Genomic DNA, 1,153,433 nt, shown 5'->3' on the forward strand with positions numbered 1-1,153,433 from the left:
ATTGCTACATCCACAATATTCCTGTAGTGACACCATATTTAGGAGATGCAAGGAAAAAATTGTGTTACATTACAGTGTTTGGATAAATATCCTTCCTTCCAGTACGAAACCAACATAGAATATTTTCTGAAGATATAGCTACACTAAAAAAAAGACCTATTGAAAGAATTGGTCTTCTTAAATCTTCCTGACATTATGAAAGTTATTTCTCCCAACATCTTAGAGGGATTTCTTCAAGGAAAGTTTGGTTTTGGAGTCTGTAATCCCCTGACACCACCATCATCCTCATGCTTCATACCCAGTTACCACAGTCCTGTGCCAGCACCTGTAGGGAGAACAGTTCAGAGCACGAAAGATGTAAAATAACGTAAAAATATGCATTAATGTGTTCATATATTTGTGTCAACTATTAAATTACACCAGTGTTGAATTAACCCAACAACTCCGCCCTTTAGTTTAAGATCTTTCTGTTTTGATTTAGAAAGTTCCTTCAAAAAAACATGTTTATTGTCCAAATCGGGCTATAGCCATAATCCTTTCTCTGATACCAGCTACCAGTGCTATTCTGAACTTCTCATTTTTAGAATATCTTCTCCTTGTATCAATTTTCTGATGCCATGAGAAATCCTATGTACTCACAATATAACCCATTAGCCATTAATAATAGGAGTACAGTTATCATAAGCATCCAAGATGGGTGATAAATCTCTAAGTCTGCATTTCTATCATGCATATAAATAAAAGAGGTGACTTCACAGTATTGTTTCTCAGTGTCAAGATACCACTCTGCATTTGATTTACTTTGCCAATTGTAGTCTTCGTTCACTAACTGTATCAGAAGACTGGTTAAAACCAGTTTTGTATAATAAAAAAGGTGACTTATGAAGCATAACCAATTATTTTACTGCCCATTGCAGATGGTGGGGTGCTTGGCAGAAACAGGAACTGCTGAGCGATGGCATTGCAGGTCACTTAGACAGCCCAGTATACGTCTTAGAAGGACTTTCTTTTTAGAGTTTAATCCTCAAAAGATGTTTGGGAAGAGCTAATCCACAAGATATATTGGGGATGTGACTTTTCTTAAGGCCACAGTCCCAGCTCTCGGGCCTCAGGTACAGGCCCGCTCTCCTTCAGCCCCAACAACAGCAATCCTGCTCCACTGACCTACATTCACATCGCTGATATAAAGAGCATTTTACTAACCCAACATGCTGGCTACACTGCTCCTTTTTCCTTATGCATCCCTCCCTAAAAGCATCAAACAAGTCATTTATCTATTTTCACAGCCCTTAGCAAGATAACATCTGCTCTAACATCCCTCCTCCATATCAACTCAACCTTTCCCCATTCACTCCACAACATTGGTTTCCATCACTTGGGTTTTCCAAACAAGCTCCTTCATACTGTCTCTTACTCTTGGGACAAACACTTTTAGAAATACCCGTGATGGTACTTCATTATTTCCCTTCAAAACTCTTCATAATTCGTCTGCTATGAAGCACTTTGGAACAATAACTAGATTTTGCAGAGGGCTTTGCCATATGTTTGCACAATACTCGCTATAAGATCATAGAAGCTATAGACAAGTTGATAATAATGATACTATTTGGTAGGTTCACATAAATGCTGAACCACCTCCAATTTTATCATAGCTACCTGGGAGGAAACTCACAGCAGTAAACGTGCTAAATCCATATTTATAGACATATATTTAAATTACTGGGATAAACTCATCAGAAGCACAGCAGGTTAACTGGTATACCAAGTGAAAAAAATCTGATGGTGTCCTAAAAACAGCAATACGAGTGTGGCCTTTAAGTTGTTAAAATTTGAACAGGGAAAATTATGTACATAAAGATAAGCATAGGATGCATACTGAATAATTTATTTCAGTTCAAGTTTTTGTTTCCTAAGAAGTCAAAGCTTGTGGGTTGCTTTGAATTTACTAGTCATAATGGGCTGACCCAATTTAAATGAGCATATTGCAAATCTTCAGAACCATTTTTCACATCATTCATTTAACATCGTTTTCTTTTTGATGGCTGTATTATTCAACTGGTCAGATGTCAAAAGGTACCATATGCTGTCAGGATATTTTCTTCAAACTACGCCAAGGAAAAGAAAGATGAAAAAAGTTTAAGATGGGCTCATGAAAGCTTTCAGTCATATACTCTTCCACAATACATAAATCATACAGTTGTTCAGATACCAGCACTCAGTGCATTATTATGTACATCTGTTAGGCAAGTAACTATCAAAGCTATTTCATATTCCTTTGGTTCTGCTACATTTGCCTGCTTGGTACCCTGTCCAGTGTGTTTTCTCTCTTCTCTTGCATGAAATGCAATATATGAAATACAGAGATATGGTTCACTGGTACATTAACTCAATTTTGTGAATGCTAAACAACAAGCGTCTGAAAAATAGTAATTATTAATTGCTCTTAGGCACAAAACCAGTGGTTATAAAGTAAATTCCAGACTGGATACAGAAAGAGTGATGTGCTTACTCTAGCAAGTTGTAATCATATAGTGAAAGCTGACATTATAACGTTTGCCTGGGAATAAATTTTTTTTAAAAAAAGCCTGAGTTTCCTGTGCTTCTTTCTTACAATCCCCCAACACATTTTACTACAGAACAAACAATTTTTCCCTCCAAAGCATCCTCTGGCATACCCTGCTCCTACTGCTCTCCAAGATGCTGAATATCAATACAACACCAGCCCACACTCGTTGTATTTTACAGTAATTAAATACATTGATAGGCTCCAGCATAAACCTCTCTTGAGGAGGTCAGCAGGTGACTCCAGCCTTACAGAGTTGCACCTTGACTGTGTTACCCGAGCTGAAACAGACAAATCATTTAATCTAAAAATTCTGTGGCAAGCAGAACTGTCTGCAGCAACTGAGAATGCATTATAGTTGAAAACAATGCTCTACAAGTCAACCCTGACAAATTCCATAATAAAATGCTTTTTCTAAGTAGATTATGTAAATTATTTATGGCTCTAGAAGAGTAACTGTGTAGCATGTTTGTCAGCAATTAGCTTAGGAATTGAAGAGGGTTTTCTGAAGCCCTTTGGGAAGCTCAGAGCTCCAGCATTTTCCCCCTACTGTCCTGGTGCTGTTGAGTGTAAATATCTGTACACCGATAATTGGCAACCACTTCTTCCACTCCCACATTTGTGCTTCCAGCTCCTGAAGCATCCTCACACTGAGCAGCAGCTCTTACAAGCCCCAGAGCTACACACTTGCCTCAGGTATTTTGATCCTTAATATCAAAATACTTGAACACTCCAAAATGTATTTGTTTCTACCTGAACAAGGGAGACACCCTTTTTACAATGTCCAAACAAAAACAAAGGCTTTGAAGGATGCAGATGGGGAATACGGCAAAGCTCATTTAATACACTTACCCAAAGGTTAAACGTGAAAGACCTTTTCTGTTCTGAATCTAACAGCCAAGATTTAGATTCCTACTTAATCTAAGCAGGCAGAAATCTAGTTTTATCCACATCCCCAGGATTATTTTCACAGGCATAAGTTTTTTTGTTGAGGGGTATAACCCTCAGCCAGATCTGCTGTCCATTTGTGGATTCACTCACACCATCTGTTCTACGCTTGACTTGTTCAGACAGATATTTTTCCTTCAAAACTTCACCTATTTGGAAACATGAATTTGACTTTGGCAGGCCATTATTTTTTAGGTTTAAATGGCTGGAAAACTGAAAACCCATTGAGCCATAAGAGTCTCTTTCTCATCTGTTAACACCATATGCAAACTTAAGTGCCGAATGTTTCCAGACAGCCAGGGACATAATATATATTTATGTGCAAAAAGACTTTAGTATTTACTTATTATAGTTTAGAAACAGATAAACATTAATCCTTTTTATATAATACATAATTATTGATCACTTTGGGGAAAAAGGCTGATGTCTAACCCTTATCTTTGGATGTTACCAAACCAAGTAATTTAATTGTAAGAAAGTTAGAATGTGTAAAAAAGTTCATGGCAGTAAGATATTGAGAATTTTGACAGAATGGGAGTGTTTTCTCATTTACATGCCATGAGCCACACTAGTGGGCTCTGGGGATCTTTTTATGCTAATAGCAATTGGGGCCGTCCACAGTGGTATTCCAGATAAAAATACATATACAGGTCATAATCTAGTAACTGTCTGTAGTAAACATGACAAGAATAAAACTACAGAGGTAAAGAGTAACACAAAATCCCTAAGCAAACTCTGGAGCATTACTACGGTATTTTATACAAAGCAAAAAACCCTGACTTCATGAATTTGTGTATTCATATCATAGATCCTTCAAGCATGTGTACAAGCTATTCCTTCTTGATACAGAATGGATTTCAGTAGGAAATTGAGCTCATTTCTGAAGACTCATGTTATCAAAAACAAAGAAATTGATGGCTTAGATTTTAAGCAAGTCATTTCACCATGTAAGTCTAACATGAAATATATGTTTTGTTAAGCTTAGGAAAGTCTGCACATTTTCATTGGCTAATAGCTAGTTACAGATCTACTCTGCTTTCCTAGGCATATTAGTTTCTACTGGAAGAGTTAGTTTATCAGCTGGCTGGTTGAGTTAATTTGCTCTTTCTGCTCAGGTACAGTAGCTGTCACAGCTCAGTAATTAGGCATATGCAAACAGGCGTGTTCTAAGTCAGCATTTTCTGAATCACAAGGAGTTGGTTCGACTATCAAAACTTTCTCAAAATGAACACTTAACACTTCTATCCAAGTTACTGGTCAAATATCCAGCCTTGTTTCACTGGGCATACTAGCAACTTGCAATTGTAGCCTTGTGGGGGCATTTCAAGCTTATCTTGACATAATCAATAAACCATTCTCCACAAAGAGCAAGTAGAGTATTGGAAATAAGCAGTTGTGTCACCAAGTCAGGTCCATACCTTCTTTTCCATTTGCTGTGCTGCATACATTTCTACAAGGACTTACTGTCCCTGAAGTTATGCTAACAAGAGGCAAATAAACCCTTACTCTCCTGTCACCAACATGCTCAGAAAGAACTTTGTTATTCTGAAAAGGTGATATTTTATTAGTCAGAGACTGATGAAAAAGAGTCAAGGAATGTTTTACTCTGTGCATTTTCCCAGGTACCCACTCAGGTTGTCCTTGTACCTCTTCTTCAGATTCCCCCTCACTGGATTTTCTCAGGATCAAACTAATAAATAGTTTATTTAATAAAAATCAAAATAGATAATACCGCTCCTGACAAACTGTTTGACCCTTCAGAGTTAACATCCATCTTCTTGTGGTCTTCTCTAGGAAACTGTCCTGGGTTTGGTTGGGGTAGACTCAATTTTCTTTCTAGCAGCTGTTACAGGGCTGCATTTTGGATTTAATATGAGAACAATATTGATAACACACTGATGTTTTAGTTGTTGCTGAACAATCAAGGACTTTTCAGCTTCTCACACTGGCCCAGCAACAAGAAGTCAGGGAGTGCACAAAATGTTAGGGGGCACAGGCAGGACAGCTGACCCCACCTGAAGGGACATTCCACACCATATAACATCGTGCTCAGTGTATAAAGCTGTGGGAAGAAGGAGGAAAAGGAGGAGACATCCCAAGTGATGGCATTTGTCTCCCCAAGTAACCGTTGATGAAGCCCTGTTTTCCTGGAGATGGCTGAACACCTGCCCACCCACGGGAAGTGGCAGATGAATTCCTTCTTTTACTTTGTGTGCACAACTTCTGCTTTACCTATTAAACTGTCTTTATCTCAACCCAGGAGGTTTCTCACTTTCACTCCTCTGATTCTCTGCCCCATCCCACTGCAGGGGGAGTGAGTGAGTGGCTGCGTGGGGTTTAGTTGCCAGCTAGGGTTAAACCACAGCAGAAACTAAACTTTTGGGTAGTTTCAATGATGAGTACAAACTCTTACCTGTTTTGCCTCCTTCCTCCCTCTATGGTTTTATCTGCATTTACACACTGGTAAGGGAACGTGCAATACTTCAATAGGTATTGCATAGTTTCTGGTTGAAAGAAATACCTTAAATTTAAAAACCTACAGAGAAAAGAAACTGAGAGGTAACATTAAGGGCTCTGCACTAAGCTCTCCACACACAATTACTGTGAAGTGTTGTGGGAAAAAAAAAGAGCATCTCTGCTTTCAAACTGTCTCACCATATTATTTTACTATATTGCAGCTTTTAAAATATAAGGAGTAACCCTTAACCCCATATATTTTTGCCTTTCTCTTACACTTTTGCAAGTGACAGCTGCAATCAACTGTCTTTTCTGATGACATCAGGAGTCGTCCATATAAAATGCTGCCAAGGAAGACCCATATACTTTATGGATTTTTTTTTTTTTTTGAAGAAAGAGGTCCTTACTTAAGTTGAAAAAATGAAGAAATAGGAGAAGTACTCCAAATGCACTAATAAAAGAAACAACAGATCAAGGAGTTAAATTCTATCGGAGAGGGGAATCTGTTTTCAACAGGAGTAGTTTATGAATCTGTCAAGTTCACACCAATGTGTATGGTTAGAGTAATTAAATCTACAAAAAAAAAAAAAAAGAGAGAACAGACACAGGGAAAGGAAGAATGCATTTCCAACCATGCCATTTCACGCCTGTGCCTGGCAATCCACCTCTTCTCAGCAGATATATTCAGCACTTCTCTTATTCTGCATTGCTACATAGCAAGACTGACAACAAATAGTCAAAAAACTAGTCCCTACCCCCAAAGAAAAAATAAGTGTTATTTCTTTGTATCAGTGACCTAAGCTAGTCTAGAACAGACACAAGAGGAGGAAATGGAAAATGGTGGGGAGGAGTGCAGCAAATTCTTGGCCCTTGTGGTGGATGCACCAGCTGAGGTTGACCCCAGCTCCGCGAGAAACCACATTCTGGTAAAAAAACAGGTACAGCCGCTCCGCAAAGTGGACATGAATAGACAGGCATTTTTTTATTGTCAGGCAGTTGAAAACCAAGACAGGAAGGATCACCTCTTGCAACCTGAAAGTTCACATGATGATATTTTGAAGCCAACACTGAATAATACATTTTTGGACACATGGCAAAATGTACCTTACATTAGCAATCATTCCCATCATTATGTTTGCAGGAATCTCACTCATTAAAACATTATCCCTTTTCGGCACTACTGAAGAATGGATTAACATATTGGTGAATTATTCTTGCATTTCTCCTATTTAAAAAAGCAGCTGCAAAGCCTTTTAAAACACAGATTAAAAATAAACCTAAAAAACCAGAGAGTAGTTCACAAAACACACCAGGCTTGTGATTGTCATGAGAGGAGACCTTGGATGCTCTGTTTAAGCACAGTGTTGATTATATCTCACAAAAAAAAGTTGTTCACACTGGGGAAAAGTACTTTGGTTTAATATCAAGTTGCTATTGGTCATCTCTATAACACCATGCTGCTTCTACAGTGCCTCCAATAAACATAATAAAAAGTAGTGATGCACTGCCATGCTGCACCTTGACCTCAGAAATGTAGCAAGTAGGTGCAAAAGCACCAAAATCCTAGAAATTGGGAAAGCAATGCAAGAAGAGAGGGGGAAAAAATAAAGGAACTCTACTTTAAGCATGTCAAGGCAATGAAAGGAAATTATGGAGAGGAAAGAAAAAAAAAATCGATGTAGATTTAAAAAATACAAGAAGTTACTATTAGGGACACCTAGGCTGGGTGAAGAAAGGCAGAATTTAGGTGGCTGTTTTGAGCCCCCCTAAGGTGCTCTATATCTGGAAGGATATTGAAGAGCCAGAGCAGTTGAAATTAATCAATTGACTTTCAGTCACAAGCAGCCAGTGCAATGATGCTACAAGAGTGACATACAACCCGACTCTCTTAATCAAAGCTGGACAAGTGACTCCTCATGCTGGGCAAGATTACAAGTTCTCCTCCCAAGTCTACCCAGTCAGTTTTCCCACTTATTTGGTTTATGATGTATTCATGTGTGTATTAGCAGAGTGAGATTTTCATGACACTAAGCTACAAATATTGGGGGAAAGAGTTTCTGCCTGTTCATAAACAACATGCCATACCTAAATAGGTATCAAGGTTGCAATTTGAGTGTCAATAGCTGACACTGAATTGTGATAATAGAGGCAGAATTGCACAAGGGAAGCTCTCCTCACTCTTAAATTAGATTATTTCACCTTTGTCTTATCCAAGGTTTTCTTCTTTATGAAAAGGGAAAGAAAACCTCAGAGTTCTGACTCGTCTGACAAGTGATGAGGAAAACATTAACATGTTGGACTGAGGAAAAGGCAGCTTGTAACTCTGGCTCTGTCCCACAAATCTGTATGATCTGGAGTAGCCTCTGTTTCCCCTTGTGATTTTAGGGAGCTCACACGTGTCTCAGACCAAGCAGCCATAAAAAACGTCTAGAAAAAAACTTCAAACTCCTAATCTGTAAATGTAGTATTTGGCAACACAAGTTATCACACATCACTATATGTTAAAAACAAACCAATACCAAACAAACAAAACCCATCAACAAACATCACCAACAACCAAGAATAAATTCCAGGGAGAGTATGAAAAATAGTGGCACTTATCTTCAAAAGGCACCAAGCCTCTCAGAATAGAAACATCATTGGTATTTTTAAGTTCACAGCATAAGATTTCTCTGATAAGCTGGTCTCCTCAGTCTCAGGGTTTAACTATTACTGCATTTAAAAAGAAACTAATGCAAATACAAATAACACATGCAGTCACAAGCTACTAACACCTGCAGAAGACCCAGTACTGTGACCAGGGACATCCTGGAGACTCTTCATGAAGAGAGACTCTCCATTTCTCCTTCAGCCCTGCCCCAAGTGGAATGTCACAGCTTACAAGAACCAGGCAGTAAACTCAGAAGTAAACCTGTGCCAAATGCTCTAAAGTGCCTCAGATCTTCTTAAGTGAGGGACCTGTAACTAAATGGATCTGAAAAAAGAAATAGAAATATTCATGTTTCAGTTGGCAAGTTCATACCCATACACTAAGAAATAAATTTGGAACTCTTTAAAGGATTAATTGGGAATTCCAAAGGGCTCTTAAAGGGTTTAAGCATTCTTCCAGAACCACAGGGAAACCAATAATCAGCTTTTCTCAGCCAACCTGTACTTTTGAACACTGGAAAATGATGCAGTATGTTCCATACACTTAACTCCACAGAGGAGGCAAAGTTTGTCCTTATCACTGTGAGCCAAGTCCAAGTTCAGCTGGCCAGGCTGCAAGTGGCTGGAGACTTCTGCTAATGTTAAGAAAGGAAGAGGAATTCATTAGAGGAGAATTGACTGAGAGCCACACAGACCAACTAATTCTTAAACTTGGATACTTTGCAGAACAATTTATTCATTCAAACTGACCTTATTATGTTGATCTAGATAAACCAAGTTTTATAACAAGCAACCAGCTTCTCCACTAAATAAAAACAATACATAATTTACATTTTGAAAGCTTTTTTTTTTTTAAAATAAAAATCTTTGAAAGTAATGACAGGTTCAGTGGGAGGCAACACAAGGCACAAGCAAAGCAGTATCTGCAGAGGTTTGCTTGGGTGGACTCATCATCACTTGGCAAATTAAGCATTTTCCTCAGGAAAATTTTTGTCCTTTGGAGTTTTTGATTTAAACATACTTAGTTGATGCAGCTTCATCATAAGACTCTCTTTCTTAAAAGCACCTCTGGCAAAAAGTAGAGGATAAAGGCACAGCAGAGCCAAGTAACCAAGGATCTACATGCAGCTGATGTCTGTTTGCAACAGCCCAGTGAGTCCCAGTTGCACCCAGGAGCCAAGGACAGGATGAAGACAAACACAACCTTGACTGTAATGCCTTTGAGCAGCCACCATTTGGAGAAGGGCTGGCCTTGCAGCAAAGGCAAAAACAATGAAGGTCCTGTATTGCCAGTTTTCCTGAGTTAAAACAAAGTCTGTCCAGTTTTTCCAGGGGAGTCCCACTATTCCCAACCCTGTGCATGGACCTACCTGCTGGCCCCAGGTTTGCTCTGGTCTCTCCTCCCAGTAGTCTCCTCCATGTGTGCTCCCTTGCTCATTTATGCTTTTCCTTGCAATTAGATATGTAATTTCTCCCACCTGTGCTACAAGGCAGCCTGGCCCACCCTCAGCCTCCATTATATCCTATGTTGCAAAAAGGTGACACCTGTCTCAGGCTGCCACTATTCACACACTGAGTACAGGCTCTATAGATGAGACAGACCAGATGAAAGCCATAAATATTTTCTATTATGAGTATCAAGTAATGAGTAGAGTCTTGGGTCTTTTCTAAGAATATAGCTCACGGGGTAAGGAACCAAATACTAGAAATTTCTTAACTGTGTTACATAAATTGTGTAAATCCATCTTAGATGAAGAAGATGAGCTTTCTAACTTAGATATTTATGGAGCCAGGGTAGGCATGTAGGTGCCAGCACCTTATTAGTAGAGGAGACCTGGGTACTGGAGAGGAATAACTAGATTTATCCCAGCTGGCACATCGTGGGGTCCAACCAATGCACCAAGAAATTACCCAAATCATGGAGTTCCTGGCTGTTTGCCATGCAACATCTGAGTCTGTGTACGTTTGCAAACAGCATCCACATAGTAGGGGAAACCCCAGTACTCCAAGTGGCGCACTCAAGGAACTTGGGCTCCTAATGGTGAAGGTCCTCAGGGCCATCCTTGCTGCCATCTGTCCCTGCAGCATCTCATGGGGATCTGGAGGAGCAGCATGTCACCTTCCTCCTTATCAGGAGCAATTTTGAAGTCCAATGCAAGTCGTGAATGGTATTTACATTGCCAAATCCTGGCAAGATACTCTGGAACATCCAATGTGCTCTTGGAGATGAAACAGGAGTTTTGTGCCAACTGTTGACTGCAAGAGCATCTTGCAGGTCATAGTCATGGGAAGTCCCTGTTCCTGGCCACTGCTTCAAGGGGCAGAGAGCCTGAACCTCTGCAGAGGGACTGGGTACCCCATCGACTGAGAAAAGCATGTTTGGTCCATCTGGACACCTGGCGCTGCAGCACAGAACTGCATAGATCAGGTTGGGCAAAGAGCAGAGGCAAGAACAGAAATGAAAAGAGTTTATGTGGCTTAGCTTAGTGTGAATACCAGAGAGGTTGAACCTAAATATCAATATAAGCTATTTCCTTCCAAGAACGTATTTCTTGGCTACTGTCTGATCAGTTAATCCTTTTTTTTATTCTCCTCTCTTCAGTGAAACACCCATGCTATTACAGGTGGTGTCCAGGGACACAATATTCACAGTTCCACTGTAGTATGTTTTACTGCTCCCAATAAAATTTGTGCAAACTTTACAGACTGAACTCAAATTCTGCCCTTACTGAAGCAGTTTGAACCCCTTGGTTCTGCATTTTCGTCCCACAGGATGAAGATCATGCCCAGAACTATATGAATGATAAATGAACCCCTTCCATCACTTCTCTTCCTTCTCCTTTTCATAATTTCTCTCTTATTTTTCTTCCTCTATGTCCTGAGCCTTGCTTTTTATCTATCTTTCAAAGTTCCTCACATATAAATATATATATATATATACACCTCATTATGGACCCATCTTGAATTGCTGATATCATATGGTAAACGTGCTTCCCATCCTGCTGGAGTGAATGCGGTAAGAGAACAGAATGCGTTTTTCTGAGATGTCATGTAACATAAGCTATGCAAATTGTCTCTGATTGGGAAGAAGAGATTATTTTTCCTGTCAAATACATATGCTTTATGTACACTGCTTGTTAGAACAACGTTCAACAAACATTTGATTTTTAAAAGCTAGAATGTTCCGAAAATGAGGTTTGCATGTGAAACCTTCATCTCTAAGAAGAAAAATGAAAGCACTACACAGCGTCTTCTGTTATCAGGACTAAACATGGGTAACAAAAAGGGTCTGAGGGAAAGTGAGCAATGGAGACTGCCAAGTTTGTCTACACAATGTTCATTTTGTCCTTTTTTAAATTTCCTTGACCTGTGTGATGGGGTAAGGCAGGGGAGGGAAAATGTACGGCCTCGGTGCCAGCACTAAGAGGAGGGAGGAACTGTTGTTGGGACGCGATGGCTCTGTGCAAGCTCTGTGATATCCATAGGATTTAGCCAATCTGTTCCTGCAGATGTCAGTTTTATGCATGATTTACCTGGCTTGATGTGGCTCCCGCGCCCGCGCCGGCGCTGCCAACTCGCGGGTTGCGAATGCCGCCGTCCTCACAGCCATCATCATCTCAGCCCCCTGCTGCCCCGCCAAAGGGAGGATCTGTGGTTTTGATCTGCTTTGGTTTAGGGTTTTTCCTGAGCTTGTCTATATAGCTCTAAATATTTACAGCAGAATTTTTGTCTTTTTTTTTTTTCCCCAGCTGGGATTCTACTAAAGATTACAAGTAAACAAAGGAAAACAGACACACACACACACAAAATGCTTTTTGAGCCAGACACTGAGACAGCACATACACTTGTCATCCCTCCATAAAGTATTGGCTATTAAAGATGTAATATTTCCACTATACCTCTATTGCATTATAACAAGACTGACTCTGAGCAAGTGCGTGCAGCTGACCTTCTGCGAGCGTTTTCAATACACTTCAAAATACCATTATTTACCAGTTGTGGGGAAGTGTTCTTTAGTAAGTATTACAAAGCAATCACAGTGGCTTTGGAGATTTAAAGATTTCCTAAGGAGCCACTAGTGTCAGTAAGATGCCCTTGGGGCGTCTGTTTTGCACTGTGATTGTGCAGTGGTTTATTTCTGTCATAAAATGCATACAACGGGAAAAGGGAAAGAAGTAATCTTCTACAGCTGGAAACCAAATTACAGGACTCTCTTATAATAAGGAGAGATTTTCCCCAAAGTGACACAGTGGGACATTAAAGCTTTGAATTTGATCCTACCTAAATGAACAGGAAAAAATTCCATTGACTTTAGCGGTAGAGAATCAAACTCCAAAGGAGTTGTTTAAAATGCTATGTAGATGATTTACGCATGTGGTTCATTAAGGGTCTTTTTATCTCTACCCACCCCGGAAATACAGTAGAAATATTATCAAATTCTGTGATTAAAGCTGTGTGGTGATGTGTCAATGGTATCTCTATGAACACAGATTCACAAATAAAGGTTTGTTATCTCTGCTGTTGGCAATTGTCAACACACACTAAAGCATTTATAACATTCATGCAATCAGCAAATAAAATACTACACCTCAGTGCTGACAGTGTGTTGGTACATTCAGGATCCAAGCATTACGGGGAATTTGAGTTCCAGTTTCCTATCCAATCTACCTTTTAGCAGCACTAGCAGGAAAGAAAGAACAAAAACAGTGAGAATGCAGAATTTTTGAAAAGGATTCTCTGGTATCATAAATCCTTTAATTCTCTTTGGAGAAAAAAAAACAAACAACATATGCATCAGTAAATTTAATGTTACATGCACAGTACTATACTGGTGTGAGTCACTTTTGGAAACACAGTTTCTGTGGCCAATTTTACAGAAGTCGGTTTTTCCTGTTTTGCTACCCCACAGATACTGTGCGGAACACCTAGAACTGGGCTCAAATGGAGAGGAAATAGGAATTTTACAATAATCATTTTAAGTATGAAAATCAGTATATATAATATAATATAATGCTATGAGAAAGTAGTTGTAATCCACCTAACTTAAGCTTTTTTGCCTGTGCTAAGCTGTGAAGCTGCTTGCAAGCCAGCTGCTCCTGCATTATTCTTAGAAGTATATTGGAGGGAAGGAATTACAGTTTATGAGGTCCAGTATTTCAATCTCGTTCCCATCAACCTCATGTGCTGAAAGGACTTGGATTTGGTTTTATATTTATTTAGTAATAGGATAGTTAATAAATTGCTGAGTTCAGCTCCTTGGATTATTTTGGAAAGTCTCAACTGTTTCACTGATCTAGCAACCACTCATATCCATCTTCCCATTCACCACAACAGACTTTAGGACAAGTTTAATAGAGTCATAAAGTGATATGAGAGCAATCATACATTTGGTTGCTAACTGCTGAAGAAGAAATAAGCTACAGCTGAGCTAGTGGTTTGCCTTGAGAGATTCTTACAGAATCAGATCATACTTAAATAAAAACTGTCAAAAATAGATCTTCTAATTTTGTGGTAGTCACTCAAGTCAGCACAGTAGCTTCGCTTTTCCCATAGAAAGTACTTTTACTTTTCAAACGTACGGTATAAAATTGTAACATGGGATAAACCAGGCAGCTTCAGGACAACAACAACTGATGAAGCTAACTAACCTTTGAAAGAAATTTTTAAAAACCTCTGCTTTTAAAAGCAGTGTATTGGACATCCAAAGAGGATAATGATTTTGCAATTCATTTTCTTAACAAAATCCCTGCTAACACATTCCTGTAAGCTCAGAAGTGCAGCTTTCATAGAGGTAAGCAAGTCCAGAGTGCCCGAACTTGAGCTGAGCCCTCCCAAACCCAAAGCATTTCAGTAAAACCCATTAGGATCTTTAACAAAAGCATCTGCAGTTATTGTTTGTTTGACTCCTGGCAATTGCTTTATCACTCGCCTTCACTTTCTGTTGCTGCCTTTACACTGCTGTGTGCACATCACTGCTGGGCTGTGCTGGGCTCTCGGGTTTTTCCTCTCTCCTACTTACCAATATTTTAGCTCTGTGCTTGGAATCACTGTTTATGAGTTCCTGTGTTATTTTTAAAAGAAACTAAGGGCTGTGGCTGCAGACAAACCATATGCGCTGTGATGTTTTGCTGCTGCCAGGTGGGAGATCATGTCTCCTCAGCCTTTCCTTCCCCAGTGGTCCCTCATCTCTTGCCAGCTCTGCCCTCCCTGGGCTTCTCTGTGAGCCCGGTCATCTGTATCACCTAGCAGGAATATATCTTTTTGCTGGGTGCATTTTCCACCAGCTTATGTAGTTAAATTAACTCACAAAGGGGTCTGATGGGCAGCAAAGCTGGTGCAAAATACACAGTTGAAAAGCACGTAACAGGGATTATGGGGATGAGGAGAGTGGGGTCTCTCCCTTCCAGTGGCAATAAGCTCTTATGTCAGCTCACCGCCTCGTAGAAATGCACCCGCAGGTATCTAATTGGTGCTGTAATAACTTTCAGGCTGCTCCTCTTTAAAGCAGTGTTTTGTTAGGGTTGAAAACTGCCAGCACAATAGAGCAGGCTAAAATTGATACCCTCAGACTAGAGCTGCCAAGAGGGAGAAGCGGCACATCCTGAGGGCTGGCACTCAGGGCTACGTTCAGCAAGAGCCCCCTGTTTGGTATCATTAATGTCACACACTCTTTTGCAGATGCCTCAGCTGGATTCCTTCAGGAACACAGCAAAAAGCTCACATTATAATTTCCGTTAAAACCGCAGACTGAGGCTAGAATGACACGTCGTCCTGAAGAAACCTGTGGCTACGGCACTTCCCCAAAATGTGGAAGACACATCCCGGTCCTGATGCCATTCAATCATTTTAATCACCTGCACGGCAGCATATTGCCAGGCCTCCACTTGGCTGTTACAACTCTGTGTCCTAGTTTAGTCCTGAATGTGAATCTCTGCTTCAGGGGAACGATTATACAGTTTACATGCAACTCCACTGCACAAATAGCTGGTCTTCAAGGCAAGGACTACACTCCAAGGCCCGTTGCTCCTTAGCATCCAAACCACAAGCCTACAAAAGCCTGTTTGTGTGTTTTTTCTATCCTTCTCCCAGCATACTTTGAAGTACTTCATGCAGAGTGAGGCATCTTGAGAAAGGGAGAAGAAGTCCGTAGGCTGGTGGATGGTACGTGCTGCATAAAGAGGCAGGTTCAGGTCTTGCCAGGCAAAGCTGGGAATTCAACAAGTTGCTTTCACCTCAGGCAAGCGCTCTCCGTGATATGCAATGAGCAAGAAAGGACATATCAACACCTACTCTAAAAGAAAACAGAGAATGTAGTCATATTTTTTAGGAAGTTCAGTTTTCCGCAGAGCATTGCTGGTGATATTAAGGCACGATGGGCATGAGTGAAATCATAGCTCAGCTGAGATTAAAGAACTTTCTGCAGCCACTCCTGGTGTAAAAGGGGAAAGGGAAAAGGCTGTATAGGTTGTACATTGCCATATGGTATTCTGGGGCAAATATCTTGCTGAAATAGCTACAGCAATTTCTGGAAAGCTACTGCATTCAGGTGCTTTATTAACAACTCCAGCTTTGATTGCCTGACATGTTTTCCGTTCAGTAATTTGAGGCTGCAAATCACTGTTTAAGCCCCTAAAATTGAAGTGATCATTAAGTAATTAAGAGTATAGTACTCTGATCCTCTGAAACATTTGAAGAATAACTTTCAAACACCACATAACATCTCTTTAACTGTCTCTTTGGAGATCATAGGGAAGGAATTGACTGGTTTTAAGCAGACGTTAGATTCAGAATTCCAGCAGTGCAAACTGGGAATACTAGGTTCACAAGAAGCATGCTGGTTTGCAATCCAAATAGCTTTTACCTAGAATTCCTCCTCCTTTTTTTTTTTTTTAATTTTTTATGAACACAAGCAATATCAGTGGAAGTTTGCTGAATTGGACCACTGATTTTATCCAGGAATGTTCAAAAAATAGTCTTTTGAATACAAACAGCCTAGAAGTAGGAAGAGCAATCAATTGGTCAATAAGATTGGCCTGGACTAAGCAGTAAGTTAACCTTTCTGAAAAAGCATTACTTCAGTTTGAAAGCTGACTTCTCATCAAAGCAGACCAAGGTCCGTTTGCAAACAAGCTTTCTGATCTAAGTCAGATATCATAAGATGTAAGTTAAAAAAAAAAAAAAAAAGAAATAAATTAGCCTAAGAACACACTTTAAAACTAAAAAGGAGAATCACAACGTAAGAGTTTAGATATCTAAAGCCCCTAAGAGTAATGCAATAAACTTTTGTATTGTGTGGGGCATTACTGGGAGCTAGCTATTAGGAAATGCTAAACACATAACTGTATTGGAAGTCTCAGTCCTCTCTGGAGATTAAATGCCAGACTGAATCAGGTTGGAAAAAAGGAACTCCCGTTCCCTCCAGGCTCCACAGCCTGCAGTGCATTCCCAAGGGTTTAAATCAAAAGTTTCAGAAGTTTAACTTCGCAAAAGTCTCCACTTGAGTGCAAAAGCCTAGTGTAAGTACCATGACTCAATTCCCTGCTCTGGGTAAGCAGATAAAACACGCATTTTTCACCTCAGAGAACATTACAGGTAGGCAGTGTTTGCACAGCTGTGGGGTCACTGCACAGCTAAGGATGCAGGAGTTCAGGAGTCAGAAAGAATTAGCAAGATGGGATGTAAAACTCAATCTGTAGTGGATAGTCTGCCCGTCAAGAAGCAGGAAAACTGGGTTCAAGTCCATGCTTAGACAGTATTTTGTGCATTGCTCTTCATTATGATAACTGGATGCAGAAAGAAAATAATGCTGAGGGTTGGAGCATAGGATTGTCTCTGCTGAGCCTTTCTGCCTCTCTTCAGGTCATGCATCATCTTACTGGCTACAGAAACCAGGATTCAGAGTTAGAGGGTGGTTTGACGCAGATCAGCCCATAGTTTCATTTCTAGGTTGGGGTTTCAGACATAAGGCATGTCTGAGAAATAAACTTAGTTTTCTGGAATGTCTTCTACAGCAAGGGATGTGGTCATCTCCATCTACCAGTCACACTGGGGCCAGAAGACAAATGGTGCTCAACAGACCACAGCAGGCCCAGCTCAAAGGGGTCTCACTCAGGGTCATAGGGTGGTGCGACAGCCCCTTTCCTGATAACCCACATTTATTCCCTGGAACATGCAAATCTTCCATATAGCATTTCGGTAAACAAGGAAGAAAAAAAGAGGGGTGAGTGATTTTGATCTGGAAATGACATAAAAGCATAGTGGGATATTGTGTTTTGTTTTGTTTTTTACTTTAGGATGCCTTGTTTAAATATATGGTCCTTGCTATCTTTTTTGAAAGGGATGAGTTTCAGAACTCAGCTGTGCAGCTTTGAAGATTTGTCAGAAAACGGAAGACTTAGCTGGAAGCTTTTTTCAGCTGTCCTTCGAAATTTTTAGAGAGGTTCGATTTCATGTATTCATAACAATTTTATTTGTTTCCTATTGAGTGACAGACTAGAGGTAAAAACATCTTTGAAGAACTGAGGTTTTTATTGGATATGAATGTAGGTCATTTTTTTATTTGCGTTTCTTAGGTAGAGCCTAAAATTCAGACCATTCTAAGGTAAATTTCTAATGGTAGCATGATGAGATTGTGAGAGAACACCTATTCTTGAGGTAATTTCTGTTATGAATGAGACAGATTTTTCCACCAGAAAATGTAACTCTACTGTGTGTTGCAATTCTCGTGACAAATCTTGGATTTGCACAAGTCAAAGGCACTATATTCAAGACATTGAACATGGATGGTAAAGTACTAAACCCTCATTAAGAAAGAACATTTTAAAAATAATTATCCAATGCTTCAAAAAGTAAAAAATCATGGAAATGTAGCTGTGTTTTTCCATCTGTCCTATTGAATCAATCTCTGGTCTTATTAGGCAAGGAAAAAAAAAAGGCACCTGTCTTTGATAAGGTGAAATGCTTCATCAGGAACAATTATCTTGGCTTTTTGGAATTGGCCTGGAAGTTTTTTAAGCAATGTGTTGCTTGATTTAATTTCTGGCACAATAATCTCTCTCCCTTGGTGGATTTTCAGCTGCTTGAGAAGAAAGATGATGGATTTGATCTATGTGAGAAAAGCTTCTCAACAAAGCAAAATGGCAATTTCATCTGATTCCAGCTAGAAGGAATGAACACCAGAGAGGTGATAAGTAAAAGCAAAACAAAACAATATTTCAATGGCATTTAAGTCTTACATTAATTTTCCTTGGCTAATAAAATACTTCACTGAAAAAGTATTAGGATCAGCAGACAGATTCATGTGCAGACTAGAGAGGAAATGCTTAGAAAACTTTCAGTTAGACTGAACCTTTAAGCTTATCTCCGCATATAGCTGGAGCCTGGACATACAGATGTTTAAGTCCTCCTCATTTATGGCTGAAACAACAAAATATTTTTTCTTAGAGCACAGCTCCACTAATAGCATAGAGGAACTTCAAAATCTATCTGTGAGCCTGTTTTATATTCATTTTAGTTTCTCCTTCAACGTTCTGCTCCTTCACCTCTCTGCTACAGACTTGATCCATGGTTTTCTCTGCAACTCAAGTCCACAGGTCTGGGGTAGAAATTTGTATTTCTCTCAAACCTTAGTGGATCTGCAGCCATTAATATGTGTATAAAACTTTCGTAACTTAAGACATACCCTGCTCTTCATCTTTGTCATTTGCACACAAGCTCTTTGGATAAACGGACAAGCCCCAAAACTACCCAGTTATCTGACTAAATATTAAATCAAGCTTTGGACAAGCTGCAGCTGAAGCGGTTTAACTGGCTGAAATGTCTGCCTCTTATCCATATGGACATTGAAAATTCTGTACAAAAATTACAAATACATAAAACAGGGAGGCAGTGTAGATGGTGGGTTTGTCCATTAGGATGTACAACATGGAATAGCAAGTTTTTCTTTTTATACCCTTTCGTTTAGCAGCAAGATTGCTGCAGCTTATTATGCCTCAATATGTGTTTAGCAAAATCAGCAAACAAGTTCAGCAACTGAATAACTAAAGAGGAACACACACGTGTGAAACCATTCAGGAGGAGTCAGAAGTACAGAATTACAAGCTAAAAATTTTTGTAGTAAAAAGCAGCTCTCAGTAAAGTTCTTCTGTGATCCTTAATCACACAGACACAGCGACCATCTGAATGAAGGAACTGCTATTCAGTAGGGTAATTGAGTAATTATGGGAACAGTTGCCTCAGTCTTCTGCATGTTCTGCTGAATAAATTGGTGTCTCGACAGCTGAGCCTCTTGTAAAGCTGAGAGGGCTGTGTCATCACAGGACTGGGGGAGTGGCACCTCGGTGGCCTCAGCGGTTCCCTTCTGCTTCAATAAACCTCTTGAAGATGCTAAAAAGTCTACTGAAAACAACAAATGAGAGGATAAAAGGAGGATGTCTAAGAGCAGCCTCCTCCCCTCACATTGGAAGCAATCCAAGATTTCCGTTCTGTCTTTCAGCTGTGATGCAAGCGCTGCCTGTCCACCCAAACTCATCTCCTGTGAGTGCTTTTATGGGTTTCTTGTTTTCATTCAAGCCACCCCATATACGAAGAACAATTTCTCTCTTTTTATATTTTCAGCTGTTTCGCAGATAATTTTAAACATCAGTGTTTCATGCTTTCAAAGACGATATTTAGATATACTGTCTGTGGAAAATACCTTCCAGACAAATATCAATAAGGACAGGCAAGAAATAACAAAGATCACTAAGTTGAATTTTGCTCTAAACTTTTCTTTGTTCTATGTTGAACTTTAGCCAAAATCAAATGCCAAGTTCATTTCTTCCTTCCTCAGCTCCATTATCTGTACAGCTGGAATATCAGTCTGCAACTGATGGTTACAGTCTCTTTTCTAGACTGTTACAAAATCCTCCAATGCAAATATTAAAAACCTTTGATTACCAATCTATAGAAGTTGATGGAAAGTCTTACTGGCTAAGTTGACTCTGCTGTTTAATGGCAGACCCAAGTGCTGCCCGTCATTTGGCAGGATAGGTTGTGATACCAAACATCCCCACGTGTCAAAGGTCGAGGTCACTCCTGGGGTGTCCTGTCTCTCTCTTCACTGCACTGAGACAGCACGTGATGCTTCAGGTATCATGCAACATTTTGGTACATGCTCCTTTAGATCCTTCTAGCCACTCTGCTGCAGGAGACCTTTCTGAACCATGAAAAGTATGTGACCTACAACACCCCCTTTCCTCAAGAGACATGACATTAATGCTCTCCTTATTATAAGCCTCAGCATTAAATGAAGTCTCAGTGCCCAGATGCAATGTATCTCTACATATTTGGAGGAGGAGACGAGGTAAGGTCAATGTGGCTTTTCCACGAGGTAAGTAAATGCACTTGAAACTGCAAATTGGGGCACTACTATGGCAGCCACACTGCCACAGACACCGAGCAGGATTGTCCCTTGCCTACTGCACCTTGATTTGTCTGCTTTGTCAGGTATTTTTCATTCACATGTACAACATGATTGTTGAGGGGTCTTGCAAGTCAGTGCATACCACATCCTTCTGCCTGGCATTCCCATCACCAGTGGGAGCACAGACCACATGCAGAGCAATTCCCACTTGAGGAGCCCACACTGCACCAGCTCAGCTGATGCTAATGCACACACTCAGTGTGGTGGCCAGCATCTTCTCTGCTAGGGGAAGCCACACTAGATCACATCTGCACCAGGCTTGGGTACAGGAGACACCCCAACCAGCAATGTGCTCCAGTGACTGGTCTTCAGGTGGGCTCTCATAGAATCATAGAATCATTTTGGTTGGAAAAGACCCTCAGGATCATTGAGTCCAACAATGAACCCAACCCTGGCACTAAACCATGTCCCTGAGAGACCTCATCTGCACACCTTTTAAACACCTCCAGGGATGGTGACACTACCACTGCCCTTTCTCATACTTTACACCCCCAACCTGGTGCCAAGTGGTGAGCAAGGAAGAGCCAACATTGATTACACTGACATGATGCTGTGCAAAATATTCACAACTTGAAAGTATGTTTTCTCTCACATATTATGAGTGTGTACAGGTTATTTGTCATGAAAAAGCCAGTATCAGCTTTATGGCTGGACTTCATGAAGCATCTGGCATGGAAACACTCACCCAACCCATCCCTTGCCCTGGCAGCTGCAGAGGTCACAGTCCTTCCTGAACCCCAGTGCGCTCTGGCCTGCTGGAGAACCCAAGGCTGATTTGTCTGGAGTGGCATGAGCAGGCCATGAGCCATGTTACCCAGGCAGTAACACAAAAATAGGAGCAGGCTGTCAGCATTCAACAGCTGGATCTGGCAGCGATGTTCGGGCACTTACTGGGGCTTTTTCAGAAAATTTATTGCAAGCCTGTGCGGTTGGCAAAGATGGGTTTGGTAAGCCTTAGATCTCCCATGGTAGTTCCTGGCAGGCTTGAGGCACATCATATTTTAGGAGAACTCAATGTGTACATCTACTGGCACACCCTTTTGTTGGGTCCAGAGTTGCTCCTCTCAGCTGAAGGATGTGAATAATCTTTACCAACACCATGGATGCCCTCACAAGCCAGGACAGGCACTTCATCTTAATGGTGTTAAAAATCTGTGATCGTGTAGGAACTGCAGAGGATACTTATTTACCTTAGGAACACCGGGTTATTAATGCACTTTTAGCATGTAAAGCACAGTTTCTACTAAGAAACCACAATTAATCTATAGAGACTCTGATAAAATTGATTATTGCATTAATGTTGGATTATCACATTGAAAATGTGCAGCTGTTCCCTCCAATTTCTATGTGTTAAAAGCTCCCTAAGTTTTCAGAAAACAGGCAGAAATTTCCCTTTCTGTATGTTAGTTTTCAATGTATCATGATCCTACAATGTTATGTTGAGTGTAAGGTGGACGATGCTTTTTCTTTTATCTGTAATACTTTCTAAATTCTTTAGGACTGCTGTGTCTCGTCTTGCATAACGCAGCAGATGGGAGCGAGAACAGAGTGGGGCAGAATCCAGTAACATCCTTTGGATGGTTGGACTGGCAGATTGCAGGAAACTGTGTTGATGGTACCTGCCAAGTCACCAATCAGTCTGAATCAATTAATTGTCAAACTGGCACAAAACTCCTAGCAGGAAGCTCCGTGTCTCATTCCGGTTGGTCTTCTTTGTTTTTCTATTTTTATCAATCCAATGTCACATTTATTAAAAAAAAAAAGGAGCTTTTTTCTTCTGCTTGGAGGTTCATCTTTTTGTTTACTGACATCTTGAGTACCCATACTTTTTGTAAGTTTGCAGATAATGCATCAAAGTCAGTACAGGCTGATTTTGCAAGTGTTTAATGTTTTCTGGATAACAAATTGTTTTCAGAAAGTGAAAATATTATTCAAGGGAAGATATGTTTAAGATATCAGAAGTTAAAGCATTGGTGACAATACTGGAAAAGAAAATATGTTTTATTTCTTCATTAGCAACATCCTCTAGCCACTACACTTAAAGCTTTATTTTCCATTTTTGCATATGTCTTTCTGCAGCACTAATATTGCTGTTGGTTTCATATAAATGACCTTGTTTATATCTTCATATTTATTCATAGCACCAAGATATGATATAGTGTACAAATGTATACTATACACATGAATAACTGCATTTAAAATAGATATGGTCTGTAGCAAAGGCAGCTCTTTATGTGGGGATAGTGAGATCCACCCCCACCAAACTTATTCCTGTTGGTGAAGTCTCTCTGACTCTCGTTTCTCCCAGGGCAGAGGACACATCAGCCCCACACTGGCACTGGGTATTAGGAACGCATGGGGCAGGAGATGCCCCGTGCACCCCTCCTGGGCATCCCCCCCAACTAGGAAGCATTATAGCTGCTGTTTATCTACATATTATTTTTTTCTGGTTTATTTTGACACCAGATCTAGCTCTGTCTCATCTTCCTGCCTGCCCAAATGCCTGTAAAGATACAACGCTCCAGCCCCAAAAACGCAGTGCTTTTTGTAAGTGGGTTGGGAGCTGCAATGTGATCTCTGTGCAAAGAACTGCTCCTCAGTGGACTCACTTGGTACAAAAAGTTTATTTTTCGCAAGTGTAACTTTCTTTAAGATGTTTTTTTGTCAGTGTGTGGAAGCGGGAGCCTGGTCTGTAGGAAGCAGGTGTTCCCTTCCAGTCCTGCGTTGCCATCAACAGTCTCAAGACATATGTCATTGTGCAGGGAAAGGTAGTCTGAGCTGAAGCAAAAATGCATATGTAACTAGATAAGTTTGTGTGGAATGAAAAAGAGTTGCAAATATTTCAGAAGAGAAATGAATGTGAAATATTGCAGGCTGAGCAGCATCTAGGGGAACCTCATAACCTAAGATGGTCTCACAGGTTTGTCTCTGGGTGGCAAGATAGATCCCTCAAGTGATGAAGGACTCTGGGTCCTGCCAAGCATAGACCTTCACTATTAATACCAGATCTTTACACCAAATTTGACCTGGTGTCTCCATTTCTCTCAAAGTAACCAATGCACACAATGAGGATTTTATGTCATTGTCATTTATGACATTGAATCACAGAATCACAGAATGTCAGGGACTGGAAGGAACCTTGAAATCTCATCCAGTGCAATCCCCCTGCCGTAGCAGGAACACCCAGCTGAGGTTCCACAGGAAGGTGTCCAGGCGGGTTTGAATGTCTGCAGAGAAGGAGACTCCACAACGCCCTGGGCAGCCTGGGCCAGGCTCTGTCACCCTCACTGAGAAGATGATTCTTCTCAAATTTAAGTGGAACCTCTTGTATTTCAGTTTGATCCCATTGCCCCTTGTCTTATCATTGGTTGTCAAGAAAGACAAATATTGGATGTCTCAACATCAATTGATAACGATGAGCACGATGTCTCTTCAGACAAAATTAACTCATAAAAAAATTTCTGAACGCATTTGAATCAGTCGAGTGGGTTCAGACCAGGATCATGCTTTATTATCAGGTGGCGACAGTGGCTCTAGCCTGGTAGCAAAAGCCCTTCCAGATGATGACTGAGCCAGTGGTTTGTCATATCCATGGTCTCAGCCTTCTCCTAGACTGCAAGCATTACTCCCATTCATGTCAGAATGGAACTGCGATGGGGCGATACCCACCCTGGATCTAGCAAGCCCCAGCACTAGGGAGATCGAATGACCAAAAAGCAAGAATAATAGCTGACATGATTTTCAGAAATGCAGGTCCTCTGAAAAGGATCAATGCAGAAATGTACATCTGTCCTGGAGGTGAAATCACTGTCTGCACACACAACCAGAGAACTGAGTGCACAACTTTTCCCAGAGCCAAACACTCACGTGCCCGAATATAGAACTGAATATGAAATCTTAGTAATTTTTAATGGGTTTTAATCCAGCCCTTAGGGTTTATTTGGATACTTGCCACTCTCTTCCCACATCAATGCATAATTCAATAATAAGTTAAACCTATTAAAAAGTCTCTTTGTATTGGCTGAAGGATGGAGTTTGAATTGCTGTACAAAGGATTTTTCCACTGATGAACCCAGCGTATGGTGACTGACTCTCTCTCTCTCGACTTGTCCAATTAATTTTGTTTCTAAACTTGAAAAAAAAACAACAAACCAACATGTATCAGGATAGTTCCTGTTATACTTCAATGTGATTTTGATTACATTGCACTACAGAAGTAGCACTGGCCTTCCTTCAAGTCTAGGTGAGAAGCTAATTGGATTCAAACTGCTTTAAATATGCTGAAGTTCTAGTTGTCAATTATTTTTCTGGAAAAATAGTAATTTCTCAGATTGAACTCTGCTTTGTTAAAGAGCTTTAAAAGCTAAAATAATTACATAACTGACATTATTTTCCTTGTTTCCCTCTGGTTTCGCATTTAGAATCCTTTGGTTTCTGACCTCCAGGCCCTGTTAATTTTGATCAGCTTTCATTCTGAATTTGAAGTGTGTGCTGTGTTCTCTTCTTTTAAATTCGTATTGTGTTAATATATTCTACATTGCTTAAAGTTTTTTCAGCAACTGGTGCCAAAGGAGATGTGGCAATATAATTTAATAAGCTTGATATTCATGCTTACTTTTAATGTCTTTTTACTGATCTAATCAATAATTTTAAAGCAGCACTGCACCATTTTTGTAGCCATCTCTCATCTAACCAGTTACAAATTCTTTTTAATAGACATTCAAGGCTAATGTGTTGTTCTAAAATTAAACTGTAGAGATGCAATAGTGCTGAACGCACACAGAACTGACTTCAAAATTTCAGTTGAGAGTTAAACAAAATGATTATCTGGTCTCCAAAAAGAGAAATGCTTTTACAAATATTGCATTAGATGTGTGTTTGTCGCAATACTGCATAAAGCACGTCTGGTTACTCACAGATACAGCAGCCTTTTAGTATTCTCTGGTAGTGTATTGTTGTCACAGAACATTTATCACTTTTGATACATAATTATTTGTAAAACAGGGATTAGGATTTTGTTGGGTAAGGCCCAGTCGTATGTGAAATCAGAACAAGGGTCATTACCTTTAATGTCTTTTTATCTCTTTGGATGCTGGAACAATTACTGTTTGGAAAGAGGGAGGAGCAGGAATGAGAGTGGGCATAGTCCAAGGTGTTCAAGGCATCTGTTTGCCTGGATCAGTGTGCAAGAGAAAAGAGAAAATCAAGAGATTAGACCCAAAAATACCAGCTAATCCTCCTCCAAGGCACATAGCAAACCCCATTGCAGGGAGTGGAGCATGTGCTGGAGACAGACGCGATGATGATGGAGCAGAGCGTCTGAGTTTCCTGATGGAAGAAGGAGGATTTCCTTGGTTGTGCATGGCCAGAGACATTTTCCCAGTTTTAGCATTCTATTTTCAAACATGATTTAGGGTTTAACAAATGGAAATGAATAGATTTCATATTGAAGCCTGAGGGAGTTCGCTTTAGTTTTGGGGTGTTTTTACATTAAAAGCCAATATTTCTTTTATGAGTATTAGGAATATAGGATTAGTAATATAGGATTCACCTTCCCAGATCACGTTAATCTAGCACAAGATCTCTCTGTTAACAGCGGTCGATATTGACATCTGATGCCATTCAAACTGTTCCTGGATATGTCTATAGGACCTGTTCACCCTGATGCTGAGCAACCAGACAACCAGACAACTTCACTTTCACCTGTGTGGGGATTTATGATCCTCATATATTTCTATTTTCTCAGTGTAACTGCAGATATTTTATTGGGGTATTTTTGTTTTATTTCAAATATTTTTTCTGATCGTCTTTGAATCTTACTAAGTTTCCCTATTAGCAGCTGTAAGGCTGCGCTGGTGTCACTGCAGCTCAGTATGTTTACCTAAAAGGATACATTAAAAAAGATGCTTATAAAGCACCTCCGAAAACTCCTCTGAAAACCTGGAGCACAGACATCTGATCCTGCTCCCGTTGACATCAGGGGAACTGCTGCCGGTGACATATGTGGGAAGAAGAGGAGATCCTGCAGGTGTGGATTTTTACAGCTTTATACTAAGTGCCGTGAAGTCGTGATCAAAGCCGCGTACTCTGAGGTGTGCGCAGCAAGAGCGAGCGAGATCTGAGCGTTTGCTGGAGCCTCTCCGAGACAGCGGGCTGGAAACGGTGGGAACAGATGAGGAGAAGGTTTGCAGTAGCTCCAAATACCCTTTAAAGAACTGCTTGCTTCTCCTACCAGCTCCTGTTCGGTATGGCATGCTAGTCTTCCCACTTACCTGACAGTTAAAGTGAAATAAAGCAGCAAGGAGACCCCCTGCTCTGCTCATGGGAGAATGCTTTCTGGGGCATGTGAAGAGAAAAGAGAATTCCATTTCCTTGTCCCCTGGTGACTTTATCCATGTAGAGAGACTCCTGTACAGTGTCATGGAGCCAGGATAAATGTTATGAAAATGGACTAGATGGTCACTGTAGGTCCCTTTCAACTGAAAATCTATTCTACACCTCTCTTCTCTTCTCTTCTCTTCTCTTCTCTTCTCTTCTCTTCTCTTCTCTTCTCTTCTCTTCTCTTCTCTTCTCTTCTCTTCTCTTCTCTTCTCTTCTCTCTCTTCTCTTCTCTTCTCTTCTCTTCTCTTCTCTTCTCTTCTCTTCTCTTCTCTTCTCTTCTCTTCTCTTCTCTTCTCTTCTCTTCTCTTCCCTTCCCTTCCCTTCCCTTCCCTTCCCTTCCCTTCCCTTCCCTTCCCTTCCCTTCCCTTCCCTTCCCTTCCCTTCCCTTCCCTTCCCTTCCCTTCCCTTCCCTTCCCTTCCCTTCCCTTCCCTTCCCTTCCCTTCCCTTCCCTTCCCTTCCCTTCCCTTCTTTCTACCCTCCCCTCCCTTCCCCTCCTCTCCTCTCCTCTCCTCCCCTCTCCTCCCCTCTCCTCCCCTCTCCTCCCCTCTCCTCTCCTCTCCTCTCCTCTCCTCTCCTCTCCTCTCCTCTCCTCTCCTCTCCTCTCCTCTCCTCTCCTCTCCTCTCCTCTCCTCTCCTCTCCTCTCCTCTCCTCTCCTCTCCTCTCCTCTCCTCTCCTCTCCTCTCGCTATTCTATCTCATCCTGTCCGATTCTATTCTGGTCTAGTCTAGTCTGGTCTGGTCTAATTACCAAACACCCACAAAAGAATGATCTGACAGAAGGTACCCGCTAACATAAGGTGTGCTGAACTTGGGGGCTGGGGGAAAGGCTGGTTTGGAACAGCTTCTTTTCTGTTCAGTGGAAAATGAACTCAGTGACTTCAGAGATCAGGCTGCAAGACCCAGAAAACAATCCTTTCTCCAGATCGAAAGCATGAGCTGCAGCAGCAGGCTCTGCTTGTTCATTCTGCCAACGTACCCCGTCTTGATGAGGAGAGGCCACATATTGAGAAGTGCAAGTAATTCGCTTTCCACACCAATTCATTTTTTGGCTCCTTCACTAAGATTAATTCTGCTCCTTTGTATTTAATAGCACCTTTAACTAGCACAATAAAAACAGCTTTATGAATATCAGCAAACAAATCTCCAGTCAGTTTGCCAGTTACTGCAGTGGGTTTGCAGGACATCTGTCCAATGGCAATGTGACCAAGGCCACCGGCAGAGCAGCAATCATGGTCCCATGTGCCGACTTCAAGCTGGTAACCTCCAAGGACTAAATGAAAAGTTGAGATTTCCTCAGTTCTGTTACCAGTGCTCTGAAACTTCCCGTCTGTTTCTAAAAAATGTTCTTTATTTTGTGCTTGGCATAGGAAATGCCCCAGAATGCAGCACAAAGCTTTAAAAGCAAAATAGCTTGCTCTGCTTTCCATGGAGTCTATGCACAGGCTTTTCTCCAAGGCCTCGTTTTCATTATGCAAAAGGTACTCGGACAAATTTCAGCCCCCATCATAGCCACAGACTGAATAAAATTTAAATTTAAATTTGTCTAAATAAAATAAAAACCCAGCTAAGTATATCCTAAAACTAGAACCTAGACCTGGGGTGTAAATCCCTTGGATCAGAACACAAACACACTTCTAAGTCTAAAACCATGATGGACCTATTTCTCAGTTAAGGCATGGTTGTATTCACATGAGAAAAGCTATTTTTGTAAAACTTTGGCTTTCGATGGCAGGCACATTAGATCCAATTTCTACAATTGGAGGCTGAGCAGCTATGAAACATATGTTGTGAAATGCAGAACGGAGTGTCTGACCCTCCACTCCAGCACTTCTCAGCCTCCTGCTCCTTAGCAGGCTTTTCGAAGCCCCCGGGTCCCGGTTTGTGCACAAAGTGCCAGATTTTCCCTCCTTTCTGTGCCAACCCCAATCTCATGTCTGTTCTAAATCCATTTTTGGCAACGGTTTAAGCATTTGGTTGAAGCGTGTGTGTGTTTTAACCAGTACATTTTTTCCGCACAATTCCTTTACGGGAACACACCAGGCTGATTGGAAAGTGCCTGATAAATGGGTGGATTATTTATCTTTCCACCAGGGAGCTGGGATGCTCTTAAAAAGCACAGTTGCACTGGAATAACCAGACCTACACCAATATAGGTGAAGTGGTGCAACCTTTGGGCAATCCCAATGTTATTTTCCAGTTTGCAGCATCGCTCCTTGCCATGACAACTCAATCTCTGCTTTGACCACATTTAGCATCTCTAAGTCCCCATGTCACACTGGACAGAGAACACTAATCCTCTGTTATAGTTTTCAGGGTTTTTTAAAAAGAAAACGTCATCACTAGTCCAACTTTGAACTTCCAGCATGCCCTGAAGCTGGCTGAGCATATTCTTCCATCTTCAGTTTCTAATATGCTTGTGTTTGTCCTTGTTGTACAAGTAGTTCTTGGCTAGACATAGCTGTCAACTTTACTGGAGACACAGTGTAAATATTTTGTGTTTGTACAGCAGTGCACTCACTGAAGGGATTGGTGCTGCATACCGGTCTGTGCTGGGTTAACAGAAAAAGCAAGTTTTCTCATCTCTTTGGAGCGGCTCAATCTGTAGTGTGGTGCATGATTTAGCAGCATTTGTGATGTTTCCTTGATTAATTCTTAAACAAGTCTCCTAGCAACAGATGAAGGGAGACCGCAATACTTTGCCATAGGAGAAACATCTCTGTGTTTTTGCGTGGTGTCAAGTATTAGGATTCTTACTTTCCCATTTATGAATGTGCACTGAGGTCTCTAGCATACAGTCACTTCACATATATATTCCTGAGATAAGGTACCAGGTTACCAAGCTTCTGTAGTCATGATAGAAATAAGAAAAGTAAGTAATTTCTTGGAATTCTAGCAGCTGGATTTGAAAGTCACAGTAATTACTTGGTTAAAATATTTCTTAAAGGATGCCAGATTCAATTTTGGAGATTTTCAGGATATATTCTGTACCTTTCTAGGCAATTCACCAATGAAAACAGTGAGAAAAATAAGGTGAGACTTGTTTTTTAATGTATATTTCTACACAGAGAACAGCTGTATATGCAATAATTTCCACTGTTAGAGAAAACTATGTGTAAATATATGTTTGAGCTCCCTTCTGATACGATTAGAAATTTGAATATTAAAATGTCACCCTTATACTTTTTTTTTTTAATTTGTGAAACTGAAATAAGACCACAATGGAATAAATGCAACTTTTCATTGTACCTTCCAGCATATAAAAAACTATTTCTTTAAAAATAAGGCACAGTGCTTAACAAAGAAAGTATTGTTAGCAAAAAAGCAGCATATTTCCACTGAAACACAAGGTATGAGTAGAACTCATCTCTGATTTAAATTACAATCATACCAAAAGACTGCAGCACTTGTGCATCCTTCTGGAAAAATAAAGGTGGAGCCCGAATGGCAGGTTTGTCTTTGCACCCAAGGAAACGTCCCATTGGGTGTGCTAGGAGGAAAAAAATGGGTATTTTCCTATGGGAACCGAGACAACTAGTTAACCCACGGAAAAGACAGTTGGATAATTGTAGGCTGTTGAATCCTTAATTAAAGGACAATAAAAGGAATCTCAGCAGCCACACATGCAAGGTATTTGTCTTCTCCCCATCATTGTTTCAATGGATATATTAATTGACTTCAGGATCAAATGCTTTCCTTAGATGTGTCTTCACAATCTGGAAGTAAAATTAACATAACACCAGAATGCAGAAAAGGGAAAGGAGTTAAAGTGCTAAACAGTTGAGAAATAAGGATAAGAATTTAGTTGAGGGGTTAGACCTCTTTAGGAAGTGAAATCTAACAAAACCGGCTTGTTTTCCTTCATGTGACATTGATCTCAATTTTAGAGTGAACATTCCACGTGGAAGGATTATTGCTTGTGTAAAGATTTGCGTGATCGAGCTCTCAGCATACATTCCTGGGTCACTACCTTTAAATCAAGTCTTGAGAGATAAATATTGAGTTGCTATCATTTCTGAAGACTGCACAGTGATTATTTGCACCAGTAGGAAGGTGGGATGGGCAGCTGGACCAAGAGGTGGGTTTGGGTTCCCCTGTGCCAGGGAGGGATGGCGAGATCTGCAGTCCCCAGATACTTTCAAAATCCCGCAGATACTTTCAAAAGCATGAAACATCAGCTCCCCTATTTTCACTTCTCAGCTCTCCACACTGCAAGCAAACAGTTCTCTACATCGAGAAACAGCTTGACAATTTAAAGAAGCGGGTAAGACTATCCATCATTAACATGAAGCCTTAGAAGTATGTTTAATTTTGTTGTCTTTGGGGAAACGGCAGACTAAAATTCCAGCTGCTCAAAATATGTCAGCGTTAACTTGCAACTGTAGGGCTCTGAGAGTAAATCATAGAACCATGTTGATTTATACGTCTGCCTGCTTCCGTGGCGCAAAGCTCGGTCTTTTTTATCATTGGTTCATTACTGGTGCATCCCACCGTACTTGTTTGACTTTTATTCTCAAATTTTGCCTAGTTCAAAATTCATGGCAAGTTCCTGAAGAAGCTGCCGTCTTCAGAGAGGTTGAACTACATCGGCACAACCCAGTTATGATTTTCTTTCTTGTGCTGGTAGGATACCCCCCACCAGAAACACTGGGTAAAGCTTTTGCAGCCAAACCCATCTTGCAGCATTAGCACCTCACTTCTCTCACAAAAAGATATTTCAGAAGATAAGGAGTAGCATAGTTTCCATATCCTTTCAGTAGATGGCATCAATTAATCCACCTTGTAACTCAAAATGTAAATATTTTATAAGAAAGAGAGAACATTCATGTATTTTATTCCCCTTGCCACAGGCACACACTTTAAAAAAATGATTCCTAACTTATCTTAATTCATATCTCCTATTTTGTAATTACCATTTTACTATGCTTCCTGCCCCTGCCAAGGCGTAGTTGTGTTTTTTGAAATTTAATCAAATAATAATTAAATTCTGAGGGTAACACCTCTGGTTATCTCTCCATAATTAAACTTTACTTTTTTCTTCAGGAATATTTGAAAGGAAAAGGCAATTGCTTGTAAGAATGCATTCATATCGTTTGTGTGCGAGTTTGATGGCTGAAGTGATTTTGGCAGAGAATTTGGAGGAGATGTACTTACTGCATTCAGATACTTGGCTTTTTGGAATTTTTGTTTTCTTCATTTGGGATGGGTTCACTAGTTTCAAGAAGACCCAAAGCCATGCCTAACACAAAACCCAAGAGGTCTGTAAGTCTGTGATCTCAAACCCTGCTTTTGCTGAGCAAGGTAGGCAACACAAATTGTTCTCTTCTTTACCTTCCCTCACAGGCAGACTAAATTATTCTAGTGCTTAATGTAACTTGAAATGATTTTCTAGATGTGTTTGAGAAGGATCTGTCAGTATTTGCATAACAGGGCATTGGATTTTCCCTGAAAACCTAGGGCAAAACCTAAATCTCACTTTGCTAAAGAGGAGTGAGACATAGTTAGGGCGTTATTAACACACCAAGAGCCGTGTCTGGGCTACCATTCTGCTCTTTCTTCACTTCAGGTAAGGGTTACTCGGCATTTGAGATTCACCATGGAAAAAAATATACCACACCATAACCCACTCAATATTTCACAGTTTACACTGACAAAATAGTTCTTAATATTTTATTGGACTATCTCCTCACTAGATGGCTTGAGGCTATTTTCCTCAAAACAAATAATGGTCAAGAAGATCTAAAATAATAGGTTTTTATTCTCCGGTTATTTACAGTCCCATGATTAAGTCATGAAACTGCAGAATATGCAAAGAGGTGATTATAACACTGTCAGGGTCGAGCAAGGTGTCTGACAAGAGTTAGCTGGGTAAGTACATCCCCAGCTGTGACAGATGTGGCAGCCAGTGAGTAGAACATGGCTTCACTCTATCAGCAACAGAAAAGGGGATTTGAAAAGCGCTGTCAGAGATTATGATGATAGAGAAAGGGAGGCAAGCTTCTCCAAAGCTGAACTTACAGCACGGCAAAGAGGGGGAACAGTAAATAATAGCCAGGACATGTGCTGTGGGCAGAATGATGTTTGTTCTTGATTAAGTGGAATAATTCTGCAGGTAAAATGGGCTGCTAAGTATTACACATCAGTGTTTCTTACCTTATTAGATTACAAGGTTTTACCTCACTCCCTCAGAACCTGATAGCAGTTCCGAGTCCCTCTCCTTACACAAACCTTGACAACTACACAACATTTTAAATGTAATTACTTTAGCTGAAGCTGTTCCTTGTACAAAGGTTGTTTTCAAATTAATTAATCTGCTTCCTCCATATGTCGCAATTCTCTTTTGTATCCTTCATGATCTTTCAGACATGAACAAAACTCATCCGAGATCCATATGTCTATATATTTGCTGTTGTTCTGCATTTGTACCTCATTTTTTTTTTATTTAAACTTTCCTTGAAAAGCTACTTTTAAAAATAATTAAAAAAAACTTTTCAGAATGTCATCTAATCATAGTATGGCTTTATTTTTTTTTTTATTGTGTGAGGACTATTATCCCTCATACAAACACTAATCTCATTTATATAACAACTACCTAAGGAAGCTACTGGGCATTTGGCCTTTTAATGCATTCCAAGAGCTGGAATAATTTAAGCCCATAGATAACCAGCAGGAATTCTGCAGATCACTGTCTAGTTATCCACAGACCATACAGCTAACCGCTAATATTCTAGAGCACTTAGCACCTAATCTAATTAATTTCCTTGGGGAAAAAAAAATAGAGAGCACTATCTCCCTGGGTTTATAATGTCTAGTTTTTAATCCTATAATTAGCATCGCAGTGGCTTATCCTGGTAGCATGAGATATTCAAAGTTATCAGCTTTGCTATCCAAATTAGAACTCTTAGCCTCTCCCAGTTCAAACTATTTCAAAATAATTATTATAATATTTTCTTTTAAAGGAAAGGAATCTCATTGCTGTCTCATCTCCTCAAACGGTGCATTTGCTGACAAAAACGAGCACCTCATTATTTTCCAGTGGTTCTCTGAGGCTGGGCTGGCTGAGGACAATCCTCTGGTATCCTCACATTACTTTTTGTACAAAATCACACTAAAAATGCTCCGGGTTTTGGAAACCTCTGGGTCTTTTGATTGAGGAAGAGCTGCTGTGACCCCAGGAATGGGGATTATTTGAAGCACTGCAGCTCCCAGCTGCAATAGTCCCAGCCATTCCCATTCTGGGAAGGTTTGGAGGTCACTGGACCAGCAAAATCTTCACTACTAACAGTCACAAGCATTAGGAAACTATGAGTAGGTTCTCCCCAGTTCTTCCCAATAGTGAGTTTTGTTTTCAGAAAGCTGAAAGAAAATGGATTATTTTCCTTCTTCTTAATTGTGTTACTCCTTAGGATTAAAAAAAAAAACAACCAAAACCATTGCCTAATTATTGACCTCTCATCTAGAGCCTTATGGAAATATTTTAATTTAATTTTTTTTAAAAAAAAGCCTGGTAACATCAGCAGTTAAGTGTGATGATTGTCATCATTGGTCCACCACAGGAAAGCCAAGAGATCTTAAACATTTTGCTGATCTTGTGGCTTCTGTGCCATCAATTCCCTTTATTTTTAGTGCAAAGCTGCATTTTGCTTCAGCTACATTTGTTAATATAACGGTGAAAGCCTGGGAGTCAGCTGAAGTTTGAAAGCCTGTAGTCTTTAGAAGCTGCTGAGGAATATAGAAGGGAGCTCTTGTTATGACAATTTTGGTGGGGTCAATACATGAAGTGTGGATTTTTCTGGATCCTGCTTAATCTTTTTCAGGGTTTGCCAAAACAGTGAAGCTCCATCTTCAGTGGATGCACTAGAGTATGGAAGAAGCAGAGTAGATATTAACAGTAAGAGAAGATCTTGAGTTCAGTTAGATTGTTAAGAATCCACTGACAAAAAATACTAATTGTGTAGATTACAACAACATAGTAAACGCTATATAAAAGAAAGAAAAAACAGCAAATTTCTATGCCAACTTTTTCACTTTTCATCTTTCTTTCACCCTTTTTTCTTTCACCATATTAAAGACAGATAGAGAAAAGCACATGGTTTTCACTTCTGATTTTACAGTGTAATTCTGAGAACACCTTAAACCATGAAGGATGAGGCGTGGAATACCAAGAATTATCCATGCTACAGAAAATAAAAAAGGCAAAGTTACTAGCACAGTTTTGTCCACAGCTCTTTACAATCGCCAGCAAACAGGGAGGAGGATGGCAAAATGAGGAGACGATGGTTTATTACTGGCTCCAAATCTGGGGAGCCTGACACAAGACTGAAAATGTGACAATTTAAATAGACGAAATTTCAGAGGATTAGGAGCACTACTCCAAATGTCTTATTGAAACACACTTCACAATCACCTGCCACTGAAGTGGAGCCATTTAATTTGAAGGCAATGTTAAAATCAGAGTGAACACATCTCTCACTCAAAGTGAGTGAGACTTGGCAGGTCCTTTACAGATGAGAAGAGCTAAGCCCTGGTGCAGGCTGTAAAGTTCTGGTTCATAGATGCAGAAACTACAGAAGGGAAGAAAAATCCTTAGCAACATCTATGATTGAGGGGAGAAGTGTGGTCCTGAAAATCAGGAGGGAAATCAGAAGAGTCATTGTTGTGGGAATTTTTATCTCCAGATCAAAGGATTCGGAGCAATACAGGATGTTTATATAAGAAAAACATCTTTAGAGCAGGGAGAAGAAAAAAAAGATAACAAGCACATGGGAGTATTTGCTCTAAGAAGTCAATGAAAAATAAGTATTCATTACTAGAGAAGAAACATTTGCACAGTTCAGCAAACAGTCGACGAGCAACAGAGGAAAAAGCAGAAAGCACAACAAATTTTGAGTGTGATCCCAAGAAATGAGTTTATTAATCTTAAACACACATATGATTGAATGAGTTTGTAACTCGGTCTGGACCATCAATGTGAATGAGACAAATGATTTGATACACACACACAAAAAAAAAGCAGGCTAAACTCTGCAGAAGTGCCTAGAAATCAAACCTGTTAAGTTATTCAACTGAGTAAACACATACAGAAGAATCAAAGTGGATTTTTCCACAGACTCTTGGCCCCAACTGAAGTTTTTGAAATGACCTAGGGTCAGCTTTGTGGAGTTATTCAACAGCCTAAAAGATATACATAAGTACTAATGGGACCCACGTAATTGCTTAATGAATTCAATTTCTTGACTTCTGTTAAAAGTTTCAATTAATAATTCCACTGGGCTTTGAAAAGAAATGATAAATGCTGAGAATTTATTCATTAAGTGTTCATCTTCATAATCTGATGTGTAAAAATAACAATGTGAAATGCTCTTTGCTGGCATCAGTTCTATCATTTGACGACCAAAATCCAAGCAGTGTGAAGTTATTTTCTGTACTCCAGACTGTTCACTGTGACTTTATCAAACATGGCAAGGCAATTTCACTATTATTTCTCCTAGTATAGAAAGTCAAGCTTTATCTTCAGATGAATCAATGTGATTTTGGTTCCATCTGCACTTGCTAAGTAAAATTAATTGTAACCACACTTACCATGATCAAACTAAATTTAAGTAAGATATTAAACCGGAGGTTTTTCTTTTCCTTGTTTTAGGTAGAGTTAAACAGAGACTTCCCTCGTTCTGTGCAATTTTTTCTGTTCACTCTTAAACCCAAAGAAACAGAAGAGAATTCAGCATACTATTCTGCTTTTTCTTTCCTCTGTTACCATCTAGAAAACACTATCCATGCAGTCCTTTTCATTTTAAAACCCCAACAGGAGAATTATCGACTCTTCTATTTCTGAAAAAGGGTGCAATTTTGAAAATATACAGGGAAAATGATTAATAAAAACTGGAACACCAGCACTGATTGAACATTAGTGTATATGCTCAACCGCTAAGCCCGTCTCTGTAAGATGTGCTTTATAATCAGAGCATTGTGTGCATTCAGAATGAGAAAATCAGTTTAAAACTATCTGAGAACTTCTGAACTGCAGATTAAGTTCCGTCATCCTCTACAGAAAGGGCGAGAAATTATCATCCACTTGCTGCAAATGTAACCCAGCAAAGAAATGCTTTGCCCTCTCTTCTTTATGTACATAGAAATGGCATGCAATTTTAATTTGTTTCTTGGTGAAGACCTGGAGGCTGTTTTCCCACATTACCTCTAACTGTTTATTTTGTGTCCACCAACAAGACAGGGAGAAGAATAAAAATTGAGTAAGAAAACCTAAAAAATATGTCAACATTTAATCTGCAGATCATCTCTGCCCAGAGTGCCATTACCTAGCCCTTGATGTCCTACTTCGAATTACACTTCTCATGGTTTTCTCTAACCTTGAGTTAAAGGTCCATCTCCACCCCTCCTCCTTTTAAGCAAATTTCTCAGGCTGAACTCTCAAGACAGAACAAACAAATATTATTCTCCATTTAGGTTTTCAGAAGGCAATCATTTTCTGAAATACTTACAATTAGTAGAACATGGCAAAGGGTGTCTAAGGCATATTTCATTTCTGAAAAGAACACAAGCTTTCATCACTAACTTGTCAGTGCAATAAGTCATATTCTTGATCTGATGCTTTTCTCCAAAGCACTACCCTTCTGTTTATTGTCAAGGACCACGTATCTATGACAAACCTTTCAAAATGAGTGAAAAGGTTAAAAACATCTCTGAGTTTGTGTTCAAATGTTCTGCACATTCCCAAACATCCCCCTCCCCAGCTGATTTTCTGAGGTCACGTTTTTCATTCTTACTCTGGTGCTGTGATTGTTATGCCTTCAGACATTGTGACACAGGATGAGAAAACCCTAAATAACAGTGTATTGTGAGTGCTGACTTAGTAACTAACAAAACGAGCACTTTACTGAACCACACAAAAGACCCATGTTTCCTTACATTTAACAAACTGTAGAAAGACCTGTAATTTAGATAGCAGGCACTAAGAAGTTCTGTGCTCTAAGTAGGGAAGAGATAAAGGGCTATAAGGCAGAGGAAGGGAAAATATAAAGAGCACCATTGCAAGATCTATTTTTGATACTATCAATCCCTTTAAGCCATCCCTTTTAGCTAAAAGGTTTGTTTACGCCACCCTGGGTTTTTATTCCAAATGTCAAAGTGTCAGGAATGATATGAAAAACATAGATTAGAAAGCAATTGTCCAAGCGCAATGTCCTCTGAGGCAGAGAGTTGCTTTGTGAAGCCTTGGACAGAGAGAACATGATGGTTCTTTCATACTCTAGATTGCAAGCCAGCTGACTACAACAATAACGCTAAAACCCAGGATCTCCCTAAATCTCTATTTGCGTTAATCTGCAATTGCTGCCTATAATACACCAACCGTGATAATTCCTGGAGTTCCCTTCAGTGAAGGAAAGGGAAAATTACTTCTACCTGTCTTGGTAAGCGATGTCAAGGACAGAGTCTTGACCTTCAGGCCAAAGCAGGTGGGTAACCTCACTCTCACAGTGTGCAGAGATATTGCTCCTTGGAGCAGACTGGCCAGATCTAAACTGTAGAGCACTTGGTTTGCATTCCCATGGGTTGTGTAAGTCTCCTATAGCTAGGGAGGGATCATGGGAAGAAACAAGGATGCTCATAATATGGACTGTGCAGAGAGGAGGGCTTTGGAGTGAATCGGGAAACAAGCCAACAAGTCAGTGTATGCTTGGATTTTTTGTAGGAGGGCAAATAAATATTTGCACATGTCGTCCACATTGCCCAAAGCACCTGTACACACCGGACCACTGTAAAACTGGGTCTGGTATATGGAATCACAGAATCATTCCCGTTGCAAGAGACCTTCAGAATCATCAAGTCCAACCATAACTTAACCTAACTCTAGCACTAAACCATGTCCACAAGAACCTTTTAAATGCCTTTTAAACACCTCCAGGGATGGTGACTCCACCACTGCCCTGGGCAGCCTGTTCCAATGCCTGACAACCCGTTCCATGAATAATTTTTTCCTAATATCCATTCTAAGCCTCCCCTGGTGTAACTTGAGGTCATTTCCTCTTGTCCTATCACTTGCTACTTGGGAGAATAAACCAACACCCTCCATGCTCCAACCTCCTTTCAGGTAGTTGTAGACAGCAAGAAGTTCTCCCCTAACCATCATTTATGCAAGGAAATGGGAATTTGTTTCTTGATATGGAAATCCAATATTTTATGTTACTTCAAAATGAAAAAAAAAAGCTTCTAAAATTGGTAGGGCATTTTGGAGAAAGCATTAAAAATGGTACTTTGCATAGCTATATAACGTATCTAAAATACACATAAAAACACCGACAAATTATTTTTCATTGTTTCAGTACTAGACTTTGCAGCAACCCTACCCACAAAATCCTGCTCACTTGGGAACACTAAACGATACTGATTGCATCTCTTTCAGAGGTGATGCTTGGCAACATATTGTTACAAATGGCTTTGACTGAGCCCCAGAAGAATTCATACCTTATAGGAGGACTTAAGCATCTATGAACCTTGGCTGCTTCAGGGGAGTGATTAAAGTAACCAAAGAGGTTGCATTCATAAGGCAAATTTGGCCGTGGCATGTCCACACAAGCACAGCAACCAGGTTTTATTGTGTCCAAGTCAGTACTTGAGCTCACTGTGTGCATGTCTGCACAGTTCAAGAAATAACCTGAGCTGCAGAAGAGATGATAGGAGCAAAGCAGAGTGCTTGCAAGGTGGGTTATCAAGAGCCCAGGGCTTTGTGGTGAAATAGGAAGCCAGCAACTTCTAAGCTGTGTCTTGTATGAAAAAGCAAACATTGGACTGGATTATGAGGAGGTGGATAATTAAGCTGGTCTCTGTGTTGTTGCATAGAGGGACTAATGGCAGCGTTGAGACATGTCCCAGTTTGGGCCATGCCCTGAGCTCCCAAGGTTTCCAGCAGCAATGCCATGATTGACTGTGTAAGTGACACTCAGTGCAAAGGTGAGCAGAGCAGTTTAAACCATTCTTCAGCTGTCATTTAAACTAAACTGGATTGAATTAGGAAGAGTCCTTTACAGTCTTGCCACCTACAGCTGAGGAGAGCTTTAAAAGGCTGTCCTTGACACCTCTTAGCTTTTAGGTATTCTTATCTCCTTGTTTCTTTATGACTCTGTCATTCAATCCACTGTCCAAACTGCATCTTGCTCAGCAACAGCTCAGGCCAATTCCCTGTTTTTTAAGAAAATAAAAGTGCAATAGCTAAAGAAGAGAGAGTGTCTGAGAGCAGGACCAAGGGGGAGCAACGGGGAGCAGGACCTCAAGAGTGGGAGTACAGCTGGGTGAACTGCAGCTGCTCTTCTTCCTCCTGTCCCTCTGTACGCACAGGTGAGGCCTGAGCCTGATTCAGCATTGGAAAATGCCATCTCTTTGGTCCAAGACAGACAGACTAGCGCCTGGAGAGGGATAGCAGCTGTGAAGAGTCTGATGTTACTAGTGAAAATTATTAACAGCTCCCTTGGTAACAATTATAAAGATTAGATTGACACTTTTCCTTCTAACTTTCAGCTCTTCACTCATTTTTGTACGAATTGAGCATCACACAACCATCTTTTCTTTAGGAAACATCTACAACATTGTGGGTCTGTCTGAAATAGACTTTATAATATTTTGCATGTATCCTGCCCCAAATTTAGATTTGGAGTTCTGTTTTAAATGTCTACAATCCCTTATACCCTTAATCAGGTTTTCACCAAGCATAAATTCTTTCAAAATATTTCCCTGCAAATCACACACACAATCCCTTGTTATCACTGCGGTGGATTACAGAAGGGTTTGGTCTGCTGGTCCCTGTTTTCTAGTGTCTCAGAAATGGCCCTTGGGTGCCATGCTGCTGTCTGTGGGTTGTGTTGGGTGTTCTGTGTCTTCTGGTTGCACCCCAAGGTGGCTTCACCACCTCGATGACCTGCTCAGATTTACTCTGCAGTAATAAAATACAATTTTAAACAATTAAAATTTTGTCCTCACATATCGTGAAGAATTAGATCCATTCTTGTCTCGTCTTGGGCAGGTTTGGGTGGAAGAGTGCTGTGTTTGGGACTGGTATAACTGTGTGGTGCCCATGTTCATGCTCTTCTTGCTCAAGCAACGGCAAAGCACAATTGCACAAGATCAGAGCAAGACTTGATGCTCCCAATGCACCCTCACACTGAAACATTCAAGAAACTGGAGTGGGATCAGTGAAAACAATACTCAAATACCCACTTTAATCAGCTGTTCCTCTCCAGCTTTCAAAACCTGAATGGGGGAATACACAGCAGCACAAGGGATGCAGCCCAATGTGTGCATATAATTAAAAAACAGTAGTAGCATAATTAAAATGATAACAGAGGCAGAAAGGTAACCAATCTTCAGAGGTGATTTGAGAAAGCACCAAGATGAAATGGGATTTTTGCCATTAACTTAACTAGGGCTGGGCTTTCCTTACAAATTTAATACCTTCCCAGGTGTCTGTCCTAATTTTTGTTATGATCATAGAATCATGGAATTAGGAGCTACACAACTAAAAATCAAGTAGATCATCTGCATTGCATCATACTTTCAAAAAATTGTAATAGAAAGTTGTCCCCTAGAAAAATGATGGTTTAATGTTAGAGCATAATATTTACTTGATAGCTCAGTGCACTATTTCAGCATTTCCTTTTACATGAATTAATATGTATGCAACACAGTGATACAGAATGGTATTCTAAAAAACATCTCATAAAGTTCAATTGCACATAATGGTTTATATTGCCTATGCATATGTGCATACACAGTTTAAGTTTTATTTCAGGAAAAAAGAAAAAAAGAAGTGGAAATATGCAGTATTTGTTGCACTTATCAGACTAGAACACCTTTAAAACGTTTCTTTTGAAAGACGTTTCTTTGTGACAAAAAGCAGTTAATAGTAGTTTCTTGGTGGGGACCTCAAGCTATCTTTCTATGAAAGATTGATACTGTAAAGTCCTGGGTATTTCTTTGTGCTACAGTCTATGAAAATCCAGTTGCACCACTGCAAAAGCAGGAGCTGTATTTGTGCAGTTGGTTTTGTTCAGAAAGCCTATGCTATGCATCTTATCTGTGTTTTCACAACAATTCACTATTGCTTAACAACAATCCATAATGTTCTAAAAATAATAAACCTAGGCGGTCTGGAAAAACAGAAAATGGAAATCCTGTCACGTTTTACCCAGGGGGAATGGATACGTTTTGTTTTGCTCTATTCCCCAAGGGGTACAGCAGATGTACAGGTGCCAGGCTAGAAATTGTTATAATTACAAAACCTGTATTCAGGTCCTCAGAGAGCTTTGAAATTTTCAACATACAGTAGAAACTCAAGCTTTGAAGAGAAAAAAATAAAATCCATATGCCTAAAAAACAATAGAGTACAGGATGATTTCCTGAATTATTTACTGCAGCAAGTCGATCATTGAGAAATATAGCACAACAAACGAAACTCAGAAGCACCACTGTAAATCTAAACAATATCAAAACCAAAATTGCTGGCCCACAAAGGGTATATGTGTGTGTATATATATATCCACAACTTTTGGTTTACACTTTCTGCACCTACGGAGTGGTTATACAAGAATCTATAGAGACTGACATCACTCTTCTCACCTCGTCTCTGCCACCTATGTGCTTGAATTGCAGCTATTTGTTTTCTGTGAGGGGAAAAGTCCTTATTACTAAGAAGCCAAGAAAATGAGTTGAATCCTGTACGTTCCTATACAACTGCAAAGAAAATGATGCTTCTTCTTTATTTGCAAAAGGTATATCATTGATGATGGCAATAAAGGTTTTCAGGTCCTTGCTTATAGTTGTGTTGTGCTGTCGGGTACCACATTTTTCTCAAGTCCAAGCAGCCATGGGTGAATTTTCTGGTTTCTCGGGCAGGTCCAAAACTTACTGACATCAATATGAGGCTCAGAGCCTTTCACCAGCATTGCTGGGACACTCACATGTTCCTTCTAAATCAAGATATATAATTTATGGATAACTTCTGGAGACTAGAACATTTTATGTAGATCTGGCCCAATTATTTGACAATCTGCATTGTTCAAATTTCATCCCCTTCACTCATATCATTTGAAATTCATATGGAAATTGAAATGCACTGTAAGATGGTTTCAAATTTCTCCTGGGAGTTCGGCAAAAGTGGATTTTCCCAGCGTTTAGCATTTTAACCCGCTGTTATATTTACCTCCATTCAGTTTGCTGCAGGGGAATGCAGCAGTGATCTTGGGGATGAATGGGAGAAGCTTCGTGTATTTGGCTCCTGGAGTATTGGTGACTGGCACAGCACCAAATTATTAATACTGTGAGAACAGCTTTAAATCAGGTCCTGTGATGAACATCCTTTTCCTTTTAATCACTGAGTGGTTTTCTGCTAGTCACTGTCACAGCTCTTATTTAACCTCTTATGTATAGGTTGTGCTTAGGTAGTAAGAGCGAGGTTATCATCACTAAAATTATTTATAAGTAATCTGTTATACTAGGAGATCTCCAGTCTCATTGGAAACCTGAAAGCTATTATACAATAGATTTTTGACAGTCTCACCAGAGCTCACTGATAAAATCTACAGGCAAATCTCTCCCTGCATTGCTCTTCTCATTACACTGCTTTTTAAACAAGTTCACTGTTGCTAAATAGAAAAGCTTTCCTGCTTTTCCTCCACACAAGAGCGTGCTTTTTCTTTGCTGTTAAACACATAAAACAAAACCAAACACCAACAAATAAAGAAATTATCATTTAGCTATTGCTGTCACTTCTGAAGGACCTTACAGAGCAGGAACTTTCCATTCAGTCTCTGTAACCGAGAAGGAAAAATTCTTTGTTCTTCTGCTCACCCTAAAGATGCATCACGTTGAGACGGACTTCACAAGCTCAGCTCCATCAGCAGACACTGAAGGAATGCAATGTCGCAGTTATTTTTGTGTCTGCTTGTGTATAGCTGTTATGGAAATACGCCTTTCAAGTCTTCAAGATTTGTATTCTCCAATATAGAATAGCATGAATTTAATAGCACTGACTGTTTCCTGAGATGCCCCAACTCGAGAAACAAAGCAGTAACCTGCCTTTTAGACTTTTACACACAAAATGTAGGAAATGGGAAACTGAAAAACTCCCCAAGTAGCATCATTCTGTGAGCTTCATAGGTTTCTTAAGTATGTAGTAAATTGTGTTAGCATGGCTGATAAAAACATTTAAAAGAAGAGTATTTCATTTTTTTCAAACAAAAAAAAAATTAAAACCAAACAACTGAAAAATAACCCTCAGAGAATATGGTGGCACTTACATTTCTCAAAATTGAGCTCCAAGCAAAGGATTTTTCTCTACTTTGAAGGAAACTTCTATAGTAATCTTTCCAAATTTTGGAAAAAAAAAAATTCAAGTGCTAGAATTGTATCGCATTTTGTTTTATCTGGCACAGCTCTTCAATCTCTTCAATAATTTCTGGTGCCACAAAATGTCCTCATGTAACATAGCAACAGTTCCAGCAACTGTGTGGATTTAGAATCATCTAAAACATCATAGTTTTGTTTAAATCACATTGATCCCTTCCCTATTCTATACATTGCCTAATGTGTAGGTATAATATTTACAAATAGCTGTCTCCCCTCCCAGAGCAAAAGAGAATAATGTGTGAATGGATACTGAGTCTGATGCTTGAAATCCCTACAAGGCACCTGAGGCATCTTGGAAAGGAAAAAACTCCTGAGATAAGGGAAAGATGCCTTGTTTCTTACTGAATACTTAACAGCAACACACTGAAGACCACAATAACGGAATAGCAATTAATAAAATGCTAACACAAAGGAAGATCTATTGCTTGTGGAATGTGCTTTCTCATGCAATGCACTGAGCTTCAAAAGAGCTTTTAAATAAGATATTCAGTGTACAACGTTATGTTAACAACAGGGTATGGACAGACTGATTGAATTCAGAGAATGTTGTGAAAAGTGCCAGAGCCTGGGACGCCACGATTCATGGGCAATAGCTTACGTATCAAGTGTAGTTTAATCAGATTAAATAACCACTATAATAAGGCTTTAGGTATCATTGTAACATTACATAATTAAATAAGGAAATGTGTAGAATTAACTTGCTAAGCGTTTTCTGTTTGGGGTTTTGTTTTGTTTGTTGTTTTTTTTGTTTATGTTGCTTTGTTTTGTTTTTCCTAAAGTCATAATACAGTGTAGTATATTTTCCAGAAAGGAACACTGAAAATTAATATAAGATTTTTTTAAAAACTAGATTGAATAAAATCCTAGGAACTCACGAGTTCCCCAGTAAACCTAGAAAATACAGTTCTTCCACCAGTCAAGATGAAATGGCCTCCAATGATCTGGTAGATCTCTGACAGTATATATGTTTATTCTTATTATACTGTGATTTATTAAGCACAGTATCATGACCTATATTTGCCTTGTGAAGCAGTGACAACTGATGGTCAGTGAGGGATGTTAAGTGCTGTAGTTACACATATGTATATAAACACCTGAAGGGGGGGGCGTATGAAGTATATGTGCGTGAATATAATTTAATCACGGAAACTCTAATCCGAGGAGACTTCTTTCTCACCATCTTTCTCATCAGCTTTCTGTTAATGTGCACGTAGGCTCCAAAATTATGACCGCAGGGAGTTTTTCTTCGTAGCAGATACTCCACAATCAGAGCCAGGGAAAGGAGCAGCTACATAGTGGGACGATGTGTTAAATGTCTTTTGATCACATCAAGATTTCTAGAACATGAAATTAAGACCATGTTGGTCTGAAAACACTGAAGAACATTATTAAAACACAAAAATCCCTCTTGCAATTGAGTTTACTGGCCTGAAATTTAGAATGAGCATCCTTACATTCAATATATGAATAGCCACACATGCCTAGGTGGGACAGAGATGCCATCAGGCTCTGCTCTCACCCCAGAGACAACACAACGCCTGGCCAACGGGAAGGAAAAGCAGAGGGAACTGGTGCACTGCAAAAAACAACCTTCAATAATAACTGTGGAGCACTACGCTGATGTTTTCACATAGCATCTCTGTCTGGAGCTGAGCTGCAGCTGAGATGGAAGGTTTCACTCTTCAGTAGCCACTGGGATGTTCAGGACATGAACTGCTGGTTACCAGGTGAGCCCTGAGCTCAATTCTTAATATGCAGTTTCTGGAAATATCTCCATTTCCCTCTGGACAGTACATCCTAGCAAATAATGGTGAGCACGAAGATGGATATGAACATTACAAGAGTTAAACACTCAACATTCACTGGTGGTGCTTGACTTCATCTTTAGCCAATAGCACACTTAAGAATAGGAGAAAGTGTAATCTAAATAATCTCATTTAAAAACAAATATATAATATTAGGAGAAATCTTGTCTGTGAGGTCTTGCAATTAATCTCATTATGACCAGGATTTCATGCAAGCAGTTGCTAGCGCTATTAACACTGATAGTAACACTTGCCACAGCTGGAGGTCATGAGAACTTAAGGGCATTTTCCAGCCCTCTTCCCTGAGCACCACTTTCCCAAGGAATAATTACGCAGAGTGAAAGCTGATGGATTGTTCTGATATCAGTGAAGCCTTCATGTCTTTTCACCAGATGTAAAGTGTAATCAGATTTTTACAGAAGTGCTTCTGAATGTCATTTTTACAGTTTTCTTGGCAGCTTTTTAGAATCCATTTCCTGTCATAGACGGAGGTACAAAGAGGCAGAATTGTAAAAAAGCTGCATTTCTTTTCCTCCTTCTTCTTAAGCAGGGGAAAACTAATGACAAGAAATAAAGGACTGAATCGATATCAGATGTGTAACACTGTGGGTACTTGAACAGTCCTGTAAGCAGACTGTCATTTTTTCCATAGTCTGATAGTGCCAGGTTGCCTGTTATCTCAACTTTTGTTTTGTAATTAAAACCTCTTTAGTCAGAAGTATCGCAGTATTGCTTCGCTTACTGCCTGAAAATTTCAGATCATCAGCATCCCCTGCCAAACGCTTCGTGCACGCTGCGCCGTGCACCTGGAACGTGGGGTTTACAGCAGATTCCGATACTGCAGAGAGGAAATATTTGGATTGTGATTTGGGACTCGGGATGGCAAAGCAGAGCCGATACCGGAGCGTGGTGCTGTGCCAATGGCAACAGCAGATCAGAGCAGGGGAAGAGCTTAACAGAAGATTGCACAATTATTTTTATAGACAATCTACCTTCCCAGCCAAACGGTGGAGAAACCTGTGGCCAGTCACCAACTTGATATCATTACTGGACCTTTAACTAAAGTCTGTCACTTTTGATTGCTAATATTGCACAGTTAATTTAGTGTTGGTAGATCAACTGTATGGACTGTTGTCATGGGCACTTGGGAGTCCACAGTGCCAGGTCATAAAAAGACTGGCAGTGTGCAGCAATCCTGAGAATCTTACATCTGTAAAGCTGTCAAACTGTAGATGATGTACATATTGTCTCACAAAACAAAGAGAAAAGGTTATCAACAGAAAAGCGCTGTGCGTGCCTGACTGCTCTGTATTGGAAGGAAAGATCCATATTGGGAAGATCCTTAGCAATTCAAGGCTGTTTTCTGGAATCAGCAAGGATAATTTTGCTTCTCAGTCTTCCTTCTGATTGCTGTTCTGGGAGATTCAACTTAGTCTTTGCTTCTCTTCTCTATTTTGCTTCTTGGTGAGAATTTGTACATTGTGAAATAGGCTCTTTCCCTTTAAACTGCACACATGTGACAACTGGGGGCTGTTTCAGGAGACCTGAATGCATAGTGAGGGAACAAAACTTGAAAGCTCTCATCATTCTTAGTGTTGTACAATAAGGTATATTGTAGCCCACATTTCTGAAAGATCAAGGGAGAAAATGTTGCCCAGAGAATAAAAAGTCCAGGCAGCTGTTGTGAGACATCATGACTGGGTAGAGAAGTGGGAAACTGGAAAACATTTTGGTTAAATGAGGCCAGGAAAGTTGTATTTATGTTTCACTTGTATGGTATGACTTCAGTAGCAAGGATGTATTTGAAACTATGTTCGGTTTCAATCTTGTTAGGGGTTAAATCAAAGGGATGTTGATCAACTTGCAGGAGCTGTTCTACTATGACATCTTTTACACAAGAACAAAAAAACCTGTTGTATTATGTATCGCTTGAGTAAACCCAGGAACAATGCAACTCAAAAACTGAACTACTGCACAGTATCTCGACATATTATACTTGTTGGGTAGGAAAAGTTGGGCTTTGGTGGGGTCAATTAGCCCATTAAGGGCTTGCAAAGTTAGAGACTAAATGATGCTCTGCAGTTTTTGCTCCATCATCTGCACGATGTGGTTGGGCTGGGAAATTATGCTTGAACTTGGAAACTAATGCAGTCTGAAACAGCTGTCTGCCAGTGTATCCCATACATAATGCAAGCTCCATGGGCTCTTTTCCATCACTACTCACTTCTCTCTGAGTCTGCTGAATTGCCCTTCCTGTTCCTTCTCTCACTGCCCTGTTTTAAAACGGATTTGCCATTCCCTGAACCTTCTTATTTACCTTGTTCGGCTTTTCTCTCAGAGGCTTGGCAGCTTCCCACATATAAGGTTGGTACTGAAGATGCAGTATTTCAATGCCAATGTAGTCAGAAAGGAATTTAACTAATTACTATCCAAATATTAGTATCCATGCCAACAGCGATAACGTTGCTTTTATGACAAATTAGAATGTGTTTTCTAAATCTGCTTTCAGATTTTCTTCAGAGAGGTGAGGTATCTTCCAATACACTGTGCCTTTGTACCAGACTGCTGCACTGGTGGCATGTGGCTGATGGGTAAACAGAGAATGTGTGAACAAGAAAGGTTGATAATTGAGCATAAATTACCGCAAGTTATATTTAACCTGTGAGATGTTGTAATCCCTGAGGCAAAGGACATAAGACATAAGGGTCTTGTACCAGCTGACAATCGAGACATGAAATGCTGTTACCAGCATATAAGGAGGTTTATTTCTATTCCTGTAATTTCAAGTAGGTCTTAAGTAGAATGGAAGTATCTCTTATGTTTGTTATCTGCACAGCTGTGAATTTCATCGAGCTCTGATGTAGTTCTTATGCATTTAAAAAAGAGCTTCTAAAACAACGAAGACCTGAGTTCTATTCAGAAATACGGCAAAAAACAGCTTCTCTAGGAATCACGTGTCTGCTTCTGACAGCTTTGTGTGACACAGAGCATCATAACCTTCTCCCACACACCCAAAAGGAAGGATGGTTTGGTTTAAAGGAACCTTTTAACTTTTCTTTGCCATCCCCACGCTGCCTAAATATCACATTCAAGTCATCTGACCTTGAAGCCTTGTTCAGCCTTGATTCTTCCAGACCCACACACCGATACGAAAATAAATACTGTCTCAAATTAAATAAGTTTATATATGAATTCCTTAAGATTTAAGTCTGTGTCAAACACAAGTACTTGCTTTCAGGTTTACCTGAGTTCACTCAAAACTCCTGTCAGATATGTCTTTAATTATTTTATTTCTCTCCACGCTATTTCTACAGTAACATTTGTATACCCTGTGAGAACTGGTAATATCATTTTCCTTGCGGCATATTTACAATCCAACAAGCTTCTGTATCCGCAAATGCACCCAGAGACAGAGTGCATCAGTTGCCACCATTCCACTGCCAAGAGCCAAAACAGAAAAGAAAGGGCAAAGCTGTTAGTACGTTTTTTTTCCAGCAAGCTGAAGAAAAAGAGTCAGTCATGAGAGCAAAATGATTACCGCTCTATGAGAGCTAAGGACATTGCAGCTGCAGAATGCAAAAGAATTTCATTGACCGCTTCTTGGGTTGAAAAGATAAAAAGCTTTCTCTAGAAGTGCTTTAAAAATATATACACACACACACACACACAAGGGTAATAGAAAGCTAAAATATTTCAGCTGCAAAAAGTTATACCAGTGGGGCTATTATCTCTTCACGTGACCACAGATGCACTGTAGCTGTCTCATCGCTTGTCGAGGAGTTTCTGAATGTCTGGAAAAAGAAGAGAAATCCCTGTTAATTAAAGCTGAGAATGGGAGAAATGAATCAGTAAGAAACAAAGGGATGGAGGTAATCAATGAGGAAGGAGGGTCCTGCTGGTAGGATGCAATTAGACTTCAAGGAAAAGGACCCGGTGCAATTGATCATACAACGGCTCCATGGTTATTGGGAAATATTTTGCTCCACTCACTGTGAGGACACAAAAGTGGTAATTGTGTCAATCTTGCAGCCAAAGTTTTAAAACAAGCGAAAGTTGACACAGATAATCATATTGAATGAAAAACAAAAGCAAAATCAGAATGCTGACAAGTATTGAGAATCACAGCCTCTTTCCATCAGATATTGAGAAAGAGAGAAAAATGGAGTAACAAACCTATCGCACTGATGACAATTTGGAATCAATAATTTACCCTGATATGCAGAAATAAAAGCTGAATTTCTAGGATGACCTCACAAAAAGCCCAGCAGCAGTGTGGACAAAAGCTTCTCCTTAGCAAGCTTGGTAGCAGCAGGAAGTGTTTTTGAATAAAAGAATGACTAAATATGTAAAATAAAGAAAATCTGATAAGGAGCGGAAAAGCAGGTGAGATTTCCTTTTCTGTAGGAACCAGAAGGCTGTAGGTGGGGTGGACGTCCCCCTTTGTGGCTGCGATCCTTTGAAACGGGTGTACCACGGAATGAGGGGTGGACCACTGAAACTCTGGGTGAAATATTTTTGACCCAAATCTCATCCTATTGTTCAAGTTCACGTTTTAATATTGAATTCTGTTTGGCTCTGGCAGGGGTCAGGACGCCACTGTGGTAATGCATGTCAAATTCCTATTATATGGGGTGGTCTTAGGATCTCGTAACTACTTGTCAGCTTAGTTGTTTATTAACAACTAAGCCAAGTGTATATTTTAATAGCAAATTGGATTAATCTTGTTTTCACCTTCCAACAGCCCAGTATGCTTTGTGGATTATTCTTTAGATAGGCTCTGAATTTTTAAATCATTATTATTATTATTATTATTATTATTATTATTATTTTATGATGATGATTTTTTCAAATCCCTCAACACCATGTGACAAATGACCCCAAAAGACAAACCATCAGGGGCACAGACTGGACTGGGGCAGGATATTAGAGAACATAAATAGAAAGAAGAAGCCATAAATTCCTAATATGCTGACTGCCTTCCTTACCTTCACCACTGGTGCTCTCAGGATATATTGCTGCCATTGAGGAAGTCACTTCTGAAACAGAACCGGAGAAATGGCAAGTGCTGTGTTCTTCCTGCAAGATGTTTTCTCACAGGTGTTTGTTTTCCTTTCTAGCCGGGAAGTCATAGCAGTTCATCCTACTTTTCTTCTTCTTGAAATGAATGTTGTGAGCAAATGAAAACAGTCACACCTAAAATAATTTCCCATCTGTAAAACTGGGATTTATAACAGCTTCTTCACAGGGGTGTTGTGCATCCCAGGTAAGGTTTGGCACTTTCTGAGCCATCTCCACTCTGCATGGCTTGCTCAGCCCTTGGCTCCCTTCCCAAGCATCTGCCCACGAGCTGAACCTCAGCAACATCTTACATGCCTTGAATTTTCTTTAAAATTAGTGACCTGAAGCTCGTAGCTTACCCTCAAAACCTCTAGCCTAACCCATAGAACTTGAGCTTTCTTCTGATGCAGACTGCAGAAGAACGCAATAAAACAAAATATAGGTTGGATGACCACTGAAGAGACTTTTTCTAATAATATGCTCTAAGCAATGTACAGCCTTCGGGTGCTGCTTGATATAATATCCCAGGACCAGCCAAGCGGGAGGAGATGTGACTCGAACTGCTGGAGCTGAAGGACCACATGCAGGAGATGCCCTGCAACCTGTGCCGGCTGCAGGACTGCACTCGGAGCAACTTTATGGAAATTATTTGAAACCATATTTTTTTTTCCCTTTCACTTCCTCTAAGATTCAAGCTGATGTGAATTTGGATACAAGTTTTTTTTCAAATTGGGCTCTTCCTTTCCTGCATGTAATGCGACATCTGTTGACAGCTGTGTGACAACGCTTTGACAGGAAGGGATTTTTTGGGGGGAGCTGGTGGGAATCAAATTTGGCAACCGTGAAACATTTAACAAATTTGCTTTGGTCTCTCTGAGGAGCTTGTGCTGAACAAATTTTATAAAGAAGCAGTTAGATTTGTGTTGTACTTTGCAATGTAGAAACAATATCATAACATCTTAGTGAGCACTACTGTTGTGCAATGGAAGTGCACATGGCCAACAGATATTTAATGAAATGAGGTTTTAAGGTTTAAAAACCTTTCTTCAAGCACTCACCTGCATTCCTAACAGAATTTTAATGTTAAAATATTCTCTGCTATCAAGGGTTAGAGTGAGCTGCAGTTCAGGCTGAAGACAATTGTTTTCCTTTAAAAATTAGAGGGGATTATTTCTCCCAAGTTCACAAGCACATTGCAGCCGTCCCAGGGCCCCTACAGTGCAGGACAGGAGCGCTGCCTTCCCTGTCTGCCCTTCTGTCCATGCAAGAAGGTAGAGACATGGGTTTCTTATTTTATAAACATCTTTCACTGGTGTGAATCGCAACTCAATATACGGAGATGCTTTGGTGTAAACCCAGTCTAAGAAAGAGAAGAATTAGACCCCTTTCTCTGAGGAGTTCCTGGTAACATGGTTGTGCCCACAGCACAGCTTTCTTTTGAGGTCACCTTTCTACAAAATATTCTTTCAACAACTTTATGCTGTTTTCCAAGTATTTGGAATATATTTACAGCAGCTCAGGGGAGTCAGGAGTTTGAAACAGCAAGATTCGCATACCATCTTCAAACCTCACAGTTTAAATACTCTTTTTTGTACCCAGCTGCAAGGGTACGTGCACTTTAAACACGATATAGTTATCACTAAACTTATGCAATTTTCAAAATTAAACATTAGACCCAGTTTCAGAATATACAGTCTAAAAGTGAGCAATAAGGATACTTCACATCAGCCCGCCATCCCCTTCCAGAGGGTCCCAGCTGCTGCCCCCCACAGCACTTCCTAATTGCTGCTACCGGCATCTCTTTGCTGCGGATTCCTCCTCCTAACGAATGCGAGAGCCTCAGTGAACGTCAGACCAACCCTGTCGGGATGATAATCCTGAGCAAAAACATGATGATTACAGACTCATTAGGCAAACCTATAGCAAAAGTGCTGTGACCAAATGTTCAGTACTTACAGTGTCATAAATTTTCCGAAATGGTAAAGCAGTGTTTTAAGCAGGCTCACGCTTATTCTGGGTCAGGGGCACTATAGGAGAATTCTCTCCTGCTTTAACTCATGTGGCAGAAACTGAGGTTGTATATTTTGGGATTGCTTTATTTTTACTTCTAAGAGATGGTCTCAAGCCAAAAACCTGGATCTGAACTCAAGCTCTGAATCCAGGTTGGCGCTATAAAAGCATCCCTGTAACAGGTAAGGGCAGTGGAACACGGAAAACGTTTCTTTTGGATTTGCTTTTCAAACTTCCGTCTGAAAGATCTGGATCCTTGATTTTTGGACCACTAAACATGAAAGTATCAGTATGCAAAGCAACAATTTTGGTGGTCACCTTTTATGTTTGGGGAGCACAGATTGTTTTATGAAGAAAAAGAAGGCCGGTATATTCACAGCAGCAATTAATATTAAACATGCTGTGTATATAATTGATAGTGATGACGAATGAGTAAATTTGGGTTCTATTTTTCTTGGAGGGCTTTGTGTGTTTCATCCAAAATGGATTAGTTGCCTTGCCGTATTGCACCGTATTGAACTCACTGGCACTGAACCTGCTGCACCTGTGTCTTCGTGGGAATGAGTAATGCAACCTCCCCAAAGTGTCATATGAAGGAAATTGCAATCCGGACAGAGAAACAGAGAGATATTGATGTCTGTCTTGTAGTAAGCTAAAATGATACTCACTGCACCTTCCACTGGGTCCTCCAGTACTGGAGTGTGTTGGACATCACTCAGATATTTTATTGAAGGAACATGCAAATGGAAATTTTGGCTACCTACAAGAAATAAAAAATGATAATTAGTGTTTGGGTACAAGTCTACTTTGATTAATAGTAGAAATAGCGCAAGTATTTTTCCTAACAGTGTAACAATGTTACATTTGGCCCTATTTTTTCCTGTGTACTGCAGGTTTTTTCTGAGTTGTCTCAGGAGGTTACTATGTGGTCACTAGAGAGACAGGCAAAACAACCGAGCAATAGTAGAGAAATTTGTGCAATTTCAACCACCCTTGCGTTTGCTTTTTTGAGTGACAAGTGGCAGGAAGCCAACTTTTAAGCTACTTGTTGGAAAGAAGGGACGAGGTCATTGTACTCCTGCGCAAAGCATGGCCACGAGTAACCGAATGGAACAATTTATCACTGTTGAAAGGTTGAGAGGGGACATGATCTCCTTTCTGAATACGGCATGGAGCTCAGCACTGGGAAAGAAGAAGAGTTACTTAATTTAAAGACAATATTGGCACAGGAGTGAAACAAAAAAGGATAAAATGTTCATAAAGAAATGGAACTGGAAATTGGAAGGTTATTAACCATTACAGGAGCAAAGTTCCAAGAGCATCTTGAGATTTAGGTCCACGTATCAGTAGAATCTCATCCCTAGAGATGACCCCACAGTATTTATCTGAATTCTTTCATTCCTCTCTTGAAACAGAAAATTAAAATGACTCAAAGAAATGCTCTGTTGACATGGTGTCATTCCCATGAGCCTGACGCATTCTGCAGAGAACCAGCTATAGCTCTACACTGATCCATCTGGATTTTACTCTTAGATCTGCACATCTGCTCTCTTTTTTTTTCTCCTTACTATATTCCTGTATGCAACATCTTTCAGAGATTACATAAATTACTACTCAAAATGCAACATTACAATTCTATTTATACTCCCAGGCTCTTTGCTGAAAGTCAGTACTACAATGTAGTTTCTAAAATGAAAGAGTTTGCTTTTTTGTAAAATATGTTAATACAGAAAGGCTTTTGAAGGAGAAGGAACTTGAAAGACTCTGTAATGCTCTGTTATTATCTAGTCCATAAAAAGGACACTACCATAGCTTACCTTGCTGACAGAGTGTACAGCTACCTATATATTTTTTCCTTTTTTAACTTTAGGACATTTAGGGGGGAAAGAATTAAACTATCAGTCGTTACACAAAATGGTTCTAGGGAAAGATGAAGCTTCACCTGAAAAGTTCCTTGAAGTACAGTGATTTGTGTACATGTGTGAAGCAAAATGCACTTCTATGATATCATCATACAGAACTGCTTTCCCTTAAATAAATACTCAGCAAATGGGCATTTTTGTACCTTTGCTGCGTGGTTCGTGGGGTTTTTATACTGAAGGATCATCTTTGTCACTCTTCTTCATATCCTGTGAATTATTACTTGACTGAAGGACCTGGGAGGTTGCGTAGGCATTTCAGCTGGGGACGTTAAAAAGGAGTTCAGTGTCTTGCTACCGCGTTGCTGTCACTACAGAGCTTTCTGGGTCTGCTTCAGTGAGCACAAAAGCCTAGAGCAGGATTTGGCCTCCCCAGTGGGTGCTGCTGGATTTATTAGACTCATACCCCTCCAGCTTCTGGGCATCTCTGGGGGTTGGAGAAATAGGAGGGAGAGGAACCACAGAAAGGGGAGTAGTCTCAGACCTCCCGTATTTTGCCACTATATTCCCCTCAAAAAACATAATATCTCTTACATGCTTCAGTCACTGGGGATTTCTTCTTTAATGAACAATCTTAAAAAACAAAAAAAGATACTCATACACAAATATATATATACTGATACCAATCAGGCAAAATATTGCCTGTGCTCCAAGCCATGGAAACTTAGTCTCCAAAGACGGTTACAGAAGCTATAATAATTACTAAAGAAAAAATAAAGAAAACAACAAGAATCTCCAACTGTCAAAACTTCAGAAGGAAGTTTATGAAGATTTCTGGAGGTCTCTGAAAGGCAATGAGGAGCATTGACTGAGAAAACCCAGAGCTCACAATGCTCCAATGGGGAGGTTACTCTGCACCACGCTCATCGCAGCGAATGGCACCCAAAACCTTTTTCCACTGAATTTCAACTACTCCCTTGTTGTGAAATAAAGATATATGTTTAGAAAACTTTAGGGCTGCCTTTTCTTAGAAGGATATGGCACAATGCAGCCCTGGACGGATGTTCTCTGGTCTGTATTTAGTCTACAAGGCTGAAAGGAGTCAGTGCTTTGCATTGCAGGCAGTACCCAAAATTCTTCATCTTGGGGCTCAGTCCTGGGCAGGAGAAGCATAAAACAAACTGAGGGGGGAAAAAGAATAAAAACAAAATCACCCCTTTTCAATCCTCTCACCATGCCTTTATTTTAAGAAAACTGCACACTGTCAGAAATCAAAGCGTGAGAAACATCTGTTTCCTCATTTTTTTGTAACAGTTGTTCTCCGATGCACATCCCACACTTATTTTTTCATATTTTGCACATTTTTAATTAAAATATTTCTTCTATCATCTTTTAGGGTGTTAGTTTTTTTTTTTTGCCGTTGTAACATTATTGAAATTTAGAGAAGGAAAAGTAGTTAGCATGAGATCTTGAGGCAACTGGGGGAACTGAACCATAGAAAGAGCCTGTAACATGGTATTACAACAGGAGTAAGCATCAGACAGGTGTATTATCCCTGAGAAGTCAGGGAAAGCAGAGAAATGACAGGACAAATTAGGTTCTATAAATTAAAATGTAAAGAAACTCTGACTAAGCATCTTGGATGTCTCACGAAATGAGAGGTCACTAAGAGATTGCTCTTGCTTGTGTCAACAGAATCCCTTCAAAACCAAGCGCCCGTCTCGTGCCACTGTGATGATAGATCTATTCCTCCATTACCGACTTCCACATTTTGCATCACATCTCTGTCAAACATTGAACACAGCATCTTTACTCATTACCTTATAAATCCACTGTAGCAACCTAGAAGTCATAAAATTGCCAATGTGTATTTATGGAGGGGGTGTATTTTATCGGGGCTTTTTCTTCCATGTCTTTTAGTGGTAGTAGACTGATACCTCTTGAAATTCAGAAACATTTAGTATAAATAGATGTTTATTTTGTTGTTATTTAAATATATGAGGCTGTGCTATATATGTGTGGCTCCTGATACTCACATGCAAATTTCTTTTAAAAAGATGACTAAGCCAATTTAAACTGCATGTAAAGAAAACATTTCTTTACCGAGACTTGCATGTCAAATTTCAGCCAGAGAGAATTTTAATACAGAACCTTAGACTTACAAAGCCCTCAGAAACAATATTTATAATGGAAATTTTGACAGCACCTCCAGTACAGCGGTGAAAATAACACCACCATAATGAAAAAGAAATGATGATAAACAGAATATATTATAAAGTAGGGTCTAACAAATTCGTAGCCTTTACTTTTGTCAGCAAGCTGGCGACAGGCAGTGAAAAACAAAACAAGCCTTAGCTTTTAAATAAGAACAGCCTGAACAACAAAAGGGCTCCTCTAAAAAAGATTAAAAATATATAATACCATCCTTACTGCATGGAGTACTATTTTCATTAGGAACCATAATTCACAAATTAACACTAAGAGCACTTAGAACTGACGAGGTGAAAAATATGACTATCTGTCATTTTGGTAGCATATTTTCTTCAAAAAGACATTCTTATTACATTTCCCAGGCAGGTTTGTTAATGCCTTTTGTTTAAATATTCATACGTGGGCTTTTGAGTCTGATTCCTGTGAGGAGAGACAGTGCCTGGGAGCTCCTGCTGAAGCTGCCCAGAGACGGGATCCACGGCACCATGGGGTGACAGGGTGACAGCCATGGGGGGACATTCTGCCCCACCTCAGAGCATCCGTACATACCTACATACAAACACGTTACTCAGGAGGTTGGCCCATAATAGAATTTGCAAAACGAGCCCTGGGAACCTGTATTTTCCAACCACGTTTCTGCATTGCATCTTCCAAAGGCGGCAGCAGAGGGTCGGTTCCAGCACTGGTGTAACATCCTGGGGCTGGGGAAGATCTTCCCTTGCCTAATGTGACACCAAAGTGACATCTCCATATGGCTGCAAGATGGAAACACTCCCATGGAAACAAACACGACTTCTCATCCATTCTTTTTTTTGGCATGAAGACAACTATTAGCCTACACAATGAGCCTGCCTGTGCAATAATACGTTAAACATGCTATCAGCCATCCTTCTAGCGGTGGAAAAAAAATATTTAGTAAAAATGTACGTCTGCAAAAAAAGCTAGATTTTGTTAGAATGTTCAAAAGATACATCCAGACACTACTTCAATTTCCATATTTTATCTAATGTAATGCAGTATTTAAGAAATAAAATGTTAGAGAAGTATCTCAGAACAATGATGCCCTACCTCTCTACTTGGCATGTTCTACGTACATCAGATACTCCTGAGTTTGCAGCATATTTCACTTTCCATTCAAGACAATTATCAAGATTAAACCACTAGAAATATATATTGTTCCAACTCTATCACATCAATTCACTGCAAAGCATTAATATTTGTTGGCTAACGTGAGCTGAGTTCTTTAAAGCAAAGAAATCAGTAACAGCCTACACAATTTTCTTTGCAAGAAATGTGGTTCCTTACACGGGCACGCTTAGATACACAAGGATGTCTATTCATGCATATCTACTACTGCCCTCGATTCAATACACCATTCGAGAGGCCAAGGTATCATTTATTCGCTCTGCACAGGAGATGTCCTGTTTTTCGGAGGTTACCATGAACCGCCCCTACCTCCTCGCCAGTTTAGCTTTCTGTCTGTGCATCACTCCTTCCAGAATCCGACCCAATAGATTCTCTTCCCGCACCCAGCACAGCCACATAGGGGAGCTACTTATCATGTTGCCTCACCTCCTAACAGGCACACGAGGATGACAATTACATGATAAAAACTATGATAATGAAATTACATTATCTTGTGCATTACATGATTTCTCACAGTGAAAAGATTAAACTAGGTGGCAGGTTGTTTTCTCCTGTATCTGTCAAAGCTGGGCCTTAAGTCTTGGCTGAGGTCTTGGAACACTTTACATCCATAAAAAGAGTGATAAATACTAATGGTTAATTAAATCCTGGTTTCTGCTGAGGAAGGATCGTATTTTGTGTTCTGTACTTGGAAAATCCTTTGCACAGCTATCCTGTGCAAGCCAGTTTATTAGAAAATGGGATGCATAAGGTAAACTGAGAAATTTTATCACCCATGATTTTTACTTTGAAGAATAAAAAATGACATTCACTTACCACTTGAAGTCAGACTATCTTGTATCTCAATTTCTATAGTGTCTCTCACAAGCATGTTGGAAATATATATGGTAACCAGATAAGCCATCTTTACATCCCTCTGTTGATATGCTTCTGAGAAACATCACTCACAACTCTGTCCTTTGGATTATCTGCATTTCATGCATGCTCCACACTATGTGGAATATCTGTGATCTATGGACTTGACCCCCAGTCTATAAGTCACTGCAACCTTGGTGAGGCACTTCGAGCTCTTCAAAGTGCTGCATCATCTGTCCTATCCATGGATTTAAATATAATCACCTGCATTGCTATTTTTGGCCAAGACATGACAGCACAGAAGATGAGGCAACAGGGCAGTGATGCTGGGCCAATGTCACCTCCTGACTCTAGCCCCTCGACTGCTCGCACAGGGCGCGTAACCTCAACACCCAACAGAACAGGTGATAAGCAGCAAAAACTGGGCCTATAAATTTCACTTTACACGCTCACCCTGTCAGCAGCTGCCAAATGCATCATCCATTCGTTAGGGTGGACCTGGAAAAAATACCACACTCTTCGTATTTTGGTTGCCGACAATTTCTTTTGGCATTAACCACATTAGCCACACATTATGTCCTGTCACTAATTTTCTATTAACACGTAACACTTCCTGGCCTCGTATGACCTACCCTGGACACACACTTTGTTTTAATAAAAAGCTTTCTTCTCCGTGAGCACTGTGCATGACACCACCATGCTGTCATTTCATCGGTTTCTAGCCCTTCCTCAGATAATATCATGCAGGTACTTTCTGCTCAGCACATTTGGAATGCATAATTATAAATATCAAAACAATCAGAAATTAACCCAGACTTTCTTCACCATGAATTTCAGCTTCTGCAGTTCTCTCCTCTTTAAGATTATCAATACACATCTGCCTCAAGCAGAACAGCGTTCTTAATACTCTTGTCTTGCTCATATTACTCTTCCTGCTCCCTCTGTCATGTCAAACACAAACTTCTTGTTTCCTCCTCCAAAGTCATGTTGTATCCCCACCTCCGACCAGATCATACTGCTAAACTCCATTTTTAAAACGTTCATTTTTCAAGTTGGCACTTTCATGCCTTCTCCCATATTATCACTCCCTCTTTGCAGGAGCTTCCCATAAACATAAGAAAAAATAACTACTCCTCCTCCAGCACACCCCTCAAATCCCTCTTTTCTTGAAATGACTTTGGTTTTCATCCACTATGGGTACACTGAGATGTACTACATACCATGTTAATCAATATTACCTCATTGCTTTCTCATGTTCACCCATTCTTTTTTATTTATTTCTATATTCTTGCCTGTCTTACTTTGAGATTAGAAAATCATCTTTCAGTCCTGCATGCTCACCTTATTTAGACAACTGCCCACCCCTATGATGAGGTTTCATAGGCAATATAGTGACAGTAAAAATAAAGAGTTACAGGCGTTTAAATATGTCTGTGAATCGGAAGCATTCTCCTAAAGGGAGCACAGTGGAAATCTACTGGTGAACATTAAATCTCAACCGTTCTTTGATTTGAAAAAGATGATGCACCCAGACTTGGATGGAGACATACTGGTGAGCAGCATGTGGTTCCTCATTAAGTACAGAGATATACTTTGAGTTATAGCCATGCCTTGGCTCATTTTTTACAGGAGGAAAGTATAGATCCTTGATAAGATTTACCTCTAGGTAAATATACCTGCCAGTCTCCATGACATCAGCATTTCACAGTCTGCCCCCAACAAGGGGTTGTGCTTCAATGCTTATTTCTGGGAGTAGACAAGGAAACAAATTCTGACAATGATTTTTCTCCCTCTTTCACATGTATCCTGGTTCACTACTACATAAGGTGTAGCATATGTACTTGAATATGCAGGAACAAGTGATACAAGACTCCCCCCCTTTTACCAGTCACCGTCTGCAAACTTTATGATGAAAAATTGTAGTTGTTTTCCCATCTCACACCGTTCTTCATAATAAGTAGCATTGGAGAAGTATGACAGGAGACACACAATGCATCACTGCAATACTTTTTAGAGACAAAACTTTACAATATATTATTGACTAAAATACTCTTGCTGAAATGGTGATGGTATCACCTCTTCTTTTAAGGACAAAAAAGCGGTAAGCTCCAGTATTTTTGAATACTTCTTTACATGTAGAGATGATGAAATGCCAAAGAAAATCGTGCAAACAAAGCCTTCATCAGCCTGTCCTGGAGGCCAGCCAGAGACTAGATAATTTGGACAAGATCATGATGGGGCAGATGAATGAGTGGGAACGAGGTGCCGCTTCCAGGCTTTGTAAAACTGCTGTAGACAGTCTGTCCCTTTTTAAAATGTGCTTCATTTTTTTTTCGTCAGAGTTAAAACAAAGCTCAATACTTTTGCCTTGTTCATTTGAAAATAAAAGTCCTGAGAAGAACAGGGAGAGAAACCACATTTTGCTGTAACCATGTTATTCGATTCAGTCATAATCGTACGGCACAAAACGTACAACACTTAAGAATCTACTTTTTAAGAGCTGCCAGGGTTTTTAACCTCTTCTCAAAATACATGAAAGACCTCTTAAATGTATTGCCTTAGCACATTGCAAATCTATTCATTTAGCTGTTGTATCAGATATATTTCTTTGTCAGCTACCCATTTAAGAAGGGATCATCTTAAAAGGCACTGACATAAATTGTTGTGCGGAAGATCGATTAGTTTAAAAGGTTTTTCCTTTTAACAGATCAGATAGCTATTATATCTCACCATTTGCTATATGGAATTTTCATTGAACAATTTCAGTATTTAATCACTTCTTTAAACACATATTCATTTTAAATGATTTCACCCAAATTCCATAATCATGAGTTACTTAAATGAGATTTCCACTTGTGTGTTGCATTGAATGGATGTGACCAAACGGCCAGGAATTCTTCTGAAGAAACCAGTTTAATTAGCAAGGAGAGATTTTTGGTGCGTTATTCAGCTGAGGCAAGTAAAACCAGCTTTTACGAGGTAGGTTATAAATTATCAACATTTTGCTAAGTATTAGGTGAGCATTACACATCTCTAGCAGTCACAGCAGGGGCGGGTTGTTGTATCCCACCCTCCTCAGTGTAAATTGCTGAATTAATTCCTACAGGTGTGTAAAGGAGTGCACACGAACTGTTGCTATTTGCTGTTCTGGGGAAAAAAAAAATCACGCTTTTTGACAGATATGTAATTGCTATTGTTTCTTGAAATTAGTTCATAAGCAAGATGCTGAAAACAGCAATCTGGTAAATAACTTTAATTGAATTCTAAGGGCAAAATTCTGCCAATCATTATTCCCATTGGGTAACACTTTTCTTTGCAATTAGTCTATCGATTTTGTTGAGATTACTGTTGAAGTTCACATTAGGTACCACACAAGTAAATGACGGAGCAGAACTTCACCTTAGCACTGAAACAGTGCAAGGTGTTTATTTTCTCAGGGTCATTATTTTGCTCAGGTTGATGGACTCCACCCCCTCTCCTGGGCCATCATTCTGTAGCCAAAATTAGGTCGGATGCAGTAGTGTTGAGCATCTGTGCCAGTCGTTTTGTGTCCTTCCTATCTGGAGAGAGCCCAGCAGATAGAAGAAGAGTCCTTACATCCAGTGGCCAGGGTCCATTTACTCTATGGAAGATGAGCCTATAGTGTCCGTACAGCATATAACAGAAACACGAAGTTTCAGTGAGAGACTCCATTTATGTGGTTTCTTCTGTATGAATCCCAACAATTTCTTTTTATCCTTGACCTGATAAAAAAATGAATTGACAGCTCCACAAACTTCAGGCTCACTGAGAATTAAACAAACTGTGGTAGAACTATGATCTCATCAGCCTCCCACACATTTACTTTTGTGTTGTACTCATTTATATTGCATGCCTAATTAATCAGGGGACTTGACAATTACAAAACTAAACTACCAATAGATTTTCTTATGTTCTTAAAGCTTTGGAAAAAGGAACTGAATCAAAAAGAAAGGATTATGAATCAGAAACTTGCTTGAAGTGCTGTAACCACAATCCTTCATATTTAGAAACTGTTCAGCTATCTTTTCAAGCCCACCAATGACTCTTCAGGCGAAGTCTCACAGAAAGCCCAGATTTATACCACTGCTGAGGGATTTTTTATTATTTATAGTTTGTTTTCCTGTGAAAGACATATAGAGGGAAAAAAAAGGCATTCTCATCTTTATTCCTTTTTTTAGCATACTTCCATAATCTCAACACGAACGAGAAGATGTCACATTTCGGATGAGTTTATACAGATTCATAGGGGTTTGGAGGCAAGAATATCTCCATATGAATGACATTTCAAAACAAATTCAAACATTATGCTGTAATTCCCTCTGAAGATTCTCTTTCACATACTACACATTGAATAATAACCTGCAAAGACTCCATGTTCCTAAAACTAAACTGTTTTTTTTTTATTGTGATCACTATTTACAGAGAAGCTGTGCACTCCACGTACAATAGAGTTTCCAGTTTCCCCTAAACCTCTTTTCTCTGCTAACCGATGCTTTTGCTAAAGCTCCCTGTTGGTTGATACGAATTTCTTGTTAATGTTTGCTGTTTGCATTTCACACAAATGTTTGCTGGGGACAGAAGTTGTATAACTCAACAAAGATTCATTTTCTAAAGCCACTGACCTCCCAGGTCACAGAAGGGACACTTGTGCCCAAGATTATTTGTTTCTTCACTCTGGAAAATTCATTTTTGTATCTTTAACATATTTCAGGTTGCATTATTATGTGCGTACAATTGTGTCTGTACCAAATCCATCTGGATATCAGGAAGGAACCAGACTCCTTTCATGCTTTGGTCTATTTTCTAGATTCTCAGCACAGCCCTTTAGAAGTCAGTACATGTCCTGCATAGGAGACCTCTCCAAGAATTAAAGGAATTTGTTATTATATTTCTATGCTGTATTCTGTTCTCCTCACAGGTAGAATGACACTAATTCTTAGCCTACAAGGGAAGTAGAAGTCCTTCAAGCGCAGAACTTCTGCAAGAGCTCCTGGACCCCACAGGCACACATGCCGTAAGAGGCCTCTTCAAAGGCACTGTCAAGTGGCTCCACGATTCCAGAAGATCAATATGTCAGAAGTCACAAAGAGCAAATACGTTTGTTCTGCGTAGGTCAGACAGTCTGCCCACCAAAACTGATAATGAATAGCCATTTCTCTTTGCTCTTTGTTGAGCGATAGTCGATGAATTCAAAACAAACCTACCCAAAAAAACTATTAGGTTTGCAAGACCTTCAATAGACATTTTACCTTGTCCTGAGGGTTTCCAGCTTCCCTCCTGCTGAATTTTACTAGAATTGGTAAAAGTCTATACTTCAGTTGCGATTCAAGTTGCTCTTGGGATGCAAGTGAGGATGGAAGCTTGTTGGTTTGAAGTCTTGCTTGGTCTCCAGGAGTCCCTGCAATAGGTGTGTGCTTTCGGTAGGCTCAGCAAAGGGTGATGGCTCTCTCACATTGAGAGCTGTATGGTGTACATATGGTATATTCAATAAACCCCACACTTACTGCCACACCGGTGAGCACAACAGCCACACGTTCAGATAAGCAATATATATTCCACTTGTTGGATTTTTCTGAGTAGCCTCAGTTTTCTCACCCATCTCAGAATATTTTTACTATACATCAGTACTACTCGGCTGTATTCACATTGCTTCTGGGTTTATATTGTTTCTTGCTCTCCAGTACAGCTGGAATTAAATTATTTGAGAATAAATAATTGCAGATAGTGCCTCCAAATGTCTAGCGACCTTTTTTCCTACATTGTACTTTTTACCTATGTCACTTATTACATTGTTTTTGTCAGTCATTGAATATGTTTTTGGCTTTCATGTTGCTTTATGAAATGCATATACTTGACATGAGTATTTGTCAGTGTGTCTAGCTCTTCACTGAATATTCTAGCCATGAGCACAGAAACCAACTTGCTGAAATATTTTCCAAACATTCCCCTTCTGGTTTTCTCTTGAAGCACCACTTAGAAAAAATTAGAAAGAAATGAAAGCAATCTGTCAGGAAAATGGACCAAATGTACTTGGACAAAAAAGCCTCACGATTGGAGACATTTGTATCAGACTGTTGGGGCTTTAGTTATGTGCCCAGGCAGAGTACATGCCCTAATAAAGCAGACAAAGCAGCGAGAGCTTGAATTAGTTCATTCAGGTAACGATTCTTTATTGCCATGTGCAATGGGTTATGTGGCATTTCTTACGTACTAATGATGAACAGCACTTTTCATGGACGTAAACAAGGTGCTTTTGCAAAAGACTCATGACACACATTGGGATTTGAGAATACAGTGTTAGAGTTTCATCTCTGACCACACTAAATCTACATTTTAGGACACTTTTCCAAAATACGCATTAGTAGTGTGTCCTATATCCTCCCTGTGTACAAGCCGAAAGTAGGAAATAGTTCCCAACCACATAGAAGGGAGAATCTCTTGAATAATCAAAGGATACATGTGACTACTTAGTAATTCAGAGTTGTCTCTAACCCAGGGAGAGCACTAAGAGCCTCCCAGGAAAAGATAACAGATACACTGTAACACACAGGCAAGGTAAAGATCCACACCTGTTTTTAAGTATATATAAAAACAACTGCAGATAAAAAAATAATTCAAACATTCCATGTATTATGCCGGAGGGCATTCAAGCTCCCAGCCGATAGGTATAACAAGAAACTTCCCATTTAGCCATTGTATTGTTGTGCCGTATAGGTTTTTTCCACCTTTCTCCGAAGCATCAGCTATGGGTTGTCAAAACCCTACTTTAAGCATTGCTTTGGCTTAACATAATAATTTCTATGCTCCTGAAACTGGGACATTCTAATTATCTTTCAACATTACAGCACTGTGCTACTAAAACCACTTTATAATAATAACAGAAGAGAATTAGAAGCCAAAAGACTGTTTACAAGTTGACACAAATGACCTAATCTTTGCAAAAAGCCATAGTGGAAAAAGTGTGAAAAATGTACTTCACAGAAGCATCCTTGGCAGAGAAAGCGAATTCAGTGAAAAGGTTTAATACATTTCAACGAAAGCCTGAATTGGATGACAGAGCTATAAGTGTATCTTGTACCAAAAGAGTGGCCAGGATAGATCTTGGAAAATATAGTACATATCTGCTATGTTATTGAACTCAGTTTAAAATAGCAAATATAATAAACAGACAAATGGCACAAAAACGCCTAAACACAACAAACTAGCCTCTGCAAGATTCTTCACATCTTTATCCCCTTGTATAAGACCTGTGATTCGAATGTATATCAATATTCTTCTAGCAGTTGTATAGATCCATTAGCCAAATGCTATTCTTCATAACAAAAGCATTATAAATATATGGCCACAAAGTGCTTTTGGCCTGATTCCAGCTGTTCCCATATTTCAGCGAGTCACTTCGACAGAAGGAAAAGAGGAAGAAAAAGGGAAATCTTTTTTTGAACATCTCATATCTCCAAATCTAATAATGTGTAGTGGGACAGATTGGGCAGATTTCTGCATTGTCCAAAAGTTATGAGAGAGACTGTTTAATGAAGCATGAGAGCTACCTGGCCTCAGCACAAAATGTTAACCTCAATACTGCTGTCTCAACGGCATTTAGTTTTCTCTATGGGAAGAGATTTGAAATTCCATACTCGAAGAAATGCTCAGTAATATTGCAAACTAGAAGAAGACAAAGAGCAATCATTATTTTATGAACTCTTATTGAGAATATTATTTTATTTTTATTTTATTTAAGTAAGGGAAGTGAGAAAAATTACTGTCATGTCACCCTGATGTAAACTGTGCTTACAACAGTGCTTAAAGCAAGCCCAACACAGTTCACCAGCGCTTTATCTCTTGAGAATTGATCTTTCCTAGTAAAATAAAGGGGGGGGTTGTCTCAGGCAGCAGCTCTTATGGCACAAGCATAACTTAAGTGCTGGAAGGAGAAAAGTTAATGCGGGTAAAGCAAAAGGCCAAGGCCACATTTTCTCGACTACTATTTCCCAGATTTATTGTTGAGCCCTGGTGCAGATTCCTTAATTTTTACTTTGTCTCAACTTCCACATGTATAAACTGGGCATAATTTGCTTTAGCTGCCTTGTGTATCTATTCAGTCTAATTCACTTTCATCGAGTACCCAGGGTACAGAGACACAAGTACTATCAGCAGAAGCCTCCTCTGCCTAGCTGACATTGGTTTGTCACCCACTGTTGATTATTTTTCCTCATTTCCATGGGAATTATATGCAGTTGAGCTGTTGAGCGAGTCTTCTCAGGAGCTGATCTGCAAGACAGCGTCAGCTTCTGCACGCAGCGAGCAGGAGCCGACCACTTCTGGGGGCCCAATGGGTGTGAAAACCCTCTGCTACTTTGAAAGAAATCTGACAATCAGATCTGAGCAAGGGAAAACATTTACTTTCACGTGTTAGCTAACATATGTTAACATTCTATCACAAGCAGAATGCAATTCTAATTGCAGACTTGTTGAAGTAGAACATATTTATATGGGGTTTGTTTGTTTGCTTGTTTTTTTTTTTTCTTAGAGCACAAGGTGCAATGTGAAATGAAGTAATTCCAGTAATGTTATTAAGATCATGAACAATTAGCTGATCAATATGATTTTCCCCACCCTGAGGGTGTCAGATGTACTATGGATTAAGGCAGAAAAGCGCTAGCAAGATGCAAGGTATAGACAAGATGCATGTAGACACCATGTAATATAACAATGAAGAGATGTAAACAAACAATTCAAGATATGAGAAGATTAAAAACCAGGCATCCCTACAGTTAGTGCATCAAAAAGAAGACTTCTAAAACCGGAGTACTTCTTGGAAACGTTGTGCCTTTCAAATTGGTTGAAAACTCCCTAATTCCTTGTCTCTTTCCTGAGCCCCTATGTTTGTTGTCCCACCTCCCAAGAAAGCTGAAAAAAGACCAATACAATTATTTAAAAAAAAAATAAAAATCAAATAGCACATACAACAAAAATAACTCAAGGGATTGAAATTTATCTTACATAGCTGGAGCAAAGCACAAATTCCATTATTAAGTACAGCAACAACAGACAGGTATCAGCAGGGGCTTAGCTGCTCCATCCTAGACAAAGACACTTTAGCCAGAGGTCTCAGAATAATGAGAGATTCCACAAAAGCAATCACTGGGAGTAAACAGATATTTGAGCCGGTAGTAAAAGGGACTTCGCATACACACGTGACAAGAAATCCAATGAATAAACAAATTACATATAAACACTGCAAAAGCCCTCGGGTCTGCGGGAGAAGTTCTGAAGCAATTTGCTGTTGCGAAACCCTTTGGAGAGCAGAAGAAATTCAGGGCCAAGCCACCTTTGCCAGTCCCAGTTTGAAAGGTGGTTTGGTACTGGGAAATAAGGCTCATGGGGGTTAATCACCCCCAGAGGCCACAGATCACTTTTCAGCTTGGTCACCTGCCAATTTAAGTTAACACCATGGAAAAACTAAACCACATAAGCCATGAGTGTCAACACAGCAAGAAATTCCCTGGCACAGGCATGATGCTACTGGGCTTCATGCAATGGAGACCTGTCCCTTTCAAACCAAATATCGCAGCAAAAATAAAAATCAGGCATGCTGTCATAATTTTTCCAAACCACCCAGCACCAAAACCCCACCAAGCCTGAGAGGAAGCATCAGGGTTTCTGGTAAAAGCCTATTTTTGAATAATATACTTATTCCAAGTAAATCAAATAAAAATACTCTGTCTCAAGTAAACCAAATACACAAACAAACCCCAAGCAAGCTGAACGCCTTCTTAACTGTTCTGAGAATCACCTATTTTAAAGAAAAGGGTACAATCTTAAGAAAAATATCAGTCGTATTGAAAAAAAAACACAGGGCTTTGGGACCCAAGTCCGATGCTCTGTTAGGGCATTAGGTACATTGGGAAATTGTATTAATGAATGTAAGTTCAGGAAAGAGATTGAAGTGCTGGAGCGGGTCCGGAGAAGAGCAACAAGACTGGGGAAGGGACTTGAACACAAGACCTATGGGGAGAGGCTGAGGGAGCTGGGCTTGTTCAGTCTGGAGAAGAGGAGGCTTAGAGGTGAGCTCAGCACTCTCTAGAACGACCTGAAGGGCAGTTCTAGCCAGGGGGGGATTGGTCTCTTCTCCCAGGCAGTCAGCAATAGGACAAGGGGGCATGGGCTTCAACTCTGCCAGGGGAAATTTAGGCTGGAGATTAGAAAGCAATTCTGTGCAGAGAGAGTGGTCAGGCACTGGAATGGCTGCCCAGGGAGGTGCTGGACTCACCAACCCTGGAGGTTTTTAAACTGAGATTGGCCATGGCACTTAGTGCCATGATCTGGTCAATGGACTGGAGTTGGACCAAGGGTTGAACTGGATGATCTCTGAGGTCTTTTCCAACCCAGTCAATTCTGTGATTCTGTGATTTATAGTGACTCAGCTGTGTTGCACCGAATGAGTGGACCTTTCCGCCAGCCGAAGATAGGGCTCAGTTCAAAAGACGTTTATTTTTTCCTTTAGAAACTCGTGAAAACATGACACTTGATTGAGACACTCATCTTGAGAGATAGCTCCTTCTTTTCAAATCTCCAAAAGTTGTTTGGGCAGTGTGTACTTTCTGGTCCTTCATATTTAATGGCCACAATACTTCCATTGTACGGTTGTCATGAAACATAACACAGCCCTACGACCTTTGAATCACCACTAGAAGCTACCATGAACAACTTATTTGCTAATCTTCATTCCCAGCAGAGGCTCAGGCACAATTTTTTTGTAGCCTCTCCTTTTAAAATGCCCAGACACGCTTTGTATCAAAATAGAAAGTAATATACTTGCAAAGTACTTACAATCGATTACAAATATCTGTTGCAAAATTAAGTTGGTAGAAGGTTCTTATATGCTCAGAAACTTTAAAGAATTGCCAAAAGCTGAAAGCTGTCAGATATTTTAAGTAGGTTTATAACAGAATACTGTATCTTTGACTTTGGCGCATAATGAGTATAAAGCTAAACTGATGGAATTAAAGCTATTCATACTGGAAAAACCCACAGCGCAGTTATCAGACTCCAGGAGTAAAATGCATAATGAAAAAAGTCTTAATGATCATAAGGGAATTAAAGAAAAAAGTTTGAGGAAAAACTCATTAAAGGACTGATCCTCAATGTTGATATGTTATTAGCACATGTGGGTGTTATGCACCTTCCCAGACCAAAGCCTAAAAGCATTAAATGCTTCAAATGTCTTTTGTAATCAGATAAGGGTATTCTGCATTTCACTATTGTGTATGAACCATTTGCTTTATGCAGGATTTTGATAGTGGCAATTGCTATGAATTATTTTAAATAATTAACCTTATTTTTTAAGCCTTTAAAATTGCTTTTGTACCACTTGCAAAGGGTTTTGTCTTTTTTATTTTTTTTTTTAATATTTCTCCTCCCATCCACCTGCCAAACCATTTTAAATCCATTTATTCTAAAGAACAATGTAGTAATATATCCTGTTTATATGGGCAAGTGTGGATCTCCTGAGCATCCCGAGCTCCTGTACAGACTCCACATTTACTCACTGGGTACCAGAGAAGTAAGATGGGCATTGATGCGTATACATTAGGAATTATGCGCTGCTTGCAGGATCCCTTTCAAATTAGGGGACCAGGAGATGGTCCCCATGGGCCTGTGCTTTGAGATAGCACTGCATATGAGCACGAGAATAAAGTAGTTAGAAGAGCCAAAATGCCACTGTGCTCTGCATATTTTATGTGGTTTAATTGTATTATATTGATTTGAGTCCATTATAGCCTGGTTTGTTACTCTAATAAATTACATTGTTCTTTGAAACAATGATGACTGAAGATTGAAATATTATATTCAATCTTAAACGTGATTGGCATCCTTCAAATTTGATATTTACCACAAGTAATCCTTGAAAGGTTCTCACTCGTTGAATAAAACCTCTAAATAAGAAATTTAAAAATGGTCCCCAAGCATTGGTTAGAGTGGGAGGGGCACAGCGGAGGGAACAGCCATTTTGCAGGCTGAGATTTACAAACAGGATATGTAAGCAAAAGGAAAAGAATAATTTCTCATTTAGACCTAAGGAACAGAAAAGTTTTAGCTTTTAAACCCCAAATAAAGCTTTATTATAATTATGGTTCCCCAGTGCTAATGCCTTTTGGTATGTATCTTAAGCTGGAGGTTTGGAACAGGTAATTAGTGAAAGAAAAACAACTTTCTAAAAACTTCTTTGAATTAAATATATAATTTATGATTGATTATATGCTTTACGTGGCAGTTCATACGAAATCTGAAGCTAGAAGAATTTGTATAAGACAGCATAGAAAGATGAATGACTTTCATGACTGCAACTGTTTTTTAGTGAAACAGAACCAAAAGTGAATATTTTCAAAGTAAATACCAAGACAAGACTGGGCATTTTTTTTTCTTTTTTCCCTTTTCCTTTTCCTTTCAAAAACCTGCTAGGTACCATACATTCTACACATTCTATATGTTTTGCTGGAAGTACAGACTTATTCTAGGTGAAGTAAAAGGGAAATGGGGTATTGCTGGAGTGGAAAACAGTGTACACAAGATTTTTAGAATAGACTGAAAAAAAAACCCCACATTTAGTGACATCATAGCTATTGTTACTGTGTGTTAAACAATGAAGGTGCGTCATCAACACGAGTACCTCATCTTTCAAACCCTGTGGGACTCCTCTTTGATGAGCAGCAGGTAGGTGCACGTTGAGAGGCAAAGTGCTGCACTGCGTTAATTTGCTTTGTCAGAAACTCCCACCGCAGCACCAAGATGATTTTCTCACGGATTTAGCTGCCGGAATGCAGCCAAGTCTGGTGACGGGATGTCCCGGAGGCACCCCGAGCTTAGTTTAAGGGACAACAGGATCCAAAACAACTTGTATTAAACCAGTGAGAAACAGGGTTTTAGCACTCCAAAAGTACTTAAATACAGATTCGGATATCAGTTGAGGAAAATTATTAAGGGGCAGCAACTGATACAACAGGCGGTCCACAGAGTGCATGCACACGGCTTCACCAAAACAATGCCGGAGCCGCCCCTGACTCCGGGAAGAGTCCTCTCTTGACGGAACACGGGGTGGGATTATTTTAAAGCGATACACGTACCCGTAGTGAGTACAGGAAGTGTACACTCGCGATTCTGTGAGGGTAAATTCATAATACACTTGCAATCCTGCGAAGAGAAATACACGTGCAAATGTGCACGGAAAGTTACACGTGCTTATGTGGAAGCACGGGGGGAAAATACACTCGCGATTATGTGAGGATTGATTTTGTATTAAGCACGGAAAGTTACACGTGCAAATGTGCACGGAAAGTAAATACACTCGCAATCCTGCGAGGGTTAATTTTCCTCACACCCGTGGCGGCGAGGCGAGCGGAGCCTCCATCCCGGGGCGGGGCGGGGAGGGCTCTCGGCAGCACCATCTCACTCCTATTCCGCGAGACGAGATGCGCGACAATGGGCGGAGTCTTGACAAGAGTCCCATTTTGATTGGCTGATCAGATCTGACTGGCATTCCAGAAGCTTCTCTGCACCCCCACCCCGGCTGTGGGTGCCCCTGAAGCCTCCAAACTTCCCCACACGGGCCGCGGGCGCCAAGCGGCTCCTGGCGCCTCGGCACCGCCTTCTCCTAACGGCCCTGCCAGGGGGCTCTGGGGCCAAACAAAAGAAGCTGTCAGCCTCAAACAGCAGAGAGAGAGGGAGATGTGCCTACTCCTTCCATATCGAAGGAAGGGAGGGGAAGAGAGGGGGATTTGCATCCTGCCACACGGGACCTTGCAGAAGCTGGTGTTCAGTGTCAGAAGTGGAAGCTCTTACTGAACAAGGAAAGCACTTTCTACAACCCAAAAGAATTACTGAATATGACCCTCAAACATACAGAATTTTGAACTTCATGTAAACTTATTCACAAAAATCAGCTTCAGGCTGCCCAGGGCAGTGGTGGAGTCACCATCCCTGGGGGTGTTTAAAGGGCTTTTAGACAGGTTCTTAAGGACATGTTTTAGTGCTAGAGTTAGGTTATAGTTGGACTTCATGATAATGATTTAAAATACTCATACATTCTCTTAAAAATACCATGAAACTGTGCAACTAAGAGAAATAGAATTTTTGTAACTGTGTTCAAATGTTTTCACATTTTGGTGCTTAGTTTGAAAACCCATATATTAATATAATCTACTTCTATGATGACTTATCTTGCCATCTGATGAGTCTGACAACTACCAGTATCACCTGACGGCAGGTGATAAAAGCAGCTCAATGTGATGTATGAGCTGGACAAAGAGGGACTGGATTCTTGCTCTTTGAACAGAAGCAGGACCGAAGCTGAGGAGTTCCAAGGAATTCCAATGTCCACACTCCCTCCTGTCCCTCTCCCCAGCAGGTTCTGCAGACAACCCAGGATTTGGGGGTTGTGCCATTGCTGGAATTACCACTGGGACTGACATTACAGAATTGGTCATTCATCATGTTTGACACCGGGGCTATTTCGGAAAGTACTGCCTTGGCACATTCAGGAGTAATTATATCAAAGTTGGTGCTCTGCGTTGCTTCAGAGGGAGGTCATGCAGACGATAATAATGCATCACATTTTTTTTTCTCTATTGTAATGCTACCTATGTCTTATGCATGTCTCTTGCTATTCGTCTGTAGCCTTCCAGTGCTGTGTGCCAGAGCTATTTGCCTTCATAGAGAGCCTGCATGCAGATATCAGTCAAACAGCAAAGCGGAGAGCAATACAGATGAAAACAAGAAGAAACGAACGAAAAAAATAGCATTTGGAAGAAAAGGATTCTTATACAAAAAAAAAAATATGTTAAATATATTCAAAAGAATCCATAAGAATAGTCAAAGTGACTTACATAAATCTAAAACCTACAGAACAGTATGCAAACTACCATTATGCGTTCAAAACAACATATTATGTTTCATTTATAAAGGCATATTTCACAGTCACAGGAATAGACACGACAAAATGATCTGATTTACACAAAGTAGAATACACACAAACCAAATTATAAATATAAACTAGAATATTTTAAATGTAATCAAAATGTCTATCTGTATAACTTTCGTACTAATAGCAAAATTGTGTTTCCAGTAGGCATAAGATTGCTTCATAATGGCCTAATCCCACCAATGTTACTTACCTTGGCATAGTCTGACGTCAGTCTCATGAATAATTCTACGGATGTCAGGAAAGATGCAGCTGCTAAAATGGTAAACCAGGCATGATCATTAGATTAGCCTGAAAACAGCGACTTAAAAAATATCGGAGTTCTCACAATTGACTTCTGTTGTCAAATCTTTAGGATCACAGAGATATCTTTGTCAAGTTTTTCTCCACCACAAGGTAAAATTAGGATTTCTACCTTTTTCTTTCTTCTTTTCCTTTTGAAGGGTTTCATCACTAGCCATAGCTCATAAGGGAGATTTAAGGGGAATATCAACCGAGACAAGATTAACAATAAACAGGCAAGAATCAGCAACGTGAAGTTTGCAAGAGTCCTTTTCATTTACCCAGTACTGTCGTAAGGAGACACAAACTATTTGATAACACAAAAATAAGAATATTACACCTTTTCATATTAGTACAAAGTGACCTCTAGTTATATTATGTCCTGTTCACCAAGATTATTTACTTCACAACCCAAGCAGCAGAATCGAGACGGTTCCAGTCCCTTCATGTACTCAGCACCTCGGTTTTAACAGTCAGTGTGAATCAGAACACCGTAAAACACAGTTAATTCTATCTACTGCTGCATACTTCAGGTGACATCAAAATATAAATCTATTTATTAGGAAAGGCATTGGCACCTTGACCTACTGGCAGTTTACACTGAAAATAAAGGATCAAACAGCTCTCTAAACATTTAAAGACCAGTTTTTTCTCATGTCAGGTAAGAGCAACATCATAAGTGCTGGTTAATATTTATATTTTTTACCTTCTTTATAATAATGATGAAAGCAGAATATGAAAATAGTTCCAGAAGAAAACTTTAAGAAATATCCTTCTGCATTCTGTTTTTACAGCTATAGATCACATATTGAACATTTCAGCATTACTGGCCTGGATTTCTTATAAGCAAAGCACTCCGAGGAGTCGAACTGCACACAAAAACCTAATGACTGTACTTGCTTTCACTGCACTGGCAGGAATGCTTTAAGATTTTATTAAGGTTCTTTTTTTACCTTACAGAGTTACAGCTGAACATATCCCACTGCAGCGTAAAGTTATGTTTTAACATTTTAACTGCGACCTGAATATTTCATTTCCGACAGAGGAGCCACACAAAACTTCCCCCAAAAAACACAGAGTAGCAGCAGATACTGAGGATAATTCTTTGTTTTAGGCACTAGTGGATCCAAAAGAGGAGTCACAAAGGAGCTGGGTTTGGGAGGAAGGGTGCTGTGTGAGGATGAGGAGGGAGGAGGTGATGCAGGATGCCGGACAAGAACCAATCTCCAATAGACACACTCCTCTAGGACCCTATGGGCAAAAGGATAACAGTTTGGTTTTAATAGAATAGAATTGCCCAAAAAATCCAACATAGATAAAACATGACAATCTGTTTGAGACCCTGGCGAAGCTGAGAATGATTTAGTTTCCCAACTAGAAAACGCAGGAAGTCAGAAGTATGACTGTACCTGGAGAAAACCATGAAGTTTGAAACTACGCATTTAAGACCAACAAAACAACCTCTGTTCTACTTCTCAATTACTAACTGAAAAGCAACCTCTGTCTTAAAAAGGCTCTTCTTCCCTGTTTCTGTTTCTGGTTTTGTTTGTTTCTTTTCCCTACCATCTCAATGCAAAATTTGAGGATAATTATCCTAGGATAAAGGAGATGTTAAATTCAAATTTGTTCTCCTGTTTTAAAACTTGACATATACTCTTAGGTATCAGCTGTGGGATCATCGCTACTGGGTGGCCACTCTAAAGTATATTATGTAATAAATGTTTGGCATAAGAGTGATGATACTTGACAAGGATCGGATTTGCAGCAGAAGTTACACATCCCAGAGCTTCTTAGAACCATATAAAACTAAATCAAACAAAAGTCATTCAAGTGTTATGTAAAAACCCACCTAAATACTAAAACCCCTCCTGAACTGTTAAAAAATATACTTTGCAAGATTTTCCTCTAAAATAGTGATAATATTTTTTGTCTCTTTGTACCCAGAAGGATAATCCAAAGTAGGCCCCAGATTTTCACTTTTGAAAATAAACGCATATCTTGAAGGGCAACTCTGAGGAAAATGTTAATTAATATATAGCAAGACAGAGAGTCCCTTTTAGATAAATTCTTTCTTCCCAATTGCTATTAAGAAAGGCAAAAGAAAGTTTTTGCAATATAAAGGCTACAAAACCCCATCACTTACATTACAAGTTTCCCTGGAACAGAAAATAATCTTTATGTTTGAAAAGCACAAGAAGCTTCAATTTCTATATGGCATAATTATTTTCAACTCTTACATCAAACAAACAAAAAAGAGGAATTCTGGCATAATATCCTCCAATAATTTAGTGTAACACTTTACACTTACTCAAGAGGTACCAGGTGGAGAACCAATGACTTTGTTGAAACTGGAATAAATTAGTACATATATTGAGTAGTAATGCTAGAACTTCATTTGGACAAAATGCTGAAACTTTGATTAAGCACTGCCATATACAGGAAGGAATTTTTACTGATAGATTTGCTGACTTACACATTTGCCCAGAGTTACCATAAAGCACCCACAAAATTGCATCTGTAGCCTGGAATTACCCTGTTTTACCCATGATATTACACTTACAAAATTAGAATATAATTTAAGATTTCTTGCCCTTACACTAATTGAACTGACACAGCTCTATTAAAATGCATCCAATCTAATAACAGCATTTCAATGGACAGGAAATACATTTGCTTGTTTTTCTTAAAAGACAAGAATGGAGAAAAAGATATTTTTGGGTTGGCTAAGCATCTATTCCCAACCCATAATAAGGTTGTTATCAACCAGAAAAGCCTATTAAGCTGGAAAATGAATACTGAAAGCTTTCTAATTAAACACTTTCCACTTACATGATACTGAAAGAATAGAGTGGGAGATGGTGGTACTGATACGGTATTAGTCATTGTATCACTCATATCATGATGTTGTAATCAGCTCTCGGGATAATGTACATGCACAACCCAGGTGTTCAAGCTGTGCTGCAAGTTGTAATTGGAAATATCTTTGGATAATAGGTGTCTCGTGAGTTGTTTTCTCTTCCTGTCATATTTTTTAATGTGACGTGACTTATAATTGAGTTTTTTATTACCTGTCATGGAATTGTTTTGGTTTTTTATTTAATGCTTTGAGTCTGATCCTGCCAAGCTGCTCTGTGCAGATTTGTCCTGGACTGGAGTATCTCCATGGAAATGGAACAGTATGGGTCCTGGTCCTCTGAAACAGCTGCAGGATTATGGCTTGAAGCTTCTTTTTCATTATTTTCATGTCTCTCCATAAAGATCCCTAAAGTGGGATGTATACTTACTGTTGGTATTAAATTATTCTAATAGTAACAGAGTAAACAGCAGCATTCCGCTTCTTCAGATGGACATCTCATACTTCCCTACCAAAATTTCATGTAACAGCTGATGCAATGAGTTACAAAGATTTCATTACATTGGAAGAGTAATGCAATATTCCAAAATGTTACTAACAAGAAGTATAACTTTCACCACAGCTGCCAATAAGTTAACGAGTCTATATATCTGGTTTGTCTAAAATGTACTAATGGCTTTTGTTGTTACAAAACTTCCAAGAAAGGGGGAAGATTTGGTGGTCAGCCTGATTAAAGGAGTTTGAGAAATCCAGAAATTAAATTTGGTCTGAATGGAAGGTTTAAAATCATATCATCTCCGCTACATGAAAACTGCTGGCACATTGCAGAGTCACCGTGAAACCCATAATATTTCAATCTACATAATGTGTTTCCGTCATATTTTTAATTAGGTATTTCCACAGATCTGCCACATACTGTTAATGGACTTTACCAAGACACAGCACAATGATCTTGATCAAGACACAAAAATAATTTTTAGCTTTAAAGTTCTCAAGTGTATACTGTTTCTAATAAAACAACTACTGTGCAGTCTAGTTTAAAGTTTTTGAATTATGCAATAACAATGGTACTACAGGTACCATGATAACAGCATGGATGTGAGAGCCCTCGTTGCAGTACTCTCACAGAGGTGAAACATTAAAAAGTTGGATATAAATACATAGTCCATCTATTAAATACATTAAACACAGTCCATTTTAAAGGGCTTAAATGCTTTGTAAGGAGAACAGCACTCTTGCAGCACTATAAAGAGAGGATGATGTAGAGAAGTTCCCATTTGTTGAGGTTCTTCCAAATCCCTTTCTGGGGATGATTGTTCTCCAGTTTTAGGAACATGACTGTACTCGGTGGCTGTTTATTCTCTTGGCATTTCCCCATGGCCAGCAGTAATTCTCCAACTACACATAGCAAGGACGAACAGTAGTAGGGGCTCCTTTTTGGACACAGAAGTGGACTTGGCTGTGGTAATATTGGATTATGGTGACTGTTGAAATCTTTTTGAAATTTAAGACTGCAGTTTGTTTCTGACCCAGGAGGAGAAGGCTGTTTGTGTTTCCAGCCTCCCTTGGCTGATTCACTACAGGGTGATATGTGAAAATTCAGTCCAGGTTTTAATTGCAATCTCCTTTGGAGGAGATGACTGTGGACAGTTGAATACAAGCCTCATGGCTTCCTCACCCATTTTGCTGGCCTGGCTCATTTGCTTCACTCCCCTCTACATCTGGTTACACACAGAGACACATCGAATATTGCCTTATGCTGTAGAGTGGCAGAGGCTGCCCAAAAAATTATCCTCACTAGCCAAACAATTTTTGCAAGGCAGTGTAACTAATTGTTCTTCTAAATCCTGTCATCATGACACCCAAGGTCACTTTCTCCATCCCTGTGTATCAATCTACAAGACAGGAACCGAAATATGTTGTGGTAGCCAAAAAGTTAAATTTAAATTGTAAATGTGCAAGGAAAGCTTCAGCTCAGTTCTTTAATTGTTGGTAAAATATAGAAACCTAAATTGTTTCCCTTACATGCAAATTCTGCAGTGTTTGACAGTGTAGTTCCCTGGGAGTTTGGGAACTTAGTTAACCATGCAACCATGTGGTCATTTATTCTAATTAATGGGAATATATTTGCGTTTGCAGATCTATCAGCTCTTGCAAGCCCAGAAACAGCTCACAGTGGTTTTACACGGTGCACACAGATGTGCCAGTGGAGCACTAGACACACTGGTCAATGCAGAGTGGCTGTAGGTACCTGGTGCTGGAGGCCCCAGATCTCCTCGCAGTGATTGTGGATCAGCTCCGATTCTTGGGTACTGCAAAACAAGTGGTGTTTAGATGCATTTCAGTTGCGTCATCTGGAGAATATATAGGTCTTACACATGTGCAGTGCTCATCTGTTTGGCATACTGAAGAGCCTGGCAACACTATAGCTCTCTGCTCATGCCAGTAGAGCGCTGGGCTGGGCATCTCACTGAAAATCACTAATCGCAGCAGCAGAACTTGCAGCTTTAGTGGTAATGAAACTGATGTGGCTTTTTACTAGTTCATTAATAGCTATATATATTTTATTTCTGATCTGTTCATGGTGGAAAATAAACAGATTTGAAGATGAGCTGAAAGAACAAATGATGGATTAAAAGGGTGGTGGAAGGACAAACGGTGGTGGATTTGAAGAGTGGCCATTGACTTGAAAGAAGCATTAGTGGGCAGAAGTAGTCTCAGAAGTTGAAGAGGAAGGTTTTGTGCAATGTAGGGGGTTGATATACCCTGTGTATAGACAGCAGACAAAAGCAACCATATGAACAGTTATCCTTAAAAATCACGAATGAGGACAAGCTGGTAGAGGTAGTATGAATTTTGTAAAAAAATCAAATGTACTGTTATAATACAGTGAGGCTTCCTATGCGCTTCTTATGTGCTCTATTCTCAGGTTTTTTCCATCATCTTTGTCCCATGAGAGCCTGAAGTAATTGTGGTAGTGGAAATATTCTACTCTGACAGAGACAGATATCAGAAACTTGAACTTAATTTTTTGCGTTAAAAAAAAAATAGAGCACGTAGATGAGCCTCCTTAAATCTGCATAAATTAAATCTGACCAATTCCTTTGTGCTTTGTTCACAATTGCTGTTACTTTCTTCTCCAGACAAGATTTTATTTTGGAAGTCACAAGTTCTTAGTTAAAACAGGTTTAACTATTTAGCATCAAATTCACCCACCTACATAAAACTCCCCAACTGTTGAAGTTGTTAAAGGGACACTGTCAATTTTAAAACTGCACGTCTGTTTAAAAATCTTTTACCTTCTGTTGTTAGGAGTGAGCCCTAAGGTTGCATATTTGAAAGGCATTAGAGAGAAAATGTGTCCTTTGACAGTATTTTGGGTATCATCCATTTCACTGGTTTTCTTCCTAACTCACCCAGGCCAGATCCCGCGATGACATGCACTGATGTCTCCACATGGGACTCAGGCTGCAGTGGAATCCTTTTAGCTTTAAACAGACTTTTTTTTCCCTAAGTGATTGCCTGTCAATGTTCTACTCTTCTGCAAGTTCGAATACAGGATAAACTATAGCACAGACTTTCAATAGTGCCAGTTGAAAAGATCTAATTCAAGAGGCAAAGAGTTAACTTCAACATTGCACCCCTTGCTTGACTTCGCATCCTCTCTGAGTCCCCATGGTTTGAACCCTGCCCTTGATAACAACTCCACACCTGCTGATACTTACCAGGAATTAATTCTTCCACTAATACTGGGGGAGTTACATTAGATATTAGAAAGGCAGACATCTAATGAGTGTTTGAGAAGGTTATATGGCAGTATGAGAGGTCAACAAACGTCCATGAGTTATTGGAGGTGGCTGTCGGATGGCAAGGTGGATGGAATGGAGATGGATGGGAGTGTGGGAGAGGAGATTTTGGTGGTTTCAGGGATGTGGAAGAAATAAGGAGAGGAAAGTAGAGGTAAATGAAGAGGAAAGAAGATTTAAGGGCAGGTGAGATAAGTCAAAGGGAGACATACTGTGAAGGAGCGAGGGAGAGGTTTTGTGGAAAAAGGTATAAAAAGCTGTTATTAAAGACATGATTATTTTTCATATGCAGACGGAGGCTTAGTCTGAAGAGGCATGAGGTAGCGATGTTTTTCTATGGCATTTCCAAGCTTCTAAGTGTTTGATTTTGCTAACTTAACATTCTTTTAATGTATTTTTTATATGTAACATAGAGATTTGGGATGTTTTATTTTTTTGTGAATGTAATGTATAATTCTGACTGACTCAGCTCTTAATTCCATTTCCTCTTGATACATCAGATTAGAGGACTGCAGGGCTGCACAACATGGGCAAACTTCCTATACCTGAACTGCAAAGGCATGGGAGATTTTGTTAAGTAGATCTTTTATACAGCTTTTATACAGCTTTACATACAGCAAAATAACTGAAAGAAGTAGTGAGAAACATTGAGGAGATGCTGGCAGGTGGTCAGGGAGGCCCCACACTCCCAATGCTGCAGCCTGTCTGGCCAGCATAGCAAGAACCAGCCACTGGAGAAGCTGGAAAAGCCAAAGAAACTCCCAGGATAAACTCACTCAATGGCTCATCCCCATATTTTTGGATACTCATGCAAGCTACGGGCCAGAGAAAGTTTTGTTGCTGCCTTGAGAAGTAGAACTGGCTCCAAACGCATTTTACATGTTGTGTAAACTACCTACATCAACCCATGTTCTCGTGTGATCCTTGTCGAACTGCTAATGAACCAAATCAATGTGTCTCAGCAGTTGCGTTTTTGGAGTTAAGTCTAAGTGGGCGCACATCATTGTGCTCCTAATCTGTAAGGGAAGGCGGGATATGTATTCAAAAGAAGAGGCAAAAGGAGAGTTTTGTTACTTTCTTATCTTTCTACGTGTTGTGTTTTTCTACAATTTGATATTTTTAAGCATCATAAACTGTAATAATGAAGACTAATGTTCTCTTCCGCTTCCTAATTTTAAGTAAAGCATATATGAATAATATTGACATTGACAGATGGAGATAATGGTTATTTAGTGGGACAAGAGAAAGAAATAGACAAAAATACATATTCACAATCGCAGTTCACTATTTGTCAGTAAACAGCCTGAATAAATGCAAATATTGAATGGGACTCTTCTTCGGAATAGAATTATTTTCTCTGTAGAAATACCTGCAGAACAGGGATATCAGTTACCTGATACTTCTCTTTGGGACCATAGCAAGGGATACTCATTCTGATTTCACTGTCCCACTCTACAAGATAGTTGAATTTTTATCAATATCATGATGATTTTCTAAAAGATTTTATTTTAAAGATGAACTATGCATACTAGAAATACAAGGAAAAGGAAGGTCTTATGTTTATGTGAAGAACTTTTGCTCAATTTCTGGCGTAAGCAAGAACATTACCAAATATTTTGAATAAAGGAAAGAGGTTCCGTATTAGATGATATTCCTTTTTTCCAAAAGATATAACTTAATGCCTGATCTAAAGCCCTTAGAAATTTTACTCACTTCATTGTACTCCCATCTTCTCTGTGGAAGACATATATGGTCAAACAGTTACCAATTAATTAAGTAAATTAAGTACTTTGGCCCCAACTTCTTTCCAGTAAGACCTGACTAATAATAATGATATCAGTGCGTGACATATATACAATGGAGTCAGCATTTGACATAATGCTTTTAAAGAAAAGTTCAGTGAAGTATGTACCATTAATGATGATAAAGCTCACAATAGGCTTAAAAACCACATCCTCTTACTTAGCAAATACGATCCCGATGATCACCAGGAGTCTGTCAGATATATGCTTGACTCCAAAACATATGTGCCTCAGAGCTGCTGAAAAGCAATAAAGAAAAATGCTTAATGCAATTTTTCATAGTATATTTTCGTAGAGACTTCAATGAGAATGAGGCAAGTTTATGGGAATGGGGAAGTAAAGGAGTTATTATCACTTAAATATGCTACAGTTTTAGTGCAAAGGGAAAACAGAATCAAACAGAAAAAAATCCACAGAAGTCTCCAGGCATAACTGGAGTGACAGACATTTCAGATGAAAGAGGGAAAGAGATGGAGAAAAGTATCTTCCGAGCTGTAATATCAATGAGAAATATTCTAAATCATCCAGAGATATTTGGAAAGAATTGTGTTGCTTTTGTCGTCGCTATTTTCACTCAAAGTAAGATTTGTGTTTTTGTAAATTGAAATAGATTAAGTTAATTTGAACATTTTTTTCCTGTTGTGGCTTTATGCTGTTAGCTGCTTTATTGGTGAAAAAACGGAACCTCCTCTGGAGGTTTGCTTAAGAGCCATTAGTGTATACAGTAATTTACAGCTACTCACAGCTATACATTACGTTACTAATTGATTGCTAATGCTGATGCACTTGATTCGATGTCAAGTTATGCGTAAAATTTATTTAAAATAATTTTGTTTCTTTCCTTTCTCTCCAACTATAGTCATTAAATTGAGACAGATATGCAGGGTAGTTACATCTGTCCTCTCTGGCCTGACCTCTTATAGAACCTCCAGCTACGGCCTTTCCAGACTATACAATCAGACTATCCTAAAACATGTTACTAAAAATAAGCAAAATATAATATTCTCATGACCTCTTTCCCCCCCGCTGTTTCTCACAAAGAGATGAGAAATGTTGATAGCACCCAGTGCCAGAGAAACTATTCAAACATTTCAAATTATATTCCATTTAATAAAAGCATCATAATGAAAAGTCAACAGAATTATGAATTGTAGCATGACGATTTCATATTCATTTTTCTTTTGTTTTTTGGCTTTTTTTTTTCTTTTTCTTCTTGGATTTTAAGTGAAAATAGAGCAAATGTGCAGAGCATTTAATTCAAAGACCCGATGTGCCAGCAGGGATTAATGAAAGGTGTCTAAGGTCTCTGTGATAGGAGTTTCCACAGTGAAAAACCCAGCAAACAGTACAGCTTTTGATTTTCTAAACTTCCATTGACCTGTCTTCAAGCTGCTTCATTACCCATACAAGCAGGTTTAACCTCCTGTGCTATGAAATCAGTTGGAACATTAACTGTGATACTTCTCCTTCCTCTGCGAGCTGCTCCAAGTCCCCACGGTCTTTTAAACTGGGAGTTCCAGGTGCTGAATTACCTGTTGGAGATGGAAGAGTGACAGGTCTGAACTCTGTCACCCGCTCAGGAGGCAGAGAGGATGACACCCCGGGGAAAAAGCAAACCCAAGAAACGTCGGCACTGGAGACATCACCATGTGCTACTGCCAGCGTCCTTCGCAATAGGATGTTGCACGATTTATTTTCTTTTTCTTTTTTCTTCTGGGTTTGTATGTGCTTCAGGACATGCTCAAAATGATCAACTGAGCAAAAGATTTTTTTAATCCCCAAAGAAATCGTAGCTGTTAGTGCATATATATTGACTCAGCAGTTGGAAAGCTAGCTCAGGATCAAAGCATCTGAAAGCTTCCTTTCTCTCTAGCTGGAAGAGGGGAAGAAAAGATCTTTTCAGACATTTTAGAATAGTATTTGTTTCAGTTACTAAGCACTGAAATAGCAGTAGTACCAGTCAAATAAAAGGAGTATTTCAAAAAAGGCTGGAATTCGTGCTCCCTGCCATGCTGAAAGGCAGGGAGGGTTGGAAGGGAGATAGGAAGGACCCAGTATGTGTGACAAAGTTGATGCATCAATAGCATCATTTGCGTTCAAGATCTTAGAAATGCTTCCATGTCTGGATGCTCGTGGAACAGAGGAAGCGAAAGTAGAAGGAAAAATTGACAGTGTTTATAATACCTTTCTTTTTTTCCTCACCAAGGATGGACTAAACAGAAGAGAATGACTCGTAAGAAAGACAAGTTAGGAGGGGGAAGAACAGATTTGATCCAAGTGCCATAAAAAGTGCCCTATCTTGGAGGAGATGTGGGAAGATCTAATCAATACCTCTCTTTTAAAGATTAACTAAAAAATTGTCTTTTCAAAAGCATTAATATTACTAAGCAAAAAATCAAGCATTTCTTAAAGTCTATGATGTGAAGATATTAATATTTCTATCAGGGACTTATTTCATGTCTCTCTTGAGACAGCCTTGGGATTGAAGCACATAGTCCCTGTTTTCAGAGTAATGTTACACTTTTCCCTGCTGAAGGTCGTGCTGGATGTGCTGTGCAGGTCTCTCCACAGCAGTGCAATGAGACAACAGCTCCACGGGGTAAATGGTGAAGAGGTCTTGAAACACCAACCTGCTTCCCAGGAGACCTCCCAAAGGAAAAGCCAACCTAACCTGTGGAGCTCAATTCAAGACTTTCCATGAGTTTAAAACGTGTTTTGTTTAAGGGATAAAAAATACATAATTCCATCGTAAAAGAGAGAAACTTTACAGAAGTAGGAGCCATGTCTGTAATTTATTCTTTTAAAACAAATTGCAATATTTCAGGTGGCTATTTTGAATGAAACGTTTTACAGGTTATTGTTGCTGTGCTTTGCTGTCTAAACATCCTATTCTGTACTGTCATCCTATTCATTTTTCAGATTTTAATGGCAAACACATTCAAATAGCAAAATAGCAGCACGTCCAAATTGGCTAATATAATCATGAGTAGAGCAGACTAAATAATTTAATAGGAACTATGTATTTGGAAAACCTAACTTTATTTTCTTCTGTTAGGAGTACATTTGAAAGAAGTTCAGAATTTACATCAATTAATTCACATTCTGGTTTTGCATGGAGAATTTTCAGCTTGCAGTCTCATTTTGAATATCTTTTCATTAGGTTTTAATAACCCATGTCTGAAAAGTCTGTCCCAGCACCCAGTGCTGCTCATGGGAACCAGGAGAAGAGCATCACGTCTTGGAGGGATTTCACTTTAATTTCTCTGTACATCTAATATCCACCTGAAAGATGATGACGATTTCACAGTCTTTTCCAGAAGCACAAAGGAAACTTCTTCCCTTGCAAAACAAGGGAAATCCTGTGAAAGTGACTGTCTATGCTTCATATTCTTGGGTACCACCTAGTGGCACCAATATGGTTAACAATGGATGTAACTGATTTACAGAGTTCTGGTTGCCATGATTCTGAGATGAAGTTCATATCCTTAAGAACGGGTCTTTTTGATGTATATAGAAAGCGACCAAAAATAACTTCAGTGACCTACTGAAAATAAACAGGGTAGATATTCGCGGACATTACACAGCAATGTTTATTCCAACCTAATCACAATGATCCATATCCATCACTTCATCATAGTGGTCACTGTATTAATCTAAGTCTTTTTCCTTAAATTGCAACTGTTTTACTAGCAGCCGAATAACTTTAAGATAGTTTGTATTAGTTTGCCAGTGCAGACATACTATTATTCCCATGGAGAACAGCAGAAGCAGCTCACCAGACTCTTTTTGTGGGTTTGATGGTACATCCACCAGCAGTGTAAACTATTTGCAGACAATGCAAAACACCTTCATTTTATAGATTCACTCCCCAGCGTCCTGAATAAAATGCATATTGCTAACCTATTAAGTACAAATCACTTAAAGATGTAGATTTTTTATTACTTGCTAAATGTTAATGTATGACTTGTAAAATGTTAAAGTAGTAAATAGCTTCTTTGAGCTCATACACACTAAACGCCATTTTGTAGCCCTAAGCATTTAAGGTAAGAGACACTGGGTATTAGTCAGAGGGATTTCAAAATCCTCATTGACATTAATTTATTATTGTGGAAAAAGAAGTAAAAAAATATATGATAAAGAGTTAATGTCAGTAGAATAGAAAAATAGACCATTGTCAAAGGATAATGGTCTTCTACTAATATGAGACTGTTGAGACATTCACTGTGAATAAATGTTATGAAATATGAAACACACGATACAATACCACAGTGTGGAATTATAGCCATTTTATGTCAGCTGTTCTGAATGACTCTAGAAGACGTTATCAAAATCTGATTAATGTACCCGCATTTGATACTTCTTGATTTATTGATGTAATAACCAGCTGAGAAGGACTCCTCGCAAACCTGATTTATTTAAAGTTTGCCATAGAAGCTCATATACACCCTGCTTTCTACCTGTAAGAATATCTCCTATATTTAGTATAATATATGTATATAAATGAAAACCACCAAGAAGAATTTGTTTTGGCTGAAAATATCAGAGGCTGATGTGGATATTTGTTGAGAAGGGACCAAGCCAGTTTCCAGAGAATATTGATGAATGGTCTCCAGATACACAGCAAAGAGCTAAATTCAGAGGTGTGAAATTAATGTGACTGCACCTGTGAGAAGTAGCCATGAATTTGATCTAAAATGATGTATTATGAATATGTGGAGATAGCAAAGAAATCCAGGGCCTCAGAAAAAATGCTGTAGCAAATCATTAAGATCCTAGCACTAAAGTTATCTAGATACTTAGTACCGAAGTTTGATTCTGTCATTCATGGAATGTTTTCATTTCCAGGGAATGTTTAGGAATTGATTCTTCCTATCAGTACAGGTTTTTCCTTCAGGTCCCAAACGAGTAGCAGTGTTAAATACTTTCATTTTCCAGAATAAAGATCATTCTGTTTCAATTTTTAATAACATTTTTGAGATCTAATCCAAATGTGATTCATTTAAATAAAAATCAATAGGTTTAACCGCTTCTTTTGAATCATTTAGGGCAACACTGTTTCCTTGGCTCTGCATCAGGGGCCAAATTCTGGCCTGATTTAGGCTCTGATTTACACTGCAACCCATTGACTTTAGAGGATTTGCGCATTGCACAAATTAGCACAAATTTGACTCCAGGGATCCTTGGTAAGTGGCATAAATTAAGAACAGGGAAATTCTGCTCTCTTTTAAAACCCCATAAAGGTCAATACGAAATTGAGAACAAGATACAGCCCCAAGTCTCCAAGTTAAAACGTATTAAAAGGTTTCACGGAGCCCTTTTATTCTCCCTGCCGCAATCTACCCTCATCCTCCTGTCCCACGATGTCTCATTTCGCACCCACCGCGCGGGTACACCAAGAATAATATAAGCCAGATTTTGCCCCCCAGAGAGGCATATTTCACAGGCTGTGTTGACTTCTAAATTGGATGACAGCACCTGGCATTAGTATAAGTAAAGGTAACGGTGGTTGGAACAATCTTTTTAGTCGGCTGCGATCCTACCGGCCGAAACTTCCATCTGTGGAAAGGATTTATGCAATTGCTAATCTGAGCATTTCATTACAAATATTAATATTTGAGGACATCTGAGACTTTTTCTGCAAGACAACTGAATAAAAAATTTATCAGTACCAAGGAATCATATTTTTATTATTTTGTAGCTAGACTCCCCTCTGGCAAGAGCACCTTCTCCCTCCTCTTCCCTATAGGGAAACAGATATTTGTGGCCGGTGCCTAATGTTGTGCTCTCTCTGGGTGATCAATCACGTCCCGTTGGTCACCAGGATGGTCAGGGCAGTTTGCCCGCTGCCGTTTGCACTGACAGGGGCATTTTGGCAGAAGTCAGAAAGCTGCTAAAGTAGGTGAAATGTGGTCCTTCCAAACCACGCAGCACAGAAGTGGAACGAAATAATTATTTAGGTTTTTCTTCACAAGCCTCTGTGCTGTTTCCTTGTAAGACAATGGGTCTCTTTTACAAAGATCACCAGTGGCCAAAGCGATGCTCAGCTGTAGACTATCCGCTATTTTTATGACAAAGACTGGCTAAAAGGATCATTCTGCAGTTGTAAATACACTGTAATCTCAGACGGCCGGACTTGCAACTGTGTCCCAAGTTTATGTGCCATTTGAAAATATGTCCTACTAGAAAATCTAACACAAAGCTGTAGGTTGTGAATTACCTTCTTGTAAGATAAGCAATATCTTTCACCTTTTCTTTCTGAGTGTCAAAGCAGTGACTGCAGTGTATTTAATGAAATCCTGTCAATGGAATTAATGGGATGCAGAAAATATTTTGGCCAGTGTAATCTACGACTCATATAAAACAAGAAGTAGGGGACCAGACATCAAATCTGAAATTAAAATCCAATTCACTCTCAAGGCTGCAGGAACTAGACTTGCTGGTGTGTGAACAAGCACAGCAAATAGTCCTGCTGGACCGGTCTGTTTAATGGGTGTGGGCAGAGTTAATCAAAGTGAGGGGAGGATTTTTGTGCATTTGAGGAATTCACAGAGCAATGAATTATTTGAAGTTTGCTAAGAGAACCCCAATGTTGAGAGAAGTGCAGGTCTTATTATTCACATGATAAGTGATGCAAATTAATGCAAATATTTTGCGTGGGCCTTTAATAGAGAAGATTTTACCTTTACAGAATAAGATAAATTCCAGTTTAGTTCAAGATATACAGCTACGTTTAAGTATCCAAAGCACTCAGTATATTGACAAGTTCACAAATGCGAGTCCACAGCAGTCAATGTAGTTCTCAAAAGCTATCTCCAAGCCTCCAAGGAAGGAAATTCTGTTTTCAAATGGAACTGAGAATGTTGGCCCACCCTGAGTCATGCTTAACACTTCACACTGTCTGGCTTTGCAGGAATTAGCCTTCAAAAATTATTGCCATGGGTGAAGAGACCCACTGTAGCTGGAGTTTCTAGCATTTGATACTCTGAGTACCTGGTTCTTCTGCAAAAAGTAGTTAACAGCAAGAACTGCAAACATTTTGCTGTAATACCTGAGTAATGGATTTATGAAAACTGCGTATTACATCTACATGTATAGCAAATGCATTTATAATGAGTGTTGTCATTGCAGTGGATAGTAAAACAATGAACTGTGATTAACCTCTTCTTGTGAAGTGTTGCCATTAATTTTGGCATTTACTATGGAAATACTTTTGAAATTTTACAGGAGATTTGAATAATTCGATTGATATTTTCATGGGCTTTTTTGATTACTGAGAAATTAATTATCTGAACATTTTAAAGTCATTAATATACAAGAGATGGGAAAATATGACAATATATATCAAAATGTTCTATCTTCTTCATTAAAATCAACTTTAAGGCACAGGACATAGAGAATTAAAAAGCTGGTCTATCTAAACTATTTGTGACTATCTGATACTCCTTCTATCACTTCAGTTAACATTAGGCTGTTTTAACAAAGACATAAAATAAATCCTCATCACACTTAAATTCACTGACTTCAAAAGCATTAAGATTTCAACTATATTCTGATATAGTTAAGGAATAAAAATTGAGTGGAGGATAAATTAATTCATTCAAGTTCAGCTATTCAATTATAAAAAGACTTGTCTAGTTTCAGAAAGTTTCCCAAGCTTTCCATCTGGGTTCATTTTCTGAGGTGAAACTGGGCTCAATCAGAGTGGATTTTAGAAATCCCTCACTTGGGTGAATTAGACATGCATAAAAATTGGCCAGTGGATGAACAGGAAAAGGCTTGGGGCTCACATGTTTACAAAAGTCTGACAGCATTTCTTATCTGCACTTACAGATAGAATTAGGGGAAGAATTAATTGCTTGCTTCTAATTTGGATCAGCACGAATTTCTAGAAAATTATTCCTTCTGTATTTCAGAAAACAAAGAAGCAGTAAAAATAATTTTATCTGGTATATAATTCAACCAAGACAGGAGATTCCAGTGTCAAAGAAGAATTTATGATAACACACAGCATTTTATTCAACTAGGGAAAATACTGATTTGTTACTAGTACTTATAATTTATTCATAAAAAGTAAAGGTCCTTTTGGCTTTATGAGTTCAAACATATGTCAGATGCTTCAAATGGAGGGATGAGCCTTCTATGCTTCCGAGATAAAACACACAAAAAAAGACACTAAATAAATCAACTGGGAAGTAAAGAATCAAAAGCCACGAGCACATCTCCACAACACAAACAAAAATCAGGACAAAGCCATGCAGGAAGATTTCTGAACTGATTGCCAACACGTTTTACAGTCAACTCGTGCTCTTCAGAGACCCAGTGACCCCTGTAGTTGAACTGGAGGTGTGGAGGGGACAAAGAGGTGACGGTTCCAATGATGGGCCACCAGCCACAGTGCTACAGAGCAGGGAAAGGAGAGAGACCATCTCCACCAGGTTCTCAGACACTCCAGTTTTTGGAGCGGTTCTGCCTCCAGTTTGACAACCCAGAGTAGATCACCAGGGGGGTGGGAACAGCAGAGTGGGAGAATTCAGTTGATTCTCATAGATTAATCTCAGATTAAATTTCTATATAGATCAAATGATAATTTTATAGATTCGCTAGATAGGGAGAAGCAACTATTGATTTTGCCACTGAGTAATAGAAAGTCTAGTTGTACTGATGTACTAGCAACTTTTTTTTAATACATCATCCTAAATTTTATACAGTAGTTTTCAAATTAATATATGATATATAGAAAGTTGAGGAAAACTTTTCTTGAAGTTGCTAAATGGGGAATCAAAGTAACAAAATATTTGCAGTAGACTGAGAGCATTAAAAAAAAAAACAACTAAAGAAACAAAACCCCACCTTTTTGACTTAAAGCAAGTCCTCAGCAAAAAACCTCTCTAGAAAGGTCAAGAAAAAATAGTAATCATACAGCTTAGTTAAAGAACACTGCACAGGAGTTAATTAGAAAGAATAAGAGATCCTTAACAAATAAAGGAAATAGAAAACAGTATGAGCTGTCACTTTAAATGTGAAAGCACAGTTGGGCAAACCTGAGCAATCTGAATGTTTTCTGCAAGGAAGGATTTCACAGTGCTGAGTAACAGAGCAATAAAATAGCTAAAGAAATCATAGGTGTATCACAGAATCACAGAGTGGTTGGGGTTGAAGGGACCTCTGGAGATCATCCAGTCCAACCCACCTGCTCAAGCAGGTTCACCAGAGCAGATCACACAGGAAGGTGTCCAGGCGGGTTTGAATGTCTCCAGAGAAGGAGACTCCACAGCCTCTCCGGGCAACCTGGTCCAGGCTCTGGCACCTCACAGGAAAGAAGTTTCTCCTCATATTCAGATGGAACCTCCTGTGCTTCAGTCTGTGCCCGTTGCCCCTCATCCTGTCATTGGGCACCACTGAAAGGAGTCTGGTCCATCCTCTTGACACCCACCCTGGAGATATTTATAAACATCGATGAGATCCCCTCTCAGCTTCTCCAGGCTGAACAGACCCAGCGCTCTCAGACTTATGGAAAGTCAGGATTCACTCAGAGCCAGAAAAGCAAACAAAACACCAGGACGAGTCAGGGAAGGTGCAGAAAGTGAAACAGCAAAATCATGCAGCCTTGTGCAATGGCACAAATCTACAGTGTGCGCACATCCTGAGCAAAGACTGTAGCAGAATGGAAGAGTTCAAGGAAAATGACTAGAGACTTAAAAAAAACCAGGATGGTTCCTGTGGTCTTGCCAAAATTACTTTTTTCCTCTTCTTCTACTCATGACAAAGGATGACAGCATGAGTCCAAAGTCATTTAGAGTGTTCGCATTGTTAGTTAATATACTTATTATTGTGTGTGTGACGCAAAACAATTTATAACATATAAAGCAGATGTGGTATGTGTGAATTTTCAGAAATCTATACCGTATCTTGAACAGAATTTAAATAGTCAATTGGTCCGATTAATTATTTAAGGAGTGGCCTCTGTGGCCTTTCCCACTTTCATCTCACTAGTAAACAGGAAGATGTGGGTTTCCAACCTATCTGCCTTGGTCACTTTGAGATTAGGTTCCCCTAAAGCAGGGCTGTCAAACTCATTTTTACAGGGGCCACATCAGCCTCACGGTTGCCTTCAAAGGGCCGAATGTAATTTTAGGACTGCGTAAATGTACCTATTCCTACATGAGTTTGACACCCCTGCCCTAAAGTGCTCCCCATGCAAATGCACCTTCAGTCTACTTGATAATGGAGTTGTAGAAGGCACATGAGTTCCCAAATGATAGTAGTGTTGTACAAGATTTTCTAAGGGCTTCTGGCTTGGATCTGGGGTGGAATTTTGTCAGCGATGAATTCCTGAACGCCGCATGATCTGCCTCTAAAGGCTGCATCTCCTCCCAAGGAGCATTTCCTTGAGGGTAGAACCCCCTTCAAAAGTCACTTTAAGTGCTTACATCCAAATTAGAACATTCTAATAATTTCCATGTTTATTAACATTTAATGTACCTAGATATTGCTCTTCGCAGGAAATAGCATGGCCTAACACTGATCCTCTTGATCGGTTTGTATTTGTCAAAGTAAGTAATGTCGATACCAGAAAGGTATTTTAGGGATGTTTAATTCTCACCTTAATTTGCAAAGGAGGATAGTCATGACTAATGTAGATTAAATTGCAGGTTACTCTGAAAAGAAGATGAATGTCTAATAGACCAAATATTTTATTTAACACCATCTATTCACTGAAAGAATAAACTCTATAAAGCTAACCTCGAACCTGCCCTTTGATTACACATCCCCAGGTCCCCGTCAGGCATTAATGAGAGTTACACCTGGACCATATGTGACCCTTATATACAATATCGATCCACTGTCATTTCTTGCCATTTCAAAGACAGAAGAGAAAAAAGCTGAATTTTAGCCTACCAGATAGTTATTTTGAACTAGTAAAAAATTAGTAAACCCATCACTTTCTGAATAACATAAGGTAATCAAATGAGAAACAAAAATCATATAGTTTAGTCAGAGGGGGCAACACTTTGCAAGCAACAGGTTGTTTCATTTAATAGCTTTTAGAAGGCTTCGCTTTAATTTTGTTTCCAAAAAGCAATAAAGCAGAAGTTGTTTTCACAAAGCAGACAGAAAATTGATTCACTAAATGTTGATTATTTTCCAGGGTTACTTCAGAATTTCTAAAATCTTGCATATTTAATAGTAGTGTTGTTTTTATTTTAAATAAAAATCTCAGTAAATAGATTACCAGTTAACTTGCTTACAATTTACATATTGATATGTGTTATTGTTTCTGATGCAATTATCCATTATGTTCTTCTGTTTGCTCATATTTAAACACCAGACTTGGAATGTTTTTTGTCCTTTCTTACATTGACTGCTCTTTTTGCTCACCTCAAGTAAACTACTGTATAGCTGAAAATAAGAATCTGAATATAAAAGCAAATTACAAGCAATTTACTGCTTGTACTGCTCATTTCAACTTTTTGTTCAGTTTTTTGACGGGGATGCAATTTGCATTTTCTTATTAATACTGATAAAAAAGCCGGACATTACAGTTATTGGAAACACAAGTCAATTTGGTTTGCCCTTCAAACAAAATACTCCTTTGTTACGAGATTTGGCAGCTCTGTGTTAAAAGATTGATAGGTCTGAATGCTGAAATCTTTGTAACTGAAAGGTTACCAGCAAAGACTATTTATACTAAAGCTGAGATAGAACTTGCTGCTCCCTGAAAGAAAAGCTATATTTTACAAAACTATGAATATGACTGCGTATTTTAATTCTAAGTATTTCTGAAACAAATGTGAATTTTAACCAGTGCACCCACTGTACAAGAGTCTCATCTCAAAGGACTTATTAGAGAGATGCTGAAACAGAAAGTACAAATGAATGAGCTACACATAAAACCTGTTTAAGGGGATTTTTTTAATGCAGTTCAGATTATAGGTTTTTTATAGCCAAGGTCACATAACTTTATAGATAATGAAACTAGTGCCAAGCAGATAATAGGCTGCTGTGCACAGAATGTTTGTTTTTCAGGAAAATTTAAAGAATAGTGGTTCTACTTCTCTTGCCAGGATACTGGATATTGTATTTGATGGATTTTGACAGAAAAGACACTTTTTTTTCCCCTTCTTAGCCCATATCTAAGGACATAACTTGATTCAGAAATAATAATTACTTAGGCTTCTTCATGTTGTTCTTTGGGTTGTTTGGTTTTGTGTGTGTGTCTGTGGGTTTTTTGTTTGTTTTCTTTTAAATTGAAACTTTAAAGAAAAATGTTTTCATGTCTGAAAAAAGGCTGAAAGGGAAAAAGGAACAACGAAAGTGATCACGAGAGAGAACAAGAGAAGAATGGAACTGACCACAGAAACTGTTTTTCTTTGTCCTCTCTTTTTATTTCCATTATTATTACTTCTTCCACCTCAAATTTAGATTCCTGAAATATTCACCTCAGAATAGAAGTCTCTTTGCCTTTTCAAAACAAGCCTCTGCTGCCCCATTCTCACTGCATGCTTTCCCTCCAGATAAAACATGCGCCCATTCTACACTGTTTGTTCATTGGGCTTTTTTCTGTGCACAAAGCAGGAGTGATAGAAACAGTGGTCTAAGCCCATTTCCACTAATAACACTGGGAGTTTTGCTGCTGAGTTTTCAGGATTCGTACTTTGCAAGACCATATGCACGAGTTGTTTTTCTCTCCATTGGAAGTGTCACTCAGTGCAAGAGTCGGGTGTGACAACTGAATCACTTGGGCTTTGCGCTTTCGTACAACTTATGAGCAGGTCATTTGTTTGAGTTTAGCCTGGGCTGTACATCACCATATGGAGAATGCCTTTATTGATAAAGATATTCTTTTTATTTATTTGCATACCCCTGGTGAATGACAAAACAGAGACAGTACATAGTCCTTTGGTACTAAAATAGAGTTTGCTTCTAACTTTATAGAAACACATCAGGGCTTGGGGATCATATGACACCAATTTGATTTATATAAACTAGCTCCACTGTTCGCCTTTGTAGGTTGTACTAGACTTCAAGGACAGTTTTCATGTTGGAATGACAGAATAGCAGGATTCAAGTAAACAGAACAGTCAGGTTTTTTATTTTTCGTCTCCTATTTAATATAATTGCTAGGTTGGTTTTTTTTTTCTTCCCTCATAGTGACCCTGAAAGTCACCCCAGTGGTAATGAAATGGAGCTGCATAAACAAAGCTGCCTGATTTGGAAAAAAAATAAGGTCCTGGTTTTTCACAGCTAAGGAGCCCTTCACAGACTGGCAATTTGTTTTTAAATTGACCGTCTCCAACTGAATATATGCCTTTCCAACAAAAAGCACTTCTGTTTCCTTGAGGAGTGGTTATAGAGGAGAGAAATATGTCTTGATCTACCATGTTAACTTAATATATGCTCTCTAACTCCACCACTCCCCCTCATCCTCCAAGCCAGGCAAATGTGCAGCTACTCCCTTTCACAAAGTGGAGACTCTCAAGGGTACCAGGTCAGTGAGGTGTCTCAGTCCCTGAGGAACATCACTGAGATGGCCAGTCTGAGGAGGACAATCTTCAACTGCAGACCCGCTGCTCCGAGGACACCAAAAGGAGTTTCCAGCAGTTCCATTTATATGCTGGTTGAATCCGAGATGTGGTCATCTATGGTGGTGGTCCAGAAACTTCTCTCAACCAAGCCATTTCATTGGCCAAGGGCCCTCTCTGTTGACCAAGGGGTGTGTACATGACCAGAGTGATGAATCAACCCAGAAGTATCTGTTGCTTTCAGGGTGGGGGGCAGGAGGGAGCTTGTCTGCCACGAATATAAATGGTATAAGCTACTCATTACACCCCATTTTTCTAATTTTGGAAAGAAGGACTATGTCTTCCGCCCACCATGTCACTGTTGTCTCTTTACAACACCTCTGAACTATTCCTTATCTATTCTGACATTCTCATATTTGAAATATAAGCAAAGAGAAAGTTTGATGCTGTTGATACTGAAGCCAAGGGATGCTTCGCTGAGACCATAAAAATCAGCAGTAGGTGAATTCGGCCAATTATTTGTAGATTTTTTTGCCTTGACTCCCTTCTAGCATTAAGTTTTCATTAAGTTTTCTTAATGAAAGGCAGTCAAATTTAAGTAACAGCCAGTTTGCTTTTGGGCGACTTTTGCAAAATTCTGACAGTAGGTGCTACACATGCTGTCTCTTCAACACAACACTATATCCACCAGTTACTTCTGCATTAAGTTTCATCTAGTAATGATTTTTTTCCAATATCAATCAGAACCATAAAGCAGAATGGATAGCTAGGAGTCAAGATTTTGACTGACAGTGAATAGCAAACAATATTTCCAGCTCAATAAATGTCAGGGAGCTTTTGATAAGCAAGATGAACTACAATAATCTCCAGAGTAGAGCACGGTACAAGAATAGTAAAAATAAATAAAAAAAAAAAAAAACAAAGAATCTAAAAAATTTAGTTTAGGTGAAAGAAGCAAACCCAGCTATTTGAAATGTTGTGATCATTTCTTCAAAACGTGGTTCACAATTCCATATGCACAGATGTATTTGGAAAAAGGAAAAGTAAAGAGCTTGTTTTCATCAGTTCTGTAGATATAATGAAATGACCTAAGAGAAAGGCAAGACTATAAAGAAAAAAAAAAAGTTAGTTTTGTATTCCTGGAATTAATGGTCACAGAGAAAGTGGTCAGGCGTTGGAATGGCTGCCCAGGGAGTTGCTGGACTCACCGTCCCTGGAGGTTTTTAAACTGAGATTGGACATGGCACTTAATGCCATGATCTGGTCAATGGACTGGAGTTGGACCAAGGGTTGGACTGGATGATCTCTGAGGTCTTTTCCAACCCAGTCGATTCTGTGATTCTGTGATTCTTATATCCAAACTATTGAAAGAGTATATTTAACCACTACATATAATACATCTAATATTATATCATACATCTAATAATATATCTAATACTATTTCTGATCTAAATATAAGTGTAATAGAGTATGTAATAGGAATCTTTAAGGATCATTCTCAAAAGCAATGCAAAAACAAAATAAAAGAAAAAACAGAAAACATTTCCAAACTCTGACTGAAAACCTTCTTTGTTTTGTGCAGTTCACTAAGTTTATGGTTAAATATATCTGGGATCTCTGGCCATTTATTTCCATTGTGCATATATTATATGTCTCCAAAACTTGTTAGAGTTGAGTATTGTCATATACATAATTTTCTTTCCTTTTGGGGCAGGAGAGCGGGGAAACAGAGAACATTGATTTCTTGTGCTTAGAAGTCATCATGACATCTTCTCATTAATCAGGGATATGCCCAATACCAGATGATTACAAATTTTGTAGTCCATCCTTATATTTTCAATCTCTAGAGATCTTTTTCAGGGAGCATGGCAAACCAGCAGTCAATACCTGGACTTAGGTAGACCTAGATTAATAAACAGCATATCTCCTTGCTTTGAAAACCCTGTCATTCTGCGCCATAACTTGCATCAATAATCCATCACAAAAAAATAGAACCACTTCAAAATTTTAAAGCAATTCTAAATCTTGAACTTCTACATGATTTCCCAAATTTAGTTAGCAAACCCTTGATTTAACTAGTGGATTCACACCTTATTCTCAGCTGAACAACTGTTTATATTTTTCCCCAACATGCCATTACAGATTGCAGACAGAAAGTTTTGGAGAATATTCTGTTCCTATGGGGAGGTAAGAGGTAAGGTGTGTTTGACTGAGAACTAGTTTTTGATGTAGAATAACATGTATAGATGCTTTGGGAGTAAGAATACATTATTTATTTCCTGATAGAATATTTTTTGCACAGTGCAAATTCTACTATGATTTATCTGTCTGGTCAAAGTCTAGTGGACATAAAAATCTATAATGAAACAATGTTGTTCAGGTTTCTAATGACATATTATTTTGGTAAATGCAGGATTGTGATGGATCTGGATCAAAGCTTAAGAAGGTGTTTTGGGTTTTTGTGTGTGTGCCAAACGTTTCATGTTCTGTAACAAAATGTCAGTAGTTAGGAAGGAAATTTTTTCTGGGAGACACAGATTACAGCTATTTAGGAAGCTGAAGACATTCTGAGTCATGAATATCCTCCTAAAATCTCAGTACCTGTACATAATATTGACCCACATTAGTTGATAATGTGCCCTGGAGTCATATCAGAGACTTCTTTGCAGCCTCATTTGATGCGTTGCTTTGGTCTGGTCCTTGTTTGTATTTAATCCTGTCAGCATCTCTGTGAAACAATAGCACATTAAAGCTTTTGTCAAAAAACAGACTACAAAAGAGAAGATATGCAACATTGCGAAGTGTTCACTGATTTGTAGTGCCACCATTTTCTGGAGGGGGAGGGATAGGCACTCATCAGAGACATCTAAAACTTGTTCAGAGATATAAAAATTACTATAATCAGCCTCTACTCATAATCAGTTGCAGTGGGTAAGTATTCAGCTAATCTGAAAACTGATCTCAAGAGTGTCTCTGGCTGCATGTTGCAATGGGACCCAGGAGGGGTGAGCACCCTGGGGACTCAGGGCTGGCCATGGGGGCTTTGGTAGCGCTGGGATCAATCTGATCTAGTCCAACCGCCTTCTGCACCAAACCCTCCACCTCAGTTTAGGTGGATTTACAGCTCCACTATGGAGACCTGCTCCTGGTCATCGCTGCAGGTTAGCGTGGGTACGACCACTCATAGCATGCATAAATCTGGGAGGGGTGCATTTAGAATTGGGGTTCTGTGCCCAGCACCAGGTGTGTATCCTGTTCCTTTTTGTTTAGAGAGAGTAGCATGAGCTAGAAGGTCTTTTCCTCAAATCAGCTCATAAGAGATCTGACAGTCTGACAAATGCCTGATATTTTTTTTCCCCACTTGTGGAAATGTTACAGTCTTAACATACATTTTTTACTAACCCAATTACCATATTTGGTCTCTTATCTATTCACTGTCACTAACTTACCTCAAAAGAAAATACAGAAATCTGACAATTAGGATTCAGTGTCTGGGAACAATGTTGCCTTGACTGAGAGCCCTGGAAATGGCATTGTCACTTTACCACAAAGAATAGCAACAATTTGTTCAGTGACACTGAAAGGCCACCCAAACTTTTTTACCTCTCACAACATTGATTTTATGGGATCCGTCTCAAAGAGAGAGAAAGTAATTTCAGCTATGAAATTCTTGCTTTTTCCCTTTCTGCAAGGCTGGACACCAGTGATTATTTGGTGTAAACACCTCTTCATCATAACACAGCCTGTGAACATCAGCAGTGAGCGTGGCGGATCAACTGGGATGGGGTAACGAAAGCTTCCTCTCAGCAACAGAAGTGACCAGATTTAAACAAGACCTAAAGTGAATTGTACCTATATAGGATTGGACATGGGTATCCATTTTGGGCTGCTATTAATTTTAAAAAGATAAGCGTTGGAGTGACCAGAGTTTTGCCTTTCTTCTTGTAAGTCAATCAAGTTGAGATTACCTAAAACCCTTCTCATAGCTGTCAATTTGGCAGATCTCTTCAATTTTAGGATATAGTCCATTGTAAATAAAAAGATGGGGACATCTGTTACAAGATTAAATACTTCTTATCCTGTTTGTTACCTATCCCCTCAGCAACTAACTGCCTGCCCAGTTCCCTCACAAGTGTCTCATACTTGTGCTTTTCCCCCTTACATACTGAATGACAGCCCTGTATTGATCTGGCAGAAAACCTCTCCTCATTTAAATCCCCTTCAAGCCTTTCCTCTGTTGAGACAACTTTGGGAAATCATCCAAAAAATAGAAAAGTATTTGGATGAGGAGAGGCATGAAAAAGTGTACCTTTAAAGATAAGAAGTGCATGTAAGCCCCGTGTTCCTCCTCTTTCCCAACCTCATGCTGCAGCCAGCGGAACTGCCCTGTTTTCAGAAGCCCATTAGCCAAACAGGAGGGGAGGAGCTCTCTGGCCCCATCCACTGGGAAAAAAGAAGAAATAGGGCTGTGAACAGAATATAATTTTCATAGACTTTCTGCCCAGAGCCAGCAGTTCCTGTGCTGCAGTGCTGTGGCTGCTCCCTGGCCAGATGTTGCAACATCTGCAGCTCAGCGCTGAGCCACAAGCCGCGGAGGGCATGGGGAGCAGAGTTCAGCTCATCAGCCGTCTTCCTCTTCCCAGTAGCTGTTCCCTGACTCCTGTCAGTCAAAAAGGGCAAGGTAAGAGGGATGTCCAGCCTGAGGACCCCGAGCGAGGCCAGCGCTGGTATCCACAGCACTAAATCTCTGAGCTGAATGCAATACAGTGCATCGATTGGACTGAATTAATCATTTCACAGGTGCCTTCAGTGTCATCATTCAATCAGTTTGGAGTTTGTTTACATTTTTAATGACTCCTAAGTAATTGCTCAAGTTATCTTGGGGACTAAGGTTCAGGTAAATAGGTTGGTGTGCATAGCTTCTGGTGAGGGTAGAACGCTTCTCCTTTCCTGGAGCCTCTCACCATCTGGAGCTCTGAGAAGAGAAAGATTCTTTGTTGTGGTGTAAAAGATATTTGTGTTCCACTGAAAAACACAGGCAAAAAAAAGGTGGGTTTTTTTCTTCTTTCTTCTCCTTCATTCTCTATCCCTGAAGATGCTGGAGGCATAGTCTTCTTAATGGAAATGTTTTGGTTCCCTTGATCATAACACACTTCTCTTGCTTTGCATGATGTTGTTCTTAACTAGACCATTAAGTGCTAATTCATTTTTCTTCTTTTCTTTTTTATTGCTACCACAGTGACTCAAGCAAGAGTCAGATTCTAGAGGAATTATTTTAAATCTGACTTTAGAAGACCTTGGAAATGATCCTGAATTTGAAGCACATCATTCTGCCATCTTAGAAGCACATTTTGGCACTCCCTGTGTGAAGATATCATAAACGGGATATATGATCTTTTATTCATAATCTACTGTTGCAGCTGATAGAGTTAGATCTAACTATGTTTTTTCTTCATGGATAAATGCATACTTTAAATCACTTTGAACCTTTTTAAAGTATTAATGTTCTATACAATACATTGTGACAACTGACTTCTCTTTTTTTGTTGTTATTTTGGAAATTTTCCTTTCATGTGCACATTAACCTGTGAATGATGTTTACTTTCCAGCACCAGCGATACCAAAAACTCAAAAGTTATTCACAAAATCAGCTACCAAAAATCGTTGGTGATTTTTTTAATTGGTTCTTTTGGGATTTTTGTGGTATTTTGGTTGGGGGTGGTGGTGTGTTGATTGGTTGGTTGGTTGGTTGGTTGGTTGGTTGGTTGGTTGGGGAGGGGTGGTGTTTTGGTTTGGTTTGGTTTTTGAATTGGCTTGGCTACTGTTTCTGATACATTAAAGAGAGAAATTTGTAACCACACATAGCGAAGACATTCAACAAAACAGCTCGACTTGTGCTATCACATGTATTTGATCTTCCACGTGTATTTGATCTTCCACCTTTATTTGATCTTTGCATTATGCAGCAAATCAGATCTCCCAGACAGAGGAAGTTGCCATCAACACGACCCAGAGCTGAGCTGCTCAGCTCGGAGCCCGGTGGTGGACGGCAACAGCAGCCTGGGATGAGTGTTTGTTGTTCCCTGCCTTCGCTGGTTTTCATGCTCTTTTCCATCCCCATCCGTACGTTCCTGCCTTCTCAGACAATTTCTGGTGCTCACTGGAAACTACGATAAGGTCTGAGACGAGTTGCTGACTCTAAGTACAGCCGCAATAATGCAGGCTAAGTTATTATGATAACTGTTATCCTTAAAATCTACGAGTTTGTGGGGAAAATTATGAGTTGTGAAAGGAGATACATGAATTAGACAATTCATTTGATCAATCCCAATTTTAGTGCTATTGACTGTGTATTCCTTTGGAACAAGAAAATCCATATATCGACAGTGGTAATCTCCAAAACCCACCAAATTGAATTAGTGTTAATTCACATTTCATTATAATACTGTTTTTATCTATCATCTAGAGCTTGTTATGTAACAAAGCCCACAGCGCACAAAAGAGTGCCAGGAAATTAAATCAGAAAAACTTACAAAATACATTATCTATATTAAAATTATGATTCTGCAGATATTTAAATTCAGCATAAAATCGTTCCACAATATTCCAGAAGGAAGAAGATTGCATCTTGGTCATAAAAGCACCCAGACTGGTCTCTTCTGTGTTATCATGCCAGCTCTTATCTTCCTCTCCTTGCAGGTGGGAGGCAGGAGAGATGACAGTAGGTGTATATATACTTTCCATATCTTCCTGAATACCTTTCAAAAGCAGAAGTGTGTAACTCAAAATAATCAGGAATTTCATATATTCTCAGTACTTGTGTATTTTGAATAATAATTCTATATCATTAAATCCTGAAGATCTTTGAGGTTTTTCTCAGTGTGTAGTCAAACTCTCACTCACTCAGCTCTCCACCAAGCCTAGGAACTAGTAGTTGCAATTTCTTGCCTTTGACATATGGACTCTGGAAAGGTCAATTGTAATCTGAATTTTTTAAGAAAGTTTCTGTCTTCTTTTATGTATAGTGATTGCTATAGGTCAAAGTTACCACTTACACCTAAGATTAGCTCTCAAACGTTTCTGAAATGTTGAAAAATATGACCTTATGCACCTCGATTTTCTGAGAGTGTATCAGCTATGAGTCATTTCACCCCTGGTAAACTTGAGGAGGACATGAGCAGTCCCCCGTCTCCTCCTGTCTTCCTTGCTTCAGGAAAAATACATATCTTGATGGGATTTCTAAGAACATGAGTTAGAGAGGTGGGTGTTGAACTCAGGCACCTCTAAATCCTGCTTTTATTTGAGTGGTCAGCTGTACAAATTAATTGTGCTCTCGAACTCTCCTTTCTAGGATGAAGTTTTGTGTTGGAAAACAAGCTCAGTGAATGCATTGGTGGATTCTGATGCCTTCATGCACTGAGCACCAGCCCTCAGGGGCGATTTCATGTGCAGCCTCAATCTTGCAGGGATGCACATGTGGCAGCTTCATCTACCCACAAAAAGAGCTGCAGAGAAGGAGGTTGCAAGGACATTTATTAATACTAAAAAAAATAGTCTTCTTCTCCTTCTTCTATTTCCCCAAATATAATGCAATATTATTGTCTTGCTCAAATTATATTAAAAATCAAGCAGTTACAATGGGGTTTTTTCCTACAATGCTGTTCTCTCAGCTCCCCACTGCATGCACACACATGCACACACACACATGTCCACTGCAAGGGGTTTTTTTTTGCTGAGAACCCCACCAGTTGAAAAGCATTAGAGCCACCACTGCTGTGCACACAATTGCACACGGCTGAGTTATAGCAGTTGAACAGATTACACTTATTAGCTGAGTGACTGCGGCTGACTTTGTGCATAGTTTGGGCTTTTTTTTTACAATGACAAGCATAACACTTTAGCTTAAATCTCTGTGGAGGTGATTTAAGTAAAGTCTGCTGCTTTATGATTTCAGCTTTGAAAGTGCCTTTCTGTGGTCTTGGTCAAATAATTTAATTTTACCCCATGATGTCTCAACCACTTTCCTCTAAAACATGGTGAACACTTGCTTGACATAAAGGACCATAAAATTATTAAAGCTGTTTTGTTAACTGTTTGTTTAAAATGCTAAAGGGAGATCAATACAATGATTTGTGTGAACAGATATTGATTTGCATGGGTAGATTTTTGAGAATGTGAGTAAAGTGTTAATGCTCTTTCCTAATTGATTAATACCTGCAGAATGCTGAAAAAAAATAGGGCCTACAATTCACTGAATATAGGAATATTCAAGGCCTGAATTTCCCTGCAGTTTATTCAGGCACTTACTGCCAAAAAGTTTTTTTTAAAAGGTATAAAAGCTTCATCACGATGGAGTCAATGCAGTTATCAGCCAGGACAACCTAAAAACTATTCAATAATGGTTCTCTGGATCCAATTTGAAAAGTAGCCCAAGACAGGAAGCAATTTCCTCATCCCATAAAACATTTTCAGATTACAAAAGTCCCATTCTGAGGTGAGGTATAACCAAGAGGTTTCAGAAGTTCTCACCATAAAGCAGAATTATAAAACCTCGTTATTGGAGGCATTCACTGAAGGTTTGTCCTAGCCAAGTTGAGCTGTCCCACCGTCTGGTTTGGGGACAGCAGTCTGGGGTTCCTCCTGGAGTTGGTGTCTGCCAGCCCATTACATACCCTGTGCTGTCCTTCTCCTGGCTGAGCCTTGTTTTCATGGATAAATAAATAGTTTTTAAACAAGTAGATGTATAAGGGTGAGGAAAGGAGACTAACTAACTACTTCACTTGAAACAACGACATGATCCTTTTCCCAGGTGGGAACAATAACAAGTTGTTCAGAATGTCTTCATCATAGTGGTTCCTCTTTGTATAAATGCTATTTTGGAATGGGAAAAAAACCAGAACAAAACAGAGAATATACCCCAAGGGTATCATATGATATTTGGGAGGTTCAAGTCTCTAGTTTACATCAGACAAAAAGAGACACTTAATTACTAGAGATACATTTCTTTCTATATTATCAGAATTTTCACCCTCATTCTCTAAAACATTTGAGGCAAAAGTTTTCTCAAAACTGGTACTTTCCCATGAAACACTTTCCTGGAGTGAGTCAGAATTTCCTGATTAAAACATTGTGTTAAAAAAAAGATCCTGTCTGAGCATACTGTAAATTTTTCCTTCCATCAGTAATGCTGTTATTGGAATTTGGCACATGCTGAAATCAGGGTTAGAAGACTGTTGCCCATATGTAAAATAAGGCATTTAAGCATAAATTCTGCTATACACTGAGGTCATGGTGGACTGACTTGACTTATTTTCACTGCAGAGAAGCAACAAACTATTGTTTTCCCCACCTTCTGCTCAGTCAGCCATCTCAGCCCCTATTGATTTCAACAGAGATTCACTTCCTCTAAGTTTTGGTTTGTTAGTTATACATTTTGCATTTGACCTACTACCAAGATACTTTTATACCCATTTTCTCCATTTCTATCCATGCATTTTAATCCAAACAAAATTTTACAAGGGAATCGAGACTCTCATTATTAAAAACAAAAATTCTTCTCTTTGAAAGCCAAATTAGAAAACACACGACTTTAAAAATGTTCATAAAGACGTCTCATTTTATTTGTCGTATTCATCTTTTCTGTATCGCAGTCAGAAATAGAATGAAAATTATTATCCTTCCCTTCGTAATTGAGGAGCATCTTTACAGAATGGTGTAGGCTTCTAATTTTCTTCTTTTGCTTATGGCCTGATTTGGGAAATTATTCAGTGTGATTGTAGACAAGATGTAAAAACAATGCAAGTTCCTGAGGTGTGACTTAGATGAAACCGGAGCATCTCTGTGAAAGGTTTCACTTAAAATGTCTTCCTGGCTCCAGGTACATTCTTGGGCATGTAGGGTTTGGCCTCCTCTGCTGCTCAAAGCTTCTCCCCTCTCGGCCGGGTGGTACCAACTTCAGGCTGATCCGGACTCTGAAATCAGCCTTTTTTTTCCCCCTAAATCTCTTGAGGAACTTGATCTAATAGCTGTTCACAGATCACAGCCAACAAACATGTGAAGAATACAGATGAAGTCACTTTATTTTTAAAACTTGGCCCTCAAGAGCATGATTGGTAGTAGTGCTTATGTGTTATATATGCTGGCTGTTTCTTACAGCGTTCGCCCGAGAAATGGAGGATATATATTTAATTTCACCTTCTGCCAGGGGAAGTTCAAGCCCACATTTCCAGCCCCACAGTATAGTCCCTTAACCATTTCACTACAAACTACTCATGGATTTCTGATCTCAGGACCAAAGATATTTTCCAAAGACAGTTTAATCTAGCAGCAGAGGAGTTTAATTGCTTCTGATGGGGATGGGAGCTGCTCTCCAGGCTTCTGTGTCTGCACAAATGATCAATCCAGTTGGTTGTTTAGTTTGCTATCACCGGTCACCTCGTTGCCCTCACCAGCCTCCATTCCTGAGCAGCCTCTTGAAGACTTTCCACATGGTGTGTTCACCATCCCAAAGATCTTTCATGCAAAACAAGTAGCCCTCAATACACTGCATTTGTGGAAGCACTTCTCTCTTAGTTTTTTTCTTAGTTATTTAAATAGTCCATTACTATAGCAACTAGTGCCTCACTATGTGTAATGTATTAAACTTCATTACACCCAATGAGGCAAAGGAATATTATTATTTTACTTCTCAAAGGTGGGAGCAAGATATAGATACTAAATGGGTGTTTACGTAGGAACGCTAAGTTAGGATTTCAGCAAAGAAGGTGTACTCAGGTTAACTCTATTTTAGCAGTCACTGGTGACAGGAACAAAGACAAACAATCCAGTGTGGACGAGCAACTGGGAGCCTGAACCTTCCAGTTCACACTGAAACCCACTTCACCATCTGCCCCTGCTCCCCAGCTGTGGGTCCACGTGTTAGACAGATGAAAAGCCAGAGGAAACCCACAGTCATGCGGATTTTGCACCGACAGATTATTTTACCTGAGCAATCAGGAGGGTGAGCATGATGGGCATGAGTTTTCCTTTCATGAGTCATTAATATGACATTTTGATCCATACATCTCTGCATATAAGAACTCAGTTCTGGACAAAGCTGGAGCATCACTCAGCAAAGAGCCGCAGCCCCCATGCCATGCCTGGGTCAATACTGTATTGAGTAGGCAAGCACTATATCACACAGGGTTTTGTGTACATCGTGTATCATACAGCACTACACAATTTAAGACATGTCACGTCTTGAAGTCAACAGTATTTAACCGAGAAAGCTCATGAATTGATAGCACTTTATTAGCATTGCTGGCACATAGTCCTGTAAAGCTGAGTGGCAAACGAGGTCGCTCCCTCATGTGAAGAAATGTGTTGTATTATTCCAATACTCATTTTGATCTTTAATTTATTTGCTTCATTTAAAAAATACCACTGACAGATATGTTGATTCAGAATGTCTGCTAACACTAGTGCTCTGAGGCTTATCAAGGAAAGACATGGTGAAAAGTAAGCTAAGAAAAGGAAAAAGCAGAAATCAGATATAACGCCAGCATATTTTTTTTCTTGAAACTGTCTGAAAATTAGCCTCAAAGTTTTAACAGCAACTGTTGCTTCAAAGAGACTTTTTTTTACTTTTTTGATGAAGGTATTAGATGAAATAAGTTTAGACTTAGGTTTAACTTAACCAATGAGTCAATAATTATCAAATACTGTACATGATCAGGGGATCTAGGACTAACATGAGTAGGAGCTGGCCACTCAGACATGTAGCTAATATATACATAACTTGAGACACAGTCTGCAGAAGTCACCTGGAGTCTCCTTACTGACTTGAACATGCTGCAAACAAAAATATTGAGTGGAATACTGCAAAGCCTGACTGCACCCTGCACCAGAATTTGCATGGAAAACTGTTCTTTACTATGAAATAATTTTCTGGAGTCTCACGCTATGGTTTTGAAATGCTCCACTGCTAATCGTGATGGTTACAAAGGAGAGTTTGAAAAAGCCAGCCGAAGGTAAGATGCTACAGGAACATATCCCTGAGTTTTCAAAGTCTGAAATAGTGTTTGTGAAAAGCAGGAATGCAGCGTTCATCTGAAAGGCTTGTTAAATCCCAGACCCTGGGGTAACAACAGGCAGAGAATTGAATGTGTGGGGACCTAAAGAAACAGTGAATTTCAAATCAATATAAAAATATATAACACAATTGTTACTGTAACTGAACGTTGTTCTTTTTTTCCCATTCAAACTCCACTTCCCCTTTGGCCATATTCTGGTTATTATTAGACTAAACAGCAGTGATTTCATTAATTTCACTACACCAGTAACTAATCTATAACCTGCACTGCTGTCACATACAAGATCAAAACTTGTATTTAAAGATAAGTGTATATTACTGGGTTTACAAAAAAAAAAAAATCAAATTATTATAATTTGCTCGAGCTTTTCTTTCAGCATTGCAAAGGAAAAAAAGAAAAACATAAGTAAGAAGGGAGAGTCAATGCTGAATATGAGGAAAAGCCGACAGATGTGCCTTGCATTGCAGCATGCCCTAACACTGCCAGGGATTATTTGTCTTTCTAAGGATGCCTGTGTGTGCTTCCCCGAGAGACAAAATCTCCTTCCACAGGCACCAACTCCTCTGCTGACAGCAAGGATGGAGGATGGAGGGGATTGCTGTGAGGTGGAGAAATGCAGAGGGGTGTTCCCACCACCCAGCGGGGAGCTGGAAGAGATAAACCCTTGTACTGCTTCTCTTAAGGGAAAAACTCAACACTAGTGAGTCATTATGTGAAAATACCTTCATTCTCTTCCAAAACCTGGGAATCATCTTGTGAGATGTCTGAGCGCAGCAGAAAAGAACCCTGCTTGGAACAAGCTCCTCAGGTTGCAAAAGTTGTTGCAGCTTTCTTCTTGTCATCTTAAAAGGTATAAGCTGAGGGTGTCTTATTGGTATGTTTGGGTTTTGGTTTTTGTTGTTTTTTTTCTTTTTGAGTTCTTAACATGATTATTTTTGAGTTTTTAACACATCCAGAAGATGTCTTGAAAATATAAATGGAATACAAAAACTCAGAACATCTGATTGCCAGGCTTGAAGGGGAATTGCTGTTGGTAGCATGGTACAGCACAAGCAGAACCTGAGGAGCCGTGGTCCTCCTCTCTCCTTTATTCACGTTATGACATGACCCAGCAGAGGCTGAGTGCTCGACCTTCCTCTCGCACTCCTCTTCCTCTTCTTTCACCCTGCTCTGGCCCTTTGAAATAGTCCATTTACCTCTGTGCACTGCCTGGGTAATCCTTGTCCGCTATATCCATCTTTGGTGCTTGATATGAAGTGATATGAACTCTCATAGTTGCTGGTTTAAAACCCTCATTTTTGGGAAACATGTGGAAAGCATTTCTTCTAAAATGAAAAAAAGTGAACAAAACAGGTTTGGTTCATCTGTTTGGTTTTTTTTAAGCATCGAGGCTATAGATAAGAGCATGGAAATATGGGAAAGTAACAGCTTATTGGTGCTGCAGGTGTCTACTTTGGATGGATTATAAAATCCAACTTCAAATATTTCAAGGTACATTTTATAACTGACATTTGAGGACGGAAATAATGGTAGTAGCAAAAATAATGGAATAACTTTTTTAAAAAAATCAAGTTCTCTCTTCAATCTGTAACAATATTCCAGTTAATGACTTGACCTATTATATAGTTCTGTTACATGCTAATAAATTTAATATAGTCCCATTTCAAAAGTGCTTTCCAAGATTATTGCATCAATTATTCTTATTAAAGTCTTCTGATGGTCCTGTTGGGTGGATTGTGCAAATTCAAGTGATGTTGTTATTATGCCTCCCTAACCCTTTGAAACACGGCTAGCGTAGATACTACGTTTTGAGCGTTATTACATCGACGTGTTGCTTTTGTGTATTAGCAAACCCTTTTGCAATAACACTGTCAAAGGAAAGTAATGCCCTGGTTAGCTGTACATTGAGCAAACTAATGGATCTGAAAGAAATCGCAATGTGGTAAATAATCTTCTGCCTACTATAATTAAGGATGCCGTTGAGGAGAGGAAGATTACTTATCTCCTAGCATGAAACGAAAAGGCTGTGAATGAAAATAAATTGTGTGCAGCCCTCTCCAGCAAAGAGGACTGTCCCTTGGGGTGCACTCCGGGAGATTTACACATTTCTGTGACGTCCCTGCGTCTGTCCCCTCTCCGGCCCAATCCCACAGGGTTGGCAGGAGGATGGAAGGGAAACCTGCAACCCCATGGGTGCCACTTCTCCTTGTTCCCCCATGGTAGGAAAAGGTAACACCAACATCATCGCAGCACCAGCTTCTTCACACTGCATGGGTGACCTAACACCTCATTACTCAACATCAGCAAATTATTCTCCATTCAGATGTTGCAAGTACTGACATGACATTTCTTTGGCAGATGTGACCTGGGGTATGCCGATGTATCGTGTCATATTGAACCACGGTAACTATGAGCTCCTGAAAACTAGGAAATCTTTAAATGATCCAATAGCAAGTGCCGTTTAACTACAACATGAAGTATCCTCCTCCTCCCCATCTTGCATTTTAGGAGTGTTTATAGGATTTTCATTACCCAGACCTCTGCCCTCAGGACACATAAGGTTTGATAGCAAAACCAGCAACTGGTGGAAAACAATTTCACCTGGGGATTATTTGCAGGGAATGTAGCATGATGTGTTGTGGAGAGCAGAACTTCTACCCATGTGCAAGCCAAAGAGACTGTGTCGATACAGCACCAAGACCAAACTCAAACAAACATCACATCTCATCTCCCCTTGATTTGTGGTTTTCCTCCCATCTGCAAAGAGAAGGTACTGGCTACCTCCAGTGAGAGGTGAAACAGAAGACCTGAATTCCATTAAATATGAAATTATTAATATTCATAGGGGTTCAGGGACACTGTGCAATTATGCTAATTACTTTAGATATAGAAAAAAATCAAAATCACTTTTATTGTGCTTCAGGAGATGTTCCAATCTCACTGTGGACCTTGGTATGATCAAAAAACCAGGAACTTTCTTCTTTCTAGCACTTGCAAGAAAGACTCAAGGACACCTCAGAAGGGACAACAAGGCTGCCCAGAGAGGTTTTTTTTCTAACTCCAATATGTGGTTGGCTGATTCCATGAAGTGGAATGAGTTGTCACTACACATTTGATGGTGGATGCTCTTGCTGTCTATACAAACCCTTATGACTAATATCGAGTTCCAGAGGTTAATAGTGTGAGAAGAAGGTGGCAGAGATGATGTATAATTTTATGTTTTCTTACTTGCTTTCAGTTTTATTGAATGTTTTATCCCTCTCACATTAGGAAAGTTTATATGATCTCAGAGTTTATTTACTGGTAAGTAATATACAGCACTTAGTATTTTACTTACTGCTTCCTTTTTTATAATTTCTGCACAAGTTAAATATTCCTATTATTTTCCACCTATCCACACATAAAATCAAAATTATCTGAAGTTTCTCTTTTTTACAGTTTGCATCTTAGCTCAGTGTATCCTTTTATTAGTGTTACACATTGCATGAAATAATCAAAATTGAAGACATAATTACAGGTGAGGCCACACCATTGAGATGCTTTGTTGATACTGTGACCTCTCCAGTAGTAAAAAATCCAGCAGGAAGATATCCTAACATTTTGTTTGCCTTTCATTCTGCCATTATGGCTAGATAGAGTATTAGATATTCCACTACACTACTCAAAAAATCCGAGAGAATGAATTAAAATAGATACGTTTGCTTTCACCAGCAAATGTAATGCTTTTAAGAGGTACTTTCTGGTTAAAAGGTGCAGACTTAGTGGTTCTTTTTGTTCTTTTGCAATCACAGAATCACCTGAGCTGATAAACATCCTGACTCTCACAGGCCTCAGGAGCAGAAATAATGGCTCATAATCATTGTGAAAGCTCCTGGAGCAATCCAGAGGCCACACTATATTACCCTGCATTGGTACAATATTGCTTCACAGGAGAATCTGGAGAAACGTAGTAATTTGAATGGATAGGAGTTCAAACGGAAGCTTTCATTGAACATATTTTATCCAGAAAATCCAAGTCTGTAAACTGTAAGTTTACTCCGTGAGTCTGTCTGGCGAACAAACGTTCTCTTTAATTGCAAAAGATAACTTCCAGCTTGGTTGTCTCAATATTGCCTCTTCCTCTTCTCCTTACAGGTTTCCACATGTCATACAGAGTGTTCACTCATCGCAACATTAAGAAAAATGAGGTACAAATTATTTTTCTGCCTCCAACTTCCCACATTAGTTTGGCCAAATTGGTCAAAACTTGGATTTTGTTTCTTATTTAAGACAGCACTGATTAGTTTTTTCCACAAAGCCCTGGCTGCACGAGGACCAATAAGCTATACATATATATATATATATATATGTAGTGTCAGGTCCTCTGGTCATGCAAAAGCTACACAAACAGCCCAGAAAGTTTCCCAGGAAGGTGAGCTCTTATTTTATTGGAAGTACTAAACTTGAGTTTTCTGCCATTGTTTTTCTTCTCAGTCTAATTTCTAATTTTGTTTCCTTTCTTGATATGACCACTGCCATCTGAGCAGAAGAGATTGCTGACTGCAAACACACCTCTCTTTGGCAGAGTCATCCCAGTAACTTGTGCTGAGCGTATGAATATCTGGGTAGTTCATACAGCAAGGGAAGGTTTCGAAGTGGGGGAAAAGGTATCTCTACAGATTCACAGAATCACTGAATGTTAGAGATTGGAAGGGACCTCAAAAGCTCATCCAGTCCAATCCCCCGCCGGAGCAGGAACACCCAGCTGAGGTTCCACAGGAAGGTGTCCAGGTGGGTTTGAATGTCTGCAGAGAAAGAGATTCCACAACCTCCCTGGGCAGCCTGAGCCAGGCCCTGGTACCCTCACTGAGAAGAAGTTTCTTCTCAAACTTACGTGGAACCTTTTGTGTTCCAGTTTGTACCCATTGCCCCTTGTCCTGTCACTGGTTGTCACCGAGAAGAGCCTGGCTCCATCCTCCTGACACTCACCCTTTGTATATCTGTAAACATTAATGAGGTCACCCCTCAGTCTCCTCCAAGCTAAAGAGTCCCAGGTCCCTCAGCCTTTCCTCACACGGCAGATGCTCCACTCCCTTCAGCATCTTTGTTGCCCTGCGCTGGACTCTCTCCAGCAGTTCCCTGTCCTTCTGGAACTGAGGGACCACAACTGGACACAATATTCCAGGTATGGTCTCCCCAGGGCAGAGTAGAGGGGCAGGAGAAACTCTCTGACCTACTGACCACCCCCCTTCTAACCCACCCCAGGTACCATTGGCCTTCCTGGCCACAAGGGCCCAGTGCTGGCTCATGGTCACCCTGCTGTCCACCAGGACCCCCAGGTCCCTTTCCCCTATGCTGCTCTCTAATAGGTCATTCACCAACTTATACTGGAACCTGGAGTTGTTCCTGCCCAGATGCAAAACTCTACGGTTTCCCGTGTTAGATTTCATTAAATTTTTCCCTGCCTCGGTGAAAATCTGGGATCTCCTCAAACAATTCAGCTAGGAAGTTCAAGTGAAAGATACTTATTTTCAGTTACTCTAGTGTAGATTTGAAATTACTTTATGAAAGTGAATTTATTTTTGCGATACCTTGAGCTAAATGCTCTGAATTTAGCCACACTGCACCGGTATGCTTTTTTCCCCACTAAAAAGGCAGAATATCATAACTCACTTTGTAATGGTGAAGAAGGAGGCATTAGCGGTGTATTTGAAGGGGAAGTTTTTGCTCCTGGGTCACCCGATTGCCAGGGAAATGTCACATATGAGCACAGGACTGCAGGCTGCCTACCTTGGGCAGTAATTACTTTCCTTACTTGCAGTAGTTTGCCTGTGGTGTATTTCATTTAAAATAAAGTATTTTCCATATAAATTTGGGAATATATATGTATTACCCACACATATACATACATAAATGCATGTGTATATATTCTGGCAAAGAGAAAGAGCAGTGTAGGAGATATGCAGCATAAGTCATATCCCTCTAGTAAGGTCAAGAATGAGACAGAAGTACATTGAAATAAACAAAAGCCCCCAAACAAACAAACAAAAAACACCCCCAAAATCATTAGACTTTCAGTGTGTGAATTAATTAGCCTAAAGTCAGCGTAATTACTGCCTCTCCAGTGTTTATTCTAATTCCTTCTGGATATTTTTATTCATTTCCTTGAGCTTCCCTCAGGCTGATTTCTGAGGTTTTAAGCTAACTTTTAGATTTGGGGTTGTTTGTTTTGGAAACTTCAGAATATCTGTAGTTTTCATGTAGCAGATATCATGGCTTAATGGACTAGGTCCAGAGCTCTCTATTTCACATGAAATGAAGGGAAAATAAAAGTCTATTAACCACTTATTTTATGATAACTCCTAAATTGTGTGAATTATATTTTGAAGTAAAAGTAGAAAGGCTTTAAAAATCAAAACTAAGGAAGCAATCTCTGTGTGTTGATAGTGGCTCTTAAATTATTGTTTTAGGTTTGCATTTTTATTACTATTGTTAAGATTTTCAAATAAAATGCGTGTAAAATAATCCAGTATTTCATTTCAAATTTGTTGAGTTTTATAGGAGGTAGCTTGTTACTGGAAATAAATTTGCTGCAATTCTGAATGTCCCCTGCAGTGTGAACATAAAGTTATTAGCCTAGCTAGTATGATTATTTTGATTTGGAGTTTCTTCTAAACTCGCTACAAACAGAAGGGAGTGGTAAAAGAAAATGTCTTGAAATCTCTGCTTAATAGACAGGAAAAACAAGAGAGGAAGGGGAAAGAAGAAGGATGAAGCTGATGGTAGATTAAAAACCCTATTGTCCTAACAGTCAACTTTTAAAAAGTTCAAAGAAACATAAAGCCTTTATAGAGAGAACTTTTAAGAGAAAGAGAACAAAAATGATCATTCTAAAATTGCTGATATATTCACTTGTGGCTCTATTACTCCAGTAAGACACTCACAGCTTCCCTTCATGCCAAATGGAATAGCGTACATGCATCAGCAGGTTGACAAGACAAACAACATTTTATGTAGGGAGCTATATTTGACATCGCTCAGTACCGTCTTATAATTCTATAAAACTACAGTCATAGTTTTTCAAAATCACCGTTATTGTACCTATTTTTCCATTTGCACATATTCAACCTGTCCAGGGAAGTACTAAAAATGCGTGTTACAATTGTGGGTCTTTTTTCCCTACCTCTAAATTTAACATTTTTCTACCAATATAATCCCATAGTTTTGATCTTGTCCTGAAACTCAGACTCATATGAATTTAATGTTACTATTAAGGGATGATATCTATAAGGTCCATAGTAGCAAGACCTTGCATAAATTTAAAATATGTCAATAAAATTGAATCTATGCTAATGAAGTAATAATTTGCTAACCATTTTCAGGTTTTCTTAATGAGCAGAAGACAAAGGTGTAACTTGAATCATGACTGCATATCGCTTTTGCGATATTATTTCATCTTATTCCTTTCAAAAAATTCGAGCTACATGAGTCAAAATGAGATTGTATCAGAAATGGGACGGAAGGAGCAGCAGCAGCTATTTTTCTGCAGTATAATCTCTTGCAATATATTCTTGCTGATAACTTTGGGGTGGGTTCTTTTTGTGCCGATGCACACAGTTAAAGCTCTCACCTTGAAGTTAATTTTATACCGCAGTAGGCAGAGCAGCCATTATGTAGGAGCAGAATTAAATTCAGAGAAACTGGTTTCACATGCAAACACACAGGAGCTGTGAGTGCTCTTGAGCACTGCCACAATGCAGAGGCCTGTTCTTCTGGGATGGAGATGGGGGATGGCCACCCCTCTATCACCTGTGGAAATGCAATTACATCTTGCTAAACATCCACAAGGCACTTAGGTCTAGAATTAAAATTGGTGAGAAACAGCAGAACCCAAGGTTCCTGCCCATTGCTGCCCTTCCAGGTAGGGCCTTCTCCTTTTATAATCCAATAGTGGTGAGGTACTACTGACCCATGCACATCATCAGAGCTTCTGACCAAAAGACCCATTTCTAGATCAAAACTAAGGAGATGTGAACTCCTCTCCCCTTGTGTCAGAGGGTGCCTGGCTGAGGGGACACCCTCTAGGTCTCCTATTTCAATTTGCCAGAAGAGGAGAAGTGGGGTGGAACATGATTTTCTGAATTTAACATTTAGGACTCCTGGGTTAGACATTTTGGCATCTAGGGTTCCATGTCTTGCTCCATACGTCTTATTCTTCATACTATAAATAGCTATTGGATATACATAGAAATAACTCTGATTAACAGAGCGTTATCAGAAATAACAGGGAAGAACATAACCATGAGTGAAAAAAATACAAAAGATGACAGTTTGAGATGTCTAGCAGACTTGTTTTCTTCACTAATACTTGGGTGCTTACAAGGAAAGTTTATTAATTCTGCATGAATGGGCTAACTGATACCCGAGCACATTCTGCAGCACAGAACATACTGGATAAAATTGTGAGGAATTCAGATCTGAACTCGCAGTATTGTTTTTTTCTCTCCTCTCAATATTGGTATTTGTGAGGACAGGGAGGTTTTTAGGGGAGGGGAAAGACAGGGCTGTGGTGACTCTAGTTTTTCACCTGGTGTTTCTCAGTTGAGAGGCAGATGCTGGGAATAAATCAGAATTCCTATGCCAGGGTTGCCATTCTTCTTCAAATAAAGCCGCTTTTGCCAATATCCTCCTAACTCATGATGTTTACCTTGACCACAACCCATCTTCAGATCTAGTAATTCCTGGCTCATCAGGTCTAAAGAAACCTACCAAGCTGATTTTGACATATGCAAAGATGAACCCCAGTACTGGGGTGTTGATTAAAGCCTTATCTGCAGGATCAAAGCTTTGACTGTAGAACCCGTGATTGGGATGTTCTTGATACTTCTGGTAGGCAAAGCAGAAACAAGTATTTATGTATAGGTGCTTCCTGACTGTGTTCCCCCACCCACAGCCTTTTACATAGTTTATTGCTTTTACTGGTATGGGAGTGGAGCAATACTATGCTGGGTTGCTGCCAAGCTGAGGATGCTATTAAAACTGCATTTTAAGGTTTATATTTTGAGTGCTCTTTTATGCAACTTTAGATTCTGGCTGAAATGTTGTAATGCTGGAGAAATGTCTAAAAATAATACTTTATAATTGCAATGTATAAATCTTATATAATGCTGCTTTTCAGTTGAGACAGGTACATTTGGGAAACTGAAGCCCTTGGTGCTTCTGGCTACAGTAGACATTCAAATGGCAAAGTAAAAAAGAAAAGGTCTTGTTTTTTTGTTTTGTTTTGTTTTTCTGTAGGTTGTTGTTCATTATTACTGTCAGTATTTATGTCTACTACTAGTGGCATCTGAAGACCTAAACAAGATGCTAACCGTGGCACAAATACAGAGTACATGAATTTACAGGAGGACATGGCAGACAGGACTGAGTAAGACGTCAACAAATCTCTTAGGCTGCGATCTTTTTTCTCTAGGTTTGAGTAAGGGTTGATCTACGTGAATAATGGGGACAGGCTGGGGCAGCCATAGAAAAGTAGGAAAGGAGGTGTCAAGGTGAAGAGGCTGAAGGAAGCTGGCAGGATCCTTCGGTAATAGGATGGGGTTAACAGGAAATTTGCACATCTGAGCAATACGCAATCAGTGCAAAGCATTTGGCAAGTGGCAAGTCCAAGTTTGGGACTCAGGATTTCTTTTTTCTCATATTTCTGTTCATACCTTCTATTCATTTATTTGAATTGTAAAATATGTTTGAACAGAACTTAACTAATAATCATCAGACCCAAACTAAATAAATTTTGCATGTAGGAAGCACAAAAATAAGCCAAGTATATCTCTGAATAGAAGAGAAATCTCAAAACACAGCTATTATTTAAGCATCTTTAGATTTTTTAGCAGAAACAACACTTGCCCTGTTTAATTTGGGTGAGGTGTGAGATCAAATTTTACTCTCCTGGATCCATTTTTCAGGATATTTGATTTTGTGGGTTGGTAAAGAAAAAGCATGTAATTGGATCAGAACATGTAAATTCTATCTTGACATTATTGCACATTTTAATCTTCTCATCTAAGGCCTTCAGTATACGATTGTAGAGGTGTGTATTGAGTTCTTAGCAAGGTCCAAAATGCAAATCCCTCTCAGTAAGCTATTTTTTATTCAGCAAAGAAGTAAAACACATAATTAAACCATTTTTTCTCTCACCATCAGTAGGTGGGAGAGAAGAGAACACTGGGCAAGAATAAGACACCTGCTTATTGCATTGTAAGATATTTTCATATTGCCCTGTTGAGTACATTATGAATAATGGCTTTTGATAAATTTCTCCAGCGTTATTCAAGGAAAAATTGTTGTCTTCATCAGTAAAGGCAAAAGAAATATTTTTCTCTTTTTCCTTTAGCCCACATCTCATATTTCTGTGGTTGCTATAGAAAGCTATTACTGGAACTCATAACTAATAAGTTTTCTTCTCCATCACCAAATAACTCTCTAATACCCAGTATTCCTAGGTGTTTGGTTTAGATATTGCTCTCCATGATCTCTTTTCTTCCTTTTTTTCAACTTGTAAAAGGGCCACGGTTTTCATTTCTCTCCAGATACCTCCTACCTACAAAATTTCTAAATTTAATGTAATCCCTTCATTGTCAAGCAACAGTCACCAATATATACAGCAAATCACTTCTGCTTGTTGTGCTTTTGTTTTCTTACACGGCAGTGTTTCCGATGAGCACTGAGTGTTCATGGTTCCTACTGTAGGGGACAAGGACCAGCTTTGGTTGCCTGACGTGTTCAGGTGGATTGAGTTATGCAGGTGGGAAATCTTTGCATTCATCTTCCACAGCAGCAGGGATGCTGTTTGACTTTGCTGGGCCAGCGGGAGCCAGGATGGGAATGGGAAGTGGGGTGGGCAGGAAGAGCTAAAAAAACCCAACCAACCAACCTACCAGCCAAACAAAAAAACCAAACAAAATAACTGGCAAAGCATAGAATTAGTGTTTTTTTCCATTTTCAGACAAAATAGCCGTGGCAGCAGCCTTGCTTCTGAAAAGCAGATGTAACGTGGGTGACGGGGAAAGGGTGAACTTAAAAGTCTGGAGAGCAGCTCTTGCGAAACACACAGTGCCCGTTTGCACGGGTGACTGGGAAAGCTGGAGTTTTGCCTGGGGCAGCAGAGCCCCTCCAGTCTGACCGTGTGGAGGGATGATTCAGGAAAGCTGCTTTGCCGTCAGTGTCAGGTACGTGCAGCAGATGATGCGTAATCTGACGATGCATCATTTATGCTATTGTCCTATGAGGGTTATGAATTCCATAATGTAAAAAGCACTGTATGACACACATCTACTTTTTTTTCCACATGCTTTAGTGGAATACAGGAATAAAGACGTACTAAAAGCAGAAATGTTAGCTCAGTTATAGCCCGTCACAAGACTTTTATATATCAAACAAAAAAGATTCATACTTTTAATTACACAGAGTGAAACACAGTAGTAAGCTCAAAGACTTCTTTTTTATCTTAATGCTTAAATGTTAAGCTAGATAAAAAAAAAAAAAAAGGATGCATGAATAAATGATAAATTGTTGATTACTTTGAAAGCTTATTTGAAATTTGTGTACTGCATTACCGACAGTGAGTGTCCTGAACTGGCCTAATGGATATAACTTACTGTAGAAAATACCACCACAACATGTATATTTACCTGAGAGTGAAAAGGGAGGAGGGGTTGAGGTTCAAAGTACTGAAGTAATTCTGTCCACATGAAAAGAAAACCATTACATAATCTGTTACAAGAAGTGTATGAGATTTTTCAAGGAGGAACAGTGAGGGGAACAAATAAGTCTGAATTCAGCCATTAAATCTACCCTGGACTTAAAGAATGCATACAAAAAATAAGACCTTGCTTTCCCTTTGTTAGGAATTTCAGTGTAGCATAAATCTATGTTTAGTTAGTTCCCCCACTCCTTGCTTTCATTTCTACCGAACATTTCATTTGTACAGATGCATGCTCGCACGCCACCATATGTACACTTATTCCGCACCATGCCTGAAATTGGTGTAACAAATGGCAGAGCATGGGTTTAATGGTTTGACTTCAAAATTGTACCTATTCTTCATGCATTGTGCATTCACTCACTTCAAAAACGGAGCTGCTACCCTTGATCAGTCCTTTTTCTTCAAGTTGTCATCATGTCTTCTTCAATCTGTCCTAGTGTTCTTGCTCAGGTGTTGGCATTTATAGGCTCCTGGCAAGCTCACAAATCCGCTCTCTACCACCCAGCGGGATGAGCATTGTCTTCAGCAGCGGAGGGCAATGCAGGCAGGCAACAGCACGGTCCTTCTTTCTGCCACCCGTGGACGGGTCAGGTGTTTCTGAGAGTTAACACACCGAGGAGTGGGATGTGAAGCTGGCATCTGAATTTCTGTTTGCTTTTCTAACTCTCTCTGCTGTTTGATTAGAAAATCAGGGTTAGTCACTTCCCTTGGGAAACGTCGCTCTTCTCCAAGGAAATTGCTGTGCTCTGGAAGTTGACATGAATATTGGCTTGTGATGCCCTGCTGGGGATGTAGATATTGGGTAAAGTGGAAAAGGCTTTTGTGCATTGCACGGAAAAGCCAGAGGAACATACCACTGCAGCCCTTGCCCTCCACAGCTAATTTACAGAGCCATGCAAGCACCAAAATCAGCTGATCTTCAAGAAAGCTTGGACAAATGGAGAATATTTGATCCACTGATGCCTATTTTTCACTAGACTGATTTCATGCTAGACCTCTCCTGGAGAAACTGGGAAATGAGGGGGGCAACCGAAGGCAATGTCTGGAAATTTTAGCACGAAACCAACATCCAGTGGAAGAGCAGGACCATGACCCATAGTTATTGCCCCATCCGCATCCCCCTTGAGTGACCTTGCCACTGTCAGTCCGGATACATCCGTGCTACCGCCTTAGCGGGTTGTGTGCTTCCTATCAAGGCTCTGCAAAATTAGGAAGGCAGTTTTGCTTCTGTCTTGAACAGATGTAATTAAGATGCTTTTTGCATCTGATGCCTCTCTGCGTGACGAACACAAACCTCATTTCCTGGATTGTCCCCTCGCTTCTTCCCGTGCCATCCACCTCTGCTTGTGCTGGCTGCAGTCCGCACTGCACAGGGAAGCACAACATATGCTCTGTCATCAGAAGCACCTCCCCTCCAAAATTTGGGATGGATGGGTGGCCACCCACAGTATGACAAATGACAGAACGCAGTGGGGAGAACAACACATGCCAAAATCTCCCGAGGTCTGGGTGTGCTCCTGGTGGATTTTGCTGCTGGGCCAGACCTGGTTCCTCCATGTGGTCACTCCCCCAGGGAAAAATGCAGTGGGGCTTTGTCTTCACAAAACTCAGATGAACCTCAAAGCTGAGGGTTTCACCTTGCGCCTCACCACCTCCTTGGACAGGAACACACGCTTCTTCCTGAGGTGGTAACGAGGAACGTGGATCCCAGGAAAATGGGATCATGGTGCTGAATGCCAGGGCTGATGTCCTGCAGCCCTTGGAAGGAGGCCAGTGCGTCTCTTGAATCTGAATTTAAGGCTCTAGGCTGCCAGGATTTTGTTTAATAGATCTGATTCTCTATGCACTGGACCAGATCTTACACTTTGAGCGTAACACTCAAGCTGCTGACAACAGGGTTCAGTGAGCTGAACCTGCATGATCAGACTGCCCGGTATGTACAGCCTGAGCTCAGGCAGCAGGCTGGGCTTTAAAGGAAGGAAATCTCATATTTATTCATGACTTAATTATAAGAGATCATGCTTTTGAGCCTGTTTGGAATATACATGAAAACAAATATATAGATAAAGCTGTCATTCCTCACATCAGCTCTATGCTTCTAAACAAAACGTAGCAGTTGCAAGTGTTCTTGATAGAGTGATTTAATCCATCGCTGGGGTCAGACCCTTCTTTGCCTCTACAGGAATCTGGAGTGTGGTGCTACAGGTTTGAATCCTGAACACCAAACAAGAGACCACGTGAAAAGCAAAAATCCCTCACTGAATTTTGTTCAAGCCTTGTTTGAACACAAACCTCCCTGTGCTCTGGGTTTTATTCATTAAAATAAAGCACACAAACTAACTCTCACCTGCTATTATTAATCATAAGCATTTGCTCTGGAAAACAAATATACTTGGGCTTTCAGAACAAATCAATTCAGAGAAAGGGAATATTTTGGCTGTCATGGCAGCCCAGAAGAGGGTAAAAACAAACATCTTTGCTGCTGCTAGTTCGCAGCTGACTCTGAGATGGACTGTCGGTGATGTGTGATGCTATTTTTAAACAGCAATTGTTTAATCACTTCTGTTCCCCTGGGCTGAGACTAAAAATGATGCCTCCAGAGCACTTTGTCTACAAGCAGGTAGAAATAATTCGATCACATCCTTTATGGCTGCAGAGGAGATGGAGCTGTATCAAGTATCGGCAACACGTTTCAGGAAGAATCTAAATATTGAGCAGAAGTGAGAGTGTGTTGATCATGACATCTAAGTGGCATAATGTCACCAAGTGATCTGCTATGAAACATACCATAATCTCCAACAGAAAAGGGAATAGCTCTCTTTAAACTCTGTATTCTTTCCTGCTGCAGAGTTAACTCTTGCAGCTCATGTACCCACTTTACATGACAGGCATAGATTATTCTGAAGGACTTATGTAATTTTACACAAGCATTTCAAGTGTGGCTATTTCTGAATTTGTTTATTGGACTCGCTGTTGTTTTGTAATAGTTGACAGCTCTATTGTGAACTTCTACGAGGGAAAGCACAATTAAATACAGATGGACTTGCCAGGAAGACAACGTGACAGTGTCTCACCAACAAGATCTGAACCGCAGCCTCCTCACAATTCATTAAAAAAAAACAAAGGGTTTTTGTATCTGGACTTTTACAGCGTACCTGGATCTTACTTGTAATACAGAAACAATTCCTATTATTACCGTTAGAAGCCGTGACTCCTGCAGAAAAACATTCCTGTCAGCAAACTGGAGATATTTCCTCGGTCAAACTGTGATGTAACTCTGTAAATCAGCAGCATTATGCAAGCGAGAAACTTGACCTAATAGGTAGAGCAAACACTTAAACCTCCAGCACAGAGTAATAACCCGGCCTCAGAGATGTCAATGGGAATTTTAGTATTGACTTCCATAGGGCCGGGATCTCACCCACATCTGCATAGATGATTAATGGCTTCCCTGCCTTTCAATATCCTCTCTGGCTAACAATAAATTATCTTTGCCAGTGATTACTTTTAAGATGTAGCTCATAAAAATGCTTGTGAAAAGCAAATAGTTTTGCCTTTGGGACAGACTATATTAAAGTAAGTGTTGGATATTTCTGAAATCTTCCCCAGATGGATTGCCATAGGGTACTGTAACATCTTCCTGCCTTCATTTCAAATAATCCCAGCCGCTCATCCTACTATAGCATTGTCTTTGTAGATTTTTTCAGGAAGAAGGAATTAAGCTTTTTATCAAAGTGCATTTAATATGAGTGTTTTGCCTCTTGCCCTGTTTATGGTTTTGAAGAGATACTCATGTTTACTTCGAGAAAAGATACAAATATGGTCCCTGGCATCAGGTTTGTTGTTGTTGGGTTTTTTCAATTGTTGGTTTGGTTTGGGTTGGGTTTTTTTTTGTGGTTTCATGTGTGTGTGTGTTTGCTTTTTGTTTGTGTTTTCACGCACATATACCCCTAAGAAATACTGTTCAGTACAAGTTGATGGGGGAAATCTGTTATTGTAATTTTATTTTCATTGTCTTAAAGTATTGGCCAAGTGCCAGCCTCGGCATGTACAGTGCTACAAAGAAAAAGACTTACTGATAAAGAAGTAAGTTAGTTCTGATTTTGAAAGCTACAGGATCCCTTCATTAAATATCTTCCTGCGGGTCACTGGCTGTTTAACACTTCTTTCTGTCAGCTAAGTCATTCCCATTCCTGCCTCTCCTTCCCTTTTTTCTTAATTTCAATGAGCTTTTAAGATCAGCTGGAGAAGGCGTCTAGCAGGCCCGCTACTCCCAACTGGTCCAGCTGCCAGCAAGTTTCTCTTTACTGTTCATTCTCTGGGTTACCCTTTCTGTCTTTTCTTGCTCCCTGTATCATTTACTCACTCTCCTTCAGTATCTCCCGCATTCTTATTCAGAGAAGGGCACCGGGTCAGTGCTGTACACAAGGCTTCTGCATGTATTAAGATAGATGGAGTGTAAACCGCAATGTAAGTGATGTCTTCTCGGCTTGTACGTTTCGATATCACCTGCCCTCTTCTGCTGCTGTTCCAGTGTTGAACGAAAGTTTTGAAGCCCTTGAAGTTATTTTGCACACATAACTGGCATTGGATATTACCTAATATTGAGTGCCCTTTTATTTCTGTGTGAGCACACAGCCTGCTGCTGCTTTCTCTTTAGACAGGCATGTAGCACACGGCCATGAAAGGGCTTCTCTGGTTATTGAAGTGATATGAACCGATATGAACCAGGATCACTGGAACAAGGGATCAGTTTGTCATACCGGTCTTTCAGCTCTCTACTCATCTCCTTTTCCTCCATTACCACTGCCTGTATCCTCAGGCCAGGTAAAGAACACGGCAGAATTTGTACTGTCCGGAGGAGCAAGATACCCACCCTTTAGGGAGTAAGGAAGAGGGGAAGAGGAGCAAATCACCATTTTGAATTATGATCACATTTTTCAAGAGGAATTTATCTAAAGCCCTAAGCAGTGATTGGGAAACTCATACCCATGAAGACCTACCTAGCAATTCACTTAAGGAACCTTCTTCCAGAACTCCTCAGGGTTTGCTCCAGAGAAGGGAAATAAGCCATGTCCAAGTGAACACAAGTCCTTCCTTGCCAGGGGAGGCTACCAGCAAATGAGTTGGGCTTCAAACCCAGCAGAGTCAAAGCCATTCTATGCAAAGAGTCACTTCTCAGTTTTAGGACAGGGATTAAACGTAACAACCAGGACCATGTTATTCTCCATTGTGCGCTCGCACAGATAGCAGATCTACCTGCTTCTGCTATAAGGAAGAAGAGTTACATAGAGATGAATGCAATCTTTGTTTAGAAGTTGAATTTGAATTTTCAATACCTTGTTGTTTCACTCAGCGCCGTTCATTGTATTTTCTCATTTCGAACTCTCCTTCTTCTCCATGTAGCAATTTCTGAGTTTCATTGTTATTCTGTCTATTGACATGAAAGAGTAAATGCTGTGATTCCCTAACAGCAGTAACCGAATAAGCCTGGGGGAGTTAACCCCTCGGAGGGTTTCAGTTCCATTGTGCAACATGTTTCACACCCACTGCACCTCCTGAACTTCTTTGGTTTTATATCACAGTTCATTTCCCCCCTCTCCCCTGGGGACTTTTCTTTGTCCCTTCTGCCACCTTCCCTCTTCGTGCTCTGTAAGTGCATTTATGCAGATGCAAGATGTTTCAAAGTTAGGCAGGTATTTGACAAGGAGTTATATGACACCCCCAAGGTCACATCCGTGAAGTTTCATTAGCTATGAAGCGCAATTTTTAATATAATGTCAATCAGCACATAAAAGGACAATATGCAGGACGTTTCAAAAAGATGGACCCAATTTCAAAGAGAGATTACTTTAAAATTGGGTCCGTCTTTTTGAAACACCCTGTATTTTAATGTCCAGCCAAAGATAAGTGGAAGGCAGTTATAAAAAAGAGAATATTAACATAACTTTAAAATTCCTACTTTTAAAGTACACGTCATAATTAACTCATTTTTTTCTTGTCAAATAGGAAATATGAGTTTATGTCAATTCTCTTATTTTGAGAACTTTATCATTGGAAGTTACAGTATCTTTCTGCACTTCCTATTCCTATAAACCTTTAATTCTTTGTTAATGCTGTTGTAAAAGTGACTATTCTGCTTTTTTAAATACATCATAACTCTGAAGGAAGACAATTTGTCAATTTAAATAGCCACACTTCAATATGTTGTATTTAGAATTAACTGAAGTCTTAACTCCCCTCTACACTATAAAATATAGTGTAAAGAGTGATTTGCATTAGACCTACATCAGCCACTGTAGTTTTCCTTTGTGAGCTGTATCTCGACTGGGAGGAAGCTGTTTGCTTTTAAGATTTTAGGCTTCTTTTTCCCCAAGATTGAAAGATTTTCCGTTTTATGCGTAGTTTAAAAGAACTATTTGAGCAGTAGCCTATGGGGGGCACTCAAGGACCGCAAACAGCTCCTGCTCCTCCCAACCCAAACCGTGTGCTGCTTCGGAATGGGGCAGACCCGGGGGCTCATTTTCCCATTACCTTTCTATATAGAGAACAAAAAGGAGTAAAATCAACTAAAACTTTTCTTTTTTTTTTTTTTTTTTTTTTTGTCGCAGTCTTCCTATTCCCTGATGAAAGACAAAGTGATATTAAAAGATGCATTTAAATGACATTCAGAGCCTGATTGTGCTAAAAGCGTAAAAGCACGGTGAGCTTGTCTGCATTTTTAAAATTCTAAACAAGGTACCTTGTACATTATGTTTCAATGGTAGATACTATTATTATTCGCCTACTGAGTTTGTGGGATTGCTTTAAACTTTAATGACAGTCGCACACTCTGGTCTTGATTTTATGGAGCGGAGCAATTATTTATTCAAATTACTTTTGAAAATATTAATTCTTTTTGCCGTGAAGGAAAATTTTGCCTACTGTTGTAGTTGTGGATGTTTGCCACAGCAGTCATTTGGACTGCTACCGGAACGCCTTTATCTGATGGCAAAAACCTTGTACCAGATGTTCCTTTATTTGATCTGTTTTATGATTAATCAGATTTAGCCCAAAACCAGAAGGAAACCCCCGCTATGGCACAATTTGCTTTGAAGCAGGGGAGGGGAGGCTCATTTAGTCTTTAAAATGCTGCAGTGCAGACCCCTAAGTTTTTGTTCCAATGGATTCTGGAGGAAGATATGGTAAAAGTGAATATAATAGCTGTCGGCAGGGTAATTTTCCAAATATCTTGAACCAGTAAATACAAGTAATTTCTCCTAAAGGAGACGTTAAAGGAAGTTTGGGTAGTAAACAGTTCTGCACACAAGCTCTCGCGCCCGGCCAGGCGGCACTGACGCCGCTGCAAAGCAAGAGGTTGATACGATGCACCAGTAGCCATAGGGCAAAACCCCGGCTAAGTGGGAAAAATGCAGCTTTTCTGTAGAATAAAAAGTTGTACCGGAAGGAAAGTGTTTGCACAGGCTTCTTCAGTCGTGCACATGCCCAACGTTTGTTAAGAAGGAGAAATTTTATGAGTATATAAAACTGATGAATCTGGCAATGTGGAGGTGCGTTTGGGATGGAAGGGGAGCGCTTCCCCTGAGGAAAGCACCTGCTATACAAAATCAGGAAATAATGCAAAGTGATATCATTGCTTTGCTCCAAACTGAGATATTTTTTGCATGTGGAGCTGATATAGAACAGATGGCAGTAATGTTATTTTTTAAATAATAAATGCATTTATTATAATTGATCTTATTGTCATAAGGAGAAGTGATTTATGTATTTCCACGGCATGTAAGATAACCATGAGCTTCCCAGGTTTCTCAGCAGAGACACCTCTACTTGTGTGCTATATCAGCTTTTTCTTCCTGATATGCTGCATGATAGTGAACACACAATTGATATATGTCATACTGGAATCAATTTACAATAATTATTAAGTGGCACAAATTCTCTTTCACTTCAGTACCATCAGATGTAAGTCCTAAAAAAACACTTGTTTTTTTGTAAATATTACTTCTAGTCTCTGTGCTTCTGGCAAATGGCAAATATATGCTCCTGGAGAGCAGTAAAATATGGAAACCTAATAGAAGATTGTGGAAATGGATAATGACTTCTGTGGAATGACATTATGCATTATGTATTATTATTATTTTAATCATTCACTATCACTAAGAAAAGTCCGACTAGGCTATTCCTGATGCTGTCTTTAGGAAATAAAGGAGGTAGATAAAGCTCTACACTTTACTTCACAACATTTACGGGATGAAATTGAAAATTTCATAAATTAGTTGCATTGATATCTAATAAAAAAAAGATGAGTTCTCCCCTTGGGCAATTTTCCTGTAGATTCCTGAACAGGTCCTGTGTGAATGTTACAAACCATGAAATTAATCCAAAGTTACTATTGGTAGGATCGGTTACCTCTGGCACCCCTTGTAGTACTGTAGAGGTACTTCAGTGTCCAAATCTCAACCATTTCAGTAACTGGACCTTCAGGACTAATGATGTAGAATGTATACATTTGTGCTTAACTTCGAGCATGTGCTCAAGGGTATTTGTGAGATGACCTCATGATGCCCATGGTCTGCAAAATCACATTTTATTAAACAAAGGTAACTTTGTTACGGCCCTTAGAGCTACAGAGTAATTTGAGCTGGTTAATAAGCTCTGTGGTCTTGACGCAAATTTCACCATGGCAGTTTGAGACAGATTTAACCAGGTAATTTTCTCTCTTTTTTCTGTGATTAATATTTTTTTTCTCAGCATTGGCCATAAACATTTTTTTTTTGACAAGTAGTTTCTGCTACAATTAATGGAAATAAATTTGACCTCTCCTTACACGTTGGTGCAGCACCTCTGACTGCAGCAAGGTATCAGATGAGAAAGCTGGCCTGTTTTATAGAAGCAACTTAATATATTGGTTAATAAAATAATTTGAAAGTTACTTTTGAAAGATTTTTTTTTTTCTCAGAATAGTCCTTTAAACAGGCTTCAAAACGTGATGAGTCCTTTTCTGTTCTAATGACTTTTATGACCCTATTTTTATGAGAAGCAAACATTGCAATCAGAATTAAGATCTCCCATTTATGTCTTTGCTAAAGCATATTGAGTTAACTGCAAAATGTCACTTGTCCCAAGCAGATGTCTGGGTACCAGAAGCTGACATTCAGCTGCCGTGTCTGTAACAGACTTGTGTCAGTTCATTGCATTTCCCCTGAACTGGCGTATGGTCCAGCACCACCTCTCAAGTATTTACAAGCAAAATGATACAGCTGAATTTCTTTACCATAGTCAGAAGGCGGAGATTAGGAATAGCTCAACATCTTGGTTTCCAGGTTTAGGACTTTGGGTTTTGTTTGCCCCATTTATTGTTGCAGTTGTGAGACAGATCTTCGCACTGATCCATTTTCATGTGTTTTTCAAATACCTCGCAGTCTATGTATTAAAGCCATGCCAAAGCATCTCGAATGCCAGGCAGCAGTTTCCACCCGTGGCACTTGGTATGCAAATATACACATTACAGCTCACACATGAAGAACTTTTCCAGCAGCTGTCGAAGATGCACATTCAGAAAGTCTTTAATAATGAAACCACTGTTGCACTGCAGTAATGAAAAATTCCTTTAGGGATGTTTCCTCCAGGAGGGACAGCTTGTAATGCAAACCCCTGAATTCACATTACGGTGGGGTTTTTTTGTTCTTTTTTTTTTTTTAATCTTTGGTCTTTCTTCCCTTCTTGGTCCTCTCAAATATTTCCTTCCTTCTTTCTGCTCCTGTGTCAGCTGCTGCCTGGCAACTTTTCTCTATCTGGTGGGACAGGGCAGGGCACCCAACTGCCTTCAGACCGGCTGCCAGCACCATCCCCTAGCAACCCGGCCGGGCGCCCGCCATGCTCTCCAAAGGGCTGCACACATCGACAGAACCTTGGGACCTCCCGCCCCGCATCCAGAATGTCCCTTAACTCACCCCCTGTCACATTGGGCAGTGGGGGGAACCATCGATGTGACTGTCCCTCCCCCCCTATGTGCCTACTCGAAGGCCATGGCTGATATATAACAAATAAGTAATGGCACAACCCAACTTTCAGCAATGCAATCAAGGTAGTTTCACAGTCACTAATGTCAGAATTACCTTTGGCTGATAATTAATATTCCTGTGTTGTGTTATACCAGCGAGTACAAATGATTGGTTCTACTTTGTTTAATTTATCTCAATAAGAGATTTCATAATATTCTATAGCTTGATGAATTAATTTATTTAACCTGTCAGTGTTAATAACTCTGATTAGGAGGAAGAAGTTATAAAGCAACATAGGAGCAAAGCACAGCATTTTTAACTTTGAATTTTCTATCCAGCAGTACTTACCTTAGTCTCCTACTTAATTACCTTTTTTTGATTGCAGTGAGGAAAAGATACTTCTACATGCTCAATTCCTTTTTGTCTCTCTCCTCTGTATCCCCTCTCAGTTCAACACCCTGATGCTTCTGGCTCAGTTGTTTCCAATGGGAGTAGCTGGAGACTTCAGTAAATATTTGACAGACCGATCTGGTTCCTGATCTGTTTATCTGCCACCAGTTCTGCAGCTCTCGACGTTCACCCACCACGCAGAAATGTGAGTGAAGTTGTGTGCACACAAACAACAGCAGGGAGGCTGGAAGTGCATTTTATATGACAGGAGATTGCTTAAAGAGTTTGAATTATAATATACATATGGACGTCAGGTTGGTTTCCATCTCTGATCACTCCAGCAAACATTTTTAGGTTTATTCATAGCATATGTACATTAAAACGTCCATACAGGTCTTGCCGCTGCCCTTCTTTGAGGTGGAAAGGAGATATGAGAATGCTGGTGACTCCTACATGTTTTTACTGTACTGTTGAAGTCGTCCCATCCCATCATATAGAGACGTCCCATCATCCCATTACTTCATAGCGAGTGATGTTTAATGGAAATGAAGCTGAGGTGAATGTTTTATCAAAGGTCAACTTGTATTTGTTCAACAGCCTGTACTTTAAAACCAGGCTTCTGTGGTAATTATCGCCTCATAGCGCTATCTTAAAGCCAGCTACATTTTTAGGCAGCAATTTGAGAAACGATTACTTACTGGTAATTGAATTTTTAGTCATAATTGTGACTGTGTACTTCATATTGACACTTTATTTCCTGTAAACAGGGAGGTCATTGACTTTTATTATAAATATTATTTAAGTATTTTAATAAGTTTAGGCACACATGTGATCTGCAGTATTGAAAGCAAGATCAATTAATTCTTCAAAGACTCTTATAAATGCTAATGCTTAAAATGGGCAGCAAATTGCACCTTGTCATTAAAGGGAATTATTCAAGAGGAGCGGTGAGGACTGTTGTTAAATAAGTATGGAATAAGACTGAAAAGGAGCAAATCAGAAATAGAGCATCGGATGGTTGAAAACAGGTGTTTTAGTCAAGGTGTTTTTGTGAGAAGGCATGAAAGGGCAGCACGCCAATTAACAGACTGGGGGAAAAGCATGACCACGTGTCACCTTGCAGACCTTGAGACTTTTGCAGAAGATGCAAGAAGTTGAAAGAAAACTATTCTGTAAAGATAGTTCCATGTCCCAGGAATACAAGGACTGCATGGCCACTTGCAGATGTGTGTTTCTTTATACCATGTGACAGTCCTGGCATGTGGGAAATGTCACTGATTTAAGCAGGAGTTCCTCGCAACTCAGAATTCCCTGGTTTTCCTTCACACATTTTCTCATTTGGCTTCGGCATCTACATATTTTCATACTGGAAATGTAAAAGGTTGCTCAAATAAAATGATAATTGATGTGTAAGAGGCATATAGTTGGCTCTGGTGGCTTGAGGAAAGACCCAAAGCGATCTCACCTGTACACGCGGTGGAATAATGTTTCAGTGTGACTTTCAGCATGACTTCATCTTGGTTATAAAAGCAACCGATTTCCAAGACAGTGGCCGCGGCCAAATTATTTCACCTTAATTCAGCTCTGCCCAGTTCTGTTTTCTACACCGGGATTTATAATTCTGCTCAGTTATGGCCGCATAAATAGGAATTGACTGCGGGAGAATTACATAGGTTTTATAGTCAGTAGGTGAATGCAAAATTTGATCCAACTGGATTTTTCCCCTCAGCTGTAAATTATTTGCAATAACAAAGCCACCAGCAACCTCCTGGCAGTCCTGCCAGCCCCTGACCCCAGAGGAATCCTTGGGACCTTGACTGGGCTTTTCAGTTCATGGGCAAACCTTATCCCAGGATCTTTCTCCCACTTCAACAGAAATAATTAAATATTTCAGATTTCTCCTAGGTTGTGAATTATTCTGTCCTTCAGCATCACCTGGTCTTTCTGGCCCTGGAAGTCTCTTGGCTGTAGCGCTTCAAATAAAAGGTATTGAGGTTCTGTGCTGGGGCATATAACCACGAACTTAAACAGGACTGAGGCTTTGCCCTTGAAATATAAAGGTCTCGACAGTGAATTTTAGCACCGTACTATCTCTGGAGAAAACCAATATCTGAGGGTGATGTAAAAGTGTTATTACCTTTTGTCTGTTAAAGGGCCTGGTTTTGAAAAACAACATGTGAACATGTGGCAAACACAAGCCATGTTTGTGTTATGTGTCGATTTCAAGTTAATGTTTATGTAAAAAAGTTACAATTTGTCTATGTAAAGTAAAAGTGACAATATGTTTATGTAAAGTAAAAGTAACAACTCAGCCACACAAGGCAGGAAAGAAACACGAAACATGAGCCCCTTGCCTGCTTAGATGTACTTGAAGAAGCACCATTAACCCAAGCCAGGTTTGGCAGGGCTGTTTGGGCGCCAACGTTGTGTTTGCAGACACCAGCGCTGTGTTGGTGTCTCACGGCACCTCCATCCCTGCACACTCATAATGCATGAGGCTTTGGTTTGGTTTTTTTTCAATCTTTAATGTTTATAAATATGCAAAGGGCGAGTGTCAGGAGGATGGAGCCAGGCTCTTCTTGGTGACAACCAGTGGTAGGACAAGGGGCAATGCGTACAAAATGGAACACAGGAGGTTCCACTTAAATTTGAGAAGAAACTTCTTCTCAGTGAGGGTGTCAGAGCCTGGCCCAGGCTGCCCAGGGAGGCTGTGGAGTCTCCTTCTCTGCAGACATTCAAACCCGCCTGGGCACGTTCCTGCGTGATCTCATCTGGGTGTTCCTGCTCCGGCGAGGGGTTTGGACTGGATGAGCTTTCGAGGTCCCTTCCAACCCCTGACATTCTGCGAATCTGGGATTTTGCTGACTCACCCACCGCACCACCCAAGCCTGCATGAGGTTTGCCTTACATTAAAATAAGAATACCTCAAATTTAAAAAAACAGAAAACAAAACAAGACCCAAAAAACAAACAAGGCGGGAGAGGCGCGGAGGACGCGGCCTCGCGCCTGTGGCGGGCCGGGGGCGGGGCGGGGCGGGGCGGGGCGGGCGGGGGGCGGAGCGCCGCTGTGCCGGCCGCCGGCGCCCCGCGCTGCCCGCTCGCTGCGTGAGCCGAGCGCAGCCGCGCTCCTCGTTGAAAAGTGAACGGCGCGGCGGCGGCTCCCGCAGAGGCTCCGCGCACACGGCGGCGCTGCCGGTCCGCGCCCGCGGCCGGACCCACGAACGAACGAACAGACGGCAGACAGACAAGCAGGCTCCTTCCGCGGCGCGTTCGCCGCGATGTCCGCGCTCCTCCTGGCCCTGGCGACGCTCTGGGGATTACCGCCCGTCGCGGAGGCGCTGGCAGCGGGAGCCCGCGGAGGTAAGACGCCGCCGCGGAGCGCGGGGTGTCGGCGCTCGTCCATGCGCGCCGCCCGCTGAACTTTCCACCGGTACCGGCTTCTCCCCGGGAAGTTTTGCGGTGCCTTACGCACCTCCCTGCTCCTCCGCGCTGCGCGGCCGCGGAGCGCTCCCTGCGAACTTGGCTGCCGGCTGCGTCGCGCTGGGCTGCGGCGCTCGGCGGAACCAGAACGGGGCGAGCCCCGGAGCGGCGACAAGTCAGTTGGGGTGAGGGATGTGCCCCCCAAGTCAATGGGGATGTGGAGGGGGATGTGCCCCCGCCTGGGTGATTCGCCCTGAGCGACCTGGCTCTGAATTACCGCTGCGCCCAGGGAATTAACGCGGGCGGTAATTGTGGGGTCCGGTGCCTCGGGTGCGTCCGGCGGAGCCGGGCGGGAGGGTCTCCGAGCCAGCCCCAGCGATGCGCTGCAGGAACGGCGACCGCCCTCCGCTTTCCCGAGGATTGCAAAAGTTCCTTGGTTTAATTTTGCTTGAGTTGGCACCCGCTTAATAGCTGAACTTTGCGTTTCGGCGGCGGGGTGGGTGCTGAGCTGGTGCAGCCGGGGAGGCAGCGGGAGCTCAGGACCCCTCAGCCGGGCTGTGGGAAACCTCACAATTTGCAACTCTTTTCTGCTTAAAAAGTCTCTTACCAAAGAGAGCAGAGGTTTTTCTGCCGGAGTTAGTCTCGGCGGTTTTTTGTCGTGTTTTTTTGTACGGTTGCCAGACCTCTTTAATTTTCTTGGGGAAATCTTTAAATTGAGTATTTCCTAAAGTACGGACCAAGCTCCCCTTGTGTTGTGCTCAGGTGCAGGGATGTCAGGGTGCTGCTCTGACTCAGGTTTTTACCGCTATAGAAAACGCTGCTAGTCAGAAAATCGCCTGTCGGCTCGTCTGTAGCCCTTCAGTTTCAAAACTGCGTGGTCTCATGGATGAGACTGCACTGAATGTTGTTGTATCCAGTCTGCCAGGATTTTGCTAGATTTCAGTCAAAATGTAACTTTGTAAAGCATCGGATTCTCCTGTCTCCTCTTCATCACGTACCTGCTGCCTACTAAATTGTTTACTAACGGCTTACAACTCATTTGGGTGAAGGCAGATGCCTCTAGAATTGTCTGGGATACAGATTTCTGCTTCAGTCGAACTACCAAACCCCTCTGGTCCCTTTCCCACGTAGCTGTCAAAATTAGAGGTGATTCATGCTGCAAAAATGAGAAATAACTACCTATCAGAGAGAAAAGTATTGCTGCAGCATCACAAACTTGCGTGTTTAAAACACTGCATCATAAGGTACAAGGATATTGCAAAGAAATGAGGGTAGTATTCAATGTAATGGCACCTGAACAGCCAGATGGGAAAGGTTCTTAGAAAAATTTTGCAGTTTTATGAAGGGTACATATGCTTTTACTTTGATACATGAACATTTGTGGTCGTGGTAGTGCTTGTTTGATGGAAAATATTTCAAGAACTTTCCATGGTATTCACAAAATGGTCAGATTACATTTCAGCAGCTGTGGCGTGCATCTGATCTTAGGAATAAAAATCAAACTTTCAAACATCTTGTGGAATTGTCTGGAAACTGATTTGTCACTCTGTCTCCCTTGATGGAGATAAGCAGATGCCAGTTATTAATGAATATTAATTTCTGGTGTTTAAATTTTGCTTCATTTTCTCTCTGTTTTGTTTTCATAGTTACCTTGCTCGGATGTAATGTTTCACACACACAAAAATGTGCTGTCAGCTTACATTAAAATCAATCCCATCTTAAAAGGCAACATTCTTGTAAGTCATACCAGCCCAAAAAGTGAGATAAATCAAATTTACTTAGAATCAACTAACTCATCATATCATAATGTCATGTCTTATCAAAACCAAGCCGAGTACAAATTAGGACTTAAAAAGCATTTTGTTTAAAAAATGTCAAGTGGTCTGAAACTGAAAGGGATTCAGGATGAGGGATCTAGGAGAATTACATTTGCACATCAGATAAACTTTATGATACACTGCAGAAATTATTGACCATACCAAGCTGATTTGCCTTTACAGGAGGAAATTCTGAGTCATTGGAGCATGCTAAGCTTAATGTATGTGAAAAGGCACTGAAATTTGGAATGCACTGAGGCTCACCATTGGTAATAAGAGAATTGGGAAAATGTCATGGGTTGTGTTAATAGCAGTGTTGTGGTAGCCATGGTAATATACAATATTAGTAAGGTGCTGGAGGGAGAGTAACACCCTCTGTTAGACCAGTGGATAACATCGGGGGGAAAAAAAAAAAAACAGGAGGGCTGGGGGGGAACCCCCCTGAAGTTTGAGTTCTCTCAACCTTTTCACTGGGTTTGAAATTCAGGGAAATTCTTCCAGTCTATCAGGTCTGCTCTCAGCGAGGTTACAACTCTTCTAATTCTATGTGTATATATTAAAAATGGGGAGGATAAAATTGTATGGAGATGGTGAGGTGGAGAAGGGAAGTGAGGAGAAGGGGATCCAGGCAAGAGGGTGGTGGATAAGGGAGGAGTCCTGCAGTTGAGGCTGTGCCATCAAACCCATGAAGAGGTACGATTGCCTTTTCATAGGCATCAGTCTTCTTGTTCTGAGGATGCTCACAGACCCAGATTCCCCTGCAGTTATCCTGTTGCAGTAAATGAATTTGGGAAACCTGAGGAAAACCTTGCTAACAGCTGGGAAGACCACATTTGTTACCTGCTCTCCTTGAAGACGTGCAGGGGAACATCACAGGTCCCATTGTCACCTCTTGAGCGCTTGAGCTGAAGGTGCTCTGCAGCCTCAAAACTCCACCTTGGCTTCATGCCTAAGCTCCTACACCCTTTTTTTTGTGATACCTGTTTGTTTATTGTGCCTCTGCTGCTGTGTACGTGAATCCACTGTATTAATTGGCATGGTTATCTAGAGGTTATCCAAATTACGTGGATGCCACAGATAACAGGAGCTGGATTTGGATAATCTTCACGGATGTGCGATGTTGTCAGTGAAATGTCTATTAGTGAGCTCACGGCTCGTTATTAATTGACTTGCTGTCTGCGGTGGGGCTGGCGGTGGGTTGTGTTTGGCTTTGGCGGATCCCTCCTGTCGACAGTGCTGATGTGCCGTCTCACTGTGGACTTTCATGTGTGGTTTTAGTGCTTTCGGGTTTGTTGTTCAAGCCCTGGTGTGATGAAACAGCTTGTCAGCAAAGTCTTGGAAGAGGTCCTCCTGTGAAGGTAGATTTTATACCTAGTGGGAAGATGCTGTCAGGGAACTTAAAACATGAGCTCCCTGAGTGATGGCATCTCACGTGTTCAATCTTTTTTTCTTTTTCCTGTAATTCTTAAGCTGTTGTAAAGAAAGACAAATTTTCATGAACATTACTCTTCTCTGGAGTCACAAACACTTCAAAACTTCTGTCATTATTCCACTTAGCAGATAATGTATTGTTTTCAGGGTCCTTTGACCATATTCAAGTGAAGGCTGGAAACAAATGACTTTGAAATAGAATTCTCAGATTTAAGGTTCAGCTGATGAGAGTTTGGATTACTCACCCTGGTAACAGAAACACAAACCAGGTGAAATAAATCGGTCTCGTTGTGATGACTCCTGGTGGCCTTCATTTCCTGGTAAGGCAGCCCAGCAGGTGACAGTCAGGAGGCTTTGCAGCTACCTCGTTATTAGCAGCTTAATGATTTGAAACCAGGTGTACTTGACCAGACTGAGCTCCAACTTGGCCATTGTTGGAAAGTATTCTCAGAACAAAAGGCAAAGTATTTCTATGATGTGCTACAGAGGTGTCTGTTCTTGTCCTTTAGTCTGTTATGTCTCAGATAACAAATATTAGTGACTTATATACAAAATAAACGCTTCTAAGGTCACAGTGGCATTGGCATTTATTTGTTTATTCCAAAGAACAATATTACTTTAGAACTTAACTATCAATGGAGTGGAAAAAATTACAGAGGAGGGTGGAATTTCGGGCGGTAGTTAGAAGGATCCATGGTAAGAGGTAAAGACATATTGTGGGAGATGTGCCATTTTGGTGGCTGGTTTTATAGGCAGTCGATGTATGTGTGTCCTCAGTTCAGTGTGTGATCTCATGCACAAACCCCTGACACTTCTGGGGACGGAGCAAACTGTGTGTGTTTTGTGATGTGAAAAGACTGTATGTAAACTTATTTTGTAGCAAACCTTTGGCTAATTTACCATAAAGTTTCTGCTGATACTCCTGCAGATTGAGATAGTTTTCCCCCAAGGACGTGGAGAAAAGCCCTTACTTCTGACAGTGACTCTTTAAAGTGTTGACTGCCAGTATGTAAATCTGAGCATATGTCATACTGTTAAGGTTCATATGGTCCCCAGTTTTTTTCCATTTGAAGGAAGTTGCAAAACTCACATTGATTTCTGTGAAACAAGTCTGGAGCTTAGTGCTTGTTCCTCTAGTGCCTTTTTACTGCTCCTTTTATCTGTTGTTTGGAGTTGAAGAAAATAGGTTTCTCTTTATCGTATTGACTGTAAAGGATGTATGCAGTTTGAATTTGTGAATTTAGAATTATGGCTATCTGTAGAAATGCTACTAATTCAGATAGTAGAATGTTGTTTTTGTTGCAGTGGCAGACTTTGAATCCCAGCTTGTTGTTGCTTTTTTCCTAGTTTTTGTATATTAATCTGTTCTTTAATAGTCTCGATCCTTCAAATGCAATTAAATTTTTGCTTAGAGAACTCATTTTAATTGCACTTTCCCAAAACATTCTTAATGATGAACAGTGAAGATGAAAATATCACAGCTTGGCTATTTTTATGCAAGTCATGCAGACTGTCGAGTCTGTATTTAGTGTTAGTTTGGGTGAAGTGTAGACACTGCAGAACTAGATCCTAAATTTGTAAGTGCAATTAGGAACTAATTGGATTTTTAAAATATAATTACTCAAATAATGACTCTGCACCTTCTGTCCAACCTACTAGTTTGTTTTCTAATTAAAGTTGGGTGGGGGTTTTTTGCCCTTAAATTCTATCGAAAAGATCAAAATATTTGTAAATGTAGTTTTATTCCAGCTAACTAGTCAGTTGTTGACCATACTGTGAAGAATTCCTAAGATGTATCAAAGCTTCCTAATGCTGGAAAGCGGAATGTTCCTATTTAGATAGTTGGTCAAGTGAAATAGTTGTAAAATCAGCTGTCGAACCAGTGTGTGATCCAAGGGCCCGGGATCCTTCTCTTTGTGCATCTGAGGATGCTCCGGGAAGGGCCGTTTCCCGTGGGTACCGGGTGTGTGAGAGCGGGACTGGACATTGGTAATGGAATTCCAATAAAACTCAGTCAATACCATTTAATTAGATTTAATGGGAACTGGGAAGAATCGTTAGAGAGACAAACACATAGTGTAACTAGTAATATGTATGCTATATTATTAATGATTGAATTTGTAAGATCCTTGTAGCAAGAATAAGATCTCTCTGTGTACATGGAAGGTGTTATGTGGGTCTATTATATTTTGTTATCTACGTCGTTGCTTCCCAAGCAGTATGTAAATATAGATTTGGAATTGGGCTCTAGGGTGTTTAGAAACCCTACCCATCTGAAGATAGAATCACATGCTAGAAATAAGGTTCGTATGTTTCTTTAGCCATCATGTTTTTATTGACCATTTTGTTGTAAATTTCAATTGTGTACTAATAACAAAACACTGCAATATATAGAGTGTACCACTGAGTAATTGGGCTTTTTAAAGATGCTGTAATGCCAGGCTGGAAGTGAGGTACACTTTGAGATTTTTATTCCCGTTCAGTTAAAATTCAGTGCAATTCTCTGAGGTGGAAAAATAGGGATTACAGTATTAAGAGTTCTAGATACAGTGCACTGAATCCTGAAATGCGCTTTCAACAGTCGACGGGTGTTCCTAAACATCTGTGTACTGCTTGGAGCGGAATGATGTGGCATTCTGGAGGAGCCACGCTGTTGAAACTCTGCTTTCCTTCCGAAATACAATGTATCTATTTCATTTTCTTCATAATGTCAATGTATTTTGGACTATCTATTGCCTGGTTGTCAGTAGGACATCCCTTGGTAGTTTTTGCTCATGACACTATTAAGCAACTTGTGCTTCAAGTGTAATAGGACAAGTGCTGTAAGACAAAAGTTAAGCTTTGAGAATAAGAAGAATATGTGTAATTCCTCAAGGCTTTCACCACAATGGAGCGCTTTTTTTTTCTTAATAGCAGTTCATAAGCTACAAAACTGTTTTTCCTTGAACGAACAAAGGAAACTTGGAGAATGAGAAGGTGCAGTTTTGGTGTTTTTAGTGATAAATGTGCAGACAAATGCTGACGCAATGCTTGGCAAGTGCCCTTTTCTTTCATGCAAAGTGTTCTGTCAAGGAGGAGTTCTGTTTTGTTAACACACACACTCCCATAGGAAAAAGATACCCATCTATCTTTTGTATAATGTTTTACAATTTTTATTTACACACCCGCAAACTGGCAAAATACTTTTGTCACTGATTTCTGACATACAATTCTGATATTGTCAAATAGTTGGTGCTGCTACTTAAAGTATTCTCAGAGGTGTGGTGGAGAGGATGGGTTTCCACCTCTAGGTCACTTGACATGCAGGTTAGTGTTTTTTCCTCAATCATGGATATTCTAATGAATTTCAAGGCACTGGAAGTATGACTATGTTAGCATTTCTATTACATCCTTGTATAATGTGCCTTTTTAGAGAAATGCTGTAGTGTTGTGCAGTCATAAAAATAAAAGCTTAAAGAAGTTGCACTAGTGCAAGAAGATGGTGAAAAATCAGTCGTTTTCTAGGTGATAAACAAGTTTCTCCCAAACACCTGCCTCTTTTTATTGCATATACTGAGAAGAGAGCAATGTGAGATCATAAATACCTGGATGCTCTTTTTCTTACGCAAACACACTGATTTACCCAAAGTATATTGGTATTTCTGTCAAACCTTGTGTGCTTATGAAATGAAAGTATGTCATTTACCAATGAGACACTTCCTTCTCTGGAGAAGAATGGTTTTTGTTTGTTTTACTGTGTCGACAGAATAGATCAGACCTCAGTCTACACCGCTGAAGTCAATGAATTCTTCATTTTGTCCTTGGTGTTTATAGGATCAGTCTGTATATAAGTGTAAGGGACCTTTGGACCATTTTATTCAAATTTCACTGAAAAGTATTAGAGGACCTTTTATTAAATTATATTATCTGTATTGTCCAGTGGCTTTTATGCAAGATGTAGATCTTTCTTGCAGTACTTTGGAATAAAAGTTTGATTCAATTTTGCCTGACTTGTTTATATTGACTCCACTTAGATATTTCCAACATCTAATTTTAATATATATGGATCAAAGTCTTAATTGCTTTTCATTTCTCAGTTTGTAATAATTCTCTAGAGGCTGAGCTGTTAGATAAATTGTTTATTTTTAACAGATGATCAATTGATAATTTCTCATTTTCAAAAATCAATTTGCTAAGATGTGTAGGGTCTACTACTTGCAAGTCCCTAGGTTAGTTAAACCTTGTTCTTTGTAATGCAGATGAAGCTGCCAGTCTGTTTTCTAGGTGAAGCATTGTATTTTTCATTGTGGAAAATTTGGCTTTCTTTTGGTGGCTTTTGGTGATCTGGAAGGAAAGTAAAGGTGATACCTTCTCATGCAGCACATTGGATCCCTGTGCATCTCTGCATTCCTATCCAGGGATGAGCTCACTTGACTTTCTTTTGAGATGGATCTTAAAAGAAGTGTTTTCCCCAGCTGTATTTGGTAAAGAATAACTAGGGCTGGGTCCAGCCTGTGTGTTTTACAGTACTGATGATACTCATTTACCACCTGGAGGGAAACTGGCTTCACTTCCAAGTTCATCAGAAACACTTGGTTTACAATATGCTTATTTCGTGTAACTCTATTGAAGTTGTTTTTTGCGGGGTGTTTGCAGGTAGCAGGAGTTAAGGACTGGAAGCAAGGGAAGAAGGCTGCAAAACTAAATTAATTCTTCTTGGGTCCCACGTTCTAAGCCAAGTGGTTTATTCTTCTATTCAGATTACAGAAGGAACAGGGAACAGTTTCTTCATAGTGTCTTGTTATCGTAGTTTTAGGCAAGACACTCGAGGCTGCAATATTAAATCATATACAAGGGAGATGAAGCAAGTCGAGACTACGAAAGTGTGAAAACTAAAGCACTGTCCTGTGCATACAGCTTGTCAGGTTAAATTGCTTTTTATGCCTTGGATGGAAACAGAGCAAGGGTACGTTGGAGCAAGAAGATATTTTGCAGGTGGTGTCTTGAAGGCTAAACCTGAGCTGCAGCAGCTGATGGTCTAGGGCTGCTATAGGCCACTTCCATGAGAATGTATTACACATACAGAGGTATATAAAACCCTGGATATGTAAGGAGAGCCATGAAAAGTACTGTTGCTAAGTACAGCAAAGCCAGGAGTACCAGGGATTTTTTTAAGCAGACAAAATCTTACGCCCTGACCCAAGCAGCCCATTATCACAGTTCTTCAAATTGGAGCGAGCTATTCAGGTCAGCGTGTGTCTGCAGACCCATCTGAATGAATTCCCGGGCTCGCACTCACTATGTTACATTTCTTTCTGCGGGTTTCGAACGGCTGTGACTTGAACAGAGTTGACAGTACACAATATTACCCATTTACTCTGTAGATTATACTCCTCTGGAGAATTGGTGTCAACTAATCTGCCACTTCTGTGTTTTCACAGAGACCTGCTAACTGCATCTCCGGTAATATCGCAGGAGAGTGTCAGATCTGGGCTTCTGTAGTTTTCTTATTTATTTCCCTCAGATTTCCACGCATGTACATCCAGGTCTCCAGCCTCGGTCGCTTACTTTGTCCTGTGAATACTTTCCTTTCTGTGTAGAAATTCCGTCTGTCAATACCCAATTTTGGCCAGTCTTAGGGCGGTAAGAAGTTTGAAGCAGGTGGTTGTCAACGGATGATGACAGAAATTGTGAAATTGTGCTCAAATGCAAACTGTGAAGTTCAGTATTTAAAGCACATTTGAGCATATAAAACCTGCTTATATTTCTACCTTGGCTGTGGAATATTCTAGCTATAATTCATATGTTTCTGTGATAACAAATTGTTTCTTTTACTGAAAACAGCAGAACTCACCTAACCAATTAGCGGTATTCAGTAATGAGTAAAACACTATCAACGATGTTATGATTTTTGTGTCAGTTAGAATTGTTAAATGCTCCTCGATGAAACTGTGCTGATTTACATTAATTGATGGCTTGTCTTCCACAGCAGCAAAAGTGCCTTGCAAATAGTTGCAATACACCTAAGCTGGCAGTGATTGCCTGTGATTGCCAATCTGTTGTTCGCTGGTGCTCCAAAGACCACCAGTGAAAGGCTTCAAAATTCAGGAGGACTTAATACATGGCTGTGAATTTTAGGAGTGTAACTAAAAGCATTCACATAAAATAAGCGCTAAAGAGCTGGTAGGTATGGCCCAGCTTGGGTTCTGCTAATGTATGATGTTTGACAATCCAGCAACTCAAGGTAATTTAAATGCGTTATAAAAGGCTGTTTATGTGTCCATGAAAAGCATGATGCAAATATGCAAATTTAAGAGAGTGTCTTCTACAAGTTTATATATCTTAATGAAAAATGTCAAAGCGTAATAGATCAACAGTCTGTTTAGCCCCACAGTAACCAGTTTTTTTCCTCCTTTTTTTTTTTTTTTTCTAAAGATAGCACAGCATGTCTTTGGTGATCCTAGGAGTAAACTAACACTGCAGAGTGGTTGCTACTGAAGCCAGATAATGACTCTTTCTGATTTTTTGGGGAGGAAATACCTGTCTGTTGGGGTTGGTTGTATTGAAGTGGTCACCACTGCCTGATTGTGCATGTGTACAAGTAATTTCACTATGCTGGTATTAAAAATTCCTTTTACATTTCATTCCATTTGCTATCCTATGTTGTATGGAAAGGTTACCTGAGCCAAGTGTTGAGCTAACTTTGAAGTTGTATTTCATGAGACACCTGAGAAGCATGTACTGACCATGGGCTTTGTGTTCGTACTGCGGGCAAGCAGAGCAGTAATTCTGCTTGTTTGCTTCTGATTTCACATTGGCACCTCAAGTAGGATATCTTGGGCTTTTTTCTATCAAATTTTAAAAATGTCATGCCTGGAAAATCTCTTAGAACTTCAGGTGATGTGGAGCTTATCAGGGAGTAGCAGCTTTTGATGCTATAGGTGCCTGTTCAATGCTGTTTTAGTTTGGGGTTGCAGCCTCCGGGAGTCAGACTGGAAGTGGATAATGGAAACAAAGAGAGATGGGGATGGTTACTGCTTAAATTTTATTTGGTAGGGAGCAAGAAAGGCCATGTCCAGTACAAAAAAAAAAAAAAAAAAAAAAAGAAAAAATCCCAACAGTTTCCATGGTTCTTCTGAACCAACTTGTATTTCTTAATAGGTAAAGAGATAAGCAACAACATTTGGCATGTGCAAGTATTGTCTTTCGTAAGCCATGGGGAAATCAACCTCCCTTTCTTTCCTAGAAATACAGGAGCCTCCTTGAAGCACTTGCTTTTGGGAATGAATGTATTACTGAAGAATTCATGGATGATCCCTATCTAATTTTTATAGAAATGAATGGTAGCATGCTGTGGGACTTCAGGTCTGTGGGTGTATTTTACATTCACCTGCCTTATTCTAGACTTTAAGAACTATATTTTTTTTGCAACTGATAAATAACTGGAGGTTTAAAGCAGCTCATCCCAATAGCAATTGCTGCCACTGTAAGGAAAGAGAAACTCAGCATAAGGGAGTGGTAATAATACAAAATAATCTCCCTATACATCAGTAATAAAGTTGCATGGGCTACAGTTTTCTTGTCAGCATCTTTCTGTTGACACCGTTCTGTCAAGGATGGAGGGAAGAGCAAAACCTAAGTCTGTTTTCTCTTATGTTAAATGTATTCTGCAGAGCTTTTGTAAAATACAAAGCATACGGACTTTGCAGTTAGTGTTTGCATTTGGGACTTGGGGGGAAATTTATGTGAACTTTGTGCTTTGGAGATCATTGCCCTTTAAAATAACTGATCATATTAAATGTTAGTGCATCTCTCAAAACCATGTTTTGTAGAGTAGTCTCATCTTTAGAGCTCTCTTGTGTGTGGGGTTTTTTAGGAGGAAGAGTGTATAATTATTGGTAAAAACTGAGTTTTCAAAATTGCCCATTTTGAATGCATATGACAGCCTACCCTTTTATTTTTGTCTGAGAAACCTGTTAGTGTTTAAAACCAACAGACAAAACCCAAACCCTGGCAAACTAAGCCAGAATACTTTGCAGTTGTGGGTTGAAACTGTCTAATAACATAGTCCAAAAGCTCATTAATATTGATCTTCTTAATTCTCTCAATAACCTGAACATTAGTTCTAATTACAAGAGGAATAAAAAGCAGACTAATACGGTCTTAGCTGTCAAAGTCTGATGGACCACAAAACATCCAAAAGGATATCCTTCAAAAGCGGTTTGTAGGAGGTATGCACATGAATATCATTAGCCGGTAACAATATGCGTACCCATACTTGGGGGTAAAAATAGCACTTAAAATATGTACTTTCTGCTAGATCAGTGGGACTCATACTTGCCAAGGTTAGACCTTCTGCCTCCCCTTTCTGTTCTGCACATGTGGCTGAGGCAAGCTTTTGCAAAATGGGCAAATTACATAGAACTTTTTAAAGGAAAGAACCTGAACATTTGGGTAGATGAGGTTCTAGGGAACATGGTTTAGAGGTGAACTTGACAGTGCTGGGTGAATGGTTGGACTCAATGTTAAAGGTCTTTCCCAACCAAAATGATTCTATGATCTATGATCAGGTAAAGCACCACAAGAAAGATTGGAGTTGGGCTTCTGCTGTGCTGGTGGTGGAGCCTGGTTGCTCATGAGCATGTTCCTCAAGCTTATTGTGTTGAGGCAGGCATCAGGAATGGCTTAGTTCTGTGCTCATCATCTGCATTTAAATGCGTGCTCCTCAAGGAAGCATTTGCATTTTTCATGGCAGAGATAAGTGTTATAGAGTGGGGAAGAAAGTCCTTTTTCTTTCCCTTTTTGCTCTTAACAACATTTTGATTGCCATATAATCTGCTGCAGAAATGCCATCTGTGCTGGTGATGCTGCACCTGGATTGTGGGGTCCGGGATGCACCTCTGTCATGTCCCCACCTGGGCCATGTCCTGGCTCTTGCCCAGCAGAAGGTGCCCAGCCTCAGACTTCTTGATCTGTCGTGCCCAGGTGACCATCTTTGATTTACATTTGCTTTGAACCAAACAATGAGTAATCCAGGAGAAACCTGAGCAGACCTTGGGGGTGGCGATATAGCACTTGGGGCTGAGGATGCTCTTCTTTCCATGGTGGAGGTGGGTGGGCGATCGCAAAGCTTGAGATAGCTCTCAAATTTCAGTGGCAGAGATCTGAAGAGGGCTGGCTAGGAATAGCCTGGGGAGGAGAAACTATGTCCCAAAAAAAGGCAAGTTATCGCTGAAGAAGGAAAGAAAGCCCAAGGGATTTCCTTCCCTGGGTGCTCACAGATGTGCTCTGCCCCATATGGAGGAACAAAAGGAAAGGTTCCATCAATGTCCCCCTCATTAAATTGGCATGACTAATATATTCTGCTAAGGTGTGCTCATCATGCTGTTTAAAACAACCGGGTTAGAAATCTACTGACAATAAATTAAGATTTACTGCTTTTGCTGTCACTGGGGCACCTAATGCAGGTTTGGAATACTAACTGGAATTTGTGTAAGGTGAAAAAAAAATGTCCCAGTGCCATTTAATTAACTATCTGGCCAATATTTCTCTCTTTTTATTGAAAAATCTGTAAGTTGCAACTGGCTTCGAGCGCTCTCCTATACAACTCTGCCAACAGTTAGCAAATAAACACTTCAAAATACAGAAAGCCTTGTACAGCTCCATGTGCTTCAGATAAAATCATACCTTAAACCACAGAGATTGTTTGTTGTAACAATCCAGAATATAATAGTGTGTTGTAATTAAAAGGAAGTGATTAGAAGAATATTAGTATTTATTTTCTAAGTATACAGCAGGGTTTGTCTGTGTAGGATAACTAGGACATCAGTGCAAATATAAGCAGTGTTTTCTTTTTAAGACATACTAGTAACCTGATGTAAATAACCTATTTTATGCAAGTAACACTGCACAGGGATTCTTATTACTTATTCTTTGGATTATCTTGTTATTCTAAGTGACTCTGCAAGCTGTGATCAAAATACAGAAGCTGCAAGTCTTAGAATTTCTATGCGAGTTTGGATCAAGTTTGTGGATTTAATGCCTTAGAATATTAATTAAAAAATATACAGAGTGTACTGTCTTTTTGGAGAGCTAATTTAAATAAACTTTTATATAAGTTGTTTAAGCGGTCCTGAATTGAGTCCTCACTCCCTCTCTGGGATGCCCTAGGAGTTTAAACTGGAAGTTTCTGGTCTTTGCTGGTCATGGTCCCTCTCCTGGCCTCTCTTGAGTTCTGCCCCTTTTATAGATCCCACCCACTGTTTGGAGAGCTGGTAGCATTAAAAAATGAAATTCTGGATTTGTCACTCAAGGTCAAAGCATTGGCATCAAGTGAACAGTTTGGTTTTTAGCTTAAAATGCTGCAGACAGCATTTTGTGGGCACGAAATATGTCAAGCTCAGCTTTTCTGTAACATCTACCAAGCTGGAGGGGGGGAAAATCTCGACCTGTCTGGTGACATATTAATGCCATGTCAAGTGATGTGTTTTGGAGAGATGGAGAATGAGTTTGGAAGAGCTTAAAGGAAATTACTGAGTTAACTTTGAGATGTTATATCTTGCTGGAGCTCTTGCAGCCCCTCTGGTCAGACTTCCAGCAGTAGCTCTTGGGTTGAAAGGTTAAGGACTCATTTACTAAGCGGTGCAGTTTTCTTTCATTTCTCATTTACAGTTGTCTCTACTCCTTTAAAAACTGAAGGACCCTTCCAAAACATATTGTACTTATGCGCTATTGCTGTCAATTAAAGTTATTAAATCACAGATCCTTAAAAGTGAAATCCAGATATACATTAATATATTGTCTCTGTGTAGCTGCTGTGTTACAGAAGTGATGAGTATAGTGTCAAGGCAGCTCTGGACATCAGCAGATGTTTCTAAGGGCTGAAATGTGCATTTGAATACCCATTTTGTGAGGGTTCTAGGAGAAGGATGGACACCAAAGAACCAATCTTGTGGATGGTGGAGTAGGGAGAGGAGCAGATCCAGCCCCACGGGCTGTGGGTTGGGAATTGCTGGGGCAGCACATTGATGCGAGAGCTGGAAAATATTGGGGTGAACAGATCAGATGCTGTTGCCTTGTATGTAGGGGTGATAGAAGAACTGCATCTGTAACCCTGGTTAGAGGGATGATGAGGAGAAAAGAGTAATTGCCAGGAACTTGCAAATCATGGGCCTGAAAGACTAAAATACTGGTGGTGCTTTCAGGGAATGGAAGATGACGAGGGCAAAAGCCACATTTTTCACAGCCGTTTGATATGGTATTCATGTTCATGCTCCTTTGTGAATTCCTTAAATTAGCAATTTCACTTTTCTGTGAGTCTACTGTACTTTGACTCTTAAGTGAATTAAGTCCCATTATAAATGACATCTTTCCAACAGTTGGAATACAGGTTAGCGCTCCCGAGAGGGGAGCTTTAATGAGGTTGTTGCTATGACAGCTCAGCTTCAGGTGGCACATGTGCCATGTTGAAATACCCTCTCTCCCCTCAACTATTGCAGTAACTTCTGTGAGCGGATTTTAAAACTTCCCTTTTAGTGGCATTTATGACCAGCACTTTGTATTTTTATTCTCCCAGTAGTGCAACTGAGGTTTTAAGAGTCTATGCTGTTTATTTTTACTTCTATTTCTGAAATGTTAATAGCAGTGCATGGTTTGACAAGTTAAAGCAACAAGGAGTTAACTCTGTGACAATTTCAAAGGATGCTCTAAGGACTGAATCAAAAGATTTACAGATTGAACAAACACATACACTGTTGTGTTTACTGTGGAAATGTACAAGGCCCGTGTTTCTTAAGTTGACATCGGAGAACTTCTCAATGGGTGGACATAGTTTATACTGTGGGAACTGGTAGGAATATGAGTGTTCCCATTAAGATGCAGCTGAATAAGTGGGTGCGATGATTTGCCTCTTTGGAGGAGCTGACTGCGGTCTATGTGCCATGTATAACATCTCTCGGTATCTCAGAGATGTTAAATCACGCAGTTATATTTTTCAGAAAGACTTCCAGTGTGAGCCTGAGAGGTTAATACAGAAGCACATCTGCTCCCTGGGCAGGAGAAATAGCAGCTTGTTCTCTCAGAAACCATCCACCCCATCCCTGCCTTTCCTCACTGGCTTTTTCTTGTCTAATACCAACTTTTGTGTGGTTTAATGTGGGTAAGGTTCTGAACCTCAGTATGGTCCAGAATAAAGCTGATGCTGGCATCTGTAGGAAGGATGGTGGCAGAGTAAGCAGTCAGGATTGTGAATATTTTTTTTCTGTTATTGCTCACCTATGAAATAGCAAAGTGTCATGTTTAGACTCAAATGAGCAGCTCTGAAATGTATTTCTGCTGCCTCGGTGTTTTCCAGTTGCTTTGTGGACATGGGTAATGTCGTTGTTCAATCCCCCCTTCCTGCCAATCTTTGAAAGCGAGTTTCTAAATGTATGGCTTTGACGTACAGAAAGGAGTCGTACTCATATCTGGCATGACCTATATAAATGTTGCCTTAAACACTGGCCCGGATGAAAAGCCTTATTCCTTTCCCATAGGTGTTCAGTTTTCTTGTTTGCTTGGCTGTGAATTGTTGCAGTCACTCGGCCACCTCACTACCTGATGGAGACAAATTCCTTTATCACCACTCATCTCAGTGAAATTAAACCCAGGGAAATGCCCAGGAACTATCTATTCAACCCCAGAAAGCTTTGCCTTTTTAAAGTTAATTGGTTTAAAAGACGTTTTTGTTTGTTTGCTGCTACTTTAGAAACGGTGTGCTGTAAAGATCTGGATTTTTTTTTGAGTGTTTTATTGTAAGCTAGAAAACCTTGGTACTAAAGAGTAAAAAGGCTGGCTATATAAATCAATGCTCCATTGTATTTATTGTGCTACTTACTAGGCCTCCAAGTATACTAAATTTTCATAAATGCAAAATCATTCAGCTGTATCCATATTGGTTCAAAAGATGCTGATGAGAACATTTAAGGTTTTTACAGTTTCTGATAATACTGTTTGCTGTAAGTGTGCCTGTCCCGGTTTCTTTCTCTGACTGAACTAAAAGTGCAATTTCTCTATAATTTTCATGACCAGTAAATAGGTTCACATATTCCACACACTTTAATATTTTTGTTTGGCTTGCTTGACCATTAGTGATGCTTGTTCCCTGATACTGTGTTCAGTTCTGGGCCCCTCAGTTCAGGAAAGAGATTGAAGTGCTGGAGCGGATCCAGAGAAGAGCAACCAAGACTGGTGAAGGGACTTGAACACAAGACCTATGGGGAGAGGCTGAGGGAGCTGGGCTTGTTCAGTCTGGAGAAGAGGAGGCTTAGAGGTGAGCTCAGCACTCTCTAGAACGACCTGAAGGGCAGTTCTAGCCAGGGGGGATTGGGCTCTTCTCCCAGGCAGTCAGCAATAGGACAAGGGGGCATGGGCTTCAACTCTGCCAGGGGAAATTGAGGCTGGAGGTTAGAAAGCAATTCTGTGCAGAGAGAGTGGTCAGCATTGGAATGGCTGCCCAGGGAGGTGCTGGACTCACCGGCCCTGGAGGTTTTTAAACTGAGATTGAACGTGGCACTTAGTGCCGTGATCTGGTCAATGGACTGGAGTCGGACCAAGGGTTGGACTTGATGATCTCTGAGGTCTTTTCCAACCCAGTCGATTCTGTGATTCTGTGATCATTTTGTCCCCTTTGGAAAGAAGGTGAAACCAAAACTAAAAAGCCTCCCAAAAACTCCCCAAAACAAATCAAAATAAACAAAAAAAAAAAAAAAAAACCCAAAGAAAACATAAACCCCAAACCAACCAACCAGAAAAAAAAAGAAAACAAACAAGAAAAACCCAACCAAACACAAAACAAAGAAAAACCCCAACTTGTCAGGAAAAGCAAACCCAGCACCCAGGATGCATAGATAAAAGGAGACCAGATGCAGAGTGAAAGGCACATGGTGCAGATTCTGGTTTCTTGCTACAAAGATTGCTACAAGAACAGAAAACACGCTGTGATTTATTCTCGTAGCAAAAAAAACTCTGCAAATGGAACAAGTAGTACAGAAATCTCAATATGTTGTTGCTAATACAATTTACATTTAGAACAGTGTGTCCTCCTTCGCCATTCTGCTCTGTTTAAACATGGCTAAATTAAACTAGTCTATAGGCAGAGCTTCTTGAACTGCACTCAGAACTTGCACTAAATGAACTTCTAACACTTAATTTAATGGTAATTATACAGCTTCTCAAAAAATTCTTTTCCCATGTATTATATTTGTTCAGTAGTTATCTCCATGTATAATAATATCAAATTATTATGCTGTCTCTCAAAATTGTAAATCATATCATTTTTACACAGACCAGAAAATTACTTGCACTTAAAGATATGTTTATCTGTATATATATGGTGGATTTTAAATGGAACAGTTCCAGGCATAATTTTCCTAATATTGGTTAATCCATCTTTAATTAAAATGTTAATTGCTAATCCAGATATTACACATAGAAAATTCAGCCTACAGTAAACTGTGCCTTATTTGCACAAGGATGAAAAACGTGCAATTACATGGCAATCTGCTCATCTGAATTGCAATGTAGTTGTCTTGCATCTGTGATAACCACCTAGAAACATATTATTGAGTTCTTGTACCATGTACCCCCCCAAAAAAAGGGGAGGTGGGAAAAAAAGTTAATTTAGTGCTAGATAAAAGTTCCAACTTGTGTCAAAGTAGGGCCTGGAATGTTCTTTTAGGGGAATTGTTGCACGTAATGGGTTTTGCCAGCGCTGCTGTGGCCAAAGTTGCCTCTGACGGTTCCTCGGCTGAAATTGTGTCTCCTACATCGTCCAGAACAAAACTCCCTCTGTGTCTGAGCAAAGCATTTCAGAAGTCAGACCCGGTCAGTCTTGTTTTCCAGCCAGGGGTTACAGAAGGTAAAGTCAGCCGGAGGAAGGAAGTTTTGTGCTTGTCGTGTAAAAAGTGCATTAAGGCTGCAAACTTGCTGCAGAGAGGAAGACTTGCTTTTGCTTTTCATCATTGACATACGATTATGTGTAGCTGAGTTTACAGATAATTTTTTTTATATAATACTCTGTATCAAGCAAGTTAAGTTCCAGCCTTTGACACTTTGCACAAGGAATCACAGGTTTATTATTTGCAAAGTCGCACGTCTAATTGTGGCTGATGCGTCTTTGTGGATGGGGCTTGAATTAAATCATCTTGTTAACACAAGATAATTACAGTCCTAGTGGTTGAAAATTTGTTAATCATGTAGAATATTAGGAAATACTTAATTGCTGAATGGAACGGCATATAGAGCTTTGTACCTCTGAAATCAGTTCATTCAGATCTCTTGGCTCGTATGTATTTTTTTCATCTGTCGTTAATGGCATTGTTAGGGACAACAATTTAATAATGTTTCAGAGTAGTTGTGTTCAAAGCACAGAAGATTTTTTTTCAGTCAAAGCTGTGTATTAAATGTGGAAAACAGACTCATCTATAGAGTGCCATCTGTTGATTTTTATTTAATTAGAAAATAATTTTCATAAATCTGTCTCACTTATACAAAGTGTATACTAATAGCTAGGCTTTTAGAAACAGCCTCTTTTTTTCCCTAAAACCTGAAAGGAAAAACAAAATACATGCAAAATATTAATTATCACTAAATAGTAATTAACAGAAAGCATGTCTCTTAATTCTAGAAGTCTTAATGATCTGTTCTTATTTGAGGTTCATCTGAAAACCATTGGAAAGGCTTGAGCTTTTGGGCTTTGGATGTTCTTTCTTCATGATGTGGTTTTTTTAACCTGTTCATTTTTTCATCAAAGGAGGTCACCTCTTCACCTTTCTTTTAATCTTTCCTCCCTTTCATTCGCCTCATTCCAGTGTTCTTTCCAACTTGTGAAAGTCACTTAATCTCTGTTTGAAACTCTACCTGATTTGCTCCAGCAGCACGGTTTCTCTTAGTGAGTTTAGCCACGTGGATAAAGAGGACGATGCCTTTGACATTTGTGCTGCACCAGGAGGATGCAGCCGCTCCTTGGCTAAGAGCTACTAAAGAGACGTTATTTTAGGAATGATATGGATTTCTATCTTTTTTTGGCTTGGTTTACAGTCGCTCCGTCTTTGAGACGTGTTTGAATATCTGCTATTGATGCATGAATAATACTGCTATTTATAACCTGGTTTTGGGCAAGAAAACTGGCCAGTGCCACCAGGAGAGACAATCTGCCTGCTTGCATGGAAATTGCATTTATTTTGGTTCCTTACAAGACCAGAATAAATCTAAAAAAAGTCCAAGCTCCACCATTTTTCAAGGTGAGGGGATGTTCTTGATGTGTTACTGGGCCAAACAGAGCCCTCTCAGAAGAGCTTAGGCAAGCCCAAAGCCAGGCTCCTGGGGGAGCTCTTGCCTTTCCCTTTGAGTCCTTAAGCCATCTCTAGTAATAAATATGAACTTGTGCTTTCTGGTGAAAATGTGCCATCCTACCACCTTGTATTGTTATTTCTGCAGCCTGCTTGAAAGCTGCTCTTCTTGCTCATGATCTGCTAATGTTTGGTCTACTCAACACAGGTGGGGAACTGGAGCTCTGGAGCAAGTTCACTTGTGCTTTAAATGTATTATTTCCTGTTCTTCTTAGCTAGACAGAGCAGTTATTTTCTTTTCCTCTTGTATTTTAGGCTAGGACTAATAAAATCTAAAGACAAATCTGCTGTTTCAACAGTTCTCTATGAGAGAACAGGGTGAGTTGATAAGGTTTGGGATTGACAAGGGTGTATGGACTAATAGACACATAAAACTGGTCCTCACAAGATATTCCCGAAGTCGTTATTCAGCGAATAATCTTACGAGGGGTTATGTAATAATTGCTTTCTCAAGAATAGCAACATTTTTCACTTAATTTGGCTTTGCAAGCTGGTTCTTCTTGAACCTGCGAAGTTGAGTTCTTTCTAAAGTGGAGGGTAAGTTACAAAAATTTTATGAAATTAATGTTGGATATGTGTTGAGTCAAGGGTTATCTTGGATGGGTTTAGGAAGAAAGCATGCAGATAAATCAAAGTTTCTCTGCAAAATTGATCAGGGCATCCACTCCATGAGCCTGAGGAGCTGCCAGGCTTCAAATGCCACCTATTAGCTGGTGATGAAGTGGGAAGGGGGATAAAGGTGAACAGACTGGAAAACAGTTTGAGTAGGTGTTTTAAAAAAAAAGCTTCCATTAGCATGATAAAAGGGAAGGATGGGAGATCTGATTCTGGTGCTTTTACTGGGGAAAGTGGTCAGAAGAATTCTTAAGATTTGAAGTAAAATAAAATTAGGGTGAGGTAGGTAGTTCAGTGAAAGAAAAGGACAAATGAAAGTAGGAGGTGTCCTTAATTTCTGAAGAGTTTTCTTTTTCCTCCTTTGTTCTACATAAGCAGATTCACTCTGGGTCTGTAACGCTCTCTCATTTATCTTGCAATAACCGTCCCCAGAGCTTCAACCTTTTCACTAAACTACCTTTAAAAAAAACTCTAAGTGAAAGTTTAACAACCCCTCTCCTCCAATAAAGATTGTTCAATAAAATCATAACTGTGTATTTCTTGGCCCAAATCCACGTATCTGATTGTGCAGAGATGCAGGGCGCAGCCTGTTGCAAGGCTGGGAAAACATCCATCAGATTTAGTCTATTTGTTTTTTATTGGCTTATTTTATCTCTGCTTACCCCCTACTGCCCCCCACTTTTCCTTTGTATGCTTTTGGTGCAGAAGTTTGAGACAGTAGAGGTGTCTCAGGTATGAGCCCTATTTTCATGTCATCTTGCCATAGATATTTTAAAGTAGCTTTAAAAAGGATCCACTTCTAATTTAACATACATCGTTTTACTGTTGGAAATCTCTGTGTGAACAAATCCCATTTCTTACTGTTGTGCAGCAGGTTCTGGACCATGGGGCTGTGTTGATGCATCTCTTTTGTCCCATGTGGTTCTCTTTGTGCTTAGCCATTTATTTCCCATTATAAACCCTTATAATAATTTTGAATTGCCTTGCACAACCCTTGTTTTGCTCAGGCAACACCTTAAGACCTAAAACTGAGTACAGTTGTAGGAAATCATCTAGGAAAAAGGTCTCCCTTTAAAAATACATCTAATAACTGTGTTCCTGTTTCTTCAGTGGTATAGCAATAACTTCTAAGTGCCTTCCCGCTGTGGTGATTTCTAGTTCACTTTCAGAAATCCAGTGTATTGAAAATGTCACTATTAATAGCCTTCTGCTGGTACAATAAAAGATAATTCAATAGGATATCCCAGTTAAGCAGGGTACCTTGTTTATGTTGGGTTTCTGCCCAGCAGCTGCTTACGCTAAAGTTCTCCAAATAATACAGGAATTAATCAAGGTGTAACCATGGGGACAACTCTGTGTTAATATTCACCCCATGCAAGTGTAGTCACTGTAATGTGACCTGTGAAGACAAATTACATAATTCATCTGCAATTTGGTATGATCATAGGTAATAAGGTACCGATTTCTTGACTGCCTTTGGGATATGGTAATGCTCTTGTTGCTGATGCTTCCCAAAAGAGGAGAAGAAAATGTGAAAACAGTGTTGAATTAGGACTCTGTTTTCTTAAAGATGTGTCTATAAGATGTGAATTTAGGTTCTAAATACACAGCAGATATACAGCAGCAAATTACATGGTAACTTGCATGTTTTCTCTGAGTAAAATGTGCAGGGAGAAATAACTGGTCAGTATTAGTGAGAATAAAGTAATTTAATTGGATTTTTTTCATATTTATTTTTAGCTTGGAAGATAATTGACTCATTATGGGTGGTAGATTCTGATTTTATTATATCAGTGTTTATCAGAACTCCATGCGGTTCCCGGAAAGCTGTAACCAGTCACCAAAGCCCTTTGGATGCTCAGAAATGGCTATTAAGAAAGGAAGAGTTCAAATATATAAAGATGGGATATCTAGTGAAACAGCCATTTCTGGGGGGAGGTGGCAAGTATCATGATGTTGTTATGTTAAATTAGCGATACTATTTCAGTTGACTTGGTCCTACAATTAGAACTCGTGAAGACACCCATGGGAGTATAGAAAGTAGTTTTTTAACTGCATTATTTAATTTAATTGTTTAAATTGCTTTTCTATTTTTATATACAATTGTTTTTTAGCTGAAAACATTTTCTGCTTTGGCTTTGCGTGTGTGCTTGTTGTGTATGCTCACTACTTTGGTTCTCTTCCAGAGATCTTTTTCCCCTCAGAAAAATAGTGAGAATTAATGTGTTGGCAAAATCCAGCCATGACTTCAGAGAGTTGTGAATAATGAATGCAGGATCTTTCTCTTTCACTGCAATGGCAGTAAAACATTAGCCAGCTTTTTATTAAAAACGCTGCATTTGTTAATTATGGCCCAGAAGAGAACAATTCAAGTGCAGAAAGCTCTTAGGCCCTGATCTGCCAATATATCCTCTGTGAGTGGATAAATGGAGCCTGGTCTGGTGTAAACAGAGTTTTGTGCTGGTTTAAACAGTATGTGCTGCTGGAGCTGGCTTTAAATTTGGCCAAGGAAGAGGCAAAGTTGGGCTTTAACCAGCAAAATGTGGGGGGATGACCTGGGGAAACCTTTCTGGCTGCGTTTCCTTAGGCTTACAGTGCAATTGCGCAATTTTTGATGCTGTTCTGTGTCAGTCTAAACCCCCAAATTTATCAGATGTAGCTGTTTAAATGTGATTCTGGCAAAACCAGGTAAGAGTTTGGTTTGTGCAGCCCAAGGGAATTCCCCCTAAACCATCTTCTTGACAGCTTTGTCATTGACTTAAAGATTAAAGGGTTCGGTAAGGTGAATTGACTTAAATCAAAGTGATTTAGCTCTGATTTAAACCAACAAGCAGAAAACTTTGATTTAAATAATTGATTTTAATCTTATTGTGAATTTATAGTGTTAGCTGTTTTCTTAGAGACAAATCAGTTTAAATGTACTGATTTGTGACCAAAGTGAAATTTAGCCGATATATTTTTGGCCAAACAGTGGAACGTGCCTCTCTTCCCATTTACATGGGTCTTTTCCTGACCAGGTCTGTATTCAACCTTAACTCTTCATAAATCTTTAGCTTCTGTTTGAAATGTGAATGGGTGAGATTTTATTCAAGCCGTGTATTAACTTTAACATGCTTTTATTTTAAAATTGGATATGACTTAGTATTGACTGTATCCGCTTGAAGTGGATTTTTTTTGTGGACACTAGAGGGAGTACAGATTGTTTTAGGAACTTGGAAACTTTAGTTCTGTCAAACCAGGATGATCTAATCAGGCAACAATATTTAGCTATATATATGTATAAAAATATTATTAGTGTGTATATATGTATGACATAATTAGTGAAGTTTGCGTATCTCAGGTCACTTTTCAAGGGGAAACAGAAGAAAAGATGAAGGCCATTTCTTTAAAAAACCCCTTCTCTAATAAAAAGAGTGTTTATCACATTTTCTAGGATGCAAGAGTGGTACCTTGTCTTCTCCAGTGTAGTTTAAAATACAAATTGGGCACAGAGTGGTAAGGCAATATAAGCAGATTTGAGGTATATACTGTTTTTCAATCAGTACAGCTGTATGGTTGGATGTGGGAGGGAAGTACCAGCAACATCTGCCTGTTCTTCTGCTGAGCTGACGTTTCCTCCAGGGCTCAGTGTTTTCTTTGCCCCATCACAGAGAACCTCACAAACCCCACAGCATCCAGGCACTGCACATAGGATCTGGAAGATTATTTCATGGAATTGCTAAAATACATAGATAAATTCAGAAAATACTATTTTTTTCCCTTTATGTTCTCTATCCTTCTTTCTGTATTATTAAGGAAATCTGTTGCTTGACTAAAATGAGATTGCTAAAATATCTTTTGGGCAGGGACATGGAGTTGTTGATGCTGCATTAAGTTGTATAAGATGAATGAGGTTAGAGTGGTGATGAAGAAATAGACATATTTTGTGTTTTCTGATACATAGCAAGGGTTGGAGCACTGGTACTACATTTTTTTCCCTCCTTAGCCTTTTAACCAGTTTTATCTTAAAATTTCTCGATGTTGGTTTCAGGAATGTTACATACATTGCAGGGGAAATGGTTACAATAAGAATATTTCATCTTAGATGTAATTTTATTGGCTTGTGGTAAAATGTATTGATGTTTTTGGCTGAAGTATTTGGACTTTGGGGTGGATGCATTTGTTCTGGTTAGGAGTGCGTTGGATTCAGCAGAGCTCTTGTTTCAGCAAATATATTTCTATTGAAAGGCAAATGTAACATTTGAAAAGATGAAATGGACATCAATGTGTCAGGCATCATACTTTCAAACGTGCCTTTCTTTCTAATGTGTAAAACATTGTGATGCTTGAAGGAATGGTTTCTAATATTACTCTATTAATCGTATTTTTAGTGTATGTAGTTGTATATCTCTAGTGAAATGTGGTGTTGGCCTTAGTTGTGTTAGGTGATTTCTGTCTTAACTCAGAGATATTAAGGTTGGCTGCCTAATGCCTATTTGATTTCTTATCCCTGTGATGTGATTGAACTGAGATGCGAACGTGGTGTCTTTAACCTATCATCAAACAAGAGCCTGTGAGTTCCTGGTCTGAAGCTGTGCTATCAGCATCATCCCTGATAGCAGGTAATCACTTGCACCTATTGATTTGACACGGATTTCCATCACTTCTACCGAGTCATCTCTAACCCCTCCAAAGCATCTGCTAGTCTGAAGTTATTGTTTTCTCTTCCGTGCCTCCTTTTCTGCATTTTAAAATGGGGATTCTTTCCTGTCTTGCATGCTGAAGAATAAATAGTAATGTTTTAAAAGCATTGCCAAGTTCTAGAGCCTTCTGGTGCTGTCGGAGTCTGAAACTTTGTCAACCAGTACACAGAACGAAGTTCACTGGTACCAGTATTGGAAACCAATACCCCTTGCATGAGAAACTACCACATTTGAACTGGAATTGAGACCCTGTATAGAAGCTCACACCAATGACTGTGGTGCTTTCCCGCCAAATTAATCTTCTTTGTGTATGGTTATTAGGTAAAATGTTTACTGTATTCCTTAGGAAATATATCTTTTTTGTATATCTGTATATATATTAAACACATGCATAAACCCATATTTTTCCCTTCCCATGTTGAAATCCACAGAAAAGGCTTTGTTTTGGGGGAGTCTTTCTCCACCTCTTTTTTCTTCCCCCCCACCCCTTGTATTTCTCCACTGGTCATCTGCCATCAGGCAAAGTTGCTCTTGGTCCCTTCTCCATGACTAGTCACTAGCTCAGATTTTGACAGGTCCCTGCCAGAGATGAGAGATCCGTGGCAATTATGGATGCGATAATTCCAGAGGAGCTTTGGCCGAGTTTGTTTGTCCGTGTCAGCAGATGGAGCTCCGATGGACCTCGGCTCCGTTGCCAACACAGAAATTGCATCTCTGGCTGGGCAGCATGGTTGTTGCTCAATGCCTGGCAGTCTGGTCCTGGGTTCATAAAGAAAATGCATAATTTATGGGTGTTTTTTTGTGTTGTCCTTTTCCACAATGGGTGTGACCAGCTATAACACAGATGGAGCAAGCAGGATATGGTGGAAATGGCTTATAAAGCCATTACTTCTGGAGGAGAAATCCACCTTTGTGGCTGTGGACTGTGCTGTCTGGCCAGGTTGGGGAGGGTCCTCCTGCCAAGTGCCCTTCCCCTGATAAATCTGTGCCCAGAGCATGAGGAGAATGATGTGACACTCAAAGGTTGCTTAAAATGCACATCATTAAGCCAACCACAACGTTTTTTATGAGAGTGTCTAATATTAAGATGGGATACCTGTGAATAGCATGTGCAACGCATACCTGTTATGGAACTGTTGTTTTATATGTGTTTGTTTTGTGAACTTAACTGTTTTTCTCTCATCTGGCTGCTCAGCGATCCCTAAATCCTGTGCAAGTTAGATTTATATTCAGATTCTCTTAAGGCTGCCTTTAATTCATATAAGGATATTTTTAAGTACTGAAAGAATCTTGCTACATAAGTCCTATCAACTCTAATAGTTGCTATTCCACATTAAAGAGTCAAACAGACTTTTCTGTGTTTAAATCCAACTAGTATGGCTATCGACAAATTAATGACTTACAAAACCAAAAGCAATTCCACTGCGTTTAATATTCTGCAACTGCAACCCAGCATATTATATACATTAATCAATTTGTCATAAATGAACCCCTGTTTTGTATACAAGCAAATAAAATAGACATGCCACAATATATTTTATTCATAAACCAATATATAACAAACAAATGGACCTAGATTTAATCTATCACTTTTAAAATAAAATATGCATACATCAGTCTGCTTGTTATACAAATTTATGTAGCCTGTATGAATCAATAGGTGATATATATAACGTACTTTCAACTCTGACGTGCTTGGTCCTCCATAATTACATCAATTTAATGAAAAGTTCCTGGTTTTAAGACAGTCACAGAAGCAACTCAGATTTTAATTAAAAGTTTTACCTTGGTTTTAAAAAGGTCATTTTAGCCAAGGGGAGATAATGTCCTTTTATAGCAGCACATCATGCTTCTGTTCCTAACTGATGTTATTTGCTGTCTGCTGAAGAATAATTCATGCTGCTGTTAAGGAGAGGGAAAAGAAAAAAAGCATAGAATTTCAATTTCTTTAGAATGTTTTTCAGTATCAGAATATCTGTGCTTTTTCTTTGTCCTCGTAGATAAATAGGGTTTAAAAAAGAAATGCATAACAAGGTTTTTAATTGTTGGAGAAACGTGGTATTTTACTAACGAAGTAGAAGTGACTGCCAAGATGTGTTTACTGATGAGACAGCCGTGTGTGCTGTGGCTGCTGGAAAATTGTATGTTGAAGCATGTACCTGTCCTTTAGCTTCCAGCCCAGTCCTGGCGTTTCTTATCTCATTTATTTTCATTTTGGTTGGGAAAGTCTGTGGTGTTCACTGCAGAGCATTTGCTCCAACTCTGTGGATGTCTGATTACAGAAAAAGGCTGCTAAGTACCTTTGGAGAAGTTATCAATTATGAAACTAAAAAAAAAAATCAAACACAACATAACACTTCAAAGAGAATATGTAAAGCAAGAACTGAGAATCATTCGAAAATAAAACTAGCCAGTCTTTAAATCCAGTGATGCAAAATAGTTTATTTAGAAGACTAAAAACTAAAGGGGTATGTGATGGGAGGTCAGTCAAACCAAGAAGATGACAAATGATAGATGGATATAAGCAATCAAGGGAATGATAAGCAAAATGAGAAGAATAAGGGGAGTATTTTGACATCTTAATTGTGAAGAAGTCTTTCTAGTAATCCCAGTGTTTGTAAGAGTGGTCAGTTCTATGGTCATGGTGCCCGTTCAACTCAAGGGACACCCAGGGCTGGAATGACCAAACTTGAAGGTGGAAGCTGATGCTGCTGATGCTCGACTCCACCAGCCAGACCACAGCTGGCAAGGACAAAAATAACTTCTCTATGTTGTTCGTCCTTTGCCATGTGCATGGTGATGTGATGCACAGCCCAAAGATGTGAGAAGTATCTCAGTGTGACTCAAGGAGCTCATGCATATGGCTGAATTTATTTAATTTCTTAACTCATTGCTTCATTTACATAACCCTTGTGTTTAAGCCACTTCTTGGTCCTAAAATGATAAAAAAAAAAATTCTTTTCATATTTATTGAAGAAATTCGGTGACTACCCAGCTATTTTCATGAGACTGCAATCAGAAGGATTGAGCACTACAGTGACAGATGTATGTGTAACTTTCTTGTATTTTGAAAACATAAGGGCTCAGACACCTTTTGTTAAGGCACTTACAGTTTAAGAGACAGATTTACAAATACTCGCTGACTGCTTGCTTGGAGAATCAAGGATCCTGCTGAGCACTAAGAGTTATTGAAAATCAATGAATTCTTAGTATGCAGAAGGTCAGATGTGTTTCTAAAATACAGAGATGTACAATTAAAGTATTACAGCGTATGTGTGCCTTGTTTAAAAGATTTCTGTACGACTGATTGCTTCTCCCCTCAATCCATCAAGTAGTTAATTTTATATCCTAAGGAAACACGTATCCTTATATAAGTGTGGAAAGCTATGATGCTTTGAGCATAATAATGCATATTTTTAATGTTGTTTGTGTTTCTGTTTTCATTTCAAATGGCTTTCAGAGCCATTGTTATCTCTTATGCTAATTGTAAAGTTATCATCTTTGCTGTTCTATAATACATCTCATGGAGTTTTAAATTTCAATTTTTTGTTTTCCAACCCTGGACAGGATAATGTTCTGTGTTTACACCCCAAGCCAGCCTGACTATTCCTGTGTTAACCTAGATTACTTGATTTACTACCTGATTCACTAGTCCAGAGGCTGACCTGGAGCCTGGATTTTCAGAAAACTATTCTAAAGCTTAGCATACAAATTCATGCTTGGGTACCAGAATAAGCAATTTGATCATCAGAGTTGCAAAGTTCTCTGGACGAAGTCAGAGGAGAACTGATTATTATTTAGGGAGAGTGAATTTAGCAGCCTAGGGGTGGTTCTGATTTTAAAACCTTGGTCCAGATTCTCACTTAAGCCAGGCCAATAGAGTTAAGCAAGTCTGTCTGTCTGGGAAGGTACCTGCAGTATCAGATGATTCTGTGGTGTTTGGTCATTAATTTTCTATGTATCATGGACCCAACTGTTGGTACTCAGTACTAGAAATCCTGCAGAGTCTGTTCTTATTTTATGTTGGCAGTGTGAACAGTCGTTCTAGCACTGTATGTCGACACTCAAATTATCTTCAGAAGTTCTGAATAATCGGTGTAATAATCAGTAAAAAGCTAATTTTCTTTTTTTTTTAAGGTATTAATTGAGGTAAGGGCTTTCCCAGTCTCCCTTAAAGAGGGCAGCAGGGGGGAGATGGTTCATACTGAACCTGGTATAGCCAGCAATGGAGTTGTTAACATGTGCATGGTCTTATTTAGAAACAAACAAACCCCAGCCAACCAAACACAAACCCCCAAAATAACAAACGAACAAAAAACATTCAGCAAAAAGTAATGAGCATGTGTTAATCCTGCTCTATGGAATGCGTGTGTTTATCTGGAAAATGAAGTTCAATGGTTTGGGTGCTGCCCCTGAGCAGTTAGGGGCTGGGGAGTGAGGATTAGTGTTTCTATGAAGTGGGTAGGGGAGGACTTTTTTCTGGTGGTGCACAGCAAAATGGTGTTAGGAAATGGTTATGAATTGCAGCAAGGGAAACTCCAACTAGACAGAACAAAATTCCACTGCTGAATGTCCTCTTCTGGTGATAGCGGTGCCCAAAGGTGCTGCGAGATCCTTAGAAATATTCAGTGGTATACTTAACTGGACAAGTTCCAGTATGAGCTGATCTAACTCTGAATTTAATTCCACTTTGAGCAAGGGAGTTGGACAGGAACCTTGTGAGATCTGTTCCAGCTCACGGTGGCGTACGATTTCCAAATTAGGAAGGTCCAAATAGTATTTAGTCTTCAAAGATTTTGAGCCACCTTCCCTGTTAAGTACTTAAAAAATAAAAGGTACCTCTATCAGCCACTGGGAATTGCAGGGGCTGTGGAAAACACCTTTAAAACTTCCCTGAAAACTTCACCAAAATAGTAGGCTCCTTGAGGAGGCAGTCCCATAGGTGAAGCTGTATATCCATGTATTTCCAATTAGCTTAAGTAATGGTTTATTTCAAAGATTTGTGAAAGCTATGGTATTTGAGCAAGCCATTGTTGTTAGCACAACATATCAAAAGTTCAAGATGGAGCTACTATGTAAATTTGCAAAGGAAATCTTCAGAATATAAAAGGCTTTTCTTTAGAAAAGATGTTTTGTCTGTGCAAGTGTTTCCAACCAATGCAGTAACTGCTAAGGGATATGTAAGGTACCCGATAATACAGTGATGGCGTTGTAGGTCATGTCAACCTCAGAGGTGAGTTTTCAAGGAAAACCAACATTTGTGTTGCAAAACTGGTTAAGATGGATATGATGAACAAGCTTGGTAAAGCACAGAAAGACAGGTTTTGCTTTGCACAGTGACATTGATCATACCTGGAAATCTCAGAAAGAACTCTGAGCCTTGCTGACATAAAACAGCTGGAAACAAGACTGACAGGGAAGGTTCAGCTTCAGAAAGTTGGCTTCAGCCTGGCCGTGTCAAAAGTGGTGTTGATCCTCAGGTAAAGGCAGCCTTGACTTGGACTTGTCAAGACTGAACGTGAGGCGGAGGAGATGATGTGCTGGCTGTGTATTAAAGGCTTTGTAGCAGTCTTGTTGCACCTGGACAACTGCTGAATAGTTGAACCAATGCAATATAAGTCTTGTTGGAGGCAATTGGAACTTTTCATACGTAAGGGACCTTCGGAGTGTATGATGGAGGTCTTCTGACTAATGCTAACTTGTATGGGAAAGCCATCCTTCAGCATTAAGTGCAAGCAGCCACTCAACTTATTCAGCAGCTCTGCAATGATTTGGAAGTCAGTGTTGGATTTGGTGGAGCAGAACCAGTCCCAGAGGGCGCTCCCACACCTGCAGTCATTCCTCTGGATGTTGGTCTTGCTCTGTGGGGTGCAGACGTTTTGGGGAGAAGCCTTTTGAAGTAGTGGCATGTGTCTGTGGAGCTCACTGGGATAAGGAACAACCTCACTGGTTAGGCTGCAGGACCGTATGTGCTGTCAGATTGGTAAAGTATCACCTCTAGAAGTTAGCCATGAGAAGAGCCGAGAGGTGTCGTGACTCTAGATGGGATTTGAGGACTGAAATCCTCACAAAATGTTGTGGTGAGAAGTAGAAATCCTTGTGTAGATGCACCAAAGAGACCATGTTAAGTCAAGTTACTCACAGGTTCCTTCCTACTTTAACTATCAAAGACACAGGCGTGGTGGGACAGAGGCTTTGAGGAGATAAAACCAGAATTAAAGTCTCACAGGCGCTGAACTTTTGCAGTGGCTGTGAATGATGAAGATTAAAAGAGGTATGAATTATAGTGGTTTAACACAGCAATGAGACCAACAACCATGGGGGATCTAATAGGTTCTGTATCTGGATCCAAATAGTGTGTTTTAAAGGTTACAAATCCTGCCTGTTCTGGGGAAATCTGACTTATGGGTGTAGGACAAGGCTGTTTTGGTTATTATAGCAGTAATCAGAAATGGGTTAAAAAATGTGTGTTGGAGCTGTACAAGTACACCCGGTTTACATTGCTGATGGAATAAATTATCAGAGTAACATGGAAAAATACAGGAAAAAGTAAACTGTGTATTGAGAAGGCAGGAGTAGAAGGGAAAACTGAAAGGTCTCTCCGACTTTCTAGTTGGACCAGTGGTATTAGTTGATTTGAGGTTTAATGGAGGGAAAATAAAAAGAGCAATTTGAGAGTAAAACCAAACTATTCTGAAATAGTGCTTGGGAGGCTCAATAAATCTTTGCAAGATAGTGAAAAGCTGACAGGTGACAATTCTGCTTACTTGCAGGGGCTGCTTTAGGAACCACAGGGTTTTGGAGGAGGAAATGCTTGTCTAGGAATGGAGAGTAATGTGGAAAAATGTCTGTAAATTACAGCACTTTTCCCAGGGCAAGACAGCTGGTGAGAGGGGCAATTTTTAATAAATGTTTCTTTCAAAGTCTGTAGAGGTTAAAAAATATCAGCTTCATGTTCTTCCCAAATAGCCTGGCTTTAGCAGCAACCTTGTTTTGACTTCTTTTCTTCTTTATGTTAAAAAGCAGTTGGGAATTCATGTACCTCCCAGTTAATATTTTCAATCACAGAGTTCATCTGTTTGAAAGTGTTTGTTTTCATGCTTAGACATCCCTATCATAGTTTGTTATTCTAATAGCCATGGAAAAATACTTAAATATAACCAATAAATAGGTATATCTCGGTAACATCTCTGGTAATATAAAATAATTGTATTAAATTGTGCTGTTTAGTGAGTGATGGCCATATCCTGCCCATGGTTGCTCTGGTTTCCTCACTTTGGACCTGTGGTCTCCTATGAACAGGTTTTATTTTCTTTTTCTCTGTAAATGCAATACAGAAACTCAGAAGAATGCCGCTTATCATTAAACTGGTATGTTCATCTAAAAGATCAAAGAAATTCAGGTTAAGTTTTTGACAGTATTTTGAGTCAATTCCTGTTTTTAGCTAAATTGGTTCAGTCTTCCCAAGCTACACTAATATGAATTCGTTGACATAGAAAAAAGCTTTGTGAAGCATAACATGTCTATGGACTCTTTTATAAATGTAGTAAGGAAAGTCAGACAAGATGGGTACAACAAGGGGAAAAATACTGGCTAAACAGTCAAGTTGCAATAAAAATAAGAAAAGTGAAGACTCTGTAAATTAATTGCTGAAGTAGCACAGTATCCTTTTTGAAGGTGTAGAGGGAGAAGTGTGAAGGACAAGAGTGACTCAGCTGAGATTTTATGAATTGCCAACTTTGGGCATTCAGTTTCTTTTCGGATTCCGACATGTGCAGTAATCCCAACCAAACCCCTGTTCGTTCAGTAGTCATGAACGGGAAGCCGTTTCGTTCTTAAGTCTGCTTCAAAGAAAGTGTTTCCAGAACTGAGATCAGCCTTTGGAAGCTGAAAATTTTGGATGAAGTTTTGAAAGATGGTAAAATAATAGAAAAAATGAATAAATGTCAATGCCAAACATGACTGAAGCAGTTTCCATAGGAACACAGATGTGTGGCTCCTGTGCATGACATTATTGAGCAATTTGATTACATGTTTATTTTGACCTTACAATTGAAAAAGGCCATTCAAGAATTCTAGCGTTTGAAGATCCTAACAAGAGCTTGTTACGCTAATGGCTCCTGAAATATCCCTAAACTCCTGTGTTAGTTTGTAGCTGTAAATGGCTCACCAAGAATCTGAAGCATAAATCATTAAATGACTGAGTTCTGCTTTACCATTGGCAAAGTACTGACTGTTAGAAGGAAGAAAATGTGCACGGAAATGCTCTTTAATGCTTGAAAGGGTTATCTTGAAAGCTTGAAGTAGAAGTAATGTTGAGCAGTAGCCTTTATCCAGTAAGTACCATGTTTTCCTAGGTTGCAATTAGGGTGATTTTACCTTAATGCTAGTTTTTTTGGTAGCCCACCAGCAGTTGCTCAAAGTCCATCTGGAGATCTGGAGCCTCTCCTGCCTCTGATACGCCTGTCCATACTGCACTGTACATTAAAATGAATCTCCCAAGGCAAAAGCTACATTTGCAGAGATGTGTAACTCTGCATAGTCCTTTAGAAATATAATTGATTACAGATAACTTACTGATTAGTGTGAAACATTTATAAGCGTCCAATAACTTGGCCATTCAGGCTGAGCTTTGTAGAGCTTGCAAAATGAGTTGAGTCTACATTAAACTTCCTGCATAAATTTTAGCCTCTGCTGGTTTGAATGCACAGAAATGTGAAAAGCTTTCAGTGTGAAAGGCTTTAGCTTTTTTTTTTGATGTGCGGATTTGAAGTCCCAACCTGAGCGGTGGCCCCTCTGTTGTGGTGCTGGGCCCCAGCAGGTGCTGGGGACACTAAATGGCCTTGGAGGCACCGTGCCACAAATTCCATGCTGGGAAACTCTCTGATTCCTGCTGTAGTTATAAGGGCTATCTAAATTGGAACATAAATTGTCTCTAGTTAATTATTCTATTAAATGAGCAATGTGGACTGCTAAGCATTATTATTCCCATTTTACAATTGTAAAAACGAAGTTAGCGATGTCTCAGTGATACGGATGTGAGTATTTAGTTGCATATCTGAACCCTCATGAGTATCATAAATAAGATGAAAATCTGTCGTGTTTCAACTGTTCTGGTCATTGAAAGCAGACTGATAATGAAGACAAATTTGTGCATATGCTGTACTTGTTCTGAATGTACAATTGCTACTCATCTCTGCAAGAATCAAAGGCGAGGTCTGAACTCTGGCTACCGAGCGCTCCAGGATAATTAGCAAGCCCAAAAAATGAATCCCAGAATGAGATATAACATTACTGCTGATTTCTTTGTTGTGGTAAACTCAGGTGTTTTAACAGCTCTAACTCTACAGTTAGATCCTCTCTTTCATCTGGCACCTGATTTTTCTGGAGATAAATATACACGTTACAATCTGGTGGTATTTTTCACAGATTTTTCTGATTTTTTTTTTTTTTAACAACTGAAAAAAATGGTTTATTTTGTTGCAGATCACTTTTTTTTTAGCAAGATGCAACCTTTCAAAACAGTGAGAGTATGTGACCTGACTGGGTGCTTGTAAATATTTCCCAACATTCCCAGACATTTTCTTATGAAGTTTTGACGATATATGGGTTTCAGCACTTAGTTAATCGGAGATGTCTGAATGGAGCATCAAGGTCACTTCCCTCTCAGGTGGGTCTGTGACTGCTCTTGGAGTACTTGAGTTTTTGAAGAAAGAAAATGATTTCTCTGGCTTTAGCTTTCATGAGAAGACTTATTAAAATGCTTTATTTTGGCTCATCAAATCACCTTGCTGTGCAAAAATAGAATGTAAATTACTAGTGGAAAATGAGACAGGTGTCAGCATTTTTTTCTCCCTGGTATGCTGTAGTTTTCCAGCTCTGAATATTTTTTTAGGCACACAAGGATGGAGTGGAGTGGCATTGCCAAAATGCCTGCATGGGTTGTGCTTCACGGTATCACAGTGTATTTGGGATTGGAAGGGACCTCAGGAGATCATCCAGTCCAATCCCCCTGCCAGAGCAGGAACGCCTAGAAGAGGTCGCACAGGAACATGTCCAGGTGGGTTTGAATGTCTCCAGGTAAGGGGACTTCACAACCCCCCTGGGCAGCCTGGTCCAGTGCTCCATCACCCTCACTGAGAAGTTCCTTCTCAAATTTAAGTGGAACCTCTTGTGTTCCAGCTTGATCCCATTACCCCTTGTCTTATTGTTTGCCACCGAGAAGAGCCTGGCTCCATCCTCATGGCACTCACCTTTTATATACTTATAGACATTAATAAGGTCCCCCCTTAGTCTCCTCTTCTCCAAGGTAAAGAGCCCCAGCTCCCTCAGCCTTTCCTCACACGGGAGATGCTCCACTCCCTTCAGCATCTTTGTTGCCCTGCGCTGGACTCTCTCCAGCAGTTCCCTGTCCTTCTGGAACTGAGGGGCCACAACTGGACACAATATTCCAGGTGTGGTCTCCCCAGGGCAGAGTAGAGGGGCAGGAGAACCTCTCTGACCTACTGACCACCCCCCTTCTAATCCACCCCAGGATACCATTGACCTTCCTAGCCACAAGGACCGAGTGCTGGCTCATGGTCATACTGCTGTCCCCAGGACCCCCAGGTCCCTTTCCGCTACGCTGCTTTCTTATAGTTTCCTTCTCTAGTACGGATGCAGTGAGAACAGGGTGTCACATAGATTCAAATGACCATTTTCTCTCAAGGATCATTGTCCACATAGCATATTATTATTCATTGCACCTGATGATTATGTTATTACGATACTCAAGGAGTAGAGTATTCGCTTAGGACTTTTAGGCATGTGTAGGCCTCAGTGTTGTAATGGTATAGCTGAGTGTTTCTTCTTTATGTGACCACCAGCAATTGGAGGACCTCGTAGACAAATGTAAATGTGGTCAATTTGTGCAGAGCTGAGTTCCTCAGCAAGATGTATATTTGTGGGATCCTGCGGGGAGCCGAGGAGATCTCTATTTCAAATACACCGTGCCCTGAAGAGAGAGCTTCCACATAGGCACTCGCTGCACATCTCGGAGAAAACGCTGAACTTTTAAGTGCTCGCCAGTGTGTGTCTCATCCAACCCAAGGGAAATAATTGGAAAGTGTTTATAAAATACAGCCTTGCCATCAGCATTCAGGAGGGGATGGGAGAAAATGGGATCCCATGTCGTGGCAGCCGTACTCAGTGTTATAATAAAACAACTAAAAGGATTTGTTGTAACTACAGAGGTCAGGAGCTACCACGTCTGCAGGATTGTAGTGGAATGGATGAGGGATATTATTTCTTATTTTATTATCATTATGTTAGTCCTTTGTAAACATTCCTGAAGAAGAGCAGCTCACTCTCAGGAAGACTTACAACTTTTCTTTAGTCAGTGTAGTATGAACGTAGGATGTTTATTTCACATTATTGAAATGTATGTTTGTTTTACCTTCAAATCGGCCACACCATGTATACGTCTGCCTGTTAACATATGACTTACAAAATGGCACATAAAACTGTGATGATTGGTTTTCATAGTGAGGGTCACATTTGGTTACAGAAATCTGTTAGCACTTTGTGACCAGCATGAGATTTTTTTGCTTTAAGGCAGTTGTGTTGTGTGGGGCAGATATAAATGAAAGCTCTCATTTAACTATCATTTGCAGGCACTGAAAAAAGCTGCAAGCTCTGACTTTCAGCCTGGAAAGGAGGAGCGGGAGGCTAGAGGGGGTTGATCTGTGCCATTTTGGGGGGTGTTAGTGCCAGAAGTAGCGTTAATCTTAATGTTCTTACACCTCTGATGTGAGAGCCAAGACAATTTCTACAGAGTGAATCCTGCTTCTTCCCGCAGTTCCCCAAGTGTAAATTAGGGGCAGCTCAAGGAAGCTGCAGGGTTTTACTGATGCAGAACGGGTGCTGCTTTCCCTGAAATCTTCAGACTTCGCAGCTTCAGTAAAATTTTTCATGTAGCAATATTAACTCATCTTCACGCTTCTGATATAGAAACAGAGTCTGGTGCCCTTGGACCAGCTCTGCTGACCGTACTCAGTTATGTTAATCACGGCGGGAAGGATGCTTTTCATGAGAGAACAGAAAACATTTTTTTCTTAACATTTTAAGAACGCCTTTCAAGAAATACTTCTTCCTTTCAAGTGCCTTTGCTGTGTAATCTTGGGTATTGTTCAGTATCAGATGGATCCAAGAAGGGGTGCTGGGAGATGCCAAGTGTAGCTGCACCCTCTGAACGTCTCAGAGGCTTCTGTATCTGAGATGTGCAGATCCCCACCCTGCCAGCCAAAGCCTGTGCTCTAGAAGCACCATTTCTAATGCAAAGTAAAGCAAACTCAGAAAAACAGCTTTCTGCTCTTGGCCTTGAACCATGTTTCTAGCCCAAATAAGACACCTATGGTTAAGTGTATGCAGGTGAATGGTGGGATTTTTTTTTGGTATATGTTTCATCTGCAGCATCTATGGCCCACACAAAAATGCCTGACAATAAAAACATCCAAATGTACTATTGAGTTTAGAGGTCAGTTTGGTTAAACTCTGTTACGAAAACAGCAGTGGCTTAATGCAACTCAAATTAGATGGGGAAAGGGCAATTTTTAAATAACTGACTTTAATGTGCTAACACGTTAACAGTTTGATATACTGACCAAAATGGTCTTTCCAAGGCAGCTGAACCTCCTCTTGCTCATGGGACGTGAGGCAGAGGAAGGGGTCATGGCTGGTTTGGATGACATGAAGCATCTTTGGATATGTCAGGGTCAGAGCAACTCTCTTGCTTCTTCCCCAGATCTGTTTGTCTGCTTCAATGTCAAACTTTGTATGAATAATATTTGGAAGTATTGACATCTAAAGAGAAAGGGTTGTGATGTGTAAAAGGCAGCAGTTTACAAACTCAAGAAGATACATCTTAATCATAGCCTCAAAATCACTGAGAGAGATGTGTTTGTATTTTTTCTTCTCTGCATACAGTTATGATAAAACAGAATTTCTTTGCAAGGTATTGGTATGAAATTCTGGAAGAGGAGGCAAAGGGGATTGTTCTGTGGCTCCATCAAAGTGTTTAAAGAACAGAAATTTGGCTTTCAGGATGTTATCAATCCAGTGCTTATTTTGGAGTTGTTGCTGTTATCCAAGTCTAGGTTTGAAGATTAAATCAGAAGGTCAAGATTTCACATCTGTTTCTCTTCAGGGACCTCTTCTGTGCATATGGGTTTTTTTGATTCAAAGATAGATGGCTGGATTTTGAAAACTGTTTAGTACATAGCAACTGTGCATGATCTCCAAGGGAAGATTTTTAAAGCCCCAAACGGGCACAGAGCAGCTATACCCTTTACTATACCCTTTAGCAGCTTTAAGTAAGTTAATTAAGCGAATGGAAATGGCTGGCTGGTCGGGTAACCTGCTACCCTGGGTAGGTGCCTGGCTGTAAGCTAATGTGGTTTTTTTAATGTCATGGCCAGAATAATGCTTTTGAAGTTAGTGGAACTCTCATTTGAGCATATTTTAAATTATAAGCATGTGATAATTGTAAACATTTACCTGTGTCATAGAAAGAAAAATCCACCTTTTTCAGAGAGCAGGGCACAGATTTAAAAACAACCCAAAAACCAAAACCAAACTTAACTTTTCTCTGATGTCTTTTAGAGGTGCATTGTCATGGTGCTTTTCTTCATCCAATTCCACATTCAGTTAAAAGGAATCTAGTCTGTTTCATTATATTTTATTCTTTTTTTTTGTTTAAATGGCTTTTAGATCATTTACACTTTCGTCAACTCTTCAGTCTCTTAGTGAAAGCAGTAGCAATATTTTTTTAAATTACTAGCATGGCGTTAAATTGGCCTAGCATGAACCAATGCCAAATTATTTACTGTTGTATTATGCAAAGTACTGCATGTTCCCAAAGCCACAGTTTGTACATGTCTAAAAAAAAGTGGATGTTATGCTACAATATCAACTGATATTTGACTGAAAGTGCATTTGTTTTGTCTCAAATGAAATACGTTTCCTTCTGCAGCACAAAAGGATGATGATCATCTCTTGCAGTCCCTTCTCATAACACTGGAATGTAAAACTCGCTCCCAGCTAATGCACAAAGCAGCTGGTACTGAACAGAAAAGACACAAAAGATTGACCAGAATTCAAACTATCACAAAATGAAATGGAAATAATCTCCTATCAGAAGTATCTCAGAGGTATAGTTTCCTTTGAACAATGAAAACTAGCGTTTAAATTACGTAACGGACCTGAACAGAACCACAGAGTATGAAAGGGAAATGTATAACACTTGGGTCAGCTGAGCTCCTCTGAGCTTTTCTTGTCTGAAAGGAAGGCAATGAATGCACTCAAATTCTGTAAGAAATAATAATGCTTTCTGGTATTTAATGCCTTTCACCGCAAGATCTCAAGGTATTTTTCCTTAAATAATTATTACAGGTTGCAACTAATTATAATATTAAAGGAGGCTTGATTATGTCCATTTGAGTGTTAGAAACAGGGTTCTGTCCTCATTTATCCCAGGTTAGAAACATGAAGAATGGTTACATCTCGGAATAAAATTGAGGTGGTGTAAGCAGAGCAACTGAGTGTTTTCACTCTGGTGTGTGAAAATGTCAGAAATTAATTTTCTTTCCCTTCAAGTCTAAACACTACAAATATCACAGACTGTCCAATATTAGATTTAGCTTGTCATTTCCCAAAGGGGCTGTTGCCCTTCCCAGCAGGTTGGTGCCTGGGGGGCTGATCTTCATTTTGCAGAAGCCCAAACCTCCCAAAGAGAAGTTGTACTTAAATTTGCCTGAATATACAAATCAATGAGTTTGAAAAATGGCCGTAATCTGGGTAACTGGTACCTTTTAAAGTCATTAAACCACACAATAGGCAAAAGGAAATAAGAGCAAAATGAATTAGAAGTGAGGAAACTGGGTATTTTTTCACCTCTGATTTTTTAACAGGTGAATTTAATGCAAGATCAATAGTGCTGGCTGGGGTCAGCTTTACTTGAGGAAGGTAATATATGCAGTTCTCAACACGGTCTTCTACAGCATCTCAACCATGACCATCAATACCCTTTGCTTCCAGTAGTGCATCAGTTTGAAGCAAAAAAAATGCCAATCATGCTGTCTTGTGCGCTGATGTATGAGGAAATCGATAATAATGGAATTTAGTCATCAAAGCATGTTACAAGGTAGTATACAAACATTAATTAACCTTTAAAAATAAACATGAAAAAAGTAATGCTGTTACCATTCCAGAACTTGGGCTAATTGGGATATAGGAAGATAAGCATGGTTGGGTTTTTCAAAAAATGTGAGGGTCTTGTTGAGAATGGAGGGAGGACAAGTCCTCAGATCCTGGGGTGCAGTTTTTCCCTATAGGATGCCACTAGGAAATAGCAAATTATCCCTAAAGGCATCTTGTTTTCCCACCCTTGCCTAACATGGCACAAGTGGATGCAGAACCGGAGCTTTGGCTTCCCCGTGTTTGATGTCGGAGCAGATCTCAGCCAGCGGGCTGTACGTGAGGTGACGCATTTTGATGGTAACGAGAAGGGGTTTTAGGTCATTTTGTATACATGTTGACAGTGTGGATTTATACTGGTGTCCAGTGAAAAAGCACAGTGATATAAATCCTGAAATAGAGCTTTTGCATGCCCTATTAAAAAGTGTTTTAAAAAATTATGGGTGCGGATGCAACTCGGTTTGTCTGTCGCAGCGTCTCCTCTGGAACTGTGTGAACTCTTCCCTTTTTTCCCAGTTCATAAAATGATATGTCCTTGTGACGTATTATAGGCTCTTTCATTAGATTTAATTTCTCCTCTTGTTTATTTTATTGCACTGACTTGAGAAAAATACGATATCACGCTTGTCATTACCTTAGGGTTTTTCTCTGTATAAATATTATCTTTTTGATGATTCCGAGAATTCTGAGGAAAAAAAATATTGATTTCTCTATGTCAAAAGGCTCTTCTGTATGTCATAAATATTATTTTTGTCAAGATTTAATAATTCGTTGTCCAAGCCAGTGCTTAAGTGGAATAGATTTATGTTAATACAAACTTTCTTTGGTATTAAGGTGATCAATTTTTCAAGTGAGGAAAAAAGGGAAAGTGTCAGGAGCAACAAATGATCGTGTGTGCTATGGTTTACTTGTAACCTCAGGTTCAGACCAGATCATTTTGAGGAAGAGTTCATTGGGCAGATATTAAAATATATGTGGGGGAAGAAGTCGTTTTTGCAGAGCTGCCTGTAGGGGAAACCACTAATGCTCATCCAAGTCAACAGGTGTTGAATCAATACATTTGCAAGATGGTTTTCCACACTTACCTTGGGAACATGAAAATTGGAGTTGATATTCAGATTGTGATTAAGCCTGAAAAACCCAATGCAGTGAGTTTAAGAAGCAGAGGGACAGTTTTCGTGTTGTTCGCTGGGCTCTTGGCCAGGCAGAGCAGGAGAATTCCCATGGTCTTCTCATTGCTACAGGTAAGAGTAATCAGATTTTAAAGTATTTCATGTATTAGTGAAACCACAGTGATTCCAGTTAGAGAAGATGAAAATGAGACAAGATACTCAATTTTACTAAGTGTGATAAAAGCCAGTTTGGGACTGAGGAAGTAAAGGTGACTGGTAGAGTATTAATCTTTTTGGACTATTTGTGCCTATTGAAGAAGAGCACTTGGTAAGTGATGACTATGTGTGCAGTATGGCTGAAATGAACCCTACAACTTGTATAGGATCATCTCTGATTGAAAATGTTAAAAACCAACCAAACCAAGAAACCCCAAACAAACCAACAGAAACAAAACTGAAACAAGAAAACCCAAACAAACCAACAGAAACAAAACTGAAACAAGAAAACCCAAACAAACCAACAGAAACAAAATTGAACAACCACCAATCAACCAAACCCACCAAAAACCCCCTCAGAACTGAGTCTATTGCCTACATTGACAGACCTGCTTTATTAATGTGCTTGTACTTATGGTTATTCCCTCTAAACATAGGCTGAGTTTTGTTGCTTTTAGTCATGAGGAATACAATTTGGAAAGAAATGCGTTCTTAACTTAATTACCTGGGCTTTTTTAATTACATGCTTCTACTGATTGAATAGCAAATTATGGAAAATTGGGAATGGAAAAATAAATTTGCAGGATATTTTTCTTTGCAGGTCTGGTGAGTTATGAAATCATAACTTATCCACGAACTGAGTTGGGAAGGTAAACTAGAATGTAGATATTTTGTTACCTGGGTATTGATGTTTCATATTTTAATACAACTCAAAGTTTGACTTGCTGCCTGATAAAAATAAGAGGGTTATATTTCTTTCTGCTGCAGAGTTTCAGACCATTGAGTTTTCTGGCAGAGTGATCAAAGTTGAGTTTCAGCAATGGCTGCACAGATTGCCAGATTATATTGTATATAATTAGCATATGTTGTTCAGAATTCTTCTTGGTTATACCAGGGAGAAGCCAAAAGTGCTCTCCTGAGATCAATGCATTTTCTCTGCTATTTACGCTGCTGAAATCACAGTTTAGCTCATTGTGTGTTTTTATAATATGTTGTACACAACTGTGAATACATATTTGATGATAATAGAAATGTGATTAAATTTCAGCTTTGTTCGCTTCACCTGCTTTTGCTCGCTATCTCTCCACTGACATTTATTCCATTGTTCAAAACTCTTGAACTGCTTCAGGTAGCTGCCAGAAAAATGAAAACAGCAAACAACAAACAAAATCCCTTCTGCCAAGACCTCCGTGCCTTTTCCTCCTACAAACAAGGGTTTCATCTCTGCCACTGTGGCAAATTTATACATTGGATATTTTCATTCTCTGTAACAAGAGAAACAAAGGCTTGCCCCCAAACTATATAAAAACAGGTCTTTGAATACTAACTTTAGCGTTCTTTTTATGTAACAGATAAGTATTTCATGTGCAGTGGCTTGTTTTCCAAGAAGAAAATTTAGAATTATACTGATAATTTCCCCAATGTTGCAATCTCTCTGAAGAGGCTGGTACTGGAGTGTCTTCTCGACACATACACGGGATGCTCGGCCCGCATCTCAGCTTTCTCATTTATGAGACTTCTGCAATCCCAGCCACCAGGTAGCTCTGAGATGATAAATACAGCTTTACTGGCATTATTGTCCTGTCTTTATACGTGAGAGGGAAGCTCTTGGGCTAAATCAGTGCTGCTGCTTTAATGCCTGTTGTCATAACCCAAAGTTGTCTTGCTTTTTCCTTTAGTACAGCATCCAGTTCTATGAAGTAAGCTTGTGTTTATTATTGTCCTCTCTCCCTGCTTGAAGCAGAAAAATACAAGATATCTTTTCTGCAAAAGAAGGGCAGATGCGGTCATGGAACTTGCTTCTCTATAGTGCCCTGAATTTGCATGACATGGTTTTCCTTTTTTTTGTTGGAAACAACGTGCCAGTCACTGACTGGATCAATGAAAATTGATTTTCGAATAGTGAGTAGAAGCAAACAATTGCATAAAAGGGATAATGATCTTGCACTGAAAGCAACTGGATAATACGCATTTTACCAGTAACTGATGGGTACATAGAGATAAAAAATAAAGCAGAGCATTTATGACCTGGGCAAGGGGGGAAGTTAAATGAGGTTTTGATTCTGATTTATAATATTTTTATGACTGATATACAACACAGTATCTAATTTGATTCTAAACAGGGTGGTTTGAGTTTTCTTTATTTCGTCTTTGCTGGCTTATTTCTGTTTAGTTGTGAGAGACGTGTGCTTAAGTAGTCCCAGAAGGGCTTTCAAAGGATAGATTGCTATTGCTTTCCATTGTACAAAAAGGTTAATTACGGAGGCTGGGAAAATGTTGCCTCTTTAATGATAAGAAACCTCTATACAGAAATGACTAAGTGAGCTAGTTTTCATGGTCATCTTAATTTTAAAATAAATGACAAAACATCAGGGTCCTTGATCATTTTGAGTGTTAAAAAGGAAAGGTCTGACACACAAGAGAAATACCTAATAACCAGAAAATCTAGGATAGGTAACAGAGGAGATCAACCAAAAAATAATTCATTAGAATTTCTATGTAAAACTAATGAAAAAAATGTGCGAAAGCAAAGCTGTAGAATTTTTACCGGAGTTTATAGGCTGTTATATAAAACAGACTTTCTAATAAATTAAACTGTAATTTACACCCCTATTTTTTTATGCTTCTCTTCATGGATCTTATTCTGCCATTCAGGTCACTTAGGTACTGCACGATTTCAGAGGAGAACAGAATTTGAATTCTATTGTTGACATGCTGAAGTTGACAATTATCACTATTTTTGCTTTAGTGCCGGTCCTCTAATGGGAATTTTCAAATAGAAAATGTGTATTTCCCCTGTTTTTGCACTAAGTGACCAAAGAAGGAAAAGGTCTATTTAAGGTTTGTGCAATACTTCTTTACCAGGAATATGAAGACCTGTGAGTTACAGCGTTTACTAGAAAATACAAGACAGACTGTACCTGTTAAATTAATGATTGCTTAAGAGCATCATCATTGAGAAGTGTTGAGACCAATGGTGGGTGAACCCTCCATAGGTACCAGAAGTTTCCATTCTGCTTAAACAAGTGTTCTTGTATGAATTCATTGAGTCTAAAAATCACTCTGGGCTGGGGAACCTCTATGAAATCTCTCACTAACTGGTCACCTTCTGAAGTTGTCCCAGCCTGGTGCCATTGAGTGTCACCTCCACCAAGCACCTGTTCCTTCAGTATTCCCAAGATACTTCTTTAGGTTTCAATTCTTTGAAATCCAGTACCCCAGTATTTAAAAAAATTATAAACTTAACCTGTTGGTGTTGCAGTCAATGAAAAAATATAATCAAGTTAATGCAGAAATGCTAATACAGTAGAAATTAGGAAAGGTAGATGTTTGGAAATCATTGCATTAATTTGTAATTCATAAAATTAATGAGTTTTGTGTAAAAGTTAATATCTAGAGATACTTAAAATGAAAACGGTTATTAGAAACATTATTAACGCTGAAATGAAGAAACATTTTGCTTTTCATATTCATATTTTGTGCCTGTCTTTTGCAGTTCCAAAACACGTTTGTCTTCTAAATTGTGACAATGCGGGAAACGTAGTTGTGCAGTTTTAGTAATACTGGGGCAGTGGTGATCTCAGCTTTATGAATTATTAATATTTGCATATTTTACTGCTGTTTGTTCCCTTATACACCGTAATCCTATGAAGAAAGAGCAAAACTGTTGCTTGTTCCAGAGAGTTGTTACTGAGATCTTGGCAGAGATGTAATGTTGGGATGATGTGGAGTTAAAGAAAATAACTGCTGGTGAAATAACGGAGTAAAGTTGGTCAGAGAAGCTGATCCTCACTATGAGGAGAGCAGGAGCTGGAGCTGTGTGAAGGAGTTGGGGTTGATAAAAAGGATAGAAGGGGCCATTGCAAACAAAAATAGATGGCATGGTAGTGGTTTTAGTATCCTTTGAGTTTGTAGTTTATCCAAATCAATCTTGGATGCTAAGAGCAATAAAAATTGCAAAGCATAGAAAATTAGAATTGTGGATATTGAGAGGCTAGAAAATGATGGGGATGAAAAGACTGAAAGGAGAGATTGGGAGGAAAAGCAGTTTGGTGTGAGCATGTTTGCTGTGAATAGATCGAGCCATTGATGGAGACTCCCCAGGTTTGGTTGGGGCAGTAAATACAGAATAGCTCCAGGCTCTGGAGATCTCTTGGGCATTGGAGACCCCTGGCTTAAACTGGCACGGAGCTCCTTTCTCCTTGTCTACATTTGGCTTAATTTGTAAGTTTTTACATATGTAAAAACGGAGTTTATACATGGGAAGTATATAAAACCAGCGTGTCTTTTACTGAGACACCTCCCCCAGTAAATCTATGAGCAGTTGGCTCTGTTTATTCTGAAACGTGTAGTTTTGTTATGACAAATAGCTCCATTTGCTTTTGTTTCACATAAATACAGGAAATAAATATTTTTACTTACGGTAGCTATTCATGACTAGCGTATGTTAGCTAGCAGCATAAGCAACATATATAGATTTGAGAGTTAATCAGGACTTAAGTGTAATTCCTTTTGAGCATTTAGCTATTAACTTCATGCAAGTAAAACCACCGAGTTGCTTTTTAGTGGCTTATTTGTTTATATGGAAAATCAATTAGCACGGCCCCTGTGGTTTCCTTACCTTTTCTCTTCAAGGGTTCTCACCAGGAGAGGGACGGACACAGCGTGATTTTGGCAGAGGCTCCCGTGGCACTGGGATGTGCCAAGTCAGCCCAGCAGAGCAGGGTAGGAGCTCGGGGAGTGAGACTTCAGGGCCTTTAAACCTCCTCATGAGGCTGGAATTAATAAATACCAGCCTCAGGTGTCAATGGGGAAGATGATGATAATGCAAAGGGAAACACCGTTGTTTTGTTTGAATAACTGGTGGCTCAAAACCGCTCGGTTCCAGCTTGTGCTGTGTGAGCAATTGCAGCTGGTTTTATGCATGTATTTTCTTTTTCTTTCCCCTCCTTTTGTTAAGAGCTGTATGTCCTTTAGGCCATGAAATTGTGTATGTACTGGGGAGGAACATGCTGGAATAGCACTATATGCATGTAGAAACAGAGATGCGATACGCTCGGCACATCTCTTTCATTTTCTGCCAATTCAGCTGGTTCTGGGCTGTGGTGGTTCCAGGTCTCGGTCTCCTTGGAGCAAGAGCCGCCAAGAGCCAGAGCTGCCAAGCTGTTTGCTGGGCCTTTCTATCATTGCTGTGAAGCATCTCTCCCCTTAGGAGTCTCTCTGGAAGCCTTCAGCGTTTTTTACGGTGGTGACTATACCCTAAATTGGCCCAGATTTATGAAGAGGTCCATATAGGCTTACTATGCTGAGATAAATTGGTCTTTTTTCTTTTCATGGAAAGTTGATTGTATTCCCATTTATCTGCCTGCATGTGGTTATTTGATAGGAACCCTTGCACTCTAGGAGAACAAAAAGCAGGTGATGGGCAGTGAACCCCACAGTTTTCCTCTGGCATTGAGATACTGAACGGGCACCAGCATGGACCAGAATAGCATTGGAGAATGGGGCTGTTGACAGCAACACATGCTTGCAATTATTAAATCCCAAATTAAAACAAAGTGTAAGTGACAACATGAGTGAGACGTGCAATTAATAACATTATTTTGTTTGATCATGTGAAGGAATGGTAGTGGGGCTGGGTGAATAAAACACATCCAAAGCACCTCCAAGGGCAGCGTTTTTCTGGTGCAACGAACCCTCTTGGCCACGTCACCCTGTTTTCAGTAGATGTTCAAGAATGCTTGATTTTAATTGCAGGTTCCCCTAAGTAATTACTGCAATTAATAAAGGAAACTCTGGAAATAAAACAGCAATACCTGATCCTCTAAACTTTTCTTTGTTTTAACCACTGGTATCACAGAGCTCCTTACCGACCAGGAGATATTTTAATGGTTCTATTTAGCTTATTTGGAGTCTATATCTGTATTTTTTTTACTGTACAAATGGAGAGAGGACACTATGTTTTCAGAAGTCAGGCGTTGAAATAGTCTGCTTTAGATAATTTCTAAGAAGTTTGGTGACTTGGAAGGAAAGTGAAAACTAAGGACTATTTTAACCCTGTTGGAAATACTACACCTCCAAGTGAATATTGATTTATTTAAATAATTGTGCTCAATCTCAAAACTAAGAATTTTAAAAGGCAGAGAGATTATTATTCATCTAAAGGATGTAATGAGTCATTTCACAGTTTATTAACCCATGCTGCTCAGCAGAGGGAAGGCGGAGGAAATATCGGGTCCCTGCTGAGTGGAGTTTGATGGTTGTGTTGGGTGTTGATGAACTGAAACAGCGACATTCAGCAAACAAGTTTTAAGGCTTTTGTGGCAGATATGAAACGGAGAGTAAATATTCCTAGTGGAGTGTATAAGCTTCTGCCATCAGCATCTCTGATTGCCTCAGTCAATCATAACCCCCCTGAGATAGCGCTGGAATGGGCCTTGTGGTACGCAGGCTCATTGGCTTTTATTGTGTAACGTATTTCATCCTCTGCAGGAAGAAGAGAGAGGGGCAGACATGGTCTTTGCGTTCAACTTGTTCTTAATTGCAAGTTTGTTGGGAAGGATATGAGGACAGACACTTCCTCTTGGTAGAGGAGGAGATGCTCAGACATTTAGGAGATACCAGCCTGAAATCCAGTTAATTAATCATATTTTTACAACACTTCACACATACTTTCAGGTGTTATATCTGTGCCCGGGGTGTCAACAATGTCGTTTTTTTCTGACTTCTCTCAATTTTCACCTCTGCAGCTCCATGAGAGCCTGACACATGCAAAAGGCAGCCAGAGACTTTATTCTGCTGTCTGCCCCGATGGGAATATGAGCACAATGCCCATTAAAGTGAAGGGATTTCAGCATGGGAACGGTGGTTTGTGTGGACACGGCTGGAAAAACTGGAGATTACAAATACTATTTCAGAGCAGCAACTGTGAAGCTGGTGACTCACCGCAAAAAGTGTTGACGGTATCTTACTATGTGTGTATATTTAACATGCACAGTAATACATGCATGAAATACAGTTAAAAATACAGAGCGTTTAGCATGAAAAGAAAGTGCTGTAATTATGGAGCACAGAATTTCTCTAGGAAAGTTTCAGGCTCTCAGAAGTCCCAGCAGACACATTAAATAGGTTCCATCACTTATTTAAGCTGTGGAGATCTTGGGGTTTGAGATGGCTGCAAAAAGGTGAAAAAATAGAAATTTTGAATGTACTTGAAAGGGGGAGGTGAGAATAAGTGCTCGGATTCAGCACAGAATGGTCATTTTGAGTGCAAGATGAAATTCAACAAGGGAAAGTGTAGAGTCCTGCATCTGGGCAGGAACAACCCCAGGTTCCAGTATAGGTTGGGAAATTACATATTAGAGAGCAGTGTAGAGGAAAGGGACCTGGGGGTCCTGGTGGACAGCAGGGTGACCATGAGCCAGCACTGGGCCCTTGTGGCCAGGAAGGCCAATGGCATCCTTGGGTGTATTACAAGGGGGGTGGTCAGTAAATCGAGAGAGGTCCTCCTTCCCCTCTACCCCACCCTGGTGAGACCCCACCTGGAATATTGTGTCCAGTTCTGGGCCCCTCAGTTCCAGAAGGACAGGGAACTGCTGGAGAGGGTCCAGCATAGGGCAACAAAGATGCTGAAGGGAGTGGAGCACCTCCCTTATGAAGAAAGGCTGAGGGAGCTGGGGCTCTTTAGTTTGGAGAAGAGGAGACTGAGGGGTGACCTTATTAATGTTTATAAATATACAAAGGGTGAGAGCCATGAGGATGGAGCCAGGCTCTTCTCCGTGGCAAACAATGATAGGACAAGGGGTAATGGGATCAAGCTGGAACACAAGAGGTTCCATTTACATTTGAGAAAAAACTTCATCTCAGTGTGGGTGATGGAGCACTGACCCAGGTTGCCCAGGGGGGTTGTGGAGTCTCCTTCTCTGCAGACATTCAAACCCACCTGGACATGTTGCTGTGCGACCTCACCTAGGTGTTCCTGCTCCAGTAGGGGGATTGGACTGGATGATCTTTTGAGGTCCCTTCCAATCCCAAACATACTGTGATATTGTGAAGACCAAGGGAAGCTGATTGGCTGGGGCAGAAGAAATTAATTTGGGGGGAAGCCCTTTAAGTGCTCTGTGAGAAGATTCTTTCTTTGTGGTGTTTGTTACAGAAAAGCAAGGTTATACTTATGAGTGTGTTTCACAGTGAAAATACCCAGTTCTGTGTTATCACCTCCTATGCCAAACAGGAGCTAGACCTGCGAGGTCTGCTGGCTAAAGGATAACACATTTCCATTTAATGGAAATTAAATAATGCCGCATTTAAGAAGTTGGGTACAGTTCGCCAAGAAGAGCAGAAGAAGTAAAAGATTATTTAGCGTTAAAGGCCATAAATCACCATGGTCAGATCTTGCCTCAGCTGGTTGGATGTCATCCCTGGTAAGTAATAACCAAATAATGGCAGCTGTGGTAGGACGGATTGAACCCAAGGAGAATTTTGAAAGTGTTCCCACTTAATTAAGATATTATCAGTTCAGCAAAAATAATAAAAACTTTAAAAATTGGAATGAGTGTAGATGCAATTAGAATGTTATAATGGATTCATTCTGTGATCGTTTGTCTCCTGGTCAGTGTTACTTTCAAATACAATAAAAATGGAAGAGATGTGGAGCGTCAGTGGAAGAAGCGTGGTTGTGAACTTCTCTAGGAAAAGCTATAATGCTCTTGATTGCTACTCACACCTACACACTGACACCTAAACTGAAAACACTTGCAATTAACAAAAATGAACCCAGGTGCCTGTTGGTGTCAAGGAAAAGAGAGAGAGATGTTATATTTTCAAAATACCTGTAAACTTTAATATGACACATCTAGCAGCACATGGAAACACTTGCTACTGGAGTTGTAGGAAGAAAATCTGATTTATATTAACTCTCTTACCTTTCAGGTGGTTTTAAAAAGGCTGACATGTATAGCTCAAAGGAAAGGTTTTCTGCCTGAAGCTAGAAGAAGAAAACAGGCCTGTTCCTCTGATCTTGCTACAATTAGAATAAACTGTAAACCATGTATTTCAAAAATTGTTTGATTTCATAGGTCTGAACCAAATAACCATCTGTAAAATTTTAAAAATTAAAATCCCTTTAGGAGTTAGTGACCTTACAGAGCTTAAATTGCATATAAAATTCCAAAGGCTGAATTAGGATGGCGATGAACTAGATAAAAACTAGTAAAAAAAAATATATATTTATAAAAAATTAAGCTGGTCCTCCCCATCAGTCCAAAGGGCTTGAAGAAAAACCTGATTTCTTGCTGAACTACCAGTCTGTTGTTTCTCCTGGTTTGCTTCTTATGGTATTTATGATCAGACCCCAGCAGCTTTAGTGAACGACTCATGCGGTTGATGCTGCCGGTGGGATGGGGAAGGACAAATGTAAAATGGTGTTTAAACAATAAAAGAGTTTCTTGCAAACCAAAGGTTGAAGGTGGGTGACAGAAGTTGATCCATCCTGGTGAGCACTGGAGAGGTGCTGGGGCTCTTTGATGTGTAGTTGTTTTCTGTGTAGAATTCAAGTCTAGATAAAAAGGAGGATGCTGAATGCTGAGTCTCACAAACTCAGCTCCCTCAGAAGAGTTAAGGTGATGTTAAACTGACTCGTCTGCATGTTGCAGACCCTACACTGTTAGTAGTTACAGGGTGGTTGTCTTACCTTGGGTGGTGTTTATTTGCTGCAGCAACCAAGGTCTCGCTCTGCTCTTTCTTCTCTATCTTTGTGTCAAAGCTGATGATCCCAAGGAAATTTGTGGTGGCAGTAGAAAAGTTCCCAGAAGCCTCTGGCTGTCAAACATTATTGATGTTTTATTACATGGTAAATAAGAAATCCTATCGAAGGAAAGCCATGAAGAGAGGCCAAAACACCATGCTGCAAAACGGTCTATAAATTAACATGCTAGTTAAACACCAGCAGAAGCAAAGAAGCTTATACTGGCCATTATGGGGCACTTAGGGTTTTTTACAGCAGGCTGAACTTTCTGCCAGTTAATTTTTATGTTGTTTTTAAACTTGATCATCTTCAGTACTGTTGTCCAAATGCCATTAATTTAAAGAACTGTCAATCAAAGCTGATGATTAGTATGCAAGGGTTGAGGTTTGCTGCCTGTATAGCAGAATTCATTGAAGGCTGAAATGCTTTGGTCCATTTTGCTTGTGTGCAGGATGGAGATCAAATATGACAGTGGCTGTTAACAAAATGATGGAGAATCTCAAAAAGCACACAGTGTCTTTAAAAATAGTACTTTGAAGTTGGGTTTTTAAAATTCTGTTATTTAATGTTTAACCATTAAAAAAGTACTTTCTAAATACGAGGTAGCAATGACATGTAGTCAGCTTTTAAGAGGTTTTCTTTTAGATACAAACCAGAAGTTGCCGAATTAAGAGTTTAAATCTGAAATGGACAGATTGTTGTTGTAGTAATGTAAAAGGGAATAAGATGCTCTGTAGAAAACTGCAAATATAACATTGATAAAGTTTTCAACAAGTAGAATAGAGATCTGATAAATGACTGAATTGTGTTGGTTACAAGTTAGGCCTGTTGACTTTCTGCTCTTCATTATAGGAAGTGTTGGATTTGTACCTAAAACATGGCAAGAAACAGTAATAAAACTCGGATATAACCAGCACAAAATCCCAATAGTGTACAAAATGTCACTTAGGAAACTCTTTGATGTTTGTGGAAACAGGGTATTAGCTTTATTTGTCAGTTCTTTCCATTTGCATTTCTGTGCTCTTTGCTTCCTGAGGAAATCTTTTTCCGTTTAATTAGGAAGAAGAGCTAAGATACATACTTGTTAACAGGCTTAATTTGCAGTGCTATGCCAAAGGTTCTTTGCAAGTCTTTGTAGGGAGTATAGGAAGAGAAGAGACTTTCATATTTTCCTACTAAGCCTGAACAATAATGGTTATTGCTGCTTTTGTTCCATTGTCTCCACTGCATTTGCTGTTGAGTTCCACACTTATTTTTTTAATCAGATTTTTAAAAGATTGTGTCTCACCTGCCTCACCACCTCATGCACTCGCAGCTGTGTGTGTAACAACACTAATTCTGGGTACTGTTAAACCTGTGACTTTCAGGATCTTATAACTTTAGTCAGGTACGCCTATCATCAACATTTGAGCCATTATCTCATGAAAATGAAGTTTTAAAAAATATTCTGAAATTATGGTCATCTCTTGCCTTTATTGGCTTTTACAACAACATAAGAAGAGTAAAATATTATAATATTAATTTCTCTGGTATGCAAAAATGTACAATACGTATGTCCTAATTTGCAGCTTTACGCACTTTACTTGGTCTGTGGACTTTCTATACCAAATCATACAATGTTTGCAGGGTGGTTTTTCATGCAAAGTAACTTCTTTTGACAGTTCACGTCTACTGTTTAAAAGGTGCCTTTTGCTGGTTTTTGTATAGATAGGTCACTTACCAGTGTTTTGTAAATAAAGGTAAAAACATCCTTCTATCTATCAAGAAGGATTAGGGAAGATAGAGATTAACAATGACAAAGACAGAAGTGCATTCTCCTTTTTAAAAAACAAACAAAAAACCCAAACCATATCCAAACAAAACAAATCCAAACCACCCCCCAAAGAGACAAACACAAAAAACCAAACCCAACCAAAACTAAACAAAAACCCCACAAACAAGCAAATTGAGTCCTGGACTTAATCAACTTATTGATTAATATTCTAAAAAATAGCAAATCATTGAGTGATGTAGAATGTTAATATCCATGGAGAAGTTGCCATATTGCTTTATATGTGCAGAATGTGTCAGCCTGAGGAAGCTGCCCCATGTAATTCACAATATTCTACCTAACGAAGGACTAACTCTCAAAAACCCCACAAATCTCTGCTATCACAGGCCTGATTGCCAGCAATGGTTATTAATAATGCCAAATACCGGTTGCCAAGCACATTTATGAGTTTAAATTAATTACTATACTAAAACAACAGTAGTGTAATCCCAAAGGTAACTTCCACATCATATAGATTTCGAAGCGCTGGCAAAAATGCAGCTGGGAATTTATTCGCTTTGGGTGTTTCGTAATAGCAGTAGATGACTTAATTGTCAGAATGGAAACATGTAGCAGGAATAATTTGATTTCAACAAAACGGAGATGGAATTGAGACAGAATTGCTTGTTTTCTGCTGGCTTGCTCACAGATTTCCTTGCAGATCAACAGAAGAGCCCGGGCAGGTCCCCAGCATCACCCTTGATTTCTCTGGCTGCTGCCTCTGGAGGTGCTTAGGAGAGGGAATAATTGGTCAGATTTAGACAACAAGGTGATTAAATACCATAGTTTGTCTTCCAGCAAAAATTAATGGTTTGACAACCTGTCTCTGAGTTTTCCTGAAACTTGTTTGTCATTGCCACGCTAAAGGTTTGCAAAACAGCCCCTTCCAAGTGTGGGGACCGAGCCCCATGGCTGTGGCAGCATCCAGCCCTGCACTTCTAGGTAGAATTAGCGTGCAGGTGTAAATTACAAGGAACACATTTCTATTTTGTGTAATCCCTGGCATTTTCAACACAATGGATATGTGGGCTGGTTAGACTATATGTATAAGCTTGGAAGTGATTTAACTCTCTTTAATTGCAAAATTTATGGAATAGTGACTAAAGTATACATAAGTGATTTACACATTGAGCATTATATTGCCCTCATCCACTCTTCTTTATAATTCTGTTCTTAAAACTGACACCTGCAAGTAACTTCTTTGTAGCTGAAATCCTCATGTTTTCTAGGATTTCTTGCAAAACAATATTTGATGGTTTTATTTTGTCTCTTCAAGGGCTTTCATTCTCTTAAAGCAGTGATGTACGCTGTAATGCTTGAGACTAATTTCCCAATGGTCCACTGTACCCATGTTCCTACTGAAACTCCTTGCATTTCGTGCATTTTTGCCCCTGGAAACAGCTGCAAAATGGGGGGGCTTGGATCTTCAGATCTTTAACTTGTAGAATCATTTTGGCTGGAAAAACACTTTAAAGTTCATATAGGGCAACTATCAGCCCAAGTTCACCTCTAACCCATGTCCCTGAGAACCTGACCTGCATGTCTGTTCAACCCCTCCAGAGGTGACGACTCCAGCACTGCCCTGGGCAGCCTGTTCCAATGCCTGACAACCCTTTCCAGGAATAAACCATTTCTAATGTCCAATCTAAACCTCCCCCGGCACAACTTGAGGCCATTTCCTTTTGTCCTATCACTTGCTACTTGGGAGAAGAGACCAACACCCTCCATGCTCCAACCTCCTTTCAGGTAGTTGTAGACGGTGATAAGGTCTCCCCTCAGCCTCCTGTTCTCTAGGATGAACCCCTCAGTTCCCTCAGCTGCTCTTCATCACACTTATGCTCCAGGCTCCTCACCAGATGATAGTTTGTATATTAAAGCACAGTGTATGTACATTTATAGTACTGTTTACATGGTACAGAACTTAGAATCTGTATTGAATGTCGTGGAATATGCTAAATGAGAAAAACTACCAAGCGTTAAGAGCTGTAAAAAAAATTAAACTCATATCCCAAATAATTAGTATAATTAATTCTACTTAATTTCGCTCTACTGCTAAAAGCTACTCTGAAAGCAGGTTTTCTAGATACTAGGAGTGGAATAGTTGCATTTATTTATATAGCGACCCTTGCACTGTGCTCTGTTCTCTTGGGCAGCCTCAGCAAGACTTTAGGAAAGGTGCTCACACATGATTAACGTGCTGGTAGCTACAGTGAAGTTTAGGAGGCTGTTTCACAACCAGGAGTTGTCATGTGTTCCATACGAAAAGCTAATGTAGCCTTCTTTTAGAAAAGGATTCTGGATTTTAATTTGAAATTGTTCTTGTTAAGTGCTTTATTTTGCTTTTACAAGATGAAATAACACAACAAGGACAGGCCTGATCTAAAATAAATTATTTGGACTCAATTTTTTTTTTTTAGAATGTTCATTTATGGACACTTTGAAAATTGATGGCTTATCTAGAATTGGAACAAATGTAAGACTTCAAGTATCTAGGTTATTTAGGGTACCAGTTGAATGCTTTGTATCTGATTTGACTAAAATTAAACTATGGTGAATCCAAATGATACCATGCCCTGCCTGAACCAAGGAAATCAATAAAACACTTTAATTATTATATATTTGTAACGTTGTTCTGAATGTGCTATGTAAATTGAGTGTTTTTGATCAAGAAGAAGAAAAATCATTGCTCATGTGTGATGTTGACAGTCATTCTGTCATTTAGAGCTAGGATTGAATTACTACTTAATTGACAAACTGAAATGAAAAGCGATTGTACATCTAGCAACGTTTCTGAACCTTTCTGTATTTGAAGTAGGAATCAATTGTCTGCTTTATCAGGAAATACAGGGTTTTAATTCCTACTGTCCTTTCAACCTATACTGTCACAAATTGGCCGTGATTTATGTGTGAAGCCACACATGATGAGTCATTGACAGTGGCAATAAATCCTATTATGGACAATATGTATACACTGCACATCTAAAATACAAAAAAATGCACATGTATACAAATGCGCAGTTATAATAGTGTATGCACAAGGACTCCAGCTGGAAAAGAATGACCTTCTGCAGTACCAAATGAGCTACTACAAGAGTATAGATCATATTCTTTGAACACCCATAAAAGTCATAGTTACTGTCAATTTGAGAAATTTTAGCTCCATGCTCCTGTTTCTCTTTTGCTGTCACAGGAGAAGAGAAGTCCTTCTTATTGGAAGGACGGGATGTATGATGGGATCGTATCTTGACAAATGACCTTTTCCTGGCTTTAATAGCCCTAGGAAGGGTTTCCTTGAAAAGAAATGGGTGTTTGCCATTGGAGTGGAGGATCATTGCATTGTTTGCTTGACCTCTTGGGTAACATGGGTGAAAACTGGCTTTTGATGTATTTATCCTATACATTTCTCCTGTGTTAAGGTGCAGTCTGAAATTTCTTGTGCTGCTTTTGTTTAACTGAAGTCTTCAATTTCATAACAATAAGTACTAAATATCTTGAGGATACGTATTCATGCGGTAATGCTTGTTGTAATATTACGTCGCTGCATTAAGTGGAAAAAGGGCGTTATTGCAGCTTTTCACTAAGGAAGGACAAAATCCATCCTTCCTCATTCATTAGCCTCCTTCAGGCTGTGACCGTCCTGTCACCGCTGAGATGACAGGAGGCCCATCCATCACGGAGATGAGCATGTCAGCCCGTCCTCTTCTCGGCTGTCACCGTGCCATTATGTGTATGGCAGAGAAAACAATAAAAAAACGGTGCAATTTGATGGATTTGGAAGGATCGTGGCTCAACAGATGTGATCCTTACGTTTGAAATAGGAATGGAAATATGAATCAGCCCTTATTAAAGTTTGCACAGCTGCCTCTTATTACCACCGTGTTGGGTGAGAGGGGTTCTGTTTCTTCAGCTTTCCTGCATGAAACACTTGCTTTCTGCTGCTATTTGGTCACCCATAAAACAAGCTCCTCTGTTTTTGATAAGACTGCAGCTCTGTCTTACAGTGTTTGTAATGATAGATACAGCTCCTAGTCCTAACCTGCACAGATTATAGTAGGAATACTTAGTAAAGACTTTACTGAGTAGGTTGTTACCTGTCTGAATCTTTAGGAAGCGAAGCCTGAAGTGGGAGATGGTTGGAGGAATTGTGGTCTGAAAGGGGAATGCTGCTATATGCTGCTGTGCTGAGCCCAATGTATAGCTTGCAGCGGGACCTTCAAGGCTGAATCTTTTAATAAGCACAGCCCAGATAAAGCAAATTCTATTTCTTTTAATGTAAATAACACAGAGCAGCTATACAAATACCTTACATTACAATCACTATTGCAGCTAGAAATCTGTATTATTCTTACAATGCTCTACATAGTGTGTTGACCCAGACTGTTTATGTAGCTTCACAACTCTATAGCTGTCTAGAGAGAATAAAAAAGTCTTGTGTAGATTTCACAACTGCCTGGTGTCTGAAGAAGTGATGTTGAAAGCCATTATTTTTGAAGTCTGTTTCAGGGAGGGGTTTTTGATGCAGCAAAATCATGCATTGAATATGCTGTCATTAAGTTATTTGAAAACATGATGATAATGTGACAGAAGTGGTAAATGTAAAAACATTGACTTGCGTAGAAAATAAACTGTTGAAGGGAAGTAAATCAGATGTAATGCCTGTGATGACTACATCAAACTATGTGACAATGTGATATATGAAGAGGCAACAACATGTAGATGAAGGGCAGAAGAAAGGAAGAACTGGAAGTAGTTTAGAAAATACTTACTATTCTGGCTTTATGCTTTTAGATTAGAATAGTTAAGGAAAAACCCAAATCTATACTCATGACTCCTGAAATGCTCATAATGAGTTTAGTCTGGTGTAAGATTCACTAGTGATTAAAAAAAAGCTTGCTATAGGATTCAAGGGCTGCCTGAGAAGAAGAAAAACAATATGATTCAGTGTCCTGGCCTAAACTTGATCTCATTTACTCTAGTTATTGCAAATTAGCAGAAACTAATTTAAGCCTTACTTACTGCAGAGGTGCTACTCTGACCTAGAGAGTCAGGAGGGAGAAGCGAACTCTGGTATCAGACATCTGTACAGTGCCTTTTGTTGAGACCCTGGAAAAAACCCCATACTCAGTACTTTTTAAACTTACATAATGTGTTCCAGTCCCAATTGCTCTATCTATTAACCTATATACGTCTATACTGGGAAAAAAAGATAGCAAATCTAAGATGCCATTTGCTATTTTGGTCTGTCCTTGAAACTTCAAATAAATTGGACAGAATAAGACCACTCTGATTTCCACCAGCACCACACATAGGAGGGTTTCACAGGGAATAAGTAGCAGAGCTCTCACTGCAGTAACTCAATGTATTTACAGGCTTTTAGAAAATTATTATCAGATTAAAATGTAGCATTGGTGATAATACACTTCCTTGTACCCGCAGTCTGGGCAATAACACATCTTTTGAAGTGTGATCAGTGCTGTATGCAAAGCTCCCTTTTTTTCAAGAAATGCTGAATATCTTCAACTATGACATACTTTTAAAATACTACCTTCCACTGTCACTAGACTTTAATAAGGGCAAACATAACACAACAAAATAAAAGGTCATTTATGACAAGAATGTAAATATATGGTAAATCCTTAGCAAAGATATACCTTGAAGTTTGTTGGGTGAGTTTGTTCCAGTCTAGCTTTAGTAAGGGTAGAATATCTTAAGCTGTTTGTTTATCAACAAACATTTTTCTTCATAAATTTCATGCTATGTCTAAGCCTTTCGTCCCTGTTTGCTTTGTCTGCAAAACCACACACAATCTGTGGCTTCTTTAAGCTGATCCTATGCAATCCCTAGCACAAGGGCAGAGGCTCTAGCTATGGGTTGTTTTTTGAGGTGGGAGGGTGGGGCTTTATTATTATTTTTTTATAGGAATGCTTATTTTGCTCAGTGAGCCACTATGAGCTATATTTGGGGAGAGAAAAAAAAATATATATATATAAAAACTAGGATAACTTAAACTGCTGTGTAGAGGCTTTGCTATAATTGCTGCTGACAAGACTGGGCAGCAGGAGCTGGTCCAGCACAGGAGCTGCAGAGCCCTGAAAAGTTCCCTGTAGAAAACTTCCCTATAGCTCCTTCCTGCTGCTGGGCTTGGATACTTAGTGCTACCCCAGGGATTTATTACATAGATTGATAATTGACAGCACAAAACCAGATTGCAGATGTATTATTCCAGATTTAACAATTCCCGCCGTTACCTTAAGGGTCCATATTTCCTTTAAGGCTTGGAAATTCATCTGAATCTGAGCTAAAGAAGAGATGAGACTTAGAAAACATGTCAAAAGTGAGAAAATCCTTGGCCTGAATCTGACCATTTGAAGATTTACTTTGTGTTTGATTTCTTACAGTTCCTATGTGCCCTGATTGAGGGCCATTGTTTTCTCTGTGCATGCTAATAACGTCATGCAGGGAGATTAATAAGATGCACTGAATTTTGGGGGGAAGCAGGTAGTGTTACTCTTTTAATACATTTCTGCAGCAATTATTGTTTTCCTGCTTTTTTGGTTCTATTCTAAGACCCTTTTTATAGAAGCACTTACATCTAGGTTTCATTTTTCACTTTTCTGCCATTCTTGTGAAATGATAGAGGTGTTTATTTAAGGGCAAGTAAGAGGTGCTGGGAGGGGCTGTCATGATTGAACTGTAGGCTCTAAATTGAGAAGACTTTTAAAGTTGGGTGTTATTAAGGGCGCATTTAATCAGGGAAAGTGACAAACAATTTGTTGTAAGACACATAAATACTAGTGGGAAACTAATCTCAGTGGCATAAAACCCAATCAACTCTTGCATATAAAGTAAATAAGAAAAAGGGTACCCCTGCTCGTTGTTGCTCCTGCTGTGTACCACATTCATTTACAACAATTACTTTCTTCTCGTGACCAAAACAGCCCTTTTTCTAATCCACAGACTAATGTCAAGGCAGAAGAATATTCAGAAAACCCAGTTATATGCAAAACCATCCGCAGGATTTTCCTTTTTTCCTTCTTAGTTGGTCATATTTAATAATCATAAACTGCCTTGTTGCTTAAGAGCCTGACCTTCTCTGTTAGCAAAGCTCGCACCTAAAAATCCTGCAAAGTTTCAATTTCTAAATGTCACAAAATATCAAATGGGTGCAGAAGACAAGAAGCAAGTCAATAAATGTTTGTGTGCTTCTCTTGATGCTCTTTTGTATTTCATTTTATACGGAAAAAATTAACCCAAAGTTTAATCTCTCCTCCAAATAAAAGAAAGGAAGAGAGTGGAGCCTGCGGTAACAGTCAGTTAAAATATTGATTACAGTGCATAGCAATTTACTGAAAAATAAAAAAATAAACCCCAAATGCCTTCAAACTATTTAGGAGAAAGCGCACTGTTTCCTATGGTGGGAAGAAGTATAATTAAAAAGCTATCAACAGTTTGGGATTGTCAAAAGTACTTTGTCACCTGAAGCACATTCCTTGTAATTATCTTTTGGGCTTTAAGCTAGATCACCATTAACCTCCAAAGAAGAAGGGTTACTATGCTTTCTGGTGTGAGAAATTGTATCATCATGTAAATTAAACCCTGTTAGGTAGTTAAATTGGATTTGGGAAACGATTGAGTATTAAACCTAGTCATGTATATTATCAAATGGCACAAAGCATGAAATGCTAAGAGGGAAAGAAACAGACAATTATTTTTTTTCCTTCCTTAAAAATGTGAACATTGTGCTACAAAGGATATTTTTCATGAAGGTAAAATGAAAGCAGTATGTACACGTAAATACATTTTGATTACAGAATAATTGTTTTTAAATTCCCAAAGAATAGCAAAGGAGACAAGCCAGTGTGAGCTGATAATAATATAGCAGTACTTGAAATCACACTTATCTGTTACTCAGGATCTCATACCCTGACACAATAATCATACCAGGGTTGATCAGCAACGTCTCCTTCTACCCATATGAATCCAGTTTCCCAAACTCCCTGCTGATGCATCTATAGCAGTAGTGGCTAAATGGAAGGCAACTTTCTTCACGGCAACTCTGTCTGACTGGTATTATGGAACACGTGAAAAAACTGTAACCACTGAAAAATTCATCATATTCTTTAGACAATAGAAAGTATATTTAGTAAAAAGTATAGCCAGTATATGCCTGAAGAGTTCATGGTTTGAATACAAGGAGCATAATAAATGCCTTTTAAGTATAGATTTTTTTTTTCCTTGTTAGGTTTTCTAGCTTTGTTTATGAATCTGCAGTATTTCAGGTTAAAGGTTGTTTTCACCCTGCCTGATAACGAGTTCGTACTTGGCATGCTAGAAGTGAACCTGCAAAGGTGCCAAGTCTGCAAAAAGATTTAATGATTGCAGGTATTTTAGATGGGACAAGTTTAGGTAAATTATCAAAATTTCAGGACTTAAGAATTGCTTGTGCTGGCGAACTTCTTTATTGTCCTGTGTCATGCCATATCTTGTGTTTGCTGCCTGCTTGTTGAAATCATCGGCTCATAGAACAGTTTGGGTTGAAGGGAATTTCAAGGCCCATCCAGTGCCACCCCTGCCATGAACAGGGACATCTTCACCAGCTCAGGTTGCTCAGAGCCCTGTCCAGCCTGGCCTGGGATGTCTCCAGGGATGGTTCATCCACCATCTCTCTGGCCAACCGGGGCCAGGCTCTCACCACTTTCAGTGCAAAGAAATTCTTCCTCATGTCCAACCTGAATCTCCCCCACTTCAGTTTAAAACCATCACCCCTTGTCCTATCACAACAAACCCTGCTCAAAAGTCTGTCCCCATCTTTCTCATGGTCCCCTTTGAAGTACTAAAAGGCACTGTGAGCTCTTCCAGGAATCTCAGGCTCCTCACAAACGTCTCCAAATGTCAATCCCCATGTGTCCATCACATCTCCCAGCTCCGGTGGCCAACACTGTGTGTTCAACAAGTGCTGTTGAGCTGGGCTTGACGAGGCTCTGGCTTGATGTTGGCTTTTTAATGTGTGAAAGAAAATCTTTTCCCTTTTGCAAAAACCAGCATGCAGAAAGGAGAACGCTGAACTTCAGGTACCAGCAAGGGGAGAGTGGATAATGTATTTTTTGCAGAAACAGGAGTGAAACCGGGAGCTTTGCAAATTGCAAACACGCAGTTCCATCATCAAGGAGCACATGCTTCTTTGTAGTTGCTAAATATAAAAATAATTTGCCAACAATCCCCAAAGCTTTTCAATTTTTTTAATGTGTTTTTTAAAATTTTATTTTGAAGAGAACTTTAAAAAAAAAAAATTCTGCCAAATTACCGCATGTTGACAATGGGCTGTACCCAGCTTTTATGGTCTCTCTGCTTTCAACGAGTGGAAAGTGGGTAATTGAAGTGGTGTGCACAATAAATGAGAACATCCATTGGTTCCGTATAACCCTTTTAAAAGCCTCGGAATGGAAAGTAAGGCAGGCTAATATGAATTGCAAAAGGACACAATTAATTTGTACATGAAAGAAGATTTTTAGTATGCCATTAGCCTCTGTAACAGCCAAAAATAAAAGGGCAATCATGTATAACCTTGCCAAGAGTATGACAAACTGCTTGTCATGAAAAAGTTTTGTATTTTAAGCGAATGCATGATGTTTTTATCAGAATTACTCTGTTAACTCTTACTTGTTGCCAACGAAATTAGACCTAAAAAATGATATTAAAAGGCACAATCATTTTAGAATAGTGAAAAGAAAAAAATAAGAGCACCTGCTAAAGCGAATGGAAGTGCTGTTGCTGTTTGGAAGACACTTGAATTTTCAGCAAACTGATTCTGTCTTTTTTCCTCTGAATTCTTCCTCCTTTTTGTCAACCTTACTAACAGAGGCATTGGTTAAAACAAAGTTATAAGGAAATTATGAATCTCTATGTAACGTCCCATATCTTTAAGAAGCCAATCTTTTCCGCCTTTTTTTTTTAAATCCTAGTCTCTCCTCTTTGATTCCACTTTCTTCTCCATAAGTTATTTAATCTTTTTCAGCATATATTATCTGCGTGTTATGTAGCATATATTCTATTTTTAGAAAAAGCATGTAAATTCTAACAAATTTTTAAGCAGTTTTATTCCTAGCTATAGCTAGCCAAGGTCATAAACTGCTCTTGAAGATTCCTGTGGACAATGAAAGTTAAATTATGCTACAGATATTAAAAAGATGAGATTGTGTGACTGATAAATTTTCTACATACTGTGAAAAAAATGAATATTGGGATTTCAGTTGCCTGATTTAATCAGTAACTCTGTAATTCCTAGTCAATCATAGCTTACTTTTATCTGTCATTATAGGGATACAATAATTGTTAGTCCTCCATGAAAGTATATGACAGCATTAAAAAATATAAGTAGGATAGGATCACTCTTAGGAAATGACAGGGAGTGGCTGTCTTCACAGTGATTGTGAGCAACAATAATTTATGTTAGTATTTAAAATACCGTAGTAGCCAGAAGAGAGAACCCTGAATCTTATAGCAAAAATAGGCATTACAAATTGTATCTACTGGAAACAAGGTGGGGATTATTTGTTGGAAAAATGTATTTCTTAAATATTGCACAGTTTGCAATGCTTAGTATGTATTTATTTGAAAAAAATCATTATGTTAATCCATGATACAATAAACTGTGGTACAAGTGAATTTCATAAGCCTTTTTCCTGTGCCCACTAAGGAAGAGTCTTATTGATTATCAGTCTGGCTTTTTCATCAGCAGAGCTCATTTGTAACTTGGTTCGGAAGGGTTTGGTGGAAGGAGAAGGGACAGAGGACAGTTCTTCAATGCCCATGGCAATTGAGACCATTTATCTCCAGACAGATGTCGGTGCCACACACGTCGCAGGGCTCTGGTGGCAGCTCAGGAGCTCCTGTGCAAAATCCTGGGCAACTGGATTCCCTTTCCCTACCTCTTATTTACTCACCTTCATATTTTTCCTATGCAAAATTTTTTTATATTTCTTCTGGTATCTGTTTGGTTGTACACGTCTGCACAAATGGCTTCTTAAAAAGATCCAATTTGTGTTGTGTAGATTTATGATTGCCTGGGATAGTGCTTTAGTCTGGCATTTTTTGCCATATAAATATATATGTTTATATCAATCATATTACTCATGTCCTGGCTTTCCCTTTTTGTCTTTTCTACTTTGATGTTGCAAATCTGTGCAAAACATAACTGATGAGAAACTTGGAGTTGGGGTGTGTTGTGTAGCAGAGAATCTGTTTCTCGCCATCACACCCATGCTTTTCCTCTTCCTCTGTGATCCTTCTTTGCCATTTCTGACAAATTTCTCTGCTCCGGCATGCTTTATTTCTCTCATTTTTCCTTCCTCTGGATAAATGCTGCCTTCTTCAGCCTCTCATATTTTCTCCGGTTCTGTACCACTCAAGGCTGTGCTTGGCCCCGGGCCGTATTTCTTCTGTCCCACTCTCCACTATGATCCGCTCTCATCGCACCCGTGGCACAGATTTTGCATTTTTACCTTTACAATAACTCACATTTTCTGCTGCTTTTCCAGCTGTGGAAAATTCTCCTCTTGATGAGCCAGCTATTGCTATAAAGCAAGTAATGACAATTATAACCCCCATTAAGGATTCCTGCTATACATTGGCTCTGTATAGTGCTAACCCCAGGATGGGATCAAATGGCAAGGACAAAGATCTCCCAGCTGATCTGGTGTTGAAGTCAGCCCTTGTCCAAGCAGGAGGTTGGACTTCCTGAGCTCCTGACAACCTAAATTATTGTATGGTTCCAAATATATTCTTTTCTTTTTCCCTAAAGAATTCATTAAAGAGGCGTGTAAGACTCCCTAAGGATGTGTGAAGCATCTCCTTTTCTTCCCCATCTGGATTTCTGTGCTTCATTTTGTCTCCCAAAGAATCCGCACTTGAAAGCACAGCTGGGGTATTAGGCTTCATTCCAAAAGAGTTAATGAAATATCAAGTTTCAGTTAGTCTTAAACTTCTTGGCTTTTTTTTCTGCTTTATGTTCTGAGATAAGGAAAATTAATAATGACTGCTCCCATATAGAAAACTGGGAATTCCATACACAAGGGTGATGAAGATGATGACAATAATAATAGTAATAATAATAGTATTAATACTGGATTTTATTTTACTGAATTTAGAACAAGAAGGTGATGGATCTCACCATTTCCACGGTAACTTTTGTGAAGAAATGTGGCATGGCAAAGAGTCAGACTCACCCTGACATAATGGGATCAGTTTTGGTGAAGTTACACCAGGGACTAATTTGGCCCGAGAAGTTGGTAATCATGTACCACAGATGTTAGAGTATTTGAAGGCAATGGTCCATAATAGCAGAAGGAACAATATTATGCCCCAAAGGACCTATCAAGTGAATGAGATGCTAGAGAGGTTTTTTACACAAACACTGAATCAATGCTGGTTGCACGATCCAAGTGTGCCTAAGGAAATGAAACTTTACTTGATTTTAACATTTTAGATTAAACCTGCTAATGTCTGTTTTAGAGCAATAAGAGTGCATTTTAATATCATCTCCTAACTGCCTCTATAGAAATGGACAGTTCAATATGCAAATGGCATTTCTGTTTCTTTACAATAGTCTTAAAAATTTTGAAGTAATGCCTTCATGTATTGCTCAAAATCTTGCAAACACTTTCATCATAATACAAATGTTTAATGCAAGTTCTTACAGTATTTTCAAATATTTATTCTGAGTAAATGTATATGAAAATCTATGGATAGTTATGTATTTTGAAAGCCAGTTGCATAGTTTATCATCTGGAGGGCCGAGGTCAGAGACATATTCAAAGTAGAACAATTACGGTTTGTGCTCTGTGATTAAACATCAGAAGCATTAACTAGCCACAGTACTACAGTCATAATATTTGAATAAAAATGACAGTTACTCTTGTAAAAGGCTAATGAGGTTGCATGCGTGTATAGCTCTTCTGTAATTTAAAATCTGATACAGACCTGCAGATACCGCTTCATTCCTCCCGCTCAAAATAAAAGAGGAGACTTCCCAAATCTTTTGTATGCCCCAAGGTAAACATTGAGTCCTTTGTTATAGTCTAGCCAAGCTCTGTATCACTGATGGCTCATTCTCAGCAAACCAGGTATTTAGAACAGGCAGCCCAAGAGCTCTGTCTTTTTGGGTTTCCTTCACTGGCCAAGTCAGAAGGGCCAGGGATGATGAACCTCAAAAGAAACTTGGGGTTTCCTTACTGCTGCTTTACCTGGCAGTGGAGAAAACTTCTCAGGTAGCTCCAAGTATCCCGTAGAGTCCATTTACTTCTCCTAGTGACTGAATAACAAGGTGCTCTAGTCTGAGAAAAAGTCTTATGCCCTTTCCAGTTTCTTAGGGTTTTATTTGCTGGTTTGTATGTTTTTTCAGAGTTGTTCCTGAAAGGTCACGTGAATCTCAAATTCTGCTCATCTTAGCATCAGCTGTGGGCTTCTCCATTGTTGCTGTTTTGCTGAGCATGTGTTTTATTTAGATTAAAAGGCAAAGTACTTTCATTCAAGGCTTAGGCAGTTTAGCATAATTAATTGTACAGTACAAATAATTGAATTAAGTTTAGACATCGGTAAATTAAAGTCCTCATAAACCACATTTACTGGTTTTGTACTGCCAGACATACGCTCTCCATCTTCACTGGAGATTGTTTTTCAGTGTACTCAGTACAAGGAAGTGCCAGGGAGGAACAGCCCCTAAAAAACCCCAAACCTCAGTGAGGGCCCCTTGTACTTATAAGAAGAGGTTGAGTGTTTTTACTGTAAGACAAGTGATTCCTCTTGGCGGTTGGATGACCATCACGTTGAAAAGGCTGAAATGATTTATGTCTCTCTCTACCTCTTCAGTCCCTCTCCTGGAAAGGGTGCCCTTGCCCTGTATAACAATGTGTATTGTGATATTGCGCTTTGCACGTGTGTCCTACAAAAATAGGCTGAACATGTCTGTCAGCCCCGTGAGGTCTCCACACAGCTCTGATTTCTTCATTACTCTTCCCATGACTGCATGTCAATTAGAGACTTAAAGTCTTCATCAAGGTCGCAATCCCTTGGGCTCTTGAGTCTCCCAACACCTCAGCTATTTTATCTAATTTATTATATGGCTGGAAATGAAGTGCTGCTCTCAGGTTGCACTGGGGAAAAGGAGCAATTGAGCTCCTGTGTCCTGGAGGTCTTGGAGACCCTACCTCTGTCTGGAGGGACCGTGGTACATCCTCTGAGACTCGTCCTTAAACCACCTCACTCCTTTCTGCTCGGTGACTGTTTTCACCAGCGTAATATTAATATGAACCCTTCCAGATATGCCTAGCACTGCATATTTCTGCCTTTTTGCTACTCAAGAAAAAGGTTAAGAATGAAAATATCTGCCAACTAAGGTCTTTTCAGCTGATTTTTCAAGGTAGAGTCCAGCCGAAAGATTTCATATTGACAGCTGGTGAAATGTTCATAGAAGTGACATCTGCCCATTAAAAATATCCCTCTTAGTTTTCCTTGTCCTCAGGGATCTCAAGACTGCAAATCATTGTCAGGAGAGATGTAACCTTAGATAAGTTATGTAAAAATATATCACTTCCATCAAGTGAAATAATCACGATACGATACAGGAATACTAAACAACTGCCTTCCCGCATGGCGTTCTCAGAGATTTCCTCTAAGTGTCTTCGATTGTTATTTCGTATTGTGACACCTGTAATTGTATATAGCAATCTAGATTTTAAAAACCTGACAAGGCTTCTGTGAGTTCCACAGCATACATAAATCCATCACAGCGTGCCGGATAGATTTTAAATTGATGGTACCACACCAAGCACTGAAATAAAAGCACTGGCAGCACTTATCCTTGTAGACTAATAGCTGCAAATGATTTTATGAATCATTAGTTCAGATCCCATAGTCCTACCCATTTTAAACCATTTCTGGATTAATGCCTTTTTTGTCTGTGATATGATATTAATAGTCTGATGAAAAGCCTGTGGTTTCTAGCAGTGTGTCTCAGCAACATTTTAGTGATGGGAGTTTGTAGTATTGCAGTGACTGATGAATTGCTCTGATTTGGGTGGCCGCTGCTTTTTCCAAAGTCTGTCTCCTACTACTATCCTGTGAACAGATCCAACTTCTGAGCACGGATTACCTGCTACTGAGTAGTTATGCTTGGATGATAATGTGGGACAAAACTTCAGATTTTATACCCCCAAAGTTCTTCCTTAAATAGCAGCCGGCACGTGGTGTTTCAGTGTTCCTCTCATTTTTGGGTTATGTTGGCAGAAGAGCAAGCAATTTGAGCATCAAGTATTGCGTGGGTTGTCACTGCTTCTCATCCTCACGAAGTTCAAGGACATGGGGACAGCTTACGGCAAACGCGGCACCCCCAGAGCTGGGGTTTACCTGTGCCTGAGGGATGGGAGCTGGGAGGAGGGACAGGACGTGGATGGGTCTCACTGCAGCAGTCCCCGAGTTTTGCTCCTGTGCCCCCTCCAAAATGGGGTCATTCCCTTCTGACCACGTTCAGAACTTTCTGTAGGTGCCACGACAGAGAAGTGCTGAGAGACGTTTTCTTCTTCAGTGAGTAAATATGACCTTGAATTCTCAGTTCTATGGAGGAAGCATCATCTCAGACCTCTGCTCTTAAGTCTGTGAGCAAGATTCCGTTATACAAAGGTGGATGTATTTTCCTGTATGGTAACTATGCATTTAACCAGTCATTTTCTTGTTCAGTTTAATTAGTTTTTTCCCAGTATTTCTCTAAACATCGTGTGGTAAATGTCATCAGCGGTTTGCAGCAGTTAGCTGTGTAGCTCTCGCTAACGTGAGCCGTATCATATTGATAAATCCTGATCTTGCTTTAAGTATTGAGCTGCTCTTTTCTCTCTTTTTCTCTCTCAAAGTGCAGTGAAATGTGCTTGCTCCGAGCAGTTTTTCTCATGACTGGTGTTTACTACTGAGGACACAGACAAGATGTGTAGGGTTGTGCTGTAAGGATAAAATGAATGCAGGGAGGGCGTTGCACTCAGATGTCAGAGGTTCATTGCCTGGCTTTGGAAACCCTGGGTACATTTCCTTCCAGAGTGTTAGTTGTAAAATAACGGGTTAGACTTGAAAATTTAGAAAACCAGTGTTTACCACAGTTACACTTCAATTTTTTCTGCTGATGAAGAGGATAACTGGATGTCTTCCACCCTCCTTATGGGTGTCCTTTCCTTGGCTAAAGCCATGTGGGTTTATTTGCTTCCCATTATCAGGGATGGTTTCAGCCCTTTAAGGCAATGTATGGAGTACGGAAAGGCTCCTTGTAAGCTTGATGATCACTGCAGTTTCAAATACAGCTCTGTAAGAGTAATCAATAATTACACAGAATGAGCAAAACTTTTTAAGTGGTTGTTCTAAATGAAATGAGTCTCAGCTCCTACCGTTTGGTTTAATAGGTATTTAATATTAATGATGCTAAAAAGGTGAAATGGAATTGGGTAGAAAAAAGAAAATCCGGTCAGGTAGGTAGAACAACACTTGGATTTTCCACCTCTTTGTGATCCTCCCTGGAGGATTCGGTGTCACTGGCCTTTGGGGAAACTCTCTGCTCTCCAGTAAGTGTACAGGGCCAAGGAGATCAGGCCCTCAATCTCACATATTTAGATAATGATGGTGTGATGTCACGTCTGTAACGCGATGGCAGGGAAAAATATAAAAATCTATAGATTTGTTGTTACTTAATTGGGTTGTTTTATTGTGCCGTTGAATCCTGGAGGATGAGAGGTTGGTAATAACAGGGTGATATAAGGACCTGGAGTGCTGGAGGGCTGACACTTGAAAGGAATGCACTTTCTGTAATGATAAGTTCTTGGAAACTGTTGCAGTTTTAATGTGGTTACTGCTGCATTTGATTTGCTTCTCCTCCTACAGTGGGTAGTAAATGATGTTGAATGTATTTTCTTCTGTACCCCAGATGAGAGACTGACATCCATCTGTAGCTCATTTAAAGCAAAAGTTAGAACTGTAACTTTTTTTTTCCTTCTACTCTGTTCTAAATTCATAGGCTATAGTATCTGGTTTACAGTACTAAAAATAATTGTAAAAGTCTGTGCGTTTTCCAGACGTCTGTAAATAAAACATGCAGGCATTGCCTGCATTTTTAAGTCACGGCATATAATGTTATCATTATGATAATAGGCGCAAAAGTCAGGTTCTGCTATCAACATGTTAACACTTATCTTTTTACCTAGATAGATAATTTTGTATTTAGATCATGTTAGCAGCCACATTATTCAATCACTGCGCCGCAGACCTGGAACACACGCAGGCTGACATTGATAGCTACCGAACGTGCTGCGGAGGTTGCAGGAGAGTTATCTCTATCATTATGTGCCTCCGCGTTTTTTAAATAAGCTGAAGGAATAAAAGAGGGAAGAAATTCAAGAGCAAGATTGCTAGAGGACGACTGTGTAAACCTGGGAAGATGGAGGAGTGTTAGATCCAACACACACTCTCGTGTAGGAGGCTCCTACCCATGCGACCCATGTTCTTGCTGGAGGAGAGGAGAACGGCCCAAAATCAATGTCGCTCCTACTCTTCCAAAGGTTTTTTTGTGTTTGCCCATTCAGGGTTAATCACAGAGGGGTCTCACGTCATGTAAATTAGAATAACCCATCATCTTCATTAGCACTGTCAGGATTTCTACCGGCTGAGGATCGGTCCTCCAGCCCTTCCAGAGGTTAACAGGGGGTGTCTTGTACCTGCGGCCACCTTACTCAGTTCCTGATCGCTCTGCTCAAAAAATATCATGATATTAATCAAATCCCCTCTCCAAATAAGTGAGAAAAATTCCAGGGAGGTTTTTCTGTCATTACTGATGTTCATAATGTAGTGAGATTGATGGATTGCACTAAAATCCTCGCTGTGGCAATGGCTCATTTTGAAATGCGTTGAAAAAGAAAGCGGCTTTAGTGCAAAGTTATGCGAGAATATTTAAAGGTGTTTTGGTGAAATGTGCTGGATTTAGAACAGATATGGGAATATTAGGAAGAAGCATAAGTTTAAACAAATGTGTAGGTCATGGGATCAAAACTTGTTAGCTTAAAAAAATGCATTTTTGCAAAGGAATCGCTTTTACAGTTAATTTTTGTAATTTTTAATAAATGTGTTGTGGACAGTCTTTTGGAAAAAACCTTAGTGGTTCTCTAACAAAAAAAAGCCTTTACAGGAGGTAGTTAAAGGGCTTGCAAGTGAATTTTAAAAAATAAGTTGCTTAGAAGTACATATAGTGAACATCATATATGTAGATGTTTTTGTAGGAAGGTAAATCAGTTTTCATGTACAATTTGTATCTAGAAATGAGAAAGGAACGAAGCACAGGATCAAAGTAAATGAGCTTTAGGTCATGTAGTATGTTGGCGGCAAATGTAACATTTGCCAATGTTATTCAGCTCCATCTATTAAGTAACATGTTTGTGGAAGATGTGCATGTAAACATATAAAAAAAGAATCTCAGCATTTGATCCAGAAATGTCCACTACGCAACTGTCTGGTTTGCCTTTATTTATCATTAAAAGCGAGAGTTTGTTCTACAGTAGATAAAATCCTGTCTTTATGAAGATAGGAGGCATAGATACTAAATCCCAGCAAACATCACTCCCTAAAGTGATCTGCCACCTTCATCCGAGAAGCAGCATTTCACCTTGAAAACTGTTTCTTGATCTTGAGCCTGTGGCACTAATTCCAGCTGGCTTGTGTGGTCGACAAAACCAAACTATCAGGGACTTTCATAGAAAAGGTCACACAAGGCTGTCGAGTCTGCTTTAGCCAAATCTGAACGATTACAGCAAATCAAACTCCTGAATCTTGTATCAAAAAACTTTAATTTCTGCCTCCAAGATCATATCTGCTCTATCTGATTTTTTTGTCAAGAATGTATCAAGCTTCCTTTCAAATCAATTTGCCTTTACTGGCTTCTTTGGGAGGTCTGCAAATTGTCAGAAATCTCCTAAATTCCAGTCTAAATTTATTCATGAACAATTTATAGCCCCTCGGTCTTGTAGGAGTATCAGCCTTTAAAGTTAAATAATTCTTCTCTCTCCCTGCTGTTTACTTCGAAATGTACCTATAAAGAATAAATGTATCCCCTCTCAGACTTCATTTTGCTAGGCTAAACAAACCAAGGTCTTTTTAATTTCCTCCTCCTTAATCATCCTACCAAGACTTAGCTGTACTTCTTCAAACCAAGGTATATAGAATCGTTCGCAATATTCTGCATTGCTTCCTGCTAATGCTTGGCGTGGTGGTCCTGTCTCTGCTTAGAACTTAGCTTAATGAGTTATTTCTTCTAATTCTGCAAATAAGCGAATGTACCCACAGTTAATTTCTTCCTGGAGTCAGGAATTATCTGTTTGATGGCCATGGCTGTTACTGCCTAATTGCTTGGGTTGGGCTCAAGCCTTTGCATTCAGACATGCAAAAGCTTCTCTAACTGGTTTTATTGTTATGTTTTCCATGACGAGGCATCTTCACTGTAGAGATGCAATTTTTAGGTTGAACCGTAACTGCTCTCAAGCCATCCTAAGCAGGCTTCCACTAGCTATAAACAGAATAATAGCTCGTGTTGTGTCCTCCCTAATTTCATCAGCGGTGGCACAGGACAAGTTTTTCAGCGTGTGCTTCCAGTTTCACCTGGGTGTTGCTCATTTTGCAGTTTTGGCTCCTTTTGACACCTCCCCTGGTGCATCAAAGTAATTTAAATGCAATTTTTTGCTAATTGGGTGATTAGCCAACATGCACTGTAGTCCTGTCCTCTGAGGTTTTCGCCCAGTGCGAGGAAGCTCATCCTTTATGTTGCTCCAGATTGTATAAATATTTGTGAATGTGCATTACAAATCTTGGATGTCAAGTACAGTGCATAATATCAGAAATGTGAATGACTGGACTCGTAAATCTCCCTCCGTGGTCTCATTTTCTGGTCATTGGGTGACCTGCCAGACGGCCATTCCGTGAGCTGATAATTTTCTGTCTGCTCCGGAAAGACCAAGCAGATAAGAGTGGACTCCGTTCCCAGGTTTGCCTGCCATGACCTGCCCAACCTCTCCATCACCATGGCCATAGATTTGGTAAATTACAGTGACTTGTCCCCTGGCAGGGACTGAGGACCTTGGTTATTAAGAACTCTAAAGAGCAGAGAAATCTTGCAGGCAGTCAGTAGGAAAGCTGAGATGATAACTCAAGGTCTCTTCACTTGGACCTTGATGCCCTTTGTGATGAAGTCGAGGGTATTGTGAGTGGCTTTTGGAGTGAACGTGTGGCATTTTATCAGTTTCTGCAGAAGAACGTTGCAGGGCTATAAAATTCATGTCACTCGCCCAGGACATGTGGCAGGTCTATAAATGTCTTCAGACTTCCAACACTGGTTGTGCATCTTCTCAGGGCTCCATTCTGGCTAAGGTGAGGGTTTAAATGAGTGACCTCTGGGAGAAAAAGAGCAAGTTGGTACTTGCAAGTTGGTACCTCTGCACACAGCATCATCCTGCCAAATGAATGGGGTGATTGTCTTTGTTAGAGATGGACAGAGATTTCTGTAAGGGTAGCACCCTTCTGTATTCACCCTATTACAGATTAAAAAGACCTCTTGAAGTTGTTTGTATCTTCTCAAAGGCTAAATGCTGCTTTGTCAGAAATAAAATCTAAGCCCGTTGCATTTCATATTGGACCAATACTTGTCAGTTTATGTCAGTACAGCGAGTGGCCACAGAGGATTTTGCCCTTGGTCTGTCCACTGTTGGGAACAGAGACATTCTCAACATCAGATCTGTGTTCCCCTTCTGCCTGGCTTGGACACCAGTGGCCACTTCTGTGTCTTCTCCCATTCTCTCCGCTGTGCCCAGCATTGGTTGAAGGATGCTCACTAATCTCAGGAGGCTTCAGCTCTTGTCTTAAATGATCAGAAAGCAGCCACTTGACTGTAATTCTTTTGTTGTAGGTGTTACGAAGAAATTTAATGTGCTCTAGATTATGAATTTCCTCCCTGATTTAACACAATTCACTAGCTGAACAGAAAATGTGAGGGTGCTTCTCTAAAACAGTGGATTTCTTTTTTGATCGAGTTAATCGTGCAGTATATGCCTTAAAAATCCCCAAAACAGACATTCAGAAGTCTGAATTTTGTAATGAATAATAAAACTAGTTTGGGGAACGCACACCTTGGTGGGTTTCTAAGATTGGAATTAGTATTTCCTCTGCCATGGCCCAGCGACTGACAGAGCAGTTCTACTCTGGGGATGTTCTTTGTGCCCTTCATGGTGTGCTGCTGGGAGACTGTGATGTCCATGGATGCTGAGATGGTTTTCCCAGCTCTCATCCCACTGCACATTGGGCTTCTTCCCCAGGATTTGTAAGAAGTTATCTGTGCAGGGATACTTGCTTTTCCATGTGCAGAAAACTTGACATTTGAAGACATTAAATGTCACCCCGTTTGCTATAAATGCTGGTTAGAATGGTGTTAGAGAAACATGCAGGGAATCAGGTGTTGATTGAGCAAAGGCAGTTGGAAAGCTCCCTGTAAGAACACATACATGAAGGTGAGATACATAAGAGATGGATATCACCTTCTTCCGAAGTTGCCCCAGAGATTGACAACTTGAGCCACTTGATGGGTCATTCTGTTTTCTGCAGTATATGTGACATTTTTATGTATGCAGGATAAGAGAATAGCTATTGTAGGTAAACATGTGTCATTGTATTGTGGGTAAAGATTGTAATTTATTTAAAAACAGGAAAATGTAGATTTCTACCCCCCCAAAATCATAATTGCTGTCTCTTGCAAAAGGCAAGAGCTGGAATCAACTCCCCTCAGATGCGTGTAGATTATCGCGTGATTTCTACGTGTGAAGGCTGCATTGTGGAACTACGATTGGAAAAAAATCTCCAGAAAAACATATATGTGTTAAATGCCACAGCCTGCAGTCTAAAAGCAGCCTTTGGAAGTGCTTTTTTGAAAGCCCATATTGACAGGCTGAGTTCTAAGCACAGTTACACTGATTATATGGAATTATAGCCTCCTTTGGACTAAAAGGCGTCGCTATTAGATGGATTTTTAGTCAGGTGTTACGCGGGCCTCAAAGAATGGCAACCAATATACTAGAGCACTTAGGTTTTCTATTATTAGTGGCAACTTGCTTTTGAATATTGAAAGAAGTGTGTGTTTTCCACTGAAAACCTCACAGATAAATGACATCAGAAAGCAGGGGCTGGTGTGTCTGGAAGATGACAGCCTGACAGCAGAGGAAAGTGAGAGTCGCCAGATACCATCTATTCATCTTTAAGGGGTTCTCTTACTGCCCATGTGCTGTTATTTGCTCTTTTTTGCCACCACCTATGTCTTTAGTTATAGTTCATTGCCTAGAAGGCTTACTCAGTTTTTCTTAAAGGAATTTTCCACTTATTTTGTGGGCTGCTCTGTAGAGCTTCTGCCTTCACACTCGGGTCCTTTCCTCACACTTGCTTCTGGTGCGGTGTTTCCAGCATCCCCGATAACAGCCGTGGTTTGCCCGCTGTAGGTGCTGACCGTGGCACCCGTCACCATCATTTCGCTGGCCTGGCGAGCGGCTTTGAGTTCTTGTCGTGCCCATCTGTTGTCTCTGCCTCACCTTATGCTTTGGTTGTGAAATGGGTGTTGTGGGGATTGTCTGTCTGGGATCACTGTTTGTACAGCACTGCAGTCCTAATCCCAAACCAGAGCTTTTAATTGTTGCTGCAATACAAATATATCGACAATGTCAGGCTAGCTCTTATAACAATTAAAGCTCCCTTTTGACTTCCTCTATGCCTTTCACTTATAGAGAGAAACACTATTTCTGTGCCCTCAGTTGCCCTCCATGTATCTCCAGTGCTTCAGCTCTGTGGGCTTTTAATCACTTCTCTCTCACATTTAGGTTATTCCTGTAGGTTATTACTGGTCCCATATGTTGTGCAATGACGTTTCAAAGCTGTGGAACACGGCTGAGATGCGGAGTGGTTCCCACACAGCTCAGGAGACTCTCTGGGTACCACTTTGGGGTTCTCATCCTAACCCTTCCACAGCTTTGGGAAGCCCCATGGAGATGTCTTGGGCAGGTACAGCTGTGATGATGGATAGTCCTTGAGCCAGTGATCATTTCTGTTCCTTTTGTGCATCTGTGAGTACCTAGTGACTATTTTCCCCCGGGTTTTGAAGCATACTTTGCAGGTTACTGTAATTTAAAAAGTTAGTGAAATGGCTGGTGAATTTAAAACAGATAGCATTGTCTCATGTAATTTCTTTATGCTTGTTAATGAGCCTTCATCTCCTTCTGTTCATATTAGGGGGGTAAAACAGTAGTGGAAGTTGAGATACATAGAAAGGCTTTGACAAAAGCCAGTCTTCCATGAAATAGAATCTCAACTTTAAGGAAAAAATGACCCGCTAATAAATTGTATTCCAAAATGTGTCTTCAAATAATGCATGCAGTCTGATTTACATAAAAAACATGTCTGGAAGCCCTTAAGCTCTTGTTGTTCTGCAGCGAGCCAGGATCTTTTTCAGAAAGACAAACGAGAAGTGTCCCCACTTGCCATCTTAGCGTAGAAAACGGATCATTTTCCTATGTTCCCCATTCCGATGAAATTGTTTTTCTAAGCTTAGTCTGTTGACAGACCAATGCAGAGATTGCTTGGGAATGCTGGAGTCCAGATATACTGTATTCGGCCCCCCAGTACGGTAAAAAATCCTGCACACCTCTTGATATATGTGGTCACTGATGGGGACCACACAGGCAGGTTTGAGCCCTTTGAGAAAAGAACGGGAGATTTTCCCCAGAGGAATCTCATAGACAGCAGAAGTAATGATGCTGACTAATGCCAATGTGATTAGGGTTTGTAGGAGAGCACCTGTTATGGGATTAATCTCACCTCTCATCGGTGCTCTGAAGGACCCAGCCTGCCTTAAACCCCATGTGTTTTCACCCAACGTGTGCCTTGGTTTGGGCACGCAGGTGGACTCTGGGCGAGCTCATCAAGCCACCAATGGGCAGAACAGTAGTTTTTTGGAAAAACAATGGTTTTGAGGATCTACAGGCAGTTCTGCTGAAGAGCAGCCTGGTACACAGCATTACGGATGCAATGAGAGGTCGTGTCGCACTTTCAGAGGGGTTCTTGTTGGGCTCTGCCTTGAGCAGGGTTTCTCCCTGTGGGCTCCATAATGTGTAAGTGGCACCGATTCCCTCAAATCTCTGCTTTTGGCCAGGTTTCCATCAAGTCTGTATTTGCTGGTTAGGGTCTATCTCCAGGAAAGAGTAGTTATAGCAATACTGCAAAGCCATAACGTATGATACTTAAGGAATAATTAAATCGACAAAAATAAATTATTTCCTTTATTTTTCTTCCTGATAGTACTTTTCGGGGGAAAGATGCTTTAAGTGAGAGGAAGGACAGCAGCTTAAGCTGAGCAATTCAGATGAAACCTCAAACGAATTAGTATTCAGTCTTGGTATCAAGGATTTTTAAATCCTTTCTTAGCCCAACATCTCCCCAAAACAGCCTTATGAGAAAAGCAGACCAGGAAAAAAGGAGCTTTTAAAAGCCAGTTACAGGTTTTCTTGAAGGTTAATTAATTGCAGTTAATTGTGAAGTACTGTGGCAATGAACAGTGGCTTTGAATTTGATAATGAAAACCAAAAAGTGAAAAAAAAAAAAGGAAAGAAACAAGGAAAAACTCATATGGAACAATCCTGAGCTTGCAGATGTGTTTTTTTCCTCCACTCTTAGTAGGTTCAGTTTGCAAACTTACCTCAGAAAATTTACAGATATAATTGCAGCAGAGAATTAATTTAGGAGCTGTGTGGTGGAACGTTGAGACCAGCAATTCTGCAAAGGACATGGTGAACAAGACCGTGCCCATGCGCTTCACAAAAAAAAAGGTTGACTTTAAAATGAGTTTTTATCCTGATTTTGAAAAATTTCTGTTTAGATTAAAATAGGTATTGAATCAGTGATAAAAATAACGGAATACTCTTTTTTTAGCCTTCAGTTGCTCTGGAAGAACAACAACTATCTTGGAAAATGAGCTGGCTGGTTTAGGTGGTTCCTCAGAAGGGCCTGTGGTGTGGAGTACAGACACAGGACTGGGATAGTCACTGGGAGGCACTGGGATCACTTTTTTTGTCTTCTCTTCATCTTTCCAATTCAGTCCTCTGAAGAGACTGTTGCTTATTAGCATTCAGCTAGCTCCAAGAAGCTCCAGCCACAGCTGTTGTGGGCAAATGTTGAGATGGTTTCTGAGCTGCTCACCAGCATAAGAAGTGGGGGATGGAGATGGTAGGAGATGAGGAAACACTGAGAGAGCTGGGTCTGTTCAGCTGGAGAAGAGAAGCTGAGAGGGGATCTCATCAATGTTTATAAATATCTCAAGGGTGAGTGTCAAGAGGATGGATCAGACTCCTGTCAGTGGTGCCCAATGACAGGATGAGAGGCAACAGGCACAGAGTGAAGCACAGGAGGTTCTGTCTGAATATAAGGAGAAACTTCTTTACTGTGAGGTGCCAGAGCCCTGAACAGGCTGCCCAGAGAGGTTGTGGAGTCTCCTTCTCTGGAGACATTCAAACCTGCCTGGACACCTTCCTGTGTGATCTGCTCTGGTGAACCTGCTGTAGCAGGTGGGTTTGGACTGGATGATCTCCAGAGGTCCCTTCAACCCCAACCAGTCTGTGATTCTGTGGTTTGTTCAAGGGTAAAGTCAGTGGCAGGACTAAAAACAAACCCAAAAGCCACTGCCTTCATATGGGTGTGCTGCTCCCTCCCTCATCTCTCTCTCCACCTCTTGTCTGGCATGATCAAAATGTTTGAGATGGTGGTTCATCTCAAAGTCCTGACCTGGTTGCTTCAAAGCGGGTGGCCAGAAGCACCACGTCACTGTCACAGTCCCGGCGATGCTGCGGAGCCCATGGTGAGCAGCTCTGGTGCTGATGAATTGGAGGAATTCATGGCACAGCCTCCCCGCTTACCTTGTCCCAAAACAAGAGTCTTGCCGTGCACAGGAATTAATTTTACTTGCTCTCTCATCTGCTGAACTAATAGGGTCAGATCAGTGCGGAAAGCAGCAATGACTTCCAAGTTTCCCAGCTCCTGAAGAAGGCTGCGCTCTGTATATGATGTAGTTACAGGTCCCAGACTGATAAAATTTACTTTACAGCTGTAGCTCTGAGTGTGCAGAGCAGGGTTACAACAAAAAAAAAAAATTACAGAAATAGATACTAACCTAGAAAACCTCAAGCTAAAATAACAGCATGCAGGTACACCTGGAGATACGTGAGATATAGCTGGTAGTGTTTGTTCCTAACAGACTCATCCTGTCATAATAAAGGATCCCTTGAGCCATCTCAAAGTCTTATTTCAAAATTTATTACGCTGTTTAGCATATACAAGGTTAAGAAAATCAGCGCCAGAGCCAGATGGCTGGGCAATTGTATCATCCCGTTGCTCTCTTCCCTGTGGCAAATAAATCTGGTGGCCAAGGCAAGGCTCCAGATGTGAGATGCTGCCGGCAGGGCCAGCTGTGGGATTGAGGTCCTGGAGCTTCTCTGTTCTGCTTCTGGGCCCTGGGGACCATTGCTGTGGTTTGGCTGGATAATTCCAATTGCGTACGAGGTTATTGCTGTGCAACACGGGGTAGACCAGAGGAATCGCTGCTTTTTCCACCCATTAAGGAGAAGAAGTATTACCAGTGCCATGGGGTTGTTATGAAATGAATTAGATAAAGAAGAAAAGTCATATTCAATTAAATCATGCCCTTTATCCTCTTCTAGACAATGTGACACTGAGGCTATGCTTCACAGTTTATAGATTTGTATAGAAATTGGTGCTAATAGTTCAATTTTGTGTAATTATCGTGCTAGTAACATTGAAAATGAAGAATCTGAGTAGAGAGAGGAGGAGACAATACTTCTATAAATAGTTAACATCCAGTGGAGGTAGATGGGGTAAAATTACATTTAGAGATTAAACTGTCAGCAAAGAACCTTCACGATCTAATTCCAGCTCTGACCCAGAGTTTCTGTCCATCACGAGATGTCACTAAAGCTCTCTGGGTGTGGGTTTTTCAGTTTTGTTTTTTTTTTTTTTTAATCTTTTACACGAAGATAATACCTCGCTGTCTCACTGGGGCTCTGCGACAATTCATGTCTGTGTAACGCTTTGAAGCAGAGCTTGTAAAGTGCCAAGTATTATTAAGATGAGATGAGGAGCATCTCTTATCTCAAACATCAAGTTTTTCAGGGATGGGGAAGGAGGCACTGATCTATTATCCCTAATACTTCTCTTCAGACTAAGTTTGATCAGCCTTAGTGAGATTCAACAAAACCCTGTTCAACTGTGGACAAATGGACATCTCTATTATAAGGGATGAAACAGAAAGGTGTATAAAGGTAGAAATCGCCTGACACCCTCTTTGATCATAATCTATCTGTACCTCAAAGGAGAGCATAATAATACAAACATATTTGCAGGAGAAAGCCAAAAATAACTCCTACTGTTGTTCTGCCTACATAAAGCCATCAGGAACGTGTACAGACAGTTGTTGTTGTTGTTGTCATCCTTGCGCGGTGTCGCTGTGCCAGTTACAAACCCGCCAAGTCGCTCACTGTTGGGACTGTGTGGTTGTTGATGTGATCCCTCTTTGCGAAATTTGTGAAGCGCTTACGCATCTTTCAGAAAGGAAATGAAGAATTATGATAAACCGTCACTTGGTAACGATGAACACCCACTAGACCACCTCTGGGTTAATTTAGCAAAATAAATGAAGTCATGTTTTCAGGCAAAAGCTTATTGAAGAGAAAAAGAGGGGGCAGACGTGGCTATAGGGGCAGATGGTAACAGGATGGATGTAAATAAGTTTTGAGCAGTAACACAGATTCTCATCAGGTCTTTGAGGAAGAACAGGAGGGACTAAATTTGCATGTAAAAATGCTCTTCTCTGTCAATAACAGCAGCCCAGCGACACGCTCTAACATTCAGAGGTTATGCTTTGCTCTTTCAGCTGTTTGAGCTTTCTGGACTTTATTTCAAGGTCACACATCATTGTCATCGCTGTCGTCAATCACATAAGGAGCATCTGGCTCGCTCTTCCTCACTCTCTCTGCCTGATACTCCGTTCTGCATCCCCCTGCACAGGCTCAGCCTTTGCAGCCTTAGTGCCTGTTACTTGAAGGATGTGGTGGTTCAAAATTAAATAAGACTTTGAATTCTGCTGATTTGCAACTCTTTGAGTGTTATGCTTCCCTTTTTAGAAAGAGTTTCCTTCAAGTAAAAGACATGGCAATAAATGCACATTCCTGAAGTAGCTGTTCTTCATTTGTTTTCCTTGTAGATCTGCAACACCTTCCTGTGAGACATCACGCTTGATAAATATTGACATGGAAATAATGACTGCCCATTGCTACAGTGCCACTTGTGTTATCTGTTGGCGCTAAAGCCTTCACTTCTTAATAAAAATAAACTAATAAAATCTATTGTATCCATTTTCACGGTGACCTATGAATGTACCATGAATTCTTATCTTAAATAATCATGTATTTCAAAGAATGGATGTGCTGATGGGAATGGAGTTTTTAGAGTACTTGTACTCCCTGAATGTCATATTTCAACCAATTTGCATTAGTAGTTAATCATGACATACTGGTTCTGGAAGGTTAACAAGAGCATAACAAGTATAATACTCCTAGAATTGCAAGCTTTGGTTGAACATGGCATGGTATCTTGGCATCCTTTTGCTGCTGTGACCACTGCTTGGGATGGGGATGAATAATGGACAAGTGTTTATTCTCTCCCCTTTCCTGCTGTGTGTCTCTTTCTTCCCCAAGACATTTTTCCATGTCACTAATGATGGACTCATGTACGTGTTCACTTGTGAATCTCTACTTTATAGATTGGTATATAGATATATACGGGAAATACTAGTAGGAGCATCTTTATTCGACGTTTTACCTTTAAAGTTTAATCTACTCTCTTCAGAACCATCCATCTCTGCGAGAGATGGCATTTTCGTGTTTCCTACCAGCAAGTATTTATTCCAGGACTGTCCTAATTGCATGTGCCAGGTTTTGCAGTGCAGCCTGTGCGCCCCGCCATGCTCACTGAGTCATCCTTTCAGGATAGCGAGGATGCTCCTTGTTATTGATGTATTGTTTTTTCAATATGCACTTCGGACATTTCATCATCCCAGAAGGTAAAATTGTGTACCGTAGAAGCTCTTAAAAGTCAGATTTTGCCAACCATAGACTTGTCAAGCACAAGTATATAAGGCTAATGAAGGAAGAATAATGATACCTCGAATCTTAGTGCTTTATATTAATTGCTCACAAATGCTGACTACTGGCAACTCTTCCACGCTCAAAGCATAATGGACTTGAGAGGCCAAACTTGCATTCCTGCAATGGAGCAAGTTTTTATAATGCAGTCAAAATAATTGCAGGGGACATGGTTTGTGAGGTCTGCATGGAGGGCAGCCTTCCTCCTAGGGCTGGAGGAGGAGGAGCAGGGGACATTTAGCAGTTGTTCTGTGGGTGTCCTGCTGTGGTCTTGAAGACCAGCAATGGGCTGCTCGCAACTGGAGAAGTGGTTGGTTCTGCATGAGGTCCAAGGCTTTTTCTCCTGGTCCTCCCCTTGCCGTGGGTGTTTTTCAGACACAACCGCACCAGCTCTCTCTCTCCTTCGGTGCCTGGCAGCCACCGACTCCTACGTGTGCAGGTTTGGAGAGTGTGAATCCCGTGTCGGCACGTGGTAGAGTCAAAAAGAGTTACATTCTTGGGAAGGTTTTAGTAGTTGAAATTCCCAGCTGCCAGAGTTTAGGTGAAGGAGAACCAGATAGGCTGATGCTTTGTGCCAGATGGACAGACTAAGCAAAACCAGGTCCAGCTGCTGCCCTATTGGCTTGCTATTCAAGAATTTAAACAGTGTTCATGCTTATTTTCAAACAACAACTTAAAATAGTTCTGATGGGTGAAACAAATATTTCCCATGTTTTATATTCTTAGAAGAAGAGGAGGATTCATATGAAGAACATTTCTATTGCGTTAAAATTAAAGCCTGTGTTACGTTTATACAAACACAAGATCATACAAATGGTACATTATAAAATCTAAAAAAAACCCCATTAAACAACAAATGCTTTTGATTTAATAATAATACTAACATACTTGTATAAAATGTAAATGCAACTTGCCTTGCATGTTATGTACACTTAAATTACCTCTTGCCACAATTTCAGATGCACTCTGCAGAGACGCAGGATGTTGAAAAAGAAGGTCCAATATCCCAGCCCTTCTGTTGCCTGTTAAAGTAATTTGTCTCAATTTACCAGCATAGTCATAGATAATGCTCACACAAAATGTATTAGTTCAAAAAACAGAGCAGACGAATGGAGTTAAAATTCTAGACTTTACCTACTCAAAATGTATCGTCTGTCTTTTTCAGAAGAAAAAAAAAAGATATATTAAAGACAGGGCAATATTGGTTATCTAGTCTGATAGATTAAAAACTGTTTGGAGATGTGGGAGGGAAAGGCATGGCTGGCACACGGAGTCTGTGAGAATAATAATTTAGCTTCATTTGCCTCCTTTTTTCTAAGATAGTTTCCTGATTTTCAACAGTCTTCATTAAACTGAGTTGTTTTATCTCGCTTTGCACATCCCATCCTACTTTAACTCTTTGTTACTCTTTTGTTTTGGCTTGCAAAATATGTTTTCTTGCCTGTATAAACAAAGTGAATATGCAGAAATGGAGAGGATGGCAAAGTGTAATGTGTCTCTTTTGCCCTCTTGACTTCTTCCCAGCTCAAAATGTTTTAATGTTTTGTCTTTAGGGGCATGTTTGCAGGTTTTTTTGCATATGAAGCCTTAGGAGTTTTTAAGAGCTGCTAATGGACAAGTTAAAAATAAAACAGCAAGCATTAAGACTTTAGGGAATATTCCATTTATGAAACATGCTTCCAGTGTGTCCCTGTATTCACTGGGAAGCATTAGGACGTTGCTTATGTTTGTGTTCCGAAAAGCTGGTATTTACTTGTAGCCCTGCATTGTGGAAATGATAATTACTGAACAATCGTGGCTTCTAATTAAAAGACATGGGGAAAAATATCAGGAGCCATGAGATTTTAAGCAACAAAACTCCACTTTCTTGCATGTGTCGTTAGCAGCGGAAAATAGAGAAGACGTTCATAATTACGACACGTTATGTTAAGACCTTGCGTCTCCCTTAGGTGTCATCTCCCCATAATGGGGTGGGTTACTGAGATGACTCGCTGTGTTTTTGGGGTGCCAGCAGCAGGCTGTTGGGGGATCCACTGCAGTGTCCCCAGCACAGGTCAACACAAGTTTTCCAGTTTGACCGGTGACTCGTTTGGCTGAAGCCGATCGCCCTTTGACAGATGTTTTCTCCTGCAAATTGCGCTTGTGCGATGCGAGTGTTTGATAACTCTGCACCCAGACTTGGGGAAGATGTACGGGCTTGGAGGCTGTTTGTGCTGCATTGCTCGTGGCAGGTTTTCACCCATAAAAATCACTCTGTTGTCATCAGAAGAGGTGTCTGTGTTAATCAGCTCATGCTCATCTCTACAGACGAGCTTGACAGAGCTGCGGGCTCAAGGTTCAAGGCATGGTTTCAATCAAAATAAGAGACCACAGTCATTTTTGTGGGCAGATCTGTACCCTGTGCTGTGACAGAGGAGTTGTCTCTACCTGTGGCATGGAGCATCCATAAAAGACCTTGAAAGCATCCTGCAGACCAGGGCATAATGAATTGTGGCTCCTGCAGAACCAGCCAAAAAGATGGATTGAGACAGTCTTGTGCTGTTCACTTTGCCCTGTGTACCCAGACCATGGCGCTTAAATAACCTGGATGGGCCCCAGGTCTACCTGAAATGTAAATCTCCCCACAAATAACATAAGCCTGTTACAATAATAATTTTTTTTTTAAACACTGGAGATGTTACTTTCCAAAAATACTTAAAGGTTTTCTTAAAATTGGTCGAAAATGTATGTAAAGTTTTTTACTTATTTTAACAGTAAATCTGCTTATGCTCAAATTAACTTGGAAAAGACTTGAGCGTTCCTAGAAATTTTCATGTTATTTTACCTTCCTTTTGTATTAGGATAGAAACCAGGTAGGTTTCCACATTAGGCAGCAAAAAGTATAACTCTAACAGAGTGATGGAGATAAGCTCATTCAACCCAACTAAAATGTCGTCATTTTCAATAACTTTTCTTATTCCGCATGAAGAAAATTATGTTGAAGTCTCAAAAAATTAAGCAAAATTACAGTTGCATAATGGAGCTAAGCTCTTTATAGCTAGTAATAGAGGAGCAAGAATTTAGAGTTTAGTAAATTCATAGTGGCTCAGAAATGTTATGACAGAAAGAGGGCAATGCAGATACAATAACAGAAGAACTTTCCATCCGATGACTTCATGCTTCCTATGAGCAGATTGCGAGTCCTGGCACAATCTGTAGCAGAAAACATATCTATCTTTCATTTTGCAGTTATCAGATCAGCGGTTCCTATCTTTGTATGTTTTGCTGGGGGAATTTGGCCAAGTTGTTCAGAAGTGTTTTTATAAATCATGTGCACATACGTGCACCTTGTCCTGGTAGCTCTTCGCTAATGCAGCCGCAGACTGAAATGTGCTGTGGTGGCACTCATGCGGTCATTTCCTCCCCTTTTCATTCCAAATCAGGCTGGAAGGCATAAATAAAGAGAATAACGTTAATAGGGATATATGTATGTTTGATTCTGGCAAAGAGTAATGGGCTGTGAGGTACAATTTGCCATGTTTATGTATTTGTTTCAATTTACTTCTGCATAGTCTTATCAGACTGATATTTTCCCCTCTGTAAGGCTGTTATACGAACGGGAGCTTCAACGTCAACAGTACAGAAAGTCAAACATGACTTGGTGTGTGCCAAGTCATTTATAAGCAGTAGCTCTTTCACGCACAGAGGAGAGAACGAAAACAAATGAAAACATCCTTCAAAGACGGTGTTTCTTCTGCATCAAGATCACTGGCTGTGTGATGCAAAGGATGATTTCTGAGAGAAGTTCACAGAGAACAGCGAGAGCTTTGATACTGAACGTACACGAGCTACAGTGCTTTTAACACTGCGAGTGCGAAGGAAGCCATGTACTTGGATTGTTCTGTGTTATTTTAAATTAAGGATTCATTATACTAATAAGCAAAACAGAGGCATGGGAAAAGGTGCCTGTAATGCTTTGTTATATGTAACACAGCAGATCATTAGAAATGCTGTTTGGCTTTCCCTTTGCAGATGCACAGCAACTTAGTGTTGGGCATTTTTATACTCACAAACCAGAGCGAGTTCTTCTGTGGTTCCTGTGGCATTTAAAAGACTTGATGGAAGGTTTTACACTTATTACTTTTGTCTTAGCCCATTTCTAGATGAACTAAGATTATCACAACTTGGGGACTGCTCTGATTTGCATCGAGTGTCATCAGTCCCTGCTGAGAGGGCACCAGCCACTCCATCCATCTCCAACCTTTGTTGCACAAGCTCCACGGAGATCAGACAGCAGCTCCCGTATCCTCCCTCCGAGCAGAGGGAACAGTGGGTTGTCATAAGCATAAAGAGCACAGATCATTTAGTTTTTAACATCTCAAGAACTTTTATTTTTAATTTCATTCGGGCTTTTGGCAGAAAAGACAATCGACCATTAGAAGAGTTTCCCTAAAAAGCTACACTACAGTTATAGTTCAGGACATGTAGGGAGAGGAAATTGCTTCACCTCTGTCAGGCCAAAAAGCATGTGTATTTGTGCTGAATGCAATGCAGTATTTTTTCACGTGCCCAGGCCTCTAGGTGGTTAAACTGTGAGAAAGATGTGGGGATTTTATTATTGCAAGGCACAGACCATTTGCATGCAGATACCATCTCCAGTTACCTATCACCCATCCCTGGACCAAAATACTGAAGTGCAGTGTTGCTGATAGTCATTTCTCTTTTACTTTTTTCCTCGTGCAGGTTCAAACAGCATTTGCTGGTTCTCTAAAACAAGGTGCTTGTAGGAAATCTAAACCTCTGCTATGTTTTCTGCAGAGCATCAAACAATATCTGCAACAAACTTCAACGCTACCTGCCTGAAAGCTTGGAAACAAGTGGGCCTGGGGGCTGACAATACAATCACTGCTCCTGCCATCTGAAAATTTCTCTGTACCTGTTCTTCTGACTGGTCTGTGGTGGAGCTGCTCTCCAAGATTGCTTTTTTGGGTTAATTTTCAGCTCATGTCAGCTGGCGGATTCATAAGAAACAGCACAAGCAGTTAGGGAGTGAAGCCTTAACTCCACACAGGCAGGTAACCAGACAGAGGAAAACAGGAGAAGGTGGCATGACATGATATTTCTCACCCAAAGCATTCAATCACGCTGCGTCCGACAGTCCCTTTCCTAATTCCCCCATCCCAAAGCCAGAACCATCATAGCCCTATGCTCCCACCCATTTTGTAGTACCAACCTCTCTACCAACCTCACATTGCTGCCTATCGCAGCTCAGTGATGTTGAAGCACACCGAAGAGAAAGATGCTGCTATAAATATGAATGCCAAATATGACAAGGTATTTAAGAAACACATTACTTACGAATAGAAGGTGTTGCAGCCCTGCATGATGCAGATAAAAACTGGTACTAGCGCCAAGCCCAGCTTGGAGCTTGTGAGTTGTGAAAAAGTTTTGTCTAATGGGGAAAAAAGCTGAAGCAATCAGTGCTGCAAAGTGCTGACTGGAAGAATAAACATTAAAGAGATAGAGCAGACCAGAAGGCAAAAGCAATCAGATTTGTAGAAGAGAGCAGATTCTGATTTTATCTTATGGAAATAAATGCAATAAAAGCTTTCTAACTGGAGTTGTATAGAGTTGCAATTTTTTTTTATGCAATAGGAGAAAAATTTATGCGGGTGGTTGTTTTAATATTTTATGGAAATGCTTCAGCAAATAAATTGAAGTGTTTTTTATTTGCAAACAGAAGGTAAATTGTGGAACTGAAGCTTTTTGCTAAATATATTTTTTCTATTTGACAATTTCACCCTATGGTTGGGTAGCTTTTGGAGATGGTTTTTAGATACCATTTAAACCTCACAAACCAAACCATCTCTGAACGTCCAGGGCTGAAAGCATTAGGAGGTAGAAATACCTCTGTTTTACCACAACGCTGGACTTTTAGCCACAAAAGCCCATCCGGGCAGTTCACAAGGAGAGAAGTGCTGGGAAAATCAGGTGTTTTGCATGTTGGGTGCTGCACTCACGCTGGCACCCCGATAATTTCAGAGCCGCTCTGAGCACATGGAGCACAGCCCATCAATCTGAGCTAATGGCCGGTGTTCAGCTCCTGTTGTGATGTTGCTGATGTAAAGCCTGTAGTATCATAAACCTGATAGCGAAACTGCAGCACATACAGACATATATGGCTTTTCCTTTGAAAAGTAAGGGAGCCAGCACAATGCATTAAAGCAGTCATTTCCTTTTATCTGATAGGAAGAAAAAAAGAATTAGCCCGACTAAAAATAGTCAGGGTATTTTGCCCTATGATCTCTCTTCATCCTATGGATCAATATGTCCTGAGCTTGCATCCCATACATAAATAGTTTTCATGGGTGAGATGACCTTGGTATGAAATGGATGGATCTTTAATCAACAGAGCCGTGGTACAGTAGTGTGAGTAGGTGGAGGCTAACGGAGTTTATAAATAACTGAATTCAGTTAAATTCAAACCAAGATAAATCAGAAAATATTCCCTTAAAACTTCAGGATTTAATGGTCATGGAGATGTCTTAGTGCCATGGGAAACCTTGTTGATGGTAGCAGCACGTTACCAAAACCTGGCAGTTCTGTTCAGTGACTGGGGGGGTTTTTGGAGTTGGGGATGACATAAAAACACACCCTCCTTTCCTAATTTACCTGTAATGGGGGGGACAGGAGGGGCAGGAGGAGTGCACGGCACACAGGGGTGCTGGTGGAATAGGGATCCCAGGGCTGGCTGTGAAACGATCATCACACTAAATCCCTTTGTAATTTTAATGTGCAAGGAAGGTTTGGTTTGCACGGTTTCCGTCACTAAAATTAGTAATACTTGATGACATCTCTTTCTTTTTGGAAAATTATGGTTCTTTTATCAGTAGAGCGCTGGGCACAGTGTCCCTGGTGAGCCACCAGAAGCATATTGAGGCTTACCTGTGTGATTTTCTACTTTGGTCATTTGGTCGCATGCTAGGAGAGTTGTATTTATTTTTAACGTTAAATAATTATTTATTTTGAGTGAGAATTATATTTATTTTTAAAGTTGAATAATTATTTGAGTGTTTGCTACTAAAATGCAGGCTAGGCCCTAAATTAACAGAAAGAATAATGTTTTAATATTGTTTCTGTGTCATTTTTCTTTCTTTGTAACTCAGAAATGATTTTCTTCAGTGACATAATTCAAGAAATTCATAGGAACTATGAAGTTCTCTGTCTAAGAAGCATAAAGGGCAGACAGGATTGAAATGCTTGTGTGCGTGTGCAGCGTGTGAGGGTACAGACCGGGGACCTGCAGGAAAATAACCCTTCATGCATTTATTCTTCCTCCCTGCAAGACTGCACCAAGTTAATGCGGCCGGCAGCGAGGCGAGTGAAGAAGCGTTTCAAGTGGGGAAAACCTGAATGTAATAAATACAAAAACTCTGCAGCAAGTAATGTCAGACATGTTCAGTTCTAAATTACATCTGGAGTATGGCAGGGCTGCTCTGCGAGAAAATACAGTTGGTTTAAAGAGCATGATGTACTTCACACGTTCAGGCTGCAGCGAAGTGCGCTACAGAAATGGTCCAGGAGTCCGCAATTACGTTGGTGCTCTGGCATTCAGCACTGCCTTGAATTTTTATGATTTCCGTGTGGTTTTTGAGTGTCAGATTTTTTGTTTCTGAGCGCAGGAGCTGCCAGGGGAGAGGGGAACCTGTCACTAACCCGAGATAAGGGACCCTTAACTACCCCAGGCCATGGGCACAGCCAAGTTCAGTCCCTCTTGACAGCTGTTCTGTCACACCTGATTTATTTAATTTCTTCCTTGATTAATACGGACTTCTATTAAACCTTCAATTTACAATTTTCCTATCAGTTTTATAAGCAAAGTTCAAGTAAAAGATGTAAAGAATTGGAACCAGGTGAAATCCTTCACGTCCTGATGTGATTTCTGCCAACAGGAGAGTTGCAGAGGAGAAGGAACATCCGTGGAAATACAGAATGCAAATTGCTCGGCACGCAGCGAGTCCTGACACAAGCTGGGTGTTAATTTATTTAAATCTCATGATATTGTAAGGAATTCAGAGTTTGGTTGGCTTTGAGGGAGAAATCGTGCATATATCAGGTAGCAGTAGCATGTAATGCTCAACCGGTTAATCTGGCCTGTGCTGATGGGAATGAAGCCTGAGCTGCCTCCTCCTTCACCCTTTGAGAGCAGCAGAACAGCTCCTCAGGAGTAGGATCAAATCCTTATAAACCATGTCCTAGGAGAAAGGGAAAGAAGGAAAAAAAGCCCATTATGCAGGTGGAACAACATCCTTTCAATGTCGGGCGTACCATGTTTTTTCGTTCAGGTGAATCACAAACTCGGAGGAGGAAGGGCTAAGCCATTTAAATTTTATAGCTATATAAATTATAGATAGAAATCACTTCTGGAATAGGGTGAATTACAATTGCCATGTTCAAACCGACCATTCAGATAGCAGCTGATGGTTAACTTTTGCGAGATGGTGATCATCGGTAATAGTCGCTAGTAATAATTTTATTTAAATCTCAGCAATGTCCAGAGACTTCAATTGAGCTTGGAGCCACTGTGGAAGTCTTTGCACAAACACCTGACAAGAGACCTTCACAGCGTTTCAGAGTAGGAGATAAGAATTGTTATTATTCTCATTTTAGAGATTTAGAGAGATCGAGCAATTTGGGGAATGGCTCCCGGGCAGTCGGAGGCAGAGCTGTTAGCAAGCAAGGGAGAAATCCAGTCGATATTTTGTTGGCTGCAATTTAACTATTGTGCTTTTTTTAAGCTGTGCCTTTTCTGCCTTTGCTTTTTGGAAATATTTGGTGTTAGCGTTCAACTAATGAAATCTTTAAGTCCTTTGACATTTTTTTTCTCGTTCCTTATATATTAGCCCACAACCACTGTTGGAAGACAACTTTCTCTTAGTGAATATGCCTGTATTATGGCTTTTATCCTAGTGTTATCTTTGAGTTCAGTACATCAATTTAGAAGTTTTCCACCCCAAGTCCATATAAGCAGAACGGGAGAATAATAAATGTAATGTTAAATTATGCATGGCGCAATAGCGTGTTAACCACTTTCATGTTCACCAAGTAAAATGGAGAAAAGCAATTTGCGTCTAAACAAGGGCAGCATTTTTGCGTTGTGGGGGTCACTGGAACACGTTGTACTCATTAGATACACAGCAACCTCAGTAAGAAGTGGAATCCTAGATAAGCACAAGCAAACCTCTAATGGATAGTGTGCGAATATATCAGCTGATTTGTAAAATGTAAATGTTTTATGAGTAATAGGGTTTTAAAGCTGATTTTGATTAATGAAATGCAATCTACTTATTCCTTCAGCAGTCAGCCTGCAAGCATCTAACCAACTAATTAGTCTGTTTAAGTAAAGTATTAAATCTGCCTTTTGTTTAAAAATAGGAGAAAGAAAAACAAGTCAGACCTGCTTTGGAAGGTAGGTGCAGCAATGCAAAAACTTCGCTGCTGTGAAGAATCTAGTTTAAAAAGTACAATAATTAAACAAAACTTGACAAGGCTTTGTAGTTCTAAACATAATACCTATTTCAATCTCATAAGTGAAATTTTTAAGTGGAAAAATGGGGGAAACAGAAATTACATCTTAATTCTTGCAGACTTTTGCAGACTAAGGCAAAGATGAGTTTGTGAAATCAGAGGTGAGGTCACGAATCTTCAGGTCATTAAGAAGGACAAGTTCTGAAAGCCTAAGGAGCTTTTTCTCATGTATGATTTTAATTTCCCTCCATGCTGCAGATGCCTGTAGTGCGATCAGTTACGAGTATTGAACACTACAGCTTTTGTGAGTTGGATTCTGTATGTGATGCACTGGAGAAGACGCTTCCAACGAGAACCTTGCTGAAAGCCATTGACACAGGTGTTATCCATGTGGTCCCCCTGGTTTTGGTGTTCATGATACTCCCAATGGGATGTATTAAAATGGATTTGGTGGGTGTTTATTTGTCCTAATAGAAAAAGCAGTCCGAGGAAGAAAGGTAACACCAAACCTTCATCCTATAGCAATGTCCAGCATATATGGCAACTGGAGAGCAAAGACACTTCAAAAGGCATCGAGATGATACTTTGGCAGGGTAAAAGAAGAGAGAGTGGCAGAGACAGTCTGGAGAAGACAAATAGAGACTCATTTCCAAGAACTCTCTAGTTTTCTGACACAATGTGCAAGGTGGGCTCATTTATTGCAATTCATGATGATGTCCTTTCAACCAGAACTTCTTCTAATGAAGGCAGAGATGTGAGGCCAAATACCTGCGTATTGCTGTTAATGTGATCATTCCCTAACACTCAAACAGCGTCAGAGCTGTTAAAACACTTCAGAAAGATTGCATTTTACTTTATACATGTTCGGCCACTAATGATAAGTAATCGCTCTCTTACTCCACTATCAGTCTTTGCATGATTATTCTTCTACATTTATGTTTATTTGCTACACCCACTACTGCTGGGGAGAGATGGTAATTTTCAAGAGGCAATTGGAGTCATAGCAATATTAAACATCAATGAAATTGTGCTTTCTCAGCTAACTAAAGTCTTGTTTGGGTGCAGCTTGAACAAATGTAAAAGCTCCGGTTTGTCTTTAGTCCGGTAAGTTTGTCTGTCTGAGTGACGGCTCCACTGCTGCAGAAGGAAGGTTCCGTCCTTTATCAGTTCTTCATTTATTTCTGTTGCGAAATTCCTCTGATTCCATTTCACATCGTCTCAAAAATAATCAGATTTTCTTTTGTAACAGAATATCTATTTTCTCTGTTAATATTTCTTTCAGATATATTTCAGCTACATCTCTTTTCCTCTGCCCTCCCGTTTCCCATTAGTTTTCACAATAACATGCATTGATTCTTCTTTCCTTGTAGTACCAAGATCACCCTGGCAGCACATCAGCTATTTCCCTTAGGAAATTCATTACTTCTTCCTGGAAGAGAGCAAAGTAGGAAAAAATTATATTTCCATTGTATTTCTAAATCAATCTAAATTATCTGCTTCAGTACGTGTGTAGACAGTACAGCAGGACAGTCAGTCAAACCTGTTTTCTCTTGTTGCAGAAATTTTCCATTGTTGCGTATCTTGATAATTTATTTAAGTGAAGGAACTTCTGCAAGAAACGTCACACGAAATCCCTCTATTTCTTCATTTTGTGCGATTGGAAAGATTTGATGCATAAACACCATTTCATCCTGAAACTGTACTAATCCACATATTATTAATTTCAGTGTTTCCTCAATCCTACTTAGGATGACTTTGGTAAAGATCCTCTGGCTGTTATTCAACACGCTGATCCTACTAATATTTTCATGATTATCCCATTCTCTCTCTTTTGGATGAGAATTAGGATTTATTCTTGCACTACTCTGGAACCTTCTCACCCTTTCAGATCTCCCAGGGGGATCTTTCATAATACAGTTACTGTTACTCTGCAGCTCTAGCTGTGAAATCTCAGGCAAAGCTGCTTAGCAAATAAGTGAGCTCACTTTAGAAGAAAAATGGCTGGATTCACCAGGCTTTAATGTTTGACACACCGGTAACGCATGTCGTTTTACTGGCGTCTCCAGTTCCTTCGCTTCTTTATAGCGTCTGCGTCAGCAAAAATGTGTCGTCAACCAAAAAGGGACGTCAGCTGCGTATCTTTGCTTTGTGTTGATATATTTGTTAAAGTCTTTTAGTGCTCTTGTGTTGCATTTCCTGCAAGATGCTTTTAGCACTTACCCTATTTGGTATCCTCCGAGCATTCAGAACGCAACAACTTCACATCAGAAAAAGTTTAAGCCTGAGAAGTGAAATGTTGTCATCTTTCCACAGCGGAGCGTCAAATCCTCAGACCAGGACAGTGTCTTGAAGTCGTTAGTGAGGATGGAAGTGGGAAAAGTGCTGTTTTTATTCTGAACTTTCTGTAACAATGATGTTTTAGCCTTCTGACCGTTGCCCCAACAACCTACAGCATTTTGGTGATCTTCTAGTGTTTAAACAAGGCAACTGATGCTGCCTGTAGAATCAGTATCCTCCTCTGCACATGCAGAAGCAAAGGAATCCCAAGAATATCCGTAGAAACGCAGAACAATTAAACTCCATATGAAAACTGAATCCCGGCCAGCGCGCCTCAGTTGGTGGAGAACCCGTCTGAAACGTGGGGATGAAAAAGCACTAAAAGGCCATAGTTAGTTCACGTCGCTGGTTCATCACTAAAATTACTGAACCCATTCGTCACCGGCATACATTTGTTTTAAAAAAAGGGACAAATGCTTTTTGCCACGACGCCGATAGACCATTTACAAAAGTCAGGATGGTTGTACATTCTGTTAATGCGTTACTGGAATAAAATCATGCTGCACATTTAGCACTGGATTACGTGGAGAGCAGCCAACACTTGCGGCATTGATTGCGAGGTCTATGCCTAAGTAGTTCTATTCCTGATTTATGAGCAATGCATTATCATTCATTGAGTGACAGAGTGAGCTACTAGATTGGTTAATTGGACAGTAAACCACACTTTCATTCTCATGTTCCAGCGTTTTTCATTAAAAAAGCGACATATCTAACATTTAATGAAATGCTTAAATATATAAATGGATACCGAAGTGTTGAATACAGACCCTGTGCTTGTTTCAGCAGAAGGGAGTAGTGTACAGTGTATTTATTAATTAGTCTGGCAAAACGTAATTAAAGGGCTGTAAACTCTACAAGGAAGTTAACCAGCCTTGTAATAAACACCAATTTATAGGTACAGTAGGTCAGCTAGCAGTAAGTAAAGAGGTAACCCGCATAGAAACTCATTTTTAGCATGGAGACAGTATAAATAAGTTATCATCATGAGAAATACAGCTGACCTTGCAGATTCGAAGGCAGCAGATTGCGGTGTTTTCACAAGTTCATGTAGTTTTTTATCTCCTAGCAACTGTATGTCATTTACATATTTTACCACATCGAACATCCTAAAAGAGATTTTCTGATGACTGTTGTCGGAAAAAAGTCATTGTAGTGTAGTTCCTGGAAGACTGTTGTTTTTTATAACTGTGCCTAATGTCTTTATGGGAAGCTCTGAAGGTACATAAAAGATTTTGATGTATGAATTTGATATTACAAGCACTTTCAGTTATTTTGTGGTGTTTACAAAAACACCGGGGTCTGAGTTCAAGAACTGGCACGGCTCCTGCCGACATCAGTCTGAGATGCACCAGTATAAAGTATACATATATAGATATAAAGTATATATTTATGTAGCTGTCTTTACAGTTTATACACATATAAGAATTTTGTTCATTAATTTTTTTCTTCATTAGTTTATCAGCAGAGTTCTGCTCATTAATTACCTTGCAGCTTTTGCAATAGCAGGGCTTTAATTCACACCGAGGGCTCCCAGCAATGGCAAGGGAAGGAGGCGAGGGCCATGGTCTGACACACAGAGTCGTGTTTCTGTCTGAAAGGTTAGACAGGAATTAGACTGTACATTTTTATTTGTGTAGGAAATCTTTCGTTCTCGATCCTCTGTTGGTAATAGATGGTGAAATTTCAGAAGACCATGTAGAAATCTTGCTCTTTTCCATGCCGATGCTAGGAAAATACTGGATCTAGATGCAGACTTCATCCAAAAACACGAGGAGAGCTGAAAGTTTGTTGCTGTATTGTCTATCCAGTCTTCTCATTCCTCTGAGAAGCAGAAAGACTCTTTGCAGTATCTGAGCTGCTGTGGGGAGATAATAAGGGCAGGATAGACCCTCTCTCAGTGTAGCATATGGAAAATCATTTGAGCTCATTTGAGCCTCATCACCTGAGCCCATGAAATCACAAGCACTCCGCTCAGTCTGAGACAAATCTGACAAGAGTGGAACTCGATGGCTGAAAATCTCATGTACCCACAGGGAGCAATATTTGGGAATTTAAAAGCCAATCTCGCGTTTGCAGAAGTTTGTCAGATGATGGAGGGATGTTCCTCCCAAATGAAGTGACACGGGGAGTAAAGAAGCTGGTATCAGGCTGGCATTGCTTGCAGAGAGCCAGGGAAGCATCTCGGATGCAACTTCATGGCATGAAGTGCAGGAATTTCAACATCAAGCTCTAGCTTTTCCCAGGGATACGCACTGGGAAGCTGTGCCTTCCCACTGGAAATCACCCCGGGCCGATCTGCTGGCACAGTGTATCCAGAATCAGTTCTGACGTGATCTGTAACTTAACAGGGAGCCCAGGACGTGAGTATTGTAGCTGCCCCTGCCATTAGGAGTTTAGTTCTGGCTGCTGTAAATCGCTCTTTGGTCCCACCAATTTTCTATCAATGTAATTGATAGTGTGCTCGTTTCTCTATCCCAGCAATTTTGTGTAATCAATTATAGCACCCCAGTCAGAGCAGTTGCTTTGTGAGATTTGTGAGATGACACAGACCTCATGCAAGCTGTACAAAATTACCAATTATGGAACTATACAATCTTTTCTAGGATGCCATAAAGTGTCATTATTTACCCTAGAAAGAGAATGTCTAAACAGATCGGTTTCTCATCAGATGCCATTGCTCAGGGATCTGAAAAATATGGAAATGCCTGAGTTTAAATCATCTGTATGCCTGAAACAGCATAAGAAATTAGTTTCTTGAGCTATTTTTATGTTTTTCTAGCTTACAGCTAAAACATGTATTATGGTGAATCATTAACTACTGAATTTTATAGCTAATCCTTATATAGCACATTTTTAGCTTCGATGATATTTTTGAAATACAAGTTTTTATAGACCACAAATATGCATCAGACAATGCAATTATCTGTTTTCAGCGTGTCTCCAAGTTTAGTGTTTCTCTGGAGAAGATATAGAGGGAGGCTGACCTTTATTTATAGTGTGCTTTGTACTGTACTTTGATTCCTTCTACAGCCTCACCTTCATGGGGAGTGATTTTCCCATCATTTGGGAGAGATGCACAATTCAATTCCTGCAACACATAAAATCCCCGCCGATTTGCTGCGCAGACCGAAATAGCCGACATCTGCAATACCAAGTGCTCTGCATTCATTCCCTGTCACCAGGGAGGGGACAAATCAGTTCAAGCTGATTCCTGTCAGGATAAGATTGGAGGGACGTATCTGTTTGCCTGCTACATTTCAATTCAGAACGAGTCGGGCCTTTAAACTCGAATGCAAGTTCTCCCGTAATTTCTTTGTACGGAAATGCGGGTAATCAAATCTTTTTCTTGCCAGAGACAATGTAATTTTATGCTTTGATTTATTCTGAAGCATTTGATTTGTAGTTCTCCCCAGTCCCGGAGAGTCCTGTTGGAATTGAATAAAGCAGTGGGTAACATCCCAACGAGAGTTTTCTGCAGGGAAATAAATAAGGGAAGAGATCCTTGATGAAACCTGAGGCTCATAGGTGTCTTAGCACATGTAACTCTTGGTGACAGTGACAAAATACAGATAAAACTGGGGATGTAAATAGACTAAGTATGTGGGTTTAACTCCATATGTGGAGAGATGCAGGAGCCTCGGTCAGGTCCACATGAGGTCCATAGGGTGTGAGATCTGCTGCCAACAGAAAACACTCGGCGTGGCCAAAGGTTGAAGACCAGGTCTCCTGCTGAGAACTGTTCTTTTACAAGGGTTAGTAAAACAAAATAGGAAAGGAGTGTGGGAGAACAGGAGTGAGACTGATGGTGTAGGTGGCATCTTCATCCCTGGGCATGGGGAGCAAGGACAGCTGGGGCACAACCTGGTCTGGTGCTCCCAGAGCTCAAGGGACACTGAGACCTGTCAGAGCTGCAGGGGACACTTCATATCATATGAAAAATAATGGTAAGGTCCTTTGGGGAAAGAGGTTCACGCTAAAAATGGACAACGCAGCAATAGGGCAGGGAGCAAAAGCTGGCGGGGCCATTGGTACTTTGCGAGATACAGACATCAGAGAGTCCAAGGGGATTTTAAACAATTAATATTGGTCTGGCACGTCACACAGATATCCAAATCCTGCTGAAATTTCTCTTTTGAACTTATCTTCCAGATAAAAGAGTAAATGGACCTCTAGAAATACGCTGAAAAATGTAGCCGTGTTTTTAATTGCTCCCTTCTCAAGAACTTCTCAGCATTACTCACACCTCAGTTCATTCTCTTCATCACATTTAGAAACGCTTCACAATATTTTATTTTTTAATGAAAGTGGAAAGACCCCTTGGCGATTCAGGCAGGTGTACATTAATATTGAATGATTTGATTTAGATTGACAAATTGAGATGCTTTTGCTAAACTTGAGGCATCTGAAATGAAATGATTTGTTTCCATTTTTCAAGGAAACGGTGGCAAAAAAATCGAACTCTACGTAAACTTCATTTACCTGGAAACTTCACAAGTAGCTCTGATTTGAGCTTAGTTTCTGGGGTTTGTCTCTAGGGTTTGTTTAGGATTAATCTAAGTCTGTACATAGGTGACATCTTTGTATCTCTTTCTCTGTGCCAGCACCACTATGGGCCCCTGAGGGGTAGTCAGGGAACTAAGGAAGCAACCTGTTTGAATCAATCCAAAAAATATAATAAATACAAAAGAAGGGATCTACAGGGATCCAGGCTGGTGTGTGATGAAGGTTAAACTGTGTCCTCAGCCTGAGAATGGGACGGAGGGCACAGGAGATGGGTGAGAGGTGCTGGATTCACACCACTCATTGAATGTGATGGTAGAGATATGTCAGCTCACCTGTGTGTTGGTGCCACAAAAATGTAATAAATGGGCCCAGAAAAGAGAAAAAGATAAAGTGACTCATGCCGAAGCTGTGGTTTTAATCTTTTTTTGAGGTGGTGGATGTAAAAGTAATAAAAAAGGAGAGTTTAGAGCTTAATTTAAAGATAAGCCTCATCATAAGCACTTCTCTTGCCTCGTAAAGGTAAGGCAGGCGAATCGTTCTCATATGCAGATGCACCAGCAATGCTGCGAGTATTATGCGGTAGATGGTGGGTAATGATGCTTTAAGGGAGAGAATATAACATTTTTGAATTTTTCACAGCTCTTTTATTTGTTCTCTGTGAATAGCAAAACAATTAGACATATAAAACGCTCTGATTAGAAGACGGTGGTTAATGGGTCGAGAGAGGTTCTCCTTGCCCTCTGCTCTGCCCTGGTGAGACCCCATCTGGAATATTGTGTCCAGTTGTGGCCCCTCAGTTCCAGAAGGACAGGGAACTGCTGGAGAGAGTCCAGCGCAGGGCAACAAAGATGCTGAAGGGAGTGGAGCATCTCCCGTGTGAGGAAAGGCTGAGGGAGCTGGGGCTCTTTCGCTTGGAGGAGACTGAGGGGTGACCTCATTCATGGTGATCAATATGGAAAGGGGGAGTGTCAGGAGGACGGAGGCAGGCTCTTCTTGGTGACAGCTAATGGTAGGACAAGGGGTAATGGGTTCAAACTGCAACACAGGAGATTCCACTTAAATCTGAGAAGAAACTTCTTCTCAGTAAGGGTGACAGACACTGGCCCAGGCTGCCCAGGGAGGTTGTGGAGTCTCCTTCTCTGCAGACATTCAAACCCGCCTGGACCCCTTCCTGTGGAACCTCAGCTGGGTGTTCCTGCTCCGGCAGGGGGATTGCACTGCATGAGCTTTTGAGGTCCCTTCCAACCCCTGACATTATGTGATTAGCACTAGGATGGGCAGCGACATATCGAATGCCTTTTCTCACGGGGAGGTTAAAGCATTGTGGGTAAACTTTTAAATAAACAGAAGATTTATTCACGGTAGTTGAGTGCCTTTCTGCCAAACTGAAGGCATCCTTGTAATAAAAAATATCCAGCTCCCTCTTCCCCCGTGGCCTCGGAGGGTGTCGCGGGCGCGGGGAGCGCGTCCCCGCTGCCTTTGGATGCCTCACAAGTCTTTCTGTGTGCGCCTTAATAGCCTTCCGAGGGAACTGAAGTCTCATTCTGTGAGACTGCGAATTTAAATCCAGGTCACAGAGATATTAAATAGCAAATGACACATTTGCTGTGCCACCCAGCTGCCTTTTGTAATGCAGCTTTCTGAGCGGGGACAGTGTGCCAATATTAACTTGCATACAGGTTGTTTTGTTGTGGATGTGAATGTTAAAAAATAAGGGAAAAAAAAAAAGAAAGAGATGCTGCTCACATTTAAATAGCTACTTATTCCCTTTGCACCTTCCCTCCTGAAGTGCTAATGCTCTTTCGTGACCGAAGAATTCCTAATGCATTACTTCTTTTCAGTTCAGACCTTTACATTTATGTTTATTACACTAAAAAAATGATTCTGGTTTCCAGGTCACCAGAAATCAAGATGATACTGTCAATATGCTATTCTAACTCCTGTGCTTAGTTAAAAACCCGAATTACCTCTTCGGTTTATGATACTGTCCGTAATATTCTCCCTTTGTAAAGGCACACACTTTATTTCTCAGGAAGGAAAGCGGTTTGTCAGAGGCTGCTGCATTATTGCAGCCTTACGAGCAAATAATGAAGTTGGACACCTGCATTCTGTACAAAAAGGCTTTTATCAGGCAGATGGAGAATGTGCTCCAGGACATCAAAAAAGCTCATCACAAGATAAAAAAGATGGGGATATTGGGGTATTCGCTACACAGATGTCCTTTCTGCAGTAGTTCTGCAAAGTACATACCCAAACAGCAGCTACATTGACTTTGGACCAAAATAGGTGGAGACAAAAAGTGGTTTTCTTCATTAACCTCTCCGGTTCATTCCTATTGAGCAGGTCAATTTACCTGCAGTTACCTCTCTGTTAGTGATTGTGTTCAAAGCAGGTGAGTTTATAGACATATATGTATGTATATATATTTATATATATATGTGTGTTTTTTATTTCCCCCCTCCTCACAATAAATATGATGAGATGAGAGATTTAGCTCTGCTTCCTCAAGCACCACTGTTCGTGATGCTGTTCTGCTGCCGTGCAACAGCTTTTCACGTTCAGGATTTCATGTTTGCTCCAATTCTTTTAACCTCATCCAGACACCTACTGAAGTTCAAGTGTGGTAGTTTCTATCTTTGCTAACATTAGGAAATGTTCTTTTTGAACTCCAGGTCCCTGAGAGAGGGGGGGAGCCCTTTAGCCTCTGGGACCTGCATGTGGCCTCCACAAATGTCACCCACCCTGGTGACATTTCCAAATCTCTGAGCTTTGGGCTCACGAGATGCATAGAAAACCATTTGATATGACTTTCAAGGGTATTCATTCCTAAATATGAAGCAACTCAGCTGCTGATTCCGAGAACGTGCTTCTCGTTGTGGCTTCCAGTGACTGCAGTAGTGCAGCTCGGGTGGGCAGCTGGAAGCACAGATGTATAGATGTATATGGTATGATGTCTTTGTGTATTTATTTGTGAGGTTTTAGCTGTTTCGTGTGACAGGGTTGAAAGTAGAAGATCTACTAGGTGCCAGTCCAGCAGTATTGCCTGAGAAATGTGGCTTCACGATGGGACTGTGGAGAAGTACCGGCTGCAGCCTCAGCGGAGAGAGTTTTCTTCCAAAGATCTTTTCATTGTACACTTCTGCTACATTTCCCTGAGTGAGGGAAGTGTGAAAAAGAATCAGGCCTTGCTTCAGGTTTTTTTGCTGTTCATTTGCCAGTGTTTTTAATTTGAAAGTCAATCTCATATTGTGACGTACCCTCTTCTGAACCTCCCGCCTGGGACTGAGTTACCCCCATATCTGATAAGTTTCTTCTTCCAGTCACCATGTCCATGGGTTAACCTCTTTCTTCTTTCTTTTGTGCTCTGATTGACACATTTTTAAACGACACACATATTCATGAATCCTTATTAAGCTCTGACACTGTTGTCTTATAAATCTAATGTAGATAAATGCTAAGAAAAAAACAACACAACCTCCTCCCAAACCCCAGTAGTGTTCTACCATCTGTTGATTATGTTTTGATACACTATAGTGAATCCATACATATTTCTGATCCACGAATCTATACATAATTTCAGTTTAGCTCTGATTTTCTTAAACTACAAACTACTGTGTTTAATTTATAAATTGCTTCTTATATATTCTGCTCATGGCTGGTGAATATAATTAACATTTTCTTGCGAAAAACCTGTACCTATAAATATCAAGGCTGTGACACACATTATTAATTAAAAAAAATGATAGGGGTTGTTGGTTTTGCAAATATATAAATAGCTTTCCGAAAATGTGTAATAAATGTTCACATCCCCTTACTAATAAGTATAAATATATTTATTTTATGCTTATTAGGAAGGGGAGGTGAGAATACTGTAGTAGCATTTAAGTATTGCAACAGAATCAAATTAATGAGACTTGGAATCACTGTTCAGTATTGAACACCCTTTCCAATGCATGTAGCTGACTTCAGTCTTGAAGCAGGTGTGTAAAAAATTTGCATTAAAATATGATTTATAGCCTAGGATCAAGGCAATCTGACATCCACATCCTTTTGCCATTATTTATTCTCCTTTGCTCTGTTGCCCTTCGTATAATGTTTGTGTTTGGTGGCATTAGAAAGATTCTTTAAACAAAGTTGGTTAGTTAAAAATTTGTTGAGAGTTTTGAATCTTTTGAATGACAGTAAAGTGTAAATCTTTTGGCCTCGGTCTATCTCAAATAAACCATCACAAGATGGACTTTGATTAGAACTAGACAAGCCAGAGTTTGAATCTTGGTGAAATCTTCTGGCTTTACACAGGTTGGAATATAGACCAAGTCACTTCGGTAAATTTGAGAAAGCCAGAAGTAACCTGTGCAAAGTGCATTGTAACCTGGACCATTTGAGTGAATTTGTGAAAAACTCCGTGCTGTCAGCGCTGCTCTTCTCTTCCAGCTGCTCCTGGTTTCTTTGGGGTTTTTTTAGCATTATCTTCTTGCCCCTTTTTCAAAGACTTTGATCCCACCATCTGTAGGAATTCCCGTGGCAGCTGATAGGGGAAGTTAAGCTCTTACTTCTCGTCTGTTTTTAATTCAACAAACACATATGATTTAAGCGCAGAGACCCAATTTTGAAAACTTATGTACAAACAAGTGACAAAAGTCCCTTAAACACAACTGTGTTTTTAATTGCCCACTTACTACTGATCTTCTCAGGCTTTGGTGGTGGTGCAGCAGCATCATTGCTCTGCTACCAGCTAAGGATGTAGGTTTGGGAGGATGAAACAGGACCGAGCGTTGTTCAGACTCTTGCTCCTGGGGCTGCATTTTCTCCTTTCCTCCCTGGCGCCGAGTCCTGAGAGATTTTCTTCTTTTCTTGGCTGGATGGCAGATCCTTGCGACCTTTATTTCCTGGCAGGCACAAATAAAGGTTTTCTTCTAGATGAAATATTCATGGAATAAAAGACCTAAGAAGATATTAAAGGACAAACAGCATCTAGTCCTGGTCCCAACCTTTCCACCTATTAATTTAACCCCATAAAGGTGAAATTCTGCTGGGACTTAACATAGAGCTGTGACTCAGAAATCTGGTGATGCGCTTCAAAACGGGTTGGAGCAACCATGCTGAGTACAAAGTTGCTTGTAATGTAGCACTGAGTATTTAAGGGGCTTATTTAAAACCACATTTTGCTGCAGGTAATGTGCTAAAGCAATGCAAAGTTTTAGCTCGTTTTCTAATGTACCCTGCACCCAATTTTCTGCATGTTATTGTGCCAAACTATTTGGCCATGAACAAGCCCAGGTCAACTGGGGATTTGATTAGGACAACAAAATTAATTTTTACTGGGATTTAGGGTTTATTTGAACCCACTAAAGAGAGGGTAGCCCTATATTTCACCTTGATTAAAGAAAAAAAAAGTCTGGTATTATACAATTACAGCAGAAGTGACATTATGATTTATAGTGTCAAACCTTTCCTTCTTCTTACAGCACCACAAAGGTCAGTGACAGAACAAGGCTGCTGCAGAAGATTGAGAAAGAAACTGGTAGTGTGAATAAAAGCCAGGGATGTCATTTTTAATTTTCAATGTCCCTGCTTTTGTGGCAGGGAGCCAGACCATAAAATTTCACTTACTTTTAAAAAAATTACACGCAATGCTTTTTTCAAAGGAGTTCAGTTGAGCTCCCTGGACAATTGGGGTCAATGTTGGAAGTGTAGTTAAGGGGATGTTGGAAAAAATATTCGCAAATTTTTTTTATGACATAACCTGCTGTGATAGTATTCCTAGTGATTAATTTTTTATGTAGTTTTAGGGCAAGGGGGGAAAAGAGGTGGCTTAGAAAAACTTGCAGTGGAATATGTTGGCATTGCCCTGTTATGTTATGCCAATTGTTTGTAGTTTTTCAGATTCCTGCAATTAAAAAGCAGAAAGAACAGCAGGTACCTGAGCTGACAGATTTTGTAAATCAGTATTATTTATAAATTAAGAATATAAACAGCAGAGGAAATAAATGACAATCATCCAGCAGTCCAAGATATTTGTGCATGCTGTATAGGCTGTTGAGTTTCTTCTGAAGTGAATTGCTCAGTCGTTCTGAAGACTATCAGTAGTATGACTTTAATACAATCTTAGTGACACTTCACAAAGAATTACAGAAGACTTCTGATCATTAAATAAGTAACTCACTTTGATTGCTTTTTGTCCACCTCTAGCAGTAGATATGATTATCTTCAATGCAAAGACCCTGTCTTTGGGCTGGAGAGCAGCTCAGTTCTCATACCTCTTTTTTTCTAATCTTCCAAAGTGTTTTATAAAGTGGCATCTTTACATGTCGGAAATTGGAAGGCAGAGAGCACACATGCAAAAGATCACTGAGGTTAATAGTGATTTTTCAACTGGCTACAATGGACTTTGATGTGGCTGGCAATATTTAACGAAGTTTTCAAATGCTGTTGTTCCTGCAGGTTGGGTTCAGAAGCCGCAGTGCAGAAAGACTGAAACCAGTCAAATAAGCTGTTTGTTCTATAAAAATAAGCAATCAGCAAAGTGCTAGAAAATCCCATTTTGACAGCAGAACACTCCAGCTTTGTTCATCCGGTGTTATGATGTTATGAAAAGCCCTCAACAGAGCTATAAATTCGTAGTACAGTAATGTTTATTTCATGACCTCTATGCATATAGTGTATAATTTGCAACACTATCATGCTCTTTTCTTACTTATTTGTTCCTTTGCCTCTCCTGGTCTCTTTTTACAGAGATCTCAATTGCATTCAGGCTTAGGTGATTCAGATAAATTAAAACAAGCGTCTCTACAGACAGTGTTATTTCAGTTTATATGACATATTCTACTTTACCGCAGATTGCCTGTGGTGCAGAAATGTGTTACTCATGGTAACGAGTTCCTATGTCCAAGACTTTAATCTTTTTTTAAAAAATTGATTTAAACCACGGTAAAAATGGTTTAAAAGGTTTACAAAGTCTTTTCACTAGTTTAGCTAGATTAATTTAAAATCGTGCTAAGTCAAATAACAACTTGGGGTAGATAAGCCTTCATTCTTTTCCTATCTTCCTCTTTCACATGTCCCTTGTTCTTATAATCTCTTATGACTATGTATATTATGGTACACGTTTTGGTATAATTTAACAAGAACTTTTGAGCTCTTTCCTGGGCACCTGCGGGAGATGGCCAGGTTTTTGAAAGAAGATATATGCAGTTTGCTGTAATAAAAATAGTTCTTATTCTAATACCTAAAGATCATGGAAACTAACCACATCCCGTCAGCTAAAAGCCTAGGAAATATCTCAGTCTTTGAAATCCAAACTGTGGTGCTCTGAATTTTGTTCTTGTTTTGCTAACCGGCTGTAACTCGATTGGCTTCAGTAGTAAAACATTTGGGAATGAAAATAGATTGGCTCCATAATAACATTGCTGCACAGCTCCCATGGTCTGTGGATGGAAACTTGATATACAAAGTTCACATTTCTGGGGATGTTTGCGCATATATTTTATCAAGTCAGTGCACGTGTGCTGGTAAAGAACATGACTTTGGTACAGATAATTATTGAATTGCTCATATAGTGAAAATAAATGGAGGGCCGCACCTCGTATTCTGTGTTCAGTTTTGCGCTGAATAGTTAAGATTGGTGAACCTGCATTATGTTAATTGTGTGTTAGAGGGAAGAGGGATGGATTAGTATAGCTGGCTTCTAAAACCAAACTGTGATGCTCCTAGCAAAAATGAATACAGTGGTATTACTCAAACACTCCTGCTGGATCGAAACACTATTCAAGTTAATATCAGGAAAAAGAAGTTCAGAAGGATTCGGTGAAAAGAGTAGACTCTTTTCCAGAAGAAAAAGAAACAACAAAAACTTTTCAAAACTTCTTAAGGAGTGACTCAACTCTGGGCTCTTATGGTGGGATTCAATACGAGACTAACTTAAATGTCAGTATCTAAATGCAGCCAACGTGCCTCATCTGCCGTGCCAGTGGAGACCTGATCGATAAAGCCAATGAACCCTGGGGAGCAGCTCGGCTCTGGCTCCCATCGCCTGGCTCTGCAAATTCCTCTGCCTGCGTGAGCTGAGTCTCCAGTGGCGATGGGGTTTGAGGCATCTGCCTCGTACACAGGCGTACGCGTGCTGATATGGAAATGTAATCTTCTCATACTGTGGCTTTCTTAGCGTGACCTCAGACAACCATGCTATTTTTGAGCTTATAAACTTTTAACTTGTCTTAATGAAGTTGAGCTAGTAGAAGGTCCCGTATAAATAATTTAATAATATGTCTGAATGAAATGACTGCTATCTAACTAGTAGAAATAACAGAACTGATTAAATTAAATTCAATATACACATTAGCCACTGAACTACACGGCCATAAAAGAAAGAAGAGTGTGGTCTAAAGAGTTGTCTCTTTTCCTCCCACAGCTTTATAATTATATCTTCAGGGAAATGCCACAGCTCAGCATTTAACGATCTGCCATCAGGAGACATTTATGAGGAGATTTTCAGGGAAGGAGGGAGTTGACGTATCTTTTTCACAAAAAAAGCAGTCGTTGAATAGTCTGGCAATCATCTGCTGAGAGGAGCAGTGATCTATGTATTTACATATCATGTGAAGTTAAGAATTCTAAGTTTTTCCCCCAAGAAAATCCACAACAAGGTCATGATCTCCCAGGAATTATTTGGAAAATAGAGCATAAATCTTGGACAATGTCGATCTGTCACTCCCCTACAGCAGCAGATTTGTGTGGTTTGAGAAAGCACAGCTGGTCAGTTCTGTGATTGAATGTTCTCCATAAGGGATGGCTCTGGCCAAACCAGCCCCTCTGCAACGCCAAACCACGGGGCATCCTGGAAAAGAGGGAGATACTTGCAATGTAGGAGACAGTGAAACAAAGAATTCGCACAGAAGTAACAGACGGCACAGAGTAATTAAATGGAAAAATTAGTAAAGAACTTTTCCTATTGCCAGGCTGTAAATCAATGTGAAATACCCTTTGTAGCTGCAGCTGGTATGTATATGCGGATATTACTGTTACTTTTGAGGTGAAAACTAAAAGTCTGGTTGAAGACTGATCTATTAAGCGCTCAGCATGAGTAACTTCCAACTTAAATACATATGCAATTTCCCAAATAGGCAAGAAAAAGTACAGGTTGTGGCTGTCAAGTGTTTCTTGGACATTCAAAAATATGTCTTGTGTAACTGCTTATCTTGCTGAGCAGATTAGGTTGTCCAAAAAGATTCTGAGGTGCAGGAAAAGATCAACTACCCTTAAGAAGCTAAACAGATCTGTGAGTGCATTTATTTGACTGACTGAAACACTCAATAAGAGTTGAAGAAGGCTCTTTAATTAAGTTACATGCGCTCCTAATCTAGTGAGACAGGGATTTCCGAGACGAAATTGTCAGATTCCAAGTGAGGTGGTAACAACATGTACTGCTTTGTCATTTATAGTGGCCCTTTATCACTTGCATTTGCCCCAGCATAGGCAGTCAAGGAGATAAATCACAAACATTTCTACTTAGAGCAGAAATCAAAATACTGTATACTATTAAGTTCTATCCATTTTTTAAGTGGTAGCTCCTACTGATCTCATTCATGGAGAGCCCATCATCAGTGCTGGGAATTTTCAAAGCAGCAAGTAACCAAAAAAGCCAGTTTAATTTCAGGCTTCATTAGACACAATGTTTGCCAAATGGAAGAAGACCAAATTAGTTGGAAATCTTGTCCTGAGACCTCTCTGTTGATATTAAAAATCAGAAAGAGTGGGTAGTAACAAACAGAAATCACATGATATATCATATGAATCATTTTCTTTGAAATCACTTCCCTCCCCTCACCCCCATAGAAGTGTAAAATAATTACTCTGGGAATATTGATTGCAGAGATGTAGAATCAACCTGGGTTTCCCACTACCAGGTTGTTGAGATCAGTATTTGAATGACTTAAAGATAACTAGACCATGTATATATATTTACATACATATACAAACAACACCCTATACATACATACTTAAACTTTATCCTTCTTTTAAAATGTTGCAAATGCGTGTGTAGCACTATATGATTTTAACACTGTAATTAGAGGAAGAAAACAGTGTAAGTAATAAAGAGTAAAGCTGATTTGAATCCAATCTATTATTTTTTCCATGAAGTTTAGTTTGAGTGGCGATATTTATTCCTTGTTCTGTATACTGAAGCGGTTGCTTTCATGCAGAACTTTTCCCCCAGGAAGCTATATGTTCAAATCTCATCAGATGTGATGTTGGGTTGTTGTTCTTCCACAAATGTTGTGTTATCTCATAGATACCAGAGCTGGTGGGTTCCTGCCCTTGAACTGAGATCCAGGTCTTGTTGAGGAGGGTGAATGCTAGCTTTTACAATTTCACATTTATGTTTAAAGGATGAAGTCACACTCAAGTTTTTAAGGTCAAAGAAGCCACCAGAGTCCCCTAAAACAACATCTAGGAAAATACGAGCCACCGAAAGTCATCTGCACGTTTCGAGTCCAGCTCAAGTATTTGTAGGGGAAGTTCAGTAATGGAAGAAATATCTCACTGACTTCTTGTTAAAGAAATGGGTTGTGCCTCTGCTCTGATGTATCGATTCAATTGATTTAGCAGCCAGAATGATTGATATGGAGGTATTCGAACCCAGTCCTGCAGTTTAGGCTGACAGTCATTAGCCGGTGCCCGCGCCCTGGCGGGTCGTTTGTAGGCCTGCCAAGCCCAGGAGTAGCTGTCGGGCATCTGAACTGTACGGCTCTATTCTCCATTTTTAAAATTTTTCCCTTGAGAGCTATTTCCAGAGTTGCCAGCAGCAGGTGGTGTGAAATATTAAAGCTCTCCTTAGTTTGGAAAACAGGGACCCTCGAAAGGCTGTAGCGATGCAGAATCTCAAGCCATGTCTCCATGAGGGGGCTCAGGCTGGAGGTGCTGCCACAGGTTAAGGCAGATGAGCCGAGAAGGAGAATTAAACTAATTTGATGGAACTGATTGAAGTCAAATCAGATTTAAAATGGGTATATATTTGTGTGCTTGTTTGTTAGGAAGGATGGAATTGGTTCTCAAAGCCACCCTCAGGGTCTGTGTAGGGTGGTTCTGCTGGAGAGTCAATGTCAGCTCATTTTGTCTTTGTCAGCCTGTGCCTCCCTCGCTTCGTCCTCTGAAAAGAAAGTTTAAAAGGATGCATTTACAGAAGCATTTTCAAGATTCGCTGGAGGAAGTGTGCTTCTTGGTGTCTTCCTGGTTTAGTTTAACCTGTGACTCTCCAGACAAGTGGTTTTAGAGTCGCCTCCAGTGCCAGAGCTGGAGTATTTAGTTCTTATTGAAGCTCATAACACAGTGATTGCTCTGTAACTGTGGAGGGAAATAGCCGTGTGTGTGCTGAGCACCGTTTATAAAGTCAGTGTTTGCCAGGAGGTAGAAAATCCTAGGGCTTGCTGTAATTGGAGCTGGACCCATCCTTGTCTCTCACTCAAATATTGTGTGTATAAATATGTGTGCATGTGTGTATATATCCAGGGTGTTTCAAAAAGATGGACCCAGTTTCAAAGCAGTATATTTTACGATGGCAACATGTTACAATTACACAGAAATTTACAAATGGTGTGGTGGTTTATCAAGCTTTAGTAACCTTTTTCTACATGCTCTATGTTCCCTCCACCTGCTGTGTGGACAACATGGAGACAATGGTTGAATTCGTCCCAAACACCTCTCGAAGTTTCTTCCTCTACTGAGATCACCGCTGCTGTGGTTTTGTTTTTGAGGTCATCCAGATTAGTCACTAATGGTGGCACAAAAACACAGTCTTTGACATATTTCCACACGAAAAATTCACGGGGTCTAATGTCTAGGGATATTGGAGGCCAAGAGTGTAGCACCAAGTCTTGGGGTCCTGTGCGACCTGTCCAACATTGAGGCAACATGTCCATCTTTTTGAAACACCCATTATTTCTATCTATCTATCTGTCTGTCTGTCTATCTGTACATATATATCAAGGTTGGTAAGGAAAGAAATCAATACTGTCTTATATAAAGAACTATTTTAAATAAATCTTTTCACATCCAAGTTTCCCTTGAAGGAAGCGATTCTCTGCACTTTCAGACTTAAAGTTTTTTAAGATCTTGCTGGCCATTTTGAGAATGTGTTGAATACATTGGCACGTTCGCTTTCATCGAATCCTTCGGATGCTCCTTGTCGCTGAGGGAGGACAGGAGACTTTTACAGCCGGGAAAGAGCAGCTCGTATAGTCTTTCCTACAGAAACCTCCTCTCCCATACCACAGATTTCAGCTTCCCAGGGAGCGGAAGACGACACACACTGCTTGGCTTTATTGTGAGGCACCGCACCAGCTGAAGAAATGGATCTACTCATTCAGGACAAGTAAGCAAATTCAGCTGGCTGATGAAAGGAAGCCCAGACAACGGTGTTCAAACACTGGCTCCCATTGCCTCCCAACCCCCCCACCTCCCCCAGATGTCTGGTTTCAGTTTTAAAACATAATAACATTTCATTAAGGAGCCATAGCAACCCTTCACTAATTTGTGAAGAGTACATTGTGAGCTACATTCTGTACTTATCAACATTTGAGCACTTTAGATCTTGTTTCATCTCATTAGTGGATGTTTATGGGACCTGAGGGTTTCAGCACTCCCCGACTCATTAGTCAGCCTGTGGTGGTGCAGGTTATATACCAGAGAAAATGATTTCACCAGCCTTTAAATGCTCACACAACCTTCAACAGAAGTTCACTTGGAAGCATTTTCTCACATTATACAGTCAGTCAGAAAGGAATGTGCAAAGGTGTGTTGCTTTATTTTTTTTTAATATATATATATAGAAACACCACTTAGTATAACACCGTGTATATCAAAGTCATATTGTTCTTGGACACAGACAGCTGCATCCCAAAGAGATGTAATTTCAAAGGGCTGGATAGTTAAATTGCCGCTCTGGAAAATTTAGCCACGGGATGGCATTTACAGGAAAGAGCAAATCAGAAGAATGTGTTGCATTGGAAGATTCTTGGTGTTAAGATCAGAAAGAGCAGAAATCCTGTTTCCCCACTGGAATGGAGCTTATTTTTTTCCCCAGAAGGCTGCAATTAATGCAGTTTCATGCATGATCTATGAGAATAAATGGTTTTTTTCCCCTACTAAATTTTTTAAGCAGTGCACCATTTAGTAAACTGTCAGTAGCATCTGTTGGAGAAAGACAAATAAAATAGTGATGCAGGAGGAGGTAGTTTGTCCAGATTACAGGCAAGTAGTTCTGCATACTGTGAAAAATTCCCTGGGTGCATAATTTAATAGGAAATAATTCTCCAATCTGCTTTTTATAGTTTTGTTTCGAATATTGCTTTTCTTCCCCATCACGATGTACAGTGTTCTCCGAAATGCACTAACAAATAGGAAAAACAAATACAAGTGTGAATTAACAGTGTGATGTAAATGATGGAGCAGGAAATGGCATCTTAAATTTGTTTACAATATGCTGCAAGTCAAAGCATAGGAAACTGCTTTATTAATAAAGAGCTGATAGTCATGTTAATTAGGAAATCACAGAAAAAATGTGCTGCTTGCGTGATAATTGCCTTATTAACAGTGCATAGACTATCCATTTTTTCAAGAATTAATGTGGAAGTCAGAATCACATGTTGTGCTTTTGCAAGGATAGTAGGGATTTGCTTTGTTATAGGTGATGCTTTCGTACTGTAATTGGGCGAAGATAAACTGGTGAGGTCCTTAAAAGTATCTGCTATAATGGAAGTGTGGTGAGGATCAGTATCAGATCTTATCCGAATAAATATTTCTGAATTTTACAGTTGCTGCATGGCAAAATGTGCTTGTGGAATAATAACTTTACAAATTGGAAATCTCTAGCCTCACTCATCAAGTATACCTACACAAGCATTGCATGAGTTTACTACCCATCTTTTATGCATGAGTCACTGTGCACATTGTGGTTTCGATGGGAAATGAAGAACTGAGGGCTCATTGAGGGGACTTGGATTGAAAAGCAAAGAGGCGATATTTTATTTCAAAAGGCTGAAGTACAGATAGAAGCAACACTATAGAATCACAGAATCACAGAATTATAGGATGTCAGGGATTGGAAGGGACCTCGAAAGCTCATCCAGTCCAATCCCCGCTGGAGCAGGAACACCCAGCTGAGGTTCCACAGGAAGGTGTCCAGGCGGGTTTGAATGTCTGCAGAGAAGGAGACTCCACAACCCCCCTGGGCAGCCTGGGCCAGGCTCTGCCACCCTCACTGAGAAGTTGTTTCTTCTCAAATTTAAGTGGAACCCCCTGTGTTCCACTTTGAACCCATTGCCACTTCATGGGCTGACGTGAATCTTGTTTAGGTGATTGGCCTTGACGAGGCAAGGGAAGGTGCTCTTCTCTGAAGTGTTTAGGGGCAAGAGCATTTGCTGCAAGAACATGATTAAGCTGGAGGACTTAAATGGACTCAACATTGAATGCTGTCTTGAGCTAGCTCTTCTTCTCTTGTTAAGCTTCTTTCTCCAGGTCCTGGTGACATAATCCTGACTGCTTGTCAAGTATTTCCAGTAGTCCAGGATGAATTACTTCAGTTTACTACTAATTTGCTATATGCCTTTGGTTCCAGAACACTGAGGCCCTGGAATTGCTGCTTTTAAAAACTGTTTTGAGGCGTTTTCTTAGGGCAGTACCCTGTGTGAGTGGAGTCTTTAGTCCTGGGTAGCTACCACTCATTTTCACTCTTCATGTTGATAAGTTGAGTCACCTGAAGGCTCAACAGGCATCTTCTCTCTTCATCTCTGCTGGCTTCCTCATCTCCCCAAAACATACCTGTCTCCCTCACCCTCCTCTCCTGTGTTGCTCTTCTTGCTCTATTGCTGGGCCTGCAGGGCTCTCCAGGGGCCAAGGAGATGTTACCATCACATCCCTGGAGAATCACACCAGGAATGTGTGGGATGTTCTCCAGATCTGTCATCCTGGTGACTGTTGGAAGGACAGGGGCTATCCTGTTACCTTGAGGTGTTCAGGCAGGAGAAGCCTCGGGCCATACTTGGCCATGCCGAACTGTACTGGACCATCCTGGTGGTCAGCACCATCTTCATAGAGAATGCCACTGCTGGGCTTCTGCTAGGAAAGATGCATAACTCCTTCAAAAATATTATTAAGAAATTATCTCCGTAGGTAAATTTACAACAGATTTCCACAATAAAAGCATTACTTCTAATCTGAAATCAAATTTACATGTGCTTTTGCGAACTCTACCTTCTTATGGTGCACTTGTCCTTGGCCATGGTCCATTCAGATTTGATTAAGTAGATTATTTACATCTTCTTTACAATATAGTGATGCATCTGGACCAGAGCTCAGCAGACAAGGAAAAATTTTATTAAAGCCAGAGACATGTAAAAATGTGTCCCTGATCTGCCCCAGATAAGGTTCTTTGTTGAGCTGGAAGATGAAGAAGAAGGGTTTGCCGCAGGGGTCTGATTCACTGCTCTGCTATGACTCAATGAAATTCCTGGAGTCACAGGGATGTCAGACCCGGTGTCACCAGATGTCGCGGTGCTGAGACTGGTCCCGTGCTTTGCACTTAGAAACACGGGCTCTGCATTTTCCAGTTGCTTTATGATTTTACCACATCAATGCTGAGCCAGGGGAACGGGCACAGATCTCATTTCCTGTTGTTATCAATAATGATGACAGTTCATAACTCCCCAGCGAGTTAGATAATATTTTTACTCATTTTTAAGTTTTATATAAATGAAGAAAAAGGACTAGCAATAAGCACACGGTAATCAAGAGCATCCTGATGCTCGCCACATGCAAAATCTAGACAGCGATCGCAGTGATAAAAACAAGTGAATATTCCAGTTGAAATCCACTCTTTACTTTGGTCTGGTTCACCTACATGGCAAAAAATGCTTCTAGCTATGAGATAGATGGCACTTTTTATAAAGACACGAGGAAAACCAGCAATTGTTCCAGTCAACGGTGACATTTGTCATATCCAGTTTAGTGAACTCAATCTCTTTATGGTTCAAAATGTTGTTTTGTGAAGCCCTGGATGTCTGACACATTGATTTGTTTGTGTAAAAACCAGAAATACTTCACATTTACCAAAGAACAAAGTTTTCCAGCAGGTGTCCAAGCTGGAGGTCGTTATGGGCCTCACGGTGAGAGTTTCTTTAACTGCAGCCCGGAGGATGCGTGGAGGGGGAGAGGGAGGCTGCATTTTGGCTTAATCCTGCCACATCCATCCCAGAAACTGGGAACTGCTACCAGGCTCCTGCATCGAAGCAAAACCTTGGAGATCACATCTGCTGCTTTCAGCATCAGCTCCCATGGTCCCTTACTTACACAGATCATTGTTTATATAAGGCGCTGTCTCTCAGGTTAAACAAACAAACAAAAAGGCTAATATATAAATGTTGTTATTTTGATTTAATAACATAACTGACACATTTGCTGTTTAATATCCTATTCCACACTGAACAAAGACCCCCAGACTCATCGTGCACTGTTTATCTAAAGTAAAACAGATAGGTCTATAAAGCAGATATTAACGGGTTTTAAATACATGTACTTCATGCTGTTGTATAAAGAAATCATAGTCTTCCCAGTTCTGTTCAATTGCAGTTCTACAGAACAATGTTTCTTTTGCTCAGATAATTTTTTTTCCTGTGAATGTTTAATCTAGGGATGTGATTTGACTTCCTTCGCTGTTGAGGGCACTAGTACAAGTCATGCTGTGCGATGTGCATTTCACATGCTATTCTGCTTTCACAAAAAGCTAATGAACATGAGCATTTGGGATTTGTTGGAAATGGTCTGCTTAATGTGATGCTTCTGCAGCAGATACAGTACTTTCCAAAAGTTACTGCTTCTCCAGTCCTTGCAGCTATTCCTATCACATACACGGGGGACCACTGGCAAGGACATGGAGTACGCTAGCTTTTTTAGTGCCAAAATGACTCTAATCGATCTTAATTCTTATTTATTATTTGCACTACCATTCAACAGAAAGACAAGCTCCAAATTCTGACTGATGGCAGCGTCTTCATTGAGAGATATGAGCAATTCAGGGAACTTCAGTGTTTGGGACACTTCTTAATAGACATTTCTGAGTATTTCCATGTCAACAGGAATCTAACCCTCATCTTATTCTTTCTGAAGCCACACAATGATTTTCTTATTAAATGCACTGGCTGAGCATTGGCTGGTAATAAAGGAAGAGGGTGATTGTCCTTAATACTAAACCCTTCATCCCAAATGATTGTAAAAGCAGTGTTAGTGTGATTAAGGACCAGGCCAAGACTATTTAACTGCTTAATCTTCCAAATGCGATACCACAGATTGCAGTGCAAACACCTGGGCTGCAAGATCAGCACAAGATGTGCTTTTTAAAAATATATATATGTGAAGTTGTCTTTCCGATCCATGAAAACACTGGATGGAGGTATTTGTCCCACCTCTGCTGCAAAGGCAGCAAGAACAATGGGAGCCCTATGCAGAGAGACCCAACCGTCTGCTGGGAAGTTTTCTGGGTTCCTCTCAGAGGGGATTTGGGGAACAGGGGTATAGCTCAGCAATTCTGTAGCTGCTGTGCCATAGGAAGGGAGCCGACCACAACCATTCCTCTGCCCTGTCATTTGTGGAACCGGTTCAGTTTTAAGTTGGAGGCTTTGCTCACCCAGTCCCGATTTCCATCCACTTTAAATACCAAAGCTGTGTGCTGCCAGCTCCCTAGTGAGTCTCTTGTTCTTTAATGTATCAATCTGGATAATTCCTCCGTGAAGTGAGGAAAAGCACAGAAATTTTAATTGTGGCGTTAAAAGCCACCTAGATCCTTGTACTGAAATCCAAAGGTACCTGTGAGATTTCTAAAAAATCCCATTTTGGGAGATCTGACAGAGAACTGAATCTGCATCCTTTTCATTACAGACTGTTGCTGCAGTGATTCAAGCATCTTTTCCTCATCAGGGACAGCATATTTACTGTGCTATCCATTAGGGAGACAATCGCTCCTGGAAGATAAGCCAAAATACCGCTCTTTTTTTGGATGTGCGAATGTTCACAGTCACCTGTATAAATAGCAGTGGGCTGCTGGAGAATACTGTATTGATGCTTTTGCCTTTACTTCTGGGATTTAGTTTATTTGCCTTTCATGATCAGTGAGAAATCTGTAGAATTGCTTCCCCAGAATAAGCCCTGTGTGGAACGGGGGGACAATGGGGCCTGGGGGGCTGAACTGTCAATCAGAGCTGATATTTGTATGAAACTGGGAGCTTAATTTAAAAAATATTTGGCATCTGCAACAGGTTTTATTTCTAGACCTGTACTTTGAGACAGAAGAGGGGCAAGGATCCGGGATCTGATAGGATTTATCTGTTATTGTTGCCCTGTATGCTGCTGCACCAAAGCAGCAATAGATGCCAATAGATTTCTGGTAGATAATTCAAAGGTAACTTTCTTCTGAGTGCTGCAGTGTGGGAGCCTTTGAAAGAAAGAGGTTGAGACAAGTAAGTGGGACTGGAGTGCTATTATTACAGCTATTTTTTTTTTTCACTTCTATTACATGTCGTCCTCTTTTATTAGGAACCAGGAAAACGGATGCCATGTTATAAAATGACACATAAGCAAGGAAGTATCATTGAGAAGTGATCTGAATGGTACTGACCTTTCAGAAAATTGAATAAAAATGTACCTGCCTTGAGACTTTCAGAAGTGAAGGATCATCTGCATCTTCTCATTGTGAACAGCGCGCACGAGTACTCTTGTACATTGTACGCAGAGAGCAGGGACAAGGAAGGCAAAGCCACCACTGTCCCCACCGTCACCTCCCAGCTGCAGGAACCGGTACCTCAGGCACTGTGTATCACTCAAATCACAGCACTCATCGCACCAGAGAGCTGAAAAGAGAACTGAGAATACCAAAGATGTCAAATTTGAGTGAACGTGCCCTCAGTCCCACTTGTACAACTGTTACGCTCTCAGAATGCTATTCAAATATCAATTAATTAATGTTTGCTATTGTCTGTGATTTAACCATATATTCAAGGCTTCTTTGTTCACTTGGCAGCAATAAGATGTCACTGCAAGATCTACTGAGAGATGGGGGGGAAAGTCAATTTTTAAGTGCAGCCTTGTGAGCTTGCAGTGATTTCCTATAAATTTGTACTGGCGCTCTCCCAAATTCACACTCCCATCTTTCCTGGTTCTCTGTACCCACAGAAACACACCCTTCCCGTTTCACACGAGATCACAGTGTTTGTCTTAAACGTTAATTTTTCATAGGCTAGGTTTTGTAAATACCTTGCTTTATCTGCAAGCCTGCTTATACGCATTTGATGTGAAACCCGCCTACTTTGTTTTTCATCTCCATAAAGGAAGTTTGTGCATCCTGCCCTGCAGAGTCTGTTGCTGTCAGCCTTGCAGGACTCTGAACAAGGGCTTTTTGCCTGAGATGTCTTTTTGTGAGCTTCTGTTTGGCTGTAGCAAAAAAGTCTGGGGAAAACGCAGCTAATAGCAACTCAGTTTTCTGGTACCTTATGGAAAAAATTCTCTTTAGACAAGAACTTACAGCATCCTAGACCTGCTGAAAACAGCTTGGGCAGAGGAGGGTTTAGTCATATGCATCCTATTCTCTAATGTACCTTAAACATGTATATACAGAAAGAAAATGTAGGCGGTGAGGCTGGGGATCAGCACAACAAAGCTTCTTCAACTTCTTTGTGTGGACATTATGTAAGTAGAGTATGCACTCACACATATATGGATCCATATAGACTGAGGTGAGCTTTATGTTAAGTAATATAGCTGGGGAAATTGGTCAAATATGGCCCATTGAACCCTCTCTCTTTCAAGGTGACCAGTTACTTTCTGCCCATGTGTCGGCACAGGGACACCTGCACCTCTGCTTGCACGGTGGAGACAAATAATTTACATGGGAAATGGCATTCCTCAAGAAATAACAAAGTAATAATTAAAGAGCTCTGAATCATCCAAATGTGGGTTTTCTTCTTCTAGTGCTTGCTTAAGAACTTAAGAAGAGCTGATTTCCAGAGAGTGTGCAATGTAGCGTCCTGCCAGCTAACTTGGAGGTGCCTAATTGTTCTTAATTTCTTTTTTACACAAGTTACCCAAACAAATATTGAGAAACGGGGAAAGAGGAGAGGAAAAAATAGCCCCAATGTCACTTGTGAATTTGGCAATGCTATGGGCTTTGTGTTACGCTGATAAAAAAATCAACCAACTGAAACGTTAAAAGATGGATTTTCTTTTAAATGAATTAGCTCGGATTTAGCTTGATGTTCCACATCACAGAACTATCAATCTTTCTTCTGTGAACCTGGAAGCTGTTGGTCATGTGGAAGTGAAGGCCATGTGTGTGTAAAGGTGGTGGAAGTTTTTCCTTTGGACGTTCAGTTGTCATCTGGATAACACAGAGGAGCTCTGAGAGCAGCCAGGCAGGTGCCTTATCCAGGTGTTCCAACAGCATGCTAAGAAATAGAGAGAAATGGCAAAAACCAGTTGTGTTTCTGGACAGAGATGGTGTTATTTGGAATACGAAAGTTAGGAACAATATATGGTTTTTGGTGGTATAGAGGAGACTATATGGCAGTTGGGACTGTTGCTCCAGTGCAGTTCAGGATCTCACCATCTTGGTTCTCACCTCTCCTGAGTCAGCCACGCAAAAATGGGATTTATTAATTTACTGTAGAGATTGTAACGTAAAACGGAGAAATCCAAGCCTTTAGGCCAAGTTTTTAAATATTCAGGTCCAACTGAAATTGTTGCTTAAAGTATGCAATGAAATAGTGTTACGTGAGTAATTAGCAAATTAATAGCTCACTATGTTGTGCGGAAATGTCAGCCCCTAGAAGTGTCATTGCTAGTTTTTTACTAGCTTAACTTTTCCTTTTTAGACCAATAATTTTGTCACCAGTGAGAATGTGCAGTCTTGCTGCTGAATAACGGAACAATATTTATAAGAAGGCTATAATTTCAGCTTTTTAAAGCCAGCTTAATTGTGACGTTCTGTGCTCTGCAATGAAAAAGCTGCCGTTTGCTGTGGGAAACCAGTTGCAGGGCTGGAGCAAACTGGTGAGGGATGAGACCATGGATCGTATCTTCTGTTTCTGTAGAAATCTGCTTTAACTCTATTGCAAAACTCGCATTGGAATCTGGTAACTCAGCAAGGAATTCCAGTCTGGTGCAAAAAAGCACAAGTGGGCAATGAAAATATCGTATTGTGTTATATTATACCTACCAGATAAAAATGCAACATGAGGCATGATTTTCCATTTTGGTACCTGCCGTTTAAAGTCTGTTACCCCCGGTTAGCGTACATTTTTGTTTGGCTGGATAATTAGATGGCTATTTTGTCTTGTTAGAGCAAGTGCAACAAATTGATCACATTATTTTCAAAATGCTTTGCTTTCTGAAAAGTAATTCAAAAGCTAGGACCAGAAAACCACCATCAATACCCGTATTTATCTAATTTAAAGTTTTACAGAAACTTTTCAGGAGGGGGAATATATATTAAGAAGACTTTTTGATGCTGATGGAAGTAAAACTAGAGTCTTGTGTGGTTTTTTTAAGCTGAACTTCCTTTTTATATGCTCTGCTGTAAGAAGTATTTGAAGGTTACTATGAGATAAACACGAATGGTTGATAACTTCTTTTTCAGTTGTTTTATCCTAATTAAAATCCAGAATGTTGTTTACTGCATAATATTTATTTAATTGAGGTTTGCAAACCCCAAGTAACAATTTACTTTTATTGTTTCAGCAGTTCAGCTTAGTTTCATTGTGATCACAGAAGAGCTACCAAATAAACACTTCATCTGCATACCATAGATTATTTTCTTGTTTCTGGTGGGAATTTTTCCTAGTGGATTAACTCTTTCCACCGTGACTTTGACATTATTGTAATTACACCTCGTATATAACCTATCACATTAGTAGGAGGAAAAAATTAAGAGAAACAGCCATTAATTTTGTTCATTCAAATTGTGTTTGCTCGCAATAGGACAGGCTATTATTTCTCCTTACAAAAGCCATAATGAGAAATTTTCTGAGCTGATTGTTCAGATCAAGCAAAGGGCAATGTGCGTTTGATTAAAGTCTACCTGAACTCTCAAGCTCAGGCATATCAAATGGGAAAGCAGACTCAGTTTCTAAATCCTAGAATAGGTAGGTAGACCCCAGACCATTGTCAGTTTTATCAGAAAAAAAACAACTTATGGGGCTAGATTGGCTGGAAAGGTAAAAGCTAATTGAGAAAAATAAACCCAAACCCAAGATCTATTGTGAGAACTTGATACCTTGAAAAGCGCTGTTGATAAGACCCAGATAAAATCTTTTCTTGCTTGGGGTAAATGCCATTTAGTTTTCCTAAGTTCATTTTATATTCACTTTTTAGAGATTATTTCCCTCCTGCTTTGTTAGTACCTCTGTTTCTCCACACGCAGCGCCAGGAAAATAACAAGCAATATGAAATGTGTAAAAATATCAGTCAGTCTGCTGCCCCGTACTTGGTTCTATCCATAATCTCCCCGGGCAGACATGCCGTTTCACACGATCCAATCAATAAGGCGGCAGCAGCCGCCTGCGAGCTCCAGCCGTGTGTTAATAAATCCCACTTTTCCGGTGAGCTGTAGATGAACTCGTGTTGGAGTCACTTGGAGTTTGGTGAGCTGATCAATGGCAGGATTGGGACTCAAAAGCCTAATGAAGAGGGAGAATAAAAGAAACTGTTCTGCCGCTCCGAGTGTCGTTGCCACAAGGAAAATGAGAGACTTTATACTTGTGCCGTATGACTTGCTGTACGAAGCAAAGTATTTAAGTACCAACAGCAGAGTTTTGCTGATGCTGGGGACTATACGGAAGTTACAGAGAGTAAGTTAAGGTGACATCAATCCCAAATGTTTGCTTTCAGTTACATTTGCAAAGAAAGAAGCAAAATTTCACGTCCCAGAGCGCTCAGAGGAACTGCTTACCCCCAGTGGGTTACTGCCATGGGTCCATCAAAGATGCTCTCACGTGGATTTTTTCCCCAGGAAGGAGCTTTGCACAAAAGTTGAGGGAAAGGGGGAATAAGAACAAGACGTCTTTTCCATTGCACTCATGTGGTCTCACAGTCTGCAGTTGTGTTATTAGTAAAACACCCTCCCTGCTCATCAAACTGGGCTGTCGGACAAGACTTGGGACAAAATCTCAAGAGGTAGATTGGTACAACTCTGATAGTGGGATCGCGGGCACCGTTAGCTGGCTTGGTACCCTTCTGTTCATTTGCTTTGCCTTCTCTGTCTTACCTGCCCCAATTAAGTTTATAATTATTAACCAATGTCATGATAAAAAAAAGCAGTGTTGGAAGTCATAGTAAGTGTACTGGATGTGTTTCCTAAAGAAAAAAGAAAATCTTTTCAAGCCAGCTGAAATATCAGATGGAGAACTGATAGGATTGCTCTCTCAAGTTAGAAACTTCCCTGTCTATGAAAAAGCTCAGAGGACGGTGCAAAATTTAGCTTTTCTGGTTTAAAAGGACATTAGCATTCAGTGCGAGAAGAGCATCTATTGTAGCATCTGCTTCACCATTGAGTCCTTTATTTTTTGCTCCGGTTCCAGTAGGCTGATCCGTGTTGTGGCTCGGATAGTGGGACGGGGTTTTGCGAGGATGCACTCAGGCCTGTGAGAGGTAAATCAGAAATCTCACCATGTTTTCCCTGCTCCTGAGCAGCATCTCGGATAGTTCACAATTGCTCCGAGTCTCTGTATGAAAGCTGACAGCTGTTATTAGATCGTGCAGTGCTGTAAAGGCTCAGGATCGAGCTACTGGGTTTGAAAAGGAGTGATGGAAGTGCCTCCTCTAAGGGACTCCTGTTGCAAAAAGAGGTGGGAGCGCTGAAGAGCTCAGCTCAGAGAACTGGCTAGGTGGTTGTAGTTACACAATGTGATGAATCTTGTTTTCTGGCTGGTCTGTATCCTGGTGGAAAAGTACATTCTTTTCAACTTGACCTGCCCGCAACTTTGATATTTTGCTTGTGGTTAAATTAAAGATGTTTTTTTAGCTGGGATTCTGTTTGGTGAAGACCAGAGTTTCATATTTCTGAAGCCAGCTGGATTCTTCTGGTACTTCCAGCTACTTCAGCACAAGCAATTTTGTGTGCATGAAAGAAAGTTTTAGAAATATTAATTAAAAAAGTGAAAATGTCAGGTTTCTTGACAGTGTCTCTGGCCTGATCACCGGAGAAGAGGAAGGACACAAAGTGTTATGTCTGGCTGTGATTTCAACACAGGGTTTTGCCTTCCAGCATTTGTTACCAACTTGGATATTTCCTTGTACACCACCAGAAAAGGTGAGAATGTGACTGCCTTGTCTTTAATTTCTACCGTATGAGTTTAGTCATTAGTGTTCATTCCTGTATAGTCTTTTCCCAGGGATTTTTTGCAGAGGACAAGTAGTGTGTGAGAAATGTTGAGTGGTCTTGTAGCTTAATATTTGAAATGCAAGCAGCGTTACTTGGATCATGGAGTATGTTTTATTCTCTGGTTACGTGTCTACTGCCATGCCCACTGAAGTCAACGAAAAGAACATCTATTGAACTGACAGACTTTACTATTAGGTTGAGATTATTATCAGGAGGTAGATGAGTGGAAAAAAAAATAACAATTATTTTTGCATAAACAAGATTATTAATTTAAAATTCGTGTCCTAATGATATTCCGTTCATGTTCTGGGATATCAATTTTAAATTCACTGCTTCAATGATTAATCTTGCCTTAGACAAACGTGCTAGAATATTGAAAGCCAGGGAACACAAAAGGGCAAAAATGGAGTCAAAAGGAATTCTTTTAGCAACCTGACTGTTTATAAAATGGTTACTGTTCTGGTACTTAGCACTATGTTTTTTTCTTTGTAAGGTTTTGTTTTGCCTTGTCTTTATACTTGCTGGTTGATTCATAAGTGAAGGCAATGGGAGTTTTTCCATTAGCTGTTTGAATTATGAAACGGGCACCGCATGTCATTGCGCACATCAACCCATCGGTTTAGTCTTAGTGTCGTATTGTTTTTGAATGAAACAAAATAATAACTCTGCAGGGCAGCTGATCACCTTATTATTTTCCATAAATCTACATTACTGTCACACACAAGAAGTGCCTCTCTGCCAGGGAAGAGATTCAATTAAAAGGCTGCCAGAACTAATGTACCTGCCCTGCATCCCAAACTCAGACATATTTGGTTCCAGTGAAATGTCAGAACAGTGTTCTCGGATGAAGTCCCTCTGCTTGAAATGTACTACCTATCTTTTTACAGGGTTTACTTGAGGAATCAACAGCTGAATTGTCTTTTTACTGCCCTGGTGGATCCTAGTTCGCTTTTTCCCTATCTAGACGGAGATCATATCATCATAAGATAGAGCTTTTTACTACAGGTGTTAATGGAGCTTTTGCTTTACCAAATCTGTTACCTCTTGTTGAATGTAGAAGCTTTCTAGTCCCTCATTGCAACTTATGTCAGTGCTAGACAGGATCATGGTAGAAGAATGCAATAATCCTCCCAAAATATAAAAAGTAACTTAATTTTCAGGAGCCACCTTTAAATAGGGAGGACTTGTTCAAATGCCCTATGTCTTCAACAAGGGTCCATTTTCCATAAGTTTCTGTGCTTTTACTTGGAAATAAGACATCTAAATCAGAAATTCTCCATAAGTGTTCCCTCTATTAGTGATGGGGGGATTTAGAGAGTCCCTCATTTAGAGAGTCTTGTACATTGTAATTAGGTACTGGCAGTATAATAAAACCCTATTGAAAGCACATCTTTAAAAGCTTGTATTTAAAAAGAATTTCAGCTTTCTATTTAATTATGTATATGAGTGTTAAATTTTTGCACTTCAAGTCAAAACTTAGAAGACTGACATTAGATCTGATTTTTTAAGTATTCTAGTTGTTAATAATTTGGCTTTTCCAGGGTTACAGACACCGGTCACTTCTTTCAGCAGCCTTTTGTTTCTGATGTGCAGTATCTCACATTTCCTTTATCTCTTTGCTGTTTTAGTAGGCTTTTCAATACCTAACTCTGTTTTGCTGTCTTACAGCAACAAAGTCATCATCTGTCACCTACTTTTTCCACACTAAGAGCTCTCATAGTTTTAGATTCTGCAGCTCCTTGGTGATACGGATATGCATACGCATTTTCTGCTAGCATTTCTGCGATGCTATTAGCGACCCGCTTCACTCAGGGGTAGCATTATTACTTTCTTACTATTTCTTCTGGTGTTAGTTTATTATTGATTCAAATTTGCTCAGTTCTGAAGTTGTTGGTGACGTTGTCCAAGTAGTTTAGTTTCCTTTTGATACAATTACTTGTACTTCTCATACTTTCCTGATTTAGTGAATGTTCTGGGAGCAGAGCCGTCACTTTATTCCTGTTTGCTAGACGGTGTGGTTGGTAGGGAAATTAGTTGCATGCTGCCGTACCCTCCAGGTCATCAAATAAAGTTGCTGTTGAATAAGAAAATCTGCTTTTGCAGATTCATAGCAGATTTGTATCACTACAGAGCTCATTCTGCACCTGTTATTGGTGCAAGTGTCTGAGTACAAAAAATGACAGGGGCTGGGAGTGGTTGTGTAACTGAAATATAAAGAAAAACTGCAAGTAGATATTTAAAAAAAATATATTTGCATCGGATGCATCTAGAATTAGTACATTTAAAGGGAAAGTGTTCTGTAATGCCCTACTTTAAGGAAGAATTAAGCGAATCCTTCTGCAGCGATGCGCATCAGCATACAACAGAGCTTAGCGTCGAGATGCCAGTAATTGTAACATCACCTGTGCAGCGTGACAGGCAATTTAAGAATAAGCCTACATATTGATGCGCTTTGCATGTGATATTCCCTTCCCTGGGTACCTTGGGGAGTGATGAAGATGTGAGAAATATCCCAGTGAGCTGCTTCCCTGAAAGACTCTGCCTCTTGGCAACAGTTGAGTTTTGGGGGTGTAGGGAGGGGCAGGGACATTTCAGTCCCCTTGTCCACCCTCACGCACCCCATGCACCCGCGATTTCCTATTTGGAGCCTGTATGCGCAGTGGAAGAATGATTTTGCACTAATCAAAACAGGGAACCTGAGGAAACCTGTGAGAGGTGGTGTTTCTAGCAGTGAAGTTGGCTTCAAGCCTTCCAGAAAGCCTGTGGACACAGCGGGTATTTTCTCATGTTTGCCAGTATCTCATTTCCAAAGCTACAGCGGGATTGGAGACACGGTTTGCGGGAAATCAGTTTGGTCCCAACAAGCCAATTTAAAATAATTTTAAGGATAAAAAGCAGTGAAGAGCCTGTATTGATCCTGTTGTAAAAAGGTGTATATGTCATACCTGCCATGAGCTCCACTAAGTTTTCATTTCTCTGAACTTTTGGAAGTAATTGTTATTACAGGTACAGTAAAAGAACAGAAAAGCTCCCCTCAAGCAATATGTGCGTATATTTTGTCACAGCAAATGACTAATGATATGAGGGTTTCTTTGATGACATGAAAGATTTGTTTAAAACTGCTTTGTCCTTTGGTACCCCATCCAAAGAAAAGATACTGGTAGAGATGTACTTCATTTGAAGTGGGTTTTTTTGTATCTTAAATTGCCATTGCTGGGTGCATGCATGGAGCTGTAGTGCTGCAACATGATGTATGTGCTGGACCTCAGCTACACGTAAAGCAGAGGAGATGGGAGCAACCAGGGTGTAGTCCAGGAGTAAGTACTCCAAGTTCTCAGCTGTTTTTTACATTTTCCTATGATAATACAGGAAACAGGACGCTGTTATTTTAGAGAACAGCACAGAGTACACTAGGGTCTCTTTGGAGGATGATCCTCTTTATCGCTCTCTCTACAAGACTGTGGAAAATAAGAATTCTGTGTGAGCTTTGCCTCTACCCAAACTTCATCTCCTGCTCCGGGGTTTCTCAGCCAGCGAGCTGCAGCTCTGCCAACTGTGACAGAAACAAAAGCTCTTACCAGTTTCACCCAGAAATAACCCTCTGTCTAAATCCTTCCCTAGCCCAGCTCTCTATTTTAACATCCCCCCATAATTCTGTGGAGAGGCTCCTAAACCTTCAAGGTATTTTTTTCCTGCAGGTCTGGCCTCGGACACCCCATGGGTTGGGCTGCAGGATGCTGTGGTTGGACTTGATGATCTAAAGGGTCTCTTCCAACCAAAATGATTCTGTGATGCTGTGCCACAGCCGCCTTTCAAGGCACAGGGCACAGAGGATGCTGCAGAGCGAGGTCAGAGCCCTTCATGGCAAAAGATCCAAGGGAAATGCAGCTTCACACACTCTCAAAGACAAAATCTTGCAAAAGGCTATCAAGGAAACGGATATGTGATATCTCCATTCTGCTTTTAAAATAACACCGAATCCCTGGCCTGATAATCGCATTCCAACTAGAAGGAGACTGAGGAAAAATGCTTTTATTTCTGAAGGAAAAAGTCTGATTATGCTGGTTGTACGCCGACATCCAGAAATCCTCAAAGAGCAGCCGATAGACACTAGAGGGCAAAATGTTAGATCGCCCATTTAGTTTAGAAATAGCTGGATTTAGATCAAGTAGTCATATGAAATTTCACATGCTGGTGTGCACACAGAGCAGTGCACTGACAGGCTTAACAAAGTGTATTTTGCAGCAAATAACTGGTGTGTGTTATCTTTGTGTTGTAGGCAGAACAGGGATCTTGCTCCGTGAAATAGATGCAAGAGTTTACTTTGTTCAGGCCCAAATTACTGGTGTAATCACTATTATCTGCTTAAATTAGAGTTTGCAGAGCAGCTAATGGATTATTGATTGATAGGAAAGAACAGATGAATTGCTGAAAGTTACTTGAAAGTTTGAAACATTAATTTATTTCAACCTCTCCGATCAGAAACAGCTTTGAGGGCTTTTAATGCTTTTTCAAAGATACCTTTAAATCTTCTGCGTTTAGCTTTAGCAACTAAACACATAGTGCCACCAGCACAGAATATAGGTAGCAGATACACTGAACCTGAGCTCCCCTCCCTTGTACATTGCTGGGAAACTTCGTGTTGGAAACTTGGAGATCACGTATGATGCTCTACCAGACACCTACATCAAAATTTCTTGATTGCTTTGCAGACTTGGCTTGCTTTGCAAATCCTGCAAGCACATTTCAATCAAGCCTGAATTTGACTTAAAAATAAAAATATTTCATCCAAGAAATTGGATTTTTCAATTTATTATGACTTTAAAAAAGATTCAGGCTGGTGTGGATGACCCAATATAGTACAACTAGGATGTTTTAAAAATCGTCAAGGCAATTCTTTCTTATCTTGTGAATTTGCTTGCAAGTTTGACCTTACTTGCTGCATTTTCCACATGTACTGCAGTGCTTTAACCACATGATTTCCAGTAATCTTTCATGGCTACAGCTCTGCTTAGAAAGTCAGATGGCTAATAGCATTTTAGTGATGTCACTTTTCTTTATATCAACTTAATCTGAAAATAAAATACATTGAAATTACAGGGGAATTGAGAGCGAAGCAGAAGCTCATTTTTTCTTGTGGATGTGATGTAAGATTTTTATGTAGTGCTCACAAGCCTCTTAAAAGCTGCAGTAGGCAGAATGGCTTTCCTCTCTTCATCTGTGAAATGCAGGGAGGTAGAAATGATAGTTCTTGTGTGACCTTAGCGTCATTGTAAGGCAACAATTATTGTATGTGCTGTACATGTTACCATTCTGCATTTTCCAGGCTGGTAAATCAAAATTAGGCTTTTCCCCACATTCAAGTGAGACTTGAAAGAACAGGTGACTGAACTTATAAAGATTCTGAATCGATTTAGAAAGGGCTGTGATTCCACTGGCGTACAGAGGAGTGGTTTCTGAGGTTTCTAGGAAATCTTGCTGCTTGTTGATCAAAGCCCCAAAAGCAAAGTAGAAAAGAAAAATAAAAATCTAATCTCCTATTTTTTGTTGCAAGTGTTTGAGCTCCTTGTCTTAAAGTTATTCTTACGCTCCAGTCATTGTGTAGGACCCCAACACTGGTGGGGAGAATCCTCCACTGATCAAGGATCTTGCTTTTCAAAGCCAAAATAAAGAATAGTAAGGAGCGGGGCATCAGAAATTCAGTTTAACAAAGCCGTGATCACCTCCTCAGATACGCTTCTCTCTTTTTCCTTTTACTGGCACCAAGATACGAAAAATTTATGAATTGGGAAGCTTAAAACCATGAGCTTTAGCAACCAATCTCCTCTCCCTGCAGTATTTTATACTTGCCATTTTTCTTAATGCACGGTTTTGATCTTCTGATTAGTTTTAAGTGTTATAATTACGACTCTGCCGAGTGCATTGTGTTTAAGGCCACGGCCCTGGAGTCGTGGTACTTGTGAACCTGGTGTTTGCAGAGAGTTCGACCCCATGAGCTGGGCAAACCTGAGTGCATTTGAGTCTCAGTTGTGCTTTGGGGAAATCTTTGTCTTATTCCAATATAATTAAGGAAATCCAGGCCATGGTGGTTCAATGTGGAGTGTTTTAGGCTCACTCAAGTGGCATAACAGGGGACTAGTGAAGAGGTGTATGAAAATCTGCAGGATTCTGATCTGTGACTTCGATTGCCAAGCGAGACACTGAGAGTTATTTGTGAATGTCACGTTTTTGCCGCTTGTAAAGACTATATTGTCAAACGAGGTAATTTAGGCTTCTGCAAAAGCAAGTTCTGTATATGCAGTTTGTTTATAATATCTATTTAATGTATCAAATCTTCCTATACTGCATTTTCTTGGCAGTATAGCTGGTGCTGCGTGTGATGTGAACGGGCATCCTGGTCGGGAGAACACACTGGTCCCAGTCCGCATCACGAGCTGGAGTTTTTACTCTTTGGGTCTTTGTGCAGCAAGAAAAGAGTGAAATTTTGCATCGTTTGCATGTCTCAAAGGGCAGAATTGAGATTCCCACTGGAACAAGGTCAGAATGATAAAAGCGACATGAAAGGGGGTCGTTTTAGAAGGATGCCATTGAAAAACTTGGGCTTTAGAAGGAAAAAATGTCTCAGGGAGTTGGTAATGGGGTGCAGATTGTATTTCCTATAGGCCACTGTCTCTGTTCCTATATAGTTCAGTAGCAGTGGCGGAACATCATAACCAGCTAATAGCTGGGTTAGGCAGGCGATGTGAATGTACCGACTGTTTCGGGCTGTTTTCTTGTGTGATTATTCACATCTCAAAAATGCCATCTTGACTCGGAGTGACTGCTCTCCCCATTAGCACTGTAAACAGAGAGGTCAAGGACTGAACTGCAACAAAGGCTGAGCTATTGCCTCTTTTCAGGCTGGATTCAGCCTGGGAGCTCACAGGGAGGACACAGTCACTCTGTAGTGAGATTTCCATCTGCAAGAGGCTCTTAAAGTGCTAAAATATCCAGCTGTATTTTTGCCCTGACATAAGGACTGGTTAGAAATGAAAATAATGTGATGAATAGTTTAAAATAGTTCAAGACAGAAAAATTTCGGCATTATTTTGAGGATGGTTTTCTGCCTCAGTCTTGTGAGTAACCTTTAAAAATTATAATCGTATTTACATTTCTAATTTTATACATCTCTAATCCCATGCGTTTCAATGGACGTTATGCACTGAAATATGTTTAATCCCATTCTCTACTCCCCAAACAGAATCTCTGCTTCAGGGCTGAATGTTTCCCTGATGGAGAATTGAGCGACACTTTGAGTGAGAACAAAAAAGAACCACCATGAATCTTCCAGTCTCTAAAGCTGTATTTTATTAGAACACAAACCTAATAATCTAGAGAAAGGTAAACTCTGGTTTGCTGGATGACACAAATTGCATGTTAAAATTTGGAAAAACAAGAAAAAAGTAGAGGGAATACCATCCCTTTTATTTCTAGCTCAGGGACATTCGTAGCCCTCCAGCCCATAGTGAGTAAACGGAATGAGTGAGCAATAAGGGGCACCTCTTTTCTGCCCCCCAGTTTCACCCTATTACTGGAACACAGAACAAATGCTGCTTATCCCTCAGCTCCGAGCAAGCGAATTAAATCTTTCTACTGTCCATCTTCGACGTTAATATTATTTATCTCACGGGGATGCCAGTGAAGACATTGAACACCACGAAGGACAAACTGTTAAGGGCTTTGGAAAGGGCCTGAGAGCTGCAGAGCTCAGCACGGCACTAGCAGAGCACCCCACCATCCTTCAGTATCCACAGTCCCCGGGAAAATGTTTAATGTCCTTATCGATTGCCCGAGGAGAGTTAAGTGCTGGAATGGAGCCGGCGACGCTCCCGCCTGCAGCTACTGGGGAATAAATTGGTGCGTGAAGGCGAAGGGGGCAGCAGGACCCTGCCATTTGCAGGTGTTTTACAGTAAAACAGGGCTGAGGGCTGAGCATGGGGATGCCCCCACCTCACTCAGTAATGAATTCCACAGTGGCAATTAGCGTTTTCTCTTCTTTACAGCAGATATCGCTTCTGTTCTCTGCTCTCATCTCTGTGGGTTCCAGGCGTGCTCTGAAAAGGCACGTCAGGTCTACCTCTGGAGACAAGAATTCAGTTTTTTTAAATGTGTGTAGCTATTTCTGATCATTTCTGTGCCTGCGCAGCTGCAGATATTTTGGGCAGTTTCATAGGAGAAATAAAAGGTTGTTCAGGCTCGTTTGTGGTGTGGTGATGGACAAAACCGAGAGGGATGTGGGACAGGGGAGATCTACCTGGATCACGGCATGAGCACATAATCTCTTTTATTAATTAATCAAACTCCTTTTTAAGCTGATTGGGTTTATGGTGTCATTTTGTCTCTGCTCTCCTTCCTGGGAGGCTGTCCAAGATAACGGTGTCTTACAAGGACCTGTCAACTTCTTAACCTTTGCTACTGCTACACAAAATATATAGTAACTTACTCCTTGGCAATGCCATCCTTAAACTTGAATACTTTTTTCCTCCTGGTGTCTACTCCTTTTTCTTCCTATCCCACCCAGCCTTACTTTGGTGTTTTGAGATAAACCTGTTTTGTTTTGTTTTTTCCAGGGTAATTAGTAATATATTTGACCTATATTTTTTAAAAGGAAACTTAGGTAAGGAGCGTAATATCAACATAAAGCCCAATTTTTATGTCACTGTTATTTTGGAGTGATCCAATGTATGTGTCTGCAATGTGACTAGAAGGTTGATAAAGTAATTACCGTTTTTATGAATCTTGAAGTTATTATTCCCCTAGTACAAGCCCTTGTAACTTGTCAGCTTCAGGGGGAACATTCATCACAATTTTTTTATGGTGACATGATATGAAAATGGCTTATGCAAGAAAATTCAGCTTACATGTTCTAATAACTGCTTTCAATTTGCTCTTCCCATCAGCACCATTAATATGGAAATATGATACAAAATTATGATGTCACATTATAACTTATTCACTATGTTGTATATACCCTACTTGCTATATGATGTTTGCTATTCTTCTGGGAAATACAAAGTATATGGAAAAAAATAACAATGACCCTAATCATTATTTACTGTAACCATGGCAAAAGAAAGGTAGAGAAGGAAAAATGAATATTGGAAAAAGGAATTAGACGTCTGGGTCAGCCACTGCAGGCCTCCTTTTTGGACAACTGAAATGTATCAGTAATGTCCCTGGAAAGCATTTGTTTATTGTATACTGGTTTTCTATTATATATTGCTTTTCTATCACGAGTGAGATCACGTTGACACTCAGATGTGTGAGCTTGTCTGATTTCCTCTGTTTTACTACTTTGCAATATATTTACATAAAATTGTTTTTAAGAATAATATTCCTGTTTGCCTGCAGCAGTAGTACATAAATAGGCTGTTACGATATTTGTATTTATTTGTCAACTTTAACTTCTCAGTAAGTATGAAACTTTGAAGGTATTTAGATAGGTGCTAATTTCGAATCCATCTTTAATTAGTTAAAAGAAATTTCAAGACAACTCTACAGGATATGCACAGAATGAGTGTAGCTGGCACACAATTAGCATGTGGAAGAGAACAATATTTCCAACTCATAATTTGAGATGTGCGTCCCTGGTCTCTATGAATCCACAGGCCATAGTGTAAAAATGATTTGTTGGAAATACCAGTAGGCGGTAAGTGATGTCAAAAATAGTACTGGAAAACCAGTCTTTAACCAGGGGTTCTAGCAACCTGCTGCTCTTTAAATTTTCAGAACCACGATATCCCATCCTGATGATGTGTAACTTTGACGTGTTACTTACAAACATTTTTCTTGGGGTAAGAAAAGCAGCACAGGAAAGGCAGTGCATTAGGCAATACTACACAAAAGTTGCATGGACTTAGAATCAGTTTTATTTTAAAACCGCACATTTATATAATTTCCAGTTCTGTTTGTTTTGTTCTTTAATAGCCCCACTGGCAGGTGAGCCTGAACACATCTATCATTTTCTTCTAAGCTTCATCTGATGGCAGCGATTATAACTTTATAAACTCCATCACTGGATCCTCCCTGCAAGACCTAGACACTAATGGGAGATTTATGAAGCATTTAAGTTCTCGGTCTAGAACCGAGATCCAACAACCGCCCTTCATCTGCTGATTTTTTGGCTGAAGCTTCCCCAGACATCTGAAGATCTACAGAAGCCTCTTGCTATTCTTGAAAGATGTACCTGGCTCAAAGTGGAGATAAAACTCCCCCAGCATTATGAAACACATAGAAATGGGCTCACACCATTATAAAACACACAGGTACTGGGATCTTGCCAGTAACTGTTTCATTTGCCCCTTCTCCTGCAAAAAGCAGTGATTTCCTCCAACAGTCCTGTAATCTAGAAACAGGTATATTTGAATTTGTGGTTCAAGTTTTATTTATTCCATGTGTATTTATGTTATTTTATAGAGGTTCTAGGAGAACATAGATAAAGCTGTATAGTCTTCTGCAGGATTTCAACATTTTTTTTAAGCTGGTAAAAATTCAGGTCAGGTGTGATTAAAGAGGAGCAGAGTTCAGGTCAGCTGTGATTAATCAGGTGCCTCCTTGTTGGACTTAATGGAAAACACCTGAGCCCTGTAAGGATTCAGGAGGCAAAGATTGAAAAAGCAAAGCAGCAGCTTTTGTGGTGTTATAAGAAGCAGCACATTCTGGGATCCTATGTGGGAAGAATGGATTATCAGAAATATGGAGCTGTGCAGAGTGATCAGGGTGAGTAATAGAAGCTTAATGATATTAGGTGAGAAGCGTAAATGAGGTTCTTAAGGTTTAGTGACTGTGTTGGGTTAGTGGTTGGACTTGATGTCCTTAAAGGTCTTTTCCAGATAAAATGTTTTTGTGATTTAGATAAATATGTACAGTTTGGGGGATGAAAGGAGCTGGCTGTCTTAACTAAGGGTAGCTTAGGTTCTGGAAAAAGAGTGTTGTTTTTTATGCTTAGTGAGGATGAGGCTGGTAAGTAAAAATGCGAAAGGGTACTTCTCTACAGAAGGCTCGAGGCAGTGATTACACTGAAAGGACAGCACATTTTTTGAAAATATGGAAGGTAAGAAAGGGGATGTTGCCTCTGGGGCAGGTCTCCAGCATTCCTGCCCTAAAGCCAAGGGGGCTCCGGTGATCTCAGGTGTGGAGGCTGTTCTGCAGAGAATTTAGTGTGCTGATACTGCTTATGTGATGAATTATTCTTGAAAATAGCTCCTGTGGAAGAACAAAGATTATTTTCAGTAACTTGTTGTTCAGATCTGTGGGTAGGAGAAATTTGCTATTTGCTGACTCAGGGTCCAGAGGAGAGAAAATGCATGGAGGGGGTGGGATGGAGTAGAGGCACAAGGGGGTGGTGTATTTTTATGGGAGATTTGTGCAAACAAGTTTAGATACAAACCAGCAAAACAGTCACATTGTGTATTATTAGCCATAGTTGATCTGTGACTTCTGAGTGCTGCACAGAATCACAACAGCACAGTAACAACTGGAGGCACCTAAATATGCAAAAGGCAAAAGAAAAAGCCTGCCCAGATGTCACTGGGGAAACTTGGACTAGAGCTGGTGTTGATCCTGGCTTATGTAAGTGGCTTACAAAGCCTTACAGAGCTGATTAGTTTTGCAGCCTCAGAAATGCTTCATGATGGTTGCTTTGAAGTCGGCTGTTAAAGCACGGTGGATTTTGTATGACATGGAACTGGCTCTGAAGTTTGCTTGTGTATTGATAAGGCTGCTTATGGAAAAAAAATAGTCTGTCACTTGGAACAAAGTGTATAAACATGATTTTTAGAGTGACTTATATTGAAAAATACCTGTGCGTGTTGTTCTGCTGTGTCAGAGCATTTTTTCCAAGCCAGCCTATATCCCTGGTCAAAGCAGAGGAGAATCATTTATGTTCGTGGATGTAAATGGATAGAGAAATGTGACCGACTGTCTACTTGGGAGTGATTTGTGTGTCTGGTTTGTATCAATTCTCTGTTTCCTGAGGCTTCATGCAGCCACTTTGAAAAGCAAAGATAGATTATTTCTTCAGGCACAGTACGCTGTATCTGCACACCTAGATAATAACTACATAGATTTCCAGCAAATGTCTAGCTCATATTTCCTTTTATTTTGGAGTAAAGGGAAAGTGGAAGGCAAAGAAGATGCTGAAGTAGCATCATTTAGTCAATCTGGAACACACATTGGGCCTGATCCTGAATTTAGGAGTAAATCATGTTGACTCCCATGGCTGAATATTTTGGTTGACAGCTGAACTGCCTGTATTTCCCTGCACTTTTGTATATATCCCTGCATACTGAGTCTATTTGTTGCATAATTTCTTTTTCCAAGATCAAGCTTAAATCTACTCAGTTACTTACTCTGTTATATTAAAATAAACATCTTGGCAATGTCAACAAAACCAATCAGCCTAATCAGTGTCACAGGGTGGATCCCTTCTTAATATGAACAGAGAAGCACTGTCTGGTGTTTGGGGCTGACTGACAGCCGCGGTGATAATGTACAATTTAAAATCCTTGGGTTAATGTCTGGGGATGTTGTCATGTTCCCTGGAGTCCCAGAACTGTCTAAATTGTTCTTCTTTATTCTACCTCTGCTATTCAGCACTGAGCCTTGTAGGTTGGGGCTAATCAGAAATACCTTTGCCCAAGGGGGAAGGTGAGTTTCATATTGAGCATTTCCTTTCTTTTAAGGAAGTTCAACTGTTTAAATACTGATACATATATATATATAAAAAACACAAGTAATTGATAATTCCTTCACCAAAATATCTGAAAACTTGTATTTTGTGCGCTATTGACAAAGAAATATCCTTCAAATATAGTTGTATCTTCCTTTCAAAAACAGAGTTTATTACACTTTCAAACCCCAGTTTTCAGTAGATGGAAGCATAAATGTTTAAATTTTAGGCAACCCCCCAACATTTTCCGTGTACTTTAATTTGAAGTAGCTTGATTTCTTAGGCCACTTCTGACTTGACTGATCTGATGTGATTGGTATAAGTGATGTGCCCAAGAAAACCAAGGTGGAACACTAAAAGTGAAAAAGGATCGCTCCAATCTGTGCAAAAACAGTTGTTGTAGAGGATGTGATAACCACCTTAGAGATATCTAGAGATTATTGGGAGTCTCCCAGAGAAGGCCCATGTCTCTAATTAGCTGTTAATTAAAATCCTGATTATCTGGTCTGTATCCAGTGGCATTTACAGCCAGGATAATAACATGATGCACGTGTAATTCTGTTATGTTAGAAAACTTTAACTAGATTTCCTACCAGCTAAACTGCTAAAATAAGTTTATAAAGTTTGTTTTGTAAAAGCCAGTTATGAAAAGGCCAGGTGAGATATGGTTTAAAATAAACACAAATGGAATGTGCAAAATGGTCCCAAGATCGTTGTACCAATGCAATAGTTTTGCCTTTGCTTCTCTTGGAGTTGTTTCTTCCTTGCATGTGTGCTAAGCCTATTAGCAAGTGAAAAATATTAAGGTTTTGTATTCAGAATCCTGAGGCTTCAGCTGCAGAGCTCATGTAACAAGAGGCTGGTGGTGGGGATTAATCCGGACCTCCCTATGCTTTGGACTTTATGGTCTCGCTGTGGTTTAAGATTCTGTTTCCCTCCTCAAAACCTCTGTCCCTGAGTTGTGGAGCTGTTGTGGAAGCTGCTTTAATTTTTTAATGTGTGTACTGTATTTGTTGAGTTTTATTCTGTTATCGTTTGCTATTGCTAGTGTTTAACTCCTTTTAATGCCTGAAAGGACTAATCAAGTATCTCTTTTTGCAAAAAGTCCATAAATGTCATGCGTAAGTGATTTGTTCCCTTCCATCTTTAACAGAAGATTATTTTTTGTGGCAATTAATTCTTGGTGATTTCTCCAGATAGGTTTCACAGGTTTATTAAACTTTTCTCAGGGAGGTGTGAGCATCCTCCTGGCAAGATGATAAAGAGGTGTAACTGGAAAGCATGTGAGACTTTTCGATGTAGTTGTAGGGTCATTTTTATTGATATTCAGTAATTTTTCAAGACAAAATTGTCTGAGCACCCCTAAGCAGAGGCCAGAGCCTGGTCCTGGTAGTTGGTTTGGGGTCTGACGGGCTCCTTGGTGTGAATGTTCCCTTTCATACGGGGAGGCTGGTGTCACCAGTGATGTGGTTTCACAGGAGGGTTGAAGAGTCACTAGCCGAGAGTTCTAGTTTGGGTGCTGTCCTGGGAGATGGAAGTTTTGAGTTAAGCATCCTCTTTAGGTGAAGAGTGTGAGATATATGTCAGCGACTTTGATGTATGTACTCTAAGGCAGGGGTGTCAAACTCATTTTCACCAGGGGAAACATCGGCCTCATGGTTGCCTTCAAAGGGCCTCATGTAATTTTAGGACTGTATCTACTCCTACATTTGTAGAGTAATTTTAGTCCTAAAATTACAGGTGGCAACCATGAGGCTGATGTTTCCCCTGGTGAAAATGAGTTTGACATCCTTGCTCTAGGTGTTTGACTTTATAGATATGTCCCTCCTGTGTGGTTTGAAAGAACAGCAGTAGAGCTTTTTTGTTACTTGTCTAATGGATATTGATATGTTGATGATGATCCTTGAGCAGAGGGCTCCAGTCTGTGGCTCTTGTGCAGATGGAGGCCCATACCAATGTGTTCAAGCAGAAGGATTGAGACTTCAAGCCCGTATGGGCAGTATTTTTCATGTACTGTCCTAGGCTGGTCTTTCTACCATGTGCAGACCTTTGAGCACCAGTGCTGCAACTATTCTGGTGTCTCTGTATCTTCACACTCTACACCCTTTTTGCAGTGCCCCTGGTATCACTGGCAGAGACTGAGATGACAAAATGTTATCTTGAGCAAAGCTCTTTGCTTATTTTATGCTAATCTTATGCAAGTTTTGTAAAAGTAATAACTCTGTGGTTCTTTTGTGTGTGATTTTTGCCAAGGGGAAGATCCCAACCCTTTTGAAGTTGGTGGCAAAATGCCAGTGACTTGTTCAGCCTTTAAATCTTCGTGTATGAACAAGACCGTAGAAGTAAATAACCTTTTTCTGTGACTTTGACTAAACCTCACTACACACACAAGTTTTGGGCAAAATGTAGCACATGTACTACTTATACACTGAAGAATTCCAATTTTCTTCAGAGCCAGATCTTGTGCAGTATCATACAATTACTTTCACCTGCTTATACACTTTTACTTCCAGGACTTGCCTTAAATGTGTTTAAAAGATAGGAAGGAATTTCTACCAGGAGATAGCATGAAAGATCAAATGTTTTCCCTGTCTTCATTTTCTTTATCTCTTTAGAAGGCTTAGAGACAGCAGCAGGTAATTTGGGGTCTACGTTTTTGAAGAACTTCAGCCCCTAGCTATTCCCATTACCAAACCAAGCCTTCAGAAAAACGTGGTCACTTCATAAGGATGTCTAACAAGAGCTGGCTTTTTTTGAAATAATAATAATAAAAAACCTTAGCCTCTATTTGAATCAAAACTGAAATAACCTAAGAAGAGGAAAAGCAAAAAGGGAATAATATTCAGCAAACATGGAATACATATGAGAAGGGAAGTAGCCCCTCTGGTAGGATTATATTAATAAAAGAGAGAGGAAAACATGTTTTTGCATGACTTTGTCCTTGTGCACTTGAGTAATTAAAAGCGGGGGCAGGCTTGGGTTTGGCAAATGGGAGGAATGTGTGTTAGCAGCACTGTGGGGGTTTAATCCTTTTTTTATAGTTCATGAAAGTCCTTTCCTGAGTCTGCTCTGAGAAAACATTACGCGATCCCTTTGGTGGCTCATGACAAATGGCTGCAATCGCAGGCAGGTCATCAGTTGTTTAAAAACAAGACATGAAGTTTGCGTGGGGCAAAAATAGCGAGTGTCTGCTGGATTGTGAAAATTGAGTTTGGAGGGAAGTGAGGTTTTTCACTCGAAATGTGTTCTCACGCTGAATTTATCACATACCACGTTCCTCCTCTTCATCCTCCCCTTCGTCTTTTCTCTCAATGATGCTAAACAAAATGCCATCAACATTTCTTAGAACTAAAATTGTTTGCCACCACTGTAGCATTTTACTTAAACAAGAAAAGCGTTTTAATTTCTTTAGATGGAGGACTTGTTTCCTTGCATATAGCTCTTAAATTTTCTGGATTTTTTTTTTTTAAAGCCTATTAAAAATTAAGTTGGCTTTTTAAAAAGACAATCTATCGTTTCATAGCTGTGTTCCTTAAATCCATCCTCTTTGCTCAGCAGCTCCAGCCTTGCCTTGGTGGCCTCTAGTCCTGGGCTGTATGATGCTGTGTCCATTTGGAAAAGCAGAATAATAAATAGATTTAATTCCAATTCTCTCTCTTTGAGCTTATTTGTGTCTTTGTTATTTTTCCCACATGGCTTTGCATAGTATCTGCCCCATGAAGTGTTGTCTAATAAAGCCATTACATTCATTTATATTCACTGAGGATATTAAATGTGTAAGTTTGAAGCTGGTGAGAGGAAGAGTGAGTGAGGTTGAACTTTTCTCCTCTTCTTTCTGAAGTGGCACTGCTCACAATTTCCAGAAGGCTTAGGGAGGAAGTTAATGTTTTAATTGCCTTGTCTTTCTCCAGCTGAGATTAATAGCGCTGTCAGTGCATGAGATGATGCGAAGCTGAAATATATGCAGTAAAATGCATGGCAAGAAATACAAAGCCTCACTGATTCACTCGAAAGGGCCAAATCCTGCTCCTTTGAGGACGACACTGGCTGTGCATCGCAGAGATTTAAGGCCAGCTGGTCGTGGTCTTGTCATGCTGCAGCTGGATGAGAGGATGGTTGTAGGTCCCTTCCAAATGAACTATGTCACCTCCCCTCAGCTCTAATATAAATGTGTGTATATATGTAAATACAAGAACTTGCTCAGTAATTCCTAGTGGACAATCCATAACTCCCGTGGAAGCAAAACAGATTTATAAGTGGGTCTGTGTGGCTGAGTTTTCTGCCAGGGCATTGAGGAGATGGGGAGCTGCTGGCTGAGGAGCTTCCGCTGGGGGTTTCATGTGGATTTAGGGTGTCTGCTGGTTTTTACTTGTAATCCTACAGCTGGTTTTAAAATCTGGTGCCTCCATTTCTTGTAATTAATGGTTTCCCTGCCTCTGGTTGCTGGTCTGCACAGTTATACATCATTACTTATGTTGTAAACCTGAAGGACATCACAGCTAAATGGGAAGGTATGCCTAGGTATGCTTGCTTTTTTTTTTTTTCTCCCCTCTAATATGAGCACAAGTTGACTCTTCAGCCTACACTGGGAATAAAAAAGAACCCACAAACCTATTGTGAGGGAAGAAATATTAATAAGAGGGAAAGAAAGCATCAAAATTTGCTGTTTGCACCTCTGAGCATTTCTAAGGTTTGTCAGCTGGCAGAGGGTGTTCAGCCCAAACAGATGTCCCTTTGCTCAACTGGAGACCAAAAGCAGAGGGACAAAATGAATTTTTTCATTGCTCATATTTCTCACGAGAGAAAGTGATGTGAAACTTGGTTTCTACATTACCGGGGAGAAAACAGCTGTTTCTGTGAGCTTCGAATGCGGATTTCCAGCCTTTATGCTTAGCGCTGGATCCGAGCCGTGCTGGTGGATTGTACAGCACAGGGTACGTGCAGAAGGACATGGCAGAAAAATGAGAACTGGCATTTGTGGGTCTTATACCCTCAACACAGGATATTAGATTTATTTGTGTAAATAAGGGGTCTTGTAAATTGAACATACACAGATTTGCTAGAGACTTGGAGATGAGCCCTACCTCCAGTGTAAGAGTTGGAGGTTTTAATGATATATGCAATTAATTTGCATATCTTATTCAAAGGATTAGGCAGGCATAAGATATGGTACAAACATTTCCTATACTTGCTCTTGGAAATGGAATTTGTCAAAGGTCTATTAGAAAGAAAAGGAGGAAAACACAGGCTACTTAGAAATAATGAAATATAGCTATGTTTGTATTTTATTTGTCACTTTAAGAGATGAAAGGATGAATCTGCAAAATCATATACATTATTATGAAGAAGTTCCAGTTATGATCTCCTGTTTTCTGCAGTGGGAGAGATGGATGTGAGCTCAGTCTCCTGGTTTTATTTACCCTGTTCAATTCCAGTTGTGATTCATTCTCACTGATGAGATCAGAGCATGAGAGTTGCTATTGCACTAACATGCTACCTCAAAGACGTTAATATTTATCTGTTGGCAAACCCACAGAATTTCATTTTCTTTTTGCAGGTCCTTAACCAACCTTTGAGCTTGAAAAAAGTATTATTTATTTTATTGCACTTCATGCCAAATGAATGGATGAGAGATTACTCTCTGGCAATTATGCTGGAGCAAACCCTGGCAGGAGGTGGCTCTGCATGAGGGTAGCCAAAAATCAGTCCCAGGCTGGGCATGTGAGCTGATATAGGAAATGCTGATAGAGATAAGGGTGAACTCTTATTTTCTAGCTTGAGAAATTGATAGGGCAGTAGAGATGATGTTCTACAGGGGCTTAAATAGGATTGGCACTGAAAAAGTGTTGGCAACTTATGGTGAATTCACATCTACCTTTGTGAGATGCCTTCCAGTTCATTTAAGTTGGTTCTTGCTGTTATGTATATTGGAAAGGTTGACCTACAGGGCAATTATTTTCTTGAACTTAAGCAATCTGGATTGTGGATGATGTTGTACTCAAAATACAGAGGGGGGAAAAAAAAAAGGCAGGCTGGTCTAGTTCATAATGCAAGTTAAATTCCAGCAGGTGTGTATTGCAGGTGTAGATGATCAGTGCTTTATGACAACCCTGTTTCTAATTTTCCTCTAATTTCCTTGATTACTCATGAGTTAATTGTGTGTGTGTAGTGACAGAAAGCCTTCAGAATGCTGTTTCATCAGTTAAGAACAAATAAACACATTTTAACTCTAAAACTATTTTACCACCTTTTATGTTTTGTTGGGTGGTAACTGCTTTTTAGAATTTCTTCTGAACTCGGTGCTCTACTAACCTGATGTGTAATTGGCAATTGGCTACTGCATTGGAAGTTAGCATGCTAACAGTTGTTGAATCAGTTAAATAAGAGGTACTTTAATATTTTAAAATTTCTCAAACACCTTTGCACTACTTGTGTAAAGAATGCTGGGACTGAGTGATGCTCTGGTTTTAGTTCACTAAGGAATTTACATGAGTGTAAACATAATTGCACCTCTTTTTGCCAATTGCTTTTATTACAGTGCTTAATGGTTTGTTGAATAGTTTATAGGATAATGAATGTCATTTTCTTGTATTATACTATAAATAACTTGGCAAATTTTTAATTAGTATAATCATGGTAGCTTTCTCTATTGCTGTAATCAGGCTTTGCTTTTTGCATCCAAGAACTAATGTACATCTATATCAAGTTAGACCAATTATGTTTTTCTAGAGAGTACAAGATTTTGTTGACTGTATGTTTGGATTTTTTAATAGCACTTCCCTTCTTCAATCTTGGCTCTGCTTCTGTTGAGATGATAATTAGCTCAATTGGATGAGTTTTAATTACTTTAATATTCTGATCAGAAGGATGCAGAGGACAGAAATTTTGTCCCATGGAAGACTTCTGAAGTTTGACTTTCTGTAGTACTTGAATAAAATCAGGTGTTTCCTAGTTTAATGTATAAAGAAATATTTAAAAGCTCTGGTAAAGGTAAGTGCTTAGTTTGATTTCAGTTGTAGTCTTAAAGCCTATTAACAGTGCTAAAAAAACCCCAAAAAATACAGAAAAAGAGACGCAATTCAAGTGAAAGTTAGCAAGTTCTTCAAGTGCCGCATGGAGCCATCTGCTCCGTGAGGGAACCTGATGACCAAGCCCATATCTCTGATACAGCTCTGGGGTCCCTGAGGATCCAAACCTCCAAAGGGTTGGCTGAACAGCATTCCAGGCCTACATACCCCGTGCTGTTGTTATCCCAACTTAGGGAAGCATTTCCATAGCTGCAACACTATATGTTATGAGCGAATAGTTTTGTATGACTGGCCTTTATGCAAAGGGTTTAGTACCAAGGTAGTTCTGAGAATCTTGATCTCAGGTTGAACCAGAGGAGGTTCAGATTGGATGTTAGGAAACCTTTCTTGATGGAAAGGATTGTGAAGCACTGAAACAGGCTGCCCAGGGAAGTGGTGGAGTCACCATCGCTGGGGAAGTTTAAAAGATGTACAGATGAGGTTCTTAGGGACATGGCTTAGTGCTAGAGTTAGGTTATGGTTGGACTTGGTGATCTTGAGGGTATCTTCCAACCGAAATGATTCCATGACCTTACACTGACAAAGGAGTCACCCAGATGGGAGTTGTGCCCAAGTAAATTTTACTAATGTATACAGGCACTTCATTTTCATGACTTCGTTTTTGTGTGGTGTTGTGCACTGTTGGGTTCAGTGGGATCCCTCTTCGGTCAGGTCAGGATTTCAGCAGCGTGGCGCTGGCGGATCTGAACCGAGCTGCTACATGGGGAGTGGATGGAGCTTTGAAGTCAGCGGGAGATAATGTGTGACTGCAGGAGAGGGTTTCACTTAGTGCCTCTGGTTTAGTTACTTTCTTCTGCTTTCATAATTTGGAGATAAACCTGAAGAGGGAAAATGCTCAGGGTTTCTTCAGTGCCCTGAAAATACTACATTTGCATCCTCAGCTGAGATTGTCAAGAGCAGAAGTCTTTAGGAGACTGTGTTGTGATTCAAGAGTGAAATATTGCCCTGCATCTGATGACTTGTTATCTTCTGGAGCTCTTCTGAAGGGAGGATTTAATGAGTTGCACATGAGACAGCAGGACAGATGCAGTTATTATTAAATACCCCCTGCCCTGTGTCCATCTTATGCTGCTGCTCCTTGAGCATGTTATCTTTTGAGTATTTCAGAAGTTGCTGCTAGGAAATCTTTTCAATTAAGTAGGCTTAATCAGAAAAAAGCCCTGTTGGTCAAAAAGTGAAAAATCTTGTATGTGTACAGAAAGCCTACCACTTGTGGTGAAACTTTTAATGAAGAAGAGGGTCCTTGGGTTCATGGAGCAACTCTTGATGAGAAAAAAAAGATTCTAACTCTGATTTCGCTCTTTTGAGCAAGAAGTGGTTTTCTACCACCTACAACTTCATAAAACATTCATGAAGTTTCTGTCTTATCATATTGCTGTATTGTAGACGAAGATAGATCTACAGAAAGGCCAATTCCTCCTCTTTTCAGAAACCAGAATCTTGGGTTCAAATTTACCATTTTCTCTATTACTTTTGTATAAGTAATGGAGGGGGAGCTTATATGAGGGGATGCCAGGTCTTAGGCTTCTACTGTAGCTGACAGTATAAATACCCATTTTATTGCAAAGGTTTGGAAGTTGTTACTGTGGCTTTTACTGCATTGCAGAGGGTTTCTTCACCTCTGCGGCCACAACACAGCGAACATGCAGAGCTCGAGCTGCTTGTTCGCTGCCGTTTTGCAATTATGTCATCAAATACAAATCTAAACATATGGTCATTTCTATAAAATACGGAGCCTGAGAAAACTGGAGAGAGCAATGATGAGTTGGAAAAAAGATCCAGTGGAAATACAGAGTTAAATGTCAATGTCTGCATTGTGCCTAGTTAATATTTCACAGGAATGCCATCAACTTGTTATAGAGCCCAAAGGATTTCCACATTTTTACTGACAGATGATCATGATTCCCATCAGCACACTTAATGCCAACATCTGTAGGGCTCCACCTAATTTGTGAAACAAATATATTCTGCCCTCGTCAGAAAAGAATACTTTGTGTGATCCAGGAAATGCTTATTACTTTAGGGTCACTGCACTTAAGTGTAGGACAGAGATTTTTTTAAAGGGTTACGGCATGGTAACATTACACTTTCTTTTTGGCTGCTGTTTTTACGTGCTGGTTTATGGATGTCAGCTTCTGGTGTTTGTAATACACTGAAAATAAGCTATTGATAAAAGCTGTGAATAAGCAAAATACAAATTTGCTCACTAGTATGGACTATGGTAAGTATTGGTCATATCGTCTGCTTTATGAATTATTAATGTTGGGGACGTATCTTATATAACAACTTTATATCCCATTCAGAACCTTCTTTAAGCTCTACTTTATTTTTTTTAATTAGTATTTTTCACTTTTTACCCTTATTGGTCCCTAAGGAAGGTCTCTCAAAATCTAGCTTTTCTAACCCTCTTTACATTAAATCATGTCCAGTCTCGATTCTAATGCAGAAGGACACCTGCATAAACATTCCTTTTTCCAGTGGTTCTTCTAACATCTTCATAGATGGTGAAGATATTCCCTCCAGCGTTTGCTTTTGTTCTGCTGAATAAATACATTTCACTTGATCTCTTCTCTTGGTGATCTTTATTCCCCAGATTGTATTTCAGCAGGCTGGAATTCTTAATTATTTATGTGGGTGTATTAATACTCAAGGAGAAGGTTACACTTCATGTTATGCATGGATTAGTTTTGTATATACTAATATATTTGTATGATACCAAAGCAATATTACTGCACAGAGAAACAGAGCTTAGTCTTCTCGTGTCCTTCCATGGAAAGCACACTAGAAAACTCAGGGAACACGTCTGTCTGGGTTAATGATATAATTGCATGTCTAGAAGAGGAAAAACCTGACCAACGATTATACCCGAAGTTCTCATGAACTATTGAAAAATAATAGAAAATGCAGAAAGTGGGAGATGTCTGCTTGTATTCAGTAATACAAAAAAGAAACGCAACTTTATAGCAACAGGTTGTTACTCTTGGAACATTCATAAATGACTTTTCCTATAATCTGTGTAGTTCTGCAGATATATTTTATTTAGCACCTCTAAGTTATGTAAAGTAACTATCTAGGTTAAGTTCAGTGTTGTGTAATTTTAATTTATGCAGTGCTTAAAGCAGTTACCTTCAGGGATGGGGGAAAATAGGAATTTTTCATGAAGTGGTCTCTTTTATGTTGGCGATGTTTGACCAAAACATGACTAGAAAAACTTAAAAGGAGTTTTACCTGCCACAGCATGCTAGTTGGGATTTTTTTTTTAAATAAAATGTTTGCTTTTGAGTGATAAATGTACTATTCTGTACTAAAATGTCAGCCTTGAGATTGTCTTTGTCCTGTGTTCTTTCAACAAGAGGGGGAAGCACAACGGTGTCTATCAGTGAATCTGATCGGAATAAAAATGAGCTTGTAACCCAATAAAGTGAGTCTAAACCGCTTTATTAGAAGCAGCATTGAGTTAAACAGCAGTGATACTGCGTTTGGTTTTGAATGATGAACAGGACTTGAGCTTCAAAGGTTATTTTTTTCTGCCTACTTGATGCAAACTTAGTGTAGCACTGATGAAAAGTTCCGTCTGACTCACCCAATTCCTTTGTGGATTTTGGATGTGCAGAGGTCCAGTTTCTAAGCATATGGAAGATGTTTCACACAAGTGAGTAACTCCTTGGGCTACCCTTTGTTTTGCCTTCATCCTGATGATTTTTAATGTGTGGGTTTTTTTGTGTTGGTGTGTGTTGGTTTTTTTTTTCAGTTGTTTCTATTTTCATCTCTTTCTTGTCTTTGTCTCCAACATAATTTTATCTTGGTTTTACTTCCTTAACAGCAGTCCCATGATACTGCTGGCCTTTTCTGTCTTCAAGTGAGACTCTTTTCCTCCTGGTGCCCTTTCTGGGGCATCATTAAGTCCCATCACTTGTTAGAAATGACAGGGGAGATGGTGTCCAGTGACATGTTTGGGTCAATACAGAAAACCATGAGGACCAAAAGGCATCTTTGTTGTCCTTGCTGGGCTCAGGCATTGTAGAGGACTGAAAGCTTGCGAAGTGGTTCTCATCCAAGTGTCTAGTTAAAGCCTTAAAGACCTGATTTTTCTGGGATAGAATTAGTGGAGTTTGGAAGAGTTCTGTGGAAACATGGACTTGTAACTTGTTCAGCTTTGTAATAAGTGAGAGATTTAACTTTTCTTCCCTAGTTCTCATGAACACAGAAGTATTTCTGCTGCAGGCAGTGAAATACATTTGGAATGGCAAGTAAATCTCCATGGGAGGTTAAACCAGTCACATGTCTGCTGAAAGAGGGAAACCGTGGACCTGTCTCTACCTCCTTGTTCCTCAGACTTCATTGTGTCGTGCCCCTTCTAGCTCAAATGGATTCTCAGTGTGATATTTCTGGTTGAAGGAAGGCGAGGACAAGTGCTGCCCAAGCTCTGGGCTGAGGTAAACACACCAGGAGATGGAAAGAGGAGTGATCTGACTGGAAAATGTAGGCCCATGGCCAAGACGGTTTAAAGAATTATTTATTTTGTGAAGTTTAACATGGATAGTTGGCGTGATTATGCGTCAGTCCGTGAGGATTATGGGAATGGTGTACAGAGATCTGAACAGAACCTTGAATCTTCAGGGACTTGGCCATGAGATGGAGATGACCTGGCACATCCTTGCTCTGTTCCCTCCAACCACAGCTGGGAACACGGATGTGTTTTGAGCAGAAGATTTTTGGCAAAGTCATGACCAACAATATTTGACTTACCATCTTCTCTGTTATATTCTAATAATAATGATTTGAAAAATCTTCATTCCATTTAGCAAAGCATTGTACAACTAGGGCATTTTTTCTTAATTTTAATCTGATTTTTATCCTGGGCTTCAAAATTACGGAAGTTTTGATCAACTGTTTGCAGTGTTATGGTGTCATCTTCTTTCTGTATACTCCAATGGCACATTTCCAAAATACTTCAAGTACCCAGTCATTTTAATGCATGTCTCAAGGGATCATAAAAATAACTTTATACAGGTGGTGTGAGTTTTAAAAAAAAATAGACTTCCCTTGTATATTCAGCTGCATTCATCGTCTTAGGTCTTCAATATTTGTGTCTCCTACCTGAAATACTATTTTTATCCTTGGTGATAACATGTGATTTTCTTCAAAATGAAACATGTGGTTTATTTCTCTTGTCAAATTGCCCTTAAAATTTTTTTTTGGTGTTTGTACCTTCCAGGATTTCAACACTTGGTTTGGTTTCCTTATATTTATGATAGTGATCATTACTAGGTAGCAAAAACCAGATTTTCTTTGTGCACTTGCATAAAACAGCTTTCAAAGCATCCTGTGTACGTTATTGGATCTTACCTAATGTTTCCTGCTAGTCTGTCATTTATTACTTCAGTCTAATAATGTGGTCTTCAGAAATATATTCAAAACCATTGCTTATTTTTTTTTAATACTGTTTTAAAATGTGAAATTAAAAAATTGCTTAAAAATGTGTGCTTGAAACAGAGTGGGATTGGATGGAGGAAAAGAAAAAGTCCTGTATTATTACTCAAGTGGAAGGGAAAATATTAAAAAATATTAATTGATGTCTAAGCCTCAGTTTAATTGGACTTGATTCAATCAATATCAGTCCTCTGATATCTGAACTTGTTCGCATATAGTTTAAAGAAACTAGTGCAAGGTAATAATTGTTCTTTACATTAATCAGCCAACAGTGACTTAATGAGAAATATATTTCAATAACTTAAAATCATCATTGCTTGTTCCAATGTGAGGGGAAGTATGGACTTCTGGTGAGAGGATTTAATTTCTCTGCTCATCTCATGGTGGAGATGGATGAAAATTTGGGCTGAGATGGGAAGGGAGGTGTTTGTTGCAGCCGTGATGGTCTGTAGGTGCCACCATTCTGTTACAGGTGTGTTTGCTGTGAAATGACACTTTAAATATACTTGAGCATCGTTATTGAGGAGACTCAAACAGTTTAGATCTTAATTGATATTAATAGGAATAACCCTGAACGATGTGAACTTGGCAAGCCAGGAATTGCAGCTGTTCTCAGCAGTAGTGGCAGTAACAAAGATAATTAATTGTTTTTCCCTGGGAGATATATTTAGATTGTACAATCTAAATATTCCATTCCATGAGCCCAAATTCAGGCTGGTATTTGTTCTGCAAATACAGTAAGTGAAACTAAAACCAATATTTTTTTGACTGCCGTACCATAATACGAGCTAGTACAATTATTTTTAAGAAATAAATTGTTTTAAATATTTGTTGCACAAGCCTTCAAATGATGGCTTAGAGCGTTAATACTGTACTTGATTTTATTAGCATAAAATAAATACTGTTTGAAAAGAATAAGTTTGTAACAGCTGGTTTATAAGAGCCAGTACTTGAACTGTCCCCAGTAGTAACGTACAAAGGGTGTCATACTGAATATAGCAGAGCATGTGTACCTGAGTGGAGTTCTAGGCAAAAAATATTAAGTGAGCACATCTTAATTTGCTGAGAACTCTCAGTCAGCCTTATAATCCCTCTTGATTATTGAAGAACACGTCAAGGTTCAGTCTTGCAGCATCAAATGGTAAAAGGATGCATTAATGGCCCTGTCAAATGGTGAGAACCATCGTGCAAGAGAGCTCTGCTTGGGGTGTTGATTTCCAGGCTTCAAATTCTTTGTCTTGCCTAGAATGTTGTTCCGAGTGGTAAGGAATCTTCACGGGTGCTTCCCCTGAACTCCAAGACACTGAAGCTCCAGCAAACACCTCCTATGTCCCTTTCATCATGGGTCTTCTCCTGGAATTGGTTGTGTGCTTGGGGGTGTTTACCTCTGGTCTTGGTTCTCAAAGCCATAACAGATACACCCGCAGGAATGTATATTCATGTGCTTTAAGTGTGTGGGTTTTATTAACGCTTATTTTAATAGGGGTTGTAAAACTCGTGCATTTAGATGCTGCTCTGGATAGCGATGTTTTTCTCAGCGAGGGTTTCTTTCACCAGTTATATATTTCTACAATACAAAGTCTCTAGTCTAGGTTTAATTTTGTCTACACCAACGACATCCAGCCTGAAAATGCAACATGCACAGGATGCTCTATTGCTTGCTACAACAGTAATTTCCTACTACAGATTTAAAATCTTTATATCTGAAAAACTAGAGAGCAGCCCCTGGGTGGGAGCTGCTGTTGTCTTTGCTGGGCTGGTGATGTGGTGGGTTCTTACTGAGGCAAAGCCAAGCAGCTCCATAAACTCCTCCCTTCATAGTCAACATATGAGGCTTTATTTGCCCCTAAACTAATACAGCACTAAACCACCAAACCAAACATTTACCTTTGTGATGGAAATATTTCCAAAGCTGAGCTTCTATCAGTTCCTGCATTTATTTCTGCTGCTCAATGAAAGATACAGACTTTGCAGCAGGAAACTGTCATTTGTGAATAAGATGAAGCTCTTTATTCACTTGCATTTAAATGAAATCTAAATTATACGTCATGCCTTACATACAGCAAAAGTGATAGGTATAATGAAAAAATGATTGCCTGTGATCAATAGTAGTAGTGGTTTGAATGTTTTGTCCTGTATCTTTCCTTCAGCCCCATGCCCAGAGAAACTGCTTTGTTAGTGTATTGAATGAAGTTCTTTGAGTTCATCAGCCAAGATATTCCACATCCCCATTCATCTGGATCTCCCTGTGTTATTTTGACCATTATATGGCTGGAATATCAGTTGCTTAGGATGCATATTAAAAATATTGCACAATCTAGGTTGGCATTTAGTTCTGCATCTTTTCAACAGCAGTGGATTCAAGAGGTAAAACTGCTTTTGCTGGTGTCCTGAAGTACCACAAGCTGCTCTTCATAAATCTCCAGCTGGCAGAAACGTAGAAATATGTTGCACTGTTATTACTGCGATCATAGATTAGGCCAAACCGGCTCTTTGTGCAATATGTGTAGATATACGTATGTTTCTGAGGAATCATAAAGATTGCATCTGCTTTGGTGACTTAGCCCAGTCGCTGAGGTTCTATAGAGCATCTGCAAAGAGTAACTAGTGCAGCATCAGAAAAACAACCTTCTCAGTAATTCCCTGACTTGAAATCACTCACAAGTGAAATTGTTCTGCTGCGAAGCTCCAAAGCTGCATCTGTCTTCTGGGGAGAGTTGCCTGGTCATACAGTTCTGCATCTCTTTCTTTCCTGCTGCTGGAATATAATTAAAGTTGCTAAAAATACGTGCTTCCTAATATTGTTTTTTTTTTCTGTGTAGGCATCTGCCATTATTCTATCATCAAGGGAGGAGATGGTCTAAAGATGAATGCTGCTTAGCTCTGTTAAGTGGTCCATGCTACAGAACATAGGAGAGCTCCTGTTCAGGACCTGATTCAAAGTCTCATGAAGTCTTTAAATAAATATATTCAGAGGAACCTGCTGGCTTTCTTAGTTTTATGGAGGTATTTGTACCCATCAGAACAGAGGCAACTTCTGAACTGTGAACGACCAGTTTCATGCTGGCCGGTGAGAGTTTACGTTTTTAGTGCTAAGGAAATTAGGAGAACAAATGGGGGCGTAATTACCGTGCTTTTACAATCCTGACATCATACCTAATTATGGTTTAATCTACAGAACATACTGTTTGTTTAATAAGTCCCAGCAGAGAGAGTTCAAGCATATGTTTGCACATCACCTGGAGGTAGCTGGGAACAACTGTGGCAACACTGTCAAGAAAGTGGCAGGTTACAAGGTTTTACGTATTTTACAGTATACGGCACAGCTCCCCTTTGATATGCATGAAATCACTTAAAGAAGTAATAAGGATCTAGAGCCAAAGCAGCTCGATGCAAAGAGAGTCTTTGTTCCCCTTTCTGTGCAGTAAAACCAAGGCGTAATTTCCTTAGCACAATCTCAGCAGCCAGCAAAGCTGGGAATAAAATCCTTGGCACCCTTCCTGCTGAAGTGAGATCTGGTTGTTGCTAACAAAGGTTAAGCATCGATTGACCTGCTGAAATGATGATATCCGCAGGTTTCATCCTGTGCTTACTAACTGATGATGTATTTTTGTTTTTATTTGAAGCTGCCTGTTTTTGCCTGAATTTGAAACTCTTGATTACTGCCTCCTCAGTCATCATTTGTATTTTAATTATTGTTCCCCATGTTTGGGAAGTCTCAAAAGTGACTTAAAGATTATTTTTTGGACAGAAGAGATTGGGGACAGAGAGGAGCCTGCATTTATAATTGTGGTGGTTTCCTTGAGCCTGTTTTGTTGTGAGACCTTCTCTGCAAAAGCTGTGGAATGTTGTATTTATTCAGGTGTCCGCTAACTCCTTATTCAGCACATCAGGTTTATGAGCCTGATTTCTGTGACCATAGTGGAACTTCTTAAAGTTAGGATTGCCTTGACCACCCTTCAGTCCTTAGATATCGGGACAGTTTGAATAAAGCAGTCATGTTAAAAATGAAATTATTTCATCCTTGGTTTTTGAACAGCTAAAACTTTTTGCATGTGTGTGGGATTCTGCATTCCATTGTTACATTGATTTTTTTCTTGATGCTGTCTTTAGTTTTGTAGTTGACTGTTTCCATCCTCTTGACCATCCTGTGTGACACAAATAGCCCCAAAGATGGCAGGGATCTAAAAAAGCTATAGCTAATGTGAGCCTTCACACAGGAACACTGCCTTTGAGTTGAATGTTTTCTCCATAAGGATGGGGGACTCATTTGCTCCTTTTGTTTGTTGAGTGTCCATATATGGTAGCAACAAACTTTTTAAAAATATCTCCAATGTCGTTTGATAACACTGTATAAAAAAATTGTCTTTATATCCCCTTATATCTCTTTTGATATGTCTTTCTACATTTTTTTTAATACAAACACTTAGGCAGGACAATAGAATTTGACCTTAATAAGCTAAAGAAATAAATATCTAAACTGATAATTCTTTGGTTTTAGTTTGCCCTTAAATAATTCAATACTAAATTTATATAATTGATTGATGTAAAAAAAGTTAATATTCCAAAACATTCAATAAATAGCTTCTTATGAGGTTTTTTTTTTTTGGTATAACATAAATAATTCAAAGTGGCAGCACTTGGTTTTCCTTGCATGATGAACTGATGGTGATCCTAGAATGCAACCCAATACATGACCCTTTGTCAGAGATGGGTGATTCTTCGCTTCCCTTTTATCCTGCTTAGAAATTCACATTCAAGGCATACTGACAGCAGCAGCCAAAGTCACAATATGTTGTTCTCTAGTGGTGTGAAAATTATTATTCAAAGAATACATTTCAAAATTATACCTTAAATTATCAGTCTTGGATCGCGCTATCAAAAAAGTCAGACCTGAACTGCAGAAGATCACAATTTGAACTACTTTCCAGACTGTTAAATTGCAATTAAGCCTATATAAGGAGACCCTTTGGTGCGCTATTGACTTAATTCTTACAGTTTAGCTTAGAACTGTTGATTGGAGTTTATTTTAAGTAAAGGCTGTGAGTTCAGTGGGGTTTAGCATAAATATTGAGCCACTTGTAGGACTGGAGTCAATTTTGTAATGATGTGTGTGTTGGATTTTTTTAATTGTAAGTTTCTAGTGTTACAACCACATTTTTAACATTCGTTCTGGGTTTTTTTTTTAATTGAAGTTATGCAGTATCCAATTTGAATTCAATACTTAACTCTGGTAATAAGACACTCTCCCTTTAGCTGTTTATGTTGACTGTATTTAGAAAGGAGTTTTAGCTTGGTTTTCTCCTAGTTCTTTCATCCTTCTGTTCATTGAATTTAGTACGAGGATTTCTTAGTCTTTAACCCTGTTTCCTTGTAGATTAATTATTCCAATATAAAATGAACACGTATTAAACATATGTAGTTCCTTACAATAGCAGATTTAGCTGTTTCATTTCATATAAATCTCTCGTTGCGCAAAACAAAACCTTCATATTTTTTTTAAGGCTTCTGTGGTCATTAAAGTTGAATTATGTAATAGACTTCCATCTGCTATGGAAACCTGTTCATCATCATTTCATGTCATTTTAAGTGGGATCATTCCGAGATGTGCTCAGTGACAGCATGCTTGCTGCTCCTGATGATGGGAGCATGGCAGGACAAGGCTTCCTGCAAAAATATCTTAATGCTTGTTGTCTTCTGCTTAGATTTTCTTCAAGAGTTGGGTTCTCTCTCCTGCCTTGCCTTCTTCTGTGTCATCAGGTACTTCATTCGTGAACTTAAATCGCGTGCAAGTCGTGGGTTCTCCCATAAGTCTCGCCCAGCCCGTCACGTTAATCACCATGTGATAGAAACCGGCTTTGTTATCCATCAGGCTCGGCCCCATCTCCGTGACACCGATCGCGGTTTGCAGGGCAGTTAGTGCTAAATGATTGGCAATGTAACGACGGACAAGATGCATAGCCCCGTGTTCCTGCGCTCAAATGTGAGCTGTTCGGAGCTGGGTAAACATTATCTGGTTGCTGTAACGACAGCCGCGCTGCCCGTTACGAGAAATATAAGAGGTGCTGAGGACTGGGATGGATGAGCTAAGGAGGACAGAAGTTTCGCTGCAGGATTTAAGAACTGTGTTGAGAACTCTGTTGGATGGGCATTAGGAAACAAGGCTGTGGATTGCTGGGAAGGGGCTGGGCGGGTGATCTGGCGTGTTTGGAAGTTCTCCAAAGTCACTGGTGACTCCCCATTGCTCCTCAGGCTCACGGGTGGGAGGGGAGAAATGCCAACTGAATCCAGAAGATACAGAGTATGTGAGTTTGTGGCATTTCTCTTGAACAAACGGTTTATTTGCTTGAAGACTGTACAGTTTCAGGATTAAACTTTTTGGTACAATATTGAAAACGTAGTTATTGGCAAAAGGAACACAATTTATCGTTGGTGGCTGATTTGTTTGGTTTACAACTCAGTGATAACGTAGCCTCAACATCCTCCTCCAGTGAAATAAAAAGGGAGTAGTCCAGTCCAGCTACTTTATAGTTCCTTCCATACTGCTTTAGGTTTTTTCATCGTTTAAGATAACTTATTGTTCTTTAAAGTATAACTTTATACAGTCATCTGAATTAACTACATCTTACCTGGCCATATCTTTCCTTCATGAAGGCACCTACATTTTAAACCTAAACTTAACTTTTATTCAAAGTGATGATAAACAGAGCAGGGTTCTTTTGTTCCCACCATGTTCCCAATATCATAAAATATTGCAACAGCTTAGTACGTGCTTTTCGTTCCTTGCTTGGGCAGATGTCATTCTATTAGAGTTTTAAAAATTGGAAGGAAATGGGTTTGTTATGGTAATAAATGGTAATAAAACTACTGAATTAAAACAATTACATCATTGATTACCCTTTGATACTTTAAATTTATCTAAATTAATCATCTTTGAGTATTTGCTGAAAATGTTAGCGTGTGAAAATTCAGAATCATAGAACAACTGCGCAACAGGGGACTTATCAGAGGGATTGTAATAAGCTAGGTAATGGATGTTTTCAGCTTTCAAAAGAGAAAATATTGTCCACGGCATTTATGTAAATAATTTGTCTCAAGTCAGGATCTCCATCCTACTTTAAGAAAAAGAAGCAGTTTTGCCCTGAAAACATTACAATTTAATTTGGAAGCTTTACAGCTGGTGAAATTAGGAGTGTAACTTGGACATGTCTTAGTTGAAACAGCTAACGCAGATAGTAGATGAAAAAGACTCGTTTGAAGTCCTGCTTGGAGGCTCAGTAAGTGGCACATGGTGTCAAACTGGGTTTGAAGTGGGCTCGGGGTGACTTATTCTCAGTCCCAATCCTTCTGCTCCTTCCTTCTGCTTTTCAGGAGTTTGTCTTTCAGACCTGTTTGAGATTTGATCCTGGGAGTAGCTGAAAGCCTTTGTCTTTGCCCCATTGATCTTCCTGAAGAAGCAGAAAGCATGAATGTGTACAGCAAATGTATTCTGCAAGTTATGTCTCCTTGAATTTTTTTATGTGTGAAAGTTTATGTTGCTTATCAAGGCATATATTTGGACTAGGAAGGATATAGTGTATAGGGTGTCCTCTGAAGGTTCCTGCCAAGATCTTCACCATTCCTTGTAAAGACTAATTTTTTATTTATGTACATTTTGTTTAAGTCTTCTCTTGCAACCATTTCCTCTTGATAAGATTTACACCAGAGCAATTTAAATGATAATATTATAAATACATTACAATAAACAGAACAAGGTGAAGAGCCTCAGAGGTCTTCACATTCCCTAGAAATGGTTTCTTCAAAGATATTTCTTTCTGTAACGTGGGAAAGAGAGATGATGTGTTTCAATGGAAACCTCTGAGGGTTTTCCACAAATGAGACTGGTTTTGCTCATGTTCACCCTGGCACTGACTCGCTGTCAGCAGCTGGAAGAACACATTGTTGACTCTGTCATGGGGCTTGTCATTCTTCATCCACAGGGGAACAAGTGGTGGTCGCTTTGACCCTGTATCCTGACATTATCATTCAGTCAAAGACTGGATGTTGGGACAGAAGGACAGCTTCACCCTGCAGAACTTGGTTGCATGTTCCCTCCAGTTTTCAAGGAGGTAAAAACATAATGGTGAAGAACTGTTTTGTAGCGAGCTTGTTGGGACTTCAGCTTCTTTTCTGTATAGGGCTACCAGGAGCAGGGCTTGGCAAATAACAAGATTACAGGTAATGTTTTTCTATTAGGGTATCTCTCTATTGTATTAGAGACAGCACCTGGCTATTCTGTAATACTTTTTGTGTTATTAGAGAACATGGCCATCATGTTATTTTATAGTTTGAGATATGTATTATTGTATGACCCTCTGCTGATTAGGTAAAAATTCTCAGGAATATTTGGGTCTTTCTCATTATCTGAATATTTTTTAGATTTCTCTGTCCATAAAGTGTGGCAAATTAAGGCTCAATAACAACCTTCTCCGGTTCAAATCTACAGGAGAGGACTCAGGGTCAGCCCCCTTAATGGAAATACTTTTTTGATGGAGAAAGAGTAAAAATGAGAACAGGGTTGCCCCTGGACTTACCCCCTACCCACCTCCAAAAATACTTCTTAATTTGTACAAAGCAATGCATGTTTCTAGTCTTCTTGTTAATATTCATCTCTAACAGCATTTACTCAGCCTGATCCATAAGTTATATTAGCGCTGAGGAAGTCTGAAAGATATGAAGAATTATTGTAGCTGTGTGATGTAAATAAGGAATTTGGCTGTGAATATTTATGGAGTGGGTGATGGGCTGAGAAGTAGGATGTCTGATGTCAATCAAGAGACTGACCGCACTATAAGCAAGTTGTCTGTGACCTTGTTGGGGAAAAGATGTGCAGACAGAGTGAAGATTTGCATGTGGTATTTAAGGATATGTAGCATAAACTGGACATATGGTGCTTTTAGTGACTGGTGCCTGTTCATGTGCTTTGCCTATGGGTGAAGTAATTAGTTGATCAGTAACTGTGGAGTCAGCAATAATTAATATCCCAGGAACTGAATAAATGCACATAAACCATATATATACCTGTTTAGAAATTCTATATACATTTGAATGTATACACAACTGGTTAAGCCTCTTTGAACCGCAGAGGTGCAAATCAGGGTCTGGTAGATCTTGAGAGAGATTCTTGGATCCTGTGCATAGAACTCTTCTCCCTGACTTAGAACACAGTGTTGTGTTGTACTAGTTAGGACAGAAATAAAAGTTAACATTTTTTTTTTTAATACTCCGAATGTAAAACTCTTGTTTTCTCTTTTCCAAGATGCATTTCAAGGATTTTTGTCTGTAGTTTAGTGTGGCCAAAATGTCAATTTTATACTATATACTGGGCACTAAAAATGTAGATTTAACTCTAAAGCTGTAAAAGATTGGAGAAGGATTATATCAAAGTCTGAAAAGTCACAAGTATGAAGAGCTGTGCATGTTCTTTCTTCTCCATCTTCCTTTCAGTTACAGTAATTTAAGTTTTAGCATATGATGAATTCTATCATAAATTACTACTGGAATATACTTCTCAACTTTTGAGCGAATTTTGCAGACACTAATCTGCAAACCCTTCCATGTTTCAGTGAAAGATCAAAGAAAATCCCAAATGGAAAACATGCTTTTGAGAGGAGGGGGGAAAAAAAAATCTCAGTTTTTAAGCTCTTGTAATGAAGATAACTTAATTAAAATCAAAGCAAATCTAATTAACATCTTTAAAGTACAAGTTTTTAGTTGCATAATGTCCCTGAAACATGGCAGAACGGGTTTATTATCACTGCTAGAAGTTCCTGGTTGTGTGGACAGGTGGTGCCATCATCAGTGGATCCAGGTGGAAATGTTCAGCTCAGTCACAGTTTTCTGACTGCCCGTATTGGCCTTGCTGCTCTTTCTTGGTCTTCCTGCTATTTTGCTTTTGAGAAAATTGCAGTTTTAGCACGCAATTCCCCTCTTTCCTGGGAGTTTTGTCTGGATGTGCAGTTGGGGACAAACCAGTTGAGCATTTGTGTGTGTTTATATTTTCAAGGTTCTTTCCTTGGTCCTGCCGTTCCCAAATTGAAAAGGAGAGCATATTTACACACACCCCACACTATTTTATGTATGCCTTTTCTTGCCCTTTTCCTTTCTCGGAAAGGAGAAGAAATTGAAAATTTTCAAGTTTTTGTTTCACTAGAACCATGGTAGTAATATCTTATTTTTTGAGTGCAAAATTTAGTGAAATTGTATAATGAAACATTATTTCTTAAAGTTAATCTTAACCTATTCATAAGAGCTTTTAAAAATTAGTTGCAATGATGTTTTACCACTAAACATTAATTCATATAGTGCTATATGATATTCAAAAGCCTCTGTTTGAATGCGGTTTTTCGCTTAGTTTGCACATGTGGTTTCTATGAATTTTTAGCAAAAGCCTAATGAGCACACTCCCTGCTACAACAGATCAAGACTTTATTAGACTGAGTTTTGTTCACTTTGAAGAGCATTGCCATATGGGAGGTTCATGTTTTGGGGCTCTCAGGTGCTCTCAGCAGATGGAGATGGAAGCTCTCTGAAGGCGGCACATGGAGCAACTGCTGAGTGGGCCACTGGGTCACCTGGCAGATCCATCGAGAGCCCAAGCGATGGTCTCCTCAAAGTGAGGACAGTGCCGATGTCTGCAGGTGAAAAACAAATCTAGAAATACAACCGCTTCTCTGGGCGCCTGGTTCCTTGATGAAGGCAGATATTAATTAGATTCACAGTGAATGATTTGCATTCTCATGATAGAACTGAAGAAGCACTCAGCTATATAAATGGTATCTCCTGTATAGTTCTTTTCAAGAGCCCTGTTGACCTGCTTTTCATAATTGCCTTCGCTAAAACAAAGAGAGGGCTGAGAGGGGATCTCATCGATGTTTATAAATATCTCAAGGGTGGGTGTCAAGAGGATGGACCAGACTCCTTTCAGTGGTGCCCAATGACAGGATGAGGGGCAATGGGAACAGACTGAAGCACAGGAGGTTCCATCTCAATATAACGAGAAACTTCTTTCCTGTGAAGTGTCAGAGCCTGGACCAGGCTGCCCAGAGAGGCTGTGGAGTCTCCTTCTCTGGAGACATTCAAACCTACCTGGACACCTTCCTGTGTGATCTGCTCTGGTGAACCTGCTTTAGCAGGTGGGTTGGACTGGATGATCTCCAGAGGTCTCTTCAACCCCAACCAGTCTGTGATTCTGTAAAAACAAGAAAGTTCCAGATACCTTTAGCCTCTACCCATCAATGTGGTGACGGACGGTCGCCTTTATCCCTCATCATTCAGGAGCTCAATGTGTGTTTGCAAACTCACCTGCCTGATTAAACCAGGAGTATTCCTGTTGTAGGTGGACACTGGCCACTGCCTTGTATGCCCCTTTCTTTTTTCTCTTGTTAGTAGTTTGCCTTTTATTTCCCCCTTGTCCTTTAACAGCAAAATGGAATTTTGTTTTTCCAAGTTTAGCATGGTTGCAGAAATTATAATTGCATTTAGTTTTTTTAATGGAGATTTTGAGCTTTCTCCTCTTAAATATGCATGGTTTTTGGAAAAAAAATTAAGAAAGAAAACTTGGCTCTGGAAGTGTTGCCTTTAAAACAAAGGCACCAGCCATTTTCTGAAACTTTCCTTCTAAGAGGCATTGCCAGGTGCTTGCAACACAGGGTAGGTTTGCTATCCTTAGGGAGGCAAAGCTTTCATTTGCCCATAGAGAGATGATTTCTAACCATCTGCTCCGTATCTCAAAGAATTGGTATGTTAAAAATGTGAATTTTCTCATCCGCTGGGAGCCTGTGCAGCGCACATAATACAGAAGGAGGCAGCGTGCGGAGAGGTGTCACTGGAATTAAAAAAGCACACTAATTAGTGTATGTTTATGATTAACTGGTCCAGTTCATTTTGTGGAGATAACAGCTGAAAATGAGAGAATTCTATAGATACACGAAAGAAAAGTGTTTGAAAAAGCAGTGTGAGGCAATAAAACCTTGAGCTAATATTAAGCTGCTTTATTCTGAACAAGATCTTTTTTCAAAGTGTTTTATAAGTAAGTGTTTTCTTCACTCTCTTAGGTTTTTCTTGAGAGTACAAAAAGCTTAGAGCTCCATAATTTCTGTACTGTTGCATAAAATAACAAACAAGCTTTTAATTGCATGGGAGTAGGTAAATTATTTCATTTTTTTTAAAAAAAAAGGAGAAAACAAACCTGATATAGTGTGCTTGATGCAGTATGTAATTAGACTTGAAGCACTACATTTTAGCATAAATGGCAACATTGATTTCTCCTTTTATCCAATTATTGACGAGACTTAGGAAAGAAACAAGATTTCCTTTTCTGTGGGTATTTTGCATGCAGGTAATTGAGTAGGTTCATGTAGAACCAGTCACTTGTGTAAACTTGCCTGTGTGTTTACACGACTTTACATCTTTATATTCAATTTTTATTTGGTTGTCAGTTCAGAAATCTGTAAAAATGACATGTAGAAAAATCTAATTTGATACAGTTTAATCTTATGCACCTTAATTCAGGACATTAGCCATTTCAACTGTTTTAATAATTCTTCAGTGCAATAAGTGGATGTGGTAGAGTTTGTGCTTGTTTTAATATTCTCAAGTCTGTTACAAACATACATGTCATACACAGAAAATCACAGTTCACACTGGTGTACAAGTTTTCCATAAACAGCAATTTTTTGGGGATTTCAAGAATGTTATAAAAACAAAGATTAAACAGTTCTTGATGCAGCCTTTGCTCATCCCACTATATATACTTGAGATGCTGAAACTTGCCAAACTCCTTCCCTCTTTCCGACTTAAAGATGTTTTTTCAAGGAGCACTATCAATGCAGGACCTTTAATCATCTCCGTGAAAGATTTAAGAAAACCACTTGCGTGTGTGTGTCAACTTACACTTTTAGTCATGCAGTCACTCGTTTTTAACAAACAGCTGAAATGACTGAGCGCTGTTGGCTGTTGTGGTAAATGGAAGGAATTGGAATATAACCAAAAGCGCTTTGATTCCTGCAGTTATAGAAGCTGTGTTGTAGCTGCATTAAGCAATATGAAACGTATCTACATAATAGTTGTAACTTTGATTCATTTTTTACTTTAGTCATCAATAGTTTTAGCAGCTGAACCTGGGAATGAGGTGTACACATACAAAATGGCAGGTTAATTTTAACAATGAGTTCCCATTGTTGTATCCTAGAGTAGTAAATGTCACAAAAACTGTGCTGTAAGAGATTTGCTTTGATGCTCAAGTCAGCCTTACAAGCATGTCCAGAAACACATCTTAAAGTCATTAAGCAATGCAATTTCTCTATAGTGTCTGTAAAACAGTTATTTTGTTCAGAAGGGCAGTTGAGTTATTTTGAGGATCAGTGTGTTTTTCGTTATTGTGCTAATTGCTTAAGGCTTATTTTTGACATACGTGTTGCTCTGTTTCTCTGGTTCCAAGTATTCCATTTTTAGATGTTTGTGCATTTGAATAATGAGTGACATTTTTGGACCAAAGTCATCCAATAAAAAGCAGATCTTTCTTAATTGTCTGAAATTGAAGCTGTTACCTCTGATGAGATTCTTAGGGATGTGGGCTAATGCCGGGGTTATGGTTGGACTCGATGATCTTGAGGGTCTCTTCCAACCAAAGTGATTCTGTGATTCCTATGATCCTATGACATATCAGGCCAAGAAATTAATATTGTGCTTCTTGAAAAGCTAGTGGTGATAAGAAAAAAAAAATACAGTATCTGTTGGCTTTTGGTATGAACTAAACTGATGTGCAGGTCTACAGGTGCAACTGGGCTTAATTCTCTCCTTATTTATACCTGGTTTAATATCTTTGTGACAGCATTGGAACCACTTATTACTCACAGTGTAAAAATATTCAAGAAACTCAGCGATCTGCAGTGCAGCTTTATGGAAGGCACTAGTGTAATTTATATATTGATAAAATGAATCTAATATATTGCACAGAGGCTTTGTGAGCTTTAATTAATGCTAGAATAGTTTTACATTAATTAATGATGGAATAGTCTTGAGTTAATTAAGTCTGGATCTCAAGGACGTCAGACTTCGGTAGTTGAATCCAGCAGATCGTTGGGTGTGCCAGGCTTCAAAAATTGCCATAGTTTTTTAAGGCTGTTGTTTTCAAGGCACCTCACATAACAAAATAGTTTGTTTGGAACTTTGTCTCATGAAATATAAAAATTTTTGTATAAATATGAGATGAGATTTGGTTATTAAAAATATGTGCCTAGAGAAAAGTATATATGTTCATAACCTCACCTAGGTGTTCCTGCTCCGGCAGGGGGATTGGACTGGATGATCTTTTGAGGTCCCTTCCAATCCCTAACATTCTGTGATTTAAAAAGACTTTTGGCTGTTTATAAAAACACATTATTAGAAAATCTAGTTACCTGAAACAACAATTTGAAAATATTTGCTGGGGCAGAAGAGGAGAATGGGGTATCTCCCTGCTGATAGTAGGAAATCAAAGCTTGTTCATTTCTATCTGGTAGATAAATTGACTTCATGGTAAAATAGTTGGACAAAACCAGAATTTCTTAAAATTGTATTTCATAGAAGTAATTAATGCTGACGCTGTTAGCGTCTGGTTGGAACTGTTATGGGATGCTCCTGCTGAAACACGGCAGCTGTTGGGGCTCTACAGCCTAAGAAAGAGCTTTAGGTATCATTAACTTATCACTTCATATTGTTTGCTTTGATTTCTGATTTCAAAATCACTTTATTTCCCCGTTTCATTTTCATTGTGCTGCTTCATTTTCCCTCATTTTTTTTAATCACTTCATTCTAACCCATTCTCATTTTCAGAAGAACATCAGTTGTGTGATGTAGGAGAGTTTCTGTGCCGCGATGGCGTGAGTTGTGTCTCCCAGCGCTGGCTGTGCGATGGAGAGCCGGATTGTCCTGACGATTCAGATGAGTCCTTAGACACGTGTAAGTAAAGAAGGACACGATCTTATTTTATCTTCCTTTGAACTGTAACGTTTCTACTTGTACTAACTATACAATTGAAAGGATGGAGTCTTGTCTTTTTTTTATATATATAAATCCTGAGTGAAACTTCATATCAAGAGAGACAGGTTATATTCCCTGTGTAGGTGAGAGACAAAAGAAATGGAAGAGATGGAAGGTGTTTTGTTCGTGTGCCACTTTGTAATGAACGCTGTCGCCAAAGCATCTGTTCCCTCTGCTCTGGCGGAGCTGTCGATGAGCTGTGGAGGGCAGAGGCAAAGTCAGGCGCAGGAGAAATTGTATTCCACTGGAACAGGGGGAGGTGGGGTGGAAATGAATAGTGCTAAATGTGTTCAATGAAAGTATGAAAAGCACACAAACATCAAAGGGAGCGAAGAAAGAAGATTTAAAAACTATGAGAGGGGAAGAAGCAAAGAAAGGAAAATGAGGGAAACCTTTAAAACATGTTCAAATATAATAAAAGACCTTGTTGGTGTGTTTTTTCTTTGATGTGGCAAAGAGCTTCTGACGACCAGACTAGGAACCTTACAGACTTTTTTCGTATCAGCCTTGCAGACTACTGATGAGGTGATATTAAATCTTAATGTTCCCTTGTTTCCTGCGTTCTGAGAAAAACGAGGGAATTTCCTGGTTTTTATCCCTGGGATAATCAATGTAAAAGAGGCACCATGTGTTTTATATCAAAGCAATTCTGTCAATCAGAAGGCTAGAAATGTGGTTTACTGCTAATAGGAAATAAAATACCGAACGTCAGACAGTATTTAGGAGTCTGATCTTTAAAATGAGGGACTGAAAGTTGAGATGTCTGGAAAGCATTTCTGCCTGGGCAAACATTGCACCGATGATTTCAGCCTTCCTGTTCCACCGTTTGTTCTCAGGAACAGACAAGGAAAGTTGCCTCCGGGGCTGTGGTGAGGGTGCTCTGATTAACCACCTTTGAAACACTTCAGGATTCTCAGAAACAAAATACCATACTTGGGAGGCATCAAATACAGTAAAGACTTTATTATGGCACTGATGATTGATCACCGTGTTCTCTAATATAATATTTTCAAGTGTAATGTTAGTATCTGCAGTTGAAAGTTTTTCGATTAACTAATGAATGTTGTGATAAGAGCACAAAAAATGGTGACACGCAGAGGTTTTAATTTGCCTCCTGATATTTAGCACAGCGGCTTGCTGGATGCCTAGATATTTTCCTCCTAAGATCTCTGCGTGTTTATTGGTCTGCACCAGACAATCTGTGTTCAGTAATGTCACTCAAAGTCACGGCGTATTAAAAACATAACCTTTGAAATTTATTGATGGAGAAAGGGGAACGGGGTGGGGAAGGAAGCCCGCGCTTTCCTTGACATCAGCCAGCCTGGTTCTCTTGGAAACACCTTGCTCTATGCAAACGCTAATGGTTTCTGCAGGGTGCATTACGTAGGCTTGTCCTAAGTCAAAGGTAGGGATTAGCATTGTTTTGTTGGGACTGATGTTGGATCTGGTGCCTCATCTCATCCTTTCAGGTCAACATGAAAACCAAGTGACAGCGCTGGGATGCTGGGTGTAACTTTCTTACATATTTGCTCACGATTATGTTTTGGTCTCGATGGTTCTGTGTCTGTGTAGTCAACATAATGTGATGTCAAATATAATACCTCTTGAAATATGTGTAGGAACTCCAACTTCATCAGGTTAAGTTGTTTCTTATTAGAGATTAATACAATGTTCCTGAATTTTCTTGCTGATGCTTTGCATCACAGTATCTGTAAGGAATTGTAATTGCCTTAAAAATATTCTTATGAAATATTTGAGGAGTCTGTGGTTTTAATGCTGGGGATGCAGCACCTTCCAATTTTAGTGCACCGAATTGAGTCTGTTTGTAGATGAATGCAGCCTCTACTTGTGAGCTCTTTGCTGACTTATGTAGGATGAATTATTTGGTGTAGCCTGACAGATATTGCCAGTTGTTCCTATAGCCATAAACAAATGAAGTTTGATTGATTTTTGTGTGGGTTTGTGCCTAGTAATAGGGTTTTCTGGACTCTAATAACATGCAAACATTGATCAAAACTTTTCCTGCAAGTAGAAGTTCTCTTCTGTGGGGATTTCAAGGTGTGTAAAAGGAGAGAAACCCCCATGCTGTGGCTTTTCCCATGGTGAGAATATGGAAAGTGTTATTAGTCTCATCACTCAACCATCTGTTTGTGGAAAACTTCTAGGAACTAAATATCTTTGTGGCTTCTCTCCTGGTGTCATTTTAACCAGGTTTTACGATAGAATTTGAAAGTTATTGACCTGTACAAACATGTATAATGCGGCTGTTATCAGCTAATTTCCTCAGGAATCCCCCTGAAACTGTACAATCTAGTCCCTTTATTATGGAAGTGCCCTGTCACTGCGTGTTTTCTTCTGAGTCGACCGACAGCTTCCAGCACCAGCCTGTTCTCTTTTTACTTCCCATCTTCCACTAAATGGTCTCAGGAATCGCTTTGTCAAACCAGAAGTGAATTCCTGTGGCGCCCATACCTGTGTTCTCTTGTTTCTTAGCAGCTCTAATTCTTTGTGCTCTCAGTGGAGCTGCTGCTTTTTATAGCACCGGAGAACCTGGCTGGGTAATTTGTGATGAATAATTTAGTGAAAAAATTTTGTTGCTTTTTTGTTAGTGAGTTGTTTGTGAGAAAATTGATTTTAAAAAAATAATAAAATAATAAAACCCTTGACCAAGTAATTTCTGCCCTTTCTTGGATTGTAAGTCTCTAGGTTGTTCATAAGGATTTGCAAATAGTCAGGATTCAAAAAATCAATTTACTTAACCTAATCGGATGATGGTTGGTTCTTCAGCAGGCTAAATCAGCAGGCTCACTTGGAATCAATAGAACTCTATCGGACGCCCCAGAATCTGGCCAGACGTGTGTGACTTCTACAGATAGCTGCTGTCTGGAGGTTGATGCAAATATTTAGAGGACTTTCTTATGTAAAAAGAAACAAAACCAACCAAACACAACTGTAAGCTCATCTGCCAAACTATTTTGATGGGATAATTACAAAAGTTTAGACATACTGCTGAAAAGCATAGAGTTTAAAATACGAAAATAGTGGTAACCTTGTCTAACAACTAGTGTCTGTTCGCTATTGCATGATTTAGGGACTCAGTATTTGGAAGCATCTGATTAATACAGTTGTGTGTGTGGTGGATTTTTTTGTGTGTGTTTTGTGTGGGGTTTTTTGCTGGTTTTGCCACTAGTGCTGTTCTTAGGCTGTAAGCATTTACCTATCTCAGCAACTGTTATCGGGGTTTAAGTAGGGAATGTCACTAATTGTATCTCAAAGATCCAATTTAAAACGCTGTCATTTTGACATACCAGTGTGTGTTGTGTGCCGCAGTTCTACTTCTGAATAACATTCATCTAAATAAACCATGCGTTTGCCTAAGGAATATCGATGGCTTCTGAAACGTAGACGTTTGATTTGATGTACTATTGTCCGGCTTCCTCCTCAACCTCCTCCTAACAGGGCTGAGATCTAAAAGGTATATTGGCAAATGACTGCATCCATTTTACTACTTAAAGATTATTTTTTTCCATGTTTGCAGCCTCGGGATTTGTCTGGCTTGCGTGTTGTTTTCTAATCTCAGTTCACAAACTCCTCTCTGTCAGAAAGGGTTGTGCTAAGGCCAGGTGAAACGGAAGGAGCAGGACAAGAAATGGCTTATTTTCTGTAGCTTCTTTCTGGACCTGTACACACTGATTCTGTTTGGTTTTTTGCAGTGCTTGGCGCAGCAGCAATTCCAGCAAGGGCTGATTTATTGTCTCTTTGCCATGAAGTAAAGATGTGGTAACACTCCCTGATATTTGCCCTATGAAGAGAGACTTGAGGTCTGGCACGAATAGACCCCGAGGTTTTTTTTGTACCATTCTGTGGGACGTTGCAGGTAGCACAGCTTTGTCACAGCACACAGAACCATCTGTGACCTTGAGTATTACTTGAATATCACAAATATCTTATGAGGGCAAAAAAACCCCACAGTACAATTTAAGATCTGCTACCGAGATGTAAAAGCACTTGACATTTGGTTGTTTTAGCGGCATAAAGTTCTGAAAAGAAGTTACTTCACATTGCCAGGCTGCAACTCTGTCTCATTGTTCACAACTGCACTTTGTGTTATCTTGGCACCATTCTTCTTGTATTTGAACTTTCTTAAATGGTATCCAAATGACTGCTTACATGCCACACCACCATGTATTTGTAGCTGACTGGTCCTGAATTGAAAGAACTTCAGTTTCCTTTAGCAAATCATCAAATTTGCATGATCCTTGTCTCTGTAAGTTTTAGTAGGTGTCAGCTTATCATAACATGCTGAAATGATCTCTGATAATAATATTTCTCTGGGATTTTGAGAGAATATAATCTTCTAGAATCGTGATTAAACTCAAGTTGGAGGAGCAAAAGAAAGGCAGCAACCAGAAATAACTTGTTTAAAAGCTTGAGTCTCACTTTGTTTGCTAAAATAGCTTGTTTCATTCTCTGTGTGCTAATTATGTAAGATGAATTTCACAAGCTTAAAAATTGTTAATTGAGTACCACAATTGTAGTTCTTTTACCAGCAAAGGATAAGAGAATTGGATGCTATCTCGCTCCTGTGTTATGAAACAATAAAGATAAAATTTTCTAAAGCTTCTAATTCTTTTAGGCGTAGATCCATTGAAATTCAGTAGAAACGGGTTTCCAAACCCCTCTTAAGTAGATTTGGAAAATCCCAGATCAATAAATAACTTAGATACATTGAAGATGAGCTGCCATGAGGCTATTGAAGGTAAATAATGAAAACTCTGGACATGAGGGAAAAGTGTGGTCTTGTGTTTTCACTTGTTTATAATTTTGCTGTATGTGGTTACTAATGAACAAGGAATCTGCTAAAACAAAATAGCTGCTCACACCTATTATTCAGCAAAACCTTGTTGGTGGTCATATTAATTTAAACCGATTTGAGGTGACAAATGTGTGCTCACTTTTTCTCTCTGAATCGGGATCTTTCATACCAGTGATGTAAAACTTAACTTCCAAAGCTCTCGTAGGAAATGAACCACAACGAAATGATGAATGTCAAGAAATTCTATGAAACTGCTGCTGGTTTACATAATATTAAGTTAAATGCTTAATGCAGCAAAACAATATTGCCATGCTTTTATGTTAGCTGGTGAAAAGAAGTGCCTTTGACAGAGCAAGATGTATATTTTGAAGCAGGGTTAATTTGCATGATAATGTTTTTTGCAGACATGAAAGAAAACATGCTTCCCATTGAAGGATCTACTTGTGGTTTACCCTGGCTAAGATACTGTGGTGGGTAACCACTGGTAAAGATGTATAAAGATGTGTTTATTGTAGCTGGTGTTTTTGTTTTCTGGCTTATAGCCAGTCAGGTCTGCTGTGCTTGATCCCGTTTTCTATTCTCTGCCCTCTTTCCCTGTGGAACATCTGCATGACTTCTACCTGAGCTTCAGCTTCTCACCTCTGCTTTCTCCTTATTATGTTGTTTGGGAAAACTACCATGGAAAGGTTGTTTTGCTCGGGTGATGGGCCTGCAGGTGTTCTGGTAGTTAGCGGAATATTAGAGCAAACAGTCTGGGAAGGATGAATGTTGATGGTGCTCATACCCTCCAAGCTGTTTGGAAAGGTTAGGGAGTAGCACCCCATGGAGACCAACCCTGCCTTGCGGTTCATCTGGAGGAGTTCAGGTTGTTCCACTGTGGTGTTTGGAATGGGTATTGATGGGGCCCAGTTGTCTTCCTGAGCAGGTTTGTACTTTGGGGATGTCCCTGCGTTTCTCTCCATTAATTCTGCTCTTTTCCCTCTGGGCTGCCCCATTCTTGGATGCAGAGGAGCATTTGTCTTGGAGCAGGGAATAACCTTTGTTTTTGCACAGCCAGTGAATAAGCAATACTATTGAGGCTCTAGAGAACATTTAGAGGCAATTCATTTTTATAATTTCCCAACGGACAGTAATACTACTTCTGAGACATAAACACATTGTCACATTACTGGAATACGTGCCTTATCCTTCTTTGAGTAAAACTTGTTGGTTCATTTTGTGTGAGTGTGACTTTGAATACGTGGTGTGATTAAACATCTGGCTGTGGCCCCTGCCATAGAATTTCTTCCTGATGTTATTTGGACTTGTATGGGCTGTTGGTGATGCTGGTGGCACCTCTGGGAAAAGCATATTTAAGAAAGGGTAAAACACTGCTGGGCGCTGAGGAGTGAGGGAAGAAACAGCTCTGTGAACACCCAGGATGGAGGATGAGGAGAACATGGGGGAGCAGGTGGACATTTCCTGAGAGAACTGTGACCCAAGCTGGAGCAGATTGTTCTTACAGGTCCTGCAGTCTGGCTCTGAATTAGTCTTCCCAAATTTGAGTGTGTTTTGCCTGTAACTGGTGAGTCATCTGCTTGTCTTTATCTTGAGCAATGGGCAACTGGAGTAGGACAGGAAGATCAGATCAACAAGAAGGAATGTTTGAAAGGATAGATAACTAAGCGCTTGAGCAATGCCATGGTACACAGAACACTTATTGTATGTATTTTATACCCTGTCAGCTGGGTAACACTGCAGGAATTTAAAATCTACACCGTACTGAACACAAGGATCTTGCAAGAGCAAGGTGCGAGTCTGTCCAGCTGTATCAGCGTTATAGTGAGTCTCATTCCTGGTGGCTTTATTGATGGTGCTGCTGGTCTGTAAGGGGTTGGCAACGGGGGCTTGGCTTCCAGCACTGTTTGTTTTGTAGGGGGCTGCAATTTCAGTTTTGTGAATAAAAAAAAATGTTTTGTAAGTGATAAGTTTTGCTACATGACATGCTACAGTCAAGTGAACATCAGAATTTGCCAGGGAATAGAATTAGGAATAGAATTACTTGTGCTATTTTTTAAACTTTATTTAAATCATTTTAAATACTTAAAAACATTCAATAACTTGTGTTTGTTTCTAACAGTTTATTTTCTGTTCTGTGTATTCATTTCTCCTCTGGTTTCCTGTCTGAGTATTCTTTAATATTGTCCTTTACATAGTTCATACACCCAATCCTGTTTCAGCCCAACGTAATTGCCTTAAAAAGAAGTTGAAGACTTTGTGATAAATTTTGATTATTACAATGAAGTTAGTGTAAGTATTACATATGCAGATATTCAAACAAGTATTTAGAAGTTACCAATATAAATAATTACATTAACTTTTATTATAGATCAATAGGTTTTTGTAAGGCTCGCTCATTTCTGGTTTACTAGTAAAGATTCATTCCTTGTGCACAGAAAGCTTAAGAAAGAAGAATTATTTTGTTTTTTTAAACTCTTAGAGCTCCTAATATGAAAAGATGTTTAGATAAGATTTTTCCCTTTGCTCAGGAAAATGCTGCAGTGCATGTGACCATCTGAGTACGTAAAAGGCAGCATTAGATTTCTTTTTGCCTTTCCACATGGGGTGAAGTTTTCAAAATGTTTATTTGTGAATTTGGGGTTGGGGAGTTTGGTGTCAAAATCAGAGTCTCGGGTCTGTGTTGTTATTGGACAAACTCAGCATCCCTGGCAAGAGATCCAGGTTCAAATAGGTAAAATATCTGTAGCTCTCTGGCTGCGTATTTTCTTTTGGAATAAAATATGCAACAAGACATTCAGTATCAAAGGACTTAAAGGTCACTGTGTCTCTCAGTGACATGGTCATTAGAAATACTACCTCTTTTTTTTGTCTATGACTGATTATCTCGTGCAGGATTTTCCAAAAGTGGTTCATGGGGAATTCAATTAAATGATTGGTGACAAAATGAGGCTCTTTTAAGGTCTGTGGAAACATGTAGGTATAATACAGGACCAGGACAGAGCTTTTGAAGGATGATGCCCAATACCTAAACCTCTGAAACAGCTCATTTATGGATTAATTGCTTGCTAAAATTGCATTTCCTGCGCAGAAGCAGATCTAATGGGATATATACTCATAAGACAAGAAAATGAAAAGATCAATCTTTTGAAAAACCTATAAAAGTAATTCATACTTTGACCAAGACTTTGTTTTCCAGTTTTTAACCCAAAGCAATTTTATTTTCATAGCTAAGCTATAAATTACTCTCCAAAAAAAAAAAGTGCACACGTGGCAAGAAGAGATAGAAAGACTTGGCACATTTTCTCTTTCATGAGGTTTTGCTGCCTATTAAGCTTAACCTAATGGCTTTTTTTTTTCCAGCATTGACTTTCTTGACAGTATTTGACCACAAATAAGACACAGATTTTTGTTTTGTTTTAGAAGCTCTTTATTTGGCTTGATATGTACTTTATTTAGTTCGATGTATACTGATTTGAACTTTTTCCCGTGATGTTTTTGTCCTTATTTCCATGTGCATTTATTTGTAATCCATTTAATTTGCATTCTCTTTTACAACTTAACAATTTTATTACTTATTTTATTTTCTTCTGAAGTCCTTGCAACTCTTTCAGAGCCTTCTGTACTTCAATTGTCCCTTTCACTCCAGCTCTGCACTGTCACACAGTGTTTTTTGTTTAGCCCTAATCCTCACTGTTGTGTTATTCATTGTTTTCTCACTTTTTTCTTGCCTTTTTCTTCTGCTGACAAAACTACTAAAACTACTATGAGAAGTATTTTTCATCCCCTGTGTTTATTTACTTTTCCTTTGTCGTCATCCTAAACAGATTCCCTTTCCCTTCTCATAGGTTTCATCCTTATCACTGATATCCTGATTCTTATTCCTTCGTTTTCTTTCTTGATATTAATAGTCCTTTGTCTCTTGTTATCTTGTCATGCTACTGCTTTTCCATGGTCAACATCTGGGAAAGAGAGTATTTTGGGAAATGGGGAATGCACCATAAGCAGGGTGATTCAGCTGAATATTAAGATGATTGTGAGAACGACTGTTAGGCTGTTGTTGCACTTTCTACCAGGAATAGCTTTGCTAAAAGTGAGGAAGAGAAATCACTGTATCTCAGCATTGTGTATTGATTAGGCATTGATAAGAACATAATCAGAAAAAAGATGTGAGTACATAGAAGCATCAAAAGCCTCTTTGACTTTGCTGGTATAAAAAGGTAAAGTTTAATAATGCAGGGTTTTATAAATTACAGAATTCTTATGTATGAAATTTCTTGTTAAAATATTTTTATCTGAGGTGATGCTACTTCACTGTTGGCCCAGTTTCGCTGAGACTCATTATGAATGTTTATAATTAGAATGTTACATCTGGCCTGTGGATCCTGTATGGTGAGAAATGTAGAGTCTTTCAATAGTGTGCTGGATGGTATTCTTTATTTGTCACTTAAAAAGTGCTAAAGTGTAATAACCATTTTTCTTCTCAAAATTACTGATGAAAACAACTCCCATTAGCAAGCAGATGGCTTTCTGGAGGAAAAGTAGAATTGCTCTTTTTGAAAATAGGGCTGTGATTTAAAATTAAGAATTTAGATGTGTTATTAGCGATAAAATGCACGGTAGTTTTAGTCAGCAGAGAAGCTGCTTTGCTATGGACGAAGAAATAACGCAAGCCAAAACCCACTGCTCACAAAGAATAATGCGTAACTATGACAGAGGAGCTTAACTTGCCAGCGCCAGCAGTCTGGGTTCAGCTCTGCTACATTTGAGCCTTTTAATAAAACAGAAAAGGAAATGATGGGAAAGATTTCATTTCCAAAAGTATCCTTCAGGATTTAGTTAAACTTACAGCTGTACAGATCTAATCTAGAAAGTCCATGTTTTGGCAACTTTAACTCATGCCCGGTACTTCTGGGTGAACCTTCACTGTGCCCAATGAGACATTTTAAAGTCCGCGTTGCTCAACGCCTTCATCTCGCATTACTCAAAGATGCATCAGCATCTGTGTGAGCTTTGTCCTCAAGAAGCAGGTCTTAAATTGTATGTAAAGCTTGGATGTGCCCAGGATGAAATAATTCTGAGTGAGTTCTACTCAGGAGAACAGGCGTTTATAGGTTAGGACCCAAGTTTGCGTACATATTTCCTCATGGAGAATGCTAAATGAATTTTTGCCATCTGACATTTATAACCTCATTAAAGGCACAGCGTCTTGGAAGGTATAGCTGTGAATGGTGTATTTGCAATAATATGAGTTACTTCAAAGTAAAGATGTGGTGAGCTTGTTTTTCATTATGTAAGTGTTGAAACAAGATCTAGGTGGATTTTTTTTTTTGTCATAATAAAATTACGCCTTCATGTTTCTTCTTTAGCATTTGTAAGTATGTCAAGGCTAGAAAAAATATCTCTTGCTGCCTTTACATTCGGGTTATAGAAAATATTGAGATGGCATTTTCTAACTCATTCTGACTTTTTCTGATATTTTAGGTAATTTTTTAAACTTGCATATAAAGTTGTCTAAGGTAGATCTCTGATGTGCTGCCGTCTTTGGTTTTCTAGCTTTTTGTTGTAAGAGGTAATTTACTTTACAGTTGTGCTTCATAACCTAAAGCCAACGGTAGATTCAAGTACAAAAACCAGGTACAAATAATGGATAGTATAAATAGATATGTGCTCGACTATTAAGAGAGAAGTATATGGTATAATACCTGTTCAGTACAATAACAAAGATACATTATTCTTACTGAACTCTATCTTCTCGGACTATATTTTCAGTAAAATAAATAGCACCTGTCTTGCCTTTGGTTGAAGTTGTCTCCACGTTCCAGCAGGACACACGGTGAGCTGGGACCGCAGGGACAGCGTAGAAAATTAATAAAGGAACCTCCTCAGCCCTTGCTTTTTCCATAATAACAAATACTTTGTTTCATTGCTTTGCAATTCCCTGTTCAAAATGAGACAGTTCTGTTTAATAACAGACTTACTTTTGCAGTTGAGTTTTTCTTCAGTAACACAGTACTAAAATTCTCTATATGAGATCGTGAACTGTCTTCTCTTTTCACCTGACCTAAAGCTGGGTTTTTAGTTTATTTATGTGACCCGCATGCAGATGTAAGTGTACTGAAGGCTGACAGTTTTACTCATTAGACTCCTATAACGCCAAGTCTCATTTCACTTTGGCCGCACTGGAGATGTCTCTGAGGTCAGCCAGGTCAAAGCCACAGTTGCTGCGAGAAGCGATATAATTTCTTCCCTGCTAACAATCCTGGGGGTTTGAGTGCATCTGAATAAGGTCAGTTGAACTGCACTGGTTTTGTATTTATGAAATTATTTAATTTGCCTTGTTCTTAGCTTCCTTTGCAATGACTTTGGCCTGGCCTTCCACCCCAGTCACTTCTTGGTGTGTAGTGGATTCCATGCGTATCCTGACTATGGGACTTCATAGTAGAAGGAGGAAGTTACAAGATCATCAGTACAGTGTGAAATTAAATTATTAAAGATGAAACAACTAAAATAGCTAAAACATTACCCACAAAACAAACAGTGCAATTGATCCTCCTTAATTACATGCCTAATAATTTTATACCAATGTAAAGCACATTGGCGATGTACTAATCCATTTCATATTCACTATCACCACAGATTTCCTCCTTCTTATTTGCTTTGGCTCTCATCATTATCATGCACATAAAACTAGTATTCTTAGAATTTTTATAGTATTATTTCCATATAAAATGAGGAAAAGTCTAATATGTGAATACTAAACAGCTCATTAACATGGTTTGTAATATAGCTACTCATTACAAAAGCAGCTGAGAAATGCTGATATAAAACAGTACTTCAGTCCCTTAGTATATCTAAGATTAGAAGAATCATGCCTTGGATAATAAATACTTTGGGGAAAACAGGAGATCTTAAATACAAATAACATCAAAAAAAGAACTTTGCATCTGTTAATGTGTTTAATTAAGCATACATTTATTTCATTTAAATAATTAATATATTACTAGCACTGTCAGCAAGGAATTTTGTGTGATTTTAAAAAAATAACCTGAAAAGGTTTTAATTTTGAGGGGAAAAAATGCTGCCTTTAAAAGACATTAAGGACATTTTATCTGGGGCTGCATTAAGGTTTGGTCCTTGAAGTTTTTGTCTGTGGCACTTGAGCTGTGTCGGGGCCACGGGAACAGGCTGTTGTGAATTACCCGTCCAAAACTGCCCCAAGGTTGCGTGACACAGAAAAATTCTTCATTCATGGTGAGCGTTTGGTAGAGGTTGGAGCTGAAATTTTGGAGTATGTATTGCAGGATTAAATTATGTGTCTGGGGTTTAAGTTACCATTAATTTATATTTTGATATAGATTCAGCTATGTGCGTTGTACCTTTCTGCAGGCTTTTTGTACTGACAGAAACCAGAGTTTTTTGCTACTGTTCTGTTGCACTTGTGCTGTAACAATTCAGCTTTAGTTTCATATTCAACCCCAGGATTCTGAACTATGAAGAAACACTGCTGACAGCTTAAAAATGGGCCAGGCATGGCCTTTAACCTTTGCTCACATATCAAATCATACAAAATATAACTAAGATCAAGTAATAGCAATGTTTGGTCATCTGAATTGTCAATAAATAGATGTCCTACAAATTGTTTCTATTAGAAATGCTTCTACTATTGTTGGCAGAAAATATTATGCAGTGCATTTTCTACACTTTGAAATATTGACCCCCAAATTCTAAAAGCCCCACTGACTTTTTTTTTTTTTTTAAGATGAGAATTTCTCTTGCAGTTTGCAGCTTGGTTTATCAGGGACAGGTTAGCAAAGCAGGAAAAACGGGAGATTGCTGAGATGGAGAATGAATTCATATATAAGCAAGGTAGAATTCATACTAGTGCAGAAGATGAGTACAAAGACCATTCATAATGACTTTTTTGCTTGCGAAGGAACGAGCACAGTCCTGGTGCTGGGTTTGGGCACAGGGCTGCCTTCCAAGCATCACTTTCATTGTTCATGACCATTGTTCACAATAATCATACAGATAAGCAAGAATATTAGAAGAAGCTGTTTCATAGCACTATTCTTTTACCTGTCAGAGAAAAGGAGCTGAAGAGCGCTTAACAATACTCAGTGACCAAGCGTCTGGAAGAAGTGACTTGGCTAATTGACTGTTTCTAAAAAGTATGGTGGTATTTGGTTCGAGTATGTATATGGATTTAAACATTTTATTGAACATTTCCCTGGAAAAATGTGAAAGAGATAGATGTTTCTCAATAAGCTAGAACAAGGTTAACTTCAACTAAGCTAAGCTTAAAGAAAAAAGGGTTTGGTGGTTGGCTTTTTTTTTTGAGCTGGTGATAGGTTGAAATGATTCACATAATATTCCTTGACCTTTAAGACCCAGTCTCTTTGTTTTTTGGCTTGTTGCTTGTCTTGGTTCCCAGAAAGATGAGATCACACAGTAGCTGCACAGGCAGCATCTGTAACACTCGGTACTGTCGGCAGCACTGCTGATGCTGGAGTGAGGATCTGTTGAGACTGCGGGCGTGAAAAATGGGACAAATGGCTGAGGAAAGCCCTTGGCCTCGTGCTGGGAAGCTGTAGCTGGAGGAGCAACAGGATCTAATCAGTTCCTGAGCCTTCCAGCAGCCTCCCCAGGTCAGGGCGAAGCACCCGACTTTGACAGCTCAGCCCGGGTTTCCAAACAGTGACACACACACTTGTGATTCACCTGCCCTTAACTGATCTGCCAGACGCTTAGTCACTGAGTATTAAGCGCTTTTCAGCTCCTTTTCTTACAAACAGCTTTATCTTGTGGTCTTGTTTGCATTGTGCGTTTTTGTTTTTTTTTTTTTAAGATTACTTTGTTTTTAAAGAAATTGCAATACTTTGCTCTAATTGGGAGTGATCCAAGCCTCAGAAAGAAGATAAAATTGCAGTGATCCAGGCAGCTCAGTTGCTTTTCTGTGGCAAATCATAAAACCATAAATCACGGTATGTTTATTCTGCTTTTCCATGACTCAGCTGTATTTGTGGCCGCATTTCAGTTGCCAACAGGCTTAAAATTTTGAATGCATAAAAAGTACTCTGAGATTCTCTAAGAGAATTTGACTTTTTTTTTTTTAATCTGATTTTTGTATGACAACAAATAGCTGAAGAACTTCATGCACCGTCAAGGGTAATGTTCCTTTTCCATTGTGCAGCAGAATGCTGAGAGATGTATAAAACTGCAGCTGAGGAGTCAACTGTGTAGAAAAAGCAGTGAGGCAGCTCCCATAATTACCTCAAACTTATTTTTTTAATCGAAATTTGGACTTTTTGTGTGTATGTCCCTCACTGGAAGGGCTTGGTGACTTACTAAAAAACTCCTAGTGATTGAAAAAATCCATATATAAGGTATTCAAAGCGGAAGGAGGTGTTGGATGTAAGGTGCCTCTCAATGACTGTCTCTGCTGGGGACTGTTTTGTGATTGAACTCTTGTGTATTTCTGACTATGTGGGGGAGCACTACATCAGACATACTTTTATTTATGTTTGAATTTGAAGTTTGCTTTCTGTTGGCAGAGCAGCGCAAAACAACTTTCTCATAAATGTGTGTGTGTGTGGGTTGCGTGTTTATATAACATTCCTACTTTGTATATAGCACATAAGCAGCTCTTTACTTGAAAATGCACAATAAGTGTCTGGGTTCAGTCTAAGCCTGAAGAGCTGGACTGAGACTGAATCCCATCTCTCGGGGAGCACGTCTTGGTTAAAACTATATGTGTACATGGACCATGTATAGCATGACTCTGATGTGGTGCTGTACGTACTTTTAAAGGCTGAGATCAGAGGGTTTGCTCAGGTAATGCTGTTTCAGTGCACAAGGGTGGGCAGGAATCCTTCTCAGGCACAGGCTTTTTATTGGTACGATTTAATGACAGCGAGATGTTGAATGGATTTTGTCTTATACCAAATATATGCATCAAGTTGACAGTAAGATCTTTTTTCAGCAACTGGAATTGCCAGAATGAAAAGTATATGCAAAACCCCCAGCCATTATCACCATCAAAACAAGCCAAGCACCAAAGCTAATTCCCACCACCCTGTGATGGCCTTGGTAAACATATTACACCATGTGCCCACTTTACTGTCACTTATGTATAATGAGAGATTAGTTTTAGCAAGATGTTTATAGCTTGTTAAAACTGCATTAGTTAGTCTGCAGCTAGCAGTAATATTGGGACAATGATCCATGCCCACCCCAATGAAGTGCTCAGAAGGCAACAATCTTTGATGTGGGCCCCTGTGTACGGCTATGCTGACCCCATTAAGATGTCTTAGCCTTGTAGAAGGCATCATCTGTATTAAGTACGGGGTTCTGGCAATAAAACCAAATGCAGCATGGCAAGGAAATACATTAACATCCCCTGGTTCACTGTAGCGTCGTGTTTTCAGGGAAACAAACAAAAGCGATGTAATAACCTGTGCTGGCATCAGCCCCAGTTACTCTCGGTGAGCTGTAATGGCTTTCACAGAGTTCAGGGTTGGGTCTTCTGCATCATTAATATTCCTCTAAAAGTGTGCGGGATCTTTGGTGTTGAAATAAGGGGTGAATAAAATAAAAATTAGAAATCCTTGAGGGCTGTCCAGGACCTTATACTGGTGTATTTACTGAGAGATGTTTAAAGAAATAAAAGGCTCGGGAGCACCCGCAGCACAGGCTGTCACTGATGCCACTTCAGGGCTTACTGTGCTGCCGCTACTTGTTATTAATAACTATTCAGACATGAGGTAAACCCAGTCATTTTTGCATGTCTACTTTGCTCAGTGCCCAAGCTCGGAGTGCTCCCTGTGCCTCACTAATAAACTCTGGGACGGCAGTTGTACGTGGCCAAAACATCCCAAGTTAATAGTTCTTGGTCTTATATTTTGCTACGCAATTGCAGTGGTTTACGGGGCAAATGAGGAGCAGCGTGGCTTGTGCAAACTAATGATTTCTCATTAATCTACACAGCACCCTCCAGTGCCACCTGGGTGGTGGATCCATCCTCTGCAGCAGCTCCGGCTGTCACTGCCTGCTCTTTAGCTGGTGTTGGAAAAGGTTTTGCATGGATGTGGACTCCATGAATCCTTTGTCCGCAGAACTCAAGTGCTCAGTTCGGTGTTTTTGAAGTTTGGTTCCTAAATCTGCTGGGTTTTTTTGTTATTTTCCTTCCTCTCTCCTCCTCCAGAGGGGCTTTTGCAAGGCTGTTCTAGCGAGGATGGTATGAGGCTGATTGTGAAGTGCAGCTAATCCTGGCATCTCGTAAATATCAAAACAACACATTTTGGTTTTTACACTAATGTGCTGAAGTCAAAATTTCCTTTCTATTTGAAGAGATAAGCACTTCATCTTTGTTAATATCTGCGACTTAAAAGCTGCAGGAAGAAAACAGGAGTTTCTAATACTGATATGTTGATGTTTCAGCTGACGACAAAATTATAAAATGAAGATAGAGCGTTCTGGCGTATGCAAGCTCAGCTCAGCTGCTGTATATGGGGGAGTATATACTGCTTTCTGCCTATGGTGCTGTATTAGGACGAGTCATTGCTTTTTCTGGAGGTGTTCTCAGCTCTGTGCTTACTCTTGTTTCAGGATTACTTCCTCTTTTAATTAAATCCCTTCAGTTGGCAAACTGTCTTTTGAGATTGGAGTCTGTTTGGACGTTTCTGAACAGCAGCTTTTTCACATTGCTGACTCAGTCGGCATTATTCCCCCAGCATCATTGTATCTTATTTACTATATGTGCATCTATTTAGATCTCCTGCTCCCTCAGGGCACACAAGACCACTAATCTAAGTCCTCCGTTGCAGCTCACTGTTCCTTATTCTTCCTGTTTGATGTGCAGTATAAATATCATTGTAGCTTGAGCACTAATGTACAATTTAAAAACAATAAATACCCCATTTGCTGAAGGCTAATAGTCTATTCATTTTGTGCTGTAATATCGCCTGTTACTTCTGTGAAGAATTTGTCTTCTGAGGAGGTGAGGCTGTGATCTTTACCGTGCCCTGCAAACTCCTGCAAAGCCATGCAATTTCAGTTATTTTCTTTTTTTAAACTGTTTTTTGGAAAAGGCTGGGGGCACACAGGCTTTGCCTTGGACTCAGCGTAGCTTGATTTACTGTTATATCACTTCCAGCATGTTAATCAGTGCTGTTTTAAATCATAAATAAATACAAAGAACTGTGAACTGTAGTCCCTAAGTTTGGCATAGTTTTATTTATATTTATTTGTTTATTTATGATTTAAGGGCTAATAAACTCATGAGGAGTGTGGTTTCTCATTTCAGTCGTGCATTACTTGGAGTCTGTTCTATTCTAATACTTTTTTTTTGTATTCTGCAAAGCAGGAGAAATATAGCTCACTATTTGTTCATATTTAAGTAGAATACGGTGGTCCTTGAGTTCCATGGTTTGTTTTTCTAATGTGAGTCACCTGGAAACGTTTTGCTGTTTTAACAGAGTTTTCACCCTGTATTTGGAGACAGTAACAGGCTCTCTTTCAGCTGTGTCATTAAAAATAAGCAATACAGTGACAAATGTTCTTCTTTAATCACCCAAATGTTATGGTTCTGAAGAAAGGTTGGTCAGGTGTTGCCATAAAAATGGAACCAGTATATTGTAATATTAGCTTTGGCAAAACATAACAACCACTTTCATGCTCTTTCCAGAGACTTTCAAATACAGAGATTCTCACATGCTAAGGCCACTCTGAGAAGTTCCAGGAATTATGAGAGAATAAAAAATGTTTTAGCCATGTCTTTCAGTATTTTAAGCTTCAGTCTAGGGCACATGTTGTAACGTAGGTAGGAAACAAAAAATGTAAAAAGATGCAATAAAATAAACTTTGCTTGATTTTTAAAATGCAAAGTGCCCATCAAGAATACAGGTCTATCTAGAAGGGAAGTTTTTAAGAGAATGATAGTTTATTATTTCCAGGATTGTCTTCATTCAATAGTGAGGAAGAATTTTGTTGTTTTCCTTTGGTTTAAAGAGTAAGGTGAAATAAAGAGTGACATCAGCTTTTGTGGTGAATAGTGATATGATCAGTTTATCAGCATATCAACACTTGATAAATATCTATTGGAGAAGATATACATATATGAAAAGATTCTCATATTAAATAAAAATTATAGTTATAATAACCTCTGCGGAGTTCTGTCTGTCACAGATATCACATGGTAGATGTAGCTAAAAGGTAAAGAATTTTAACTGATTTTAAAGGTGATAATGCAGATGAAGATCAACATATATATGCACATATACACAGTGCTACACATATATAAAAATAAATAACTTTTGTAGTGGAAGGGTGATTCTGCAGAAGGTTTATAATGGTACCACAAGTGAAGTACAGAGTGAATGTTGTGGGTAGGGAAATAAAAGGTGCTTTGAGTGGTGTGTGAGCACAGTTATGGTGGAACACCAAGAAGAAAGCGTGGAGTGAAACCCATGCTGAGCTACCACTGAGGTTAAAGCAGCTTCTGAGCTTGAATCTGCAGACTAACAGCTTGGAGAACTCTGTATCTCTTGGTGAACAGTTATTTTGCAAGCAGGTCACAATCACTGAATTGTTTGAACAAATTAGATATTTGAGGATTTTAAAAGAGATGAAATTATTTGCCCATCCCCATAGCCTGGGTGAGCAGCACAGCTTTGGAGGGGGCTCTGCGGTCTGGGAACACAGGCAGGGAAATCAGCAGTGAAAATGTGCCCTTCTCTCAACAAACAGGCATGATTTCCATTCCTTGCACAGGGTTCTTGTACAATGGTACCTTGCTCCTATACTACTGTTGCTGTAAGCAGTGCTACTTTTAATGCTTTTTCCCTGAAAATTTAATAAATAGTCAATAAAACAGTTAGCTAGTGTTTTTCCGGTAAGTATTTTTATTTCACGCCTTAAATTAAAAGGTTACAGTCATACCTTATAAAGTGCCCTATAAATCAGTATTCAAAATATTCCAAGCACGTGTAGGACAAGAACAAAGTATACTGAGTGTCGGAAATAGCGAGCAGAAGTAGCGCCTGTGGTGACTTCATATTTGTCAGGTGTCTATCTCATCTATATTTGTTTATAGGTTTACGTAAACACGTTAGGTTTCTTTTTCTGGATATCAAATCTGTGTTGATTCTGGAACAGCAATTAGTTAGATGATGGCTTTGTGACTGCCAGGCTTCTGTCATGTCCACGACAGAATGATATGATAATTACACTTTTGATCATCTTAGGAATTCAGTCACAATTTAGTAGACTTTATTCACTAATATTCCAGTCAACATATTTCTTTCTCTCTTGTAATCGTTATGTACTTCAAGATTCACATGACAGTTCTTGGGATATGGGGTTGTTAAAACTGTCGACTAAGAATTGGTACTTTAATTAGATTGTTGGAAAACAGTCTGTAAAAAGTAAGAAATTAGTTTCCCTACTAACCTGGCCAACTCCTTCCTCCCTGTAAGAGAGCATGAGTGACCTACGTGATATATTGTACAGACTCTATAGGGAGAGTTGACAAAACTTCTTTGTCGTGATGCAGGGTTGGTTAACATGGTATAGAGTATGAGGACCATTAATGATAATGATTTAATCGTAATGGTTATTACTGGTGCGCATAAATTGCTAATGAACCAGAGGGCGCACACTTAAGCTTTCAGAGGCTCTTTAGAAAGTATTTTATTTACAAGGTAGCAAATATAGATGAATGCATTTCTTTCACTGATCACAGCAGCATAAAATTATTAAAAGAAGCTGTTGCAATGTTTCTGGTGGCCTGCAGGCAAACTGATGCAAAAAGGTGCAAGACTCGTGCCATAGTTACTGGCCAAAAGAGAAAGATGTGAAGGTGGGTTCTCATTTTGAAACCTGCACAAGAAATGTGATGGATTTAAGTTTAGGGAAGGGAAGAGCAGATCAAAGCTTTGATGGTGTACCTTGAATCTGACCGTGGGACTCCTTGTGTTTGGGTATTTGGAGTGCTGGAGCAGTGTTGTGCAGAGCACATTGAATTGGCTTTTTGGTACAGTTGTATATTTCCCCTTGCATATGACAGCAAAGGACTTGTATCCTCAGTAGCGTCCTTACTCGTGTGTTTCTCAGGTAGACAGTCTATAAAAACATCTTCCAGAAAGGAAGCAAGAAAACTTTAGGTAGTTATGGCGTTACTCAGTGATGGTAACAAGGCTGAGCTATCTTTTAAAGGCTTTTCTAACACCTTAGATATTTTCCATGTAAACTATAGTTTTGCTGTTTGTTTACCTTTTTAATTGTGTTTTTCACACTAAACCTCTTAAGTGCCATTTTCAGCTTCTGTAAAATATAATGAATGAAGTTGGAGACTTAATCTACAAATCCCTTTATCATGTCTTGTGATAAAAAAGATGAGCAGAAGGTAGTTAAAGCTATTAATCACAGCATACTTGGCAAGTCTGGGATTTGTTAAGTTAGATAAATTGGCAACTACTTTTTCTCCATTCTTTATCTTATAAGACAGAACAAAAGCCAACTGAAGCACAGAGCTTTCTTGCTTTAGGAAGATGCTGTTAGTACTGTAATAGGTTACTACTGTAACTACTGTATTTTATTATTATTATTTATTAAACTCAGGAACTATTAGAGAGAACATGGGAGACTATGGCTTTGCTTCTATCAAAAGTTATCTTCTGTATAGTACCATTATTTAACAAATATAATTTACCTTTCAAAGGGATTTTTTTGTTTTGTTTTTAACTATGTCTGTCAGGAAATTAGTACTTATACCTGGTCATTTCAACCACTTACAGTGCTTGCTAAATACACTCAATAAGCATTTCATTTAACATTAATGGAATAATTATTGTATATGAAATACTGATTTATGATAAAAGACACATTTACCAGAATCTGACATTTGTTCAATTCATTACTCCTGGTAGATAGCAATTAAACTTTACAAGGTTATTTTAAATTGATCGGTACAGAATTTTTGTAACAATAGTTACTATAATCCATGTGCAGTGATACATCATCTACAGCTATAGTGCCGTGTTAACTAAACATTAATTTTGACTCATATCTAGACATTCATCTGCTAATTATAGCTTCCCATTGTTTACAATATGTTGTAGCATAGAAGGTGGAGTATTGTTATCAAGTATAATAGATACTTTGTCCAAGAATGGTTTTGAACTAAGTTCTATTGAAACCAGTGACATGGTGTGTTTGGATCTCTTAACTATGTGGCAAATTGCACACAAAAGCTATGTAGCAGAATGGAAAATACACGAGAAATTTCGATTCTGTGAATAACTGTGCAGATAGACACAAAGCCTGCTGGTTTTCCTGAAAGGCACTTTTAATACCTCCAGCTTTAGTCTGTTTCCTCAATCTTCTCTACTTTTTGGAGGAGCCTTGGGGAGTTACCATTTAATTCTAAAATTCCTGTTAAATAATATGTCCCATGAAAAGTCAGAGGAAGTGAACACTAAGTTTCATTTTAAGAATAAGGACAGCAAGCTGACCTTGGTGTCCCATCACAGGGAGTGTTCTCAGCATTCCCATAGAAAGGAGTAATATTGCATGGAGTGAGGGATATTGAGTTTGGACAAGGGAGGCAAATGCACAATTGTGTAGCTGGTATGGGGCTCCCCAGCTGCCTCTGTAGCTCCTGCCAAGATTTCATGTCTGTGAGCGCCCTGTGGCTTGGAACATCTCAAGGGAACGTGCAGCTTCGGGTTCCCCATCGCCACCAGCTGCCCCGGCAAATTCTTGCTTTTCAAACCAATGGCAACAACAGTTGGTCCCGAGGAGCTGGGGAGCCAAATACTAAAACTCTTTCAGCTTGTTGTTTGCTTTTTATTTCATGTGCTTAGTAACTGTTGAAGTTCCACTGCTGCATTGCTTAATTTTTTTATTTTTCCTCCAAAAAATAGAGGTATTAAAAGAACAGGATGCTGAAATGGGAGGATATTCCAAAGCCTAGAAGAGAGAAAAAAGGAACCCAGCTTTGGGAGGGAGTTGAAAGAAAAAAGTCTTCAGTGCAGCGTGAAGTTAAGGCTGTGAATTCAGAAAACTGGTATTTCCAAGGCTTTGAGGTCTGTTTCTTACCAAGGATGACTTCCTTGTGCCAAGAAAATTGCTCTTTATTAGAGATAAAAAGCAGGAGGATTTACAGTATTTGGTTGAGGAGCCAAAAATGTATATTTGTGTGAAATGGTGTGGATAACCTTTAGTTAGTTGGCAACTCTGGTATCTAAAGGAAATCACTCTTATATATGCTGGTATTATGACTGATTAATAGCAATGGTATGAGCCTACAAATTGTTGCAGACTTGTGGAAAACAGGAAAATAACAACAGGTACTTAACCATAATTAGCAGGTGATTTTTGGGTTTTTTTTTGGGGGGTGACAGTAAACTGGAGGAATAAACCACACATCAGCCCTGAGTATATAGAGTACAGCTAAGTGCAGCATGTTTGTAAGAATTGGGTCTGGTAGAGCATCTTTATGTAAAGCACCCAGGTTAATTCTGCATGTGAAAAGGGAAGACTGGGAAGGAGAGCGGTTGTCATCGGAAAACTTGGATTTTGAGGTTAATTCCTTCGATCACATTGCGTTTTCAGATGTCCTGTTAGAATAATTCAACAAAATACTTGGGACTAGATTCTCACATATGGTACAAATTCTTTACCATTACTATGGCTGACCCTTCATGTTGCTGTGGGTCTTTAGTAACATTTGCCATCATACTTGGTGGCAGTTTTTTTTCAGTCATGATGATATCTAATAGATTAGGATGATTAAAAAAAACCGAACCAATCAAACAAAAAACCAAACCAAAACAACAAACAAACAAACCGATCAAAACAAACCCAAAAACATGAAGGTGCATTTAACTCTGCACAATACATTCAAGGATAGTGTGAATATTTACAAATTCTAAGCATTAGAAGGATTTTTTTCTTAAGTGATAATTTACTGGATCCTATGAAAGACTGTATGCCCATGGTTTAGTGTCTTATGGTATGCTAACTTTCTTATAATATTATAAGTTATTTGTCTTCTAAAATCTCCCAGGATTAAAAAAAGTATTTAGTTGAAGTCAGGTGATTTCTCACAACTTTTATGTATTAGAAAACTCCATCTTTTCAAGCACTTGGCAATTGGGAATAAGTCTTGTAGAGAAGAACTCATCTCTTGCTCTGATTTATGTAACATATAAAATATATCTATTCTTTTGAAACTTCCAATTAAATAGGTTCTCACTCATTGTTACACTGTTCCAAAAAGGAAGAAATTGAAATCATATGGAAAAAGAGGAAACTTTTTTCAAAGAGAGACTTCTTACTGCTCTTAGAATTGGCAAGTTGGATTTCATGTAACAGCCAGTGACTGAAACATCAATTCGGAACTAAAACTCTTCTGTGTTTTTGAAATGTGTCATCAACTTGCCCATCATTTCTGGTTCAATGTTCTTGTGATTCCAGAAAGGAATGAAAATAAGTTTATCACAAGAAGACCACTGTAAATAATTATATTTCTGTTTTTCCCTCTGATACAAGCAGACAACCCAGATTACCTGTGTTGATTAAAAAAAAAAAAATGAAACAAAACATTGTCAGCTTTTTATCTTTGGTCCTTTTTTTAATGTTTAGTGTAGAAAAATGCTTAATGATACTTGAAAGTGAAAACATGGAACACTTTGGATACAGCAAAATGAAACATCCTGGGTTTTTGGAGCACCTGAAACCCTTGAACTTGTGCATTGGATTCTACCTGGTGTTAACTCCAGATTGTGATTTTTTTTCTTTTTTTCCTTTTTTTCCAAATATTGTTTTTGTCTGAAATTCCTTTCAGTTAGCGAAGTAGAACTTGTTCTCATCATTATTTCTATCCCAGCAATATATTCTTCAGAAGAACAAGTATTTGCAGGGTTTGTGCTGCTTAAGATTGGAAAGAGGTGCCTGCCCTATACCACAAAACCTAAAAATGCGCTCACATGGTATTATAAGAGTAGATGTTCTTAATATAAAGCCACAACGAATTATGAGCAGGTTTGATGAACTAAAATGAAAAAAAACAAAGCTGAGAAATCAGAGTAAAAAAGGGCAGATATCTACTTTTATATTTTTTTTCAGATTTTCAGTACCTTGAGTAACTCTATGTAGACCACATGTTTCAGCGGAATTAAACGCAGCATTTCCTCCCTTATTTACGTATTTTTAGCTTTGAAATCTTATCTTGTATATCTGCAGAACTTTCTAACATAATATACTTGGATGAATTTTTGTACCTATAGCGTATTTGATTGCACAGGTACTTTTGGAATGATTAGACTCTAAGCAATTTCTAAAAAAATGAAGCATTAGTTAAATTGGGGAAAAAAAGGGCGTAATTCTGACTTTCTATTAGCCAATCCATTTGTTTAACTAAGTGGAGAGAAATTAAATGCCCCAAAGTATGTCTTTTACAGAGGATTACTCCCACAGCATTATTTAATTTTGTGTGTTTGTATGTATCCTACTGAAATTGCCCTTTTTCTTTCTTTCTCTATTCGTGTTCATACATAAAGAATCGTATTAGCACATCAGTAATCTGCAATCCAAATTCCCTTGAGGGACTGTATTTTTCTTGCACTTTTTATGCAGATCTCCCAGGTGTTGGTGTTCAAAGTACAATGAAGAAACCTCAGGCTCACAAAATAAATTGGCCTGCATCATCAAGACACTCACTCTTCTTATACTGAAGAAAAACAAAGGCTAATGTAATTGAAAAGAAAGTTATTGCAGAAGTTGCCTTTCATTATGAGCTGTGTCCTGGCTCTAGAATAGCAGATTGAAATGGGAAAAGCAAAGTTTTGCCTGTAGCACGAGACCATAATGGGCTGTAGGATCTAAGTGTCCTGGCATATTTGCATTCTGTACATTTAGCTTCAGGTTTTTAGCACATTTCTCTTTCTTATGCTGTGTTAATACATTCCTTATCTCCCCAGCTATAAAAGGGGAGCAGTAGGGAGATCATCATGTCCGGAGAAGAGCTGTTTGGTTTGTTTGCATACCAGAATTGCAATTTGAGCTGTTCCTCTGCCTCTAGTAGAGACCATCCCGCCTCCTGAGGGCACTGACAGGAGTTGCTTTTTACGTTGTATACAGCTTAACAATTCAAGCTGGCACTGAAATTCTGTTTTCATGCTCGGCACACTGTGCTTCGCAATGTCATCCCTACCATCGACTCCTCGTGTACAGCTTGGCGTTCGGTGGCGACGTGCTGTGGTTGAGCAGGACGTTTACATGGCCGTTTTCGTGTCCGCTTGGGCTGCCAGCAAGCGGAGCAATTAAAAGACTGCATCCGCGGAGTTAAAACAGATGCCTGTCACTTAAGGAGCGCAAGTCCAGGCTTTAGATGTTCAACAAGCAGCTCGGCTGCCACTCAATCTGGCAGCTTCCACCAGCCGCTCACACGTTCCAAGGAATCGTGCTTTGCCGTGCAGGGTGTGCGTGACGGATCGGGTTAGGTGGGCAATCCTGGTGGCAGCTGTAGATTAAGTAGTTGGTGTTCACTGGGGCAGGACTGCAAGGGAAGCAGTTGCTGTTGGCTCCATGTCCTGACCGGCTGGTTCTTGAATACCATTTTCGACTCAAAATATTCTTCTGACTCTGACCCGATGGATATTATATGTATAAAATGGAGCAGTGCCAGCCAGCAGAATGAGCTTGCCTGCTGCACCTGGCTCAAAGATGCTGTGTAAGGCAGTAGCGTGGAGTGGGAGAAATGAGAGATGCTTGTTTAGATCCTTCTGAGATGGTCTGGGACCGTTTTTGAAAGAGAAGTCACTGCGGAGGTGTGGTTAGGGCACTGAATTGTGAATGAAAGCAGTAACATGATTTCATCTTAATCCCACAAAGTAAAGGACTGTATTTCATATCTGCTTTTTTCTGTTTTAATTAACGACATAGAAAGATGAAAAATACAAGATCTTATTAATCATAAATGGCCTTTCACCCGCTCCAGCACCTCGGTTCATTTTCTGCTATTTTTCTTTCAGGCTATGACAGACTTAGCATCTTTTAACTTTAAATGAAGGTATTTTTTGATTCAGCCTTCCCCCTTCATCCTGCCAGGGTGAGGGGTTGGGAATGGACCAAAGGAAGATGTGAACTTCAGCCGCTCGTAAATAGTTTGGGCAGCACAACTGCTGCTTGGGGAGCCCCGTGGAGGCTGCAGTGTGGCTGTGGACCCCAACAGTATCTCTGCTGGGGACAGTTGCTGGTGGGCAACAGGTCCCAGCAGCCTCTGAGCCTGAAAACCCAAGTCCTGCTTTCCTAATGACTGTGGGTCATATGGTTTGATTGTTGGATGTGGGAGGAAAAAAGAGGGAGAATAAAGTATAGCAGGTTCCACTCTCTGTTCTTTCTTAGCTGCTGTCCACAGAGGCCTGGGAAAGCTTTAATGTTGCTTGAAAATACTGGCTGCTGAAAGGCAAAGTAAAGCAGGGAAAGCTGTGGCATAGCAGTAGGAAGGCTGATGCTGCTTTCAAACATAGAGATTTGATACACTGCACATTATGTTACAACACAAGGGTGGCTGTTCCTAATCAGAATTTGTGATTCACTGAGGAGGAACACTGCAGAGACGGTGGAAATAAGAAGAATGGAGTGAAATCTGAACTGATTTTGTTTCCAGAAAGATCTTAGATTTGCCCCTTTGCCCTGGGGGTGAGACCAGCACCATGCTGGTTTGCTTGAGCTTTCCCAACCTGCTGCCAGTTGGCAACTGGTCTTGTTTGTTGTTCAAGAGATGGTAGAATGGAATTGTTTTGCAAACAGTGCCTTTGCATGTGGCGTTAATGATAAGTCTGCAACATCTGGCTGTGGTTTTGGAATCAGAGTTCATATATTTGCGTGCCTTGGTCCTTCCAGAAATTATTATGCTCTTGGAGGGTGAACAGTGGGCTTTGTATAAACACGACATCCATGGTTCATATTATCGCCTCTTTTGATTGTTTCGTAGCACCCCATACAGATATTTTGGAATTGCTTAGGAACACGTTAATTTTAAAATAGTTTGCTGGAAATTTCTTTACTGAATTGTGCATGAGGTTGGTGATTTTGCTGTTATTTTGCACCTGCTTCATCAGCTTCTTGTTGTTGTTTCAACCAGTTCTGTTCCACCAGCCCATGGGGTACTGCAGCCTTTTCCGTGCAAACCTGGGATGCCAAGGGATGTGCTGAACAGAGCTGAAACATGGACGCACACACACATCCCTTCCAACCCAAGCTATTCTATGATTGCACTTTTGGGAAGAGGCTGGAGACTGTATGGGTGGGAATGGTTCAGCTTGGGGTGGCTGTTCTGCAGTGCTGGGGTTTTATTGTTCAGTTGTTTTCTTCTTTTGAAATTGCGCTTTTCCCTGTTCTGAGTGTGGCTCTGGAATAGCCTTTATTGCAGCTTCTTTTTGCAGTGAGAGAAAATCAGAAACTGATAAAATACGATGATACAGTAAATATAATCTACATTGGCAGATGGAGCACTGATAGGTGTAGAACACTCCTGTAATGACCAAGGGCTTCCAGTGTCCTTCTGAGCAATGTGAAATACAGTTCTTGTCCAGTGCAGTGTTAACTTTATTGTCAGTGGACAGTTCCTAAGAGTCTGTGCCCAGTTTCCCTTTGGAGTTTGAAATCTGGAGATCTTCTTTAGAAGTGCAAGGGCTACCAGTCCTGTGGTGATGGTTCAAAACAGCTCCAGCTGCACCACAAATTGTCTGCAGGAATCAAGTAAGAGAATAAAGTGGATTCACTGAGAGAGGCAACAAAAGCAACAAGCTCATCCATATGGTTCGTTTCAGTGGCAGCCATGTGTTCAGAAAATAACTGAGTCACAGTCAAACCAACACTTGTAAAAGGAAGAGCAAGAGATGGATTGTACAATCATTATACTGGGGAAAAAAGTGTAACAGTTCTGGTAGTAGTGCTAGAAGGGACCAGTGGTTTCTTTATGAGCAATACTAAACTAAGTCTTTCAAGAACATGCCAATGTATGGGAGATCCAGAATAAAAGTAAATCCTCTGAAAGACACTTCTCATAATTGCCCATCTTACATCAAAGATAACTTCTGAATTTTTGTGACTGATCATCAGATTGATGTCATTGATCACCAGATCAATGAATTGTTCCTTATTTATTGAATCACCTCATTTTCTTTATTTATGCTAGTACGTGTAGTTTGTTTTTTTTTTTTTTTTTAATATTCTGTAGCTTCTTCATTTAAAACTCCAACACGAATGCCATATCCTAGATTTGACAGGACTTTTGCAGCTCACAACTCTGTGATTTTTACCGAGTGAAACTACCAAGCATAAAGAACCACATGGTGTGATACACGAGGAGCGTGTCATTTATGGTTGGCTTTCCACCCCTGTCATCGCTTCAGCCCTAAGAACCCCCCATTGCAGGCCTGGGAGCTTTGGTGTCTGACCAGCAGCTCCAACAGATAGATTTTGCCATTTGCTGTCACTGTGATCCACGGTAAAGGGTTCATTGATTCCAGTGGACCAGCATCAATTAGTCTTCAATTAGAACATGACCTTCGTACTCCTCCTTTAATCAGCATTTCCCTGTTATGCGGGTGCTGTTTGGCACGGTCCTCGCTCCAGCCTGAGTCATTTTTGTTTCAATGAATCCACGTTGCTGCTTTTAGATTGAACTCAAGTAAATTGAAGTACATTTCTTCATTTGCTTTATGACTGTACAAGTGCAAGTCTTTTACATAAAGCAACCTTTTAGTTGCCTTTCTCATCTATTATCCATGTTTTTTTTCTTTAATATAGAAGCTATAGATGTGTTTCATTAGTCTTTCAGTTTTGGTATAGATCTGATAGTAATTCTTTAAAATAAAAAAAAAAGTAAAAAAAGAAAGATAATATAAAATGTACACAGGCAAATACACCAGTTGTTAATCCCATGAAATTTATTTATTGCCCTTTAAGAAGCAGAACTACACATTTCCATAAACTCTTTAAATATTCTAGCTAATTGGTATGTGATCTTTCCTAAATGTGCCAGATCACTTAAGCCTGAGTGCCATTCACTGTTGTAAATTTTGTTTTCTGACTTCTAATCGTTAGCGGTTATTCCCCTGATGATCTTATTAGCTTTGAGTACAAATACTTCATATATCCCACTGAATAACTAAAAGTCTGTGGAACTCCTTAAATATGCATGTTTATCCAGAGATACTTTTAGTCTTCTTTTTTCTTCACAAGAAGGAAAATGAAGCGACGCCATCACTATATATTGCATATCTATTGTTTGTTACACTTTATAGATATTTTTATATACACGTGTAAACTATATATAAATATATAGTTTATTGCAATTTTTTTCTCCCAAAATTATATTGACTCGTCCAGTAAAAGATGCGTCATTTCCATACATGTTTTGTCTCTCAAGTCTTTAGAATGTACCACATACCATTCCTTGTCAGTGCTGTTCTAGCATGGGCTGAGCATGGTCCAGGGACACTTTATTGATCTGTTATGACAGATAACGATACATAATAACGTATTATATAGAAGTGATAAATTAGAATGTACAAGTGTTATGTGGATGATGTTACTTCTATATAGAGACTTCTCATTTGAAAAGCGAGGTGGCGAGCTGCAGTTTTGGTAGAACTTTTCTGTATTTCTTGTGTCTGCTCTCAGATGTTCGTCATTTCTGTCTCTCTCTGTGTATGTGAAAATGGTTTCGTCCTCTAGTGATCTTCTTTTGTAGGTTTTTAATCCTAGTGTTCTAGATTCTGCCATTTACAGTGACTGTGAACTGATAGTAACTTGATGGTCATGACAAATGTTAACTGACCTTAGAGTATGAGAGGAAATGTGAAATTTCTTTGACATATCTACAAAAATATATATTTTTTTAATTTTGTGACGCTAGCTGATAAAGATTAAAGTATTTTCTGGCTTTAGATTTGTATTTTTTGTCTTTTACTGTTGTTTTGGTTTTTATTATTGCTCTACAACAGAGCAGAAAAATCACTAAATCTATGACCAATTTGAACCCATCTGCTTCTAATGGGACACGGGACAGAACAGAGGAGCTGGGACCTGAGACGAGAAAACAGCAGTAGGGATTTTATTAAAAGATTTAAGTGTAAGGTCACATCAGGGAAGGTGCCGTTTCCTGAGCTGTTTGTTTTAACTGCCAGCTGCTTTTTCTCTCGCTTTCTGAGGATTTCGAGGCACTGAAGTCTCCCAGTATACTTCAAAGTTTTATAAACACTTATTATCCTTGTTTTTTTTTTTTTTTTTCACATGATATGCTGAGGCACAACGGGGTTATGTGGTTTCTCCAGTGAAAATGAGAATAATGGAACGTTTGAGTCCTGTTTTTTAGCACTAAATAGATGTATAGTATGTATGTGTGTCACTCTATATAGTGCTTATATATATGTAGTGGTAAAAATATATATTTTATACATATTATTTTTTTTCCCAATTGTCTTGTTTTCTTGATGATAGGTTTGATTTTTTTGTTTTAACCTACTTTAAACTCAGCCTTTACTCAAATATTGCCAAATACTATAAAACATTTGTAGCTGTCCTAATTCTGGCTCATAAGTCTTGCTAAAAATTCCTCCTTCAATGTACAGCTTTCTTTGCCAGATTACAATATTCCCAGCTGATTAGTTATCTGAACCGCAGGGCTTTTTCTGAAAAGTACAATTAGCAGAATTTGTTTAAAGCTACTCCGAGCAGTTTGCTGTAGAGTGTAATTTCTTTAATGTTTTCCGAGCAATGAATGTTATTTGTGTATTTTTTTTTTTTTTTAAATCTCTTGCTAAGAATGTATTTTCATCCCTTTCATTTCTTTCCTCCTCCCCCAGTGCCAGGAAATAAAAATTAAAGTCGTGGTTAAATCCGGAATGAAGACCAACCCTGATATTTAACCGTGTGGGGTTCTGGATGCACAGCAGCGCTTATTGTTAAAATACAACTATTTGCAGAAATAACACCATGTGGAGAGGTAGCTGGGAGGAGAGGGGGTGAACAGGAGGAATAGGGGCTTTCAGGAGCATGGAGTTGGGGATTTCTGTACCCCGAGCAGGTACTCACTGCTGGGATGGTTTAGAAGAGGTTTACACCTTGTAGTTGAGACAAGGGAGGTGAGAAATGCAGGTTGTGCCCTTCGCCAACATGGCCATTTCATTTTCATTCGTTAGGAGATTCAGAGGCTGCGAGCAGTTGTTTTATACCTCTTTATTTATCAGCACTGATTGAAAAGGCAGACGGCAATCTGGGATGTAGCTTTTATAGAACTTTATGAAGATAAAAACCCTATAATATATCCTTCAGTTCTCATACGGCAGCTGACATTTGCTGAATGTCTGCTGAAGTGTGATTAAATTCTTGAAGAAAAAAAAGTTACTGCAAAGAGCTGTTAAAAAAGCATAAAAAGAAATAAATGCTGAAGACTGGACATGTCTGGTTGGCAGATCGAAGCAGAAAGAGGAGGATGCAAGATCAGAATAGAACTTGTCCCAAATTTCACACTGTTGTGGTCTGGCTCTTTTCCAAAGGTTTTTTTGGAAGTTGAACAAAAATTTGAAGAAGTGATATAAAGAACGAACCAACCAACCAAGCAAAACCCCACAAGTGTCTCAAAGTGCATTATGCATCCCACGTGTTTTTAAATTGGAGTCATGGACTGTTGTGGTGAGAAAGATATGGACAGGCTTTCTGTTGCTCAGAATTGGGAAAAACTGTCTACTTCTGTTTATATATAATTCTTCTCACTTCTGTTTCATTCAAGCAGTGTGAAGGCTGGAATGATACATGGGTACTTTGGAAAATGCTATAGGTTACTCTTTTAGCTGCATAGAAAATCTATTTTTTTTAAATGTTGTTACATTATTAAGTTATGTTATTAAGTTAAAGGATCTGAGTCTACTATTATTGTAAACTTTCCATCTTATAAATCTCTTCCACAAGTTCATTCAATTTAAAGATATTGCAACAGACATTAAATGAGAAGCTGGATTGAGTATTTACAAGACATAAATAGAATTTGCATAGAATAGGGAAATGTCAGTTGTGCACATAAGACCATTAATGATAATTTTGACCATTTTCACATTTACCAATGAGGGGAAGGCAATATAGCTATTTGAGCTCAGGATACTATTTATTTTCAGTTGAATGGTGATTTTCAAACTGAAGTCATAGGAGATTGCAGCCTGCTTCTCTCTTTGTTTCTTTTGTTTCTTCCTTTTTGTTTGCTTTTAAAAAGAGATTTACATTGACCAGAGTTTAATTTGTATTGACATTTGTATCTTACCTCTGAGGTTTAGGAAAAAATGGAATCAAATTAGGTCAGACACAAACAAATGAGAAGATATTACTTAGACCTGTGAGAGCACTGAAACACCTAAATCCAACTTAAAAGTGAGCTGGAAACTCAGCCCAATGTGTCAGACGTGGTGTGGGCAGCTGCAGAAATCTTTGTTTTACGGAGTTTTTACTGAAGGCATGAAACTCTGGGTTGGATGGAAAGAATTCAGAATAGCAAATGTCTTTTAATAATAATGTCATCAACGATATTTGTATAGGAAAAGAGTTTATCTGCCATCCTGAAGATAAGGGACATGCAAACCGAACTGGTTTGCCATAGCAATTCTGCCATTCTTGGTCATCCCACACAATTTAGTGCAGCATGTGATCACAGGGATTTTTTTTATTACACAATAAACTTGGCTTTAGGATTATAACTTGTATATAGGACAAACCTAGCATATAAGGGAGTTGTAAGACCATACACTGAGTTCTTTTCCTGTTCTAAATCATGATTGATTTTTCTTCTCTAAGAAGTTATTTGCATTTTATGAATAATTAATCATACTGATTGGTTATTATTGCAGTACATTTTGTAATGCTGCCTTACCTGATGTTTTGAACAGACCTTCATGAAACAAATGTGAAGGTAAAAGCAAAATTAATTTATTTATTTATTTATTTTGTAAAGTAGATACATGAACATCCCAAGATTTCCTTTACTTTCACCCTGCTATCTGCCGATTTATGGTATATGTTGAGTTTTCTCAAATGCTTTTTTATACGTGCTTTGTGATTGTGTATTGGGTACAGAAACACTTATTTGTGGCGTATGCTTAAAGTGGACCAAAGGGAATATCAATTGGATTTTCAGTTATAGGGAGAAGTTTCAGAACTTGGCTTTCTCTTAACTATAAATTTCCACATGGAGTCATTTATTCCCAAGAACTTTGTGTTCATATCAACGGGGATAAGTGCTTTCCTGCTTACATATTAGTACTTCACTGCTGCTTGGTATTGTTTAACAAAAGCTGCGTTTTAGATATTCTGTGGCAAGGATGTTGTTGATCATCGGGCAGCTGTTGTGATGGAACATGGAACAGGGGAGTCCCCTCCATCCAAAGCAGCATAAGACGTTGGTCAAAGGAGATATTGTTGAAATAGCCCTGATGGCTGATGGTGTTTTAAAATCACTATTGAAAATCTGGTTGTGATCATAGGAGTTCTTGGCCAGTGGACCCTGACCCTTCTGACCCAGGCTGTGCTACCTCCAGGTGTTGGTTTTCTGTACAATGTACTTCTGGCAAAAGTTGAATTTAGGTACAGTGTCATGGAGATTTTCGGGACATGAAAGGGGTGCTTAGAGATCTATTTAAATAACTTGGGGTTCTTTAATAGGATGTAGCTTGAATCAAATTCCTTACATTTCAGTATTAATGACTCTAAAAGTAAAATTACATTTTTTTATGAGCATTTATATCAATATAATTGAGAGCTCATCCAAAACTGCACAGCTGTGCAGTTTCCTGCACATCCAGGGAAACAACGTTGATGTAAAGCATCATAATGTGTGAGCATTCATCCTCTGCCTCCTTCCAGTGATGTCTGAACAGAATAAAATGTGACAGTATGACAGATACCTTTTGGGAGCACTTAGCGCTTAAAATGGACTCTCTGCATTGCAATGCTGAATTGTAGAGTTACTAGCATAAAACACCCCAAATAGATTTGCACTTAAATTGTAATGGAACAAGGGAGATAATGTCACAATGAGGCAACAAAACGGGAAAGCAAGTCCCAATGTATATCAGCTCCTTCAGTCTCTGGTTAGTTGGGAAGTTAGGAGCTTGGTTTTGAGTCGCACCTTGCCAAGAAATGAATAAATACATTAAACTGTTCCTCTGAAGCTCTTCAGCCTCACGGATCAACCATCTCCAATGGCAGCGTTGGCGCAGGGTGGGGGTTTGGGACAGACTTTGGTGGCTCAGTCCGGTCTCTCAAAGCTCTGCCTCCTCTGTTTCCACTTCATTTAGACTCTACTTTTTATAGTTTTCTATTATTCGTGATTTCTTCAGGTAGCAGGAGGAATGCAAGTGCAGCCTGTCTCCCTTGGTACTATGGATATATTAGTGTAAAAGTGGGGTGTGAAGAACTGGTTCTTGAGAATACGGGGTAGAATATGTCTAATTTTTCCTCTAGTCCATAGTACCACAGTGGATTAAGGCAACTCCTAATAGCAAATGGAGCGACAGTGATTTTTTCGGCAGCTCGTCATTGCGATGTGGCGTAAATATTCAAAGATATCAGTGGAATATTTTTTTGAGTTAACTCGATGAGTGAAGTGGGGGGTTCATCTCAGAAATGTGTTTTGTGGGCATGGATCTTGTCTCGATTCTTAAACAACTTGTGTGTTAATCAAACTTGTGCAGATAAATTCCGCTGTAGCAAAAAATCATGGCTTTCCTGCACTTAAAAAAAACCCCACATTTTCATTGCCTGAATCTGTGGGTTTTCCTGAAGTCTAGTTGATTCCTTACAAAACTTCTTAGGTAGTTTGCGATTTGTGAATGTACCAAATTTTGATTTTAATATAAGGGCTTTTATTCATACTAAGAAAATAAGACACGTTTAAAAAGGAGCTAGCCTGTAACAGTATTTTCTGTGACTTACATAAAAAGTATTAGTCTTAATAAAAACATTGATTTTTATAGCTCTTATAACTACAAAAATAATTAAGAGCATGTCACTGAAGTAAAGATGGATGTTTCCTATTCACTTGAGAGTCAATTTAAATTACAAATGAAATAAGGAAAAAGTGCCCTAAAAACTGTCATGTATGTATTTGTAGCACAGTGAACAGATAGCAATTAGTGATAAGTGGTTTGCCTCAAAGTTGCTTTGAATAACAGATGATGCAAAGCTCAATACATAGCAAATAAGCTTAGTGTTGCTGGAGAGAAGACAGAGAAGTTAATCTTTCCCCCAGGGCAATAACGTTCCAGGTGATATATTTACAATGGATTTTGTCACATTGTGTTTTAACGCTCCCAAACAATAGGTTGCCACTTCTTTTATTCCTTACGAGATTCTTGCACAGATGATACATTTAGCAAGGCTGAGACTTCCCTTGGAACCGTGTGTGTTTTCTTTCCAAATGAGTCGATAGCATCAATTAGGATTGATTAGTAAAGTCAAACTTGGTGTTGCACCAGAGAGAAATGTCACCAGAGAAGGTGGTGGCACCAGAGCCTGGTATTGACCCATTGAACTGTCTTAGTGGGCATTAAAAACAAATACTGCATCTGGAGACAACCGAAATACACATTGCAGAGAAAAAATGTGTGGAAAAGCCAGAATTCAGCCCATCTGAATTGGAGACTCCTAAGAAAGAGTTCTCTTCACAGCTGATTGTTGATGAAATAAATAATTTCCTAATCGATAGCTGAAGGGCATTGCGGTGTCTGTAATGAAATCTTATTTAATTTGCTTCTACTAGTATGTACAAATAACTAAATTTGTTTACTGACTATATACATTTTTTATATTGTTCTGTCAGATTAACCACCCTTAGTGGTGATAACTCTTTTAGGGATTAATATAGATATCTAAACTTATACTACATTTTACTGAGTAACCTGTCTCAATTATATTTCATGGCAGAGAATTATTTCATGTATGTGTGTTTTTTCAATTTGTCGTTTTTTATATCCTTTTCAGCGATTTCTTATTCTTGTTTTTGGTTTTCATTATTTGGTTTGCTTCCTGAAAATTACATAGTACCATTTGACATTACCCAGCAGAAATCTGTTTGAAGGCAGATTTTTTTCCCCTTTGCATTCTGGTTTGGCAGAAGTTGGAACACTGTATGTCTGAATTTCCCTGAATATGTTTATTTTCCTGATGAATATCTTTTCTGGCTGAGCTGGAAGACTTTAGACCAGACATCCTGTAGTGTTGTCAGAGCCAGTGCTTTGATTAGACTGGAAAAACCCAGGTCTGCTCTTGAACGACTGTGGGTCAACAGATCAGCTCTTGTGCTCCATGGTAAGCCCAGACAAATAAAATACACTCAATATGACATATGCAGGTGTGTATGTATTTGTATTGAGGTAATCCAAGACAGAAATATGTGAGTCTTAATGACATGGTAAAAATAAAAATAGCCGGAGGCCTTAAAGCATTTATTTTCCACCAAGTCTCTCCTCAGGAGCAATTTTTATTCGCCCCATTATTTATATGATTGAGGAAGACGGGGTGGTGAAGACTCTTGGCAGGTGAATTTAAACATTATGGGTAATATCAGTGACTCTGTTGTGTGCCCTTAAATTGCTGGTTGCCTCTCAGAGGCTTCCATGTCCTCTCCAGCGTGGTGGTGGCTTGGCGTTTTCAATCGATCCACCTGAAATCAATGGGGAAGTGCTGTGCAAAAAATCAGTGGCAAGGTCAGGTCTTCACACTGAATGGCAAATGTGAAAGAAACTTTAAAAAAAGGCAGAAAACCAGAGTATGGCTTTATTCCAGTCTATATCTTGGTATGGAAGGTCCTACAGGATGCTGAAGTAGTCACTTAGGCAGCTGGTGCCAGCTTGTTTGTAAATCAGCACGGCAAATTTGGGCAACTTATAAATCCCCCACCCCTTCAGGGTCTACCAAGGGTATTTGCTGGATGCCAGATACGTACAGCCTCATTAAACCAGAAATTACTTGCGCTGATTGTTTATGATGTTGGGCTTCATTTCAAAAACTTGAGATGTTCCTCTGGTTTGGAAGTTGAATAAAAGGACTTCAAAATTATGAAGTAAAAACCCTGTAAAACTCCTGGAGAGCGCTGGCAATCAGAAAATACTGGCAACTTTCCAGGATCTGTACTTGTATTGGAATAAATGCAAATTGTCTTTGGGCTGAAATTTGCACATGTGAAAACTTTTAATTTTGTTAAAATGAATTACCTATAATTATCTTGTTGTTAATACATAGAAGTAGACTGCTAAAATACATTGAATATTCACAGTAATTTGCCATTAATCAAGGAGAAAAAAAATCACCTCAAAAGACAGGTTAAAATCACATTACTGCAAAAACAGCTTACATCTTACATTAGTAATTTGCTGTGTAAAATTCAAAACAGAAATAACAGCAGTGTGTGAGACTTGTTTGTTGACAGGGTTTGTATGCAGGTGTTTCTTACAGCAATACAAGGTTAAGAGAGGTATTTTGCAAGCAAGCATAAGTCAAAAGAAATAATTGTCCCAAAATGTCTATAATCCAACTGGTATATATGAAAAATGGTTGTGCTAAGAGTTGTGCCCCCTCTCGGGGCTGCTCGTTGTTCCCAAGGGGTTTGCAGGCTGTTTTTCCAGGAGGTTGATATCAGTTACCTAGAGGTGCTGTGGCCAATAGAGGGGCCCTGCATCCCTCTTCCCTCTTTTTGTTGCCTTTCTTCCAAAAACAGGAGAGCAAACGCGAATCATGACTGCATTACGGTATCATGGCCAACTGATCTTTCACTATAGGTTTAGTTTACATATCTTTTTTTATTTACATTTCCCCCTTCCTTTACTAGTGGATAGTCTGGACTTGGTCTGTACTCTGCCTGGAGCTGCCTACTGGGAGCAATGTGGTGCTGATCGTTGGTGTTGTTTGCTGTGTGTAATCAGGTCAACCTTGTTTTTTGAGCTATAATTATTACATAGAACAGTGAAATTTTGCCAGGAAGGGTGACTTTATTCTAATGAGAACACTTCTGTAAATATTCTCATTCTGTTTATATTCATTCTTGTGATTTATTAGCAAACAACACAAAGAACAACCGTAGTAACCCATATAGCTGTAATTACAGCAAACATATATCAACTTTCCATAAGAAGCCAAAACTTCAAATTTGCTTTATTTTCAAACTGAGGCAACCTTTCCACTGGATATCTTGAAGGTAACTCTGTCTTTACCTGCCTCTTTACATCTGTTACTGCAAATGATGGTTGATACTGGTATTAACAGTAATCCCTTGGGAGTTACTTAGTGAACCCAGATGTGCTTAAAGTTTTTCATGTGCTGAAATAGGTGTTTATTTGGGTTTTTTTTGTTTTGTTTGTGTTGTGTGGTGTTTTTTTTTGTTTTTGTTTGGTTTTTTTAATCAGGTTGACAGTGAAAAAGATGCAAATTCTTTAAAGTCTGGTAAGCAAATTAAAACAACACGATGATTAGAGCACTGCTGCAAGAATGCAGGTGCATACCATCATGGGTAGATGTTCAATAAGCACATTAACACTGAAGATTTACCTGCTTGCATCACTAAAAAGTGAAGGCGTAGGCTCCTAAATCATTCTGGGGCTCCTATAGGGATTGTTATATAAGCTGCTGTGACTTTTGATACCCCCCTATCATTTTCCTCAACTTCATGTGTTGCCGTGAAGCTTTGATGTTTGTACGAAGCTGACAAGTGATGAGAAGGTTTCTGGAGTCGTGGTCTATTACTGTGTGGTTTATCCTGTCAAGTTAGCAGCAAACCAACAAATACTCTGCTCAGTCAGATGTATTTCGCAGATAGGACTTGGTTATTCTAGTAAATGCTGTTCTGTGATTTCTCCTTAGTTTCTCAAGTCCTTCAGTGTTTCTCATTGTGATTTTTTTTTTTTTTTTTTTTTTTTTTTAAAGAACAAAAGCAGAAACACAGTTTTTAATCTGATAACGTGCAGGAATGTTTCATAGATTATATATGAATGTCACTATATGAATGTGCAGACTAAACTGATGGAATATCTTGAAATATTCCACATGTTAGCATATAACATTAATTTCTCATTTTTAGAGTTTCGGATTAGATCATTATTTAAAATCAAAACTGATTTAAAAATATTGTCATTAAGATAACTTATGTTTTTATTCACTATGAGTATATGGGAGCTGCCACTTACTATACCCTAATATGTATATATGGGATTTCAGGCGCTGGCCTACTAGATTTTCATCTGAATTCATTAATACATTTTCTTGTTGAACTCAGGTCAATGCTGAGAGTTTATAAAAAATCCTTGCATTTTACTGTGTATCTAAAGGTAGACCATTGAAAAATTCACTCATGGCAACTTTTTGGAAAGTATTTTATCACTGTTACGTGCCACTGGATTAGGGAGGGGCAATATCTACTAATTCACATACACGTGCTCAAATTCCTTTGCTCACACAGCTTGGTTTCTTATCTTTTCTGTCCATCAAAATGAAATATTTTGAGGCTTGATTAATCAAGTAAACTCATCCAAATGAGTTTGATTTACACGAAAAGCTCTGTCAAGACACATGTATCCATGTGATCTCGCTGCTTTTTTACCAGGAAGGGAAAATCTAGATGAAAATCGAAACTGCTAATTCTTCTCTTAAAGATCAGAACAGGAACCTAAATGTTTCTCTCGGTGGTCCCTGAAAGATGTGAAGCCAAATGGGTAACAGGCTTCACAGTCAAAGGAGCAGAAGCTTTTTGGTTATTTATGCTCATTTTCCTTTTGCTTTCACTCTTCCAGATGTAATTTTTTCCCTCCAGGTTAGCATATTTCTCCTTATAAAAATACACTTTATTAGCACATATGGGTTACGTGTACCACAACATGGCCTAGGAAAATTCAAACAGACATAATTAATCAGAATACTTGGAAACAGCATGTTCCCCAACCGCAGTAAAATTTGATATAATCATTTTATTCTAATTTGTTTCAACGGTTTTGAAAGATAAAGTTGATTGTGAGAGCAGCTGGACCTTGAACTTTTATCCTTAAGACATTTTTGTGGATTTATTGTGGAAAATGAAAGAAGGAAAATATAAATCAGTTTTGTAGTTTAGGCTGTAGGAAATACATGCATCAAGGCTGAAAGCATTCACAGGTATTGCACTTTATATTCTGACTGCTTTATTGGCAAGCGTTGAGTTTTGTTGCTTATACAGCTGACCATTCTGAGCACACACATGAATCAAATTTACTTCAAAGAACTTTATAATTATTTTATTATTTATTGTGCCATGTGGATATTTCATTTAAAATTTGCATTTCAATTAACTTTAGATAGAGGAGAGGCCACACTCGCATGGTGAAATTTGGTTGTAGGTTTTAAAACAGATCAGTGTGATGGTGTCTGTTTTATACTAGCAGTGAATGTTTAGGATTATCAGCGTTGTGTATCAATTTGGCTGGTTCTGAAGAATTTTCATTTTCTGTTCACAAATGTAATTAATGTTGAAGTACTTAATACCTTCTGTTGGGCTCTGAGAAAGAGGTTTGTGCGGATTAGTGAATCGGTTCTGCTATTTTGCATGGTGTTGCTAACCAGTAAAAAACAAACAGACAACAACAAAATTGTTCCATGTTTTTAAGAACAGTCTTCCAGGAAAGTTCGATCAAACTCCTCATTTTCAGAAATAAGTCCTCTAATTCCTCACATCAGTCCAAATGAGATATGCAATGGTAGGGTAGATCTCCCTTCCATCAAATGCTGTTTCTTCTCTCTTTTACTGTCTCATCTTTAGTGCCAGAATTATCTGTTTCAAGGTATGGCCATATAGAGCATTTTTCTTTATTTTCGCCATTCTTGGTTTTGTTCTTTATCGTTGATGCCGATAAAATTGTATCATTTTGTCCAAGTTGGAATAGTTACTCCCTTCAAAGCACTGCACCTGCAGGTTCACTATTGAAAGGCATTTTTATATCTAGACTATAAAACTTAACAATTATTCTGTTAGATTTTTATATGGAATACCATTAAAAAGAAAAGAAAAACAACAACTGAGAGTAAGACCAGGGGCACAGGAAGAGTTTTTCTTCATAGGCTCTATCCTGCTCTAAAAGACTGACCTGTACTAAAAGTAGAAAAAGATTATATTTTGGATCTTGTAGTCTGCTTAGCACAACTGTTTTGTTCACAGCATTTGATAACTTGCAGCAAATAGAAAGGAAAACTTTTGAAATGCATAAAAGGGAGAGTATTTTGAGTATCAGGAGTGCATTCCCTGAATGTCTTCGGTATCGGAATGTTTTTGAGTGGTATAAATCCAGTTCCTACACCCTTCTTACCAAACCTAATGGGAGTAGAGTTGAGTTTCATGAGGGATTACAATGATTTACCCACGTTCTTTTCTATGAGTCTTCAGCCTTCAGTAACATCTATATTGACTAAATAAAGGGCTACAGGAAAGCTTCTACCACTCCTTTTTGGTCTGTTTTAATTATCTTTTTTCTTTCAGTTGTAAGCAATGTCAAAAATTTTACGTGATATAATGTCCATGAGCCAGGAACTGTTCCTACCATGCTGATGGTGACTCAGTTAGTTCTTAAAGTTGAGCTCTTAAAACTGACCTTTAAATCGGGAACCAGCTGGTATGAGAAAACGTGGCCCTAGGGTGACCTGCTTGCAAGACTGTGGAACTTTGGCTGTCATAACTATATTTATAGTTATTGGTAACTTAATACGGGAAATGATTCACCTATTATATCTATTAAGTAATTTCTTTGTGAGCTACTGGGTAGCGAGCTTGTTGGCATTAAAAAGCATCTGTTCCCATTCCTCAGTATTGTAAGTAAAAATGAATTTGCCAAAACCCAATTTATTTCTCTGTACTTTGTCATCATCTTTCTCAGGAGCCTTTTTGCCTTCTCAAGTAGAACTTTGAGAACCCTGAGCCCTTAGAGGGGTAAATGTTGCCCCCTTCTCTGATCTTTGGAGGCTTAGGCAGTTTAGGACTTACATGTGGTAAAGCAAAATGCACCAGAGAATCATCTGGATTTTTGAAGTTTTGTAGACCTTTTTTCATATGAACAGTTTCTTGACTTTGACCATGACTCTGCCAAATGGCTTCAGAAATGGTGTTTATTGTGTCAGCAAGTTTCCTATCTCAGTTCTCCGCAAATGCTGCTTTTATTGCCTGGGAGAGCACCATGCTGTTCGTGAGCGCCCACGTGCCTGCATTTCAGAGCCCAACAGGACACGTCCTCCATGAACCTCCCATGGAAATCTACCAGACAGCAGCTTTTATCCAGAACTGGACCCCACTCAGATTCCTTGGGACCAAAAGCCCCTTCTCCAAGCAAAGGTTGACCTACTCAGGACCATTTCCATTTTGTCCCTTGTTCCCAATGCTTTTTAGTAGAGATCCGGGACATAACTACTCAAAGTAGCTGCAGAGGAGGTGGGCTGGGTCCTTTCGTGGAAAAACAACTCTCTTCTCAGTGAAGAAAACAGTTTGCTGAAAAGAGGGATTATAAAATAAGATTACTGGTTTCCTTACTCTCTCCTGATTAAAATCTAATTAAAGGACTGAGGAGACATTGTCCCTTCATAACCTGGTCTGTGACATGTTTAGGATGGCTTTGTGTTATGCCATTAGATAAAACTACTGCCATAGTACTTGGGTAACGTTTCTTAAAGCAGCACAATTATGAGTAGACAACAAGGCTTTCTATCTAGAAAGTATATTTTTGGTAAGCTATGTATTATGAGCTGTTAAGTAAGAACAATAGCTGGTGGCTGAGAATTTTAGTTTTTGACATGGCTATTGGCTAAAGCACAGTAAAGAGCTCTGGCAGAAATGAGTGAACCCCCCACTTGAATTTCATTATACCCAATTGAAATTAGAGACATTACAATTACCAACATTGAATCAAGGGTTAGGAAAATGTCTACCTTTCTGGTCATGCTTGTGAGGCAGGTTTTTGTAAACGTGAACTCTAGGTAGTAATGATGATTAATGAAGTCTTAGTTGGGGTAAAAGCAAGTACAAGGTGTCTTTCTGACCGCGGCTGACAAGCAGCCGAGGGCTGTGGGGTGATGAGGGATCTGTACGTTTAACTTCGTGCCAGGATGCTTAATCATGGGGTTAAGGGCTAACAGGGCAGGCCAGGCCCTTTGCAAGTGACTGATCTCACTTGGCAGCGGCTTTTCCTGCAGTTTTCTCCCTTCTCCAGAGCACAGGGTGTGCAGAAGGTCCTTTGATTTGCGGCTTTATCCATGGAGAGCTGCTGGTGAAGGGGGTCATGGGGGCTCGGAGATGTCAGAGCAGCTGCTGCTCACTTGCTACTCCTCTCTGCATTTTACTCTTGATGAGTGGGTGTATCAGGCTCTATAAAATAGCAGCATATGCAAATGAACAAACAAGTCAATTATCAAGAACTATCAGTTGGGAACGGAAAAAAAAGTCAAGTGTCTTATCTTTCCTGGAGACATATGCTACGGCCAGATAAGCAGTTCATCTTCCCAGGTATGTTCCATAAAGTATATTATCCAATCAACTAGAATGTATAAGACATATTGCAACTCTAATCTCCTCAGGCAAGTGGTATTCAATTATACTTACCATTTTAAAAAGAGAAATATCCTGAGCGTTTAGAGTGCTTGCATTTTTGGCACTTGGTCTTGTTATGTGAAGGCTAATAAAGGACATTCCAACTAAGAAGGCATAGGACAGGCAGATGAAATATTGAAGTAAGTAATATTATATAAGTCCTGAAGTGGAAACATTCACTGTCCCTCAAAGTGGTTTTCTGACATCTTATCTAATGTTTTGAAATTAGGTCAAGGATGGAGAATGAGAGAGAATTGCCGTCCATTTATATGGCTACGGTGTATGTTTTGTGTATATAGTTATAATTAAAATAGACATGCTGCTGAATACTTTGTTTGCAAATGCCCTTTCTGTTTCGAAAGTACATTCAATGATGTACTTTGTTTTGTTATGTAAATTGCTTTTTGGATGGAGTAATCTTCAGACAGACCAATTTTCCTGTTACTCTTCTAAGCAAAAATTAGAGATGTCAGAAGTCTCTGTGTCACAGCTCCTGCTCTGCTCTACCACATAAGATGCAGCAAGTCAGCAGATAAGTTCAGGCACAAACAGGTTCACAGTTTGCTAGGAGGCTACTACTTGTACTGGTTTGGCTTTAAACTAATCTACCATAGAATATTTGGAGGCTTATGGGGAAAACTCTGTTACTGGAAGAATTTGCAGTAGGGGTTACAGTTGAGGTTGTTACTGCCTCCCCTTAGCAAAGCCTATTTTCAGTTGTTTATCTTCTGCTAAACTTTAAATATATTGGCAGAAATTTCAATGTCAGTTACATGAGCTAAGCTAAATAATAGGCTATTTCAGTCTACGAAGTATGTCCAGTATTTAAGAGAAAGAGACATTAAGGGAAAATACATGGTTTGGCTGGGGATTACATATAAATGGTACAGCCTTTCACTGAGATGCTCTAAAGACTTGATCAAGCAAAGACACATTTCCCAGATTCCTTTACCCTTCCATGTTTTTCTGAAGTGATCCATGACCTTCTTCATTCAAGCTGCAATTAAGAAATATTGTTGAGATTATACATATTCTTTTCTTGCTTCTGCCTGTGAAATACACCAGTATAATTGTTCTTCATATCCGTATTTGGCGCAACAGAAAAGGTGAGGCTGCTTGTGGCCAAACAGCTTCTCCCCAATGTCCCCTCCTCTAAATACTTCATTTTGCTCCTTTCTGGGGATCTGAGCCAAGGAAATTAGTTCATTTCTGGTCCAGCAGCAGAGATCTGAGATCCAATGTATTCAAGAGTATGGTGAGAAATCCAAGCAGAGTCTTCTTAGGGAAGGTCACCTGGTAAATCGGTGTTCTTAATCAAAATTGATATACATTAATCTGCTTATTAGATAGGCAGATTCTGCCTGTAGATATTTAGTCTTCACGTATGCCTTTCAGTGTAACTAGTCAGAGCTGAAACCTTGCAAAAGTAAAAAATCTTTAGTTAGTCCTGCGTGATAAGGAAATGAGCAATGCACAATATATAGAAAAAGGTAATTGCACAAGAATTTCAGTGTTTGCAAGCACCGAGGGAAACCGAGATCTGTGGATATGCTCCAGAGGATGCGTTTGGCTGAGTTTAGTTTTATAGACTCTTGAAATACCTGGTATAACATCCATTTACAGAAGAACTAAATTTGTTAAGATAAGTAGACAAGTTATTAAAGATACGTACTTATTAATGGGAAGAAATATATGTACTTGAGCTGAAATTGGAAGTTCACATCAGAGGAGTGATTCTTCTCCTCCCTGCACCTCTCCATACCTTACACTTATTTTCTACTCCATTTATATTGTTTTCAGAGCGGTTCTAACCTAATCAAATAGAATCCTGCCTGCCCCCCCTGACTAGAGCAGAAGGCTATTTGTAAATTAAGGTTTTTGAACACTGACTTTTCCCCCTTGCTTAGTTTTTCAGCACAAACCCAGAACGAAAGAAAAACCCTAATGTGGTAAATAGGGCTTATTACTTAGCAATGGTGTCTCCTGTTTCCAACCACAGGTTCCCACTGGGTCCTTACACTTACCTCTCACGCTAACCTTGCAATGAACTGTTCATCTCTTTCAAAGAGAAACAGCTTTTCAGAAGATAAGCAGTTAAGACAGCATTAATAAAAACCTCGGTTGCAATACTTACCTTCCGGTGGCCGCTTGGGAAATGCTGCCTTCTTTTACATTACTTCTTTCCTGTATTATGCAGCCAAGTAAAGTGTTTGTCAGGTTGTCTCCATAGCTCTTGCAGTATAAATCAGACCAGTCACAGATACTTAGGTGATGCTACATGTTTCCTCCTGAATTCTGATTTTTAGAAAAGCTTAAAACTTCCAGTGGATCAAATTAATTGTGGAGTGAACTCTGAATCAGTTTCTTGACCTTCCTTCTCCCTTAGTCTTTGTTTCTTTTGTCCATATTGAAGGAATAGTTTGCAGCAATCCAAACGTTAGGAATTTCAAATTGCCAATTTATAAGTAAGCACCATACACTACCAGAAAATGCTATGCAAGGATTATTCCACTTTTTGTAATAGTTAAGAAATAGTTAAGAAAAGTTAAAACCTCTAATGTGTCTGAATGGGTTTTGTGGAAGAGTCTGTTAGGTTGCTTACAATGTGGCTGGTGTTACTCAAACAAGAGAACTACTGAAGGAGCAGTGAGATTATTTGAAGTGAACAGATATATCTGGTTCTGTCATAATACCAAAAACTTTACCTAAATATTCACAACTAGATTTTGTTCTTTGTTTGCAGAATAGTGTCTATAATGATGAATTTCTAAGGTGGAATCATTACTGAAAAATTCCCTTTTTTTTTTTCCTCCCTACATTTCTGTTGTAGCTTCATCATAAATATAGTAGAAAAAATACTGTATTGTATTGTTTGCCTTAGGGCTTTATTGACCAGAAAACATTTTCACATGACCTATATATTTATGTCTGCTGCCTAAGCAGCAATTCCTACATTTGGTAAATGATTGCTGGTACTGAACTAAAAGTCCAGCTATTAATACGATATTTTGAATTTGACAGAGTTCACACTTTGTACTAAGATCTGTGTGTTCAACAGATCCATACATTGTATAGTGTGTAAGGAATACTGCTGTCAGGAAGAATAAACAGGCAATAGCTAATAACTGGAGTCCAGCACAAGCTTGAAGCTGAAGGAAACCGTACCCTCTGCTGTGAGACTTGGTTACTTTATCAAGGGTATGTACCTGTCACTATCTCGGCTAATTACCGTGGCTGGAACTGAAGAAATGGCTGTTTTGCAGATAATAATGCCCCTTGATCACCTGCAGTACAGGTCTGGGGTTATCGTTGCCTGCCTGTGTAAAACCTCAGTATAATTGATTGTGACTAAATCTCCCATGACAAAATTTTTGGAATGATTTTTCATCTTGGCATTTCAGATGCATACTGTGCCTGCCAAATTTTCAAGCATTAGTTCAAAAATTGTCTAAGGATAGCTCATAGGGTCACTAATGCACCTGAATGACATTATTAGACATTTCATGAAAGATAAAAAATATCTGGGCCTAATGAATATTTAACCAGAAGTACATGAAAGCTTTTTATTGTTTGTCAAAGTTTATCATCAAAGTAGTTTGTAAGATTAAATTGTACATAGACTGCAGTAAGCTATGCTGTAGAGGCTTGCTTTTTGGTCAGTCACAGAATTTAGGAAATATTCACAGGTACCTCTGCAGATTTGCTGAGATTTGTTATTATTAACTGTCACTTTCAACTTGAATCTCTGGTCTTTGAGTTTAAGGAAAAGGGGCACGATCTCACACACCACTTTTCTTCGTTTCCGTAGTACCTTAGCTAAATATTACTGATGTATGCCCTCAGCCTACCACTCGGTATTTTAAGGTCATGTAGGAAAATAAAGCATGGGATGGTTTTGCTTTCACCAGAAGCTGCTTCCTGCAGAAGGAAGGTGCTGCTGTTGGTGGGTGATACCACATTCCTGTGCCAGCAAACCAGCCTGTAGCACCTTCTTAGGTGTGATCAGTTCAAAGTTGCAGTTCCCTCCAAGTTTCTACCACTATTCAGAATGCAAATATTTGCCTAATTAAAGGTAGTGATAATGAGGATGTATTACCGCTGCGTATTTAAAAAACAAAGTGGTAGCAGTGATAGTTTCAGGATGGTCACTGCTCCCAGCATTTCCATCATCTTAATGAAATCACCTTCTCAAAGACTGTCGCTCATTTTTGTATTCATATCTTACAGACCCTCGAGGTGAAGGGAACAATATTGTAGTTTCTTGCTATATGTAACTTCATACCAACAGCTTTCTCTTTCAGTTTTTATTGCATAAAAATCAGGTGAATCTAATCCAGAATAAATACATTTCATAGCAAAGGAAAAAAAATAGAAAGGTGTCAAAACTGTAACTTATATGAAGGCATTTACTGTGTGGATTTTGCGTAAATGCTCAGCAAGTGGAAGGTCCTAAACTTTCTGCCTATGTTTCTCAGGTTCATGAAATAGATGTGGTTTGAAAAAGTAATGAAGAGCACTGAGGAACGAAATTTGGTGTTTTCTTTCTCCTTCACTCTTTCAACAGCAGTTTTAATGAAACCAGCAAACCTTTAGAAAATCTCTTTTTCTTTTTAGAGCAACAGAAAATCTTAACCTAAAGAATTCTGTGGAAATATTGCCTGGGGATATCAAATTTATTCTGCATTTTAATGAAGTCACAAATGAGTCAATTTAAAACTAGTATACCATAAACTATGCTTCCTTCCTACATCTGTTCATAAACATAGAAGGATGTCTACCTAGGGGAAACTTGGTTGCTCTTACATGCAAGGAGGAAAAACTCTAACTAGGAATACATCTCTTTCTTCATTCCCTGTGGGCAGACAACACAGAAGAAAACCTTGCTAAGTTTCATTTCTAAGACACAGAGCTTCTTGTCAATCATGGTTGTTAATAAGGTTTGGTGGAGACAGAAACGTGTTGCCATGTACATCCGTGTAGTGTTGCAATTTGTATTGGGTCAGTGGAGCGTTACTCTTGCCTAACAAACCATACAAACCATGATATCGAAATATAAGACTAAGAAAAGTCTTATTTACTAACATCTTGTTTCAAAGAAAGTTTCCTGGGTTCTGTAGCGAACAGCAACTCTGTCTTTAGAGAAAACTTAAAAACACCTGAACAAACTTTGAAGATGTTAAGTAATTACGTGTAACTGAAATTTCTGGGTCTTCTAAATGGACATTTTTAGAAGTTAGAAGTGACACGTCCAGAGAGATTTTAAATGAACTCTTGTGTAATTGTCTGCTATTGGCAAAGCTGGATCCCCAAACTCTGCTGAATTGCATTGTGTATATAAGTATTTCTAAAAGAGTATGTGCGCTAATTGACATAATCAGATAGCAGTGGTTCCAGCTGACATCTTGGCTGTCATCATTAGGTCACACACTGACACGCTGCTCAGCTTGACTCATCTTGTTGAAAATTAGTGGGACATGAACAGGTGAATCCTTGTTTGCAAAAACTCGGATCCTAAATCCGTGTCTCTTTTGATAGCAATGACTGGACATAGTCAGATTTGGTGAATAGAAAGTATGTTTTGACCTCTGACTTTTTTTGGTGACCCTTTGAGTACTATTATTCTTACATTTCTCCTAAACCAACCATCTGTGTGACTTCAGAGAAGTGGAATATAGGGCAAGAACTTCAAGGTTTTCATTCAGGTTAAGCAGTTGCACAGTTAACTCTGTCAATTTAAATGGAACTGTAGGTGCATGTAATAGACATGGATGATATAACATGTGCTCTAAATAGTAGTTGAAAAATGTTGTATTTATTCTCATTGATTCCAAACGGTTGCTTCATTGTATTATTAAGGGATTTCCTGGCTTTTTTTTCCTGGCAGAGCAGGTAGTGTGTGGACTTCACATGCTCAAATTACATAAAGATGGTGCTTTATGAACCCGGCTACAAATAAAATACACATTGGGGTTTACATTGCAGCAGCAATCTTGAATAATTCTTCATTTAGGTAATCAATCTTGAACACTCTTGAGTGATTCTTGAGTTCATTGTTGTTCCTGAATTGCTCAAAGGAGTGTAATTGTCTGAAGCGTAGAAGGAATATTTGGAGTATAAAGGTGGACTTTAGTGCTTACTGTATTGTTGAAGTTTTTTGTCCCGTGGACTTAATTGGCCCATGAAGATACTGCTGCATTTCTCGTTGCCATAAGTAGCGGCAGAGCAATTAAGAGATCTGCCATCTGAAGTGCTGATTCCACCACCATCACAATATGATCTCCAGAAGGTGTTTTACAAACATTACCATGTAGTGGGAATGCTACAGTGATACATACTCTCCTTAATTCCTCTAAATTAATATTTTCTGAGCATCTCTTAATTTGTATACTGAATCAGTTAGAAATGGTCACAATATTTGAACAGCTTTTCTTCTAATATGGCGCTTCTGTTTGGAGGTGAAAGTTGTGCTCTCCTCCATCTCTAATTAATAGTGCCAGCAGCCATAACATTTTATTATGTGACTCATACAGCTTTTATTTGGCATGAAATAGAAGTAAGCTAGCTTTGGGGTATGAACTGTTTCAAGAACAGAGCCTTTTATTTAATTCTCTTTAACATCACCTCAGAAGATATTTAAAGATTCCTTTTAGTCTTGTTCAGGTATTTTTAGGGTTGTTGTTCTCTTCAGAAGTTGTTGGCTGGCAGTTCAAAGATCGGCGATCCTGGCCGCATCCCTTTTCTTCTGCATTCACTGTGCAGCTCCAGCCTTGCTGCATGGTTTTGCCAGTTGGTATCTGATCTCGGCTCACCGTGGCATGATGCCTGCCAAAAGAGTTATAATAAAAGTAAGTTTAAACCGTAAACCAGCCAGTTCTCATTCACCATTTCTCTTCTCTCAGCTCTAGGTGTATTCACGTGTTGCAGACATTGGTTGTGGTCAAAACACCTTATCAAGGCAAATAAACAGTAGAACAGGAATAGCAGAGCATAGTGGGTGTACCTCTGCCAGGCATCACAGGAAAGAATATGTGCCAGTTATAGATAAATAAAGAACTTAAGGTTACACTCTGCTTTCTCCCTAGTGGTAGGAGAGTCATCATTAGTCAAACATAATTGCACAACACCTTAAATATTTGGTTTAATTTAGTTTAGTATTTTCCATGGTAGCAGCCTTTATCTGATCAGGACAGTTATATTAGATAAACAGGGTGAAGCGTTTTGATTCTAGTGGTTGATAAGCAAAAGCTGGATCCATTTGGTTTGTACATTACATAAAGCAAGACAAAGGGGAGGAAAAAACTGTTTATGATGGAATCATTTGATGCAGCTTCCTTATGTGTCTCTGCCTTCTACCTAATGTCATGTCAGTCCAATATTAAAAAAATGAAAAGTTGACTGTAGTTGCTGAAACAAATGGACAAAAGTGGAATAGCAATGCAGCATTTTAGCATCCAGTGAAGCTGAGATCTTATTTCTGGTTCATGGCAGGACGATACAAACAATCAGGCAAAACCTGGGCATCTGAGCTGGCAGTTTCAAGAACTCATCCGTCCTGTCCGTGCACTTCTGTAGTAACCAAAGGGAAAGATTAATCTTTGGCTTCTGTGACATTTACACCTATATTCAAAAAAATAATTTCATTGGAGAATAGTTACTATTCACCCCTGTGGCCATTACATGACTATTTAGCATAAGATCAAAACGCTATAGCCATGTTCTTGCGTCTGATTCAAAACACACTATCAGGAGTGATTTGCTGTTAATATTAGAGAGCCTCTAGGTGCCGACTGCCTCTCAGAAACCAGCCTTCATAAAATGGCATTCAAATGATTTGCAAATGCGTAATTCTCCAGGGTATTCTATAGAATAACCTCAGATGTTAAGTACAGTTTTGTCTTCCCAGAAGTGGCTTTGGAAGATTCTGTGCTTGAAGTTGGTTTTACTTGTGTTTTGTGACTTACTGATGTAATTCTTCAAAGCAAGTTCCTTAGACTTTTTTATTTTTAAGATCTATTGATTTACCAAGAAGGAACTTCAGAGGAAAAAAAAAAAAAAAACAAACAACATCCAAAGTATTAAAACATGGGTGGGAGATGGAAGAACAAGTCTGGTAAACATACTTTGGATCACAGTAACACTTGCAAACTTATGAGCGTTGAACCAAGCATAATCCAATTTATGTGTATACAATCAGTTTCTGATTTTTGTCTTTCTAGAAAGTTAAGTAAAAAACCCCAAACCAAAATACAGACTTTACAGAAATCTTCGTCCTTCAGCAAATTCCAAAAGGTCAAAACTGTTGTTCTGATATTTGCAGGCTCCATTCAAAACCGTTAGCCAGACCTTGTGTCTGTTTTCCACTCTTTGTATTTTGTCTTAAAAGCTGGTGCTTATTGGGAGAATTAGGACTGACAGGACAACATGACTTCAATGTCAGTGTGTTTGGTGGGGGCCAGTAACTTTTTTCTGTTTTGTTTTTTCTAATCTAAACTTATTATCTCTTTAACATGCACACAAACATGTGAAGCAGAGTGTATCTTACAAGTTGCCTATTTTACTTCAGGTGTTTCAGAGCCAAGAGAGTGAGTAGTGAATGCATTTAACCATTTAACTGTTAGATGTTGAACCATATTCTAGGGAAGTTTGTGTTCTGGGATGGACTGCAGAAATGAGAGCAAAATTCTAACACTCCTTGTCAATCCAGAATATCTCATACTTTACGTTCTTCTATGCACTTTCCTATCTGTATAGTTTATTTTCAAAGGTGCATGTGCTTTCACGCTGATGCAGAAATGCGTAAGTGCTTTGTTGAATGGGGGTCAGTGGCCTGTGCTGAGTAGAGAAGGACTTGGGCACATCCTTAAATATAATCATGCAGTTATTTGCTTTGCTCATTTGCTCTAAATACACTACATGGCTAAATATTACTTATCGCCAAGGAAAGATTGCTAGGATAATGAACCATAAATGGTGCCTTTCCCAAGGGTATAATGCGCTTTATAAGGTCTTTTAATGCATCTGTGTAAAGATACATAGCTTTTTGCTTATTACAGTACACTCACCTTTGCCTCTGACTTGAATGGAACGTGTGCTAGAGATGCAGTGTATTTACACAGGGGTTAAAATAAGGGAGAAAATCTTGTCAGCAAACACTGTAGATTGTTAAATGAACAATGAATGACTGCTGAAGTTTGTGGTCTATATAGAGTAATGTGTAAACTCAAAAAAACCCAAGTTATTCCACAGAACAAAGTATGATTTCTTATTCCAAATGAAATATTAATTTGTAGAAAAATCTCACACTAATCATGAGTCTACAAAAATTAACAAGAAAAGTAATCATTTATTTGCTATATCCCCAAAAGCAGAAATTTTGTATGGCTGGGTATGTCTGTTAGAAGGAGGGTTATCTTTCTTCGTAAGCGTCAGTGACATATTTGCTGAGGGTTTTCCCCTCTCCTGTTGCTGTTTAAGGGGTGTTCAGACTATGGCCTTACTAACACGCTTTAACTTTTGGTCATCCCTGAAGTGGTCGGGCAGTTGGACTTGAGTGATCATTGTAGACCCCTTCCAACTGAACTATGTGCCTCTATTCTGTTCTTCCCATTTTGACGTTTGAAAATTGCCCAGGAAAGAAACAAGAGTATCAAAGACATGTGATATACTTATAATGAAATGTTGGGGGATATTTGCAAAACTGTCACTTTGGATTGGGAATTGGATTGGGTCAAAAGCTCACACTGAATTCTCTTTTCATACTATGCTTATTTCCAACAAGAAAGTTTCTAAGCACCCAAGGAGTTGGGTAAAGGAACCCAAATTTCTGTCCTATTCATTGTACTGAATTTGCTGTTTTGGTTTGGAATAGAACCATGAATGAGAATCATAGAATCATTTTTGTTGGAAAAGACCTTTGAGATCATGGAGTCCAACCATTAATCTAACACTGCCAAGTCCACCAGAAAGAGCTGAGATAGGTTCTTACCAGTATTTGTTTGCTTAATTTGTTTAGCAGCATTTTTGTTTACTGGTACTTGCACATGTTTAAGGTCAGCCTGTTCTTGTCAAAACTAAAATTCTTAAATGTTTTTATTATAAGACAGATAACAAGAGTTGGGCCTCCATTTTTGTTCCTTTTTTTTCCCTCAGTATGAAATATCTGTGTTTGCTTTGTATCAAAGTCTTTTGTGGTTCTGTACCTGGGCAGGTGACCTGCAGTCTGTCGTTATAAAGTAACATAACTTACTGGTTTATTGAGAGGACTTTTTAAATCGAAGTTATAATTAAATTACATGTAATTGATGTTTCAGTAAGAACACATTATGTTTCTTAGTGAAAACTGAAAATACTATTATTTTCTAATTATACCTATTAGAATAATTTTAATATTATATCATTTAGTTTTCAAAATAGACCTCGATTCCTTCCTCTGGACAAAATAACGAGAGGAAGAAGCATAATGGTTCCTGATCCACTTTGATTTAAAAGCCTCACTCATTTTCATTGGCAAACATGTATGTCTAGATCCACCTTAAGCAAAGTAGCTTAAAATAATCCTCCATATGTTTTAGAGTGTTTGTCAATACTATATTGATACTATAATTTTTCAAATGTGCTTCAAATCTACTCTGTGGTGTGTTGGACTTATGTACATTAAAATCTCAAAGAAGGACATTATAAAAGCAATTTGTGAAGGATGACTACAGGATTGTTATGGTCATGCAAAGCTCTAGTAATATTCTCTGCAGTATTTGGATTGCCAGCATCATGCTAGCGAGATGTCGTGGGACACTTGAGTTGAAATATTATACAACTACAATTTCAATGAAATATGAACTTAAACAGAGACACATAATAAATACACATGTCAATATAGAGAAGCTTTATTTATATATTTGGTCTGTAAGTGCTTTCTAACAGATAATTAACCTTATTTCCAGCTAGATTGGCAAGGATAGATGTGAGCCTGCTGGCTCGCCATGGAGCCCGTTCAGAGGTTGGCCCCTTGTCACCTCTGTGTTATCCCTACGGCTGCACTTAGCTATTGCAGCTTCTTTTATTTTCCAGCAATCCCTGACTAAACAGCAATTACCTTCAGTGCAGGACAGCAAGGGGTGTGCAGCGAAAGAAAGAGCATTTTATACTCCTTGTATATTCTGTAGATTTGCGCTTTTATTTCACTTGACAGGGAGAAGCACAGAAGATCAAACAGGCAGCATTAGGTTTCGATTTCGGGTTTTTCTTCTTTTTTTAATGTCCTGAGACACTAACACGTTTCAGGCTGTGAGATTCAGATTTCAAACACTTTTATTTCAGGTGTCATTGCTTATCATTATGACAAAAAGACATTGCAACTGAGAGAAAGAAGATAGTCATCTGTGTATATTTTCAGACCCACTTTCCAGTGGATATTTTCAAACACAAGGTCCTGTTGAAATGGAAGTGCATGGAGGTTGATTGATGCTGTAATTGATTTAAAGCTGATTTCTCTCAGAACTGTTGTAGGAAGACCAGAGGTGATAACACAGCTTTCATGATGAGCATGGCATATGGTATACTGATAAGGAGGTTGGAGGGGAAATACTATATTTAAAAACCTTCAGGATGGAAGGAAGAGAGAAGAAAAGGAATTATCTCTGACCATGTTAACATTTCTTCTGGATCTAAACCAGCACCGACTCCTGTATCAGGGCCAAAAGGATACATACAAATCAAAGAACTGGAATCCAGTTCAAAGCAAAGCAGAAGACGTTTTCAGCAGCACTTATTTAAGAAAAAATATGTATTAAAAAAAAACCAACATAGTGATAATTTTTATGACTTGTATATACCTCAAAATACTCTGACAAATTCCTGTAATATTACTCTCTATTTTACCTTCTGCAGTCACTTAAGCCCAGCTGACTTGAAACTCTGATGTACAGAGTTGTATGTGATTTTGCATTTTAAAAGGCTCATTATTTTAGACTTTGCTTTCTAGTTTTGATAGCTCTTCAGGTGCCTGAAAATGGCACTGTTCCCTAATTTTTTAATTCTTGTGGTTTGGAAGTTGCTCAAGTTCATTCACGCCTTGAGAACAGCTTGAAAAATTCTTGCCAGTCTGTTCCGGAAATGTTTTTGATACGCAAGATGGGAAAAATGCAGTAAAACTGGCAGGTACTTTCAGAAATCTTAAGCTCATACATCATACCATGATTAAGTGCAAAGAAACTTAATAGTAAACAATTATGCGATTTGTTAATTTACTTTTATGATCTTTTTATGTGGAAGATGAATAACTGTTACAAGATTTGTGGCTTGATTCACAAATCTGTGTTTAAAACTGGGATTTTAGATGTGGCGTCTCTCTGAAGTGCATTTGGACATAAGTAATAACAGCAGGGGCTATTTGGCCTCCAAGGGTTTGGTTCTTTGTAGGTCTGCCAACCCTTTGGAATCCATATATAGAAATACATGTGGTAAGCAAACGTTATTTATAGTATTTAATATATGTGAGCGTTTTTTGTTACATTTTTTTAGTGCTGATATTTCTTGAATCTTCTTTGGCTATAAAATGAAAGAACAGTGAAGATTAAGTCTGTTTCATGCAAATGCAGGTGATGGTCCATTAATCCATGGTATCGAAGCTATTTTCACATTCATCATCCAGTGACCTTCTAATATGTGGAAAATAAATACAATTCCGGCCTGTTCTGTTGAACTAATTCATTTTCTAACAGTATAATAAGCTTGTAGTAAAATAACTTTGAATTACAGATGAGGAATGAGGAACTTAGTGTTGGACACAGAACCTTCCCAAACCCAATGAAAAAACCCCACAGCAACCAACAAAAAATAAATTAACAAGGACCAACCAACAAAAAACAAACAAACAAACCCACAAACAAACAAAAATACCCAACAGCAACACTTTAGAAGTGAAATGTTTTACTTTTTGTTTTGGCACTTGGATGTCAGAGTGTAAAGAGCAGCAGTGAATAACAATTAACTGTAACAGTGATAAGAGAAAAGCTGTTGCAAGCGTAGTACATAGTATTAACAGACAATTAAATCAGCTGTTTTGTTTTGGTTTTTAACATTTTCCTACCCGTATGTGTATCTTCAGAATACTTGTGACTGGAAAAGGTACCTGCATCTTCTGTTGTATCCATATGGTCCCATAGTAACAGATGCCTGAAATGGCTTAGGAAAGGTGTGACTCATACTATCTGCTGGATTTTTCCTGGCATTTTTTCCCTTGATTTGTCAAAATATTGCACAAAAGAATGTTCATTTATAGGATTACAGACTAAAACCTACATTTCGAAATGCTGTCATAAATGCCTGCATGCAGTCTGGCTGTCTTTCTTGCCAAGGACTGTTAATGCTTAAATTAGCCACCTGATGGTCTGGTGCCTTGTTGTTCACAAATGTCAACTGCTCATGAAAGAAATAACAGGGTTTTTTCCATCAATTCACAGAATAACATTCAGAGCGAGCTCATAAACCCCACTAATTGGTGGCTGAAAGCTGTGTATACGTTATTTTGCATGGTTTAGTGCTCCATTATAGGGTAAAAGGCAGCACGTGGAGCTGCCACCAAGACTGCAAGTAGGTCTCTTCGAACTTTGTCTCTTTGAAAGAAAAAGTGGCTGAAGCAAGAGAACAGAAAATTTCATCTCAGCCTTGTTTCTCGTTTCTGGTTATAATTGTGTATAATTATTAAGTAAAGAATTCAAATTACAGGCTTTTCCACTACGCAGGGCATAGTCAGATAAAAGGCATATTAATTTTCTGTGGTTTTCTTCTATTGAAGTGTACTTAGTCTTTAATAGGATTCATTTATGTCTTGTTTTCTCCATCTTGTCTTTGCTCTCTCCCCTCCAGCTCTGAATTCCCCAAAATACAGAACCTGTATCAGAGTCCAGATTAATAAAAAATACCCCAACGAAACCCACCCTTTTCTAATTTGGAAAGCAGTATTTAAGAAATTTCATTGTCTTAAAACTTTCTTCTTGAGTTGTCAAAAAACCCTGGAATCAAACTGTGACGTGTTTCCTATAGTGCTATTTAATTACTAAAATCATGTTACCAAGTAGCTGTTTAATTTGTACTTTTTGTTAATTTTAAACTAGTCCTCTACTGTAGTCTTTAGCGACTGTTCCGTATAACACATTTCACTCCAGACATATAACTACCCTTTGAAACTCAGACGTCCTCAGTCTGATTGAAGATTTCTAAGAACCAATTAATCATTTTGGGTAGCTACAAATGTCTGGAATTCCCAGAGCTTGCTATTTGGCAGTAAGTGAATAGAGATATTTTCAAATAAATAGGGGCTTTAGTGGACAAACTGAGCAAACAGGGTGCCCAGATGGAACATTGTCACCATCAATGTTTGTATCAAGGTTGGCCTTTGCAGGTTTCTGGCAAAGCCTCCAGAGATGGTCTTAAGAAAATAATCTTCTTAGTTTAAGAATTTTATATATCCAAACTTTCAAATAACCATAATGTGGTGAGAATATGGGCCTAAGAAAGAGGCAACTGATGGGATGGATGTGCTGAGGGGTCATGGTCACCTCAGGGCTGGGATGTGACCAACCTTGTCTTGGTTTCTGCAACACCTTCTCCCAACGGAGGTGGGGTAAGAGGGAAACTTTTCTTAAATCTCCGCTCTGTTGAACATCTTACATTTCCAAAATTCGAGGCAAGTAAGATAAATAGTCTTCCTGATTCTTCCTTTCAGAGCACCATCCCTAGGTTTGGTTTTGTCCTGTTCTGTTTACAGGTCACCAAAAAAAGAGAAAGAACAGAGTGTGGCTGCTCCCAAGGTTTGTAGGGCAGGTGGCAGTACAGTAAATTACTTGAGAAATATATAGATATTTTTTTTCCTGTCAGTGATGGAGCATTGAAGAAGTTATTTTGGTTACCCAACCTGAATTTGACCGCAACAAGCCATGCTTTTTAAAAAAGGGTAGGAGATCAATTAACAAAAGACAGCAGTTAACTATTTTCTCTTATTTTATCTGCCTGGCGGATGGTGAAGTATCTCGCTTTCAGGATGTGAGTGTGTGTGAGCCAGCATTTGGAAATGAAGATCAGGGCACAAAATGATCTGGTATTCACAGCAGGAACTTCAACCCTCACATCTGGCACGCGCTACTTACTTTTAATAGCTTGTGCTCCGAAAATCTGTTACAAACCCGTTACGCTAGTTAAAACCAGGCAATAATGAGTCCACAAGTCACTGTTTGCTTTGGACCATAATGGAATATGGCCCTTTCCTGACTAGACTCGATGAAAATGTTCAAATATAGACGTTGTGAACGCAGTGGGGTAGGAGCTGCAGGTTGGCAATGCGAGCGGTTCATCCATAGGAACCGGCAACAAAATGGCTGTAAAAAAATGTGACCGATCGGAGGGGTTTGGAGCATCTTTAATGGGTGTTTGAGCTTTTTTTTCTTAAGCCATATCAGTTCCCAGAGCCTGTTAAAGTTATAACTGATCATAATTAGCAGTAAGCTTCTAGGCTACTGTTGTAATAAGAGAGTACTTTCTTTTTAAAAAGCTACAGGATTTCATATATAAATTATGTATAGGATTCGGGCAAGTAGGCTTGGTTAATTTAACCCACACCAATGTTTCTAAGGAATGTCTTATAGCTTTTTAAGCTTTATATGCATTCTATAAGAGGTTTTTGGAATAAGTAATTTTCTTCTCTTTTCTCTTCCTTTTCTTTCCTGTATTTCTTTGTGGCTAAAAATCAATTGACTAGATGACTTCTTCTATTTCCTGCCCCCCCCCCCTTATTTTTTAACCCCCAGCTCTACTTTCTAATCCTCTTAAACCATGTAATTGATTTTTTTTTTTTTAAAAAGGTATTATTATTTCTATGAGAGCAGTGTGATCTAGACCTGGCTTCAGCTGGTCTTGGTTTGGAGGAAAGGTTGAGTGTTTTAGAAGATTTAGAAAGTATTTGTCTGTGGTTTGATATCACACAGAAAATAACTCATCCCCTTCACGTTGGCTTGTGAAAATTGTCCTGTTTCTGGTACAGGGCCTGACTTTCCCTTTTATTTAGATCAGCTGCTGTGCTCCAGCAAATCACTCAGTGAGAAACCAGCCATTTTGTTGTGCATTAAGAATTAATAGAAAAAAATAGTTAACGTGGGGTTTCTGTGGAGAATCTGAATATTGTGATCCTTTGTTATGTATTATGTATGTGTGTGTGTTGTAGCGGTGAGTGAAATGGACGAGCATTTGCCATTTTAACACCGCGTGAAGCTCACTAATGTAGAATTCATATATTGTGCCACATATTCACTTATATGCAAACATCTAATTGTCATTGCTAAATGGGGTGAATAAAAGGGTTGGAGACTACAGAGCATTTCTTAGAAAACAGAGTTCCATTACTTCGATGTTTCTTTGAGATTTTTCTGAGGCAGTGTTGAAAAAAGTACACGTTTCGAAGGTGCCATTTTTCTTGTGCCAGTGCAGAGCATTATTTCATGTCATTTAGAGTTATTATACTATTTTGCTACTGTTTTCAGTGAACTGTCAATAAAAGAAATAATTAAAAAATTAGACACAGATTAGCAGTAACTAAGAACATGGTTAAATCTAGTGGCGAAGTTAGAAAGGCAGTGAACAGAAACTGCTCCTGTGGGTATTGTGTACTCTGGTCTACTGGTGTTGCAAAAGGTTTGTAAAGAGGAGAAGGAAATCTGTTGGGCGCTATGTAACTGAATGTCATAAGCAAGGGATATTGCATATTTTGAACAACTTGCTGATGAAAGAACGATTGTAATTATGTCACTGATATTAACATTTTAGGGAAAAACAGTTTGGTAATTTGCACTGATTTGAAATACTGTATTGTTTGTGGAAGGCGGTTTACCTCTCAAATAAGTATTTTTTGGAAAAAAGAAGTATTACAAGAGATATGAATAGTGAAGCAGTTACACCAATTTTCTTTGCAATGTTTTTGGCCTGAGTGTGAACTTTTTTCAAGGTCTAAAACTAAATTAGTAGCTCGCATCTGTATCACTAATGCCTTCAGTTACAGTAGCTTTATATATGTTCCTCGTTTTGATTTGATAGTGTCAAAACTTTTCATCTTGACATCTGCAGCGTTTCATTTCTTCTTCATAATTTTGATTCATTTATCCAGATGTATAAACTAAGCTAAATATATATTGTAACAACATCTGTTTTTTTTTAAATAAGATACATAGGTGCTTATTCTGTGTAACACAGTGCAGTATAATATCCAGAAGTAGAAGGAAAATAAAATGACGTTTCATTTATTTTAGAATTTCCCGTGCAATTCATGTTCTGTAGGAATGTCAGTTTTTATTTCACTACAGTCTTTATTTAAATATATAAATATATATGTGGGTTTGTGTATGAATATATGAATACATGAATATAGATATGAATGTAGGTATGCAAAAATAGCTTAAGAAATTCTAGGAACTTTTTCGTTCTGGATGTTTTTAATCAATAGCTTTCTGTTACTGTGTGGTCTTCAGTATTTTTTGGCAATATCTGATGCTGTGTTCCTCCATCAGTGCATGCCACCGAAACAGGGAATGGTGGGAGAAGGAGATGCAGCCCTGCCCTCCACCCATGCTGCGGAACCGGGTTTATTTTCCCCTCTTTTTGGCTCGGTGGCTACAAACATAATCCTTGCAAAATTTGAGAGCAGAAACAGATGGAGTTCCGTAATTCCCAACAGCGTAACAGTTGGGAACCCTCCAAGGAGGTGTGAAATGGGGATTAAAGTCTCCTCCGCTGGAGGAGGATACGGACCGGGATCTCCCTGGGGAATGTTTTCTCAGCAGGGGGGGCAGTGGTAGGCAAGGGGGCACCTTTTTTTTGTTTTGTTTTGTTTTATTTCCTAAAATAATCAGGATTTACCTACACGATGAGCCCACAAAGTGAAAGAGCTGAATGTAGTCTTGCCCTGACGGGTCTTGACCATAAAATTGAACATTTTCAGACCTCATTTTTGTGCCTGCTCTGTAAGAGGAGCTCTGGGTACCCATAAGTTCAAGAAAGTTTGATGTAAGCTCTGAATGTTTATGTGTTTAAATGCCTAAGGCATCTTGAAAATGTATTCTAGAGTTTCATACCAAAAATGTCAAATTAAGTTACTTTGGCAATGGCATTTTTGTTGCTTTTATAGAACTGTTCCTTGCAATAACTAAAATAACTCATCTGGGGAAGATACAGATGCCAGACAGAAGGATAATGTTGTGCCAGTATTTAAAAAGACTAAATTCAGCAGTCCTGGTGATTGCTGGTGTGTTATCCTGATATTGATCTGGAGTAAAAGAATGTAGTAGTTAATACAAGATAGTGTAATAAAAATTTAAGGAAGGTAATGTAATTAATGACTAACATCACTGGCTGATGGAAAATAGATCCTACCAAGCTACCTTGGTATTGGTTTTTACAAAATTAAAAGCTTGATGGATAAAACAAAGATGTTGAAATTAGTCCCGTGCCTTGGCAAAAATATCCGTAGCAGATGATACCTTAAGAACAGCAAAACATGGTGCAATAAATTAAAAAAAAACAACTGGTGTATTTTAAAACAAAGTTGTTTGAAACAATTTTGGTGTCACTGTTCAGATATGATTTGAGGTTCTTTTTCTGTACTATTTAACATTTTTTATCACATGTAATACATATAAAAGGAGTAGTCATAAAATTTTCAGTTACGCAGGGTTTGGGGATGCAGTAAATGATAATAGTGACTGATCAGATTCAGAGTGCAAAAAAGGCCATGCCTTTATTAAAGTCACACTTTCAGAAAGAAACATCCTACCTAGGAAATCATTACTCTTCCAGGCTGTTATTTTGATGGAAATGAATTAAATATGAGTTCGTACAATCTCCTCATATGTGTACAAAAGATGTATCAGGTAGGAATGGAGAAGGGTAACTCTGAATTTTGTTCATTTATAAACACTGTCAGAAAGTCATGTAGCTCTGTCCGCAGTTCAAGGCATGTGTTGACAACTTAAACAATACTCGTAAAAAGCTTATTTCCAGGAAAGATGACAAGTCTGTGTGCTTTCCCTGTAATGGAAAACCGGAAGACACTAAAAGATCTTAATCTGTCCAAATTTTAGACGTGAAAGTTAGAGCCTGTGTTTTTGCATGGATAGGAAATTAGAGGGGAAGGGGTAGTTTTCGTTCAAACAAATAACAATAGCTAAAGGCTGAAACCATAGGGGTATGGTTTTGGCTGATTTTTTAAGTTGTGGACAATTCAAACCTTCTTTTAGTCTTAGTTACAGAACTATCTCACTGCAGCAATCCTTTCCATTTTACGCTGAAGGATTGTCATCCTCATCCTCATCCTGTTGGTGTATTTGTGGGGCCAGCTGAGCTGTTGTCCAACAAAACAGTCAAAAATGACAGAGCTGGGAGTTTTGCTCGGTGAGGACATCGGAACTTGTTCCACCAAAAATTTCCAAACACTGCAGTATGGGTAAATATGCAAGTCTCTTTTATAAAATTTCTGTCATAATTGTAATGACGTGGAATTTTCTGATAGCCAGAGACATATTACAAAATTCCATGTTCAAATTTTGGCTGTGCTAGTGCCGCCTGTAAGATCGGAGAAAATCCTTATCAAGCTAAGGAAGCAGCAAGCATCAAGGAAGACCAGTATATACCTTACCAGTGTATATATTTTGGGAAGCTTCAAGACAGAAATGACAGTAAGTGGATTTTTGAAAGGCGAGGAAGAGTAAAAGAAAGACAGAACAAGCCCTATACCAGAGTTATGCAACACAAATTCCCAATTTTATTTTTAGCAACGTAGAACAGTTGTAGAGAAAAGAGCAGCATTCTATAAATGAAGAGTGCTGACAAAGCATATGTTGCTAAAAACTGAAGAAAGGGATAATGAAATAGGACAGAGAAGACTGAAATTTTGTCAGCATTCCATAATGCAAATGAAAAGAAGCCATTACAGTTGATCTTCCTTGAGGAAGTGGTCCATACATGTTCATTTCTTAAATCAAAAAGAGATTAAATGCTTCAATAAAAATTTCTCAGCTTTTTACTTCAGTTTATTGTAAATATCCTGACAGAACTAGATTTAGAGTTCTACGGCTAGAAGAAATGAAATAGAAAATGATTCTCAAGGATTTTGGTTTTTTTGTGGTTATTATTATCTTTTGTTATTTTTTGGTGTAGAATTAAAAGAGGTCCTTTTCAGTAAAGGGATGAATTAGCAGTTGATCATGTAGAGAGAAGATAAGAAACTGGCATTAGGAAAGGAAGTGCTAATTTTGAATATAGAATTGACTTAGAAATTCTATACCAAATTCAGCTTTGTTTTAAGGGCTTATGTTATTAAAATGTATCTCTGAAAGGATCCTATACAATGTTCTAAGTCTGGTTTCTCAGCACATTTTAAATGTTATTTCTTCTCTGCTGCTACCTTTGTGAGCACATAAAAATGAACAGAGTTCGCTCACTGTTCATATGCTTAAATAATAAGTGTTATAAGTCTGATTTCAGATATGTGATCTTATGTCTCGTGCTCATCCTCAAGATGGTCGTGCTTTTGTTACATATGTTTTTTATTATCTTATTGTATAGTGTGCATTACTCTATCAAACTAGATAAATTCTGATTGTCTGGAGAGTAGACAGGGTAATAAAACAAGAGCATTAGTAAACCCCAGACTACAGTTTCAGGTAAGCCGGAAGCAAATATGGTTAAATGTTCCCAAATACCCATATGCCTAACATAGCGATAGTATATTTTGTTTTTACAGGCCTGTGTACTTTTGGTGCGTGACCTGATTTTAGGGTGAGGGGGAAATTACTGAAAATACCGTAAGGAAAGCTTTTCCTTGTGCTGTGCTTGGGAGTCTGAGGAATGCTATAAATCTTTAATTTGAGGCAGTCTTCTGAGTTTCAAATCTCCTGCCTTAATAGAAGGTTCTGTCGAACATCTGAAACACTAAGGACCTCCTTATAACTGAGCCTCGGGCTCAGTTAGCTTCATTTCTTAGTGCTATTGAACAAACATTCTTTTGAAAGCAAAAGTATTTTTCAATTTTTAACCATTCTTACTTAAAGAGATTTTAAAAAGTATGGAAAGTGCCTGGTGATATCATACACTCCCTATATTAAACAGTTTTTTTTCCCTATCCCTGTGATGTAATTCATCATCAGTATGGCTTACACATGAACACAGATTCATCCTGCCTGGGCCTGGGATCCCTGTAATCCTCTGACCGAGGCTGGCTAGCTGAACAAAGGGAAGCCTTAATTAAATTATTACATAAATTCCCTTTGGAGAAGTTAAATAAAATTCACTAGATGTAGGATATGAGCAGATGCAAAAGGAAATCTGGAAGCCTAGTGAACTGGCAAAGTAATCCCAAACCTCAGCTATTGAAATGTGATGCTTTGAGAGATGATTATTTTTTTTAAAGAATTGCATCCCTTTCTGAAGCGTTCTTTGATTAAATATATTGTATTTATGACTGACAGTCTGGTTGATGCGAGAGAAGGGAGCATCTCAGATTGCTGCCCCATTGCTGTGCAGTGTACAGAAACAGGTCTGCTGCTCTGCTACGGCAGACCACAGCAAAGATTATACGGAGAGTTTGGTGGCTTCGTGAATCCAAAATATTTTTCAGGGATCTCTAGTTTGATATGTTGGGTGAAGAGGGGAGTGGAAGGAGGGCTTTCCAAAATACCGTGTTAGGAAGAACTGTGCTGACGACACTTAACTGTGTTTGAGTGTCCTGGATGAGCTGCTGGGAGAGGTGGGGAGCGGAACTCTGAACATGGGCTGTCATGGGTGTTTACTCCTCCCAAAGACCGTCTTAGACACACAGACACTTCCTGAAAACAAGGAGTGCAAGTATAAGTTCGAAACAAGTCATTTCAGCCTTGCAGTACTGGGTAACCATTCAGGACGCTTTTTACTTTACTCAATTTAGAACAACTGCAGGTTTTGAAATAGCAAAATTGCTGTGATAGGGTATTGCCACAGCCTTGCAAGGGTTTAATTGCCTGCCTGTGTTTGCGGCTTTCTGTAATTATTAAGTGAAGGGATTTACGATGTTACTCTTCACTGTGGTATCCCATGGCTCGTCATGAATTTCAGTGAAGGGTCATCTCTTCCATTTCAGGATGGAGCTCTATAGCTCAATCTCAAATTGCTCGGTTTGAATCCCATCGCACCAAAACTTACCACGGATGAAATGCATGAGGAGCAACCGCGTTACATCATATTTAACTGTTGCATTGTACTTAGCTACCTGACAGCTGGGATGTTCCTTAATAGTCTGGTAATAATACTAACACTACAAAACCTGACATGACACCTTCACAACAACATGTTCTTGCGATTCTCCTGTGCCCTCTTAATGCCACTGCACAAGTAGCAAAGACAGTTGCTCGTTGACCAATTCAGTCATTTTTATGTAGTTGAACATGTTGCTAATGCTGATCAGTTATGATCTCCCTGTACTACTGGAAGGTATTTTTCTACGGGACTGAAAGAATTTTAAATCTCTTCAGAAAAATATCGCTCTAGAGAGAAGCGAACAATCATCTGAAAAGATGAGGGAAACTCCCACTTTTTCCTCTTTAGGAAGGACTTTTTTCATGGAAATGAGATGTTATGGAAGTACAGGCTCTTGTTTTCCACTGAACAATAATAATAATGATGATAAGAAACAGAGTGAATCAGACTATTTGCATATGGTTCCTCTAGCAGCCGTGTTTCTGTTGTTTCCTTCTTTGCTGTTCATCTGCACAGTGAGCTGTGTTGGGAGCTGATCTGGCTGCAGAATATTCATTTTTTTGATCAACAGGGTGAGTTTTTGCACGTTGCAGCTTTCTAAGCAGGCTTGGACTGTGCAAGCACTGGTGTTGGTGCACAAGAGGGCACAGCTGAGCCCAGGTCAGGGCGGGAGATCAGGAACAGGTATTTTAAACCACCACGGGACTGCAACCCTGATGTATTGTCTGACTGGTTCATGTCTCAAATGGGAGGAATTTAGCAATTTGTTGTTGTTTTAGAGAAAAATACTGGATAATACTCTCCAGTGGCTCAGGCAGAATCTCTTTCTGTGGATTTCAGTGCTTGACCTTTGCCATTAAGTTGTCTTCCACTTTTTGCAGCACAGCAAATGTTGAGCAGATTTTCAGCTCTTGGCTAGCTAATAGTTGTGCACCAGTCGGATCACACTGAGTTAAATGTTGTTTTGCTCCTGACATTGCACAGGGTGCTCTCAGCGCTCCCCCTTTGCACAGATACCAAGAGTCCAACCAATTCCATAATGTCTTTTGGAAAGTGGCCACTAGGGAAACATAAAAGATAGAGGAGAAATGGGGAGGTACCCAACCTTGGGATACCTCACAGGTTTTAGCTGCTGACTTCAGGAGGAAAGAAAGGAACTTGAATTTGAAGTTAGAATTTGAATTGAATTTTAATTGCAGTTGGAATTTGTATCTGTGCCATCATAACTGATGATGGACTCTGCCCCTGACCTGGGTCTGAACTCATTGACTTCCATCAAATCCCACAATAGTGTGCTACAAAACTGTGGTTTGAAATGGTGGCTTTACAACATTTTTTTCTTTATAAATTTATCCTGCTTGTTTTGTGTGACACATGTGAAATAATATTGGTTTGGGGTTTTTTCAGCTTTACAATATGATACATTATTTTGTCAAATGTGGTCTTGTTTCTCTTCCTTTATGAGACTGAAAAATTTTACTCTGTGTTCTTTTTAATTTATTTCTATTTAGAAACTTCTGTACAGTGTTTTGTGGGTTTGCTTTTTTTGTACGTTTTCCGTAGTTCTCGTCTAAGTCCTTCTTGAAGTAGCAAGTCTAAGATTGTGTGGAAAATTCCAGACATGGTATATATCATTAATTTATACAATGGCATAACAGTGCTTTTGAGATATTCTTAGTACTTTTTTATTTGCCTTTTTGAGTACTACTGAGCATTCAGCTGACACTCTTAGAGAACTGTCTGACATGACACCCGATGTCTTGTACACATGACAATGTGTTTTCTGGGGCCTATTGTTGTGCTAGGCAGGGTTATTTTTACTGGTGTGCAGCTCATTGCCATTGGTCTTTATCTGCCGTTTCATCACCAGACATTCTGTATTGGCTGTGCCTTTTCAATCAAACTTATGTACAAACATTCAAACTTCCTGCGTGATTTACTTAAATGTTGAATATCACAGATCTGAGCATTGATCCTTGAAATAACCTACATCTCCTCTTTTCTATAAATGTATGTAAAGTAGTTCTACCATAACCTTTTTATCTTTTAGGGAATCTTTAATTCACAAGATGGCCCTCTCATCTTATCATGATATAGCGATTTTAAGATATTTAGGTAAGGGACACTAGCAGAAAACGTTATCATATAGACAGATTTTGTATTAATTATTGTGTTCCAGAAGCTTCTTGCTTTTACAGTGAGCTTGTATAGACTTGAGGGGTACTTAAACACTATTTTAACTATTTCTGTATGTATCCTATTAATTCTCTTATGTTACTAATTCTCTTATCTTATTCTCTTATCTTTTAGGGTTTTTTTTTTTTGATACAATTTCCACCTGTTTTCTAAGATTAGAAGTCTCATTTTGAATCTGTACCAATCTATGTCTGGTTTATGTAGATACTAATAACATATTAATTGTTGTAATACTCCACGTACTAGTAATACTTCAAGGCATGTGAGCATGATCTGTCACATATAGGTTGTTCATCAGTCCGAAGAAGCAAAAGAAATGGAGTGACATACTATATTTTCTTATGGTGCGTTGATTTTGCTCCGAGGATTGTAATTTCTTAAGAGGGATGGAGGAGTTTGTGTTTGCAGTACAGGCACAGAGAGGTGCCATTAAAGGACAATGGCACAGAGAGGTGCCATTAAAGGACAATGGCATCCTGAGGTGTATTAGAAGGGGGGTAGTTAGTAGGTAGAGAGAGGTTCTCCTGCCCCTCTACTCTGTCCTGGTGAGACCACACCTGGAATATTGTGTCCAGTTGTGGCCTCTGAGTTCCAGAAGGACACGGAACTGCTGGAGAGAGTCCAGCACAGGGCAACAAAGATGCTGAAGGGAGTGGAGCATCTCCCGTGTGAGGAAAGGCTGAGGGAGCTGGGGCTCTGGAGCTTGGAGAAGAGGAGACTGGGGGGTGACCTCATTAATGTTTACAGATAGATAAAGGGTGAGTGTCAGGAGGATGGAGCCAGGCTCTTCTCGGTGACAGCCAATGATAGGACAAAGGGTAATGGGTTCAAACTGGAAGACAGGAGGTTCTACTTAAATTTGAGAAGAAACTTCCTGGTGAGGGTGGCAGAGCCTGGCCCAGGCTGCCCAGGGGGTTGTGGAGTCTCCTTCTCTGCAGACATTCAAACCCGCCCGGACACCTTCCTGTGGACCCTCAGCTGGGTGTTCCTGCTCCATGGGGGGATTGCACTGGATGAGCTTTTGTGGTCCCTTCCAACCCCTGACATTTTGTGATTCTGTGACAGCTAAGAACAGATAAATGGTAGTATAGAACATGAAAATCTGAAGAGTTTTATCTACTCTTTTTATATGTTTTCCTTTTTTTTTTTTTTTTCTTAAGCAATAGTGACCAAGGTGATGATTCCTTTTAAGCACAAAACTAAGACAGTTGTCTATGCCCAAGCTGATGCTGTAAGAGTCTATGTCCAAACCTGGACTTTCTGATTATTTTCATTATTCATTTACATGAAAGGGAAAAAAATAAAATCATTCCCGTAGCAATTCTTTTTAATCTGGATTTTTCCTAAGCTCACATTATGAAATGACTTTCCTCTGAAGAATTGTTCTATATAAATTTAGCCTTCATGATTAAATTTGGCAATGTAGTCAAACAGAATTGTAACTAATTTAGAAAATCTCAATCCATCTCTTAATGAATTTTCCATAATCAACTTATGTGGGGGGAAAGATGAAGAAAATTCAGTCTTTAATAGTTAAATATGACACTGTGCAGACCCCAAGAAAATGGTAAGAAGAAAGTCCTGCTGGGCTTTCCTTTAAAGAACTTTTTCCGTTGGTGTCTAGGAGCTAATTTTCAAGTTTGTTTTTACCAGTGGAATAGTACTGTGTTTTGAATAGCAAAATTGGATGTTTTCTTTTATTACTGCTAGGAAACTTACTTAGCTTAAGCTAAAAAAGATGTTTTGATACATTGTCTTTCTCAAATAAGTTCCCAGCAGTGTGCAAATACAGATTAGTGTCAAATGGTGATTTTTCTGTCACTGAAACACGTTCTAAAGCAGCAGCTCTGGTGACACAAACTGTCTGGAGTGGCACCGTCTGGTGTCTCAAAAACACAGTTGTATGTTCTTGAGTTGGTCATGGTGGGGGAATTAAAAACCTACACTGCTCTTGAAAAGGTGTATTTTTTCTCTTTTTTTTTTACCCTCTTATTTTTGGCCATGTAAGTTCTGTAACAAAGAAAAAAATGGTATTAATAACGTTTCTAACTTTCTGAATGATTAATATGTAGATGATGACTTAGTACGAATGAGATTTTTCAGTTGTTCTAATTATAAGACTTAATAGTGATAATGAACTCGAGGTTAAATAATGCTTATATAGCACTTTCCAGTGAGGGGAGTTCAAATGTTATATACACATAATTAATTATGCTTTCAAAGATTACTATTATGAGCTTATAAGTAATTTTAAGGAAAAGCAGAACTTGGGAAAATCAGCATTTTATCCCAAGTTCATGTTAGGAGAGATGGGAGCAGACCCAGGCGATCCTGAGTTTCAGGCCCTCACTTAATCACTGGGCATATATACCTTATTAAAACCAAAGAAAATGATGTTAAAAACATGGAAATAGCTAACTCCACACTCAAATTACTATTCTGTTAACTTCAGTTAGGTGAATGTTGGGGAGCAATGAGTAAATGTGAGTAAAACTTTGGGGATGCAGATTGGTGGCCCTGTACTGGGGTACATGCAATGGATGCAGAGTCTAAGCAGCATAGCACATGCAAGTGCCAACAAAAGGTGAGACTGGCACTCAAATAGGACAAAGGGGCTGTTGAGGAGATCAAAAACAAGCTGCAACTTGGTGTTTCAGCATGCAAACAGGTCTCTTTGTTGGGCTTGGGTTCCCCTGCTGCCTTTGCAGTCAGCCAACCTTTAAATGTGAACCAAGAGGTAAGGTTTGGGGGTTATTTTATGTTTATTTATTTTATTTTCCTCTTTAGAGCTTTACTAGCAAACAGGATTTTCATTAGTCAAAACAGAAAAAATATAGGCATAGAGTTTACAGTTTTCCAAAAAGCGACAATAAATCTGAATTATAAACTATTTTGAATTCTTTTACTACATGTTGACCTTTTGATTTGAATTTACACCTTTTATTGTTATGAGAAGTGGAACGGGGAAGGGGCAGGCATGGAAGACATTTGTCACCACACCTTCCTGTGTGATCTGCTCTGGTGAACCTGCTTTAGCAGATGGGCTGGACTGGATGAGCTCCAGAGGTCCCTTCTAACCCCAACCATTCTGTAATTCTTGGACAATACCCAAAATAACAGAGAGTCCAGTCCCACTGCAGGTGTGTTTATGAAGCCAGTGCCACAAAATGTCACTTTTTACCATATTCCCCCAGAAGGAGCTGTGAGGTGAGAAGTCATCCCCTGCCCTGGGAGGGGATCTGGGAGTCCATCAGGTTTTCCACCCTGGAGCTGTGGGAGCTCCTGTCCATCTTCATGAATAGGTGACCTCACGTGTGTCACATTCAGGGGAGGATGGGGGATGTAGGAGGTCACGGTCATGGTCACAGCAGCCCGGGAGGTCACCTGCTCTGACCCTCACCTCCCTGGGGGCTCCATGGGGTGGGCAGGTTTTCTGCACTCCTGACAGCTGAGAAGCAGAATGCGTTCTGCTCTGGCAATTCAAAATGAGCACAAATTAAGGTAAATTAGAAAATCATGAACTATTTAATATTCCTATTTCCACATTATTTATTCACAAGGAATTTCTATTAAAAGTGCATTGGCCTCACAAAGCAATTAACTCTCCATCCCTGTCACAGATCCCTCTACAGATACATTGACATGCTCTGCAAAACAAAGGATTTGCTCGTTGAGGACTAAGGTGCTTTTATTTTTATTCATTTGCTTATCACTGTGTTTAACATGTGGGGGAAGATGACTGGTTATGCTTCTGCATTCTGCGAAGACATAGAAGATCAGGAAGATGTATCTAGATCTACATCCACTTCACAAATACTTTCGATTGCTAACACTCAGAGCATCTCAAATGATTGTTGCTTCTTCCTTCACCTCTTCTTTGTCCTTGTCTCTGTGAGAAATAACATCTGAGTACACAGGTTTTGATTTCTACATTTAGTCTGGTGCCTGACGGAGATACAAACCACAGATAATGGTTCCTCTCAAAGAGGACAAGTGTTGTTAGATTAACTATCGAGTACTCATTAGCAGGAATGTACATTCTTTCTCAGTTCCACGGGGTTCAGGAGTCAGTTCTGGGATTGTGGATGCCTTTGGGCAAGATGGTTTATTTTCTACGTAGCTCTAATAAATACTGTAACACCGAAGTAAATGCACACTTTAATTATTGTAAAACATAATTTATACATTAGTTTCCATAGTAACTTTTCATTGCTGTGGCATGGTTGGAGCTAGTGGCATGTGTGAGTGTAGGAAGTCAATTTATGCAATGATTTACAATGTAGCATTTGATTTCTCTAGTAAATATTGTTTTTGTTGGTTATGGCCAGCTGCATTTATATTGAAATTGTTGTATATTCTATAGGTATAAACTAGGTGAGAAAATGAGTCAATGAGGTCACTATTTTAAGCATTGAGAACTGTAATTGAAATCTGGTTCTGCAGAAGGCTGTATTTTCAAAAATATACCACTTCGACACATGGGAATGTTGTTCCTTCGGGGCTTGCTCCACTGTTAAATAAAGATTTAAGTGTTTAGCTCTGAAGGAATCATCACTTTCAACCAGGGACAATTTCACTGTGCCAATAAAAAGGTTGTGTACAATTTAGAAAGAGCAAGAAAACAATGTGCTTGACTCTAATTAGTTTTCTTGATATATAAGGTAATATATTTCTCAGAAGGATACAAATGATACTAACGCTTTTATTTTGACATAATAAGCCTTCTGAAGAATTACGAAGTTCAAATGAAAAATACATACAGTACTTGCAACCCTGTTTTCCACTGTTACGCTTGCAACTATTGTTGCATGTATCTGTACATGGAGGAAATCTGAACATGGATTAAACCATGAGCTATTGCTTCTGCAAACTTATTCTTTTTAATAGGCATCTTTAATAGATTATGGAAATCTGCAGCAGTAGAACATCTTGGAGAAGAGCTAGCTCATCACAGATGTTTGCTAGTGTGGAAGAGAAGTGACACGCAAATCTTGTATATATTACGTGTCTGATATCTGCAAAATCACAATTTACCCAAGAATGGTTTGACAGAGGCCTTGCAGTTGATGCAGATAAGGTTAGAATGCCAGATACCCATGATTTGATGCAGATTCGACATTATTGTGAATATAACTTGACCTTCTGTATACTGATCTCAATGTCAAGGTACCATATGGTAATGAGTTTCATTCTTCAAAGTTTTAAAGGTTTCTTTTGCTAATAGGTTCACTAGATTATCTGCTAGTATCACAGTATCATAGTATGTTTGGGATTGGAAGGGACCTCAAAAGATCATTTAGTCCAATCCCCCTGCTGGAGCAGGAATGCCTAGGTGAGGTCGCACAGGAATGTGTCCAGGCGGGCTTTGAATGTCTCCAGGGAAGAAGACTCCACAACCTCCCTGGGCAGCCTGTTCCAGTGCTCTGTTACCCTCACTGAGAAGAAGTTCTTTCTCAAATTTAAGTGGAACCTCTTGTGTTCCAGCTTGATCCCATTGCCCCTTGTCCTATCATTGTTTGCCACTGAGAAGAGCCTGGCTCCATCCTCGTGGCACTCACCCTTTATATATTTATAAACATTAATAAGGTCACCCCTCAGTCTCCTCTTCTCCAAACTAAAGAGCCCCAGCTCCCTCAGCCTTTCTTCATAAGGGAGATGCTCCACTCCCTTAATCATCTTTGTTGCCCTACGCTGGACCCTCTCCAGCAGTTCCCTGTCCTTCTTGAACTGAGGGGCCCAGAACTGGACACAATATTCCAGATGGGGTCTCACCAGGGCAGAGTAGAGGGGAAGGAGGACCTCTCTCGATCTACTGACCACCCCCCTTGTAATACACCCAAGGATGCCATTGGCCTTCCTGGCCACAAGGGCACAGTGCTGGCTCATGGTCATCCTGTTGTCCACCAGGACCCCCAGGTCCCTTTCCCCTAGACTGCTCTCTAATAGGTCATTCCCCAGCCTATACTGGAACTTGGGATTGTTCCTGCCCAGATGCAGGACTCTACACTTTCCCTTGTTAAATTCCATCAGGTTATCCCCCGCCCAACTCTCCAGCCTGTCCAGGTCCCGCTGGATGGCGGCACAGCCTTCTGGCGTGTCAGCCACTCCTCCCAGCTTAGTGTCATCAGCAAACTTGCTGATGGTACACTCAATTCCCTCGTCTAAATCCTTAATGAATATATTGAATAATATTGGCCCCAGTACTGACCCCTGAGGCACTCCACTAGGTACTGGCCTCCAACTGGACTCTGCACCATTGACCACCACTCTCTGGCTTCTCTCTTTAAGCCAGTTTGCAACCCACCTCACTACTCTATTGTCTAGACCACACCTCCTCAATTTAGCTGTGAGGATGCTGTGAGGGACTGTGTCAAAGGCTTTACTGAAGTCAAGGTAGACCACATCCACTGCTCTGCCATCATCCATCCACCTTGTTACATTCTCATAAAAGGTTATGAGGTTGGTCAAGCATGACTTACCCTTGGTAAAACCATGCTGACTGCCCCTAATGACCCTCTTATCCCTGATGTGCCTTGAGATGACACTAAGGATAAGCTGTTCCATTACTTTTCCAGGGACAGAGGTGAGGCTGACCAGTCTATAATTACCCGGGTCCTCCTTCTTGCCCTAAAAAAGTATGGAACGCTTCACGAATTTGCGTGTCATGGAATAAAAACTGGGTATATTGGAATAGTATCTTCATACATGGTTTTTTTATTATAACGTTAGTTTTAGAATGTAGATGACTAGTTATTCAGTTTGAGGCGTAAGTACCAGATGAAGAATAAAGGCAAATGTGCCTTAAGAGCATTCAAGATAGATTAATATAAACTAAGGAGGGGATGAGTATTTCTCCTGTGCAGGCACCCTGCTGAAAAGGCCTCTGTGGAGTTACCAGTAATAGAGACAACACCACCGACACGTTAAAAGGTTTTGTGTGGTCCCAGAGGTGCCTTCACTCTTGTGTAGCTCCAGGCCTTGCATTTGCAATTCTCCTGCCTGCATTTTGCTTTCAGCTGTACCGTCGTGTGCAGCTGTTTCCTACCTCTTACTTTGTGCTTTCTGTTTTTCATTAGCAGAAATAAAACTTTGCACGTAATGAAGCAGATAGCAGCCATTTAAATATCTGATAAGTAATACCTGTGCACAGAGGTGCAGTTCCTAATCACAAACTCAGGGTTGTGCCTGTCCAAGCACTCTCCAGCGGGCAGCAACATCATCAGAAGCGGCAACGACTGTCGGGATGTTTGAGCCAGGTCTGGTGAGAAGTGCATCAAACTGGGGGGAGAGCATAGCAAAAAGTCATTGCTACAATACAGTCAGTACAATTAAATTGAACAGTATTCCCTGAAAATAAAACAGTTTTGGAGCATATATGAGGCCTTGATGCTTATTTTAAAAATGTTCTTTAAGCTTCAATGCTTGCTTGCTGCTGCCCTTACCTACAGTCATATCTTACCTGCTGCATTGCAGAAGCCCATCTCAGCATCCTCTCTGCAACAGCTTAATGCTTAAACCAGCTCATCAGTAAGTTACTACCTGAATTCCAGAGTGTAAGTATTGCAGTTGTGATTGTGCCTGGGTCACAAACAGGTGCTGCATTTTACAGGCAGGTGGGAAGTGGGGATAGAGCAGAGCAGATCACCAGAAAACATCCCTTTGCTCTTCAGCCTGCCTGAGAAATGCTCAGTGTCCGTTAGGTCTGTTGTTCTTCTCCTTTTCCTTTGGAGGAGTAAGAAATAGATTTGTGCCTCTGAGGTCACTTGGAACACTGATGGAGAAATAGATTTGGGTTGTGTTTCAGAGGAAATTTTCCACAGCATTTGAATGTGGCTTTTCCTCCTTCATCCTTCCCTTCCCAAAAAAATAATTTGAAAAAGGCCAAGTATGGAAGACTATTGAAGACTGACTATGTCTTGAAGTCTGTGGAAATAGAAAGGGCATATTAGAAATGAAGGATCAGAACTTTTTGTCTATCATAATTTTGCTATTTTACTATAAAGTCTGTTATTTTATCTGTAGAATGAGTATAATAGGAAGTGTGTTGGGTGGAGTGGTCTGAATAGTGACACATAGAAAAATGGCAGCAGTTCAGGAAGTTATTGCTTGTCAAATGAGCAGCAAAATATGTATGAGTATTCCATCTTGTTTCAAAATAAAACGTGATAGCTTAACCCATGTGCATTATAGTTGGGAAATGGAGTGTATTTTACGTAGACGCATACATTCACACACAGAGGTAATGACTGTGACTTGATAGATAAACTATAATTTAACTGTCATCACGTGAACGTGACCAATGATTCGTATGCAGAGCTGTAATACTCCTCACCGGGTTTGTAATTCATGTTTTCTAAATATACAGACATACACCATATGCGGGTGTCCTCATGCCAGAGGAGAGCATATAGACCACAGTACACAGATGCCGTTGCTACTTAGTGGGTTTTATGCACATGCTTTTTTGCAATGGCAGTAATGCTGTTGGAATTGCAGCCATTTGTCTAAGTGACTAAAATGTTTTCACTTGTGGCTGTTTGCTTGGGATATTTTACTCCTTCGCTTTGCTTTTGTTAACAGTGAACCTAAAGGAATCCAAATATTTTGCTAGTGTTCTGTCAATACTGCAAAAATACTTAGGTAAACTGTTGCAATGTGCTTTTCCATACAGAAAGTTGCTATCGGCGGCATGTATTTGAAGCAATAGGAGAAAAATTGCCTTTTTCTGAACTAAAGCGAAGTTGATGGTGCCATCATTAGCTGGTCCCTGCGTGATCCCTTGCCCAGTGCCCCACTGAAGATGGAGGCTCTTGATGTTTTCGGGATTCTTCTCTTAAGAGGAAAGCGTACCAGGTTTTGCTTTTCTGCGCATCCGAAACGCACCTTAGCTAGAGGAATTAGGGGCAAATTCTCATCTAAGCTTAGCAGAGCTAGTCCACAAGTAAGACATAGTGTGTTAATTAAAACTTCAGGGACACTTTTAGTAACTTAGTGCTTGACGTACAAGAACTCGTGGTGTTCCTGCCATCCCACTCAGCTGTATGGCCTAGAGGTCAGGGCACTTCTGTACCCTTTTCTTTCTGAAGGATTCATACCCACCCCACAGGCTATGGATGAGGAGATTCAGTTTTGTTTCAGTCTTAGTTTCCAATTAAAAGATGTCTAATAAGTAGCCAGTGTTGCTCCCTGTGCATGTGTTCAGAAAATCCTTTGTGAGCGTCACATTTTGCATGATAGAGAGACTTCAGTGCTTAATTCTTGGTTGTGGATTCTACTTTGCTGTTAGATTCAAGATTTGTTAGAAGGAAATTAAACTAAGGGAGATTGAACTAGGCATGGCTGTAATGAGAGAGAACCAACCAGCACAGCTGATACTGTCTCCTCTTCATCTCACCATCGGTGGGGAGAAGGACAATGAGAATTTCCTCTTTAGTTTCTCATCATTTCATATCCACGGTTGCAATATTCTTCCTCAGTTCTGGGTTGAACTCTGAATTATTTGGGTTTGGACTTTTAAAACTCTGGATTAGATTTCCATTTCAGTGAACTGCATTGGCATCAGTTTCCTTTACTGTTCAGTTCTGCTATATATACTTTGTCCCCATTTCTGTATAGGCAATGTGTTCTTCAAACACATTATTATCTTTATCAAAAGCATCCTTTTGACGACTGAAAGACTTCTATATTTTAGACATATTTCTAGAAGTTAATGAAATAAATTATGTGAAATGCTGCACTATATGATATTCAGGGATCACTGGATACCATACAGAAGTTTTTAAAATATCTGTATTTCAGTTAATTATAGCGTTGTGAGTCTACATAGTTATCTGAAAAAAAGATGTAAAACAATGAATGGATTGTAGTTCAGCAAAGTATTTATTACACTGTGATCAATAAGATGAAAATAATTTTAATGCACGTTTAGATTTCCATTGGAAAATTGGTGCAGCTTTGAACTTTGAAATGTATGCACAACAGAAATGAGTAGGTCTTCATTCTTTTACATGATCTGTATGTGCATTAAAAACATATGTAGTCATGAAAATCTATCAATTTTCACCACATATGTCTTTATACTGCCGTGCTTTGGTGGTTACTGCATCATTTTTTTTTTGCTATGAAAAGTGTCATATGTAATTACAGGGGGAGGCACAATTACAAATTGCGTGCAATTACAGCCATACAAGTAAACAAAATAAAACTACATTCAGCAAGCTAAGAAATAGCTGAAAGCCTTTTAATGGAGATGCCAAAGATGAGCTTTTGCAGCTCTACAATTTACCAGTCAAATTGTTGTCATTTGGGAGAACTTCCCCACGGAAGCTCAGAGTAGAGCAAATGATTGGCAAATTGTCTTTCTAAATTATTATATACTGTTCTGATTGGTTTTCCCCTACTATTCTTTGACAAGATCTTAATATTTTAAAAGTTGAAAACTTGCGTGTTTTTCTTTAAAACTGAGCTTTATAATTCTGCATGTCTTGTGAAGTGAGACACATTCACCATGAGGGACACATCTCAGGAAATCACTAGTATTTCTAAGGTGTGATTGTATTAAAAAAAAGCTTTATGAGTTTGTGAAAAGATCGCACAAAAGAGGATAAAAACCGCATCTGTATTTTTCAGAAGTTCATCACTAAAATAAGTTCTATCTTCTGGATCAAAATCAATGGGAAAAGTAAAGAAAGCTGCAGAGATAAGGTCATGTTCTTGGGTGTAGATAGACCCTACTCTAAAGAAACTAAAGTTTGGTTGTAACCGACTGCTGAGAGTTTCTTTTTTGTCTTGTACACGGGAACTAGAGCTGGGGTGTAATTAATGCTGGTTTGCACTGCAGGACACACCAATCAAATGAGTATTTTTCTCTCAGCTTTTGCATCGGGATATGCAACCGCTGTTCATATAGAGCTACAGCTGCCCCAATGGAATTTGTGGTTCTTTGTTGTGAGAAGGGACAGATTCCCACATAGGGCACTTTTTCCTTCGTCATTTTTTGAAAGATTACAAGTTATCTAGGAGGTTGGATGAAAGGGGGAGCTGGCACGGTGATTCTTCCATATCCCTTTAATAAGAAAAGAATACTGTTTTTAAAAAAGTGTTCCTCAGCCTATGCAGACACAGATTGTTTTATGGTTTCATGGAATGTTTTCTGCAGCTGCATCCTCTTGACAAATACCACCCCTCTCTCCACCCCCAGCGTAGTTCAAAATAATTTGCTGGAATTTTCTTAGCAAATAATTATTTGACCAATTAAAGGTCTTAGTCTGCAACGTAATTAACTGTGAATGGATTGTTAAATCCTGGGAAATCCTGCATTTTTATAAGTGGAGGGAAGATAAAGAATATCTTAAAGTTGTTGAACAAATAATTTTTTTGAGAACACTGAAAAGATGCAAAAGTTTTTCTTTCTGCAAACACTTATGGAAAACAAACACTATTTAGGTTAAGGGGAAAAAGTAGTAAAATGAGACATGAGTACTGACATATCAAATTTATAGAGTTTCTTTTAAATCCCTTTTTAGTTTATTGATCCAGAATCATAGAATAAAGGTTTGTGTGCAGAAGTAAAGACATACGTGCAAGGGCCTGCCCTGTACTGTGAAGAATTTTCCATTCAAATCTTACTTACAAGCTACTTTAAAATATTATTCAATTAATGGATACATTAAATGGGAACTACATATGGCATATTTCTCCTGCACCCGTGTAACAAATAATAATGGAATTTATCTCAATATTAGATTAACAACCTGTGTTCAAGCTGTGGAGCATGTCCCCAAGTAGCTGCTTTGTCAGCTGAGAAGAAACCAGCAATGGAGGTTCTTTGAGATGAAGAATCTTTAAAAGGACCTTGTAATGGGACAGGGATAGTCTGATACCGGAAGTATTTTCCTTTATGACATTTAAGCTGAGTGTGCAAGCTATTGTGATTACTTGGGTTAAAAATCATACTGGAAGCTAAGAAAATAAAGTAAGAAGCAACCAGGAACTACAGGGAGAAACCCTGCTTGCTTATATATTAAAGAAAGCAGATAATTAATAAATGTAGGTGAAGAAAACCCATGAAATCTCAGAGTAGGTGACCAAACCAGGAAAATCTGAAAGATAAATAAGATAGCGGGCAAAAGAATATTAGCAAAAGCATCAGAAGCTAAAGGCTAAGGCCAAGGTATTTTAAGTGCAAGAGTGGAAAAAGTAGCTGAAAGCTGAGACGGGTCCATTTGCACCATCATGTTCTGAAGTAATTTGCCTGTAGGACAGAAAAATATCTAGTTTTGAAATCTGATGGAAATTAAAATGCAGAACTGTCTCCCAGGTTGTTGTTTTAGTTAAGCTTTTTGACAGCTACCGGTGTCGGAAAGAGCTTCCTGTCTTAGTGTCTGTAATTTGGTTCCAGAAAAATAAGTGAGGCTTTGATGAATCTCATGTCAGTGTGTACATCTTTACCAATTTTGTTTTCCCTGTGTTAGTTTTCTGCTCACTTTGCTCAGTGGAGCCAGCAATGATTCTGCCAGGCTCTGTCTGCGTTCATGTTTTAGTTCAGCCTTCAGTGAATAAAAGAGATCAAACGTCATTGATTAAATATTAGCAGTGTTCCAAAACTAGTTCTTTCTGTTCTGGGAAATTTGTATCCTTCTCTTGTGTGTTTGTTTAAATAGAGACAGACCATTTTGGAATGGTGTGAATTTTCTTATTTCCTCAGTGATGTTTTGTGATCATCATATGCAACATATTTTACGAAATTTAGGAAGAAGGGAAGGCAGTAGGGATGCAAGGAGGCTACATTTTTTTTCTTCTTTCATCTCTTCTTGTTAATCTGAAGAGTAGTATATAGAATCTTTCTTCAGTCTCAAATTCAAGGTTAATGTTGGACTGGTTACCCCTGTTGTGGAAGTACGGAGATAAAAACAAACAGCACAGAGAAGTTTGAAAGCCAATTCATCCAGCAGTACAGGTTGTGTTTCACCTAGTTGGTATTCAGAGGCTACAGCTTTAATTAGAACTGCATGTAACCTTGATTTGATCTTTAGTTTAAGTAAAAATGTTGTGATATATCAGCAGTTAGACATAAGCAAATATTACAAATGGCCAGTCCAAGTTGCAAGAAAATATTTTTATATATATATATATATAATTTAATCCTGAGACCTTTTATTTTCTCTTTGCAATGTTAATAAAAACATACTTTTATTCACAAAATTGTGCAAAGGAAGTGATACATCTGTGATACATCTGTGGAATAACTTTCGTAGCTGGCTTGGTTGAAGAGAAACCAAGCAGGGAAGGAATGTCCCTGGAATTCAGAAACCAAATGAGTAGCATAACAAGATACATAAATAGTCAAATGGTTAGTAAGAAACTTATGCTGGCAAGTGTGTTGCATAAATGATTCATCTGATCTTGAATGGTGACTAAAGGTGACCGTTCCTATCAGGTAAAGGGTTCTGTATTTCTTTGGCATGGGAAATATTTCCCCCCATCGTCAATCAATTCTTCCTGCTTGAAAGGCAGCCATAATGACCATTTATTCTAATGGGGCAGGTCATCTTTACAGGCATCCCCTTTATAGTCCTGTAATATCCTTGATTTCTGTGAACTTATTCTTGATTTATGTTGCTATAAACAAATAATGTAAAAATATAAACTAATATAGCCACGCAATCTGCTTGTAATTATATATAGATGTTAGCTGTGTTAGCCACTTAGAGTCACACTTGAAAGTCTGAAATAAAGAACATCAGCTGCCTCATTGAAAAGTTAGAGAGTATTATTATCTCCAAATAGAAGAAAAAATTCAATTATGGGTCTAATAAACAAATTACTCAAAAATGTATTGTGCTTACACTTAGCATGTAGTCAATTATGTGTGATCTTGCATGCATTTTTTGCATTTTGTGTATATTTGATTACTTGAATTTGATAATTTCCATACTGTCTCTCCATCAACATACCCTCGAGACCCTGATATGATGTTTTTCAAATTAAAGCCTCATTAGTTATTTTAAATGGAGCTAAATATGTCTTTCAGAAAAATGAGCAGGATGTATCAATATTGACAAATCTTCCTGAAATTCAGGGACTGGAATGAAAATGATCTTGAAATCCTGATCTGAACCTTCTTTGAAGATTTTATTTAAATCAATCTTTCACATTTTTACTTTAATATTTCTTGATGATTTATATAAATGTGTTTCTAGGGAATCACAGGGTCCCATAGTACAGTAAACCTTTTTTATTTGAAGCAAGTGGTGACTGTGAAGATCGTAATTGTATTAGATTGCATTAATAGTTCTTATTTTTTGTGTGAGGTTAGTATAGAGGGGTTATGTTATGTGAAGACTACTACAGGCTACCTGTTAGTTACAAATACATACTATGTAATTAGTAGCAATATTTAATGTGAAGCTGTGTTTCTGTTAGTCTTCAGTACTTGTCTGTGTGTTCAACATGTGTACATGAATGATTTGTCAAGTCATTAGGTATGTTTCTTCAAACTGGAGATTTTCAGATGTTTTTAAGTAGTTCTACTTGCAGCAGACCTGCGTCAGATTCTTCTGTAAGTTTTGTTTGTTTTTTTTTTTTTTTTCCTATAATTTGTTGTTGTGTCTTCTCTTTGCTACCACTATGGCTTTTTTGGATATTTCATCTGATTCTTCTTTCCCTTTCCCTTTCGCAGCTAGTGCCTCTTGTCATTTGATTACATTATCTACTTGCTCAGATTAAAGATTTTGTTTACTACCGAATACCCAGATCAAGATATAAATATCTAACAAATATGTGAGGAGTGGCTTCTGCTGAGTGACTTAGTTTTCAGAAAGATTTCCTGACTAAAAGTTGGTAGCACTTCATTAAAGGGTCAGCAATGTAAAAGCATCTGTTGCTCTTGAAGGCGTATCCACTAAAAGAGTTATCAAACCCAGAGCTCGCAAAGCTTTTTTCTGTGGTAAATGTAGTTACTGTTCTTCATCCTTCCTGCTTTTGCTGTTTGTCATCCTCTTAAAATGCTTTCACATATATCATTTTATATATTTTTACTGATATTTGCCTTTTTCTTTTTGAAGGCTCTCTCTGTCACTGTAAAATGGTGTTTTCACATGCTTTCAGTTTGCCTCATCTAATGCAGGAAGAGAAAAATCAATGATGGGTACACTTCTCTATTCACTCTGTGCTCTCTCTTCCTTTCATAATGTCGGTTCTTCTGACATAAAATCAGATAATGTAACAAATAAGCAAAATCTCATATCTGTCTACCTACCTGCCTACCAATCTGCCCACCTATTTACCTGCTGACATACCGGAATGGACGAGATTTAGTCCATGTCCTGTAGGCCAGTGCGACATCGTGGCCTTCACTTACACCCTGTAGTTTGGAAGGATTAACATTTGGTTTACTAATTTCGTAGGAGGTGGAGAGAGATTTTGATGAAATTAGGATAATGAACTCAATCAGAATCAAATATTATAGTTCTGGAGAGGATTACGACTTACTAAGAAGTTGGATAGAATGGGAGAATTGTGCCTTACTAAGAAGTCGGATAGAATTTAGTTTATCTATAGAGCTAATTTGTAGGTTTTTAGTTTATTTTTATTTATCTTTGTTGTTTGTTTGGTGGTTGATGAGAGTGTAGGTTTTAGATTGGAGAGGGGCAAGTGCTTTTTTCCCCTTTGCCTTTTCTTTTACGTTTGTTTTTGTTTTAAGCACCAAAACAGGGTCAAACCCTGATTGCTGTGCTGGCCTAAAGAATAAATGTCAGTCAGCTCAAGCGCACCGAGGCACTTGTCCTCCTGAGATGATATCTCTGTTCAGCAGCTCACTGAAGCTCTACAAAAGGCCGATTACAGTCAGATCTGACAATCATTTGAATCTCTGTGCATCTCAACAACTGTCCTCAGATCAAGGGTGACAGAGAGATCCCTAGCTCTATGGAAACAGATGTCAAGTCACTCAAGCAGTCTTCCCAGTTGTTGAATGTAGATAAGTTGAAAATCACTTCAGGTCAAGGGGAAAAAAAACCCAACACTTGCGAGAAAGCACAGGGAGAGCGAGGTGAAAAAGTGAGATAACAGCTGGAAAAGCATCTTGTAAAATCTTCAGTTCCTTCAAAGCATGAATGACTATAAAAGCATTTGAATTGTCGTCTTTAATTAATGCAGCTGCTTGTGACAACGCAGCCTTCAAACAAGCAGTCTGGCTTTAGAAATTTTCATCCGAGGGATTAAGCTACTGGTTACGACATTGCAACCAGAAAAAAGGTACAGGTAGGAAGGATGGCGTGCTTGGCTGAGTAGGAGACACTTACAAGAATCAGAAGTGATAATCCATTTCTTCAACATGCAGTGCACTGTTGCGTTCAGGATGAACATGATCAAACTTTGCCATGCTCAAGGGATGAATGAGGTTGCACTGACATCCCAGTAACACTACGTCACTGGATTTTGGTCCTATAGAGCTTCTGGAAAATAAAACAGAAGAGTAGTCATAGTGCTTTCAAAATTTCTTACAGGAGGGAGAAGGAGGTTAATTACCTACGGCTTTCTACTGGGAAACTCTTAGAAGACATAAGGAGAAATAAGGTATTTGATTGCCAGCTCAGGGAGTGCCTACATGTGACTGTGCCTCCAACTTTCAAACAGTCTTTGATAGGAAGAACGATCCTTCCATAAAACCTGGAGGGACATGGCAGAAGAAAAAATAAGTGTTTTAAGTCATTTTCAAAACTTAAAAAAAAAAAAATCTACTCCTTTCTTTATGAGGCGGTTTTGCCAAGTTCAATACAGGCACAAAATCAATTTTTCCCCACTGAAAACTGCTTTTCATTTCACTAAAGGTAACGTGTGCATGACGGGCTGGGGAGTGGAGTCATCTGTCAAGGCTGAAGTAGCTCTTGCTGCATCACTTGTGCTTGGTCTCAGAGTTGCCCACCTGGTGACACCACCCGCAGTCCGGATGAGAAGCGGTGGGAGGTAGCAGAAGGTTCTAAGCCCTTATGAAGACTGATGATTTGTTTTCTTCAGTTTGTATTTAAAATAAGTTGTAAAGTAGCCTGTTAAAAGAGGATGATTTCCTGCAAATGAAGGAAAATATGGTTATGAACCAGGAAAGACTTGCACTGTAAAAAAACCAGAGGCAAGTGATGAATGCGGCAATAACAGCCGAGTCTCTTTCTTTAAGTGTTTGTCTGTCGATGGCATGTGTCCAGCACAAACCAGATGGTATCTGAAATGCCAAACAATTTAAGCTAAAGGCTGAAGAAGTCTCAGCTTTCCTATTAAAAACAAACCTAGAGTAATCTCAATAATAAAGACAGATAAAGAAAAGCATGAACCTCTGTAAGTGATGAAAGGGGTCATTCAGAAGTCTGCCCACATTTTTCAGAAATCTTTTTGGCTTTTATTGAGATCTGTTGAGAAATCTACTTCTCTAGAAGATGAGAGAAAGTTGGTAAAATATAGAGTCTCTGTGGAGTTGCTATGGCACAGGGACTAACTGAAACTAATGAAAACAAAAAAGATGCAAAAGTGTTCAGAAAATCAAATCTTGGTAAATACAGTTTTGGAAGTGAGATGAAATGGAAAGTCTGAAGGAAAAGAAAAAACCCTATTAGTAGTGTAAGGCTGGTGGACTAAGATGATTGAGGTAGTATTGTGAAGGCACATCAAGAGGAAAAAAAGCATTTAGTTAACATTTGGATTTGTTTCTTCAGATATAAAAGGACACTAATTGTATGATTTGTAGTTCATGTTCAGGAAGGGAAGGGGTTTCCTGTGAACTAAGTCACTCTATGAACCGGCCATACGGGAGCAGAATTGGCCCAATAGGCCGAGTGTGAATTCTGTTCCCCCAATGGTTCTGACAGCAAAACTTGCTGTACGCTGCCCAAAAACTGCAGGTTAAACTGCGCAACAGGAAAGAGGATGTTTGGTACAGCAATTAGTCATCAAATAATGGAACACCTTTGAAAAAGAAGCTGAATGATGAACGAAATGCTGCGTCTGGCTCAAAATCTGCTTGTTGAACCAGTTAAAATCCTGGCAGTGCATGGACAGGATTTCAATACTCTGATATCTTGTGGATGTAAAATTTAAACTTTGAATAATTAGTTGAGAACAAAGGATTTTTGGAAACCCAAAATGTCTCAGACTTTAGGTATTAAAAAAATAAAAAGGTTCTGGAGTTTAGGCACCAGGGTCTATGGACTTTGTTCAGAAACTGTGGCAATTTCTCTGTGAGCTTTCCTGGGAACTAAGCAGCTTCACTTAGAGCTCCGAGTGATAATCTTTCCGGTAATAGTTGCTTGTGTCTGCACACCAGTAAATATTCCAGGGAAACAATGCAAGCAGTGATGAGGTTTTGGAAATCCTATGGAGCTCCACAAGTGTTCCTCCTGTTTATCTTTCTACACATAAAGGTTCCTCAATGACAGTTAATAAAGTGAATATCTGTCTATTTGTAGACACGGAAATACATTTATTGAATCTATAGAGATACACGTAAGACCTTATTTTTTCAACTCATTTAAATTAAGAAAAAACTATTTTCTTACTCATCAATTAAAGCCTTTCAGCAAACATTGTAGGTCTTTAAGAAGTGCACAAAAATGTTATAACAAATATAGTTCTTGCTTTTTTGTAGTATTATTTTTCTTTCTCCATTTACTGCCTATTTCTGTTACCTAACTGATGGTCTCTGATCCTGGGTTATACTTCCAATGTTACTTTGACTATGCAGATAGGTTTACACTAATACCATTTCTGTTTGTTTGTCTTTCCTATCTATTTTTACTGCTGATTCTATATCTACTTCGTAGGCAGTGAGAGGGGAGAAACTTTTAAAACTAATATTGATGTTCCAAGGCACACGTGAGTCACTGCTGGGAGCAAGGAGCCCCACAACTCTTTTTTGAGAATAAATGGGAAAAGCACTTCCATTTAGCTGTTAAATAAAGTCCTTTAAATTTATTTGGATCCTGGTGCACAGGCCAGGAGGCTTGCTTGGTATTTTTCTTCTGATAAAGGAGAATTACCTTCAAGCAAACCTGATACAAATGAAGTTGAGGACTAAGATTCCAATGAACAGATCTGAAAATTAGGCAGTATGTTTGCAAGGAAAAATGGGCCAAATATTTTTACATTGTGATCTCAGCTTCAATACCTTTCTTTTTATGTGTAAAAAGGGTAAAACCAGAGAAAGGAAATCGGAGAAAGTAATGTGAATGGCAGGAAATGAGAAAAAGCACTTGAAAGTGGTATTTTTTTAAAAATAAAAACTCAAAAAACAAAGACCACCAGGAGGCAGAGATAACAAAAGATGGGAGAAAGGTCCGGCAACAGCATATTGATTTTTTTTTTTTTTTTTTTTTTTGCTTAAAAGCATCCACAGGACAATAGCAGAGAGAAAAGGAAACATCGCTTTTCAAGTATTTGTTGTACGTAGTTAATAGATCCAGAGGCTGAGAGTGTTCTTCGTGGTGTGGGCGTCCCTTTTTTAATCAACTCTAGCATGAGAAAAAGCAAAAAGCTTCTGTGAGAAAGCAAGAATAGAAGTTACATTTAAAATACTTCCCTTCACCTCCATTGTTTACTTATACTCTCTATAATTGAGATGTAAAGGTCAAAGAACAGGAAAAAAGAATTTTCTTACATTCTTTTAAAATTGAACCAAATTTTAATAGTGCAAGAATGAAACAACATTTTTTAAATAGCAGAATGGAAAGCAGGGATAAAAAGTCATTCTAGCTCCTGATCTTAGCTGATCTTCTTGGATTTAGACAGACATCAACAAACTCTTGTGTAGAATGGGCAAGTCAACTACCACAAATTGACAGTGAAACAAACACTGTTGGTTTTAATCTCTGGTTTTAGTCAGAGAACAAATGCAGGTTTCACCAGGAAGAGGTTCTGATGATTTTTTTTTTCTTTTTTAAGCAAAACTAACAAAGCAAAGTGGGTAGTTTGGCACAACGTTGGATCCCTACAGGCTTTGTACTAAAATACTATGCGTGTTCAGGCTGTGTACCCCTGCGGAACATTTGTGCAGCAAATGGACAGCCCTCAAAAAGGCATCTAATGTATCTAATTCCATTTTTCTCCAGTAAAACACAAAAAGACAATACAAATTCTTCTGTCTACTGTAGCAACTCTAGTCCGTAACTTGCAATTCGGGTCTTTGGCGTGGAAAATAGAAAAACTATTCAGTTTGCCTTAGGGCTATAAACACCAGCATTTGTTTAGTTGCAGCACTGAAAGCCCAGGTTGATCCCAGCTGCAGTTAATCATCAAGGTAAATTAATTTAAATTGTTTTAAAGTTTGTTTTTCACAGCTGAGCTTGCAACTCTATTGTCATGCTTCAGTGTGCTGTGCGAACACCCATGCTTTGGGCTATCCCAGGTATTTCTACGTAGGGCTGCCTGGAAATTAAAATGGATTTCAATGGATGGCGCTCGCTGAAGTGACTTTTCCACTTAGTGGACTTTCCCCGTTCTGAAGATTGAATTTCGTTGTCTAAATTTTACCTAATTTCACTCCACATGCTTTCCATACTCTAGATCTAGACTCAACACTTGTGGAGTCATGGTAGGTAGTGGACAGACAAAAAATTAAATGTTTGCAAAATGCTTTTGAAGCAAAATATCTGTGGACACCATTGATTGCTTTGCTTTGGAAGGAAATAAAGAGACACTGAGGTATAAGAAACTGAAGATTAAAAATATGATAACTAAAATCCCATCCTGCTCTTGTGGAAGTTGATAAAGGTTAATAGGAGTTGCACAAGGATGAAAGCCAAGCAATGCTAAGAGAAGGAACACAATTATGGTACTTTTTAGGTCCTAACCCAGAAATACACAGCACAAAGGGAAACTGTTGAGATTAATAGGATAACATTGTCAGTGTAGCAGTCTGTAAATTAAATTTTTAAGTATATATGTCCTAAATGTTCTTAGGAATGTATTCAGATAAAATATGAATATTACCATCTTTTCTTTCTGAGCTGCTTTCGTCAGAAGAAAGTGACTTTTGTGCTTCAGCGAATGCCAGAGGAAAGCAGACAGGCTCAGGAACCACAAAAGGAATTGCTTGAAATTGTGTTCATGTAAATGAACTACTTCTCCAGTAATCTGACTGAAAAGAGTGTAAATAATTCTGACAGCACTCAAAATCACCCATGGATCTTCTGTAGTTACCAGATACATACCTTCTGTCATTATTGTAGACTTAAACAAACAAACAAAACCCAACCATCCAAACAAGAACACTGGTACCCTAACAGTATCTGTTATGTGACGTCACTTTCCTGGAAAATTTCCACTTTTTCTTTAAATTGAACAATGAATGTCCCCACTCAAAAGACACTTAAATTGCAACTCTTATTCAGAGCTACAAGTCAGCCTATTCATTTGATAGATACTGCTCATTCTCAGCCCAAATTACTGAACACTGATTCATTAGTAGTGTTTAGGAACCACATGTTAAAATGTTTTGGTTTTAATATAATAGAAGAATAATTAATTTGATGTCATTAAATATCACCATTGTTCTTGAAGGGTAGGATTCTGTGCCTATACATTTAAAACTCAGTATAGACTTGAAAATACCAAGTTTATACCAGAAAATGCATGCATACCAGCATAACGTTCATCATTACTACTAATTAAATGTTTCCTCTAAGTAATACAGGACTTTTTACCAGCTGTTCTAATTTTTGTCATATTTCTCTATTTTTTGTCATATTTTCTATATTTCTTTCTAAGAAAGTAAGGCCACGGATTTATTGTCAGAGTTGGAAACTTTGATATCCACTAAAGACATACGTTACTTTTTGTTTGGAATTGATGGCATTCCAAGTCAGTTTATAGTTACAGGCTAATATGAAATGAAACAGGACCATCAGTGTCTATATAATACGAAACCTTGTGCTTTTTACGTTTTGGAAATAGTATGTACTCCAACAAACCTGATTAAATCTTTTATAGTGTTATATTTTGTACTTAGAACAATTAAAATTGGTTTTCAATCATTTCAGTGCGTGACTGCATAAGAAGAAATGTGTCACAGTTTATTTTAATTAGGTGCAGTTTACATTAATGTGTCTGTGTACAAAATAAAAATGAATAACTTTATGATTGCAAAGTACCTAGCTCAGTTTAAAAATGCATGAGATGCGTTTCTAAGTTACTGCAGTAAAGTTGAATTAGACATATAAGTTAATCTTTAAAATGAATAGGTAATGCAGATATAATAACATTTTCTTTTTTAAAAAAGCTCAAATACTTATAAAGTGTTGGCCCTCTAAGCTAAGTTTTCATGGGGTTATAGAACATAGTTATGCATTTTAATGGTGATTTTCTATCCCAAAATCATAAATAACACGTTATTTCCAATACTAATGTCATCTACAAAAAAGCTTAATATATTGCAAACAAGCTGAAAACTTCATGTTTTTGCTATTTAAGAAGTCAAGATATCAGTGTATGTTGTAGTCCTTTTTTGTTTTTAAAACACCTGTGTCTCACGTTCTGAATCTCATCAAACCCTGTGAACTTTCATGTTATTTGGGACTTTAGAACTATTTCTGGGTTTGAATTCCAGTTCTCCTGATGCAAATATGAACTGAGTAAATTCTGTCTCAGCCCACAGTCATTTCTGAGGGTCTCTGTAGGTGCTACAGAAGGATTCCTATCAAAATGTCTAGTGCTTGCTTCCAGATATGATCCAGTAAATAACTCCTTTATTCCCTTATTTTAATAGAATTTCTGCAGTGTAAGGAAGAGCCAAGCTGGAAAATAATAGAATGGAATATACATAGATGGATGATGTGTGCAAATACAGTCAGAGATTCAGATCTCATTTTCTGTGTTCTATCCAGCCCCTTCTATTACACCACTTTCTTTTTCTATAAAGAACTTCTACATGCATTTTTCCACTGACATTTATACGCTTTGGATATGTAAGTACCTATAACATAAGTGTTGATGTGTTACGATATTGCTGGTATTAGATACTTTAATTGTGGAAGTAATTAACACTTCTTTTGTTCACCTAATTTATCATTTTTCTCAAACTGAGAGTCTATTAGCAGCCCATTTTGTATTGCGTGTAGACATCGAGTCATTACAACAGTTGACACAAGACAGCCTTGAGATGTGTGACACTAATTAAGTAAAAATCTCCAAATTAAAAATAGGCTCCTTATAACTAATGAGGAATGGCCATCTACATGAGACAATATTCATGTTTTACTTCACTGATCGTGAAGTATTGCTATACTGTATTATAGTAAATCACCAAAAAAAACCATTAGCAAAGCTTTTCTCTCTCTGCAAGTACAAAGAATATTAATTATTTTTGCTCCCTGAAAACCAAGAGCTTTTTTTCCCCCCCACTTCCTGCAGTATTCACTGACAAATGTTTGCAAATCCGTTCTCCAAAAATAACCAGGGAATGTATATTTGCAAGCGTTTTGCTTGTGTATAAGTACATATAAGGATCTTCCTTTTTATTTTGATTTTGATACATCCTACAATGAAGAGATTAATAAAACTGTGTTTCAGCTTTTTAATTTTTTGGAACTGTAGCAAAGAACATAAATTCTCTCTCTCTTGTTGTCTATATGGTAAGTTTTGCTGCACAAGTTGAAGCTGCGGTCATCGAGCACATATATAAAAATACTATGAGTCATTGATGCGTAACTGTATTGTTCCGGGCAGTTGTGATGGAAGATTATAATGGTGAGAATTGTTTTATTGTTGTTTTTAATCAAACACCATTGGCACATTGATTTTCTTTTTTCAAGATAAGAGAGAGACTTGATTTTTTGAGAAAAGTTCGTGATACGTGTGTCCTCTTGTGGGATCTTCATTCTTCTTGCTTCCAAACACAAATCTGTTTTCTCTACAGCTACATATTTTAGTAGTATTTTCTGACTGCAAAGTGGGGGATTTTGGTAGTTCATGTGAGATAATGCATTTTCTTCTATACTATGTAATTTTGCAAGGTTACGTTTCTCCATTTATGACAAATTCAAACCAAAACTCTAAGGGTGAAATTTAAGAATACTTAAGAAAAATCGGAGGTTTGAAAATGTGTGACCCATTTCCAGTAATTATATTCGCAACTCCAGGGTATTATAGAATGGGGAATGGGAAGTGTAATTTACCATATTAACACACTAGTAGCTTATATATGTGCTTTTTAAGACACTATATATATGTATGTATGCATGTATTATAGAGTCCATAAGAAAAGGAGAGTTATTAAATCTGAGACAGTGAAAGTCAGATTATTTGTACAGAAAAGATGAGATGGTAGCATCTAATGAAGCAGTGAGAGAATAGCAGATTTTAATTTAAGCAACAGGCAAAAATTAAGATATTTACCTTAACTTTAGTAAGGATCACAATTTTTTAATGTGATCTATAGGGATGGAAATGTCATAGAAATGTGTCATATGCAGAGTACACTCTGTTGCCTGTTGCATAAAGATGCAGCCTTGCTGATGATATCAGTAAAGACATTTTCACTGACATCTGAAAAAATGCAAATGCAAATAAATAAATCACATTAAAACACATGTCTTTCGGACTTTAGGTCCCTGTCAGTTCCTCTATAAAGCACAGTTACGTATCTGCATTAATCCTCTGCCCTAATCTAATTTTACTTTTGATACAGTGTGGCGGTCTTTAAGCACTATATATTTATTAATTGATTTATTACGTCAACCTTCTGACACAGTGCATGAATTATTTGAAAAGAATATTGGAACACCCCAGGAAACTCTACTCTTGTTTCTTCCCCCCTTTTCTTTGTGTCTACCGTAATTGGTACTTTGCTCTTTTTCTGTAACTAACGAGGCTGCAGAAGAGTTGTGGGCATGTAAAATGTGGGGTTTCCTTAGTGTCCATTGATTTCTTAGACCACCCTTGTTTAACAACAATGAAAACATATATACATATATATGTGTGTATATATACACAAAATCACATTGTCATGCTGTTCAATCCAGAAATGGTTAAATTTAGATCCATGCAGTGAAAAATTACTCCAGTCTTGTAGAACTTTGACGGGGTGAATTAGAGAATTTGAGGAAATCTTTGGATGCAAAATGTCCAACTGCATTTAGGCATCTAGGTGGATTTTGCTGTTATGAGCTGATCTTACTGTCATTAGCCTGATTACCTAAAGCTTTTACAACTTTAGTAAGTAGATTAATGTTGAATAAACCCCACTTTTAGTCCAGGTCCCCATCCTGGTGGCTGCTCTTGGGCTGATCACCCCAGGATCTGTGTCCTCACCCCAGCCTGTCTGTTCCCAGGGGCTTTTATTTTTGGATAATGATCCAAAACTGAGCTGGTTTAGAAAGATTTCCTCTACCTCTTTTTCCCCCTCATTGTCAGCCTTTGTGCAACCATCAGCATAGTTTTTGTGCTTCTCTCCAGTGGCACCAGCTACGTTACAGTAGAAGAGCTGAGTCCTGCGGCTCCGTTAATTATTTACATCTGTGTTGCGAAGATGAGCAAGTGTCTGACACACAGAAAGCAGCGATCGGGGAAAAAAATCGCCAAAGGGAGAGTGTTTGCTCAACCAGAGTCATTACAATGGCAGTATGCAAACAACTTTCATGCATTTAAACAAAAAGTAGTATCTAAACAAAGTTATTGTATTATATTAGATTTGGGCTGTCTGCTGTTTGCTTTTCTCTAGTACTTATAAAAAACGTGCAAAGAGGAACAGGCAGGCACCTGTGGAACATCAGACACCAGTTTCCATATGCTCTGGTTTGCACCTGTGAGTTAATTTGGATATAGTGCTAGTGCCAATGCTAAAAACCTGTCACAGCAGCATAGAAATTGGAGTTTGTGTGACACTGTGAGGCCCATTAAGCTGTACAGAGAGGTAACCTTGTGAACCATTTTGTCTGCGGTAATTATTTAAGTTTTATTATGAGTTTTTGAGTGACTAAATTTGCATATTGGCACTCTAAGGACTGACTTAGATCAATGCAAATCCTTGGTTGGATTTGGGAAACTTTGGCTTGGAAAGCTGTGTTTCTTCTCCCTGTGCAGAGCCCAATGAGCCAAAGGCTGTTCTAGGAAATGCAGGTAGATACCCCAGGGCTGATATTGCCCACACTCCTCTGTTTATGAAAAGAGAGGAGAGATGAGACACCAGACTCATCAGTGCTGTGAATCAGCACAGGTGACTGATTTTCAAACTGGTGACACAAAGCTATCTTTTGATTTCTAAAGTTCTTCATTTTCTCTTTTGTTTCTGTTTGTTTCAGTATTGTTTTCTTTAGCTCATATCTTACATTTGCTCCTAAGTCACGACGCCATACTGGAAATATATTCCTTCATTCGTATGCTCACAGACCTACTGGCTGCCATTAGTTTTATTCTTTCTAATGAAATAATATTTTGGAGACAATAAACTGTGTCTGCATGGTCAGAGATTAAAGCTTTTATTGTGCTGGCAACAGCACAATATCTCACCTGCTTTCTTCTTTTTTTTTCAAATTGTCCACATCCTACCATGTTTATTATTCCCCTTCTTTCATGGGCAGATGAATCCCTAGTTTAATTGAAGGTGACTTCAAACTTACGTTCATTATCATTCCGCGTGGTGAAATAAAGCGTATGACTATAAGTAGCAATGAATAAGGGGTTACTTAAGACACATAAATCCTCATTAAATATGAAATCCTTTCTTTGCATATATATAAGATACCAAAGAGTAAAGATTTTAGGCAATTTCCATAAATCTACCCAGTGATTAAAAGTCCTACTATTAAAAGTGTACATCTAGTCTGTGTGAAAAAATAATTTTAAAGCAATTATGATACCATGAGATACCACGTGTGTTTAGTTTGCACTTTACATCAACCTGTAACTACGGAAATGAATATGTGGTATCCAACCTCATGGAAGTTTTCAAAGATTTAAAATAAAAATTATTAATCACAGAAGTATAATCTCTTTTTTTCCCGTTAATCTCTTGTTTTCCCACATAAACAATCTCTTCTATGACCATAATTTAGCCCTAAAACTTAAATATCTTTATAGTACAGTATTTTTCTTCTTGGAAGGGTCAGAAACATTGAGATGTTGTGATTTCAAGTTTTATAAAAGGTGAGCACTTTTAAAACCCCTGGTTGTTGTCGATGAAATGGACAAAAAGTAAATTTCAAAAAACATTTGTGAGTATGACTTCTCACTCTTTAAAAACGGTATCAGCTATTTTATGTTGCTTTAACTGCATGTGGCGGGTTGTTTCTTGTTGCCAGGAGCTCTGTTAAGGAATAAATTTTAAGTTTTTTTAATCAGTTCTGTAATCTCAAATATCCTATGCTGTGCTCTGAGTCCACAGTGATGCTACGGGGGGGGGTTAATGGGGAGAAACAGGTCTCACAATCTTGTGTGATTTTGACAAGGCAGATACTGTATTGTACTGCAGTGGAATATTTTCATTGAAGCACATATTTATCCAGAGATATCCTAAAAGTTATGTGGATTATTCTTTTTTAAACTATGGGGTATTTTGTCTTAGTTACAGTCATTAATGAAATTTATTGATAATACGACAGAGAAGACCTGGGTAGTTTCTATACCAAATCTTCTCTAGAGGAATGTGTGCTGCAGTCAGAATAGTAATACTTGTTTTTTGACAACACAGATACTTGCATCAATATTACTGATTTTGGGTTAGATTCCATCCTCTGCACTGTTGGTGCTTTTGTACCTGAAAAGGTACAAAATAACTTTTGCAGGTTTCTTACCTACATTGAATTCAAAGTCCATTGAACCAGTGGAATGAGTTTTGTTCAGGAAAACCACTCTCTGTGGACAAGGTTGGACACTTGGGAGGACAGACTTGTTCTCTGAATCACTGATGTACAACACAAATGGGAATTCTGAAGGCATTTCAGAGTTTGGTATAGTTGTTTCATGTGGCTGGGGACAGCCCAGAATTAGAGCTGCTAGAAAATCACTAGTCTTTGAGTAAATGGGATGCAGTGATGTAAAAGGAATGGTCCACGTTTTGCTGCCAAGACTCTTATTTAAAAGTGCAAGCTACTGCCTAACTACTTACCTGAGATGTTGAAAGAAAAACGCTTAGCAAAAACATAGCTGAGAAAGATAGAGGTGAAAAATCAACTCAGAAGTAGCAGCTTTGGAGCTTTTTTTGTAACAGTCATCAAATATGAGCATCTCTAAATGAATTTGCAAGAAGTAGGGGGGTGTGTATTGCTGTACTCGAATAACTTTTTGTGTACCTTGGATTTATAGCCTGTTTCGTTTTTTTTCTGGCTGTCTCCACAATCTTTGCAAATACTTTTATTTGTACTTTGTAACTCCTTAGTAAACTTAGCACACAAAGTTGTACCTTAATTTACATTAAATTAAGAGGAGTGTTTCTAGAAGAAGAAAACATACATAATGAAATAGCACTGATTCATAATTTTTGCTAATAAAGACTTCTATATTGCTTATGATAACAAAAACTAATGGAAACAATCAGCTTGTAGAGTCTCAGTTGCATTCTCTAGTTAGAAATTTAGTATGGTATGAACCTGAAGTGAGACAGATATGGTTCTGATTAAGTACAAATTTAAGACAGATAACATATCAAAAGTGCATGGTAAAATGTCTCTGCTAGTTCTGAAAGCGGCCTTTAGTACTTTCTTGTGACGTCCCTTCAGTGGGAAACCAGAGGTTGTGTTTGATGGATCCCATTGTCTCTTGCTGGAGGATATCATGAGGAATCTCTTTCCTCTTCTCAACCTCCACTCAAGTAAGTGCACTTTGGTTGAAGGGAGTTGAGGTGGACTCACTGCAAACTGCACGGGTATTGCTAAAACACGGTGCAGTTTTCTTCCATGCTTTCTCACATGCTGGGAAAGTCCAGTGAGTCTTGGCAGACACAGTGTGACCAAATCAGAAATGGCTGTCCCGGTCAATTCAACAGCCAAAGATATCTTCTGTCCTCCTGGTTTCAGGCTGTCTGCTCCTGGGCACAGCCTGCCTTCTGGAGGATTTGGGGAGAAAGTCATGGAACCATGTTGGTTGGAAGAGACCCTTAAGGTCATACAGTCCAACCATAACCCGAGTCTAGCACTCAACCATGTCCCTAAGAGCCTAAGGAGCAGTGACCCATCCCTGTGGCCCTGCTTGGCCATCCCAGGGCTGCCTCTGACCTTGGTACCCTCACCTGATCCTGACCCTCACCCATGGGTGGACATCAAGGCTCATCCCCATGGAGATGCCTGATGTCCCAAGCTGGGCCACCCATGTGGAGTGCCATCCCCAGGGGTTTCCCCCATGGCCCTTGCTTAGCTTTTTATTCTTTTTCTTTTTTCATTTCTCATTTATCCATCTGTTAAGAGGCGCTTATCCCCAGGAAACGCATAGAGACTCAGTTTCCTGAGCCAGTGTCTCTCGAGCTGCACAGCGCTATATGAGCGATGCTGTTCCCATCCTCTTCACCCACCGAGCAGTGTCCCGATGTGAGTGTCTGAAACATCGAGATGGTGTATTACCATAATTGCAAACAGCAGTTTTAACTATTTTTCCACCAACTGGCAAGGCTAGGAATTTTTGTGTCTTTCGAAGGGAAGAAAAGACACCATCCGTCTTCTATATTCTTAGCATTCTTACACTAAAGTAAAATAAAGTGAGATTATTTTGAAGAGGAGCACTCTTAGAGTCCTTTTCCCAAAGTTCGCTTGGTAGTGCTGCCAAGAAGTGTCTCTCTGTTAAAGGGAGAAGGAAGAGGAATAAACAAGATAAAAAGCTCTTCATCTTTATTTGCATTAGACATTTCAGAAAGTGCAGCAGCTGGGTAGGATTCAGTGGGAAAAGCGTGTTCTGCTTCAAAGGCGTCATGACATGCACCTTCGTTTAACTTAATTTTTTTATTTGATGAAGGAGGTAGGAACTGTGAGCTGGGAGTCTGTCTCAGACGTGCTGTCTTGTTCCGCTGACGTTGGATGATTGAGACCTGTTACCTTTTAGAATCATTTTGCAGACAAAATAGGTCACAAGTCTTCTATAAAATAGGGCTTTTTTGGTCTGAAGTTCTCTTCAATTTCAAGTCAAGTTGACTTCCAAAGCATCATGCTAGTAAGGAAACAGAAAATACACATGAGTTTGTCTTAACCATGTGAATAAGATAATTGCTTCTAATCATAACCTTTTTGTTTTCACAAGTGGTGCACAAAATTTCTCTTGAAAACAAGACAGTCATTAATATTTCTTGGAGAGTATTTCAGTTTTCCCTCATACACGGTTCCCAATCAAAGGAATCTAATTTATGAAGCTCCCTTACTAGTATTTTAAGTTAGATAACAAATTTAAAATTGAAGTATGTTTGTGTCCTGAAGCAGCCTTGCAATTTAAAAGCAAGAAGCATCAAATCAAAATTAAATCCTCAAATATTTAGACAGGATTATGTCAGGCTGGTGCTATTGAGGTTGTAGATGTTAATCAAGAGATTCAATCTTTTTTGCTCATTGAATTTAGAGGGTATATATACATGCTTATATATTTTTGGTCACAGAGCTCCATTTTCTGCTTGGCAAGGTATGAGTGCTGAAAACTTTCTAACAATCCTGAATTTATATGTAAGTAATGCAAGCACCATCATTTATATGCTTCACAGATGTAAGGGGTTTTTTTAATGTATGTCCTCTGATTTAGAAGAAAAGATGTTTTTAGTCTTCACACTCTATTCAGAGTTGCTCTAATGCAATGAATAAGCAAGCTATAAATGGCAAATCAGAAAATTAGCTTGGTTTTGTTAAATGTTAGGTGCCTTCAAGTTCTGATGCAACTGAAGTTGGAATCAAATGAATTGTTTTGGTTTTATATGCCCTACCTGACCTTGAGTGCTTGGCTATCCTAAGCTGCTTTATTTACATTCCTCTTTGGAAGCTCTTCAGAGTTAAACTGGTCCTGGAGGAACACTTGGCACTGCCAGAGCTTTTAAGTACTGTTGTGAGCTTTGTGTGCATAGGGTTGCTTCATGGGATGAAGTGTCTTACACCGCCCCCCCAAAAAAAAAAGAGTAAAATGTCAGAATCCCAAGCAAGAAACAAAACAAAACACCCCCCCAGCCAGTGGTCATGCTGTGTGGGAAGGGCATTGAGCCCCATTGGCCCCACCTCTGGTTTTCTTACATGGTGCAGTAGCCTCTACAGGATGTTACACTTCTCTGATTCCTATTAGAATCATATAGTTGTTTTAGTTAGAAAAGACCTTTAGGACCATTGACTCCAACTGTTAAGCTGACATTGTCAAGTCAGCCTCCAAACCATGTCCCTAAGAACCATTGTATTCAATTCCTAATATCTAGGATAAGTTTTAACTATCTCTCAACTTCCTGTTGTTAATTTCCTTCTATATTTTGCTGGAAAATACAGGAAAAATGTATTCTTTGTGAAGTGTTTGAGTACCTTTACATTTGCTAAGCACTTATTTAACCTAAAGTATAGTGAGAAGAGTTGTTTCTTTTCTTTGAGTTCAAAGGGTGTTTAGATCCCATATCCTTAGCTGAGGAATAAAGTTTTCTTGAAACACTGTATGTACCATATCATCCTAAAAAAAAATGTGTTGTTTTTTTTCTTATCCTGGAAGCACGTAAATTATTTGGGACAGAATACATTTATCGCCATATCCATTGCCGTTTTATCCCCATAGCACCAGTGTGCTATGTTTCTGTTGTTCGGTGATACATCACGAATATAATTGGTGTCGCTCCATCGGTGCCAGGTGAGAAGCTGGAAGGGTCAGAGGTGGGACAAATACCTTCTACAGGCAGATGCATTGTGAACTGCTGAGAATTAGTAATTGTTATGCCCATTCTGAGAGGTGGACAGTTCCCTGACATGTATAATAACAAGGCAGTGGAAATTTGTAATTGAAGTTTTTATGGTCAGGACAAGTTTTCGAAGTTAGTATTTTTACTTAGTGAGCTGTGCTAATGACTCTGTGTATTTGTTTAAAAGAGCCTTCCCATGCTCTGTCCTGCTGACTTCAAGAGACAAGATCTTCCAAAGGGGAGATTTCTCATTTATAAGGGAACTTCTGGCTACTGGTTGTGATTTCTGTCTTTTGGCTTGGATTAGTGCCTTGAAGAAGGTGAAAGCAAATCTCACGTGAGCACAGTGCATCCTGGGGTGCGTTTCCCTTAAGGACTGTTACAAGCTGGCGGAGTTTAGCACAGACTCAGGCTCCAGTACGTGCAAACAAAGAGTTTTAAGTTGTTTCCTGAAGAATTTCCACACCTTCAGTCTCTGGGTAACTGATCATGTACTGTGTATAAATTATCATTCATCCTCTAAATGAGCTCAACTGTTTAGACCTCTAAATGTTCTTTGCAGTGCATTAAAAATCTCAAAATCTTTATCATGTGTAATATTTTTTTTTTTTAATCTTTTATCAGTCAGAACTCTAAGAGATAAACAAAAGAGATGCTCAAAAATCCCTGAACTTCCTCTAAAGTCCCTGTACATGACACTTCAGAGATAAAGGGTCACAGAGCAATTCCAGCTGGGCTGGTACCCTAAAGGGAGCAATCCCAACATCTTTGACCTCTCCCTCCCACCCTGTACTGCACAGTTTCAGAGGCAGATTCCTGGGCTGGAGGAACAGTTTATCTGATCTAATGCAGCCATACATACGTAATATTTATATGTAATCTCATAAATATCTAGAATTATCTACATAGCACAACACTAAATGTAATACTGGTACTTGTTACTCTCGATATAGTATTCACAAGACAATTGAAAATGTTATGATAGTTTTTAATGTTTGCAAAGCTTAATTTTAACATCTGTAAAACAGCTGTATTTTTGGGAAATAAACCTCTCTGCCCCGTTGGTTTCCTTTTTATTGCACTAATAATTTCTTGATGACTTTAATTCTTCTAAATGCAGTGACAATGCACTAAAAATCTGCAAAATGGACCAATACATGGAGTGTTGCCCTAAGCTTTGAAATGGAAATGCAATGTAGAACATCCTTTGCCTTGTGATAGATAGAAAAATACCTATAAGAAATTTTCTGTGTGTTTTTTAGGTCCTGAGGAAATAGATGTCAAGTGCGCCCCGAATTACGTTAACTGCATCGGTACAAACAAGTGCATTCACTTGTCCCAGCTCTGCAATGGTGTTTATGACTGTTCTGATGGGTACGACGAAGGAGTTCATTGCCGGGGTAAGTCAATTTGCTGAGGAAAAAACGCTTTAACCTGAAGTCTTTGGAGATATATATATCTACATGTATATTTAGTTCAAAGAAAACCGGGACTTTCTTATTCTTGGGAATACATATAAAACAAAAGTGGATTGATAGAGGCATAGTTTTATGTGTGTTTCAAGTTCATTTTAAAAATATTTTGTGTGAAGTGAATGGAAGTAAAAAGCCCATACAGGTCTTTGGACTTTAACAATTTCTAACCTTGTATGATGGAAATGGTCGTACCAAAACATGAGGAAGCCCGTTCTTAGGGAACAAAGTTTGGGAAGCACAATGTTTAACAGAATGTTTTTATTCATTATGACTCCTGTTTAAACAAAAAAGCCAAAGAATACCACTGAAAAATACTTCAGATTTGCTATGAACATTATTTTGCATTCGAGATTTGCATTTGTGGGGATTTTGTTCTAATAATATACTCTTTAAGAGTGTAGTTACCAGATTTTGGCACTGGGAAATCTTAGGCAGGAATTGGTGGTGATGAAGGTTTTTAATATCTCGCTGTACTACTCAGAAGATTTATCACCCTCTGCCTTGAGGATAGTTACAAGGCTCCCATAATAAGCCCAAGTCTTGGATGCAATGAGTCATTAACATGTCAGTTAGTCTCAATCAGCAGGCTATACTGGTAGGCAAATGATTGTTGATGATCCTCAACAGATCTCATGTTCAAAAGCAGAAACCCAGGAATAGCTCCTGGGTCTTCTGCTACAATCCGATGTGACAATATACAGTAAAAGATACAATTAATGGTAAGGTTCAGAAAGTAAAATTAGAATTTAAAAGTTCATGTGGACAGATTTGCAGACCTGTCATAGTCAAGTCTAAGCCCATACCAAAAATAAGCCAAATGGGAAAAAATAAAATAAGAAAAAAATGCCAGCTGAAATTAATCAATGTCAATACTGCTGACTTCACAAAACTACAAATAGTTATTTTTATGTAAGCAGGTGAGGATACAAGCTGTCAGAAAATCTATGACAATTGTTATTCACAGTGATAGGAATAATTTCTTTTCTCAAAGGCTGTATGTTTGTATAGCCCTTGTTCAATGAGCATTACACAAAATCAAAAATTGTGTCAGCATATTGATTTTGGTCCCAGCATCCAAAAAACCCCTAAAGTTCAACTGGCCACAGCAGTTATTTGTCCCATACTGAAACTTCCTAAAATTGCAGAGGAGTGTTTTTCAAAGAACGGTATGGATCCATTACGCACTGTTTAAATGTATATTCTTCAATAATTCATAAATTTGGATAAATTACTCTGGATTAAATGGCAGAGGATCAAAATTTTCTGTGCTGAATAATTATTGTATTATAACTCTCTTGTATTTTTATTTATTGTCATTTTAACTCTTTAAATTAGGAGATAAATGGAATCAGAAAAAAATAAATAGACTAAAAGTAAAATCCTATGTTAGTGTAAATTAAATATGTTTGGTTTTCATCTGTAGCATTTTCTATGTGTTGCCTGTACTTTGCAATGTGATAACACATGAAATAGATAATCTTTAATCATGCTTGTTTAATTTATGCTCATATACACCTTGTAAGGTTCATGTTGATTCCAACTCCTTTATTATCATATATTAATATGAATATTCCCCTATGGTAAAATTAGTATCTAATCTAATTCCCATAGAATTTAGTAAAATATACTATAGTGAACATTTGGTCTAAACCACACAGGAAAAATTGATAATGAAGTTCTTTTATATTATAATAATAATTTATAGTTGTCTCCAAGTACCTAATCAAGTAAATGGTTAACAACTCATTAATATTGATTTTTGTGGCAATTGCACGTTTTGACTTGCTTATTAGAGGCAGTTCTTGTAATTATTGGGCACATTTCTATTAAGAAAGGAAAGAATACAGAAAACAGTAACTTTGCAGCACAATCATGTAGCTTCATACTAACGACTGCTACTAAGGTGTCATTACGATAAACTCATATGTATTGGATATTTGGTGTGAATGCAGTATAATTGTGATTATTCTCTCTATACATCTATATATCAGAGCAATGGATGGGTGACTGCGAAGTCGTTCTGTTGTTGTCTTTTCTAAGTCCTGAATATACAGGTCCTATATTTCCATCATCTGCGTGGCCAAAAGCTGCAAAGCTGCTTCAGAAATCTATCCAAATAGCTACCTTTTTCTGGATATTAGTAATAAAAATGGCATTCTAAGTGTGTTCCTCTTTATACAACATTGTTCGGATGAAATTTTTGATGGATCAAAGACATAATATTGGTTTTCAATATTTAATTGCAAACAACTCAATTGGTCACAGAGTTGACTGTGCTAAAATACCCCACTGGGTATTGAAAGAACCACTGGCAGTGCTGTGTAAATAATTCATGGTCTGTGCAACAGGAAAATAATTTGATATGGATTTTGGGGTGTGTGACCACATCAAAGAGCATTTCAGTGTGTGGGTCACAACCTCATAGCGGTGAGAGCTTCTAATAATGCTTAAGAACTAATGGAGTATAAGCATTCAGTAACTGGAATTATTCTAATTTTAATTCTAAACCTCTGAATTTAATATTCTTACGTTAATTAATTATATTATGATCTTTGAGAGATATATTCAGACCTCCGCCTTTCCCTGGCAAGCAAAAATACGAGCACATCTGCAGTGTGAAATGGTACTATATGTGAAATTTCAAGGAAATAATAGTAAATACAATGACATTCCTGTATCATCCTCTTTTATTTCAGGCACATATGCATTTTTGCTGGTGGATATAATGCATAAATTCAGGAGGGCTGTGAGAATATGAAATAAAAAATTGTTTTATTATGTATGGTTGTTTCACATTATGTGTTTCAATGTCCTTCAGAGGAAAGGGGTGCATAGTTCACTGAATTGGAAACTTGCAGTGTGTAACAGTGATAAGACATCTGTATTGGGTCATTTTGGATTCTTTGCTATTTTTTTACTAAATAATGCCTTAGAGAGGCTGAATAAGCAAGGGGTCATAGTATATACTAACCTTTCCTGTAAAGCATAGGCTGGGGCTGCTCAGCTTTCGGAGATTCATCAGATAATTTTGCTGTGATCCAGTCTTGCAGAATGGGGCAGTTGGTGCCATCAACTATTTGAAGGCTTGATAAGGCTCAGATAAGATTTACCAATGCCAAAACTAGACCCAGCTTTGAGTAGTTCTGGTAGAAGACCAACGCGGAGCTGCTCTGGACAGTTAAACTGCTTTCTTTAACACAGTTCTTCAGGTTTGAGAGCCATGTCTTCCTTTCAGTTGCATTTTTATAGCTCAGCCATGCAATAAGAAGTCTTCTACCACAAGGCAGTTGCTGAATTATTGCAAGTTAAACTCTTCAGCTTTAAGTCTTTCCTTCCTGTAGTCCATCTCAGACCCATATTGATGAGCGGGACTGGGATGAGCTGTGGTCAGTTAAAGCAGGTGCTATGTGGCTACAGCCTGCTTCAGCTTCTGATCTTGTGGTCTTTTCAAGGTTAAAATACCTCTTTCATTTCTTTTTATTTTTTTCTGGAGGGTTTAGGGACAGCTTACACAAATATCCATCAAGGATTAGGTGGAGTAACCTGGCCTTGAGTAGGTAAAGGATTAGATATATCCTTAAGATAATTCCTGGAGAATTACAATCACATTCCCATGAATCTTAGAAAAGGGTTTTTTATAGGGCTGCAGAGGTGATCTGCACAGTTTCGTAAATCAGAACCGTGTATATATATACAGCAAAAAATTGAAGGTGATATGCCAAAATTAGACTTTGGTCTTTCTCCGATTATAGACCTGTAGAAAACTAGAACTTTTACATAATATAGAAATGTCCTTATTCACTTAAGTAATTTAAGGGACAAGTTATTACTAATAACTAAAGGAACAGTTATGCTATGTGAGTATTCTAGCTAGAAAATACTAATAGAATATTGAAAGAAAGTGCCAGCGCAAGTCCTCTGCATACCTTTGGCTTATCCTATTTTATCATAGAATGGAACATTTCTGGAATAATTACCTAGAAGCAAAACTGACACAGAATTAAAAGAGTCCCAGGTAAGAGCCCAGTGAAGCTGCTAATTATACGCTCATGCTCTGACTTTAAAGCTCTAGTATATTTTACATTATACTGCAGTAGCCGTTGCATTGCTATGGACTGTGTTGTATTATGCAGTGGGAATACGGCAGCAAGTTTATCCATCCTAGCTGACAAGGCAAAATCGTATTATTAGTCTGCATGTACTCATCTCGAATGCACACATTAACAATAGGGTACATTGGGATCTCATTCCATAGTCTTCTGTCATATCCTTGAGGTGGATTGTGCTTTGTATTTATTTGATCTGGGGAGAGACAAGCCAATGCATTGGGAAGGGAAAGCAGGAATGCTGTAGGGATTCTCTGGATGTCTGTACTTGTGCTAAACTCCTGAAGTGCAAAGGAGCAAGCAGGTTTTTGAGGACAGTGTCTCTAATTCCAGTTGCTGCTACTATCAGTAGTATCTCACCAATATCCTGTCTCAGGAACGTGCAGGAGATGCAGGATGGGGCTCAGGGGAGCTCCAGACGATGCTGTTCCTGGCTCTGAATCACAGCAGCCCCCAACTGAGGTCAGAGTTGCATGAAAAACGTGATTCTTATCTTCTCCCATCTGAAAAACTGATTATTCAGGTTGCTTATATTATCTCATATTGAAATTAATAACAATAGCAAGGCTGCAACAGCAATTAAAGCCCTTTGCTATTAGGCGAGTCCCCATACAGAAGGTAATTAATTGCCTGTGTGTCTACCTGTCTGCTGATGTAGCGCTGTTGACAGGATGAGCCTGGATATACTGGAACATCTGCATTATGCAGGAACATCTGCATTACCTTCAGAAGACTAAATATCTTATGAAACTAACATCAAATTTGTTTGATGTATTAACCAGATGTAACCCAACATATTTTTAGGTTAAGACTAAGAAAAACTAGGAGAGCTCACAGAGGTTACTTGAGATACACACACACACACACATACATATACATATACCTGCTGAGCCTTTGGATTATTCGGATCTTTGTGAACCACAATCAGAGACATAATCTCTAGTCAATATAATATATATAAAGGCAAAGTTTGGACGGTTTAGTATTAAAAAGCTGCAAAACACATGGAAGAGTTGACTAATAGTTGTTAAGTTTGTAGCAGCCTGTAATCAGAGTATTATTTTTCTGTTTAGGCTTTTTGAATGAATTGTTATCATAAGGCAAAAATAAATGCTGGTACTACTCAATCATGTTTTTGTTCTGGCACTTCTACAGTTGGAACACTGAGAAGTTTTAAGTAGTATTTACCAAGGGGGAAAATACAAATTTTGGAGTTATATGGAAACTTCAGGCCTTTCAAGAATGAGACAAAAATATAAAAATAAAGGTTATGGAGCTACATTTACATTCTAGTCTTCTTGTATTTCTTCCTCTCTTTTTCATGAAGTCATGTAACAAAGTAACAAAAGAAATCAGAAATAGTATAGAATTATAAATGTTCCCACCTTTTTTCATCTGAGACTGTTCCTGGAAGTAGTACCTACTTGCAAAAGAAATCACTGTAAACTCATTTAGTTTACCCTGACTAGCTTTAAATTAGTCATCCTCTAAGCCTGTGATGTGCAAAGTGTCACATCAGGTTATGGAAACCTCAACCCCCCAGGAAATATCACAGTGCTCCTGATGTACCAGTGGGGCTGCTGAAACCATCAAGTAATGTGGAAAATTATTCCCTCTGCAGCCGCTCTGTGTTCTGCATCAGATTTTTTACTTAGAAGACAGAAAAGAGAAAAAAGTGAAGGCACTAAAATAAGGGGATCATAGGTATTTTTGCTTTGTAATGGAACTGCTAGTAAATAACTACTTTTGTCTGGGTGAAGGCTTACTTTGTTTGTATTATTATTATTATATCCCCATCTCATTTTACCATGCAAATATCCAATTTCTTGTCTGTTATTCTCTTTCCTATCTTTTTGCCTTAATAGAACATGATGTGGCTCATTGAAATTAGCCAAGGTCATTTAGTCTATTCTGCTGTCAAGACGAAGAAGTCTTGGGCTAGGTGATTTAATAACTTTCTATCACAAAATCCTCTTGCAGCGAAGCAAATTAAAGGTGTCTGGCAGGGGGACAGAGCAGTGGAAGACGTTTGAGTGATGTGATTTCATCCCACCTTTTACGGGCTGTCATTGAAGAGATTTTTTTTAGGCCAGAATGCACAAAATGAACACCATTGTTAAGGTATCAGCATTGTCTGTGTGGCAAATTAAATGTAGAATTGTAATGTTTGACCATAGATGATGATAATATTTGATAACAGATCATTACGTAGTACATGGTTTGTATAGAGTGCTGTGATCTTGCCCACTGATGGGGCAATGTCTTGTCTGCTCCCAATCAGTGCTTCCATTTCGAGTTCATTTTCCTGAGAGAAAACTGTGGATAATGTTCCTTACTGGCAAAATCAAGTTAGTTATGGCCTTCCCAAATACAAATACTGATTAGTTTTCCTATTTAGTGCAAGTGTTTTAAATACATTTACTTTCTTCAAGGTCATGGAAACCATGTTTACTGTAGGAAATCCAGTGTTGAATGGTTACACCATGGAGTTCTTTGTAGTCTTCCTGATGAGATAGAGGATTAAAGATTGTAACTCCAATATTTCAATTTTTCTACGATCCTGTTACCTAATAAAATGCAGAAAGTGTAGCAGACATACTAGTATGTCGTATTGTGAACAAAGGTATGGTAGTTAAGTGAGCCAGTTGGTTGTGGTGATGGTTGAACTGGCTCCTGTTCAGGGCTACACAAACCTGATGGAAACAGCCACAGTCGGTGCGGTAGAGGGATGCGATGGAACGATCTGAGAAAGCTTTGTTCTACTTTCCAGGGATTTAGGTTAAATGGTATTTAATGTTGCCTGCTGTTACTGCTTTGAGACTGCCCTCTATTGAGAAGAGAAAACAAACATTTAAGCTCTTAATATGAACGTCCCCTTTACGGTTTTATTCAACAGTTTTTGTTCTCTTTCTGTTGATTAGGGTGTATAGTTACCTGATTATTTTTCCGTGTTACAGACAATAACACTCCCTGAGGAATTTTCTTATGTAAGAAATGAAAGATTATTTTCGACAAATAAATTTCAAAGTACTTTTATGAAGATAAATATTCTGGGCATAATCTCTGTGGCAGGAGTTCCAGATATATTCACTTGGCAAAAAACCCGACACTCATAAACTCGCCCCGCAAGCAGGAATTGTATCTGCTGCCTGAGTCTCATTAGTTCACATCACAGAGTATCTCTTAACTGCATTTTCAATACACAGGCGTCAGAGACAGCTTTTCAGTGAGGAGAGACCAGGGCCTGACACCAAATGCTTATGAAACACTTGTAACCTTGAGGCGTAGGGTGAACAACAGCACAAAGTTTATCTTTGGCTGTTGTCGCAGATATTCAGGTGCAGGGGATCTCTTAGGTTTACTGAAGTCTTATTTTGAGGAATAATGCTCTTTGCAGTTTCTTTTTTAGCATTTTTTCCTTTTCAGACTATACAGGAACTTTCAAACTTAGACCTACAGGGTAAGAATGAAATTACTATTTCTTACATTAACTAATAGTAAAATTATATCCGATGAGGAAGAATGCATCCAAGGCATTGTCCATCATTAAAACTCATGATTATTAGATTTCCATGGCCTCTTATTCCAGTGACATTATTAGCATATTCATTGCTCATATCAACAGAGTTTTAAAATAGTTAAGCAACCTGTTGTTTGAAGTGAGGAAGAAAATTAAGTGAAAAGCATATGTGCAGAAAAACATGGTTTTGGCCTTTCTAAACCTGTTTATAAAGTCGACGTAAATTATCAGAATAGCATCAAATTGAAGACGGAATAGAAGAAAGAAAAGAGCAAATTCGAGGGCTAGCAGCACATAATTTGTCAGAAGCGCAGTTGTCAGTTTTCTGCCCCAGGAGTCCTCAGCCAAGCTGAATTATGAGACTTGGTTTCAAGTTCTTTCACTCCCTGCCTGAGGGATTTGTCTTCCCCGCTCCTTCTTTTCCCAAGGTGGAAAAACAGACGAGCAAACTACCACATGTTCTGCTTGGGGGGTGCTTTTGCTCTTCCTGGTCCTTTTCTCTGTGGGATAAACAGTTAAACATTTGTTAGAGCAGAAACTTGAAGCTCCAGGAGTGTTCATTGTAATTCTCATGGCAAAGAGTCAGTTCTGGTCTCTCACTTGTTCCCATCTCAACAATTAATTTGTTTATTGTTAACTCACGTGGGTAAATTCTGGGAGTCGGGATAGGTGTCGTCCCTTCTGGAATTCTTATATCACTATACAACCTGGCGATGTAGATAAGGGATAAACCATATTCTGCCTTTTCACACAATATCATTCATAGCCAGAAAAAAGAGAACTCCTAATTTTTTCTTCTTGACAAGGACCTAAATTTCTCACCAGCATCCCACTTCTTGCATTTTGCAATTTTAAGTTCACGGAACTATACAATCAAAAGGTCTAAGTCATTTCTAGTCATGTAATATAATTCAAAAATTATAAGTTACCATCATTTCTTAGACTATGATAAACAAGTCAAGATGTCACCAGCAATCTTAAGTGAGATTGATAATATTCAGTGGTGTGAAGAAGTTCACCTTGACATTTTGAGAAATAACTTTTGGTCTTCCACTCAGAAGCCAGAAGATGCACGAAGCATTTAAAAACTGATTTCCAGAATTCATTATATCCTCTCTGGAAGATTTCAGTCATTTTTTTTTTCCCCACAAAAATCTGTGTCAAGAAAGTGTGACTTAATCTTTAATTCACAGAAGTAATTACTATAATTTGAGTTACCTGTGAAATGTACAGATTAAAATATTGTGAGGTGAAATAGAAAGAGTTAAAACTTGTGGGAGAAAGAAAAGAAAAAGAAGTGGTGCCGTGGGAAAGTACAGACAGTAAATAGCAAGTAAGAAAAATGACTGGAAGCAATCAAGTAAGAATAAAAACTGGGAAAATACAGAGAACAGACAACAAAAATGTTCAGTATAATCGTTTATATGAGGGTTGGTGAAGCAGACTTATTTTAAACCAGAGCTCTCTCTTTGTAAATACGTGTGTCAAAGTGTAGGAGTGTGTTTCCCATGCACTGACTCATTTAAGAAAAGAGTCTACCAGGAGCTTCCATAATCTAAGAATATTTTCTCTTAGGTGGAAACACGTGCATCGAAAGGGTTGTTGCTGTGCATGCAGTAGTATCAGTTTCTATGGTTTATCATTATTTCTTAGTGGTGGTTACACCCTTGGCCCTTTTGTGTCTCTGCCAGTTGGTCCCGGTCCTCCAGAACAGCCCAGATTTTACCATAGTTGCTCCACATACCACTTGTCTTACCAGTATGCGAGGTAGTATGCAACACAGGTTTAAATGGTCAGAAGTTCTGATTTGTCATTATGTTCTTGCAGATTTTGAACTGAAGAAACCCTGTACTTTCATACTACATACCACAAACTTCCATTCTCTAAAACTGGAAAAGGCCAAAAATCACCTGAAACTGAAGCTCAGAAAATTTGCAATTGATATAAAATAGCACTGATACATACTTCAATACTGATTGCTAAATAAATGTAGTAAAATTGTAATTCATGTGAATCACATATATTCTGCATTGTTGGCGTATAGCGGAATAGACAGATTAATAATTTCAAATAATATTGTTTTTTAAACCAAACACATTATGCCAAGGAAATATAGACCTGATTTACTGTTCTCTGTGCAGATAATGTCCTCTGAAGTTGAGTTCATTAACAACTTCAAGTGTGAAGACACTTGTTAAAAAAAGCAAAATAAAATAAGAAATGTGCAAGCATTAAAAAAAATAGTTCAGATGAGACCTGAATGTTACTGGAATCAATTACAACATTCCCAGTATTGTAGACTTTTGGACTGGGCCTATCCAAACACAAAATGCACCTAGTTTTGTTAATCATTTGTATTCAGGTGCTCTTTGAGCATTTACATATGCCAAAGGATTTGGTTTGGCGTTGTGGGTTTGTTTGTTTGTTTCATTGATGGTTGGGGTTTTTTTAGAAAGTCTAGGAAAATGCTGCATTTGGAGAAGTATGAGTCATATTTAAAGTTCAGGATGTGACCATGATCCACTATGTGCAAAACAATGATTGTGTCTGGCTGGTCTCTGAGCATCTCTGTGGGATATCATGTACTAGAATATATTCTTTGAAATCGAAATTGCTGAGACTCTATGTAACATCTTTCTAAAACATTTTTTGTCTATCCAGTCATTCTTAAAATCCACTTGCATGTAGCAAAGTGTTAAAAATGCTGTTTGGAAAATATCTGATACATGGGATGGATTAATGGAACAACAGACCATTGTTAGCCTTCCCATTTTCTCAAAGGACGTGATGACCACTAAGATTAAAAAAAAAGGAGGAATTAAGAGTAGATCAGATTATGATTCCAAAAATAGGTTCATCTGAAGCACAGTGACACATTTCTGACCCCTTCGTGGTGCAGCTTCTTTTCCACACTCGTGTTGAGGTTCCAGAGGAGCTGATGTCACATTCCCAGAGCCATATCAGCCAGAGAGAACGTGTCTGTGTTTTAAAATAAAAGACTCATTTATAGTAATTTAAGCCCCAAACACATCTCTTCACCCTGCTATGGAAGGTCAGAATCCTTGCTCACTGAGAACTAGATATGGTCTTTTAAACAAGTGCACTTTTTAATTACCAGCAGCCACTTCAGCACAATTTGTTGCTGTATAAGTCACTTTTTTTTATTTTCTCATGGTCTTGCATATTTGATAGCCCCTTTCAAAATTATGCATCAGGTATACGACTTGCCACTTGTTTAATTGGCTTTTTCCTTCTTTTAATGATGTGCGTCTTTTAGACTTTCAGCAGAAGTGAAGGCAGCTTTTTGTATCAGTTACGTACATTTGTAACACAGCTACAGAGGTGATGGGGTCCAAGTGGGTGTTTTTGGAGGGGGACACTGGAGCTGTGACCTGTGTGCTTTTCTGAAAGGCACATTTTAGAGAAGAAACGTCCTCAGCTTGAAGGACAGGAGCTGTCAGTTGTCTACCCCCTTTTTCTGGGGATCTGAACCACACTCTGCCTATCCAGAAACTCTTCCTTGCAGGTTTGTGTTTGGTTGATTTTAGTTTTGTTTGTTTTTTTCTCCCCTGTTTTTAGGGTAGAGCTCTAATCATCATTTTTTTAATAGTCTGTTTAGTTGCATTCTTTGTTATTGACTCTTACAATTTATTGATTAAAAATGAGTATCTTCATTTAATGAGCATTCAGGTCTTGATTTACTTGCTAAACTGAATTCTTGAACAAAGATAAAAATTATGTGCAGTCACTCTTTTTTTTCATTTGAAAATATTGATGGTAGAATAGTTCCATCTGGGATCAAGGCATTCTTGACGAAAGTGACATAGGCTTGCAGCTTAAAAAAGAGAATAGGGCACAATTCTGACGCAGCAAATTTGAGCTTCTTTACTTCATTGAAAGATGAAGAAGTGATAGAAGGATGGCATGAAACATCTATGTGCAGTTAATTTTTAGATGTAAGAGTTGTTTTTTACAGGGAAGTCGTGGATATAGTTTTAAATTCTCCAGCTAATGGCACATGGTGGCATCAGGAGGATCTGACAGGATGGGAATAATTTCTGTTTTGTGAATTGTTACATAAAATGTGAAAAGTTGCATAAAACTAAAACTGTTCTACTATCCTAAGTACCTGCATTTAAAGCACATTGCAATTAAAAATACTCTTACAAAGTGCAACTGTTCTGCTTTCTACCATGAACTGACATTAATGTTTTGTTGTAAAATAATCAGAGAATTATAAATTTAAACTGACATGGTGTGGGGCCCATACTTCTGCATTCCGCTAAACCGGAATGTCCTGTGATGCATAAAAATGTAAAGTTCCGTTCTTGCCCTTTAGGAAAACCTGAGTTTTCTTCCTGCCCTTAACATGGGAGCTGGATGTTTTGTTTTTTATAGAAGGGAAGAATACACAAATTCAAACTGAATCTCATGTTGGTCATAATGCCTGGTATTAGAGGAGAGGTTAAAACACAGTGATCTTCAAACTGTTAATTCCTCTTCTTGAGCTTGATGGGAAAATGGTTTAAATAGCAACGTAACTTTTAATGACAACATGGATTACTATTTGGATGAAGTAAATGGATGCTTCCTCTCGTACTGAAAAGGTTACTGGTTTCCACATACGTGTTCTGCTTGGATTTACAAAAGAGAATGAGATGAAAGACAAAAAACTGCCGTTACATGATCCTCACAGAAAATCGGGCTTTCTACTATTTGAAAACTTTTTGAAGTCCACCAACATGTGCCAAGTTTCTTGATGAAACTGTCGTAAAAACATGAATCATTCTAGTGCTAAAACTGCTGCATTTGTGGGATGTGAGGACTAACAAACATTTCCTGTTAAATGCAGAAATTTTCAGTCTTATGATTTACATACCTTAAAAAGTCCATACCTTATATTTAATTTAAAAAGAATTGTTCTGACAGTCTAGGAAATTTTTCCCTTCTCCTGCCAAAGGTGTCTACAGCTGGGAGGAGCCACTTGCAAAATGCTTCAGATCTTCTAAGGCTCATCACAAAGTCAGAAAGAACCTTTGCTACCTACGTATGGGTATCCATAATGCCTATGACACACACCTAAGGCTGGACGTAAAACACAGTTCCCAGCATACAGCAAGGGAGAGAAGCGGCATCTAATGTAAATTCACATAGGACTCCCCAGCAACTGGGCGTTTTAGAATCCCAGCTCTATAGGCATCAGTGTCAATCTCAACATGGTTGTAAAAGGAACTGTAGTGCTTTCCAGGTATTTAGTTCTCCAGTACTTGCATAAAGAAAGTCGGTCTGTCGGTCTTAATAAAGCCACAATCAGTGTTCACCAGAGGATTCAGCAAGTTCTCTTCAATGTATGGACTGTAAATGAAAGTAGAAATTGCTGTTGGCTCGTGTTGCAACCATCTTCCAAGTAAAAAGTGATGTGAATGAAATACAGTTCTTGTTAATGGAAACATCTGCAGAGCTTTGCTTCTGACTTCAGCTGTGAAAGTGCTTCTCATATCTTTCTTTTTCCCCGTAATGAAGGCACAGCTGTGTGTTTAGACTCTTGACAAAGAGAGTGATTAGGAGTTCTAGACTTTCACAATAATTTATCTGCCTCTAAAAAGAGTTGTTACTAACAACTAATTCTTAGTGAGTTTTATCATTGTCTCGTGTTGTGGGCATTTTTGGTCATATAAGCACAGAAAAGGTGTAGCAATTTAGTACATCTTTGCATCTTCCAGAATTTATGTGACGTTTCGATTTGATTTTTGGGGTCTGGATGTACAAGTCACAGACTCTGTAAAATGTGAAAACATTTAGTTCAAATAGGAATTACTGAAGTGGTTTTTTGTTTGTTTGTTTTTGTCATTTCTCATTCATTGCCACAAGTTTTATTGCTCTCGGATTGCCATTACTGCCTCCTACGGGACACATTTTTGGGGCTGGCTGGATGATTTCTGCAACTGAGAGATCTAAACAAGAGAACACGAGCAGCTTTTAAGTCTGCTTGTTCTCTCCCACTTTGCACACATCCAGCTGGAGTTTTCTCAGGGTCATTCCCTACTCCTGAAGATGGGGAAAGGTGAGGAGGCAGCACAGGCCAAATAGCTTTTCCTTCACCAACTCTTCTTTAGCCCTGATACATGTTCTGTCCTGACTTTCTGTTCAAGAGCTCGTCTCCCTGTGTGAAAGGATTATTAATGTAGATGAGAAGTCTATTTTGGCTCTGTAAAATATGTCAGAGGTTTCCAGGGAGCTGACGATGCTGATGTTCAGCACTGTGAGTTCTACTGGCAGGCAGATCGGAAATGTTGATTGTAGTGCTGAACATATATCGGGAACTTGTTTCATACTTTTACTTTTCTATTCTTAACTAACCTGTGCATTAAAATATAGTTTTAATTTTAAAAAGCTTCTAATCATTGCCTCTCACTCTGGGAAGTCCTGTCATACACTGGATTTAGTAACGGCCACACTTTCAGGTATTATTTGAAAGATGCATAGATGAGGGTCTCAGGGACATGGTTTAGAGGTGGACATGGTAGTGTTAGGTTAACGATTGGTCTCAATAATATTAGCTTTGTAGTAAAACATCACAGAAGCTCTGTCATTTTTAATATTAAGAATATGGGGCTTTTTTTTTTTTTCTTTTCATATGGATGCATTTGAAGAAGAGAGTTGAAGAAACCTCCAATAAATCTATGCTGTACATAGAGATGTTTACCTCAGATAAAGGTCAGACTATATATTATAGAATTGGAACCTAGAAGTTTTGAAAAATAGATTTTGTTCATTGTGACAAAAATTTAAAATACTCACTGGAAATTAAGATCTCACAAAATTCCAAGTATTTTAAGAATTTGAAGATTTCCTGAATTTGGATCAGAGGCGCCTTGACTCTGAGTTTACCACAGCACTTGCAAAGCACAGTTTGATGAACTTAGGAAAACGTAACAGTTGATAACTCAAATCCCCGAGTTCACATGAGGAATCCTCTTCCCAGGGCATCATTGTTGTTCCTGGGGCATCTTCCCCTTGTTTGCATTGCACGTTCCATCCCATGGGCAGGAAAGAACCCCTAATGCTGACATATGAGCGTGGCTGGTAGGAACATTTGAGAGCACATCTGATGCACCTGAAATAAATAGCCATGCCCTTGTAAAGAGGCTTACAAATTCTTTTTATCTCAGTCTATATATGCTGCTTTCAAAGAAATGTGTGTCACCAGCTGCAGTGTAATTTACTTTTAGAATATAGTGCTAAAATTTCTCTAGGCTCCTCAGAGAGTCATCTGGAGATGGATGTTTTCAGGGAGAAGAGAGGTACAAAATCCAAAACACTGCAGCGTAAAGCTTTTATTACTCTTTTGAAGATAATTGGAATTCATAACGTTCATTCATATTTCTTGTCAAAATGGTTTAAAAAAATGAAATCTGTGTTAATTGTGGAAACTTGACATGTTTAAGAAAATCAAGACATGTATTGATGTTCTGGAAAGATACAAAAAGGTCTAATTAGTCTGTATGAAATGGAGTCCTTGGCACATTAGATTATTGCCTCTCATACTGACCATCGTATTTTCTGTCAGTCATTGTTTCCCTTCGTATTTCCCTGCATAGCTGGTTTGTCAAAGATTAGAGATTTTCTGTCACGAAGAAGACTGACTTGACAGACAGAGTCTGGTCTGTGGCTTGAGCTCCAGGGTACTAAGGTAATAATAATTACCTTTTAATAGTTATAACTGGTCACTCCAAAGACAATTATCACATGCATAAGAATGCATATAGGGAAAACCAGTTGGTTATTACATGGAGTCAGGATCAATGAGCCTGTAAGGTACTTAGAGCATAAAATCCAAACAGCTTAACTGCTGTATTCAGAACACTCAACAGGCCCTTGTAATGAAAAATACGCTAATAAGAGTAGAGAAAATGTTGGATGCTGTACCTCAATGAAACAAATAAACACACAAACCAGAAGAATTTCTATGCAATTTGATTGATTTGCAAACTAAAAGAAAGCTAAAGGGGGAAAACATAGCACAGACTTCTCAAAATTGCTAACAGTACTTAGCATTTAAGTAAGAAGAATCACAAGTTAAGGAAGAGATTTTTAAGGAATACTATACATGTTTGCTTTTTTCCTTCTTTTAACAGTTTGTGTAATAAGAATCAGTGACTGTTTGCCTTTTAAGTTCCTGTAATCTCCTCATGGAATGAAAATTTCAGAATATGTTTCCCCAGTACAGTCAAATGCTTTGTGAATTTATACTGATGGAGATCTGTAGCCTATTTGCAGCACTGATATGTGCTCCTTTTAATCCATCCATCTTTCAACAGTGACAAAAGGTGGCTGTTCTCTTTTTAGTCATGAAGTTAACTTCAAAAAAGGAGATGTCAGTGAGTAAAAGAAAGTTATTTTCATCTTTTAATATCGCCACAAACCCATTTTTTATTGATAGGTGCCAAAAAAGGTTGCAATCATTTCGCATGGCTTTAAAGCAGTGATAGCTGTACTTTGAGCACATTAAATTGGTGCTGGTGACTTAAAGAAGGCAGCAATTACCATGTGGCTGGTACAGAGAAAAAATGATGAAGTTTAAAAGTACAAGAGTTAGGTATTTTAATCATTGATAGGAATACTTGAATCTATTAATCATGTTGTTGTTGTTTGGCTAATGTTCTATTGTTGGGCTTGATTTGCCAATGCATTCATTTGTTGCCTGTTATTTTGTCGCTGAATTATAATTTCATTATTCGCTGACCTTCTTTGTCCTTTGCTCACACAATTGCAATGTAAGGGCGGTTGAAACCATTTGGATAAAATACAGAAACAATCCAAACTTTTGTGGCACATAAATCTCAGTTAGGTTTAGCTGATTTTCTGCTGTGTTTGCAGCCGTGACTTCTGGCAAGGGACCAAACACAATGAGACAGTCCAACCTGGAGAGCTACCTGGGTAGGCCAGGAACATGGGGAACTAGATATCTCCAAAATGTCTGATGGTCCATCATGAATTTGGGACTCTTGAATTTTGAATTGTTTTAAAAGTAGTAAGCCAGGTATGTTGTATATATTGTATATATTATTCCTTCACGAGTTATTTACAGCAAAATGAGTTGGCTTTTGTTTAACTACAAAATATCTGCAACATGTTTCCTCTTCTAATTTGGTGCTACAGGTTTGAAGTACAAACTTATTTTTCTTTTAGAGCATTCCATGCACTAAAAAAAAAATAATACAATGAATCAGGTATTCACTGGGGGGATGGGAACATTTTTATGCCCTAGTTTCCAGTACTTAGGGAAAAAGATGATGTAACGTTCTGAAAACAAGAATTTGGTGCACTCAAAAATGTTTGGTTTCTAATCTTACCCAGCGCTCAGGGTTACTCTGGTGAATTGATATAATTTTCCCCCACTATTCATATTTTACACTAGCGTGGAGCCAGAAGTACTGGAAAGCCTGCCTCAGAGGACTGCATCTTAGGCTGAAAATTCGATTTCCTAAGCATTTGTATATTAGCATGTGTTTCTAAACCCAGACCAAACTGATCGATCTTTCTACCCCAAACTAATATTATGATAGTAGCAGTGATAATAAGATAACGGGTCTAAATTTTGCGTGATTAACTTTTCGTTGGGATAATGCGACTGTAGAAAAAAAAATAAATAACAAAACGTTTTATTTCTGAGGGATTTTGTATCATTTAAGCTGGAATCACATGAGAGGCAGGAGATGAGACTGTCCTTCCCTGCTCTACGATAACATGTTTTTATGATGGCAGAATTGACCTGCTCACCACGGTTAATAGCCCTTTGAAACAGTGGCTTCTCTTTGGTTTGTGTCCTATACTGCCTGTTAATAAATGGTTCTGTCTAATAGCTCTGTCTGGGCTTAAAGGCTTAAACAGGAGAGTCCATCCCCAACCGAAACATCTTGCATCGTGTGCTGAGGATCTCACCAACCATCAGGGCATGGATTCCTTGCCTTAAATCTCCCTCAGCTCCTCACCTTATATTTGGATTCAGCTCCAAACGTGTCATGGAGGATGATTATTATTGTTGCTAGTTAACTGCCTTTTCCATCTGTGCATCAGTTGAGGGGATATCCTCCCAAACGAAAACAAATCTGGCGGCTGCCTGGGAATTTCAAGCAGCTGTGTCCTATATAGGTGCGGTTTTATGTGGGCGACTGCTGGGAGATGTGCAAAATGCACCAGCGCTGAGACGATTGCCTTGCTCGGGGTGGACTGGGAATGCGATCTGTTAAAGAGAAAATTAATTGCACAATGAAAGAAGAATGCTTGTTTTTAACAGCTTTTCTTTTATCTTCTTTTCGGAGCTTGTTTATGCTTTATCTCCTTCATGTTATGGCAGAAGTGATGAATGTTGATGAGACAATGCAGATCCTCGTGTGCTTAGTCTAGGAACCGTTTACCTATTCATACAGTGGAAGCTTGAGCCAGATTCAGTTCATTTTATACAATCTATTTCTAACTCCACAGGGAGTTTTGTGTCACATAGAGGGCAGTTTGCCTGGCCTGGGTTCATACATGTTCCAGCTTTAGCCTCGTGTAACTTGCGTCAATGTCCTTGGTTTTCAAAAGCGGAACAAAATGCATGTGTTCCTGCATAGCTATGGGCTAAAAGTGAAAATGAAGGACAAATGAGTCAAACCAGAGAAGAATGGTTGTGCCAAAGGCCTCAGGAATAACCAAGTGATGGGCCTGGCACCCCTCCTGCCTCACAAGTACTCTGGATGTGTCAAAAACAGAACTAGACCTACATGTCTCAGGTTAGGAAAGCACTTGGTTCCTGGGGTATTTTATTCCAAAGTTCAGGTGTGCTGCGTTTGTTATCTTGACTATATTTGTTCTTTGAGGTCTGTATAGACTTAACTTTAAGTAGACCCTGTATTTTATTTTATCCTGAGTTATCGCTCTTAGAAGGGCTAGAGCTGCTGTAACAAATTTCCTGCCTTCCATCCCAGACGTGGATGAGTTCCACTTTGAGGCTGACTCTCAGACAGTTTGCAATTACTTTATGATCCTTTTGCATGGAAGATTATTACTGTTCAGCACTGACCTGAATATTTTTCTTATGCATTAATACAAGTGCTTGGCACTTTGAAGCAAAACAGAGGAAAAAAAGCATAACCTCCCACACCAAAGTGCTGTGGTACGAAGTGGTTATGAGAAAGGGTTATGAAATCCTAATGTCCTGCTCATGCTTTGATTTTTGGGAGGCTGATACATTGCTCCTGTGGATTTTAGTGGCATGGAGGTTGCTGTTCTCCTGCAGATCTCGGAGGTTGCTACATCTTTCCTCTCAACATCAGTGTCTGTTCGGTCTTTTTTCTCAAAACACATTTAAATCTTCCGCATGGAAATGAAATAGGAAATAAATTACTTCCATTATGGTGGTTTTATTTGTTTTCTGACTTAGTCTAGTGCACAAGATTATTCTCGCCAAAATAAAGCAGTACAACAAAGGTATGCACTGTTTTAGTGGAAATAAGTTGATATCGGCAAAAATGCATAAATATGAGAGAAGTCCAACTGTGCATGTTAAGAAGACAATGAATTAAAGTAGGCCGTTTCTACACAATTTTTAAACAAAATCGTTATTCATTACTGCGCTGTCTGTGCTTTTGTCCCTTTTTCTGTGTTCTTCTCCTCCTCCTTGGTATTGACTTATGGAAGAATAATGTTCTACAGCAGAGAGGTTTGCAGTTTGTGGTTACAGTTCACACGATTCCCTGAGAATACTGCACCCTGCTAGAGTTACACCACCCTGGCCTGGAGCTGGAATCAGACTTTCTTCTCTTGCACCCCATTGAGCTGTGTAATGAAGGCCGTGGAGAGCAGCCAAGGCATCAGAAGCAGCCACCATCCACTCTGCTGTCAGATTGCCTGATTTATTTTTTTTTCTTCTTATTTTTTTTTATTCCTTTTTAATGCAATGCTCAGAAATAATCAAGTGTATTGTTGTAAATATCAGTGTGTTATTGCCGTGGATAAGTTGTACTGAAAAAAAATCTATATTTCATAGAGTCTAAATTGTGCTGAATATCCAGAGGTATTCACTAGCTACTTCTGCTGTTCCTGCTGGTTTTTTATGTACTTCAGGGAAGTCATTTATGATGCTTGACTCACCAAAATTTAAGGTGACATGGCAAACCGTAAAAGCATTTCAGTCTCCCAGAGACACTTGCGTACCGTAAGAAAAGCCGTTAAGCAACTGAGAATCTTGATATTGATTTTGTCAATCTTCCTTACTGTTTGCTTTCCGAAGGAAATTCTTAAATGTTTCACACTGACTCCTCTTTGCCCCCGAGTGACCAACATACTTGTGGGGTTCACCATGGCATGGTGACACCAATCGGCAGCCGCCGTCCATCCTGCACGGGACCATTAACCTTGGGAGCGACCCCTCCAGCACAAAGGCAAGAACAAATGGAGAACGTGCTGCTCTAATATTCCATACCGCACAAAATTAGAATCCATTTTAATGATGTTCCATTTTTCTTGTGTCCACCCCAACGCTTACTCATATCAGATGTTCTTTCTTTAAGGACAAGCTGCAGGGTCTTTTCTGTTACAGATTCTAACAGGTTATTCGATAAAACTGGAACTCTAGAAGGAAAATGAAAACTGTTTTGCTACTGATTTTTCTCCTACATGGGAAGAATTGCAATCTGTTATCCATGCTAATGGAAACCCATGGGAGGATGGACACTATCAAGAATGATCGTATGCCCATCTTCTTGAAGAGAGAACTATTCTGTTACTAGGCTATATATGCTGGGTTCATTTTCCAAAAAGAAAATGTTTTTTCAGTCCGTGATCTCTAGTCTGAAACTGATTCCATGTGTTACTTTCACATGTCCAGGTGGTGCCTGCTGGCTGCTGCCTGTCCAGAAATTCTGATTTGAAGATTTTTGGCCATCCTGCCGAACAATGGTGGATAATGTGTTTCCTCACAGTGAAAAATGCTTTGTAATACACTGTTTTAACTTCTCCAATTGCTTACAAAGCAGATTTGTGTACTTAAATCATAAGCAAATGCCAGTCTCTCTCCTAGTCACGCGTTTGATCTGTGCTTTCTTGTCGTGTTCAGAAGTGACTTGCTTAAGCCAGGTAGTGTAAGTGCATGTGTGGGAGTACATACAACAACCTATAGAGCTGTTTTTAACTGGAGGTTGTAGTAGTTTCCGCAGCATTACCACTAAGGCACATTCACTGCCCTGAAATAGATGGCTACTTTAAAGCATAATTTTTATTGTCAGTTAAATCCAAGTCCACATAACAGACTCCTGATGTTCCCCTCAGTCTCTTAAACCCTTGAACTCCAAAGTGGAGTTGAGTAAACGGCGACCATCTATATATGCTCTCATTTAGTCCTGACTGCATTGCAGATAAACAATCTACCCTGTCCTTTTTAGCATCATCTTCATTGCACTTCATGGCACTTGGAGTGTTCTTCAATGCTATAGTCACTGTGCTATACTCTTTTTTTTTTTTTAAATAAATTTTCTAACCTCTTACTGCAGCATCCTAAGACCCTGAGTGCTTCTTTTTACTTCTCATACATGGATTTTACCTCTCATATATTGGATCAGTTCCTTTATCCAGTGTATTACCCGTGCAATCACTGGTTTTGTAATCAGCCCTATCACAAGTATTAATACTTCACCTCTCCTTTTGTTTATAGTGGTACTCTTTCCTGTGTATAATTAAAAAAGAAAGAAAAGAAAAAGATAAGTCTATATGACCCTTGCAGTATGTTCAAGCTGGCACTGAAATTGCATGTTTTCTGAAGAATGTCCCAACTTCAGTACCTGCTAACCTGTTTTATTTACTTTCTCCTCTTTTAAGTGTATCATCCTCTTGTCTTACACATTTTAAGTTCTCCTGTCTCTTTCCTGGTGAGCTCTAATGTTTCGCAGTTTCGAAGCTTCCAGACTGTAATCCCCTGAGGGTTAATTTAGCTACATCTCTCTCTATTTAATCATATTTAGACTCTTACTACTACTTAAAACATTCCTGGTAAGTGTCTCATTAACTACCTCTGAAAACAGCAGAATTCTTGCTATAAACTGACCTTTAATGTCATGGCAATTTCTGAGTCTTTTCCTTTTGTCCGCTTTGCTCTCCTTTCTCTGAAATCACCAATGGCCAGAAGTAGAATACCAGTCATATGTGAGACTTGCGATGGTATGAAGACAGAATTGAGAGACTTCTCATACTTTTTGTCTTTTCTCCTGGTCCTACCCAATGGTCTGTTTGCAAATTGCTTTTCTGAGTTGTGTGAATTAGGGGATAAAGTAGGTAAACATCAAACAAGTTCATGGAAAGGGTGTGTTTCTTCTGTTCTTGTCATACATATGACAAGAAGATGCTTTGTGTTAGTTTGTCGTGATAAACATCACCAGAAGCACCCAAGCGCATGGTTGCTCACAGGTAAGGTTCTCAGATCTTAAGCCTCCAGACTGTCAGTCAATGGGAAATCTGCTGGCTTGTGTGCACACCTGTGTTCTGTAGTTTCTCATATCTGAGATCTGCTCAAAGAGCTTCTGATCTTTCTGCTAGATAGATCGAACGGACCTGAAGAAAAGGCCATGGCTTTGTGCTGGGGTGCTGTGTCACGCCAAACCTTCAGTCTGGAAAAGCTGCTGGGTTCTGGCTCAACTGTGCTCGCTTGAGCTGGGGTTAGAAGGAAGACATGGTGCTTACCTTCCTGTTTGAAATAAGTGATATTTTCAAGCTTGGCACAAAATTTCGAAGTCTAAGTTGTATTTGCTAGTGGTCTATGTGTGTATGAAGCATGGGCATGATGCCTTGGCTAATAACCACCACTTGGGACACTTTTCCCACTGTTACTCCCAATTAAATTCAGGGTGTGAGAAAGACAGACATTTTTCTTGCAGATTTGCCTTTTCCTTTATATTCCAGTGCCATTTTGTTCTTCTCGGTTTTCCTCCTCATATATTTAGAGTTTTCTTTTGATCAGCTTTCCTTCATGTGCCAGAATTTTTCCCATTCCATGATAACCAGTTTCTGACACTGGAAGGAGAGAAGAGCCAATAGTAGCAGCAAATTCATCTAAGGGAGGCAACAAATTTGTATGTAATGCAGTTATTAATGTGAAATAACAGATTCCACAACTTTGGTTGTGGAGCCAAGGCTGAGAGACCTGCAAAGTTTTCCATTTGAATTATTTTCTCATTCCCATTAGTGTGCAATAAATAAATAGCACGCATGACAGTAAGGAAGCTCACTCAACAAGAACAACAGAAGAATCCTGCATAGAAATTTTCTATTTTAGTATCTGAGGTTTCGGGTTGTGTATGGGTTTCTTTGCTTGTTTGGGTTTTTTTTGTTCGGCTGTTTTTTTGTTTGATTGGGTGGTTTTGTTGCTGTTTCGTTTTGGTTGTGTGGTTGATTTTTTTCCCCCTAAATACCATATATAGGTATACAAGCTAAATTTAGTTCATTTCTACAGCTTTAAGAGATGTTGCACTTTTGACAAGTATTCCCCAGCCAAAAGTCTATGCATTTTAGTTATTATAATGTCATTTAACTGACTAAAGATGCAGAGGAAAATAATACAGACATCTCCTTTGAATCAACAGATTAAAATAGTGTACTGTCTTCCCAAGCTCCTCCTGCTTTCCTTTCTTTAGGTGTCAGTGTTTAGCCATGCATTGATTAAAATAAATGATACACAGGAAGACTGTAAGGGATGAAAATTGAAACGTAATGGTCTCAGTGATTCTTAAATTTTATCAGAATTTAAATTTGAATCACTGTAGTACAATTGATATCAGTGAGATTATTTCAATTATAATTGTCAGAACTGGCTTCTGAACACAACCAAACAAGCCTTGGATGAGTTCTTTGATAAAATGCAATCCAGTATACAAACTTGTGTCCCTGGTCATGCAAAGACAGAGGGACAGCTGGTACAACATGATCTACAGTATGCAAGATAGCAGGTACTTAGAAAATAAATGTATAGATGTTTCAGACTGACAGCGGAGGCCCCTGAGCACCTTTAGTTGAAAGAACTGGACGTATGTGTTGTTCTTTTTCTGGACCAGTTTCTGGAGCTTTATTTTGTGGTCAAATGTACCGTAATATTCAGTTGATTGTGTTTGCTGTTTCTCTTCAAAGTCTTAATAGAATTCCAAACATAGGTAGACTGATTGTTCTAACAAATTTAAGTTTACAAGGAAGGAAATACACTCTTTTTTTTCCTGTTTTTCCCCAAAGAACATCTGTGTTTTTATATAAAAGGAGACAGCAAGTTCCAGAATACGGAAGGTATTATGGTAATGTTATTTATTTACTAATTCTATAGTCTAGAGGCATCAACAGTACAAGAGGTCATGTTAATGTTCTGATGGTATTTTTAGAGATTTCAGAAGGGTTTCTGCTTTATGTTAGAAGGGATTAGAGACTCTCAGGTCTTCTTCCCCACAAAACACAGGAAAACAGTGCTACCCTAAAGACTCAAATGCCTGAATTAATCATTCTCAGTGGTATTGTCATAAACTAGAATGAGATAATAGACTATAGTTTCAAAAGACAGCTAAAAAGGTGTCAGACAATATTGTTATTTCCATTTTATAGATAAGGAGGAAAACAAAAGAGTTTAAGTGACTTATCGGGAAGTCTATTGCCTCACAAGAAAATAAAATTAAATTTCAAAGCACCTAAAATACTTGGTTATAGGTCCTCTCTGTATTATTATGGTTCTCTAAAGTAGTGTATTTGCTGACTTTCTTTTCAATTGGTGCCAATGAAATTAATCACTGGGTTAATTCTAAATACATTTTTGCTGACTCGCACAAACTGTGCTGTCATCTATTATTATAACAATTTATACATGCTGACAGTTTTATACTCCTGAGGATGAGGTTTTAAAAATACAGTATTATTTATACTAACATGTTAAGTGACAAGAAAATTCACTAAATATAAAAGCGTGGTCTAAAATTCCTCAGAGTTTTCCCTGCCTGAGTGACCAGCTAGTGAGTTTTTATGTATCATTTCAGTTAGAGAACTTGTCTTCATAAATCTCTTCAGCGTCTAGCCAGATGATGAAATTCATGTCAAACATGACTATACTGTTTATCATTTTACGTGCAATTTTGTACACATTCCCACTCCTTCCACTGCTATTAGATCTAAGTAGACGATTATGATATATATGTATCCTGTAAAGAATGCTGATCAATATATCTTCCAGTTCTTGAAAATAAAGATTTCAGGTTGACAAAGTGATGGAACTCCACCGATCTTTGGGAAGAAGAAATCTTCGTTGTTGTTTAGACTGTGAATTTCCCATGAGAAAAGAGTAATCCTGAGAGATTGTGACTGTGTTTTTTCAGTATTAATTAGTAGAAACCATTGTGAAGAAGTTTGTCAGCCGTTATTACAAAAGATTCCCTAGTCACTCCAGAAAAATATGAGGACTTGTAAGTATGGAGAAAAACAGAAGGCAATCTGTATTATGGACTGGGTGGACCCTCCCCACCTCCCCTTTCCAAGGTAAACAGTAGTTTTCCCCTTCTTGACAATAGGTACCAAATATCAAAATTTTGTGGCTTGCTTCCAACCAAAAAGAATGAGTGCTCCACAACCAGAGCTTTTTACTTTTATGTGTAATTTTACCCTCTGTATGTTGGTCTTCAAAACGAAGGAGCCAGAAGCAGCCACATGAACAATTGCCTCTGGTTGGAGAACTTGGACCAGAGATCCCAGGAGGTCACTCATCCTCAGTTATTGATTCTAGTCAGAGGAATCAAGATGGACGGAAAACTTCCTAATTAATTGTCAGAGCTTCCTCAACGATTCCCTGTCCCAGCAGCAGCACAACAGCATTTTCTTTTAAGACTAAAACCTTGCTCATCTAAAAATAAATCTTTATCAGTTAAATCTTTAAATGTTTAACAGTGCCATCTGGTGACCTTTGCCATAACAACAGCAGAATGTTTCACAGCATCTTTCTGCTGAGGAGCTGAAAGGGCAGCAGAAATAACTGTGTATTACCAATTGAAAACCCTACTTAGGCAAAACCCAAGACATTTGTTATTTCTATTAGTCGTCTTTTACTCTCTTCAGCTTCCAAATTGGAGATAAGCTGACTCATAAACTCATATTTTCTTCTTAATGATAACACAACTGAAATAATATATATGTAATATTTTATAGTTATAGACCTACCTTTAGAAAGACACATCTGATTATTGCTGGGTAACCAGACATCAACACAATTAATTATCTCTTATTGAAAGATTCCTATGAACTATAGTAGGATTGCAGTCAAATCACTTAAATCACTGACGAGGACCCCATATCCACTGATGGACCTTAACTGTGACAGCTTCCCTTCTTTTCTTATTTTTAAAATTATGGTTTATTGTACAACCCTTAAACATTCAATGCACTTTTCCCCTCCACTGGCAAGATAGAGGTAATGTATATTCTTAATTCTTGCCTGTTTTATGCATTGAAATTTTAAGTGTTGCAGGACAGGGACTCTCTAAATGTGAGTTGGGAAATCCAACTATTGATCTCTCTCTTACTACCAGTAGAATAAGCTGTTAGAGATATAATAATAATAAAAAAAAGTTTTACTTTTGAGTTTAAATTTTGAAAAGGAAGAACAATAATTGAAAATGCCATTAAATGCTGTTTTTCCTTTGTGATAACAAAATTACTGCAAGAACATTCCTTCTGTCAGAAGAGGAAATAAGGAAATTAAGTGCTTTAAGTGGTTTAGAGAGTTGTCCTCAAGGATCTACAAACCGTGACATAGGGAAACTGTTCACTGGCTGTGGAGACCGTGGGAATACCATTCCCATATAGACCTGGAACACCTGCTGAGCTCTGGGACTTTCCTCTTCCATTTGCAGGCAGCATGTTTGACATGCAGAATAGATACAGGTAAATGAACAGAAACCTACAGCTTAAAACTGATACACTTGTCTTCTGCCTTATAAAGATGCACTTGTCGGTTTGCTATTAACCTAATTAGAGGAAAAGTGAAAAATTGAAAACCCAGACATGTGAAATGGGAGACTTGGCGCTCTGTGTTTGCTTCGATGCAAACCCATTTTTTCACCTCCATTTTAGTGATAATGTTTCTTCATTTCCTTATTTCAGTTGACTCATCACTAAGTAATTATTACCTAACCTGCTCACTCCAACCATCAGTTCTTTGACACACGTTATTAAAAAATCAACTTTGACGTTTTATTCCCTTTCTGAATTTCAGATTGAATGTGTTGTTCACGTTGCGGGCGCGTGTGTGTTTGCATACTCTATACTTGGCGGCTGCCTTGCAAAATACATCGTGTGAAAACATTACGTTCCTGCACACAAAGAGAAATGCTGCGTGCTGCTGAGTTGTGTAAAGGTCTGAAATGTTGTAGGGAAAAATCTACTGAGTTGATTTGAATTTAAAAAGATAGTGGGTGTTTTTTCTGGAGAATAATGGTTGGTAGTAGACTAGGATTCAGTGAATATTTTTGGTGACTTTTTAATTAAAAGGTCAGGGCTTATAGAAAAATATGAAAGTGATGGTGAATTTTAATCACATTTTCAGAACATATTATCATGAGATACACAGAATTTTGGGGGCAGGGCCCTTAGTCTAATTAAAATATCTGTGTTTAAATCATTTCATCAAGAAGCAAGAGACACTTTGAAAGTCCGTCTGCTTGGGTCAACCCAGACTTCTCCTTGCTGAACACAGTTTACTGGACCAACATGCTGCAAGGTATTTTATGTGGGCAGCTCTCAATCTCTGTTGACACTTATTTCTCATTAAATTACTGAGATATGCTTTAGTAAAAAAAAAGGAACCTATACTTCGGGAGGATGAACTCTGAATTCTACAGTAATTATCTTTTGTGTTTGTTTGTTTTTTAATATATATTTAACTTCTTAAAATGAAACATCCTAACCAAGATTTTTTCCTGGGAAGACATAATTTCAAGTCAGGCAAGTGAGATCTCTGTTTCAGTCTCCCACAAACTGGGTATCAACAAGACTAGTTAGGGAATGAAAGAGCTTCTGCATGTCTGTTTAATAATAAATGTCTAAATTTGTCCTTAAGTTCTATTGGTTAATTTTGTTAAAAATGCCCAAGATAGAAATAAAATGCTTGTAGGACTGGAGAGAAATTAGTGAAGGGCAACAAGTTTTTTTTTAATGAGAATGATGGAGTAACTTTTTAATTAGGAATAATGGAGCAAGCTAAGACTCTTCATCCTCAAAAGTGATTGTCCATGTGGGAATATTTTAGGGGTCTATTGAAGCATGAGTGGTATGGATAGGGATTTTTGTCCAGAATGTCTTCTAGAACAAAAAATTATGGGGGTTCAGAGTAAAGCGATGGGTGGCAGGTTTCAGAACAATGAGTAGAAGGTGTTTCTTCAACACATTGGATAAGAAGCCTATGAAATTCTTCACCAAAGCATGTTGTAGATGAATGAGTTTACCTGGCTGAAAGGGCAAACTGGAGAAGTGTATTGAAGGAAAATCCACTGAGGATTTTTGAATATGTAACAAATAAAGATTCCTTAGAAAATCCCTGTCCTGAAAATAGTTGGAGTCTGAGAGGCTGCTAAGGGGAAATGTCACGTAAGTGTCCTGTTCTTACTCTGCCCTGGACATCAATAATGGTCATTGTTAGTGACTGAGCTGGAGCCACCACTGACCAAATGCTTTGTTAATTCTAAATCAGAAATTATCTTGAGGAAAGCTGGTTCTGCCGAACACAAATGAATGAATACTTGAGAATATACATTTTTTGCTGACTCGGACATGTTTTTAATTCCTGTGTTTCAGTTTGCTCAAGGGATTAGGTGAAGGAAATACAGTGAAAATGTTATAGTCACAGTTGCCTCGTTTAAACTTGTTTACAGTCTTATTAGTTCCACACGTAGATGTGTATTAATGAATAAATAGGACATGTTGGTCACAAGAAAGATACGTAATTTCCTATGTATTTTCTTTTAATAGTGGTCAGATCTAGGCCTTATTCCAACTACTATACTGCTAGGTTCTATTGTGATTTTTTGTGTGTGTGTGTGGTTATTTTGTTGTTGTTGTGGGGCTTTTGTTTTCTTTTTGGTTTGTTTGTTTGTTTTATCATCCTTATATTATCCTTGAATTAGCAATAAATCTCATTTCTAGACAGAAAAATAGAGCGTACTCCACCATTTATCATTCCTAAACCTCAAATGGAAAGATCTCTCATCTTCGAAGCTCAAAAACCCCACGCAGCGGAGCCAGAGTTTGATACAGACCCGTAGGAGCAATTATCTGTGTCCCAGAGGATCCCTCAGCTTGTGCACACACTGATGCCTGTTTTGTACACGGGTCATGAATGATCTAATGGCCACAGCTCGTGTTGCTGTTTAGAGACCAGGAGAGCACGCTGTGCGCCCCCCTTGCTTTTACAAGACTTACTGACACAAATCAATCAGGGCAAAATCACAGGATGCATGAAGTTGCTTTTATCATATCAGCACACATAATAATGCAATAATTAAACGTGTGTATGCATTTCCACTGTAGCTACAATGCTTGCCATTTAAGATCTCAGCTCTTAAAAATCCCAGTAGATGAAATATAGTGATTTCTAGCTTATTTAAAATAAATAAATAAATAAAATAAACATCTATTTAAAATACTAAATGTTAGTCTAACTTTCTTTCAAATGGGATAATGGAAAATTTTAAATGTGCTAAGACACCTGATCAATGATCTTAAATGGTGAATGTGTGTTATGTACTAATTTACACTGAAACATAAAAGCACACTTAGGACATCAGTTAGTTCAGCTTGAGCCAGGGGGTTTTGCTTGTAGAGTCGCTCTGGTTCCTGTTCAGGGAAGCTCCATCACACATGTCAAAGATGATATAATACATGGTTTAATGTGTTGATTTATGCCTTGCTCTCTTCTTTTTTTCTGTATTGCCTGTAATTGCAGTGTTAGTTACAAAATTAGTGCTGAACTTGAGAGTAGTTTTAAATCTTCTCATTATAATACTGTTGTGTATTTTATCCCAAAATAAAGCACTGGGACCATAATTTTAACCATTATAGATTCTTCCTTCTTATTCATTCAAGCAGAATGGTGTGTAGCTACTCTTTGCCAAGTGTGTAGCTACGTTAACTGCTTAGAGGATTGCGTGAGACTCTTATTAACAAATTAGAAAACAGCTCATAGGAAAGACGTCTGTGAGCTGGTCATCATAAAGTGTGTTTTCCAGTCAGTAACATTTACGTAAATGTACTTGCTCGATCTGAGCTTTGGAAAGCTTTGATGAAGTATAATGCAAAACAATAATTACTGAATATATCAAGAGTAGAACTGGGAAAGACTTCAGTGGATAAAGGTATTGATGACAGATGGGTCTTCTGAGGCAAGATACTGACTGAAAGGATGTCTTCAGACAATGTGGTTTTCTTTTCTGCATTTAATTTCTAAAGAGAACAATGCATCGAGATGCTGAAGTTTGCTAAAGACATTAAACAGTTGGGAGAAGCCAGTTCAAAGGAAATGATAATGTTCCAAATTACATGGCGAGATTAAGGGAATACACAGAGATGTAATCAAGATACAGAAGAAAATGGATTCTGAAAATAAAACAATAGTCAAGCTCAAGCCAGAGTGTACAGTTATCCTATAAATATCTACATGCTGTAGCAACAAATTCATGAGCTTGAGTGATTAGTTGGCTTCTTTCTTCTTATCCAGACTCCTCTAGAAACCTAACAATCTTAACATTTAAAATACCAAGACAGGCCAAAGACTGAGACCTTGCAACTGCTTCTGCAGCTCTGAGAGTTTTGCTCGAAAAATGTTCCTTTGAGCCCAGAGCGTTGGCTTCTTTGCTCTTTTGAGCTACTGCTGAAGTGGATGAGCCTTAGCTGGAGTATCAACCCCAGCCTGAGCATCAGCCGTACTGATGGAAATGAGTAGCAACCGAGTCATCAATGCTAAGGAAACTTAGTAAAATAAACACTCTGTTAAAGCGTGAGCTGCGAAAGAACTGAGATCACCACCAATTTTTTTCTTATTAGCCATTTATTTATCCCAATGGATGACTGCGGGAATTCTAGAATAGGATTTTTCAAACATCTGGAAAAATGACAAGGAACGTACAGTTTTTAGTGCACAGAGTTGATGAAACAACTGCTAAGTTAGTTTTGTTCCTCTTAATTTATTTTGCCTTTGATCATGAAAGATCTTGACCAGATCTTACATTATTATTAAATTAAGTCTCACATATATATGTGTGTGTATATATATATTTTATTTGACAGAAATTCAGATTAAAATGAATTACACTAAAATACTGTACCTATTGCTTTGTCTAAATTGCAAAATAATAATAAATTCTAATTCCGTGGTGTAGATTTGCATGTATGAGGTTGCCTTTTTACTAAAGTTATGCAAGACTGGAGTTTTAGACCACTTTATTACAGGCAACACTCTGTATCATTTTATGTGTATACACTGTGAACATTCTGTGGGCTCCCAGAGAATCCACACACCATTAAGAGAGAGACTTAAGGATTAAACATGAGTGTCTGACAGTTTTTACATGCTGTGGGAGACCCAGTCTTGAGCTGTTACTTCCCATGGGCAGGAGCATCCCACAGATCCCTTGTCAGCTGTGCCCGCCCTATGCAAAGGCTGCAATTTGTTTTGGAGATATGTTGTTATTCCAGGAATCATTTACCGTAAGGACCTGAAGTGTCTGTTGATCTGTAGCTTGTCTCCGTGGGATACTGATGTCCCTTCATCCACTAATTAATGTGTGTACCTCATTTATTTGTCGGAATACTTTTATATTTGTGATGTTGTATGATTTATGTAATCCTCATTTAATTATATACATGCTATTTCTTTTACTAAGAAAGAATGAAAATAGGATACTAGGTGCTGGTACAAGCTATTTGAATGACTTGAACATATATGATACGCTTTGACTGGCTTCTGATTTTGGCAGATAAGGAATTAAGTCGTCTTGTATTGGTAGTCCTCCACCCTGAAAAATGCAAAGTATGTAAAATGAAGTAAGCTACACCTAAATATGTCACCACATCAAGAAAATTAAGTGAGAGCAAGATTTCCTGCATATCTTTTATCCACATTTTCAATTTGTTTTGTAAATATCAAAATAAGTGAAATATTTTGCTTTGTGGTATTCCTTAAAACGTTTAACAAAAATACTGGTCTGTTGTGACTGCACCTATTACGTTTTAGTGTTCCATCAATTTTTTGTCACAATAGATGACACATATGCATCATAGATCACACAATTGATATATGGTCCCATTCATCTGATGTGCCACATAAATCACTCCAGAGAGTGATATAGTATTTTAAAGAATTGACAGAACCCATTCAGCCAGAATTGTTTTTCTTTTCTCTTGCTGAGATGATTTGATGGAAATAAGGAGTGGAAAGGTTCTTGGTAGGTCAAAATGATATGGTTCTTAAGAGAAGAAAAAGGTGCAAGTAATCAGTGACCCTGCGCTTAATTGACCTTGACATTAAAATCAGTGTACATACATAATCTATCAATAGAATCAATACAGAAAGACATGTTCATAGTGCTGAAACAGAGAAACTAAGCTTAACCTAAAACTTCCGATGGCAAACAACTTAAGAATCACATAAATTGCATTATTGAGAACATTGTATGACTAAGCTGAGCAGTACGTATCACCAGTCTGAAGATATCTGAGATATCCTATGAAATAACCAGCCAAACCTTTAGATAGACATTGAATAAGAAAGCATCAGACAACTGTCTGACTCTGATGCAGAAATTTTCTGGGCTAATGATTTGACCTTTATGTTGTGTGAGAGAAGCACATAATTTTTCAGGAGTGCACAATATAAATGAAATGTGATCTCCTTTATAAAGTAGTATTTAGTCACCGGAACTCTCTTGAGAGTGTCGCTGTATTAAATGCATATTATAGGCCAGATATAACTGAACTTTGGGAGTAGATGTGTATGTGGTTAAGCATTTTGTTTTCTTTATCCCAGTGGAACATATAACATCTGAACTTAATGCTTTCAACGGGTAGGATATCACCCACTAAATTAAATATCCATTGCAAGTGCTCACTGGCTTTGAATACTTACAAGGTCTACTGAGTCCTCCAAGGGAAATAAATACTGTGTTTACTAGTAATACATTTCCATCAGCTGTATTTTTAATTAATTTTTCATTTTTCCTTTTATTTGCCTTTTAAATATACTACACCTTTGCCTATTTTATTTTAAGATCCCAGCCTTTCTTAATTGACCTTTTTGTTGTGTTTCGATTTGGCAAGTGAGACACTACTCATCATCCGAGCAGCGCTGGGAATATCAGTGCGTTCAGCCGTTGCTGTGTATTTCTTAAAATCATCAAATATGGTCTTTTGGAAGAAAAGAAGTTTGGAATTTATAACCTTGCTGCATAACTCAGGAAAATAGTTATAATAACCCTGTGTATTGCTAGGCAATTCCCAGTTCAGCTTTATAATGGATGTTCAAATGGGTGAGATTTATGATGATCAGATCTTAGCTAAAAGATGTAGTTTAGTTGACTTCATCTTCCATTCACAGAGGTCTATGGAAACTGTCTTACCTATGCGGTTTTAAAAATTTACTCTACTGTCATACTGTACTCCATTGTGAATTATGATTCTGACAAAGCTTTGTATAGTTTTATGGCAAATTTTCTCATATTGCCAAAACTACACAGATTTTAAAATATAATAATTTTTAACACACATAATATAGATATCTTAACCAAGAAAGCAATAAATTGCCAATACTTTCTGTGGTTTCTTTTAAAGAACAGAGTTGTTAACACTACCTCAGTGTCTGACCATGCACACCTCTACAGTGTCTCCATTTTCATCACTTGAGAGGAAATTCTCACTCATGGCTTATGCTCGCTGTGTAAATTATCCTTCTGCATAATTATTCGCACGTATTTTCATACATTTCAAAGGTCTTAGCATGCAACAGAAGATAATCTCTCACCTAATGTAACGAACGAACTGATGAGGCAGGTCATGGCCTGTCACCACCATTGGCCTTTTCAACACGGCGGGGTTCAACGACCGTGATGTTAAGTTACAACAGGCCTTGGCTTGCTCTGCAAATAATCTCTCCTTCTGATCCACTTCCAGTTGCCAATTCCTTCCTTTTATGTTGTCTGGAAAAGCCAGTTGAACTTTCTATTGCATCTGGGATGTTAATGAATAAGAATCCTTTAAAATGATGTTGACCCTATTGAGATTTTTAGCTCTGCAGAAATTCAAGCAGAGCAATTTGGGTGCTTGAGAGACATAGTTAATTAGGAGTTTTCCTGCATGGTCTAAGTGGAATGAACTGTGGGAATGCTGATATAAACAAGTTATTGTATAACTCAGAAATGTTATTTAAACTTTTGGTCAGGAAATAAGTGTAAGAATTTATGCAGGTAAGTTAATAATACAAGAAACGTTGATTCTGATTTGGGACATACTTTTTAGAAGGGCGTGTTATGACAGGACAAGGGGTGATGGTTTTAAACCAGGAGAGGGGAGATTCAGGCTGGACACAAGGAGGGAATTTTTTACAATGACAGTGATAAAACCCTGGCCCAGATTAGGCAGAGAGGTGAGGGATGAACCATCCCTGGAGACATCCCAGGCCAGGCTGGACGGGGCTCTGAGCAATGTGAGCTGGTGAAGATGTCCCTGCTCATGGCAGGGGTGGCACTGGATGGCATTTTAAGGTCCCTTCCAACCCAAACTATTCTATCGTTCCATGATATATAAATGAATGACTCTTATACCAAATAAAAATTAGACACCATAATACATCAGTAAGTATAGGTAAAAGGTATTTAGGTACATACAGTTATTGAGATCAGCGTGTAATGCCTGCTCCCTTGGAGTGTATCCTGATTGAGGACTGGGAGGGTTTTTGGAACCTAGTGGAAATTACAAAATGGTCCAAACCTCTGTTACACCTTTGATAAATGACCAAAGAGCCTGGAATGTTTCTTCCTTCTTTACTAAATGCTCAGGTAGAGCCCAATGGAAGTACTTCTGGTTTCTTTATGTTTCAGGTTTTGGGTGGACCAATCAAGGTTGTTTTTATCAAATAGAGAAAGTGTTATCCCGAATGGGAAAGTGTCCTGTAAATGGAGTTGCCCATTTGAAGAGAAGCGCTGCTGCCTTGTCATTTCTTCTATCTCAGTTCTTATTAGTGCTTCTGCTTCAGGTTTGCCCCAGTGTTTCCTTCTCTACCGTTTTCTGCCATTTAGAACATTCATCAGGCAAGGGTAGGTAGAGCATTCCTCCTCCACATCCACAAGAACTTCAGCAGCTAGTATTCCCCAGGCAATCTCAGCATGTCTGATCTGATAACTATTAGGACTCAGCAAATATCTACTATTCCTGTGCATAATTGCATTACTAAGGTTGTTATTACTTTGCAGTAAGCAAACAAAAACAGAGGTCCAGAGGTAAACAACACTTGGAGAGTGGAACCTCCAAGTTGTGTTGCCTCTTTTTTTCTGGCAACAGGAAAGTGACTTTCAACTAATGTTTATTTTATTATTTTACGTTTGTTATGTGGTCTGCAGTATAACTGAACTTCGTAATAGTTGTGGGGTGCATTGGGTTTTGTGATGATTTTCTTCACAACTTTTTTACTCAGGACATAGTTAAATTATCCCAAGAACTCCAAAAAAAAAAAAAAAATAGGTGAAGAAAAGAGATTATTCACATTCCTGGTACTAATATTGATCAGTTGCTAGTGCACCTGATGCAGCCATCCATTTGAGATGTTCACTGGCCATTGGCTGTCAGTACTGGGAAGATAAACCAGAGGAAAGATGACTCTTCACATGTCTTGGTAGTTTATTTCCTTAAGCATTTGCTTCTGGCAATTTTCAGAAACCGGACAGTGAGCTGATGGATTTTGTGACTGAGCCAATATAGTATTACATGTATCTCCCTTGGCTACTTTCCTCCGTTTTTTCACTACTTTTTGTTTTTCTTGTTTTACAAACTGATCATATTTGTTCAGGAATGTCATGGAGCAGATGAGAACCCTCTGTCCCATGGACATCGTAGGCACCAGGATGTATTGGGGACAATTGCGAACAGCTTTCTCTCCCTGCCCTGGTAGATGCTTCAGCTCCTGGTTATCATTGCAAGTTCCATGACAAATTGCATAGGAGCTACAAAACGGGTCATTTCTGGTTTATCCTAGGAGCAATTAATCTGTTATGCCAAGAAGGCAAGTCTTCCAGGCTCCTCTGTCAACTTGGGTAGAGTTTCTTTATATCTCCTTCAGCTTTCAGCTGTACCTTGCCCACCTCCGACTAATGGCTAGAACAAAACCTTTTAAATGGACCAGACACTAAACTGGGATAACCAAGTCACCATAGTGAGTTAAGTTCTAAATTCTTTAGCACCCTGGGTTGTTTGCTGGAAATAGGGTTGGGCTTTTTTCTCTGTCAGTATTCCAAATATTAGCAAATAAGCCCTCTGCAGTCTTTCCAGTCCTCTCTCAGGTGCTGAAGTCCTTGCTGCGGTTCTTTTCTATTTAGAAATTGCAAGTTTCCTTTAACTTCTCTACCCTTTTACCATGAAAAATATTTTTGTCAGTAGTAATTGCATTACTAGTCACTTCGTCCTGATTTGTCTTACCATTGGGAGACAAATGGACTTCATAATCTGTCTAGATGGTCTGGTTGTTACTTTAACAGATGTTTGATCTCCAAAAGCAAGACATCCCTCAGCTGTTTTCTAGAAACCTTTCAGACACTACTTTAATTCATTTCTATGTGTCCAGCCCTTGTTTTAAATCAGATTTTTCATTTTCTGAGACATCAACGAGCTATGAAAGTACCTACACTGTTTGTTCCATCATGGATCATCACGAGGATCAATTCCTAGCTACTGTCCTGGGAAACTGAAGTCTATACGTAGCATTTACATAGCTACGTTTCTTTAAATAGTTAACCAGATTCTGGCTCTTGCAGGATTTGTTTATATAGGAAGAAAGAAAAAAAATGACGGTGTACGTTTGTTTGTTCGTTTGTTTGTTTGTTTTTACACAATCCTATTTAGCCACAAATTATATCTAGAGCTCTTTTCCGTTGGCCAGGAATTGTGACACAGATATCTCTGGTTCTCCAGCATTCTGCGCAGTAGCTTTCCTTCTTAGTTTTGGGGGTTTTTTGTGTGTTTGTTTGGGTTTTTTTTAAAGACAGAACTTCCAGAACCTCTTTGGCAGTGCCCCAGGCTTATTTGCAGCTTTTTCTTTCTCTACTTCACTGACCTTCCTACTTGTCTCTCATTAACAGAAAAATGGTCACAGAATAATCTGCAGTGAAATTCTTGTTCCCAAACGTCCTGTGCGTATCCCATAAAGGTGAATAGTGACGGTTGCCAGCGTCTTCAGGAAATCTCAAATTGTTTCAGCTACTTGGTTCCACAAAGGAACTTAGGAGCTTCTCACCGGTATCTTTAATGACTTCACACAGCTAATTCTAAGATCTATCATCCACTCAAGAAGCAGAACATAGAAAGCTTATAATCAAAGCAGCTCACTTTTGGATTATGGAGTATTTAACTCCATTACAAACAGGCTGCAGACGAGGAATTGTTCAAAGAAATTAGAGAGTTATTTAAAACAGAGTTATTTTTGAATGTTGAGAACCCAAAAGAGTTGCTGAGTTTCATTCTTAATGTATATTTACCACAGATTTTGTTCCCCTCTAATTTTAGCTATAGAAATGGGGGGAAAAAAAAAGCTTGTCTTAAAAAGGAGGACTTTTTTGCTGTGCCTTCCTTTCTTAGCACTGCTTATTCTCCAGAAGGATTTCAATGTTTTTCCTTTGATGTCTTAGTATACATTTTTATTTCGTGTTATTTTTCCCCTATGAAAAAAATTGTATGCCTCCATGTTTCTTTAACAGGAGCTGTGTATGTGAATATTTTCCTAATTCTTTTCATAAATGGATAGTTTTGTACAATTTCAGTTATCTAGCAATATTCATAACATTTTCTGTTAGAAATATGGGTTTTGGCAGTATTAGGATGGGTTCAGTATTGTTGAATTTGTAATTATACAGTTTGGAAAGAAGGATAGTCTCCAGGCAGCTGTTCTTTTAGCTATAGTTGCGATGTTTTAATAATTAAATATTGAGTTAATTAAGTATGGGTTAAATCTATCCATTAAATGTCTTGCTTTCTAAGTTGAAACCTCTCTGAATTTATACATGTGCATATTTTCTAACTTATACATACCTTCATATCCACACCTTTATTTCCCTCTTATCTTCCTTGGTTTCTGGACAGACTGAAGGCTGGTGAAAAATATTAAAAACAGGAAGAATAATGTTTGAAACAGAGAGGCGCATGTTTTATTCATGTAGAGAGCTGTTTAGGTCCTGGAACAGAAACATTAAACATCCTACACAATGTTAGCAGAGGATATTTTCTTTCATTCCTTGTCAGCTCCATATCTTTTTTCTGTTCTTAACGTAGTTCCTCGTTCCTCCCTGCCAATTCCATCTCCAGTTACTTGCGTATTGAGATTTTTCCCCTTTTCCTTCCATTCCAGCTTCAGATCTGAGGCTGCTGTTTGACTCTCTTGCCCCTGAGGCTGGAGGAAGGCAGAACAGAACCAACCCTCAGCAAGGCAGCGATACATCTATTTCGTACCTTACTCTCCAATGGCATAGCAGAAAGATTTGCAAACCACCGTTACACACATGATTTTAGTAGCTCAAATGGAACATGTTTTTAGGTAGATTCAAACCGTCTAGTGGTTGTAGTGACAAGAATGCTAATAGAAACTCAGTTTTAAAAATAATATTGCAGAAAATTTTGCTTTAGATGAGGGAATTTAATATTCACATCAGAAAATAATTATAGTTATTGCAGTCATCCAAATGCATGGCAGAAACATAATATGTGATCTGTGGTTTCAGACAATTATTTCAGCTTGTAAGTGCTGAATGACAAATGCCCCAGAGGATCCCTAACAGACATAGAAATGACAGACCAAGAATTATTTGCAGGAGTAATTCACAGGGTATTTCCAGAGGCAATAATAAAAATATTTGCAAAAAAAAAAAAATTACCATCTTCTTATGAGTAAAAGTCAGATCTTAAATCATCTAGTAAATTGTTAATTATTTATCTATCTCTGCTTGAGAGTTCAAGTTAGTGTAATTGGTCGGTCCCTAATGAGACACGATGAAGATTCACGTTTTCCCTGTTGAGTTGGTAAAAATCGAATTAGAAGCTCTAAAGATGTCTGTGGATGTTGTGTGTATCTGTGGATACAGATGGGCTAATTTCAGCTGTGCTCGGGAAAGGTCTGTAAGGGCAGCAGGAGAGGAGGAGGAGGCTGGGAGCAGGAGGATCTGCTAAATTGCTGGCAGTGTTCTTGCCTTTTTGTATTTTGATAGAAATGCAAATTGGCTGCTTACTATCTGAATTAATGGCTGGTCTCCAAACAAAGTGCCATTGATGTGTACTATCCAGTTTTCCAAAGCATCAGTAAGAAAAACAAAACAAAGCAAACTAGATTTACTCATTTGTGGAACTGGGAATACAAAAGTGCATTTGTACAGAAAAAATAAAATGTGACATGAAGTGGGAGCTATAATGCAAAGTCATCCATAAGAATTCAGTGTTATATTGGTGCATACTCTTCTTTACGTTGCTGTGCTTTGAGTCAGTGCAAGTTATCTGCATGCTGTGCTATAGGAAAAAGAAAAGTAACAACTAGGATTTGAAAAGCCTCAGACACATTTAATTTTTATTGCATTTGTGTGTTTTTCATTGTAGCATAATAGTGCTGTTTTAATGAATTTTAAAACCCCAAACCTTAATGGCCTCATGCCATTAATATTTTGCATTGTATGCTAGACAAGTGCTATTTGATAGGGCAATGGTACCTGTATGTTTTCTTTACCTTCATTGATTTCTCTGCCTTTATCTCTTAGTTTGTATTTCAGTGGCCGTTGCAGCCACAGTGACTACATAGCCTTTAGCAATACTTTCCTGTTTCAAGTTTGTACGTTTTTATTTCAAATGGAGATTAAAATAAGATATTCACGTAACCCCAAAGAAGTGAGATACACATTTCTAAAAAGTCATTGCTGCAACGTACGGTATTGGGGTTGTGCCATGTCAGTTTGATGCCACAGACCAAAGTGGGGAGGAAGGGCTGGCTGTGTCTTTAAAACGTCTTTTAAAATGATGTTCACAAAACCCAGCAGGTGTGCTGACAGACTCATGGTGAAGTGGGAGGTAAAGCCTTTCTGTTGGATCTGCTTGCAGGTTCTCCAGACCTGCCTCCATGCCCTGGGGTTACCTACCTGCCTTGGTTACCCACAGCCTGGGGTTACCTGCCCACCTGCTGCCCACTGTCTCTCGCTGCCCCTGCACCCACTGGAAATGCACCTCTAAGGGATATTGGATTGAACCACCTAAAAATCCCATTTTTGGAACAGGGAGTAGCACGTTGAGCCGCATTTAACAGTGGAGTCAGGGGGAGCAGCACGTCTCCTCGCTTTTCCCCAGCTAGAACCATCCTCAGCAAATTTTCACAATACTGATGGCATTATTATCATGAATAAGAATATCTCTACATTTGTGACATGATTATTTAAACTTTAGTTCAAGCAACATGTCCTAGTGCAGATTCTCTGCTCTAAACACCCAGACAGAGCGGTTCAAGGGGGTGTGAAAATCTCGCTCCAGAGGTTTTGATTCCATTGGGAGCTGCCAGATGTGGGAGATGGAGCAGCCCGTTATGATCAGACTGTTCCCTACGAAAAGCTTCTGTCCCAAATGCTGCTGGCTTGTGTATCTCAGCACACCTGGTGGCCATCTGACAAGGAGAGGGTTGAGCAATGCCAGATTGTTATCAGCACATTCAGCTAAAAATCTGAGTGTTTCATACAATTGCATAAGCTTTTTTGTTGTTGTTGTTACAGATCTATTAGCTGTACTTAACCATGCCACTTTCGAAAGACATTTTGAAGCATTCAGTAACAAACAATAAGGACCTTGATTTCCTTATTGTTTCAGGGAAATGTTTTGTTCTGGAGATGTGTGTGGAAATGCTTGTTAGCTCTGTACTAAATAATATAAATGACACGTAAAAGACTTGGACATGTACAATGGAGCCTAATTAACTTCATTCAAGAGGCACGGGATCAAAATATAAAGTATAAAACATTTTTTTTTCCTCTGTATTATGGTATAAATTCAAAGAATTAATCTTTATTTATATCAGCGTAAATTAATAGAATTTGACCCAAAGTCAGTGTCTTATTACAGTGTTTGTTATTTTGTCCTTAATAAATGTATCAGAAGATATTATCACTATGAAAGCTCTACTGTAACTAGTGTCAGATCCAAGTAAATAAAAGATTATCGTTAAATGACAATAACGAGATTTATTTGGTTTACTGTGGCCTTAAATTAAAGCTGTATTAGCTCCCTGGCCTTGTAGAAGCACAACAGTCAGATCTGCTGCATTTGAGAAAGATCACAGTCTACCTCATACATATCTTTTAAAAAAATAGATAAAATGCAATTCTCAGGGAATAAATAGGATATGTATGGAGGGAGCATTTGTCACTAAATTTTGTTCTTTAACATAAACAGTTTTTTGCTGAGGGTAAGAATATAGAGAGCAGATAATCATGTACCCAGCTATAGCTTCTCCTAAACCATGCTCTTCTTACATGTTCGTTGAATGTAAAAATTACTAGCAATTCCTGCTGCTTTGTGTAATTAGGTTAACTATGCTTTTGGCTAGAAAAATAGGTTGTACTTAGGAATTTGTAACGTGGTCAGTTCAAATCTGGATACTCATTCAATGGATCAAAATCCCACTATGAGTGGGGTGGGTGGTTGGTTGGTTGGTGGGTTGGTCTTGGTTGTTTTTTTCTTTGCGCTTCATGTTTCATAGCATCTTTTCGTCAAGTTGTCTGCTATTGCATTATTTATTGTAGCATCAAAACTAGTGGAAATCAAGGCTTCAGAAGCTTTTAGGGAGAAACATATGGTATTTTCCCCAAGTATTGCGAGTCAGAGTGGGGCGAATCCTGCACAACAGTAACTGTAATTTCCACTGAAAGCAGCTGGAAGGGCAAAGGGAACTTCAGTGAATTTTAAGCATGTGCTGCAAGGCCTTTCAAAAGATCTCTCATAGAGGAAAGGCATCTGGATGAAGTAATATTAAATAAGAAAGGGAAATAGTTAGAAATTAGCTTTTTCTTTTCTGGAAAAGTCAGCGAAGGTCCACTTTTTTCCTCCCTATATTCAAGAGAAATCCCTTCATTCTGCTAACCACTGAGCAGGAAAATATCCCTAGAGTCTTTCCATCTGTAACTGCTAGCAGTCTAACAAAAGTCGGATGGAGGTTCCATCTTATTCAGAATTTCCTTTCATTTTTGTAAAACTTCTACCTAACTGTGCTAATGTGGTTTTTTTGCAAGGTAGCCATGCAGTTTTAATAGTCATAAGATAGTTATGTAAGATGCTAATTTAATAGTCATGTAAGATACTAGTTTAATTAGTAGTGAAAGTATTCAGCTATGTCTCCTTTTACCCTGTGACTGCAAGATCCACTGGCGATAACCTTTATCTTCTTTGTTAGAACCAATCCTATATTGATACCTCTATTTCCTACTTTAGTTTGGCAGTAAAGCATTTTCATCAGCTATTTTAAAGGGTACTAATGGTAGAGTCAACCTCATTCTCATGAAATTATGGGATTTTGGAAATATTGCTCAACAGTTCATCCATTAATTGTTCATCCATATGAAAAATGAATCTTGACCCTGCTCTGTATCAGAGATATCGGATACTTAATGTTTCCATTGTGTGACTGAGAGCTACAGATGGGAACATTATTTCCTCTCTCCTATAACCTCCAATTAGTTGTTCAGATACAACCCTTTCAGCTTCAAGAGATACCAGACTACTGTCCATCTGTCAAGGCAGAGATTTATTTAACTAAAAATGTGGAAGATCTGAGCAACCAAATCATAATTAACCAGATGACTTCCTTATCAATTAGCCACTCCTTTGATCAGCTGGGTGATCAGTTCTCTCTGTGCCACAGCCTTTCTGCTGCAATGCAGACAGACCCCGAGACCCCATCTTCATCTTCTTCATGTATAAACTCATTGGATGCACGGGATTATCTCTTTCCACTACTTGGCTGCTAACTTTGTTTGCTAATTTTGCTAAATGTATGCTTATACGTAGGCTGTAGCAATCTGATTGCCAAATTCAAACAAAACAAAAAGCTTATTATCGTATTCCTCGATTAACGTACTAATGGATGTAAGCAGCACCTTGACTGCTTTCCTGTTTCTTTTTTTCCTACCAGCTTTTTCAGATAGAGTTTCCATGGCTAAGACATAAGCCTGTACATCAGTTAGACAAAGATTCGGGCCTACATTTAGCATCAATTTAACATCTCTTGGGAATAAAATTCACTCTTTCTTGATTCAATTCAGCAGGTTTTTGCTGATCTGCGTTCTGATATCTGGTATGCAATGAAGCTGAAATCTCTAATTGTCCTGTGTGCCTCAGAGGGAGATTTATGTTAGTTTTTAGTTGTTTATGAAATATCAGAGATGCATGTGATTGGAGAAAGGAAGTTTGGTTGGGCAGTGCAATTAGTATGTATGTAATGTCTTGTTATAGTTTGTTACTCTGCTTTTACATCTTCTCATTATGTGGTTTTAAACCACAATGAAAATACAATTCAAACAGGCAAATGGGCCAAAATGCTGTATTATGTAGTTTTAACTGCCATAAGAGGAATTCCCTACATTTAAGGCTCTGCGAGTTAATAAAAACTTAGTTCTCAAATGTGAAACTCTTGCGGAGCCACAACGCAAGAACTGTGTTCTGATTGCTGAAACCCCTGAAATGCCACCAGCTATAAAACCAGAACCATTTATTGGACTAACACGCTGGTTTAAGTGGTGGGGTGAGGGGGTGATTTTGTTCAGTGCTGAAGGTACGAGATGTCTTTCCTTGATGTGATTTTGGATACTGAAGATCGATCAGCAAATGTTTGCTCTGAGGGAAGGCACAGCATTAGGAAAAGTTCCTCAGAGATGAAAAATACTGTTTCTTATGGATGGCAATGCTGAAGCTAGGTGGCCACCAAGACAGGTTTTATATATTATCACAGCTAACTTTAGGGGTGGTCGTACTTTGTCTTAATACATGAGCATTCTAACAAGACCTCACCATGTGAAACAACGATGTTCATAGCACGCTATAAATCATTCTTAGCAGTACAATGCGTTTTCGTAGGGCGTCCTGACGGGTGTCAGATCTCAGCAGAATACTTCATACATCTGAGAGGGAAAGACTTGACTACCCGGTTTCTTCTTGTCTGTTTATGTGAAGTGATAAACGAAATGTAATATCATTTTTTGACCAGCTTATGTCACACAGGATTCATGTACTGAGTTTCAGCTTAAAGGCCTAGAATTAGCATTTTAATTGTAAACAATATTTGTACTTTGTAGTGATTTCTGAGTATTTTTTTTTTGCCTTTAAAAAGATTGATGATAATCTCTCAACACAATTACCTTTTTTCTTTTAATTGGGGTTTGGATTTGTGCAATACAACATGAGAGAGATAAGAATTAGCAGTTTTAAACAGGGAAAACCAGAAGCGTTTGCTAAGAAGATTTTGTTAAAAGGGAGCTGGCAAATGGATAATAGGCTATCACCAGCAAGAAGTGATTGTAACTCTTTTATAGAAGATAATCTACGGGAGAAATTATGAATAGCTGAAAAAGAGGTTTTTGGCATAATTTCCACTGATTTTCATGATAGCAAGGTTAATTCCTAGCATTTCATTTTCAGAATTTTTACAAATGTTAATCGAGCTTCACAACATCCTGCTGGAGTATCTGGAAGTTAATAGCTTGTGCGAACAGATATTGCAGGACTGTAGTTTAATCTCTGACATTCCTGATCTCATCTTGGACTAGAAAAACAGACTCTCTCCCTCACAGCTTGTATCTTCCCCAGGAGCACAGAGCCATTACCCTTCTACAAACTTCTCCTCACCTGTGTAGTTTGTTTAGTTTGATTTGCAGTTAATCTTTCCGCTCTGCTTCCCATGCACATCGTGGCCATGGCGCTGCAAGAGGCAGCCGTGTAAGGGCTGTACAATTCTGCAACCTGACAGTCGTAATGGAAACGCAACAAACTGTCACTCTTTAATAGCACTGGGTCTATTACTACAATTGCAGCAGAGCCTGTTCATAAAACAAGCTGATTTTCTTTACATACTCGTGGTTAATGCTGAGATATAAGTGCTGCCAGCTGAAACGCGGCTAATATTTTTAATGCTTCTTAGGTTTTTATCATGCCGCAGCAGTCTACAAACAGAGACATATAGATCCCTGAACAAAGACAGCCATCACAGACATCAAATACACATTTGGCTTTTGGTATAGAAGAGAAATAACTGATTCCAAGCCATCCAGGCTGAAGCACATTGTATTCACTTTAACACCTCCAGACATTTGTAAAAGCAGTTGAAAAACAGCCGCAGGGTATTCAAGAAGTTTGATGACCGGCAAAATGCTAGAGGTGGCTCTAAACTACGGTTAGATAAAGAGATCGGGGGCTTCATGTTGCTCCTGTCTTTATTTCCGTGCTATGGAAAGAAAAAATAGATGGAGGGGAAGAGATTGGAAAAGTGGATGCCTGGGCTTGGCAGCAGGTGAACGGGAAACACCTGGGCTGGGTGTTGCAGGAGGACGGGGGGCCAGGACTCTGAAAACCAGGGAGAGGAGCATGGGATGTGAATCAAGGCTCTGTAGGAGGATTGGAGGGTTGCATGCTGGAGGCAGCAAGAAGAAATACAGAGTTTGACTGTTGGAAACAATGCAAAGGCCAAAAAAGTAGTGAATCAGAGAGTGAAAAAATCCTTATTGACCAAGGACCAAGAGAAAAAGGCTTGATTCATAAGCATAAATTAAATGAAAAAATGGAATTGTGTGTTGCATCTTAGAATAGTAGCATCACTTTGGTTGGAGGAGACTCTCAAGATCATTGAGTTTTCACCCATTCTCCCAAATGCTTCCCTGAAATCTCCAAGTGTATCATTCCCCATCCTACCCCAACCCCAGCTTTCCTTCCAGACTCTGCTCTGCTGCCATCGTTGTGTCCTCATCTCTGCTCTCCAGCTCCCTGCAGTGTCCCCAAACCCTCACATGTCCCCTCGCTGGTCACCCCATTGCCATCCCCATGTGCTGTCCCTCCTCTGTGCTGTCCCACTTAGGAGAGGCAAGGAAATAAGTTTCTCACTTGCTAAGCTATGGATTTTCAAAGATCTTGTCAGAATTTAATACCTCTAAAGTTCTCAACCTTCATTTTGGTTGAAAGAGGCCAAGAGCTTCAAAAACTGTAAGAGGACTGTTCAAGTGGAAAAACACTTGAAAAATATAGCTGTGTTTTGAGGAGGAATGCTCTTCTTTCTTTAACTTTATTCCTAAATTCTTCATTATTGTGAGTGCATAACTTGCACATACAATGTGTTCCTTTGAGGTTGAATTCCCACTTTGAATTATACATGAACAAAAATGAGTGTCTGATGGCTTTGCCGTAAAAACGATGTCATGCCAAGTCCCAGCATTTCTCTTGCATATTTTTATATATGCTTTCTGATTCTGGAGATAGTGAGACACACAACATTTGCTCTGATAGCTGTATTTTTAGAGAGGACAAGAGCATCTCTGCGGGACTCAGGGACGGGAGGTTGACCTGGACACATGGATGCAGACAAAGCTGATTTTACATCCAGTAGAGATCAGTGCAAGTTATAGGGCATATTTTTGTATGAACCTATGTGTGTGTGTATGTGAATATGAATATATATTAATTCAGTTACCACATAAAAGCCTGCCCAGCTGAACAATGCGACTGGCGCAGATAAGCAAATTGAAGTCTGCATAGACTTTCTGTCTATTGACAGGTTATTTTTAAACCACCCCCTGTATTCCCACAGTGCAGTTTAGTTTCACGGATACTTGCTGCACCTGCTGACAGACACAGAGGAGCTGGGTGCCGGTTGTTTTGCTGCTCCTTCTCTTAAGCACCACAAATGATTATTTTTGGGGTTTTTTTGTGGCTCCTGTGTCCTTTATCAGCACTGCTATTCCTTTCTATGATGTGTTGGTGCCACCTGGTCCCGTGGCGAGGTGATAGACAGTATCAGCCTGCCTGATAGGAATGGCAGGATGGAGAAGGTGAATGTGAAAAAATATGGGGGAAAAAAAAGGCATGACGATAGTCACACATATATTTACAATCTTATGGAGCGTATTTGCATTACAGCCCAAAAGGATAATATAACCACTTTCCTCCTCTCTCGCTTCTTCTCAGGCATTTTCTCCGGTGTCTTTCAAACCTGGTAACAAGGGCAGGGAACAAGGTCACTTCTTCCTTGGCCGAGAGAAAAGCTGATGCACAGAACTTCTGGCTGGCTCTCGGCTGCAGACAGAGCGCTCCAAATCTGCAATGCATGCACTTTCCCCAGGGATGGGAAACTTAACAGCTGCTTTGCATTTGCAAACTATAATACAGGGCTTTAGCGAGATACACTGAATGTGACAATTCCAGAGCCTCGAATTATACAAAGGAATCTCAATTCCACGTTCAGATCTATGTGTAAATGGAACTATACACTGAATTATTGCTACCTACCTGTTTCCATACAGAATCACTAATGGGAAACAAAACAACAAAACCGAAAACAACAACAAAGAACCACAAAAACAAAAACGACAAAACCAACCAACCAAACACCACAATAATGTACTGAAGTACTGCTACTTTATCTCAGAAAACGTTGAAAAAAACTATTACTTTAAGTAGTCATTCCTGTTCAGCCGTTACGAAAAATAGATGGTCCTGGGGTTCTGTGCTGAAAGTGTTATTCCCTTGGGTGTAGATTCTGATACTGTACCTTTTTATTTAGTTTGCGCTAGAAGAAAATAACATCCAGCACCCTGATCAACTGTAAATATGCAGAAGAAAAATGTTAAATTCTGAGTAATTGTTGTATAGAAAAACATAAACCTTGTGCTGATAATGTCCTTGGGGCCCTTCTGTTTAGGAAGGCTCAGAGTGGGAATGGTTTAAGCCAAAGGTTGGGTTTCTTTACTTTTGAAGAGCATGGACCAAAACTGAAACTGGAGACTTGCAGTGACATTACTGCTCTGTGAAGTTTTAGGATGTTTGTATTTCAAGTATCCTTCATGCTCTTCTGTTATGTTACCAAAAAATAAAGTACTACTGAAAGGCATATGAGTTTCCATGCATAGAAATGGATTTTTACTTTCACAGAGGACAGCATAAGTAGCATTTGCTGTGCTTGAGCATCCCGGAATAAGCAATGGAAGAGATTTTTTTTCTCAACTCTGTGGTTTTGCAGTTGATATTACTTCATATTATTTTCTTCTGTTGCTACACAACATGTTTTTGTTTATTAAGAATCAAGTGAGATAGCTGTTATGTTGCTGCTAATTGCAACCCACAGCTATTTATGTATTTATGTTTATGTCCTGTTTGGCTTTTATTCAGTCTTTCTAAGAACAAGCTTAATTATTCCTATAGTGAGATAAACATAAAAGGCAGTTTGCAAATACGAAACACATCTCTATGGTAATCATTGTCGTTCTGTTTTAATCCTTCGCACTGTGAATTTCCACCAGCACAGCCTGTAATGATATTGTTCTGAATTAGGTCTGTATTACTCACCAGATTATTAACGGAAATAGTGTTAGGTTAGGCCCATTGAGCTCTGCATAGTATGAAACTGCGATAGAATTTGAGAAACAAGAGTTAAGATAATTTTCACTCGGTGATAAGGCATTTTAAGGGATGACGGTACCACAGTTCGGGATAGCAGGGTTGTTAGATTACAAATTGCAGCTTGCTGATGACTTTTTCAGATCATCAATAAAATATTGCACTTTCTCTCTGCTTCTCTGTCACACAAATATAAGTTATCTTGGTCTTTATAAGCCACCTGGGAGAATTGCTTGTAGATGAAAGAATTAAAATATACCTCATTTGTTAAGGTTTATAAGCCACAGTGCTCTTGTTAGAGAAGGTACTGCCATACGATGGTTGCATAGCCCTGTGCAGAAAGAAATCTGTGTTCAAATTGGCTGTAAACTTGCACAGAGAGCAGGACTGTAACCGTTTGTCATTCATGTGTCATTCTGTTGTCTTCCCCAGTATTGGAATTCAGCCGAAATTCTTCTTGTACATGTGTTTTAAGGGCACATTAGGGAATTGCATACACTGACTTGGCCTACTAGTGCAAATTATTTGGTGCAGAATAACCATTTTCAAACCTAAATTGTGACATCGGAAGCTCATTTAATGAAGATAAGAATTATAGTAGAAGAATAAAAGAAATACATAGTTACTGGTAAAACTAGAGAAGCCTTCTATGTTCATGATTCTCTGAAAAATCCTACACAAGTCATTCAGATATTTTAAGATTTCCCCTTTTTTCCCCTAATAACTTGATTTACTTATGAATAAATGTATTTCTTAGATTGAAACTTTCAGAAGCATTTTAATACTGTGTTCACATATTGCATGTTATCTATTTTTGCAGAAGAAAGTATTATTTTTTTTAAGCTCGTATGGTTGGTGTCTTTTCATCTAGGTACATCTGTTACTTTTTATAAATAAGCCTTTTCTCCCCTGAGAATTGAACATAAGTTCTTCCAAACCTTCTATTCTCAAGTGTAACTTCAAAAGTACAGAAATAATAGCTTTAATACTTGGCCTTTTATTGGCTAATTCAATAGTTTTATGTACTGTGACTGAGAAAGGTAAATGTAAGGGGGATTAGAAGGCAAAGGAGAAACTTTTTTCTTGTAATTCTGACCCCAAAAGAACTTTTCTGCAAAGGTCCATCTGGCCTCTGCTTGGGAAAAATATTAGAAGTAAAGAGACCAGGTGTGTGTGCTCTCAGTTTTGGGAAGATGAGCATCTTCCAGAGTCATGTTGCATCTGGATCATCCTTTTCTGCCTGGCTTTATGAATTTATTTCACCTATTTTGAAGTGTTTTGTACTTTTCCCTCCATTACAGTGTGACCATGATCTTGTCACATAGCTCGTAGTTCCTTGCAGCACAATCAATGATTATAACAAGAAGAGGTGTGGAGGAGATGAGTATTACAGGTCTTAAACTTCTTTGCAGCTGAAGAATCTTCAGCCTCCATCAGACTTTGCGTGTTAAGACTCAAAACTGCTCAACCTGATAGATGGAGGTTGGTGGGTGAGATCAGCCCTCGGGCTCTGCCCTGGTGTCATCTCCAAGGTTGGGGACGATTTGTGGAAGGTCCAGAGGAGCCGAGAGCATCTCGCTCCAAACTCTCCTCCTCCGTGGGCCTTGGCTTTACGTGGGGTTGCTTGTGAAAAAGTGGATTTTAGCCATCTTTAGAAGGTTATATCATAATTTATTGCCACTGTCTAATTCAGGGACTGACATAGGGTAGATCTGACTTTTTCCAATAAAGTAAGCAATAACTGACAGCTTTTTTTCACAAAGTTGTATATTTTGCTATATTTTTGCGATTTTTAGCAATAATGAAAGTCTTCCTACAATAGCTTAACGTACAGAAAAGTACATAGTTTATTAATTTTAATTTTCCACTTACTAATTACTCCTGAAGGCTGTAAATTTCGTTTATTTGGTGGCACACAACTGGACTGTAGAATAGATAGCAATATAAATTCACTAGGATTACATTAAAAAAACACCTTTCGTGAGTGAATGTTGGTTATTATCAGTGACTTGAATTCTATTACAATTTCAAACATAAAGGTGTAATCTAACAAAACAATCATGTGCTAATAAGTGCCAATGTATCAACATTTATTGCCGCCTTCAACAAGCGCATTTACTCTTCCTGAGTGCTGTTGATGACATCTACATAATGTAAAAGTTTTACGGTGAGATCATTGAAATTCGTCCATCAAATTCAAGTCTTATTAACACAACATTCTGCAACATACAAGTTTTGTTATTGGTTGTCAAAACCATTTTTCTCTGACTTCAGATAAAGTAGTTTATTGAGTGAAATCATCTAAGTCAGTTTTGGAAATCTCTCTCTGCATTATGGTTCTGTAATACTTACAATCCTTCTTTGGGGAGGATTTCAAATTGCACAGAAAATATATTTATCTTGAAATATAAAGATAAATCAAAGAATAAAGTGTTCTAAGGGAAATTTGATCTCCCATTCACCCTACAACTTGTTTTTTTCCTCAGCTGCTGTCAAATAAGTCAAACACTCATGTGGGTAATGTAATCCTGGATTTGGAATATCCTGGTGGTTGGACATAGGTACGGCATTGGTGGGAGTTGTGCTACTGCTCTTAGCTCAAGAATTTGTTGTCTCTTTCTCATCTTTGTTATTTTACTTTCCTTTAAGATGGTGTGAGATGATGCTGATAGCGAATAAGTGTGAGCTTTTGAAGGAGTGTTTTATTTTTACCCAATCGCATCTTATGTAACCAGAGCTATGAAAGCAGCTGCAAAATGAGAGAGATTGCCACAACTAGAACGATACACTAAATTCCTGTGTGCATAAGAAGCCTCATATCAATAAGGAAAACTATAATTCTAACACCTGTGCGTGCATTCTAAGGACAAATCCACAGATTACGAGGATTTTCCAAGTCACATGGTATGAAAAGTTAGAATAAAAATCACATAAGGACAGACGTTGGAGGGCAGATTCGCAAAATGTTTTGACTTTAGTTAGATAGATCCAAAAAGCTTCTATCATTAACTGCTAATAAAACTGTGCATTATATTTTCTTGCAAATTATGCAGGGGAAGGAAACTCTAAGTTGATATTGTGCATTAAAACAGATCTGTAAGGCTTTTAATTTATGATGATATATATATTGATCTAAGAAATTTCTAATAGCTATCTTTCCTACACACACACATCACAACTTTGATCTGTACAGGTTTAGATAAGTCTGGCTTTTTTGAGGTTGTCTTTCATATTCCAAGTGAGTTCAAAAGGTGTATTTTTTATTAGAAGTAGTACATCCTGTGCTTTGAAACTCCAGATGTATACTGAACAACAGAGATAGCTATATAGTAATGGTTGCATTCTTTATTAGTTGAAGCTTGATAGAATTTGAGAGAGACAAAATAAAAATGGAGAATTAATATGCATAGAAGTTGTAAATTTAATTAGATGTTATTATCAATTAGGCACACTCAGTGGAACTCCAGCATGAATTCCAATATAGTATATGTGCTGCAGACTTGGACAAAATGCAAAATGAATATTCAATTAAAAATGAAATGGATCAAATATTCTTTTTTTTTTTCATTCAGTAATTTCCTAGAAGCAGTACAGAGATCAATATTTCTTCACTGGAACGCTCCAAGTGGCAATGACCAGTTTTGAACAAGTAGAGTGTGATCCTGAAGTTCTCTCTATTAATTGCAAACTAATTTCTAGGTTTTGATCTAAGGGTGGAGAAATTTTTACTCTTATGGGCACAGTGCTAGTGAGCAGCCTATTTGTCAATTATAAAGTGTTATTCTAATAATTACTGTGATCAACTCACAGAGTTATCAGTGAATCTAAGAATCTATCTTCTGGTCATCCCTGTTTTAGTTTAGGATTGCTCCCTGTATTATAGTTTTGATGAGCCTTCCACCATTTTCCTTTGAAAATGAAGTAGCCATCAATGGTATATTAAAAATAAAACACCACCACTTTTAGGTGGTAAAATATGAACAGAAATTGTAGCAGTCAGAAAAATGAACTTGCTGAAATGGTTTTGCCTTCCACTGTTTATTATGAGCCAAAGGAAAAAACAAGATGATATATATATTTCTACAATCTTTAGCAAAGTGTTTAGGTTTTGTGGGTTTGGTTGGTTTGGTTGGGCTTTTCTTTGTTTTGGTTTGGGTTTGTGTTTGTGCATTTCTTTGTTTGTTTTGTGGTTTTGTTTGGTTTTTAATATAAAAGACACTAAATAATGACACTAGAGAGTGTCATTAGCCAGTCCTCTTCCAATACAATGAAATGAAGTTGAAATGCAGTACATTTGCTTCGACTCAACTCGGTCTTATTACTCAGCAGTAATTAGTACTCTTTTTTTTGGTGTTATGATTTCTTTTTATGTCACAATATGTTTTTTTTTTTGTTTAAGAAAAAAGAAAAGAGGGAAAATATGCACCTTGTCCCCTTTCCTACCAGGTTTTCTTCTGGTTGTGTTTCTTTCTGTTTTACTCACTCATCTTTCATCGTAACCATTTGGGGCTTTGGCCAAAGTTCTGTTTCCGGGGTCCAAACAGCAAACTAGAAAGGAACATTTAATGTAAGTAATGTTTCAAAAAATGTGAGTAAGAAGAGGATAAGAAATTATGTTTTCTCACTTTAAGCTACTAATTAAGCTAGGATCAGGCATCTAGGCAAGCGGAAGGGCAATTTTGCAGTGTAGTTCTGTGTAGTACTGTCAAGCATGATCCAAAATTGATCTGAAAGTAATTTCCTTTATCACTAAGCCACTAGAATATTTATTTTTTCATTAACATCGCCTTTCTTAATCAACGCTCTAATACTTCAGTTTTTGGCAGATCCAATATGCATCATCAGATAGCACCAACTTAAAAAGAGGGTTTGTTCTCAAATCTCAGTGTGTAAAAGTAGAATCTGATTACACATTAAATCTGCCCCCTACCTGTGTTCAATACAGGCAAGAAAAAAAATGGCTGCAGCTTTTTTTAATAGAGGCACATCTCTCCTGTTTGTTCAGTGTGAACCAGAAAGAGAAACTGAGCTATTCATGCATCACCAAGAAAATGGGTAAATTACAGTTATAAGGAATTCTCCCGTCCGTTACTGGCAAAAATAATAATTTGTATAATAAGGTTATATTTATGTTGAGTAGCCACAGGGTAGCACAGATTACACATTTTAAAATATTTACTCTACAGAATTAATTTTTGAAAGTGTTCATTAGTATCCAAGTGCAAACTAAAATTCAGGGAAATGTGGAAAACAAGTTAATAATATTCTTTGGTAGGAAAATACATTTTGTACTGGTGAGTATCTGAGACCTTAATGCAAGAGCCTTGAACTCTGCGACCAGTGTATCTCACATTTTATTGAGTTTCAAACCAAAATACCATCTCATAACAAAAGGTAGTTATCTCATTAGAAGATAATTCTAGTGACACTAGCAGGGAAAATATTTTAATGCAAAGAAAAATATAAGCAGAGTATTTTCTAGTGAAAAAGAGTTCTAACATGATACAGTAGTGTTTTAAAGAATATTAAGAATATTTTTGTGGGGTTTTTTTTGAGCTCAAATGATGTTTCAACACAAGGCTGTACAAAGCAAATACCACCTGACCTGGCTTAGCTTTGAAGTTCTCTATTATTATTGAGGCTTTTCTGTGTTAAATTACGTAATTTGGGCTAGCGGACTTGTATTCTATGAGCAAGAATTGGACCAACAATCCATTTTTTGTTCCATCTATATGGTGTGGTGCCTTTTTGCTCAGAGGAAGATTTTGAGCGTGACCTTGGAAACACTTTGGTCTGATTCCTGATCTGCTCTCTCAGGACAGCTGGTAGGACTGATGTCTTTGACTTACTGCTCTTAAACCCTGCAAACTGATTTCCAAATCCTACAAATTGTAGAAACAGAATTAAATAATCTGGAGATATATTTCCAAGTTTTATTATCCTCTAATTCTCTTATGTGTATCAAAATTAGACTTAACCTGTTCTCCCTCTTCCCTGGATCAAAACGTATATTTTGAACAACCTAGAAATAATAGGTGTGTTCAACCTGCTGCTTCTTGGGTAGGGCAGGTGGTTTTTGTTTGTTCCAGGATTTCATGTATCAAGCACGAAATAAGAATGTTCATATTTAAAGAATTCTTACTCTGCAGAAAAAGGGACCTAATCAAAACTAAACCAGTTGTTAGAAAAAAAGGACATGAGTCTGTGCTAGAGCCAGTTGCATCAATAAAGAAATGATGAAATGGGCAGAAAAACATAAAGTTAGGATAAGATCCTTACAACAGCAGCTCGGCAGTAAAAGACTTGGCATTCAGCATGCTTGAAATACACGGCCAAAAAACAATAACAGCTTGCAATGAGGAGCATAGCAGTTCTTATCAGGATGACTGACAATCAGCAGCAAGATACAGAAAAGAACTACTCTGCAGGAATTGTGGTTTTAAGTTTAATTTGCATTATGCAACTTGTGTAGCTTTGCAGGTGGGCTCAGCACCAGCTCCTGGCCGTGCCAATTTGCTCCTCTCTCAAGGTTTTCCTTTTGCACAGCTCCCGGAGGAACAAAGCTGTCACACAGAGCACCCCTACTGTCCCAAACCTGAACATCAAAAGAATGGAGATTCCTGCGATCATTCTTGATGTTCTTTATGATACGCTCATATCATCGAGGCGTTCGAACAACTATCAGTACAATGTAGTGTCCACAGCCCTTATATCAACATATAAAATGTGTCCTTTGCCAGCTGCATTTTTTTTCAATTGTTCAAGTTGACCTTCTATCCCCTAAGTCCCTTTTCCTTTCAGTCCTAATCCACCTCTACCTCAACCTCTTATTTCTATGTGTTTTCCATAGGCTTGTCCAACTTCTCATTTTTTAGTGTTGTAACAATACTCCGACTTGCATGTGCAGCTGGATGGTAGGGTGTTCTGATAGAGAATGAAAAAAACCTACTGACATCTCAATCTCTTAATGTAATATTGAATTTACAGATGTTTTGGAAAATACATGAGCTGTCTGCTTTGACTCATGAGAGAGTTTACGATGCAGAACCTTCAACATCTCTGGTGTTAAAAGCTCAGGAGCCTGCAAACTTCCAAACAGAGGGAAGCTGCTGGCTGTGAAATTGGACCTTTAATACTTCTGATTTAAAAACTGGCCAATATTGGTCCTAGTTTGACTTTAATGAGTGAGTTGGACAAATATGTTCAGTTTACTAAAAAATTTTCCTTTATTTAGATGCTTTTTTTACTAGGTGCAGACTTATTCTTCATCTTTAAAAGTGTGTTCAAACCTACATATCAGAGCTCACATTTTTTCTCTCAATACTGTTGTTCCTCACGTTGGTTTTCTGTACAATTTTTTCCTGATTTTCTTTGCTACTCTCACCAAATTGTATATGGATTGTTTGGAGTGAGATTCAGATGTTAGGGAACATAAGTTCTTAGAATTTAAAACATATGGCTGTGCGAAGGGAGTTTCTTAGAGTTACCTAGTACCCTGAAAGATTTTTTATGAGCAATTGTATCTCATTTTCCAAAAGAAATTTTAATCTTGCAACCTGATCGTATATGCAGGTTTATTTTGTTTTGTTTAATCGTTCAGTTAAGGAATAAGTTGTTACAAATAGTTTAGAGTTGGCAATTAAATATTGAAGCACAGGTTGGAAGAGGTGAGGGGTTCTTTTCTTTGTTTGATTTGGTGTTTTTCTTTGAGGGTGAAATATGGATCATGGTAGTTCTGCTATCAAAGTGTTGGATATAAGTCCCAGGTGTCTGCACCTTATCCATGCCCAGGTACCATAAATACTTTACCACCAGAGACTCAGGGATTCAGTTTAATCATACCATTTTAATATAACACATTGCTTATATCTAGAAGAAATATTTTGCAGGTAGACTTTGTGTGATGGGGTAGAAATATGCAGTAAGTAATATCCAACATTTAGTAGGTGAAATGGTGACTGTCAGTGAACTGTAGGACTCTACCAGTCAACCTGGGCATCGGTGATCTGGGGGCTGCTCTGGAGACTGAAAAGTAAATGATAGAAATCTCACCATTTACATAGAAATAAAGATTTTGAACCAGGTGAAAACTGGATTGGAGTGGGAAAAAAAATACAGATTATTGCCCACAAAAACTAATCACAAAAAAAAGTAGAGGATGTTAAAAGAAGGGTCATGCACAGAAGACGGCAGAACGTAATTCATGATACTGAAAAGAACAATGGAACATAAAACCGATTTCTTCCACCTTGTTCTGTTGTGAGTCCATCACTCAGGAAGCCTCTCGTGTGCTTTCTGTCTGAGATCTTACTGTGCCTGATCTCATCTGTTCTTGTTTGTTCTCTCCGCTTGCTTTTCTTTTCATAGATACCCAGTGGCGTTCTCCACTCAGTCTCTCATTCTCTTTTAATAGCTCATTTTGTTATTTCTTGGTCTTAGTTAAGTGGATTTTGTTCATGTAACACTTTGATGTAGATTAACTCTGTAATTATTGTTTGACATGTTGGGTTTTGGTTGTGTTTCCTATGGGATGCACAAAACACTGAGTTGTAGATTTGTCAAGGCAGCATATTCAGTTTGGAAAAAAAAATATGAAAAAGCTCTATAGAAATTCTTTAAAAGCTCAGAAAAAAAAAAGACTTAACAATAAAAGACTAGTAGAAAGGCAAAAGGCCAAGAAGACCTAGAAGTTATGTTAGTAACTACAAAGCACTGAAGGTTAAAAGGAAAGGAAAAAAAAAAGTACTGGAAGACAGAATTATGAAAGAAAGCAGCACTGAATTATAAAGCTGGAGAGAGAGGACATAGAAACTGGCCACAGGATTTTTATATTACATTGGAAATGGGAAAGGGAAGAAAAGAAAATGAAGTTGTTTAAGTCTAATATAACTATTTTTTAATTTGAAAGTCATTTTGTTTGGTTTGAGGTTTGGGTTTTGTTTGTTTATTAAAAAGACAAGGCAGAAGATGTTCAGAGCTAAGAAAAAAGTGTTGCAGGGGGAAGTGAGTGGGAGATGTATTGGAAAGAGATAAAGACTCTGAGGTTGGAGACAGAAGCTTCCTTGGTGACATTGAAAACACTCCGTTAGGCATTTGGAAGTAATTCACTGTATTGATTCTGTGCTCGGTGTGGAAATGATTATCGTGTTTGTGCACCAGCTACTAAACATGCTAAGCTGTTTTATCAGCATCTTTTAGTTTTAATATTCGGAACGATGGCCTTTTGCCACCATAGTCCCACGTAGAGAAAGGAATTCTAATCCCCGCTTGTACCTGCTTTGATTTTATTAACACATTTCCTCTCTGACAGGCTCCATCCATTAAATTATGAAATTCATATTAACCCCAGGCTATGTGTTCTGTATTATTACTTGCCAGGGTCAAGGAAATGAGCTCAAATTATACCATTGGCTTTTTTTTATTTGCAGAAAGAAAGTTTAAAAAAACCAAAAAACACAAAACCTAATACTTTTATTATTTAAAATATGGATTGCACTGCATCTCTCATCCATTCTGAAAGACTTTGGTTGTTTATTATAAACACCTTAACAGATCGAAATACAGGTGTATGAATACTCGCTGTAGAATTAGGAATGCCAGCCAGTTTGAGAAGAGCCTGTGGATATCCACGCGTATTTATTTCCCGCAGAAGAGCTATCGAGTTCTCCTTCTTTTGCACAATAAAACCAATGTGGCTGTGAAGAGCATTAGTCAGCCCATTTTGCAGCCTTTTCTATTCATGAAGTGGTGGGGGGGGAAAGAAAGCATCCAACTTCTAAATTCTCTAAATGAGGTCTAGCGGCCTTTCTTTGAGAGAAAATAGAGAGCTTGTTGCCGGGTAGAGCTCAGCTGGGGCCTGTTACCTGCGAGTGATTAGGAGAACATACTTTCTGCCCACTCTTTTCTCGGTCAGGGAGCTCTTCTCTCCTTTGGCAAAAAAAAGAAGAGAAAAAGAGATGGGACAAAGCTATTGTTGCTGACCAGCATTTTTCAATCGGGTCATCTTCTCCCTTTTCAAAAATCTAAAGGAGATATTGCAGCTGCTGCCAGTTGTTCTTCTTGAAGGGCTTTTTGAATGTCGTTTCATTAAAGAGAAGATTTTTATCTAGGGATGTAGTCATTCTTGCAAGAAATGGGAGATCATAAAAATACATTAGCTTTTTATTTTTCAGCTGTAATTGTCATCCCACTAGGTCTCTTAACTTGGGGTTTTTGGTGTTCTACTGTTACTTTTTTCTAGTGATTTTTGGTGTTCTATTAGTAATTTTTTTTCTAGTTTTCAGTCGCTTTTCCACGGATTTTTACCAATATCCAGCTTTTATATTTTCTTTGAAGAATGAAATTAAATAATTTAATCTGAACTTATATCACTTAGATATGGATTTAAATGTAGCTGACAGAGACCTGATTATCAATGTGCACAGCACATGTCCAAGTAAACGTGGAAAATACAACCAAATGTGAAGTGATTGCCGAAAGTCCAGGAGTCATTGGTATCTTAGATACAAACTTCATACATTTCTGGATTGTTTTTTCAGTTTTGAATCACGTTTTGCATATAATAGATATATTTTCATAGTCCATATGGTCCAGTAGTCCATTATATTAGTCTCTTGACCTGCCTGACACAGCAATACTTGGAATGTTCTGCCTGCTGTCTTATGCTTTCAATTAAAACAGGAATATTGAGTTCAATATAGCCTTTCCTATATGATTATGCCCCCTTTGGTTAATTTACACTGTGTGTGCCGTTTTAAGTCAGTCATTTGCCATTTTTGGGAGCCCTGCTTTCCGACGCCCAGCACTAATGTGTCAGTGCCGCTGAGAAGAAATGTTTTATGTGAGCTGCTTTATACAGAAAGTTGATGGTGAGTTCCTTGAATTTTTCAGAAACATTTTCGAGAGCGACTATAAATTTTTCATATGTAGAAGATAAACTACACAGCAGACAACCATCCTGTAACAAATGGGACCATCTGAAAATGTGACATTATGATTGCCGTATTTTGAAGTGTGTGATTTTATGCCGAGTTGGAAGCTGCAGAACTCGCGTGGATGTGGATGCGTGTGTGTTTGTGTGTGTGTGATATCTCAGGTTGCTCATGGAAAGTGGTGACACCTTTTTTTCAGTTTCATTGCAATGGCTGTGGAATATACTGGAATATACTACAGCTGCCTGGGTGGAGCACAGGAGCGTTCAGGTTGTTTAAATAGTCTCCTACACTCAATATATATTCTGCTAATGCAAAGACAGGGCGTTTGCATGCTCGCTGTTTTCTAAACAATCTTTCTTCTTCTGATTTTACCCGTGTGCCTAATGCTGCACAGACTTTGTGACCTTCCCGCGCCGCTTTCTTGATGTTTGACGACTGCCGGAATCGTGGAGCTGCGGTAGCAAAAGAACAACTCGGCGCAGTGGTATCAGCCTCATTAGCAGCAATAATGGGCTCTTAGTGCACTCTTGATTCTTGTATGATTTTAATGGCACAGCTTTCTCTCTCTGTTTTTTTTTTGTATGGAGAAAGCATGGAGTCAGAGAACTTTTGTAGCCAATACAATATGGAGGGTTGCAGATACACGTTTCTTATTCTCAAGGTATAGCTCGCTTTGTTCTGAAGAGCAGGCCATTGTCAATAAAAAAATGTTTGATGGGAGATTTTCATTAGGAAACTCTGAATTTGAAATATTCAGGTCAGGAAGAGCACACTGTGATAGTCAGCATTTGGTTTGAACTTCTGAACGTTGGAAGGGTTTTTGGAGGTACTGCTTGAAAGAAAGTAAATCTCTGATCCTGGATGGTCGCTCAATTTATTAAAACCCTGAACGAACTAATAAAAGCACTTCAGAGAGCATTATACATTGTGAAAAGTCAGTAAAGATAATACTGGTCCCTTAAAGTTCTCCATACAAATTTTTGGAAATAGTTTTGGATGTACTTGTATTTTTCTGATAGTTAAGCCTGGTAGACAGCTGGGGTCTGCAGAACAATTGGATTTCTTACTGGTTGATGTGTTGCTGGATTTGGCTGGTATGATTTTAATTGAAAGTCCGCTAAGTAGTCCTTACATCAAAGTATAATCCCAGTTTTGTTCTCGTTTGCATTGAAATAAATATCTGGGTTTGCCTTTAAGAGACAAAGTCTGAATTTTGGCACAGCTCTGCTGGATCCTGTGCTCCATTCTCACAAGGAAATCGACTTTTTTTTCCATGTTATCCTTACTCCAAGGAGACAATATTGTTATAGTGATTAGCAATTTGTTTAAATATATTTGAGTGAATCCTAGAAGCCAAGCAAGGTCCTTCCGTTATCAACCGAGTGGGTCAGAGCAGCACAGTAACAAGTGGTAGTAGGCATATAGTACTTCACAAAACCAGTTTCCATGCCTGTGTAGTTATCAAACAAGTTGCTATACTTACTAGAGACAGGGAGACATCTACCAATAGAGAACTGCCGAAATATGTGCCTCTTCTCTAAAAATGGTGGGAGCCCAAACCTTACGTGGCCTTTACTGATCCTTCAGTAAACTGATGAAAGTGATAGTCTGTTCCTATATATATTTTGCAACAGAGCGTAGCTAACAACATCACATCCCCACGTATACAAAGCATATAAACCGTCGCAATCTAAGCTCAGGGTGAAGAAAAATAATTTATTTTAATACCGTAGCATATCAATAAAGTATAAAGACGTATTAATTTGCTTAGTCAGCGGGTTGTTTCTCCCTTCATCACTGCGGTGCTTGGGTCTCCTCAGAACAATCCATACATTTTGTTTTTATACCAACCATGACAAAAAACAAAGAGCTTGATTATTTTTAATCAACTTTAATGTCAGAGTCAAGAGGATGTGGATGAATCCTCCTGTAGTCTTAGGTTTTGAAGATATTATTTTTATGCAAAAGGTAGCAATTATGAACTTCACTGAACTTAAATCAGTGTAGGATGAAAAACTTGCTAGGTTTGACATTTTTAATCAATGTCTCATTGTCTCAAAAAAAAAAGAGAAAGACCTGTTTATAGGGGAGGGGAACTTCTAGGAGGATCATAGTTATGTTGTATTAATACAGCAGATTGTTTGAAGGAAAGCTAGAATTTCTGTTTCTTCAGTATTTTCTTCAAGCTTCTTTTCTTAAATGCAATTTTTCCTAGGTTGTAGTAAAAGCTATTAAAAAATTGTATTTCCCTCCCCACGAAAAGAGTAGAGAGTAGGATATGCTGATACTGCTTAATGTATACAACTCCTTTCTTATTGATTTAACAATTTAGGATTGTTTTTCCATGTTTTATAATAATGGTCATGAATGTGAAATTAGTCTGAAGCGTTATAGTAAAACGATGGAAGTATTTCTTACACCAGTAGCTGAGATCCTGCAGCTCATCCGCATCCTGTGGCTGAATCACCTACTGCAGAGACAAGTAGAGGAAATGGAAGCGAAATAAAATACAAAATAAAAGAAGCGATTTACTACAGTTGACAATATGACCTAAAATGAGCATCACTTCTAGGTCCCACAACAACCTTTAAGCCACCTGAATAGAATATTTTTTCTGTTCAAATATTCCATAGGATTTTACTGTTTTACCACTGTCCAGACATGATAAGCCAAACTCTGAGCCAGGTCTGGAGCCTCAGTGGTACTAAGAGCACAAATCAGTGCAGCAGTAGATGGTCTCTGTAGGGAGAAGCCTGTTCTCAGAAGATGCTGCACTGAAGTCTTGCAATGAGCTTGAGACTTTAAAAAATGTTTCTAAGCTGCTTAATATGCCAATATTAGTGTTCCTGGACAGGTTTTGGTGCTGGCGTGAGCTGCCGGGCTGGAGATGGGTATTGCCTGGGCTGGGATGACCAGCAGCCCCAGGGAATTTTCCAAAGGATTTATCCTGGTCTGTTTTCACTTGCTCTTCTCTTTCAGCCAGTGCCTGAATGGTTTGGGGTAAGGCAGGCAGCTGGAGGGAAATCAGTCCTGCACTCATCATCCAGTGTGTGCATGAGGACACGTGTAAATAGTCCTATGTATTGTTGACCTGTAAAACATTCATAGAGGTGAAAGCCTGTGCGTGAGCAGATGTGCTAACATCTGTTTTTACCTGCTACGTGGGAAATGGTTATATTTTTGCTTCTTGTGTTAAATTATATTCTTGGTTGGAATATTTCCTTTCTTTGCCTTGTAATTTGTTTTTTCTATGAAATAACAGTGTGGTGTACAACACTGGTCTCTTGCTCTTTGATTTCCAGATTCGTTTTTTTGGATCAAAACCACTATTTTGTCAATATGTTTCACAACCCTGTAATAATGAGATTTTTCAAGCATGCTCAATACATAACTGCATGTACTTAAAAACATTCTCCCAACCCAAAAACACCTCATGTAAAATTGGAAAAGGAATATCAAATAGGAAAACATGCAATAAATGTGCAAATCGTAGTAGCACTGTAAATATGGCTTATATGCTGATGCAGCTCTTGCTGCAACTTGTGACATCTTTCATGGAAGTGTCACCTTTAGGGGGCTATTTTTGGCAATGATGTTTCAGCACGGGATTTTAAGGGTAACAGTGGGTATTGGATATATTCTCAAGAGATCACCTTCACGTTTCTCTCAAAGATTTCTAGGCGCATTAAAAAAGCGAGCAGCATATATTGCTGAATAGCTATGCACACTGTTTTTATTCTTCCTCATAAAACCAGGTTCAGTAAAAACTTTGCCAATATTACGGTATATTTTTTCGACAGGGTTCAAAGCCATTACTTCCTTTGGATAAACAGCAGTTAGTACAAATCTTAAAAATACGTTTAGGAAAATCTTCGAGCTCTGTAACATTTGTCACTTGCAGAACAGCTAAAGCAACAGAGATGCACAACCTGAGCTAGAAACATGTTAATGTAAAGCTTTATACCCAGAGAGTCTGGAATCCGCCACCTTTCGCTTTCTTTGGCCACAAATAGGCAGAAGAGGAGAAAATCATGAAACTGAACTGACTCTCGGTTTTTCTTGTTTATTGACAGAGTTGGAAAGCATTAGATGGTTTAGGAACCCCCACGTTCTTAAGGGTTTGCTGCCTATGAGCTGCTCAACATTGCTCTGCAAATTCTGCCAGCAAAGGCCTGGGCATTTTCGTGCCTTAGAGAGCGATCAGTCGTTACATAGAGGCTGCTAAATTACACAGGCAATTTCAGTCTTCCAGTTCTTTCCTAATATTGCTTCCTGTAAACTTCAGGGACATTACAGCCGTTTATTTTGAGGCTGTTCACAGATTTCTTACGTTTCTGCACCGGTTTTGGCCACGCCAGCTGATGGGTTGATCTCCAGCTCACTTAGCAGCCAGTTCTAGGAGACTGCAGAGAAAAAAAGCCCTTCTTTTGTCTTTCCTCATGTCGAACCCATTTTTAGGCTTCCTTTCCGAGCTCAGCTGTTGTTGTTGCAGTGCTCTCTGCACAGCCTCCAGTCACAGAGCAGATGAGAAAAGGAGGGGAGACGGAAAGCATTTTTTAAAATGGAAAGCAAATACTGTGACTTTCTGCTTTGCTGCTTCCTTGGTGTGTTCCCCGTCAGAATTTGACTTAGTAAGTAACTCTTCGAATCTATACTTGGAATGGGAAATATTTGAGGAAGAAATAAGACTCAGCACAACCAAATCTATTTAAATGCAGTGTAATTGAAACGTCAACATAGTCAGGAAATGCCTCAAGGTGTTTCTTTGCTTGGAGCTCCTGTCCTGCTTTGCAGTACAGATCTTACACCTTCCCAGCGAGCCAGCGGGATGTGTTTTGGGGACCTTGTTTCTCTCAAAGCGATGGCTGATTTTTCATTTAACTGTTTGAAAGAAGACAGCACCATTTTAGACAAGCTCCTGTCCTTCCCTTTTGGGAAGGGGCAGTTGTCCACTAAGAATGGAGAGTATAAAGTGCCATTAAAGCATTGTTTCCTCTTTCAATGGGCCACAGGCATGGGGCTGTTGTCATTGTCATCCTATCATGTTTCACTTGTCTGTCTGTCCTGGCCAGCACGCTGGCTCTAGACTTCAGTCTGTCTGTGCGACACGTCTTTTTTCTGCATTTGATAGGCAGAGAAGACTGATCCATGCGACTCCTGCTTTATGAGGCAATACGGTTTCGTTTTATTTTGTTTTTTAAAGAGGTTAAGTTCAGCAATATCTTTATCAGCAAACTGTGATTTCAGAAGGAAAATGAGCTTGGCAACTGTTTCAACAACCTGCATGTTTATGTATGCCTTTAGTTGATGCCTAAAGTCAATATTTGTTAAGTCTGATTGATAAAAATATGTTGCTTTCATCAAGGTCAAATTAATTTGTGGAAATTTGCCTTTGCTTACCATGCTGCTTCTGCACAGAATCCCTGTCAGACTTGGTTAAAACTATGTAGGCATTTTCTCATTTAAATTATGATTATCTTCACTGCGAAGTTCCCTGTGAACACTGCCTCATTTGAATATGTCTTGTTTTAAAGGATGCCTCAGATTGGATTCCAGTTCAGTCAGGTGATGAATTACCTGGTGTGACCTAATTCATTAATTTTAATGGTATTTGAAGTCTCTATTTTATTCGGGGCTCATCTGATAGACCCGTCTTATAGAGCTCTTTATAATAATGTCCACTCATCAGCTACTTAAAGGACATAACTTGAAACTGGTTGTGACTGCCAGGGTGCTCCCTGTCTTCTTGTTTGGGTCACGTTCTGCTTTAGGTTTTCTATGGATGTTACGTGAGGCTGAGTTTGCATTAGATGGTAAGGCTTGGAAAGGAGTTCTGAAATGGTGTGTTAAATATGTATGGATGAATATATGGATGTTCAAATCGTCATAATATTAAACTCTGTTTAAACAGCTGTTTTTACACAGTACAACCAGACCATATGTTGTACCACAGTTCTTAAATTACACCGTGTAGAGTAGGGCCAAGTAAACGGCATGATTTTGTAACTGGGATCATCAAAGTATAGCTTTATGGTATACAGAGATGAAAGATTGTTTTGTGATATTTTAGGCATTATTACAAATACAAAAGCCAAGGAAAAAAACAACTAAAAAAACCCCATATAACATTCTATTGCTGTCCTTTTAGTGCAAATTAATCTCATCATCTACTGTGTTCTCCTAACGTTTGTGTCTGTTATCAGATGGTTCCTGTGGTATGTTTCTGGAGATGGTACATGCCTGGATTCTAGACATACAACTTATTTGTGTTTGTATATAACTAACTGTGGGGAAAAAACTAGGAAGGACGGATAGGTTCAGGGATGGGAAATGACAAGCGAAATTGAAAAAGTTAACACCAGGACTAAAGTAGAAAATCATCCAGAGAATAATTTTTCTCTTATTAAAAGAAAGATGCATCCAACAAATAGTTATCTCCTTCTGAATTCGGTGAGAGAGTTCTGAAAACTCTTTTAAATTTGATAGTAGAAATTGTTTTAGCAGTTGTATAAGTGTTGCATATTATTTTTTGAGTTGGAGAGACTGTGTCTGTGAGAGTCAATTGGACAGAAAAGCCTTTGGTTTCCACTGCCTCTTGTTCTGTATGCTGGGCTGAGGACGGTTAACCGATTCGGGATGGTGCTTTTTGGAGAACTATTGAATGTGATCAGAATGGAGGACTTTTGGTAGAGCACTGGGGAGACAGAACCTGGGGGGCATGCAGCAAAATTAAGACCTTGGGAGATAGCAAAAAGAGAGGAGGACTCGTTCTGTGCAACGACAAGACCTGGAAGTCATAGAAAATTATTGAAAAAAAATATTCAGATACCCCAGTTAGACCTGCAAGTTGTATTTTGCATCTTGTTTGGCAACTAGCAGGTTGTTGCTGAACACAAGTAATAGCTGACTCCATATTAGAAATTGTGTTTATAAGTTTTTAGACTATCTCCAATCCTTGGTTGAAAACAAGGCCTGTCTATTGTGACACACGCAGAAAAAGATTCAGCTGTGGTTCTAGAAAATCAATATAATATATAATAGATTATAAATGTATAGTAAGTTGTATTAGTTATATATATATATGTTACATATATATTTCATATAGTATTACATTATCATGTTATATAATGTGACTAATATAGACATAATCAAGCTATAATAAATCAATTACAAACATGTCTTCAGCAGCTGTCGTAGGTAGGTGAAGGAAAATTTGACACATAGCCAAAACAAACTGAAAGCACAGGGGTCCAGGAGATACAAATGTGCAGCAGAAATAATGAATTCAAGGAGCAGGATTGAAACTCAAACTGCTTCAGAGCCAATCTCCTACCCAGAAGCAGTATTATAAGGTCATGTTTCCTAGACATAAGAAACATCACTTTATCCAAATAAACTGGGTGTGTTTGGGGCTTCTTTGCTAAGAAAGCAAGCACAGAAATGCTGCTTTGCTGTTGACATAGAGCATCCCCTTCAGTTACCTGGCAGCAATGATGGACCAATCAATTCTAGGACTTTCTATATAGTATCAGGGTAGCCCAGCACTTCAGAACAGAAAAATAGTACTTTGTGCAAATAGGCTTTACAAAATAAAGCAACACTTTTTCTCTATTTTAATAGAATTGTTATATCCTGTTTATTAGGAAAAAATGAAGGTGAACTGTACACACTGAAATTTATCTGCTGCTGAAAATGCTTTCCCAATTTAATTTTCAATTTCTGTTTTCTTCATGAAAAACTTAATTATACGGCAACTATTTTAAATCATCTCCTCTTTAATTGCCTTTTTATTTTCCTAGTCTTCATCTATTCAGATTTTCTACTGTACAGATTGTACTGAAATTCGTATACTTAATGGCTTCTATTAAAAGTCACTAAAATTTTCTGCTCATCCACTCCAATCTCATCTTTAACTTTGAGTAAAACCACTTTTCCACTATGCTTGGTAACAGGGAATAGCAAGAAGGTACTTAAAAGCCATGTGTAATGGGTCACGTTTGTTTCACTGATATTTTATAAATACATTTGTGCGTGTCTCTTCAGATACATGCATAAGGACATAGCTGTCACCTATATGTGAACAGTAGAACTTTTCAGGCACAAGTAGTAATAACATAAATGTATTGTGGGCAAGATGCTTGTTTCCTGTTTTTATTTTAATATTACTTTTCAAGTAAAAAAAAAAAAGGTGATTCTATAATGGCAAATTTCTTGTAATTGCTGTTAAAACTTATGGCACGATGAAATTTTCTAGAAATTATGAGTAGTTATCTCTGTGTTGAAAAAGCTCTTCGGAAGTCTGAGTATCCTCTAAGAAGTTCCACTGCTAAGTCAAGCAAAAAAGACATCTAATCCCAACTAAAGACGTTCCACGGCTGTAAAAGACTTCCTGCCCTCAGAGAGCTCTGCCAGGAAAAGGATTTTGTTACTCTCGACAGTGATAAAAGCTGCTATAGATTTCTTTGACCGCACAACAAGTAACCTACCAACAAACAAACAGGGTTCAGGAGAAAAGTTTGCTTCTTGGTGCTCGATCTGGGGAAGAATACAGAAAATACATTAATAATGAGACATTTTGTCCAATTTCAAAACCGTATTTGATTACTCCACGTGATCGTATTACTCTAAATTAACCACATTACTCCTTATGAAAGTCTTCAAATGACATGCAGAATTTACAGCATGCTTGAAACAATCTCCTGTAAGAAGCATTTACAGATAAGTAAATTAATCTATTCTTCATTTTTCCAAATGATAAAATGTTTTTCTTCTGATGTGTAACTTCCAATGATAATATTAGGTAGGAGAACCTTCTACCTTAGGTCTTCCAAAAATACTGTTAACTGTATATTATACAGTATTTATTCTGTATTTCATATGTAGAATATAATTAGATGTATACATAATCAACAGTATTTTAGCAATATTTTTACATTAAAAAATGGTTACAAATAGTTACTTACAATGATTGACTACAAATGTTAGTTTTACTCATATACAATACAGAGAGAATAGTATTGCAATAATGCTAATGTTATACTGTCATGTTGAATAATTTTATTTCTGAGTAATCCAGTCTTGTAAAAACCCATTCTTATGATGCTGAGATGCAGAAAATAGCTACAAACATAAACCAAGGTCATGGATTTCTTTATGAACTTCCTAATTTGGGTGTAGGTTGCTCTGCTTACTGAGTCCTCCATAGCTGGAGCATAATAGTTCTCTAATGAGAAAACAGTCGGGTTCTCTGCCAAGCTTGGAACGAGCCAAGAGCAACTGGAGTTACATCCATCTCCTGTGTTTCTACTTGAAGACGTTGTGAAAAGCTACACTGAGAGATACTAGAATTTTGCTGTGCTTTGTGGAGGGAATATATCAAAACAGAGTATGAGAAAAGCAGCGGTCCCCACCAAACCTGTCACAATATTAATTGTCTCAAGCCAAGCACTTGGCACAGGTTGGACTGTTCTCTGAAGTAAAAAAACTCAGATGCTTTAGAAAAGGGAACTGGAGAAAAAAAGAAACAGATGCTTCTTTTTCTCCTCCCTTTTGCTTTTTTTCCTCCCTCCAGAAGCCAGGGAAGAGCCAGGTTAATTTCTGATGTGCCAGAATGTGGTAGCCAAATGTTGAAGTAATACCTGCAGCCCTCGTGTAAATACCATGGCAATTTGTTATTTGTTCTTGGCGGCTCGAAATAAGGCTGATCTTTGTAGTAGGGTTTGACCTCTAAAGCACATCACCTGAGTCGCTCTTTTTCGGTGTTATCCTTTGCAGCTGTGCCCTTCATAACCTCAGGCTCTGGCATGCTGAGATTGGCATTGAGGAGTTTTACATCATGTTTTATTAACTTATTTATCAGCCTTTTTTGCTTATGCCCTGGAGAATGAAGTTAAAGGGGCAGGATACAAGGATGACATTTATTCACACTGTCCCCACTAATAAAATGTGACAGTGACATCTCCTGTGAAAAACTGCATGTTTTTTATATATGCAAAGGTACATAGAGCTGCACAGATATATAACTGTTACCTAGCCATAAAAACTACGTGTGGTGGAAAGCATTCATCACTGGATTATGCCACTTATCAGTTGTTTGATTTATAGGATGGACTCAGGGAAGGGGTTTTTCTTGGGCTCTAGAACCTCAAAGTGCTTTTAATAAAAGTAGTGAATCAACATCTGGGGAACTCACAATGAAAAATAACAAATGTCATTGTTCTATGGGAAATATTCAGTGAAAATTAAGCTTTCCTTTGTGTTATTTGTGCCTGTGACAATAGCACGTATGGGCATTAATGATGCTACTGCTCTGGGTAGGTCACCGACTTACAACTGAATGCAGCAATGACTGAAAAGCGATTCTAGTGCTTCTGGTGCTTTCAAACTCAGCAACACTGATTCAATTACACATTGCCAAAGGCTAAAGTCTCATTATTTGGGTAAAATATAAGAAAAGCAATGAGGAAAGATGAGTCATGGTATAATGGCAGCAAATATTACCAGTCTTCACAGTGTTGCTGCTGATCATGTTTTCAGCTGGTGGGCTAAGTGTATTTAGTTCTTCCAGCAAAGTTACTGCTGGATGCAAGGTGGGGTGACGACAGATCACCAAGCATACTGTCATGTGTGTCCTCCCAGACATCGGGAGAGAATCACAGTGATTTTCTAGGCTTTGGGATTTGAAGGGTCATATTTTGTAGCTGCTCTGAACACCTGCATTCACACACACTGACATCCACCTCCGAGACAATGCTCGGATTCCTAACGCTCCGATAAGCGAGCTGTTAAGAAAATCACTTGCAACAGTAGTTTGAGAATTGGCAATTGTGAGTCTTTTGAGGCACCAGCAGCAATATACAACTCTAAGTGGAATTTGTCATGAATTGTGCACCCCCAATGGGGCAAAGACGCTGCAGAAACCAACTTGCAATCCAGCCCATGTTGCTGCAGGGAGGAATTTAAGCGTTCAGCCTCTTTAATCTGCAGACACTGTAAATGCTGCTTGTGAAAAAGTGTATCACCTGGTCTAGACCCTGCCACAGTTCAGAAGTCTTACATGTCTGTCTACCAGGAAAAAAAAAACCCAAACAATTGAAAATAATTTTATTTCTCCAGTATAAATTTTCCTTTCTAACAGTTTTTAATTCTCTTCTACTGTAAAGTCCTTTCTCTTATCCTTCACTGGGTTTAGTTGCAGATGTGAAAAAAGTTCAATTACTGAATCACACGTTTGGTTCTCTGGGATCCCTTGTTATTCAAACCCTTTTATATAATTGATTCCAAGTTGTTGGCTGAGTTTCCAGGAAGGCGCTGCCTTGTGAGCCTGAGGTTTCTGCTTGGCAATTTTTTAGAGGATTTTTATCTGTCAAGTGAAGTTGTATTCATGAAGAGAAGCAATTTCTGAGGTACTATTTCCATGAAGAGGCATGAAATTGGACGTTGGAAAAAGCTATTATCGGTGTCTTTTATGATTTCAAAATGATTTAATTATGTTTTTCCACATAACTGAGAACTAAGCAAAGTAAATAAAGATGCTAGTTCTTTTTATTAGTTGTTTATTTATTTTCCCGATATCAGGAAAAGGAAAGTAGTCATCATTTGGCCTCTGTGGAGTGTTTTAAAACTCTCGCACCCTTCCCAGCTCTATTGGGATTGAGAGCAGCCCTGCAGAGAAGGACTTGGGGGTCATGGTGGATGAGAGGTTGGCCATGAGCTGGCAATGGGCAAATCATATCTGAGGCTGCATCACAAGGAGCATGGTCAGCAGGTGGAGGGAGGTGATCCTGCCCCTCTGCTCCATTTTGGTGAGACCCCACCTGGAGTCCTGTCTCCAGCTCTGGGGTCCTCAGCACAGGACACACATGGACCTGTTGGAGAGGGGTCAGAGGAGCCACCAAGATGGTCACCTGTTCTATGAGAGAGAGCTGGGGTTGTTCAGCCTGGAGATGAGAAGGCTCTAGGGAGACCTTTCTGTACTTTAAAGGAACCTGTAAGGAAGATGAGGACAGACTTTATAGAAGGGCCTGTTATGACAGGACAAGGGGTGATGATTTTAAACTAGAAGAGGGGAGATTCAGGCTGGTCACAAGGAAGAAGTTTTTAACAATGAGAGTGATGAAACCCTGGCCCAAGTTGGCCAGAGAGGTAATGGATGCCCCAGCTCTGGAGAACATCCCAGGCCAGGCTGGACGGGGCTCTGAGCAACCTGAGCTGGTGAAGATGTCCCTGCTTATGGCAGGGGTAGCACTGGGGGAGCTGAGAAGGGCCCTTCCAACCCAAACCGTTCTATGATTCTGTTGTGCCAATATATCTATAGCACTAGTTGAGGCAGCAGGACAAAGAGGCTAAACTTGTCATTTATCTCTGCAAACTGTCATTCCAGAAGAGGACCAAGACATCTCACTGTGCTGCATAAGGGGAACATGACATTGCGGCTGCCAGGTTGGAGCCGCCTGAGGCACAACAGAGATTATCAGATGAACGTCCTGGGCCATTGGTCTGGACACTTGATGTATATCACTGTATGAAAACACACATTCTTTGCTTTACATTGTAAAGTGGCCCAGGGGCTTCTGCACGTGCCAGCTCCTACACTCACAGAGCACTTGTGACCACGCACTGTGTTTCCTAACATTATTAAAGCCTGCGTGAAATGTCCTTTGGATCTTGCTTTGCTCATGTAGGAGTCAGTCTGGCAGCACCACCATGCAGCAGTGAATTCAAGTGCCAGCTAATAGCCCTCTGCTCCTTGCATGCACCTTCTCCCAAGTTTGGGAGTCTTACCAAGAGGGAGCACAGGTCAATACCACCGTTTCACAGCAGTCTGTGTTCTGGAGCAGTCTCACTGTTTTTATTTTAAATAGAGGCTTGATATTTTAAAATATTTTTATTCTGATTCATAATATAAAGACTGAATGGCAATTTACTGTGAACAGGGAACAGAGGTTTAGGAGAATATCTCATCTCGTCCAGATGGATCTAGTGTATGATCAGACCTGAACTGGACATATATGTTTGTGAGAGCTGATCCAAAGCTCTTGGGCTCCTCTGTTCACAAGCACATGTACGCAGAATAACCTGGGATATTAGCATTTTTTGCATTTCTGAATTATCTTCTAACCTACGCTACTGACGTGCAGGACATCTCATTTCCACAGAGTTTATTTGTTAATGAAACTTGGTCACTTAGAAGCCTATCGCTGTAGTTAGATTTAAAAAAAAAAAAAAAAAAAAAAAAAAGTATTTTTTCTTAAAATGTGTTGCTTAATGGATACCTAATCTTTTTGCTTAAGCTGAGTACCCAAGCCAACTAAGTGCCCCACAGCATGAATATATAACAGTCTTCAAGACATGTCACTATTATCCATATAGATTATGCTTCTGTAAATTGTATCTCTGTAAAATAATATATGACCTAGTCTACCACTGTCTCCCAGTGTCTTAGCATAGGTGATCAAAGTGTGATCAGTGGTGGCTGAAAGGCTAAAAAGAAGCCAAGGAGTATCAAACAATTAGCTGTGCCTGATTTCTGGGGAATCGATATGCATTAATGACCACTAATGATGTTGTTTCTATAATGTAGGCAAAGATGAGCCAATCGAAACCTAAGAAGATTCATGTGACTTATAGTGACCTCGTATGGGGCTCCCAGGTTGTAGAAAATGAAATGTTAATGCCTGTAGAGATGGTGTAAGGTCCAAGCCTAACAACCACTAGGACTAAAAGAAGCACTTTGAATTGTTTTGATTAGATATAGATTGCAATACTGAAAATAGCATTATTAATACTTTCAGCTGAAGCACTTCATGCAAGTAAATGGGCTGAGGTTGGTTAACTGAGCACTCTTGTGATAGTCTGGGCCTGTGGTGTAGCAGGCATAATATATTATTTTATACAACAGATTAATATGAACTTTATATTGCTTGATGCAGATAGACTTTAATTGCAAATGTTTTTGAACGAGAAGATCTGCATGAAGCAGTTAGATGTTTCAGTCATCTACAAGAGCCTCTTTTAAGAGAGACATTGAACAGTGATGATGACATACTGTGAGCTGGCTTCCCATTAAATAGAGCTGGAAAACGTGTCTAAAACGACAGTAACAGTCACACTTCTTCCACAAGAAGTCCTTGTTGTCCAGTGGCTGAATGAGCTGTGGAGTCATATACAAGAGGGTGCATCACTGGTGAATTTACACTAATTATGTGGTGGGTAACTCTTACAACAGAACACTCTGGAGCTTCAGTTATGAATTAGTGTTTCCAGAGCACTCGGAGATTCAGTAGCCTGTAGATGGAGGTTGTTGTATTAAAAAATGCTTAAAGTATTACTTCTGAGATGACTTCAGTAAATGTTTGAAGTTACTGACATGTAGGTATGTGTGCACATACGCGTATCTTTTTACAAACAAAAAAGCATGATTAAAAAATGAATGTTGTAGAGATTCAACAGCCATACGTTTGAGCACATTTAAAAATACCGTCAGCAGAATGTGTAATAAGGCTGACTATATAAATATGAGAGTGAACAAGGTCATTGAAATACTTGATGGTCAAAGTAAGGGATATTTAAGAAGCTGAAGTGGAAGATGTTCTTTCCTCAGAAAGCCTATGTATTGCCTCTTCTAAAATTCATAACTTCACTTTTTTAGACAGAAGTCTCTGTAACTTAATTTGGTTGACCTCTCACCAAAGCACATGAGGAGCACTTGTACAGCCCATTATCATGTCCAGATCTTCCAATTGCTTTCAGTTTTAAAAACCAGCCAGTGCAAGGGCTGTACGAGTACGCCATGTCGGTCCTGTCAGTGTGTTATTTCTCCTCCACAACTGCTTGCTGTTTTTCACATCCAAAGGTTAACCATACAGAGTCTTACAACAGCACTTGTCCGATAGCGTGGAACAGCAGCAGATGAGAATTTACATTTGTGTGCTTGTCAATGATGAAATTTCAATCCCTTTTTCCCTTCATTTGGTGAACATAGCGTGCAGTTCCTATTCCCTACTGTGTGAGTTCGCTTTTTGTTGAATTAAGATACAGGAGCTGGCTTTATTTATTGCCTAAGGAGATAGCTGACTAGTGCAAAAGTCTCGAAGGTGACATGCTGTATGCTTTGCCTGAAGAAATGGAGATTTACTGTGCAAGGAGGAGCAGCCTCCTGTGTCCTGCCAGCCCTCTGCAGCTTTCACTGATGGTGTTCGAAGCAATGTGGGAGAGGGAGGCAATAGCAGCTTCCACAGGGAGCAATCACTGCCCTATCTACCTTCCCACCACTGTCTTGCCTGCAGGAGAAGGGAGAGGAAGAGACATCTCTTCCCCAGATCTCCATCTTGACCTTATTACCTTCCCGTCACCACCTGCCCTCTGCAGATGACATTTAGTCGTGCCCCTTTCCCATCATGCGTTTCCGGGTGCTGTGGGATGAAGTGATGGTGGCAGGTCTTTGCAAGGAAGGGACAGCATAGGGTCCACAGGTTCCCTGAAGCTGACAGGGACATCTGGAGACCATCTAGCTGATGAACTCTCTGCTGAAGGCATGGTCACCTAGATCAAGTTGCCCAGTACCATGTCCAGTCACGTCTTGAATATCTCCAAGGATGGAGGTTCCACAGCCTCCCTGGGCAACCGTCACAGAATCACAGACTGATTGGGGTTGAAGGGACCTCTGGAGATCATTCAGTCCAAACCACCTGCTAAAGCAGGTTCACCAGAGCAGATCACACAGGAATGTTAATGTTAACAGGCGGGTGTCTCCAGAGAAGGAGACTCCACAGCCTTTCTGGGCAGCCTGTTCCAGGGCTCTGGCACCTCACAGTAAAGAAGTTTCTCCTCATATTCAAATGGAACCTCCTGTGCTTCAGTCTGTGTCCATTGCCCATCATCCTGTCATTGGGCACCACTGACAGGAGTCTGGTTCCATGCTCTTGACATCCACCCTTCAGATATTTGTAAGCATTGATACGATCGTCAAGGTGAAAAAGTGTTGTCTTCTGTTCAGGTGGAAGTCCCAGAAAGATTGTTTTTGGTGAGGGGATAATGGAGTTCATACCTCTGGAATGTGATTAATTAAGGACAAGTCTTAGTAAAAGGACAGCCCAGAAGAGGAGACAGACTCCTCAACTCTTCAACTGTATTTACATTTCCAGAGCTCTACCTGAGAGTCTTCCCAGCATCCTTTACCCCCCCACCAAAACATGACTGAACCTTATTCATACCAGACCATGCTCTGCTCCTGCCACCACGTTACATTTTTCCTCTCCAAGCATTCCTCAGGCACTGAAATGCAATTTACTTATAAGCCTGAGAAATCATGAGCTAACTCTGCAGATGCATTTTGTATTACTAGGTCCAGACTACTCAGCAGCCCAGGTGGTCTATTCCTGTTGACTGCCAGTCTTCTCTCTAGCTTATCCATCCTGCCAGTCTTCATCACCATTCACAGACTTTATTAGTCACTGATCTCACTTCTGGATTATTAAAAACATGTTCAGTATTGTCAGGCTTCATATTTCATTAGATACAATTTAACGCTGACTCCCTCTAACTCAGTGAACCTGCTTCAGGATGGATTCTATACTATGAAAATACCTAGAACTATAAACTGGTTAATATAAAGTTGAATGAACATGTGCGTTCTTCTCATATGAAGGATATCTGTTCTTTTAAATCTTGTATCCAGATTAATAACCAGATAAATGACTCTCTTCAGCCATGAAATCGCTTACTCAGTTTAAATTTTCCCATGTGAACCTCTCTTTAGTTTATGCTTATGCTTGTATATGGCAGCCAGGGTATAACTAAAACAGCTAAAGGTCAAAATAACGAGCCATTACAGTGGTGAAGCTAATATTTTACTACATGCCTACTACCTGCTGATCTCGTCTTTTTAAGTGTTTTGTGATGCTATGGTTGAGGACACCACATAAAACAAGTTGTTTTGAAGCTCAGCCAAATATTGTAGGTCAAGAATTGGGCAGGAAGAAATTTCAATAGTACATCCTTGAAAAATAAATTTATGCATGAACATGTTAGGGAGATACTGTTAGGTAATATCTTGAAAATGGATATGCTTGCATCTGAAAAGGGGTGCTGACTGGGGTGTGGATCTGGAATATTTGATTTGCTTATTTAAGCTTGTTTTTCCTGCAACATTTATTCTGAGTTCATTAGATTGAACAAGGAAAAAAAAGATAAAAAAACACGCAAAACACACACAGGAAAAAAAACCCTGTCTTTTTAAAAATAATATCTTGTTAATCACAGCCAGCCTGAACTTACTCAGCAAGACGTGCCCATTTTCACTGAACAATAATCACAGTGAGACACTTCTGGTTCTGAGCAGACTGACAGGTACATTAAACAAGATGTGTAATTTCCTTGTAATCATAAAATAGACAAACACATTTTAATGTCTGTTTAAAATAATGTCTTAAGTTGTTCAGTAACTGATTGCCAACACATAGTGATGTTTAGAAAGATCCAGCAGAGGGTTGAGATACATGGGGTGTAATTTATGAAGTACAATCCATGTGCCTTTGTGCTGAGAAGTGCTTACCTTGAGGAGACACTTTTACTATTGCAAATAAAACTTGGTGTTAGTGATCCAGGTTTCCCAATGTGGAGACACCTACTATATTGCTTGTTGTTTTTGTTTTAAAATTTGACTCCTTCTGCTTCTCTGCTGAATTTTGACAGAGGTTGCCCATAGCAGGAGTATGCAGTTATGAATCTGATCTCTGATTTCCATATCTCCTTTTTTTTGGTGGTATATCTACCATAACAGAGTTATGGTCCGAGGTGTGTGACAAAGATAATTACATTTTTCATCTTTTTTTATGGTATGATAGTCAAAACTAATAAAATGACCAACAAATGTAAGATAAAAACATGCTACAGTATTTCAATCCAGCAATTGAATTTTATCCATCAAGCTACCCTTTTCTATCTTAGAAGCAAACTGTAGAGCTTTATATTGCGGATGTAACATCAACAATAACAAACAAAGAAAAAACTTAGGGTAGACTACATTAAAGAGTCTAATCTGTAAAATAATTGTACTTCAAAAAGTCAGAAAATGAACTAGAAAAGAAAAATAAGGCTTACAGCATATGTGTGATAAGAGTAGTCTAGACATCAGTGTATGAATATTGAATCACAAAAACTGAATGAATAACACAGTGATAAGATCAAGTAAATTCATGAAACACAAAGATGCCAGAAAGAATACAAATATTTAAGGGAAATAAGAATATGTATGGAGTACAATTAGAAAACTAGTTCAGAAACAAGCCCCGCCCAGGTTTTCCTTTGCGTATGTTCCAGAGACAAGGAAAAACGATTTATCTTATTTCCATAATGAAAAATTATGTGTTTTGGGATAAGAGAGTGTGTTGCTTGAGGAATATAGTAGTAGAAGGAACCTTGTGGGTCATGAACGCAGTTTCTGGTATTTTAGGGGCCTTTCCATATGCTGTCTTACGTGAATCTATCATGATCCATGTCAAAAGCATTTATTTATTTTCTGTCCTTACTGTTGCCATTCAAAGAAGAGTTCCAGAACCTGATTACTGTAATAGCTAAGAACCTTCTCATTTTCAGCCAGAATTTATTAATAGGCAATTTATACCCATTTGTACTTGTGCCAATAGCCCTTTAGCTTAAATTGTCTCTCTCTTTGCTGTTGATCCTCTGATATATTCATAGACAGCGGTCATAATTCCTCTTAATTTGCCTCTCCTGGCACTAATCAACACAAAAACTTCCAGTGTTCCCTCCGATTGCAGCTCTCTGTTCCCCTGCTAATCCAAGGCCATTCTTTGATCCTGGAAGACAAGGACTCCCGAGCATCTTGGACCTTGATACCAACACTTTCTGCATGGGAAATACTTATCCCAGTGCTCCCAATGATGCATTTCCCTGTTTCCCAGGCAACGTTGCACTGGTAGCTCATGGGCATTCTCTGATGAACTATTTGACAAGGAACTTTTGTTGTTTCAAATTGTGAAATCCCAAGCTGACAGCAGAAGCTTTGCTATTATTCCCTATTAACTTGCACTCTGAACAATTAAACTTCATCCAATTTCTTTTATTTATGCCAGCTTTCTGTCATTGGTGATTATGTATTCTGTAAATTTTACTTTACAGAGTACCATAAAGTTGTCTGTACTCTCCAGCGTATATTATCATTACAAAAAGAGCTGTATGGAGTTTACAGGTGTACTTAAGAAACATAATTGGGAACTTGATACGGCCAAAAAGCCTTCTTGTCATCCAAGTGGCTCAAACAGAATGGCATCTAAATGCATTTTGCTGGGTGGGAATCTGTTCCTCTTTCATCCTCTCAGGAAAAGCGAAGCAAACTGAGGTATCTTCATAAATCCACTCAACAGCTCGACAGTCCTCAAGAGCCAAAAAAATTTACAATGTTAAGAAACTGCAAGCTGAACTGCTTTTTTTTCGTTAATAGAAACAGCCAAAACATCTGAGCTTGAGAACCTGGTGTGAACCTTTGATGAACTTCGTGTCAGCTCAGGAGGAACTGACAAAAAAGATAGTCAGATCAATTGGTTAATCCTTTCATTAAAAAGCCATTCAAGAGATGATAGTTCCTTATATCATTCATCTTGGATGAACTATGATAAGCAGTGTATTTCCTTGAACACAGCAGGAATAAATGAAGTCAGGATTTTATGACTATGAAGTCCTGTGGGAGCAGTTTGTCCAAGAAGCTTACAACTCCTTCGAGTCCCTGCTGAAGGTATATCAGTGTAGGGGAGATGAGATCAGCAGCATCTTTGCCTGACGGACAACCCTCCTTTGGGACCACACACCTGGGAGTTAGAGCAACAGGAAAGTCGGGAAGCCTAAGATTAACATGGGTGTCTTGGAGAAGGCAGGAGGCTTTTGTGGCAGAGCTAGAACACAACTTTAGAGAGGCTCATTCATGGGGGTATAGGGGAGAAAAAAACATTACCCCTCCGGTCTCCTGTGGTGGAAAGAAAACACTGAACAAAATGACCTAAATCAGAGCTGGATGAATTGTTAGTACTCCCTGGGCTTGGAGAAAATAGATCATCCTAAAGGCGCTCACAGCTGCTTCTGCTGCCCTGTATTTCTGCAGATCTCACGGCTTGCTCAGCAGCTCCATGTCTTGAATTGTGACTTTCCTTGCGAGCTGTAAAGCCCTCTCCTGTTGCTTTCCCTCAATGCAGCTTCTTTCTTTAAATCTTGCAGCAGAAGTACCACGCTTTGACAAATTCAGAAGTTCTGTAGCTGTGATAAAAGTGGAAAGCTGAGTGATGGTCATTCCTCACTGCCTATGTACTTTGTAAACCCCTTGATGCTGAGAAAGGGAGACTAAAGTGGGTGCAGAGTTTTACTCCAAAAGCAAGGTAGGAAGGAGAAGAAATGGGGGTCGCTGACTTCTATCTCTTTAAATTTCCCATCTGGAGCATAACAAATATTAGTGTTCGTTCCTTGATGATTTTTTCTTTTTCGCTTCTTCCCACGTAGAGTATTATAAATCTAATCAATCCGTAAACGTATACACTGCTTTCCATAGCATGTTCTGTGATATGTCAAACATTTCCAGAGACAAGTAAACTCAATTTTCTTCCAAAGGTTTTCAGGATCTGTTACTGAAAAATAAAGAAAACAATACAGCTTAGTAAAATAGAAAATATGGTTTCTATTTTAATATTTTTTTGTTTATTAAGGGTGTCTGACAATGCCCTTAATAACATGCTTTAACTTTTGTTCAGCCCTGAAGTGTCCAGGGAGTTGGACTAGATGATCATTGTAGGTCCCTTCTAACTGAATAATCTATTCTATTCTATTCTATTCTATTCTATTCTATTCTATTCTATTCTATTCTATTCTATTCTATTCTATTCTATTCTATTCTATTCTATTCTATTCTATTCTATTCTATTCTATTCTATTCTATTCTATCCTATCCTATCCTATCCTATCCTATCCTATCCTATCCTATCCTATCCTATCCTATCCTATCCTTTCCTATCCTATCCTTTCCTATCCTTTCCTATCCTATCCTTTCCTATCCTTTCCTATCCTTTCCTATCCTTTCCTATCCTTTCCTATCCTATTCCTATTCCTATTCCTATTCCTATTCCTATTCCTATTCCTATTCCTATTCCTATTCCTATTCCTATTCCTATTCCTATTCCTATTCCATTCGCTTACCCTCCACCTTGTTGCTGTATTTCATGCTTTTCCACCTGTGGATTCCCCTGACAGGTTTAGCAGATCAACAACAGAGCAAAAACGTTCTGGGGCACGAAGGTGTCTCTTTCGCAGGCAATAACAAAGCTCATCACTGGAGCTGTGAATGGAGGCCAATTACTGTTGTGATCATCTAACGGATAATTTAGTGGGGGGAAATGGTTAGTTTGAAGTCAGAAGCATATGGCGGGCAGCAGTGCTGCTTAAATGGATTTGTGGGACAGGCTGGTGTGTTTAAAGGATTCCCAGCTGGCTGCCTGGCCAGCCATCTCCTCCAGGGAAACAGGGAAAAGTAGTTTTAGCGTAAATCTTGAGGCAAGTGATATGTAAGTTACTTCTATTCCGAACTGGATAGAATAAGAGAAGATATTTTTGTTTTTCTCACTGGTCCAGTTTTAACTGTCTCAAACCATTCGTGACAGTGGACCACGAAACATGTATTTTAAGAAAACAAATTTGAAATTAATTCATGAATTGATCAGCAGGATAAGACTATTCATAATGAAACAAATGTATGGACTTGCATGAGAGAAGGAAGTAGAATACCTCCTCGGAGAAGCCCTTCCTAAAAGTGTAGCAAATGGGATAAGGACACCAACAAAGTTGTATGAGACAGCGTGAAAAATAAGGAAGTGTGGAAAGAATAAGGGTTGAGATGTGTGGCAGAAATGGTCTGTCCACATCACTTCAGTTGTACTCACTGTGTGGAAAATGCAACTGTTACGTTGTTGAAAGCCACCCACACGATACTGCAATGATTTAAAATCAATGCAATACAACACTTTTTGTAAAAAATATGAGCAGATAGGCTGCTGTTATTAATTTTCCCTTGGATCTCACTTGCTAGTTTATTGTTGCTGTTCTCAGCAGCCTTTCCTGGCTGTGTGCAGGTCCCGCTATTCTGGTTTGAGCTGCTGGCTGCTCCATTAGGGAAAGCTTGTGAACAAGCCAAGTCCTGCTTGAGAGTCAAATAGTTACCACCTGGTAAAAGCTCCTGGCTCTATAGCATCAGACAAATATTTGAGGAAGGAAATTAGGGGTTGTAAAGGATGGTTGATCCATGTTTGCCTAGAAAATGAAATGTATATGTTGGTTTTGTTCAGAGCGAAATATTAAATAAACAGATACCACCTAATGAGTGGGACTTGTTCTTGTAAAGCTGTAATAGATTTAAGGACTGGACTAGGGACAAGAAACCAAAAAAGCAAAATATGGCCAAAAAATGTGTTATTTTCCTATTCACGAGGACACAAAAGGCAGATAAATAACCCACAAACCACTCAGAAAATGGGCAGATTCAAACAGTGGGTGGTTAATCAGCCTCTAGTCAGTCTGTAGACTGTGTTGATTACAGGATTCTAGGGAATGCCCTGAGATAATTGTGTAACCTCTTTCACTTTACAATGGTTTCACTATAGTAAGTTTGGGTGCCAACCACATCCACTTTTCTCCCAAAATGTCAGCTTTATTTTGACACTGACAAACATTCCAGAATGGGATCCCTGGTGCTCTGATGCTGATACAGACTCTTCTTCATTTTCGTTTTCTTTTTCATTCTACCCCCAGGAAGAATTTGATGATTAATGATCAGATGGGTTAGAACTGCCCACATATTGAACTGCAGATTTCTCTTCTTTACTTAGGACACTCCCAGACACCTTCAGCCAGCCCTGTAACAGAACCTTTCTCTGTCCATTTGTGGTTTATTTTCTGATCTGTCTGCATATGGGTTTGAAAAATAGCCTCACATCAACACTTCAGGCTGTTTTCCTCCCTCCTTTTCTTATTTTCCTGGAGGAAAAAATGTTGTTGTTCATTAAAATACTAATTTTTTGATCAGTAAAATTATTATTACACGTCATACAGCTTGGGGCTGGGTGTTTCAGTTCTTTTAGTTTGTTTTCATGCTGGAAATCATTGCGGTGTATGCTTCTACAATATTTCCTCTCGTTAGCATCATACGTTGTGCTGATGGTATGTATTTAAGCAATAGATTCTATGTGGGACTTCAGTAGTAATGATATATACTATGTCCACTGTTTATCCAACATAATGTGTCTAACATTAAATTATTGAGGCAGAATGTATTCTCATTGATTGCTGAGAAGGTTAAATGTGTATCAGTAAATCAAAACAAGGTTTAAAAGATAGAAACTCAACTGTTATGAGGAGTAGGAAAGACATAGATGTTGAAATCTTCCTCATAACCTTGGCTCTTTTTTATAACTATGTTCTGACTGAGATTTTTTTCCCCAAAAACCATTGCTTTGACTGAAAATGACTGATGTGCAAAAAATGGATGGCGAAGCAGAGCAATAGTATACCTTGATAATAAACTTCTGAGCAACGTTCGATAGAAATAAAATGCTGATTTCTGTTTATTAACTTGCTGAAATGCAATTTTCAAAGCAAACATTTTGCAATGTATTATGTGTCATAAGTATATTTCCAAAAACAGCTCACGTAAATAGTGGTGGTGTTTCCTTCCTGAGACATGCATTTACAAATATATATTAGTTTCTAAAGTTTGCAATTTGGGAATAATACAGATATTTAGTGACATTTTGCTCTAACTAATATCATTTTCAGAATTGCTCCCCAAATGCCAACAGATGAGTTGCCGCTACAAATGCGCCATTACCAGGAACGGCACCAGGTGTTACTGCGGCGATGGGTACGAAACCAGCAGCGACGGGAGGAGCTGCACAGGTAAACAAGAAAAAAGCTGTAATGCTAAGAGCCAGGTATCCTGCTGGTCATCCCTGATGGTTGGTGGGGCTGGTGCTGGGCTCTTTGTCCTTTTCCCCAGCAGTGACCATTGGTCAGATACTGGGAGGGATCAATCAGATACTGGGATACAGCAGCATCCTCAGCCAGACTGGAGCAGGTGGGAGCGTTTCCCAGTGCTCAACCAGCTCACAGCCCATCCCTGTGAGCCGTTCTCTGGACCTCACTGCCAGGAGACCCTGGAGAACTTGTGGCATTTTGCCTCATGCTCATAAAGATGAGAATTTGATAAATGAACACTCCAGATCGTACAACTTAGCTGGGAATGTTATTTCGGCTTAATTAATTGTCAACTGAAATCGGTGTTCTTTTCCATTTTTGAAGTAGATGACTTGTTAATTCTCTATCCAGGTATTTGTTTCTTGCTTTATTTTTTTCTCTTTTTATAAGTGGATTGGAGTTCTGTTGCCTTACGTGTGTGTTCACTACTCCTCTCTCCATATAATAGTGCTAAGCCAGATTCTTCATAAATATAATTTATTATAAGTTCTTTTGCTCTATGGTTGTCATGTTTTGTGATTGAAAATATATCTGAGGAAATAATTTCAACAGCAATTTTTAAAAATGTCAATTTATTACTTAAACTCTCAACCGCTGTTAAATAGCATATCTTGGTTTTATGGTATTATGCCTATATACCCTAGCTGAGAAAATTGTTCTTTAAATTTATTAGAGAAATACGTAGGTTTTGATGTAGTGGATGATGGTTTAATGTAGAAGATGTGACAGTTCATTTAAGGAGCTGTAAGACATTGCCACCATAAATAGGTGGAGGATAATCAGGATAATCAGTTAGTTCCTGTCTTGAAATGTTGCTTCCTTCATCGACCCTGATAACTAGTGGTCTCTGGTACTAACAAGAACCCAAATGTCTCCCTAACGTGATGTAGACATTGGATACTACTTGAACAAATGGACGTGTCATCTTTCAAAATGAATAGCTATTAAACTTGAAAACTCCTGGCCTTCTCTGTGGTTATTGGAGTAACTTCAACATCTGACTTCTATGATAAGGTCATGGCTTGAGGAGGGAGATAACATAAAGCATCATACCATAATGACTTTGGGCCTTTAACTTTTCTCTTAGAATTCTGATTTTTATTGAATTCTTTTTATTTTTTTCCTAATCCTTAACCATGCTCTCATTTATGTCCCTTTAGATTTGAATGAATGTAATACGTATGGAAGCTGTAGCCAGACGTGTGTAAATACAGATGGATCATACACATGCAGCTGCGTGGAGGGTTATGTGCTGCAGCCTGATAACAAGTCCTGCAAGGCCAAAAATGGTAAGTTTTAACATCATCTTACCTTAATTTAAATATCTTGTGTTTTGGTCATGTACAGAGGGTAGATACAAAGAGATAGGCAGAGACAAACACAAGAGAAATGGTTTTTTCTTCACTTTACTGCAAAAAAAAAGCAGAGAACAATCATAGAACAACTTTTCACGTATTACAACAATACTCCAAGGAAAATATTAGAAGTTATTATATGGTTATTATTAATTAAAGTGAAATACTCAGTTCAACCAAGATGAGAACCGTTCCCAGTTTCCCTTTTCATAAATAAATTAAAGATTTTCCTCACACAAGCAAAACAGGCTGAATACTCAGGGAAGACAAATGGAGATGGTGAGAAGACAAATGGAGATGGTGAGAAGACAGAGGAAATAATCGTGAGGTAATTGTACCCTTAGGATAAAAAAAAGACATGGGATTGCTTTGTCCTTGCAATATCCCAAGAGCTGGATTTTATTATACACATATTCACACTAGGCTTTTGTTACTTAGTGCATGTTTTCATTAGTACTAGGAAATTGGGTATTTGAGGAAATTAGTGAATTGTGTTTAATGAAGCGATATTGTACACAGTATTTTCCTACTCAGTGTATTAAATTAACAATGTTTTTATATGAAAAAATCCCCAAAGTTTCTTAAGCAATTATTCAACATCCACAGTGGCTCAACACCCAAGTATAAAACCGTGTTTGTTATATATTTTTGATTCTTCCTTTTAGTAGTTATTTTGCCATCAGAATATAGGAAGGTCTGCTATTTTTTTTTTGTGACTTCCTCACGTAAAGAACATTGCTAAATATGTTCTGGCTTAAGCACCAGTTAGAGTTACAGGGTTTTTGCTGCTTGTACCAGGTTTTTTATTGATCCACACAACAGAGATGAGCAATTTTAAAAAAATCCACAGCAAAGTATTGTGAGACGAGAAAGTCCATACACAGTAAAAATATTTTAATATTCTTCTTCCTCCACTACAGGAAAATCAATAATGCAATTTTAGATCAGAAAATCCTCATATTGCCAGTACTGGGCTTGAGATAAGCCTTTGAGTTTCTCTTCTTGGATCCAGCAGACTGTGTAACAACTGTGTTGTAGTCAGCTGCCAGTGTCCTGGTGGTGGTGATGAGATGGATCAGATTAACAGAGAAGAAATACTCTTCCATGTTTCTTAACACTTCATCATGTTTATTGTACAGTAGTTTTCATCTTTTCTGTTATTTTCAGAAGGGAATCAGTAGTCATTAATCGGAGATGTCACTGCAGGACAGTACAAGTCAAGATCGTGGTGCTGCAAATAAATCAGTGTTGCTCATTATATTTTCTTCTGTGTAAACACAATTTTACTGGAATTAATGCTGGAATTAAATTATCAATATGATGAATATTTGCGCCAAATACTTCGTAGAGCACAGAGGTCGAAAAGATGCCTGGCAGAGAAATGAAGGTGCTTTTATCGCAGAGCTCTGCGAGAGCTGCAGTGACCTGCAGTGGCTTTTGTTGCTTCACTGAATCTGACTTACAGTGTGGAAAATAGTGAGGTTTCCCCATACCAGCAGGTTGCTTTCCTGCACCCTTACCTTTATGTTCGTAGCTTCAGTGATCATACAAGCTGCTTTTCACAGGCTTCTGCATTGTAGGATAAGGTTTGAGCATGTAGGAAAGCAAAGTGTGGCCCTGCACATATAGACTGGTGAAAAGCATCTGTGTAGTGGGTCACAAGTCAAAAGTGGGTCCATGTCACCCTGTTGCACAGTGAGAGAGGTACTACCCTGGTACGTATAAGTAGGACTGTTACTTCCAAAATATATTAAGTAATCCTGATACTTACTCTATACTGGAAAGTTTTCAGATGGGAAACAGCATCCAGTGAGGGGCATCACACAAGGCAGATGTGGAGCAGTAGAACAGAATCCAGGATAAATAAGGGCCTTCAAGGAAAAAACTTAGAAAAATCATCAACAATTTTTACCTTGAAAAGCCTAAAGAAAATGAGGATGCAAAGAGCGAGCTCTCCGCTTTGTCTACGTATGACAAAAGTAGTCGTCAAATAGATAAAGAAAGTGAGCTAAGGAATATTCTGTTTTGTGTGTGAAAGCTATGAAAGAAAAGAAGCAGCAGTAGAGGTTTAGGTTAGGTTAGGCATTATGTAAATCTTTCAATGTTAATAACAGGAGATATGCTGAGACTATGAATTGCTGTCCACATACAGATCCTAGATAGGGCACAGTACGCCAGACCAACATCTTAGTTGTCTCTGCCAATTGAATTAGAAGTTTCTGAATATTTACAAGTTTAGCAGCACCTGTTGTGATAGGACATGGGGTGATGGTTTTAAAATAAAAGGGAGAAGATTCAGAGTGGACATGAGCAAGACAGTTTTTACACTGCCTGTCCCAGGTTGGCCAGAGAGGTGGTGGGTGAACCATCCCTGGAGACATCCCAGGCCAGGCTGGACGGGGCTCTGAGCAACCTGAGCTGGTGAAGATGTCCCTGCTCATGGCAGGGGTGGCACTGGAGGAGCTGGGAAGGGCCCTTCCAACCCAGACTGTTCTATGATTCTATGAAATGGGTGACATGGTGAGGCCCCAGCTATGAAAGGGTCCAAGCAGGTGACACTTGTCTGTGAACAGGGTATGGAGGAGCCCTCCCGTGGGGCAGAGGACGCGTGTGGTGGCCGCTGGAGATGACCAGAAGCTCTTGTACAGCCTCAGAGCCCATCACACACAGCCAGCTTTCCGCACATGGGATGGTACAATTAGCAGAGAAGTTCACAGAAGTGAACATGGTTGGCTGTGAAGGTGCTAAGGTGGATCCCTCATTAAATTCTGCATTTTCTTCCACAGCTCGTTTAAATAACTTTGGAGCTGGAAACTTTGAGCAGCACAGTACCTTCGGGAGGGATGTTAAAATAGGTATCAAAACAGTTGGGGGCACACCATGGGGTTTTTTAACTCACTTTTTAACCACACTTTCTTCTGTGAGTAAAACAGCAGTTAATGCCTTCTTCTGGAGTGAAAATGAAACAAAATACTCCTTTGCTGAACAGAGTTTAGAACTTTGTTTACCAGGTTGCTATACCTATATTGCAAGACCTGCATTTGATGAAAAGAATATTTAAGGAAATGAAATGACAGAATTGGAAATCTTTAGCTGAGAAATAAACAAGCATCCTGTATGTTTTATATCTGCATAGCCTATCTGGAGAGAAATGCCACGTGACAAGAAACATTTGTCATGTAGATAAAGCAGAATAAACTGATAATGATTAAAGCAAAAAGCTTTTTCTGATATTTATAAAACGTTCATCACTCTGAAACTGATTTCACAACACGATTTTCGTGCAAAAATCTCAGAAATACATTTTGAGGCTTTAGCAGTAAAGCAGCGAATTTCTGGGGTGTATTGTGGACAAAGATCAACAACTAATTTTCAAAATAAAATTAGACTACATTTTATTCAATACTACTAAATATTCTTCAGACTGTTACACAATACATGTATCAGTAAGAGCGAAGTGCTTGTAATTTACAATTCATACCACGGGAGAAGGTAGTTTAAACTGCTTGTAAACAGTGAATTTGGTTTTTTATCCTTTTTATATCATTGCTGAAGCATTTGTTGCAGAGGAGGAGTAGGGCTGCTGGCAGAGCAAAACACCTTCGTTTCTGATTTGTTGTGACATCCCTTATTGATCTGTATTTTAGCCAAGATCAGGGAGGGGGGAAATGCAAGTCTTTCATCTTTTCCACTCTTCTATCTTAAACATAATTCAAAGGAAGATGCTTTCGTTTCAGTCAAGAGGGATGAATCATAAAACTTTCCTGGATTAGAGAGCTCTTCACTTCCTATCTTTCCTATAAAATGAAAAAGGAAAAAGAAAGAAAACTCCTGAAAAAAATAACACATGTGATGTCCAGCTATTTGAAAAGCTGCTGTCAGCTCGCTGTAACTCATCCTAGATCTGCCCACTAAACTTTGAAGCTTTGTAGATTTTGTTATTGAGAATCAGAAGCAGTTTTTGTGAGGGAGTAAGCAAGATTTTTTTCCTCTTCTTTGTTTTTCGTCTGCATTATACAATACAATAAGATGCTTTCACTATCTTTTTTGTATTTTTTGTAGGAACTTTTTTTTTTATAGTTTTATCATTAAAATTATGTAACTTTTTCTTTTTAATAAGTAGTTATGAAATCAGCCTTTGTCTGAGCCACACTGAACTAAGCAGGTTACCTACCCCACTGTGAAAAAAACATGATTAACTAATTCAATCCATTGAATTATTTCATGTATGGGCTGCTTGAAAAATACAATTTCAAGCTCGGTAATCTAGTTTCTGGATAAATTCTGCCAGAACACAGACATATTTTTAATGTTTAATTGTGCCTGCTGAGCAGAACCTCTTAGCAGTGCCGCGGGTCCCTCCTGTGTCAGCAGCCAGGTTTGATTACAACTGCTGCTCAGGAGATTCGACGCTAATTCTTTTTCAGAATTCCCTTATGTCTATTAGATATTAATACTGAAATACCACCTTTCTCCAGAGCTTAGCGAGGTATTAAATCCTCATTACAGTTTTCAATAGGTCAGTTCAAAGCAGTGCAAGAAAGGGTCTGGTTCTCTATTACAACCTGGGACAATGGAACAACCGTGGTGGGTTTGGAACTGCAAACAGCTCCTGTGGAGCTGCCTCCTCTTGAAGGCTTTATAGATTGCAGAGAGTAGAAATATCTTGCTTAACACAAAATATAAAAGTAGAAATAACAATAAAGGATTTTTCACACCGCTGCTGTTTGGGAAAGAAGGGTTGAATCCAGATTTAAGCAGTGATATTATTTTGTGGGAAGGGAGAAGCTGAGCACAGTGCTGTTATTAATAGGTAGAAGAAAAAATCCCCAAACTGAGGAGGATGCAGATGGAAACACCTTTTGTACCAGTCTGGAAACTCTCTGGGGTGAGTGAGTGAAAGAGGTAGAAGTTCTTAGTCTGGCTCTGTTCTCTGGGTAGCAGAAGTTTATAAGAAAGGGAGGAAAGACATATTTACATACACCAGCCACCTATTGACTGCGAGTGAACCTACCCAGCAGATTTCAAATAAAATCACCTAATAAGAACCTCACCACCTTCTCTTTTGGAGAAAACAAGACTAAGGAGCTTCATTCGTGGCTTACACACAAGAGGATGTTTCACAAATAAGTTCAGTCCCTTCAGTTGTTAGATACCTTCTGAAACTGATGTATTGGTGGAAGCGAATTCGAAGCAGATGGGGACAGTCAGTGAGTTAGGAAAGTAATGTTACAGAAGTGTGGGTTTGCAGATGTCAGTGTGGGGTTTATTGGGGAGGGAAAAAGTATGTTACAAGGTAGAATGTACACTGTGGAATAAGAAACAATGGGAGAAGAATAAACAAAATCAATTTTAGAAAGAATACATGATGATCCTTTCTTTTTAGCAGCATCCACTCCTCAGGTTCCGTCCTATTTTACACACTGTAATATGAAAAGTACTTTACCATTTCATCTGTATTCATAAGTTTTGCAGGTTTTCCTGGCCTTCATTCTTTTAGAAATGGATAGAAATAATTTGCATAACTTGTATTTCATTTTATGACTTAGGCATGAAAAATGTTGCAATAATGATACTTGGAATTAAACAGAAGCTGTGGGGCTAGGATAATTAATTTTCTTTAATGATGTGAACCGTTAGAACAGCAGGATAAAATAGACTAGTAATTTGGAATATATGATAGTTATGAAAATAAAAACAAAACCAATTTATTATATCTCTTAAAACAGGCAGGTGAAAATGTTAAAAACTACATTAAAAATGAGCAGATAAATACGGTATACACAGTCTGTTAAGCACTTAAATTTTCTTTACTTTTAGAGCCTGCTGACACACCTCCTCTTCTTCTGGTTGCAAGCTCTGAAACAATTGAGGTATTGTATCTTAATGGAAGCAAAGCATCTACCCGAACTCCTGTAAAGGGATCTGCAGTCTTGACACTGGACTACAGCTACAAAGAGGACACAGTTTGTTGGATCGAATCAAGAGATCTTTCGAGTCAGCTGAAGTGTAGCAAGATAACGAAAACTGGGGAGTTAACAGAGGAGTGGATAATCAACATTGCTCAGTACCTTCACAGTAAGTGTTTGACAGGATTTCAGCAAAACGCTGGTGTCTGGAGCCTTCAGAAGTATTTTGGGGCTCACTGTTGAAAATAGTCTTAAGGCATTAAATATTGCAACTCGTACTGGAGCACTTTTGTGTTTCTCACTCCTATATATATATATATATATATTCAGTATGATTTACAATATTTATATCTATGAAAATTTTTAAAAGTTGTGCATGTTTATAGACTAAATATAAGTGTGGAAGTTACAAAAACAGACTAGTGCAGCCGAAGAAGGGATGTAAAATGCTTCTTTTCTCTGTCATAGTGCTACATAAAACTCAAAGATGGTTCTCTGGTACTGGGACAATAATAGCGATTAATTAAAGAGACAGACACTTAACCACGTTTGAGGGTTTTTTTGAATATTGTATTTTAGAGGGCTTTTCGTACTTTGGATATCTAAGAGCTCTAAAAATCTTGGTGGTAGTATTTGATTGTGGTTTTTTAATCCATTCTGTTATTGATATTTTATTTTCTTTTCCTTTTAGTAAGACCAATCAAATTAACTACAGCCCTTAGCAAAATTTCTTTTGTATCGAACTGTATGTGTGATTGCTCCGTCACTTATCTTCATCATTGGAGTGGATCTTAGCACTGTGTTTTGTAGTTCTCCACCAGTTCTCTCCCATGTTCCTTTCCCTCTGGTCTCTGCATGCGAAGAGAATTACTAATCTCTGTGGTGTTGTGATCTTCATTAATTCATCTGTTTGCAAAATTAAGGCTGTGTGATGGGTTTGAAATGAAAACAGGGCCTGGAATTAATAAGCTACTCATTTTTCATAGTACTAGTACACCTCAGCCTGTTGGTCTCTAATATTCTTCACTGTAATCATTCAGTCTTGTCTAAATGAAGAATAGAAATTCCCATGGATATGAATCAGCTGTTTACACTCGTTCCAACTTCTTGTTTAGTTTTCATTTTGGAAATAGTGCTTGGAGACTTTAGAAACATTGCTCGGAGTCAGATTTGGAGCTCTGACTAACACAGTCTAGCAGATTTAGCTGTGGGGATGGTTTTTCCAGACACACACATCAGCAGACGCTCTCCTTGGGTTGCTGCAATGGAGCAGCGGCCATCACCATGGACTGAGTGTCACTTCTCAGATTGGATATTAGGAAGAATTTCTTCACAGAAAGGGTTGTCAGGCATTGGAACAGGCTGCCAAGGGCAGTGGTGGAGTCACCATCCCTGGGGGGGTTTAAAAGACTTGTAGATGAGGTTCTTAAGGACATGGTTTATTGCCAGAGTTGGGTTATAGTTGGACTTGATGATGTTAACCATCTCTTCCAACCAAAATAATTCTGTGATTCGGTGATTCCAGACATATATCTGGAGTTAGATCTGCAAGGACATGGCAGGAGTCTGGTGTTACGGTGTCTAGTATATATGCCTGCACACATGTATAGGTCATTTTGTGGCTATTGCAAAACTGAGTCAATTCTTTCTTCCCTTGACATTCTGTTAACTCTCTGGTGACTTCTGCTATTTCTCTTCATTATATCACACCTACATGTGATGAGGCAAATGCATTTGTTTTAACTCTTCGTCAGGAATTTCAGCCAGAGCATTTTCAAGTGTGCAAGTGCATTCTCTGGCAGCTCAAGCCAAATAAATGGTTGTGTAATGGAGTTATTCACATAAAAATGGAATATTCCTAAAAGAATTAGGGGGAAAAAAGTTTTCTTAGCAGTGTTTGTGTAATTTTCAGTTTTTCCATCGCAGTCTTTTAATCTGTTCTTTTTTGTTAGTTATTTGAAGTGTTTGTTTTAGTGAAGGCAAGTAAGTCTTATCTTTAGGAACAAAGAATGTTGATCGTATTTTAAGATCAAAGATTACATTTAGGAAAGCAGGTACTATGAAGATTGCTGATTGCATCAGACCAACTCTACATAATGAGCATAAGCTTTGGATTCACATGGGAAAAGAAATTACAGTCATAGAATTATAGAAGCATAGAATATCTATTTGGAAAGGACCACAGGATCATCTGGTCCAACCTTTCTTGGCAAAACCACAGCCTAGTACCAGTCCTAGTACCCAGTCCAGCTGAATCTTGAAAGTGTCCAATGTTGGTGAATCTGCCACTTCCCTGGATTTTATTTACTTCAGTATCTAGCATTCTCCCTCAAAAGACAATCCAATATGCCTTCATTTTGGTATGTGTGTGTCCCAGGTGGATCCAAGCAGATGCCTTTGAGGAGCATCCCTACCTTCTTCTGCCTAATAGTGGAGAAGGTGGAGAGACTGATCCTGCACTCAGGTGTTGCTTGCCATGGAAGAACAGGGTGCAACTCCAGTGATGGCATTCCCTGTGCTTAGTTATTAAGCTAGTTTCAGGTTCATAATATTTATTGTATCATGGACAGTTTTTTGTTTGATGAGTTTATCATTTAAGGTAAGGGTGGGTTTCCGTAGGCACGGAGATGTCAACACTGGCATTCTTGTCTTAGCCAAGACCAGGCATAGACATGTTGCTTAATCATTATCTTTATAAGACCAGGAAGTTTTTGGAAGAGCAGCTGGAAAATTTCCTTTTGGAAAGATTTATGCAGACAGTGTCAGAGCCAAATAGGCTTTCAGGGAAGATTCTCATGTAAGGCAGATTTGTGCAATTTGCCCATAATAACAGGCATGTGCCTCGACACTTCATAGCGGCTCACAGTTCACTTCCAGTTAGTACAGCAAGACTTCCAGGAACAGTAATTTATGTAAAGTGCTACCTCTGGGACCAAACTGGCAAAAATTCTTTTTAATGGCATGAAGGTGGAAAATATCCAACAATTTTCTGCCCTTCCAAAGACAAGATGTGCAATCCTATACTAATGCTTTTGTGTGATGGACTGAGGGGGGTTGGCAAGAGCAGCATCTTCTGGATAACAGAATCTCCTTCTTCCTCATTTTAATAAACATTTTGCATCTTCGTCATGACAAGTACCAAGCACCTTATGTGCTCTCCAAACAAGCACCAGGCAGCACAGCCTGGGTTTTAACCACTATTCTTCTGCAGAATATAACAAAATCTCTTCTGGGATGATGCTTCACAGCATGATATTTTCTGCTTGGCTGGTATTTGAGTCAGGATCTCTTGGCATTCGGTTATCACAGTACACCAGTACAAATCCTGCCATGCTTGTGTTTGGCTTTGCCACCTCATGGTGTTTCATACCTCCAGACAGTCGATCACACCTCACCTTGGAAGGCACACAGGCTTTTCTGTTGGCAGGTATACGGGACCGATCTGGATGAAAAGAAACATCTTTCTTGCCCCGTACTGATTCAATTTTAAACTCACTGCCTTCCCTGCCCTACCGTAGCACAGGGGACAGTCGCTGCAAGGTTGGAAATAGGTGATGGACGTGGATGGTTGATACTCTCCAGTGGGGAGACGTATTGGCCTCTCTGCTCATGGAACCCAACACCATTCTACTTGCCCTCACAAGCATGAGCCAAAGCCAACGTTTTGGCTCTCCCACTTTTTGGATATGGTTGGTGTGAAGATCATCAGACAGGGAGCCTAGAGGATTTGGCCAAGATCAAACAATGTCTCCTTACATTCCAGTTTTCCCCTGTGTTTTGTCCACTTAATTGCCCCCGCACTACATCTCCTTGAACTAAAACACTTCCTAGCAGTGATTAACCACAACTGCTCGTGCTCTGCCCTTCAGAATAGCTACAGACATTTAGCTTGGCATTGGTGAGCTCAGTGATTGAGGGAAACACTAAGCACTAGGGATGAGGCTTCTGTCAGCAACCTTTCTGTGAAATTTTGGTGAATATGCATGAGAAATCAAAGCACCATTTGGCTTACTCAGGAGGAGAACAACTGTGAAGATCTGGGGGAAGGCATTTATTCCTGCATAGAGTCTGCCCCAAGCCTGTCTCCAGACAGGCGTTATAAGCTGTCATATAGTTGTAGAATGTGATTCTTGTTTTTTATTCTGTGACAGGCAGCTCAGGCTTACAGACCTAGAAGATGAACAGAAATGAGAAGGTTTCATGACAAAGGCTTTTTACACCTCAAATGCCACTTTAGTAGCATTCAGAGCATCTGATACAGGAATCGGAGCCAGAATAAGATGTGAGAAGAGTATCTTATGGAAATATCACAGGGTATTTGTCCCGTACCTGGAATCTTGGCAGGCTTAGAGCCTGGCTGATCTTACATCGCTGTTCTTGCATTTCTGAGAAGGCTGGAAAATACTGTTTCTGGGATAGTGACCTTTCTTTGTCCAAAGGTGGGGGTTTTATAGTCTCAATATCTCATTCTTAAGTGCTCTAGGCAAAGCCATCATTAAATACACAAAACTAGGACACTTTTCTCATAAATTTCATGTTTATTCAGTTTGAATTTCCCATCTCCTTTTAGTGCACAGTCACTCAGTCTCCTGAGATCCCGCAGTTGTTCAAATCTGACCATTCTCTTTACTGTTCTGGAAACTTTAATTTTATAACTGGACTTTATCACCTTGTTATTTTTGTCACCTTCCAGATGACTTATGAACATTATCTTGTAGAGCTTCCAGCACAGACCAGTGCTGTGGAACCTGGTAATGCCTAATGGGGAACCAGATTTGGCCCCCATCATAGGTGGTTACTTGGGTCCATCACTGTCATCTTTCCTGAGTCTTCCCTCATGACTTCCTGAACGGCTCTTGGGATTTTCATGTTTTTCCATGTTTGCATTTTGTTTCAATTTCCAGGTGCTTTTAGATATTCCCCTTCAGAGCAAGCACAAGCCACAAGATGTTCTTCATACACCGTGGCCCGATATGGGAAATGTTTTATTTGCATCATCTTTGCATCTGTCCATACATTCATTCCTCATTCTGGTGTACCTGCACTTACAAAACTTTTTATTCAGTATAAGATCCAGCCTTGATAATGTGTTTTCCTGGGGCAGTATGGACTTCTTTTTAGTGCAGGAAACAACTCTATCTGATAAATATACATTTTTTCTGCCCCCTGTAATGACAAGACTCCTCTGGAGACTCAAGGCTGTGCAGAAACTTTGTTTTATCAGTATGGTCCTATTTTTAGGTCCTGGATACTCTTTTCTGATTACTGTTTATGCACAGCCTTGTTGATGATTTTACTAAGAATAAGGGTAAGTCATATCTTTTCATTCAACCTTTCTGTTCCAACAAACATGATCAGCTGGATCTTGTCCTTTGACCGTGGTGGGTATTGCAAATCCATTATCTTTTTTTATTAATAGTGTTCATATATTTGGGTATATATCTCCATACTCGATCGTGTATACACAAAAGTTAAAATATAATCTTTATATCTAAGAGGACCTTCCCTATATTAGAAGCTTCTAAATGTTACCCGCGGAGGATCTGTCTGCTTTTGGTGCATCTTGTGGATACAGTCCATTCAATTTGACGTGGAGGATTGTGCTACTGCGTTGAGTAGCATCCCTGTAATGCCGCATTATGGCATTTTGAGGCACAAGCTTCCAAGGCAGATGCTCTGAATTGGTGGCATTTCCCTTCAAAGTGAGGTTACCTGCACTTAATGATCTCTGACACAAGAGCTATTTATTAACTGCTTGTTAATTGCCAAGAGCAGAATTTTTCAGTCATTCAAAGATATAATACTACTGTTTCTTCAAGCTCTGTTACTCATCCACTCTCCACAACTGATCTCTAATTGACATCAGTCAAAGCCCTGCTTCATTCTTTGCAAAGCTGGCATGCTATTTTCTTTTTGTATGCTTTCCAGTAGTCATGGCCCGGCCAGTTAATTCTCAGACTGAGTACAGGAAATAAAATGTCTTATCTCAGCAGCATTTCTCAGTGCAAATTTTTGGTTGCCCCCTTCTGCTGGGGACAGAATTCCCAAATGTTCTCTCTGCAAAGCCGATGCCTCTTCACGTCCTCACTCTGTTCCGCATTGTCAGATTCCCTTCTCCCCAATTTGTCAGCTTCCTAACTGACCATTTGTAGACTTCCATCTTAATTAGCTTCATTATTGTCTTAACAGTGAGGCATGATGCTATCTTTTGTGCGTCTTCCTTACATTCCAACTCCTCCAAAGCTTTTGTACCAGGGAGGAAACCCAAGAGCAAAAAGGGAACCTCCCATAGCAGCAGAAGGATTTCGTAAATAAAAAAATGGGCTCTTTGTCATAGTATCAGTAACGATGTAAATTTATCTTCCTCAGGCATAATGCTGAGGGACTCTTCCTCTCTGTTAAATTGAATTACTATACCCCTTGTAAAACAGTAACAGCTGCATTTCATTGACAAGATTTTGAAGATAGAATAAGATAATCGTGGGGGCTGTAAAGATCTAATGTATAGATAACTAGGTGGCTGCAAATATAAAATTTACAGTTTTGTAGTGAATATTTTACAAATGCATTTACATCCCCAGATAGGGGAATAATGAAATATTAGAAAAAAAAAGAAAACACCTTTTAAAATTATTTTTTTCAGAAACATGGAATTAAATAATGCATGTTTTATGGGGTTAGATACACATTTTCCCATAAGACTTTGACATCCAAATGCACCATGTTGGCTTCATTTTGGTTTTTGCCCAGCAGCCGCTGGGACTGTTCTTTGTAATATGATTTTAATTTTAGTTTTAGATACCACCAACTAATTATATGTGTATGGTTTTTATTTTCTACTTTATTATTATATTTATAACTGTCACATTTGTTATGATGTAGCTAATGGTTTTCTTCCGAAGTGGAGATATTTCTTTGCAAATTCATGTCACATACAATGTTAATCAAGTTTGCTTCAATTAGACTAATTGACAGCCACTTACTTCCAGATATTACTTTATTGATGCAAAGATCTCATTCAGACTTCATCGGAAAAAACATGGTGATGTCAAGTGAAGGAAACCTTTCTTTTTGCACAATTTACTTTGAATTGTGTTATTAAAATTAAGACTTAAGACTCTTCTCTGAGACGCAGATCATAGAACGCAAGTTGTGTCAACATCGCAATAACATTTAAAAAGAAAAGTCTGTGGATTCTTGAAAAGTGGATTTGTCTTTATAGGAAAGAAGGGGACATAAGAAAAACTACAAAGCCAAAATACTGTTCATCTGATAGTGAATTAGCACAACCCCTTTAGTATTAGCAGCCACTTATTCGCATCCTCTGTGACTTTCTATCAGATGCACAGTAATGCAAATACCGCCTGTTGTCTGGTTTTGAGGAAGCAGGAGGAATAAAAGCAAACCTGCTTACATATGTTATGCAAGGAAAAGAGTACTGTAATAAAAAACACAACTATTGCAAGTTGTGATCTTGCCAGCGGCCTTTACTAATTGTGTTTCACAACACGTATTCTGATCTAATTCCTTGTACAGGGTAAAGGGTAAATGAAGGTAATGCTTTTTACAAATGTCTAAGAAAGTGCATCAATCCATATAAAGCTGAAATCAGAAGTTATGTACCTGTTAAAATAGAAAAAACACGATTTCAGCATCTTTATCAGCGCTTTTTAAGCAATTCGATGAGTTGTGTCCCGTGGGCTCTGGGCTGGTCTGCTCTCGGTGCTCAGTGTTCCCCACGTGTTTCTGTGCTGTGTCAGTGATGGGGACATATTAAAGAGTTTGTCTGGGTCAGAAAAGAAGAAGAGGCTTGTTCTGCACTTGGTACTTCGTCAGCACCTCTTACGGAAAGAGGAATTGCATGTTTGCAGTAACTGGTGAAACTGTGATTACTATTTGCGTTGTGGTGGATGTGGCAAATTAAAACCACTATCTGATTTAGGAGTTTAACATATAATTACTCTTTTCAGTTTTTAACTTTTTTGAATTACAGGAGCAATGGCCAGCTTGAAAAGTATTATCTCCAGTTCACAGGAATACTTTTGTCTTCTCAATCCACAAAATTTGATTGTGGATTTCTATTCAGAATGAAGCAAATTTGATTTAAAACTTTTTTTACTTCAGATTTGGAGCAGAACTTTAAATGCTGAAAACCTTGTGGATCCTGTCAGTCTTATGAAATAAATAAAATAGAAGAACAAATCCTATGCTTCTCACTATTTGTCAGGTGCAAGAAAATAAAATCTTGGGTTTGCTTTACAATTTTTGATGGCTCTAGTGACGCACTGATTCTGAAATTGAAAAATTACATGTGTCAAATCGTTTTAAGCAGTGTAACTCACTTTTGCTAAAGTCAGGCTTAAGGTATATCGATTTCTTAGTTCTGGAAAAAAAGCATTTTAATCGTATGAGGAGAGAATATGCAAAAAAGCGTTGGTCTGTTTGCGCAAAGCTGAAGCCCTGCATTTTATCAACATGTCACAGAACAGCTGCGGTTTGATGTGTTGGGTTCAGCATTCAGCATGACAGCTCTTGAGCTGATGATCAAGTTTGGATACTCTTTGCATGTGTAATTGCCTAAAATCTCTGTCACACTATATAAGCAAAAATAATGAGCTGATTGGAGAGTGTGTGGGGATACCAGCCACAATGTGCAGTTCCAGAGACTCTTGGTGTTTTTGTTGGTTTTGGACTAGCTTGCATGTCCTTTGCTTTTATTTTATTTAAGTATATTATTCCATTTTTTAATGTGAGGTGATTTTGTATTTATATATAAGGACATAAGTATAATGTGTTTAAAAAGGTCAGTGATGCTTCTCTTCTAATTATGAATATACTGAAAATATGTAGTTTAATTTAAAGACTTTGAAGGATAGATTGGTAATTCATTGAGTCTCTTCAACAGGTTGCAAAATGCAGATTTGTTTCGAGCAGTCATAACCACCGCATTAGCTTCAGAAATGAACCCGTGGGGAAAAGGCGCCTCAAGTAAGATGAAGTAGTGGGAAAACGTTTTATAACAGTCTGTGAATCCATGCACTGTAATCCATGTTCTGTATCTTCCAAAATAATGGGACACGGTTGGAGTAACCTCATCTGGGTGTTCCTGCTCCAGTAGGGGCATTGGACTGGATGATCTTTCGAGGTCCCTTCCGATCCCTAACATTCTGTGATTCTGTGAGTTTTTTGGGTTTTTCATTTTGCAAACAGATACTTGGACATACAGTTATTCTTTTATAAAGTAGGCTGAGAAGAAAAATATTTGAAGATAACTGCTCTGAAAATAATCAAAATATACTTCTGTTTGAGCTGTCAGATTCTCTGGGGAGCCTCATGCGGGTCAGAGCCAACCGCAGGCTGGAGGGATCAACACCTTGTGTCTTGCTGCGTGTGATCCACACAGAAGTATTATAATTTAACATTAGGGTAGGCAAAAAATATTACTATAAGGAAGAGAAGAGCATACGTAGCAGAGGGGACATGGAGGAGGGATACCGTGCATATTTACGTCTCTCCTCTGTATTTCTTTGCAAGTGTTGGGACAAATTCTTTTTCCTGTTTACATGAAAGCAGGAGTGATTTCGGAAGGAAGGCGAGATGCTGGCAGTGAGGAGACCTCTGCTTTTCCCAAGATTTACAGGGTGACATTTAGCAAGTAATCTCGTCTTTTCCCCTCTAAATGGAAAATGAGAATAACAGTATTTCCATGCAGCACAGGGATGCTATGAGGTTTATAAAACAAAATGTTAAAGTGATAGGGGATACACAAGGTAGCGGTAGTTAGTGCAAAGTGCACGAGACTTCTGTAGTTGGGAAGAGGTGGGATTATGGCCTCATATCTTTCTGAATTGGCTCATTTTAGAAAGGGATGGAAGCTTTCTGAAAGCTAAGTGCAAGTTCTGCAAATATAACAGCATTGCAACAGCTGTTTGGGGGGTTTATGAGAATTTTTAATGGTGATATTTCATTTTGAGATACTATTTGTCTGGATCCCTCCACTGTAGTGACGAAAATAAATAAACAAAAAGACAACCAGTGCCCTGATACCTGATCACAAATGGGTAGAGAAATAATTAATGCGTAACTCTAAACCCACGTTTTATTTTTATTTCTTGCTTTACTGGATATAAGTTCAGAAGAAAAAATAACTTTATTTCTTTTTTTTTTTTTTTTAAGTGTAGTTTAAGTCTGGGCAGTTATCTGCTTTGTTGATCAGGTTAAATATAATAAATAACAGTCTTCTGCTCAAACACTATTTTGATATTGAAAAGATGTCATAAATGGTTAAAAAAAAGAGGAAGAAAGGGAGGATGAAGCAATGATTACATGGGAATGCATTTGTTATAGTTGGTTGGCTGTCAGCATTCGTAGATGTGAAGGGTTTTGTTTGTTTTGCTCAAGCTACAACATGAGGCATGTAACTTTAGTGGGTGCTGTGCGGTGGGTTGGAGTGTTTTGGAGAAGTAGGAGCATGATGATGGCATCAGGTGGTGACAGTGATTCCTCTGTTGGAGGCAGGGAAAACATGAAGAAAACATCTTCATAGCCTTTAATATAAGAAGCAATTTATTTTTCTTTCCTTAGCAACCCTAAAAACAAGCTATCGCATTGAGTTAGGAACATGATACGGTTTTGTTTCACAGATATTATGTGGAACAATGAGGTATATTTTTTCTAGCTGTGGAGATTATATTTTTTATAATTGAAAGTTTTTTTTTTCAATTTTCTAGTGTTCTCTAAGTCACAATTTTCAAACTGGGTTTAAATTAGACTCCTTATGCAGATTTTAATTACAGTATAAACAAGTTCTGTAATAAAATCTATTTTAGCAAAAGTTTTGGGTTTTTTTTTTTTTTAAAGTGTAAGGTCTTCTCTTTTTCCCCTAATATGTCTGAGATGAAGATAAAGACTTTTATGCCCAATATATCTATATATCAGAATGAAATATTCAATGGTCAGTATTGCCATCTGATTAAAACTGAATGAAATAATGCCCTTTGGGGAAAAGAAACTGGTTGATTTATAGCACTAGGTCATGTCACGTACTGCATATTCATATTGTCTAGAACATAGATTGCTAATAGCAACTACAGTGGGCTCAAAATTAAATTATCCTACAAAATTATGACCTGCATTTTACCTGCAAGAAACCGCAGTATACAGAGCTGACAAAGATAATTTACTTCTACATTATCCCCCAAAAAAGTGTTCCTTTAAGCACCACTGCCTACCTCTGATATTAAACTGTTCAAAATTTCTCTGGAAGTAATTTTCCTTAATTATTTTTTATTGCAAAAGTAGCTCCATATTTTATTGATGCATCTTGAAAACTGTAGTAATCTACTACTTGATGTCTTTGTGGGAAATATTTAACTGTCCTTATTTTTGTGCAATGATGGTTTATCGAGTTTATAATACGTGCGTCAGGCAGTCCTAGGAGGGTGGAAGCTTGTAGACTCTTCTGCTTTTGATGGGAAGTGGTTACACAAGGCAAGTGTTAGAGCCTTATGGAGCCACCTCATTTTCCCCGTTCTCTCAGTCCACTTGCGTGATGGGAGATGCCTATTGTGGCTGAATTATGCTTTAATTTTAACAGTGGATGGCTTAACTGCTTTGAAGTAAATAACTGGGCTTGATTTACAGTCTCAGCTGATTTATAAGCAGCTTTTGAACGTGCAGATAAAAAAAAATAGTGTGTTAAGCTATGTACCTCTATAAATCTGTCCCCATTGTTCAAGACGTATGCAGGTGACTGGGACCCCATTATAAGTTTACAATCACTGGGCAATGTGTTTGAAACTCAGTAATGCAGGAATTAGAAACTTTATGGTTTTCAACTCTTCCTACTGGTTTCTGACATGAGATTGATGTCAGAAAAACCCCTCCTTATAAAAATCTTAACACTCAGGATTAAAAGATAGGGCCATTCATAAGGAAGGCCCTTATTTCATTGTTTCACACTGTTTCCTTCTTTATTTAATCTGTTGTCATCCCAGCTGTGACTCAAGGCCTGGTAACAGAAAATTTCATTCATTTTGCTCATTCCAGAAACTCAGGTGGTAGATGCATTGTGTGGTAGAATCATTAACACGAGTAAAAGACAAAATACACTAAAAAAATTAGGACCAGATCTTGCTACCCTGCTTTAAAACTCCTGGAAAAGGCACAGACGCAAACATACCTGGGGTCCGCGATCATCACCTGTCCTCTGAACGCCCTGTAAATTTTTTTAGAAGAGGAAGATGTGGGTTTTTTTTTATTATTATTGATATATAGATCCCAGGGTTCTCAGTGGGAGGAAGAAGTTTATCCTTAAATCTCCATTTCTCTTTTAGTACCTGCTCATTGTCCAACCTCAGCCGAGGTACTATAGCATCTCTGGCTTAATAACACCCTGCTGCCTGTAGTAACACAACTCATAACAGCCTAAGAAACTAAGCCATGAAAAACCTGTAAAAGTCTTGCTAAGGTGGTATTTTGAGCTGAACAACAGACTTAGTTGGCTGTCTGCTGAGTAGAGCTTTAGAGGCCCCAGAACTGGCCTGTGTGACCAGATCTTATCATCAGTGCTGACATATCAATTCATAGATGTGGGGACTGGCAGGGATCTTGTAGGCCAGACTGTGTCATGGTGTTCATGGAGTCCTTTAAAGGGTATGGAACTGCTCATTTCAGAAATTCCTAAATGGCTTGATGTTTCAGATGGTGGATCTCCTCTTGTTCTTCTTGTTCTTCTTCCTTGTTCTTGTTCTTGTTCTTCTTCTTCTTCTTGTTCTTGTTGTTGTTGTTGTTGTTGTTCTTCTTCTTCTTGTCCTTCTTCTTCTTGTCCTTCTTCTTCTTGTCCTTCTTCTTCTTGTCCTTCTTCTTCTTGTCCTTCTCCTTCTTGTCCTTCTCCTTCTTGTCCTTCTCCTTCTTGTCCTTCTCCTTCTTGTCCTTCTCCTTCTTGTCCTTCTCCTTCTTGTCCTTCTCCTTCTTGTCCTTCTCCTTCTTGTCCTTCTCCTTCTTGTCCTTCTCCTTCTTGTCCTTCTCCTTCTTGTCCTTCTCCTTCTTGTCCTTCTCCTTCTTGTCCTTCTCCTTCTTGTCCTTCTCCTTCTTGTCCTTCTCCTTCTTGTCCTTCTCCTTCTTGTCCTTCTCCTTCTTGTCCTTCTCCTTCTTGTCCTTCTCCTTCTTGTCCTTCTCCTTCTTGTCCTTCTCCTTCTTGTCCTTCTCCTTCTTGTCCTTCTCCTTCTCCTCTTCTCCATAAGCTGGCTGCATCCAACTGAAGAATAAAAATCTGTCTTTAAACAGAACAATGAATACCCGTAAAGGATAAATGTCTAGAAGAATTCTCTTCTGTATCTAGTTGGAAGATGAATTCTTGAATCTCTGAGTGACTGGATAGAAAACGTCTTTGAGAGACTGGGTGTCTTTGTGAGCCCTCAGGATGCTTTCATTAAGTATTAATAATATTTAGATTGGGCTCATATTTTTGAAAACTCCTCAGCTTGGGGAAAGTGCTTTTGGCGAAACGTTCACAGTTATAGGTTTTTAAAGCAGTATCTTCTAACATCCTGTAGGATTGGAAGAATACCAACTGTATTTTTGACAGTAACCCATTTCACTGAAATTTAAATTATGTTTCTCAGCAAACAAGAGGAAAAGCTTTCTTTACTTTTGAGGAACTTGAAGTCTGGATGCTTTAAAGTACTTATTTAAATTTAGTATGTTTTAGGCTTTGCATTATACTTTTCACAAACAGTGTCTGAGAAGGCTGTTTTAATTCAAAGGAATATAGGTATCTGAGTATGAGTCATTTGGAAAAGATAGTTTTCATTTGATTTTCCGCTTTTAAACATATGCAATAATCACTCAGGACATGGCTCTTAAAAGTTTAGACAGCAGCGTATCCAACATATGGAATGCTGACATTTTTAATAAAAATCATGTTCTATAGATGGCATTGCAGACATAATTATGGCAAATTGCTGTCAGTAAAAGGGGCACAGGAAAATCTATGGCAGCTTAACTTTTCCAGGCCACAGTGTCAGTATCAGGTTGTCTGGGCTGCTAATTAGGACCATGACTCTCAGAAGTGATGTACAGCAAAGGCCGTGCTGCTGCAGCATCTCAAAGCCTGGCACTTCAGCAAGTTTTACCCACTATTTACCTGGTCTCACTATTACTGGCTATTTTAGAAAAAAACGGCTTGCTGCTGTTTGTCTTGTTATTCAAAACTTGGCTGTTTACTCAAGTGGAGGCAAAATGCCTATGCCCAAGCTGCTTGCTCTTGTTCTTTGGAATAAAATTCATTGTTTCCTTTGCAAATATGCATATCTTTTTTTAAACCCTAGATAGATAATAAATTAAACTAAGCAGGACTGTCCATGCCTGGCACTTTTACCCTTTACCTATCTTACACAATCCCCAAAGTCTCACCAACTAAAATCTCAGCTTTGAGCCAAAAAAGTAAAGAAGCTTTCTAGTCATGCAGAAGTAAAATGCCTATATATGGAAAAAATACAACTTCAAGATTGAGAAAACTTAGGGAAAAACAGTACATCTCCACTATATTATCCTATTTTTTACTTATTGTTTGTGAAATCCCCTTTTTCCTTTCTGTCTCACCTCTTTTGACTCGGCAAGAAGCAGGAGCTGCTTTTTTTAGCCAAAATACAGAGAAGCAAACTCTTTATTTACTGCAGGCTGGTTTGTGAAAGCAATCCCTGGAGACAAACACTTTCATAGCAGGTTGAGGAGTAAGCAGGTGTGAACATACCCAGGAGATGTGCAGGTCTGTTCTCTTTGCCTCTGCAGACAGAGGGACCAGAAGGTGACATGTCCTGATACGGGGCATTTGGGCAGTGCCACACTTGTCCTCCTGTATCGTGCTGCTGGTGGGGACTTTCCTAACACCTTCCATGTGTTAGGATGCTCATGACAGAAGAGTGAAACTCCTGAAACTTTTATTACAACGATCCTCTCTTGCTTCTTCAAAGCGTTTATTCCCCCAGCATATGGCCAACTGTTGCGCAATCCTCAAAACCACCATACTGGTGTAATCAAATAAATTAAGCAAGTGACTCTCAGCAGACCTGACTGCCTGTGAGGACGCTGAGCTGCTCTTTGCAAAGTGGAAATATTTCTGTAAAATAAGCACTTGATGATTTGATGCAGTAAAAATAGAAAACACTTTGAGGTTTCAAGGCTGAAATCACAGGGTATCAGGGCACCACTTTGTAAATCATTTCCATTTCTCTCAGCTCCCCAAGGAAGCCCAGAAGACTTTCTTTGTGGAGGTCTGGATGTTGTAGTCCTTCAGAAGAAATGCATATGGGGTATGGAAGAAAAATGAGTACCGAAAGAGCAAGAAAGAGTCATGGTTCTGATTTCTGATACTAATTGCCGATGGAATTGTTGGTCCTTGAATCTTGAGTGGATTTCCAAGTCCATTTGCTCATTGCAATCATGTTCAGTGCAAGGAAAATTTTAAGCATGTAAGGCACGAGAAGCTAAGTTATTTCCCTTAAAATAGAGAGAGGTTTTTTCTTTCTTTCATTATTAACTAGAAGCATATGGAGAGTGCACTGAGCATTTTTAATTTTAATTATATTTCGTCCCAAATCATTCTCCAGTTCACTCTGAAGTTTCTAAAAAAGACTCCAACTACCATGAGTTCCACTGAGCAGTTTGCTTAGATCATTTCTCACATTAAAAACAAGGGATGCTTTTACTGAAGTGGATAAATGGAGAAAGCTTGCTATTTTTTCTGTTTCTAATATCTCTTCAATATCTGGATGAAAGGAAATCTGTTAATATAATGTTGATTTTCATAGGCAGTGCATGTGCTGAATCCTCGATTGTACCAGTAGTGTAATCAAGAATATGGCACTGCTTGTCCCTCTCTTCTGTGAACTGAAATCTTATTGCAAGTCTTGATTTGAAGTGGAAATAAATATAGTGATGCATACAGTACAAGATAGGGGTTTGAAAATTAAAGTGAAAGAAGGCAGTCATTCAAAATGGCACTGATTTTTATAGGCTATGTTTTAGCCGCAAAACATATGTTTCCAGTACCCTTTGAAGGTTTATCCACCCTCATATAAAATTTATATTTTCTCTAAAAGTATAATAATATTTGTATGTTTAAAGAAATAGAAAAAGTATGCTTCTAGCCACACTTTTGCTAGTCCCCGTGGTCTACATAATGTCATTAACTACAGGAGAATTTAGGCTATATGATGTCTTAAATATTCTTTATGAAGTCCTTAAGAGGAAATCCTAGTTTCAAGAAAGTAATAAAGGAAAGATGATCGCATTTGGCAGAAATGCTCCAAGGAAACTGTTATTAAAATAGGAAAAACCTTCAAAAATATATACAAGATAGTTCGGAATAAATATATGTGTTTTCAAGGAGAGTCATAGAGACTTCAGAGACTTCAGAAAGTGTGTGAATGAAAGAAAAAAGATTAATTACTTTAAAGATGTAAGTGGAGTAGACATCTATACATACTGGGTTTTAATATATGAATCCAGAAATAGGCATGAAATTAATTCAGTGACTTCTTGAGTACAATAATATGTATTTTAGAAGTCCCCAGTGCAACCAAACCCTTATCTCTGTGGTATACAGTGCATTCCATTGTATGATAACTGGAGAGCTGTTCAGAACAGCTTAATGAATAGCTGCTAGTGAAACCATAGAGATTAAGAATTTGATTCATAAAAACTGTTATCTGCTAGCTAAGGGTGTTTTTTTCACGTAGAATATAATTTTATGGAGGAGTAGACTTGGACAATTCCTTATAAACTACTTCTCTTGTGAGAAATGGGATGTGTCCAATTCACGGCAGAGAGCACGGTGCAAAGTAGACAAAACTCAAAACAGATCAGTGGTGTCTACAGTACACAACATGCTTGTAACTGTTAACTGCAAATGCTACTGTGGGTTAATTGTCCAGGCTAATTACAAGATTACAGTGGGGTACAGCCCCGGAAGGTCTATTTTTGTGAGAAGTTTTCTTTGCATCGTGGGAGATCTCTCCTCCATTTCATACAGTAGCTTGTGAGGAAAAATGTGAATTAATGTGTCTCTTTTTCTGGAAGTGTGATTAAGTCAGCTATGCTTTGTAGTGACCAGCTTTACAAGGAACCACTGTAATGAGCCTACTCTTGCCAATAGCCTCTGCCCTTCCCAAATACAACCTACCTGTGAATGGCAATCAGGCAAATAGGAGTGACGAGCTATCAGTGCTTTTTGAAGCCTTTGACACAACGGTCATGGTGTGAAATTGCTTCTCGATGTCTCGCTTTTGCTGAGCAGCCTCAGTTTTAACTGTTTGATGCAAATAGTTATGCCTAATGTGCTCTTCAATTATTTATCCTTGTTTTCCGTACAAAATAACCTGTTTAGTGCCATTTCTTGTGATCTCTTAATGAATAACTAAGGAAAACAAAAATATTAATGCAAGTATTGTTATGTCAACAGATCTAATAATCCCTATGTGTCATGCCTTTCGGGTAAATATCACATTTATATAAAAATCGGTACTTTTCCGACAGGTAAAGAAGAAACCAGGAGCCTCTTCCAGCGGGTCGCTACTTAAGCTTGTTCCCTTTCCTGCACTTCCCAATGTGTAGTAGATTTCCAGAGCTCTCACCGCAGAAATTTAATTACTGGTTTCATTTCTACATTTATTTAAAATTGAATCCCTTTTGCAACTTCCATTCTTTACGAATAACATTTTGAGCGATGCTTTTCTTCCATGAAAGCCTGTTTTCCATTTTCAAAGGACTCATTGAATCCGTGAGCTGTAAACGTTTGATTTCATTAATCTGACTGAAAATGGAAAGCAGACACATTGAAAATACTTGAACTGATTTCCAGAGAGACAGAGTTTTTTCTGATATATTTTAAAAAAGACGTTCTATATTTTGTTTGGATGATGAAGAAAACCTCATTTTCCTGCTCGTTTATTGTCTAGAAACCATTAGTGCTTTCATATGGCTTGTAGTGCATCTGACATTGACCTCCTTGGGAGATTGGACACTGGACTAAATGGAGTATTTCTTTATTCTGGCTCAGCATATCTTTGTAATAGGACCTATTGGAAAAGAAGAGGCATAATATTCGCTTTGAATTAAAAGGAAAATAAGTAGCGGAAGGGGAGAAACCTGGGACAGAGGAGACAGCAGTGAACTGTGTAATGGCAATAGCTGGTAGCTATTCCTGATGTTTTATGGAGTAAATCTTGTTTACGTTACCTGTAGTTTGAAGGGCAACGCATGAGTCTCCATGTCTGTTTTAAGTATTTAACAAATGCATGAGCCCTCAGTTATTGTAAAAAACTTAAATGGCTTCAATGACCACAGTTTTTTTCTGAATCAGGTTTACTTTACTTACAGTTCTGAGTCAGGTTTACTTTACTTTACAGTTCTGAATTGGGTTTATTTTACTTTACAGTTCTGAATCGGGTTTACTTTACTCACAGTTCTGAGTCCGGTTTACTTTACTTTACAGGTTTTTTTCTGAATCAGGAACGTGGTAAAAAAACCCTAAAAATACAAATTCTGAAGCTTGACAGAAGAAATACAGAAAACTGAAAGTAACCAAAAAAACCCTACTATCACATCTGGCTTCTCTCATCATGAAAGAATTGCAACTCATGTTAGGAGTGTTTTGAAACCACTGTAATACAAGGAACACTTATTTAAAAAATCTTTAACATTGAAAACATTTGACATGAAATATTGCAACAGAAATTGAGTTATTCTTACTTTAAGAATATTTAATTCTGTCTTTCAGGGTGGTATCACTACATTTCTGTCCAAAAGAATAGGAAGTAAAGAAATCTTAGTTAAATTAAATTGATATACTTATGTTCTTTGCACTTCTTTATACTTTTGCTCACTGTAACTGTAAGACTGTGTATGGACAGGTGGGTTGACTTATAAGAATATTGCAGGATATAGAAGGCAATTACAAAAAGGGGCTCCAGGGTCCCACAACAAAAAGAAAGGACTGTTTTAGAACAGTCATGTTATATAGTTGTGAAGCTACCTTAGCATCCTGAGAAGGAAAACTCCCATCATTGTAAGAAACGCCTCTATATATAAAGTATCACAGAGACAGGTACTTTAGTGCTGCTTATTGTGGCAGTTGAGTCAGAAATCAGATTTCTCAGAACTACGGGAAAAAAAACGTAATTTGAATATAAATGAATGCGTGCACACGCGTGTTTTTTCTATTACATACAGTGGTTTTGGACATGCATATCTACACAGAGTTTTGAAAATGTCTGTGAGGTGTGTATTACCTGGTTTTAGTCCCCTGTAAACATAGCTAATAAACTTTTACAAGCTTTATCCGTATAGCATCCCCACAGTGTGACAGATGTCCCAGAGCAGGATCTGCAGAGGCTGTGGTCCCCCCGCCATCTGCCACCCCCGGCTCACAGACGCACCAACATCCAGTGATGCTACTTCGGAATATACAACTTAAAAAGTTCACAGTGACAATATTTAAGAGAACCACAAAGAAATGCGTATCTTTCATGCCGTTGAAGTTGCAATTGGACTTTTGTACTTAAAAAGGAAAAATTCCCTCCAACCAGTATTGTTGTGTTGAGAATTGGATTCCTTATTTTGTACCACATTATACATATAAAACCAGCTTCAGCTCTTTAACTGGGTACAGCATCTGCTTGGTGAAGCAGCTCGCAGGCCATTTATTTGTACTACAATTCAACTTCTGAGATTTGCTTTTCTTTCCTTTTTTGGCAGATGTACAGCAAATAGCAATTGATTGGATCACCGGGAATTTTTACTTTGTGGATCACGTCAGTGACAGGATCTTCGTTTGCAGCCAGAACGGATCAGTGTGCATTACACTCATCGAGCTGGATCTTAACAACCCTAAGGCCATAGCTGTTGATCCAACATCAGGGTAAGATTATTTATCTGCATTAGGATCTATTTTATAAATGTCTGTGACTCCATATTATACATATTATACATCTGCTATCTTTTCAGGGCTGAATTGAGTTGTTTGCATAGTCTCCATAACAAAACAGTAACGTGTAATGAATTTGTGGTGACCAATTAACTATACTAATTGCAACATGTGCCTTGTAACTTCTCAAAATGGAACCAGAAATGAAAAAAACCCAACTATTTTATCCTTACTTGTCATAAGATTTTATTTTGCCTCTGTTTTTCTGTAAGTTGTGGAAAAGGAGCTTCTGAGGTGGTTTTTTTATTCTGTGTCCCCTCAGTTGCAGGAACATTGGAAATGGCTTTAACAAGTTTAATTACACAAAAAAAGTGGAAGGATTTTTACTCTGCCTTAGAGGGTCAGCTGTAATGGTAAAATTACATTGTATTTGCATTTTCTTCTCCGTATATACATTGTGTCACTTGGGAATAAAGCCTTGCTTAAAATACAGGGTACTAAAACTCTTCCATTCTGTAACAGCCACCAGCTGGGAAAAGTCTTCAAGCAAATGATGAAGTTAAAACTTAATTAAATAGGGACAGGAATAGGATCAAGTTAATTTAAAATCTAAATTTTGGTGAGGATTTTGCATGGGGTTTTTATCTTGTTTTCATTAGTGTGTGAGTAGTTTAGACTGAAATGCCTAGTGGAAACGGCCATAAGCCCCTTCTCAAAAAATACAAAAATATTTACTGTAGAACAGCTTGCCATCCATATGTGGACTTTTGTCACTCTTTATTTAAAGCCTGCTTGAATATTAAGATGCATTATCACTATGACTTTAATTCTGACAAGAACAGCTTGCATGTAAAGTTTACAAGAAGTTTTATAATGTGATTCTTGAATATAGTTGTATTTCTATCTGCAGCAGATGGTAAGCTTAACTCGATCTGACTGAAGAGTTGTTTTAAAAGAAAAATAAAAATTCTTGCATAAATTGATGTTCTGCAAGCTCTGATCTGAAACAACTTGAAGCTTTCAAACTTGCCAACAGCAGCCTTTTTTTTTCTATGCCTCTGCTTGTGTATTCTTTGCTGGATTTATGATATATGATTCCAAAGCTTGTTGTGAGCAATATCCCCCCTCTGTTTGGGGATGCAAGAGTTGTACCCAACCCTTGATTACCTGGGGGGAGGTAGAACAGAAAAAGAGAGGTTGGTTTTCCTTCGGTTGGGATCTGCTGCCTACAAACTGTTCTCATTCAGACAGTCTCTGTTTTCAGTGCTGTCTGTGAGAGAAACAGCATCTGGTTTAGTGGAGCTCTAAGTGCAAGAGAGACCACGAGTGTTTTTGGTATTTCAGAGTGTGATTCTTCACAGCAATACCAATTTATTTCAGGATGGAAACACTCGATGGAAATTTTTCTCAGAATGCGTGTTTTACATTTCATCAGTTATTTCTTTACTGGGTTTATTGGCAATTTTATTAATTATCTGACATATGTTGTTCTGTTAAAAGGATATCTAGCATACATTTTAACCAATAAGCTCACCCCCTTATATATTAGTTCTTCTTGTCTGTGCCTGGGTTGTAGTACAGGATGCAAATAGATAATCAAAACACATTCTGGCTGCTTCTTTTTTTTACTGTTTCTTGCTGATACTAGTTGGGACATATTTCTAACTCGAAGTATGATATTGCTTTCTAGCTAACTTACTGGTTTTATGTTATTTAAAGAATCACAAAAAACAGTTGGACTCTATCTTAAGGGTCTTTTCCAACTGAAACAGTTCTGTGATTCTGTATAAAGAAAATGTTGCCAGTTGAGCACTGAATGAGTGAGTTGCATAAAAGTCAGTGTGCAATGGCTTCTTAAGTAGCTTAAGTCAGTGATGTTTATATACTGTAAGCGTATGATTATAAATCACATTTTGGATTTTGTTGTGGTTCTGGTTTTGTTTGGCTGGCTGTTTTTTGGGTGGTTTTTTTGGGGGTGGGGGGTTGGTTGGTTGTTTTTTCTTAGGGTTTTGTTTTGTTGGTTTGGTTTTTGTTTGTTGTTATTAATGTAAATATGAAACTGAGGCTGCTCTTGGAGGTTTTATCTCCTATAAGAATTACATATTCAGGCACTAAATGTAATTACATTGTAAGGTGTTTGCTCCCGTCATGTGTGTTGCTGTCGTAGTATGTTCCTCGGCCCCAGCGTTCTCCAAGCTGAAGTTACGATCTCCCAGAGGAGACCATTCCCTGTGCTATGGAATTCTGAGCCTGATCACAAGTCCTCACATTTATGATAAAGTTCCTGTAGGAGCACAGGGTCAAGCCCTGTTATTCTTGCATGTTCATGTCTGTGCTGTTATACGTTTAGTTCTTCTGTGAACCAGAACTTCTGCATTTATCAATAGAACAACTAAAGCGCAGGTGGAAAATTTCTTAATTCTCAATGGTTCCCCTCGCTGCACTCAGGAATTTATTTTGAGTGTGATTAATTTTACCTCTCTGTGCCTGCAAGTTTTATTAGGTGTTTAGTGGTGATGTTTTATGTTTTGTTCTACGAGCTGACAATGGAACGTGAATGACTAAGTTTATTTCGTATCATACAATGAACAGAGGAACTTTTGTTATGTTTTTAAAACTGAACTTTAAATTAAGCGGAGAAAAATTCTGCTATTCAAAAACCGCTTGAACAAGCATGCTTTTTATGTTTCTAATTTAATCATGTTACTTTGGTTTAGGATTTCAGCACTTTTATCAGTCTGACCTGAGTTTCAATTTTTAAGTATTCCAGACTGTGTCTAATGCAAGCCCACCTTAAAGAAAATCAGTGAAAAAATCAAACCCACATCCGCTGCAAAAAAATAGCTAATAATTTGCCTAGTTAGAGGTCTTGCAGTACTAATCCTCATCCCTTACGTCAAATAGTTTTCAGTGAGGAGGAGCCCAGTGTAAGTATCGGAGCTGTGATAGGGAGTCATTGCCAGCAGGAGCAGCTACGTCTTCTCTGATCCTTTGAGTACTTCAGAGTCCGGATGTGTTAGCAAAACATCTATTGAAGATAAAGCTACAACAGTGTTAGTAGGAAATAAAATACCAATCAGAAACAGAGGGAGATTAAATAGTTTTGCCATAATATATTACCTATCAAATCCCTTTGAAGTGAGATGTTTGGCTTCTCACGTCTGCAGTTCATAGTTTTGATAAATTATCATATGGGACTTATTTTTTCCAGTGGTCAAGAAGCAGAACGTATTGCTCCTACTGGTCCTTGAAACTGGTGTAAAATTGATGACAGCGCTGAGGACTGTTACAGGAAACAAATATGAGCTGAATTAGAATGATTTTCTCTGCTGTACTTGTGGGGAATGACTTTTTAAAGGATTCCAACTAGTTTGGCAACCAGCACGCATATTCATGAGACTCTGATCACCGTACATATATAATAGGGAAGGTAATACATTTAAAACTCACAGGAGGATAGATCTGCCACAAACCAGCTAAATGTCCATAGACAAAGCATTTTATTTCTTTATGTCTCCGCATCCTCTTGTATTTACTAGAAAGCATAAAATGTGTGTTGTTTAAGTTATCTGATATTTGGATGCGTTCAGGAACATTAGGAATTGATATTGTGGAATGCACTGCTAACTGGGTACATCTGCATATTTATATTGTAAATATCTATACTTAATTACCTCCAGTGTTGAAGGTAAATTGTTGCCTTCCACTGCTTCACAGTGGGAATGGAGAATGTATAGTGACATTGTACAAAGGAAAAATGCATGGGAGTAGGGAGATACTGCAGTTCCCTCACAACAGGAGTGCAGGAAATGTTCAATCCTGACCGTGCTACTTAGACATCTTCATGCATTGAGTAATATAAATATCAGAGTGTCTTAATTTCTCCTGGAAACCATTTTCCAGTTTCTTTGGGAACACCAGGAAGCAGGGAAAGGCAGGAACAGCAGGTAGGGCTGTTGGCTCAGGGCTGCTCCTGGTCCCTGTGATGTGTGACTTGGAACGATGGCTCTGATCCCAGTTGGGCTGCCAATTGTAATTCCCTACTGCATTTCATAAGCTTATGGAAAGGGATGAATTTTGAGATCAGTGTTTGTAACGCAGAGGGTACTGAACCAGAACCCACTTTAAAAATTCTTCCAAATATAAGGAGAAGTGGAGAGAAAGGGTGCGCAGAGTGGGATTATAAAAAGGATGCGCAAAGGGAGGATGCGCGGAGAAGAGGGCAAAGAAGTCCTGGAGTGAGGAGATGGGTTGGACACGTCCTCCCTGGATCACCACCCAGGCCAGGACGGGGAGAGGAGGAGGAAGGAGAGAAGAAGTGGAGAAGGTGCCCAATTAGAGGCTGAAGTAATTGAGATGGGAGCTTGTAACTACCGTTGAAAGTTGTATTGGTAACAATGGAGAGAAAAGACTTTCTGCTAAAGAGATTTACAAAAGGAGCAAGCTCACACTTTCATACTGCAACAGTGTGTGTCATGTAAATATTCGAATAAATCTTTTAATCGGCTTTTCTTTCTACTATGTTATAGAAATTTTAAAAGAAAGGAAAAACACAAGCTCTGCTTACAGAGCATACAGGAAGAGATTGTGATATGACAATGTTAAAAGAAAAATATTAATGTGTTACGGAGTTATGTACCATTTCTCAGTAATGTTAATAAGTTAGGGGGAAAATAAAAAGCATCAACTGCACAACAGCAAAAAACCCCAAAATTTTCTCTTGCATTTTAAGTCTGTAATAGTCAGTTGATCCCTTTCTGATCCCCAAAGGTGAACAAGGGAAGAATTAATAGCCTAACTTTCCTCCTTCCTTATCTCGGAAATTTATTCTGAGGAAAAAAATATAAAAATATTATTCCATTAAATTTCTCTTTGATTCTAAGGATTCTAAGCACAGCTTTTTCTCTGGCTATAATCAAAGCCACAGTATGAAAATAATAATAATTAAAACCACATAATGATATTTTTGAAACACAGCAGGGAAATTTGCCTCAGTTCAAAATTTCAGAAAACCAGAGAAAGCAAATGGGAAGATGACACCTTGAAATGCCATCTTCTCTATAAGGACAGACTTAAACAGCATCTTTAAAACACCATCATTTGTGAGAAAATATAGAAAAATAATAAGAAACAAGTGTTTCTGCCTTTTGAAGTTTTCATTTCTTTTTTACTTATACATTTATTCGATATATGTAATAATTCTGATAGGTGCAAGAGGAAGAAGTTGGAGGTTGGTGATGAGAACCCAGTTATCACCCAGAGCAGTCAGCTGCTGTTTGTTATATTCTCACTCAGGCTGTGGATGATTATCCTCCTGGGATGTTCACGTTTGTTGGCCAGACTGAAATGCATCGTCAAATCCATGGAGCATTTCACACTAGAAAGCCAAGGGAATGGGAAAGTTTTGCACATCATTGAACCAAAAGTTTTTGTTGCTAGAGAGCTGTGTGCAGGAGAGGGTGCCTGGGGTATGGAAAAGCCATCCCCGAGGATGGAAAACAACCTTTGAGAGGTCATATAGACAATTCAAACTGTTTGGCGGCACGGGCAGCCTTTTAAGCCGGTCAGAGCGATCCTGCTTGGCAGGATCTTATAAAAAAACGAAGAGAAACTTTTACATTGTAAAGTCTTTGATGGAGCATCTGACTAGACAGAGCCTGAGGCCAAGCCTATAATCCTCTGGTTTTAAACCTGCAGTAGCCAGAAAAAAGCAAGTCAGCTCCTGAGGAGGTGGAGGGAGACCTTTCCCAATCAACTTTACTGAAAGTAATTTACTTTTTCTTCTTTCTGTACTTGTGTCTTGCTAAAAAATAATAAAAAGCCAAACAAACAAAAACAAAACCAAAATAAATAACTGTCTTTTAGACATGAAGAATAGTGGGGTTTTTGACTTTTTATTTGCCTTGAGCTAAGCATGACAGTAAGTGAACGGATGGGTTACAAAACACACGTACAGAGTAAAACAGGATCTTGGGCTGCACCAGGAAATGTTTTGGCTTCCTTATAGATCCCCATCCCATCTAGACAGCAAGAGATTGTATTTTAAACCTTTTTTTAAATTATTTTTTTAATTAGAACTGCTTTGATTAGAATTGCTTCTCCCGTTCATCGTGACTAGTGAAGGGGTTGGAAAGGGACGTGGCCTTTTGCATCTTTGACACAAGCTGGAGACATCATGATGCCTGAGGGGCTGCTGCATAGGCAGAGAGAAAGAAAAACATCTTCAGCCTGACCTGACAGCCTTCCCTGACACTGCAATAAATGGCAATTGGATTTTGAGTGATTTCTTGGACAAGGAAAAGGGAAAGGAATTCGAGGGATTTGTTTTCAGCGAGGAGGTCGAGTTTCTTACAGGGGAGGAAAAGAGCAGAAACCCAAAAAGCAAGGGAGGTCAAACCAGTATATATTTTTCTTTATTTGCTTCATTGTTATTTAGGCAGGGGAGTCTTTCAGGATAAAAAGAAAACATCTGTACTTATTGTCTGCTGCCTTTTTTATTCTCTTTTTACTCTCTTGTCTCTGAGCTTTTATAGCAGTCACAAGGCTTGGGAGAGATCTCTGAGTCTTAAAACTTTTCTGTTTGTGTTTTTTACTCTCAGATTATTCACCATTTTCTGCTGATCAAAGAGGAGTGTTATAATCATTAAAGCTCACTTTTAAACAGCACAATCATTAGTATTTTAATAACATGCCATTATTAAAAGAGCTCAGTTCCTTTTTGTGTCACAAAGCAGTTTCAAAGAGCCGTAAGATACATATAAGACACACTCAGTTCTACAAAGTTTTAAAGGTGACCTGAAAAATAATATTCTTCATTAAAAAGAAAAAAAAAAAGAAAAATAAAAAAGAATCTTATGAAAAAAATTGTAATAACTCATCATAATATGGAAGTTTGCATAAAGAATTCAGATTTTGTTATTAATCCTTCCCCTCCAGAGCCTCTTTCAGTGTGTACAGTTGGAAATGTTATAACAGTAGAGGCAAAACAATTCAGAAAAGAAAAGGTACTTAATCAGACCAAAATATTCCTCATTTTAATTTTAATTGTTGCTAACTAAACAGAGACATAAAACTTTGTCACCTTCACATTTCCCCCTGGAACTAATCTCCTTTGAAACTTTATTTCTCGTGCAGTAGGACAGAGCTGCTCACTGGGAACCCTTGATGCTGCTGCCACTTCTAAACAAAACAGAGGTAGAGATCCCTTCATCTGCTCTGTCTCTCCTAAAATAATGTGATACGGGTCACTGATAAAATTGAAGGAATCAAAATATCCAGAATTTGCTTGATTTGCATTAACAGGAAACTCATTAACACTATCAGGTTATAGAGTTGGGTCAAAGTGACTACTAAAATAAAGACAATAAAGCAGAATAAACTTGAACAGGCTTGGTACACCCATGTTTTCAAGTAATTACGTGAACACATTTGCTGTTGTGCACACCTTTTTATTAGTCAAACATTCCTGAAATTAATAATAGATAACTACCATTAATATCCAATCTTTTGTGTGTATTTGAGGATGAACTGTACTGATTACCCGAAGAAAAAAGAAACTAATAGCAGTGATAATCTGTGAGTGATGAGGAATATTTTTTCCAATGATCGTAAAACTTTGTGAAAGAGTTGGCGAAGCAAACACTGGCAGCGTTACCAGAATAGCCAGCCCACTGATGTTCTCAGTGATTATATTATCTAATAATCAGGGCTACTGTCCAGAGAATAAAAAGCTAACTAGTGTAATACTGATGAAATGCCTCTCACGACATGAACTTAAATAAGCTTTTTTCCATTGTAGCGTGTGCCATTATTGGGCACCAGTAATGGATTTTTTGCTATGTTGCTACTAGTGGGAAAAAATATTTGAGTAGCCTCAATAATTATAGAAAAAAAATTCTGTGGAAATACAATGCTTCAATAGATGAGCTTTTTAAAAAGCACTTATGAAATTATAAAATAGCTGTAGTCTGTAACAAACTTGCAAACATTAAAATAGCTGAAAAGTCAGTAAAAGTCTTCTTGCTTGTGATCTGGTTACAGAATCACAGAACGTTAGGGATTGGAAGGGACCTCAAAAGCTCATCCAGTCCAATCCCCCATGGAGCAGGAACACCCAGCTGAGGTTCCACAGGAAGGTGTCCAGGCGGGTTTGAATGTCTGCAGAGAAGGAGACTCCACAACCCCCTGGGCAGCCTGGGCCAGGCTCTGCCACCCTCACTGAGGGGGTTGGTCCAGAGGATCTTGAATGCAGCATCACAGGTCCCTCACCGAGGCAGGTTCTCTGAACCCACCTGAAGAACTCAGCTGGTATCTGACTAGAGACTCTTCATTACCCAAATCTGCTTTTCGATGGTGCTTTTGGTTCGTAGCTGTTTGAACTGTCTCCACAAACCAAGCTGAACACATGCACAGAAGCAACACTAATAAAACTCTATGAGTTTGATTGCTCGGGGCAGTTCACAGCTGATGCATCATGTGTCCTCACACTTGCTTTTCAACTCTCTCTACGTAATTAGTGTAGTTACTCCTATGCCTGTCCTCAAATCCCTGCACATCAGTCCACACCTAATTAAGCCTGTGATTAAAACGCTCATCTTTTACTGAAATTTCTCTGAATCTGAGAATTACAATTTGTAATTTGTGAAGGACATGGAAAACTGGCATGTTATTCTGCCTAGTATGGAAGTCTTGATGTATTTTTTTTTTAAATAACTGAAATGTTCAGGCAAAAGCAATGTGATTTAATCACTCTATGATTTTCTTCAAGATGAAAGCAATTAAACTAGAGAGAATTGAGGCCACTTTGTTTCTGAATGAGAATATAAATGGGAGTTGAAAGCTCTATAATGCATGTACATTATGTTAATGTCCATCTGAATTCCCCTTTTATTTTATTTTTTATTACCTGATTTTCTTATCATCTAACGAGCTTCTGTAAGGTCATTTATGTTGAAGACAGGTTGTAATATGAATTAGAGTACGGCATGAGTGGAAACACAGAAAAATACCTTAAAAAATAGCTGTTTAGGCCCCATCTTTTTACAGTTGTACTTGCATTATTATGGACTTAGAGACTGTGTCTATGTATGTCTGCATATATATTTAGAAAGAGAGAAAGAGTTTAAGGTTTTTCTTTTTTTTCTATAAAATGAACAACATTTCTTTAACACAGATATTGTATTATTTTACAAAGTTCCCCAGAACTTTTTTTTCTAGTGATGACCACACATTTTGTGTGTGTGGGTTTTTTTACATCAATCTTTGTATTGTAGCAGTACAAAATTCTGTAAGCCACAGGTTTTCTTATAAGCTATGGTCATGCTACTCATTTCCTTCCTCACTGACAATAGATCAGGGTTTGAAGTATAAAAGCTTTGGCTTTACTCTTCTGAATTAACCAGAACCACCCAAACTCACACAAATGATGAAACCCATTCAGTTAATTCCTTGGCGGTACGATGATCTCATCATGATAGAAACTCCTGTTCTCTTGGGGCTGTTTACATGGAAACATCAGAGGAAATCTGGAGATAATAATAAAAATTAAAGGTGTAAAAAAACCATGGCCTGTGTAAAATTTGCAGGAGCTGTGGTTGTCTCATCTAGAAAAGAGAAGGTTGAGAAAATCTGTATCTGTTTTCTATAAAAGACTGGTTAAATTGAAAGGTAGTTTATTATTCTCCTTGTTAAAGAAAGGACAGGAAAAATGATTTTAATTAGCTGAGACTTTGATAGATACAGGAAAAATTTACAAGGCTGAGATGTTAGCACATTATCCATGTAAAATTTTAAACTCCATCATTAGAAACTCTTAAGGCTGAGTCTGTCTGGCAGAGGCTGTATATTTGTACAGGTCTACAGGCTTATAATGTCAAAGAATGGGATACTAGACGTATAAATGCAAATTCATCTATTAACTAACATTTCAGTGTTGCTGTTTAAAAAGTATGGCTGAAATGTTACCAAGGTAACGATTTGGTTTGTTTCTCCACTTGAAGGGATTGGGGAGATTTTAAGGAAAAATGAAAAACAAGTATGATTATTTAAATTTTATTTTTCTTTTAGAGATGGTAAGATTTACTGCAAGTGAAAGCAAAAAGTGAGTTTTAAGAGCATTTTGATACCAAAATAAAAAATGTACAGTGGAACATCTGCAAAAGTTCCTGTCCACAGGCTGCATCCTTGCCTTTTAAGTATTTCCTTATTTTCACAGAGACTGTGATTGAATTGTAAGTTTAAAACTTTATTTAAAACTTTATTTTTACATGCATAAAACAGTTTGAACAGGTTTCTCCTGCTGTGGCTGAGAAGGCCAATTACAGCCTTGGGCAGAAGGTTTTGGACATGATGGGTGATGAGCAGCTTTTCTTTAAAGACAGGTATTTCCAACTTGCCGACAAGTTTCTCTTTCTCCCTTTTGATCAGTTAAATAAATTGTCTGAAGTTATCTATCAAAATACACAACTATGTCAACTCGTGGTGGAAAGAGAATCAATCACTGCTTTATCATATTGAAAAATACAGTAAAATAACTGAAAGTTGGGGAGCACTTGTTTTCTTCAGGTTTTGAAATAAACATGCTCTGCCACTATAAATCTGGGGTTTTTTTTGGTTTTAAGTTTGCTTATTACCGTTACCTTGAGCTGGTTAATTCATTTTTGGAGGTAAGATGACACGCACACACACAAACACACAGAAAATGTGGCCCGAGTTTGCAGTTGGCCTCAGGCTCAGTGTTTCTAAGCTACAGAATTTATGAGTTTGGACAGTGTCCAGACTGGCACTTGAAAACAGGTTTACCTTCAATCAATGGGTAATTAGCTCATTGAAGATGTAAACTTTTAATGCAGAGGAGTCTAGAAGAAGGCTATCAAGAAGAAAAGTGGTCTCATTGACTCTGCTTCAGCTTGATTTAGATCACTTTTATTCATTAGGATTTGACAGCAAATCTACAAACCTCAAACCAAAATACTCAGGGATTCATATTTAACAGGTTTTAAATGAGAACATTATATTGATAGTAGGTTGTTTGCGAATTGCTGTCTTTTTTTACCTGCTGAAAAAGAACCACTTTATATCTGACAGTTTTCTAAGTTTTACAAATGTACGATTTTGCTTATAGACTCCTTCAGAGACAAAAATTGTACAGCCCCAGCTCTTGGCTGATTTTACGCAGCAAAATGATGATAAATGGGACTTTCTGCTGTCTCGGCTCATTTGTCTGAGCATAAGGAGAAGAGAATAAGCAAACGGCTTTTCCAAGAGGGATTATACTGACTTCAACAGAAAATCAGACCTCTAACCAAAATATTTAAATTGGAACAGAAATTGGTTGACTACACCAAGCCAAGCTCTCGTTTGTATTCCTGAGTGCTTGACGTGGTTTACTGATGTGAAAGCATTACATCTTCTGAAAGTTCAAGGATTTGTTTGTTTCTTTGTTTGCTTATGTATTACTCTCCCTATTAGATTATTGGTTTGTTATTTGTCATGTAGACAGTTTTCTGAACATAGTAGTATTTTAGTGTGTCATAATACCGTAGCATATGCAGCTCACATTGCAAAAATTGATACACATTCTAACATTTCCAGAAGTGAAGTTTTAATATTGTCACTTAAATGCATGTTTAAGCATTCAGTACACTTTGGTTTGAAATATTTGAATGCCAGCAGATCATACCCAAGTCGGTTCTCAGCGGAGACTGTTCAGAGTTGTTACAGATAAGCTGCTGGTGTAGGATGTGTGTGTATGATGTACATGTACAACTCACATGCACGGACATTCATTGCTCTTGATGCAGATTTCTTGCGCATTGAAGACCACAGTAACTCTCAGATTTAATGAAGCTTTCCTCATTTGTTCTCTTTGTTTCATAGGAAGGACGTGAATTAGGTAGGGACAGGCTGATTTCTACTTAGGACTTTGTCCAGCATTTTAGGAGAGGATTCCTCCTGTTGCTGGTGATTTATTTTAGCCAAATGTTCTACAAAGCACTACTGATTATGTATATTATCTGATATGAATAGCCAGTGTGAGCCACCTGCATCCTTGGTATGCAGCAGTTTTAACTGTGTTCAACAGTCTGTGATTTGGAATAAGGTTTAGAGAAAATAGTGTTTCCATGTCAAAGACAAAAATCAGGCTCTACAATATCCAGCATAACATATTTTTAAGTTGAGCAGTCGTAATTAGTGGATAGGCTTGAAATTCTGGGTTTAAGTTTTATGGGAGATTATTTCATTTAAGCTTGGGAGGATTTTGTGGAGAAGAATTCATTAATATGTGGGAAGCGGTAGGAGATAGAGGTGTGAATGCTGGTAAAGTGCCCATTTGGAAATGAACAGCTTTGTATTCAGAGCAGGGTTTCAACAAAATGCATTTGTGTCGTAGGGCACGAGGCTGCACATAATGAGAGAAAGCAACAGTCACTCTTCAGGGCATGAGACCGGGTGTTTTGAAAGAATAATAAGCACGGATGTAATCAAAGAATTTTGATTGAGCGTATCGTGGGATAATTTAAGACTACGCAGGAGTTGTAATACTTGCCAACATTTGAATGCGTGAATTTGTGCTTGTAACACTTTTGATGCAAGTCCTTATTTTGTTCTTACTTATCTCACAGTGTGGAGAAAAGTTAGATAAATCCACACCTGCTCTACCTTTTCCTGTTTGAGAGGAAAAAGAACAGAGATTAGAGTTAGGGGTTGAGGGGTCACGTATTTTATCACCTTCTTTGGAGGCAGAACAAACTAGTGTGCAATATTCCTCAAGGAGGTTTTTTCTATCAGTTTTGTAATATTCAGAGAAGAGATTCCATGAGCCTGTGTTTTCATCCCTCTTACAACTCCAGCCTTGAATCGTGCTGTGAGCTGACATGCGCAGCAGTTTGTTTCTCTCCTCTTATAGTGACTTTTTAGATACTTTAGGACAATTAACAGAACATATTTTAATCTAGACCAAGAAAAGTCCCTTCTTGAAAGATTCTTCCATATATTCCCCACCACTAGCACCTCCTTCATCCAAACTTCTGATTATTTAATGGCTGTTCTTTGTATACTATCCATTCGGTCTTCATTTTCCTAGGAAGTGAATGTTTGTTTCCTGTTGAAAACACTTCAGTATAATACTTGCTATTTCTCTAATTGAGTTTTTCCGTAGCACTGACTCGGGGCTGGATTTTGGGTTAGGTGTTATCTTGGTAAAAGTGATTTAGTCATTCTGATTTATCTCTTCCAGCTACACTTTTCTGCTCTTACTTGTTTTCTTCCACCCTTTTCCAGCTGTCACTCCCTCAGCTGAAGGAAGTAAAGCAGTGAGCAGTTTGTGTTGCCACACTCTAAACCAGAGCTGTGAAAGAATCCAGATAAACAAAAATCAGTTTAAAAACAGTGTTTGAATGTAGTCAAAGCAGGAAGTGGCTTTGCAAACAGAGTGGGAAGGCGTCTGCCAGAGAAGATGTGATGGGTTCAGTGTGGGAGTGACACCAACTCAAGCTGTATCTGCTGCTGTCAAGACCAACAGGACTGGGAGCTTTGGGTTTGCCTTGAGATCTGAGGTTCCAGTATAAGTTGGGGAATGACCTGTTAGAGAGCAGCGTAGGGGAAAGGGACCTGGGGGTCCTGGGGACAGCAGGATGACCATGAGCCAGCACTGGACCCTTGTGGCCAGGAAGACCAGTGGTACCTGGGGTGGATTAGAAGGGGGGTGGTCAGTAGGTCAGAGAGGTTCTTCTGCCCCTCTGCCCTGGTGAGACCCCATCTGGAATATTGTGTCCAGTTCTGGGCCCCTCAGTTCCAGAAGGACAGGGAACTGCTGGAGAGAGTCCAGCCCTGAGCAATAAAGATGATGGAGTGAAGCATCTCCAGTGAGAGAAAAGGCTGAGGGAGCTGGGGCTCTTTAGCTTGGAGCAGTGACCTCATTAATGTTTATAAATATGTAAAGGGTGGGTGTCATGAGGATGGAGCCAGGCTCTTCTCGGTGACAACCAATGATAGGACAAGGGGCAGTGGGTGCAAACGGGAACATAGGAGGTTCCATTTAAATATGAGAAGAAACTTCTCAGTGAGGGTGACGCAGCCTGGCCCAGGCTGCCCAGGGAGGTTGTGGAGTCTCCTTCTGTGCAGACATTCAAACCCGCCTGGACACCTTCCTGTGAAACCTCAGCTGGGTGTTCCTGCTCCAGCGGGGGGATTGCACTGGATGAGCTTTTGAGGTCCCTTCCAATTCCTGACATGCTGTGACTCTCCCACCCTTTAGATCCTTTCCTGCAGACCTCTTGCTGTGCTTGGTGCTCCATAGCATGTACGTGGTCAGAGGACTCACTCATCATTGAAAAGAGGGTCTGGGGGATTTTGCACAGGGTGAGCCCTTGAGTTGGTGCAGCTTCTGTTGAAATCAAACTGGACGTGCAGCTTTTCTTACACATCTTTACTCAGCTCTATCCTGTTTCAGTTGGAACAGTCTGATGTGTAATTCTCTTCTCCGTATTGCTTGTCATCTCTTCCATTTTAGTGCTGTTTTTTGTTTTTTAAACAAGATATGTTCTATAGTCTATTACTCACTGTTCATTATTCTTAAAGACAAGTTTTCTTCTGCCCAGCAGAGCTGCGGAAAATTATTTTTACCATCTTTTCACTTCCATTTTTGTAAGTGATGTTGGAAGGTACAGAGAAGCGCAGCTGCCAGTGTGGGGAGTGAGAACTCTTGCTTGTCATCACCTTAATGTTCCACGGCTTACAGAAGAGCGAAGTTGGCAGCGGTTGCCGATGAGCACGATAGTGTGTGAGCCGGCTTGTGACCCTTCTGTGAAAAGGAAAAAAACAAATGCACACAGGATAATGCTGGTTTTAGTAGGAGTATGGATGCTGAGAGATACAATGCAAAAGCTTTTTGACAAGAGATTTATTACACATAAACCAGGAGACTGGATAAGGATATTCATATCTTTCATCTGATGTACTCCTTAGAGATATGGCTGTATTATCTCCTTCCCTGTTGCCTGTTAGTAGCAGGAAATATTACTTGACTAAATTCTGTTAATAGTTTTCAGAAACATTAGCTTGGGAAATATTTCCATTTAGTCTGTAGCTAGTTAATCAAGTCAGTGTTCATCTGTCCATACAAGCTATAAAGTTCTGCAATGAACATCTAATTGTAATTAACATCATTGACCAGTTACAGCGCGTAAGCAGTAATGAATCCACGAGTGAGTGCTCTGTGCTTGCTGACAATACAAGTTACGCCAGATGGGGCCCTCGGTGCCTCCTGTGCCCCATGGCGGTTTCTATGCTGGCTGTGTCAGATGGTGCTTTTGCTTTCTGTGAGATCATTATTTCAAAATGTTTTGGGGTTTTTTTTATTTTCCAAAGACCAACTAGCTATATCACCTTGAAGGCATCAGCTTTAACAGATGAAGGCAGCAAGTGATACTGCATATGAAATACTTTAATGGAAAGTTTTGCTTGCATTCTAGGATAGCAAGAATATAATTAAAAATGGCAGCAGCAAAGAGACTTGTGCACTCACTGCAGGCACCCGTAGGCAAGCTCCAGTCATCTCTCAGAATGTGCTAGGGTCTTTTTCTCAATTTCATTGAAAAAGTATGCACAGTCATTAACATTGCTTTAAATATGGAGTGAATACATGTTGTGGTATTCATTTTAAGACATATTGTTTAGCCCTAACAAACTCCTGAGTTAATAGGGTTGCAGGAGACTGTAAGACCTGAAGCCAGGGGCTGAAGTACCACAGCTGTGTTTGAGTGACTGACCTCAAGGCGGTGATCTTGTGGGGCAAACATTGTCATGGAGACCACAAACATGTCTGGTGCTGCCTCAATTTGTACATATATCACATCCCCAGTATACATTCTGCTCCATCAAGAGGTCTGACCTTTAGGCTCCATGAAACAGAGCTCTCAGTTCCACAAAGTTTAGGTACCCTTAGCCACACACAAGGTCAAACTGCTATTTTAATAAGCTGACAGTTTTCTTTCTTTTTCTTTAGAGAAGTGCAGTACTGATGTGTATATTTACACTTCTTTTCCTTTCGCCTCAGCTGCGTCCAACATCAGCTAGTTAAAAAAATGCACGCAAACAAGTTTGGGCATTTGCATTCAAGTAAATGTATGGATAAAGGAGCTGTAGTACTGACTGTAATGCATAATAAGCTACATAAAGCAAAACAGAGAAACAGCTGCAGTCAATCTCCAGAAAATTCTGCTGTCGGCTTCTGCAACCTATTGAGAACATTGCAGAACAAACATTCCTGGATTTTTATGTTCCAAGTAACACAACTAAACAAATACAGTGTGAATTATCCTCTGATATATTAGTGGCGAACATCATCTTGCAGAAAGTTTGGGTATCCTGCAGAGAAGGATTAGAATTCAAGGCAGAAATACAAACTTCCTTGCTTACACATACAAAAGGTAATACACCTGTGCAGCTGTTCAACATCTGTCCTCTGAAGATAATGATATATGATAAATAACATGTAAATATCTGGCAATTGATATACATAGAATCATAGGGCGAGGGGGGACAAATTTGAAGGCACGTCACTGGAGCTGGGCCACAGATACTTGACAGTATAAAGCTGCAAAAACGACTAAAAAAATTCAAATGTGTAGTACAATCACAAGTTTATTCTGAGTCAGTGCCTGACCTTGGGGGTTTGTGTTTGTTGCACTGGCTTTCAACCAGCGATCTGCAGGAATTTTTGGATTGCCTCTCAGGGTTTGTAAAAGGTGACTAAGCAAGCTCCTATATAGACTATTGTACCAAATGTAGATGGGATTTCATAAGACAGCTGCCTTAGAGCTCCAGTTTTTGCAGTGGGAGAAGAAAATATTATACCTACAAATAAAACCCTAGAGCTATTGCTATTAGTATCCTTCATAATAACACCCCCCTCTCCCCCCAATTCTCTTTGTATTAAATCTCATTTTCATAACTCGTAGCCCTAGAGTAGCGTGCAGTTTGTATAATTCCTTTCTATTTATCATTCACACATTTAAATGCACCCTCAATGCTCAACTGAATAAATACAATGCAGATTACCACTTAATATATTAAATGCCAAATATTATCTTGCCAAAAGCCAAATAAGCTATCTATTTCTGTTTTGGCTTACCTCCATATTCATGCATCCTGGGGCTTAATGATGGGTACTTTATTCTATCATGTTATTTCTTTGCAGAGATGTTTCAGGGGAAAACAGACTGTAATAAAGATGTGAGCTACACAATTACAGTGTCTTCTCCATGATCAAGTTTAAATGTATGGTTTTTAGTGTCTCTAGGCCATTGATTCTTCAGTTTTGAAACATCACTTTTGAAAGCTCCAATTCCTTTCTTTTATCCTGTATTGTAGAAAAGAAAGGAAAATTTAGTGCATAAAATGAGTATGGACAGATGTGGAAAAGCCAACACAAAATGACAGGTTGTAGACAGTGCAGTAAAAATAATCTGAGCTCAGACAGACAGATACAAGTGAAAATGAGAAAGGAGAAAACTGGGTGAGATGGGACAAAAGTATTTGAAGAACCTTATTTGGAGAAGAAAATAAGGGGAACAGTCAAAGGAAAGAAGGAAGAAAGTGAAGAAATCTTCAGGATGAGCACTAGGATGGTGCAGATGGAGACGACACGAAAAAAGAACAAAACATGATCCCATGCATTCATACAAAATCATCCAGTTTGCGAATTGTTCCCAGGGCAGAGGTTTTGGGTTGATTTACAGGTTTTTAGGATGAGTCAGCCGCAGTTTGAACCCAGACTGTCTGCTGTGGAGAGTCCCACTCTTGGGATGGCTGCCCAGTCACCTCCCAGGGTGAACAATTTTATTTCTCTGTGCTTTTTTCACTCGTATTTTACTCATTAACAGTAAAGTACCACTGTAAAATCAGATAATGAAGTCTTACAGACCTCTTAGAAGGGAAAGCCATGACAGCCAGTAATAACCAGGGGCACCTGGGCTGTATTTTCTCCTCAGCATGTGGTGGGTTTGAGAGCTCATATTAACAGTTTGCCGTGGATGAGGAAGGTAATTCGGCCATTTTTTACCTGCTGAAAGAGAATATGGTAGATACAAAAGCTATGACAGTAACTTTCCTACGTTTATGAAGTTGTAAGTTCTGCCTTACTGTCATGTAATTACATGTAGTTATAAAATGTGCATGTATTAAATAATCCTTGGTGATATTTTCAGTCTTCCAAGCAGCTAGAAAGCAACTGTGATCCTATGTAAATGACACGTTTACCTGATGTCTTCCTAGATACAGTCACACAGTTTATATATTCCTAAATGGGTGCCTATCCATACCCCCAAAGGAAAATGACAGAAATATATTTCTCTGGTGGGCAAATATCTTCTCCAGTGCTATGACAGAAATATTCATTTATTAATCATTTTGGTTGAACTACATATAAATTTAACCAATTTTTGTTAAAGAGATAATAAGAGCGTCGAATGGGCCCCTTCATGTAAAACCGACTTTAAAAAATTGTAGAAGCTCTGATTTTCTCTCACCCTTGGATGGGACTCAAATCTTTTTTGATGAGCCAGATCCCAGCTTTTTCACATCTGGTGTCCTGCTGGTATTTTATTTTGCTGCTGTGATACTGCAGAGAAATAGAGCTCCTAATTTGCAATTTGAAATCCACAGGTGTTGATAGGAAGCTTTTGCCACTGCAATATAGTCTAGATTTCTCCAAGTGGTAAGAAAACCTCTAGATGAAGATTGCAGAGAGTGCCTTTTCTAAGTGGAGATCTTATGGGTTTTGGAGATGATACTGTATTTCAGTATTAAGTGTAATGACTGTCGCTGTCGGTGTCAAATGTCTGGGAAAATATATTTCTGTTTGGGCTAGGAAAGATTGGGGAGAAAAGCAAGCATACGTAACGCTTCTCAGTCACACTTGTTTGCAGCCAAAATGAATAAAATGAGAGCTGCTCAAGCACTTATTTTAACAATAAAATGCTTTACCTGACTCCTGGAACTGGTACCATCATGGAATAGGTTTTTTTTCTGGGAAGCTGCAAGCTGGGTAATGCCAGCGACTGAGAATTATGGAAGAGAAGGGAAGGTAAATGAGCTCTTTTTGTGTTCAGCAACCTCTTTAGCCTGGGTAGAACTGGCACTTAGGCTGGCTCTGATGGCATTATGTATACATTGCCGAACTCATTCTGATAGTTCCCATCTTTTGTTTGCCCGTCTGTGAAAGTAAATAGTATCATTTTAAACCCGGTACCATCAGGTCCGATCTATTGAAGTGCTAAACAGACATAGTGCTGCAAATGTTAGAGCTCACCCTCGAGCTTTGAGGTATATGGATGGACCATATTTTCTGCTTCCTCCATTCCCCTAATCTAATTGCCAGGCAAACTGTACTTCAAATTTCAGATTCTCTGTAGGATTAGGTGTTCTTGGAAGCTATAAAACCAGGGAAAAAAGGTAAGACGCTAAATTTTTATTGGGGAGGTCGCACTCACTAACCTTTCTGATATCCTGCAGATACATATTTTATCTTGTCTGTGGCTACAAATATAATTTCTTAACTAGGAAATGTCATGAAATTCAGACATCCGTTCATAGCCCTATTACTTCATTTGTTTATAGCAAAAAGTAGACTTTAAGAAACCTGGACAATTCACTGTGGGGAAGCCTGCAGGTGTTGCTGCTGGGTCTGGACGTGACTGAGAAGGTTGTTCCAGTTCTGATTTATGTTATTTTTTACTACTATTTTCTGTTTCTAACACCGTTCTCCCGAATGAGATACATAAAGCAAAGGTCAGGCTGCAGTTCTGTTATAGCCAGGGATGTTTTGCAGACCATTTGTCAGAGGTCATTGCCTGACCATGCCCTGGCCTCTGTAGGTGAAATTCTCTATGTAACATGCGTATTTGCATATATAGTGCAGTTTAAAGAAAAAAATTAATCCATGGAGTTTGTTATAAGATTGACATCTTCTCTAATTGTATTTTAAATCATAAGATTGGTGACATTTACCTTTCACTGTGTCATTTTATTTTTCATTTTGTGCTTCAAGCCAGTGTTCTGCAAACTCAGTGCTGCTTAAAACTGCTTAATCAAATAAAAATGCTTATTTTCCATCACTGGATTTATAGCTACAGTCATGATACATTAAAAAAAAAAAATTAAACAGCTTTGTGACAGAAATGAAGAAATATTATTAATCATTATATGCATTTTAAAATTCATTGTGTGTTTAAAATACAGTGAATTTATCTATGTGCAACATGAGTTCCTGTCAAGAATATGCAATTACTCTATGTTGAATGCCAAACTCAAAATCTTAAAAACAAGCTGGAAGAATTGAGCCTTTTATCTCCCAAATGGAGACAGCTGAGGCTGCTCAACCTTCATGGCTTTCAGTGCTTTAAAACAGCCAGATAAGGAACAGAGTAACTCAGTGTTAGTAGGAAAGTATAGGTGGATGGAGAGATTTTGAAAGAGTTGGGTATTTGGGCTGAAAGAAAAATTAAGTGCATCTCATTTTATACTGGGAGTAGATATAAAGAGATAATATAAAGAAACCCCATGATTTTGAAAAGGAGCCTCAGGTAGGTGATGCAATCTCAGTCTTTAAGTTAAACCTACAAGTGTTCAGCACTCAGGTGGGAGCTGTGGTACCCCCTGAATATTTATTGTAGCCAGTGATGGAAAAATTGATTGGTGGGAGAACCCACAGAGAGTATGTGAATCTTTTGTTTTGTTATGTGCATGTCCTTGAAAGCTGAGCTATGAATCCAGCATGCAAAATGCAACTGAATCTTAGCAAAAATAAATTTAGGGACTGGTGAGTGTGAGGCAGTTTAGCTGCAAAATCTCTGTCCCTTGAATTGAATCTTCTGCACAGAAATAATGTCTGGGAAATGAGGAAACCGAAGAACATACATTCCCCTTTTTGATAAAATTAAGCATCTTGTCTTAATTACAGCAGCTGCCATTGTGATTATGCAGTATTGCTTGTGGCCGAGGCTGAAAACCTTTACCAAAAAGGTAGAGAAGATCTTAGTGAAACCTTAGCAAAACTGAGTTGTTATCAAGTTTTGTAGCTGTGTGTTCAATGGAAGGCAGAACTGAGCACTTAGTTTGTGTTGATAAATTTTTGGCGTGTGTCGTGGCCATGAAGAGTCCTCTCTTCTTCTGTAGCACATCGAATTAATTTTGCATGAGCCAAATCATACAATTCTGAGGTGTTATACGCAATCGATTTATAAATTATTTTACAGCAATGCAGGGCTGGGGAAATGAAAGCAAATATTTGCTATAGCTAGCAAACAAGGTAATGTGAATACATCTCTGTCATTGATGATGTGTTTAAGGTCTTAGGCATGCTGCCTGATTGGTGTTTTGTAAAGACTGAACTGTAAACAGATGGACAAAGCTAAAAAAGCCCAGAGTTTTTTTTGCTCTTTTAATACTTGTCGATTGTGTGAGCACACTGCTCTACACCTCAACCTTGCCGCCTCTAGAAAATACCTTAGTTTTGCTGAGTGCTCTGGGAAGGATGAAAATTAATGAGTATTTGTTATGAATGACTGATTGGGAACAGTATTTTTGTTAGGAAGACTTGAAGAGAGGCTTAATAAATATAATCCTTTTCAGTCCTTTTATAATGTGATTTTTCTTAGTTTTCTTGGATCACTGACTTCATTATATGACATTAGAGGATGCATTCTGAAAACAACTGCTAATAAAACACATGTGTATTCTACTCTTATTGCTTCCATTTCTGTACTTCAAACAGAATACATTCCCATTCAAATTGAAACAGAGATTAATGAATACCTCACTGATGTCCAGTGATCTGTTATGAGCATTGAACAGCTTTATGTCTAATTATTTTTTTCTATAAATAGCTAATGTTTTCGTAAATATGTGGTGGTGTTGTGCAGTCTTAAGAACACTGAGCACTGATTTGAAACAGCTTATGTCTTCCAGAATATGAGAATAGCTGGATGCCCTTAACAGAGCAGGGAAACAAAATGTGTCAAGCAGCACACCTGCCCTTCTGAGCTTCTTTCTTCAGTTTAGGCTTTAAGTATGATTCCATGGAGAGTATTTAAGAATAACTTGATACGTATAATTTCTAGCATCAAGATGGATTGGACTTTCTTGTGTGTTTGTGGTTTTTATTTTACATTTTGATTTTATGAACTGCTTCCATGGCACTGGCTGTGAAATGGATGAGAAAATATATAACATGACTTCATTACTTCTTCAGACACATGATTGTAAAGATTTAAGCTTCTGTACTTTGATGCATTTTGGTTTTCAGTAATGTAAGCATATGTAAAGAAAGCCTAATGATTTTTTATAGTTTAGTGTTCAAAAGTAGAGCTGCTGGGGAACACTTTTTCTATGCTGGGAAAGATTTTGTGTTCTATATTGAGTTGAACCTGCAAACTTCCAAAGTTCCTTTGAAAGAGGAAACATCTTGGGACAGCCAGGGCCACAGGAGATGCTTGTATAATGTCTGGGACTTCCAGGTTCCACTCCTCCAATACACCAGCCAAGTGTTTAGCCACCAGATATTCTCTCATTGAAGCTTTTTTAATCAATGCATAATTAAATAATTTTAATGAGAGGATAGATGAGAATTATTTTTGTCTCTCATGCATGCTCTCATGGCGTTTGCTCTCTATGTTTAATTAGTAATAGCACAAAAGCATCATAAGGAGGTGTTGGGATACGTTCTCAGGTATTGAAATAGGTGCATACAGATTTGAAAAACCCACCTAGTCAGCAGCAGATTTAATGCAGCCTGTGGGGTATCTGTTACACTGTGGTGCCTCTTAAGCAGAAAATTTTGTGTGATGCCAAAATCACTGCTTGATAAAACATTAAGCAAAAAATTCCTAATGAGGAATAATGTAACAAATAAACAAAAGACATGTCCTGCCCTCCCTGATGTCCACTTTCTTTTGATTGAATTTTTCCTCACCCTTGGAATTGTTCTCAGATTCTCAACTGTTATGTAGGTACTGAAATGAGTGCTGCTTTTTCCAAAACATATTTAACAGCATGATGCTCAGGTGGTAATCTCTTTCGTGTTTACAGCTGTCTGATGCTTGCAGATTAGATGTTCAAGGTTGGATTTTGAGTGACAGAGTTTCGAGAGCATGTTTTCAACATACCCTGGCATATTTAATTGAGTTCAGCATATAGGACAGCCTCAATTACCAGTTTAATTAGAAAAAAAAATACACAACAATAACAGAAAGGATGTGGTTTTGCATTGTAATTGAGTAGTGCTACTGTGCATCCTAGTTCAAGTGCTTCACTCCCTCTAGTCACTGTGCAGGGACTTGGGGTTCATAACTCATGTTGTGAATGCTTGTCTGAATCTGACCTCCCAGGGATGAAGACTAGATTTTAGAGATGTTTAGACATGAGAAGAAAGCAATTGGAATTCTCAAAATCATCTGTACAACTAAGTCTTATCCTTTATGTTGTTGTGGGTTTCATTGGGATTTGGGCACCGTATGCTCTGTGCTGGTATTCACTCCTGCTCCCTCTCCATTTGTCTTGGCAAGTAAGCACATCCCTTGCCAGGTCCCATCAAGGAAGAGGCTTCGTCAAGCAATTACTGGTTGCTAAATACAGGAACACCTTTAAAGAATATAAAGTAGTGTCTTTACTGCTCTTCTCTTTTCCCTCTTTTGGAATAAAAAGTGAAAAGACCAGCAACACATCTTTTAATAAGATAAGAAATGAAATAACTGTTCTGCAGCAGGAGGTGTCTTGTACATCCCAGCCCAGGCTATCTTCCACCTCGTCACAGAGAACAGTGAAGAATCTGAGTGATTAAAATACTGCTGGAGATTGTAAGATTATTCATGTCAGAGAAGGACAATTATGTTGAAACCAAGTGGGGGAAAAAAAAGCCTCAAGTTAATCTGTGCTCCCTTCACCTCAGGCTGATTAGAGTAAATTAACTGCTATTGCAATTAATATGCAAAGTAGATATTCATTATTTTTCTGACAGCAAATAGAATAATGTATAACAAAAATAGTCTTGAAATATATTTTGTTAATTTAGCCTGTAGACAATTCAATTCATTTTGTAAAGCAAACAAACATCCCCCTGCCCCCCCACTCCAAAACCCACAAGGCTGTGTTCTGATCAACACTCAGTGTATCAATTTTCTTTTAAAATAAAGAAGTTAAACCTTCCTGACACGTAGACACACCATGAAATGCTTTCAGGCTGGAAGGGTTGTCTACCAGAAAGATAATCTTCTCCTCAAACACTATCAGGTGCTCTAATAGAAGATATTTCCATTGATAAATCTTGTTCTGGTGCATGTAGCTCCCTTCCCTGCGCAGTGTGAGGTGTTTACCTCTTTTTCTGCTGCCACCACTGCACATGTGACATGATGTGGTGTACTCAGCATTATTATTTGCTTTAATATAATTTCTTCTTTTCCTAAAATTAAATAGTTAATCAGTTAATGAAACTAATTAATTAATTAATTAGCTTTAAAATGCAATGCTGCTTGGAGTGGAGGAAGAGTGACTTAGTGACCACTTATGCACATTGGGCATACGAAAACGTGTCAGACTAGGTGAGGGGTATCATAAATATGCTGGAATCCCATTTTTCATTTCTTTTTAATGACATGAGCCATAACTAACTTCCTTGGGTGTGAAAATTGTCTTGGAACTGATATTAAAATTTGTGAGGTAGCTTGTAGAGCTCAGCTGTCAATGCATCAGTTCATACTGGCATAATCTAATTATTTTGCAGATAAGTATGATCCTGTACTTGGCCAGAAAAGTATTTTGTTTCCTTTTTCTGCCATTCTTTCAGTTTGGTCATTTTCAGAAATTGTTTTCCTGTCTAATTGTACATAGGGTAGGTTTGTATTTAAAAGAATTGTTACAGGAGTGGTGTAGACAGGTATCACTGGGGTGTACTGATGTCCTCCAGACCTCCTGCCTCTTTCTCTTTGTTCTCAGGAGTCAGGGCTGCAGATACATCTCTACATTTTTGGTGTTTCCGAAGTAATAGAGAAGTAGATTTGTGTGCTCACTTCAAAGTTGCTTCTGAGGTTTCTTACTTGAGTTGGCAATCTGGGGACTGGATGACTGCAGATTAGGAGGTTAAATGTGGGGTGAAGAGGGACCGTGTGGCCCCATTCCTGGGTAGTGTGCTCAGCCTGGAGCAGACCCACTCAGATGGGTGACTTTTTTTAACCTGCAGCTGTGGTTAAAATGGGGCAGGTCCTGCTTTTCTCTTGCTACAAGACAGACATTGAATTGCTGGAGTGTGTCCAAGGAACAGCAATGGAGCTGGTGAAGGGTCTGGAGCATAAGTGTGGTGAGGAGCAGCTGAGGGACCTGGGGGGTTCAGCCTGGAGAACAGGAGGCTGAGGGGAGACCTTATCACTGTCTACAACTGCCTGAAAGGAGGTTGGAGCATGGAGGGCTTTGGTCTCTTCTTCCATGTAGCAAATGATAGGACAAGAGGAAGTGGCCTCAGGTTGTGCCAGGGGAGGTTAAATTGGATATTAGGAAAACATTCTTCCCAGAAGGGGTTGTCGGGCATTGGAACAGGCTGCCCAGGGCAGTGGTGAAGTCACCGTCCCTGAAGGTGTTGAAAAGACACGTAGATGAGGTTCTTAGAGACATGGTTTAGAGGTGGACGTGGCAGTGTTAGGTTAACCTTTGGGACTCTATTATCTTAAAGGTCTTTCCCAACCTAAATGATTCTGTGATTCTCCACGAGGCCTTCTGGGTGTGGGCGGGGGCCAGGCCCAGCAATGGACAAGAGCAGGAGGAGAAGGGAAGTAGTAAAATGGCCTTTAGTTTTCTGTTTCATTAAGTCTGTAATTGTTTGTGACTTTCTGGAGTTCTTTCCATGCCGAACATGCTGTCACACATTGTGCTTTTCCCCCAGAGGAGAACAAGCAGGTGTTGAGCAGGAGTCACAACCTCATAGCTGAAAGTGTCTGCTAGGTATAAATAGATAGTGGTGCTCTCGATACCTCTCCCAATATTCCCCTGAAATAGGCTTTTTTTCGGTCGTTGCATAACTTGGGGAAAATATGGCTGGTGGTTTCATGCATTCTTTGGGGGAGAGAAGGAGGAGGGCTCTTTTTGTGGGTTTTTGTTTCTTTTTTTCTTCAATCATTTCTGTGAACAAAGAAAATGCATAACTTTGCGCTAATGCATTTTGCCCAGATCTTAGAAATAAATTAAATGGTGTGTTTGGGCAGAAGTGGATGTTGTGCCTCTGGATCAGCTGATCAAGTCTCTTTAATCCTGTGATTCCCAGGTTGCTTCCCATAGTCTCTTGTTTAATTCAGTGCTTGTGTTCAAAATTCTCTAGCAGGTATGGCAAATATCTAACAGATATGGCTCTTCTATAAGGAACATTTTCCTGACAACACAGGTTTTCAGTGTTCTTGTAATGAGACCAGCTTTGTGCGATATATAGCAGCAGATGATTCAGTAAATAAAGATTAGTGTGATCCACTCAAGTGAAATGGGAAGTTTCAACTACTAAAGTGTACATATAACCAAAATTTCAATCATCTTTCAGATCTTTCAAGTTTTGGACATGCCTTGCACTCATGGCAATTTACAGCTCCCAAAAAAATCTCAAAACAAATTCATTAATACTGGATAATAATTGTTTGTCAAGCAAAATTTACATGGAAAAAGGCAGTGCTTGTAATCCTTAGGAAGGGCGAGATAAGACAGGATTAGAAGTTGCCTGTGAATACTATGGGAATAGAAGCCACCAATCTGCTTTGCTGATATTGTAAAACCATAGTATGTATTTCTTAGCAATATCTTAAGTTGTAGATTTTGGTTGAAGTTTGTTTTGCACAAATTATTTTGGAGTAATCGCTAAGACTGTATATTTCAAGACTATTTAAGATAGAAGTACTGTTCCAGCGGTTTGTTAAACATTCATCTTTGGAACAGTTGTAAATGTTTTTGAATAAACGGGAGATAGGAAAGGCCAGTAAAAGATGTCAAATGGGTTAATCCCTGTCCCTGTTTGTCATGAACAGTAACAATTCCTTATCAGTTTTCAAACTATTATAAGAATACAATTTGATTGTCCACATGCTGTTCACTGAACAGCTATGAACACCAACAAAAATATATTAAAAAAAATAAAGAATGAAGTTGACTGTCAGGTTCTATGCCTGTGGTTTGTCGATATTGGATCTTAATCAGCATTGTACTAAGAAAAATCAGATTTTGTTTTCTTCCAGGGGGGAAATCGCCTTATTAAGCTTATCATACTTTCCGTTGATTCTCTGAGTGAATTAAATTTAACTCTGACTAGTTGACATTAATACGAGTCTTGCAATAAGGTGTAATTTTGGATAAGGATTTAATACCCCCTGACCATATTTAACTTATAGATAAATAAAGTTTATATAAATGAGGGATAATAACTGTTTGTCATTCTTCCAATGATATAATAAGAATTCTGCAGGACTGGAAGCCGTTATACTTTTCCAACACTGAGGTAAACACCGCAGCTCAGTATTTACAAATGTATGAGTGAAACATGAATATTCAAATCTTTGTTTATCAAATCTTGGTTCACACTAAAAAGAATGAAAAGCAGTTCCCCTAATGTGTCTCATTCATGTGAGGGGTCATTAGGGAATGAGCCTTGCTGTAGAGTCCTTCAATAACCCATGTCAGAATACATTTGATGTAATGGGTACGAATATACTAGTGTTCTGAATATGGGACTCAACAAATATTAATCAAGAATCAACTAATGTCTACTGAAAATTATCAGGGAAGATAAGGCAGTAAGCTGTTGAAAGCAAACTATATGTGTCCATAGACTCACAGGAAAAAGTGCTTCTGATGGTCACTGTCATAGGCAAAAGAAGTTCTTTTTAAGGAGAGGAGAATGCAGCTTTAAGAAGTTACGTCTATTTAGTCGTTGGCATGAGTTCAAAAGTATCAGCCTCAGAACCAAAAAATAACATCTTAAAAATAACCTCTTATCATAGCTTGGCTGAGTAAAAGTGACAATATAGCAGATTCCAAACAGCTGTGTGAACTGCTGACTTATGCCTTAAATTTACAATAATGTGATGGTAAGTGGTAGTGAAACAAAAACATGTGGCAATATATTCAAGTTCCTCCTTAGAAGCACCATAACCACTTCCTTTCTGATCTCCTGAGCCAGGGAATCCACCGTGGTGTCCCTGCTCAACCAGGGGAAGCTGTTATTTCATATTTTGTTAGAGTAACATGATTGTTCCATCATTTCACTAATGTAGGTGCATGAGGGTGTTGGTCTCCTCTCCCAGGTGGCAAGTGATAGGATGGCAGTAAATGGCCTAAAGTTGCACCAGGGAAGGTTCAGATTGAATATTAGGAAAAATTTCTTCCTGGAAGGGGCTATCAGGCATTGGAACAGGTTGCCCAGGGCAATGGTGGAGTCACCATCCCTGGAGGGGTTTAAAAGACATAAAGATGAGGCTCACAGGGACATGGTTTAGTGCTAGAATGAGGTTATGGTTGGACTTGATGATCACGAGGGTGTCTTCCAACCAAAATGATTCTATGATTCTATGTGTGATACCAAGTTTCCATGTGTCAGCTCAATTAAAATCACTTAAAGTATCAAAAGTCAGAACCTCCGTTAGTTTACCGTTGCACTTCCATCAGTATCTGCTTATTATTAGATACCACCATGTATAGAAATGTTTTTCTGCTCTTGATAGCATTCAGTAAACCTTTCAGGGAAAGATAATATTTGCTAACTAAAGCAGCACACATGAATGTTTTTGAATGATTACTATTTGTATAAATTCTCTGCCACAGTGGAAATATAACCAGTAATGTCACAAGTCATCAGTGGAGTCTCAGTTGTGGCAACTTTTAGAAGTAAGAATTGAAATTCTGTTGTTGATATGTTTCTGGGTTGGTTTTGTTTGTTTTTCCAAATCTGCTTTCATTTGCTTTAAATTCTGCATATATACACAGTGTTTCAGCAGTTTCATATTAGGCACTAATTAATAGTAGTATTGGCAATAATTCTGTCTCCCCACGGGGACTAGCTGCTGCAAATTAAAGGTTAGAAGACCAAGGACAGAATACAAACAGGAAAACCACTAAGGCCTTCTCTGTGTTGGAATACAACCGATTTAGTTGTCAATTTAGTTGAGTTCTGTTTTGCAACACCTTAAGAAAAAAGATCACGAAGACTTAGAGTCTTTTATCTAAGAAGAGCTAAAATACTGCAAATACAATACTTTGAATCTAATTCCAAATATGATGATTCTGTATAAGCATACTTTTTTTTTCTATTAACATGATGATTCATTGTTTATGATCTTTGTCTCAGAACAGACTTTTTGTTTGTTTGTCTCTTAATTTAACTTGCAAGTACAATTTGCGGGAGAAAATGACTTTTTTGGTTGGCAGTTAATTGGGCAGCAGAACGGCCTGTTTTTCTTTACTTGCTGTCAAATAATGGCATCAAATAATTCAGTTGCTGGTGACATTAGCTGGGCAGATGATGGGCTCTGTAGACCCACATGAAGATGTGCTGTTAACAAGCCCTGCACGGAGCAGCAGCATTTGAACCGATCTCCCCAGCAGGAGATATTTGATCAGAAGTTCAGGATGTAGGGCAAGTTCTAATATTCACATCGGAATTTATTACCTTCCAAAAAAACATTAAAGAAAGAAGGTTTCTAAAGAGGAACATGGAAGCATTGCGTGAGAATCTGGTTTTATTTCATTTTGCACAGTTGTTATAGTTTGAGTAGATACATTCTTTTTATTGTTTTCCTTGGTGAGCCCTGAGTAGCTCCTTGTTGCATTTCACAGATGCAAATCATCAATGAGATTGTAGTAGTTCCTAACCTGCAGAGTTTGCCACTTCATACCAAAGGAAAGCTGCGTGTTGAGATGAAGATCAGCTCTGTCCATTGCTACCAAATACAGGCTGTCCATTTTCTGTTCAACACTGCGCTAAGTAGTCATATGCACAATTTAAACTAGAGTAAGGGTTTGTTGTGTTAGCAGTGTTTGCTTGTGTGGATTGAAATGAAACAGATTTGTTCCTCTTTGGCATATGGGAAAATCATAAGCATGTGTAAAGTTTTCTTTAAAGTATATTTTTATATAAATTAAAATTATATATATGAAATATAAATTTAAACTGTAATATTTGACAAATTAATTATTGTGTAGCAGAACCTTTGTCTTCATACAAGTAAGGGTATCAGAACACTGGCCCAGGCTGCCCAGGGAGGTTGTGGAGTCTCCTTCTCTGCAGACATTTACATCCAACCTGGACACCTTCCTGTGGAACCTCAGCTGGGTGTTCCTGCTCCAGTGGGGGATTGCACTGGATGAGCTTTTGAGGTCCCTCCCAATCCCTAACATTCTGTGATTTTCTGAATGCACTAACACAGTCCCTTGGCATAGCAACCTATATAGGACTTCTCATAGCTGTGGCAAAATTCAACACTTAGGTGAGAAAGCAGGAATAAAAACAATAATACAGTAGTGGTTCCCACAGCAAACCTGTCAGCTTCCAGCAGTTTACAGTATTGTCGTTTTCAAAGTTAGAAACCTCGTTGCTTTTAATGGCCACTGATATATTCTTCTTCTATGAATCTGCTGGAGAGGAGAAATCCCTGTCCGTGCTGTTCACTGCTAATTCATCCTGACTTCAAATCATCACTTTTCAAAACAGGGGGCTGCAGCTTTGGGGAATTAAAGAGTACACCTCTAATTGTAATCTTAGCTTTTCATCAGGTCAACCTGTGAAGGAGGAGCCTTGAGATTCCTCAAGCTTCCAAACTGTAGATTTTAGATTAATTTAATATAATCCTGTATAATGATGAGTATTGTAGCATTTTCTGTGTAAGATGGATGAGACAGGTTCTCAAATGCCAGCTATTACTGACATTTAATCTGGTATAGGTCGTGAAATACCAAGGCGGATGAACAGTTATAATTTATTTTTCATGTTAACAATAAATTTTAAATAAATTAATATGGCAAAAATGCTTCAGTTTTCTTTCTCTGTAACTCTAAATAGAAAAAGCTGATCAACAAATCACAAATTTCAAGATAAAGCATACCTATTTTAAAGTTGATGTCTGTATTGTGGTAGATGTAGGTGATGTAGAAAACATGATTTTAAATCTGAAAACTGAGCGAGTAGAATTTTTGCATTTCATAGAGCCAAAACGGTGCATAAAGCTGCTGTGTCTCAGGCTGGTTTGAAAGGACCATGTCTCACATTCTGGGGAAGAGAAGCCACTGGAGAAGTGGGATTGTGCTTGGGAAATAAAAGCCCTCTGTGTTTAGACAGTCATTTGTAAAAAAGCCACTTAGTGCTGGTGCCGTCCTGATTTGCTCCGGAGCTGAACTTGGCTTTAGGACAGAAGTTAAACCCACCAAGTTCTGGACTTTTTCCTCATCAGTCTGCAAGTCAGACACACTTTCAGGGGTTGTTTTTTTTCCCTACAGGTGCTAAACAATAATGAAAACTTCCCCTCTCCCTCCAAAATCCTATTCTTAAAAAGTAATTTCAGAAATAGTCTCTGTTCAACTAAAGGAAAAGATTGTTTATTAAGTGGAAGAAAAGAATAGGGTCTGACTGCATATAATAATATATTGTGAAAATTAAATAGCTTCAGGAAAAGACTGTGTTTATTTTTTCTGTGAAAGAGCTTCAGTATAATTCTAATTAAATCTTTGGAAATAAGTATTTGAGTATGTTTATTCTGCTATGTGCTTTGGTTTGTCTAAATATTTTAAAGGGTCAAGTAGCACCGTCTTGTTGTTCCAGAAATAATTCAAAACAGAATAATACCAAAAAGTTACATGAAAAATACAGATGTCTAATTGAGTTTGACAGCTATGTCAGACCCGGTTTCCAATGATTGTATCTTGTATATTCGATAAAATATACAGCAGTTGAAATTATAAATTATTAGAAATAATTACTCAGGATAATCCAAGAACTATATTCATCATCATGTTCTCTCCAGGCTCAGAGTTATATATTTAAGTGTATCTAAAAGCAATATGTGTGGTTTGGATGTAAACACAGATTTTATAAATATATAAAAGTCTCTTTGTGAAATAGTTTGGGGTTTATATATATTACTTTTAAAATATTACAAAGAGTTTTTGCTACTATTTGACTGTCCTGTTAAAAGTCTACTGAAGTGGTGGTATGAAACCATTTTACGTGCCAGTTTGAGTGTCTTTAAAAAAAATAAGTTATATCCGTGGATCATCACAACGATTTGACACAGCTGGTTTGTGATAAACTGGGAATAATCAATGTTTCTTCATTCTTATTCGAGCTGATGAGCTGGTAGTAACACGTGGGCAAGGACATGTTCAGTCAGTACAGATTTCTGCATCTGATTTAAATCCGAATCCACCCAGTTTCAGATGAATGACAATAACTTGACAAATGAAATACTAATGATCAGGGCCCGTAATGAATCCATGAATACATCTGCAATGTCTTTCCATTAAAAATAGCAGCTATTAAAACTTTGCATGTATTTATGGAAAAGTGACATAAAAAGTAAAGTTTGACTTAGTAAAATTTTATATTGAGAATAGATTTCCAAAACTGAGGCATTTGTTTGTTCAGAAGACAGAGATGCAATGAAAACGTGCCATTGCTGCACAAAATTAGTCAAGGTAATTATATGGCTTTAATGAAAGTATATGGAATTGTATTCAGATAGAAAGCAGATTAAGCAAATATGAATCTTATATATGTTAAGGGATGCATTTTTTCCAAGTGTACATCTCACAGCTGTAATCTTCTTGTGCAATAGGGGAAAAAACACAGACTTCACTATGACAAGAATGAGTGCAAGGCGAACTTTTACATCTTTTTAAGAATATTTTTCTTTGTTATTAATATCTTCTAGCAAAACCTATGAATTGAATTTTCATTTCTGTGGGTGTCCGTCTTTGATTTATTGGTGTTATATTCCAGCCGTGCATTTTTTAGCATGTACAGAAACTCGCACCTATTCATAAGTGAAGCAAGACAGACAATATGGTGGGACTGATATGGGTTTTCTGCATGTTTACTCTGAGTGTGAAGAAGTTTAGATTGCGAGAGAAAATTGAAACTGTGAAAAGACATCATAAGACAGAAAGTTTGCCGTACATCTCACTATCATATATTATTTCTGCTGCACCCAGTGATGGTAGATGGGCGCTCTGGAGAGTCATTTGCAGTTCCCTCCCTGCAGAGAAAACAGATTTGGGTGAAAAACAGAAGGGACAGAATATTTCAAGGTTCATTATGACCTTTAAAAAGCTTTATTTTGTATGTATTTGATTGCCATTCCTCAGCCAAAAGAAAGTGAAGGCTTTATCCCCTCAGGATTAATCCTGAAAGACTCTACGAGGGTTTTAGTTTTAATAAGCTAAAATGATAGTAGAGCATTGTAACAATGTAACAAATCAGAGTCTTGAATTATCATATTACATTCACTTTGAAACATCTCTGAAAATATGTGTTTTTGTGTGCATAAGGAAATTATATTGGGAGGTCCTGTTGATGTCAAGCTGAGCTTTATATTATGTGTATTTTTGTACAGGGACAGTTTTAGTAGGAAGAAAAAAGGAGACACAGTTGCAAGATTTTTCTCTTTTTCCCCCATATTGTGCTGCTCCGTTCAATAAGAACATCACAAATCATGACAATTTGTAGCTACTTTACCAGTGAACCAGATTTGCTCTTTTTTTTTAAGCCATCCCCAAATTCACAGCCGCCCACCCTGTTTGCTGCCCAGGCTGCCATCCCTGCAAATAACAAAACCTTTGTCTGAGCCGGTGATTTCTGTGTACAGAGAAAGATATTTCATTGCAGATGTCCTCCCTGAGGCATTTGAGTTGAGCTTTTGCTGCTTTTTGCCTGTGTTCTGTTGTGCAACCAGCAGCGATTTGCGCTCGGCTGAAAATGAGTTGTCGAACGGGGTTTTACTTCACTTGCAGCTCGGCTCTGTGCTGCTTCCCGCCTGGCACTAAATCTGCAGCTCTCTCAGGAGAAACCATTATTATTTTACTTTTAAGCACTCATTGCTAGGGTTCCAACATACCGGGAACATTTGGAACATATGCCCTCCCTTACATTACAGAAATCGTGGAGGAGCTTTTATGCAGTTTTACTCCTTTGTAGTACAAAAAATGTCTCTCCAGTATTTCCTTCCAAAATCAGTTACAAAAATTAAGGCATGTGACTAGAGAGCCTGCTGTTTTCTATGTGCCCTAAAATATTGTGAATTGCAATGGGAAATTATCCTCAAGGTGACGGATGCTGCATTGTGTTAGAAAGAAGGTGGGGGAAACCCAAATGCCCAAATCCAATGACTTTTATGTTCTTGCCCTGGGGGAGAATTTTGCCTTTGCCCCAAATCTGGCAATTGCTTTACAGCAAGTAGTGCTGTTCAAGTACCTAGAATTTGTCTGGTTCTCTAGGGGCTGTGGCTCATTTAGTACCAACAATGGGCTTAGTCCAAGTGTTGCTGTTTCTTTGATTTGATTGTTTTTTGTTTTGTTTTAGATGCAGATGAAAAAGAAAAATATTGAACCAAGAAATCAACTTAAAAGTCAATAGAGGGGAAAATCTTCCAGGACCAGGCTATAAAGTATACTGTTAATTAAATGCAGTGTAGATTAAATCACGTTCATGTTGATTAAATGTGGTAGAAATCAGATACAGAACTACATGGCAGTCTCCTTTTGGTAATCCAGTATGTGTAATCACCTGATACCATAATCTTTAATTTTACAAATGAAGAATCTCACAGGTATTTTCACATAGTCTTTTTCATTAGGTCTTTTGATCACCTCTGAAGAAGGTTTCCCATTTGCCACAGTGCCCATGATTTTAGTTATTCTGCAGTGCATCTTTCTGTGATCACGGTTTGTCCTACAGCACGTCTGGCTGGTGCCACTCAATGCCAATGGTCTTCTTGTTAGGTTTTAAAGTGATTGAATTGCACCCCATTTATTTCTGCTACTGCAATTCAGATTTTTTTTTTCTGACACTGTATTCCCTCTTCTAAATTAGAAAAAAGCTCTAACTTCTTGTCACTCATCCATTTTCCTAAAATCATTGGAATAGTTTTAGTAGATTTCTGTCTTGATAATGATCCTTTCAGTGTAATTTCTGAAAATTAAGCACTGCTCTTTCTACTCTTAGCTCCTGTTACTTAAATCTGGATAGGTCTTGTCCATGGCAGTAACTTTAGCTAAGAGAGTTGCCCTCTTTCTATATGCACTATAATAATTTATCTCGGATAATATTGCATTGAAGTTGACTCTGCTCTAAGAACTGCCAAGTTCTGTCGTTCTTCCCTTCAAAGTCTGACACAGCAATTCCCACCTTCTTGAGATGAAGCTACTGGACTTGTAATTGTGCCAGAAGAACATCTCTTCTGGTTCTTCAGCTTAAGTAGAAGGTGCTACCCTTTAAATGTCTCTGCGTTTGTAATCTTTATCTTTTTCCTACCAAGTAGTGCTTACACTAACACATCTTTATCTCTGATAAGAAAAGACCAGAGGCATTGCCTGGCATTGCCATTTCATTACTATGTGGCAGCTGGCACTGGTTGGGACACATTGACAGTAGTGTTAACATATGAGCTTTAGGTAACTCTATAGGATTCTATCTTCCCTCCCATAGAATGGGGGGAGGGTGTGTAATTCGGACACATCTGTGATTGAAGTGTTTTGATACCTGAGTCCATTTAGCCTTCACTCTTGCATTTGGTCTCACATCACACCACACTGTCAGATGTATGAAGGTTTATTTTTGTGTACCTGTCTTCTATTTTAGCATCCCTGACACTGGGTTTTGCTTTTCCTCATAAGGGATTGAGGTTACTGTGCAATAACATTCCTCTTCCATAGCTCCACTGAAGGAGCACTTGAGGTTTAAAAGCCAACCTGGGAATTAAAGGAGCAAGAAGTGGGAACAGGTTAGAGTCTGATGCCTGAATAGATGAGCTTCTGGACACAGGGAGAATTGTACATCATCCTGTTACAAAGGGCAATGAGAGACTGAGGAGGGAAATAAAGAATGAAAAATAAAAATAATGGCATGTGAATATGTTCAACTGTGAAGCACAGTTGTATCTGTCAGAAAAAAAATTGAAAACTGCTCCATGATACCTTATAATACTGTTCCGTATATGGGTGGTGGGATTTTTTTGGCAGAGTTGCAGAATTGTGAAATTCGCTCCCCTAAACGTCGGATTGTGCTATATAGTATTTGGCTTCTTAGGTGCATTAGAAATTAGCAGTTTTTAGTCATTCAAATGCCAAACATAGCTTTACAAAGACAACATATTTCTTTCTTTGCTAGTTAATTAGGTGGATTATGAGTGCGGTGACAGGAGGCTTGAAAAACTAAAGCAAGTGGTGAGAGAGAAGTTGCCAGACAAAACCAGTGGTGATAAGGGAGGTGTATAGTGTTTGGCAGCTGAACTGCAACAGTAACTATAACATCTGGATCTGAAAGGAAGCATCTGTCCAGGACAAATGTCTTTGCTGGGGATGAACAGCAGACTTTTTGAGGCCCTCCTGTGTTTTTGGGGCCTGATAATAAAGGAAAGATCATCTCTGACCACTGATATGAGAACAGGGACTGGGAAGTTCACTGTCACTTCTGTCTCATGGTGGCATTCTTCTCTGGAATTAGTTCTGTTTGGAAACATGACTTTATTGGTATTTGTAGTCAGTAGATTCATCAGTGAGGGTATCTTAAAATGTTATAGAGATTTTTGTTGCTCAGATGTGGAGGGAATGTTTCCTCTGTTTTCCTAGCTGAAACCAAACTCCTGTTAGAAAATCTCCAAGCGTAACTTTTCAAGACTTAGTTGATAAGTTATGAAGCGGGTTGTATATTGTAGACTGGAGAAAGTCAGCTAAACCCTGGTGGGAAACCAGCGGAGGGAGGAGGATGTGTGTAATAGCTGTTGAGAGGGTGACTGTAAATCAGGAGTGTAATAGAGCTGTGAAAATAGCCAATGTCATCCAGTGATGGCTGAATCTCCAGCTGATGCGGGGAAGTTACAGTGTTGTTGTACAGACACCGGCGAACTCCTCTCTGGAACAGCGCGTCCAGTGCTGACCACACATGTTCAATAACATGACCTAAAATTGGAATAGCTGCACGGAAGGGCAACATAAAGAGCCTGTGTTCTCAGATGAGAAAGATTGACTTTCTTTGCCTATCCTTAGCTGTGAGGGAGAGTGAACGAATTTGATTGCCATTGAGAAATACTTTTGGAGGGCAAGATAGGTGAAAAGAACTGTTGAATACAAAGAAATGTGCTGCAGAGTTCACTAGGTATAATTTAGCCTTAAAGATACTGTCATTAGTTATTAGATGTAGATTCCTAACTGCTGGGACAATAAAGACATTCTGGGAGAGCTTTTGTATGAACATAAGGTCAAAACAACGAGGTACTTTTGTGAGTTTAAGAAGCTGGAAAAACAGAGCAGTACAGGATGCCTGCAAAGCACCTGGACTTGATGAAGAAGGTGGTCCTTGGTTAGCAATGGGCAGAACATGAGGTTTGTACAGTTTCAAAGACCTAGAAGAATATTCAGGATTTCTATGCATGAAGAAGTCTATAGTGCCAGATTTTTCCTATTTTATAGCAGCCTCAATACGCCTCCTCATCGATAGTCTCATTAAATAAATGCTGTGATGAGCACAGCTCTGTCCCTGGCCAAACTGGTCCCTCGAGTTCAATACTATCACACGGTGCTTGAGCTGGTCAGGGAATGCACGTGACCACTATTCCTCAGAAAAATGCTCTGTGAATTGAGAAAATATTTCACTAGTCTCTGCTTAAAATGGATAGGGAAATTTGTGAGCAGAAATGCTAGTCTTGAGCTGAAATAAATACTACTGCAGTGTATCCTGGAGAACTCCCAAGGCAAAGAAGATACAGCTTAATTTTGGGTCAGCTTCTTGTGTTATAAATGCAATTCTGATTTAAACCTCATTCTAAGAAATCTGCATTAGCCTTTAAATGCAGAATTGCATTTCAAGATTACATGACAGAGCATTTAATTTTCTTGATTTAATTTCCAGAATGGTTTGATCATGTGGCAGCCGTTAGGCAACTACTTTCTTGTTCTGTCTCTTACCTCTACATTAAAAGATAAAATTTTATTATTGTCAGGAGAAGGGTAATGATTTTTAAAATGAAAAGAATCATTTACAGGTGAAGACATGCTATCTTCCTAGCACAAATGATGTTAATATAAAACAGGTATTAAGAAAACAAAGAATTGATGCCCTATCCTGGAAAGCTGGAGAAGCATCTTAAATTAGATACTCTTTACTGTATCTGTTTGTTATTGGCATACAAAATTATATTTTAGTCCTTTTTGTGATCACATAGAGATCTTGAATCCTGTATAAGAAAAGTGTGTTAAGGAATCAAGTAAAGAGTCAGTATGAAGTCAAGTGCCCCGTCTCTGTAGTCACTGTATGTACATTTATATATACACACACGTGTGCATGTGCCTGATCACAGCAAACCCATTTGGTTTTGTGACTGCAAAATCAGCTTTATTTGAATTAATGAGTCTTGAGATACAAAATTCCATTAAATAACCTAATTCAAATATCCAGGAGTACAGATTGTAGACTAGAGTGTATGTAATATTTTAACAACTTACAGGTGTTGTCATTGTTATTGCTGATGAGATACATATATGCACATATGTATATGTGTATAAATGTATATATACACACAGTTCTGTGTATCTTTTCATTCCAAAATAAACATTTGCTTTGCAGACATAATTTTTATTTTGCACTTCATCTGTAGTCTGGACATTTTGATTTATATGGACCTGAATGTTAAGTATGTGCTTTTTTTAAATATTCTTAAAGTACAACTGGGATACAGAGTTACAATGAAGGACAAGACGGGAATTCAGAATGATTTTGATAAATAGAAATCCCTGTCAGGAATGGAGTTATCCCTCAGGAATGTTATAGGTAAAGTTTAGTCTGCCTTATGGCCTGATGATGGATTACATGACCTTTCAAATTCTCCTCAAGCCCTGTTTTATGATTCTGTGATCAATTCATTTTGGCATTTGACAGCTGCTGTACATATACTATCAATAATTCTACTGTCTTTAATACTTTTAATGCATTTTAATTTACATATTTGGCACATGAAACACTTTAACTACATTTAAAATATATTCTTATTTATTCGAAGATGGTAATAATAAAGGATATGGGTCTCATTTGGCTATTTAACAAATATTTATTCTTTCCAGCCTAAAACATACTACAATGCTGAATTTCTATGAGAGGTTACAAGGCTATAAATTATTACTGGTTAATACAAAGATATCTCAAGGTTTATATGCTGTTGATCCAATGTTATTCCCATTAGTGGTAATAACCAGGAGATAATTCACTTCATTTAGAAAATGAAATCCTGATTCTCAGAGTGGTTTTAGTAATATTCAGTCTGGAATCAGATTATTCTTTACAGCATGTTAAAGTCATGGCAAGGTGGTCTTCAGCTTGCAAGTGTAATTTAGTCTCCCAAATAGGTAATCTTGTTAAAATATTGTCAGGTTAATCAAAATTGATTTGTGTGTGTTAAACCTGGTGAATGCTAATCAAGTATCAGGTTAGGAAGCTTAAGTAGCAATTTGAAGTCTTTGATAGTTTCCCATTATTCTTGGATGGAATGACTCCTTGGATTTGTGGAAACAAAGCCTGGGCACCAATGCACTACAGACTAAAGCATCTCCTTTAGAAATATATTTTTCAAAAACCTGACAGTGTGACTCACTGTGTTTATTATACCTTATGTGCAATGAATTATTCTCCAAACCATGTAAGTGCTTTGTGGTTTGGCCACTCTGCTTTTTGTAACTATCTTGCCATTTTGTATAAATAATACTTATAGAGATATTTGAGATTGCAATGTATTCTCTGGATGTATGAATACCGTCCATTTAAAAGACAAATATTAAATTATGTATCTGTGGTGTAAGGAAGTGTATTTAGAACTTCTGTACATTCTGTTTGAAAGAAAATTCTGTGTAATTGCAAATTTGTTAGAAAATAGAGTGATTTTTTTATTTTTTGGTTATATGATTATCAATATGGTTTATATGGGTGATCGAGAGATGAACACTCTGAAATGATGAAGAGCACAAACTTACTTTGCACAGAGCCACCAGGAGCTTTACACTCTGCTCACACCCTTTGCAACTTACATCATCTTGTTTTCTTTCAACAGAAAACTTTTCTTTACAGACTACGGGAATGCTGCCAAGGTTGAGAGATGTGACATGGATGGAATGAACAGGACGTGGATAGTAGACTCTAAAATTGAACAGCCGACTGCTCTTGCACTGGACCTCATCAATAAATATGTGTACTGGGTTGACATATATATGGATAGTGTGGAAGTTGTTGACTATCAGGGGAGGAAGAGGCACACAATAATTAAAGGCAGACAAGTAGGTATTTATTTGCAAACTAGTAAAAGTAATTATATCAATAAATGAATGTGTGGAATGCTGTACATGATGCCAACAGTTACAGTAATTTCAGATTTTTTTGGTCTTTTTAGTTCAAATGTATTAGATGTTAAAAGATCCATCTGCATGTTTTGCTTTATTTGCAATTTAGCCCGTTTTGCAGCCTATGGACGAGGTTCCATACAGTGTCTCATGGACAATGCGACACCTGAGTCACATTCCCACTGTGAAAGACTTCAGGAGGGAAAATACGGGGCGATGGAAAGATAACTGGGGAATAAATTATTAGTGACAAGAAGATGTCCTTGCCAATTCAGGAAGAAAAGGCTAACAGGCACGAGAATGTGAAAGAAACAGAGCAGCAAAAGCTATTCACCTGTTCAAACCAACATGGGTGCCCTTAAATCATATTCTGTTGATGCTTTTCCACAGTGATGCAGATGTTTTGAGTCATAAATACAAATGCTGAGACTGTATGAGCCTTGCAGCAGGAGTGTATAAATTGGTTATTGTTGCTGCGGCTTGGAGAGCGGGGAAAGGAAGAATTCCCTGGCAGTTGTGGGGCTTATGTAAATTGACAGAAAATTAGCAAACACCAGCCCGTTCTGGTTGCTGCTTGGACTCTGAGAGCTGGTGTGGGTACCATGTGCACATCTGCGTCTGCCTGGGGTTGAACAGTGTGTAAAAATTGTACAGACAGAACACACCTTTTACCTGTTCTGCTGTCATTCTTTCCTTGCTTCCAAGTATTACCGAGAGACAGCTGGTTAGCACAACTACCATTTAAAAATAGACAGAAAATGTGACAACAAACAGTCTAGGTCAACTGGCTAAGTAGCAAACACCTTCAGTTTTTTTTACCAAATTACTCTCAGTCTTTAGCCACTTGTTCTGGAATAACAGATCTTGTAAACTTTGTAAACAGGTAACATTTTGGAATAGATATTTTAAAAAAGAAGGGCATTTTTAGAAGTGGCTAGCAGATACTTTTGTGGGCTTGTAACTAAGTTATGCAGGTGTCATAGGAGACATTCTTATTCTTTCTCTTATTTCTGAAATTTAGATGCGAAAGAGGATTCTTTCACAGGGTTTCTTTTTCTCTAAACTTGCTAAGGAAGGAGAAGGATGTTTCTTTCTTTCAATATGGGTGATGAGTATTAAAAAGTTTGGCCTCTCAGTGTGTCGCTGCTATCATGAAAGGAGCAGCACACTGGTTGTCTTTCCACTCACATGAAAAATTAGTAATTATACTGGGTTTTGTGCCAGCATTTGCCAGGATTTAGAATGTCTGTTACTCAAGGTTACTCCTCATTAGTCCAAGGAAACAGTAGACCAGAAAACTATTTTAAACGAATTTTAAGGATTGAAGTTTATTTCATACGTGCAAGTGTATCAAAAGACATGCTTTCCAAGTGATACAACCTTTTATGATTGATAGTCTTCGTTGTAGAAAGCAACATTTCCATTCGTGTATAGGATAGCAGTAATGCTTCATGAGACACAAAAACCAACACATACATAAATTGAATGCAAAGAATTAAGTCATTATAAAACACATTGTAAAATAGTCACATAGCTTTAATAGTGTAAATACAGAAAAGCTCTTACAGGAGTTGAATAGTAAAGCTTTAAACTGAGTGCAAATGGAAATAGAGAATAAAGGATTATAACGCAGAGGACAATTCAACAATTTGCTACAGATGCATCATTATTTTTGAAGCTCTTTTATTTTCTATCTTAATATAATTGGATTGAATTTCTGTGGGGTCTTAATCAAACACTTCCATTGTTCTCAAGTTATGTTTTTTTCCCTGGGTAAGGGCAGAACACAATGTCAACATTTGGCCACCCGCAGGGTAATTTCCAAAAAGGACTGAAATATTGTTTGATTTATGACAGGCTTTGCCTATTGTGGTTTTTTTGTTGTTGTTGGTTTTATGTCTGAATTTGTGCATAAAAAAAGCTAAGTAAATACTTTGTGGTGAGCAGTTTATTGATCAAACTAGTGAGACGTTCAGCCTGTGGGTATCTGAATATCTGCCAACAGATTCTCCCTAATTTGTTCAGCTTTCAAAATCATCAGTGAGATATTTTATATTTTCTCAATGTATAAATCAAGTACAACCACTATATTATCGAACTCATGATGTTTGAGCTGTGATTCGCTGATTACATTGGGAAATTTTTGCTTAATGTACCCAGACACACCACAGATTAATGCAATTTCAGAGTTCACTTTTTGAGAAACAAGTTGCAAATATTGTGTGTCCACAACCATATTCAGAGACTTGAACACAAATATAGCTGAGGGAATTTGTTTATTTATTAATTTATTTACTTAATAAAATATTCAGTGATTATATCCTGCACTATTTGCCTTGTTTTGATTATAACATAATAAAAATACGTCAATTCAACCTATAAACTGTGTTTTTAAAATCTGCATTTCTAGTTAATGCTAGTTAATATTACTTTATCTTATTATTACGAGTTAATACTAAAATAAGTTGTTGCGCATAACAAAACACGCGGGAGTTTTTGATTTGAAAGACAGAGAAACGGGGAAATTAAGAGAATAAATTAATTTGGATTGCTGAATATTTTGAATTTTCTGCCTTTCTTTTAGAAAGTTTTTCTAATTATACACTTCGAACTACAAGAATGTGAACTATATTTGTAGCGTAGTTTGTGTTAGTATGTACAAATATGTACGGACATATTCAGAAATCCTTTTGTACAGTTTAATATGTACACAGTGGTGTTTGATGTTCACAAATCATAGATACACCTAAAATATTCCTCTAAAATAATATAATTATTTTCTTTTCCAGATTAGGCATCTTCGTGGTTTGGCGGTATTTGAAAACTATTTATATACAGTTAATTCAGATAACCTCAGCATTTTACAAATCAACAGATATAATGGAAGTGACGTTCAGTCTCTGGTGAGACTTGACAATGCTAAAGAGATCCGCGTGTACCAGAAGAGAACTCAAACAGCAGGTAAGATCCAAATTCCTCTTTCTAGGAAACATAAGACTAGATCTTAGGTGGATATCTAGTTAAAAAGGTTCTTCAACAACAATGTATTGGAAAACGCAGTGAAAATTTGTCATCATGGCAAAACTCTGTTGCTTCTTCACCTGCCCAGTTTGGGTTGTGCTTTCTGCCAGTTCTCCTGCGTCTCCAAGCTCCTGAGCATTCAGCTTGGAGAACCACCGAGGAGCCCTGGTCTGCAGGTGTTCTGGCTCCACACACTCAACGCATTCAGAATTTAACACCTTCTGAAATTGCGAGACGCTCAGAACCATCCACGTGCTCGCGTCTCTGACCTCAGAGATTCCTGGTTTCTCTGGGTCTCTTTTAAGACAGACAACAAACCCCAAGAGAGGCTCCTCCATCTGCGAGGTTTCCAAAAAAGCACCGAGATGTGGGCAGCTGGCCTTGCCTGGCTGCCAGCACCACAATTGCTTAAGTTTTTTTGATTTGTGTAAATACCATTTTTTACTTCTGCAAATGAAATCTGCATTTTTGTCTAGAATGAAAAACTTTATAATTTCAGCATTTTTGGTTAAATAGGAATTTTTGAGGTCTGTAGAGCTGTATGACTCTGATCATGGCTCTGATCGCATACTTTCTGCATTCAGAACAGCCGTGTGATTGGTGGAACTTTGTGCAAAGATGGCAAGATCCTAAATGATTACAGCAATACTCTATGGGATTTTGTTTATATGGCTGATAGCAATAACTTGTTGCAGTGACCACTTGGACAGAGGAGCTAACGCATCAATTCTGCTGATCAATGTCAACATTATTAAACAGAAAGGCTGCTTTTAGAGAAGTTGTTGAAGTGGGAACGAACTCGAGCTTGATGTAGAACTAATTTTTCACCTTATAGGTGAGGGCGTTGATTTGCAGGTGTCAGTGTTGGGAGAAGGCTGCAGAGCCTCTTTCTTTGCTCTGGGCTCCCTCTTGTACCCCTGAGGGAGTCGTAGAGGTGGAGTAGAGGGAAGACATGAGCACAGTGTAATCTTCTATTACATCCTGTGATTACTCTGTTCTTCTTGGCCTTTGTTCACTCCGCTACTTCTTTTGTTTTGAATGGACATGTTTGCTGCTTGTCAATATTCGCTGTAATAGTTGTCTCAGCTTGGTTGAGTTTCTGTATACCTTTAACAATATCGACCTTCAACCACTTGATTACTTTCTTTTTTGACACAACTGAAAAGCTTAAGGGAAAGGAGAGAGAAGAGAAAAACCTTTTTAGAGCTAAAATACTGCTGGCCTGTTGTAAGCCAGCTTAGTAAATGTAGGATAGCAAGGTAGATTTTGTTTTCTCATCAGATGTAAGTTAAAGAGAATTAAAAGTTGAATTTGCTATATTAGTCTGCTAGTCTACAATGGTGCATTTGAAAATATGAAGTCAAGGGAAAGGAATTATTTGGTTTCTGGAGCTGGATTTATGTCCCAACTGTGAAAATATGGAAAAATCACTACAAGGCTCATTCTGTTTTTTAGTTTCTGCACAGGTATCTGCCCCAGAAATGTGCCGTCTAATGGAGTTGAATAAATAGCAAACTGTGTTGCCACGGGCTTCACTCAGTTCTCAAAAAGCCAACCAACCAAATGAACCAAAGACATAAATAAAGGGGAAAAGCACCAGCTACCCCAGGGCAGTGCTGCCTGGCAGACCATGTGCACAAGCTTGTTCAAAAAGGGGCGATTACATATAACAATGTGTATGGCTTGATAGCCACAAAATGGCTTTTTTCTCCCGTCTAAACTTTCTACATGCTGATGCATCTAATTATTTTGTTTGAAATGGATTTCAATCGTGCTGTTTTTTCACTGGCCGTAGTCAGAAACCACGCGTGTGAAGTGGACCCGTATGGAATGCCGGGGGGATGTTCGCACATCTGTCTGCTCAGCAGCAACTACAAAGCACGGACTTGTCGCTGCAGGACTGGCTTCATCTTGGGGAGTGATGGCAGGTCATGCAAAAGTATGTTATTTAAATCAAAGAGTTTGCCAGCCGATAATATTTTAGGGTATGGTTCTAGGTGTTTTTTGACATGCTCATCTGTAACAATAAAAAACACATGGACTGTTTGGGGGTAGTAGTTGCTTGCAACATGACGCTTTGTTTGTATATTCCTTTTATTCCCTTAAAATGATTTGATTTGGCTTAGTTCATAGAAGTGAGAAATTCAACCTGGGATCATGATGAATGAATTCTAAAAATCATCACAAGTTTAAAGTTAATTAGTCTTACTCTTTCTTCATATAGTATGCATTCTCTTGTACATAGATAGTGAAATGCCATTAAATACTTTATCACATCTAATTTCTACCCACACAACCAACTTGTAAGTTGGAAGCAGACCATTCATATACGTTGAGCAAGGTATTTCTCAAAATAGTTTGTGAAAGCACATTTGATTTGTATAACTATGGCTATACCTAACAGTAGCTATGCACAATCTGTTGGTCATGTACAGCCAACAGGACAGTCCTGAAAGTTTGGGGGAACACCTGTTTTTGTCTGGTTTCTTGATCAAATGGCATTGATTTAGTTCAGATGAAAAACATGCCATTAGATGGATATATGTGACCTCAGTCAAACCTCACATGGTTTTCACTAACAGTTCCAACAAAAAAACGTGAGAGGCATTAGCGCAAGTCTGTACCTCACAGAATTTTTGGAGGCATATTGACAGTATTAAGGTTCTAAGGATATTTATAAGTATCTTTAAGGAAACAAAATCACCTTATTAAGCTTTGTTATTCATAATTAACCTCTTGGATTAAATTGTAAAAATCTCCTCAGAAATAGGAAATATTGGTATCCATGTTTTGTATCTCAGTATGAAAGAACAGTGTGTGTTTATTTGTTGTATTTCTTCCCATTTGAAATAAATTTATTGTAATGTTTCGTCTTGTTTGTTTCTGGGAAACTCCAGGTGAAAAAAAAAGAAAAGTGGTGTTTTTTGTCTGCTGGAGTTTATGGTCTTGTTGGATTTAATGATTATTTCAGTCATGGTCTGCATTACCCTGATAGATCCTAATGAATTGTAAAATTAAATGACTATGAAGCTATATATGTCCATTTCACAGTAGGTGCAAAGTTACTGTGTGATGTAGGATTGCTTTTCAGTGTGGACTTTTATGGAAAAAAAAAATAATTAGATGTAAGCAGCTCACTGAAGTAATTCATGTTTTAATTAAGGTAATATAATTAGCTAGATTTCTTGAGTTTAGATACCTTTGGATATGTGAAAGTTTAATTTTTGGTATTGAGGAACACTCCCACTCCCCCACTAATTGTGCCAGTTAATTAAACAGTGGCATTATGCACTGTAAAGAAGATTAGGCAGCATCAGGTGTTTATGTTTGTAATCTTTCTTTTGCAGGACCAAAGAATGAATTGTTTCTTTTTTATGGGAAGGGACGCCCAGGAATAATACGGGGAATGGACCTGAATACCAAAGTATCTGATGAATACATGATCCCTATAGAAAACCTGGTGAATCCTCGTGCTCTGGACTTCCACGCCGAAACCAATTACATTTACTTTGCTGATACTACCAGTTTCCTAATTGGACGACAGAAAATTGATGGCACAGAGCGAGAAACAATCCTCAAAGATGGTAGGCAATGCTAACTGATAGTGACAGTCAGAGAATCTCAGTAAGGAGAAGTTGAACTGACATTTACAGATAATATAAAGCTTTATTTAAATCGCCCATGGAAAATAAACCCAAGCTAGACCTTGAACAGAGTTGCAAAAAATTTCTTTTTTTACAACTTCGTGTTTATTTTTCCTGAGTTTTCACTGCAGAAAGTTAAAGTTTGGTTGAGTTGCTCTGTTGTGAATTCTTATTTTGTCTATTGAAGGTTATACCAACCAGTAACTCACTCTACATCTCCACTCTATTCTTTCAGTAGTTTGTTACAAGTCTCCGTGATGTGGTTGGTTGTGATCAATGCACTGAGCCATCCCATATCCTTGTGGACTCTATGTTCTTCACTCCAGCCCGTATCACAATGTGGATTCTGGAGCTTCTTCAAGTAGTTTGGCAGAATGAGATTTCCTGTAGCGCTTGCAAATGCATTAGAAAAAAAAAAGCTTTGTGTTTCCTAATACATTTTCCATTGTAAATGTGGGAGTAACAGGAAGACCTAAACGTTTTTTAGAACCTGAATTGAGATGTTTGTACCATTTATTATAACAATGAGAGAAAATACCAGCAGTTCTGTGGTTTCCACCTCTCCCATCACACTTGATAGAATCTCCCTGGTCTACAGTCGTCTTTCGTATTAAATGCTGCTTCAATGATAAAGCCTTCAGTTTGTCAACGCATATTAATTTTTCTTTTATGGGCCCTTTTCATGAGGACAGGGGGTAACAACTGCCTCAGTTGAAATCCATTCTATAGTAATTATTTTCTAGTACTCAAGAAAATAAGCAGTGTGAATATCCATCTTGGCCTTCAGAGTGCTTAATACCTTTACTTGTAAATGGAAGCTCAAGACAATGAAAATAACTACCATTGGTTAAGCACAGGGATTTTCACTCTCTGTCATTCATAACCCATGTTTTAATCCACCCATCTCAGAGAAGTTATCTCCAGTTTGCAGTGATACGGTGATGATTTGGTACAAGGTCTCTCCACTGACCTCGGAGTCTGCACAAAGATCCTTTCAGCAGTATTTGCAGGGAATAGGTGGCTCTTTACCTTGTATCAGTGATTGCTTAATAAAAGACAGCTGTCTGAGTAAGTAATGAATACTCAGCTGTCAATCTGGTAATTCTTGGTTTCACTGCTAATATGGAAATGGATAAAATACATCACAGAACTTCCATTGCTGACCTTCTTTTACTAAACACCGCATTTTATTTTACAAAGAAGTAATCCAAATGTGCAGTAGAGGAAGGAGCAGGACAATATGCAGGTTTAAAAATTGTAATACTAAGGAGCATCCTTGATGAACGGTGTCAAACGGGAGTAGTCTAATCAAACATGCAAACATGAACAAACTTTGTGTACCAAACTAGTAAATTGAAGATGCTCTTTTAAATCACGTTCAATTGGAATTTCTGCTCTTTATAAGTACAACACAGCAAAAATACCAATGCAATAACAAAAGAGTTATGGATTACCAGATGATCTATTATTGGTGGTCCTAATACTTACAAAGACCAATAAAAAATGTCACTGTCATTCTCCCCCCCCACACTACTTCCCTGGGAGTTTACGTTGCTAGTTAGAACTTGGTGTAGTTTCATAACTTTAAAATGTGCCTAAAGAACACTTGTAAATGTATTTTTCATTATTTAAAAAATTAATATGGCCTGCAGCCATACCACCTTAGCTTTTATTCTTGTCAGCTCTCAGGAACTCAGCAGGGACAGATTAAATCATTCCGTGGTGGAAGGCTACTAGAGAAAATCAGGTGTGTCAGGAGGTGGTGTAATATTTGCTCTGAACAGCATGGTGCTGAGGAATTCTGTCTGTGGTAGGTGTCACTTCTCAGATTAGAAGTTGTCATATTTTGTGACTGTCAGGTTTTGCGAGAACAGATATGCTGGCTCAAACAACACTGTAACTCAGATAATTACAGTTTGCCTACACGAGAGCCTGATCCTACAAGCTGTTGACTGTGAGTTGAGAACGCTGAGCACCTCACACTGCTGGAGGTTGATTTTCCCATATAGTTTCAGCTGTGATTTCTTATTCTTCACTTTGGGAAACAAACTGCTGGGTAGTATTGATAACTATTTGACAGCCCGCAGCACGGCCAAACCTAGAGCTGGCAGCACAAATGCAATAGTAACATACCTACACCAGCAAAAGAAATTGCTGTAATTACAGTTTCAAACTTGCATTTGAAATCAGCTTTTTAAATAAAAAAATTGAACAAGCCAGGCATTTTAAAGGGACTTGAATATTGTTCAGTTGAAGTAACACAAACACGAACTCTGAGTAGACTTGTTTGGTTTGGTTTTTACTTGGCTTTGTCCACTTATGTTGTTTGAGGTTGCTGTGAGCCTTAAAGTCTTATATTATTCAGTTGTAAATGTTAGCAAAGATGGCTAAGGGCTAACATTTTGCTTAAACAAGGTCAAAATAAGTCTGTAAATATGTTTGGAAGCTGTTTAGCTGGTTGGTATTTAGAAGAATTGGGTTTCTTTAATTCATTTTCATATTAACCTAGTATTTTAGGCACTATTAGTGTACTATTAGTGTACTATTAGTGTACTATTAGTGTACTATTAGTGTACTATTAGTGTACTATTAGTGTACTATTAGTGTATTAACTGACGTCAAGCTGGGCCATTCTGTACAAATTACACACTGTGCTTAGTATTTCTTGCATACTTAAAACCAATATGGGAAATTATTGCCTCTTGAAAGATGAGTTTTTAAAAATCTTGTACCTATATTCAGTATATTTGGAGCCCACATACTCCTATTGATTGTAAAATACTGGTAGTATTTCTAGAGTTACAAACATTAATTTTTCAATTATCAAGTGAACTATGATGAAAATGGTGGGTTTTTTCACCTCATCCTTTTTATGTTGAATGGGCTTCACTGAAAAAAGCCTAACTCAATGTAGTCATATCATTCTTTTTTAACCAGAATGGCCATTATTTTGTTCCTGTTTACTTCTTGAAGTGAAGCTCATCTAAAAAGTGAGGAATGTATTTAAAGCTTTAAGACAGTCAGATGAAAGTGAACTTTAAACCCTAACTTTTCAAAAATAATATAAACTGTGTCTATAGGATTGTGCTGTAGAATTCTCCTTTATTTTAAAACTTTTTGTTATATTTAATATCTAATTACTGTGGGGTATTTTGACTTAAATTGTATTTGATTTACATCTGAGCAGTGAATTTCCATACCATTGCTTCCTTCAAGCTTCTTAGATCACAAGGAAAAATAGGTCCGTAAAACTATAGTGATGTTTAGCTTGATCAGAAATATGGATAAAAATGTTAAACACCTGTTGGGAAACCCCTCAGCATATGCCACTTTTTTTTTTTTGGGAGGTATCCTGATGTTACAAATGTTAGTAAGACCTTTCCATTAGTAGTTAGTGATTGTATTATGGGGAGGCATGTTGGTGGAGAAATTAGAAGGAAGGATTAGATGATGACAACACAGCACAGCTGCATAATCCTGTTGCAGTAAACATGACTCTGGTAACAACCTGAAATGTCCCAAACCAGCTCTTCAGGAGTTCATGTGAAGTTGTTGTCTGGAAAGCTGACAGTTCAATTACATGTAGATGGCATTACCAGTGTGAATGTGAACATAGAAAGCAATTTACTTTCTCTTATTTCCAAGTCTTGATGATTCCTGTCATTGGCATTGTACTGTAGAATTGTATATCCAGTTATGACAAGTAATACAATACATATTGTCAAGAAGCATCGTGGTAAGGAGAGGGTTTCTTTAGTGGTTTTTGGTTGGGTTTTTTTGTGGTGGTGGTATTGTTTGGTTTGGGTTTTTTTTGTTGTTGTGGTGGTGGTTGTTTTTAACCTTATCAGCCGTACCAACCTCATTTTTATCACAGCAAAGGGAGGCACCAGTTTGGTGCTGTGAATTCTCAGGCTCCTTGGAAGCACTGGAGTCACAGCTATTACGCTGTTACCCCATTGTCTTTTTTAATTCAGGTGATGAGATAAACAAGGTAATACTAAAATTCATGTTTCCACCCCACGTTTGACCTCAGAAAGGATACTAAAGCAAGCAAAGGCAGCAGGAGGCAGCAGCCATTAACCCGCCCTCAGCCCTGTCAGGCGCTACCGCCGGACGCCATGTTTTGGCGCCAACCAGTCAGGGTCATGGCTGCCTCTGAGGAAACAGCCAAAGGGCTGGTGCACGTGTCAGGGGGAGTTGTGAGCACCGTGGGGCTGTCTGGGAACTGAAGAAGTGGCCAAAACAGGCTCTCCAGGAGGGGTTGTGACTGCCGAGCTGAGCTGGGGGGGTCAACCCAGAGGGCTCAGCCATGGTAATTGCTGCCTCAGAGGGGGCTCGGGGTGATTTGGTTATGTCCCACTTGCAAACTCTGCCCTGCCTCAGGATGCCTCCTGTGTTGTCTGGTGGAGGAGTCAATGGAGCAGCAGCTCCATTCTGCCCAGCAAAATGTGCTGTGGAGGGATGGAGGAAATGGGGGTAGCAAGTAGCAGGTGCTTGGGCTCCTGGAGAGGGAGCAGAAAAGGTGGTGGTCACTGATGTTGAGACCATCGCTCCCCTCAGTATTGACGAGGCTCTGGTATTACCTGAGAAATGGCGGAATCATCCTGTAGATGGGCAGCGACCACACCAGGAGGAACATGCCGGAGGGCTGGTGTGAGGTCAGCTCTGTTTTTAAAATCAGGTAGTGCCTCAGCCTTCACAACACTAGAAGGGACAGGAAAGAATGACTGGAAATCCTCCATATCCCATCCCACCCACCTGGACTTTGAGAAAAGGACACGGGTATCATGAAGAGAGATGGAAAGGCTTTTAGAGACTTTATGGTGTCAGTTAAGAAATTGGGATCACATGGGAGAGGGCAGGGCTCGGTTACTGTGTGGGGTGAGTTTGGGGGGAAAACTTGTTGCTCGGGGAATTGTTTCAACTACTTCTCAAATTGGGAAACCTCCACACTGGATCGACTAATTTTTGGTTCTGGACAGAGCCCATTTTGCTTATTTTTTAATACGAATGAGACTTACGATTTGAGTAAAAGATAATTTAGACTACTAGAGCTGATTCTGGAAGCTTCCCTTGACTTGAGTGATATTGCTATTTAGGATTAAAGTTAGGTAGGGTTTTGTTAAATGATGATTTGCCCAGGGCCAGCTATGGTTAACATGTGATGGCTTATGGTTTAATACACAAGTTTTATAACCCATCTTTGTCTTTTGTAGGGTGTTTTCAGCAAAGACTAATTCTGAAAGACACATGTAATTCAAGTTTAAGGAAATAAATGAATTTAGCTGTTATATATGGGCCATATATTGTCTATTGGTTATACTAATGGATAGTGTTAACACATGAACGTATAATATTAATCTCTTATTATCGTTTTTTCTCTCTCAACAGATCTTGATAATGTAGAAGGCATAGCAGTGGACTGGATTGGAAACAATCTGTATTGGACAAACGATGGCCACAGGAAAACCATTGCTGTAGCCAGACTGGAAAAAGCTGCTCAGAGTAGAAAAACTTTGTTGGAGGGAGACATGTCCCACCCTAGAGGAATTGTTGTTGATCCTGTCAATGGGTATGAAGTAGACTAATTCATGTTGTTTAACAGTTGTCTTTTATAGTATAAATATGGGATTGAATTTTTCTTAGGATGGGCTTTGTAGAGTCATATACTCATCTCTAATTCTACAGTAGCCTATAATATCTGTAATTCCTGTCCAGTATTCTTGCCTGAAGCCTTCAGAAGAATATGTATGCCCAGTCACCGCTGAACCTCTGTCTGGTTAATCTGAATATGATTCACCTTTTTTCTCAAACAAATTGAGTTTATCAGACCTGTATGTATTTTTAATAGTAAGTGAACTTTATAATATTCTCCTTTATTTCTCTCTTTGTAAGTCTCAATTTCTGTAGGTAATTATGACCACAGCCTTGTACACATTCATGTACAAAACTAAATGAGACAGATGCTTTTATTACTTAGTAGCATAATTAATTGTGATAGGCTGCATACTAAAAAGAACATCACATTAGTGTGGTATAGATGTCATTTCTGTAAAAATCCACTGTTACATTTATTCAGGGAATTGTTGCTAGAGAATAATGTAGTCAGGTAATTCTAGTGTGGCTGGATTGATGGCTGTTTTCCTCATCCTAGAATGTATTTACACTATCAGGTTTTCACTTCTGAGCTTGTCCTTTGAGGAATGGCAGTGACTATGGAAAGGCTACAATTAATTAAGGTCAGATAGTGAGGATGTAAAATCAGACCACAAACCATAACCATACCTACAATTACTTTGTTAAATTTTCCAGCTCAGTAAATGCGTGACACAGGAAATAGTGGATGAAGATGTATTGTCTTAAAAGGGCTATTATATAAAACAGTTTTCTAATAAAATAGCATGCCCTTCGTGATTATTCTTCTCATGGAAGCTTTTCGTGAGGGATAGCATTTATTATGGCATTTTGTGTTCATTTATACATAAACGTATCGTGTAATTATGTTTAGAAAATATTAGTCTTGATTTAACCAATACAGGAGCATTAACTGCATTATGAGATACAATTAAAGCACATTAATGTAAATGTCTGTTCCTGCAAGCACGTTTTAGCTTATGACACGATAACTAGAATAAGTTGAGACAAAAAGTTAATGGAGAAAAGCTCAGTAATTGCTATTGAAGAGTCATGTAAATATTTGTAACATATGTTTTGTCTTCCAGTAAAATAAATACCATACTGGCCTGCATCACTGCCTGAGCTTTAGGATGGTAGCAGGTTTTATAATTCTGTGATTAAACCTGGTCTTGTTTGAGTCAAATGTGCAATGAAGTTTATAAGCCTCATGGATCAAAAATTAGTTGATTTTCTTAGCATGTATTTACAAAAATGTTAAAAGAACCTTGAACAACCTTCTGGCAAGTGACTTGAAAGTGACAGAAAATAAACAAAAAAGGTACATTGGGATGTCTGTAAACCTCTGTAAAGATGGTGCAATTTTTTCTTTATCTTTTCCAGTTTCTTATATTAAAAAAATTAAATTATGCTTATAGTTAAAAGTGGTTTTGAATAACATTTTTGACCAGTAGATTTGGCATCATTTACACGGATTTGATAACAAAACTGTTTTTCACTTCAGTGCTTCATTCCTTTGTCCAGGATTTTATTCTCAAAGTACAGACAGGTTAAATGGGTTTGGTGACACAAGTTGTTCCAGAAACATAAATCTGGTGAAATCAAAGGTGAGGCACATGAATATAAATTAACTCATGGCAGCTTTAACTAGTAGGATCCATTTAGATCCGTGTAATGTTTTTCCTCTCTATTTAATACTTAATAATTGGAATTCTATATTTGACTTTAAAAGTAAACATCTACTATCTAGTAAATGTTTTCAGCATGTGGATGTCACTGTGCATCATGTGATCTGAAATATGGTTTAGACGCTTCATAAATTACATATAGGCTTCTATGTATTTCTTCCCATGAATGTGTTTTTCCTTTGAGGAAATTAAAAAAAGAAAAAGGAGAGAGGGAGAAAAGTGATGCCATAAGTACTACCCTCTGCTTTTATATAAGTTCAAGTTGTGCAGTTTAAATTGTTGAAATCAGAGTTGTCACAAGCAAATTCTGTAACATAATATGATAATTAGATTTATTAAATGAGGAAAAAAAAAACCTGCATAGGTTGTGTTCTGTAGGATCCAACAGAGAACAGTACAGAGAACTCAGATGAGCTGATACTTTTAGATGACTTATTACAATGCTTGCCTAATTTTTCTAAAGCAGCATAGCTACTTATTTTTTCAGCATTGTTTTGGTTACATTGCTATACTACAAACCATAAAACTAAGCTAAAATTGTCTACCTGCTATTTGTCAAATAATTTTTATGACCGTCTATCTTTCTGAACATTTTTGTGAAGTATAGAGTGGTCATAATAGTTTTTTGAGTAATTACGCTGCTTTCATGGGGGGTGTGAAGTTCACAGAATGTCAAGGTTATCCTGTAGCTGTTAGACTAGAGTGCAATTAATTAACGTGTTGCGCCTTTTTGGATAGTATTAAGCATAATGAAGAGATTTGCATCATGAAGGCAAAGTAGACATGGCCAAAACAAATAAACAAACAAAGTAGGAGTTTGAACTTTCTGATGAAATTACTGGTTTAAAAAGTTAATCATAATTCTGCTGTGATTAAATATAGTCTTAATTCTTTCACTTCTCATGTCAGCCCATCTGGTATTCATGTAATTTGTTACAATACAAGCAAAAACACCCTAAAACTGTCATTTCAGCAGCGTCCAGTACTCATGGAATGTAAATACAGTTGTAGAAACAGCAGCGGAAAGAAATGGGCAAAAGTCAAAATCACGCTGGCTTGTGGATATACCATTGTGAACTGCTGCTAGAAGTCTACAGTATCATTCACGTGATGAAAATGTTATCTGAATGTTCATTTTTCTAATTTTGTAGCTGGATGTATTGGACAGACTGGGAAGAAGATGAAATAGATGACAGTGTGGGAAGAATTGAGAAGGCCTGGATGGATGGCTACAGTCGGCAGATTTTTGTCACTTCAAAGATGCTCTGGCCAAATGGTTTAACTCTGGACTATCATGCCAATGTATTATATTGGTGTGACGCCTATTATGATCATATTGAAAGGATATTTTTGAATGGAACTGACAGAAAGGTAAAAGAAAAATACTGCTGTTTTGCCACAGGCATGCTCTTTCTCTGGATTTTTATGTGTTATGTTTAAAAAGCTTGAAAAGTGTTTTTAAGTCTGCATAACCCTGCAGTGTGTCCAGTGTAATCCCTGTTGAAACAAGCGATTTTGGCAGCCTCCTGTGGGAAACTATAATACAGCTTAAAATTTTTATCTTTAGCAAGTGACACAAGAGCTGATTCTTAATTTTTTTTTAAATCCATTTTTCTCATGTGACTATGAGTTACATTTTGCTTGAGCCACGAAGCTACAAAGAGCTTTTCAGAAGGAAAAAGAAATGGTTCTTCCAGAGAGAGGCTTTTATTTAACTTCACTGGAAAAGCAACTGTTGATGAATCTCAGTGCCCCATTTAAGCATTTGTGTTAACATGCAGAGGGGGAGCACTCAACAAGTGCTAAGATGGAGAGAGATTGTTTTAGTTGTTACTAATGGCTATACTAGCTAGATACACAGTCCTCCCTGGAACTCATCCATGTGCAAGCTCATACTGCTTTAATATTGCTTTTAAAAGCCTTTATTTTGAGGGATCTGTTGTTAAGCCTATACTAATGCTGTAGTGTTGCAGTTTCTCATAGTGGTTAGGTCAGGCTTTACATTTACATTTACATGCTTCTGCTCCAAACCCATTATGGCCCCATAATGGAGGGAGGAGGAAGCCAAGTGCATTGACAGAAAGACATTTTTTAATTAGAGATCCTTGTCTACTAGCAATGCTAGTAATCCTGTGAATTCCTGGACAGAACATATCTAGGAAAGTTAAATGTCATGGATTACTAGTGAGAACTGCTGGTTTTGCCTCCCATTAGAACTGGTGAATAATAAGAAACACCCGTCTTTATAGGTTTTATTTCAAAGTGTGTCAGAGACTGATTCTGGCTTTTTTGAAACGTGTTTCTCTATAATCCTGTAACTAAATAAAATGCATAACTATTTGAATAAAATGAACGTAGCCAAAAATAACTAGAAGGCACTTTTGATGTTGAATTATTTGTTGTTAATTATAGGATATTTTGGTCAAAATGTAACTGGGTCAATAGTGTCATTAATTCCGCGTCAGTATAGGAAAGATTTTGGAGAGTGGGCAAATCCTACAAGAATTCCAGCAGTAACCAATGGATAACTGACTGATGGATTAGTTGTGCTCAAAAGCAGTTAATTGTGACGAGGAGTTTTGACCAAAAAAATTCCAAGCCCAAGCAGAAAATTTTAAGGGCAAAAGGGGATGATATTTGTCACCTCAAAGTAGTTGTATTCTAGTGGGCTTTATCTCCTTGCTCTCTTGGGTTTGTGTCTCTAAACAGAGATAAAATAGGGCATCTGATGGACTGCTTCGTTCTTTCAAGACAAGATGAAAATACAGTGTTGGGTGTAATTTGTAGTTTTATGTTTGAGTCAATAAACCAGAAGTAGAAGGTGCATGGAAGAAAGTTTCTATTATTTGGGAAACAAACTATGGCATGTTTTCTGTTTGTTTTTTAGAGTTATCACAACCTAAAGTAGAGAGGAATCTCACAGAAATAAATAAGCAATCTCTGCACGCACTTCACACTTCAACAAAAATAAGCAACTCATACACGCTTATTCTTTGCTTTAAAAGCAGCAGATATTTGATATACTTGACAGATACTCAAAGTTATGTAAACAACCACACTTACTTGGTAGGGAATAAGGTAGATATTTACTGAACAAAATGGTTGCATGGTTACCTGCATTCCTCTGCGTTGTCTGACAGGGGACACTTAAAATGAATTTATATGAAGTTTTGAAGTTAGATATTGATCCTGGTGTATAGAACAGCTTTATATTCTTTGTTTGATTTTATTGCATTGCTATGTTTGGGCACAGTACTTACCTCAGTTTTCCCATTTCCTGTCTTATGTTCTCTGCAGTGTTCGCTAAGAAAAATTAGGAATTAATTTAACCTTGCTAATGCTCATCTACCACTAATTAATTGCAGGTAGTATATAATGGAAAAGATTTGAATCATCCTTTTGGACTATCGCATCACGGAAACTATATTTACTGGACAGATTATATGAATGGTTCGATTTTCCAGTTGGATCTGGTTACAAGAAATGTGACACTGTTAAGAAGTGAGAGACCACCTTTGTTTGGGCTCCAGATTTATGATCCACGTAAACAGCAAGGTATTTATCACATAGTATTTCTCCAAAGGTTTGTTATAAAAGGATATTTTTACAGTCTCCTGGTACTTCCGAGGTGACTAGGTGAACAAAAATAGAAAAAAGAATATGACTTGTGGCCTGAGAAGGATACTTTCCAAAGTTTCAAACCATTGATGTTGAGATTGATCATCTCATAGTTACTAAAAAGTGAATCATGATATTATACCTGTCTGAATTTCTTCTGTGTATTTATACTACCTTTATTGCCATTTTTCTTGTGCATCAGAGACGCTGTGTAAGCATAAAATGTAATAAATAATATAAACACATTGGCTCATAGACATAAAATAGAACAGGTAATATATACACATTGGCTCCCAGACGTGGATGGAGTTTAGAAAATGCAATTGCTACTATACAGGTAAGTTTTCAAATGTGTTTTACTGAAGAAAACTTTGGAATCCATTTACTGCTTACAGCATTCGGATGAATTGTTGAATACTTACTCTCTTTAATTAAAACATAGTTCTGGTTAATTTCTGCTACTAAACATAAAACTGAACATCGGGAATTAGCGTAAATAAAATACTGCTCAGAAGATGACCATATTAAATATGGATGTCTATAGATCTTGCTGATATCTATTAGGTCATCATTTTTGACAGGTAGAAGTAGAATGTTTACAGTTGAACAGTTGCTATACAAAAACAGAGACACTAAGGTGTTGGCAGTCCTGCTACATTTGATTCTGTACCTAAACCAAAAAAGTAACAAAATGTAAATTTCACCATTTATCTGAATGCTGCTTAGTACAGATACAACATTAAAATGTGCTTGTTGAAATGTTGATTTTTTTTTTTTTTTTTTTTTAAGTTTACAGAACCTATTATGAGTACTTTGTGCATAAAGCCTGATTTTATCTTCACAGTATCATCACCTTGAGATGTGGAAGTGGGTACAGTGTGTTGCCCTTAGCGCTTGGAAGATTTGGCTGTGTCTCTGTCATTTGTAGTCAATGAATGGCTTAGAGAGCAACTGATAAAACTAGTAGAGTGTAGATAAAATCAAAATATTCAAAAAAATATTTGGCACTCAAAGATACAGAGAAATATTTAGCCTCTATATTTGTTATAGTCATGTATTTATATGCCAAATGTGTAGATATATATTTCTTTGTGTGTATACAAAAATGATACATGTATATGTGAAAATAAAGTATAGTGAATATTTTGCATATATATACTGGGTTAATATTTTGCATAGGTTTGTTTCAGAGTATCTATATACCATACATACTAAAAATTTTTTTATTGCTCTTCTTCCGTCTAGTCTTACCATTTTTTTTTCCATGCAGAAAAAAAACAACTGCTGATTTACAAAGGGAAGAAGCAGTTTAGTTTTCATAATGGTGCTAAAGTATAAAATGGGAAGGGCATATGCGTATAGGCAAGATACTTGGCATGTAGCATCTGCATGTATAAAGCTGTTTCATTTTAAAATATATTTGAAGAGTTAGATATGCACTTAATATTCTTTGGAGAAGACAAAGACTTCTCTACCCAAAAGTTGATTTTCCAATTTGTTTTTCCTTGGGAAAACCACTTTTTACCATGTCTTACTCAACCATCAGAGACCCTAGTGAAAAGCGCAGTGATTTTCTTTACACCAGATTAATACGAAGTCTTCCCTTTCCTGCTGAATAATATTTTTATATGTCCATCTTGGCTTTCTTAGGGAAAGCCTTTGAGATTAATGCTTGATTATGGAGTGCTGAGGTCCAGACGGCCAACTTGTAATTGCTTTCATGAGTATGGAGGCAGTGCTGGAAGTTTCTGCTTTCTGATGTTTTAACATCTAAATTTTCAATACCTGAACCAAACTAATACGTTGATGTCATTGTAACAGCACGTCTCTTATTCCAGATGATTTTCAGGTACTCTCTTATACTTCCCAAGTCATGTAAAAACAGTGTGTTTAGAGTTAGTTGTTGTGGTTTGGGTTTTTTTAGGGCAAAAATCTGTCCCTAAATCTACCCTCAAGTTGGTCCAATTTCAGAATACTTCGAGCTGGGTCTGCTAAGAGAGGGATGTGGTGATCGCCTTCAACACTTCTGCTGCGTTACTTGGTACTGAGAAAGGGAAATTTAAAATTGAATGCAAGTGCTCTTAGGTTCCAAATAAATTAACAGCAGAGGCATAAGACTAAAATATTACCTTTTAGACATTTTTAGCTGAATGAGCTTAAATCTTAAGAAAGATAGTTTGGCTCATCAATGCATTCTTTGTTTGAAATTGCAATTGGGATTTTGTAAGCTAACTGTATCCTTTAGCATCTTCACTTTTTGTCATGCTCAGTGAGGCTGATCTTGCATTGTCCGCAAAAGAGCATAAGCATTTATTTTAAAGAAAGTGAAGCTACTGTTTTGTTTTGGTTTTTGATGTGTTTCTTCTAAAAGAACAAGATCAAGACTGAATCGCTTGGTACAGAGAAAACCAGAGTAGTTAATTTTGTGGTATGAGTGATATTCTATAGATTATGCACACATACCTTGAAAACATTTGCCTCTGGTATTTTGAGGTTACTGTTTTGATGCTACTGTTATTGTCAGTGTCTACACAAGCAGAAACCTGTCAATTCATGTTGGCATAGTTGAGTTAGGACCGGAAATTTTTAGGAGGTCTTTCACAGGATACTTGGCTGTGCCAATCCTGCTTGGTTTAGTACTATGGGTAGTGACATTAAGCTTCTTTGGGTATCTCCCTAATAGGAGGTGTTTTTCACTGTCTTTGTATCCCACAGGGCATGATATTTTTGTGGAAGTATTTTTTTTTCTTACTTTCAGAGATTAGATCTCATCTTTCTTAGTTTAGTCTTTGTGTCTCTATGTACCAGGAGTACCTTAAAAATGGGGAGGTGATGGGAAACATGGTGATGATAGGAGTTGGAGCTTTAGTTGGCATATGAACCTGCCGATGCCTGCAGGTGTTTCCACTGCTACGTAAGGGAAGATTGCTATTCATGTGGAAGTAATTCTTGTATAAGTCCATTTACAGCAGTTAAAAATCACCTCGTTTGAAACCAGTTGATATTTTAACTCCTCAGATTGTTCTAGAATAATTATTGAGGGGGCAAATTATTGAAACTAATTATTGGAGGTACACTTATTGAGAATAAAGTTATATTCACAGCCTCAGCACCTAAGGCAGCTGCTCGTCGTGCAAGGAATCTGCTCTGCATGGTTCCCCCCACCCAACCTGGCCTGCATTCTTGGATTTTAGTACATGGGGGGGACCTCGGTGTGCTGGCACCGAGGAGAACAGAGGTTGGAGCAGTGTGGAAATACCGTGGCCCGGCTCTGTGTACAAGGCAGGTACAGAACTAGATGGTACTGTGCACAAGGCTGCTGTCAAATAAGAGATAAATACTCCATCCAAAATGCTGGTTGCTGAGCTAGCAGTTGCGGCAAAATTTGTCCTGCGGATGAAATTTGCTCATTATAATCTCATTATATTACCAAAACACACCTCCATCCCCAAAGTTACCCACCTCCGTGCTCCCTTGGGCATACTCTCTGAACTCTTTTAAGTCTATACCTTTAAAACCGAAGCGAGAGGATTTTACACCAATCAATAAGAATGGTATGGTATAACTAGAATCAGTCAAGATCCACCTAACCATAGAAATTAGTATAAAATACCCTAAGAATAGGGGAATGTTAGGGAAGACACCATCACTGAGAAACTGAGGAAACAGCATTGCAGACTTCTGTGATCAGTCAATGGGCTGAGCCTGTCTTCTCCCCCAAAAGAATGCTTTTGGGTAAGATTTGCACACTTGGTTATACCAATAGTTCCCCCAGGAAACATAGACTTCAAGCTTGTATTTGTAATCACATTAGAAGCGCTATATAGTCATCTTAGAATATGTATATTTAGCAACAAAGTGTCAAGTAAAATGTATTTTTACAACTAAAGGGTGTTTTTGCAGGCAGCGTATTTTATCAACAGCAAGCTAAAGAACTTGTACCTGTTGTTTTAATAAACCTCATTATTTGTGAATCTAGTAGCGAGAATTTCTCATTGGATGTACTCAGACATATATTATACTATTTGTGAATCTGTGTAAGCGCATAAATTCAATGACCATGACCCGACCCTGCACTATTAGCAGACCCATAGTGGTGTGAGTTCAACGTAATGCCAGACTGGCTGTTGAGCACGATCAGACTTATAGTCCCAACTTGTGGTCATTTGGGTGTAATTGTTGTTGGGCATCATTCAGAAGCCACACTCAGCCACCCCTGGCCCCCAGTAATATACTGAGGACAAGCTGAAGCGTGGGGGGGGTTAGTCTCTGCCAAATTAAACCTTTTAATGCAACTATTGTAAAGAAGAGCTGCTGAAGCCCCAGGCTACTCCTCTCCATATGTGTAGTGTGATCCTAAAAGGAGGCTTACGCAGCTTTAGCAGGACTTGAGGTCAGGTTTCTGGGAATTTACAAGCAGAAATGAATACACATGAAAACATGTGTGTACACTGATGGCTAAGCAGCAATAAATAGTTTAGAGTATATTTTAAATTAGAAGATTAAAACAATGTATATGGTTGCCTTGTTTGGGTGGTGGTGTTTTTGTTTTGGTGTGGTTTTTTTTCTGACAATGATGACAGATGCAGGTACATTGTTGTTTTAGCTCTCGCCTAATTTTTTGAGCAAATTAAAATGGAATCAGCCTAATTTAATCATTTACAAGTGGCAGGGCAGCAGCTGTTTTAAAAATTGGCAAAATATGAAAAATGTGATAGTATCTTTGCAAGTGGTTTTAGAGTAATGGCAATATTTTAAGAGCACCCATATAAAATAGCTGTTATGAACAGCAGTCGAGGAAATTTAATTTCATAAATGCTTGGTAGCTAAATGAGTTCCACAGCTTACTCAATAAAAAGACTTAACCTGTTTGTTGTACTGCATTTCAGGGACATTTTAGCCTTGAAGTCTCTTCAGCAAGACTGATGGGACTGAAGGTTTCATTGCACCTTCAGGTTGAAGGCTCTCTTAAAGCTTATTTTATAAACCTTTTTATCTGGAATCTTGTTGCTTAAACTCTCAGTACTTGTATTTTCCTTGTCGTCATCCTCTCACTTACTTAGCAAGTAACCTACTGTGCTGTCGTTTGTCATCCCAATTATGAGGTTAAGTAACTTTGTGAGTTAACTTTTCATCTTCAAGATGGACCAGTTGACTTTGATCAAGTATTTTAATTTTGATTTTATTATTTGTTTTAAGCTTGCACTGGGCTTCAGAGTCATTGCAGGGTTTCAAAGTGTTTTCTATAGTTGTCTTAAACAGTCTTTTATTCTAAAGCCTGGTTCTCTTATTAGTGATCTGATGAACTCACGTATATTCTTTAATTAAATCACTGCAAATTTCCTTGACCTTGTGCTCTATAATTTTGGATTCACTTTTTAAGATTATATTTTGGTTTGTTTGTTTTGGCAGTTTCTGGTATCTTCTTAAATCTCTCTGTGTTACTGACATTCTTTCATTTGTATAATGGGTAGCCCTGTAAAAATACAGCGAGTTTCAAGGCCAGTTTTTCTGAGGTAGTGTTGTACTTGAGGTTTTCCAGTATTACAGATGCAAATGCATCTCTTATTCTTTTGATGCTTCATTCATATTATTTGGGTTTTGGTGAGCAAAGATGTAAAAAAGGAGTTGATTTTTGTACAGTGTTTTAGGTCATAGTCTAAAATATGAAGTCAAGATCCAATGAAGCAGTTTAAGTGTCCAGTCCAAGCTGGAACTGCTCTATCTAAATTCGTGATCCAGCCTTCACACTTTGTAGGGATTTCCACTTTTCCCTGTTTATACAACTCTGTTCTTGTCATCTCCCTCGCACACTGCCCAATGAAAGTACAATTACCGCAGCATACTGTATTAATTGTTTTACACAAATTCATTTGAAAGTACAATGGGGTTTTAATGGACTGTAGACACATTTTCTTCTAAGAAATGATGTATGGTGTGTCAAAAAACAGTCTGTGAGTAGATTATTATGAAACTCTCAAGGTCTATATTGTAAGATGTATGAGCTATGTCTTAAAATTTGAAAATTTTCAAAATCTTAATTTATTTGCTAGTTGTCTGATGTTCATTTGATAATTTCAAAATGTTTCCTTGCTAATGCAGGTATGACTCTGACAGGACAGTTTAATATATATGCTTCCAGCTGCCTCTATGGGAACTTAATATTATATTTTCTATGGAAGAGATGTAGTAGTGCTTTGAGGAGAGGGAATTGTGTGGAGCCTGTTTTAAACCAGGAACATGATGAATATTTTGTACACCTAAAAAGGAGAAGCAGAGGAAAGAACACCTGCTTTTTACTAGGACAGGAAGATGAAAAAAGGAGTTTTAATCTAAAGTTTCAGCAGACATGGAGTTTGATAGCTTGCCTGATGGTAGTCACTTACCACCAACACTTGAAATTAAGAGAGTTTTGATCATGAGAAGTTAGATGTCCTCAACAGGGCATATCTATGCATTTGGGTTGTGACCAAAGTGACGTGAACGGAAATGGTAAAATTTGCTTCAGTTGGCTTTTAAGGCTGCTTGCCTAAGGAATGAGGTAGTGAGGGTGCAGCAGCCCTTGGGAGGCAGTTTAAAACTCCTGGCAGTTGTTGGTATATTCAGTGAACAGCGTGCGGCTTCTGGGAGGAAACTATAACACAGAAAAGAAGGCAGAGGAACAGCAGATGTGTTCAGAAAAGAGTAGTGGAATATCTGCCTTGTATTCTGTCTGCCGCAGATCTCATTGTACTTCTAATTTGTTTCCTTTCTCTTTTTACTTAGTCTGCGTTTGTAGTCACATTGTTTTAACAAATGCAGACACTGATATACTTTGGAACATTCCTTTATATATGGTTTAATTTCTTAAAACTACTGCATGCACATAGCTGAATCCTATTAAATATTTTGTAGTATTTGTTCCCCTCGTAAAAAAAGAGAGAGACAAAGTTGGGAGATGATGGTGTAGTTGTTTTTTTTTATTATTCTTACAGGTTATTACAACCTCTAACAAAAATTGTTTACATAATTATAAACTGTAGTGACCGAAGTATAAGAATAATGTGTCCCTAAAATGAGAGGAAATTCATTACAAAAATTCTTCATGTGCTTACATTCTAAATAAAATGTTCTAGTTGCAGCATGGCTGTTAGTTTTAAAGTTGCTTTTTTCTTTTTGATTTTCACAGGTGATAATGCATGTCGTGTTAACAACGGAGGCTGCAGCACTCTTTGTTTAGCCATTCCTGGAGGCAGAGTTTGTGCCTGTGCCGATAATCAGCTTTTGGAGGAAAATAGTACAACCTGCATGAGTAAGATTTTTCTTAAAGAATATCTGAGTTGGTGCTACTGTTAAGGGATCAAGTCAAATCTGAAAATAAAACAAGATAATGTGGTCTCCTAGAGGCTTTTTATAGTTCTATAAGACAAATAAATATTCCTTGAATAGAGATTGTAATGAAATACAGTTTATTAAACATGATAAAGATTTAAAAAAAAAAAAAAAAAACAAACCAAAATACTAAGTACACAATATTTGAGGATAAAATGCATTGGAAAATATTTCAGAATGTCTGATATGATAAAGCACTTAAATATTTCACTGACCTCTTTTAAAGAATATCAGAAATATCAGAAATTAATCTATAAAGTTATTATATTAGATCTATTAGAAACTGGTTTCAGATTGTTGTGTGAACTAATTACCTTAAATTGAAATCTGGCATAGAAAATGTCAAACAGATATCTTTATATATAATAGGTCGTGACAGACTTTATTTTACTGCCTTTCTTTCCATCTCTTCCTTGGATATCTTCATTGAAACATCAATGAAACAGTGTTAACAATAAATTGTGGAATTTTCAATTAAAAATTATAACTCATCAGATAATACAGGTATTTTTTATGTTTAGTCCTGATATTTGCAACTTACTCATAATTCTCTTTTAATTTTTTTAATCTCATTGATCTATTTCTTGCCATGTCATGTGTTAAACTTTACATAGGTGTCCAGCAATAACCCTTGTGGAGATGAGTAACACAAAAGGATTATTTAGTAACGTAATGAACATTTTTGAGCATGCAGTTACCTTGAATTTGACCCGAATGCATGGCTGGCAGAGCCATCACTGTTGCTAAAGAAAACTAGTTTTCTTTTTAGCAGAAAACACTGGAAGATGGGCTTCTCCCTGGTAAGATGGAATGTAAGCCTTACGAAGACAGGTCAGACACTTTCAGGGCTGAATGAAGCAGATTTCCTGCCTTTTTTCCCCAACACATTTCATTGCCCGGCTTTTCCAAGGACTTTGGTGATCCTCAGAGGGTCACAGAGTGACGTGTGGTGCTGACACATTCAGTATTCTGAACCTTATGTTGGGAATGTATCTGTCTGGATTTATCAATAACCTTGTAGCTTGCTACGTAATTCTACTCCAGCAGAATTTTATCCTATCTTCTTTGCCAAGTCTGTACCAGTGCATAATGCAGGTGTTTGAGTTGTTGCTTGGATACAAGAATCAGCTTTTCAGTAATCATTTTCCAGCCCTTTAATGTGCACCAGAATTTGGTCTGTGCCTGTAAGAATATTTTCTTTTCACTGTTCATGAGGCATAGCAATATTTTAAACTGATATTTTTACACCATCGTCTAAGCACCAATTTAAAAAAAGTGTGAGTGCCATTCTGTTCTGAATTCTTTCATTTATTAAAAATATGTTACCTCAACCACATGCATGCTACTACAGGCTTCAGGTGGAATTACCTCCGATAAGCGAAGTTTACTAAAAATGTTCTGAAGAGTGACAAAAAGAGTTAGAATTGCGTTCTGTACGTATCAAGCTGATAAAACAAATGTGCTGCTTCGAAATATTTCCTAGTTAAACATGGAGAAGTGCTCCCACAGTTGTGCAAAGCTGAACAGTTTCAGTGTAACAACAAGCGCTGTATCCAGGATCGCTGGCGCTGTGATGGGGACGATGACTGTCTGGACGGCAGCGATGAGCATTCTGAAATTTGCGGTATGTATACTCTTACATTTTAACCCACAACTCATACTTAATTTTTAAAATTGGAATCAAAATTATGTAAGTCTGAGGGGAGCTGGTGGGAGGGAATGGAGAACAGGGACCCAGGTTCTTCTTAGTAGTGCCCACTAGCAGGATACGAGGTAATGGACACAAACTGGAAAGCGTGAAATTTTATTTGAACACAAGAGAACACTTTTCCTTTTTTCCTTTTCTTTTTCTTTTTTCTCCTTCTCCTCTTTCCTTTCTCTCCTCTTTCCTTTCTCTCCTCTTTCCTTTCTCTCCTCTTTCCTTTCTCTCCTCTTTCCTTTCTCTCCTCTTTCCTTTCTCTCCTCTTTCCTTTCTCTCCTCTTTCCTTTCTCTCCTCTTTCCTTTCTCTCCTCTTTCCTTTCTCCTTCTCTCCTTTTTTTCTGCGAGCTTAGTCAAACACTGGAGTAGATTATCCAGAGAGACCACGGCAGAGTTGGCTTGATTCTCGATGAAACTAGTGTAATATAGACCAATTCATTGATAAAAACTTATAATTCTCCGAGGATTTATACAGATACAAATGAAATCATAGTCTGGTCCTAAATCTGTATGTGATAAATATTTTAGGTGACCAGTGTAACATTAATTTTATTCGCTGTCGCTGTTGTAACTTCAATAGTTATTTTTTAACTAGTCTGAAATATTTGCAGTTACAGACAGAATATGTTAGTAAATACATATGAGCAAATGCTTTACTGCCATTTAAAACAGTATCTATGTCTAGTAGATTTATTTTAAATAAAGTCTTCAATTCTTTATTTTATTACATGGATCATAACTTTTCTTCTGCAGTCACATTGCAAACTAAGTTGTTTCATAAGTATTATGAAACTTGGAATAGCTTTCTGATCAGATCATTAATTAATCTTTACTTCCAATGTCCTTGCACCCTCCACACAAACCACTCACGAAGGGTTCATGTACTATTGATATCACACTCGCTCTGTGTTGTTTTCAATACAAGAATAGGTAGAAAGGTCAAAGATAAAAGCTACTGAAATGTCAAGGATAAGCCTGCAAGACATCCTTTCATTTTAAATACCATTTGTTTCCCGATATATGTTAAACTTTAAAAAAGAGACTGTGGATGGCTGAGGAGGTGGAAAACAGCTTGAGATTATTTTTAACCAAGCATTTGAAACTGTGTATAGTTTCTTGCTGTTGTATAGATAGAGTAGCAAAATCGGCTAATAATAGATCATGTTATTATCATAAAAGTAGCAGAACACATATACTTAACTGCAGCTCTAAGAGCAGACCAATAGGATTTACATCTTTTCTGTGCATTCAATCTTCATTCTTTCCATGAGAATTGGGAGCCAGCAAAACCACATATGTGAGATACCTTGTTCGCTCTTGAATAGCTGTTCTTTTTGTCAGTTTTACAGTGTTGCATATTTCACTTTTTGACACCTAAAATTTCATGGTAAGTAAACAACAGATCTATATGTGGCCACTGACAATAATGTGCATCATTTTAGAAGCATTTTATAACATGCCCAAATCCCTGCTCACTTTGTATAATATTTTGGATATGCACTTAGCAACCTGTATCTGTTCCCTTTGGTGTTTTCTTTTGTTTATGTGCAGTTCAGTTTTTAAACCTCATCACATTGATAGAATGTGATCGAGGACATTTTTCTTCAAGGAAATAGCAACATTGTAAAATGCTGACACCTTTTATCACTTATTTAACAGAAGAGGATCTCATTGACACTAGTGTAATAGGAGAATTTATGTATTGTTTAATTTATGATTGAAGTACAGCAATATTTAAAAATTGAGTTGTTTGCTGAGCAGTTTTTATATAGTGTTGATTATATACACAGGATAACCATGCTAACTGCATCATCAGGAAATACCATTTAATGTATTATTTTCAGCTGTTTTTCTCAGATTATATTCTTAAGAAAAATTACTTGGTTTGGTTTGGTTTTTGTTATTTTCTCTTCAGTCAATCACAGTTGTCCTGATGATCAGTTTAAGTGCCAAAATAATCGGTGCATTCCGAAGAGATGGCTTTGTGATGGAGCTAATGATTGTGGTAATAATGAAGATGAATCAAATAAAACCTGTGCAGGTAAAAGTTTTACTTGGTCGTGCATCCAATTCTTTAACTCCTGTTCCATCAAAAGTTGAAGGCTGCTCTGAACTGAACCAGTCTGCTACTAGTAATCTGATTATTGACACTTCAAAAATTAATTCAAATTTTGATGCCATTAAGGCTGGAATACAAATTAAGTTTTACTTAATCCTTATGCTAGACTGTGCTTTCCAAAGCAATCCAGCACTTAATCTGTCCATATGGGTTGACTGCCAGAGCACCGCTTAGGTACTTCTAAATCTTTTTTGGCAGTTTGAATTTTGTTTGTGCTGTGATGAGTGCCAAGTCACTAGTAAATTTTATTTTATGCTGATAAAAGCATAATTATTTATTCATTTTCGCCTTGGTGCCTTGAAATTGTTTTCGCTTGTAAGTTATTAACTGTATAGTGGAATTTTAAGGAAATACCACGATGAAGATTCTTTATTGATTACACTGCTATAAATCATGGAGTTCCATATCTGTCCTTTGCTTCTATGAAAATGATGTTTAGTGCTTGTCAGTAGAGTACACTAAACAAGCGTTTAGTAATGAGACGTTTTAATGCTCTGTTTTTTCTTTACTTCAACTCTAGCACTAATGTTATTTTATTAAACATTAATGCTCTTCCAGCTACCTAGTTTAGTACAATCACATATAAAGTTCCACATTCTCATATGTTGAAGAAACCACTAAGAATTCTGCATAACAGAGGTACAACACAGTCCTACAGATGATCTCAGTTTTCTCTGAAATCACAGGAGGTGGAGGGTGTTTAGTCAGATCAAGTAAAATGTGCAGCAGGTGAGGACACGGCCCCCAAACTTCCGATGTCTGCATATAGACACGCACCAAAAAACCTAGAGATTCAGTCCATTTCCCTGGCATTTTTGGAGTGTTTTGTCTTGACAGCAAGAACGTGTCAGGCTGACCAATTTTCTTGCGGGAACGGGCGCTGTATTCCGACATCATGGCTGTGCGACAGGGAGGATGACTGCGGAGACGCAACCGATGAAATGACATCCTGTGGTAAGTGTATTTTATTTGGGAAAAGAAGTAAAATTATTTTATAAAAAGGTAAACATATCAGGATCTCTCTTCTTGTGAGCTGATGGATAGAAAAAGTATGAGGGTCCTTTTTGTTTTTATGTGAACTGATAACAGTTTTTGAAATGGCAAATGTAATTTATTTGATTAAGAGATAAACCCAAAGGCTGCGTTCTCTATTAATGAGTTTTAACTACAATAACAAATATGCAGAACAATCAAGTTAACACTTTTCTAAATCACACCCCATTATCAGACACTGTCAACCCCAAAAATTGTTTTTACCTCTTCACATGGGCCCCCTCAGCATATTCCAGATGTTAATAAAATCAGACTGTTTCAAGTCTGAACTGAAGGTGTTGTATGTTGTATTTTACAGAAAAGAAATGTCTTTCTTGGACATGTCATGAATACCAGCAGCTGTGCTGATTGGTGCTTTACCAGGGGATTGCAGAGCCAGCTGCACTCTCTTTAATCAGCTGCTTCCAAACAATTAAGGTTTTGCTGAGTTCACCTGTTGGGCAGGTCACAGGGAACCACCAGGAGTCTGAGAGCAACAGGGTCAGTGAGCTGCCTGCAGATTATTGTGTCAGGGTGTTTCTTGTTCACAAGGTAATATTTGTGGTATTTGACTTACTAATATGAATTGGTAAGTGTGTCACAATATAATAGGATATGTTTCTGAAATGAATTTTCAAGAAAGAATGCTGACTGATTATTTTATTAGTATCAACTGTGTAAACATGAAGTGAGAGGTTGTGCACAAAGAAATTAAAATGTCAAGTGTACTTGTTAAGATACTTAGTAGTTAGACCGTATTCTTCTCAGGTGTAGCTGATATTCTAACTTGATTCACTGTTATAAAAATATACAGTTGCTTAAACAAAGTCAGATTATGTAAGTGTAGTTGGTAAAACATTGCTTTTTCTTTTTTGAAACTTTTTACTGCTATAAACCTTTTCAGTAGAGTTATTAGAGTTCTATTATTGATAACAGTGGGTTTTTTTTTTCTGCAAAATCTCAATACCTCCATATGTGAGTCTCAACATTTCCTTCTTCTATAACTGCATTAAAGATTTTTCAGAATTTTTTCATATAAATAGTTGTCATGTTTCCTAGGATAATCACCTGCTTTCTCTTGCCTTATTTCTTACTACTTTCCTCCTTTTTTTTTCTTTTAATAGTGATATAAATCAGAAAAAAAAGAAAGCTAATTTTATATTGACAGTAATTGATATCTGAGCAGTTGGTTCAAGATAGATGACATTTGATAAAGTCAAAATAAAATCATTGTGAGTAAAAATAAGAGTATTAGTAAGGTAGACTTCTAATTGTCATGTTTCAAGTCAAGTAAGTTCTGTTGTGTACAGAGATAGAACAGGTGATCCCTGTTTATCTGATTAGCTGCACCTTGTGTTCTCAGACACTTCAATGATACACAGATGTCATCTTTCTAATTTCTTCCCATGTGTTCTGTTTGGTTCCCTGTCAGCTGATCTGCAATATTTATTCAGATAATTTAATCAGTGTTTATCTCACCTGCTGTTTTTCATTTTGGCCAAACTTTACATATGTGCAGTGTTTTTTAGAATCTTGTTTCTTTATCCTCAAGCACCATAATTGCGCAGATGTGTCAAGTATTTCATTTTTAATTGTGCCTTATAATTTGATGTCTAATGGTCATGCTATTGGCATTTATTTACCTATGCAATTTACTGCTATGAAACAGCTTAAAAGTGCTCTCATATTCACAAGATTTTATATTAAAAGTAAAATTGTAGTTTGTTTTTTGTCACTATTCAATACTGCTGATTGTTAACTGTACCAGTCTTCAGCAATGAATAACTTTTGGCTCCTATTGATTCAAGAACTTAAACATAGTTATGTAGGCATATAGCTGGGGTGAGCAGAACTGGAAGGTTGACGCCAGTATCATAATGAATACGCTATTTCTTAAGATGCGTACTACCAGATTACCGGATTTCCTAAGAAGCCTGGCATTCCTGAAGAAAATTGGAAGAGACCCTCCTTATTTTTCCACTGGTTTTCTAAAGGAAACAAGACTTGTCATTTTTTGTGTCCATCTGTTTATAAATTTCTTTTCATACCATTTGCACTCAGTAAGAGAAGAATGAAAGAAGTATCAAAGAACTGGAGGATAATCACAGTCCAATTTGCTTCTGTCTATACAGATCTTGGATAGAGAGATTAACATAAAGAAAATAAAGTCATGAAGGCATTCATGTGTGGAAAGGCGGGAATTACATTTAATATATGAGTTAAATTTGTGGAAAAATTATTGAACAGCTAAAAAGCAAAATTAAAAATTGCTTTCTACTTTGCTTGAAGCACGTAAGGGAAATGTTGTACCTAGGTACCATCATAGTTGCACATCCCCATTATTTGTCTTGGAAGAGTTTTTTATTGTCACTATAATGTTTTCCCCCAAGAAAAACAGCTTTGCTTTATTTACTTATTTATTTATTTTAAACCAACCTTTCTAAGAGTAATTGACAAAGTGTTTTATCAGTGTTAACTTTTCTTCCCACCCTTCATGTGTTGAAGCCAAATAATCACTTCAGTCTTATGATGTTCTTGGTGAACTCTTCCATACTAATTGCATTGCCATTTGTGAAGTTTAGCATTGTCATATCAGTTGTAATGACACCAGAACAACCCAATGTATCAGTAGCTAGAGAAATGTAATGAGAATGCACTTGGAGATTTCTTCAGCTCTTGGGCAGCTTTGTGGCTGACAGGACAATGCACCATTTTGGACGTTTCTTTCTGTTGCATTTAGGACGTACTATGGAGGAACTGCCCACTGGAAAGTGGACAAAGTGACCTTCAAATAGCAGTTCAGGCAGATTGGTCACGTTGTCATCTTTGGTTTGCATTAGGTCTCAGTTACCGAGAGGTGCCGCCTTCTCTCGATGGTCTGGATAAAGAATTTAGGTTCCTCTGTGTTCATTTTGAATCAAGTTAGACTTTCAGATTGTTTCCTATGAATTGCCAGGTATTGTAAAATAGATCTTGTATTTTTCAAACTGAATGGGTCCAGGTGCTGTTTAACATGTCAATAGTATGAATGCATGTAGCTGGCTATGTGGTTGGGTTTAGAAGAAAAATAAGTCTGAAAACATTCAAGTTGCTCTGTGCAGAAGCATATTAGAAAATTCTAGAAACAAATCTTTGTGTGTATTCTAGGTGAGTCTCTATAAATGATATTGTCTCAATTTTCTACTACTTTTACTGGAATGCTTGGCGAAATTATTGTAAATACATTTTAATTTTGGATTTTATTATGTCAGTGAACAGTAACTTTATTTCTTGACTCGTTTTTTGCTTGGTACTTAACCATTTCATTTTATAGTCTTCCATTTCTTGTATTTTACTGGCAGTACTGTTGCAATTCAGCAACCCTTTTATATCAATAAATACACAGAAAAAAAACAGTTTGTATCAGTCATCAAGCTATAATTAGTCATAAATGTTAGCGTGCTTGGTGGCAAAGACAGGCCAGGTCCAATGGGAATATGGAACCGTGTTATATGACACAGAATAATGCATTTCACTGGTCCATGTTGAGGAAGGACAGGGTTTGGTCCAGCATTTACAGTTAAAAACCTCTTTATCCTCTGTTTTTGGTGTTTTCCCCTTTTTCTCCTCTCCAGATTAGGTACCTGACAGGTGCAAATATCTGATTCAATACACTTATGTAATTCATGCATACAGGAAGGTGGAAGATTACAAAAGAGGATATACATGAAATAATTTTTATTTCTTTTTGAACGCTTTCACAGAATTCCCAACGTGTGAGCCACTGACTCAATTTATATGCAGAAATGGAAGATGCATTAGCAGCAAATGGCTCTGTGATTCAGGCAAGTATCGAGTGTTCTATATCTGAAATGAATATGGTAGGTAATACATAAATATTGCTTTGATATTCACTCTTTTGAGACTGATTTTGCCAGTTTGGCTTGTAAATGGTCAGAGGATAAATCTAGTGCTTTTAAATTACTGACCTGACCTGGAAAGCGGCAATACTGAACCTTCATCTAACAAATAATGCAGTGGATATTGTAATAGTTACAAATGGTGTATTCTGTAGAATGAAATGTGATGTAAACATTCATTATTAAAAAAAAAAAAAAAAGCTAAGCTATCGCTTATGAAAGTATTTTCTGCTTTTAGAAAACCAAATAGTTCCAGTGACCAAAATATCTAAGTTTTTGTTACTTGTGAGTAAGTTCATTCTAATAAATAGCAACCCTTAACAGGGAAGACTAGGAAGACTTTACAATGTAATTAATTTTGTCTGAAAGAGCAAATATTTGAATGACAACTGTTGAAATCAATATTCTCTCAGAACTTGGGGTGGGGGAGCATTGTCATCCTGTCCTAATGCCATTGGGTTGGTTCTTCATCCTCCATAGCATTGTATAGTACTACAGCTGGCAGGAATTCATAGCTGTAAATGGACGGATTCCCCAAATTTTCACAGTGTGCTTACTGAAATTCTGTGCAAAGAGGCTCTTTAGTGCTTACCTAACATATTTATTTTTTCCCTCCCTTGGCAATCAAATTATGGGAATTGCCTTAAGATTGCTGTAATGACTACAACACCGAAGTAATGAGAAAAATCATTCCACCCTTGTTTATGTGCTCTTGTCTTTCTCCACCTGGCAATGTTGCAAGTATATAGAAAAACATCAGTAATACTATTGAGAAGAAATTTTACCATCAGATTTTTGTTTCTGTTTTGTTTTTTTTTTAAAAACTCCTTGTGAGTGTGCTTAACTGTATAACTTAACAAGTCACTTGAAATAAAGTAAAACTACTGTGTTTGAAAGCCTATGTAGTTACACACAAATAAAGGAAGGAAGAAAATCTGCAGCCTTCTCATGCTTGCTGGTGTTTGGAGTAGCTGTGAGTTAGCGTAAGGGGTTAGACTCTCCAAAATGATGGAGAGTCAAATGCTGTTGGTAAAATAGAGTTAAGGAATTACTCACATTAGAAATAATTTTGCCATATGCCTGTGGGCAGTAAACATAAAGTTTTATTTGCTGTACGTCATTTTTTTCTTGACTTTTTGGAAATAGATTTTTTCCTCATCACATGTCTTCTTCACATTTTTTTTTATCTTCTAGTAATAATAACAAAATAAATTAATATTTGCAGATGACGACTGTGGTGATGGCAGTGATGAACTAGGCTGTGTTCACTCGTGTTCTTCTGATCAGTTCAGATGTTACAATGGCAGATGTATCCCAAGTCACTGGGCGTGCGATGGTGACAATGACTGTGGAGATTTCAGTGATGAAACCAAAACAAACTGCAGCAAAGAAGGTTAGTTTGTTTTATTTTTTCTTACCACATTTTAATGCTTATAAACACGGAGAATACTTCATGATAAACATAGAGGACCTGTCTTCAGTCAGTGGAAAAAGAGAAAATGCTTTTAACCTTGGTACAGCTTGGAATGGAAAATATGTCAAGTGCAATATGATAAAACAGAAGTGTATCACAGAAGAAGAATGCATTTGAAAACAGAATGGCCATTACACTGAGATAAGTTTTGTAGTTTTACTTTACTGAATTATGCTAAATGTGATGTTTGTCCTTTTACAGAGATACATACTGCCTAGATAAGAGGCAATAAGCAGCATTCCTTAAGTTACCATCAATATTTTCTGGATTTTTAATGCAGTAGCACTCTCATTTTTGTTTGTTGTTTTGATTTGTCATTTTTGTGTTTTGGGCTTTTGTTTCATTGGTTTTGGTTACTTGTGTCTTTTTCGGGGGGTGGTGTTTGGTTTGTTCCCCCCCAATAGTGTGTCTGAGTCCCATTTAAATCACATACATTGTATGTTTTGGGTGGGGACCAAAAGGGAGCATGCTTGTAGCAAAGAATGAAGAATGATGAGGTAAGAATGGGGGAATAGTTTTCTCTCATCTTTTTCTCATGGTGACTTTTCCACAACAAAATGTAGACCATTTTATTTATTCACTTTCATGAGTTTATATTCTAAATCTAGATGCAGACCTGATACAAATGGACGAATTAGCAGGATGCGGTGCATAAGTAGTGTAGAGTCCTTAATTTTTATATATTTACAAAAATAAATAATTATTATATTTATCAAAAGAATTAGTCTGGATCTGAACTACTCACTTTCCCCTCTGTTTACATCTCAGAGCTTCAAGTCCTGCTCTACTTTTTATACAATACCATGTCAAGTTGGAAATCGTGCTGTAATTGTTGTTCGTTCATACATCTTCTGTGTTCTGCTCTGCTATGTGATGCAAGAATGCAGATTATTTAGGGAAGAAGAAGGAAACTTTTAATAAAGTAAACCACATATATATCAACATGCTTTAAGAATGTGTTCAAATAATGCTTTTGTGTACAAACACTAATGTATAATTTATCTTTAAATAACTCGTTATTGTCTTCAGTATGTTGTGAAATACTAGCAATATTCACAATGCTAAGAGTTTGGAAAAAGGAGGGCAAGGATAAAATTGACAAGGCTATACTTAGAGAATTAAGTATGTGCTGAATAATTAAAATCACATATTTATTATGCTTTGAAGTATTCAAGATTGGTTCCATAGCTGCACTGAACTGAAGTTCATTGCTGTGGAATTCGGAAAGGCTACAACTAATCTGGCAGTGCTGTGATAGCAGGAGCCGGGCAGGTGTCAGAGCAGAGCTATGACCTTCATGATTTGGGAACTCCAAGATGGACCTTCTTGGAAAAAAGAGAAGAATGAATGAGGAGGAGGGAATGTAGCTTGAGGATCAGAGGCAGGACTTGTGAAGCACCCGGAAGACTTCATTCCTTGGCACTCCTTACATCTCCAAATTTGTTCTTGCCTGACAGCTGTGCCAAAAAAAGCCTTATATTTACCCTGAGCCTGTGGTGGATAGGGGGCGAAGGGTAAGAAAGAGCTTTTCTGAAGCTTGAGCTAGGAAGGAATAGTGAGTTCTGAGTTTTAACTTGGGGACTCTGATTTTGGCTTTGGTTGTGAAGGGGAATTCGAAGTCATCGTAGAATTGCCAGAGAAAAAGCTCAGGAGACCAAGTCCTTCAATGTAATTCTTATTTTTCTAAGAAACTCCCTCTCTTGGAAGATGCAACGGGAAGGAATTCCAGTGCAGTCCTGATGGGAATTGTGTACCTGAGTTGTGGCGCTGTGATGGAGAAAAAGACTGTGAAGATGGTAGTGATGAAAAGGGCTGTAATGGAACTATACGACTATGTGATGAAAAAACAAAGTTCTCCTGCAAGAGTACAGGTATGTGCCTGCAGATATGTTTTACTCTCATTTACTCATTGTGTGTCTGTCTGTGTGATTTGATCACATATCTACTATTTGAATATTGCTTTTAATGTTTTTTACTACTGAGGTGGTGCTACTTATCATACTCATCCCAGGAAAACAATATTAACGTACTTCTCCTAACCTGTTTTCTGATTTACAATATAAAATAGGTGGATTTTGAGATTACTAAAAGCAGAAAACATTCTGTATGATAGTACATCAAACCAAATATTTAAACGTAGCATTTAATAATTCTTCCAAGTCCATGTATTTTCTTCTATTTTCTGTCTTTCACCTAGAAGTAAGTTGATTTAAGTGTCTAGAAGACTTAAAAGAATTAGAGATACAGTAATGGAAATTTGAACCCCAATATTGGAAGAAAAACAGTCTTTGAGAATGTTTAAAATCTAGTTTTGCTAAGTATACTTCATTGAAAAATGTGAAAAGACTGTGACGATCTTCACATAAGGATATTCCTCAAAATAATGCTTAGGTGGAACCTTTTCTTAAGGAACAGCCCTGTTAAGGAAGAAATTAATATATGTCAGCATTATATTAATCTTTCTAAATTTGTCTTTCAAAGCCTAATGAAATATTGGGAATAAAATAACTTTTAAAAGCAAAATTTAATTGAGGATATAATAAGTAACAATATTTTTGCCAATAGGCAACTCTAATTATTACAGAAAAGGAGAACCCATTCTAATGCCTGTATTATAGCTAAGCATGATAAATGTTGCAGTCTAGTTGTGTGAGCTCTGTCCAAAAGTATTTGCGAACGTGTATGGATGCAGTGAGATAATTGAATCAATTCTACAGTGTGAAGAGAGAGTTCATTTTTAATATGTGAACTACTTTAGGAAGTCTTAGAAATGCTTGGAGGTTTGCTGCTACTTGGATTTTACACTTACAGAAATCTTAATGTCTGGGTAAATAAATATAAAATACTAAATTTTGTCAAAAAAACAAACATTTCCTTTTGTGTTCTTGCAGTTTCTGTAAAGATGTCTAGAACAAGTAGCTGTTAAATGGAATAGCTTCAACAAGTAAAAAAAAAATTGTTCACTTTAAATAGAATGTTCTACTCCCTGACCTGGGCTGATAGAAGCCCTCGTGCAGGATATAGATTTAATCCTGATTCTTTTTCCTAATGCTTAAATGGGGAAAAGTTCTCTCACTACATTGCACTTACCTGTGTGTACAGTCATGCGAAAGGAGGGCAACATCTCAGTCACCTTACAGAGTGACGGATGAAATGTGACTTCTCCAGATGCCACATAGAAATACAGCAAAAAAATATTTACCTCAAACATTTGCTAAATTCAAGGGTGCATGCCTTTGATTTAGAGGAAAATGCAATCATGCTTGTTGGCTGTGTGGAAATATCACTTTAAGAGTCAGTTGTGACAGCTTCATCCTTAATTTCTTTTATTTCGTTATTTTCCTTCCATCCATCCTGGAAGAAGCAAAACTGCTGTTGTGAAGGAGACGTGTTGGTAATGCACTGGAACACAAAATGGGAAAAGCAAATTTTTGTTTAGTTCCATATAGGGGCTCAAATGAGTAGTAAAGACTTTATGAGAAATAGTGTATCATGATCCTTTCAGGTTTCAGAATAAATGTCATTTTCTCTGTAGATTACTGGAAAGAAATAATAGTCTGGCTTCCACCTTTATGAGGATTGTTCATATGCGTAGAAACTGCCTAATTCTTCCCTTACAGCTTGTGAGGTGGTGGCATCTGATTTCCTAATACAGAATATGATGGATCTGGGTAGGAACATGTTGTGGAGGGGGACGTGACACAGCCAAGGCGTTCTGAGCAAAATGATGGTTGAGGGGGAAACAGTGATAGTGAAATGTTACCGTTCACTTTTTTACTTACATCTGTTTTGGTTTATGGCTGTAAATAGTAGCTTCAGGGTCTTTCCGTACTGTAGTTTTTGTTGGCTCTGGTTAATTTGACACAATGCCACAGGCATGAGAGTCGTGTTACAACGTTTGTCAGCCTTCAGCCAAATGTGATTTTTATGCTTGGAGTAATGGTGGTCTCAATACCCCATCATGCCCCATCCCTTTTCTGATATGCACTTAGGACTATCCAATAGAGGGTATTCTAACTTATATAGATAGCCTTTAATTAATTTACCGCTAATAGCTGAACATTTTTTCTTAATATGACTTCTGAATATTTGCTGCAAGCTTAGTTGTCTTAATCTTTTCTCTGGAGTAAAACTCTTCTGAATATTGAAAGACTTCTGTCATATGTCTCCTTTAAACACAACTTTTGTTGAATAAACAAATATTTTTTTCACCCCCCTTGCATGTCTTCTATTTTTATGTGTGTATATATATGTTTCTATAGACTTGTAGGCTTTTTGTTGCTTTCCCTGGAATTGTCCTACCTGTGCAGTTCTTGAGCTGCAGAATCCAAAGTCAACCAAAATGCTACAGGGCACCTGAGTTCACAGACGTCAGAATGAGGTTTCAAAGTTTTTCAATAACATCACATGGGGTTTTTTTGTGATGATATGTGATGAAAAATATACTAGGATTCGCACAGCAGTAGGATGTGAGATTAAATAACTACCTGATTGAGATTGACTACTGTTGGGCTGCTTCTAGCCAGTTATTTGTCCTTTTAAATAAGATCAGATTTCTTTTAAATTAGACTAGACTAAATTAGATTAGACCAAGATCCAATTTCCAATTTTAAATACTGATTCTGTCTTCCAAAAATTACAATGTACTTCATAAATCTATGCTTTTTATTCCATCTTTCTACATTACACTTAGTAGTACTGAACCAAGAGCAGAATCTGTGCAATCTTACTTAAAAATCCATGTAATTACTCTAATTATCATAATCAAGTACTTCTTGATTTGCAAGATAGCCATGACTACTTCAGTTTAGTAAGCTGTAGATCTTAACTGTATTGTATATTTGTCATACTTATTGCTTTTTATATTTCTTTCAAGAAGCTGTTCATTTTGTATCATACCATTTTTAATGCTGCTCTGTGGGCTATTATTTTGTACCTTTTTTCTCACATGTTGATAATATATTAGAGGAAAACAAAACAAAAGAATATGAGAAGAAGTAGGATTTCTTTGAAATGGAAAATAATGTGCATAAGAAATAAAGTCAAGGGATGATCATCACAGTGATGGGAGAGCAACAGGAATGGTATTGTCTGAATGGGAAGTGTAAGGCAAGATAGGAGTATGTGAGGTAATAACCTTTTTGAACATAATGATGGTTCAGAATGATGAAATTTCTGACTGGAGGGATGGATTCAGTTGGCATTAAGAATTTAAACAGAAAGAAACTACCACAGCAAGTAAACTAGGAAATTATATATGTTGTTCCGATACTGGTTTTATCCTGAGTTGAAGGTATCGTTGTTTTCTGTGCTAACAGCTGTCTTCTTCAGGGCCTAAATTTTTTTCTTCTGTCTCATTTAGGAGACATTTATCAACATCTACTTTCTACTAAAAGCTTTTAAATACAGAAAGGACCATATTCTTGAAACAAAGTAGTTCAGTCTAAGTCTCAGGTGTGTTCTACAAGACAAGCAAGATCATTGACTATCACAGCATTTTGGTAAATATGTCAGATTAGAACATGCTTTAATTTTGATGGGAATGAGATTGAGTCCGTTCTGTAGGTTAGGAACGCATTACAGCTTTAGGCAGTAAGAAGTAACTGTAAGAGGAAACTGAATGCAATTAATGCACCACCAAAGCACTTTTCCTAATGCTGAATATGTAAAAGGTTTAGAAACTTCATGGGCTCAGTATCCCAACAAAGACTGAATGGTATATAGACCCTTAATTCTGATGAATTTACTAGTAGTGGTAGGAAATTAAAAATATTGGAGAATTATTTGGATTGGACTTTCTCACATATCTATTGCTTCACAACTGCTGATTGACTACTTCACATGTGTTTCTTCTGTGTTACACAAAAGAGCTATGGAAAAGAACAGATATATCCATTGAGGCAATTAATTTATGACGGACTTTTACTAAAAAGGTTCCTGGAAACCAAAAATGTAAATTTCAATAAGGGGCAATAAAGCAAAAATACTTCAGTGAATTTCAAGTAGTGATTTCAAGGTAGTCATAATACTTCATTAAGTCTGTCTCTTTAGAGTTGTGCCATAGATTAATTCCTTGGAAAGTATATTCTACTTAATAACATGTCATAGCTATCATAGTGAAAGATGAATCTTTCATTATGAAATATATCTTCATTAAGGTAAGAGAAAGGCAGGAAAACTAATTTGCTCTCTAAACATTTATATGTATAAAACATTAAAAAACAGATTAGGACCTCTACTGAAAGCAACATCAATTTATTCTGGGATCTGGTTAGTTTGCCTGAGGTTGATATTTTCCATTAACTTTCATTCTACTGCTGTGTCGTATATAAAATCAATGATCATTTCAAGATAGTAATGAATATGGACACTTTTAAAAACACTTGTGATTGCATTTAACAGTAAGCTGCATACATATAATGCACACAACTTTGGTTTTTGTGCAGTTCTGTCTTATCAGTGTAGGACATCTGGGACTTGGACCACTATAGAAAATGATGGAAGCTTTTCATTCTAATTGACACCACTCCTGGTTTGAGTTTCCCAGGTGATTAAGCACTGGTAAAATTATGTCCTGTTGTTTGAAACCACACTCACTGTAGTATGATCCTGAAGTTTCACTTTTTGCTTTTCTTCACCAAAAGTTAAAACAGTCTCACACTTGTCCTGTGAGGTGCTGCAGAAACATATTATATCTGTTGTTCTATTTTCACTGTGTTTTATCTCATTGTCATTCTGTGGGGATGATGGCGCCCTTCCCATAAAAGAAGTCCAAAATATCAAATGGAAAGCATTGTGCTAATCTTAAGCCTTATTTTGTTTTCTTTTTTTTTTTTTAAGGATATTGAAATGTGCTACTGTATTGTGGCAGTTACATTTAGTTGCTCTAATACATTGTGTGCATTTCCAGGATCTTCCTTTCACATTCCAGCCTGATTTTTCTCTAGCTAAATAGTTTGTGGGCAGAAACACAGTGCAAGATCAGCTTCCTAACCCATGGTTCTACCTCTTGTCTCTTTATCAATGGGCAGATAAAATGCATATCATTTCTGTTCAGTCTGGGTGTTATCAAAATTTATAACTGGTTGTAGCTAACAAGTCACAAGTTTATGCTTGAGGGTTGAAATATAGTTTCAGATATAAACATTACACATACACACACACCAGTGGTAGCATTCACAATCTTAGTTATTTTTCCCTGTTAAAATCTCTGGCTTAAAATCCTTGGCTTGGACAATTCTAATTTAATGTGTGCATGGTGATTTCGAAGCTCACAACTGCTTTCTCAATCAAGAGACTCTCTTGCATCTCTAAATGTTGATGGTCAGCCCAAAAGTGGGATTTCCCCTCCCTGTTTCGAGAACTGAAGGAGTCTGTACCCTGGTTTAGTAAAACCAAAATAATATAAGAAATCTCATCTGCTAGAATTATTTTGCCTAAAAAAATGATCATTTATCTGACATAATCTGCAAATATAGTGTGTACACTTCCTAGAAAGACATTTGTTTCTCAAAACCATGCCAATAGGATGTCTTACTTTGAAACCATTGCTCCTGTGGAAGGCTGTTGGAGTAGAAAATAAAGGAGGTGATGAAGTGAAATAAGAGTTAAAAAAAAAATTTGGTACATTCAACTTAGATTCTAAAGATGTGTCCTGCCTGTATGTGGTTCTGTTCAGCATAAAAATAATTAGAATTGGTGGTGTTTGGAAAATTAGGCTGTCAACAGTGATTTGGACGATGCTTCAGAGTGTAAGTTCAAGCTGGCTTCTTTCTACTCATCTAAAAAAGTCCTATTAATAGAAAAGCATAATTTAAAAAAGAAAAAAAATCTGTGTAATGTTGCTGAAGGTTTTTTTCCCAAGTTTACTTCCAGTCTGATTTCCTTTGTTTATTGTCTCTTCTCTCCAAGGGAGATGCATTAGCAAAGCGTGGCTATGTGATGGCGATATTGATTGTGAGGATCAGTCTGATGAGGATAATTGCGAGGGCTATATGTGTGGACCACCAAAATACCCTTGTGCTAATGATACCTCCATCTGCCTACAGCCTGAGAAGCTCTGCAATGGGAGAAGAGATTGTCCTGATGGATCTGATGAAGGCGATCTTTGTGGTACTTCTTTTAGACACATTTTCCTGCTTATTCTTGCTGTTGTGTGTCACAATACGTGCTGTTGAAATGTAATTCTTGTGTTAATCTTGCTGAAATTTTGTCGCTGTAACCTGTGTGAGGATTTTTATATATTTTAAATGACACTGGGTTTGTGATTGAAGTATTAGTTTTCTTCAAATAAGGGAAATCATAGTTGCTTAGGTAAGTCTTTAATTTCCTGATCCCTTAAAATACTCCTGGAGGTAAACAGGTTAAAAGGCTCTGGTATATATGAAAGCATTTAAGCTAATTTGCAGTTCTCAAATTACAATAGCTTGAGTTGATAGAATCCTGTCAGTAGCTGTGTTCATGAAGAAATGCACTGGAATGACTAGGAGGAGTTAACCTGTCTCCTTGATAGTGGTGGTGAAAGGATTTCATGGCACGTCAGACAGTGTGGATTATATTCAGTGCAAAATGTACAAAAATAATTTTATAAATCTGACAGAAGTATAACAGATAACCTAATTGCATTCTTATAAAATATATGCAAAGATAAAATTAATAATTTTTAAGAGAACTTACAATACTATAGCAGTAGTGTTGTACTACAGGGATGGTTTAGGGATACGAAGTGAAACGTGGTTTATAGGAAAAATTTAGTTAATTAACCAAGTTAGTTAGCCAAGTCACCTGCATTGCTGAGCGCAGGAGGTCACTGCTGCAGGATGTGGCAAAGAGATCTTTACACTGTGGTCCTCTTAAATTCAGTGTTCCTCTGGAATGTGTTAAAATTAAGTTGTAGCTCGAAGACAGAGGACCCTCTCTGAGAGCTACCTGTGGATCCCATGCTGTCTAGACTCCAGGTGAAATAAATTATAACATAAGTTAATCTATTGTATTTCTATGCTATTTTTGTGTATGGATAATTAGCTTCCTACTAGTAGTAGCCCATTGTGACACCTGTATCCTGTTGGATACTGTGTAGGGTCAAGCTTGGTTTTTAACAGTTTTTACAACTTTTAGATTGTGTGTTATTACTCAACAGGTATTTCAGCAGTCATTAATTTGTTTAGTTTTAAAACATACCTAAGCATGAAGTGAAGGAAAAATGTGGGATGTTGGGCAACACGTTTGCATGTTAGAGGGAAGGAAATAATTCTGCTGTATAGAACTATTGGTTTATAAATCTTATCACAAATGAGCAAGGTTTTCAGAGACTTGTTAGAATCAAACAGAACAACTAAAAGACACAAAGAGATTTTAAAAAAAAGTAAAGCCTACTTTCCAGTGCAGCAATGGACTAGTTTGGCCTTCCCAGTGATATCAGTAGTACTATGAGGTAAGAAGTAGTTCTATGCTTTTTTTTGCCCAGAGGTCACAGAATTTCTTAGACACAATTATCATATTTTAATTCAGCTGCTTTAAAGGTTTCACAAATCACCTTCAGTCCATTTAGCCAGAACTTTGCAAATCTTCAGTTGCCTGCAGAATATAATGTAGGAGCAGTGACACAGAGAATGCAGAAGCAGTATTCTATGGTAACTGTTATTGGGAAAGGAGGATAAAGAAATCCTAATTTTTAGATCTTTAGTTGTGCCTGTTTCTTTGGCAAGTTGCTTGGGGTATAGATACAAAATCTCAAGTGGTTGGATGCAAAGGAAGTATTTTGGTTGCCACTGAAGGTGGTTGACATACAATGGTCTTTGGGCTGACTCTCTATGGGCACTCTTTAATTCCGAAGTGAATGAATTAATATGCATGAAAGTCTGTAAAAACATATATACATTGTACGTCTGCCATTCTAAAACCCTGAGAGATTGGCATAAAACTACCACGCTGAATACTAACAAATGAGATCATCCTAAAAATAACTATAGAAAGCTGTTTAACAAATGTAAGATTTAGTTTCTGCTTCTTAGGGACCTGTTATGTGTTTTAGTTGACCTGGTGACTTTAAGAATATGCAACATGACTGGCAGCCCTTGTGGCCCTTAATGTTGTTTGTTTTGTTTTGTTTTCCCATGTTATTTCAGATGAATGTTCACTTAACAATGGTGGATGTAGCCATCAGTGTTCGGTGGTTCCTGGAGGAAGAATTATATGCTCTTGCCCAGTAGGATTCAGTCTGAGTATAGACAACAAAACTTGTGAGATTATGGATTACTGTACCAAGCACCTTAAGTGTAGTCAAGTATGTGAACAGCATAAAAATACCGTCAAGTGCTCATGTTACGAAGGCTGGAAGCTCAGTAAGGATGGAGAAAATTGCATTAGTACTGGTAAGCTGAAATTCAGTGGATTTTCAGTACTCCAGATGTTAATAGTTGTTGTGTCCAGTTAGTGAAAGGTTATTTCTGGTTTTTGTAATAAGTAGTATAGACTTGGATTATCCAAATGTGGTGCTGATAGCAATCTCAAGAACTTATTAAAGCTGTCCCTATTCTTGATGCAGGATGAAGGGGTATTACAGGATTAGTTTTTTACTTGTAAGACTTTCTAAGAGCGTAAATACCAAATAATTTCTAAGTTATTTGAATATATAGAGCATATATATATACATATATATATATATATATATGGAATATGAGAGATTTACTATGTATTTTGAAGAAATGGATCAATCTGTGACATCATGAGACTCATTAGTACTACACAAGGGTTCAGAAGTTGAATTCTGGATGTGGATGCACGCAGATGTAGTCAATTATCTGCTGGCTGTTAGCATTCACAGTTTAAGCTGTTTTTTCACCTATGACATTCTGGTACTTGTGTTTTGACATCAGTAAATCCCGTTCAGCTCACCAATCAAGAAGAAAACCAACACAAGCCAAAAGGGGAGAGAGGAATCCCCTCGTTGTTCCCTATTGATACATACTGAAGCATGATTTAGAAACTATGCTAGGGGTGTCTTTGTCAAGTGCAGCATGAACACATGTGTGAAATACAAACACGTATGTGCAATATAAACTGTCATCATGCCTTTAATCCTCCTGTAGGGAGTTAAAAATAGCATTACTTTTGCTGTCTAGTTTTTCAAACTTTCAGTTTGGGATTATTTGATGTTTTTATTCTTTTTTATCTGTATTCTTTTAATAGTATCTTATCAATTCTGAATAGAAATATCTTCTGAACTGTGTATTATTTATTTGAATATTTCATAATTCCACAGATATAATTATTGAGATTGATTTATTCCTGATACTCAGCATTTCCTGACTTGGATTGCATGAAAAAAGTCTGAATCAGTAAGGTGGAAATAAAAGCCCAAGCTTCCTGTTCCTAGTCACCTGAAGTAGTTTAGTAGTTAGCAGCCAACTTAGTGGCTTAATGGTCCATCTTTTAGAAAAGGCAAATTCTGATCCTTCTGCTTTGACAATGTTTGAGCTCATTTACACAGAATTTTAACACTTTGTTTCAGTAGTAATGAAGCCCATAATTTACTTACGGCCAAAACATCTATTGTGTGTAATAAAAAAATAATGTTTCTTTTTGCCAAAGCAATGAATAATTAAGATTTAGTTTCATGTCATGGATGTTATCTTAATTTACATTTCTTGCCTTTGAGGTTTTTGGGGTTTTTTGTTTGTTTTTGTTTTGGTTTTAATTAATTAAGAATGTGCTGTACATTCATCAGGCTGGAATAACTGGAATGATCCCCAGATTGAGTCCTTGTGTCTTCATGATTGTTACTGTCATATGTGAATAATTACTCCTACAATATGAGATCAGGAGCGTATGTTGTTCAGATGTTACTGAGCTACGCTGATAGTAAACTCAAAACATGCTTCACTGGCATATCACTCTAGTTCTGTATATCTGAACAGTATTCTATTGCTGTTAAAATTCTCACTTTATGACACTACCTTGGTCTTACTCTCATGGACTTTTGATTGATCAAATTTGTTTTATTATGGACATCTCCAATAACTGAAAAACTGTATTTCTACTGGGTTGCAGAAATGGAAGGATTAAAAGCATTTAAGACAGTGTTAGTAGCTTTGTGGAGGACAGCTTGAAACAAACTTTTAATTAAAGTAAATAGAAATGAATAGTATTTGGAAGCTAAGGGAGAAAACCCCAAAGTGAAATATGCTCATGATGAGAAGTGAGAAAAGTGAGACTGTGGTTTCTCAGTTTCTCCGAAGTCCATGAGCTATTTCTAAGTGTTTACTGATGTTGATGTGAGTCTGAAGTTACAAATAGAACTTCACGGATTTCCTCAAATAACATAATATTAAATGTATGATCTCATACATGGGATTTCAGCTGGTATAAAGAAAAAAGATAACTCTCTTTATAAGTGGTGAAGATACCATTCTAATGCCTAAAGCAGCAACAAAATTATTCCATATTAAATATGACATATGCTTTTATAGTCAATAATAGTCTTGGCCCCTTTCAGTTTATTTCATTTGAAAGGCATGATAAATAGTCTGAAAGACAGATCCCATGATACTTGAGTTGTTGACTGTGTGAACAGCATTTTAGTCAAGTGAGCACAATTTTAGTCTCATTTGTGTATCTTTTAGCCTCAAAATGTCCACACCATTTACATCTCTGTGCATGAGATCTTAAATTAACATAGAGAAAAAGCTTTCAGATAATACTATTACAAGTAGAGTTCAAATTGATCTGGCAAAGATAAATAGTCCCCCACATGCCAAACTACTTCTATATCAGTTGGTATAAAGTAATTCTTAAAATAGCCATAGTGATTTAAAATGCCTTGAACTGGCGGTAGATATGGATTATATTAGAGCAGTAATTCATAATCCTTTTTCCAGAAGAGAAAAATTAGTCAGACGACAATTATTACCTTGCCCTTAGCTACATCTTTTTGCAATCTAAAATAACACTTTCCTATATATAGTCAAACACTTCACTAGTACATAGCAATGAAGTGTAAAGTTAGTATGTAGGACTTCACTTTTTCAAAATATTATAAAAACATTTACGTGAGTGTCCATCAGAAAACTAATGGGAATATGAATGCTGAAAATGTAATATATGTGATTCTTTTTCTTTGTGGATCGCGTATCAGAATCAGTGTGTTTGTCAGAGGAATCTAATGAATTACCAGAGAAGTACGAGTCATGGAATAATAAATATATAGAAATACATTTCTTGAATTGAACAGTTCTTGTCTTCTTAGTTTCTCTTCCCATGTCTCTTTCGATGTCTTTCCCTTAATTTCTCCTGTTTGCCCTTATTTCTGCTTCTTCCCTTCATTTCTTGAAGGTTTTAAGTGTCATGTTTTCCTCCTTCAGAGGTTCTCCACTTTTCATCTCTCTTGTTTTCATCTAGTTTGCTTTTTGCTCTTCTGACATATTTATTGTTACATTACTGACTTCCCAAAGACTAAATGTTGCATTCACATTTAAATTTGTATTGATTGAACTGAATGTATGGTACAGAGCTCCATTATTCAGATAGAAAGTCAATATAAATTGTATATTTTCATACCCTTCTTCGTAGTTTCTCTTGAAACACTTTTCAAAATAATTTGTGCTGATATATTGCACTTGAACTCTTTTAGATTATAGTAAGCATACAGAAGAATCTGTTCTTGTAAGATGTTTAGATTTCATGTTTATGTTCAGCCTTTCAGAATTCAGAAGGTTTAATTATATGCAAAACAAAAACCTCCCTATTGCTTGTGTTTCACTCTAGGAAAAAGAACTGGGGGGGGACCAAAACAGTTACTTTGCCACAAAAAAGAACTGGTGTGAAAAACTTTCTTCATTAAAGTAGATATAATGAGTGGATTCAACAGTTTACACAATCCAATTTTTGTCTTTCTTTTTTGTTTTATTAGCAGAGCTACTTGTTTGAAAAACTTTTCCTAATCTAGAATATGTAAGAACTGTAATAATGTTCATGTTCTTGCATGGTAGTTTGGGGTGAGGGTTTTTTTAATCACTTCAATTGAAAACAAAAGATACATTATATATGTTCGAAAGGTATATTACATATATTTTGGTTAATTGTTTCAACTAACTGGCATTTAGAAAAACATATAATTTAATGGATTCATTTTGCCAAAACATATGAGAATACGTTTTAATTTTGATAACATGAGAACTTTTAAAGCTCTAATTATGGACTCCTTGTGGTGGAACTACAAAACATTGTTCAATAGTTAAGTCTGATATTCCCGACTTTAATGTTTAATATCTCTAGTTATGATCAAAGATAATGCTGGAAGGGAGAAGTGAGAAGTCTGTGGGACTAAAAATATATTTGAAAGACTCCTTATCAGAATATGAATTGCTTTAATCATCTGTTTCTCCTGACAAAGTATTCTGTTGTTCTTATTCCACCTGCCATTTATATCAATATGTAACAATATATATATTTTTTAATGTGTAATCTTCTCCAGATCCATTTGAGGCATTCATAATTTTTTCTATTCGACATGAGATCAGAAAAATTGACCTTCACAAACGTGACTACAGCCTCTTAGTTCCTGGTTTAAGAAACACAATAGCACTTGATTTTCACTTCAGTCAGAGTTTACTGTACTGGACGGATGTGGTAGAGGACAAAATTTTCAGAGGCAAGCTCTCTGATACTGGAGGTATGAATTTCATCTTTAATTTCCTAACAATAAGAACAACTGCAGTTACAGGGTGTTAGACCCGATAAATCATAACTGAGATATCATTCACAGAAACAGAAGTTAGGGTGGCATTCTGCTTTTGAAAAGGTGTTATGTCCAGTGTGTACATGTTGTAGAGCTAGAAAAATATTTTTAGTTGTAGAAGTTTCCTTTTCCAACAGGTTAGAGAGGGAAGAAGGTGGCAAATGCAAAGGGCTGTTATTCCTGGTCCAATGACTGCAATGTTATTTTTTCATTTTGTTGTAATTTACCTTAACCTTATTAAGAAAAAGAATTTATCAAACATCAGATAAATTATCCGCTATCACTAGGTGAAAGATTTTTCGCCATAATTGTATAGTGTTTAGGTGCTTTCATTCCTGTGTGAGCTAACAGTCATAAGTATGTTTAATTTGCTTTTTGTAAAAGTTGACATGCATTCGTGTATATGTTCTCCAACATGTTTTTTTGTTTTGTTTTTTGGATTTTTTTCTTCTCCTTTGTAGATGGCATTTGTGGGTATTTTTAGATCCACAGATCCAGGCCAGGAAAGAAATATCCTACATTGCTAAGTATATAAAGACAGCCAAAGACTTGCTACTTTTCATTAATGGTTGTGGTGTTTGCAAGAAACTAGTAAGACAGTGCTTTGTGGTCATGTTGTGTTAGAATCACACTGTACCAGAATCCAAGTGAGTTCTGTACTCTATTAAAAAGAGAAATAATTTACTCCCTCGGTCTTGTAGCTGTCAAGAACTGATGAGCATCTGCAAAAAGCACCGTGCCTTCCTGGAAGTCCTGAGGGCTAACAGGGTATTTTTGTAGTTGCCATTTGTGTGAAAAATGTTGAGACCCTCCAGAAGAAGTATTCGCGAGGGGAGAACTGTTTGTAGACAGTGACAATATAAATTATCCATGTGTCAGGCTATTTACTGTAGAGCTTTTCAGAACGTGGAGTCGAAACAGGTTCTCCCTGCCAATTCTGTCTTTTGGTTTTTCTCTTTTTCGGATTGAAAACGAACTGAAATAGAGCTGCGTGGGTTTTCTCTATTATTTCTAGTCGCTGGGAGGTGAACAATGCTGCAGAAGAGGTTCCTGGTATTAGGGCACATGTACATCTCCTGTGTTACTCTGTGTGTCTTCTCTGATCTTTAGTGAAGGTTTCAGAGCTTTACTTACTAAAGGATGAGAGAACTATAAATTTGTGTTAGTGTGGAATGAAGTTTATCAGTACATTGTTGAAAGTGTACTAATTTACAGTGGTTCTATTACATTTGTAAAGAAAAAATGTAATGTGGAACGAAGTAGTATCATCTGTTAGATTAACCAAAAATTCACTACAAGAGCATATGATTAGGGGTAGAAGGGACCTCTGGAGGTCATCTATGATAGACTGTTATATCCAGGTTCATTATATCAGACTATATTAGTTCTTTAAGAATCTCTTTTTTCCCTGTTTCTGTTTTTTCAAGGTGTTAGTGCCATTGAGGTGGTAGTACAACACGGCCTGGCCACACCTGAGGGTCTTACTGTGGATTGGATTGCAGGAAACATATACTGGATAGACAGTAATTTGGACCAAATTGAAGTAGCAAAACTGGATGGCACTTTGAGAACAACATTAATAGCAGGAGCTATGGAACATCCAAGGGCTATTGCATTGGATCCCAGATATGGGTAATTATGAAAACATTATGTTTTTTGTTGCAAAGTATTTTAAAGTGCATGTTTCAATGTAAGATTGATTTCCTTTGCTGTGAATTATAGTTGCTAATTTTTAATAGTTCTTGAAAGCAGGTTTTGAGTGAAATACAATCCATTATTTGTGTGTTTTGCCCCAACAATCAGGATTAAGAAAAAGTAAGTTGGGAGGTGGGGGGCTCTGTTTCCAAATTGTGATTGTTTCATTTGATTTTTATTTTAATGTGGATGGTAGTAACTGGAACCTTTGATCTAACCCTCCTGTGTGGTTAATGGACAAATTTACCTAGTGCCAAGGTGATTCATCTCAATTAGAGACAGAGTTTCTGGTAGGACTATAAAAATATAGCTTACATGCTACTGGAAGACTAAAAGCGGAGTGAGGTAAACCCACCTTTTGTGTTTGGTTCTCCATCTGAAAACAGAGATAATGCTTGCCAACTTCAGTCAGTATTTTTTCTACCTATTTGTAAGGCATATTCTATAAACTGGAATATTATTAATCACAACTGAGTATAGGAAATTCAGCCTACTGCCATGAATATGTATTTTATCTAATGCCTGTCATAATTAAATGTTTCTAATAAATATTAAAATGTTTTCATATTATTAAAAATAATTAAAATAAGCCAAAAATTAGGTGTTTTTTGAAAACATGCTTTAATTAATATATTGTTTGATTTTGCTAACACAATAAAAAGAGTTTCCCCTTAAATTGGAATTTTAGCAATTATCAAACATATAAATGTATTTCACAATTCAGTTTCTTAGGTCTTCGCAGTAAAGAAGACAGACTAACATTGAAAGTATTTTGAGGCTATTTTTGCTTCCTTTTAAAATTAGCTTCTTGTTTTTCAGCAGAACAAAAATAACCAGTACCTGTCATTTATATAAAAATTTAAGTTGACTTAAGTAGTGGAAAGGAAATGCAACTGTTCACAGAGCCCTTAACTCCATGTTGAGCTCGGTGCCGGTTCTGATTCTGTATTGAAATTCAATCTGCTACTACAAAAAACTATAATTCTTGGAGAGCAATGTTTTGAGTCTAAATGAAATTATAAACTCATTGTAGAATATTCATTACCTGATCTTTTGTGTAGTTGCATCCTTTTAGAGAGGCCAAAAGGTAAAGGTCAATAGCTACATCCTCTTCTCATAATTATCATCCTTTCAAAGAAGGAAGATTTTTGTTTTTTAAGTGACCAAAAATAACACAAATCGCAATGAGTTTACAGAATCTTGAGATTTAGGGTTTTTTAGGAACCCACTATGGTCTATCACATGTCTTCACTGAATATTTGTTTCAGAAACACTGACTGCCAGACCCAAGGTCCCTCTGGAATCTAAAATTCTGAATTAAGAAGTACATGCTTTAATGAGTAATGACTCTGCTCTCTCAGTTCACATGCTTGAAAGCTTATTCATAGAGTGAATTGGTTATCTATAAAGATCTTTAAAAAGAGGCATCCTATTGGCAGAAGAATTGGCAGATAAATTGTTCAAACTAAACAACTGGGAGGGGAAAAATAATCAAATCACTTTTCCTGAAACTGAAGGCCTAATCTCCCTTAGGAAAAGCCAGAAGCAATTGTGTGCTACACTTGGTTAGAAGTAAGGAAAGAGTAAAATCTTTGAACACAGGTGGGAACATCTCTTTGATCTTTTCACACATAAATATGAATAAACAAACACTGATGATTCAGAGTTGGGTTAGGATTGCACAAACTCTGTATCCCAATGCAGACGAGGCTGCTGTAGCTCCATGCCTTTGATTCCAACCTGAAGTAAGGATGAGCTTGTATTCTCAGACACAGCAGCGTGTATATTAATAAATAAACATATATACAGATACACGTGTGGCCACAAAGAATCATAGAATAGAATCATAGAATCATTTTGATTGGAAAAGAGCTTTAAGATAATGAGGTCCAACCATTAACCTAGCATTGCCAAGTCCTCCTCTAAACCACGTCCCTAAGAACCTCATCTACACATCTGTTCAACCCCTCCAGGGATGGTGACTCCACCACTTCCCTGGGCAACCTGTTCCGATGCCTCACAACCCTTTCCACACAGGATTTTTTTTTTTTTCCTAATATCCAATCTAAACCTCTCCGGGTGCAACTTGAGGCCATTTCCTCTCTTCCTATCACTTGCTACTTGGGAGAAGAGACCAACCTCCTCCATGCTCCAACCTCCTTTCAGGCAGTTGTAGACAGTGATAAGGTCTCCCCTCAGCACCTGTTCTCCAGGCTGAACAGCCCCAGTTCCCTCAGCCACTCATCACGCTTGTGCTCCAGACCCTTCACCACCTTCTTTTCCCTTCTCTGAACTTGCTTCAGTAAGGTCAGAGAGAAGCTCTCAGCATTGATACAAACAGCACCAAAGACCTCATCCTGTTACCTCTCTGGCTGTTAAGGACTAAGGTCTTTTATTTTATATATATATAATGTGGTTTCCTCAGTTTTGACAGTCTCTCCACATGTCTGGTCCCAGGACGTACAACCTCCAGGGCTGCAGCCCCACACCAGCTTCTGGTTTGGATCCCATCACACCACACGCACTGGGCACAAGCACCCAGTCCTACCCAGTAACCAGCCCTGGAGCCTCGCTGTCCCCAGCTTCCACACCTGTACATGTCTCTCAATCAGGCTCCAGACCTTGTGGTCCCTCTGCCAGTTCTCCTGGACCCCCAGTCCCTCTGGTGGCCAAGTCCCCCAGATGCCTCGCTCCCAGGGACGCGCACATCCGGCTGCCGAGCCACTCAGCTGTACCTTATTCCTTAGTATTTAAGTGTAGCATCTACTATTGTTCACAGGCACTAAAGGGAGGGGCCTCATTAGCATGGATGTTCAGGACTGAAGTTGTCCAATGTGACTTGTCAAAAGTTTTGTCACAGTCTAACTCTCTTCAGTTAGCTCTTCACAATTAATTAAAAGTTTTCATATCACTGGTGTTCTTTTCCTTTAACAAATAATACAAAAAAAACCAAAAAGTGTATTATCAAAAACTTAGTGAGCCAAGAACAGTTAGAGTATATTTTTGGCCCTTTGGTGACACTGCTTTTATTACTTAATATGAAACTTCTTTGCTCATACCGGTGAAAGCTCTCCTTCTTAATAAAAAAAAATCAGAAATAATACATAATAGTACATTGCCTAGGGCAGTGGTGGAGTCACCATCCTTGGAGGGGTTTAAAAGGCGTTCAGACGAGGTTCATAGGGACATGGTTTAGTGCTGAAGTTAGGTTAAGGTTGGACTTGATGATCCTAATGGTCTCTTCCAACTGAAGTGATTCTGTGATTCTATAACTGAGAGAATGTATCATACATCACAACTTTTCTATTTCTTAGCAAGATTAGTCTGTATAGAATTTGTTAGTGGGGTACCAAAATCTAGGGGTCTTCACTGGACCACTCTTAATTAGAAATGGAAATCTCTAGTTCAGCCTGGTCCTTAATCCTTGCTACCTCAAATCACATTTCTTCCTTTTCCCCCTCCTCATCCTCCTCATCTGTGGATTGCTTTCAAAGGCTTTCATTATATTTTTTTTTTAATGAGCTGTGTTTCTAATTATAGAAGGAAGACAAGAGAAGCTGCTATTTGTATTAATGGACGTGAAAAAAGGAATGCTACTTAACTTTTAGTTTTAAAAAGCTTAGTATGTCTCCTGATTGCTCTAAGACTAAAAATGAAGTATTACTTCCATGTTATCCTGTTATTTCAAGGAATTTATGTAGTTACCCAAATTCATCTATGTTTTTTCCTATGTGAATGTATTAACTTTTTCCCAACTATTGTCTTATTGAATCACTTGAAATTATTTGCATGCTTTAATGTTTTCTTATAATTATTTTCCTTTCCTCTCACCAGAATTCTGTTTTGGACAGACTGGGATGCAAATTTTCCTCGCATTGAATCTGCTTCCATGAGTGGAGCAGAAAGAAAGATCATATATAAAGATATGGATACTGGAGCCTGGCCTAATGGCCTTACTGTAGATCACTTTGAAAAAAGAATAGTATGGACAGATGCCAGGTAAAGTGTTCACACTATTCTTTTTACCTGTTTATAAATCCTTGTTCTTAGGTACAGAAATGTCAACTACATTGTAAGTGGAATGTAGTTATGTACACTATGTACATAGAGAGTCTTATGTACGTAGTCTTGTGTGCAAATGTAAAGTATGGATATTTCTTTTATTGCATTAGGATTACACATAGTTTTTCATGGTATGTACCAGCAGATTGTAATGGCCCTGACCAGGATTCTCAGGGAGCTTTCCCCACCCATCCTGCCCTTGGTCACAGGAGCCCAGTTCACTGTTTTTTTCCCATAAATTCATCTGAATAGAAACTGATTTTCCTGCTGTATTTCCTGCTGGAGGTAAATTTGAATTTAAAAACAGTATACAAACAAAACAGTATTTCATATCCCTAGTTAAATTAATAATGTGAACTAAATCATCTTTGAACATAATGATGGCACTGTAAACATTCTTTAGTCTTACCAGTATGTAAGAGTAATGTTTTTATATGTTTTACACCTATGTTGTAACACTTGTAAGATTTTTATTGTATTTTTATGTAATCATAAAATTGGGGTTATCTTGTAGATCAGATGCCATTTATTCTGCGTTATATGATGGAACCAGCATGATAGAGATTATACGTGGTCATGAATATCTTTCACACCCTTTTGCTGTTTCTTTGTATGGGAGTGAAGTATATTGGACGGACTGGCGGACCAATACACTTGCAAAAGCCAATAAATGGACTGGACAAAATGTCAGTGTAATACAAAAAACAAGTGCTCAGCCGTTTGATCTTCAGATATATCATCCAAGCCGTCAACCACAAGGTAACTATGGAATAATATAACAGAAGACGGTGACTTAATTTGTATGTTAATATAGGAAAGTAACAAATACCACTGGAGGATCACCATCAAGTAGTTGTAGAATGTTCTGTGATCTCTGAATAAATTTCAGCTCTTCTGCCAATAAGTTGATGGTAATGGAAGCTGCTTTAAAATTCGTATCACATGCTTTTTAAAAATATATATTAATAAATGATATTTTATTTTTCGTCTCACACAGGCTTTTTAGTGCACAGTAAGCTATTCAGACTTTTATGTTAGTAGGTTCTGAGCAATCTTTACTTGAAAACATTAAATCCTGACAATTCAGTGCGGCTTTGTAAATATCTTGGAACCCAGTCCTGCATTAGTTACACATAGAAGACTATGGATATAGCTTTAATGTAAATGAGTACCAGCAAGTAAAATTCACCCTGTCACCACATTTGAAGAATGCTCTCGATAGCGTGCATTGGAAAAAGCAGAACAATGAATGCAATTCACTGTTAGTTTGAGAGTGTAAGCATGATGACAACTGTGATAAGGACTCACGGTGAACATCTCCTAATCTGCCTTGCAGTATGTGACAGGGTGTCAGGATACATTTTTATAAAAAATAATTAACTTACATTAAAGGAGAATGTTGCTGGTTTGCAGTGGATGTCAAGTTCCTTGGGCCTCTTCTGTAGATTTACTTTTTAGGCCACTGTACTATTCTAAAAAAGAAACCTGTCAGACTTCTGGACAAAAGAAGGATCTTAAAATATGGGCGAAGTAAATACACATTTCTGAACAACCCTTTCAAGTAATGGGGTTTGAGTGGTTTTGTTTAGCTTTCTTTTTTTTGTTGCTTTGTTTTATTTTTATAATTAGTTACTTCCTGAACTTTGGGATTTGAGGAACTGTGTTTGATACTTGGTGTTTCACAGGAGCAGTGGAGTTCTCATTAGCCATTTCTTGCTGTCAGAACACACAACAATTTTCTGTTTGGACTGGGGCCAGGCAACGTCTTTAGAGAGAAACTGTAGCCTAGGGAGACATGAATCAGTGTTCCATACTCACAGATACCTTGGCTTCAAGGCACGGGATAAGCTGTAAAAGAATTTTCAGCACTTATTTGCCGGAATCAAGAAGTTCAAATATCAAGTTGTGTAATTACAGATTTTGTTTTATGATGTGGAAAACACCAAAATCCGACTTAGGATTGGCTTTCTGGGTTTGCTCTAAATTATTCTCTTCCAATGGAAGCAATTTCTTTCTGCAAATGTCCCTTATGTAGCTTTATTGGACCTAGAGAAAAATGGTGATACTATGTAATTTCTTCTTAATTTTTCCTTTGATTTTGTAGGGATTTTGCAATAAATGAAACAAGACGAAATACAGTTTAGAATCCCAAGGTAAAGTTAACAGCGGATTTCCACTGCAAAATGTCAGTATAAATACAGCACCGAAGGACAAACTTTGTGTAGTCTTGGCTCTGTAGGTGTACATCTGGGTCACCTATGTATGTGAAAGTCTATTAGCTTTTAAAGTATTTCATGCAACTCATCTTGATTGAAATAAAGTAGAGCAGCGCTATATAAATTACTGTAACCTAAAGCAATGTCATTTCAGTTAATCTAGGACAGATGCTAATTTAAGGTAGTAAAGATACAACAAGGTGTGCGTGTGGATGGTAGGTTCTTCTGTTAGTAAACCACAGGGGATTTTTGAAGGCTTCATGATCTAATGCTGCATCTCAGGAATGTGAGTTTGACACCTACTCATCTTCACTTAATCAAAGCTGTGTGTCAGGAGTGCTGTTAACATAGCAAACACAGGTTTTCTAGGAAGTATATTTTCTCAACTGCCATAATATTTTAAAATTCCACTTGCTGCGAAGAATAAGATCTTCTGTTATAGGCACAAGAAGTTGTACCATGAGGTGTACTACTGAGGACAGTGATGAGAGGAGTAAATATAGTGCATTGGAAGGATCACAGCTTGAAAACAGTTAGAAAGCTGTGAATTCCTCACACATTCCCCAGGTTTTTTTGTATTTGTCAAGTATATTACTTTGAATTTAAAAAAAGAAAAAAAAAAACAAACACGCATACACAGATGGTCATGACATTATTTTGCAGATTGAATTTTTGTAGACTGAAAATCAGGACAAGAAGTATAACTGCTGAATGTGAAGTATATTGGTACCACTGGGCTCTTTTCTAAGTAAAACATGAAAAGCTTTTAACTTCATGGCACTGTTTGGTTACAGGATTCTGTTGAGGCCTGGATAGCTGGCTGTTAAAAAGGAGTAACTTTTTATGGAAATGTAGCTTAAAGATGCACATGAGCGAAGTTTTGGATGTTCTATTTTAATTATATTGGATTTTAAAAAAATTATTACTTTGAGATTTTATCACAAGCTGCTTGTGTACTTCAAAACCAACAGCAAGATTGGTATATGTATTGTACATTATGCAAAACATATACAGCATTTCTGAACTTTAAATTGGATTCCTTTATGCCTTATGAAGGTTCTGGGTTTGTTTCAGGAATTAGAAAAGCAGCCTTTCCTACCTTTTCTTAACTCAAAAACCAGTCTCTGACAATGGAATACGTTGTCAGAGGGTGCCTACAGGGATATATGGCCATGGGGGAAGATACAACAGCCATGTTCCTCCTGGATAGACCGTCAGCTTCCAGGAACCTGGAACTCAATAATTTTTGAATCTCAGATAATGTCTTTGTGCTTCAAAGGCTTTAAAGCCTTTGACTGATTCTTTTTGCATGGACTTTTCTAGTTGACTTTTGAACTTAGACAATCTCTCCATGTCTGCAACCTCTTGAGCAGATGTCTCTGGTGTGTAACTCTGCCCTGTGTGCCAAAGTACCTCATTGTGCTTGTTTTGACCCTAATACTTGATAATTCTGTTCAGTGTTTCCTGGCTTTTGTAGTAAGAGGAGTATTAGACAGTGATTTCATAAGTATAATCTGTTCCTTTAGAAAAGGATCTTTTAGATATGGATATTATTTCAGTGCTTATCCTTGTGTATGTAACTTGAGATTGTTTATTACTTGTATATTGCTGCACATGTATTGTATTTTATCAGATATTTTATTTCTTAGTCTCTCATGTAGCTCTTGTGTAGCTTTTCAAGCTTCGATTTAATTTAATCCTTTATTACTGTTTTTTTGCTACTTACTTGAAGAGTAAATTCCTGATTTTTTTGCCAGTTTCCTATGAAGTATAGCACCCACTCCTTAAAGTACTATTGCCTTTGGCCTTTCCACATGGCAATACCCTAGCATTACAACATCTGTTTTACTTTCACATCCGTGTTTGTTATCTGCCTGTTGTGTAAGTATGCTTTTTTAAGGTCAGTCATTCCAGGTAGTCCCTTCTTAGTTTTGAGTTTATATTATTAATTACATTTTTCTTACATTTTTCTCTGTTGTTTTTTTGTGGGTGTTTGTTTTGTGGTTGTGTGTGTGTGTTTGTTGTTGGGGTTTGTTGGTTTTGGGGGGGATTTTTTTAGCGTCCTTTCCTCTCAAACTGTACACTAGAAGGGGTGGGAAACAGAGACAATCATTTAAAAAGAGGTTCCGAATTACCATAAAACTGTCATACCATGTACATTGGAGTATTATGAAGAGTTGTGCTAACTTTGAGCTAATAATATTCTTGTTTCTTTTGTTTCATGGTGAATGTGTAAATTTTTGTTAGGTGGTATACTGACTAATTCTCCAAGTGAATGATTAAAAAATGGAGTAACAATAGTGAATATCGGAAATAAATATCTATTTTAGGACTAATGCATTATCTGACCAATCCTAACTTGCAAATTTCAAAGATTAATGCTAGAATAATCAGATATCATCAGGTAGCATCAAGGTTTTAACTTGAGTGAGATGACAGAAGGATCTTTGTCCTTATGAAAACCGATACCACAGAAAGCATTGACAGTGAGCAGAGAATTAGATCTATAACTGATATTAAATAGGAGTGGGAATAGATCATCAGCAATTTAAAGGTATACTTTTGATTTAACTGCAGTGCATATATTTGAAGGTGTAGGCAGAATTTAATCATGGTGCGTGCCATTAAAGTGTGAAATTAAAATTTTGCCTAGCTAAACCTGATACCAAGAAGGGACAGGTTCAATATGAAGCTAATATGCAGGGAAAGTTGGTCCATAGTGAGAGCATATTCTGAGATTGTAAGAGTAACTGCTCATTTATCAACTGGTGAGAGAATGTCTATGGGTTGTTTTATTTAAGGGTTACTGGTCCAGAAAAATAAACATTTTGTTTAAATACTGTTTTAGAGAGCAGTCAAGAAGAAAGATGATGACGAAGAGTGACATGTGTGTCTGTGCTCAGTACTGGAAGAGAAATAGATTGACAAGCAATCAGCAGTGGAAATCAATTAAATAATGCGAAAGGCTGGCCAGTTGGTGAAAATGCCGGTTCTGTGGGTTGCTGTGATCAAGAGGAAAATAGATTGGTGGCAATGATTAGGAAAGAAATAAATAACCGCAACCCATGAACTGTGCTGTATAAATCCATATCACCCCTGTATCTTGAACACTGCACCAGATCATATAAAAGATAGTGAGAAAGCTTGACAGGCCGATCAAGAGAATGGGAAGGGTTTTTTGAAGGCGGACAGGTAAGCTGGTGCTTCTTGAAGTACAGCTTATAGACAGGCGTCTGTGTGATGGCAATCTGTGAAATCAGAAGTGGCACGGAAAGGTGAATAAGGAAACATTCTGTGGTTATTCACAGTAGAAATAGAAGTGTTAGAACTAGCACAAGGAAATTTAAAACCCCAAATTTTTGAAAGTCAAAGCAATAGCATATTTAATTGCCTTTGAGGGATTTATTTTTATTAGGAAGAATGGGATTAGATGTTATTCAATGAAATCAGTATTAATATGGAAGGAATATATATACAAGTGCTGGTATAAGTAATTTTTAGATTATGGTAGTTTACTCCTCCAGTTGTGCATGCACATGGAAACAAATGCATCTGCTTTGTCACACTTATTTTTCCACTAAATTTGTATTCCATTCTATATGAAGGGAAGTGAGGTGTGTGCAGATAGTACAGAACTTGTACCATCTCTTCTTTGTAGCACACTTTAACCACAGCTCTCTCTTTAACATGATCATTAACCAGTACACCTTTTATTTTTGCTTCTCTATGTTCTTCTCTTTGAATTCCACACTGAAGCAGCAGCTCTGGTAGGGAAGAACATGATGTGCCACTTGCACAGAAAGAAAAGTTGGGGGTTATTATTCTTAGGCCCTACATAGATCCTTGCCACAGATGGTTTTATGCATGCAAAGAGGTTGAGGTTCCACTGAAATTACTGCTTTGGATTAGCAAATAAATTAGAGGAGATGCTGGTTTAGAAAATATATGATTGAATTTTAAGTCTCTTCGCAGCAGTGTTAAGAGCACTAAAAAATGCAGGAGGTTGAATCACTAGATTTCAGCACATATTGTTCAATCAGTGATCTATAGGAAGCTACTTTAAAAAAAGCTATAATATCACAGTATCACAGTATGTTTGGGATTGGAAGGGACCTCAAAAGATCATCTAGTCCAATCCCCCTGCTGGAGCAGGAACGCCTAGGTGAGGTCACACAGGAATGTGTCCAGGCGGGCTTTGAATGTCTCCAGGGAAGGAGACTCCACAACCTCCCTGGGTAGCCTGTTCCAGTGCTCTGGCACCCTCACTGAGAAGAAGTTCTTTCTCAAATTTAAGTGGAACCTCTTGTGTTCCAGCTTGATCCCATTGCCCCTTGTCCTATCATTGTTTGCCACTGAGAAGAGCCTGACTCCATCCTCGTGGCACTCACCCTTTATATATTTATAAACATTAATAAGATCACCCCTCAGTCTCCTCTTCTCCAAACTAAAGAGCCCCAGCTCCCTCAGCCTTTCTTCATAAGGGAGATGCTCCACTCCCTTAATCATCTTTGTTGCCTTACACTGGACCCTCTCCAGCAGTTCCCTGTCCTTCTTGAACTGAGGGCCCCAGAACTGGACACAATATTCCAGATGGGGTCTCACCAGGGCGGAGTAGAGGGGAAGGAGGACCTCTCTCGATCTACTGACCACCCCCCTTGTAATACACCCAAGGATGCCATTGGCCTTCCTGGCCACAAGGGCACAGTGCTGGCTCATGGTCATCCTGTTGTCCACCAGGACCCCCAGGTCCCTTTCCCCTACACTGCTCTCTAATAGGTCATTCCCCAACCTATACTGGAACTTGGGATTGTTCCTGCCCAGATGCAGGACTCTACACTTTCCCTTGTTAAATTCCATCAGGTTATCCCCCGCCCAACTCTCCAGCCTGTCCAGGTCCCGCTGGATGGCGGCACAGCCTTCTGGCGTGTCAGCCACTCCTCCCAGCTTAGTGTCATCAGCAAACTTGCTGATGGTACACTCAATTCCCTCGTCTAAATCATTAATGAATATATTGAATAATATTGGCCCCAGTACTGACCCCTGAGGCACTCCACTAGATACTGGCCTCCAACTGGACTCCGCACCATTGACCACCACTCTCTGGCTTCTCTCTTTAAGCCAGTTTGCAACCCACCTCACTACTCTATTGTCTAGACCACACCTCCTCAATTTAGCTGTGAGGATGCTGTGAGGGACTGTGTCAAAGGCTTTACTGAAGTCAAGGTAGACCACATCCACCACTCTGCCATCATCCATCCACCTTGTTACATTCTCATAAAAGGCTATGAGGTTGGTCAAGCATGACTTACCCTTGGTAAAGCCATGCTGACTGCCCCTAATGACCCTCTTATCCCTGATGTGCCTTGAGATGACACCAAGGATAAGCTGTTCCATTACTTTCCCAGGGACAGAGGTGAGGCTGACCGGTCTATAATTACCCGGGTCCTCCTTCTTGCCCTTTTTAAAGACTGGAGTGACATTTGCTTTCCTCCAGTCCTTGGGCACCTCTCCCGTTTCCCAAGACTTGGCAAAAATGATGGATAGCGGTCTAGCAATGACTTCAGCCAGCTCCCTCAGCACCTGCGGATGCATCCCATCTGGACCCATGGATTTATGGACGTCCAGACTATTTAATTGTTCCCTAACCCAGTCCTCATCGACTAAAGCAATAATATACTTAGGAAATACTTCGGCATGTATTTTCAAATTATTTTTGCATGTGAGATTTCCAACTAATATTCAAGCAGGTAAATAAAATGGAGAGGTAACTTTGATTTTGCCAAAATTCATTGCGTAAACTAAGCTTTAATTGTTCACAAACCAAAATTTGCTTGTCAGGTCCTCATCATATTAACATTTTTTTGTGCCATTTGTCCTGGTTATGACTGTACAATTCTTCAGAAATTGTTGGGAAAAATTTATTCAGTGGCTTTATGAAGTTGCAATGATAAAATTTGTGACTGTACGAACAGCAACAAAATCTATTAAAAAATAGATGCTTGAACAAGAGTTGAATATTAGCCTAGAAAAGGTGATTAGAATTCAAACTCAATCAATGACACTGGGTTTGTCTTCAAACTGAATTTTTACCACTCTCTCCCCAGTGTCGTTTGCAATAGTTTAGCAACCCTTAGTTCCAAAAGATGTTTTGATATTTTGTGTATTTCATTACTCATTTTTAGCTTCTAATCCGTGCGCTGCCAATGAGGGCCGAGGTCCATGTTCTCACATGTGTCTGATCAATCACAACAGAAGTGCTGCGTGTGCCTGTCCACATCTGATGAAACTGGCTTTAGACAAGAAAACATGTTATGGTAAGTTTTCCTCTCAAAGCTTGACAATTGTGTCGTGTTTAGAATTTTGAACTGAACAAACTTAAAACCAGTCTCTAAAGTGCATTTTAATGATATATTGTAAAGGAGAATCTATTTTTTTGAGAATTGAAAACTTATTCTAATATATGAGATGTGGGGTATTTATTACTACATCCATTTTTTCCTGTTGTTTATGTACATGATATGCTAGCAAAGCATCTCTGCAAAACAGAAAGATTTACAATGTACGGTGTGTCATCAGAAAATGATGAGTCTGGGCAGCTGAATAACAAAAAGGTACTTAATAGTTTAAATCTCTACCTGTGCTTCTAAAATTGTCTTAGTTTCATTTTCAAGGATTAAGAAAATGAAATGAAGAGCAAATATTAGGCATGCATTCTCGCAGGCAAGTTTTATAAAAAAATAAAATAAAACTTTTTAAGCTGGAAAAGCCCTCAAAATATCAAATACTTGTCTATTATCTGTAAAACCTTGTAGTACATTAATCTTTTTAGTGTTGATTAATAATGTTTAAGAAATACAAAAAAAAAAAAGTTTTGTCATAGCAAGGATATTGCATGGAAAAAGTTACCTTTACTGTTCATTCACAGATATTCGCTCTCGCGATTTAGACTTTTGAGTTAAAAAAATAGAGTTCCGGTTTACTTTTATCACCCCTTTTCAGCTATGGATTTCTAAATTGGAACAATCAATAGGTTATTTTTCTTCTGCCTGTTTAGCTTTCACCACTTACACATACATTGTGAAATTCCTCCTGGCTTTTGTTTGCAAAACAAGCCCTGTTACAGTGATAGCCTGTTCCCCTGAGACACCGAATGTTAACATCTGTTATCATGTACAAATGAAACAGTATTTTTTAAATTGAGGTGAGTAATTTTTTTAAAAATATCATATAACTGTTTTCCTTAGACTTGCACAAGGTCAGATTGATGTAGTGGTGTAGTCACTTACTGTCCAGTGTCCAGAAGGAATGTCTTTTCCCTGTGATCTTCTTGCTCTGTAACATACTTTATTTCTCAGTGTCACTATGTTGCAGATTTTCTGGAGACGTTAATTCACTCATATAAACTTTATTTACACATTTGTAAAGTGATTTCAAATGAATTACTTGGATTTCTATTAGCAATAGTGTGAAGAGGATGTGGAATGATGTTTTCATTTTTTCTAACAGAAAGGAAGAAATTTCTTCTGTATGCAAGGCGTTCAGAAATAAGAGGAGTGGACATAGAAAACCCATACTTTAACTTCATCACTGCCTTCACGGTTCCTGACATTGACGATGTGACCGTCATAGATTTTGATGCTGTTGAAGAACGCCTATACTGGACTGATGTGAAAACACAGACCATCAAGCGTGCCTTCATTAATGGGACTGGCTTAGAAACCATTATTTCAAGAGGTAAATAGCAAAACATTGAAGTAAAAAGACTTTTTGTAGGTAAATGTGTGTTATAATAAAGTATGAGTGTTGCAAGTTGTTACATATACACAGAATGTCAGGGATTGGAAGGGACCTCAAAAGCTCATCCAGTCCAATCCCCTCGCCAGAACAGGAACACCCAGATGAGGTTACAGAGGAAGGTGTCCAGGCGGGTCTGAATGTCTCCAGAGTAGGAGACTCCACAACCCTCCCTCGGCAGCCTGTTCCAGTGTTCTGTTACCCTTACTGAGAAGAAGTTTCTTCTCAAATTTGAGTGGAACCTTTTGTGTTCCAGTTTGAACCCATTACTCCTTGTCCTACCTTTGGTTGTTACGGAGAAGAGCCTGGCTCCATCCTCGTGACACTCACCCTTTATATATTTGTAAACATGAATAAGCTCACCCCTCAGTCTCCTCTTCTCCAAGCTAAAGACACCCAGCTCCTTTCCTCATAAGGGAGATGCTCCACTCCCTTCAGCATCTTTGTTGCCCTGCGCTGGACTCTCTCCCGCAGTTCCCTGTTCTTCTGGAACTGAGGGGCCCAGAACTGGACACAATATTCCAGATGGGATCTCACCAGGGCAGAGTAGAGGGGCAGGAGAACCTCTCTCAACCTACTAACCACACCCCTTCTAATCCACCCCAGGTACCATTGGCCTTCCTGGCCACAAGGGTCCAGTGCTGGCTCATGGTCATCCTGCTGCCCACCAGGACCCCCAGGTCTCTTTCCCTTATGCTGCTCTCTAATAGGTCATTCCCCAACTTATACAGGAACCTGGGGTTGTTCCTTTCACTGATGTTGATATAAACAATAAGAAAGCACAATTTTGTTTAGGATTCTAGTTCATTTTACAGATTCATAATTCATTTTTCTTTAAATGAATTTGGATGTAATTGATACGTTGCTTTTATACAAGCAATAGAAATAATGTCTTCTGGGGATGGTAGAAAGAAAAAAGATGAAAAGAAGAAAAACAGCAGCATCCTGACATATCTTGCATTGAAAAATTTCATCTGGATTTTCTATGTCCTTTGGCTACCTCTGTTGACCTCACGAAGAAATTAGCTCCATCAGAGTTATTTTTTCTTTCCAGTCTATGTAGCACCTTTGGCTTTGGCACCACTGCTGAAACACACGGTGTTTGTAATTTTGGTGATACCGGTGTTATGCATTTACCTGGTGTCTTCTTGCAACTTGTGTCATGTTCTAACTGATTGCGGTCAGGCTGTTTATTGTACTTGAATGCCATGAGGAAGTGGAGTCTTGATTCATTGTCTTTGAATCCTTTATAGGTTTGTTCTGTCATTGCTGCTTCAGTTACTTAAAATACTACAATTCAGCTTTTCCTTTTTACTGAGTTTTTCATTGTAGGTAGGTCACTTAGAGCAATAAAAGGAAACTTAAAATATTGCAAATGGAAAATCATGACTGGCAGTTTCTTCTGCAGTTAACATCTTCATTGTTTTGACATTTTTGCTCTGCACTTTGAACACAAAAACTTAATGCACTGTAAAGTCTATACATGATTGCTTTAACTCTATGGCAGTAGCTCCGGTATTAAAGTGATATTAATACCATTTGTTATCCTTGCTAATGGTGGGGTTTTTGTGTTTGTTGTTTTTTTCCTGACCGCTGTCAGTCCCTCTCCTGCCAGCACGTGATGTTCTTCTCTTTGGTAATAAAGCTGTCTGCTTGGAAATAGAAAACTGTCAGGGACTATGTGGGGGCACGTTTTGAAAACTCTGGTTCCTCAACTGTTAAATGTATGTTTGAAGCGAAAGAGGAGAAAATAACTAACTCATTTCTGTAAGGTCAGACCTTTCCTGATCTTGAAAAGAAATTTTAAAAAACCTGAGAATACTTCTGTAGTTGATTATTTTGGAACTCCAGAAAATGAATTAAAGCTCTGCCCCAGGTGTACACTATAGAATAAATTTGTTCTGGAGTAACATGTTTGGGAAGTCCTTGCACAAATAGGGCAATATCTCCACTTGGCTGTTCATGGTGGTAAAGTAGTTTATTTTATGTGGGTATCTTTTTATTTCCTCTACTATCTCAGAGATAACTTCATTAAAAATTGGAGAAGTTTTTTAGTATCAGTAACGAGTGCCTCTTAGAGCTGCTCTTTACGTCATGAATTTACATTTACATCATGAATTGAGATGCCCAAAAAAGAAAGAGTTGTTTTTTCTTTAAATGGTAGTAGAAAAAAACCCATTGTTTTAATATATAAAATATATATTGAAAAGTCACAAAACTTTTCAAGAAACTTAATGAAACATAGTATATGTGAGTGCTTCTGTTTTTCAGGCATTCTTTCATATCCTTATTATTTTAATAGCTTCTGTGGTGAGAGGTTGTTTGGTTATTGTTGGTTTGGGTTTTTTTTCAGCTGATTATATATAAAATTTACAAAATTACCATGTTCTGGCACATCAAAACATCATAAAGACTACTTGTTATGTGTAAATTATTCGATTTGTTCACAGTTATATTTTTAAACTCTTTGTAAGAACATAAGAAGCTTTGTAAGCACATACTAGTGGGATTGTCGCTGGATGAAGTCTTATACCAATGTCACAAATATGCCAAAGTCATACGTTAATCTTTTTAAGAATATGAAGTGCTTGTTTTCTACTTCCTCCAACCAAAAACACAGGGGATCAGTTTAAAATGGGTCAAGGCTGTGTATTCAGTGTCCTTTGTTACATTCTCTAAAGCTGGAAAATTCATAATGCCCAATCACTGTTAGATCTTATGTATATGCAAGAAAGTCCACAACCACATCCATGTTCATTTGTCAATGATAATAATCCTGTCAGTGGAAGTAACCACATTAAGTTGACAAAGAGGTAATGTGCAAACTAGGAACTAAAATGGAATCATTAAAACACCCTTGGCCTATTTCCTCATCTTCAAAGATGCTGGCCAGTATGAACCATTGCTGTGCCAAGGTAGAGCGGCATGTTGGTGCTTAGATTGTGAGCAGTGACTTTATACCCAGCATTTAAGGCAGATATTAATGTATACTAACTTTTTGTTTAGTCAGTACCTTGCTACAGAAGGCTATCACACACAAAGACACTGGTGAAGCTACCAAATTAATCATATCTTACTCTTGGTTTAGTATTTTAAGTAATACTGGTGGTGTGGGTTAACCCCAAAAGGCAGCTAATCCCCACGCAGCCTCTCACTCACTCCCCACGTGTGGAAGAGACTCAGAAGGGTAGAAGTGCGACAACTCGTGAGTTGATACAAATGCAGTTTAACAGGAAAAGCATAAATTGCATGCACAAAGCAAAACAGATAATTCATTCACTACTTCCCATCAGCTGACAAGTGTTTAACCATTTCCAGGAAAGCAGGGGAGTAACTTGCAGTCCTCAAATTCTTCAGAAATAAAACCAAAAAACTGCTTCAATGATGTAGCTACTTATCTGCTTCTGTGCTATAGAACAATGCTGTAGACCAGTGGTTTTAATTCAGATATGTTCTACTGAATCTTTCCAGTGCTGAAGAAGGAAGTGGGCTTTTAAACTCAGCATAGTTTTGTTTCTGGAAGCCACTTAATATTCAATGTGTACACTGTAACTCACAACTAAAGAAGTATGAACTTTCCTCTTATGTCATGAGTAATGTTAATGATTATTAAAAGTTATTGTTGAACTTCCTAGAGGAGGGTAACTCATTCTAAACCTTCATCTCAAAGAAAAAAAACACACAACAAACCACACTTTTTAACAGTGCACTGAATAATAAATGCTTTCCTAAGTAGAAAAATACACTGCAAAAATACAGCATCTGTCTGATTATTATTTTTGGCCAATAGGTTTTATGCTAATTTTTAAAGAAGTATTTATGGAGTATTTCCTGAATATTCAGTGCAGTTTTCATGTTCTTGTTGCAAGTATATCAGGCTCAAGAAGAAAAATAATGATCGCTAATTCTTGATGACTAGTCTATAATTATATCTCAATATAATATTGATTTTTTTTTAACAAACTGTAGAAAAAATTGGGGTTTTTTTCAGAATAACTGAGGATAATCTATGAATGAAAAATCAAAGGAACAACTGCTTTCACTTCTTGCAGATATTCAGAGTATCAGAGGTCTTGCAGTGGATTGGATATCACGTAATTTATATTGGATTAGCTCAGAATTTGATGAAACGCAAATTAATGTGGCACATTTGGATGGTTCATTGAAAACCTCAGTCATCCATGGAATAGATAAACCCCAATGTCTTGCAGTCCACCCAGTGAAAGGGTAAGATATTTGTAGTTTCAATAAATAAACTATGATAAAGCTTATCACAAGATTTCTTCTTCGTTCAGATTTTGAGTTTGCTCGTTCTGTTTTCTTTCAAACTTCAAGTAAATGCACGGATTTGAAATATTTTACTGAGAGTTTCTTAACTGAGTTCTGCTTCCTTGCCAAAGTTACTGTCGATTTTTATCATACAATTGTTAGTTGTATATTATGCCCTCTTCTAAACTTACGAATGTTTTCACAACTGATGCATTAAAAATATTGTGTTCACAAAGCAACGTTATAAATATGATTGTTTTCTTCTTCAGTAAGCTCTACTGGACAGATGGAAACACGATTAACATGGCAAACATGGATGGCAGCAACAGCAAGATACTCTTTCAGAATCAAAAAGATCCTGTTGGTAAATACCTTTTTCCTCTTTCTTTTTTTGTTTGGTAGTGGTTTAATATGGGTATTATCTTGACATGCTATTTAAGTATACCATGATGGGTTTTTCGATATCCTATACAACTGTGATAAGAACATGCATTAAGACATTGAAAAAACTGATGTAATTTTGTGTTTCGTATTTTAAGATATTTTTAGCCCAATCTAATTGAAATCTACTGTAGTGGGTTAAGCAGAGTAGCATTAACTTCCAGGGTTACAGTAGCTGTGAAGACTGAAGGTGAAGAAGAACCCATCTGTACTTTGCAAGATTTAGAATGGGTAAAAAAAACAACATAGAGAGCAGGGTTTTATTAAGTTCTGGGTATACATGAGAGGATATTTTGACTAGAAATGTAGAACTTCCTCACCAGAATCTCAGCTGCATGATCAAAAAATAATTTGGGTCTTGATTTTTTGCATAAAGAAAAGAGCAACACTCAAAGAATACATTTTGCATAATGACTTAGCCTTAGTTTTAGTATTTGATAAGTAATTAGTTGATGATAAGTTATGACACTTTCTAGGGTTAAAAAAACAACTTTTCAGTGTATGAACTGTTTATATATTTTTAGTTCAGATCTCTTTGTAATTTCACTTTTTAGAGAGTTGAGCTGGTTGTGTCAATTGTTGTTCCTTGTTAATAGCCCATCAATAATGTGATAACATTTTTAAAGCACTTACGAGTTTTCCTAACTGTAGGCGTTAAGCAAGCCAAAGCAAAATGACTTAGATAACTAATTCAATAAAATGGACATGAGAGCATTTTAGAACCTAAATTTCAAAGGGTTTTTTGTTGCGTTTTTGGTGTGGGTTTTTTTTTTTTTTAGAAATGATTTGTTAATTGTTTTATTGTTGATTTGATTTTTCTATCTATCCACTTGGAGAGTTATCTGGTGAAAACAGAGTAGTAAATGCACTAATTTTAAGGTGAAGCATAAATACATGTAACCATATTACAAAAATAGGAAGAAGTAAGGCTATGTGCAACATTTTTCACTGAATATCCTGTGGCCATAGGGCACAAGGTCCTAAATTGCAGCCATTATGTTTTCTGTCATTGAGTTTGTTCTGAGCAACAGCAAAGCCACTGAACCAAATACATGGTAAAACAGTAAGTATTCCTTGTTTTGTTTTTCCTCTAAGTCTATCAGTTCTCTCAGAGACTACATGTGCAAATTTATGTGGGTTTTGTGACATTTTTCTTCCTGGACATGTGTGGTCTCACTGGTATCAGACGGACTGTTCATGCAGTTAAACATTCCTGTGACCCTTCTAGGAATTACGGTTGTGACTTCAGTTTTTTACTTCACCACAGAGCTGCAAATTAGATAATTTGTTTTCTTTCCATAGTATTGGATTAATTTTTAACATTTTTGAGATCAGTTAAGAATTACTTGAAATAGGTTATATTCCAGATTGAACATTCTTACTGGATAATAATGAGACATATCACATAATAAGATGACCATGGAGATGTAATTGGTTTTCTTTCTTCTTGGCAGTCTGAAAGTATGCTAAATCATCAGGTATGTGAAGCATAGCATATGTAGTATGAAAGAAGTGTAGATATATATGTATGTATGTAAAGGGAAAATAAAGCTTGCAGCTGTCTATTGCTGAAAACCTTTTTAATTGGTAGACATCTTCACAGAATCCCAGAATGTCAGGGATTGGAAGGGACCTCAAAAGCTCATCCAATCCAATCCCCTCATCGGAGCAGGAATACCCAGATGAGGTTACTCAGGAAGGTGTCCAGGCGGGTTTGAATGTCTGCAGAGAAGGAGACTCCATAATCCCCTGGGCAGCCTGTTCCAGTGTTCTGTTACCCTCACTGAGAAGAAGTTTCTTCTCAAATTTAAGTGGAACCCCTTGTGTTCTAGGTTGAACCCATTACCCCTGGAACCCATGGAGCCTGGCTCCATCCTTGTGACGCTCACCCTTTACATATTTGTAAACCTGAATAAGGTCACCCCTCAGTCTCCTCTTCTCCAAGCTAAAGAGCCCCAGCTCCCTCAGCCTTTCCTCACACGGGAGATGCTCCACTCCCTTCAGCATCTTTGTTGCCCTGCGCTGGACTCTCTCCAGCAGTTCCCTGTCCTTCTGGAACTGAGGGGCCCAGAACTGGACACAATATTCCAGATGTGGACTGACCAGGGCAGAGTAGAGGGGCAGAAGAACCTCTCTCGACCTACTGAACATCCCCCTTCTAATGCCCTTGTTATATTTTGTTAAATTTTTCCCTGCCCAACTCTCCAGCCTGTCCAGGTCTCTGGATGGCTGCACAGTCTTCTGGCGTGTCAGCCACTCCTCCTAGTTTGGTGTCATCAGCAACTGGTTCACAGTCACTCTATTCCCTCATTCAAATCATTGATGAATATATTGAATAATACCGGCACCAGTACTGCCCCCTGAGGCACTGCACTAGATCCAGGCCTCCAACTGGACTCTGCCCCATTGACCATGACTCCCTGGCTTCTTTCCTTCAACCAGTTTGCAGTCCACCTTGGCTCACCTTTATTGTCGGTTAGGGTGGACATGAAAACAGATTCTCTTGCATGTCTAAGGAAAAATGGCCCGATACACTGTAGAAAAAAACAAGTATTAAATTCCCAATATCAAACTCTAAATAAAAATATACGCAAACTACCTGTTTTAATGGTTTAAATTATTCTTGGCGTTAGCATAAGACATTCCCATGCCAAGAAGAAGAAATCAGTGCTGATGAACCAGAGAGCAGCAGTCTTAAAACCTTAATTTAATATTTCATTTCTAACTGAGAACCTGTCTTTCTCCATAAGTGAAACTCCAGTTCAAACAGTGCTAATTTTGAGCATTTGGGGAGTGAGGTGGATGATCTAATAAGTGACTTCACAGGTGGATTGCTGGAAAAGACAAATATGTGGCTTGTTAGAGTTGGATGTCATGATAATTGATGGGGTTTTCTTAGTTTTCTTGAGACATAATTTCAGAATATGAAGAATGAGGGAAAGTTGGGCGTTTTTTTTGGTCAGTTTGAGTTCTATCAAAAGGAGGAGACTATTCCAATTAAAATATTTTGTATTAAAATGAAGACTATGTAGTTTGATGATTTTGGAAACTGGTAATATTGGGATGACAGATTGTGTCTGTTATTTTAATCTTATGTATTGCTAGTCCATTCTGCAGTTCTAAAAAGCTCAAAGACTGACACATATAGATCAGTCAAAAAAAAGGGCTAGTGACTGGAGTTGCATTAAACTACATTCTTAGGAATTCAGAATTAGTGCTTAACTTGATACTTTGTGAGGCAGATCACTTGATTATTAGTGTCTTGAACTTATTTTCAGTTAAGCTGTTGTTTGTTATAATACTATAAAAATACAGACCACACATCTGTGTTTTTAAGGAAATGGCTATTCAGTTGTATTGTATTCTGAGGAAGTGTTTAAAAACTTTTTGGATCGCTTTCTTAGCTGTATTCGAAGGACTCCATAATTATAGGCAGGGGGGTGTTGTTTAGGGGTTTTTTTTGTTTTCCTTTGGCTTTTTGTGGGTTTGTTGGTTTGGTCTTGTTTGTTTTTAACAAGTTTCGATCCTTTCTTCTGAACAAAACTTGGAGTTTCTGTTTTGCTCATGATTATAGTGCAGCCCTATTTACCGTTTTACCTGCTCTTGTTTCATTTTCTCGGCTGACTCTATTTGAATATCGCTTACTAATTTCTTTTTAAATATATAACATAGTCTACAAACAGCATTGTTGCAGATGAGAATCAAATATCTTGAGACTGGCTCTTGAAGTTTTTATCTTAAATTTATTTTGCTTGGTTTAAAAAAAGTTATTTCTTAAGCATGTATGTGCTTTTAGCAAACAAATAAACTTTAGGATTTCCTAATTTTAGGCACTGTTTTTTCACCTGAAATGTAATCAGCTGTTAGCAGTTAAAGGCTGTTCCTATAATTCACCTGAGCTTTAATAGAGTGTCCAACATTTAATTGATCTCGCTAGTAAGAATGAAACCCACTTGAATGTTGTTGGAACACACTGTTTCCTTAAGCTTCCACTGCTTTTTAGAGAACAATTCCACAGGTAAAAATAAATTTAGAGGTAAATACATCATTTAAACAATAAATATACAAAAAAAATGCTGTGAACATTCAGGTCGTTGAACTTCAGGAATGTACCAAATTAAAATATCTAACTTGATTTTTCTGGTAGTGGAAGCTAAGATCTCATTACGTATATAACTTTAAGATTGGAACCTCTGTGTATGCATTGCTGGAATGACCTTTGTGATATACTCTTTAAATTGTAGCGTATTTCTGGAAATTTAAGTAAGGAAATTGGAAAATGCATATCAAAACAGCAATAGCCCAAGTCATGGTAATATTTGTTTTTAAAAAAATACAACAGAATTCACAGAAACCAATGTTTTACAATCCACACGTTCAGGTTGACTTTGGCAACTGAGTACATTATGGTTACCTGTGATGCTTATGGTTAGTGAGTCACCTATTTTTATTAGTAAACACAGAACAATTCCTTAAAATCAAAATAAACATGGCCTGTGTACTTTAGAAAAAATATCTTTTCATAAAGGTTAGTAATAGGTGAAATAACACAACAGGGAAATACTTTGGGAAGAAAAATGTGCTTGACTTGTGTAGAAGGAGATGGAATGTTATTTGTTTCAGTTGCTGCTGTGTAATTGGAATACCCACGTGTAGAAACACCAGTTTAATATCTGAAGAAGTAGGAAACCTGACAAGATAACCTTGTAATTGCTGTGCAGATTGCATTCACAGCAACCTCATAAATAGATCTGTAGGTGGAATGGGTGAGCAGCTGACTGGCAGCAGTCAGGAGCTCCGGGGAATAGCAAACACTCATGTGCTTCACACTTGTGTGTTACCTTTGGAACCCATAGCAAGGTACAGCCATATTCCCAGCTTCCCATGAAAGGCCTGTTAATACATCCTGCAAGTGCTGCTTGTCTCCTAGATCAGGGGAGTTCTCTTTTTGCTCTGAGCAATGCTTGTTGAACAAGCATGAAAATCCGTATGTGCAGAGATGCTGCGGGATCAATCTCTCCTGAAGCAACTGCTCGGTATCCTGATCCTCTCTTGAGCTTGAAAGTTGTTTTTCTTCTGGGTGATACGCTTGTGGAGAGGGGAATAAAGTATCATAACTGCAAAGGAACAGGAAAGCTGGTTTTGAAAAGCTTAGAAAGTGGCCGTGTTTTGGCCTATCGTGTCAAATGTGGGTGAAGAAGTGATGGCACACAGTGTGGCAGCACATGGCTCTGCTCGCCTGTCAGGACCGTGAAAATAGATCTGACTTTCCGCAGAGAAGCAGTTTACAGGATGGAAGAAGAGTACTATACGATACCAAGAGGTTGACCTACGGAGTGAAATGCAGTGATTTTTGGCAACTTGCTGCTGGATACCAAACATGAGTTCTGAGAAAAAGTCTGGTACCGAAGCAAATTATTATGACATGTGTTGTCATCACGCCAAACATATTTCACTGGGGAAAAATATCCTGCTACGACTACTTGGGCATTTTAAAAGGATTTTAGAAGTCTGAAATACGTTCTCTCTTTGCTCTTACTTCCAGAAACCTATGTACTTTGTTAATTTAGTAGGTTATTTTGCAAGTATTTTTATTTCTACAGTTCTCTTGCTTCGAACTCCAATGAACTGATCATGAGGTCAGTTCATTATGAAGTGAGTTTAAAATCAATACTATAAATTTATTGAGAATTACTGCTAAAGTTTGGTATTTCAGCATTCTACGCAGAGGGCTGTGCATGTAGGGAGAAAATGGACTTTCTATAGTTCTGAATCACAAAAAGTAGCTTGTTTTCTGTGTCTTTATGTATTCATAATTTTATAATGTAAATGATAGCTTCTGGTTTGCATTTACTAGTAGTTAATGACCTTGCTTAGGACCTTAGTTCATTAAAATAATTGTTCATTGCTAGAAAAAACTTTTTCATCAGTCAGACACTGATTTCTGTAGATGTTGGGAGAAATAAAAGGTCGAAGTCTATTTAAAAGTATGGTTTTCTTTTACTGTGAATGGCCAGGTTTGTTTGGTTTTCCTGATTTTTTTTAAGTTTGAGTGGGTAGATAACATAATTGTGTGTGTATATATATTTCTAAAGTATAGTCTTATTATGACAATACACAAAATGTATATTCTCTATTCAAGCCACAGTTAAAGTTGTATGCATTAATTACAGGTTTATCAATAGATTATGGAGAGAACAAACTTTACTGGATCAGCTCAGGCAACGGAACCATAAATAGATGCAACTTGGATGGTGGTAATCTTGAAATAATAGAGTCAATGAAGGAAGACTTAACTAAAGCCACAGCTTTAACCATCATGGGTAAGTCCAGAGCTAATAACTTAGTTATCTAAATGGTTGCAAAAGTTTGGAGAAGCTATTGTTGTTTTAATGTAAATCATAGATACTGTACCTTCACTAGTGAGACTGTTTTGTTTGTGAAAAACATTGTAAATTGTCTGATCAATGAAATATAAAAATCTGTAATGCAAGTGTATGTTTCTAGATATAGTACTGCATTTATATACACAGGATGGAGGTAACAGACTGAGTTTGTTGGATTGGCTTGCACTTTCTGAAGGCTTCTTTGGATTATGAATTGATGCAATGATTTGGATAAATTGATGATTTGGATTTTCAGATGTCTGCTAATATTCTGTGTATTAAATTGGTTTAAAAAAAAAAAGTTGTTCTATTTGTTATACTTGGCACATTAGAAATGTTTAGAATGTGGAAAAGCATCTAACTTATTAAAAAAAAAATAAAAAGAAAGGTAATCTAAGGAAAAAATCGTTAAAACAAAAATCAAGAAGTCTTTAAGTTGCAGATTGCTTAATATCATGAGAATACTATTTCAAATTTACCGTTTCTAATATACATCTAAATTTCTTGGCCCTTGACAGAGGGCTGCCACATTCTATTAATAAATGATTTTGTTTGAATAATGAATTATATAGTGTTGGTATATATGTCGTGCTTATGAAAATTATGCTAAATGAAATCTGAAGACTTTATGCACGTGATGTAAATTAAGTCCTATTTTAAAGTAGTAGCTGCTAAGGTAGTTTATTATATGTGTATTTGGCCAGTATTGTGTCCAAAGGAGTAATGAATGTTAATATAGAAAAATTGTCTTTTGTTGTTTTGGTTGTGACTAGAAATAGAACAAATAGATGACCTTTGCTTCAGGAAGCTCTTGGAAGTCTTTAATGTGAGGTGTTGTAAAGAGTATTTGTCCGTAGCGTCACTGAGATCTCTGTGGAATCGAGTCTTCATCTGTGATTCACAGAAGCTACAACAGTGGTGATGCATCTGGGATATGGAATAAAGAGTTCATCTCTATCATTTAAAGAAGGGTGTTCTTTGCTTGTTTGCATGACAGTAGTTGAACCTTTCCAGATGTGGAGATGCGAGTATTTCTACTGTGTAGTTTTTAAATATATATGCATCTAACATTGCTAGTTGGGGATGCTTTGTTTTTATGAGTGATGACAGTTCTTCCTACTCAAATTTGTAAACAAAACTTAATGCGTTTGGGTTTTTCTGCTTGTTTTACTTTTGAGATTTGTCTTTGTTTTGGAGCCATGGTTGTGATAAACTGCAACATGACATTGCGGTATGATTCTGTATATAAATAAATCTGTTGGAGATAAATGCAAACATATAGTTTTATAAACAGTAATGTGATGACTGAAAAACATGCAAGTTTCTCTGTTCATTTCTCCTGTATGTTTTTATATTGTGGAACATAAATGCCATCTATTTTCCTCAAGTGCTGGTGGCTTTACGCTAGGCTTCTGTGCATATAAAATGGATGTAAACAGATAATCCAATGTGATAAAAACAAAATAGGAGATCTGTAATTGAGAAATTATCATAACAAATAACACATAAAAGAAGAATTAATAATTTGTTCTAATGTAAGATTTTACATGATAATCTGTGAAAATTTAGTTACCTTTTTTGATCTGTTTGCCTACAGGTTTAAAAGGAAATTTTAGCAGGTGAATCACAGTAATTATGATGTTTATTGCATTACTTTTGGTCCATTTCATAAATTTTCTTGACTGCTGTTATCTAAAAAGGTGGTAAGCATATTAAAACCAGCATAAGCTGGATTGTTTCTTCTCTGTGTATATACTAAGCTAACTTTTGTTATCCTTTGAATTCATCATTACTGAAACAAATATATGACATCTGTTCCCATACTCTTAACTCTTTTGTAGCATTTGGGTTCCACTCAGTGCTAGAATCCTGTAGGCTTTTGCTGTCTTTACATTTAGTATCTCCCCAGCTAAAAGCAATTTTTGGATATGATCATGTTATATTTTGGGGTTGTGTTTCCGTTGAGGCAGAAGAGGAGGCGGAGTTGGGTATTTTGAGACTCCCTTTGTACAGGAGTCTCACCAGATCACACACTGGTCGGTTGTTGTTGATCATCAGAACCTTTCTAGGTCTAAAGAGCTAAAACATTGGAGAGAATCTCAGTGAGTTGAGTGGCTTGCTAAGTAGTGGAGCTTTGTAGTTATTGTTTACTAGTATAAAACAGAGTAACTTCATATAGTGAATGATTCAATGTAAAGTACTATTTATGTTGAAATACATGTAAAAAAATTTCAATCAGCAATACAACAAAATCAGACAGACATAATAGCATTTCAGTGGGAGTGCAGATATTAGAACAATGTCTTTTACACACAAACTGTATATAACACAACCACCAAAGTGTATTATCAAACAGTCAAAATAGACAGTAATAATTACAGTATTTCATTTTAGACAGAAAATATGGGTTCATATTACCAAAATGTAATCATACTGCCATTTACTTTCATCGTGTGGTTAAATGATGTTTTATTGGCGATTTGATTTTTGTTTTATCCTAGATAAAGTTTCAAAAATAACACTGAAATACATTTCTAGTGACTCAGGTGGTGGGAGCTGTGACTTTGGATGTAATTGCAAAGTGAAAGAGGCTGCTTAGATCAGGAAACTTCAAATACACACACCTTAATTTTCCAAGTCATCAGTCTTCTAATTGCCATAACACCATTCATTACATTAGCATTAATATATGAAATATATCTAGGCAATTTGCCCAGTTCTAAGTACAGTACATAGTTGTCTTCCATAAATACTCAAACCACCATTAATGAAAACTAATGGCCCATCAAAATTTGCATTCAGAGTACTGCTTGAATTCTCCAAAGGACTGTCCACAATGCAAGTGTAGCAATTTTTGGCATTTGAAATTGCTGTTTCCCAATATGTTGCTGCATTTAATGCTAATTATCCAACAGAAAGGGTAAATACAACAATTTTAATGTATATTATAACCCAGTTTCAGCAACAAGGTTGCAATTAGTGATCAAACAACACTCTTGTTAGCATAATCAAGTAAATAAATCATTTAACCTTAGTTTGATATTTAAAGGTTTCAAATGGTGCTGTTTCTTCCCTAACTAGTGAAAGCAAGTTGTCTTTATGCTGAAGTCAAGTGGGTTTTTAAAATAATTTTGTATATTTTAAAATGAGTATAGAAATAGATAAATTCATCCTAATACTAGAAATCACAGGTGAGTTATCTATGGAGATAATATATTATTAACACAGAGATACATAATCCAAAATTCTGCTTAGAATGATAGTCAAAAATATCTGTGTATCATGTTGTGTTTTTTTTGGTTTGAGACTGTGTTGTGATGTGTATCGGTCACCCAATAGCTTCTGAGCAGTTAAAGACTAAAATTATTTAGGTCTTAGGGTGTAACTGGCCAGCTGTGACCAGTTCATGGTTTTTGACAGGTAGGCATGAGAAGTTTCCCCTCAAGATGTTTGTACTTCAGAATTTGTGATTTTGTTGTTTTTGTTTCATTTTGGGGTTGTTTGTTCTCTGGGGTTGATTTTGTGTGGGTTTTGGTTGATTATTGCTGTTGTTTGTTTTTATTTGGTTTAATTTTATATATATATATATATATATCTATATGTACCTTAAACGTCAGGATTTTCATGAGCTTCACCTTACTGAAGTTTTCAGGTTGTCTTTCTCATTTAAGTCCCCATTCTATATCCATGCGTCTTCCTAAAACTTGTAGCACACCACATAAAGCCTCCGTGTAAAAGAAAAATAAATACTAGTTCAGTAAGGTTTCTTTAAGTTATATTTTTAATTAAATGTTTCTCCAGATGTCGTGTTTGCAAAGATGGAAGAGGAAGACAAAAGAACTATTATGAAGTGTATTTTGAGTTTTCACTTGTGATTTGTTCTTTTTTCGATGGAACTGATGGCATAGGAGACTACTCAAACTCTGTGTTCACAGTGAGGTACTCAAGGGCTAGTAATGAGTTTATGCTCTGATGAATCCTGTTTCTTGTGTCGTGGAGGGAGGGAAAGAACAACTCGGTGATGTGATGTGTCTGAAACCACTGATAGAAATTCTCTAGATACCGTTAAACGTACATGAGAGCAGCGCTAGTCTCGTTTAGTAGCTTGGTAAGCAAAAGAGGCATGTGATGGAGCATTCTGTTGTTGATGTAGAATGATTTGGCCCTACACTGACAATGAATGGGAGAAAGGAAACTATTTGTGGTGTAAGTAATTATTGGTAATTGATATTCTTGATTAAGCACGTGCCATGCTTTCATCTCTCAGTAAGAGAATATGCAAAGTTTGTTATTTGTTTGTTATTTTTTATTTATTTCCTTTCCCTAAAGAGACAGGCAAGTCCTGAAACCATGGCCAAGCGTGAATTTTTACATAAAATACTGAGGAAATGCCTTAATGAGTTTAATTGCTGCTTTGAAGTAAATGATACAAAGCAACAAAACTCTGTGCTTTGCGTCTTCCCTGTACTCCAGTCTTTAATATATATATATATATATTTATTTTATGGATGGGTATGGGTAAGTTCTAGTACACTATGCACAAGACAGCCATCATTACCAAAATTTTTTAATGGACCGTTCTGATTCATGGTCAAATAGAGGATTTCAAGACTGAAATCACTTCTTCACAACAGATTGCTTCATTGAAAAAGTTAGCCTAAACCTTTAGGATAGATAATTCATTATTGTGGGTCATAGTTTCACAAAACAAAAACAAAACAAAACAAAACAAAACAAAAAAAAAAAAAAAAGAAAAGAAAATCAAATTTCCATTATTTCACTATGCATTGTATCACATAATGACTTTTATGTTTTGATCTCTGATCTGTCTTTTTGTTAAAGTTCACACTACCAAAATTGAGCACAAAGATGTTGTGTTCTAAGGATGGTCTGGTAAAATAATAATCAGCTGCTATTAGTTTGACAGGCTGATATTGCACAACGATCTTTTCATTCAGTCCATTCTGGCAGTTTTGAATGCATGAGATGGTAGATTTCCTTTAAATTTCACTCAGATTTCACTGGAGAACTTCATTTGTGTCTCCGAGTCTTCAGAATATTTCCATTCTGTATATTGTTGTCTCATTACTGTGGAGACTGAGTAACTGCCTTTTTTCCTTGATATTTTCAGAGCTTCTTTTCTTTTTTTGCAGTAACTTTCTACAGTTACTACAATGGAAATTATTTTTAAAATCTGCAGCTTTCATCATGAAACACTCAACTGTCTCTATAAATTACTTATTTAAATATTAAAACTGCAGCGTAGGCAACAATTCATTTAACTGAAAAGAAAATGAACTAGAAATGAAGTTAATACACAGTATTTGTTGAAAAGGCAGTGTTCCTCAAGTTTGAAAGTTTTTTTCTATCTAGGGTCTTACTTCTGGTTCATCTACACTAATAACTTTTTCTGTGCAAAATTAAATGAAAATGCTGATGATGTTAAACTCGCCATTATAAAGACTTGCCCCATTTAATTATTTCATTTAAGATGTTTAAAAGATAAAGAACTATTTGAAGAAGAAAAGGAAATGTTTGTACTTTTTTCTTCTTCATGTAGAACATTGCTGTGAGATTGTATTTCACAGTAATTAATACTTTAAATGCAGTCGTGAGTGAGAATTTAACTCGCTGCAGAGCAGTGGTTTGTTAGTAACCTCAGCAAGTGGCACTGTCCACACACTGTCATTTGAATTGTTCCAGTTTAAAAATACAGGTGGCAACCTAAGATAAAGTTGAATTCAAATTGCTACTGTAATTTCTTTTCCTTTTTCTATTTTCCCTTTCATGGTTAAGTTTAACATTCATACAGAAACTGCATTGTTTTGCTCTTGAGACTGTTGATCAAGTCTAAGTCTGAGGTAATATGATATTAAAATGTTAACTAGTTCAGTTTGTTAAAAATTGTTAGTTTGAAGGAATAGAGTGTACTATCAGTAAGTTACTGATGACACTAAGCTGGGAGGAGTGGCTGACACGCCAGAGGCTGTGCTGCCATCCAGAGACCTGGACAGGCAGGAGAGTTGGACAGGGAAAAATTTAATGAAGTATAACAAGGGCAAGTGTAGAGTCTTGCATCTGGGCAAACAACCCCAGGTTCCAGTATAAGTTGGGGAATGACCTATTAGAGAGCAGTGTAGGGGAAAGGGACCTCGGGGTCCTGGTGGACAGCAGGATGACCATGAGCCAGCACTGGGCCCTTGTGGCCAGGAAGGCCAATGGTACCTGGGGTGGATTAGAAGGGGGGTGGTCAGTAGGTCAGAGAGGTTCTCCTGTCCCTCTACTCTGCCCTGGTGAGACCACACCTGGAATATTGTGTCCAGTTCTGGGGCCCTCAGTTCCAGAAGGACAGGGAACTGCTGGAGAGAGTCCAGCACAGGGCAACAAGGATGATCAAGGGAGTCAAGCATCTCCCTTATGAAGAATGGCTGAGGGAGCTGAGGCTCTTTAGCTTGGAGAAGAGGAGACTGAGGGGCGACCTTGTTAATGTTTACAAATATACAAAGGGTGACTGTCACGAGGATGGAGCCAGGCTCTTCTCGGTGACAACCAATGGTAGGACAAGGGGTAATGGGTTCAAACTGGAACACAAGAGGTTCCACTTAAATTTGAGAAAAAACTTCTTCTCAGAGAGGGTGCCTGGAGCAGGCTGCCCAGGGAGGTTGTGGAGTCTCCTTCTCTGCAGACATTCAAAACCCACCTGGACACCTTCCTGTGTAACCTCATCTGGGTGTTCCTGCTCCGGCGGGGTGATTGCACTGGATGAACTTTTGAGGTCCCTTCCAATCCCTGACACATCTGGTGATTCTGTGATTCTGAAAAGCTGAGAGCAGAGGGGAGCTGCTTGCACTTATTTTTGTACTGTTTTCTTAACTCAGAGAGTACCACAGAGATGGGACAATGGAACTTTGTTTCTTTGCTGAGACTTCCTGGAAAACTGGTACCAGAACTACATTTTATTTGGTTGATTAAATTTTACTAACAAAATAACTTAAATTATTTATGATATAGGACAAATATAGGTTCTGGATCCTCAGAAATACTATTTTAAATTTAAATCAAGTTTAAAATCTGTAACTTCTTTTCTGAAGGTGTGAGCCACAGACTGTTAGCCAGTCCCTGAGGTGAATGACTTGACTAAGTTGGGAGCAACTGAACCCACAATGAGCTGGAAAGAGGTCATCATACTATTTAAGTCTTGTGAAGGGAGTAAGGGCTCAGCGTGTTCTGGCATTCAAAGAAAATAAGGAACACTGTGAAATGTGTTGTGGACTGTGCGACTTATCCGCCTGGGAAACTCAGGTCGTCTCATCATACATCTGTGTGTCCTCCAGAGCCAGGAAGGACTCGTGTTAAGGACTTGAAATCGGAAGATTGGCTATGACTTCAATATTAGAGTTTGATATCAAAGCGGTTTAAAATTATATTCTGATGCACTGGGAGGTAGATCCTGCTTTTCATTTTTTGATGATTTTGTAGTTGTTGATTGTAATTTGTTTTTAATGAAGAGTGTGTTTTAGCATTACAAGCAATTTTTTTTCACTTGTGAGAATGAATTTCGTTCCTAAAGTGAGTAGAATTTCCATATATAACTAGGCATTTTCAATTTAGGATTTTCTATGGAAGTAGCCTCAAATCAGAAGTTGTTGCAACAAAAGTGTAACTGGTGAAGATGACTGTTATGTCTCCTGAATCTTAATGATGCGGTACCTTCAGCTCCTCTCTGTAGCCTCCTCTCCATAATACTCCACTGCAACACTCCACGTCTTTTATCCTGAGACCTCACCGCAGTTTCTCTCCTGCTTTCCTGCACAGCAGATGTCTCTGCTACAGACACTTGTAGAGCCTTTCCTCATTTACAATTCCACAATTTGTAATCATGGTACCCTGTTTTCCTCATGTATTCCTTAAATTTTTGCCATTTTTTCTCTCAATTCCCTACTTTCTCTGTGTCAAAACAAAGCACAGGCTGTTACCCCTCTGGTTTTAAATAGTTACCAAAAACAAGCAGAAGTATTTCATGCCTCTACTGTGAAAAGTAAAATACAGGATGTTGTGGCCATTACACTTGATGGAAGTAGCTGGTGATGCTTTTGCATTGGATTTGTTTGTCTCCAGCTAGAATTGTCAGGAGGTTCTTCACTGAAATAACATTTTATGCAGTGTCTGAAGGATGACATGAAGAGTTAGCATTGGCCAAGTGGTTTCTGTATGTTTGATATGCTCTGTGTTGCAGTCTCACCCAGACAGGAAAGGGCTCGTTTGCTTTGCTTCCAGGAACCATTGAGACTGATGAATAATGGGAATAATCTGGCTGAAATTAATTATGATAAAAGTGAAAGTCTTAGAAACAGCTGAAGGACTTGGTAGTGGTTGGGTAAGAAGCTCTTCACTGTGAACATTCAGTCACTATGAGTTGGCTGAGTCCTTGTTTTGGAAGCTCGTTTAAGTTCTCAAGTGTTTAGTCTGTTAAAATTAGACAATAAGCATCACGACTACATTTATTTTTCTTTTGGAGCTGACAAAAGTTTGTTTGCCTTTCAGAAATACACTTTCAAAATGTCAGTGCCTTCTTTAGTTTGTTTTAAACTGAACTGTCACCATGTACCTCATGGAAGATACTTATGCACAATATGTTAGTTTCCATTGAACAAATGATTCTGCCCTGGGTGTGCAGTGCTGGTGCCTGCATATGTGAAATTTAAATGTTGGGGTTCCTTTTCACTTGGCACATGGCAAGTCACAAGTACAGAGCTTTTGCATCATCAACCCAGCATCTTCCTTGAAACACAGGCAGAAACTGGTATAGAAAGCAGTGCTATGATCTTAATGTTATCGTTCAGAGCTACAGTAAAGCTAATAAGTGTGGCCTTTTGCGTGCGTGGGGTGTAAAGAAATACAAAGAGTGAAGGGCGTTTCTGGCTTTCTTCTGATTTCCTCTAATTTTAACCTATTCTCTCTTCCGAGCCTTAGCAATAAGAAACAGAAATTTTCTATGAGAGCCGCTGGGAGGGTTTTAAAAAACATATATAAATCATATTCTTCCACTTGCATTATTTCTTCTTGCTTTGTTTCCTGATAGGTTGTCTTTGGTTTTTTCTTCATACTTGTTGTGACTGACTTTATAGCCCATTTGGACGGTTTCAAGTGATGGTATGAAACAAGAAATATTCAAAACTTGGTAGGAATACCACCCCAATACTGGTTTGAGGAATAGTAGTAAAGCTTATTGCCTTAAAGAAATTATATTGACATTGAGGTACCTTACTCGCTTTTGCTAGATGAATAAAAGACTAACAAGTTCTTTAACTGAAGAGGCTCTTTCATTAATTCCTGCAGGTAATCGCCAAAGTCTCAGAACTATGAACCGGTAACACTGAAAAAACTAAAGCAATTTCTACTGTCGTAATTTAAATTATGTTAATAGGTCTTTGAACATAACATTTTGCTGGAAGTGGAGGATATACATCTCATGTATACCTTTCAGTATATTGAAATTTCTTTTAAATTGCTTGTCATCATACAGTGTTGTTTAAATGGTTATGAAGATTGTCTTTCCATTGATGCTGGTATTTGTATCTCGATTTATTTTTAAATTAAAATTTACATTCTACAGTAACCAATATGGCCACAGCATAACAATCAAACTTAGTGTTTATATTCTTCTGTCACTTAGAATCCTGTCTGGATTTAAGTGAGGTCTTTCTGACTAAAGTCACCTGAAATCCAACCCTTGAAGAACAGTTATTTACACTACAATTCAGCATCAAGTGAGAATTCTCTGTCATAAATTTTTGACAAATCCTGCATACTATGTTTCAAGTAGTATGCATGTATGGATTGATGAGGGTGGTTTGAAGTTTTATGCTAGTATGTGCGTAACATGCCTTATTTTTTCTGTTATTTTCAAATCTTGGGTAAATCACGATGAAAAAGTTACTATCAATGTAAGTTTGTAATTTCAATAATTTCTTTACAACAGTAACAAGAATCTTAGTTAATATTACGGTAATTGTCATACTCATTTTAACACTCAGGTCAAGAAATGAAAACCTAGAGCCAGAATTCCTGTCGTCTTCACATACATAATGAATGGATACAACAAAGTTTGAGAATAAACCCTGTGTCATAGTAGTATATGATATATCATTCAAGTTTTGTAACTTTCAGTTATAACTTTCAGTTTTTCCACTTAATAATATGTGAAAACCTATCACCTAAAGAGAGAAAAGTCAATTTATAAATCCAAAACTTTTTTTTTTAAATTAAAAAAATATTATTTATTGTTTTCCTTAAAATTGATCTGAGAAATCTGAGAATTAATCTCAAAAGCTCCTTTCTAACTGAAGTTTGGAATATATATAATATACTAATGGCCCTCTTAATTTTTAAACTTGAAATTTTTACAGATAAAAAGCTTTGGTGGGCAGACCAGAACTTAGCTCAGATTGGTACCTGTAACAAGAAAGATGGAAGAAACCCAACTGTCCTGCGAAACAAAACTTCAGGTGTTGTACATATGAAAGTGTATGATAAAGCAGCACAGCAAGGTATGTTACATTTTAGACACATTTAACCAGCTTTTAGACTTTTCCCATGTTAGAACAAAATAATATGTATTTCATTGCAGTTGGGTGATAAAATACTATAAAACGTTTTGTTATTTAATAAATTACTGAATATAATAGGATAATTTATTTAGAATATCTGCTTGATATAATTTATCAGATGTTTTCTGAAGATTGACGTTTGCACTGTAGTGAAGTTTGAAGTTCTTTTAGAGGATCTACAATTAACATTTTTAGTCAAGAAAAAACAGTTCATGTATGAATGTCATCTCAACTGAAATTTTAAGTGAAGTATTATGGGAGAATTCATTAATATTCTTAATTATCTATTTGTTTTGAGACAGTTTAATTCATCAAAAGTCACAGAAGTGACGGTAGCATAAATCAATTGTGAGGCAGCAGAAAAATGGGGAGAATATTGCTAATACTGCCAAAACTTAGTTGACAAAGGGGGAAGTAAGATAAAATGAAGAAGTGTAATTTGGGATCCTGCACACAATTTTATTAATTGGGAGATCAGAGATTAAAAATTTGGGAGATTCTTTGGGATGAGATTATTTCTGATTCCAGCTACTTTCAAAGTGTTCATGGTCTCATTGAAAAGCATAAGGATGGGATATAGATTAAACAAATATTTTGTTTTGTGGAGAACCTTCCCAAAGAACCCAGGATGGAGCTGAGCTGCCTGATATTTGGTGGACAATAAGTAGTCCTTGTGCAAAGGACATTAATTCAGTTCCATATTGAGCACTTCTGGGAACACTTCCCTTTTTACCTAATCTAGGAAAAAAACAAAGGTGTTTTCCAGCCATGCCCTTAGTTTTAAATGTGACGGAACAGTAACTAATAAAAATTTAGGCACTCAGTAATGTTTCTGACTTTTTAAAATGCTTGAACTCCCTGCCATGGAGAAATACAGATAGCCTCCTGAGTGCCCAAATTTCAACAATATCTGGTGTCTGTGGCATTAATATACACCTTCCTTTGTATACAAGTCAAGAAAAGTAACAGTTTTATCATTCTGTACTATGAACTTTAACTGCAGCAAGAGCCCTGAAGTTGTATAGTCATATATGCTGGTCTATATTTTGACAGGAATGTCAGGGTTTTGCATACAAGAATTAAGTTGTGTAGATGGGATATAGCTTTGCATTTGATTTTTTTTGTTTGTTTTTAAAAGAATCTTGGCATATTTTGTATGCATTTTGCATTTCATTAAATCAAAGTCACATGAGAGCAGACGTGATGTGACGGCGCTTACGGATTTCAGAAAACATCTATGATTTTAGATGAAGTACTTTCTACTGCCAAATTAGGAATGCAAGAATGAATGTGACAAGTAGCTCTCTTGATTCATAGGTGCTTGGTAACTCGTAATCAACTAATTCCTTGAATGTCTTAGTAGACTCAAATGTTTCTTCATGAAGCTTCACATTTCTAAGATGTGTTCACTGTGCTGTGCATTATGTTTATAATTTATCTACATTTATAATTTCATCTATTACTTGATATTGTTTTAATTAAGTTGGAGCATAGATCTGTGAGATCAAATTGGAATGTATCTTACATATACAAAATAAATAGTGGTTTATGAAGATGAGGTTAATATAACATCTGATTAATGACTGAACTATGATTGGTGATGTGCTCATGGTCTAGAATAAGATATACCTTTTAGAATAATGTCAATGATATTTCAGCATTACTACTCACAAACTCAATGTATTATAGTATTTTCAGTTTTGTCATATGCTTTTTCTTTAAAACAGGCAGATTCTTTTTCAGAAAACTATTATTTTTAAAAAATTTTAAGGAAAAGATATTTTAAGTGTGCGGGTAAAATACTGTAAGAGTGAAGCATAGAGTAGTGTATGAATAGTAGCAGAGCTTGAAATATTTTATGCATATCTCAATTTTTCTATGAAGCTAGCTGAACACAGTTTGGTTTTGGCAATATTAATAAATCGATGTCACTGTTCAAATTTTGTTTCCTCTTCTCCTGTCATGGTATAGGTAGCAATTCCTGCCAGTTAAACAACGGTGGGTGCTCCCAGCTCTGTTTGCCAACATCAGAAACCACCAGGACTTGTGTGTGTACAGTAGGCTACAACCTTCAAAAAAACCGCGTGGCGTGCAAGGGTAAAACGAATTTCAAATATTTATTTTAACTAACTTCAGGCTTATGAGAACATTGTGATGGTTAAATAAACTTTCTTATTAATTTTAAGTGAAATATAACAGTATTTAATATGCTTGAACAAAGCAATAACAGAGAAATGTCTATTGTGGTAAGGACAGAATTTTAATTTTAGCTTTTAATTTCTTTATGTAGTTCTGCATAGTATTTTGTGGAAACTCTTATTTTTTAGTTTCTTTTTAAATATAGGCAGAGGACCAGTCTATTTGAGGCACATTAATAGCAGTACATATATTTCCAGGGTCAAATACCTTACCCTACAGGCTACAGTATTGAAAGGCTAAATATCTCATCGTACTGTGTTGATGTTAATATAAAGTAACGCCTGATTTTATTTTATTTTTTAATTTTTTTTGGTCTATTGAAGCAGGAATAAAGTCAAAGCCTAACTTACATCCAAAGTTTTAATATTTCCCTGAATAATATGAAATAACCAGATGCCTTATAGTCATATAAACTTAATATTATTTATTCCTATGAGGAATTGTTACCTCCTCTAGTTAGTAGAGTATACATAAAAGTAGAATTAAGCAACATAGATGTGGCTTTTCTGCTTCTTCAGTGCGTGCTGTATGTGACAACAGTGCGTTCTTCACTTTTCTTTACATAGTATTTTTTACTTTTACAACTACTTCTTCAGATGTTTATAATTTTCAGTTATGGGTCCAGGTAAGACTGGTGGATGTTGTGTATTTGAGATGTATTCCTCCTTTCTGTTAGATATACTGTTTTCTGGATCAGAACAGCTTGTTATGATTACATTTTTCTTCACTTAAAAAGATCACAAGTAAAAACATTTTTATTCTGTCTTGAATATTCACGGAGAAAATTTGACAGGTACTGTTCTGTACACATATACTTGTTTAGCATTGCTCTTTTCATTTGCCAGCTTGCTTAGAAGAAAATCTTGTAATGATCTAAAAATATTTAGTCCATATTTTCAGGGTCTTCTACTAGCTAGCTATTTACAAAGAAAGAAGTTTTCAAAGAACTGATGTGAAGAAAAAGGAACTTTTTGTTTATAGTAGTTAATATACTTCAAGAATATGAGTTATGTGTCATCACGCTGCATGATTTCCTTTAACTTAGAAGTGATCGGATATATTAAGGAAACAAAATATTTGTTCTGGTTTTGGTTATCAACACTTCAGCATGATTCATCTTCGCTCCAAATGACTACCTAACGAGACCCCTACACAGTCAAATTTCTTCCTTCTTAGTAGAAATAGGTTTATTTGGAGTGTAATTAACACAAAAGTAGCCATTTCAAATGCATCAACTGCATTATTCACTAAAACTATGTATTTCTCTCCATTGTCTAAAGCAGGTGTGCGTGACTACATGAGGCGAGATGAATCCCAGCCTCAGACAGACAGTTTAGAGTCTTGAGTCCTGCTTTCTACAAGTTCTTTTAAATTGTCACTTGCTGAATATATACAGAAAGCGCAGATATGCACTGAAAATATTCTTAAATTTCTCATTATTCTAAAACATGTTCTTCTTAATTTTTCATTTTAATTACTGCTAATTACTTTATTCTAAGGTGATGCTTGAAATGGACATTGATTCCTTTCTCTTTATAAGTCTGCGTTTGCCATTTTATCAGAAATATACCATAACAATTAATGAATGTTTTTTTCAGAGAGATGGAGTTATCATTCTGGAAAACAATGGAGCAGTACTGGAAAACTGTCTATTCTTGTTAACTCCTCAAGTCTTGTTAATTGTGAAAGTCTCCACTGTGCTCTCATTGGCTATTTTATTTTTACCATAGGTATTGAATCGTTTCTTATGTATTCTGTTCATGAAGGAATTAGAGGAATTCCTCTTGATCCAAATGATAAAATGGATGCTCTAATGCCTATATCTGGAACTTCGTTTGCTGTGGGCATAGACTTCCATGCAGGTAAGTATTATGTACAGTTTATTGTAAGTATGGTAAATATTGTATACTATTCTTATAAATGAAATAAAACCCCAGTTTTTAAACCTTCTAAGTAATTACATCTATAGCTGAAGGAATTGGAAGTTGATTGTTTGTTACAGTGTTAACCTCTAGCTATTTATTTTTTATAATAAGTATAAAAACATGTATTATGTATATGTAGATTTCACTAGCAATACTGGTGTTTTTCAGTAGACATCACTGAGAACTTGAGTAGGACGCTGTTGGTATTAGAGCAAGTGGTCATAAATCTGTAGGAAAGCAGATGTCTCTCCACCACAGTGTATAAAGAGAAAACAATTTTTAGTTAATATAGCTTCATAGATTACCTATGAAATTAGGTTTCACATTTGCCTTACATGCGAAAGAACACGGAAAGACATTAAGGATCAGATCCTGAAAAGTAGTTGGATGCATATCCCACTGATACTAAAAGGTGTCTGAAGATCTTCAAAGGCATTAGAAAGTTCTAGTTAATTTACAGACAATAAGAAATCTGTGACCAAGTAATGACCTGAAAATATCTTGTGTCTCCACGTTTTTAACCCGTTAACTCTTTGACCAGCCTTCCTTCTGAACCAATTTTCTCATGAGCTGTTCTTGTTACTCATTGAGTTTGCAAGCTACCACTCTAGAAATAAAATTTGAAGGTACCTATGTTATATATTGGCTTCCTGAAGCATACAATTATTTTGTCATACTCCATTGATTTTCATTTTGAAATAAATTCTACCTGGGAATCCAGCATTGAGAGAGTCGAAGTTATGGCTTTAGTGTATGTTAATATATGCCTTCGTATTAAAACTGGACTTTTTTCTGCTTGTTTTATCTGACTACTTCATCACACAAATATCACTAATCTTTTGTTAACAGGTTAGGAGTTAAACTCATTAAAGCCTTCTCTTTTGGCCTGCCTTCTTCACTGATGCTCTTGTACCTCTTCCTAGTAAAATACAAAGTTCGTTTAACATTTTACAGTGCCCCCCATAATTTGCTTTCAAATCAGTGACAGCTAATGTTCAGAGCTGGCGTTATATCATAGGTATAGTACAGTTGCAGTCTACTGGGACAGGAAAATCACTTTAAAGCCAGTGCCTTTATACACATATCTTAGATGGGAAATACTATGATACAGCTGATTTCATCTATTTCTGGAAAGAGACAAGATGATAGAGAAGTGGTATCTATGCATGTGCTTGACAGGGAGCACTAAGACAATGCAATTGGATTTTCCAAGAATTATATTTTTTATTACAGTAAATATACCTTAAAAAATATCATTGTTGAATTGTGGTCTTACAAGCTTTACAAAACTATGATGTGTAATACAGGAATCTGACCTTTGACCTTTTCATTCTAAAATACTGATATTGGGATTTTATTGAAGATTTTCCATCTTGTGTTTTCTTTGGTGTGGGGATTATTTGTTAGCATAGTCTGCTTACAAGATACACTAGCTCCTGCTTTAGAGAGCTTTGTTTCGACTTCCCTAGTCAATATCAAATTAATATTTTGGAAGAATAAGGTGCATGTAGTAATTTTTAGCTTTTTGGAGAAAATGAGATTTGAGAAAATTGAGTGATGTTCTCCAACTTCTGTGATGATCAGTTACAGCACTGGGAATGTGAATACGATTGACAGTGACAAATGCATTGCTAAATAGGAATGTAAATTTTCTGTAGCAGTGAAATCACAAGGGGAAACTCTCTCATAAAAAGTTACAGTAGGGCTTTCAATGGTTTTTTTCAGCTTAAAAACCAATTGTTTTTCTCATTTTCCTATCTTACCTGGATTTTTCTGATTTCATTCCTAAAAACTTTATACATCGCATATGATTCGGAAGGCAGGTGAAGTTACTTTCAGATTTCATCGTGTTTTGTTTTTCCACTCAGTGACTACGACTTGTATTTCATTCTTAATCATGAAACATTCCAAAATTCTGATCTACACTCAGTAATGTTTAGGTATGCAGAGTGGCTAGAGGATGTTAACATATGCTAGCAGTATAGCATATCATAGTTAAAAGACTTATGGCAACATTTTTTGTAGGGATAAAAGGGATAGAAAATAAATACACCTTTTTTGTCGCTATGTCTTGATACTTCCAAATTTTCATTAAAGAACTAAGAGTACTTTTGACCTTTGGACTTCTTTAGAGGTCATTGGGGAGTGGGGTCCCATTGTTGTTTAAGACAAAGGTTTACCAAACTGAATGTGAGCTTTTTTTTTCCTCTTGATGTTATTCAGTTCATTTTTATCTTAGTATCTGGTTTGCATTAGTTGAAAATATGCTTCCACATGGTGGGAGATACGCTGTACTTAAGCTTGGTCTGGTTGGAGGAGAGTCTGCAGGGCAGAGAATCACTACCGTATTTGAGATATCAAGGGCATTCTAGGAATTGAAGAAATGAGAACATCATGTTTATTGGCAGAATTATGGTCTTCAAATTGATGGGTAGAATTATGTCTCCAAGAAATGATCCTGTTCCCCAGGTGACACTATCTTAATTCCTACTGACTTAGAGGGCATAAACTACTTCATGAGTAGTAGCATTTTTGTCTTTTTAAAGCACAACAATGCAGAGTGGTTAAATTAATATTTTCATTAGTGCTGAAAAGCCTCTGTAAAGGCGAAGTAATAGTTAAGATTTTTGATAGTTTTGAAAGAATACAGTGTTATTGTCAAACCTCTTTCAGCTCTGCAGTACTTCATCTCAGAAACAGTTTAAGATTTGCGAGTTTTTGCCTCTGTGAAGAGCGGAGTCTTCCCAGTCCCTTGTTGAGTTTTGCTGAACTTAGTGGGAGTTGGGAACCCAGAGGCATTGTCACATGTTTTTCCCCACTTCTATGTTCGTTTTCTGTCCTGCTCTTACTCATGCAATCATTGTGCTTCCAGGCATTTGTATCTGTAATGTACACACAGGTGTGTGTAGGTGGCAGGAGAATAGATTTTATTCTCTGTTCAGATAAGCATTTTGAACATTTATGGGCTAAGCTGACAAGGCCTAGTGAAAGGGCTAGTATTCAACAAATACTTTGTAAGTGAATTTTGAGTTACAGTATTTTATTGGCAGAATACTAATGCATTAAATGGAATTAATTTTCAGTGTTTGCTGATAAGCTGCCTGTGGACTGTAGGAGCCAATGGGAGGCCATGGTTACTAATGTTCACCACTTAGCAAAATCCTTGTACCGGCTGTGTAAAGCTGCAGACAGTTGTTTCTCATTTTGTGGTGCCTGTCATTTCCAGGTAGTAATTCTCTTCAGATAGTTAAATTGATACTGAAGGTCCTAAATTGAGTACAGGCCTTCTTTCCATGTGTCTGAAGCCAGAACTGACTTTCAGGCCAGACATGAGGAAGGGTGGTGAGAGCCTGTCTCAGGTTGGCCAGAGAGGTGGTGGATGAACCATCCCTGGGGACATCCCAGGCCAGGCTGGATGGGGGCTCTGAGCAACCTGAGCTGGTGAAGATGTCCCTGCTCATGGCAGGGGGGGCACTGGGGGAGCTGGGAAGGTCCCTTCCCACCCAAGCTATTCTATGATTCAGGAACCAGATGCTGAAGGGAGTTTTCGTTTCCGTCTCTGTTATTTTTCAGAATGCTAGGGAAAATAAAAAGGGTTTGTGCAATTAGAATATTAATAGTGCTGCTTGGCAGAGACAGCATTGACACACAGATCTGTGAAAACTTCATCCGCTTTTATAAGTGAACAGGCAACAACAAAATAAAGGCCAGTTGTTTAATGTGAGTTCCTATTAGCTTGTTCTGCATGGCATGGGTCTTCAGTGGTTGAGTCCTACAGAGAATATTACATTTTATTGAGATGTAGGGAACTTTATTAACAGTAAGGAAACCATAAAAATTGCTTTCTCTGTAAAATGAGAGGGATTTGTCACGTGTATCATACCATCTGTATCCAAATGCAAGCTGAAACTCAGCAAATGTTGTAGTATTATCGGTATTTAAAACCCACAGGGATCTTTACGAGTTTAATGAAAATTAATTCCATGGATATTTTCACACCACAGAGCATGAGAGTATAGCTTGCTTCTTTTCTTAAGCTGTCATGAAATACCTGAAATTAAAAAATACTCTCCAATGTAGTCTATAGAAAATAGGGACTGAAAAGTTTTGCATTATTGTGAATAAATGCCTTGGAGCATCTTTGAACCGTTATATCAAAATGTTGCAGTCAATGCATTTTACAGCTATATTTATTGGAGTTTTAATTTAGGATACATAATGTAGGCAAGTAAGGTAAAGGACTGTAATAGAACATGAGAATTTTAAAGAAAGTATGTGTCAGCTGAGATTCAATATCGTATGGTTGAGTAATTATTATTTTTGCGTACTCAAGCTGTTAGCGTTTACATGTAAGGATACTTTCTAGAAGCTTTGAACTGCATGTGCTGGGTGAACTTCCTCCAACATAGCAAATATTACTTGAGTTTCCCTGATTAGTTCCAGTCCCGAAACTACTTACATGATTTTTGTTTGTAGAACAGATTCGTTCTGTTTAAAATTTCTGATCACTTTACAGGAACTCAACGAACTAAATGAAAATCCAGTTCGACAGATGTTAAAAATAGTATTCTCTATAATATTTGTCTTGGGAATGTGGTTCCCTTTATTACTGGAAAGTATTTTTATATCCGTGAAGTTACATCTACATATCTCTATGATTTTGTATGTCCTTACCCTCCCTTTTTGTACATGTATGGTAACCATTAGTTGTTTCTATCTCTTTATATTCAGGTCAGGTATATTGTGTATTAAGGAAATATGTTGATCATTAACAAAACAAAGCTGTGTCATAAAATGCTGGATTTTACAGGAAGTAATTTTGTAATTCAGAGAGACTTTTAATGGTTGTGTGTAATGATATATTTTAAAGAAAAGTATGATTTTGTTTTTAATTGGTTTTCTTTCTTTAACATGTTATTACCTGGAAGCAAATCCAGGTAATTCAGATGTTTAGGTTTCTGGATTACTGAAAAACACTGTTTTAAGAAATAGTCATTTTAAGTCTTTTCTGTGCGAAAACAGCGCTACTAAGTCATTTGTGCTGTACACATTAACATTTATTCATGGAATTGGAACCACAGAGATCTCCGTTTTCTCATAACTGATCTTCGAAGTTCTGTGGGTAGTTGCTCACATGGCTGACTTAAATGGCCATAGTATGAACACAAAGTGGTGTGTTTTTATGTAGAGGAATTAAACTAGAATACGAAATGCATCAGTTTCCGTTGTAGAATGTCTTATCCAGCTGCTAAATATAGTATATAGTTGGGGTTTTTTAACTATGAGCTTTCAGATAAGACTTCATATTAATTCTGTATATCTCACACTCCACTGAAGGGCATTTGGCATATCCCTGCACACAATTGTAGACCAGTATCTCATTGCTGAATCTGTGTGCAGTTAGTATTAAGATCTGTGTAATTTTTGAAATCGCTAGCAAGAACATGGCCCCTGGATGTGATTGTCAAATGATATGTTTGGGATACTTGAAGGTAGAATTTGTCATTTGTTTTATTGTATACCATTTTGTCCAGATATAAATTGCCGACATGTGAAGTGGTGTGTCTGGAGTTCTTGAGCATACCAAAGTGGTTTGTTCTTGGAATTGGCTGTTATCTGTGTAAATTTTGGGTTCTTCTTCCTTCCTTTGAGATATATGTATGTATATATAAAAAGAATATATCTCCTATTTATATATATATGTATATGTATTATATTAAAAAATATATGCAAACACACTAGAAAACATAGAACTCTGAATTATTTTTTTAAATATTGTTTTTAAAGGAAAAGGAATGAAAAATTAAAGATGACAGGTTTTATACCATTCTTCTTTTTACTCCGAGACATATTAATAAAATTATAATTGGCAGTTTTTTACTGTTACTGATGTAGATAGTTGGACTGCAGGAACTCAAATAATCCAAGAATCTTTGCCATGTATTTTATAGGAAATGATACAATCTATTGGACAGACATGGGTTTCAACAAAATTAGCAGATCTAAACGAGATCAAACGTGGAAGGAAGACATTGTTACAAATGGTTTGGGAAGAGTAGAAGGCATTGCAGTGGACTGGATAGCAGGTAGGTCTCCACCTGCCTCAGGAATTGTCACATTTTCTGACACTGTCCTCTTGCATCTTCAGCTCAAGACTAAATAACTTGATTTGCTTTCAGCTCTGAATTCTAATATTCCAAATGTCTAGAACTTCTTGGAAGATACCACCACGGCTTTTTTTCAGTTTTGCTACAGACAGAAAAATTGTTTAAATATCTTGGATATATCTTAGATGGACAGTCTCAGTGGTGACAACCACTAATAGAAGTTTATACTTTAAAGTGGAAGGCTGAATAGGACTAGAAATTACAAATATAAGATACATAAGTTAAAATACAGCGGTTAGTTTCTGGTCCTAACTTAAGATCTAAACTCTTTTCAAGCAGTCTTGTCTTTTTCCAGTAACCTCAAGGTATTTTTCCTAGGTAACATATATTGGACGGATCATGGCTTCAACTTAATTGAAGTTGCCAGGCTCAACGGCTCATTCCGATATGTAATTATATCCCAGGGTTTGGACCAGCCAAGATCTATTGCGGTACACCCAGAAAAAGGGTAACATGACCATGGCTACTTGCGTTTCTTTGAAAGTTTGCATGTTAGCACTGGAGCTCGAGGCCTTTGTTCTACTAGGGAACCATTTAATAAAACCCAAAAGAATTGTATTGGAAGCTGTTGTACTGTAACTAAGCACAGGTGAAAGGAAGTGTTATACGTTGAGTTATTTCACTTGTCTCTGTATACATCATTACAGCCGTGTTCATACTTTACTTTCTTTGCAAAACGGTTTTTATTTTCTAAGACAATTGTTTCAGCTGAAGTTTAGACTTTGCTTGGGAGCCTGCTTAAATCTGTTCTTAAGTTTCCAGCAAATCCAAGGAAGTCTCATTAGCTAATGGAGACCTTGATGTCATGATGAAATCATAGAGCAGTGTAATCCTTGGTAGCTATAAATTTGGATATCCTGTAACATCCCACTGCAACAACCAAGGAGATTGCCCAGGGTAGCTGAAAGTAACACGAGATGAAGCGTCTGGATGAGAGAGTAAGGGTCGTCAAAAATGACACTGTGTTCTTTTTGGTGAGAGTAGGGACTGCACTGCAGCATTAACAGAAATAGAGAATGTTCTGTCCCTTTCCGGCTCCAAAACTATTGTTAGCAGACCTACAACTAAAACAGAAGCACTGAATTCTGCAAACAATTCATGTTTGGGTTTGTTTTTTTTTTTTGGTCATGGGAGTACAAAGTGTGCTTTCTTAGGAAAAGGCACCTAAACAAGACTCTGGATTTAACTGCTATGCTTACCCTGCTAAAGCAGAAGTGCTAAACAGTCTGTATCAAAAACTTTGAGAAGTACTTGAGGAACTACCTGCCCTAAAGCCAGAGAGGACACTGTGGCTCATTTTCCCCAGATTCAATCAAATCAGCATCTCACTGTTTCCAGCGAAGTCTCGTACTCCAGAGGAGTTTGCAGCCATTGATACCAGTGGTGCAAAATGCTATTTGAATCTTTGCCATGATTCCCTTTATGAGAATTCAGAAGTAGCGATGTGTGTATTTTGCAGGCTAGAGCATTGCAACTGAATGTATTTAAGAATGAAGGTGAAAGCAATAAGGGGTTTTATTTTCTGCGTAATGTAATAGTGTTTGCTGCAAATGTGTTCATATAGCACCACTGGTTGCTTGGTAGTGTCTGAGAACAGTTTAGAATTAAAGCTGTTGTTTAGAGAAAGATCTTCTCCAGATCATAGTCAGGATCTGGCTGAATTAATTATTGTATTTTTATCCTTAAAGTACCAGAGTAGCTGTGCTCTTCTGGGGGGAGGGGGGGCAGAATTTTAAAGGTAAGTATGCAGAAGTCTGATTCTTCTAACCAGACGGGTAGACCAAACTTCTTCAAAAGAATTCACAGGGTAATTTTCCTCAACGGTTGTCACAGTCCACTCAGTGATGGACTCATGATGGCTCGTTTACCTTGATCTCAGAGCACAAAATTAAGGCAACCAAAAAGGCCAAGGGGTTATGATTCAGTCAAACAGTGTTTCTTTATTAATTTGCTCATAAAGCAGTATGCGATAGAGAGAGAGAGTAAGAAAAAGAAAAGAGAAAAGAAACAGGGAGAGTAAAAGTGAAGATGAGAAGTGAGTTTACATTTACCACCAGTAGAGCTTCAGAAGTGTCCCTCTGGTCTCCGGTCCCGTAGAGTCCTGCCGGTCCTCTGTCTTGGTTCAGGATCCTTTGGTGGGAATATCTCAACAGGGTTCATTTGGGAGTCATCTCTTATGCTTCTTCACCCCTCCTTGCTCCCATTGTTTAAGGCCAATCTCCACCTTGATTTTGCAACTCAGGCTTGTACTGCGCAGGCTCAAAAGATTCACGCTTTCTTTTGCCAACACTTACATGGTCAGCATTCAGGGGTCTTTCTCTGATCCATTGGGTGACCTCAGGACCCTTGGTGAGCTTCTGGGCATGCTTCTTTTCGTTGGCCATTGTTTGGGGGAGCAGGTGGGAGACAGGTGTGACTGAGGCTGCAGGTAAGAACACATCTTCTGGATGGCAGCTATTGTCCCTGGGTCAAAGAGACCCTCATAACAATCACTTTCAGGAGGTGGGGGCTGATTTGGCTGAAGCAGCAGGCTAAGTCCATACAGCAGCTATTGTAAGCAGCAGCCCCTGCCCGTATTGGAGAAACCAGTGCAACACAATGCTTCTCCTCGAGCCTCTCTCCAAGTCATTGTCCATGCGTTCTTTCTGTCAGGGCCTCAGTTCTCTCAGTTTCTGATGGTGATGTTCAGGCAAATACTGCTCCATCTTCGGACCGACTCTTACAGTGATGTATAATGTGTTTGCTGTACACATATATGGATAAGTTTTCACCCCTTACATCAAAGGAAAAGCCCCCATTAAGTCTGTGGGGACTAAGTGCAGCAGATTCAGTTTCTCTGGAGTATCCTTAAATGTTAAAATTAATTATGTAAGTTATATAAATAAAACCCATGATTTTTTTTTTTTTTTTTATGACAATATTCTCACACGAGGCTTCCTGACTCAACACTTCGTGCTTTTATTTCACAAAAATAATGTGTGCACAGAAGCCAACAATATTAACAAAAATCTTTGGAAATAAACAGTTCCTGCTTTTAAGTTAATAAATATCTAGAGATGCTACTGAACAGTCTTCTTAGGTCTTAAAATAGAATAGTCCACCAAAAAGCAGATATTAATAAAAGCGGGTGAAATGTAATCTGGAGGAGTTTGAATTATTGCTCTTGTAACAAAAAAGAGTGAACAGAAATGTTAAATGTTAGAAATTACTTATGTTGTAAAACATTCCTCCGATGTTTTGGTCTTGTTGAGTTTTATAGTTAGGTTTGGGATGTGTTTAGAATACTTAAGAAAACCCAGTAGGATGAGAAGATGACAGGTTAGTAATTGTTTGACATGTCTGGTAGAACAGTGTATCTGCCATAGAGGCAGGTAAAGCTTCATCTCACTTTTTTTTTTTCTTAATACCATACCACAAAATGGTATCTTGAGATGTTTCCAATTGAAGTTTCTTCACAAGAAGGTTAGCAATGTTTTGCTCGTGAAGTGCAAGTATACCTTTCTGGTGGAAAATTAAGGCCTTTTTAGCCTGTATGTTATTTTTCATCTCTCTTTCCCTTTACGAGGCAAAGCTTTCAAAAGTATTCTTCCCTCCCCTTGCCCTGGCTTCACGTTCTTCATTTCTCTTGAAGCTTCAGTTGACAGCTATAAGAATAGAGAGGAAAATAGCAGTTATTAGACCTCTTTGAATCTGCCAGTTACACCAAGGTTTAAAGCAGCGAGCATTCAGCTGAGTGGTAACATTATTTATTATTACTAAGGAAAAATTTAACCCTACAAACGAATGTCTTTGTCCTTCGTCAGGTATATTGTTTTTCCCAGTATAATAGTGTTTTCTCATCAAGCTCAGAATTTTGAGTTAAGCTTATACTGAAATAATTCCTAGATTTTGAAGATACATCCTTCAAAATAATTTGGGGAATTTGTGTTTAAAGGTGAAAAGGGAATTCAAAACTCTGATTTAATTTTTTTCAAAGAAAGTTTTTTACAAAGTTGATTCTAGACCAGCATCAAATTTCTGTCACTTGTATCTTCTTGTCAGCTGTGTAAGTTATATGTGGGATAGTTCCATAATAAGTTGAGTCATAGTTATTCTAGCATTGCAGTATATGCTCCAAATGTGTTGGTAGTGTATTGCTACCTAAAGAAGTCCAGGAAACAAGTATTTTAAATGGTGCTTCCAAGAACTTTGGAGAAGACATGGGAAGATCAGTTTCTTCTATACTATATAAAAGTTTATTTACATTCATATGTCAACATATTCATCATTAATGCTAAAAGAGACTATTAAGTATTGGCAGCTAGTCAGGATTTTCTTTGGAGGAGTCTAGATTCATTTAACACCCTACTTATGGTTTGAGTTAGCGTTTGGTTTTTGGTTTGGGTTTTTTTGATGGTTTTTTGTTTTTCCTCAGAGTAATTGATCTAAGGAAAGAGCAGGGAACGTTTAATTCAGGTAGATTGGATGCCCACGTTTCTGCAGTCAACATTTAGTTGATATCCTGGGTTAAGACAGCACCTCTGACTACATGCTGGAAAGTTCGGTTCTGTTTAGAGGAGCTGTTAGTAATCTGGTTAAAGTTGTAGTAAAGCTTAAGTAGTGTTTGTTGGTATCCAACTGCTTAATACCATCTATTTTAACAGCTCTAAAACATATATTTAATTTAGCTAATGTAGAAGTTAATTTTCCTAATGCAGTATAAGTGCTACAGTTGCTGTTCATATTACTGTTTGTTATGTAAAGAGGTATGAGAACAAATTCATTTTTATTATAGCCAGAAAGCCTTACAATTAGAGCTCAAGTAAAGTGGACGTTGTTTCAGAAGCTCAGTTTGATGAGCTCATTATAGGACTCTTTCCTGTTTTTATCCGTCTTTATTTCTTGTATCTGCAGCCATCCAAATATAGCTTTTTAACAACAGGTTAGTATGATCACATCACCAGACTCAGACTCATGGGTAGAATTGTTTAGTAATGTACAGAACAATTCTGTAATCTTTAGAAACAGACTGATACATACGTTCCCCGCAGGAAAAAATTATGCAGAATGGTTTTATATATTCTGTTCAGTTTATGTACAGCATATTACCAAACAATGTTTTAGTGTGTTCTTATGAATATAAGCATTATGAAATGCTTATATAGTGCAAATTTTCAGGCAATTAGTGACATACTGGACCTCAGTTAGGTTATCTTAGAAGAGGTTTCTTGCTCAGAATATGTATTTTTTATGGGTGTATTTCTAATATATTTTAATACAAATACATATGTGTATTTCTAGACACACAGACATTTACTTAAAACTATTCCGTAGGTTACTGTTCAATAAAGGAGTAGTTTTGTATAGATTAACTGCCCTCATTTTGCTATACCTAAAGCAACGGACTGAAAAATAGGAGGTCAAGGCAGAAGTTTAACCTAGAATTTTACTCTAAAATAGTGATGTTATTGTGCCAGTAAATGTACAGTATATAAAAATAGGTAAGAAAGATGCAGATTCTTCTTGTGAGCGTTAGGGAGAATATGAAAAATATTTTCTTCCCCAATAAAATCCCTTTGCTCTACATTTCCCACAGTGCTCCTCATTGCTTCATATTTAAGATGTTTCTAATTAGAAATACATCTCTCGTATTATCACAACATTTATTAGTAATTAAGTGTGAAAGCTTCTGTACCAGTGTCTTTTTCTTTTTTGCAATTTGCTTTTATTTTCCCAAACACAAAGCTAAATTATTTACAGTTTTAAGAATTACTTCATATCTATCATTTGAAAAAAATATCTCAAATGTTCTGTGAAAAAAGTATTATATGTTTAACCTCTTAAGATTATTTAGAGACATGAGCCTTATGTTTTTTAAATATTTAAAGGTAATGATGCATTTTGTCTTCAGCTAAAGTACAGTATTATGTATTTTCAACTCTTACTGTGATGCTAAATTTTAATTGGTAATTTTTACACCATTTTAGGTATTTGTTTTGGACAGAGTGGGGACAGACTCCTTGCATAGGCAAGGCACATTTAGATGGGTCTGAGAAAGTTGTTCTTGTGAGCCTGGGGATTGCATGGCCTAATGGGATTTCCATCGACTATGAGGTTAGTTCCTCTGTCTTCCAGTATATATTAAAATCTACAGTATTTATTATGTTTCATTAAAGCCACTGGTCTTCCACTTTGATGTGATCTTAATAGGTCTTAATTAAATACTTGGACGAGACTGTTGATATTTCCTTTAAAATTAATCTTTAGGAAAATAAATTATATTGGTGTGATGCTCGTACCGACAAGATAGAAAGAATTGACCTTGAGAGTGGAGGGAATCGGGAGATTGTGCTGTCAGGGAGCAATGTGGATATGTTTTCAGTCGCGGTGTTCGGAGCTTACATCTACTGGTCTGACAGGTAATTTATTTTTCATAAGTATTCGAGTCTCAAAGTGTTATTTCAGTGCCAGGTGCTTCACCTTTATAGGATTAGCCATTCCTTAGCAAGGTCACCGAACGGATCGCAGAAACCTACGCAATTTCCAAAGAAAGGGCGTTTCTGATGCTGAAAGCTCAAGCGTATCAGTGTCATAGATGAGAACAGGTTTCTTCACCCTCTGTTGGCTGAACTCTCCACTGCCCTTCAGTCGTTGGTTTGGTGTGGATTAGTTGAGGATTGTTGATGAGACATCTTCAACTTTTTTGGCAGAGCACATGCAAATGGCTCTATTAGAAGAGGCCACAAGAATGAGGCCACGGATGCTGTGACCATGAGGACTGGCCTGGGAATAAACCTGAAGGAAGTGAAAATCTTTAATAGAGCACGAGAGAAAGGTTGGCTGTTCTTAAGGATGCTATTAATTGTTTTAATATCACCTGCTGCTTTCTATGTATATTAAAGCATACCAAAATTAAGTAATCGCTGATTTTATCTCCAGTTTTTGCTCTCGAAATAGTCTTAGGAATGAGGAGGACCTTGAACTGTGCTTTAAAGAGCAGTAATCTCAGGTAGTTTCAGATTTCTGTTGGAAAGCAAACCAGAATTTTTTTTTCACAACTAGACAATTCCCAGCCTGTGTCTCAAATATTTATTTCCTGAAATTACTTGTTTGTGAGTCCTAGACCTTGCACCTAATTAAATTTCCTTTAAATTCATTTTTTTTACTCAATTCAGAAGACAAAAGCTATCATATACTTCTTGTGATTTATGGTATCAATGGTTAAATTTTATCCTCCACTAAATGACTAAGAATTATCTTGCTTTTAGTTGTCTTTATCCCCCTAAAATTATGGTTTGGAAGAGACCTTGAAAAACTTGTTTCAGTGAGCAATGGTGCTTATAAGTCTACAAAAAATGATGATGATTTCCTCAGAACAAACTACTAGCAGGCAATCCAGAATAATTTTTCTATAAATATATTCAAAGAGAGAGAGAGAGAGAAATGTTACTATAATACAATATAAACTTTTTAATAAAAATGTATCTGTTGTGTTTGTAGCTCGCAAGACTTGGGTAAATCACAGCATTACATATCCAAAGACCATTTTACTTTTATGTACATCTTTCCTAAATAACTGCATTAAATATGACATGTAAAACACATCTGCATTTTGAAAGAAAACACATTTTATAGTCAATAAGAAAAACTGTCGTTTTCTTTTTCCCAAGGGAATTTTAAATAATTTTGAAAAACATTACTTTGCAAACTTGAACATATTAATTTTACTAAGAATTTCTGCATGTAATTTCAGAACAATGTGGGCATCATATTTTGTGGATAAAAATAAAAACCACAGGAAAAGAAAAATCTTTTTTTTTAATCTAGGCTAGAAATAGTTAATGTCTGCTCACTTGGAAGGGCCACTTTATATTATAGTCTTAGGAAAACAAAACATTTGGATTTTAAAAATGTTTCTTTACATGTAATAATTTTTATTGATAGCTTTAAAGACTTGATCACATTAGGAATAGGAAAAGTGGTTACTGAGGCTACAAATCTTTTATTGTTAGTTTGAAAAGCATAACTGAATGGTTTTTAATACATTTTTCAAATTTTACTAGGGTACAAATGGTTAATGTCTTTGGGAGGGGCTGTCAGTGAGCCAGGAGGACAAAAGGGAAAAAACAGGTGAAAAATGTTTTTCAAATGTTTTTCTCTATCACACTATTATATATAACTTTTAAGTTCATTGAACTAGAAATATTTAATGCTATTAAAAAATAAACAAATAAAAAAAAAGAAATAGCTTCCTTCTATTATTAAAACAAAAACCCAAAATGAACCAGAAAATAACACCAGACCCCCACCAACAACAACAAATTGTCCCTTTCTGATGAGCCAGTCCTGCAGTTCAGTTCACAAGCCGATTCTGATCCTTCAGTGCTGTTTTCCCTGTGTGCAAGGACATGCCTGAACTACGCTGATTTCAGAATTGGCCATTTTTCTAAAAGACTTTGTAGCCGGTGAACTGTGGGAGCATTGAAGTTTTCAAAGAGAGGTTTTAGAAACCTCAGAATCTTTTTCTTTTAGTTTCCTTTCTCTTCTCAACTTCTCATCCTTCCAAACAGATATTAACTTTTCTAGCCTAGTCAAACTTTAAAAGAATATTTAAAACAAACCTAATGTAAAAATGTGTACAGCTAAATCTCCAAATGTTTTTAGATAACTATAGAGGAGTAGGTCTCATGTAATTTTGCCTAGGAACACAAAATTCAATGTTTCTAATTTTAGGAGAAAATCAACTCTCTTCCTCCATTATTTTTTTAAAGTATCTTCAGCTTAAAATATAGCAGTTAGAGAAAACAATCAACAGCACTTTCAGGCATTACATATTCCCTGGCAATTATTGTAGTTGTCTATCCGAAAACAGTCTATTGAAGATGTTATCTTCTCTTCACCATGCAGAAAACCTTCAGAAATGGGAAAATGACTGTATTGAAGGAGCTGAGTTGTTATATGGAAAGTGCTGTCAGAAACAGAAACTGAATTATCTAAACTAACTATAATAGTAATTAATACATAGTCCAAAAAAGACAAAGGAGAAGAGCTCCTAATTATTGACAATTACTGTAATTTTAAATATTGCTTGCAACACATGTAGTTCAAGTCATTGAAGCTACTAATTTGACAATGATTTCTTAATGGTATGCATCTGTCAGAAAGTTAGTTTTTAAAGTCAAAAGGAGATTAGAACAAAATGTTAGGAAATGTCTTTATTTAAACCAGGAAATTGGATTGACACAGTTTAGCACCTGCCAGTATATATGGTTTCATTTTGGCAGAAATTGGCTAAAAATAGTACTACAGTGCTGTATTCTGATGGTATCTCCATTTGACTTTTTGCCGGTAACAGGTGTTTTAAAAAAAATAAGAGACATCTTTCAAAGCACTTGAAAGAGTCTCCAAGCCTTCAGCTGATTATGGAGGAATAACCCATTTTATCATTTTCTATTAATAAAATATATATTCTTGTGAATTAAAAAGACCATAAATTATATTTTCTCATTAATTGTGTTATCTAAAATTGTCTTGAGGTTGTGATTGAAGTTACATTCTTTAATATTTTGACCTGTGACTATTTTGAATTGTGAATATTGTAGAAACTATTTTAAGAGAAGAATTCTTAAAATATGATACATTTGATTTCTGTATTTCAGGTCGCTAATTGTAATATTATAAAGGATAGATTTTTAATATATATACATATATATTTATTTTTATTTTTTACAGGTACTAATGTTTGTGCCAAGAACAATGGTGGATGCCATCAACTTTGCCTTTATCGGGGAAATGCACGAAGAACATGTGCTTGTGCGCATGGCTATCTTGCAGAAGATGGAATTACGTGCCTGAGACATGAAGGTTACCTGTTGTATTCAGGAAGAACAATATTAAAAAGTATACATCTTTCAGATGAAACCAACCTAAATTCACCAGTAAGGCCATATGAAAATCCAGAGTACTTCAAAAATGTGATAGCTCTTGCGTTTGACTATAGCCTGAAAGGAAGAGGTACAAATCGCATATTCTTCAGTGATGCACACTTTGGAAATATACAAGTTATTAAAGACAACTGGTCTGGCAGAAAAGTGCTAATTGAAAGTAAGTAAAAAGCCTATTTTCTAAAAATACATATTTTATTTCAAGAAACTTGATTAAATGAAAAGTTGATAATCACTTGGCTTTACAGAGTAAAAATACTCAACGAAGTTCTACCACACTTAAGAATATAACACAATTATTGTAGTTTATCCCTATAAGATACATTTAAATCTTTAGCATTACAACTTATTCTATTATTTATTCTATAACAGTCTTACAACACATGAAGCATTTTGCCGGAAAACAGAAGTGATAATGACAGAACTTAATTTGTATTACTGAGATTTTAAGGAGCTTTACTGTTGAAACAAAACCTCATTGTGCAATGCTGGAAAATGAAAGAATTCCCCTTACCACAGGAACCTATTAGTTGGTTGGTTGTTTTTCTGGGTAGTGGGGGTGAAGTACTGTAAGATACCTCTTCCCCAGTATAAAATACTAGGACCAGTGTGTCCAGTTGACTCACCCTTCTTGTAGTGAGCCCCCAAAAAGTGACTTGTGTCAGTGATAATCAGAGGCAGATTCCAACCCACAAAATTTTTCCTTTTTCAGTTGAGGCTTACTCAGTAGCTTTGCATGTTTACTATGCCTTTGCTCACTACACTAGTAGGAGGAGTTGCATGAAACCTGGCACTTTTTTAGCCTCTGAATACTTGAAGCCTGACACTGCTACCAAGGAATTGACACCAATATCATCATCAAAGTCTTCACAAGAAGACACAAAACGTAACTTTCAGCCAAGATCTCAGTAAAATCTCCCGAGCAACTGGCACTGAAATATTTATCAACAAAATCTAATGTAACTTTAATACAAGGTGTACATAAGAAGTTATTGTGGTTTGTCCGAATGTGGCTGTGTAAGAAATATATCCTTAATGCTAAATGCCTGTGCTGGTTTGACCAAAAGCAAGTTAATTTTCTCCATGCACTTATTAATTTCTCTTTTTCATAGCTAGCAGAGTTGTTGTTTGGATTTAGTTTGAGAACAAGAAGATAACAGCCGGCACAGAATGAATGTTGTTCTTCAAGTAACTTTTTAAAGTGTTTTTGAGTTGGAATGGAGAGAATGTAAGAACTTACTGATATCTCAACCTTTGTCTGGGACCCAAGGTCCTTCTGGGCTTTCTGTCTGCAGGTGCAAAACAGTGAGGAAGGGGGACACGTGTGGGACAGACTCTGACTGACATCCAGCCTGATCAATGTACATACTCCATACCATTAGTGTCATGCCTCGTACTTAATGGGACTGGGGCTCTCTGGCTTGGGGAAACCCATTTTAGTTGAGTTTTGTTAGGGAGTTCCTTTAGTTCTGGTTTTTGCCATCCCACCATTTTGCAAAGGCCTCTGGGCCTTTGTGCCTTTTTCTCCAATTTAATTGTTCTAAAATATGCAGTAAACCTCATTCATCTGTCGTCAGTTATCAGATACATATATTTACTGTTTTTTTTCTCTTCCTTGTAATTTTTGAGTACTGCCTGGTTTTCTGTAGGCCTCAGTTCATTTCAGTAAGCATTTTCCAAAATGTCTCAAATGTTGCATAGTTTTTGCTCCATATTTTGTGGATAATTCCCATCTGAATTTTGTGATGTCATATGTTATGTTGCCTGTGGCGCTGCTACATTTAGCTGTTTGTTTGGATCAGGCGGTTTAATAACAAGATCAAAGAAAGCGATTAGGAAAAAATGAAAGTACATTTGATGAGGAACATATTCCCCTTTGCTGATGGATATTAATGAAAATATTTTTAGAAAACAAAGAAATTAAACAACTCTAATTTGATGAAATATTAGTCTACAACTGATATTGGATATTCTATCACTATGTACCTCTGCGCTGTGGTTCTGGGAAGGTTTTCGTATTCATGAAAACTGTTGACCCTAATGAATGGAAAAGTATCTTTCAAATGTAATACAAAGCCTTCTTTTTATTTGAGTTTTTACGTCTGCATGTTTTAAAGGAATTAATGATATCTATATTAAGATATGGCAAAGAGAAACTAAGAAATATTGTCAGGCTGTTCTTGCTACTCCTGGGAAAGCATTAAAACCTATGGATTCAGAGGTGGGCTTAACTGCACAAGAGACATGAACAGATCACAGAAATGTGCAGTGGTGACATAGGAGTGTTTTAACTCTGGTATTATAGTAAGAGATTAAAAGTATTACATGAAAAGCAACTGGAAATTTTACATTTAAAACAGACAAAGAGGAGAAAAAGATACTGGTGCAGCACCAATGCTGATACAAATTGGTTTTTTTAAAGAACAATAAAATATTCCACATTACTTTATAATAGGTTGTTGTACAAGAGCTAAAGATGTTCTGTAAAGCATAGCTGAGAATTATAGTTTTAAGAAATTGTTAGGAGGTGTTTCTACTTGTAATCTTAATATGCCTGATTTCATTTTTCATTAGCAGAGTCAGCACTCTGAATAATTGAATGTCAGATGAAATTTTGTATCCTTGCAAAATATTTACTGTAGATGCTTGAGATGTACTTGTGAACTGTGGTGTTTGTTTTCCTGAAAAGTTTCTGTAGAGATATCACATCTCAGTATATGTTAGTTTATTGTTCTCCTTCATGTGTTTTCAACTCATTTTCTTTTTGTTGAATCATTCATCGATATTTTTGTACTACGTAGCCTTCCTTTCCACAGTCTGTGCGTGCTTTTTTCTCACTATGAACAGAAAACAGTTCATGAGGCTGCTTTATATAGTGGAAGCATTTGACCAACAGTGATACCTACATAGGAAGAAGCAGTGGTTAAGACCAGTTGATACCACTGGTTCGCTTCACACTCCAAACTTATTAGTACACATATGTAGCAAATTTTACTTCATTAGTAAGAGATTCAAAACCACATTGGAAATATCTAGTGTGGGGCTAACAATTCTACAACCCCTTTCTACCTCGTTAAGTTGAAGCCTACAAATAATGCAAACCTTTACTCAGTATTTGACTTAAATAGAGAAAATAAAGTGCGTTATATACAAGATACTGTTGTCCCAGATTTTTAGTTCACTGAATGTAGATCTGCTTATAAAGAATCCATTAGGTGATGGTTTTCTACCTCACTGAAATCAGATACGCCACTCAAATTTAACACATTCGTGAACTTTTCTGCACACTAAAACTGGAGTTAAGATATATAAAGAGCCCTTTATTAAACAGGTTTCCAGCTCACTAAAAATAGATTTACTACTCATGAGCAACCCATTATCTAATATGTTTTAGCTCACTAGAACAGATTTACTACCCAGAAACAACCCATTATCTAACATGTTTCCAGTTCACTGAAAACAGATTTACAACCCTTATGCAAGCTATTATCTAACATAGTTCCGACTCACTGAATATTGATTTAGAATTCATAAACAACCCATTATCTGACAAATTTTCACCTCGCTGAACAGATTTGCAACTCATAAACAACCCATTAGCTAACGCGTTTTCGGCTTGGGGAAAGTAGATTTACAGCATATAAACAACTTTATCTAACTTGTTCCAGTTCACTAAAATCAGATTCAAAACTCACCGAGAACCCAGCACCTCATAGGGTTCTGTCTTCGTCAGGAAAAAACGGTGTAGCACGTGCACAGTATTGCCATACCCTAACACATATATTGTGCAGCATAGGTTATTGGAGCAGATTCTTTCCTATCTCTGAGCTCTGCTGACAAAATGAGCTTTATTTCCTTTGGTCAGTCAGTAGGGACTTTTTATTTCTTATTTTTATAACTAACTTTATAGTTTGAATATTTCTTGATTGCCAGTTCTTAAAAATTCGACTGTGATTTCTCACAAGTATTCTTTTGAGTGATGAATTATCTGACAATTCAGCATCATTCATGCTTTCATTCCAGTGGCATCATGTACAGTTTAAATCCATACACCACCACAGAAATTGCATTTGGAAAATCTATGCCAATGTATACTTCCATGGTTCTTCCAGTTTGAGGAATCGTGCAGGATTCGTTCTGCAAAAAAAGGAGTATTTTTTCATTTCATGTACATTTTCTGAAGCTTTTGATTGTGAAAACCAATGCCTCAGCAAATCAAATCCTAACTCAGCTGGTAGTCAGGCGAGATCCAACTTTGAAAGTTGTTTTTCATTTAATTTCAGCCACCAATGGACTGTAGGCTTTGTAGAAAATTGAAAGAAGTCATTAAATACAAAGGGAGGTAGAAAAGCTAACAAATTTACCTGAAAGTGACACTGAGTTGAAATCCATATACTGGGGTGACCATCTCTGAAAAAAGTTTGAAAGATTTCTGTTCAGCTGTATCAGAAGCAGACCTTCGAGCTGTTGCCCGTCTCTCTGAGACGATTTGTTACTGAAAATCTAAGTTAAACTGAGGTAATGGAGCAGTTTGCAGAAAGGAAGAACAGAAATCAGTAGCAGTTAAAGGCAGAGAGTTACGTTAGAGGGTATTTGGAAATCTGACTTGTTCAAAATTGCTGCATGTTATCAGTTTCATTTGGAGCAATAAGGTCTATTCTCCTCTCAAAGGGAGCCCAGTGAAGAGTTTTACTCTTATTTTTGTCATCGTTAATCACTTTTAGACAGAACTACTCTATTATTTCAAACTTCTGAACCAGTTTCTGTAGCATTCAAACTGGAAGCCATTTCAAAAGCACTCTGATAAACACATATGAAGTACTTTAAATCTTTATAGATCTAAATAGACTTATCTTCCATTATCTTCCATGCAGACAGATTGAAACCACTAAAAATGAAAATGTTTCAACAGAAGCAAGCATCTATTTGATATATGAGGTTTTTGGTAGCATGTGCTTATCCCCTCTCATACCACACCTCCATTGACTGTTGTTTCTTCTGTCAACCAATAAACAGAAAGTTGACTTTATTTTTAGTGACGTGATGATCTGAATAGAGATTTCTTCTGTATGAAATTAGAGGTCTCATTTTGACCCAGAGAAAGTCAGGGAAAGACAGTATATTATTCACAAAGTAGATTCTTTGAATTGGGGAGAAAACAACTAATGGGAACCTTAATTAAATAAGAATCATGAGGATCAGGATGAAGAACTTTTTCTCTCATATTACACATAAGATGACTACCACTGTGGATTGACCCATTAAACCAAAATTACATTATATTGAATGAGATAAACATATGTATGCTTTTTTTCTTTCATCATATCCACGATTAAGCCCTGATTTGCAAACCATCTGCTAAACTTCTCTACCTCGCCATCCATCCTACTTTGCCTGCCTAGCAGCAGAGTGCCGGAGGAGCCGTCTTCCGTCCCTGGTGAACACGACATTGCGTATCATCAGCTCTGAAAAAGTCTGAAATATCTAACAACTGAGAACGGTGAAGAGACCACCTTAAACCATCTCTCTGATACACCATCTGTGTGAGCCACCTTCCAGTAAAAACAGAAATGAAGAATTAAGATTTAGACAGTGGGTGACACATTGCTTAATGACTAAGTTGAGAAGCTCCCTCATAGCATTTCTGGGGACTGACTTTGATTGCCTTAAGTTGTTTCCAAGCTTACGTTTATACAAGGAAGACTTATTTTATTTTATTTTATTTTATTTTATTTATTTTATTTTATTTTATTCATAGATAGATGTAATATTTTCATTGACCAAAGCATGCCTCAGTGCATCTGTAGAAAAGCAGTGCAGCATTCAAGTAGGTTGAATGTAGTGGTACAACATTAGACAGAAGACCAATGAAAAAAGCTAAAGACAGAGGAGAAAAAGTGGAGGAAAGGCAAAAAAAGCAAATGAAAAAGCAGAAAAAATATTAAGATGAGCTGAATGAGCTGTGTAAACAACGGCACTGAGACGTTTTGCCGGTGTAACATCTTTCACAGCACAAAAGGGAGTGTTATGTGAAGAAAACGGTGCTTCTGTTTTGAACTTGAGGCACTAGTGTCTGTAAAGGCAAAAATCTTTTCACTGCTAACATAAAGTGTCAGATCCTGTGATGTATTGTAAGGCTTTTTACAATCTGAATCTTTTAAAGGTGTTCCAATGTGTGCTACTATTCTTTCTAACTAAATGGGTCCAATTTAACTGTCAAAAAGGCATTTATGTTCCCATTTCTCTTACAGAGCGTTAAATTTGGTACATTGTATGACGTCTCTTTAGTTTTGGAGCTTTCTTCTCCAGGAAAGAAGTTTTTTATCTGTTAAAAATTAATACTTTAATAGTTTTGCTTTTCATTACATGAATGAATTGGATTCCTAATTGTATATATCGGAATATAGGTCCAGTGATTTTTCACTTTTTAAAGGAGTAAAAGTGAGAGGTGGCTGTTAAGTCTAGAACACTTATATGGCAAAAACTAAAATCTATTATTAACATTGCAGCCTTGTTAGTGAAAACCATAGTGTCTAGGTTCTGACTACTTGTTGTTTCTGGATGTATCTTGATACTGTCATTAATGGTAAGGTTTATGAGCTTTATTCACCTACAGTAAGTTACTTACTGTAAAGTTTACTGACTCTATTTTAAGGAGTTGTTATTCTAGAAATACATATTTCTGCACATTTCATGCGTTGTTGAGCTGTTCCTGGTCTGAAACTCTGAAATGTATTTGTGATGGACGCTGCCATACAGGGAGCTTTCAGTTCCGCTTGTCCCGACCGTTCCGTACCTCAGTATTTGGAAAGGTGCTTCTGCCTATTAAACTTGAGGTTATTTGTGAAGAATTAATATTTTTTGTGATTGCTTCAACTTTCCATATTGCCTTTCGATTTTTATTGATGGAAATATTTGCTGATAGAAACTTTTATGTAACAGCCGTGGCTTTTTTGCGTGAAATGCAAAACTGTATTTAGTGAATTGTCAGTAAAAAGCCCTACAGAGGAACAGCTTTTGACATTTCTCCTTTGTTTTATTCTAAAGAATAATGGGATCCAGCTAATATTGTTAAGTTATTAGGCTATTCTGCTGTTAATGTTTCTAATATCCTGCACTGTTTGGTCTTACTTCAACAGTGACATGAAAGATCTGTGATTATGTGTATTTATTAGGAGACTTATTAGTCTTAGGGTAGTCTTTCTCATGGAAATGTTAATTTTTATTGATTTGAAGGTGGTGAGGCTGAGTAGTATAAAAAGATAATGTGGGCTCTTGTAATTAGGAAAAAAAATCTTCCATAACAATCATGGATTTTTTAAAAACTTAGTAGAATACTTCATAGCTATATCTTAGCTTTCCATTCTAAAAGTCTTTCTGCTTTTAAAGCCTCTTTTATGCGGATACTTCAACTATTTTGAAATTACGATATTGTAACTTTTTAACTCGTAATGACATATTGAGCTGTTAATATACTGGAAGGGTTATAGTTTAGTTATACAAAATACTATTGTGTTTCTAAATTGTTGAGTTCCATATATGTCCTTAAGCATGTGATGCATCATTATTCCTTTGCTACCTATTTCCTGCTGACCCTGAGACAGTCCCTAAACATGATCAAGGAGTAAGTTATATATGGGATAATGGAGGACAGAATATTGCAGGTTTACGTCTCTGTTGATGTGGTTTTTGTCAGTAAGCTGTCAGGGAACAGCTGTGGAATGGCCGTATCCATTGATGGGAAAAAAGTAATTGGGAGTAGAAATAGATTTCCTCATAAAAAGTTGTTTGTATTTTTTGTTTGGTTTTGGTTTTCCCCTCACATTAAAAGGGATAAATCTTTCTTTGAGATTATTTTCCACAAGAATGTAGACGTAGAATTAAATGTATAATTTTTGTATTTAGTAACATAAACCAGATTTGATTTTTAAAAGCTGATTATCATGAACAATTATTATAATACCATCTACTGTGCTTGACTAGTGTGTCTTTTAAATGCTATTATCTGGAAGCAAAAAGAAACCCAGTGTTTATTCGTATATAAACGTAGTTCTGAAACATGCTTGCTGTTTTCAAAATCACTTTTTTCCTCATTTTACGGAGTTGATTACTTGTTCCATGTACATTCAGGTAAAAATGACCAAAAAGTTAGTGACATTGTTTCTGTTCTCTCATTGTGAATTCCTGAGCTTGTCTGTGTAAGTTAAACCATAAAGCGAAATGTAGAGAAAACACCAATGCTGATAGGGGACCAAAAAAAATCTAACATTTGAAATGTATAAATTAATTGTCTATTAATTGGCTATTTCTTGATGTAAAACTTTTACAGGGCTCTGACTTAAGCTAGTCGTTGCCTTGAAAGAATCCAAAGCTTTTGTTTATACTAATCTGACTGCATTTAATAGTCTTAAATGTGTAATAGCGTATGGCATAGTTTTGTATTTTGGACACAGAGAAACATTATATAGATGTTTTCTGATTCATGCTATAATTTTAGAAAAGTTTACATGTGCTATAAATTAAAAAAATATTATTAGGCTAAATAGGACATGAAAATAATTGTTTATTACAATTAAGAGTTGTTTATGCTACGTTTGATATTTAAGATTGGTCTAGTAATAGAATATATGAAAACCTTGTTTTACATATGACTGACAGAAGCAATTAAGAAATTAAATCACCCTCTAATTTTTGAGACAAATGGACCTCGTCTTCCCATTTATTAGATTTTTATATTCTTCTTGTGTGCGTGTAGTTTTGTCTCGGATTTTTTTGTTTAGCAAATGGCTTCCTGCTTCATGATACTTGAAGAGCCAAATAGAAGGGCAAAGGATTATTTAATGTCATTGTACAGTCAGTTAGATTTGTGAACTATAAACCCTTCAGGTGTTTATTGCTTGTGAGGAGTTCTTTTCACCTCAGATCAAATTATGACCACCTGTTATCTAGTACCGTAATCTTAACAAACAGACTGAGACCAAAAAGCAGCAACATCTCCTGTAACCAGTCTGGTATCACAATTGTCGGGCTGCATCCTGAAAGGTAAATTGGGAAAAACAATTCAGAGAATAAATAAAGTTTGAGCAGATATTTCATGCTAAGTACTGAACATTAAAGCCTTCTCCAAAGTTCTGATATTACAGTGCTGTTTATTCTCAATTTTATTATGATGATGGCTTTTCGGTATTAAAAAAAATTATGATGTTGACAGTTGTTTTTGTTTTAAAACTTCACTAGAGAAAAGGAGTTGGTAAAAATATGAGATTAAAGGAAAAATGTAATTGAACTGGTACAACTGGAAAAGTTTTGACTGTAAACTTTCTGGAGAATTTTAAAAGTCGAAAATAGGAGATAAAAATCTAGGAAACTGAGAAATAGTATATACATTACCAAAAGTCAGTGGCAAGAACTATAGGATAATTAAAGCTTTGTGTCCTCTAGTATTTTTATTTTCTGTTTGCAATAATGAGGGAGCTTTAATCTGGATTCTTCAGTTATTGATTTGTTGCTTGTCTGTTCACTGGGAAAGTCAGATGAAGATCAGCGTGACAATATTTATAGGCTGCATCTCAGCTGTGGGATGCAATCCATCTTCGTTAAGTTCAGTAAAAGTGATAGATAGCGTTTGGCAACGTAATGATGTGATCACTCTACCATTGCCTTTGTAAATCATAAGCTGTTGCATTCTCTTGTGTAGATATTTAATCAGTTATACACCCCATTACTGATTTAATTCAGAATGTCAGTGGCAGGTGAATAATGTGAGTATTTGTATATTAATATCATATTGTATTAATGTTCCTTTCATTTAAGTATGCTATTCATGTGAAAATCACAAACTGTTGCTTCATGGCTAGAATAAATTTAATCAGTGCTGTAGGCATCTAATGCTATCAGTGTTTTAATTCAATATGTCAGTGAAACAAATGTGTTTCTTTTCATTTCCAGTTTCTTTATGCTTTACTAATTCAGAATATTACATGATGCTGTGAAAATATGAATCTGAGAGTAAACAAATGGCTGATTTTCGTTCTGTCAGTAGATTTTGGAACTGAATCCCCCAGCTGTAGCACCAGATAGGAGGAGTATATTTTTCTCATACATTTATAGTAACTGAATATCTAATGATAGATTAACTTTAAAAAAAAAAAAAAAAAAAAAAATGCACTAGAATGCAGTTGCTTGGGAATCTTCTGTAAGACTATGGAGTTGTGAGGAGGTTTTAGTTTTAAGGAACCACCTGAAAGTGGCTACAGGACCATTTCTAGGTCCGTTTCTCTCCTCAGTTGCCACCGATTTTATCATTGGGAAAAGGATTTATAGGAATTTGGGGATTCGTCACTAACTAATATAAGATCAAAACATGTTGTCTTAGCACTAATAACTTATTACGCTGAAGATTTGCCTGAGTAGCGTACTGATGATATTTCATCCAACTCGTACTACATACAGGAGAACCATGCAATCATTTCAGTTGGAAGAGACCCTCAGGATCATCGAGTCCAACCATAACCTAACTCTAGCACTAAACCATGTCCCTAAGAACCTCGTCTAAACGTGTTTTAGAAACCTGCAGGGATGGTGACTCCTTAGTACATGCTAATAAGAAGAAACTTAGTTGTATTTTCTGTTCTAAGAATTTACATAAATCTTGGATTGCTTTAGCACCTACTCTCTAGGTCTTATGCCATTGACTTTCAAACCACCTTACTTACAGATTTCTAAACATTTTCATTTATTCTCTTCTGCATTAGTAGAGTTTTCAGTTCCATAGGTAAGGAGCATGATCAAAGTTTATTGGCAAAAAGAGCGCTTGGTATAAATCCTTCAAAATTGATACTTTTGGTGGAGCAAAGCAAATTCACACGGCGTGTGTTTGCAGCAGACAGTTTTATATTTAATTAGTGGGTTTTTTTCTTGTCATATAAGGTAATTGAATTCCTCTGAATGATTTTTTTTTTTCTGTTTTATTAAAAAAAAAAGTTACTGTGATCTTTTTCTGCGTGTGGTATTTATGAAGGTCTTACCATCCACAGGCTGGTCAGCTGAACTTTTCTGATAGTTTCAGACTTAATTTGCTCAAAGATGTGATCATCTATTAAGGAGCCCTCTCTTCTTCTTTAAAAGCATATGTGCATATAGCAGTTCCTGAAGTTTTATTTGTGAGAAAATGTTTTGGTAAATGGATATCAATGATTTTAGGCAGCTTTCACAACCTAATTCTGTTGCTGGGTTATTTTCAGATTTATCTATTCTTTTTCAGTCACAGTGTTTGTCTTTGAAATTCCCATTATGATCGAGATTTCTTGTGGTTTCAGTTTTTTGGGGTCTTTTTGTTTGTTTATTTGTTTTTTTTAACCTTTGCTTCTTTCTTTTCTTTCAAAGTCGTTGCTGCTTTTCTATTTCAAATAATATGCTTTGGTTTAGTTCTGCTTCAGTCAGAACATACATATATATGGCAAGGTTTTTCAAAATGTCACATTTTAGATATTTTATTAAAACAAGGAGATGATCCATTTTTTGATCCGTGTGCTAGAAGTTTGCTTGTCTCCATATATGACATAATTTTCAATTATTCTGTTTTCTGAAAATTTATAAATTACCATTTATAAATAATAATGTGGAATTAAACCTTCTTCTGTCACTATTTTCAGACCTCGATGTGGAGTTTGCAGTGTGATGTGTTGGTCCAGTTTAGGCACATGAAGCTCTACTTTCTGATTCCTGCAGAAAAACTGAGTTATTCTTGTGAGCATAGAAATTACAAGTAAACCTATGCATCTTGTATTAATATTTGAAGAGAACAGTTATCATTCTAGTTGTGTTTCAGTTCCTCACATTTAGCTGTGGCAGAAACAACATCATTATCTGTCGTCTACTACAGAAGAGTTTTAGGCTATGTTGTATAAACAGTTTGCTTTCCAATTTCTTGACAGATTCAGACAAGAAACAAAGCTCAAGTTCATAGAAATTCATGAGATTACATAATAAAGATGAGGCAATACTTGCCATTCACAGATGTGAAAGGTAAAAATAGTGCAATAGATGCTCTGATTAATTACAAATACACCTTCTGTCATTTTTTTTTTTTTCTGTCATTAATCCAGAATATTCCAAGTTGGGAGGGACCCACAAGGATCGTTGAGACCCAATCCTGACTCCACACAGAGAAACTTAAGGGTTAAACCGTCTATCTAAGAGTGTTGTCCAAATTATACCGAAGAGCGTTATTTTTAGTTTAGAGAATACAGAGTAGTGGTAGATTGGGATTTAGAATATCATTTTAGTGGGAATTAGTAGATTAAGTTAGAATTGTATTCCTCATTTATCACACTAAACTTTCATTTAATTTCACAGTTAGTGAAGATTTGGAAGAGGTGACCAGTATTATTTGTTTAGTTTTTCTGGCTCATGCTACCTAAAGTTGTGTGCTGGCTGTTTGTCAGTCCTCAGAGGGATATTTTGATATTGTGATGTCAGGAATATTTTTTTACACGTCCTGAAGCATAGTGTGAGAAAGTTAAGGTGTGTTTGACTTGTAGAGATTGTGGAGTGTCTGTAGGCAAAAGGAACAAAACCTGGTGTGGTCTTGTTTATACTCCCCAAAGAGGTTTTGTTTTTCAGAAGGAGAAGCGAATTTTTCCCAGAAGAATTACCTGGGTTATGTTTTGGAAGGAATTAGTTGTTTCGTCCCAGAAGTTTCCCCTGGTATAAAGTGATGTGGGGGTTGAGGGGTGCAAGACCCAAGAGTGAAGCGACGAAGTCTCAGTGCATAGTACAGACAGACATACCCAGAAACTGCGTAAACCATAGTTCATAATAAACCTGCATTCAGGCGTATTCTAGACGGTTTTAAACTACTTCAGTAGGTGTTTGCACAGTTCTGTCATGATGTTTGAAATAACTGATTATTTTACTTCAGTAGGTGATTTCTGGAACAAAAATTAAAACCGTTGCTGCATCTCAATAAGTTTTTAATGTTTAAAATTCACAATAAATGAATAAGACAACTAAATATTGCATTTGAAGAAGGAATACTTGTAACTTCCTCATATTTCAGAAAACCAGAGTTCTTATCTAAAGGTCATCTCTGCAATGAGCAGAAGCATTTGTTGTAATTTTCAAGTTGCCTTCGATACAGTTTTTATAGTTACACTCGGTCACTCTTTTGAGTTACTTGGAAGTGTACTGAATATATCTTCTCATAAATTCTCCTTCATACGTAGGAAAGCCATTTTTATGTATATTCACTTCCCTTTAAGGAGTGTCATCTTATTCATTTTTTCTATTCTTTCTTCTTTAAGACAAGTCACTGACACTTCAGATAAGTCATGAAAATGTAGTCAGAGATTAACCAAGTGCTTTAGGATGAGGAACATAAAAGAGCTGATACGTAATTGTTTGTTCCACAGTTTTGATTTATTTGCCTCATAATTTTGATTTAGGGTTAGCAGTTCCAGTGTGATCAAACTTATTTTGGGACTTTCTGTGCTGTGTGTATGAATTGCATGCTAAAAATTACATCTCCCAGCAAACTGAATGTAAATTGTGGTAACCAGCATAATGTAATTCTTATTATATTTCTAGATTTTTGCTTTCTGTAGCTCATTAATAAGCTCCATGAACCTTCTGATCTAAAATTTTTTTTTTCTAACAAAATAATAAGTGAAGTAATCAACGAACGTTATGTAGTAATTCAAACGTAATGGTAGGAAATAATTATTCCTATTTCTCACAGCCTGTCACTTTTATATATTGGAACCAGATACAATTTATCTTCTCTGGACATTAAATATATGCTTTAGCTGCTTATTAATATTTGCTTTTGTTTCTAGCTCACAGGTTTTTTTTATGTAGAATGAATGTGTTAGTGTGGCTTATTGAAATGATGTATTGCTGCTCAGACATTCAGAGTTGGTCTTTTTTTCAGTATTTTTCAGGTGGTTCAAAAAAGCTTATACGGTTAATAACAACAGGACACTTTGATCCCTATTAGTGTAGTGTGTATCTGTGTTAGTAAATACATAGAAAGATAATGCTAAATAATACAAGTAATTAGTGGACAAGACTTGACTTAAATGATGTTTGAAGTTGTGACTAAATTAATGCTGTCTTGAATAAATGCTTATTACTTCTAATGTACTATCTGGGGACACTGCACTGATATTAATTTAATGAGTGTTAGAATTGAGAACTATATTACAGGGATATTAATAGTAATTTTGCACTCTGTTTCTTTATTGACATTTATTAATAAAGTAAAAATACTTTGATTCCCATAAAAAAAATGAACAGGTGAAACGACAAAAGAATTGACAGTCAACAGGCTGAAATAGTCGAACTCTGTGATTCTACAGAATCAACTTCAAGGAAAAAGAAAAATGTCTTGTTAGAAGGAGTTTTATTTGCTCTGTCTGTAACTGTGTTTGCAGATGTTGGGTCAGTGGAGGGACTTGCGTATCACAGGGCTTGGGACACTCTCTATTGGACCAGTTCAACCACATCCTCCATCACAAGACACACTGTTGACCAGAGACGTCGAGGAGCTTTCAACCGGGAAGCAGTGATTACAATGTCTGAAGATGATCATCCGCACGTATTAGCTCTAGACGAATGTCAAAAGTATGTATTATATCTTTCTTACCAGGTTTCAATTTTTGCCTAATGTCAAGGACACAGCAATGCTTCTCTGCTTTGTAGTCAACTAATACTGCTGAACTCTATGAAGATTAAGTAGATTTTTGAGTTTAGGAGACAGATGTTCATATTATTTTTTGTTAAAGCAACTGCAAAGTTAGATGCAACATTTTTATGTTGTTATGTTTCAGAGCAAATATTACATTTTCTTGGAATATTAAAAAACTCAAGCTGGTTTTAAGAAAAGTGAACTAAATGCAAATTATCAAGACTGATCGTTTTACTGTTTTATTTTGTAAGATGATACTTTCATTGCTTAAATAAGAAAAAAAAAAAAAACATTTACCAAAAGGAATCTGAGTTTCTTCTGTGGCACATTGATAGGCCCATGTGTATATTTTGAAGATCAGCGTTGTATAACATCGTATGACAGGAGATGTACATTTACAGTGCTTATGGACATCATCCTGGAAAGAGGTCTAACTTAGTTCCCTTCCTGCCACTTGCAGGAAGACTTTGTTTCCTAGTAACATAATAGGAGGCTTTATATTTCTACTTCACCCTTTTGCTAATAAGTGTCTCAAAAATCTTGAGTTGCTTTCATCTTCCCTGTTAATTCTGGAAGAAAGGCAAACTATTTTTTCTGTTTCTTGTAGCTGGCTCCCCTTTGGGGAGGCTCGGCTACGTTTCTGCTTTATTATGTTCTATTTTTAATTTGTGATAGCTGAATGTACAGTGTTGCGTGGGGTAGATAAGGAGCTTATTTCCATGTGTGACTTCACGTACCATTCATGCAAATTAAGAGTTTATGCTGTATTGTAAGATACAATTTATTTAGGTATCATAAATAAACCCACTAAATATCAATGGAGATTGCAATGAGAAGATGCGTAGGTTCTAATTAGCGTATAAATTACATCCACATGTCTTTCCATAACATTTTGTCCACCACTGTTTTGACAGGAGCAAGGGCTGATTGTGTCTCTTGCAGAGCAGATTAAGGTCACTTGATTCCCTATTATCAACTTTGTGTACCAGTCCTTCAGTCTGTATGACAGTTTCAATACGGAAAAAGATGCAGATTAATTTCACTGTTAGGAATTACTAATATACTCATTAGCAGAATTAAGTTTATATTGTTAAACATTTTATATCTATCTGTAGTGATATATTAGTATAGAGATGTGATCAGACTTGAACAGACCCATGAAGAGAAAAAAAATCTGTACTCGTAAACAAGTTAATGAACTAGGAAACTCCTATAATTTATAGGATATTGGCAATCATGTTTCCTTATTCACCTTATCACAATTATTTATAGATACCATTCATAATTGTCTATGAAAGTATGTTTTTTCTGTTACTCATTTCATGGAGAATTAAATTATAAAATGTATCTTATGGTTTTATTTGTTATTTTGATTTTAATACAGCTTAATGTTTTGGACTAACTGGAATGAGCAGCTCCCAAGCGTCATGAGATCTACCCTCTCAGGCAAAAATGCACAGGTTATCATTAGTACAGATATTCTGACACCAAATGGACTTACCATTGATCATAGGGCGGAGAAACTTTACTTTTCAGATGGAAGCTTGGGAAAAATTGAGAGGTGTGAATATGATGGATCACAAAGATATGTAAGTAAAACAAAACTCCCAAACATATTCATTGTAAATCTATTTGTTTGCATTTGTTAGCGTCTTTAAAATGGAAATGTTACGGAAAGGTCACTAGTTGCTTAAGTTTCTCTTAATATTAGTTGTATATTAGATTTAAAACTGAAAATGCTTCTGTAATACAAGTAATACTCTGTTTACTCAACACATTCCAGTTTCTGGATGAGCTTCTGGAGATGCAGACCCTTGCCACAAAATCTGTTTCCTTTGGTATTGAGCTTGAAACATCACTGTCTTAAAAGATCTGTATCAACTTGAAAAAAAAAATAAGTAGAACTAACTTCAGTAGAAGAGGTAGAGAAATGTTCAGCTTTACATAGGATGGTTATGATTGTCCTTCCACTACCAAACTTTCCTGAATACACTAGAATTTCTTTTGCATAATGCTTGAGTTTTACTCTATAAATCTTTTTTTATTATTGTTTTTTATTTCTCCATTTTCAGATATATTCAACCATAGTCCATTACTCTTTTATTATAATACATTTTGGTCCTTCAACAATCTACTAGTTTCAGCTCAAGTAGACCTTTTACTTGGAATATACTGATGGTAGTTGATCTGTGCTCACAATTTTGTTACATGTTTAGCTCTACATTTCTCGTATTTCATGAAGTACTCCTTTCAGAAACCGTCACCAAATCCTACCATTTTATCAAACCTCTGGCTTTCACTTTGCATCACAAGGACAAACTGGTTACTCAATTTTCTCAACCATTGAACATTGAAATTTCTAGCTTTCTTAGTATATTGTCTCTTGGTTTGGCTTTGTCATGTAAACTCTCTTCCCCAGTATATAAAGAAAAATGTTCCTGAAAACAATAAGCTGAGCCCAGCATGTTCTTCTGAAGGCTTTTTGGGACCTCAAGCATGTTACCTATAGAAGGCTGTACTGCTCTTAGTTGTCCCACACCAATACCTGTAGAGGTAGAATCAACTAACTCTGTTGTCACAAATACTGATCTGACTTCTCGCCTGCTGTGAGCTTTGAAACAGAATTGTGTGTGGTTCTGGGGTTCTGAAGGCACTTTTTTCTTGTATTAGTTAGATGGGGATTGCCATACCAAAAAAAAATGAAGTCTCTTTGGTTTCTGTAACATTAGAATAAAACAAGTAATAATCATTCCAATGTTTTGGTAATCGGAGATTCTTTAGGGTGTTTCAGCAACGTCCATCAAACACCTCTCAAAAATAGTTTAAATAGATGACCCTTTTCCTCGCTGTCTATGCTTCCTTGTTTTCAACAGAGGTAGAAATTATAAAGTAGGACATGAAATGCTAATGTAATATAATGTATTTTATTCCAGGTAGCAGCTTCTTTCTTTGTTCTACTCACTACAATAATGTAGTACAATGAATGGGTAGAAAATAATTTAGCAATATTGAATTGACTCGCTTAAGTGGATTGTAAGAGTTTATTGATTTTGTGTTGAGCTGGTATTTTAATACCAGCATTTGTGTGTTGGAGTACTCTTTCAAGTTTGGAATAAAGTTTTTGTTACTTTTGTTAAGATATGGTCTTTGTTCTGCTCTGTAAGATCTTCCTGTTGTTTTTATTTTAAAAAAGGCAATTGTTAATTCACAATCCCTCCCCCTTTTTCTTCCATTTTTCCTCCTGCCCTTAGTTGGACTTAATATTTTGGGTACAGCTGTTTCTAGCTGCTGAGTGCTTTTGTTATAATATTTTGTTCATGAATACAGAGTCTAGGTCATCATCAAATGAAGGTGATTTTGTGTTTTGGATTTATTTTTCCAATAAATGGTGAGCTATTTTGTTTTTTTTTTTTTTGTTCCCTTTTCTTCTTCAGTGTTGAGTATTCTGTACAATTTTATTTATGAAGAAGCCAGAAATATAGTTAATTTCCTGTAAACAGAAGTCCAGTAATTTTCTAACATCAATGTTGGAATGTTTTGGTGTCAGTTACAGTTTTGTGAGTCTACAGGTTAAAATCAGTATAGGTTTAGGGATGTCTCCAGTAATTACATTATTTGTGTACTTACAACTTTCCAGTAGTTATAACTTTAAATTTCTAGAATACATGGCTTGATTCTGTTGGAATTCTGTATTTAAGCAGTCAAACAAGTTCCAGAGTTGGTGTTCAGCTTGTGTTATCATTTTATCAGATCTGTTCTTCAGTCTAGTAAATGCAGAAGTGGAAGTTAAAGGTTTGGCTGTGCATATATATGATCGCATATATGATTGACATCTAAAATTACTTTTCAGACATATCATTATTTTATTTGTAGTACAAGTATGACTGAGGAGAGCAGACTGATTTTTGGTCTATTCTTGGATAATATTGATGATGACATCATTTTACCTTGAGAAGTGGCTGAATAACTCAATGTGGCAGGATAGAAGTGAGATTGGCCATGGTAACCAGAAGAGAGATAAATCATGTAAGATATTAACAATTAGAAATGTTGCATGTCTAACCCCATTAAAATCAGAATATACTAATAAGTTTTAGAACAGATTCTCACTAAGGTCTGAACATGAGTGTTTACAAAAAGATGCAGGTCCCAAATGCAATTCTGAGTTGAAGAACCACATTGCTGTACTCTCTATATATTAATACTAATAAATAATCAGATGTGAAAACTGACCCAAAGGAAAATAATGTCACCCAAATGGCAGATGTTTTAATAAGCTTGGATGGTTTTCTAGAAATAAAATAAAATTCAGCCTACTCTCCATACAGATATTATTTCATCAGTTTCTACTGGTTCCCTGTGATTTTGTTAAACAAGACTAGAAGAAGTAATAGTAGAGAAACAAGAAATGCTAGTAAAAATTGATATTGTTAGCACAACACACACAGTTTACCACCCAAACATTTAATTGTGTTTTGCGTCTTCTATTCCCCCTATTACAATATTAACTGTGACAATAGTTTAATTTTAGGTTCAAGGCTTTTAATCAATTCGTTCTTTCTGTGTTTAAAAAGCAGATAGAATAGCGTGGATAAGCTTGAAAATTAATGGTACTAGAAGTGAAGTTGTGATGGATTTTTTAATTTTCTCTGTTCAGCAATACAAATATGTCAGTTGTAGCAGAAGTGTTCTGGTTTTTGTTGTGGGGCTTTGTTTGTTTGTTTTCCTCTTGCAAGTCTGATCAAAAAAACCTTTGTTTCCTGTGAACATTCGCCTGGAAAAGACCAGAACCAGAAGAGTGAAATATCCGTCAGCATAATCGTTCTATTTTCTAAGGAGTTCGGTGACATTGAGTGGCTTTCTTTTTAAGTAGTTCCCAAATAACATCCTCAAACTTTTGTGAGCTGGGCAGCTGACACTGATACAACACATGGTTCGGGACTGTTTGCTGAGTTATTTTGGTGTCAAACCTTAGTTACCTGGGTAGAACTTATTCTTGGTGCCATCTCAAAGCATATCAAGGATAAGGGATAAGAGGATCATTAGGGACAGTTAACTTCACCAAGGGGAAGTCATGCTTGACCAACATGAGGACTTTTATGAGGACATAACGAGGTGGATGGATGATGGCAGAGCGGTAGATGTGGTCTACCTTGACTTCAGTAAGGCATTTGACACAGTCTCCCACAGCATCCTTACAGCTAAACTGAGGGAGTGCGGTCTGGACGATCAGGTAGTGAGGTGGACTGCAAACTGGCTGAAGGAAAGAAGCCAGAGAGTCATGGTCAATGGGGCAGAGTCCAGTATCTAGTGCAGTGACTCAGGGGTCACTACTGGGGCCGATATTATTCAATATATTCATCAACGATTTGGACGAGGGAATAGAGTGTAGTATCAGCAAGTCTGCTGATAACACTAAGCTGGGAGGAGTGGCTCACACACCAGAAGGCTGTGCTGCCATCCAGAGACCTGAACAGGCTGGAGAGTTGGGCAGGGAAAAATTTAATGAAATATAACAAGGGCAAGTGTAGAGTCTTGCATCTGGGTAGGAACAACCCCAGGTTCCAGTATAGGTTGGGGAATGACCTATTAGAGAGCAGTGTAGGGTAAAGGGACGTGGGGATCCTGGTGGGTAGCAGGATGACCATGAGCCATCACTGGGCCCTTGTGGCCAGGAAGGCCAATGGCATCCTGGGTTGTATTAGAAGGGCGGTGGTCAGTAGGTCCAGAGAGGTTCTCCTGTCCCTCTACTCTGCCCTGGTGAGACCACACCTGGAATATTGTGTCCAGTTCTGGACCCCTCAGTTCCAGAAGGACAGGGAACTGCTGGAGAGAGTCCAGCGTAGGACAACAAAGATGCTGAAGGGAGTGGAGCATCTCCCATGTAAGGAAGGCTGAGGGAGCTGGGGCTCTTGAGCTTGGAGAAGAGGAGACTGAGGGGTGACCTCATTAATGTTTACAAATATGTAAAGGTTGAGTGTCAGGAGGATGGAGCCAGGCTCTTCTCAGTGACAACCAACGATAGGACAAGGGGTAATGGGTTCAAACTGGAACACAAGAGGTTCCACTTAAATTTGAGAAGAAACTTCTTCACAGTGTAGGTATCAGAACAGTGGACCAGGCTGCCCAGGGGAGTTGTGGAGTCTCCTACTCTGGAGACATTCAAACCCGCCCGGACACCTTCCTGTGGAACCTCAGCTGGGTGTTCCTGCTCCGGCAGGGGGATTGGAATGGATGAACTTTTGATGTCCATTCCAATCCCTGACATTCTGTGATTCTGTGAACTGAAAGAAGGAATTAATGAAAAGATAAAAATTATCTCCAAGGCTGTGGAAAACAAGATTATTTATGTATTCTCAAGATTCCACGAAATTCTAGGAGACGGACATAAATGTAACATTAGCTGAAGCTGGTTATTGTCATTTATGATGTTGAAAATAAGTATTGTGCAATTAATAGACATGTGGTTGCAAATAACCTGGTTAATATAGTCATAATTTACAGAGATGTATGCTTTCCTTTTGAATAGCACTGAAAAGTACAGGCCTGTTATGAAGTTGCTTAATACATTATTCAGCTGAACTGCAAATCTGTGTAGCAGCTGGAACACTGCAAATTTAGCATTTCAGTTTGGTTTTCAATATCTTAATGGAGAAATAGAAATGATTTATTGAAGAGGAAGCACTTGTGATTTTGTTGCATCTCACTTGGACAGCTCTCTGGAAATAGGAACTTACTGTTCTCTGTAACTGGTATTCTAGTATGTCCTTGGTATCTTTTGCTATGTGATGGCAATCCAAGTTATTCTGAAGGTATTTTTAAAAGATACAATAAACGAAAAACAAATCCATCCATGATATGACAGTGATGAAAAAACAGTCTTGATTCAGGATAATTGTGACATTTAATATCAACAACAAAAAGCATTATTATTTTTAGTAGGTTATAACAGTAATTGGCATTGTTCTTCCACAAAACCCAACTTAAAACTAGACGAGAAATTATTTTCATTTATTTTGTAGAAACAGCAATGGGGAATTGGTAAACTCACCAATGTCCTCAAGGACCCAATTTATTTCTTCTTCTGTCTTTAATTTCTTCCCCTGTCCCCAGTTGTTTTTTTCTAGTTATCATAAGATTTTTCTCTTAATAACACCACAGTGTTGGAAGGGTAAAATTTGAATACTCCAGATCAAGGTTGATAAATCTGTTTATCCCAAAAGAAATGCGTTATTGCTTTTTATTAAAGCAACCATATCAATGACGAGCAGAACAATGAAACTTTTCCGTCTGTTATTCCGAGCTTAGAGTACATGCCATAACTGAATGTTGGTATCATTCAGTGTTAAAACAAGTCTGACTTCTGCTGGTTCAGGCAGAAGGGATGGTACGGATATCTTTTTCAGATTTCCTTAATTTTTTAAAATTTGTACATATATTCTTAAAATTTTTTGTATCTGTTTAGACATGATAAAATAGGTCAGGACAGGGTCTTTATATGCTTGTTTTTGTTTCGCACTGAATGCTCTTCAGTTTAGAAACGTACTTCTTACTTTGATTCACAAAGACAGAATTTTTAGACTTCCAGCCATGCTACAACCAGTAACTCTTGTTCTCTTTTCTGTTCAGGCTATTAGGCCGGTACTGTGTTGAGTCAGTATTTTCACAAGCACATTTAGATAAACCCTGGGTTTTTTACTTAAGGATTTTTGAAATTTGGAGCCTTCTAGCATCCTTTTAACCAATTTAAGTGCTGTTATCTCATTTTTTCAGGTGGTGTAAGTATAGCAGAATTAAGTGTTTTGTCTCAAATGATGAAGTGATGCGAGTCACAGCTTGTGTTATACTTTTAAACTTCTTATTCAGCAGTAACATTCCTTCTCATGCTGCTGTTCTGTACTTATGTATTTTAGGTAATTGTTAAATCTGGACCAGGTACGTTTCTCAGCCTGGCTGTATATGATGATTATATCTTCTGGTCGGATGGAGTGAGGAGAGCTATTCTGCGTTCCAGTAAATACACAGGAGGAGATACAAAAGTTCTTCGTTCTGATATCCCACATCAGCCAATGGGCATTATTGCTGTTGCCAATGATACTAACAGTTGTAAGTTGCAAAGAAAGATACACTATTTTGTTAACTCCAGTATCACTCATTTCAAGAGTTTTACTTGCTTTTACATAAGTTAAAACATTTTATGGTGTTTCATAAAGTATTTATATTGTAGGAACTGTTAACAAAAGATGGGATATAACCTCTTCCATGAGTAAATAAATGTTATGGAATTACCATTTTCTGCTATGGACTTGGTGCATATTTGATAGGAGTTAAATTGTTTCCTGTAAAGTATCAGCAGTTTAGAGTTTTGTGGGGTTTAAAAATTATTATGTTCAAGGTAACTCCATTTGTTTATCTTCAGTGTGCTAACATCTGAGGCATGCTGACATTTTCATCTGACTGATAAAACTTGAATCAATTGCCCATGAATCTGAGATACGGTGATCTTTGCTCTCTCAAAGACATCGGCCATTGAAGCAAATTTAATAAAGCAGAGTTCATCTTTTATCATTTGTTTTTCAGGCGAGTTATCTCCTTGTGCACAAATGAATGGAGGTTGTCATGATTTATGCCTTCTGACTCCTGACGGACGAGTGAACTGTTCATGTCGAGGGGACAGAATGCTGATAGATGATAACAGATGTGTGAGTAAGTAATACTAGCTGAGACAGTGCTTTTCTATGGTGCGATGCAGTTGGCTATCATAAGCAAAGACAGTTGGCTCAAGCCATTAATTTTATTGCTTCTATATACTGTAAAAATTGATTTGGCGATTCAGCACATACCAGGCTTTTAATTATTTTATGTCTTATATGGCTTTTGGGAGGGTTAAAAAGCATTAATACTTATATTCTTCTTAAATTCCAGTTTAGGTAGTTGTGTTCTACTGAGCACGTTGTATTTGCAGTTTGTTTCTATTGAATACAAATATTTTCATTTCATGTCCTTAGACATACAAAATAAGTGTAACTTATTAACCAGCTTTTGTGTTTAATCATGTAGAGTTGGTGTTTTAGTAATTGGGGAGCATATCACTTTAAGCAGGTAGACTCCTTGGAGACTGGTTTAGTTGGAGAATTTTCTGTACTACGTTATGGTAAGTTGTCATGTCACAGGACACGATAAAAAAATGAGAACTAGTTCAGAAGTGGTTCAAAGTGTATGATCACCCATTGCAGCTCCTTTAGATCACAGCGTCCCTGTGCAGAATTGACATTTACAAACCTGTGATTATGTGCTTATATTTTGGAAAGATGTGATATATAAACTCACCCTGCACTTCTCCAGCTTTTCTAATAATTTGAAAAAAATCTCGGTCACTTTGCTAATGCTGCGTCTTAGCAGGAGAGAATTAACTGGAAAGCCTTGGGCTGTTTCCCCAGAGATGACCCACAGTCATAGTGTGGAATGGGACTTTGTGCTCCTCCCCTCAACAAGTGTAGCTGGCTGGATTTGGAATGGAAGGAAAGCTGGGGAGGAAGCATGCGGTTCCTTATGCCTTTGTTAACGTGTCTTGTGGCTCTTCTGTCACAACTAGAGAGCCCTTCCAAATTCCAGGGGTTTATTGGACCTTTACCCCTGTGGGGCAGAAATCCCATCTCTCAGATGTTCTCCACTTCTTTATCTGGCAACTATGCTTGTTCTGCTGCTTTGGTTTCATAGCTTTGTCCTACCTGCCTTCTCTAAACCAAATTTTTTGATCGTAAGAGTAGAGTCACTATAGCATTCAAGAAAAATTGTATTTAAGTTTTGGATATAATTTATCAAGATTTACCATCGTGCTAGAAGATTAGAGAGTTTACCTGCTTCAGACTCTTCTGCAGCAGTCTGTTGCTCCTGAACAGCCTAACAAGTGGCTTCTCTTCTACTGATAGAGTCACTTTTAAACCGTTGGGCTGTATCGGCAGAGCTGTGTTGGTGTGGGATATGAAGACATGTAGTCCTTCACTGATGCACCTGTACTGCTTATTTTGCAAACCTACTTCTTTGCTAACAGAGCTTATTTTGGTCATGCTACTGCTATTTTCATGCAAGAATCGGTATTTTTCATAACAGGAAAATGTACTGTTGTTTAGTGATCAGTTGAAGAGGACCAAGGAGCGTACTTCTGCTAAGGACAGTCTTATTCTCCCTCCCACCAAATGCCTTTCATCAGCAATAGCAGCTGTGTGGCTGAATGATGGCTTAACTAACTTGCTTGACTGGAATCAGGATTTTTGGGGGTTTTAGACCTAGTTTTAGTTGGATCAGTGAGCAGATCTCACTCAGCTTGACACTACAAGATCACTAGAGCCAGTTCACTAGGCCACCAATCTATAGAAGCTTTTATGTTCTGATATTGTGGTGTGGTTTTTTTGTACTTAGGTTTTCCAAAACGGTGTAGGAGTTATTTTAAATACAGCCAACATTTTTATCATTTTCACTAAAAGTCAAAACTATTAAAAATTACATGTTAATATGGTTTATTTTCAGCTAAAAATTCTACTTGCAACATTTATTCTGAATTTGAATGTGGAAATGGTGAATGCATTGATTATCAGCTGACCTGTGATGGCATCGCTCATTGTAAGGACAAGTCTGATGAGAAACTTTTCTACTGTGGTACGTATTTCCAGACATTTCACCTTCCTGTTGTTACTTTGGTTATAAATGCTTATATTGGTTGTTCTGTGACTTTTCTACTTATTCATACAAACTGCTTGCCAAGATGCACAAGAAAATGGCAACTTGTACATTAAAAAAAACCCTGACAATATGGATAGAATTATTTAAACCTATTTTCCTCACAAACTTTATGTATTAGCTGAATTATATTTTTAAAAAGCATCTCAAATGTTTTCATATTTCTGTCTCTAAAAGAAAAATAAGGAAAACCACAGCTAGATAATTTTTTGAAGATGAAAAATGAAGTATTTTCAGCTTTAATTTAGAAATTTGTATTTAGTTTTCCATATTTAATGGGATTTTCTCTGATTGCAAATAGAAAACACTAAAATGTAAGTATTATAAAATACAAAAACAGCTGTGTAAGAGACATCTTTCCACCCAATTTCTGTTCAAGTTCATAATACCATTATTCTTCACACCAGTCAGTCTTCATCTTGCAACAAGTTAGATGCCAGGCTGTCTACACTTTACTTTCATAATTTTCCCAAGGGATTCTGTCTTTCTCTCTTTTATCTTTTTTCCCCTTCTAAACACTAACTGAATCACTTTCAGGTGTTTTGTGTCCAACTGAGCTGACCTGCTACAGTGTCTAAAACACAACTGTTGCAATAATCCTCATAAATCACTGCTGCCTTAGTGAATTCCTGTATCCTGCATGTTCAGTGAAATCTCCCTGTTACCTGCGTGCCTGTGACTCTTGGCCTTTACCTTGTTCTGTTTATCTATATCACAGCCTTGGTATTCCTTCTGTTTCCCATATGAACAATCTCACGGTGTTTCAAACCCACCCGTTGTATTTACACGTTCCACCTCTATGGTTTTATTAAAATATCTGCTTCAATTCCTGGAGTTCATCTCTGCTATTTCATAGAATCATAGAATATCTCAAGTTGGAAGAGACCTATAAGGATCCATGAGTCCAACTCCAAGGTTGATACTGGAATAATAGCCAAGGGTGATACTGGAATAAAAAACAAATGAAATAGCTTTCTTCTCATTTTTTTGGCCTTAAAAAAATCAACACCAACCATCTGACTATAGCAACTGCTACTACGTATTCTTTTTTCTTCTTTCATCTTCAGTTTGTGCCCCGATAGCTTTCACACTTCTATGTGATAATTGCTTTGATCATGACATGTAAAGTGAATAGAAACATTCCATTAAATCATCTACATGTAGGTAACTAAGGAGGTTTGAATCTGAAAAAGAAGAAAACACATCAGACAAGGAAATAAGTATCTGGAATACACAAAACGCTTCTAGTTACCAGGGGAAAATGCCCTTGAATTATAAGTGACAGCTTCAGATTACTGAAAAGGAAAGGATGTATGTCTGTGAATGCTTTCTTAGGTTTGCTTGCTAAGTGTTTGTATATATATTTGTATTTATGTATGTGTCTTGCTTAGATATAAGAAATAATTAAAAAAAAATTTACACCACCACCAAAAAGCCCAGTCAGTTATATTGTTATATGGAATAAACCTCTTTGGCTCTACTATTAACTGCAGTCATTCATTTCATTCACAGTTCATGGAAGAAACATTAAAGTTTTGTAGTTTCTTACTTTGTTAGGAGAGTAGGTTGAAAGAATAGAGGGAAAATCACCTGGGAATAAATAAGAAAGTCGTAGCTGGTGAGGAATCTCAAAATACTCTTTCTTATCATTCCAGAGAAATTGTCTTGTATGTCAGTAGTCTGAGGTTTACTGAGCTGCTGAAACTATTCTATACTCTGCAATACTGGAAAAAATGGAAATGCAACATCCAGTTTGTCTTTACATGGATTTGCTTCATGATTTTATGAAGGACATTATATTAATTTGTAGTGTGACAACATACATTTTACCTCAATTAAATCAGCGATACTGAATTTTCTGCTACACATTGGAAAAAGCAGGAAGAACTGTGATTCTGTCACGCACTAGTTCATTTATTTACTATTGTGGCATGATTTCTGCAATGGTTAGGGCTTTAGTAAATAATTCCTGATTTTTCAAACATATCAATGTATGTGGAATTCATCTATTCTTCAATAGTGTACCTACTTGAGCAGAGCGCTTGCAGTATTGGTGTTCATAAATCCAGAAACTTTTCTACTAATATTTATTTTTGTTATTTTACTCTCCATTTGTTCCCAGTTTGGTTTAGGGCAATTTTTTTTTTATGTTCTGTTCTGTTATGATAGAATTACTGATGTTATATGCAAACATTGTCACATGCCTGACAAAAGTGTGTCTAAACAAATGCATTTAAAGCAGATGGGCATTTTATACCATGAGATAATAAAAATTTGGAATAAGGCTTTCCTTTTTCTTTTTTTATCATTCTTTCATTCTTCCTCATTGTGCTTTCCTTTATTATTCCTGATCTGTTTATCAGTCTAAGTTCTTTTGCTGGACAATAAACGAACAATTTCTGAAATTTTTCCAGTAGTTTCAAATGCATTTTAATTTAAAATGTTTTTCTGGTATGAATGTAAGGCTATTTTTATTATATATTGTGTCTAAATAAAATTTTGTGTTTGTACTTAACTTTGCAGAAAACAGAGGCTGTCGGAAAGGTTTCACACCATGTTCTAATCGTCGCTGTGTTCCAAGTAACAAAGTATGTGATGGTGCAAATGACTGTGGTGACAACTCTGATGAATTTGACTGTAAAGGTAAATGACTGTTACTTGCAAGGTGATTTCAGAATATTCACACAACCACAGAATGTCAGGGATTGGAAGGGATCTCAAAAGCTCACCCAGTCCAATCCCCTGCCGGAGCAGGAACACCCAGCTGAGGTTCCACAGGAAGGTGTCCAGGGGGGTTTGAATGTCTGCAGAGAAGGAGACTCCACAACCTCCCTGGGCAGCCTGGGCCAGGCTCTGGCACCCTCACTGAGAAGAAGTTTCTTCTCAAATTTAAGTGGAACCCCTTGTGTTCCAGTTAGAACCCATTACCCCTTGTCCTACCATTGGTTTTCATGGATAAGAGCCTGGCTCCATCCTCCTGACACTCACCCTTTATAAATTTATAAACATGAATGAGGTCACCCCTCAGTCTCCTCCAAGCTAAAGAGCCCCAGCTCCCTCAGCCTTTCCTCACACGGGAGATGCTCCACTCCCTTCATCATCTTTGTTGCCCTATGCTGGACTGCTCTGTAAATACTCAGTATGTACACAGAAGTAGCTAGAAAATGCATGTAACTTTTTTGGAACTACAAGTGCATTTTGTTAGAGTTCAAAACTGCGCAGCACATCGGTGCGTTTGAAAGAGCACGTGTTGGGACTGATATGAAAATCGACTTCGGTTTTACACCTGCAGTCCTCTAGAAGGAGAGTGGGTTTTGGCTGTAGAAAACTCAGAACACACAGCTGCTGCTGCTTCTTCTGTGAAGTAACAAATGAGAGTGACTTTACCACAGGCAAAAAGGTTGGAAGATGAGTGATTTCTTCTCTGCATCTGCTGCACTGATTCTTCTTTGAAGTAGCTAGTGTTCTATTTCTTTGCTTCTCAGATGCACAACAATATCTGTGTCCTTTGCAAAACTTGCCAGAATTTTTCTCCTTTTTATATCAGAATTGTTTTTCTTTTTGTCTTAAAACATGAATATTTATATCTGTGCATCTGCCAATTAATACAGACTAGCTACCAGACAACACAAATCCTTAGATACAATTCAGAAAGACTGAAGTGGGAATTATTCCAGAATATATGGCTAAAACCTGAGTAGCTGTACTAAAAAGCAATTTTTTTGAAAGCACTGCATTGTTTTTAATCATTTAGCTGAATATGAGTAGGGAGAAAAGCATACAGGCAAAAACACCAACCTGGCATTACATGAAAGAATTCTGAGAGATTGATAGATAGTCCTCAAAATGCTTCTTCCTTCCTCACATGGTGATTATCTCAAATTGAGTCAAAGTATCTAGAGAGACAGACTTTTAGGCTCAAAAATAAACTTAAAAATTAGAAACTTATGCTTTCAAGGTTATTGGACCTTATATTTCTACTGAATTTTTGGCTATGTAAGGTACAGTCTGAATGCCTCATCCTAAAAGGTAGAAGGTTTGAACACAATACATATAATATGCACCTCAAGAGTCTGTTTAGCACCACGATTTACATCTTTTATGAACATATGTTACAGATTCAACGTGTGCTTCAACAGAATTCCGTTGTTCAGATGGGATTTGCATTGGAAAATCAGCGCAGTGCAACCAGATCATTGATTGTGCAGATGCTTCAGATGAAAAGAACTGTAGTAAGTTTGTGTTTGTCTGTGTTTTGTAGCATCTGTTCCATGGTTATTCCTTGTTACGTAGCAGTTAATTTAGTCATTTCTAGTTGGATACCAGCAGCTGCATGGTCTGAACAAGCTCGAGTGAACCGGGAACCAATCTATAAGACTTTCAATCTCTATTAGGTGTGATATAGTAATTTGCTGTCTCTTTGCAGATAACACAAACTGTGCTTACTTCTATAAACTTGGAATAAAATCTTCAGGATTTATTAGCTGTAATTCAACTTCACTTTGTATACTGCCAGAATGGATATGTGATGGATCTAATGACTGTGGAGATTATACAGATGAACTAAAATGCCCAGGTAACTGTGAAAAAGAAAAAAATAATTTACATTTTGAAAAATATATTCCTCTCTATATAAAATATATATTCCTATATTCTTTTTTCTAATTGTATTGCAAAATGCTTGTTCAGTCAATACTTTAGTTAAAGCCAAGCTTAATATAATGCTGAATGCAGTTTTTTTTCACCAATCTTTATTTTGTGTTTCATTAGATTATGCAAATTATTACATATTACTAATGCATTTCTCTGAAGAAATCTCTAATGTCGGTTTTTCTGTTTCCTCAAGGTTATGTCTGTCATTAATCATTTTTGTTTAAGTAAAACATCAGTCATTAAAACATCAGGTTCAACACAATCACTCCGGAACTTTTATTAGCTACTACTTTCGTTGATGATATTTCTTTTATTATTTACTTTTTAAACTTTCTCCTTTATTTTATTGAGTTATTTTGGCTCAGCTGCCAGGGTAGATTCCAGGGTTATTGCTTTTGTGGTTGCTCTGCTTTTCAGCCAGTACAAAGAGATCATGGTACACTTGTGTCCCAGTCCCAGAGCTGAGATTGCAGCTTGTGGAAGAGCTGTTTACAACTGGGGATTGTGTTACTTTTCTAGGGTTTTCCTGTCTTTTTCTGCTCTTCTAGGGAAAGGCATTGCACCCTATGACATGGGGGCGGGGGGGGGGACGGGAATCATATACTTAGTGTCTTGGAAAGCGAATCATATGAAAAACTTATTAATAGAGATGAGCAAAGAACCAATAACAACAAGAACTGAGGTAAATACCATGTGTGGAAGAAACAAGAAGCAAACTTGATGTTTTGAAGCAGGGACCACATCAGCCTCACAGTTGCCTTCAAAGGGCCAAATGTAATTTTAAGACTCTACGAATGTAGGAGCAATGTGGCCCCTGGTGAAAATGAGTTTGACACCCCCGTTTTAAAGTCTTATTTTTTTCTCATCTGACGGTTTTTCATGAGAAGGCAGAATACTAGCACAATAGAAACACATTTTTCAAGGTATATGCTTATATAAATTTGAAGGAAAGCCTCTACTTACATGAGACTTTATGATGCAGTTTTCATCAGAATGACTGGAGTGTTAATGAACTTCAGAAGTTAGCATGAAGTTTTTAACGTTTATATAGTTGCCATCTGAGCCTATCTAATAGTGATGGAAGGAAAGATCCCTTGTGCAGGAGTATAATAGTTTTGTGTAAGTCTCTTCTACAGTCTTGAGAAATTCTCATTATCCCATTATCACAGTTTTAGCATCTGCTTTCTATTCTTTCTCAGGTTATTTGGATTACCCTAAATTCTGAAGTGTTGTACAAATGAAATTCTTTATGATGAATGAATATAAATATCCTTAACCGCAAGTGCTGAGACATTTAATACCATATTTAATGTTAACCCATGAATTATTCACAATATTTAATTCTAACCTAATGAAGGATAGCATTTGTATGTTCGCTCCTTTATTATTCAGAAGCCCTCATTTAAGTTTGAGAATATTAAATACAATATGAAACACACTGATAAATAAATAAGTGATAATCTGTATTTAGAATGAGAATACTTTAATGGACACAAGTTTGTTGATACATATTTGTAGGATTAGACCCATCCTAAGAAATTCTGATCAAACTGGAGGCAGTGCTCTAGCAAAAAAAGTTTTGGGATGTGAAGTCTGTGTCTCCTCTTCTGCACCTTGAGCTTTTGTACAAAGATCTATAGAATTAAAAATAAGACCTTTTTGCTCCTAGTACTCTATTACTATCCTCTTCCAGAACCTCATTCACTTTTTAATTTCTAGTCTACACGTATTCCAGTTTATAGCTGTTGTTACGCTGAGAAGGACCTTGTAGTCCTTCAGTTATCATATTCTTACTCCTTACATGCAATGGGGAATAAGCCAAAGCATTTAGAATTCCTGCTTTCCAGATAGGGATGTGTGTCTGTGTCATCTTAGTCATCTCAACCTGCATCTCTCTTGCATATACCAGACCAGCATCCAGTAGAGCAAATGAAGTCTAACTTTTGTCTTGTATCAACGAAAACACATTTTAAATTTGTTTGTTTGTTTTCACAATTGACTCATGCCAGATTGTAATTGTCTTCCTTTGACCAATACTTCTCTTTCTTCTAAGAATTATTATTTAGTAAAAATATTTACTATTTAATAAGTGTTATTAATTAGTAAAGACAAAACGTTTGATTTTATGTTGTTAATTAGAATCCAAATTTGCTGGACTATCAATTAACATCATCTGATTATTCCCATTTAATATTCTGGTTTGCTGCGTGATGAGCCCATTTGGTCACCAAAAGTCTCTGTCAGAATTCTCATATATTTTGTGCTAGCTTTATTGCTGAAAGTATTACCAGGATCTAGAAGGAACCTAGACCTTCAGCACTAACGTCAATGAACCTGATATTAAGAACTTTCATCCTCCCTATAAAACAGATGCATATTAAATTACGAATTTTGTTCTAATCTCCATAGTCCCCAGATTATCTAATAATCCTTTAGAATTTGCTGTATATCTGCTTCACTGAGTTCAAATTATCTTAGTTTTACTTTATTTCCTTTGTGTATATTTTTTTTTTCATACCGAAGAAGATTCTGAAGGAAGTATGCTATGGCTTCAGTAAACCAATATCATATAAGTGAACTAATGTTGCATTTTATTCCATTGTCCATTTATTTGTATTACTTTTCTTCTGACTTTCAAATGTGTGCCAAGTGTTCCATCATTTTAATGTATAGCTAATTGCCTGAATCATTCTTCCCTTTACTTGGAAGCAATACCATTCCAGTTCAACCTACCTGTTATTTCCTTTGCCATTTCATTCTAAACTGACCAACTCTTTGGGCACATTAAGTTTTTGAGTGTTGTTTCTGTTGCAAATATGATAATTACCATTAACAGTCTTTGCTCAGTGTCATTGTTCTTAAAGAAAATTAAGGCAAAATATTCATTTAGGGGTGGCTATACTTAGACAATCTTTAATATCTACCCAGTCACCACAGGCATCCCTTTCCTTTCTTTATCCTTTCTTTTTATTTTCTATCCATATAGCTGTAGAAGCCATAAATATGATAACTTTAACTTTCTTAATGAGAGAGAAAAGAGGGGAAACAGTATGAATAGCTCCAATACATTAAGGGAATAATAGAAACCTTGGCAGAGCTTCAGTGATCTCCAATATTGGAAGTAGTGTATATTGACTGGGTTTTCCCAGGCAGAGACCTTGCTTGAGATATTGCAAAAAGCTTGCACCATTCATTAGACTAGTACTTGTGCATACATCATGAAACTAAATATATGGTATGTTTTCTTTTCTCATATCTGTTTTCTAAGCATGCATAAATGTAACACCTTAAATGACTTTCATATTCTACAATGAAAAAAGGCAAAGAAGAACTTATAATTCGTGACAAAGTAACTCTCTGGCTCCAGCATCAGTGATACAGCTCCAGTCAGCGCATGCATCAGATCTGTAGCTTATCCCAGTGAATGTGACAAAAATACTGCCACAATTAGGTTACCTTGTAGATGCTGGCAGATAGGTCAGAAGGACAGTTTCTTCAGCTGATGTAGAAGAATAAGCCGTGTTGATCTACCTGGGCTCAAAATGCAGAAACTGAACTACTTTCCTCTATAGGTCCTTTTAATTTAGGTTGAAGCTATGCTTTGATTCTTTTCTAAATAAATAATTTCAGCTCACTAAACTATTTAACTATCACTATTTTCTAGTTTGTATAAACAAAATTAAAATAAATAGACTTTTTTTTTTTCATTTTTAGACATAAGCACTTTGTCCATTAGTATTCAGAAATTTAGCAGAAATGTGTTAGGCTCCTAATCATACTAGTAGAGACCATTTTACATTACATTCTTTATTTTATCACAGTTCAAAACAAACCCACATGTGAAGAAAATTATTTTGGTTGTCCTAGTGGAAGATGTATTCTGACCACCTGGCTTTGTGATGGGCAGAAAGACTGTGAGGATGGAGTTGATGAACTGCACTGTGGTGAGCATTTTCTCTTATTTGTAGTTCTGTAATCAGTAATGCACTTTGAAAACAGAAAGAAATATGCATTTTTATCTTAGAGATTGAATCCAGAGCTATACAAAAAGGTCTTCAATATTTTTTCAGATTCAACTCTTTCATATTTCATGCTGCCAATATTTTTAACCCTATCTCATGCGAGAATGAAAGCCCTATCAAATCATTTTTTCTCTTAAAGGTGTACCTGTATACAGACTTTTCTGTTGCTTTAGTATATCACAGTTTAATTAATTCTTCATAATTCCTCATTAGGACAACTTTATAGATATAACTAGTTCATATCTTGTGACTCCCAACAGTGAGTAACAACAGTAGACCTTTATGAAACAATAATACATATTTCTTTGCCTCAGAAGCTATGGAAATATAATTATTTAAAGTAAAAACAAAACTGATGTGAATAAAATGCAGAATTAACTGTGAATTGGGTTAATGGTCTGTTTTGTCTTGGATCTTTCAAGATTCTTAGACGCTCCCTCATTGTAGAGCAGTGCAAGTTGATTTGCTCATATGAGTATTTTAACTTAAATTTGTACAGATTACCTGAACAGAGTATTCTATAATTGAATTGTAGCAACAACCAGCAAAAGAAGTATCAACTTTTCCCATTCCCCACTTAAATAAAACCTGATTTTATCTTTTTTTTTTGCTCTGCTACCTAACATGACTGAATTATGTTACTGTCTTTGTGACCCAGTTCGCATTAATGCGCTTCTGTGTTTGGTTTGCAGTTTACGTGGTATATATAAATCTTATAACTTCAAAATTAGGGACTACTGTGCAGTTTTGGGTTGACCACATTCTTTAAGTGTGACTCAGTGTTCACGTTTCCATGTTTTATTATACATACATACTTACATACGATACTGTAAAACCTATTAGTCAGTTTTTTTGAGAGAGAGGGAAGGGGCTTTAGTACATTCTTTTTTTCCTTATTGCTTTTACCGATTTTGAGGTAGTTGTTACAGCACTCTACTTCTAAATTCAGATTGTATTACCTAAAATTATTTTATTGTTAATATTGGTATTTTTTTGTCATCAGATAAAACAAAATAAATTTTATTCTTAAAAAAAGAAGTCTGGGAAAAGCAGATGATTTGAAGTTTTCAGGAAAGGTCATAATAGCAGCATTTATTAAGAACAGTTGTACAGACTGATTTTGAAATGCAGAAGCATGCCGTTATTTTCAGTATCTAAAAAAGTGTCAATGGGACAACAGAATACAAATATACAGCAGTTTTCTTGTGAGAGAAAAAAACATGAAATCTTTTAAAGATTCATTTAAATACTGCAGTACCAAGAGGGAGGCTGTGGCATCTCTGCCCTGCTACCAAATTAAAGCAATTCATTATAGTTATAACATCCAAATATACAATCAAGACTAATGTTTTGAAGTGTTTGTCCTCATCCAACTAGCAAAATGGTTTAAAATATTTGAATGTAAACATTTTGAATGGTTTACTCTTTATTTTTTATTGATTTTTATATTGATGAATGCAAACTCTTAGACAAACTGATATCAACCTGAATACTGAGATTAGGATTATACCATGTTTCAATACACGAAAACTGGGAGGACAGAGAGGAGCAGCGTGGAGATTCCTAAACTTTGCTAGAAAATACAGGGGTGTCGTTGTGACCCTGACAAATGCAGTGACTGATGTCATTCCTAGATTCATCTTGTTCATGGAATCAATTTGCTTGCTCTGCAAACAAATGCATCTCTAAGCAATGGACTTGTGATGGTGAGGATGACTGTGGAGATGGTTTAGATGAGAGCGATGCTGTTTGTGGTAAGTAGAATAATTTTCGTTCTGTATTGTGTGTCAGATCAAGGGTACAGAAAGAGACCACGTGATCCAAGAGAGTGGTGGAAGGGGAGCAGGTACAGCATCTCCAAAGCAAATGTGCTTTAAGGACAGGATATTAGAGGGTATCTTCCATCAGCCCCCTCCAACCAACAGCTAGATACCTTTTTACAGGGACTCTATGATTTGTGTGTGGTCTGTCAGTGAAGAAGTGAATGGCACACCAGCATGGGCAAAAGGAGAACCAAACTTTTCTCCAGTTCCCATCCTTGAGGTAAAACCCCTGTATCGCTGTTTCAGTTTTACATTTCAGTGGTAGGTGCCTGAACACTCTAAAGTTGCTTTTTTTCCTTCTTTTTTTTCTCTAGTTCCCTTTACATTTTTTTTGTATATAAAGTCATAAGCATTATTGTAAAATATTCCTCTCAAATTCCCAAACCCTTCAAATTGCATAAGGAATTCAAAATTTTACTTTCATTCTAGGGCTCAGTTGAGTGGAAATGTGTCAGTGAATTCTTTCCAAAAGAAAAACCACATTGTTTCAAGGCATGCTGTCACAATTTCATTTGATTCCAACCCTTCCTGTGCTGTATTTTAAGATTTTCTATTTAGAAATTTCAAATTTTACCTCTTAAATATTTCTTCCTTTTCAAAAATCCTCTTACTTAAAGCCCATTGAACAAAGAGTATTTTATTCAGTATTTCATGGGTGATACCACAGGAAAAATATTGTTGATAACTTAACTGGAAGTGTCAAGTAGACTGAGAAGAAATCTCATCAGCCTATGTTCAGTGTTGTGGTTTGTTAAAGTAGTTTCTGAATCAAACACAGATGTGGAAATGCCAACAAATGAAATGGATGAAGGCTGAAATTATACTGTTCTAATATGGCAAACTATGAATGAATTGCTACATCAACTTCAAGTTGACATCAGTCTACAAAATATTTTGTCCTAGTATTCAAGTCATGCTGAGGACTGGGGAGTTGGAGGCAAAGTCTGTTGAGAAGGGAGGATTTCTCTCTGCCTCCCTCCCCTAGGAGAAGGAGAAGGTGTGAAATGAGAAGACAGGCACCTCGTGTGGGACTATTAGAGAGCAACATCAAACCCTAAGAAACATCAAGGCCTGAAGCTTAATAGGAAACTTAGGGCAGGAAGTAGAAAAAGAGAGGGGAAGACAAAGGCCAGTAAATTGCAAAGTGTTGCTACAGTGTATTTATTTATTTACTCACTTACTTATTGATTGATTGTTCAGGATTACTTCTTTTGATATCTTGACTTGCAGTACGTTGTAGATCTCTTATTACAAGAAGGTCCACCCATTAAATTGTAGGCCTGAAGAGGGAAAAATCCATTCTAGGTATTTCTCCTTAGGAGCAGGAGGCAGACTGGATTTGCAAGAATAAAAGAGAGGTCAAGATGACTTCAGATGTTTCGTTCTCACAAGATCAGTATTTATTGAACATGAGTTTAACCCCAGAAGTATCAAAAAATAGCAAATAAGGATAAGTGAACGGAGCTGTCTTTCCCCTGCATAAATAGTACAAAAAAAAAAAAAAAGGAATTTGTTATACTATTTTATTAATTTCTAATTAAATTAATAGAAAATACAATGTCTCCTTTTTAGTGAAGTATATTTAACTTATCTAGGAGAATACATCAAGTGATGTATGGCACCAAAGTTTACTTCCAAACAAAGTAAAAGTAATCCTAGCATATAATATTCTTACCTGGAGAAAAGCCTGTTGAAAAAGAAATCATGATCAAATAGACAATGAGTTCCTTGCATTAGAACTGTCAGATATTTTCTTACTCCCATTGCTATTGTACTTGGTATACATTGTTCTCTTCTACATGGGGCTGACACATGCAAGGTTTGAATACCTTTAGCTCCCTGAGATAGAATATAGTGATGTGAGGATTATGTGGTTTACAAGATAAGTTCCTTTGTTTGGTCACTCCAAACACGCAGCCAAACGTAAAGACCAAATTGGTTTGAAAAGTTATTCAGTTTATTTCTTCCTTGCAGAAAATTAGAAAGCTGAAAAAATTGACAGAGCGGAAGAAATAGTAGATTGTAAAAATTGTCCTGTATTATACAGTCTTAGCCAGCAGGGTTTTTCATACTGTGAAGAACAAAATCTTCTTTCAGCTTTATTTTAATATAAAAAACCATTACCCAGTCGTTACCCATTACCTTGAAGAGATCAGTTAGAACACCTTCAAGGCTCACATATTGTTTTTTCAGGTTCAGTGACCTGTGCAGCAGACACGTTCAGTTGCTTGGGCTCCCACGCCTGCGTTCCCCGGAACTGGCTTTGTGATGGTGAGAGAGACTGTCCGAACGGCAGCGATGAGCTCTCCACAGCAGGCTGCGGTATGTTACCATGTTAAAAATGTATAATATTTATTTTCCTGGAAGTTTTCCCTTTGCAATAACCAGATGTTTTTTATGGCTGTAATATTTTACCTTTATACTGTCAAGATTATCAGTAAGGATCGATAGGCAACATGTGAGCATACATACCAGGATCCTTCGATGTTTTAACCAGCCTAACTACTTCAGGTTTTGTTAATATGTACCAAGGCACACCAGCTGAAAGTCAGTGTGTGTGTCACATCACAGACATTATACAACTTATCTACTGATGAAAATTAGCACATTATTGACTACACAGTTTTATTCCTTTTCCCAAAGAAAATGCTGCTGCATAACAGGGAGGTTGTGCATCAAAACGGGAGATATAGTTCTGTCTCCAGTTTATTCTGGCTGATTGTTCAGATCTTGACATCTCTTGCCCTATAAACTATTACTTCCAGTCTTCTGAGATATGTTTCTATTAAAAGTGTCAGGAGTTCAGTAGTAGTTTCATGAGGGGGTTTATTTTATACTATTAATATATATAATAATGTTATAGGTTAAAAATATTGAAATCTATTCTCTCCACTAAATGCATGTTCTATCACTTACTGTTTCTAGAGTTATATATATTGAGTATTTATGGATTTTAAAGAATCTTTCTTCAAGACATAGTATAACATAATGAGGACACCTGTACTTCCCAAATGTTCTTGTCCTCAGAGGCAGGCCTTTGGCTGGTTGTAGACAGTGTCAGCTTCTGAGACCTTTCTTTCCTGGATTACCTGAGATTTTAGCTATCCTTACTTTTTTAGCTATCTTTGTGGTGATGAGTAGCTTTTTCTGCTATTGAGTTGTGTGGTGATCTTTGTATGACTCAAAAGTTTTGGTTATTTCCATTGAATCCTACTGTTCTCAATTTCATTTATTTTTATGTACTGTATTTTCCTTAGCTCCTAATAACACTTGTGACGAGAATGCTTTCATGTGCCATAACAAAGTCTGCATTCCCAAACAGTTTGTATGTGACCATGATGATGACTGTGGAGATGGATCAGATGAATCTCTGGAATGTGGCAAGTATAACAAAAGTAGAGTAAACCAAAAAATTTCAGACTTAACTCTAAGGCCCTTTGCAAGGTCTATGACTTTCAGTCACTATTGAAAAAGAAAGCCCTTCACTTTTTAAAACAGTTGTAATGTTAACTTTTAAATAATGCATTAATGAATACAACTTAGTATTAACTTGGAACTGGAGCTACAATGACAAATTATTTGCTATAGTAGTGACTTAAAGTTGATTGCGTATAACATCTAACAGAATTTAAGATGCACAGTCTGTAATTTCTGGTGTTTTACATATGTGTTTTCCCAAGGAACAAGCAATGGGATGAGAGGAAATGGCCTCAAGTTGTGCCAGGGGAGGTTTGGATTACCTATTAGGAAAACTTCTTGACAGAAAAGGTTGTCAGGCATTGGAACAGGCTGCCCAGGGCAGTGGTGGAGTCACCATCCCTGGAGGGGTTTAACAGGTGTTTAGACAAGGTTCTTAGGGACATGGTTTAGTGCTAGAGTTAGGTTATGGTTGGACTCAATGATCTTAAGGGTCTCTTCCAACTAAAATGATTCTATGATACACTTCAGCCAGTAGCGGGCGTGAAGTCCACAAGAGCAGAGGAGAGCTCGTGTGAAATAAAATCCTGAAGTGCATCTAGTGAGGGTGTTGGGTTCTCCTTACCAGCCGGTTCATTCTGCTGCTCCTCCCTTGCCACGCTGCTCGCCAGCATACACTTCTAGATCCTTGAAGAAAGAAGGGAACAAACACACCTTCCATTTGCTTTTGGGTTATGTAAACGATATGGAGTTTTGAAAGGGGCAGTTTGTTACAATAAGTTGTTGTACGGAAAAACTGCTTAGTTCAAGTGGTTTAAACCAAACCAGGATCAAAGCAAGTTATTGATTTATTAATGACAGATAACCAATTGGAAACCAGTGAACTACACATACAGTATCAATAACAGCAATGCAATGGGTCAGTCACACCTGCAAAATATTGATATATACATTCATGGTCCCTTAAAATACCGACAGATAAATAGTGATAGTTTGACAGAGTTTAAAAGAGAAAGAAGGAAGAAACTGCGACAGAAGCAGAGGATGCACAAGTTCCTGATCTAATTGTAATATGGACCTGCCTTTCGGGCACTGGCTCTATTTAATTTCTATTGAGTAAATAGAAATCTACAGCAACATTTGTTGTGTGTTGCACAGCTGCAATGCAATTTTCTGTTAGTTTGTAATCAAATACACACCTTAATGTGTGACTAGTATGGTAAAGTTGTTATAACATAATTTTAGGAAAGGGTTACATTCTTTTATGAGAAAGGGAACTGCTCCTAGAGAGTAGGAATCAAATTCCAAACCAGACTTTTCAAGGTGTTGTCAGGATGTTAAAATTAATGGCCTAATTCATCAAGATTTCAAACATGAGATTTCTTATTTGACTGCAAACTTTACTTTTATATTTCTTAATATCTCTTTTAAAATAGTTTTATTTTAGATTCTAAGAATACTTTATTTTTTACTTTACTTACATTGCCTTGCATATGGAAAATTTAATGTTGAAAGTATGAAGCCAACTATGAAGTTATTGATTGCTGTGTCTCTAGGATATCGTCACTGTCGTCCTGGAGAGTTCACTTGTGCTGATGGAAGATGCCTGTTAAATTCCCAGTGGCAATGTGACGGTGATTTTGACTGCCCAGACCATTCTGATGAAGCACCTATAAACATAAAATGCAAAAGTTCAGGTTTGTATTTAATTTTTTTTGGTAACATGTGGCCTTTCGTTTTGAAATGCAAGAGATTAGGATTGTAGACTAGCAGATGTAAAACCTCACATCTTAAAACACCAGTTGCTTTCAGGGTGATATACCTCATGTCTTGCAAGCAGAATATTTATCAGTCCTCAGCATCCGAAACCTCAGCTGACAAAATTCAAGCTATTAGTTCCTATGGCATAAGATGGCTTCTAGTTCATTAATGCATAAATTCTGTTAGTACTAAAAGAAATGTATGTAATAAAATTAATGAAATTATTATCTAAGTTTATAGCTTGCTCTGAAAATATTTAATATGTTTAATATACTCATCACACTGAAGTAGATCATACAAAAGAGGATGTTAGGTTGTTCTTGGTATACTAAAAAATGGTTTATTCTTATTAGCAAATTACTGACCAAATGTGATTTATTGCTATTGGTATTTTCTAATGGCATAACTTAGCTGAGCTCTGGCTGGTCTTCAAGTGGAAAATGAGTCATGGTGTGGATATCATATACTGTTGTGTGGCTTTTTGAGAGAGCACTTCTTCTGTCTAGATCTTACCACTTTATTGTACAGTAGCCCAGTCCTTTATACCACTTTTGATGGAAATCACTCGTTTGCTTTGAGGTAAGGCAATAATCTTCCTTTAACAATAAATGCTGTGATTCTGATATGAAGAACCTGAAAGTAGCTGAGCTGACATATTCAAGTTTTGCCCAACAGGAAAAAAACAAACACGTATGTGTGTCCTCAGACAAAGAATGCGTCAGAATTCAGTCAGTCATGTTACTAAAACCCAAGCATCCACGGGGGAGAGAAGCCACACTTTGCAAGTTTTACAAACTATAGAACTGTATTTTGTGCAGAGATAAGGGAGAGGATACTCAATTAAATGAAAATAAATGTGTGGGAGGGAATAAGTTGAAGTATCCACACATTTCTCAGGAGAGGAATAAACCTTTAAAGAGACTGAAATGTAGAAGGTATAATTAAACTATCAATAAAAAATGAATATTCAATTTTTACACAATTGTTTCATCTCCCATGCATGCATTGCAGCCGGTCCATGAGAAAATTCATTCCCAGTACTAACAGACTACACAAAGTTGTGTTCTTTTTTTCTGTTTTTCAGAGCAGTCATGTAACAGCTCTTTTTTCATGTGCAAAAATGGCAAGTGTGTTCCTCAAACTGCTGTTTGTGATAACAAAGAAGATTGTAGTGATGGATCCGATGAGAAAAGCTGCCACATTAATGAATGCCTCAGTAAGAAAGTTAGTGGCTGTTCTCAAGATTGTCAGGATCTTCCTGTTGGATACAAGGTGAGTAATTACAAAATGTGGTGTCATGTAATGCAAATTTTTAATTATTAACTGCTGTGTGGTTATAATAGAACTTGTGCTGTACTTCATTGTGATGAAACAGCTTACCTATCATAGTAAGGACATTCAGATTTTTATTTCCAGTAAACAAACAATTGCCAATTGTATAAAAAAAGAAAAGTAAAATGCATATTTTATACCTATGGAAAAGAACGTACAATGTTTTAAAGGCACCAACTCATACCGATGAGTACAGAGCACTGAATTGCCTAAGTTGCAGAATAAAATCTTTAGTTGTCTGCATGTGATGGTGTTTTCTGAATCACCTGTATCTGCTCTTTGGCCTGGAGGCGTGCAGGAGAATACTTGTGGGTGGTAGGTAAACCCTGGCCACTGGCTGCACTAAGCTGTAAATAGAAGCTGAGAATAGATGAGAGATTTTTTCACAGTTTTAACTCTGAAGTAACCCTGACTGCACCCCTAAACATTTCATCTTTTTAATAGAATATTGACCCGCTGAGAAGTAAATAACATCTGTCCAACATGGGATAGCTCTGAAGGTGTTCAGACCTCTGAAGCCATGTCAGGAGGCCATAGACTAGAGAGCTGGAGACTCAGTTGGGTACAGCAAAAACTTTGTTGAAGTAGCGTCATCAGGGAGAAAACATCATGGGTCTCTGCAGAGAATTATGTAGAGGATACAGGGAGGAATATGACATGAAGTTTTCTGTTGCTGAAAATATGCCCGTGTTTCCAAACCTCTCTACCCATTTGTAGTTTCCATCACTCACGTTGCATGTCATAAGCTTGCCATGGTGATCAGCAGACATCAGTAAAAATCACCTTCAAGAGTTCTCATTCATATTACTGTACCTGTTACACAGAATGCGAGATGTTATCAGTGCTTCAAGAAAATTGATTAAAACCTGTATAACTTTACCAAAAAGCGTGTGTATACTTGAAAAGAAAGAACTCCAAAGGGTTCATCCATCATTATTTTCATGAAAGAACCCTTTCCATGTTTGTCAGCTGTTATTTTACTTTTTCTTCACTTAAAGAAGAAAGAATAATTACTCATTTTGCAGGGTTATTTTGTAAGGAGTGGTACTTAGGATCGCACCAGCAATAGTTGAAAAGAAATGTGGGTATGTCTGCCTGTAAACAGGATAAAAAGCAATGTAAGAAAGATGTTACTTGAAAAACTGAGATTGCAAGAAAAAAGTTATAATGCTATCATATTCAGAAGAAAGTCCTTAAGAAAACAAGCAGAATCAATCAGTAATTCAAAATGAATCTATTTGTATTTGTTTCCCAGTGCAAATGCTGGCCTGGATTCCGGCTGAAGGATGATGGCAAAACATGTGTAGATATTGATGAGTGTTCATCGGGATTTCCCTGTAGCCAGCAATGCATCAATACATATGGGACTTACAAATGCTTGTGTGCGGATGGGTATGAAATACAACCTGATAACCTACATGGCTGCAAATCCCTTTCAGGTATCACTGTTGGTTTTTTTTTAATTCATTGCTGTATGCAAAATAATTTCTGTGATACCTTATCCCCAAGGTCTGTGTTACCCTTTATGAAAGGTAAACTGAGTTACTTTGAAGCACACTACTTTAATGAACAATAAGAATGTGATTCAATGTCTGAATGTAATAAGAAGTTCTATTTTTAGCATGTATTATACTCAAATAATTTTTAGTGAAGAGTCACAGTGGATTATGGAAGTTTGAATTAGTAACTTTATTAGAAAAAGTATTAGAAAAGTTAAAATACATCACTTAATTCTACTTCTGAGTCATATGATAATAGTATGTTTATGATAAGTGTTTAAAAGACTTCTGCTGGTTTATGTCTTCATCATTAGATAATTAGAATATACGTCAACCTCCCTGGTATGAAAAAGAAGAACAGGAAAAAGTAATAGAAATTGCAAAATCCATTATTCCTATAACATATGAAATTCTGCAGTCTTATATGTAATACGCAGTAAAGTTCAAGATATATAAGAACATTGGTTATTTCCTCACACCTGTGTCCATGGCACTGATGTTATTTTTATGTGCTTCAGTGAGCAAGGTTCACTAGATCAGTGAAAGGAAGAGCAAAATGTCAACGGGGGGAAAAACATTAAAAAATCATTTTAAAAACCCACATTACTACATTCTGCTGGATTTCCTTCAACCTTCATATTGAGCAGACTCCTTATTCCAGTCTTGCACGAAGTCCTTTGTGTTTTGTTTTTTAAATATCAAAGAACTTCTATTTTCTTTCTAAATGACAAGAAACCTGGAAACTCTGTCTGCCTCATGTTCTGTCTCAGGCTGCTTCCCTGAGGAAGCACAGGAGAGGGCAAAAATACAGCCTGGATTTGGCTTTACTCCCACCTCATACCTTGCAAGCTACTCATCTATTTAGAAGCCATAGATCACTCAAACGAGGAGGGGAGCTGGAGCACATCACAGTGCACTTTATTGGACTCGTCATATATCAAATCTCAACAGTTGGAGTTGTATATCAAACTTCTAAAGTGATCATGACAAAGCTGTTTGTGCTGTGGCAAGGATGGTTGTGCTGCGAGGAGGTGCCAACACACCTGATGCTTGATTTCTTGCAAAAGTTGCCTTGAACTCTTCACAACAGAGCACAGCATCACAGCCATTCTCCACAAACTGCAGACAGCAAGTGCTGAGGATGGCGCTCAGGTCATTTGAGAACTGGAGAATATCTTAGGGTTGAATAAAAAATGCAAGCAAGGTGGTACAAGGTATTCAGTACAAGAGTAGGTGAGACAAGACATTACATTCTGGAGTGTATGAGCAGTAGATACTAATCTTAAATACATTTTTAAATATTAGCAGGGTTTTTTATTTATTTTAGCTAAAGTCCCTCTTAATAGAGCTAAAATAAAGACAGCTTTAAATCTATATTATATATATATATTTTTTTTTACTATTATGTATATCAGCATCAGAGATGTTGCAAAGTAAGTTGTGGCATGAATGAATATCTGAAGGAACATTTTTTGATAAACTGGAAAGCCAAGGGTAAAAAAGCCAAATCTGGCTTCAGTTCAGAATTAGAGAACCAAGCTTTATCCGAATAACTGTTTCTTTATGTCTGTAATTTTCAGAGGATTGAAATCTCAAAAAGCAATGGTCAAAACAAGCTTGGTTTGCAACTGTGACAAATAATAGTCTTAGTAATTTGAAAGTGAATGTTGAAATTAAAACAAGTCATATTTCAAATTTAATCTCTGACAATAAATTAGCATAAAATACAGTATGGTTCCCATATTACAAAGGCAAAAAATTAAATTACATTGAAAGATATACTAATTAATTGCTTTGTTCATTTTTATACTGCATCATTGATCTTTCTTGGAACATTTGAATGTCTTAAATATTTCTTTCATCCATAACATTGATCAGAGCATGTAACATTTATTTTTCAAGCCATCTGTATTTCAGCATTGTATTCCTGATTTTCCATAAATTAACATAAAAGCTAGTCTAATATATTCTTTCTCCCGGGGTTTAGATGAGGAACCTTTCTTAATTCTGGCTGATCATCATGAAATAAGAAAAATTAGCACTGATGGATCCAACTACACTTTGTTGAAACAGGTATAATCATAGTACCATGCTCTAAGTTTAACTCAATACTTTTATTCTTTTCTAAAGTGTGCAACTGACAGAAACATCATCCTACAATTGGCATTGTATGCACCGCAGAACAACTGCAGTACCTCCACAGTTTTTATAATATCTAAAATCGCCTGATTTAGCTGAGTTTGACATGACTAAAGCTCAGGCAGTTGTTTTGTCAGTCATTCTGATGTACTAAAAAAATACATTTGTGATCTTCTTCCATCGCAATATGTATATTTCAGTTTGCAAAAAGAACCCCAAAAAGTATTTGGCCATGTGTTATTTGAGCTACTTACTGTCATAACCCAAATACATTTTTATTTATGTAGACACAGAATTTTGAGATTTATGGTATTACAATACGTGAACAAATATCTTTAGCTAAATCTAACTTTTTATGTAATTACTGCAAATTATTTTAAAGGAAAAACACTTGATTTGAAAAACTACAAAAGTAGAAAGTCACCCAGTAAGTATAGAGCTGTCATTGTAGCAGTTTCTGCTCTGCTTCTATGCTTCACCTAAGTGTAGTTACTTACCATAGATTAGAGTTTCAAAATATATTTTAATAAAACCATCTCTTAACTTGAGTACTAATTAGAAAGATTAGGGAAATCTGTTATGCCAGTCAATAGCATTAGGCTTTTTCTGACTTCTTGTGTCAGTACTCTGTGCATCTTAATGTCACAAGAGAGGTGTTCAGGTCTTCACAACAGTAATCACAAAATTAACCATCTTGCATTAAACATTGATTTTATTTAAGCATAGCAAGCATTGCATTCAAGTCTGTTTGTTCTTCTGAAATCCTTCTGACTGCTTCTCGTTTACATCTCACTGCCTCTCTCCTGTTTTGCTGGTATATTTAGTAATAGAAGCCTATGAAAAGAGGGGAACAACAGTTAATTATCTTTATGATTGCTGCGGACAGATTGGCTCAGAGCTTCATCAGTCTTGAATTTAATGGACTCCAATGCATTACAGACTGTGTAGCTCCAACCGTTGAAGAGAATCTGTGTTTTCCATGTCATATTAATCAACTAGGCTACTAAATATTCCTATTATTGAACCTACTGGCCTTTGATCCTATAAATATGGCACTTTTAAAAGCACTCACATTTGAAAGCAGAAGAGGGAGCTATACCAGCAGAAGAGGTGGGCTGTCTTCCTCATAAGGACATCTTTTTCTCCTCATCGTGTTGTGACAGATCGACTCTTTCTTACGTATCTACCAAATGAAGGCAAATACCAGAGCTGCTCTGGCAAAGGAGCAAAACTGCCCTTCTCTGTGTATTTGATCTGTGCTTTGCCATTCTAACACCTGTTCACATAAACTCAGAGTAAAGGAGCTGAAAGTAGGAGCTCGTTCAGTCTTCTCTGGGTTGTTACATGACAGCTCTTTTGTCTCTTTTTTTGTTGTTTGGTTTGGTTGGTTGGTTTTTTTTGCATACAGTGCAACTCTTCAAATTGTGTCTCATGTATGTTCTTTGCCTATCATTTCCTTCGCTCCTACTCATCAAAATCCTTAGGATTCCATAGACAGAGCAGAGAGAGAGAACCTTCCTCCTCATTATTTGCGGGGTTTATCTGCATTCTTTTAATTGGGGCACCAAGGGAAAGCAACTCATGGCCTAGAACACCATGTGCTGTGTGTAACAGCAGCAACCAAAACGAGGGGAGACCAATGCAGCTGATGCCATCTGAAAGGGACCCTATTCCTTCTAAAAGCAGATTACATGAGAAATGACATAGAATTATGCTAGGGGGACCTAAAAATGACATGCAGATTACAGAGAACCATAGTGGAGAAGAACAGAAATAATTTTACCTGTTGATCTTCTGATAAATATTGGAACTAAACTGACCCAAAATAGAACACTCGAAGCCAAAATCTTACAGGGAGTCAATTCTCTTTATTAGTCTGGATTCTTAAAAAACATGCAGTGTTGCAGAATATGTAGGTGTATGGCTAATTTTTATACAAATTACTGACATTATAAATTTGTCATAGTCTTTTATATTCATTCACTTGTCTCCTTTGTTAAGAATTTGGGGTGGAGGTTTATCTGCAGATGCATTTACGCTCCTAGTAGAAAAAAGAGACAGGAGAAAGGTTTTGCAGCACAGTTATGACTGACAGAGCTGCCGTTGGTTTTGTTAAAGACCTGGGTGCATGGATATGGGATTTTTGAAAATGAGAGTGGTCCTCCAACACTGGATTGTTTAAGGCTTTCTTTAATGATGGTTTATGACGCCTTCTACATTTTGATTAAAAGATAGATTTACAGTATTATACTCTAGTATCTGGCAGAAACGCCATGTATCACTTTCTGTACGATTAAATTTTGTTGCTCTTAGTATTTTAGAGTTGGTTAGTCCAGCACATCCCCTCCACAACTGTGAGTTATGTTAACAAGGGAGGTTACTGATCTACCTGAGAGTAGAATGTCATTGGGCTGATAACGGAACTGATTATTTGATCCTGCGGTTTTACACGGAGTGCAAATTGCATCCATTCTTTTTACCACTGCTGCTCCGTATTTGATTGATAACAACATCTTTGTATTAATATGTTAAGAATAATTGTTATTTTGCTACATGGCAAAATGTTAAGCAGATTATGGGACAAGGCTTTCCTGTTCTCAGATAAGGAAATAAAAGCCATCATCTGAATGGAATCCCTCTCTTATCTGCCATTTGGGATGAAAAGCCATTATTCTATGACTCTTCTTTCCAACCTATAGGAGTATGTCGAATGTGATCAGTGCTCCTTCTTACAATGTACTGGCTTAGTAATTGGAGACATAGGAGACTTCCAGATGCCTGCTACATCTCTTCACTTTCACACTTAATGTTTATACTGCCTTTGTTTGTATACACATACATATCTACACAGTACCTATAATAGCTAAGAATTTAAAACTTTCTTATTCAGGAATTAAAATTAATGCTTTTTTGAACATCACAGTTTTGGATTCCTGCTTAAGTCATATTAATAATGAAATTATTTCTTTAAATAAACAGGATGAATTTTATGCTATTTCCAAGTTTACTGTTATGAATATTAAAGTGATGCCAAAGGTAGTAATTAGCAGAGGAATTGAGCAAGAGATATTGAGCAAGAGTTACACTACTTACCATTAAATTTCGTTGTAGTAATAAGAATGAAAAAAGCAGAAGCATCATTTAGTTTTGTATGTCACCTGCATTTTTGAAGTGAGATAGTTCTTTTTTTACCAGACTTATTTCTGTTACAATTTTTATCTTATTCGGATTGATTACAACTAGTGTATGGAAAAATGAGAGAGGCAGTCCAAATATATGCACTTGGTAAAATAAGACATCTTGAATATTACATGCAATGTATTTTGCATTCTGAATGCTATCGAATAGTTTGTGTTCAAACACTTGAATAAACAAACTTTTTTCTTCCATTTTTAGGGGCTGAACAATGTGATTGCAATAGACTTTGACTATAGAGAAGAGTTCATCTATTGGATTGATTCCAGCAGACCAAATGGCAGTCGCATAAACAGAATGTGTTTAAATGGAAGTGACATCAAGGTAAGTGGGGATGAATGATGTCACTACCAGAATTACATGGTTTTGAGTATCTTGGGAAATGCTCCTTCATGGATTTAACCCAGATTTTCCTATAAGCATAGCAACGCAGAAAGAGGTAGCAAGTCCTAGTAAAATGTAATTGCATTTCAATGTTATTGGAAATAGAGGTAGGAACTAAGAGGACTGTTTTTATGAGCTATATTCCTTCTGACTTAACTGACAGTTGACTGAATTGGCAGCTGAGTGTGGTTTACAGGAGGCCAAAGGAAAAATGAGGTATAATTAAGTGTAAGCTGTGTAAATAGACTGGTATACTATTTCTTCATATACAGTTTTCTGTCGTCTTTAGTTTGTTTTTCGTCTCACCCCCACTACACTGATAATGAAAGTAACTCAATGTCTTTGCTGTGAATAATCCAGGGTAAAAGTTCATTCTCATTTCTGCACATTCTTTTTTGCCTCTTTAGTGGAGTAAGTCCACAAATCTATTATTAAGGACATTTGTTGACTTACCTGAACATTTTTCCAGAATTTGTGATAAGCAGTAAAGAATTCTTCTTCGCTTATTCTCTTACGTGCGCCAGGCAGGAGAGTACAGAAAAATATCCTATTGCTTTCTAGGAAAGTAATAATTATTCCAGTTTTTAAGTAAAATTTCAGGAATTTGAACAAACATTAGAAGGAAATCAGGTTGGGGGCATGGTGGGTGTATCTTCTTTCCTTCATTAATATTGTGCAAATTAAAGAACAAGTGTCATCTTGACGGAGATTTTACTCAAATAGGATGTCAAATTCAATATAAAAATTGTGAAAAAAATGCATTAGATTTTTGTAATAATTATTTCGCTTTAAAACTTGGCCCAGATTTGGCCTTTGAAAGCTGAAAATGTGTGCAAGAGATTGTCAAGAATTATATATTGTAGCTGTCTGATATTGTCTCCGTAATCTTTTATCCAGTGCCAAATGGTAACTTTGTCTCCTTGACTTTGATTTTAATATCTTACACATTTAATAATTGATGTTACAAATAATTAGTTTCCCGGTAAACCTGTGTAAATTCTTATTATGAGAGTCTTTATGGTTGACAACCTTTTCCCTTGAAGTATGAATTTCTTCTCTTATTTGCTTCATATTCTTGTTTTCCTATTTACTATAGATGAATATACTCTTAGTGTAAATTATATTGTTTGATATATTACCCAGGATTTCTGATACAGAACATAGCATCTTTCTGACATGCCAGCTCTAGCTTTCTTGGTTGGGGAAATCCAATGGCATCTCAATTTTCTTTTTCCGTCTGATCTTGGAAGAGATATTTATACAATGCAACTTTTTCACGTGAAGGTGTTCAAACATTAACGCAGTGGTTTATGTATAGTATTGTGAATTCAAATGAAATTTTTTTATTGGAAAATGCTGTAGTGAGCTGGATTGTGTACTTTAAATGTCACATGGAATAAGCTTAAAGTGACCCTCCAAAGGACAAGTAATCAGAAAAAAGAGACTAATTACTTGGGTTGATGTGTAGCTAAACCATTATCTAAGTTTGCAGAGCTATCCATTTCTGCATGAAATGTCCCATGTTACAGTGCAGCTGTTGTTGCTGTTACACATTTATAAAACAGTGAAGCTGGTAGTGCTAAGATATTAGAAAATAAAGTATTATATTAGTGTTTAAAAAAAATGGTGCATGCCTGGATTTAATTTTAAAAAGATTTTATGAGGTGATAAATAAGGTAATAACCTGGAAGAGTACTTTTACATATTCATAACTATAATATTGGTTTAAATTATCTCGCAGTATTCCTTATCTCAAAGGCTTTTCAGTATCTTCAAATGGTAAATAAAATAAAAAATAATACATTCAGTTATACATAATCTGGTTTATGCATAAAGTTTATATTCTAGTGCACATGCTTTTAGTGATGAAGTTGGCAATAAATTAGAATGTACACTACAGTAATAAACCCATTATTAGTACTTAGAAATCTCAATTATTTTGAAGTATTGCTTCGTCTGAATTTTTTTTCCTTAAGTTCAGTTGCACAGACCTAATCAGGACCTAATCAGGAACAGAATAGGTCAGAATAGACGTTATCGGGAATGGAATTTATAAACCTAGAAGAAGTTGGACTCTAATGACTGGGAATATTCAAATGTCACTCAACACTTCACATGAAGTACTCCCAGTGAAGCAAGATTGAGTCCTACAATCATGATGAATTTGTAATCATGTATTTCTAGAGGCGTTTGTTCAGAAATATTCAAGTCATCAAAAACTTTGAGTATAACATGTCCTTGTCAGTAGAACATAGATTTTCTAGTAGGTCAGTAAATTGCTTCTGTCTCTTAGTTTATTCCTTAATAATTTAGTCCTTTTGAAATTCAACTAATTCTTAGAAAGCTCCTCTCTTTTTCTGCCATATGAATACTGGAAATAAGAGCACAGTGTTTACTTTCCAACTAAGTAATCTTCCTCTGTTTGCCTGAGTTGGGTGCCCTTATGATCTCTCTCTCATGATGACACATGGCACTGCTGCAATATTACAATGAAATATATGCTGATGTAGACTGGAGAGAGAGCTGGTGAGCTCATCAGCAGACGTGTTTGAGGGCACGCTACGAGGAGAGATCCTCATCTCCATCCTGTGAAAAATAAACAGAATAGGAAAGGGGAAAGAGTCTCCTTTTTTTAAAGTAAGACAATGGAATATATTAGAATCTTAAGATGAAAAATTCTTAGAGGCAGTGCATAATGCAGGGAAATTGGAGATTTGATATTTACTATATCATGGCATTTTCCATTCTCCCTTACTATAAGGAAAGTGTCACATTATCTTAGTCACCTAAAAAGTGTCATTGCTTCAGAAGTGCTGTTGTTTAACAGGGAATGCCTATTTTTCACGTGTTATATGTCATTGTGTCATACATACAACCTCTTAATAGTCTGGTACCGTTAACTCTTGAATTGTCGTTCCTTTTCCCAGTATTTAGATGAATAATTTATGTGATTTTTTTTATTTTCTAGGTAGTCCACAATACAGCTGTTCCCAATGCACTGGCTGTGGATTGGATTGGGAAGAATCTCTACTGGTCTGATACTGAAAAGCGAGTTATCGAGGTGTCTAAACTCAATGGCTTATACCCTACAGTCCTTGTGAGCAAAAGGGTGAAGTTTCCTAGAGATCTCTCTGTAGATCCTCAAGCTGGGTATGAAGAACCATTTTGCAGTAATTTATATTTAATTCTATTTTTATATTTAAATATTTTCTATGTATAAAAGAAGATAGGAAGCACTAATGAGTTTTTTATTATCTGACTTTCAGCTACAGTGGATATCAGTAGTCTAAAATGCATTACCAATGCTTATTATATCATCATTACATGTCAAATTGGTATAATAGAAAGATGAATGCAGGTATTAAACCATGTTTTGTTATATTTACTACTCCGTAAATGTTCTTTTAGTAGGAGAAAAGAGATATTTGAAGAAATATCCGTATTTTTCTTAAAGAAGTGTGTTGCAAAATAGCAAAGAGTTCATATTTACATGGAAGATAATTCTTACATTTTGCTTCATTTATTCACTGAAGTGAACTGTGTTGTTAGCACTCTTCTGTGTTTACTAGTTTTGAAAATAGTTTGGGCCATTCAGTTACCACATATTTGAAGACTTTTTTTCCTGATAGTTTTTGCGTGTTCATCAAACAGAGAAAATTTTTAATCCTGCGTAATTTGAAGATAACTTTTGCCTTTTATATCTATGCAATTAAGGCTTTTATTTTCACACCACTCTAATAACTGGACTTATTAATTATTAGGATACATTCACTTAAGGAGTTTATTTAAGGAGACTTAGTTTGTAACTTTAGTTTTCTTTTTTTTTTAATGTATTTATTTTCTCGTTCATTTATTTTAATGTTTATTTTAATATGAAAAGCTGCTTGAAAGAAAACCTGTGTTTGCAATTCAAATTCTGACTTATTGTTTGAAATTGTATTCATCATAGTTTTTTTTTCTCACAAATGAGAAATGCTAAATCAATTATAATGCTGATGCCATACAATGGCAATGATATGTTTCCAAAGAGAAACTTTTCTGTTGGAATCAGTGCAGAAACTTCCCTTTCTCTACCGCTTCTTTCGAGCAGGCTCTGTGCCAGTGTATCGCACCTGTAGCTGGTTTTAGGGCCACCATTTCCTCCTGCACACAAACACCACACCACGTGGCTATTAAGAATATGAACCTCATCTGAGTTTTTGAGAGCCAGTCCAAAGCCTGTAGAGAGATATCAGGTGCCCAGCTGGAAAGATCTGTCCTGAGGTTCTAAGTGATGGCACTTCTTTTTCTAACTTTCCTTTTTTTTTTTTTTTTAAAAAAAATAAACCATGCTCTGTATTTTGGCAAAAAAACATATGGAGGAGAAAATTGCTACTCAGCTTTCCAACAGTCTTTCTTGTTGCTTTACCCGTTTTTAAGCCCTTTATGTCAAACTATTTGAATGTAACACAATATTTGCCGTAAGTTTAGTAGAGATGGCATTTTTGTAGGGTGCGAGATTCATAAAGTTCAGCCTGGCTGGTATTTCAAATTCTAAGGGATCAAAACTAAGCAATTTAAATGCACTTTTTACTAATCCATAATGAATTAGATAAAATTACAACATGAGGACTCTGCTGTTCAACCTCTTTACATTTCCCTCTCATTTACACGCAAGTCTAGACAAATCCGAAAAGCCATCTGAAAGATGTAAAGTTTATAGGATAATTACCAATTTATTCTTGAGATCAACTAAATACATTAATTATTTATTGCTATTATTTTTGCATCTCCAAAGGAAGCAACCATTGTATTTTGTTTTATAGATACTTGTACTGGATTGATTGCTGCGAGTATCCTCACATTGGCCGTGTTGGTATGGATGGCTCCGGCCAAACAGTTGTCATAGAAACACAGATATCCAGACCTATGGCTCTTACGATAGATTATGTCAACCACAGGCTGTATTGGGCTGATGAAAATCACATTGAGTTCTCTGACATGGATGGATCTCATAGACATAAAGGTTGGTCAACAGCTTTTTAATTTTTTTTCCTTTTTTTGATAATTTTCAAATTGAATGTTATGTGTTATTGTGTAAAAACTGTACTTTGAAACGTTTTTGCAACTTTGATACATTTTTTCCTTTTTATCAGGTTTTTAAAAGATGCTTTTCACATTCCTTCTCTGTTATGAATAGGAGTAATTTTTAAACATGCAGTAAGACAGATCCATGGAAAAACTGTCAAATGAAAACAGAAACTCTAGGAACAGACTCAGCCCCTTTAATCCTGTACTCAAGTGTATATTTGCAAGACATGTTCTTGACCAAGTTACAAGGCCAGGGTAACGTGGCTGTTAAAAGTGGAAGGGATACGTCTTTTGTGTCCTGAGTCAGGATGTGGCTAAAAGTGGTGTTTTTTTCTGGGCTAAGAAAGCCTGGAAATGCCCATTAGTCTGCTCAGCATGAGTCAATAAGGACACCAGTATTGCAAATGTAATTTGGGGCTTTCCTGATAGACGTGAAATAATAACTTTTGAAATACTTATATAACGAAGTAATCTTTATCCCCATGTTCTGCTTCTCACCTGACAGATAATTAAAATGCTAATATCTTTTATCTATTAAGCATTAAAAAAAGTTTTACACTATGATGAATAGTTCTCATATTCCAAATGGTATGATTAAAGATCTTTCACTTTAATTCAAATATATGAAATACTCAGTACTGGTGTTCTGTTGTTGTTTTTTGGGGTGTTTTTTGAGATGAAACAGTTTTACTTGAGCTCCTCTCCACAAGCTTTACTTTATTTTCAGACTGAAGCTTAACCGTGAAAGAAAACGAATTAAAAAATTTTCCAACCTTTGTATTCATGAATAGTAAGTTATAGATAGATAATGAACAATTCAATGACATTTATTTGAGATGGCAGATTGGAGAGACAACAGCAATAGCTGTGAACATCCCTGTTAATCTCAGCATTAACTTCCACAGATTTTGTAACAACCACAGGACATTTGTAACCTGCTTGCCTAAGCAATACTTGCCCAGACGGACCCCCCAGTGCCCACTAGATTCCTGCTGATACTCTATTTTTCTTACAGATTCCTCTTGATGTTATTCCCTGTGCTATTTTGTTCTCCTATAATTATCCTTTTAAACTTCTTTATGAATCTTTCAAAAGAAAGAAGTAAATAACAGCCAGTGTGTCTCTCTTAGCCCTTACTTGACGGAAACGGTCAAACCTTTCTCAGTTTTCTCTTTCAACCTGAAAGCTGCACAATCAGTCTTTCTCAGCAAATGTCCTACTGCCACTCAATTTCAGAAGGTATCTTTGAAATTCCAATCATGCTGGTTTTGGTGTCAGCTGCCTCTATCTCCAGCCTGTGGATTTCTCTTGCTCAAGTGGGTAAAATCAGCTTCAAATGCTTTTATCTTCCTGAAGCTAATGTCTTCCCCTGAGGATATTTGAACCTAGAGAAGTAGGAAATTCATCACACAAGCGCAGCTGGGACCAGTGAGGAGCAGGTTTTCATGGAACAAAATTCACAGAATCACACAGAATCACAGAATCGACTGGGTTGGAAAAGACCTCAGAGATCATCAAGTCCAACCCTTGGTCCAACTCCAGTCCATTGACCAGATCATGGCACTAAGTGCCATGGCCACTCTCAGTTTAAAAACCTCCAGGGACTGTGAGTCCAGCACCTCCCTGGGCAGCCATTCCAATGCCTGACCACTCTCTCTGCAAAGAATTTCCTTCTAATCTCCAGCCTCAATTTCCTCTGGCAGAGTTGAAGTCCATGCCCCCTTGTCCTATTGCTGACTGCCTGGGAGAAGAGACCAATCCCCACCTGGCTACAACTTCCCTTCAGGTAGTTCTAGAGAGTGCTGAGCTCACCTCTAAGCCTCCTCTTCTCCAGACTGAACAACCCCAGCTCCCTCAGCCTCTCCCCATAGGTCTTGTGCTCAAGTCCCTTCCCCAGTCTTGTTGCTCTTCTCTGGACCTGCTCCAGCACTTCAATATCTTTCCTGAACTGAGAGGCCCAGAACTGAACTCCTTCTCATTCAACAGAGCACCACCACTGCTGGCTTTAGACAGCTGAATGTGTTCATGGCTGTTCAAGGAACACGTGTGACTCTCCAGCTATTACAGTGAAAGTGTTAAAGTCAAATGTTACTCACCATTCTGTAAGCTTTCATGCCTGATATTAATAGCTTTACTATTTCCATTTGTTAATGAAAAATCCTAAAAATTTGGTACCAGTTAAATATCTGAGGCAAGTGCCAAAAATTGCCTGTGACTTTGTATGATACCACCTGGTATCATGCTGCTTTTGAAGACATGTCTGTCTTAAGTAGAGGTGGCATATAAATATTGAAGCAATAAGAAACATGCTTCGGAAGAAAGATCCTGAGGTACTTAAATTATGTGGAAGGAAGATTTTCTCCTTAGCTAATACTGTTTGTCACTTTCTGTTGTCAGGAGCCTCACTCAAAATGTGATTATCAAACCAAAATCAAGTTGTAGAAAAGTTTCTGTGGATTTAACAAAGAAGTGATAGAATTTGTGGTGTCTGAAACAGATGAAACATGCCTCTAGGTGCACCAAAGGGTGCTTTGAGAATTTTGCAAAGCTCCTACATAGTGATCAATTTGTCTTCAATCAGAACCTTTTCCCTGCCTCCCCCCTTCTCCTGGAGCAAACTACAAAATAAATTCTCCATGTCTTCATGTTTCAGCACAAGACTAGAAATACTTCTGGAAGATAACATGTAGCTATTGCAAATTAATTGTCTTAATAAGGGAAACTCAGGGAAGTTCAGTGATGGGGATTTAGAGGAGGTGAAACTGTGATCACTTGTAGCTTTCTGATATGAGAAACTGTAATCCATGTGGATAAGCACTTAAGTGAACAAGATCTGTTTTATATCTTGTGATAACCGTGTTTCTTGAAGACGTATTGTTCACGTGGATTTCATGGACACTTTATGTTGTCAAAGTTAACCAAGGGATGGTTGAGTTTATTCTATCCTTTGTGTTTTCCAATGGCAAAGGATAAAGGCGCAGATATGATGACAATAAAAAAGATACTCATGGGAAAAAGTCCCAATTGGAATCATGTAATTGATGCAATCTGAAGTGCCTGTTATTGTAAGCTAAGTATTTTTTCACCTGTTCTGTGACCTTTGAGGACAAGGGTAGCTTGCCATGCGCTTTTTCTGAGAATATGTTTTTTGTATCTTAAAATTACATGTTGAAAAACGTATCAGAAAACACCACAGATATTTCACAAGACCCAGCAAATGAGTATTTTGTCAGAGGGGGCAGATTTTCTATCATAAAGAGATAATATTGTATGAGATGGACTGCAGTGTTCTGTTCTCTGCACTAAATATTTCTTGAGGACAGACAAAACAATCTTAGGCTAATATTGACATGTTGTGTGTTAAACGAACAAGTGTTTATTCCATGCAATGGAAGTTTACATGAGTTCAGATCATAGTGCTAACACTTTTTGTAAGGAGGGTTTGGTTGTGGTGGTTGTTTTTCTTTCTTAACACATCTTAAAGATTTTTCAGGAAATGAGAACAACTGCTTTTCTCTTGCAAAGTTCATCCACATTTCAATACAGAAACAGGCTTTTATAATTATCAAGAGAGTCCTAGAAAGAACTTTGAAAACATTCTAACAAGGCCAGAAATCTTACAGTACTTGGGAGCTCTTCTTGGCACTAGGGGCAGCAATGACCTTGCTTATCTACTTGAAGTTTAACGCTTGATTATGTAAACTGTCTTTAGAGCTTAGCCAGTTTAGCACTGCAGCATTCACAAATGTTATGCGTAATAAATGATTAAGCAAGCATTGAAGCACTAATCTGGCTAAGCACTAAGCTGGTTTACTTCTGTGAGCTTTAAAAAAAAATACATTTAAGAATTTGTTAGACTTAACGGCTGCTTTTGGTTCCTGTTGCCCAGAGGAGATGCAAGCTTCGCAGTTCCCCAGATATCTGCTTGTCTCATACAGGTTTTCCTGTCCTTCAGAGCTCTTAAAACCCAGAGGTACCCACCATTTCCCATTTCACTCTTTGAAGACGAGAATTTCAGCATAATGAAACTATGAAAGTGGAATCTTGATAGTCCGGTTTAGGATGTACGGAAGCTTCTCTGAGCTGAGATTAGTCCTTAACTGTGTTGAGGTCTTTGATGTTTTATACTGTAGAAACAAAAGCTGGGCACTTCATTGGTTCATCCTACAGGGGCGTGAAAATTAAGCAATGAAAAAGTGTTGAACCTTAAATGTATTACCTCAGAATTAGTGTACATATTTGCAAGTTTTAAAATATCAACTATAAGATTTTTGGAGATTGTAACCTTTTTTTTTCATTTTAGCACTTGTAATTTCAAAAATTGCTGACTGTGAAGGCAGAACATGTGTCTAATTCTGAACTCTAGTACCAGAGTTTTATAAAAGGGTACATCCAATTATTTATGAAATTGCCCTAATGTAAAAGCAACCTAGGAGATGACAGAAACCAGTTCCTTCCAGATTTGTGCTGCTGTTTTCATAGCTCAAAAATCAGAGAAGTCTGAAAAGAGGGTTTCTCAAAGCAGATGAATAATAAACAGTAGGTCTGATATTACAATAATTTTTGCCCAACTTTGGAGGAGTCTATAGAATTACTCATTATAACCACAACTGATAGCAAAAACTGATAATTCCTTCAGCTCCACTCTTGCATCCTACATTCAGTTTTCATAATTGTTCAGATAAAATTCTCCAATTCATATGTCTTCCTAAATCTGATTATTTTATTATATTGTATTCTGTCTCTTTTAAAGGATAATGTTCAGGAAAAATACAAAGATTCATGTCTATTAAAGGCAACTCACACACATTATTCTAAAGTTCCACAGTGTCCAGTTAATGGAGCTCAGTTTATGAAGCTTGCCAACAGGTTGGTTTCTGTATCTTCCACTGTTCTTGTGATTAGATTATAAACTTCTGAACATAATTTTCCTACATACTCATTCAGAACTTAGCAGACATTCACTGTGTATTTCTGTGTGAGCTGGACATGCGCCATCACAAATTTCAAAGAACAGACATTACTTTCTGTGCAGTTGTTCCTGTCAGAAAGCAACCAAACAGATAACATAATACAGGATTTGTTGTGTCACCGGGTCTCCCTTGTTTATATCAACACAATCAAAAATGGGATGAAGAAGTTGCAGTACGATAAACAGCTCCTCTTGCTGTGGTAGAAGATAAAGGAAAACACAATTTTTTAAACAAAATGCCACTTCAATAGAAGTAATAGCGATTATAAAATATATTTTTAAAATCAGCGTTTTAATGTAACATACTTAAATTTAATTACATCTATCAAAATTACATACTTTTTTACAAGCTTAATAGACATAATCTTGTTGTCATTATTCGTTATAATTTCATTGCCTAAGCGCTTCAAATTCTTTATCAAAAGGAGCGAGTACCAGTAGGAAGTACTATAAAGAAATAAAGTATTGGCTATGTTTCAAAGAGGGTATAAGTTGAATGTAAAATGAGGCAAAAAAGGTTACAAGGGAGTTCAATTGAAAGAGGAAACTATGGGCCGGTGGTTGCAGCACAAGTGAACATCAGCAATTTCGAAGTTTATTTGGATTTGATTGTATAATGGCTATTTGCTTATTAAGTGGTGTTCTTCCGTGATGCAGTTTGTCTTTGGGGGATTGTTTCTTCTTGCTAAGAATGTATCGTTAGTTCCATTTCGGTCAAGATGTTGATAGGCTTTTTGTTTTTATTTTATTGCAGTTCAGAAAATCAAGAGTTTCAGAGAGTGGAAGGCAAAATATCATAACCTGGTTTTTAAGCTGTGATCCCCAATTTAAATTCTATGTCTTTTGGGTGCCAAAATTCTTAAACAGAAACTGCTATAATGCCACTGGAGTTCATTGCTTAAAAAAAGTCAGCATTTGTCCTTTTTAAGCACACTTGTTCTTGGCACATGGATGTTACCAGCTGACAATGAGACTTTGTTGTAGTTGTTCATTTTCATTGGAGTATTTGTTATGCTTTTTGAAATAGTTGCATTTCAGTAAAAGCTGAGAACACTGGACTTCAGTTCTTCAGTAGAGATATTTTGTAGTTAAGAAATTCTACACAGTGTGATTTTTATCCCTGAAATCAAATGAACTTTTTTTTATGCTTAAGTAGATACATACAGAAAATATAAGGGAAACAGAGTTCACACAAGAGAAAAGTAGAAATTTTTATCACAGATATGACTTACAGTGTGTGAATTTATATTCTTGGATCCAAATTAGTACAAAATGCAGGAGAGAGGTGTACATTTTAAGTTTGCGCACACTTCTCTTGTCTACATAATCGCGTTCCCTCTTATGGAGATATGTGGCTCTTCTTCTCTCTTCACACAGCACTTTATCTCCCTTTAGTATGTTATCTACTGTCATTTGTATTTGTGTTCAAGTATCTAATAATTTATATATTCCACTGCTTCTGATCTGTTGCAAGCTTCCCCTTTTTTCCCTTTTACTACCCACTTGTATTTATTCCTCATATTTTGTGCAGCTTTCTGAAATAGACTCACAGAAAGTCAAGGGTTGGAAGGGACCTCGAAAGCTGATCCAGTCCAATCCCCCCGCCAGAGTAGGAACACCCAGATGAGGTTACACAGGAAGGTGTCCGGGCGGGTTTGAATGTCTCCAGAGTAGGAGACTCCACAACTCCCCTGGGCAGCCTGGTCCACTGTTCTGATACCTACACTGTGAAGAAGTTTCTTCTCAAATTTAAGTGGAACCTATTGTGTTCCAGTTTGAACCCATTACCCCTTGTCCTATCGTTGGTTGTCACTGAGAAGAGCCTGGCTCCATCCTCCTGACAGTCACACTTTTATATATTTGTAAACATTAATGAGGTCACCCCTCAGTCTCCTCTTCTCCCAGCTCCAGAGCCCCAGCTCCCTCAGCCTTTCCTCACACGGGAGATGCTCCGCTCCCTTCAGCATCTTTGTTGCCCTGCACTGGACTCTCTCCAGCAGTTCCCTGTCCTTCTGGAACTGAGGGGCTCAGAACTGGACACAATATTCCAGGTGTGGTCTCCCCAGGGCAGAGTAGAGGGGCAGGAGAACCTCTCTGACCTGCTGACCACGCCACCTCTAATCCACCCCAGGTACCATTGGCCTTCCTGGCCACAAGGGCCCAGTGCTGGCTCATGGTCACCCTGCTGTCCCCAGGACCCCGAGGTCCCTTTCCCCTATGCTGCTCTCTAATAGGTCATTCCCCAACTTATACTGGAACCTGGGCTTGTTCCTACCCAGATGCAAAACTCTACACTTGCCCTTGTTATATTTCATTAAATTTTTCCCTGCCCAACTCTCCAGCCTGTTCAGGTCTCGCTGTGCATTCCTTCTCTTTTTTGCCTTCTCTTTTGTATCACATTCTCATCATCTTGTTTGGTCAAGCACTGTTTGGGATTAGCATTCAGTATTAGAGAATCCATGATTTATGTATAAAATGAAAGCCCAATAGAGAACTAGAGGTGGCAGCAGAAGGGTTGTTAGAAAAGGACGGGCCCATCTCTGGTAGGAGGCAACTGTGGTAGGAAAAGGCATCACGGAAGCCAATTTTGGGTACAGATATTCCTCAGAAGTTGCTTTGGGTGGTGATTATGTATTCCATGGTTTTTGTCCCTCATAATTGTTAAGTTGTTGAATATGCGCCCACAGTGCATTTTATTACATAAATAAGAAGGTTAGGGTCTTGAAATTCAAAGTATTGGTTTGAATTAAAAAGATTCTGTTGGTGGCACAAGGTAAACATCTTTTACTCATATATGATATATAGTGTAAGTTGCAGTATATGAAAACGGGCATATATGTTCTCAGAGATACCATATCATAAGTTGTAAGAAACTTGAGTCACTGCAGTAACTCTTTGGGACTTGGTGGAAGAAGTCATCTGAGTAACACTGTTCAGGCAAGGATTTACGAAAGGGACTAAAGGCATTTCTTCCTCTTCCTTTGCACCATAGCCCAGTGTCCCCATCCGTGATGATGGAGGCTGAGTGTCATGATGCTTGGGCAGTAATTCCTCTTCTGATAGAACTGCACTTCAGTCACAGTTGTTCAGATTTGTGCATCTGAGAGAAAAGTAATATGTGCGGATTACAAGGGATTTTTTAAGAATTTGGTGCTCTAAAAATGAGGGGGAAAGAAGCGCATGTAGTAAGTGCTGGTTTAGTAAAATACTTATGGGTTGCTAGAGCTGTATGCAATGGATTATTGGTCTGCAGGTGGGGTGTTTTATTAGTTATTTTCACTGAGTGGTTCAAGATGTGGTTTGGGCTTAATCTTACTTCAACTGAATTTCCGAAGCATTCATAGCAGCCATAGGATGACATGGTTATGAGAAACCTTGAAGGGAGAAAAAAAAATCTATTGAATACGTGGGTAATTCTGGAAAGAAATTAATACTGAGTGCAATTCTCATGGCCCCATGTTAAAATATGAGTATTTAAATTCTCCACGAATTTGCTGGTAGAGATCTGACCCCTATGCTCATTTAACATAATTTTTATGTTTAACAGCGTATATTGCTTTCTTACTAATGGATTCTCAAGTAGACATCTTGATTAAATGTTTCCAAATAGGTGATGCAGGGGAAGCAGAGGCACTTATCAGTTACGACTAACCTGGCTTTACTTTGAATTTGCAGAAAGTGGTCCATTTTCATGGTGCTTGCCAAAGAAAGGAGAGCAATTAATCTTGCTTTCCTGTTTAAAACTGATTCACACCATAACATATGCTGTGAGGTTAGTAATTAGTATTGCAGCTAATGTATGTCATTTGCGAAGAGGTAGATCAGTAATGCAGTGAAGGTTCTCTTGACGTTTAAGGGAAGACTGAAAAGAGAAAATGGGTGGTTCTTTTACTGTATATATTTATGATAAATCAGTAGCTGTCACCACCTGAAATTTCAGAAAGTTTGAAATGCTGGTGTCCTCAAAGGAAAAGAATAAAGAGCATGAGAGACTATTTTACTCTTCAATCAGAAAATAAGATGTGAACATTTCCTTTACAGTTTTGTGTTCATTATTTGGGGACATTCACAGTTGATGTTATCTGTAGATTTTATAACCTATTCCATGTCAACAGTTCTTATATTCCACTGTTTATAATGTACTGAAAGTTAAAGAAAAATAATATTCAGCTATCACAGAATCACAAAATGTTAGGGATTAGAAAGGACCTCAAGAGATCCTCTAGTCCAGTTCCCCAGCCGGAGCAGGAACACCCAGATGAGGTTCCACAGGAAGGTGTCCAGGCGGGTTTGAATGTCTACAGAGAAGGAGGCTCCACAACCTCCCTGGCAGCCTGGGCCAGGCTCTGCCACCCTCACTGAGAAGTTTCTTCTCAAATTTAAGTGGAACCTCTTGTGTTCCAGTTTGAACCCATTACCCCTTGTCCTATCGTTGGTTGTCACCGAGAAGAGCCTGGCTCCATCCTCCTGACACTCACCCTTTGTCTATCTGTAAACATTAATGAGGTCACCCCTCAGTCTCCTCCAAGCTCCAGAGCCCCAGCTCCCTCAGCCTTTCCTCACACGGGAGATGCTCCACTCCCTTGATCATCTTTGTTGCCCTGCGCTGGGCTCTCTCCAGCAGTTCCCTGTCCTTCTGGAACTGAGGGGCCACAGCTGGACACAATATTCCAGATGTGGTCTCACCAGGGCAGAGTAGAGGGGCAGGAGAACCTCTCTGACCTACTAACCACTCCCTTCTAATACACCCCAGGATGACAGAACTATTCATCAAACAGTAAAGTAAATCAGAATTAGCTGCCATTGAATGCCTGGTTTTGGAAACTTCACTCAGTTTTTACAATTGTACCAGCTGGAAGAAAATATGTTGAGTTGTATGGTCAGTTTAGCGTTTTTTTTTATGATAAATACTTGCATCCATTGACATTATGCGTATTTTCTGTGTGTTTTACTTTATGTATATTGATTTACATTTACTTATTTGTTCTACTTTATTTAACACAGCCCATTCATTGCTTCCTTGATTGATTTTTGTTTGTTTGTTTTAGTATAACTTTCTCTAAGTTTCATATTCACAACAGAATACCTTTAACTTTTACAGCTTTAAATGATGGAAGCACCTGAAAGAATTTTGCTCAAATTTTCTCTGAAAATTACTTAATCATAAGGTTACTGTGACTCAGAAACCCATTACAATTGTAAAGTTGCTGAAACGTCATTCCGGAGAATGAACTTTAGAGGTCAGAAATAGTGGCAATACAAACTACAGCCTAATCTGTGACTGTTTTAATCACTGACATTTTCAACTTTTGACCAATACATGACAATAATGGAAAATCCACGTTTTAGAAACAGACACAACTCTATCATAGTTAAAAAAGATAATGTAATATAATATTTGTTACATTGTGTTGTATATTGTAGTTTTGCTTTTAAGGTAGTTGGAAGAGCTAAGCTTCTAAACCTGGTGCTTACAGAATTAGCTTTAAAAAAAAAGATGTACTTGATGAGTCATCAGCTGTTTCCTGAAACACAGCTCTCTAAGTGCAGTATTTAACATTTTAAGCCACACATTAAGCTTAGCTTCCTTATTAATAAGGTGTGATGAGAGAACCCAGACAGTACATGTTATTCTTCTGAATCATTTTTAGTTAATGAATATAAAGTTTAATCTGGAACCTGGTGTATGCATAATCCATCAAAGCTATGATGAATTTTATGACGACCCACAAACATAATAGGAACAAAAGTGAACAGTTACTCATACATCTATATGCAGGATTTGGTGTTTACTTGTAAGCCCTGGATGGCCAAAAAGTGACAGCTAGACATATTTTTCATTGGTGGCGAAAAATAAAAACAAACAGATCAAAATATTTTTCCTCTGTAAATACTCTTCATGTCCATTAAGGCTTTTACAAGCCCACTTATTCTGATTTTAATCTTAACTGTGATCATTATTTTATTTAGAAAGACTGGAGTAGTGTCTTTGACATTTTTAATTTGATGTCAAAAGTTAGCGGCAAGGGTCATAATTTATATTAGCAGATAGATTTCCAGAACTCAAGCAAAAATAAAATAAATAGCTTTATGGGTAGGTTCAGGGTTTCATTCAGAGTAGCAGTTTCTCTTTCTGCTGTTCTTGCTGCTGCTTCTGTCAGCGTGGTTTGTATTTCTCCTTAGAAACTGCCCTTTAAGATCAGTGGGGAAGTTTTGCAGATGTACCTAAAATTCGTGCTTGTCTTTTAATTTTTGTGCTGTGGCACAATCATATGACATAGAAGTTACAAGAGAACTTTCAATAGCAAATGTTTATAATCTACCTAAAATAAAAAGTGAATTCAATATGCCTAAATCTCTGTATGTAAAGCGAGCACAATGGATTCTGCCCAGATGTACTCAAAACTCCATGGTAAATACAACAGCACAACAAAGTAACTCAATGGCTTAAATTCAGTGAAATCATTAACTAGGGAGAATGACAACAGAGGAAGTCTGAGAGAGTCCAGTTTTTCAGGGATCTGCTGAGATATTGAATAATGATTCAGGCCAAAAGCTGTTTCTGTTACAGAGCGCATGCTCACAGATTTAAATGAACTAACGTTTCTGAAATAATTCAGAATTAGAATTTCCTTTTTCTGAATGACATGAATGTGTAAGTTCTATGCTTCCTTGATTAATTTCTGAAATCTGGTAGTAAGCATAGCATATGATTATTAATATTCCCAATTAATAATTATGCTAAAGCATTTTAACGATCATTTACTTCTTAAAGTTAAAATTAGAGGTACATGCCTTTTCTGGAACAGTACTGTTGAATTCATCATTAGCAAAGATGTATGCAGAACTTAAGGAAATCTCTCAAGAAGATTCATGGAAAATCACACATGTTAAATAAAAGAACATTAAAAAATAAAGAAGAAAAGAGGTAATAAGTGGGATTTGACAGCTTAGGCTCAGTTGTGACCAGATTCAGGGTTTGTTCCACTGTTCGCAGGACCAGACACCCCGTACACTCCATAGGACATCCAGGGTGAGGTTGGGTACTATTGTATCATCTAAAGCTTATTTTCCCCACCAAGGCAATTATTTACCTCACTCCAGAGCAGAGTGGGGATAAAATTAATGTGCAAGTAGATTATCTAGTTAGGTGATAATGCATATAGGTCTTCCAGTGGACAGACAAACCCTGCTCTAGCATTTGAGTGTTTTCCCAAACCTGTGAGGTTTTTCTTGCAATTTATTTTGATAAAGCCAGTGGTGAGAAAATAAGAAAAAGCAGGAAAAAGAATCAGTATAATGGAAATTCTTGTAATTGTAGTTAAAGTATTCTTGTTTTGTTACACTTGGTTTGTTATTTTGACGACAAAGTTAAAAGAGATGGTACTTCAAGAACTCTTCCCTTCGTCACTCAGAGGAACAGGATGGGAACCATCACTGTTGGGAGTGATTGAGTTGTAGTTTGTAGACCCTCTTTTCATGAAGTGATTCTACCAATAGGGGAAGTTATAAGAGCTTTTCCTGGGGCTACTACACTATGTGAGGAACCAGGAACCATGCCAAAGTTACCAGTGTAATAAGTGCCAAAATCAAGACTTCTTTACCCTTTGATTAATTTTTCAGAAATGTTACGAAGCTCTTCAAAAGAATATCATCCTGTTATTTCAGTCTGGTGGCTATGGCATATGTAAACATAAGGGAAAATGATTTCAGGTCTAAGAGGCAAGGTTCCCTTGGCCAGAAGGCAACATACGCGGCACTGGAGTTCACTAATGGCAAGACTATTGTATATAAAAGTGCATTTGCTACGTCATCATTTCATGTTCTTGGTATTAGTCATGAGTGTCAATAAACTATTAAATTTTCCAAGATTTCCCAGCTCTGTTTAAGTACACTCCACATAGCAAGATGAAGCTATTTCCATCTAAGAAATCAAGGTAAAAGTATTACCGATCTACATGTTAAAAATGGCAGACTTAGCTGCTCTGATCTGTCTTTTCAGCTCTATCAGTAATTAGAGTGATTCAGCGATGAAAGATTGTAATTTACCAATTGACCATTGTGGTCAGATAGTCTCCTATGACATGATAACAGCTATATACATTAAAAACAAACAAAACCCTGGAGTTCAATTAGTGCTTACCAAGAACAAATAGTTCAAGATTAAAGAGTGTACAACAGAATCATAGAGTGTCCTGAGTTGGAAGGGACACGCAACGATCGTCGACTCTAACTCCTGAATAGGATAAAGGAGAGTAGAAAGCTTTTTCTCCATTTTATCTTTCCATCATTTTTTAAATGATGCTGATTCATAAGCTTGTGATATTATAACAATGGGGTATTATCATCACTTGGTGTATTTTTTTAATTGTATGATTGCTTATGCTAGCAATAAGCCCTCATACTGTTACGTTTATTTTAATGAAAAACTTTTTGTTTGCCTGTCTCATCAGCATATTTTGCCAAAATAAAATACTATTAATTGCCTTAAAGGTTGTTAATACAGTGCATCAGAAGATGCATAGCTTGCATTTTTGATATTTTCTAATAACTTTTATTCCCCGAAGACAGCAATTAATATTGACCTTCTGTAAAGAGTAGTTTAAGTTATATTTATGTTATGTACTGCTTTAAAACTTAACATGTCATTGGTTTACAACGTGGAGGTGATTTTTGTGAACAGAAGTTCTTTCGTTTCCTTGACACTGATTGGACCAACTAATTCTAGGCAAGCAAAGCTTGTACCCCATCCATCTTTATCATAACTGGTAATAAAGAACCCTCTAGGCTTGACATATTGTCATGACAATTATTCTCAAGACATTATATAGCAGTTGTATCTGTCAGCCCTTGCAGTATGGAATATTTTAACTGGCAGTCTTCCAAGAGTGAACATTAATCCCAGCATCTCTTTTTACAGTCCCTAATCAAGATATTCCAGGGGTGATTGCACTGACGTTGTTTGAAGACTATATCTACTGGACAGACGGGAAAACCAAATCGCTCAGCCGTGCCCACAAAACCTCTGGATCAGACAGACTGTCGCTGATTAACTCATGGCACACCATAACGGACATCCAGGTGTACCATTCCTACAGGCAACCTGATGGTAATTATTCTGCCTATGTTTTCCATACAACACGTTGATGTATCTCACTTGGTAGCCAGTTGCTGAGTTAATAGGAGCTTGTGCATCAGCAGAGATTTGCTTTCATTTCTGTTTTGTTCCAAATTATGAAAGGTTCCAAATTAGTGTGTTTAAACATAAATCTGTGATTAGTGCTGTAAGTTATATCTGGTATTAAATATGATATGTCTTGTTTAGTGGCAAAATACCAATTTGAGTGCTTAAAAATTAACCCAAAATACTGACTTGAAGCACAGAACTGTTAAGTTGCATTACAGTCCAATTTACCGCTTATCAAGATAGGAACGATATGTTATGAAAATATTTAATCTTTTTATTTGAAAAGAGAGTGTTAATTTTACAGAAGACTACTGTTGTTTAGGAACTTGTTTGGCTGAGGGAATATCTGAGAATGTAGGTGTTACGATTGTGTCTGATCTCCCTGTGTTTGAATTGTAACTGAATGCAATTTGGCACTTGACCTAGAAAAGCTAATTTTTTGTCTCATTTTAAAACAAACAAACAAACAAAAATCCACTAACGCTTTTTTCTTCCTCTCGTCCTTGCAGTTTCAAATCTACATCCGTAGTAATAATTCATTTTTGCATACAATAGATAATAGCTTAAAGGCAAAAGAAAAAGGTGGCCTCTTACAGGTTTTTGATTTGAGACATTCTGTTGTAAAAATATTGTGTGTATGTTTTTCGTCCTCTATAAAGCAGATAACCTAAAGTATATTGAAATAATAGGCTCTGATATTCTTTTCCTATATGCCCACAGTGTCTAAACATCGATGTACACTAAACAATGGTGGTTGCAGTCATTTATGCCTTCTGGCCCCTGACAAGATGTTCACCTGCGCCTGTCCCACTAACTTCTACCTCGCTGCAGACAACAAGACATGCTTATCCAACTGTACTGCCAGTCAGGTAAGTGCGTATGCATGGGAGAAGGGGGAGTGGAGAGTATATTTTACTCTGTTTCCACCGGCTTTTAGATAATGAATGCTGGTGCCCATGAGATGTGGGAGCATCAGTCAAAGGAGCTGAAGACTGGGTTACTCAGGGGTGTACTTAAAGTGTTTCATCTTCCAGGCTATTAGTTGAAAATAGACTTGCAAATGCCTTTTTTCCAGAGAATGGAAAAGTTGTTCCCTTTCAAATGTGGATTTTTCTGCCAGTCACTAGAACAAATAGAGCTACTAAACCCATAGAAATGCTTGGAAAAAAGCATTTCTGTAAAATATGAAACATAAAAATACAAAGCATATATAACAAAGATTTGAGGGTATCCATGCATGAATGAACTTTACATTGATTCAAGAAAGTGAACCCAGTCCTCTTAGCTAAATGAGGTTACATTAAAAACAATCAAGTAGCTGAAATGCAACTCATAGAATAATTTAGTTTGGAAAAGACCTTTTAAGATCGATGAGTCCAACTGTAAACCTAACACTGCCAAGTCCACCCCTAAACCATGTCCCTAAGTGCCACATCTACACGTCTTTTAAACCCCTCCAGGGATGGTGACTCCACCGCTGCCCTGGGCAGCCTGTTCCAATACCTGACAACCCTTTGCATCAATACACAACTAATTAATACAATTAATTAACAATTGCATCAGTTAAAACATTGGATTCGTTATGGGAGTTGGATTCCACAGTCCTTGAAATAAATACTTGGTGATTATTTTCTTAAAATATAAAGTAGATTGAGTAGCACATATTGATTTCTTATAGGAGAACCACTTTGATAAAAGTCTTTGGACTGTTCTACCCAGACAATAAGTCAGTTGATAGTAAAAATGCACATGACCTTAAAATCTTTCTAGTAGTTCAGTTTTTCTCAAAGTCCATCTATTATGTGTGTGCTAATGACCTCTTACGGAGTCCTACATCATGATGCATTTTGTCTATTCTCATTAAGGAAAGAGTTTTGCTCTTAATTTTTAGGTAACAGTGGTCATTTTAATAAATGATGCACAGTTTTGTTTAAATAATACTGTTACTTAAGCAACTGTCCCACTGTCTTCTGTTCCCTTGAAGTAGTGTTTGGTGTGATTTTGCTTCGTTCATCAAATCTTTTCTGTTTAGATTGTTTACGTGTTACTACCCATTAAGTGATGAACAAAAAGAAAGTGAAAAACACTTGTGAAATGTGGAATTTCTTACCTATATTCTGCCATATCTAACTGCTCAATTTTGTTTGGTTTAAAAACAAAACAAAACAAAACAAAACACACTTATTTTACTTTCTAAAAATTTTCTTTAAATGGCACTACAAGCTTGTTCCATGGTGAATGTATATGCTGACAGTTGATTGAATGGCTCTATTCCTTTCCAAATAATTCTTCGGTAGCCTGAATTGAAGGATAGCATCACATCTTGGATCCTCCAGGAGCAATATTTTATCATTTCTGGATAGTTCTGTAGGAGGGAGAGCTCGGTTAAATCGAAGCTGCTTCAGACAGTTACAAGTTGACATTGGTCATTAGTAATTTTCTTCCAATTTTGAAATCTGTTTATTGTTTGATAATTTATCAATCTGATGGTATCAGATGCAGAGATCAGTGCCAAAAATATACTTTGCTACTTCACATTCTTCTGTGAAATCATAACTGTTCCTACGATGCTTTTTACAACACATTGACTGTTAACCATTTCAGAAGAAAAGCAGTTGCTGGTAGCCTGTCCAAATTTTTCTCCTAACCTCAACCACATAATGAAGCCTGATTTTTATATTTAGACCTGGAAGATTACATCAGATCATTTCTACCCTTTGTTTTGTTTGCATTCCTCTTTCAGTGAGAACAAAGGTACGGTGTTGCCTGAGCTCTGAGAAGGGCACTGCCAAGGTCTTACAAAGGATATTTCTTTTTTTGTACGAATGTTTTATCCCTTTGAAAGGTTGGAAGACCTAGCTTCTGTTTTTCTCATTTAATTCAAACAATAGAAACAATACTGTACGGAAGTACAACTGCACATTAAGGCCCTTTTCTGAAACTGGATGTTTTAATTTACCTGGATAAATGATCCAAAGTCTGCTTTAGCAGCCTGCAAAGACTGTTAAAGAATTGAGGTGGTTGTTTTGAATAAGATCTTAAAGGATCAAATTATAGAATGCAGCAAAATACAATGAGTGTTACATATCATAGAGTCTTGCATCTGGGTAGGAACAACCCCAGGTTCCAGTATAAGTTGGGAATGACCTATTAGAGAGCAGTGTAGGGGAAAGGGACCTGGGGGTACTGGAGGACAGCAGGATGACCATGAGCCAGCACTGGGCCCTTGTGGCCAGGAAGGCCAGTGGCATCCTGAGTTGTATTAGAAGGGGGGTGGTTAGTAGATCAGAGACATTCTCCTTCCCCTCTACTCTGCCCTGGTGAGACCACACCTGGAATATTGTGTCCAGTTGTGGCCCCTCAGTTCCAGAAGGACAAGGAACTACTGAAGAGAGCCCAGCACAGGGCAACAAAGATGATCAAGGGAGTCAAGCATCTCCCGTGTGAGGAAAGGCTGAGGGAGCTGGGGCTCTGGAGCTTGGGGGAGAGGAGACTGAGGGGGGACCTCATTAATGTTTACACATATACAAAGGTTGAGTGTCAGGAGGATGGAGCCAGGCTCTTCTCCGTGACAACCAAAGATAGGACAAGGGGTAATGGGTTTAAACTGGAACACAAGAGGTTCCACTTAAATTTGAGAAAAAAATCTTCTCAGTGAGGTAACAGAACACTGGCCCAGGCTGCCCAGGGTGGTTGTGGAGTTTCCTGCTCTGCAGACATTCAAACCCGCCTGGACACCTTCCTGTGGAACCTCAGCTGGGTGTTCCTGCTCCAGCAGGGGGATTGGACTGGATGAGCTTTTGAGGTCTCTTCCAATCCCTGACTTTCTGTGATTCTGTGATATTGGGGCACTGTAACTTGGTGTAGAAATGATGTTGAAACTACAATGATTTGTATCAGTGTAAGTCTCAGTGCAAAACATCTCCAAAAAAAAGAATATTTTAAAAATAAATGTTATAAAAAATAACAGTCGGAGTAGATTAATGGAATAATGACTTAAGCAGTGAATCTAATTTTTCATATACTGTACTATTTCTGTTTAAACTTAAATATAGAAATATTCATATCAAAGTTTTTTCTTCCATCTTTCCTTCCTTTTACAGTTCCGTTGCAAAACTGACAAATGTATTCCGTTTTGGTGGAAATGTGACACTGTCGATGACTGTGGAGATGGCTCTGACGAGCCTGAGGAATGCCGTAAGTGCTTTCTGAGTTTGGAACTTGGTTTTGTCAGTAGATCCCAGGTCAAATATAGTGTTTTTGTAGTTGTTAGGCGGAGGTGATGTTGTTTTGTTGGTTGTTTTTTTAATACTTTTGTTTGCAGCACTGTTTTCTTTGATTGTTGGCAGATTTACAATGGGTGCAGGCTCTTGTTTGTAAGCCTGTAAAGTAATTTTCTTAACTCCTTTGTACTGAACGTCTTTTAAGGCCTTTGGACAATCATAAGAACATGTTTTTCAGGTTTTAAACCTTTATTTGATGACAGTTACTTTTTTTTTTTTTGCTAGAGATTTTTTATTTTATACCTAATTTCTGAGGTTTCTGATTTTTATACATAAATAAAAAATTCTAACAGTTTAGCTTACTTTTCTGTATAATAGAAATGTGGAATTTTAATCTCTTTGCTTATGTATCATTGCAATTATACAAGTTCAGCTACACATTATTGTTAGTGCAATTTTCTGAACAAGAAGAATGGTCTCCATGTGATTCCTACTAAAATTCTGTGTATTTTTCACAATACGTTTTATATAAATAATTTTTTGGTAAATATTGTCAAAGGAAAGTTTGGAGAGCTAAATCTCACCTCTCCAGCATGAACAATTTTATGCAGTGAACATTTTTGTTGCATCCTATGTAACTTTGACACACTATCCCCCAAAGGTGATACATATAAGCATGTTTCTCCATAGCCTCCCTTTGTCCACGTAGTAGGTTACTGTAATAGGTTACTGCAGTATTCCCCTATTGAATTGTAGACAACTGGAAGTCAGTTATGATGATGCTTTCAGCATCCCAAAGGGTGGTGTCTGTGTTAGCTGACTGTAAGTTTATTTATGTAGAAAAGTACTGGATTCGTAAGCAGTAAATCTGTTGATGATACTATTTTTCAGTCTTAGTCACTAATACTATTATATTAATCTACATAAATCAAGTGGTTCTTGTCTTATTCCCTCAAACTTATACACACAAAAATGCATCTGCTATCTGTTCTAGAATCTTCCAGTTAAGTAGCTGTTCATTTGACTTTTTTTAATTGAAATCTCTCCACTCATGTGTTTACAATTTTGTAATTAGTTCTCTTTTTCTGCTGCAGAGCAGAATCATTCTACATAAGTTTATATGTTAAGCTACACTATGTTTATATAAAATATTACTATAGAGGTGCATAATTGCACATTCACTCAAATGGCAGGAGCATTGTTGGACCTTTAATGGGAAACAGAATTAGGGTGGGGTAGTGAGTTTCTTAAATGCAGACTCCAACTCTAGCATTTAGAACATAAATTGCAAGTCTCTGAGCTAACAGTAAGCATCAACCTGTAGAGGGTTGCACTCTGTATCATTAATAAAGTAGAACTATAGTTATACAGATTTTAAATCTCAGATTTTGAAATCGATCTTGCAGCAGTACGCACACATTTTAGCTACTCATATCTTTTCAGATTGAGAGTATGTAGGCAAATAGAAAGGTTTCTAATCAAAATACTTCGGAGTAGTCCATAGAGGAAGAACAACACTATTGATACTTTAACCAGTCCTCTAATAGTATTGATAACCAATTTGTTTTGTTTGTTTGTTTTTTTCCTCAGCTGAATTCAGATGTCAACCAGGACGTTTTCAGTGCGGAACTGGACTTTGTGCACTTCCAGCCTTTATCTGTGATGGAGAGAATGATTGTGGGGACAATTCTGATGAACTGAACTGTGGTAGGTGATTATATGTATTGTAGACTTCAGAAACATGCCAAACTGATTTAAATGTCATCCTTTAAATTTTGACAAGAAACTTATCTCTATTTTAAAATGTTTTCATCTTTAACTTTTAATCTTTTTAACTTGTTTTATTTTCTTTTAACATACAGACACACATGTGTGTCTGTCAGGTCAGTTCAAGTGCACAAAGAATCAGAAGTGTATTCCAATAAATCTGAGATGCAATGGACAGGATGACTGTGGTGATGAAGAAGATGAAAGAGACTGTCGTAAGTTACATTTAGAGAAGTTAGAAAAATGTAGCTGGTTTTAAAAAAGGAACTGAAGTAATATATGTGTAATACTGTAAATGTCCTTTCTGTGAGATAATTTGAGGAACATGTAAACCACTTAATTCACAAGATAGTTTGATGTACCTTGCTTTGTTTATAAGAGAACAAATTAAAAGGTCATTTACTAACTTCATTTTTTAAAGTCATTGCAAAGAAGAGGGGTGTGTAAGCAATTAATTTCAAGCATTTAATTTGGTTTCTGATTTAGACTGAAATTCTACTCTTAACCACCTCACAAATGACTCATCTTGATGCTTTCATCTGCCATGCCTTGCAGCAATGCATTTCAATGGAAAAATATATTTTTCTGTGTCTTTTATTTGAAATTATGTAGATCCAAAGCTCACTCTATATGTTTTTTTTCATTGGATGAAGTTTTCTACCTTTTCTATTCCCTTTCGTCTGGGGACTTCTTCATTCATTTGCGTATTTGACTAGATTTCCCTTTACTCGGCTTTTAATACATCTTTTCATAAATTTATTTTCACTCCATATTTCTTAGATATAAGCAGAGAAAACATTTTCAGATTTAGAATTGAAATGTATTGAATATCTTGTTTCTTTGGTCATTTTGTAATTAAAATGATGACATCTTGAAATACGTCTCTGTCCTTCACTCAGTTCATTATTCAGATCTACTGCTGATCTAAAGTGCTTATTCCTATTTTCTGAATTAGCTTTCTCAGGGTTTGCATATGTTGCATTTCTGCAAAGAACGTGACCTTCTCCAAGGGAAAGGTTGCTAGGGATACAAAGGCTTTGTTGATGGTCATGTTTAATGGCCATCTTCCAAACACCTCAGCAGAGCTGTAGCCTCTGACAAACAGTATTACATGTCAGCTTGCTGTTAGATTTCTTGAAAAACTGATTAAGTGGGGTCAAGTAAACTCCTGTGCAAGATAGGGGAGGTGGTTTTTATTGTTCTAAAGAACTGCACATGGTATATGGAAGGTTCTCAAAACCTTGAGGTGTAGCTGACAGAAATTAAATCAGAGCAGCAGAGTCTACAGCGCAGCTGCGCTCAGGGACTGTGGGAAGAACAGGGTCAGGATCAGCAGTGATGGAGTTGAAAACATCCTAGGGATTAGCGGGAAGAGGATAGTCTGCCGTGACATCCAGCAAGCTTTGGAGTTGGCTGAAACTCAGCAATCAACCCTCCTGCTAAGACACAGCAGGGACTGGGGGACATTAATTATATACATTATTAATTTCTGTTCTATTTTACCTAGACTTTATTAGCTTCTCTCTTCAGAAAGTTTAGTGTGCTAGTTTATAGTTTAATTTAAAAAAAATAATAAATAAATTTTAAAAACCTAGTTTATGGCTTCTGAAAGCCCTTCAGTTGCCTTTGTGGAGATTATGAAAACGGGAGGTTTTAAGCAGGTCTACCACGAAGTTCATATTGATTTGGGCTCCTGTCACAAGACAGATAACAGATGACATTATCTGTTTCATTCTAATTGCACTGATCTAGGTTTTGTAAAATAAAGACCTTTTTTTCTGCTCTACCACCATTTTGTTTTATGTATCAGGTGACCTTGAAAAGGCCATATTTCATACTTAAGGTTTTCCGTAAGTAAAATAGAGGCAATTATGCTGCTGTTCTTGGGAAAGCACTTTGCGATCCCCTGGTGAGGTGTCCTAGCTGAGAATCAGTATAATTTTTTTATAAATATAGTTAGCAGCATAGCCAAGTCTAAATGCTATTTATTTCTAGCACTGTAAATTTATATATGGAAACATGACACTGCAGGAAATAACACACCAACTTTTAACAAACCTGAAATATTTCATCTTACCAAACCCAAGAAACAAGAATGATTATATCAAGGAGCAAATTGCTTTTCAACAGGCACAGGAAAGTTTGTTAAAAACCTTATGGAGTTCCCCAGGTAAAGTGGGACAAACATTAATATGGGAAAACATTATCAGAGAATAGATCAAACAGTTCTCTACCTATGTTCAGTTCAGTTTTGAAGAATTTGAAGGTTCTCGTACATATACTTATCTCTAAAGAAATCCTTAAGCTTCTGATCACAAACAGATTGCGCACAGACCAGTTAGAAATTCTGTATTGATCTTGCCTCTATGGTCTCAGTTGTAAGAGTTCAAGAAATAATAAGATCTGGCATAGATGGTTGGGAGGGAGTCAATGTAGAATCACCTGAGTCCACTGAGGATCTTTCTTGTTGTCAAGTGGCTGTTCTAAAACTGAAGCAGTTAAAACTTTAACTTCAATCATCCTGAAAGAACAGGATGAGAGTTAGCTGCGTCTTTGCATCTTTATCACGCTGCAGGATTAATTAAATTATTTTTCTGCTAAACTGATAAAGTGAAATAATTTTCAAACTTTTCTCACCATTTACCCATGGTCTCTTTTAACAGAGAGCACAGACTTTCACCAAAATTCTTACATAATTTTGATTACCTTTTTGGTCAAAGCATTGAAAGCTCTCTTAGTCCTTCAAACTAACTGATTTTCAGAATGGATAACATGTTTTAAGAAGTTAGAAACAAAAATTAAAAATCTGACTGCTTTTTACTGAAGTCGTTTATCATATCAATGCTAAGTCTGCCTGTTGTTAAAAGAATATCACAATGACCACTTCATTTATTAGAGTTGTTCAACCTTGCTGTTATTTAAAAAATTATGTAAAACAGAAGATAAAATGATAAACAATATAAATCTGAATGCCATTTGCTTGGAGATGTTATGTAAGTGATGCTAGAGATATCTGATTTCTGAATTTTGAGTCCTTTTTTTTTCTTTAAAACAGATGTTTTTAATATCAGCAGGAATTTCTAGTTTTAATTTGGAATCCTTTTATTTAAAGCTGAAAACAGTTGTTCTCCAGACCATTTCCAGTGTAAAACAACGAAACACTGCATTTCGAAACTGTGGGTATGCGATGAAGACCCAGATTGTGCAGATGGATCGGATGAAGCTAACTGTGGTGAGTATGCCAGTGGTTTTCAGTGTATTACTGCAGCTGGACATTTTTGAAAAAAGTAGTAAAAGGAAATAATCCCACTTAATATGGCCTCTTTCAATGTATGACAACACGTATCTGATAGGATAGGTGTATGTAGTTCATGCAGTTCTTGATGAATCGTGACCTTTATATGGGTAGTCTATAAACCTAATATTATACTACTACTTTATTGGCAGAAGCTGTAACGAATATTGGAATAATGAGTAAATGAGAATATAGTGACATTCTTGATTTTTCTCATACTATTATCCAGTTTCCCTCAATGTATTCTGTATCCTTTTTGCTGCTGTACTTAATAAGTAGTGGAAAATGTAATAATTTGCAAATCGTGTTAGTTAAGACTGGCTGTGCAGAAGGGTTCGGAGCAGATTCCAACTTGACATGACCAACCTCTGCCTCTGTCTGAGAGCTCCAGGGGTTGTGCCCTAACACACCACTCTGCAAACTTGGCAGCCCCTTAGGACTTCTCCAAGAACCCCTGATGCTTATGAAACATTTGTACTTAAATCTGATGGTTTGAGGAGGCAGATCCTCTGCAAAGAAGATGAAGGATAGAATAGCACCATTGCCAAACCAAACCCTGATTTCTGTTAGATTTTACACAGTATCCAGAACCATGCTGTTCTCCCCCACTGAGGCAGATTTTTTAGAACGTTAAGTACTAGCTTTGAATTCAGTAATTTTTCATTGCTTTTTTTAAGATTTGCTTTTGGATCACAACTACAACTCTACAGTTTTTAGTGTGATTTTCACTGACAGAACAGATTGTTTATATTTCTGCAGGAACAGTTAAAATTATTAAGACAATACTCATAGAAAGTTGAAAATATCTAAGCAGTTTTCACATTGGTGTGTATGTGATATTGTTGTGTATGCCTGCTATCCATTATCACTTGGAAAAAAAAACTCCAGACCGTATATTAGTAGTAGTTGTTCTCAGTCATTGCTTCCATTGTTGCAAAGTACTGAGTCAACTCTTCTGTTGTAAATGAAAGAAAGTAATCAATACAATATTCCACATGGGAAATGGATTACAAATAATCAAAGTCAAAACAAGTGGATCAGAATTGTTGGAAAATCCTTGGACATGGATGTCAATTCAAGAGCTACACTAGCCAAGTGCAGAAAAACTTGTGGAAATCTTGAGACAGGTCTATAAAGGAAAAGATGGAAGAATGCTCTGAGATGGAAGAGAACAGGACAAAGAGTTTTACAGAACATTCAAAGCTGACCATTACTCATCAACACATCAATGAATGTTTTGATGAAATACATGAGTCTGGACACTATTAAGCTACCACTGGGACAACAGAGTAACAAAATTAAAGGCCCTAATCAAGCACAGAGTGCTGAAAGACAGCCCAATTTCCAGAGATGTGTTTCAAGCAGTTGACACGAGCACATATGTGAAAATATTGGAGCTGGTGAATATTTCTAGGAAATTGAATTCTTCCTTCACACTGAAAATGCAAGACGATCATTTGAATTGTCAAGAAGGGGAAACTAATTAATCGTATCAAGTGAAGTTACAGTCCAAAAGCTTGAAGAAACAGTGCTTGCAAAGCTTAGAAGAGATGAATCTCCGCCATCGAGACTCTATATCCTGTTCTGAGCTCTTCCGGAAATGTCCCTGCACTGCTCACTTTCTGTTCCACTTCATAGGCGTTTTCTCCTGCACTGTCCCTCATCACCTTGATCTCCGACAAGATGTTGTCTTCCAATCTGGACAGCATTCCACTCTTCCAAACTGTGGATTCATGTTCTGAGCAACCCATGCAAGGCCAACTGATATGACACAAAGGGTCTTAGAATACTTAATCTAATAATATTCTCAAGACAAGAAGTTTAAAAGCAAAGAGGGAAAATAAAAGCCTGACACTGAACAGGAAAAATTATACTTATGAAGGGAAGAATTGGATTTATAAAAGGTACTTCACTGTGATTCATCATTCGAGTGAATAGAAAGAACGAAGTCCAAATTGCTCAAGCAATTAAATAGTATAGAGGTGCAATGCATGCACTCCCAAATTAAATGGTTGTTTTCAGGCAAAATATATATAACTGATTATGTTGCTTCATACCTAAGACTCATCTTACCTTTTATTCTGTCTCTGGCAGTGACTGAAAGGCAGTGTCTAGGGAAGAATATGTGATCGAAGCAGGGTGTAATGAACCTTCCCTGGGGTACTCTTCCAGCCTCTAACAATTTGAGGCTTGGAGATATTGTGAGTCAAATATGTCTCTGTGTGCAATAGCCCTTGATGGGTTTCAGTCTCCTTTAACCTTTGTAAATCTTTCACAATATGCTGCAACAAGGAGTTCCACAGCTTAACTACACGCCCCCCTGAAAAAACACTTAGTTCTTATTTTAAACCTGCTGGCTGTGTATAATGCTCTTAGTTTTTGTGTTGGAGGAGACAGAACAATTTGTCTGTATCCACAATCACTGTACCACTTGTAGTTACGAACACTCAGAGAACAATTAAACCTTAAGAACAGGATGGGTTTAATCACATCTCAAAGTTATCCATAATTTTAGCATTTGAAATATGTCTCAATGACCTTATTATAGCAGTAGTTTGAACATAGTTTGATTTTCTGCATTGTTCTGTTTTTAATTTAAACATTGTTATTTTTATGAACAAAATTTGATAGAATTGAAGTATTGGGTTGAAAGCCAAGTATAATAAAGATCTGCATACGTTGATACTAATATTAACATGTTATCATTTATAGTTCATATCTAAAATGCTTACAATGCAAGACTTGTGTAAAGGATAATCCCATTTTTGCTGAAGTGCTCCATAATCATATGTTTTTGCTTGCTCAACATTTGTTACTGTGTGTTATTGGAGATACTGAGTAAATTTGTTAGAAGTAGTCTGAATGTGTTTAGCCTTCTGTGGTTACTTTCAGACTAAGACAATTGAAGCAGAATTAGGAAATGTACACCTATTAATGAGTGTATGGTGTTTTTCAAAGAACAGGAGGTGGAGTTAATTCATGCTTTCTGTCCAGGCAATTAAAAGAACACATTAGATTAAGGAAATCCTTGCTCATAACTTTAATACTTATCATCACAAAGGACCTGTTCGAGTTAGAATCTGAAGAAAGCTGTGTGCTGTTTTGGAAAATTATTAAAATCTGCTTTAAAGGTTTTATGTACTTCAGGTGTTTGTGAATATAGTGTGTCAAACAGTAGTATGACTGCTTTCAGCTTCCTCACTTTCTTTAATATTAATTTCATTTTTAGCCTAAAGTCAAAGTGTTTGGTTTTTTTTTCTGATGACTGTGTTTCTTGAGGCATTTGAAGGATGCACACGCACACACAAATGCACAAAAATGTACATATATGGAATTAAAATCCCCAAACAGCAGTGTAGTACAGTTAGTGGCAAAATAGTGTTTTACTTCATAGGGATGGATACTTGAATGAAAATGCTTTTAGAGTGTATATGTAGTATTTTGGGATTTCTTTTGTTTTGTTTTCCATTTATGCCTTCATCCTATTTTCTTCGTGCTCATTTAGACTTCTAAAATAAAATTCTAGTTTGCTGTGCATCAGAGATGAACCCCAACAACCAGCTGCTACCTCAAATGGCCCTTTGCCTGTTACAGAAGACCAATGGATCTCTTAATAAGAATTTGAGGAGAGAAAAATGATGATTGAGTTATCATTACTAACTTCTTTGTCTTTGTACAATACTTATCTGAACTTTTACATTTTAATGTGGTCCCATTTTAATAAAAACGGAAAGCAATTTAGTGCTGAAAACAGCAATGACAAATGTGTGGGGGTCCATGTGTGGTTTTCAGAGTTCCCCGATTCAAAAACTAAGGCCTTTCACTATTTTCTTTGAGTAAATCAATCTTTCTCAAAGATCAGATATTTGTTACACAACTTCCCCAAACCTTCATCTGTTATACCTTAGTTCTAGTATCCTCATGTTTTCTTCATCTCTCATTAATGTGAAGGAGATACAAGACAAGCAAATCTGGTTTAAAAGGCATTGTCAGCTATAAGCTGCTGTGAGAGTTCTGAGTCAACCCAAGGGAAAAGTAAAGATTTCAGAAGTGAAGTGAACAAGAGCAAGCCTTACAAACATGCAAAATATTTTATATAAAGAATTCACTATTTCTATGTGTTTGGTAAAAATAGAGTAAGAAGATAAAGGTTAATATTCAAGTGGTAATTGTAAGGTTAGACTATAGTTGGATAAATTTAAAAAAAAAATCCAACGTTTCTTCACAAGTATAAAGAGGCAATGCTAGAAAATGGATTTAGCATCCCTAAGAAGTAGATAATTCTTTATGAAGAATAAGAAAAGATATATGGTGTGTTCTCTTCATCCTAGCAGGTAGCTGAAATGAAGGGATGTCAACTCTGGCTTTTGTGTATTACTGATTAGATCTTGGTATTTCTATTGAATAGGATAAATAGAATATAATCTGTCATTATTCTTTAGGTCTTATTTTGTGGGCAAATATGTTAATGGAGATTGGAAACTTTAGCAGAAGCACTTCAATAAATATAGGATGAATTTCTGGTTTGAATCTTCACCTTTTGCAAAGATACAGAAACAAAATACAAGAGCATGTTTATTTTCAGGGGAGGGAGTTATTTTTATCTTTTGTAATGCTAAATGTTTGTAAGTGCTTGCCAGTGCAAGTATTTGAAATGTCATGATGGAAATGTCGTACACTGGCATCTTGAGAAACATCACAGGAAAAAGTGTTTTGGGAGGAAACTACTTACAGTCATGATATTGGCAGAGAATAAAGAACAAATATGAAAGGCAGTATTGTGTAATAATTACCAAATTTTTAAGTGTATGCAACTGAGCTGCCACACCATCTACCTTCGCCGTCTTGATATTCAAATGTAGTTTTGATTTATCACTCTAGTTCCAGAACCACACCTAAAACAAAGCACAAAAAGCAGCAGTTTGGCTGTGGCATCCAATCCAATACCTCTAATTTGTCAGCCTTTCCATTTCACAGGCAGACAAAGTGGGTTGATTTAAGCTAGTATTTCAGTCCTCCTTCATTCTGTCAGTTATTAGAAATCAGAGAGTTGTCATGATAGCAATATGAAGTCTGAACTGACATGCTATGAAATAGCCTAATGGAAATTTAAAAAATTTCTATTGAAATATCATCGCAGTGACATGTAATTTTAAATATGTCATTGAAGCTTTCACAAAGCAAACTTCATTTTTGCTCAAAGAAAATGTCACTGATATCTTTTTAATTTACTTCATTTCATCTCAGTCCTTAGAACCTGAAAAAATTACTTGAGAAATAAAAGATAGAAAGAAAACACAGAGGCAGCTCCTTCCTGCTGGAGTTCAGGATGTTCATGCATCTCCTAGAGGCTTTACCTAAAATGCTACTCTGTAAACAGGAAAGCTCATTGAATGTCTACTGTATGAAGAAAATTAATCTCACTTTAGCATTATATGTTTAATACTGTTTCACTTTGTATAAGTAGAATTCCAGTCCAAGACATCAGACTGTCAGGTATTAGTCATAAGTTATTCTATGCACACATAGCTTTTGAGAAATATATATTTTGTACATTTGACAATAGATTCTTCTGATATGATCTTTTGTAAAGCAACCTTACAGTTATTTTCAAGGAAAAGTCAATGCAGTTTATGAGATTCAGTGCAATAACCTTTACTCAAGCTAATTTATGACCACTTCTGAATTCCATTTATTTTATTTTGAATGACAGTATTTACAGTCTGTGTTTTAATTTTTCATGTTATCAGCGTATTTGTTTTGATGTGTTTGGTGACAGTTTTCCAGGTTTGCCACTTTGCCTCCAATGATATAAATGATATGTATCTTAATTGCAGATAAAAAAACTTGCGGGCCTCATGAATTCCAGTGCAAAAACAACAACTGTATTCCAGACCATTGGAAATGTGACAGCCAAAACGACTGTGGTGACAACTCTGATGAAGAAAACTGTAGTAAGTAACTTTTACCTAAGTACATGTTATAAGGAGTGGAGTCAGTTTAGCAACATGTAAGAGGAAACTATTTAATTCTGTTAAACTGCACGTGTATGTTTTTATACAGCACCATCTGATCTGTTGAAAATCAGCTGGACCAGAATTGAAATTGTTCCTTGCTGAAATGCTCCACTTTTATTCATTCTTATAAAGTGCTGTAATTCTGTATCAGCTATGCAAAAAATGCCTGACCTATGAATTCTCAATAATCTGATGGATTAAAAAAATATTACAATTAGTTTACTTTTGCCAATAAGTTACTTATTGCGTTTCTTATCTCTAGATAAGAGTCATAAAAGTTACTTGGTGATAAAGCGATAAGCATTTGTTAACAAAGAAGTGTGATCAAACACTATCTGCCCATTATATTCAATATATTCCTGGGATGATTTTCCTTGTTTGGTATCTTGAAAAGTCTATTCCTATAATACTTAGTCACGTCAAAAAGTGTAAGTTGTTATTGGAAGTAGCTCAGTTAACCTTGTAGTCTCCTACCTATGAGGAACCTGAATGCCTAATAAATCTCCATAAACCACTTTCAGTGAGTTAATGTAGGTCTGGTTCTCAGGAAGAAATGACAAATTCTTAATGATTTTATCTCATAATCATTCTCTTTATAGAATACTTCAAGAGGGAAATTCCACAAATAGTTCCAAAGTGCTTTCTCATCAGTTGGCAATTTCTGTTCTTTTTTTTCTTAGAAATCCAATAAATTAATACCTTGTTGTGTAGATGATCTTGAATGCATATTCCTGACATTTTGTCATGAATGTACATTTAGTATCTTCAAGCTAATACCTTAGAAAGCTTAATAAATTAGGCATTCTCATGCTGCATAAGTGCCATCTGCCCCTTTCTCCCATTTGAGACGTGATGTCCATAGGAACAGGATGTCTGCATTTGGCTGCCTTTTGGTTACTATCTACATTTGAAAATGTTGTGAGTTACTGCAAGCAGGAGTGCTGTCATTTTCATATGCAAGTGTCCCATCTAAAGGGAAAAATGTCATGAGCTCAGTAATCCCTAAGAGCCATTTATTGGGGTGAGGGGTTAACACACAAAAGCTTTCTTAACTTTTTGGGTGAATTTAGCAAAAAATTGATTCTTGGTGCCAGTGAGACTTTTTCCACATACATTTATATTAAAAATAACAAGAAATTATTTATGTTGTTATCCTCATGTAAAAATCAAAGACAGACATACCGTTTCCATAAAACGTTATTGCTATTTATGAAATGTGTCAAGCATCGTGTTTGGAATTTGCCATGTGTGAAGTGGGATCTTTTTATCACCGAGTATCCACAAATTTCTTCCCTGAAGTTTAGGTTATCATAGTACAAATGATAAAGAAATAAAAAAAAAAAAATCTAGGAGCAATCATCCACCAGGTTTTTCTTTTAATTATTTATTAAACTTGCCATCTTTGTGTTCACATCAATAATTGATTTATATATTCAGTTCTTGGCATTTCTCTAGACTTTCGGATAAAGAAGTCTGTCGTTAATTGTAATAGATGGAATTAGTGAGTTGAGAATACCCAGACACAACCAATGTAAGGCTGGAGGGATGAACTGTAGTTTGTGTTTCCTTTGCTTGTCCAATGTCTGCTTCACTCCTAAGTGTTGAGTTCCATATTCTGCTGTTTAAATTAAATACAGCAGGCTGACACAGTTGTGAAATTCAAAATCTTGGAAGCACTGGGAAAATATAGAATATTACGCAGTTGTTTGAAATAGACGTGTAAAATTCTTTGTAGACACTTACAGAATAAAGTGTAATGAAACAAATATACATTAAATTAGAACTTCAAAAGCATTTGACAAAATATATTACATTGCACGTTATGATAAGTTGTTCATAGCACACATGAATTTACAAAGGGCCTGCCAGGCAACTGTATCAGAAAATGAGTTGTTTCTCAAGAATGCAGAATGGATTCATTGAATTACAGAAATGCAGCTCAGGTATTCACATTTCACTGTGTAATTTCTTTGCATTCACACACAGCATCCTGGTGAAGCTATCAGAAGTGAAACAGAATGCGTGTTAGGAAATATCATAAATGACTGTGAAAAATCATTAGTGGTACAATGCAAATAGCTGTGCCCGTTATAACTATGTTATTTAACTGTATTTGTCTTACAATCTGTTACTTTTTAACTGTATTTGGACCCTTCTGAATAAGTAAGAGTTATTGTGAAGGTTATAGGTCCGTACTGAGTTAGCACTAAGCAAAGTCAAATGCGTTTTTAATTCTTCTGGGTTAATATACCTTGGGAGGGGTAATTTGCTTTCAGAGTTTATTTGGATTTTTAAAAACAAATTTGAGCAAAATAGTATTTTCTCTTTCAGGGTATTTCAAAAAAAAAGGAAAATTTCATAGTAATGACTGTCTTATTCCTGCTGAAAAGAAGGCACCAGTGATGTGTTATTGAATGTAATTAAAGAAAATTTAATACACTGTAAACATTGAAGCAAAGCAAATGTAATAATGCTGTAGAAAGACATGAATTCAATCAGTGTAAAAAAAATATTACTGTTTCTAGACAATCTTCTCAAAGCTGTTTTATCGCTCTTACAAGTTGTCAAGAAAACAAATTAGTTAATTTTGTGCTGGGATAAGTTTGTATCCCAAATGCAATGAGAACTAGCAGTTATTTAATATTTAAGTGAAAACGTTTTAAACCAGTGTATCAAAAGAAACTAAGCTTGAGTAAATTTGGAGTGGACAGTGCTGTAAATTCAGATCCTTTCCATTGCTGAAGTCTCAGCTGACGTGGTGCATGTCAGGCAATGCCCAGTGTCAGTTCTCTGAAAGCAGCCAGCCAAAGGCAACTATGCTACTTGGTCTGGTGAAGTGATTTGTACCAAAGGTTTCTTCTCTTATGTACACCTACCAGTCCTGTGCCTGGAGTAACGAGGAACAAGTGTCTTCTTTGCTGAAATACAGTGCTAGGTTATTGGAAATAAATAAGAAAATCTGCATTTAATGCCACATAACATATGTTAGAAAGACTCCCACCTATGACCAGTTTAATTATCTTACACTCGCAGGCGTTCGTTCTTCAGGATGGCCCGTGTCATTGGTTTCAGCAGTATTGTAATGGAGAATTATAAGAAGGGTGGGGTTTTTTTCATCCTCTTCCATTTTCTCAAGTGTACTTGTTTGGCTGGGCTAGATTTAATTTTCTTCACCGTTGCTTATATGGTGCTGTGTTCCGGATTTGTGACCAAGACAGGGCTGATGACACGCTGATGTTCACCTATTGCTGAGTGGTGCTGTTCAGGCCTCTCCTGTTCCTCATGCTGCCCCAGCAGCCGGAAGGGGACACAGCGGGGACAGCTGACCCCAGCTGACCAAAGGGGCATCTCTTACCATTGATGTCATGCTCAGCATGTAAAAAGCTGGGGAAAAGGCGGAGTTCAGAGTTATGGTGTTTGTCTTCCCAAGGCTGTCACATGTGATGGAAGCAGCCAAGCACCAGTCTGCCGATGGGAGGTAGTGAATGAATTGTTATTTTGCTTTGCTTGTACACACAGCTTTTGCTTTACCTATTTAACTGTCCTTATCTCAACCCCCAAGTTTTCAAACTTTTACCCTTCTGAGTACAAATATAGGAAAAAGAACACTCTAAGTTTGAACTTCATATCCTATTTTAAGGGAAAAGCTATGTTTTTTTCCTTCTGACTTCAAAGAATCACAGACTGGTTGGGGTTGAAGGGACCTCTGGAGATCATCCAGTCCAACCCACCTGCTAAAGCAGGTTCACCAGAGCAGATCACACAGGAAGGTGTCCAGGCCGGGTTTGAATGTCTCCAGAGAAGGAGACTCCACAGCCTCTCTGGGCAGCCTGTTCAGGGCTCTGGCACCTCACAGGAAAGAAGTTTCTCCTCATATTCAGATGGAACCTCCTGTGCTTCAGTCTGTGCCTGTTTACCCCTCATCCTGTCATTGGGCACCACTGAAAGGAGTCTGGTCCATCCTCTTGACACCCACCCTTGAGATATTGATAAACATTTATGAGATCCCCTCTCAACTTCTCTTCTCCAGGCTGAACAGACCCAGCTCTCTGTCTCTCTTCCTCTCTCTTTGTATGTAAGTAATCGGTCTCCCAAAAAATCTTCATGACTTAGTACAATATCTATGATAATTAAATGTAAAATTAAACCCAAATATGAAATAATTGTAAATGTTTCTCATTGCATCCTTTCCTTGCTACCGTTTATGTTGATGACAAATGTCCGTTGACTCTACAGATTATTTTCAGAGAAATATATGAAAGAAGTAGATCATCTTATGTGCTGTGTTTCAAATAAAATTCTTTCTAATAATTCAAAAATCCTTTTCTCAGGGTTTCCATTGTTTTTGTAAAGCAGAAGCTGAAAGCTGCTGTCCTTCGTTGGTTATACAGAAGTCTGTTAATACTTCTTCCTTCCACTAGCAGTCTGAGCACTGATGGGAAAGTACTCTCCTCTGTTCAGATGTAAATCAAAAAGATGTATTCCAGCAACAGAAGAAATATTTCTTGCAAACAGAGAATTGATAAGTTAGCTTATTGTGTACATTTTGCAGAATTGAATCTTTGCTTATAAATAATTCATTAGCAGTACAGAAAATGTATTTGCTTATATTTTGCAAATCAATATGGAAAAATGGCAAACGTTTATTTGCATGTGAATGATTTTTTCCACAAATTATTTCCTTTATGTAATTATCATATCTTGAACTTCCTCTGGCTGACCTGTTTACAAAAAAAAAATATCAAATATCAGTGATTTGCTAACATTTTCTCAATGTGCTTTTACTTTGAAAAAAATGCAAACTAGTATGTGTATAATCTAAGAATCCATATAAATGGTAACCTATTGTTTGCTTAAATATAGCATAGCTGGATAACTGATGCAATTGCTGTAGATCTGCTTTTATTATGACTTTCTTACAGCTTCAAAATGAAAAGTTATGCTTATCTGAAAAAAACACAATTTCTCTTAAAAACTTTCAAACAGGATAATTTAGACTTTTTTGTCAAAAATAGCTGAAAGGTTCATTAAAACTATTCATTTCTTGAAAGAGTTTTTGATTTTTATAAATCCAGGGAGAAAAACTAAGTTTAACTTTACCTTAGATCTGTGCAACTCAGGTCTAGTGTATTGTCATGCTGGTATTTGACCGATTTCTTGTCAATTGGACGCCTCTAATTTTGTGTTTGCTTTCCTTGATCGCTATGGAATGTTTTTAAAGGCATTCATGCTTCCACTTTCCATAACTAGCTAAAGGACCCTTTGTCACTAACCAGTCCATTACTGTCCATTGCTACAGTCTGCTCTCAGTCTCTCCTTTTTCTTTTTTACCCTTTGTTGGTTTATGCACTGTCGTTTACCATTCGCCTCAATTCTTTTCCCATCTCTCTGTTGAAAAGCTCTTACTAATTAATCCTTATTTTTTTTATTCTACATTATTTACATAACGCAATGTTTACCGTGATGGAAATAATCCCACGAATAATCCTTGTTTGTTTTTTCAGTTCTGCTTTCCCGTTGCTCTCTGACTGGCAGTCTAAACTGCATAGAAAGCCTTACCGAAATTCTCCTCAACACCCTCTGCTTCTCTGCCTTTGTTTGTGTCCGAAGTCCAGGCACTAACTTTTTTCCATCCAGTCTCCTTTGTATTGGTCCTGTTTTTCAGGAGGAAAGCACACAGTGTTCTGCTGGGGAATCTTCCAGTCTGGTCCCCTGGCCAGGGTTTTTGCAGCAGCAATAGGGGAAACACAGAGCTGTGCAGACAGTGAAGTAAATAGGCTGGAACAGCCAATCTCACCTTCTCAGGATTACTCCATCACTCCCTGCTTCCCCTCTTTGCTTTGCCTGTGCCTTGAATTAATTTTGTGTCTACTCTTCTCCTTTATTGTGTCCACCTTTAATAATGATTTCAGACCTCTCTGCGTTTTGTTTCTTCCCAGAGAGTAGAGCAACATACCCATTTATCACAAAACATCCCACTTACCTTCCAACCATTCCTGTCTCCCATCTGTCTATAAGCTCCTTAGATTCTTTTTATCTAACGTCTCCCTTTGGTCTCCTTAAAATTACTTGAAAATTCCATCCCTATCCTCCTCTTTTATTTTCTGTGTTTTCCAGCAAATTGACAATTTTGTCAGAATTTAAGTTGGTGGATTATTTTCATACTTCCGTATTTAATTTCTGGAAAAAAATGGATTTTTCTTAAAACGCCAAACCTTGCCTCTTAGGCATTCTGTTTACCATCTCAATACTGTTTCCCTGAATGCTTACCCGCCTTAGTGCAGGGTAAGCTGACTCTTGATGCGCACACATTAAAAGGTATATGATAAATGGTATGCTATTGTGTGATGGAAAGTCAAAGATCTGGTTAGTTCTAATTACATTGACTGTTAACAGGTAGAGAAGTGATTTCTATTCTTTGGTACATAGCTCATAAAAACCTGTAAGAACATATGTGCATTGAAGTAAATAATATTTATATAGTCAGCATCACATAATTTTGTAAAGAAATTTGTTAGAACTGAAAGTATTTTCATTAGTATCTTGCCATATGTAAATGAAATATAGTTATAAAATGTTATGAAACAAAATCTTACAGAAAAAAATTCTATAGTTTACAAGTTAGTGGTTTTGACTCTGTTATAGTCATTCACTGATTGATTGGGGGGTTTTATGTGTAAAAAATTTTATGGAAATGCTAATAATCCCAGGGTTGTTACTTTTCTTTATTCAGAGCCTCAGACGTGCACTTTGAAAGACTTTCTTTGTGCAAACGGAGACTGTGTTTCAGCAAGATTCTGGTGTGATGGAGACTATGACTGTGCAGATGGCTCAGATGAGGTAGGCTTCTTCCAGAACAAACATTTCTTTAGGAAACTGATAGTTTTATATTGCTGGAGAATGGATTCCCACATATTAATATTTTGAAAAGCAGCAAGGGGAATTCTACATGTTAATGCATATATGAAAATATCTTTACCAAATTAAAGCTAAACCTATTGAAATTGTTATCTTAAAAGAAGAACATGCGAATAAAATCAAGCCATGTTTAACAGTAGTCTATGTCTTTTTGTCCCAGCGATGATCCGGACCTCTTCCCATTCTGGAAATATGTTGTGTCCTGTTTGGGGAACCACTCTTTCTAAACACAAGAGTGGTTTGCGTTGGTTTGTGGTTTTTTTGAGAAAGCAATGTAGACTGTTGCATAGCAGAAGCTCGCTGGATGATGCTTTGCTCTTTTTCTGTTCTTTCCTGTCCCTTTTGTCCCTTCTCCTTTCTTGCCAGTGCTGGACCTCAGGTGCTTCCACTTACTAAGAGGGTACCAGCCACCTTTCATGAATCGTATCTATAAATATATTCCATTTCACAAGGCATTGCTGTATTTCATAGTGTGGACGAGTACAGGCTGTAACTTCTGTGATCAGCTGTGTATTTATCAATGTTTATATTAATCTCTTAATCTCATTTATACATTGTTTTTATTGCACCAGAGGTATTGTGAAACGGGCTGTTCAAGAGATCAGTTCCAATGTTCCAATGGTCAGTGCATATCAGCAAAATGGAAATGTGATGGTCATGAAGACTGCAAACTTGGGGACGACGAGAAAAATTGTGAACCAGGTATTGTTTTAAATAATGCTGAGAAATAAAGTGAGGCTAGGAATAAAACAGAATGAAACAAAGAGAAAATAAATCAAAAAATCGAGATTCCTTGGGCTCTAGAAGGAGCGCAAAGAAATCTGAAATACTTCATCTTTTGAATGTGTATTTTTGTGTCTTCCAACTCATGTTTTGAAAACCCCACTTAGATACAGGTATTCAATATGACACTTGTTAGAGGAATTGTATTTAAATATATTGAAATATAATTTAATAATACATACTCAGTTTATAAAATTCTTCTCTGAAAAAACCAGTAATTCTTGGCATTTTACTAAGGTGTCTCTGGGGCTTTTTTGCTTTGTGGTATTCATTCAATTTTTATTAGTCCTTATGCAAAGGTTTTCTCTAGAAAATTATTAATTTTGTTGTTATTATTTCCATATTGTTGTCTTGGAAAATATAGTTGTTTATTTTTGCAGGAATTTTGCTAATTTTTTGTAAGCTTCATCTAGATGAGTGCAACTGATAGATGCCTATGACAAAAATCCCCTGATTTCAAGTGTGACAAAAATATCCATCAGTATTTTAACTGAAACTGATTAATATGTATTTTTTTAAAGTGTAATACCGTATACTTTCTAAAACCATGGTTTCTTATAGATTTAGCTTATTTAATTATAGGTACTTACATAGCTTTAGCTAAACTCTAAGACTTTTTTAAAGAAAGCAATTTTTTAAATATACTTGTTCTATGAATATTTGTATAAGTGTATCTACCATTGTAACCGAGCATGAGGAAAACACAAAACAAAATTTCTCAGAGGTAAAACACAAATATCCTTTCAGTGTCATTATACAATTCACTTAGGATGCAACATTTCTGTTTTGTCAAGTATTTCATGAAAGTTTACAAATGTTTGGAGAAGCTCTGGTCAGCTTCAAATACATGTTTGCTCACTATGTTAACCAGGTGAAAACATTAAATTATAAAGCAACTTGTTTATAAATTGTCTCTTTTTTTTATGCTAAAATATGTGTTTGTAACCAGCATCACCAACCTGCTCTTCAAGTGAGTACGTGTGTGCAAGTGGAGGATGCATTTCAGCATCTTTGAGATGTAATGGAGAGTATGACTGTGCTGATGGATCTGATGAGGTAGCCAACAAATTTCTGGGTTTTTTTGTTTTTTTTTTTTCCCACTGTCTGACATGAAATTTGTAACAGTTTAAGATCTGAAAATAATTTAAAGGGCAAATGTTCAGGGGTTTTTGCATCCATTGAACACTGGCAGATAATTAACCCACATGATTTTGATTCCCTGGTAGTTACACTTCATTATGTTTGTTTGCTCCATGACCACCTTTTGGACTAGACAAACTTGTGTCCTGTAAGTCAAAACCTGAGCATGGTTCTGGTGAAATTTGCTTCAGGAACCGCTCCATACTGTCAGGGTGGACAAGTTTGTGTCACATTTGGCTCCCTTTGTCCTCTAGATTCACCTAACGCAATCCTAGTAGGCACCTCACCCTCTGTGGGCCTTCATGCCATGTGCTTGTACATGTTGCACTGTTGGTATCTTTTTAAAAAATGATCAACCTTCATGGATAACTTCAAGAAAAAAGACTGAAAAGAAGTGTTATTTCTCAGAGCCATGAAGGTGCCAGTTAGAGCCTGAAGGCTCCCTGAGCCAAATGCCACCATCCACTCTGGAGGTTTCCAGGGCTGGTTCTCTTAAGGCAGTTGACTTCAGAAATGTCAATCTCGTCATTGTTTCCATTGCTAATACTAAATGACATAAATAAGTAACAACAGAATATATGTAGCGTGTAGTTACGATTTCATTTGGACTTCAGAAACTATTTAATTGTGCATCATCAGGAACAACTTTATTGTATTAAATACTCAGGGCAATCAAAAACAGTGTTGGTAAATTTTGTTAGGGTGGTCTTTAAGTGTGCAGTTGTTCTCATTCAGTAATACTTAGTTCGTATCTGTATTTGCACAGATGGATTGTGTAACAGAATGTAAAGAAGATCAGTTTCGATGCAAAAATAAGGCCTACTGTATCCCGGTCAGATGGCTTTGTGATGGGATCCATGACTGCGTGGATGGCAGTGACGAAGAAAACTGTGACCAAGGCAAGAGACACTTTTCTTTAAAAGTCTTCCCTTATTGTTTTTTTTTGTATCAACACACATTGTAAGTTAGGGATACCCTGGCAATGCATTCTGAGTGATGAAATGAAAGCTCTATGACTTCTTTTGACAAAGACAGTACAGTAGCTTCACAAGCAATTTGCAGGATGAAACAAAACATACATTGTTTCTATGAAAGTTTGTTTTATTACTGGAAGCAAAATCTGTCTCATCAGAGGAATCTGTAATAAGTCTAATTAATTTACAGTTTTATAAGCAACAAGAAATTACAAAGCCATAACCTATAATGAAAAATTGCTAAATAAGTAACTTGAAAACCCCAGTTTTCTATCTACTTCCATGGAGATGAAATGTTGCAACTAACCAGAACCTATGAAACCATATTTTGAATTCATGCTCTTCTTAGAGAGCACACCTATGCACACCAGTTGATTCACATGAAGCTAAACACTGTGCTCAGACTTTCATGCTTATGATTAAGTTTCCAAATACGTTTTTGAGAAATACATCTGTAGATCGTATTCTCATAGTTGCTGAAGGTTTTTTTGAACTGAACCTGTGTTCAGATACCAGGCAGTAGCAGTGTAACTGTACAAAATTCTTAGAAGTGAAGTAATTCCATAATTGTGACAAACACAACTATTCTCACTCAAATTAAATAATATTTCCTCAAAAGCAAAATTTTATGCAGCATTTTGTCAACTTCTTCATTTTTTTTCCAATTTTCCTGCTTTCCTTTTCTTTAAAATGAGTTGTTCTGTGTATTAGTCATCTACAGTCACCTGATATGTGTGCAATTTCAGAAATAAAATGTGGTATAGTAAGAAATAATAAGAATCAGAGATGAAGCGAGCGATTATGGGGTAAAATCTCCTTCCCTTATTTTGTTGTAAGTCTACTAATCAACACTTACCACTAGGAAAATAAAAAAGAAGTTATGTGGGCTGATTAAGTTTGAAATATAGACCAGAATATGAAGAAAACGGGAAGAATGTTCCAGATATTTAGATGCAACGAGAAAAAAATCATCATATTTGAAAGTGTTGAAGAATGACTTAAGAAGACTGAGATAACGAAGTTTTTAAAAACTCCTAGTCCATTTTACAATCGCTTTTAAAATAGCTGGACTGTGTCTCTTTAAAAACCAATGAAGTGTAAGTAAGCAGTAACACGCTTTTTTATCTGAAGCCCACATTATTCTTTGGATAGTGTAATGGAGCTTCTGTGAACTGCAAATTGCTTATAATGCAATAAGAAGCCTTTTGCCTAGTTTGTTATTGCTATAATACTTTGTATTTATGTCACAATTATGATTTCTGTTATAAAAATCTATTCTGTAAAGGAATTACGACAGGCAGAGCAATCACATGAAACAAATACCAGTTTATCTGACTGATAACTAATTTTTTCCTCTTTGAAAATCTGGCAACCACAAATGGAGTTTTATTTTACAGCATTCTAAAACAATCTCTGTAATATTTATCTGTACCCCACTGCGCATATTTATAAACATAGCTCTTTTCAATCTTATTGTACAACTGGAATTATGGTTATATTGTGGTTACACACACAATTATTTATATTCACATCTTTCATAATGAAGCATACTTGAATTTTATGGTTTTTTCCTTGGATAATAAAAAAAAAGAGTATTTCTGTTAATGTTCACAAGTTATATTTGCAATGGGAGAGAATTTTAGTTGGTAACATAGTGTGAGAGTTCCCAATATCCTCTTACACAGTGGGTATTTCATGAAAGTTAATTTTCTGGAAAAAGTAAATTCAAACCATTCAGAACCCTTTATAGCAAAAGAAAACCTTCTGTTGATTTTAATGTGGTGTGAACAGGGCACTGAATAATCTGTAAAAAGCCACTGGAGCCTGACCTAACTCTTAAGGTGGGTGTAATGCACTGAGGGAAGCCACAGTGAGATTTCTGGTGTTATCATATAAAATTTCATTGTTTCCTCCTCTGCAGGTACACAGCTTTGTTTATTTTACACTCTACTCCTCTCAGGAAACTGAGAAACCAGTTACCATAAAAATGTGTTATATTAATTTCAAGAAGTTTCCATAACTTTGTTGATTGGTAGTGGTAAAATTAAGTCATAATTTTGAAACAAATACATTCTTACCGCTATGCATGTTAAAACTGTATCCAACTTGAACCACTTTTTAAAGCTCGAGCACTCCAACTTAAAACATTTTCTCTCACCCTCTGTTCCCTTTTGTTAAATGATTCAGAGTTCAATCAATACTGAAGTTACATGGAAGGATTTGTTCTTGCTGTATTCTGCATTCAGTAAACATCCTAATGAGAAGTTTCAGAAGTTACAAAAAGGAAGAGACTATTAGAGGTCACCTAGTCTCATCTACTCTGTGCCTACATGACGTGATCTGCCCTAATTACTGAGTTTATAGTTGATGTGGAAGTTAGAAGCCTGGCTCAGCCTATTACTCCTCAGGAGAAGAAGAAGCTGTTACCTCATGGTGAAGGGACTGCAATGGCTTTGTCTGTACTGATCATGATGTGGCTCAGAGTGGGAGTAGGAGGAGGTGGAGGATCAGACATGTATGTGAAGCAAACCTGGACCGAAGTTGCCTTTCACAAGTCTGACTTTATTTCTGTCAGCTGGTTTGTACCGTTCCCAGAGAGCACAAATTACTGATTTTCCCAGCCAGGTCTGTTCTGAACAGCAGCATCACCAAAGCAGGTTACGGACAGAAAGGTAGTTTAGGCATCTCCTGGCTAAATGCAAGGGGGACATATCTAGATGGTGAGTTATCAGTGTCTTTCCTTGATAACTGCTCTTTCTAATCAGGCCAAATAAGTAATTCCTGGCTAACAGTCATGAAAAGGAAGTGAAAAAAGTGTATGGGCAAGGAAGGGATTTTTAAATGAATATTTCGCTCTGCCTTTCCAACCTTTTCATTTATTTTTTTCTCATTTAGTTGTAGTACCTCTGCCATTCTCTTCAGATAGTGTGTGATAAATGGTTGTACTGGTTTTAGCAAGAATTGACATTCATTCTTTTTCTGTTTTCCTCCTTTCTGTTTTTCTTCTTTTCATCCTCCCAGGGGGAAATATATGTAGAGCTGATGAATTTTTGTGCAACAATTCCCTCTGCAAACTACATTTTTGGGTTTGTGATGGCGAGGATGACTGTGGAGATAACTCTGATGAAGTTGCCGAAATGTGCGGTATGACATGAAATTTTTTCAGTGCTCACGTAGTAAAGCAAGAAATTACGTGTAACATGCAGAAATGTATAAGGACAAGTGCATCGAAGTTTTCTTTGAGTTTTAAAATATTAGCGTGAAATGTGGGATATAGTTTTCTGTTGTTACTGCCAGTCATGTAATTTCAGATAACATACAGTGAGAAATTAATAGGAAATGCACAGATATATTGAAATACTAATCATCATTAAATTTGCTACCTTTCTTTTATTTCTGTCATATTTACTGATTCTCAAACAGAACTGTAATTACCCTTATCACACAAAATAATTCTGTTCCCGAAATGAAGAACTTCTATTGTAAATGTTGTTGAAATGTTATTCGATTAGGTACCAGAAGTTAAAATAAGGTACCATTTATATGTCACCTACAGCTGTCTCCCCATGCCTGCTTATTGCTTGGATAAGGAGACATTAAAGAAAGTTTGAGAATACTAGCTGGGTAATAGCCAATTCTTTTTTTTAATACACAGTAAAGTTTCCATGCCCTCCAACAAGGCCGTACAGATGTAGAAACAACAGGGTTTGTCTGCGACCCGAGCAGATTTGCAATGAGGTTGATGACTGTGGTGATAACTCGGATGAAGATCACTGCGGTAGGTGATATTACCTTTCAAGGCATTCAGATCAAAGAAAACAACTTGAAGGCAAACTTTGTTACAGAAATCTGCTTGGCCTTCAGTAAAGCTTAACTGGAGGTTAGTAGATCAGAATTTGAAACTGAAAGAAATTAAGCTTGAAATAATTTCCAGTTGCTTAATGCTTCACGGTCATTCCAATTTGTATGTGTCTAAAATAATCTAAGAATCTTAAATACTGATTTATTTTTCTCTTATTAATTTGTAATTATATAGATAAAATCACATATAAAGCAAGACCGTGTAAAAAAGATGAGTTTGCTTGTAATGATAAGAAATGTATTCCAATGGAGCTCCAGTGCGATTGGTTTGATGACTGTGGAGATGGTTCGGATGAGCAAGACTGCAAAATAAGTGAGTTTGGCTGACAAGATATTCTTTTATTATGGTAGCAGAAAAGAAATAATTGAGACTTTCATCCATGCAAAACCTACTGAGCAACACAAAAGTTAATTAAACAAGGGGTTTTATTTTAGTTAAAATAAGTTAATTCTATTTGACGTACCACAGGATGAAGGCAAATTTTATAGCAATTCAACTTGTAGTAGGTTTTAGAGTAGTTCTTGAGTTTTCAAAGTAGTTTAGCTATGTGTTGATTGCATTTTATTTCATATTTGCAACAAGATAAATTTTAGTATTAAATTCTTGATGTGAAATGAAGTATCTGAATTAAATACTGTCGGTTTATATGCATATGTAGGTAAATACTGCAATGTCATATATTTGTTTAAAATGTACCTGTTACTCTTTTAACATGAAGATAAATCTGTTCCTTCTTGTTATTTTAGATCTCATTTTTAACAGTTCAAACATCTTGTCAGCAGTTTTTAGACATTTTGTTGATATTTAGGTGTCACCGAATATACATGTGAAGATAGTGTGAATCCTTGTGGAGATGATGCATACTGTAATCAAACAAAAACATCCATACTGTGTCAATGTAAACCTGGATTTCAGAGGAACAGGAGGAACAGACAGTGTGAAGGTACAGATCTTCTCCATCATCCCTTGCTAGAGAGTGTTAAAAGTCAACTGTGTAGTCAATTTTCTGGAGAAAGAGATACATATTACATATATATACATTACATAGTCCATACTTTCTTCCACAAAATAAAAACTGTTTCATAGCTATGGGATTAGGAAATCAAGAAAAGAAACTGAAAGGATTTACAGGATGTAGATTTATGCATTTTACCTGGAGAAGGTATCAAAGATTAACATTGATTGTGAATGTCAAAACTTCCAGGTCAAATTACAAAATGATTGAATGCTCTAAGGGATAAATGGGTGTTTTAAGGTCTAGTAGATTATTTAACTGAGCAATTGAGATTGGTGTTTAGATTGAGATATGAGAATATTTTGAGATGCTTAAAGTAACAAAGATGAATAAAACCACAAATTGAAAATAAAATAAACAGATTGCAAGTAAAATAACTTAGAAAATGTAGTCTTAATATATACGATGCCACACCGGTTAAGAAAAAAAAAAAAAAAAAGGAAGACATAGTTGTTAGAATGAAAAAGTTGATAACAAAGATAAATCTACTTTCCGAAGAATAGGTTGTGAATTCCTTTTCTTACTGGTGAGCAGTAACTTACAGAAATAGTGGAGATCACATCAGTGGGACTATCAAAGTGAATAGATAGTTGGACACAAAAACTTCATTGTTCAGCTCTTGAGCAAAAGGTTTACACAGGAGCCTTTCCAGTAAGGGGTGATTGTGTAGTTTTGGCTGTAACAGGGGTAGGAATGTTTGAGATCACTGTAAGGTACATTTGCATTCTTAAAGCTGATTTCAAGCTCTGATTATAATAGTTTGATATAAGAAGGATGGAGAAATAATTTGCAGCAGAAATAACAGTAGCGATAATTGCAGGAGGCTTCCTTTTGCTGTTGCAAGATATATCAATGCTTACGAGTTCCTTTTGTTCATCTGCATTGTTCCATGATGTTCTGAACATGTTAAATAATAGTGTATTAAACTCCAGGTATATAAATTACCGTTCTCTTCCTCCTAGATATCAATGAGTGTATGGTATTTGGTGCCTGCTCCCAACACTGCAATAATATTAAGGGGTCATACAAATGTGCATGTGAGAAAAATTATAAGGAGAGGAATAACAGTTGCATAGCAAAAGGTAAGGCTATAAAAATTGAAATAGACTGGCGGTACGAAATCGTTTGTTATGTGCATGGTTGGCACCACAAATGTGTTCCATATACAGTTTATTTTTAGATAAATGTTTCTTGAATAGTGGACAGAAATAATTCCCCAAACTGCTCAGATTTACCTTTCATTCCCTTAAGCAGGACATTCTTATCACTTCCATGTAAATCAACGTACTTAATATGAAAGTCCATTTCCAACTCCAGCTTTCTCTATTTACAATCAGAGACACACAAGTAAGAAAAACAGGGATTCTATATAAAGTAGCATGTAAGCATTCTGGTGAAGCTATAGAAGCTTGAGGGAAGAATTAACTCTTTCATAGAAGCATGTTTTAGACCTCTAGGAGAAAAGTAATATTTGGAGTTAACATGTTTTGCTTTGTCTTGTTGAGAAATCTAATGTAAGACATTTAAATGAAGTTTTTCTTAGTTACCTAAGAATATACTTCTCATATAAATCAGCTGCCTAGATCGTGGTCCAGTGAAGGTAAAGAAACATGCACGTATAGATGTTATTTCTGCCTTTCGTAAGGCAGAAGTATTACACAAAATGGAGGTAATAGTTAAGTCTGGGTACAACATAACTTCTAAATCATTTTAGAAATGAAACAAGCAATAATCCATCTTCCTAAGTGAAGTTAACACAATGTATACCTCTGTATCTGAATAACTGAAAGTATGATCCTAGCATCTCCCCCGTGATTTTGTGAGATTTTAGTGTGAATTTGACTTACACCTATACTTGGAGTCTTCAGTGCAGACCCAGGGTTGAAGTTACAAAGTGTGGCTCCTTCTACATCTCTGTGTGTATCTGATGCACAAGAATGAGCAGTACCCAATCTGAACCATATGGCCAGCAGGCACGTGTTGTGGACATACGTCCTAGAACCATAACGGCTTCTATCACGTTGATCTCAATTCTTCCTTCTTTGTAGCACATCAGTCAGTAACGCAGGTGCACACGTGCTGGGTAGCTAGATGGTCATAGTCGGGTATCTACACGTTTCTTTCATATTTTGAAGCAAACTTACACAAAGATCATATTAATGACTCATTAGTAATGTCCTCTATAAGTAATGTGGACTCTATCAAGATTTAGCATCATTACCTGTTACTCAAGAAACAATCAGATTATGACATGGGAAAGAACAAGGTTCCTAATTGTGGATAGTGGCTTGTTACTATAGAAACAGACACAATTCCGAGGGCTTATAATTCAAAAATGTGTGAATTATTACTCTACATCTGAATTTTCTACAAGCTTCATTTCCATTGAAATACAGTTAATGGTTCCTTCTTTTCTCATTGATATGTGCTTTAATGGAACTCCTGTTTCTTCTTGTATTTAGCAGGAGTGAGGGAACAAATTATTTTTGGTATTTCATACTCATAAGGAGGAAATGCATTGGACAGATGCTATTTTAAGTTGGTTCTCTATGAAAAATTTGATATAAATTGGAAATCTAAACAATTTCAAGTGCCTTCTAATGTATCCAACAAATCTGAAACTTTCTCAGAACTTAATGAATAGATACCAGAGACATTTTCTTATAGGTAACATATTTTACAACTGTAACTAAGTATCTGTAAGTATCACTCATTCACAGGTATCCATAAATGTTAACTATCTGAAATGCGGAGATAGGGGGCACAACTGCACATGTTCTGTAGCAGCTTTGGTATAGTTTGCTGGTGTTGTAATTTCAGATCTTCACTGCCTTCAATAAAGATAGGATGATTCCACTTCTAATTTCCAGTTAAGCAATTTGAAATAATGCATATTGGCAGTTTGCGTTCCTTTAATATATACATTTAGGACCCTCTAGACATAACACACATATAAAACTATGCATAGCGATTCATATGTCTTCAATACATAACATAATCTATTTTTATGTACTCCTTGAAGTTTTCACATTCTTCTGTTACATACTCCTGACTTATAGTGCCCTGTGTCATAATGTGAGCTTGGAGAGGATTGAAGTAATATATATTGGTATCAGAGCATGAAGAGTTGCGTTTATTGCCTGGAGTGTGAGTGTTTTTGCAGTCTTCAACAATCAGAATACAGTTTCAATATAAGAAATTATATCAGATAAACACCAAAAAGCTACTTGAGTGAAAAATGCTGATTTTTGCATTAGTTGACATTTACCTTATTTTTGTTTCATTATAATAATCCCTAGGCTCTGAAGATCAAGTTCTCTATGTTGCTAATGACACTGACATCCTGGGTTTTGCATATCCATTCAACTACAGTGATGTTCATCATCAAGTATCACATATCGAACATAATTCAAGGATAACTGGGTTGGATGCATATTTTCAAGGGGACATGATTGTTTGGAGCACTCAATTTAATCCAGGAGGGATTTTCTACAGAAAACTTCATGACAGAGAGAGAAGGCAAAGTAACAGTGGCTTGATAGTAAGTGAGCAAAATTAAATTTCATATGATCCAAGCTTCTTTCAAGATACTTTCCTGTTCTGATTGTCTATAATGTGCTGATTTAGTAAATGAAAAGCTCTATCTGGTAGTGATTTTATTCAAATGGTATGTATGTCTATTAATGCCTTTCCATTCAAGGCTGTGGCAGACTTGATTGAGTGTCTATGAGTTTAAAATTATAGTATTTTAAAAAATTTTCCAGAGAAATAAGCAGTATGCCGGAGGCTTGGAAAGACTATGTACTATGAAGATTTTTTTCTTTTAAGAGATAAAAGAAGAGAGGATATAATAGAGATATATAAGCAATATCTAGATTAATTTGAAGCATGAACTTCAAATACTTGCAAAACAGGAAGTGTAGGTAGGCCAAAGACCGGCCCAATTTCTACAAAGACCATGTAAACAGTAATACTAGCAATGCTCTGACAAAGATTTTAAAATTAGAATAATAAATATTTATTCCTCTGTATGTTGAACGGCATGGTATCTTCTTTTGAATAAGCGTAAATGTCATTTTGCACTTTACAGCAAATAAGGAGTAATTTCAAGTGGTCTTGAAAATAAAATAAATGCTGTTTGATAGTAATTTTGCCTAATATATTTCTACAAAATTCTCAAGGAAGTGTTAGTGCTGAAGATAGCAATGTGATCTTTACACTGGTTTTTCTATAATGGTGTAAATTTACTTTTTAAATTTTCTTTTTATTAAATGATATGGCTGAGGAGAGCTTTTTATGTTTTCTTGGCCAATAATAGATCAGGCTAGAAATAACAGCTCTCTGACTGTTTCCTTAAACTCTGAAGAGGTAACAAGGGTGACCTTACCTCACATGAATGCTTTTATATACCCAGTAGAATAAACAGCCTTAGCAATAATAGACTCATCTCTCATTTATCATTCAACTCTTACACATCTGTGACCACTTCTAAGTACCTTTCATCCAAGGATACTTCCTTTGCAAACAAGTGACATTCCTGACCTTTGATGCCAGCAGGGCAAAAAGCCTGGGGATGTAGACACCAATGGACACTAAATATACCTTGTGTCTGCATGGCATATATATGGGAAAACGCGTTAAAAAACACCACTTCCATCTGCACCGCAGAAGGGAGTCATCTAGATTTTGTTGATAGAAAGTGTATGTAAAGTACATCTAAAGTAGAAAATTATTCCTAGCGTTTCTAGTAGGTCAGGTATGTCATTTGAGTTTTGGGGAAGGATACTTTGAGAACCAAAGTGTGTCTTGAAGAAACGGAGTAATTCTTCTGTGACATTTTTCTCATTGAAATGTGGCAGGTATCTGTGCCTAAGAAATCCTGATAGCCACATCTCTGTACCATCATTACAAAATAACAAATCTGTAAAGTCTTCTGAATTTTAAGTATGGGGGCTTTTCTCACAGAATCACAGGATGTTAGGGATTGGAAGGGACTTCAAAAGATCATCCTTCTAATACACCCCAGGTACCATTGGCCTTCCTGGCCACAAGGGCACAGTGGTGGCTCATGGTCATCCTGCTGTCCACCAAGACCCCCAGGTCCCTTTCCTCTACGCTACTCTCTAGTAAGTCATTCCCCATTTTATACTGGAACCTGGGGTTGTTCCTACCCAGATGCAAGACACTGGCTGTTGTTGTATTTCATTAAATTCTTCCCTGTCCAACTCTCCAGCCTGTCCAGGTCTCTGGATGGCAGCACAGCCTTCTGGCGTGTCAGCCACTCCTCCCAGCTTGGTGTCATCAGCAAACTTGCTGATAGTACACTCTATTCCCTTGTCTGAATCATTGATGAATATGTTGAATAATACCAGCCCCAGTACTGACCCTTGAGGCACTGCACTAGATACAGGCCTCCAATTGGACTCTGCCCCATTGACCACGACTCTCTGGCTTCTTTTCTTCAGCCAGTTCACAGTCCACCTCACTACCCGATTGTCCAGACCACACTCTCTCAGTTCAGCTGTTAGGATGCTGTGGGAGACTGTGTCAAATGCCTTACTGAAGTCAAGGTAGACCATATCTACCGCTCTGCCATCATCCATCCACCTCGTTATGTCCTCATAAAAGGCAATGAGGTTGGTCAAGCACAGCTTCCCCTTGGTGAAGCCACGTTGACTGCCCCTAATGACCCTCTTATCCTTGATATGCTGTAATTTATCTATTTTATTTCTTTTTGGTTAATATGCAGATGCCTTCTGCAACGAGTAAGTGTAGTCTGCTGACCCACAACATCTCTGATGGATATATACGTTCTTACAGGTCCACAAAACTGAATATAAGCTTCCTTGAGACCTCTTCATAGTCCAGGGTTGAAAATTTCCTAGCTGATTTGATGCTGTCTCCCTATTTCAACTAAAGTGATAAAATGTTATTAGAATTACTGTTATTTTTTCTGAAGTACTGAAGTATTTTTACCTTCTCGTATCTCTGTTTCACCTTTATGCAAGAATCCTCTCTAGTCACTTCCTCTTAATTCAAGGTGTTGAAAAAAATCATATTTTTCTTTATACATCATTTTCCTCTCACTCTTCAGTGCAGGTCAGTGCTCATGAAGATGTTTGAGCCAAGCCTTACAAAGCTATTTTTTAAATCTGTATGTTGAAAATGCACAGATTGTATCTGAATATATCTTAGACACATTTCATTTACATTTGTAAAGCGTTTACTTCTCACTGTGCTAAACTGTTCAGAGTATTTTCCCAGCATTACCTCATTAATACTCAAATATTATTGCCTTATATGTAACTGGTGAGTAGGTTAATTGGTTTTATAGTGTTGCTTTAATATCGTCACTTAAATTTGGTTTTGAAAACCTTGAGAATTCCTTAATTTTAACCAAAGTTTTCTAATGGATAAATTTTCAAAAGTTACATTATAAGTTTTGTATCTAGACTTTGATATGTAAATCAAGACAGTAAACTTGAACAAAGTCACCTGCATTTTCAGGTAATTACATTAATGCAAAAATCCATCTCAACTAAAATTGCTCCATGGAATTAGCATATCAAGAGCCTTCCTCAGAGAATAGTGTTAAGTATCTCTTGTATTTTTCTGCAAAAGGGGTTTTAAGCTTGGTACAGATTGAAGCATTAAAGGAAATAGTAAATATCAACTCTTCAGAGTGTATTGACAGATGCAGAAGAGGATTGCTTTCTATTGAGTTGAGACCATGTAAGTGAATTGGTGATAACTGGGGCAGCTGTTTACTGGCATAATCCTTTGAGAGCGATGTAGAAGTTGTCTGAGGTGAATATTCAACACAGTGACTTGCCACTCAAACTCATGTTTTTCATGGAAGAGGAAACAAAGCTGAACATTTAAAATAATTGTAACATATAACAGGAAGAAAAAAACCACAGATTTTACGAGTATATTTGCAGCTTGCTCCAGCCCCACTGTTTTGAGAGCTTAACAAGGGCCCTTAACCACTTGTGCGATATATCCAGGCCCCAGTGAAATTCAGTGTTTCACTGTGAATGGAAACAATTTCTAGATTGTTTTCTTTAAATACGCCTTTTTTGCAACAACGTCTGTAATTTACTAAAAATATGAGGTTTCATATTTGAAAACCATGCCTTATAAGAAATGACCAAACTCTTAACATTTCTACAAACCTCAGCTAAAAGAGATCATAGCCTAAATACGTTCTGTTAATACACACTGTATGAATTAAGTAAGCAATTTTGTATTTAACTGATGTTGTAGACACTGATTTGAAATCTATAAAATGTAAGGTGTGGCTTACAAACTTTTTCCAGCTTACTCTTAGAAGTGTTTTGTGTCACTTCCCTGTTCTGTTAATCTAACCAACCTGGGTATTTTTTGCCTCATGCTGTGTTAATTATAGAAAAGATATCTTCCAAGGGCAATGAGTTGTTATTTTTAAGCATTTCTTGCTCAGTTCCAAACTTTGGGATCTCTAGATACACCCATGATTCCATTATCACAGGAGAGCTCCTGTATAGTGCTCAGTAATGATAACAGGTATTCAGGCCCAGGAATATTTAAGGAACATCTGCACTGCTCCTTTCAGCCGTTCACTGATTTAAACATTATGCTTCCAAAAGGTTATGTGCTTCTTTTTTAGTTACTTTTATAAAAATGTTTTTACTGTTCTTAAATGTAATAGCATTAACTTATGCTTTTACCTGAAAGCTGTAGCTTTGTACGGATGAGGTTTAATTATGTACTTGGGAGACCCTCTCGGTCTTAATCATCTAGCTGGAATTTTTAAATGTTTCTATGTATGTAATACAAACGATGGTTTGGTGAACCATCACACCTACTGGGGTGCTTGTCTGTCAATGAAAAATTTCTGTTTCTGAGAGTAAAAGTCTAGAAGTCTTTTAGTATTTTTGTTTCTCTTTTATTTTTACTGTTATAATAATATATCATTAGACAATGTATTATTTTTAATGAAGGTATTTTAAGGAACATCAAATATTGCTTCCCATGTGCTTATGATATAAATTAGAGTTGTAATTTAGTCTTCCTGTGTTAAAATGCTGTGCATTGCAAGGTGATGGGTGGCTGCTGTGCATTTGTAACATATTTTCTCCAAACTCAACTCTAGGGATTGAAAACTTTTCTGAAATCTACCGTTATATCAAAATGATTTCCAAATCCAAGTTGTTACTGCAGCTCTTCTCCCTTCTCCCCTCTCTCTTTTCTCGCCTCCTCTTCTCCTCTCTCTCTTCTCCTCTCTCTCTTCTCCTCTCTCTCTTCTCCTCTCTCTCTTCTCCTCTCTCTCTTCTCCTCTCTCTCTTCTCCTCTCTCTCTTCTCCTCTCTCTCTTCTCCTCTCTCTCTTCTCCTCTCTCTCTTCTCCTCTCTCTCTTCTCCTCTCTCTCTTCTCCTCTCTCTCTTCTCCTCTCTCTCTTCTCCTCTCTCTCTTCTCCTCTCTCTCTTCTCTCTCCCTTTCCTTTCCTCTTATTTAATTGTGTGTGGTTTGATTGATTTTTGTTTGGGGTTTTTTTGTATGGTGGTGCCAGTGCTTTTTGTTTGGTTGGGTTTTTTTCTTCACTCTTTACCTTATAAACAGATTTTACAGCAGGCAGCTGTTCTGATCAAAAGTTGGCAGCTGACATGGTCAGGAGTTGCGCAGAAACTCACACATGATAGAAAGCAATTAGGCTTCAAAGCTCATTTTCTGTACTAAGTTGTACATATTTAGCATCAAAGTGGGCTAAAATAACTGTAGAAAATATTAATGTGATTTTGTTCCTGTATTTTCATGCTTATTCTGTATGCAAAAGAATTCTTTAAAATTAGCATAATCCAAATAAGCTATTAGGTAAAAGCTCATTTACAGTAAGTAAATTTCCTAGACAGTATGAGGAGATGCATAAGACATCAGAAATATGATGTAGCTAGGCTGGAACTTAATGAACATGAGAATTACATGGCCATGGCATTTGCTAGTGATTTTTATTCTCTCTTTTTAATCTCTCGCTCTACACAGCTGCTTTGCATTACTTCTGGTAATGTCCTTGTGTATTTGATCTTTAACATGGTGGAATCTCACTTCTTTTAATTCTTCTCAACTATAGAGGAAAAGTTTGGATTAAAAATACAATGATGCCTATCAGCAAATACCCACATTTTGGGGTAACATGTCCTTTACATGAATGTTGCTTGGATAATGTAACAAAGGAAAAAAAAAAACATTATTGCATGCAAAAGCTGCCAATATCATCATCTTATAACAAAGAATTATGATACATTATTTTGTTTAACTTTAAAAAAATGACTATCACCTAGTTTTAAAGAAATACTGTTTTGTAAATGCAGTGATTGATTTTGTTGCTTTAATACTCATCAGAATAGAAAGTCAGGGTTCTGTATATCTTTAGAACATGCATTTCGTGACATTTTTGCAGAATTAAAGGTTTATGAACAATGAATTATCTAAATTCACCCTTACAGTCCTATTATTTCACCTAGAGAATGAAATGACCTTAATTTTATGATGAAAATAGTCTACAAATGTCTTGTGGTATTAGGGAACTCAGACACCTGAGGAAAACAAGTTATTATAGCATTTTCTTTCCTGATTTTTAGTTACGTAGTTTGTTAGCATTCTGTTACTGCATTTGTCAAAGAACAGACTTTTTTTGTTCATAATTTAACTTGCTATCATTATAGGCAAACAAACAAACTATTGTATATGTATTTAGCTCATGCAAGTCTTGCATTTTTCATGATATGCTAAATTAAGGTAAGAAATACAAATTTTAATCCTTTCTGCACGCATTACAGTAAAATTTAGTGAAACATTTTCATATACATCTCCTATATGCAATGTGAATTTCTATCCCTAAGACCGTTTTGGGGGATCTAGGCATTAATGATAACTGCGAAATCATAATAGAGATGTTATAGTTTATAATTTTGAACTTGTAATCAGACAAGCCTCATATATATGAAGCTGAATATTGGACGAATTCTGGTTTTAATCAGTGATGGAACACAGTAGCAGATAACAGCATGGGATGAGGAACACTGAAAATTTCCTTACCATTGCATACTAGTATTGGTCAGAATACAGTGGCAATTTTATGTATTTTTCTAAATGCAGTGACTTTATTTATCCTTGGCAGACTACAGAGCAGCCATAAACATATGGATGGTCTCAAGCACTATTTTCAGTGAGGCCTTTCGGATGGGCCATCACATCAGAGTTCTGTGTATTCTGCATAGAGTATAAGAGCTGTATAATGACTCTTCCTTCTCCTTTCCCTTTTAATTACAGTATGTAACATTTATTTGCTTCAGTATCAATAGTTGAAGTAATTCATGCCTAAGTGCTTTTTTTTTTAACGTAGGTAACCTTAGGCTTGAGTTTTGAAGCAGTGACTTGTTCTTCTACATTGAATAGAACTGTCAGCAGATCACTTGGAGTTTATCACCTACAGGTGGAATTTGTCTTCCTAATGCAGTCTTTTTACATGTTTCACTGTATTAAAGGTGAAAGTTACTTAATGATAAAAAGTTACATAAATGATCTGTGAAGAAAGTTGCATAAATCTGCTGTGAAAGATCGTTTCCATAAAATCTAACTTGAACATCTGTTCCTTTTAGTGTCCAGAATTCAAAAGACCAAGAGGCATTGCTGTCGACTGGGTTGCTGGAAATATTTACTGGACTGATCATTCCAGGATGCACTGGTTCAGCTACTATACAACTCATTGGACTAGTCTGAGATACTCCATTAATGTAGGTCAATTGAACGGACCAAACTGTACACGACTCCTTACAAGCATGGCAGGAGAACCGTATGCAATTGCTGTAAATCCTAAAAAGGGGTGTGTATGTTTCGACATTACTCTGTTTTGGTAATTCAAGCAAAAATACAAAGTAGAGTAAGAGAAATACAATGATATCTACAAATGTCTAGCTTTTTCCAAGTCACTTGCTTAATTTCCCTGCTCGCTTTATCTGTATGTAAATCAGGATCAGTTATATCCCATCTTTCGTGCAGGCTGAAAGCCCCATAATAATTTAATATCTGTGAAGTGTTTTGAGGTTCTGTATAGACATCCAGTTTATGTTTTATGTTTAATACTTTTAGGATGATGTACTGGACAGTTATTGGAGATCGCTCTCACATAGAGGAATCATCTATGGATGGTACTCTGAGAAGGATATTGGTTCAAAAGAATTTACAAAGACCTACAGGTACACAGGTTATCCATTTTTCCTCAGTGTAGATTTGTCAGCTGAATTCCACTTTCTCAGTTTGGAAAACAAATCAAATATGTATTCTGGTTATTCATATGCAGTTACTAAACAAAATTCTTAGTTCTGTTTTCAAATTATATATCTTAATTTGACTTCTGTACAAAGCTTAACATGATGATTTGACAAAGCAGTACCAAAGGACTATATATAATCAGTTAAAATGTGATTTGTCCGATAACAAGCAAAATCAATTAAGGGAACACCAGTTAGTGGTGAGATACATTTTTTTAAGAACGCATATGAAATCTCACAGCCTATTCTAGTTACTTTGCTTAATACACTGCAAAATAGTGTAAAACAAGATTTAGGTATTCAAAGAAGCAACAACTTATTTATCTCAGTATTTTACAGAACTATTTTGAAGCTTGATAGTACATGTTGAGGTCTTATGAATTACCATTATGACTCCATTGCCAGGATAAAAGTGATTTTTATGACAAAAGAAATTGTAAATCTAGGATGAAATGTGTCTCTCTTAAATAGCAGCATCCTGTCTTGAAACCACAAATGATTTGTTTATGACCCCTTTTCTCATGCAATATTTGATGTTTCTTCAGGCTTACGATGATGATTTGTTACTATTGCATTGCAAATTAGGGGTTGTCCAACTTTGGTACGCAGATCTATTGAAACAGAGGCTTCTTCCAAGAGGACGCTGTCTCAATATCTGAGTGTCTCAGAATTTGCCACTATCGCAGACACAAGTAATATTTTAAGAGGCTGTTAAGTCCCACACTAAGGTGGGCTTATGGTGTTGCGTATGCAGATTTACACTCATCCCTTAAAGGAAACACTCTTTGTTGACATTATTAGATTGAAATACAGCAACTTAAGCAATTATATATGTGGTAAGGAAAGCTTTGAGGAGAGGAAGCTTATGCACTGTAGGTAAGAACAGCCAAGATAATAATAAATACATAGTAAATTGTAAATTCAGTAAGAAGCTTCTGATTATTCAGGCTGAAAGAGAACAGGTATCAGAGTTCTTTCATATTCTTTGCTGAACTTCTTATGTAAAACATGATGGATGTACTGGATATACAATAATTAGATTTGGTTCTAATTGCCTGAATTATGTTTTTTTGTCTCTTATTGTCAGTCTGCCTGCCAGGTTTATGTCCTATTCAGCCAGTCACCACTTCCTTGGTCATTAAAGGGCATTTAACCCTTTTTTTTTTTCCCCATCAATATTAGATTATTGAATCCATTGAATTTTATAGGTAATAATGATATCAAACTTAGCTGAAAATGCAAGTATTTACTTCTTCCCTGACCAGAAGCACAACCGCAAGAGCTTTTCTTAATAAAATTTTCCTTGATGTATTTTATGTAGAAAAGTTTCATGTAAACATTTAACCAGACCTCTGTCTCCTTACAAGGATATGAATCGAATGAAAATTAGCAGAATTACCAGTAACAAGAGGAAATTTCCCAAATGCCTTGCCACAGTATTGCATTTTCCTTTATGTGCTGCCTGAAAACACTTCTATGATATCTTTCTGTGCTTCTCCTCCTTTGCTTCATGCTACAAAGTAGGCAACTTTGGAGTCTTTTAATTTTTTTGCCAGATATTTCCTACAGATCCTTGTGTTTGCAGAGGAAATGCGAAAGAAGACTCTGAGCCATTTTTTCCTATTTTCTCCCACATGATACTTTATGACTGTTCTTTAGATGAAGTTTAAGATTTTACTGAACATCTATGTTCGCTGCTCTTAAATTTATTACTAAATATACCTTTCCTACTTCAAGTAAAGGAGAGTGAGAATTTGAGCATTTGGGCTTGACTTCACAGGATTTGCATACAAATGACTATCACAGGAGGGCTATGTGTATAAAACAAAACCAAGTACCTTTTTACATTGTGTTATCTCTGATGCCACGAAAGATACATTGAGAATGTAATTTATTTATTATTTGATATTTAAATATTCTTATTAAAATGCAAATAATTTAAAACTGGAGACTGGGAACTGCTTCTAGAATATTCCCTCTTTCAGGCACCACGTATCACACAAGGGTGACACATTCTGATTGTGTTTTACCAGAATTCATTCTCTTTAGCTGTGTGTCTGCACACCAGTGTTTCTTTTCAGGAAGTGCTTTTCTTTAACGGAGTTGCAAACATTTCACTGGTCTGTGCGTCAGACTTCCTCCGCTTCCTCTCATCTGTAGCTGATTAATTTATGACCTTAAGAGGAGAATTTTTTCTGTTATGTATAATTTCTTTTGATGTATTTTTTTTTTCTGGCTTACCTACTTACATAAATAGGAAGAAAAATACTTTTTCCCATTCTTATTAAAAACACACCACAACTTCAAAAGCTCAGAATTAAATTATTTTATGGTTCAAATATTTTTTCAGGCTGAATTTTTGACATGACCTAAAATGGCTGATTAATAATTTAATCATCCTCTAGTGAAACATGGGCAGCTTGATTTAACTATTTAGTTATTGCCTGCAGGCTGGGTAGTCACAATGTTATCTATCTCTTATTCCCATTTATGCTCTTACTCACTCACTTGTGCTTTCTTTTCATATACATGCAAATATATACATGTGTCAATGTTGCTGTATAAGTCTTGCAACACTACTTGAAAATAATCTGATTTTTAATTCTGTAATAATTACTACATGTGAAGTATTGGTGATTAAAAAGAAAAAAAGAACACAGTTGTATTCTTGTGGAAACAAGATGGCTTGGGAAGATTTTCTGAAATCAGAATGCCCCGTTTTTAACACTTGGTCACGCTGGTGCCGCCGCTTAGAAATCTATTGACATAATAGATTTTTTGTTGGTAGAGCAAATTAAGGGATTAGGTTCTATATTTAATTCCCACCTGGTATATATCCTTACCTGCTGAGGATAATGGGTTTGAAAAGGTACTGACCTTGGAAGAGTAAGTTTAAGAAAGTGAAAAGCCACATTTGCCTCAAGGGGAAGGTTTAAACAGGATGTTTTATATTTTATTCTCCTTGGTTTCCAGTCTCGTGTTTTTGTTGTCACCATATTTTGTGTACACAAGAATAGAGACGGTATTAAATTGTACAGTAAAATGAAAATATTAATTTTTTTCAGATTTTATATACATTTGAACTTTATTTTCTTTGTAGGTCTCGTAGTTGATCAGTTCAGTCAGCGCCTGTTCTGGGCGGATTTTGAGTTATCTGTTATTGGCAGCGTTCTTTTTGATGGTTCCGATTCAGTTGTGTCTGTGAGCACTAAACAAGGTACGAAGAGATTTTCTATAACATGTTTTCTATTTTAGTTTATTTGGCTGAAGCTTCATTATTCAGAGAAACTACATAAGCAAAAAACAGTGATTATTAACTAATATTCATTGTTTTGTTTGATATTACTTCGGATATTATCTAAACAAACAGATATTTAAGCTTCAAGATAATCTGATCAAGCTACTTTAGGGGAGCAAAGATTCAGTGAGATGTGCAAATCTCCAAGATCATTATCTAATAATTAGCTTAGGTATTATCAAATAACATTGTGATTAATGTTTATGCTTGGCCTTATTTCGACTTACCAAGCAACAGGAGGACCTTGAGTAGTTAGAAATTAGAGCTGTCTGCACAGCACAGGAATTGTATGGCTTCTAGAACAGTTGACCTGAATCATTTCAGGGAAAAATAATGGGTTTGGCTTTCAGGTCAGTAAGTAATCACAGAATTCTGCTAACAGAATGTGAATGAGGAAAGTTCCTTTCATAAGAAAAGAGATTGTGGTTAAGCTAACTTTGTTTTTATGGAATTGTGTGTTGGCTCTTTAAAAATTTGATAATATATGTAGCATTTTATGTGATTTGATTAGAAAATAGAGGAAACATTAACTATTTGAAAGCAGGATTTTGCGGGGATTGCTTAACGGGCAGTTGGTAGTGGAGTTTCATCAGGATGATATTGCATCTAAAGCTACTGAGTGTTTTAACCAGTGATCTGGAATTCAGCAGGGGGTTCTGGAAGATACTAGGAAATATCTCCCAAAATCCAAATTGAACAGGACCAGATTTAAATAATCTTATTCTGCTTTAAGAGCATTTTATTTCACAACGTGGATCAATAGACATGGAAGTAGTCATCTCAAGAAGGATTACTTTGTTGAATGTAGTGATCTGGCTACAACCTCCTGTAACACTGAACCATACCGAGCAGGCGCCTGACCAAAAACTATAGAAAACAGTAACTCCTCCTCATAAATTTGCTTGCACTTCCTTTGCTTATAGTATTTCATGGTGTCTAGATTGTAATGTATCACAAAATACGTACTTAGTGCTTGTGCCTGTGGCTGGTATGAAGACTGACAGTATCCTAGATGGTGTTTTTATGTGTCTCAATAGTCATTCGTATTTTAAGAATAAATGTGAAGTTATTCTTCAAGGGGAAAAAAGACACAGCAGTGCTACAGAATAGCAGGCATGTAAGTTGATGACTTTCAAAAAAATTAACAGCATGGAAAGGCTACATTGTGCCAAACCAAGCACATTTGGGGTTTATAAAGGGAAGAGCAGAATGCAAAGACTTTTTTGCTTCCATAATTAGCATTTAATACTGAAATACAAGATCAGTAAAGCGAGGTCACCTTTCGTCTCCTGTTGACATTTTTAGTAACTATGGAAAAATTAGAGAAATAGGATCAAAGGAAAATTGGGAGACTTTAGAAATTACTTTGCAATGAGACTAAGACTTCAACCCATGTAATTAAACAATTATAAAATAACAAATTAGAAATCACAAATATTTTTATTGAAATAAAATACTGAGTACCAAGTATTGATAAAGTGAGAATACAGTAGGAACAAATAAATGCTGATAATTGAAAACATTTTTACAGTAAATGGGGATCATAGTAGAAACACAATATCACAGTATCATCAGTCCTGTTTCTTAATGGCTTCAAATCAAGAAGAGATGCATCTCTGTCAAAGAAGTTTGAGTAAGAAGGTATCACCATGTTACATGATAGCTCATGGCCTGGATTGGTGTGATTTGCGATGGATGAAGAACGGGCTGGAGGGCTGGGCCCAAAGAGTTGTGGTGAACGGAGCCAAATCCAGTTGGTTGTCAGTCACGAGTGATGTTCCCCAGGGCTCAGTATTGGGGCCAGTTCTGTTTAATCCCTTTATCAATCATCTGGATGAGGGGATTGAGCACACCCTTAGTAAGTTTGCAGATGAGACCAAATTGGGTGGGAGTGCTGATCTGCTGGAGGGTATGGTGACGATACAGAGGAATCTAGACTGGCTGGATAGTTGGGCTGAAGCCAGTTGTATGAGGTTCAACAAGACCAAGTGCCAGGTCCTGCACTTGGGTCGTAACAACCCAATGCAACGCTACAGACATGGGGAAGAGTGGCTGGAAAGCTGATGGCAGAGAGGAATCTGGGGGCTTGTATCAGAACTAGTGTGGTCAGCAAGACTAGAGAAGTGATTGTGCCACTGTACTCGCTCTGGTAAGACCGCGTCATGAATTCTATGTTCAGTTTTGGGCCCCTCATCATAAGAAGGACATTGAAATACTTAGAGTGCAGGGGAGGCGACAAAGTTGATGAGAGGTCTGGAGCACAAGTGCGTTGAGGAGCAGTTGAGGGACCTGGGGCTGTTCAGCCTGGAGAACAGGAGGCTGAGGGGAGACCTTATCAGTGTCTACAACTGCCTGAAAGGAGGTTGAAGCATGGAGGGGGTTGGTCTCTTCTCCCAAGTAGCAAGTGATAGGACAAGAGGAAATGGCCTCAGGTTCCACCAGGGGAGGTTTAGATTGGATATTAGGAAAAAATTCTTCACAGAAAGGGTTGTCAGGCATTGGAACAGGCTGCCCAGGGCAGTGGTGGCATCACCATCCCTGGTGGTGTTTAAAAGGTATGTGGACGAGGTTCTTAGGGACATGGTTTAGTGCCAGAGTTAGGTTATGGTTGCACTCGATGATCCTGAGGATCTCTTCCAACCAAAATGATTCTGTGGATAAATGTGTGAAATTCTGCAGCCAGTTGTGCATAGGAAATCCAAGTATGTGATCTAATCAACAGCTTTTAAAAATTAGGAATTGGTAGAGGCTTGGTGTTTTATCACGAATTAAAATAAGTGTAGTATAAAAACTAGCATTTCAAATGGTAATTGCAATAATGCAGTGGAAGTTGTTATTAAAAAAGTCGTTTGTTATTTGAAAATGAATATATGTTTGCGTTTATTCATTCCTTTTCATTTAAGGTCTACTACATCCACATAGAATTGACGTTTTTGAGGATTACATATACGGAGCAGGTCCCAAAAATGGTGCATTTAGAGTACACAAATTTGGCAGGAGCCTTGTAGAATATCTAAGTGTGGATGTTGATAAAGCAAAAAGTGCCTTGGTTTTTCACCGCTACAAACAAATGGACTGTGAGTAAGCATAATTACTTTAAATTCAATATTGAAGAAGTTCACCTCGGGGAGGGTAAGGGCGGGCGGGAAGAAGTAACCAAGTTGTATAAATATAAAACAGAGCCCAATGGTACAAACTGAAAATAGATCGAGTCATATTTCTTTATATAAGTTTAATTTAGATTTTTTGGTGCCTTTTCTCTCATTTGAAAGGACATTGGACAATTGATTGCCTTGTGTACCCACACTGTAAATGAAGCATGAAAAAGTTGGATGAGAGCTGAATACAAATAGCTTTAGCCACAACCAGATGAGGTTTTTTACTGCACATTACCAATACATTTTTTTTCTAACTGGAATAAGTTCTGTCCTGGTGTGAGTCTTGCACTGCCATTTAACTGAGTGTGTTCACTGATTTCAGGCTTTTGATATCCAGGAAACTGGAATTATATCAGAATTTTTATATTTGATGAATTTTTCCCAGTTCTAGAATACAGTGTTATTCTGAAAAAAAAAAAAAAAAAAAGAAAAAAAGAAATAATATTTTAAATGTTTTGTCTCTTTAAACAGTGCCTAATCCATGCTTGGACCTGACATGTGAATTCATTTGTTTACTCAACCCTTTTGGTGCAACATGTGCTTGTCCAGAAGGAAAATCATTGGTGAATGGAACATGCATTGATCAAAGCCTCTTGGGTAGGTATTGAAAACCCTATGAAAAGTAGAAGATAAACAACCGGTCACTTTTTGTCATTGGAAGAGGCTTGGCTGCCTGCGAGCCAAGAAGTTTGTGATGTTGTTCAACATACGTATTATTTATCTAAAATGGAAACAAAATATGAAGAAGCAAAATCCCTGATTCAATAAAACCTGTTTATATTCATCAAAATGATAAATGAGCTCTCAGCTGAACTGATACGAGATAATATTTAAAAGCAAATGTGTATACATATTGACAAAAGAAGTTTGAAAAGCTCTGAAGTGTTTTGGATTCCAGATCAAAGAGAGAAAAATAACCTTAAAAACCACCAAGAAACACCTCTGCTTAGACTGCAGCAATAGTCAAAAGGCAGTAAGAGCAACACAGCAAATAATAATTACTTTGAAATAACAGGCCAAAAAGAAAAAAACAGCTGAAATATTTTTATCTAAAATTATATCTTTCAGTAACATAATAACTAATATCAAGGCACAGTAGCTCTTTCACCATGAAGTCTGGTTTCCTAAGTTCTTGGCTCTACTTTAGGGGAAGAAAATATTTTCCATAGAAAATTGTTAGTACTCTAAGACTTCCCTCTCTAATTGAGGCCAGACGACTGGAAAGAAAACTTGAATTTTAAAAGGTTCTAGAAATCAGAATAGGTTTTCCTATGTGTATGAGAAGTCGGAATGTATTAAGATATTTTTCCAAATGTTTAATTCCAGGCTCAGAAATCTGAGTTACGCATATTTTGGTGAGATCCTCAGTACTTAAAAGCTCAGTTTAGCAATTAAATTAATTTACCTGAAATGTCATCGTTCTGTGGAAAAAATCTCCCCTGTTTATGCTGCCTAGTCCTTAAAAATTGAATTAATACAACTCCCTTTTAGTGCTTTATGATGTGGTAGTAATAAAGCTGTCCTGTCTAGAAGTATTTCTCTTTCTGTATTAAGAAATCTAAGAAAAAATTAGAGAGTAAAACAGTATTAGAAAACTTGTGCTAGATAACAAACCCATTCATGGTTTTTGCTTATGTAGGAGTACATTTTATGCAGTGCGTTTACAGCACCAACTTTTATATGTACTACACCATGCTCTAGCAACAAAACAGCAAATGAATGCTTTCTTACTCTACCCCCTTGGCTGAATATCTCTCAGTGTATATTTGTATAATAGTTATACAACTATAAAGTAGTTTACAGCTGGTTTACATCAGTTTTCACTGTTAGGGGTGAAGTGATGGCACTGAACCAGATGTAATAAAAAGAGCGGTGTACTCTGTAAGTTTTGTGACTCTTGAGACAAATCAGAATAAATGCCCTTTGTCTTCAGAGAGCATCTCATCTCCCTCCCCGACCACTGAGTGTCAGCTCTGTGTTCATCTCAGATAGGTCCTTGGGTACCTCGGACTTGGCATCAGGAGCCAGAAATGCAGCAATACCTTTACAAGATTTTCTGCTGATACAGTGCCACCTAAAAGTTCTTTCAAATGACCCATAGTTACTACTTCTGTGTTGAAGAAAGGACAAATAAAATAATACTGTTTTTCACTGGTGACTGGTTGTAAGTCAAACCTGTAATTTCAGTAATACCACAGTTTAATTAGTGGGCGAGAGTTTTCAGGAAACCATGTTTTTATTAGAGAAAGATCTGAAGAGGCTTTAAAATTGTTTCACCGCTGGTTGTAAATTTTTATGGTAAGACAAAAAATGCCTAGAGAAGTATTTTTAATATATTGATTATTTTCAGTATCTTCCCACAACTGCTGTATCTGTTATGCCTTTTTAAAGGGCTGCTGAATAAGTGTTTCTTAACTTGAAACATAACTGTAATCAGAAAACTATGTCTAGCAATGGGCTTTTTTTGTACATTTTTTTTTCTTGTATGTTATTTTGGTAATAGTATATTGAAGGTTTTGTAGCCTCGTGGGTTATAAATTATTAATCAAAACAAGCGTCACTATCATAGCATACTGACAAGTTTACGTTTTTACACTATTCTGACTTTTTAAAAAAAGTATGAAATGGAAGTTAAATGTTTGCCTGATGCTGACACTGCGCTTAGGCTTCCAAGGATCACCCAAGATTCCTGGAAAGCTCAGAGTTGACCTGAAGATCAACATCTTGAATTAATACAGGTTTATAACTCATGGTTGTCTGACTATCCACTTGCTCTTAATAGGACACTAAGAGCCTGCAAACAAAGACATTATGTAGATTATCAGTAAATATATTTTCTTATTGGAAGTCAAGTTCTAAACCAGGTTTTTTTCCTTTAGGAAGTTATACAGTCGCTTTTCGAATTAAGAGCTAGAAAATTAATATGAAATACACTGCATGCATTTAACTTGTTTAAATCTAGCATTATATTGGCTTCGATGTCTCAGGGCATTTTTGGCGTAGTTATGGATGTCAATAACCTCAAACAACAATTCCTGCCTTTTGTAACCATCAAAACCTATATATAGTGGTAGATTGGCCTGACATTAATCCAAAGGGAGGTTATATAGTCAGATTTTCTTTGTTGGTATGCAATAAAATTCTGATTCGAAGTCAGTTGAAATATTCCTGTTGATTTTGGTTGTCTTCTGGTTTGTCCCTAAAAGAATGAAATTCAGAAGATTTGAATGTGAGACAAGACTGTGAAACGCTTTTTAACTGATGTATTCTTTTGGGTTTGTTACTGGTTTGATCACAGCGCAGTAGTTGTACAGTATATAGGTTATGGTGATTTATGTAGATTATATTTTATGTGTTCAAAAATACACTGCCGCTAATGTATAGATCTTGAAATGCAACTTTTTAAGTCTATTTTTAGCAGACATCATTAAAGTAGCAACAGAAGTGAGGTGTGCTGGTTGTTTTGCACTTGCATGGTAACTATTTCAAATGATGTACGTGGTCTCTAGTTTCACAATTTAGTAGTAATTGTGGGTATCAAGAACTACTGTGACTAAACTGTTCTTTTTGAATAATATATAACTTAAATTATAATATTAAAGTGTAGTATATTGAATATTCACTATACTTCTTCATGTCTTTAAGTATTTTGGGTCTTTTAAAATGTAGTTAGGAGCCTAGTGGTAGATTTCCATGGTTTGGCAGAGTCAAAATGGGACAAGTGTCTCCGGTTCTCGTCCATCATGAGCGGTGCCCCCAAGAGAGCCTGTGTTTGAAGATTATATTTTTGATACTGCCTGTGTCTCTAACACTTCTGAAAAATGCCTTCCATAAAATAATTATTATTTTCAACATTATTATGACATTCTTCATTATGGTAGTTTTTTGCATGACTATTGCAAAGGTCCCTTGCACGCATTGTACAATTGCTTATTCATCAGTCTACCTTGAGGCTGGTGACTGGGAGGTAATTTCTGTCCTGCTCTTTTTCTTGTGACTGTATCCCAAAACAGGCTCAAATTCTGGCTCATTGGATTGTTGGAGGTCTTGAAATTCTGCATAATACTGCTACTGGCTTGATTCATTTAATTGATTTTTCTTCTAAGTCCTATGTGAGGAATTCTAAATTTTGAATCCTCTGTGGTTTTCTGTAAGACTGAATCCAGATTGCTTCAGACAGCTGCTTCATCAGCATCTCAGACAACTGATGAGAAACAGCTTTTGGGTTTGATTTGGCTTTTTCAAGCCAGAGTTACAACAACATATGTGTGTCATGTCATTCAGAATGTTTTTATAACAACATGAAAGCGAGCTCCTGTGTGTTCTTAGATAAGCTTCCATCTCCTTTCTCCCTGGATGACTATGATTGACAGACCCTGGTTCTCTTGTGGTTTATTTATTGCCTATGGCAGGCCTGACGTTTTCAGTTTAGAAACTACTCTTTAATTTTCAAATGGGTAGAATACCACTTCATTTTCCTAAAAGAGACCACTGGATTTGCATCTATTAGGTTTATTGTATCTAATTGTCTGTAGCACAATGAAGCTAAAAACATACAAAGAGGATGAAAATACAGAGACTTGCACTGGAGGAAGACGGGTGTGTACCACAGCTGAATGAGCAAGAGTAATGAACAATTCCAAGAGTTCCATATTCTGGAGCTGCACATTTATCACTTTCATTTTAAGAAGGGAATATTTGTGCTCTCTTGGCTGGATGAAAAGCCTGAGAAAAATGACAAAGACTCAGATCTGACGTCGCTTCTGAACAGAGATGAAACATTTAATTTATCATGGTGTTTTCCTTCAGCACATTTCTGTAGGGACGTGCCCACTGCACACATATATTACAGGCAGAGCAAGTGCTTTGGCTGGGGATGTGGAGGTTAATCCCTATATACCTGCATTTCACCCACAAATTCTACCTCAGGGAGCTATGCTAACTAAAGCTATTGCAGTTCAGTCCACGCTCTGTTCTTGGGGTTTGTCCTGCTCTCAGTCTTTTTAGATATGAAATAGAACAGGGATCGCACAGAATGTGTTTCTGTTTTGAAAAATAATCTTTTGTTTACCGCAGCATCTTCTGTATTTGCAAAGGGGTTACCATTGGGACTGGTGTTTACTGGAACAGAAGAAAATGGGTTATGTTATAGCAGGTGTCAGGTTTTTTCACACTGTGCTTCCTTTTCTTAGCCTTTCTCTTCCATTTAAAATTGTAAAGCAAGCAGATTTAGAAAAAAAAAAAATGAGAAGGCAAAACAAAGATGATGACTTTACAGCATTCAGGCAAAATTTGGGGATTACAATTTGTTTTGATACATTTCAGCAAATAGAAAACTGGCAGATAGTAAGACCCTTGTCTGAAGGGGCAGGAAAACCTATACAACCTTACCAGAAGATTAGAACTCTGCATTCTGTCTTTAATATGAGCATTCAGCTCTGTAAAGAATCAGCTACACCAAGAACAAATATCTTTCTGCCCCATGAGATGAGTATATTCCGCTATGGGGAGTGAACTGTTCTTTTCCCAAAGAATGTGTGTAGCTCATTAGCTTTGTGCTCTATAGCGTCATGTCTCCATTTAACTGCCTAGTCCAGAAATCAGTAGATATTTCAAGGGGAAAAAAATAGCAAAAAATTGTGTTTTTCTCAAAAAGAAAGGGTAGTTATAGAAATGCCCATATGTGTGTGATTGAAGGAGAGGGATAGGATGCGAAAGAAATGAACGAGTGAAGGAAAAATACCAGTAGAGTTCGCAGAGCTTTGTTTTGCTGCTTTATCAGTGTTTCTTCTGTGTTAGATATTCCTGCTGCTTTCAGGTAAAGGAAAGAGTCAAAGATGGAGCAAATAAGCCGTAAGTGTATTAATGTTTCTGTCAAACAGTCAAGCCTGAAAGAAAAACATAAGAAAAACTGCAAAGCAAAGTTATTTGATTCTTTATTAAATATATGTTCATATTGAAATAGACAAGTCAAGGCAGCAGAAGACTAAATAACCAGGCTAGGAGAGAATATATAAAATTACGTGACCTGTAACCCTTTCCTTTCTTTCATGTTAGAGAGAGCCAGTATCTAGACTAGAAGTATAACAAGTGAAATTATTTACTTCTGTCATTTCAGAAGCGAAAAGAGCAGCTGAGAGGTCTTTGAGGGCGAGTTCCAACAAGCTTGGAGCACTATTGACTTGACTCCAGATACAAACTTTTCTGATTTTTTTTTTTAATTTAAACTTTGTTCCAACAGTGGGTACTTACTGGAGCTGTTCCCAGCTGTTCTTTCAGAGGTCTTTATTCAGTAATTCGAATGCATAGTGTTCACCTTTTTATAACAATTCTTCTTTGTTTCTTTTCTGTGTTCTTTTTCTTCCTATCTTCTCCTATGGGACCGTTCTGCTCCTGTCTCCCACACAAAGGCGTCTGATCCTCTTTTGTACTCAGTTGATGTGAATCAGCAGAAGTAATTTGAATCTAGTGTTTACCTTCAGACAACAAAGCAGCAACATTAAAACCCCTATATTGTTAAAGTCTCACATGGTATTTTAAAACTAGCTTATCCATTACGTCTTTGAATCCTATTTCTTATCTTATTTGAAGTCCAAAATTGTTGTAGAAACTGTTTCATATTGGTGGTGAAACTCCTGAATTTAAAATGTTTTATGGAGAAAAAAAATCAGTAGTGGATATTAATAATCCTATGATGACACAAAATATTACAAATGTTTGGTTTTATTTGTCAGGAACCTTGCATTTTAAAAGTATAAGTCATGAGTGTTCCAATCTTTGAAAGCCAATTAGATTAGAAAATCATTACTGTTTTGGCTCAGTGTATTTTCTTGAAAATACAAAGGCGGGTATTTCTTGGTGTGGTTAGGGTAACTTGCAAGTTTGTAGTTCATGATTTATAGTTCTAAATATGCCTTTCGATACTCTGTTTTTCTCTTGGATTCATAGTCTGTCTTAGTTTTCATATTTTCTTTTCAAATTTTATATCTTCTGCGTAACTGCTCTAGGAGAGAAACATAATATGTTTTTAATGTGTCATCAGAAAGGTTCATAAAAATGAGCACTTGTCTGTACTTCAGTGTTATGTATTCTGTTTTTACTAGTTCTGCTCTATAAACTCATGACTAATGATAAGTAAAACAGATAAGCAAAACAAAAATAGGCCTTCTCCCCAATAAGATATGCTACATTATACCTTTGAACAACTTCTGTAATGAGTAACTGAAGAATGGTTCATGGAACATCAAAGGATTTAATGAACCACCCAAATAAATAAAACACTGAGGCATCCTCAAACTCTCAAATACAAAAGCTTTGTTACAGCAGATGGATGTATCCAGGGTGGATACCAAAAAATTAAACGCATGTGGTATTTCATATTTTTATTGTTAAACACTCAAAATAATGATGTGCCTGTCAGCCCATCACAATAATTTATAGGTTCGTTGTCTAGTTTTAGCTTAATTTGAGAGAGGTGCAATTGCCTGATAGATGATCAGTTCCCAGATGTTGTATTTAAATAGGTTTGGTCCCAGGTTATATGTCAGCACCAGCTCAAGAGGAGCGGACACGGGCAGGAAAGACTCAGGTGCATCCAAAGAAAAGGCTGCTGCAGAAGCAGTTTATTAGTGAACTTTGCAGAGTCTGTGCTGGAGCTAGAGGATATCCACCATTCCTAAATTCTACACTAATAACGCGATGGATTTCTTTAAACATCAAAACAAAGGTGCTGGCCTGCCTGTGTCAGCGTTAGACCTCAGTAGGACGAACAGGAACCTTGACTCTTTTTCATTAGTTATTTAACTAAAACAGATTAATCCAGCAAAGCTTCTGCAGCTGGTGGATATATTATTGAAGAATTCTCAGGGTTTGTGGTAACCCTCGTGTTAAAAGCCATGTAGGTTCAAATGCTGGATTAGTTAGGCAGCAGTCTGGCTTCGCAGGATTGGTTTTGATATGTGAAAAATGAAAGGTCTTACTGCTGAAAGCATGTTTTTGGGCTGGAAAGATGCTACTCTGTTTCTTCAGGATTACAATCATTTGGATCTTTGAGCATTGTATGTGTGCTAGTCTATAATTAATTTCTTGTTGGTATCATTCAATGATTTTATATCTCGTTCACTGAAATGAACAGAGTTTCCAAGACAGGAAAGCAAAACAACTTTATAGAAAAATTGAATCTGGCTTAATCAGAATTGGTGTCACCTCGTACCTCACTAAGACAGTGGCACTACTGCCGTAATTTGGTGAATGCAGAGCAGTGGGCACTGTGGAAACAGAAGTCATAGTTTACCTTCTCTATTTTGAAAAGTGATTTTTTTTTCCTCCTCGTTGATGGGGATCTGTGGTTCTATTTAAGATGCAAGGTTCTGTTTTGCCAGTTACATGAAAAGGTATTGTTAAAATCAGCTCTGTGTGTGTGTTCTTGCTGCAGATGATACCTGTAAATTAACCTGTGAAAATGGAGGAAAGTGCATTATAAACGAGAAGGGGGATCCCCGATGTCACTGCTGGCCAAGTTACTCTGGTGAAAGGTGTGAAAAGAACCATTGCTACAATTACTGCCAGAACGGAGGAACCTGTGGAGCCTCTCTCCTTGGTAACTATTTCTGAGCAGCTGTATCTTACTGTTACTCCTGCCTTAATATCAATGTTTGTGTTTATTCCTTGTTTGTGATATTTTGTTCTCCTTGTAACTTACTTGCTTTGTCCATACTATGTGCAATATAGCAGTATAAACCATACACATACTTTAAAGTGCTTTTCATTCACATGCCTCCATGTTTCAGCAGAATGAAGCTGCGTCCCACAAAAGGTAGCATGGGAGTCAGTATTCAGTATAAAGATGCATGTGTAGACATGTAGAAATGAAATTCTAAAGTGTAAGATCCAGTCAAACTGCATCTGGAAGGACGCCAGACATCTTGCTCTCTCTTTATGTCACTTCTCCCTTTAAATTTTTAGGTGTTGTGACCTCAGTCTTTCACCTTTGTCTTACTGGAATTCACAAAGTAGGCATTTTACACTCCTCATTCTCAGGAAGATTTGGTTGGTCAGAATTAAGTTCCTTTTGTTTTCGTGAAGGAATTTGAAATTGCTTCTCTCATCTTGAGGGAGATTTTCCTGTCAAAATGCAGGTGTTTGGCAGTTGGAAAAATGTGATAAGAAATACTCTAAAATTTAGTAATTATGTGAGAAAAGAGAAGTTGAATTATATTTTCTGCTCCAAGGAATATTTAACTATTTGATTCAAAGTAGAAGACCTGGAGAAGAGCTTGCTGTCTCATCTCTTCTCAGAGGTCTATGAACTGCTGAAGATGATGTGGATCATTTTCTACTATGTGATGAAATGTCCAACACCATGGTCAGTGAAAGAGAAGTACAATATCTGACTTTAGATGAAGTTTGTGACTGGTACCGAGAGCTCCCTGTAATGCAGAATTATGTATCTTCTTCTCTGTGACAGAGGGGGCTTAGATCTTGATGTTTTTCTCAGCGCTCCTTCCTAATTAACTTAAGCTTATATAGTTTAGTAATTTAGCTTCTCTATGCTAGTTTCTCTGGAGCCTCATTTTATTTACTGAGATGTGGTGTCAAAAATTCAAGTGAATGCAAATCTAGCAATCTGTTGTGTGCCAAACAGAGGATTTTCTTTTTTTTGTTCTGAATATTTGAGGGTTAATAATGTTGTTCATAGTTAACATTGTTAATAATGACTAAATAATAGAAAATGAGAATACTTCAGGTTGATTGATCATACTTGAAACTGCTTCTAACAGCTGATGGAAATACTGACACAAATGAGAAGCAGGGATTTTTCTCAATGTAGTGAGATCAATATATGTTTAGTGAGGACATACAAGAGAATGGAAATAAGTAATGGGTGATTTAAATGATGTGTAGAACTGCCTTGTCATCTGAAGAGAGGATGTTTACTGCCACATCTTTACATGTCTGGCATTTATTTGATATTTTGTGGGGTTAAGGGGCATTATAAAATTAATAACTCGGCTCCTAGAACTCATCTCAGTTCTGAATCCTGCAGAGACCCCAGGGTTTTATTTAATCCTTTACTTTTGGTAGGAACCATAGTGCTCACTCAACTACAGCAGCTCTTGTTTTCTTTAGCAGGCAGCTGACACTGGCTGCGCCCACACAGCTCTGCTATCACCTGCATACTTTTTCTTCTTTTTCCTTGCTAAATCCAGTCGCTGAAATCTCTCAGCCTTACTGAAATATTAGTGTGGTAGTTTTGATCGCCAGTGAGTAATGGAGAGATATGGGCAGATTCTACAATATATTTCTGCTAAGTTGCTTATCGTGCCCCAGCTGCTGCAGAGGACCTGGAGATGCAGACATGAGCTCTATTTCTGCTTGGTCTCAAACAGGATAATGTGTCTGCAGCAAAAATGCATCAGGAGAGCCAGCGTGGATGTCACCACGGTCTACATTCCATTGCTCAGTTGCCTAATAACTGGGAATCCAGGCCTTTAACTGCAGCTAAAGTTTGCTGTACCACACATGGCCAAACTGAGCCAAGACCAACACAGAGCTGGTTTCGATGACTCTTACTGGGCATACCTGCTAACAGGAATATTCTTCTGCTGTGCTGTGTCCACTTTCCCAGTTTCATCTCATTTTTTATAATCATATTTCAAGTTAGCCAAATTCTCTTTCTGCCATTTCTAATTCGTAAGGGTAGCCATGCCTTGAAGGCTGTGCCATAACTTTTGTGTGCTGGAGATGTGGAAGAATGACCATCTATCTTTCTAGATCAAGGTGACTCCATCCAGCATTCCAAATAAAATTTTCGAATTGATCCACATCTCATCTTACTTGCATGCCTAGCCCCTGAACCCTGTAAATATTCTATTAAGAAGAAATCTCTATTTCTTATCAGACTATATTTCTTATCTATATCAGGCCATAAATTGTGTGTTACTGAAACAAACTAGCATGTCAGTGAGATGTCCCCTTATCCTACTTCAATCTAATCCATGATATAGTAAAGCCATTAAATATCTTACAGAGAGAAGCTAAACAGGACACCGCAAAAGCATTAAAAACTGTAATGAAGTCAGTAAAGCTTAATTCCTCAGGTGTTTTTGCAACAACCGTTTCCTCCTTCCAGTCAAATATACCACTGTGCAAAGCATGTCATTCAGTCCTTGCATTGGTGGGTACACATTTCGCTGCAGGGCGTCCCAGTTTGGACAGAGGGTGTGAAATCCAGACCAGAACAGTGTTCGCTCACCTCCTCATTGTCTCTGCCCTCAGGGCAGAGCTGATCTGCTTTGTCAGGCTCGTATAAGTGTCGTTAGTGTATGTGTTCCTTTATTCTTGCACGTTGCTACATGTAGGAATAAAAAGGTTCCTTATAACCAGGAATTGCTTAGTTTTTCTTAATGGTTGTAGAACTTAAGCATTATCTTGTGTCTAGATTTATATTACAACCTACCAGGGTGACCTGTCCACTAGCAATAAGTATATATTGCACACTTTCTTTTTTCTTAGAGAATTCTCTAACATCTCTGGAAAGTATAAAATTACCATTTCAAAATAAAGTCAGCTCAATAGCACCTTAATTTCTTCTACTGTGGTATTACTACTTGTGCATACCATGCACCACACTACAATGCTCACAACTAGTTCCTCAAAAAGCAGCATTTATGCTTTTGATCCATTATACAATTGGCTCATCAAACTGTCCTGCTTAACTGCTGCAATCAAGTTGCACATATCTTCCCTATTATTATTATTATTGTTATTAGTATTATTAGTATTATTAGTATTATTAGTATTATTATTTTCTATTTCTTCAAAATTAGGAAGCTTTTTCCTCTGGAAGCTGCGGTGGCCACATGTGTGCTACTGCAATCCAAATCCTACCTACAAAATATATAAAGGACCTGTGATAATTTCAGCTTGCTTGATTTCTTAGAAGCTCTGGTTGCCCTTATCAATTCTCGTATATCATCGAACTCAAACAGTCAATCTAATGAGTGTCATTCCACACGTGTGCCCTTTGGAAAGCTTAGGGACCACCAGTAAAATCAGCCTCATGGGGGATGAGCTGCTGCTGGGAGGCTCTGCTGGAATTCAGGGAATTTCCTTATTATTGGCTACTGGCCCAAAACCAAGGAAGAGACATCCCAAAAACAAGCCTTTCATCATATTCCGATATAAATAAAATGATACAGTATATAAAATACTCTTCTAGTGAATGCGTGTGCTCTGGTGAATGTGCAAATCCCGTTCTCTTTCACCACCTAATATATAATAGAAATGTGATAACCAATTAAGTAAATTGCAGAGTATTACTCATTTTTTCAAACATGATTGTGCTAAATCGTTGCTGGATGTGGTAAGTTGTAGAACCTCATTATCTGCACACAAATGTTAATTTGTTAAACAAATCCCACTGGCAATTCAGGGATTATTCACTGTTGGTTTACTTACTGCTAAGCCTTTTGGCAAATTCCTATGTGAACATTCTATAGCTAGAGATTGGGGCAGCTTTAATTAAAATTTATAAGTTTATGACAGTTGTATTGAACTACAATAATTGAACAAAGAAAATGTCATCAGTTAATTAAAAGTACACATCTGAGACGTGTAATTAAAAGTTTGGGTATAATGAACACTTTCCAGTAAGGCAAATTGAGGGGAATTTGGAAAAAGAAAAAATGTTACCATAAAAGTGCACTTCCTTTCTTCTTACAGTTTAAAGTAAAAATATTGGAGCAATAATTTACTAAATGTCCTGAACACATTAACTAGATCTCACTAGTTCACCTAAATTAGATAAATACATATTTGTACTACACTTGCAGTACAAAGAGTAAGTCTAACCATGTAGAATTAGGATGCTTGTATCAATATGAGTTTAAAATAATATCTTTAGAGATTTTCTTTCACAATATGGAGAGAACGTGTATCTGTTGGGACTGATCCCAATCAGCTCACCTACTAATTATGTACAGTAATACAGCTTCTCTCCACCGCTGTTGGTTCAGTAAAGCTAATTATGGTTCATCAGCCACACAGAAGTGAGTTGTTGTGATTCCCACAGACTGTGATAACTACTCTAGAAGACGTGATATTACTTACAGTAGGCTGCTGTAGGGCCACGTTGTTTTCTATAATAATGACAGCAAGTGAAATATGCTAATTAAACATGCATATTCATACATAAACAACTTAAACCCACACATTGCTGTTAGCGAATTTACCACTGACTGGAAGAAATAAATTATCTATGTTTGGTGCAGACATTCATCTGGATGATCTCTTTTTTTTAACTTTCAGAAAGTTTACAAAATAGTTTTATTTTCCTAAAACAATTGAATTTGCAAAATAACTTATGTGGTCACACTAAATACATATTTTTTTCTGTTGTTTAGGCAGTAGCATCAAAGTTGATCTCCTTAGAGTTCTGGTTATTAAAGAAAAGTAAAGAGTTTAAGATATATGACTATTTTTCCAAAAGAAATAATTTTGATATTATAGAGCCAATATACTAAAACATCCAGTAGCTGTTTTCAAAGGTGATTTGAAAAGTTATTTGTATTAAATTGGCAAAATAAATTGACACATTACCAGTAACTACATCCTGTAATCAAAACCTAATTGAACATTTTAGGAGTTTCATTTCTGTCATCCTCTTATGGATGATTTTTCTCTGTAAGAGAGGAGGAAACTGCATTTTAACTTCATGCCAAAAACTTCACATATTTTTCTCATGTCCTGCTGCCCAAAAAAAACTTGATATGTCCTAGGGTCACCATAAAAGACTGTCCTTTAACTTACTAAGTTCTGTGCAAAACATTTGAAAAATAGAGGTGAGAATTTTATAAGGTTGCTTCAAGTTCTATCAGGTTTAGAATTAAGACCAAAAAAAAAACCCCAAAATCTGTATTTTTTTAAGAGACAGGCTACAAAGAGAATCTTCAGAGAAGAGGAACTTTGAAGTACATAATTTCCCCAGGGACTTTCCACTATAATTTTTGTTACAGTTTTATATATTTTACTAGACGCCCTTCAATGTATTCTCTGAAATTAATTTCTTTAGAATTGTCATTTAGAATTATTTTAAATATAAAATACTCTCCTCTGTATGAGGACTATATGCATCGTGTCTCCCCTTGCATATTAATAAAGTGAGAAACTCCATATCCAATAATTAGATTAGAGATAGTGAACAGCAAAGTGCATCCACATTTACTGTAAATCACTGAGAATGGAGAAATCGCAGTTAAAAAAGATGTACTTCCTACTCCCTTGATATTGTTAGCATGGTTTTGAAACTGGATCATTTCCAGATGAGATGCTAGAGAATGTGCTGCCACCTTGTCCTCCTTGCCACTTTTGACAACATTTTTTCAACATAGGTAACCAAAACAGGAGTATTTTGATGGGATTATTATGTTGCGGAAGAGACTAAATAAGAAAGCAGGTAAAAGGTAGGATGCTAATCTGCAATAGGCAGAGGAAAGTGAGACAGTATTCTCATACGGGAAATCCATGTGAGGACTGCTCAAAACAGGGAAATTATTTTCTTCAGCAATTTTTTTTCCATTTTTGCATAAAATACAGAGAAGGATGGTTAGCTGAATTTAAAGCAGGTTTTAGCATTCCATAAACCACTTTCCTTATTCATATTTTCTACACTGTCATGTGAACATTTCTGTGGTGGTGAAGATCTGGAATTAAGAGAGAATTTTGCTTCTGTGTTTGTACAGCTCTAATCCTGAAACTTCATGACCAGTGTAAATGCAGAACTTTTGTAACATAAATGTAAATGCTGGAGATGCCATGCAATGTTTGTTAGTCAGGACATGTGACATCTTGGCTAATGTGACTATTTTCTTTGCAAACATAAATCTATATTCCGATTCTATGATACAAAACATTTTGGCATTGTTTGGCATTGTTTAATACTGCAGTTTTATTAAACTGCTCTTGGAACCATTTTGTATCAGGAATAATTTATGAAATAAGGCAGATAAAAATGTTATTATTAGTATTATTTTAGTTGCCAGTAGTCTGTGTATAAATAGGCAATGAACTATTAACATTTCTGGAAGTCATGTTAAATTGAGTGACAAAAATGGGGTTTAGGCTATGTGGAATTAAATTTTCATACAACTGTCAGCAGTTTGGCATATTTATAAGTCTACATTAGCAAAGAATAGAATAATCTTTTCTACAAACTAGGAAAATATCATTGTCCCATCATTTTAAAAAATAGAGAAATATTAATAATAAAAAACTTTTTTCAGATCTCTAGATCTATGTTCTATCACTATTTTATTTTCCCATTTATTGAAATGCTGATTCAGATGAAGGATTATGTGAAACCCCCTGGCTTAGGGGGATATATTTAAATATAAGTGTATACATGGGGAAAAACAAGAAGAGTCTGTGCTAACATCTGAGTCCAACATCTTTGATTTAATGTTTAGATCGCAGGGGACAGATACGAATAACCAGGCTGATGCATATTAAACTACTTGGAGCTATTTTTAAGTCAATGGTTTTGTTCCTGCTGTACTCATTAGAGGGAGAGACTAACTGATCTCATGGTCTTTAGGATGATTTGCAAAACACTTTAAATTAGCATAGCTTAAAATAGAAAAATGCAGCAAAGAATAATGTGAAGGGTTTCATGTAAGAAGAGTAAGAAGTAAGTGAAGGAAAAAGAATAAATAAATTGTTCTACATGAATCAGAGAGAGTAGAAAAAATGAGGGCGCTTCACTTGCACTGAAAAATTCTCCAACAAAGACGATATTAAAGGATTGTGTAGTATTAAAACAAAGGTATAGAGTTGTGGGGTTTATGGAATGTTTAGTTTAATCTACAGTACTTCAGTGAGACAGCCAACTAAATAGAGAATAAATTTTAAAGAAGGTAAGAAGGTTTCCACATTTCAGAGTTTTTGATGCAGCCACGGTAAGAGACATCAGAAGGCAAATGCGAAAATAGTTGTGGATGCCTGTGCCAGACATGATATTAAAACGAGGTAACAATGAGACAAAAGACAGCAAGGGAGGGACCTGGTCATAATGCATCAGGAAATCAGGCAGCGGTAAGGATTTTTGGTAGATCGGTATGAAGGTGAGCAATAATTAATATAGAAAAGTAACCCCTAAATGTTATCTCATATGACTACTTAGGATATTGAGAGGATATTAAAACATACCCTTCTGTAACTTTTAAACAAAGTCAGGCCCAAGTCAAGCAAAGCTTCTGTTGTGTGCTCCTTAACCCACCTATCCATGAAGTAGGATTGTTTATATGTTAGTAGTTTCTTTCTGCCTTATGCCCCGATGTGAATTTTTTCAAGTGTAAATGCAGGGATAATTGGAGTTTCTCATTATAAATGTATTCTCTGACTTCCATAGTCATATCATTATTGTGATTGGGATATCACTAATAAAATCTAATAGGCAAATTTTCCTGTTTATGCCTGCAATTCCTTTCCGAAGAAATTCTGCATTGCACATACAGTACACTATGTAGTTAACTTGCTAATCTGAATGACTTTAACACTTAACCTGTACCCTTATTCTGTCACCAGGAAAGAATAGATAACAAGGAAACGTGCACTAGTTTTACAACAGCCCTTTAGTTGCCTTCCTTTTCCACATTTGCTATAGCCAATGATATTTATGTTCCCATTCAAGGCCAAACATTTTGGTTCTCAAATCTTAATTCTTAGACTTTTACCATTTATGTAAAGCACACGTGTTACTGTTTTGGTTTTCTGTTTTCCTACTCACAAGGCATTCCCTTTGTTCTGCCCAATTCCTATTTACTCTTTGACTATTACTAGCCCACGTGTGGTCCTTACTCAGACATACGGTATTTCTGTGACTTTACTCAAAGGGATGAGCCTTTGCCTTAAAATTCAAATTAACACCACCCTGTCTGCCCCTTTGAATGAAAACAAAGGGAAAAGAGTGTGGAGGAAAAATAAAGTTAATAAGAGATAAACAAGGATGAGAATAGAGTATTAGGAAGTGAGAAGGGGGTGGATAGTTAGACACATCAGGTCATTTACTTAAAGAGAAGATTACAAATGAGATATAAAAGCAAAGTCAGGAGATGGAAAAACATTTATTGGATCTAGAGGTTTATTTTAAAGAAGATTAGCCTTAAGAAAAAGAGTCAGGGAAAAGTGGAAGATTTTAATAAAACAGTGGAATTATAACAAAGCTATAACTCCTTTAGACATGAGATTTAGATAAGGAAAATAAATGGGAAAATTACAATAGGGAAGAATCATAGGAGGAAAATGCATCAGGTTTTAAACACTATTTTAAAACTGTTTAAAAAGAAGCTGTAGCCTAGGAGTTCATTTTGTGCAGATGTTGATTCCTAGGTTTTCACTGCTTTTCCAATATTGAATATCGACCTTACAGCCATGTTTCGTCTGATGTAAGACAGCAAGTTTTGTACTACAGCATTTATTAGATGAGAGGGGTAGGATAACAAAACAGGCACAGACATTTGTGTTTTAGGAAAGATTGTTATGTAAAGTTGGCTATTAGTACATTAAATATTTCTATATTCTTGCGATGTAAAGGTTTGGAGATTTGAGAATAATGGAGTGTATTCAGAAGAGGCATGAGTGTTGATTATACAAACATTTTTCCTCTGCAACTGGAGGAACCCAGCCTGGCAGGATGATTTGAAGATCTTAGTCATATCTTAAATTCCTATTTAAGACCATCTTTTAAAAGAATTTCCAAATAAAGAGTCCATGACCATACATGCACAAGTGTCAAATGCATAGATGCAGTTTTTGCAGTGTCCATATCTGCTGACTTGCTTTTCAAAAAGTTCTGAATTCAAGCAGTGTTTTCAAGGCCGTGTTTTATTAGTGTCTAGAAAAATGTAGTTGGGTTTATATATTCAAACTTGCCACTGTTAAGATAAATGTATCTGTCTTTAAAGTAGTAATTATTGCTTTGATGTTTATTTATTTTTATCATAAAATAGTTTGTTGCTTTGGTTTTCTGTTTTAAATAGGGAGGCCAACCTGCAACTGTGCGCTGGGTTTTACAGGACCCAACTGCAATCAGACGGTCTGCCACCATTTCTGCCAAAACGGAGGCACCTGCAGCGTCACTGCTGGGAATCAACCCTTTTGCACCTGCTTGGCCGAGTATACGGGAGACAGGTGTCAGTATTGTAAGTAATCTTCACAGGCTCTTAAATCTGGATTGATAAGCCTCTTAAATATGGTTTTACAACAGAAGTTCTACAAAACAGAAGTTTGACATGATTTGAGTGATTTTTCTTCAACACATGTTGCTAAACGTAGCCCCAAAAATATTCATTACTGCTAAGGGAATGGAATTTGATGTATTCAAGTGATCTTTGAACATATTACTGCAGTATCCATCTATGTGTTTAGGTGAAGAAAGATCTTTCTTAGGAGTTAGTTATTTTAGTATTTTCATGAATGAATATGTACAATGCAGCTGTAAAAGGTAGTTGACTTAGTCAGTAGAAATGACATACTTGTGATAATAGTTTCTAGTCCTTCTCATATATGTTGTCTTGTGCTGGTGGAATATCTAAACATAGTGAACTGAAGTAGTTGATTAACTAATTCTCTGGTGTCCCTTATCTTTGCCCACCAACACGTGTCTTGAACTTCTGCCTTACCTTTCGGTTTTATTTCTAACCCCAGTAAGCGGTGTTTTGACAACTGCCTTGAGTTTCACGCCTCTACATGCCTTCATCTTGCTCAGTCTAAGATCACCCTGAGAACGGTTTCTGCCCCCTCCTGGTATGGAACATCAGGATTTCTAAGTATATACTCTTCTTTAATTCTCAGGACTTAGGTTGTCCATAGTTTTTCATTCCACTGATCCATCAGTCTCTGTTTTCCAAAGATTTCCATGCTTTTAGAAAGGCTCTTCTTGCTTTTTAGAACTTTCTCTAATTTTCTTTTTACTTGTTTACAGAAGAGAGGGGAAAGAGCATTATCAAGCTATAGGCCTTCTGTTCTTACTCCGTTTATCTATCTTTTCTCTCCATGCTTTCTCTTAGCATGGATCACTATTATCTGTTTTGCAGCGACTCAAGACATTTAAATGCAATCTTGATCTTCTTCTTTTGGTCACTCATTCCAAAATTATAGTTTATCTTCGTGTCTCTTCAAACCGATGACTCACTAGCAACCCTAACCAAAAACTGGGTATTCTTCTGAGGTCAGAATTATTTGTTTAATCTCCTTTTTAATTTCCTTTTTTTCTACCGCTTTGCTTGGCCTATAAAACTCTAAAATAGCGGACTGTCATAGTGCTTGTTGTAGACAAGCTTACTATAGAACATAAAATGTGAAAACCGTCATCTCTTTTGTAGATAATTCAGTGAATTTGCTGTAGAAGGCTAGATTTAAATAAAACTGAAAGGAAATTAGCTGTTTTAAAGGTCTGGTTCAGAATTGCCTACAAGATACAAAAGGTATGTAGTTTTAGTGAGAGGTCTGTCAAACAAGGGAAGGGTTAGTGTGTATCTATCTTAAACAGGATTTATACTGAAGTAAGCTGAATGTATTTCCAGTTGGGAGACTATGAAATAAATTGAAACCTTTGAATGGAAAACCAGCAGTAATTGTGATTCTCTCCCACTTGGTATTAAACAAACTGCATGGATCCACAAATAACTATCTGCAAACACAATTGGGTATTTGAAAACAGTATAGTACATAAATCATTCACAGACAGACACACAGATTAAGAAAAAATATTTACTTGAGGCTTACCCAAAACCAAACAAATTGTTTCTAGTTGAATGGTTCTGCAAACATGCTTTTTTTAAAAAAAAGAATTAATTTAAATGTAAATTTAGGAGCACTTTTTAAACAGCGCTCATTATCAGATTTGGATTGTCTGCTGACACTGGAAAAACGCCACGATAGAATGACTCAAACACATATAAAATACAAAATAAAATTAAGCTTTTGTTTATTTAAACCTTAATTAAAATAAAAAAAGTCTACAATCGAGTATTTTTGTGGCTAATAACAGTTCTATGAAATTATACAAATTCACAGTTAATAGTGCGTATATAAATTCACATCTATGATTTTTTTTTGCTTTATTCACATATATGTATGTTTTTTTGCTTTATTAATTGCACTTTGTATGCATGTTGGGATAGATTGATAGAGCATTATTGCAAAGATCGCTTGCCTTTAAAATATCTTTGTCAGTCCTTCTGTGATGTGATTGAAACTAGTTCATATGCAAAGGATGATACATGAATGAGCACAGGTATTTTACTCATGCTCCCAAGATGAAAATATTATTAGTGGTTTTTATGGCAGGGAGAAGACATTTACTCACAGTATTGCCAGATTGAAAAGACCTTATTTTCCTCATACTTATCGTCTCCAATTACCCAATGCAGAGTTTCTCCTGTGATTAATTCACATAAGGACTAATAACTAAAATGTGTGCTCCGTGTCAAGGCACTGCCACTGCTGAAATAAATTTAAGTGAATGAATTTACATAGAATTCCACTAACATTGTGCATGTTATTATATACACGTGTATTTGAATATAACTCCCTATTTTAAATTTCTGAAAAAAGACATATAGACTAGTTAAAGTTCATTTCTTGTATCATTTGAGGCCCAAACAACCTAAAAAATAGAAAACGTTTTCATGCAGTTACAATCATTCAAAGCGGTTATAGTGATCTCACAAGCTGTTACTTTCCCCGAAACTGAAATTCCTTTCTTTAACAGAAAGGAAAATATATCTATATATCTATATCTATAGATATAGAAATGTATAGATATAGACATATTTTTGTGTCATTTCAGCCCAAAGGTACAAATGTAGCATACACATTTTAGATATAGCAGAAGATTAAAGGTGGTTGTGACCACCATCAATACTAAAACCCAATAATTGTTTTAGAATATGAGCTTCCTATGCCTAAGTTTTGGGTTGGGTTTGTTTTGTGTTGCTTTGGGGTTTTTTTGTCCTAATGTACATGGAAATATTTCCCCCTTGCAATGTTTTTTTCGTAAAATATCTCTCAATATTATCTTTCTAACTAAGGCAGGTTTTGTTCAAAAACCAGCCCCCCTGTTGCATATTCCCATTCTGTACCTTGAACTGGGGAATGGCAAACAATGAACTACTTCATTTAGTGTCTTTAAGCCTCTCTGGTTGCTCAGTAGTCATTTCACAAGCAGATGAGTCTATAGCATGCATAGATAGGTGGAGGCATACAGTGAATAATCAAACAGAAATAACTCCTGCTTATGAGCACCATAAGTAAAATGCTTCCCACTTTATGAGATATCCCACAAATCATCCATCTTGAGTACAGTCAGTAAAATATATCCATTTTATATTTTAATATATCCACATGCAACGTGCCTCCAGTCAAACACCAGCTGGAGAGTTCACATTCCAGGCTCAAGGCTGGAGTTACCACTTGGTTTAGTGGCAGAATTAGGTTATGGTTGGACTCGGTGATCTTAAGGGTCTCTTCCAACTAAAATGATTCTTTGATCTGGCCAAAGTTCTGCTCTCTAGTGAACAATTTGATAATCCCTTACTCCCAACTGCTGCTGACTCACCCTCAGCCATATCCTGACCTTCAAAGGATTTGAATTTATTAGTTTTGACAGAAAGGTAATATTTAATTAATATGGAACAAGTTACCTCTAAGCTCATACAGGTGCATAGTTGACAGTTGATTCCTATAGAGGAATCATATATCACTTATTTTGTCTGTCCATCAAGAACACCACCAAAAGCTCAATGCAACATGTTCACCGCATAGAACTGGAGAAAGTATTAGAAACAGGGAGAACTGGAGACTTTGAATGAAAAAAAAGTTGTCACTACTATGTGAATAAAAATGAGCCTAAATGTTAAGATACCAGTATATTGCAGCTCTGGAAGCTTCTTCAACCAATTAACTTGGGGTATTTTTAAAGGGATGTGGAAAAATGAGACAGTTCATGGTGCTTCTAAAGTGTTAAAGAATTAACTACTAGAAATTTTAGTCTTACTGACATTTAAGCAGTTAAATAAGATAATAGGGTCTTGCACAGTCTATAAAGATAAGCATGTATGTAGTTTTTTTGTAGAACTTATGGATTATGTCTTTATATATTATTATTATTAAAACTTCATGAAATTTTAATATGTGGATAAAGGAAAAATAAAACTTAATTACTTCAAAATACTGTTTCCATTTCAGTTTAGCATAATGCTGTTAATGCTAATGTGAATATATCAAAAGATTTTTATTCAACCAATGTCCCATTAAATACATTAACATTACTCTGCTTTTCTCATCAGTAGTCTTTATATTATGTGGAATGATGCCATAAATGGTCAGACATCTAGAAGGAAAAAGAAGAAACTCTTTATGAGTTTGTTCTTCTATTTCACTTCTCAAGACTACATCATTAATATGTTATGTGTCTGCTTATAGGGTAGTCTTGATTCTTGTAGTTACCAGTGAGCCACCAGCTTCCTTTACAATTTCGTTTTTATTATAGTACCTTTTAAAACAGAGAAAAGCAAGTTATTATTTTTACGTGATATTCTGTAATGTCTTTTAGTAATTAGCTTTCCTGTTGCTTGCAGATGTTTGCCACCATTATTGTGTGAATTCTGAATCGTGTACTATTTCTGACGATGGAAGTGTAGAATGTGTCTGTCCAGTACAATTTGAAGGGCCAAAATGCGAAGTGGACAAGTGTATCAGATGTCATGGGGGACAGTGCATAATAAACAAAGACAGTAATGACATAGTATGCAAGTAAGTGGGGACGGGGGGTGACTGCGTTCAAAATCGTATATTTAATAGCAATTATTTTGCATTATCCTTTAAATCTCTTACACAGTGTCTAGGACCCGAACCTGTCACATCAGAACAATTCCTTTTGTATAATAATAGGTTATTTTAATAAAAGGAAAGACTAAAAATATTTTGTGTAATAAGCTCACTGCCTGGGCTGGCTTTTCGAAGTGGAAACCTAGAATTCTTGCTATCAGTAGAACTTATACAGATCATAAAATCAGTATTTTAATATGTAGATAATTATAAGGGAATTCACCAGACTTCATAAAATACTGATTGTTATTTGTATTTTTTTTTAACCATGGCAGTTGCACTAATGGAAAGATTGCCTCTACCTGTCAGATATGTGATGGATACTGTTACAATGGTGGTACCTGTCAACTGGACCCAGAGACAAATATACCTGTCTGTCTGTGAGTATCCTGCCCTGTTTAGATCATTAAGATATCTGTGTGACAACAAATAATTAAAATATTTTGCATGTGTCTGTATTTTTGGTCTCTCTAGGATGTACAATGTGCTGGTTGCGGTTGTAACTTAGAGGATATTTCTAAGTATTTCTGTATCCCAATACTTTGTCTACCTTTTTGCAATACGTGTATTGAAAGATATAACTAAGATACAGACCGTGAATGTATATTTATACAAAGATGTATTTTTTGAGACGTCTAATAATTTCAGGCCAGATTTAAAGCCCGTTTAGCCATTTTTCTGGGATGGATTCCAGATGTACAGGTTGGTTGCCTGCCCTGCTTCTCAAAAGGGGGTTAAGTCTTTTCTCCTAGAAAGACGGTCGGAGTCGAGGGTGCTACAGCCCTGTAAGGAACCTGATGGCTAGACAATAGGAGGAAGAGTGTCAGCATTTATTTCCTTTATGGGTCTGAGGATATGCTCATGTATCTCTTGTTTCTGCCCTTACCTTCACACTGCCCGCAGTAGCTTGGCTGTTCTGTGTCGAGATCACTCCCTCCCGCACTGTTGTTGAGGGGATGCTTTTCTTCAGCCCAGACACCAAATACCATAGGAAATGTGATTCTGTAGTCTAGACAGTGAAGTACTCTCTTAAGAGTCAGAAAACCTACATTTCTAGTCCTTTCTTGAGAGCTATGGTGTATCTTCTTTTTCACCTGCTAAATATAAAATACAGAAGTAGTCATGGTAGCAAGAAATTAATTTCTTTCCTGCTCTCAGTCATACTCTGGGTTGTTTTTTTTTTTAGTTTTGCCTAATAAATGATCTGATCTTCTTTCTGGATAGTCTTCCACTTCTTGGGGCAATCTGGAGGTCAGAGCATCCTCCAGGAACATATGAGGTGCTGGCAGAGAGAATTGGACTTGAGTGGCTTATTTCCAGGGTGACATAAGTAAGTTATTTTCCAAAGGGATCTGGCATTCCAACTTGGTAAATACAGATACAGCCGTCCCTTCATTTTATGTGTATGAGGCAGATGATCTTAAAAGAGAGTGCCTGTTGTACTCAGACTCTCAAGGAAGTTACACAGAGCAATGCCTGGATATTGTAGCCCGACCAGTGTGAGAGATGAACCAGCTGTTCCTCCCTGTGAGAGCTCGAGCACTTCTGGATGTGCAAATGGGCAAAGCTGTAGTTGTTTTGCTATGGAAAAGCAGTTGTCAATAGATGTTTGCAGCTTTGGGGTTAGAGACAGTGGAATGCAGTTCTGCACTGTAGTAGTCCTTATTTAGCTGTAAGTGCTTTAGGTGCCTATGGCACTCTTTCATCCAGCCCTTTTTACCTGTTCTTTGTACCTCCTTAAATGTATCTAGTTGTGGACAGGAGAGACTCATAAATCTCAGCTGTAATATGTAAGGCCCGAATATGATGACTAAGTCTGGTGATTCACAGCTAGAATGGCTATTTTGGAAGCTTGTGATTTTTCCTTTGTTTTTCCTTCTAAAAATGGCTTATTCCTTTTCAAATTCATATGGAACACCATAGCATCTCAAGGAAACAAAATGTTTCATACCTTAATTTGTGTATGGATTTACAATGCATAAATACTGCAGCATACACCAATGCTCTTAACAATGCTAAGAAATCAGTCATGAGAATTTTTAAGGCCATTGCAATCTGTATCAATCAACACGAATGTATAGTACAGTTGACAACAATACTTCATTAAGAATGCTGGATTCCTGATCCCATCAGTTAAAATAGGCCTGAGTGTTTGATCAATGCCAATGAGCAAACTTTTCAGTATGATCAGATTGGACCTTCCATGAAAAAAGAGTATTAATTTTGTTATCTGTGAGTGTGTGCCTCTGTGTGTGTGTGTCTTGCCATCATTATATATAATGCGTTTAAAATCTGTTCAGCAAAAGGCAGAATATTTACATAGGTCTATTTTACTGAAATTCTGCAGATGCTCTGTGGGGTTTAAAAGTCAGCGCTGTGACCAGAAAGTGAACCCTTGTGATTACTACTGTCAGAATGAGGGAATTTGCACTTTAACCGCGTTTAATGAACCGAGATGCAAGTAGGTTTAACCTTCCACTTAATGCTGCACATTCTGTGACATCATTTCAGGCCACAGTTCATTGGTTCAAGTCATGCACATTCACATACATTTCACAATATCTACTCAATCTGGGGGCTCGTTTCTATAATACACACTTACCCTTTGATAGTTGCACTGATGAGTATATTTAAACATACTGTTGGAGTGTCTGTATCACTGGAGGAAGAAATTAAATCTTTATTTTTAGTAAATGAGTTGAAGATACTGAAAATGCCTCTTGGCTATTATTGTCTACATTTTGAGATATTTTGCCAAGTTAATCCTACAGAGGATAAAGTTTTGCAAACAGTGGTGTTGCAGATGTTCTGTAGTCCAAACGTGACTTCCTATTTCTTACCTGTACAGGGAAAGGAGTAGAAGAGCTATTTGGGTACCACAGCAGGAGTTAAGCTTGTATTCTTAAGTCCAATTGTTAACTTTATAGAAATAATGTTGTAAAATAGAAACAGTTAAACAAAAAGATGTGAGCTACATGAGCCAAAGACCTAGACTTGGGATAAAATATGAAACTTGAACACCTTTAATCTTATCTCATCTAAATGCGTGGTTTATAAAAACATAAAATGCTGTGGGGATGTTAGCAATGACAGCGACTAGGTATGGTGAATAATCTAATTTTTTTGAAAAATATGATCACAATTCCTTTGTTAGCATTCTCAAGCAATGAAACTCTTTGACTTAAGCTATCTTAAATCCATTGGAAACTGGATTAGTGGTCTGACTACCACTTCTTAAACTTTGAAGAGTATGGAGTGGGTCTGGTGATCAGCATTTGAATGGGACATGGTTGTTTGAAACAGTTTGTATCTCCCTGTATCATAGTTGGGTTTTCAGAATAATGCAACCCTAAGAACAACGTGTTGCTGACTTTAAGGTCATGTATTGCAAGCACCTTTCTTTTTTTATCTAAAATACTCTCAAGAAGGTAACGATGCAAAATTTCTTGTGAAACATTCTAACAGGTAAAATAGTCTAAAAATACAGCATTGAGAGTCACTAATGATTGACATACTCTTTTCACAATTCTGAGTTTTCACAAGACTGAGTTAAACAATTAAACTGTGAAGGTTTGTTTTTTGCTGTTTGGGGTTTGTTGGGGTTTTGTTTGTTTGTTTGTTTTAATTTCTTTAGTGTTGAATTTTTACAGAAAAAAAAATAGGTAAAATAATTGTTTTTTATTATAAAATTTTGTAGCCAATAAGGGTTAATTTCTGTTTCCACTGGAGTCAAAACTGACATATACTGACAGTAGGATTTCAGCAAAGTTAGTTGAATTAGGAATATTCTCAGTAGCATTGATATTTTTGTGGCATTGCCTGTTCTCATGATCTTTTGGTGTAGTTTAACCATATTTACTGTCAACATGAGAAAAACTATTAAAACCGAGGATTTAAAATCATGTTTGAATCTCTTACTCAGCCTTTGAATCGATAATGTGAATTTCAGCGTCTCAGAGCTTCTGTGTGAGGCCAAATGCCAACAATGGCAAGAACCCATGGTACCAAAAAAGGTATCGTAGGATCTACAGATCCTTTCTCCATCCTTCTCTAACTGTGTAATTGAAAGAAATGTGGAGATAGATTGCTAAAATACGAGTTATGCTGAAAAGCTGTGCTGCCAAACACTTCTTCCAGACGGATGAAGATACTTTCTTCCTTCAGCTCCATTTGAAGCCCCTGCCGAGGACATGCATTGGTCAAAGTTTGGACTCGCCTGTAGAATGTAATGAAAGGGGCTTTAGAAATCCAAGGAAAAGTATTAGTTTCTAGGACAAAGTGAGACTCTTTCTTTCTGAAAGATATAATTACGGAAAAGTGGAAAACAAAGGCTTAAAGACAGAACAAAAAGGAAAAGCTGGACTTGTGCAGAAGTGGTATTAATGTTAGTCTCCATTTTCTTCCTTCCAGAAAGTGAAATGCTGATACCCAAAGGACTATTATGTTGATGAAAGCTGTGGTTTCTGCTTTTGAGAAGGTTGTCTTCCACAGAAAATATGAGGAAGGATTTGCAACATTTTGAACATTAACTTACTTTGTTTATTTAGTCTTGCTGTGACAGTATTTCCAAGATTGCTTTTATTAGGCAATTGTGCTATACAGTAGCCTGAATAATCCTACCTCAAATACAAAGAAAAGCAGTGAAGCGCATCAGTAATATATATGACTTTTAGCAGAACTGAAGTGTCCTCTTGCTTTCACCTTGCAAGGGTTATTTGTGTACAATTGTGGAATTTTCTTTATTAAACATAGTAAGGTGGAAAAGGGGAGACATGGAAGAAAAAAGGTGGTAGAGTTTTTCTTCAATGTGAGGAAGCGTATCAGAAGAAGAGGAAGTTTAAGCAAAAGTAGGTAATTCATTTTTCACATTCAGACTATAAATATAGATGGAATTAATGTTCCTGTTGTCTCTTCAGACCGATTGTTGGGTTAGTACGGCCACCATTGTCTGTGTCCAGGGATTGTTAGAATCTTCTAAATTATTTCTTTACAAAGCCAAGGTGGCTTAGAAGGAAGGGAAGAGAAGCAAACAGAAGTTGTTTGGAGTTGAAGACAGTGATAGAGAGGAAAAAGCATAATTCCATATGTCTCAGTTCTCCTCGCAAACTTCAGTTCAAGGTCCAGTTGTTGCCAGTATCTGGTGTTGATTTGGCACCACATTAGTTCTTAACTGGAGCTTCTTTATAATTTTACCAACCTCGTACTGGTGAGCAAAAGAGATGAGGGAGGAAAGAAGTAATCCTGTCCTTCACAAGAGTCAGTGTGTCTGTAACGGGAGTCTCCAAGATTTTCTCTCCAAGTTCTGCTCCGTTGTTAGGGAAAATGGTTTATCCCTCCAACCTGCACATCTGGCCACGCTGTCTGACATCTGTCCCTGGTCTCTGAGAGACACTTACCTAAGGGCTAATGTTTTTATTAACCAGTCTTCAATTCATGGGTGGGTGATTTGTAGGAGAAATAGCTAATGGCTGGGTTTATTGTCATTCAGCAGGAACTCCTCTCTCTCTCATAGCCAGATCAGTTGAGAATGCAAACTTTATCTATACTCAAGCCCTTATTATCATTCAATGAAGACAACTGAGAATAAGATCTATCTGTTATAAAGGGCAATCCTAAAGCTGTAATTATACAGAGAAACTATAAGCTTGGAAGAATGTATTTTCCCTTTATCAGCCTGGACTGTTAGGGTACATTTTTATTTCATCTTCCTACCTCAAGATTTTTAAACCTGAATGCAATAAACATTGGGTGTGAACTGGAAGCCGAAGTTGTGCTTTTCACCTGACCAGTTTAGGAAGAAATTAAGGCCTCATTGTGGCTGCATATAAGTCACCAAAAAAAGGCTTTGTAAACTTGGTCTCCAGTTTCTATGTCAGATTCTAAAAGATGCAGAATATACTGTGATTTCTCTTTGGAAATAAGGTCCTACTAAATCTGAATTATTAATTCTTAGAATTATTTTAGGAATATAAATAACATTCCCACCACACCCCCATTATTGTCCTTATAGCTAAATAAAAAAGACTTTGAGAGAATTTGCTATTGAAAAGGTAACATTTGAGGTAATCACCTATCTGAAAAATGTAACGCTGAGGGTGTATTTTAAAGAAGTGTTATCTTACGTATAGTTACTGTGTTTTTCATATTCACGTGCTAAGTTCTTTAAGGATATCTTCAGTACTACTCACTAATGGTTGGGGAAGTGATGTATGTAACACTAGAAGCATATGAGACATGTCTGAATTGTTCCAGTAACTTCAAAAATCCACTGAAAACAGAAATAACAGGAAATCAGATTCACATGGGAAATAATCTATTTATTTCCTAAACTGTCAGTTCCACCTGTTCTAACAGTCTGTTTTAATGATTACCTTTATTTACCTTTCTGTTTCTTTCTCACTAGTTATCTAACTGTATATACATTCATGCAAGAGAAGCAAGGCTTAGGAAAAGATTATATCTTGTATGATACCAATGAAGAGTTGTAAAAAATTAAAAATTTCAAGTGCACAAGATCATCATTGGTTGTTACATAGGCAGTGCTCTATCAATTTCTTTAGTACAGAATATCAGTCTCACACCTTTTCTTTTATATCTTTGCTGTAACTATATGTTGCTATAATTCCATCTTTTTATTTGTATTACTATTATTATTTGCATCTGCACATAGATGTGGTCTATTTGTATAAGTATTATTAGCATGTGTGCGTGTGTTTGTGTTATGGAAATGGGAAAGAAGAGAGTACATTCTTCTTGATGGAGGAACTTCCTTGCAGCTCACATTTCTGTGATGCTATACCTTCCTCTTGACATTCCTTTCATGTTGAGAAATCTTCACTTTTGAACAGTTTTTGTGTAAGTATGTGTATTACTTGCACAAATTCTGTGAATTACTTGCAATTTCACAGAATCACAGAATGTCAGGGATTGGAAGGGACCTCAAAAGCTCATCCAGTCCAATCCCCCGCTGGAGCAGGAACACCCAGCTGAGGTTCCACAGGAAGGTGTCCAGGCGGGTTTGAATGTCTGCAGAGAAGGAGACTCCACAACCTCCCTGGGCAGCCTGGGCCAGGCTCTGGCACCCTCACTGAGAAGAAGTTTCTTCTCAATTTTAAGTGCAACCTCTTATGTTCCAGTTTGAACCCATTACCCCTTGTCCTATCATTGATTGTCACCGAGAAGACCCTGGCTCCATCCTCCTGACACTCACCCTTTATCTATGTATTTCATACGTAAATGTAAAAATCAGAACTACTGCAGAGCTCTGTTCAAAAAAAGATTCAGATATACCCATAGTCCAGTTGTTGGCAAGAACAAGGCTGCACTGTGCAATCTTCTGACTGGCATTTTCTGAAGGCTGAGGAGAAAAAGCTGCTGCAGCTTAGAACAATTGCAGCATTGAGAAGGCTGCCCAAGAGTGGAAGGCAACTGGAACCATAACAGGCAGTAGAAGTCAGAAAACAGAACATTTTATCAAGTATCTTGCCATAAATATTTTCCATATGATTTCCTAGGGTGTATTTAGTGATCTACCCAATTACTATGACAACAGGAATTTCACAGTTTTATGCTAGTTGAGAGCTTTCTTTTTTAACTAAAAATGCCTTTGTTTTAAATGTCTTGAATTTGAACACAAGCAGCAGGTTACAGTTTTATATTATAGAAACTCTTTCAGTTTGTAGTGCTAACCAGTGCTAGTTCAAGAATTAAACACGAATAGATGTTTGAAGAGTGGTTGTCAAAGGAAGAAATGACAGGACCTTGGAAAAGAGGAGTATGTATATTTTCCATTGAACATTTGCTAGCTAGGCTGTAATGGAGATATCCTTTATCCATGAGTTTAAAATTGTTTGGATAAAACTTGCTTGGTAGCTACTGCTGTACATCACTGCTTATTTTGCCTCTATGAGGAGAGGAAAACGGGATTTGTCATACACCTATTGATCCAGTCATTTCTCATTCTTTTCCTATTTTTACCCCCTCAGTCTATTATTTTCCTTTTGCTTTATTGCTCAGTGTAACTTCAGCTATAGTAGTAGTCACCTAGACATACTTAATTTTTATATGTTTACTCCATTAATATTAATACTTGTATAGCATATATACTGTATGCATATTGCTAATAGCATGGTGTTTAATGTCCCTCAGTTACTTCTTTTTCTTACCTTGGGATGACAGAGGCCGATTTGCATCTGAAGGCTTGTTTCTTTGCAGTGAACACCATTCAGCAACTGTGAATGATGTTTTGCATATAGTAATGTCATGCACAAATTACATTAATATTTAAAGTCACATTTTATTTTTCATGTATGTTGTTAGTAAATTTCTAATTCCTTGGGTTCCTCAAAAGTAATTTTCTGTTGTTTTGCCTGCTTTTGGATTGTACAATTTTCCTAATCTTAATGACTTTCAGGGTAATCTGTATTTAATTTTCAAGTAACATTGTAGAGCTTCTATCCCTTACCTTCTACATCAAATTCTTTCCCTTTGTTTTCCTTATAAAGTTACCAAGAGATGTTCATTACACAAAAGTACTAAAATGTGGACTGTTCTTATAAAAAATATTAAGGAAAAAGTAATATTTGAAAAAAAAATTAAATCCTACAAAGTAGAATCTACAAGATGTGCTGTTGATCAAAGTTGGGGTGGGTTTTTTGGTCGTTCATTGTTAAGAAAGTTCTTCGTAGCTTTGAGCATTTATCTGGGGGTATAATTTTATCATATCAGCTCCCTGTATGAAGAAAGCCTGCTTCCAAAACTATTGCTAAATGTATTGTAAGAAATAATTTTGTGATTTAGTCATCCTACAGAGATTGGGAACAAAAAGGGGATTATTTTGATTTCTGTCTTTCAATGCAATTTAATATAGAGAGTAACTAACTATAATCCAGATGTCTTCTTGTCTTACAAATAGTTTTAATAGTAATAAGTTCCAGTGAAATCTTAATGTAACTGTTCTTAAAATAGTGAGGCTGGGTATTTTCATAAGGATGTTTAACTATACATTGCTATTATATCTATGCCATGACCAAAAAGAAAAGCAAAGTTAAAAAATTACTTTGTATAATGAAGAAATATCATTAATTGGCAAGAAACATTTTGATTTCTCCTTCCACCTCTATTTTGTAATGACTGTTTCACAGATTCTTATATGCTTGTAGACTAATCTTCTAGTGCTACTTTTTATCATTTTTTGGATACATACTGGTATACTGAGTTGGAAAGCAGTTGCCTACAAAAGCACTTTCAACTGCGTATTATGTCTGCTGTATTATATTTTTATGATACTGTCTGTGGCATGAAAAAAAAAAGAGAAAAACAAACAAACAAAAAAAGCATGCTACCACCAAATCAGCCTTTTTTCTAGCTTTTTCTATTTGTTTAGCCATTTCATAGTCAAATGGTTCCTTTTGATCAAGTGCCCATATAATTGAGTTTAGAGTGTTTCGTTGCACTGACCTATAAGGGTTATAAAAAAATAGAGGAAAGAGACAATTTCTGTCATGAATAGATTCTGTAACAACAGCATGATCAATCTCTGAAATATAAATACCTTAATTCTAAATGTGACTTATTACAAGTGGGTTGCCTTTAGAATTTCACTTTAAAGTTTAAACATCTCTTTTCTGTAATACTGTTTCCTCAAAATAAATAATTCCTATCAAAATGGCAATCCGTATCTCAGAACATGTTTCCCAAGCAGGCATCGCTTTATAAATGTAGATTTGAATTGTAACAGAGAGAGCAGTAGCATAGTTTTATTAATGACCATGGCAGCAGACCATGGACAGCCTTTATTAAATTCACTTTCAGTTTTTGTATTGGAATTCTCTATGATAACGTTGCTCTTTGATCTGTTAACCGATTCGGTTGGGAACTGGAGATTCACACCTCTAGATGTTCACTGTAGCACCTCGGCTGACTCCAACCTGCCCTGCACTCCCCATCTGTTTCCATCTGTATTTGTTTATGTGTAGCTCAGATTAGGCATTACCGCTGTTCTTTCTTCACAGTTCTTGATAATATGAATGTCTTCAATGAAACCAGTGGCTTTATATAGATCTCCTTTGTTAACGCCTTTTTGTTTACCTCTACTGCAAATGTTCTTTCTCTGACCATACAGCTATTGGCAATACTGTAGAACAAAAGCTGCTGGTACCAAATTATTTCATAGAATCACAGAATCATTTCAGTTGGAAGAGACCCTGAAGATCATAGAGTCCAACCACAACCTAACTCTAGCGCTAAACCATGTCCCTAGGAGCCTCACCTACATGTCTTTCAAACCCCTCCAGGGATGGTGACTCCATCACTGCCCTGGGCAGCCTGTTCCAATGCCTGACAACCCTTCCTGGGAAGAATGTTTTCCTACTATCTAATCTAAACCTTCCCTGGCACAACTTGAGGCCATTTCCTCTTGTCCTATCACTTGCTACATGGGAGAAGAGACCAACCCCCTCCATGCTCCAGCCTCCTTTCAGGTGCTTGTAGACAGTGATAAGGTCTCCCTTCAGCCTCCTGTTCTCCAGGCTGAACCCCCCCAGCTCCCTCAGGTGCTCCTCATCACACTTGTTCTCTAGACCCTTCACCAAAATACTCTGTATCAAACTGAACCAGGACTCAGTTCCCATGCTAGGTACTGAGCAGGCTGAGTTTAAATGTCCTAATACCAGAAAATGTTGTTATTATGAACAATTTCTGTTTATAGTATCTAAAGAAAATTGTAACTGGTTAAGACCTGCTCATTTCCCATCTACCTACATGAACAGTTGTCCATGTCCCAACCGCTTCATTATTTATGTGCCTGCTCATGGGTAATTTTCTGTGTCAAATTCCCTTGCAGACAAAATACCTTTCCCCGGGCGTTCTTTTCCTCTTCTGTCAGCCCAAGACAAGTCTTTCCTTGCTTGCAGGACCAGAAAAGGGCAATGATTTTACCATTGAGTAGTGAAGGAAATGACTGCTATCCCGTCAGCTTCACTCCCATTGAAGTTTATTGGAGACAGCAAGCATTTGGAAAAAATGAAAATGAAGTGACAACTAGCTATCGTGTTTTTACAGTGTTTTAATCAAATACCTCAGAAATGTTTCAGTATTGCTGACTTTTCCAATTAAGATGCCAGCATCGATAAATAACTGCTAATATTCTTACCTTAATTTATTCCTCTGTTTACTACATATATAGCTGTAGGATTCCTTTCTTCAACAGCTGTCGTGGTGTCATATCTGCTGTAAGATTTTGAAGACCATAATTATACATTATAGACAATTTTCTCATAAGCTTACACTTGCACTCTTCATAGTGATTCTTTTGCTAGTCTCACTATCTTATATTGTTTCAACTGTTTTAAGGCAGATTTATAGTAATGATTCTCTTACACAGCAGAAGCATTTGGAATCTTCAATGTAAGGGTGTAGGAACAAAGTTAAGATATGTCTAGCTCTCAAAGAAATCTTTCCCTTTGAAGAGTGTAGTATAAAATGAAAATTGCCTCCCATAACAAACTTTAATCACATGAGCTAAATTCCCAACAGCAATGATGCAAAACTTGCACCAAGACAATTAAAAACTTTATTTCATGGTTGTCACATGCCAGCAGTTTAGATCCACGTAGGACATGAAAACTTCTTGTGTGTCTCTACAAGAGTGGATATACTTATTTTGCCGTCACTCGTTGAATATTGACCTTTTGAAAAAACATGTTCCCTGAATAGTATCTTAATAAGCTAGGCTGTCAGTGTAATCATTTTGATTCAATATAATTGCTAAAAAGAGGTCTGTATAAAACGGAACAGATGCATCTTTTAAAAGATTAAAATCGTGTGTTCCGTGTGGCTTAGGTTGTGCGAAAGTGGTAGTAAGCAGGAGTGGCAATGTCAGTTGAGTTCAGGTTTAAAATACGTTGTTGTGAACCATAATGTGTGTATTTAATTAGTGACTGGGGGTTCCTTTGCATTCAGGAAATTGAAGTATGTTTTTACCATGTTTATTTAAGTAAACAAACTTATTTCAATAAACATGAAGAACTTACCAAATTGTAATGCAATTTACTATTGTGTGAAAATTTTAGAATCAACCATCATTTAATAAGCATGTTCTTAAAGACCACTTGTGCCTTTTCTCTGTAAAGTTTGAGGTAAGCACTTTCATAACATATCCTACAAAAAAAATAAAATTAGATCCCAAAAAAGTGCAAACTTAATATCAAGTCCAGTAAAGAGATTTATCTGAATGTGGGATTGTGCTGGAATAGGCTTAGGAGCAAAGAGAGAAAGTAGCTGTTCTTCTGCACTGATCTGCAAAGACAAAAGAGAGTCGAAAGCATCACCCACAAAGCTGGCTAAGGCTGGAATACTTTGTACCTTTCCAAACCTTTTTGTGTTATAGAACAATGTCAGTCATTAAGTCTAAATTCTACAGGTTGTTAAGTCCTCAGAAACCTTCAGATAACAATAGTTCTTAGAACTGTGTGCAATGTAATGCTCTGTCTCTTTTCCTAAAGATAACCCACGTTAAAATTCATAAGTAATTCAGAAATACAGAAAATATGATATATGGCACAATATGCAAGGCAGATGAAAAGTGCTTCCTGCTGTTTTCACAAGGAGAGTTTGAAGATCTGTAGTAAAGTTAATCACATTTACAGCAGGATGAATAAGGAGTTGAATTTCATTTGGGTATTTGTTTCCATTTTTGATGGATTTGCTGAGTCTGCTTACATGGGCTCTTTGTGTTGGTTGTATGCATGGAGAGCATTCTGAATCCCAACTGAAGAATTATTTGCATATTGTTATTAACTCAAGGAAATTATAGCAGGATGACTGTGTACTCACCCAGGCACCTGGCTCAAGAAGCATATATTGTGAACATAAACAGTATTCAGGGCCCTTTGAAGCCAGTAGATATTACTGTCCCTTCAGGACAGTTCTTTATGCTTTAACTCTCACTCCTCCTTACACACACATACACATCTAGATTTCTACAAATACATATCTAGTTTAATCATATAGTTCAAATTTTTAAAATATAAAGCCATTCAATTGTAGAATTTTCAGGAAAACATTTAAATCTGAAAGCAAAGGGGAGCTTCAGTTAATTTATGAGTATTAGCCAGATACGCCTTAATTGCTCAAGTAAGTTATTACATCCAGGTCTGTAAGAACTATCCTACAGTAAACTTTGTGTTACTGAGCAATGGGGGACAGCAGAACTGTGGAAGGAGTTGGTATGGATGCTGTGTGTTAGTGTATGCATGTAGTGGTTTATGGCCAGTCAGATGCTTTGTGCGATACAAGTGTGACTGTTAGAGCTTCTAGATCAAAGCTGACCCTAAAACAATGTCATGCAAATAAAGTACTTTAGCAAATAAGCCTTGCTGGACTAAGTCAGATCCAGCTGGAGTGTTCCTTCACTATTGCATTGTAGGCAGCAGTTGGTTTAATAGGATGTCAATATGCCATTGGTTATGCCTGTTGCTTTATTATTCAAGACTTCTAGAAAAGGACTCTGGCATGAAGATTTCAGTAATAATAACAGGAATTAAAGGTACAAAGCTGTAGTTTTAAACTAAAAACTTACTCAGAATATTGTGTCATGGCAGAATCCTGCTGACTCCTTCCATGAAACTTATTGTTTATTTTCTAAAATCACTGTTGTCATTCATGTAGCTCTTGAGAAGACGCTGGTGGTCTCTTTAATAGGTTAGTGTGTTAACAGCTGACATCTATTAATTTTACCGTCTTAATTGGATCCTTTTAGATGTTCAGCCAACTGGTCAGGCACACAGTGTGAGAGGCCAGCTCCCAAAAGCAGCAAGTCTGACAATATCAGTACAAGTAAGTACTTCAAATAACTGCTATCGCTTGTCAAATTTGGCTCAGTTTACAAATTTCATCCTAGTGATATTTTAGAATGTGAGTTTGTGTCATGAAATGTGGTGTTTACCTGGATATTTAAAAAAAAAAAAAAAAAGCAAATATATCTCTTTCAACTTTTTGATGGATGTTTGGTGTTTCATGAGGTGGTTTGGATACAGGCAATTTGCTATACGCTCACTGCTTCAAGGCTAGCCTACACTTTTCTTAAAGAAAGTGTATCAAGTGGCAAGTACTTGGTGATACCACTGCTGTGCAGACAACTACTATGAGACCTCTGACCATTTAAGTCCTACTGAAAGCATCAAAAATAGAGTTGTAAGTAGTTCATAACTTTTGCATTGGCCGTCTGCAGAGGTTTGAATTTTACCTACTGTGAAAATCATCCTGAAAGTAAGAGCAGCTCCTGTCGTATTTTCTTAAACACGTCTGTAAGCATAAAAGGATGGTATCGCCACACTATTGGCAGTTTAAACTGGACAAGGTTCCCTGCGGTACATTGAGTATGTTGATGATTCCCCGCTGTACATCTCTCAAGAACATTTAACCCAACTGGAGCAGCAGAATGAATTGCGCACTATTCAGGTCAGCTTGATGCTTAGATGAAATCTTCCTATATTCCAGACAACTGTAATAATACTTACAAGCTGAAAATGGGCAGAAAAAACCCAGCAGCCCAGAACCTAGATTGGTATTTCTTTTTGAGGGAATACCTGCTAAGATTTGGAAAATGGGTGTTTGTCTTGTGGATGCTGCTGCACTCCTGGCTGCACCATGGGCACCCAATGGCAACTCATGCCTGGTGGGCTGTTTTCCAGGCTTTTTCTTGAATGTTTACCTGCCAAGACAAAATGGACCTTTTTTTTTTAATTACTATTTTTTTCCCCTCCTAAGTAGAATTTCATCCAGTTATTTCTCGAATGTTGACCATAAAATATCCTTGTTGTAATGCTAAATCTTCATGAGCTGAAGTGAACTCGGGATGCTTCAAGTTTTTCTTCATTAGTACTTCATTTTGAGCTTTTAACAACCTGTCTTGACTTTCAGTAAGCCTTCAGGCAGAATTCAAGATGTCGTCTTAGTTCTTTATTTGGACTGTGCTTAATGTAAAGCAGAGACTGCCAACAGCTTATTTTTTTTTAATAAAGCAATAAATGTAACCAGTGAAACAACCAGCAGTATTTTTGCTATCCACCAGTTAAGGATTGTGATATTAAAGGAAATGCATGTCATCCCACATTCGCTTTATACCAGAATGTTGTAATTTATCAAGCTAGTTTTTTATAGCATAAAATTATTTGTTGCATATATTTCTTTTATTGCCAGATACCTTAAAGTTGAGAGATTCTTATATAAGGGGATAATTGCTGACCTTATCTTTGCAGGTAGTCTCATTTCAGTTAAGTTTTCTGCCAAAATAACGTTAAGTGCATTTTCTTCTTCCCTGTTCCCATCCCTCCTTTAACATCGCTGTCTGATCTGCGCACTGTTTTTCTGCGGCATTAAGCATTATTGTCGTTTCCTTGATTGCCTGTATCAACATAACAAAATTATTGGCTCTTCAGTACAATGCAGTAAAATGCAGGAATGCACCAACCATCTAGAAATGAATATTTCTGGCTACTTCTATTTTTTCCCCACAAATAAAAGTAATAAATACATATAAACGCTAATAATGGGATTCTTCAATCAGAGCCAAGCCTACTCAGTACTCTAAGTTAATGGTTGTGTGGCTTAAATAAACTGCTAAGATGATGGTGGCAGTTAAAGGCACTGGCCGTGCAACTCCAGTCCACATTGTTCAGCAATTCCACACACCTTCATGTGGGAATTTATCGAAGTGTATTGGTATCCAGAAGGAGTAAGCTCGTGACTTGTTGATAAAAGTCCTTGTGTGTTACATCATTACCCATAATGATATATATCTATTTGTTTTTATTGATCAACATTCAAATCAATGAAGCTCATCACATGAAATTGCATTTGTTGGTGAGGGAAATTGTTTCTTAAATTAAATTTAACTGTTTTACAGCTGTGAAAAAATTACTAGATGTATCTGTGAGTATTTAATAAAATTTCCTTTTCCTGTTTTAGGAAGTATTGCAATCATTGTTCCTCTTGTTTTACTGGTGACTCTGATCACTACTCTGGTAATTGGACTATTTCTTTGCAAAAGAAAACGAAGGTAAGTAATTTTATGTTGGTGTAAAAAAGGTAAATCTTTAAAGTATTTGTACCTCTTTGATATTAAAAAAAAAAATTTATGTATGTTGAGCGGATTTAAAAAAAAAATAAAAAACACATTTCTGGATACAGGGCGTTAGTTACATTTTGATTCTTGCTGGAAAAATCATGTCTATTACTTGTACTTTTATTTCACATACAGTAGATTAGAAAGTGTAGTTCTCATCAAGATTGCACATTCCTACCAAAACTGTATACAGTTAACACTTCTATCCAGATACTTAGGGAATTTAGTAAACAGAATTACTGTATTTCATTGGAACCATGTAATTAATATTGTTCCTTTCTACAAATACTTTCAAATAGAGCCTGAGCAGAATTTCCCATTTCTAGTTACAGTTCACTTCAATTTATTTATTTACTTTGAATAGTTATTTTCAATTTTATGTTACAGTGAAGTTGTAAATAATGTTCAAAGTATCCACTGTAGAGTCCCAAGCCTTGTCATCATTACTATATTTCTATAGTATTTTCTGTAGGAAGCTGAGTTCCAGCACTGAACAGTGAATCTTTTGTTCTCTTGAATTTATCTGCCTTATCACTGATAATGACATTAGAGAGTGTAGTAGGCATTTTGGCCTTGGCCATTTCTTCAAAGGCTGTGTTGGGGGGCAAGGGAAGCAAGAGTGTTTCTGTGGGATGCAGACACATCAGAGAGCTGCCAACTTCCTCGTGTTCAGAGGAACAAGAAAGTGATGTTAGTGGTGATGAAGACTTAACAAAGAAGGATTCCTGGTAATAAGGACATGGCCAATTAGGGAAGACCTGGAGAGGGAATCAGACAGCAAACCATTTATTTCAGGCCTATAGTTGGGCAGCTCGTTGGTCTCAGGCACCTGTCTTCCTTTCTTCCGGGGCTTGTTACCCCACCTCTGAAACCAAAATAATGTCGTCTTTTGTAAAGTCCTTTAGAAATATGATGAATCTACTGTGTTTGCAAATATGACATTTATGAGACTATTTCAGTCCTCCAGACTAAAAGAATCTTCTAAGTTACCATCATCTAGCACCATACATAGCATCTCCCCTGTGGACTCTGGTGCTAACTAGTAAGCATGAATTTTTAAATCCTTTTTGAACATAAATCCATTCTCTGACCATACCGTTAGGAGCACTGACCTTGTCAGGCTCCATGGGGGTCATTGTGTGCTGCAGTACCTAAAGAACAAGTGTAGTGATAGCCAAATCCTGAAAACCAATTTCTGGTCTTGTAAATTGTTTAAGTTATTGGGAATAACTCGTTAAATTATAGATCTTCAGTAAAGAAATAGAACTAACCTCGATAAAAGCCTTTTTTTTTTTCTCAAAATTATATTTGAAAATGTATTTTAGGGTTTTGTTATCTGTTCAAAGTAGATTGTCAAGTATTAAACTAGGTGTAGATGTTCAACACTTGTACGCTACAGATAAGTGCTTATTTTAGGAAATATTTTTTCTGTGCCATTTCTAAAAAATACAGATCCTTTAGTGTATTTGATTTCAGACACTGACTGCATCTTTCTCAACCAAACAAGAGGACTCTACTATTATCATCCTGACTGTGACCTCCCTATTATTCCCTTGTAATTCTAGAGAACATATTGCATTGGGAAAAATTACCCTCTTGAGGGTGTTTCGATCGCTCAGACTAAAATCACCTCTTTAGCTAAAAGAAATGAATTCACCAGCAGAAACAATTCACCTCAATCACTTATCTTTGCTGATATCTAATTCAAGGTTAAAAATAAGACTCTGTTGTATTAAAGTTTGAAAAAATTCAAGTTGAACTTCAGCTTTCCAGTAACCACTGGCAGGGAATACAAACGGGAACTATGAGAAGTTCATACATTTTTAATGCATCGTAATGAAACCATTTGCTTGTCCTCAGATTACAACTGACTTTGGATGACTGATTTGAAATGGAAGTGAAATAAGTGAGCGAGGGAATATGAGTCATGTTGGCTCCATCTTCATTACTGCGGGGAATCTGCAGTGAATTTGCAAGGTGTTCCTTGGGAAGCGAGGGAATTCTGGAAATAATAGGTGGAACTCGGGGTTATAGACAGTGAGCAAGCACTTTGTATGAATTCATACTACTACAGCCAAACTCAGAAAAACAATAAAAAGCTACTTCTAGCTTATGTGAGATCTACACATAGATTGCTACTTTGTTTGAAAAATTGAAGTATTTTCTGATTGTCTCTGCAGGAAACACTTTTTCATCCTCTCAGTCTTAATGATTAAAGAGAAATAAAATACTATTTTAGGATGTACTATTTTAGGATGAAGCGTCCAAGAAATGGCTTGAAAAGTCACTAGCTTTTTTGTGTGTGTTTATGCATTATAGGACAAAAACTATCAGAAGACAACCCATTATTAATGGAGGAATCAATGTAGAAATCGGCAATCCATCATATAACATGTATGAGGTGGGCCATGATCACAGTGAAGGTGGTCTTTTAGCCTCAGATTTTACCGTAAATGCAGAAAAGGTAATTTTTTTTCTTTTTCTAGTGGCAAAACAACTACTTATTTTATGTCTTACAAAGGTTTTGACTTTAAGTGTAATTAATAGAAACATAAAAAATGGCATTTAGACTTAATGAATATAAAGGCAAATTAGATTTCATTAGAGAAAATGTCATGTATATGTTACCAACTGTTGTGCAGTCTGATGCTTGCTGATGGACATTTTTCCTAGTGCCTTCTTTTTAGCAAAACAGAGCTAGAACTAAACTATAGAATGAGTTTTTTGTCATAGACCCGTCTGCTTTAAGTTGCCAAATCACAACCTGTCTTTTTAGTCTAGTCACAAATACTGAATGGAAATACATTATTGCACAGTCTACTCTTTGAAGCATGAAAGAGTGTATGCGTACATGTGAGGCGAACTTATTTCATATATGAAAACTTCCAAAAGCATAAAGAATTCAGTGTTCTGTCTGGATAGATAGATTAAATGTCTACACAAAGCTAGTAAGTATTATTATTTTCTTGTAAAAGATGCTGTCGCTTCTGCAGCACCACTCGTCAGTGATTGAACTCCCCGAGTGATGTGACATGGGATGAGCAGGGTAATGCCGCGATATCTTTCCTAGAGCTCCGTAATCAGACATACACCAAAGGGCAGCCATCACTCTGTGGCATTTCTGACAAAGCAATAACCGGATTACTCTGAGCTCTAGGAATGTCATCGCTGAATCGCGTAGTCAGTGGGCTGAATACAAGAGGTAAAGCTGAAAATGGAGTTACTCACTGGAGGAAGAGTAACTGAGCCAATGCTTATTGTGAAGTCTGGCTCTAATCCTTAATGGAAAAATGACTTTAAAATGCTGGATTCGATTCTCTTATTGAATACAAGAATTTTTCTTGCTGAAGAATACCTGTAAGTAGATTTTTTTAAATTGCGGATCACTCTAAAATGATGGTTTTAGTCAGCGCACTGTTTATTTAACAGTGTTGATAAGTACACGTGGAAAATGCTTATTAGCACAGAACTAAAATTTTCTGTTTATACAGGCCAGATACATAGGGGGAGGGCCCACTGCATTCAAGCTTCCCCACACAGCTCCATCAATCTACCTAAACTCTGACTTGAAAGGACCACTATCAACAGGGGTGAGAAATGACGATTCAAATCCATTTCATTCCACCACAGCCCCTTTCTGAAGAAAGTTTGTCTGTCATTTTAGAATAGAGGCTTTTTTTGTTTGTTTGCTTTTAATTTTGTTTTTGTTTATTTTTGGTTTTCATCTTTTAATGGCAAGAAGAATGACAGTAAATGATACATTTTCTATTTGGAATAAAGGGTCCCTCTCTGCATACAAAATTTCATCTGTACCCATTTTGGTGACATGATCTAAAACTGCAACTGTGTCTTTGCAAAAGAATGCAAAACCAGTAAGCAATATGATGCTTTTCCATAGTATTATATAAGTTTAGGGTAGCATTCACAGCCATATATCTTGATATATTTGCAATTTATATGTAACTACACGCATTTAATGAAGTTTATCAAACTGAAAGAAGTTCCCAAATAAATGGAAACAATTCCCCTTAATATTTGCAATGCATTTTTTGCTTGTTTGGCTTTCAATCCATTTGGATCATAAAACAGTTACTTTTAAAACATTGGATTTTGACTCCAATTTAGCATGATGTTTGCAAACATTAAAATTTAAAGTATTAAAAAGGGACATCGATATGACATTCATTTTCATGTGCCTCAGTGTATATATTCATCTTTTGTGCTGTTTGCATTGTTGCATGATTGTAATACATTTTATTTGGAAGTTTAACAATCTGTATAGGGTATATTTCTGATGGAGCACAAAACCATGAATGAGGAAAGGTAGATTATATGCCAATCTCTGACATTAACTCTTTCTGTTATTCAAGTCACTCCAGTTATTTTCTGTACATCACTGTACTGCATTATACTATCAGTACCCACTCAAAAAGGTATAATGAGGCAGAGCCTACTATAATATATAATTTAGATAATGCCAAAAGGGACCATGTAGATGCCAAGTGTCTCTATTCTGTTGTGGTTATCATCCTTAATAATGATGGTCAATGAAATAAAAAGTCCTGTCAATTGAAATAGAACTAAATTTCTGTTCTCCTAAATTTCTGATTACAATCATTATGCCAAATGCAAAGACAGACAGTTGGCTTTCTTAAATTACTACCACAGTTGATTGCATATTTATGTTATGTTAATATAGAAAAGTAGCTGCTTCTTTGTTATTTCTTTTAAATAAATGTGACCTTTTCCTGCCTTCATTCCAGGAAAGTATGAAACACCAGGCAATCACTTTGTTGTGTGCACTAGATGGAATAGGCAGCTTTCAACTAACTAAATGAATAGCTGCCGTAGCCAGCCTAAGGAGAATTTGAATCCTGGGCTCAGAAAAGGTATTGATCAACAGCGAAAGCAAGAACTAAGATCCTAGACAACTTTTATTCCTTGTTACCCAGGGCGTACTCAGGGTTTTTGAAAGTAAAGAAAATCTACCCACTTCTGGTTTGGGTAATTTAAAGTTTAGCTACTTCTTACATACACCGAACTAATTAATTTACCTATTCTATAGCTTACTGGTGTTCCACTCATAATTTATGTAAGGAAGGGGAAGATTTTGACCCCAAGGTTCCCTTTCCAATTATTATAGGTAAAAAGTTGAACCTCTAGTTGGATAGCAAAGGTCTTCTAGGAGATAATAAAGGTGCAAAGTCTAAACGCATTATTGGAGGTATTTACATGACAAACCTTGGAGAGTGCTTAATCCTCAGCATGAGTGATAGGAGAGTAAGTTTTCATCCATGTTATGCATCGGTCTCTGCTGTCAGTCTCAGGAGATTTGTCATATATTCAAGTGATTCGCAGAATTAAAAATGGACTTGTCCTGTATTGAAGTACCACTCATTTCAGTAGATTTTTTTTTTATTACAGTCAAAACTACCAACATTGTTGAGAAAATACTTCTCAATCTGTAACTACTATGATATATTAAGAGTTTTGCTGGTTTATTATTAAAGTATAATTTACATAACAAAAGTATTGAATTTTTGGTCAAATCATGTTGTATATTTGGGCCACAGAATTCGAAAACATGGTCAGCTATTGATGGGATGCTGATGTCTTAGAACAGGTAATATATGGAAACTGTTGGTTGCAGTTTTCCACTGTTAAATTTGTCACATGGTCTCACAGTGCACCTTCTCTATAAACTTCTTCATACCTATTCTGAAATCTTCCAGTGTAATAAGGTGGACAAGTCAACTTCAGAGACATTTTTCAAGGTTTTTACTTTAATTGTCGTCATTGTTTTTATGGTTTTAATATCATACAATGCTGCATGTCACATCATTGATTATTTTAATAGCATGTCTCATCATGAATTTAATTTTTAACTAAATAATTAACTCATTATCAGGTTTGCGGAAGCACAGGTGTCTATTTAGTGTGTCCAATTATATTTTATGTGTCCTAGTTCTTGCTTCAACAAAACCATTTCCATTTCCATAAATGTTTATTTTGGTTCAGTCCAAGTGATCTAATGTATGCTTAATTTCTCTGCAGCCAACAAATTACGCCAATCCAGTATATGCAAAGTTATACATGGATGGACAAATCTGTCGAAACTCCTTAGCAAGTGTTGATGAAAGAAGAGAACTCCTTCCAAAGAAAATAGATATTGGGATAAGGGAGACTGTGGCATAATCTGCTGTTACCTTTTATACTCTGTATAAATGTATAAAATATAAGGATTACTTTTCTATGTACCAACAGTATTATAATTGTTTTGGCATCAGCATTACCTCTGTTTTTTGTTTAGTTGATTGTTTTCTGGGTTTTTCTTTTGCTGATGACTTTTGACTGACCATTTGTAAGGTATTTTTATGAAAAAGAAACTGCACTACGGTACAATTTAAAACAATGCTGCTGAAATAACACACCTTTAAATTTGTTAAAATTGCAAACAGCATATTCGTTTGTAGCGTGAAAATGAGCAATCTATTTTCTATGAACTTTTTTGGTTCTACTTAATCAATGAAGATGGTATCTGCACTTTTTCATTATGTAGTCTGGAAGCTGTAGTACAGTGTGTAATTTTGTTTATTTTAAATGGTGAAAGAATGATTGAATGGTCTACTCTCTTCTTTGTGCCCATTAGAATTTCTCTTCAGATCCTGATGAAGCTAGATAACTTTTCACAAACATAACTTGCTTTTAAACTAGCTTTAGGTTGCCAAGAAGTAAACGAGACTATAGAAATGAAACATCTAATGATCTGCATGAACACAATGATTATGTTTCAGAAATTCAGTGACTGTACATGATATACTAAACATATATACCATGTAAACAAGCTTTGTATTTATTAAAACCTTATAGAACATAGTAACAATATATCTTGGAAGCTGAAACCTTACTTGCTGTGGGACAAAGCATATGAACTCCAACAGTCGTGTAGGACAGTAGCCACCCTAGAGCACAAGAGGGCATTGCCTACACATGCATTATGTGTTTATTTACTTAATCACATGCATTACTCATGGATTAATAATTCCCCAACACATATCGAGCAGTAGGGAGAAAAACAAACCCCAAACCTTAAGCACATGCAGATGATCACAGCATCCAGTTTTGACAATCACAACAAGGTCATACCTGTCCCGAGACACTGAAGAACAGAAAACACAGCAGTTTCTTTGAACGGAGGTGAACTGTGATATTGCTGAGGTAAAACGTAACCAAATTGCATATTAGTGAAATCTTACCTAAGCCCGCGTTTCAGTAGTCTGGGTTAAATATCAAAATCCAATTGTCGAAAGTGAAAAGCATCAGTATCAGTTTCCAGCACTTGCTCTGACCTTCTCTGCTTTCTGTTGTTGCTAAGAGGAAAAATCTGACTCACCTTTTTTTAATTTTGATGGAAATAAAGAATACAATTTCTTTCAGGTTTGAACTGAATCGAAATATTTTATACATAACTTTAAAGGCACAAAAGACTTATTCACACATATACTGTGGAGGACTCTTCCTTCCTCTGCTAGACATGACTGACTTTTAGCTGTCATAATATATTATCCTAACAGATTAAATATGTTTGTGGTTGCTCTTTATTCCCTTTGTACAAGCATTACAAAAATAACTGCTGTTTTATAAAAGGTTTTTGTTGTACTATTGTGCATGCATACTACCTATTTCTAAACTTTGCCATATTGGGGCCTTTATAAAACTCCTGATTTCTGTAATACTAGTGCAATTTTGCTTGAACAATGTTATGCATATCATAAACTTTTTCAGGTTCTTGTTTAAGTACATTTTTTTAAATTGAACAGTATTTTTCATTTTGGTTATAATAGTCATTTTGCCTATGTTTCTACAATGAAGTGTTAAATACTTTATAAAAAAATTGTTGACTGTTTTATTTAAATGAAAATCTACATACATAATTCAGTGTGTTGACTAATTTTTAAATTTAACTTATAAAATGAAAACTAAAGAAGAGCAAATGGAAGGGAAAGAACATTGTACAAATGGCTAAGTTCCTTTTCTTAGTGACAGTTTTTGCTTTTTATACAACTACTATTCAAATGTTTTTGCAGCTCTGCACGTTTGGATAACTTAGGTGTATAGCTGTATATGATGTCAATAGATTTTTTTAAATGATTTTATTTTCTATAAAAATACTGAATTAAATAGTTTCATACCATGCAGCTATGATTCCACAGGTTCTGCCTTTATTCTGCTGACATGATCAGAGATGGATTTGGCCCTCAATTTTTTCATTATTCTAGGTGATACAAGGCGTACGTAGTTGGTCTTTTCAGAAACGTCATTTGTTTTCTGGCAGAACTTAATCTTAATTAGTGGGTACAAAGCTAATATAGGTTTGAAATCATGAACTCTTATAAGGACTTGATGAAATTTACTTATTGTGATGTCTCATGTTTCCCTTCGGTGAGACATTTTTCTTTAATTTACACTTGCTGAAGTATAAATTACTCTTTTTTTTTTTTTTTAAATGGATTTATTGTCATAGAAATACACAGTTGATGTCAGTGGAGTCATTAGATAGTGGATATTCAATCAGAATCTGGTCTTAAGTTGATAGGCAGAGTTTTGATGAAGATACTGAGCACTACCACTGCCGTGCCTTAAAGATCCTTAAATTACACATTGGTGTAATAATTCCCAGTGGATTTTGTTTCTCTGTTTTTTAGTTTACCAAGGTTCTCCATAGGAACTGTTTCTCACAATCTCTTAACAGCCCCAGAATCCCCAGACTCTGTAGCTGCGCAAACCACACGGGGAGCTGAAGGGTGAAAGATTGAGAACCTGATCAATAACCTATATGTGCATCCTCATAACTTCAGTAAAACAAGTTTGGGCAGGAAATTCTATAGATATTTATAAGAAACAACAAAAATTTTTAACTTTCTACATTCCCACAACCTTCTTCCTGTTATTAGTGCTACAGATTTATGTGTGTTTTGAGTTGACGTAAGCTTAGAAGAAAATAATTTGGATAAATGTGCCTGTATAACTGATTAAAATATCTGTCTCTTCAGGGTATAATTGCAAGGGTTTTTGTGGTTGCTTCCTGGAGATACTAATGACATTTCATGTGAAATGCTAGTACTGCACTATTTCACTGAATTCATCAGGGTAAAATTTTTCTTCCATAGTACTAATAATTTTTCTTAGCAAAGTGAAGCAGTTTGTGGGTTCCATAAATATCAGGTATTAATATTATTCAGGGAAACTGAACTTCTGATAGATCTAACCATGAAATACGCTTTTTACTCTTAGGCTAAGGAGTGGTTCCAGGTTCCTGGGTGACCATGATACAGCTCTATGGATATTTTTTTACTTTCATAACCCATGTTTTCATTCAACAGAAAAAGAAAATACATGTAAACATGAAGGGTGACATGATGTGCTCTGTCATCAAGTAGGTTCTTTAATTATTTGCTGAATGCAGAGGCCATACATAAAATATATGGGGGGAAAAAAAAAAGGCAGCATTTTTGTCAAATTTATGGAACCATGTCTAATGGATCTTTTTTTGCACAGATGCTGGACTAGTTTATTTACCCAGTGGAGTCTTTGCCTTGTGATAGGCCTCTTGTTCTAGGCAAGAGTTTGCATAAATGCTAAATAAGTACAACAAAAGTTTAAAATGCTGAAATGAGATGGATGATGCTCTTGCTACTTTGATTAGTTGTTCCGCACAACTAAGATTGCCAACATGAATATAGTCCTGCTGATAAACACACTAGGAAGAACAGTTGAGAATAATTTTGTTTGCTCATTTCCAAGACAGTCACGGCATTCAGTGTTTGCAGAAGGAAAGCTCTGTAGTGGAATGCCTTTTAAACTTCAAAGTTTGTTTTCTGTCAGTGTGATTGTGAAGAAGGTTCTAATATAACAGTAGTTATTTTATTTTTTTATCGAACTCCTAATGACCAGAATTGGTGTGGTCACATATGTAATAAAATTTTGAGTAAAGACACTTCAGAAAATTTGTTTCACATGGAAGTGTGTAATGCATCAGAATAAAAAAAGTTCCTTCTCGTGCATCCCCGTTTTTGGAGAATGAGAAGATGATAAAGGAAAGAGATTTCATTGATCATAAAAGGTCCTCATGGTAATCAGCCTTAAAAACAGAGACATTTTTCATGTGGAAGGAGCAGACCAACACTGCATCTTGTTTGTCTAGCCCTTGGCATCTCTGCAAAGATATTGAAGCATTTGGACCTTTTCAGGTCTTAGATGGTAGAAGTATGGCTGTCAGAGGAAATGGTGATTTAGCGTCTTAGTTCTCTAATTTATCATGCTTATCATCTCCACGTGTGTGAAATACAGATCTGATGAAAATCAAAGTTTCTAATTTAGTGCCTGTATTGTAAGATGACAAAAAGGAGCAGAGAAGCATAAAGCGTCTTTTTGCTTCCCTATGCCAGCTGCATATCACGTAGAGCATGTTGTGACTCTCGTGACCTCTGACAGTGGTCTTCAAAGTCGCCCTTGAATAGAGGGAACTGTCTGCTGTCTCGCCTCTTGAGGCTGTTGAATGAGTTTTTCCTGGAAAAAAAGATAATGATATTACTACCTCCACTATTGATACTAAACCTAATAATATCCTTTTTTTTTTTTTTTTGGGGGGGAAGGTAATTTTAAGAAATCAAGGTATGTACATGTACACAATATGTATAATATCAGAACTGACATATAGTTCCTCTGAGTAAAATGTCATTTTCACAGGTGAGTGAAAAAGGAAGGTCTGAAACTGCCATGGAAACTCAAGGGATATATTAGTACAGGATAACTGTTAATCTCTTTAAAAGTGAGTGTTCAACGTGGAGGAAAAAAATCTGAATCTTAAATAAACAAATTTGATCATTGCAAGAGTTGGCATCTCCAGATATTTCAGAAAAAAAAAAAAAAGGCTCTGTAGTCAAATGTTTTCTCACTTGTGTTTTATGTTGGTAACACACAAGCAGCAATCTTGTGTCACAAAAGTAGGGGTTTGATGATTTGTAGATTACCAGAATGAGATAAGCACGTGCAGATTCACGGCAGTGCTGGCTGAAGAGATGACCTGTGTCCAGCCACCCGAACAGCTCAAGTGGTTGGGAAGGGATTGCCCTTCAGCCTTGGGGGAATGGATTTCCAGTTGCATCGACAGGCCCAGACATGCTGGTGTCCACATCTGGTGACCCATGTCCCGGGCCTCATGTTATCATCCACAGCCTTTTTCTCATGATGCTCAGAAAGAACCAAAGCGTCCGTACCTCTGACTGAGCTGTCAGCTCAGCAGCTGGTTCCTGGCTAATTGACCATCTCTGGGCTTGTGTGTCAGACTTGAGCAAAATGTTGCTGTTCTTGTGATGGTTAGAACAGCAGCTTGGAGCTCTCTTCACATTTGCAATGGGTTTTACTCCAACCAGAGGTAAGAAGGGATGCTGCTACTTTTGGGAGGCTGCTCTTCCTTTCATGCAGGTGAGCAGTTTGCACCTTGCCCTGGGGGACTCATAACAATATGGATAAATGCTGTTTTTCTTCTGGGATATGTCGTCTGTATGTAATTCTCAGCACCATCCTGTTTTTCACTGCCAAGGAACAGGGTGTGGAAAACATTGAGTTAAAGCGAAGAAGGTTTACTTCCCTTTGCTTTCGTGAGATCTTAAAAAAATACATTGAAAGCTTAGACATGTCCCTATGGATACTGTGGCTCCCATGTTTGCATATAGACATGCTTCCTATGTGAGTGTACATATAGGCAAACCATCTTAAAGAAGAGCAGTGCCAGGTATATGACCTTTTGTTCCAGAGAGGAATTATGTTGTTGTTCGGATGCAATGAGTGTGTCCCACCCTGTGTTGTGGTGGAGCAAGTCTCTAGAGCGGTTTATCTGTCTGCGTATCTGAGGAGATCTTGATGATTTAATGGAGAGAGTTTTACCTGTGATACCACGGTGATCACTGTTGTGTGGTGTCTGACAGCAGCATGCTGATAACTCAGTTTAAGTGGCCTCTAAGGTTGGCAAATGGCATTACATGGGTCATAGGTGGCCCTTTTTTACGGTGATACATCGTTCCTGGTGACTCGCCTGAGTCCTGAATTTCAAACGGTAGTTATCCATGTTGGCAAGTGTGAATCACAGCAAATATACTAAAATCATACACTGACACCGTAAGAGCTTAAAATGAAAAGAAAAATGTATTTGTTGATGCTGAAGCTCAGGTCTTGTTACGAGCTTTGGTGTTAGTTGTGTAGCTGATGTCCTTGTGCAGAACTTGCTGCAATATAGCCAGCAAAGCTCATCTCCTGTGGGAGCCAGATCCCATAACACATGGGAATTAACCAAATATTCCACCATCTCTGAAAAAGGTGGGAGATAGTAGCTCAATACAAGTTTGATCGCTGCCCAACAGAAATTCTGTGTGCTTGGTGAAATGTGATATGAAAAATAAGTATTTTTTAAGTCAGGTGCTTCAAACTTGCAGAAGTATAGCAGCTAGAGCCGTCTTGGTAATTTGAGCTGACACAGGTCCACAACCAAGTTTCTTTTGAAAAGGAAAAGCAAGCAATGTGAAAAATGCTCGAGTAATGTTCCTACATGGTGCAAGGGGGTCTGCTACGTCTTGTAACCGTGTCAGAAGAGGTGTCCTTAAGGCAGAGTAGACTGGTGAGAGCGAGGTGGGACAGGAGGTGTCCCTTGTGGATTAGGTTAAGGTTGCTCTTTTCCAGGTGTGTCTATGGATCTGAACAGCTCTCTTGTCCTCCTATCCCACCCAAAAAAAAGTGGTGTGTGCATATCCTGCATTTTTGTGCAGGCTTGTAAATGCTCTGCTTTAAAACTCTGATTGTATTCACAGCTTTTCATAGTAGGAGGAGTGTAGCACCCAGTTAGTGTTAAGACGGCCAGTGCATCCTCCTCTGATCAGAGCCGGCTTGTTGAAATAACGTAAGGTATGAAAATGTGCAATGCTGCACTGCTGTCCTTATTGCACGAGTCACAATATTCCAATTATAAAACCTTGATAGCTATTTGAACTTCTTTTGTGTAGTAAGACTATACCAGGGTGCTTTGTACAGATTAATGGGAGTTGCTGTGCAGTAAAAGCCTGTGGGCTGGTGTGTAGCCCGTGCTTCCACTGGTTGGAGATCCCATGGCCTCTCAACTGGCTGTGATGAGCTACTGAGGTTCAGAAATCTCTATCTACCCTGGGTTTTGTAGTTCAACAGGCAGTCTGAAAAGAGGTCTGTCAGGAAAAGAGAGTGACCTTCTTCAGGTTTTGGCTGTGTGTGATTGGGTTCATACATTGTACTGCCCTGATGTGTCTTATCTGACACTTGTCAGAAGATGTTAAGTCTTTGTTAGAGATGTGTGGTGAATTTCTGCATACATTTAGCTATTCTAATCATCTTGAAATTCCTGAAGTTCTAATAGTTCATTGACCTGAAGAGTATTTTAATGTAACTCATTCTACAATTCTAGCTTTAATTCATTTTTTCAGTTTGTTTCCTATATTGCAGAATCAGATATCTTTTTTCCCTATTCCTAATGAATGTGAATAATATGAAACATAATAAAATGGCTAATTTGAGACTGCTATTATATAAACTACCAAAGCTGTGTCTGACAGTATTAGCTCGTCCTTTTTTCTGCTTAAAATTAAAACATTAATGTAGCTTTCAGTGATAGGTACTAAAACATCTTTATAAATATTTGAAAAGATGCTGTTCACTGAACTGTGCAAGACAGGAGGCTGACCTCACACAACTAATTAATTATCACAATCAGAGGAACTCCAGACAAAGTACCCTCTCCAGCAATTTGAAAGCTAATTAACAGTCGTGTCTCGTAAAAGTCACTTGACTTCCAATTATGATTAAATATGCAAGGTCACTGGGACACAGCAAGTAGAAGAGCTGAAAGCAATCCCCTCATACTGTGGCGACAGCTAAAAAGTAATGTCATGCGCTGAAGGACTGTGCAAGAAACACAGATCATGGGTCATGAGGTCCCCCTCCACCATGTGAAGGACCGATGGGGCCGCCACCACCACCAGTGTTTCTGTAGACCAGCAAAATGCTTAACTTGTTATTTCCAAAACTGAATCATGCTGCAGTTACAGTTGTCCACAGACCTAATGAAAATATTGTCCACCCAATTTTAAGAACATCTGTCAAACTATGTGACTGCTCTCATCATGCATTTTACTATAAAATTAATAAGTGTTAAAGGACTGAACAGCATTTCTTGTCAGTGAATAGTCCTAATTAATCACATCTGACTAGACAATAGTACCCTTTATTAAGCAAAATCAAAATTGAAACCGAGAATGTCACACCACTTTTAAGGGACTATAATCAGTAGGATAAACCCCTTTTTTCATCCTAAGAAGTTCGTACATCCATTAGCATTTATGTCTACTGCTAAAAGTATTTTAAAATGTGAATAACAAATTTTAATATTTGAAAATAACTTAATTTTCTTCTTCATTTCTTATAAACTTTAAATAGAAAAATCAAAAAATATTTTAATGCAGGTATAAAATATTTTAGGTTAACAAGCACGTTAACGCTAAATGAAATAGCAAAACATTGACCATAGTGACAGTGTAATCAAAAAGTAGCAATTATAATGTCTATTTAAATAGCATATCCAATAAATACAGTATGATGGCCTGAATCTTGTCACATATTACTGTATCACATCATATTTTCATGGACATTGTTTTTATTAGAACAATTGTTTCAGTCTACCAAAGAGAAAAATGTTGAGGTCAGTCACCCCACACTCGTTGTCACTCCAGTGTGGTTAATTGCTATCGCGGCAGCAATAACCTGTGAACATTGAAACTCCATTAAGATGCTGCATAAAATGTGTTTATTTGTAGAATGCAATGTAAAATGCAGAAGTTCACTGAAGAGGACACTTCACACTGAGATGTGCTCGGTGACTCTCCAAAGGGGAGGGAGTAGGAAGCGTTACCCTTCGCTGGGACAAGGAGCAGTTAATTAGTCCATCAGGAAAGGAGACAGCTCTTGACCTAATAAAGCAACAGTTGTGTCTCTGAGGAAGTGAAATGATGCGCTGCTTAATTAAGAACACCACCTACACAATCTTATAACAGCAAGTTTCAGAGAGCAAGATTAAATCTGGGACAAGCCTGTGGGGGACTTGCAAAATATGCTTGGCTACATGAAAAAGTGTTGTTCACCGAGAAGAGGCTGTCTCCAAAGGAGCCGCTTCAGAGGTGTGCAAAAGGATGGAGACTCTAGGAGGTGCATTGAAGGCTACATGCAAGTTACCTAAAATTTAAAGAGCACAAAGAATGAGACCATGATTTTTGGGTTTCGTTCATTTGCAACTACATGGTCTATTTTGAATGTCCATGTTATGAAGAAATATTTCTGCTCAGATTCTCCCTTTGCTGGCTGGAGCTTTGAGGGAGGTCAACACAGAAGATAACAACCAGGCACTTCACACAGGAAGGTATGACAAAACTGTGAATTGGACCATTGATATCTCTTAACTGTTGCCTTGGCTTCACAGAGTATTCTTGAGAAGATCCACAGAGCACCCAAATGAACCTCCACTGGTGACACATGAGCCCTGTGAAGAGGCTCAATGCACACATCAAGAGAGGACAAAGTCTCTGCCACTTCAGTGGCAATCCAGAAGGTTTCACCAGCAGGCCGAGCAATACTGAGGAACACACTTGAACCCTAAAGACCTCCAAGGGCTCTCGTTACAATGATTTTGTGATGTGTCACTTTCTGAGCAAGGGTTGCAATCAGAACTCGTAGGGATGGGCTACACAAGGGAGGCTGAGTCCAGAACGGGGTGTCCCGGATTCTGCTGCTTGCAGATTAAAAATACTGACAGCATTCCAGTGCAGCAAGTGGAAACAGAGTTAATCCCCAGTACTTGCCTATTTACTAACCTGTTCTGGCTAATTCTGTATTCTATTTCACCTTCCTTGGACTATTTAAACACGAAAAGGAGTCTAGCCAGCAAATCATGTTATATATTACATATATTAAAATAATCAGATGAGATTCATTTAATTCTTGTTTTCAGCTTTTTTAGAGAGTATGTTTATCGAAGGTCTGTAGGACTCAGTGACCAGCAGCATCTTTATTTGCTAAATTATTTTCAACCTTTCTGATTCATTATCCAACATATTCAAATGCCTTTCCAATTCTTTGTCTTTTTAGGGTTTTTTATTTCCTACTTTCTATGAAGCAGTTCACTGGCAGGTTGAAAAAAAATCAGGGAAATTAACTGGATTTCCATGGATACAGATAATATGAAATAGAGTTCTTTGTACTGAACTGTTCTTTTTATTTGTACTTATTATATTTTTAGAGTTTGAGTTACAATTTAAAAACTTGTGAGGCTTTTTGCAAGATTTGAATGACAGAAAAACAGAGTCACACTCATTACAGATGACAGCATCCCTGTAGACAGCACTGAGGGAGGGAACTATTTAATTAAGAATAACAAATGCAGAATCACGGAGCATGAGAGGACCTCGAGGGCCTACCTTGCCTCTCCGTGTTTTCCAAATAGCATCAGCTATAGCTAAAACAGCCTCTATAGACATTTCACAAGTGTTTTTGAAGAGCGACAGCGATGTCCTTAAACAACCAATTCCAGCACTTGCTGTCCTTGTTCTGGTTTTTTTTTGGTGATGCACACATCTCAATTTCCATTGCTGAAGCTTAAAGCTACCCGTCCTATCCATCATGGACAAACCATCCTTCTTTCTCCAACCTTTAAGAAAGTGAGGATTTGAAATGAAGCAGAGGAGATGAACGTGTTGTGGTGTGCACGTCTCAGTCCTGCTCCACGTCTCCTGAGCACGGAGGAGCCCGCTGGAACAGCATCTCCAACCAGACTACGGTTGGCAGCATGAAGACCAGAAGAGTCATTCACTGCAGCTCACGGACCACCTGAAGATGTCCATGAGCGACATGGGACTCATGGAGTCTCTTTCCTTCCTGTCTCCCCCTTACTGCAGTCCAAACGAACAAAGAACTCTAAATTGTCACTTCTTTGCTTATAAATTTTACTCTTTAAATGAAGACAGGCATTGATCCCTGGCTGATGCTAGGCACAATCTCTAAGAAAACAATCCTCAAACAGAGGTGGCACTGTGAGCAAATATCTTCGTATTTCAGCAGATTAAAAAAAAAGGCTATATCCATATCTGAAAAAAAGCAAGAAGTAATTCCTCTGCAAAGCTCTGGACATCAGAGAATTACGTAGACAGTATCTAATGCATCTGATTTCATTATTTCTATAGCTTTAAAAACAATACGTGGTTCTACAAATAATTCCTAATCATATCTGCCAGAGAAACCTCTCAGACTTGTTAGCTTTGACGATGGTCTCTGCTGACCCCCCTGTCCTGCCTTGTTCCATGGTAGCAGCCTGAACCTATTGAACTATCAGGTCAGTAACGCAGATAATGAATCAGTAATGCCAACAGTACAACAAAACTCCTAAGTGTCATAAATTGGAATACCAACCCTATGAAATTTTAGAGTATCTTGAACAGGGCTGCTGAAGGAAGGGCATAGCTAAGCTGTGGGACTGCAATGGGTCATCGATAAAAAAATAACAATGACCTTGCAAAGATCTTACTACAAGGAACTGCTTACGGGGCCATTTAATCAGGGTTTACAGAACCTTCCATGAGACAGAATAGAGGACTATAGCCAAGCGTGGGATCCATGGGGTTAATTTAGAATCAGATGGGTGAAATTTGATGATGTTCAGGATAGAATTCTATTTTTGTTTAGTTCTGAGGTTTTGTTTTCAATCAGTGAGGATATTTACCATTCAATAAAATTACTGAGGATCTCACTGGACATCTTTAAATCAAAACAAAATGGTTTTTTTCTAAACAGATAACTATGTAATTCAGCCAAGATTTAATTAAAGTAGATCTTATGTTATGTATGTTATATTAGGGGTCATGATGTTCAGCCCATGGGGACCGTGATTCTGTGGGCTTAATACAAAAGTAGTTAGTACACGGTTGAAAACTTCCTGAGACATACAGCATTTATCACACACTCCCCCCACACCACCAAAAACCAGTAAAGTTCACTTTCATGTTTTATTTAAAAACAGTACCATTTCATTTTCTACAACAAAAACTACAGTAATAAGCTGCAAGTCACATATTTTACACATGTAACACGCTGCGTTTAATGGGCACAACATTTTTCAACCTTATTTTAAATGCAGAGCCACAGGTACGTGTGTGATTAAATTGGCTGATGATACTCATCAGAAAGAAAGCAATGATGTGCTCCATTTGTAGTTCCTGACATGAGAGAGTCCATTAACAGTTTAGCACTAACGACTGATGGCAAGAACTACAATGGTAGATCCACCAACAGACAACCGAGGGAAACTGCTATGAACGGAGGTAGGTACCCAGGTCCCACTTCTACATGCGCTTTGGTTCCAAATCATAGGTTTCCCCTTCAGCTGCCACCTCCCTCTGCTACAATTAAGCCAAAAGATGAAAGAAAAGGAGAGCATCATTAAAGCCCATGCTCATGTAGATTATTTTGGTGCGGATTCGCAGTTAGGGAGCGATCTGTGGTATTTACTGAGCACACTGGGGCTGCTGGTGGTGGGAAGTCAGCAAATACCCCAGGGGTTTGCTGCGCCACTGAACTGTGCGTAGAGATGTATTTTGGAACTGGCTGAATGATGTTAAACTTCATGAAATAAAGAATAGTGTTGTATTTGTACCATTAAGAACAACAAGAAGTATTTTTATTACCTTCACTGTACAACTGATAACGACTGAATTTTTCAATGGGTTCAGAGACTCGGGATATAGGGTAGCTGGAATAAAGGCCTTTTTTTTTTATTTAACAAGCAGAGATTTTCTCTGGATGATGGTTCAAATAGTTGGTGTCTTGTCATGTTCCCAGGTCTCCCAGTGAGGTGTAGGGTTTTTGTTGTTTGGGGCTCCCCTCATTCGCCCCCTCAGCATTTCGGCACACTCGCTGTCTGCTAACAAGAGGATTTCAGAGACCAGGAAAGGAGGCAGGAGAAGTGAACGTGGGTGTGCAGAGCAACCCCAGAAAGGACCCAAGAACACATTCCCTTCATGAAGGGTGGAAAATGCTTCTGTGTAAATGGTACAGCTGTGTAAAGCATTAGATCTTTGTGTAATCGCAACGATCACACACTTTTTCTCTCCAGCTGTTTTTGGAGGCCCTTAACTTGCACTCCAGTCCCCTCCTCTCCCTCTTTGCCCTCAGCACCACACTCACTGTTTCCTGGCCCCAAGGAATTGAAATTCTGCCATTTCTCTTCCCGATCCCTTTTGCATTTGCTCTTGTTTCTCCTTTGAGCATCAGACATGAGCCACAAAGGACAGCTGGCTCGGCTGAACGGGCTATCTGTGTGTTTTGTGTAAGGATACATATTTGCTTTGAGGTGATTAGGGGATCATGACAACCTTGGAAAGTACTATAGTCCCTGAGAAGTTATATTTCTAAAGAATACATAGGGAAATTGAAGTTTACTATAATAACGGCATCTTGCATTTTCGTTTTCATTGTTATGATTTCACATAAATTGTTTATTTCCGTTGAAAATACTATCTGGCCTAACCTGCAGCAGTCTCGCAAAGCAAAGTGCTCCATTATCCTGCCTTTTCTCCTGCAATTTCAGTTTTGAATGCTGTTAAGCATTCTCTGTGCTCACTCTGCATGCCAGGCTGGGGGAACTCAGCAGCGATCACCACGGAGATGGACCCGCTTTGCTCGATCCTGCTCATGGTGCTGCTTAGCTTCGTATCGGAGTATCAAGATGCACTTCGGTAAGTATTTCTTGTGTCATTATGAGACGTGGTGGCATTCACCTTTTAAGGCATTTTTTAGGAATATTTGGAGCTATCGTGCCAAAGAAACACATGGATGACTTCTGAAGTCTAGGCAAATTCTGGGTTTTCATAGCCTGGTCTCACATAATTACATTTCTAATAGGAAATGGATATGTGCATAACCTGCTTTTTATGAGTACTCTGAATTCCGAGTTTGCCAAGAACTGAGCAGTTATTACGATATAAGTAACATGTATTCAGTGTACATAACGCAGCTGTTTGTGGTGCTTTCCTTAGACTACAGCAAAGAAAAATGCCACCCATAGGACTGAACAGCTTTGCTCATAAAACATGGTAAGTGTCGAATTTTAATCTAATCTACTTAACTATTTTATCAACATGCACTGAGGTGATTATATCTGTTTCTTTATGCTCTAGGATTTAAAATCCTGTCTCTAGATGTTTCCTATGTGAACTTGGAGTTCACCATCTAGTGTGCGTGAGAATGCACAGCAGAAATTAAAGACTGCTCAAAATTCTGTGTAGCAAATCCGCTTCTTAATGATAGAAATTTTATTTTTATGTTCACTGTGCAGTCAGGGCACAAACACAGGGTTGGTTTTTTACCTGAATCAAGTTTACTGCTGCAGGTAGCAGTGTACTTCTCACTAAAGCATCAATCTGCAGGCTGAAACCCTTGTAAGAACACACAATACTGCTATTGAGAGTACTCAAGTGAAAAAATGGAAAAACTATGTATTTTAAAGTGCTTGTAAAACCTGTCACCCTATGATTTACTGTTATGAACACACATCTTGTTTGCTTTCAGTTTTCAAAAACAATAATAATAATGCCATTGTAACAAGCATTATTTGGACACTACTGATGGACATCTTGATGTGAAACGATGCTCACAGGCCAAAAGCCAAAAAAGAGAGCGGGTCTTTTATCACTCTGTTAGAGCAGCACCATCTTCTCCACAAAGCCAGGAGAAAAACTTGTTCATCCCATGCTCATATACCTTGGGACTCCCTGTGATTTAATGCTGCAAGTAACACTTTGGTCAGTCCCACTCCATTGTGCATTGATGGAGCTTTTTGCTGCCCCATAATTAGTATTATCCAAAGGGGAGAGACTGGCAGTAGCGCATCTCCCCGAGCACAGGTTTGTCTTGGGCAGGAGCGCTCCTATACATACACCAAAATCTCAACAGAATTTCAAAGTGATTTACGCTCTCCCTGTTTTCCCATCTTCTTCACTCTCAGTAGCTTTTGCTCATGAGAATATTTTATACATTCAAAGTGTATTCAGAGTATTTTCACTACGAAAACACACTGAAGTAAAGTGGATGCTTAGATTTAACTAAGACTACAATTCCTAGTGTATATTGCTGGAAGAAGGAAAGTCTGCTTCTTGAGAGACAGAGAGAATTTAATTAATTTGAATTACATCGCTTACCACTGTATTCATGGATCCAAATTCAATTCTCGTTGACATACCTTTTTAAAAAATCTATTGTTATGAAAATAAAGGGCAGCTTCATTACTAAAACTCATTTTGAGGTGCTTTTTTCTCTACTTTTTAAGTTCCGTACAGATGTGACAGGCAGCCCTGCTTGGTTCCCGAGCCCGGAGAGCTTGGGCTGTTCGCTGAGAGCAGCACAAGGTCATTAAAACTGTGTCCCCTCCTTTACACTCATCCTGCCCCTTTGCTCCTCCTGGAACAACAAGGTGTTTTTTATCATCCTTCAGCAATCCAGATCCTATACAAATAGCAATGTTTTATATATATTACCCAGTCATGAGGGTGATCAGCTTTGTCAATTAGCCCTTTATCTAGCAACTTCTCCCGTCCTTGCCATCAATAGTCTAACACTAGTATGCAGTTTGCATTGCATGTATTTATTATGTTGTTATATTATATATTTGTATTTCTCAGCTAATATTTTGAATAGAAGTTCTCTGATGTGATTTCTTACACTGTTTACCATGTAGATACAGCTGGGAAAAAGGACATTGTCACTTAGAAAGAAAATGCATAAAGAAAATTTTGCCCTTTTTCTTCTGGTCTGTGTGTGTCCTATCCATGCAAATATTCTATAAGTGTGGGACCCTCAATGAGAAATATAAACTATTGTCACAAAATCTGGGCTGCTGGTGTCACCACTGGCTGTGGCATAGCAGACTATAGGGCAAAGGCACAGCAAGTGGCACTCTCTCATAGAGGGTTAATTATGCTTAATGAACCCAGTGAGGTGGAAAGTAAAAATTCACCCATTACAAGCGTTAGTTCTCGGTGGCCCCAGTCAACTGTTCAATAAAACTATTTGCTGAGGAATAAAGGCTGCAGGAGGCGGCTGTTAAGGGCAGGGTATTGTGAAATGCATATAATGCTCCTCTTGCTTTTCTGTTGTTGTCTACAAACCCAAGCTGGGGTAAGGCACTTTGCTGTTGTGTATCCAGACTATCACACAGCACATCTGGCTGTTGCTGAGGGTGAGGGCTGAAAGCTCTGAACTACAAAAGCCAGACACTTTAAGAATGAGCCTCTACACTCCCAAAGTCTTTTTCTTTTCAGCTCTGGCATGTTTTTTCTCTGTCTATAAACCAACAGAAGTGTTTGTGAAATGGAAGAGGAAAAGCCAAACAACTGCAAGGAAATGAATGCCCGTTTCAAACCCCTTTTCCTTGCTTTCAGATGCTCACCTGTGCTCCACACACCAGCCACCTCCCAACCTCACCCATGACCATGGCCACCCTCGCCAAGGCCTCGCTGCGGGGATAATTTATTTGCCCATGCACTCGAAGCTCCTGTTTTGGGAAAGGTAAGCTGAACAAACCTTCCTGTTTGGAGCAATAATACCTGTGACTCTGAGGTGTGCTTACAGCAAATATCTACTGTGCAAATTTAAAAGCCCCAGCCCACGCTGTTTAATCAACTGCGAAAACTGTTTATTGCTTTCTATACGTGAGTGTCTCAACGCCGCGCTTTAATTAACTGCATCAGGCTTGGCTGTCATTCGACACAGGTTTTATTGGAATAGATATTAAATCCCATCTTTCATAACTGTGTCTTGAACACATCTGTACTGAACTCTGAAGTAGTAATTTGTTTCCGTCACCTGTCTTTTATTCATTTCACATTTGCTCACAGGCATCCTCATTAAAGTCCAGCACAGATTTCTCACACAGCGATTGTTCTCGTCTCCTTGGCCGGGGTGAGGGAAGCTCTGGCTTAAACTTGTCTGATTCTATTCTGGAGGGCATGCCTGGGGCCAATCTGCACAAAACCAAACTTCCTCTGGGGTTACTGTACCTGTCTGAAAGTCCTCTCGTGCAGGGGAGCTCCCCGCAGTGATTCCTATGGTTGCTACACAACCCTGAAGGCTTGCAAATTTTTGGAAGTCTGTCTAAGTCTTGCAAAGCCATTTCTTCCTCCTTGCCTTGCCTGGAGGTCTATAGCCATGTCCTCTGCTCCTTTCTCACTTCCATCCGTGGTGTGGATGCATCACCGGAGCGTATGGGCGGACGCAGCATCCCGGACAGGAGCGGCTTTTCCCTCCTGGCCACCTCAGGGCTCCTCTCCCCACCACTGCTATGTCCTCCCAGCAGCGTTTCATCACACACCATATCAGTTTTCTGCATTTCCAGGCTGATTTAATCAACCGCTTACCCACCAGCACGATATTTTATATTCCTCTTTATAAACATCAGGTTAGGGCTTTCTGATTTTACTCTTGTGGACCTCGGGGAGTTTTTGGAAGGGAAGGGGGGGTATGTCTCTGTTGCTCTAACTGGGGTTTTCAGAAGCAGCTAGAAAACTCGAGGTGACATATCTGAGTCACTTTCCTCTTCCTCAGCCTTGTCCTGAGGACAGGTGGTGCTCTCTGAAGTCAGGTGGTAATGAGAACATTTAATGTGCAGAAATGTATATTCCTATGCACTGTGATACTACCACTCTTGTAATTGTACTTGAAGTGTTCCCATCATTTTTAAGTTCTTTCAGGAGATTCTATGAGACTTGTCTTTCCATAAAATGATATTTATTGATGAAGCTGGTTTGAACTACCTTGAAAGTGTCATGCATTTATATTTAATATTTAATCATTACTACTTTCTCAGGCCTTTAGGGAATTATTTTAGTATTCCTGTGATGTCTACTGGGAAGTTAGTTACTATTGCTCGTAATATGAAAAACAACAACAGCAAAAAATCAGTCTTTCCTTTTTGTCTTTATTATTCTAGAAGCGACCAAAACCACACAGCTGGTGACTGTCTGTGCTGAGGAGCCATAATACCAGAGTGCCCCTAAGAGTTCACCTAGAAAGATGGTCGAGAAGCTGTCAAAATGGCTCATTTGTTGAGGAGACAAACTACTTGTGGGAAATCCTTGCCACTAAATGGCTTCCTGTAAAATCCTAATGGCAGATGTGTGGGTGTGCAGCCTTACTCCAAGGGGTACACATCCTACAGTTGGGTTCAGATATATTTTGAGGCAACACATTAGTGCCAATGGGAGGGTAGGGATGATGCATATCATAGCCTTTCTGAAAAAAAAAAAATCCCTAGCCTACAACTACGATTAAGAAAGCAGATTTTTTTTTCCCTTCTTTATATTAATATAGGATGTTTGTCCTCTGTTCCAGAGAAAGCAGAGCAAAATTTGTGGGTACCACCTATAACACCCTCATGGGGATGCAGCCATCACCACTACCTGCCATCCCTTCACACAGTCTTTGCTTGACAGGTGTGTATCAAGCAAAAATAATGGCTCTGAATGCTGTCCTCACTCTCACAGCTGAAATACATTGGTTTTGTGAGCTCTTCCTCCCTTGCCAGCATACATCATGTTCTCTTCCCCCAAGCTTACACTTCACTAATGCTATCAATAACATTCTTCTTCTTCCATATATTTATTTTTTTCACTTTTTCTGCTGCTTTCCTGGTATTTTGTGAGCACTTGCTCCATATTCACCTCCCTTCCTCCTCAGCTTCCTTCTCCAGCCCAAGCACACTATAAAACCTCTATAACCAGTAGCCCCCCACCATATTCCCAAATGCGTCTGGGATCTCTAAGGGTGCTGGGTAGTGTTGCTGTGGAGGGTGGCTCTGCCCTGAATGCTGCCTTTGCCCTTCTTGCCCCCAGCTTTGTCTCAAGAGCCTCCCTTGCACCCTTCGTGGGGACTGCGCCAGGGAAAAAGGTCAGCGAGGGATGGGAAACCACCTCCTCCTCCAGCCATGGCATCCCTTCATTTGTCCATTCTGGTCTTCATCCGACAGCAGGAAGCTCTTAAAAGGCCAAAAGAGAAACATCTCCATTGAAAAAGGGGTAGAGTTCGGTTGTTAATGGAAGAAGCTCATCTCTCCATCAGTTGGAGAGTGCACAGAGAGATGTAGTGACTCTTCTGGAAGGTAAAGGTGATGGAAAGTGAGGCTTCATTTCCATAAAATTGTGCCTATTTCCCAGTTGCATGAGGTTTGTCACACACATATCTTGGCAGTGGTCATTGATGGCAGTGCACTCTGTACCCCAAAGCTCACCTGTGCCAAGGGTGTCATGTTCAAAGCCACTTTTGCCTTCCTGCCCAGACTTCTACCTTCCATTTCTACCACCTTCATTCCTACTCAGCCTACAAGTCCTAGCCCAGGTGGAAAGAGCCAGCTATGAGTCCAAAACTGAGTGTTTTGATCTATATTCAGCAATTTTGGTGTAAGATGTAAATGTCCTTTTGTTGCACAATGCAGCTTATTAAGCAGCACCAAACACTGTAAAAGCTCAAAATTCACTTTGATCTAATCCCTCGACAAAAATAGGTCCCTACCTGTGTGCATAACTCTCTCTTTGACCCTGCATGGGGCTGGAGCCCAGCTCTGTCCTGCCTCTTGCAGCGTGGATGGAGGTGAGTTGCCCCATGCCAAACCTCATTGCCCACCTTGCATGCCCACGTTTTGGCAGGGCTGTCACATTTCACTGGTGGGGACACACCAAGCCGTGGAGCAGGTTATCGGTTTTTCAAAGCAGGAGTTGGTGGATGGAGCCCAGAAATCTCACAAAACCATTTGCTGCCATCTGGGCTGGGCCTGTTTCTCCTCACCCAGCAGCCGCTGCAGCGCTGGCCGGCACCTTGGCTCAGCCTCTCCATGCTGCTGCTGTGCTGCCATTTTTGGGGGGGTGTGTGCAGTTATTTCAGTTCTCTTTCTGTAGCAGCCCAGCTGGAGACATAAGATAATATCCAAAATAATTAAGCACTGCTCACAATACAGCTCCTGCTCCGAGACATCTTCAAGGGGAGGTGTGCGAATGGGAGACTCAAGTGTCAGAAAGCTGACAGCCGAGGCGGACTCAAGAAGAATTATAGGCATTCAACAAACATTAAAAGGACAATAACACATTGGCTTATGGCTATTTATTTTTTATGAGTGACTTTGGCAGCATTTTGTTTGAAGTTTTGATGGCCATATGTTTTCCAGGGAGGCACAGCGCTGTTTGTAAACTGTGCTATAATTGAAATTGAATTTTTATGAAATCTATGTGAAATATGATAACACATTAAAATACTCTCCTTTGGAGAGTTTCCTCATTGATTTTTGTTGCATTAAATCTGTTTACACATCAAAGGAAAATATTGCATTCTGCCCGTCTTCATTTCAGTCACATCCTTCCTTTTGTTTCCCAGGGACTACACATGGCAAAGCAAAATCCCCTCTGTTCAGAGCTCTTCCAGCACTCACACTCCTTTTGGTGAAATGATGCTTTATGCTATAACTGGTCTTCTTTTTCCCATCTGCTTAGCAAACTAGGAGCTTTATGATGTCTTTTTCTTCCTTCAGCTTTTTGGCAATTCAACTATATCTATACACTGGGACCAATCCTGACCTATTGAAAATATATGGGATTCGATAGCTGACTTCACTAGGATCAGATCAGCCTGCAGAGGTATCTGCTGTGGACAAAAGTCTGTAGCTGGAGTACGCACAGTCATGGCTCAGTTCACTTCAGAGGAGCTGTGCTGATTTATCTGAGCATCTGTCCCTGGAAAAGTTTTTTTTGTTACGGCAGAAAACATTTTAAAGTCAACCAGCATATTTTATCTCAGGCTTCTCAGATGTTGCTGTAAAAAAATGGGCTGTCTTCAATATTTGTGTGTGAAAATACCGTCTTGTATGTATGTGTGTGCGTTGATCTATTCTGCATGCTCCTGAAAAGTGTGTGCAAAGAACGGAAATGTTGTGGGTGAAGGGAAAGCATCAGCTTATTTTTAGCCTGGCACTAAGGAAAGACTTGCAGAGTGAATCCATCTTAATGACCGAACTAAAATGGAAAGTATTCTTAGGACTGATAACCAGTTCTGTGAAGCTAAACCTGCCCTTGCTTTACTCACAAAGCTCCTTGTCAGAGCATCAGCGCCTCGATAAGGTTGGTTGTATTATCCGGCCCAGGTTGTACGTGTGAGGAGCTGGGACAAAGGCCTGTTTCAGACACAAAGGAAATGATCTATTTGGATGTTTTTCTCTGTCACTGTAGGGATAATAGCTAAATGCTATCACTAGTGCCTGTTGGATTTGCCTCCGAGTTAAAGCTGATCTCCAGCCAAACCTTATTTTCGTTTCTCCTCTGCTAGTTGCAAGATTGCCTTGTTTTTAATTCTCCTCTTTGCACTTGCCAACTTTTGTTTTCTTTTGTTTTCAGAACATAAGATGAGCTGTACTTGGGCTGTAGCCTGGGCCTCCCAAAGCTGACCCTGCACCCTACCACGGAGCCTCCCACCACTTTCAGGTGTCCACCCTGCAGAGGTCCACGGGGCAGCGGGAGACACCTGTAGCTGTCTGCACTGCCTGGAGATTGGGGTTACATCGCCTTTAGTATCTTTGCTTCCATGGTTTGTCTGTGTCTTTGCTTTGGTTAATTTTTTTAGGTGTAAAGCCATTTTGGTTAATACGAAGAGCATTCAGAGAAGAGGGAGCTGAGACCTAGATAGGGGACTCCCTTCTCTGACTGAGATGGAGGAACATCAGCTTGTGATGCTACAATGATGGCTCGTAAGGACAGAATGTGAAATAAAACCATAACTGTGTGTTATTAGTATTTGGAGGCAGCACCCAGATGCTGAGGTCACCTCTAAAATGGTTGTCCAGGCACTGAGAGAATAGTTCCTATTTGAAGTATAAGGTATATTTGCAATGAGAATAATCTCTCAGTACATTAGGGATAGTTACTGCTGTGAAAGCTCCTTTAAGGAACAGGAAAGTTAACACAGACACTTAATTGTTTTCTTTTTATATAAAGACAGAGCTCTAGAAAAAGCTTATAAGTTGGCAAGGTAAACTGAGATTATTTTCGACTCACTCTGTCTTGGAAGCCTAAATCTGAACACCATGGTGCACCAGCCCAAACAGTTTATTCTCCTTCTCCTGCCCATGTGTCTGAGGTAAGAAAATTCAAGATTTCAGGGTGCCAAACACCGTAAAATTTGCTGCAAAGCCTGATGGAGACCGTAGCAGCAGCTGCTGATCACTGACTCTCTACCCACAGGCTGCTGATCCAAAGGGGACAACTTGGCTGATCGCTGGTGAGAGAGACACAAGGGAGATTGTTCCACACCTTACAAAGAACAGGTGAGATCTACTGTACCCGGTTCACCGCTTGCAAGAGCGGAAATAAAAAGGGAAAGTGTATTTTAAAGCTAAGCCATAGTTTTCACTACATACAAGTTGTACCACAATGCCCATCAGGTGCCTGAGTAAGTGAAAGTTTGAGGAATTTATACCCTTAGCTCTTACAGGCATTAAAAAGATAAAAAAGGAAGGAAAAGAAAAAAGAGAAATTGTAGGTATAAAATATTTTCTGATCTGACAAAATTGGATCTCTTGCATTGCCCTCTGTGCCAACTGGGGGGACCAGCTCTGCCCATGCCTGTCTCTGTCTCCCAAGGAACCAGTTCTATTTGAGATGGGTCTGCCCTTGCTTTTTCCTGCTTGTGAGCTTCCAAGGAAGAGCAAAGTGCTTTCAATTTAAAATAAATAAATAAATAAATAAATAAATAAATCTCGTTTTGGTTTTACATTCTGGGGGGAAAAAGAAAGAAAAATACAACACACAAACAAAAAATGCTCACACAGAAAAGGCAACCTCAAAGACATGAGCTGAGTATCAGGGTTTCTGAGCATCTTCTCCTCCCTTCCCTGCCATGCACTTGCATGTCGGTGCTGGCTCACGGGATTCGCTTTGGCTAATTGGGATTTCTCGAGCTGCAGCAAGCTGTGCAGTCCTCTCTCTCGTCCCCATGCAGGTTTATCTGTTCATCTCCTCCGAGGCCAGGCTGTGGCTCCCCATGTTTTACTGCAGCTTCTCTCCTGGAGCTACAGGCTCCCCGTCTGTAATTTTTCACTGCCAAGCAGTGCGGGGGGTGGGAGGCTCCAATGCACCAGCCCTTGTGCTGCCTCCCCGCCGCTCTGCTCCCTGTTCTATCGGCCTCCAAACAAAATGGAAAAGAAACAAAAGCTGCAGCCCCTCAGAGTAGGTGGAAGGAAATACAGTGAGTTAAAACTCACAGGGTGTTGTTATAGACAAAAGGAAAAGTGATAAAAATGAGATAATGAAAAAGAATGAAAAGCAAGAGGAAGTGGTGGGAAGAAAGAGCAGAGAAAATCCATAAAACAGAATACAAAGGTAAACTCAGAAGAAGTGGTGGTGCCCCAGCTGTTGTGAGACCAGGTAGACAGGCGGCTTGCAACAAGCAGGAAATCACAATTCGTGGGTGGTGCAAGCAGAACTTTTAAACAGCTTATCCTAGTGAAACGGCATGCTCGTTTTGTATTAAAAATTAATAATAGCAGCTCCTCCTATGACAAATTATTAACTAAAACATTAAGAACTGCTGGGGCTGAATATCCAGCGCACCCCTTCCCCCTTCGGTGTGTCAAACCTCATCGTTGCAGGGGATCAGGCTGCAAATCCTGTTGCTGTTGAATCACACGGTGCCCTTGACATGTAGACACCTGTGGATAACAGAGATTGTCTTGGCATGGACACCCTCCGTGCCAAGCAGCACTGCAAACTCCTCTTTCTTCCGCAAATTGTGATCATGCCCTCCAGAAATAAGAATAATCTGTATTTCTGGTGTGGGAGGAGATTGGAGGCTTTGTTTCTGTATACATTGTGTGTGTATGCACATATAGGCAGGCGTATGTGCATATGAATATATATGTTATGTATATAGATATTAAAAAAAATGTATAGATATGAGTCAGTACCTGGATTAACTGCATTAAATGTAAATTAGAGGGTGGTGAGAGCCTGGCCCAGGTTGGCCAGAGAGGTGGTGGATGAACCATCCCTGGAGACATCCCAGGCCAGGCTGGACGGGGCTCTGAGCAACCTGAGCTGGTGAAGATGTCCCTGCTCATGGCAGGGGGGGCACTGGGGGAGCTGGGAAGGGCCCTTCAACCCAAACTATTCAATGATTCTAAAGACAGACCTCCCACTTACAAAAACCCATCACTATTTTTTTCAGAGTAGCCTCTCTAGCACTGACTCCCAATGAGGAGGAGATGCCAACCCCGGGAATGACTTGTCCTGCACTTTTTTATGGGGCCCCCAGCACGTGGCTCTGGGTGCTCTTCCTACCCTAAGCTCACCTGGAAGCCAGGTAAGTGCTTGGAGACCCTTTCTGGGTATTGAACATTGGCCACATTAGATGCATAAAGTATTTCTTTTCATGCGTCCATCAATTATGCAGTGTTAGACTGAAGAGCCATGTAACAAAAATAGCAATAGCATACAATTTAGGAAACAGTATTTCACAAGTGGATTAATTAGGTAGTCACACTGTGGATGATAGTAAATACATGGCTGGTTAGTCTGGGCATAATACAAAGTAAATGTAGACACTAATAAATAGTTACGCATTTCTGCCAAAACTTTGATGTTAATTGTAGTCTATGTGATACACTTGTTAAAATGAAATCTATAATGCACGAGCTGTTTTTCTATTAATTAAACATATTGTGCCAAGTATTTATTATGTTATCTCTCTACCTCTGAAGAGAATAGAATGCAATGGCTGACTAAAATATTTCAATTTTTTAAGCGAAGATGGAAACACTGGTCTATATTATGAATACATATTATCAAAATATTTTTTAATACTTGTTCCTCTTCTGTTTCTAGGTATCTCTTAAGCTTTCAAATCTTTCTAGAACTATGTTCAAAATAGTATTTAGCATAGAGAAAAACACTAAATATTTAATGATGTAATTAAATCTTATTAATGTAATTGTCTGTATTGTTTATATTAAAAATTTAGAGGGACTCTTTTCCTTTCCATTAGAAGTTATAATTTCTTATGAATTACCATAAATGTTTTGAGCTTAATCCTCAGCTGTGGGAAGCACTGGAAGCTTTTTTGTGATTTGATGTTGAATCTGAGTTGCTTTACTCGTATTTTTCTTTTAGCCCAGCCAGAGACACTTTATCATGGAATTAGTACTCATGTAATTAAGGTACAAAAGATTAGGTATTTGCTTTAGCAAATGTGGATCTAAACTCTGGCATTTAATGTTTTCCAGCTTTCAGCATTCTATTTATTGTTTTCCTTGACCAGACTTTTTTAAGGACTGCATACTTAATTTCTTATGTGCTTTGTGCAAGGCATGTACAGAACTATATGCAATTTTAACTTTAAACCAAACCTCTCTGAACAACTAACACCATTTTATAACACGAGCAACTCCACACAACTGCATGTTACTGCTCACTTGTAACAACAAAGAAATTCTATGGATATAGATGAAGAGTATGTAGTTACCATTCACGATGCATTGCTTTCCTACTAGTATGTTGGAAAACTTTTTCTACCTCAAGCCCTCTGCCCCAAATGTCCCTTCTGATCCAGTCAGAATCAATATTTCAGTCCTTCCCTGAAGACTGACGTTTCTATAGAGACTGCAAACTCACTATTCCTTGTCTTAAAAAATGTCCTATTGTTTGACTGAAAAAAACCCACCACAATTACCTTTAAGCAGCATGAAAAGAACGCTTCCATCTTTGTCTAATTTCCAAGAGCTTTTAAATGAAATTGAAATCCTTATGAAGTTGTTCCGAATCCATCAAATATTCATCCAAATGGTTCTGTTTATTGTCATCTCCACATTAGCATATTAGTCTGTTAAAATTCATGTAACCATCCATCTGCCTAGTGGCTCCACTTCTAAGCAGACTTCTACTCAGCTGCTACTACCATTAAAATCAGCTTTTTCACTTGAACTTGCTTTCATTTAAGCCACTGCTAACGTGGAAAGGAGCTCATTTAGTGACGCTTTTTCACCTTTTAGGTTAACTCTGAATGCATCATTAACAGAAAGATGTTGACTAATTTGGAGGGAGTTTAGAGAAAAGCCATAAAAATGGTTAGCGGGTCAGCAAAGCATGCACTGTGCAGAAAGATAAAATGAGCTATCTATGCCTAAACTGGCTGGAAAACCATGATTAGAAATTTTTAAAGGATATAAACATAGGCAGCAGAAGAATTCAGTGTATTAACACTATAATGAAAAGCCGACACAGTGATGTGGGGACAAAGTGGAAAATCCCTCTTCAGATGTAGACAGGGGCCAGTTAGGGGGGTCAGGACATCACAGTGCCAGGGGACGGACCAAAGGATCGCATGAGCTCTTGCTTAGTGTATGCATGTGTGTTTTAGTAGTTAAAGATCGGAAAATGCCATGAAAAAGCATGAATACAAGGAGAGAATCACCATTTATTGGTGGCAGCATTTTTTGCTGGCAGGACACATATTAAGCAGTGGACGTCTCACTTCTGAACTGCGGAGGGGCTTTGACACATGGGGCTTTTGAAATCACAAAACAGTCATATGAAATAAGGAACAATCCAGAAATTTTTGACCCAATTCCACACAGTAAGGCAGCTCCAATAATAACCATGACCACTTGACAGCATTACTCAATCAGAGGGACTCTGGGTGGTGCGAGATAGCATCCACTTGCAATTTGTTGACGGTTTTATTCGGATTTGACTCACAGCTGTGTGAGTTGGGGACTACTGAATTTACAATTTCAGCATCACTGCACAGCGATGCACAACTTAACCTTGCATGTCAAGCTGGCTTTGGGTTACCTCCACTTTGCTCCATCTGGCCTTCAGCCTCACAGAGAGCAGGTTATAAAACAGGACCTAAAACTATAATAAACATCAGAATCCCACACAGGAAGTACTTTGCACAGTCAGAAAATAATATATAATTTGTGCATAGACTGAATGAGATTGGGTGATGCAGTTTAAAAAATAAATTAAAAGTTGGGAAGAATCCAAATGAAATACCTTCTTCAGGGAGTAAACTCATTTGTATTCCAAAACGCGATTTTAAACTGGCCTCAGGAAACTCGGTGCTCCTGGTCAGCAGAACCAGCAATATCTTTGCACAAGATCATGGACAGGTTTAATTTCTAAAGAGGAAACTCACCGAGAGGAACCGCAGACCACTGTAAAGTTAAACATTTTAAAAGTCAATTGACAACCACCCTAGAAATACTAAACAAGCTTAGAAAACATTACTGAGTTCACCTACAAATTGTAATGTGCTTGGAGAGAAAAATGTTACCTGACTGCATCACAGGATCCAGTGATTAGGAACCGAATGAGACCTAAAGACCATATATTTCAGTAATCTGTCTCTGTCAGCGGTGAGACGCCTGAAAAAAAACTAATGAAGCTCTTTCCCTAAACTCAGGATTCAAAGATACATAACGCAACCCAGGCCACTAATATCTGAAACATAAATGTTTAAATTCCCTTCCAGCTTCTTTTGGAGCTACTAATTATGTCTCTGGATACCTGGGATGTCCATAGGATTATCTATGCCCTTTGAAAATTCTTGTTCTCTGGCAAATTTAATCTACATGTAAGGCTATAATGTAGGGACCACTTCTGCAAAGAGATTACGTTCTTGCTTGACTTCAAGTAGGGATGTATTTTAAACACTACTGCTTGTTTTATTACAGCTAAGTTGCTGTGTAACCTTACACCACATCATAGATGGGCAAAATTTTTAATGATCATTATAAAAAACAAACAAACCAAAACAAAACCAAAAAGTCAAAAAAAACCACCCCAAAACAGAGAAGAAACTTTGTTGCGCTGTACTTAGAGATGTGATAGTTGGATCCCCCTCCAACCTTGCTCCACGGGAAGGAGGAGAAGGGTGGCTCACTCCCCTGACTACACGATGGATCAGAAGAGTAAATTACAGCCGTTACTCATAGCAGATGTTCATGCTGCATGTGCTGCCAGGATTCTTGTTCGGCTGTAGCTTTCCATCGCCAGCACATTACACAACAGAGGAAAGAAGCTGTTGAGTTTGGCTTGACCTCCCTATCCAACCAACCCAAGCCAAAACCAGGCACCTTCCTTCAGGTGATATTTAAAAAGGAATAAAGTGCAGTAGCTTTGTCCACTCTAGTGGTTGTCAGTGTGTCCATCTGTGGTTTATTGGATTTTTTTCTGGAACTACTGACCACCATATAAGGAAAATGTCCAGAATGTAGTGGATTTTGCAGCAAATCCGTAACACACTCTGTTCCAATGGGTACTGCAAGTGACATTTGATCCAAGGGCCAAGGCTTCCCTTATTAAACAGCAGAAAGGAGCACGTACTCGTACTTTCGAGGGAGTGATGTGCACAGGATAGACAGCGTGATGTAATATCCTTTCCTGCAAGCCCGATTGACTCTGCTATGAGATGGCAACCCTGAGATTGCTTGTTGTGCTTAAAAAACTGGTGAAGCATGAATTTAGCTTGAGGGAAATGCTGATGTAAAGGATACTCCAGGAGAAAGATGATGGGTAGAAAATGTCATTTATCTTGACCTTCCAACCTAGTTGTTGCAATGCAAAGACCAAAAAAACCCCAGCCACCTGAAAAACCTCCAAAAAGACACCCCCTGAAACCAGACAGAAGCAAAAATGTAAGAGAAAAAGATAACACCTAAAAATGGCAGTAAGTATTATAGCTCCTTCTGATTCGTACAATAACAGAAACAAATAGAAGAATTTCAGGAGGGGATTTTAAAAATCGTGTTGAAAAGTTGTGGATACTTTATAGCATTGTTCTCATGTAAAATTCTCGTTCTAAGTGTGGTCATGATGAAAACCAGGCCTTTTTTCCTAAGTTTTGTTTCTGTTTTTTAATTTGTAAATAATGCACTTGAGTCAAACCATTTCATAACATGGTCTGTCTATAGAAAACTTCAGTATTTTCTGGAAGATGGGTGGTAAATTACTGAAAATTAGGCTGTGTCCCTTCACTATGCCAAAGTTCAGTGAAATCCAATGAATGAACAAGTTATGTCAGAGGTAAAAAAATGTTATTTCACTATTAAAGTCCTGAAGTATTATCACTCACAAAGGTGAGAAGATAAGACATGTTTATTCTTTCCAGGGCCTGTAGCTCTCTGCATTCAGCAACACATATCACCATAATTAGTTTTTATATGCAGTGCAAAGTAAGCGTGCTCTTGCAAGGAAATTTAAGCACATGTGATTAAATCTGCTTGATATTTCTTGGCCGGAAATCAACAGAAATATATGGCAAACATTTGATCTACACCTGTGGAAGATCTATCTGGAATCAAGTGAATCACAAAACAGCATCCTCCACTTCTGCTCCTCTCCTTATCCCTGTCTCGTTTGCCTTTCAGATAACACCAGCAATGAGCAATTTTGCTGCCCCAATTAGCGAATTTACTGACAGCTCGTGATAAGAGGGAGAATACAAGCACTGTTCTCTTAGCAGGCTTTTTAAACTTGACAGTGCTGGTATCTAAACAGGTCCTGAAGCTTCCCTGAGCACTTCAGAAACAAGACATTCAGCGCATAGCTTTGTTTCATCTTTACATCCCAACTGCTTTCGGGGAGATCACATCATCTCCTATTGATACATATCCAGGTAGCCATCAATAATAACACAGTGCATAGGAAGGGAAAGAGAAAAAAACACCTTATTTTTCTGAAAGCAGTGAAGGATTTAGATGACGTCTGCTTGCTGGGAATTTCCTGCGCTAGCTTTATTTTTGAGCTCTGCTTGGATTATCCGATGTGCCTGAGAAATGGGGAAATCGGGGGGGAGCTGGGTGCTGCCATGCCGTGACTGCTATCTGGCGTAGCTCATGTTATTGTAATGCTATTATAACATTAAAGACGCTGATACTATGAGCAGGCCTCTTTTTCTGCCAGGAAAGATGGTTTTATTCAGGCGCTCCGGTATTACACTACTGCCAATATAAACATCTAAATCAGATGGGATTAGCATCTGTTTTTCAAAGATTACCAGCATACGATTTAGGAACAGAATGATTAAGATTTGAGATGAAAAATTCAGTTGAAAGACAGACATGCAAAATCCCTTCTTCAAGTACCATGACTGAAGTAATGGGGACTTGGAGGGAAAGCATCTGACCTCCAGGACCATGTGTCACAAAATCCCAAGCGCTGATGCCCCCAAGTAGCTTCTCTAAAGAGTTAAGAACTCAATGCAGTATCATGTAGGCAACACTTGAAGCTGCTAATGTTATTAATAAGGATATTGTGACTTCTGGCAAACCTAAAACACTTTGAATTACACGAAGAGCTTCACAAAGTTCTAGTTCAATCGACAGTAATTGCAATTTGCCTTCAGCTACTGTGTCTCTGTGTTATTTTTCCTTGTTGGTGTGGGAGATAACAAATGTGTGAATGGCATTTCAGCCTGGTAATTGGGCCATTTATAGTTCCTTGTTAGTTCTTGCTGGATAAGGGCTGTGGTGCTGATTTTACATACGGATCAAGCACCTCATTAAAACCCCGGCGCTGAAAGCATGCCTGCGATACCTGACTGCAAGACAAGTGTTGCCATGTAATACATGAAAAATGACTTTCTACTTGCCATTTTCATTAAAATGTAGCATTTTTGACAACTAAGGCAATCCCTTAGTCGTTTTCTATATCGACCTCTCCTTCAGGGAAGGCTTTGTTAGTTCAAGTGGTGTTACCCCATCCTGGTCCTGGCTTTGTTTTTGCAGGAGCTGAGCCTGGGTGACCAGCTCATGGTCCTGTGCCAGCCCTGCTCCTGTTTGCTGGGGACAAGGCTGGTGCAAGGGGCCAGGACATGTCCACTGTTCCTCTGTGTAAAGCTCTGACCGCATCTAGCTCACCCTGGGTCTGCACATTGATGCAGAGATTGCACAGTGCATCGCCTTTCTTGGGTTTTTTTCAACATCTCCTATGGTAAGGTTTATTCCTCATTATGTCTCATCTACCTCCATGGGCAGGTAAACCAGGACAGAGAATAGAGGTTGCCTGTTTTCCTCCCCATCTTTTCCTGGACAATTTTCACCCCAAAGGTTGTGGAGAAGCTCTGGATGTCACTTTATAGTGAGATCTTTATTGTCTGTTTGTGGCAGTGCCAGAGATAGTGAGGGTTATAGGATTCCCAGGCATTGCTGGTGTGAATTAGTTATTAGTGGTTGTAGGAAGAAGACCAATTGCTCTCAGTAGAGGAAAACAAACAAACCAGCAGGTATTTTCAGACACAAAAGTTCTGCCAGGGGCACAGAGTTGTCATTCTTCTAGCTACGTCAACTGGTTTAATCAAAGCTATTGCCTTTCCCCCTGAAATCCTTGTTTCTCCTATATTGTAAGACCACTACAGCTATTACAATGCTACTATCTTAATATTAGCGGGAAAATGTTAGAAGTATCTATTCAGCTGCAAGCCATCCCCTGATACCATCAGGGAATATGAATTTTTTACGTGGATATATATATAAAAGCAAGACGCTCAAGTTATCAATACAGTTTTTGTAGAAAAAAAGGTATTTCCTCCCAACTATTGAGTGAAGGCTTGTAGCAGGGTTTTCTGTTTGGTTTTGTCTGCACTGCTTCACTGTAGCAGCTGCTGGAATTTTTCAGTCTCAAAATAGGAAGAATTCACTGAATGTGTGAGAGAAAAAGTCTGTCTAGACTTGTCGAGATTGCCACTTAGGAAAAAAAAACTATGAGAGATACAGGTTGCACTTAGCACTACACTAGCAGTGACTTGGAGCCCTTTTTATTACTAAATTCATGGTGCTCACAGTGCTCAAAAGTGAGTGCAAAATGTGCCTGACTTCTCTAATGGATTTTAGAATCAGAAAAACATGTAAATGCCTGAAGATTTTTCCAGTGATGGTGTCATCATCCATCCACGTTTCATTTTTGCCTTACACTGGAAGAATCCTTCAGGGTGAACGGGATGCCTCAAGGGAAGGCTTCTATTGCCTCTTTTATTGATTATTAATGAAACTACAGTACTCTCAGTCTGTTAAAGCCACAGCGCTAAAATAAGGCTTGGCAGTGATAATTGCATCTCTTAAATCATGAATGTATTAAGAAAGGGAGCTTTTCTGCAGTATTTTATGATTTGTGAAAATGGTATAATAATAATAATTGCCTGATTTGCTGGTAATTTCAAGAAGTATTTGAAGCTTCTTAGGAAAATCAAGTAGGTTTCATGTTTCTTGAATTTCCAGGCATTAGGTCAGGAGGAGTAGCTGAAAAAAACCCAATGATGAAAAATGTGACTACACAGAAGACTCGTAATAGAACTACACTCTAGAAAACCATTGTCTGTCCTACTAGCTAGGACAGCAGAAAAGAAATTATTATAATGAAGTAATACATGGTTTTTTACTGTTTTTCAGTGAACAGTGATGTGCCAAATAGTAAATACATTCGCCACGTGAAACATGAAGACATACTGATGGAAGAAATAACATGTCTAGGTTGTGACAGCACAGGGGACACAACCCCTCCAGCTGTTTCCTCTCATGACCCCACAGCTGGAGTACACCCTGCACAGCTGCACCAAAGCAACTTGTGTGCAATGGGTACCTTGGTCTCCGCACATTTTAGTAATAAAAAGAAGGAAAGTGGACCTTGCATCAGTTACCGCCTCTTTGGTAAGAATCTTATTGCAGAGTTTATGCCAAAGCTTACAGATTTCCTAGTGGATCGGTGCTTGAACAGGCATGTGTCCTCAGAGAGACAAAGCTACGATGTCTTATGCCCCAGAATGTCTTGTCCTGACGTTACAGATAAAACTGGAGTTGGTTATAAAGCAATAGAAAAATTTCCTGTAAAGATACAGGAACCATGCTACAGATAGTAAACCACTTCAAGTAAACAATTTTAGAACTGGTCAAAACTGATTATTCAGCTAAGCCCTGTGGGATGAAAGAAAATAATGAAAACAATTATTCAGGAGTTATTGGAGGAAGTGTTTTGGGACAGCCATATAGGTTAAAATTTAGAATTTTAAATTGCCAGTGGCATAGCATTGTTTCTTAGCATTTATCAAGACTAACTGCCACCACCTTTCTGGTTGCATAGTCCCGCCTCAAGTGGAGAGAAATGTATGGTAGCGAAGCTGATGGTATCTTGTCTTACATCCTCCTCTAATCATTCCATAAAATCACAAGACTTTGGCAGAGCTTGGGTTCACTCCAGCTCCTCCAAACCAGTGAAAAGCAGCAGCCAAAGCCACAGGGTGGGCTGTGAAAGGCTGTGTCCCAGCACCGCTGCCGTGGTGGAGCCAGGGCTGGGGACATCGCCACGTATCTCACAGCATGAGGCACCACCTCTGCCAGGCGCCGGCTGATAAAAATCCTCATTCCCTTCCTTTTTGTCTTTTCCCCAGTGTTTCCATGGAATTGCCATGCCAGCAGGAGCAGCTCCTGACTGCTTAATATGCTGCAACACGTGCGGCTGGGTTATAATTTTTACTGAGCTTGATGGCTGCGTGTCCTTTGTCTGGGCAGAAATTACTGCATATTTTTAAGGTTTCCATCTTTTTTTTTTTCACGCAGGACGTTTCTTGTGCTGCACCTTTAAGGTTTTGAGGGTTTGAAAAGGAACCAAAATGCTGCTTCAGGTCTGTTCATTCTTACTTGAACAAAAACAGACTTCCACTGTTAAGTATGTCTTCTTAAATTCATTTCTCACAAAGGCTTTGCATGGAGTAATCACCAAAGCAGGTATTGTCTCTTTTTAAGTACCTTTGTAGAGATATTTCTTTCTAGTTTTGGCCAGGAAATTGCTTAAGAATTGCCAGATAATGACTTCCTAAAGAATATTAATGTTTTAGCTTTTTGACTCCGTATTCAGTTGAAGGAAGAACAAAATGACATAAAACTATTATTTCAGAGCTATCATTTTTAAAAGTTTTGTAATCTTGATTGCAGCAAAACACAAAAAAATCCGGAAACAAACACATCAGAAGAACATATCATTTGGGGGCTGCTAAGAAATGCATGTAAGTTTTCACCTTTAAGCAGGCAGATGGATTTAGCACTAAGAAACTTTTTCCTATAAAATGTATCTCAGCAGTAAATGTTCTTAACATTTGAGGAATTAAGAGTTTAGAATGCTTATAAAAAGGATTAATTTTACTAAGAATTTTACAAGCCCACACAAAAGCTTCTAGAAATGAGTTCTTCTCCTTCAAATGGGGATGAGGATGTGCCACAGATGTGCCAGTTAGGGAGTTTGCTCTTCTCCTGCTGTGGGAGCAGGAGGGCATCTCGAGCTACCTGCCACAGGCTGCTGGTGACCAGGTCATGGTGGGTTAGAAGACACTGAGATAAGACTAGGGTAGCTGAGGAGCTGCAAGATCTTCTTTGAACAGCGTAGATAAGACTCCCAGAGTCTGATTTTTCATGATGCATAGTGGAAGAATGAAGTATGTTAATCAGAGACTCACCTGCCTGTGCAACTTCAGCTTTACATCTGCTCTTCTCTGAGGTAGCAACATCATCATTAGTGTTCTCAGCCAGGGGCAGAAGCTCAGCTTATTTCACACAGTGCTATTTACATTTTACACTTAAGATCTTAAGCGGTTTGGGTTTTTTTTTTTCTCAAAGCTTCCACCATTCCCACCCAGGAAACCAAGTCTGTCAAGTGAAGAGTTATTTTTACGGATCCATTTTACATCCAAACTCAATGGAAAGGCCACATGCCTTCTTCACTTAGCTGGTGGAAATAAAAGGCAAACAAAACCAGTTTCCCTAAGCCATACCCAGTTCTCCCTGTCTTCAACTCTCAGATGAGGAGCTCCACCTGTGTGTCTCCTGCCAGGTCTCACAGACATCATGTTCTTCCATCTCCTCCCTCTCAAAAACAGCTCCCAGAACTTCTGACTATGCCCACGCTACATCAGAAGTCCCAGACTGATGGTGGGTAACTGGCCAGGCCTTGGTCTTTCCCACCTTCCTGTCCTCACCCTCTGCTCATCACTAGTGCTGGATGCATCTAATCACCCTCTGATCTCCTGTGGTCTCCTATCCCAGGCCAGGGCACTTCTGGTGGTGGTCCAGGGTAAAAAGGAGAGAAACCAGAAGGAAATGCAGGTGCTTAAAGCCCATCTCACACTACAAGGACACAGGTAAAGAGCCCACTCCCTTGCTTTATTTTTACAGTTCTCATCCTTACAGGTCACCTTGAGCTTTGTCTGGCTAATTGTGTGCCTTTCAGAGAGAAGGGTAGAATTTTGCAGATTATCTGCTTTCCTGTGTTTGCATAGTCTTTTATAACTTGGAGTTTGTTAAGTTACTATCAAACGTAGTATTCCAAGAGTATCACGTTGCAATATTTGTCTTGTATATGTAATGCTTATTTTAATGGAATTTTTACAAAGATATGTAGAGTTAAGTATGCTTATAGATAATCACAGTCTCTCTGTGTGTTTGTTAAAGATTGCTATCATTTAATTTAAGTACATACAGTTCTGTTTCTAAAGCAAAACAAGATTTTCTAATTGATAAAAGGGGTATACACATTTGTGCATTCCCTATGTTTTACAGTATCTTTCAGCAGTAGTCTTCGAACTCAAGCAGTTATTACAATCAAATATTAAAAAAGGACTATAGATGTTGTCTGAGTCATACAGACTGTGATTTAATAAGTACTAAGCTATGCATGTTTCCAACTCTCCTAAACTATAGTTCTCTGAGAACCAAATCCTTCAGGTTCCCTTGAAAATTTCTGGCCTTTTAGAATGAGTTTTTGTCAGAGCGAAGTTAATGCTTCATCTTTTCTAGGTTATTAAGTTTTAGTCTTACACTACCAGTAAGAACAGCGATAGGTACATAGAGAGGGCAATTGACTGTCTCAAAAGGTTAACCGTCTTCTGGCTGAAAATGAGTACAATTACTCACCAAAAAGTAAATGACTAAAGCCCTCATCTGAGGAGTTTTCAAATGCAAGTGGAATAGGCACTGTTCAGCTGAAGAAGGATGGAATTTATAGAAAGAAATAAAAAATATCTCAAGAAAGGAAAGATTAAAGTGATTCATGGTAGTGTTCCACAATAAATGTAGATTATTTTGGCTTTGAGAAGAGAATACACCATTTACTGTCCTTTCTGAACTTAGTTGCCTTGAAGTTGTATTAATTTGTTTAGCTGCATGATGGAAGGTAAGGGAATGAGAGAAGGACACAGGGCACTGCATGGATCAGTTCATTGTTTGCAGTATCGCAGTAAAAGATCATTTACCAGTTGAACAGAGCATTAAACATTGCTCTTTTTGGGCCAAGCCTGCGACTGTTACAAAAATTAGTAGTGCACTGTTAAGAAAATTTGGTTTGTTTTTTTTTCCTTTTCTTCTCTTTAATTTCTTTCTTCCTGTTAATGAAGAATTCAGAGTTTATCCTTCTCTAACAGGACAGCCCATCCCTGCCTGAGCACAAGGGATGATAATTTTAGAAGTGGATGAGTTTTCTGGCTTTCTGGGATGATCCAGCAAGAGAGGGATGAGAAGGAAAGTCTGAATAGCATGAAGTAGTTACAAAATGAAAGCATAATTTGGACATTCAAGAGTGTTCAATTCAACCTATGTGGTAAGTGTTGAAGCATTTCAAGTTATGATTATTTTACTCTTTGGTCTTCTTTTTTTTTTATTGGAAAGAAAAATGGGGTCTTGTCCAAAACAAAAGTTTTCTTTCTGAAGTATTGATATATTTTCAAATTTTCAAAATATTCCATTACATCTATTAAAACAACAACAAAAAAAAAGGCAAAACCCCAACTAATTAAATGTGAGTAAAAATTACGGAGGACTTTTCTGCCCCAACATCTGCGACTCTTCCCCCAAATCTCATATTCATAATTGTGGGGATGCTGCATAACACCGCTGTTTGTCCTACAGCATTTGATTTTTCTTGCTTAAAAGCAAAGAAAGCGGAGAAAATAATTCAGGTAGTTCTTCTGTATTTTTGCCAGTCAAAGGCAGAAGATGACCCAAAAATATTTTAAGTCATACTAGGTGCTGGCCCTACTCAGTAGCAACATTTTCTGGGTATGCAACACCCTCATGCGTGATGTGCAGAAGTGCTGAGTACTTGCAATCAGATGGGTGCACCGCACATGCCTAATGTCACATAATGCTAACCACTCTAAAAAATTCAGATGTCAGAGGTCCCAGACTGGACATGCAAAATTAGCAAACCGTTTTGACCTTCATCTGTTCGTACTTCAGTTTCCTACAATTAAATTAGGAGGTTACCATCCTGTCGTTGTGGTGTTGATGTGAAGACCAAATGGTCTCTCCACACAAAACTGGGGAAATAATGAACGTGGTTTAAAAGTCGGTGAGGATTTTAGAAGGTCTGTCCTCAGCACGATGTTTAAATAGTGCTGGTAAATGTGATGCGACCATACAATTAACAGTGGGGCTGAAATAAAATATTGATTAGCGGTACTCATTAAAGGAGCCCTGGCTGATCCGTGCACCAAATAAGTCAAGGGTCCTAAGGAAATAATAGCATGTCATGGTGTAATTACAAATCACATCAACATAGTGCATGAGAGAGCAAAAAAGAAGGTTGCCCAGGCAACCTGACTTATGAATGCTTGACTTTGCAATATTAATGACAAGTGTTAATAAATTATTAACATTGATATTTTGTCTGTGGTGGGTATGAAACGTAACGGAAAGCTTATCTAACCTCTCTGGTGGGTGCGGGCTGGCAAGACACAGACCTGGTTCAATAGCTAAAACACACGCAAGCAGCATTCACCCAGGCTTTCTGGGGATCCTAAACTCCCTCACCTGACCTCCTCCTAGGAACAGTATTTCTCCTGCCACAGAAAACAAACTGAGGTGTTCAAAGCAAAGGAATTCCAAAGAAATGGTAAGTTTGAGGGGAAAAAAAGTGAGTAAGATGTTGATAGTGGATAAACCTATCCTGCTCTCAGGGACCTGGGTACCAACGCTGAATGCTCTATTCTTCCTGTGAAAGTTAGTAAGTTATAAGTTAACAATCCTGGTTCCTCCAGTCTCGTAGTTAATAAAGTGGACAGCAATGCCTTACAGAGAATAAAGAAAATTAAATGCTAACATCATGAGAAAATAGAAGCTCATGTCAGGATATTCAAGGACAATAGGATATGTGGCTTCATCTCACAAAAGCGTGCTGCCACTCTGGGGGTTGGTGTCCAGAAATGCGTTTTGCAGGGCTAGATCATTTCCTCAGCCTGAAAACTAAGCAGAGAAGTTTTCCTCAAATTCCCCAAAAATGTAACAGACAACCATGAGTTTTGTAGCGACACAGGTCTGATGAATTTGGAGACCAGATACCTGTGTTACTTACAAAGCTTTGTGCACTATCAGAGAGGAAGCATCATGATAGCAGTGGGTAACATCAACAATTTGGACAATTCACTGTGTAGCAAGCTACTGTTCTCCAAGAGGTAGGGAATTGCTCATCCAGCTGGCTAGCATGAAATTGAAAGGGCCTAAGATCAGCTTTCATACTGATAACTGTGTTTTCCAGTGAGCTGGAAAACTGAAGTTGAACATATTCTAGTACTCCAGTGGCAGCAGATACAGTTTGCTGGTTTTAATCCATGGAAAAGAGGCTTCGAAGGTTGCACTGAGAAAAGGCACAGGCAAATTTCTCTCTTAGTTTTCAAACAAAATTCTGAAATCTTAGTGTTGTTTGCTTAAACAACCATTGGCTGCTGGTACAACATCCATAAGTTTTTGCTGGATTTAAGTGATTTCACTTTTTTAGGCATAAATCACGGCAGTGAGCTCTGGTACATACCTGCCAGCTTCAATTCCCTTCCCGTGAGACATACACAACCTATTCTGTCCACCCGAGTCGGGGGGGGCACCATCTGGGTGAACAAAACTTGCACCTGATTTGGAGCTATGTCTTTGTATCTTTTGGCTTTTAATAACAACAACAACTACAACAAAGTTATGACTTTTTATTTTCTTTTTCCTTTCTGCTTTTCATTGATTTTAACCGACCCACAGCCATTTCATATGAAATGCAAGCTTTTTCTTAAAGCTCTCCAAGCATATGTCGTGTTGTTTCCTAAACTCGTTAACAGCTCCATCTGTTTCATAATCTTCATTTTCAAACATTGTAAGATATTCATGAATAGTTAAAGGTCATTTAGGCCTTGCAGCTTTGTTCTCCCTATCTCTGAGAGTTTTGTACCCAGCCATTTTACATCCTTCCTGGTCTCTTGGGCAATATATTTTAATAAGCCTCTAACGCAGAACTTAATTATCTGAATCTGAAATTCCAAGCTCCGAAGCATCCTTTTCCTTCTTCAGAGCGCCTCGAAAATACAGCGAAGTACATAATTTTCTTAATTACAGTTTGTTTTCTTTCGGCCATTAGCTGAACTTCAGTAATGTGTTTAGGAGTAAGTCATTTTATGGATTACGTGACCAGTTTTAATTATTGTTGGGCGGTTGCTGCCTGCTCAGTGCTGCACGATGGGGTTTTTGCTGGTGGGATGCGAGTGTCCCCTCCTGCTCTGGAGCAGCCAAGGTTGGAGCCACCTGCTGAGAGGCCTCTGTGTACAGGGAAATCTCAGAATATAAAACATGAAGCTGAAGCTGGCTGTGCTGCCTATAAAGACATCCAGTTCAGTGTTTCATCTCTGGCAGGGGCTATTAGCAAACACCTAAGGAATAAGAGTCCACTTGCAGTCTGGCACTTCTGCTCTCACCTTTGCAGCTTAGCGGGGTCTGAACTGTAGGTTGTACTCGTATCTTATGTAGATTAGCCTCAGAAGTACGTTTCTTCCCTGTGTTAGTTTAATTGCTTTTTGAACCTTTTTTTATTATTTTAGCATTTGTAACACCCTCTAATAATCAGTTTCACAGTTTAATTGTGAATGTGTGAAAATAAAAACACTGCCCTTTGCACGTTCTTAGATTACATAAATTAATTTAGTGCACCCTCCTAAACTCTTATAATTGCTCCCTATTCACTTTTTCTCTGTTGTTCATAACTTTCCCTGTGACATCCCGCCTCAGCCATCTATTTCCCAAGCAGATTACATACCAACCGATTTAATCTCTCCCCACATGGAGACTGCTCCCTATACCTACCAGTCCTTACCTTTTTTCTATTCGCCTTTCCTAGCACTACCATGTATCTCACATTAAAATAACTACCTACTTGGTTTCTAGTCTGAGTTGTGTCAGTTGAATTGTATAAAGCCAACTCTATGTAATACATGTGAGAAAAACTGTTCAAAAATCATACTTTGATGTTACTTCAGATACAACTTTAGACTAGAGATCAAACTAAAGCACTAAATAGGGTCCCAGTGTGAATACGTACATTTCCATGGAGCAGTACTTAGGTTTCTTTTACAGAAGACAGTTCCACAATTCCTGTTTCAAATAAAACTGAGACACGCAAGGTGTGAGCGAAATGAGAGCAAGACCCTTGAATTCTGTATTTGTTCCCTTTATATGAGAAAATAGAGTTCTTTCTCTCCTTCGCTGCTCATTGTTATGGGTTAGAAACAGGCCTGGCTATTGCAGGAGCAGGAAAGCCCAGATCTGTGTAACCAGAAGCATGTTACCAGATTGCCCATGGAGCAGGAAGGGGAGTGACTCCTAAACTGCTTGTGCAGAAACTAATTTCTGAGGAAGGCTTCTGAGGATTTGTACTAATTATATTTGAAACATTTACTTATGCTTAAAAATAGTTCAGAATCTGATCTTATAAACCAATCATCCCTTGGCACTAGGATTTTAATTTAAAATGGATTATACCTCTTATGCAGCCCAATGAGAAGATGCTCTCAGGCTGTTCCTCTGGTACATTTACAGCTGGTGGAGCAATGCCATGAGGAATGATGCTCAAAGGCATAAACCATGTGCTTGCAGACCTGATTTAGAAAATCGGAGGATTTGGTTAAAGGCTCATCCCCACACACACTTGAAGGGGTCCAGGGCACAACAGCACGAGACACATTATGGGATGTCTAGGGATGGAGTCAAAGATGGGGGAAGTCATAAGTCAGGGTTGGGTATAGAGACCAGCAGGTCTGTGGCATAGCTGCTTAAGCAATGGGGTATCACAGAAGCACCCCAAAAATCTATTTAGGCAGGTGATATGCTCAAAACAGACTTTATTCTAACCAGAATTGTTTAGCAGAGAACCAGCGAGAAATCATTCAACACTCCAACAACATTGTACACCACAGATTCAGATGCCAACTCGGAATTCAAACACTACACAGCCAATTCAGACTCAGGGGATCCCAAAACTTTAGAATGACGATGCAAAATGCATAGTTATCCACCCACAAAAGATGAGGACATGCAAGAGTAACCCAGAAGATATAATCACTCACCAACAAAGCAAGGTGTCTTAGTCCTCGAAGTTTCCTTAGATAGCATCCCTGACCTAAGGAGGGGAGTCTTCAACTGCTGACCTCCTGTTCCAAGAAAGACCAACTCAATGGGGATCTCCAGCAGAGTATTTATACCCTAGTTGAATCTGAGCTGGTGGTTCTTTATGGTAGTGGTCTAGAAACTTCTCTCAACTCAGCCATTTCACTGGTCAAGGTCCCTGTCTGTCAACCAAGCGGTTCTGTATACGACCATAGTGGTCCATCCATCTGGAAGCTTCTGGTGCTTCAAGGCCAGGGGTGCCTGTCACCTGAGGGTCCATAGAGGCTATGGGGAAGACCATAAGATCTGAATTTTGGCTGGGAGACCTGCTTGTACATGTGTGAGGCAGCATGTGATGGGAACATCCAGGGGTGGCTACTGGGTGGACTAGGTGTCTAAGTCCAGCTCGTGGAGGGATCCATACTGCATATACATCTGTACTTCCCATGGATGGACCTTCATCCAGATCAGCCAGAGACAAAGACAGAAAGAGGCCATTGGTACCATCTATATTAATGTGTTACTGGCTGCGTCAACCTGTATATGTGTGTTTGTGGTGTGTCTGTTGGGAATATGTGCTCAGTCTCGCTACTGGTTGGGTCCCAAGGCATAGAGCTGCAGCAGCCTCTCCACTGGATTAGGAAGCCTGTAAGATTTTTAAGGGGGTCTTAGGGAAAATAGTTTGTAAACAGAAAATTTGCTAATTGGCCTAGTGAGTGTTCCTTTCTTCTGTGTGTGTATCCTGCTTTTAGCTGTTGGAATCTGCTTGGTTAAATCAAAGCATCTAGTTAATGCAGGTTCTTCAAGGGAGTGCTGATGGTTCAGGCTTCAGATTTCTGGTGCATTTACTCAAGATTAAAGAAAATTCAGTGATTTACTGAAGATGCATTAGAAGTTAGGTGAGGTCTACTGAATTCATGCAGCTTTGATGGAATTTTCTATGATCTATCAGTTGGCCCAGATACCAAAAATATATTTAAAATGCAAGCAAGTTTTTATTTGGCTTTCTTAACATCTACAGCTGTATGTTTAAATGTACTAATCAATGTGTCCCCTAAACTCTCTCTGCACGTTCACAGCTAACCTCCTTTAGGAGAATGATCTGGCTCGCTGTGATTATGTCAGATACGATAGGTAAATTAAAGGCTTGCATGTTACCTTTTATTTTGACCAAGTAAGAAACCTACAAGCGAATGGTAATTACCAAACTGACTATTTCTACTTTTTTGCTGCCTTAAGGGGGGTTAAATAATGCATTGTATTTTCTTGTGAATAATAACAACTTACTGCACTATATTGGTCATTCACCTTAAGATCTGTCTCATGGGAATCACTAGCCAAAGTCAGGCTTTCTGGTGAAGACCTGGCTGGGTAGGACATCAGACACCAATGCCAATAGCTCTCTTTACAGAGAAAATTACTCTGTAAATGTGAAGGAAGATGCATTTCAGATAATCTTAGGAAATGAAGGAGGAATAAACAAGCCAGCTGGGACTCAGTGGCATTTTCTGATTTGTGTAGGTCCTGTTCCCCTCTTGTTACCAGCATGTGTGCAAACAGTGGCCATGCATTTTGTACTGATTAGCCTGACGCTTTGAAAGATTAGCTTGGTTTGACGTGTAACAGTGAATGCAATTAGCAAAATAGGACCATATGTTATAAGGACCTTAGCTGGATAATGAGAATGGAGAGAGATGAAAAGTGTGTTCCAAAGTCTCAGTGAAGTGATATGTTTACCAAACAGGGGCTGTCAAATCTCAACTGGCTAGACAGAAGGGCTGTTGCATGTAGTTATTACTGCAGAGGATTTGCAGAATGTGATGAGTTAATGGCAGATAATTTCACAAAGCAAAGACAAATAAGTTAACAAAGTCATTCAAGAGTCTACTTGAACTGAAAATGACATTGTCACGGGCACTAATTCTCTTTAGCTGTAACATTTAAAGTTACAAATAGCACATTTAAAGAGAGAATCAAGCTGCAAGATGATGGTAATTTATAAGTTGTTTTGAAAATGAGGATCAAACTGATCTGAACTTTGCACAACAATTTTTCTATGGTGGGTTTTTTCTTATACAAGACATGTAGTTCCCACACCCCTAACTAGGCAGTCTTCACCATCCTGTATTTGTGCAGCTGATTGCTCCTGTTTAAACTTGAAATTTGTTCCTGTTGAACAGCACCTCTTTTTTTTCCCCACATGTTCCTTTCTGCTTCATGTTAAGTGTAAATTTTATAAGTCTGACCCTGACCTTGGCCGGTCACTGGTGACACATGGATTTGCAGGAGACTGAGGATGCAGCAGCTCTCTCGGAGCTGTTTGCTGGGTCCTTCCTTTCTGACACTCCCACCTTCCTTCCCAGGTTGGGTTTTCTGACCGCTCTTCATTAATCACCATAGTCACACCATCTAAACCATGTCAGCGCCAGAAAATTTCATGAAAGTAGCACAAGTCTCTTGCCTTGTGATAGAAGAAAATAGTTGACACCATTCTCGATGAAGAATCTTGTAACGATTCTTGATGAACTTGTGTTGGTTGTTACCCATTTTCCTCCTGTTGTCTGGGTATTTGCAACTAGTTAATTTAACTACTTGTTCCAATATTTTCCTGATAAGAGGGATTAGTTTGACTGGTTTGTAAATCTCTGGCTTTTTTTGTTCCCCCCAGCCCTGCCCCACAAAGGTGGTTTTGGCTCTTTCTATGTTTTAAAGATCTTTGACATTCCCCAGGCTTCCTTTTCCTCCCCCCTTTTCAATGGATTCTAGTTGACAAAGTCAGACACAGCCACCCTTCATAAAAGATTGTGCTGTAAAACATTTTCTAAAAGTGCACAATATATTTACAAATGTTCTTCAAAACCTACATGATTCATTTTTCAACACATCAACAAAAAAACCCTCTGAGAAAAGAGAAATGCAAACACTGAGAGAACAGATGAAACCCACAGAAAATATTGGTGTGTTACAGTATTAACCTGGTGATCTTAGCACAGGTTATAAAATATTTTAAAGAGACTTTTTCCCTATTCTGAGTGATTGTACTTTTTCTCCCGTGATGCTCTCATTGCTCTTACACACAGAGAAGACAGGATTTTTTCTAATCTTTGCCTAATTAAAAACAAAACAAAAATATCTCTAATAAAATAATGACTACTACTTGGGGCCATCAGCTCTCCCAGCTAGTCATTAATCCCGAGCAAGTGAGCCAGACTTGATTGTTATTACTAAAATATATTGCTAATGTAATTTAGAGCTTCCTAGAAGCAGATTTCTTGAATGTATTCTAGTCCTCCTGGTACACCTAAGAAAGCATGAGTGAATTTATCCATATACAAATTAAAATCATTGCAATAAAGAAGCGTATGTTGATACTCAGAAAAGTAAGATAGCGTTTAAAACAGCAATGGAAATGATGTTTCATTTTAACACCTTTATATCAAGATTGTCTTTGTGCAAGACAAGTGTTCAGTATGGAAGGTTGGATGCATCAATCCAGAGTCCTTTCTGGTCCCAAAGAATGGGAAAAAAAGAAGGAAAACAGTCATTAGGTAGCATTAGGTAGTAGTGGTGTGTGGGTGGCCCGGGCTGTAATGAAGGACTCTTTCCAACCAGGATGGATCTCCAGAGAATGGGGACAAGTCGCATTTGACACTTAGAGGCACCATGCTGAAGCCTTCTGTCTGTGTTACTCCAGCTTCCAGCTGTGCTTTTTTCATGTGTCTGGAAGTTTGCCTCTCTCTCTCTCTCTTTTTTTTTTAACCCTCCTGATATGTTTCTTAATTGCTAAATCACGTTAATGCAGATGGCTAAAAAAAGATCTAGTTATATAATGGTATTGAGGGTAGCTAATTACATAATTAATTTGAACCATTTATCCATTATTACTAAAAGATACAGAAAGAAGTCCATCACAATCAATGAGACTTCTTATATGTGAATGGCTATTTAACTTGGAGAGTTTAGTCTAAGATGAAATAAGAAAGAATATTTAAAATCCATATATGCAAAAAACTTGCTCAGAAACAACTGATTTTGTCAGTGCCTTAGAGGTAGTGCAGGCTTCTAAGTATTTCCCCATTTGCAAAGGATAATATGAATGTCTGAAAAGAGAAGAACGCCAAAACTGCCTCTTTGTAATCATTTGAACACAGATGAATAATTGGAGTATTGAAAACCTGCTAAGTTCCTTAGTTTGAAACTGTAAAGACAGTGGCAGCCAACACCGGCTCCAGTCTCAGTTTAAATAGTGACAGTGCAGAACTCAGCCTGGTCTAGTGGAAGGTGTCCCTGCCCTGGGAAGGGTTTGGAACTAGATGATCTTTCAGGTCCCTTCCAACCTAAGCCATTCTATGATTCTGTAAGTAATTGAGACTATAATATGCTGCACAAAAGGCAAAAAAAAGATAGCAGCATACCATGATGTGAAAATGATTTCAGTCCTCTGGGTGATTAGAAGATGCCTCTGTCTTCTTAGAGCTTTATTTTGTTGAGTTGGAAATAGGTCTAAAGAGATAAAGATTTAACAGATGGTCTATGGAACTGATAATGTATGTACTGTACCTCCAGTGGACTCTTTATTTCATAGTTGTCACCTCCTAAATACATGTGACAGCAGTAACCCTGAATTTGGCCTGTGTTTTGCAGCTGGAAGGGCTGTGTTGAGAACAAGCTTCACAGCTTGGTGGAAACCCTGACCTCGCTGTCAACCATGGTTATGTGCTAAGTGACTTCACCAGCTCTCACTCTTAGACAAATTTAAAAACATCCCCCAGGTTAACCAGGGTACAGGTATGTCCTCCAACTGGTTGGCTTCTGAAGTTGCACTTTTAGATCAGCAATATGTTTTTAGCAGCATAATTGCCTCCATAAACAACAGTGCTGTGCCGACAAGGTCCGAGGATTCCCACAAATATTGGTTTTACTCTATCCTTGATGCATTTCATACACTGTAGTTCTTTTATTATTTTTCCTTCTCCAAAATGATAGCTTTCGAGTTGTTGTGATACATATTTGATGATGTTGGCTGATTAGTTTGAACTTCTGTTGCTGACGTTCCCACGGATGTGCAATGGAGCTGATGCCTCCCCTGAGCTCTCCCTCCGGCAAACAGCAAGGATATTTGACTACCAAGTCACCAAAATGATGAATGCAAAGTGTCAGCCAGGAAAAGCTTAATATTACAACAGGAAAACTGTGAATACAAGATCACATCACAGTTACCTTAGGTTGAATGGAACAGACTGACTGGTGAGTAGCAATAAGGAAATAAGGAGAATACCTGTTTCTGTGCTAAAAACCTCACTGCCTCTGAGTTGTCATCTACAAGCAATGCACAAATTATCCTTTCTATGCTGTCTTAAATCAGTGTTTCTTGTTTATTTTACAGAAGCAGCTTTAAAACATGTTGGTGTAGCTGTTCCCAATACACATTTGAGTGCAGAGGGAGGTGGAGCTCAGAGTGGAGGGGAGGATGAGCAACCACCTTCCCCTTCACTCTTGGTTTTTGTGAACCCCACTGCAAATGTCTGACCCAAAATCTACTGAAGTCAAAGTAAGCTCTTCTATGGGATTCACTCTACTTGGTCCCCCAACCCTGAAAGAAAGGTTTTTCCATCGAGGAAGGATGAGTTGTAATTGGTGAACTAAAATCTGCTTTCTTACATTTGGTTTATTTATTGTGTTACTTTGAAGACAAAGTTAGAAATTGGTAGGTCACATTGTCTGCAGGGCCTCAATGAAAAGCAAACAGCTTAGAGAAATTCTGGTTTGATGGACGGAGTAATTGCTGGACGCTTCAGGCTGCTGATGTACCCAGCACCTAGATCACACGTGAGACAGGGGATCTTTATACAGCACAGTCCCATCTGTAATTAGCTAGTGACAGGGTATTGTTTTCTGCCTTTCTGGTATGTGCAGAGTGATTTCTGCCTCACTGATGACTGTAAACATTGTTCTAAGTACTGGTTTATGATCCCTGTAGGAATAGAAATGTAAACAGCGTAATTATATTCACCTTTGAGGCATATCTAGAAACTTTGCTCTTCCAGAAGAGTGATAACAGAAATGAATACTGCTGACAAGGTAAACACTGAGACACCACAACCTGCTTGTTAGAGACAGCTAACGCTTGAGGGAACTACACATTCAACACCATAAAAAAATAGTGTTATATGTTTATCTTATGAGTATGTTGAGATTTATTCATAAATGTATTACGACATGGGAAAAATATTAAAAGCAATACCTTGGAAGATTTTTCTTCTTGTGAAGAAAGCATGAAGACTTACTATTAGTATAACTGTATTTCTGTATATAGTTATTACGGGTACCATAGATCGCATGCATATTGATGTCTATTTTTACCCACACTTTCACAGCCCTAGCAGGGTTCCTCCAGGGTAGGTATGTGTTTGGAAGACATGAACTAGCTTCAAGCTTCAGCTTTTCTTTGTCTGAATAGAGTATAGCAAAGCCTCCTGCTTTAGCCTCTCGGGTTGTTAGCTTTTCACAGCAAGGAAACCTCAGGAATATTTCCTATCCCTGGGACTCCTCAGTGTAACACGAATAGATCCTTTTTTCACAACTGCAAGGGGTTTTGATGCTTAAGATAAACACATAGATGTAGTTACGGGTTACAGAGCATAGTTTAAGCTGTTAGTTTGGAATTAGGTACCATAAACCAGTAAGAACGGAGGCTAAATAAAGGAAAACTGTAGCCAGCTCAAGCCTCTTGCAAGGTTGTTTAATTTTTTGTTTTAAAGCTGTCCTTTTCTCCTCTGGGTTTTGGGAGAAGATGTAACACCTGCCCTCTTTTTTACACGTCAGTCTGATCCGCTCTGCAAACCTGAGTGCTTTGGAAAATAAATTGGGATGGATTAGTTTCTGAGTGTTTTGCACTGAGCTTTCATCCTGATTGGAATAGGAATTGTAATCTCTTAATGACCCTCCATTGTTGTATTAATTTTGGTTAATTGCATTTGGGTGACATGTCCCTGTGTACAGACCTGAGAACAAACGCTGGATTCTCAGAACACCGAGGCATTCATGATACAGTAGTTTCATAGCACTGGAGACAGTTTCATAACAGAAGACAAATTCTACAAATAGATGCACCTGCTTATCTGCAGATGGAGAATATAAAGTGTGTTATTACTGTGGAACTTCTGAATGCGATTTATGTATTTGACTTATTCATAAATTATATTCACAGTTTTAGAATAAATATCTTCAACTTCCCACTGCTGAGAGAATTATTCTCAGCTTTTAAGTACTGCTTTTCAGCAGATTAGTCCTGGTTTTAAGATATTGTAAGGTAATAAAGGTACTTTTTTCACCTAACTGCATTTGGGGATAGAAAATACCTAACAATAACAATAACAACAATTCTTGGCATTACTATAGCAACTTTCATCCAAAGATCTCCAAATGCTTTCCAATAAGTAATTAATTAGACCTCACAGTGCCCTGGAGAGTTAATTACAAATTACCAAGCATAATCTCAAACTGTTTCCATTGAAACTATTCTTGTACTCTTTCCAGAGGAAAACAAAATATGCCGGCTATAATACTATGACCTTTGTCTCCCCTGCCTCATTTGGAAACCATAATTAGATGAGAGTTTGAATGTATCCAGTTTTAAGGAAAGCTAATAGAATTACTACCTGACCACAAGACTCATTACAACTCTCAGTTTCTTCGGCGAGATGATACTTTTTAATCTGTTTAATAAAACAACAACAACAAAAGAAAAACCGCTAAGTATTCCAGGCGAATTCCAGAGAGATTTTAAATTGTGGATGTCCATCTGTTCTTCTGTCGCAAGGGTGTTTGGTTTTGAGGATGTTTGATCCAGGGTTTAGTTCTGATGCAGCAAGAAGAGGAGGACGTGTCTGTGCTGCCTTCAGAGTGTCCCTCCTGGGATACCACAAGTTCTGTTAATCCAAATAGTGAAGTCTGGACTTGAGAAGGTCTTTGTCTCAGAGACTCGTGTCCTGGGGAATATCAGAAGAGAACAAGAGTATTTCATGTCATATTTTCAAAGCGCCCCAGAGTATATGAACTCAAACACATGTAGAGATGCTCTAAGCTGGTGTTCTAAAGAAATTAAACTCTAGCTCTTAGTAAAATAGAAATAAAAAATGGGAGTAGGGAAAGGAAGCAAAAGATTGAAATCTAAAGCAATGCCCCAAACCTGCATAATCGGAAGCATCCTAGATTTCCACAAACATTGTAGAAGATGACAAGATGCAGCTTCTGCCCATCAGAGACCCGAAGTTTTAATTTTACCTTCATCTCATGTAACGATAGGGGGTCATTAAAACCCCTTTCACTTATGCTTACATCTTTGGTTGCAACACAGTTATTGGCTTGCTTTCAATATAAGATGAAACTGATTTACTTGGTAATTATCTGAGGGCAGAAATTCCTGTCTTTTCATATATATAACATATATATATATTTAAAGGAAAATAATTATGCTCTTGTTTGCAAAGATATAGCTTGTGGATGATTTGCTATCTCAAAATTTCCAGTATTTTAGCAGTGAAAACATTAGTGCTCATAGCAAATATGTACAAAAATAATATAGATGTTTCAAAGACTATTCTGCTTAATATGTGAAATTAAAAGTGAAGACCTTTTTTTTTTTTTTCTCTAACATAGAAGTCTAAAGTAGTGATGAAAGAAAATCTGGAACTGTGGAGTTAACTGGAAGTTTTCCTTCCCTATTTGCTACACATGTGTAAGTAGTAAGTATTTAAACATGCTTGTGACATATCAAAGTAGTACAAAGGTCATGAGGTGCCTCCCCTTTTTATCAAATGTTAGAGGGAAATCATTAATAAGAAAATAAAAGGTTTATGAAATTTCATAAGCTATCAGAGAGATCTACCAGTCAATTTACAGACAAATAAAGATAACCTTTGGGAAAATAATTGAGGGCTTAGAACTGTAAATAGGTGTTTATGGTTGATTTTGTGCCACTGTGTTATCCCAGCAGAAAGGAGAGCTCATCTTCTGAAAGCAGCATGTTATTATGCATCCAATGATCCCGTTGTATTCTGTTTTCATATCTGCGCATACAATCCCAGCGAAGTCAACAGCTTCATCCAGGTGTGAAAGATAATTTGATCCCAGGAGCAATTCCAAAGTATAATAGAAATGAATGCTATTCGTCTCTACAGTTTTTAAAGTGTAACCAAACTAATGAGAAAGGATGTGGAATCTGAATTCAGTTTGATTAAAGCTCTAAACACTGATTAGGCCAGGAAGATAATTTAGAGGCACACACAGAGAAGTTTAGCGCTGGTGAAGGCATAATGAGAAGGAGAAGAAAGCCCTAGGAAAAAGCTGAACTGATATAATTACATAAGGGAACAGGGTGCTTGGTGTGTGCTGTAAAATGCCCATATGCAAATCAGCATATTAACTGCTCAGGCATTTTGTTTTTCAAACAAAACAAGATGTATGGTAAGAAACAGGAATTTGTAATCGCACTGTGTGACAGAATGGAACTGAAGAATCTTCTTATAAACACTTACAAGAAACCACGGCTCTTCAGCAGCTCTTCCTCGCACAGATTCATCCGTCTCCTGGAAATGAATGCTTGATTGGCAGCCCTTCCTATCGAAATATTGAGTGAATAAAATCCATCCGCTCAGCTGCAGGTACAAGTCAGCAAAAGCTGCACAGGAAGAACAAGAGTGATTTTTATCTGCTGTTCTGGGGGAAACAGCAGTTTTGTGTTTATATATTTTCAATGAATCAAGCCAATTAGAGCATGTTGAAGAAAGTTTTTCCTGGCTTATGTTTACTTTTAATAAGAGTAGCAATATTTTTCTGTATCGGAGATGGGCTAATGCTCCATATTTAGGTGAAGTTTAAATGGTGAATTCTGCTTTAATGTTAGTCTTGAAAAGAGCACTAAAGTGGGTCAATACAGTATGAATCTTTTGCCACCAAAGCTCTCAATTTCTTTATGGAATTTAAGCCACTCTTCTTCCCTTTCCTGGAAGTTATCAGATAAAAAGGAACAATTATTAATAATACAATAGAGATTCAATACAAAGCTAAATATCTGTGTGCTCAAAAAGGAAGCTAAAAGTCTTATATGTGCACTTTCATGCAATCTAATGAAACAAAAAATTATACATCCTGTCAAGTTGAAATTAAAATAATAGTCACCACGTAACACTTCTGGTTTATTTTTAAAATATACGTCAGCAACATGAATTTATGTTAAGCTATTTATGCACTGTCTATCATTAAAATGCTCAACTGTGGCTGTATCTCAAGTCCGAATGGGTCCCACCTCTCTTTTAGGTGCTCCAGAAATAATAACTATCCACAACTTATTCAGAGCACACAGACGACTGGCCCAGGGGAAGGCAGAGGGCTCTGGGCAGGTCCCCAGCTAACTCCAGAAGGACAGAGGGACCTGTGGGTTGGCTGGAAGAAGAGCACCCGACCCCAAAGGAGGGCCCCGAAACAGCAAAGAGACTTTCTTGGGGTGCGGACATAGAGTAAAGCAATATCTGGATAAGGTAAAAAAACATCTGAGCCTCAAAGACCCAGGGGGATAAAGGGTAAAAGTCAGTGACTTGTTGCAACTCGGGTCATGGTAATTTGAGATGTTTTAATATTATAATTATCAATGCCAATAAGGGCTCACAGAAAACATGTTTCTGTGGCCAAATCAATCTAGTTTTCTTCTGCACTCTTGGTTGGTTGGTTGGTGTTGTTTTTTTGTGTGGTTTTGATTCGTGGTGGGGTTTTGTTTGTTTTGGTTGGTTTGTTCGTGTTGCTTGGTTGGTTTTGGTTTTGCTTGTTTGGGTGGGGGAATTGAGGAGAGGCCAAGGAAGCTTTTGTAGGCATCCTGTGAACGTTAGTGTGTTACAGTACCCTGTGAGTGTTAAGCCTTTATTTGTTTCAGGAGTGCTGCTGTCAAGGAAGGAGGTTGGACTAGTGACATTCTCCAGAACGTGACTCTTCCTGGGTAAGGTGGTGATCACATTCAGGCAAGTTTTACAATGTAAAACCCATTACATCAGTGAAAAAGGTAAATAGATCAGTCTAGGTGTGTTTCTGTGTTTGTGTCAGTCCTATATTTTCTCCCTGAGTCCTTGTGTGAACCCCAAATCACATTAAGCCAGCTTTCAGCAAAGTTATATTTCTAAATAATAAAATAAGCTTATTAATAAGTTAACCCAGGGACCATAGACTGTGAATTATTTATAAATGGAGAAAAGTTGAATGGTTGTAGCTGTAACAGAAAAAGATGCTTCACATATATAACACAACAGAGTCTTTCCTTGAGCTTGACCATGGCCAGGCAGAGAAAGGAGTGTGAAACTATGAGCAGAATTTACCTCTGCTGAACTTGAGTGACAGCACAAGGGATCTCTTTCTTTTACTTTTGCTTTCTATGGGGATGGAATACTGGGTATTTCTGAACATAGAGTGTTTGGCAGTGGTCACTGAAACCTGGATGATGTGAAATATTGCTCTTTTTTTTTTCCTGAAATATTTCACATGGTCAAAGACACATGGAGAACGGAAGCTGGTTTTGCTGTTAATGTGATTATATGAGAAGAAAGGTAATAAGCTGTTGTCATGCAATCTGATAACAAACTACAAGCTGTGCAAAATCTGCCTGTATAGTAATGAGAGAGATGCACAATAAGCACTGAATGTGATTAATTATCTGAGTACATTTGTACCCAATTTGGCATCAAAGAGTGACACAATTAGCATATTTGGTCTGTCTAGAGACCAGAACAGAAGTATGAATGAAACTCAAGAGCATTTTGGCAAATGCTGCACTTAATGTACTTGGTTTAGAATAAAAAACCTTGGAGGTAATTAGTGAACGTAGTCCTGACAGCAGTATGCGCATGACTCCCGTTATTGTTAATGGTGAACATGTGCTTAACACCCTGAGCACTCTACCAAAACTTCATCAAAATAGTTTGAATAGTCCAAAATGCTGCAGGGCTGAAGTAAAGCAGACTTCTGGTGCCAACTAATGTGTGCAATAAAACCCATGGCAAGAGAGCACACTGATTAGGTGATGTTTTTCAGAATGTCATCATTTGGAGCCTACTTACTAATCTGGGAAAAGCAGTCAGCAGACACTGCACTATATAGAGTACATCCTGTTTCATATATAATTAAATAAACCTAAAGTACCTTTATACAAGTCAGATTTCTACCACCATGAGAGAATAGACTTCAATCATTTCTCAGAACAGTAACATATTCAAGCATTCTTGTCTCTGTAATTTGCATGCAATCAAAGTTTAAAATTCATCATCCTGTGATTTCTGCTTAGTGCTATGGGCAAATCTTTTTTAAAATCTAACACATACTGTTGCAGTAGGGTAAAGTTCAGAAATGCCTGAGCTCAGAGTGAAAATTTTGAAATTTGGGGGGAAAAGGTCAAAGATTTTGCAATAATAACTGCCACCAGCTGTAGGATGAGTCTTTGCATACCTATCTGTTGATTTTCCTGGCTTTCCAAGGATGTTGTTTTTGTTGTTGCTGTTGTTTAAAATTTCTGATGTCATATCTTTTTGGAACATAAATAATGATTGTGACTGCTTACACAGTAGCAATTACCCTCTAATTTAGTCTGCTGCCTTAGGAGCCCCTGAGCTGTTCCCCTGTCCTGGCAGGGGCTCAATCCTTCAGCCTCTGCCTTTGGGACTGAAGCTCAACCCATGAGCAGCTCTCAGAGCCCTGAGGTGGTAACCATGGTGAACAGGCACCTGAGGGAAGTTACAACCATTACTCTCTATCCGTGAAAGCAAAACCACACAGAAACTATTTATTAGGTTCTACTGAAAATAGCAAGAAGCAGAAGGAAGTTAGGATAAAAGAGGAATTATAACCAGAGTGGCTATCATAAAGGAAGCATTTGATACTTGGAAGCACAGGTGAAAAAAGAAAACAACCTCTCTGTTGTTCCTATTTATTTGCCCAGAACCCTGCTATTCCAGAGTTGCTCCTTGTGATCAATAAATACCAGCTTAAAGACCCACTCAGTAAATCCAGATGACTGGTGCTCAGAGTCTTGTTAAATGGTGGGTAATTTTTTTTCCCAAGACTGGCTCATCCTAAGCTTGCAAGCCAGGCTTTGCAGAGGCTGCGGTAGGAAGAGGGGTGATATATGCAGGAATGACGGGGGCACTGCGTGCTATTGAACGGGAGAAGAACGAGCAGAAAGCACAAAGAGAGGAAATTGGTTGTGCATGGGTGTAATGAACATGTGGCACAAAGAGGTAATTAAATGAAGAATGGTTTAGTGAAGGAATAAGGGTATAGTATATATCTTCACAGAATAAACAGGCAGGGGATTTATGTGAAGTTCACATCCCCCTGGACATCTCCTTGTTACTTCAGTGGAGAAATATGTAGTAGAGTAAAATAACAAATATTAGAAGTATGATTTGTGAAAGCTCTCACCTGTGGCCTCTATGTTTTTGAAAATAGAATAGCCTGCATGTTTATCTCATATGAGAGCACCTAAGAGCTGCCTAAAGTAGGTAATGTGACTGAATAAAAACATTTCCAGGTTATAAAGCTGAAGTTTGTTCTAAATGCTGAAACACCGTTAGTTAAGGAAAAAAACAGTCTCTTTATGTGCAAGAGGAAAGAAATGGTTTGCAGCAAAGACACAGCTCTGCAAGATGCTTATCAATTGTTTATTATCATTATAGGTGACGTGCATATAGAATTGTAAATACTGCCAGAAAACATTCATCTGAAGTATTCACACACACACAATACACACAGACCAGGCTCACAAAGCAAAATATTTACTGAAAGTGCAAAGAGACTTTATAACTCAGACGAGTTTCAGCATATTAACATTCAAAGAAAAGGTGTTTATTTTAGTTGGAGGGCTGAGTATTTCAATAATGGTGATTTATCCAATACTTATGGAACACTTCTGTGCATGTATCTTATTATGAATGGCTTATTAAACTGGTTAAAGTGGCCAACAGGCACTGCAAATGCATTTGCTTTAACTTTAATGTTGCATGTTACATTAGAAATGGCTGGATAAACATACCTAAGACATTTAGCAGTGTGAAATGCAACCTTAAAATTCAAGTAAATGTGTTTTTAATAGTGGTTCATGTGTTACAGCTATCCTGTGCCATAAATGTTACGCATACTATTTTTGAGCTATTTACACATTGCTGGATTCCATCTATAGTACTCCTGTGTTTATTAAATTATATAAACAAACATTTAAACAAGTGTAACGGCCAAGTGTAAAGTTTCCTCTCAGATCTACACAGCAGATACCAGTTGGGATATTCCAGCACTGTTAAGTGTTCAGGACTCTCACTGAAAGCAGTAAGATCAAAACTACAGTTCACACGAGCAGTTAAGTGTTGGCATGTCTATCTGAGTTTTGTTGGTATGGAAATCAGAAATGACAGATTCTCTGGTTTTCAGATAAGATAGAACTTCAAATGTTAAGGTCAATTCATGAGGACTGCAAAACCGCTTATGCGGGAGTATTTCGTTAGATCTAGGCTTCTTTGTAAGCTGCAAGAGAACCACATCTGTAGTGAGAAATATGATATGTTTAAGTTAAGGCTTCCTAACAGTTCCTGTAATCAATCTCGAATTTTCAATTGCTTGTAACTCTCTCCACACTTATGCTTTCTTTTGACTACATAACTTAAGCCCCATTATTTTGTATTTCATTTCCACTAACATCAAAGCCCTCTTGTATCAAAGAGGTACTTTTTTCCTGACTTTGTAGTAAAAACTTCTCCAAAGGGGGAACATTTCCAAACCTGGGTCCCCCCAGGCTTGGCAGAGAGTTGTTGCAGAGCTTTTGTGTTTGGCGTGCAGGGTCTGTGCTCCCACCGCCCCTGCTGAGGGCTGACTCAGATCACTCATGTTAGGTCTCCAGCTGCTGGACCAGTCGTATCTTCTTGCATTTTGGGGTTTCTGTCACAAGAAGGCTCAAACTGACAACAAAAATCCTGTCTCACCTTTGCTTTTAGCCATACTGGTGCCAGAGGCAGGTAGGGGATAAGAAACCTGATCTGACTGAAATGATGATGGGTAAGGACCAAGGCGAGTGGAAAGGAGGGACATGAAGGAGGGGGACAGAATGAGGTCACAGGAAATGGATGGGATATTAGGTGAAAGTAATAATAAGAAAGCCGACAAGAATATTAGGAGCCATAAAGAAGAAGGGACAGGAGTGATGGTGATGGTAAAGGGGGCTTGAATCAGTGCAAGGGCACTACTCAGAGCAGAAGTGGGGCAGGAGGTGGGAAAATACCAGCAAGCAGAGCTGCAGAAATTGAAAATGAGAAGCGACTTACAGCCACATAAGAACATCAGCCAACCAACCACTAACACACCCGGCTCAGCTGAGTTTGTCAAATGGACCGTTCACTACCCGGTGCACTGCTCGTAATGGCCCTTCTGGTAAAATGTGGTCCTGTACCTCTATATTGAGTACAGCTATGCACTGTGTTGTAAAGCAAGTGCACAGAGAGGACATGGCAGTTCATAACTCCTTTAGCGTTTGACACTCAATCTAAACGTGCTCTTGAGACGCAGAAACAAACACACTTAGGAAGGTCAGTCACAAGATGTCCCTCTCAGATGTGTCCCAGTGGCTGTGTGCTTGTGCTTGTCTGTGATGAAAAAGATGAATCTTGCAATTCAGTTCTGGAATAGATACGAGTCAGAAAAAGGTCTACGCGTATGCGAGGCGGAGAAGCTACGGTGACCCCTGGAGGGATGTCACTTTTGGGGAAGCAGGCTGGGCCAGAGGAAAGGATCCACCAGGTATCACCTGTGGGGCAACAAGGCTTATTTCACCTTATGTTTTGTTTGTTCATTTGTTTTGGGGGGAGAGGGGTGTTGGTGATGGGGCAGTATTTAGAAGCTCCCCCCTTTTCCATTCCCATCTTGGCAGGGGTTGGGAAACGCAGAAATCACCAAAGTCATCAATCTAGAAGCACATGCGCAAAGCAGCGTGCAGCCCAGCGGATGAGATGGGGAGGGTCTATGCCTGTAATTGGGAGCGTCCACAATCCTCCGTTGCATAAATGACATAACAGATCTCCTTCTCTGAACAGAGCGTAATCATTTTCAAGACTTTACACACCATAAAAGTTCTTACTGCATTGTCTACAGTCTGACTTTCCTTAAATGAAACTTGTACCTCATAGCTTGTACGATTTGCAACCTGGGAGGAGACCCGCTGAATAATTAGTATTAGAGCATTTCAAGGCGATCCACAGCTCTGTTTAGCTCTAGATTATACAATTCTTGAATTAGCTACTGTCTGTTTTCAGTAGTTTTCCATTACAAGGGGTCAAGCACCAGAGGAAATAGTTTTCTAAATCAGAAAGGAATACTAAATGACACAGCTGATAAGTATGAACAGTGGTGCAGAAGATTTATTGAGTAATGTGTTAGGTTGATAAATGATAACATTTATTTGCAATTTGAGGATGTGACCCAAATGACACTCATTAGCTCAGCTTGTGTAGAACCGATTAGTTTTGTAAATTTATTATTTGTCTGGTGCTATTGGAAGAAGAGTCTGTTTTAATTGATTGGAAATCTGTTTTATTTCAGCAAATATTAAATATTCTGTTTTTAATTGTATTCTGTTGTTTCCTCCTCAATGTCAGGGATATTATAGTTTATTACTTGAGCAGGGGAGTGCTTGGCATCTTGCTAAAAGGCTTTAGTGAATGCATTAATCCATACATAGAAGGGTGGTAACAAAGCAAGATTTCTGTTACCCACTGGGCTTCTTAGGAGTTCACTGGGAGTGAGATGAGGAAGCAGCTGGCTCATGGACAAGTTGCTCTCATTTGGTTCGTGGAACTTGAACGACATGTATTTGGTTTCCCAAACAGGTTCACAGATTTAAGAACAGGATTCCAATGACATGGAGCTTTTTGCCTGTGCAGAGAGGCAGGTAGGGGATAAGAAAGTTGGTCTGACTGAAATGATGATGGGTAAGGATCAATGTGAATGAAAAGGAGGGACGTGAAGGAGGGGGACGGAATGAGGTCACGGGAAATGGATGGGATATGAGGCGAAAGTAATAATAAGAAAGCCGACAAGAATATCAGGAGCCACCAGTGCTGGATGAAGGACACTAGGGGTCTCTGGCTCTCTTCTAGACCCCCAATGGTAAAGTGCAGGGGTTTGGAGAACCTGGGGAGAAACTGTTGTGTTTGGAGCTTTGCCACAAAATTCCAGGGAAGGTTAAAAAATTGCAATTCTCCATAGGTTTCTCTATACCAGGAAATTCAGTAGAAAATGATACCTTAGTTTCAGGAGGGTACAAAAAGCCTAAAGAAAGTGAGAGGGTTTCTGGGAATCAAGGTCTGTGCAGAAGCCTGACTAGGCAAGAACACTGAAAGGTATTTTAATGAGAAACACTGGCCTAGTGAAATCAGGAAAATGTTTCTTTCCACAAAGACATTGATGTAAAATACTTCAGAGAGGAAGGCTTGCACATTACTGAAGTGTTCCACTCCCTTTTCTAAACCCATTTTAATTTTTTCTGAAGGCTGAAAATGAGTTCTGATGCTTTTGTTACCTCTCACTGAGTTGTAAACATTACAAGATCAAAACTGAAGTGAAACCTGAGAAAAGTAAAAAGTTTGGACCCAAAGGGCTCCCTCAGCCTCAGAGCCCTCTCACAACCAGGAGTGAGACCCTGACTCCTCACCCCACAAGTGTCCAAACCAGTAAATGTTCTGGTGAGACCAGAAAACTATTTCATGCCCAGTTGTCACAGAGATTGGGGGGGGTTCGTGGATGATTGCTTCATTTAGTTTCAGCTAATTCCTTCTTCCTGCAAAGAAGCTGTAACATATTGGAGAGGTTTTTTAGGATACTGTTGACTAACTCTAGAGTCAGGAAAGCTTGCAAACACACATGGCTAAAGGGGTTCTGCTGGAAGTTGGCAATGCAACGCTGCATGGATGTTTGTGCTGGTTTGACCAAAACCAAGTTAATTTTCTTCATGCAGTTAGAAACTTTGATAATTTTTTTGTAAGCTGGCATGGTCATTGTTTGGATTTAGTTTGAGAACAAGTCTCCAGGACAGAGTTAATATTTTTCTTCAAATAACTTCACGGGGATTTTGAGTTGGAACAAAGAGAATGTAAGAACTTGCTGTTATCTTAGTTGTTGTCTGGAAGCCAAGGTCTCTGAGCTCTGCCCACAGATGTGAGGCAGCTGGCAAGGGGGCAGAGATGGGGCAGAGCTTGATTGACATCCGGACTGATCAATGGGAATATTCTGTGCCATTAGCACCGCATTTCATATATAAGGAGAGTCAGATTTTCCAGCTAGGAGGGGGACAGAGATGGAGAGCTATTTCGGTTCTGTTGAGTTCTGTTCAGGAGTTCCTTTAGTTCAGCCTTTTGCCATCCTGCCATTTTACAGAGACCTCTCAGCATTTCTGCCTTTTTCTCTCTCTCTGGGTTTGGCTGTTCAGGACCAGGGTGCTTTCTCTCTTCCCAGGGCTTGCTGCTTGGTGCGGACAGAGTTCATGATGAATTGCATTGTTTATCACTTATTTTATATTCTACTTTCCATTTTATATATATTGGTAGTGGTATATTAGTGTCATTTTGGCTTTTTATTAAACTCTGTTTATCTCAGTTCATGAGTTTCTCCCTTCCCTTCCAATTCTCTCCCAATTTGGGGGTGGGGGTGAGGGGAGTGAGTGAGTGGCGGTCGTGGTTATGTTGCTAGTTCAGTGACGCTCTTGTTCAAAGAAAGCACAAAGTAACAAGCACTTCCTTCCTAAAAAGAAGCCTTTCCCTCATGAGAATTTTCTTTTCCTAGGAAATACTGAGATTTATGTAATTTTCCTGGGGAAAGCTGAGACCTGGCATTTGGAAGCACAGGACACACATTCATGTCCTTGTACTGCCATTCCTCTACCTTCCAAGGGCAAGTCCTCACCATGGGGTTATTGACCATTGCGTGGAGAGAGGGATTGTAGTCTTTAGTTTGAGCCATACAGGTTGTACTCATTGGAAAAAGGGCCTTTCCTCCCACATCCCCATTGTCTGTCCTGGGTATCAGTTTGCTGGTTACTATGATGGAGGCATTTTTCATCCTGAACACAACTTGCAGCTGAAAAGTATTTCCTGACAAAAAGATTTGCTCAGCCACTGTTTCCTACTGAAAAACAAAAAATCTCAGCTGTGATAAATTATTCTCCACTGATGGCAATTCATTTTGTCAAAAAAACCTCCCAAATGTGGCCGGTACTGACATGGCCTCCTTGTTTGTTTGTTTGTGTAGCCCGTGCTCCAGGCTGGGTGACGGTGACCCGCGCCGTCTGAAGGCAGGACAGCATGGCTCCTGCTGCATCACCGAGGGAGCCTGTGCATGCACATGGCACAGACATTTTTCTAATGTATAACAAACAACACAAACAGCCTGCTTTGTTTTTACGCTATAGCTATATAAATATAAAACTGCATTGTAACTTTCTTCGGATGCATTTGCTTCCTTCAGAATGGGTTTCATACCCATCTTAGGGAGAGATTCTAACATTTTGCTGTCTCTTCAAATTCTCACATTATTCTCGGAGACATTTTAGATCTTCTTTCCCTGGATGTGATTTTTCTTTCCTGTAAAAATCATGTTGTTCTTTATGTAGTTGTGAGCTACTAAAACCATGGAGCTCACTGACAAACCGATTCTATTGCATGTGCTGCACAAGGCAGCTGCATGGAGCCCCGGGGTGTTCCACGCTTATTGATATACATCCCAACATCAGGGTTTGTGCCAACGCTTTGCTCAAGTAAAGCATGCAAAGTCAAAACACACATCGTCTCAGGAAATCCGGCCAGTGTTGCCATCTCCAGGGTGGGCTGCTTAAATTATATCTCTTGCTGTTTTGGCTCCTGGAGCAGAGACAGATAAGGCTTAAAGTCCATCTCTGCCCTAGTTATTTTCTTCGATGTGGGAGATGCGTATAAAAGCGCAGCACAAGATGATACTTAAATGATGTTTTATTAATTAGCACAGAAATGTGTTTAATCCAGATTTATAATCCTGAAACAATTTTTTCATCTGCTGTTTTAAGCAAACACATCATTTACTGCAGTCAAATCTTTGGAGCAGAAAAGGCTGTATGGCTTTGAATGGAAGGGTAAACCTGCTCATAACTACAGAGCTGATACTCGCACTTCCATAATTGTCCCTTGTGTTGTTCACACATTACCATTTGCAGTGTTTAAAAAAAAAAAAAACATGGTAAAATTGTTAACAAATAGCACTTGGATACAATTCCAGGAATAGATCTTAGGCATGGTTTGATGGATGTGCAAAAGTATAGCTCTACGCTCGTGTGATCAACCAGACTTGAGTAAATCAAGCCATTTTTTTCCTGATAACTATAATCTTTGGCTAGTTCCAGTCTGCCAGTATTAAAAAAAATGTCTGTGGTGCTTTATCTATTATATGGTCCTTTTTTGCTTAGAATTTTTTACCATTTTTATACAAACACACAAAAGGACATACGGCAGCCAAGCAAAGCAGCTGCAGCTCATACACAAAATTACAGCTAGGAACAAATATTTTAAAGTGCTACATGGTGCATGTCTATTGTGCTAGCCTTGCAGCAAATTACAGCAATACAGACATTAGCCCACTATCCTGCACTTGCGTGACCTTGTCCTGAGTGTGGCTGCTGCCTGTCCTGGCTACTGAGCATCAGCTCCACGACTCTTTTATATGCCTGACAATTCCTATCACATCTACCTCCAAAATCAACATCAAAATGTTCGTATTTATACAGATACAGTAAATATCACTTTCCCCCTCCCCCAATTATTTTTTCCTTCCTTGCCAGCAGAACAAATTATTATGTTTCCATGGTACAAACCATGCCAGCCCCATGAGACAGTGCTGCAGAATAAATGCAGCGTTTCCTCTGGGTTCTCTGCTTGTGCTTTCCACATAACTCAGGGCCGTAGGAATTAATATTGCTAAACACTGAGAGGAAGGACACAGTCATTTCATTACTAGCCCACAGATAACGCAAGAAGAACTTGTTATTATTATTTTATGCTGTAGCACGATCCATAGGCTTGGTGTTTCAGTTTTGTCTCATTAATAAGCCTGTAACAGAAAAATACCTTTCTAAGAGAGCACCCTGTGTATGCCAGGCTAGACCTTGGGTTGTTTTGCTGAGGATTTACTGCATTTCCCATCAAAGCTCTGGTCAGTGTGGTTTGTAATAAAGGGGCAAGAAGACTTTGAGCCTTTAGCTTTTCCTCTATCTGGTGGGCTGGATGCTAGTGAGGATAACCAGCAGGCTCCAGTATAACCAGCAGAAATAGCCAACATAAAGAGATGAGCAGTTATTTTTTGGTTTTGGTTTGGTTTGGGTTTGTTTTTAACTAGTGCTCCTGAATGGCAGCTTTTGTAACACTCAGTATTGTTCTGGAGACAGATCTTTCTGCTTCAGAAAGGTGTAAGAACTATGCCTAAGCTGGACCCACCATATTTTTAAAATCATGCGTTAACTCAAAATTACGAAGACTGAAATACCACCTAGTGCTTTGACATTTTTGTCAGTTTTCAGAATAGCACAGGAAAAGGAAGGAGTTAAATTTGTTCCATAGAGGAGAAAAATACTCAAGAATTGTAGCATATTTAGCCTGAAAGAAAAAGCAGACTGGATGATGATCTCATTACAGTCTCTAAATATATAAAAAGATTATAGAAGAATCTGGCCATGACCTACCTGGCTGGACTCTGTGAAAATTAAGGCAAGATATATTGACCATGACGGACAATGAAATCTGCACAGAAATGGAACGGCCGAGTCTTAATAATGTCTTTTGAGCTGGACTGGAGCACAAAGTCTCCAAATGGAAAATGCATACAAGAGAGTTTTACAAATAACCCAAGCAGAGGTGTGAAGAGTAGAGGTATACGTGTGAACATAGTATTCTTGTGACTGCTTCTGAAAGTTTATTAATATACTAAGCATTGCAAAAATTATTAGGACAGCCTGGGAAGAATGTTTTTGTAGAAGCTGTGTTCTCATCTGTTTATGGCTGACATAGTAGCAGAGGATGGTTTAAAATATACAGTCCATAGAAAACGGGAGAAGACTAGTTGTGTTGGGAAGAAACTTGCCAAAGCTAGCTGCTCGGCTGAGGGCTGTGTTTATCTGGTCCGTGCCCAACCCTGGTAATAGGTCTCTGCTCTATGTATAGTATATATATGTATGTTGTTGTCATGGTTTAATATCAGCTGGCAACCAAGCCCCACAAAGCCTCTCTCACCCCTGCTCCTTCTTCCCCATGGGATATCAGAATGAAAAAGAAAAAAAGTCTTGGACTGAGATAAAGACAGTTTATAGGACAGCAAATGGAGAATTATTATTAATAATAATAATAGAATACTCAAAACAAGTGATGTACAGTGCAATTGCTTATCACCTGCTGACTAATGCCCAGCCTGTCCCGCAGCAGCGATTGGCCCTGGCCACTTCCCTCAGGTTTATATACTGATCAGGACTTCCTATGGTGTGGAATATCCCTTTGGCCAGCTGGGCTCAGCTGTTTTGGTTGTGCCCCCTCCCAGCTTCTCGTGCACTCCCCACCTCCCCATTGGCAGTAAGAGAAGCTGAAAAGTCCTTGACTGCTTAGCAATAACTAAAACATCAGTGTGTTATCAACATTATTCTTATTCTAAACCAAAAATAGCACCATACCAGCTACTAGGAAGAAAATTATACCAGCCAAAACCAGGACAGGTGTAAACGTAAGGTTTCTTAACACTTTTTCCAAACTTAGAGCCGGCATAAAAAATGTGAAAAAGGCTGACCACAGATCTTTTAGTAGATTAACTACCATTTAAAAAACAAAACAACCATTCTTTTACTAGTGAGAAAAAAATCAACATCCATTAAAATAATGCTCACATTGGTGATGAATTGAATAACCAGGGCAAACAGCCACACAACCTCAAAATTAGGAAATAAAGAGCAATGAGGGAATTCAGTCAGGCAGGGCTTTTTACTCAGGATGGAAAACACAAAGAGTAAGTTATCAAGTAAGGTCATAAAAGGTAATGACATAAATGAATTTAAGAGACAGCTAGACATTTTTATGGAGAGAAGGGACTGAAGAATTCAGAACCAGTGACAAATCAGGGAGATGGGGCTGAGATAAAATTAACGAGGACAGGCTTGCTTGTGGCCAGAGGCATTTTACTGTCCAGCAATACCTTATGTCTTCTGTCATCACATCCTAATCTGATGCTGACATCTGAAGGTAGCACAAAATCTTTTACACCTCTTCGTATATTAAAGAGGTAAAAGTGCTTCCAGAGTTTCCCCCAAAAGGACAAACATCATTTTGCTTATTCAGTTTTCGACACAGCAATACTGGAAGGACTCAGTCTCGGGCAGTACACGGTGGCCTGCCTATAAACTCAGAGTATGGTCCCTTGGTTGCTTTCAAATTCTCCATAGAAGGGTTTCAATCATATCTCAATCATATTTTCTGTAGTTACTTCTTTAGATCATGGAGAGCATCTGGAGATTCCCACGCAGTGTCCTGCTCTGCCGGTGCTGGGTTAACTCGTCCTGCTGTAGCATCATCTCCACTTGTTGGTACATTGCCATGTGCTGACGAGGTTGTGGCAGATGCTGACAAGGTCCCTGGATCACCAGCAGCCAGGCACGGCATCCAGAGGTGTCTGATGACTTTTTTAGTCTCCAGATGACAAGGGCTTGGTGCAAAAATCTGACCTTGAATAAAACAAAGAGCAGCTCACGCTGTTAATTTTATCCAGAACTGGAAGAGGGAGCTGTGTGCCAGTCAGGAAGCCGTACGTATCCCACACTGTTTGGGAGTTAATGCTCACGAAAGGGAGATTGAAGGAAATGGGCCTTGACGTTTTGGAGAATATAGATTTACATTAGTTCTGGCTTGAAAGTATAGAGGGCAAGTAGAAGGCATGGATAAGGCCAACCAGGATAACAGGACACCTTCACAGACAGACATGAACAGCAATGCTATTGCGAGCAGGACATGGGGCAGAAGGACTTTTCCAGGCATTAGACAAACTTAATGTAACTCAGAAACCTTTCGGAGAGCCTGTTAGCCACCCCTCTGGGACACCAGATCCGCCTGGCAGCCCAAAGCTTTCCCTGGGTCCAGGAGCGCTTTCCAAGACCAGAGGGATCCTGCACCAAATAATGTATATGCCATCCTCAAAAATCCATGCGGATCTCTTGTAGTTGTGCTGTGAGGGAAATGTGTGTCTGTTTTTCCAGTGTTTTCTCTCAGCCTACATGCAGGAAGGGCAGGTAAATGAGCCCAGTTTTTCCGGGGTGCCCACACTGAGAGGAGGACACGGTGGTAAGGAACATGTCCCTCTGGATATGGGAGGCACTGAGCCCAGACTCTAGGGCAGCATCAGGGCTGGTGAGCTTTGCAATCCGCATATTCTGAAGTAAATACTCGGCTACAAAACATTTCCATCCTGCTGACAAAATGCAGTGAAGCTTCTTTAATAGCAGATTTTTTTTCTTTCCTCCTAATAGCTTCATCTTACGTGGGTTTTTGTCTGTTTGGTTGGTTGGTTTTGTCTTGGTTTGGGTTAGGTTTGTTTGTTTTTTCCTTTCTAATCCTTTTCATGGTTCTCTATAAATATATATAGCCCTTACGCCCCTTTGTAGAGAAGCTTGAGAGATTTTTATATTATGGCATTTAAAACAAAGCACGTCCTGGTTTGTGTAGTGTTTACTGTAACCGACTACTTAATCTAAACTGTGCTAATGAAGGCTAAACACAAATAATGCTAATTTGAAAAAAATACCTGATGTGATTAGACTTTTGTTGAACACAACAGCAAGACTGCAACATATTTTCCTTTCTCTTCAGCTACTTCCACTATAATCCTAATATCAGGTTCTTAAATCCATCAGGAGCCCAGCAGGCAGCCCACCTTTATGAAGAACTTTACCCTTAAAAATAGAATGAAAATGGCTATTACGAGCCATCAGGGGATGGGCAGCCCTGCAGGCTCAGTGTGTTTAGCTAATATGGAACAGGAGGAGGTGGAAGTTCTTGGATTTGTTTTGTTTTAAACGGTGCCTCTGCTTCACAAGGAGCTGTATTGATGAACTCTGAAAGAAAGCTGAGGTCAACTCTTTGTCTTGATGAGTTAGTGGAGAAATATTTAACTGGGGCCTTATGAAAACTACTTAGCTGTAATAACAACATCAAATAGCTGTTAAATGTGTTTCAGGAACTGTCATTAGCAACACAGCTATACAACCTAATTCTATTTGTTTAAATAAAGATCTCCTGAGCTCACATTATTCTAGTATGTATTTGAAAAGCTGGGCTGCTGAGAACAGAAAACTGGAGACAGAAAACAGGGTTTGGATGATATCCAAGCTTTATCGTATCCATTCTTTAGCATGGGCATGTGGGGACAGAGATCTCGATAGGGCTTTATGAGCTCTGTAAGCAGTAACAACACACAATTCCTTTTTGCCATTCTGTAATGCAGCTGCAAAATGAAATCACCAGCTCCATCTTATCATGGGGCTCCTGGCAGGAAATATTTACGACAGCTCAGGGGAAACTGTCTGTTTCTCTCTTCTTTCCTGGCGATCAGAGAATTGCTCTGCAGCGAAGACAGGATACTTAAAAAAGCTGTTGCCCAAAGATGGGATGGGGAGCTACTAGTGCAAATGATGCTTAGGAATGAACCCATTAAAAATAACTGAATAGAGAATAGAGTATTTTCAGTTGGAAGGGCCCTACAGTGATCATCTAGTCTAACTGAAAGAAAAAAACAAAATAAAAATTTCAGCTCTTAGCATCTTAATCTTTCTCTAAAATATCTGGGATCCAAAACTGTACAATGAGGAGACACCTCAACTATTTGGATCCTCAACCATATATTTAAAAAGACATCCATTTAAAAGAAGTGGAAGACATCAGAAGAGGGAAGTCCCTTCCATGGTGTCCCCACTGGGGGATGCTGTCCCCGTCCCTCCCTCTAACTGTGTTCCGCATTTCAGACGTGATACAAGGTTCATTTGTCCAGGAAAACTGAACATGCAGCCCAAAAAAGCAAGGCCAGCTGCAAAGGAATCATCGTAAAGAAGATGCAGGAGAGAGACTTTATAAAGAAACGCAATTAAGACTGGTATTGATGGACTAATTTTAAAGTGAGGACATGAAATCGTAGTTGATAACACGGGAAAAAAAAAAAAAAACAGGTCAAAATTGTCTTAAGAACCCACTTCCAGCCAACACTGGCTGGAGTGCCTGTCAATGCACTCAAAAGCCCTGCAAGAAACACTTTAGACCAATATATTCAAAAAGCACTTTTATAGAACCACTGAGAGGAGGAGATAAAAATGGCAAATAGTGTAGCTATTATCTGGAATAATATACTTGAAGTGGAGAGATGAAAACCCAAAGGATCTTGAATGAACTGTCAGGAACCAAATGAAATGCTTAGCTAGGAAAATATTTCTTTTCCGTCTGGAAATTATATTAGCCAGATATGCCTCTCCTTCTGTGGGTGAAACTGGAAACAGGCATTCTTAGCACCCATTAAAAAAAAAAATTAATGTGTGGATTTTTGCTTTGAGTAAAATTCTTTAGCTAACCAATATTACATTCATTTATCGAGTTTCCAAATTCCTTCGCTGCGCTCAGAATGACAACATATTGCAGACGACTGATGGTCCCTGAGCCTCCATCAGAGCAGGACTGACCCATCTGAACAGTTCTTTGAGCAGGGAAGGAGATATTGCCCAAAAAACTGCCAGAGCAGGACATGGACAAGATCTGCTATCAGTCAAACCAGTCTTGAAGTCAAAGATATTACTATGGCTTTATCTGAAAGCAGAATCTGGTCTCAAATCTTCACTATATGCAAATTCCACCAGGATATTGCATAGTTAAGGTCTCTGAACACATTTAAAATAATGCTCTTTTGCTTTGTGTAATGAATAGAATAGATGGAATTGCTTTCCCAGACTTTCTGAGGAAATTGAAGCGATGTGTTAAAGATTTAACAGCTTTTATTTCTCTTTTCAGATCTTAACCCAATATCAAATATTAAAGTACTAATATATTTAAGGAAACCAGAAGTTGCTGTCATAATTAATTTCCTTTCTGAGAGAAAGTATTGCCAACTTCTTTTGGAAACAATGTGAGTAATCCTTTAAAAGAAAACCAGAGCAAATGTGTGTGCATGTATGAAGGCCTTTTTCTTCTTTTCCTTAAATCTCAACTGTAAAGGTACATCGTTTATGTTGTACCGAAAGGCAAAGACACGTCATCTGAAATAAGCACGTCATGCCACATCAGTAACATAAAAGTGTAATTTCTGAAATGTCTACCCAATTTATAAGATTTCTACCAAATCTGTACCTTCCTAAATAGGAGTGCAATTTCAGCCCAGGTAACTACGTGTTATGAAATGAGCAACGGATTGGGAAGTATAAAGAAAGGGAGAGAAGCCAGGCACCAAAATATCCACACAACTATTTCACTTTTCTTTCAAGGACACTGTTAAAGTTACAGGCTTGTATTAATCACCTGGAAAAGCACGCAGTGGCTTCACAAAGTGGTATTTGTTAAAGTCCATGCATATGACTTTATGTCTTCATTACCCCTGCGGACATGCCAAATGTCTTCTGTTTTCTTTCTAGCTGGAGACAAAACAAAATGAGTCTTGCCAAGTATCTAAAATGACCTTTTTTTTCTTTTAAGTCTAATTTCAATATTCTAAACAGCCATTTGTTTATGTTTTATTTATGGATTACTCTAAAAGACTAGTCATGCATTTAAATAATATCTGGTAGCTGCAGATTATAGAAAGAACTGTACAATTACATTGGTTACCTCAGAAACTCTCACGTAAAACCTGTGAACAAGGAAGGAAGAAAAAGGAAAATTTAAAGCAACTGTTTTTCCATACCGTTGTTTTTATCACCAAAAGTGTTGCCATTTGTAAAGTGGGTTCATCTCCTTGCAGATACCCCTGGAAAAATGGACACACATTTGACATAAGGCTCATGCTGCAGAAAAGGATGAAGAGGAGAAAAAAATTTTGTAAAAAAAAATATTTTCCAGCAAAAATTTATTGTATGATGTCCTGGGTGAAGGTCCCGGCTTGGGCTGGGCTGATTTGGCCTCACAGACACCCAGCAGGATGGAGGGAACGTGTCGGCCTCACTCCTTCTGAATAAGGGATCTTCAGTCCAGTGGATCCACACTTGACATCGGCTACAACAAGGTATTGCGCTGGGGGTTGTTTTGTTTGGGTGGGTTGGGGTGTTGTTTATTTTTTTGCAGTAGAACATTTTGGAGTGGAAAACAAATCCCAAAGAGCAGGAGCATCCTTTGTGTGTGTTCAGTATATGAAGGGGTTTAAAATTATTATTTTCTAGTTTGCTTGTTCATTCAAAAACTCAATGGAGACATCTGGCACTTTTGCAACTAGATGAGTATGCCAAAAATACAGTAATAATAGTCTAAAAAACCAAACAAACCCTGAACAAAAACTTCCTCAGGGCCACAGCTGGAAGCAAAATGATGTCTGACATAAAAGTGACTAACCATGTCACCTGTTTTCATTTACCCTTTAGTATGCTGCAAAATAAGTATGTGACAAAGTAAACCCATCTAGTAAAAAACAATGTATCTGGAATATATTGGTTAGCTTATTTTTTTCCTCTCTCTTGTTCAACTTCATCAAAGATTCATTTAAAATACTAATGTTCTTCAGTCTATTATTTGAAGTTAAAAGAAGCATATGGTGCTTTGCAACTAAAGATAATTAGATTTCTTGTCTGCCTTCAGTATTATAGTTTGTTAATGCACTTTAATGGAGTTTACAAACAGAATAGGCAGAATAAATGGTAGGGTAGATTAAGAGGTTTAAAGTGAGGAGGTTTGATTTTCTAGATTTGTTTCTTGCAATATCACAACTGTTCTGTGGTCCCTCTAAAGCAGTACCCTTTGCCGCTTTAGGCATTGCTTGATGTTTCAGAAGAAAGTAGGATAATCCCACTGGTGATGGGAAGACCAGGCCATAACAGTATTTTCCTGCTAAGCACTGCAGTTAACTGTTGTGGCCTGAAGCACAAGGGTTTGTAACCCCTTCATTATGTCTCTATTTAATGTTCAGTCAACATTCACTCCATCCGTACCAATGGCTAATCATTCCTTTTAAATACTTTTAAACTCCTCCCCTGTATATTATCTGAGAGCAATGAGTTGAACAATTTGCATGTGCATGGTCTAAAACCCTGTTCTTAGCCTAATTTTGTTTTGAATTTTTCAAGCTGAAATGGGTGCCAACTATGTAAATAATTAATAAGTTAAAGACTTAAAAATCTTAAAGAATCCTATCTATTGACATGCAACTCCACATAAACATTACCTAGACATTTTGATGTATCCTTTTCAACTCTTAGGCGGCCTTGAGAAAAAAAGGTTCGAGGCAAGATGTGAAACCACTGCTGTACATTTGCTGGGCTCATCTCCATCTCATCTGGAATGAAAAAAATAATGCGTATGAGGAAGTACAGTAAAATGCTCCATAAATTTACTATACCTAAATCAAAATGATTTTTTTTTGACATCACATATTTTTGAAAAAAAAAAAGGAAATGTAAATTGATGTATTGGGTTTTGGCTTTCAGCAAAACACCTGATTTGGTACAAAGTGGAAAATTGTTAGTTCAGGTAGAGAAAATGATAATGAAGCCATCAGTTTGACACATAAAAATATAACATGAGTTATTCAGTTGCGTACCGCATGTGGCCGGCTCTTTAGGGTATTAGAATAAGAGCAACTGCAGCCTTTTTCTAGTGAAGATAATGAAATATTTAGATTACCAAATAAGTCTCTGAAGTGAGTTGCTGCATACATTGCTTGTTGTCCATGTCCAGATAAGGTGAACTCAGACTGGAATATGCACAGAGAAGTGGTAAAAGATCAGCAGATGAGGAGAGCTTGTTTACAAAATCAGATTTGTTTCTGCTAAAACATTTGGCAGTGTCAGGTTAACAGCTGGACTCGGTGATCTTAAAGGTCTCTTCCAACCAAAATGATTCTATGATTCCATGTTTAAATGGGGGAGATATGCTTGCCCTTGATAATTTCATTTGCAGAGGTGACGAGCGGTGTAGCCTTTTCAAATAATCAGAACTTAACGCATGGGTCGCAGTAGCAAGGCTTGCGTTCAAGAGGAACAGCTTGCATTTCCTACTAAAATGAGAGTGAAAGATAACATTCCACTGCGATACATGTATTGCTAAGAGACGGGAGTCAAATAAACTTCAGTCCTCTCTAAAGCAAGGGAGAATAGAGTCCTGCCTATACAGTGTCTTCCCTTATTGCAGCACGACCCCAGCCTACACTGATTTAATCATTCAAATAGTATTGTATCATTTCCCTTATTTCTTGCCTAATTTCATTTTGCGCTAAGAGTTTTGCATGCAGCCATCATTTTTGCATTGGCATACTTTTCAAAGGCAGTCTATTTCTTAAAATAAATTTATAAGATAAAACATTAGACCTCGGCCTGCTTGGCTAACAGGACATAGGCAAAGTAATTTTTTATACTTTGCTGGTAATTTAGAATATTAAAAAGACATTTGCTATGAAGTTTTATGTGTCTCCTCATTTATAAGCAGATCCACAGCTGATACTTTTATGATGCAGCATACTCTGGGTTAGTTGATATTGTTATCCTCCTGTTCTGAAATATACGTTGTGGTTTTTTTACTCACTAAGGTTTAGATAAATGCTTGCTACAGGGTCTTTGTTTTTTAGTCATTAATGAATCCCAAGGTCTAGGTATGAGGCAGTGTAAGTAAACAGCCACTCATAAGTGATAAAACTGCAGGATTTCATCCCTTCCTTGGAGAATACAGCAAAATTTCAAAGCTGTCTGTGGCCCATCTTATCCATCTGGTCTTCTTCATTTAGGATGGAAAATAACAAGATTGGTTTAAAAATCTTCAGAAATGGGTAAAGTGAGAAGCACACTGAGAAGAAACTAATAATAACTCTGCCGTTAAGCATTATACTAGTATTATACAAGCATCAACAGAAGCAGCTGCTGCATTCAGTGAGTCCTGAACTATATGTGTAAGCTGAGCTCTCCAGAACAGATGTAGGGATACATCTATCCAGTATTATTCTTCTTCTATACAATAATACTAACAATACATAGGATTTTAAGTTCCTGATGTTTACATGAATACTTGCATTGAGTACTTCTTCTGCGAGTCACTAATGATTCCCCAAGTTCTTCCCTGACAGACACATGGACCCTTCAGCAGAGGGGTGCCCTCGAATTTCCCCTCAGAAAACAAAGAAGAAACCAGAAGTTCTCAGGAAAAATGAAACCAAACAAACAGAAAGAAAAGCCCAGGGCTTAAAATTGCTGTTGTTGAAACCTGGCAACAAGGATTTTTAAAACTCAATTAAAAAAAAAAAGGAGAAAATAAATGTATCCATCTCTTGCCAGCTCAGCAGCATGGAGGCCAGGTTTGTTTAAGCTGAGGAATGGGCATGTTTGCCTTCAACCGTGTTGAAACGGGTGACAGATATTGTGCCAGAAATAATTTACTGACACAATTATTGCTTCTCCGAGTCAATGTTTGACCTAGACCTAGGGCTAAGTGTGTTTGCTCTCCTAACATAATCTCAAGCCATTTTTTTCCCCAAAGGTGAGGAAGTTTACAGTAAGAAAAGGAATTAATGTGCACAGGCACACAGAAAGTTTACAAGTTGGTGGCAATCCAAAGCTAAAAATACTTGAAGCACTGTGCAAGCACATGCACATACCTACTTGAGAGTCAGAGCCTGTTTGCACAGCCAAATATTTGTGTATTAGCAGTTTAGTCTAGAAAAATCCTTCCTTTTTCTTCAGCTCCTTTCCAGCTGAGAGGCTGCATATAAATGTACCATGGCTGTCAAAACCGATCAGGGTCTTTGACAACAATTAACATTAACAAAACAGATATCGAGGCTATTTTTTTAAGTATCTTTTGAAATTGTGGAAGGAAGATGTGTAGATCTATAGGAATGCACAAATTGATTTGAGGATTTGACCAAATGGCAAATAGACCTTTCCTATGTAAAAACGTTTTACGTAAGGTCTATAACTTCTTTTCAAATGATTTCTGTATTTGCAGAAGCTGCTAAATATCCCAGTGCCTCTCTTCGTACTCTTTTAACATCTTTCTCACTGTCTGTTATTTTTGTTTGCTAACTGTCCCTTCTTTTCCTTTATACTTACTATATAATTTCCTATATACTTACTAAACCTCTGACCTCCTTTCATCCACCCATCTAGAATAAATGTAGTTAGAGAAGTACGTGGAATCCATTAAATTTGAGTAAAAATTATGACTGATACGTACTCTCCAAGGGAAGTGACAGTACAGTTCTTGATACATTTTGTACTTAACTGAGTAATGCTATATCTTCTTGCCATGCATCTTGTGTGATTTCACTATGTATTAATAATTTAATATATCATTTGCAGTTCTGTTTCTGTTAGTTTACTTCTTAGTAAACTACTTGAGGATTTTCATCCCAATGCCCTGGTTCTTCTTTGTACTAATACCATTACTTTCTCCTTCACTTTTTCCCCTTTCCTTTGGTAGCTTTTTTCCCCTCTCTTTTATATCAAAAAGGATAGACTTAAGTATCCTCTTAGAAGACACTGCTTATGCAGAAAATAGATATTCATTACACACCTTTCTGATGTCAAAGATATACTATAGTATATTTTACTGTAATTGTTTTTGGCCTCTGTAAAGCAGCTTTCTTCCTATAATAGAAGTAGTACCTTCAGTTCAGTTAGATCAAAATTTACACCAACAATTTCTCCATGTCTGCTTGTTTCTTTCCAGCAGTGCTCTTGAGAGAATTATAGGAGCCTGCTGAATACCTGAAGTAGATGTAGATTATATGTACTTATCTGGATACTTTGAAGTGTGCTGGAATAGTCAGACCTTTGGTCAGAAACACATTTACATTATGACTCAGCCTTCTGACAACTACTCCATTAGCAGATATTTGAAAAAAAAAAAAAAAGAATAAAGATTCTCATCTGACCCACTCATTTATATTCATCTGAAGAAGCGAGGCAAAAACATGCCAGGCTTTTGCACTCAGAAAAATATGTTAGATTCTCAGTCATGCAAAGGTTCTTCTACGATCCAGATGTGTCCACTCTCACTGAAATTGTTGCAGCGAAATGCAAACAAAAACAAATTCAAAATTTTATTATTTTATTTCAAGGCAGACAGAAAAACCTGAGTCCGTAATACAGTGATTAAAACTTAGTGAGGAGCAGTATAACTGACAGATTTTCCACCAAGATGCAATGAAACTTTCTGCTGTAGCTGTTTATCTCACATAGGTAGGAAACAACTTTCTTGGGAGAAAGCTCTGTGCCAAGTGCAAAACCGTAATAAACTCCAGAAGGAACTATGAACAATAATTAACTAAATCACCACTTTGCAAGGGAAATATGAACGGTTTCAACCTGGTTGTCTCAAATACAAATGCCAGCTAACATGAAAAATATGTGACTTTATGCAATGATTTGAAGCCTATATAGGACAAACAACTCTAAGCAATAGTTGAGGTCACTGACGATGAGAGAAGAAATATGAGTCTTTAGAAGTCTGTATAAGTCCATATAAGACCTTCCAACAAGTGATACATGGCACCAAGAATTCACAGTCACTTACAAAACTCTTCTTGTGCCATCTGAATCTGTCAGTCATAGTGATGGGCTGGTTTGTTGTGGATTTCTTTTCCAAAACCACCCCTTACTGGGCTCCATGACATTGCTCTGTGGGCAGGACTGGACCCTGCTGTGTTGCAGATGGTTAATATTTAATCTCTATATGAAGCAAATTTGTGAAACTTCTTGAAAATGTGACTGTCAAGGGCACCCAGCTGATTTTGTGGTGGGAAGATCTGAATAGCAAAACCCAACTTGTCTCGGAAGAGCAATTATGATTCATTGGTATAAGCATTTAAGAGAAGCTCAGTCGTAAATCCTAGCTGTAGTCAATGATGGTGAGCCTAGATTTAAAGCTTGACTTCCCGGTTGTCAGGGCGGATAATCTGAGGGCCTGAGTTCACGGCAGCAACCTCAACTGGACAGTCTTGATGTATTAGCGGGCGATTCTGGAGGTAAGGCTGAGTTTCTATCTGACCTCAGAGCTGGCAGAATTAAGGTGCTCCCTAAAAGCACGACCGTTTGAGAACTGAACACAGATTGAAGACATGCATATATTTGGTGTTTTTCAGGTGAGGAAGGAGAGTGTTTTATGGGCTCAAACTCCAAATTTGTGAACCCAAAAGCTTTAGGATAGGGAAACTTTCAAAACATCATAGTAAAATTGGAGGTGCAGTGTTCAGTATCTTCCACTCGTGAGACCTGCCAGTTCCAGAGGTAGCACAAAAAGATGCAGAGAAGGCTTTTTTTGAGACCTGGATGGAACAGGGACTTTTAAACATGATGTCTGATGTTAAACATGAAACAAAAGAGAGAATTTGGATTACAATGAGACATATTGTGTCTGCGCCAAAGTAGGATCAAAGGAAGAACTATATTATCTTGGAAAGCTTTAGACCTGGCAGTTGAATAAAGTGGATATTCTTCAAATAATTTCTTGGGGGAAAAAAAAAAAAGCAGAATTTGAGCTTTATCTCTCATGCAACCCAAGAATGTAGGTCTTTTACTTCTTTTTCTAGATTAAATCCTGTTATATGGCTGCCTTTGGAAGGATTTAATTGCTCTAAGGATTCATGCTTATACAGCATTCTTCACCTCCTAAAATCAGCCCAAGACCTAGTTTAGCAGTGTTACCCTTTGACAGGAATATTTCATGCCCTGTGTAAAGTGAGTGAGGACTTTGCTCATTCACTTGTCAACACATATGAATCCTGGCCAAAATAAATGTCCTGTCTTATTGGCAGGGACCGCTAAAAAATCTCAGTCTTATTGAGGGGATTGCGAATGAAGGGCTTTTCCAGCTCCAGCAATTATTTTATTCCAAAGGCCGGAATATTTTGGAGCAAAATGTGGAGATCATGACAACAGTTACTGGCTGCTGCTGCCTGTACTATGTCTCTTTTGTGGGTAAATAATAGCTCCAAATCTCTGCTTTGAAATGAGAAGATGAATGTTGTCTTCTGCATTGGTGGACGGTTAAGAGAGTAGAGCCAGAAATGTGTCCATGAAAAATAAGCTGAAGGTTTCTGAGGGCTCACAGAGGTAATAACAAGAGAAAAGGACAAAAGAAAAAGTATTTTCAGGTTTCAAGGTCTTAATTTTTGGAGTGCTACATTTTTCACCAAGTGCTTCATATTAGTCCAGTGAGGGATTTTTTGTTTTGCTATGGACTTCGGCAGAGCTGAGACCACACTGCAAAAGTTGACAATGTAGTGGAAAACAGAAAAAACAGGAATTCACATGGATTTCTCCCACTATTACTAAATATTTTTTAGGTGAAAAATATGTGTTTTTGTTGCTTAGGTTTACTCTAATTATTTCTGCAAATTTATTACTTCTCTGTTCTGCTTTGGTTAACAAGTGATTCTACTTGCAGATCAGCCTGAAACGCATGAAATAAATGCGAGCATCCAATTTTCTAAATTAACATTTTGAAAACATTCCATACTTCTTCTTGATAAAGTTAGAACCCGTTATTTATTTTATTTTGTAAGACAAAGCTAATTTGTTATTTACTGTGAACCGACAGATTCAGATAGTTCCATCTCAAACTGCCATTGAAATAAAAATTCAGTCATTACAATTTCCATATTCTGAATATAATCATCCATGACACAAATGAAGAACAAGCAAAAATGGAGAGATACAGAGAATTCTTTCTCTGGAAATCAAACTCTACCGAAAAGGTCCATTTCTTCCCATGAAAAAAAGATGTACTTGTGGTTCCATAGAAGTAACTGCAGGATTAATAGAAATACATTTTGATATCATTATTTGGATATTGTCAGGGTGCAGTTACAAAGCTTTTGTAATATTTATGAGTCAGTGACTGTACAGACCAGTGCTTCCTATTGATTAATTGTATTAGACAATGATGTGAGCAGAGGTGAGAAAGCTGCTGCCAAGAAAGACACAAGATAGCAAAGAGAACTACAAAATAAATACCTCAGGCTGCACTGATGCACCTCAAATGATGTAGATGCCAGTATATTTTATACCACTGATGCCAATTTCAATGAGAATGCATCAAAGAATAAAGCATGACTCTATGTTTAATGATTGGGGTGAGAAAATAAAGATATTTTGTTGGTTTACGGACACTGACATCAAAATCTTGCCCTTTAAAAATAATATGAAGATGATAAAGTACAAATTTGGCTGGATTTGAACTTTCATAGGATATGTCCTTCAAATCTAATATAAAATATACAGTAATAGATTTCTTTTGTTAGAATATTTTTAATCTTGCAACTGGCTCCGGTTGTACCCAAAACCCTCCCAAAGTCAAGTTCATTGCAGAGCAGGGTCTGATATTTTCAGTGTGGCTGGTGGGCTGCCGGAAATAGGGACAATACATATTTTTCTACATGCTTAAAGGTTTTTGGACATCTTAGGCCAAATTCTGTCTTCAGATAAATGTGTACTAAATCCAATTTTTACTTTGAAGATTTATTTTAGTGTTGCTAAACACATAATGTCATCTGCTACTTTATTTGTTTATTTTACTTACATAAGCACTTGCACTTACCCACATATATTCACAGTTGCCTTAGCAGTGTTGGCTATGCAGAATTTATGAATTCTGGGTAGAGGTCTAAAATTGTTCGTTAATTGGATGCTTCGATAGATACTGAGTCCCATGTAGTCTGTCATTTGCACCATTTTCTCAAGAGATAAGAGAAAATAGTTGAAGCTTGATGGTCGTACTGGCACATGGATCTCCATCAGATCTGAAAAATGCCCGCTGTTTTGGGCACAAAATCACAGGGGAACACTTAATTTACCTCCTGAGGGTGATCTGGGAATAATTTTTAAATGGTCTTTGAAATTATAAAGGATCCCTATGTGAGGCATTTTTTAAAAAAAAGCTTTAGGTTGGAGGAAAGAAGTAAAAAGGAGAAGCGATATTTTAATTATAGATAGCTCCTGATCAACCATGAGACCAATAAGAGAAGGAAACTCACAGGTGAGGTGAGATAATGGATACTTGCTTAACAGAAAAGAAACAAGATAAAGGACTGTTAAGATCAAGGTCTATGTGTAAAAGTAATGGAGAAAATGAAGAAATACCTACATGTTTTTATTATGAAATCCAGATTGACGTCTCTGTTACCCCAGCCAAAGCAAGAGCGACTAATGAGCTTCTGCAGCCAGATGGTGGCTTCTTTTGAAGTGCTGTGTGTCTGTCTTCAGCCATTCATTCTAGAGGAGTGACTTTGAAAACAAAAAAATCTAGTTTAAACATTCACCCTAAAGAAAGGTATCAATGCAAAGAGGGTTCGCAGGCTGGGGTCCCAGGTGCTTTGATGGGACCCCCTGCAACAGCCATGTATATCCTGGTTTCCAAGGACGGGGGGCCAACAGCAAAGTGTTCAGTAAGGAAACCTCTTCAAAGCAAAAGGAAGCTGCTCATCCACCTTGTTTTTGATATAGAGAAGTTTGAAGACATCCATATTTGATGGGGTTAGACCCCAGTGCTGCAATTGTCTATCTGTATGAGTCCTGGCAGTGCAATTGGAGACCCAAAATTGCCAGAAGGATTTCTTTTGGGCAGGACAAGAGGGGGAAAGGTGTCAAAAGCTTCCTACTAATGCTTTGTTAATTATAGTTATTATCACCACTGTTGGTATTATTAAACTGAGCTTTAAACTACGTAGAATCCTATAACAATAAATGACACTTTTGGTATATTACCTGCTTAATACTACAGTAATTGCTTGTGATTAGATATAACTAATAAAAAGACTTCTTGCTAACATGATCTTTTTAATTAAGTATTTCACAGCTTCCAGTAAAAGCAAAATATGTTCTGAGTAGGTAATATATTAGTGTGGGACACCAGCCCTGATGTAGCTTTTTCTACTTTTCTTGAAAGTTATCTTTTCATTTTGCTCCTATCAAGATCTAAAGGCTACTGATGTCAATTTCTTCAAATGACTCTCTTTTATTTTAGATGTAATCATCCAGATTTTTGTGCTTTACATGTTTCCCTTTCTGTTCCTTCTAAGGGTGTTCCCAAAGGAGCTTCAGGTCCAACCAAGTGACTCCCACCGATTTCATCAGCAGTAGCGTCAGACTTGCTTTTCTTTCAAATTCATCAGGAAATGAGTTTGAAAGCTCATTGAAGAATTTTGAAAAATCTAGTCTTTCTCTATTTCTGAATTGCAATCTACAATTACTAACATACACATTCAGTATTAAACCAATTAACACCAGGGCTCTGACTGGATTATTGGCTTGTTTAGAGGTTAAGGACATAGGCAGAATGTCCAACGCTTCTTCCCATCCTCCATAGTCTTCTGATACATGTGAGCTCTTATAGAAATTGTCATAATTTGCTTAACAAAACCCCAAGTTTCTCATTTCAAGTATGTTCACACAAATCAGATCCTGATATTCAGATCTTTGTCAAATATTAATACCTACTTGAATAAGGTTTTCCTTAATGACCTTCCTAGCATTTATGAGGAGAATTTTCAAGGGCAGTGGTTCCCATTTCAGTGCTGTCAGTTTTCACTCCCTCACTCTGTGTCTACCCTCTCTGCCCATGTTTTTCAGGGAATAAAAAACCCCAAAACTTTCTGCTACTGCCAGTTCAGAGACTCCTATTTCCTATCACAACCCACCCTAATCCAGAGATGTGATCTTGCCTGCAGCAAAACGAGATATGAGCAACATAAGCCAAACTGCATCTGTAAGTATTAATTCCTCGTATGTTTTAGTGTGTCCCAGAGCTGGGATAGGAAATTGTGATTTATTTTTTTAAAGGAAAAGTGCTGAGGATGGCAGCCTACCAAGAACCACCCATCTCAAGAAGATGTCAGCAGCAGGAGATGCTCCCCAGCTATCTCGTTAGCCTACCTGATCTAATCAATCATCAGAATAAATCCGTAGCTTGGGTGCTTGATCAAAATTTACAGATGTTCAATGGCTGCAAAGGAACTACAGGTCGAGTTCCAGCCTATTTCTTGTATTTGTTTTGATTGTGCTGATTATTCCAAGCTAAGGTGAACGAAATGAGCAAATCTTCCCTAGCATTAGGAAGAAAACAAAGTACATGTGTATCTTCTAAAAACTGCTTTTTTCACAGTTCTTAGGCCACAGCTTTCAGTTCCTCAGGTGATTCATTTCAAAGTTATGTTAACATGGAAAGCTGAGCAGATATTGTTTGCACAAGGGAAAAAACAGTATTAGTAAAAATGCTCGATTTTCCCAGGGTCACTTTATACACTTTTACAGTAGGGTTTTGGCCTCATGCTGGCCAGCAGAGACTCCTTCAAGGCGATATTTAGGATATTTGTAGATTATATGAGAGAAAAGATGCAAAATATGTAATAGAAATACTCTTGCAATTAGACTGTTTATTATTTTTAGCTGTAGACTGGTAGTAAATATGGCTTTTCTGGGATTGCTCCTGGCAAGCAAACTAACTACAGAAATGCAAAGTTGTGGAATTTCCATTTCATTTCTTGCCTCATTAATTTCATTAACTTACAAATAGATGAATACATAAAATTAAAAAGTAATTTCCTTTTAATATTTTTAAATTACTCTCTCCAAGTATTCAAACCTTTTAATATGTTCTTTTAAGTTCTCCATCTAATTGCTTTTACAGAGGCACAAATGAGCTTTTGTGAATCAGATATCAGTGTGATTGATTATAAAAGAGCTAATCAGAGGGTGCCATTCACAAGATAAATGCAATTGTTTCTAAAATATTTGCTTGCAGTCCATGGCATTTCACTAACTCGGTTGTGTGTATGAAATGATGCGTGGGTGGGGTGTGTGAAGGTGTGGATTTATGTGGGGAAATCAAATCTAGCCATGGAGGAAAGGCTATCTCTTCCTTTTTCTTCTTATACAAGGACAGATTGCATGGGAATTATAGTGTTTCCCATTTAATAGATGTAGCCTTCCTTCTGATGTTTTTCACAACAGTGACAAATGGCAGCCAAAAAGAAAGGAGGAGAATGTAATCAATCTTTATGCCTTCAAAAAGACTTGAAAACTAAGATGAAAACGAAAGCATTTCAGGAAAAAAAAAAAAAAAAAAAAAACAAACATAGTTCGAAATGAACAATTATGTGGAAGATAAGCAAAGTGCAGAAGATAATTTGGGGCTAAGTGCTGGCTCTTGGATGAGGCAAAAAACTGCTGTTCTGGTTTTCTTGCCTGTTTGGGACTCCAGTTTCCATGGACACAGCACTGAAACGTGTATGTCCAGAAAGGAAAATATTCCCCCAAAAGGCCACCGAGTTGAGTCTGAGAGCAGAAAATGTGTAAGGGAGAAATTAGGAAGAAAAACTGAACTCTCTCCCAAGAACTCCCAGGTATTGATGGCTGTTCCATAGCAACAGTGCCGAAGGCTGCAGGTGTATTTCAGACTAGAAATCATCGAGCTGTTTAACATTTATGTAATATTAGTATTTTAATTATGCATTAACATAATGTTAATATTTTTATTAATATTACTGGAAAAGGCATAAAAATAAAACTTCATCTGGTGATATTTGAGTGAGATTTCGTAGATATTAAAATAAGCTGCAAAAACACACAGAGCAAAAACTTCTGCTGTGAAATCCATTCTAAAAGCTCGTATTATAAATGAAAGATGAAAATAGGGAGTCTTGAACATTTTGCTCAGCTCAATGGAAATTAACTCCTGGGAGGATTAGTTCAGACTCTGCTGGGTGCACTTTGGATGATGGAAGATTTGGAAGGGAAAACTCGGCACTTCGCAAATTATGTGATTTGAGAAATGAACAGGTCAGAGTCAGAAAATGGTCACTTATTTATTCTGCTATTCAAATGACCCTCATACAGTTGTGGGCCTCAGCTGGATTTACAGATTTTATGTTAAGGTATTATTTATCGGGCTTGGTTTTGTGCCTGTAGAAAACGCCAACCTAATGTTTTCTTGGTGACACAGCTGAGGGTAGAAATTCTGTTATTGCAATGCACGGTAATTGGAAGAAAGACACATACAGATGCTGACACCTCTAGAGTCTTACAGAAATCACCATTCTTCCTTTTTAAATCAAGTATTGATTTAGCCTGAGTTCAATGTGTGCTTTAAACTAATGCACCATAATGAAAAGTCATGGCAAGATTACTTAGGGGTAAGTTTTTTAGATTTAGCTGAACTGCACTGTTTTCATAATTTTAATGAAGACACTTAGGAGCATATTTTTCATGTAATGCCTGGCAGTAGTCCAGTCTGATTCCCATTAAAATCACCTGGTCAGAAATTTAAGGCCCCAGTGCTCGAAAACTGCAATTTTCAAGTAATACGCTATTTTTTCTTACATGAAATTTAAAAAAAAACAAACATATTTGTATGTTTTTTGTATTTATTATATCAGAATTGAATGTCATTCTTTAAAGGGGTGATAGAATAGGATAAATTTTTACTGTAGGTGGCAAAGGACAAGTTGGAACTGAAATTTTTGGATAACTGCACAAAAAGTAAGTGACAACTAGAATACATATTGATTTTAAGAAACTAGTTTTCATAATACAGTAAATAATTGTTTTGAGTTTTAACTATAAAGGTTTTTTGCATGTCCGGACAGTATACCTCACTTTTCATTATAATCTCATAATACAATTTTTAGTCATTTCCTAAGATCCTTTTATGATGGTTTCTTGGTATACCAGGTTGCAACTTAATGTCTTACCACTCTCACCAATTTCAAAACATAGTTCCAGCTCTGACCACTCTTTTTTTTTGCGTGTGTCATTCTCCAGCAACTTTGTCTCCTACAATTCAAGCATTACATGTGTCTAGCACAGACTCCATAAATTCGTTATGCTCCCTTACTTCTGACATCTTAATTTACTGCCCCACCTCTTTGGTCCACTTTTCACTCAATGTTTTTTCTGTGCTCTTGTGCAGATTATTCAAAGGGAGATAAAATCTATAGTTGCTGATCTTCTTAATGGTGTTTCTTCTACTGGTCCTTTCCCCTGCAGATCTTTTGTAAGCTGATTCCCTGCAAACACTTATTTTTCTACCTCCTGGTTCCTGAACAGTGCTCAGTAATGGTGATCCAGATTTCACGGGACTACCCCTTTGAAACAGAATGTAAATACCTTCAAAAACCTGGCTTGCTCCCGGAGACGTCAGGAATTCAGATGAGTCACGAGAAAATACGAGCAGAGAGACGATGCCCAGAGCAAAGTTTAAAGGATGGATGTTTCCCTCCCTGCTCCCTGATCGGCCTGGCTGAGGTAAGAAAGGCGGCACAAGGTGACACTGGCAGCCAGAAAACATCTGCGAGCGAGGTGGAAATTCAGTTTGCTGGGAACATCTTTGTCAACGAGACTCCCAAAATAAAGGTAACCTTCAGTGAGGGGCTGGGAGAACAAGTAGGAAAATGCCAGCAAAAGTGGGGAAACACTTCCAGAACACTGGACCAGGCTGCCCAGGGAGGTTGTGGAGTCTCCTACTCCGGAGGCATTCAAGACTTGCCTGGACACCTTCCTGTGGAACCTCAGCTGGGTGTTCCTGCTCCAGTGGGGGATTGCACTGGATGAGCTTTCGAGGTCCCTTCCAACCCCTGACATTCTGTGATTCTGTGAAATGCTGTCGAGGCATCTGGCAAGCTCAGCAAATACCAGAATTGCCTCCCCTGTGAAGTTTAATTAAAAAGACTATTGTCTCCATTATTGCTTAATGATTCCTCCAAAAGGAGGGCAAAATTTTATTCTAGAGGTTAATTATTCCTGGATATTTTAAAGGGATATGAGACTATTTTCCTCTATCTCATTTGGTAACTGAACCATTAAGGGGAGTGAAGCAAATAGCGGCGTAAGAAATGGTGGAAACAATTTAAGGCGCAGAAGCAAGCACACCGCGTCAGATGTCATGGTGATTTTGCATGAAAACCAGTCTACTAGCAAATTAAATTAACTTTCCACGCTGGAAAAAACTTGTCAGTGGCTTCTCCACATTTGCTCCTGAATTCTGAGACTCAGTGTGAGGAACTGGTGTGGTTGTTTTTGCAAGAAAATGAGAAAATGCTGCCCAGAAAGCTCCATTCTGCTCCCTCGTATTTGAGTATGCTAATTACCATGCTGGGTTTTGTCATCTATCCAATAAGCCATGCATCAAAACTCAAGATTCAACATTAAAACCTCATGCTAATGGGAAGAAAAAGAGGTATAAATTAATAATTTTTCAACCCACTGAATGGTGGAATAGATTATTGCATGTAGGGATCACACACTATTTAACATTATGAAAAGAGCTTAAGAAGTATTGTTACACACAGGCCCCTATATCACCTTAATTTTCTACCAAGTGCATGTGTTCCAGAAATACATTACTCGGTGTACTAACATCTGACATGTGAAGTTTATTCCTTCTCGATCCTCTCCCAAACTATTAAGATGGTAACAATTTTAAATGCCATAAAAGGCAAAATTTCCAAAACCACAGAAGAGAAAGACAGTAGGATTACTGTTTTACAGTCATGCAGACCTAGATATTTAATTATAATTAGGCATCTTAACTCCTTCTTGAGCAATGTGCCATGACTTGCTCCACCCAGACTGATGCAGGTCATAGACATGATCCAGGGCATACTCCAAGTTCCTCTGAGATGACAAGAATGCTTCAGTAACATTTTTTGCAATTAGCAGTCATAGCAGTGCAGAAAATGTAGCAATCCCAGTCAACTGAAAAGTCAACACTACAATCTACCTCACAACTAAACATATTCTGAATGTTGCAGTGTAAACTTCGAGTCGAAGAGACAGAGACAGAAAAAGCACCATATTTTGTTTTTTCCAGGATTTTACGTGGGTACCTGTGCAGGTTTTTTCATGTATATGGTATTTCTGAAAAGTGTTAATATCTCTGAGGCTGATATTTTTGGCAGATAATCGCTCGTTGTCATCTCTACTCCACTCTGAGTGCCAATGAGGTCTGAATGTTTTGGCAAGCGTGCGGTGCAATGGATGTGCTGGTTGGGTGACCCCGCAGTATATACTATCTTTATATCATGAAAGTTTATTTGATTTACATCTACCACTCCCCTATCAATTTCTCAGATCATCTTTTAGAGTGCAGATCAATAGAAATTCTTCCATTTATTTATTATTACCACCACATTTTACATATTGTTGTTACTATGAGCAGTGTTCATTTTCCCACTCAATGTTCGTCTCCCTCATTTCCTGTGATAATGTGGCCATATCTGTCATTAGAAGACGTTTCCTTAAACATACGAGAAATATATTAACTCTATTTTTCTGTATTTTGAAAAGGACATTTTTTGTGTTTCACTGAAAATTTTACCAGGTACTCTTAGGTGTTGCTGCTTATTTATCTTTTCTTTTTAAGTAAGTACATAGAGAGGACAGGGACACTCTTTTGAAGCCTTGAGCTCCCGGTAACTTCAATCCTTTAACCTTTCTCATTCTTGCAGCTTTTGAATGGGTTTGAACCAATGACCTGGTGGTGAAAGATCATTTTCCATCAGGAACATTTGTCTTTCTGATATTGCCTTTACGATTTTGTTCTATGTGGCATTTTCTTTCGCTCGGGTCCATCTGTGTATGTGTGAAGGTTAAATGTAGGAATCACTCACCACCTTCCTTCCTCTTGTTAGTGTGAACTACCAGAAACCAGCGATGATTTTTGACACAGAGGTGTCTTCATTTGTTCATTTACTGGCATAGAGGAAATTGCTCTCTTCAGGAGAAGACGACGGCATCCAACCTGCTAGAAGAGCAGAGATTTAATGTTCTGGGATGGGAATCGGAGCAGAGAGCCGGGGAGCCACACACAATTTGGTGAGTCCTCCGCAATGACCTGTCAAAGCCAATCGTGTCTTTCCCAAACGAGTGAAATTGTCAGTATTGATAACCGAGTGATAATGATTCCTGGGTGAAAAAATTGAGGCGAATCTTAGGTAAAGTGTAGTCCAGAGAAGCAGAAAGAAAACGGCTTCTCTCTTTTTCCGCTTTTCTGTCATTTTCTGTGATTCTCTTCTGGGGACACTAGATATCATAAAAGAACCAGAAATGAAGAGGCCTCCTGAGAAAACACCAAAGCAATATAATTCTTTTTTTTAAGTAATTCCCCAGTGGAGGAAGATACAGAGTGATGCTTTTGTAGTAAAAATATATTATACCAAGGATCTTGCCAAAAAACAAACATTTAAGTTCTATTTTAAATTAATTCTACAATAAGTTTTTTTAAAGGAATGGATTTATTTTCTTTCCGGTTAAATCTTGAATTACTAGAAGCAGTAGAACTAGTAATAAAAGAAACACTCTTGTAGGTGTGTCTGAAAATCCCAATAATTTAGTTTATTCAGACACTCCTGTTTGGTTTATTATTTGCAATCTAACAATCTTCATGCTCAACCTAAAACCTTTAATTTTCTCTCTGGTGTACATCTCCATGAAAATGAACAGCTCAGAAGACTTACTTAGAAGCTACAGACATGATAGAGGACAATTAGTCTTCAGCAATGCCTTTTTAAAAGCTCAATATATCAGCCTTTTAAAATGTTTTTAAGGTTTCACTTGAAAAGGAAATTATGTCAATGGGCATTAATCATTTTGGAGGCTTCATATTGCCTCACAGTCGTTTATACTGTTAACAAGATCAACGATGTTGTTAGGAGCTGGAGTGTGTATCAAAAAGCTCATCTTACCTGATAATAGCAGAAAACAGAAACTGTTTTCATGGGAGGACATTGCGGCATCTTCTGTAGACAATCTTGTGGGTGTCACGACATTCAGGTATGTCTGGCAAGGTGTGTTCTTTCACAAAGCACGGTATCGCCTGGAAAAGAGAGAAAAGTGAGATGTGCATGTCTTTCCTTACATTGTAAATTATACAACAGCAGATTTTCTGCTTCCATCCACACTTTTCTTGTGTTTGTCCTCTGCTTAAGTAAATTGGGCGGTGATATTTTAAAGCTTCTCATGTTCTTATGGTTTTGGTGGTTTGGTACGTTCTGGGGATAAAATAAAACAATGATTTCTGCCTTATTTATTATTCCTTTCTAATGTAGGCAATTTAATGCCCAACTGTTTATAATGATAAATTATCTAAACCTTAAAAAAAAAAAGAAGATATAATGACAGAGGGGATGACAGACGAAAACACACTAAAGAACAATGATTTAAAACTACCCAGATTTTTGCTATAGAGTTATATGCTCTGTGTGTGATGTTGAAATTATTGGTTGTAATCATTGTTGGCAAAGTGTTTGAATATGGGCTTATTTATATTACCCTGTTTCCCCTAAAATAAGACAGGGTCTTATATTAAGTTTTACTCCAAAAGATACCTTTTACATGTATAGCTGCCTGGACACTATTTAAATTGATTTTTTTAAAATGAGATTTAACTAGGGCTTATCTTTGGAGTAGGACTTATCTTTTGAGCATCCTCAAAAATTCTGAAAAATCAGGCTAGGGCTTATTTTCAGGGTAGGTCTTATTTTCAGGAAAACAGGGTACTAGACGCCTCCTGTGTAATGCCATTGCCATCGAGGGTGATACAAATGTAGACTCCATTTCAAAGTCTGCAGTCCAAGCAAATGGAGCCCAGCTACCAATAACTGATTTTCAACTACATAATTTCCTATTTTATTTTGTTGCGAGAGCCCTGATGCCAAAGCACTTTGGTACATCCTTGTCATGTTACCTAATCAGACCCTAAATACAATTGTTCACAGTCAAAACCCAAACACACTTTTAGAAAGTGTTTGTATTACAGACCTTAAGAAATCACAAGAGGAATGAATTTTATGTTTTCAGTATGTCATTATTCACTTCAAATATTTGTTAAAGTGTTCTAGAAATAACTTAATAAAAAAAAAAACAGAACAAACACTGAAAAAGTTACGAAAAGGGGAAAGAGTGTGTGCATGCAAGAGAGAAGAAAGCAGGGTAGAAAGAAAAAGAAATGGAGAAATAAAGATTCAGAGGAAGGAAATTGAGCAAAAAAACCCAATACATACAGTATTTGATAGCTGTAATTGCTGTGCTCTTTAAAGGCTTTGTTTTTTGATTAGAGACTTTAAGATAGTTTCTACTGAAAGCAGTATTTAAAATTCATTCTCTCCCTCCTTTTTCTTTGAATTCTTCATTATGTAAAACATGTGCCCTGGTGCTCGTGAAATGTTTTGTTCTCTTCGTTAAATTGCTCCATTTTAATTTTAATTTTAGTGCCCTTGTAGTCTGGATACTCTCTAAAACTGCCTAGCTGCTAAGAAAAAATAGTATTTCAGAGCCTGTTTCCCATTTCCTTTTAAAAATTCCTTTTCTAAGCGAAAATGTAGTTTTGTTTGCTTGCTTCTTTCTTTATATACCTGCCTGCTTTTGTTTCTTACACAGATTTCTTGCACCTGCACAGTGCTCATTAGTCAGGTCCACGCTCACTTTACTTGTCCAAATCTGGCCAAAGATGGAGGCAGCACATGATTCCTAGATATGATAGATGAAAAATTAAGTAATTGTGATTTTTCTTTTAGAAGTATTAATTTTTATGCCCTTGCCTAAAGACCTAAGAATGAGCATTTACAAGTTACCAAAGCAAACTTCATTCCTGTTTGAAAAAACAGTTTACTTAATGAGGATAATACAAACATATGAGTTTGTGTATTCATTTATCAAGCATTACCTAATTTTGCATTTATTTTTTTGTAGGACAGCAAAGGGAAGAAAGCCAGAGAAGCAGGTCAGACCACTGAAACTTGTGCCTTTCTGCTCCTTCCTGCTCCCCAAAGTATGTTGAGCAAATGGCTGTTTAGTTAGACTACTTCTTTTGATCCAAGCTTATAGGTCTTCACTTAAGGAAATGTTTTTATTGAGGGAGAAAAGCCTCACGATGGTACTTGTTTTTAGTGCGGGTTTCAGCACTGCAAGAGTTATGGACACCATCTAAGCAGTGCTAATGTGCAGAGGCAGTATCAGGCTGATATACTGAGCATCATTATTTACTGTGGACTTCTTAAGAAGTCAGAAAATGAAGGCTGAAATCTCAAGACAGTCCTCTCAGCAGTCCAACGACTTGGGTTTAGAGTTACCCATAAATTTGGTTTATGTTTACCCTATAAGAACTTAGGCAGTGAATGCTACGAAGAACCATTTACTTAAACATAAATGGGAATTAATTAGTCTATCAAAATAAAGTCAAGGGAATTCTGAGCCAGGGATGCACTCACAGACACAGTAACACATCATCTCTGCTGGATGTGCCTAAAACTTCTTTTAAGGGTGGCTGCCAAATAATCTTGTTTCTTTTGTTTATTAGCCAATTTATACAAACATCTCACTCCAAATGGGAAAACTTCCAGCCTTTTTGTGTTCCCTATGACAGCCATTTTAGCGGTTGATTTCTTATTGGAAAATATTCCTCTGTAAAAAAAATACATTTTGTAGTTTATTGATTAACCAACATTTTCACTGGAGCTGTTTTTGCAAAGGTTCAGTATCAGGTGCATTTCTAACCTCCCAGCCCCCTATTCAGCCCATCAATTGGCTCACTTATCAGTCCTACACTAAAAGGAGTCAATGGACTATCCCACCTCATTTCACGGCATCCAGCTGATGGAATAGAGAAACTGCTATAAACACCGGTGTTCGGTGGGACTGCTGGCACGAGCAAGGTGTACAGCATTTGGCCAGTATTTTGCATCATCATTGACCAGGCACAGTTAAAATTATCCCACCAGCCAGCCTCAGGTGAAGCAGAATGAGTGGTATAGGCTGTACAACCTTCTGACTATTAAACTGACCCATTTTCTCTTTCATTTTTTTTCCTTTAACTTAATTTTGTGCTGTATAAATGAGGCTACTTACACTGTAAGAGGAAGGACTGGTTAATCTGGCCAATATAGCATATTAAAATTATACATATTTGACAGTTTATAATCAAATACGATGCTCTTCCTGAAATAAGCACTATCTGGCTGTAGTGATAATCACTAATGGGTCAACTGGGTACAAGAGCACTGTAAATTCAGATTATGACTACATGGGGATGCTGTTGAATTATTTTTTTTGCTTCTGTGTTATTTTAATAGAAGAATCAGGCAAATCAGGGAGAATATCCTCTAAGGTATAGCAATAAAACCCTATTTATTTGTATCTTACAAATCTCATTCTAGTTAATGTTTTCTTAATGCTTCAACACAGAATCATGTTCTTTAAAAATTAATTTCCCTGAATGAGAAAAATTGCATTCTTCATATATGGGAAAATAATCTTGAAAATGACACTTGAGGCTGAAAAAGCAGATGGAAAACACACAGAAAAGTAAAATCATTTGCTGCTGAAGCCTGGCTCACAAATTCACAACAGGAAGGTCAGCACTGCTGTTATAATATATAGTCCCTGTACCTCGGTGAGGGTCATCAGGACCCTCATAGCCACAAGGAACAGGAGGACGGGGTGGAAACAAGTATTCTCTGAATGACAGCTATATTTTTAGAGATATTGGGTGCTCACAGAGTATTTATTTACAAGCCTAAGGATAGACATAAATACTTTTCCCTGTTGTTTTGGTGTGGTTTTTTTCAGATGAAGCAAATGCAGCAGATCCGAGAATATTGCACTGCAGGAAGATTCGGCATTATGACTCATTTACAGTCCAAACCTTGTAAAAAAAGAAGAACGGAGGGATGGGGTGAAGTCACAGGCTGAGCGATGTCCATGGCATAACGTCCTTTGGACTTCAGGCCGAAAATCATCAGCAGACAGATTTCCAAGATTTCCTGAGCTCTCCATCGTCAACAGCTTTTGTTAATTCAGTAAAAATTACAGGTGAGCGCTTGATATTTTGAAACTCCCTTGGGACACTCAGTACTTTGAAAGTCCCTTGGCATGTTTTCCTTCCTGCTCTATTTCTGTCTGGTTTTTATTCCTCTATTGATTTTAATGGACTTCAATTACCATCTCTTGTCTCTGAATCTTTAGAGTTTATTTATACAGAGCACAGACTGCTAGATCACTAGTCTCATTTTTTTCCCCCTCAGACTCCTTAAAGCACTATTTTTTTACACTGGTCTATTATTTTAATTGGGCTAAATTTAGAAACGTTTAGATACCTTTCAAACCATCTGCAGTTTCACTGCTGTTTAGTGACTGTCTTTATAGATATATTGCGATAATTGACAATTCCGTCTTATTGCGTGCCATCCAACTCTGATGTTCTAAAATTGGTTAAATCCGTATTTTAGTCACAAAGTAAATTCACAAACCTTTCCATCATTAGCTACAGCAAATGGTAAGAGAGTTTTAGAGCGGGAGAACATTATTCCTCTCTTCATAAATTCAAATCACTTCTTCATCCTCATATTTCAAGTTTATGGGAATGTAGCTTGAATTTTAAGTTTAGTAGCTGTGACTATTGAAGTGTGAACTGCCAACTCCTCCCCTCATCTTTCCAACCACTGTAAATCTTCAGTACCTACTGTCAATGAGACAAATTGTCAAATATATACAGACAGAACCATAGCACAATTTCCTTCTTGAGGTGTGACAAAGCAAGAGCGATTGCAATCAGTGTCAGAAACCAAAACTCTTTAGAAGTGGACCTTTTAATTCAGATTTATGCTCTCACTAATTGGCCAATGTCATTCTAATAAGTTATGTACATTTGAGGGCTGGAATTGCCCTTAGTGGCTCTGAGAGTAGCTCTCGGGGAGGAGAAATCAGTGAAGCAGAGTCTGGCTATAGTCTGAGTTTAACTTACTTTGTACGTATACACATCAATCTCGTAATAGGAAGAAGTCATATGCAGGCAATCCGTAATGCATTCTTCTGAAAACTTTAACCCACGTACCACGGTTCAGTTCCCAGAAAGCTGCTCTGTCCTGGGAACCGCCTTGAAAGATGGAAGATAAAAATCAAAGAACAAGTTCTCAACCATCTGACAATTTCTCTTGAAGGACGAGCCTTTTGCAGAACAGCAAACAACACTGAGGTGTTTTCCAGACAAAAAAAAATCTACCTTCTCTCAGAAGAGAAAAAAAAAAAAAAGGCAAAAAGTCTTAAGACTGTCATTAACAAAATTGCCTGGTGACTCCTGCTACAACATGATTGATCCGCGGAGCTTTTCACAAAAAGGACAGTGATAACCCCTATTTCTATAACCAAACTCCTGCTTAGTAGTTAAAGTCTACTCTCTGACATGCATATCCAATTAAAACTGGGTAACCTATTCTTCATTATATCCCAAATGACTGGTTTGATACATACATTAAGGGAGTGGAGCATCTCCCTTATGAGGAAAGGCTGAGGGAGCTGGGGCTCTTGAGCTTGGAGGAGACTGAGGGGTGACCTTGGAAGGACCATTCAGCCAGCCAGCCACAGTCCAGGAGGTTCCTCCAGCGCATTGATGATAACTTCCTCATGCAGATGGTGGAGGAGCCGACCAGGAGCGGTACACTGCTGGATCTCATCCTCACTAACAAAGAGGGTCTGGTCGAAGCAGTAAAGGTTGAGGGCTGCCTGGGTTGCAGTGACCACGAGATGGTGGAGTTCAGCATCTCGTGTGGCAGGAACAGAATAGCAAGTAGAATTGCAACCCTGGACTTTGGCAGGGCTAATTTCGGCCTTTTCAAGCAATTGCTGGGGGAAATCCCATGGGCAAGACTGCTTGAAGGAAAAGGGGCCCAAGAGAGCTGGATTGCATTCAGAGATTGCTTCTTCCATGCTCAGGATCAGAGCATCCCCACACGTAGGAAGTCGAGGAAGGGAGCCAGAAGGCCTGCGTGGTTGAATAGGGATCTGTTGGGTATGCTCAAGCAGAAGAGGAGAGTTTACAGGTCATGGAAGCAGGGACTGGCCACTTGGGAGGAATATAAGGCTGCTGATAGAGGATGCAGGAAGGCAGCTAGGGTAGCCAAGGCCTCCTTAGAATTACAGCTGGCGAGAGGGGTCAAGGACAGCAAGAAGAACTTTTTCAAATACATAGCAGATAAAACTAATACCAGAGGCAACGTAGGCCCACTGATGAATGAGGTGGGTGCCCTGATGGCAGAAGACACAGAGAAGGCAGAATTGCTGAATGCCGCCTTTGTCTCTGTCTACTCCGCTGGAGGCTGTCCTGGGGAACCCTGTACCCCTGAGACCCCGGATGAAGCCAGGTTAATGGAGGAGTTTGCTTTAGTCGATGAGGACTGGGTTAGGGAGCAATTAAGTAGTCTGGACGTCCATAAATCCATGGGTCCAGATGGGATGCATCCGCGGGTGCTGAGGGAGCTGGCTGAAGTCATTGCTAGACCGCTATCCATCATTTTTGCCAAGTCTTGGGAAACGGGAGAGGTGCCCGAGGTTGGAGGAAAGCAAATGTCACTCCAGTCTTTAAAAAGGACAAGAAGGAGGACCCGGGTAATTATAGACCGGTCAGCCTCACCTCTGTCCCTGGGAAAGTAATGGAACAGCTTATCCTTGGTGTCATCTCAAGGCACATCAGGGATAAGAGGGTCATTAGGGGCAGTCAGCATGGCTTTACCAAGGGTAAGTCATGCTTGACCAACCTCATAGCCTGAGAATGTAACAAGGTGGATGGATGATGGCAGGGCGGTGGATGTGGTCTACCTTGACTTCAGTAAAGCCTTTGACACAGTCCCTCACAGCATCCTCACAGCTAAATTGAGGAGGTGTGGTCTCGACAATAGAGTAGTGAGGTGGGTTGCAAACTGGCTTAAAGAGAGAAGCTAGAGAGTGGTGGTCAATGGTGCAGAGTCCAGTTGGAGGCCAGTATCTAGTGGAGTGCCTCAGGGGTCAGTACTGGGGCCAATATTATTCAATATATTCATTAAGGATTTAGACGAGGGAATTGAGTGTACCATCAGCAAGTTTGCTGATGACACTAAGCTGGGAGGAGTGGCTGACACTGGAAGCTGTGCTGCCATCCAGAGACCTGGACAGGCTGGAGAGTTGGGCGGGGGATAACCTGATGGAATTTAACAAGGGAAAGTGTAGAGTCCTGCATCTGGGCAGGAACAATCCCAAGTTCCAGTATAGGTTGGGGCATGACCTATTAGAGAGCAGTGTAGGGGAAAGGGACCTGGGGGTCCTGGTGGACAACAGGGTGACCATGAGCCAGCACTGTGCCCTTGTGGCCAGGAAGGCTAATGGCATCCTTGGGTGTATTACAAGGGGGGTGGTCAGTAGATCGAGAGAGGTCCTCCTTCCCCTCTACTCCGCCCTGGTGAGACCCCATCTGGAATATTGTGTCCAGTTCTGGGCCCCTCAGTTCAAGAAGGACAGGGAACTGCTGGAGAGGGTCCAGCGCAGGGCAACAAAGATGATTAAGGGAGTGGAGCACCTCCCTTATGAAGAAAGGCTGAGGGAGCTGGGGCTCTTTAGTTTGGAGAAGAGGAGACTGAGGGGTGACCTTATTAATGTTTATAAATATATAAAGGGTGAGTGCCACGAGGATGGAGTCAGGTTCTTCTCAGTGGCAAACAATGATAGGACAAGGGGCAATGGGATCAAGCTGGAACACAAAAGGTTCCACTTAAATTTGAGAAAGAACTTCTCAGTGAGGGTAACAGAGCACTGGAACAGGCTACCCAGGGAGGTTGTGGAGTCTCCTTCCCTGGAGACGTTCAAAGCCCGCCTGGACACATTCCTGTGCGACCTCACCTAGGCGTTCCTGCTCCAGCAGGGGGATTGGACTAGATGATCTTTTGAGGTCCCTTCCAATCCCAAACATACTGTGATACTGTGATACTGTGACCTTATTAATGTTTACAGATATATAAAGGGCGAGTGTCAGGAGGATGGAGCCAGGCTCTTCTCGGTGACAGCCAATGACAGGACAAGGGGTAATGGGTACAAATTGGAACACAAAAGGTTCCACTTAAATTCGAGAAGAAACTTCTCAGTGAGGGTGGCAGAGCCTGGCCCAGGCTGCCCAGGGAGGTTGTGGAGTCTCCTTCTCTGCAGACATTCAAACCCGCCTGGACCCCTTCCTGTGGAACCTCAGCTGGGTGTTCCTGCTCCGGTGGGCGATTGCACTGGATGAGCTTTTGTGGTCCCTTCCAATCCCTAACATTCTGTGATTCTGTGTAACAAGTTCCATTTACTTGTATTACAGAAGTGAATTTCCTTTCAGTGAGCTATGTAGGAAAATAACCCAAATAAATTTTAACTGTGTGCTTTTCACCCCACCCAGCAAAAGAACATTTTGAGGTACAATCGGCCTCATTAATCTGTATTCTTATATTCTTACTTAGGATGGTCCACTCTCAACTCCATGTCGAGCGAAGTGAGCTCCACACCAGCAAAGCGAAGGACACTGTTGGACTTGGGTCATCAGCACAGGTTGGACACCACCTTTCAGAGACTATTTTTGCATTTTGGACACTGACTGTAGCTGCTTGCTTTGGCAAGGCAAAGTTAGCTTTAAAGGGCAGCATAATATAGTTCCAGGAGCAATACCCCACATCTTTATTCATTATGTGAACAATGATCCAAGTAGTAATAACGAAACAGGGTTATAAACGTTTTCTATTGTGAACTAGCATTAATCTAATTTTCTAAAGGATGTTTGTCTAAGTCAGAAAAAAGCAAGCAGTTCAAAATACTCTGGCAACTCTCTGCTGAAAAGAAGCCTGGGAAGTGCTAAGGATTGCTGGAGGATGCTAAATTGCGTTCACTCAGCTCTGCTGAGAGGGCTAAGCTGGTTCTGGCAGGGTTTTATTAGGATCAGTCCACTGCAAATTGGCTTCTTATTTTTATGAATGTTAAGAATCATCAACGTTTTAAAAAAGAAAAAAAGCCAACAGTGAGTATTCAGGATTTTACCCGTGAATAACGACAGTTTTAATATACTGCAGATTTTTCATAAATCTTGCAAAAAATAAATAAAATGCAGCATTATTAATGTAGGCGCTTTCCAACTTTGTATGTCCAACACAGTTCTGTGCTTCCTTTTAACCACAGATCATTCCCAACATACAGAAGTGCATTGGTTACCCCTTCTCCCATTAACCCACTTTCAGGCTGTCAGTACGGCTGTATTTTTCTGCAACTCCAACTCCATTGGAATGCAATTTCCCTGCCTTGCCAGTGTAAAACAAAAACACCTCTGGGCACAGGCTGTCTTTAAGGATTTGGAGACTTTCAGAGATGATGGAACCCAGCATTTGACTGGTGCTACTTCCATATAGGTAGACTTGAGTCTTTGCAGGAGAAAGACAAGTCCATCCATCTCTCATTTCTATTCTTTTTTGGTTATTTCCCCTGCTGAGATCGCTTGCCTTCTGGAGATGTGATGCAAAGTCCTTTTTTTTCCCCCTTTTTTTTAGAATTTAAAACCAGGAGTGACCCCCAGTGAGTTGTGCCATGTTTGCTGTACCAGCACAGATGTGGCTGGAAAGCCCCTGGGAGCCGGAGCTTCTGCTTGAGAAGCAATTCCCTAAATCACAGCATGGGAATGTCTTACATATCGTGTAAAATGGCTTGGGTGAATCAGCGTATCTGACAGGCAAGGAGTTTCACTAGCATTCAACCTCGTACTACTTAATGAATAGTCCATATGTCCAGAGAAGCAGGTAATTTATAGTCTAACATTTTCTTTTGATCTGTCGTTTGCTCTTTCTCTTTAGAATTAAATCACTTCAAAATGCACAAGGGAAGAAGGCAAAGGGAAGAAGTCTTTTTAATTAGAATGTGCTAAATAGTAATAAAGTAATGTGAATACAGTGGAGACCTCTTAAATCCATAACAGTAAATCTATTGCTGCAACAGGTCCATCCTTTATCTGGTGTTCATTTAAGAAGGTTTCACCTGAAGTGTTACAGTGACATGAACTGAGGCTAATAGAGCAATATATTTAAAGAATTCGATAAAGCATCTGTTGTAGTTTGCAATATGCCTTGTAATTTTATTGACAGGGGTTTGTTTTGTCCTGAGACGTATAATTATATAGTACTTTTAAAAAATATGCACTCAACTGAATTCTCGTACTGTGCAGCTTGTCAGTGATTAGCCAAGATGATTTTTAAAATACAAATAATTGGGTAGGCTCTTAAAAATTAGGATTTTACTCACCTGGGAAGGAATTCTAATGTGTGGCAGAAGTAGTAATTTGAAAAATTACATTTCTTTTTATGCAAGTGTTAGGGTATTATTAGGTAAAACAACACAAAAAGACTGTTTTAAAGCCATATATGTAGAACAAAAGATAGATAATTTCCAAAAATCTAAATGATTTTATTAGTTAAGGAAAATATGCAAGAGTTTAGACATATTTCCATGAAGCTTTTTTTTTTCTCCATATATATGTAGAGAGCTTGCTTCTACTTGAGTACAAGTGGATTTTGGATGTGACTTGTATGCTTCTTTCACTTGAAAGCAATTATCCCATTTTGTGTATGCAATAGCCCCTTCATTCAATCCTCTCTGGACCCGAGAAGCTGAAAAACACCCCAGTGCCATGGGGTGCTACCTGTACCATTTACGGCTCAGGGGACACATGCGGTGCTTGGACACGGTACAGATGAATATGGGAAGATTACTTTATTTCCAGGTTAGCAGGAGGCCTGGTTTTGGAAGCACTACTAATTTGTGCTATGTAGGACGGCTGCTTGGTTTGAAATGGGGTTATTTTCCTAAAACAACTATCTTTGCTGCTTTTCTAAGCGCTTGATCCCAGGCCAGGGACTCCAGCAGCTCTCCCTACCTGGACTCGACGCTGCTTTATGTCCTGGGTTTTCTTTACCATTCCTGTCCCCTGCTTCTCTCACTTCCAGAGCAGGTTTGGGTTTTCTCTTGTCAGGAGGAGAATTTATGATTTCATGTTTCAGCACGCTTTGTGAAAAGGGAAGTAAATGATTTCTTGGAGCCAATATTGGTCCTTAAAGACAGGGCTTTGAGCTGCTTATAGGATGCATGTGTGGATGTATTCTACTCAGTGTCTTGATTTATTTATTGGTGGTGCACTTGGGTTTTTTTAACTTTTTAACTGAAATATTTTAAGAGATGTTGCCACTTTTGTTTTGGTAGCAACAAGCATGATTGCACACATCCTAAGGTTTTTTTTAACCGCCTTTTTTTTGCTTTAATCCTAAATGACAGCTACAGCTATTGGAAGTTTGTTCCTATCTCCTGTGTTTTTTTTAAACCTGACATGTTGAAGGGGCCCTTTTATGACAGCATTGGTAGCTGCAGATATCGTTTTTGTGATGCTCTGTGAGCTGCTCAACCCTGGTTTTGCTCTGCAGTAGAAGTTCAGGTGAGTCCAGCACTTTTGCATCAGCAGCCCCTGGGGGGAAAGGCAGAAGCAGCTTTATTTAACTTACCCTCATTGTTCTTTTGGATTCTGCAGGCTGGGGTTTGGATCTTGTCACAACAGGGTTAAACTCAGTGGACAGGCATATGGCTTTTGGTGGTGGATTATGGTCAAAGGCTGTCACAAATTTCAGCTGATATGGTTTCATTTTCCTTCTTTAGGAGCCAGGTTTTGTTTCACTGTTGTAATTTGATGTCAAATTGTCAGTGATTCTTCACTGATGTTCCAAAATCATAGGCCATGATACCGCAGATATTACAGACACTGTAGCTAAAGGTATTGATATGATTAATTCTGTACATCATGGTTTTTTTAAGGATGTGGAATAGTTATCCAGGTTAGAAAGCATAGGAAGGCGCTCCAAGTTTTTGTACGTTGAAGCACTTGAGGTTTGCAATGACAGGTAAAACATCCCAGAGAAAACAGGGAACAAAAACTCTTGGAAAGTGTGTTCTCCTTATAAAAACAGAGCGAAGGCGCTGGGTGCTGCCAAAGATGCTTGGGACACAAACCCACCCTGGGTACACAGCTCCCAAGGGCCATACTGAACGCCCAAAAAGCACATTACCAGTCAGCTAAAAGCCCACAATCCTGTGTGAAAAACACCACTTGCTGCACCTCCTTCAGTTCCCATAATTTTAAAAAGCTAGTAATAATTCAGCTTTTTTTGTATTTTCTGCACTGTACAGCTCATTATTTCCATCATGGTGTTCTTATTTACTATTAGTTTAGTCAACTGGAGGCTGTAATGGAAGCTACTTGCCCAATTATCTTGAATTTGTCTAGGTTTATTCATGTTGACATGTTCATTTTTAGTACGACGCTCTTGATACAACAACTGAGACATGGCCTGGTGTTTACATTACGCAGTACAGAAATTCAACATTACAAGATACATGAGTGCAAACAGTATAAATAAACCAAATCAAAGGAGTGCTTTAGGTAGGAAAAAGAAATCCATACATTTAATTTTTAGCTCAAAAATTGGTATTTTGAGCTCACTTAGTGTTAAAAAATGTATCTCTTATACCCTCTTTTCTCTGGACTATGCTGTGGCCATTTGTTTTGCTGCAAAGACTGCTTGGAATCATTACAGACTTGCCTCCAGGTATCCACAGCATTTCCCTCCCAGATCATGGCACTGATCTAACAAGTTTTGGGGAAGATACTTTCACCATCTTCGAGATGTTCTCCATGTCCCAAGCACCCTCCCTGTCATAGGTTTGCTTGACAGCTCCAGTTCTCACCTTCCATATCATTCTCCTGAACCTGCGCAAGCTAAAGTTGTATTTCTGCCCCTTAACCTCTTCTATAGATTTTTTTTTTCCTAATTCCAAAATGTTTTCAGATGATACAGTAAAAATCAAAGTGCTACTGCAATAAATGCATTATAATAAATGCAGGCTGGGCTTTCAGCAAGAATTTTAATCTTTTTAAGCTGTTGCACAATCAGGTCATCAGCTCTACATGGGGAACATCCAACTTCTCTTAAGCTTCTGCTCCCAAGATTCAGCTAAGTGTGATTAAACCCAGGGCATCGAAGAATCCAGAACAGCACCACAGATGCAATTCACAGCCTTATTTAACCATTAGCTATGATTACTCTAATTATATAACTTTATTAGTCTTTCCTTTTCCCCATTTAAAAGTAATACGGAATCTTTAAGCAATTACAGTGACTAACTAGCATTGTCCAGCAGTAACGCCAAACCACTAAAATACTTTAAATGCAATCTGATAGTCGTTTGATGTGAAACTGGCTACAAATATTGCCACTGAAATACTGCTTTTAGTGAAAATGCTACCAAAGATGCTGCAATATTAACCTATATTCAGCTAAAATGTAGTTAGCTGTGGGCCAATGTTGATCTTATTGTACTAATTTCTTTGTGCTGTACTCACCATGTGTGCCTTCACTAAAACACTGTATTTTACATACCAGAAACTCTTTGTGTTACTTCTGTATCAACAGTTACCTGATTAACCTTGTTAACAACCGCAGAAATTTTTGAAGATGTTGTTAGTTATATTTTATTTACTAATTTCTTACACACACAATGTTTTTGCAAATATCTATATTGATTGATATATATCTATATTGGTATCAATATTGATAACTACTTATGTATGTCTACCAATATAGATATATGACTTTATATGTACATGTATGTATACATATGCGGTATGTAGAAGGAGGATAACAATATTATATTTTGTAACAAAAATACATACCAAACACTGTTCTGTTTGTACTCTTTCTTTACAAAATATTTTATGAACTAAAGCAAGGAAAAATACATCACAATACTAGAAATAAGCCATAGTCATAGTCAAGTAACTAACATCAAACCAGTGTGCTGATCTCCAAGATAATATAGTTCTCTCCAAGTGAAAAAGCAACTTAGAAATATCCGCATCCACCTACCTCCTTCCCAGAGCACATGGCTATATACACCATGGGAAGAATTATAACATTTCCTAATCCCATTTGTTGGAAGGAGGTTGGATTTGTGGCTGAAAACACGTGAAAGACAACTGGTTTTTGAGCTGTCCCATGACTCCAGTTTCCTGCCACTTCAGCTCCTGGTACCTGATCCACACAGTGCAAAACGCTTTGTTTCTGGTCCAGCTCAGGGCAGCTGGCAGTGGGGCTTCTTCCAGCTCCTCCTCAAGCTTTTCTCCCTCCTGTAGTCATTTTGCTTCTTGTCCAGGCCATTTCAAGCTCCTCTGCTCTTTCAAGGAGCTCAACATGCAAATATATTAGAAATGCAATCCTCTTTCGCAGTCATATTACGTTTGTTTCCCAGCCACTTCACAAAGCAGAAAAAAGCTCTCCTACTTCCATGTGGCCGTTAAATTATGCAACATCCAAGCCACAAAAACTTAACCGACATTTCCTGCCGAGTTTTATTGTTTTTAATTTCTTATTTTGGCAAGGTTTCCCAGCTGCGGTGAACAAGCAACGTCTCTGTGCATGGCACGCTCGAGTGCAGGTGGAATCAAGAAGCGTAACCAAGGTACGCGGCTGGAAGTAGCAGATTTGATCACAGCAGATTTGGGTTTTTTTTTCAGTTTCTCTCTGTTTATAGAGCTTAAGCCAGGTTTGTCTTTAAGCACAGGCAGGTGCTGAACACAGGAGGCAGTGTCAGCAAAGCGGTCTCTTTTGGAATCATGTACATGCAAGATGCACCCAAGTGTTGCCTTCACCTTGGTATCTGTTCTCCTCTACACTAGAGAGGCGAGAGCAGAGCAGAGCTGACCTTGCACCACCGCTACACAATACTGGAGCCTTCCCTTAAACGCTGAGCTGGGGAAGAAGGGAAGAAATTATTTTCCAAACCATTGAATGGATCCTGATTGTCCAGACCATCCAGAGAAGATTAAACCCGAAGCAGGAGGGTTGGAGGGTTTTTACTTGTTCCTGGTGAAGTGAGAGCTCTGCTGGTTATGGTCAGGGAGAAGACATGGGAAAAATGTCCTGATTACCTGTTTAAATGAACAAAAAAATAGAATTACAATTCATTTATCAAAGACAATTTACACAGATATGCATATGCTTATTTATGTACATTTTTTTTAAAAATAGCTGTTCTATTTGGCTATCTACTTAACAGCACCATGCCATTTAATCAAATCACTATTGCAGCGAACTTGGTGATACCCTTTAATGATGGTGCCAACATCAGATCCTTGAACGTAAGAGGAGTGACAATAGCCTGACTATTTTCACAAGCTGGTTTGGACAACCAGATGACCAGATGGAGGAGAGAGGCAAACACTTCACTGCTGGCAGACACCCAAAGCTTCTTGAACCTCGTAGACTCTTCCCTAATAAATATGTCTTTTCAACACCAGCCATGGTAATGTAGTGATAACAGCAGGAGAATAACTCTCCTTATAATTGTGTGAGACATCCAGATATATTCCCCTGTCTCCCTGACTAATGTTTCCAACATGACTTGTTAGCTTCTGCAATGATCAAGCAGCTATTAAAGATAAAACTGTGTTAACCTTTTCAAAAATTAGAAGAGCATGACTGGAACTGGAACTACAATGGCTTCCTGGAGATTAGAGCAAAAGGGTGAAAGATCATCCCGCTGAGACACCAGTAATGCGTGTATTATTTATTTGGTATGTCTGAAATGCTTATGAAGGATGTGGCCCCATCCAGGAGCCGCCTCCTCACCATGCGATTGCTCTAACCAGTGCAGGTAGGTAAGTAGAAAGATCCTGGATCAGTTTTTATACAAGAGGTAAATTATCTTGTTTAGTTTCCCTCCCTCGCATATAGTCCATAGAAGAAGAACTCTTGAAACTCTGAAATCAGCCACATTTTTCTTAAAGTTGTGTTTAAATTGGACCCCAAACCATCTTAATCCAAGGGAACTTCAGAGAATCATAGAATGATTTGGCTTAGAAGGGACCTTAAAGATCATCTGGTTCCAACCCCTGCCATGGGCAGGGACACCCTCCACTAGCCCAGGTCACCCAAAGCCCCGTTCAACCGACCTTGGACACTTCCAGGGATGGGGCGTCCACAGCTGCTCTGGGCAGCCTGTGCCAGGGCCTCACCACCCTCACGGGGAAGAATTTCTTCTTGTATCCCATCTAAATTTCCCCTCTTTCAGTTTTAAACCATTACCCCTTGTCCTATCACTACATGCCCTTGTAAAAAGTCCCTCTCCAGCCTTCCTGTAGGTCCCCTTTAGGTACTGGAAGGTTGGTATGAGGTCTGCCCAGAGCCTTCTCTTCTCCAGATGGAACAACCCCAACTCTCTCAGCCTGTCCTCACAGCAGAGGTGCTCCAGCCCTCTGATTGTGTTCATGGCCTTTTGAAAACCAATCCACCCATCAGTTTGTTCACATTTGTACCTTCAGCCACAGACCCATGAAGTAGACAGTAATTAATAAGTAATATAGCTAGACACTCAACAATGACAACAGGGGCGTCATGTCATCCCATGAATTGACAAACTAGAGGTGCAGGATACTCAGAAACTGGCTTGTCTGATGTGGAAGGTAAGTATAAAAATCATCCTTGACATCCATAAGCTATAATAAAAGACAAGTCTTTGTTTACTGATAAGTATAATCTGTAGCTTGCAAGTGACAAACAGGCAATAAATCCAGATTAGAAATAAGAATGACTGACAGTCCAAAAAACCCACTAACTTAGTCTACAATGAAAACCTTTTTGGATTTGTTTTCTTAAATAAAGTTCTTACTGAAGTTATCAGAGCTGCTGATAGAATCAAGCTCATAATAAAAACAGATAACAGCGGTATGAAAATTGCAGGAATGCAATATACAATCCTGGGCACATGGAATATTTATAAGTTTTGACATCTATTAAACTAGCAACTCAGTCGCATTTTTGAGATTTTAATATCTGCAAGTAATTTATTGTCTTCCCACAAGGACCGGCAAAAAGATCATCTAAATGAGCATGTCCAAATCAACTGCTTCCCTCTCTCAAGTCAGGTTAGCAAACACTGTCAACCATCCCTTTTGGAAGCTGGGTCTGCTGCCTGTTTTTGTAGAACAAAATGGAAAAAGTGAACTCTGTAAGAAAATACATGAAGGGCTAAGCTGCCCTGCATGAAAATGTTTCATAATGTAGGAGCTGCTGTTCTCCCAACAGAGCTAAAATATAGCCCATAGAAATTCAGGCAAGGGAAGAGCGGAATAGGGAATGATGAAAAGTGTCTCATTTAGAGATAAAAGAGATTTTTTTCCCCCATCTTGGATGCTGGTGGTAATTTACAATATCAGAAACTTGCCCCAGTGGACAATTCAGCAATTGTTGACCTCCTTGCCCTGATGCCTACCAGCAAAAAACAATCAGCCCCAGAAGTCATAGAAAACTTCAGCAATCAATAAAGAAGGGGTGGATCTCACGGAGGCTCCTCCAGTGACCACGCAACAAAGAATGAGCGGTGCGAGTAATTTCTCATCATTTCTCAGTTCATTTTTTTTATTTTATTAAGACACTTTAACACATAATAATCCTAAACTGTTAAACAAACGCATTTTGAGCTCTAGGCAAGAGTATAGTTTTCTTATAGCATCTTTTCTTACTTCAGCTGCTGTTCCCACACATAGTCATGAGATAACTAAATGCGCATCTGCTTTGTTACCCACCTTTCTCATCTTCTGCTTCTTGCAAACTCCAAAACTGTGGGACGAAACAGGCTCCTCTCAAATCAGCATCAACAAGGCAGCCAGGGATATTATATTTTACGTATGCTATATGATACTGGAGTATCAGAGTTCCGCCTGCTCACTGAAGTATTTACCTATGAAAAGGCAACAGAAGATAACTATTAACATGGTATCAATGAGTTAATGTTTTATTCTGAACTACACTAATACAGAACGATGCTGTTTGCCCAAAGGAGGACGTACTGGGTCATTCTCTTCCTTCATTCAGTTTATGTATCTGAGAGGGATGCTAGGAACCTAATCAACACCCAGCCCATGCTCTAGATTTAATACCAGAAAGAGACGGAAAGGTAAAGTTTGCTGGAAAAGGAACCTGAATCTAATAATAAAAAAACACTTGACAGCAAAAAGAAGTTGCCAGAGCATCTTTTCTCAGTAAGGCGCCTGGTTCCACCTCTAATGTGAGCAGAGCTGTGAGAAGTTGGTGCCGTACCTGGGAAACTCCGACTGTGTCTCAGCTGAGGGCTGAAATATTGCAGGCATAAAACTTAATCTATTAACTGGGACAAAAATGGAGTACTGTAATACTTGTATGTAAATTATTAGAGAACAAGTGGCCAATACTAAAGCTATCAACTAGAAAATTACTTCAGTACTGTAGCATATAATTTTTTTCAACCATAAACTTTGTGAAGTCAGAGATATTAAGGAAAAAAAAAATCTATAAATCCCTCTGGTAATAAGCACTGGAACTAAAATCCAGGCAAATTAAATTCAAGAAGATTAATGTTCCTTCTTATATTTTGATGACAACTATAAACATAATGTAATTTTGTGAATTTACAGCTTTAAAATGCAAGCTGATACCCCACAATGGTGCAATTTAAGTAACAAAGCAAATAAGTACTTCTTTTTATTCTAATATCCCCACAGATAAATTTTGCAGTAGTAACGAAATGGCCTTGAACTTCTTAACTAGCATTTGAAATAATAGAGAAACAAGTTATAATTGAAGCCTTGTCTTATTTAAAATATATGTAGCAGTGCGTTGATGATATTTGCATATCATCAAGGTAGATGTCCCAGATGCTTAAATACAAAGTCTGAAGGATTCTTCTCCAAGAAGATTTTGTAAAGTTCTGTGGCTTAAACTGCACATTTCTTTTCCTCAGTCCTCTGAGATATAAGCACTTTAGCAGCAATAACCTTGTTAAGTCTTTTGAAAAAGTCTTTACATAACCTACAAAGACTCTTGAGTTCACTGGAGGGTGGAAGAACCTGGGAAAGCTGGTGGACCAGCTGTAAGCAATGGGATGTCCTGGAGCAAACTGCAGGGCTCCTCCACAGAAATAAGAATATCTCGCATTATCTGATTTGTATACTGTGCACATCCCGCCAACACCACATGCATAAACACGAGGGAAAATTCCAAAAGAAGTGAGGGGAACAGGCCAGCTAACATACCCAGGAGACAGTTTTAAGAGAAGATGAAATGTGAAGGAGCTGCTTAGACACTTTACAGAACGTAAACGGGAAGCCAAGTGGCAAGATACAACTAACGCTGTTTTCCTCAGTTCCATACCTGCAGTCACAGCAGCCACGTTTTTCACAGCAAGATTAAGCTGTATCCTTGTTTACCAAAAGCAAGAATTCTGTACAAATAATAAAAATCATGGCCCAGCAAGTTTTCACACTTAGAAATTATGCTAGGTTTTCCCTAGCTGAAACTGACTCTTCAGATTTCCTCTGCAGAGTGTTTGGGGAAAATGGACACCTTATCTCCACCGTGACTCTAATTCTTTTAAAAATTCTAATTATGCTTTAAAAAGGAACCTTAATGATTGGATCTCCCCATTCCTGAAATCATAATTTTTCTGCTATTATTAAATAAAACACAAAAAAAGGATTGCCTAACTCTTTTCCATATATATTTGGCCTATCTGCAAAATGTAATTCCTAAAAGGACAGTTTAAATCTGTTTTCCTCACCAGTGTTTTTTTTCAGAAATCAGTTCTTGCAAAGCATAAATGTGCATAATAATCCACTCGGATGAATAAGCAGTCAAAACAATTAGGAGTGAACAATGTCATGCCGTTGCCATAGAAGTGACATAGTCATGTTGCAGACTAACAGGTTCCTTTAGGGGATTTCACAATTTAAGGTCCTATTTCCACTGAAATGACAGCAAAACCTCCATTAACTCTGCAGAAACAGGTCTGACCCTCTGCCAGCGGCAGCGCGGGTACGACAAGGAGAAGGGAGGAGACCAGGACACTGCGAGCTACCAAGGGCAGGGAGAAGAAAGAGCCTTGGTGCCCACCACTTGCTTTCAATTAAATCCATAGAGTCTTGCTGGCGAACGCGGGATTTTGCCACGTCTTGCAAACAGAGATAATGGGTTGGAAGACACTTTGAATTGTGGCTCCAACATCCCCAGCCCCCTAGGGCTTGCCTCAAGCACAGGGATCAGCCAAGGGATGATGTAGAAGACTTGGGCCTCACCCAAAAGCACCGAGTCTCAGCTCTGCTGGGGCTTGTTCATGCCTGAGCTGGTTGCCCTTTGCTTTGCCAACTGCATCCCACACAGCTCCAGGGCTCGCTCACCGCCACGCTGGTTTCCAAATTATTGAATATACCGCTCATCCTATCAAGAAGAAACACAGGCAGTGCCCACCACTGACATCCCTGCAAAAATATTTTTAAATGCAGAATTATCACAGCCATTAAATATTAAGTAACCTGTGGGAATTTTGATGTATTATACTTGAAGGAAATATGTAAGATAATACTAAAAAGGTGAAAAGAATTGCAATAGCTGTTCATCTGAAAGCGTACAGCAATTTCAACTTCTATGTAAGAACCTGTAAAATTTATACGGAAGAAATTAAATGTATAAAATGATTTATAGGTGGATTTAAAAGGCTTGCATTTTTTTTAGTTTCATACATCTTCATGAAAACAGTTATAAATCTCTGTAACTTAAATTGTTTATCCAAGTTCTACAGCAACAGTATAAACAGAGCAAGTAATTATCTGTAATAAACTTTTTCTGTAGTATTGTGCCATTCACCCTTTAGTAAAACTCCATATCATAATTTATCTTGTGCTGTATTAGAAAAATCAGATTTTATTTGCTACACTCACATATTTTTTTTTTGCAGTTGTGCAGAAACTGTCATCTTCCTATTAGGGTGATTCAGTCATTAAGTATTAATAAAATAATAATGCAATATAATCTGTATTTCTGCAAGAATGTGTATATATATATATATATATACACACACATATACACGTAATGATGTTTTCTCCCTCATACAGCACAAAATCTTCACAACTCTAAACAAACCCCTTTGTAAGTGTACAGAGTAGTACAGAGTAGTACAGAGTAGTAGAGTAGTACAAAATTCAGTCTTCATTATAGCTAGTGCTGACATTCTAAATTATAATTTGAGCAGTGTTTCCTAGGGTTCAGGCATTGACTTTTACACACAAGAGTCTGATTTTTTTTTTTTTGTGGCAGCCACGTAAAAACTATTCTATTTGAATTGGTGTCAGCTATGTTGAAGAAAAGCTCCACAATGGTAAGACACGTTGGATTTTTTTCAGAAAAACAATTTTAGCCCACAGTCTACATCCTCAAATATAAGTAAAGCATCATCATTTGCTTGGAGTAATGCTTAGAATGGGAAATCAGGGCTCTGTGAAGCACAAAACTAAACTCAGAGATGATCCAGGAGCAGAATGAGATCAACGCTTACCTGGTTTGGAGAGCAAAACCACTCATTAATTGCCATAGTTGCAGAGCATATTATGGTTTAAAAAAGCCCTCAAAGTCTTCTTTGAATAAAGAGAAAGACAAGCCACAGAAAATAAGGTTGATCTCAATGTACAAAGAGTTGTACTTAAGCTGTATGATGGTTTCAGAAGAGAGGACACTTCTTGTAAGTGGGATGGAGAAGTGCCAGCTCTGTGGGTCAAGCTCTGAGGTGTGCAACCCTGGTTTCCACCCAAGGACATGACAGCCAAAAATACCATTTCAGTTCAGCGTAACGCTCTCTTGGCATATAAACACATGCAGTGGCTTTTCTATGCAGTGCTTGCTCGCTGTCATATTCCACAGCCTGAACCGCGTGTGTTAAACTTCATGCAAATTGCTTGGATTTTGAGGCTGTGGTTTTGCCTTGGGTAACCGCAGCTTTGAGTCGGCTGCTTTATGGACACACACCGAGTCACTGCTGGCACGGATGGTATCAGAGACATACCCTGGAGTCTGCAGACTCCAAAAGGCAGCTGGTAAATGAGGTTGTCTGATAGTGTTATCGGGAGCTGTAGACAGCTTTTAATCTCCATGGGCCTTCAGCAGCTCAGACGTACACATCCTGACTGCAGCCCACACGATGCTTCACCTTAGCATGAAATCAATGTCAGCTCTTGACATGAAAATGTTGGCATAACCGATGGCACAAATCCGTACGTCTAGTACCCTGAGTATCAGATAAATCAGAACAAACCACACATGTTTTTGGTGTAGTGTTCTGCTTTGCAAACAGGGAAATCAAGATTATATATTATATACATATATATATATAAACTCGCTGGTTGCAATTTGTATGTTTAGGCAACCTAAGCTGCAGAGGCTGGATGAGTCTATCAGCAGCTGAACCCCAGAGAGCAGTTGCTTACACTCAGTGCTGTCATTCCTGTGCTTCACCCAAGCTCCAGGCTGGGGAACCTGCATTGCAAGGGCCTCATTTTCCCAGGAGCCCTGGGCTCTTCCCTTTACCTTCATTATCTGTGGCACAAGAACCCACCTGTCACCATCCCAGTTTGTATCGCAAAAGAAAAAAACACAACACAAAATGTCTCTATTTGATACTAAAGGAGCAGTCTCTTCTATTTAAAAGATCCTATTGGTTCCCTGTGCTCATTTCTGCCTTCTACTCATGCCAAGAAACTTTTATTGCAAGTATATTCCACGTCTACTTGCCTATAGATTTAATCTTTCAAGTCCTACTGTTACCAGCAAGGGTCAGATTCAAATAGCAAGCTTATCTCTTTAAAAGAAAACTGCCTCTGGCTTGAGCAGCTTCTGTGAATTCCTGGGACTAATAGTATTTTGCTAAACCCTACCTACAAACAGTGATGTAATTCCACTGAATTTGGGATGGCTGCACAGGTGGAAGCTTCTTACCCTGGTACCCTCTGTTTCACCACCTGTATCACCATCCAACCCATCTTAAAATCTATCTGAAACACCAGAGCAGGTTAGGCTGGGTAACCTTGGTGGTTTCTATCCCCAACTGGGGCTTCCCGGAGTCATTGCCCCTTTGTAGGATTCAGTTGACTTACCAACAGCTACTGAATGACCAATGTTTTCTGTCAAATGCATTACGCTATTCCAATATCAGACCGCCCTGAAGGTAAGTGACCTGAATTCTTCTCTGAAGGAATGTATGTGCCCTAACTGATCGGGTGATGGCTCTCTCATACAAGGCAGTTAAATTTCAATTACATAAATCCCACCCTGAGTCTGTGTACAAAACAAGTAAACTTATAGGGATAAAAAAGAGTGAACTGTCCTACTAGAAGACAGCAATGCCATATGAATCACAATTCCTACTTCTCCAGTAGTGGAATATTTCCTCCAAACAGGAACTCTGATCTTTCAGAACTGATCCTCACAGGGGTCCCAGGAAAACACCTTCAAAAGACAAGCTGGGAACAGAAAGCTTAGAAGGTAACCAAATTTAAATCTGTAAAAGCTCTGGTTATACAATACACTGCAATCTTCCTCTCAATTCACTCTACAACCCTGAGAACCTTCTTACTGCTCCCAAACGAAGATGTCAGTCCCTGTCTCCTGCTGACAGCCCTCGCCACGCTGAGGTGCCGGCTCCCTCCACTGCCACAGTGATTAACACAATTAGACCGAATTAAGTGCTGTTGGGTCTGACCTACATTAGGTTGAATTTTGTTCTTCTTGTCAGACTGACAAAGGGACTCTGGCTTGAAAGCCTATCTGTTTTCTAATTATATTACTTGGTTTAATAAGGGATATTACCTTTCCTTACAAATGTTATTTCTCTTAATGTTAGGTAATGCATTCACTCAGAGAAACGTCGTCAGTATTTCATTAACTCAATTGCCCCAGACAAAGTAAAGAGCATGTGGAAAAATGTCACTTTGGATATCGCTTTCCCCCCTCTCCTTCTTCCTTGGCTAAGTTACATCCCTGCATTGCTGCCAGGGAACATTATAATATCAGAGTAAGTGCGCAACCAGTTTGACCTGCCTTCCAGTTCATTTGCCAGGCCTGGCGCTCCCTTGAGGCACCTTAATCCAGCTCTAAAGACATGAGTTACATGCAGGACTTGGTGAGATCTCCCCAACATCGGTTCATCTCCACCATCCCCTCCTGCAGAAGGGCTTGTAAAGCATCTCGGTGAGACGCAGGCTTTCACCGCTTCCCATCAAAGCATCCTCCCACCAGCACAGAGGGACCGGCAGCGCAGAGAAACCTCCTTGACATAAAAAAGCAGCAGCTCTTTTTGCTCCACTTCTCAGTCTATTCCGCACTTCCAGGCAGGGAAAGTCCTGCCGTTTCACTGCAAATTCTCTGTATATAAAGTATATGTACATTAAACTGTCTCTGTGACCATGTTGGACTTCCACTCTACAAATAAATGGGAGTAGATAGCTCCTTTCCCTCAGGAACCTCTGTCTGATGAAAAGTGAGGATCGCTGGGATATGCAGATGAAACGGCTCCTTCTCTCCACCCGGATCTGAAAGCAGAGAGATCCTCACCCCCCGAGTTTCAGACCAAGGGGCTTTGACACACACACAGAGCAAATGGGAAGATCCGCGATTAGGTAACTTCCAAACTTCAGAAACATTTTCATTTCAAATTCTGACTTCCTGCCACGCACATATTCTTCTGAAACCAGACTCAGAGGCAATTTATTAACAACTCCAGAGGAGTCGTATCTGCAGAATCTGTTTTTCAGCTTTTGACAGCGGAGCAGGGCTAACGTTACTGTTTCTGAGTGCCGTCACTACAGTAATGTTTATTCCGTATATTCAATGAAGGAGTGTCCTTTGAAGGTGCAAATGAAACAGCTTATCTAAGGTAAAAAGCTAAAAAAACCTACTTAATATTTTAGATCGTTTATCAGCACATAGGAAAAAAAAAGGGAGGAAATAAAGACAAGCCCATGTTCTCCAAAGACAATTTTTAACCACAAACTATCAGAAGTTTTAAACTGCATTTCTTTTTAACTCAAGAAAATAATTTAATAAAATGTACTGCATTTCAACGACAACAAAAATCTAAGCTAAACACTTCCAGTATTTTAATTTTTTAAAATAAAAAGCCCAGTGAAGACACTTCTGCAGCCTTGAAATCTAATAAAAACCCCCACATTCAGACCCAAGCTCTGAAATAAGGTGTTTTAAAAAATACCTGAAGTACTCTAAATATCATATAAGGAAATCTTAGAGTTGTTCAGGGAAGGAACAAAGGGAATTTTGATCACATTAGGGATTTAAAATGAATGTGAAATCGTGGAAGTCTTAACATTGTTCTTGAACTTACTCAGAACAGAGGTCTTCCTTGGATGAATGTTACATGGAGGGCGGAAGAAGGAGTTTGACTAAAGTAGGATTGACATGCATGATGAATTACAGTTCATTAATCCAATTAATGAGTAATTCCAGAAGCTTTAATCCCAGATAAAGCTCTTTATTATAGCTCTGTTGGCTAGTGCTGCACTAAGAGCCCGTCTGAAAATCCATTGTAAACCTCTATTATATAAAGCCTGCCACACACTGCCATAGCTTTTTTGGCAACATTTTGTCAAAAAAAAACCTCACGTGAAAAACAGAGGAAGGAGTGGTCCCTACCCTTATTTGACTGAATTCATATTGCAAAAGAATCCAAGGTACATTTAAAAGGACACAGGCCAGCTGAATGTAACTTCAAGTATTTATAAGTTTAGAAGGCAAATGTATGTTCCCATTTCTGAAGTCATCTGCATGCATGACTTCTTCATGCACATCCTATTGACTGATGACAGCCAATAAAGTACACCTAGCTGGTTTTGGAAATAATCTCTGTTCCATTTTTACTCAATTTAATTTTTGGTAACACTACCTACAAGTGTGATGCCTTCTGAACACTTCACAAATACAATCCCTCCTCTGCAAAGCTCAGGCAAAGAGGGATAAAGTGAGAGAACGAGTTTACATACTGGTTACAGAGAGCACGGCAGAACAGAGTGTGTAAGAGAGACTTAAATGTGAGACTCGCATTTCAACTTCTGCTGGCTGCCTAAGAAGGACAGACCATGAAACAAAAGCTATATAGCAGAAAGCACAGCATTCCAGAACATCTCAGAAAACCAGGTGGAACTCCCCTCTCAAGAAACCAGTTCAAATACCCATCTGACTGGTCCCCACCCAATATCCCTTTCATGGCACCCCCTTTTCTCCCAGCAGTTGGGCAGCTCAAATATTTGTTCCCCCACTGGGATGGGACAAACAACAGCTGGACCTTCACCAAGACCCTTCTGAAAACTGGAAAGTTGGCAGCTGTGAGTACTACTGTGCTGTGATTTCAATCTGGTGAGTACTTGCCTGCTCAACACTACAACCATAAATTCATCTATTTTAATAACAGAGCAAACTTGCAGTGCCATGAGAGCCTGTGCAATACGCTGAAATGCTGCTCTTAACTTTTTTGAACAGCTACGTCAAATTATCTTCCGCAATCTCAGTTAGTAAAAGCCGTATTACCAAGAAGACAATATCCCGCTATGATGACTATTTAAGTAAAAGTGCATCCTTTCTGATGTTGCCAAAGTGCCTGTTGTGGTAGGATGACAGTTCACACCCAATTACACATTTTGATGGATTCATATCTCTTCATCAATGACTTTAAAGCCTCTGGAACAACACTGCACAATGACCCTTCATTTTAAAGACCAGATAAGATGATTAGTGACACGCAGAGAAAAAAAAAAAAAAAGAGTAATAATTACATGCATATCAGAATTATTTCTAACCAGTCTCTGTCTGCAGCAGTGCTCCTGAATTGGAAGAAACTTCAAATCACTCCAGCGCAGAGAAAGTTCTGCAATGGAAACAAGCAACTGCATTGACTATTGGAGGAGGAACACAATTGTCTCAAAATGACTTCCATTTAGCAAGAGCAACATCACAATTTGAAATCAAAGGCTAAATACCTGTGTGCCTGTTGATAGAACTTCAGATTTCTGAAGCTTGAAGAGACAATGGAAAACATGAACTTTGATGAAGACTTGGTGTACTTCAGCGTGGCAAGGCTTATTATTACAGTTGACAGGTTTTTACCTACCTGTTTGAACCAGGGTCACGAAAAAGTGTGGCAATTAAAATGATCTTTTATACTACTAGAGATAAAAAAGCCTCTTGGTTAGACCCCTAAAAGTTTCTCTTAGATCATCCAAAGGAAATGTTATATCCTTCAGAACACAAAACAGCCTGTAGAATGGAAACGGACTTCATCCTCATGTCTTGGTCTTGTTGTGTAAATGTAATCATGACTGTACGATGTCTATCCAGAAGAAACAGCACTTGAATCAATATTTGATGAATGAGAACAATAATTCCTATATTTGTTTTAATAGCAACCATGGCTGTGAGTGTTCAGAAGCACCAGCCAGGTCATGTTGAAGATTGTTCAGCAGATTAGAAAACAAATTAAAATGAAAGTCGCAGTGAACTTCAGGGCCACTCGCTCCAGCGCTGGCTGCAAACCACTGCTCACGGGGTTCACACCAGATCCTCAGTGCATTTACACATGGTGGATTCAACTCTCAAATGCCAGATCTGCCAGGTAATTTGGGTAAGCAAAACCCATAGGTCGAGCTGTGCATTGGGGCACTGGTGCTGGCTCAATCTGTTTGGAAATGAAGGAGGGAGACGATGCTCCCAGCTCTGCAAAGCCACCAGAAGAGCAGATGCTCCCTGGGAGCGTTTCTGTGGGGTAGGAGCTACAAATCTGTGGTGGCAAATTTGCTGTGTCCCACCTTTTTCCCTCTTCCTGGGGGTGCCTGGGACACTTCTGCTGCTATCGAGGCTTTTGCACCCACAGCTTGTGGCCTCCTGGTGCAGCAGCAGCGTTTTCAGGGACACAGGAGGAATCACGAAATATACAGCAAGCCACAGGAACTGCAAGACTTCGACCTTGAGCAACACAAGAGCTGTGGTACTGAACAGCTCATACCTCGAGAGGCAGCCGGGAAGTGAGAGCCGGTAAGTGTGTGCACTTAGAGGGGGAGAAATCGAAGAGAAGGTGAAAAACTGAAACCGATAAAAGCGCAAGATTAAGATAGAAATGGGAAGAAGGAAAGTCACCCAAAACGACCAGGCTCTTTAATGTGGGGTAACAGAATCATGCTATAGCCCTCCAAATGCTTTTAAAGCCAAATAGGTGTTTCTTTTTCTTTTCTTGCCCTTTTGAAAATTCGATGGTAAAAGTTGTAAACAGTTAATCTGAAAGCAGCAAAAAAAAAATCCACTCTGTTCAGACCTTTTGATACATTACTTCTTGTAAACTTCCTTAAAAATGTCTTTTGTAACTAAGAAACTTGCCACATGTGCACTGATTTGTAAATGGGAAATTAAAGATAAGAACACCTGAATAAAGTAAGGCCAGTTGATATTTGCAGTCAAAGCGCTTTGCAAGTATCAGTCAATTACCTCAACACGTTTTCCTACAGTTCCCAATCTGGCTGAAAAATGCAAGCTCACAACCTCCCTGCAAGATGGGTGTTATTAACCCATTTTTCATAGCTGGAACCAGAGACACAGGAGAGGTGGGTGGCTCACCCCAGGTCACAGGGGTTCTAGTGGCAGCGCTGCAAATAGACCTTTGGTCTACATTATAAGACAAGATACAGGGCAGTTCATTTCAACAGATGTTTCCACGCTAGAATTTTGTCAGCCTCCATCATACGGACAAATTGAAATCTCAATGTCTCCAGTCACAAAAAGCCTCTCGCTATGCACAGAATTCATTTTTCTTCTTATGCTATTTATAATTAAAGAATATTTCTCCTTTATGACATCCTACGTTTAGCTGAGTGTTTTTCCCCATCACTGACTCTCCACGGTCTCAAGATGAGAATCTCTGTTCTCGTAACTAATCTACCATCTTTTTTAGGCAAGATTAAGACGAGCAGAGAGAGGACAGAGGTATGGTCTGACGGTATTTATCAGTATCAGTTGTCAGTTTATGAAGCATTATGAGATGCACGTGTTCAGCTTTCACTGTTTGCACTGCTGGCAGACTGTATGATTCCTTTTTATTGTCTTTTGGCTTTTTCCCTTAAAAACAAACAATCAATCTACTGTTCCCTGGAGAAGGTCAGGTAGTGTTTTTTACATCCAATAACAAGCCAAAAAGGAATCCATTCTGAGACACTCATTTTTACTCTGATGCTGATCATAACAACTGTACTTCTATGAGCAGTCATTCAGCCTGCTGTTGCTACTAAAGCATTATATGTTATTTGCTGTGTATAGTTAAATCATATTTTATGTTTTTTTTCCTTATGACAGTTTACTTTGTGCCCAGGCAAAAGTATTTTGGAGCCAGAGAAGACTGATAGTGTTGCATTCACCATCAGAGGGAACTACACACTTGTTTCTCCCCATCTAAGCAGGGAACAGCATCCAAGGAATATTTGGATCCCCCCCCCCCCAATTCCCAGGCAAGTCTCTGCTGAAGACACTTCTAATGAGGGCTTTCGAACAGTTAACTAAAATGGATTTAGATTTTTCAGCTGTTACGGCAGTTTCTAATATATGGCACTTTTTCTTTTTTCTTGAATGCCATGGTGATGTGAGTTTCCTGTTAAAGACTAAGGATGGAATAATTAAAAATGGCTAAGGGACCTTGAAAGTCCTGTCTTTCTGAGAGTCAATAGGGGCTGTGCACAGTAATTAGTGGTTTTCAAATTCTGCTCTTAATATTTACCAAAGCAGAAAAGCTTTCCCTCAGTCAATCAAGGGCAGGACTGGCGAGCCAGTGACTGCTGACATAGTTGCCTTTAGCATGCTTTTCTTTATACATGATTTAATTAAATGCATTTTTGCAGAAGAATCAGTTGAAAATAATGTGTTGATTACAGGTTCATTTGAAAACATACCTATGAAAACCAGATTTGATTGCTAGCATTATAGGGTAGCTACTTCTTATCAATATGAAATATGAGATAGAGGACACAAAAATATGATTCATTAAAAGGGACAAAGACTCAAAGATTGCAAATTCAACTAGTTAAATCCTAACGAACATGCTCATAACCAATCCTATTTTAGTATGACTTTAAAAAACAATACATGTTTTCATTGTACTTAGTAAAGAAGCCCTGCAAAGAGCATAGTTAGGCTTTGTATTTTATTCACTCCTTGTGAGTAGAGTGAAATGTCTGGCACAAACTAACACAGAGGAAGGAGAAAAATTTAACAGTAGGATCTCTTTTGTTACTAAATTATTTCAGAAGTCTCAAAGTCAGGAACACTGGACACTAGAGGAGACAAGACACTAAGGAAACAAAAGGCAAAACAGTATTGTGGTAACAGAAAAGTGAACAGGATTAATGTTTTCCATTCTCTTTAGTGTTTGTGTATGAGGCCAGCAAGTTAATGTAATCAAACTACAGAGAAAATCTCTTGATCTTTTGCTGTTACATTTTACCTACCTGCCATGAGTCTTTCATTATTATTTTGTTAGAATAAATGATGTCCTGACTAGACTTTTATGAACGATGAAGTAAATAATTTTAAATAAGGAACTTTAATATATTTGTTCTTTACCTAGACGAAGGTCAATCACACTGTATTTTTTGACTCTGAAGATAAACAACCTTGTCAGGGGATGTCTAATTGCCAACAAATACCATATGTGCTCACCGAGTTTGAAATATGCACCTGTTTTCATAAAGGTAACTCAAGCTCAGAGTCAAGTCTCCACTCACAGCCACATTTCGACTCTCTGGTAGAATTTGCCTGCCTGGCTCTTCTACGGGTTTGAATTACTGCTTGGATGAAATGAACTGATTCCGTTTCAACAGATGAACTAGAAATTCCAGCTGTGAAGGACTTCTGAAAGGTAACCAACCATTTTCTGACGCAGCAGACTCGGAGTGCTCAGATGCTCTCCCCGTACGGGGCAATGAGCTTCCACGAGCCACTGAACGAGCTCCAGTAGAGGCTGAGCAAAGAGTGACACGTTTTTGCTTCCATCATATGGAAGATGTTGAATAGAACATGCTGAATGGCAGATGGTCCATAACCAGATTGGTGTGTGGCAATGCCCACAAGGGCTAGGAATGCATCCAGGACAGATATAACTTGTTTATAGATGTACTTCAGTTTGGGACACTACTTTCTGCTGTTTCACTTGATCGACGCTGAATTTCAACATGTCATCATTAGCAATCGAAGTCGAAGTGTAACAGGTAACACTGTGCAAGTGAAAGCCTATTCAGTAAATATTTTAAAGCACTAATCGCAGACTGGTTGGGTTTGAAGGGACCTCTGGAGATCATCCAGTCCAACCCACCTACTAAAGCAGGTTCACCAGAGCAGATCACACAGGAAGGTGTCCAGGCGGGTTTGAATGTCTCCAGAGAAGGAGACTCCACAGCCTCTCTGGGCAGCCTGGTCCAGGCTCTGGCACCTCACAGGAAAGAAGTTTCTCCTCATATTCAGATGGAATCTTTTATCTTATATCACTAAGATGATTTTAAATTAAATATTCTTCTATATAGCAAGAGTTCCAGCACAAAGCTGGTCCTATAGCCACTTACATGCAAATGACATTTCCTCATCTCATTATCTAAGGCAGCTAATAGTTTCTGAAGATTTTAAATGGGCAACAGTCGAGTTGTGATCTTGCTTAACTTTAGGGGTAGAATGTGCAGTTACACTGGAACTGCACGAAAACAAGGCTGTAAATTCAAGTACATACATTTGGTCACCCTTTCATGTGCATAAATTTACTTTAATCTTGACAGTTCTTAACAGTATTAAGTTAAGGATCACCAGCTTGTATGGGGGCTGGTTCTCAAAATGCCATCAGGGAATAAAGATACAAATCTTTGCTTTAGATTGCAGTATAATACTAGGGCACCGCTTTCTCACTACAGTGGGAGTATTTAAACCATGCCTTGTAATTACTTTTTCTTTGGTGTTACACACATGCACATGGTATTACTGGTATCTTCATACATTATTTCAGTTATTGCCAGTCACTCTGACATATTTATTTGCTGCACTTGATGTTTAAAACAAATATTTACATAATTATGAATGGGGTAGCAAAATAGAGACTACATATAGACTGAAAATGAAATCATATTTATCTGATAAAGGTAGATCTCAGTGCTAATATAATCCTGCTGCTGCATTTATGACAACTGAAAGAGTTTTACTGAAAAGGAAAAACAAAACTGCTCTCAAGCTGCTACTCTTGCATTGGCAGCAGCTCAGCAACAGCTATTTGAGACAGAAAAGTTTATTAAAAGTCAACTATTAACTTACATTGAAAATATCTTTTACAGTATCCACAATTCTTCTTATAAACATGTTCCACCATCTCACATTTACAACAGTTGCAGATTTTGGATGAAAGGCAATTAGAGAGGAGGTAGGACTAAGACCTGGATCCAGACTTGAACAACTGGAGGAGTTCATGGGTAAATGCAAATTGAAGAGAACTGCTGAGGATCTCCAAGTCCCCAAGACAGCCTCTTAAAAAGGTTAATGAGACACCTACACGCCAGCTGCTGCCCACACTCAGAGATGATGCCATCAAGCCTAAACTGGTTTTGCATCACCGAGCAGGTAAGACCAGTGCAGCCTAGATACACTGGTTGAAGGAATATCTGAAGGTCATCTACTCCAGCCTGTGTGAAGCAGGATGATCATCAAGAACACATCAGGTCAGCCAGGGCCAAGTGAGATGGCTGGACATGAGAATGAACAGAAATGTATTTCTGAGGGCTCCTGAGCCTGCTCAGAGGTGGCAAACAGAGCTGGTCTCTGGAGGATATCAGCCACATTAACGCAAGAACACGCACAAAGTGCCCAAAGGGCTCCACTTTCGCCAAGGAAATGTGAAGAAATCATTTTAGTCCCCACTTCAGGCTGAAAACACTTACATGTCCCAGTTGGGATCTCTCAGCAGAGCCTTAATGACCTGACCAGCACATTAGCTGTGGTCTAACGCAAATGACTCTATCCCGTCCTGGGGAGACTGTGCAGTCAACACCGGATTAATGAGAGCTGCCATACAGGAGAGAAAAACCCCAGGCTTCCAAGCCTATTCCACTCCTGTGTGCAAGACCTCAGCGTTACAGAAGACAGCTTAAGCCCCTTTCAATGAGCTAACTGCAGCCTTTATGTAAATCCTGTGTTTTGCCCACTAACCAGCTACATTAAAATTTTAAAAAATGTAACGAGAAGGTGTTACATTAATTAGCAATTGCATATGGACTGCACTTTCATTATCTGTACATCTTAGGCAGTCACAAGAAGATCTCTAGTGTATAACACACAGACAAAACCTGAAAGTATGCATTTATGCATCTTTATATTGTACTGTGTATATATAGAATCACTGTTTGCAGGTACCACATGCATTACAGCATTGAACAGAACTGCTATTACAAAATTCTAGTTTTGTAATTTACTTTTCTAGAAAATACTGCTATAAGCAATGTCCAGTTTTCATGCTGACTCTATGTTACCTCTGATTCTCCAGTTGTCTTAAGAAAGTCAAGTGACTGGTCCAAAATGACACAGCCATTCGGAGGCTCAGCTGGCAACTAGGGCTTGCCACACAGCCTCCCACAGGGCAATGACAGAAGATGACAGTGAGATTGCCAGTTATTTTTCTCTATTAAAGCTTTATGATGTAGTATGTCTTATATTCTAGTCTTAATTTAGAAACCTTCTAGCCTGAGGCCGCTACACAGACTTAAGAGAGGAAATAACGCAGAAGTACTTGAAGTAAAGTACCTAACCCTTTGTCATTGTGCTGGTTTTGGCTGGGGTATAGTTAACTTTCTTCCTAGTAGTGGGTAGAGTGCTGGGTTTTGGATGTAGTACCAGAAAAATGTTCATAACACTCTGATGTTTTGGTTCTTGCCAAGCAATGTTTATACCAACTCAAGGACTTTGCAGCCAGGAGGCTGCAGGTGCACAAGAAGCTGGGAGATGGCAAAGCCAGGACAGCTAACCCACAATGGCCAAAGGTATATTCCATACCATGTGATGTCATGCTCAGTATATATCTGGCCGGGGGGCAAATGCTGCTGCTCAGGAACGACAGGCTATTGACGTCAAAGGCAGCAAACAGTTACACTATGCATCATTTGTTTTGTATATTCCATTATTATTTTCTCTTCCTTTGCTGCCCTATTAAACTGTTCTTATCTCAATCCTTGAGGTTGTGGTTTTTTTCTCTCCCCTGTTTTGATTCACTCCCCCATCCTACTTGGAGGGGAGGAGATGAGCGAGTAGCTGCGTGGTCCTAGTTGCCAGCTGGGGTTAAACCATGATAATCGTGCCCTACTTGTTACAGATGTATTCGTTTTGTAGTCTTCCTGGTCTGAATTTTTAAAATGGGGTTATTGAGTTGGATGAAGCACTGCTGAACGGACTTTGAAAGCATACTGACAAAAAGATGTAGGGCTGGAGTCTGTTTCCACAAAATCAGCAATAAAATCCTCATGACTTCACTAAGTGCAGGAGGTCAGGAATAACCCACTGCAGCAGCACACCGCCCACTGCCATGACCCTTCTTCGCTGGGTCTGAAAGCCATTTTTTGAGGATGACAACTCTATCCTGGTTTTGCCATCAAATAAGGTCAGTCAGCGCCAATGGAGGCTAGAAGATCTGACACCAAGAACATCTAAATTTTTTGTAGGCTCATCACATTTTTCAAGTGCAAACACTGGGGCACTTTAGAAGTGAATTGCATATAAACAGTTTAAATAAATTAAGACCTGTAGCTTATTGGTATCTTGGTATTTTTTAATGTAATTAATAGCATATGAAATGGATCGCTCTTTCTAAGACAGGTGAACTATCAGAAAGAAGGTTGTTATCTACTACGAACCCTTTTTCTGTAACATGTTTGGTTTTCTGAAGGTCAACCACGCAGTGATGTGACTGTTGCAAATATACATATTTCTACAATGTGTTGTTATTGTAAGGATTCTATAAACACTCAACCTTTGGCTTTAAGTTTTGAAAAAAGTATTGTGTGTCCCCTACATTGATACAGCAACTGTTCTATGTGGGAAACCAAAGAAGTAGGGATTTTTTGTTCATTGAAACTATAGGGTGAAATGACTTGTTTGGGAGGTTAAATCCCAGTTTGAGCTGCAAATCAAGTGAAACAAAGTAAAATTTCTCTTTGATGAGTCAGATTTAAGAATGTTGCTGTAATGAAGGTTAATTATGATGACAGAAATTACGGACAGAATTACGATAATTGAGAACTGTGTTGTGGCAGACATTAAGAGACCCCATATTTCTGTGGCTGTTAAATATTGCCATTAAAATCCTGATAATTACAAATACTTAACAAAGGAAAGGTGAACATTTAGTAGAACCTTAACTTTTACTTTGTGATAACCCCGTTAAATTGCACACTGCATTACATGTTTAAGTCTTCCGTGACTCAGACTGCTTGATGGCACAGTTGGTTTCCAACATCTCCATCTTATTGCTTAAGAAATAGATTTAACTGAAGAAAAAAAAAATAATTTGAAAAGAGAGAATACTAAAATACTAGAAAATCTCTTGCACTTCAGCCCACTGCTCTAATCAAGCACAGGTCAGATATTTAAAGGTCTAATTCCCATAAAAGTTAAGCTTGTGACCCTGTTCTTTGTATTTTATGAGTTAAATTTCCCAGTTCCTGTATAGGCATCAAAATTTCATTTCCAGCTGAGCTTGTGGCTGTATGGTGGGCATTAATTCCACTCTCTTTAGTGAGTTGTTTGGGTGATTTTTCTCTAAGCAAAGGAACTGCTTATGCTTTTTACTTTCAGAGACCTGCTTAGTTTCTTTTCCCTTGGATTACATGAAAAGCTGCTTTCTGATCATCCATGCAGAAATCAAGTGCATTGGAAGGTCATCCAAAGGCTATTTTCATACTGGGATACCCCAAGGTAATTAGGTAAGACTTGTTTAGTTCATTATTTAAGACAATTTGGAAATGAAGTGATTTGGGTCCTGGAACACAAAGAAGAAATATAATAAACAGTGAGAATATTCCTGTTAGAGCCAATTTAATGGAATTTACCACTTGACCAGCAAGTAGCTCCCATCATTTCAGGCACAGTATGGGCTCTGACCCTGTAAATACACAATCCTGGCAGCCCCAGTGAAGAAGTCATTGTGTCCATAACAACACGCTGCAGCGTGAAGTGTTTCGGCACCTCCTCAGCTCATCCTGGCGCTGCTGGGGACACAGACCAGCTGTGCATGACTGTTCCTGTTTGTGTCACCACTATTTTAACTCCACATTACAAACTTTGTTTCCCTCGCAAAGAGCATCTGGTCTCGGAGTGACATGTTTTTAATGTGCTGATTTATCATTGTCAGATACAGGGTTTTTATTGCTGAAATTTGAATATTGTATTTAAGGCACTTTTGTGATCACAGATGTTTTACATATAAATGGCCTTATATTACAAAAAATATATATTCTGTACTTCTCAAGCAGTCTCATTCTCATGTGTTTTCCATTTTTATACCTTACTCTGTGTGGCTAAGTGGATGTGAACGGCTGTCTGCTTGGGATACCTGCAACCCAGGCTACAATGCTGCATAACAACCAATTCTTGATCACATACAGTCTGTGGTGCTTGAGGAAACACGCTGGAAACAGAGTTGGGTCCTGCCTATGGATTTCAGCTGTATCTGCATTTTGGGTGCCCCAGAACTCTGAGATTTCTGGGAGCTCCCACTAGAGACAGGAATGCCAGGGGCTGCAAATGCACCAACATCTCTGTGCAGCCGCAGGCAAAGCACATTGCAAGTGAGCTGCTGACCCGGGGCCATCTCTGTGCTCCCCGAGATGCCATGGGTTTGCCTGGGCTGGTGGGCACTATCAGAGTGAAAACTGCAACAGCTCAATTCATGATCAAACAGTGGAAAAAAGCAGTATTATCAAAGTATGTTGACAGAGATATATGCCTGCGTTGAACTGTTTTACTATAGATGATTAAGGGCACTCATGTCAAAAGCTGTTTGGACTCCTTGTTCTTGCTAAAGGTTTTACCATATCCAATCAACAGGTTTGGTCCTAAAATCTTCTAGTTATTGTATAATATTTATAATCAGTTATTGCTCTCTTAGCATCATAATACAGGAACACAGACCTAAGCAAGTATTAAAACTTTCACTTTTGTTGACATCAGAAAAATTGCTTGCATCATGTTTCAGACTTTGAGTTTGTATAAAGTATTCATGAAGATACACGCCAGCTAACTCAATACCTGGCGTGACTCAGAAGTATGCACTGAAATGTGTGGTACTCAAATATAAGCGAGTCCCCAGGTATTGTGTCAGACCGTAATTGACTGAATATCATCAACTGAACAACCAGATTTCTCAAACTGCCTTTCGATGATCATTTCCAGCTGGTGAATGACCGCGTCACACTGCAATGGCCATCATAATTGTTCAATTAAGACAAAGATTAAGTACAACTTTATTTAGAGTTTGTAGAGAGAGACTCCATGCTAAAAATGCTGTTTCCCCCTCCAGCTCCCACCCAGAAACACCATCAAGTCTGTGATGGGGTTTACTGCTCCTTCATGGGATCTTACTCCATGACAGCCAAACAGGCAGGAGCTGGGCTGCTGCATTCCTAGGGGTGGCCAATAGCTTGAGAAGGAAAAGGACGCAATACAGACCACAAAAAAGAGATGGAAGAGAGTCAGCAAATCTAATGAAGTACCTGCTCAAGAGGGGACAGGAACACAGAAGAGTAAAAATGTTAAAAGAAGGGAATAAGGTATTGCTGGTAAAGAGCATGCGTAATTAGGTTATCCCATGTAATCTTCAGAGAACACTGGAAATCCCAGGAGGAGGTAATTACACTACCAGACCAAGACTGGAGAGAGACTGCAGCAGACTGAAATTTCTGGAGAAATGATTCTTCAACAAAATATTTATTCCTAATTGCGAGACAGGGTACTTCCTCCTGTCACCGGTATTTTCAACGAGACAATTGTAAAAATGTTAAATTAAATAGATATCTATCAGCAACAGTTATTTCTACAAGTATCAAGATGATGCAGGAAATAACTTGTAAGTGCAATTCTAGGAGTTGCGAAATGCTAAAGCAACTTTTCCCAGAGCTGCTCCTCACAGCCTGGCTGCTTCCCAGAGCAAAGTAGTTGAAATAACACCACCATCTACTGGGCACCAGTTAATACAGCGAACACAGACGTACGAAGACATAAGTGTGTGCAGCTCCCAGACACGGCTTCTTTGTACGTACCAGAACACGCCTGGTGAGCCCTCATCATGTAATTCTTCATAGTTTTTTATTATTAATGTTGACTGATGCTTTTCTAGGCTGCGTTCTATGTAGATACAGGATACAAAACCAACTGCCTTGCATGGATGTACCTGAGTAGGGAAGCGGGGAATATTTTTCATCGCCTTTCTGTGCAGGTAGCAGCACCAGTACAGCAGCTGTGCCCCGTAAAAGATGTATTAATTTGATTTCCCTCGGGATTGATAGTATTTGTTCTTTCTGTTGCTAAGGTCACATGCAGTTGCACACATCAACCTGCAAAGCACAAACCCAGAAATAGCAACGTCCGCTGCCAGGTTGAGACGCCTGCCATGGGCAGATGTGGGGAACAGCGTGTGACAAAGAGCCAGAAATTACTCCTGCACTAAGTACAACCGCTGCAGAACTTCTTGCTGTTGGGGGGTATTAGACTTACTGTAGCCTCTTTCCAAGCTTATTCCTGATACAAATCATTTCCAGTAACAACGTGGGGTGCCTGTGATACACAGGTGATATTCTGCAAGAAACAGCTGAAAAGCCACAAGCCTATGTAGTCAGCTAACGTGGCTAAGGCACATCATTTTCTATAGCCTGAGGCACAAACAAGGATGATGTAGCTGGTATCGCATTGAGCATTTTTGTCCCCTCCCCCTCCCCCCCCAATGACCAGAGATTTGCTAACAATTGGATCAGCAGGAAACAGCTTTCAGAGGAGTCAGAAACAGGGCTAAAACATGCGTACATTGATGCGGGGAGACAATCTCTTACTGTCCCTTAAATCAAGATGAGTCAGAGCCCTCGCAAGAAAAAACAATGAGATTTCTTCCTTCTGCAGAGGAAGAATCACTGGAGTTACGCAAGACCCCCTCATTCCACCAGCCCTTGGAGTTTTTACAAAGTTATAAAAACTGTTAATGCCTTTAGCTATTTCAGACCCCTATAGGATAAAAGCAAAAAAAAAAAAAAAAAAGGGATTAAGTCATTAAATCTTGTGCTCCTGGTAGGTGCTGCTGAAATTTAAAATGCTTTTCCTTTTGGGAAGAAATGGCCAGAGGAGATGCGACCTCCTCCCCGTGCTGTAAAGATGTGCCTGGAGGCAGGACACTGCCACATGCCATGAAACACTGCTGGGTGAGGATTGCAAGGCTGGATGAAGAACTTGGCCCCTTTATTATACATGGAGACCGGGGTTATAGTCATTAATGCAAGACTAAGGACAGGTACCAGCTTCAGCCAGGTCCTATAATGGTATTGGCACAGGTATGGCTGCAGCATCTCTGCAGGGGCCAAGCCAGGGCTTTCTCACATAAAAATCAGTGCAACCACAGCTGAAAAGACTCACTGGGAATATTTAAGGGTTTTTTTTTCCAGGTGGCTATTAGATTAGATTAATATTAATGTATATTTTTTTCACAGCTGAATGGTGGTAAATCCCTAGCCTCAGAAACCTACTTTCCCTTTCCCACAAAAAAAAGTATCCTTCCTTCTAATCTATTTATTCACTTATATTTACATATAAATGAAAATTAATAGCATCAGATAGCCAAGGTGCATTTTCTCCAACAGCCGCAGAAGCAACGGTAGATCTTGTGCATTTATTATGATTAAATATTATCGGTGTCTGTCACACATGACTGAAGCCATACCAGGATTTGATTATCTATCTCGCACAGAAAGAACCTGGAAGACAATTTTTTATGCCTTTTTTTTTTTTTTAAAAAAAAAACCCTGTTACCTATCCCCAAGCTATCCACTGGTTTATGTCAAGGTATCTCTATTGTCCCTGAGATCTATCTGCTTCAGCACAGTTTTTAATACTATGCAGACAATGTACCCAGCAAGCTGGCATGAAATTTAGGAGTTCAGCAGAACTATGTAGGAATCGTTTTCAATAGGACAACTGAGAGTAATCACATTACCTAATATAATGGCAAACAAGAGATTAGTGTAGTATTTCCAAAATATTTATCAAATAATGTAGGGAGAGCCTATTTTTCCCTTCAGTTGTGATAACGGCCACATCTGAACACCTGGGATCCTGTAAGTATTTTTGACCTGAATTACCTTCAAGCTGTGTTGACTCTGCACACTCTCTATGTGTAAGTCAAGTAAGGGTCTTGCTTCAAATAACATCACATGCAGGAGACATCTTAATGCAGTCTTACAACTGGATCATCTTAAATAGTTCTGTATGCTTTGCAATTGCTTTCTTTCAAATACCAAGTGCCAGACTTTTATTTTGCATATTTTCCTTCAACACTTTTTTTTTATTTGAAGTGTGCTGTTTATTTGGAAGTGTCAATTTAGCTTTGCCATCCTGCGTATATCATCAAAGCAAGTTGCTTTAGTTAATCCAGGAAAATATTCTTTATTGGGAATATAAACATTAATAGAGTTATTGGTGTAATAAATTGTTTTCTTTTGTATAGAGTTCAAGTAATTCAGCGCTTACTCCAGAAAAGACAAAACAACCTATATTGTGAGTCCATTAACAGCAACAACACATCTTTTCTGGCTCCAGAGAAAGAATTAATTATTTACATGTTTCTCATTAACTTTTTACCTACTGTTAACAGTAGGTTTTTAGAAGAATTCCTTTCTGTCTTTGATCAAAGTTCTCAACAAGCCCATTTACAAGCAGTATATTTAGCCATTTTAAATTATTTGCAGTCTTTCACAAAATGACATTTGCAATTTGTAAGCGTTGCTGAAACGCCACAGGTATTCCAGAAACTCCTGACGAGTCTTTCTGAGCGGCCAACGCTTTTACTCACTGCCCTTGATGTGCCGTTGGATCTTGTGCTAATGTATTAGATACCGTGTATTAATGTATCTTGTCTTCACCTTACAATATAATAGCAAATCTCATGAAAGGCTTGAAGTTGTCTGTACACTCGCCCATGGAGCTGATGGGCACGTATTTCTCTGGAGTTGTATCTTGGTAGCACTACCAGTGGGATTTACAGCAACAGAACATGGATCCATACCACTATTTTAGGACAAAACGCCAAGATTTTTCCAGCTCAACCTGGACTCAGTTTCGGCAAGACAGTCTCAGAGAAACTTGTGATAAAACAGTCTTCAGATTTCATCTGAAAATCTTATAAAATCGGGAAAATTCTCAATAATTTTAACAAAAATTGGCAAAAAATTACTCTTTTCGTACCATTTTGGCTCACATAGATCTTAAAACCTAAAAAAAGCCATAACATATCTAAAGATATTTCCTTTTGTTGTTCAACTTATTGAACCACTTGGACTCCCATGTCTCTGTGAGCTTGTGAAACTGAATCCCTTACTAATCAATTCACTTTCCAAAAGGTGAAGGGCAGTATAATAGGAATTAGATTTATCGAGTCATGCTACGAAATGGACCGTGCCTTCCCAAAATGACTGCCGAGTTTTCCTTGCATCACTACTGTGCCACATTCCCCATTTGTTCATCCCCAGCACCTGTCTCTCTAGGGCCAGGATCCTCATTCAAGGGCAGTAACGTGATTTTTTTGTCCAAAGGATGAAAATATGAGTAATGCAACAGCTCCTGCACCACAAACCAGCCCGTTTCTGTTCTGTGACTCGCTCTGAACGTGAAACACCTTTTTGCGATGCAACAAGCCCGAGTGTTGTTCATCTTGTCGAGCGCTGCTCAGCACCAGCTGCTTCTGAGGAACGTTCAGCAAACTTGATAATGAGCACTGGGGGAATAACAGAAGTTCCTCCTTCAGCTGAACAGTAGTTGGCTTATGTCTTAAATATTTTATGTCTGTTATACACTCGAAAATGCTGTAAAAGGTCTATGTAAGCTCTTGGTTTTCATATGGGTATTTAGCCTACGTTTAAACACATATAGTAATTTCAGTGTTGTGTAATGGCATTGAATATCACAGATTTAAGATTTATTACCAAAGAAAAGTGCACTGAAACAATTTATTGGAAACAAAACTTGTGACTTGATGATGGATGACTTCGTTCTCTAGTCTTAGACCAATTATTTACCAAAGCATTTGTTACATTTGACTTTAGGCCAAGCAACTATGTAAGTTGACATATTCTAGAATAATTAAAAACATGTGCAATTCATAATACATTAGAGAGCCTACAAAAGAGCAGAGCACATTTAGATAGAGTTATAAAATCAGCTACCTCGATAACTTAGCCAGTGGTACTGAGTCAGAATTTTGCCATTGATATTTAGTCAGTTCTGCTAAGTGTATAACAAAATGAATCAGAAGCTCCATGTCCCTTAATACTACCTATTGAGTTAACTCTTGAACGAGAAGCCATTAACTGCAGTGATTACAGGTTCACAGCATGGAAGTCAAAAGCAGATTTGGCAGGTGCAAATAGCTGCTTTTTTTTTCGTTACAGCCGAAGAAGAAAAGTGTCCTGTAATCTAGTCTGCTTCAACTCGGTCCAGAGTTTTATGAAGCTCTTTACAAACTGGTTCAAAAAGAACAGCTTCCTGAGAACTTACTTAGCTTCCTCTATTCTGCCCAGCCGGGTAGGCAAAGAGCTTGGGCCAAATTTTCCTAACTTTGAATGCTGAAAAGAGATGTGCAAACCATTATTTAAGGCTAATAAATAATATTAGACTGAGATATGTGCTAACAAGAAAGAGAGGATTGTTTTGTTGTGAATATTGTGCACAGAGCGGGTCTTTCTGATGCGATGAAAAGACGACAAAGTGCTTTGTGCTGCTGGGGCACTGAACTCGATTGGAAAGGGCCTGGGCAGCCCCATCAAACCGCTCAGCCGGAGGATGAGGAGAAGTATCAGTCAGGATGAAACAACAACAACCACCACCTTTTCTGCACAGCTATTAGAGAAATAGCTGCTTTAATGGGCTTTCAACCATTAAAAGGTAAAATTAGAGACTGAATTAGAGTATTCAATTAACAGGCAGTCAGCTGTGTAAAACCTACTATGTGACACTGATGCTCTAAAATCCAAACAGGTAAATGTGATTAAAGTCCCTAATAAAGCAAAAATGTTTGTCTTGATTTTATATATATAGATACTATAATGCTTGTATGAGATTTGCTGTGACAGATTACTAATTTCAAGTACCCGCACTGCAACAGTTTGAGGCAAGATAAAAAATAAAACTAGAAAATCAAATGTTTTCTTTGCTACATTTGTATTGTTTCTATAAACCTTCAGAAGCAGCAATTGTGGAATTGTTGGGTGGTTAACAGCAAATCTCACGTTGCCAGTAAAACTAAAAGATAAAAAAGCAACTGTAGAAGGGAACAATGGGAATAAAACAGTTTGTAGGCAAGATATGAATTTTCTGAATATTAGACGCCAAGAGCTGTTATACTCAAGGTGAAGTGTCCCTTAGAAAAAGTATCTAAGAACAGCTAATCAAAAATGAGGTCATAAAAATGTCCATGCTTGTTGAAATGGATGATAGCAGAGAAGTTGGGTCAAAACAAAAGAAACAAATAGCCTGAGAGAGGTCTACGTATGGTGTGAGACAGCAACAGTTATTTAAGAGCAGCCCATTATCCACTGCCCAGAGAGCCAAACAGGTTTATAGAGTTATGATTCCAACGCATGTAATATTTAGAATGAATGCCCACCTTAGTAAAAAAAATAAATATTGAAAATGCACAAAATAAAACATATGCTAGAATATTCATTCCCTCTTAAGTGTTACTGATCTATAACAATAAATATTATTCTATCGATTTTTTATTACTGGGTTTCATAGGTAGGTGAATTAGATGAGATCTCTTTACAAGAGATGGATTTATCAGAGAACCATTATTTGTAAGAGCTGAAATAATGTGTTTGGAGTGTTTCTGGTTTTACTCAACACCTGATATTCCTTTTGCACCATTTTCTTCAGAAAAAAATATCAGTAATGAATTTATTTTTACCCATCTCAAAAGATGAAACCATGGAACTTCCAAATATCTGGTTGAGATTAATGAATGGAGCAAGCCTTGTGCAAAATAAATTATTGGGCTGGCTATAAATTGGCCCTTAGCTCCTGTGAGGTCTGAACTATATTGGAAACCTGCGGTTCCCATGGGGTGATGCATGTAAATCAGATTAATTCCACTGAGAGTAATGGAGTAAATACACCCGAGAGAACCCAGCCCTGTTATCACAGAGGTTTCTGAAAATATGAGGATTTTAAAAGCTGAGATTTAAAAAAAACACCTTTATTTTTAGAGGTGAACGAGAGTCTCCCAGCCATGGCTGGCAGGTTGCTCTTTATGACCTGCTTTTCAGCAGCTCCTGTTCCACCTTCCAAAGCAAAACTAACCACCAACACGCGATACTCCCCATATGACTTTCCTAATACAAAAAGTTGATAATGATCGTTTAACACAGAAAAAAGAAGCTCATGAGATGTACCACCACCCTATGGTTGAAATGGATGTATTCTGTAAAATCCCTAGAGCAGGAAGTTTTAGGAAAAAGAGAAGCGTGGGGAGGAGCAGGTCCCTGGGGATGAGGGTTGAGCTGTCATGGCTGATTAACAGGTCTGGAAAATATTTGCAATGCCCATATTATGCTTGTTCTGGGGATAAAGAGAGGATTTAATTCACTAGTACTGTCAATCTGTTACCTTTCAAGGCAGTAAATTCACTAAAAAAAAAAGGCAATTCAGCTTCATGAAGTTGTTGTTGTAATATATCATTTATCGTTTACTGTATATAAGTACCAATAGCACAAACATTTAAAATCATCAACAGAACTATAAAGAGATGAAAGAAAAATGTTCCAGAATAAATCTGTCTTTTCCAAGGCAACCTACTCTGTGATAAGGTTATAGAGTGAAACATATGTTACTGGGAGCTTGAAATAAAATTCCTATTTGTTCCATTGCGAATGTTTTAACAAAATCTTTAAAATTCATTTTCTATTTGTGTACGATACCGATGGCAGGAGGAAGAGGGAGAATTTTAAAAGCAGACTGATATGCCTTGGTTTCCTCTACTGTAATGCAGTGAGGTTTCTCCAGTCGCTTCCTCAGAGACCCTAAAACTATTTACGATGGGGAGATCCTATGGAGGCATCTAACTGTCCCTATTAAATCTGCTGGGATGCCTGTCTCTTAAAGCTCATCTTTATAGTTAAGCTGAGAACAATGAATATCCCCATTAATACTTAGATTAACCTATCATCTCTAAAAAATAAATAATATTTTAAATATTTTTCTTTCTTGAATGAATGTAGAAAGGCAATTGAATCGGAGGAGTGATCTACATTGTAATACTCCCCATTTCTCCACCACTTATTTTCATTTACCTATTAACTAGCCATATTTCACATTTTTGTACCATTTATATCATATTTTCATTACCGCTATGATTTTTCTGTGCTTGTCTAAAAGCCTTAAAGAGGCAACATCTGTGTTGAAGAAGTAGAACAACCACCATGTCCTCTGGAGAGGAGCCCCACCAAGGCCCTGTGCAGCAATCGAGCTTTCTTTGAACACATCTGCTTACAGAGACTTTCTTACAAGATCAAACTGTAATGGCCAAGATGGAAAAGGAGGATGAAAGAAGAGATGACAGATATATGGAGAGTCAGTTTTAATACCGGTTTTATGCTGGTTTTAACCCAAGCCATATTCCCACCTTTTGTTATTAAACCTGTTGGTTCTGGTCTGATTCTCATTATTACTCCTGGCTGGAGGATCTGGAGGGGGATTGGCACAGCATTGGTTGCCCTCTATGATTTTGATTTCTATAAAATGAAAAGTTCCAGAAAAAGGCTGAATGAAATGGTTCAAGGTAGGAGCAACACCTTTCCACTTCCTGCCTTTCCACTGCTAATGCTGATGAAAAACTCCTGTGAAATGCCTTGCTGCTGTCATTTCAAAGGAAACTGTTTCCTAAAAGGAAAGTTCCCTCAATGAGAAAATTCAGCCTGCGATTTTTCTGAGTAATGGCCATTTTTGTATTGGTGTTATCCGTCCATAATCATGGCTACAAGTAGCCATTTTTCTTACTCTTTCTTTTTTACTATCCCATCAAGGTAAGTCAAGATATAGGGAGAACAAGCAAAGAAGTTTTTCAGAAAAAGTCCAATTTCTTTTCCATACTCTATCCTGTCTTATTGGACTCATCCACCAATGTAAAAGCTTTTTACGAATTTCCAGTCTGTGAGAGTATTGTGATACTTCCATACTTGTTAAATTTGCAGAAGAAGAGTAAAAATGCAGGTTTATTTTTAATCAAGTTTAATCATTTCAGCGAAGTTGCACAATAACTGATGTTCGCAGAGGCTGAAGCAGTTCCTTGTGGAAGACAAGGTGACGACTGATTCAGGCACCTCACAAAAAATGGAAAGAAATACTTATCTGAAAACAAAAAAATATTTATTCCTACCGATTTTTTTGAAGTCTCATGCTTTTCTGAAAACGGATTCTGAAGAGAAATCCCCAGCCAGCTCCAATATACACAGTGTGGACATGGGTGTCCTCTTTTGATTACTATTTGCTAATTGCTGATCTCTTCACATAGAAAGGTAGTTTTTGGTTTTGAGCTGCTCAGCAATGATGACCATTCTTTTACATATGTCTTTGGGCACTCTGGAGCAGAGGTGAATTGCAGATGTGATTTATATTGACATCTCTGCAATAGTTTGGTGTTTTCCAGTAAAGTAAGGAAAGAATGAAGAATGCACAGCTCGGTTGTGATTGTGCCACAGCACACCAGTTCACAGGGTGCTGGGCTCACCTGTAGCTCACCTGCCCTGGCAGAAGGACCATCTGAGAAGGGCACTGATGGTGCACACTGCAAATTTAATGAGAACGTGCTGCATCCTGCTGAAGTTCAGATGGTCAGTGCAACCCACGTGGCCAAACAGTGAAAAGAGCAAAACAGACTCATCCACCTGCATAACTATGTCACATCAGGATTATATCCAACCTTGATCCACACCAAGGGGCAGAGAAGTTACACAGAACTGATTTAATTTTGTCTAACAGATGCGTTTATGCTGTCTCCGAACCCAAGCGCTTAGGCTCTGTATATCCTTAAAAATCCTACATATAATTAATAAGTTTCTTCAGTTTATCTTTGCTTTAGAGTTTGAACTCCTATAGTTTCGCCCACTGGGTAATAAGGAGTGATGCTCTGAAAGCCATCAGGCTTCTCCCATGGGAAGCTGACAGATAAACACACCAAATGATCAAATGTACAAATCAACTGCCATACTCCCAGAGTGATACGCTTTTGTATAATGAATCATTACCCTAAAGATCACCACTAGTCCTCACTTAAATGAAGAGTTTGGTCCTGCAAATTACATGTACCACTTGTATTATTTTCTTAAGAATCAGAAATACTGTGTTCTACACACTAAAAGAGGACAACACAAGCTCTAATCACTGTGCAACCACTGTTTTTTTTTCCCCAAACAAGGCACAAGGTGAGATGAAGTTCCAAATGTCATTCACTTGTGCAGTCTTGAAGTAAGAGCGGTGAGATAAAGAGTCTCACTTGGGCTAATGAGGTGTGTGAATACTGCACCTTGGTTATAATAACTGTGCTTGGCATATCGGTAAAATATATGGACACAGATTACTACAACAAATAGGAGCCAACGGCAGAGAGAGAGAGAATCCCAGACCTGAATCCCTTCTCAACCCTCTTAGGAAAATCCTTTGTGAGGACTGGTTCCTGGAAACTGCTGGAACTCAGTTAAAATCCATCATTCCAACCTTTCCACCTGCTTTAAGGCTGCAGAAAGGATTGCAGGAGTTGACGGACACAGTCAGCCCCTATAAACAGAGAAGGGATTGTCCTGGGAGCACAGCAAATTTATTCCTTGTCACTGGTCTTGCAGGTATTTTCGATCAGATAAAACAAGCAAACAACAATGCGCAGAGGGGTGCTTTGGCCAATGTAAATGTGTAAATTCACTCACAAAAACATTTATACTATTCAATGAAGATGTTGTTTTCCTTCTGAAGAGCTATGCCCTACCAGGAAATTGTGTATACAGGTAAGGTCATGTTCACTTTGTCACAAATCTCTTCTATGCCTAGAACGCCACCCCAGGGGACAGACTCATAGTGAGGGTATTCCTCATAGGAAACAGAAGGAAATAAACCTGGACTGTCGTTTTTACATCAGTTTTTACTGAGTGTGTTGGTGCTTAAAAGGACTGCACAACTGTCTGCTGGCTCAACTGCAAAAGGAAAGTGCTGGCCACACTCCATTTTTGAGAAGTGGAACATGGTATTACCCTCTCTTCATGCTGGGGGATCCAGGCAGAGATTCCATGTGACCTTCAGAAGACACCTGAGTGATGGGATTCACCCATCAAAACTTCACTATGGCCCAAGGACTTCTGACTTGGGAGCCTGAACATTTCATACTCGGAACAAAGTGTCAAAAAGTCACGCCTTTGGAGGCCTTCAAGATATTTGCATCTTTATCCCCATGTTATCATTCAGTCCAAACCTGAGTTTTAGTTCTGGATCTGAAGAAAAAAGCAAAACTACTCTTCCCACAGCCGTCCTCCTACCTCTGCTGCCTCCCCATGGGCTGCCCGGTCCTTCCATCCCGAGTGAGCCCAGCTCCTCCAGTCCATTCCCAGCATCCCAGCACCAACTTGCTGAGTGGGATATTTCACACAAACACAGTCTCTTTCTCATAAAGTGTAGAGATCTCTACACTTAACATGCGTATCCATCAAACAATTTCTGGCCAAGTCCGAAATGCTGCTGCCAGCTCCCAGCTGTGATTTTTGGCTTGGTTTAACTCCCCATATCCACCCCTACCATTAAAAATGAATTTAACGCAAGATGGACTGGTGTCAGGCCTTCAGTGGTGGGCTGAATTTTTTTTGTACAGACCGTGAAGATAATTGTTGCAAGTCTTCACTACTCACACTTGACAACACCAGCTTTCGGGGGAGCTTCAGTGTCTCCTGTTACTGAGCTTAATGGTGTGGAGACCAGGAGTATTTTGCAATATTTTTATGCAGGTTCTCCATGGTTTTAGATTTCCATGACTTTTTAAATTAATGTTTGGGGAGAGAAGATGGTGTTTGCTCTTTTCCTGACATCTAGAAGGTCTTGTCTTGGTCTGGGAGAATGGAAATGGGAGGTATTGTCTGACCTGGAGCTGGTTGTCCTGCCAAACTGAGGGGAACCACGTCCAACCCAGGGAAACTCCCTGGCTGAGACAACGGGAAGTTTCATTTCATCTTTACCAGCAGTAACCACCGTCAAAGGCTCCCCTTGATTAAAACCTGCTTAGATAGGCAGCAGGTCAGAGGATAATCAAATCTACAAAACTATCCCTTTTGTGCTCTTGTAGGAGGTCCTGAATACCATTTTTTGCATTGTGCTTCTTGCCTGGTTACTCTTGCTTTCTGTGTCCAAAAGACAAACAAAGGCTGGATTGTTTGTGGAAAGCTCTCTGCCTTTTTTTTTTTTTGTAAATTCTTTTGGCTGCCAGTATTTTGGCAAGGATAAACCTCAACCCACAACAGATTTCAGCCTTTTTTTGTGTTAAAAGTTAAACATTAGAGCTATGCCTTTTAGGCCTCCATCAGTGTGTAGAAACTGCCACAAAGAAATTCAAGCATTAACTGAGAAAGCCACATAAAGGTAGAAATTATGTCCTGTTTAAAATAAACTGGAATTTTATCATTTGTCGTACATTTGTACTCAAGAAATGGATGGAGATCTCTTAAGGAAAAAAAACAAACCCAACCCAACCAATACTGGGCTTGGAGTCTTCGTAAGCTTGAAGGAATTAAATCTACACATCAATAAAACCAATGGACTCACAAAGAGTCCCCAAGGGCTACAAAGCAGGCCTATGAGATAGCCAATCCAATGGCACTGTTAAAAGCAGTGATTTCACAACACTGAAATCCAAAATCAAGAAAAAACGTTTTAGAAGTTTCTTCCTAAATAACCTATATTTCCCTAAAAGAAATCAGTGGTAAAACTCCTGAAGGGATGTAGCTAAGCCAAGTAACAACATTTGAAACTCCTTGGCTGTACTGCAAAATACCTTTTGGTGATGCTTTTAGTTGAAATGTTCTTCACAGCGATTTGCATGGAATGTTTACAGACTTGTGTATTACTCTGTTATCAGATAATTCACAATATCCTCACTTAAACAAGCAGACAGAAAATAATCAAACTTGTCAAATCAAATAAAAGAAGCACTGGCAGGTATGGAAAACACTGAACAGTGGGTGGTGATACAATATTTTCTAAATAAAATGCCATGAATATCAGAGTATAGCATGCAATTTAATAGCAAATTCTTCATATTGCACGTTAAGCTGGCAATACACATTCTCATACAATACACATTGTTCACACTGACTAGAAGTAGCGGTAAAGACCCATGAGGTAGCAACAGGGCACGTTCCAATGAGAAAAAACTTTAGAAAAATGTAACTCAGCAACATGAGGGATCGAATTATTTTACTGCCATTTGCTTGTTTTCTACTTCTGTTATTATCACTGGTGAGCTGACCCTCTGAAACACACATCTCATTCTTTAGGATGGGTTGGCAGAGCTAATGCTGCCACACTTTACTTCAGCAGCAAAGGACTATTCTCTAACATACCAAAGAATGACATATCGACCCAAGACACAAACCTTCAGGACTGCTGTTTGCGCCGCACAGACACCTCCGTAACAGCTTTGCCTAAGCGCAACCCCTAGCCATCTGAAGCAAAAAACTATTTGCAAGCTTATATTTAGTCATTTTTTAAACCCTCTCACACAAACGCAGCATCAGATGTGGCTGCAACAATCTAAAGTTTCTGTCGTCTGCTTTAAAATCCTCCCGAGCAAGCGTGTTTGGTTTACAACCCGAATTTCTCCAGGATCACCTCCCACTCCTGTTCTCGCCCCGGGTGTGTGGGGTGTGTAAATCCCAGCAGCTGCAGGGACACATGGCTGCTGTGGGTGGGTGCCAGTGGGGTTTGTGGACCGCTGGAGGGCTTCCCTCTTGGAAATCCTGGGATTAATGACACATTACACCCTCTCCAAGAAAGAAAGACAGAAAGAAAGAAAGACAGAAAGAAAGAAAGACAGAAAGAAAGAAAGACAGAAAGAAAGAAAGACAGAAAGAAAGAAAGACAGAAAGAAAGAAAGACAGAAAGAAAGAAAGACAGAAAGAAAGAAAGACAGAAAGAAAGAAAGACAGAAAGAAAGAAAGACAGAAAGAAAGAAAGACAGAAAGAAAGAAAGACAGAAAGAAAGAAAGACAGAAAGAAAGAAAGACAGAAAGAAAGAAAGACAGAAAGAAAGAAAGACAGAAAGAAAGAAAGACAGAAAGAAAGAAAGACAGAAAGACAGAAAGACAGAAAGACAGAAAGACAGAAAGACAGAAAGACAGAAAGACAGAAAGACAGAAAGACAGAAAGACAGAAAGACAGAAAGACAGAAAGACAGAAAGACAGAAAGACAGAAAGACAGAAAGACAGAAAGACAGAAAGACAGAAAGACAGAAAGACAGAAAGACAGAAAGAAAGAAAGACAGAAAGACAGAAAGACAGAAAGACAGAAAGACAGAAAGACAGAAAGACAGAAAGACAGAAAGACAGAAAGAAAGAAAGAAAGAAAGAAAGAAAGAAAGAGGAAAAAAAAAGAGAAACAGGCAGGCAGGCTGATGGCTTTTCATGCAAAGTTTAGTACTTCGAAAGTTAGCTTCTAAGCAACTGCAGATGCGTGGATAAAACCTCTCTTGGACAATATGCAGCAGCCCTTTCCTTTCCATCAGCATCTCCAACTTGTTGCCTACTTCTGCTGGATTCCCCTGCTGGCCATTAGCACTGAGTCAGCTCCGTTAGGTAAGGATTTTGTACTTTTTAATTATTTGTTAGTCATTTGGGGGGGACAGAGTTCATGTGTATTTTAAACTGAGATGATCTTGTTTACATTTACTTTTGAAAGTGGGTTAGAGTGATAGAGGGCTATTATTAGAAAGAGTCTCCAAAATAGAATGGAAGCAAGGTTAAAATAAACAACTTCTAAGGTGATGAAGGTCATAGTGATAACCAAGCATGCTTACAGCACCTAGTGTTTATTGTCCATTAGAGGACTTTCACCTTTTTTTTCATAAAGAAATTATAAACCTCTGAAGATTCTTACTTCCTACTACTACTACAAAAAAAAAAATCAAGTGATTTAAAGAATATTCACAACATTCTCCAATAAATGGAATATATGAAATTAACCATAAAAGAAGAAAAAGCTTTAAAATAAGAATCTGTTCCTCTAAGGAGAGAAATGCATACACCATATATCAGACCAACATTACAGATTAGTACATTACATGTATAATAATACACAGCTATACAGTCTCTGGGAATAAAAAGTTCATGAGTAATTTTTCTACTACTGTACACATTAAATGTAAGGCTTGTTTCACTCTAGCATAGAATTTGAAGAGGACATAGATTTTACATATGCAGCTTATTTACACAGCTTTATTAATCTCCTTCAGGAGCACACTGAAACTCATGTTAGACATTATTCAACTAGTAAAAACAGAGTTAATAAAAAAAACCTGAGCAAAGCAGTGGGAGCAGTGCTGTGATTACAGAAAAAGCTCTGGCGAAGTCTGTGGAGGGACTCCCCCTTTAATGGAAATGCATTGCAATATTTTACAAAATTTAATTCCAGCACAGTTCCAACTGGTCTTAAAAGTGATCGTCAGCCAGCGCTCATTAGCTCTATGAAGTCAAAACAATTGAAAGCACTCGTCATTTGAATAGCAAAGGGTCACCCAGAAAGGTTTTCAGCACTAAACACAAGGCAAATGACCTTATCGCCTTTATCTTCAAACAATGCCTTTAATTTCTGAAACCTTTTGAAGGGTTGCCAGTTTTATGGAGTGTAGCAGCTACTTATCTGATAGAACAAGCTTTTCATCAAGGGGAAATGATCTTTTAACTCCTAGTAACTAAGTAACAGTATTTTCCCCCGTATTTTTGTTACTGAAGGTAATATGTATAGACATACTTATTAAACTGGGAACACAAAACAAGAATTAAGAAATAGCTTGCTGTCTCTCAGGTGATGCAGAAGGATTCATAAGGCTTGTCGTTTCTTTTCCATAGTGTGAACTTGGAAGTAAATGAAACTGCTCAAAAAAGTTTGCATTCTGACAGATTGTGTTGTGACATTACAAGGATATTAACAGAGCCATATGCTGTTTACTTTTGTACTCTGAGTATAACAAACCCACTAATCCCATAAGAATTTAACCGTGAATAAGGAACGTCTGACCAAACAGCTTTTTACAGATGCCTCATCAAGAAGTAGATGAAAAAGGCCTTTAAAAACCAAGGAAGAACTTTGTCATGTTCTGCATGTTTATTGTAGGGAACGAAGCTCCCAGTGATGGAGGATATTCTCATTATTTTGGGTTTTTACATCATTTCCTGTGACTGAGAAACATGACAGGGTTACCAATAACATATTTATCTACTTTCTGGTAGAGGATTAAGTAAAGAATCAGGGAGAAAAGCAACTCAGTGAATCATAGATGTGGGAGGAATGACAACGCAGAGCATGTCAGACTTTTCTCAGATGAAGTTCTGTAAATAAGTCAATCAAAAGAAAAAGACAAGAGCATTTTTACAGAGTCATTTTAGAGATAAGTATCTTAAACCAGATAGTTGCTTGTAACATCGTCAGCAAGATGGAATTGCTCCCCGTCCCCTCTGGAGCCTTTTCATAACATACAATTGAAAAAGTTTTTACTTTGGATATGAGCTTTCTGCAAAGCATCAGCTGCCCTCAAAGCTCATGAAATCTGCAGAAGATTCACTGCAAGGTGTTACACACACAGTAAAATCAGATACAATTAATTGTTTGCAAGTTCACTCCTGTGGATTTTCCCAACTCTGAAACACGTAAGAAAAAGTTTTAACATATCCTGAGGTGAAGAAAGAGAAGAAGAGAGAGGATGGTGTCGGGGGAGAGTTAGGAGCCTACAGTGAGAAAAGACAATGCAATCTCAAATCATCCAAATGGGCTGATTTAAGAATGTAGCTGAGAATAGTCTAGCATGGCAAAAATTATTCAGCATGTCTTGCAATGTTATGAACCTTGTTCCTGCTTCACCTAGAAGAATGAAATTGAAATCAGAGTATGTAATCCCCTTTGTGTGCTACCCACAAGCAACCCATGATGTCACTTGTGAACTTCTGCTGTAAAACCTGAATGCCCATGGACTTTCCATGCTTGAAGCAAAAATATACTGGAACTGAGAAAACGTTTCCCCATGAGTCTTTCAAAATGAATAACTCAAACTATTCAGGGGCTTTCCCACCTACTTCATGCACCTACTGCAGGTGCCAAAACCCCCACCCCTTGGTCAGAGCTCAAACGTGCCATACAGGTCCCCTGCAACCCCCTGGAGCTCCAGGGCCCCTGCAGTCCCTGGGTCCCTGAGCACAGGAGGGTCCCAACACCCCCAGGGAAGCCCCAGGTATCTGGCTGGAAACAGCTTGAAGGGATCAGGCTCTCAGCCCACGAGTGGGTTTGGTCAGGGACATTCCTGTGACTTCAGAAATTACACTGGGATTACTCTGGCTCCATCTTCACTCTGTGGAAGGCACAACAGACATTTATAGCACCGTGTAAACAAAAATACCCTGCTGACTGCCTTCCTGCACAAGTAAACCCAAGGCTCCCTGGCCATGGCAAACAAGCAGTAATTACCACCAAAGGTAGAAGAATCACAGAATCGGCTGGGTTGGAAAAGACCTCAGAGATCATCAAGTCCAACCCTTGGTCCAACTCCAGTCCATTTACTAGATCATGGCACTAAGTGCCATGTCCAAGAACAACCTTTACCTCATGTTTCTCCCCAATATAATTTTTAATTATCAAAAGCTGTTTACAGGTTAACATCTTATTTCCCTCTTACATAAGTTTTTGTCAAGATCAAGTATCTCTAGTAGCCTCATTGTCTGGAATTAATCTAGTTTGTATTGTTCCAGCTAAGAGAGAAATCTGATTTTATATGATTATGTGCAGTCAAAGCAAAGCTAGTAGCTTCGTAAAAATCATTTTTACAATGATTTGTTTGCTGGTAACTGTTTTGTTCCTCTCCTTTTAATCTGAAAGACAACAGGGTTATGTTCACTGCAGGAATAGTTCTTTCATAAGAAGGCAAAACCAGGTGGCTCTTGCACTGTGGGGTGACCTTGTAATGAATGTGTTTGTGACTCTTGAGCAGCACCAGGGTGTCACTATTGGAGTTTAGGACTTTGAAATTTGGTAAGGAAATAATTTCTAGTTCACATATTTGTCTTCCAATCTTTTGATAAAAATTAGTAGTTGTTCTCAAAGCCCTACAGCCCTACAAAATATGTTTGGTGTGAGACGGCTGCCCTTCTACTGTAGCTTTCAAGATTTGTCTGTTTCCCATTAACCTGCCAAATGCGTATATGGTGTAAACTCCTTACTCTACACTGTGCTAAAACTGAGGATCATTTTATTACGCACTATTCATAACAATATAGGACATTCATGGCCAAAATGCTTCCTTTAATTGTCCAGTTCCTCAAAGTTATTTTGTCTCCAAATGCCAAATCCGAAGAAGTATTGTACACATCTAACTTCCTTCGCAATCGATAGGAGCCGCAAGTAGTCAAGACAAATCAGCGCGTGTTCCTAAATTGACAAGACAAATTGCTGCGGAGAGGAAGCATCGTCATTCTGGTTTACAGATGGGATGGAGATGTCAAGTGGCTCAAGGTCATGCAGAAAATCTTTTGGTGGAGCTGAGATCTGTATCGAGGGCTCATGAGTCACAGCTCAGCCCTGGTAACTGCAGCACAACGAAGCAAATATAGTAAATAGGAGTGTAATAAAGATGCTGAACCTTCCTCCATCTTCCTCATGAACTCTGAAGTCAAATGGCTACACACACAAACTCCAAGGGCACAAAGTATTGGTTTTGGTCCTCTAAAATGCTAAAACCCACAACTTGAAATTTCACCCAAATCCCCTTTGATTTCACTTAGGAAAGGATCCAATAATTTAAAAATAAAAAAACCAAACAAAACACTCAATCAACTATATCATACACATATAGTTCAAGAAAAGAAGGAAAAGTCTTTCCTGCACTAACTTCATTAGAGACAGAATTTCTTTTCCATTTTTTCCCTGCTTCTTCCTAGGCCACTGTAGCCTAATAACACACTCCCAGTTTTAAAAATGGCTCCTTCATTCTAACATGTTTCTCCACTTTTTTTCGTGAACTAGACTTGTTGGTTCAAAAGGCTGAGAATATTGTGAGAAGCAGCATTTTGTTTATTTTGTCTACAAATTTGTTTCCTTGGACATTTGAGTTTTTATTCTGACTTTCTGGCTACTTTCCTCCTGGATTAAGGGTCTTTCTTGTCACCTCGCAGGTGGAGGTTTAGTGTTGGCCATTGCTGGTGCCCATTCCACTACAAGAACGGATATTGTGTTTAATGCTTCATTGTCAGAACATACTGGTTGTTCAATGATTCATAAGTTTTCTTCGGAGTTGTGTATTTTACCTTCAGTTATGACCTTTATTAACTTCATTGTGGCAGCTGCACTATGTGTTTTATCCTAAGTAGAGATTATTTATGGTGAAATCTGATAAAAAATTGTGTTACTTTGAAGAATATTTTTCATCTGACTTTGAAACAGCAGTAAAACCATTGCACATGCCATTGTTTGTACAGCTTTTCTGGAAAGAGTTTTGTGTGTTAAGCTCTTAGGAGATTTACTTAATGAATGTATGTACTCATTTGCTTCTTTCTGACACATATTATTTTGATTATTCTGACGTCTATTACTTTGATTGCCGTGTTCACACTGCATGGCATCCACGGGGGCCGCGAGGGAATATTCTACATATTGAAAGGAAAAAAAAAAATTGATTGCCTAATATAATTGAGGGATTGTAGTAGTCTGCTCTGCTCCTTTTGCTGGTTTTATATTAATTCATCGATCGAGAGCGAGTTTATCTCATTCCCCTATTTTGTTCGCAAAGCAGCTTCCACGAGCCGGATTGCAATTTATCTGCATAGCACAATAATGTAATTCATCTCCTGTGGTAGCTGGAGCATTTTACAACTCAGCCGTCCCTTGACAGCTTTGTGTGTTGACAGTTTCAGTAAATGGTCCCTCACGTAGTATCTTGCTAATGCTTCATCAGCTCAGTAGCTCTTGTACTTCCCATGAACTGGTGGATACCCCAACTTTTCCTCCTCCTTACGTTAATAAGAAAAAGTAAAACATTTCCCATCCTGGACTCTTAAGTCTTATTTTCTCTGCATTTTTTTAAAGTCTGATTAACTTATATTTGGCTCAGAAGGCAAAATTCTACAGAAAAAGCCTAAAAGATGATACAGGGACCAGAGAGTTCTTGGAAGTTCCCAAATTTAATAGCTCTGTGATGAGTTTCATGGTAAATGTGGAGCACGACTAGGGATCTGAACTAGATCACTCCTTTACAGAAAGGAGCCAGTATTGGATCAGCTCCTGATTGCTTCTCATCTCAGTTTGAAATTGTATTTTGCTGATTTTTGACCCTCATGCAAACTTCTAATGGAATTTTAGCTCATTGATTTTCTACAGCCCTATATGAAGAACAAAGAGAGGGAAAACTCAGTCACTAGTTTATTTAATAGCTACGCTAACATTGTTATGAATAACTTAATAATTAAAAGATGCTCTAGAATTAGCATTATTAGACCTCACTGTATCAGTCAGATATGTTATTTGTTGATTTGGTCCAGCTGCCAGAACAGGCAGATTTTCAAATATCTTTCAGAGATTATTTTTAATAGGTTGCTTTGTCCCTTCCCTCCTATTATTTGCTTTATAATCAACTATGGGCATGCTGTAAAATTAGTTGACTGTGACTCAGCCTCCCTCAGTAACACAGCACAGATACTTTGATTCACTCAGGCTACCTTATCATTAGCTCTGTTCTCTTCTTAACAGAGCCATTTGGTCTGTTCTTTTATTAGATGTTAAGATTAGAGCTAGCAACAAAGACATAAACAGGGTGAAATCTAATTAATTCCTTGTTTCTCTTTTGCAAGAAATACAAGGAAAATGAAGAGGAGGCTGTTTCCTACCTCAATATGCTTGAAACCTATTCTTCAAGTGTTAAAATACATGGACATTTAATTTTCTCAATGTGTATAAAGCAGAGTAAAAATAAAGGTAAAAGAAAGCTATCTTTCTCCCTTAGCTAGCCAATAACCACCCCAGAAGGTGGGTTTTGCTCCAACATTCTTCTAAGTGCCAGCAGAACTCAACCACCCACACTCCATAACATTCCTGAAGTATTTAGGCTTTTTTTCTCCTATAATATCCTTTAAAAGTCTCACTTGTAGTTGTTGAACTTAAGAATCCTCTAGTTTCAAACAATTTTCTGTCCTTTGCCTGGACTACTTATTCCAATTGATCCTGTAGAATAAATCCCTAATAAACCACTACAAACAGTGGCACTAGAAAAGCTGGAGTGGCCGGTAGCATTCCCAGTCTGGAGCACTCAGGCTTGAATGTAGAGAGTTTAAGTCTGACTTAATCCCTGTCCTTAGTGTGTGCTTGGGTGAGGGCATTAGGCTTAAAGATACTGATGTACTTCAGGATAGCTGGATTCAAGTCGCAGGCTGTGATCCCAGCACAAGCTATATATCTCCCAGAGGAATTACCTCCAATTTTACGACTATTTTCTCCTCTTGACATGATTGCAATGCCTCGCAATACAACTAGCTTTGACATAAATCACAAGTCTACTACCCATCCCCGTTCCTGCACTTCTTCCTTTTTCATGTTTTCCCAATAACTGATATTTTAGTCATGAAAATCACCCACAGTTATTCCTGCTGCTTCATAACATCTGTTATCCATTAACATTTCTCGTCCTGTTTGCTATTACTTATACTCCTTGCATGGGCGTGTAGACACTTTCTCTCACTAATACACTCCTGACAATACTGTTCATCCACTGTTTCAAAACAACTCCATCTCCTCCCCGAGGCCTGAGCTTGCAGTCACCTCCTGAGAATACCAAGCATCCTCATTAAGTGCCAGCGGGACGCGAGGGGACCTGGTGAGCTGTGCCCAGGGACAGAAACACTCACCAGGTCAGAAACCTGTGCTGTAGGAGCTTCTTTACCACTCAGAAGAGCTGTCGGCAAAGACACTGAACAGCACTTGTGTATAAAATGATTAGCTGGAAAACAAGCTGTCTTCCAAAGCCTCATTTTTGTGGGGGTATTGGATTTTCTTTAAGACCCTTGAAGAAGACAACTTTATTTTGGCTTTTTTTTAAACCTGGTTTGCTGAGAAACCACAGAATCACAGAGTGGTTGGGGTTGAAGGGACCTCTGGAGATCATCCAGTCCAACCCACCTGCTAAAGCAGGTTCACCAGAGCAGATCACACAGGAAGGTGTCCAGGTGGGTTTTGAAATCCTCCTCTGATAGTGAAGCACAGGCTTTCAGAAGAACCATTTGGTGAGGTTCTCAGATTTAAAAGTTTGCAGCTGGTCAGCACATGAGGATAAGGTACACCTTTGACAACCTTAACATATATGAACACTTATGTTGCTTTTAATGTGGCTAAATTGAGTATCAAGCTAAAACATTGCAATACTCTAAAAAGTAGCACAGGTGGCCACGTGTACATAAGCATAGGAAATACCATTTTGGCCACTGCTGTTACTGCTTCGTGTAATTATTGCTCAAAGCAGTGCTGCAGAAACACAGCAAGACAAATTGCGGTGGTCACAAAAAAATACACCATACAAATCCAACTATTAAGCAGGATTTTTGCCTCTGAATTCCAGAGGTTCACCCCTGCTACAGCAACCTCCGCACCGTGATTATCTGTGGAACAGTTCACCAAATACATGACTTCCCAAAGATAACCTACTTCGGATTGAGTAACTGCTGTTGATGCACGCAGGAAGGGTTTTTTCTGCCTAATTGCTTTAACAATTGAAAACAATTAAAAATTTACTTTTCCACTGAGACAAAACTGGGAAAAAACCCCAAGTGCTAACTGATAGCTTGATGTTTTGTTAATCGCTTCTGACAGGAAAGATGTCGTGTTTTAGGATACAGGAGCTGGATCAATCTCTTCTGTCACAGACAAGTGCCCTCAGAACTGGTCTATCGATTATGCCAGAGAGAATATCTTTAGATCTCTTATTTGAACTCTTTCACTTTCTATTAGTAATTAAATACCTCTTGGAATAAAGGTTTCAGTGTCAGTCTCCCATGTCTTTGTCCACTGTAAAGGTATAAATAACTGCTATGGACAGCATGGCCATTCATTCTGTGGCATACAGTGTATTTGCTATTTGTAAAAATTAGAAATAAAGCAATTCCGGTCCAGAGTTAGGTAGAGAGACTGATAATTCAATTGATTGATACATGGTTTTTTTGGTCAAAACTACACACCTAAGTGCATGAGCCTCCAAATACCTCCTTTCCTAACACAAAACCTGCAACAAAAAACCCCAGTACAGGGCTTCTCAAAACCTGCACATTTCTACAAAAAGTTTTATTAACAGAATATAAACAAACCACTTAAAATTCCTGACCGGTTCTAACGCAAGCATACATTTTTTAGAAGAATGAACAAGTTAAATAAAAGGGGCAGTAAATTTCAATATTAGCAACAATACTTGTTTGTGAGTCCCCAGCAATGCAGAAAGAAGTGATTTATGTTCATTTGTGCTTATGAAGCAATGTTCTAACTCACTGATTTTCAACTGTGTTGTTTTTTTCGTAAAGCGCCCTTTTCTGCAAAAAGCAAGCTATGGAGCATCCTGTATCCCTTACTGTTTTACGCCCAAGGGAAGGTATAAGGGGATTGGATATTTTACACGGAGAAAACAAGATGAAGTAAACTTGATTTTTGCTTTACAAAAATCATGATTTTACTGCAGGCAAAGAAGTCCCTAATTCGGGAGGCTCTGCTGAGGGCCCTGGAGCTGGGGCAGGAGGTACCCACTGGCACACAGCTGACAGCTAAATGGGGGATACATCTGAGTAAATTCTGCATGAAGAGCTGGGGGCTGTTGTGTTATGTGTTACGTGAACTGAATTCTGATGTTTTAAGAGCCCTTACAGCTTAAATAATATTTCACCCTATAAGATATGCCTGAGAACACCCACTCTCTAATATGAGAAGGTTCGAGGAGGTGTTTCCCCCATCCAGCTTTGGGGGAAAGGCTCCTCTGGGTCTTGCTCCATACCCATCTCTTATAACTTCTTCAAGGCCATGAGATTATTCCTGCTCCTTAAAGCCACCTTCATTTCCTAAAGTGTTGTCTTGCACTAAAGTGCGCTGTTAAGCTGCTGCCATGTTTTTCCATTCTGGTAGAAATTATTGTTCTATATAGTTTGATTTTAAGAGTGCATTCTGGCATCCATTTGGGGAAAAGGCACTATATAAAAGCAAAATCAATACGGGGGACAGTTATATTTCCTGAGCTTTTTCATTAGCTGTAAAATATATACATTCAAGAAAAGAGGGAGAAACAATCTCAGTTTTTCCTGGACTGATGGAGGACAAGACAAAACACAGGATATTCATGAGTATACACTGGCAGGAGTATGAATGATGCAGCTTTGCTGGGCACAATATACAGACAAACACTCCTGCAAGACACTGATCTCTCCCGTGACAGGCACCAGGCCACTGGGAAAATACATAAATAAATATATTTTGGTAAATGAGGTGCCCCTTGACTTGTTCTCCATTTTCATTAAAGCCAAACTGATCACTGGCTGAATATTCACAGGAAAACTTTGCCTTTGCTCAGCACTAAGAATGAATAGAAGAGCAATAAAAGAGCACTGTGCCAAATTCTTCCTCAAATTTCCACTGAACTCTACCCATGCAATCTTTGTTCTTTTCTCCCAAAATATTCTTTATACCTGAGCAGGCTTTCAGGCATCCTTGGATAAACCTCTCACCACCTCATGCAATGTATTTTCTAAGATTTGCAAGCATAGAACTGGAACAAATTCTGATAAAAATGTAACCTATATTTATACAACAGACAAACTAAAATACATTGCAGTGATTTTTTACCAAAACTAAATAGTTACTCCTTTGTGCAAGCCCAGCTGAAAAATTAAAATTCATACTGCTGCATAAGCCAGTATTCTAACACAGGTTTCTAAACCGCAAGAGCAAGTATCTTATTTTAGCTTAGCGTAAAACTTCAAACCACAGTGTCTTTTCAATATCAACACGCAATTATGTGAGTGAGAAATTGCACACAAGCCTTTTTTTCGCTTTTTAACATGAGCCTTCTATAATGGCATTTTCATTAGTAGGAAATACCTGTCGTCTGTGGGAAAAATAATTTGTCTTGGTTTTTGAAAACTAAATTATCCCCTCTGAAAGATTAGCTGAAAAACACTCTATAAATTTATAAGCATTCCGGTTTAAGTACAAAGTTTTGCTTCTTTCTGGTGACCCCTAGTGATCTATACGGTGAGAGAGTTCAAGAGCGAACCCAGCAAGTTATTTATTCCCGAAACTCAGATAAGGCACCTGGAAGATTCTATCCATGCCATTTTGCCACTAGCCCATAATTCAGGGAACTGGGATACAAAGGCCCAGAAAACCTGTCAGCGTGGGATTGTTCGTTTGAAACCCAAGTGAAGCTGCGAAGGAACATGCGACCTGACAAGCGACAGCATCAAAGAGCAGAAGAGCATTTATAGGACAGTCACTATGTAAAAATCAGCCTCTTGGGTTTAACGTAACACTTACACTATGTGATTACCATGAAGCTTTACATATATCTCCCCTATATTTTCCTTTTGCCTTATGCTCTCAGGTTTGTTGCTCATAGAGACTCCCATCCTGTTTTGGCTTCTCTGAGGGCTCCCAGGGAAGTAAGATAGCGAAGCAAATGTGGACTGGGCTGCAAAATTAGGGAAAAAAAACAGCCACTAAGTGGAATTTCAATTTCATTATCACAGATATCTGGCATACAGATCAAAACTTGCTTCCAACCCATCTCATGAAGATAAACCAGAAACATGTCTCTCTCCCTGTTTGCATAACCACTTTGTTACATGACTGCGAGGCACAGCTTGTTGAACATGTAATTTCATCACAAGGGAGGTGCACACACCGCTGCCTTACGGGTAAGGCTCGGATTAAAAAGAACAAGCCTCCAGCTAGCACTGCCCTGCTTCTGCAACTACACGGTACATCTCATACAAATAAGAGATGTTCGTCCACCAGATTCATTCCTCTCGAGTTCAGGATTGTAAGATGAGCGATGGCAAGATGTTTTGGTGCCATTGTGCCATCCATCACTGTCCTACAGCCCTGCCTAGAACCCACCTCACCCCAGCATCTGCTATTTCCAGCCTCCAGCTCCTGCTCAGTCTTCTCCTGGGCAGCAGTTGGAGCTTGGACATTTGGTCTCCCCCAGCACCCAGGGGGAAGAGGTAAGAAAGTATTCACAGTATGCTTGGGATTGGAACGGACCTGGAAAGATCATCCAGTCCAATCCCCCCGCTGGAGGAGGAACACCTATGTGAGGTCACACAGGAACATGTCCAGGCGGGTTTGAATGTCTGCAGAGAAGGAGACTCCACAACCTCCCTGGGCAGCCTGGGCCAGGCTCTGGCACCCTTACTGAGAAGAAGCTTTTTCTCAAATTTAAGTGGAACCTCTTGTGTTCCAGTTTGCACCCATTACCCCTTGTCCTATCGTTGGTTGTCACCGAGAAGAGCCTGGCTCCATCATCGTGGCACTCACCCTTTATACATTTATAAACATTAATAAGGTCACCCCTCAGTCTCCTCCAAACTAGAGAGACCCAGCTCCCTCAGCCTTTCTTCATAAGGGAGGTGCTCCACTCCCTTAAGTATTTCTTGCTTCACCTCTAATTGTAGCAACAAGGTAGAATTTTGCATTTTTATCAGCCACTTTTCAGTATCTTGCAAAAACTGAGTTTTGGTTTGAAACCAAATAGAAGAACGCCTCTAATTTCTCACATAGGAATCTCACGTCGTGGACCCTCTAACACCTTGTTAAACTCATGGCTGTTGGTCCTGTCCATTATTTTCACTGCGAATATACCAGCGATACATAGAGTAGTTTGGCTCTTCTTTTGCATCATAACAGCTGCCCTCAAACACATTTTCGTTTTAAAAAACCTCATTGAGACCAGCCTTACGTGTCACAGATTCCTATTGCATATTTTTAATTGCTTCTCTCAAATCAAACTATTGGAAAAAACACATTCACCATCTGAATATTTTGTTTGCTAATGTGAGGAAAGAAATTTCCCCTTCTGTTTTTATAGCAGAAAGATTTATCACAGCTTGCTAAATTCTAGAGTGATTAAGTCATGTTGAAGACATAACTAAACCAGCTGCTTGATTTCTGGCTTCTGAAGTTTTATACTTGGTTCAAGAACACGTTTTGATTTTGAATGTGATAATATTTCTTCACTATAATAGAAATATTGCTCTCCTTCCACAACCGGTCATAATGAAGTCAATAAAATATGCGCAGAAGAGATGCAAGCAGCATTTGGCTCAATATAAAGATTGATAATGTAACCACCTTAAAAATATGCTTTTTATCATCATAAGTCTCTTCTGGCTTTTTATAGTTTTCATTGAGCAAAACAATCCATCATACTTGAACTTCATGCACGTTCCTGAAGCCAACAGTTAGTACAAGTCAATTTTTAATTATGATATTTCTATAAAACCTACAATTTATTTCCTGATTTTGTAAAATACGTTAAACAGTAAGTCATCAATATAAATTATGCAAATCTCAAGTGACCCCAAAGTCATTAATCTGACTGGATTTCACAGTGAAACACACTATAGAAGTTACCCACTAGCTTTCTGTCTGACACCACAGAGCAGCAAAGATGGCTACAGCAGTCATGGACAATGGGAAATCACAGCTTTGTTCTAAACCACGGCGATTTTAAACCTTTTAAATAAATTGTGTTTAGGATACCTGATGCAGTCTCACATTTTGGGCTAAAGGAAAATGGACCTCTTAATTCCGAAACAAAGAGATAAAAGGTTATAACCTATAATGCCATGCGAAATGTACCCCCACTCTAAAACACTGAGCTTTACAGCCAGCCTACCAGTGAACTCGTCCCCATCCCTTTCCTACAGAAAACCACGGCAAATCCTGTTGTGGGCAGCAGAAGGAAATCTGCCCGGGAGGACCAAGAACAACATTGTCCTTTGGTAGCAGCAGCAGCCAGTGCCAGTTTCCCACAGTCATTTCTGCTTTGAAGAAAAACCAAACCCTCTGTTGTGCCAAACCCCTTCCCGGTGGCTTTTTATTGTTACAACCCAAAGGCTGTGGAGCTGCCAGGAAGGTGTTTCCCCCAGACCCGACACCTGCTTCTCTCAGTTAAGCTGGTTTGTGTGTGATCGCTTTCAAAGCCTCTTTTTTTGGTTTCCCAGCTGTTCTCTCTTTGGGTGGCCACCTCAGTCCTTTCCAGCTGCTGTCCCTTTAGGCACAGCTGTGCACATCCCCATCCGCTGGCAGCAGCTTTCTGCCTTCAGTTGTGTCCATGGACATCACCTGCATCCTTGTGGATGTAATACTATTAAAATGCCACTGAAGTATGTAAAGAATGAGATGGTGGCACAGGGATTCATGTGTTTCTTTTTCTTCATGTGCAAGAGATAAGTTCATGGGATTTAGCTTATATTCTTCACTAAAAAGAGTACTTCATGCATCTCTTTCTTTTAAAGGTAGGATGAGGTTATTGTTTGGGTCTCATTACATGAACCAATATCTACCCAGTTCATGCAGACCAAAAAGAAGAGCTATGAGAAGGCAGAATATCCTGCCTGTTAGACCTTTCCAGATCCTCTTGCTTTCTACGTCCTTTATTTCACTTTATGAAAGTTTGTGCAGGACACCAGCAGGTGAGTGGAAGCAACTGCAGCATTTTAGGATGTTTGCTAAAATGCAGTTGCAGAGTAGAGCAAGATGACTTAAAATAAATCCAGTGACACTTTAACCTTTCCTAAGGGACAATTCCACATACTCCATTCTTTCTTCAGCTCTTAAAATAGTTTCTCTTCCCATTTATGGAGTAAGATATACAGTCTCTACTTCAGTTCATATTTTTTGAACTTCAGATGCTCTTCTCCATATTAAAACATCTCACAGGCAAATGCACATCCCTATTTATACTTTCTATATTAACCCAGTTACACGGTGGCAATAAAATTCCATAAGAAATAAGAGCTCTCATTGCACATTCACAAAGCCCTCCAAAGAACAGAGGAAGAAAAGACTGTAAGTCTCATAAATCCAGCTTAATTTATTCATAGTGAGAGTCTAAAAATCAGACATTTTTATATTCCCAGATATTTATGTTAAGATGGTGAATGTATAAACTCCCCCCAACAATAATTCAATAATTGATAAAATAAAAAAATATATAATAGTTTTCAATTTTTTTAATCAAAAAGTGAAATATTATAAACGATAATGTGGCCTGTAGGCACTGAATCAAATGTGCTGTGGGTGAGGGCAAGAACAGCGTTTCAGAACTTTCAGAGCTCTCTGATCCCCTGAACCAGAACCTTCCAGCTTCACTGCTTCAGCAGCTGCAGTAATATCCACATATTCTACATCATCAAATACACACAAGTAATCGGTGAAGGGGATTCAATGCATCACACTCATTTTCAGTCTCCAGAAGGTTTTTCAGGTGTTACATCCACAGCAGGAAGGGTTTGTCCTGCTAGAGCTGTCAGTCCAGCCGGCCTGGCTCGAGAAATCTTTGGCGTTTTGCAGGATTTGTTCTGGTCACAGCCAAGCTTGGAGGGGCTATACTGGCAAGAGGAGGTGGCCAATGCCACCACACAGTGCTACTTCAATTACCTTATAAAAGCCCTTCCTATGTGAACCATGCCATTGCTCTTGCTTAGCCCAAGATCCTTGCTGTAGAGGCAACCATCAAATCCATGTCAAAAGCAGATATTTTGTTCAAGTCACCTAGATCTTTACCTTTCAGTAGGTAGAAATTCCCTATTTTCCACTCTACACACCTTCATAAATGTTGTTTTTATAGCAGATGTTCTCACAACAATGTTCTCCCCTAGCATACAGAGTTCCCTTCCCTGCTATGTATGCATCAGCAACACAAAATGCATCCTCAATCTCCCTTTTGCTAGGCTAAGCAAATTAATTTTAATCTCTACTTACAAAGCAAGCTCTTCATTCCCCTAATTATCCTAATAGCCATTCCCTCCGCTTGCACAAATCTGAAATTGTAAGCAGAGATCCAAATGAGGTCTATACAGTGGCATTAATTTAACTGTTGCTCTACTGTATTTTCAGCACTGGAAGTAGCTTTTCACATTAAGGTGGAAACAGTCACCTTGCGATCAGATAGTGTATCCTCCTTTTATTGACCCAATTCTATTGTTAATTCTCAGGCTTGCTAATGTACTGCTCTGCCCTGGAAGTATTCAAGAGTATTCAAGTCTCATTTGTATGTGAACAGGACTTAAAAAGGTTTTTGGAGATAATTCTAGATAAGAGCATAAGATGTGTGCATACTCAGTCCAATGGTATTTGTTAGAGAAAGGAGGAAAACGAATATGCGGCAACAAAGGAAATTCTGTGACTCAGCTAGAAAGGTAAAAAGCAAGGAATCCAGTAAATATCAGTCTTGTGAGATAATAGCTTTCACTGTTCAGCTATTCTTCACCAGTTCCTTATCTAAAGCCTCTGTGGCACACACTGATGAGAGAGAATTTGACCTGCAGAGCCTCACAGCAGAAAGCGATGTACACTCTGGGCGCACTTTTCAGCCACTTAACAATTATGAATGCATTTTGTTGATCATACAGATTAGAAATAAAGAAAACAGGACTCTCCTACCTGGAGGGAAGGTTCTGATTTACAGCATTTCTGCTTCTGAAACTTATTTCTCCTGTTTTAAATTGTTGGAGAGCGTGTCAAGGTCAATATTCTCCGAGGATGCAGCAGCCAACAATGCAAAATTTGTGCCTGCGTGATTTTTGTGTCATTATGAAATTCTCTTGCTGCTCTCAGGAATTCCCACACAACCAATCATTTCTGCTTTGCTCTTTCCCTTTCAAGCCATTACACAACACTCCAAAAAAGTCAATGCAAACGCAGATCAGCTTGCTTCCCACTGACAGCAGCCTAGAAAACTGATGGTGAATCGCTTTTTGGGGTTTTTTTTGGCATCCTGGTGAGTCTATCTTTTAGGAAAGAGAAGACATCCAGCCTGGTTTGTTCTGAGTCAGGCTGGTGGGTGACATGCAGCACCACCAAAATCTTTGTGATTGTCCTGTCTCTGCCTCCCATAACATCCTATCTCATTCTTCATAGTCACAGGGGCTTTTATTAACAAAGGAGCTGCACTGGGCTTGAAGAAGCAGGACAGCAACAGGACAAGAGGAAATGGCCTCAAATTGTACCAGGGGAGGCTTAGGTTGGTCTTGATGATCTTCAGGGTCTCTTCAAACCAAAATGATCCTATGATTCCATAGCCTAGATGGGCTCAGCAACCACCATGGTCCTCTGCCACTTGCTGTCCATAAAATACAGAAAAGTCAGGCAAAATACAGACATGGTGGAACCAAATGGTCTTTTTCTAGAGTGAAAGGAACAAGGACTTCGATACTGATTTTATCCAAGACCTGTAGGAGAAGATTAGTTATTGGTGTCTGCAGAGAGCCACAGTCTTGCCCTTTCTCAGCCTAATAACACACTGGCATCCGTGCTGTATTTCAGTCTTCAGCAAGTGTTCACATTAACATAAGGGTAATACTTATGTGTTAGTTTCTGTATTTGACTTGAAGAGGCAGATGAATAAAACTAAATAAATGTCAACTGTTAGACCATGAGACTTAACGTGCTTTTAGAAACAGGAGAGGGAAGTTTTAATTGCACAAAGATTTTGAGATCACTTCCATCTGACGCTAGTAACTGTGGTTTCCTAAATCAAACCCCAGAATTTATAGCCAGGCCCGGCACCCATTTTGTTTAGATTGCTTCTTATGAGCAGTAGTGACCAGTCACGAAACAGCCAAAAGCCCAGGTGGCTCTCCTGCAAATGTACATTTTAGAGCCTTGAGACCTCATCCTGCAGCTGCCAGCTTCACCCTGTGAAGGCCATTAGCAGCTGCCTTCACATCCAGAAAAAGAAAATTAAATATGCCACATTTTCATGGCCATCAATCAGCAGATGCGGTGCCAGGAAAGCTTCATAATGATGTAGATATTGCCAACTGACTTCGCAGAAAAAAAATAAATGTTCTTTTGGGGAGAGAAAGATGTAGGCAGGAGGCAGACGATCTCAGTGTACACTTGTGTGCGCAGGGTAATGATCCCTTTCTTATTTGGATAGGAGGGGACTGAGACCAGAAAGCATCTCCCGTGCCAGAGGTACCTGCTCACCCCCATGCCCAAGGGCAGCACGGGAGCAGGAGAGCACATTTCTCAGCATAGCGGCCATGGGTTCCTCTACGACCTCACACATTCAGAGGAGGAGCTTCACATGCCTTGCTGAGCTTTCTGTTCTTGCCAGGAAAAAGGTTCTGAGAGCGGAAGACCTTAAAATGAAAAATAAAGGTGGAAAACTTGGAGTTACATAACGAATGGAAGCACAGTGGGGAGCAATACAAAAGTGTTAATTAACTAGATGTTGCTTTTTGGGGTTGTTTTTTCTTTTTCCCTTAATGTTCTGCAAAATGACTGAAAGCTATCAGCAGCATCGCTGCTCTTAAATGTCGTATTTCTAAAGATCTGTCTGCATGTAGCCCTTTTTAATATCTTTACTGACTTCCTAACAGAGACACCGAAATGTCTGGCATGACTCACACTGTGAGCAATCCTTTTGTGAGAACTGAATGAAAACAGGCTGATAACAAGGGTGATTTCATTAAATAAAACAGCCAGGTGACTGGTTACATGGCATGTTATTGAAATTATGCATGCAGAACTCTAACACTATGATATTGTTTTAGACCATGTTTTCCATGGCGCAGGAGAAAGTATCTTTGTCAGTTCAGTGGAGAAAGGTTGGAGATGATTGAAGTAAAACAGCAGGAGGAGGCTGATATGATTAAGTCACATAGCCAACTGCCCATGTATAACACAGTAATGGAGGTGAAAGTAGAGGGCAAACTAAAATTAAGTCGAAAGGACACAGGAGACAAAAGGCTACACATACAGGACAAGGAGAGGATGTGCAATGAGCTGATTTGTACAGCAGGCAGAGTGCACAATATTCATGCCCTGTATTTAGATGTTTCCTGTTAATATTGATGCAAATGCTGTGCTGGAATGGACAGTCTGTTTAGCAAGCATGCATGGAGAGAAGCATGTTTAATTAATTTTACAGTCGTGGGCAGAGGGGTCAGATGACAGCCTGTGAGTTAAATCCCCAGCAGCCAGGTTGGACAACAGGAGAAAAAAAAAAGAGTATTTAGGAGAAAAACAGGGTCAGCTCTGGACCCCTCTGGTGATTGTTCACACTTCTTCAGCAGAAAATAAGGTCTTAATTTTGCTACAAGCCACTAGGTAAGAATGTAATTATTGCAGGAAGTCTTGGTTGCTACAAAGCCAACATAGCCTACTTTAAATTGTTCCCTCTGGGTAGAGGGACGCTAGATACAACTCAGAAAACAACTGGTCAGAGGAGCCATAGGGCAACCAGGGTATCAGCACTGTAGTGCTCTCCAAGGAAGAAATGATCCATAAAATTCACTAGAAACTTTAGCAATTTGGTGCAGAGTCTGCTGTGGGTCACATCATGTCAGGTTGGCATTTGGTCCCCAGTAATGTCAAGCAAATGAGTCTGGGAAACAGAAAGCTTACAAAAATCACTTTTGCTAGTCACCTTCATGCTGCTATTTCACATTTTTGTGGCACTGTTTCTGCTTAAAGCCTGTGTTTACTTCAGAATAATTTCCATTGACAATTTACATCATCGCCCACACTCAAAGAGTTGTGCAAGTCATAGTTACCATCTCCAAACGTTTCCAGGAGACAGCAGGATTGCCTGGTACAATCACAGTCACCAGACTGCTAGAAAGTCCTGTGAATTTGTGTAGTCATGAACACCATAATAATCTCCCTGTTTGCAGATAAGGAACTACAGAGAACAGTAACAGGGTGGTAGTTACAATCCCAGGCAGGAGTGGAAGACCTGACTTAGTGCAAGGTGAGGAAGCATCATGCCTTGAAGAAGCTGACAGGACACCACCCACCACTTGGGACAGAGAAAATATTTCACCTTCCAGCTATTGACATGAAGTTGTGATGGGAAGTGCACACAACCCAGTAAACCCCCGAGCTAAGGTTGTTTGTGCTGCCTTAATTCGCTCCTTATGTTTCCAAATGATGATCCAGTCTCTGTGGCACGACCAGGCACGGATTTGCTCAAGGATGGTGCTTCCTTCAGTGCCCAGGATGGTGATGCTCCATTACCGAGCTGTGAGACAGTATTTCATGTCGTTCTTATTTGTGGGCACAAAGCTTTAATGCATGTATGCCACAAAGTAGCTAAACCCACCCTGGAAGTGCCATTTATTTCCCAATTAGCTTTTTCCTTCTTTATTATAGCAACTGGGTGCTTAATGCACAGTCATTAATTTACTTCCATAGCCTTTGTGGTGTAAAGGGCAAATATTATTGATGTTATCAAGGCAAAGCAAAGTAGTGCAGGTCCATTAACAGGGAAGGGGAACAGGTAAAATGACATGGGGAATACAGATGCATTTGAAATCTTTGTTGCTTCAGTCTTCCCAAATAGTTTTACTTAGAGTCAAATGTTTAGCACAGTTAATTTCAAGACTGTAATAGGAACACAAGGCAGAAGAAGAGAGACAGCTAAAAATGGGTATATCCAGGCTGTCAATAGCTGCTGAATCCACCTTGAGTAATAGCCAAATCATTATTTGAATCACTCAAAATTATCTTCAAAAACTTAGGGAGAACATCTGAGATCCAAAGAAAGACTAAGATGGGAGCATAAATTCGGTATTTAACATCAAAAAGTGAGGAAAGGACAATTTGGGAACCAGTCAGACTACATTCAATGCAGATTCCCAATGACTCGCAACTGGCAGAGTCATTAGGAAATAGGATTTGTTACTGAGGGTAGTGCAAATAAGGCACAGCAACTCATTAGACCTGTGCACTTGGACTGGAGAGGCCACAGCTGGAGCACTATGTCTAATTTTGACCATCAGCTGGACAAATCAGAGACAATTCAAAAAAAGGAACAGCAAAGCTGACAAGGGGCCTGCAAATGTGACCTACAAGGAAGGTTAAAAGAACAGGCTTATCTCAGAAAAGAGAGCACTAAAACAGGGTTGCATTTAGTCTTCCATTATGGGAAGGTGAGAAGGCAGCAGTTGGTGGTTCCTCATATCCATGGAGGGCAGAAGGAGACCAGCTTGATCTCAGCACACGTGTAGGCTGGACAATTTCTGACCACGAGAGAGTTAAGTGGCAGGAATAACAGAACAGTTTGGGTGGGAAGGGACCTTCCCAGCTCCCCCAGTGCCACCCCTGCCATGAGCAGGGACATCTTCACCAGCTCAGGTTGCTCAGAGCCCCGTCCAGCCTGGCCTGGGATGTCTCCAGGGATGGGAGATCAGCATCCACAAAATCCCCTTCACCTGGAGCTGGAGAAGGGGACGGGCAAACCCCAGAGGTGGGTGGCTTAGAAATATTAAATCCTGCCTCAGAAAAGGGGCAAATAAGGGGATAAAAAACAACAACTTGCACCATACGAGCCACCTTCCTTCTCTGGTAGCGTTACAAGTCTAGTGAGTAAAGGGCGAGTGTGCAGTGTGATGTATCCTGACTTCACCAGCATCTCCAGGCCAACAAGTTAATGGTTTCAGAGGGAGCGAAATGGAGCTAAAAGTGTCCCATCCACTGAGGGGTCTGATGTCTGAACCCAGCACTGCCCAAAGGGGATCCAGACATGGAGCTGCTCTCTCCTTCCATGAAAAATACAGTGACTTCTTTTTTCCCCTGACTCTTTCAGACTTTAAACAAACAAAATGCCTTTGAAATGTTTAGTAAAAGTACTTAGAAAGAGAGGAAAAGGGAGAGAGATCCTGTCTTCCATCCTCCGGCTCCCCAGTAGCCATCGGTCTGGGAGATAACAGCATTAATTTGAGAAATTTTGCTCGGGCAGACTCAGAGCAGAGCCTGAGCCTCTCATTTTGTGGTCTCTCATGTGCTTTGATTACTCCATAGCACAGAGCTTCCTCCCTTTTCTTGTCTCCCTTTTTCACCTCCAGCAATTCTGCACTAAAAATCACACAACAGTAACTTCAATGGAAAAAACACACTTCTGAGAAAAATCTGAGCTGTGGCAAGTCAGCTTCGTCCAACAGGAAAATTCTTCATCAGAAAGCTCATGGCCAGCTCCAGCATCAGGATTCCAGTAGCCGCTAAGCTTAAGTGCCTCATATTTCTGCATATCAGGATCATCAGTCAGGCACCGAGAAAACGAGGGGCATAAAAGTAATGATCACCCCTGACATGGCCAGAGTGACTTATCTGGTGTGACACAGGCCCCTGTGGCAGCCGTATCAATCACCTCCTTGGGGCAGCATTCTCGGAGTATTTTTTTTTCCTCCAAAACATCAATACTAGCTAACATTTTTTAAACACTGTCATCCATTTCAGTCAGTCTTATTCTTCATAATTTCAGTCTCTTTCTATTGGGAAATTTGGAGGGGTTTTTTCATAGTATGAAGTGTCAAGAAAAGAACTGCATCAAGAAACAACATCCTTTCCCTTGCCACTTATATTTGTTTGCCTGAGAAATATGTACAGTGTCAAAATATACACATCCACCCAAGCAAGAAAGTAACAGTTCTGATGCACCACTGCACGCTAAGCATCTCTTAGACATATTAAAAAGTTTAACATTCAAAACCTCTACATGACAACAGATCAGATTTTTAGGTAGTTTCATCTTGCTACCTAACCTACTTCTTTTTTCCTCCTCCTTCATAACATTGAACTATTTAGATAAAATCTTAATGGGTGAAACTACTACTTTTCTAGCTTACCCATGCAATTGTGTTTACTCATTTATATGCAATAATCTCACAAAGAGCTTATATTTTTCACTTTTATCAGCCAAAGAGCATACTGGAATTAACATATGGTATCTCACTCTAGTCACTTTATACTGATTCCAAACACTCAGGGGCAAGTTGTTAGCAGACAAAGTAAAACAAGCGTGCAAGAGCCATGCTGAGCTAAACAGAGGAGAATGTGAACAAGCCCCCCTTGCTATTGAGCCAAAGGGGGCTGCTCAGTGCCCCCTACTTGGTGAGACCCTGGGGCAGCAGCCGAGGCCCCGAGCGAAATGATTTGCAAAGTTTAAAGGGAATTTCTGGGAGCTGCTCAGAAAGGTAAATTCTGCATCAAACAAACACACCCCGCTAAGAGCGCAGACCAAGCAACGGCAACATCTCTGAAGTTGACAAATGTTATCCCATGTGTGGAAAATGGGATTGTGCATAATCCGTGGTGTACGCTGCTGAATACGGGGGATTACGTGACCTTCCCTGCCCTGTTTGCTTTGACCTCCCATTGCATTGCCCAAGTGTCCCGCAGGTCCTTGCTGCTGGCTCAGGCTGGACCTGAGGACAACAGGGACCACCGGTCTGCTCTCCCCAGTGGATTTCCCTCTTGCCCTTTCTAGCAAGGTTTTGTCTCGCAGACAGGGATTTTTCTCCCTGTCAGTGTAAGAGGGGCTAACTCAGCTGTAGTGTTAATTTGACTTGAGCCAGAAGAAATGATTAATTGTTTTGTTTATTCTCTTTGGTCTTAATGTTGTTTGTTAATAGCTCAAACTCCTACTTGGTCTGGCACAAAAAAAAAACACCCAACAAACTCTTATTTTAGCTATTATACAGATAGACATATCTTATAAAAAGGCTGAAAAGCAGACTCTTTCACTGTCTCCACACATACCATATGCACACACAAATATGATCACATACCAGTTCTTTACATCCTATTCTCATGGGAGAGAAGACTTGGCTTAATGACTGTGTGCAGCACCTTTTGCAAAGAGGTGGGCTGCCACTTCCAATGAAATCACAGCCAAAGTAACCTGCTGCCGTAAGAAATCTTTGAAAGGGTTTTGGCTATGCAAAACTACTGCATATTATTGCAGATAAGAATCGATCTGTATAAAAAACTGTGTCATTTTTGGTCTTCACCCATGAAGTCCATGGATGATCCTAAGAAAACGTTTGCCTTGAAAAAGAAAAGGGCATTTTTCCTACATTAGAAAAGGATTTTAAAAGATGGGACACATGCCAAGAATAGGTCTGAGAAGAAAATATGAAAGCTACAATCCTATGATCAGAGTGATAATGTTTTTGGTCCCTGATTAAAGAGAAATACTCGGCTTTGATGTACCCTTTGTAGTCAAGAAGTCATAATGAATAAGTAACAAATATCAAGAAATGAGTTTGAGAGAAATACAGAAATTAACACTGGCTCAGATGTCCACTTCAGGTCAGACCTACACTGTATTATCCATGTCAGAGATTGAGATGCTAACGGCAGATCAGACTTTCTGGCACTAGGAACAAATTTGCATCACAGTTAAGAAGAATTTTTGTTGAAGACATATATAAAAATATTGCAGGTGACTTGGATCCAGAGTGTTTTGGAGGCATAGCTAGGGGAGTCATTCATTTACATGGCTGACCACTACAGTATGGGAGATAAATCAGAATTAAACATCCTTGCTTGAGGTAGAGGACAGGGAGCTACATCTATTATAGAAGAACCACCAAGGGTCTCCCAGCCTTGTGCTCCCATGCAGATGTTGTAGCCACAGTTTAGCGATAAGAAGGATTATCATAAGAAGCAGTAGGCTGACCCTCTTTTCAGCACTGCTCATGCCAAAATGCCTCTGTGCTCTTTACACTGGGTAATCGGGGTTGGCATACATGCCATGCCAAGATATGCATTGTTCTCCTATATATTATGCTATGTACATGCATTGCTTTCCTGACGCCAGAGCAATAGGAGTTGGGTAACATCCACCTTCTTATGTGACGGGGTTCCTGCAGGAAACCTGTGTTTTGGATCCGGCTGTCCTGCATTCAGAACAAAAAGCATAAAAAATAAGGCCTTATAGTATGGAGTAGTTCATGTGAATGAAGGAAATTAAGATTGGGAAAAGGAAAGCACAGAGTCTGTGCTCCTTGGAGCAAACCCAGCTGATGTGAGGAACTGGTTTTGGGTGAACAGAGCTCAGGTTAAAATGGCATTGGCGGCACTTTACATCAGCAACATCTACTGTCATTTCATTTTCAACATGACAAACTATTTGGCCTAGAGAAAAAGGGGCATATTTTTCTAAAAGTTGAAATATTTCTCATTCGATGCCTTTGCAAGTGAAATGACTCCCTGTTTCCTGTTTCCAAAATATCTAATTTCAGGTTGTTGAGGAGTTTAGCCTGACTTTTAATTATTATCAGTGTTTCTTTTTTATTTTAGAGATTCTATTTCTCTGGAAAAACAGAGGTTTCATTTTAGATTGAAGTAAGTCACTTTTCCTCACTGGACCAATGAATTGCAAAACATCTACTTACTAAATTTTCCATGTGCCGTAACATCTGTTCAACAGTTGCCTTTTTCAGAATTTACTACAAGCACAGTGCTATTATAGCTGTGTCTTTCTGTCCCTCCTACATGCAGTCTTTGCCTTTCTTCTATGCTCTGGGTGCTGTCTGTACTCATATTATTGCAGCAGAAAAATGTAGAACATTAGCATCTGTTAATCCTTTTATACATCAAGTCTTCACATGTTTGGCCAACTCTGCTTTTCATTGTGCCTGTCTCTGGAACAGCCTCACAACTCCAGATACAGCAAAATAACCCAAAGTGTAGCCTGGCCATGTGGAACCGCTGGAAGGCTATTTTAGAATTAAGATAATTCAAAGGTTTAAGTGTGTTTGCTGGATCCCTAGGAGCAAACTTTTATCCCAGTTTGCAGGGATTTAGCCATTCAGTTGTTATTAATATTGAGCCATGCTGCTGAATCTACATGTTCTGTAAGGAAATAACCTAGATTTTAGTGCTTTCCTTTACACTAGACACTTATTTCAGCAAATAATAAAAAGGATGAAATGAAACTTGTCCTTAGCCTACAATTTTACAGTGGCATGACAGAGAAGGAATAAGAGGCTAAAAAATAGCAAAGACCTTCACACCACGTTTGGATCTTGGCTTTTCTTTCACACCACGTTTGAAAGTAATATATGGGGTAAAATAGAGATGCGGTTCCTGCCTAAAGGTTAAGCTGGAGGTAGATGGGTAAATGGTGGGGGACTGAAGTGAAAAGGAGAAATAGCTGCATCCCGTGATCCCAGTGTGATTCACCCTGGCAGGTCTCACCGTTGGGTCTTCTGGTGTTCATCAAACCGAAACACAGACCTGTCTGCAATGTGCCTCGACCGAGAGGCAATAAGCCCGGTGCTGCATGCTTCTGCTGATGAAAAGCTGATTTTTGGACTGCTGAGACAGAAACATGCCAAACATGATCAGCTGCAGAATCAGTCTAACCAGGGCAAAAGACTCCAACACAAACAGCCCAAATCCTAACCTAAAACCCAAATAAACAACTCAACATCAATTTTTCAAAAGAAAACAGGATTAATTAAGAACCAGACAGCTAGGGAAATTCTTTGAAAGGGACGATGATAGTATTTTTGACTCTTTGTTTCATTCAGGAGACAACTCTGAACTTCATTTACAAAAAAAAAAAAATGTGACTTTAAGTGTTCATATTACTTAAATAACATGGGGAGAGATGCCTGAATTCCCACAGTGATACCGGAACAGGTGATGGCAGGTAAAACTTGTCCTTTAGGGACTTTGCATCCATTTCCCCCATCCCTTTAGAAGTCCCATCTGTGAAAGCCTATCCCACAGCTAAATGCCTCTGCCAGAAACTCTCTGGCCTAGGCAAAGAGAGACATTTTCCATCTCATTATAGTCAATAAGCAGAGATTGGGGTAAAGAAGAAATTGTTTTTAATATCCCACTCCCCACTTTCTGCTCTGCAGGGATACCAAGAGGCAACAGAACATTTTGGTACTGAACCTGTAGAACTTCTTGCTGAAATTATGCAACTTATGAACACAACTGAACATGGGGGATCTGCCATGGGATACCCAGGTGCTCGGGGCATTCCCACAGGACATGTCAGACCTGGTTTCACATCAGGGTAAGCCAGCCAGCTCCAAACGTGCCAGAAGAGTCCAAACTCCCTCCCCTCGCCTCTTGGTTTGCCTCTTGGTGCTCTCCTGATGGGTCTCTATTCTGCACACCCGGCCCTGAGCACATCCAGTGCCTCTCTGAGCTTATCCACTGCTTGCAAAAAATATTTGTATAACTCAATTCCACACCAAGGCTAAAAAGGTTAATGGGATCCTCACTTATGAATGCAGAAAGATGAACATTGCAGAGGATGAAAAATAGAAAGCGTTCTTAAGGTCACCTATGAGTAAATGTGAACAGGTGTAAGGTCTGCACAGCAGCATGTGGCACCACTGTTTCTCACAGACTATCACAGGCAAAGCCCTTCTTATTAATGGGCTGACAGGCATGTTATTCAAACTGCAGGGTCAAAAACATCGTTACATTTCTGTGATATTCCACCCACACGATGGATCCTGGAGGAGATGCACTAGTCAGCCTTGCATATGGGACCACAGCCGACTCATGGCCTGGGTTGCAGATGTAGGTCCATGGTGTGTCTGAAGTGGCATATACCTGCCTGAGTGGGAACTAAACCTTCTCTGAACTGGGTTAATGCTAGAAAAACAAAAATAGCACGGACATCCCAGCAGCTCTAAGTTCTAGCTACGCGTGCTTGTGCAGGATACAAGCAGATGCCAGACAGATCTACCCATACAAACTCTCTCTTCTCCAAACAGCTCATAAAACACAACAGAGAAATGACCAAAGCCTGACATTCACCAGGTTTCACATAATCAAATTTTACAAGTTTCAAAAGCAACTCAGCAATGACTGCAAATTGCTAAAGAATAAAGTAGCAAATGATGAATTGATTGCCTGCTGTTTCTTTGTGTACTAATTTGCGTTATGGCTTTCCAATCTGAAATTGCTCGAGTAGATTTTTGCTGATTTTTTTTTTAGCTCCAATTGCAAATGAAATGACTGTGGTAAACTGAATGCATCAAGTATAATGAAGAATTGATCAATTGTTATATTGTAGGGCTTTTCTGAGCAGTGGTTTCTAGCCTATCTTCTTAAGATGAAAATTACAGTTATTAGCCAATTACCAAGTACGAATGCAAATTGACTCTGGTTTTGATAACAGAAAGATGGAAGAAAACCTGAAGTAGTGCATATCTGCCTGTAATTGCCTTGTTTTTCCTATGGATGGTGATATACAGGTAACAGTTATTGTTGACTTATTCTCCAAGAAAATAATTAAGTTTTGTTACTTCCTCCTTCAGGAATGCCTTTTTTTTTTTTTTAAATCACCTTTTTCAATAAAAGGTTAAAAGGCAGAGCTCTATTTTATAAAGTCTATACTTGCTGTTATTAGTCAAGGAGGTGGAGGAGTAGAATTGAAAGCTCAGCATGGGAATGGTTACATGGAAATAAATTACTAGGATTCATCTTGTCTGGTGAGAAGAAACTTCCCTGCATTACGACTGTCTAAGAAAGAAAAGAGAGCGGTTCCCATCAAGAATACTCCACCTAGCAATCTGATTTTCTTTTATTTACTTTCTAAAGAACTAGAAAGAGCCAGGGCTGCATCTCCTGTAAAAAACACCAGCACCACACTGGTTATGGTGGAGAAAATCCCCATCCCATCCCAGTAAACCCCCCCCATCTGACCAACCACCAGTGGACGTAGCTGGTCTCCTGGCTCAGTAGGTCTTCCAAGGACTCCAATCTCCCCAGTGCGTTTGGAGTCATTTTTAATCGAGTATAAATTTTAAAACACTCTGTGATCAAAGTGAGTTCAGCATAAATGAGAAAAAATTGGTTGATCTACCTTCCGCACAGCAGATCCTCATCAAAACACATCTGCCTATAATACGCACCATATGGGGCAACAATTGTCTCGTGTTTATTCCTGTGCCTCCCTAATCCCGTGCCCGCTGTGGTCGTGTGTATCAGTACCTGCAGCTCTAGCTGGACAGCCAGAGAAAGGCATTTTGCTTTACACAAGTGTAATTATGGAGATGTTTTTTTCTTATTATGGTAATTACATCCTAAAAGATCGCACAGGTAGCAGCCATAAATGTAATGAAGACTCAGCTGATACCAGCTGAACTGGTTTTTTTTTTTTAATATCAAAAAGCAGATTATAGCTGAAGTCCTTACAGATTCCTGAAACCCTCCTATTTTTATGATTGCTGCTACTACTCCTGGTAAATAAGCAGAAATCTGAGCAGTAACCAAAGTATAGATGACTGAACACAAAAAGGAAAATGAGTACCTGTTGGAACAGCTAACGGGGACTAAATTCCTCTAAATAAAAACAGTAAATGCATTTATCTGGAGGTTTTAACGCACAGGTACTGAATGCCTTGGTCTTTCATGATATGAATAGCCACCAACAGATCTCATTGCAGTCATAGCTATACAATAGGCAGCATTTTCCCCAACCAGAGGTATGAGATTCCCACGAAATACCACCACAGTGGAGGGAAACTGCCGTCTGGAACCAACTGTCCTGTTTCTATAGGAGGAAAGCGCTAATGCATTTTAAATTTGAAGATAATTACGGCTATATGTACAGAAACCACATCTTTTGAATGCTGAAGAAACAGTGAGTATTGCTGATAAACTTGGTTGCTGCAAATCTATTAGACTTAATATCGTGCTTCCACGGTTGGGAGTACACATCATTATCTTATCACGCTGGCCAGGCAAGTCGACAACTATTTCTGGCTCAATATTTTAAAATCCATCCGAAGTGCTCTAATGCATGAGGAGGGTTTTTGCCTCAGCAGCAGGAGCTGCTATGTGCTCGAGTCCATGTTGCGTTGAGTGTCTCCAAGTTTCAAAGAGCTGTCAGTCTGTGAGAGGACGAAGGACAGGGTCACAGACAACCTGAATTTCGGTAGGGAGGTGTCGAGATCCTTCCAGGTTTGTGTATTATTTGGGAAGTGTAGCGTGCCCATGTACATTGCTGCAGAACAGTAACGAATAAAGCTTCACTCTAACAGCAAGAGCCAACCAAACCATTCCTCCTAAACGTCAAAACCCTGACAGAAAAGCCCATTATAACCATGTGAGGAGTGTGCGGCTGCCGAAACCGGTATTGTGCCAGTGAATGGAGTGAGTAAGAGCGATGAATAATAGCAAAACAATAGCAGGAAGAATTGCCCCGTCACCCTGCATACATTAGGAACTAAATCACACCCAGGACAAACGCACGATTCAGGCATTTGGCAGCACTAAGCTGCCTTCAGTCCGAGTGCCCTTATCTTTCTGCCAGTCTCTGCTGCATCCTGGATGCACTGACAGTAAGTCAGTGGCGACACCTTCCCCAACACCATATCATCCACATCCAGAATTAAATTGAAGAAGTGGGGGGAAACGTGGCCAAAAATCAGCATTTGCCATGGGAGCAGTGTGGAAAAATGTGTGGCTCGCAAATTGTAATTAGCCCGCGTCGCAGTTGAGGCATGGAAACAGCTCCAGCTCTCAAAGGGGTAAGCCATGGAAATCAAATTTCCATCTGAATAGAGCCCAGTGGGTTCTAAAATCAAAACACATGAGTTCGTTTTTGCTTCTGCTATTTAGGAAAGCAGCATTTGCAAATGTATGTTCAACTGAGATTAGGAGGTAAAAAAGAACCTTTTCATTTTGTTTCACTTTTTCATTCTGAGGGATGAGAGCAAAATAGACTAATCAATAACAATAATTATAAATTTCTTCTTATTGATTGCTCAGAAGTCCTTAAAGGCATCATCATTAACTTCAAGATAACTTGAGGAAATTTATGAGGTTTTTAATTCTCTTCTGACACAGCAATAGTGATTTCTATATTCAGATGCTCAGCCTCCCTGGCTCCAAAGCTGAGCCACAATTAGTGAGGATGAGACTTGCTAAAATTTAATAGACTAATTGACACAATTTGGCTTTGTTTTTTCTGACTGGCACATTCAGCAGATGAGGCTGTATTCTGCACTCCAGAGTCACCTGTCCCGTTCAGCTGCCCATTGCTCTTTATCTGCGTGATCATGTTTCCTCCCTGCTGTGCCCATCATGTTCACTGAGGAAAGATGCCAAACAGCGAGTCCTGGAGACTGAAACATTTTCAAGGACAACACCTCTGCTGGAACCTTCTTGGTTCATCCAGGTCAGCTGGCCACATGTTGTCCTTGAAAAGAAATACTTGGCTCCTTCATCCTACTTAGGAGCACTGAATAAAGCACTTTCCAGTGCATCTCCTGTGACAGAGCTCCAAATTCCACATTAAACTGCCCAGAAGTTGCTCAGGCTTTGCTCATGGATGTTTTTTGCACAGATGCCTTGTTGGCCTCTCTTCACATCTTTTCTGGCCTTGTGCAAAATGTGTGGCTCCCTCTGCCTGCATCCTCCTGTGTGAGCAGCACATAGTGCATTATTCTGGAAAGCATTCAGGCAAAACACACACTACAAGTTTCATATAATCAATTCCTCCTTTTTAAACCACAAGTTAAAAATAGACATGCAAGCCAAGATAAGAGGTACTAGCATGAATAAAGAATCGTTTTCCCTGGCACTGAACGTCGGCCCTTGGTTTGCCAATAGTATATTGCTTTACTTCATAGAAGACCAGGATGACAAGTGACCTTTTTCCCAGGCAAATGAAACTCGGATGCATCTTACAGAAAACATCTTGAGATTGTAGGAGGATTTTTTTCAGCTACACTTTCAGGGCCCTGTGCTATCACCTCCATGCAGGAAAAAAATAACTCCCTACAAATGAAGCAATAAGCACACTAATCCTGATGGTAGGATTCTGTAGTAAGAGTTTCAGTTACATATAAGTACCAAATATTGAGGGTGTTGAATAAGGCACCCATGGGACTGACCAATGTCCCTGTCATTGGCGCTCGGGCCACACTCTGGCACTGCAGGAGTTTCTAGTCTAAACCTACTTGGAAGAGCAGCATCTACTCTGTAAGACAAACATGCAAAAGAGCCTTTTATTGAATGCCAGGTTCCCCGGGTTAAAAGAAGATGCTGGACTTTCAAAACAGTGTAATATCTAAGGGAAGCATTAAGCCACAGACTCCTAGAAGATGATGTTCCTGCTTGGCCTCATTTTCCTTCTAAATTCTGTTATTCAGTACAACAGCATGTATGAAAAATACCTTATTCTTTTCAGTGGGTGCTCAGCCTCTTCCTGAGTCAAATTTTCTATAACTACATTCACTTTACACAATAGTTCATTTATGTCTATCAATTTTGTCTTATGAACACATTATGACTTGTGCAAGACCTGGCCATTATGGGTATGCAGTGTTTAGACAATGTGCTTTCTTATCATTTCAGTTCAGTAGGAACAACTTCTGCTTCTGAATTATCTGAAAACAGCTTTATTTATTGGCTACCAAGGTTTTTAGAAAATTATGTTTTAGCTACCAGAGGATCATGCATGGTTCAAGCATTTCTATGTAGTGATCATATTCGCAACACATTTCTGCCTCTGAATTATTTTAAGAATAAAATCTTTGTCATCAGCATGCAGAATAATTGCATTAAATCTTAGCAAATATTGGTGAAATAAGACGGCAACTTTCATCTGTAATAAACTGACAGATGTTTCTTAGCTACAAATGCATTATCTATTAATAGACCACTGTTCAGCTGGAACTTGCATCCACCAAAGTGAATTTTTACATGTTGTCAGGTCAGAGCCTTCTGCTGGTATTTTGAACTTATCTGTTAAGAGCTTTCAAAGAGTTTCCCAACATCGGCCTTCCTTTTCTGCCCAAACTCTCTTTCAATGTATAGTAAACCACATTTTGGGGAAGCAGATGGCACTAACACACTGAAAGCCTCAGCAGCACTGGGCAGGGCAGTGGCTGGAGATGGAAAATATTTCCCTCTGTCTCTAAATCAGAAAGAGAAGAAAGCAAAGACATCCTTTGTCTGTGGCCAATTTGGAGTTGTGGTTTAACAGCACACGTATTTCAGACTGATTTTTCCAAATGAAAATCCTTCATAATTTTCCTGTGAAGAAGAATTCGAACACTCTGGAAAATGTTTTGTTCCACTATGGATTGTAGGAAACGAGAAGCGGAAATCTGAAAATCTGCCATCTATCGTTATGTCATACAAATGCCAAAAATATTAGTATTCTCATACATAATTTGAAATATATCTATGTATACACATATACCTACTTACATATATTACATGCGCGTATTTTCAAATGTCACACTTAAAGCTCCTTGGCCACCCCCCGTCTCTGCCTGAGCTGATGGGCAGCCCCACTTCCCCAGCCCTAGGGCTCACTGTGATTTTGGGGGGAGCTCCAGCCAGGCTCCCCTGATGTGGGGCACAACATTAAGAAAGAAATCCACATCTGGAATACACCTTTCCTGGTCACAGAGGTGTTGCAGCACATGGCCAAACGGTGCTGTTCGTTAGCATTACCTGCAACAGTCAGGGGGTTTTCATTCACCCTCCACGCAAAATTTATTTTGCGATCCACCAGCTATTCCCCAGAACTTTAGAATGCCCTTTAAATATATTGCATGGCTGGCACTGCTTTGCCCAAAACAAACATGAACCTCGGGCTTGTGGACTATATTTCTTTCGGGGTTTTCTAGCTGCCATCACCTATTGATATTACTTGATTTGCAGCCACTATTCAAAGCAAACAAACAAAGTCTTAAAGCTTCTTAAACCTTCCTCCATGTAAGCCACTGATATTTACTGGAGCAAGAGTGACAGGTAAAGCTCTATCACACCCGCACTCACCTGCCTTTAGAAATAAAAGCAAACGTTTGGTGAACTATTTCAAGTTTTCAGCCTGCTGCTCCAGTTTTCCTGGCATCCCTCCCTGTTGTATCCTATGCTTCCTGCCATGGTCATGAGCATCGGTCAGGATGGATGGATGGACACTTAGCGAATGCCTGGTGGTCCTCTCAGCAGCATCTTTTCCACCATCACTGCCCAAAAGTGCACAGGTGGCTCGGCTGCTTGCAGACCATCCAGCTACCAACCTGCTTGAAATAAGCTCCAGCCAGCCGATGTTTAAGGTGTTAAATGTCTGGGCCTGTGCTGGGGGTATCCCAAAGTAGTGCCCTGAAAATACCCTCCCAGCCTCCTGTTTGGCTGGTCCCTGGTATAACCCCATGGAGCCCCTTTCCCCTCAGGCACAATACTGAGCAACCCATTACAAATGGACTTCTGCCCCCAGGACCTCCTGACATGCACATCTCCCTCCAGCCACAGTCATTGACGTTACCTTTAGCTGGGAGCCAAACCGCAGGTCCACAACAATATTTCAGCATGAAACCCCAGTTCAAATATCTACTTTCTGTTCATTTGCCATCAGATAATTCTGGATGCTTCCACCTTCTGCAGGAGGCTCTCCCCAGCAAAACCACGGGCTGCCCCTCATTTCCTTTGCACATAACTTCCCACATGTTAACACTGGCATTAACAACCACCTTCCTTATGGCTTCAACAGCAACAGATTCTCCCCGTAAGACTTGCTTTATCATGCCACCAGTTATTCAAATGCCATTTTCACTGAGCAGCTGCAACAGGTACTGTTATTTGTTTGCTTTTCGTGTCAAAAAGGAGATACTCAGTGTCTCTTTGCAGCAAGTTGCTGCCACAAAACTGTTGGGGTTTAGAAAATAATGCTTTAAATCTAGTGAAGCAAACAAATCCTCACGTTTTAGCAACAGCTCCTTGCCTGTGTCGAGGATGACGGTGGTTCAAGAAGCAGCTCTTTGCAGGAGACTGAAGCACCAGCCACCGTGAAACATTTAATTCCAACAACACTCTGGACCGAGAGCAACAAATTCTCACTGCACAGTTTAATTTCTTCCAGAAGGAAATCTGAATGATCGTAACGGCAATGAGCACTCAGCTCCCTGAAAAGCCAGCATTTTTTTTCATAAGCCCTTTTAATGCAATTATAGGAATAGAGCTAGGCGATTAAATTAAATGTGTGGGTTTCTCCTACCTAAAGAAATAAATATTTCCTTTTAAAGGCAATCTAGCCTGTGCACCACAGAGTAATGACGACTCTGTAGAAGACACGGATGTGGACTTTTATTGCTCCCCACAACAGAAGGGCAATTGTGATACTGAACACTTCATCACTGGACACAAACGTGACATCTGCATCTGACTTTGTCATGAATTAAAAATGAAGAGGAAGGTTCCATCTGATTAGAGCGTAGCTGCAGTCACCACAAGGTACAAGCAGACACCCCTCAGGTGAACAACCAACAAGGCTCCACTGTGTCTTCTAAGGGTTTTTCTACATAATAATTTCATAACATAACCTGATTACAGTGATGCCTTTGTTTCTTTTCCTGCAGGAAAGGCAGTAGCAATTAACTTGTACCATGGCCCGCAATTTACATGTTGAAGTTCACCATCATTCTGTTGTAAGGCCATAATAAGCACTATTTTACAAGGGAAATTCAATAATCGAGGGATTGTTTTGCTCATGACTTGCTGCACAAGCCGGCTGAGCTCTTGCTGGCGCTGCCCCTCATCTCAGTGCCATGGACTCCATCGCGCCCCGGTCTGATCTGCACCGCGTGAGAACAAAACCCATCAGGGTGAGAACAGAATCCGTCAGGCTGGCTCCAGGGGAGCTGACAGCGGATCGCCGTGCCTTGCTGGCTCCGCAATGACAGCCTTGCAAGCATAACTAGACCCTGTCATAGCTATATAAACATATTCTGACATCTAATACAGAATAAAATACACCTTTAGAGGTGGTGGCTGCTTGAGACAGGACTTCACATGTGTGCCCTTCAGGGAGCGAACACATGGATTTTTGTCCTAAATACTGTTAAATTTAAGGAGTGAACATCCCTCTCCTTAGTGACCTTCCCCGCCCGTTGCAAGTCCCATCTGAAGCATTCACTCCTCTAATGTTAGTATGCGAAAAAAGCATTTACTAAACTACTGCAAACAAGACTACGCGAAGGATGAAAAATAATTAGCTGTGTCTCAGTGTCTAACATATTTGCATTGTTTAGACAGAGTACTTAATCATTATAGGACCACAGCATGTTGTGTAAATTTGGATTATAAGTAATACACATCGAGCAGAAGGTTATTAATTACATTTAAAGGGAGTATTTGATATTATTATTATTGAGAAAGCGAATGCTATTAATTATATTACAGTGCTCTGGCAGCATTCCTGTGGCAATACTGTGCAAAGAGCTACTTAAATTCTTCTCTTTTTTTCAGAAAGGAGGTATTTAGGGCAAGCAAAAGGCACCACAAGCCAAAATCTTGTTCCCAATAACACTTCTGAAGCACCAAGTGATATTGAAGGGGTCAGCGAGGGTCTGCATTTTTACATGGTTTTTAAATATAGGGTAAATTTTTCATTTGCCTAAAATAGCTGGTCTGCTGAAATGTCACTTATCCCCTTGGGTTGGGAATTGGCAAAGGACAGGCTCCATGTGGTCCCCACTGCTGGGCCCAAATCCCCAGAAAGGACATCTGAGGGAATCAGATCCCAGATTTAATTAAAGGCGCAGTATTTCCAAGCGTTCCCTCACTAAAATGGCTCTTACGCGTAGGAAAGCAAAGCTTAGGGCTCTCCTTTTTTATTTAAAAAGGTAACTGTATTAATTCAGCTGGATTTTGCATTGCAATTTCACTATCGCTTTGACCATTTAGTTCTCTGAAAATTGCAATAAGGGCTATGTTACACTAGATTTTGTCCCCATTTGTCTTGCATACCATTGCCTTGCCTTTGGCACAATAAAAATAATCTTTAAAAATAGCGCCATAAATGGATTGACTTTGACCTTCTGAGTATCTTGTCAATAAAATATAAATGATAAATCTGCTTCAGAGTGCCACTGGCATAATATTAAAGCAGAGTTATAATCTGAAAAGTGACATTTGAAAAATGATATTATGGGGAGGGGTCCTACTCTCTTGTCAACGGTGTCACATAAATATGTTCTTATTTACAGTGCAGAAGGGTGATTTTGCTAACTGCCAGGCTCCCTCCAAAAACCAGGTTGTGCAATTCCTGCGATGTGCTCTTTGTCTCTTATATCATCATTAGCAATTAAAGATTACTGCAGAAATTAGCTGAGCCTTCTGTTGCAGATGCATAAAGCAGAGCAGCTTCTCTTAGTCCCCTCCTGTGACCCACTCTGCGGTGCTAACGCAGCAAAAACGGACTTTGCCTCACGGAGAAATGGCTAAGATGACCAAGAAAAGGCTGGTTTTTCTACGTGATCAGCTTTCTGAAAATAAACAACTTGTAAAAAAGAACCACTGCAAGGCTTCTTTTTATTAGGTGATAAACTACTGAATATTCTGTAAAAAAAGCAAGAGATATATTAAAATAGAGAGGGCAGGCATGTAAATAAACATACATCAAGGGGCAGCAGTTTTGATTCAACTTTGTGATGCATGCAGAGCAGCTCTGCTGCGTTTGGCTTCAGAGGTACACACCTCAGGCAAGTCTGACCCATGGCTTTAGTATTTGCAAGCCTAACTCGAGCTTACTTCTAAAACCCCATCATATCTGTTGTTCTTTCACCAATTCTTTTGCTCTTTTTAACATTTCTCATTTTCATTACTTAACACATGTATTTTCAAGTATATAAGTGGACTTTATACTTCAGCATCGGTTTATATCGTGATTTAAAATGCTCATGCATATAGTGAACTAAATTAAGAAACATTTTCAAAGATCACAAGGCTTTGGAACCTCAAAACATTGATTGCTGAGGTGGAACGATCCATATGCTAATCCCTAAACTAGACCAAGATCACATTCAAAGGGTTAAGGTCTCTGATTCAGATATGTGAAAATCTAGATAGACAAAATCTTCACGTCACCAAGCTTCCAATATTATATATTTAATTCTAAATTTGATCTTTTCCCAGTGTTTACCTTCAAAGTTAGCCCAACCCTAAACTGAATCTGAACATAAGAGCAGGGATCTGGAAGGTCACTATGTACTTGTATATGTTTAGCAGTCTCTCTAAGAAAGAGCTTCCACAAAGAAATCATTTGGGTTGTGACCCAGCATTCGAAGCAGTTGGCAAAAAAACCCAAACCAAAACAACGTTTTTAACCCCTAGAGGTATTATTAAGTATGATGTTTATAAAAAGGTATTTTGAGTTTAAGAAGGAAAAGGAACTACTGGAGAGGGTCCAGTGGTGGGCTACCAAGATGATGAGGGGTCTGGAGCACCTGTTTTATGAAGAGAAACAGAGCGCTGGGTCTGTTCAGCCTGGAGAGGAGAAGCTGAGAGGAGATCTCATCAATGTTTATAAATATCTCCAGGGTGGGTGTCAAGAGGATGGACCAGACTCCTGTCAGTGGTGCCCAGTGACAGGATGGGGGGCAACGGGCACAGAGTGAAGCACAGGAGGTTCCACTTGAATGAGAAGAAACTTCTTTCCTGTGAGGTGCCAGAGCCCTGGACCAGGCTGCCCAGAGAGGCTGTGGAGTCTCCTTATCTGGAGACATTCAAACCCGCCTGGACACCTTCCTGTGTGATCTGCTCTGGTGAAGCTGCTTTAGCAGGTGGGTTGGACTGGATGATCTCCAGAGGCCCCTTCCAACCCCAACCATTCTGCGGCAAGAGGATGTGCCCCCCTTTAAGTGGTTGTTAACAGTATCCAGTTGAATTAAACTGAATTCACTTATTCAATCACTGTCCTTTTCCCCCATTGCAGCTCCCGAGTGCTCACCGGACGGGCACCGCATCCTCCGCGACCCCCACCGCAGCACCAGCTTTGACTCCCTGGAGCTGCAGCGAAGGGCGACTCGGGACCTGGTTTGTGACCACTCCTTGCCCCCAGCATGGTACCGCTTCATGATCGACAACAGGCCAGCGGAGATGCCAACCACATGTGTCGAAGTCAGTAAAGCCTAAACACAAACCCTGGTCTACTTAAATCAATCCTTACATGTGATTTTCCTTCCAGCCACCTCTATACTCTCATGGCCAGTAGAGCGCAATGGGATAGGTGAGCAGTAATGGGAAAAACACTTTTTCTCATAATAATAATAATACTGTCACATCCAAAAACATTAGGCAGAGACAGGATTCCTATGACCTGGGCACTATTTAAACATAAAACACAGTGTTTTCCAGCTCTAAAGAGAGATTTTTAGCAACCCACATGTCACCATAATTATACTTTTTTCAAGCAATTCTGTTGCTTTAAGAATGGATTCTGGAACCTGACTCTTTCCCCATATAATTTATTGATTAATTAGGAATATTAATTAGGATTATGTCCTTATTACAAAATCAGAAGGGAAGAATCAGAAAAATTAATATGAGAAGCATTTCTCTAGTCATATAGAAGGAAATACTAAATCTGAGTCTTCTTCTGCTATTATCGTTTATTGTATTACTTAGTTTCATAAGTATGCTAGCTGCTTTCTAGAGCAAAAAAGCTCCACCACAGAAGACTGCGCTCTAAAAAAGACAAAACAATAATTATCTGCTTTCATGTGTGTTTAATATGTATGACAATAATGTTTAACTTGCAAATCATTGCTGCTGGAGCAACTTGAGACCCTAACTAAAGTCATTGCCATCTCAAATAGAGCAGCTGCAGGAGGTTAGAATAATTTTAAACAAACTATTAAATAAAATTATTCAGAAAATAATAAACTAATTACCATAAATGACTTTAAAGATGAAATATTCAATTTAGAGTACCAGGATGCTCAGTATTAGGGGATGCTACCCTAGCTGCAGAACCTTCTCAAAATCAGCAAACAATGCTTCATATCCATTCAAAATGGATTTGCGAACTTGTCACTACAGAAGTATATCTTAACAATCTAACATTATACGAATTGTTAGGAGATAATTGTTACTTCTGTGGGATTTCTAACTACCTGCACACAAAAAATATAAATCTAATTAACGTGAACAAATTGGCATGATTACTATTGAAATATTCATTTCATGGCAGGTCATCCTTGAATATCCCAGTGCATTCTGAAGTTTATTTTTACAGGTTACTCAATATTCTATAAAATTATTGAGTTTGCCATTGTATCTCAGCAATTTCAAGTATATAGTAGTGTTTGACTGCATGAGATTTCTTTCGAACAATACATGCTTTGTTTCTTGAGTCTCTTCTCTGGAGTTTTACGTTCAGGTTTGTAGAGCTATATTCATTAGATTAGTTTCTTATCTTGTAACATAATTCTTGCCCTTGGTTTCTTCATTATTCTCCGAATGACAGTAAATCTCTGCTTGTCTATGCTGATGAAGGATTACATCTGTTAGATGTCACAACCGGAAGAATAAGTTTCTTTTAGATCTTCACCTTCTAAATCTGTCCTACCTTCTATCTTTTCCACTTAATTAAATCATTGTTTAATTTGGTTTTCCATTTAATTTGAGCAAAACCTCTGGAACAAAATAATTTTAATAACTGCACAGCTTCCACTTCTTAATAAGCAGTTATTATTGGACATTCCAGCCTGGCTGTAGTGAGCTGATTTTAATTAAACAAGTCAAAGACTTAAACAGATAGAAAAGAGACCAAATAAAGCCTGAGAATCCAGCAGGAGAGTTAAAAAGTACATTACTCCAGCACCTTGTAAAATGCACACCTGGTGATAGCCTGTTGATACTGGCCAGATACAATTAGCTGCTTATCACTGGATAAGATTAACTTCTTAATTCAAAGTAATTGTAGATAAGGCTTCTTGTCACCCAATTGAGCTCAAAAGAGATTTAAACCATAATGGAGATTTAGAGGTCCTGCCCACCTGAGAAGAGAATTGGGGCAGGACGAACAGCGAATGCTGGGTGGGCACGAGGGGGGTGAGCTCCCCAAACCACCTGCGGTGCTCGGGCAGGAGCAGCTGACTCCTTCAGACACCCTCTCAAAATCCTGCCATAAAGACGCCCGACAATAAAAGCATGGCACTGTTTGAATGTTGTTTCATAACCACATCAAGTATTACATTCAGAGAGCAGAACCAGGTCACACACAGAAGTTATGAGCGCCTTGGTCAAGAATCATGTCCCAGCTAAGAGGCACAGCAACTTCTGTAATGGAAAACCAATAGCAACTCTTCAGCAGCTATTTCTCACCCACTAATTTAAGAAAATATATAATAATATAATATAAAATAGCAAAAAACTACGGGGAAAAAAAGAACAAAAACCAAAAAGTTCTTATGTCAAAAAATGGGTGAAAATATGAGTTGTATTCTTGAGTTCTCCACCCCTAAGAATCCAACTGCTGTCCATAAACTTATTCCTCCAGTGGCAAAGCACTTTTGATTGAAACAGCTTTCCCATTTAGGCATTGCCTGCTGCATTTCTCTGGGGGGCAACGAATGATCCTGACCTTCATCCCTCTATTTCTTTCTCGCCTGTCCCACCATGTTCCCAAAGGAGACCCAGCAATTACCACATCCTGGCCATGCACTCTTGGCCACAGCCACTTCCCCACCCAGCAACAAATCCTACTAGAAAAGCAACATGAACCTGAAAGTTTTATATCCCAAGGTATTGAGGCGGCTGCCTGCAGATCACAAACAACAATTTGTACTTCAAGAAGTGCCAAATCCACCATGAAAGGCAAAAAGACTCAAGGAAGAAAGCATAGGGAAGCTGTTACTATGATTAAGGCACTGTACTAAAAGCAAGGACAAAGCACAGACATGGCCAGACCTAGCAGTAAATGACCTTCAGAAAAAGAACAAAAGTGACATTAAAATTAAAGCTCAACAGAAAAATCTACTAAAGATACAGAGAAGTATTTAACAGTAAATGCACGAAAAACATACACCAGAAAATAACAGAAATAACTATTATTTTAATTGAGGCTTCTGAATTAATAATAAAGGGTATACACATGTATCTGTATATATGTACATAGAGGCAAGCCCTAGGAAAGGAGTGCACACTGAAAACAAACGAGAGAGAACACAACCTGCCAATGTTACTGAAGATCTGCTCTACAGTCAGATAAAAGATCAGTCTGGATTACAGAGGAGCGGTATATGCTGCAAACCATAATGCAAATCCCAATGCCATGGCCTTGCAGTGCTGGCTCACAGCTCACAGTGAAGTCAAAAATATGTCTAGAAATGCATTTCTTCCTTCATTCCTTCCCCTTGTTTACACATCATCGATTACACTCTACAACCTTAAGGAAAAACAACAATTAAGAATTTGATTATGCAAATAGTGGTTGGTTCTGGAGCCAGCAATACTGCTTGTGACACCGCATGCACAAGTCAGATTCATTACTTGTCAAAGCAATGCTAATGCTTCCAGCTTTGAGTAGTCAATTGAAACAGCAAATGATAAACTGAAAAGAAAGGGATTAAAACCAGCATCACCACTAGAACAATTGTTATGATCAAAGACTTCGTCTGAAATGGAGGATTTGTGGCACCATATACCCTCGGTAAAGAGATTAATAGAGGTGTTACTGCACCACAAAAGTGACCACAGACCCACTCCCAGGGTGAGACATTGGTCTCCAGATCTTCGGAAATGCCAGAACACCTCATCAGCCAGCAGTCCTCCCGCAACACCCATCAATACAGGTCGTTCAGATATTCAGAATTTATATATATATATATATATATATATATATATGCAAAAATATGCATACTGCCTGAGGTGATAGGCACAAACCAGGTCCATATACATACATTTACACAGATACACACACCTTAGTATATACATACACAGTACTGCACCCCTTCAGCTAAAGTTCAGCCTTTCAGAGCAGCCACTGCTTCACCCTTGGTTCCCTTGCCCTAAGGCAACACCTCACCTGGGTTCACTTCATTTTCTACAACATGGCAGGGGCCTCCCAGCCACTTCTGGCTCCACTGGGGGGTCCCCTGTCCCCAGGGGCTACTCCCCACCAGCAGCCACTTGTTTGCCCGAAGGAAGGGCAGGAGCAGGGTGATGGTTTCAGCTTCACACGTTACCCAACTCCAGTACCATCCCAAAATTCAACTTAGACCAGTGATAAGCTCCAAACAGACTTTATTCTAACCAGAACTGCTTAGCAGAAAACCAGCTGCAAACAGGGTTTAATCGGAATTACTCAGCACTCTGACAACTTTATACAACACAGGTTCAGATGCCAGCTAGGAGCTAGTTACTACACAGCCAACTCAAACACAAGGGGATCAGATCCCAAAACTCTGAAGCCATGATTTAAAACACGTATCTTCCCATTCTTACAAAGTGAAGGCTCTCAAGGGTACCCAGATCACTTACCAGGTTGGTGAGGTAGCTCAGTCCTTAAAGAACAGTCCTTAGATGGCCAGTCTGAGGAGCAAAGCCTCCAGCTGCACACCTACTGCTCCCAGGAGAGCAACCCTATCTCAGCTGGGGCCATTTATGGGGCTGCTCCAGAAACCTCTCTCAATTGAGGCATCTTGTTGGTCAAAAGCCCTGTCTGTCACTCAGTGGGTTGGTGCATGACCATAGTGGTCCATGGGCCTGGAAGGTTCTGTTGCTTTTTTTGGTGGGAGGAGGGAGCAGACCTGCTGCATCCAGAAATCAGGGGCTTCTGGAGTCAGGTATGGGTTATAGAATCATGGAATGTCCTGAGTTGGAAGGGACTCACACAGGCCATCGTGTCCAACTCCTGTCCCTGCATGTGACAACCCCACAGCTGACATCATGTGTCTGAGGATGTTGTCCGGTCTCTTCTTGAACACTGTCAGGTTGGGGCTGTGACACCTCCCTGGGGAGCCTGTTCCAGTGTCCAGCACCCTCTGGGTGAAGAACCTTTTCCTCATGTCCAACCTAAGCTGTAACCTCAATGAGCTCTCCCCTCAGTCTCCTCCAGACTGAACAAACCAAGTGACTTCAGCCACTCCTTGTATGGCTTCCCCTCCAGACCCTTCACCAACTTCGTAGCCCTGGGTTGCGTGAGACTTTAAAGTGATTCCTCTCCTATGAGCCAGTCCAGTCACTGTGAGTTTTCATCAGCCACAATCCCACAGCAAGGATTTCTGCAGATTAGTTATGGATAGGACACTGTTTTGGAGATGCCCGGTAATACCTGCCTGTGACGGTGTATCCAGATCACTCCCAAAATCCTTCTTCAGAAATGTCGTCATTCTCTAAATGAGAAATATTATCTCCAAATGTGTATATGCTCTAAATTCATGTACAGTTGTCCACGTGGTATGAGGACAGGTTATGCAGTCAGGGCTGGTGTTTTCTCTACAGTCATAGTTTAAACAATATAAATTTATATATATATATATATATATATATATATATATGTATAATATCCTAGGCTCGAATGCTAATCGTTGGTGTATAAAAATAAGGTCATGTTAAAACGTGTCAAATCTCACCTGACTATGACGCTTCCTATTGTAGGCCCTGGAGAAGAAGATTTATTTTTTCCCAAACTCAGTTTAATTTCCTCCTGTACTTAACCTGTTGTGGAACATTTTATACTCACAATCAAAATACAATACCTCAACTGCATACTATTAATTTTTTGTTTCAATTTTTATTTTGCTCTGGATCCAATCCTACTTTAATTTGCAATTGTTTTATGAACTTAAAAGGAAGTTGCACTTTCAAGGTATTATTTCATGTTTTCATTTGTAATTGTGTTTTTTGCATGCATACGTGATTATTCCAAATCATAATGGTAGCTAGGAAGAGGTTTTGTTTTTCTTGTTTGTTTTTCAGGCATACAAAGAGCCTTCTGTAGAAATTACAATTACAGCCTCTATTGTTCAGAAGCATGTACTTAAAAGAAACACAAGACAGGCAGCAGTTTAATTGCTACTACAGATATTCCTGACATAAAGTGATTTCTTTGGAGTTCGGCCCCAGATTGAAATAAAAAAATCTTATTTACTTTAACTTACCACAAAGAAATTTAAAAAACTAAAACAAAGTAAAGTTTTGAGTGGATAATAGATGCAAAATCACAATGACTTAGCTGCCAACCAACAGTATACCAGAAAGCTTTCCATCTCCATCTAACTAAAACAATGCATTTCTCACATATGGTGCTACTTATTTTTTACAGCATAATTTCAGTGCAATACCCAAGTGACAAGAACAATCGAGCTTGATTTCTTTGTGCAATTATAAAGAACCTTAGAGTGTTCAATCAATCAAACCAGTTGATTCACCAAACTCCAACTAAATGGAAGGAGACATCATTGGATTAAACAATAATGGTTTGTCCCATTGTTTTGGCAAAGGGGGAACACATTTTTTATTATTTTCATTTAGGTTTTCTGGAGTGAATTATTTAAAAGATTAGCTGGTGCCTAATTATGAATTAATGAATGCTTACCTGCCACACAGAGGTGTTGCAAAGATTAATTAGGTAAGGTTTATAAAATCCTTTGATGATTAAAAATACCTCTTAAATATAATTGGATAAAGTATGAAAGGATACAGAGCACTAAAGGATCCTGGCAACAGACTAAAAACTCTTTGTGTTAGAGATGTTCTCCTTTGCGTGAGCTTTGTCACTGGATACCTAATACAGATGCACTGAATAACCTAAATTTAAGGTTTACAACAATATCCTTTCCTTCACTAACTTGCCATTACATTGACCAGCTGCAAGCCCAAGTAAATATGTCAGCTGAAGCAATCAAACATTTGTGACCTCTTCTGTGGAGTGTCAACCAGACAACAGCTCGCCATCCAGAACACTGCTCAAAGGCATAGAGGGGAGACAGGATCTGTAGGGGGACGATTTCTCATCAGATCTACCAATACATTCAGAAATTAACAGATGGACCGTGGGCACACACATTTTCGAGCATCACTGGTATTGTAGCTTATTGTTCTTCCTGCTGTGTCGCTTCCACTTTGGGTGAGAAAGGCTGGAGAAGGCTCTGGGGAGACCTTATTGCAGCCTTTCTGTACTTAAAATGAGTCTATAAGATGGGGACAGACTTCTTAGCTGGGCCTGGTGTGACAGGACCAGGGGTGATGGTTTTAAACTAAAGGAGGGAGATTCAGGCTGGACATGAGGAAGAAATTTTTTACACTGAGGGCAATGAGAGCCTGTCCCAGGTTGGCCAGAAAGGTGGTGGATGAACCATCCCTGGAGACATCCCAGGCCAGGCTGGACGGGCCTCTGAGCAACCTGAGCTGGTGAAGATGTCCCTGCTCATGGCAGGGGTGGCACTGGATGAGCTGGGAAGGGCCCTTCCAACCCAAACTGTTTCATGAGTCTATGATATTTTGCATGCCCCAGCAATAGTGTTGCCCTGCAGCCTCCATTCTGTAGATCCCTTGGAGAACCCCAGCAAAGTCTGGTGTGGTCCTCACCGCTGCCTTCCCAGCAGATGAGCTGCTACCTGCCAAGAGACTTTCGAAGTTTGCCCTTCTGTGGAAGCAGATGTATAATTGCTCTTCTATATTTTGGAAAGGCCACCAAATTATGGTGTGAGATTCCTGCTGCTTTATGCTGTTCTTAGAGCAGCAATGACTGTAGTTGTTGCAGATAAGTGCTGTATCTTAAATGCCAATAATTTACTACCTCTGTATTCAATTTTCTGGTTACTCTCCCAAATGGCTGCCACAAAGTTTAATGCTAATTATGCCACAGCTAGTGGAACTTGAAAATTTTGGTTTCTTCTCCTAGACTTTCTTTCTGTTCCAGTCTGTACCACTGGTTGAATACATGACTATTCTTTTGCTCTTGCCTTCCCAGGTCTGTTTTCTAATTCACACAGGCCTCATGAACCAAACTCTTCTGACTAGCATGGGGCAACTTGCCTGTCTCAGATGGACAGCATGCAGCCCAAAGCAGAAAATAAATGCATGTATGTCACAAGAGCTGCCTGAAAAACAGAAATACTTGAATTATACAAAAAATTTTTCCTTGACCAGCCTGTAGTACTGTATCAATTTATTACAATACCTTACTTTCCTACAGTCTGACTTTCCCTGGGCGCAAGGTCAGTCAAAAGGGTTCGTTATCGCTTGTAATTTGTACACATTACATAATGAAGTATTTTGGTTCAAGTGAAGGATTCGCCAGAACAAATCCAGGGTGCTGCAAATCACAGTGGGGGGTTAGCAGGGAGCCTGCACACAATGCTGGTGGCTGAAGTCAGCGGTGCTAATTTGTCCTTTCTCCGACACCGAAATGTCCCACAGACTTGTGACAAGGGTAAATACAAGGAAGGGGAAAATCATCGTCCTCTTAATTCAGTGTTGTTTTTTTTTTTCCTCTATGTGTTAACAGGATACAGACCCACTTTTACAGACGGATGGCATTTTGTCTTTTTTTCACATCCAGAATGCACTCGCATCTGTCTATTTATCTACAAGGCCCACGGCATAGCAGATAGATGGGTGTCTCATTAATTAATTTATCTTTTCAGCACTGCTGCGAGGCAGGGAAGTACTATTACCATCTCAGCCACCTCTGCCTCTGGTTTAGAGACAATGAAGCGAAGTGCACAAGGAGTAATTGATTTGCCGAAGGTCAGACAGCAGCCAGGGAAACTGAGGCACCGCTCGCGCCAGTCTGGGTGTCGCACTCCTAACTGAGCATCGCTGACGTGTTGGGGCCAGTTACACTGGTAAAGGCAGAAGCGAATGGATGCAACAGCTCATTTTGAGCAGCAAAACGTCTTCTACAGAAACGTTGAGAGCATTTTTTCAGTTTGTTCAGCCGTGGGTGCAAATAGTCCTTGTGACGCAGGTGTTTGCAGGAGACTGAGTCACCTCGAAGCAGCGAAGGTCACTTTTCAGCAACTGAATGTCAGTAAACGGTGGCAACAGCCCTCTGCAGCAGGTGTCAGCAGCCCTGTGAATGCTTCCCATGGTGTGGGCTGTGTCAGCATCCCTCCTCTTCCTCCTCCTCCTCTTCCTCCTCCTCCTTGTGCACCGAGTGCCAGTGCCAGCCGTGGGTCAGCTCTGCAGGGGAGCGCCCCAGGAGGGATGGGCAGGTTGCACTGTGTCTCCTCACCAAAACATTTTCCTTCAGGGATTTCTGAGAGCTTGCACACACCCGCTGAGCTCCAGTGCTCTTCTGCTCTGCACCCTCCTATTCAAATTCTTCCCAGCTTGTGGCGTTCAAAACACCAGCGAGGTACACTCACAAACACCCACATTTTAATGTAATTTGAAAATAATTATTCAGTCCAGCGATCTTTACTCACACATGAAGAGGCACCGAAGTCAGCGGTTACATGGAGTAAGAGGAAATTCAAGGTGCAAGTATCTCATCAAGAAGATAGCAGGAATTTGAAGCAGAGATGGCTGAGCTCCGGTTGCCGCCTCCCTCTCTGTGCTCATCCTTCTTTTGCATACAGTGCTTCTTCTCTGGGTGATGCTTCCTCCACTCTTCTGTGTTATTACAAGTGTATGCTCATAAATGTGCTTTGGAAACACGTTACCTCATATCTGATCTCACTCTCGAGGTCAGAAGTTCACCGAGATACATCAAATTCCCGACATCTGCGTTTTGCGCAGCTCATAAATCACCGATGTCCCTTAGAGCTGTAAATAAATAAACAGAACAGATCTCTTAAAAAGTTACACACAACATTGCTTTTAAATAAAGGAAGGGATTCATTTAAAATTCCATGGAAAACCATTTTCATGCTGATCCGCTCCTCTCCTTCGCTAGCACAACACCAGCACGCTGTCCCTCCCCGGGGACCTGCTGTGCTGGGCCAGCTCCGGTACCTCCTGCAGGGACATGGGGACATGGGCACAATTTTAGTGGTGTCTCTCTGAAATCTTTGATTTTAGAAGCCTGACAGTAACTAGCTCCAAATGGAAAACAAACCATGTCATGCCATATGCTTTATTTATTTTTTTTCCATGTACTTTTACCGGGTGTGCACCCCCCGTTCCCCTGTCCCCCCTTTCTGGCTTGTAGAGCTCTCAGGTAAAATTCAAACTACAGGAGGGCAGTGGCGCGTGACTTCTTAAATTTATCCTTTCACTGCTTCCCCCTGCTGTCACGAACAACTTCTGATCTTAAAAAGTCAAGCAGCAAACCCGAGCCAATGGGAAAAAATGGTGGGGTTTATTTTCAACGTGATATATAGCTAAATGCATGCAGCACCAGGAGGAAGCGCGTCCCCTGGGTGGATCTATTAGAGAAGAAATGCAGTCATGCTCTGTGGAATATGACTGAATTCCAAGAGTAAATTATTGTCAGGAATTGATAACAGTTTTCAAACTTTAGCTCAAATATCTGTGTGCTTTGCATACTGGCTAACGATAGGTAATAGCATAGAATAATGACTTACCATTGTAATTGTGTATCTTTTTTTTAGGCTCAGGTTATAGTTAATCTCCTCACTGAGGTACATGAATTAAAGACAGCTTCATATAATCATGTCCCTCTGGTCAGAGCTGGGCAGGCAGAGAGGGTAATTTAGACCTGAGATGTTAACAGACAGAAACCTGAAGGTAAAAACTCTAGAAAATTTCATCAAATCATGTATATCTTCCGTTTGTGTTTCATATATCCTGCATGTGTTTTTTACCTTCAAGAATGAGGGAGAGGCTCAGGCCCCAAAGATGCGTCCAGTACGTGCTGGATGGGCAGGGTAGAAGCTGTTAGGACAAGGACACTGAAGCTGTAGCGGCTTTGGAGGAAGGTGCTGGTGTAGGATGCTCTGAGCATAGCGATGTCCTGCTCCAGGGTGGTCCTCAGGTCTCATGTCAAACTTTGCTTTCTTCTGCCACAGATGAAGCACAGGTGGGAGCGGGCAGCTGATGTGGCTCGAGGTGTGCTTCTCAGGGAAGGGATCTAGCCTGCTTACATGCAAAAGCCTGTTTTCATGCAAAAGAATACAGGAAAATACTTTGGAATCAAGTTCCTGTGCTTTTTAAGAATTTTACCTGTGTAAAGTCAACTCTCTCAATTGAGCAAATACTTCCATCCCCACCTACGCAGCTTTTTCACTGATCCTCTGAGGTCACCACATTTAAAGTCTTGTGTTTTCATGATTCTCCATGGAGTCCTACCACATTTGCTGCGATTGGTTTCTTTTGTGTGCATCCTCAGATGAATAAATGCGGGACGCAAGCTCCGGTGTGGCTGTCGCTGAAGTCTGAATCCCTGCCGGTTCCCAGGGAGAGCAAGCGGCTCACAGCCTGTGCGACCTGGCAGGTCTCCTTTGGGGGCACCAAGGACTGCTGCCTGTTTCGGATACCCGTCACCGTCAGGAACTGCGGCGAATTCTTTGTGTATCTCCTGCAGCCTACTCAAGGATGCATGGGCTACTGCGCGGAAGGTGAGGATCGGTAAAGTATTTATCAATAAGACTGTGTGTTCAAAGGTCCCTGTATTGCAATGCACATCTCGGTGACCTTGCGAGTCAAGCGTCGCTCCCAGTAAGATGCAGACCATGTAGAAAATAAATCAGTCGTGTTCCAAGGTGTTCCTGAGAAATAGCTATTATTACCAGAGCAAAATGTAATCTGGTGTGTGTTACTGAAGTGTTCTTTGCTTGGTTACAGTTCACATGTAACCTTTCCTACTGTCTTTGGCTCCACTTTGGCTTGAAGTTGCACGGTGAGCGGGGGCATCTCGGTCTTACTGAGGCACCATGTCCAGGATACTGTATCTAAGGTCTGTTCTTATCTTCAGTAATCCAGCATCCCCCCCAAAAAAAGATAAATCTGAAACTCTGGAAGGAAAAAGAAAAAAGCAACAAACCAAACCAACAATCTGATAACATCTTTTTCATGACATTTATATAATTACTCTCGTCAGGAATAATTTTCAGCCTACTACAAGAGATCTAACCTCTGCTCGGTAGCTAGGAAACAAAGGAATAGCAGAAAGCAATTGCTCGCTCAGTTAAACCCTCTGAACTTTGGAGCATGTTCAGGTGCATATAGATTTAGTCAGAAAAGAGTTCTTTCTCAAAAGGAAAAATTACCTTTATATTTGCCTCTCAGCATTTTTGGACAGAGACATGACACACTGAGAAACTAGGGTTGTCACCTTTCAATCAGGTAAAAATCAAGCTTAAGTAAATTTTAAAGAGATATCTATTTTCTTTGTCAATATTTCAACTTTCGCACATGAGGAATAAAGAGGAAAAAAGGCTCAAAGAAAGTGAGATTAATTCATTATTTGAAATAAAAAATATCCATTAAAAGAAATGAAACTGCTCTTTAATTTCCATGATTCTTTCTCGGAAGTGACTTTTTAAGTGAATACAATAATTTAGCAGTTTAAGCTCAGCTTTTTAAAAAACTATAAGATTTCCACTACCTTTGTTTGAAGAATTTTTTACCAATACCTTTTGGGCGATTAGTTTTGTCCTTTCTGTTGATCCATACCTGTTTAATAATGTAAATCCAGCCGCATTTTTCATAAAATACAATTTGTCCCTTCCAATCTATCCCAAACCAATGACCTTCTGCCCTTTTCTTACCGCTGCTCTTGACGTTTTCACCTCTTTGCTACGCATTTCAGTGAGGTCCAGCTCTCCCGAGTCTTTGACTTGTTGTCTGTAGCGTGTTTTTGCAGAACATCCAAAGCTGAGGTTCTTTACTGGGGGTTGTTAACTCACTGTCCTTCATGCAGCGATGATCTTTGCACCACAGGCGCCTCCACGCAGCCCCAGAGCTGGGCCCAGCTGGCACCATCACGGCTTCTTGCCAGGGTCGATCCCCCAGCTCAGGAACACGGCACCGGTCAGCACTTCTTAGCTGCAAAACAAAATGAATGTAAAGCTTCACAGCTTGGCAGAAAGGACACGGCTGGGAAAAGCGGTGTACGTGCTTGCAATTCTGCTCACATCCTCCCCGGAGTTCATCACCCAACTTTGTCCTTCTGGAATCATTTCCTGCAGAAAGTCACGATGTGAGACGCAGTTTGAGGCAGTTTCCCTTAGAAACAGAAGAGAAGGATATAAACAACTGGCCCTTATTCATATTTTAAGTAACTTGTTTCTTTTGCTTACCTCTTGTTATCTGCCCTGGACAGATGTTAACATATTGGCTCTTCATTCTGCTATAACAGCCTCATACCTTACTCTCTTGGGCTCCCATAATATTTTCTACACTCCTCCAAAAAAGTTACTTAATTTATCCTTTCAAAGCATTGGAACCAGCTTCATGTTCTGTTTGAGTCCTGGTCTCTAGAGATGAAAGAACATCATCCTAAAGTCTTATACAGCTTTTTGTTTCTACTTTCTAGGTGAATTTAACAGGAATAAAAGTCTGAAGCCAACAGAAAGCAAGCGGTATTTTTAGAGCAGTGGCATTACCCTGGGCAGAGAGAGACTATATTGAGCAAATTCAGCCTAAGAATGTCCCAGAACAGCCTGGAAAGGATCTTCAGAGCATGGCAGTATGGGCCGGGTGCTCTCTGGGAGTCTGCTTACCTCTGAAACAGAATTATTTCTGGTATCTCTTCTCTACTTATTGCAAAACTTGGATCAAAAGGCTGTGCTTCAGGGGAAGCTAATGGCTTTTGCCAGAGTAATTAATTTGTATTAATCTGAATGCTTCATTTCAATAACATTTCTCATACTGAAAAAAAACATAAAACCCAAACACAAAACAAACAGGTCAAATATAACAACAGCGGGCAGTCAGTAATCAGCACACACTTAGCAACTTTCGTATTTAATATGAAATACATCTTCTTGCTTACGTAGCCAATAATCAAACCGCAAGAATATAAAATGTCTTGCTCCTCCCATGTCTAGTTATATCGAAATATTCTTGTTGAGTGAACAACTGTAATATTAAAAATAACATTTTGTGTTGCACCCTTCTTTTGTTTCTTCCTTCCAGAAAAACTCACAAGCCTGGCTTTGCAACCGGTGATAACTGCGGAGCTTGTGCAGGGTCGTGTCCACCTCAAGTGCAGTTACCGCCGTCCCTCCTCCAGGCCCCCACCGCGGTACGTGGTGCTCTGGTCACGTTTGGTCCCCCCTGGCAAGAAGGAGCAGATTCAGCGTGACACCACCCTGCAGTCCTTTTCCTACGTGGAGATGAACGGCGTGAACCTCAGACTGGGAGACACGGTAATGCCACCCTGCCTTCAGCAAAAAGGTCAAACACTCAGGGGGATCAAACCCTTTCCTTACGTCTTTCTTGTGTTTTCATTAGTGGTGCTTCTCACTCACTGTACGTACGACTACTGCGGAAAAAAAATACTGAAACTGTTTTGCAACAGGATTGTTAAATAGCATTTAACAGATTCAGGATCTGTAACATTTCTTTGAATTGCCGCGAGTTCACAGAAGCTATCCATCTTACTATTTTCTAAAGGCAACTTGAATATTTGCACTTACATTACAGCTTGAATGCCATGAAGTTGGTATGAGCAGCAGGTACTTGTGCCTGAGCCAATTTTTGCTAGGTATTTTTTGTATCTTGCAGCAGTGAAAACTTGCAGCAGAGGCAGGCACAGCTATATGCGCTCACTCATTTTCATACTCACGGACCGGAGACACAATAACATCTTTCACAGAAAGGAAAGACGGTACATTTTGAAACAGAGGGAGGTTTATTTTATTGTCTTTTTCATGGCGCTCTGCCTCTCTGATTCCAAATTCTTGGTTCCATAGCATACTGAAAGATAGAGTTCATTACAAAACAATCTTTAAGAAGTATATTTGATGGCTTACATTGCAGTACAGATCTAGTTTCAACAACAACAACAAAACAGAAGCCAATACAAGATGTGAAAAAATTGACTTGTGTATGAATTCATGGACTTTCATGGTACAGGAACAAGACTTTTAAAGTTAAATTAGGTTCATAACTTCTACAGGCAGAGAGCCATTAGTGATGCTACAACGAACTGAAAGAATAAACAGGGATAATAGCCTTGTGTTAAAAGCAGGCTGGAAATAGTCCTGGCATTTTGCAGCTCTTCTTTGAGATATTTAAGATATTTAAGAAATGTGAATAAGCCTCTTCCAGCTCTTGAAAGGATGAGTCATTTATAACAGTAGCACAATCTAGACAGCTTTTTCTCATTTCTCCTCGTAATTATGCCTTCTGAGTTCAGAATCTGACTGATGCTGCCCTCACTTATATTGTTACATGAGGCAGACAATTCTGCCAGTTTAAGACAGGTTTATGTTATGAAGAGATATTTTCACCAAAATAATTTCACTTGCAATCACTTTATTTCTAAAAATCCTAAGGGATTCAGAGGAAATATAGTTCTGTTAACTAGTAGCACCACCAAATCTTTATAAGACCATTTTTATTATCTTAAGTTTTCAGTAAGCCCTTCTTTGTCCTCTGCTGAAACTACATGTTTAATTTAGCGGGCTTAGTGAGACTGAAATATCCTCTTCCTTGTGAGATTTTTTTAAAGGTCTTCATGGCCTATTTGACTAATTATAATTATCCATAAATCATCACTGGTGATAACCAAGCAATGAATCCTCAGCTGTAACTGAGAATTCAGTTTTACATAATAAAGATTTTAAAAAAGCGTTTTGCTGTGTTTGCTATCCCGTAAGAGTCACAAAAGGACAGACAATGAATCGGGGGCACTTTCCAGGTCTCCTTCCCCTTCTCCATGGACAGACCAGCGGTGACATCCCCAGGGCATGCGGGTGGCATTCAGAGCAGAATTTGTCCTCTTCAGATGAAGAATTTGCAGCATTTTGAAAACTGCTTGCTTGTGTTGGACCTCCTCTTTGCCTACCTGCACATAGCCCCTGAACTTGGCCTCAGTGCTTTTATAGCCTGAAACCAGCATCTTCTCTTTTAATTTATCTATACTATTTTTTATCTGTCAGAAAGTCTGCAGGTAATAGGTTAGTCACATAATTGAATATCTATTGATATATTCTAATATGCAGTTGAACCTTAGAGAAGAGTTGAGATTTACTGGCTAACAGTTCTGAACTTGTATTGACTAAACAACCAGTTATTTTTTAATAGCCATCACATGTGCTTTTCTTCCCCATGTTTGGGCTCCTATTTTGTTATTTCAGACAGTAATGTTGGCAGCATAATGTTCACGAAACTATGGCAGCCTTAAATAAATCTATAACATATCGCAATTTCTATATAAATGCTGAAAGAAGCCTACTCCATCCGATATGAAAATCCTGGCATCCTAAGCCTTATTTATGTGATAGTGACAGAGGTCATTTCATTCCTTGAGGCAAAGACATCTATAAATTATAGTGGCACACTGTGAGTAATGAGTTATGCTAAGAAAGAAAGGTGGTTAGAAGCAAACCGTGCAGATTTGCTCAGCACAGCAATCCAAAAGTTCATACAGCAAGGAGTAATTGTCACCCTATATAAACTACGATGCGCATTGTAAAGTTAAAAATGTTTAAGTAAAGCCTTGCCTTTCTGAGCTGTGTCCTACAAGTGGCTGCTCTGCATTGCACTCTGCAACAGTGAAGAATAGACCTCAGCCAAAAAAAGAACATGTAATTTAGTGCCTCGATATATACAAATAACTCATTTTCACTCACAAGGGAAGATGAGTAAAATCTCCCCTGCTTAAATACTAGTCCCATCCCAACCACTGGACTTTACAAAGACAACAACAGGAAGACCTGCCTATTTGTAGGTCACACCTGAGTTTACAATTTCTCTCTAAACCTTCAGGTAGGAAATGAGGAGCATCCCTGCAGAAACAGAGCTTTGGGTGGACTTGAACAGAGATTCTAAACCGGAAAGGGTCAGAGAGATGATGAGAAAACTCTGCAGCTGACGAGACACCTCACTCCTATGCTGGGAAAATTTCCTTCCTTAGTCGATGAATGACCCACAGTCAACCTCCACAGACTGTTTGCCCATTTGGCAACGGGAAAGGGCTGATTTCTTTATAGACGGCGTGTAGCAGAGTGACCGGAGCTGGACTTCCCGCAGTGCCAGGTCACACTGCTGCACCACAGAACCTCTAAGGTCTAGTTTACTAATTAACTCAAAGTCAGACTCTCCCTACTTTCCCCTTCCTACTGACCCTTCTGGAAAGCCTTTCCAGAGACTCTGTGCCTACCCTCCCTGCAAATACCGACAGCCAGATCATTTCTTCAGAACTACTTTTTTTCCTTGGCTTCCCTAGAAATGCCATCCTTCAGCTCTGCTCATCCTTTGCTCTTTTCACCAAGGCTGTAAAACAATACTCTCTCCCCAGCTCCCAGCCGAGCGACTCCTTGAAGCTTCTCTAACCCTGGCCCATTAGTGTTTAATAGAGCAGAGGACGGCAGCTCGGAGGCCCTGACAGCCATCACCGAGCCCCCTTTCACCTGGCGCCATCGACTGCGGCCCCAGCCTGCCTTCTGATGTGGGTGATGGAGCTAAGAGGGCAGATCCAATCCTGGTGTTAATAGGGTTCATCACCCACAGCTCAGGCACCTCCACCTTGAGAGCAGCACGCAGACTGCCCTGCCCAGCAAATGGGAAGAAGTAGGGACCTCTAGGTGGTACCTCATGTTGAGATGGGAGCTTCCCACACAAACTGCTGATCAGAGCAGCATTCCTGAGTCCCCACACCCCACAGGCAGTTGGATGTCCAGGTCAGGAAAGTGCCTCCATCTAACTTTTAATCCAGATCTTCAAGTGCTACTCGGATGCACCTGGCTGTATGTGGTCTTTGAAAGATCACTACCAGTAAAAGTATTTCAACTTTAAACCATTGCTGTTGTCACTGTGGGGGCTCTTGCACTACAATACAGCTCAAGTCCTTGCTGGAGAGATGGGAATGGTCCTCCCAGCATGTCCTGCCCTTCTGAAGGGAGCAGCTCAGCTCCACGGCACAGGCTACACTAGGAGAGGAAGCACAGACCAGCATGTCAATTTGCATATTTTCACTGGTGACTATTTAGGTGAAACACATGAGTATTCACCTAAATGCGAAGACCCAAACCTCCTTATTTTGAGGACATTTTCCCCTGGGACACTGTTGAGATCAGTGATGGCACCATTTCTGCCAGTGCCTTGAGAAGCATCCAGCTGAGGTTGGCCCTTTTGAGAGCTCCCGAAATTATCTGGCAAATCTAGGAGCCTTCAGGGGTACCTGACTGATGAGCAGGGATGGGTTTTGATCACAAAACAAGCATCTCCTGTTTTGCCTTTGGGAACCCAGCCCCTTATCTGGGCACAGCCAGGAGGGGCTGATGAAACTGGAGGCACAGCCGTGCTGATGTACCAGCCAGCATCCTCCTCAGTGCCCCCACCTCTGCGCTCGCCGCCTTTGAAGATGCCAACAAACATGAACAGGAATTACTTTGAGCTTTTCTGTCTCTGCCCTTGGCCTCATGTCTCTCACTACACACTCAAGCTGCCACAGATGATCCCCGCGCTACATTCAGCAGTAATTAGGGGCAGGGAAAAGGGTGAAACTGAAGGTGGTTTTATGTTTGAAATGAGTACAAACAACTGATTTGGGTGAGCTTTGGGTTCTGAGAGCTCTGAAAAAACCACAGTATTTTGATGTGCAAGTTGTTAGAGGGAAATTTGCCAGAGATTGTGACACGTCCTAGGATTGAAATACCCTCCCAAATTGTCTGCCAGCGCTACCCGACGCCCACCAAATTAATGACTTTTAGCTAGATGTGCTGTTCACAGGGTTCACAGCAAAGCGGGAAGGAATCTAAATGAGTCCACTTAAGGGTGAAAATCTCTAACACACAGAGAAGAGGTAACTTCTTAGCTACCAGCACCTTTTTCTATCACAATTTTGTGCCTAAAAGTAGTTTTCCACCCTATGGGAAGATCGGCGAGTGCACAGGGGAAAGGGATCAGCCCACAGCCAGAAGCAATCCAGTCATCCTGGCCGAGGGCACCCTTACATTTCTGCCCCTTTAGAAGGGATGATTAAAAAATATAATTTGATTTTTTTAACAGATACGATGAGTTTGTGGAAAAATACTGCCTAACCTGTCACAGCCATCAGCATACTGCTGTCAGTGATGCTTTTATCTCTGTGCTTTAAAAGGGCTGCATCCTGAGATGGCAGGGGGGGAGAGAGAAGAGAAAGAAAAAGTTGATTACTGAACTGGTGAAAAAGAGCCAGTATTTAGCTGAAGGCAAAAAAAAACCCTCCTCAGAGTGACTATCATAATAATTATATGACAAACTGTCAACCTGTAGCTCAGAAGCCGATGAACATATCTGCTGATTGTGAAGTGTGCACCTAACAAAGTAAAGACACTACAAGGGGAGGAATGATATAAAAGACAGAAATGAAATGTAACTGATGACGGCTGTCCGTACATTTCAAATTTGCAAAGTTTGTGCTCATCTCCAAAAGTGCCGAAGACAGAACCAGAATGGACTGATCGTCTGAGAATATCCCAGTGTATCGCTAAAGAATAATTTTTGATTTTAGCGTTCAGTGCTTTATCAATAAAATATAGCTCTGAAATATATAGATGTGAGCAAATACAATGCTCGCAGGGAATGGGGCTGCGTTCTGACATTTCCCAGGATGTCACTTAGGGGAAGATCACCAGGAGATGCCTCTGTTGGCGCCGGTGCTCCCGCTGCCTCTCATTACAGCTCCTCCTGGGCAGGAACGCTCCACGTGCTGTGCTCAGAGGGAAGTCTCCCTGGAAATATATTTTGGCAAAACACTTTGAAGCCAGAAGTGTAAACAGCCCAGCAAGGGTAAATATAATATCTGCAATGCAGGTGCATTGGGTTTGCTCAATGTGCTCTGCAAAGGGATCAGTTTTGTGGTTCAGGTTTGAGCTTTTTGTTTTCACTAAGGGGAATATGCGTTATCTGAACTCTTCCTTTGTTGTCACCGCCTCGTCAGATCCCGATTTTGCAGCCTCTCCCGGTGGCAGCTGCAGGGGAAGCAGCAGGAGGAAGATCAACACTCGTGTTCTGCCTTCCCTGCAGAAGAACTTTTTTGAAAACTCCATAAGCTGAACACGAGCCTTTAGGGAGTGCTTGCAGATAATAAATATCGAGTGATAACAGGGGCTTATTACCTGGAGGAGACACCGACTTGTTCTCCTTCGGAGGCAAACTGGCTAACTAGGAAATGTCTGAAGGAAATTTTAACTGTAAAGTATCTCTGCGAGGCATGTGTCCTTTTTCCCCCCTAGTATGCCCAGTACAACCTCATGGCTTCCATCTAGTTAACGTAACAAATAACACTATTTCCACTGGGCCAAACTGGCTGGAGCTGGCACCAAAAGAATGAGAAGTTTTAGAAAGGTTAAAAATGGCCCAAAAGGGCGATAAATCTGGGACTGAGCTGGGCTGGAAATGATCCACCTGAAGAGCACAGAAAACACTTGATTTTTCCCACAGCCGTACAAATGATGCTGTTTTGCTGGTGGGGCTTTTTTGTTCTGCACAAATGAGCTAGGAGGAGTCTTCAGTTTTGAAAAAACTCATGACTTGATGGTAATGAGGAGAGATTTTTAGAATGGTAAAAGAAATATTCCAGCATGCTATGCAACTCATGCCCATATGAACAACAAAGGGCAACAAAGATGCTGAAGGGAGTGGAGCATCTCCTGTGTGAGGAAAGGCTGAGGCAGCTGGGGCTCTGGAGCTTGGAGGAGACTGAGGGGTGACCTCATTCATGTTTACAGATATACAAAGGGTGACTGCCAGGAGGATGGAGCCAGGCTCTTCTCTGTGACAACCAATGGTAGGACAAGGGGTAATGGGTACAAACTGGAACACAAAAGGTTCCAGTTAAATTTGAGAAGAAACTTCCCAGTGAGGGTGACAGAGCCTGGCCCAGGCTGCCCAGGGAGGTTGTGGAGTCTCCTTCTCTGCAGACATTCAAACCCGCCTGGACACCTTCCTGTGGAACCTCAGCTGGGTGTTCCTGCTCCAGCGGGGGATTGGACTGGATGAGCTTTTGAGGTCCCTTCCAATCCCTGACATTCTGTGAGTCTGTGAACCTGGGAATATCCTGGTTTTGAAACTGTTTTGCTGCTACTGGTCATGACGGTTGTGTTTGAGCCGGCACGTGAGAGCTACCAAGATGGGCATGGCTGATGAGTGATGCTGGAAAATCCATCCAAAAGGGTTTATCGCAACAAAAAATAAACTGGATCGGTCCAATTCCTCCTCACGGGTTACTTGAGGCTCTAAAAAGGCAGCAGCTATAAATATGCCATCTGACTCTTTGGAATTGATTTAGTGTGTCACAATCTGCTACTCTGCTTCCGAGAAGAGACCGGAAAAAATAATCCAGAAGTACAGTTTGAGAGGCTATTGTCATTTGCTTTAAGGAAAATTTCTGTAGTTTAATCTTATGATCCTAGAAATGATGTTAGCAGTTTGGGTTTTCTGAAACCAATGAAACATTAAGATGGCAGATGGTGCGCGGGCTCAGCAGAGATAAAGGTTGCGTGACTGTGCTAGGAATAAAACATCAGTGGCCTGGTACATTGTGTTTGGTGGAGTTTTTTAGTTTGGAGGAATTTTTATTTTATATATATACATATATATATATATAACACAGTATAAACCCTGTAGGCATCATCTTTTATAATGCAATAAGGAAAAAAAAAAGGAGCTTCATATATTGCTGAGACTGGATGATTTTCAAACTAATTTAAAGAAAACAACCTGCTTACAAACATGGTACAGAGAGAGGATATTTGATCCAGTGGACAGACTGAACTCTGGGATCCCAGGGGCTAATGTCACACTCCTGGCAGTAATGTCTATGAACAATGTAATTTTCCCTAAATAAAATGAGTTAATATCGCTAACCGATGTGTTGAAAAACTACAGAAGAAAACACACTGTAAGCATTCAGTGTTATTAACTGTTGAGACAGAAGCTATGTTCTCGGCTTATTAAATGCATCAAAAAATCTTCCAAATCTCAAGATTTATGCATAAATGTTTTTAAAGCCGAACCCCAAAAAATCTGCTTTGATGGTAGAAAAAAAGAAATAAAATCTCAAGAACCGAGATCAACAGGAAGATACATAATTCTTTTTCTTCAGGGAAAGCTACAGCATATGCTGTTTATTTCTTACAGGTCTTTTGCACTGTCACTGCCTTTTCCAGGGATGTTCCTGAGCCGCAGTCATTGCCTGAAGAGAGCAAAGGTTTCTATGCTGGGATTAAGGTAACGCTGATGTCCCCGATTGTCCAATGTATCCCCCAGGGAATATTTATACATTATATGACCTGCTCTGAAAAACAAGACGCAGAAATACAAGCCTTGATCATCATAACCAGTGCTACTTCTACATTCACTTTGAGAAAATGTCCTAATAAATTACGTGGCTTTCAGTCTGTTTGTAAAATGCCCTATAGCACCCGTCGGCACCATCGGGATGCTGTTGACACTAATGTACACTAATGTAAATACAGCCCAGAGTACTCTGGTGGTTATGTACAACAGGAACACACACCTACAAGGACAAGGATGTAGAATTTTGTTGGAACTAAACCAGGACTAAATGAAGACAAAAATTAGTTTTTATCCATCATATTCTTATGGTTAGACACTACAAAAACCAAATGGTTGAAGATAAATCCATGTTGAGTGCAAAAACCAGGTCTAATTCCACTCGAGGATGAGACTGTAGTCTGGCAGTCCAGGAGAATTTGAGGTCTTCTGAGTATCTGAGCTTTATGCCTCTGTGAATGGTGAAAAATCTGGCAGCCCATTCCGTGTGATGTTTGAAGAACAGTTTTGTATTTTTAGGAAAAGTCAGAAATTTCCCAGGGAATGGGAATCAATGCTGCTTCTGATCCGGCCCCAGGAGAACAGATACACAGAAGCAGCACAACCTGAGCCACCAAAGAGCTTAATCTATTATATACAGAGAAATCCTTGTTCCTGCTATGGCAGGGAAGAGCAACTGGGTGAAAATTGCACTTACTTTGCACCTGGGGCAGAATACAAACACAGAGTCCACAAACACAATGGCAATGCAGTACTTCACGCCATGAATATCGCTGGTATTTCTCTTAGTGCATTGAATAGGAGCTCCTTTTAACCAGGGATTTAAAAAATGAATAAATTATATGGTATCACACTATTTTCAGATTCAATGAAAGCCTTTTTTGAGATTAGGAGATAGGAAGCAATTAAACACTGTTTATGACAACTGCAAACATTTTCTTAATTAGCAAGAATGTGATTTTAACAACAATTTTACCTTCGGAAAGTTGAAGAACATTATTCTGAAGATTATTATTTCTATCAGGATTATTATGAAGATTATTGTTATTTTACAAGCAATTATGTCTTTTCATAATTGATTAAAAGACTTCAACAGCTCACAAATATCAGTATTGCCTAATTAATCTGTCAAAATGAACTAAAATTATTTTCTTATTTCCAGTTTGTACCGGAATCGTTACAAATCGCAGAGGACGGCACAGAGCATGTTTTGACCATTCTGAGTACTGTACCCATTGTCTGTCCTGGGCACGATGAGTCCTGTAAAATTACTTTACAGCTAAGTACTGAGGATTTGGGTAAGAGTTTAGTGCATCGGCATTGAATCAATGGGATTACTTTTTCATGTAGTTATGTTACAAAGAATTCCAAGGGAAATTACACAACTTAAATAACAACAAAGGGCAGAAGCCATAAAATCAACAAACTAGCCCATATATTTGTTTGCAAAATAAAATAGATGATAATATCATTCAGGTTTTTGAGAAAAAAAAATCTGACTGGAAATAGCCTGAATGGTCGTCCATTGGGATTTATGGATGAAATAACTATGAGCAGAAGAAACTATTTTAAATTCCAGGAGTATAAAGTTCTGGTTTAAGTTTTTGAAGAAGCAATGGTCTTAGCTACAATAATTTCATTATCAATAAGAAGCTCACCTGCAGATTTATTATTCACTAGATATGTTCTGAAGCCTTTTTTCTTCCTTTTGCTGGCTTACAGCTTTTGTCTAACTTAATGTAGAAGAGAAAGAATCATTCCTATGCTTATATATTCTGCTTTTTCTAAAAGTAAGTTCTACTTGAAAACATTGACAACGTCACTTGGAAAATTCTTGTCCTTTTAATCAGTAAATGGTTCCTTCAGGTTAATCTGGTGGAATATCATGCCTAACCAAGGGGAACATATATATATTTACTTTCCACTTGCGCTAAATGAAACACCCAAGCCTTTTTGTAACAAGGCATTTATTTATCTTCCATAAGTGATTCATTGAGAAAAATATTCAGAAATAGGATTACAACCAAAGTTTCTCTATGCACAAAAAATGAGCTAAAAAGAAAAAAAGATGGCAAAACCCAGTTAATTCCTGCTATTTCTCCCTTTCTAAATCCCTCTCCTTTCTCTCCTCATCCTCAGCTATGTGCTTAGACAGAAGAAAAAAGTAATTCAAATGGTATCATAACACAATGATCTTAAACTGGATGGTACCTTATGGTTCAAGCAGCTGTGTTGGCTCCCGTGCATGGAGTACTTTGCGTTTCTCCATGGCTCGGTGCCGCTGTGTTCTACATGTCGCTCTGGGCTTGGAGTCCCTCCTGGTCCACCAGGCAAGCAGCCGCTGAGCTCACGGGAAGAGATTTTCTCAGATATCGAGGTAGCTCAGAATGTGAGCTGGTGTGTGGTGGGATGTCCCCACAGCCTCCAAGCGACAGACACCTACCGCTTATGAAGATCAAATAAGAATTAGTCACATAAGCTACTGAGGGTTTTTTTCCATCTCACGTGTTCTCGGGCATCAATAAAGCCTCTCAAAATCTCAGTAACTACCAACGTGTGGGCCAGGAGGTCCCAGTGCGGGAGGCTGAGTTCCACAGATCACACCCAAGCTGACCCCTTGCCAGGGTCTTCTCCAGCCCCAAAATGTGCATTTGACTGGGAGAAAGAGGGAAGGCAAGATTTCCAGCAGCAGCTTTGTTTTCAAGCTGTCAACGGGCTCGATGTGTTGGCGCCAAGAGGTCCCGGGATGGAGTCGCAACTCAACCAATTAACTGATCTTTGAAGGAACTTGTCACCAAGGTGGAAAATTCTCATTAGTTTTAATCAGCTCATTTCTGCAGCATAAACTACTAACCAGCTCCAGTCCTTACTGCTCCATCCTGAGGCTATTTTTTTGGATGACACTTGGGCTGTTTGTGACCAATTGAGGTATCTACATATACTTGAGTATCTGCTGCTGGGTGTTTGCACGTCTGGTTTGTGCTTTTGTTGTCTGTAGGGTCTGTCAGTTTATCTGAAGGAACACTGTGGGCTTCTGAAAAACATAATGTTGGCCACAGCGCTATAAATTGAAAATTAAAAAAAAAATAGCTGAGCTTCGTTTAGACTGAGTACATTAACTGACAAGCTCCTTGTCTGACTGAATCCATAGAACAACACTGTTGTGCTAATTATGTAGGGAATAAGTGATAAGAAAGCTAATTACAAGCACAGAAATATCTCTCTAAGTTCAGACAATATCATAATGAATGCCAAGGCACAGCAGAGCCACTGGAGTTCGGCTTCTGTTAAGTTTATCATTATTATTTTGACAAGATGATTTTCTTTGATTCTAAACTTTTGTTCTGGGTTGCGAGCACAGCTCGTGGGGCTGTGATGGCCATAACTATTCCTCATGGAAACCTCCAATTTAATTGAATCAAGAACCTTGAAAATGAGCCAGGACTTTTCTATAAGATGTGAGGCAGCCTTTAAGTATTCAGAAGGAGAGATAATATGCTATTAATATTTGTAGGTTTTTAGTTCAGTTCCTATAGAACTCTGCAGGGTTAATTTATATTCTATTTTATGAGTCTTTTCCATGACGAAAATTTGATCATGGTAGAAATACTATCTTCAAATACTTGAATGTCATCTCCTATAAATTATTAAGCAATTTTACAAATGGGAAAAATGAAATGAAAATTTGATATTTTCATATTAGATTAATTCAAGTTACACCATTTCCAGAACTGTGTTCTTTTCAGATGATCATGATTGTTCTGGGACAGAAAACTAAATACTTAGCACGAACGATAGAAGTGGACACCACTAGTACTGAGCCTAGAAGAGGTCCCTTTAGGAAAGACACGATGTGCAGAGGCAGAGCTGAATGAATGACTCAGGTTGTCATTGCCATATTGATTTTATCACCACCCATCACAAATACTTACATAGCCACTTCCACCATAGCTTATTACTTTTCCACATCCTTTCAGTGAATTTATCCTCACAGTGACTCTGTGAGAGATAGAAATGAAATTGCCATCACTTTACAGGTTGGAAAGTAAAGCATCGTAACCTAGCTAAAATACAAATACAAATCTGCTGCGTTTGCCTTCCTGTCATGGATCCAAAGTTCACTAAAAACTGACTCAAGAACCTTCCCTTTCCAGATCAAGAATTCTGTTTTGAGTTGGGTTTTTTTTATATTAACTAACTCCAGCTTATAATAAAGGTAGTGAAAGATAAATGTTTTCCAGAAACACAGACTCATCTCTTTCTTTGTCATGAGAACTACTTTTCTTCATTCCCTAGGCACGGACCCATAAAGATAAGACTGTCATTCCAGAAATATTAGCACCTGTGGAAAGAAAAGCACCACTGAGTTTTAGCAAACTGTCTACAGCAAGGGGGGGGAAAAAACCCACAGTAAAATGTGCAGAGAAATGCCAGATTGAGTCAGTCACAAATGTCTTCATGCAAACCCCATCTGGTTTCAAGGAATGTGTGTCCTGGAACGTGAAATATTTGCGTTGGACGGTTAACAGGGTACAGGCAACTGTTGGGATAACTCTTGTCAGACGCGGTCTTTGTGTTCATTTTAGACAGCCAGTTCCCAGGGCTCTCAAACGTCGCCCTTTCGGCGTGCCGGGTGGAGCTGCCCTGCTCGGGAAGCCGCTGTGCGGCGGCCACGCTGGCGGTGACAGCGGTGACAGACTTCGCTCAGGACGGGAACCGCGTCAGCCGCATCGCAGCCCAGCCAGTCGGACAGAGGGATTTGCTCTGGAGGGCTTACACACCCCGGGATGTCAAGGTCGGGTCTTGAAATCATTAGGAAAATGTGTCAGATTTAAACGGGAGGTTTAGTATTGCAGAAAACAAAGGTAAATCTTAACCCTATAAACATTTGCTGTTAGCAGAGTAAACCAAAACAGCCTCTTTATGTGCCAAGAAAACTAACATGTAAAGCCTTTTGCTTTAACAAATTTAAGTTTGATTATTAGTTGGCATATCAGTAAGGCCAACAGCTGGATTATAGATGTAACCAGATGTGCTCATCTATGCTGGAAGAGGAGAGAGGGAGAACCTCAGTTAAGGAATTAGCACGTTTTCGAGGAGGGAGAGGGAAAGTTAAGGATTTGGAGCAGAGTTGCTGAAAAAGCAGAGGAATGGCAGCGCCTCAGTAATGAGAAAGAGGCACTGTGTTCAATTTGTGATGGTGCCTGGAATCACCAGGACACTTCAACTACACATGTGGCTGCTCTGTCTCTTCATTTATCCCTGTACAAAATGTCCAAAATAAAAATAATAGGAATCAATCAGGGAGCCAAGCCACGCTTTTTTCTGCCTAGAAAGGAGTGTAGCAAGCAGGGACTGGTCCGTTATCTGTGAAGCTGCTTCAGACCTCGGCTGGGAGGTTTGAGAGCTGTAATTCCACTGCCCGAGAGAATAAACCAGAACTCAGATTTGACTCAGGCAAAGTTCTCAGAGCAGTGGCACATCCAAGCTCGTATCTTTTAAGCAACCGACACCAACCCCCCAATGAAATCTATAATTTCACTTCCCTAATTTTTGTGGATTTGCTCATTGAAGAATGAGATTGAACTGGACTGATGGAATTTTTGCTTTCAAATGTAAAATGCCTAGCACATGACTATATTCTTTCCTCTCTAGTATAGGCTTCTTTTAAACTTAAGATTCTTGAATCAGAAATTGCAGCTAAATCCATGTTGTACTCTCATAAACCCCTATTTTTTGTTGAAGTTACAAATGCTTCAATTAAAATATGAAAATGTAGCAAATGTGTAATGGAATTAATCAATTTTAATAATAAATTCTATCTATCTCAGATAAAACTTAACCTATGGAAACGTAATAGACATTACCTTCCCTCCCCCCTGTTTCCCCATTGCTGCTTTGCAGTTAATTAGAAGCATTAATGTAATGGATTCCTGCGACATATCAAGGAAAGATGCATATATTATAATCCACATAATCTTTAGTCCTTCAGACTTGTTCAAATATTTTGGATTTTTCTGAAAATTGAATGGAAATGGTGGGCAGAACATCCTGACAAGTTCAGACACCCAGTAAAGTGGATTTCTTCAGAAAACTAACACTGCCAAGAAGTGCTGATATAATGCAATTAAAGAGTGGAGCAAAACAGGCCACGTGAATTTGTTTGTGCAAAGGTTTCACTTAGGAAGGTTGTGGCTATGGAGAAAATGGGAAAATTCTGAGACACTTCTTTCTATCACACTGTAGATACAAATGATATAATTGACCTCAGATCAAAATGCTGTTCACAGAGGTGCTCAGTTTTTCATTCTTCAAGACCATCACTAACATTTTGGGAGGCCAAACTCTGGGGGGTGTCTAAGTGATGTCTCTGTGCGATAGTTAAGGGTTATTTTGAAATACAGATGACAAATTGCCACAGGGGAAGAATTTTGTCAGGGAGAGTGGTTCTATCTTCACCTTCTTATTCATTTATTTAATTTCACCACTGTTCCTAAAAACCAAGTTCTGCTTTGTCACTGAAAGACCGCACAAGGATATAGCGGCCATTCTTCCTCAGGCAGAACTCACTGAATGGCACCTCTGGATTTCCCAATCGGCAAAGAGCGAACAAATAATTAACAGCCCTGGCCAAGAAACCAGCCTAGCAGAATATGGGAAAAGCACCATACTTTATCACTCCCACCAGTATGACTGGGAGCTCTTCGTGTTGCAAATCACTACACAAACCAGTCTTGCCTTTCTGCAAACTGGACAGCAGAGTATGAACGAAAAAACATCTTGAGCAGACGTGGCAATGCAGGGCCAGAGCTGCCTGAGATTCAGGTGTTGAAAGTTCAAAAGGAGTTGTCCTACCTCTGGCTTTTATGGCTGTATCTGCTCCTTTCAGGGTATCAGGACTCTCAGACCTTGGCTGCGACCAAGTGACCAGGAGCCGATGCAGCTGAAGATCTCTGTTGATACAGCAGATCCTTTCTTCCTTTATTCACAGACAGCTCCAACAGCCCAATTCAGGCCCGATTCAGTACCCGATCAATAACCTGCACATGAAATATAGAAATCAGCCATCAATTTGCTGTATCAGGAAATTTAAGGTCAAATTGGGGGATAGGCAGTGGCTATTACTAAAATATGTTAATGCTACTTAATTATAGCATACTTTACACCATACTTCAGGCATCAAAATTAGTACAATTTAATGAGCACTCTACTCTCTTGATAATTTCAGTGAATGATCTACTTCTGAGTAAAAAAAAAAGTTTAATAAAAAAGCTCCGCTTTTTAGCAGATAAAGAAAGTGCATTACATCAGGTGGAATAAGGGCACTTTGAACTCCCTTATTGCATGTGATTAAACTCCGCTGTTTGAAAGCAAACCCTGTTTTGTATCCATTCGCAATCAGGTTTTAGAAGTCAGATTTTAGTTTGTACTTGACACATGAATTCTGCCCCTAATGTTTTGTGAGGAACAGTAATGAAGAAAAACTGCTGTGTAGACTGTATTCATTACACATTTCATTTTAACTAGGTCACAGTTCGAGACCTCCCAACAGGGAACTGCTACTCTTTCACTGATCCACACATTATCACATTTGATGGATGGTGAGTATTCTACTTTGAAATAATTTGGCTCAATTACTGCAGTTTTCAGTTTCTGGATGTAGCATACATTTGGTTTTACATTAGAATATCAGAAGAGCGTTGTACTAGTTTGCTTATAGTGATTAATGTAGTGCTTCAATAATATACATGGTTTCCTTCCAGCTGTTTATGCTCCTTTTAACAAAAGGACTAGAAATGGATTAATCTTGAAGCCGCAATGGTTTTGAGTCTGAATAATTTTTACAAGACAAAGGTCCGATTCCAAAATGTTCTTCAACCAGAATCATCATTATTGACTTTGAGAGGCTGTCAACCCCATGTGGCACCATGTCAGGACACCCCAGTTCCACCCAAATGAGCCATTATGGTATGTGGGGACAACCTGTGGCTGCCCTGGCAGTTTAGTAACACCTGAGGCAAAGTCCCTCAGCTCAAGGATGCTCTTGCATTCTTCTGCTTCCAGAGCTGGTTTATGCACAACTACAGCTCTGCATGGAGTTAACAGTCATAACCACAACCATAAAAAACAAAAAGATGGCCATGCTGTCTCAGAGAAAAGATGCTCAGAAATGGTAAGTGGCAAATATCAGGGAAAGAGTGCAAAAATAAAGTTAAATGTCCTCCTGTACTGTCCACATGTCCTGTATTATCCAGCAATAAGCTCCTTACAGACTTATTGAGCCAAAGGTGGCATCTTTCTACTTGACAACCCATACTGTACAGAACTTTTCTCCAATTAACTTCCCTAATCATCCATTAATCTATTTATGCCAGTGAACAGAATGTAACAGAAAGTTTTTAAAGCTTGCATCCAGCATGTCTGATCTGAAGTTGCTCATATTTCAGATCACACTCCAGGTTTGTCATTCTGCCATTAACCTCCTAACGGCACAGATAATGACTTTAGGCACACAGTGTCCACTGGGGCTCAGAAGACATAATATTCCAATTTTGATAATCTAGGTATTGTCGGAAATGATATCAAAGCTGGAGAACCCTGCTGATGATATGAGAGTACCAAAGGCAGTGGCTCCATTAAAAGTTGTGTGTCTGCCCCAAATACAGATGTTTCAGCAAGGAGATTAGGTCTGCACATTTGGGGCTTTCCAGTTTCCCTCCTGCTTTGCTGAATACCATTTATTATGTGGTGAGGCACTTGTTACATGCAAGTTCGGTTGCTCAATGTGTAGAAACTGTGGAAGAACTACAAGAGATGCAAAGACATTCCCATGCCTCATGCTATCTGCAATTATTTCAACTCTGGGATATTAAACTAGGTTAGAACATTATTTTAAAACTCTCTATGAATTTACATTCTTAAATTTTCTCTTCTGATTTAGGGATACAAATGGACAGCAATCTGCCAGGTTGCTGTGTTTGGGAGGTCATAAATTACTGAAAGTGTCTCTTGGAATACAGGAATGCTTTCAGTGGTGTAGCACAATTCTACATAGCTTCCATGGGATAAAAAGGTCTAAAATACAATAAATTATTTTATATTAATAACTCATTTTGCAATCCTGTTGTTGACAGCATACAGAAATACTTCTAAGCAATTTACAATTCTACTTGAGCACAAGGAGCCTGGAAAAGTCCAGCCTTGTGTGGCCACCTGCCTCAGAGTCCCACAGCTTGAAACAAAACCACCGCAGGATTAGCTTGGCCCCTCCAGGATGTCTCTTCCTTGTGGACAGACATTCATTCCTGCTCTGTCCAGTGCAGCTTTAAATGAGCCAAGCTGATGGGGCTTCTGCCATCTCAATAACTAGGTTATTTCACTGAGATATATCACTTCTTGATATTCAGCCAAGTTTCTTACCCATCATTTCAGTCTCATTACTCCTACTTATATTCCCATTTATTATTGTAAATAATTTCTCTTTCAATTATTGTAATGATTATGCCACCCTATTACACATTGGTTAAACAACTTCTCTGCCTGCCTATCCACAAAATGTTAACACATCAGCAAATTATTTTAAAGCTCTGTATTTAAGGAGTGGGGAACGCAATTCCTATTTCTGTCCTGATACAAACCTATAACCTAAGGACAAAGGCTGGCCAGGAGGTGTGGAACTGAAGGATCCCCCTTTCATAGAATGGTTTGGGTTGGAAGGGACCTTCCCAGCTCCCCCAGTGCCACCCCTGCCATGAGCAGGGACATCTTCACCAGCTCAGGTTGCTCAGAGCCCCGTCCAGCCTGGCCTGGGATGTCTCCAGGGATGGTTCATCCACCACCTCTCTGGCCAACCTGGGACAGGCTCTCACCACCCTCAGGGGCAACAATTTCTTCCTCATGTCCAGCCTTTGATTGTGAAAGCCATACAGTAGGAAACTGTTTGAAATGAGGTGCATGTTTGGTATTGTGAATGGAAGAATTCTACACAAAACTTGTGGACCCAAGACACCACGAGTACAAGTGTTGCTTAAAAATAAAAACACATCAGAAAGAGAGTGATCTTCTTATTGTAAGCAGCAAAGCAAGAAAAGAGAAAATGATAGGACAAGAGGAAATGGCCTGAAGTTGCACCAGGGAAGGTTTAGATTGGATATTAGGACAAAGTTCTTCACGGAAAGGGTTGTGAGGCATTGGAACAGGCTGCCCAGGGCAGTGGTGGAGTCACCATCCCTGGAGGGGTTTAACAGACATGTAGATGAGGTTCTTAAGGACATGGTTTAGTGCCAGTGTCAGGTTATGGTTGTACTCGATTATCTTAAGGGTCTCTTGCAACCAATATGATTCTATGTTTCTATGACGCTATGAATCAATAGGCTGAGAGGATGAGTGGAGAATCAGCTCTTGGGCATCTGGAGCTATGTTAGTTTTAAGTGACCAGTAGATGCAGGCTGAGGTAAGAACATTACAGAGGAAAGAAAAGAAACATCCAAAATTAGTTAAGAGAACTGAAGGGAATAGCAGCCTTTACCCACCTCTATCTGATCACAGTGTTGCAGGCAGAGCTGCTGTGGATGGTGGGTGATCCGTTGTCTCTTTGGCACCATTTCTGTCCCAGGGACGGCTCCCTGAAAAGCAAGGCTGGAGATGGGGAACGCTGCCAACAGCAAAACAGTATGAGAGTTTCCTATGCAAGGGGCATATACACAAACATACTCCTGCCTTTCACAGAGTTGCTTACCTTGCTTCACTTTCCCGTTAGCAATGGCGAGGAGAAGGAGAATTACACAATGGGGAAAAGCAAGGATGAAAACAGACAGGAAAACAGAACTTTTTTGTGTTTCCAAAATTTGCATGAGAAGCATTAAAAATTTAAAATTTATCTTAAATTTTAAATATTTATTTTAATAAGTTCTGTAGCAGATTTGTTGGCAAAATTGAAAAATGGTATGAAAATCAAAAGACTGGAAGATTTTGTGGTTTTAGTAGTAAAATTTTCCTACTGAAATGGTTACTTCCATTGTATAGGTTGTTTCGTAAGATTTCACAACAATACTTCATTTCGTAACTTCTATAGTGACATTTTCCATTATTTTTAATCCGACATACTGAGCTCACATCACATCTGAGTTAGTTATCTATTCATTAAGTAGCTAAAATACATAACTCTCACTTCAGATGATAATACTCCCCTTTGGTATGCCTCCTGCTAACATATTTCTGTAGAAATACTTATCTTGTAATGTTTTCACTCTTTTGACCAAAGGAAGTGACTGAAAATCAAAGAATGTGTCATATTTTACAGTGTGAGCACAATCAATTTGTGTATATTGGAGCATAGATGTGAAATAGCTTTAATTATAATAGCTAAAATCCAGAGAGAGCACTTCTTTTTATAGCAAAGTACCTTCTAAATTAAACAAATGTGAAAGCCTGGTAAAGCAAAAGTATAGCCCTCATTACTAGTTATGGCACATTATAAATATAAAAGCTTTTCATGCCATAAATTGTAGATTCTTAAATATGGAGTACCAGCTTCAAACTAAACATGCAGAAAATCCTTTTAAGGTAAAATATTAAAAAGGAGATATTATTTGACTGGTGGACTATATAGATCATTCATATTATTGTATATTTTAACTTAAAAAAAAAAAAAATTCTTGAATATTTACATTAATCCATCCACCATTATCTCAGGGGTGATGGCACCTTTTCCTGCACAATGACAAAATCCTTCAGCTTGCACAGCTTCATGCTTCTCACAGAATCCCAGAATGTCAGTGATGGGAAGGGACCTGGAAAGCTCATCCAGTCCAATCTCCCCGCCGGAGCAGGAACACCCAGCTGAGGTTCCACAGGAAGGTGTCCAGGCGGGTTTGAATGTCTGCAGAGAAGGAGACTCCACAACCTCCCTGGGCAGCCTGGGCCAGGCTCTGCCACCATCACTGAGAAGAAGTTTCTTCTCAAATTTAAGTGGAACCTCCTGTGTTCCAGTTTGAACCCATTACCCCTTGTCCTACCATTGGTTGTCACCAAGAAGAGCCTGGCTCCATCCTCCTGACACTCACCCTTTATAAACATTACTAAGGTCACCCCTCAGTCTCCTCCAAGCTCCAGAGCCCCAGCTCCCTCAGCCTTTCCTCACACGGGAGATGCTCCACTCCCTTCAGCATCTTTGTTGCCCTGTGCTGGACTCTCTCCACCAGTTCCCTGTCCTTCTGGAACTGAGGCCCCAAAACTGGACACTATATACCAGATGTGGTCTCACCAGGGCAGAGTGGGTGGCTTTACTGGTATTCATCATAGTGGCCCAAAATGAAGCCCTGGCCAAGAACAGCCCTGCCAGAGCTGCTGTTCTTTTTGATAGTCGGTAGAATTTTACACACCCTCAAACATCCAGTGACTGCTAAACGTAACCCAACAGCTTCACTACCCAAGAACAACTTGACCAGTCCTGAGTGATGAGTGCTCTGAAGCCAAAAACATCTTCCAGCATCACCCAGCACTGCCCATGGTCAAAACTAGCATAAAATGACTCTTACTAGCAAGGGAAGATGAAGCCTGGAGGGATGTGTCAACAAATCAAATAATTTGGTGGCAAAACTGTGGTGGAAAATCTAGGAGGAGCCACAATAGTAATTGAATTAATAAATAGATGAAGTACAGCTTAGTGAATAGTAAGCGCATTGTGTTAGTTAATCTAACGCTACTAGTAGTAACTGTTTACATATATTTACATTCCCTTCTGTCCCCCTCTAAGGATAAACCAACAGAAATGATTCCTATAGCATCTCGCTGTCATAATCAAAGACTTGGGGGCATTTTACAGTTCTCACAGCTTGAGCCACAACTTCATGCTGGGACAAGAACTTGTTGCACCCCTTGAAAAACAACCCAAACACACACCTGGGGAGGGAGGGAACCACTTTCCACCCAGTACATCCATTGCTACAGATCATCGGGAGGTAACTGTAAAGGGCAATTTTAGACAGAAGTGTGGCGCTTGGTTCACAAGAACATGCAGAGCTCCAGTAACTCTGCTTCACGCTTTTAGTGCCACGAGCAATTTCTCAAATGTTGTCCAAAGAATCATTATCGCAATTACAGTTGTATAAACACCACAAAAGTTTACCTGACTACATTCAATTATCCATTCAAGTAATTCAAAGGCAGCTGAAAGCTTCCATTTAGACACGCTGCAGATTTGTTTTGTGCTGTGCAATCTATGGCATGACTTAACTGAAGGACTCTAAGTGACTTTCAGGAGAGCTGGACTGGGTCCACTGTCAATGCTTATCAAGCAGTAAATAGCTCCCATACCTGCAGTGATGTTTATATCCATATGCTAATACAGTCGTATTTACAAGATACAGCCGATTACTCTGGGTACAGCCATTCTGATGCATTATTTTCCATCAGCCTCTCTAAACACCTTTCCTTTTAAGATCCCACTGTTGAAGGAAACTGTGGAAGGTGATTCTCATAAAACATCCTGTCTCCTCTGTCTCTCCTGTGAAGATATCCAAATGGAACTTGTACTTGATGTTATAAGAGATTATCTATTTTTTATGTTGTCCTTAGTTCTAATCAATCTGAGCAACAGCATCTGTGCAGTGTACTTAGGATTTATGTACCTGATTAGACAATAAGATGAGACAGAACCATTCAAAATCTTATCGCTTTATGGCCAACTTCACTAAGTTTTTCAAGATGGAAGATAAAGTCGGATGTGTTTTCCAGCAGAGAAAAGCACTTGGCATTTAAATGCTTACTGTACTTAAGCTACATAGTTTTCTACGGCTTTTATTCTGAAGGGAAGTAAAATGCAGACAATACATACTGAAAAAAATCTTGGTTCTTGAGCCATTTGTTCCTCTGTATAGGAAACATTAACAGACTGAAAAAATACTGATGTTTATATGACAATGCTTAAAAATAATCCTGTTCTTTAGTTGAGGTATTCTACACATTTCCTTTTACATTATTTTACTATAGAAAAGGATAACGCTTATTATTATGATTATTATAAGCTTTTAACTTAGCTTCCATATTACTTAATTTCATAAAAATAATGTTTAAAACTAACTGCAGTGCCTTAAAAGGAAGCAGAAGAATCCACCTTCTTTAAAGATGGCAGCTGTTGGCTTGTGAGGAGAAAACTCCAGCAACATATATAAAGTATACAGCTACTGCTCACTTTTATACATCATGTTAGAATAAAATAGACTAAGAATGAAATAAGCTTATAGAGTGGGAAAATAAAGAATAAGCAGAGGAGGATCCTCTAACAAGTCCCTGTTGTGGACACCCAAGGGGCTGGGGGAGTTTTACCTGGCAGAGGTGAAACACCTGCAGAGTTATTAAAGTTATTATGCCCATGGCCTCACTCAGACGGAGCAAAGACTCTTTGTACAGAGAAGAATGAAGGTCCCGAGTCATTCACCAGACTGCAATGTGCTGATTACAAATCCGTTTAGAGTGAAAGTTGTACTTACAGTAAAGTTGTTGAAGGGGGAACCAGCTCCATTTTAGCAGGTTTTCAGTAGAATTCCAGTTTTTCACATGAAGCGTTCACCTAGCCACAGTCAGTCGTGTAAAAGTTAGTGATTAGTCACAGAAGAGGTTATTTGAGCACTGATTTTGCTTTGAAGAATATCATGCTGTAAAGCAACTGGTTAGAACCCAAACATATTTATTAAGGCCTGGAGGCAGATACTTTCTCCCATTTGCTTTTATCAAATGTTTATCCTTTTTAGCCATGCCCGTTGCCATAGCAGCAGCTGGGAGACAGCTACCCGCTTTTCACAGGAATTCTTATGCACTTCTAGCAATAACCGCCATGGCGTTCCCTTGCTCATGATGCTGGTGTTTATTTTTCCCTCCATCAAGGCCACCCACCACACATCATCAAGGACGATGCTCTACGAGTACCAACAACCAGTCATCCCAAGTGAATGCTCTGGGTCTCTAAACCCTCTTCTTTTTGTTGTTTGTTGCTGTTTAGGCGCTACGATAACTACAAAATCGGCACCTTCCTCCTGTGCCGGAGCGTGTCGCGGGCGTTCGAAGTGCACGTTCGGCAGTGGGACTGCGGCGGCCGCCGCTCCGCCACCGCCTGCAACTGCGGGGTGGCTGCGCAAGAGGAGGGGGACACTGTGGTGCTGGACACCTGCAATGGCCATTTTCGGGAGGGCAGACCCCAGCTCGCCATCAAAAGCACCGAGGCGTCGCCACATGTCAAAATCCTCAAGTCCTACGGGGGGAGAAAAATAACAGTACGTGGATATTTGAGTACTCTTGTTCTTTAAAAACGTGATGCAACAAAGATGCTGAAGGGAGTGGAGCATCTCCCGTGTGAGGAAAGGCTGAGGGAGCTGGGGCTCTGGAGCTTGGAGAAGAGGAGACTGAGGGGTGACCTCATAAATGTTTACAGATATATAAAGGGTGAGTGTCAGGAGGATGGAGCCAGGCTCTTCTTGGTGACAACCAAGGACAAGGGGTAATGGGTGCAAACTGGAACACAGGAGATTCCACTTAAATTTGAGAAGAAACTTCTTCCCAGTGAGGGTGCCAGAGCCTGGCCCAGGCTGCCCAGGGAGGTTGTGGAGTCTCCTTCTCTGCAGACATCCAAACCCGCCTGGACACCTTCCTGTGGAACCTCAGCTGGGTGTTCCTGCTCCGGCGGGGGATTGCACTGGATGAGCTTTCCAGGTCCCTTCCAATCCCTGACATTCTGTGAATTATCAATGAAGTTGCTACAAAAAACATATATATAAAGCTGTAAGAACGCCTGCAGCAAAATGTACCAAAAACAGAGGCATTGGGAAGAAACTGGTTGAAGTCTTCATTTAACGAACTGTAAAACAAACAAAAATATCTCTGGAAATTCCTCCTAGCAGAGCGCCAATATTGTTACTTACTCTCCGCAGTACGGCAATCCGCTCTCAGTTTGTTTATGCTAGGCACTACCCAACTGCATCACATAAAGCAAATTTCTTTGCAAAGCTTACGTTATAAATATTCAAGAAAAGATCACAGGTAGCAGAATATAGTAGTTTTAGAGTGGAACAGATCCAGATAGCCCACAAAAGGCATGAAAACAGGCTGCAAATTTGCGACATTTGGTATAATTTAAAGTATTTGCCCAAAAAATGTAAGGCGTAACATACTTTGCATGGGTATCACTTATCCACACTAATCCAGTGAGATCACTGAAAGAATAAGAGCAGGTTGCACCAGGGGCTTTGGTGAGAGCCACAAATTATGGCCAAGAAGATAATTTTATCTTAAGAGTTGTATAATCAGGATTTATTGCTAGGAAATACTTTGGGTGAAATGGATCCACAATAGAGCCAGAATGATGCAGGGAGTGCATGTGCTTGGCTCTCCTTGTGATCCCACTTGGAACAGATTTTAGTAAGGTAGTAACTGAAAGTCTGTTAATTATAGAATAGAAAAAAAAAAAGGAGGAATCAAGCTGTCATTTCATTTTGCATCTGAATGCAATATAATTACTGTTTCGTTACTAGAATAATCTTAGCAAGGAGTCCCTATTCTCATTTACACCTTGTGCAAGTCTCCCTGAAATAAATCAGGACACCCTGGGACATTAATACAATTCCTGCCCTGATGTGATTGGGGATCTGCAGTAGCGGTGCAGCAGCAGCCACAGTCCCTGATCAAGGTCCATCCCCATCTGCTCAGCAGTGGCCCGTCACCAGTCGCCATGGCTCCTACACCATTCACAGAACCACAGGCTGGTTGGGGTTGAAGGGACCTCTGGAGATCATCCAGTCCAACCCACCTGCTAAAGCAGGTTCACCAGAGCAGATCACACAGGAAGGTGTCCAGGTGGGTTTGAATGTCTCCAGAGAAGGAGACTCCACAGCCTCTCTGGGCAGCCTGGTCCAGGCTCTGGCACCTCACAGGAAAGAAGTTTCTCCTCATATTCAGATGGAACCTCCTGTGCTTCACTCTGTGCCCATTGCCTCTCATCCTGTTGTTTGGCACCACTGAAAGGAGTCTGGTCCATCCTCTTAACACTCACACTTGAGATATTTATAAACATTGATGAGATCCCCTCTCAGCTTCTCTTCTCCAGCTGAACAGACCCAGCGCTCTCAGTGTTTCCTCATAAGAAAGATGCTCCAGACCCCTCATCATCTTTGTAGCTCTCTGCTGGACTCTCTCCAGCAATTCACAGCTGATGCTTTCAATGGGGTTAAGTCCCTCTCTTTCCAGCAGCTTCCAGCAGCCAGTCACTACATATCTCTGCAAACTGAGGTCTCAAAAACCTTCTTGAAAGTCTTAATCAGCAGCGTTAAACCCAGGTGGGCTACAGAAAACATGGGCAGTTGTCAGGTCCTCAGTGGCAGATGGGATGCCTTGCCCAGGGCTGCAGCAGCAGAAGGGCTTACAGCCCTCTGAATTCCTGGAATAAATCCACACCTGGAAATATTAATGCAGACAGCACAGAAGACTGAAGCAGCTCATGCAGTTCAGACTGCAGGGATTTTATATGCAGCCTTGTAGGAAATGCTCCTCCCTACAGTAAACCATGTAATTAGAGGGTACATGTTTATCTGAAGAAGGAAATCAAATCCTACCCAGCACTGTGTCAACCGCAGTTCTCCTGCTCTATTAAACCACTATTTATTTTTTTTTAATTTACCTTGAGAAGCAAGACATACAGCCAAGGTGGAGGTTCAGCCAAGGCCTTTTGATGTATTCAAAGAACTGGTTTTATGTGATGACTTCCACATTCCATTATTCATGAAGGCAAGTAACATTTGAAAAAGGATGCTTTAAATGCCCTGATTAAAACACAGAGAGTTTAAAACACTGTGTCCCTGGTTGTTATTTCAATCAGTGGCACTTTGCTGCTCCACTCAGCTGGACAAGGAGATCACTCATGGAATGCTCCTCAAAAAAGATCCTCGTGTCTGAAATGATGACCGGGAAGCTAAAATGGGCGAGATTATTATCCTGTGCAGCCAAAACGTAAACTTTGGATTCCAACACAGAATTACAAACATAAGGTAGTTGCCTCTTCAGAGATATGAACAGATTTGGTGGGGAGGAGCTTATAAAATCCCCACGGAGAGAAAGAAAAGTAATGGACATTATTTGGCTGAATAAGTTACACTTAGGAAGGGCTGACTTAAAAAAAAGGAAAATAGTTATTTTGAAATTACTGTAATGAGATGTTTCCAACTACTTAATAAATTTAAGATTAAATGAAAATTTTTAATTATGGATAATTTTTTTAAATAAAGGTTACTTATCAGGATCCAGAGTGCTCCTGTTCAGGATCCAGAGTGCTCCTGTTCCCACTCCTGGCGCAGATCAGTTTCAAAATAGTTTTCTTCTTACCTATAAGAATAAAGCAAACAAACAAAAAAACCATTTCAGTTGAACAGATTTATTCCTTTTTTTTTTTTCATTTGGTAGGAACACCAATCTGAAAAATCCATTATCCACACAGCTACTTCTTTGTCTTAACCTCGAGATTCTTTTTTTCTTTTAAAGGTCAGTGTAAGCTTACCACAAGTTCTTTAATGAGAAAATTGCTTTATCCACTTTAAAACACAATCATTTTCTGGGTAATCCAGCCTTGGAAAATGAAACGATTTTTCAGAGAGAAGAAAGCTGTTTTTCAGACTTGGCAGTTTACCTAAAAGAAATGGTTTCCCAGGCAAAGGCATGAGGGTGGCCTTATTGTCATGGAAGTCGCTTCAAAAATTAGGTGGTATCTTACCAGTGGGAAAACGTCAATGGTTTTAATTATTAATTTAAAAAGAAAGTACTTGTGCAGTTTTATATTTATGTAATGCTATGACATATTAGTACTATAGAAGATGAAAGGAAGCTAAATAACGGCACAAATAAATATTCATAGTGTATCTAAATGATGTGAAATTACCTCCACCACGGCCAACGTTCTACTTAGATATTTTTGTTTGTAGAAAAGGACATTTATTATTGCTTGAAAAGTTTGGTAACGGTTTCTTTCTGCCTTTCAAGATCCTCTTCCCTTCGGGAGCGTTTGTTCGAGCTGACCTGAGCGAGTGGGGAATGGGAGTGACGGTGAGGACGCCGGGCAGCGACTTCAACGGCACCCGAGGTTTGTGTGGCCTCTTCGACGGGATTGGTGACAACGACCTGGACAACATGCCCGAGGAACACTTCATAGAGGAGTGGAGGTACAGACCCAGAGAGAAGCCCGACCCGGGAGATGCTCCTTAGCGCTATTTTGAGGGGTGTTGATGGGTTTATTTCCTTACGTGCTCCCCTGATGGCCTGACAGGGAGATCTGCTTAATATAGTGAGTGGAGCCTGGAGAGTTGTTACCATCCCAACAGCATGGGGGCTTCATTTTCAGCCAGCACAATACACAGAAGCAGCTACTGAGAGAGAAATTTTATATTCACAAGTGATATCATGTTAACAGCTGTGTTAAGATCCCACTCAGCTGTTAAAAAAAATAAATGCCATTCTCACCCACAGTGATAGATAACTGACAATAGGGATTAATTAAGGGTTTGGTATTTCCCTTGTTCTTTTCTTTCCGAACACTAATTACAATATGTGAGTATACATTAAATGTTACGTTTTGACAAAGTGTGGTAATATATGTACCATGCTAAAACTTCATATCTACTCTACTAACAATGAGAGCGAGCTCTGAAAACCTGCGTTTTCTAAGACAGATGGTCTGGAACCAAAGCCAGGAGTCCGGCACCTTGACATATCCCTGTCCCTCTCCCTGTCTCCATCCCACATTTTAATTCCTGTTGCTGAACTCTAAACATGGCCAATAAATGTTCCCAAAACCAAAACGTGTTTGATTTACTCTGCAGTTTTGTTTGTGAAGTATACTTTGCAAACGCTTAAAAATAAGGCAAAGCATTTTAACATTCCACTTAATCTGTACATGAGAATTTAGCACCTATTGCATTTCAGAAAATAAACAAACAACTCTGCCATATTCTAGTTACACTCAACAGGCCTCAATAATGGCTACTTAATGGAAATTTTGACCTGTCAGTACAAATTGCACAATTTAGAAGTTAACAGCCATCTTTAACATCTCAATAACATGATAAACAGCCAGAGCTTACTTCTGGAAAGGCAAATGGAGAAATAGTTTGGCGCAAGAACCAACCGACTGCGGATTATCCAAAAAGCAGCTAAGAAGATCATGTAGGAGGACCTGTTCAAAGCAAGTTTGTTGAAAGACCAGAAGCCAAAGTACAATATATTAGAATTTATTTATGAACCAGTGAGGAGTTTCCTAGCACTCGGTGCATAAGATACTTCAGGGAAGGCAGGAGAAGCTCCTGCTAAGTGAGAAGGGCAAGAGGGGTGATGAGTTTCACCTTGCAGTACTCTCAAGGGTGGATTCTCAAGGATCCTTCAGAACCTGGTTAAAAACATCAGCTAAACCCATGCAAGGGCTGAGGGCACCTCCAGAGGAGACTGGATCCGTCTCTGATCCACCCACAGAGAAATGGCACAGTGAAAAACGAAACCTGGAGGGTGATTTTTCTGCTGCTGTTTTTAATTTCACTTTAAATAACACTGAAACCGTGTTAGGTTTTCTTCAGCACCTGAAGCTAGGCTGAGTGCTCACCATCTGGCAGCTCGGCTCTCTCCCCAGCTCCCACCTCTCTCAAGCAGCTGCAGGGCACTGAATGGCACAGATTTGTTTTAAACATCAGCTTTCCAATGAAACTTTTAAACAACAAAACAACATCAGAGCCTCCCAGACCTTAAATAGCATCTGGACAAGGAAAGGCTGAATTTTAAAACATGTATTTTAGATAAGTAAAATTAATTTTTCAAAACATTTTTCAAATCTTTTGAGAAACCGGCAGCAACGCTATTAATTTTGGCCTCTCTATATATAATAGCATCCAATTTAGTTTGAAAAACTTGTTCTTTAGTTCTTCCTTGATTGTAATGGGCAGCTTAGAGGAATGATAGTTTAGTCACCTTATGCAGGAGACTGAAGGCACGTCCTGGCTCACGGAGGTGCTGTTGGTACCTGCACGCCTGTGAGGAAGGATGAGGTTTCCAATGGCTCCATCCCTTCTACACCACACGCCCTTGGTGACCAGAGATGACCAAAGGAGGTCTTTGGCATCACGTAGAAACAGCGAAGGAATTCTTTTCAATAAAATATCGAGGCAAAAGAGTTTCATTCTACTGAAATTTGTTCTATTGTCCTAGGCTGTAGGAAAGCACAGAGCGGTTTGTGCATTTCTCTGAGCACAAAAGCCATCTTGCCCTATCGTATTGTATTCTGCTGTGCCCGCACATTGGGAAAAATGGTTTCATTAATGTCTGGGCTCCCGTTTCAGAAAAAGAAATTATTTCATTTTGTCTGTGACGCCATGATGTTTTATTTAAAAATAGTACTGTATTAATGATCAAAATAATAATATAATAGATGCTATTTTCGATAAATACGATAAACAGAATTATGTTTCCTACAACAGAATCCAGCGTCTGGCTCCCTAATGTTGACAAATGCTTTTGCTTTCCTGAGATCTCTACGTTTGGTCTGCAAGACAAAATTAATTCCAAAAGAATTTACATTTTCAGTAATATTTCAAATTTGTCTGGAAATAAAGTGCTGCAAAATATTGGGACAAGAAGCATATATTTTTCTATGAAGCTCCAGGATTCCTCTTGTGCTGCATAAATAAGATCAAGAAGAGCTCTTGTGCTCATAAGATTTCCAAAGAAACTTTAACCATGGATATTTATTCAAACTGAACTATCTAGAAGTTCTTCTGTCATTAAAGCTAGACTAAATTACAAAGAGAAAATAAAATCACCTTACCTTATGTGATAGCCTAGCCCTATGATCAATAGAAAACTGCTTTGTGTCCAAAGGAAAAATCAAAGAAAGCTCCTTTAGAAGACAGGAATGAAATGAAATAAAATATGCATAAAAAATGTTAAAGGAAAAGGCATTTTAAAGTAAATTTGCAGTGATCCAGGTCTTAGAGGAAACACCTAGTAAGGAGAGCACAAGCAAATAGATGAAGATGATTTTAATAACTCAGCATTTGAAACAAATCACTGTCATTCTTCAAGCCTGAGTCACACCAAGGTCAAATCCAAGGCCTTATTTCATGTGCAATACGCAAAGGGTAACCTGCACCTCAGAGAAAGTTCTGCAAAGAGAAGTCAAGCAGTCAGGCAACACTCCAGCTAAGCACTTAAGCAGCTGTTACTAAAATGTCCCAATGTAGTGCTAAAAAACGTACAGGACAACTCAAGAAGGACAGTGCAAAGCAACCCAAGAAAAGAGATATTAAACTTGAGCATTTTCTTACGTACTTTGGTGCACTGGGAATTTATACATTCCTCAGCCTCTGGGCAAGAAAGTTTACTTGGTATTGTAGACTAATTTGCTGAAAGTTTCCTTCCTTTAATCTCTCTCTATTTTTAAATCAGATTACCTCCAGGGAAGAGTTTATTTGACAAGACTCCAGCACCTTCTGAGAGGAAGCAAAGGAAAAATTACTGCAGATGTCAGAAGGAAAGCAATAGGTCCATGCCCATGATAAACATGTTGAACGCCTTCCAGACTCCTTCCCCTCAATCTTCTGGTTGCCATTATGATCAGGTGGATTACGCCTCCGCCATCCCATATCTAGATGTTACCTCAGAGTTTGTTGCTCAGACAGAATCGGAGTCAGCTTTGCGCAAAGATGGGAAGCTGTTGCCCACGTCTTTTAATCAGAGATATCTGCCTAAACCAGTCCAAAAGCGAGGCAGCCCCACGGATCGATTAAAACCCTTGGCGCACCATATTTCCATGGAAAAGAACAGTTCCACCAGCTCCACCAAACCGACACAAGGCCTATGGAGAGCTAAAAGGCAAGGAGACTATTACGACTACTCATCCCTTCACCCATCGCACGGCCCAAACCAGAGAGACTCAGAGAGCTTTGCGTATTTTTTCCCAGAGGATTACTTTGAAGGAATTCGGGTTAAACTCCCACTGGCATGGCCCACTCCCAATGGTCTAACCGCCGCCAAAGCTCGGGAGATTTGCCACCAAATTCTTGCGAATTCCACCACTGGCTTAGTGTGCAAAGGTCTCCTTGGAAAACAGATGGATGAGGTGATCGATATCTGCCTTTTAGATCTGCAGCTCAAGGATGACGTGGCCCAGGTGAGGGCACTGATAGCCCTTTTGGAAAATGAATGTGAAAGCAAAGTGCTAGGAAACAGAAACAGAGTGTTTCAGGTAGGAAACCATCCATCTGCTACCCAGGAGGAAATCCTCACTGTCCTCAGGTGTCCTGCTCTCTGCAATGGGAATGGACAATGTACGGAACTGGGCTGCCAGTGCTTTGACGACCACGGTTCCTACGATTGTAGCATTGCCAAAAGTAAGTAAAAAATTCTGTTTGTTCCTACCCTACCCGTCTTTCCGTGGTATCCGAGTTATTAGGTAGAACATCTGCACAGAGTTGTTTGCTCTTCAAACAGTGCTACCACTAAGATATTTGATGAATTAGTAATCAGTTTTTGACCTTGAAGAGACGATCAAAATATCTGGTTGGCTGGTCCTTCACTTTTTCGCCTCAGTAACTTTTTAAAAATGGATTTTACAAGCCCCTTAGCAAATTGGTTTTGCAGAAGTGATTTTCTTTACATCTGATCTATCACCAGCATGCTGACAAGCAAGCTTCTGACAAAAAAAAGAGGGTCCTGCTCACCTTGTGGTCAATATTCATGTTAACAATGTACAGATACATTTTCTGATCAACAGAGAATGAAATTTGAAAATTAATTTCAAACGCTGTACTAGTAACAAAAAATTAAAAGTGACAAAATGAACAGGTACATTGTCAAAGCCACAAAACAGCTACAGGACATATTTGAACCTGCAGACCTGATTCTGCAAATATTTATGAATTCCATTTACACAGCAGACTACTCCACTAGATTTGTTTCTTCTTTACAGTTCAGGCCCTCAGTGGATAAATGCAAGTCCAATGTGAGTACTGACAGTGCTTGAAACTAAGCACATGCATAAATGTTAGCATTCATTTCAAAAAGTAAGCCCTGTCTCAGCAAACCACATCAGCTTATGCTTAAAGTTACAAAAAGGTACTTAAGGCTCAGCCATACAGTTGAGTTCCTGCAGCTTAAGAAGTAACAGTATTTCAGCTAAGCTGAAATGACAAGGAATGCTCTCTTAACCCACCCCAAATGTGGAGGGAAGTCTTTTTCTGTGATGCTTAGGACATTTTTCTGTCTTTAGGACAGGTAAGGCTCACATCTAGGGTCAGTTGTCACAGCTTAGCTGAGACATCCGAATCTCCATCCAGCCCCAGCAGCTCAGTGGCACATCTGATACCCCAACGCATTTACTATCCAGGATGAGATTACCCACGTGCTTTGCAATACATGTGTCTTCAGTGTGCTGATTTAGAAAGTGCTAAAATGTATCCTGACACTTGTTTTTCATTAATGGCAGGCTAAAATTCGTGGGATCATTTCCTAAATTTAGAGGAATTCATACTCTTTCACACAGAGGACAACTGACACCAGTGACTGAAAAGCAAGTTGAACAATTTTGCAGTAATCGTCCAATATACAAGCCACTATTTAACTTAATAACCCTGCGATATGGTCAGGTTATGAGGGTTGCTTAGGCCAGATTTTTAAATTTTATTTCACTTTGCTATGGTTGAAATCCCTTGGATTAGGGCAAAATACCTTCAATATGACCTTTCAAGTAAAAGCGAATGGCACCTTGTCTTTTTGCTGCGACATCAAATATAAACAAGGACAATGTACAGAGCACAGACCGAGATTGCACAGGGAGGCGAGAAGTGGAAAAGAAACGTTACCTCAGCTGGGCGAACACACCGTAAACCATCACTGCTCCCCGACCCGATCGCTTCGTCCATCTCTCACTGCCTTTGCTTCACTTTTCTCCAGTTGAGAAAAATGTGTTGGTTGGGTCTTTGCTTCGAACCACTTTTCTTTTGGGAGTCTGGTTTACTATTATTTATTTATCAAATTATTTTTTCTCTATTAGATATGTTTTAGCATGAGCACCCTTGCGCTCAGCCTGGTCCCTGGGGAACACGCACTTGGTGTTGGATCCACACAAGAGCCACACCATTGCAACTAGGAAAGCATAAATTCCCCTTAATGTTTATACTGCTTCGTTTGCTGGGGGTGAGTTCGTTAGTGCCGTGACAAGATTAACATTGACAGCTTCAGCAGTTTTCCTACCACAAGGCAGAAGACCATTTTCCAAAATGCCCATGCAGTTTCGGCAACATTTCAAGGGCAATATTTGATTTAAAAAGTGAATAGCCCTTGCTCTCCCTTTCACACTGTTTACAACCCACATTACCTTAACTACAGCTAAGAACTTGTGGTTTTCTTAAAAACTAGTACCTGTAAAATATTTTCTGTGACTGTAACTGTGCCCTTGTGGCCAGGAAGGCCAATGGCATCCTGGGACGTATCAGAAGGGGGGTGGTCAGTAGGTCAGAGAGGTTCTCCTGCCCCTCTACTCTGCCCTGGGGAGACCACATCTGGAATATTGTGTCCAGTTCTTGGCCCTCAGTTCCAGAAGAACAGGGAACTGCTGGAGAGAGTCCAGCGCAGGGCAACAAAGATGCTGAAGGGAGTGGAGCATCTCCCGTGTGAGGAAAGGCTGAGGGAGCTGGGACTCTGGAGCTGGAGAAGAGGAGACTGAGGGGTGACCTCATTCATGTTTACAGATATATAAAGGGTGAGTGTCAGGAGGATGGAGCCAGGCTCTTCTTGGTGACAACCAATGGTAGGACAAGGGGTAATGGGTTCAAACTGGAACACAAGAGTTTCCACTTAAACTTGAGAAACTTCTTCTCAGTGAGGGTGGCAGAGCTTGGCCCAGGCTGCCCAGGGAGGTTGTGGAGTCTCCTTCTCTGCAGACATTCAAACCCGCCTGGACACCTTCCTGTGGAACCTCAGCTGGGTGTTCCTGCTCCGGCGGGGGATTGCACTGGATGAGCTTTCCAGGTCCCTTCCAATCCCTGACATTCTGGGATTCTGTGAAATGTTAAGTGCAAATATTATTTTTTATTAAAGAAAACCTACAGAACACATAGATAATTACTACTGAAGGAGAAGAATGCTTTCTGGCTAAGTAAAGCAAGCTCAGAAGAGAAAGCATTAAATAAAACTGTAGTAGAAATTGCTGTTTTGAGCCACCAGTATTTCTTTTTCTCTTGAGGAAAAGGCAGTGGCACAGCTCCCTGATGCGCAGGATATGCCTTCCCAAGGGTGCACCTTGCCTGGGGAACACTTACCCTTCATTTTCCTTTGTTCCACCATCCTAGTGAGATTATATGAGATTATATGTGGCCCTCTCACCAACAGCAGTCCATTCCCAGAGGTATAAGGCAACAGTCACTCACAGCATATTCCACACCATGAACATACACCGGGAACTTGGATGTTTGTACAGAAAAAGAAAAAATAAAATCAAAATGTCACAACAGACTGTGATTAAGGCTAGTGGAATTAACTTTAATCACTAACATCTTCTCTGCAAAATATAGATTTATTCTTTCTGTTTGTAATCTGTCTACCAGCTTGTATGGAGTAAAAGTCTAACCATGCAGCACAGTTCACAGGGATAAACTCCTCAGCCCATGGAAACCTCTGAGCTGCTTTGTGCATGACAATTAGAACCTTAAAGTGGAACTGCCTTTTCCCAAATATCCTTGTAGACAATAAAACTACTTAGCAATCCATTGTGTGTCCCACAACCTAAAGAAAATATTTATTCAAAATATTTTACCATGTTCTTCATTACGATGAAAAAAAAGCCATTGTTTAAGCAAATATAACTTAAAAAGAACTGCCCCCAGACTAATTAAAAAAAAATAGTTAACATTTTTAGAGTTAGTTTCTTAAAGAAGGGCTCCTCTTTAATATAAAAATCTGATGTTCGTTTGGCTGGATTTCATTTGATTTGTTGTTTTTCTCCTCCAAAATGAACAGACTAAAAATAAAGAGGACCCATTTCCTGACTGAATTTACCCAAGACATCACAGCATTCACAAACGGGAACAACAGCGATCATGAGAATTGCAAATACCTTCTGTAACATGGGTTCCAGAAATGCAAAACAATTCAGAAAACATACCTTTGAATCCATAAATTGTTGTTGCAATGCTGACTCTTTTCCCAAGGCGCGTTGCCAGAGGAGCCCTCAGTTTCACATGACGGGCGAGCAGGGGCCGTATGAATTTCCCCCACTGTCAGTGATGATGGTTTGAAGATTGTCACATCAGTCCCTTTAAAGAGAAGGGCTTCCTTTGGTTTGGGGAACATAACATTGAAAACTAACTTCTTTCAGTGGATATTCACCCTTGGAGACGCATTTGAAATGGTACTGTGTCCTTACAGGAGGGTCAGTAATTTCATCTGGATCATTTGGTTTTAATTCTTGATACCAGAGATGAAAGCGTGCTTGAGAAAGAAGAAAGTAAGAATGTTGGTACTCATTGCTCCTCCTTTCCCAACTAACTCTAGACTGGTGAAACGCCAGAATGTGCTGGGAGGGCGATAATTCAGGCAGCTGTGAGTAGGACCTGGCCATGGGGTTCACTCCATCCCTTGTGCTGCTGGTTTGGAGAAGATGGGAGGGAGAAGCATTTAAAATTCAGTCAATTGGGAAAAAAAATGTTCCAGAAAAATTAAAACAAACCCGAGGTGAGAAACAGCACATTCAATTTGCAGAGCCCTCTTCTTTGTCTTTGGCATAACTGTAGAGAAGCTATGGGAAGACTTTGTAAAAGAAGCTGGATTCAGCATTAACCATGGAGAGGGAAAAGTCCCATCACATTCTAGAGTGAATAAATGGGATGAACTGCAATGAGCTCCTTGTATTACAGATGGTTTATAAGTTCAGTTATGAATGATCTCAAATATTCTTTCCCTGTATACCAAAAGACAGAAACTGAGTATCTATAAAAGTACCTGATCTCGTAAACACAATGTAAAGCAGATCTATACATCTAGCCAGAGGTCAGATCCTCTACAAAGATAAATAAAATCTTAGCTGTAGCATGCCAATCATTCTGGCATTATAATACTTAATTTGGTACAGGCAAATGAGAGAAGTAATAGTGTGAGCTTCTCCTTCATCTCTTCTTGAAATTCCAGTTTTATTCACAACTTTTTATAAAGATATTTGCTTGGTTTTACATTTCATAGGCAGAGACAGCACGTGACGTGCCAGGTATTTGCGGGGATAAGTACCACGGTATCACACAATAATGATGTGCTTCTCAAAGGGCAGTTCAAAACTGAAGTCCTGTTGACGTCACTAAAGCCAGGATTTCACACCAGAAAAGGCTGTTAGAGATGAAGAATTAAGACCTATCTCAGAAATAAAGCTGTATGTTCCAACGGGGACAGCTTGAGCCCCAAAGCGCAGCTCCAGCATCCTGACCCGGCCGGCAGGTGGGATCAGCCTTTGGGATTCTATACTTGTAAGCAGAGGTTCTGCAGGTAGGGAAGAAAAGCAGAAGAAATTAATAACTGAATTAGGTTTCTGCAGGACATAAAAAACTGATGCCTCCTTTTCTTTTAAAAAGACAGAAGCAGCAGCAGAATGCATATTGATTTTGGAAATGCTAACTCTTAAATGGCGTTATCAGGAAAAAGTTGTTTTCCAGGAGAAATTACATGAGTAATGAAGAAAAAGGCAACTCCTTTTGCTGGCCATATATTTTCCCATTAGTTCCAAAACAAATCTCCCTCTAATTTTCTCAGGTTGGAATTATATACGTGAATTAAAACTCCCCCAAGATCAAGGAGGCCATCAACATAATTCAAATATCTTTTCCAAGGTCACCCAATCTCAGCCACGCTGCCAACACATCATAACGCATTTTGCCACTGCTTTTGACCAGCACACACACACAAAAAGGTGGTTGCGCAGTATTTTTAGGGATCAGAATACAACTCATAACGTATTTGGAATAATTTTAAATGAAAACATGCAGAAAGAGAGAAGATGCAAAGTGCTTGCAGAGATTTACTCCTCTGCTCTGACTCCAACAGGAGCCATCCAGGTGGCCAGAGTTATAATTATCCTCACATGAAAACCGCAATTTGGAGTTGAAAGGCACCTCTGAAATTTGGCAATGCTCCAGAAGTTTAGACTTTCTTAATGTTGCTTAACGTTTCACAAAACCCCCCCCAACACCTGTATAAGGTGCTTAAAATGTCATTACCACCTGTAATTAAATGCAGAATCCAATTACAGCAGATAGCAAATCAGGTTGGTGCTTACTGTTTGTATATATCGACCATGTTGCTTATAAAAAAAGAAATCAGGACCGGTAAAGCACACAAAGAGGGATGTAATATGCAGATTGTATGAAGCTCTGAAGAGCAATTACAAGATAAAAGGTAATGAGGAATAATAAGGACAAATCAGTTTCAGTGAAGTAATAACACTTCAAGTTTAAATGTCTATTTGGAAAGTTCTGGGGAAAAAAAAAAATAGCCAGCAAAGAAATCCAAGGGAGCAAAAATGATGGTAAGAAGGTGAGAAGTTAACGCTTACCTAACACACGGACGTACCATTTTCATATCAATAAATCTCAGTAGTGCTGTTCAGAAGTTCTGTGAACCCAAGTGCATTTTCAGAGCTGTGAATCACAACCATGCAGGTCCCTCAGACCCATCTGCAATGGCAGGTACATGAGTTACTCCCTGGGTTTTTAGAATGATCATAAAGACCTTTCTGAATTTATCATACTGCACTGGGCTGAGTCTTGCTCGTGCACTTTAATTACATAATTATTATATTGAGTTACAGTAAGGGGTCAGCTTGTACAGTTCCTCAAGATGGGGTCTTCCAAACGAAGACGTCTCTCCCCTATGGAAGAATAAGCTCAGAACTTTAATTAGGCCAGTCATACAAGTTGAAGATTAAATATGTATTATAGAAATCCCACTGTTTATATAACTCTGCGTTATTTTTAAATATAATTCCTGTTTTCAAGGCCAAAACATGAAGGAGACGTGAAGAAAAGACTTAAATTACTTCAAGATCCTCAGGTGAAAAGAGACAGAGTATTTCTGTTCTCTATGTCAAACATCTGCTTTGGAGATTTTGCATGGGAACATATCGATTTTGTAATAAATAAGTTTTTCCCACTTCTATCAGTTCAATGGTCTTTAAATTCCAGATCATGGTGCCATAATGATTATTTAAGGGCTTTTAGTCTGTCAAGTAAATGGGTATTTTTGGCACAAGCGATATGTGCTTTGCTGACGTGACACATCACAACAGCGCAGATGGAGTCGTTGGGGTGTATTGGGTCAACACACATAAATTAGACTATATAAGTAAAAATGCAAACTAGACTTTTCAAAGAAAAACCAGTTAATTCCTTAAATCACCAGGATATCTACAAAGAAACACTCTGCTCACTGTACATAAAGGTGGGAGCCTCCGTCTCTGTGACCAGCCTGTGGCACGGGGAGAATGATGTTTTACATCCCCATAAAGGGCCTCAGAACCAGAATTACCTGAAATCATGGAATTTCTGTCTGATCCTCTCTCCAGGAATCGATCGGGTTTTAAAAATTGTTTAGATTGTGAAACAAGGAAAAAACACAACAAAGGTTTTGGCTAATATGGGAAAACACTTCATATGGTAGTGAGGATGCAATACACTTTAACAATCAATTTCATCAATTTTTCAAAATTGGACTTCAAAAACAGAGTCAATCATGCTTGTGAGAATAGCAAACACCATACTTACTACACTTTCTGGCCAAAACAGAGTGCTATTTCCGTTAAAAAATTAAATGCAATTATTCTTTAAAAAGCTTCTTTTTCTTTTAAAATAACAAGTCATTTGGCTTAATTCTCTTCATTATAAGACTACTACTGACTTTGGTGGATATAGTATTACATTATCAAGAAAAAATAAGGTCTCTTTACAAATGCTCTTCTTCCTTTTTTTCTCAAATTAATGATTGTCTTTTCCATCCCACAACGCTGAGTTTTCTTATCCAGCCAACTGAGGGAGGTTTAAAGATTTCCTACATCTATACCCCCCACATTACCCCAAATAGGTGCTTGTTCACTTATCAACTGATGGACAGTAAGAGAAGCAGTATTTTTACATTATAGTTTAGAAGGGAACTCAACTATGCCTATCAAATACTTTTCTTCAGTAATAATTTCCATAAAGCAGGGAACACTTCATGCAAATCTCCATATACTGTTGCGACATAAAACACACATTAATATGCTGCTTCCATTCCACTGCGTTCTTTACATAAGGATTAAAGATATTACAATATATTCTTATTTCCTTCAAGCTGACATTAAAGAAGTGAAGGAATTTTCACTAAGCTATCAATACTTTGTAAAAGAGGTTCTATATAACTTGAAAATTAAAATCTTCATTTTGGGAGCCATTATCTCCTCTTTATATCATTTTTTTCCTCCGCTCACTAGATAATATTGGAAAATAGATAAAGAATAAATATGAGAATACATATTAAGCAATTCAAGATATTATTGGTTTCAGTCACTCAGCTTTTTCCTAGTTCAACCAATTTATAATTTAATGCTGAATGAAAATAGATTAAAAAAAAATAAACATTTATTTACAAAATACATTGTTTCTTTCTCCCAAATATTTATCTGGTCCTCATCGAAGTGAGCTATGAATCCCAATCATAATGGCATCTGATATGAATAAAATTTTTCTACAGTATCTACAGATCAGAGCCATAAAAATTTACACCAACATATTATTTTCAGTCTAAAAACAAAGGTAGTATTAGTGGTCATCATTGAAAAAGGCGTCATGAGTAGGCATAATAATGAGTAAATATCAAGGCTTTGAGAGTTCTCAACCAAACATAATTTTTTGAACACAGGAGTCACCTGCTTTTGAAAATATCACTCCCGTGCTAGTAGCACGAAGGAACACCCCCAACCACAAAAAATATTAGTAAGAAATACAAAATTTACACAAGAAACATAGCTAAAAATCAAAAGAAGAACAATTGTGAACCTAACCTAACCTCCCACTGAGGTATCCTGACTGACACCTACATACTCTGTTTTATATTGATGGAGACAGACTTCTCCCAGCCACATAAAACCCATTTGTGGGTGATTCTCAGTGACTGACAAGCTCCATGCTGGTTTTTGAAGATCATCTTCTTTTCATCACAGTTTTAGTTTACTTTTTGATGGTGTGGATGAGATAAACACCCATCTGAAAAGCCAAACATCAATACCAGCCTTAATCTACTCGTTTAAACTCCCAGGTCTTGCCATTCCAAGGCCGGGCCTGGCTGAGTGGGAAGGGCTATTACAGAGTCGATAGAAACCGGGTTTTAAAAGGATATCAAACCTCGTGATAAGGGACACAGAAGGTTGCACGCTCGGTGATCCATACTATTCCCTGCAAATCAGATTAGGGCGATTAGTCTTTTCTGCTGATTAGTTTATTTGATTCAATGCAAAGCAGTGAAAGCAGTTCAGGGAAACGTGCAGCTAAACAAAACCATTCTGTAAAGTGTATAGAATTAAATGCTGGAAAAGTTTACAAAATGATAGGTCTGATTTAAACTGGCCAAAGCCATAGACTCCAGGTGCATGCCTGTAACTTCTTTACATCATGCTGTTTGCAGGCACCACGGGAAATTTCAGCCTTAAATCTGGTTAAATTCAGAACAAAACAAAAAGGCCTGAACAAACAACCTTCTTCTCCAAATACACACTCACATACATGATAAATAAGAAATTCATGACAGTTTATGAGCTACAGAATTAAAACCTGCTGAACATTAAAAGGTCTGATTTAAACTGACCAGAGCTAAAAATTCAGAGCAAACTTTTAACGCCTCTGTATCATGGTTTTGTGTTGTGTAATGAACCCAAAATCTACCAGTACAGAATGTTCAGCCAGTTGTGAATAAGAACCCAAGTGCACTAATCATATCTTATTCTAATCCAATAGCTGTAATGACGAGAAAATCACTAGGAACACCCAAGTGGATACTAGTGTGGACGTAAGGACCATGATGACACCCACAAGGTCACTCGTGCCCAAATCCCTTTGGGTGGCATCACTGTGGTCATTGGTGGGGAGCCACAAGTTACCCCCATGGGTTCTAACATGAAGTGGCTTCAAGGGACTGAAAGGTCCTGATGTGCCAGTAAATGCCATGAATGCGCAACCAGATCTTGTATTTTACCACCTGTCAAGGCCATCTAGAAAAGAGGTAATATTTCACAGTTAACAGCACACTCCTCTTCCTTTCTGTTGCTTAAGTAAATTGCTAACAAGGCTTTTAAAAATAGAAGGATCAAATAGACATAAAATGTCATAGTGAGATTTCTAAAGCAAAAATAATTTACCATATTGTTGCAGCACATGGATGCTTTCAGTGTGAAATTGAGCCAGTCCATTTCTCACATGCAGTACTTGCAAAATGCCCTTCCCTTCCTCTCCCAGGGCTTATTTCTGCAAACCATCCTGTCTACCAGAGTCCCTCAAAGCTGGAAAACAGACTTCCTCCATGTCAGCTAAAGATCATAGGTCTATAGTTCAGGACTACGATAAACTGTGGTTCTTTGAGAAGTGGTTTTGGCTGCAGGGACAAGCACAGCCTTCATCTAGAAGTCAGCGATGTGCAGAAGTATGCAAACAGCATATAGCTGCTAATGCTTTTTTCTTAGAGAGGATTTTCAAATGAGCTTTGGGTTACTGATACCATGAGTTCCAGAGCACAGCACCTCGTTCAGCCAAGTACATGATTTCCAGGTCAGGGCAACTGGAAAATATGCAACATTTTCTTTTGCACTTCAGCAAAGCTGTGACCATGCACTTATGATTTGTTTCTTGATCTGCTTTTCATGACTCAGGTTGCTTATTTATCACCCTGATCCAAAAAAAGGGCAGTCCATTTCCTTCTTGTTATTTGAACAAAATCCTTGCCAGTTTTAATTTCAGGTTTGCTGCTCCAGCCCACAGTTGCATGTGTAGCTTTCAAACACTGCAAAAGAATGTTTATTTGTGCTAGGACATTTTCTAATCAAAAGTGGAAGCCCAGCATGAACCACATATATCCATCAGTAAGACTTCAATAAGTGTAATCTTGCAAGATTCTTGATTTTGTGTCAACTGTCTCCATTTTACTTCTACATCTACATAATACACTACAGCAAATATATATAAAACCAGTCAGGTATTTATGCAGGGGTTTTTTTAAAGTCTATTATGTAGCCTGTGCTCCCTGTCAGGTTCAAGTCACGTAAATACTTAGAGAAAGAAACCACACGGTCAGCACCGCCAGCAGCTCTGAAATTACTATTCTTTCCTGCAAATTCCTACTGGGGGTAAAGCAGAGGAACCAGGACAGTCCCTGTCTCTCAAGGGAGGCACAACACAAGCACTGCAAACCAAACAGGACAGATCCCTTATTCCCATCTAATTGCCTAAAGTCCAGAGGGCTTTTAGTACCTATGTACACACAGCTCCTTAAACCCTCCTCCATAACGCGACTGCTCCCTGACATCCGCCCAAGCCCCAGGTGCTGCCCTGAGCTTCAGGTTTTTATCTACCAGTAAAACCCAAAGAACATTCTTGGCTCGTAGGTCATACAGAGAAGAGGATGACCTGTTCTGTGTTTTGCTATACTTTGGCATTCAGGCTCCTAAATGTACATTATTAATGTGCAAACCAATCGTTTTGCCCATGCTCGTTCCACGCTTTGCCTGATTTCCCGCAGATTTCTCTCCTGCCTCTTTAACTTGCCCCTCCACAGACCCCAGACATCCATCCCAGGTCTCCATGACCTCCGTTTTCTCTGGATACCTGCACTTTTGCCCTTAATCTCACCCTTATGATATTTCCCACCTCTTCCCTTTGCTCCTGTCTTTCTCCCCTCCAGTCTTCTGCTGAACCACTCGCAGCTCTTTTGTTAAAGGTTTTTCAGGCTCTCCAATATTTCCTTCTCACATCTCTGCCTCTCTGGCCCTTGAGCATATTCTGTGTACAGTTTATGAACTACCCATCCACTAACACGGGGACCGATGAATAGCCAAAACTCGATTGTGTTTCCCCAGCAAGAGCAGGAGCTCCATGGCTGAGTGCCCAGATACCGACTGTCATGAGATTTTTCCAAAGCTAAAAATTATTGAGATTTCACCTTCCACGTTTGGTTGAAACTGGCTAACGTAAGCCAGAACTAGAAGGCAAAAACAGGCAGAAAACCGTATTATAAACAAATGTTCATATGCCCATTAAATGTGTTACTTCATTTTAAAAAACAGATAAAAATAATGACCATTTTCAAAAGGAGCATACTGAGGTTTAAGGGCTGAACTCCAGTATCTATTTGTTTAAAAATGAGTCATTATAATTACTTCCATTTTCTATCACACTTTCTTTTCTTCTTTTTCTGTCCTCCCAATATCCCCTGCAAAAGGGCCTGGTAAAATCTGCATGGGGACTCCACCACCTCCTCAGTAACAAATGTCAACTGGCCAGAAATAAACTAATAGAGCATTAAATTCAAGATGGTCTCCCACACAACCGTGCTGTGTACTCCTCCCTTAGAGCATCCCAGCTGAACCAGGCAGTGGGTGACATGGCTGGCTGAGCCAACAGAAAAAAGCCCACTCAAACAACAGCTCAGTTCCCTCCTTCTTCCCCACCTTCACCAAACTACCGAAAACAAGGTGCATTTTTCTGCCACGTACCTTTCACTCATTTCACCAGAAAACAAATCTCATTTTCATCCCAATTAACCCATAATATGGCATGTCTTGAGAGACAACATCCGAAGCATATACAGGAACATATTTCATAGAATCACAGAATGTCAGAGATTGGAAGGGACCTCAAAAGCTCATCCAGTGCAATCCCCCGCCGGAGCAGGAACACCCAGCTGAGGTTCCACAGGAAGGTGTCCAGGTGGGTTTGAATGTCTGCAGAGAAGGAGACTCCACAACCTCCCTGGGCAGCCTGGGCCAGGCTCTGCCACCCTCACTGAGAAGAAGTTTCTTCTCAAATTTGAGTGGAACCTCCTGTGTTCAAGTTTGAACCCATTACCCCTTGTCCTATCACTGGTTGTCACCGAGAAGAGCCTGGCTCCATCCTCCTGACACTCACCCTTTATATATCTGTAAACATTAATGAGGTCACCCCTCAGTCTCCTCTTCTCCAGCTCCAGAGCCCCAGCTCCCTCAGCCTTTCCTCACACGGGAGATGCTCCACTCCCTTCAGCATCTTCCAGATTTAGATGCATTTAAAGATGCTATACAAATCTGTGTACAAAATGGTGTGAGAGGAATAAATATGAACTGCCGTGCTGACATAGCGAGTCATTTCAAAAAGCTTTGGCCCTGGATAATCTTGCCCTGGCCCTGACACAATGCCATCATGTAGTGTCAGGGTGCTCATGAAGATGTAAGAAACCCCTGGGGAAGGACATGGGGCTCATGGACAAGCAACCAACCTGAGAGTCCGTTCCTGGGAGAGGAATGCCTGCAGGAGCACACTCCTGTGCCCCACTCCTTCCCAGCCTGGGAGGTTTTACATCACCCACAGAAGCCTGAGAATCTGCAACAATAATGAAAATGCTGATGCAATCCCAGCTACCTCAGTCCTAGTGGGGCTAACTATTAAAATCTCATGAAAAACATAATGAAGCTTTTTTTCCTAATTTTTAGGCACTAGCCACAGAAGAAGGCAATTTATCAAAACCATTCACTACATCTGACTAACAGTTTTGTGCATTACAGGAATCCACAACTAGCTGATGAATGCTGATAAGCTGTAAACCATTTCTCTTCTTGTAAATATTGCAAACTATCCAATGGTGCTGCTGATACTGCTGCAATAAAATCAATTAAAAACAAAAACAAAACCAGGTAAAGAAAAGCTAAAAGCACTTCAGAAGTATAGAAAAATTCTTTCCATTTTTTTTTACATTTATGTCGCTTTCTTTCCTCTCTCTGGAACAATGAGAGCCATGCAGCTATGTTGTTATGGGCTGCAATCTGGTGGGATCACAGTATTTAAACTGCATTCATCCCACTTACAGCTTAAATGGCACAGCCCTAAAAGGACAGCAAGGTGCTGGGGAAGGTTTTCAACCCAGCTCAGGGCATTTTGCCCTTCGAATCAGAACTGAGCCATTGTACCATTAAAATATTAGGTGACACAAAGCTTCTGTTTTAGATAAGCTACAGCTCAGAGAAAACTGATGGGCAATGTGGCTTTGCCAGAGCAGCGATGATGGGGCAGGAGAGAGGAAAAGCTGAGCAGCCTCTCCCCACCATGGAATGGGGCAAACAGCTTAAATTACACTGTGCTGGTGCAAATATCTGCCCAACTGTATTTTTTTCTAAAGTAAAGATGTGAATTCTAACATCCAATGAACTCCCATTTTGACTCTGTAAAAATAACCGCAATGTGAAACCAATGAGCAATTTTAAACAGCGAAAACCTGAAGTACAACAGAACACAAATGAGCCTTTACCTGAGAATCATAAAACACTTTAAAAGCAGTAATGGGTGAAATTCAACCTTGTAAGGGGGCAGCACAGGCTGTACATCACTTAATACCTACTTAAATCCTCAAAATAGGATTTAAGTGAAACTTAGCTGGTGCATGACATTGGTGCTGACACTGTGCAGAGCTGAGTGCCACCCATGAATGACTTAACCCTCACAAACAAGAATTCCTTTGAGGATCATTAATTTTACTGCATCCATAGCTTTTGAAAAAATAAAAAAAGGACTGGTTTTTGCACTGCTGTTTCACATTATGAGGAGCCCGGTGGCACAGTCACCTTCTGTGGGATGACACCCTGTCCCCTCAGCTGAGCTCCCATCCTCTTACCTGGGTCAGCAGAAGTGTGACCACTGAAGACCTGTTATCATGAAAACGCAGCTTCAGTTAATTGATTCCATGGGCTGTATAACACTCACTGATATATCTTGCAGTAGTGGGTGCACAGGGCAATTATTCAGTGGAGGTTTGCTGCTTTCACATTGACAACTCCTGCTCCTCTTTTGCGGAGAAATTCACAGGGGAGCAAGGAAGACCCCAAGGAAAAGGATTAAACCAAAACAACCAGGATTAACAACAAAATCTCTGATTTACCAGAACAGAACAGCGTGTGAGTGCTACTCTCTAAAATTTTGTATCTATCTCCCCCTTTCAGGGCAAGCTTTGGAAATCACAGGTTTAGAGAACGAGGGTCTCTGCGACATCCGTGACTCCGACTGCACCAGGATCCGGGTGTTTGGCTTCGGCTTCAAAGAGTCGCCCAACCTGCGCTGCCAAGTCACCAGGTTAATCGTAAGCAACTTCCTAGGGGATTGTGAAGTATTGATGATACCGTCAGACGCTGACATGTTTCTACCAAAGCCTCTTCAGTGCCAAGCACCATTGTGTCTCATTGCCACAGCAGGTGCGATCACCTTTGAATCCCATTGCCAACACATCTGCTGTGAGCAAGGGGAGCTGAAGAGGCTCAGCCCTTTCCAGGACTTGTTCCTTGGAAATGAACAGCTATGTGCTCATGCTCTCTGTGGGCTTTTATTTAACTCTTGTTTGGTTCAGCTGCATCGTAGTCTGGTGAAGCCTGAAATCACAATATTATTTCTCATTTTGTGCATCTGGAATTGGCACGCTTGGTTGTTTTCCTAAACACATTTGATTGCTAAGTTTTGTGGTTAAATATAAGGTTTCTTTAACATAGTTATAGAGTCTCTTATTTTAATTTTCTTAGTCATAGTTCAATACCAAGCCAGAAGTTTTAATGCCTATTAAACCCATCTCTTCCGCTGACACTGTAATTTTATTACACACCACTATACATGGGCAATGCTAGGACTGAATTGTTTGGTCTAACAGCATACTCATAAATCCACCCCATAAAAGACATTCAGCCTGATTCCAGTGCTAACGAGGAATTCAGCTAACGAGGCAGAGCTGAGATTTTCCTGCCATGTCCGCTTAGGGCTCAGTAGGCTCTTGACAAGCAGCGATGTCTCGTGCAGCTCATTTAGATAAGGAGAAGACATCATCCTCAAGACAGAAAGTTGCTCCACCATGCCACCCAGTCTCACCAAGGCTCCTCATCCCAAGTGCAGGCTCCAGCACTTCCTAAATCAATAGTCCATTGCATGCTCAGATGAGCCTGACTTGCTTTTTGCTGTGGCTTCAGTAACAGCCTCATTTCTTCTACATAAACCATCTGGAAACGCCTTATATCATTAATTAGAAACGTAAAGATATGTTGACAACTGGAATTTCTTTATATGAGCCTTCAGTTTCTGCACTCTCCTTCTGTTTTACTGTAGCATCTCAATGGCGAGTGGTTATCAAGAGAACAAGAAACCACAGAAGCAGATTTTCTCAGCTCTGAGGCTGCTGAATGCCGGATTCCCCGCCTGAACATCACGGAGACAGAGGCTATGCACTTTGTGGCTGGTGATGAGCCGATCGCAAGATGGCAAGTGAAAGTAGGAATTTCTTCTGTTTCTAAGAAATGATTTAGAAGGAGAAAATCACTTGTCACGGTAAATTAAAATGCAAAGCACAATTTGCTTCCCTTCAGAAATGAAAATGCCTGTAGAAATACTCACATTAATGTCACAAAGGGGAAAGAAAACCCACACCAAGCAAAACAATGTGAGTTAAAATCAGGTGTCTTTGCAAGCCACCTGAAACTGCAAATTACAATCACATCTCCAGGTAATCACCCAAGATTGATGCAGTTGTACTAATCAATTGTTAATCATTAGTATCTCATTTCTGGAAACTCCAGCTCAAAGCCCTGATTAGGCAGCAAGAAGAAGACAGCACTGAGGCTCTGGCTGCAGGTGAGGGCTGGCATGGCCTGAGCAGAGATGTCATGGTCATGGTCACGAACGACTGCAGCAAGAAGCGTGGGCAGTACCTGTTCATGTCAGGTTCTCTGCTGCGGTTTTAGCCCCTTTTCTTCACAAATTGATACCTACTTTCTAAATATTTCCAGGAAATAAGTGCCTTACTGATCCTGTGCCTGCTACCCTTGGCCTTGCTCTCAGCCTGGATGGTTATTTTCTGCAGATTTGTTGGGGTTTTTTTTTAAGACTGAGATCATTGAAGGGCTCCATAGCTGAAAAAAATATATTGCCAGGGTAGAAAGATTGCAGATGTGCTTTGAAAATTGCAGCATTTAAAAACAAAAAGCATAAACCACTTATTTCACTGTGGTGTTACTGCCTGTCCTGCACCCCACAGCTCTCCATGCCCCAGACTGGGGACGTGTCCTGCCAGGTGGCTCAGAGGAAATAGAAAGATATTTGGCAGTGTGCATTTTCTATCCTGTAATTTGTTTTAAATAAATAGGGATCTGTGTTTTAAGAGAGTGGTGTAAGATCTCTGTGGGAGCAGAGCTTGACCATCGGCTGCTGGGGTGGACCTTGAGCCTTCACACAGAATCAGCTGGGTTGGAAAAGACCTCAGAGATCATCAAGTCCAACCCTTGGTCCAACTCCAGTCCATTGACCAGATCATGGCACTAAGTGCCACGTCCAATCTCAGTTTAAAAACCTCCAGGGATGGCGAGTCCGGCACCTCCCTGGGCAGCCATTCCAATGCCTGACCACTCTCTCTGGAAAGTATTTGTTCATAATATCCAGCTTAAACTTCCCCTGGTAGAGTTGAAGCCCATGCCCCCTTGTCCTATTGCTGACTGCCTGGGAGAAGAGACCAATCCCCACCTGGCTACAACTTCCCTTCAGGTCGTTCTAGAGAGTGCTGAGCTCACCTCTAAGCCTCCTCTTCTCCAGACTGAACAACCCCAGCTCCCTCAGCCTCTCCCCATAGGTCTTGTGTTCAAGTCCCTTCCCCAGTCTTGCTGCTCTTCTCTGGACCCACTCCAGCACTTCAATCTCTTTCCTGAACTGAGGGGCCCAGAACTGAACACAATACTCCAGGTGTGGCCTCCCCAATGCAGAGTACAGGGGAAGGATCACTGCCCTTGTCCTGCTGACCACACTGGTTTGGATACAGGAGAAGGAGCCATGAGAGCGGGCAGCCCCTCAGTTGAACCAGGACAGCAGTTCCTCTGCTTGGGGCTCCAAAATTTCCCTAAGGAGCTACCGAAATCTGCCAGCGGTGAGATGAGATGCTGCCTCATGCTGGCAGGATCAGAAATGGAGAAACCCTTGAGTTTCCTGGCCCAAGAGGACAGAAAACATTTCTGCACGTGCACAGGGCCGTGCCTCCAGTGTAACTAGAATAACCTCCTGGCAGCTCAGCTGTATTACAATGCAGCTCGCTTTCAAGCGCTCCCTTTCAGCCCTGAGGAGGTCTGTACATTTTTTGTGACTTTTCCCCCTCAAAGCACATAGAGAACGTCTCTTTCCTTGCTCTTAAGTTCAAGAAAACCTCCGCACCTGTAAGCCTTCTGCCCTTTCCCTCTCCTTCAAACCCTGCAGAAAAGCCAGGCTGAGGGCTGTACAGAGAATGCACAATTAAATCATCCTGAGTCTGCATAGCAATCCTAGTTCACCTGTGGGCCTTTTTGCTGATCGAATTGGGAAGGCAGAGCTCAGAGCTCAGTTTCAAAGGCAGCTGGCCTTACACCGTGGCACAGAGAACAAAACAACGGAGCTTTTCAAGATCAAAAATGATTTGAAATGAATTCCGCACGCGGTCAAAAAACTGTGCTCCCGAAAATTCCTGATAAAATTTCCTGCGACACCGATCTTCTGGGTTATGTTAATAGTTACTTTTTTTTTTAAAGTAGGTAAAAGATTTTTTTCATAACCAAAAATAAAAACCATTCTTTCAGGAAATATCACTGTTCAATATTTTCAGAATCTCTTCCCAATCCCAAATCAAAATTCAGAGGAATCAGCGAAGATTCACCTACACTTTTTTCACTACCAGTGCTGGGGGAGTGGGGGCTGGACAAGCTCTTCACTGTGCTCTTTCATTTTATCTGCTCTTGTATTCATGTTTCTGATTCTGCTCATTCTTTCCATGACATGCTGCTGAACACAGATAAGAAAAGTACATGGGGCTACACCAGAGCGTTTGGTATAATTAGTTTAGATATCAAAATACAAACTCCTACTTGGGCGGCAGATGACTTGGGCTGTCCACACGGATGCCTGGGTGACGAGCTGGAAGAGCCTGGCAGGACTTTATCTAATTTGGGAAGCAGGTCTCTTTGCTTATCCTCAATTCGTTGTCGTTGCCTGATATTTGCCAAGAGCAGAGCACAAAAATAAAATATTTGTTAAAAAGTCGGTGAGGCAGAAACCAAATTTGAATTCAGCAAGCTCTTAACATCTTTCGTTTTTCATTTACAAACATTCATACAAGTCGAATTGTACGTAGATTATGAGGGATACAAATAGCTAAGATTGTTTCATGACGAATGAAATACTTCAGGCACAACTTAAAGATTTCCTGACTACTCACCCTGAAGCAGCTCTTTCTGTTCAGATGACACGTATGTTCAAGCAATCAGGGCACAATTGTAAGCGTTGGCTTTTAATGGTCAACCAAATTTGAAGAGAGCTTTGCCCAGCTTAGGTCTCATTGAAGTATTTGTTCTGCATCACTAAGGTGACTAATGGAAAAGCAATTAAAATAGCTGTAAAACAACCCAATTCTAAAAAGACACTACAATGGATGTTTATAATAGAATGCAGAAAAAAAATCCAAATTAAAAAAAATAATCAAATTGGCAGGAGTTACATTTCATTCACAATGCTTACTTCAGATAGAACAATTAGTTCAATTTTATAGCCTTTTATATTTTTCCCTGTCTACCCATTTCTTCACCCACTATTAGTGCATCAGTATTGAGACAACATTGGACTCTCTGGTATAAGACTGAAATGAAATGTAAATTGCATTAGGAATAATATATTCTTAATGGAAATCTTGCTGCCAATAAGCACTGTCTTTCAGTGACGAGCAGGTCTCCAGGGGGCTGGCTGTTATTTTTTTCTCCTCTGAAACTGCAGCATAAGCTCTTTCCTTCTTTTAAAAGAGTTTTTACCTTTAGTATAACATACGATAGTCCAATATCTCAATGGCATATGATGCCCAAGAAAAAAATATTGTTTTCCTTAACGCTATACCAATTAATTTTACTGGACCAATGAATTAAAGTAACTTTTACTCTTTTTACTTCCAGTTATCTTTGTTTAATTTAATGCATATTGGTTCTCTGAACTGAAAGGAGGTTGGAGCACGGAGGGTGTTGGTCTCTTCTCCCAAGTAACAAGTGATAGGACAAGAGCAAGTGGCCTCAAATTGTGCAAGGGAAGGTTTAGATTGGATATCAGGAAAAATTTCTTCATAGAAAGGGTTGTGAAGCCGTAGAACAGGCTGCCCAGGGCAGTGGTGGAGTCACCATCCCTGGAGGTGTTTAAAAGATGTGTGGATGAGGTTCTTAGGGACATGGTTTAGTGACAGAGTTAGGCTACAGTTGGACTCGATTTTAAGAGTCTCTTCCAACCAAAATGATTTTATGATTCCATAAATAGTTTACTAATTGATCAAAAAACTTTATACTCTTGACCTTGTAGAAGTCCCTTGTGAGGGGGCTGAGGATGTTTCAGCTTCAGGGTTACTGGAGAGATGGAGGAGGACTTGGGGGCTGGTCTTATAGCAAGAGGACAAAGGGGTACCTGGCCAAGCTGAAGCAAAAGCTTTGTTAGATCTGCTGAAGAGCAGCTTGAGTCTGACTCTGAGAAGCAGAAACCCATAAATCACCTGAGAGAAAGGGCTTTGCTTTCCCTCTGGTGTTCATCAGCACTTCCAGCAGCAGTTTGCATTGAGGTTGCTCTTCGACATTCACAATGTCTCAAGAGGTGTCACAACTCCTTCTCAGAAGCGAACCCTTTCCACACTAGTCTGCTGTCTTTTCATTTTTATCATAGAAAAATTAACACATAAACTCACTTAACCTTTTCTTATTATGTAAGCATTCACATGTGAAAAACGCCATGCTAACATAATGCTTTCTAAGTTACCTACATGTACAGGGATCTGTGAGCTGGGACAGGTGACTGTTCTTCTGATGTACCTTCCTATGGAAACAGGACTGTTGCCACCTGGTATTATCCACTCTAGCACTATTTTTAAGGTTAATTTAAAATCACCTAAATAATACGCATTCTCTCTTTTTTTGTTGTTGTTTGTTTGTTTGTTTTTACCACAAGGAGTTTACTTACTGATTTGCCATCAGTAAAAAGTGATCCCGAATTTCATCTAAAAATCTTTTAATTTCACAACTCCTTGAAAGACACCCACACAGTACTTGAGTACCTATGCAGTTTCCACAAGGGGATTGAAAAAAACCCCTAGCAGTAATCAGGGAAGTTGAATGCCAGCTGAGCCAAAAGATCTTTTGGTTATTAATGAATAGTTTCCAGTTTGGAGCATTAAGCAATTTGTTAGCTTGCAGCAGAGCCATTCACAAGTGGTTTAATTTATCTTGCTGGCAAGCATGCAGTTCAAAGGGGCAACAGTATATGCTCCAAAACGAGCAGACAGTCTCCATATGGAAGATTATTACTTATAAGGATGATTTTTGTATCATTTAGATCACTAACGATGGCTTCCAGTACAGTAACTCCAGAGTGCTGACCCTCTACGATGCAGTCTGCCAGGCTTGCCAATTCCATCCAACCGAACTTTGTAAATTAAAGGTAATTTAAAGAGCATAAAGGTTTAATATGGATCGTTCATCTCTTCCTTAGCCCTCTCCCTCCCTTTGATGTACTGTATGTAATAACTGCTTTAGAAGAGGAAAATCTATTCCACAGGTCAGCTGCACAGCTCTTTCGCAATCTCGTGGCTGTGATATTTTATTTTTTCCATATTTACCTGGGGTATGAATACCTGATAGAACATGCTTTATGATGCACCTTTCTCAGGCAGACACTACCAGAAAGACCACAGTTGACAATATTTATACTTTGAAGCTGTTAATGGAAGTAAATAAGGCGGAGGAGTCTCCCCGAAAAGCAGCTTCACTTCACTTTTGCAGTGTCTCCCCCAGGAAGCTATTTCACCTCTCCCCATCTGTCTGGCAAGGGCACTGAAACTGTAAGGTATATCGTTTCTATACCCATTTTCTGCCTTAGCAAGAGGTATGTAAGATGCTCGCTGTATAGTTTTTGTCATGTGAAAACACAACTGAGAGAACATAAACCATTCCTGCTTGCACTAAACCCTGCTCGGTACAAACACAGAGTGCTCGGATAGTTTCAAAACTGTAATCAAGAGTCTAGTGCTGCGTTTCAAACTGCCAAAGGGCCTGGAGAGCACTATCACCCTGTTTTCCTGGGGACTTTCGGGTGTAACGTCCCCCATCCCCTAAAAAAGAGCTCCCTGCTCTTAGTTTCTAAAGAGCTGAATTAAACGACTTTGCTGTTTTTCAGTGGGGCTTTAAAATAAACTTTGGGAGGGTATTGGGTGGCATATTCAAATGTGCTGATACTGTTCTCTTACCCTGGGGCAAGGATGAATGAATAGGAGACGACCAGTCTGCCTTTTTACAAAGCGAAGATTAATCAGGTATATCTTAACTCATTTGCCCCACTGTTATTAACACTAATGGGAAAATACAGTTTTCAAACTTTCGCTGATTGCAAGAACATATCGGTTACAAAAATAAAATGAAAGTTCACATTTTTTCAAATAAATCAGTGAACAGAAATTACTTTATAGGCCCAAACGAGGGCAAAACCACTTAAATTTCAGATTAAAATAATTGTGTCATATCCATTTCAATTAAAGCTAGGGTGGGTTTTTTTAATCAAAGGCTTTCCTTATTCTTACATTTTAGAAACTCAGAAATATATATGTTTTCTCAATATGCTGGTGTTCTCTAAGGATTACAATAATTTCTATCCTAAGATGCTTCAAGGGACTGTTTGAACTAGGCTTCCAATTGCATCAGACCACATTCTAATTATCCCCTCTTATAACATTACTTTGTAATACCTAAATTGCTTTCAGAAAAGGTGTTTCAATTAGAGGACATTTTATATCAGGCCATTTCACATTCCGTGTTCTTCTTTTATGGAGCCCATTCTGCATCACACTATCACATGCATCTTTTTCATCAGGACATCGAGCCTTTGAAAACAACAATGTAATAAAATCTAATTAACACCCAGATTTTAATGCTGAAGATTTGTCACGTTCTATCATGTTGAGGCAATTATGAGAGTCCAATTTCTTTTTCTACCTTACCCATTACTCTCAAAGTGGTATTATTTAAAATATTGACTGATCTACTTTGCAAAAGAAGTTGGAGAAAATAATAAAGCAGTAGATAGAAACCACAAGGCCAGTAACGGGACACACATCAGTCTCAGAAAAGCAACGTGCATTCACAGCAAGGAAACAGAAAAATGTCTTTGGCCCTGGTGGCTTCTCCCTGCTGCTGTCCCACCGCAGCGGTGACATCCCGTGTTCCCAACAGCGTCCCACGTTTTGTCAGGAACCTGCAACGTCAGATGAAGCCCCATCTGTGGGACGCCCCAATACAGGCTACAAGCAACAGGTAGAACTGTGCCACAGGACCTTCCCGTGGTGTAGATGTTTAATTACGCCTGTTAATTATGTCCCTGTGTTTGCTTCTCAGACAACCCAAGTGTCTTCAGCCCACTGGGAAGGCACAGGGACCCCTTGATCCTGGTGGCCACCTTAACTAGGAGAGGACCATGTCCCCAGTCTGCTGCGCCCACCATGCCCTGCATGGACATCAGCTGGGACGCTCTGCCCGACATGGGCACCATCCATGTGTTCTGCTGTTGCTCACAACCACCTCATGGAAACCTCAAATCTAATGCAGTTTTTTATTCTGCTTTTATATCGTCTCTTTTTTGTATTTTTAGCAAGGACCTCCAGAAATTATTAAATTACCAGAACACGATTCTAAAATTCTAAATAGAGCTTTCATGCAGTCTCAGTTTTTGTTGATCTCATGGAGCTCACTTTTGAGCTAATAATAATAATCATTATTATTATAATCATATTATAACCTTCACATTAGTAGTCACAGCGGAGAATAATGATCACATACACTACATTCTGTCACATTAATGTACAGGAAGCAACACACATGTTGCCTAAGCTAAAACATTCACAGCTACAAGGATCTCACACTGGAAACTCATGTCTTGTTTTCTCCCTGTTGGTTGAAAGCACCAGCATTTAAATTGCTCCTATATTATTGTTTCAAGAAACGGGCAAGTTTCTCCTTATCTCCAGAAATCATTAACTGCCAATTTCTTATCCTTATTTCTTTTTTCCTTACCTCCACCTCCCACCCATTTTTATTTCCTTTTTTGGCAGGAAAATACTTGTAATATAGATGGACTTTGCTATGGTGAAGGAGAGTCAAGCCCCACCAGTCCTTGTCTTCTCTGTGCACCTGATATTTCTAAGTTCACCTGGTCTATTAATGAAAGTAAGACAGTTTTTTCTAAGATTTAGAAGCAATTAGCTGGGAATTTATGGCTTGGTCTATGAAATCCATGGTTCCTTCATTCAGCTAACATGAATCTACCCTGCATAATAGCGTGAGTGGCCTGTTTACAATGGGGATAATTGGGTGCACCAGCAATGTAGACCGACCAGAAGCATCCAATAATCCACCGTTTGCACTATGCATCTGGGCACATATCTCAATCTGGCTGAAACTTGACAAATCCTAAATTAATAAAACCAAAATAACACCTGAAAACGCAGTTGTTGATGTGCTGGTGCCCCATGCAGTGCCCAGATCTGTCAGCTAAGGGTGATGGACCCCAAATACATCTGTCATCATCACACAGGTACAAATCTTTGAGGGAACAATTTGGGGAAAATACTGTTTTTAAAACACTGATGTATGTTTTAGGTATCTGGAGGAACTGTTTTCTTTCGCTGAGCGAAATCCTATGAAATGCCACACAGGAGACCCTGGCTTAGCAGGGAGTCTGAGTGACAGGGCTCAGCCACTCACTCATTACCTTCTCAGCCACAGACCCAAAAGGCTGATTGTGCAGCCCGTCGGGGCAGGGGGCATGGAGAAGGTGAATGCTGAATGCTAAGGGCTTCATCATAACTATTTCATGGCTACATCCCCAGTGTAAACAAAAAACCCCCACTTACCTAATGCTTTACAGATAATGCGTGTTTGAGCAGCATTAGCTTCACCACACATCTCCCCGCTTCCATAAGCACATTCACAGCTGCTCGATATAAAGATTATTCTGTAATATATCCATTTTATATGTAAATTTGTGCATTGGTCCTAGAAGGAGTTTCTCTGCACTTGTAGGTTCTGTAAACACAAGCAAATTTCAAGTGTATGTAAGTGACAGGACCAATTTGCATTTTTGGTTTGCGGTTTTATGTACCTTTAGGGTGACTAGGTCAACAAAACACTTAGAGTAAAAAATATTGCTCTTGTCCATGGGGAACAGCTGGGGATGCTCAGGGTCAGGGGCTCCTAGAAAGTACAAGGTATGGCAGGAGAACAGTGAGAGCTGTAACACCGTGGCTGGAGTCCAGAGCTCCAGTGGGGACACTGCCAAGAAGGACCAGAAAGGATCCAACAGTTTCCAGCGACACAAGAAGTCTTAAGTTGTCTGAAATCAACTACGGAAGCAAGAACACAATAGGAAGAGTGAGAGTCATTTGTGAAGCCTTTAAACTCCTTTCCCAGCCTAGCCACTTTGAATTTTCTCTATTTAAAACCATACATCTTTAGTTGATGTCCTAAAAAGTCCAGGTTTCGGAATTTAAAACTCCTTGTCAGGAAAAGGTGTAGGCAGCTCCATCCCAAGTGTCAGCCAACTAAAAATCCCATTGGGTGTTACTTTGGCGAGTATATCAAACGCCTACGGGTAAGCCAGGCCTGAAGAAGAGCTTGTAGACCTGAATTCTGTGGGCTTTCCCCCAGGGATATAGTTTAGTCTATTGAGAGATACTGTCTGTGACCCATAAACCTTGTCTCCTCTCTGTCCTTCCACTGCATCTGCTACAGCAGTAGCATCTCCAGGGATGAGCCGATCCTGATTGTCATACAGACAAACTCGTTAATACCCAGACAGCTTGATTTTAAAATTCAGAAAATGGCTTAAAAGGAAAAAAAAACCCAACCTACATTTGTTTGGGGATTTATAAAGCTAGAAGTGATTTGGGAAATCTGAAGCAGATCATGGTTAGCTTTTCAATAATTTCAAAACTTAGAAACATTATAACGGTTTGTCTGACTTGTTTTCAAAATTGTGAAAACCTTTTTTCAAATACTGCAATAATTGGGAGCGTATACATATATATATATATATATATATATATATATATATATATTCGCTGGATGGCAAAGAGATCTCTGTGGAATTAGAAACCCTTTTATTCACTGACTACTTTCAGAACATCTGATTTTATGTTATTTTGTGCCTACAACTTTTTATTACCCTCCATCCAGTTAACACCTTTGTGTTTATCTGTAAATGCATACCCAGCATCAATATTTCATTGATTACTTTGAGCACAACTTTTATGGGCTCCATGGTTTAAGTGTTTGTGAAATAAAAGGTAAATTAATAGATTGAAGCTTTCAACAGTTATGCCAGGCCAATCTGCTGGACAAGCAGTTTAGAAAGCCCTGATAGCACAGCAGCAATGAGTGGAGAGACACATTTAAATAACTGCTTAATGTGAGACATGTTATGGAAAGCAAAGCTTGATAAAAGGATATTGCACCACAAAAAAACCCTAATGATGACTTTCCACAAGTGTAATGCAAGGACACATGCAGTCCTTATGAGAACACATACACGGGTCATAGTTTTAAACTGTGGCTTGAAATTAATCCTTGGTATTAGAAATACTCTTCAAGTTAAACGTAACTACGGACAAATTACACTGTGAGAAGATTAAATATCAATACATGTCAATTTGTACTGCTGGGTAAAGAGGAGAGATGGCTGGAGACTGATGAGACTCAGGACATGGAGATGAAATTCCCAACCCTGCGCAGAGCTGCTGCCACCTCAGGGTACTCAGACAATCCTACTTTTCCTTGGTTCCTAATTATAAAATGTAATACTTTCCTCAACCTTGTCATCCTCACCTATTTATATTTTAAGTATCTTCAGGCAGCATTTGTCTTCAACTGAAAAACAGCCTTGTACAACTAGGCTTTTGTCTTCATTAAGGAAACACTGAATGTAAACAACATTAGAAATAACAATGCCAGTGGTGACGTTATCCACTGGTGTCACTGGGGACAGAGAACCTCAGCATCACCGGTGTGCCTCCACTGGCACTGAGGAGACTTTATTTCTGATGAAACGTCCAACTGAATACAAATTGCTCAGACTTAATTACCGCTCATGGGTAAAGGCAGAGGAGTCTACTCAATGGAAGAGTTATACAGTTTCCAGCCTCTCTGAGTTACCCATTTGTCATTCAGCATTTTGAGAATGAGTTTACTTCTATTTAGTGGATGGATGGATGGATGGATAGATAGATAGATAGACAGACAGATGTATTAGAAATATAGTTAACTGAAGTTTTAGTAAGAACTGGGGGACTAGTGGGAGGTTATGAAAGTCATGTCCAATCTCCTTCCATGCATCAGATAACACATCGAAAGTAACCAAAGTTCAGTATGGGAGAAAAGTTCAGTATGTGACATGAGAAAAATAGGAGGCAGGAGGAAAAAAGCATACTTTTTGGCAAAGCCATTTGGTGCCCCTAACATCTGAATCACTTCCTCCATCACTCTCAGGGTACGTTTTGTACCTTTTTCACTGAGAGCACTCCTACAAAGACCCGCGCTGCGAGTGTTTACGTGGGAAAAACTGGAATTTATGTAATCATGGTTTCATTTTTGCTGTTTAGACAACCTGCCTCCTGTGTTCCAGGCCCCCTCCAGCCAGCTGCTGACATTTATTGGTGAGAATTTTGTTTACCAGCTAATAGCGGCAGATCCGGAAGGGTCGGCTGTGCTATTCATCTTGGAGGCCGGGCCGCGGGATGTCAGGCTCTCTCCCGCTGGCCTTCTGATCTGGAAAGTTGATTCAGAAGAAACGCAGACCTTTGAATTCACTGTGTCGGATGAATGCAATGCACAGAGCAGATACTCTATTGAGGTAAGGGAATGAACGCTTTAAAGGAAAAACAAAACAAACCTGTTTATCATGTCATTGCTTGGGTGCAATTGTCATTATGGCTAATAATTTGTTACTGTCTTGAAAACTAAGACTTCAGCGGTTTCCTCATAAGTGTATATTATTCAGCACAGCAATAATGATCAATTAATGGAATAAATATCTCTGAGAACATAGAAGCTATATATACAAGGAAGAGAGAGTGCTATTGATTGCTGTTCGAAAGAACACTCTTGCAGAGCCTTTTAATGGTTCATTAATCTGCTTTAAAATTCACATTCTCCATTTGGATTGCAGAAAAAAAGCATATAACATAAAAGACCAAGTTTTAGCTAAAAAAGGGAGATTATAACTCATTCTCAATGATATTTTTAGAGGGTGTCTTGCTCTTATGTCATTACTCCACACTTTAAGTTTCTTGGCAGAGCTTGCGCGTTGCTTTGTCTTACTGTATAGCTTAACATTAATCCTGTGATGGGGTGAGCTAATAACGTGGGATGCAGACTCCTGACATAAGAACAGTTTTGTGAAGATTTTTATTTCTAAAGATTCCTATTTTTACTCTTTCAAACCACGATCATCAAAATTACCAATCTGCCGAACCCACACAACGAAGGGGAAACTGGAGTCTAGGTATGGTTTTGAAAGAAATATTTCAAACTAGCCCTATGTTTAACTAGGTGAGATAATGTGAGGTTTGACTCAGTTGCAGTGCTGTTCTTGTACCTACATAAAATACAACTACGGACCTCTCTTCCCTAAAGAGAGAGACCAGGTGAGGAATTCCACAACCATGTTCCTGCCTGGGAGCTGTGTGTAAAGTGGAACAGTAAGGAAAGCAGGCAAAGAGAAGAGATTTTTCATTTCTTCTTTGAAGAATAAGGAACAAATTCTGCCCTCAGATACTATGTAAAAACTGCTGCTATAGCAAATACACATTTTTATCTTATAAGAAGTTAGAATGTGCCCCTAAATTATGAAAAATAAATCCCTTTGAAGTTATGCTTTCAATCAAACAAATATGCTGAGTATGAGACCAACTATCCAGACAAAGGAAACGGGTTAGCATTAAGTTTTCCTAATATTTGGTAACATGTTTGCACTGCAAATCTGTCCCTTCCTAAAGGGTAACAATAAACCTCTCAGCTGTGATTATTCGGAGGACTCTTACCATGACTCCCTCTTCCCTTCCTCAGGTTGGAGTGAAGCCCTGCGGCTGCCTCAATGGTGGAACGTGTGTCACCAACATTAAATTCCCTCCAGGGCTTGGTGAATACCTGTGCTTGTGTCCAAACGGATTTGATGGAGAATTTTGCCAGGAAGATATTAATGACTGCAAATCAAACCCCTGTGGCAGCGGAACATGCGTGGACAGCGTGGAGAGCTACTTTTGTACATGTCCCCCTGGTCTGGGAGGTAAAACCTCACTGTTTCCATCTCTGATTGAACTAGAGATATATTGTGCTATGGGATACACAAGCATCAGTCAAATATAAGCCTCCTCTTCTGCTCCCATGGCTTAGCTTCAGACAGATAGAAAATGGGCAAAACCAGCTATCTAATCACCCATACTCACAGAAGGAGAAATGACCCAAAGCTCTGTGGTCCTGAAATGATCACTCAAGGAGGCTGCAAAACTCCCTGCTCTCAGTTTCCACCTGCTAATTTCCATGGATTTGTCCATCCATGAGGTGAGCTGGGAGAACATTGAGCAAAAGAGAGAAAAGGCAAAGATCCAGGACCCTTTCACACTCCATGGGATTTTACTAAATTAAGCTAATGAAAGAACTGAGAGTTAACGATTCCTCTAGGTCTAGGAAGAAGAAGTAGATACGGAAAAAAAGCAAAAATAAATTGTCCTTTAGTCCCACTTGAAGCTTCATTAAATTTAAACATTAGAAAACCACAAACCCATTTGGTTGTCAGACATGCTGATGGAACAAATCTAACCTTTGAAACCCCTAGATGATTTTAAGAAACACAAGGAAGAGGAATGATCACTGCACCAAAAAAAGAGAAATGTTCTTTTAAAAAAGTAGAATAAGAAGCGTGAAGAAGCTGGAGAATGAAATGCAGTGCGGCCAAAGAGGTGGATGCAAGACATACAGTGCAAACAGGAAAACCTGAAATGCGAGGAGAAAGAGAAGCAGCTAACAGATGATGTAGATGAGGAGAAATTATGTTGGTACCCATCATACAAGTTCTAGTCAGCTTCACTGCATTCAGGACACCTGTGAATAATTCACACATGTGAAAAAGTGCTTATGCAGCATGTGGACAATTGGCCTGTGCTCTGCAGACTGGAGCGGACAGAGCCACCCATTAGACTCCACTGCATTAAACTTCAGGAGCCTGGCTGAGCTGCTGGGTCTTACAAAGTGGCCACCACGTCCTCCAAGCTGGGACCCGCACTCCAGCTGTGCCTAACACCACTCGCTTCCAACATAACAGAGTCTCACATTGCCCTAAATCTCTTGCAGTTTCATGGAAGCTGTGGTCTTTCCATTTGTAGTTCGGCTCTTAAGGAGGTACGAGGCAAATCTGAATATACAGGACTTGAGCAGGATTTCTAAACGTGGCTCTTGCTTCGCTTCGCAAAGGGCCACTTAAAATAGCAGCCATTGGAAAGTAAAGACATTGTGTTGCTATCTGCCCTTGTCAAATTAGTTTCCCACAGGTGAGCGGGGCTAAGTGGAAATGTGTTAGAATATCTCCTAGACCAGAACCATTTCAAAAGCAGAGTAAGACCAAAACACGTTAAGCTGAGCTCAGATTTCTGTCTTTGAACCTGTCAAAAACCCTACCCTGTTCACATATTAAAGCATTAGATTCATGAAACCCATAATATTGGCTGCCGTACAGCTCTATAGGTTCGAAAAATCCAGTCGAAGTAACATCGACTGCACATAATTCTTACTGCTCATCGTGTGGATATATAGAAGAAACTAAATTATAAACAAAAGCAATGAACAGATTTTACTCAATGGGCTCATACAGGTAGCAAGGTTCCCTTTCTGCCTTTCAGCAGTTCATGAAAACTTCTTCATTTTGTCACATGAGACTGCAAGTCCAGATTTCATTAACTATAAAGTATCAGTAACAATGAAAAATCAAAAAAACATTCAGAAGTGGGAGTTCAGAAAACAAGGCCTAAAAGATGTAGGACGCACAGACATTATTAACTCCAGGTGATGTTAGCAAATAGTGAAAACCTGCTGCTATCCAAAGTGTTTCTGCCACTGAAGACTCTACTGATGCGAGAACACACAAGCCTAAGCATGAAGAATAAAGTTAAAAAATGAATGTTTGATTAAAATATAAAAATCCCCAAACCAAACAAACATATACAGCATGTCTTGAATCCCCCTGGAAATATCATTCCTATGAGAACAGGGAAGTTTGGGAACATTTTTGGCTGCATTTAGTTAAACACTTGGAAATATACTATGAGAACAATTCTTCATTGCTGGTCAGAAGATGGACTGAAACAATAAAATCCAATATAATTCCAGGAGTTAATAGCTTCAGTGGATCTGCTCCTGTTGTTTGATCATCACCAGTGTCACACTGCTGCCCTCCTCACTTTATGCGGTATTGCACACAAATGGAGTGAAATCAAGCTGTATTATTCCATGTAAAACAGTCTGCCATAATTACAATGCATTGTTTAAAAATTCACACAGAACATATTCCGAAATGTGGTTCCTATTCCTACACAAACAGTAATGAATGAAATATCCAACACTTCAAAATAACACAACACAACATGCAGCTGACTTAGAGACAAGGGCAGAGGATACCTCCATGGCCAGAGAAACACTGGGTTTTCCTGAACCCTTAATTCCCACTGGATTAAATAAATGCCCATTGTTTTTGCTGTACTTCCCTCGTCAAAATGCTAAAACACAAGCAACAACACGAAAAAAAAATGATTGAGCGAAACAGGAATGTATCTCAAAGTTTTAATAGCAGGTGAAAAATTATAAGCAAGTGGAGCTGAAAGCCAGCTGGGAAGTAGATGATTTTACTTCAGGGCAGGTTTTGTGACAACAATAAAAGCTCATCCTTGATGTTGTGTTTATGTCTCAATTCCCCAGAAAACCATCAATAATCTAATGAGAAGGCAATGCTACCCTGCTCAAGTGACAGCACCACTTCACCATCAAATCTTCACAAATGATAGCGAACAGGTAGTAGAAACAAAAAGTTAACTCTTTTGAGAGCTTCTCAGACACCACTGCGAGAGAAACAGCAGCACAAGGAACACAGCGTGTTGCTAAGCGGTGGAAATTCGTGTGCATGGGTGTAATTTAGGATATAATTTAGCAATGGGAACAAGGTGGGGAGAGAAGCCATTGGAAAATCTGAGGGAAGGATCACTCCAGGATTATTACCACTTTGAATTTCTGCAGAGACTTATATGCGCTTATCTCATCGAGTATTCAAAACACATTCCTTTTTCTTTGACATCATTAACAAGAATTCCTGTTTTTCCTTCTCTTGGCTACTGAAAGCAAGAACATCACCCACCCGAGAACAGAGCTCATACCTGAAAACTGTATCTCAACCACAACACCATTCTTTCATTCCCCATGTACCATCCATTAATATAAAATTGAGGGGTGGAAGATGAAATTACAATTTCATTTTACTTTTCAGGAACCTGAAGGAAACTCCCAAGATTCATTCATGGTTTGTAATTACCACAGAGTACCTAAATGAATCAACCTAGAGTCAACTTAAGGTGAAGACACTCAAAAACCTTTTCTCTGCAGCTGTAGGTGGTCAACTCCCCTCAAGGCGCAAAACAACCTTCTCAGCCAATTTCTTGTGCACGGATGGAGAAGCAGAGCTGGCACAGAAACAAATATTCCAACCTTGCAACCTAAAGATCTTGCATTCCTATTATTTTTATTTGTACTATAGCAGTGCCAAGAGAATTGAGACCCCTTTGTGTTGCAGTGCACCGGAGGTCGTGCAAACAGAATAACTGACGCTTCTTGTTGCAGGCAGTTTTTACCAGTTCCTGCTGCTTCTTTTACAACCTTCAGCCAAGTTTCAGACTTTGCAAACATTTGTCCTTGGACTCAGCTGGACTATCATTATGCCCAAATTGATCAGACACTGTTCAAAATCCAATCTCTCCGAGTAAAATGAAGTGCTTGCACGGTTCCACCTTTACGTTACAAAAATCAGTCAAGTGACTGAATTTTAAAATTTAGCTTGTTACTGATGGTGTTCCTTTGCTTTTTGTAATTCATCTTTGACATTTTAAAGGCAGCCCTTTGCAGCAAAAATAGAGGATGTAGGAGGGGGGAGAGGGGACCTGAGGAGAAGTGGTTGTTGCTACTGAAACTGGGAACTTCCTGCCTACTTCAATTGTCTATGGTATCATGTTTAGTCTTTATATGATATTTGGAGAAGAAAAATAATTACTTTTTAAATCAGAGGGTAACTCATTCAATATTTTCCAGAATGTGATGTCTAATAATTTCCGAGCGTGTCATCAGAAAGCAGTACCAGAGAAAAGCAGCTTGATGCTACGAATGTGCTAATTAAATCATACAATAGAAACAGTAATCCAAAATCTAACAAGTGAGGGGGAAAAGTAAATTAAGCCCCACAATACTACGTGATGTCCAACTTATGTAACAGAAGCAAGAAGCACGCAAAACCAACTTAGCTTGAGATGGCACCAGAAGAGGGACGTGGCTTTTGTGCCACTGTTCGGGTTTTGTTTGTTTGTTTTCACAAGACATAAGAAGGTGAATTCACTAACATTTTTAGGCAGCTTAATCAAGAGAGACTTCAATTTCACTTTTTACATGGAGATGCTATTTTAACTTGAAAGGAACAATGGAAGCTATCTGAAATGCTGAAGCAATGAGAGATTATATTGTAGGAGATGAATAATAATGTTCTGTCTTTATCATCCTGTAATTCATTTCACTATGAGAATTTTTTTTGAAAAAAAAATATTCTATTATCCTATAATCTTCTTTCATGATAAAGCTGGATGTCTGATACGGAACAAGCCTTCCTGTACCTTCTGGTATGTCTTGAAGCAAGTATCTGGACCAGAAGTTGTCCCAATCTCCTTGGGTATCCTAGAGATGCCTGGATAGAAATGACAGGGACTAGTTTACAACCTGCTGTCAGGGCACAGTATTCTGGTAACCAGCAATAGCCAAGTTAAGTTTTCCCAAGTGCACAGAGACAGCAGAATGCATACAAGAAGCCTGAAGGACTTTTTAACAATGTTATGTGTGATTACTCAGATAGTAATTTTAGCTTTTGGGTCACCTTCACCTATAGGTACCAGCTGAACCATTCAGAGTTGTGAATTCAAATATCAGTTGGGTCCAGGAAGTTTAAAACCGTATTTCCAAAATCAGCAACAGCCAAGACACATTGGTTTGGGTTTCGATCCTATAGCAGCTTATCTTCTGTACACCAGCACTGTGCCTCAGAGATATTTTCAACAGGTTTCTTCAAATTTTAGTTTAAATAGGAAAAAAAAAGTGTTTTTAAAAAAAATCTGGTCATTTTTTAATGTTTACCTTCAGCCAGAGTCTATCAGGCTGGTTCACAATAAGCTATTAGTTATGTGAGGTTCACATAGAAACAAAAAGCACAATAGGTCAGTACATGGCTCTTCATATCCTAAAGCCAAGATGGTGATGTTCATTGCTTTCTTCAGTATATGACAAAGACCTCACATAAACAAGACAACAAAAGCAGCAACAAAGATGTGAAATGCAGGGGAAATAATTCATTAAACCAGCAGTTTTCTACGAGCAGTAGTCTGAAGTTCAGTACTTCTGGTTCCACTAACAACAGTAACACACAGTGTGATAAAAGCAGGTTTAAGTGAGACGGGGCGAATTTGGCACTAACATGATCTGGTAACGAGTTTACGCATGAGAAGTAAGCGTTAGTCTGCTTCAACATTTGAGCTGAGGAATAAACAGGGAACCTTACCTGATTGTTAACCTCCCCTTTGTTTTGCCACAGGTCTCAACTGTCAGGAAGACAGGAATGAATGTGAAGAGAGTCTTTGTTTTCCAGGAGTGTCTTGTATTAACACCTTTGGATCATATGCATGTGGAATTTGCCCCAGTGGGACGGAGGGAAATGGTAAAATCTGTAAATGTAAGTGTTTGCATGATTTATTTTAATAGATGGGGAAAAAATGCGTCCAATTCTACTACTATTATCCTTAATTATTTTGCCACTCTCTTCAAGTACAGACCTTTAAATATCTGTATCATATTACTGTCATATTATATTAATATGGATAATTGCGAACTGGTCTCTCTTTGCTATTTTTCACTACAGTTTAGTTCCATTTCGATTAGAATGAACAGCAGCATACAAAAAAACATTTTCCAGATGCCAGCTGGATAAGTTGCCAAGGATGTTCCCCATGTTCTCCACTATTTCAACCCTAAATACACCATTCACTAAGAAGTACTTGGGGAGCACCTCCAGGACTCCATTGGGGTTGGGGAACGCTGTGTAAGCGGTCCACAGCTGCTCAGCTCCAGCTTGGCCTAAATTCCTGCCACAGGTCCCAACTGGTGAAGGAAATGGCTAGGAACAATTTTACACCTGCTCAGTATTTGTTTTTGGGGCAACTGACTCTTTAGTATAAAGACCACAGTGAGTTTGTGCACTGCTGAGGCCTTCCCAGTGCGCAGGCCGCGGCCTACTCACGCTCTGCTTGTTTCAGTCCTATACACGTAAGTCTCCTCCAAAAACAACATTTTGTTGGCCAGAAAGAGAGAAATCAGAACTTGAAGTGTTTCGCGCTTGTTTGTTTGCTGGGGTAACTGCAGGATGCTGACACCAGCAGGACTGCCTTTGCCAGATTTACCAAATATCCTGTGAATTGCACTGCCAAATGTCCATATAGATTGTTTTCTTTGCTGGATTATTTGGCCACATTGGTTATTTCAAAGTGATTTTGCATCTGTTTTGCTAACACATATTTTTGTAGCTGATTTGACCAATGAAGAAAGAATACATAAATGATGCCCTCTTAAAAAAATACATCAGAAATGTAACTTCTTTACATTTTTTTGAATTACAAAAAGATTTCTCTATTTCCAAAAATGCATGTTTCTTAGAAGCAATAAACCTGAGGGTTTCCTTGTTCATCCAAAATAGGACAGAAATCACTCTTTGTAGTTCTGATATACAGACTTAGCGTACCTACTCATACTTCCCTTGCTTAAGCAAGTATAAAGGCTTCTGAGAGGAAGGAGAAGAAAGCTGAAGTAATTTTATAGCTCTTAGAACAGCTCAGTGCATTCTATATTAAATATCTAAAGAATCCTAATCTCAGGCTTTATTAAGAGTACAGAATATCCAAAAGACCCATAGCAACAGTTGTTTAACTTGCAACATTACCCATGTAGACTTTACAATCTCTAATTCACTCAACAAATTATCTTAAAATTGTGCAGAAATCAGTGTTTTCTAGAGCCTCCACCAAACAATTCTCCTCTTTACATCCATGTATACTTTGTACAGGTATTTTAACACATACAAAGTTTGCAGATGAACTAAAGGAAGCCAAAAAGCATCTACAACACAGAAGCTTTCACAGGTCCCAGTGTGTAGTGCAGCATCTCCATCCAAGTAACAACACTGTCTAACGCACAGGGACCCGAGCCCTCCTCACTGCCCCCAGCTCAATAAAAGATCACTGTGCATATTAAGTACATCTCCCAGATAAAGTTCAGTGAGTTCCAGTATAGTCATTTTTTCCATATTTGTGATGAAGCTTTGCTGCATGTCAGCAGCTGACTCACCCGATTTGCCTTTATTTGCTTGATGGTTGGCTTCCAGAACAAACTTATGTCAGGTTATCTGATTTGCTGTTACTGTTGCTTTTTATCATCAATCACAGCTAAGCTGTAACACCTTGTTTCCTTGTCTCCATGCTTGCTTTTCACAGCTGTGCTTGCTGCTGACATTACAAAAGCTTTAAGCACTGAAGAAGGGAATGGCAAAGGTGAATTGAACAAGACTGAGGTTAAGCAGCTACTGCGACCCTTAGAGGCAAAGGATTCTTCTGTAATTAAGAATTTTAGCATAAGTGATAGACACGGTAGGTATACAAGGTTATGAAACCCTTTCCAGTTGCTGCAGTTTACTTATGCAGAAATCATACATTTTTATTACCTTAACAGTAAACATAAACTAGCTGTTCATAATACATCACAGAAAGAGAAAATCAAAACCACCCTCAATATATCAGACTGGATTGGTGCTAAACAATTTTACATGGGAACAGAGCCACTACAGCACCAGCAATCAGAGTGGCCAGCCTTAACTAGAAATCACGTCGCTTCTGCAGGTAAAACAAAATCACTCCAAATCTTAGTGATCAATGGAAAGCACGATGCTAAGAACGACAGTTTATGCCAACCTGCCATCGCCAAGCGATGCTGACATTTTATTTCAGCGTTTGACAGGCAGCCACTGAATTAAGGCTGGGTTTTGAGCACGAGGGAAGATCGACTCTTGAAGTATGAACTTGACGGTGGCAGCTGCTTTTCCCAGACACGGAGCACATCATTCCTCTCTAGCAGGGGTATGCACCTGAACACTGCTTAAGTTGACCCAGTTCTAAAGGGTATTGTATTTTTAGTTTATTTTCTCGTGAAGGCAGGGAGCAGAAGAATTGAGGCTGGACATGTCTGCTGTGTAGGTGCATATATAAAGGGTTTTGGTTTTTTTCTCACCTTCTTTTGTGTATCTATACCAGGCCAGCCAACACCTAACCAGAACATGCCTCTTACAGGTATCCATCATAATGCTGCGAGCAAGGTGCAAAAATAAAGCTGCAAATACTTGAGAATCATGATGGAGACCTCACTGAGGGCAATTTAAAAAGATCTACAATGATCATTAAGATTTTATTCATCATCTGTTCTCTGTCTTGACACTATTAAATACTTCACAGGCAGTTCATATACACTTGCTATTCAGTGACATCATAACTGATAAATTATTACATATTACCAGAGTGTTAAATTTTGCATGTAATACTAAGATAATTAAAGTAATCTCCTGTCATACAAGGTCTGACACATTAAGGATGATTTCTAGATCAGAAACCCATGTACTTGACAGAGTATTTTTAAAAGCACGGTATATGTGCTGCAAGCTTTGATTATTACCTTCCAATTACAAAAGACAAAAGGATGTCGATTAATACAATTTCTCTGTTAATCTTTCACTCATGATAAAAATTACAGTTTCTATATTATCCATGATAAATGCCAAACAACTTTGAGTAATAAACTTGAAAACATGTAATTAGAGGACTAATAAATCTTGCTTTAATGAGAAACAGCTGTTCTGTTACACTGTGCCTACAGGACATCCTCATGTTTGGCTCAAGGTTTGGGAACATTATGCATTAGTTAGACATTAAAAGAATAAAAGCAGTTTTAAAGCTTTAGTCAGGCTCAGGTAGTCACTGCTTAATATTATATATGCATTTGATTTGAGAAGTCATTAAAACATGATTGAATTCCCTTCTTTTTAGGCCATGCAGCACCACTGTCACATATTACCACCTGCGCCAACAGGCCGTGTTTTCCTGGAGCGTTGTGTTTTGATCGGAAACCCCCTTACATTGGATATGTCTGCGGCCGATGTCCTGCAGGGTTTTTCGGAAATGGTCGAACCTGTACCAAAATCCCCAGGCCAGGTACTTTCTCATTTTTAGAATTTTAAAAAGGTTTTGCATACAAAGGCTGTAAGAAAATATTAACTAGTATGGTATTACAACACAATGTACTTTCTAATCGAACACTAAAGACTTTTTTTCTTTCGTTCTTACCTGACGAGCAGCTAGCAGGTCTTATTTCAGGAATACCTGGCTCTGCGAGCTGAAATTCACTAGTTCAACCACCTCATTTGCCGCTAGGGAGAATTCTTCACAACAGGACTTACTAGACGGTATGAATCACCACATATGTATTTCTACCACTGGCAAAGGATTTCAAAACCTGTTTCCTCCTCGGGAAGATCAGAACATGACACATGCCAGTATCGCTCTGCTTCCCTTCTTTCCTAATTCTTTTGCTGCAAGGCATCTGTTCTCCAAGGTGACCTGTGAAGATGATAAACAAAGTGTCACCGAAGAACAACTACACCAACAACTAAAGGCAACAGATAATTAAAGCATTTCAATAGTATCATTTGTACCCTGAGCAATAATCTTCCTTAGGGAGCTCTGAAGCTCAGCTGGTCCCATTAATCTCTGAGGACTGATCATTAGAAGAGGTCTTCTGCTGTGATAAAAGACAAGCTGGGTCCTGACCTCAGGCAGAGAGTGGCAATAGCATAGCAACCACTCATCAGTCATCCGAGCCTGCTCTCTCTCCATGAAATTCTCGTAATTCAATGTACGGCTTTCGAGGGACAGTCTGGATGGTTGTCCCCTTTTTACTGCACAGAGAGATTTGCCAAGAGACCTCATGTTTATTCCTTAATAACAGTAGTTACTAGGTCAGATTTCTTGGTTCCTTCTTGTTCTTAAGTATTCCAGACAGACTTGCTTGAAACCTGACAAGTTGTTCTCCAGCCTCCTCCACTTGACAGACCCACCTTCGCTCCCTGTTCCATATCCAAATCAATGACTGTTACCCTAGTGCTCTATTTTGATGCACACTCTCAAAGCGGAAGCAATTTTACTGCTCAGTGTAGGTATCATCCAATTTCTTTGAACTATAAATTGATTTTAGCCAGCTCGCTAAATCTAAAGGTCACAAAAATAAACCCAACGTTTTTCTTTCTCTAGCAATGAGTATGTACAATATATTACTCAGTTTGTCAGAGTCACGAAGTCAGCTATTGACTCTTCTATAACTTGGTGAAGCTGTAAAAGCAGTTGAGCAAAAAGAAATAAATCGTTGTGCATATAAATAAACTAACATTTCTGTTATTGCCCAAAGCTGCACCTTGTCATTAATAGGATAATGGGATATATATTGTACACCCCAAAGGTCATTTAAGTGCTGTTGAGTAGAACAGATACTCTACAGCTGTAGATATTGGTGCAGTAAATCAGACACACCTACATTGTGCTTATATAAACATTAACCAACGCATTTGTGCATGTTCTAAAAAGAAATATAGACAGTAGTTGTCATTTGCTGTGATTCATACCTGTCATACACAGCTCCAGGCACGATTTAAGAAACATCCCAAGTATCAGGATCTGAAACTAATATATGATTCTTTCAAAAGCAAGTTGTGTATCAGAGGCTGGGGGGTTGTTTCTCTTTTTTTCTCTCAAATACCCAAACTGAGACTGGGACTTCATGCTGCAAATGTGGCCATGCAACCAGCTCAAGCTCTTTGCGGGGGGAATGAAGAGGAGTTATTCTTTGTTCCATCAGAACCTTATATTCACTCATGTGAATTATATCACAATATAAACTATGAGAGTCTTGTGCCTCAAGGTTAAACGAGAGTAGTCATTTGTTTTAATATTTAGAAATGAAAGCAATTGCTGCAGCTGTACGAGTGTCCTAATTTATGACTAAAATGATCGGTTTAACTTTCTTTCCCATGTGCTCTGCTAGTTCAAGCAGAATTATTGTATAGCACTGATGATTAAAAGATATCAGACAAAAAAGAAAGAACTTCCAATTAAATTTATGTACAGTTATGGATTATGATTATTATGAAATCCTCCCTGCTAGAATAATAGCTTCTCTTCCTTGTAACTTATGGTATCAGTCTTCAAATGAAACAGAACAAATCCTCTTCAGCTTGCTACGGTGCTTGTGAAGGTACTGGGATTATGTGCCACTTCTTTCCAACTCTAGTAATTTTAATCTAAAAATACTCTTGCTAATCCCTATTTTGTACTTTTATTGGCCGCTTTTGACATGAAGTTATACTCAATTGTTGTGATTTAAGGATTAAAGGATAAGTATTTTTTCTAACAGAAACTGCAAAAATTAGCCCACTGCCTTTGTAGACTACTGAGGAGAAAAATATGCCAGAAGAGAATTGTTTCCTACGTCAGTGTTTGATGAGCTGTACCCAAAAGTCCTTCAGTTTTGATTTATAGTCAACAAAGCGCCATGTCCTCAGCACTGATGTGTGATAGGTATTCATCTCTTGATGTATTTGACTTACTGCAAACTGTGTAACTCCACCAGTAAGTTTCTAAGCTATATTTACCTGCTTTGCCAACAATGAGGGGTCTCATTCTGCTCTCACTTATGGTATTACCTGGTTTATATCAGCAGTTTGTACCAGTTTAAATCAGTCAGACTTGATTGCGATTGTTTTTGAAGCAGATTAGATTAGTCTTAAGAAAAAACATCACCAGTATCAAAGCCGATATGGAGTTTCACATATAAAGGGAAATTTTTATTTTTAAAAATACGTTCTTCTATCAGAAACAAGAAACTATTTCTCTCCCTTCAAAATCCATAAAGTGAGTATCCTACATATTTTTAAAAATTTACTAGTAGGATTAAAAGTCCTTTAATTTTGCTGGCGTTGCAATAAAGAGGAAAGTCAAAGGAATTTAAATCTGTCCAGGCTTCACTGGGAGCATTATACATTTGTATAAAATATCTGTTAGCTTTTTCTTAGAAGAGTCATATCTATTAAATCAAACCACATGGTATCATTGGTCACATTCTTGGCACAAAGAAAATGAATATATCCTAATGAGGAACGCTGGTGATGTTATTGCATGTTACAGTATTAGTTCGTCAGATGCTACTGGAATTTCTCTAGACTGGTTTCATCACTCACAGTCACAGAGATACCCATCTGTTTGCACTTTCTTTAGCAGGTTAGAGAGGTTGGTGCCATCGCAAAGGATTTATTTTTTTCCTATTAGTAAATCAGCAATTTTACCAGACAAAGCAGCGCCACATCCATCACCAATAAGAGACTGTTTGTTCAGAGCCAGCTCCTTCTGCCTCTCCTGCTTCACGGAGCCAGAGATCAAGAGAGAGGATTATTTTATGATCTCTGTAATCGAGTTCTGCTTTTCCATTCTGAACACCACTGCTGGTTCTCCTGCCATTGCAGTTAATTTGCAGTATTGTAGACATTTGGCACTTGATGTATTTTTGGATGTGCCAGCTATTTGTTATGTTTATGTACTCTGTATTTTACACTATTCCAGTATCCGCGCCGTGCTTCTGAATTCACTTTGATTTTACATCAGAGAGACCTCTGTGACCTTCTCATTTGCACCACTGTCAGATCAACATCAAGGTTGGGATTTAAAAGGAGAGTAAGATGTTTTGAATTAAAGGAATCTGTGTGTTTAAACACATGCTGTTCAGGATGAACCAGAGGAACATACTAGTCTTAAGTTTTAACGTTCTTAACTTTTAACTTTTGAAATCTCTGCTGTCATTATTAGCACTCATCATTGATCCCTGTCCATGAAAAATAAATAACCCCAGTAAGAGCTTTGGTCATCAACCCAAGGTTTATTCTCTGGAGCAAACTGCAGGAGTAGGGACCTCTTACTGCCTGGAACCCATCAAATGATTTTGCTTCAAGAGATGACTGAAGAACATAATAGATTCCTTTCATCTCTTATCTAACAGAACTGACGAATTTGCATTAAAAAGATCAAGGCCCAGATTCCAGTCTTAGTTAGACCAGTGTAAATCATAAGTGATTCCATTAAATTAACAGCATTACCCTAATGGAGTGAGCTGAACACTGTTCCTGAAGACAGACCTTACAGGCTGTTAAGGCAGGCGTATCACAAACAGAACTTTTCCATATGAAATCTGTATGTACCAACAGGTGTCGACGCAATGCACACACTTCTCAGCATTTGGAGTGTGCTTTGCAATGAGTAACTAACCAGTCCGGACTTGGTTTATGCAATGAACAACAAAGCTCACTTGAAGGCAGGAATATTTTGATGCTGCAGTTCTTAGCTGTGATGTTCTCTGAGATGCTTGCAAAGAAGTCAAAAGAAATACAAAATAAATATTAAACAATATTCTGATTTGCCTCCATGTGGTAATAGCTCTCAGCTATTCTTGTGGGCTCCAAAACCTGTAAGTGTTGCACCTCCTGCTCTGACTCAGGCCACTGAAACTCTGTCCACAACTCATGTTTGGAATTTGTGGTGGAACTCGCTGATCCCTTCCATAAACCCTGTTTCAGTGTTTCTAGCTTGTGTAGTTCAGGACAAAATGTACATTTTTTAAGGTGACCAGATATGATGTAATGATGTCTCCTTCAAGGGGTACGTGATGAAATGGCAACCGAAGTGGGGTTAGAAATCTCACTCAAAGACATTCCATATAAATTCGGACTCATGAAAGACACAGTTTTGCAAATCATATACCAGTAATCTTCACACGAGGCCAGGAGCAGCCTGGCATTTCGGACATAACCTGTGACCCTCTCCTGCCCTCTCAGTATGTAATTGCCACCCAAAATCCTCTCCAGTACTTGTCAAGATAGAAGGGGAATCAGAGAGTCTTTCAGATGGCTTTCTCCTCCTTAGGGATACCTAATAAAATATTAAGTATTTTCAGAAAAATATCAACAGAGGCCTATATGGCACATGCTATGACCCAATCATAACAACTAAAGTAGGCACAGTGGGAAGAATATGTTTAGATAATTTAAAAGATAAACGCTTTCCAGCTTCACTGATCCATATACTCTGTCAATCCAGAATTTGTTAAGTGTTTCCAATCCAGATGATATATTTAGGAAATGATGTAGCTCAGCAATAGAAGACCAATGAAGCCCACGCCATAAAATCACTAGGGAAGAGGACTCAGCTGTATGCCATGAATAATATTTACATTCAATCAGAACATCAAGTACAGATTACATTTCTCTCCTACCAAGAATGTGCCACCTTTCGCTTAAGCAATCACTGTGCCATCACGACTTTTAAGTGATAATAACAACTCTGTCTCCAACAAATAATCTATGGAGGATAGAGGCCCTGTAGTTTTTTACACTGACACAACAGAGAGCATGATTATCTCTCCTTAAATTTTCCAAGTTCATTTAATCACCCAGCTATGAGAGCACACGGCTTTTAAAGCGAGCCAACCCTGTTTTCACAAATTTGGTAAGATTGCTGTTTTGTTAAAGGCACTTAGAAGCCCTTTAGAACTGTGGAGTAACTCATACTGGACCAATATCCTGGCCCCATTAAGGTAACACGAGAGTTTTGCCACTAACTGCAAAAGCAAAGCAGGAGTTGAAGAAAAATAATTCATAAGCAATACAAAGTGCAGTACGGGGGTAAAAACAGATGTGAAATACACAGACTCATCATTGCTCAGGGCATATTTAGGACTAACCCCTTAATACCTTGCTGTTGTTGATGAACAGAAGTGGTAGCACTCACTCCATTGAATTTGCTTGCAGAATCAGGTGATATACACTGCCAATCCGTGTGAATTTTGCCCCCAAAATTACACATCATGTGTACAGAGGTAGGTCATTTCTGAAGGGACACAGCAACAGCCTATAGCGAACACAACACACTGATCATCTGGGATGCAGGAGAAAACTATCTCGCTTGCTGATCATTTATTAGCTTAAGAATTTCATAGAATTGTAGAATAGCCCAGGTTGGGAGGGACCTCAAAGCATCTGGTACAACCTTCGATTTCTCAAAGGACATTTCTCTCCTCTACTATGATAAAAAACAAACAAACAAAGGTTTTGTTTTAATTTCTATAGGACACAGGGGGGAAGATCTGCACACTGGAGAGATCACCAGAGCTCTCTGGTCTGTAAGTGGTGGAACAGCTGATAAATCTTTTATATTCCTAAAAAATAACAGTTCTCACTCAGAGTTTCTCCATGCTAACACACGTTGCTTCGGTACTTACACAGCATTGTCTTAAAAATGCCAGATTTGAATCAAGCTATTGGTTTATGACATTTTAAATCCTTCTTAAACTAATGTAGTACCTCAGAGGAAAGGTAATCCTGAAGCCTTCTTCCTTCCTCCTCCTCCAAATGCCTCTACTCGGTTCGTAACTTCCCCTTTATATTTGTTTGGATGCAAAACAGAAGGGACTTGTTATCTTCTCCATAGCTTCTCCATGTCACAATGTTGCACCCCTAAGTGACCTCGGCTTGCTTCAAAATTCTTGCTCCACTAAAACCAACAATTTCAAGTCTCTCTACTTGCTCATCCTAATACTCTCCCAAAGAGAAAACTACAAACGTTATAAAGGAAAGTGTCATATGACTGTCCCCAGCACGCTACCATAGCATTCAGTGGCAATTGCGAAAAACCCATTTGATTAAATTAGACACAAATTAGCAGAACTAAGAACTTTTGTGACATCCCATCTGAAAATTATTAGTGAAATTCCGTGCTTTCTGTTTTCTGTATTAGAAAGAAACTATAGATAGTTGTCATCCTAATCAGTTGAAATTGTGGAAAACGTCATGAAAGCATGATTTCAGTGAGGGTATTTAGATGTGCTTATATGGTATTAAAATAGATTCATTACTGGTCTCCAGCAAGGCATAGTTCAGATTGTTCCTTGGCTTTCATATGTAAAGTAACTCATTTTTATGTGTTTACAGCCCCAAACAACATAATTATAGTTTTAGATAATCTACTTCAATCGAAGAAAAGGAGAATTTCAGTAAAATATTCAAATTTAAGCTATTTTTTATTTGAGGAAATATTATGTGTTTTCTTTTGAAGAAATGCTATGAACTTTCTTTCTAATCTATTATTGCAGTTCTAAAGGATTCTACATAGATGTTTCAGAGAATTAGACAGGGATGCTTCAGAGACGATCTGTCTTGATTTAGCCTGTTTTATATATATCTATCAACCTGCTCAAGCCTTGCGAGAATCTGAAGGCCCATGAGGCATCATCAGATAAGAACACAGTTTCTATTAATTTTTCCATCTCTCGCAGAGCTGAGAAGTCAAATATACTGCCAATTCCTGAACAGAAAATGTAATTTAGTTTAATGAATCTCCATCTTAATACTGTCCGAAATAACACAGTTGGAGAAGGTAGGACACGAAGAGGAATGGTAGAAGTTCAGACCTGAAAGATGGACAGGGGACAATGAAAGAAAGGACAATGAAACAGTTGCAAGGGGGTTAAGCTGGTGATCCGTGGTGTTGTGAAACACAACCACACTTTTCCTTCCCTTCCTGTTTTGTTGGCTGGATATTCAGAGGAAAATAACTTCTAAAAACAGCAGCAGAGAACGGGTTAGACCCAGGGAACGCAAAGAGCACAGACAGATCCGGCCACAAAGGAGCGAGGGGGGAGACAACATCAAATATGTTGAGTCTTCCTCCCCTAGGGGAGAACTTTTCAATTAAACCTTCAAATAAACTGGAAGGTAGGAGAGGTGTTTGAGAAAACATTGTTTGTTTGAAAAACACAGCGAGTTTATATATCTCCATACACAATCCAAAAAAAAAAGATACCGCTAAAGGAAAATAGTGATAAAGGGGGAAAAAAACCTCCCTGTTTGAGGAGCGCGCTCCTATCTTTGCCATCAGTAATTCTTACAATATTTTTAAAAACACTGTCTCTGGCAACCCCGACATTAAAACCTCTACTGAAAATGTACAGAAAACATCACAAAAATAATTTTTAAAAGCCCCACAAACAGAGTCTGCAAACAAAGTGCACAAAATGCATTATTTTCCTCAAAGGCTCATTTTTCTGTACAGTTATTATTGTGTTCGTGGCCACCCTGCACCCTTCTGGCACTTTGCCTGCATACGACCCCTTGTCTCAAGAACTGTAATAACCAAATGCTGATAGTTACATCCTGGGAATACAGATACATGTGTATTACAAGAAAGTGCCGTCTATTAAGATAAGGTTCATATTTAAAACTGTTTGATCGCTTTCAGACTTGAATGTCATTCTAGAAATCCAGCTTATAGCCTAAATACTACTATTATCTATTCAGGACACCCAAAAAGGAGCTGGTGATTTGAAGTCCATGCAGAAATCTGGCTTAAATGAATATAAACAAAGGCACTATTAGTGCCCCAACTCTTTTAAATTCTTTTTTTTTTCCTCTTTCTTTTTCTCTTAATCCCTAAATTACAATGCTTCCTATTGAAAAAGATTTATGAACAGAAAGATATTTCACATAAGGAAAGAGCTATACCTAAGCAAAATCAATCTAAGGCATTGTTTTGGTATTTGTTGAGTATGAAAGGGATTATCTGTAATTTTGTGTATTCCTTGACATACCTTAGGCACATCTGAAAATGTTCTCTGAAACGTAGTCGGTAATACCATTTCTCTGTTTAAAAACTGTTTGCTTGTTGGCTGAGCATCTCAGAACGCCCATTTTGTTTAAATACATCAGTTAATTAATTGAGATGCCAATCGTGGTGCTCTGAAAACCTCGAGGCAAACAAACTACACAATAATGTGTAAGACAAAAGACCTTTAATGTGACATAATCAAACACACTCCCTCTTCTTGAGGTAATATTTTCTTGTATGCTCACATAGGATTTCGATATCCCAGAAGTGGAAAAGGATCTCCTTGATGGCAGAGTCCAGACCCCATTCCATTTGTGGGAATCATTTATTCTGAATACAGGGAGATTTGTAACAAACTTCAGTGGCTGAGCTGGCTGAAGATCCCACGTTTTCTCCTCCACAAAAACCACTGCGTGGGAGCAGAATGATTTTGTATTTCGTGCACACAAAACAAATCTGTGTTGCAAATTATAAATGGTGTTACAGAATTGTGAATGTGCAGCTGCAGCCACATCTGACAAACAAAAGAGTCTGAGGCAGAGGAACAGTTATAACCAGAAGTGGCTGAATGATGCAGGCTCTATAGAATATTCCTTATTGCTCAGGATTTTGGTAGGTGAATCACAGAATAGACTGGGTTGGAAAAGACCTCAGAGATCATCAAGTCCAACTCTTGGTCCAACTCCAGTCCATTGACCAGATCATGGCACTAAGTGCCATGTCCAATCTCAGTTTAAAAACCTCCAGGGCCGGTGAGTCCAGCACCTCCCTGGGCAGCCATTCCAATGCTGACCACTCTCTCTGCAAAGAATTTATTTCTAATAGTCAGCCTCAATTTCCCCTGGCAGAGTTGAAGCCCATGCCCCCTTGTCCTATTGCTGACTGCCTGGGAGAAGAGACCAATCCCCCCCTGGCTAGAACTGCCCTTCAGGTCGTTCTAGAGAGTGCTGAGCTCACCTCTAAGCCTCCTCTTCTCCAGACTGAACAAGCCCAGCTCCCTCAGCCTCAGAAGGGGAAGACAACTGCTCACTAGGTAGCAACACCAGCAGTACAATCTCATTTCCTATCAGGCTGAAATGCAGCTCAGGGATACTCACCTAAATCTCCACCTTTGAATTTTATCATCAAAGCAACAAGTGAGTAAATTCAGCCACCACAGAAGCGGTGGTTCCAGAGCACAGGTTTTGACAGACTGCCCATGCACAGCTGGCAGCTCACACGGAGCTCCACTTCTTATTCTGATTTGCAAATTCCACATCTGGGCACCTCTTCTATAAAACTTATACCCTCTATTTCCACATTTTTCAAAGTGGGGGTTAACTTTTGCCTGCATCTACTTCCAGTGTGTTGTGTGCTCTTAAACTCCTTAACACCACATCTGACTTTTCAATTTTTGACAGAATAAATAGATAAACAATAGTGAGCTCTAAATTGAACCTCCTATGTACATTTATAATAAAATTCCAATCTCACCGAGTCTTTATAAAGCTTTTGTTTCTACAAAAATATTCCTGGAAGCAAAACTTGGGGAGCTGAAGCTGTGCCTCACTTAAAGGAGTTTAGGAATTTATTTTGGGAGTTACTGCTTTTGATTGTGAGAGAAGGGACATTGGTGACAGAATCACAGAATCACACAGAATCACAGAATGTTAGGGATTGGAAGGGACCTGGAAAGCTCATCCAGTTCAATCCCCCACCGGAGCAGGAACACCCAGCTGAGGTTCCACAGGAAGGTGTCCAGGCGGGTTTGAATGTCTGCAGAGAAGGAGACTCCACAACCCCCCTGGGCAGCCTGGGTCAGGCTCTGACACCCTCACCAGGAAGAAGTTTCTTCTCATATTTAAGTGGAACCTCCTGTGTTCCAGTTTGTACCCATTGCCCCTTGTCTTATCACCCTTTATATATCTGTAAACATTAATGAGGTCACCTCTCAGTCTCCTCCAAGCTACAGCCCCAGCTCCCCCAGCCTTTCCTCACACGGGAGATGCTCCACTCCCTTCAGCATCTTTGTTGCCCTGCGCTGGACTCTCTCCAGCAGTTCCCTGTCCTTCTGGAACTGAGGGGCCACAACTGGACACAATATTCCAGATGTGGTCTCACCAGGGCAGAGTAGAGGGGCAGGAGAACCTCTCTGACCTACTGACCACCCCCTTCTAATCCACCCCAGGTACCACTGGCCTGACGGTGAAGATCAACCACCATCTGAATGTCTGGAAATTCTGGATGCATAATAGCAAGAAAGGGAGAATCAAAGCTGTGTTTCTGAATATTTGGGAGAAGGAAGACATTAGGGTATGCTTGGATGGCTTAAGAGAAGACTTAGGAATTAAACACACTCCAACTAGAAAAGAAATTTATGCCAGAACTTAATCGAATAAAACAGCAGATTAGGAATTGCTGGAAAAATAGAATTTCCCTAGAGCTTCCTATTGACAGCTGTTCAATTTCCCCTTTCTCACCAACTAAATACAGAAAAAAAAGTGAATGTGGAAAAGCAGAGAGAGACATGGAATGATCCCTACTACTCTGGTACAAGACTTCTTAGACCAGTGTAATTTTTCTATTCTCTCTTGACATTTTAAATAAGATTTATGTGCTGGTAGATGTTTCAAATTTTAAATGATGACCCACATAGTGTAATATGTCAGAAGAGCATTCCTCTGTCGACATTCTTCTGAATGAGGAATGTGCTACACAGCATGTACTACTAAATGTTAATAGCTCTAAAACTACACAAATTGTAAATTTATTGAATTGTGTTAATAATGAGATGAATTCTTAAGCTATTCACGGAATTCTGAAATAGTTGTAACCTGATCAGAATTAAAGGTGCCCATAATCTTCTGAACGATAGGCAGAAGAGACAGCAGCGGATGATCTTGCTAAGGAGAAGTAGTCAGGCTCCACCTGAAGAGTAGACTGGTTTGAGGCATTTTATCAGCTTTGAGAGAGAGCAGCACCCGAGATTACATGGCCATGCTTGTAGTATCACCCTCACATGATTATATGGAAAAGCTATACTTTCATTTAAAAAGAATAATTAAAAAACAACCAAAATAATTCATTTTCTAACTCTAATAGATGGAAAGGTGTAGAGATGCATAAGCCAGCAAAGACCTGGGTGAACCAACCTAGTCCAGCCTGTCCCAGGCAGAGCACAACATGAGTGCTGCTTCTATGGGAATAGAAATGGTTGGGGACAGAAACAAACAAACAAACAAGGAAAAAAAACAGAAACCCAGAAGAGAGACAAGATATCAGATTTCTTTTCTGTGTTTCAGGGTGTTGCTACCTCACCCTGGGTTTAAGAGACTGTCGAGTGTCTTCTCTATTTGTGAACTGCTGTTTTCAGTAGCTTATATAGTCATTTTATTACCTTCAGAATGAACATGATCCTCTTCAACTACAGATATCCAGTTGTTCACTATAAAATGCAATTCAGGTGAGAATCAGAATTTGCTGTGCCTTCACAACACCGTGATGGCCCTGGCAAGCAGGAACCAGAGACTATTTATGATTCTGGTTTATGAGCTCAGTGTGAGCAGCACAAGGTACCTGAAACACGGGCAAATCAAAGGGTTTGGGGGGTTCTCATGTGGGGCAACTGCAGGGATGGAAAGTGTCCTGGTGCTGGGTTGGATGAGGGAGGTTGAGCTTCTACCTCCCAAATCTGGCCTCTGTCACCCTTGCTCTAGTCTAGACAGCAGAGGAACCGATCTCCTCGGGGTCTGATCCGTCCCCACACTACGCTGTGCTCACAGTGGTGTAACTCCATCCATACGAATGGAGCTCCTGCAAAGCAGCAGGTTCTCAGGCTCTTATCTACCTCCATGAAAAATAAACTCAGTCGTTTCTCTGCTGCACATTTCCCCTTTAGCACAGGCAGAAATACTGACAGGTAGTGAAAATGCATTTTTGTACCGTCACATAACCTTGAGCACTTCCCTTGTCGTTTTCTTGTTATTTTCATCCAGTCCAATATGTAATCATACAGTGGCATCACAGAGAAAACCAGAGTCATGCAATCACCTCTCTGCATTGATAATGGGTTATACATTTGAAGATATTGATCGACTGCAAGGAAAATGAATTGAAGTAATACAAGATTTGAGAAAGCTGCTGACTACAGACAACTGAGTCTGCAATCTTTTGGTATACTACTTTGTTTTAGCTTGGTTAGATATCTGGAAAACTGCAGAAAGAAATTTTCAGGTATTCCAGGAAAAAAAATCTATCATATTCTAATCCAAACTAAATTGCACAGTATCACTATAAATAAAAATCTGAATAATGAAAGCTGAGAGGACACTGAAGTCACCACACCTGAACGATGCCAGCATAGTTTGGTGGACTGTACAATGTGGATGAGGGACCTTGACCAGTACAAGTCATTATGAACAGACAACTTAAAATGTGTCACTGGTGTTCACTGGTAGCCTTGAGATGTAAAAACTGTAGTGTCATAGATACACTCCAAGAACAGTGTGTTCTCCCTTACAGGGAAGGCTGAAGGTTATTTGCAGGATGAGTATATCACCGGTATCACCTGATAAAGGAATAAGAGATTTCCTTTTCTCAGGCAGTCAGTCTTATCCCCTTACTAGTTACCAAAATCTAACTAGGAGGAAAGCTCATTTAATTACGACACGGTGGAAGGAGCTCAAAGCTACAATCAGGGCTCATTCTGGAAATTCGTCACAGAGGTCGTTCAGCCCTTGACCGTCATTCCTGTCGATTTCTGGTCCCTGAATTGAATTTTCTGAAGGTAGCAATGATCATTTATTACTCATCATTTTCTACAGGGATATTTCTTTCATCTTTCTGTCATTAATTTTTAAAAATCCTTTGATTTCTCCTATCCTCTCATGCTCTTTTTGCTGATGTCCTCCCTGCTTCCCCGTCTCTTTTATTACATTCTGTGTAACCCATCATTCATCAGGATTACTCTGGACAGTAAAATCCATGTATTTACCTACTGCTTTACTAAATAGCGTTTATTTACCTACTGATGTCCATACCTTGATCCAGTACCACTGTAAAACTCCAGGACATTATGCTTCAGGGCAATAAAAACTCATCAGCCACCAGCAGAATGACACTGTTTAACAGGCAAATAAACACAAATTTGGATGCCAGGATTTGCCTACCTCAAGTCAACGCTCTAACTTTCATTTTGACCTTTTCCAAGCATCTTAATCTCTTTCCTTGCTAACAACGGCTAATTTCTACATCAATAGGAGTTTTAAGAAAATGATTAATATTTATATTTACAAGGCAGAGATACACCCTCGCATGGGCCTAACCCTAGAATCAAGTGGGGTTTTTTTGTTCAGGATCCAATGTATTCCGTTTCCTATGGAGTAAGTATGCCAGAACCAGTTAAAAATAGCTTCTTCCATTCATCAGAGTCAGCAGATGGCCATTAATCTTCCTGAAAGTATTGATTCAAACTACTCGTCTCCACTTTGAAAGCCCTTCACAGACTACCCTCTCCCCATCCATCACCCTCCTCACACAGCTCAAGAGCTGGTTGGCTTTGGAACAAGTGGGTGACAGTTACAAACCAGCAGTTTCTCCTAGACGCTGCCCCTCTTGTTTCCTTTAAACACCTTCCCGAAACCTTCCTTTGCCGTAAGGACTACAAAAGCCTCGCATAGTTATACACTGGTGCAATGGGACTAGAGTGTCTCTAGGCCATGATCTTGCCGAAGACCATCTTAACATTTGGTTATTTTCACCAAGGACCATCTTAACATTTGGTTATTTTTCCATCTGTCTGTCCCAAATTGCAATGTCTCGTCTCACTCCTAGACTGCAAGAGCTTGAATGTGAAGTCTTTGCATTATGTACTGCCTAGGACAGGGGTGTCAAACTCATTGTCACCGGGGGCCACATTGGCCTCATGGTGGTCTTCAAAGGGCCTAAAGTAATTTTAGGACCATATGAATGTAGGAGTAGTTACATTTATACTGTCCTAAAATTACATTCGGCCCTTTGAAGGCCACTGCGAGGCTGATGTGGCCACCGGTGACAATGAGTTTGACACTTCATGTCTACTAGATTCCCCAGCACACTGTTATGTTGTTGATAGTTATTAAGAAACAAATATCTCAGGTGGTCAAGAACTGCAGGGTGCACCATGTCATGTATATATGACAGATTAACTCTCTTGTTTCTAGCATCGATGTTCTGCTACTTGCTCATAAACTAAATGTTCACTGCGGTTCCTTTAAATTCTAAATCAGAAAATCTGACTAATGTATATCTTCTTTCTGTCCTAGTTTCAAGATCTTCCCAAAGCCATGTGCATATTGCTGGAAGAAATACCAAAGATGCTAGAGGCTCTCATCGGGAAGATGCTTTAAAGACATCAAGAAACACATATTCCTTTCTTTCCCAAACGCAAATTCCACGACAAGAAACTACATACTTTTTGGAAAGAAACCCGCCAGTCATAAACACTTCATCCCTTACAGTGAAAAAGGAGACTTCCCAAGCTCGGATACTGTCAGCAAAAAAACCTGCTATGGAGTCCACAGAACCTGAGAAACAATCTTTCCTTGAAAAAAGAAGCGATACCCAGAGTTTCCTTCTGCACGAGGAGCCGGAGCTCAGAGTCACAAGTTCCGCTGTGACAACCCACACCCCTCTCCCTGCCAAACCACACAAACCAGGCACAACCCCAACCATACCTTCTCATCACAACACGAATGCAAGTTCATTCTTTGCAAGGCCACGTGTTGTTCAGCAACCTCATCCCAAGCACCGCTACTCCCCCAGAAAATGGCCCGGTCGAGCCACAGTCTCAAACGCTAAACCATCCACAGATTTCCCAACAGAGCAGCCGGGAGCGTCTCCTTTGGCAACACGTCTCACCTCTCCTTTCCATTCAACAGGACCTTCCCTCAGTGCAGCTCCCCAGAGCGCTCGTGTCCCACCAAGCTCTCGTGTCCCACCAGGCTCTGGTGTCCCACCAGGGTCTGCTCCCGCCACCACAAAGTCATTCCACACAGCGATGGGTCACGTGGAACTGCCGAAAACCAGCAGTGGGACACATCAGAAAGCCGTCTGCACCGATACGCCGTGTTTTACCGGTGTGCAGTGCGAGCCGGGCGAAGATGGAGGATCTAAATGCAGGTCTTGTCCCAGTGGATACAGTGGAGATGGAATTACATGTGAAGGTAAGGGGGAAAAGCCTCTTTCAAATTCTTTTATGATTTCAAATGTAATAACTGTGCAAACCAAAATTATTTTTTATTATAAATTTTCCAGCTGGGATCATTCTGGCTTTCAAAGCCAATTATATTTCAAAATAACAGACAAACATTCTGTAGCTTTGAAGAAGCTCTTTCTGCTTACAAAAATGACATATTTATTTGATAATATCTAATCTATTGAAACCAGGGACAGATTGTGATCTCACTTACCCTTGCTTAAGGCCAGATTCATGCTACTGAAGTCATTACATTTGAACACATATAAAACTTCTGTGGGAAATGGTAAAATTGACTCCATTTGTCTATACAACACATACTCCAGGAAAAACTAATTGTTCTGCTACCTTAAAAATAACTTTTAAATATCTACCTCATATCTTAAATACAAAACTGAACTTGTCATCTGAAATGCATAGTGCCAGAAGGGTTTTCACAATATATTGACTTATTTATTAGCTTAGAATACCTCAGTAAAACAATAGCATTATGCACATTTTTCAAAATAATGAATTCCCTGACTCACGTATCATTAATTACGTTTTTTGTTGAAATTCCTCTGGTAAGTTGATATCTTAATTGGTCTTTCACTACACAAAGCAAAAGTGTTTGCATCATTTATTTAGTTATCTTTCACATGCAGTTTCTCGCCCCTCTGTAGGGGGGTCTCGGCTGTAAAGCCCCCGGCAACACTGCAACCCTCTTGAGCTCCCAGCAGTTCTGGAGATATACTACAAAATCCATAAGAAAAGGTCACTATAATCTTGGATGTTATAATTTTTGCCTGTTTGCACATTTCTGAAATGCTCCTTCTAAAGGATGGAAGATTATTTGACACGAAAGACTTTGTGTTTGATCCTGGTTTTATACCTGGAGGCAGAAAAGGCCCAAGTAGCTCCTCGTACGTGGAAGCCCAAAGCAAGTTGGACAACAGAACAGCCTCTCCTCAAAGACCAGACCCTTGTACATGTGAATATTTATGAATATAGGCATACGGCTGCTTTTTGTCTAAGTATATTTAGTATGCCCATCAGTATAGTCCTTTAAACATAAATCTACCTCTGCATTTTACTGTCTCGCACGACAAAATGCTTTCTTCAATTACTGGTATTACTGAAAACCTCTCTGGAGGGTCCTTAGGATGAAATACTTTATTATCACCATCATTCTGCCTCAGGTCTTGATGACACAATACACAAACATCCTTTCTTTGTTTCTTGTCACTGGCTGTGTCACCAGACTCGATAACCAGCCCATCTGCTCCCCACTCCCGCTCCATCCCCAGCCCCGTGGCCAAGGGTGAGGAGCACCCATCGTACCTCCCACCGGTGACATCTCTTCCCATGTCAGATGCAGCTGATTCATCCTGACAGATGAAGCTGAAAGATCATACCAACTTCCCTCCAAACAGAAGTGCCTTCTAAGAACTGGGGGCAGCAAAACTGAACAAGTGACCAAAGCTTAGAGAACATCAGCACCTGCAAAATATTAAGGCTTTGATGGAACATCCGTGGCAAGTGAGCAAAAATATCAACAGCCTCAGACACTATCAATATTATCACCATCCTATTTGATATCAAAATTCATCAAGATAAAAGGAACAGCCCATCTGTAGCAAGTTTTAATACCTGTGGAGCTTGAGGGAATGTGACCTTTGTTTAATAGAGTGTCTGAAAATACTCTAAGATAATAAATGCATTACCAGGTGATATTTATCTTGTGACAGAATGTAGATTTTTTTTCCAGTTGTGCAGTTCAAAATCGGGCTTTGAGGACCGGTAGGGAAAAAACAAGCAGCATGCTGAAAATTAATTTTCCTTCTAATATAAATCATACCAAATTTCAGTTCTGTAGCATTCTTACCCCTTTGGACAAGCCCCTCTGTCTCACTGTTAGGATGCCATTGGAAGTCCCCTCCCTCTGCTCTGTCCTTCTGCTTTGGGAATCACAGACTCTGGGAATCACAGTCCAGGCTGGAAAGACCTCTGGGGATCACCAGGTCCAACCTCCTATCTTCTTTTGGAAGCACACAGCTACATGTCGGTGTGTTTGGCTTATATTCAGTCATCTGAAGTGAGACATATGCAGATGCTCTTAGCAATTGCCATTTGGATCACTCCCTTCACTACCAACAACTTCATCACCTGTAAAAAGTAGGACTTTGCTTTTACCCGCCTTGCTTTTGCGTAATAAGCCTTGCAGATTCTTAATTCCCTTACTTGTGGACAATTACTCCGCAGATGAGCTGAGATGAAGTAGTTCCTCAAGGCTCTACTCATCATTCCCACGCCCTTTCCTACACCCAGCCAGGTTCTCAGTTGTAGAGCTCTTCACCTTCCTGCACAAAGGCACTATTACCCTTTATTAGTGGCTGAACATCAAGACTAGTCTGCTACGCAGGCAAGTCCTTGACAAACATCATTTCAGAGGAGGATTTTAAAGATAGCCAACGTCACCTACATAATAATAAAATATAAACAGGAGAAATAAGGCCTCCTGTAGTCCACTGGATTCCCACACATAGAGCATCTCTGGCAGAAGATGCTCTTTCTGGAGTCAAGTTAGCCAAGAGTTCCTCTGATGATGAGGGAGGACGCTAAATGCATAATTTCCACTCTGAGTGTCTTTTTCAGAGGTAGACACCATAAAAGAACTGCATTACAATGGTACACTCCCAGCAGTTTTAGGGGACAGCACCTACCACCTGCCAAAGCCACTGCAGAAGTGTCATCACATTGAAGAGCTTGGCACCTTTCATCTCAGTACATCAATTGAATAAAAAACCAGTACTTTAATGATACATAACTAGTCCAAACAGGATTGTTTTCAGAATATTTCTGATATTTTGTCTAGCATATCACGAGTGGCATACGTAAGGCAGCACTTCGTAACATTTGAGGCCAACGCTCTGAAATATTTCTTAGTGTCATTAGCCACCTCAGAGCGATTATTCGTCATCCTGCCTCTGTTTCCCCTGCACTTTCAAAGACTCTATCCACTGGACAAGGAAACAAATGCTGCCTTTTCCCTGGGCTCGGTTTATTCACCAGGGTCTGTGCATATGGTGCTGTCTGAGAGCAGCTGTTGTGTTTCTTGAGCTCCCTGGGGTGCCCCAAGGTGGAACATGTCCTTTCCCTTCCGTAACAGAGCTGAAGTTAAATAAAACACTGCTCTGAGCACCGTTGTTGTGCGTCTTTCTGAGAGACCTAGACCTGCAGACTGAAGAAAAGTAAGAATTTAAGCCAAAATCTTGGTCGTCCTTGTTTTTCTTTCTCTAACCCCAACTTCATTCAACAGGGAGTGTCTGGTTGCTAAAATTGTCTGATTGAAAGTCAAAGACTCGGTTCCATAAAAGAGAGACAACTATTTAAGACTATTGTGGATTAGGTGACAGTTCTGAAGTAATAGCTTTCTAGGCTTTTAGGAGTCATAAAAGTCCATAGAATTCCTATGGAGGATAAAGTCGTGCTACTTTAGAAGCAGGTCATTTTCTTAAAAAACTTAAGTCAGTAAAACTCTATTTTAAAAGTTTTGCACAGTATTTTCTGAGGGAAGAGGAAGTCTAGAATGGTGTCTGCCATGCTTTCTGCTCAAGAGTTAAAAACACAGCATTGCCTTGATGTTACAAAGCCACTGTTCAAACCAAAGAGTTTTCAAAATAACAGGAAAGACCAAGTAGTTGGGAAAGTACAATGACCTGAGATTACACAGCTGAATGAAAGTAGGTGAAAAGAAAAAGAAAAGGGTAGGCAACATTCATCTGTTGTAACACTTTTATAGCCAAAAAGCTCTACCACATCTTGTCTTTTCCAAAGACTGAATCTATTTACTTCTTTGTACAAAAACTCTTTGGTTACCCTTGTTACCTTTTTCTTCATCTTTTCCACTTGTTCTGTATCTTTTCCTAGCTGGGGGGTCAGAACTAAACACAGTATTTAAGATGCAGCTCACCATGGATACAGACCATAATAAAGTCTGGTATTTTGTGTTCTGATCATTTCTTAACAATCCCTAACACTTCACTTGCCTTTTTGACTGCAGATGAGCACTCAGGTGACATTTTGCAAACCAAAATCCATTAGTACAACCTAACTAGAACACTCGTCTGCATTTGTATTCCCAATTTACTCAGTCAAGTTAATCTTGCTAACTTTCTGTTTGGTATAGTGGGTATTTATTTCGTAACTGTGTTCTGGACTGCTTGACTATTTAAATATGCATATAAGTTATTTTAATTGCACTAATGCATGCTTTAACCCTATACTTTATTTCCTTTATCTGCATCTCTTACATGCAAAAGAAAGGTTTCAGGCCACAACTTTTCACAGGGAAAACCAATTACCCGGTAGCTTTCTTTTTCTGCCTCTTGTGCTACCCGTATTCAAACTTCATCTGTACATTTAGGAAATCAGATTAATGCACCTCTGGAAGAAAATAAACAATGTACAATGACCGCATGCAAAAAGGTAGATTACGCTCCTTCCAGTAAAGTCTGTAATGACCTGACTGGTTTTCAGATTTCCAAGTGGAACGGAAGGTAATGCTCTCATACCTTGAGTCTTTCTTTACCTGCACACACCCGACGGCACAAGGAGTTCACTTGTTGTTGAGATGTTCAGCAATAACTCTGTCCTGGCAGCCATTTGCTGATTAAGCTACTGAAATTGGAGGAAATAACACAGCATCTGCTATTCCTGAGTACTCCCAAAGTTATCGTAGAGAAACTTATAAAAAGTGCATGATCTGGTTTTAATGGAAAAGAAGGAGTTTTGGGATATTTCCCAAAAAGCCCTTTCAAAGAAAACAATAATGGACTTCTCCATTTTCACCTCCAGATTTTAAATCATGAACATGAAAATACATGCATTTGACAGCAAGTCTGACCATTTGCAGCAATGTTTTCCTCTTTACTGTTATTTTATACCATCCAAAACCTCTTACTATAAAAACACTGCAATACCTTGATACAGTTTAGCAAATGTTTATGGAAAAAAATATTCATTCCAAAAGATGAAAGATAGAAGTTTCAGAAAAGAATTTGACACAAACAGTGTATTTCTATTACAGAGGAAAATGTCTTTTAGGTGAATATTACTCTCTCACATTGCAGCCAGTGGTTCAGTTTTTATCTTTTGCTACTCACCAGTTATAGAATAGTTTCAAACATTTTACTATTAAATGTCACCATAGGAGCTAAATGTTTTAATATCCAAAATACCATGTTCTTTTCTGACAGCTCAGATGCATCTTGAAATGTGTAAAGGCCAGATGGAAAGTACTCTATTCAAATGGACACATTAAGTGCTACATACAAAAACCTCTGAAATCAAGTCTAATATGTTTGAATGTCACTATGCTTGGCATAGCACTTGGGCACCTGGAGGCTTTATGCATCATCCAACAGGAAAGGCAATCGCGTTGCATGGACTTCAAAAAAAAGCAGTACATTTTGCCTAGGTTTTGTTTTTCCCTATCTCCATGCAAAGCATATTACCCACTTCTACCCACTGTTAATTTCTAATTGCAAAGAAATCCCTTTGTAAGCGAGTCCTGTGCGTGCCCAAGCCCAGAAGAATGGAGATGGGTCAGATTGACGTGTGTATCAGATGGACTGACACCCTTCTTTCCGAGCGCTATGCCTGTCACTGACTTCAGTACAATCTAGTGTAAGCCTCCGAATGCAAGTAGTGCCTTATAAATACAGTTTCTTTGAAAACAGCTTCCATTTCTTTCCCTTTCTTCCACGTTCCCTTTCATCACAGACTGTACCTGCTGTTCATCTTAATAGCACCAGACCCCGAGCTGCCCGCGCTCTGACCTGCTCCATCAGCCACTACCGCTGCCCGAATTAGAACAACTTCAGGAAAGTTAACACCAACAGCTTAAATGGGTCTAAATCAAATCTATTTAGTTGTCCAGACAATGTCATTTTTTTTAAAATTCTTTTTTCTTCCTCCCAGATGTACACTTGAAATCTCAGCAAAACATTCTGAATTGCAAATGCCTAAACCTTCTAGCCCATCAAATCAAAACTAAATTTAGCTTAATGGCATTCTCAGCATGTATAGTATGGATCTAAACTATATCTAGCAAGCTTTCTGTTCTCAGGCATGTCAAATCCTGAAGTTACTTCAATGCAGCATTGAAAATTTTGCAGTTAAAACTGAGCTGTATGGTAACAGAAAATGTAAATACTGAAGCACCTGAAGAGCAGATCTAATACAGAATATATTTCTTTACGGTTATTTGTGTCAAAATGGTTTATTTAAAGGTACCTTCTTGGAGCTTGTCTCTTTAACTGCAACTGGAAAATGTGTGATGGCAAAGTTGATATGCAATGGCTTGGTGGTATAACAGGAGGTGAGGAGGCCTTCAGTGCATGAGCTTTGTTCAAATTCTTTGGTGCCACAAGTATTTGTCCTTCATTTGGCTTTCCAATTACACAGTCCATTCTCCAGTTTTAAGAAAAAAATAACTTGGTACATTATGGGGTGGTTTTTTTGCTTGCAACAATACTTAGAATGAAAGATGCTTTGTTTCAGATCTCTTCAGCTTCATTTTGCATTTTCCTTGGAATAACCTTGCTTAGCTTCATATCCATTATCAAAGACAAAGCTCTGCCAGTAAAGTGTGCCAAAGTGCAACATTTTTCTCTATATTCACTTCCCAAGCACAAGGAAGGATATTTCTCATTCTGCTATGTGTGGTGGCTTTCTTTCCAAAGGCGTAAGCGAGATCCACCTGTCACACTCGTCTTTTTCTGCTCCAGAGCAAGTGTCCCTGGTCATCTTCCCCCTTCAGTGGCCTCCTCCTCCTCTCCTGCGCCTGGCACACAAAACTCTCTCTTATTAGCAGGCTACAAATAGAAGGGCCCACGACATCAGTTGTCAGGTTCCCACCTTAAATGCTTGTTAGATTTGAGAGGTTAAACCTGTCAGGCTTCCTGCACAATGAAGCCATCAGGCTCGTAATGATCAACATTTAAAAAAAACAAGTGTTTTCAGCAAATAGCCTGTTTCAGGAGCTGCATTAGTTTCCAGCTTTATGCATTACACCTGCTCATCCTCTTTCCCCCCGCAGAATGACACGGCATATTGCAATATGTCAAAAAATCATTATTTAACTTGCTGCTTTGTCTGCTGCAGACCTCACACTACTTATTAAACATTTAAAATGTTGCTTAAATGTTTGTCATTTTGCTGACAAATTCCCACACAACTCTTTCCTACAGAGAAGAAACCCTTCATCTCTGCTCGAGAGTAACGCCTGACACATGTCAAGGTTTACTGAACATCCACAGGGCAAATTTGTGCAGGATGGGCCAAGTCTGCAGTATTATCAACCACATTCGTCCTGGATCCACACGTGGACTTCAAAAGTTAAACAACATTGTTATGTTAAAATCATTCCCTTGCAGAATTAGTGCTGTATTACTGATGTGATACCTACGTTTATCCTGCAGCCAAATTTTTCCCTCAGTAGCCAAATTACTTGTTGGATTAATAAAATGATATGGGAAAAGAAGTAACAAAGTGTGCTCAAAACCACACAGAATGTATTATTTGAACTGTTCTTTTTCTGCTTATGTTTTATTCCTGCAGTGCAGTGTGATCCACCATGTGAGCATGGAGGGACTTGCCTGTCTCAAAATACTTGTTCTTGTGCCTATGGATATGTTGGCCCTCGATGTGAAACAAGTATGTATGAATTCATTCAGGCTTTTCTCCTCATCACATGTTTGAATTTGTAGAAAACTAGAAGAGAAAAAAAAAAAAAGCTTTATTATTTTTCTATATTTCCCTTTAAAATGGTGATTGAATACAGAAAGGAAATCCAATCTATTGAAGAAATATGGTAGCTAAACTATTTGAGAGCATAGATTTACCTGCAGCATAGTTGCATTATGTAAAAATATGCACATCTGTATCAACATTTTCTACACAAAATCACTACTGTAGAAAAAAAGAAGCAAAAACCTCCACGTTATTTATAGTAGCATTTATGAAATTAAAGGTTGTGTGAGTGAATGACGTAATGCTAGTTTTGAGAACACAAAAAAACCCGCATACCTATTAGGAGTCATGTTATTGTGCATTACAAGTTTAAAAAGAGGCTCAATATATAGAACATCTGGGGAAAAATCAGCCTTCAAACCCTTTTATATGAGCTGAATGGTGAAAAAGCTGCAGTTTCACTATTACAGTCCTTGTTGCTTATTTAAATATGAAGTTGTCCTTGAAAGAAATGTAATTTTATCTCTGACCCAGGGTGGCTCAAATACTTAAAAGAATTTTAGATGCAAGAGTTGGGATGAGTGGGTAGGATAAAGAAAACCAAGGAACGTGACAGATTGATCCCTGAGTTTACCTCTTGGACTGATCCCATTAGTTATTTGCTCTAAGAGAGCAGCTTTAGGATCTGTGTCAGCGATATTTTGATCCTTTGGGTGTTTTCCAGTGGTGTGTAACAGGCACTGTCACAACGGTGGGGTCTGTGTGTCACCCGATGAGTGCAGATGCAGCAATGGATGGAGCAGCCCTTCTTGTGACACGGGTGAGTGGGTAGAAATGACGGAGTTTGCTTCTTTTGCAGCCTGAAATCCACGTGATTCCCACAATTCAGCGGTGGCAGTGGGGATTACTCAAAGAATTCAAATGCAAGAACAGGAGACTTAGTTGCCCTCATGGAGAGCTCGAAGGATGAATCCTGCCCCACACTTGCAGTGGCAGAGATAAGGGCAACGTGACCCTCTGCACTGCCCATGGCCTGTGCAGCTTCCAGTTTTTATTGCTTTTACCCCCACACATTTCTCCCAAGGAATGGTGGTAAGGCAGAAAGAAGGATTTGGATTTTGGTGATACCATCAAATCTGAGCTTAAAAGTACAGTTTATGGAGACAGGAAGAGGAGGCCAGTTTAAGTTAGGACCAAGAACATAAGCAAAAAAATGTGTCTTCTGGTGCTAAGTTAGCAACTACACACACACTTCTAATAGTGCATAGTCTAAGGAAGAAAACTGAATGTAAAAGGGTAAGCTATCAGGAACTGAGACTGACCACCTTGATCCTTGTGGTCCAGTTCTTGCATTCAGTTTGGCCATTTCAGAAGACGGCTCATGGCTTTGAAACAGAAAAATAGGTATTTTGCAAGGAGAACGGCCCCATTCACCCCCCAGTGTTAAACACAGCGCTGCTCCAGCACTTCACACTTGCAGAGCACCTGCACAGAAGTGTGCACGCTCAGGGAAAAGCCACCTCCACCCATCAGTGCAAAATGATAAGGTGAGGATTGGAACTAGGTACCTATTTCTAGTCAGGACTCCTAGTTTTGAACCCTGGTTTGAATAGGTACAGCTCAGACCTTCCCCTTAGGGCCTAAGCACTAAAAGCCAGAGTACATTTTTCCTCCGAAGGCACAGCAACTACAGCACTCACCCGGGACAAGGCATGCAAAATCGTGAAATATTAAAAGGCTGAGAACGAGGAGTACCTTCATCAGTGCCAAACCTCAAGGATATGGAGGCACTCTGCCTCTGCCATAGTGAATATTAAATGCCTGAGACACCTTCAGCTTACATTACCTTTTCTGGAAGGTGAGAGATGTCATTTTAACCTCCATCTCCCTGAGATTGCTCTTCCTCTAAGTGTTGAAATGGCAGACCTATTGAGGACACATAAATTAACCTAGCTAAGATCCCTGGTAAACGACTGGGATTGCCACTAGCTATTCTGGTTCACGCTAACTCCTGTTTTTCCTGCCAGCGATTACTCTCCTTGAGTTCTGCGCATCTATTTTGGGGTGGCTTTAAACTGAATTATTCCAAGAGGAGGACAAGCAGCAGCAGCAGTAAATTCCAAGCCAGAAGAACAGCAGCAGGATTTGTTTGATAATTCCTTAGATGAAGGACTGTCAGGCTCACCTCTCTGGCACAGTTTTGTGTGCACTACACAGAGTATTTTGCGGATATTATTGTCGTTTCTTGCCTCAAGTGATATGATCAGAGTCTCTGGAAAACACAGATATAGAAATAAGGGGACTTTACCAACAGAAACAGAAACACTGACAGACTGGATATCTGTGAACTAGCCGGGACAATGAGGCAACTAATCCAAATTCACTATTAACAATGAATTCAGTCCATTTTGACTTCATAAGTGATTGCTGCTTAGTCGGAAAAGCCTCTCATCTAGACTACAATTTAACTTTTTTCTCTTCCCAAATTGACATTTTATTTCTCCTGTAGTTCACTGGATACATTTTAGTGACCCTTAATTTATTTAAGCTTAAATGTATTTAATTTTTTTAATGGGCTATTTCGTAAGATACTGAAAGACAAAAGGAATAAAGGAAAAAGACTCTTTTAAAGTGTCACTCTGCTTCACAATGAAAACCTTATCAGATTCCTTATTCTTCACACAGTGACTTCCCAACTAAACCAATTTGCAATTCTAATGCCCCTTTTTTTCAAGAGCCAGGTACTTGCTGCATAGAAATATGCCGTATAGCTTTTAATTCCTAATGCCCGTTATATCATCTACAGTAATAACAGATAAATATAGAGGCAAAGGGAGCTCAGCCAGTGGTTTTGCTAGTGATGCATGAGCCAATATGTTGTGGGAACTGGGATTTAAATCTATTTATTTAATATATATACTCAACTTGAGGGAAATGCCATGATGCTCTGCAGAATTCAGACACAGCAGCGAATGGTTAATACCTCATCTCCAGGTTATCCAGGCTGTGACTACATTTTACTACCTTGGAATCATGTTTGGTGCGGATGCTAGAGCAGAAACAAATGAACTGTGCAAATCAAAGGAGGACATCAGAAATGGACTATTAAGCTGTATTTTATTTCATGCCCCGAGCTATACTGAAACACCACTGAAATGCTCCCGCTGTGTCGACAACGAAAAAAATGTCACAGCACAACTGACCAGCAAGGATTGTGTGAAATTCATCACAATATTACTAGGAATGTTTATTCTAATGACACGTGCAGCAGCAAAAGAGCATCTACTCTAGAAAATTCAAAATTACAAGAGATTCATAGAGTTCTCTTGTATTCACATACAGCTGTGTGCAATCCTGTGTGCTTGAATGGAGGAGTCTGTGTACAGCCAAATATGTGTACGTGTCCTTATGGCTTCTATGGGCCACAGTGCCAGAGAGGTAAGAAGATTCTATTTATCATCTTGATAAAGGATCCAGGCTAAAAATATAAACAGCAGCCTATTATTATCTGCCCCCACATGAAGTATATCCAGAGATTTTCCTTGTCAAAACTCCCTGTGTGCTCCTTTGATGTTAGAGCCTGTTGTAAATCCACATTATATTCTTCTTAATGGTACTGTGAAGGAGTAAGCACTTATTTATGATGGCATTAATGATAACTAAACAATTAATCTCCTGCTATCTGAAGTCAGTGATATCACTAATTAGCAAGTATTCAGTTAAATGTTAAAGCATGTCTCTACCTTGTTCATTTTGCATACTCTATAGTGTGTACTATACCGTGTTGTAGAGTCATAGATGGTAATCTATCTTCCAATGGGGCTCAAAATATCACCTACTTGACCATCCTAGAGTCTAGTGGATGGGAGACTTATACAGGACTTCTTCAGATCCCTACTCAAGGATCTGATCAAATAGAGCAGGACCTGATTTAGAATCCCTTATGTTTATCATTTGAATAGCTGGAAGACCCCTGTGCTTATACCACTTCCTTTTCAGTTTTTTGAGCATGGCTCTAATAACCCCTCCTGAATCTGGGAATTTAAATACACTCATATTACCAAACCTGAGCTATTTCAATATTAAAGTTCTGTTCTCTTGCTCTCTCCCTTGTTTTTCTTATTTTTGCAAGCGAACGATTCACATGCAAAAATCTAATTGCAAATGGAGCTTGCTGGAAGCTCTTTGTTTTTGTGATGTTGGGCATGAAGGAGAGAGTGAAAATTATACAGACTCTGTAATGTGATGATCCTTCTCTTGACGTTCAACATGGAAGGTACTTTTCCACATCCAGATGATTTGCAACTTTTATCCTTAAGTGTTATGGTTTAGATAGAACTAAAACTTGAAAATAAATATCCACATTCGTGGGATATGGAAGTGATATGGGGAGAGAGTGGATGGATGCTTAAGAAAAGACCTTCCTCCTGCTTCTTTGAGAAAGGGTGAAGTAATAGCGCCAAAACAAAGTCAGCAAATATCAAACACTGATCTATGTTTCAAAGGCAGAACCCTTGAAGAAGCCCTTTAGCTACAGCTAAAACCTAAGAGATCCTGAGGGACAGTCCAACCACTTGACTGCACTGGGAGTCACGTCCCACATTCTTTCCAAGAGAGAATCAGGAGCTCCAGCATCTGCTCAAATCACCCGTTGGAGAGACACCTTCTCCACCCCAACTAAAGCAAAAGCCTCTGTAGTCTGGTGTCCCAACACAGGCACCTAAATAAAGAGCCTCTATTTAAGCAACATTGATCCCCTATGCGATTTCATGGCACGAATCTTCTGTTTTCCTTTCCCCAGCTGTTTGTGTCCCCCCTTGTAAGAACGGTGGTCGCTGTGTTCGACCCAACATGTGCTCCTGCACCGAGGGCTATGCTGGAAGATGGTGTCAGAAAAGTAAGTTACAAACTTCCCTTTGCTTTAAAGACTTCTCTGACTCGTAACAGTTCTTCTCCATTTTGTCGATGTTCAACAGGATATTTTGTCTGGATTCATGCCATGATCTCCTGTATTTCTATCAGAGCACATATAGCACTATATTAAGTCTAAAATGAACCTGTTAATTACAATAGCATCAAGTGAAGTCAATGTTGGCAGTAGAACATTTTGCTAGAATCCTCTCTAAATATTTCATGTATTTGGAATGAGTGAGACTCATATTTGGAGATGAATTATTTTGCATTAAAGATATTTTGGGAAAAAATTAAAGCCAAAGGCAGAGCAGCTGACTGAGATCCTCAAAAATACTGGAATGTCATACTTCCAGCTTAATTAACACAGTTGGTTAATAACGCTTCAGCCTGCCTTTGTTCTTGTCACTGAAAACTCTCTCTTCACCTTAGCATTGGTATTCATATTCAATTCTTCTACTCTTTGGGGGAAATAGGTTATTCCGGCACTTCTACAGACTGTATTGCTCAACAATATCTGTCACCCAGGGAGTTTAGGATATGTATGTGAAAACCTTTCCTTTTTTTTATTGTTATTATTATTTCTTAACCAGTTTGAAATTGGCAAAAGGGGAGCTGTGAAAACAACCATTCTTGGCAGGAAGAATCTGTACGTTTCCAGAGCACTTAATGTCTCTCACACACAGAGCAAAGCAGCTACTAAAAAACTCCTTCCAGCAACAAAAGGCCCCTGAATGCCCAGGCTACAGCTCTCCCTCCTTCGGCAGAGAGAGTCACGTCGCACAGCTCTGCCTGGCTGCAAAGCACACAATTCAATAGTCTGCTCTGGCAGGAACAAGCTGCAGGGAAGAAAGGAGGGAAAAAACCTTCTGTTTGGCATCTTGTTTTCGAGGTTAGAGAACATCAGGAAAGTGCTGTTTCCAGCTTTAAACGTATCGCCGCATCTCCAGACGCATCAAAGGAAAAGGAGGTGATCATGGTCGCAGTGTAGCAAAGCATTCTGCTAAATCCTCCAACTGCTACCAATCCTCGGCATGTTTCTTTCCACTTTCAAAACATTTATGAGGTTTTGTTGCCCGTTTTGGTATAAGCTTTCACAAAAAAAAGCTTCCTCCTGTGAAGAAAATATTTTTGTACTGTCCAATCTCAGCCTCCATTCTACGTCAATAAACACTCTATAATCTGGTTTATTTAGCCCAGTACTATACAAACTTAAATAAAGGACCTGTGTCTGTGATGAATGAAGCGTGATGAAGCAGAAGGCAAAAACTACTACTTGCTTACTCTTACAGGCCACTGACTGTTAATAGGGAAAAAATATCGAGTAATGTTTCATTTTTCTTCCTTAAAATCAACTGCTTATGGGACAGGTATCATGATGCATAGAAAGAACTTACACACAAGCTTTTCACAGCAAGCAGTTGCTATTAGAGCTGTATGTCTTGTTGCTGTTGTCACATGAAACAGCTTCTCTGTCCTTTGCCAGGGGATCCAGATTTCCCCACTTGTAGCACAGTTCCAAAACCCTCTGCCCGCAAAATCAGCTTTTCTAGGCACTTAAATTGAGCCTGATCTTACAAGTTTTAGGTGGATTTCTTACCTGCCTAATAAAACCTATCCAGAGAGAATGAGTAAACTTAAGACTAAAAAAGGCAAGTCTAAATATGATTCCCACCCATGTAGTACATGCAGATCAGCCTCACATTTCTTGGTCTTTAGTCTGGGAAAATATTGGTGGCTTTTGCAAATTTCCCATGAACTAGAAAAACTGAGAAATAAGACTTGTCAGAAACAGTGATCTAAGTGAAAAGAATGCATTTCTGAACCTGCGGTTGATGTTTGAGACTGGCAGTCTTTTCAGTCCTGCCATCATTTATACACAGACATACAGTTCTTGCACCCTTACCTGTGACACCTACTAACAGTGATATGGATAGCATGAGCAAATACTTAGGTTTCAGCTTCAATATGCTCTGATACAGAGTCAGAGCAAGGGGGAAGTTCCCTGCCATGCAGTTCCCAAGCTCCTTGCACAGCCGGGATTACCGCAGGGGTGCTGCCGTTTCCAGGCTCACGGTACCACAACACACTGCTGGGTGACCCCTCGGATGGAGATACGTCAAGTCAGAGAAGACAGAAGTGCTTGGATGCCCATCCTGGAGGTGATTTGCACATTAGGGCTGATCCTAACGTCTGAACCCCAATGTCGTGCAACTCAGATGTAAGTAGCAGCCTGGGATAGACATTTGCCCTTGTGAAGACTCAACAAAATAAGTATCTGTTTCTCCAGTAATTAATGTTCATAAGTACTTCTTACATCTTAAGAAATGCCATATAAAGGCACCTTTATATCCATAATTGAAATAACAACAAAGAATTCACATACTCTAAAGAAACAGCATCTCTGTCATGAGATCAGCTTTATAAAGTTTTCTTTAGGTAGGAACAGTGTTTAGAGGCAAAGACAACAATAAGTCAAATCAGTTGTTTGGTCACTTACCCCTTAAATATTTTGGCATTGTTTCCACTGCTTTTAGACATTTCTCTTTGCTTCTTTGTATCTCACCTGCATGGACAGAGAAACAAAAGCTTCTGTTTGCTTCAGAACCTCAGCTGAAGGAGATAATTAAAACCAAAAGCCATGGCAGATAATCAAAGACAGGTTATTGCCAAATTGAACCCAAATACCCTGTTGGTTTATTTTAAATATATATAGCAACAGGACTTAGGATTTTCACTTCCATCCCTGTGTGTGCAGTTTGGCACTTCTAATAGTCTCTGCTCGACAGCCAAAATTATGCAGGACAGAGTGGCAGCACCAGCCTTTCGCCATTTGGCCTTATTCTTCTTTGCTTCTTTAATATACAGAGAAAGGCATTCAGCCTGAAAGTTTGTGTTTGTTTTGTATGTAAATAAACACTGTCTCAAAAAAAAAGAGGTGTAAATCACCCAGGTCTGATTGGCTGCCAGCTGAAATATAGGGCTTTGCCCGCTGTGTTTACTGATAAATAACCGCCTGGTGATTATGCAAACCAGCCACCCACAGCCAGGACGAGCGGGTGTCAGAGCTGACAGTGAAATGTGTGGTTATGCCTCAGCAACCGTACAGCCTTGTCCCCTCACTTGCTACGCGTTGTTTTCAGTATCATCAGTCTTGTTGAGCGGAAAGAGGCAAATGCTGGCAGCGCCTCAAAATAAAATGTATTTCTGGATCAAGTCGGCATCAAACAAACCAACTCTGCCTTAATACGAAAGGAAAGTTGTTGGCACGTGCTTTTAAATTATCTTTTGAAAATATTCACAGCTGTGACGATCCCCGGATATCACTCCCGTTCATGAGGATTTAAAGCAGTGTTCACACTGATTTCTGCTGCATCTTTACAGAAATTATGAACAAAGAAAACATCATTTATTTCCTACACGTATTACCATCAGACTGCTTTGGAAACAACTCTTGAAAAAGAAAAGCTAATAAAATCTGAGTTTTCTTATGAAGGGTTGGAGTGAAGAAGAGGGGAGAAAAAGAGAACTTCAGGGGACCACACGTTCAGCCCTTCTCGGCTGCTTTGGTGAGTTCATCTCTGAGCGAAAAGACAAGCCACAGCTCCCTCTGGAGCTCATCAGCAAGCAAAGGTCACAGGAGAACAGTGCTGAGCATCCTCCTCCTCCTCTCTCCTCCAGGATATCGATAATACCTCCAGCCTGACCTCGGCCTCTCCGACGGCACCAGACCCTGGACCTCTGACCTCCTCGCCACCCACCTTGCATCCAGCGAGCTGGGGTTTACATATGGTTTAAAGCAGAGACCGTGCTTCTGCATGCATCTATTTTACCGTGTCAGGCAGAACCCTGCAGGTTTCGTATCACATAAATCATCACGCTGACGCTGGGACTTTGCAGATTGGATCTCCAAGTTAGTAGATAACTATTTCTCCATTTCAGTAATTCCTGCAGGCAGGATTTATAGCCATTACACAGAGCACAATATAACTCACGCTCATTCTTCCAGCTCTGCTTGCTCCTCTTCCCTCCCCCTCTCTTTTTCCTTGCCAGTACCATGAGGACTTTACTTGCATGAGAGCTAGAGGCAAATTAATTGGAAACGTGAACGCTGGGTTTCAAAGGCAGCTTTTTGCTAAGCAATGTCATATCGTGAAAGTCACTGATTTCCCATATTCCAGCATTCCCATGCAATGTTCCTGCAGATTACTGCCTTGCCAGCTGCATAAGCAGGAAGTTTTACTGCTCAACAAATTAGACTTCCACCAAGGTACCATCCTGACAAAGGGTGATGTGTTCTCTGGAATGTCTTCCCTGAGTAGGCAGATTGACTCAAGCCATCTAAAACTGGCCAGTTTGTAAAGCAGAGGTCCAGCACACCCTCGCACACAACTGAGCAGGGAACAATCCACGCATCCCATCCAAATGGATGGAGTAATCATTTGCATTAGACTTGCTTTTCGTACATCAAGGATGGGCTCGGAAGCAGCAGCTGTTTGTCCAAGATTTCTGGACGACAAATATTCTCAGGCAGTGGGTGTTTGGAAATTAATAAACAGCTGCTCATAGCAGAGAGACTTGTAACTTTCTGCTAAAAGCATTAGTCTTGTGACAGAAGCAGAACAACTGGCAGGTTGGTCTGCTGACTAGTAGGTGCAGAGTCTGGAGACACAGGAAAAGGAAACACTGCTCTTGGTTCTTACTTGATTTTCCAGCCCATGTAACAGAATAGGCTCATGCTAGATGTCATCTTCCTTCCTTGGGCAGGAAATACATCAGAAGACAAAGAAAAAACAAATCAAGGCTACTACTGTGTTTCCCATTCAGCTGAACAACGTGATCCATGTGGGTGGATCTCTGATTTCCTGGAGAAAGATATAAAGCCAGATGAGAAATGGTGACTCAAGACACAACCTGGTTTGTGCTCTGCTCACAGAGCTGTGCTCCTCTCTGCTCCATCTTTGAAAGGATTCGTGACAAAACCATTACTCGGCCTTTCCTGAAAGATACATTTTGTTCATCTATAGGTAGCTGATGCATTTATTTTAACAGAGACTTTGAGCACATGCAGCTTATTTTGCAGGAAGAGAACAAGAATATACCTGAGTAAGAACTGAATATACATCCTAAATAAGTCAAAAAATGTATTAAATTTGTATCCATTCCATAAGCAAAACATGCACAGACTATAGCATGAATTTTACTAGGGTAAAGAATCTAGGTTTTGAGCCAGTATTTACATGCATCTCAAAGGTGCTAAAGGAATGTGTCAGATCTGCTGCTGTATGTAAACACATACATGTAAACTAAAAGAGCAAGGATTTCTGAATTACTGCATTTCTATTTCTGGTGGGCTTCTGAGTAAGGATAAGTGCTTTTTTCCACTAATTGGTTTAAGACACAATACGTTGGGGACGCCTGTTTTTAATTAAAATATTTTTAAAATATCTCCTCTTCAAAAAGCAGCATAGGATCTGCCACTTGAATAGCCCAGAGGATGGACAGTTCTGGAGACTGTTTATTCACAAAAAGACATTGGTGAGACAACCCTCTCCAACATCAATTCCTAAGTAAGCCTTGGCTTACTTTCTGAGACAGGTAACAACAGGATGACTAACAGGCCCCAGTACAGGTGAGGGGTGGACCTGCTGGAAAGCAGCTCTGCAAAGAAGAACTTGGGAGTTCTGGTTGACAACAGGTTGACCATGAGTCAACAATGTGCCCTTGTGGCCAAGAAATCCAACAGTACCTGGGGTGTGTTAGGAAGAGTGTGCGCAAAAGGCTGAGAGAGGTTGTTCCTCCCCCTCTACTCTGCCCTGGTGAGGCCACACCTGGAGTTCTGTGCCCATTTCTGGGTTGCCCAGTTTAAGAAGGACAAGGAAATACTGGAGGGAGTCCAGCGGCTCTGAGGATGATTGGGGCCTGGAGGACCTTTCTTATGAGACTGAGAGCACTGGGTCTGTTCAGCCTGGAGAAGAGAAGCTGAGAGGGGATCTCATCAGTGTTTATAAATATCTCCAGGGTGGGTGTCAAGAGGATGGACCAGACTCCTTTCAGTGGTGCCCAATGACAGGATGGGGGGCAACGATGACAGACTGAAGCACAGGAGGTTCCATCTCAATATAAGGAGAAGCTTCTTTCCTTTGAGGTGCCAGAGCCCTGGACCAGGCTGCCCAGAGAGGCTGTGGAGTCTCCTTCTCTGGAGACATTCAAACCTGCCTAGACACCTTCCTGTGTGGTGAATCTGCTTTAGGAGGTGGGTTGGACTGGATGATCTCCAGAGGTCCCTTCCAACCCCAACCAGTCTGTGGTTCTGCGAACAGATGAGTGCAGCTCCAATGCAGACAGCAGTCCTCTTCCCAACCCCCTGACCGGGCTCGCACTCAAGGTCCTCGCTCTTCTTGGTTCTCAGCCAAACCACAGTGGCCTGTGGCTGCTCCCCTTCTTGGCTTCAGACTGTGTCTGCACCACCACAGTTCTCTTCAGTCACTCTGCCTGGATCTCCCTTTTCCTTTGTGCAGATGAAAATAAACCAAATTGCATCACGGTGACAGTTTAGCCCACTCAGTGCAATAAAACCACGCTTAAATGGCAGGTCATACTGCAAGCGCAGAAGCTACAAAAACTATCAGCAGAAGAAAACAATGTATATGAGAATCCTCTTGCACTTCTTATTCAGGCATGACGAGAAAGCAGCTCCACAGAACAATTTATACACGCGCTGCAATGGTTCACTGACCTAAGAAAACACAGAGCATTCTTCAATGAAGAGAAAACGTTATCAAACCGAAGATCCTAACAAGATGGGAATATACGCTGTGCTGAGTGTATACTTTACAATTCCCCACGTTAATTATAAGCTAAGAGTTGCAAAGATGAGAATGAAGTATAGCTACAGTCTCTTCCAAATTAATAGTGTTGCAGACTAAAACCAATCAGCACATGACAAATACGTTATGCCGATGATCCCAAAAACTGACAGTTCCTAGTAAAATGTTCCTCAAAGATATAAGTGTGCACCTGCACATGCTTATCTTGATTATTGTGGACTTCCTTCTGAAACATTGTGCAGCTATCCAAACATCGCACCATTGTATCCCTAGGGAGAGTTCCACCTGACAAGGCATTAGGTAAAATGAAGATCGGGAGACCTAAAGGGAGAAACATTTCAGTCCAGGGAAAGAGGAGAGTCCCCCGTCTGTATTGTAGTGACAACCCCAGTGGCTTCCATGGCTTCCTGAGGTTTAAGAGTCTTGCCCACCATATGCTACCAGGGAAACTTTTGGAGGTACAGATGGAGAGATCAGGGTCTCCTTTAACTGATAGAAAATGTTATTGTCTGACGAGAGTGACATGACAGAGCCAACGGGGACACCATAGATTATGCAGTAACACTCAGAATTTAGCCCAGCATCTCGGTAGCCTTGCCATTCATTATTTTTCCCATATTTTTCCCCCGAACTAATACCTAAATTAGATTTATTTCTTGCTTTAATAACATTAAAAGGCCCCTTAGGTGTATCAGAATGTATATCGGAATGAAGACCAGACATAATTAGGCAAACCACTGGTACTGCATTGCTATCTATATGGTCTACCATTTTTCAGACCATATTTTCTTCTGAAATGCATGCTAGGTCATGCAAACTAACTCATATCGCTAGAGTCGTATGGTAAAGTGAATATATTTTAAATGCAAACTGTCACCACGCCCATCACAATTACATTTACAGCTCCCTCTGTGTCTTGTAGTAATTTGTTCTCCCACACTGCGTCCCTTGCAGGTTTCTACCAGATTATTTTTAGTATTCAGAAAGGGAATTTATTGAAGAAGTGCTTTGCATCTCTGTTGGAGATACATGAAGCAAGAAATACAGATGAGAAACCTCAAAATGATTGGTAGCTTGGTATGGGTAAGGATTCACATTTTAGAAGAACCTTGCACAAAAACTTCAATTTTATTACAGGAAAAATATTCCTTCTTCTTAAAATTTGATCTGTGGCTACAATTACTGACATCCAGTGGATCACATCCCAGGTTACTCTGACAGAGCTTGGAGAGAAAGTTATTTCTTTATTTACAAATCCAAATCAACATAGATGAGGAATTTCAGAGCAAATCAAGCTCTGAAACAACATACGTGCCTAAAACTCAGCACGGGCAAAACTAGTTCCTTCCTGCCCTTGGAAATAGAAAAAAGGGGACTAGAAATTGCTAGTGTCCCGAATCCATAACATGTTTTTCAGAGCTCTGTGCATTTGGGACCTTCACAGCAGCAGATATATTGGTACATCCATCTCGCTAATGATCTGTTGAGCATCAGTTATACCCTCTAAAGGCAGGAATGACATTTTTTACCTCAACTACTTTCTGCTGGTGTCAGGGCAGTAGAATTCAAGTAACAGTGACCTTTGTCAGAAACACCCTTTTTGGTCAGAACACACCCATTTTGTGATTAATTTTTTTGAAGGATGAAAAGATCATTCAGCAAGATCAAACCTTTATTTGGAGCCCAGAAGCATCGAAACAATCATTTCCTTAGTGCGGTCAGGATAATGTTTTATCCGAGCAGAGCTGCTGGGATGCACAACGCAGCCAGAGGGATGCAGAACCTTCTTTCCAGTCCATGAATTGAGCTGTGCTATTTTGTGAAACCGCCGACTTCCAGTTCTCATCCTACAAACAACATCAGCAACGTCCCTACGTTTTACGGCTGCGGTCTCACGATGACAATTGGACACAATTCCTGGCACGGAGCTTCTCCCCACTTTTTGTGTTTTATCAATAGATGATGTATACTGCCCATAAACGTTGGAAAAGGACTAGAAGTGCCTGTTTTAACACATCTACTGGTTTTATTTTTGTTCTCAGCTTGAGTTCTGTCATCAGTATTTTCCCGACAAGACCAGTCAGTGTTATTTTTACATCTGTCCCATGCTCTGTGTCCTTACTGTGTCATATGTCCCCAGCTACAGCTCTCTGTTTCTGAGAATGTCACACCAGATCAAGCTAACCACTAAGCAGAGAGAAGAAAACGAACATTAAAACAACATGTACACATACAAAAGCCAAAACTGCGACTGATCAAGGTTCCTGCTCCTCAAAAGAGCAGTAGAGAGTAAGTTGAAATATACACCAGACCCACAGAGATGTCGGTCCAAAATCAACCCCAACCAGAAATAAAAGCAAAGCCTGTGAATCACATACAAATGACAGCACAGGGATGGCGATTTAAAGGATATGTTGAAGTATATATATCTACCAGTAGGTGTTCCCTTTGCTGTGTTCTCCGTCAGCACAGCTATAGCCTGATGCATTACCTTAGCTGGCCCACACAGATGTTACCGCTTCGGGCTATTTTCTCTCTTCCATCCAAAAGCAGAATGCATCCAGAAGCAGGTCAATTTTCTCAGCTTCTACATGGCATAGAGAAAAGGAAAAAAAAGAAATAAAAGTTGTCGTGAAAACGACATCTTCTAATCAGCGCTGCAGTGTGACACGCTGTCTCCTCAGCAGCAGCATGGCTCAGGATACGTCATGACAGGTGATTTCTGATTCAGAAAGAAATAGTCTGTACAGTCTCATTGTCAGAAAAGGACGTGGATGTTCAGCTGCGGCAAGGCGAATTCCTAGAACACTGCAGAGAATCCCTTTCTGCCGAGATTTTAGGAGCCTGATTTAATATTCTCTCTGTTTTGCCTTTATGAGGGTGATGATGAAGACTGTCCTATTTCAACAAAATTACAAGCTTTTTACTACTTATTATTACCTACTTCTAGCAAGAAAAGCTGTAATGGGGTACTAGCATCAAAAGGTGGCTTAGTTTCAACTTAAACATTTTTGTCTGAAGGTATCTGAAGGAAATGTCCAGCTTCTTTTAATCACTGTAAACTAATCAGCAACTACTGCTGGCCAGTATTGTGAGTGTTTGTTATAAAAACAGATTATTCTCAAAAGAATATGCTCCATGCTTAACTTTGCCCCCAGTCCCTTTTAACGTTACATAGTAGAGATATTTTGCTTAATATTGTGTATGTTTTAGAGGAACTGATTCTGTAAATCAATGGCAAGAAGGGCAGGCAAAGGAAGACACTGGAATTGTAGATATCCATCACTGATGCTACTTACACCAGGAGGACCTACTTGACTTTACAAGCAGCACTTAAATTTTTGGTTGGGGATTTTTTTTAGAACTTTAGTAGTCTCTGGAAATATTTATTTTGCAGGAAAAATCTCCCCTTTGGCTGACAAAGCAGGAGGTTTGGCTACCTTAAAGATGTTAGGGCTGAACAGCTGAACTGCAGAGCTCCATGGAGGTTGATAAAAGAGTTGCAAGAAGCACTTCCCTGGGTCAAGTCAGCCTAGAGGGGATAAGCTATGAAAAGGGTCACAGGAAAATTTAAGTGATTGTAAAGTCAAAATGCATTAAAGTCACCAAAGAGAAATAGCTGCTGCATAAACCAGAAAACTTAGCAACCTGTGAATGCTTTTCAGTGCACAGAATTGTGTACATTTTGTATGATGTTCTGTGCAACACCTGTGATTTATCTTAACACCTGCACCTTCCTGTTACCTTGTCAAAAACACTCCACACCTGAAATACGGCACGTAATCGTGCTTTTTCTTTAACCTGCATTATCAGCTTCAACTTAAGCTTAGCTTATCTAACTTAACACTTTTGGAAAACATAAGATCATGGAAGTCCTTTCTAGTTTTAAACAATAGCCCTATAGAATTGTGGCACACTATAGAAATCAGTAATTCTATTGCATATGAAATTCGGTGCTTTTGTTCTTACTGAGAGCATGGAAATGTCAACACTGGCAGCAAGGGGAATGGGATTTAGGCTTTAGTGACACTTATTGATGGCTGGCAAGCCTGCACCCAGGATGTGCTGATGTACAGGGCTCTCCCTAGGCCCAGTGATACACCTACCAAACTGCAACAAAGGGAGGACACAAATGTGTTTGCATTCGTATCATTAGGGCAAGTTCTCAAAGCAGGTGGAAAACCTATCCAACCAATGTTTTCATTGCGTCAACATGCCTTTTTTGAAGGGGAGGGGAAAAAAAAGAAATATGAGTCTTTTCAAAGTCATGGCAGTGCCTGGGAGGATTACAATAATTCAATTTGCTCTCCTAGCGTCTGATAATTTATTTAGTTTTCCTGTGAGAGGCTGTAACATTTTTGTTTGCTATTTTGAAATTGGAGCTCCTCCACAGAGGCCAAGGAGTGGGACTAGAAAGGATCCAAACTAGTTATCATCAACACGTGCTGAAGTCTGCCTGATAGGTATCGAGATGGAATTGTATTGAAGAAAGTTAAAGAAAGGGAGAACAAGGTGGAGATGTCAGGCAGGAAAAGGGGAGAGATAACACTGCATTCATGTATATTCCTTTATGAATTCCCTAGAAAAAGTATCTGTCCCAGAGTAGGGGGTGGGATTAAATGCCCCTCCAGTTCAGAACAGGTTTGGCCCTGACCCTACATTTCCCACTTCAGCACTTCCCTTAGGTCACTGTGAACTGAACTCCTTTGGATTTACCACTTAAGTGAGAGATGCCATAAACAACACACATTGTAAAGGAAGCTCATGCTGTATTTTCACAGTTACCTGTTCATTTGTAAGACAGCTGAACCAAGAGAGAAACAGATCCCAAGATTAAAGTCAGTTTGAACTCAGACCAAGATCGGAGCTCACTTGCTGCTTGAAGTTCTGTTGAGTTATGAGGCAAATTGTGCTGAAACAAGTTCAGTTCCACACAAACTGAAAACTAAAAGTGAACAAGAAAGCACACTAGTTTGAGTTCCTGTAACGGAAAGAAGAGCCTGTTGTCATATAATTTAAAAAATCTAGTATCACTACAAAACAGCAGGTAATATCTTACAATGGAATTGGTTGTATAATGTTAAAAATACATAGAACATGTAAGAGAAAAAAATGAGAACTACAAATTTGAACAAATAGTACTGTGCTTCTAGTTACTTTTTCTTGGCTTTACTTTTTGAGGGGTAGGGGAAGACATTGTCCAAGTTCCATATAATCTCAAAATCAAATCCCTGGATTTCAAATATATGACTTTGGGGCAGCAGGCCAGCATTGGGAACAGTATGGTCTGCGAGAATCACAAAGCATAAGGTCATTTGAAACCTAAATGCGAATTTTATTATTTGGGGTCATCTTTTCTAAATTCTGAATATCTGAACTGTTTCATAATTGAAAAGCAAAGTCAAATACAACAGAAGATTGTAGGTCAGAAATCTGTTATTGGTAACGTGAGATTAAAAGGAGGAGAAAACCAGAAGAAAATAGAAGATTAAATTATTTCAGAGTGATGATTGCCATAACAATTTGAACTCAACCAGGTTTTCAGTGGTGGTTGCAGCACTTTCTGATAGCTCAGCAAGAACTGTAGATCCCTGTTAGCCTTAGTAAGCAGAAGCTGAGATTATAGCGCGGATCAGGAGAGGCGGAGAAAGAGGGTGACAGCTCAAGGGCTGCGATCCAAGCAGCCCTGACAAGAGCGGCCTGAGGGCAGGTCAGGGCTGAGGGATTCGGGAGGTTGGCACTGAGCAAAATGCCAATGTAGCAGCCAACCAAGAGCAGCAATACGGGGCTAAAAGCTGCCAGTGCGGCAGCATCTGTGTTGAAAGAACAGGCCAGGACACAAAAGCAATATTTCAGTGCATCAGAGAAATAATTAGGGGATGTAAATCTACCTAGCTAAAAATGCCTGATCACACCTAAGAGAGGAACAGAAGGTTAATCTCCCATCAAATAACAGTTGCTGTATTTTTGCCTGTTATTTTTTAATAATCATTTCTATTCAGAGGCTCTTTGCAGGATTCCACTTTCCCCAGTAAAGGTCTGAGGGGGGCTTGTGGTACTTTCAGAGCCCTGGACATGAAAATCAGAGCTGTTACAATATCCGTAGTCGAGTTCTGTTCTTACTGCTGATGTACCAAAAGCCATCCCAACCCGAGGTCTAATAAAGGCACAGTAATGTCACGTTCCAGCTGTCAGCCCCTCAGGGGCTGTTCCGCGATGAGGGAGCACAGGGAGCTCGGCAGCCACCCAGCTCCAGGAGCAAGGAGGGCTGCTGCTAATTAGCGCTGTCGGTAACGAGTCACTGGGAAACCCTGTCATGCCTAGAAGACATTAGACATGGCAGAAGCCATTCGGCATAAATATGTCCTCAAACCTTGTCAGATTCTTCCCAACTTGATGCTCATCCTCCTGTCCAACCATTTACTGTGTAACGCAACTTTATTGTATTCTGCCCCATTATCAAATGACTTTTTCATGTAAAATGCAAATAATTTCCACTCCCATCATACCACCACTGCTGTGTTTATAAACTGCATCACCTCTTCCTGCACTTACAAACATGCACAAACGGGAGACAAGGACTTGGGTATCTGCATGTGGTATCTACCTATATCAAACCTGGCTGGGGATTGCAGATGTTTGACTTGCCAGAATAGTGAGAGTCTACTGTTGGATGTCGTGAAACAACAATATTGATAAATGCAGGGCTTAATCGGAGGTGCAAAAAATTAGCAATTAGATTTGTAATGAAATCTAACAAAAAAAACCATCTGGTTTCCTGTGGTTGAAAGAACAACCTATCTTGTGCATCTTATTTACATGAAAGAATAAAGTAAAAAGGTAAGTACTTTAACAGATAACGGTACAAAAAGGTGATAGAGTAATAGATCTATTTAGTCTTTAAGCTTGGTTGAATGCAAAAACATTCCCAAAACTATGTGAAAAAATATCTATCCTCTTCAAGTATTTTCTTATCTAAATGAACATCTGAGAACATGTTTTCCAATCAGAAGCTGAAAGCTCTAACAAGTATTCAGGCTGCCCACAGCTGCCACAGAAAATGTCTTACTTGTTTTTCTGAGAATCACTGTAATTAATGCCTCTCTCTCATTTTTTTCTGGTGTTGTAGCTCTTACTGGAGCTTCCACACAAGACACAGCATCTTCCAGAAGGATTTACAGAGCTACCAAGCTTCTGGGTTTCAGATTCTCAAATCCAAATTACTTTTCTGTTTTCTTTTAACTACAAGCAATTGAAGTGGGTGAGTCTCTCGTTCAGCTCTAGCTCATTTCCCACCTACCATGTTGTTCCTTTGCTGTGTATCTGCAGGTGTGTGCGATCCCATGTGCATGAACGGAGGGAAATGCGTTCGCCCGAACGTCTGCGACTGCCCGGCTGGCTGGAGGGGCCGGCGCTGCCACCAACGTAAGCACCTCCGCTGCCCATCAGCTGCAATCTGCTTTTAATATTACAAAACAATATAGTGAATAAAATCTGTTTTGCTACTTCGGCAGCTTGCAGAGAAGCTGGTTTAAGTACAGGTAATAGAAAACGCTATAAACATTTGATGCTTGCAAAGGAAAAAAGTTGTGCAGGGGAGCCCTGGTTCTGCTTCATGCAGGTGTCTGCTACACAGCTTGTTATGGAAATTCATTTTTATAGTATTCAACTTGAAGCATTGATTTTATGTTTTAACAGCTTCACATATTTTGTTATATTTTAGAGAGAAATTCCATATATTTCAAAAATACAGAACTATTTAAAGCCTGCTGTAAAGCCTTCCACACTGATATACTCCCAAGGTCACCAGATACATTTGGGTGCATAATTTGGAGAATGATGTGTGCTTACCCTGTAACTCTACCAGATCTGACTACAGTTACATTAAAACGTAATTAAAAAAACCTCTCGCCCTATAATATTTTCAAGGGACATTTTTCCTTACGTGGCTGGTCATCACCGTGATGTTGACTGAATACATTTATAATCAAGATGACATACTGTATGTAAACCACATTAATATACTGGCATTCTACCCTTTGGGTCCTGATAGTAAATATGGTTTCAGAACCAGTGTTTTGAAATTATCATATTAATAATTTATTCAGAAATTCTGAAGACAGTTTGTGTCTCTCACACACGTACATCAAAACATGCGTTCACTCTTTCAGGATTTCTGAAGAAATAATATATGCAATGAACACATCAAATTTTACTATGAGAAACCATTTCTTTATAACATGGAAAAAAATCATGTGCATGTAACACATATGAATATATCACATGGTGAGTATTCTTAGCTGATGGTGAGCTGAGCATTAGAAATAGCAAAGCTCCCAGTAGACAGCCATCAAAGATAAATTTCTTAAGAAGTAAATATCAAAAGAATCCTGAATTATCTGATTAATAGAACACACTCACTTCTTTAGAAATCAGCCATACAGGCTAAAGCCTAGCAGGGCACCTTTCAGACACACTTTGAACAAGCAGACGTATCGTGCGCATCTTCTGACGTGTTCCGTGTGGATCTGTCCAGCTGTCTGTCTGCAGCGATGTCTGAACGGCGGAGCCTGTGTAGGTCCCAACACCTGCGACTGCACGGGAGGATGGGGAGGAACGCTCTGCCAGACCCGTAAGTGCTGCCGGAATCACCACCAGAGATCTCTACGCATTGCATTTCCTCCTGTGTATTGTGTTAGGTTTATGGTTGGACTCAATGGTTCTAAAGGTCTTTTCCAACCTGAATGATTCTCTGATTCTATTACATCTAAAAATCAACCATAACATGATTAGCACCTAAATTCTGCCTCTTATTCGTCAGGACTGTCTTATGCTGCCAGTAAAACTGTCACTTTCAAAGACATTTCTGGACCAAACAACCACATAAGAAAGAGACCTGACTTGTGTTTTACTTATATGGATGCTGAGTTTGATCTCTCAGACAAAATCAGTAATCTTTAAATTAAATAATTTGAAATATAAGATAAAAGAGAGGGTCATGGAGCAGCCCGTTCTGTGTACCCAGATGGCATTAAGCACAAAAAGAAATTCTATGTGTGCACTGACCTAAGAGCTCAACCCTGTAAATGCTCCATGTTCACAATGACCCCTGGAATTATTTGCACGTGGGAGGGATTGGAAAACCTGGAATAGGAAGAGACCTGTTAGGGTCACTTTGGTTTGTCTGTGTTATGAGCTTTACAGTAAAAGGGCATGAGGAAAATATCAAGGCATTATCCCCTTTAAAGGGCAATCTTTCTTTCACACTCGCAGAGCGTAATTACTCACAGAAATCTTTTGTCAGTTAAATCCCAATGGCTGCGTAATTGTTTCTTTGTGCCAGCTGTCTTCTAGTTCAAACACGGTAATGCTTAAAGTTATTTATTAGTTGATGACATATTCTTGACTCAGCTTATTAAATAAATAAACAAATTGTGCTTCTTCCTGTGAAAGGTAAGTTAACCATTATTAACCATTTCTGCTGTCCTCTGCAGGCACACAAGCCTAGGCAGTGTTTTATATATCTATCTGACTTTTGAAACTTTGCTCCAAGTCCACTCACTTCCCAGTCATTCTGTTGTTACTATTTCTTCCCATGTTTTCACCGTAGTGGGGATTTAAATCAGCTTTCTGTCCAAAAGGAGCTGGTGGAAACTCCTAGGTCCCACAGCAAACCCAAATCATCACCAAGCGGTTGGAATTTCTGGGGTTTGTTAGATAGAAAGAGAGAAGCCTATTGTCAGAGAGCAGATGGTGAGGTCTTACAATGCTGCTCCAGGGTATTCACAGTGAGGGAAGGAGGAAGCAGGGGAACAAGAAAGCCTTCATCCTCACAGATGTTAGGTATAAAGTTTAGCATAGTAACCCCTGAAAGCAAGTCTGGGTTTGTGTTTTAATGGGAGGCTATTCGCCCGAATCCAGAACTGAATGAAAAACTTGTATTTATCTGTCTAAACATAAAAAGCCTCCTGAGTGCATCCCTTGCTCAAAGCCACGCTCACCTTGGCCGCAGCTCCGGCGCTGACGAGAAAGCTGCTGGCACCGGCACACAGGACTCCAAACAACCTCTGGTTACAGCTTTTTGTTGCTCTTCTGTTTTTTGGCCTCCCTCCCACCTCCCAGCAGCACACAAACACTGGGCCAAACCCACGCTCCTCTGCCAGAACCAATGCATTTCTGGCACGGAGCCGCCTGGTTCATCCCACTGCTCCCCGGTGCAAAACTGCTTTGTTGCATTTAAGCTCCTGAGGTTTCCCTGCGCTCGGCACCCCCGTCTTGCTTGGATGTCTATGCCCAAATTCTGTGCTTTGCTACAGTATCAGCAACAAAGCTGAACGTGGCCTTGATCTGCACCACTTTAACTACAGACTGTGGCTGTTAAACTCACCAGAGCAAAACGTGGTAAGAGAAGAAATCAATACCAACATATGATTCATTATATTAAAATATTTATATTTTGTATTGATTTATTATATTACATATAGTATTAAAACATTATGTATTATTTATTATATTGAATGAGAAATTTTTAATTTATACTACTTATTACATTTTTCATATTATTTATCTAAATTGTTTCCACTTCATAATGCAAAAATTCCATCCCTCTCTACAAGTAACAATCCAAACGTTAACTTTTCTCAGCAATCACTGTACCTTCTGCACTATCCAGAAGCAATTAGGGTTGGATTGTTTCCCTGGAGCTTTTTCAAGGAGGTTCAATAACCCCATCTTCATTCTTTGTCTTCAGCCTGTGAATTCACACAGCTGCCCATATTGGGATGGCAGCAATAGAAATGCAGATACAGGTTTCATCTACACACTGAACCTTATTTTTTCCTCATTAATTCCTAATGACATTCAGTAGGTGACTAAACCAAAGGAACTACAGAGACTTCAACTACTATTTTTCCGGACATTTGTCAGGTGGAAAAAGCTGTTTCAGTACCTTATATTGGGATAGCTTAGCCAGAGTAGGCCATTAAGCCTACAAAAGAGGCAATGGACAAACATTGAAAACTTCTCTTGGACATCTACTTTTGATTTATCTTTAAGAAGAAGTGTCAGATCAGCATCAGTGCAGTTTCTGACTCACAAAAGTCTAAACCCACAAGCACAGTTCAAGATGTTTGGAGGCAGCAATAGATACAGCTGCCACATTAAAATATTTTCTGAATTCCTGTCTTCAGTCTCTTCAGTATAAAACCATGACATTCTCTATTTTTAGGTCCCTAATAACTAAATTATAAGTGCAAATACTGATGGCTCAGACTTCCCTGCCAACTTTCACCAGGGAAAACGGACACAGGCCTCTATCACAAGTGACAGTCCAAAATGCTTCAACCTTTCCGCAGACAACACCGTTGACAATAACCTAGAACGGATTTTCACTTCTGTTGCCATGAAGACTGGCAAGGCCTAAGTCAGAATAATTTCATATCTAAACTCTTTTTAAAATATCTCAGCCAGACTGTGTTGTCAGAAGGAGTTACCACATGTTAAGGAGCTTATATCTAATTTGGAACAGTCTGCTACATTTTGGATATGCAATCATACAAGCAAAAACTTTGCTTCTTTTGCAATGATGTGCAATGAAATTGCATGTCCATATAACGCTGTGAATTATGAATTTCTTAAAGCTACAATCAAACTCACAATGACATTCCAGAGACATCCGTGCAGGCTGTTTTTCTTACGGTTTCAGCAATCTCTGGCCACAACTAAACTGCAGAACTTGGCAACAGTAGAGACTTTTAGGAGACATTGGGAATGGATAAAACACAATAGTCCTCTTTTGTCAGACTGTAAATAAAGAGGTCAGTGAAGAGAATAGGTTTCTTCCCCACTCATCTGTAACTGAACAGAATAGCTTCTGAAAGAGAATCAATAAAATAGGTCATTTGTCCCAACAAATAAGGTGTATGGTGGAATACACACATTATCCTTGCTAAATACCTATGACTTTGATGGTCGTAGTTTAAGGAATAATGGTCAAGTTTCAGACTGTATTGCAAATGTAGGGAAATTACCTTTTGGAAGGACAGGTTAAAAATGTCATTTGAAATATTCAACATCTCAACCACAGAAATCAGCAGCTTTATAGATCAGGCTTCTTCCGTTAGAAGCTTTTGCTGCCTGACAATGCTTTTAAATTTCATGACAGCAACACAAATATTGCAAAAACTCCCTCCGAAAACAGCAAAACAATCTACCATGATCACCAGGGTTTCCCATTAGTGATTTCCTTCTCATCCCATGTTGGATATCCAGCCTAAAGCTCCATGCCTGTGGCTTCCCCCTGCCTCCCGCGGTGTTAACTCACATCTCTCTGCTTTCTTGAGCTAGGAAAGAAACTTTAGACCAAAGCGGTGAAGACCTGACAGTACAATCTGATTACCCTGACAGATAGAGCCAAAACACAGCCCAGGAAAGCCAGAAGGCTTCTGGTCAGGGATATAAGCCTGTTGTTCAAGGCTCTGAACGCAGGATCAAGGTATAACTCTAACAATTAATTATCAAGTATAAGAAGTTTCTAGTTGAGAAGGATCTTCATCATTAAAATTCATGCTGCTATCTTCTGTTCTAATATTATTGAACCCATACTGGCTCCTCATTGCCCTTCAGAATATCTTCTCTTTATTTGCATGTTATAAGTGCCAGGCTCATAGCTGTATAATTTCCTCAACATTCTTCCTCGCTCTCTCTCTCTGCCTTGAACATCTCAGACAGGCTTTCTTGTGGCTTTCTTGTGTAGCTCTTTCAAAATTTAAAAAGAAAAATCTGAAAAAAAGAACGTAGCTTGCGTGCAAATTATACCTCTGTTATTTTAACACCCAGGGATAAATCTCTTCCTGTAATGGGCATTTATTGATTATAATTTTAACATAAGCTTAGCTTATTAAATGACTTTCTTTGCTGAGTCTGTACAGGATAATGCATATATAGCCTGTGTCATTTTTAGTGCTTAGTGGCTTAGCATCCCTTGTAAATACACTTATGAAATATTCATTTGAACTTCAGCTGTGTTATTATCCTCTGTGATTTCAATTCCAATTTTCTTCCAAAATGTTTCTGACTTCTCTCCTAACGGAGCTCTTGTTGTTCTGAGCGCTACAGCGGGAGCAGGGGCTGGAGAGGGAGACACGGGCAGGCAGCAAAGGATAAAAAAAGAATAAAACAAAATCTTTCTCCTTTGTTTTCCTTTGTTTGCATCAACTGAGAACCAAAGAAACCACAGATGGAAAAATACAAAGCCTTTTACCTTATCTAATGCCTGTTCTTCCGCCCATGCATACCAGTACAGCCCTAGCTGCTGCAGGGCTCTCAAGAAGAGTCCACCTCTCTTCACCTTACCTCTTATTTTATCCACTATCAAGCAGAAAGGAGAATCGATTTCAATTTTTCAACAGCCCATATCAAACAAATAATAGTAATATCATACATGACTCTTTCTCTCCTAGCTTACTATACAGGGAACAAAAGTGGTGTGGGCACACGGAGCCCCTTCTGCTGACAGAGCTCTTGCTGTTGGGAACTGTTTTTGTTTCAGTGACTGAAACCCTGAGATTTTGTTCAGTTATAAATCCAAATTCTTTCAAAGTTCACGGAGGAGCTGAAGTAGCAGCCAGCAGAGGATGAGCACCCTGTTCTAGCCCGAGTGTGATTTCATTCCTCCTCTGCCCCATCCACACCCAGGATTCAAACTTGAGCCTCGTCCTCTCAGAAAAAGCGAGAAATTCGGAGGTTTGTGGCTGCCCGTGCTGGGTCTAAAGGAGTGCTCTGCAACAGACAACTAACAAAACCAAGCTTACTGCACAAAAACTTGTTCCAACAAAGCAGCACTTTTACCTTTTCAAAATAGCAGAAATATATCAACCAGCTGATACACTAGGAAGGCAAAGTCACTGCTCTGGGTCACTGGTGTCCCACGGCAGATGACCGCCCACCACTGCTGGAGTTTGCAAAAGCAGCACCTGAAGGTCAAGAACACGTCCAGGTCTCTGCGTGTTCTTGTTCTGACACAGCATGGACACTCACTACCTGACTACACTCATACACGTAGCAGTTTACCAGGCTCTTTACAGCCTCTCTTTTTTAAGGTGTGTACGGTGCCAATAATTCTGCTTTTTCACTCCTCCGTCCTGTAGCTGTCAAGTCTGAAGTTCAGTATATTTATTTAGATTTTAACATTCCCTGCTCTGGTAAAATCTCGGCCTCCTCTCTGAGTGTTGGCTGCCATGATAACCTGATAGAACAAACCCAATGCAAATTCCAGATGTTAAACAGTTTGTTCCTGGCCTTCCAATATAACTGAGAATCACATCTGGATGGCTTAGGGTCTCACTATATGTTTTCTAAAGAAATTTCACTGGCCTGGTCTACCTCTGAGTTTTCAGATCATAACACAAAGAACTTGTATGAGCTTAAATCTGTGTCAAAATCAGAACCTAAGTCTAACAAACCTAAACTGCTAGAACAGAATTTCTTCCTTCAGCCTCTCAATTTGCTGCTTTTCTGTGAAAAAACCCCTCATAGAGATATGCCAAACTCTTTCAAATCTAGTGGAACACTTTGCTCCATGATGAAGGAGATGGTGTTGGAGCACAGACATGAGTTTACATTATTTTCAGGTCTTAGTGGTGTGTGGTTTGCAGCCTCCTAAGTGCCTCTGCCACACAAGGAAATATAAGAAGCCACTTGATGCACACCTGACCAGTTTTGAAGGCATTTAGTTTGACTGCCTGTAAGTAGGATACAATATTCTGGCAATGTTTATAGAAGGTTTAACTCATGAGATCTAATTAAAACACTATGACATGTGTGTTCTTCAATTGGTACCCTATGGATTGGCTGTTCTCCTTCCTCCATGCCAAAACAATGTCATTACAATACAAACTGCTAATGAGGATGAAAACCTGGCTGAAATTTGACTAATTCAATTGATTATCTTTTTTTCTCTCTCTCCTGAAAAGGAAAAGAACACTGATTCTTTTATTAACAGAATAGATTCAAATGGATGGGCCTCTATAAGCACACAGGGACTCTAGATAAGACCAAAAAAGTTGTTCTGATTCATTTTTACTTGGGATAAATAGCTCATTACTGATTCATGAAATGACACATTCTTATGCCCTGGTTTCCAGAGGTGCAAAGTATGCAATTCATCAAATCCTCCCTTTTATTTATTGTGATAGCGCCACCTTTGGGAGTACATATGTAACATGTCTCTTCATCTAAGTCAACAAGGGATCTTTCAACAGCTGTTATTTCAATTGGAACACAATAAAAACAATTTTGGCACAAATCTGACTCAACCATCAATGTCCAGAATGTATCTCGGCTTCAGAAATCAGGCCTTGCACTGATCCATTTCTGACTGAGCAAGGCGATTACTTTAGCACGGTTCTCTTTCCCCATCATTGAGGGGAAGAGGAAAACATGAAGATAATTATAAATGTAACAGACATATAATGCCTATGGTAAACCATTTTTAATGCCTCAATATGTTTAATTTATTTAATTATTTGTTTATCTATTTATTCATATTTCTTGTCCTTTCCTCCACCATCTGAAACTACAGAATAATAATAGATTTTTTCACATTTTCAAAAGCATCTAAATAGTCCCTTTCTAATTACAAGACTAAGTATATTTCTAAACAACTTTATCTTTCATTTGCAGCACTTTGTGAGCAAAAATGTCTATTTGGAAGCAGATGCATAAGACCAAACGTCTGTGCTTGCAGAAGTGGCTATACTGGTTCAGCATGTGAAAAGAAGGTAAGGTCCAAACCCCTGATTCGTATGGTAAGAGGGACAAAAATTACCAAATGTAACTGAAATAGCCTACAGGAAAATGTGTTAAAGTCTTGTTAACATTATGAAAGATGTGAATCAGGTTACAAGACAGTATAAAGGAAGTTTAACAGACGCTAAGCTGCCAAAATAACCCTGCATCCACGTTCTAGACAAAATTCTCCCTTAAGGAACAGTTTAATACTTCAAATATAAAATTCAAAAAAGCTTTCTTTATCACAGAATCATAGAATGGTTTGGCTTGGAAGCGACCTTAAAGATCACCAAGTTCCAACCCCTGCCATGGGCAGGGACACCCTCCACTAGCCCAGGTCACTCAAAGCCCCGTCCAACCGACCTTGGACACTTCCAGGGATGGGCCGTCCACAGCTGCTCTGGGCAGCCTGTGCCAGGGCCTCACCACCCTCACGGGGAAGAATTTCTTCTTGTATCTCATCTAAATTTCCCCTCTTTCAGTTTTAAACCATTACCCCTTGTCCTATGACTACATGCCCTTGTAAAAATTCCCTTTCCAGCCTTCCTGTAGGTCCCCTTTAGGTACTGGAAGGTTGGTATGAGGTCTGCCCAGAGCCTTCTCTTCTCCAGATGGTACAACCCCAACTCTCTCAGCCTGTCCTCACAGCAGAGGTGCTCCAGCTCTCCGATCAGCGAAAACCGAGGCAAAAAACTTGTTAAATACCACATCCTTCTCCGTACTCCAAGTAACAGATCTCCTGTTTCCTTACACAGAGGGCCCACATTGTCCCTAATCTTCCATTTATCACTGACATAGCTACCGAAGATTTTCTTGTTGCCCTTGATGTGTCTGGTCAGATTTAATTCTAGCAGGGCTTTAGCCTTCCTCACCTGATCCCTGGTTGTTCAATACTCCTCCCAGGCTACTTGTCCTTGTTTCCACCCTCTGTAGGCTTCATTTAGGTTCTGAGTTTGTCCAGGAGCTTGCTGCTCCATTACCGTGTGCTCAGAGCTGATGACACCAAAGCTTTGGTGACCTCCCAAGGTGACTGAGAGCCAAAACAGGTGACACCTGGCCTGATCTGTATCTTCTTGCCGTGACAGCTGGTCCTGTTGCCTTATGAAGAAAGAACAATTTCTTTCTTCCCGGCATTGATCCAAGCACACTGAATCCAGTTCATGGGAATAGATATATTTTTTTTTTGCATGAATTTGAGAAGCACTGAGTTGAGCAAATATATCCTGATCCCCAAAAAACCCCAACAGGCCATGTCCCACTGCCAGGATGGTTTGCAAGGTTACGGTACATCTGACAGCTGGGCTTGACCATGTCTTTGAGTCCAGTTTATCTGCTGCATCACCACTAAGGTGAAACCTTCTATTCTGTCTTGCCTGCTGTGCCTAAACAGCGTACATACCAACTTTAATTTCCTCTTCTGTTTTGAGTACTGCTTTATTTCATATCTTGCATCCCCTGTTTCTCAGGGAATCTTCTCCCTTCCAGAGTCACAAACACTCAAATCATTTTACATTTGCCATTTTTAAGAGCCACATTTTTAAGCCACAGGTATTGCCCATAACTCGAACACTATTCCACTCAGATGTCCCGACTGGCCCAACCTCCAGCTTTCAAAAAGGCAGGTTACCCTGCCATTTATCTGTTCTGAAAGGCTGGGGGCAAAAATCAACATATTTTCATTTCAACTACATAATGCATTAAGAGAAAGCATGAAAATCTATTCAGATAGCCACTTCATTCTGTTAATGATAATTAGATTTTAATATCAGAATTATAGTTCTGTATGGATTTTCTTAACAAGTACATTCTCATACTAAATTACAGCTCCTCCATCAATACTGAAATGCAACTGATGTAGATCAGTAAGTGTTGTAATTTTATACACATTAGCAAAAAAATCTATTAAAGACGTTGGCTGTAGCCTAGGAAAGTTTGCTGCACGTTTTCTCAAATAATTAACAGAAATCATCCAAACAGAAGCAGGAATATGCCAAGATACACTGGAGTTATTGTCTGCAGGTCTTGATATCCAGGAGATTTTCCCTTGGTAGGTCAAGAGTTGCCATTTTTGAGACAGCAGATTACCAGCATCGCTTTAGAGCATCATTCTAGTTGTGAAATTGTGAAGTATGATATTTGTCATTTCACAAATTAAGTGAACTTTATTGCATTTAAAAGAAAATATTAAGTGAAAAAACTGGGCTTCTTTTTCCACATGAATAAAATAGTACAAGATTAATCAGTCCTGAAAGAAAAAGAAAGCAGAAAAAGACCTTGCGTACCATGCGTGTCCAAAATGCCACGCCATCAATGACACATGTAACACACGGGTGTCTCTAGCAATGATCCATCTCACATTTTGCAAGACTGTTTGAAGCACTCTTCAGTTTCATTCTGCAAAAATACTGATTGGCTGCACTGATAGGAACGTGCATTGCTTTGATGTAAAGAACCAAACGTTCTGAATAGAAGAGAATTAACTGCTTTCCTTCAATACGTGAGCTGTGCTGAAAGCTGGAATCAAAGTTAGTAATGAAAATGATGGATCTAATGGTGTCTAGTTTAAATTACATGGCTTATATTACATTAAAGCAAATGAGATACTCCTCAAAAAAAGAAAAGAGAGAGATATTGAAACGCAAAGCTCATTTACTAGCATGGATTAGAGTAAATTGTAAATAAATTGAATTCATACCCATATTCCTGTAGAAAAGTTGGGACAATAGGCCTCCCAAGGGTTAATTTATCAGACTGAATCAGGTATAAGTGAACAATCTGAACAGACTTCAATCAACTTCTCCACACCTGTCAGTCACGGAAATCTCACAATTTATCTAAGTAATTAGTCAAGTATTTAACTACATTATTAGAGCACAGTTTTGTTCTTCCTAACACTGAGCATAAAGCCACCCCGTTGCAAGTAAAACTGGTAGTTCTGGGGGTAACCTTGGTAGGCACGGAGAAGAGTTATCACAGTGCTTTCAGTAACAACATTTACATGTTTGAAGACAATTGCAGTCTCTGCTGCCTGGTTTGCTCCCATCTTCCTCAGTCTCAAACCCTGTTCTCTGCTCCTCATCTCCCCAGCCTCCCATTAATACATTTACAGCAAGAGATGCACATTTTTCAGCAATGATACCTCATTCTGCTCAGTCTTTTCCACAGGGATGATACCTTATGACTTATTTCCCATTTGGCATTCGTGCAGTTGACTTCTCCTTTGTAAGCACCGTCTTTACTATCTTTACTTCATTTTGTCTCATGGATTTCAAGCTGTTTTACCCATTTATCAAAAAGATTTTTAATTCTAAGCCTGCTTGCCCTGCCTTCAAGTGTGACATTGTTCACAAATGTGACATCTCGTTGTCTAAGACATCAATGAAAGCAGTGAATAGTAGAAAAATCAGGGCATACACGTTATTGATAAAATTATTCTTTAATAATACAGTCTTTGCTTCTTACTTATTTCATCTGATTCATTCTTACTGGCATGACTGACTGAGTCATATCAGAAGTCCCCCTAAAGTGAAAAATGTATCTGTTCTTGGTAGATAGATGGCTGCTTCCCTTCTTTAGCTTGAGGGACTTATAAATTAACTGTTTAATAATTTGTGTAAGTATCTTTCCAGATACCAGCTCTTTGGCTGTCGTTCTCTTGCTTTTCCTTTTCTTTTTTTCCTGATTTAAAGACATATACTATGTTTATCTGGATTATTTATACCTTCAGGAGTTCTCAGAGCAAATCACTACTGGGTTTAGAAACTGCATCTTTAAATATGCTGGAGTAAACTCTTTGAGGCCCTGTTGACCTGGAAATCTGCTTCATGTAAAGAACTCTTATATACTAAGTCTTACCATATGGGGAGCTAATGCACAGCAGATAGGATACCATAAGTCCAAATCTCAGGTTATTACCGAGCCATTTAACCTTGTAAACAGGCCTTAAATCTGAGTTTTCTGAATTTAAATACTCACTTTCTTCCCTATTCTCCCTTTCATTCCTGTTCCCCTGTTAATTCGGATCACGTTAAACATTTTGTCACATTTAACCTTTCCATGAAGACTGGAGAAAAGGCATCGAGCACATCAGCCTTGCCCGTGTCATCTGCCATCTCCCCTCCCTCCTGTTCGATTCACCGCTTTGTTTTGCTCTGGGACTTAAAACTCACGCTTTGTGCTGTTTCTGTATGAATCTTCAAGTAATGGGAACGATTCAGTAGCAGTGGCATGTAACATTATTTTTAAGACCTGGATTAAATTGGAGCGGGGCAGCCTATTCCCTTCCCTCAGCAGCAGTTGCCAAGGGATGCTCGAGGTGTGTGTGGAGCCTGGTCTTGCCAGCACATTGGAAAAGCTGGACGGTCCATATTAGATTAATCAAGTTATTCCCCTTTCTCTGCTGCAATCTTTGGTATAGTCCCCCTTTGTGTAGTTAAAATTCCTGGAGGAACAATATAGATTTTCCCAAATTATTCATCATCTACATCCTAGTTCTTACATTCATATTGCCAAATGATTTGCAATTCATTTTCTGACATTTTCAGTTTATTTTCTTTTGGACTTCTGCTAAACAAAGCCTGCCAACAGCATTCCTCCGAAGGCTAATGAACTTGCTAAAATAGCAATCACTTTTAGAAACCTTTTGCGTATTTTTGATTTGTATTGAGTCTTTGAGAGATCCAGATAATTTAGCGAGTTTTGTAGCAGACATGAAGACAAATGCTCCTGCTGACTTTTCTATTCAAAGCAGCCATTAGAGCACATTTGCTCCAGGCTGGAAGGGGCGACCCAAACAAAACAGACTAAACACATTGCTTTTCCTGTGGAAACACCGTTAAAAACTTTGGCATGAGGCCCAAAAGAGACCAAGACAATCACTGCACCATTTGTACAACAGGGGGTGTTTCAGAAAGTTGAAATTCGTATCATATCTGTTGTCCTATCTCATACCATCACACTTTCCTTGCTTTGTTTTGTTTTGGGTGTTTTTCCTTTCTGAATGGATTAATGTAACAGCATTAATTAAGCCAACAGAATTAATTTAAGCTAAACAATGTTATCTAGTCAGATAAATGGTACATTAATATTACGCTACAAGCTATCATGATAGTGCATTTTCCCAATAACAGTTTAAATATTAATGTGCTAAACTTGCCTGTCTGTAGAATGTTTATTCTGAGGCATAAAGGTACTGAGAAGTATAGCCTGCTACAGAAAATAATCAAGGAATACAGAAAATAATTAAGAAAAGGCAAACCTTACAGCAGATATTTTTAACACTGGAATTCACCAGGAAATCGAACAGCAACAGGCCAGTCGTTCCTTATGAATGAATCTGGTGACTACCTTCCAAAGCTTAAACATAATATTGATTTCAGTACAGCCTGAAAATATAAGATGTTTTTAATAAACAATTTATCGTATTAGGCAGCCCTTTACTGCAGTTAGTGACCTTAACATCACTATTACTTTGTTCATTTATACATTAAGAGACATTAAACCACAAATCATGGTGCTCAAGTTACACAAGCTGTATTCACTGACTGTGAATATACAAGAGAGTCATCCGTGGACTTTTAGGAAAAAATGGCATACCTATTAATAACTTATTTCACCAATAAATTGATGTAATATGAGATAAAAAAGGCAAAGTCAAATATAAACAGTATTGAGCTACACAGGCATTGTCAGTCAGACTATTGACTTGCTTACTACAAAGGAATGTAAGAGTAGTTAATGCTACTTAAGCAAGAAAAATGACTGTGACTTCCTCATCATACCACTGAACACCTTCAATATGCATATTTGCTCATGTATTCAGATTGTGCCCAGATAAATGCAGGCAGAGATGTGTCCTACCAGGTGAACTCACCAGCTCAGGCCCGTGCTGCCCTGGAGGTCTCCATGTGTGCTCCATCCCATCGATGACCAACGCCTGCCACTGGTCCTGCAAGGATTTCATTGTAATGCACAGTACGAACACTTGAACACAGGTTCAGTCTCAGAGAAGCTGATGAAGAAACTTACACAAGTGTTCATTCTGGACTTTTGCTCTTTCCCCACAATAAAAAGATGCATCCTATATTTTTACCTAGGACAGAAAAGTATTCCTGATGGGAAATCATGATGTTTTTCTTTAGCTCTCATTAGAGTTTCATGAACACAGGAGAAACCAGTCTACTGAAAGTCTCCCTTGATTTGTGTTGACTTCAGCTGACACACACCTTTAGAACAGAGCTTTGGGGTGAATACACATAGGTCTGTTTAACATTAACACTTAGAAGTTCCTGCTCTGTTTAGTGCTAAATATATGCCCCAACTTCCTTCACACGTGTTGCTACCAAAAGAAAGTAGGACAGGGCTGACGCAGCAGTTCAAGTTTCATAAAATGTCTTATTTTATACATAAACATACATCCATATATCTGCATCCAAAGAAGAGCAAAGAGGCTGGTGAGGGGTCTGGAGCACAAGTGTGATGGGAGCTGCTGAGGGACCTGGGTCTGTTCAGCCTGGAGAACAGGAGGCTGAGGGGAGACCTGATCACTGTTTACAACAGTGGTCTCTTCTTCCAAGTTACAAGACAAGAAGAAATGGCCTCAAGAGGTTTACATGGCCTCAGGTGGTTTAGATTGGAAATTAGGAACAACTTCTTCCTGGAAAGGGCTGTCGGGCACTGGAACAGGCTGCCCAGGGCAGTGGTGGAGTCACCATCCCTGGAGGGGTTTCAAAGACGTGTAGATGAGGTTCTTTGGCATAGAGGTTCTTAGGGTCTCAGAGGTGAACTCGGCAGTGTCAGGTTAACAGCTGGACTCAATTATCTGAAGAGTCTTTTCCAATCTAAATGACTCAATGATTATACATATATTTACACACACAAATATATATACATCTAAAACCCAGACATAAATTCTAGTATAAACATGTATCTAGATATATGGAAATATGTAATATGACACAGACATGAACATACATTTTCATGTCACTCTTCCAGATATCACACACATTTTTTCTATGTAAACTCAAATCCTTACTCTAACTAAACCTGTCTAAACCCCAGCAGGCTCTTGTAGAAGTACACTCTCTTCTCGTATAAAATAAATGTGCCATGTACTATTCACAAATAAACAACTGCTACATGGATACAGCACTATCAGAAACTAAGGTGAGGTATTTTAGAGTCAAACAGGGAAGTAAAATTTGGATACATGATGTTAATATCAAGGTTAACCTGTCATATCAAATACAGATACATCAAGATTAAGGAGCACCTTTCTTCTTGTCCTGAATAATAAATTAACATCAACAGCTTTATGTGCTTTGTAATATAGATTTCTATAAAACTGCCCTTCAAAATGGGTTCTTAACTCTATGTGCTAGCATAAAATAAAGCTTTTCATATCATCTATTATCTTGGTTTGGGATAAGGAAAATTCACTCATGTACTTAAACCACATGATATTCATGGACAACTTCTGCTGTATGAAAATGGGATAAGTGCACTGAAACGCTTTCAGGCAAGAAGCCAATAATCTCCACGCGTTATACAGAAGTGGCAGAGTGATTTTTTTTTAAGGCACACCTGCTTTAGATGAAAGAAATTGAATTCCAACTCCATAACTGTCAAGTGCCACCGCAAATAATAGAGCCTAAGCCGAATCATTTCAGCAATATAGCTATTTTCCTGTTGAAGCAATGGAGCAGAAATCAGCTTTAGCTAGATGATATCACTTTATGTGCATGCTTTGGAAACAGTACCATTCATCATTTCACTGCTTAATCCCTTTCAATAATATGTTCTTCATTCCCTGGTTAATAAAAACTTTGGTTACCTAAGTCAAAATAATGAAAAAAATGTAGATTGTGATTTTGCTATAATTACATAAAAATTTCAAAGAAAATACTGTAACTACAATAAATCATTTGACCGCTTGCGCATAATACTTCTTACATGACACCACATGCAGGAGGCTGTTTCTTCTATAGTCCCTTAAGGAGCTGAATCTTCATTTCTTTTTTTGCAGCTCCCAATAGGATGAAGATAACATAAATGCAGGACAACGAAGACAATGATTTGGATATTGATAATCTGGCACCACGCACGTTTTTCGTTTGGGAAGATATAGTTCTCTCCCTTCTCCCTCATATAACCACACAGAAGAATAAAAGAAACTCTCTTCTCATATGACAATAAACCTACATTTATTTTCAAACCTGTCTTGGGCAAGGCTCAAATTCATGATCCATGGCTGTAGTGACACCACCACAACAACTGCTCCTGACAACAAGATTTTCAAATGGGACAAACCATTTTATAAAGATTTTTAGCGCTACGTTCTTCTGTTTTCATTAAAATTGGAAGGCAAAGATAAATGTCTTCATTTCTTCCCAATTATTTAAACAGGTATGTTTACCCACAGTCCAGAGAAAAGTCAATAAATAAGACCTGCTTCTACTGAGAAATTTCAGTGGCTACCAAGGGAGAGACCTCAATGTTTAACTTTAGCTCCAGCCTGTATCTTCCCACTGAGTAACTGCTAAAGCCAAATGCTTTCGTTTTCTACGTTGCTAATGTGTGAGAAATTATTTGTAGAGGCATCGATACAATACCTATTGAAACGCTGGCTTTTAGTTGCCTCTACACCCAAGTTCTCCTCTGTGATGACTATATATTGCTCCTGGGCAAGTTAAGGATTGACATGCTAAGGACACACAAGGACCCATGTAGCCTTAATCCCCAGAAGCATTTTAGAAAAGGAGCTTTCTAATCATATGATGGGGGCTTGGTGACATACTGGAAAACCTAGGAGCCATCAGAAATTTGTGTCTTCATCTGAAAAGTCAGATTTAAAGAAATCTCCTACTGGTTCACCTACCGGTGGCCAAGAGATGAGCCGCAGGCTTTATCACGGACAGCAGCACTGACACGGGACGGGATGGAGCGGTGGCAGGAAATCTGGGGGGAAGAGGAAAGAGCAGGAGGAAAGGGACATGGGGAAGGAATTTTTACACTGAGGGTGGTGAGAGCCTGTCCCAGGTTGGCCAGAGAGGTGGTGGATGAACCACCCCTGGGGATATCCCAGGCCAGGCTGGATGGGGCTCTGAGCAACCTGAGCTGGTGAAGATGTCCCTGCTCATGGCAGGGGTGGCACTGGGGGAGCTGGGAAGGGCCCTTCAACCCAAACTATCCTATGACTCTATAATAAGGAAACCAATTATAAGTTCACTTGAAAAAAGAAAGAGTTTAAAACTGTCACCGTGGACACCCCTGAGGTTCACCAAGGTGAATCCCAGACCACACTCTGGATGTTCACACTCTCATTTGCCTCATTGGGACATTCGCAGCAACTACAGACCAAAGTCTCAGTGCCCTGATGGAGGAACACAGAATATTGGTAAATTCCAGAGGTAAATTAAGGGCACGACGATACAAGTAAGGATTTTTCTGATTAAACCTTCAGGGCTGCAACACTAACTAGATGTAAGATTTGATCTGACCCTTACTGTCAGTTTGTAGGGATAAAAAATACTGACTGTGAGACCTCTGAATACTGCAAATTAAGTGTTTAAAAAAGCTTGGAAAAAACATCAGTACTGTAACTCACAGAAACGCTTCTCCTCCCTTTCACCCAGCTCCTAATAGTAGCATTTTTCCCCATATCTAACTAAACTAGCAAAATGCTTTTAAATGTAGCCAATGTTTTCCAATAAATGACTCTCTATTCTTCATTTTTGAAGTTGCATCTTTCATTTTATGTTATGAACTGCTCCAATGTAAATAGTATCCTGAACACAAAAGATTAAAAAACAAATTACACTTTCTACTCACTGCAATTTTCCTGCTAAACAAATACTCAGGTGAAGGACCAGACTTCAAAAATACTCGCTATATTTTCCTAGTACGTATTGATCTAAATCACAGTTAGCAATGTTAGTATGAAGTTAAGTTTTTAGCATTCATTTTAACAGTTCCAGGAAGACATTAATACTAAACCAGAGCGTTGGCAGCAGATGAATACCTACAAGATTAAATTTAGGGTGGCAATTACACTTTTCGTGAAGCACAGCCCCAATCAATAAAACAGATTTCTATTACCTTGCCTCCATAATGTCTACAAGAGACAGTGCTAACGAACAAAACCCCTTGCCAAGATTGGATTTGAAAACCTAAAACCAGCTTTCCACACCTTGCAGTTTCTTACTGTATTTCTAGAGGTGACTATTTGAGACAATACACATCCCATCTATTTTTAGACAATTAGGAAGATATTTTGTGTGATTTAGGATAGTTTGTGTGTGGTTATAAACCAGAAAAAATTGCTGATGAATAACAGGTTCCAGTATGTGATATCAAGCTATAGGTAACCTACAGTTAATGTCGTTTCACAGATCATATCAATGTAACACTTTTCTTGAGGACACATTTGACACTGTTCCTTTCCTCCCATCCACTTTACTACTTTTCTTCCCTTGATTGTTCAATATACTCTGCTGAAAAATCGCTAGATACGGTGGTGACTAAATGCTCAGCTTGTGTTTTAAACAGGATTAATGGAAGAGGAAAATTATTGTCTAGAGTTTCACAGGTGTTTTACACCTTCTTGAAAAATACCCAATTGCGTCTTTTTCTTGCAAATACAACGGCTTGTTTTCTAAATCTTGTCTTAAAAGCCACTTCTACTTGTTATTCGTCCAAAAAGACTTCAAGGAGCTTGAGGCAGGAGTCAGTCTTACTAATTGCACTCTACCAAAAATACCTCAGCTCTGCATAGTTACTTGAAGCTGCGAGTTATTTAGTTGTAACTTCTGATTGTCATTATGACTTCCAAAACTCTTTGCGTGCTGAAGACTTATTTCAAAATCCTGTTAAAACCCCAAATAAATTGGGCATAATAAATCACGATCTGTTGTTATGGAAATAGCAAACAGAACCATTAGGCAGAACAGGGAGTGTTTGGGGTTCTTTTGCTTAATGCAAACATTTTAAGAGCACAATCACTGCCAGATTTAACTAATCCATGGCTTATAATATTAGTTCATGTTTAAACATTGAGGTTCTGGCTGTATTCTTTCTGAATTTTCATTGGGTTTTTGTTGTTTTCATGAGAAAAGGGGATGCTAACACCTTTTCTGCCTAGAAAGCAGGAGACATAAGCAGGAAGGAGTTAATTTTTATGCCCACTCTATCATTATTAACCTTTGCCAAAAAGATGGAGCAGGTTAGATGCTTCATTGCACATACGTATGTATGCACATATATGTGTGCGTCTCCATTAGCTGAAAACCTCCTGGAAATTGCTATGAAGCAAAAAAAATGCTTCTAATGGAAAAACAGCCATGCTATTCAGTACTCATGCAGGAAAAATACCATTTTCTTTTCATTTAAAAAGGGGGTTTTTTTCTCATGTTAGGAAGTGCAATGTAAGTTGAAAGAAGTCCATGCACTTCCTGCAGAACAGGAAGATAAAACAACTTAATTCCTTTTTAGAATGAGCGGAGTTTTGCTCCAGAAATGCAGCACTTTCATTCCTTGGTTTCTCCATCAATAAGTGCAGCAGCAACTCAACAGCACGAGACACTAATCCTGTCCTAGGGAGGCCACCCATAGGGCAGAGAAGCACGGGCTGGTCTCTTACATGTATTTAATACTCAACCTTCCTGCCAGAAAACCCTGTTCCACATGGGTCATTGAAAAAACAGCAGATGACGGATTGAAACGAGTATATTTTGGGGCTCGATTCAAGCTGATGGCACATTGAGGAGGTCTGCCAATGTATATCACGTCCTAAATGGAAAAGGCTTTGCAATACTCCCTATACATAAATAAACATACATAGAATTATGCATACAGTTATTTTCACTCTAAATTATTAAAGTACAAAAGCTGTAGAGCATTACATGCTCTGTGGGCCTAATACTACATCTTTATGCTCAATTAATTTTCTAACATTAATATCAGTTGGAGAAGGAGCAGGATATACCAGAATATACATGGTACGCATAGCGATATGTACCTGTAAGATTATTGTTCATACTTTGGCAAACTAATTCATATTCAGGAGCTCTGGGTAGGAGCTGCCACATCCACAATCAGCGTTCATCACTCAGAACAAGTTTTCATTGCGCTTGAGAAGAGGAGCTCTGGATCGGTCCCCGGGCATTTGCAAGGCAGGTTTGGAAAGGAAAGAAGTCTCTGCCTTACAGGAGACAGACGGACTCCTCACCTCAGACACAAACCATCTCTGAGTCACAGGCAACTCAGTTCCAAATTAGACTTGTTAGCTGAGCTCTTCAGAGTTCAAACAATATCCTCCTTCTCCCTCCTCCGTGCCGCAGTCAGTTCTGTTATAACCTTCCCGTATGATAGATCACCAAACACCTCCCCAAACCCTGCAGCTCACCTGGCTTGGAGAAGCCCCTCTATTAAAACTGATCAAAACTCAGAAACTGTTTCCAAGGTAAAACCCTAACTAGACAAGTTCTCAGTCTGAACCAGTAAGAATTTTTATCCTAATGATCATAGTTTTGTCAAAAAATTTTGTACTAACTTTACTCTCAAATTTTTATCATGATAGTGTTCCTGAAGGGACCAGCCAATTTCCCAGCGGATTTCTTTGACACCTGGTTAAGACTTTTTTTTTCCCCTATTTAGAAGTAATTTCAATCTGGCCATGTAACTTGCTGGCATCCGTACTGTAACAGGAAGATGGGAGTAACTTGTGATAAGTTTTCTGAGAGAATACGGAGGCTTTTAATCAGTTTGCCTTTGAGCCATGGGAAGGAAAAACATAGTCCTGGTCTGATCCGAAGTCTCTCTGCTTTCTCCTTTCATTTTTTCCCTGTAGCAGCTTTCAACACGCATTACCCATGACTGATTTATGAGATTGTTAGTGCTGTCAATGTCCGTGTCAGGTGTAAGACAGATTTGTCATGAGGGTGTAGCAAAACTAGATTACCCTATTCAAAAGCTGCATGCCTTCCCTTTATTCCGTGCCAAGCTCTGATAGCCAACCGTTTGTTACTAACACGGACGTCTCAGAGAAAGAAGATCCAAGCCTTCGTGATCATCGAGCCTGTTATTTCACATTTTAACTAACTCTGGGGTACCAAAAAACGTTTCAATAGGCACAAAATGAAGCAGCCTATCTGTGTAATACCAGGAGCCACTGCCAACCTAATACAGCCATTTGCCCTTTAATACAGATATCCTTTCAAAAAAAAAATCTTTCTCCTGCTATTAAAAGACTTTTAAAAGCTTATGCCCTTATAAACCAAGCAATCATTTTCCCCTCAACAGCTACGACCCGACATCACTTTACAAGACCAAACTGCTAAAGACCGAAGGTTCATGAAGGCAAGTGACATGAAGAAACAGCAGAGATTTTTCTGCAGGAGATAAAAATGACTGAAGCACCATTCACATACAAAATTAAACGCAAACCTGGCTTTATTCTCTATTTCTTCACACAAAACAAGACCTGGTTTTGCAACTTCTACTTGGAAACATCTGAGAAGAAAGATACAAGTCAAGACATAAGCAATGAGTTAAACAGAATTGTTTTATAGACAGTAGCTAGAAAGATCCAGATGGAAAAGCATGGATTATTAAAGTTATGCAGGTTCAGGCTATTGAAAACAAAACAGTGTAGTAAATTGGGGTGGCATCTGCATAAGGCAAAAGCACAGAGATTAATACTGACATAAGGATATACAGACATCACAAAGTAAGCCCAGAACATTGATTTCCCTTTCCTTAAAAAAACGGAATAGGAGGAAAGGAGTGAATCCAAAATAAACAAAGCCAGGCTCAGGATCAAGGCAGCAAAAGCTGGGAGTGAGTTTTAAGTTCTGTGGGGGGAAAAAAATCAAACCAAACCAAACACCACAAAAACCACACACAATAATAGTAACAATAATAATAACAACAATAATAATAATAAAAACCCACACAATAACAACAAAACCCAGAACCCTGAGCAAGGTTAGAGGAGCAGCAGAAAGGAGCTGAGGGACGGTGGCAGATAGGATCTAAGTTAGCAGATATTACACTAGAGACTGCCTGGATTTTAAAAAAGAAAGATAGATAAAGGGAATTCATATCAAATAATAGGAAATTATTACGGACCTATAAAATGGATTACAGTCTATAGCAGAAAACATTTATGCGTGAACAGAAATCTCTTTAAAAGTTTAAAACACTGATCATGAAGGGGCTGCACATATGCTGATCTTAAAGTGAAGGGTTCTATCAGTGGAAATGCTTATAAAATCTGTATAATCATGGTACCTGTTGTGTCCTTAAATAACTGAGAGAATCAAACTCAAACCAAATGAGTTAACTTGATATAATCACTCTGTAGACACCAAACACATGGGTCTGCAGGACGGACACAGATCCACTGTTCAAGTCTGTACTTTTGGAAATGTTACTGCTCAGGCGAAGAGAACTGCACTTGTATAAACAAGGTTTCAACGCAAAAATAAACCACTAACTGAAAAGGGCCTCAAGGGAAATGTTAAACTGTTCTTCCACCTCAAACATTCCTGAAACTGTTCACACAGCAGACTGTATGGAATAAGGACAACAGACTTTATAGTGAGCTGTGACAGCCCAGTCATCACAAGAGAAAGTGACCAGATTTAAACAGGGACTTGAACCTAAGTTTTCAAAGTTCAAGTCCTGAGCTGCATATTAATGAACACACAGTTTCTAACAAACTATACACAAGAACTGGACAAATGAAGCACACCTGTGAATTCAAGAAATTAAGATGCAACAAGGCGAGTGACCTTCCATAGGTCTGACAAGACGCTTCTGCCAGAGTGAACCAGCTGCCTCTGCCAATGGCCGTGAGCTGAGATCCTCCAGGAGACCCGGGAGGTGGCAGATGGGGAGGTCTCCATGGCCTGAATGGGCAGATGGAAGAGAAATAGTTCCCAGTAAGGTCAAGAGGAGAGCAGAGGCAGCAGCCGCTGTGCTTACACAGCTTTCTGGAGCTTGTGGCCTTCCTAGCAGCCAGTTCTACCAAGTCAGACCGAGCCTATTCCAACAAGACCTTAGGGCCAAGAGCTGAATGCGAAATTCTGAAGCCCCAGATCGATGCTCTTATAATAATGCCATCTTTCTTTTCTAAAGACAGATTTTAGTTTGGTCTTGCTATATTAAAAAAGAAGACCCTACTACATCAAATAGGTGACGTTGAACACTACGCAAAAGACTTAACTCTTTCAAAGCCTGGGTTAAGGTGACAGGGCACCACGAGGCCACGCTGCTACTATTTAGCCCACAGTTCAGCTGAAATAAACTCCAGAAAGCAAATCTCAAGCTATTTTAAACCCATTTTAATACTTCAGTTGCAGTATAAGAACCTAAACACACTTTTCCACTCATCGCAGATAAAAAGTAATCTGAGAACTAATAAATTTTCCATAGATGTGTGAGGAATTATCCCTGTGCTTGAAGGGAAGAGTTTTGTGCCAGCAGCCTGGCACTACGAACCACTTCTAAGGTTTGTGTAGTGCTTTCTGCCCATGAAAAGAACCCTTAATTTGCAATTTTAACACTGCATACTGACAACTACAGTACCGTGATTTGTTACTACCTGAGAGTTCTGGGGAGTGTTTTGCCCAGATGCTGTGGGCCAAGTCTTGTCCTTGGGTGCACGGGCACAGCAAATGGAGCTGTGTACTTGAGGGTTAAATTGAGATGAAGGAGAAAAGGCCACATGAGATACCGAGTTCCACTTTGGATCATTTCATGCTTGGATTTGTAGTCAGTAGCTTTAAATTTTCTTAGTTAAGTGAGAGCACCTGCAATACGCTCAATTTTATGCAAGTTAGGTGTGCTCACAGATTTGTAGTACGCTGAAGTAGCTCCTATCTGAGCAAGTGTGTGCAGAATTACTAACAGAAATGGGGAAAAACATAAAACAACAGCAAAACAAATTAAGCAGGAGTTCAGAAAGCTTTCTGCTTAATTTTGAGCTCAAGCTTTCTCAAGATGAAGCAGTCTCGTGGTCCTTATCCACAGAAAGGATGGCGCCTGGAGCAGAATCCCCTCTTACTGCACAGCTGCGGGGAAGCCTGGGCTGAGCCTGCCCCACCAAAGCCAGGCCCAAAGCACAATGCTTACAGCTCCCTACAGCCCCTCCACAAGCTTTTCAACACCACCTTATCTATGCTGGAGTTTCAGTTAGAGATGCTTTTGCCCATATATCCCATAGCCAAGGGGTATCATGTCAAGCAAACATTCCATGTCCAGACCCAAACCCACCTGCATTTCCTCCTTGGGCTCCCAGAGAGAGAACGTGCAGGTAACAGAACTATTATTCTCTATAGCAACTCAAGAGCTGAAGTAACAAGCAAGCGAATCCTCATAAAAGAGAGAATTTCTTTGATTTCAAAAGCTTATGTTTTTTATAAAGCCACAGAATCGAAGTTTGGAGAAAATAAGAACCCCTCACTGATTTCTAGGCTGTGGATTTATCAGTCTGCAATAGCAAATTAAAAACTTCAAATTATTTGCATATTAGAAAGATGTCCAGTCGGCACTGGGATGTGAAGCCAGCACTCTGTGCATTTTTATTGAAAAGCATAGTGTCACTACTGAATATACCATACAAACTATGCAGAGATTATGTCACATTAGCAGAATTACAGCAAGAGTTATCAAAGAAAAGTTAAAACATTATTAAATAATACACTTCCATTAAAAATTATAAAATGATTGCTTACTTCTCTTTGGTAGAAGTAACTACTGGAGAACACAAATCCATCTGGACATTTTTGGGGCACAATGCTCTTTCTTTTTAATTAGCGGTTTATGGGTAAAACAAAGTACAACTCAAAGAGACTCAATCAGATCAAGCTTGGCCTTCAAATTTTCCAAAAATTAGTTTAATATTACTGTCTGGTTTATCATTATTTTATCAAATCACCAACAAGGCAATGGAAATACATAAACTTTATCTTTCCATTTCTGTAAACAATATCTAGTGATGAAAATACACCAGCTCAGAGCACCAAAACTTGGAATGGACTGGGATCAAAATATATAGGGAAAAAATGTATGTGCTTATATAATCCATCTTCAAAATGAGATAAAAGAAATAAATTTTCCAGTCAATATGAGACTTCAAAATGTAAAGCCCTATATGGTATATGGGTAAAATTACTCATTTCCTATTTTTGTAATATTTTTATTATCACTCTCTCTTCCATTTAGACATTGTTTATATCAGTAGAGAATAAATAAAAGCCTTGGTTTGAGCTGAAGAAGGGATTAACATTTAAAACTGGGGTTTACCAATCCTTCTGCAACGCTCAAGACATTTCCCGAGGTCCAGTTTCCCCGTCTGAGTGTGGGCAAAAAAGCCGAGGCCTTTAGATGCCAGGCAACATCAATACCAATGCAATGCTTTCCTTTATACATCCCCAAATGCTTTTTGACTTCTATAACAGGACACTACGGATTCATGTGTCTTGCCTGCGATCCACTATAATTCTCTATGTGGTTTTTACAGAAATGTCATCTACCCATCTGGTACTCAGGCTGCCAATTATTCCTGCTGAGTGTGGCATGTTGTGCTTTCCACGGTGGAACAGCATCAGATTTTTTCAGACAACTGCTCCAATTTACTAAACTCGCTTTGAATCCTAAGCCTGCCTTCCAGTTTACCTGCAGCCCTATGCAGCTGTGCATTACCTCCACATTTCCTAGAGCTCTGCTCTACCATCCCAGTTTCTAGCAAAAACAAGCTGCCACCAAACAAGTCCAATGGGCAGCCTGGTCCAGGCTCTGTCACCCTCACTGAGAAGAAGTTTCTTCTCAAATTAAAGTGGAACCTCTTGTGTTCCAGTTTGTACTCATTACCCCTTGTCCTACCATTGGTTGTCACCAAGAAGAGCCTGGCTCCATCCTCCTGACACTCACCATTTATATATCTGTAAACATTAATGAGGTCACCCCTCAGTCTCCTCTTCTCCAGCTCCAGAGCCCCAGCTCCCTCAGCCTTTCCTCACACGGGAGATGCTCCGCTCCCTTCAGCATCTTTGTTGCCCTGCGCTGGACTCTCTCCAGCAGTTCCCTGTCCTTCTGGAACTGAGGGGCCACAACTGGACACAATATTCCAGGTATGGTCTCACCAGAGTAGAGGGGCAGGAGAACCTCTCTGACCTACTGACCACCCCCTTCTAACCCACCCCAGGTACCATTGGCCTTCCTGGCCACAAGGGCCCAGTGCTGGCTCATGGTCATCCTGCTGTCCCCAGGACCCCCAGGTTCCTTTCCCCTACACTGTTCTCTAATAGGTCATTCCCCAACTTATACTGGAACCTGGGGTTGTTCCTACCCAGATGCAAGACTTACCCTTGTTATATTTCATTACATTTTTCCCCGCCCAACTCTCCAGCGTGTCCAGGTCTCTGGATGGCAGCACAGCTTCCAGTGTCAGCCACTCCTCAGGACAGACCCACTGGAGCCTCCCTAGCAAAATACATCCATACAGACACTGGGAACCATCAGTAACTCCTCAAATTCACTCCCTCCTCTGCCCACAGCAAATGCACCTGGACCAGGTTTTCTCAGTTTACTTATGAATGAAAAAGTCCTGACACAGGTGCAAAAGACAATGAAGACAGCGCTTTCCACAGAGAAGGATTGGTCTGACATGATTTTTTTCTTAATCAATTCATGCTGTTATTCATTTCCTTGTTAGTAACCAGGCTACACACATATAGAGACAAAATCCTCTATCATCCACCTGCTTGTCCTTCTCCCCTTTCTTTCTCTAAGCAGATTCAATTGCAAAGCAAAGCCCTGGAGCCAGATGATATTCTTTGCTCCTTATCTTTGATTTCAAAATGGAAGTATGATGGATATTCTGATAGAAATGAGAATGGACACAATCGTCCATAATATTGTGTTCTCAAATAACTTAAGGCACTAGTTCAGCTTCACTCTTTCAGCAACACAAAACATTATTTATTGGTTGTTGAAGAAAAATATGGCAGTTTTCCACGACAAATTCATCTTTGTTTTGAAACATACGTTATCAGTGCTCAGAAGGGAACTGTAAGTATAGATTTTTAAAATAGCCTTTAAAAAACATCATCTCTGAAAAACTGAAAGCGAAGCTGCCAGAATACAGTTGGATACCATATTTTTGATAATGTCTGGCGAAGTCACAGCAGCACATTTTCCATATTTCCAACATCATTTCTGACACACAACTGAACACAGATGGCGGGCGCTGGAGGAAAGGCCACGCTCCACTCACAGACACGCAGCACAGGCCTGGGGCGAGCGAGACAGCGTTTTCAATCCTCCAGACACCATAACACAGGTCAAATACCATTTACAGTCTTTAATATTTTATTTTTAGGAAGACCGATAACATTACAGCTCATTGGATATTTATGAAGAGACTGAGTAATCTCATTTTCATGGGTAGCAGGCGCCGTGGACAGAAACGTTCACGCAAAACCCAGCTGCTGATGAGCTGCACTGGGAATTTTTTGCTATCCTACACAAAATATTTAAAACTGTCAAGCATTATTTTGAGCCAAGTAGCGTGTTTTGTTGATGTTTCCTTATGGCAGAAGGAATTTAAGTATTCAGGTATTTAAGTGTGTATTTTCGATTAGTGCTATAAGTGCCTTTCAGACAATGGGACCAGACTCCTTTCAGTGGTGCCCAATGACAGGGTGAGGGGCACCAGGCACAGACTGAAGCACAGGAGGTTCCATCTGATTATGAGGAGAAACTTCTTTCCTGTGAGGTGCCAGAGCCCTGAACAGGCTGCCCAGAGAGGCTGTGGAGTCTCCTTCTCTGGAGACATTCAAACCCGCCTGGACACCTTCCTGTGTGATCTGCTCTGGTGAACCTGCTTTAGCAGGTGGGTTGGACTGGATGATCTCCAGAGGTCCCTTCCAACCTCAACCACTCTGTGATTCTGGGAACAGACACAAGCAGGGAGCACAGTAATGCAGGTTCATTAAGTCATTGCATCACAACTTAATTTAGCTGTAGGACGTTATTTTCCACAGAAAATCTGTTTTTTGCTAACACGGCTCTACAGGAGGTCTAATCAGAAATGTGTGGTGTGCATCTCGCTGCACCCCATGGGATTTGGTTGCTGGGATCAGGGTTTGCAAGAGGAGAAACGTGTATGGATGGGTTTGTCTCCAGCTTCCCAAAATGCTGGAACCCCAAAAGCTCCTGGGACAGAGTTGCAGGAGCTGGAAGAGCAAACTCTACCTGCCAGGAGTGGGATGCGGGATGGCCCATCGCACTGTGCCAGAGCACCACTCAGACCCCTCTGTGCAGAAGG

The 1,153,433-nt window shown here is 38.7% G+C and overlaps 2 protein-coding genes and 4 long non-coding RNA genes across 15 annotated transcripts; 2 read left to right on the forward strand and 4 right to left on the reverse strand.

Annotated features, from left to right (window-relative positions):
* The first annotated feature begins 134,402 nt into the window (after nt 1-134,402).
* On the forward strand, nt 134,403-821,698 carry LRP1B (LDL receptor related protein 1B). 4 transcript variants are annotated; one of them, XM_071810730.1, is made up of 92 exons: nt 134,403-134,650; nt 297,897-298,022; nt 399,104-399,241; nt 482,614-482,733; nt 483,972-484,100; nt 489,987-490,244; nt 509,834-509,996; nt 550,322-550,544; nt 553,397-553,568; nt 555,424-555,567; nt 556,976-557,212; nt 562,664-562,844; nt 565,746-565,965; nt 567,960-568,149; nt 575,381-575,503; nt 577,067-577,207; nt 579,198-579,323; nt 580,239-580,355; nt 584,177-584,257; nt 585,558-585,725; nt 587,495-587,677; nt 593,718-593,918; nt 595,934-596,179; nt 600,280-600,477; nt 601,971-602,175; nt 606,073-606,237; nt 606,815-607,059; nt 614,699-614,830; nt 616,023-616,250; nt 620,363-620,537; nt 620,849-620,943; nt 627,194-627,343; nt 637,816-637,956; nt 639,988-640,113; nt 641,946-642,077; nt 648,092-648,226; nt 648,626-648,755; nt 654,274-654,400; nt 654,554-654,705; nt 654,997-655,121; nt 658,019-658,390; nt 672,663-672,852; nt 674,301-674,505; nt 680,830-681,022; nt 681,497-681,622; nt 683,447-683,575; nt 686,180-686,299; nt 687,775-687,888; nt 688,083-688,232; nt 692,131-692,253; nt 693,966-694,085; nt 696,348-696,476; nt 697,412-697,549; nt 699,128-699,268; nt 700,417-700,604; nt 701,920-702,103; nt 704,151-704,236; nt 707,699-707,821; nt 710,850-711,031; nt 712,687-712,886; nt 726,844-727,032; nt 727,831-727,979; nt 731,214-731,307; nt 732,924-733,040; nt 733,196-733,315; nt 736,213-736,332; nt 742,233-742,349; nt 749,146-749,252; nt 749,903-750,032; nt 751,063-751,169; nt 752,020-752,152; nt 755,249-755,371; nt 755,883-756,005; nt 756,264-756,401; nt 756,898-757,032; nt 758,067-758,186; nt 760,404-760,645; nt 767,744-767,967; nt 768,234-768,340; nt 771,516-771,632; nt 774,617-774,790; nt 775,343-775,468; nt 783,306-783,470; nt 792,907-793,068; nt 797,509-797,683; nt 798,034-798,138; nt 811,518-811,594; nt 813,728-813,818; nt 816,204-816,348; nt 817,376-817,474; nt 819,458-819,507; nt 819,939-820,026. In XM_071810730.1, the coding sequence occupies exons 1-91, from the start codon at nt 134,569-134,571 to the stop codon at nt 819,500-819,502; spliced, it is 13,719 nt and encodes a 4,572-aa protein (XP_071666831.1). In that variant the 5' UTR covers nt 134,403-134,568; the 3' UTR covers nt 819,503-819,507; nt 819,939-820,026. The 4 variants fall into 4 exon arrangements, with proteins under 4 accessions (XP_071666831.1, XP_065696734.1, XP_071666830.1 ...); XM_065840662.2 differs by lacking the exon at nt 819,458-819,507 and having other exon boundaries at nt 819,939-821,698; XM_071810729.1 differs by lacking the exon at nt 819,458-819,507 and having other exon boundaries at nt 697,412-697,534; nt 819,939-821,698.
* Nucleotides 821,699-959,362: 137,664 nt separating this feature from the next.
* LOC136103416 (von Willebrand factor D and EGF domain-containing protein-like) lies at nt 959,363-1,142,832 on the forward strand. 7 transcript variants are annotated; one of them, XM_065841488.2, is made up of 29 exons: nt 959,363-959,604; nt 997,752-997,936; nt 1,009,062-1,009,290; nt 1,011,812-1,012,044; nt 1,019,969-1,020,058; nt 1,021,287-1,021,422; nt 1,024,711-1,024,919; nt 1,027,652-1,027,725; nt 1,035,126-1,035,396; nt 1,039,145-1,039,323; nt 1,042,589-1,043,532; nt 1,058,385-1,058,521; nt 1,059,529-1,059,690; nt 1,064,785-1,064,889; nt 1,067,549-1,067,663; nt 1,071,092-1,071,342; nt 1,072,557-1,072,776; nt 1,078,375-1,078,512; nt 1,080,323-1,080,475; nt 1,081,922-1,082,086; nt 1,096,909-1,097,808; nt 1,105,443-1,105,538; nt 1,106,299-1,106,394; nt 1,108,917-1,109,012; nt 1,110,376-1,110,471; nt 1,124,645-1,124,740; nt 1,125,852-1,125,947; nt 1,132,997-1,133,094; nt 1,141,128-1,142,832. In XM_065841488.2, exons 1-29 carry the CDS (start codon nt 959,508-959,510, stop codon nt 1,141,140-1,141,142), a joined length of 5,682 nt encoding a protein of 1,893 aa, XP_065697560.1. In that variant the 5' UTR covers nt 959,363-959,507; the 3' UTR covers nt 1,141,143-1,142,832. The 7 variants fall into 7 exon arrangements, 6 of the variants coding, with proteins under 6 accessions (XP_065697560.1, XP_071666833.1, XP_071666835.1 ...); XM_071810732.1 differs by lacking the exon at nt 1,108,917-1,109,012; XM_071810734.1 differs by lacking the exon at nt 1,067,549-1,067,663 and having other exon boundaries at nt 1,071,115-1,071,342.
* LOC139828393 (uncharacterized) lies at nt 1,003,634-1,009,765 on the reverse strand. Its single transcript, XR_011739934.1, has 3 exons — nt 1,008,538-1,009,765; nt 1,008,298-1,008,431; nt 1,003,634-1,007,536 (listed from the first exon to the last, which is right to left on the reverse strand). It is a non-coding gene; the product is annotated as an uncharacterized lncRNA (long non-coding RNA).
* LOC136103417 (uncharacterized) lies at nt 1,022,244-1,038,493 on the reverse strand. The gene is made up of 6 exons (XR_010651606.2): nt 1,037,793-1,038,493; nt 1,034,617-1,035,374; nt 1,030,657-1,030,749; nt 1,026,980-1,027,164; nt 1,024,057-1,024,123; nt 1,022,244-1,022,569 (listed from the first exon to the last, which is right to left on the reverse strand). It is a non-coding gene; the product is annotated as an uncharacterized lncRNA (long non-coding RNA).
* On the reverse strand, nt 1,045,828-1,048,662 carry LOC139828394 (uncharacterized). Its single transcript, XR_011739935.1, has 3 exons — nt 1,047,303-1,048,662; nt 1,046,461-1,046,601; nt 1,045,828-1,046,200 (listed from the first exon to the last, which is right to left on the reverse strand). It is a non-coding gene; the product is annotated as an uncharacterized lncRNA (long non-coding RNA).
* LOC139828392 (uncharacterized) lies at nt 1,105,449-1,124,850 on the reverse strand. The gene is made up of 4 exons (XR_011739933.1): nt 1,124,616-1,124,850; nt 1,119,807-1,119,902; nt 1,112,986-1,113,051; nt 1,105,449-1,105,595 (listed from the first exon to the last, which is right to left on the reverse strand). It is a non-coding gene; the product is annotated as an uncharacterized lncRNA (long non-coding RNA).
* Nucleotides 1,142,833-1,153,433: the final 10,601 nt, after the last annotated feature.

The sequence above is a fragment of the Patagioenas fasciata genome, chromosome 7 (assembly GCF_037038585.1).
Source record: "Patagioenas fasciata isolate bPatFas1 chromosome 7, bPatFas1.hap1, whole genome shotgun sequence".
NCBI classification, from domain to species: Eukaryota; Metazoa; Chordata; class Aves; order Columbiformes; family Columbidae; genus Patagioenas; species Patagioenas fasciata.

Coding starts and splice junctions, on each gene's coding strand:
- LRP1B (XM_065840662.2), top strand. CDS start 134,569: ATGTCCGCGCTCCTCCTGGCCCTGGCGACGCTCTGGGGATTACCGCCC. Junction 565,966..567,959: donor TGAATGGAACTGACAGAAAG/GTAAAAGAAAAA, acceptor AATTAATTGCAG/GTAGTATATAATGGAAAAGA. Junction 648,756..654,273: donor GCGGTACACCCAGAAAAAGG/GTAACATGACCA, acceptor ACACCATTTTAG/GTATTTGTTTTGGACAGAGT.
- LOC136103416 (XM_065841488.2), top strand. CDS start 959,508: ATGCAGCAGCCCTTTCCTTTCCATCAGCATCTCCAACTTGTTGCCTAC. Junction 1,035,397..1,039,144: donor ACGGGGGGAGAAAAATAACA/GTACGTGGATAT, acceptor CTGCCTTTCAAG/ATCCTCTTCCCTTCGGGAGC. Junction 1,064,890..1,067,548: donor CCGAACTTTGTAAATTAAAG/GTAATTTAAAGA, acceptor CTTTTTTGGCAG/GAAAATACTTGTAATATAGA.